This window comes from Boeremia exigua, assembly GCF_020726555.1.
Source record: "Boeremia exigua strain MPI-SDFR-AT-0100 chromosome Unknown C7974scaffold_6, whole genome shotgun sequence".
NCBI lineage: Eukaryota > Fungi > Ascomycota > Dothideomycetes > Pleosporales > Didymellaceae > Boeremia > Boeremia exigua.
This window is the reverse complement of record NW_025763523.1, coordinates 486,767-1,405,136: the sequence shown is the minus strand read 5'-3', so window position 1 is coordinate 1,405,136 and position 918,370 is coordinate 486,767. Positions and strand designations below refer to the sequence as shown.

The following is a 918,370-nucleotide window of genomic DNA, read 5'->3' as shown; positions in this document are numbered from 1 at the left end:
CTGTCTCTGAACTAATTAGCTATCGCGACAGAACCCACACCCCTGCAGCATCAGTGTCTCCTTCACGCCCTCTGATTGTCTTGATGGTGCAGCATACACCATCCTCCTTCTCTTGAGAGCTAGCTCTAATCTCCATCTTCATTTCAAGCGCGTCAGATCGACCACTACAAAGCATGTTCCGTAAATTGCTCGATCAAAATACACGCTGCCATGTATTTGTCGCACGTACCGTGCTAGATCCGTTAATTGGTTGCTCAAATATGGCACTATTGGGATTATGGCTAAGTTGTCGTCTAGTTCTGGAGGCTTACGGTAGTAGTATAGCATTACTTGCGGTTATCTTTCGAGCCAATGTCTATTTGGACATTTGGCTCAACAGTCTTGTGCGCCACGCCCAACTTTGTACTTGGTCCGAACTTACAAAACGGTGGGACCATTATAGCTCTCAAGTAAGGGCACAACTCAGCTGGTTCGACGAAGTTCTGACTCTGTACTGAGTAATGACTATCTATTCTTTGTTTTTCTCTACCGGAGTGTAGCTTTGTCGTCATCTTATTTGAAACCGAGCTGTGTTGCTCCACTCTTAGCGGCATTGTGTATCATGCATGTGTGTTGTATTTCATTAACATTGAATCGATGACAGACAGTCAGAATGCACCACAAATAGATGCCTCTAATAGATCCTGTAGATATGGCTAGTTGACAGTATGGGAGAAAGCTGAGATGATCATGAGGCATCCTGGGTGGGGGATCGAAACATCTTACCACATTGCAAGAGCTCAAAATCTGAGTTCAAGGTCTTGAGTAGATCAAACAGCTCTCTCAGCGATGATTGTGAACTAGGTCTCTTGATCTAGGACAAGGAACCGTTTGATGGCCTAATGTTAAAGAAGGGTGTCATGGGGTCAAATGGCGCGACAGGTAGTGAGAGGAGATGCGGCTTCGGCAACTAAATAGAATAACAAGGAGCTTCTTGGAGTGCAACTAGGCTGATGGAGCTAAGATCACAGAGAAAAACGAGACATGTGACATTTGATATTACCAAAGCATGAGGTATTAGGTCGTCGACGCGAGTCACGGAGTGACAAAAGCCACACTGTTATACATGAGATACTCATCTTGCCAGCAAAACAGACTGCATTTCAAGATAATCTCCAAGACTCTGTTCCACACCAACATTTTGAACGAAAATCCATCTGTCTTGCCCAGTGTAAATGTCTTACGACTAGCGTTGGGAGTCTGACCGCGGAATCATACATTTCTTGTTACACATTGACAAATTTGCATTGATATCACAGCATCGAGACGAAAAGCATCTACTTCTCGAACACGTTTATGTCGAACGGATTTGCATTCTTCGCTCGACCGCAAACCATGTCCTTCTGTGAAGGACTTACCGAAGGCTATGATCTGTGCTCGCCTAGCATCCTTGACGCCGTCAATGGCTTACATAGGAATGCTCTTGGTCGCCAGATACAGGGAATATCACGTGCAGCCGCGAAGAGGATGCGTTGTACTGTGATACCAAAAGCATCACATGCCGACTCCAGCCGAATGCAAGGACGATTCGCGCCAAGTCACAGCCGATGCTCGAGGGAGACGGAGCGTTGTGTGAAACAGAACCGCTGTCGGTGTTGCACTTCGGTCATTAAAAGATCACTGTCTTGTATCGACACGCGTGCAGCATTGAGGGAGGCGACAAACTGGTGGCAGAAGCGCGTAACTTCGGGCTAGGCTCCTCACTGTGTCACAGTGTGCCTCATCGGTCAGCGTAATTCCTCGGGCGTAAAACAGAAGGGTGATTTGCGATGGCTTGCCAATATTCTGGATCTTGATCTTGCACATGCAGGTCACCCGTGTAGCTGCATGATCAAAGAACGACCCTTCTACCCCACAACGGCCTCCCCGGCCCATCGAACAACCTTGTCCCAGGTAACTGGAATTATGCCCTTGCGTGTCACGGAGCTACGTGAGAGGTGGTAGCACAAACTGCACGAAGCACCCAGCAACCGGGTCGTGAGGGACTAGTGGCATGCCGGCATCCGCCGTAATCTTTTCGGCCTCAACCGAGCCTGGAATGTGCGATAACCAAAGCCGATCGCACTCGGCCTGGTCGAGCCTCAAGCTTGGAGACGAACTGTGGAGTGATATGGACTTGCAATCTATCAATCGGAGGAACCATATGCGCGGGAAGCTTTACGAGCCAATGCAGCGACGTGCATCGACCCGATGTCGACCTGGGGGTGATAAATCACCCCTCCGGCGCTTGCGCATGAACGCTGCGCACTGTGTCCTCCGCACTGCAAGATCGTCTGGTGTTGGCCGAGGTCGGGATAGGTGAGCGTGGAGAGAGCGGACTGGTGGGAGAGCTGAGGCAGACAAAACCCGTTTGGGCGTAGCAAATGTAACAATCAAAAGGAACCATACTAGGCTTGTGAAACCATGATCAAGACTCGCGGCGCCCCGAAGTAATGGGGGGTACCAATCTCCTTGGTGAGGGTCGCACAGATGAGTCTGCTGGCATTGCAAGTTAAGTAAAATGATGAAAGGGTCAGGTCTGGTTTCCTTGTGTCGACCACCGGCCTACAGCCTCACGAACCCTTTAGCGGGAGATTTGACGGGTACTTGCAGAGGGCCAGCTGTTTGTGTACAGTCGGTGCCCGGCAGGCACGTTTCAGACGGTGTTGATGATGGCCCGACGGCACGGCGCGGGTGCCGTGTACATATTGGAACCTGGTACTGAACAAGCCCCCGGTAAAGACCAGAAGCGCATGCAGAGGGGAGTAGTTTCGATAGTCTATGAAGGGTGATATGCCAGCAGAACGGGGAGACTGAACAAGAATGCTTCGATGTGACCCACGGGCATGAAAGGCTTCGACTCGTTGTGTATGTTGGACCAAGTCGGGTAGTCACAGCAGCTCGCATCTCGTTTCGAATAAGCGTTGAAGGGGATGGTATGCCACTAAGACAGCGTGCAGTCAGAAGTGGTACCACTCCAGCGGCAACATGGTGCATCGAGATGGTGAGGCAACGGCCGAGGTAGGACCCTTCCTAGTGTTGGCAATTGAACTTGAGAGCGCGCATCTGCTACATGGCTTATGTTGCGGTAGCTCTGCCACTGCATCCAGGCCAGAGAACGAGGGATTGGTGTGGTTGAGCACCAGAGGCAGCGTGAGGCAGCTGGCGGTGAAGGGGCCTCGTCAAGATTAGTGACGGTCTACAAACGATGGAAGAGCCGGCTGTCTATTGGGCGCGGAGATTAATACGCTGCGGGCAGGGCTCCATTCCATTCCCTTGCATGCCACAAGGCAGGGCTGCATGGCGCCCACATCGTCGACATCTTGCTTGCTTTTGCTGCGGGCCACAGAACAGGGATCGAGAACGTGACTGTGCAGCCGAGCGTACCCAGGTGCTCCGCCAGAGAGGGCATTTTGGCGGCATGCGCAAGAGCGTTGAAGTGTTAATAGCTCTGCTTCTGGCGAGTGGGGCGGCTGACCTGTGAGCAACACAGCCGCACTCAACCGCCCACGGACCCGTTCGAGGCAAGAGGGCTCAGCGACGCGGCATCAGCATTCTAAGAATACCGCGGCCGCTCGCTGATGACTGGTGAGGGCTGCGTGCTGAGGTGCTCAGGTGCTGAGGTGCTGCGGTGAAGGTGCCGGTGGCAGGCAGGGACGGCGGGCGTGCGATGCCTGCCGATCCGTGGCCACTGGAGCGTGGAGCTGCGACGGCGGCAGCGTGCATGGCGGGAGCGCCGCCCGCCATACGAGACAGCCTCATCTCCCTCGCGGCTGCCTCTGGAGCTGCCCGTTGACGCCGACGTGGCTGTTACATGCAAACAGGGCAGCGGCGGGGGCAGCGGCGGGGCAGGAGCGACGCGCGAGCGAGGCAGGAGAGCGTGCTGGGCAGGGGAGTGTTGCGGCCATGGCATGGTCGCCTTCGAGGAGACCGAAACACGCCCACGTAGGACACACACGGCTCCCTTTGCTGGCGTGTCGTCATGGCCGTCGCCATCGCAGCGGTCGCAGACGCTGCTGTGCCTGGCCGGAGGCTGGTGGGCGTGGCTTTGGGCGATGCGCAGGCGGCGACAGGGATGGGGATTAAGGTTAGCTCAGTCGCTGCAAGCCACGCCAGGAATAGCAGCGCGATCGCTCGCTTGGCCCGTCCAAGCCCTGTGCTCTCACCACACTCCATCCGATGCCTCCCTTCGCACTGCGCTGCCATCGACGCGGCGCTCTGATGGGGCGCTGCGCCCGGATGCCGTGCATTGGCTGCCATGAGCAGCCCATCTTCCGTCATCTCGGCGCCCACTCAGTGCCCGGCCGGCCGTGCTCCTCCCGCCGCGCTGGAGGCTCGCGGCCGCCCTGACAGACGTCGCTGGCAGAGCCCGTAGACGCTGCCGGGGTGCAGCACTGCTGGCCTACTGTATATCAACACGGCCGGCGCTGCCGCGCTGCGCATCCGCAGTCTTCATGTCCAGCTCTCGCAGCTCCTGCAACCCTGCCCTTCACCGTTCCCCCGTAGCCTCCTCCCCTCGCCTGCTCTGCTCAGCTGCTCGTCATTGCAGTGCCCGTCTGCACCTCCTTCACAATCACGCTGCTCTCCACAATTAACGCCTCACGGATTGTGTTTCGACGCACTGGCCCGCCCTCCGCATCCGCGCTGCTGTCCATTGCAGAGGTCTTAGAATCCCCGTGCACGACTCAGGAACCGTCCGCCTTCAGACGATCCTTGGCCCGTCGCTTCGTTGCGTTGGAGCCTGCATTCTGGAGCTGTCTTGCCTGCCCATCGCTCGCAGCCACGGCTGTCTGACCACCTCATCCACTCACACGTCACCCTCAATCTCAGCCCGCTGCTCAGCTTGCAGCACCGCGCCCGCCCCGGCACCACCGGCGAGCTTCCAGCGCACAAGGGCCACGGTAAAGCCTTGTCCTGAGCGCTAGCTCCATCTGCTTGCTGTGACTAACCTGGTCATTCACGTTTGCCAGAGCTTGCACCACGTAGTGCTTAACGGCCGGAGTTCGAGCAGTTCGTGGGGCGTGCTCCTGCACTTGCTGGTCGACTAGGGTACCACGCTGGCGGGACCGGTAATCACCAAGAGTCAACCCGAGCCCCCATAGATCACTGTGCACGCTCGTCCTTGCATTGCCGCCTCTTTTGCACCGTCTACATTGGCCAATCTCACCCCTTACCGTTGGCTTGGGTTGCGTCGTAGCCCTTCACACCTACGGCACATATCCGCCGGCAACCATAGCCCACTGCACTATCACCCCTTCATAATCCATCTGTCCGTCTGCCCTTCTGCATGGTAAGGCTGTCTGGCCCTTACTACACTGGCCAGCCCACGGCCCTGTCTCGCGCTCTTTGTCTGCTATGTAAGTCACAACGGCTGTCACATCGAAATGCGGGTCACGACATGCGACATTTGATGCTCAGGAACTCACTGTCATTTCAGGACCTGGCATTTGCTCTGAATCAAGTCTTGCATGCTACCGGCAACACGCTTCTCTTTCCCTCTTTCGGCACGTCAGATCTGTTATGATCCTGGTTTCGACTAGGCGAAGAACAGAACTTACCGTGTAGGACATCGACCTTCAAAGTTCCCCTGATTCCCGGATGAATCGAGCTTCTAAACATCTCGGCCTCCTGTCTCTGCGTATCCTTCTTCCGTCAGTATCTCTGGTCACAAGGTCCACTTGTAGTGTTTTCACACCCGCTCCTACTGTTGCGAGTACGAAACGTCCTGGCAACATTTTGTCGCAGGCATACGTTGTTTTTTTCCATTGGGGCCACACCTCGTCTTGCACCCCCAGACTTTGACGAATATCCCGGTGCGGATCACCACGGCACCGAGAGCTACGAGAACTACCCCCACAGCTACTCCTAGAGGCTCTAGGAGACCGTCAAGCTGGCCTGCATCATCCAACCGAGCTATCAGGTACGATCCCTTGTCCTTCTTACACATTATCATTTTTGTTGCCTTCTTGCACTCAGCCTTGCTTCACGCACTGCTGCCTTGAGTTCCACCTTTAATGGAAATGATTGCTAACTCTTGGCTGCATAGCCTGATAGCTTTGGTGCGCCCTTCTCTAGAGGCGTCGCATCGGACACCGAGAGATACTTGGTCCAGTGCAGTGAAGGCTTTAGGAGCAGCCTTCCAGGTATTAATTCTGCTGTAGGCGCGAGTGTATCGTCCATGTCCGACTACGGCAAAAGTCAACACTATGTGTATGGTAAGTGATCTCATGCTCATCTGATGTTTTCGTGTGGCAGCCACCACCTTTTTGGTCCGTGGGGCCCTTTGGGTGGCCACGTGAGTTCCGTGAGCAAGGTTAACTGACCGCGTACCCATTCAGACGCCGAGGCCACAAGACCGAATCAGGTTTCGAGCTATCCTGGTAATGCACAGCCATCATTCGCCTCTCCATACACAGATACATCCACGCGTCCAATTCATGAGCACTCGAGCGCAGAGATGCCTTACATCCCTAGTTCAACATACGAGTCACGCGGCCCAGGTGATCTTCTGCCTGCTACCTCTTTTATCGATGCGAGGTCTCGTCATCCCGCTTCTCACACGTCTAATGAAACGGAAATAACGGGCTTCGTTACGCCTGCGCAAGGCACTGCTGGATCTACCGTCAGTCTACACCTCCGAACGAATTACGATCTCGCTGCAGAGCAGTATACCTTCATCTTCATGTTTGGCAAGAAAGCATGCGTCGCAGACCTGCAAAAGGTGGATTATGACGATGACTGGTACAACTATGTCCTAAACGTTGAAGTCCCTCCCTTCCCACTGACCAACGACTGGAATCCAACCATGATGCTGAAACTGCAGATGGAAAAGGATGGCCACCTTCGCCATCAAGCAGACGCTGGCAAGTTCACGTATACAGATATGTCCCCCAATCTAGCATATCAGTCTACTTCCGACTTTTCGAAGAAACGCAAGTTTTCTTTGGATTACGCGGACGAGGAAGACTTCGACTCGATGGCTGCAAAACGTCAGAACACGCATCGTTTTCAAGCGAAGTCTCGCTCCATGTCTGCTGTCTACTCGGCAACACAGCTATCGCCCTTACCAGCGCACTCCTCACTATCTGGGGGATATGGCCAGACGGGAGCATACGACATGAGTCGAAGCGGTACTTACTCCTCTCAGCTGTCTCATAAAGGCTTGTATGCGGTACCAAGCTTGGGACAGAGTGAATTGAAACCTCCGCAGATGTCGCCTAGTCTGCATTCATACAGTCACTATAGCTCCCTTGCGCAGCCCAATCGCAGCCCAGGTTCCATGGCTGCAACACCGGCAGGCCTATCGGTACTTCCGTCTCCATCCAGTCTTCCAGCCCCCACTCTGGTCCGAGCGACAATCGCGCAGAGCGGAAGCGCTTCGAATGGACAGCCGTTCAATCCATACTCTATGTACCAGACAAAGGCTGTCTTGAAGATCGAAGGCGACCTGGACAAGATGAAGGAAGACTGGTCGCAAGAAGAGATTGACGCGAAACGCCGGCTTGTACAATTCGAGCGATCACAGCAAGGCAGCACTATATCGACCACGTTTGCGCCAGTCACACCTGAAGCTCGACCAGCAAGGAGCATTTGTGTGAGTTGCATCTGGTGGGAAGAGAAGGACGAGTACTACATCACGAGTGTAGACACAATCTTTCTCCTGGAACAGCTGGTCAATGTGCGCTTCACTGTTGAGGAGAAAAACCGTATCCGTCGCAATCTTGAAGGGTTCCGGCCGCTCACGGTGTCTAAAGCCAAGGCGGACAGCGAGGAGTTTTTCAAAGTCATCATGGGGTTTCCTACGCCGAAGCCGCGCAACATCGAAAAGGACGTGAAGGTTTTCGCCTGGAAGATACTCGCTCATGCCTTGAAGAAGATCATCAGCAAATATGTAAGTCGCTCCACAGGATGCATGGAACGCAACTAATAACCTGTACAGTCTGCAAGCTACGCCTCAACGGCTGGCGCTGGATCGCTTCCTGTTGCTTCAACGTCATACGGTTCGAGTGGGCTTGCATACGCATCTAGCAGCATGCATCGAAATACCTCACCGCGATCGGTCTCTGCCTCGATGGCCTCAGGTGCCTACACACCCAGCATGACATCTACGAGCTTATCGCCCAATTTCAAAATGTCAGCAGGCTTTGACGGATCATCAGGACATGGCATGCCGACCCCGCAGAGGACACCTTCAGTACAAAGTATGACTCAGTGGGGACCTGGGGCTCATCAGCTGTCGCACTACCCAACAACCCTGGCGCAACCAGGACGTGCATCCTGGGAGTATGGTTATCTTAGCAATCCCGTGGCAGCTGGTGTGCCATCGGTATCACAAGCACTACGACCAGACGGCGCACCCGACATCAGTCAGATGTCGGCAGAGGACGCCTACCAGCAATACGGACACCGCACAACAAGGGTGTAAGATGACTAGGGCGGAGAACCTGGTACACTGCAACTTATGTTATCATCACAGCGGTGAGAGGTGGGTGGGTATGCGCATCGGCTGATCCACTCATCGATCATGCGGACCGTCTGGCCCTAACCGCATTGGGGTATCTACACACCACTACTTCACATCAAGTCGTCAACACTGCCTTGTACGACGCGCATTCAACCCAAGCCCCAACCACAGTGGCTTCACATCAGTTTTTGGTTTACGAACTTCCGTTTTCATTCCTTTTTTTTCAGGGAGTATAGGGCAGGGTTTCTCTTCGCTTACCATCCACGATCAGATCCTGATCAGCATCATACACGATACCCCGGAAGACGGCGTTTCGAGGCTTCACTTTTTATTCGCATCATCTCTTATCAGGCTCTTATGCAACTACATGGTCACGGCGTACGAACTTCCAAGCTATGTGAGACTCCCGCAGGTATATGCTCGCACACGGGGCCGCGCAGCAGGGTTGAGGCAAGGATTGCATCAGGGAGACGTCAAAGTGGGTTTCCTCAAGGATCCAGTCTTTCTCTGCCTTCACAGCGGGTTGCGTTTGTGTTCTACGGATTGGCGGGATTTTTGCGCATACTCTGTTTTCCACGCATATTTAGATCCCATCTGCATACAAAGGTGGAGGCGCTTTTTACCCACAGCAAGTGGACGCTGGTGTTATTTCGTTTTCTGTCTACCGAGATTCCCCTTTTCTTAGAACATTGGTGGTAGCGTACATTAATGCACGATCAAGCTTCTCAGCTCTCGTCCTCAGTGTGTGTGCATCAAATCAGCTCTTCTTGTCACTCGCCCGCCCCGTTGTGACGTAAGCAGTGCGCCTGCGATCGTCGAAATACATACAGCCACGGTCCGTGCCGCAAGCAACAGGCAGCAGGCAAAATTAAGCCTAGCGTGTCGCCCTTCTCGTAGGATCAGGCAGCCCCCACTCAAGTCCTCTTGCCCATGCACTGATGTTGATCTATTGAAATGCGGCAGGCAGAAACTGTGAGGCTAACAACCCGAGAGCGGTCATGGAGGTACCGAAGGCGTGTGCTACCACGTGATCTCTCTCTACCACCGCAGAGTATCGGACAAGAAACAGATAAGATGTGGCGCAAATGTATATGTCTTGGGATGTTACGTTTACATTGAAATGCTAAAATACTCTTTCTGAACGCCATATGATGCATGCTCCCGACTACTTTCTTCCACCACCAAACTGCCAAAGAGAAGGCAGCTGCACACCAAGCATCCACGTCTACCCTCTCCATTAGCTGCTGCCTAGAATCCGCTCGTACGCATCCTCCACCTCCCTTGCCACCTCCAGTAGCGAGACAATCACGATTTGATGCGTTACGTTTGGCAGCCGATCGCGGTGCAGCCCGATCCACTCCAGTGGCGGCGTAGCCTCGCCCATGTCGCGCAGCTGCGGAGTCTCGATGATTGGCGGCTCTAGGGGAGTGTACTCGTATCTGGACTGCGGGACATTGACCACTGCAGTGATCTTCTCTTGCTCCGAGTCGGGGTTGTCTGGATTCGGGCTCGTGGATACGGAGAGGCCACGGGGCCGGCTGGCGGCGGCGTTGGCGAGAGTATTGGAGGCGGTGGCCTTCATATTTGCACCGTCGGTGGAGGGCGTTTCGAGGGTCTGGCCTGTGCTGATCTTGATGTTGGACTCAGGGAGTGGTTTGCCCAGGCGATTTGCAAGGGTTCGCGAGTGGTTCGTCCACATCTGCCGGATATGGCTGATACGCGAGTAGTTCCAGCCGACATCAACCTTACCCTCCAGGCTGCTCTTAAAAACGTAGTCGATGTGGTTGTTCTTCGGCACCTGCCAAGTGTGCATATTGGCTACAACTTTAGGAACTCGCAAGATAGTCCCACCTCGAGCCGATCTTGCGGTCTCAACGACGTCTTCTACTGTAAGTTCCGAGATAGTTTTGGTCTTCTTTTGGGCTGGAACTGAAGAAAGAGCGACCGACAGTTGTCCAAGGGTCATACCGAGGCTGGAGTGGATCTTAAGTGTCTCGAGGGCGACAGCGAAGCGCGCTTGCATGTCACCAGCTTCAAGCATAAGTACCACGTTGTCGAGGAAGGTACCTGGGTAGACACCCAGATTGATCGAACGCAAGGTGACGACAACGTCTGTGTGAAGGGATATTGGCGCTTTAAAGACGTCGTCTTCTTCTGCTTTGGCGGCGATCATGCTCTGAGAAAGTTGGCCGCCGAAAGATTGCGATACCGAGGACTTCCGCCTAAGATATTTTTCAATGTCTTTCAGTGACTGCATATATGCTTGCTGGTTTTCCTGCACGAGTCGTTCGATAGCCTGGTAGAGAGCAAGGCCTTGTGCTACACTCGTGGCATGGCAAAAGACATGTACCTTGTCGCCGTCAAGAATGGCAACAAGGCGATCCTGACCTGATTCTTCGTCGCCGCGCACGTTGTACATTAGGAACTCGAAGTTGGCAATGTCGGCTACAGCGAAAGCCTGGTAGTCAAAGCCGGACTTGACACGTAGTTGGCGAAAACCAACTGATGCTTGAATGAGTGGTGTCGAACGCGCGTCTGCTGATCGTTCAGGCCATCTGATGGAAGTTCGTACTTTGACGCCACCCAGCTCTACGAAGCCGCTGGTTCGACCTGTACTTTCCAAACTGACCTTCTCAACACCAATACACAAATTTTGTTCCCAATCAGTGCCCTTTGTTGACGACGCCCACATGTTATTTATGTGGAGAGAAGATTTGCCAATGGCTTGGCCGAGATCCAGATCAACCTTGATGTCCGTGATCGCCACGTTGGCATTCCACGGAAAGGCTGTTGCGGCGGTGACTTGTTGATAACGTTGCATCAAATACTCCTGTGGCTCGGGATTTGAGTTGACGTTCGCGTCTGCAGGCTGCGACGATTGTCTAATCTCTGGAGGGATCCAAATTTCCCTGAACAGCAGAAAGTCTTGCAGCTGTCGAGCATTGATCTGCAATGCCGTAGGATTGATTTTCAGAATAGCAGATATGCCACTAGTGCCGCTGAGGTGTTTGCTGTTCATCAGCGATAGGACTATCGACTCGACGTCGAGGCCAAATGTCGACTCGCGCGAGTAGACATGCTGAACAGTAGCATTTAGCTTTGTGAAGGCGGCAGAAGCAGCGAAGAAGTGCCCGTGCTCTTGTGATTTGACACTGTTGACAGTAACATAGATATCTTCGAGCTTCGCAATTGCTGTGACACGTGCGATTGGCTGGCAGCTAAGGCTGAATTCTTGCTTGCAGATCCGAAGACCAAGATTGAGGCTCGTGCGACCCAACAGCGCCGATGGGTCAGCATTGATGATGTTGTTATCATCATCGAGCAATTTTGCGGTGGGCTTCGCTTGCGCGGCTTGCTCTTCTTGTGGCGACTGGGAGTCATCACCGTCCTTGTCTTGAACAACAGCCTTGATACTATCCGAAATGTCGATGATGATGGGAACTACAGTCGGCAGTAGAGTATTGCTGGACCCATCGACACGAAGCTCAGCGTTGAGTGATGGGTCCTGTCCTTCGTCTTGATACTCTACTCGCAGAGCAACACCGGGTGCTCGAAGGGCCAGGCTACTCTTTGATCCATCACCGACAAATTGGCTATATCTTCCCTTCTGTTGCGATCTATGCGATGCACCTTGTGGTGATGGGCCTTCTCGACCGTTGATGTGTACTACAGCACCAGCAAAGTTGGCATCTACTGTCAGTGAAGATAGTCGCTTGTTGCCGAATGGGTTCTTCCGCTGCGCGCCAGAGGTGGTGGGTGTGACGCTCCAGTTCGCGGAAGCCTTGCGAAACTTTCTGCCTGCAAGCGCAATCGATCTCTCAAGGACATTGGCTGGCAGAATAAAATGAGAGTCGAGCTGCAAATCTAGAGCTTTACCAGCAGCGTGAAAAGCAAGCTTTCTTGTGTCTTTGGTGGAGGCATAGGCAACATTGAACTGCATCTTTGGCAGCAATGCTGAGTTCAGCGATCTTGTCTTCTTGCTCGCAGATATTGGTACCATTTGCAGCTGCATATCTTCAATCATGAGGCGTGCTGCATCGTCTTTTTGTGTTGAAAGATTGATCTTTCTAAAAGATAGGACCAGATCTTCAGTCTCAGTGTTAGCAAAAGGCATAATCGAAGAACCGACAACCCAGGTAGCTTGCAGGTCGAGGAGCTCCATGGAGTAAGTCGAGGTAAACAAGGCACCCGAGTCGATGCTGTCGTTTTCGGCATCTGTACGACTTCCCACGCTCTTGGCTTGTTTGCTGGAAAGCTTGCTCTTGCTATGGCGCAGCCGTTTCAAGTACTTTTTCTCCTTGGAAAGGTCCAGATCCTTAATCCTGTCCTGCAAATGATTCATGACATCTACAACAGCCGAGGCAGTATCCGCAAACACATTAAGCTCTAGGCCAGAGCTTCGGACACGGTATAACCTTCGCTGAGGGTCGGACTCTTGTTCGGTCGTAGCCTGAAGAATTGCGCTGAAGGTGAGATTCCCACAACGGCGAACAGACTCTGAGTCAGACAGCGTCATGTCGACAGCTATTTCATGAATGAGAATGATTGCCTCTGGGAAGAGCATTGCGTTGTTGTTTGAATCCATGTTTGTGGCTTTCAGTTGTACGGACGACAAGCGAAAAGCTAGATGCGCGGTAGGGGAGTCCGGGTCTTTTCCTGGGGCGACCGCAACTATTTCCATCCCCGAGAGCGTCATTTGGACTCCGAACAGTATGTCCCTCGAGACGACGGGGGACTTTGCTGCAACATTGTCGTCATTTGGCGGGAATATCTCCTCTAGGTGGGTATTCAAAACTTCTATGTCGTCCTTAACGGCGTCTAGCATCTGTGTGATATCGGGATTGTTCAGCGTCGTGGCGAGTGCCTGGATTTCGGAAGCTTGAATATGAATAGTCTCAATGATACCGGAAGCCATGACACGTGTCTCTTGGTCAGTCTGCGAGACATTCAGTCTACCGTTCACGGCAGGCAACTGCAAGGAGCTAATAACGTGGGATCCCTCCTTGGATGTGCTGTACATCCTGTGGTGGCTGGTGTCAAGATCATAGTCGACACGGAGTGTGACATTTTTTCCAAGTGTCGGGACCACTGCAATACGTCCCGACTTACCTGAGATAGCCCAGCCCAGAGGGTGGAGCAGCGCAAGCTCAACTTGGTAGGCATCCATAAAAAGTGCCAAGGTGATGTTAGGAAGCTGAGTGTCATTGCCCTTGTTCAGCTCTGGTTGGTTGCTGCTCGGCCTTTGTTTCGCAATTGCCTGCATGGCTTTGGACTGACGCGCAAAATACGCGACTTCATCTCTGAGTACGAGGTCAACAACCTCGACAATGCCCATGATATCTTCCTGAGACTTAACAATGATCAATCGGCTGGTTGCTGCTGCCTTGATCTCATCAGGAATGTCACTCCTCTTCTCATGTTCGACTAGAGCAAGATACAGGCTTGGTTGCTCAAATTGGACCTTAACGAGGGAACGAGATCGAGAGTATATCTCGCCCACGGCCAGCTCTAAATGGAGGTGAGCACTTAATACTTCTCCTAGGTCTGAAGCCTTCTTATCAGCATCAACGAACGAGAATCGCATGCGCCGCCCGGTCATAATGCTGCGAGTGTTGATGGTATCGAGAATGATCTGTGATCTGCTTGTGACAAAGACCACTTGCAGGTTTTGGTGATGCTCCATCTTGTTACTTTGTTTCGACTGAGCAGTTTTTGCCAATGTTGGTGTTTGTGATGTGGCTTCGTCTCTAAGGAATAGCGTCGTGAGCGCTTCAGCGAGCTCACACAACTCCCAATGGACATGGAGCAATGTTTCCCGAGCACTGACTTGCACTGTGGAGGACTTTGTGGGTGTATCGACAGTCACCACTCCAAGCGCATCCGGCTCTTTGACAGGAGGCAAGAACGCAACATTAATAGCGAGAATGACCACTTCAACCTCGCTCTGCTTCGGACCAGGATCAACAATCAGCTTTACGCCGCCAGACTTGACGTCAAGGTACACCGGTGCTGAGCTCGGGGTAGGCAAGCTGTCTGCAAGATGACCAAATAGTACCCTCATAGCAAGACTTTTCTCAACGTGCGCCAGATCCCAAGTTCGCCATTGATCCCACATTGCGATGATCTTCTCCTCGGCATCATCCGGACATCCCACCTTTCTCTGAGCACACTTCCTGGCCAAATCACGCTTCTCGTATGAAGGGAGGCATTGCCAAGTGTGGCGGAAACGTGAAATGATTTTCCACGAATCATGGCTGCGCAGATGGTCTCTCGCCGCACGCAAGGCGTATGATGCTTTCGTCAAGAAGGCTGGATCAGGGTATTGGTCTTGCACACTGGTCAGATACCATGCCAGGTAACGCATTCTGTCGTCGTGCTGCTCATCAGCCTCAACAAACCCAATTGCTAAATCATCAGCTAGGACAGCTGTTCGGTGGACCAGTGAGGCAAGATACTCTATCTTCTTACTTGCCGCCGCGGTCTCGAATGATCTGAATGAGATGTTCACGGAGCTCTCCTTATTTTGTAATGACCAGACAAGAACGTCTTGCAATTCTGCTTGCACCGCGACACCTTCACTGGGCCCTTGGAGAGTGCGCTCTGTAATTGAGAGGCCAAGTGAGCCCAGCGTGGTATGCAATGCTAGTGAATCCTCACCTGCTCGCTCTCCAGGAAACTTTTTGATTCGTGCGGCTAGGTCCAAACGATTGGCGATCAGATCGTATTGGTCTTTACCGCTGGCGGGTGAAGAATCAGAGCCGAAGCTATGCTGAAAGCGAACGTGAGCAAAGGGAACACGGACGTTGAATTCTAGCGAGCTTCCAATGCCTTCAAGTCGGGTCCTGTTGTCCAAGATCTTGGTCATAACTTGTACTTGGAAGTCATCTAGCAAGTCCTCGGGACGCATTGGCTGAATGATTTTAAGCAAATTCGAGACACATTTGACGGAGGTAGGAGTGCAGTAGATTCGTATACCTGGCTCTGCACTGATTAGGATGGAGGTATGCGAGAAAGTCTCGTCCAGATGTCCAGTGGATAGGCCGTTAAACATCAAATCGCCCTCTTGGTTGCCTGGAGAAGATGGTGGCAAATGTGGTATGGAAGGAACGTCGGATAAGTCTGGGTCCACCTGTTCCAATGGGAAGTACGGGGGGGCAAGCGAGCTGGACAGAGCCACAGACGAAGGGGGCAAATTTCGTCGGGCTCGTTCTTGCTCTTCTGGGGGCACGCGACCCTTGCTTTCCCCGCGATGCGAGGACCCGCCAAGAAGAGTGCGGCTTCTACTCGAATCAGCGGTACGTGTTGTGTGCTTATTTCTGAAGATGGATCGAATGCTACCTGCGAGGGAGCTGCTTGACAATGATCGTATGGAACCTGTGCCGGATCGTCGACCTCTCCGAAGGGACTCGTTCGTGAATGAGGCTGTTGACTTCATGGACGCCGTCTCGTTAGTGCGTGGGCCATAGAATAGTAACGGTTGTGGTACGTCAGGAAATTGCATGGCTGGTGGGCGCACATTGGCTTGTGCAGTCGGACTCTGATGGAAGACACCATCGAACTCGCGATTGAACATGAAATTAGCGCGATGTGTGCGCTGGTCATGCTCACGCATATGTGCCTGCTGCTTCTCGCGATCTGCTGTAAAATCAAGGTTCCTCTTCAGCATATTGACAGACAAAGTGGTCTGAAAGAAAGCGTGCGTTTCGACGACCTGCTTCTCGCCAGCGCGAGTCCGGTGACGTGACGCTGATCGAGCGTCAACGGCACCAAGTGTGAGATCCGGCACACACGCTGATAGGCGCTGGGAAAAGGTTGTACCTGCGAGATCGTTGAAGTCCAGAGTGATAGCGCTCGTCTTAATTAAGAGGGCTTCTGGAGCAACGTGTAACCATAGATGAACGTCTTGTGTCCTCAATCTCAAGAGGGTGACATCGTGAATAACCGGAATCTCGGTGAGAGGTAATGAGTTCTCTTCGTCATCGAGGGTGAATGCAAAGGAACGCGCTGCTCCGGCCGCAGTCTCGATGAAGCTGGGAGTGCACTCCCCAGAAATTTTGCCGACGTCAAAGTCCCAATTACAGATATAAGTGGGTTCAGTAGGGGGGAGCCCGAACAAACGGTGGCCAAAGATGACTACCGAATCGATAAAAAGCTCTGTTTGTCCGCTCGAAGATGCGGATGGCTGATCTGGGCTGGCATCTGGGCTAGCAGGCAGCTCTGACAAGGATATGCTGATGGGGCTGAAGTTGACCATCAGATCCATGTAGTAGTTGGTAAAGCGAAGGTCCGCAGATACGTAAGGTAGGTCGGCTCGGATACAGCGCTCGGCTGAGTAGAGATTGGACGACACAAGCACAGTAGCATCATCCACCGCTACGCATAGAATAACGTCGAGGTCGTTAGAGACTGTGAAAGGTTGCTTGTCGGTATCGGGCCCATCTTTTAGAAGACTAGTCCCGGGGACGCCCTGGAACTCCTCCATCGTCTTGAAATGCAAGTCATCGCCGAAGTAGTTGTCTTTGATCTTCATAAAATGATGGATGAGCCATCCATACAAATCCAAGGTCAGTCTGTGCCCTTGGATATTCAGGTACAGCCTGTCGGTATTCATTGGGTCAGTGTTGGTGACATAGGTGTGGGATCCGGTGAGCGTCAGACCTCCCAACTTTGCAACTTTAGGGGACTTGAGGAACGTTTTGAGTGTATTTTTCGAGGGCATCAGAATTTCCAGACCCATATCTTCGCCACGAAAATCGAACTGTATCTCGTTCTGTAGTGGACGAAACTTATCCAGTGGTATGATAGCGTTTCCACGGAGATGCTGACCGGACAATATGACAAAGTTATTATCGTCGAGATCGACCGGGTTGTTCACAATATTTGAATCGTTAGTGTTCATGAACAGCTTGAAGTTGCTCAATTCGACGTCAAGAAGATAACGGAAAGGCACGAAAGTGAAGTAGTCGGAAGGTGGACCAGCACCCCAATCAGCCACAAGATCTGTCAGAAGGAAGAGGTGATCTCTGAGTAGAAACAAGTCAAGATCTTGACATTTGATATGAAACATCCATGTTCGCAATGTGTTCCAGGCGACGGGTGCTGATAAGTCGCAGTCGAGTGCGATAGGCCCCGAGCGCCACAGCAAGCCATGGTTGACGCTGGAAGAGATTTCGGTGCTTTTGACGGACACGTCTAGCTTATTCCCAAACCCCTTGCTAGAAGCCACCATGTCCATAGTGTAGTTGACAGTGGAGTCACCAGCAACTTTGACGTCCATCCAGCCGAATGGGCGAACATTCTGGGCGCCTGTCGTGTCTCTTTGTTTGCCACGCCGTTTTCGGGATCTTGTCTTGCCTTTGCTTTTGTCGTTCCCAGGCTTCTCATGCGCTGCCAATGTGTGGGCCTTCCCCTTCCACTTCCAATCTTTTGATGGTTCTCTAACTGGTATGCGGAGCACGGTATCATCTCTGATAGACAGGAACACTTTGAAGACGGACAGGACACGAGAGTCTCCGGCTTCCAGCGGCTTAGCAGGCACAGCATCGACCCGAGCTCCAGGAAAGAAGAAGTTTTGGAAAATGCCTCTGTGGCGATCTGCCCAAGGACCATAGTTGATGATGCCGCCAAAGATGTCAATGTCCATACCATAGTCCGGCGGAATGCCACCGTTGATATCATGTGGACGAGACGGATCAACAAACATGCTGTTGTCAATTTCGGCGGGTACTAGACCAGTCACGTCCCAATAGAAGCTGACGTTCACGCGGGGAATATCGGCAATGAGAGAGGTTTTGGCATATTCAATTCCGTCCCATTCGCCATGGCCATCATTCTGACTATCATCCAGGTAGCGCGCCAGACCCTTCCACTTTTCCTGGCCAGGAAAATGCCACTGAGGCTTGAACTGTTTGCTGTCCCTCATGCCAGTCCTCGAATGTGTGTGTACTGAATCTGACGATCGAGAGAATAATCCAGACAAGAATGGAATTCTTTTCGACCATGGCTTCCGTCGCAGGTGCGTAACGTCATGTTCGACGATGTGCTCCTCTGGGAGATGCTTGCCGGACTCTTGTTTGTATTGTGCAGCCGTGTCGAGTTGAGTGGCTTTGTAGTCAGGATTGGGCTTCATGTGGACCACTGGGTGCGTGACTTGGAAGGAGATGAGCTGCTGGTACATATCGAGAGGGCCGCTGGAGGATGCATCAAGAGTGCCGGTGGCTTTCTCAAATTGGGCCGTTATCACGGCCGGGGTGCTTTCGTTGCCGACAACAACAGCACCTTTGGCGACATCTACGTAGACCGGGAGGATCCTGAGGAAAGCGGGGAGGCTGTCCGTCTTGGGCCTGGAGGCGGTCGAGCGAGATGTATCAGCTCGCAGAGGGTTCCTCTCCTTTTCAGGGGGATCCTTCTTCAGTTTGTTGTGGTGATGCTCTTCGTCAAGCGAGACGTCAGACTGAGATGCAGAGGCACTGCGCGTGTTGTCGGCGTGCTGGGCATCTGCGCTGCTGGAGCCGGACTGGCGCTCGAAAGCCTCGACTATGGCGTCGTAGGCAGGGCTGCGGTTGTAGATAAAGGCCTCGACGCCAGAGACCTTGATGGACAGGCGGCATGGCAGCGGCTTGGGCGTCTGCTTGCCGCCCTTCTCTGCGCGGTCCAGGTTCCGGCTGCGGCTCGTCGGCGGGCTAGGCGACGTGGGCGGGGCATCGCTGGCGGTGCTGCTGCTGTCGTCGGCAGGGTGGTCGGCAGGGTGGTCGGGGTCCGCGTAGACAGCGGCGTCTCGCACGCGGCGCAACCAGTAGTTCCAGGTGACGTAGCCGCCGTGGACCAGGATGGTCTCGTTGTGGGCGTGGTAGCGCAAGCCCTTGAAGAAGATGCGGCCGGCAAGCGGCGATATCTGCAGGCCGGTGATGTCGACGTAGGCGTGGAAGGTGCGCCAGGTGTAGGCGCGGACGGCGTAGGACACGAGGGTGGCGAACAGGCGGTTGAAGTAGAAGAAGAAGAAGACGGACAGGATGCAGCAGATGAGCAGCTCGACGAGGAAGACCCTGCGCAGCGTCAGTACGGCCGTGGGCAGGCGGGCGGCGGGCAGGCGCACCAGTTGAAGCCGTCGCGCGGGTTCAGCGGCTCAGCGACGATTCCGCCGGCCATGTCGCGGCACTCGCTGCGCTGCTGCAGTCACTGCGCGGCGCTGCTACTGGGCGCTGCTGCTGGGCGCTGCTACTGGGCGCGGCACTGCACTCGCTGCGCGGCGCTGCTCTCACTGCGCGACGACTGGGCGACGCCCCTGGGCCGTTGGAGTCGCGTTGTTGCTGGGCCGCGGCCTGCGCCGTGCGGGCGCTCGCTGCGCGTCATGGCCTCGAACGCGGAGGAGCTTGCGCCACGCCGACGTAGTGGAGGCAGCAGCCGTGCACGTCAACACGACCACACGACACCCACCCCAACGCCCGCAGCCTGCTCACGGCCTGCCTGCTTGCCATGGCTGCCCGCCGTCGCTGACCCTCTGTCCGTCCGCCCTCTGCGTCGCCTGCCCCGCTGCTCCACTGCCGCTCCACTGCCGCTCCACCGCCGCTCCACCTCCACCACCGCCCACCATGGCCACGGCTGCCGGCGTTGACAGAGGCACCGGCCAGCGGCTCGGCCATGCCGTCATCATCGTCGCCGGCGTGTGCGCTCTGGTGTCGAGCCTGGTCAGCTTCATGTGAGTCGCGCCGCCATCGTCGTCGCTTTTCCACTGACGTAGTTGCCAGAGCTGTATGGCTGCAGACGTGAGTAGCCTTGTTCTCCTGCGCTCCTGCCCTGCTGCGCTCTTGTTCTCCTGCCATCTCGCCCTCGCTCCTGCCCTCGCGCTTTCGCCCTGTTCGGCTGCCCTCCCGCATTCCTACGCTCCTCCCCCTCGCCCTTCTACGCTCCTGCCCCCCGGCCCTCCACTCCTGCTGAACCCCTCTAGCAAGAACTACCGCAAGCCGCTGCTGCAACGATATGTCGTGCGCATCCTGCTCATGTACGCGTCCCGTCCCCTCCCCCATCTCACCGCTACTCACAACCCCTAGGGTGCCCATCTACGCTGCTGCCTCATGGGGCAGTCTGATGTCTGTCCAGGCAGCCTCCTTCATCGACCCTCTGCGCGACATCTACGAGGCCTTTACCATCTACACCTTCCTGCAGCTCCTGATCAACTTCATTGGCGGCGAGCGCGCTCTCATCATCCTAATGACCGGCAGAGCCCCCGTATCGCATCCCTGGCCCATGAACTTGGTGCTGCCCAAGCTCGACATCTCCGATCCCCACACCTTCCTCGCTGTCAAACGCGGCATTCTCCAGTACACCTGGGTCAAGCCTTTACTCGCCCTGGCCGGCGTCATCATGAAGGCAACCGGCGTCTACAAGGAGGGTTACATTGACGTCTCTTCTGGCTACTTCTGGGAGAGCTTCATCTACAACGTTAGCATCACAGTATGTCTGTATGCGCTTGCTATGTTCTGGGTGTGCATGACAGACGACCTGAAACCTTTTCGACCCATGCCCAAGTTCTTGTGCATCAAGGGCATCATCTTTGCATCCTACTGGCAGGGCCTCTTTCTCTCCATCCTCGTGTACCTGGGCGCCATCCCGAACGACGTACCGGGCTACAGCGTCGACAATCTCGCTACCGCCATCCAAGATGCCCTCATCTGTTTCGAAATGCCACTCTTCGCACTGGCCCATTGGTACGCTTTCTCGTGGCACGACTATGCCGACAACACCATCTCAGCTGCCCGTCTACCCGTCAAGTATGCTTTACGTGATGCTTTCGGGCCTCTGGATCTTATCCAGGATACCAAAGACACCTTTGCCGGCAAAAAGTACGACTACCGCCACTTCGATGCGCGAGATAACGTCCTGGCTCACGAAGAGTCATCATCTCGTGCCGCGCGTATGAAGGAGGGCATGAGGTACGAGAGAAACGGCAAGGGCAAGTATTGGATACCGAAGCCGGGCCAAGCATCCGAGCATGAACCGCTTCTGAACAAGGTTTCCCATGGTCGAGCCCGCGCCATGAGTCCTGGTCCGCGCCGTGCGCTAGAGAGCAGCAATTACGGCACCCGAGAAGAATTTGACGAGCCAACGCTGGAGCCTGAAGATGAAAGACTTTTCGACAATGCACGTGCGTTGGAGTATGGCGACTGGAATGTAAGTCATGACCGTTGTGTCAACGACGTCATACTGATGCATTCGCAGTACCCAGTCATCGAGGCCCATCGTGCTAGGCGCGAGGACCGCTTCACAACAGAACCTCCTATCATCACTGCTTCAACCAACAGAAACTTCCTTCAACCTACCGCCGACAATAAACGAAGACGGAAGAGCCAGATCAAGAAGATTCAAGACGACAAAGGTAAGCACGACAAAGGCAAACAACGGAGTGACTCTTCCAGCAATGGCCACTCGCGAGTTCCTGTAGTCGGCAACTTGCTACGCCAAAAGTCTTCGTCCGCTTCATCTACGAAGTCTGATAAGAGCCAACTTGTCGACCTCGTGGTCGAGGATCACGATGCCGAGGAGGTCGACCGCATCCGTGCACGCAAGGAAGGCGGCCCTGCCTGGAATGAAGTGGAGAACAAGCACTTTGTGCACACGTACCCTCAAGATGGCCAAGCTGAGGAGGTTCGCGAGGGCTTCGAACCTGACGTCCCTGAAGCGCACAATCCTGAGCGCGTTCACAACCTGGATTATCCATTCCGGGTAGGTAGCGATGAAGAGGATGGGGACAAGGACTTTAAGCCCCCTGTTAACGAGCAAGCCGAGCGTTGGGAAACCCGCGACTACAGTAACACTGATGATGCCTCGGACGCCGCGAACAGACCCCACCAAGACCGACCTAGTCCCAATTACGGTAGCTTCAGAGAAGAGCGCAATGTCTGGGGTCAAGACTGAGGTTAGGCGTGCTGTTCATATTACGAATGCTTGTTTCGTCAATTTGCATGTATACTGTGTTTGCAACATGCGTTTGTGGGCAGTTATATACCCTTACTTTGTACATGTTGGAGTTGGTCTGTCTTCTGCTGTCGATATTATGGCGTCGTAGCGATGAAAATTACCGTTCAATGAAATTCGCATGCCAGCTAGCAATTTACAAGTCGAGGAAGATTATTGTATTCGTTCGTCTTGCACTACTAAAACTAAAATAGCGACATCGACGCTCCTAGCGTCGGCATCGGAAAGGGGTATATCCATCGAAGTGAACTGAAATACGCCCGGGCATCCGCGAACGCGGAGGGTATGTGCCCTGGGCTAGTGAATAAATACGCTATATGATATGGGTGACCAAAGTCACAGCTAAAGTGATGTGTCTGCGGCGTGCGGTGCGGCGCAGACAAGGAGGGTGTGCCGGCACGAATCCCAACGCTTAGAATGCGACGCCGACCATGCTGACATGCATGTGCGGACTGGGCGGAAATCTCCGGCCGCTGTGCAGCCCGACTTCTTTCGCGAACAGCTCCTGGCCCGGCAGGATATGCGAGTGCGGAGACACAGGAGGCCACATCTCGCGGAGGCCTCGCGTGCTGCGGGTGCTTGTGGTGGTGGCTAGTGCGGCTTCAATGTCCTTGTCTCCTGTGTTGAAGACGAGGGGCGCGGGGATGCGGCGCTGGCGCCCGTTGCCCTTGAGTACGTCTGCGCGCGCGTGGGCGGCGGCGTCCAGGTCTTCCTCGGGACTCGCCGACCGCGTCATCGAGTAGCTTGATACGAGTGTCACCGTGGTAGCGCTGGTCTCGGTGCTGTCGTTCGAGTCCTGCGAGTCCTGGCGCACGTGGTATGTAGTGCGGCTCTCCACTGTGCTGGCGCGCGACGGAAGAACGGGGAGAGTTGGGACTTCGACTTCGACTTTGTAGAATGGTGTCAGATCCTTTGCCTTGGGCGTGGTGGGGCGCGATGACGAACGGCGCAGCCAGTTGCTCAAACGGTGGAGCGAAGTTGTGGACGTTGAACTGGCAGTCTTGGGGGGAGGCGGGGTGATGGGGTTCGAAGTCAATGGACCGGTGAAGTTGCGCGCTGGCGGGTAGAGGGAGAAATTTGGTGCCCGGCGGAGAGCAGGAGTTGAGTCTGAAGGAGGGCTGGGGAGAGCCTTGTTGACGAGAGGGACAGAAAAAGCGGAGCCAATGTCTGAGAGGGTTTCTGAGCGGACATGCATGCGCATTGAGGGGGCAAAGTGTGGCACGTGATGAGACGGAGAGGGAGGAATACGGTTGTTGAGCGCGGGAGCCTGAATCTGAGAGCGGTAGGTTGAGGCACGACGCTCTTCCACGATCGTGTTGAGCTCGCGAATAGCTTCGTCAACGTCGGTATTGGCTCGACGGAGGCTGGCGGGTCTTGAAGGTGCGGTGTTGGCTCGATTGCGGGAAGGTGAAGGGAGACGAGAGAGGACACGGGCTGGAGTATTTGATGCGGATGTGCGTGAGCGTCGCAACATCCCAGCGCCACGAACAACCGACTCGACGCTGGCCTTCGGCTCTTCGCTCCAGGATGGCAAGGCAGGTGTGGCAACTGTACCAACCGTCGAGCCTGAGAATCTCCTCTCGTGGGTCGTCATACTCTGTACGCTCTGCACGCTGGCACGTCTCGAACCAGAACCAACGGGCTTCCTTGGAATACTGTATGACGATGGGTTGGAGAGGTACGCCAATTCACCTCCGCGAACTCGCGCCGGCGCGGGCATGCTTAGCGGTGATGGCTTCTGCGACCAACTGTCCTCTTCATGGAAATTAGGGAGCGGTGATAGTTGTCCGTGTCCGCCACTACCGTATATTGACAGCTGCAGAGGACGAAAACTGCGGCGTCTGCTATTCGACGGTGCGTCGGTGACCATGAACTCCACGCTATCAAAGCCATCAAAGTGTCGGAAGTTGGTAGGCGCGCTGATACTGGGTCGAGAATGTGATTGTTTTGGCCGGGTGAGAGTGGACAGGCTTGCTCGTGATGATGCTCTCGCAGCGTATTCGCGACTACTTGTGACCCATTGCGAGATATGTTGGCTCATCATTTGACCGGTTGTTGGTCGCGGCGCCAGAGGGTTCGTTGGGGAGACAGGCATGGCTTGAGGCTGATCGTAGATCCGCGCAGCTGACCGGCCTGGTAGGTTGTCAGTGTACTGCTATGGACGCGCAACAAAGATGTCGCAATAGAAAAACGAGAGGGGTGGTTTTAAATCATTCGGTTCTAGATGCACACACGCAAGGCAGTAGTGCCGCTCCACAAGTTGTGGACCTTTGACAGCAAGGCGAACCGGTGTACCTCCACAAAGGTGAAGCTGTAAGGTCGAATAACAAGGGAGACAAGCAGTCCAGTCGTAGCAATGCTAGAGAGTCGCGTTGTTTGTATGACGAAAGGGTTCTGTTAAACATACCATTGTGCCCTTTCTTCTCAGACGCAACATCATCCCTCGATGCACAGCATCCGTTGACTCCAATCGTCAACCACGAATTCTTCCTACTGTGGGACTCCATATTACTGAATACTGCAAACCAGGCAGCTAAAATTCCATCTCAATCCAGGAGGCGCACACTCTTGTTGAAAACGAACGAAGCGGCAATGAAATAGCCCGCGGGTCTTGCCTTGCAGAAAAATGACAAAAGTGAACGAATGAGGAAAAAACACAGTGACGAGAGGCAGCGACAAGCGACACTGTAAGAGGGATTGAAGACTAGAAGCAAGCCGCAGTTGATGTGTTGTCTGTGTTCCAGAAGGTCTTTGTGCGTCTGTCCGCAGGTTCAGTCAGGTTTGTCGTCCCAGCCTTCAGCACTTCTCCCGGGTCACCACGCGACAGGTCGACATTCATCCTAGGTACAGATGAACGACGCCTCTTGCGATAGTTGCCCACTCTGAGACATCCAATGGAAGGAACGCATTGCAATGTCGTTAACGTGCAACGCCAGTCGGCAGCGTTAGGTTGATGGCGGTAGTGGATGTGGGACCACTCATTGGCTGCAGTGCATGCTAAGCGCCGAAGACGTGCGGCGAAGTTCAGCCACTCACGGCGTAATAGCGCTTAGTGCTTGAAACGGACATATGTCAGAGGGCATCCGGCAAGCTGGGATGCGCATCTTGGAAGTGGATTCATGCATTGAGCTGCAGGCGTGGAATGTGCACTGAGGAAATTTGCTGGGGTGCCCAGAGTGATCCTGACGATCGGGCACATGTACCTGTAACAGCGGCAGATCACGATGGCCACTGAAACATGAGACGCGTACCTTGAGCGGAAACGCAAGGCCTTCGTCAATTTGCCAGGCGAAAAGAATGTTTGTAAGATATGAGTGCTGTTGAGAGCTGTGGACCAATGAAAGTACAAGTCATTTTTCATTGGGCTGAATTTACCACAGGAGCAGCGTTCGACAGCCAATCAACTCCGCAAGTCGCCCATTTCTCAATCACGCGAGCTACAAGCCGCACGCTCGTGTACGTTGCTGAGTCGCTAGAGCCAGCGCATGCCTCCGCAATGAACGCTCCTCGAACCATGTCGATCGAGATGCGATTCTGCCTCCGTCTCGATTAGGCGCGTGGCAGCTGGGGCAGTCCCAAACCGGGAGGTAGTTGTAGCTCTGTTAGGCTCCATCGTCGCCATAACAAACAGCAAGCGATGTCGTGCATCGACGACGGCTGTCAGTAGAACTAGCACATGTCAGGGCCAATCAGCCCATGAATTTTGCTTTCTGATCTAGCTCTGACACAATGCTCCGGTAGAGATCTCTAAGAATAACAGGTTCGCTTCATCACAGGCGGGCATACATAGTCACAACTTCAGACACCAGGGTCACGTCCGAACGGGTATATTGAATAATGCTGTATATACAAGAGTAGACCAAACTACCCTGGCGTACACCGACTGAGTAGGGAATCATACGCCTGCTATTACTGCTACCAAAAAGAAGATGTTGTGATCTTACAAACCAATCCCAACCGTAGAGGGAGCATCGGTGCTGTGAGAGACGAAATTAACGTTGTTGTTCAGGATCGCACTCGTAGAAAGTCATTCTCACGTGGGCGTGGACGCTCTCATCATGCCGGTGGCCCTCGCGAGCTCCTCATACCGACGCGCCTAGTTCTTAGGGGGGTAGCGCTTGAAGAAGTATCTGTTCCATGTTAGAAGCCGTTTTCATTCGCCACGAAGTAGTAGAACTCACTGGCTCACGTAGTAATCCCCGAGACCAAACAACCCAACGACACCAGCCCAGGCCGCAACCACCTTGCCGGTCAACTCGCCGCGGCTGTACTTCCTGTATGCGCCAAAGCCGAGAGCAGCAGTGACGACGGCAAGACCAACAGCGTTGCTCAGAACGACGGGGTTATCGGCGTTCTTCCTTGCCTTGTCCTTGGCCTTCTCCTTCTTAGCAGCGGCGCTATCGCGAATTTCTTTAGCGGCATCCTTGACTTCTGCCTCACGCTCCTGGCGAGCGGCTTGAGTGTCGGTTTTGACGGATTGCGACTCGTAGTCCGAGGGTACCGAGGAGATGTGTGGGCTGTCTACATCGACAAGAGAAGAGACGGAGTCCTCCGTATGCGCGACCTCAGGAACAGCAGGGGCGCGACTACATTCTGTCAGCACGCTGGACCGGGTACGAGCAAGAGCTGGAAACTCACGCCTGCGTGTGCGTTAGTGTTTGCTTGGAGACGATTTTCACATGCACTAACCTCCTCAGGGCTCTGCTTGGGACCGCTAGCAGCAACGTCGGCGTAAGACATGATGATGTGTGGGGCACGGAGAGACGTAGAGTCTGCACGAAAGTGAGATGGAAATGGGGACGAGCAGTTGGTGTGTTGATGAGAGAATGCGAGGAGTCGATCGTGCGATACTGAAGTTGGCAGCTCCCTCACATGTCGGCCGGGTTGTTAGCGCGAAACAGTACGTCATCTACGCGTAGGTAGCTTAGCGTTGGCAGCCCACCCAGGAACGGGGAGCTCTCTTCGGCTGATCTACCACGCTTCTAGCATTTAAGCTTCCGCTCTGTGCGTGCATCAGGCTCCTCTGGATCACATGCTTCGGGAAATTAACAGCGAAGGCCATATGTTCTTATGCAACGCTGCAATGGTTCATGCTATCTCGTGATCAAGAGTCAAGACGCAACTAAAGAGCGACCCTCGAGGGTACAGTAGAAATTCGTGTCTGCCTACTCTTGAACAGAGGTCTTCCTTCGACCGTCGTATATTACAAGAATGAGCAAGCGTGGAGAATGCGGGCTCCAGCCAAGGGGTCCGTCCAAAGAAAGTCGCTGAGAGACACCTGCGCTAGCGAGTTGCAAGTATTTGACAGGAAAGACAAGTAGCTAAAGTCGACATGGCGCTCGATGAATTAAAAGGTCCGTGACAGCATCTTCTACGTTCCGGGCGCATCCAACAGAAGCAGTCGAGTCCAGCGGCAGTCTGCAACGCCATGATCTGGTACGCTGGAGAAGCCTGCTTCCTCCCGCACGCCCGATGTTGATATCTGATTCCGTACCTACACAGCTCACAGACTCGAGCGTAGGAATGCACTATGAACAGAAATGTGAGTCAAGAACTGGTAGATAAAGCATTTACTCTTCACCAAACACAGTCTTGTAGTTCTCCAATAAAGCTTGCACGGCAACGCGCTGCTGTTGGACATCACTTAGCTCTCGCTGAATGTCCATTGGCCGCATGATTGTGGGTGCGAACACGACAGCAAGGTTGAGTGGTGTCATCTGGGGCCAAGTCAGTAACGATCAACAGACACGTCAGGGAAGAGAGCATACCAGATTTTCCTCTTGATGCTCAATGACCCGCGATAAGTGGAACACAAGGAACTGCAATGTATCGCGATGCGCTTTTGGAATCTCTTTGATAGCTTCCGTCAAAGCCTTGGACTGTGCCTTGGTATCTTCAAGTTCTGTACGAGCAATCAGTGTGGTCCGGCTCAAACTTTGGGTTTCACTTACGACCAGCTTCCAAGAATTGATCGTACACGTCAAACGTAATCAACGGCACAGGTAGCCTGCGGAAGTAATTCTTCAGAGCTGACGTGATGGAGTGGATATCAAGATCGGGGTCGGAGATGTCGTAATCCTCCTTCGATTCGAAGCCATTGCGCACTTGGTTGACCTGTGTGCTGCCTCCGCTCTTACGGTACACACCTTCGACATCCATACCTCGGAGTTCTACCTCGGAAATGCAGCGGGTGACAACTCCAGGAATCATCTGCTTCTCGAAGTCGCAACGAGCGGACAGATCGGATCCAAACAGAGAAGTACTAGCATCCGCAGCCAAGTTGGTGCTGCTGTTATTCGCTTGCATAGGTTTAAACCGATCGTTGGGCTGCCTGCCCACAGGACCCCTCGGTCCACTCCCGCCGAACCAGTTCTTGGGGGTTTGATCGTCCTTGTTCTTCAGGGAGCTGGACATGGACGCGATGTCTGGCTGCTGGTGAATCGAGCCATAAGGCGTTCCAATAACCTTGATGTCCTTGTACTCTTCTTGTTTTTGTTCTGAGCCGAATGCGCCCTTGAACCCCTTGGTCACGTTGGTTGTGAAGGCTTGACCACCTTTCTTGAACTTGGAGAACTTGGTCGGTTTTCCGGTCTTCCGAATATTGACGACCTGAGGTTGTGCAAGGGTCGCCTCGCTGTCTCCATCGTGGATGTGTGGGAACGATTGCTCATGCGGCAGACTGTGAGAATCAAGGGAGAGCTCCGACTTGCCGCCCTTGTGCTGGGCGTTGTAGATTCCAAGGCCGTTTGAGGCAGCATCAAAAGGTGCTGCGCCCTTCTTAGTATTCATCGTCTTCTGGATGTTCTCAACAAGCTCCCTATTCATTGCAGAAAGCTTGGCGTTTTGGGCGGTGAGAGACTCATATTCCTGGAAGCCCTTGTCCTTCATCTGAATCAGATTTGAGATTTCGTCAGTAAGCTCAGCGCGCTTAGAGATCAGGTCTTCGATTTGACCACCAAGCTGATCCTTGAGCTTGTGCAAGGAGTTAGCAAAGTCTTTGAGGATATCTGACTTGAGCTGGTTAATGTCCATTGAGCCGTTGCTCTCTTTGGCGTGTTTGAGATGCTCAGTCATGATCTCAAGCTCGCGAATCACCATTTCACGCTGCGTATCGAGGACGGCCATTGTGTTGCGTTTCTCGCGGAGGACGGTGTTTGCTTGCTTGATGTCTGCTGCGCTGTGCATGGACTCTTGTAGGCCGTTCTTCTCGGCTTCGAGCTCTGCGATACGCTGCTGGGCGCGGCGTAGCTCGTTGCGTAGATTGACACTCTCCTCTCTAGAATCGGGTGAGGCGATCGTAGGGCTGCTGATATCGATGGATCCATTTGTAGGCCACTTCTTGTGACCGCCTCTCGAAGTGGTCGAGCCGCGCTCACTTAGACTACGTCCGTGTTTATGAACGGCATTCGAGACGCGACGGAAGACACCGCTCTCCTTTTCGTCCTTCTCCTGGGATCCGAGAAGACGAGCAAAGTCCTCGTCCATTGAGAAATCACCCTGCGCGCTGTAGCGAGGCAAGCCGCTGGCGGTCGCATACGCGTCTCGTGAACTCTCACTAGGTAGACTACTGATAGACTCGTTGGTTTTGTGTGCGCTTGGTGGATGGGGCGGGGCACGAGGTGATGTGAACGTGTCAGCAGATGGTGGCGGTCGTCTATCCGCCGAACGGGCCGGGGGTACAGGCACGTCGGAGAAGGCTTTCGCGGACTCCATAGGACTGCTAATACCGAGGCCAGTGCTGACATGAGCTGGAGCACCATGGGTAGAAGAAGTTCGCTTAGGGTGCTCCAAGGTGGGAGTCGTCGGTGAATGGGCGGATCTATCGCCAAGCTGAGTCGAGCCTGAGGGTCTCAGTGAGTCTCCACGTGCCGGACGTTCGACGCGTTGGGTCGAGCTGAAGGACGACCCAGAGGCAGTTTCAGGCGACTCCTCAGTCCCAATCGGTGGCGACGACGTGAACGTGGGCTCAATCATGGGTCGGCTCAGCCTCGACGACATCTCGGCGCCCAGCGACCCGCGTCGTGGTGGAGAGTCGCTGCTGTCCGAATCCTTGCGTCTGGCGTCTGCCTTCTTGTTTTTTGGTACCTCTTGCAGTTTGAAGGGATCTGTCGTCGAGACAGGAGCCGGAGAAGCATGCTGACTTCGAGATCGCTCGTTGAGCGACGTGGAGTCACTTGACGTATCCCACTGCTTCCTGAGGGTGTTGACGATGTGGTCCGATGGCTGTCGCCCCTTCTCCTGGAAGGCAATGTGCGGGCTGGTGGGGGTGGGCCGCTCAGTCGATCCAGACCTGGAGTCGTTCTCCTTCAGCTTGTCGCGGGGATCGATTGTGGGCCTGTTGAAGTAGTCGCGACCTGTCTTGCCGTCGCCTGGTGTTGACCCAGAGCCTACCGTTCGGTCGGGGAACTGCCTGCTTGCGCGGCTCAGGGGAGAGGGCCCGGGCGCCGGGTTGGGATCGAGGGCAAAAGGAAGCAGAATGCCGTCGTCGCCGGCGTCGGACTCGCTGTGTTTGTGCTCCTTGTTGTACGTGGTGGCCGGGAGAAGGATATTGTCTACGGCATTGCACTGGTCAGCGTCTGCGAGATACACGGAGAATGAATGCGTACCTCGTCTCGGGGCGTCGCTCGCGGAAGGAGACGCATCGCGCCGGAAGTTGGCCGACGAGTCACCCCTGCGCGGCTGGGGCGGGCGCGGCGACGCGTCGGCGGTGGCGGGCTCGGAGAAGACATCGGACGGGGTGTCGACGTCGGGGGTGAAGGCGCCGCGGTCCTCGAACTGCGGCGGCAGGGCGGGCAGCGACTTGTCGACCTTGGGGGCGGCCGGGGCGGGGGGCTTTTTGGATTTCTTGCGGCGGCGGGCCATCAGCGACTCGTGGCAGGACATGCAGAAGATGCCCTGCGAGGTGCGTGCATAGCGCAGGTTCTCGATCTTGCGCTTGCAGTTGCGGCAGCGGAAGCAGTTGGCGCAGAAGGCCTGGTCGCCGGTCAGGATGGCGAGGTCTTCGATCTTGTTGCCGCAGTGGTTGCAGCTGTACGTGCAGTTGTTGCAGATCAGCGAGCCGTCGCCGAGCAGCAGCAGGTTGGCGTCCGAGTCCAGCAGCGTGCCGCACGTGTTGCAGCGAAAACAGTCGATGTGCCATCGGTTGCCCGCTGGGCGAGGTCAGTACAGCTCACTCAGTGCAGCTCACGGCGGGCGCGGGGCCGCGCAGGGGAGGGGCAGCGTACCGAGCTCGAAGGCTTTGCCCTCTTCCAGGATCTGGCAGCGTTAGCAGGCGCTGGCTCGCGGAGCAGGCACGCGGGGCAGGCGTGCGCGGGCGGGCCTCACCTCTCCGCACCCCTTGCACGGGTACACGACATCGTCCTGGTCGCCGTCCTGGTCGAGCAGCGACTCGGGGTAGCCGCCGGGCGAGTCCATGGCGGGCGGGCGCGGGCGGGCGCAGCGGGGCGAGCGAACGGGCGGGGTGGTGGTGAGGGCTGGCGATGCGGCCGGGCGGGCTCAGCGGGCGATGGCGACGGCGACGGGCAGCACGGCGCAGAGGTGAAGGGGCAAACAATCAGCGCAGGCCGGCAGCAGCGGGCATGGCGTCAGCGACAGCGACGACAGCAGTGACAGCAGTGACACAGCGACAGCAGCGACAGCAGGCACGCGCGGCGGCGACGAGGCAGAGGCAGCGGCTCGCACTGAGGTTGGCGATGTAGCTTGAGGCGAGACTAGCGGACCCTGGCCTCGCCGTCTGGTGCTGGCCAGCGATTTCAGCTCGCCTGGCCGCGAATCCTGCGACGGCTGTAGCGCCCAGGCCCGATGCGGTGCTAGCGTCGCCATCCTGTGAGCCGCCCGTCTCTGCGACATGGCTGCATGGCCGCCGGCAACAAGGCCCAGGCAACAAGGCACCGCGCGCCCTGCACCAACGCAATTGCTGCGCTCGTCGACAGTGCACAATGCAGGTACGCGGCCGGCTGACACATGTCTGTCACCGTCAGATGCATCGGTGCGCCGGCCAGCGGTGCATCCTGCGCGCAAATAAGCCATGTTTCAGACGCTGCGCAACTCTACACGTGTCTGCCATCCGCCTGACAACGCCTGTCCAGCGTCCACACGGCCACACGGCCACACAGCTGTGTCTCGTCTCACACGCAGCGAGAGCCAGCCTCTTAAATCACAGCAATCGCCCTCGCGCGTGTCAACATGGCTGGTCCTGTAACTTGGAGCAATTGCGTGAGCTCCACAGCCGTCGATCCTGAGGGATGAATTGCGTTTTAGAACGATGCACATCAACCACAGCCCTGGCTCTCACGTTTCAGGCAAAACGGCAGATAAGCGAGCCTTCAAGCTGACCAACCTTGACACAGAACTTGGAGCTATCATAGTCTCTAAAGCTATAGTTAACTTAAGCGTTGCCTATATTGTGTGCAAAATAGACACCTATAGAGTTTTCTTGCACCTACCCAGGTACTGTGCTGTTGCGTGGTGGAATACATGTCTCACATCCTCACTCAGTAGGCCGCCCTTGGTCCTGCAACGAGAGAGCCTGGCTCCTCGCCGATCTGAAGGCAATCTATATGACATAACGGGACCCATGAGTATCCCTCCAGCTCGTGGACCGGAGAAAGCACCGAGGCTGTCCAAGAGATGCGCCCAAGATGGAGTCTGATTGAGCCTATCAGATGCTCAAGCTCTGATCCATGACAGCACATGTATTGGACGGAACGGGCAACCCGAGAAATCCACTAAGCATTACATGTTTGCACATCTCTACATCAGCGTACATCAAGACATCAAATAAGACGTTGGTAAACACGGGTCGCAGCGGGTCCGTTGGGGATCAAAGAGCGCAGCTGCAGTAGTGAGCAGCAACTACCCCACTCTGACGGATGGCCATGGTTAAACATGGACGCAACACGTGGGTCATGAACTTCTATTTAACCACCACCGCTTCTCCCCTCTTTCCTGACCAGTCCTCAGATCTGTTCGAATTACCAACCGTACTTTTCACTCAGCCATTCTGACGATCTAGGTAACTTGCTAACCATCATGCAGGTATTCACTTCAAGTATGGCAGCCGCCATGCAAGATGCTGTCCGCCAGCCGGCGTTATCCTCTTCTCATCAAGGTACTTTCAATGCAAAGTATACTGAACAACGATAAGTATACTGCATGAACCGGTGTTCGTTTCCGCAAGACTTCTGCTGCTCCCGTCATGCCCCACGAGGATGATGGGATGGAAAGGCAGAGGGCTTTGGACTCGTTCTGAGATTATACGGTTTCAACTTGATCTGGATAATACCAGCGAAAGGACTCATGCTTGCCCCTTTGCAAAGAACACCCTTGACATTGTGCAGATATCAATCCGTGATCAATCGCTCTGACACCATGTCTCCCCCCGCTGCCATCTTTGAGTCTCCTGCCTCTGCCGTCCTCGGCAATGGACTAGACGTCAAGAAGACTCTCGCCGTCAAGGCTGTTGCTGCCGGCCCGGATACTCAAGCAAAGACAGTGGCCGACCTTGAGAAGAATTGGGACAACTTTACCTTCGCCCCCATCCGTGAGAGCCAGGTCTCTAGGGCCATGAGTATGTCTATGTTTGTGAGAATCTTGCTTGCGAATGAGACTGACGTGCTATAGCCCGTCGCTACTTCAAGGACCTTGACACGTACGCCGAGTCTGACATAGTCATTGTCGGTGCTGGATCATGTGGTCTTTCTGCCGCGTTCGTGCTCGCTTCAAAGCGCCCCGACCTTAAGATTGCCATCATTGAAGCCGGTGTCGCTCCCGGTGGAGGCGCATGGCTTGGCGGCCAGCTGTTCAGCGCCATGATCATGCGCAAGCCTGCTCACCTGTTCCTCAATGAGCTCGGCGTCCAGTATGACGACGATGGCGACTGGGTCACTGTCAAGCACGCGGCGTTGTTCACCTCGACACTCTTGAGCAAGGTGCTTCAATTCCCCAACGTCAAGCTCTTCAACGCTACGACAGTGGAGGACTTGATCACTCGCCCTGCTCCGACTGCTGCAGACCCCAACGCTGTGCGGATTGCGGGTGTGGTCACTAACTGGACTTTGGTGTCCATGCACCATGACGGCAAGTTTCGATCGACCCAAATGTACGCGACATGCGCTGACCGTCACATAGACCAGTCCTGCATGGACCCCAACACGATCAACTCTCCCCTCGTTATCTCGACGACTGGCCATGACGGACCCTTTGGCGCGTTCAGTGTCAAGCGCTTAGTCAGTATGAAGCAGATTGAAAAGCTCGGCGGCATGCGCGGCCTCGACATGCGCACTGCGGAGGACGCCATCGTCAAGCGCACTCGCGAGATTGTGCCTGGTCTGATTGTGGGCGGCATGGAGCTCAGCGAGGTTGACGGAGCAAACCGCATGGGCCCTACCTTCGGCGCAATGGCGCTCAGCGGCGTGAAGGCTGCCGAGGAAGCCTTGAGCGTGTGGGACGAGAGGAACGCGCAGAACATAGAGTAAGCTGGCCTGCTGGCAGTGGTGCTTGTCTGAATAAAACCCGTCACTCGTTAGGCGATGTCATGATGCACGTGATGAATTGGAGGTGTCGAATTGCACGTGATGCGTCTGTGATATGTGAGGTCTGCATGCGCCACATGCTGAGTCAGCCAACCGCCTGGTATCGAAACAGTTGGGCCCCGCCGCGTGCAACACTGCCGTGTAGCGCATTGGGCTCTTGTGGTTCCAAGAAGGCGTCAGGGGCTGCCTGTCTGCTGTGACGTGTTTCAGGCGCGCACACCGTTGTTGTTATTTTTGATATTGTTGTTGTTGTTGTTTTTTGTTGTTGTTTTTGCTGTAGCTATTATGGTGGCGGTGGTGGAGGTGATGGTGGAGGTGGCGCTGTCTGTTGTGCATGCAGCAGTGGCCAGCAGCAGCACTGTGGATGCGTATGTATGTATGTACAGGCGTGGCGAACCATGGCGGGGCGGGGGCACGGTTGCGTGGGCGATGGGGCGGGCGCTAGCGGCGAAGCGGACGGCTGGGATGCGGTGTTTGTTGACGACGGTGAAAACACCACGCAGAGCCACCGCGCCCGGCCATGCCCCGCTGAACACCTCCCACCACACCACCCGAGCCTCACTATGGAGGAGCAGACGGCCGCGCTGCTCGCGGCGCTGAAGAAGCCGTCGACCAACGTCGACAAACGCCTGGAGCTGTTCGGCAGCCTCAAATCCAGTATCAAGCACCAGCGCGTGCCCGAAAGCTGCCAGCCCGCAGTCCTCGAATGCATCCGCATCGCCGTCAGCGCGCAGACGTCGGCACAGCTCGTCACGGCCGGCTTCTCGACGCTCAGCCATCTGACTAAGCGGCTGGTGCTGCAGAACGAGACGCCCGCGCTGGCCGCCGCCGCCGGGTCGCTGTGCCCGCTGCTGCTGGACCACCTGGGCAATGCGCGCGAAGCCCACCGCAGCGCCGCGTCGGTTCTGCTGGCCGAGCTGCACGAGTGCTGGCATCCCGACATCGACGAGGGCATCCACGCCGCCATCAACGGGTCCAACCCGCGCGCGCGCGAAACGGCCATGACCTGGGTCGTCAAGATGAACAAGGCCCACGGCCTGCCCTTTAAGAGCTACGTCACTCCGCTGGTCGCAAACCTGGAGGACGCCGACCCCGAGGTGCGCAACGTCGCCAAGACGGCCATTGTGGCCCTGTTCCAGTGCGTCCTGCCGTCCGTGATGCCTGCCCCCACCTACTGACCGCCCGCAGGACCGCCCCCGCCGGCGCCCAGGTCAACCTGAAGAAGCAGCTGGCCGCTCACGGCGTGCGCAAGGCGACCGTGACCTTCATCACCGCTCAGCTGGACGACGCCGCCCTGGACGACGACCACGCCGAGCCCGCCCCAGCCCCCGCCGCCGCCCCGGTCCGCGAGCGCGCCCTGCCCACCGCGAGGGCAAAGGCGCAGCCGTCCGACGCCGCCTTTGCCGACAGCCTGGCCGTCGAGCAGCCGCCGCCCGCCGAGACCGTCTCCATGGAGCCCATCCACATCTACACGCTGCGCGAGCTGGAAGACATGTTCCGCGACATGGCCCCGCCGTTCGAGGGCCGTGAGAGCGAACAGAACTGGATCGGCCGCGACAAGAACACACTGAAGCTGCGCCGCATCCTCAAGGGCAATGCCCCGACCGAATTCCACGCCGCCTTCATGGTCGGCGTCAAGTCACTGCTGGACGGCGTCCTCAAGGTCGCCAACAGCCTGCGCACCACCATGTCCACCAACGGCTGCCAGTTCGTGCAGGAGCTGGCCATTACCATTGGCCCGGCCATCGACCCTTGGGTCGAGATCCTGCTGCAGTCCTTCATCAAGATGTGCGCCGCCACCAAGAATATCGCCGCTCAGAACGGAAACGTGACGGTCGACGCCCTTCTCTCCAACGTCTCGTACAACAACCGCATCCTGCAGCATGTCCAGTTCGCCTCGCAGGACAAGAACGTCCAGCCCCGTTGCTTCTCTGCCGGCTGGGTGAAGACGCTCATCCGCAAGCACAAATCGCACATCGAACACTCGGGAGCACTGGACAGCTTCGACAAGATTCTGAAAAAGGGCCTGACAGACGCTAACCCCAAGGTGCGCGAAGCCTATCGAAGCACCTACTGGACCTTTTCTCTGATTTGGGCTCAAAGGGCCAACGCGTAAGTCTCCCCCGGCATGGTCTCGAGAGTATTCGCTAACTGATGCAGTATGTATGAGACCCTCGAGAAGCGAGAGAAGACAGGTCTTGATAGGGATCCGAACAATCCTAATCCCTCCTCGCTCGCGTCTTCGCAGACCAGTATGACATCATCGTTCTCGAAGTCCATCGGCCCAAGTGCTGCACGGACAAGCCTAAAGGAAAAGATCGCAGAGCAACGAAGGGCGAAGTTGGCAGCCTCTAAGGGTGCTATCGATCGACCTAGTTCTGCTGCAGCAAGTTACGAGACTCCAAGGTCGCTATCGACTAAATCGTTGGGCGCAGGTGCGAGGACTACGTCTAACACTCCTGCGGCGTCCAATGCTCCTGCCCGACCACCTTCGGCCATGTCTGGCGAGTCTACAAAGTCGGCTCTCAAAAGTTCAACCGGGACAGGTTCACTAATGAGTGGTACAGTACGGCGGCCGATTCGTCGTCCTGAGTTAAATAGGCCCAAAACAGCAGACCCTTACGCGGCGCGACAGACCAAAATCGCTCCATCAACTATCACAAGTCCAGAGAGAACGCCGGCCGTGAAGTCATTAAAGAAATCTGTCGGTCCCCCAACCTCAAGCGCAGCTCGATCGCGGCCACAAACGCAGCACAGCCCTGCTGCCAGCCCCATGCGTAGCAAGTCGAGGGTCGACACTGGGCGTGCCATAGGTCACAGAAAAAATCCAAGTATGGGCTCACCAAGAGCGAGTCCGGCAGCCAGCCCCCACAAAGACGAGGATTTGACCATGGTCAAGCCATTCATACGGTCTCAAAGTCATCATGACGGCACTGCGCCATTTCGACAAAGAAACGGTATGGATGCACGTGCCTCGATCGATAGCAATGCAATCGATATAGATGAGGACAACTTCACAATGGTAGTGCCTAATCTTGCGCGGCCAACGACACAAAGAGTGCAGAGCACGCCTCCCAAGCATAGCCCTTTTGGAGGTCGATTATCGGTACCAGGTCCACGAGCGGCTGCGGCGCTGAGCCCAAGCGCGTTGCCCGCGCAAAGTCCACAACAGAAGTCACAAGAACGGGCTGCACCAGAGGAAGTCGAGGTATACGAAGACCCGGTCGCGGGTGACGAGCCATTGACTGCAGATCAAGAGGTGGACACGCCCGTGCTCGGGGAGCTTCCCATCAACGAGAGGAGCAATGAGCGGCAACCCAGTATCGACAGCAACAGCGACAATGTTATGATGGAGACCAGCACGGAGGAACATAATCGAGGCCACCACAAGACTACAAGTATGGGCAGTGTGATGCACACTGAGAACAACGATGCAAACAGCCCCGAGACTCTGAAGAACAGGCAACTGCTTGCCAGTGCCATCAAGAAGATTGATGGACGTACTGTTGATGCTGGTATGTTCCGCAAAATCCAGGATGCGATCAAGTCCGGCCAGGAGATCTGGGGTACAAACGATGAGGTGTTCGGCAGACTACTCGTCGCGTGCCTTGACTATTTCCAAACCCCGACCGAAGAGCTCAAACTCACTGCCATGAAGGCTAGCTCTTGCAAGAGCCAGGCTCTCGCAACAATACGTGCGATGCTCTCTCTGTACCGCAAGGAGACGGCCAAGTACTTCTCACGAGTTCTCTGCACTATTTTGCAGGCCAAAGCCCAGCACGAGAACACTTCGCACATTGCAGGCGACATGGAAGCCACAGCGAACGAGATCGTCCGTTATGGCCAAGTCTCGGACTGCCTTAACGCCGTGCTTTCCCTTTTCGAAGATATGCCCGCTTCAACACCCACTTCCTCTCCCAACTCCAAGCCATCATCTCTATCCACCTCTGCAACAAACAACACGCGCACCATGACGATGTCTCTGCGTACCCTAGCTAGCCTTGTCGAGATTTCAGGCAGCAAGAGCGTCATTCTCACCCAAGAGCAGACACACCGCTTAGGCAAGCTGGCGGTCAGGTGCATGGAGGACCAGGATCCGGATATCAGGAAAGCGAACATCGACTTGTGCGTTGCACTACACGAGCGGATCGTCGGGCCCGGTGGCGAGACAAAAGCATTTTGGGAGGCTGTCGCTGGTGCTGGAGAGCAGCAGCTCAATCTTCTCACATACTACCTTGCGAAAAAACAGAAGGCTTAGAAAGCCATCCTACCTCGCAAGATGGAAGACGGTGAGCTTACACCGATTGAGGAACGTGGGTGGGAAGAAGACTTGGTTTGACTTTGGTGTCTTGTATTGGGTTGGGTCGGTGAACACACAGGCTGGACGGATTGGTTGGGTCGATCATTGCACATACAGGCGTTGCGAGAAAAGCGAGAGATCATCATAGCCACTCCTCATTTCATTATCTGTCACGACAGGAGTTATTGTACACCTCCTTCCGATTGTCGACCAGCTTCTACGCAAAGTCATTTAATGTACCTTACGAATCGAATCCACGGTTCATTCGCACCCTGATACCACCTGCATTACCACGGCACCCGTAGTCCCCCCCAGGGCCCTTGCTGCTGACCCTCATATGGCGGCCCAAGCCCTGAGCTCTCATACTTATAGGCAATGCAAGTATGCGGTTGGCTCGTTGGAGTGATGCGTGTCCCCGTGCAATTCGGCTCGCTCCAGCGAACAACGAGGACATTCGACATCATACTACGTGGAAAGAAGGTTTTTCCAGAACCATTGAAACAGTAAGGCGCGTGCGGTGAAGTTCCAGTGGGGCGTGAGCCGCCGCAATTTGCAGCGGAGTATCTGTCTCTGTTGCGTTGTTTCAGCCGAGTTTCCGAAGCACTATTGGGCTAGAATAAAGTGCGGGCTGTGGATGGAGGTAGTCGACGTCTTACAAAGTCCATGAGAAGACGGCATGAAGAGATGTTAGAATGATGAACAGCACATCGCGTTGGAATGCATGTGGAAATGTGTGGTAGCGGATGCCGATAGGGCTGCATATCCAGCATTAGAGGTACAAAGTTCTCCTCTATTCTAAGTACGAGCATGCGCTAGTTGTTGAGCAGGCTTACATAGGTATTGCCCCCTCCCATCGATATTGCGAACTGTTGTGCGTCATCTAATTTCCTAAATCAGTTTGGACATTTGCCTAAACACCTTCTGTCTTCTATCTTCGTACTCGATGTTCGTAGGATTTGCCCTTTCATTTCTGCTCCAATATTTCGCAGAACCCATGCACTGATTGCAGTCAATTACTTGAAGCAAGCCCATCAGATCCTGGTCCCTGTAGCGACATTCCAGCACTGTCGATCCTGGAGTTCATGTCGCACACGTCTCAAGTAACCATCCCTTGTTTGATACACCGTAACTGGTGCTGGGTGAATACCTTAGAATCAGCATGGCAGAGTGACAGGACTCAGATGCGAGGAAGTCAAATGACGAGGAGGATTAAGGAGGTTGGCGCACGCTGACATCAGAAAGATACATTTGGTTGAGTCTGGACCGAGTACGAGCTCCGATGGATCCTTCTGAACATGGCTGTCCATATTGTCGGGTACTTTGTGTGTCACATTGGAGCTTTGAATCCACTGCCTAATACCACCTACGTCAGACTTTCGAGGTAGGTAGGGCGACTTTGCGCATGGTGATCCCCAAACACAGTAATTGTTTTGGACCCTTTGCCTCCTAGAACGATGGCACGTTCAACTTACAGTAGAACACCTGAATACGACTCGAGTGCGGGTCGAACAATCCACTTCGCCAATCTTCACCACTCCTAGCGCAACTTAGGCGCCTCGACAGTACAACACTTATCATCGTACATGGATCGCTGCGAGTTAGCCGTTGCGGTCGCGTGAATCGGGTTGAATCGCCGATTGAGCACCGAGAGAACTGCCCGAATGGGCTGCTAGCTCCGTTGTTCAGGGTCCAGGCCGACGTCAGTCGCCAAGGATGCTGTCATACGGTGAATGCGATAGCAATAAAGACCATGATGGCACATCGCGAATGAGTCTAATCACGAGACTGATCATTAGCTTTCTCATTACAACTCGTAAGTACAGCATCTTTTTTGTTCTGAAGTGGAGTCCATCCATGTCATTTCTTTTCTAGCTGTTGCCTCAGCTTCGTTGTAAAGAACAAGAACTAGCATGCACTTGTTTGTACCGATCACTTGATTCAACCTTGCCTTAATATATCCATACACATTCTGACAACCTCGGGCGCAGTAAACCGACCATGACTTCGTCATTAGGCCTTCCGCAGCCCGATACTGGATTTGGAGACCCAACACCGTCTGGCCTCACACCGAACACACGCTCCGAAGCCGAAGCCATCTTCTTTGAAAATGCGACTAGGCAGACAGAGTCTGCGGCACCGGATCAATCCGTAATCGCCGATGAAGCACGCAAAGCATACCGACGACCTGATATGATACGTGCAAGCTCCGCCAACTACGAACGGGCTCTACGATTGGCACATGTACAGAGTTCTGCCTCTTCAGACCTACCCGCGAACGGGGAACCTTCCGACAATATTACCGGCCTCTCTACTGTCGCTTCCCCACCACAAACATCCCCGTTCCCTGCGCCTGGTCAAGGTGTTGTACCTGACTACAGCGGGGTCGGCTTGAGCCGTGGCGATTCCTTGAAGAAAACGCGATCGAGGGGCCTGAGTCTTGGGGCTCTTGCTCAGCAGCAAAGCTGGAACGAACAAGACTACAAAAGACTATACAATGCCGATCTGATGAGCGAGGTCAAACACAACCCTGGATACGATTCGGGCACCGAGAGCAAGTCTTGATCTTCCAGACACTAGCTACTTCTCGAACTCGGCCTAAGTCCATCATAAGATTTACGACGAATTTCGTTTGCTACCGGTTGTATTTTTGAGCGCATCTTGTGATGCAATATACATATGGCGTTATGAGGCACCTGGGATATGGCTCAAACGCTGCGGGACAGCTCAAGTATTCCTAACAATGGTTTGTTCAGCTCTGAAATTGATAAAGGTGCATCTACATCTGTTACTTGAACGCTTTGCGCTTCAAATCGCACGATGGTGTCAATCACATATTTTCTGTCTCAAGCTTCAATTTGATGCTGTGCTATGCTACTGATTAGCAATGCCTTACACTCTCCTAATCCTGATGTTCATGTGGAGCGCAGAACTTATACCGCTCGTCGCTCACTCATTCCGTTTCTGACCTTTACGTCATCGACGAACGCTGTCGCACAGCGCGTTCACTTACCTCGACCTCTTTGTTGAATAAGCTCACTACACCTCCCGTACACCCTTTCGTACACTTCTCTGTGTTTATTCTCCTCAACACTACTTCTTCAGTAACATAGGAAAGCTACTCCACCAGTCTCAACATGCAGTCTTTCCGAGTTGCCCTTATGCTGTTGACCCTGCCGACAGTCCTTGCCGCTGCTGCAGTTGGTTGCTCGCTTGGTGCTAACAAGTGCGACGACACGAACACTCTGGCCTTACTCTGCGACAGTCACGGCTGGAAGGTCATTGAGACCTGCTACACAGCGGGTGCCTGCCATGTCGGTCCTGCGGGCAACGTATTCTGCGACAAGCCGATCGAATGCACTCCTGCAACATCCCAGTGCGACGCTTCCAACTACGTCTCCATGGTCTGCAACCAACACGGCTTCTGGGACGTTGCCCGCAAGTGCGCCAAGCCTGGCTGCTGCGAGGTTCAGAATGGCAAGGCTGGTTGCAAGGCCGCATGTGGTATTGGCCTGAAGCCACCGAGCGTCCGCTCTGCTTTCACAGATGATGCGAAGCTTGGAGCGTACTGCAGCGTCGTCGGTGAGCGCTACTGCGATGCCAATCACGACTGTATCTTCAAGTGCAGCAGCAATCACGCCTTACTCAAAGAATATTGTTGCACTGGCAGGAAGTGCTATTACAATAACGCCTCGCTCGAACCTTACTGTGCTTGAGTGGCCCAGCATTGTCATGAGAGTGAGTGGCGTCTTTTGTACAGATCCCACGCCTTGCCGTCACTGAGCTGACTTGATCGTAGATCTCGTGCTGTGGCACAGAGTAGCAAAGATGAGAGCTCGGCACCTCAAACAGTTTGTGGCATCGTCGGCAAGACGACATGTTCACACTAGCGGGAGGCTCGAAAGCGGATTGGCATGTCTACGCCACAAAGATAGGTGGTTGGGGTAATGCCATACATGATGCATTGTAATCACAGGGAGACTTTATGTCAAGACTGATGATGTGCGTTGGTGATATCTCTACTACGTAGGTGTATCGAGGATGGTCATGACGCTGCTGTCTATGCGCTCACTCAATTAACAAGTGTTCTAGGGTAACGTAGGTATAGTGTTCCTGGTAGTATTATCTTTTGTGGCTCTCGTAAACGCCACAGTGACAGGTGAGCAGGTTCCTTGTAGCACTCCCGGCTCGCCGTCCACCGCCTGCCATGCTGTAAACGCCAAATTCAATTAGCAACGAATCGTTGCACGATACGGCTCAGATATCCAAACAAAGGGGGTTTCGATGTGTCTGGGTTCAAGTCCTTGCCAAGCCAGAGGGCATATGCACCAACAAGAACGGCGAGCCCAACGGCTCCATAGCGACGGTAGTACCATACGCGCAGGCGTGCGTGCTTGATACTCTTGGTGACTTGGCGGCGAAGGTTCTTTTGGTATTGCTGTCTGCGGACCTCTTTCTCTTGCTGAGCAAAGTAGCGCTCGCCGTCTTCGAGTGTCAGGCGTTGTATGTCTGCGAGGGTGGCTGAAGTCTTGAGCACGCTCGACGACGAGATGCGCCACCACTCCCAGCTGGCTAGTGAATCGGGCGGCAGGGCCGCGTACAGCTCTTTGGCGCGCGCAATGTGGAACTCGATGTCGAAGGGGTCGGGCAGCTTGCTCAGCATGACATGCAGTATGTCGTCGTCCTCGTGGGGGATGTCCAGCAGCTCGTCCCGGCGGGAGAGGGCCACGGCGGCGAAGAAGTACAGAGGCATGACGGTGTGTTGGGTCAGGAAGAAGTCGAACAGGCGCGTAATGTCCCTGTACTCTTGTATGTTGTGGGCGAACATGGTGATGGTGCCGGCCAGGGCAAAGGTCGCGGAGCTCTCGGGCAGGTGGGCGTACAGCTCCGGGTCAGCGGCGCGCAGCAGGGGCCGCAGCAGCTCGAGCTGGGCGATGGCCGGCTCAATGGACGAGAGCATGAAGTCGCGGATGCGCAGCAGGCTCAGGCGGGCGGCGGCGGGCGCGGCGGCGCGGGGGCCAAGGACGAGGTAGACGACCTGCACGATGTCATGGTAGCCCTGGAAGTACGACAGGGCGGGGTGGCGGCGCAGCACGTCGAGGATGACGGCGGACAGCTCCTGCTTGCGGCGGGCGAGCTCTGGTTTTGAGTCGGGCGGGTAGTAGACAAAGGCCCTGTTGACGTCGAGGTCGACCTGGGCTTCTTCGGCGTGGGCGGCCAGGTCCTGCCACGGCGTCTCGGGGGGCTGCGCGTCTGCGCACCCAAGCAGCAGCGGCCAGGCGGTGCGCCGCAGGCTGTCGCTCAGCAGGCCGTGGGTGCTCGCCGCCAGTTCCACCAGCGCCGCGACGTCGCGCGCCGCGCAGGCCGTGGCGACCAGGGCGCGCTTGGCCTCGAGGGCCGGCGAGAGGGCGGAGGGGGAGGGGCTGCGAGAAGCCATGCCCAGGTCTCCTACATGTCGGTGGACGTGGCCGACGTGACGCGCCCCGCCCCACGTCGACGCGAAACCGCGACCTGCCCGCGAGGCGAGCTAGCCTTGAGGCGAGACCCCGCGTCCATGTCACGTGCCCTGCCACCGCCCGCCCACCTGCATGCTGGAGGTACCTGTGTCAGCTCAGTGTGTCCAGGCAGCGCTGCCCCTCTGCCCTTCGAGACGCCGGCCCTGCGCCCACGGCCAGCTCGAGTGCGCCGCTCAGTCTGCACAGGCTGCAGAGTCTGCAGAGTCTGCACCCTCTGCACCTCGAGGCGCCGCACTGCAGCCTGCACGCCTGTACTGATTCTGCAGCGCTGCAGGCGCCCCGCCCGTCCGCGCCCACCCTCCCCACTGTGCATGCAGGGAGCCACGGCACCGAACCAGCAACACCGCCGTCTTCGCCCCCAGCTCCCCTCCCGGACGCGCCCTAGCCAGATCTTGCATGGACTGCACCCACGGCCGGTCGCCCAAACCCGCCAATCTAGGCCGCCAGCTCACCGAGATCGTGCTATCGATCCCCTGCATGATCTCGCTATCGAGATCCGTCGGCCTCTAGCATCGATCTCTCGCCTGACATCTGCGCCGCTGCCGTCTTGTGCCGTTCTGCAGAGGCATGTAGCCGCCCTGTTATATTGGCCTGTGTTGTCAAGGCCTCGTTCATCACTGACCAGCGCCTCTCTTGCCCGTTTGCCCGTTTCTTCACCCCCCGCAAAACTCTCACTGGCCCGCTGTCTCTGCTGCCCTGCTGTCGCCCGCCGTCTAGCGTCACGGTGCGAACCCCCGCAAACGCTATCCTTGACCAGACCCTTTGGGGTCGCTGGGAGCAAGTCCCGCCATGAACCATCAGGTCCAGGGCCTGGTACTTGTCAATAATGAATGGGTGTCGAGACCGCTTGACGTCTATCAGATCATGGCACGCGCGCAGCAGCATGACATCGAGATGCGGGAACCGCTCGTCAAGCCTGCCCCTCACCCGCATGTGCCTGGCTACGGCGTTTTGTCGAGAACATTGTTCCCCAGTCCTCTTTTCAAATTCATCCTCCCCGCAAACATACGTCACAAGGACCTCAACGACATTGTGCTTGTAGGTGAAGACTCAATACAGCTGAACGAGATATGTGATCACGGTCGACTTCGCCGTGTCGCTGCCAGGTCAAACCTCAATGGCCGTGTTCTCACAGCCCGAGTCTTTGGCGACCCTCGCGAGGTTCGCATCAACACAAGCTTAGGCAGCCCCCTTCCAAAGAAGACCACGTTGCAAAGAAGCAGACTGTCGGCCACAGAGCATGGCGATCAGCACTTGCCCCCAGAAGTCATCGTTCTTACCCTTACATCGCGGACATTGATGTTCTTATGGGCTCAGCACAGTGCAACAGTGCAATCTGTCTTCCGACACAAGACCATCAAACTTCCCGCGGGGTCTTCCCGTTTCGATCGCCTCGGACAATACCTCGCCATAGATCCAAAGCGTCGCGCCATAGCTGTGGCTGCCTTTGAAGGGCGGTTCCTGCTGTACAAAACAAAGTCTATGCATCTGTGGCGTGATGAGTTCCGAACTGGCGCCGATACAACTCCAATCGAAGACGAACGCATCATTCCAATCGAGGGCCGCATAATGCACATGGAATTCCTCTCTTCGTCCCTCGGCAAGGATGATCATCATGTGGTTCTTCTGTTCATCGTTGTGCATCAAGGCTGGACGAAACTGACCTGCTTTGACTGGGATTGCAGGTATGATCTCAGCACAGCGACCGCACGCACAGAACGAGTAGCAGTGGATTTGGGTGCGTGGGCGACCGAACTTTGACCAAATTCGCAAATCAGACTAACAGTTTCAGATGATCAGAACCCGTCTTTACTAATTCCTCTTAAGCGAAGCCCTGATTTCTTGTTAGTCTTCGATACACACATCTCCGCTTACAAGGACGTACTGTCCGGTGCTCCACAACGAACGGCAATCCCAATCCCCAGTCATATACTACCGTCACTCCATCCTGGCGACAGCACACACCGGCCGCAATGGGTGCAATGGGACAGGACCACCCGAAACCCTGATTTCCCGAAGGAGTCCTTCTACATTGCGCGAGAAGATGGCCGAGTCATGTACGCGGAACAGGGGCCGGCAGGAGCAGTAGACATGGATGATGCAGGCGAATGGCCCTATCGAATCGACAAGGCATTTGCCTGCGTCAGTGTTGACAATTCTGAGTTTTCACAGTCTTATCCAGACGTGCTCATGGCAGGGGCCGCCGGGAACGATGGGCTGTTGTGCAAGGTTGGCGCCTGGCCAACAGAATACTCATATACGAGCAACTATCCTACCATGAATCAGTTCACGTATGTGGAATCGATGCCGAACTGGACCCCGCTCACAGGACTTTGTATTACGGATCTTCCCGGAATTCGAGCTCCAAATGAGCGCGAGCGCTCTGCGTTGTTTATAGCCAATGGAGTCGCGCCCCACGGGCAAGTGTCAGAACTTCGACATGGGTTACGCGCACTCATTGACGGGTCTTTCAGCGGTATCAATGGCTGTAACGGTCTGTGGGTGCTCTACACTGCGAGCCAGACTGTTGACTTTGGAGGTAAGACTGCCAGGCAACATTTCGCTTTAATGGTTGTTTCCGTACCCTCGGAGACTCTTCTATTCCGCTTTGTTCGCACACAACCAGAAGCCCATGGCGATTTCACCGGTGCGTGGGATGATGGAGTCTGGGATGTGACTCAGCTCCCAACCGAGGACGAGCCTATGGACGATGGCATCACACGAACCGCAGAAAACTATCTCGGCCTGCATTCTGTCAGAATGCTTTTCGATGCAGATCACTCGCATAAATGCGCAAATACTTGTGGCGCCAGGCCTGGCTCTGAAAGACAAAATTGACTTCTCGACACCGATCCTACTTGCGGCATCAAGGCCAGGGTTCCCATTTTTTGCATTTGCCTTCAAAGATACCGGCAAGACTTACTTGGACATCATCACAGTACTGGAAGATGGTACATTCGCGAAGCGCGGAGAAGTACAATCACGCCACGCAATAAGTGCCGACCCTTCATGTATTGAGATCCTTGTTATCGATGGGAATCCCCACATCTTTGTTGGGACGCTTGATTCAAAAGTGACGCTCTTCCAAGTCTCCTCAGAAAACACACTGCTTTTGGTGTTCCAGTCATCCCTCGATACAGTCTCAGCCGGGCAATCACGCACGCTTTGTGAGCGCGCCGTGGTATTGACGCTCGACAAGGACGAAGTCCTAGTATGCACTACCCGTGACGGACTTCTGCTGAGCCAGCACATGCCTTGTTTCAATGCAGAAGCCCAAACACTGCCTTTCGGCGATACGGGACGATCATCTGGGACTGCCGTTCCCACAGTCCTTTCAGAGTGGACTATCTTGAGGATGGGCTCAACTTCAGCAAAAATATACATGAGCTCCACTGATGAAGCAGCCGCATTTGTATCATGCGGGTCTGACTTCTGTCAAGTCCGCTTATCTGCAAAAACGTCTTCAGCCCTAGAAATTGACTCAATCTGGTTTACCAACCGGGCTAACCCAGGATACCATCAACATTCGATTACAGCAGCATATCAGTTACCTTACGTTTCGGGTACACAAGCATCGTTGGAAAGGAACCTTGGTGGGTTTCTTTTCGTCGTATCGGGTGACCAGATGCTCTACACGCAACTCGATGCGGACATTGAACGGCCAAATGACTCTTCCCATCCGCACCATAGAACGGATTCAATGATCTTACCACGCAAACTCATTACAGGCGCAAAGCCTACGTATGTCGCGTATCTACCGGGCCCGCGAAAGATGCTTGTAGCCACGACAGAAGCCAAAGAAGAGGCTGCACCGCCGCAAGGATATCGGGTGATACACTCAAGTCTGAGTCTTCTCAATGCACATGATGACAAACCCCTGGACGAACTCGAAATCAAGCAAGAAGTGGGCGTCGAGCTCATCAATCGGTTGGTCGTTGCTCAATATGATCTCAGTCACGCAGAGCGCGTGTACTCGATTGCCGATTGGCCGTTTGAAGATGACCGAGGCAAAAAATACAACTTGGTCATCGTGGGTACTGGCATCAGAGATGAGTCTGGTAAAGAAGGAGGAAGAAGGTTGATCTTCAATTTGGGACAGCGGGGATCCAAATTGTTGTTGCAAAAGGAGTCGACATATCCTCATCCGGTCTATTGCATAGCTATGTTTGACAGACGCGCTACTGTCAGTGTTGTCGGAAAGTTGCTGCAATTCGACGAGTACGATGTAGGACTGGGCAGGTAAGTTATGACTATGTTAATTATGATTTTGTCTAATCTACAAAGGTGGTCCAACCGCGGAAGTATAGAACTACCATCGCCGGGTATACACATATCCATATCCAGACAAAACGTCTATGTTTCGACATTGCAACACTCTCATCTTTGTTACGAAGTTACTCGGAGGTTTGGCAGCTCGAAAATCGATTTCAAGCAGCTGTTTGCCGATAGTCGTGAACGGTCATGCAGCCATCACCTCGCCCTTCGCAACGACGATCTTCAAAGAGACACCAGAGTGGCAGATGAGTCACTGGTTCTACTCACGGACAAGAAAACAGCTACAGTGGCTGGTCTGTACAGCTCTGGTGAGAAAACATTCAAAAACACCGCGGTGACTTTGTTCGAGGCGTGTCTACCCCGCACAGTCATTCGCTTACAGCGTGGAGACATTCGGCCACCCTGGCGTAAACCACCTCGCTTTACTGACCCGTCCGAAAAGAGCACAGGGGTGCTTATTGACGACATCTTCGGTGCCTGTTCCGACGGCACCGTCTATGCGTTTTCAATCCTGTTGAAACCAGCCTGTCACATTCTGCGCTTGTTGCAGAACATCATTCAAATCAAGCAAAGCCGCGATCCAGCCAATCACTTCACCATCATCAAGCATCGAAGCGGTGACATTTTCAACGTACTGATGAACGGCGCAGACGGAGCGCAAGATTGCGCAATTCGCGCTAGAGATATCGATCCAAGACAGCAAGAGCGTGGAGCGGCCGGCGCCAGGAACAATCACATAGATGGAGATGTACTTCTCATGTTCTTCGAACAAGGCGGTGATTTGGGAGACCTCTTCTCACAAGACGTAGATACTGATGTACCTGCACTGTTTATGGAGCTTGGAAGAGTGCTACTATCGCACAGAAGTTCTCATCTGCGGCACCCACATGGCGAATGGACTGATATTCTATTCGGCGTCAAGGAATGGATAGATGAGGTACTAATGCCTCTACTCTAGGTAGCGTGTCTGTTCTCAAACCACAAAATAGTTAATCGAAGAAAAGCAAGGGATTGATTGAAACAGCGACTAGCGTATGTGATCAGATTGAATATAAGTAACCGACTGTCCGAAAGGTACCTCGACAGATAAAATCGATCACTCAATCTTGCACCTCATCATCAGCTATTCAAGTCTTTTAGCTTTCCACACATTGCAAGCAATGTCGGAACCACACACGCTTCAACACATGCGGCTATCTGGCCGTAACACAGGGCAGCGATGGTTTAGCTGTGGGCGGCTGCAAGTTTACAACCTGCTGCGAGCAGTGCGAAATCTGCGAAGAGTAAAGTCATCAGCTCTACTGGGAGCAAAACCAGGGTCTCTAAGGCGATATAACAGCTCGAGAACGTCATTGTAGAAGCCAGGAAGGAGCTCCACGCTCGCCGCGCAAGAACTACTGATAATGAGGAGGCATCAACCGGCGATCGTACTTTCCTTGAAGGCACGACGATCACAGGAGGTGACGATTCTATCGAGTGAGTCAGCGACGCTCATGTTTAACGGCTGAAACCTCACTTACCAGAAGGATAACTGTCCAGAACATGACCAAGTACCACAAGTACCACTCTCCGCATCTGGTTGATCGGTCACTGCGAGATTTAGGATGACGGATACCTCGCAGTCTATCGAGCAAGGGCATCGTGATAAAGGCGTAGAATGGTGCAAGTGCGAACAGGAAAGCCTCCTTGAACCGTTGGTCTGTGTCTGCCTCGACCGTGAAGAAGCGCATAGAAGATGGTATGTGAAGAATCTCGGCCTCGATGCGGGACACTTCAAAGGCAAGCCATTCCATGGCAGTCTCGAAGAGCGATGGAGCTAGGTGGAGCAAAGACATCTTCAACAGAAGTTGAGTGTGTTAAACCGTGGTGGTGGATGTTAGTCCCGAATTATTTCAAGTCGTGGTAAGAATTGAACATTGGTCCGCGCAAGCAATCCACCGGCCTGATCCAGACTAGCAGGGCAGAGACCCTGATGCTCTCATACTTTTCGTTACTGAGTGAATCACTTACTAGGCTTTTGAGCAACAATCCGTCAGCACATCAGGTAGGTGCGATACGGTTGATGTGGAGGCTTACCCAAAACGTTACTACGAACAGCAAATCCCATTAACCCCCATGATAGCCTGGAGAAATCTACTTGTCTCTAATTTTTTCGCTCGGTGACAGAAAATACGGTAAGAGCATTCGCAATGCAATGAATCTCACAAGCGATGTGCGAACGCCTCAGGCACGCTAGGCACGTCGATCCACTTTTCTTGTTTGTGAGGCTCTCTGCGGAACGGCACGAGATCGCAGAATGTACACTATAGGTTTAGTCGTTTGATTCACTTATCTGTTCTGCAGCCTTGGAACTTCAGAGTGTACTGCCGGCAACGCATTGCGGTCTAGGTATTGTACACGCCGTATCGGCACTCAGCTCGCCACGAGAGCCAATCAGTAATCTTTCCATCACCCTCGGCAATTCAAAAGCTTGTTATCGCCATGCCCGCAAAGCTTGCCAATGCTTCGCACCCATGGGCAACTTCGAGAATAGTGCAGGTTTGACCAAATCTGACCGTACACAACCCGTGTCAGTAGCCCATACGCAGTCACGCACGCATGCGCAGTGCCATCGCTAGCGATCAGGAGGCGCTGGCCCGACCCCCAACCAGCCTTCCCTCTCAAAAGCCGTCGACGTCAAGGCTCTAGTGACCAGAACCCTGCAAGCCGCAAGACGCCGTGCCGCGTCACTTCGATAAGCATTCCATCGGATGCAACAGAGACACAAATGCTCCTCACCCTGGAACTTGACATTATTAGCTTCGCCGCAAGATCTTGCAACCCTCTACTGTGCTGTCGGGAAAGAAAAGTTCAGTATGCGCATTTGAAAAAACCTTGCTGTGTTACAGGGGGTATAGTACCTGGCATAACACCGCAGGCTGCCCCGGAAGAGACCAGCGCAATTGCTTACAGGATAGGTGCGCATAAAATGGTAATAGACCCATCAGCTGGAAATGACGAGGGCTTGGATTGGCTGACAGATCCCTCACAACACTGTCGAGGCAGCCCTAAAGAAAGCCCGGTCTCGCATGACGTAGGTTGTAATTTGTATCGGCCGAGAATGGTATGATCTTGCATATGTATCTGCGCTTTTCAGGGATATGCTTTGCATCCGTTCGTCGCTCAGCCTGCTGTACAGGGGGGCTTATTCCTCCGACCGATAGCTCATGGGTAACCCTTGAGAGTTTGGCCAATCTAGGACAGCTACACCACTCTCCTAGAGCTTTTGACTTGCTGGATGCATGCCGCGCCGGCACATTGTATCATCCCGACGTGCCCACCCCACGTATTCCTTCCGTGGCGCTGTAGCGCGAAATCCCGCGACCCAAACTTTATCAAAGTCTCCTTCTTTCTCTTATCTGCGACCCGCTTTTCAAGAACGAGCCGTAAGCACTTGCGGTACCTGCGAGAGAGGAGTGAGTCTGCGATGCACCGAATATCTACGCACCTTAGAACAGGGCTTCGTGAACAATATCAGCAAATTCAGATCTTTCAAAGTCACCGGAAACACTCCCGCAGGTGGCGGTTTCCCCGCATGGCGCCTCACGAATCCGGGGCTGTTAGTGTGAGACCCACACTGACATGCAATGACCATGCTGGTACAGTATGGTAGCGCGATTTCGGCGTCAATCCACCCTGCGCTCCTGACATATGCGATTCTCAATCGCGCTCCACTAGCGGGCTTCAAGCTTTGGGTAGTCCATAAAGACTCCATGGATTGCCCCTCTTTGGCGAGCAAGCGCGGGCAGCTGCTTCTTTTGTTCTCATACTCCTCTCACTATTGTTGTGGTTGTCTAGCGTCTTAGACACGTTATTCATCCTGCGTCGACCATGACCGACTATAAAGACCCGTATACCGACCCGGAAAAGAGCAACTATGACGACAACGGTATCCTTCCGACTACGTCTGTTCAGCATGGCACACACCGACGTGTCTCTATCACAGATGCTGTATTTGGAGAAATCAGCGAAGACGGCCCTAACTACCGCGCCGTACGTGCACGCCCACTACCTAACTACTCCAACAATGCGCTAATATCAGCAGGTCGGTTGGAAAGGTACAGCTGTGCTCATGCTGAAAACACAAATTGGACTTGGTGTTCTTTCTATTCCAGCGGTCTTCCACAGCCTTGGGTTGATTCCTGGTGTGATCATCATCCTAATCATCGCGGTCATGACCAGCTGGTCGAATTACATCGTCGGTGTGTTTAAATTGGCACATCCTGATGTCTACGGTATCGACGACGTCGGTCGGAAGCTTTTTGGTCGCATTGGTTACGAAATCTTCGGCGTAACCTTTGCGTTGTACTGGATTTTCGTTGCTGGATCTGGAATGTTGGGCATATCCACTGCGCTGAACGCTCTCTCATCTCACGGCGCTTGCACTGCTATCTTCGTCGCTGTCGCCGCCATCGCTGGTTTCGGTTTGGGTAGCATCCAGACACTTGGCAAAATATCATGGCTCGCGTGGATCGGGGTGGTAAGCATCCTTAGCTCAAGTAAGCTCACCATGCTTCTCCAAACTTTCGATGTATCGCAACTAATGTCATGTAGTCTTGATCCTGACGGTGGCTGTTGGATTACAAGATCGTCCCGCAGACGCACCCGTCACTGCCGGTCCTTGGAAATCTGATTACGAGTTGTTTGGCTCTCCCACGGCTGCGGATGCATTCGCCTCGATCTCTTCCATCGTCTTCGCATACGCAGGAACTCCAGCATTTTTCAATATCGTTTCAGAGATGCGCGAGCCGCGCCATTACACCAGAGCCCTGATCATCTGCCAGAGCACAATGACAGCAGTCTACATAGCTATTGGTTGTGTAGTCTACTACTTCTGCGGTTCTTTCGTATCCTCTCCAGCTCTAGGTTCTGCGGGCCATACGATGAAGAAGATCTGCTATGGTATTGCTCTTCCCGGCTTACTCGTCAGCACAACATTGTTCGTGCATTTTGCGGCCAAATACTTCTTCATGCGTATCCTACGGGGATCTCAGCATTTGACACGAAACACTCCAACTCACTGGATGACCTGGATTGGTTGCACTGCTGGTAACGCTATTGTCGCGTATATCATCGCTAGTGCCATCCCCGTTTTCGGCGGACTCGTGTCTCTTGTTGGTGCTCTCCTTGGCACTGTCATGTGCATCCAACCCATGGGTTGCATGTGGCTCTATGATCATTGGCGTGATGCCAGAACAGGCAAGTGGATGTTCATGGTGGGCTGGTGCGCGTTTATGATCATCGGTGGTTGGTTTTTGACCATAGCCGGTACATACGGATCTGTTGTTGGCATTATCAATAGCTACAATGCTTCTGGTGGATCTTCCGCCTGGTCTTGTGCTGACAACTCGAATTCATCATAAGATTGATGGGCGATGAAGAAAATGACGCATCTATCTTTAGCATGTACATGTCATTCGTTATTTCGCTAGGGGAGGTTGAAGAACAACAATACTGATGGATCTGAGCACACGCATTATACCGCTACTGCCACTCGAAGGGAAGAGCAGAAACCGTATACAAGTCAACCTAGATCACAATATCAAAATTCCCCGCCCAAGCTTGATGACGCATCCACGCCCAAGGTTGGATGTGTGGGTTACGATCGTTTTTTAAGTCTATTGTGCTACCTGAGGACCAACATAAGAGACTCAATGTGCATAGATTGAGAACATATTACCTTATTTTGACATGGCCTACAGAAATCGTGATTTGACGACTCGGTACAGCCTGGTGATAATGGAAACACAGGTATCCGCTGCACTGATACGGCCTCAAAAGTGGAGAAACGTCGCTCCAGTATCAGAGTAATCACGTTTTGAAGATCGAAAGGCCGTAGACATCTCAGAATTCTGCGGCCACGCACAACCTGCGCGGCACGCCAATGCAGTCCGTCAGCGTCAGGCTCGCAACAATGCATGTACGCATGCAATGTGGTCTTATGCTTCTCATCATCCGTAGCCTTGCGATTCATTCTTTCAAATCTTACACAGAAACCATGACACTTATTCTTCAAGCTGAGATGTATGCTGATTTTCCAGCAGGGGTCTTGCCACAAGGCATATGTAACGCCCATGCCAGCTACTATCAGCGAACATGTTCTCAGAGTGAATTGGGCACCAGATCTGGTTTCCGCAGTCTCATCGATGCAAGTATATCTAGCTAAGCTTGGTTTGTAATTACAGAGAAGACGTATATTGACACTAAAACACATCACATCGAGTTTTCATGACCCGCCTTCAAACACCTCAGAAAATGCATCGAGATTTTCTTTTCCCGACGGTCCAGAAGCATAGACTGCAAAAACAATCGTGTCGAACCATCCTTTGAACTCATCCTTTTCAATGACGCTCTTCATCTCCCGAGCAACGGCGTACGGCGGGCACCCATAAGCACCACAGCCCATTGCCCCAAGCACCAACTTGGTAAGGCCATTAGTCGCCGCTAACCTTAGTATCAGTAGAATCTTTTCTTGCAAATCGTGTAGATTAGATGCATCCGCAAACTCTTTCCTGTCCTCCGTCAACACGGGCCAACATGGCGCAGCCACTGTTATTACGGTCACCACGTGCTGTTGCTCACGTGGCAGATCAACAAGGTCGCGATCCAGAGTGTCTTTGAAGACCACAACCCCAGGCGAAATGATACCGGCACAAGACCCTGGCCCAGTGTTTGGAAATGGGTACCACTTCGGGTTCAGAGTAGCGTACAGAGTTGAAGAGTAGCAGAGAGCCTCTTCCTGTGTCTTGGACAGTGTGTAGCGCCAGCCACCACCGGGTTCTTGATCGCTGGCTAGGTTCAGAACCCCGATCTTCGCCAGGTCGGGGCTGCCGGCCTGACGATCTAACGTCCGCGCAAGGGCGAATGCGTCGCTGTTATGGACTTCAAAGGGCTTTCTATCGAGACCGGGATACCGAGGATCTGACTTGTCGAGAGGACTAAGCTGTGCTGGGATGAATTTGCTGTCGAAAGAACAGCCTTCTTCGGCCCCTCTTGATGCGACAATTGCCGGGGTCCGTCTGAGCGTGTCTTCGCACGCCTGGCGGCGTTCTGCAATATTCAGCATTTTCACCTAGCGATGAGTTGATAAACGGAAGGATTGATGTGGCAGGAAGTCAAAGTTTGGTGGCATTGTCTTATGTACACATGGTTGCCTACGCAGCGCGAGTGGATGCATAATCACGTGACTACCATATCTGTCCTAGGCACCCTAGTCTAGGTATTCGCCATCCGGCACCCATCACAATGTCATCCTTGCTCCTGAATTAATTGCAAATGGACCACTTATAACTAGAGACAGCGTGAGGCTGGCAGTTATGATGCGACGACTTCCTGGGCACTTACCTAAGGAGGTAGTCCGTCTTTGATGCCCGGGTACCTGGGCTACCTTAAGTAAGCCCCTCAAGTAAGCAGATATGTCCTATTCGGTGCACGTTCTATCTTGCCTGCAGCATGCGAAGCAGGTAGCACGTTAGTGTCAAACACTGGAACGAGTACGGCTGAACTCGATCGGATGCAACTGCACCGCGCGAATGCGGAGATTCGATGCCTGTAGTGTTTCAGCTCGCACCAATCACTCAAGAGGTGTAAAGTAATGCACATGTATGTCGACCCTGACGCATAATCACGGAAACGATCGATTCTTATAGTATTCTATTGCCGTTACTGGGACCATGGTTCCCAAGTTCTCGAGCAACGCTGATTGGAACTGGAGATGGGCAGGACCGTAGCTGATAGACTTGTCCATATTAACCAGGCGCTTCGTAGCCAAAACCCTTTGATCAAAGACACTGGATAGTGCTTGTGGAACACCGAATGCAACTCCACAGAAGAACGGCGTCAGCCGTTGTGTGTACCAGCAGCTGAGACATTCTCTCCGTACCACGAATATATTGACTTAGCAACGTCCTACAAATCAAGCGTCTGCTCCATGAGCAATTTAACCGAACAGAGAATCATGTCGCACGTGCATGCCACTATCTGCACGGTGCTGAGCACTCCTCGTCGATGAGCATGATAGTTCATCGTAAATCTCGGTAAGGAGCTGCACTGTGGAGGCTTGGAGTACATGGGTGGCCGTATCGGTCTTGCGAAGGCTGCGCACCACGATGCCTAGCAGGTTACTTCATACGAGATATGTCCCCATAGGTTTCGTTGTGGTACAAGCCACGGATAGCTGGATGTTGCCTTTCTGTTGAGGAAACAAACAACTTCGGGTATCTGAAACATGTTGCATTTTGATGTCACACCATGTCTTTCTCCTGGTGCGACCATTGTGCAGATGGCGTTTTATGATACCTGGAGACGTCATGTGCCGAGAATGATCCTTCTGGTATGCACCCAATTTGTGGAAGTGCAGTAATCTGATCATTGTCGCCGCTACAACTTCTGCACGAGGAATTCGTATAACGATGTGATCTACTCGACATGTTGCCCATCTCTAATTGCTCAGAAATGCCGTCGTTTTTCCCTTCTTGATACGGAGGCCGAGTGACAGCAACACCAGCTTCGCTATAGTTGCTCATCGCCGATTCGAGTCGTCGACTTCCGCTCCGTAAATTGGAAAATTGGGACGGTTGTGCGGAGCTACGATTCCAGAAAGCGCTCATGAAGCTGCCTCGTACACCTGGGCCCAGGGTCAATGGTTCCAGATCTTTTCCAGTGCTTTCGTTCGAAACATTGGTACTATTGACCGAGATATCAATCCAGGATGACGGTTTTTTCCACTTCCGCTGTTCGGGTGGACGCTCCTGTTGTGGACGAGGAGTAGGATTGCTCTTTCCCCGCGATGGGTGTGTGATATTGGACAAGAATTCTACGACCTGTTTTGGCAGTACCCTGACTAGAAGGATGCGAATTGAGGGCAAGGATACGCATAGAAAGCCAGCTGCTAGCTCCAGTTCGGTCCAGATGGTGATGGGGACGTAGTCCCAGGATGGGTCGATTGAAATCTTGAACGTACTTAACGATGGCAACCGCATGATGGTTGCGATGCAGCCAAAAGTACCAATGACGAACATGAATCCAACAGCGATCTTTCGATAGCGCTTCATTTGGAGGTTGCGGATAAAGGCTAGTGGTAATACCAGAAGTATGAGATCCTGAACAATGGCGGACGCTGAATTGGCATATGCTGCAGCTTGAATGTCGATGCATTTGCCCTTGATGTCGCGGTTCCAAAACGAAGGTATGGGATTGCATGCGCAGATGGCGATGAAGAAGATGACTAGGCTGTTGATAATCAGATATACAAGAAAGACGAACGCTGTTATCCGAAACCTTGGGGTTTTGAAAATTTCAAGATAGAACAAGACTAGGGAGATCTTGATCATGCATAGGATGATAACGTATGTCGACCAGGAAATATACACTGACAGTCATTAGTTTTCATTGTTGGTGTCGCTAACAATGACCTACAATTCCGTAAAATGGGAAGCAGCTTGCCATCCTCAAGGTTCCATAAGTGCTCGCCAAAGCCCTTCTGAGACATATCGAGGACGCATCCTAGTGGTATCGCCGTCAAGAACAGAGCAGCAACGACCATGGCATCGTCCCAAGCCAGTCTTTGAGAAACTGCCTTTCCGGCTATTCTCAGGACAACAGAGATAAAAGCAATTGAGTAAACAATGCTTGTATATAGGATTACTTGTTGCACTTTTGACTCTTCGGAGAGATGACAGAGGTCAGACTGAACGCGCGAAGTGTCTTCATGGTATAGTTAGCTCATGATGGCTCTTCAAATGCATTATGATTTTACCCAATGAATCTTGCATGGTGCAGTTGGACAGCAAACATGCAGCCAGCTGGTGTTCGAGGGAGTCGCTGGCACAGATGCACTCAATGTCGGTTGGTGCGCATCCACTCGCTGGGAGCACGAGAAAGAGACATCTAAGCTGTATGATTTCAGCGCGGTTCGTTTGTTGGATTGGGGAAACATAACATACACCACATGCTGGAATGTCAGCAACGGTAAGCGTCGTTGAGTCTGATTGAGGTTTCCCCAACACTCCGATACTGAAGAACGCCAACAGACACAGGAGCGCTGCGACCAGCGACCGTACACCCATGATGCCGAAGGTTTCTTCTCGAAAGCGAAGAGGGAAGCATCGAAATGTGTCATGTAGCAGGTATAGCCATTAAGAGAGGACAAGCGGATGCATTCAAGCGTCAGAGTCGGGAAACCATTCCTGAACCTTATCGGAGGCCCTGTCAACCTGAGTTTAAAATCTGTAAATCCGTGCTATAACGGCTCCATGGCGAGTCAGAAATCGATGTGATCTCGCCATGAGGTGTTATTCGTCCTGCCGAGAACATTAATCACACCTGGCGAACCATTTTCAAGCGTCGGAAAATAAAACCTACCTAAGGTATCTGGATGAACCTTGCTGGCGGTCTGGAGTATCTCTTGTAGCGAACGTGCCAGTTCTGCTGGGCTTTGGACCAAACTTGCAGTCGCCGCCGATCTGAGTAGGTCTAACGAACAAACCATTGCCACAAGCTCAACGCTACAATGCCTATCTAGTCAGAGCGTCCCCTGTAGGTTTGCAGCTTCCGTTGATCGGATACCATCATTCGCCACTAGCTGTTGCTTCTCGAACTTCAACGCGCGGAGTTTGGTCAGTCCGTCGCGACTAGCTCCGTGGCCGTCCCGCGGAGACGGGGGTGCAGCTGAGCTATGGATATAGCTCCGGATCAACATCGGGTTTCGGCGCCCGTAGGTACAACCAAGCAGGATAGCAAGTTGGGCGTCATAATAATCGGCGAAGGTGCGCTTCCGTCTTGGTGAGCAGGATACTGACTGGCCCATCAAGTGCGCAACACGAAGCTCACAAGGGCGTTACGCAAAGTCTTGTATGTCGAGCAAGCGAGGGACACCAGGATGCTGGGCCAGTACGCAACACATAACATTGGGAACTGTTACGTGCGTCGTGCAGGCTGCAGGTGCGAACCTGTCGATCACGCTCGCAGGATTTGGCGCGGTCGGGAGGAGTGGGCCGCCACCAGGAGCTCGCGCTAGAGTCTCAGAATCTGGCCCCGCAAAACTTTGTCCCTGAACGCTAAGGCACTTGGCCTCTCTCATGCCGAGCTACGATCTTCCTTCTTGAGTGCTACTCTTGCTAAGCCTACTCAAGCACATGCCTATACTCCGTGCAGCGAACCCGAACAATCCTCCAGAAACATGGGTGGCTAGATTGACTTGGAAGAGAGTGTCAAGTTATAGTATGCTTGAGAAATACACATGCTTCAAGTAGTCGTCGGAACTTGCACAAGCGTGGCACATGCACATTCAAAACCTGTTTTGTTCTGACTGCCAGTCTGCCTAGAGATGCAGACTGGACTTTCTAAGATTGGTTAAGCAGCTTCAGAAACAAATGCATAGCATGTAGATGCGGATGAGTATGAGGAGGATGTGACTAAAGGTGTCCTCTTAAGGACACAAAGTGTTGCAGAAACGTCCGCACAACATCATCACATATTCGAGCCTGAGTTCACCGTCCAACGCGAGCATGGGGAGGAAATGACTCTCATGATTGCATATTGTAAATTTTGTTCCGTCACTTTTCCAATGATCCTAGCCGACTTCATCGCGAAAAAAATGGCATCTGTAATAGGGAATTGTTGAAAAGCACGGTTATTCATAACGCCATGCATAATGGACCGCTTCGTGAGTGGGAATAAGCCTATCAGAGCGAGACTTCCAACGTCGGGCACGTCGCACCACCGATCTGCGGAGATCCGACCCAATTGACATGACTGAAGCAGGGAGGAGGTCAATGCACGTTGATGTAAGACGGAGGGGAATGAGCTTTGAAAGAAAATAGAGTCAAGTCAGGGTATCGGGGTAAGTGTGTCTTCACGATGGGACAAGCGCTGGACGCTTCCACACCTAATCGGAATAGCGACTGCGTCGTGGAGAAGTCAATGTCGAGACACGTCACGGTCCGCCAGGGCTCCGAGAACGGTTCAAGTACTGGCAAAGACTTCAATGACAGCGCTGAAGCCAAGATTATGACCGCGGCTCTTCTTGCGTTCGCGGGAATTGTCGACCGTCGTCTCGTGATCGTCGTCGTCGTCGCCGACGTCTCTCTTGCGCTTATGAGCATCAGATCTGTCCAACTCGGACTCCAAACGCCAGGTCTCAAGGTCGAAATCAAATATCCAGTTTTCTTTGGCGGCCGTGCTACGCACCGTGTGGGATGGCTTGACCATATGGAAGACTTTACCGTCGAAGGGGAAGACTTTCGTGACGCGCGACTCAAGAATCCGGCCCAGCGCAAGCCACTCATAGTTGTGTCCGTCTGCTGCGATCGTCCTCCTTCTTGAATGGGTTTTAGGTCCTTGCACCAGGTTGGATTTGCGCAGTTCTTTGATGCAGACAAACAAGTCTGCGTGAGAAGCTATGAGCTGCTCTGACGAAATAGAGGAGGTAGTCGTAGGACGGACGGAGCTATGCACCCAGATTGGTATATCAACCTGACGGGTCGTGACGCTGTATAGCAGGCGTTTTCCATAATGTTTATCTTTAATCACGATCTCCCACACTGATCGACAAGTTGCATGAACAGTGGCCGGAATCAGATCGGCGGTGCTGATTTGTGCAATAGTGACACGCTGGCCGATCCTTTGACTTTCGTCATAATGAAACAAGGCGCGTCGTTTTGCATGCGCTACATCGTTGTCAGACGTGAAAAGGCGATATATTAGGTGACGACACTTACAAAGCTCGTCGAACATGGAGATCCAGGCTGAAGGATCTTTCTTCTTGTTCCACACCAAATGTCGCTCAATGCCCTCCTTCGTGACTTTTTCGCTGAAGGTGGGGTTCCCGACCGTTTGGAATGCATTGCCGTCACGGAGTATGAGGTTTTCATTTTCCCGATGTCGCACATGAGTGTCTTTGCTGACCCGCGAACTGAGAGTTGCGGACAACTCATAGAAGGTTCTATACAAGGCAGGCGGGAGTATGTTACTCTTTCCGTAAGTCATACCACGTAAACTCTCTTGGGTTCCAGCGAATGTGCTGCACACCGTGAGTACTGAGTTCCAGCTCACGTGTAACCCACTTACATCCTGATGGGATCCAAAAGCTCCGAATATATCTCTTCATCTTCAGGCTTGATTCGTTTATTCTTACAGTCTGCCGCAGTGCTGTGCAGAGGGCAACGATGACTGCTATCAGGGCGCACCACTCGACTCACCTTGGGTGCTTGTGGGGCCCTGCTGGAGCTTGTCTGTTGCGTCGGCTCTTGAATCTCCCCGGTCGTAGACGGAGTAGCTGACGTTGCCTCGACTGTACCAATGTGATCGGAGTTTGTAGGACTGTCGGGAGGAGTTTGGTCCGTCATAATACTATTCTGATTGGGGGTTGGTGCTGTAGAGGAAGTGACGTTGATAGGTAGCGGGTGTAAGTCATATACAGGGTATATGTGCTACTGATGGTCCGGCACAGGTGAGATAGTAGTGAGAGACAGCAAGGGCAGTGAGAGGGGCAGACGGGCGCATCTGGCCAGTGACGCGGGCAGGTAATAGAGCCCGAAGCCTTGGATGAGGCTCAGCAACATGGCAGTATAGTCGCTAGATGTCATGATGAGGGCAGTAAGTGCTGAAGTGCCGGATTGCTGGGGTGCCTGTTAGAAGCAGTGCGTGTCCAACATGCCCTGTGTGGAGATGAGCCGATTCGGGTGAGGGAGCGTGCAATTGACATGATGCAGCCGGAGGACTTGCAAGCGCCTGTAGTGGTGTAGAGCGGTGGTGGTGATGATGGTGCTGGATGCTCTTCCAAGGCTGGAAAGAGGGTCGCAGCACGTGACGGAGTCTGGGGTTGTGGCGTTGTGGCTGTGAGGACTGCAGGCGGGCTCGCTGGACGGTGATTGGCAGGCGCACGGGGATTGGCGGCGCACGGGGATGGACGGCGGCGACGTCGCGTTGGCACCCAGGCACGATTCCCACCACCACAGCACGTGCGCCGCGATGAACTCGGCCACGGAGACGGAGATCCTCACCAAGTACAACCTCACGACACTCTATCCCGCGGCATGGCCGGCGGACAAGGACAAGGACGCGGCCGAGGCCGGCGAGCTCTCGGACGATGAGGCCAGCGCAGCGGCGGTGCGGCGGTCGCGGTCGCGGTTCTCGGTGCTTGAGGCCAGGGCGAGGTTCTCGCGGCAGGTGCCCGGGGCCGAGCGGTCCAAGGACGGCGTGGAGACGCTGGTGCAGAAGGACGAGGCGGACCCGCTGGGGCTATACCCCAGCGTGGTGCAGGTGCTGCGGGCGCGCAGCCTGGCCGTCGAGGACGACATCAAGCTGCGTACGCGCGCCGCCCCCTGACGGCCCTGGACGGCCCGCTGACCGGCGCAGGCAACCGCTTCCTCCTTAGCTCGACGTCGTTCTCGCCGTCGCTGTTCCTCGCGCAGGTGCACAGCGACGCGTCCACGGACACGCTGCTGCAGGGGCTCGACTTCCTGTCGCGCTCCATCGAGCAGAAGTCGGCCTCGCTCAAGGTGCTGGTCGAGACCAACTTCGAGCGCTTCGTCGGCGCCAAGGCCACCATCGACCGTGTCTACAACGAGATGCGCGACCAGGGCAAGGACCCCGACCCGCCCAAGCCTGCCCACGCCCGCGGCGCGAGCCGCACCAGTTTCTCTGGCCGCAAGCCCAGCGTGTCCCTGCAGCCCGCGCCCGCCGAGCGCAAGAAGAACGCCCTCGTCAAGGAGAGCGAGTACGGCGTGCACGGCATCAAGGTGCCCCTCACCGAGGTCGCCGTCAAGGCCGAGGAGGTCTGGGGCCCGGCCCTGGGCGGCCGCGACAAGGAGGAGACGCTCAAGGCCATTCTCGAGTCCGTCGACGCCCACCGCGGCCTGTTCGAGGTCGCCGCCACCATCCAGGACGCCATCCGCCGAAGCGACCACGAAACCATCATCGACGAGTACAAGCGCGCCCGCAAGTACACCGAAGACGCCCGCTACATCGTCGAGCAGGCCAACTATGCCAAGACGCCTCTCGCCGACGCCCACATCCACCAGATCATCGTCACCGCCCGCATGTGGGCCGATGTCGAGCGCCAAATCGAGCACTTCAAGCGCGACGCCTGGAAGCGACTGGCCTCAACCCACTTCGCTAAGCATCACTCCGCCACCGACGCCACAAAGTCCGACGAGTATGTCAGCCTCATATCCATCATGCTCGAGCTCGGCGTTGAAGACAACCCCATCTGGATCTGGCTGCTCTCACGCTATGAGCACCTCAAGTCTCGCCTCAACATCTTGTGCGAACGCTCTCGTGTCGAGATCGAGATCCTGCGCCGCCATCTGGCAAACGGCGAGAAGCCAACCCTGCGCTCCGTGCAGAAGCACCTACGTGCCGTGCCCCTGAGCTCCAACGCGACAGCCGAGCCGTCAAAGCTGGACGCCCCCAAGGTCATCGAGTTCTGGGAGCACGTGCATGCGTCCATGACTACGCTGCTCTCCACCAAGGGCGGTCTGCTTGGTGAGCTCATTGAGTATTGGGACATTGCCCAGTCATTCATGAGCGGTCGTGCTCAGCGTAACATGCCCACCGGCTACCAGAACCAGTCTTCGGTCCACCACAAGCTTACAGATCAGAACAAAGTGGAACTCGAGAGAGGCACCACCGAGCTGATCAACGTGATTCGCGAGCACATCTACTCTTTCTTCTCCGATCCACCGATTGAAGACGTCTCGGCCCTATTCTCGCCAATGCCAACTACACCAACGCCGACAACGCCACGAACACCTCTCACTGCTGCACTAAGCCCTACAGCCGGGACGAGGTTCAAATTCGATCCGAATAACGTTCCGCCACCATCACCCAGCCGTGGCGAAACGTGGGAGAAATATGCCTTCTGGCCGCCACATTCAAACGCACTTTCTGGGTCCCATTGTCTGTCCAAATCTCTCGTTCTCATTGGCACTGCAGCGAACGAGCTTGCCTCTTTGCAACTACCCGTAACAGGTTCTGCCTCGCGCCTGGATGAAGCTCTGCGCATACTTGTTGGCAGCGTCCGTGAACGCTGCATCTCTGCCATTTGTGCAGCCTGGAATGCCGACGCAGAGAAGCTCAAAGTGCTGGAAGACTGGACGCGCAATGCGGATCGCAAAGACACCACAAATCTTCCCCAGCGATTCTTCGCAGTGCAGTCTTTCTTGCTTAATCATCTGCAGAAGATCATGTATGTTGAGGCGTCGAGTAAGACGTCTGTAGACGTCGTTGTCCCTCCTAGCAACAAGCTCCTGCAAATGCTAAGAAGCCAGTTTGTGACGAGCTTGTACCGCACGTTGAGTGGTATGGTAGAATGTGCCGAGATGGGTCGTAAGGCGCTGGGCCAGGACTTCGAGACCAAGGGCGACGACCTCACAATTGATGGCGATGAGGATGTCGACGGCGAATGGGGGAAAGTTGACGCCAACAGCAAGGTAAGCTTTGACGATGAAATACGCACGTTTCGCCCACACTGACTGTAACAGCCAACCCGCCTTCTCCTCACCCTATCCAACATGTCGCACTTCCAATCCGAAATCACCCCGCACTTGCTCTCCTTATTCGAGAACTTGTTCAGTGTGCAACTCACTGATGAAACGGCGCGGATTCGCGATGTGCTAGGTCAGCTGGATACGCAGCTTTTCAAGTCCTACACTAAGCCGCACGCACTGCAGATCCACGCGTGGATTGAGAAAGGCATATTCTCGCCCACATGGGCTGCCGCGGCTGCAGAGAGGGGGAGACGAGTTGCGGACCTTGATCCGAGCCCGTACGTAAGCACAGTATTGTTGCACCTGGTCACTATTCACAGCCTCACTTCGACAACCTCACCCAACAGTCCCTTGACACCGCGAATCCTGAAGGCCCTGTTCGAAGCCACCACTACTAGTCTCATTAGCACCTTCTCCTCATCGCGATTGCCCACGATATCGTTATCGCAGCTGATGCAAGCCACGCTGGATGTCGAGTTCATCAGCCAGACTTTGGCATCGTATACGACAGACGCAGCGAGCCAGACACAGACGGATATTTACCAGGTGCTGGACCAGAAGACGGACAATGGTGCGAGGGTTGCTTTGCAAGACGAACTGGGCGGGTTACGAGTGGGTTTGAAGAGACTGAGAGAGGGTACTCGGGGACAATTCAGTTGCTTCCGGCGGGTGAAGAGGGGCACAATTGCATCGCCAAACCCACAGGGTGAGGAAGAACGAGTGAGACGCTGAGTCCAAGCAGTGAGATGATGTGATGGGATATACTGAATTCTCATTGTACAATACTCGTGCCAACGTCATGACTTCGTTCTGTTTGTTTACATCATCAATGGGTATATCAACAAATTTGTGCGTCAAAGTATTAGTGCGCCGCAGAGGTGCTCCTCATCGCGGGCGAGAGAAGGCTAGATGTGAGCGCAATTTTGTATGTCGGAACGCGGCGTTGGCCGGGTGCCGAGTTACCACGTATTTTCGAGGGCTCAGACGAACGTTTTTGTTCAGTGTCAGATGACGGGTTCTGAGGGGTTGTTGGGGTTATTGGGGTGCCTGTGTTCTTTTTTGCAAAATTCGAGTCGAGCCTTGCGATGTTCTCCTTTAGTGACTGCGATACTGTATCACTCGTCGTCTCCTTTGGTGCATCGTTGTGGTTTGCTCTGAGCTTAGGTATGTCCATGATTGAGTCTGACCTGCGATGCGGTGGTGTGGGTGTATCGGGTGTGGTTGGAGACGCAGGCTTTGACCCGGTAGGCGTGGTATCGTCTCCGTTGTTCCACGCTTCAAGCCCTATTACCCGCGGCGATGGTGATCCAGTCGTTTCCGAAGCATTCGCGATGAGATCATCCGAGGACGCCCTCGTCTGTGAGAAGTCACTCGGCGATATCATTGTCCCGAAGCTGGATATGCCCAGGCCTTCGACCTTCGCAGCTGCAGCAATCTCCTGCCGCTCGTAGTCGTCTGGCTCCGTAGCAGTCGCGGATGGGATGTCAAAATCGTCGTGCGACTCAGTCGTCTCCTTGCTCTTGTGTGCACCGTTCAGCACAACACCCTCGACTTTCGATGCTGACGTCGGACTCTTCCATTCCGGATGTGGTAGTCGGCCTATGATGTTCAGTCTCCCTGTGCCTGCCCTGGCCCACTGCCATAACCCCCGTCGCGGAGGTGACTGCGAAGTGAAATCAGTCACGGCCGGCTCCCCCTCCCCCTGCCGCTCATGCTGCGACGGGTGAAACGCGCCTTCTGAGCTTTGGCGGAGCTCTTCGGGGGCTGGACGGAGCGTCGCCGCCGTTGCTTGTTCTGCGGCTGGCTGCTCCGGTGTGGTAGCTCTCTTGAGTTTTGCCCAGTCCTTGGTCACGTCCGGACTGGGGGGGTGACTCGCGACGGCCGTCTCGGGAGAGGTCCCCGCCGTGGAGGTCACCGGGCTGGTGAGGCGGCGGAGTAGATGGCCGGCGCCGGAGCTTCCGGGGCGAGCTGGGCGGGGAGGGGACGGGAGAAGTGGGCTTGGAGGCAGGGGGCGAGAGTGGCTCGGCGGGGCGCAGCTTGTGGAGGCTGCTGATCTGGCGGAGGATGGGGAGGGGTTCCGGGCTTTGGCCTTGCGTGCTGGTTAATGCGGGTTACTAAGCTGCAGCGGACACGGGACGAGGCTAGTCACCTTGCTTGGCCTTGCCCTTGCCCTTGAGGTTGCAGGCGGGGCCGTCCTCGTGGTCATGGTACTCGCACTCGTCGCCCTTCTCGGTGGGGTCTGCAAGCAGCAAGCCGCCGGTGCCGTGGCGGATGGCGTTGATCAGCTCAATGGCAAAGTCGACGTTGTGCTCGAGGCACGGGCGGTAAGTGTCGGTGTCGCGGTCGCTGTCGGGGTCCATGATCTGGCGCGCGGCAATCTGCACCATCAGGCGGCGGAACGGCGAGCCGCGTGGGCTCTTGCGGTAGATGTCGTCCATTTCGTCGGGGTCGGGCACTAGCTCGGCCTCGTGCAGGCCCTTGCGGAATTGGTCCATGGCGACGTTCTTCAGCTGCGGCATGTCGAAGCGGTGGCACAGCAGGTAGAGGGCGTGGCAGCGGACGGCGTACTCGTACTTCTGCGCCGCGTCGGGCAGGTCCGACACATCGTCGAGACGGCCCTGGTACAGCCACTTGACAAGCAGCTCGAAGCCGGCGGGGTCGTGCGCGGGCAGCTCCAGCGCGTCCTGGCGGCCGCCACCGTCGGCGGAGCCCTCGAGCTCGGCCTCGAGCAGCTCCGAGTGGTGGCAGAGCAGGCTGCGGTGCAGCGTCCAGCGGCGGCGCGCCTCGCCCACGTAGATGTCGATCATGGGCCCGGAGAGCAGCCTGTCGCGTTGCAGTTTAGCCTTTGCGCGCACATGCAGGCGGTGCGAGTGCAGCCGATGCGCCAGCGCCGGCCGCACCGCGAGACATGGCCGGCGCGCGGCGGGCGCGAGGTGGGCGAACACATCCGCGTCCGCGCCCGCGTCCGGCGGCCCAAGTCCCGCGCCGTCCGCCTGGTCAGAGAGAGGGTCGTCTACATACTCAGCAAAGGTGGCAGCAGGCACTTGGCCGATGTTGCCGTTCGCCATTCGCAGGCGGCGGGGGCTGTACGCAAAATCACGATAGTAGACGAGCCGGTCGTGCCATCCCATGCGGCGCGGTGACGGCGCTCATGGGCGGAGGGGGCAGGAGTCGAGGAGTGAGACAGGTGTCAGGGAGAGCCTGCAAGGGAGCTGTCGCTTTGGCAGCGGCGCCTGTCATGCAGGTTCGACGGCGGCAGGAACCGTCGTGCGGGTGACGTACGGGGCTGCCGGATGGCCAATGACAGCTCGGCGGCACCACAACGCGACTGCCTCATTTTCTGTAGCATACAATGTGCTGAGCGCGCAGACGTCTATGTAGGAATCTCATCATACTCGTCGACAGTCAATGTCGCCCAGCAGATGCCTGTCCGCTCTTTGCACTGCATGTCTGCTTGCTGCATTGCATGCCTGCTTGCTCTCTACACCACGAGCTTGCTTACTACCCTACGTGCTTGCTTGCTCACTGCACTTGGTGATCAGTTTTGAACGTTTCCTCGCCCATAGTATTGCATGTTGCATGTCTGCTCTTTCTGCACAGGTCTGCTTCCTACACTGCAGTCAGTCCTGCACCTTCCTTCTCCAGACTTTCTTCCCATCGAAGCAACAGCAGAGCACAACACCTCTGGCTACTCTCGTCGCTCTCCTCTCCTCTTACCACCCGCTTCAAAGCCTTTGCGTCTGACCTCGGTGGCTAGACTTGCTACCGCTGCTTGTTTGCTCCTCCCGAGGTCACCTTCACTTGCGTATTCCCGCTCTCCATGTCGTGCATTTTTGCCCGGCAATGTGGCCTATAGAACTACCTTATGGCCTAAGCCACTACCATCGACATGCTCAAATGACAGGCAAAGCGTCTGCCCTCCCGTATGGAGAGCGTCCTCGCTGGCAAGCTTTGACCCTGCAGCAACTGACCTCCGGTACCTTGGCAGCTCCAAGCACTTCTTCAGCGATACGTAATTCCGATCCGCATCGATCATCAGGACGCGAGGCTCAAGGGAAGCTTCGAAGGCGCCGTGAGAGAACCTCTTCCAGCCTGACGATGGGAGTGGTCAGGTCAGAATCTCGGAGACCCAAAGCCGCGAATGCGACCGCGCAGAAAAGACGCAACAAGACCCCCAAGCTGCGGTCGCGATGTATCAATACAGCCGGGGATCTCGTCAAGACCGCTGCAAGCAATAGAGGCAAGATCGCGCGACGAGAGTCATATGAACCCGGAACTCAAACCGGCGCTCACCACGATTCACCTATCACCATCGACAGCGATGACGATGGTGGTCTTGCCATAACATCAGAAGTGAGCGTAAGCGCGAAGATGAGGTACGAGATTAATGCATCCTCTACTTGAGAGCAAGGATTCGCTAACATAAATAGAGCTTACGGGTCACCAGCAGTTCCGGCGGGGTCGTTTGATCTCCCGGTTTATGCTGCTACGAAGACAAATTCTAGACATAGATCCGGCCCCGTATCCTCCCCTTCGGAGCCTCAAAATTCGACTGAGTTCCAAGAAGCACCGCTTCGGCGTTCACTTTACGGTCATCGCAAACAACCACAAACTTTCGAAGAGAGGCTAATATCAATGCAAGTCGTACCAGCTGTGCTCATGGTGTAGGACTGACTTTTTCTAGCGAGCCCCAAACCCTAAGTAATCTCGCAAAGAGCCGCATGGCCCACGAGCGTGCGCGTGCATTTCCTGATCGTTCGGTGGGTGCTCGACCTCGACAAACACATTCCCTGCGTTCTCGACATTCACCCTCTTTGAAAGCCTCCACTACCAGTACCACCTGTGCTGATACTCCAGTATCTCGTAGTCGACGCTCATCCTCGTACTCTTCGTACGCTGATGGTGAGATCGAATTTACACTGGCGAACATAAAGAGCCTCGATCTCCGGCGGAAGACCGCGCAATTGATGGCTGTCGGGCCGCAACTTCCAGTAGCAGACTTATACTATCTTTTGATGGAGAATAAAGGTCACTTCGAGACTGCCAAAGAAGACGTACTTCGCACGAGCTCCGCTCTTGTCGATTCGGCCTCTCCTTTGAGGCGAATACTTCCGCCCGAAGCTGCAACCGCATCGCTCACCACTCCTGTAGATCATCAACAGGACGAAACCCACGGCGAACCCCTAGTTAAGATAGACCTCGATGACCCAGCCTTCATGTTCGATCATGAGGCGCCAGTAACCCCGCCACCACGATCTGGAAAACGAAGGCAGCAGCGACAGCCAAAGCCAAAGAAGTCTACGCGAAAGATGAGTGCAACGAGTACGAGACAGGCCACAAAACCACATTTTGAAGTACGCTCATCACAAGCTGGTGTTCATAATTTTCCCAGCTCTAGCTCATCTCGGTTGTGCGAAGTGCGATCAGCAACCTCTGACAAGCGCCCTCAGACGCCAACTCATTTGGAGAAGCCACTACAAAGCTATGCAGCAACGAACTCTACATGGAAGAAGTCCGGTGTTGTCAATCACTATTTGCGCGAAACCAGCTACGATCGTAGTTTTATTGTATCTGACGATGAGGTGTTCGAGGACTCGGATGGAACATATGCTGACAGTGCGACGAGTGACATAGACATTACGGACGATGAGGCAGACTTACTGCTAGAAGTGGTGTGGGAGTAAGCATACATACAGGTTATTGTATCAAGATCTGACTCAAAGTGAGGGCAGGACCAACACCGTTGGTTTCTGGGATCCTGCGGACTCTGACTGAGAGCTACGTGACTTGTCTCTGAACCGAGTTCTTGGGTTACTGGTCTTCGCGAAGAACCAGAAGATCATTATCTAGAAGTTCTCTTTCCTGCTCTAATAGTCGCTTTAAATCCCCGTCTTCAACCGTGTTCTATAATCGGAACAACGCTTTCAAGCCATAATGTTCTGGTACACGACTGTTTGTGCGCCATATTTCTTTTACAGGACAAGCAAGAGGCAGAGAGATCATGCAGCAAAACTAGATTGGCATGCGACTATAGCAAAGATAATTACCTTTGAGTGACAGGGAATTATGGCGTGAAGATGCACATGGAAATAAACCAGAGCAAAGGGACAGGACCAATCTTGCAGTGCTCGGCAGTGATGGGTTTCTGTTACTCCATGGTTAATGTTAGGCTTAGTGTTTGGAGTGATGGGATATTAATGTCTGCGTTTAGGAAACTGTGCGGGGAAGGCAACGTATAAACGCAGGTGCTTACGAATCATTGGGGCCATCCTAACAGACCAAAGAACATTGTGCAGCTCTAAGTGTGCTGCACAACGAAAGGTTATATGTTGCGTAACGTGCATCCACGCGTCGCGCAACAACCGCCGTGCCGCAAACTTTCAGAGGAACTTCGACCTTGATATTCTATTATTCGACACACGCGTTGTTGTTTCGCTGAATTATACGAGAGTCGTGTTCTACAACCTTTTCTGTAGATATACCGCCCTCTCTACACAAGAATTACGCAGCCGTGATCCTATACGCGCTGATCCGGAAAGAGTCTTCCCTGAAGCCTTAAAAATGCTATCGCTGTCAGATCGTCTAGGCTAAAGCCCCGTCACTTCTCATACACCCATATGACCTTGTACAAGCCTGGCAAGCCTTTGGCAAGGCTGAAAAGCCAATGTTGGCTTTGAGACCAATGCGGCGTTCAGATTCATGCGTGATCGCCACCCCGCTCGGTACTTCTCCGGGAGGCGCCTTCCGGATTTGGCTAGCTCACCAATATCCGACGTAATTTTCCTTGTGTCATCAGCTTAGCCAAGCCTGTAGCTCGAACAGACTGTGGCTGATCGTACCAGCCAAAACGTAGATCACGTGAAATGTCAGCATCAGTTCTATCGCTTTTAGGCTCAAAGGGTCTTCGCCCTACTGAGGTATTTTTAGGTCAGGAAGGCACGCAGGATGGAAGCAGAAAAACGGCCAGGCACAGTAAGTTAGGTTCAGGTTTATGTCTAGAACATGCTGACCGTCATTGACATGTCCATCTATCATCACCACATTTGTGCCACCGGTGCTCTCCACGTTTCTAGCATCGGATCAATGAGCGCTTCGCTTGATCGTGCTGCTTCGGCTGATGGTCCTGACGCGTGTTCTTCTTGCTTATCTGGAACGCCTTCTTCAGCCGCGATACTTTTACGCTTTCGACGACGTTTCTTCCCTTCCACGCCGCCATCTGCCTGCGTCGTTGTCTTTGTCTGACTGCGCTTTGCTTTACCTGCAGCCTTTTTGGCAGCGACTTGTTTAGCTCGTTCTGCACGGTCTGCACGAATTGCTTCGAGATCTTCTTGTCTCATTACCCGTCCTTCGCTATTCTTCCCGGATTTCTTCAGGATATCTGATTTTGTATTCCGGCGAGTCTTAGCCTCGTTATTGGCAGCCTTGAGAAGCCTAATGTAATTCTGGTCAAGGGCTTGTCGGGCAATAGACCTTTCGGCGGCGTTGGCAAGCTTCTGAATCAGTCTGTGATGACGCATTCCGTTCGGCTCATTATGATGAGAATCTTGCTTAATGAGGCCGAGCAATTGTGTTACAGCTTCCGACGACACAGGTGTCACGGGCGTCTGAAACACTCCATTCTGTATACTTTCAACTTCGTGAGGTACGTTAATGGTCAGTAGAGCGTCTGGCTTTACGATGTCGCGAAGAACCCTCGAAGGGTTGAACGGAAATAGGCCGGTCTTGGCCCACCCAGCAAGTATATTCTTCTTCGTCATCGCCTTTTCTCTCGCACGGCTGTATATAGCAGTGAAGTGTTCTTTGTTAACGTTTGTCAGGCCTCCACGGTAGCGGCGCTCGACTTTATCTCGGTACGCCGTTTTTAGTGGCCCGAAAACCGATACGTCACAGGGCTGTGTCTTGTGAGATGTGTGAGAGGGCAGTCTACATAGAATAATGTTGTTCTCTAGGCAAAATTCGATGATCTTAAGGGTTTCGTGTGTCCCAAAGCCATCGCAGATGAGTATCTGTGGTTTGCCATTAGCACGAACTTTAGTCTGAGGGTTAAAGACTCGTTTAATCCACTCCAGGCTGATGAAAGAGTTATTGTAGCCTGTTTCAGAGAGACCGTAGAACCATCCAGGAGTAGGGTATGTCGTCCAGTTACTCCTGTGAGTAGACGCAGGCCAGATGATTATTGGATTGAGATACTTACCGCTTGCTGACACGCATTTAATAGCAGTTACTATCGTCTGCTTTGTGCCAGTTCCTCTATAGTCCCGTCCATCATCCTTACCTATAAGGACTTTGACAGCGCCAAGCATAGAAAGCATGATGCCTGTCTCATCTATATTATAGCAATTCTCGGCATTAACGTCTGGTCTATAGAGTTCCTCCTTGATTACATCGAACCAATGTACCACCTTGTCATATATGTTATTATCATGACGCTCCCACGGCATAGGCCTATTATTCCTCGATTTGAGCTGTGGGTGGCGGCGGCGGAAGGCCTGGGGCCAATTCTTGTTTGGTGGTTCGGAGGGTCGGTTCGTGGCACGTCGGCTGGCGATGCAGAAGGCAAGTGCAGGTATATACTTGACACGTATAGGAGTCCTGACTGCGCCCATCCGTAATATGAAAGCGACAAGAGCTTTCTCCTCGGGTGGGGTGAGGTATTGCTGGCCTTGAGCCTTCTCCTTCATCGAAGGGCGTCCGCGACGCTCCCGGTACCATCGAGTATGGTAGGGAATCTCTTTTTCGGTCTCTGCAAGGGGAGCCCAGCCTGCAGGCACATCTATAGGGTTAGTTTGCGCCAGCACTCGACTGGCTGGCTCTATGTTTGCTATGGTGTTGCGAATGCTGCTATTCGGGCCAGCACGACGCACAGCGCAACTCCGCGCCTCCTGGACCGTACAAAGGAACGCGTTCGTGCTAAAAATAGGATGCACGTGACTAGCGTGGATCCTTGAAGAAGCGGCAGAGGACCGTGCTGCTGGGCTCCGTGCACGCGTGCTGGATTTGCGTCGTTCTCAACGAGCGCACCTTCTTCACACTTAGTACTACCAACCCGCAAAGAACACGCGCTACTTGACAGATGAGCGTTCCGTCAACTGTTGAAACAGAGACAACAATCGCAATTCTTCCAATGTCAGAGCAATATGACGTGAAACTGCTCGCATATAGCGAAAGAGTGGATTTAGCCGTTCAAGCAATGGATCGGAACCCAACCATTACCATGAGATGCGCCGCATCAACCTTCAAAGTCAAACGAAAATCCTTTCGTAACCGATTCGTTCACAAACCTGCTAAGGCACTCATAAAATCCACCATCATCGCCCCGAACGACCCCGAACACCGCAACTTTCATGCCTTACCTGTCGAACTGATCTGCACAATCCTCGACAATCTTAAATCTGCTCGAGACCTCGTTGCTGTAGGACAAACAAGTCAGACCTTGCGCCGCGTTGCGATCGACCATCTCTGCCAGAATGCCTATCGCTGCTACAATGCTATTTGCTGGGCCATAATAGCACGACGGAGAACGCTTCTCCGGTTACTCTTGCAAAAAGGCGCTGCTCTTGTTCACAATGAAGGCCTTTGTATGCACGCTGCTGCAATTATAGCAAGTAAAGGCGACGAAGTCAGCTTTAAATTATTCTTCGATGCCAGAGGCAACAAGTGCGGAGCTATGGGCTGCATAAGTGGAGCAATATCTGAAGCGGTGCTCCGCGGCCGTGTACATGTTGTAAAGCTTGCGCTTGACATATATGCAGGCACGGGACTTGACTACACCAAACTCTATTCGACAGCACTCGTAGATGCGTCCTATAGAGGACGAGACGAAATAGTGAAGATGCTCCTCAACGCGGGCATACCCGCAAACGAAGCGGGTTATCGTATTGAAAGTGCTCTTCATTTGGCTGCAGGCGAAGGCTATGAGCAGATTGTAATGCTACTGCTTGAAGCTGGTGCTAATGCAAATGCAATAGGAGGGCATGGCGACAGCGCGCTCCAAATGGCTTCGTCGGCAGGCCATGACACTGTGGTGAGGCTGTTGCTGGAAGCTGGCGCCAGTACGAGTAGACATCGCAGCTTGTTCTACGGCAGCGCACTTCAGAAGGCTTCAGAAAATGGTCACGAGCGGGTGGTGGGACTATTGATCAGAGCCGGTGCTCGTGTCAATACACCCGGTGGGCGTTCTGGCAACGCACTTGAAAGAGCTCGAAGGAACCGACACATGAATGTAGTCGAGCTGCTCCGAAGCGCTGGTGCGAGGGAAGATATGTTAGTGTAGACTACTAATATATGGCGCAGATTAGTGACGGTCATAAGATCATGTAATGTCAGTCCCTATGTGCCGGGACGCACGGTGTAACGGGACACTTTTCTTTTCGGACGCTTGGTATGTCCACAACACGCCTGCAAATCGACTGTTTAAACACGCATCAATCCTATGGCGCTTGGCCTTCTGCCTTATTAGACGCCGAAAACGTGAATCGCAGCGTTGACCGGGCTGTCGCCCGTTCTGTCAGTGCCGTCTACTAACTCTTCTCTGATACCCCCTGCTCGTTTGCGATGGATCCTATTTGTAGAAAGCTTGGTGGGCTAAAAAGCAAGCCAAGATAGCAAAGTACAAGACTACAGCCCTGTTAGGTCAGGTTAAGGTGAGGAGTATGCGTCCTGGCAGCTTCTCTGCGCTGATGGCAAGATCGTCAAAACCTATCTAACTGGCCGTGCGTCTTAAGCGACATTCGGCGGCAGTAGCGTGCTGAAATGTCTGCCAGAGATAGTGCGCGCTGTGGCTGAGGGCTGTGGTCGAGGGCTGCGGCTCTAATAATCACCTGACCTTGGACAGCTCTTATTCCTGGTCGTGTAGTCATCCGTTTCTTTAGTGGTGCTCATTCCGTCACACCTGCGCAATTTTCTTGCTACAGTGAATGCATCAAAGCTATAATTAGTTATATAGAATTATCAGATTTTAATGTTTACTACTGCATCAACGTTATTACCGCCCTCAAATCAATGATTGATTGAGCTTCAGGCTCTTCATTGTTCACACACTTGAATGCAATTAGCGCTGGGAAGGCCCTTGGCCTAAGTCTGCTCGCCAGCCATCTAGCGTCTCGAGCGACGATTGTGTATCAGGATGTTGTTCGCCGAGGACTTGCTGACGCAACTGGAAGCATGGTTCCATCAAGGCAATAGCCTCCTTGTGACGAGAGAGCGACCACAGTGTATAGGCAAGGTTGTGCATGCTGGTTAGCGTGTCAGGATGCTCGTCGCCAAGCACTCTCTTCCTTGTCTCCATCACTTGCACCTCCAGCTCTTCTGCCTCTTTCCACCGCCCTTGATTCTAGTACGTTGACGCCAGGTTGGCGATGCTAGTCAGCGTGTCAGGATGCTCGTCGCCAAGCACTCTCTTCCTTGTCTCCATCACTTGCACCTCCAGCTCTTCTGCCTCTTTCCACCGCCCTTGATTCCAGTACGTTGACGCCAGGTTGGCGATGCTGCTCAGCGTGTCAGGATGCTCGTCGCCAAGCACTCTCTTCCTTGTCTCTATTACTTGCACCTCTAGCTCTTCCGCCTTGCCCCACCGCCCTTGGTTCCAGTACGTCGAAGCTAGGTTGCCCATGCTAATCAGCGTGTTAGGATGCTCTCTGCCAAGCATCTTCTGAAACGTCTCTGCTACTTGCACTTCCAGCTTCTCAGCATCTTCCTAGCGGCCTTGGTTCCTGTATATCGATGCTAAGTTGCCTATGCTGGTCAGTGTGGCAGGGTGCTTGCCGCCAAGTATCCTCTTCCTCATCTCTACAACCTGCATTTCCAGCTTCTTAGCATCTTCCTAGCGGCCTTGATTCCTGTACGTCGACGCTAGGTTGCCCACGCTGGTCAGTGTAACAGGATGCTTACTACTAAGCACCCTCTTACTTATCTCTACAACCAGCACCTCAAGCTCTTCTGCTTCTGTCTATCGCCCTTGGTTTCTATACGTTGACGCCAGGTTAAGCATACTAGCCAGCGTATCAGGATGCTCGCTGCCAAGTATCCTCTTCCTCATCTCTACAACCGGCACTTCCAGCTTCTCAGCATCTTCCCAGTGGCCTTGATTCCTGTACGTCGACGCTAGGTTGGCCATGCTGGTTAACGTAACAAGATACTCTTCGCCAAGGACATCCGTTCTCGTCTGCGCCATTTGTATGTCATGTTTTTTTGCCCCTTCTCTTTGTTTAGAAAGGGACAGGAGCTCCCGACCTCCTTGGAAGGGTCTGTAGTAATACATTATATAGAACCAGTGCAATGTACTTCCAATGCTCAATATGATTGTCGCGCTTTGACCCTAGTCTTTCCATTTGTCGTTCGCACCTAGATTCAAAGACTTTAATAGTAGCTCTATGCTGAGAATGGAATCCAAGCAGGGCCAAACATATTCAGTCCATATCAGGAATGAAGAGCTCGGAAGTAGATCAAAATCAAGAGGGAAAGAGCCCCTTTCTAGGTCTGTAGGTCTATCGTGTTGCTGTTCTTTAAGCTCTCTTTCTATTCGGCTGTTCTTTTCGGCTTCGTCGAATAGCATGGTATGACTCAGAGCAGTATATGCAGCAAAACTCCAGTTGAGGGACCTGAAAGAGAGGTACCACTATAATGTTGCTGGATTCCACGAATTGGCATAAAACATAGTGCCATAGAATGGAGTTCGGATAGAACAGTCCAGCCTGCGCTCCACTGACGGCAGATGCCCTACCGCAACAGCGACGGTGATTTTTGCACTGAGCTGCGTCAAGACACTTATTGATATAAGCCAGCGAGATGCTAGCGTCCTCTTTTCTGCAAATGCCATCGTTATCGCTGCGTGAACTCCATCGATCGAATAACATGCGACGAGAATTTCTGTGACGTGGAGACTTTTGTAGAACCCTTTCAGGGTATTGAGCATTAGAGAGGCCAATACTAGAGCCAAATGAATCAGTATATTATCAAAATTCCAACTCTATAACATACCGATTAAATTTACAATACAGGTTTCTTTTACACCATTTTCCGTGTTATGCCAGTGTCCCACTCCCATTGAGATCATAGTCGTGATTTGAGGCGCGTATATTCCAACTCGAGCACCAATTCCTCCAATGTCCGGGTTCATCATCTGGTCCAGTTCGTCACAAGGGGGATCGAGGGAAGTTGCTAGCGTGAGCTGGCACGTGACATGGTAAGCTACCCAGCAGAAAGAAAGTGCTAACGGTGAAAACTCGAGGAGTTTCGTCGATAGCAGGTGTTTCGTGGTTTGGTGACTTGGCTTGATGTTGATGAAATATGCTTTCGTGATTAGGATAGCTACAGATAGTACGCCAAGCGCATATCCTGTCACAATACTCGGAGCTAGAGCCATAACAGGGTTTCAGCGCTATGATCCTGTAGTGCAGTTGTTGCTGTAAGCAATGCCAATGGATGCTTTCAAGCAAAGTATTGTCGGGGAATGGGTTGGGACTGTGGCGGGGTGAGCGGGCTGTAGATGGGGCAGTGCTTTCGTGCCACATTAACACGTGACAAGATCAAGGTACAAGGTTATCGCTCGATGCTGCCATTACGTCGTCGGCCCAGCCAGCCACATTTGTAAGCCCTTACTTTTCTATGTGTGTACGCTGACGTGATGATACCAATGACAGCACATGCACATGAACCACGTACGGCCTGAAAGTGACTCAGTCACACTTTGTTGCTAACACGAAGTTAGCTCTGAGACCTACATGGCATATTTACAGCCCTGCAGGATGGATCTAAATGCTATAAATCGAAGTTAGATAACTATGACTCTGAAAGATGTGTAGTGAAATCGGGAACAAGAGCTGCCTGAGGCGCCAAGATCTTTAAGTCGATGTTCTCAGCCACTGCACGGTGCGCGGCGCACTGACATCTCAGCACGCTAGAGTGAGCTACTGCATGCCAACGGCTGCTGGCCGTGCACGTTCGGTCAGACCCGTATCGATGATCTTGCTGTTCGCGCGGAGAAACTGCCGGGAAGCACACTCCTTACCTTGACTTAACCCTCTCAGCCGGCAGTCATGATCTTTCACATATTGGCTTGCTTTCTAGGCCACCGAGCACTGCATAACCACATGCTGGCGCAAACGAACAGGGGGGTATCAGAGGACAGTTGATGGAGGGTGCTGACAAAACGAGCGACAGCGTGGTCAACAACGCGCTTTTTGGCGTCGGACGCTGATGTGCTGCAAGAATAAGAGCTGCAGAATAAACACGCATTGTATTTGTCGTTGTACAAGTGTGCTAGGAATATTCCGAGCCACCGGAAGGAAAAGTGTCCCGGCACACAGTGCGTCCCGGCACGCAAGGATTGACATGTCTGTCCCCACGTGCCGAGACGCACGGTGTAACGAGACGCTTTTTCTTCCAGAAGCTCGGATTATCCCCACCACGCCTGCATCATAACAAATGTAATGCACATCTATCCTGCAGCTCTTGCTCTTCTATTACGCCAGCCACCGACAACAAAAAGCGCGTTGTTAGCTGCGCTGTTGCTTGTTCTGTTAGTGCTGCCCGTCAACTCTCCTCTGATACCCCCCTGCTCGTTCGCGATGCTAGACACTTCCGCCCAGTTCGGTGGGTTGAAAAGGAAGTCAAGATAGCAAAGAGCAAGGCAGTACATTCACAGGGTAGATTTAAGGTGAGGCGTGTGCATCCCGGCAGTTTCTCCGCGCTGGCGGCAAGATCGTCAAAACGCGTCAGACTGGCCGTGCGTCTAAAGCGAAGCTTAGCAGCAGTAGCGTGCTGAAGTATCTGCGAGGGGCAGTGCGCGCTGTGGCTGAGAACTGGGGCCTCTACTAATCACCTGGCCTTAGACAGCTCTTATTTCCGGCGGTGTAGTCATCCTTCCTGTCCTACATTTGTGCTCGTCCCCATCGCATAGCGCCGTGCGAGAAGCAACAATAATCACCTTCGTAGAGTTGCTGTATCTACTGGCACCTCACCTACCTCCGCATTCGTCTACCATGACTTGCACAAGGTACACACTGTCTGAGCACAGATGGCGAGGCAAGGCGGGCGGCGCAGGACGCTGGGCGTTTGGTGCAGTCAGCACCTGCAGCCTGATTGCGCATGATCTGCCTTACCAGGCTGCCTTACCAGGCTGCCTTCTCTGCCTTATCGCATCTATGTCATCATACCTCAACTATCACGACTGCCGTTCGCGTCTCTGCTTTCACAGACCAGACACCGGGCTGCAACCACTATGCGGCTTCTCCACTTTGACGCGCCGGACAGACTGATCTTGACAGACTTCCGCGGCAAGCCGATTCCGCCCTACGCTATCCTTTCGCACCGATGGAGCGACTCTGAGACCCTCATCGAGGACATACGCAACGAAAGCTACAAAGAGAGAGAAGAAGGCTACCGGAAGCTCAAGTTCTGCGCTGAGCAAGCGGCTAAGGACGGGCTGCAGTACTTCTGGATCGACACATGCTGCATCGACAGATGGGACAACAACGAGCGGTCGAAGGCGATCAACTCGATGTTCCAGTGGTACCGGAAGGCGGCTCGATGCTACGTCTTCTTGTCAGACGTATCGCTGACAGCTGTGACGGAGACGGCCACAGCCCCGTGCATTGAGTGGGAGGCCTCTTTCTGCAGAAGCCCATGGTTTACTCGAGGATGGACGCTGCAAGAGCTGATCGCGCCAGTATCGGTCGACTTTTTCTCACGCGAAGGACAACGCATAGGCGACAAAGCGTCACTCGAACCGCTCATACACAGTATCACCAGCATCCCGCTCACGGCGCTGCGAAACGAACCTCTAGACCAATTCAGCACATCTGAACGAGTGACGTGGGCTAAGAATCGCGCAACAACCGAAGAAGAAGATATCGTGTACTGCTTGCTTGGACTGCTTGGCATCTCTATGCCTGCGACGTACGGAGAAGGAAAGCAGAGCGCATTAAGAAGACTGCAGGCCGAAGTTGAGGGAGCTGACTGCACACCGTTGATTATACCATTCTCACGGAACGAGTCTTTCGTTGGTCGCGAAGCGCAGCTTACTGAACTTGAAGCAAAGCTCTTCAGCAACGATCAGACTACCACCATGCTAGCAATACTTGGCCCTGGCGGTACAGGCAAGTCGCAGCTTGCGCTTGAGGTTGCACACAGGACAAGATTAAACAACAAGAACTGCTTAATCTTTTGGATTGATGCGAGCGACACGGACAGTCTGTACCGGTCTTATGCAAGCATCGCGCAGAAGCTGAGTATCCCTGGCTGTGACGATGATCAAGCAGACACAATGCAGATCGTCAAACGCTGTGTGGTAGCAATGAGTGCGCAACAGTGTTTGCTGATCTACGACAACGTAGAGGGCACCACACTCCAGCCAAGCGGCTTACCTGCAATACGGGCCGCGGATTTGGCCGACTTTCTGCCGCAATCTAAGCTGTGTTCTGTTATTTTCACAACAACAGAAAGCAACACGACTAAGACGCTTGCTCCACAAAATGTAGTCGCGCTACGTGAGCTAACGCCAGACACGGCGCTAAGGATGTTGCAATCCCGTTTGACAACGCCACTCTCTGATGCTGAGCAGCCGGGAGCCATACGCTTGCTAAGAGAACTCTCGCACCTGCCTCTAGCAGTGTCGCAAGCAGCGGCGTGTATAAACGCAAGCAATATGACAGTGCAGCAGTACCAAGCACGACTGCACGAGCACAATCAAGCAGCTCTAGAGCGCAGCAATGACTTGCGTGAAGGCGAGCAGGGAGAGTCCAGTCTAAGAAAGGCTGTAGCTGCCACACTATCTCTTTCCATAGGTCAAGTCCAGCAGAGCAACGCTATTGCTGCAGAATATCTTTACTTTGCTGCGTGCGTAGACCGAAAGGACATTCCGCTGGGTCTGCTTAAGGCAGCGTCGCCACAGGCCCGTGAAGATGCGATTATAACACTTGACAGGTATGCGCTCGTCACAAGGCGACCTGCTGAGTCAGCATTTGATGTGCATCGATTGGTGCACCAAGCCTTACGAGAGCAGCTGCAAGTGCAGGGACGGCTTCACGAATGCACTCAACGCACAGTCACGCAGCTGCTCCAGGTGTTCCCGAACAGCGATCACAGTAACAGAAGCAAATGGAGGCGACTGCTGCCACACGCACAATATGCACTGTCGCATAGTAAGAAGGACGATAATCAAGAGAAAACGAATCTTGCAGAAAATTGCGCTGAGGCTTTGGTGAGCGATGGACAATACAACAGAGCCGAAGAGCTCTGTATGCAAGTAATGGAGTCGAGGAGGAGAGTACTGGGTAGCGAGCACCCTGACACGCTTATCAGCGTCAACAACCTTGGGTCGGTGCTAGAGAGCCAGGGCAAGCACAAGGAAGCAGAGGCGATGCATCGACGAGCGCTAGAAGCAAGAGAGAAGACACTTGGGCGCGAGCATCCTAGCACGCTGGCCAGCATGAGCAACCTTGGGTTGGTGCTAGAGAGACAGGGCAAGTACGAGGAAGCAGAAGCGATGCATCGACGAGCGCTGGAAGGATCTGAGAAAGTGCTTGGGCGCAAGCATCCTAACACGCTTACTAGCGTTAACAACCTTGGGTCGGTGCTAGAGAGCCAGGGCAAGTACAAGGAAGCAGAGGCGATGCATCAACGAGCGCTAGAAGGGTGCGAGAAGACACTTGGGCGCGAGCATCCTAGCACGCTGGTCAGCCTTAGCAACCTTGGGGGGCTGCTAGAGAGCCAGGGCAAGCACAAGGAAGCAGAGGCGATGCATCAACGAGCGCTAGAAGCAAGAGAGAAGACACTTGGGCGCGAGCACCCTGACACGCTTATCAGCGTTAACAACCTTGGGTCGGTGCTAGAGAGCCAGGGCAAGCACAAGGAAGCAGAGGTGATGCATCGACGAGCGCTAGAAGCAAGAGAGAAGACACTTGGGCGCGAGCACCCTGACACGCTGGTTAGCCTTAGCAACCTTGGGGGGCTGCTAGAGAGCCAGGGCAAGCACAAGGAAGCAGAGGCGATGCATCGACGAGCGCTAGAAGCAAGAGAGAAGACACTTGGGCGCGAGCACCCTGACACGCTTATCAGCGTCAACAACCTTGGGTCGGTGCTAGAGAGCCAGGGCAAGCACAAGGAAGCAGAGGTGATGCATCGACGAGCGCTAGAAGCAAGAGAGAAGACACTTGGGCGCGAGCACCCTGACACGCTAGCTAGCGTTAGCAACCTTGGGTGGCTGCTAGAGAGCCAGGGCAAGTACAAGGAAGCAGAGGCAATGCATCGACGAGCGCTAGAAGCAAGAGAGAAGACACTTGGGCGCGAGCACCCTGACACGCTGGCCAGCGTCAACAACCTTGGGTCGGTGCTTAAGAGCCAGGGCAAGCACAAGGAGGCAGAGGCGATGCATCGACGAGCGCTAGAAGCAAGAGAGAAGACACTTGGGCGCGAGCACCCTGACACGCTAGCTAGCATGAGCAACCTTGGGTTGGTGCTAGAGAGACAGGGCAAGTACGAGGAAGCAGAAGCAATGCATCAACGAGCGCTAGAAGCAAGAGAGAAGACACTTGGGCGCGAGCATCCTAGCACACTAGCTAGCGTCAACAACCTTGGGTTGGCGCTAGACAGCCAGGGCAAGTACAAGGAAGCAGAGGCGATGCATCAACGAGCGCTAGAAGGGTGCGAGAAGACACTTGGGCGCGAGCACCCTGACACGCTTATCAGCGTTAACAACCTTGGGTCGGTGCTAGAGAGCCAGGGTAAGCACAAGGAGTCTCTTGACTTGTACAACAGGGCATGTGATGGTAACAGCGTTGTTCTTGGAGAGCATCACCCAACCACCCAAGCATGTCGCCAACACCGTAGCAAAGTGCTTGCCTTACAAGAACGGTAGCTAGGTCATTGGAAGAGAAAGAGCTGCAGGATAGATGTGCATTGTGTATGTTGTAATGCAGGTGTGGTGATGATGTTCCGAGCTTCCGGAAGAAAAGGCGTCTCGTCACACCGTGCGTCCCGGCACGTAGGGACAGACCTTAGACTAATAATATATGGCGCAGATTAGTAGCGGTTGTAAGATCATGTAGTTAGAAGGAATGTTGTTTATAGCGATCGATTGGCGCGCCAAGAAGTGCGCCACATCTTAACTCTGTTGGGCTAATTAGTAAAGGGAGGGGTAATTAATAATTATACGATATTGTTTACCAAAACATGATGTAAGCACGCTAAGCTTAGCCCCTAAGGCTCAAGATTGAGTCTTGTGCACGGATGAATCCAGAACACACTTTCCAAGTTCAAGTATCCGTACAACTCTCGGGATATATTCTCCTATCGCCAGTCTATTCAGCTGTTATGCCGATATATGTAATACCGTCAATTACAGTGCTAATACTAGGGTGTGAAGGCAATGCAGCCTCCAGTGCATAGAAAAGCGCGAGTGACAACAAGGCTCAACACCATGTATCTTCTCGCCACAAGCCCTCATCCAAAAGAAAAAAGCCTATGGAATAATTGTGTAGTATTACAGAGCGATAGAAGCGACATTGGAGTATTCAAGATGTCAACTCTATGGAATACTTGCGGCACAGGGGTGTTTGCGTGACGCGTGGATGGACGTTAGTCATAATGTATAGCGGCACACAGTGCAACCATTTAGCTTTGCAAGCACAGGCTTGGCCTCAATAAACAATTGACTAGAATCACTGCGTTCGCGGGCACCTGCAGACTAGAATTATTGTACATTTCACGTGGCGGCTTCATAAGTATGATCCATTGTAATATTGTCTCAAATTGAAAACTCCAAGAAAGCTGAAGGCTTATTACCCTTATCCTAATCCCATTTATCTACATTTCTCAGGTGGCTTTTGAAACAGACATCATCCTTGAATCTGCCTAGGTAGCCATTGTAGGTGTTGGAGGGTGCATAGCTAGACCAGAAGGCCGACGCACTCGGTCAAAATGTGCCTGCACATTTCCAGCATTATCTATCCCTTCGTCATTTGTAACGCGCACCATACGCTCTTTCTCAACGATACAAGCCAGCTTCTTTGCAGCCATCTTCAGTGGCTGTGTACTCAGAGCTTTGCCATGTGTTGATAGCCGATGTATCCTAAGATCCTGCGCGCGCTGCAATTTAGCTTCAAGCACCGCTTCGCTTGTCATGGCCTCTGTATCGCTGCGATACTTAGCACTGTGGTTGCGTCGATAGAGGTAAAGCGAGAGTACAATGAAAGCAGCAGTGATGGTGATGGTGCCGATCGCAATACCTACGATTGCCGCAGGAGCGAGAGCTGGTGATGATGTGATGGACCCATTGTCTATTGTTGAGCCGGTAGGAACAGCTACGGTTGATGGATCGACGGGTGACACGTAGAGTTCAAAAGATGCTACTGTGACTTCTGGGACGGTAGGATGGGTTCTAGTGGTTATCATCGAGAAATCAAGCTCCGATGGCCTGATTAGATGCAAATAGGACGCCTCGGAGAAGTTGGTATCTGGAGTGTGGATGACAGTCAAAGTTACAGTGACGCTGATAGTCGGCATTGAAGGGACAATCGCAAAGGGACTAGCTTGGTGTGTTACTGATTTGGGCGTGACTGCAGTTTCGTGTGCGGAGGGCGTGTTACACATGGACGTTGCGTGGCTCGATGCTTCATTTGGTACAGCTGGCGAGTCGAAATCGGAGAAGCTTGCTTGCGTCATGCCAGGGTTCTGTTAGACGTTCCAAGAGTGGTTGTGTGATAAGTTGGAAAGACGTGCGATTTGTTATGGGAGACATGAATGATATTTAGACCTTGTGTTGACGTTGTTCACACACCTTGCGAAATTATGTACCCACAGTGTGGAGTTCCAACCCAATGTGCACATATGGTCGTACAATGACGGACAGTACCAGGTTACGACATGTCGGACAGTTCTATAGTTCAAGCGGGTTGACTGAAATGTCAAAATTGTCGAGGTCGTCGGAGTCAAGTTTGGGGTGTCTGTACTTGACCTTGAGATCTATCTTCGTTGAAATTCACCTGACTACCTGAAACCCACGCGGCGCTTTAGTCAATCCCTCAGATAGCCGTGATCATGGTATTTAATGGAATCATTATGGCTTGACCGACCATTCATGATGCATTGCATTCAAAATGAATTGTTTCCACACACACAATGACACTCCACAACAGGCAACGTTGCAGAAATCCCATCGCAAAGTCTACCTAGGTAGTGATTAGCTATAAAAACGACATTACTTAATGAAACTGGGTAGTGAGCACCTAGGTATTACCTTAGTGTTCTCTCAAAGACTTCTGACGCATCCTCAACACTGCATATGCAGATCTGCTGTGATGACGTCAGCTGAGTTGTTAAGCAATTTTCCGATGTGCGGGGCCCCGCATCATTGAAGCCGAGGTTGGACTTGCCGCAGAACCAATCTTGCCTCAGACCCTGACACGCTTGACGTTAGGCAGAACATTCTTCCAAGAAAAGCCACCAAAATGCTTCAGAGAAGCTGTACATGGGCGGCTTCTTAAATGTAGGATTTGAACTTGATCGCAGATCAGGAATTTTCCAAACAGTATTTTGCCATGAGAATATGCACAGGCTTTCTGGCAGCATATGCCGTACTCGGATTTGCAAACCCTACGAGACATAAGACACACACACTGCCAGTCGCTCATACATGCAACGGCACGTATACCGGGGTTCATTCACCCACATACAAGCAGGACTTTTTCCTGGGTATTCCCTACGCGCAACCTCCAGTCGGTGACCTACGCTTCCGCAACCCTAAACCGTTGAATAGTTCCTGGGATGGTATCCACAAGGCGGATACTTACTCCCCAGCCTGCATAGGTTATGGTCCTTCACAAACGGGTTATGAAGTCTCAGAAGATTGCCTGTATCTAAATGTTATCCGGCCTGATGGCGTGGATGCAGAATCGAAACTCCCTGTCGCGGTCTGGATACACGGTGGAGGTTGGGTTCAGGGTTCTGGAGTTGATCTTCGCTACAACATGTCTTTTATTGTCGAGCAATCTCAAGCCATGGGCCGACCCATCATGGCTATAACGCTCAACTACCGTTTGGGTGCATGGGGCTTTCTACAAGGCTACGAGGATGCTCATAATGGGTCGCTGTCTGACTCCGGCTCCAACTGGGGACTACGAGATCAGAGGCTCGCGCTGCATTGGATACAAGAGAACATTGGTGCATTCGGAGGTCAGGACTTCCATTGAGCAAGCCATCAGCTGTTTGCTAATTTTCTCGCAGGTGATCCTCGTCAAGTGACCATCTGGGGTCAGTCGGCAGGTGCTGCCTCTGTCGGTGTGCATTTGCTTGCTTTCAATGGACGTGACGATTCGCTGTTTCGATCTGCGATTATGGAGTCTGGCAATCCTATCATTGTAGGATCTATAGACCGGTCATATCAATCTTCGTACTACAATCTCACCATAGCAGCTGGTTGCAACAATACGACTGATGCATTACAATGCATGCGCGATCTTTCCTATACGGCACTCAACACTGTCGTCAACACAACGCAATTCGCTGGTATCTGGACGCCTCAGCTTGATGGAGATTTGATCGCGAGGTATTCGAGCGACCAGCTTACGGACGGAGCATTTGTTCGTGTTCCTATCATTGTCGGCGCCAATTCAGATGAAGGAACAAGTTTTGCGCCTAGAGGGTTAAATACATCGGAACAGTTTGTAGAAGCCTTGACATGTAAGTCTCCCATGGCAAGTCTGTAGTCTCTGTCTAACAGCGGTAGCTGGCGCCTCGCGGATGAACGCCACAATTGCTCAGCAGATCTTGGACGCGTATCCCCTCAGATCGCCTGAGCTTGATCTCGCAAACCTCGGCCCGCCGGACTTCGTACCCCCAGCTTATCCATACGGTGAGCAGTACCGTCGCACTACCACGTACTACACAGACCAAACATTTGTTGCAAACAGGCGCCTTACCTGTCAACTGTGGGCAGCATATTCACTCGACGCGTATTGCTACCGTTTCAATGCTATACCGGCGTGGGCTGGACCCTACGATGGTGCAACGCATTTTGTCGAAGTGGCGTTTGCCATGAAGAATCTGGACGGTGTAGGATACGCACCTGTCCGCAAGCCACCTTTCCAAGGCTTACCACAAAGCTACAGGGATCTGGCCAGTCTTATGGCCGGTGATTGGATCAGCTTCATTGCAGCAGGGGATCCTAATAAGTGGAATAAAAGCGAAGCTACCAATGATTCACAAGCGAGAATTGTTGCATGGACAGCCTACGACAACGGCACTCCAGAAATTTTCGTTTACGAAGGTAATGCAACGCGTGCAATGGAGAACGACACGTGGAGAGCGCAAGGTATTGATCTCATAAATAGCCTCAACAAAGAGATCTATGGCCGTTGATATGTAGGAGAACATCCGGTTTGGTGCTGCAGGAGAGAACAGCAGATACCTTATACTCAAATGGAACACTTTTTGTTCTGATTGTCACCTGTGTGTTGGTCGAGGAGAGGTTTCAAGGTTATGCCAAAACCCGCACTGCTGTCATAGCTGACTCCATGTCCTTTCTGACATAAAGAGTGATAGATGAACATAGCTGTAGAGACATGCTGTGTTGAAGATTGTGGTCGATGCTAAACGTACTCAGGCAGAGATCGCCATTCTCAATAGTTTGGGCTTTGCATGTGCCCTTCCTCCCGGTACGTAGGTACATCCAAGCGCCGATGATCGACGCGGGCAGAGCGGGCGGAGATTGCGCCACCCGCCCGAGTTGGATCGTCGTCCCCCTTTTAAGACTAGCGCTTCCGTCTCCTCTTACCTTTGCGGACCGCCCATCATCCCTCCACACTGCACTGCATGCTGCACATCGTGCAGTAGGCGATACCTTCATCCAATCCTATCCATTGGGTCAGCACTAGCCGTTCTTTCGCACGAATGAGTCGTGCCTGTGCTGCCCAATTGAGCTCCCTTCTCTCTGTCCTTGTAAGTCAGCTCATATGAAGCATATTGGCCGGCAAGGTTTTGTTTGCACATGCTTCTTTACACAGCAGGGGATTTCGCGGTAAGCGAAGTCAAGCGTTTCGGTCCTGCCGATGCGCATCTGTTCTCCACTTTCCTGCAGGATCTCATCGCCGACTTGTCAGCTCCGCTCTCTCTTAGTACGAAACCTACCGCAACCGGATCACGACCACGCAGATCGTGATCACCAATGATAGTTTCAAGGTCTGATTGTTACCCATATCGAGTAGAGCTCCTGGACTGAGCGATTTGCGCGCGTCCCCATCCCGCAAAGAAGACGTCACTTTCTGCATGATAGCTCCAGCCAGCTGTATGGTTGAACGACTCGCTTGAGGATCCTTGCTGTTGTCAGTAGAGCTCCTGCATGTAGCGCAAAAGGTTGCATCAACCATGCATCATTCAGCTGGCAGTTCCAAAGCCACTACTACGAGCAAGTACCTGGGCATCGCAGGACTGCCTGTTGAATCATCTATAAAAGCATGCCGCCGGGAAAGTTGAACTGCTTGATACTCACTTTGAGACTGCAAACTGACAACTGCTGTAACTTGTTCTTTTCTGCTCTTTACGTCCTAGCGCTTCCAACAGAGAGTGGCAGAATATCGACCTATACATATCGCAGTGCAGGAATCTCATCATGTCTGCGGTACACGATATGTTGGCGCCATTACCGGAAATCTCCCCTGAAAAGCTTACAATCTTGAAGCTCAAACATAGCACACTCAATCGAGATGTGTTCTCTGAGCCGTCTTCGCCTCTGAATGAACATCGAGGCATGGACTTTGCCAGTCACTCCAACAACATGAGTTCGGTTATCACGCGACGATCTAGCAATCGCGCTGCCAGTGGAGCTCGTAGACGTAGCTCTTTCTTACATTCTCATCGAAGCGAAATGTCGAGGGAGCTTACGTCTCAGGTATGTCGATTATGTCCTCATGTTGAAAGCTTTGTTGACGTTCTTACATAGGCTGAGGGCAAGTTCTTTGCACTGATGGATCTCATGTCTAATGCTTCAAGAGAGGCATCCTCTCTAAAGGAGTCATGGGCACGCATAGTATCTGAACGCGAGTCACTCTTGCGAGAAAAAGAAGAGCTTCTCATCCGAGTCGACGAAGTGACAGAGACACTCGAACGTACGCAAAGCGAGCACCATCACCACGGACATGAACACGGAGAGCGGAAAAAGCAGATTGAAAAACTGCTATTGGAGCTTTCGGTCGCTGTTACTGCGATTCAGGAACACAAAAAGAAGATTGGCGATCGAGACCGTGAGCTTGAGCGCACGCGCACTGAGCTAAGGGAGCTACAAAGCAGCACTACAACCTCACACAGCGAGCAGGAGAGGCTCAAGTCCGAGCTCCAAGCAATCTACATCAAACTGAAGGGCGTCGAGGATGATCGCGATCATGCTAAGGATGATGCGCACAAGCACCACGGCGAGCTCCGTAACGTCTTACGTGAGCATACGGATTTGAAGAGCAGATACGATGAGTCTCACAACAAGTTTGAACACTCACGTAAGGAAGTTTTGAGCCTTACTGACCGTATCAAAATCTTCGAACTGGAGAGGGATGAGCATCTTCACGAAAAGGACCGGCTGCAAGAAGATCTGAAGCGAGCCAAGCATAGGGCTGAAGAGTCTTCTCGCGAGCTATATGAGCTCACCGAACGACACGAAAGAACACAACGCGATCTCAGCAAGCTCAGAGAGTCTGTCCGCATTGCAGAAGAGGAACGTGACGAGTACTCTATCACCATCGAAAACTTGCGTCGCGAGATCAAAGCAAAGGCCACTGGTTGGGAGGAAGCCGATGCCCGCTGTGCTGATGTTACTCTTAAGTATGAGCACCTCAAGCGCGAGGTCATTTCTGTAAAGGAAAAGTTGCGGGAGGTGGAAGCTCGAGAGATTGATATCAAGGAGTCTCTAGACCGGTCTCGCGAGGAGCATCGCTTGATCGTCATCGAGCGCGATCAGCTTAAGGAAGACTTGCATGACCAGCGCAACAAGGATACCGACCGACATCGCCACATTCAGACGCTTGAGGAGTCTTTGCGTCGTGCAGAACAGACAATTTCTGAACTCAGAGCTGAGATTACCACAGTGACTGAACGTAACAGGATTCTTATCCGCGAGGGTGACGATGGTCGTACCAAACATGGACATCAGCACAATGAGTTGGTCGAGCTTAGGGAGAGGCTCTTAATCTTCCAGGCAGAGATACGTACCTTGACGGAAGCTCGTGACCGTCACCGCAAGGAGCTTGATGACTGGCGACACAAGTATGAGGAAACCGTGGAAACCATTACTGAGTCGCACGATGATAGTGCGGAACTGGAGTTCGAAATTGAAAGCTTGCGCACTCTTTTGCGTGAGGCGCGTGAGCAGAAAGAGCGCGCGATTTCTGCGAGGCACACCGCCGACCGCGAAAGAGACGAGTACATGGCAAAGTACGAAGAGAAGTGTAGGGAGATGGAACGATTTGAGGAGAGTGCGTCAGCCCACTACCACGCGCACAGCAAAATGGAGGGTGGAACCAGGTCGGTGACCCGCACTGTGTCAAGTGGTACAACGCTGCACCACGACAAGCATAGCCATGGTGCTGATGGTCATGGTCACAGCCACGGAAGTGGTATGTTTAGCCCCTGAGCGTTCAACTATAGCTTGTGCTTACAGAGTAACTTAGTATAGTTGTCACCTATCTAAGACCAAGACTAGCGTTCCTTCGCACACTTTCTTGTCGCACGCTCAGTTAGTAGTTGACCATAATGTTTGAACCTATTACATATTGCATTCGACCCAATCAAAATGACGTCTGGATAACGTGCTCCGACTGCGCTCGCATAGTCAGGGAAGAAGGCCTCGCGCTTTTCCGATCGGGTCACAGGGTCGCCTACTGACATGCGAGGCTTCTCGAAGCTGCCACCGCTGATCTCGGGAAAGTCAATCTGCTCGCCAGTAATCAGGCCCACTTGCACCAAGCTCTCTTCTAGACTTTTGTTGCCGCCAACGTCGGCACTGTTGATCTTGATGACAACATAGAACGAAGCTGGCACGACTTTGCGTATGGCGCGAATGACCCTCTTTCCTGGCGTACCTCCGTAGCCATCAGTGCGCAAATTTGTTTCGATGTAAGGGATGTTGATAATAGGTATCCGTCCGTATCTTCAGCTATATCCTTAGCTATTGCAGTCTGATCACTGGTATTAATGCACGTTTCGAGGGTCTCTACTCTTAATATATATGCATCAAACGATTAGGGAAGATCACACCGGAACGGGTCGTGATAGGAGTTTTCAAAAAGGAAGCCATCTCCACAGGTGTGTGATACAACTATCTAGGTATCAAAATGAGCCACGGTCGGCGTTTGTGCTGCTGAATGCCAAATCTCCCTAGAAGACGGCATGCTGTTATAGAGATACCTAATGTGCACGGTACTTCTGATTTGGTGTACTATTGCGCGATTCCCTTTGTGTCTGATCATCCTTGTTTCCAGTTTGTGCTTTCACCTTGCAATAGACGCGGCATACAGGACCGTGACCACACGTGTCGTGTCTCTAATGCTGGTAGGTAAGCCTATACCAAGTATATAGGTAGAGTTACAGTCAGCCGGTGCACTAAGCTAAACACGGTTCGCGAGGGGTAATGGTCTTGTCATTGCTAGGTTACTCCTCTGACAGAAGCGCTTCACACGTGTCTCCTCGTTGGCATGGTGTATGTGCAACATACCTAGGTATGAAACAGGTCGAAGAAGGTGCCCACTGAAGCGCGGCAGCTGCGGCAAAGTAAAGAGGTTAGTTGCGGCACACATGTCATCCCAGAGACAACCAAAGTGTAGGTACGGGGTCTGCTGCGGACTTGCGGCGTAAGGTTGCACTCGATCGTGCCGTTCAATTGCCTATTTCGGCAGGCCATCCTGCCCCACTTTGTGAGGGGACTCGGACAAGAACCCGCAGAATCTTCCGTCCACACACCATCCAAGTAGACGACTGGGACGGCCCGCTGAACCGAGGGCGCCCGTTTCGCTTTGGGCGCATACTGCCCAGAGCATGTTAAAAGAGATGGATTGCGGAGTGACTGGTGTTGTACCTTGAGACGTCATTGAGGCTGTTTCTGATCATAATTACTTGCAGTCAACAACATGAAGTTCCGCGATGGTACGAACGCAATCTTCGACTAGCGGCGATGGTATTAATCTCGTGTAGGTATGTGGTTGGTGAGCGATCAGTTCACAGTCCAGCATGCGGAAGAGGTCTACTCTGTCACGCCATCGGAAGACAAGAAGTCTGTGACACTTTTGGCACCTACGAAGAAGATTTTCTCTCGAGGCGATACTCTCAACCTCGCTACTCTTTCTGTAGAGTTAGAGGCCCAATTCGATGGTGTGATATCCCTCGAGGTCACTCATCACGCTGGCGTTCGGCGACTAGGACCCAACTTCGATCTATTCCCTGACGGTCGACCTGAGTCGATCGGAGAAATTAGCAAAGGTACTGGCGGAAAGGGCACCACGATCACGTCGGGTTCGTTGAGTGCCACCATCAGTGGGAAGGACCATACATTCGACATCAAGTTTCACGCCACGGATAATTCGAAACACCTGACCTCCTTGCTCCACCGCAGTGTTGGTCTTGGATACTCACCTGGCTTGACTACACCCAAGCAGGTCGAAGACCTAAGCGCGCACAAGCATTACGTTTTCACACAGACGGAGCTCAGTGTTGGTGAATCCATTCACGGCCTGGGCGAGAGATTTGGCGCTTGGAACAAGATTGGGCAGAACGTTGAGGTATGGAACGAAGACGGCGGTACATCCAGCGAGCAGGCTTACAAGAACGTGTCTTTCTGGCTAAGCTCAAGGGGCTATGGCGTCTTTATCGACACGCCGGACAAGATCGATTTGGAAATTGGATCTGAGCGTTGTTCGAGACTGCAGACGACAGTTGAAGGCCAGCGACTGAAATGGTGAGTGATTTCGTCGTCAACTCATTTCCTGCGTGCTAACGGTCGAAGGTATCTCATTTACGGGCCAACGCCCAAGGAAGTTTTGACTAAGTATTCGATCCTGACTGGTAAAGCAAATCGAGTTCCCGCATGGTCTTACGGTCTTTGGCTCAGCACGTCTTTCACCACCTCATACGACGAAGACACCGTCAATCACTTTGTTTCACGTATGGCCGAGTCCAAGATTCCAGTCGAAGTTTTCCACTTTGATTGTTTCTGGCTTCGCGCGTTCCACTGGTGTGACTTCGTGTGGGATCCAGAATACTTCCCGGACGCGAAAGGGCAGATTCAACGCGGAAAGGAAGCTGGTCTCTTCAACAAAGTCTCGGTTTGGACCAATCCGTACGTTGGACAAGCTAGCCCAGTTTTCAAGTATGCGGCTGAGAAGGGTTATCTACTCAAGAAGAAAAATGGTGATGTCTGGCAATGGGACTTGTGGCAAACAGGCATGGGTATAGTCGATTTCACGAACCCGGAGGCTTGTGAGTGGTTTAGCGGGTGTATGGAAAAGCTTTTCGACATGGGAGTAGACTCGATCAAGACTGACTTCGGAGAACGTATCCCGACGAAGAACGTCCAATGGCACGACGCAAGCGTCGACCCCAACCGCATGCACAACTACTACGCTTTCATATACAACAAACTGGTATACGAAGCTGTACAAAATCGATTCGGCAAGAACGAGGCTATCTTATTTGCACGCACTGCATGTGCAGGCTCTCAACGCTTTCCACTTCAATGGGGGGGTGACTGCGAGTCTACCCCTGCTGCACTCGCTGAGTCAGTACGTGGAGGGCTAAGTCTTGGCCTGGCGTCGTTTGCATTCTGGACAAGTGACATTGGTGGTTTCGAAGGCAGTCCACCCCCGTGGATTTACAAACGTTGGGTTGCCTTCGGTCTACTAAATTCTCACAGCCGATTGCACGGATCCAATTCCTACCGCGTGCCTTGGCTGGTTGATGACTCTTCAACAGAGCCAGAGAATTGCACGGAGGTTCTTCGATACTGGGTGCAACTCAAGCGACGACTGATGCCGTATCTGTACGCTCAGTCTATCGAGAGCGTTGCAAATGGCTGGCCCACTAGTCTGCGTGCAGTCGCTCTCGAGTTTCCTGACGACCCGACGTCATGGTACTGCGATCGCGAGTTCATGGTCGGTAGTCAGCTTCTGGCCGCCCCTGTCTTTGAGGAAGATGGTAGCGCCGAATACTACCTGCCACCAGGTCGATGGTTCAGCTTCTGGGATGGGAAGGAGACACAAGGCGGGAGATGGGTTCGGGAGAGCTACGGTTTCCTGCAAACACCGCTGTTCGTGCGTGAAGGATCCGTGATAGTCCTTGGGCAAGCAGAAGGTCCCGACGGATTCGGCTACGATTGGCTAAGCTGTGGAGGTGAAGTGCGTCTGTACGGCGTCAAGGAAGGTGACAAAACAGTACTTGTGGATACGAACGGTGATGAGAAAGGCCTTCTAGAGGTTGATGCGAAAGGTGAGCTGAGCGGTCTCGATACCTTGAAGGGTGATTGGAAGGTTTCGAAACTTGGTTAGGGTAGCGGGCCGCCTGCGACGGATGTTTTGCCACAAACAGGACACGGAGACGGGGAATACACAAGTGAATGACTACAATGGGTAAAGCACGTAGAGCCGCAGAATGGGGTGCTGATGGCAATGTCTTGTAGGCATGCAACGTTACTTCAATATAGCCGCCGGTTATTGATGCAGCGAGTGAGCGGGGACGCATGGCGCCTGTCGTCAATTGGCGGGAAATCAAGCAATCCTTCCCACAGCGCTTTGGCCCCGCTCACGCTACCATACCCCAACTACCTACTATACCCTAATTCGACCCCAGATTCTTACGTTCGGGATCAACAAGCCTTGTAAAATGACCCGCCTCCTCATCTTGTTGGCGGTTGACACCCCATACATGGAGTCTAGGGGCGCTGTTCCGGCCCCAGACGCTTGTAGACATTGTGTAACATGCACCCGTGGACGATCAGTACAGGAATAAACGTGATCGTATGGTGCATTGACTTTGCTTAAGATCTCGAGCTCCGCACGTAGCTTGATCGGTACCTTAGACCTTCCTTCCACTTGTCTATGGGACCCCACTAGCAAAAATGGGTCTCTTCTACAATGTCTGCCTGGCGGTGTTCGTCGCCAATGGAAGCTTCCTGTTCGGCTACGATTCAGGTGTGATGACAATTGTCATACAATCACAACACTTTCAGGACTTCTTTAATGCCGACGACGCGTCAAACACCATAGGCGCAATCAATGCTACTTTCTCTGGAGGAGCTGTATTTGGCTCGCTGATGTAGGCTGGCCAGAGACCTGACGACAACACTAGCTAACAACACGCAGGGGGGGTTTCACAATGGACAGTGTGGGTCGCAGGAAGACTATTCTGATCGGAGCCATCATCAACCTTATCGGTGCCGTGCTTCAAACCTCAGCTCAGAACCTCGGCATGATTCTTGCTGGGCGTATAATGGCTGGCTGGGCTGTTGGTTTGCTTTCCATGTCCGTGCCAGTCTACCAGTCTGAATGCGCCCATCCGAAGACTCGAGGTGAATTGACAGCTCTTGAGCTTGCGTGCGCTTGCTGATGTTTGACTAGGCTTCATTGTCGGTATAGCTCAGCAGATGATCGGAATCGGGTTTATTGTCTCGACATGGGTGGGATATGGAGCCTCGAAGGTCCCCGACACTAACTCGTTCTCTTGGCGGTTTCCTCTTGCGTTTCAATGCGTCCCTTGCCTCTTCATCATCTGTGGTATCATGTTCTTTCCGGAAAGTCCACGGCAAGTATCTCACATATCGTATCTGGGAGCTTTCACTGACTCGACGTAGTTATCTCGTCGAAACCGACCGCACCGATGAAGCGCTGAGAGTGCTGCACAAATTGCATTATGATGGTAGCAATGAGGACTGGATCAATCAAGAATTCAACGAAATAAAACTCACCATCGAGGCTGAAAAGGCAATTACCGCGCCCGGCTGGTTAGTCATGTTCAAGGTCGGACCCTGGCGCACACGATTGCTACACGCCACCTCTATTCAGCTTTTCGGACAAATGACTGGGTACGTTACTCGATCGATCCGCAGCTTGAAAACACGTTGCTGATCACAGGTTCCTAGCATCAACGTAATTGGTTACTATTCTACCATCATGTATCACAACCTAGGTATCGAGGGTGACCGAGCTCTACTGGTGACTAGCATCTACAACGTTGTTGGTCCGATTTTCAACCTGATTTTTATCATATTCCTCGTTGATCGAGTTGGAAGAAGGAAGCCTTTACTTTTCGGAACCATCGGAATCAGTATCGCCTTGATCTGCGAAGCTGCAGTGGGTTCGCAGGTTGAAGGAGCCACTGGATCGCGCAAGAACGGCCTCTCTGCGGCAGGAGTGTTCTTCCTCTTCCTGGTCTCCTGCATCTTCAGTGTTTCGTTCGGTCCAATCTCTTGGATATATGCTTCTGAAATCATGCCGCTTAGTATTCGCGGACGCGGCTCGGCTTTTGCAACAGGTATTGGTAATTGGCTCGTCGGTACCGTGTGGTCGCAGGTCTCCCCTGTTGGTCTTGGACGTACCAAGTGGAAGTTTTATTTCATATTCGTGGCCTGGAACTTACTCATAACATTTCCAGTCATCTTCTTCTTCTACAAGGTAAGTCTTGTTAGATCAATTGTCCAAGGCCAAATAATGACTCCTCCAGGAAACAAAGCAGAAGTCTCTCGAGGAGATCGATCTACTGTTCGGCGAGCGCGCGCTTGGAATTTTACCTGATGATCTGGACGATAAGCAGAAAGAAGTTGAACTGGAGCGGATTGAGAACGCGAAGAAAGTTTTGGCCAAGGACCGGGTGACGGCAGTTCACTAGCGCAACAGATGATGGTTGACCTTGGGGTGGTTACATACTGAGGGTCGGGCTGAGGATCTAGCACGCAGTAGCCGTGCATAGCAGGTAGATAGCACTCAGATAGGCTTATGTGACAACAGAGTGTCGGACTAAAGCAGCGCTCACAGCGTCACGATTATTGGCTGCATTAGCGCGCGCTAAGCTTGAAGTAGTGAAGTAGAACATTGATTAGAATTCCTGCCTTTTAAGCGGTCACTTCACCTCAAACTTCCAACTCATCGCTCAACACACTTTGGAATCTCACACGACAGTGCGTTCATCATGTCGGTACATGAGCTGTTCTGTCGAAGCCATAGTTTCATCTATCTTGCTGCAACATCTCTGAAAACGACAGTGTGTTCCCCGGACTAATCTCCGCTGTTAAGTCTCTTACTTGAGCTACGCTGTCAGATCTTTGAGCACATCGTTGAGAGTCGCGTAGTTTATGTACGAATGAACTGAGTCGGCATCTTCTCGCCTACAGGCTGATCTTACAGCTGCTTCAACGACCTCCAGCCACTTCTGGAATCTTCAACTCGCGATCTCCACTCTAAGTCGGTGCCTTTTAGCAAGAATGTAACAGTCTTCAGCTATGTATGCTGTCAAATGCGTCACGATACGGCATTATTGCCACTCAAACTCTGGGTCTGGGCGTTTGAGGATGCTTTCAAATTCGTCACGGCCAGAAGTTTGGCGTACATCCCCATACACTGTAAGAAGGCCATACGCAGAGTTGCTGTTGCTCCACCAGGATATCATCGATCACACGAAGAGGTCTTGCAAGGCTTGCAGGAGGTGTTGCTCATCAGATCTGTTTTCTCAACGGCAGGCGAGGACCAACTAGACGCTGCACATCGCCGGGCCATCATACGCCTAAGACGAGATACTTCAACGGATACGTGGCTACGTAGCGACTAGCTCTATAATTCACTGAAGCCCAAGTTGGTCCTCTTCATCTCTTCAAAGCTACTTAAGTAATCTCACTCAGTAGGCTGTGTTGGGGACCTGACAGGAGCACATGTCATCATGGCTTACTAGTAAAAGGCAACTTTTCCTGCGCAAAATCTGTCGAAGGACAGAAGAGTACGAGTTAGCTTATATGTATGTCTTTCAATGTGGCTGTACGGTGCGACGTGACTTATCTGCCCGAGCCCTAGCGACCTTACGAGTCAAGGAACCTCACACTGATCAGCTCGGCTCAATCTAGGGTAGGGCCGATACAGCAGAGACGAATGTTCCGATGTCGCCAAGAGCTCGGACGTTGTCAAGCACAATTGCAATTCCACATCTGCCTGGAGATCTAGGTACTCTGCCTGCCATACTAAGTGAGCTATCTGCACACAATCACACGACGCCACTAAGGCCTCATCCATTGTAAACAAAGCCAGCAATAAGCGCGTTGTAATTGGACGCGCAAAACTTGCCATTAATGCTACCCAATATTAGGTAGGGAAGGTGAGATGTATCAGGTAAGAAGCATCGGCCGCCCCTATTGACGCATTCCCAGCATATCCGAGAAGCCAGGCTTTTGAAATTGTCGCCAGACAACACACATCTCAAAGACTTCGTCGCTGATTAACGAATCCCATAAACTTACAGGAACCGAAACGGCAATTTTTGGCAGCATACGTCGTTCTTGGTCACCGATGACAATGACACAATCTGGAAAATTGTTCGCATCTTCCGCTTAAGAAACAACAAGATACAGTATCGTCTTATTCTCTGCACACTTTGAATGCTTGAGTGCATATGCAAGTGCAGCGTCGTATCTCAATTGTGAAGCCCCTCATCTATCGCTGCAAGATGGGTCCAGGATCCGGGTAAATGTCGTTAATATCCTTGCATGGCTATTTATTCTGCTGGGGCCCCGCAATTAGCAGCAATCTACTGCGACAAATCAAAACGCTCTGCGGCAATAACCGAGGCGTTTACCATGCGTTTCAACGGGCCGGCCATGCGTACCTGACACTCCACAGCGGGTTCGTCCAATAATATTGATTGCGGACCTAGGATGCACAGATTCTCTGGATTGATCGGCATACTAGAATTTATACTTCCGCAGCATCCTAAATGAAGGGGTCCAGATGTATTTTCCAAAGCGGCAAGCAACAAACCGGAGGAGAGAACCTCACCTCCGTTTTGGAGGCGGGACTTGAGTATAAAAAGACATATCCTGTCCAGCTCTTGTATCATCACGCAATTCCTCGTGACGATCACCCACAATCATCATGGTCCACTACAGCATCCTCGCATCTGCTTTATTAAGTGTTGCTGCAGCACAGTCCCTTGGCCAGGGTAAAGAAGTGCAGCCTAAACTCACTACCTATGAATGCACGAAGAAGGGGGGCTGCAAAGCTCAGGAGAGCTACGTTGTTCTTGATGCGGCCACCCACTCAATTCACCAAAAGAATGACACAACCAAGGGCTGCGGGAACTGGGGTAGCGGAGCGGATCCAGCTGTGTGCCCTGACGAGAAGACATGTGCGAAAAACTGTATCCTGGAACCGATCAGCAACTACAATGACTATGGCATCTTCACCAATGGAGCAAGCCTGCGGATGGACTTTTATGGCAAGGACAAGAAGACCCAATCGCCGAGGGCATACCTACTTGACAAGAACAAGAAGAACTACGAGATGTTAAAGTTGACTGGCAAGGAGTTTACTTTCGACGTCGATGTGTCGAAGCTGCCTTGTGGTACAAACGGCGCTTTATACCTCTCTGAGATGAGAGCAGACGGTGGCCGTTCTAACTTGAATCCCGGAGGTGCTAGCGTGGGCACAGGATACTGCGACGCACAGTGCTTTGTGACGCCCTGGGTCAACGGACTTGTAAGTCATTGACTCGATTATCTTCACCATTTACTTACATGTCGTCTGGCAGGGTAACATCGATGCCTCTGGGGTTTGCTGCAATGAGATGGACATCTGGGAAGCCAACAGCCGCTCCACTCAGATCGCGCCACATACCTGCAGCAAGCCTAGCCTCTTTAAGTGCCAAGGCGCTGAATGCCAGTTCAACGGTCTCTGTGATAAGAATGGATGTGGCAAGAATTCTTACCGCAATGGTGCAAAAGACTTCTATGGTCTTGGCCTCAAGATTGACACAAAGAGACCATTCACGGTTGTCACTCAATTTCCAGCTAAGAACGGCGTGCTCCAATCTGTTGACCGCAAGTATGTCCAGAACGGCATAATCTTCGAAGACCAGCCTAAGAACATAACTTTGAACGATGAGACCTGCGCCTCGAGCGGCGCTGAGATGTTCATGAAGCTGGGTGCTATGAAAGGTATGGGCGACGCACTTAGCCGTGGCATGGTGCTGGCGATGAGTGTCTGGTGGGACGAGGGCGGCTTTATGCAGTGGCTTGATGGCGGAGAGGCCGGCCCTTGCAATGCGACTGAAGGCAGCCCAGAGAATATTGTCAAGGTACAACCGTTTCCTTCCACCACCTTCTCCAACATCAAGTGGGGCGAGATTGGGTCGACTTTCAAGGGGAAGAACCAGTGGGCCGCATAGACAATTCGACGTGCAGATAAGTAGATATGATAGGGCGCGAATACATTGACAAGCGACTGTGTTACCTAAGTACTCTTGCCATGGTTGTAAGTTGATACTCAGGGAACCTCAAGGGCGGTTGACAGCCGATGTTCCATGCGTGCCTACCGATGTTCTGCCGTCGCTACTTTTGCCTCGTACTGTTAGTTTCGGTCCAACATCCGCCTGAACCGAACGGAGTCCAGTAGGTAGTTATGACGTTTCCCTCCGCTTTTCTTGGTTTTCGCAATACATCGCTAGAAAAAGCGTAGCGCTTCCAGCATTTGTCTGCTGCCGGTGTTCACCCAGTACAACCTCATTGTGCAGAATGTGACATACATGCTCCCGAGGTCAAAGCGGGCTCTGGACGTAAAGTGGAGCTGTTGAGCCCATTGTCAGACCGACCCACCTACGCTCTTACTCCACACTTTTGTAGCATTTCTCATACATAAGCAGACACTGTGCGTCGGTCACTGCATCGGTCACTGTGTTGTCAACTGCAGTCATGTCACCGACCAACACCACAACGCTAACATCCACGAGCTCGACACCTGGACCAACTTCTCCACAAAGTTCAGGATTGAGCATTGAGCTCCGACCTATTGCGTCCACGCACCGCGATCCAGGACAGACATCGTCACACGAAGGGTCGAAGAACATTGACCCAGCGGAATTTTTGCCACAGCCCTCTACAACAGTGTCAGTAGTAGAAAGATGGAACCACCCAAAAGCGAACATCTACCGCACAGCGGCTACGCTGTTTGCGTTTGTGATTATGGGTGCAAATGATGCGGCATATGGTGTAAGCATTCCAAGGTTGACGTGCGCTAGTGTTGACGATTTCAGGCCATCATCCCGTACCTCGAGGAGTATTACCAACTCAGTTACGTGATAGTTTCACTGGTTTTCCTATCACCTTTGGGTGGCTATGTGGGCGCGGCGCTTCTTAACAACTGGATTCACGTTCGTTTTGGCCAGCGTGGTGTTGCTTTCTTGGGACCCTTCTGTCACCTGGTCGCATACGTTGGGATTGCTCTCCATCCGCCCTACCCTGTGCTCGTTGTCATTTTCATTGTCGCTGGGTTCGGCAACGGCATTGAAGATGCAGCATGGAATGCCTGGGCCGGCAACATGGCGAACGCAAATGAAGTTTTAGGATTTCTCCATGGCTTCTATGGACTTGGAGCGGTATTGAGTCCTCTGGCAGCGACCACATTGATGACAAAGAGTGGCTGGATGTGGTATGAGTTCTACTATATCATGGTAGGTTCCAGCGCTTGAGTTGGATATCTCCATACTAATGGCTGCACAGATTGGCGGCGCCGCAATCGAAGTCGTTACATCTTTGACAGCCTTCTGGCGCATGACGGGCCAAAAGTACCGCGAAGTCAACGCACGCACGCAGCCAGGCGACGGAAGCCGCCTGAAGGAAGCACTGAAGCGCCGTGTGACCTGGGTTTCATCAATCTTTCTTCTCGGCTACGTTGGTGCTGAAGTTGCTCTTGGAGGCTGGATCGTTACTTTCATGCGCCGTGAGCGGGGCGGCGGTGATTTTGAATCCGGTATGGTCGCCACAGGTTTCTGGACAGGCATCACTGTTGGTCGCTTAGCCCTTGGTTTCGTGACGCCGAGATTGGGCGAGAAACTCGCAGTTCTGGTAAGTATACTTATATCGCGAGGGCGCTGGTTTGCTGACATGGAGTAGATTTACATCGTTCTTGCAATGGCATGCCAGCTCATGTTTTGGCTAGTGCCCTCTTTCCACATATCTGCAATCTTTGTTGCACTACAGGGGGTGTTCCTCGGCCCCCTTTTCCCTGCCATCATAGTGGCTGCAACCAAAGTCTTACCTGCGTACCTTCATGTCTCAGCGATTGGCTTTGCAGCTGCATTTGGTGGAGGTGGCGCAGCGATTCTACCCTTCGCAATCGGTTCGCTTGCCCAAGCGAGGGGCGTTTCTATCTTGCAGCCAATCATTCTTGCTGTCCTTGCCATTCTTTTGATACTCTGGTTCTGTTTTCCTAAGCTGGACAAGAAAGTGGTCGGCCAAATTCCCATGGAACCTGAGAGGACGACGCACAGATGGCTCAATATCGATTTCGATCTGGTCGAGACTGGAAAGCGTACCATCAACAAAGCCCGCAGCGGCTAGGCATGTCCAACAAGAGGGTCCAGTGTACGTAGTGCTCGCATCCTCTGAGCGTTGGGCGGGCGCGAAGTAATGAGGAGACAGAGCGAACGTAGATAGAAGAAGGAGCATCCAAAAAGCCATATAAAGCAACACACCAGTGTTTGCAATCCTTCAAGGCGTCCAAACTACAATGGTGAACCCTTCTAATGTAATACACAATGTTCGTGCAAGTCCAAGTGTAGAGTTCGCATTAGCATCGAAAGGTTTCCTTTGCTTGCTTTTGTCTTGATTCGCACAAGCCCCACATTGCCGGTACGATGTCAAAATTGAATTGACGAGAAATAAGGCTATAAGTAATACCGTAAGCTGGTATGGTAGCGCTGGACACAGTAGCAATGATCTGTCTGTGTCCTAGGTATTTCAGGATGTTCAAGAGAAACAATCAGCTAAGCTGAATTTAGTTAGTGCAATCTGGACGTTCACGAGCGCTGAACTTCGCGATGATGCAATGTGTCAACACAGAAAGGTTGTCCGAGCAGGCAACGACAATACTTGCGAAGAGACACCTGTCAGCTTGCTGCATACTTCAAGTCTGTGAGGGCTGCTCCTTGGCCGGACCCAATCGCATACAAATCTTACAATGGTGTGTATGCGGGCACCTCTATTGTCTGCACATCGGCAACTGACACGTCGCACCAGAACGCTCTCTTCAACGCTGCCTTGCGGCAGTCTACGCAAATCCGCAAAGATCTCGATCAGTTTGCTGACAGCGCCGCGCCCTCACCGCAACTGCAAGCTCAGCTCAATGCATCCTTGGCAACCTTCTCCCGTACAACCGACGATTATGGCAAGCTTGCGAAGCAGGAACCTGTGCAGACAAAACAAGAGAAAGCTTTCGAGCGGCTAAAGAACTTTCGCAACGAGCTAGATGAATATCGAGAGAGTTTCAAACGGATCAAAAACGCAAATGAAGATATTGTAAGTACAGGACTTGAAAGAGTCTGCTGTGTCGAAAGGCTACTGACATGGGCCGCAGAGAACGACAGAAGCACGCACAGAACTTCTTGGGCGCCGTCCGCACCATGCTGCCACACCCGAGAATCCCTACGCCCAAGCGAACATCAACGCAAGTGCACATTCACCCTTTGCACCCTCACAGCCGCAGAACCCCAACGCGCCATACCAGCCGAACCCATACTCTGCTGGCGCGCCACAGGGCGGTGCTTACGACAGGGAAGGCCATGTGCTGCGCGAGAACGCCTTCTTCAGCCAGACCTCGAACCAACTCGACGACTTTCTCGATCGAGGCCGCGCCGTGCTGGGAGATCTGGGTCAGCAAAGGGAGATGTTGAAGGGCACACAGAGAAAGCTATACAGTGTGGCAAACACACTAGGCATCAGCGGCGATACTATCAGGATGGTAGAGAGGAGGGCGATGCAAGACAAATGGATCTTCTACGGTGGTGTAATCATCTTCTTTCTGTTCTGCTGGTTGGTGATCCACTACCTGCGATGAGACAATTGAAACGGATCGGGCAATATTACTTCAGATGCTTTATTTGCTTCTGGGGAGCGTGTATTTGCGCGTTTTTGTAGGGTTAGCAAGGCGTATGGCGTATAACTGCGATAGCATGGACTCATCAGATCACCTTGCTCGGCTCCGCGTTAGATTTTTATGGCAATGTGACTATAGTTGCAGTAAATGTAGTCTCCCGGGTTTCTGCTTTGGGGAGCGAAGTCGAAAATTGGCTTCGGTAGCAAGCTGGTGTTCGCTGTAGTGTTGACTGGCAAGAACATGTGCCTGACTCAAATCTACTATCTTTTGCGACAACAATTACTTGTGCTGATGCTGGACAGGCTGGTGTACAATATTCGCGCTTGAAACTAGGCCAACTCGTTTGAGTACTCTAGCCATGTGCCCCTTACAACGTTTTTGAGTAGGGTTCCCCCATAGACCTAATCATCAACTAAGTCGGTTAAGGTTGACTACAGGAACGAAAGTTCGTGACAAACGTAGTCCATGTGGCGTGGCTTGGCATAGACGTTCCCCGCACGTTGGTGTTCACGAATCACACTCTGATCCGTACACAACACCAGATCGCTATGCTAAAACGTCAGAATTTCCCTCAATGGCGTCTGCCGCGAAATGTTCTTCTCACCCTGCGTCGAGAGCGAAGCAGAAGCATGTCACTACGGCCTGCTTGAACTGTCGCACGCGTAAGATCAAATGTGACGCTGCTACTCCATCATGCAGCAATTGCCACCTCTATGCGCAAGAGTGCGTGTATCAGCATGGCCTGGACAAGCGGAAGGTGTCAATGAAAGACCGACTTGCCGCGGCTGAGACTTATGCACGGCGACTGGAGGAGCTGTTAAACGCAAATGGAATACCCCTGCCGAGCGATAAAATTTTACCAACTCCTTTACGTGCACCCGGAGCACCATCGAGCCACACGATCCCTCTCGTCGAATCTGCCAAAGCCAAGTCTACACCGAGCGCTACTATTGCTCTAGAACTCACCCAAAAATCTCTTCTTTCTCCTTCAGCAGACGGAACTACTCACATTATCGACCAACTTACAGGGAGTCTGGGATCGCTCAGGCTTGCGGAAGATGGTCAGCTGAGATTCTATGGTGCAACATCCAATCTCCACCTGCTCGTTGCAGGCATAGACACCCGGCAAATCGTCAATGCAAGAACCGCGACGGATCGTCATGATATCCAGGCTACTTTGGACGCAGCCAATGTTGGCCAGTTCGTGGCATCCGAACTTGAAGAGCACTTGATTAAACTTTATTTCTGTTGGGAAGATCCAAGTATTCATCTTGTGCAAGAAGACGTCTTCTACCGGGAACGACGCAGGTGCAAATCTGGAAATTGCATGAGTAAGCTCTATTCCGAGGTACTTGTCAACTCCATGTGCGCTGTGGGTGCTTCATTGACTTCCAGGCATTCCGTCGAACTTCCGGAACCATTGGTGGATTTCTTTGCGTCGCGTGCTCGTGCGTTACTAGATGTCGAGCTGAATTCGCCGACTTTATCGACCGTGCAATCGCTGGGTATTCTGAGTGGGGTAGAATCGATCCGCACGCTTGATGCTCGCGGTTGGCTCTACAGCGGCATGGCAGTGCGACTCGCGACTGACCTTGGTCTTCATCTCGACAATCAAGCCTATGTAGACGCCGGCATTCTCGACATCGAAGAGGCGACCTTGCGAAGAATGGTATTCTGGGGGGCATTCATTCATGAACGGATGTGGTCACTCTATCTCGGTCGGCCAGTATCGTTGAACGAGACAGCGATTACTACGCCATCTTACGCGGTTACAGCAACTGAACGGAAATTCTGGCAGCCGTACATTGACGAACACGAAGACCACAGTTTCCCTGCTCTAATTGATCCGATCGAAGAACTGCACAGGAGTAATGCAACGTTGTGTGCTAAGATGGCCCGCATTCGAGACACTTTGTACTCAGACGCTGTAGTATCTGCGCTCGGGTCACAACAACTGCACGATTTTGCATCGAGTATGCGATCAGAGCTCACTCAGTGGCACCTAGGCCTACCAGAGTCTCTGCAAGTAGACCTTGCGTCCACATCATCCCTCTACGTTCCTCATGTGCTTCAATTGCATATGCAGTATCATACTGTTATGATCATTGTAAATCGCCCATTCTTCGCGGCTACTATCGCAACGCTGCCTGATGTCGCGTTTTCAGATCTGATGGTTGGGCGACCAGCCTGCACCGACTCAGCCAGGGCAATAGCCAAGCTGCTTCAAATTTATCGGAGGCTTTACGGTCTCCGACGCATCAACATCCAGGCGGTACATCTGGTCTTCACAGCAAGCTTGATTCATGTACTGAACGCCTGCGAGGCAGCAGACCCCTCGATAAGGAATACCGCTTGGAGAGATCTGGAAGTCTGCCAACAAGCTTTATGTGATCTATCGAAAGGGTACCACAGCGCGAGCAGAGCCTGGGAAGTGGTGAATGGGATACAGAACGAACTCCTTCAAGCAAAGCGCGCACGTGCAAAGAGAAGCGCTACGAATGAGTCTGGGCTTGAGTATGATACAACTGATTCGAAGCGGCATCGCCCGTCGACATGGGAGCGGCCTTTAGTATCTGTCATGAACGATACCGTGGACGATCAACAAGATGACATGATTCTCAATCCAGCGTTGAATGTTGCTGACTCGTTTTTCTGGTCGGAGTGGACGAGTCTTGACTCCCCGAAGTTCTGAAAATGAGAAACCCTGGTGTGTGTCCGCTATCTTTTTCGTCGTGTAGACTATTACACATTGGCCACCAAGGAAGAAAATGGCTCATAGGGATCAGTTCTTGATACGACCTCCAATCAGGCCTCCAGTAATCGGTATATCAGCTCCAGTCGTATCTACAATTTGGCACACAATTTCAGCAATTGTCTCCATAAGAATGGAAATTGAAATGACGTACACGCCGACGCATCGCTCAAAAGATAGTTCACAGCACCTGTGATATCGCTTGTCTCCCCCATCCTTCCTATTGGGGGTGCCGAGTCGAATACCGAATACAACTCTGGTTGTTGCTCTGCGCAAAGCTCAGTCATGTCTGTGCGGATGAACCCAGGAGAAATCGTGTTGACTCGAATATTGAGTGGTGCCAGCTCGACAGCCAGCTGGGTCATCAAGACACGTACGGCCCCCTTGGACGCTCCGTACAATGGAAGACGTTGTAGCGGAAGTGCCATATGAGACGCGATCGATGCTATGAAGACAAGACTGCCGCCTGAGCCCTGGTCTCTTATCGCCTTAGCTGTCAACTGCGCGCAGAAGAATGTTCCTAGGACCTTGAAAATTAGCGAACACCGAGTTCTCGCTGACCAATCTTACATTAACCTTCAAGATCTTTTCACAATCCTCCCAGGTGTGATCGAAGAATGGTTTGTCGGCCACTATCCCCGCGGCGGTGACACTCCCGAATTAGCACTTCACGACAATGTTTGTCGATCAGACTTACCAGTTGTGAATCTTTCCAAAGTCCTTCTTCACTTGGCTGAAGGTGTTCTCCAACGCGTCCATCTTTGCCACGTCCGTCCTATTACAATCAGACCCGCATTGCCAATCATAGGTGTGGCTTTACCGATAGTACTCAACTTTCGTACCGATGTTGGACAGGTCAGTATGTGGCTTTTCCATCACATCAAGAACAGCAACGTTGCCACCGGCTTCTGCTATAGCTTCGACTATAGATAGGCCTATTCCGCGAGCGCCTCCGGTGACGATTGTGGTCTTTCCCTCAAGGCTCATCCGTTCGCGCATCGGTCGTTTGTCCTGTCCGTCCCTTCGAAACTCTGTAGCAGCAGATTTGGACGGGCTGAGTTCGGAAAGTCGTGGAATATAAATGGAAAACGTACGAACACCAAATGCTGCTCTGCTGTAACCACCCAAGCCACCTATCTTGAGCGTTCTGAATTGCCGCATCTTTGCTTGTTATTTGTCTCTCTCTCTCAACCTACAAACCAGTCTTTCATATTAAACATTCGAGAGTTGTGATGCCTTCGAATACTTTCACGTCATCAAGCGGTTCTATGTCTAAGCGTAAAGCGGGGTCACTCTACCAGCGGGGTTACAGATCCAAATCGACTTGCACGGAAAATGAATTCCGACCAACGAGTTTGTTACTTCGGGCGCATTGGACGTCACTATTATATTCAAATACGCGAATGCGAGATGATCCTAGTTGGGAGAACGCTTCCGGCGCCCAAGGCCTCGGTGCATGATCGGTCCAGATTGTGTAGGGTTCAAGAGGCAGGCAAGCACAGTAGACCTCTCATGAAGTCGAGGATGACCTGAGGATTCCCAGGGAGATTTTACTTTCGTGCAGTAACTTTCAACCAGCTAGTGCTATGTCACTATTTTTTCGCTAGCGATTCAAAATGCTCGCGATGCGAGCCCCAATCGCCCGCGACATATCCACCAGAGAGACGTTAAGCTTCATGTGCCTCCTCCAGACTCCTATACCAATGATCAGCAGACCAAGTCCATACGTGGTCCAACCTGTCGTCTTCAGCCATCTCCGCAAAGTTCTCAGAATCCAGAAATATGAACCGCCCTCGGTTGTGAAAACACCTGTACGAGGTATACACGTTTCCTTCCAGTAAGCACTTGCATATCCGGGCCAGCTAGCAGCATTTCGACCGTGCTCGTTGATGTACCAATTCGAACATCCAGCCTGGAACACTGATCCTTGTAACTGTTCGTGAATGCCATTGACCCATTGGCTTTCGGATGTGGCCTTGACCTCAATTATGTCAGCTCTCCGGTCAAGGAGAGGGGCAAGAAGATTGCGTGCGACGAAATCGACCTGCACTTCGCACGTAAAAAGCGCAGAGTTGTGTGCTGGGAAGGTGTTTGGTCCGAAGCTGTGTTCGCATTAGCGGGCCTACTCGACTGAATAAAGCGCTGATGGAGTGCAAGAGAAGAGGAACTGACAGAATCGCGAAATTGGGAAAATTGTGCACGAATGATCCCATGTACGCCTGAGCACCACGATGTTCCTTCCATTGTTGGTTCAGAGACTTTCCTCCTTTGCCAAGCACCTCCATGGGCGTCAGAAACTGTTGAACCTGGAAGCCTGTGGCCAGCACGATGACATCGAATTCGTCCTTCTTTCCAGTTTCACTGACTATGCCAGTTTCATCAAATTCTTGGATACCCTCGGGTACAAGTTCGAGGTTCGGTGCATTTAGGGCATCCAGGTAGTTCGGGTCGAAGATACGGCGCTTGCAACCTAGATTTCCAAAGGTCAGCAAGGACTCTTCCGAACTGCATTTCGCGTACCTAGCGGAAATTCTGGGACCAAGAAGTGGTGATACTTCTTCGGTGCTCTTGAGAAGATGTATCTCTTCGCATGATCTTCAACCTTGGCCCGCTTCGCCGTAGCCTTGGCTCCGGGCATGTAAGTTGCAACAAGATCGTCATTTTCCAGGAACAATTGGAGCCTTTTCCATCGCTCCCAGAAAGGGATATAGCGAAACGCCCAAGTCTCAGCCTTGGTAAAATGCCGATTTGGTCGCTCGTGGTACCACTGTGCCGATCGGGCATACTGCTTTATAGACGCCACCTTGTCGACCACCGCTGGAACGACCTGCACAGCTGAGCAACCGTTTCCAATAACAGCCATTCGCTTGCCCGTGTAGTCGTATGAATGGTCCCACCGTGCTGTATGGAACATGGCGCCCTTGAACTTCTCCATACCCGGGAATTTCACGTCTCTTGGATACGAGATCCCGCCGACGGCTGAGATGAAGACAGCGGCACTGCGGATGAATTCCAAGCCTGTTCTCTGATCCTTGAAGTGCACATCCCACCTCTTGGTCTCTTTGTTCCAATTTGCGCCCAAGCACTCAACCGAGAAGTGCATGTGTTTTCTCAAGTCAAACTTGTCAACTGTTGCCTCCATGTAGTCGAGGATCTCTGGGCCATCGCACAGCTCCTTGGACCAGTTCGGATTGAGGTTGAAGTGGAATGAGTACAAAATGGTCGGAACATCGCAACCGACACCAGGGTAAGTATTCGTGCGCCAGGTTCCGCCGACACCATCCAGCTTGTCGTAGATGGTGAAGTCGCTGAAGCCCAGTTTGTGCTTCATTGTGTACGCCATGGAGATGCCGGACGGTCCGGCACCAATGACGATTGCATCAAGGCAGGACATATTGTCTGAGTGTAAAGCTCAATGACAGCAAGATCGAAGGGAGATTAGACTCATGTCTGTGATCTGTCCGTGGGGTGTATCGAGTTAAGAGCACGCAGTGCCCTGACTCAGCACGTGCGGCGGCCCACTAGCATTCGCATCCCTTCTTCTCTATGCGACGGGGCATGGGAATCAAATGTTTGCATCATCGAATTGCAGGGAGTTGAGCGAAGGGAATCCCCCGGAATTCGAATCCCGTTGCCAAGGATGCGGGGAAAGCTGGTTAAATGTTCATCAATGTCGACGTGCACTAGACCCAGAAGAGATGCCTGTCAGGTTGTCATTGGGAGACACTCGTCAGACGATGCTTTCGTCATGTTGGCAATGTTGTCGAGTCTGAGAAGCGATAATGTCTCCTGGCGGGGTGTCACTTACTGGTACTGATCGGGTTAGCTTTGTTCAGATGCCGAATACGGTCTCACGACAAATCTAGACTACCTAGGTACTTGAGAGCACCAAACTTACGGGGCTGACTGAACTGATGTGTATTGAAGGCTAGATACAGCAGCAACAACGGGATGTCCTAGAACGAGGTTGAACCCATTCCCAAGCTATCAAAACTCGAGTTTCCATCGCTTTGGACCTTGTTAGGACAACGCCGATCATGATTTGACGATTGGTTGGCGCAACATTCATAAGACACAATATCCATCACTTCCAAAAACGTGATGTCGAAGCTCTACACAACGCTCGACGTCGTCAACGATGATACCATTGTAAGTCGTCGACATCTCGCTTCAGTTTTGCTACATCGAGCGCCTGGATCTGCTGCTGCAACTGAAGTGTCTGCATCTCATGCGCTGGATCTAGCAGAGAAGAGTTGTACATCTTGCGATGTCGAAGAGGAGGTGTCGTCGGGTACCTTGGCACAACAGACGAGATGATCTGAGTCTGAGTCCGTCCGTGATCACACTCATGCGTCGTATCCTGGAACAGCCTGATCAATTCCGCGCCCCAGGAACGGTCCGGACCCGATCTCCGCCACTCTTCAAACACGGGTGTATCCCGACTCGCCATTCGACGGAAGGCCTTGTCATCAGCAGCCGCGCTGCGAAGTTGCTCGACACCAAGATACCACAGAGCCTTCAAGTATGGCTGCTCCGAGATCATAATCTCTGCCAGATTCGCCGAGAAGAAGCGGTTCAGGCCGCGGGACAAGTCGGGTGAGTTGTAGCGCCGTGCTGCGTAGCAGAATACCAGAAAGCGGTTTCGACTGCGGTACAAGCCTTGATTTCGAGCCGAGTCCAGGTCTTTGGCCAGATTGCGCCTGAATCTCGCCGCCAGGGCGATTTCGAGAGCCCCGCCCGCATTTAAATCGTCGTGCAGCTCGTCGATAAATTTTCTGATGTCTGAGTCGGACAGAAACGCGTCCTGGCGGTTCACCTCGCGGCTGATGTAGGCAACGAGGTCTTCGGTGTCAACCCGGTCATGGCCGTAGCCGAAATTTCGGTACTGGTGTGGCAGCATCCTATAAAGTGGTGATGCGTGGTAATAGAGTAAGAGTTGTTTTAGAATATCTGGGTTGGTCGCCCGCGTACGGCTTTGCTGGAGATGTCAAGGAAGCTGGTTTAGGTTTGTATTAGAATATCTGGGTTGGGTGCCCTCGAATGGCTTTGCTGGAGATGGTAAGATCGATATTGTTGGAGGTTTACTGATCGAGAATGTTAGTCAGTGTCGTGCTGACTACAGGCTCTTTTACACTGCCTTGATTCACCGGACCTGTGTCGATGGGTTCCTTGCCATTCATATGGGCGCATTAGTTTGGTTGCACAGGCAAGTTTGCTTCCATGCCTTGTGAATTTGCGAGCAGCCACTCAACATCAGTCACCTGCTACCCCAAAACCATAATCACCAAACAGTTTCTGCAATCGTAAGACCGTGTGCGTCGCGACGTTCGGTCAGCCTACAAACTGGCAGCCTCATCCACGACGACCCATTGCAATGGACTCTTTGTGTGTGATATGAGATATCCAAGCCACACAGAGTGCAACGCACTAACTGATACAGTGGCACACTGCCTCACTGAGCCGGCTTGTGAGTTTTGATTGAACCGAGAAATTCATTGCACGCTGCAATCCTTGCGAATAGCAGCTCTACTCACTTCGAGTAGAGGAGTCGGTGTGAAGAACATTATGCTCCTCAAAACAGCATACTCAAAACATCATGAGAGTGTTGGACAGAGCCACGCGGCCATACTGTCAGTCCCCGTAACAAACAACATCCCGACAGCAGACACCGCCTCAGCCACAGCACATGACGACCTCTGCCTCTCAAAACGCATCACCCCATGGTCATCAGATCGACTCCACCTTCACAAGCCATGGTGAGACACGCAAAACGCGCAAGTCCTCACCCGCTAGATTCCTAGTCCACTGCAAACGCGGCATCTTCGCACCACCGCCTCACCCTGGCGATTGGCCGGCTTCGAAAACCCATGCCGGTGTATCAGACAACACCTCACCGACATTTCGCATCACACAGACAGTGACGGCTCGTTTGTGGCGCAGGGGGTGGTGCAGCGGTGCGTGATGGCTGGCATGCAGGAACGACGGGCGTGGTTGGGGACCGCGGCTTTGGCTTCCTGCGCCGACTGCGGTGCGACCGAAACGCCCAGATCAGTTACTGTAGGTCCCGTGCCATCGCTCTCGCGGTTGGCGAGCGGTGTTCTAGTCCGAATACCACGGTACATCGGCTACCTGTCATTACCAAGCTCCCGGCGCCATCATTCTTCCTCCACTCTCACGGAGACAAGTTCGAAACGGGATTTCTGGATTGCACGTGCATTTGCTCTACGGGACTGGCCCTTCTCATAACGAGCCTCTGACGCCCACAGACACATGTCTTTACATTGCTCGCCTACATGACCAACATCTAGCCTGGGAAAGGGTACGTGGCCGGACTCTTCAACCCGTTCTTGCCCACCGCCCTGACGCCAAAGATCGCATTGTCCTTGCTGAGCGGCAACGTCACGCTGCCCACCTTGCCCACATCGAGCATATGCGTCCAAAGCGGATTGATGTTGGGCCGCCACACAACCTCGTAGCTGGCGACATTCGGATCAGCGCTGACCACCCACTTGAGCCTCGTGTCGTTGTCGAGCACGCTCGTGTCGACGGTGACGTTGCGCGGCCAGCCCGGCGCCTCGCTCAGGCTCCACAGCGTGGCGAGGTTGACGCGGCCGACGCGCGCGGTGAAGTCGAAGTCGACGAACTCGAGGAGGTCGCCGTACACGGTGCCATTCTCAGTACGCAAGTCCTGGTGCTGGTGTGCAAAGTTCTCGTTGGGTTCGGTGTAGCGGATTGCCGGGTAGCCTGCGGCGAGGAAGGGCGAGTGGTCGCCGCCGCGCAAGAAGCGGTCCAGGCGATAGATTATGGCGATGTTCATGCCAGTGGCACCGTTGGCGGCGACTTCAGCGGTGAAGCGTGCGAGTTCGCGGGCAGGCGAATCGTTTTCGCCGCCAATTTGCAGACGGCGGGCAGCAACTGTGCTGTTTTCTGAAGGCGGTGGGCCTTGCGCGAAGGCGCGGATGGTATATGGGTCCTTTTGGCCGCGATCGCCTGTCGAGCTGCCGACGATGTCGCAATTCAGCATGCCTTCGACGTTGACGGAGGCGTTGCGCAGCGTGTTGGCGAAGAAGGTACTGCCGTACAGACTCTGTTCTTCACCAGCGACGGCGCCGAGAATGATTGTAGACTTGGGCTGGCGCGAGGCTAGGACACGGGCGAGTTCCATAGCGATAGCAACACCGGAAGCATCGTCGTTGGCGCCTGGAGCGTCCGACTCGTAATTCAGCACGTCGGTCACGCGCGAGTCATAGTGGCCAGTCATAATATAGACTTTATCCGGGGTCTCGCTGCCTTTGATCGTCGCAAGGACATTGCTGATCTTGACAGGAAAAGGGATGCGAGAAGCCACGCCCTGAGTGTAGCTAGGCACAGTGACAGTCATGCGACCGGCGCTTTGGTTGGCATATTTTCTCATTTCCGACTCGATCCAGTCTCTTGCTGCGCCGATACCGCGCGTGGTGCTGTTCTGCGTGCTCAGTGTATGGCGTGTGCCGAAGGATACCAACTTGGTGATAATGCTCTCGATGTTTTTGGGGTCAATCTCGTCTAGCATTGTCTTGAGCTCGTCGGTAGGCTTCTGAGGCACTAATTCGGTGCCAACATTTGACGGCGGCCATGCTGCGTTCGCGCAGTTGGTGTAGCTCATGTCGTTGATAGCCACAGGTGGTGGCAGATCGCGTTCGTGCACATCATGGGCACACGCCGTAGCGACGATGGTACTCAGAACAGCCGTGAGGAAATGCATGATGCGGATTGACCTTCGGAGAGGGATCAGTGAAGTCCGTTATCTTTATATGGTATGTCGAGACGGCAACATTATTTGTCGATGTGCGTCACCGACGGTATGTGTACTGAACTTCCTCTCTTAGTTAGATCGATCAGGGATCATTTGCTCGCCCCTCAGCTCTATCTGAACATTCGTTCGTTAGAAAAACCTCCGCGGCTCGGCATCCATAGTCTACCGGGGTGCATCGTGGGTTCGCAATGTGGACAAGGTAGGTCATTGCCGTATTAGGCAGGTAGATAGCGGGACGACGTAGACACCAGCATTGGCCAACGTCGCGACGAAGACCAGATTATTCGAGAACCTGGTGGTTCTTCAAGTCTCCCAGTCCATCGCGTCGCTATTGTACGCGATTCCTGTGCTCTCAATTGATTGGGCAGGCACGTCTGCATCTGCCTCATCGCCAGATACGGACGAATCAGAGGCCATGTCATACGCAGAACCTTGCATTGCTGCATAATCGCGAGGATTTTGAGGCTGTAGTTCGACTGTACCTCTTACTCTGGGCTGTTGTTGGCCCTGAGATGTCGAGGATGCGTCTGAGTCGACGCTTGCCCGGAAAACAGCTGGGGCTGCCCTCGGCTTCTGCATGGCCACGAACTTGGCATTTGGGACAGGAGTCTGATTTTCTTCCCACGCGGCATGGTAGTTTGTCCATTTGCGCCAGTCATCCACACGGGTATAGAGTGTCTCGTTTTCATGTTCATCATCGTCTTCCAGTTCACCAGCATCCGGTAATTTACGCCTAATAGCAGTGGTTATGCCGAGGAGCTCACAAAGCGACTCCTCTGCATGACGACTAGCTTGCTGGTCGAATTGCTCCAGAGTCTGCTTCTCATGCGCATGGTCTGGAGTCAGTTGTTCGGATTCAACACTGGAAGCACGGTCTGTGGAATCTTCTTTAACGTGATTCGCAAGCTCCTCCTCCATGTCACTGGATGAGGCCGAATCGCCTTCCATTTCAGGATGTGAATCTGAGTTGGACGGCGACAGGTGCTGCATCGGCAGGGGAGTTCCATGGCGAGCAGCTCTGTGTCTAAAGACTCCGTCTGCTACATCGAACGTGGATCCGGCCACGTCCGCACCGGTAGTAGACGACGCAGACACTGTATCGTAGAGCCCTAAGATATCTTCGACTTGATTCCATGACATTTCAAGTTGGCTAGTCTTGAATCTTGTAGTGCGCTGCTCATCAAAGACTTGTAGGTTACAGCGCCTGGCGACCCCAGTCCATCGCGTGCGCCCATTTCTCTCCAATCCGAGAACATCGATGGCTGACAAGACATCCCTCTTCTTGACCAAAGGCATGACGCCCTTCTTCGTGCGGCGGCGTTGGGAGCGCAGGCGCGATGTGGCTTGCATGATGGCTGTCTGCATCAAGCGTTTGGTCACAGATACTGCGAGGGTGTGGAAGTCGTTGAATGCTGTACGCACAATTGACGGCTCTGGGACTTGCTCAGATGCATATGCAGACCAATGAGGCCAGGGTGAGGGTATGGCAGGCGATCGGTTCATGAACAGATCTCTTGAGAGCACAAGCATGTTTTCAGCATGCAGCAGGCTCGCCTGCGGTATGGCTTGTAGTATTTGCGGTTCTACGGGGCTATCGGGCTGGGAGAGCGGGGCTTTGGCATCGTCCAAGTTTGGTGTTGCGGCTGGAGGGTCGATCGGAGGGAGTCGTTGTTTTGACGGCGGGTATTCGCATGTGACGTGGTTTTTCAGCCGTGCGCAATTGGTGCAAGGAAGATTGCGGTCGCACCGGATCTTGTGACGCCTGCAACGCACACAGGAACTATGCTGGGTCAGCAGGAGGTGTCGAGCACGGTGTGTGGGCATACCCTGCTATGCCCGAGCCTGAGCGGGGGGTGGCTGGCTCGGCGGGGGTGATGGGACGACTCGATGCAGGTCGCGAGGGCCCGTTGATGGCGAGCTCGACGCTGGCAGCGACAGACGGGGTGATCAGCCAGTAGTCGCCGTGGCGCTTCTGCTCCTCAGCCAGCTCCCACTGCTCCTGGAACCAGGCCAGCGCCTCGGCCATGACGTCGAGCTCCTCTGTGCACTGCGGGCCGAGCTCTACGGCGGCCGGGATGTCTCGCAGCGTCAGGCCCAGGTCGCCGCTGCGGGCAGCGGCCTCGTCCAGCAGAAGCAGCAGCGCGCGGGTCTCGGCGATGGTCTTGGTGGCGACTGCGCGTGCGAGTGCGGCGACATCGTCTCGTCCCAAGCGCGCAAGGGCGGCAAACAAGGCTGCCTGCTCGGCGCCCGACCAGGTGGACGCGCCGTACTGGGCCGTGAGCTGGCGGCCGTCGGCGGGCGGCGGACAGGCGGCATGGCGCACTTGGTCGTTGAACAGCACGCGGTAGGCGTCGTTGTACTTGCCCTCGAGGTAGTGCTTGCGCACGCGGAGGGGCTCGGCCGACTCAATGCGGCGGCGTTTGCGCGGGGTGCCTGGCGTACTGGGCGTGTCTGGTGTGCGCGACAGCAGGCGGGGCGCGGGCGACGGGCGGGTCTCGACGTCGCTGGACAGCGCCGACGTGGCCTCGTCTCCAGAACTCATCGTGGGCGGGCGGGTGTGAGGGCGGGCGCGCGGACGGGGAGTCGTCAGAGCGAGAGCAGCGCGGCGGGGCCATGGTGAAGGCGGTGGTGCATGCTGCAGGGACGGCCGCGCTCTGGCACTTTTCAGTGGGGCCTGGCTCCGTCATCCTGGCCTGCCCAGTGACTGCGCGTCATCTTCGCGCGCCTGCACGCCCGCACGCCTGCACCAGCTCCATGATCCGCCTTTTGCGCCCTGCGCTGCGGCACTGCAGGCAGCCCAGTGCTGCGTCTACGTCTACGTCTATCCGCGTCCCCGCCTCGGTCTGCGTCCCCGCCAGGTTCGCATCGCGCGCACGCGGCCTTGCAGCTCCTCCGCCGCCACCACCGCCCGCCGCGCCCGCCCCGCCCAAGCTCCAGCTCCGTGAGTACCAGGAAGAGTGCATCCAGGCAGTCCTCGCCTACCTGCAGGCAGGCCACAGGCGGCTCGGCGTGTCCCTGGCCACCGGCTCCGGCAAGACGGTCATCTTCACCCACCTCATCGACCGCATCCCGTCCGTGGGCGACGCCACCCAGACGCTCATCCTCGCCCACCGCCGCGAGCTCGTCGAGCAGGCCGCCCGCCACTGCGCCCTCACCTACCCCGACAAGCATGTCGAAATCGAGATGGGCAACAACGCCGCCTCGGGCGCCGCCGACATCACCATTGCCTCGGTGCAGAGCATCACGTCGGGCGACCGCCTACACAAGTTCGACCCGTCGCGCTACAAGCTCGTGCTGGTCGACGAGGCCCATCACATAGTCAGCCCGACCTACCTCGAGGTCCTGGAACACTTTGGTCTACGTCATGCGTCCGAGTGGAGTAGCCGCCATGTCGCTGCCTTGGTCGGCGTGTCGGCCACCTTCTCGCGCTTCGACGGCAGGAAGCTCGGCTCTGTCATCGACCACATTGTCTACCACCGGTACGTTTCTCTATGTATTGGCCACAGCCGAGGCTGACACGCGCAGTGACTACGTCGACATGATCGAAGAAAACTGGCTGTCCGACGTCGTCTTCACCACTGTCGAGATGAAGGCTGATCTGACCAAGGTCGGCTCTACCGTCAACGGTGACTTCCAGACTGCCGCCCTGTCCAAAGCGATCAACACCAACGAAACCAACGAGCTCGTGCTGAAGTCTTGGTCGACCAAGGCTAAAGGCCGCAAGTCGACCCTCATCTTCTGCGTCGATCTGAGTCACGTCACCAACCTGACCACTAAGTTTCGGGAATATGGCATCGACGCGCAATTCGTCACTGGCGACACGCCCGCCAAGATCCGCAGCGCCAGGATAGACGCGTTTCGAAACGGCGAGTTTTCAGTCCTGTTGAACTGTGGAGTCTTCACCGAGGGTACCGACATTCCAAATATCGACTGTGTGCTGCTGGCTCGCCCGACTAAATCGCGCAACTTGCTCGTGCAGATGATCGGACGAGGTATGCGCCTGCACAAGGGTAAAGACAACTGTCACATCATCGACATGGTTGCAGCACTAAGCACTGGTGTCGTGTCAACACCCACTCTGTTTGGGCTCGATCCTGGCGAGATCGTCGAGAACGTGGACACGAAGAGCATGGCCGAGATGAAGGAGAGGAAGGAGACGGAGAAGCAGCGCCAGCAAGACGCCGCCGTGCTGATGCACCGCACGCTTTCGAGCAAGCTGCCGGGCGCCGTCACCTTCACCGACTACGACTCGGTCCACGATCTCATCGCAGACACCTCCGGCGACCAGTACATCCGCAACCTGAGCCAGTATGCGTGGGTTGGTGCTGGTGACGGCAAATTCATTCTCACCACAAATAGTGGCAACTACATCGTCATTGAGCCATCCGATACAGCCGAAGGTTGCTTCAGAGCCAAGTACTACCGCAGACTGCCTCGAGTTGAGACTATCAAAAGTCCTTATGCTGCCCCGCGGACCATCGCAGAAGGGGAATCCTTCGAGCATGTTGTACACGCTGCAGACACTTTTGCAAAAGACGTCTTCGAGCACATGTGGATTGCAAAGAACATGCCGTGGCGCCGTAGTCCCGCGTCCCAAGCCCAAATCGACTTCTTGAACAAGACACGACCTAAAGAAGACCAGCTGAACTGTTCTGACCTGACCAAAGGCAAAGCAGGCGACATGATCACAAGGTTGAAGCACGGCGTGAAAGGGCGATACGCCCGAGCTTCGTCCAAAATGCGAAACGAGGTGCGAACAAAGCAGCGTGCCCAAACGCTGCATGAAAAGCTCTCCGGCCGCATTCAGGTAGGACCATTGGCGCAAGTGTGAATCGCCTTTCGTGCTATTTTCGACGTCTACATCTGCAGCCAACGACAGCCGCTCGAGCACGCCAGTCTGATAATCCGCTTGGACAACCTTAGGCAGTCGCTGCATCGAGATGAGCGGACATGATGATATGCCTCGACGACTGTGTTCCTAGGACGCGGAATTGATGTGAACAAAGTTGCCTCAGTGGCTGGTGATCACATCCACCATGTCCGAATGTCACCGAGTGTGTCCGAGGATAGTGCTCTGGCGTCTGGTCTTAATCATGGCCGGCACTGCCGAGCAGCAAACGTCCGTTGCGGACCGTGATATTTTGGTGCGCACTACAGCCGGCGCTTGTTGATGGTACCCACAAACACCCGCGGAGAAACATCGAGTACAGCAACTCCATCTCGACGCACACCACATCGTCCCACCTAACTTCAAACGCCGTATCGCATCGACCCACCTCGACTTTCATTGGCGTACTCTGCTGTTATAGGGATGTACGAAACATTTCCGTGGCACAGGGCGATGTCGACGCCCAACATTCATGGCGACGGACGCGCCAGGCTTATGAGCACGAGGATGAGACGACAGTCGCACAACCGCTTCACACTATCTATAAGCGCTAGTAGTATACGTGGTTGCGGGGTCCCAAGGACTGCACAAGAACTAGGTAGATAGACAGATTCCTTCTCGCGATTTCAGAGCAGGGCGATTCTACAGACCAAGTATCTCCGCTGAGTGCTCTGGAGGACTTCAAGCTCCTAGACCCCCACATGGCTCTAAGATCGGGCGTCAGGAACACTGCTGTCGCTTGCACACGAACTAACATTCGCCACACTTGTCGGGCACTAAACCTGAAACGGTCCCAAAGATAAGGAAGCGTATCAATTACAGATCCACACAGAATTGAATCTCTCCAAGTCTTGCTATCTGATACAATGACGGCATGCCGGCTATGACAATTCGATTTATGCCCGCGGAAAGTGATCCCCGCGATCGTCAACCTAATTGTGGCTTCTCCGCGATCTCGGGTGCTCCAGGAGATGTTCGTGAGAATGACAAGAGCTGGTGTGTCTAGTCTTACGGTAAGACGATCTCACTAGGCTGTGCGCCTCTGGCTTCAGTGATCGCGGTCCAGTTCCTTCTTTTACATTTGCCTCAATTCTATTCGACGTGGACTTTCTGTGCCGCTCCTGTTCCTCTTGATATCACTATACGTCTTGCGACCATCTCACCACGGATCCCTACGGTGTATGCGAAATTTTCACTGCATGCTTTGTGCTTGATTTTCTGCCCTATACCCATTTTTCATCTTGACGATTTCCAAACGGCAGCACAACATGAGCGAAGCAGCACAGCAAGCAGGAGTTCCCCTCCCTCCCCCGGCTGAGGTACAGCCAAAGGCACACGCAGCATCCGTACCAGTACGAATGCCGCCGACACCACCAGAGACAGACTTCGATAGCGATGACAGCAAGTCCACAACATCCACAGCACCAACAGAGCTTGACGTTCCTTTGCCCCCACCTTCGCAACAACAGCAGGTACTAGACTTGGATAAGCCCACGCCTGATGCACATGTTCCTAGGGATCCGAGACTCATCCGGTTGACTGGTGTCCATCCCTTCAACGTCGAGGCTCCCCTCAGTGCCTTGTACAGCGAAGGTTTCCTCACAAGCCCCGACCTATTCTACGTTCGGAACCATGGCGCAGTACCTGAAGTCCATGACTCGGAATGTCTGGACTGGGAGTTCTCAGTCGAAGGGTATGTCGGCGTAGCACTCTCCATCACAGTTGTCTAACGACGTTCAGCCTCGTTCAGAACCCATTAAAGATTACATTACGTGAGCTCTTGCAAGAGTATGAGAATGTGACGTATCCAATCACATTGGTCTGTGCAGGAAACAGACGCAAAGAGCAGAACGTAGTTCGCAAGAGCAAGGGATTCTCGTGGGGTCCCGCTGGTGTATCTACGGCACTCTTCACCGGTGTTGTTATGAAAGACGTCATCGAACGTGCAAAACCCCTTCGTAAGGCCAAGTATGTATGCATGGAGGGTGCTGATAAACTCGTAAGTGATATTGCATCCTGGCAACATTAGCTAATGCACCACAGCCAAACGGATACTACGGCACGTCCGTCAAGCTCAACTGGGTTATGGATGCCAACAGGGGCATCATGCTCGCTCACAAGATGAATGGCGAGCCGCTAACACCAGACCACGGAAAGCCGCTACGAGCAGTCATCCCTGGACAGATTGGCGGACGAAGCGTCAAGTGGATCAAGAGATTAATAGTGACAGCCGAGCCTAGCGACAATTGGTATCACATCTACGACAACAGAGTATTGCCCACTATGGTCGACCCGGATGAGTCGGTGAAGAACCCCAAATGGTGGATGGACGAACGTTACGCCATCTATGACTTGTCCCCTAACGCCGCTATCGCTTTCCCCGCACATGAGGAAAAGGTCAGCATAGCTTCCGCAGCGGAAACTTACAACGTTCGAGGCTATGCGTACAGCGGTGGGGGTCGTCGCGTCACACGCTGCGAAGTATCTCTCGACAAAGGCCGGACATGGCGCCTTGCCAACATCGACTACGCAGAAGACCGCTACCGCACATATGAGGACAAGAATTTGTTTGGTGGCCGTCTCGATATGGACTGGCGAGAAACTTCCTTCTGTTGGTGCTTCTGGAACCTCGACATTGCCACTGATGAGTTGAAGAATGCCAGCGACATCCTTGTCCGAGCCATGGACGAAGCCATGTGCATCATGCCCCGTGACATGTACTGGAGCGTCCTCGGTATGATGAACAACCCCTGGTATCGCATTGCCATCCACAACGAGCACGGAACTCTCCGCTTTGAGCACCCAACACAACCGGCACTCATGCCTGGTGGCTGGATGGAGCGTGTCAAGAAATCAGGTGGCAACCTCACCAACGGTCAGTGGGGCGAGACCATTGCGGGCGAAGAGCCGGAGTCTGCTGCTATCGAAGAGGTAAAAGAGATCAAGATGACCAAAGATGGTGTCAACAAGATTATCGAGCTTGAAGAGTTGAAGCAGCACGACAAAGCAGACAACCCATGGTTCGTGGTTAACGGTGAGGTGTACGACGGTACAGCCTTCCTCGAAGGTCACCCAGGCGGCGCCCAAAGCATCATCAGCGCCGCCGCGCTCGATGCTACCGATGAGTTCATGGCAATCCACAGTGAAACTGCAAAGGCTATGATGCCGGACTATCACATTGGCACTCTTTCGCCCGAGTCGCGAGAGACGCTTCAGTCAGGCGAGCCCAACACCGAATCAACAGAACCTCGGCCTGTATTCCTGGACAATCGTGTTTGGCAGAAAGCATTGCTGCATTCGAAGAAAAGCGTGTCCTGGGATACCAGGATTTTCACGTTCAAGCTGGACCACGACACGCAGTCCCTGGGCCTGCCTACAGGACAACACCTGATGATCCGCCTCCGCGATCCCGTGACCCGCGAAGCCATCATCCGCTCGTACACGCCCATCTCCGAGACCACCAAGAAAGGCTACATCGACATCCTGATCAAAGTCTACGGAGACATCCCCGCGACTGCCGACAGCCCCGCGAAGATGGGCGGCAAGATGACACGCGCCCTCGACGCGATCCCCACGGGCCACTGGGTCGACATGAAGGGCCCGATCGGCAAGTTCGAGTATCTCGGCCAAGGCCAATGCTCGATCAACAGCAAGCCCCGACGCGTCAAGAAATTCATCATGGTCTGTGGCGGCTCCGGCATCACGCCCATATTCCAGGTCCTGCGTGCCGTTATGCAGGACAAGGCCGATGCTACAACCTGCACGCTACTCAACGGCAACAGGCTCGTCGAGGATATCTTGTGCAAAGAGGAGCTGGATCGGTTCCAGCGCGAGAACGAGGATAGGTGCGAGATCCTGTATACCCTTACGCAGGGCCCGGAGGATTGGCCGGGGCTGAGAGGCAGAATTGCGGCGCCGTTGATGGAGAAGCATTGCTCTGTTGGGGAGAAGGGGGACACGATGGTCCTCGTGTGCGGGCCTGAGGCACTTGAGAAGAGCGTCAAGAAGTGGCTTTTGGGCGCGGGCTGGGCGGAGGAGGATCTGTTGTTCTTTTAGACGTTACCCTTCGGGCCTGCGTTATGACACGGCGTTTGGGAGATCTTGTTGGGATGGCAAGGGCTGGGATACACAAAACGGCGTTTAGACGGGCTCTGCGAGACAGATGTGATTGTCCTTGTTACTTGCATTGAGTATGCAGAAATCCGAATGGCATACAACAATAACGTTTCTACAAACATCCCAAAACGGCTAGCGCAAGTCGTACCCAGCATCCCCAGCATCCATCTACACATCCAGTGCCCATGTACTGTCAGCTGCTCTCGCACTCTCGTGACGGAGAAACCCAACTACGCCCCCAGTCTCCCAGTCCCAGTCCCGCTGTCCACGCCCCTCCCGAATCCTTATCAGACCGCATCGCGCCCCTTGCGCTTGGCTCCACCAAACCGCGTCCTCTTATCAGGCGCCGCGTCCGTGCGCGCTGGCCCCTGCCCACTCCACTATCCGCGCTCCGTCCCTCAACGATGCTGCGTCTCCGTGGAAAAGAAGCGTGAGCGGCGCTCGCAAATACCGGGGCGCTGATTCGATCGTACGGTCGCTGCGTATCGGCCTGACGTCGCGCCCCAGCTTCGAGACTACATTTCCGGCGCCGCGGGGATTGGCACATGGGAATTGTCGTCGCTGCTGCGCGCGGTGTATCGCGTGGCCGCGCGGGAGTGCTTGTTGGGTGAGCGCGGAGCTACGGGCGAAGTCGTGCGAGTGTCCACGGAGTTGTCTTGTCTTGCGCTGTGAGGCAGCTGGGCGCAGCCTATCATTGGGATGCTTTTACTCAACGGCGGTGCGCTTGGAGTTAGGTTGAGGGTATGTCTTTGCGGCTTTTGACTTGAGTTGCTTTGCACTCTTCATCTCTATTACATTCCTGTGTATTCGTTTGTGCTTGGACGCTTGAGGCAGGTTGTGTGTGCATTGATTTGTCTGCGAGTATATCAGAATACCACTGAGGATCCACGACAACCAGCGATAGCAGCTTGGTGGAACATCTCACATCTATATTAGCCAGGATGGCGGAGACAGAAGCAGTTCCAATTGTGACGCAGGGCCTCGATCCCAAGTCTGGGGCTTCACACTCGGAATCAGACTCGCCGGTTCACGGCACCTGGGGCTCGAAAGATGGCAATATTTCAAACAGCGAGTGGAATGACCCAGAGGCGAACCAGCTGCCTGAAAAGGTAGAGGAGTTGGAGAAAAAAGGCGAACTCGGGGATACACCACAGCAAGCGCGGAAGAAGGTTGTAGTAGTGGGACTTGGTATGGTGGGCATTGCGTTCATGTGAGTACAACGTCTCAATCAGTGTGGGTGTGATGGCTGACGACGACATAGCGAGAAGCTCATGAAATACGATGTCAAGCGGAGAGAATACGACATCGTCGTCATTGGCGAGGAACCATATCTGGCCTACAACCGCGTCGGATTGACAAGTTTCTTCCAGCACCGTCAGGTCGAGAACCTGTTCCTGAATCCGAAGGAGTGGTACTCTTCCATGCCCGAGGGCTCATTGAACTACCACCTCAACACACTCGTTACCGAGATCGACTCCGCAAACAAGAACGTCAAGACATCGTCGGGCGAGACAGTACCTTACGACCTTCTTGTCCTCGCAACAGGATCGGACGCTTTGCTTCCCCGCCACACGCCCGGCCACGACGCGGAAGGCGTCTTTGTGTACCGCACCATCGATGACTTGCAGCGTCTCATCGAGTTCTCTGCGACACGCAAGGGGACGAGCGGTGCTGTAGTTGGTGGTGGACTGCTGGGCCTGGAGGCTGCGCACGCTATGATGGATCTGGAGAACTTCTCACAAGTCAAGCTCATCGAGCGGAATCGGTGGGTTCTCTCGCGACAGCTGGACAACGACGCAGGATCCATGGTCGTGGAGCAGGTGCGCGCCATGGGGCTGGATGTCATGCTGAGCAAAAGAGTCGGCAAGATCTTGACGAATGAGAAGAACGCTGTGCGTGGTGTCGTCTTCGAGGATGGCGAAGAGATGGAGTGCTCGTGCATTTGCTTCGCGATTGGCATCAAAGCGCGCGACGAGCTTGCACGCAAGGCATCGATCAAGTGCGCTGATCGAGGAGGCGGCATCATTGTCAACAACGACCTGTCGACCTCGACACCAGACATCTACGCAATCGGCGAGTGTGCGAGCTGGGAAAACCAAACTTTTGGCCTTATTGCTCCCGGCGTTGAGATGGCAGACGTCCTCGCTTTCAATCTCACACAAGCGAAAGCACACGCGCCACGTACATTCAAGCGCCCCGACCTCAGCACCAAGCTCAAGCTGCTGGGTGTTGAGGTTGCGAGCTTCGGCGACTTCTTTGCGGATCGCGACGGGCCCAAGGATATGCCAGGACGCCAGAAGGAGAAGAAAGAGGTGGACAAGGTCAGGAACCTCACGAGTGGGCCAGCAGCGCCACCGGTCAAGGCTTTGACATACAAGGACCCCTTCCAGCAAGTGTACAAGAAGTATCTATTCACCATGGACGGCAAGTACCTGCTGGGAGGTATGATGATCGGCGACACAAAAGACTACATCAAGCTGGTGCCAATGGTGAAGAACCAAAAACCTTTGGAGATGCGCCCAGCTGAATTGATCATTGGAGCCTCGCAGGGCGAAGATGATGGGTCCGATCTGTCCGGCGACACCCAGATTTGCTCCTGCCACAACGTCACCAAGGACGATGTCGTCAACTCTGTCAAGGACGGGACCTGCAAGTCCATTGGGGACGTCAAGTCTTGCACGAAAGCTGGGACTGGATGTGGTGGCTGCATGCCGCTCGTCCAGACCATCTTCAACAAGACGATGGCATCCATGGGTCAGGAAGTCAGTAACCATCTCTGCCCTCACTTCGCGTACTCGCGCGCCGATCTGTTCAACATCATCTCCGTTAAGAGTCTGAAGGACTTTGACGCTGTGATGCGGGAGTGCGGCAGTGAGCCCGAGTCGACGGGATGCGAGGCGTGCAAGCCCGCTGTCGGATCCATCATCGCTTCGCTGTTCAACAAGCATCTGCTCGATGTGGAGCGACGAGGTCTACAAGAGACCAACGATAGGTTCTTGGCCAATATCCAGCGTAACGGCACATTCTCAGTCGTGCCACGAGTCTCTGGTGGCGAAATTACACCTGAGAAACTCATCGTTATTGGCATGGTTGGCAAGAAGTACAATCTATACACGAAGATTACTGGTGGTCAGCGTATCGACATGTTCGGTGCGAGGAAGCAGGATCTGCCTGATATCTGGCAGGAGCTGATCGATGGCGGCATGGAGTCTGGACACGCTTATGCGAAGTCGCTGCGTACAGTCAAATCGTGTGTCGGAACCACATGGTGCCGTTTCGGTATCGGTGACAGTGTCGGCATGGCGGTGCGTCTGGAGGAGCGCTACAAGTCCATCCGTGGTCCTCACAAGATCAAGGGTGGAGTATCGGGCTGTGTGCGCGAGTGTGCGGAGGCACAGAACAAGGACTTCGGTCTCATCGCAACCGAGAAAGGTTTCAACATCTTCGTTGGCGGTAACGGCGGCGCAAAGCCTCGCCACTCAGAACTCCTTGCCAAGGATGTACCACCAGATGATGTCGTACCCATTCTCGACCGCTACCTTTCATTCTACATTCGCACAGCCGATAAGCTCCAACGTACAGCACGATGGATGGAGAATCTGCCGGGCGGCATCAAGTACCTACAAGAGGTCATTCTGGAAGACAAGCTCGGGATTTGCGCCGATCTGGAGAAGCAGATGGAAGAGCTTGTTGGCTCTTTCTTCTGCGAGTGGACTGAAGTCCTCAAAGACCCCAAGAAACGGGCCTGGTTCAACCAGTTCGCAAACACACCCGAGACCATCGTCGACACCATTGAGCCCACCCAGGAGCGCGGTCAAGAACGCCCATCATATTGGCCAAAAGACAGCGTTACAGAAGATTTCCGCGGTCACAAGTGGGCCGAGCTCAGCTGGCAACCGATGCTGGCAGCCACAGAGCTGCAGGACACGCCGACGGGCGACTCCAAGGCGCTCAAGCGCGGCGACACGCAACTCGCCCTCTTCAAGGTCCGCGGCAAGTACTACTGCACGCAGCAAATGTGTCCCCACAAGCGTGCCTTCGTGCTCTCTGACGGCCTCATCGGCGACGACATCAAGAACAACAAACTCTGGGTGTCGTGCCCGAACCACAAGCGCAACTTCGAGCTCGGCGGCGAGCAGGCGGGCCGCTGTGCCAATGACGAGGCGCTCAGCATTGCCACCTTCCCCGTCGAGGAGCGTGCAGACGGCTGGCTGTATGTCAAGCTGCCCAGCATCGAGGAGCTGGACAGCGTGCTCGGGACGGAGAAGTTCAAGATCAAGAAGAGCGAGAGCGAGGATCCGTTTGTGGCGCTGGACCGCAAGCTCGAGCGCATGAAGCTCAAGGGCAGGAAGGGCATGCAGGTTAGCCATCTCGAGAACGGGCTTGGGGAGAAGGCAAAGGCGAGCATGATTCTTGCGGGTGGGGAGAGAGGCGCGGGAGGGCTTGATTGGTAGACGGTGTAGATTTATGATGGCATGGGTATGGCGTTGGATTGGTCTGGTTCGGTAGATTCCCATGATACGACGATGAATTCAGTATACGCTCATCACGAAAGCAACTCCCTTCTTCTGACTGTCCCTGCGAGCATCACTAAGACTCATCATGACTGTGACTCCTCTGACGTTCCGCGGCCGTGTCAGGGATCGCGAGTAAGAGCCCGGTGAGCTCGTAGGTAGTGTCATGAGGTCCTACATACGCGCTATCGGTCAATCAACCCCGGTGCTCATTTATCAGCAAGTAACAAACATGCGCATCTGCATCAGCGCTAGCGCCCCGGTCTGGAGCGTGGGCAGGGAAGGGCGTTCCCCGCACTTACTCCTTTCAGGATCCGCAAGCGAAACGTCCTCCACATGGCGTTGGATCCAAGAAGTAGACGACGCGCGCCGCTCACGGCGTGAGTCACTGCGGTAAGCGATCGTGAGTCGCCGGATGGGGATGTGCGGGTAGGGCTGAGTGCGCCCTTATTGTGCGCATGCGCAGCTGTGGCTCGGAAGCGAGAATTACGGCGCTTGTTGAACGGTGGTGAGTCCAGAAGATGAGGACGGGACGTATAAGGTTGGATGATGTGGCCTCAGGTTCGTAGTATCACAGTCATCCTTCGTCTTCAGCCCTCTCCATTCTCTTCCAGGGAAGATCCAGCTAGGAATCTCGCCAACGTGCCGGAGAACAAACACACCTGTCCAATCTCCAAGGATCGGAAAATCCAAAAATACCAACTCACACCATTTATCTCGTCGGTGACAGACGCGTGGCGCTCACTATGGACCACAACGCAGAGAAGGGCGCGGCGTCCATCCGGTCTACATCCACAGCAAGGTCGACAACATCACTGCTACGATCGATGCTGCCCTCGAAGCGCAAGTCGCCGAAGGCGACGAGGCGTATAGAGACACCCGCTGAGAAATCAGCGAGGAAGCAAGTAGAGGCCGAGGCTAGGCTGGCATGGGCAACATACAGGTAAAACGGAATTAGTAGTGGGTGGAATAAATCTTTTGGCATACGGAGCTTGGGTTACTTTGAACAAGGACGGATCGGAGTACATGTAAGAATAAATACCAATCTGTTTGTTGCTTTTTCTACACAAGTTTACTGCCCCAAAAGAGCTGGCGTTCACTGACATGCTTGATCTCGAGTTTTAACCACATGGATGCAGCAGTCAGCTACCAACAATCACATAGCAGTATCTACCTGTCCGGATCTCTACCTTCGTTATTACTACAGGCAATGATGTCCAGTAAGCCGAGTCACTGGTACGCCGAAGCGGAGGTTCAGGTAAGTGAAGGTAGGTAGCGCCCAGCGCCACTTCCTCTGCTTATAAGGTACCTTCCGAGAACAGGACCCTCATCCACTAACAGCACACTACAACTATCAGCCTTACAACTATTTCCCAGTAGCCTCCAACTGCTTGCGTCTATCAGCGAACGCATCATGACGAATCCAGATACCTCTGTTGACGTCTTCAAGCGTGCCCGCGAACTCAAGGCGTCTGTCCTGCAGAACAGCTCTATTATGCAGTCCGCACCTGCTTCATCTAACGAACGCGCTCCTACCTCATTCGAGGACACGCTCATCACGACCCTGCGCGCCGAAGGCGGTTCCTGGAGCGAGATCACTGCGCAGCTCAACGAGCGACGCGTCTCCAACGACGAAGCGCCAACCTGGACCGAAGCGGCCGTGTACGCCCGAATCATACTCAACAACTCTGCGACCGCGACTCCAGCCCGAGAAGTCGGTTTCGAGCCGCGCGACTACGCACATCTGCGCAACGCGGGAAATGGGCGCGAGGGCACGAGCAAGGCAGGCAAGAAGCGGGTCAAGGACTTCCAGAACGCAACGGAGTTGAGTGCAAACATTCGCCGTCCTGCCAGTGTTGCTGGTGCAAATGGGGAGCGAGCTGTGTCGGACGCCGCTGTGCAAGTGAAGGGGAAGGGAAAGGGAAAGAGCAAGGGGAAGGGGAAAGATGAAGACAGGAGGAAGGGCGAGATTGATGAGGTCGTCCGGATGGATGAAGGGATGGTCGAGTTGATGATGCGTGCAGTGGCTAAGGTGGAGAGAAACTTCTGGGTGTTTGTGGCGGATGAGGTCGAGAGGGAGGCGGGCAAGTACGTCGAGCCGAAGGACTTGGAGAAGGTGTTTCACGACATTTGAACATGACGGAGAAACTTCTGGTTAAACGCCCAAGTCGCCAGTCATGATGCGACAGTATGCTCCATCAGAGTCACCGAGATTGACAGTTTGCGCAAACAACTACACTTGAACAACGAACATAATGGACAGTGCGCAGAACGTGAGCGATTGCTGGAATGAAAATTTTTATATTCGTTGGCGTCAAACGCGGGTATCATTCAGTCGACTCTCTCAATTGAATGCTCATGAACATATCTTCACCACAGCCGAATAATATCACTCTATCATCATTATCTCTTCTATAATCTCCTATCATTTGTAACACCTGAATATGTCTTGCTCACCCAATGCTGATACATTCCTGCAAATGCAACACAGCCTTTACCCGTCTGCAACGTCGACAACGCGGGATATGTACGACTGGGAATTCATCTGCGACTCTTTGACGCACGAGATACGTATCATGGCACACCATATGAAGACGATGCGAATGGAATGTGTACGGCAGAGGTTGGAGAGACAGCAGATTGCACAGCGCCAGAATCTAAGTACGGCGGGCGAGTCGATGGACGACGAAGGGAACATGGTGTAGTTCAGGATGCACGCTTCCGTGTGACCCGTGTTGCAGTCCATTCGTCGTTGATACGGCTGTGACAGGTTGGTCACACAGATGAAGCGAGATTGTGCGTGGCACCATGGACTACAGATGGGGCATTGTGCTGTGTAATCTTACACGTCGTTTGTCTTTGGGCACCTTGTAGCAACATACTTTTGATCACAGGTACAACGGAATCACTTCGTCCATTTTAAGCTTTGTTGTTGGTGCCAGAACAATCTGACATGAAGGCAACGTTAACGCCCCAGCAGAATGCTCTTGATATCAACCTTTTTCCAGACTTCCAGGCTTTTCTGCGAACTGAAGCATTTGTAGTACACGCTGTTTGTCGTTGATTTTGCCGCCCGCGGTTGGCTGCCTGCACTAGGCCACTCTAGCTGCCGATATCTAGAACAAAGATGGTAAGATTTCCGGTAGATGTAGACGGTAAACTAAGCAGAAATCAACGGACGGGCATACGTGGTGCTCAAGTAGTGTTCGCATGAGGAGACATGTGTCACTGCCAACACTATCGGACATTGGCATTTCTTGGGGAGCTACTCCTTGTGCTACAGCATAGCTCAGATATAAGGCATCATCAATTTCTGACTACGCCTCGAGATTTCAAATTCAAAGTCGTTGTTCCTGCGCCATTGTTCGTTTTGTCGAGGACACTCAGGTCCGACCTGTTTCCGTCGCCTTCATTCATCACAACACAATGCACGACTATTACGGAGAGCGTCTTTCTTCTCCCTGGTACCGTCACCAAAGCCAACTTCAATCGATAGTCATACCTAGTTACGAAGACGCACTGCAACGGCAGCTGTTCAAGGCCTGTCGATCCAAGAAATACGATTCAGACGATGACTCCGACGACGAGAACGTTGTCGAAAAGGCAACGAGAGCACACATGCAGGCAACCTCAGACTGGGAAAAGGCCAAGGAAAAGTCTGAAGACGCGAAGAAAAAGGTCGAAGAGTGTGAAGCAAAGATGCACGCGGCTACGAGGAAGTTGGAGAAAGCAAAGAGAGAGACGCGTAGGTTTATGCATCACTATTGATACTTCGGCATGATGCAAGCGAATACGGTTTGGAAAGGCGGAGTTGGCAAAGTCCGTGCTGTGTCAAAACTGAGGTTGGGGACTACTTGTGGCAGGTCGGCTGAATCGCTTTTTGGTATTGTGTAATCGTGCGCCAGAACATTTCCCAGAGTGTTGGTAGTTAATTATCTCCTGTTGTAGCACTCAAAACTGAGACGTCAACATGCATATCATGTGTCGACCCAGATTACTCGGTGAAGTGTCTTCATCTACGTCAGTGTAATAGCCGTTATACCCTGCTGTCAGACAGCACTCACGCTTAGATCAACTGTTTCCCATAGCATTGCTCTCGTTCGTCAGATGATTGCGGTGGACAACCACAATGCGATCGTCGCTGTAATCAAGGTGTTTGGGCGATCAGGCGTATAAGAGCTCGATCCCCATTATACAGAGCCGCACTGGTCAGATACCCCCGATTAAATACGAGGGTACATCTTCGGTGCAGCCAATATGAGTTCCTATGCTTCTAGCGATGTTGCATCAAGCGATTCAGCGGACTCAAATATATATCATCGCAGATCCTGTTACCTGGAAGACCAGTATCCTCTTGAAAGTCCTAATTTGGGAACAGATGAGCCTACAGGGGACTATTTGGCTGAGAGACGACTTCCGGCCGGCAATCAGTGTCCAATTTGTGACCTCTATGCCAGGTCAGATGACGAATCCAGTTCGTCTGCTATGAATCCCATCGGTCCACGCGAAGCAAGAGTCAGTGAGCATGATGTCTACGCTGAAGTGCCATCAGAAATAAACCGACAGGCAATCTTGCTACTTCTCGGACACTTTGCGACAATGACAGCACGAGCGAGGGAGCTCGATGCAGGACCGACCGAGCCTCGCGAGCTGTATAGGAGCAACGTCGTTTTTGTCATTGACAGTTTTTTCGAGCCAGTGCCGGGGCTCAGGGATGAATAGAAGTCACTACTTGAAAATCTGGTACGAGCGTCAGAAAATATATTTAGAAGCTTTCATGCGCGGCGCTTTGGAAATTCGGGACACTTCAATGCTAGCAAGCTTTGTAGTTGGTTACATACGGGGCATCGATGGATACAACAAAAGATGGAACGTGTTTTTGGATGTTGTTATAACAGAATTCACTAATCAACCTGAAGAGAATGTCTGCGGATCTGCTATTGTTGGGTAGTGTAACTAGACTGCATCTCATCGAGCAGATTGTGGTACCCTCACCTTTCCAACATCCGCGTTACCCTGCCTCTGATGTATCACTCTAGCGCTCTGAGTACCACGATCAGCCGTATGTTGCGCAACGTCAGCGAGTCGAAGCGGTTTCAAGTCCTTCTTACCCCCGAACCGCCGAGGTTCACGGCGACTTTTTGTCTCTGAGCCGCGATCAACTGTACCAGCAGTCGGAGGAAATACATTGAGTCGAGGCCCGGTCGTCGGTTGATGGATGGACGGGATTTCTGGCAATGCACATCCTCGCTCTATATCAGCGGTCTTTCGGCGCGGTGCGAAGCAGAGTTGATCTTCTTGATGCATGTGGACGATAAGCAAAAGGAAGAAGATAAGTAGCACTACGCCAAGGAGGGCCCACAGGACTATGACGGTTTTCTCCATCTTTTCGATGCGTACGAGCGGATATTTTGGATGAGATTTTGCAAGATGGAAGTAGTGCTGGAGTTGTTGCTTGTAATTATAGACAGGCAAACAGGATGAATAGTTTTCAAGTGTTGAAATAGGGGAAAATTGAATTGAATGCATAGTGCAGCTCGAGAGGTTGGCAAGCCACAATGTCTTCACTGAGTGACAAAGACCAAACAAAGTATGATCTTATTTTACAACACGTCCCTTGAAGTGACTGTTCGTCATCTTAACAGTGTTCGTGTCGCTTGAGTCGGTTGAGAAATGAGCTAATATCGATCCAGTTCTCACAATGCTTAAAATGAACGAGTAGTGTAGCCCTAGCTCTGTAGATTTCTTGAGTATACACCATGAAGAGGCCGAAGCTCCAATAAAGAAGACAACAACAAAGGAAAGGCAACAAGAAACAGCTACCGGAATGTGGTTGTTGTAACGGTAAAAACAAGATCCATGTCCAAAATGGCAGCCACGACCTGCGTTGCATACAACAGATACCCAGGCGACCCCAAAAAATCTTTTTGCGCCACGAGTAGCTGAAAGTAGCCAAAAAGATATATGTCTACATACAACAGTGGGGATTCCCCAGTGGTCACCCACCTGAGTACTAATCCACCGGTACGTTGCTTAAATAGGGCTGAGCGAACGGGAAGCCTTGTTTTCAACGTCCTATGGTCGTATGTGACAGATTAGACGTATGTAGCATATCATAATCCCAGACAAATGCAGTCGCTAAGAACGACGACCGAGTTCTGTTTTGTGTTGTTGCGAGGCATCGTGCGGTCGCGGTGCAGTACGGTTAATCGCTAGTTCTGTTCCACAGTCATATCGATGCGCTCAGCTCCGGCTCTCACACTATGACGTGTCGTACGACCTCTCTTTCAAGAATGCCGACCCAATGTAAGAATGCCATTTGTTCCCCAGAAAAGCGAAAGCATCGCCAGAACAACAGTCACAGGAACCGAGGCATTCTGTAAATCGCTTGGATGAGTTGCCTGCCACCAGCCCCAGAAGCCGAAAGGCAGAGCCAGATGAGAAGGTGGTAAAAAGTGACATATGCAACTGAGACTCGATACATTGCCTCCAAGCCCCACACAAAATCTACTGTAGACGCAGTGGCGGTAAGGTCAAATGGTGAGCTCTTTTTGGGCACACGATCCACTGTAATGGTTCCATGCAATTGTGGCATACAGAAATGCCGTGGTAGCGATTTCCAGCGACATGGCTCATCGCAGGCGTTGAAGTGCATGGCAAATTCGTGGCTCGAAATCGGGGGATTGAAAGCATCGGAGGCTGGCGGCCGGGGCTTGTACTTATATTCTAGATCGACAGGTAGATCTGAATGATGCCTTATGATGATATCGGGCGCGTAGTACTTGAACTAGATCACGATGAGCGGGTGCCTCTCTGGATGATGATAAATTTTACCTTAACAACCTCGCAGTAACCTAATCTCCAGAACGAGAGCCAGAGTCTGAAGCGTCCCCAGCTTTTCTGATAGTGTTTCTTGAGATTTCTGTAGAAAGTGCTGTCGTCCATCTTGTCGTTGACAACGATTTCACCAGCTTCCAGCCTGGGACGAGGTCCTTGCACGCCGAAAATCACCCAAGAACTACTAGGAGGAGTGTTAGGCCGGACGATACTAGTGTACGGCTGTGCACCAACCGATGGGCCTGGCTGCGATGGTGTTGATGGAGTAGTCAAGCCCGTGCTGGTACCCTGGGGGCTCTGCGCTGTACCGCTCAGCGAGCTCTTGCCGCTAGGAACATTGGAAACAGGTAGCAGGTGATCGGAACCATTTGAGCCTTTGGCCCAAGATGTCCAGCTCTGATATCTTTTGCACCTGGCCTCAGTAAAGGACATGGTGGGACGGTCTTCAAGCATCGGCTCGATAATCTTCGCTTCATTGCGCAAAATTTCTCTCCACAACTGTTCGCCGCATGACTGCAACCGTTAGTCTTCTCTTCTTTACATATGTTGGGCAAGCCTTACGCAACACCACAAAAGACGGACCTGATTTCTCTGTAAAGGCCGCATTCTCTGCTCTAGAGGCCACCAGTCCCATTCAAGCTTCGTGGTGTCTTCAACAAAGGCCTTGAACCTATTGACCAAGGATTCCCCTTGATCAGATGACAGCCGGATTTGGTCCACAGAAGCTGATAGCAAGACGTCTTTGAGTGACTGTGAAAGCAGCATTTCTCTGAATCCGTTGAGAAGGACTTGAAACGCTTCTGAGTTGCGAAAAAACGATTCCAGGTGAGTGAGATTCGGTAACACATCTTCCTCATCCTCGCTGGACCATCCTATATCTTTCGCAGTCCATTGATGGTGGGTAACGTTGACGTCATGAAGTATCTCATCTCCAGCCTGGTTTCGTGGGATGAGTTCAGCTTCATGGACTCCTTGATCCACCACGGATGCCTCATTCCAGGTTGTTTCACCTTGTGTCTTTGTTAGCAGCGCTTCCTTTGCCTCCTCCTCCTCCTCCTCTGCCGGCTCCAGTTCAGTATGGTCAGCTTTATGCGAATACGCTCGAGTCCAACCTTCAAGCCGCAGTCTCTTCAGGCGATTCTGTTCCACGGCCTTCTTTCTTTCCTCAATGCGCAAAGCTTCGAGTAGATCGTCTTCATGGTGTTCCATTTTTTTGCCAGTCTCTGCATTGACTGGAGAGATCAGGTCTGCCATCTCTTCGACGATTCTTACCCTACCCCTTCGGCTCTTCAACAAGCGAACACTCTGCTTTTCCAGTTCCGTGTCAGCGTCTTCCTGCAATCGCAAGTAGAAGCTCTTCAGAAGCTTACGCCCCACTTCAGCAAACTTAGTTCTGTCTGTTTGCTCCAAGAGACTGGCGCATATATCTCGAATATCCTTATCCGTAGCAAGAAAATTAGCAATATGAGATTTAGCGTCTTTTTCCTGGACTGTCGTTCCGTGTGAGCTGATCGAACTGACATCAAGCAAATCGTCTTGGTCCTGATTATCCATACCCTTAAATCCTGCGAGAGTAGTCTGTTCACCAAAAGCGCTGGTGGTACCAGCGTAACGCGATACATCTTCTCCGACAAGGGTATCAGACTGCCCTGTACCAACGAGAGACGGGTTTAAATTAGTGACGACTTCGTCGTAGATGGGCTGAGTCTTTACGGAGGCTAGTGGAACAGGAGCCTGTTGGACTGTGGATACGGTTTTGCTGATGGACTGGCCTTCTTCGAACTGCAGCTCAGTTTTCGATAGAGAAGGAACCGCTAGAAGTGACGATCAGAAGGTACAACGCCAAGGGCCGACGTAGGGTAGAATCACTTACTGGCAACATTCACACTGGTTCTGTCATAGAGCGGCCGAGGAAATCCACTGATGGGGTAATGTTTCTGATCAATAGGCAGTGAGTATTTTACGATTTTAACCAAGTGTAGGTTGATTGAAACCACGGATGTTTCTGAATTCAAACGTATGACGAAAGGCTCGAGGTTGAATTTCCCCTTGTCAATCGTATCCTGGATGATTTGAGTATCAATTTGGATGTGCTGTGCACTCTCGTCGTGATCGATCTCTTGTACATTGAAGTTTGGCTGGAAGGATGATAGCTCTCGCGTCCTCATGTAACGTCCTAACTCACGAAGATTTGTAGAACCGGCAGCAAATCTGCACTGAATGTTGCCTATGATGGTCAGCCACTGAATTCTACATCTTCACTCAAAGTTACCCTGCACTATGATGTGATCTTCGGCGTGCCTTGACGGGCCAGATTGTTCAAATTAAAACGAACTTGCGACCAGTCTTTGCGCGACATCTCTGATCTACATTCGCCAGCCAGGCATGCGAAGAGTGGCTTGAACATCTTCGAGGAAAGGATCAACCTGCGACTTATCATCCATTCTTGGGATGCGATTTTTCGTCTTTGGGTTGATCCGGATGTATCGCTCTGCTTCCGCGAGAGAATTTCTTTTCACTACATCTTTGCGAAACTCTTTCCAGATGACCTCAGCATCTAGAATACTTTCTACTCGCGTCCTAAATATCGTCAGCGACGGTTCAACGTCAGTAGGAGCTTTTGGCACGGGCATAGAGCGTATCACGTACGGCTTGACTTGGTTCAGCATTTTACGGATCTGAAAGCGCCTACTATCGAAGCGCGAGGCCTCGAGGACGTCATCAGTATCCTCTCTATGCCGACCGGTCCCAATTGAAAGCAGAATATCTGGAGGGTGCAGATCGGCATCGGGCCAAAGCAATTTTCTCTCGTAGTCGGCAATTCGAACTGGGTTGTGTGCTAAACATGGCTGCAGTTAGATACTGCTGTATTATACAATCTCCCTAGCGTAGTTCGATAGTACGATATAAAGAAAACAGCAAGGACGAACAGAAAGAACAAATTCAGATAAGATTCAATTGCACTACGCAAACACGGTTCTGTGTAATCTTGTGTACGTTCTGATTGTGGGGATAGATCAAAGCTTTCGCACTGCTTGGCGAATGTTCCAACGCGCCTTTTTGACCTGGAAGGTAGACATGGCTGGAGCGGTCTTGGAGACGTTTCGTAATGAGCGATGGCCAGAGCCTTGTCCTACTAGATCCGAGGCTAGTAGCACAAGTGATAGTAAGACATCTGCAGCAAAACGTTTCGGCCGCAAGACAAGCACTTCTGCGGTTTTTGGGTACTTAAATTCCTCCCGCAGAGTAATGTATGACTTCCAATCGAACTCAAACAGTCTAGTGTGGTCGCCATATACATCGTACTGCAGCAGATACTTGTCACTGTCTTCGTAGACTTCAAGCGTGAACATGGAGTCGCAGTCGTGATGGGCTAGAAGCGTGTATGCGCCCACAGCAAAGGCTTCAACTGCCGAAGGAACTTCTTTGACCAAACATTGCCACACCCGAAATAGTGACGTCGTCAGACTATCCACGTCGACGTCCTCAAATGCGCGGAGTATGGAATTCTCTTTGTGTTCTGCGGCGAATTTTGCCCCATCGCCAGATATAGTCAACCTGTGGCCCATCTGAGTCGGGTCAGGGGTTGCAAGAGGTTCTACTCCCGCAAAACCTTCTCCGTGCAAGAGTGCTATTACAATCAAAGCTTGCCGCACGTTGTCCTCTTTTACTATCGTTGAATAGTCGCTCAGCGCAGTCAATGGTTTCAGGTACGAGTAGTAACGCCAGAGGACGAGAAGGTTGGACCAATCCAGTGAGTCGAAGTCGAACAGAATGGGGCCCATAAGGGTTACACGCAGCTGTTCAACGCTTTTATGAGGTACCTGGGGCGTATCGAGGTAGCCGTCATAGATGCATTTGAAGACTTGCTCATCACCGCAACGCATAGCATGGAGCGCACCTTCCATGGCGAGCTGATTCCAAAACTCGGGCCCGAAGCTGTGCGAAAATTCTACAACCAGATAATTGTATATTGACTGACGCATATCAAGCGAGATGCGCAAGAGCCGTTTCAATGAACCGCCACTCCACACTGCCTGAGAAGCACCGCCCAGACTGGACTCGGCCAGTATGGGTGTCGCGGCCGCAGTCAGGTTTTGAAGAGCTTCCAAGACAGGTCGCGGCCCTGAATGGTGCGGCAGCGTACCAGGAGGCGTATGTGCTTGCTGAATGAGCGCGAAGTATCCCTCAATATCCTCTTGCTTGAGTAGCGCCAGAACTGAGCCAAGTGCATACTTCAGCGCCCATGAAAACATCGCCCAACGGGCTTTTTCGGTTGCCAGTGGTGAAGAACGATGGCCTTTACTGCTCGCGGCAAGACTCAACTCTCCTAAGAAACTGCGAAATTTGTCTTGGTGTTGTGCACTGTTCCATGGACGAAACTCGAACGGCAGTTGTTGATGCATAGCTGTACGTCGGTATTTGGCCCAGCTAGAGCTGTCTGGTCGCAGGTGCGCCGTGTGGAAGATCCAGAACTCGATGATGTATTCCAACAGTGAGTATTTGGTAACGAGCATGCCTGAGGGCCTCGCAGCTGCGGGGAGAGCTAGAGCCATTGCGTAATCAGACTCACTAGCGACACCTCTTCGCCAGAAAGGCAGCGACCTGACCACCCTGCGGATGCGTGAGCCAAAAGGCACGTTATACCAGACCATGTCATTAGTCATCCTTTGGTTGACGAAAACCTTTGAATCAAGCTTTGTGAGTTGAGTTTCGAAGTCTGAGAATGACAGATAGGCAAGACACATTTCGCCGATATCATCGCGGGCTTTGCTGACCTCGATAAAAATCGATGTTGTACCTATAGCATTGCTTGCGGAGGAGCAGAAGAATTGTTTTACTGTATGATGCGCAAATACCACCGTGTCATCTTCAACGTTGTGCATGGCAAGATTACTGCATGCGGAGACGAGTCGTTCACCTGCGTTTCTTGGTACACGATCAACATGTAGATATGTGTCAGAAGGATCAATAGCAACAGCTTCTTCAAGCTCCCTAACGTGCAACGGTCTTTGAGCGACAGCGAGCCAGCAGAAGACTTTCGTCATCATGTTGGCCTTTTCTTGTCCTCCCGGATCGCGAACAGTCTTGTCGATAATTCTTTGGTAGGTTTCGGTGAGTGTTTTGGGCAAATTAGCAAGCGCTGTGCGGATAGCATCTGGTGTAAGTGCTTCCTCGATATCGTATAACTGGAAGCGTACCCACAAGAACCTATTAATGTTTTAGCCCCATACCGGAAACAGAGTACAAGAGGAGTTGAGCACTGACATTCCCTTAGCACCATTTACTAGTGCTTTGATAACCTCCTGTTTCAACTTGCTATCCAGAAGTATGGGATGTTGATCCTCGAGCTCCCCTAGCTTATCATTGATCAAAAGGGCGATGTCGCTATCAACATGCTTCTCTGACAAACGTATGATGTTTGGCGTCTGAAGAGCCTTCTTGATACGATACTCCTCTGTTCGACTTGTGACGAAGATCTTGACGGTGAACGCTGAACCCTGCAGTTGATTGAGAAAATCCAGCATGTGCGTCTGATTTTCATGACTAAGCTCATCGACGCCATCAATTATCATGTAAGTTGTTGTGAATCTTCGAAGCAGCTGGCAAAGATACTTTGAGCTCTCAGTAAGGGATGTATGTTTACGTCCAGTTTCCACGTATGGACATTCGAAATCCTCCTCAAAGATATCCCATGGAAGCTGTTCTAGTGCTTGCTTGATGAGAGACAGAAGTATATAAGCTGGATCCAAAGAAGAAATCTCGGCGTAATCGCAGAAATAATAACAAATTAGCACATCTGACTTTCCAGTGTTGGCATCTAATAAATCATCTCTCAAGCTCGCGGCTAAGATCGACTTGCCGGCTCCTGGGATGCCATAGCAGCACATGCAACCTGAATCGGTGCTCTGGATCCAGGATTTGTACGCTGAGGTTCTTTGCAGCCATTTACAGGTCCCAGGATGCCTCAATGTAGCGAAGCGCGATTGTTTCGCAACGTAGTCTACCACGGCGAGACTCGACAGAATGAGATTGCGTCGTCGCATTCTGATATGCTGCAGCTGTAGTGCACGATTCTGCCGCTCGACTTCTTGGCTATTTGATCCTTCGATGTAGTGAGCTAGACCAGCCTCCTTTTTGACATGTTTGGATTTCTTGCGGAGTTGAGTTATTGACTCGGTAAACTGTCGACGATGGGATTTCCACATGCCGCTGAGTACTATAGACAACGGGACTAGGCATGCCTTTTAGCACAGAACCAAAAAATGTGTATAAACTTACGTTTTGACCTCCGCGCACGTAGGAAAAATTCCTTGGTAGCCACACAGAACTGCAAGACCTCAAGATAAACAGATGAGATGGCCACTAGAAGAGCTTCGTGGTTGCTATACACTTTTTGGAGAACGCAATATCTTGGAAGTTCTTCACCGATCTCAGATAGCATCTCAATGAGTTGCTCCTGGAACTTGGCAGCCTCGCCAGCTATCTGCACAAAGTCAGTGGGTGCAAATCAATCATGACTACAGAGCCTACATGTATAAGTACTCTAATACTTCCCCATAGAGGACTCAGTACCAGCGGAGCTGTATTGACAAAGACATCCATCGCCTTGCCGTAATCCTCGATCGACTCGATAATCGGGGATAGAAGATCAAGCAGACGTGATGCCCGACTACCACGAGCAAACCGCTTTTGCTCCGCGCTTGCATCATAGAAGATGTTCTCTAGCGATGCATCTTCGTAAAGATGCCTTTCTCCATCGGAAAGCCCATCGAGGAAACGCTTCTGGGCTCTCTCCCAAGGCTGTGTGGGTATGGGCAAGCTTGTTTGAATGCCTGGCATCCTAAGAAGAAGGCCTAAAAGGCAACAGTGAAGCTAACAGGACGGAAGTCCGTGGAAACATCTGTATAACAAGATTCGGCTGAAGCAGCTGAATGCTGAGCTGATGTTGTTGAGGGCTAAGCCTCCACATTGATACGTGCATATGCAAGGCGCCCAGCCCCTCAGCCACAACGAATAAACGCCTACCGTGCACAGACACCCGACGCCTGACGGCACCTAATGCCTATGGTACTATATCTTTAGAAAGATAAGTATGTAACCTTTTAACAATGGTGGGATTGGCCTTCTCGTGCGGTAGACCGTCGGGGCCAGTTTTGCCCGCCCTGTGTGGCCCTTGTTTGTCCCAACAGTCATCACAGTAGTTCGTGTCACAATATGAGCAATTCCAGACAGGTGACTTCTGCCCTTCGCAACTTTCGCACATCCTGGGCTGCGGAGGTTCGATGTTCGTTTCCTGCCGATCGCGTGCAAGCGCATGCGATGGATCGAGCGTGGTTTTGGGTACATCGCGGAACGCGCTGGTAGAGAAGGACACTCGACGTCGTTTTGAAGCTTTGGATGAATCGGATTTCGAGGCTCGGACTACCGGAATATCTGGTGCAGTTGATGGGGGTCGCGTCGCCGGATCGATTGTTCGTCTGTACGGATTTGACATCGTAAGATTGTCTTGAAAAAATCCTAATTCAATCTGAGGGGATCAAGAAGAGTGAAATGCGTTGCTCAGCTTTAAAGAGATGCGCGGGGGGGGGGGGGGGGGGGGGGGGGGGGGCAGCATCGCATGATTACTGCTACGCTCGAGGCTGAATCTCAGCCTTGTCCGTAGGATGTATGGATATGCACATGATTATTGCGTGGCTTTGCGTAAGCAAGCCGCATCTATGGTTCCTGCGAATAAGAGCCAAAGCTGCGTGAAGGCTAATAAGGATCCACATACCATGAGAATTCATTCTTGGCTTATGGTTCACTCAAGCGGAGGTCGTCCAATAGCAAATGCTGGAAAACAGCCAAGGGAACTCAGCTCATGTACGCGGCTCATCTCGGTTAGAGAAACGTGGGGCGAAATGCCTTCTTCCATTCGCGTGGCCAATTCCAAGGTTATAAGGAAGATGTCGACATGACATGATAGGCGGCTCGATCTCTTGGTGCGTGAAGAACTACATCTCAGCCTTAGACAGCTGCATGACTATGGCCGAATATGGTGCTCTGAGGTCTTCTAATGAGCTCGGGCTTCCAAGACTGTCACAACAGGCTGAAGCTGCCTTGGGGAGGGGGAGGGGCGGAAACCGGGGGAGAGGCGGAAACCGGGGGAGAGGCGGAAACCAAGTGAGGAAGAGGATAACACAGCCGACGGGCTCCTAAAGAGTATAGTCTGACATTATGCCATAAGAACAATGTCAAGGTAGGACGAGCGTACCCTTGTGCGCTTGTCAGAAATGGCGCCCGGGAGTCGGGCGATGGCGCTTCGATGTATTCAACTTGAGGCTGCGAGGGTCTAAACTTGACAGACGGCAGTGCAAAATAACATTTTATGTCACTGGTATGAACGTTAGCTGTCTTCCATCTAATGTGACGGGGATTGCCTGCATCATGACACGACTGCGATTCAGACGTCCAACATACATTAGATAAGACGTATCCTGGTGTACGAAGTGCACTCATCCGAGACTCAGACATAGAAGCGATAGTCTCTGCCCACTCGTTTGCTCTTGACATGTGAGTGTCGCATGTCGAGTGCACGCTAGAAGAATGGGTTGAGGAAGTTGGAGGTACATGTGGTCAAGGTCAAGATGGTCCTCGATCGCTCAAAGTTCGGCAATGACGTCTCGCGTGGCCCTCACCGCCGATCCCGCGAGCTTGTTGAAGCTTGAGCTGCCCAACTCATCCTTCGCATTTCCTAGCATCTTTCCAGGGTCAATGAATCTGCCATGGCGCACATACAGCGACCCCTGATTATCCAATCGCATATCATTCGAGCATGTTGTCCACCAACAGCGCGCAGGTCGCTGCTGTCCAGGGGGAAGATTCATCGCTTGCACACAAGGACGGTCACCGATCATGACATTTCGCGCCTCGCTAGTCTGCCCATCTACCCATTGACCCTCAGTGACCTCGTAAAGTGAGTGCATGCGTGACCAGAGCCGTCTTATAATCTCGAGGCTTACGAACGTCGCGTGCACAGACACGGCAGGCCTCCTCTGGCAACCCAACAATTACTCACCTCTGCCAATTTCACGCTCTCGATTCTACCCGCACGACTTGCGCATCGTATACAGTCGCTTCGAAACCTGCCCTTCATCGTCGTCTCGAATCCTCACGTATCGAAGATCCACGCCAATTACATACACAGCCTCTCCACGCTGCTGCCATGGGCAGAGCACGAGATAACGTCGTTGGAAGACGAGATCAAGTTTACCGAAGTCATGGCTGATCTTGTGCAAACACACTCGAATACCATCAGCATACTGGCGAGAGGCTTCTTGGAGGCCCGAAAGTACATCAGCCCGCAGGATGTGACACGGTTCCTGGACGAACACCTGCGTGCGCGCATTGGCACGCGACTGATCGCCGAACAGCATCTATCGCTGCACTTCTCGAGCCAGCCACATGCTGAGATCATGCACGAGTCTGACGAGACCCCTGGCTTCATCGGCGTCATTGACACCAAGCTGAAGCCCGCAAGGATTGTCGATCACTGCGCAAACGTCGTGGGCGAGATCTGCGAGCTCAAGTACGGCGTGCGACCCAGCGTCGTTATCAACGGCGAGCCAGATTACACCTTTGCCCACGTCCCCTCGCATCTTGAGTACATAATGACTGAGCTGCTCAAGAATGCTTTCCGTGCGACCGTCGAGAACGGTAAGGAGCGCGAGCCAATTGAAGTCACGATCGCGCCGAAAGACCTGCAAGGCGATATCAGCAGCGGAGGTCAACACAACACATTCGAATCAACCTTGCGTAATGTAAATCAGGGCAGCACCGATATCGCGTCGGGCAGCTTTACAGGTGCTTCGACGTCCAAGCCCGACGCTCAGATACTGCCACTCAAGCACAGCACCCCCGGCGTGACGATCCGCATCCGCGACCGTGGCGGTGGCATCTCGCCCGAGAATTTGGCACACATCTGGGACTACAGCTTCACGACCTTCAACGAGCAACAGGCGTCCTCCACGCTCTCAGGAGGCGGCTCGGGCAGCGGTATGGACGCGCTGAATGCCATGACGGGCCCTGGAGGGGACGGAGCACACAGTCTGGCGGGACTAGGTTATGGACTACCGCTGGGCAGGGCATATGCGGAGTATTTTGGCGGAGGGATCGAGGTGAAGAGCCTGTGGGGGTGGGGCACTGACGTGTACCTGAAGTTAAGAGGCGTGGGAAAAGTGGATCAAGAGCGAGAATAAGCATCAAAGATGTTGTCCATATCTATATACCCAGCTGCCTATGCAAGCGCTATGCTTTGATGCGTCATGCTATTATGTCCGTATCTCATGCCATCGTAAAGTCGTCTACTGGGTGGTGACCTCGGAGTCCTTCTCGACGGTGATCTTGTCGTTAGACTCGAAAGTGGAGACGAGGTCGTCAGGAAGCTCTGCGCTGTCACGGGCGTTAGCTCAGCCGCACCAAAAGAAGGGTAAGATCTGAACGTACGTGAAGCCCTTGATGAGCTTGAACTCGTGGGTGATCTTGCCGCCCTTGGCCTCGACGTCCTTCTTTGCCTGCTCGAAGTCCTCGGGGGAAGCCTCGGGCTTGAGAGTAACCTGTGCAGACACCGTCAGCAAGCCTCTTCATGTGGCCGTTCTTCACGTCACATACGTTGTATTGTGTAGGCATGTTGAAAGTGGTGTAGTGTCTTGGAGTTGTGTGACGGAGGTGAGTGCAGTGTGGACGTAGTTGTTTATGAGTAGCACGCGTTAGATAAGGGTCAAGGCGTGCTTTATAGGCTAGCATCTCCTGCCCTCGGCCTATCCGGTGAGAGACCCGCGACGGCGCAAGAGCCTTGGTTATGCGCGCTGACGACCGGAGCGCACGTCATCGTTGAGTTGAGCACCTGAGCAGCTGCCCCTCGGTGGGGTTGCCTAGACCGAGGGTCGCGCTTGCCGCCTATCGATAAGAAAGAAGGCACATCCCTGTTGCAGCGTTAGCGCGCCCGCTAGTTTCGAAATTTTGGTGGACGGAAGTTCGAAGCTTGCCGCACGTCGAACACACGCGCTTCGCTTTTCGTGAAGTCTGTGTCTGTTGATCACGACGTTTAGCAGTCGCAATCATGGCGGACCAGACAAATAGACCGCATCGGGCGGGGAAAGAGAAGAAGCCGCATTCTGGTGGACCGAACCCTAAGGCGTTTGCATATGCTGCGCCAGGAAGATTAGCGAAGCAGGGCGCGCGCTCTCAGGATGTATGTGCAGCTCCCAATGTTCTCTGGCTGTCGTACTAACAGACCAGGTGAAAGAAAAGCGCCTCCACGTCCCGCTCGTCGACCGTCTTCCCGAAGAAGCGCCTCCGATCATCGTCGCAGTCGTCGGGCCTTCAGGCGTGGGCAAGACCACGCTCATCAAGAGTCTGATCAGACGATACACCAAGCAGACGCTCTCCTCGCCATCTGGGCCGCTCACCGTCGTCACTTCGAAGCGCCGCCGCCTCACATTCATAGAATGTCCGTCCGACTCGCTCGCCTCCATGATTGACATCGCCAAGGTGGTCGACATCTGTCTACTCATGATTGACGGAAACTATGGCTTCGAGATGGAGACCATGGAGTTCTTGAACGTCCTTTCGTCTTCTGGTATGCCAGGAAACGTGTTCGGTATCCTGACGCATCTGGATCTGTTCAGGAAGCAGGAAACACTGAAGCTGCAGAAGAAGCGTCTCAAGCACCGCTTCTGGAGCGAGCTGTATCAGGGCGCAAAGCTGTTCTACCTCTCGGGTGTAGTCAATGGGCGCTACCCTGATCGAGAGGTCATGAACTTGAGCAGGTTCTTGAGTGTGATGAAGAATCCGAGACCGCTGGTTTGGAGGAACTCGCATCCGTACTGTTTGGCTGACAGATTTCTGGACATTACACCCCCCACCGATATCGAAGAGAACCCAAAGTGCGATCGCACAATCGCGCTGTACGGATATCTCCGAGGTACAAACTTCCCAGCTGGAGGGTCGAGGGTACACATCCCTGGTGTCGGCGATCTGACAGTCACATCGACCGAAGCGCTCCCTGATCCGTGTCCGACACCATACTTTGAGAAGCAGGCGGAGAAGATCAGCGGCAAGAAGAAGCGCACAAGACTAGGCGAAAAGCAAAAAATCCTATATGCCCCCATGTCAGATGTTGGAGGTGTTTTAGTTGACAAAGACGCCGTATACATTGATGTCAAGACGAACACTTTCAACCCAGACGAAGAGCCTGATCAGGAGCGTGGGCTTGGAGAGCAGATGATGATCGGTCTGCAAGGTGGCAGGAAGCTACTTGGCGAGGACGATCGAGGTTTTAGGCTTTTCAGCGGCGGTGAGCTTGTCAACAATCAGAATGTCCATGATGATGAAGACGCTGGGAACACTGGGCGAAGGTCACAAAGAAAGGCACGCGCTGCGGAGGCGGACGACCTCGACGATGCGGAACTCGACGACATCGATAGTGATGACGACGAACTGCAGCAAGACCACAGCGGCGACGAAGACGACGAGGACGACACAGGGTTCCTGGACACTAAGAGCTCATCATCGAGGAAACCGAAGCTCGCGCGGAAAGAGGACAAGGACGATGCGGCAGAAGAAGTGGCATTTGCAGACAGTGATTCCGACCTCGGTTCGATCTCAGGAGAAGAGCCAGACTTCAGCGACTCCGAGAACGGCGATTCTGACTCTGAAGAGGACGATGATGATGGTGCTCTGAATTGGAAAGATAACCTCCGCGAGAACGCGGCTAAGCTGCACGGGCGGAAGCGGCCTTACCGCATCGCAGAACTCGGAAAGTTAATGTACAATCTCGACATCTCGCCAGAAGACGTCATCACAAAGTGGAAGGGAGACGATGAAGAAGAAGACATTGAGGCTGACGAGGAGGAGGATGGGTTCTTCAAGAAATCCAAGGCCCAGGACACGAACAACGAGGACCGGTACATCGCGCGCTTCAACTACGAAGAGCTGGCGAAGAAGTGGGAAGACGAGGAGAACATCGCAGCCTTGAAAAGTCGATTTGCCGGTGGTCACATGGCTGGTAAGGGCAGCGATGGCGAGGACGACGAGTTTGATGGGTTCGATGGTGAGGGTGATGACGACGAAGGCGATGGCGAGTTCGAGGATCTTGAGACTGGTGAGAAGTTTGGTGACGACCAGCCAAACACGGAGGCTGAAGCTGAGGTCGATGACATTGAGCTTGAACGGGAGAAGAACGCAAAACGGAAAGAAGAGCTCAAGCTGCGGTTCGAGGAGGAAGATCGAGAGGGTTTTATGAACGACAAAGCAGACGCTCGTAAAGAAGGTGCGCAAGAGGAAGAGTTTGGCGAAGACGACTGGTACGACGCTCAGAAAGCCTTGCTCAAGAAGCAACTCGACATCAACCGCGCTGAGTTCGATCAGCTGGACGAGGCTTCTCGCCAGCGTGTTGAGGGTCACAAGGCCGGTACTTACGCTCGCATTGTACTTGAAAATGTGCCTTGCGAGTTCTCCATGAACTTCAGCCCACGATTCCCTGTGCTCATTGGAGGCTTGACGCCTACCGAGGAGCGCTTCGGTTTCGTACAGATCCGCATCAAGCGTCACCGCTGGCACAAGAAGATCTTGAAGACCAACGATCCCGTCATCTTCTCACTCGGATGGAGGCGGTTCCAGACCACGCCCATCTACTCTATCTCTGATTCGCGAACGCGAAACCGCATGCTCAAGTACACACCAGAGCACATGCACTGCTTCGGAACCTTCTATGGGCCGCTCGTGGCACCCAACACAGGTTTCTGCTGTGTCCAGTCGCTTTCAAACAAGACACCTGGATTCAGGATATCGGCCACTGGTGTTGTATTGAATGTTGATGAGTCGACAGAAATTGTCAAGAAGCTCAAGCTGACCGGCCATCCTTACAAAATCTTCAAGAACACGGCTTTCATTAAAGACATGTTCAAGACTTCTCTCGAAATCGCCAAGTTCGAGGGTGCTTCAATCCGCACCGTCTCCGGCGTGCGTGGCCAGATCAAGCGCGCCCTCTCCAAGCCAGAAGGCAACTTCCGTGCCACCTTCGAAGACAAGATCCTCATGTCCGACATCGTCTTCTTGCGCGCATGGTACCCCATCAAGCCTCGCCGCTTCTTCGCTGCCGTCACCAACTTACTCGTCCCTCCCACAGCCGAGGACAAGGAGGCCGGCGAAAGCACAAGCTGGCAAGGCATGCGTCTGACCGGTGCCGTCCGCGCAGAACTCAACCTGCCGACCCCCTCAATCAAGAACTCCGCGTACCGCCCCGTCGAGCGCGAGGAGCGCAAGTTCAACCCCCTCCGCGTCCCCAAGAAGCTCGCTGCCGAACTGCCCTTTAAGTCACAAATCGCAGCGATGAAGCCACAGAGAAAAGAAACATATCTGCAAAAGCGCGCCGTCGTGCTGGGCGGCGAGGAAAAGAAGGCTCGCAGGCTGATGAACCAAGTCATGGCAATCCGCAACGAGAAGGTGGAGAAGCGCCGCGCGAAGCAGGAGGAGCGCAAGCAGCCGTACAAGCGCAAGATCGAGGAGAACAAGGAGATGAAGGAGGCGCGCGAGAAGCGCGAGAAGCAGGAGTACTGGCAGCGCGAGGGCAAGAAGAGACAGCATCAAGGCGATGGCGAGGGAGGTCGCGGCGGTGGCGGCGGCAAGAGGAGAAAGTAGAGTCCTACTCGCGATATAGTGGCTGCATTGCATTGTTGTGGCGTTACATATGGTTGCGATAGTCTGAGAATATATAGTTGAGCGTCCAGATCTTCATGAAGCCAAAGTCCTGAGCTATCGACATGCACTTCTGCAGCGTTCAGAGCACGTGTTTTGCAGTACTAGCGCAGAGTTTACTTATTTGTGGCTGAGGTAAGCACGACGTCAGGCCCACATATCAGGCAGCCGCGTTTGCACCACCGCACATCCAGACTCGACGTAAGTAGTGTTGTTTCCATGTAGAAACCTCAAAACCGTGACGCGGCCCAGCTCCACTCCCGCTCCATAACGAAACGGAGTGCGTCGTCACTACAATAGAGTGAATATTGCAGCCTAGTTAAGACTAGAGTATATAACCGCTTCGTATCTACATACAAATTGATATAACAAGACTTTATATTTCCATTCTCCTAAACACTACACCAACAAATTCACAATGACGGTCGCTGAAGTCGGCACGATGCACATCCAGCCGGGCAAAACGCCACTCGCCGCTGGCACGTCTGATGAGAGGATTCTGCGGGGCGCGTTTGAAAGTATCATCGCAGCGCCGGGTGGTCCGAGCAAGATCTTCTGGGGCATTGAAGAGCGGGCCGAAAAGACGGCAGACGGTGACGGACGGCTGTGGGGGTGGTTTGAGTGGGAAAGTCTGGGTGAGCACGAGAAGTTTGCAAGGGAGTGAGTTGCCTTTCAGTTCCGCTGTCATGATTCACACCCAACGATATATTACGCAATTCCTGCTCCCTCTAACGCCCCCAGATTCGGCGGCGACGCAACGTCCCGCTTCGGTGAAGTCTTCGCCCCGGGGTTCACAAAACACGCAATCCACTCCCTCACCCCTCTTCGTAGCCCCGTAACCCAGGTGCTGTGTCTGTATTTCGATAACGACGTGTCGCAGGACACCCGCGACACTGTGGAGCGCGGCTTTGAACAGCTCCGAAGGCACGAGGGGTATAAGGCTCTGAGGGGGGCGAGCGGAGGGTGGGGCGTGGAGACGGATTTCCCTCGTAGGGCAGGGGGCGGTACAGGGGCCGTATTTTTTGCGCTTCTGGAGCGGGAAGGTTTGGAGGGGGAGATCGAGGAGGCTAGGGAGGCAGTGGTGTTGGCGGGGGAGATGGAGGGGTGTGTGGCGTGGGATGAGTTTTGGGTTAGGTGTGAGGTGCTGGAGAGGGGGCAGTGAGTATTTGCTTTGGAAAGAGGCCAACAAGCAGCTTCTCACGTTTCCTATGGCCTCGTGGCGTGGGTTATATTTGATGCAAACCTGTGTCCTCAATAATCGTCCGTATGTCAGAGTGATCTGCAAATTCTGGCAATTGATTGGTACGAGTCTACACATTGAGAACCAGCATAATCATTCATTCGTCATTTACGTTTATGTCGTTCCCACTCGCACTTCCTACTTGATAGGAAACCACTGCCCAAACACACCCTTTGGATCCCACGTCTTCTTCACCTTCCTCAGCCGCGGCAAACTCGTCCCGTAGATTGCTTCTAAGCTCTCGTCCCCATGTGCAAAATTCGCGTACGTCGGGTTCTGCGTGGCATCAGCCGCATCGCTCCACAGGTCCCTGACCCCCCTCCCGAACGCCAGCGCCTCGTCATCTAGCCCTGCGTCGTCGTACCACGGAATCACAATCGCCTGCGCAAACGCAGGCTGTCTGAGCGCGGGGTTCAGCGCTGTCGCACCGTCTAGCTGCGCCTTCGCGGCCGTCAAGTTGTATCTCTCAATCAAGACCGCAGTGTTGGGGCCCTTGGCCTGGAACGCCGTGTATGCGTCCCAGATCTGCGGCCAGACGTCCGGCTTCATTGAGGTGATGGTCGTGCTGAAGGAAGGCTTGCGGCCGCCGCGCACGCAGAAGTTGATGTTGGCGTCGTTCCAGTTTGCGTATGGAGTTACGGCACCCGACTCGCTGGCGGGCTGCAGATCGTAGAGAGGCTTGAAGGCGGCGCGTCCAGTGGCCTCGTTGGCTTTGCGCATGAAGCCAGTCACGAGGACTGAGGGCTCATTGAGGGGTGGGCCGCCGCTGGTAAGCACGAGGTAGACGCGTTGTTCGGGGGCGAGGGGGAGGTCTTCGATTGTCTGAGCAATCTCGGGTAGCTTGGACGCTGGGAAGAAGAGGTTGTTAATCCAAGCCGTTCGGTCGGTGGCCGTGGCGGGTGAGGCCTTAACGGTTGCTGAGATGACAACGCCGAAGTTTGGACCAGCGCCGCGGAAGGCCCAGAAGAGGTCAGCGTCAGACGTTTTCGAGATGGTGCGAATCGAGCCGTCGGCAGTAACGACGCGGAGCGAGATAATGTTGTCGACACCGAAGCCGACATCGCCCATGAGGTTGCCTGAGAAGTCAGTGAGGTGGTCAAGTTGCTGATCGGTGACATACCATAACCTCCACCAAGGTAGGCGCTCACTGAGCCGACGCAATTGCAATTGCCCGTCAATACCAAAGCATCAGCAGCGTCTGCTGCAGCAATAGTCTCTCCAATACTTGCGCCACCCCCAATCGTTGCTGACTTCTTGTCATCGCTCACTGTGACAGTATTGAGGCCCGCAAGGTTGATCAGCACACCGGTCTGTCCCAAGTCGAATATGTTCGCCCACGCGACACCACCGTTTTGTGCCAGGAAGGGAATATTTCCTTTAGTGCAGTACTTGACCTGTACGTATTAGTAGGAGAACGGCTTGAACTCGATCCACTTACCGTCGCAGCCACATCGTCCTCTGATGTGACGTTTACTACGACCGACGGCAAAGGTGCGTTGAAGTCGCTCCATCTTGCATTAAGCTCAATTGATACCGAGGAAGCTGTCGAGACCAGTGTCGCCAGATCCTGGGCAATCGTCGGTGCCCGGATCGCGAGGGCTGAAATGCCAGAACAGGCAGAAAGAAAAGTGAGTAGAACCTTCATTGCGCAATTCACAAATGTCAGTCAGCTTGCCTGGAGCTCCCAGCTTTTAGTATTCGCCATCACTACCGCAAAATCCATCCGAAGTTCATGCGCATGCAAGTGATATTTTACTAACAGGGTTGTCAGACCCATCACGTTCCGATCAGAGCTGTGGTGTAACGACAACCGGATATTTGATGGGTTCTGGACAGGCCTCGGAGTGTATGCCCAGGTAGGCTGTGGTGGCCTGGATATCCTACTCTATAGCGAGCGGAGTCTACTATAGGCATTCAAAGAAAGGTCCGAAGCGTGGAGGTCCTTCCTACTTGAGCTTATAGCCCCTGCTCGGCAGTCTGACCTAAGCGGGCTCCATGCATGGGTTGGGTCTCGGCAGGGGATTCGGACCGCAGATGCACGACGAAAACGGCCAAGACAAGTCCAAATGTCACTTGACTGGAACTAGCAGGGGCATGACTACTCGCCGTCGATACCGTTTGATTTACGGCTGCTCCCGGATGCGATTCTCCCAAACTGCTGTCCTATCTCCGATATGCCCATAAGTCGTACTGAATCGCCAAAGCTCTGTTAGAGTTGGCAATGACAATCACTTAGCGCAAGCAGACCAAGTTGAGCTCTGCACAGCCTCATCAATATCAGTTTTCGCTCAATCCAATGTTTGACGAATTTCTACAGGCTTGGCAATACCCCGTTCGTTGGCCATGGATGGCGGGTCCGAGGAGGTTGACGGAGTTGGCTCACAGTACGTGAGCTCTATCTCGTCCAGCTCTGTGTACGGTTTACGGGTGCCACCGTATTTGGTCGCAAAGCTGCTGCTCTTCGTGCCCGTGAGCCTGGACGACCCATATCCCGAGCCAGTCTGCGTGGAAGGCCGCGGATTGAAGTGGAACCAAATCGGCCGGAGCGTGGGCAGACATGCACATACGATGGCGAGAGAAAGCTCGATGTTGGTCCAGAAGAATACAGGTGCAGTGTAGTATATGACATCGTCCGGGTGCTTGATGTACTCTTCCGCAATAGAGTATGTGGCTACTACACGCGTGACACTGACAGCACATACACTTCCCGGTCAGCAGAGCTCGACATAACTGAATTCTAAACTTACGCTGCGCCCAGCATGAGCATACCAATTACAGCCAGCTTTCTCTTCAAAGTCAGCTTGACGCTCAATACCATGGGTATCGGAAGCACGAGGATGACGAAATCTGCAAGGACATCTGTATACTTTGACAGTCAGATTCGATACATGCCGAGTGTAGGGTAACTTACAAGAAGAGCCAAAAACATCGGAACCGTCTCTACGCAGCTGTTGCCGTAGTATGGCTCAATGAAGACCGTAATGGGGTAACATGTGAAGAGATGCGAGAAACTGAAGCTGACGGTCCAGCCGATGACATATGCCAGAACGACATAGACAACGGTCCGGAACTTGCGAACGTCGAAGATGTTTTTGTACATGACCAAGATGGAAGACTTGACGAGCCCGAGGCCAATGATGGATATCATGTTCAGCGCGAATTTTGTCTTTGGAAGTCAGTCGTCGGCCAGCCGCTCTACGACCTACGTACCTCCTCGAAGAATATCAGCCCCGGATCGTCCATGATTGGGTGTCCATCCGCATTCAGAGGTTGGTGCTGGCCTAGATGGCCGTGTATTGCAGCTGGATGGATGGAGTCAGAAGCCATGCCTCCTTCATGATTACAAACTCACTTGCAAGTTGAAGTATGCAGCATGTCAAGGAGACCAACTACACTGATTAGTATCTTTGGAGCACGATGTCGAGTGACTTACCAGAGCGGCAATCGCGAGGTAGTCGTCCCAGGCAAATCGTTTTGCCAGAGTCTTTGCCCATATGCGGAGGCTGATGAAGCTCAGAGGAAGTATCATGAAGGCTATGGCTAAGCCAATCATGCTACTCTTGGTGTAATTGTGCTGCATGGTGCTCGAGGTGTAAGGGCGTACAATTAGTGATAGGAGTGCCCAGTGGCGAGAACATCCAGTTCTGGCGCAGCTGGTTAAAGTACCTGGGTGTCACGGAGATCAAGAGTGTTGGAAGTCATGATCGCCCGGAGGGCATAGATGTTCGGCTTCACTGCTGTGATATGGTTGGAAATCGACCCAGCTATAGCCAATGCGAAACGGCCTGTATCTCTTGAGACCCTGTCCGCAACGCCAAGTTCAGTAGTGTCAACTGACTGCTAGGATGAAACCTGGAATCGTAACAAGGGTGCTCAATGCGGCCGTGAGAGCAACACTCGTTCACCAACGACATGTAGCAGCCTTGACCAGCATAATGCCCGACTCTCTTGCGGCCTATCATGAGTGCGGTTCCCAGTGGCGGTTAGGGCCAAATAGAGGACGGGCCGTTGCGCAATGTCGCGGGAGACACCCGTGGCCAGGACCCGAAATATCCAGCCCCTTAGCCAGTGTCGAGGCCAGGACATGATCACGGTGGCTCTAGATTTCCATAGGGCTGAAGATGAGGCTCACTGCTCCAGGACTCGCCAGAGGTTCTAGTATGCTTCTAGAGACTTCATAGCCAGGTAGTCTGCAAAACTCCTGTGCTGTGCGAACACAGCAAAGCACTGACCGTGGTGTTGTAACGAGGCTTGCTTTTCTGTTAGATGAGCCTGAATGCGGCCAATCGGACCTTTGCGAGTGAATCCCGCCGGTCCTTGCAGTCACAGTACCTGACACAGACAAGGATCGGCAAACGAGCGTGCCAGCATCCTTTCATGGTTGCCGGCATAAGTCCTGTCGGGCTAGTGCTACAGGGGGTTCGTTGAAGATATTATAATCACTATGTAATAAGTCAGCAGTCGCTGTTTGGCTCAGCGCTTTGGTCCTTGGGGTTGAGTTGGCGTGTACAGTGTGGCTGCATTTCTTCCTTCACTGCAAATATCGTTGTTGGTGTCTCCGCATAAGTACTTCCACAGTTAAGTTCCATTTCCAATGCATCGGCGGCAACCGAGATCCTGACATAGAATTGAAAAATGACCGCACAAGATCGTAGTACGCATCATTAGCTAGACATTAAGTGACCGTCTTCAGAGCATCCACGTAATAGAGACGCTCTATCATCGCTGGGCAGGGACCGCACCTGCCCGATATGAAGACCACTCTGTCGGCAATAGATTTCGTCAGGATCGCATCCGGTCTCACTCCCCTGCCATCGGTGCTTGAGAACGGAAGTTTCCTGCATGCATGGAGGCGCAGGTGATAATAAATGCCAAGCTTCGGCACGCCAGTGTGACGGGATATTTTGAGCCCCACGCATGACGCGCTAGCCACGCGTTGTGACCTGCCCACATTCATATTTGGCAGCTGCTTCTCTGCTAACTGCCCCGACAATGCAGTACTAGTGAACAGAGTTGGCAACCATCAAATCCTTGATGGTGAATAGACCAAGTAAGCTCCATGACATGACAGGCTCCACGGGCCCCGTGCTGGTTTGTTCGCCATCACATGTTTGTCGCCAACTCTGGTGAAGATTGTCGGGATTTTCGCTTGATATCGCAAAGAGAAAAGTGAGGGTCCAAAAAGCAACAACCCTCTCTGTACAGGAACGACATGCGGGAAGAGATGATCACGATCGATCAGCCCATAATGGCCTGAGCTTGGAACATGTGCTTTCTCCTACCGTTGGTTCAGGGATATACGTCAAGCCAGAGTGCGTTGGCTGGCCGTTCGTTGCTTGTCCTCCGTCAGCAAACGCCCGATTCTTGTTACACAAACTGGGCAGCAGTGTCTCCAATGCGTGCTTGATTTTCTGGCCTCGGTTCTGGCTGTACTACCACGTCTGTCTACCTTACTATATTAGAGACGTGTGTGCGATCGCTGCCGCGTTCCGGGAGGTAACTCCTGGGTGGAGAGGAGGTTAAAGTGATCATCGCTGCTCTGCACCCGATGGACAGCTGGGATGCAGTTCCTTTTGATACAGACTGAAGGTATTTGAACCAATTGATGTTAGTGGTCTAAGGGGACAGTCTACTTCACAAGCCATTGTCATCATGCACGTCAGTGGTGAGACTGGTGATGGTATAGGAGATCTGAAGCAAGCAAATCCAAACAGTGCAAAATCAGTAACAGCGCGTGAAGGAAGAGCCTTGTACGTAAGGCTTATTAGCACGCCAGGACGTCAACAGCCCAGGATCTTCAATGTACACATTGGAAAGGAGCTCCTCCATCCCTCATGGCCCCCGTATAGCGGGGACCTAGCAGCTGTATGGCGGTGAGAAAAGGCGTATCGATTCGCCGCTATGCAGATCTACCCGTACCGCGTGAGGTTTCTCTGGAAACATTGTGGATTGAAATGATGTGCGGCGACTTCACGTCTGGGATCCAACATGTTCGTGGATGACAAATGGGCTGCTTGAGGAGGCTCGAGCGAGACAGACAGAGATTAGTCACGTCAATACCTCAAGACAATGGGATCAATCTAGGCACCTTCGTGAGTTGCATGTGATGTGCGTCTCTGCTTGGCTATATAAATGTCTTAAAATGCCAAACTTTCATCGGTCCTGTGGTCTAGTGGTATGATTCTCGCTTAGGGTGACTAAGCAATTTGCGAGAGGCCCCGCGTTCGAGTCGCGGCAGGACCCTTTTTTTTGCTGATGTGGATGTCTTTTGCTGCGGATGTTGGAACGAGGTTCTCCCATCCTACGGCGCCAACACAACGAAAGGCATGCACTTATTACGAAGAACATCGCTAACACCAACGCTAATCTACTGGTCACGAGTATATTAGACGATTACCTGGTGCATGGCAGAACATATCACTAGGTTTCGGGGTAAATTTTGAAGGTTGTGTTGAGTTATGATTTTTCGCATGTTTGTAAGGTTACACTCAATTCGTAGTTGTGAAACACATCTAGCAAGGAGAAAGACAGCTCGCAGCAGTTTTTGTCGACGATCACTGTTGCGACAGAGGTACCTATTCTTCCTCTTATGTGAATAAGTGGAGTCGGATTCTAACTTTGTGGTGTTGGGAAAGAATCGCATTGGCGCGTTGACGGGTACTTGAGGGTTGACTTGACTGTTGATATTTGCCGACTGAAGAATAGGGCACTCCAAGGAACATTTGTTCACGATGACAATGAGCATGTGTTCAGCAAATCTCTACGGCTAACTTATAACTGCATTGAATTTCATGTACAGACGATGCTATAAGAGCAGGTCTTAATCACTGTAAGATACGCTTGCGGACACGAGACACCTGCACTTCACATGTATGTACTTACGCTTGCAGGCCACCTCAGACCCATTCAAAAGCTCTGCGTAGTCATAGGACCTCCAGCATGATTTAGCTTGACTAGCATGATTGAGGCGATTTGCGGGTACTCTAGGCTGCGACGCTTTCAAGGAACAGCGACCAAAATCAAGGCTCAAGACGATGCGAAAGTTTGCAGAAACAGCCCAGCACATGCGATCCTACGCGGTGCGCAATGCACTGGTGTCAGGCGAGTTCAGCTCTGCGCCAATCAGCAGCCACGGATAAGAGGTCGCTCAGCAACGCGGCAGCAGTTTATGCTGCCAAGACGAGGTGGTTGACACCTGCATGCTGATATAGAGCGGCGACACGCGTCGAAAGTGTTGGTAAACATGTGGCTGTAGACAGATATTGGACGCCATGCTGATACACAGCGGCGACACGCGTCAAGTGTGTTGGAGACATTGGACGGGTTGCGGTGCCGGGTTTGCTGGTGGTTCGCGCAGAGGCTGGCAGGATCATCAAACTCGCCCTGGCATCTTGGTGCAGTCGATCGCCGTTACGGGCTATCGTTCGCGACTGCCGCTTGCTAGTTTGAAGATGAGAGTCGGCCTGAAAATTAGTACCAACGTGACGTCGTTGTGTCGAACGCAACCAGGTCCATGACTCTCTCAGTGTGTACGGACGAGGCTGCAGATGTCTCCGATTCAATAGCGTGGCGTGGGCGTCGAGTGTTTCGAATGTTTGGTACGGTGGCAGTCCACAGTGGTGGAGCGCAGCGGTCAGCCGTCCTTGCGGCTATCGGCAGCTTCTCGCTCTTGCCTCTTTGAAAGCCAAGATCAAGTCGCTGCAAGACTGTCAGTGGTACAGACGGTGCACTGGAAAGCTGTGGTCGTGAGCGTGCCGAGCTATGCGGCGCCGGACTTGGAGTGGGATCCCGGCATCGAACCGTCGTCATCGCGTGTTAGCCTCGCGCCTCAAGGCAAAGAGTCTGCATAGTCGCAGCTGGTGCATCTCACGATGGTAAACGCCGTCGCTCGTTCGTTCCCTGCTGCTCGTGCACGCCCGAGCTGCCAGTGCTCGGTGGATCCGCTCACCTCCTGGACGGTCACTGTTCACCCCGTGCCCTGTTGACGATCTGTCGCTCGTTTCTTCGAGGCTCCATTCGCTGCTTGGCAATTGCGTCGCCCATGCCGCGAGTCGCAATTAGCACTCAACATTTCTCGCCGACCTCGATGTGCGGCGATTGCACACTCTCTGCACGCAGGATAGCCATTGCCGCGCCCCGGACACCTCGACGCCTCGCCCGCCGCCGCCGCCAACCGTCCGAGGGGGCGACGAAGGACGTGCCCACCGCATTCTCCAGACCCTGGATCTGGAAGCCACGGCCACGGCCCTGAGGCTGGAACCACGCGGATTCACGCTGTGCGCCTTCCTTAAATGCGCCCGCCCCTGCCAACAGGGCGACACCCTGGACGCGACCACGCCGACTCTCCCGCAGCGACCGCGCATCTCCTGGAACATGACCACGGGCTAGGCGCTGCAGCAGCAACACCGCACTGGAAAGACGCGAAGCGGCGGAGTGACGAGGGGCATGCGCCATTCCAGCAGTCTGCACCCACACGCCGCCAAACCAGCACCGCTGCGACCGCCGCAGCCACGACCATGTCTACCGAGCGGGCGCTCGCGCCGCCGGCCAAGGACATCACCTCGGACAGCATGGTTGAGGGCCAGAACAGCAGGTGGCGGCTGCGCCTGCGCAATCCGTGGGTCTGCTCGCTGTGCACGCTGCTCACCACGCTGCTGGGCTTCGCCGCGCTGTTCCTCATGGCGCAGTCGTTCATGACGCGCCAGCTCGACACTAAAGGCTGCGACATGTCGTACATGCGCCCTATCTTTCACCACTTCGACGCCTTCGACACGGAACACACGCGCTTCGCCAGCAAATACTCGCTGTATCTCTACCGCGAGGGCGGCATTGACGAGGACAGTCGCGTACGTTTGGCGCCACCCATGTATCGTGCAAGCTAATCGAGTGTAGGTCAAAGGTGTGCCGGTGCTCTTCATTCCTGGCAATGCCGGCAGCTACAAGCAGGTGCGGCCGCTGGGCGCCGAAGCTGCATACTACTACCACAACGCTCTGGGACACGACGAGAGTGCTATCAAAGCAGGCAAGCGGCCGCTCGACTTCTTTACCGTCGACTTCAACGAGGATTTCACCGCCTTTCACGGTCAGACGCTGCTTGACCAGGCAGAATATCTCAACGATGCCATTACATTCATCCTATCGTTATATCATACCCCAGGACGCTCGGCCCGCGACTCGAACCTGCCTGACCCCACGTCCGTCGTCATCCTTGGACACTCCATGGGGGGCATGGTAGCTCGCACCATGCTCACGATGCCCAACTACCAGTCAAACTCGATCAACACCATCGTCACCCTTGCCGCGCCACATGCTCGGCCGCCCGTCTCCTTTGATGGAGACATCGTCCGGCTGTACAAGGGCGTCAACGACTACTGGCGAAACGCTTACTCGCAGAAGTGGGCTACCGACAACCCACTTTGGCACGTCACCCTGATTTCGATCGCGGGCGGCGGCCTTGATACTGTGGTGTCTTCAGACTATGCGAGCATAGCGTCCTTGGTGCCCGAGACCCACGGCTTTACCGTCTTCACCTCCTCAATGCCACATGTATGGACGGGGATGGACCACTTGGCCATCACTTGGTGCGATCAGGAGAGAAAGAGCGTAGTGCGCGCACTGTACGATGTCATCGACGCTTCACGAGCGACCCAGACGGTGCCTCGCGCCGAACGGATGCGGGGCTTCAAAAAGCAGTTCCTAACAGGTCTAGAGGACGTCGCCGAGCGATCTCTGCCACACAAAGAAGCGAAAACTCTCTTGACTTTGGAAGACGACAACGCAGTCATCTCACAGGGCGAAAAACTGGTACTGCGAAGCCTGGGGAGGGCACAGCCGAAGCCAAAAGCATATCTGCTTCCGGTACCGCCTCAGGACGAGCTTCACAGCAAGTATTTCACGCTTCTTACAAACGAGAAGTTAGATGCGCCAGGCGAGAACGGCAAGCTCGAGGTTCTGTTCTGCAGCGTGCATTCCCATCATGCTGGACAGTCGGCCGCGCTCTTCTCAATGAACATGGATCTTTCCGGTGACAGCTCTGGCGCTACCCGATTGGCATGCAAGAATGCCGCGTCGGACGTCATTGCTCTCCCGGAGTCTACGCGACAGTCGACCTTCCCATTTAGAACAGATCAACGACCCTTCTCGTACCTCCAGTATGACCTCAAAGACCTGTCGGATCAACAGTTTGTCGCAGTTGTCGACAAACACGGCGAACGCAGTACTGGCTGGGTGGTTGCCGAATTCAGCAACGTGTCTGAGTCTGTATACAAGGTCGACATGGGTTTGCGGCGTCTCTTAACAACCGGCCTGAACCTGAGACTGTCAGCACGCCGCGCTCTGAGTATGGATATCAAGGTTCCCGCTTTGCACTCAGCGATGTTGGCGTACAACGTCCACATCGGCAAGCAGTCTTGTGATCGTGGAGAGCTGTTCGCTCCACTGCTGCGACAGTACATCACCGATGTTCACGAGAGCAAGTTCTTCGTCAACGTTAGGGACGCCAGTCTCAACCTTCACGGTGTCTCACCATACATGCCACCGGCCCTGTCTCCTCACCACCCATCAAGCGGGCTTTCGCTCCAGATATGGTCGGACCCGACCTGCGACAGCACTGTAGAGGTCAACTTGAGGGTCGACGTACTGGGAAGCATTGGAAAGCTGTGGATGCGCTACCGAATCGTGTTCGCGGCGTTTCCACTCCTCATTGTCGCCCTGGTTATCCGTCAGCAGTTCCGAGTCTACGATGAGACGGGCGTATTCATGAGTTTTGCCAACGGTTTCAACGAGTGCCTCCGCACCTCTCTGCCGCTCGCACTGACTGCCTTGACATTTTTGTCGATCGCACTAGCTGGCGCACGCAATGAAGGTTTCGCACATTGGCCTCTTCACGCTGCAATCAGCAACACGACTGCGCTCTTAGACGATGCAAATCATGAGCTGCTTCTTGGAACGGACGACACCTTTTTCTGGTTCCTGGTGCCACTTTTCGGACTCATGTGCATTGCAGTGTGCGTCGCCCTGAATTACGTCGCACTCTTGCTTACTTTTATTCTTGCGACGATCTATGCACTGGTCAGCTCCTCGGCCCTGCGCAATGAGGACGGACTGAGAACACCGGGCGCGTTCGCCATCACCTCCACACGGCAGCGCACCATCACAACGGTTATCTTACTGACACTAGTGTCAACCGTGATACCGTATCACTTTGCGTATATGGTGCTCTGCCTGGTTCAGCTAGCTACCTGCATTCGCGGGTTCAAACTTGCAAAAGAGACGCATCTGGACACCAACTACAACTTCTACAACTATGCGCACTCGATCTTGATCTTGATGATCTGGATCCTGCCAATCAACCTGCCGGTCCTCGTCGTCTGGGTGCGAAACCTGGCCATCCATTGGTGGACACCCTTCTCATCACATCATAACATCCTATCGATAATGCCTTTCATCTTCCTGGTCGAAACCCTCAGCACAGGTCGCATGGTCCCCCGCGTCCAGTCTCGATACTCCTTCTTCACCAACATCTTCCTGTTTTCAATCGCCGCCTACGCTGCTGTGTACGGCGTGACCTACGCATATGTCCTGCACCATCTCGCCAACATACTGTGCGCGTGGCTGGTCGCAATACATTTCGACATGCAGAACATGACTTCAAGGAAGGTGTTCGGCGCCTTCAAGGCCCCCCGGTCCGCACCGCACCCCGACCCCAAGAAACGACCATAACGTCGCAGCCATCTGCTTTTCCTACATCTTTTCCTTCACGCATTACTACTACTGCGATTACCCCGTGCCCACCGCGCACTGTTTGAATATTGGCGTTCCCGGCGTTGCACGCCTCCAGCATTTTCACACCTTTATAGATAGATCTCGACCGCCACCATATGGAAGCCTCCGGGCGTTGTTGGATTCGTTGTTCCAGATTTTGCATACTGGCGCTTTGTAAATTTCAATGGGCGCACCTTGGGAAATAATCGGCTAGAGACGTGGTGGGCTGGGCGTGAGAAGGTAGCGCTTAGCTGTGGATTTAGTGTCTAATGCATGCCCAACTTATTCCTGATATTTTGCTAGGCTGGATATGATGGCTGTGAGTGACGTGTAAGAAGACTGGCAAGTTTTTTCGATTGAACAAGGGATCATATATCATAGATCTATCTGGAAAGGAGCAAATGCTACAAACAAGAACCAGCATGTCTAGCTCCTGCTTTGTAAGAAAGGCTGACCGAGAATAAGGTCATGCAAGAAAACAGCAAGTCTAGTACCTGCCCCACGAGGGAGGTTGACAGAAAACAAGAGTCACAGCAATTACTAACAAGATGACCAGTCCATCCCACCTTGCGAGGAAGGCTGACAGAGAATGAGGGTCCTTACCAGCGGATTACCACATCTCAAATCAAGCAACCAGAATCGACATCTGCACCGCATCTAGAAATCCTCGAACAGCGACCCCTCGACCCCCTCGTCCTCCTCGACCTCCTCCCCCAACGACGCCCGTGCCAACTCATCCACCCCCTCAGCATCAACCCACCGCACCCTACCCGGAACCCCCGCATCATCAAAGCGCACGCGCATACGCCTACCTTCCACCTTAGGGATTGCAGAAAAGCACGACTTGCGATCACCAACCTTCTCCACCGGCGGCTGCGGCGACATGGGCCGACCACGCTGGAACTCTAGCGCCTTCTTCCGGATCCGCGCCTTGTTCTTGCTCTCCTCTTCCTCGTGAGATAGACCCTTCTGCTCCTTCTCCCAGGCCGAGCCCGGCTGCAGCGCGGCTTTGCCTGTGCCCGGCGTGTCATGACGCAGCGCGCGGAAGTGAGCATCGACATCCGGCTCCACGAGGCGCGCCGTGCGCATGCGGTTCATCTTATTGCGGCGCAGCTGCCGTCGCTGCTCGCGGAGAAGTAGTTCGGGGGAGGCGTTGGCGTCGGTTGGGGTGGGATCGGATTTGAGGAGGGAAGCCCAGAAGCTGCGTTTCCCGGGGCTTTGGGGCGACGCGAGAGGGGCCTTTGGGTTAGTGGCGTGGTTGCGTATATAGCCTGGGTGGGTGGGGGGAAGAGAGTTGGGCTTGGGCGCGTTCTTGTGGGCGTTCTCCCACGCCTTTTTCAGAGACGAGTTGAGCACGCGGTCCCTGAAGGTCACCTCCTCCACGAGCTCGGGATAGGTGAATGGCATCCTGCTAAGTGTCAACCTTTTGAGGACGTGAGCAAATACTTACCTGTAGTGTGACGTGTGATCCTGTCCAGCAGGTATCTCAAGGTTAGTCCAGAACGTGTTTGAGAATGACTGTCCAGCAGATATCTCAAGGTCGGCTCAAGCCTGAAGATGCCTGGCCAGGCAGGGATAGATCTGTGAGTGTGGATGCGGTTGTGGGATGCTGGTGAGGAGTACGTCGGACGAGCTGCTTTTTATGAAGAGAAGGCTACACTGTGTATAGGAGAATACGTTGTGGACTACCAGCCAGAGGGACCCTGTGGACAATGTTCAGATCCCAACTCATTAATAATTCCTAACAAGTTACGGGGATTTGCACAGTGAGCAGCAGTCTCGCACAACGCCAAACACATGGTGCTGAGAGGGGTCAACAAGAAGTACCTATCACACGTTCATACAGTATAGCAGGGGCAAGTAATCAATGTAGATCCTAAAATATTCTTCTTCTAGCAGCACCTCTCTGCAAGTAACAGTGAAGCACACTAGACTAAACAATCAAGTGCTAACATTAAAGCTGAAATATTTTGTATACCTCTATAGGTTATGTCTTGCTGACAGCTGGCTGCTGCGAAGTCTTGTAACACATCGACTACTTACCCCTGACATACTGTAATCAGATTGAGCTTGACGTAACGTCACAACGTTTGTTCCTCTGCTGTGTTGATGAAAGGTGATGTATATTGAGTATCCAGAACAGAGTGTTGTACATATAATACCAAGTGCTACAAGAGCCTCTACGAGATGGAGGGTGGCGCGACCTTTTCTACGTGCTCCTTTTACATCGAAGCGCGGTATGGTACATGGACTTCTTCTTTTCATCGTCTCGTGCTCGTGTTCGTGCTCGTGCTCTCGTTCCAGTTCCAGTCCCAGTTCCAGTTCTACCTCATGACGTCTACCGCCCATCGTGCGCAGCCTTCGGCACCACGCTCTCGTCCTCAGCCTCCTTCTCCGCCGGTCGGTAGTTCTCGGGAACCAGGCCAAGCTCGCGCCTGTTTTCCGCGACCTTGTCTGGCGAATGCGGGCCGTCCTTGCTTGGTGTCTTGCTCTCCTTCTTGCTCTCCGTCTTGATCGGCGTCTCGGCCTCGTCAGCGACGGCTGTGCCTTTCTCGCCGGACAGCGCAGGCGCGTTCTGCGCGGCGGGGACCACGTCGTCGGCGGTCACATCAACGTCGTCGTCGTCGCCATCGTCGTCGATCTCCGCGCCATAGATCTCGGGGTACTGGCGGAAGCAGCCCTGCATGTCCCTGAGATAGTCAGCACAGCCCTCCCAAGCTCAACCAACAAAACTTACTTGAACCGCTCAATGCAATCCAACCCCTTCGGCTCCTCCTTGCTGTACACAAAGCAGCTGAACGCGGCCTTGAACTCCTCGCCGCATGGTCCCGTAGCCATGCCCCCCAAACAAGGGCAGTCCCAGTTGATTTCGCCCGTCTCGGGGTTGAATGCGCCCTGCTGGTCCGCCTGCTCCTCGAGGCCCTGGATGTCTCCTGCTTCACCGCTGGACTCGGGTTGTTGTGCCGCAGCAGCCTCCTCCTCCTTCAACCGCTGCGCCTCCAATTGTGCCTGGACGGCCCTCCGCTCAGCGCGCGCGGCGGAAATGGACTCGATGGTGGGCAGCGAGGCATCGCTTTCGGCAGTGGCCAAGTGTGGCGCGGCGGCGCGGGCATCGGCGGCGACAACCTCGGACAGATCGGTTGTGTTGTAGTAGTAGATGATGGCGCCTGCAATTCCCAGCCTGCCTACCAGGCTCTTCCAGCTGCGGCTCTTCTGCGCCGGCGGCGCGGTGCTGATAAAGCGGCGAGCGGGCGGCGCGGCACGCAGGGCGCTGTGGCGGGCAATTATCCGGGGGGCGGTGCGTAGCATTGTGAACGACAGGAGGAGACCGGCCGGTCGTGGTGGTGGTCGTCAAGTGTTGGCGCTGGAAAAGTTGCGGCGGTGCTCGGAGCTGCATTTCTAAGCTCGGGACGGACAGGGATTGGTGTCCGTGCCATCGTCATCAATCGTCCGTGAAAGACAGTGCAAATATAATAACTTCACTGGTTTACATACAACACATGACAAACACACGCATCAATATTGCTCTTGTCGCGTGGAATTTGCAGAAGAAGCTCATAATCACGAAACAGCTACATTCTATTTAAATCACACCACCTCGGTCTCGTGCGAGAACGGCAGTGATGAAGACTATAACATGGATAGTAATTGATTTTAATCCACACACTGTCAACGTCATCGTCCCGTGAATACAGCCAGTCGCAATTTGCATGATACAGCTAACTATTTCATACACCCTCAGAAAGCGATCCAAAGAAACATTCAGTCCCCAACCGTCGAGGACCGTGAACCTCCCAACGCGCCTAAACACCAGCTTCAGCTTCAGATATCCAGCTTCGGCTCCAGATTTCCAGCTTCAGCTCTAGATCTCTAGCTTGCCGTAGCCGTCGCCGCCCTCGGCCACAGGCTGCACGCCCGCATCGATGCTGTCGCGCTTGACGCCGATGCTGTCGTCGCCCTTGCCGACGCCGAACGTGCGGATCGCGTCGGCGAGCGCCGTCATGGCATCTTCGTTGCTCATCGACCCCGGCAAGCCCTGGCCCTGCATGCCCGAGCCGATCTTCTTGGTCGCCTCCTCGAGCGCGCGCACACGGCGCTGGAAGTTCAGCCGGTCCATGAACAGCTGCTGGCGGCGGCGCTGCAGATCGCGGCGCTCGGCCGACAGCAGCTTTTCAAAGTCGGAGAAGTGCGCCAGCTTGAGTTGGAGCTTCTGTAGCTGCAGGTTCACCGAGCCAGAAACCAGCCGCGTGATGTGCCGCTCCTCGTGCGACGCCAGTGCCGATGCACGCGCTGCCGACAGGGCAAAGGGCAGTGTGACAAGCGGGTTGCTGTCCGAGTCTTTGTTTGCGGTGTCGACTTCCATGGCGTCCTCGGGCTTGACGTCTTCCACATCCTTCTCTTTGCCCTTTTCTGAAGGGGCGACAGGGGCCTTATTGATCTTCTCCTGCAGAATGCGCTTCATCTCGCCCACGCTGCGGCCCGAAGCAACGGCAGCTTCGGTGACGTTTGCCGGAGCCAGACCAGCGAGGAAGCTGACCACACTCAGAATCGGGTTATCGGCGTGGTGCAGCGGCGCGCGGCCCTCGCTGAGGTAGTCTAGGTCGCGCAGGAACTTGGCCGAGGGCGTGGCCGCGTCGCCGTGGGGCAGGTCGGCCTCGATGTACTTGTCTTCGATCTCGAGCTGCAGAAACTTCATCACGCACTGCTCACGCGTCTTGGTCGAAACGTGGTCGGCGACACGGTTCCAGTCCTCGTCAAACTCCTCCAGGCCCTCGAGCAGCAGCAGCGTTTCCTCCTCTGTCCATTTCTCCTCGCTCTCCGCGACGGCCGAGGCCTCGGGGTTGGAGATTTTGGTAAAGTCGGCCGACGACGTGCCGGTGGGGAAGTTGCCCTCGACGAAGCAGCGCGGGCACAGGTCACGCTTTAGCCCGCCGACGCTCTTGGTCTGACCGGGCTGCTCCGATGGCTTGGTCTCGTGGAAGTGCACGCGCGTGCACTCAACGCCGCAGCTGAAACAGTTGATGACCTTAAGTGGCTCCTTGGCCGCAGCCTCAAGCTCCTTGACGTCCGCGCCATTGGCCTCGCCATTGGCCTTGTCCTTGGGCTCAGCAGACGCCTCCTTGCCATTGGCCTCGTAGATGTTGCGGCCGGCGAGCGCCTTGGTCTCAGACTTGGCCGTGGGCTGCGCGCTGGCGGCACGGTCGGTGGCGGCGCTCGGTTTGCCGGCGATGACCTTGGAGCCCGGCCCCGGCTGGAAGGGCTGCAGGCCGCGGGGCGTGTCGACGGTGACACGGAAGTGGCCAGTGAAGGGCGGGCCGATGTTGGACGGGCGCTCCTGGGGGTCGACCTGGTAGTTGATGAGGCCCCACTGTTCGAGGAAGGCGTGGACGCGCATGATGGCGCACACGTCGCCGGCCAGGTTACGACGGCAGGCGGTGACGGTGAGGTACTCGGACGGATTCAGGCGGTACGTGTTGATCATGAAGTCACGGTAGTCGCGGTAGACGGCGGGCGTCTTGCTGCGATTGCGGCCGTTGAAGAACTCGGGCAGGGCCTTGGGCTCGCGGTAGTCGATGTAGCGCATGTCGAACCACGTTGCGTAGCTGGGAATGATGGTCGCGTACGTCTGTGCGACGAAGTGCGAGCGTGCAGCAGCCTGCAGATCCGTCTTCGCGGCCTCGTCGGGCTCTTCCTTGTCTTTGGGCGCGTCGTCGAGGCCGCCCATGTCCTCGTCGTCCTGGCCGTCGGCGTCGTCGGCGTCGGGGCGCGGGCCGTCGGGGGCATCAAGCGGATTGTCTGAGACGGGTGCGGCCGACGGCTCGCGCGACGAGTCCTTTGCGGGCTCCTCGAGCATGCTTGTGTCTGGCGGCGTCAGCGCGGGCGGCGGCGTCGGAGCAGGTGGCGGCGACGACAGCCCTGAGTGCTCAGGGCGATTGTAGTCGGAGCCGATCACCGGGCCGTCCTCTGCGTCGTACTCGTCGAAGTCGAAGCCGTCCAGCCAAGAGACGTTGGAAAGCTCGCCCATGGTGGACAGGCGTTGGCGTAGAGGGCGGCGCACAATTACGACGAGCAGCAGATCGACAGGGGTAACACAGCGGGCGGCGCTCAATTACGACGTACCTGTGTCCAGCGCATTGGGTGCACTCTCGAGCGAGGGGTCCTGCGCGGGCGCGCTTGCAGTCGCGTCGTCGGACATGTTTGGAAGGTGCGAACGGTCGTGCGGCAGGCGGGCGTCAGGAGGGCGATAGGCGGCAGGAGTGCCAGGTGGGCGCAGGATGCAATGGGTGCAGCTGCTGCGTTGCGCGTGGTGGCCGGGGCGGCGACGAATGGGCGTGGGGACGGAGCGATGCGACGGGGCGATGCGGACGTCGCGTCAAACTTCCGCTGAGCTGCGATGCCAGCGCGCGGCCGCGTCACGTGCGCGAGCGCGTAGCGCCGGTCCACGGAACTGGTGACGGTCCACACGAAAGTACAGGCCGAGGTCCCAGGCGCACCGCGACTTGTCGTCCTCGCAGCAATTGGGATCCTCCACGCCCGCACGAAACAACAAGGACGCCCTTACAACTAGGACGCCCTCGCCCGCCATGTTCAGTTCAGCGCTCCGATGCGCCCGCGCGCCACTCCTCCGCCCGACACTCCTCCGCCAAACACAGTCACGGCTAGCCTCGACGCTTGCCGTGCTCGAGGCCAAGGAGGGCAAGCTCAATGTCGCCTCGCTCGCCGCCATCACGGCCGGCACCAAGCTCGGCGGCTCCATCACAGCGTTTGTCGCGGGCAGCTCGGGCAAGACTATCGCTGAGGAGGCCGGCAAGGCTCAGGGTATCGAGAAGGTCATCTACGTCGACAACGCCGCGTATGACAAGGGCCTCGCTGAGAACTGGGCGCCGCTGCTAGTCGAGAACATCAAAAAGGGCGGCTACACCCACGTCCTGACCGGCCACTCGGCGTTTGGCAAGAACCTGATGCCCCGCGTCGCCGCTCTGCTCGACGTCCAGCAGATCTCCGACATCACCGCCATTGAGAGCGAGGACAGTGAGTTGCGCCCACGCTCGTGCCTGCTTACCACCCGCTGACCTGCCAGCCTTCGTGCGCCCCATATACGCCGGCAACGCCATCCTGACCGTGCAGTCCACCGACAGCACCAAGGTCATCACCGTCCGCGGCACCGCCTTCCCCGCCCCCGCCATTGAAGGCGGCTCTGCGACCGTCGAGGAGGGCACCGATCCCAAGACTGAGTCGCCGACAGAATGGCTGTCCGAGGACCTTGCCAAGTCTGACCGCCCCGATCTCGGCTCCGCGAGCAAGGTCGTTTCAGGCGGTCGTGGGCTCAAGTCGAAGGACGAGTTCGACAGGCTGATGCCCCCGCTGGCCGACGCCCTGGGCGCTGCCATTGGCGCCTCGCGCGCCGCCGTCGATAGCGGATTCGCCGACAACAGCCTACAGGTCGGCCAGACGGGCAAGAACGTCGCGCCGCAGTTATACCTCTGCGCCGGCATCTCGGGCGCCATCCAGCACTTGGCTGGCATGAAGGACAGCAAGGTCATCGCCGCGATCAACAAAGATGCCGATGCACCCATCTTCCAGGTCGCAGACGTCGGCCTGGTGGGCGATTTGTTTGAAAAGGTACCCGAGCTGACAGAAAAGCTGAAGCAGTAGACCTAGATTGTACATCAAATGTAAAAGTTGCCCGTGACGCACACACATGACGATCACATGTCCGCTCATCTCCACTTCACAGCAGCCATGAACGTTGTTCGAATCGAGGCCTAGATCCGCTCCCGTCCTAGCGCCGATTGTTCAGCATCTCTAACCCTCAACCTCATTAGTTCGCCAATCGTCTTTGGTTATCTCAGCTCAGATCTCAGCTGTGATTAGTGTGTGTTGGGTATATTTGTTACCTTTCCAGCGCAACACCATCAACATGGCCTGATCATGACGGCGACACCTGAGGACGGCGACGCTGAAAAGCCGCAGACACCCGCAAGCAGCAACGCCACCACGCAACACCAAACTCACTTCCAAGACGCCCCGCAACACCAAACTCCCCACTTTGAAGAAGCCGCTGGCTCCACAAGCTGGTGGTTCGCGTCCACTGGTATCCCGCTTCTGGCCGCGACCCTCGGCCCCCTGGCCAATGTCTCCTCCATCGCGGCCCTGGTCACCAGCTGGCGTCAAAACAACTTCATCGACGGCACGATTGTGTTTGACCTATTCGGTGCGCCGTACGCGGACCCCAAGTGGTGCTACTGGCTCAACGTCGTGTCGCTGATCTGCGGCGTGCTGGGCAACGTGTTTCTGCTGTTCAACTTCACCCAGAAGATCCGCTATGTGGTTGCGCTGCCGGCGACGATTGGACTATGGTATGTGAGCGCGGGCCTGTTGACGGCTATTACGGCGTGCATGGAGGTGTATGATCCGCCGCGGCGGCCGTGGGAGGGGTATACGCAGGGCTACTGGTATGCGGTAGCGGCCGCCGTGTTTTACTTCCTGTGTTCGATGCTGTTGATGGTCAATATGCTGGGCTATTATCTGGGACACTATCCCGATCACTTTGCGCTGAGCGATAGTCAGCGGACGCTCATCTTGCAGACCATGTTCTTCTTCATCTGGATTGCGGGTGGTGCGGCGATGTATTCGCGGATACAGACTGATGCTGGGGAAGCACAGTGGACGTTCCCTAACTCGCTGTATTTGTACGTCTTCTGTTGCTGTGCGTCTTTGATTCTGTTGGATTTGCACTAACAACACCAGCTGTTATGTTACCATTTTGACTGTGGGCAAGTAGACTGGCGAGTGTTGTGATGTAGCTGACATGGCCAGGATTTGGTGATCTCGTAGCGACAACAACCCTGGGAAGAGGGCTGCTCTTCCCCTACTCCGTTGGCGGCATCATCACCCTCGCACTCGTCGTGTCTTCGCTGTACCGCGCGGCTCGGGAGCTGAGCGAAGACAACATAGTACAGAAGGACCTCACGCGCCGACGCGTGCAGACCCTGCGACTGACAACGTCCAACTCTGAAGACTATCGACATCGTCAGTCTCAGCTTAGTCATGGTGCGGTCAATATCAGCGCACCTTCACACTTGCGGCCGTACCACACGGCAGTGGGACCTCGCAATTTCGGGGTGCCTACGCGGCTGGATCGCCGACCGCGACTGCTGCTGCTGAAGGAGGAGAAAGACCGTTTCGATGCCATGCGCAGAATCCAGGCCGACAGCAGGAAATACAAGAAGTGGATGGCACTCTTCTGGTCCGTCACCACGTTCACGATCCTGTGGTGCGTCGGCGCTGTCGTCTTCTGGCAGACTGAACAGAATACGCAGGCCATGACGTACTTTGAGGCGCTGTATTTTTGGTGAGTTAGCCATTTGAAACCATCGACACATACCTCACTGACTCTCCAGCTACATCTCGCTCCTGACAATCGGCTATGGCGACCTGTCCCCAAAGTCCAACCCGGGCCGCTGCTTCTTTGTCATCTGGAGCATCATCGCCGTCCCCACTATGACCATCCTCGTGTCGGACCTCAGCGACACCATTGTCGCCAAGTTCAAGAAATGGAGTGATATCGCTGCTGACTTCACCGTCCTGCCCAAGCGCGGCATTTGGCAGCCCTTTGTGGCCAAGAACCCGTGGCTAGCAGACCGCCTCGAGGCCCGCAAAGCCGCGCAACGTATCCGCCGCGGCTTTCCTACAGCCCCCATCGACGATGAGCCCGCATCCCCCGTCGACGAACCCGTCACTATCTCCCGCCTCGCAGAAGAAGCGGAGTCGGACCGCGCGCACGCCCCGTCCCGCGCCTCGCTCTCGCGCCGCCTCGCCTTTGCCATTCGGAAGGTGTCGCGCGATCTGCGCCTCGAGACTCCCAAGCGCTACGCGTACGAAGAGTGGGTCGAATTCACGCGATTGATCCGATTCACGACGCCGGGCCGGCTGGACAGGGTGCTGGGCACATTGGCGAACGTGTCGGACGACACGGAGAACGAGGAGGGCCTGGTTAACTGGGATTGGCTCGGCGAGCACAGTCCCATGGTCGCTGGCGTCTCGGAGAGCGAGTGGCTCCTCGAGCGGCTGGTTGAAAGCCTGGTGCGGCTTGAGAAGAGACGCGAGATTGCGTGTGAGCACGGTGATGTGGGTGGATTGCGGGTCATGGAACGGCCGGAGAATCTGGCGGGGTTGGAGACACAAGTCCCAGATTGAGATTGGTGAGAGGTGGTAGAGCTGGGGACGAACAGCTGTGTGGTAACGAATGAATCAGGAAAGGGCTCGTCGAGGCCGTGACATGAATTAACCACTTATTCGTGTTGTCCACGGCTGCAGTCAGGCAAACACGGGTTGATTGATCACATAGGAGGACATGGAGAGTGAGGAGAGGCAGGTTGGCGACGAACAGCCCTGTGATGGAAAGTGAATTGGGAAAACGCCTGTGGACGCTATCACGGAACTCCGATTCTGCTCAGTGTCATCTAGGGCTGCAACATGATGAAAACAGGGTGATCGAGGAAACAGGAGGTCACGACAAGTGAGATGTAGCAGAGTTGGCGATAAAAGCTTCTGTGGCGGTGAGCGAATCGAGAAAGAGCTTATGGAGGCAGTCACGGGCCTGGCGAAGATCGAACAGCCCACGGGTATCTGAGCACGAGTCTTGCGACGTGCAATCATTCTACCAGCTGCTCGAGCTAAAGGAGTATAAGCAGAGGAGGCAAGAGCGCACAAAGATAGTTGACAACAGTATGGCTAACCGCGAGTATTTCTGTTCCTACCAAAGACGTCACTACTCTAGATTTTCGATCCTAAGAACATAAGTAATTGCTGTATCTTAGCTGTTTTAAATGCGTATGTACTAATAATAACAATCTTCTCCTTGGGAAACCAACGTAGCAAAGCATGAGCGCAAGCTGAATTACAACTGCTGCTCGGCTCAGATTCTATATCATAGTATCTCCAGGGCACTCGTCGCTTTATATGTTCTTTTGTCAAAGAATTGCAGTGCGCCGTGGGTGCTGTAGCGGGTTGCATTTCCTTGCATGGTCTGGAACACATTAAATGGCTCCATTGATGTGGGACAGCCGTGGAAGAATGTGTCCTTGCTTTTGCATTTATTGCAGCAATCATGCATCACCAATCCTGACGCGTGCTCATGAGTCCATGCTACTCACCGTCAATCATAAGAGCGTCCTCTAGTTGCACTTCTTCTCAGTGACGCTTCGTCGGCGAACGATGCATAGTAAATATCAAGAAGAACTGGATTTTGTCTTTGCAACATCACAGTAGAGACGTGTGTCATTTCACTGCGCAGCCATAGGGTAAGGCGAACAGCAAGTCCTGTTGTCTTGTATACATACCATAAGCGCAAGCGTGTTACGGGTGACGGTAGTATTTGTTGTATTGCATAGAAGATGTGATTGCTCACGCGAACATCTTCAGTTGGGCCAGGCAGCGAGCAGACGGTTGCTCTTGTCATGCTGGGCATGCCTCATAACCGAGTACGCACGTCAAGGTCACCGGTGAGAGACGCTCCACAGTTTGGGCGCGGAGCGCGTGCTTCCGCGAGGAAGCGACGTTGGGTGTCAGATCGAAGTTGCGACTGTACGTAGAGCGTAGAGCGTGTTCCCCGAACTCCACTCCAGTCGGTGTAGAAGTTGCTGCCTGCCGCCATGGCCGGCTCCCTTAGGCGCGATTTTCTCCGCCGGATGAATAGCCGATTGTTGCACGTGACCCTGTCGCAGAGAATCGCTCAAAGCGGACAAAACCTCGCAGGCGCGCGCGCTAGCGTCGATCAGCCGGCACGCCTAACTAGGGAGCTCCACTTTGACAAGCCGTTAGCCCTACCACATGTAAGCTACAGGTGTATAGTCCCCGTATACATAGACCGTGTATATCTAATGACTTCCTCGCTGTGACTGCCCCTTGACTATCACCCCGAATCGCTCAGCCCATAGTGCTCGTCTTACGCTTGGCAACAAGCCACACGCCACCTTCGTCTACACACATCCAGGCACCCCTTTTTTGCACCCGGACGCGCGGCATTGATTTGCGTCTGCCTGGGGCACATATCATAAAGCTCTCGACGCGAGGCTGTTATGATGCGCTAACCACCTAAGCATACACGTCGCATGTCGGATAATACACCACGGCCTTTGTCTACGAACATCGAGGGCGAGAGTACGGCGCTGCAGGCGCGGGTAGTAGAGTACGGGACCCTTGACAGCAACCACAGAAACGATACTGGTAAGATCGAAAGTATGGCTGCACCGAAAGGTCCAGATCCCGGGTTGGCGAACTATCTCGTAAGTTAGACGGCTCCTGTGCGGTCATTACTAACGCGTGAAGCGCGTGTTCCGGTATGGGACACTGCTGGATTATGCCCTAATTGCAGCATGTTGTATCACCTCAATTGGATCGGGTATAGTGAGTAGCACGAGTCATGGTCTCCTCAAAGCTGACGGTCGCAGGCGTTTCCACTGATGAACATTGTTTTTGGTATGTGGCACGGGCACAGATTCGCAGTGGCTAACGAGAGCAGGGCAGCTCGTGGGCGTATTCACGGACTATTTTGTGCCGGGTACGGAGGTGACGAGAGCTGAGTTCCAGGCCGAGATCAACACGTTGACGCTGTATATCGTGTACCTCTTTGTCGCGAAATTTGTGCTATCATACGTGTCGATGGTAAGATAGTCAACGCCGGTAGGGTTATGACTGACTTCCTCAGCTATGCATCCGAATCAGCGGGCTCCGCATGTCTGCTGCGCTGCGACTGGCGTATCTGCGTGCCATGTTTGCGCAGTCGGTCGCTACGATTGATACCATCTCCCCCGGCAAGGTGTCGACGCGGATTACCACGTCATCAAACACGGTTCAGCTCGCTATCTCGCAACACTTTGCGATGTTGTTTCAGTCGCTCGCGTTCACAATCGGGCTATACGTTGTGTCCTTTGTCAAAGGGTGGTTGTTGACACTTGTAGCTTCCGCGGCACTCCCTTTCATCTTGGTGGTATATGGTTTCATTGTGCCGCCTTTCATCAAGATCCAGAAAGTTACTGCCAAGCATCTGGAAGATGCTTCGGCCATGGCTTTCGAGATGTTTTCGTCTGTACGCGTTGTGGTTGCATTCGGTGCTGAGGCCAAGCTTGCCAGGCAGTATGAACTTGAGATCATGAAGGTGAGTCGAGATCCGTGAAGACTATCATATACTGATTTGCCAGGCTGGCGAGAACGAGAAGAAAGCTGCTCCCTTGATGGGACTTATGATGGCCCCGCAAATGATGGCGATGTACGGTACTTTCGGCCTCACTTTCTGGTACGGCATCAAACGCGCATCTGAAGGCCATGGTAATGTTGGTGATATCACAGTGTGAGTTCTGGTATCGGATATTGAGTCTATGACTGACGTTTCCAGCGTTCTGTTCTCGGTCATGATGGCAGTGATGAACATCGGCCGGCTGGCGGCGCCGATAATGGCAATCGTACAGGCAGCCACGGCAGCTCATGAGCTCTTCATCACTATCGACTCCCCTATTCTCGACACATCTGGTGTGAAGGAGCCTGAGATTACTGCAGATGTGGATATCACATTTGCAAACGTTGCTTTCTCGTACCCCAGTCGTCCGAATGTGCAAGTGCTTGACCGTCTTGATCTCACACTCAAAGCTGGCAAAGTCACTGCTATAGTTGGCCCATCTGGCTCGGGCAAGAGCACTATCGTGGGCCTTGTCCAGCGGTGGTATGAGCTTGCAGGTACAACTGCATTTGAGAAGCCCGACACGTCACCGACAGTAGATGAGCAGCCAGTGCAGAAGCCTAAGAGATTCTGGCAAAAGAGCAAGGACAATGACAAGAAACCAGAAGCGTCAGACAAGCCAAAGAAAGAGGATGTCGATCTTGGACCGAACACATGCACTGGAACGATCAGAGTTGGCGAGACAGATCTCCGCAATGTTGATCTAAAGTGGTGGCGGTCGCAAGTCGGGCTCGTACAGCAAGAGCCGTTTCTGTTCAACGATACCATTTTCAACAACGTCGCGTTTGGCCTGTGCGGCACTCAGATGCAAGATCTGTCGAAGGACGAAAAAACGAAGATGGTTGAAGAAGCGTGCAGGGAGGCCTATGCCGAAGAATTCGTCTTGAAGCTGCCGCAGGGCTACGAAACGCTGGTGGGCGAGAGCGGTATAAAATTGTCTGGAGGCCAACGGCAGCGTATAGCCATCGCGCGCAGCATCATCAAGCAGCCAACGATCCTGATTCTGGACGAGGCGACCAGTGCCATCGATGTACGCACCGAACGAATCGTACAACAAGCCCTAGACCGCGTGTCGAGAAACCGCACCACAATTGTCATCGCGCACCGTCTCTCTACCATCAAGCGAGCTGATAAAATCGTCGTTTTGCGTAAAGGCCAGCTCGTCGAAGAGGGCACACACGATGAGCTTGTCCGACTGGAAGCAGGCGTCTACCACGGCCTTGTGTACGCTCAGGAGCTAGCAATGGAGCCAGAGGGCACCAACGACATATCCGAAGAAGCGCAGCTCGAGCGAGTGAACACGTCTGATTTCAAGCGCGCGGACGCAAAATCGCACACGTCCGAAGTGGATCCCGAGTACAAAGAGCGAGGCCTGGTGCTGAGCTTCGGCCGTCTGCTGTATGAACAGCGTAGGCAGTGGTTTCTCTACTCGGTCGCAGCCGCCGGTATCCTCATGGCTGGAGCGATCTACCCACTTCAAGCCTTCATCTTTGCCAAGATTATCGAAGTCTTCACCTTTACGGGAGACAAGCTGGTCAGTCGAGGCAACTTCTGGGCCGGCATGTTTGGAGTCGAAGCTGCTGCAGTCGGCATCGCTTACTTCGTCCTTGGCTATGCCTTGCGCTTTGTCGAGTGTATAGTGACTACGCACTATGGGCAGGAGTACCTGAACAACATGATGCGAAAACGCATTGCCTGGTTCGACGAAGAAGGACACAGTCCCGGCTCCCTAGTGTCGCGCCTGAGCTCAGATGTTATGCAGTTGCGCCAGCTGATGACAACCGAGATGTCCATCGCGATGATAGCCGTCGTAAATTTGGTCGGCTCGTTGATCATCTCGTTCGTCTACGGGTGGAAGCTTACGCTCGTAGCCCTCTTCTCCATCATGCCGATCATCCTTGGTGCAGGGTACACGCGCATGCGTTTGGAGATACAATTTGAAAAGAAGAACGCCGAGATATTTGCAGAGAGCAGTCAGTTTGCTACCGAGGCTGTGGGCGCCTTCCGTACGGTTCTCAGTCTCATCATGGAGGACATGATCGGTGACCGATACCAAACCTTACTATCTGGCCATGTGAAGCATGCCTTTGGCAATGCAAAATACTCAACTATTGTGTTCGCTGCGAGCGATAGCCTTGAGCTCGGATGTATGGCCCTGGCATTCTGGTACGGCGGTACACTGCTTGCGAAGAGAGAGTATGACGTTGTTGACTTCTTCGTCGTCTACACTGCGGTAGTACAGGGCGCCATTGCTGCCGGCATGTGGTTCAGCTTTGCCCCGAGTAAGTCTCGCCATCTTTTTCACTGCTCAACTGACACGCGATAGACATGGCCCAGGCAACTGGAGCAGCAAACAGGATCCTAAGTTTGCGCCCACCCAAGGACATTGCACCTCCGACCTACACGGCGCTGCGTAATCCCTCCGGCGGTGTTGGAGTGGAATTCCAAGACGTCGATTTTGTCTACAAGTCCCGCGACACGCAGGTCCTTTCCAAGTTGAACCTGCAAGTCGGCCCCGGGCAGTTTGCTGCTCTCGTCGGTGCATCTGGCTGCGGCAAATCGACCACCATATCTCTGCTCGAGCGGTTCTACGACGTCACAGCCGGCTCCATCTTGTACAACGGGCAGGACGTAACCACTCTCGACCCATTTCTGTACCGCCAGCAGCTCAGCCTCGTCTCGCAAGAGCCAACCCTCTACGAAGGGACGATCAAGGAAAACGTCGCCCTCTCAGTCAACAGTGCCACAGATGCCGCCATCGAAGCAGCTTGCACGGACGCGCAGATCCACGAATTCATCGCCTCGCTCCCCGACGGCTACAACACCCGCCTTGGACCGAAAGGCATGAGTCTCTCCGGCGGTCAGAAGCAGCGTCTCAGTCTCGCGAGAGCACTGCTGCGCAAACCAAAATTGCTGCTCCTGGATGAAGCCACGTCCTCGCTCGACAGCGAGAGCGAAAAGCTGGTGCAAGCAGCGATCGAACGAGCGGCCGGCGATAGCGGGAGGACCGTCATCGCGGTTGCGCATCGGCTGGCGACGATCCAGAAGGCCGATATCATTTTCGTCATGGGCAGTGGGAGAGTGCTGGAGCAGGGCAGTCATCAGGAGCTACTGAAGAGGCGGGGAGTGTATTGGCAGATGGTAAGTTGAATGTCTTGAGTTCGCAGGTCGAGTTCGCTGACGATGGATAGTGTCAAGCGCAGGCTTTGGACCGCTAGGTCGGCTTTGCGGCGTACCGTGAGGGAAGAGGCAGCTGGCGTAATGGTGGATTTTTTCCTTCGAATCTGTAATATCGGTGTAAATTCGCAGACACGGGGTGTAATGGACGGACACTCGCTACTTAGACTTTATAATGTATGAGCCTTTGCGCCTGTCCCGAGTGCACTGTCGTGAACCACGTCGAGAGAGTACGTGACAATAACGTAGGGAGAATACACAAAAACTCTTTGAAATACTTTTTCACCTACAACGAAGTTAGCCGGAATTTCAATTAAGCGGTACCTAGATTGTAGGTAAAATGATATTCTCTAAAATTTCCTCGCGGTTTCCTAACTTTGCTGTGGTGTGGTGCAATACTTCGCTCACATCCTAACATAGCAGACTGCCGTTCATTCTGTAACGTGAGAGCTTGGTAGTGATTTGGGGTGGTCGCTGACATGCCGAGATTCGCCAGCGCCCCCACCGTACCAGCAAATTTGCACCCAGAGTCTGCCAACTCCAGCATCAATTCTGTGTAACGCCTGCAAGCTATTCTGCGTAACGCCTGTAAGCCGACCGTCAAGGCGACCTGAAACGCTGAATTTATAAATGCAACACCAAGTCTTACTTCCATCAAATCAGCGACAGCAAAAGCCCGGCTGGCACAATCGGTAGCGCGTGAGACTCTTAATCTCAAGGTTGAGGGTTCGAGCCCCTCGTCGGGCTGATTCTTTTTGTCTTTTCAGATTGTCTGTAGCTGTCGTGGTTGTTGAGATATTGCTCGGTGAAGGTGGTGGCTTTTTTGCTGGGTGCACGGCCCGAGCGCGCTAGCGCCAGCCGTACCACATGGCACCACGTGGTTTCCTGCGTGCCGGGTGCCTCGTGGGCGCACCTGCCGTAAAGTAACAGCAACGTGGTGATCTCTCGAGGATACAAGTGCCGGGGTTTCTGTCTCTTGAGAACGCTCCTTGGCAGGTTGCTCGAGGTTTGAGGCGCTTGGTGTCGGTCCTGCTGTCTCATCGAGCGCATATCCGTTTACGATCTTAGTAGACAGAAACAAGGGCACGTACCGATACTTCACTTTATCCCCGCAGTCGTCGAGGTCGTGGCGCAGTCCGTGTTCGATAATGACCTCGTGCTACAAGACTGCACGAAAGCTGTGGCTGCGATTGCAGGATCTCAGGAGGCTGGTTCTTAGCGGCTGAAGACTATAAATTATTTTGTTACTTTCTTGCACCTCTAGCACGTGAAGGGACTTGAGGCTGCGGTTATGACGCCGAGCCACGCTGTGTCGCTTCGCTGTGAACTCAGGATACACCTGGGCGCACCGGCACGATCATGTTGCCGCCCCTTCGTGCCTTCTCGCGCGGTGTCCTCTGATCTCCCGCTATCGCATCCGACTCAGTCTCCTCAGGCGACTGTTCCCTGTCTTGTTGAGATTCTTTGGTTTCCACGTTGTTCTCTGTCTTCTTGCTGTCTTCTTCGTCGCACTCTAAACTCCGCCTGTAATCCTCCCACAGCTTCTCGATGCTGTGGCCACAGCACTCGTGCCATATTCTCTTGGCATCATATCTACAGACCCTCAGCGCCTGATTGATCCTCCTGACCACATCATGGCCGTGCTCGTTCTCCAGCCACTCGAGGAAGTACGCCGTACGCTCATATCCTGCATCCCAATCGCAGTCGCCCCTGCGTCTCCAGTGCGGCGGCGCGTACCCTGCTTTCAGACGCACCCAGTCCGCCACGCCCTCGGTCAGCCCGCCGGGTGCGGTGTTGCCGCCATGATACTGCCAGCAATGCACCATCTCGTGCACGAGGACTCCATTGATTTCTTCTTTTCGCCGCGACTCCGAGATATGCTCAATGTATTTGGTGCTGAGGTGGATCTCTTTATGGTCATCATCAATGTCAAGTCCGGTCGTGTATGCCACGCCATCCATATCGCGCAACACCAGTGTTATTGATCGCGTGGGGGGTATGCATGATGACTTTTCGACGTCGGTGTACAATAGCCTTAAGACGGTGTCGACTGCGGATTCGAGAGCTGACGAGGCGTGTACAAGGCGCAAGAATTCGCGCGACCCATCTGATGACAAGTCTCGAAGCTCGAGGCGAAGTAGGGGCTTGCGCAAGGGTTTGACCTTCAGCGTCGACGATTCGCTCAGTGTGGTCGCACTGCTCGGTTGTGTTGTACGGTGTTCGTTGCTGGCAGCAGGGGGCAATGCGGAGGCTTGTGGGGCGGGCGGGGAGCTTGATGTCGGCGCTGGAGACATGGTTTGGAACATTTTCGGCGTCGCTGGAGAGGTCATTATGGTATTGGAAGGTCTAGAAATATCTAAGCACGGAGATACAAGACAATGACGAGGTCAAATTATGCGTTGCTAGGCAGATGTAAGGCTGAGGCAGATGCGTTGGCATCATCCAGTAGCTTAATCGATAAGAGATAAGAGCTCGCCACCGCTTTTACTATGCGTAGGTAGTATGCTTCAATCATAAATCGTAACATCTACGGTCATCGTGTCATTTGTCAGGTTCCCGATCCATCATATGTCGTTCATGAGCTTTTGAACACCTCAGGGAACGTCTTCCTCAGCGCTTGCAGACTCCTTATCTGATGCTTTGCAGCCTGCTTGGGAGGGGAGTCCATGCCGGGGTCCAAGTAGTGAGCAACCTTCCATCCTCGCTCGTCGGCAGCCTTGCAATTGATGTACGAGTCGTCTGGTACTGTTAGCGTGCTGAAGTACCGAGGCAGCTACTGAGATAACGCACCCACGAAGTAGCAATTCTCGTTCTTGGTTACACCTGCCTGCTGCATAGCCTTGTCGAACATCTCTGCCTGCGGCTTGCAGACGAATCTGTCTGAGCTGTAATCGCAATATGTCATGCCTTCGAAGAGGTCATCGATGTTCAAAAGCTTGACCACTCGTTTGCCGTGAGTGACATAAGCATTGGTAAACAGCCATAAGCGGACTTTACTGGTGTCAATATCCTCGATGAGCTTGCGCAGTTCTGCGTTAGGCTTGATCACATCGTCCAAGGGCAGCGCATCGTCGACCTGTTCGTTATAGTCCAGCGCGTCGATCTTGTGGTGTCTAACTAGGCCCTCGATTGCTAGACCGTAGTCGCGGTAGTACTTGTAGTGGAGCTCGTTGGCCTCTTTTTGAGACAGTTCGAGATGAGTCTGAAAGTACTTGTCTGCAGGTGATGAGAGATTATTCAAGATCCAAACTCATCACTTGACTCACCAATGAGCTCGGCCATCATATCGTGAATCTTGAGACCTGACGAGTTAGTTCTAGTTGGAACAGACTCATATACATGTACACACTCTTTGGATAAAGCTACGAAACGTCAGTGGCATCCTGCACAGTTGCTATCGTACTTACACAATTGTCAATGTCGAAGAAGAACACCGGCTTCTCATTTTCAGGAGCCATTTTGACGTTCTGGGTATGATCCCTGGCAGAGGCTTTTGTAGAATGTAGCTGCGCCCTTTTGCAAAGTACGGTCCGGTGCTGTGGCGGACGTGGTGGATCTGTGGGGAATTCTCGACGTGTTCTGCAGCCCGATATGTGACGGCAAACAATCTTGGGTGTGCAATTTACGATTCGCCGTAAGCCGAACTTCAGAATGAGGAGACGTGAAAGTTGCAGCATGCAGGGAAAGGGCCCGCAAGAGTCATGACGCGTGGGGGTGAAGGACACCGCGACGGGCCCTTTCTGGACTAGCGCGCCTGCTGAAATTCCACCGCGGCTGTGTTGACCTCGCGGTCTCGCTCCCAACCCCTTCACCTCCATCAAACGCGACATCGGACGGCAGTACACACTGCTCCCGTTTGCGCGCATCTGCTATTTCTTGATCGCTAGCGTGTTGGTATTGAGCTCTAGCTGTGGACTGTTACCAGGCGAATCGTCTGCCAGTTGCGCAATGTCGACAATTGCGTCCGCACTGCCTTACGTCAACGGCACAGGGGTGCTATCCGCAGAGGCTCGTCGCGAGGCCGACTTCTTAAAGCAGATCCTGCAGATACGCGATGATGTGTTTGCTAGCAAACACCCGCGTATCCATCTGCCACCCAAAGTAATTGAACAGGTTGCACCACGTCCGCCGCAGACCACACCGCCGAGCAGGCCCTCGATCAACGGCCTTACAAATGGCACCAGCGCCGCACAATCGTTCCCGCCGCGCCCAGACGGCTCGTTACAGCAGACCACGCAAGCATCCGAGTTTGTCCCCCCCGCCCAGCATATACAGCGGCCCTACTCTGCAAAGTCTGCGTCTTCAGGCATCGACCCGGTGCTGCTTACCAAGTCTGACCACTTGATCAGGGCAGAGTTGCAACTCAAGCGACAGCAAATAGAACGGCTCTTAAAAGATCAGTTCGATAAAAAGGGTCGCGGCAATGACAACGAGGAGCGCGAGGCCCACTTCAATGTGGAGGAATGCTTGATGCAAGCTCATCTTCGCGTGCCGCCTATTTCTGGCTTGCTGCCCACGACTAACAACAGTGATGGCGCTGAGTCTTTTGACGAGAACTCTTACTACTCTAGCAAGGCAGACAGCTGGTCTTCGGAAGATGTTGATGTCAACCAAACCTCTAATGCTGATGCTACAGGGTCACATGTCTCGCTTGGAAAACAGCCTGTCAAGGCCACTCGTGTTGAGCCTACTGTAATCGATCTTGACGAGGAAACGTACGAGCCTGCCGATGATATTGAAATCTATGAGCCAGAGCAAGTTGATCTTGTGGATGATGCAGACGAAGAGGACTACTCGCCGCCTCCGGCTGATGTTGGCCCTAGTGAGCCCACCAGGGGCCGCGCACGCGACCGTAGGTCTGGCGGGCATGGTGCAAACGGGTACGAGATGTTCTTTCCTTTCTCTGCTTCTTTCTTATTGTCGTTTCCTTCCAGACATTATCGACCGATATTCGCCAGTCAATGGTCCATCTGCAAATTCAGACGTAGGGCCTTGAGTAACAATCGCAATTCCTCAAAAGAGCGGATATCTCGATACGCTCTTCCTCGTATAGAAGACATCTACAGGATTTAACAAGACGTTCTTTCAACTGACTGGCTACAGGTCTCGCCGCAACAGCCCATCAGGCGCAGCACCGCCACTTCAGAACCCACGCAAACGGAGGAGAGAGGAAAAGCGTCAAGAGAAGAGACGCGAGCAACAAGCCAACAAGCGTGTCGTTCGTTCTCCTGAGCCGTACATTAAGGAAGAACCTCAGTCACCTCCTCCCTTCGCAGAAGCACAGCCAAGCAAGCGCCGTGCTCTCCAACCCATTCCCAATGACGCCGAGGCAATGTCTCCACGCGCACCGGTCTATTATCGCGAATACGACGAGCCGGCATCACCGACCGTAATACACACACCGCAGAGAAGACCCCAACATCAAGAGCAGGATCTGAGACGAGTGGCAAGCCTACAGTATGCTCGACGTCCATACTCGCCGGGCGGGAGCGGTGGCGAAGTATATGCAGCACCGCCAGAGTATCGTCCTGTTCGCGCTGCCTCGCACGCATTCACCGACCGGCCAGAAGTGCCCGTTTTTCGAGAACCCTCCTCCCGCGCCTCGATGGCACCCCGATACGTCCGCGAGCGTTCTCGCTCGCCAATCTACGAACCTATGCATCCTCCTCGCCGCATTGTTGTAGACCAATATGGCAACAAGTACTACGCAGCACCCGTCGACGCGAGGGAGTCAGCAGCGCCACCAAGCAGACGTCTAGAAGTTGACCCTTACTACGAGCGCGCTGTGACACGCGAGCCTACGATGCGGGCACCTGCCCGGCCTGAAATCTATGAAGATGAGCTCGGACAGCGAATGCCCCCACCGCCTCCGCGAAGATACATGGAAGCAGCAGAGCCTGAGCTTATTGAAACTCGCCCCTACCGGCAGCGAGAACCATCGCGCCGTCCTGTTGAAGTTGAGTATCGACCTCAAGAGGTAATTGAGCGTCGGCCGGTGCCGCAGTATGAAGACATGGGACCACCACAATTCATGTCGTCCCGTGCATACAGTGTCCGCCCGGAGGTTGTACGAAGAGAAATACCAGAGGGCTATGTCCGCCATGAGAGCATGCAGCCTGGTGCCATGCGCGCATCAGCTCAGCCGCGCTTTCGTGAGGTAAGCCTCGCACAACAGGAGCCCTCGGAACGATTCGCAATGGCTCCCCCTCAAAGCCGGCGGTATGTTGAAGAAGAGATTGCGCCCGAGTCATACTCTGCTGCGCCCCGGCATGTGAGCTATCGCTATTGAGTGTTGGTATAGACAGTGTAATTTTACGACCGTTGTTGTTGTAGTGTGTAACTACAACTATGGAGTGCGCTGCGCCTCTACGAAATGCATGAGTAAACATACATTAATGTCATCTGGTGAATGTCACTCTCCATCCAGGATGCCGATGCCGATGAATGGAGCTGTGTTGCACGGATCAGGTGACTTGCATCTAGACTGCAGCTAGCTCATAGTGTCCCTCATCGGCTTGGCCACGCTGAACATCATTGCGGAGGTGCCGGCAATTGTGGGCTGATCGTCTATCGATATCGTAATCGATAGGTGAGCATCCATCTAAACGTCAAGGCGGAGAGACTGACCGTTTTCGTGTGGGTACAACGGACAACAGTTTGTTGCTGTTGCGCGCATCTTACCCTGGAAAGCGAGTGATGTTCACGTGCATATGACGGACTGACGGACGAGTTGCCCTGGCTAGATACGATGTTTCCACACGTCCCGAGCACAAGCTTCTGCACAGCCTCAATCGTGAATCTTGATTTGGACGTGTCTGTACGAAAACGATAGCAAGAAACAGGAGGCACACGTCAGCACCAATAGGTGGGCGGATAGACAGGACTGAATGATGAAATGACGGACGACCAAATTTGGTCGGTGGAATCCATGGACCGACAGTGAGCTGGGACATGGGAGACGTCGGAAGGGCAATGCTGGCAACAGGGCCCAGCAAGATAGCACCCATGTCATAGATGTACAAACGTGCCACGCCCACTCGGTTGTACCTGCAAAGAAGGCTCCGAGCTGCCTGTCTGAGAGAGTGAGTCGCCGTGGTCTCACGGACTCATTCCACGACAGGCGGGACGTGTCACCACAGGCGTTCGCGCCCTGCGTCGACATACACAGGCGGCGGGCACGGCATGCATGCGGACGAGGTTGCTGTGCGTCTCGAAGTCACGGGATGCGGCAGCGTGGGCAGCTGACGCAGGAGGCCAAACTTTGGCTGAGAGAGTTCGTGGGCGAGTAAGGTGAAACGCAACAGGTGGGGAGTCTGTTTGCAGGCACGGTGGCAGCGAGGGACAAGACGATGTACAACACGGCTCAGCACGGATGCGAAGTGAGTGGTGAGGGCTGAGGCTCGAGTGGGTGGTCTGTGGCCCGCTATCGGACCCCTGGCGAGGAGTGGTAGACGTGCAGGCAACCACGGCGCGCGCAGCCAGCAATGGCACAATGGCCACGCGCGACGGCCAGCGGCACGGCACAGCGGCACTGCTCGTCAGCTCCGCTGCAGAGCCTCGCACTCTGCAGCGTGCAGCGTGCAGCGCGGGCGCGGGCGCTCGCAGCGGCTCCAGGCGCAACGGTTGGCAGCTGGCAGCTGGCAGCCATGACTGGCCAGCACCAATGGGCTGCGTGGCTGCTTTTTGGGCACCGTGGGTGCGTCGGCGGTGGAGCGTGCGCTAGCCGTCGATTGGCCGTCCCGGCTCAGCCTTGCTCAATGGCTCGCTACGTTCGCTTCGACGCTTTCTCTCCTCCTCATCACCACCGCCCGCCCGCAACCCCCAAGGGCGCCTCTTCCCCATTAGCATGCACAAGATCTCCAACTTTACGGGTCAGGCCCGGCACGGCTGGGAGAAGATGACGCCGTCGGCCGGCTTTCCGTTCTCGCGGTCGAACCACGAGATGCCCGTCACAGCTCCGATCAAGCGCCCGAGCACCGCGACCTCCGCGCCCCCCGTCATCCCGCCGGGCACCCAGGTCAACCTCAGCTTCAACGTGCCCTTCAGCAGCAACCTCGCCGGGCCCGACCCCGACGACGTCATGTGGGCCAGCCCGGGAGCAAAGGCGCGCTGGGCCATGCCGGAAGGGACGGCAGAGGGCACGCCGACGCACAAGCTGCCCGTCCACGCCCAGAACGTTGACAACCTGCGCGCCCTGTGCCGCGACGTCGGCGAGCAGACCGAGGGACGCGTCTCGGCCACGGTCGTGTCTGCCGAGTCGAAGCCGCTGCCGGGCCTGCAGCGGGGGCCGCTGCGGGCCCTCGTCACCAACGTGTGTCTGTCAGGCGAGCTTGAGATTGTCAACTCGATGCGGTGCAAGATTCTCAACTCGACCCCCATCTCTCTGGTAGGCTGCGCCCAGAAGCGTCCTCGTGCCGTGGCTGACATTCGCCCCAGCGCTCGTCGTTCGTCGACATCGACTCGGACCTCATCATCGACCGCCCCACCCAGAACATCAAGGGCGCCGTGCTGAACCAGCTGGACCTCATTTCCAAGACCACCAAGGCCGACATCTTCCTGCTGATGCCCAAGACGCCCGACATCGAGTCGGCCAGCTTCAACGGCAACCTCGATTCGACCATGGACCCGCGTCTGCGTTGCGCCATCTACGGCGACCTGGAAACCATGGAGCACGCCAAGACGCGTGTGTTGATCATGATCGACCAGATAGTGAGTCTCCACCCCGCCGCCCGCTCCCGGCTCCGTGCCATCTGCTGACGTCCGCTTTCAGCTGAAGCGATACGTCGATACCATGAAGCTCGAGTTGACGATGCATACCTTGATTTGCGGCCGCGGACGCAAGAACATCAAGATCATCGAATCGGCGACCGGAACCGCCATCTACTTCCCGCCACCTTTCCCGCGACTGTTTGGATACACGCCCCCGGGCGCGCAGCGAAGACCAGACGATTTGGTCTACATCACAGGCGAGAATTCGGAGTGTATTCTGCGTGCCAAGCAACGATTGCATGATCTTGTCATGTCTACCAAGGTCTTCGTGAAGCCCGTGATGGTAACTGACACCAAGCTTGATGCCATTCTCCTCGAGCGCCTCGACAAAGTGCGCAAGATCATCGAGAATAACGGATCCTACATCTTGCTCCCACCACTTGGTGTCCAGCGTGGCGTTGTTCGCGTCCAAGGCACCGATGTCCTGCACGTCGAGCGCACAGTCCGCGAACTGATGGCGCTTGTAAGTTGCAAACCGACGGCGAACCGCCCACTTTACTTACAATGAGCAGGCTGGACAGTTCTACAGTGCTTCGTGGTTCATTACCCACCCTGACCCCACACAGCGTCCACCCACCGCAGCTGACGTGCGCGCCATGCTTTCCGACATTTGCATCAACTCCGGTGCTGAGGTCAGCTTCGAAAAGCTCAACTTCCACATTTATGGATCTGATGATGCTGTGAGAGCTGCTTTGATGGTGATTAGCAACATCCCATTCGTGAAGAAGTCCCAGTACAACATGAGTGTTAAGATTGAGCTTGCCAATGAGCACAAAGAATTCGTCAGCGGTAAGAAGAACGGCAAGATCAACAAAATCATGAGCCACAGCAGCGTGCAAATTGTGTTCGACGGCTTCAATGAGTACAACTTCTACATCGTAGTACGTGGTGCGCAGTACGATGCAACCAAGAACGGCCTCGACCTTGTCGAACAGGAGATGCCTGCCGCCATCTCCTTCCATGTGCCGGACCAGTACCACAAGCGCATTATCGGCATTGGCGGCCAGCACATCCAGCGGATCATGAAGAAATACTCTGTCTTCGTCAAGTTTTCCAACGCCATGGACCGTGGAGGCTTCGGCAAGGAGGAAGACGATATCAAGGTCGACAACGTCATCTGCCGTACGCCTGCTCGCAACGCTCAGAACCTGGACCTCGTGAAGCAGGAGATCATGGACATGGTCGAGAAGGCTGACGCTGAGTTCGTCTCCGAGACGATCAACATCAACCGTCTGTACCATCGCGAGCTCATTGCTCGCTTGGACAAGATTGACGAGCTTGAAAAGAAGTTCAACTGCAAGATCACCTTCCCTAGCACCGAGGAAGCGAGTGATACTGTCACCGTCTCTGGCCCTGAGTATCAGGTGCCGTTGGCAGTTGACGAGTTCTTGGTAAGTCTATCTGCCATATCGACCTGTCCCCCGACGTTAACATTTCATAGGGTATGGTTCCCGAAGCTCACGAGCTCTCCTTCCCGTCCTCTGCCGAGCTTTCTGAGCACATGCGCTCTGCTGATTTCAAGACTGAGGTCTTGGATAAACTTGAGACTCAGCACGTTGTTGACGCCCGTCTCAAGGATCCCACTACCGAGACAGTGGAGGACAAGGAGCAAACGATTGAGACACTCCATCTCAACTTTACCCGCAACAACGCTGGTGGATTGAAAGATGCACTTGACTTCTTGATCAACCACCTCGTCATGCATGGACTGGACGCCAACACCATCAGCGGCAATCTCCCGCGTCCCAAGTCCGACTCCTTCGAAGATTCGCTGCCTTTCTTCGAGTCCAAGCTGCTCCAACGAGCTGAGCCGCCCGTCGAGAGCACCGACTCCCCGACCCGCTCCCATTTCGGTGACGAGGACACTTCGCGTCCTCCTGGCATGCTTGATCGCCTCCGCAAACCAGGCAGCATGTCATCATTCACGTCCATCTTTAATGGACGTAAGAACACCAACTCTCCGGGATCTCTGTTCAAGCATGCCTCGAGCAATGCTTCCAAGGCTTCGCTTGCCAGTCTCGAGTCCACCGGTAGCTACCGCAACCCCTGGAACGACAGCGGCATCAACCTTGCCGACGACGAGCATCACACCAATGGCTGGCCCCAACCCATGCCAACCCCCCGTTACGAATCCAAGTTTCCTTTTGGTTCTTCTTCCGCGGCACCTGGAGACGTCACTCCCCGGTACGACCCGCGGGGCTCCGTGGACAGCGGTCGCCCCAGTACTTCTCATTCTGCATCTGGATACCCGGCCCCTATTGGGCCTCCTCGTTAAATGATACACCATTTCGACCACTCTATCTGATATTCTGCGCCGGCCATACCTTTACGAAGAATACCCCGTCCAGCTCACGCGTTTGTACCGGTGCACACGCGTCTCGCGAAACGACAAAAGAATTATACCCCTCTCTATACTGGCGAATCAAGTGTAAAAGCAACTTACTGCTTTAGGCTGGTGTTGAAGTGCTGCGCATGATATCATTGCTATCGTTTTGTAGTTTGCTTTTGTTGTTTTTGTAATTTGGCGCTTGTGGTACTTGAGATGATTCCCCCTCGGCGCAAAAGAATATATACCAATTTGCTGCTCAATACTCCATGTGTTTGACCGTCTGAACGCGTGATCTCAGCAACGCCACTCCTTGTTGATTGTCGTGAATTGGTGGGCACGTGCAGTCGCGTAGAACTGACGTCGGTGATAATTTGTCTAGCTCCGAGCTCGAGCTCCACAACTCCGTCATTGATCGAGCTAGCAGCGCAACGACGTTCATTGTGTTCTCATTGCTTGGAGACGTTTTCCCCAGACTTTGTGCTTTTCGAAACAGACTCGAGATTACAACAATGGCATCCAAGTCTGCATCCATGGCTCTGCGCCTCGGCGCGCGCGCGGCGCAGCGAACAGCCACACGCGCTGCTGTGCTACCTGCGAAAGAAGCAAGCATGGGTCTGCGCAACTTCACCACTGTGCCTCGGAGCATCCGCAGCCTGCGAGGGAAGTCAGCCATCAGCTTCGCCAGCCCTCTCTCGCAGCGGAGGTTCATCTCCGAGCGCCCAGATGGCCGCGGCAGGGTCTACGATTTCGAAGATGTACGTCGCTCTAATTCCACTTTCCCATTTCCCCCAAGCCACCAGCCAAGCTCTGTCTGACACACAGCAGGTCCTGTCCATCCTGGAAAACCCCTCCGACTCGCGTCTCCTCATCGACGTCCGCGAACCCCACGAGTATGCCGCGAACAGCATCCCCACCGCCATAAACCTCCCCATCACCTCGCACCCTGACGCGCTGCTCCTCTCGCCCACCGAGTTCCAGGACGAGTTCGGGTTTGCGAAGCCCCCCACCGGCAAGGAGATGATTTTCTTCTGCAAGGCGGGCGTGCGAAGCAAGGCTGCAGCGGGCATCGCCAGACAAGCGGGCTACACCAATGTGGGCGAGTATCCGGGGAGCTGGATTGATTGGGAGAGGAACGGTGGGCCGGGCACGACGAGTCCGCCGCCGGCTGGTGGTGTGGGGGAGCGGACGGGGCCGGTGGGAGAGACTAAGTTTACTGGAGGGAAGACAAGCGGGGAGGAACATACTGCGGATGGCGTGGTGCAGCCGCCAAAGGGTGGGCAGTTTGGGACGCAGTAGATGGTGAGGGGTCCCAAGGCTGACCGAACTCTCGAAGATCGACCACTTGAGTTGTCACAATCATGTTAAAATTTGCGGTCTCAGAGATATGTAATCATGGGCTATGAAGACATGTACCGTTTTGCACTGAATAGAGACATATACTAAGTGTAGAAAAAGCCAACAACAAGTTTTTATGGAGCGAATGCGGCGTTTAGAACAGCAATGATGGTCCTGATTACCGTCATAGGTTCTTTATCTGATCCCTTGTTGACTGCGGCGTTTAGGAGAATTTTTGCTGTCTTAAACGCGTTCGGCAACGAGGGGTGAGACCTACAATTTAGGATGGCATACAGGATAGCAACGATTTTAACAAAGTACTGGAAAGCTGCTGACTACATCACAGCATCGCAATGGTCGCATATCTGTGGGACCTAATCAGAATCACTATTACATGTACTTTGGCTCTTTTTGTAACCACAGATTGCCGGACCCTGCCAAGTGCAATCCAAAACACCAATTGCTCCTGTTTGGCGTATTGAATATGGTACCCTTGACACATACTGAGTTTGTCAGCTGTGGTGGGTGATGCGATTTCCAAGCAAATGGCGCAATAAATGGCGCCAATAGCCATCACCAATTCATGGCCTGCCGAGCCACCCAACCCAAATCACCATCAGCGCGAACCACTCTCAGGCAGCGGACGACGGGATCGCGCCGAAAAGGCGTGCTTCCGAACTCCTATCTCGCCTATCATGGACTTTCTTATAGGCAGTCGGCAGCGCATTTTGACGCTTGCTGATTGACCTACACCATCGCCTTGAGGGCATGCTATCGAGTACGAGGACTATCTACAGTCAGACATTTGTGGCTCCCACACATATATTGCTGCAAGGAGATCGATTCAATCAACCTGAACATACGTGGACAAAGGAGGACGATATGCTGCTCGTCCAACCGCGAAAGCGCAGCCGCACTGCTTTCGACCATGACCATGCGACAACTCACCCCGCAAGCTGGCAGTCAGGCGCAAAAGATGCAACAGGTCAGGTCCGGACCTCAACAGAAGCAGTGTTTTCGACCTCGCGTGACGATCATACGGACTTCTCCAAGTCCTCAATTGCAGCGCTGAGTCTGGAGCAACTGCAGGAGCTGAGCACGCAGATTGCAGACCGCATCCAAATCAAAAAGCGCTACAATAATACACCCCTTCGCCGCATCATCGCACGTCAAACGTCAGGCGACCCCTCGCCAACGCCTGCAAGATCAGAGGAAGATGCGTTCAGCCAGACCGATACTCTCGTGAATAGCGAGATCCTCGGAGAGTCACCAGAGACCATTCAGGCGCGGTACAATAACACGCCTCTCCGGCGCATTTTGTTTCGCCAGGTATCAACTGAGCAGAGGAACGGCACGTCCTGTCAGGCTTCAGCATACGAGCCCGAGTCACTGGAGGTCAGGAAAGCGAGATACAACAACACGCCTCTTCGGCGCATACTATCGCGTCAGGAGTCTACAGAGCATGCCAAGGATACGACAGGCAACATTACTGCGCCTACGCTCCCGGATGTCTCGCTCCAGGCCTCCCCTTCAGTCCCAGTACCACGCAGCAACACACCACTCCGTCGCATTCTCTCGCGCCAGACAACAGCTCCAACATCTCCGCCGCGAAGCAAGGAAGAAGACGAGCTATCCGACCGCGCAGACTCTGTCATCTCCCCCGACTCCCCCATCCTCGCATCCCGGCAGCCCATCCAACTGACCTCCGAGTCCCGCATCCGTGCCTACGAAACCGCACTGTGGGGTCTCAGTAAGCCTGCACTTGTTCTCGCAGAACACTTCAACTCCGAGGCCACGATCCGCGCGTACGAGGAAGCGCTGTGGGCAAAGCCGGCCCCGCAGGCGGTCAAGTCTGGTGCTGTGGTGATTGAGGTACGGGAACTGGGTGTCGATGCGAAGAAGCCGAAGCGTATTGTTGTGGACTCGAAGGGGAGTCCGCTGAGAAGGATTTTGCAGCGGCAGACGAGTTTGGACTGGAGGGCGTCGGCGAGGGTTGGTGTTTTGTAAGGTTTGAGAGAATCAATTTGGCAGCGCGTTTCTTTTGTAGCTGTAAGTAAGTTTTCTCACGGTCGCGACGCAGCTTGCTTTTTTTTTTATATCGGCACTGATGTGCCACTCGATGTGTTGGGATTTATACACGGCATAAGATTGTCAGACGAGCCACCTTGTCCACATTGAGACCAGTACCTCCAATCACCACAGCAAAAGAACATATTGAGACGGATTAAGTGTTATATTGTTATCGACCCGTGCAGCCACGAACTTCCATCGCAGACGCCGACAGCAGGTCATTGTCACTCGAACCGGACCCTTGAGGGTCTACATCCCGCGCTTATTACGTGGAACGGACTCGACATGCTCAATACCCATGTTCTTCTCCTTGACGGGATCCAGCCCCTTTCCTCGCGCAACCTCGTCCTCATCGACGAAGAGAGGCTTGCCCCTGACCTGGGCCCACACAGCCTTGTGCATGGGCTTGAGGAACAGCGCGTCCATCTCCTCGAGCGTGATGCCCTTTGTCTCGGGCACGAAGAAGAAGCTCCAGATGCCCATGGCAACCAGGATAGAGGCAAAGAAGAAATACGCACCGTACCCGAGATCGCTGATCATGTAGGGTGTGCTGCGGGCGATGATGAAGGATCCGAGCCAGGTGTCGGCGGTGGTCAGCGACACGCACAGCATGCGGATATCGAGGGGGAAGATCTCCGACGCGTAACTATTAGGAGTTAGTAAAATATAAGTATGAGTGCAGTTCTACAACATACGTCCACGTGATGCCCTGCCATGTCGCGCAGATGATGAAGGCGTTGATGTATACGCACACCATGGCCAGGTATCCCCAGCCATCGCGGTTGATATTCCCTGCGGCGGCTGCGGCGGCAGGATCAGCTCTCATGACATAACCGCCGATGTACCACATAGGGATGCAGCCAAGCGCGGCGCCCCAGATGAGACCCTTGCGGCGGCCGACACGCTCAACGACGACGAAGGTGAAGGTGCACATGCCGAGCGTCTTCGCAATGCCGTAAAACCCAGTGGAAAACAGCTTGAGGGAGGTGCCGGAGATACCGAGGGTCTCGAAGATACGTGGAGCGTAGTATGTGATAATGTTCACCTAGTGGTCGTCAGTGACAAGCAGTTCGATTTGAATGGCGCTGGCTTACTCCTGTGAAGCTCTGCAAGAACATGAGGGCGAGACCGATGGCCATGCGGTTTCGGACACCCTTCTGGAAAAGCTTCTTGAATTGTGCCTTCTTGCTCATACGGTTGGTACTGCGCTCCTCGACCTGCGCGCGAATCTCACTCATCTCATGCTGGATGTATGCGTGAGACGAGTCAAGGTTACGGATTTGGGTCAAGATCTTCTCGGCTCCCTCGAAGTTGTCACCACGGGCCAACCAACCTGAGTCTGATCAGTAAATTTACTTGGGAACGTGAGAGACTCGACTTACGTGGCGATTCCGGGCACCATGCAACACCGAGGAGAAGAAGGAGACCAGGGATGAGTTGGATAGCGAGCGGAATAGTCCACTGGGCTTGGCTGTTGACATTGATAGTTCGGTCGCAGGCATAGTTGATCCAGAAGCCCAACATGCCTCCACCTTGAGAGGCGATCTCGAAGATGCCAATCAGACGACCTCGAACGGACGGGGGAGCAATCTCGGCAATGTAGACGGGCACAGTCATGGATGATGCACCGATTCCCAAGCCTGCAACGGCTCGTCCACCGTAGATCATGTTGAGGCTGCCACGGGCAGCCGTCATCAACGTGCCTCCGAGGAGGAAGATTGATGAAGCAATGATCATTGTTTTCTTTCGACCGAGCTTTTCCGCAAGCGGAAAGGCGAACAGGGCGCCGAAGAAGCAACCGGCCTGAGTGATGGTCAGTAACAGCCTGCACACAATGAGTTTGATCTAGGTACCTGGAAAGTAGAAACAATGTTGCCCTGGATCGTATCACGCTGAGTTTGAGGAATGTTGTTCGTCCCAAAATCGCGTCTGAACGAGTCGAGGGCCATAGTTCCGCCAATAACGGCGGTGTCGTAACCCACTGTTTGTCTCAGTACATGTTATCCTCCTCGATGAGTATAAGGACGGTCACTTACTGGCTAGGGCCGACATAGAGGCAATACAGGCGATGACATGGAGGCGCCAGTTCCTCACCTCCGGAGGATCTAACGTGCCAGATGCATGAGTAGTAAAACAGCCCATTCCAGGGAGTACTTGTTCAAAGGTATTCGAAGGTCTAAACGATGTGGGGTTTGATTATCCAAAAGCGTTTGCTATCAGGCGAAGCTTATGCGCGCTGAAGACGTCGGAGGTGGTCCTCTTATACTTCTCTCTCACGTTCAGTCGCCATGTTATCAGCCGATACCATATCGGCATCAGAACTACCACCATCCATAGGATCGAGTCATACAACGCGGGGTGCAGTGCACGAGGGTTACACATCGTGCCATACCATGCCACACACCTTCTTCGTTTAGATAACGCCATTGATTATCGCACAAAACCTGGGGGCAAAGTAGCTTGGCTACGAACAGGGTGATGGCTTGACTGCATCTTGGCAGAAAAGTGGGAATATTATTGGTAGGGAGAGGTCGAAGCATGCAGCAAGTCTTCTTGGCGGGCGGAAATGTTAGTGTTGTGCGTAGAGATCGGCAACGGCGCTACCCCGCGACGTCGGTGGCTAGCAACTGCGGGGAAGACTGGTTGTTGACGGCGTACCCGATTGGGTAATTAACTTGCAAACCCCATGTGTCGCTTTTGAAGGTAACAGTTCTCCGACGCGGCCCAATACTATGTGTTGTTCATAACTTAAGAACCAGATGTGCTCGAGGTTTGCATGAGCTATCTCCTTTTCCTGTTTTTTAAAAGTTCTGCGCGCACTCTACCAAGATCCTCACGCAAGGCTCAAGTCGGACGTCCGATTCGTAGTGAGACCTAAAACTAGCGTAAGTCGCATGAGCAAGGCCGTGCGGTTCTCGCGCAAAACTCCAAGCCTGGTGGCTGGATTTGCCGTTTCTTGATTTGCTGTGGCAGAGTCTTCCCACCAACAGTACTTGCTCATTTCCCGAACGTTACAACGTTGAAGGCACGTACGAGAATGACACGGAACCAGGGTGATCACATATAGATCGTCAGGTTGGCAGTAATGCCGGCAGCTAGCCCAAAGAGCGGGAGTTGGACCTCATGCAGCGACTGGGCATCGCAGCGTAGTAAGCACGGCCGCGGATACGTTCTCCAGGACTTTCGCCTTAGCGGACTTGGCGACCTGCCTTGCCGCCGTGCGGGAGTGGCTACGGGGCGCCTTCGGTTAAAGAGACCTCGAGACGAAGCTCTCGTTTTCAGCCTCACGATGAGCCGCGTAGCGAGAGCTGAAGAGGTCGAAGACGAAGCCGCCCTCGTAAACACCAGATTCGAAGAAGGTCGGCAGACCTAACACCGCGGTGGCGAGGTCCTGGAACGCACCAAATCGTGGCTTTCACACCCCACTCCAGTCGGACTGTTCGTTGTGGAGTTGTGGGTCTCCAAGATGATTCCAAGTTTGATAGTCGACAGCCATGACTTGGCGATGCATGCGCCCCATCGTCTACCAAGAACGGTAAGGACGCTGTAACCCACGTAACCGGCGTTTGACCGAAGTGTGGCTCGACTCCGCAGTCGGGTATCTAGTTCGAGATCGTTGAGGATGTCGTCCCCAACATTGCTACTAGCAGTACCCCAGGTTCTGAAGCTCAGACTGATCCACCTGGTTCTCCACAAACACCCTGAACCCGCTCTCCGGTTTCCAAAACCGCAAGACATCTGTCCTTGTCAGTGAACACAATTGTTAATCCAATTGGGCGTGTGAGCCGAGATGTTGTAGTTCTTTATCTGTTTCATTCATCCCACGTGTCCAACTCAGTGATATCCAGGGTATCGTTCTTGTGTCCTCCGTAACGCCAGTGCTAATCATAAAGAGAGAGGGACAGACATAGCTTCATTACGAGCCCACGACCATCCATCTTTGTCACGAACGGATACTTTGCTTAGAGTTCTGCCTTTGGCTTCGTCTCCTCCGTATCCTCCTTATCGACCACGATAAAGTCGTCATCTGAAACATCATCGGTCTTCTGCTTCTTCTGCGACGGTTGCTCGGCATGATCGACATCTACGGGCTCGTTGGTGGGAGCGTCTGGAAGCTGTGAAAGAATCTCAGTTGCGGCATTTGCTTCTGATTCCTCCTCTTGCTCTTCTTCTGTGTCATATTCAAGACCTTCTACCGCATCAGATGCAGGAGGGAAAAATGTCCTGTTCGAGAATTAGTTCGATTCGGAAAGCTGGTGTAGTCCCGCTTACGGTATGTTTCTGAAGTATGCGTTTTCGTCTTTCTCGAGGAAGTTACAGAAGATGACGCGGCTAAGTTTATCTGCGTTCTCGCCTTCGTCCAGAAATGTGCGCACAGTCTCCAAAGCGACCAAGCTCGCCTCACCACTAGGGTAGCCGTACACACCAGTACTGATGGCCGAGAACGCAATACTCTTGCAGCCGTTGTCAACAGCTAGTTGTAAGCTTGTCTTGTAGCAGCCTGCTAGCAATCTTGCCGCGTCATCCTTGTTCTTATTCCAATAGATCGGTCCCACAGCGTGTATGATTTTGTCAGCAGGCAGTTCGTAGCCATCCGTAATCTTTGCGCTGCCAGTTTCACAGCCACCAAGTGTCCCACACTCATCCAACAGCTCAGGGCCTGCTGCGCGATGGATAGCGCCATCGACGCCACCTCCACCAAGCAACGACGTGTTTGCAGCGTTTACAATCGCGTCAACGGCGAGCGTGGTGATGTCTTGGCGAATGACACTGATTCTGTCATTGTATGTGGAACTTGGTGAATATTCGGGCGTGTTGTTCGCGGTAGGTTCGATCTTCTTGAGCATATAGAGCAGCTTGAGTGTCGGTATTTCGTCGAGTGGCACAGATGGCGCCATTTCGGATTCACCACTGAAGGGTTTGCTAGGCGGCTTTGCGAGGTAGTAGGCACTGGTCATTATGCGTAGGGTGACAGTGCGAAGAAAGCAAGTGTGTCGTTGGAGGAAGAGAGCTCAATTATTGCTGGAAGCTCATGCGGGGCATGGCCTGTGCTGAAGCTCCCCGCAGCGCTAGGCTGCCGTACCACGTATACTTCGTATGTGTGAGCTTGCAACATTAAGCAACTCCATCTAAACACTTCGAGAAGCTGTGAAAAGAAGGTACTGCTCTCGACGTTGAACAGGTTTATCAGACGTTGCTTCTTACCCAAGCAGGCGCCAAAGAATCCACCATAAGATGTGACCTACGACCAACATGCGTAGGAGACGCCGTGCACGAGGACTCTTTTGTAATCGCAAGGAGCAAAGGCGGGACTGGCTAACACAGTGGTAATGGCGATGAGAGCAGTCGGTGTATGCACAGTCTCAGTATGCACTAGAGTAAGCAGCAAAGAATCTGGTTGATCGACAAGCCTCCAAGTGATGTCATTGTATTTGGGAATCTAATATTAGAGACGAACCAGCGGCATCATACACGACCCCAAGATACAGGGGGGGGGACACGTCGGGCTGATACAGTGTGCCGGCGCGGCATGCATCTAGCAAGTCAAAAGCTCTAGGAGGGTGTTGCAGCTGTTGTGGATTGGCCAAACTTTCGATGGTTACCCGTGAGCTATCAACCGGAGGAATACCCCCCCTGTACACATCTATTATCACCCCCAATCAAGGCTTTACACCATATCCCGACTACCGCGACAGCAAGAGAGTTCATTGCGAATGACCCAGAGTAGCATTGCCAAGACTAGAATGGCAGCAAGACCTATGGCAATTATAACACCGGAAGGAAGAGTCTCCATGGATTGAGCTGATTGTCGAGGTATGAAGGGCTACTCAAATTCTCGTCTGAGGCAAAGTGCTGTCTTGAGAAGCTTATAATGATGATGGATAAGAATAAAGGTAAAAGTTCGACTTTATAGGTTTGCTACTGCAAAGGAACAAAGGTGATGTTCAACGCCAACAACGTCCGCAAGGCTTTATAAGCTAACAACAACGACAGGAAAGTTGTTTATCCATTCGATGATATCAAGCATATGTCACCGTGCGCCGTGAATGTTTCCGACACACCATGCTCAAGATATTTCGGCGCGACAATATGAACAACATAGACTAAGAACTAAACCGGACACTCAAAAGCCAGATTAGGTTGTTCTTGCGGGTGTTCAATTTGGATCGCGCTGTCGGCCTTCTGCGAGAGGTATTTTACAATTCCCTTTAAGTTCTTTGTATTTCATTGATTAGCCATTCAATCTGCCGCTTTATCAACCTTCTAAAATACTGAGAATCGCCTGAACAGTTAGTTCTACCTTGCTCACTAATACGCTGAAGTTGAAGGCTATACTAGCATGCATGTGCGAGGGCGCAGTTTGCATTCCTGTTATGTCACAACCTCAGAGCCTCATCTTACATCGGTCCGTATTCTCAGATCGGCCCGTGAAGCTTGAGGAATTTGACCCACACTATCTCTGATTCCAACTGCTATGTGGCGACGCGTTGGCACAGATCGCTGTCGGTTGTGTCCCTCCCAAAACATTATCGTATCTGCAGACAAGAGCTGCATCGAATGGGTCTTGTACATGCTCAATATGTAGCACTTATGCGCCGCAAGGTTTGATATTCAGGAGCTCAAATGGAGTCTTATTTGGAAGTTTCACTCTGCTGATCGATCATAGGGTTGAATCTGGTCAATTCCTTTTTGTTAAATGTTTTCTTCGTTGGGCAATGGCACACAAGCATTACGCTCCGCACTGCAATGCGCTGACATAGACAGGACCCAGCAGTTAACCCGACTGTCACTGTAACAGAACAGCGTTTGGCTGTGATCACACAGAGCCAAACACAGACAGTTCTATCCACAACAACTGCGACACTAACAGTAACGCCCCCTACAGTCACTTCAACGTCGACTCTACTCGCAACAACAACAAGTATATCCACAGCTACCTCCTTCGTGACTGTGAACCCCCTTGGTAAGATTTGGTCAGGTCTGGGCTCGAGGTTTTGCCGATCAGTGCTGGACAATCAGCTTTGGAAGAGGGACTCGTCTAAAGGACGCGCTAACTTATGTCTATTCTAGGTGGACTTCTTACTCAAGCCACAGTGACAAGCACAGTTTGGGACCATTCCATTGTGCCATGAACTTTGCTAATTTTTTGAGGTAACATCACTTCGGAGCGTCACAATTCCTCTCACGACTACGACGAGCACAGCGACAGCTCTAGCCACAACGACGACGTCAATCTCAATCACGTCCACGTCTTTTGTGACACAGCAGCTTCCTGCTAGTACACTTACTGCTACCATAACTTCTTCTGTATATTCTGTCTTCACGCAATATGTGCTTCCTGGGTACTCTTAGATCTCTTTTGTTGCAGTCAATCCGGCCGTAGATATGCTGAATTATTCCGACTGGGTTATTAGTTCTCTCAGTCATGGACATCTGCTGACGTTGATGTAGTGAGTTATCCATTTCTAGCCAAATACCGTGGCGCAATTCCGCGAAGAACTTCGCAACCCTTCCAACAAAAAAAAATCACGTCTCTTCCCGCTTTTGGGAAATTGAACATGCGAAAAGCAGCATTTACGGTAGGTTCAGGAAGTCTGGCTGATCGCATGCTCACCTAGTAACCCAAACACTTCCTGCACAAACCATAACTGCAACCCTTCCCGTCGTCACTCAGTACATTACCATCACAACAGTGTCTACTCAGCTATCTATAAGTATTCAGCTCTCCACAACAACGTCTCTTTCTACAACAACGGCAATCCCCGCGTAAGTTTTTCTTTTTGTATGCTTGGGCGCTTCAGAATGCAAGCACACGACTTGCTTAACATCCTACTAGGCTGAAAGCCGTACCTTAGCAGTACTAACATGAACTCAGGACTATTACCTCGATCTCGGTGTCCATCAGCACTTCTCTCTCAATCCAAACCCTCCCAGCAGTGACCGTTACGTCAATACCGCTCGCTTCAACCATAACGTCTATACTGCCTGCTGTAACAGTCACATCAGTGCAGCCTGCCTCAACTATAACATCGGTGCAGCCTGCTGTGACAATTACGTCAGTGCAGCCTGCATCTACTATAACATCAGTGCCACCTGCTGTGACAATTACATCAGTGCAGCCTGCTTCAACAGTAACGTCAGTGCAACCTGCTTCAACAGTAACGTCAGTGCAGCCTGCGTCTACCATAACGTCAGTGCCACCTGCTGTGACAGTCACATCAGTGATACCAGCTTCGACCATTGTATCAATATCTTATCCTCCTGCTAGGTAGGTATTCCTGACTCGTTGGAGCAAGGTCCATTTCTTGTAACTTTTCACTAATCCGAGAGCAGTAAGTTCGAGTATATCTAGTTTCGAATTATCCTACAAGACCCTCTACTCGGTATCAACGATTTTGCACAAGTCGCGGGTTTTAAGAAGTCTGAAACAAACTCAACATATGAAAAGTCGATGCTCGAACGGCTCTCGACGTTTGTTCGAATTCCGCAAGCGATTTGCGACTACCTCCTTGCCAATCTTTCCCTATTTGGAAAACTGGACCAGCACTTTTGAATTAGTCGTTTGCTAACGCTTCACGACATTTAGTAACGTCAATAATCACTTCGATTCTTACTGAACCGGCTGTAACTATAGTGTCAACATCAATACTTCCTGCAGGGTACATATCTTTCCCCTCAAGTTGTGCAGTTTTTGCACGTCAAAACATTTCAATCGATTTTAAACTAACATCTCGCTAGTAAGCTCGTTCCCTGACTGGTGACATTTGCAGCTGCATTATGGTTAGCTCCAAGTCCAAAGTCTCTCTATCTCTGTCAACTTGAGGAGCTCATACTAACTACTCAGTAACCATTACAACTGTATCTCTGTCAATACCACCGCCATCCATTTCAATCACAACTGTCACTCAAACCCAGCTACCTAGCTTTATCACAACAACTACGAGCGAGCTACGGACCACCACTGCGACTGAAGTGCAAATATCAATCTTGACACTTCCTCAGACAGTGCTAAGCACACTTTCAGCAACAAGGTACGATGAATTTCATGTACAAGATCTCACTTCAGTTCTGGCTTTCCCCCACCTTTTGACCAGTTGACACAAGGATGCCACAGAACTAGTATGACAGAAACACAACCAGACCAGCAGTGGCCATCGCCACTGCTATCTGTGCAGCCTTGTAGACCCGGAAGTGTCGGCAAGAAACAGTCGAGCAAGCAGGGTCGCTCTCATGTCCGCCCCACATTCCAAGCCTGTCGCGTCAACAGTATCCCTTGCATGACTGTAGGATGCATAATCTTGATCTCCCATATCATTGTCTCTGACATACCTCGATTGTGGGATGTGTTTTGCCATGATACTCACAGTCGAGCTGACCGTACCTGCCTCTGCACTCCATGCCCTGGACTTGGACCCTGGATCCTGGACTTTGAAGACCTTGAAAACCATCTGGCTCCTGGATCTTATTATTGTCTGCGTCGTACTTTGCAATTTGTCGTGTCTGCTTGTTTCGTTTCATCGCGGTTCTCGTGATCTGACAATGCGAATCAGCTGCTGACAAAAGCAACAGAACTTTGACCCAACTGACAACCTTGACCGAAATTTCGACACCAGCTCCAATCACCGTATCTTTAATAAGTACGATACTTACAACTGAAACGTTACCAGTAGAAACTGTGACCTTCAACGGGTTAGTCGAAAGAAGCTTGACTTTGTTCCAACGCGGAAGTTTCTAACAGTGTTAGGACTATTTATGTGACTCCCCCTGCTGTCACAATTACTGAAGATCGAACACTACAGGTTTGGGCTACCCTTCGCATTGCTGAGTGCTGTTCGACTGCTGACGGCTGCGATAGGTCACGCAGACTCTTGATCCACTCACCATAACACGCGAAAGCACAGTCCAGGTTACTGAAACCCTGCCAGCATCAACAGTGACATTTAATGGGTAAGCGAGCACCGTTGCCTTCAGATAAGCTTTCTTCTGCCCTCTATCAAACCCTCGTAACAGACATGGGCGAAACAGCAGAATGATCTAGTGCAACACTAGACTCTGGTATCTCCAAGACGTGTCGGCTTCAGCGCAAGTTTTTGAAGTGTACCGAGCTCCAGACAAACTCGTAATGATGTTAAGGCTGACTTTTGATTCTTCAACAGCACTATTTACGTAACTCCCGATCCAGTTACCGTGAGGATAGACACCACGATCCGAGAGACTCAAACACTAGATGCCTCTACAGTATTTCAGACTGTGGAAAGTATTGTTCGGGTTACGGAGACTCTACCGGTTTCTACAGTCACATTCAATGGGTAAGTTGGCGAAAGCTTCAAGAGCCAGAGCGATAGTCCCCCGCCTCATTTTACGAGCAACTGCAGCTACTCTGGAACAATATTGCTACAGATCATTAGATTCGTCTTCTGTCAATCATTGACTCCGAAAGACTCGACGGCAAGACCCTTGGCTGCCTGAACTTCTCGCGAGAAATGTTCGCGAGCAGTTGGCCCTAAGAGACAAGCACGACAGATACCAAACAAAAAACGATGCTAACTTTTTACCTGTAGAACAGTCTATGTTACACCACCTCCAGTCACGGTTGTCGAAAATAGCATCATTCGCACCACCGAGACTCTGGAGCCCTCTACGATCACATTAGACCCATCGACTGTACTCATAACGCCTGCCCCTGTCATTGTAACGTTGGATGCATCAACTATCATATCAGAGAGCACTCTTTTCACTACATTGTACGCCTTCCGGATTGGAAAAACAGACCCACGGCTAACTTCATCTAGGACTATCACCCAAATCAGCATTGAAACGTCCGTCCAAGACAGGTTAGTTTGCCAGTGTTTTAGATTTTTGTTATGCTGCGTTTTGAACTTTGTTTCTGTTATTTTTTGTTTTTACTTGTATCGCACGACGAAAGGTAAATCATCGAAGACGAATCTGGACCAAAACCGGACTTCCCTGGTAAAACATCCTTGTTGGACGAACAGCCCGTCTCCAGATGTTAGGAATCCAACTGGAAGAATTCCGATTATAACTGGAGGTCCCCTACCAATGAAGACATACAATCTCCGCTGGAGGATAAATCGCCATTTCTGTATGGACCAAGCCACAGCTAGCGACAGAGCTTACTAGTCTTCTGTCAGCCCATATTCAGCATGGAGCATGAGCAACCTGCATACTCGGGTTGCACTGTAGAACCAAGTTCCAATTCACGTCCTTTGTGTTCGATCAGGTACGAAATCTACTCTCTTGAGGTACTAACAGCTTGTCATAGTGTATGCGCAACGACGGTGACGGAAACATCCTACCTCGAAACTTTAGTCTCGACGGTCTATCAAGCCATGACTATTGAAACTATTTATATTGCTGGCCCGACCGTGACGAGAGACTCGCCAGAGACAATCGAGGTTGCGTTGCCGCCCATTACTGAGTGAGTTAATATTCTAGATCTCTTGTCCGCAGGACAATGAGACCTCTATACATTGCCACGAATGGCTCGTCATGTAGCTAACGTATCAGAACCGTTCATGTGACGACCACGATTTCAGATCTTTCCACAATTCTTCAAAGCCTGACGGTGATTGAGAGAATACCGACAACTCTATTCATCACACAAACGCGCGTTGAAAATGCTGTACTTCTCAGCACCACTACCGACCTCATCAGCATCACCTCTACGTCAACCATCTTTGTGGATGCGGGAGACGTAATCACTAGCACGACAACACTAATCCACCCAACAACCTTCACAGTATTTGAGCCAGCGATCTTGACCATGAATCGTAAGTTATAGTTCTTTTAAGTCACGTGGATCTGTGCGAGCTTGGTTGCGAGACAAGATTCCTGTACCGCCAGTCACAGCGGTTGGAAAAGTATGGCGGTTATGAATCGATCGTGGACGTACAGTCTCTTCTGAAGGCTCAAATGATAAACTTGGCTGTAGGCAAAGGCTGACAAAATCTCCAGACTACGTTTACGAAACGATAACTCAGTACAAGACGATATCTGAGACCCGCTCGATCCGTGATATCATAACCCAGACTGAGACCCTCTACTACCCTCTCCCAACAACAATCATCGAATTCAGCACTATCTACGAGCCCGTACAGACGAGCAACATTCTTCCGCCACAACCAGCCACAATGTTTGAGGTCAGCACGATTAGCTGTAAGTACTTGATATTTGCAGCCGTTTGACTCCCTATATTGAACAGTGGCATATCTGCTGTATAGTCGAGATGCTACTCTGCACGGCAGCTGACCTTGAAAACCTAGACCATATTCCATGCCCAGCTACGGCAATCCCGTCTACCATTACCATCAAACCCATCCAGACCTTGGTCGTCACGTCTGCCCTCCCAGCTGTCCAGACAATTACAGCTACAAAGCCGTTTGTTCAGATCTCCCGAGCGACAGTGACGCTGCGGCACACGACCACGATCTTCTCTGCCAAGTTATTCTACACGACCATAACGGAACTGACAACCTGGACTGCCCCTGGCCACCATATATGGACACGTACCATCTTCCGGCCCATTCCAGAGTTCAAGACTGTCCAAGCGTTGAGTACCCGTACCGTTGCACTATCAACATCTGTTCTGTTGCGGCCGACGACGATCTACTCCTACAGGCTGGTCCCGACAATCCTCACTTCGACCCGCACATCTCTCAAATTTATTGAAAGAGCGGTTACAACCACGATATTCACAGGAGGAACTGTTACAACTACTGTAACAACGAAACTCGTGGATTCACCGATCCAGACCCGCCCCACGCGGTTTTTGCCTCCGCAAATTCTGCCAATAACCGTAGAACGCCCGTCGATCTGGCCCACGCCTGCACACTATCCGCGCGTGAGGAATCACTGGACCCCGACTCCTACCCCTTGTGCACGTCAATAGCGTTTGGTCCAAAAGTGAGAGCTATACGGGAATGACGATAGTAATCAGGCGTCGATCCAGACAAGATCAAACAGGCCTGCCAGACACCGCATCATGCTTGAGATCCACATGCAGGCATCCTGACACGCGTGTCTGCAGGCGACAGTCCAAACGATGGGATTACATAATTCATCGCATGAGAAGAACTTGTGGCGCCACCGCCACCAGCCTAGGAAACGGCGTTATTTTACCCCACTTTTCCATACGAAAACGAGCGCACCTGCAGAACCGCAATTACGAGAGGGCCCGTCCAGTTCCTGAAAGCCAGGCTAGAAAGTCACAGCAGGATAAGCTGATGTTTCTGCACGAGGCGCTGACTGGCCTTGAGGCAGATGTGCAATAGCTCAGGCGGACACTCTGCATACTTTTCAATCTCCGAGACAGTTGAGAAGCCGTCAATTCTGGTCCTTTCATAAGATGCATGCAGCCGGCCGCTGGAGCGATCTGCAGAGTTGATGAGAACGGCTCGGTCCGCGGCACGGCTCGCTCTGGGCGTCCTGATGCCTCTTCAAAACGCTCATTGACCAGAAAGGCCTACTTGTCGATAGAGTGCACGTTGGACGGCAAAAGTGCGGCTGCAGGTACGGCACACCACCGGGGATTTTGCTCGAATGACGCCTCTAGCCCCGTCACATAGTTAGCTGGCGCGGGATCATGGAACTGTGGCCTGGGACATCCAAGCATGCGCTATTGAAGGATGGTACGCCTGAACAATATTTGTCCGGTTGCGACGCGTGTAGATGGTTGAGATTCAGCCGGTTCCACTCCCGCCATCCACTACCCACAAAGCACCTTCCCGATGGGCTCGGTCTAAGAACCTTTGATCAGCTGCCAGTCATCGCTAACGGATGGTTCTGCGCAGGAGGTTGAAAAAAGTAAGACGAGTACGGCATTTTTGCTCCACCAAACCTTTTGGACCCCAAAATCCACAAGCCTATAAGAACAAACGCTCATGGCTGCAATTGTTAGATCTCACTAATTTGAAGCACTCTCTTGGCCTGCACCGTCACCTGTCAAAATGGTACAATACGCCAACTTCCTCTTTCCACTCTATGTGTATCCAATCGACAATGCTTGGGAGCCGTTGACCTCTGCGGCTGCGCAGTATCCCGATGGCGAATGGTTGCCCGAACAAAGATTATGTCGAGGGCATTGCTTCCCTCAACAAATTCGCCAATATTGATACGATGGGTTATGTGCACACCGCCAACAGGTGGGACTGCGGCTCGTCGGGGAAAGATATCTGCTTTTGCACGGCACCAGTCGATGACGTGAAAGCAAACATCACTACTTATGCAAGCTGGGGGACCAAAGGGTGTGAAGGCTGGAGCACACCAAACCCTGATATCCACATCGACAGCATCTTCATCGACGAGGCACCTGGCCAGGATGGTGGCAGCTGCCTCAGCTACATGGCTGACCTCACGAGCCACTCAAAGTCCTCTTTGACGACTGCTTCGGGTGGCGAGGTTCTTTTCAACGCTGGTGCAGCGACTGAGCTGTCATACTTCGATGTCGCCGATGTCATTATCCTTCTCGAGGACACCCAAGCTGCATATGAGGCTATACCCGACATTGGCGTGCGCAATGGAAACGGGAAGTACTACAAGAAGTCTTCAATCATCATTCACTCGGCTAGCAACGCCACAGACAAGATTCAGAGGGACACAAGTACTATACTGGGACTTGATCGCGATGCGTTCCACAGCCTGTTTTACACTGATCGATCGACTGATCAGTATGCAAACTTTCCCTACGATTGGGCTGAGATCATCAAGGAGGTCAATGCAGTTGCGCAGGCGAATAAGGCTATCCTAGGAGCTTGATAAAATGCAGGCCTCAGGATGTACCATGTTCATGTGACTGATACGAGCGGGAAGGGTAGACTAGCAACAAACAAGGAAAATCTAGTTATCCTCGATTGTATGATGTTCACCTCGAATGAATTGATGTGATGAGAAAGCTACGTTTTCTTGGTAGTCTTACTGCCGCCATCAGCTGCTTCATCCTTTATCCGGTGCAAAGAACCATCGATAGCTCCCGCTGCAATTGCTAGACGCTCAGTCTTAGCCATGAGCCATTCATTGTGCGCCAAGCCCAGCTTCCAATGCGCAGGTAAGTTCGCGTAGCCAAGATGCGCACCCAGAAGGGCACCAGCAGCAGCACCATTGGTGTCGGCATCCCCGCCTTCCATGATCAGTTCTACCATGAGCTTCTCGAACAGTTGTGCCCTCTCCATCATACAAACAGCTACAGATGCTCCGGATGTGCGCCGTATCGCGAGTCGCAGAAGAAGAATGGCTGATCCCAGGCACTTGTACACATATCCAATCTTGAACTGGTCGTCCAGTTGAAGCTCCTTTAGAGTCTCTGCGTACACGTGCTTCTCGAACTCTTGACGCCCTAAGTGCTGTCGGATTTGAGCCTCAGTCAGGCCGGTACTTTGACCAGGATTCATTAGATCAGGCTGCTGGCGTACCCAGTCGTACGCCCGTTCAATCGCCGCGTTCATATCCTTCTCGGTCTGAATCTGGCCTCGCAGCAATTGACGGATCACACCTACAGAGATACAACACGAGACCACGCATCGCGGATCTACGTGTGTTGTCCTCCCGACTTGAACGCTCAGGCGCCACGTCTGCTCTTCTGTCAGATTTACTCCAATGACGCCGATCGGGTGCGTGCGCATCAGGCTTCCATTAGGTGCGGATTTTCGAGACGAGTCAGTCCAGCAATCGACAGCGCATTTGAAAGGGTCATTCAAGAATCGATGGCTGTTAGCAACCCTTCCAACGAGGATGCCGACATCGTATGCGGGACGGTCAAGTGCGGGTAGACCTCGAGACACCCAAATTTGTAGCCGCGCAGCGAACTCCTGTCCCAAATTTGCATTGGTTTTGTTGCTTTGGATGTACAGGTAAGAAAGTATTATCAGCAGAGCTTGGTCGGTGTCATCTGTCCACCCGCAGGGCTCAAACTCGAGGCGATGGGCATCCGGATACGGCTCTGTTCTTGGCTCAATGAGGGTAAAGCTCTTTTCTGGATACGCGTTGGCAGAATGCGCTTTCGAGAGAAACTCCGTGTACAGACCGATTGTGTCGCCCAGAGCAGAGCCGATGATGCAGCCGTATATTTTGTCGATTGTTGTGGCCATTATAAACGGGTGTTGGGCGACGAGTCCTTGCGTGTGATGGGCCATGCTGATAGATGTGTGAATGGTAGAGAATGAGAGTACAGCTGGTATGTAGTGGCGGATATGTAGTAGATTAGTATGTCAGCTCAAGGCAACACAAAGTACAAGGCAGGCATGTGAAGGGCGCTGGGCGCCTGACGTGGCTGTGCGCCTCAGCCTTGCACGACTGCGCCTGCCACACATTGCCTCGATACTGACGCAGGTTCTGCTCTTTGGTGCAACATCACAAGCAAGAGTGAATGTAGATGAACTTGATGGTAGAGCATTGGTTACTAGGTATGATGGATAAATGGAAGGCAAAAGTTGATCTTCAGGCTACACCGCTTTTGGCGTAGCAACATTGTGCCCTGCAACACAACCTCGCTGTGGCAGCACCTTTGCTGCAGCTAAGATATAGAAAGCTAGAAAGGTATGACCTGCCTGCAGTAAACGGTTAGTACTAGCACTAGCACTGTGGTAGGAACAGGTACCTTTACTTTCTCTAAGCCACCTGGCACTACCTGTCCTTCCCTCTTACTGACTTCACTTGTACAAAGTACAAAATAGAGCCCTGAAAGAGCCAAAAAATTAGGCACGGCGAGAATCGAACCCGCATCTCCCTGAGTGAGGCTCATTCTCCACCTCCACGAGCGGCGATGACATTGCATCACCACCAGAGAGGTTTCGATATGGCTGCCAGATCAGAACGTCATACCGTTGGACCACGCGCCCTTGAGCTTTACAACGATGGAAGAGTGATACTCTACAAAGACTATGTACTTTTGACAAAATGTTTCTGTAGACGTCGACAACTCGATGGTGTGGACGCGGCGTCTTCGCAGTTAAGGCGTGTATCTTGCAAGGCAGTACAAAAACACCTTCCAACCTTGGAACTTGTGCAGTATAGCTCGAAGTTCCCTTGTTACTCCAAGCCGTTTTCTGTTTCGAGTAGAAAAGCTTTTATGTTCTTGTCTGATTAGTGGTAAACGTAAATCTTTCTGATAGCCAGCCACACTGAACACCTCCAATGGAGCGAGGTATCAACTGTCTCCGACAGTAGGAACATCGACTGCCCATATTTCTTCTTATGGACACAAGTATACAGGCACATTTGTTTCTGGACGAAAGCAGGATCCATCCCCTCTGACATGTTGAAAGTATCTTCTTTTCTATGTATTCTCATGATAAGCATGCATGAGAAAGCTCAACGATGGGTCATAATATAAGGCAGAACTTACACATTGCCTCGCAGTACACGGAGACAGGAAAGTGTGAGACGACTGTCAAGCTGAAGAAGATCGTCTTCAAAATTGCATTCGCTTAAGGCTAAGGTATACGCTTCTGTAGGAACACAGGACTTTCAGATAGATGCTCATGGAGTACCAGTAGAGCTCAGCTCAGCAAGGATAATTTCCGCAGCCTTCTCTCCAATCACCAGCGCTGTGTTGTTGGTGTTCGCACCCACATTCTCTGGCGGGATACTCAAATCTGCGATCTTTAAACCTGTAACGCCATACACGTTCAACCGTCCGTCGACAACGCCGTTGTCTTCTCTTGGCGCCATCTTGCACGTGCCTAGCGAGTGCCACGTTGTGTTGACGTTCTCGCGCAGCCATTGCTCGATTGCGGCGTCGTCCTCCGAGGTGTAGACCAGATTCTCGACATTAGAGAGCGGCTCTTCGATCTCGATAGCGGCAGCCTTGGAGCCCTCGGGGAACTTGGGGTGACCGGCGGCCAGCTCACCGCGGTAGAAGTTTGTACGTCGAAGGATTTCGCGCTGCTTTTTGTACGCCCAGAGTTGCTTCTTCATGTCGATGTCGTGGTCGTCGTTGAAGAAACCTACATCGAAATCGAGAGGGTCCTCTACCGATGACCCAGTGATGTGCATGTGCCCGCGGGAGTATGGGTACGCTGTGTAGGTACCAGCAGTCACGTATTGGCCTGCTGGTACAGAAGATGGATCCCCGAGGAAGCTGTAGGGTGTTAGTGGCATGATCCTCAGGGGACCTTGATTAGACCTACCAAGACACGAGACCACACAGTACCAATGGCCGGTTCGGTGTGTTCTTGAAGTCGCGATCCCACGACTCTCTAAACTCAGGTCCCAGTGTGCTTACGTCTTCCTCTGTGGGTCGAAGCTTCGAACAAATATCGATTGCATTCCAACCCAGCATTTTGTCATTGTTCTTAACAAGCTCAGTCGCGTCCACGCGGCCGCTCAAAATACCATCGATAGTCTGGTCGGGTGCAAGACTTGTCCTGTACGGGTAGAGAAGGAGATGGTGATCCTGGTAGTCTTTTCCAACACCAGGCAACTCCTCAACAACCGGAACACCAGCCTTGTCGAGAATTGACTTGTCGCCCAATCCAGATCGCTCGAGAACTGGTGGAGTTCCGCACGCGCCACAAGTCACGACGACGAGCTTGCGTGCCTTCACGGTCTGCACAGGATGTGCAGTAAGGCCGATTACTGCTTGATATTCAGGGTTTGGTGTGTACTCTACACCAACAGCTCGCTTGTTATCGTCAAAGAGCACCCGGACAACCTTGGATTCGACAAGAACGTGAAGGTTCGAGTGTTGGCCATCTTCTAGCTTAGGATGGATATATCTGTGAGCCGTGTCTTGTCGCTTTCCTTCAGGTGAGACGTAGCGTTGCCATCGTTGAACTCCGTTGTTGGTATCAAGAGTCTGGAGGTCCTCGATTTCGGGGTAACCGACCTCTTTGGCCGCCTTGATAAACTCTTCTTCGGCGTCTTTCACGCGGAACCCACCATCTGAGATGTGGATCGGACCATCTTGGCCGTGATGTGCCTTGTCACCCGGACCGTGGTAAGTCTCAAGCTACGTATATATCAGAACCTGTTGTCTTATCAATCTGCTGGTATTACAAACCTTCTTCATCTGCTCCAGCATCTCGTCAGCGGACCAGCCTTCGGTGTTCCAGGAATCAAAGTCCTCGCGCTGTGCCCTTGTGTACATCATAAAATTGATGGACGATCCGCCGCCGAGAGTGCCACCGCATGGCACAATGGGTTCGCGGTCCGCAAGCTGTTTCGATTTGTTCCCCTTATAGAACAGTGCAGTCTTCTGTGTTGGTAGGAGATTTTGCAGGTAGAAGACTGGGTACACGATGCTAGCCACATCTTTGTTATTGGCACCGCCTTCGATCACCAAGATCGAGAGGTTAGGATGAGCTTCTGCTAGACGACCGGCAATGATGCAGCCTGCCGTGCCACCTGCCATACAGAATCAGTTTTTGAGTCATGCAATAAATCTCATCGTACGTACCACCAGCGATGATCACATCTACCTCATCAATGCCGTCAGCTAATTTGTTTTGAATGCCCATCTTGCTAGTGTTATCCAATCGGGGAAGATTGGGATGATATGGCCACGGCATGATATGGCGAGCTGCCTCCTTAAGTACGGGTCGCCATCTCGACCTCCAACAGGTGGTCTCCACATAGCTTGGGGGCCTTCAAACTAGTTGACAGGACACCTGCAGGAGGGTACCCAGCCCAGCGGTACATGCACCGCGTCAACCCAGTCGATTCGGCCAAATATGGCGGACATTTAGGGTATTCCTAAATCGCATCGCCTGTGGTTGCTCGCCGTCGCGCGGTGATGTACCAATTGCAGATACACCGGACTGTGTCAAAGTCGAATCACCCCGCATTGCGGCTATCGTGGTGCTCAATGCCTAACTTCTTGTAGCATGGTATTTACGGCCCCGCGACGGTCATTTTCCGCGCATGGGCGGTTTAGTGGCCTGTAGCGTCTCTCTAATCCTAGATGGTGAAGGCGCCACGTGTGCTCCGTGGTTGCCATGATCTTAATTCGCTCTTATATTTTGACCCAACTATCCCCTGATCCGAAAGACCAGACCAGACGTGCCATCCTCGGCGATGTGTTACTTGAAGGGTCTGAAGATCTTGTCCAAGATTATGCGCCTCGATTGCCCTGCAGGTGGGCTTTCTTCGGGCAATCCTGCAGCCCTGCAGCCTGAGTTCCAGGCCTGTGGAGATTTTGACAGGTTGCCTTTTTGGCGACAACAATAATGGCGACTGCTGGGCGCCTACAACCAGGTTCCTGGCGCTCTGGGTAAGACTTCAAAAGTCTCTGGAGCTGGCATCGACGTTTGATGCGCACTCACGTCCGGTGAGACCTGGTAGGTGCAGTGCAACAAGTGGATCATTTAGCGCTCGGATGTGGGGCAGTAGTATCTCGACATACCTGAGCCGTGCCGGGTTATCATGTTCCTATTACAGACACGTGGGGTCTGATTTCAGCGTGATTCAACGACAGTAATCAAAAGGGCAACAACGAGCTAGCAAGGACGATGCTGATCGAAGTGAAAGACCACTGCGCACCCTGATTCTACTTATATTTATGCAGGAGAGGCGTCCGCACCACGGTTGCATGTGTTGATATTGATGTGGAGTCTAGGCTGTACCTATAGTCCTCTGAAGAGTTCATCAATTGTAATCGGCTTCCTTACCGCATTACTGAAACCCTCGTGGAAACTGACCCAAATGCGATCCTCGTCGCCTTCTAGCTTTGTCTTTTGCCTCACTTCGCCTTCTAGCAGTGGCTTCTCTTTGATGACCCTGCCAAAGAAGTCGCGCTTTACCGCTTGCTTGTTCGCTGCATCAAGTTTCTTCGCAACGTCCTCTTCTTTCTCCTCGGGCTCTATGAGATCTTCGTGATTTTGCCCGCCTCGCCGCTTTCGGTTGTCCATGTCAATACGTGCAGACTCTTTCTTCCACTCCATCTCCAGCACGCTACGAACTGCATAGCGCACCTTGTCATCGGCCTTGCCCGTTAGTGTTTCGAAATTCGCAAGAGTGTCGAGAGAAGGCTCCATCCGGAACACGAAACCACCACTGCGGTTCATCGGGTCTTCAGTTTCGACTCTACTGCGTTCAAAGCGCACACCAGTCGCTGCCATGGCCTCAACGGCTTTCTTGACAAGCGCTTTCTCGGACGACTTGCGCACAGCAGCTGTAGCGTTCGACTTTGACCCAGCAGGGCCGGTGTTTACAATGACAGGCTTGACGTCTGGCGAGAGCATACGAAGTGTGTAAGGGATCAGCTCTTTGGCCATCTCTTCTGGGCTCCTGAACAACCTTGTTAGTGGCAGGCTCAATGAGGACTGAAGACCCATGAGTTGTGCTCGACTGGCTTTGAGTTGTTCGGCTGCAGCAAAGTTCGCGCCCGGCCCAGAGAAAGGCAGCGATTGCGCATCCGCGTCTGCTGTTGGGTTTGAGGCTTCGCGGCGAGGCGATGCAAATAAGTTGTGGAATGCAAGGACAGACTGGGAGAGGTAGGGGAACAGCTCCCATTCCTGCGAGCTGTGAACGGCGGAAGAGAGTGCATCGTGGAAGTGGAGCCACTCATAAGCGGCAGTAGGTTTGCTGAGGAGAGTGTCATCCTGGAAAGGTTTCTCAGGGTAGGCAGTAAAGCAGTCTACAAGGTTAGCGCCAACTTCGATGAGTGAAGCTAGCTACATACCAGTCACAATGCGGTCGCAGTCACCGCTGGTGTCGATCATTTCTCTAAGACGGTCCATTGCTCGCCGCTTTGCTGCCTCAGCAACGCCAACGACCCCCGTCTTTGCTCGAGCAGCAGCCGTTCGCACATCTGTTGTCTCAGCTTGCTTGGGGAAGCCAGCACCTTCTTTGAATACTCGGGTGACAACGTCCTTTGTACCCCCGCGCCCAAGGCTGCGCGCTGCTCCACCACCGTGCTTCAAGTCATTGATGAAGTTGTCCTCGATCCATTTTTTCGTCAAATGTGGCTTCTCTTTAGTCTTCAGGCTGTGCGATGTCTTCAGCCGCCCTGCTACCCATTCCGCCATGACCATGACTCCTCGGATATCACCTTCGCCGGTGCCACTGCCAGTGCCGCCTTCCTTCTTTGTACTGACGCCCCATGTAGCTTCGCAAAGTCGGCGTACACCATCTGAATCGCACTGAAAACCTTCTTTGCTGAAGATGTCTTGCATCCGAGTGACCACCATGTTCAAGGCCGGTTGGCGAATACGCACAATCTCGGCAAACGATGACTGCCGTAGCGGGCGCAAAGAAGGATGATAGAAGTCGTTGCAGATCAAAATGAGCGGCCTTAACAATCTGAACCTGTCACCTTTCTTCTTCTTTGCACCCGTTGCTGACGACTGTTGTCCGGCTGTCTTCGAGTTCTTCTCATCGAGATTGATCAAGTCAATAAGGGCCTTGACGAAGCCGCCATCTCCGCCGCCGCTACTGCTGCCGCCTACTACACCATCAACCTCGTCGACTACTACACAGACTGGCTTGCCAGCCTTGCGCACCTTTCCATTTGCAGTGTTGGAGCTGATGCCACGGACATTTTCTGTCCCAACCATGTCTCGAATGCGGCCTTTGACAACATCTCGACTGCGCTCATCTGATGCATTGATCTCTTGGACTTCATAGCCAGCTTGCCGCGCGCAGACATGGGCCAGTGTGGTCTTGCCTAGTCCTGGCGGACCTGTCAGAAGCAGAATCTTGCGATGCCTCTGCTCCTCTTCCCCAAAGTCTTTCTTCGAGCTCTTGGACTTTGCCTTAGCAGAGCCAGGGAAAACGATCGGGTCCCAGCCTTTCAACCAACGCAAAACCGAGCGGTGCGTGCGCTCGTCTCCAACCAAGTCTGTGAATTTCTTTGCTCTGTACTTCTCAGTCCACATGAGCGTGCGATTGCTCTTGCTAGCCGTGATATCTGGCCCCTCAATTGACTGGTGGGTCATACTTTCGATTTCCCGAACTTGCATAGATGCTTTTGCTGTATCTTCAGCCTTTGCCTCATCTATCAAGGAGTGGATGTCGATGCCGTAGTAGCTTGTCCTCGCCCTCCCTTCTACGGCCTCTGACCGTGCTGCGATCAGCTCCTCGAAAGATACGGCTTCCCTCTTTGCCTTCTTGGCAATATAAATCGTTTTGCCTGCTGCATTCCGCGCTACTGTGCCACGCATAGGCTGTGCAGAGGCAGGAGCACGGTGCAGTGGTAGACGTATTGTCTGCGGTTGCGGCTCGAAGTACGCATCGAGCGCTTCCACTGGCACATCTTCTGCATCGGCGATCTCGTCCTGACTGGCAGGCGGTGTGTAGTCTGTAAGCTCTCTTGGCGCCGAAGGGAGTTCTCTGACACTATCGACCGCTATCCGCTTCAAGGAATGCTCTTTCAGCGCCGCGATGTCATCTTCGTCATCCGAGTCGTCCACAAAAGCCCCAAACTTGCGGGCAATCTGTTTGTTCGGCACATCTCTCAACGGGCTCCGCACCTCAATCGGCCGCTTCCGCTTCTGTGGTGTCGTGGCATGGGGTATCGAGGAGCTCGGTGGGTATGCGATTGGCGATGAGATGAGCGGCATAGCGAGGACAGGAGGCGAAGACAGTGGCGGTAGTCCGTCGGTGGATATATCAGCGGGTATGCGCTGGACCAGGAGGCGTGTATGGTGTTTTAACGGCGTATCTGAGATTATCAGCGCTGGTGACCGCGCTAGGATGAGCGTGCAGTACCAACGCTATCTTGACCTTCACTTCTGAAGACGTCCGTAAGTTTCCAGGCCCGGTGTTGAATGACAACGCCTTTGTTGGTTTTCCTGGCCCTATCCTCTGCGATGCACGCCTGGATTGCCTCAAGATCGTCTGAATGGGAATTCGGTACGGGGTCAAAGTCGGAATAAAGAAGAGCAGGGTCAAAAGAAGATGGAATTTCCGTGGGATTACGACTCATCGAATCATGGGTATAACGCTATGCTCAAGCAAAGAAAGGCGGTGTCAGTGACGAAGTGCTATGCTCGCGCCAGGGTTTCAACGCGTCGACGCGTTAAGGCGCGATGGTACTAACCATTTTCAGATGCGGGAAATTTTGCGATACAACCCGCGCCTATTGTATCTCGATGCAATGTACCAATTGACCCCGCCCGAACATCGGTTGCGAGTTTTCGACCGGCTCAGTTTGTCTATTCATCATTTGTGACCTAAGTGTGTATCGCACGGAGGCTCTTGTCGACCTTGGCTCAAGAATCGTGGCCCCACTTTCGAGACGACATGCAGGTAGACGCAGCGACGAGTAAGCCGCCACACGCCGTGAACCACAATATATATCAGTATGCACTGAAAACTTTCATCTACAGATGAAAAAGCTGAGTGGCGCAGCGGAAGCGCGCCGGGCTCATAACCCGGAGGACACTGGATCGAAACCAGTCTCAGCTACATTTGCTTTTTGTCTTTTTGTCATTTTTGTCTTCGTATTCACGCACGTGACGCCTAGAATCCGCTGTAGCGTCAAAGACAACGTGGGACTTTGGCTGAGGGCCTTTCCAAGTACACATTGTTGAAGCCTTTAAACAAAGCTTTTTTTACCAGACCCTGGTGGCACCACATGCGCAGCGAGCAACACCTGTATATTGCACGACTTTGTGCGCTGAGCTGTGCTTTGTCAGTCAGTGCATCAATCGCAAGGCGTACGGACGTAACATAGTCAGTGGCTGCCGCGGAATCGGTGCAATTGGGGTGGTGATGTCATGCTCCACGAAACCAGCTCGTAGGACTCATGACTACTGATGGATGCGGACTGTAAGGCTACATAAGTTCTCTGGCCTCTCAGGACGGGAGCGCGTTTTACGACGCAGTAATACCTTCACAATGACTACTTTTGCTACAATGTTTTCTTTCTACACTTCACTAGCCAAGTCGCTCTTCAGTTTAGCCTTCGCGCGCCTATACAAGGCGCAAGTTGTACCTCCACGTGATCTTACCGGTCAAACAGCCATTGTGACTGGCGCCAACAGTGGCATTGGACTGTCCATCGCCGTTGCACTCGCTACACAGGGCGCAGATGTCTACTTGGCTTGTCGCAATGCTGTCCGTGGGGCAGCAGCTGTCGACCATGTTATCGCTCAATGCCACAACAAGAGCCAGGCAAGGGTATCTTGCCGAATCCTTGACGTCGGCGATGCAGCCACTGTTCGTGCATTCTGCGAGCAATGGCCAAAAGGAGTGAAGATTGACATGCTGGTGCACAACGCTGGCATTGCTGCACCTCCAACCGGAGCCTCAACAAAGACAATGGAGCGCCTGAACCTTCTCTACACGACCAACTTCTTAGGCAGCTTCCTAATCACGCATCTTCTCGAGCCCCACCTCAGCCCAACTGCAAGGGTTGTGATGACTAGTTCGACAGGCAGCTACTCTGCAGCAAGCCACTTCCTCAGAGGGGATACTTTCGGAAGAATACCAGGGCCTTCCAAGCCAGGCATTGTCGCACGAACAATCACCAAAAGCAAAGCGATGTTGGGCATCGACGCAGAGGGTAGTGCTGGAGCGTACGGCGTGAGCAAGGCGCAACAGGTGCTGTTTGCCAATCTTCTGCAGCGCCACTTCGATACACAATCACAAGCATCCAATGGCGACGGGGCACGCAGAACAGCGCACGCTTTCACCCCAGGTTTCACATCAACGCCAATCTTTGGGAAGCTCAATGTCACCTGGCGGACGTGGATCTCCGATCCCCTGTTTGCCATGCTGAAGTTGACCGAGAAGTGGGTTGCAGTCGACACGGACGAGGGCGCAAAGACGGGGATATGGTTGGCGACATGGGGAGATGTGCTAGGAACGACGAAGCGAGGTGGTGCATTCTGGGACAGAATGCAGATGCGCACAAGTATCGTGGATTTGATGGACGAAAAAAGAACGATAAGAGAGTGGGAGCTCTGGGGAAAGGATGCCGAGATCATGTGGCCAATTTAATCTCCTTCAGTCACATCCGTACCCACCCTCCTGCACTGGGCTCGTCTGATGTTACGCAAAAATCGCGTGTCCTACGACGATAAGTGATCACGAACGTCGGTCAGAATACCCAAAGCAACGCAATACCATCTGCCGAGCCTCATCCGTACCAACCACCTTACCCTCTGGGCTTTCCTACCCCCACGTCCGGAAGAGCGGCTGCGTATGCCTTGTAAAGCTGCGCCTTGCAATGCTGTGCCCCGCAGTAACAATCCTGCTGCTCATACAAGACGTATGCGCCCCGTCATTCCACAAGTGGCCGTTCAAGTGGGATTGAATATTGGGAACAACAACACCAAGAATTGTGGCGCCAAAGGACGGACAACCTCACATCAGCCTAGGTCTTTACTGTTTGTATCCTCGGATACTACGGTGCGGAGCCAAGCAATGCGTACCACGGCTCCTGGTTTCCGTTTTGCTGCTATTGGTCAGCTGACGAGGTGTTGTCCTTCTTGGCGTGCACTTCTTGAAACATATACCGTAGGACATGCTGAAAGCCTCAGTGAGTTGACGATGTTTGGTTTTCGACGGAGATATCGTCGGAATCGTTCATATGCATTGTCGAGTGGTACTGTACCCGCTGTCGCCATGTTTTGTGGGCTTCGAAACCAGGACGTGGCTTGTAACCCATCGTACAGTCGGCAGGTTCCAAATCGTGATCGATCTGTAGAAGCAGAGGCACAGCATCAAACCTACCCGCGGATCGACCAATGTGCGCACAGGGGAGAATCCTTCGCGTCTGTTGTCGAATCGTAACAGAGTATTTGAGCTATGTCCAGTCGCTCGTGGTTGGCTTGAAGCCAAGAAGTGGTGCTGTGGTATAAGCGAGTTCACTTGCATATTCGCGGCTGCGGTCCAAAGATTCCGGCTCTTAACCTCATGGGTGGAGAGCTATTTGTCTTCTGCTCTGGGAATCTGTCCGCAGAAAGCATCTCTTGGAGCGCCGATGAAGCAGTATATATACCAACACGGATGCGTAGAAGGGGCTTTTGTCAGCAAACCAAAGTGCACACAGGCTTGTCGCAGAGTTAACATAAGGGACTTGGCGACGCTGCACGACGCTCCGTCAGCGCTTCTGCAGTGTGCGTAACATCCGCGGATTTACCGCAGGATCTTTTGTCCCGGGTTTAATGTAGCCACGGGCGCAGGCATCACGTTCGTTTGGATCTTCCCAACTACGGTTATCTAAGTATCGCGCCCTGGCAGCGTCTCGGAAGGAGACTTCCAGCTCTCTTCCATCTTGAACCCAAACATCTTTAGAAAGGTGTGGCCTAGACTGCACTGATAGGCGTGGAACAAGTTCTCGAGCACTTTACTCGTGTTCGGCAAGCGAACCGATTGTCAGGCATCAAGCACCGAGCCAATAACACCATGCTTCCAACATCACAAAAAGAAGGGCCGGGCATCAAAGTCGAGACCGAGCAGCAGTCGTATGTGCAGTCCGCCTTCTTACACCGGCCCCTGCTAACCCCGCAACGGCTTAGCAGTATACCGGACTTATCGACTATAGCGGAGTTTCTCAAGGATGGCCAAGACGCGTTTGGGAGGGTTGATCCACAACTACTCGAGAAGTGCGGCCAGACATCGGGGAAAATGAAAGACTGGATGCTCGAGCAACTACGTGAGAGACTTGCAGCTAGATCCGAGCTGTATTACGACGAGTTACTCATACTGCGACCCCTTCTTAATGTGGAATATGGGCCGAATACGAAAGGCTTACATTGTCTGTACCCAGAGCTTTCGAGGCTCATGAGGTCAAACCTGACTTATGCAGTGGTCTGTACAGATTTTTTCCTCGAGGCCCCAGGTGACGAGATACCGCAGGCGATGAAGGACACTTGGCTTCGCGATGTCGCACAAGACATGAGCACGGTCTTGATTGACATGGGGGAGAACGATACATTAGACTGCCGGCGAGCAAATTTTGAACAGAAGGATGCTGGGCATCAACCGTTGGCGAAATTGTCACCTGCTGCGCTCGGACTGTTCACGAAGCGCTTCTATGGGTTGGGGCTTCACCAGCAAACCGAGTCTATGCTTTTGCAATTGCGACTTCAGATGGACCATGCCCTCGCCATGGATTTGCATAGGATTTATGTTCCATATTTGCAGGACCTAATCAGTCTTATGCTCATGTACGGAATTCCGATGACGAACACCACATACGGCTTGTTTTTCGAGCGCGTTCTACACAACTACTTCAAACGATTCCTTGGACAAGACATCAGAGATCAGGGGAGTATAGAGCACAGATCCTGGACCCTGCGGGCCAATGAAGTTCGTATTAGAATGGAGTCTTTCGACCATACTTACTTTCGGGAGATCCTGGGGCACCGGTACGACATTGTTATACTGCCGGTCGTGATGAAACTTCCGCCTGGTCCACAAGCTCATGGTCAACTTGACTCGCTGTAAACGTTCACTTCGGATGTTTCAATCCGTCAGGAACACCAGTCACAGCAATGAATTCGAACGCCCCACAGTATGACCAAACAGGAAACCCAACAAGCACAACAGTCCAGTGACTTGAAATCACAATCAGGACGCTAAAGGTTCCATGGACTTCGAAAGACGAAGGGTGCTGGCTGCATATCGCTGCCAAGACGCGCTATCGCACCCGCAGATTGGATGATCACAGCCCCTGTGGTGATCCTTCAAGTCGAGCAGCATCCAGCAACGAAACAAGCCACTGGGTCTGGCCAATATGCCAATCTATATTGAGTTGATCTGGTCGCTGAGCGAACCGAGCAGCTCGTGCCAGCGGAGTTCCATCAAACGCCAAGTCTCCTTCGATACATTCACGCAGAAGTTGGCCGGGAGCATAACCTGGGCTTTCTGACAGTGATGACAACTGGATAGCGCCGTGATCCAGATGTTCCAGCAGTAGATCCTCCATCTCTATTTCTTCGCTTGAACGACCGACCTGGCTAATATGCATTGGATGGTCGATGGCTTGATGTTCGGTTTTGCTTATCTCGATTCCAAGTGGTAGCTGATGTACTCCGTGTTCAATGGCCGGCTGAATTGGCGTCTGCGCTACCATTTTCTGTCCTACCGTCACGAAATACTCTTCGTTCTGTAATTTGTCTTGTATCAGCACACCGAATGCATTCTGAGTCGACTGGGTCTGCGCGCTTACAGGGGCGCCTACATTGTATGTGGGAGCAACCTTCTTCGCATCATCTTTCAAGTACTTCATCTCAACATAGTGTCGGATAATAGGACGATCAGTATGCGCAATCGTGATGTGAGTGCGACCAATGAAGTCCAAGATGCTTGCCAGATCGTCCGGGAACATGTAGTCCTGTGGGGATCCCAGCGAAAATTGAATTGCACGCGTTAGGTCGCCAGCATGGGTACCTTGCGGAATTTTTTTCACTCCGAGCATCAGGTCGCGGAGGGGAATGGAGGGTAGCCGACGATATCCATTGAGTTGCACGTCGTCTGGCTCGAATCCATCCAACGACAGTGTTGTCGGATCCCAGTCAGGCGACGCCGTGTGCTTTACTTTGGTCCACCCCTCGACCATTGTACGCATCGTCTTGCGATACTCGTCGGTGAGCGTCTTTCGAGCTTTGTTCCGCTCCTGCTCGCTGGTGAGCTGATTTTCACGATGTTCGTCAAGGATCATGAAATGCACGTTGGCATTAAGATCGTTGTTCATTAGGTGTGCGCAGATCGCCCTATTCTTGAACCAGTTTGGTAGGAACACGAGGATCTCGACGATGGTGAAGTTCAGCGTTGTCAAGGGCAGCGTGTAGCAGTGTGCTGGCAGATCGCGAAGGAACACCGTGTGTGCACTACGATGCGGAAGCTCTGGCATCCCGGCGATTGTGTTTCGAAGTGGTAGATGTTGGAAGGCCCCAGCACTGGGGTAAGTGATCCGATGTGGAGTGTGCAAATTCTCGACCGAGTGATACCAGGCGTCATCAGCAAGACCATCGTCATCGGCAGACATTCTGCTCTAGTATCAGCAGTGCAATGACCTGTTGTGTTTTTTGGAGTTCACTTGGTAATGTGAGGTTGCAACTACGGTGGTGTTGATGGTGGCACAGAGAGTACTGGGAAGAGCTCTCTCCTTCTTTAGATGTCTAGGGGTACATCACAGTGAAAGCAATGTTGAACTCAGAGTGAAAGCGTCGCAATCAAAGTGAAAGTCAACTTAAGACTGAACAGTGTGCTAGCGTCTTACGGCATCTTGTACGATGTTTAAGTATCTAGAAGGTAAAGGAGAATGAATTCTGCTGGCACGCTAGAAACAATAACCGGTAATACTGCCATTGTAAAAGGCTCTGTTACGAAAAGTGGAACTGTAGAAACACAATATAGTCACGTGAATCAATTATAGACTACCAATCAGTTAAAGAAGATTGAACAATTCAATCATTAGTAGAAATTTACAATAACTAGGCAGACTATGACAAAACAGCAGATTGTATTGAGACTGAGACTATAGTAGTAAACTACCGACTAAGCATGGTTTCATTCAAATCATAGATAGTTATATTTGTCTCTAAAATGTAGGACTTCACCTAGTCATAGCAGAAGACACTTGAAACTAGTCGGTTCCCAATCGATAATGAGGGCAACACTCTTGATTTTAACAGAATGTGGGTGAAGGAGCGATTCTTTCGTCATGACTACTCAGTATGAAGAGATCATTTGGGACCTGCTTGATTCATTGGTAGAGTTCAGGGTACTTCGAAAGGCGTCGGAAATCCCTACCCATCAGTGTCCATTCCATCATTGTTCTTACCACCACCGAGTTTTACCTGCCTCAGCATCTTAAAGCTGCTGGTATTAGCCCGTTCCAACATCTCGCTCAGTTTCCGACTAGGTGATCGTCGCCAAGGACCAGATCCATATCAACCTCGTCATAGTCGACGGAGCGTGTTGTGCGAGTGGATCGGCGAGGGCCATCTTTGTTCTTCTTCACTCGCTTGGGCGCCTGATATGCCGCGTCATCCGTGTCTCCTTCAGAATCAGTGGCCTCGGAAAGACGCAGAGGCTTACGTGGAGACTTGCGAGCAGTGGAATCAAGCTTCGCTTGAGAAGAGTTACCCCGCTTACGCTTGCGTGATTGAGCATCTCCGTTATCTCGAGGAAGGCCGCTACCATTCTGATTGCGGTTGGCCGTTGTACGACGTCGCCTAGGATGAGTACGACCTGTTCCAGACCTAAGTCGCGTAAGGACTGCGCCATCTGCATGAACAGCATCAGGCGCTACGGATCCACCCGCAAGATTTAAGACCGCAAGATAGTCAGTCGGGTAGTAATAGTCCTCCTCTGGATGGTCGACGCACCACGCGACGCAGCGGGTCAAGTCGAGAGCATCTTCACCCTCGGGGAAGACGGAGACACCAAGAGCAAGGTTCCTAAAGAGAATCGGTTCAGCACTCACGTAAGGGCGATTCTTGGGAACTGCCACTCGACGGAACCCTGTGACACTAATGCTGTCTGGGTTGAAGTCATCTGGCTTCTGAACCTTGTCTTGATCGCCAACAACCCAACTTGACCATTGATGATAGTTGTGTTCAGCCCCGGTGCGCCTACGCATCTGTCCACGCATCATCATGTAGACAGAATTGATATCTATCTCGCCAGAGGGCATAGTGCGGTATTTGTTGATCAGCTTCTGGAGATCGTTGCTCGTAGCGCCGTTCCAGATGATACGGTCGATCATATCCCAGCATTTGATGGACTGAGGTAGGAATGCTGCGATCTCTGCAAGTGTGAAATTTCCATCTGGAAAGTGAAGCCCTGGCATTGGAGCGTCGGAAAGTTTACCAGGGTTGTGCGGTGGGGTGGTCGATGGAGTAGTAACGACTGCGGCTGAACGAGCTCGCTGGGCTGCTTTCTTGACCTCAGTGTGATCATCCACCTGATAGATTGGCTGGAAGAAGTCCACAGGCAGCTTCACGTTCTGACACAGATGGCGAAGAGGGAAGTTGACAGGTTCCTCAGACAGTGCATCAACTTCTTCTCGCTCGAAGAGAGCCTTGGCTTGAAGGCGGTTGTGCTGATCTAAGATGGCTCGCTCATCTTGTAGAGTTTCGAGAAGAACTGTGCGCGGATCTACATCAGCATGCAGCCATTGAAGGGAGTTGGAGAACAACTTGCCAAGCGCCTGGCTCAGATATGCGAATTTATGGCGCTGGTACTGTCTCTTCGATGCTTGACGTGCTGTTTCAAACAGGTTCTCGATGTCTTCACGAGTAGGTAGAGGGCTCTTGTTTCGTGAACGTGACATATCTAGTGCTGTCAGTCCTCGGACGCGTGTAACAATGGATTCTTTCCAAAAACTAATGTAGGAGTCAGGGTTGAGTACCAAGAAGATTCGTGTGTGGTGTGTATCTATGGGAACAACTCTTGGGGTCACATAAATGAGTTGGGGAACACGGTGAAAAGCTCCTAGATTGAACAGTACTAATGAACAATGGAGGTCTACAATGCACAAGTCCTACCCGGTTTTAACAATGAAGCAGGATCTTTGTTCATTGCATGAAATTAGCCCTAAGGGACGTCTCGATGATCAAGGAACATGAGGGAGGGTTCAGCTCCACTGTATAACAGGTTTTATAACCTAGTGAGATTATCAGCGCAGGCCAACTTCTTCACTGTGATGTACTTACGTTGCCAGTATGCAGATCATGTATCGCATCTTCTAGCTTCTCTACTGGATATGTGCGACAAAGCTTCTCGATTGGGAACGCGCCATTCTGATGTAGCTCCATCAACTGCGGGATGAAGTCCGCCGGGTTCGAATCGCCTTCGATGACTCCAATCAGTTTTTTGTTGTCCAACAAAAACATCAGAGGATCAATCGAGATTTTTGCATCAGGTGGTGGAACACCAACCACCGCAGCTGTCCCTTGAGGCGCGAGAGAAGCCACCATATCCTCGATGACGCGGAGGACGCCTGTACAATCGATGGCGAACGTAGCACCGGCGCCTGATTTTGAGACTTTCTTGATCGCTCCAACAATGTCGCTTTGTTCCTTTGAGTTGATTGTGTCCGTTGCCCCGAGTTCCTTTGCCATCTGCAACTTCTCTTGCACAATGTCAACAGCAATGATCTGCCCGACGCCCATATATTTTGCTGCCATCAGAGCTGTCAGTCCTACGCTTCCGAGACCGAAAACAACGAGCGAGTCGTATCGTCCAGGTTTGAGCACATTGAGCACCGTGCCGGCTCCAGTTTGAAAGCCGCAGCCTATCGGCGCATAAATGTTCATTTGGTCAGGATAATCACATGCTACCACGCACTTCTCGTTGACAATGCTCATCTTTGAAAACGATGAATGTCCAAAATATTGGCTGCGTACGCTTTGGCCGTCCTTTGTCCTGGCTGGTGTGCTTCGATCTGTGAGACGTACAGCATTGTGATTGACTGCAGCATGCGTGTGGCAGAAGGCAGGGTGCCCATTTGAACAAGGCTTACATGTGCCGCAAGTATTGAACGATAGAAGTACCGCATCGCCAACTCTGAGTGACTTATTCTTGACTTTCGAACCGATACCCCTCACGAAACCTGCCCCTTCGTGGCCGAAGACTGCGGGGAATTCGACCATCGGCAACAGACCTTGCTGTAGAACAATATCAGTGTGACCTGCAGGCAATCGTAAGCAACGAGGTCAATGTAGGCGTTTCGAAACGTACAAATACCACTGTATTTCATTTCCACAAGAACTTCGTCGTCTCTGATCTCATCGAGAATAATCGGCTGCAGCTTGAAATCTGCTTTTGCTTCTGTGACTACCAAAGCTACTGTTTCAATGTCGCGGAACTTATGACTATCCTCACCGATGTTCTCAACATGCTGGGTGTTCGACTTCGGCTCCCGCACTTCGTACGCCTGTGTAGCAGACACAGTTGCCATGATTCAGCGGTATGATTTCAGTGGTTGTTTGAGTAGTTCTCTAATGAATAATACGAAGTGCTGAATATCCTCAACAGACGGATCATCGTCCCTTATGACTGTCTGTACTATATTGTGGCTGATGGCTCAAAGTATCTTGTGGCGTTTCGGGAGGTCGAGACCACCCACGACTTTGGTGTGGGCATGTTGCTTGTGTGAACCGCAAAGTTTTACTGGACCTTACAGTCTGCGCAAAGCCCCAGATTCCGTTCCGCTGCGGGCGACCATATTGCCGGAATCAAGTCGGCTATCCAAAGATGATGATGGTGTGGGGTAGCTGAGTGCTCCGTCGGAGACGCCTCCGGATCCACATGAAAAGTTGGTTAACGCGGTCCCCTGATATTTGTACAGATCAGTTGTTGCTCCTCGAAGGCATCATGGCACGCTGTCACGGGCCCGACCCTGCGGGTTGTTATTGCATCTAGGTTGTCAATTGGAAGGCTAAGCGTCATGAGGAATCGCGTTTGGTTGTGACGAATCAAATACGCGCAACTCATCTGACACGAACGTAGAAACGCAAATATCACTGTAAAAGCAGACGAGAAGATGCCCAGGCATTTCGTCGTGACGCGTCGCGTAGGAACGCGTGAGCCACACGCCTGTCCCACGCTTGATCGCATTGAGCCTAGCTCTCGGTACCCCAACTCTCACGTTCCGGGGGATCCGCTGTTCACGCGCCCTCGACATTTCACAAGGACTTTAGGTATCTTGAGAACTACTGCACGGTGGATTCTGAGCAATGCATTTACCATTGCTGTCGTCAAATAGCGCAGTGCTACACAGCGACTGTCCGTCCCGACGCCAAGCAGCCCAACCTCCTCGTATTACCACAACATGCAATCGATAAGGCCATCAAACACCCCTCACTGCGACTGTCAAGGGCTTGGGGTTGCTAAGGTTGCTTGGTGATTTCGAACACTGCTTATCAGGCCTCCTGTTACCCCCGCTCAAGTATCAAGATAACATTTGCTCCAAGAATCAAGGCACATCGTCATAAACATTGTCTTTTGCAGATTTCCCGTCCGCTGGTCACAAGAATAACTTCTCCAGGATTTTATCGAGCGAATGATACGAGCCATCACTTAGCGATGATGACGTTCTGAACATCGGCACCCTTGGAGACACAAGAAATGCCATGCCTCACTAGATCCAATACGGCAGGTCAAGACAACGTTGACATGCTGTATCACTTCGTTCCAGTACTATCCCATGTCTATCCGACATCATGGAAGCAAACATCACACTTACTACGCAGTGTACCTGCTACGATAGCCTGTTCTGGCATAGAGCGGGAAAGGGCATGCTAACAATGATGAGCACATCCCGAAGCCTTGGGGTTGGCATGGTATAAAAGCATGCTGTTTGCACTACCTGACACCGTCTCTCCTCGTCCGTGAGCTGCAGTTATGAAGTTTGTTCTCAGCCTTGCTCTGGCCGCTCTTGCTGCGGGTGTTTCCACCCGTAGCCCTTCCGTCAATCAGTACGAGGGTACGAAGGTGTATCATGTCAAGACCGGGCGGCATGTAAAGGATATTCAGAAGAGACTCGCGGGGCTCTCACACAATGTATGGGAGTCAGCTGCCGATCACATCGATATTGCAATCCCACGCCATGAAGTCGCCAAATTCGAAGCACTGGGCCTTGACACACGCGTGTTACATGCTGATCTTGGATCTTCGATTGCTGCTGAAGCAGAGGTCAAGTCTACGTGGAAGAGGCAGGAGTACAACACCAGTGGCGATTGGTTCGACAGCTACCATCCTTACGAGGACCATATCGAATACTTCAAAGAGCTTCAAGAGTCGTTTCCCGAAAACTCGAACTGGACAAGCTCGGGCACTTCCTTCGAAGGCCGAGACATCTACGGGTAAGCCAACTCCATCGCGTATCGAAGACTCGTGGCTCATCCATGATGATGTACTTTCAATGATTGCTTCGGGTTGAACTGACAAAGTGTTGCAGAATTCACATGTGGGGTGCCGATGGTCCGGGTAAGCCTGCTGTTCTTTGGCACGGCACTGTCCACGCCAGAGAGTGGATCGTTGCTCCAGTAAGGTTTGCCCTCTTCTGTGATAGTAGCAACCGCTAAGACTGAGAAGACTATCGAATACATCACCAAGCAGCTCATCGACGGCTACAAGTCTGGTGACAACCTTACCCAGACCTTCCTAAACAACTATGACTTCTATATTTTCCCCATTGTCAACCCAGATGGTAAGAGTCTAACAAGTGCGCTTGTGACATCGCTGATCGAGGCAGGCTTTGTGCACACTCAGACAACAGACAGGTTATGGCGCAAGAACCGCCAGCCACCCCCAGCTACTGCCGCAAATCAGACTTGCTACGGTCGTGATATTAACAGGAACTGGGAACACAACTGGGATGCCAACACGCGTGGCGCATCCGACAATGAGTGTTCGCAGGTTTACCGTGGCGTACGCCCTCGTGATGCGCCGGAGAACGCTGCATTGGACGACTTCCTCCGCGAAGTCCGTGACAAGCAAGGCATTAAGCTGTACATTGACTGGCATAGCTACAGCCAGCTCATTCTCTGTCCCTTCGGCCACGATGAGTACCTCTACGCACCGCAGCTCGGCAGGTGGACTCGTGCTGCGTCGTTGATGAGCCAAGAGATTGCAGCCAACAGCTCAAACGCAACAACGTACACCTTTGGACCTAGCGGCGCTGTACTGTACCCCACTACCGGTGTTGGCGTCGATCATGTGTACGCTATAGGTCGCGCTGAATGGTCCTACACCATTGAGCTGCCTGATACTGGTGACTTCGGCTTTGTGCTTCCGCCTGTGCGCATCCGCCCGGCTGTTGAGGAGTCTTGGGTTGGCCAGAAGGTCTTGTTAAGTCTACTTGATGAGGTCTTCTTCGACGGAGAGGGTCCTGCTGTCTTCTACTAACTTTGCGCGTTTGCGCCGTTGGTAAATCGCGTAGTGACCAAGTCATCAAAACATGAATTATATCGTCTAACCATCTCCGGAACCTCGCCGCTTCTCTTATCTCCAATTCAACCTATTGTGAGCTCTTCTTATTTGTGGTATTACTCATCACATGCATTGCTCGTGTACACGAAACTTCCACTTCCAGTTTCTTTTCAATCCATTTGCCAAATCGATCTAACAACACCTGCTCTTTGGCACGATGCGCGGGCGTACCTGGACCTCACAGGTGAGAGTGAATGGGACTTGCGTTTTACCCCACTTGCCGTGATCCAAGTTCGAAGCTTTCTCCGCGTCTGCTGTTCACCGTCACTCTCTCGCTCACCAAACCAATCCCTTCACCCGGGACGAGGTACTTATACGTATCTAGCATGAGCTGGCCACAGTCATCTCCGGAGCACCAGAGTTCAGCAAACAACGGCTCTCAAGATCGGCAGCCCGCTATGCAGCGCCTGTATCGCACACCGTCACCAACGCAGAAGGCGCGTATTTCAGGTATCAGGGACATCTCGACAGCTGAGTGCACGCCCACCACGCCAGATGGAGCATCTCCGACGTTCTTTGAGCTTGGTAAGCTGTCCTCATTGTTCATTGGTCAGACTCGCTAATTAACGGAAGACCACCTCGATCATGCATCATCGGAAATCCCTGATCCAAAGACACCCGTATCTAAACGTATCAGAACCAGCTGGCATGGCCTTCCGTCTCCTACCACGCCGGCATATTTTACTGAGCGCCCGTCACAGCAATCCACGACTCAACCTTCCGATGATGAAAGAACGGAGCCAGTCGACGACATTTGGGCCGGAGAGAAACATGACACCCGACCCTCATTTTCGCCCATAACATGTCATTCTGACTCGACACTCGTCTCCAGCAAGATTACAGACTCGCTTGATGAGGAAGCGCCGCCTATTAGCCCTCCCTCAGCCCGGCGCAGCACGCGGATCCAAAGCAAGATGAAAAACCAGGGTCAGTATTCTTTTCGCTTCTTGTTTGACTTGACTAATGTATCTAAAAATGTTAGACAAACTTGACCAGACCACGAAGTCCATGAAAACCCCGAAGCCCACCAAGCCGAGCAAGCCCAGCAAATCTGTTAAGCAGAACGGCAGTGTACTGTCGCCGATTGCATCGCCGCCGAATCTCACGCAGGCTGAGATCAGTGATTCACCTTTTGAAGTCCCTCTCTCAACAAGTGGTGAACTTCCTATCCACCTTTCGACGCAATGGCAGTTACAGTACCCTCCTGGTGGTAGTACGCATCCTTGCTACCCTTGGCCAACTGCCGATCCACGGTTGACCTTCCACGCGCATCATGTGCCACTCAACAACGGGCTCCCCGACGTGTCATATGTTCCCACTTTGGTCCTTCCTGTGGGATGGCGCCGAGCATGCTGGTCTGGTCTATATCCTGTTGTGTTTGATCCGTACCAACAAGCATTCAAGTTGACCCCAATCGGCCCTCTCCCTCTTACAAGCGAGGAGGTCAACCAAGGTGGACTGCAAGACTACATTCCCGGAGGCAAGGCACACCCAGAATTCGGGCTGCTTCCGATGCTTTCGATCCTTAGTGATGGGTCTGACAGCGAGGTCTTCAACTTTGAAGGCGTTGACTGGAAACTGCCCTGGGCCCAAGTTGAAGGAGATTTCACGTTTGAGATCGTGACAACGTCTCCTGTCGACGTTCCTTCAACTACACCACCGCCAACGCCGTACTACATCGAACAACGAGACAATCCGGACGATGTCATCGATCTAGAAGACGCATGGAGGTGGCTAGAAGAATGGGATCCCAGCTCCACGTCTGTATTTAAAGCAACACCTGGCAAGTCCTGGCAAGGTTCGGGAATCCCGTTGACGTCACGGAGTATCAAACAGCCCATCGCCAGTCTCATGTCTATGACAATGGCAGACAAAGATCCCGAAGCTGAGCATTACCTGGTGAAGCAAGTTCGAAGGGACTTTTGCCCTCTGAAGAGTGTAGCGACTCCAGTACATGTGGATATCACGTTGCTGAAGGGCGTAGAGTTCACCATCGTTGAGCTCCTAACTTATTTTCCATCACACTATCAGTGGCGAGGAGCTACTAGACGGCTTGTCCGTGCTGGGTTGAGCTCAGCAGATGTTGCCAATTTTGTCAATATGACGAGGAGTCTACCCGCGGGATCACTGTGCGTCGCAGGTACGGTGAACGGGTACCTTTCCTGGGACCGGGATGACGATGGTAACCGAATTCGTTTGGAACTATCAGCTGATACCGCGACCTGCTATACAGCAGAGCATTGGTCGAATATCGTTTGGGAACTAGCAGATTACCCTCTTCTGGGTCTGGCGGTTGGTCTCAAGGATCTACCTTCCGGAGCTGATGCAGGCCCCCTCACCTCTCTCATTCAGTGGTGTCGCGAACAGAAGCGTCACAAATCAATGCTCAGCGACGTTCCCACTTTGCTGAAAGAAGCTAATATCGAGCCCTGCCTCGAATCCGGTAATGGTACAGACCCCGATGAGAGCGTCCTCGCCCGCTATAGCACCGCCCTCAAGAAGGATCGCCTACGAGTTTTGAAGGATATTCGGGTCTTGAAGGAGATCAAAGAGACCGAGGCTCTGAGGGAGAAGAGGCCAAAGAAGAGGACGTTCGAGTAACCATAGTTGGCTTTTGGGATCGAACATGCGTATTTTGAGGTCTCCACGCGATTACCGCGATGATTGGGACATGGTTACAGCCTGGTTTTGCGACATACAGGTTGGAAGCTGAGTTTTGCGAGTCTGAATCAAGCATGGGTGCCGCATTGAGAAGTCCGAGCTGTAGATAGCGGAGCGTATAGTAACTCAACGAATTGCCTCGACCCAAAGTATGTCATCTCAGCAGTCAAATGACTAGCTACGTCTTCGAAGAGGTTGCGCGTATGTCGGGAGTGCATCTAGGTATCATAGCTAGTGCGTGTCAGCTTGTCAGCGATGCAGGCTTCTCGTTCGATGATTGGTCGCAGAAGAGCGCCCATTTGCCAAATACCGGTAGTCGTGTATTATCGCAGCCAAGTCGACGCGATTCACGGGATCGATGGGATTATGGAGGAAAAAGACCGGCCGGCACACGAACTCGGTTATGAGGTTTGGAGTGGCGGCGCGATTCCTTCATGACTCCACGTGAGCAGTAACCGGTTACTGGAGTCTACCTCGGAGCGGGACTGCCACAGAATGACCCTGTCGCTTGCTACTTCTGGACACTGTGTAGAGTGACGGTGCATACCCCGCCGCATGCTGATTGGTTGCCGGCTGCCCCGCGTTTATCTTGCGCCAGTTTGGGGTCCCCGCTATGTACGGAGGCTAACAACATGTACATATGCGTTCGCTCTGGATATTTATCGTAAACGACTCGCTCCTCTTATCTTTAAATTCCCAATATTTCGTAGACAGCTGCATCCGTTTGTCCAACATGTCACACCCAATTTCCGCAAAAGCAATCATAAGTGACACCCCAAACGGCACCCATCCAGTATGGCGTATGGAGAAGGTACAGCTGCGAGAGCCCGGTGAAGATGAACTCCTGGTCAAAATTATTGCATCCGGTGTCTGCCACACTGACATTGCCATCTCCACATTTCCGCCAGACGCGCCAGGCTTCGAACCTTATCCAAAGGTCATGGGCCACGAGGGTGCCGGCATTGTCGAACGAGTAGGAAGCAAGATCAACCATGTCAAGAAAGGTGACAAGGTTTTGCTGAGTTTCGACTTCTGTAACAACGACGACTGTCGAGCTTGTGAGGACGACACGCCCGGCTACTGCGACGAGTTCCATACTAAGAATCTCTTCAATCAACCCGATGTTTATCAACTCGACGGTGGAAAGCCCGCAGGCGGATTGTTTTTTGGTCAATCAAGCTTTTCCAGCATAGCTTTGGTGAAGGGGACCTCAGTTTTGAACGTCGAGCAGCTAGTGAAGGATGAGGAGGAATTGAAGTTATTTGCTCCCATGGGCTGCGGCTATCAGACAGGCGCTGCTGCCGTTACAGAGCTCGCTAATGTTAGCAAGAAAGATGCAGTCGTCGTGAGTCTCAGCCATTCGTCGCAGTTGGAATGAATCGCAAAGACTGACATACGTTAAGGTGTTCGGGCTTGGCGGCGTCGGCATGTCTGCAATCATGGTATGTCAGCGTGTCCTGCAAGCGGCGATTTCGCGCTCAAAGTACTGAAAACATACAGGCTGCGAGTGTACGAAGTGCCCATACTATCATCGGAGTCGATATAGTGCAGTCGCGCCTCAACCTGGCCAAGGAAATGGGCGCAACCCACGTCATTGACAGCTCAAGCTTCAAAGACATTGCAACAGATCTTCCCGCAGCCATTCGAGAGATTGCGCCAAAGGGTGCTAATGCAATTTTCGATACGACAGGAGTAGTACCTTTGATTTCAGCCGCCATTCCCGCGCTGCATACCAAGGGTCAAATTGTCTTGATCGGAATCGTGACCGGCAAGACGATGGAGCTGGATCTTGGTACAATTCTAGGCGTGAGTTGGCCTTTCCGTTGTTTTGCAACTTTTGCTGATTCACTTAGGCTGGCGTCGCTATTCGGGGTTGCATTGAAGGAGACGCCAAACCGTCGAAAGTAAGTTTTTGTAACGGTATTGTGTCACACGATCTGACGACATCGACCAGTTCGTTCCCCAGATGATAGAATGGTACCGACAAGGCAAATTGTGAGTAAAATGCCCTGTTGCACATACAGCGAGACTCACAAATTACTGCAGCCCTATCGAGAAACTATCAAAGTATTACCAGGTGAGTCTCCCCCCATCCGAGATCATATGAAAGCTGTCTAACGTCCTCAAGTCCGAAGACTTTGAGAAGGCACTGGCAGACATGCATTCTGGAAACACGATCAAGCCAGTTTTGCTTTGGTAGCGAGAGGCCGAGTCTTAGGTTCCAGAGGGACGACAAAGGTTGGCAGCGATTTGCGATCTGGCGAAGCATTATTGGAGTATGTGGGAGTTACACAGTCTGTTGTAGGAGACTGAAGACGTAGAGAGGCGGACGCTTTGTTGTGGGTATATGTATGTTCTGTGCAGTCCTAGTCCTGCAATGCGCATTCTCAGCTCTGACTATTGAGGTTGCCGCAATGACGTTACTTCATAATCTGCATCTGGTTCACCGCTACAAAGAAATTGCCAACTCCCATCATCAGGCCGAGCTCGATTGCGATGGAGTACCTCAACCATCTCAAGACTTCTGACCACGATCAGGCATTCAGCATCGCCCTGGTGGAATTTCAGTCTCGTTTCATCAATGCGATTGCTAGACTTACAGTTGGCCATGACCGAGTTCGATTGTGCGATAGCTGGCGAGCGAGGTGCCATCGTACTTGGAGAGGTGGGTGCAGTTCTGGCGCGCTCTTGTTTGATAGTCAGCGATGTTGGCCATGATGCGAAGTGACTCTTCGGATACTCACAGTTGGCTGGCATCATCACTGGTGAATCGGGCGGGGCTTGTCGGCCTGGGTCGCAAACATTGTCCAAGCTGCTGAGCGAGATCTGCTTGGGGTTCTCAGGCTGCCGCTTGTTTAGAAGATTCACAAAACAGCTGTGTAAATAGACATACCTTGCTAAGTTGCGGCTGCGGCTGATCTTCACCAAGAGCATGGACATGCGCGTCATCAAGCTCGAGGCCGTCCATCTCCGCGCGTGCATCCTCAAGCTCAAGGTCATCCATCTCGGCACACGCATCCTCAATATCAGCATCGTGCTCCTCGACAATATCTCCACCAGTGATGGTCAAGCCGCACTCAGATAGCGCGTCCTCCTGAAGTGCAACACGCAAAGAATCGAGACACTCGCGTATCTCTGTGATGGACTCCTCAACATCCTTGTCGGTGCCTTCTGGGTGATAGCCTCGTACAGTGTGCCACATATGATCTGCGGCAACATAGTATCTGTTCGCCTCTTCCCAGTCCCCAACGATGATACCTAGAAGAATGAGTGTCTTCATTCGGTAGTACTTTGGAATAGCTTCTTCGGCGAGGAACGCGAAGGCTTCGGTTTCGCATTCTTCGAGCTTGCCAGCCGTGAACAAGTCGTGAACGTCGGCGAAGCCATTATGGAAATCTTTATCACTGAGATACTTGCTCGCCATGGCTGTTGGTAGTGTCGTAGGCTGGAAAGTCTTTGGGGGACCGGAGAAAGGTGGTGAAGGTGTCGTGGGAGGTTGTGGCAAGAAGCGACCGAAGACCCTGCGCAAGCCAGAACCGATCCAGACGGCAAGCAAACGAACAATTGTGAGATACCAATTTTCTCAACTGTTGCCAAACAAGGAAGTCACTTGTTAAGTGGAAGCAGTTACTTCAAGGGCGAAGTAAGCAAAGCGTGCCAGTATGATTGATTGTTGCACGATCTCTAGTGAGAGACTAGAGATATAGAGGGTTGGACGCTGCACCGTAGATGCCTGTTCTGTGCAGCCTTAATTTTGCAGGGCGCAATCCATCTTCGCTTTCTCTAAAGCATTGCTACTTCTCCCTAGCTCTAGCCATTGAGGCAGCCACAACGGCGACACTCCAATCTGCATCTGCTTTATGTCGTTTTAAGGTGAAGCAAAAATTCAGCATGAATCAAGAGCTCTATTCACTCCTTTGACAACACACTGCAATCTAAGGATACTATCAGTGGGCGAGGTTGCAGCCGTTCATCTCCAGGTCGGCTCGCTGTGTTGCTAAATCGGTAATATATAGCTATGTATCCTACAAGACTAAAAGATCCCCACCATGGCTGTCTTGGGGCGTTCTGCTTAGTCGGAGGTGTAAGCTAATTGGGTCCACGCAAATTTTTTTTCCTATTTTGCAGCTAGTTGGAAGTACATTTACAGATCAGGTCTTAGTCACAGAGCGTCGAGGAAGGGAAGCAAGGTGGTCGAGAAGAGGAACATCTCACCATCTATCGTATGCTGTAGGCTCCGAATTGCTACTAAGGCAGCTGCAAGGCAAGAAACAATGTATCATTAACGATGCTAAGACGCTTCCTTATTAGTGCAGTCGCGCTCAATTGGAGGCATCTAGTCATGACATAAAAGCCTACTGGATGTACCAGAAAAGACTGTAATCCTTCAAACTGCCGAGATGCAATTCGGAAGTGTCTGAGTGCGGTATGACGTCCGTCGAAGCTACAGCGTCTATTGGTACATCATAAGGCTTACGACCAATACCAATCAGTGGAGTGCAATAGAGCTGGCCGTACTATCTGCCATTCTGCGAAACGATCATCCATAAGATGTGGCTCAGAATAGCTAGAAGAGCTAATCGGTACCATCTGCCTGAGCTTAGGCAGTTCATTTCCCACCGCTATAGAGAGTCGATCGATGGGGCTGCGGTCATCATCATCACTACAGGCTGCAAAAGTGAGTGTAAAGATGGGTCTGACTGAAAAGAATATCACCCTTCTGCGTCGATACGGACTTACAGGGGGTCAAGAATCACACGGCCGGAAGACTAAAGTACTCTACATCCTGTAATGATGGCAACTGACAGCATGAGCTTTGCGTAACTCTTACCTGAGCACTTCCAGGCACATCCGTCAGACAAGGAGCCACGCAGTGAGCATCATCGAACACAGTCGTCAGATGCTACGGATTGTCGCATCTCGACGCTTCAGCATTCGTTGCACTACGAAGAAGCTCGTTTTCATGAGGCATCCCTAGTCTGGACACCAAAACACCCTTCCAGCTTCCACTTGCTATTACTTATTATCGCAACGAGATAAAGTCTTTTCATAAGCATAGATGTTTAGTAGGAGTAATTCTCTATCTTATTGTGTAAAATATATAGTTAACATCAACATTATGCTGTTGAAGTAGCGTGTACCACAGGGCGAGTCTACTTGGTGTGATGCCTCATCAAGAACGATCTTCTTCGTACACGGCCGAGCAGTTCCTCTTTATCGACGGGTAGCATCGCAGTGAATCTACACGAGCCTCCGATGCGGCTCTAAGTGGGTCCAACGCTCTCCGACGCACGGGAGAGATCGGAAACAGTGCCTCAGCCACGCAAATTCAGCAAGGCATTGGGCACGCATGTGAAGAAACTCGGGCACAGTCGGGACCTCTGGCCCCTGTGCGCGTGCATTCAGCCTCAAGGAGCCTCAAAGTGGATCTCAGGCAGCGAAAAAGTAAAACTCGTCACCGCTTGCACCCGTGTGTGAAGTTCATAAGGATTCATATTCAGTCGTGGCGCTGGGAGTATCTTCTATCTATCTGCAGTCTCTTTTTCTTAAGCCTGGTACGATTCGACCTCGTCGACGTTCTTCTCGTGGCCCTTCTCAATCGAGTCGCCGTCGCTCAGAAACCCGCCCGTCAGTGGCTGTCGCGACTCGCGCACAATACCAGCGATACTCTTGCCGCTGCTGAACATCATCTCGAGCTCCTCGAGCGAGCGGCCCATGGTCTCCGGGTAGAAGAGGAATACGATCGGTACGATGACCGCAGAGATGATAAGGAAGACCAGATAGTACTTCCAGCCTATGGTTTCGATAGCGACGGGTGTAGCCATGTTGACCACGAAATTCCATAGCCAATGATTGGCTGTAGAGATGCCTGCCATAGGTACACGGAGGCGTGTGGGTGCGACTTCGGTGCAGTACAAAAAGTTGGCGCCAAGGAAGCCGATGGGGATGAAGAAGTTGAACAGGAACACGAACAACGCGGACACGATCTGCGCAGCCTTATCAGATTTAGGCATCGAGGACGCAATAGCGAGAGCCAACATGCAAGAAGCCATGCCGGCGCCGGAAAACATGAATAGCTTGCGGCGGCCGAAGCGGTCGATGGTGAAAAAGGCGACGAAGCAGGACAAAAACTTCCAGGTAAGCGCACCGCCAGACAGGATACGGGATGTCTCAGCATCGAGGCCGAGACCCTGCTGGAAGATAATGGTGGAGTAGGTAGAGATCAGGTTGGAGCCGCACATCTGCTGGAGGAACTGCAGGAAGATGCAGAGCGAGAAGCGGTAGAACAGCTTGTCCTTGCCGTTAGTGAAGATCTGGCTGATCTTAACGGCACTGCCCTTGGTCTCCTCGAGAGCGAGTTCGATGCCGCTGATCTCAGACGCGATGTCGTGGTGGTTGAGGTCAAGACCCTTGAACTCGGACAAGCTCTTCCTGGCATCCTCAACGCGGCCCTTGGCAACCAACCATCTCGGAGACTCAGGGATCGTGAAGACCGCAATCATGGGGACGAGCGAGATGACGGTGGGGATCGCGAGGGGAATGCGCCACTGCAGGGGGAGGTTGTCCTGCTCGAAGAAACCGAGGTTGATCCAGGCTTCCAGGAGGTATCCAAGCGAGATGAAGCAGCCGTCGAGCACAACGTGCTTACCACGGTTGGCGGAAGACGAGCACTCGGACTGCCAGACGGGAACGGTCGCACTGAGCTTGCCGACGCCCCAGCCGAGGATGAAGCGGCCAACAACGAACTGCGCAAGCTCGAACGAGGTGCACTGCAGGATCTCTCCAATAAGTGTAAGGACAGCACCGATGAAGATGGTCTTGCGGCGTCCGAGCTTGTCGCCCACCCAGGAGCAGGCAAGGGCACCGAACAGAGCACCGATGGTGAACGAAGCAACGACAGCACCCTGCTTGGTCGAGCGCTCACTCTTCAACGCACCCTTGGCGTGAACAGTATCAATCTCGGGGAAGTGCTTGTTCCAGTCCTCGAGCGACAGGAGGCCGCCGACACCGGACTGGTTGTATCCAAAGAGGACGAAAGCGGGTAAGACGACCAGCAGAAGCTGGCTCATCTGGAGGGACTTTCCAGTGAGACCCATTGTGATGGTGTGGTGAGTAGTAGTACGAGAGACTTCGTCAATCGGCAGACACAAGATATGCCTGGGAGAACGAGACGGAGAGACTGAAGTTTGAAGCAGCGAGGTGAGCGAGAGCTACTTGTACTCTATTCTCCGTCCCCACATTATTGGAGTGTGTGGACATTAGTTATCATCGGGGTCCACCTGGGGAGACCGGAGATGCATCTCGAAGCGCGGCCCGATGGCTTCAACGAGCTGGAAACAGAGCTCGTCCGAGGCGGAAACCGAGCGTGCCCCCATGGACTCCACACGAGGCCTCACCGGTGTGTGGAGAAAAACGAAGGCCTTTCGCGCGCGGAGCCTGTGCGGCAAGGCGAGACCCCGGGCGTGCGTGAATTTGTTGAGCGTGCAGGTGATGGCAAAGGCCGGCAGGGTTGCAACGCTATCGACACTGGCTACGAGGGTTTAAGTGGGCCGTCTAGTAGTTTTGCGGCTCTGCAGCCTCGGCAAGGACAAGCCTTTGCTTGTTTCTGTCCGATGATGCGTTGCCTTCTGGGCGTCACTCGGGAGTCGGAGGTACACGTCCAATAGCATTGCGAGGAGATAATCCTTCGAGAGGCGCTTCCGACATCGATACGAGAGCCGACGCCGGGTTCGTCCTATGTCTGTGATGACATCTAAGCCTGACAAGCTTTAGCTTGGCGGCCCTACCGCAAAACGGTCTGTTCGCTGATCGTTTGTGTCCTTTCCTGGCACCGATGATCTTTGGCCGGATTTTGGGGTAAAATCATCCCTGCACTCTCCACGCAGAGGCGTGCAATTCGCCTCCCAATGACGGCCGTTCATTAAAAATGCAGTGCCTTAACATTGAGGGGCCCCGAGACGAGGCGACTCATCAACACCAGTATTCACCGGAGCCACGACTCGCTGGAGTTGTTGTGTGGATACAAGAACCTCTCTCGCTCACGCTGCGACGCTTCTCAGGCACCAAGACCTTGGCAGAAACAATCCCATCTCACCAGTGTGCCCACGCTGTTCGACCGAATGTCGGTGTTTGGCGTTGAAGAACGTCTCCACTCATCCCAGCGACGAGCCGCGAGGCTTGACTAAGACTAGCCCCTGATAGGTTTCTGTGAGGTATTTGTGGATCGAGCGACTGCCGAAGGCCGTCTTACAGCTTTGATTTTGGAAACCCAATCTCTCAGAGATACAGAAATTTCGTACAGCAGACATGGAATGCTGTGGCACTCACACGCATCGAATTCCAGTGACTACAAGTTACATAACTCAGGTGCTGCTCGCGAACAAGCACGTTTGACGCACCGGGTCAGAGCGGCACCGCACATGCACAAGAGTTCTTGGCCTCAGCCTCCAGGCTTGTTCACACGTCCTCCGATTGCGCCTCTGCCGCCGCCAAGCTCCGACTGTGCATACCTTACGTCGCCCCCTGCGCGCTTTGCTCTCGAAGAGCGCCAGCACAATTCTCACGCACCATGACTCTGACAGAGTGGACGAAGTGCTGACCAAGTCTGGGCAGGCGTTCTGACCATCTGGGCAGTGAATTCTGACCATCTGGGCAGGTGAATCCTCCAGCTCGCGACACTTGCCAGCCGCCGCGTGTGCGGCCTTGCACCCCATAATGCCGCACGACTGGTGTGCGCCGAGCTAACGCTGCACTCTTCGGCCCCAACAGTTACACTCGTATATAGCAACACCACGCCGGAACCCGCGATCTTCTCGTGCGCGGGCAGCGGCCGCGTTCCCACCGGCCGCACTTCTAGCCGCACTTCTAGCCTCGAGAGTAGTCTGGAAAATAGTTTCGAAAACAGTCTTAAAACTAGCCTCCAAGACAGCCTTGCACAGTCGTGCATGGAGAAAGCTTCGCTCGACGATCAACGCCCGTCTAGTGTGGAACAAGGCTTTGTTTAGGAACCTTAGGGTTCGTCGAAGATCAACGCTGCTCCGGTGAACAGAGGCAGGGACTTCGCAAAGCGGAGACTGACCACGCTGACGGGTCAACGGCGAAGACTGTTCCACGTGAAAAAGTAGCGACACACCGGTCAATCGGCGCGCAGCTCACTTGGATGCGACGTTGACAGAGACTTGTTCGAGAGCCCGTGATAGCAGCCTCGCCGCCCATGGTCTGCCTCTGCACCCACCTCTTGTGACGCGTACGCTCACAAGGACGCGCACTGCAAGGCTGCCGCGTAATACCTACATACCATACACTCCCGACCGCCGCGTACCCCCTCGCCATTTTCGTACTTTAGATCCCACCCCAGCACCGTTATTATCCCCCCCCCCCCCCCCCCCCCCCTCAAATATCAAAAACGCCGCAGCGCTTCCCTGCCATCCCAACCTCGCAACCCCAGACACCACTCAGCCCACTCCCCGTCCTCCCCACGGCCCAATCGCCCAAACTCCCCACAGCAACGCTCGAGCGCCCGCTGATCGCAAGACCGCTCGCAAACGGCCCCAGAGTACAAAGTTTAGGCTCCGGGGTGGGTTGGGTATGTGTCCGGGAGCTATCAGCAGGCCCACGAACACAGAGTCAAGTGACGCAGCACCAGGGCCTTCGTGTCTGGGTTGAAGAAACGGATCGTCAGGCTTCTGGCGTGGGTACAGCAGCTTCACGAGAGCGTGGATAGGCTCCCACGGTGGTTGCATGGCGGAGCAAGGAAGTAGCGTGGCGCGCCGATGGGGGTTTCGAGGGTATTGTGGTGTTGTATTTGATGGTGGCGCTGTGTTTGAACGAACAGGTTTGTTTAAAATCTACTACATTTCTATAACCATTGGCGATTTGTGCAGACACTTACAACCGTGGAATAGATTGCATGGTGTGGGTACGTGCCATGATAGCAACTGACGAATCATCCTACCATTGGCGGTTTCCCACGTTGTTGCCCTGCATGACTTCCAATCAGACTCCTATAGCCAATTAGAGGCCTGTACTGCCTATAGATACATCTCTGTTCCATGGTTGGGGGGGGGGGGGGGGTCTGCACAATCTTACAAGTACCAATACTATAGATAGATGTTAGGATAGACACAAGGCTAGAAGCTAGCCTATCTATAATACATCTACGTCTCTGTTGATGCTATACTTTCTCTTAGCGCCTCGTTAGTTAGGACCTAGCTACCTCTACGATAATACTAGATGTCTGCACGCATCACTAGGTTATGCAGTCGGCAAAGCCACCCCTATATAGTTTTTGCATCTCACAACAACACCTGCGTGGACTCTATCTCTGTCTCTGCCACTATTTCTACCTTATGCGCCCTGCGTCTGCTTCATAGGCTGCTCCTTCCTCCTTCTCTCAAAGCATGTTCAACGTTCAAAACAGTCTTGACATCTGTCGACTGTAGTATTGTTATTTTACACTACCTTTTCGGAAAATACTCTGCATCTCTAGAACTGTAACCATGTTCCACCATCACCGTTTCCCAAAGACCTAACCGCGCGCTATAGTATGCAAGCGGCAAACCACATATCCCACCACTACACAGCAGCAGCAAAAGCAGCAAACCGCAAGCCAACACCGCCAACCCCCTTCTCGCCATGCGTACAAGTGCCGCGAACAAATCCCCCAGCTTCCGGAATTATATGCAACAGCCGCAAGTCCAGCGCCGCACTCAGCCAGCCGAGAAGCTCGCCCACCCACCGTTTCTCCGCAGACGCGGGACGCCGTCGGATGCAAGACAGCAACGCGCGGGGGCTGAGTGCACCGCACGCGATGGCGCTGGGTGTGCGAGGCCGGGTGATTCAACAGTGGCTCTGAGGGAGACACCACGGAAGCGGCGCGGCGTGCGAGCGGCTGGGGTTGAGAGCCTGGCGGTCGACGCGAGGCACGACGGGCCCGGGTGTGCTATACGCGCTGTCTGCGTACACGGGTCATCGGGCTGCTTGCCGGGACGCCAGACGACCCCAACGCGTCACTGACATGGACATGAGCGCATCGAGTCTCCGTCTGCGTGTGTTGGCCGCGGCCGTGTGCGGCACCCTGCGTGTCTGTAGAACACGAGTCCGTGGACCAGGCGTCTGTATCACAAGGCTCTATGAGACAACCACATCAATCTCAACCCCCCCCCCCCCCCCCCCCCCCCCAACTGGAAACTGGAAACTGGAAACTGGAAACTCAAAGTCTCCAAACACCCAGCATTCGCTCGACTTGCCTCATCTGCCTCATCTCCCCCTCCCTCACTACCCTACTGCCCCACTTCCCTACAACGCCGCTGCGAGAAGGCGGGGTATTCGCAGGCGCTAGACGGGGCAAGGTAAGGCAATTCGAGGCGTGTGCGTTGGGGGCGAGTGTATGGGTTTGTCTGGCGCTGGTTTCTGGGGTGCTTGTGGACGTGCTTGTAGACGTGCTTGTAGGCGTGCTTGTAGGGCATTCGTGGCTGCCCGTCGTCTGCGGTGCGGTGCGGTGGTGCGTGCGCGAGTGGTTGGCGGTGGGAGCTGCGGTGGGGGCGATGTGGTGTCTGGAGTACAGCGGGGTGGAGTGGAGGTTGCATGACGCACGAGAACTTGCGTGTCTGTGTGTCGGGTGGACATCTATTGCTCCCGTAACCTTCTGTTTGGGCATCCACACCACCGTCCCCAACTCCTCTACACTCTGCACCCGCTCATGCAGCCACTTCAACTCTCAACTCGTCTTCCCCCCCCTCTCCCCGCCAGTCCGCCTCAAACCTCTCCCTAACCCTCCTCTCCACGCCACTCACCGTCTCCCCGCTCTCCTTATAATCCCTCAGCACAGCCACACACCGCGCGTCCCCAGCCTCACACAGCGCCTTGACCAGCGCCTCATACGTGCCGCGCCTCGGCCGCATCCCCTGCCCGCGCATCTCCTCCCAGTACGCCAGCGCATCGTCAAGCTCGGCGCTGCTCTCGCACACCAGGATCAGGCGGTCGTACGTGATGCGGTCGGGCCGCAGGCCGAGCGACAGCATCTCCGCGGCCAGGTAGAGCGCCAGGTCGTGGCGGCCCGTGGCGGCGCAGCCGCGCAGCAGCTGGTTGAAGGTCGCGGTGTTGGGGCCCGAGGGGCACACGGTGTGCAGCGCTTTGTAGATTTCGAGCGCGGTTGGGAGCTGGGCGAGCGCGACGGCGGCTTGGATGCAGCAGTTTACGGCGGCGACGGGGATGGTGCGGCCCTGGGCTTCGAGGGACTGGAGGAGCGTGAAGGCGTGGAGGGGCATGGAGGGGGGGTCGGTGGGGGTATCGGTGGGGGCGTCAGTAGAGGTGTCAGTAGAGGTGTCGGCCGGAGGGCTGGGCGCGGGCGCATTCCGCAGGTACCAGTACAGCGGGGAGCAGGTGCCGGCGTCGACCTTGAGGTTGGCGTCGACCATGATGAGGATGACGGCGAGGGCGTCGTCGAGGGCGTCGGCGGCGAGGTGGGTGGCGATCAGCAGCTCGTAGTGGTGCGTGGTGAAGATGGTCCCGCGCTCGGTCAGCACGCGGAAGACGTCGGTGGCCAGCTGCACGTCGCCGTGGCGCGAGGCGAGCGCGAGCACGTTCACGCAGGTGCCGGTCGCGGGCTTGAGGTAGCCGGGCTGCACCTGGGCGGTCCACACGAGGCGCGCGGCGTCGTACTGGGCAGTGTTAGCATCGCAACACGCAGGTCGCGCACGGCGGATGTCAAGAGGAAACGCACCATCTGCTGCTGCGCGGCCGCGTCCATCAACGCGCCCCACAGCGCATCGCTCAGCCTGACCCTATACGCCCGCCCCATGCGCCCACCCGCCAGCACACTCTCCCTCAGCCCCAGCACCCAAAACGCCTCCTCGACCTCCCCATACTCCAACAGCGTCCACAGCGCCACACTCCACACCCACTCCTCGACCCTGACCTGCCTCGCACACAGCGCCTCCAGCAGCTCGAGCGCCTGCTCGAACCCCCTCTCGCGCAAGTACCCGACGACGACGAACCCCTGCGCGCGATCGCTCACGTTCATCCACCGGGCGCGCATGTACTGCAGCACCTCAGCGCGCAGCAGGTAGTCCGGGTGCACGGCGAGCGCCTCGAGCGCGTTCTCGCACCCGCGCGCGTCGAGCTCGACGCCCGCCCCGCCGCCCCAGAAGCCCATGTCGGCCAGCACCGCGCGCAGCTTGCCGCCCGTGCCGTCGCTGCTGGACGCCAGCGCGTGCAGCAGTGCCGCGTACATGTCTTTGTCCGGCGCGTGGCCGCGGTCCTGCAGCAAGCCGCAGAGGCGCACGGCGTCGTCGAAGTGCCCGCGGATCCCGGCGGCGCGCAGGTCGTTGTAGAGCTGGGGGATGGAGAGCTGCGCGGGCTTGGCGCGCGGGGCGAGCGGCGGGGCGTAGTGGGTGGTTCGTGTAGAGGTGGTGTAGGCGCAATGGCTGCGCGGGCTGCGGACTGGGCGGAGCGGCGTGGAGGAGGTGCGGGCGAGGCGGGGCGCGGTGCGGGCGAGGCGGGGTGTGGTGCTGGGCGGGAAGCCGGGGCACAGACAGCGCCAGAGCGCGTCATTGACGAAGGGGCGTGGCGGCATGGCGGTGGGTGTGAGGTTTGGGTGCAGTGTTGATTGTTGCTGAGGTTCGATAATTCGACATGGCCCGTGCGAGCCTCGGTCCACTGCGACGTGCATTGGCGATTGACAGCCAATTGTTTTGTGAGCTTCATGCATTGTTGCCAGTATGAGAAGATTCAAGCTTCGTTGAATTACTGCCAGTACGGAGAAGATTCAACTTCATATCGATACATCTAGATCTGCTTACATACGCCATTCCAGCCAGCGTCCACTTCCTGGTGATACTCTGCGAGCCCTCTATTGTTGGTCTCCGTTCACACCCCCCAGTCGTTGGTAGTCCGCAGTCGGCGCACATACAACACCGCCTACAACTTCGCCTTCGGCGCCTCCAGCGTCGGGAGCATGATATCACGCATATCGCCAGCGGCCTCATTGAGGTAAAAGCTCATCTTGTCCTGCAACACAATTAGCTCAAGCATGCACTCGCACTGAAATAATCTTGACTCACCGAACCCAGCCCCTTGGAGCACACGTTGAACTGGATGCTGTTCTCGTTGATCATGTACGCCAGCCCCCACCCGTCGTCGACGACCTGGCTCCACCCGTAGCCGTTGAAGTACTCGGACGACAGCTGCGACGACGAGATGAACCACGTGCTGCTGTACGCGAACGCCGGGTCCGCGTACAGGCTCGGCAGCGGCTCGCCCTCTTTAATACACTTCTTCAGCCCGAACAGGTGGCGGTCGACGCCGCGCCCGTCGCTCGCGTCTGAGATGTACGCCACGTGCGCGTTGAGCGCGGCGCGCAGCTTGGCCGCGCATTCCTCGGGCGTCGCCGCGGGGTCCGCCATGGCGGTGCAAAAGGCCACGGACTCGTCGGACACGCTGCGGCACGTCTCGGTGCGGCCCTCCTGGAAGCGGCGGGTCGCGGCGGACTCGTAGGTGGGGCGGTTCTTGCCGTAGAACTTGTGGTACGCGAGCTGGATGATCATCTGCACGTAGGCGTCGGGCGAGCACTTGAACTTCTTGATCAGGCCCTTGCCGTAGCCCTGGTAGGCCTGGACGCGCAGCTCGTGCGCGCCAATCTGCGACGCGAAGTGGGCGGTGGCGGCGGCGATGTCGCTCTTCAGCTCGGCGTTGAGCTCGAAGCGGAGCGGCTTGGGGTTGGGCAGGTCGGAGCGGATCGACGGGTCGTCGAAGGGCAGCGCGTTGGTGAAGATGAGCTTGCTGGCGTGGTCGTTCAGGCGGTGCGTCGGCGTGCCGTCCATGATCGAGTGCTCGCCCATGAAGCCCGAGGTGCCGTTGTCGTTGACGATGAACTGCAGCGGCTTGTCGAACCACCGGTTCGCGCCGTCGCCGTGCCAGTACTGGTGCGCACGCTCCTCGAGCGTCACGGGGGCCGCGTCGTCGAGGCAGACGACAAACGACGCCGACTCAATCGCCTCAATGGTCGCGGTGTTGACCGCAGACGCGGCCTTGAGCTTGGGGTAGACCTCGGCCCAGACGTCGCGGTTCTGCGAGGTGAGGGTGCCGACGGGGTCCGTCTTGACCGCGCTCTCGTAGACGCGGTTGAACTGCAGCTCGAGCTCGCTGGTGTTGAGCTGCTTGCCGCCGACCTCGTGGGGGATCTTCCAGAACTGGTTCTTGCGCACGGCGATGATGTGCTGGTTCTCCTTGAACGGGAACTTGACGCTGGTGTCAGCGGGCTTCTTGGGCACGCGGCTGCAGTTGAACATCCACTCGTACGAGCTCATGGCCATGGGCAGCTTCTTCATGTACTCGGGCTCCAGCTCGCCGCTGTCGACCAGGCGCTTGAACTCCAGCACCGCCGTCGAGATGGCCGCGGCGCGCTTGGCCGGGTTGCGGCGCTTCTTGTCGTCGCGGTGCGAGTAGAAGTAGCTGACGTACGGCACGACGGGGTCGCGGTAGCCCATGTACGCGGCCTCGTTCCACCACTCGGCGAGCCAGTTCTTGATCTCGGGCTGTGCGCGCCGCGCCTCGAGCCGCTTCTGCAGCGTCTCGCCAGGGCCGCCGGGCGCGACGAACTCGCCGACAGCCTTAGACGTCGCCTCGAACTCGGTCTTGGAGAGCAGCGGGTGCACCGACTTGAGGTAGCGCTTGGCCGTCTCCTCGAGCGTGGGCACTGGCAGCCGCGGCAGCGAGTCCTCGAAGCGCAGCATGGCGCCCTTGGTGTGGTCCTCCTTGTAGCCTGAGCTGTTAGTGGAGCGCAACGACAGCAGCAACATTGGCCAACATACCCTCCGGCAGACTCGCCATCTTCCTCACAGGCGCCATACTCAGTCTCGGCGTCTGAATCCTGGCAACAGGTCTGCTTAGAATCGCGGCAGGTACTCGCGCGCGCGCAACTCTGCTGAACATCACAAGCGAGAGAAGAAATGAGGCAGAGCAGGGCAGTAGAGCGAGAAAAGTAGCAGCGGCACACTTTCTAGTAGGCGACGATGACCCTCGGCGAAAGCGCGCGTGTCAGTTGGCCCAGTCGCTGCACGGCCGGTCGTGTGCTGGGCCGAGGGTAGTTACAGCGCGCCGCGTGACGTCGCACCTCGCACCTGGAGGGCTGCGCAGCGCCCGCTAGCCCGGCTTTCACATGTCCAGCAAGAACGTCGGATGGGTGAGGCTCTGCGGCCTGGGCCACGGGCCTTGCACCTCACCTCGTCTCATCTCGCGCTTCATATCTCACGTAGAGAGCTGCTGCGGGCGGTGTTGAGGCCAGTGTGGCGCTCCACGTGCTCCCCGCTCCCCACACGCGAAACGCGCACAGACATGTTAATAGCCGAGGCCGATCGGAGGTGCCTGGGGATTCGTACGAGGGGCGTTGGACTGGGTCTGGGTTGTTGGTGTGGCTGTGTTTATTACTGGGGATGTTGTTGACGGACATGCAGAGATTGTTCATGCGGAAAGTGACCGCGCTGAGTCCTGCGGAGCTCTGGCTTGTCCCTGGATGTATCAACGGTGGTATACGTCTCCACGTGAGGCCTTGATGTGTCGCATACAAATGGCCATCAGGGTCACCAGCTCGCGGCAAAAGCACTTTGCAGCACGCGACAAAAGCACTCTGATGGTCTCTTAGGTGCCGGGAACACCAAAGACAAAACGACTGCTCACTGCTCACTGCAAGACACGCTGCGGTAGATGTGCACATAAACTCATGACTTCGTATCCACAATCCCCACACTCCGATACACAAGTACCCCATCTCTCCCTCTCTTACACCCTCCTCCTCCTCCTCCTCCTCGACCCCCCCTCCCTCCCCTCAAACTCCTCCCGAATCCTCCCCAACAACCCCTCGACAGTCAAAACATCCACCGCCACCCCCGCCAACCCCTTCGCAACCACCAGACTCTTCTCAAACGCCTTCCGCGACCCGGCCGCGACCTCGAACGCCGCCGTGTGCGGCCCGCCCGCGGGCGTGCTGCCGTCTTCATTCGTGATGGCGAACATGGGGCTGATGCTGGGCCACTCGTGGCTCAGGTTGCCCTGGTCGGTGGAGCCGGAGGGGTCTTTTGCGGTGTCGAGTTCGGTGGGCGGGAGCGAGCCGCCGAGGCGGGTGAAGGCTGCGGCGTACGAGGCCGCGAGCAGCGGGGCGGTGACGTGGTTTGCGTAGCCGTAGGGGCGGGTGGTGAGGTTCATCTCTGCGCCGGAGGCGAGCGCGCCCGCTTTGAAGCAGTTGTGCACGCGTTCGGTCAGGTTGGTGAGGGCGGCTTCGTCGTTGGCCCGGATCTGGTAGCTGCCTGAGGCCTGCGCGGGGATCACGTTGATGCGCGAGCCGCCCGAGGAGATGAAGCCGTGCACGCGGTCCGACGGGCGCAGTTGCTGCCGCATGTAGCTCAGGGCCGAGTTGGCGATGAGCAGGGCGTCCTGCGCGTTGATGCCCTCCCAGGGGCCGGCGGCGGCGTGGGCTTCGCGGCCGGTGTAGGTCACGTCGAAGCGGTCGGTCGAGGTGGTGATCATGTAGGGGGTGTCGCCGGAGGAGGTCGGGTGGGAGATGAGGGAGACGTCGATTTTGGCGTCGTGGAAGATGCCGGCTTCGAGCATTTTGACTTTGCCGCCGAGCGACTCCTCCGCGGGCGTGCCGAAGAGGATGATCTTGCCGCCGAGGTTTTCCTTGCGCATGATTTCGGCGGCTGCGAGGGCGCCGCCTACGGAGGCGGTGGCGATGAGGTTGTGCCCACACGCGTGCCCGAGCTCGGGGAGAGCGTCGTACTCTGCGTTGAATCCGATGACCGGGCCCTCGCCGCTCCCTGTGAACTCGGCCATGAAGGCAGTTGAGATGTTGCCGACAGAGCGAGTCACGTTCCACCCCTCCTGTCCCTCCATGAAGGACGTCAGAAGCTCGTGTGCCTTGACTTCCTCATAGCCCAGCTCTGGGTTGGAGTGGATCTCGGTGTTGATAGTGGAGAGCTCATCGGTGATGGAGTCGACATAGTCCGATATGGCTGTGAAGTACGGACTTGATGCTGTCTCGTTGCTTTGGCGGGCGACAAGCTGGGCAGTTCCAGCAGCTGCCACCGCATACTGTCCGTGGCTCAGGATCAGAGCGAGCAGGCCCAGGGTGAGCAGCGAGGGCGCCATCGTAGGGATCCGGGCAATGTAGTAGCGGTCCATGTTGGCAAACTTGATGTTTCCCTACTCCGACCATCGTCTTTTATATACCCACCGCGACCTCGCACAGACACCACCCAATCGAGTGGTGATAACCGCTGCAGTGGTGATAGCCGTTGTGACGACCGCCATGCATCTCGCAGTCCCTAGCACCGGAAATCCTTATCCCCTGCGCCAGGAAAAAAAACTCCGACCGCATCACCATGCCTTGGAATACACACAGCAACCTTCCTAAACCGTCACAACGCGTGGTGAGGGTGCCCCATCTTCGCGGTCTTGGCTGCATGCAAATCTGCTTGGTATTGCGGTCTTATCTCGAGAACTGCCGACGTCGGCTCTGGAATAAGCGACGGGCGTGTATAATAACCGCGCAGTGGGGTGGGAACACGCGATGTGCGGCTTGGTGATGGAAGAGAGGGTGGAGGTTGGAGGTGATGGCTTGGCGGGCGATACCGTCTGATCACGAACTACCTACGGTACGGTCCACGGGTACTGCACCAAAGCACAACAATCAGCTGCTTAGCAAGATGCAGATTAGGCAAAGACGACAGATAGTCTTAAATGAAGTTTTTCTGCATAAAAGAGAGGGTGGAGGTTGGAAGTAACAGCTTGGCGCAGCCGGGCGATATCGTCTGATCACGTAACTACAGCACGGATACTGCACCGACGCACCACGATCAGCCGCTTGGCAAAACGCAGATCGGGCAAACACGATGGATGGTCTCATACGAAGCCTTTCTCTTGGGCTGTAACGCCTGAATGGAGCTGTTTAGTAGCGTTTCTGCGCATTACTGGCTACCTATAGTGATGGTCTGGAGCTTACGGGAGTGCCAATTGGCTAATAGGACGTGCTTGGGTGCAGTGCAGATGCTTCGCAGTGTAGATCTCCTTTAATCTGTATTCATCCCCACTCCTGCTACTCCAAACTACATGCAATCGCTGTCCCAAAGGCGCACGACCGAGGTTTTATCCAACAGCGCCCATCGACCTAAAACCATTACAGTCAAGACCGTCACCAAGGTATCCAACTCAACCCAGATAAAAACCCTCACGCGGCACTACTCCCCACCCCAAACACCCCGCCAAACGCCTCTCCCTCCTCCAAACTCAACCCCCCATCCAGCACCCAATGCGCCATATCCACGACCCCCTCCTCAACGCCCTTCTCCAGCACCAGCCCCTCACTAAACGCCAACCGCGTCAAACCGACCAGAAACGCGTGCTGCCCGCCCAGCGTATTCGCCAGCTTCGCCTTGAGGTCAAAGGCCGGGGAGGAGTTTACGATCAGGAAGACGAGTTTCATGGTGGCGTTGATGGAGGCGATGGTCACGGCGTGGGCGGGCGAGAGCGGGGCTGAGTATAGCGAGGCGAGCAGACGGTCGAGGGTTTTGAGGAGGCGGCCGGTGGCGATGGGGTTTTGGGCCAGGCGGGCGGTGCCCGAGGGGTGGGTGGCGAGGGTGGTCAGGAGGGAGGTGACTTGCAGGCGCAGGGTGAGGGTGTCGGTGTGGGAGAGGGTGTCGGTGTGGGAGAGGGTGTCGGCGGGGGACGGTGGGTGCGGGTCCGGATCGACGGTGGGGGTTTCGGTGAAGAGGTTTGTGAGGCGGCCGATGAGGGCGTCTTCGCGGGTGGCCTGGGAGTCGGACTGCGAGGCGGAGGCAGCGATGGGCCCGATGGAGGAGGGGAGGGCAGAGGTGGCGAGGATGCGCAGCATGAGGGAGATTTGGGCGATGGGCTGTTCTTTGTTGAGCAGCATGAGGGCGAAGTCGGAGGGGATGGACTGCCAGAGCTCGGCGCACTCGTTGCCCTCGATGCCCACGCAGCTGGTGGCGATGAGGTGCAGCACCTCCAGACAGTCCAGGACGTCGATCTGCGCTGTGACTTGTCGGTGGCCTGAGGCGTACAAGGCGGCAATGGCGTCGGAGCCCACCTTGGCGGCCTTGGAGAGGGGATTCGCAACGAGGTCAATCGAGTCGATCATGAGCGGGACGAAGCGGCCCTTGATCTTGCAGGCCGTCTCGCAGCGCTCGCACGACAGCACGAAATGGAGAGCGTCGAGTAATAAGTTCACCGGCGCGTAGTGCCTCTCAGCAAGACATCGCGCCCACAGATCGCAGAGGGTGTAGCAGATGTCCAATGCCAGCGCGTGGACGTCCGCGAACGGCTTCGCGGCCAAGACGTCGTAGAAGATGGACGACAGCCGCTTCGAGGGCTCGGACGGGAAGGCGTGCTGGGCGAGGGCCTCCAGCACGCGGTCTGTGCCGTCGGGCGCGGTGTGGGCCAGCAGGCGGTGCAGCAGACGGAAGCGGCCGTCGTCGTTGCGGAAGTAGTCGAGGAGTGCTGCGTCAATGTGGGCGTCTCCAACGACCTCGACCTCCTTCTCGGCGCGCTGCGAGGGTGGCGCGCTGAGCTGCAGCGGGATGGGACTCGCGTCGGCGACGTTCCTCTTGCGCTTCCCGGCCAGGCTCGGGGTGGCAGTGCGCGGCCTGTCGCGGGTCCGCGAGGGCGAGGCCATGACCACATCGGCGTCGTCGAAGCCGTCGGCCAGCGGGCCTCGGGCGCGGCGCCCCGGTGTGTCTGCTGGACTCACGACGCGGGCGTCCCTAGGCCGGGCGGCCATGGGCTTGCGGGTGCGCGGGGCCATGGCAGCGTCGCGCACATCGTGCTGGTGGAAGGCGTGGTTCGTCGAGGCCTGGTCCTTCTCGCGGCGCAGGCGGTCGATCTCGGCGCGCAGCTTCGCGAGCTCATCGCCGTGGTGCTGCTGCTGGTCGGCCAGCACGCGTGCGTGCCTGCGCAGCTCGGCGTCGTGGCGGCGGCGGAGCGTGTCGGCCTCGCCGGCCTTGGTCTGCAGGCGGTCGTGCAGGTCGGCAGCGTCGCGCCTCTCGCGGGCCTTGTCCTGCTCGAGCTGGCGGGGTCAGCAGGCCTGCTTAGGCGGCCCAGTCGTGTCAAGTACCTTCTTGATGCGCAGGAGCAGCGCGTCGGGGTCGGCCTGCGACGGCGCGAACGAGGGCGGCGGGGCATAGCGGTGGCTGCCGCCAGGCACAGTGCCCTCGTCTATGGTGGTGCCCTCGTCGAAGGTGGCGTGGGTGGTGCCCTCGTCGAAGGTGTCATGGGCGGTGCCCGCATAGGTGCCGTACAAGGCAGCATCCAGCGCATCGAGGTTGATGACCTCCTCGCCGTCGTCTAACCCGTAGTCCGAGTCCGAGTCCGGCGCGGGCGGGCGCTGCGTGGCCTGCACGGCGGCGGCCTCGTACTGCGCAATGGCATTCGCAGGCAGCGCATCCAGGTCGTCGTCGGAAAAGTCGCCGTCGTCGGACATGGTGGTGCTGACTACGGCGGAGGCGCGTCGGCGGGCCTTCACGTGCGGTGCCGGTGCCGCCGGGCGTCCTGCGCAATTTGCGCCATGACGTCTCCCGCGCATTTGGTCCGGTTCGCGACCAACGTCGACAAAACCCGCCCGTTACCCGCTCGCTGCCCCGCCGTCACCTCCCTCGACGCCCGCCGCTCGCCGCTCGACTCCCTCCTCTCCAGCCGGCCTTCCCGCCCGCACCCCCAGCCTGCGCCCGCCATGACGCGCCCCCGCAAGGACGTCAAGTTCGCCCACAGGAGTGCCAGCAACGGCCGCGCGCGCCGCGCCTCGATGAGCATGTCCGACATCAGCGAGACGGGCTCGCAGCCCAGCAGCCCCACGCGCAACGGCGCCTTCGAGAAGCCCGTACGCCGTCCATGGTCGCCCTCTGCGCCTTCGCGCCCGCTGACGCCGCCACAGGTCCTCCCGCCGCCGCAGTCCGAGTACGAGAAGAAAAAGGCAAACTTCATCGTGCGCACCACCTGGACGCTGGTCATGATCGGCGGCTTCTTCTTCGCCCTCGGCGCGGGGCATCTCTACATCATCGCCATCATCACCGCCGTGCAGGTCATCTGCTTCAAGGAGGTCATTGCCATTGCCAACGTGCCCAGCAAGGCCCGCAGCCTGCGCTTCACCAAGTCGCTGAACTGGTACTTCCTGGGCACCGCCATGTACTTTCTGTACGGCGAGAGCGTCATCTACTACTTCAAGCACATTCTGCTGGTCGACCGCATCCTGCTGCCGCTGGCCACACACCACCGCTTTATTTCCTTCATGCTGTACATCATCGGCTTCGTCTTCTTCGTCTTCAGCCTGCAAAAGGGCCACTACAAGTTCCAGTTCACCCAGTTCGCCTGGACGCACATGGCCCTCTTCCTGATCGTCGGCCAGGCCCACTTTGTCATCAACAACATCTTCGAGGGCTTCATCTGGTTCATCCTGCCCATCAGCATGGTCATCACCAACGACATCTTCGCCTACCTGTGCGGCATCACCTTCGGGCGGCACCAGCTGATCCAGATCTCGCCCAAGAAGACGTGGGAGGGCTTCCTCGGCGCCTGGTTCTTCACCGTCGTCTGGGGCGTCGTCGCCACCCACTTCCTCGCGCAGTACAAGTTCTTCATCTGCCCCGTCAACGACCTGGGTGCCACCATCTTCTCCGGCCTCGAGTGCAAGCCCAACCCCGTCTTCACCCCGCAAACCTATGCGCTGCCCTTCATCCCCGCCGGCCTCCCCGCCTACCTCCCCTTGCCCCAGACCTTCTCCATCGCCCCCGTCCAGTTCCACATGGTCATCCTGGCCACCTTCGCGTCGCTGATCGCGCCCTTTGGCGGCTTCTTCGCCTCCGGCCTGAAGCGCACATTCAAGATCAAAGACTTTGGCGACTCGATCCCGGGGCACGGGGGTATGACGGACCGCTTCGACTGCCAGTTCATCATGGGCTCGATTGCGTTCTTCTACTACAGCAGCTTCGTGGCGACGCACTACTCGACCGTGGGCGGGGTCATCGAGAGCGCGATCACGGGGCTGACGCACGAGGAGCAGTACGAGGTCGTGCAGATCCTGGTCAAGAACTTGGTGAACCAGGGCGTTGTTGCGCCGCAGGTAGGCCGTCCCCCCCTCTTACACCAGACCCCGTAGTTCCCCTCGCTAACAGCACAGATCCTCGAGTACCTCGCCGCCCAGGCCGCGAGGCGCTAGCCGCCCCCCCCGACGCAACCATCGCGTACACGCAGCCTCGCCGCTGCACCCGCTGCACTCGCTCGCTCGCACCTCGCACCCCGTGCGCTGCGTTTCCGCGCCCCTCCCCACGCCCGAAGACACTCAGCACCCCGCGCGATGCACGTAGATACAGATACCCCGCCCGCTCCATTGTATGTATGCGGAGCTAGTACGACAGTAGTATACAGGACAGGATAGGACAGGATAGGATAGGATAGGATGGGAGTGAGAGGAGACGAGGGGAGGGGAGGGGAGGGCAGGGGAGACGACGGTCGTGTAATAACTAGGGTGTGCGCCGTTCGCGGTATTATATAATATTTGAATCTATGTGGCTATACCTATTCGATACTCGATGCTGTGTCCACGGCTTGGCGTGGTTCTTCAGTTTTATGGTTCTTCACTCTCGTGGTTCCTCACTTTCGTGGTTCCTCACTTTCGTGGTTCTTCACTTATTCAAGGTCTGTAAATTGAAGAGTCATGAAATTGGGCAGTACAGAAATCTACATAGCCCGCTCGGTGCACGCTGAAACGGCATCCACGCAAAACCAACCGTCCAGTTTCCGTGACGCATGACATTCATTACTAGTGTACACAACTTTTCGCCCCGGCCGCCCGTCGGTGCTGCGCTTACGGGTTCTCGGCGGCAAACTTGACACCCTTGTTGATGTTGCCCTTGAGGTCCGCAAGGCAGGCATCGAGGAGCTTCTGCTCGTACTCGGTGATCTTGCCGACGGGGTGGATCTTCTCGACACCGTTGGGGCCGAGCTCGACGTTGGACGCAAAGTACTCAACGCCCTGGTCCTTGTACAGGGGCGAGTCGACAAAGGTGGGCTCGATGACGTTCTTCTGGCCCTGGGCAGCCTTGAGGAGCGACTCGGTGAAGCGGGCACCGGCCATGGCCATGGAGAGGGTGGCGGAACCAGCACCGTCCTTGGCCTGGACAACCTCGTCGCCGCCGAACTGGACGCGCTTGACGTAGGCGTCGAGCTGCTCGCCGGTCAGGTTGTAGCCGGACTGGGACAGCAGCGGGACAATGGTCGCGCCGGAGTGGCCACCGACGACGGTGATGTTCTCGCTGGCGGGGTCGTTGTTCTTCAGCTGGGAGATGAAGCGGGAGGCGCGGACGACGTCGAGGGTGGTGACACCGAACAGGCGCTTGGGGTTGTAGACGCCCTTGGCCTTGAAGACCTCAGCGGTGATGGGGACGGTGGAGTTGACCTGCGGCAGTCAGTATGAGCGTCTCAGCTGCGGGGGCCGTGCGCACCGGGTTGGAGATGATGAGGATGTTGGCCTCGGGGGCGTGCTCAGCGGCGGCCTTGGCGAGGTCGCGGACGATGGACGCGTTGGTGTTGAAGAGGTCGTCACGGGTCATGCCGGGCTTGCGGGGGACACCGGCGGGGATGACAACGATCTCAGCGCCCTTGAGCGCCTCGGCAAGGCCGGAGGGCGTGGCATCGTGGCCGCGGACCTCGCTCTTGGTGTTGATGTGGCCAATGTCGGCAGCGACGCCTGGAGCTGTTAGAGATGCGGGAGTGTGCGGACAGGCGGCGTACCGGGCGCGAGGCGGATGTCGTAGAGCGAGAGCTGGGTGACGCGGGGGTTGAGCTTCAGGAGCAGCGAGAGCGGCTGGCCAATGCCACCGGCGGCACCGAGGACGGTGACCTTGGAGGACTGCGTGCAGCGCGTCAGCAATTGCGGGCTCAATGGCACCGCCGTCGCCAGCAGCAGCCGGTCGACGGCGGAGCGGTGGCGCGGAAGCGTACCTGGCGGGCCGACGCAGAGAAAGCGCGGCGCTGGGCCTGGGCGAAAGCGTTCCTGGCAGCAAACATGATGGATGTGATGGGTGAGGAAGATGGACTGGCGGGAAATGCAGATGGTGACGGTCAGGTGCGAGAGATTTGCGAAAAGGTCAATGCTCCTTCCTGTTGTCGGCGCGACGGCGTTCAGCCCCACAGGTCACGTCACATCACGAATTCACCCTTCGCCCGGCGCTGCATTTATTTGATGCATATCTGTAGTCACGGCCGATTGGTAGAGCTGGATGCTTGTGCCATTCAACTCGCTTCATGCGCGACGCGAGTGAGCATCAGGCACTGACATGACTGACAGCACCTCGGCACTTTCGCCGGTCCACCCGAGCTAACGAGCTAAGACAGCTATGTCGACACACAATTACATGTGCAAGCTTCCCTCAGAGCAGTGTTAGAATGTCAGTGTAGGCTAAGCTTGACCAATCACACTCAGTCAGGGTAGAGGTAGGTAGTGAGGTGTAAAGTTTTGTAAATTTGCAGCCTGGTTGGCGACACTCCAACTGTTGGCGTCACTCCAACGGTGTACCAACATCTGACTTCAAGATGTAAAGCCAGGTCCTCCAACGCCAGCGCTCGAATGAATACAAAGGAAATTGTCGGCCGTAGCCGGAAGCAAGAGTGCAGTGCCCTCAAAATAGTTACAAGAAAGTGAAACAAGCCGGAGTCCGCAGCCACCGCTGGATGGTATCATAATGTAGGAAGACAACCTCTTTCGGGATTGAGACTTGGTGTTCAGTCCAATACCCTCTCTGGTATTGAGACTAGTACTCGGTCCAGTGCGCCTTCTCCCCAACCTTCTCGTACTGCGTGGCCATCATCACGCGCCTCCGTGCACGCTCCTCGCGCCCAAAGCAGCAGAAGAAACGCGCAAAGCCGTTGCGCCGGCGTGGTCGCAGGCCCTCGAGCAGAGTGTCGCTGTTGGATTCGTTGGAGATGGACGACGCCGGGCTCAGAGGGATGGTGGCATTGGCGAAGATGAGCGACTCAGCACTGCGGTGCCGTGTGATGGGTGTTTGTGATTGGCTTGCGAGTGTCTCCGAGGATGAGTATGGTGTGGTTGAGTCTGGGGAGCAGGATGTGTCGATGGGGAGCAGCATTGGGCGGGTTGCGCGTGGTGATTGGGGCAAGCCGGCTGGGGATGATCGTGTGAAGGACGACATTTTGTGGATTTGATTTTGGGGATGTTTGAGATGGTCAAGATGAGTGGTTTCGAATTGAGAGTGCTCTGATGAAAATATTTCAAGTAGCTGTTCCGATGGCAAGGCTTATATTAGGGAAACAATGTTTGTATAGGTAAGTAAGGTCTCCGCTCCAGGCGTAGAAGAGGAAGATTGTTTATGCCGTCGTGCGACCTGCAGCGACCGGTGTATATGAGGTTCAGGGGGGCAACCCCACGCTAGGGCCAGGCGTGCAAGGGCCCACCGGGCTGCGCACATCCGTAGCTACGAAACTGTTCCGCTGTAGCTGTACGTCTGATGCAATGCAACCTGTTACCAGTCTGCAGTCTCTGGAGTCTCCGGTGTCTATCTTTGTCTTCTGCCCACGGATGCCATCATGCCGAACACAACGGAATGGTTCTCGTCGTCTGCTGAGGGCGTGCATACAAGTGCCTGCGACTCTGCGGTGACTTGCTGAAACGCACACTCTTGATGCGGTAAGGCTGAGGGCTGATCTGGAGAATCGCCTGGACCGAGCGTGATGAACAGGCACCAACGCGTTCCCAAGAAACGAGGCAGCAAGGCCGCTCGTTGGGTCGCTGGTGTTCGTTTTCCGGCCTGCGCCCCTTGAAACACCACCGACGTCGCATGTTGTGGGAAACGATCGCCCAATTGCTCGTCACGGTGCATTAACACCGAACGCCACGCCTTAGGCCGCCGTTTGCTGTTAATGGTAGGCAATCACGTTGCTTCATGCGCGCATTTGTGAAGAAAGGACCGCGAACAAAACAATCAACGACGGTCGAAACGTAAGGGTTGAGCCGACGTGCCTTGCAAAGGGTGGAGTGAGGGCAGCACGATCCTACATTTCATGAAGGGAGTGTCTTTGACAGCGGAGTTCTGTCAACTCCTTGCTATGATTGAGTTCTAGGGAGCAAGTCCGAGAGTCAAATCGCCCCGATCACGGCATGTCGCTGCAACCTCAGCGCGGCGCAGCTCAGCTGAGCTCGACCCCCCTGCGCCAGCCCGCTTTAACCATCACGTCGAGGAGAAGATCCGGACAAAGACTTCACATGAGATGCGATGCTCAGCCATGTCACTGGTGGTGGCTCGGCAACAGACCAACAGAGTCACACAGCATCTGCAAGCCCTGCATGGAGGTCCGTATCTGCAAGTCAGGTGTATTTGAACAACTCTGCCTGCGATCCATCGCTGCGGCAACTGCTTGTGCGCTCAGTGATCACCTTACACCACCGCAGCCCATGGCGCAGGCGGGAGATCACTCCAGCAACTCCGCCAGATGGCGCAGCTTCGTTTTCGCGAGTACGGCCGCCGAAAAGATGTTGATGAGCCAACGCATTTGCTGGAGCGACCAGCTGTGTAGCGATCTGACGTACGTCCAGGAGCTGGAAAAGTCTCGCTGCTTGAAGTCTCGCTCCTAGCAGAACGCTGCCTAATGCGCCCTGAGTGCGGTTCGACAAGCTATGACACGTCCTATCTTTTCGCCCAGATGACCCCGACACCCGTGCTGAACCAAATGGACTAGAAGCTGTAGTAGGCAGGCCCGTCGCCAAAGACTTTCTCAGTAGGCGGTGCTTGATCGAAGGATTGAAGTCTCTGAAGAGCCGGCGGTGCGCTGTCTGTTGGCCGTTGTCTTCTGGGAGTATATGTACGAAGCTCCAAGAAAAGAGACTGACACAGCCTATACATGTTTCGAATCGCGCTACGCAGTATAGCCTCAGTGGTTTTTCTCGGTTGTGACATTCATGTTCGCGTTGTTTAGCATATCCTTGGGTGCAATGCAGGTCATCCTTAACGTGGGACTGCTGTAGGTCACGAACAGAAAAGGGCTAAAGAGGATACTAGTAGTATTCGTGTGGCTCGTAGCTGTGAGTGAAGAATGGAGCATGACATTCGAAATCTTGTTCATGGTCTGGTGGCTCCGTTTCAGCACCGTTGGAGCCTGCAAGAGATGGAAAAGAGAAACCGCGTGCAAAGACAGTGCCAGAGAGACCAAAGTGACACCATAGCCCATGTTCAGGCTATGGGAATTGATAGGGCAGGTATGACGTACTGACGACGCAGGGCATGTCGACCCACAATTCTCAACGTTCACCTTGACCTCACCCTGCATAGGATTTCAACGAACGGCTCTTACAGTTCTGTACACTACTGATGGTATGTGTTATCATGGTACCCTTACCTAGAACTGAACAATACCAGAACCGGCACGGCTAGATGATAAGAGCTCAAGTTTGCTGTTCTCTACGTTGGAATTTCGGCTTTTGTGGGGATCCCTGTGTGATGCATCCGGGGCCCACGCAGAACATGCTGCAAAGTCTCAAATAGACCTGCATGACGCTTGCCACCTTAGATGTATATCTCTCTCAACGGTTTCTAAAAACGACGACTCTCCGACCCAACTCTACCTAGCAAAGCTACGCAATCGGCATATCCATCCACCGACAGCCGATGATCAACGTTCTGCGCCTCAGGCTGTGACAGTCATCCTGTCGTCTTAGCACGGATGTATTGGCTCGAGAGCTGAGAGATGACCGCGTCCCATCGAACTGCATATCTCAGAGCGCGGAGCACGCCGACAATAGGTTCGTACCGTTCAAGCACTGCCCTCGGCTGACAAGAGCTCAAGTGCGCAGGGTTGTATCTGATATTAGTCTCACAACAAAGGCTCGGAGCAGCCGAGAGTCGACAAAGTCCTCCTGCTCACCGACGTTTGAGCTTCGAAGCATGATGTGAGGACGAAGCTTGAGATAGGGTCACCCTGGCTCACTCTGAGTGTGACAAGGATCTTTTTCATTTCTCCAACAGTAGTGTAAGATACTGGCCAGTCGAAAGGCCGTTCGGTAGCCGTGCGTTGTCTGTTGCATACCGCCTGCCAATCCGTGTCTTTTACGAGTCTCATAAGAATGTAACAAAATCGCTGATGACAAGTCAAGTACCCAGTCGACATACGTCGCTGCCAAAGGACCTCGCACTGGAAACTCAGGAACACGTGCCGGACGCAAGTGCCCACCAATACAATTGCGGCTCTCTGAACCCTGCTTTGAGGTGTAACATACCGGTCGATAGCACTAATGAATGACCTGCGTCCACAGCGACACACAGCAGCTGCTTGTACCACCTTCACTACCATATATCGCCGATTCCGACCATGTCATGCATGGCGCAGACCGCCTTGACATGCTTAGACCAAGCTGAATTGCCATATGTGCAATATCAAAGTCAAGGGTAGGCAATAAATACTGACAGTGCATGGGCTGGCCGTTGTAGTCGGCTGAGGTGAGATGGTACAAGCAAGCCACAAGTTCGAACCATTGACGCCGCCTCCAAGCTAGAGAGTTTCCCCTCTGAAATTCGATCACTGATATATAGATCTTCGATCTACCAACCAACTCTGAGTACAACACGTTTATACACTACTCTTCCACGTGGGGCTGACACTCAGTCAACTTATCGATCATCAAGTATCATTATAATACAGCACTTCCCGATCACCTAAATTGCTTCTACGCCTTATGTCACGAGCGTTTGGCTCACTCTCTCGCGACCACAAGTAAAACTTGGATGTCCGACAAGTGGCGTGTAAATTGTGAGTATGGTCCTTCGCGGTCACCGGAAGCCTCTAAATCTCAACTAGCGTCGACTCGTACATGAGTGCCAGATCCAAGTTCACATCCGATCTGCCATGATACCTCGGAACGCCCCAGACGTGCTGTCTGTCACCACCGAGCCGGACATCGATAACGTCCATGCAGACGCTTCTTCTTCAAACACAGACCCGTTCAAGTTCAGTCACGGACTCACGGGAGTGGACCAGCCTGCAAACTACCTTTACGTTAACATCTTGATAGTAACGGTACTAGTCCCAGCTGCCCTCACGTTCTTGTACCGGTTGGTTGTATACATAAGAAATGACAGGCGGCGAGTCTCAGTGATCAGTTCCTGCCGTGGCCAGAATTTCTGGAGAAGAGACCGGTATTCGATACTGGGAACAGCGAAAAAGAACTTCTTGTATGCTCCTCTCTTTGGCGATCGACACAGTCGTCCGCTGAGGATAACCTCTACCGTCAACGCTGGAACTATACCGACAAGACCACAGTTCGTGGTGATTATGGTATACATCGCCAGCAACCTAGCGTACTGCCTAGCAGTACCAGAGCAACTACCTGCTCAGCGTTTTGCAGAGCTCCGAGGCCGATGTGGGGCTCTTGCGGCCTTCAACTTGATCTTTACGATCCTTTTTGCTCTTCGCAACAATCCTTTCATCTGGATGCTCGGAGTCAGCTACGATACCTTTAATCTATTCCACCGGTGGACTGCACGATTGGTGATCCTCGAGTCGATAGCGCACGTTGCAGCGTTTATGTACAACACGTATCAGGTTGAGTACCAAGGGAACGGCGGCTGGAGTAGTGTTGGGTGGGTTCTTGGACATTCAGTCTCATATCGGTGGGGTCTCGCCGCCTTCATCGCCTTCACTTTCATCCTGCTGCAGTCGCTTGGACCACTCAGACGCGCGTTCTACGACACCTTCCTGAATTTGCATCGATTAGGCGTCATCGTAGCGATGTCCGGCGTCTACTTCCATATGGCAAAGCATGCTCTTCCGCAGCTTCCGTGGGCATCTCTCTTCATCTCTCTGCTTGCACTTGAGCCAGTGATGAGAATTGGACGAACTATCTACTACAACTTCTCGTGGAAACAACGCACCTGGACCCGAGTCACCGTCGAAGCCTTGCCTGGAGAAGCAACTCGAATCGAATTCTCGATACCGCGATCATGGAACTGCAAACCTGGATCGCACACATACATCTACTTGCCAAGACTAGCACCCCTGAATTCGCACCCATTCTCAGTCGCCTGGCACTCCGGCTCAGGGTACGCGAGCCTAGACACCGAAAAGCCTCCTTCGAGTGTCGAGGACTTGGAGCTCAAGTACGGACCCAGTACAATCTCGTGTGTCATTCGTGTCCGCACAGGAATGACGCGCTCGCTGTACGACAGAGCCTCACGAGCCAAAACCAACCATATCGAATTATGGGGCGCAATCGAAGGACCCTACGGAGGGCACCAATCCCTGAGCTCGTATGGGACTGTTGCGCTCTTCGCCGCCGGCGCTGGCATTACGCACCAGCTATCGTTCGTGCGACATCTGCTGGCGGGCTACAATGGAAATACGTCAGCCACGAGAAAGGTCCTGCTTGTCTGGTGTATACCGAATATCGAGTGTGTCGAGTGGATTCGCCCTTGGTTGGAAGAACTCGTTGCTATGCAGAACTTCAGCGATATCATCCGAGTGCAACTGTACATCTCGCGATCTACCCAACAGGCTGCTGCGTCATTGCCGTCGCACCTTGGGGTTGAGGTTCTTTCGCAGAAGTGTAACCCTCAAGAGATCGTCGACGAGCAGATACTAGCGCAGGTCGGTGCCATGGCTGTCACAGTCTGCGGCCCAGGGGGCTTTAATGATAGTGTACGTGCTGCTGTAAGGCACCGCGTTGGACTGCGCAGTGTTGACTTCTTCGAGGAGGCGTTTTCTTCATGATGCGAGGCTTTCACACAGCCTCGGTGCGTGGATCCGACACCCGGGATCTGAGCAGTCCCTACTCCGATCTGCATCGGTGTGTAACTTATAGAATCGTTTGATCTCGCACACGTGTTTCACATTGAGTTAATATAGTGCATCAATGAAAGAAGGTCCAAAATGATTGGTCTCTGAGCCCTTATCTCTTCAACTCTTCGGATGTTTCCAACAAATACAAGGATCAGGCACAACCACTTGCTAATACTTAGTCCTCAATGCAAAACACACTCTCGTCCATCTCCCACCGTAGTCTCCATCAAAATGCTGAGATGACGCGAGCAGTTCCGTTCCTAGTTTTCTCTTCGACAAAGGAGCTACAAAGACGATGTGAGCTCCTGTCGAGTCAAGAGGGGTGGAGATGGATGAGCAAAACAACACAGCGTTAGATTCACACATAGTTCGACACTCTTGAAGTCAACCGTTAGCCGACCGACAACATTAATCCTCGAATCGACTTACTCGATCAGGTTGCCGTCAGGATCACGGCAATACACGCTCCTCAGCTTGCCTTGAGCTCCAGTTCGATCTACCACTTTGCCACCTTCTAAGATCTGCATACAGTGATCAGCGTTAACGCTTTGATCCTTGTCACAGCAAACAAACCTCAATCCCATTTGCCTGCCAGCTTTTCAACACATCATCTACAGGATAATCTGTGATAAAGCACAGGTCTTCTGACCCTGGTTGAACATTTTCTGCTTTCGGTTCAAACTCCTTCCCAGACTGGTGTAGGTTCAACTTCTGGCTCCCGAACGACAGTGCATGGCGCTCGCCTCCGTTCGCAGAAAAGACCTCATGCTTCATGCCCAATCGTTGCGTGTAAAACTCGATGGTCTTCGGGATGTCCCTGGCTGTGAGCACGACATGATCGATTGACTTTACCGAGAATGAAGCCATGTGTACACGATGCAGAATGCTTGTCCTTTGCGGCAGGGCGTCCAAGCTGCATCGACTTAGTGTTCGCAGCATGTTGAGGTGTGTTGTTATGACGTCCAGCCGTCTGCGCATCTCGCACGCGTCACAACGCGTTCGAGGCGGCCAGGCCCGCCGGTGCCTGCGTCATCCCGCACACGATCTTGTAGCCAACGCCCGTCTCTTGACGGCCTTCGTCGTCATCTTTTGTTTATTTCGTCACAACCTCTTTCTCTTTTCAGCAATTTTTGAATCTCTGTCGACTGCTGCACAAAACTTGATTTCGGCCTTTTCGAGTCGTACCTGCCAACTTTCAACCCTGTTCGAGCGGCCGAAGCCGAATTGAGCCCGTGATTTCCCAATCTGGACATGTACGTCCAGAATGGGAATATGCGCGACCGTTTCGATACCTTGGGATGCACACTGCCGCCTCATCAGTACCTACCGAAAAGAGTACGTGGGTGATGACGACAAACAAAATTCAGAGCAATGCAGATGGTGCCTTGCCTCGATTTTGAAGTTGGAAAAACCGCCAGCATGAACACTACGTATAACTGATCCCAGGAAATCAAAGCAAATGCGCAGGCTTGCGAATCTTTCCTCCATACCTAGGTTTCAATGAGCTCACCGCGTCAGGGCAATTACAATTCACAAGAGCCGAGGTCAACAAAGTGAACACCATGGATACGTGGTAACAACAGGCAGATGGTGACATTTGGAAGCCTGACAGAAGACACTGCAATCAATGAAGTCTGCAACTACGATCCTATCGATACTCCTGCTAATGGTAATATGAGACTAAAAGTGAGCCCTGTGATCATCCCTAGGACACTGACGAAAATTTGCAGCTTGCTCTTCCTCTGTCCTCTTGCTCTGCCCTGACTATCAACCTCCTCGATCCTTTCACCAGTCTCTTCGAAAATCTTTGGCCGCAAAGCGTCTATCGACTTCATCTGTTTGAGCTGCTTTTCCCTCTCTTTATCCTGCTCCCTGCGAAGATGACGCGCTTTCAACGTGTCTCGTGCAGCCTCAGCTTCCTCAATCCTCACGGTCAATGTCTGTATCTCTTGCTGAGTTGCTTGTAGCTTCCTCTCTATTTGCGATGCGATACCAGCACCTGCAGTGGTGCTGTTGAGCTCAGCACTCGGATTCTTCAACAGTTCCTTCTGAATCTTCAGCTCCACGTCTGGTTTCATCATCAACCGGCCGACAATCGCTTGCGCCATGTCGGCAGTCCCGTTGTACTGGAACACATCCGCACCTTTGGCTTTGAGATCAGACCACGGCCCGGTCTGCAGCTCAGCCTCACGTCTCAGGCCGATAGCTTGCTTCTCGTTGTGCCACATCGTAGTGACGAGTGCTACGTTCTTGAACGCATCGTCCCCGCAGATCTGACGAAAAGTATCGAGATAGCGCTTGTGGGAGCCTGAGAAGCGGATCGTGGTGATGCTATGTAGGAAGATAATGCCTTTGAGAGGAATGCCCAGGCGGTATTGTGTGATCAAAAAGTGTGTGATTTTGGCTGATGGACGTCAGCTGGTGGCGGCGCAATGGAATAGAGGTCAGATACCTAGCACCACGGCATCGCTGTCATCGTCGTCGTCAAAACCTGGCGTATCGACCGCAGCTACGGTGCATGCTCCGATCTGCATCTGAACGAGTTTGCAAGCCCTGGTCTCTATGAAAATGAGTCGGCTTGGGATCAGGCTGAGGCTTGTATGTTGGCCTACCGGATCGAATGCCATGACCCTCTGCAACTGAATTGGGCTTCAGTTGATTGATGAAATAACTTTTGCCAGCGCCTGTTACACCCATGACAAGTATCAGGCTATCTGATTGCATGTTTGCCCATTGATCTGCTTCTTCGTCATCCGCTCCTTGGGCGTGGTGGTGTACCCCAGCCTTGCCGGGCTGGTGTGTCTTTTTCTTTCGCGACCAGAATCGCATTGCGAAGGCGTGAATGAGGAGTATAGTAAGACGAGTGCAATTTTTTTGGAGACCTTATCACTTTCTCGCGGTTTTATCGTTCGGTCGCAAGGCTATGGAGGACTCCATGGAGTATGTGTCAGTATCGGTGGCGCTTTTAGCTCTGCAAGGTCGCCTCGCAGCGTCGCCCATTGGCCATGCTGCAAAGCCTACAGCTGCCTCATTGCTGCCAGGCCTGCACAGCCAGCTGCACAGCCTGAAATCTCCTCTTTATCATCACCGCAGGTGTTGCTGCTCTATCGAGGTGTTGCCTTCTGGATGGCTCAGTATAAGCCACTCATCTAATGGACTTAGTGCGCACAGATCGATGGACCACCATCCGGACCCAGCTCTGGAAGAAGGAAATTTCGTCACCATGGCCCAAGAACCTTTCATAATCATCTCCATCGACTTCGGCACCACGTAAGCAATTTCCGAAACAGGACTTGGAGCTTACTAACACGCCGCAGATTTTCTGGCGTTAGCTGGACTTGGTCCGGCGACCCTCGAAACATCCATACCGTCTTATCATGGGACGGCAATGAAGGGTCGGCCAAAGTGCCTACAAAGATTCAGTACAAAGGCAGCACACCAGTCACCTGGGGTTTCGGGACTGAGGAAAGTCCAACCACGTTTACCTGGTTCAAGCTCATCCTTGATTATGACAACCTACCCCAGAACGTGAGAGACTGCGAGCGCGTCAAGAGCATTCATGGCAAGCTGAGAGACTGGAATCCTTCCAAAGGTAGCGTGGGAAAGGCTGTCATGAAGGTCACAACAGACTATCTGACGATGTTGTGGCGTCATGCTGTTGACGCAATAATAAAGAAGCATGGCCAAAGTTGGGCTCAAGGAATGCCCTGCAAAGTCATAATTACGCGGCCGGCAATCTGGAGTCAAAAGGCTACCTCGGACACTCATACAGCCGCAAGAAAGGCCATCCGACCTAACTATAGCCCGTTCGGATCAGTGGATATCTCACTTGTGTCTGAACCAGAGGCAGCAGCACATGCTGTCCTCCAAGCGCCAGAAGTAAGGCAACGGCCAGATGTGACGAAAGTGAGGATTTGCAGAGCTTGTGATGATAGGTCCCGATTCTGATTTATGAGCAGGTGAACGACTTCTTTGTAGTGTGCGATGCAGGTGGGGGCACGGTGGTAAGTTAGCTTCGCATTGCCAACACCGCAAATGTTGACGACGTAGGATGTCATAAGTTATCAAATACAAAGTTTGAACCCACTGAGGTTGAAAGAGTGTGTCGAGGGAGAAGGTACCGCAATTATCTGGCACACGCATAACGTACTGACTCGAAGAAGGTGACCTCTGTGGGGCCGTTTTCATAGATGACGACTTCGAACAATTCCTCCGGCTACACATTGGACGAACAATCTGGCAAACACTGGCTTCGGACGTGATAGACCGATTGATGGAATTCCACTGGGAACATCATATCAAGCGGTCATTCGACACTAAAAATCGCTTGAAGAAGTGGCCCGTCGACATTGCGGGGGTCCGAAGCTGCCACTTCACATGGTGAGATGGTTGCCTTCGTAGCGAGAAGCCTGCTAATGGATAGTGATCAAATCGAGGTCCTGTTTCAACCAGTCTGCTCTAGAATCAGGGCACTGATTCGAGAGCAAGTAAAACGGATATCAAATCTTTTCGATAAGAAGCCTAAGGTGGGCGAATTATTTGTGGCGAGCTCGATTTGACACGGCCCTAACGTGACCAGGCCATCATTCTCGTCGGCGGTCTGGGCTCCTCGAGATATCTAGGCCAACTTCTTACTACGGAGTATGCATCAGAGATCGAGATCCGGTACTCTTCTGGAAATGAGACGTCAGTGCTCCCTCCTGTCACGACTAGTTGCCAGACTGACTCGCTCACAGGTGGAGCGCCGTGAGCCGCGGGGCTGTTACTGCAGCATTAGAGGACGCCATCGTGTCGCGTATATGTCGATTGAATTATGGCATTGCCTACGACATCCCGTGGGATGGCAGCGATGAACACAATGCGCTGAGTAGAAATCACGGGCAGTGGGACGAGATCCGAGAAATGTACGTGCTGAAAGGGAAAATGCACTGGATTGTACAACGGGTAAGTAAGAGAGAAGTGAAGCGTTTTACACTTACCGACCCACTACTCAAGGGAGTACAAATATCTCACATTGCTCCCGGACCACTTTACCGAGCTGCAATGTACATCCGGCGGCCGGAGGAATTGACAAACGGAAGGATTTCAGTCTGGGTATGCAGCGAGAGTGAAGCACCTAAATGGAGACTCTCAAGTAAGCCAGATTCTTCTATTAGTGATAAGGAAGCTCTGGGTTAACAGGAGTGTGTACAGATGTCAGACGGCTGTGTGACATCGTAGTCAAACTTGACATGACATTTGCACAGCTGCCGGAGTACGTCAACAACAGCGAAGAGTGTTACCGAATGGTCGAAATCGACGTGATCATGTCCCCAAATGGAAATGCTCTCGAGTTTGATGTTTACTATGGCAATCGGCAGCTTCGCAAGGTACGTCACCCACCGCATTCAGCACTCCCGACTGATGAGATAGGAGCTGCAATATCCGGGCAACACAGAGAATGGCCAGAGAATCATTCTCGAGGTGGATGGTGGGGTGTGAGTCGGTTGAGTTGGACTTGATGATTGCTTGTAGTATTATGTGTTTATACATCTCAACAATGTTAGCGCCTTGGCGCTCGGGCCGGCGTCTGGCAGTTGTGTCCCTTGTCTCGCTAGTTGCCCAGTCCATCACCAAGTGGGTCGTTGTGAGATGCAGCGTGGACGTGACAATGCCACCAACGAGCAGGTGCGGCGATGTATGCATGTGGTGCGGGCTTGGTTTTACACTCTACAACCACTGACCACTTGCTGCTGCAGTGCACTCGGTCGAAACGCGTCATTTGACGAGCAAGCGCCTGAAAGAACAAGGCCTACACATACCTTCGTCGAGTCGCAGCTCTTCTCGCCGAAAGAGCTCGGTCACAGGCGAACACGGCGATCTCAGCTGGAGTGAACACGATGGAGTAGAACGTGCAGATACTCATGGTGGCATAAACGAGGCTGAGAGCCATTCTGACTCTGACGAGTCTTACTCAAGCGCGTCTTCAATAAACGAAGCCAGTGCCGACCCTTTCGTGGATGGTGTAGAGCTCAGAAGCGAAATTACGCAATTGAGGCAGCAGTTGGCAAATGTCAAGGGGCTGCTAAATCAAGCCAAGACTGAATTGGCTTTGGAGCAATCGCGACGGCCTACTGTGTATGATGATGCTTATTTTGTAGCGCAGCTCGACAATCTGCGACAAGAAATCCAATCATGGACTATAACCTACTTCTCAACTGGCAAGGGCCACTATACGCAGCGTACAAGGAGGAGGTTTGAGGTCGTGAGCGACGACTGGGCATCGTACATGGAAGATGCGAATTTTCGACCCTGGCTAATACAAGCTCGCATCTGGCATACCTTGCTGCAACGCCTGTTCGATTCAGACTCATCAAGGCGTCATCGCTGGTTGTACACAGGAGCGAAAGATGGAGTTTCTGTCGATGAGACACTGGAGCGAGGTTAGATTCTTGATTTATGAGATGACTCTAGAACTAACATGCTCAGCCGCCAGTTCCAGCACAATCGCAAATCGCATGGCCTTCTCGGAATGGCGTGCTTCCACATTTGCATTGCTATTCCCTGGCAAAGGCTCAGCGATCGACCCCGCACCGTACCTGCAGCAAGATCTTGACGAACATGTGACGGACGTGATGAAAGACTTATGGCGCCCGCTTTGGAACTATGCAGAGAGAGGATTTTCTAAAGAACACAGAAGCGAAGCGAAGCGGTGGCTCCGTGAAATCATTTCCGCTGCCTTTTACTTGGATCTCGACGTCAAGAAACATTCAACAGACTTATGGTTTACTAGCAAAAACTTACGAATAAGGTCGGCATTTGACTCAAGAGACATGGAAGATAAGCTTGAGCAGACCGGGAAGGGATACGTGCGGCTTGTCGTTTCACCTCCATTGTACAAGGAGACTATAGTGAATCAGACGGTCAAAAAGATCTTGTTGCGCAAGGCTCAAGTTTGCACAAGCACGCTCGAGAGATTACCTCGGAGCAATATAGCAATAGCCATGGAGACGTTCTATACCCCTGAGAGTAACCACTCAAGACTTGAGCAGGGGACGTCAGGTTATGCGCACCCTTCTCGCAGCCATACGTCTAGCAGGCGACTCGGCGACACCACAGCTAGGGATGGCAGCGGCCGGAGGTCTGAGTAGTGTCCCGTAGTAGTGCTGTAGGCTCTGCGTTTGATTATCGCTGGGCGGGCTCGAGCTGTTAGTGCAAGCTCACGGATGTCCCAGGATGTAGATCGTTCCCACGTAAGCGTGAGAGACGACTTTCAAAGTATGAGAAAGAGTGCAAATTCACACTGGCAACTCAAGGCTAGTACAAATCAATGTTGATCGAACAAGATAGTATGGAATGTGGTCTACTTTGTGAACAGAAGTCTGATACATCTGGCTTGGGAGACACACATCCGTCACTTGACTGCATTTGCATCTGAGATCAAGCTTGGTTCGTCTACCCTTACGTATTCAATGATGCTTTTTCTGTAGCTTGTACAGCAGGACAAGGATAGTTGGTATTCTCATTTGTGGCTAGCTATAAGAAACCATCTTCTTCGTGAGGACTCTTGACACTGGTGTAGATTGCTTCGGGCTAATGCGCTGGATTAGACAGGGTTGACGACGCTGCTGTACAACGCAGGATGACTCGAGTATGTGTGCAGGCGGCTTCTAAAGTCCCAAAAATTGCAGCAAGACCTTTTGCCGACAGCCAAATCGCCTGAGGTGGTCGATATCAAGCAAATGACACTGCCAACACATCTGTTTGTAAGGAGTGTCGTACACCACGCGCCCTTAGTGGCCGAGAAACGGTCAGGCAGTCACCAGTGACTTAGCCCCATGACGTAGCTAGCCATGAACCGCAGTTCATGTGCGCTGGAATGCGTCTGCGAACTCCAGCAATCCATGCTGCAGCTGTAAGTATTGTCGCAACGGAGGTACGAGCCAGACCATTTAGCCAATTACAACGCTCCCTCGGTTGCACCGCCACTCCTTCAGCCCCTCTCAGTCGCAGTTGCCATGATCACTCGTCTCCACTCCACCAGATTGCGCTCAGCTCAGCCGCGATGGCATCCGTGTCATCGCTTTCCGGCGAAGCCGCGCCTTCGCTGACCGAAGCAGGCGTGTCGCATTTAAGAGCGCGTGTGATCCCCCAAACGCCCAACCAACAAATCGCGCTTCCTGCCGCCCCTCCCCCGCCATAAACATAAGCATAGCTCACAGCAGCTGAGCTCCCTCTCTGCCCTACAACACCTACCCAACCTATCCACATCACTACATACAACACCCATGTCGAGCAACGACTACTACGGCGGCCAAGGTCACGGCTACGACGGCGCACAGCAGCAAGGTCAGGGCGGCTACAACCAGCAGCAGTACCCTTCAGCGCCGGCGTACGGTCAGCCGCAACACGACCAGTACGGCCAGGGACACAGCCCTTACCCTCAGCAGCAGGTGAGTGCAAGCGCAGTTCGCGTTTCACGCGCATCCTAACAACTGCACAGGGCCAGTATCCTCCACCAGCGCATGACCAGTACGCTCCCCAGCAGCAGGGCTACGGCGCTCCTCAGGGCCAGTACAACCAAGGCTACGATGCCGACCGGAGCCACTCCCCATATCCACCTGCAGGGCAGCACCAGCAGTACCAGGACCCCAGCCAGCAATATGGCCAGCAACAGTATGGTCAACAGCAGGGCTACGGCGACCAGCAACACCAGCAAGGCTACGGTCAGCAACCCGGCCAGTATGGTCAACCCGGTGCACCAGGCGGCCCAGCAGATGGCGAGCGTGGTCTTGGTTCTACGCTTATAGGAGGCGCTGGTGGCGCGTTCCTCGGCAACAAGATGGGTGGTGGAGCGCTCGGTACCATTGGTGGGCTGATCGCAGGCGCTGTCGGCGCGAACATGTTGAGTGACAAGTAGGTTTCCCTGAAATCCACGTTTCTGAGTAGCACCGCTAACACTAAGCCAGGCATGACGATAAGAAGGACAAGAAGGACAAAAAGCATAAAAAGCACAGTAGCCACGGCTCTCACCATGGATCTTCGCACCACGGCTCGTCGTACGCCGGGTCGTCCGCTGGAATGACTGGCCTGTATGCAGGCAGCTCTCACGGCCATGGGCACAAGAAGCACAAGAAGCATAGGAGCCGCAGCCGTGGAGGTAGCAGCTCTTCTAGCAGCGACTCGGATTGAGCTGGCGATGCATCTTGAGTGGCGTCGTTCTGGGACGTCGGTCTATTGTGAGACCTTTCGTAATGAGCATAGATGCCGATGCATGCCTCATACCCGAGATGCTTGGCCTTTTGCGTAATGATATCGTTTCTGTACTGTATGTGGTCCTTGATCTTTGCGTTGTGATTACAGTATTCTTTTGCTATAGGAATGCACCCGCGGCGTGTGGTAGTCGGTGAACACCATCCTCCGAGCGACCTCCAAAAAGGGCGGCTGGGCGGTCATGAGTGTAGCGTGGCCGCGTAGGGCTGTGATCAGGGTCCATTTGCTAGCACCTTCGACGAGTTAAATAGCGCTAGCGCTAGCATTACTCATTTTGGGCATCTGAACAAATTTCGAGCACACCCCGCAACAACACCACACAATCGATAGAAGGCCAAGATGGGAGATATTCTGCTGCGATTCCTTCGCACGACTTTGCCCGATGAGCTCGCTGCAGTACTCCAAGATGTTCTGAAAGCGACAGAAAGCGCCGACCTTGTTACACTGAGTCAACTACCAGACGTTCAGATCCTATTGGGTCACCAAGACAACGATGCAACCAGGAATGTCAAGAAAGAAAACTTCGCATTATGGAGCGATTACATTTTCCACCGACTAGGCTTGTTATTCCCATTTCGGACTGAAGAGGAGGGGACACCAATCAAAGAAACATTGCAGTACCGCGTTCATCTGCTATGGGCAGTAGCTGTCGCATCACTGAATGCCTTTGTGCAGTCGACCGTGACTGGACCGCCGCTGTCGTATAAGCCTTCTGATGTTCTGTTTACCAAAGATGTGTCTGGAGACGCCATCGCAGTCCGTAAGCTTCAGCAAGAATTGATCGCGTCACTCAGCTTGGATGGAATCGCTGCATACAAGCTTACCCCGAACATTGAGTTATTGTGTTTGGCAGACACCATCCTAATCAACCCGATCTTCCAGAAGTTCATCCCGCTATCAACATGGGCGCGCTTGAGGGTAAGCTTCACGTATCAAAGGTTGCTCAGTGAGCCTGCCCCAAGCTTGCAAACCACAATTTACGACGATTTGCAAGACGTTGAAAAGTTGGTCAAAAACTCTGGCGAAGACCAAACAATTCCGGATCTGCTTCCAAGCTTCCTGTTAGAGAGAGCAGCTGTACACACGCATCACGGCCTGGACAAGCAAGCAAGAGCCGATTTGGACCAGGCGACCGCGGAGCGCAAGTTTGAGTTTGCGTTGACTGGTTTGATGGGAAAGAGGACAAAGTTCCAGCAGAAAGACACCAGCCAATTGCTTGTGCTGGCCAGAAGCGCAGGAACAGAAGTAAAAGCTTCAAGTACAGAAGCGTCAGGACCGAAAGCGCTGGATCTGAACGATGACACGCTACACGAGACGATCCAGTTCACAGAAAAGGTTGCGTCTATGGATATCCAGGATGAATCCAAGCTGCCACCCGGCCTTGCAAACTTGGAGCCTGCCAATCAGCCGCTTCTAGAGCCGTTGGATTCCGTGATCTTACTTTCGCTGGCTGAGAGCATTAAGAACACCAACCCGGTCGACGGCATTACAAGAGAGCAGACAGTTCCCTACGCCGAACGTGTTCTTGAAGGCGGTTCCTCAAACTGGCAGGTCTATACACATGCCTTGCTTGTGCGCAGTAGGATCGAGGGTTACAAAACTAGGACGATGGAACGTGGACTTCTTCAACTTCAGGCGCTTGTAGACCAAGTCATTGCTGAGACTTCTGGAGAGGCGACTTCGGATGCAGAGACAGGCGAGAAAGTGACCGCCTTCTTGCCAGGCGCAAAAGAAGGGGAATCGGCACCAGTAGAAGACCGTCTGAAGTACGTCTTTGCTCTCTGCTCGCCGTCAAGATGGGAGCTTGAGGCTGAACTTGCTGCTCGCTGGGTTCATATCGGTGGTTTACGCTCTGCTCTCGATATCTATGAGCGATTGGAGATGTGGGCCGAGGCATCACTCTGCTACGCTGCTACAGACAAGGAGGAAAAAGCACGCCGTATGATTCGGAGACAGCTCTTCCATGCTACCTCCGGCGACGACACAACTGCAGATCTTGACTCAGATACATGGGAGGGCGCGGCACGAAGCCCACCGCCTACCGAAGCCCCCCGTTATTACTGCATTCTCGGCGATCTCGATAGCGACCTCGCTATGTACGAGAAGGCATGGGAAGTGTCTGGCAAGCGTTATGCCCGTGCCCAACGCTCCCTTGGTCAACGTTATATCACGCAACGAGATTATGAGAAGGCCGCAGAAGCATATCAGTTGGCGATCAAGTGTAACGCCCTCAATCACCCGGCGTGGTTTGCCTTGGGATGCGCATATCTTGAGTTGAAGCAGTTCAAGAACGCTGTGGAAGCATTCAGCCGCTGTGTCCAACTGGACGAGACAGATGCTGAAGCATGGTCCAACTTGGCTGCGTCACTTCTTCACTTGCGTCCCAAGACGCGAACACCAGAAGAGGAGGCGGCAGAAGGTAAGGTCACATCTCAGCCTCGTACCGACGCCCTGAAAGCCTTCAAACGTGCTGCAACACTCAAGCACGACAACTACCGGATCTGGTCCAACGTTCTTGCTGTCGCCGCATCTACAGACCCACCCAGCTTCGCCGACATCGTCACCGCGCAGCGCCGCATCTGTGAGCTCCGCGGTTCCACCGACGGCGAGAAATGCGTCGACGATGAGATCCTGGACCTGCTCATCAAACACCTTGTGCAAACTAAGCCAGACACTGGTCTGGACCTGAGCACCCCCGGCGTGCCCCGCCTCACCAGCGAGCTTATCGAGAAACACATCAAGCCACTCATCACATTCAGCCCCAAACTTTGGGCCGTGCTGGCGACACTGTATATGCACAGCGGTCGCCCGACAAGCGCACTCGAGTGCCACGAGAAAGCGTGGCGCGCAGTAACAAGCCAGCCGAAGTGGGAGGACCAGGATGAGAAAGTGTGGACCGCAGTTGCGCAGCAGACGATCGACCTTGTTGATGCGTACGAGACGCTTGGGCCGCGAGACAGGACTGAGGGGCTCGCGGCGGGAAGTGGCGAGTTGGTCGCAAAGGACTGGAAGTTTAAGGCGCGCAGCGCGATTCGTAGCGTAATGGGCAAGGGCAAGGAGATGTGGGAGGATAGCAAGGGGTGGGAGCTGCTGACTGAGCGTATGGAAGAGTTGAAGAGTGCATAGAGAGAAAAGTGCTGAAAGCCAATTATACCACATTTTACTGCATTGCTGGGGTCGCTTTCTTTAGTCATGGTTTAGGGCATTTGACAAAATAGAGGAGTATGTAAACCCTCCGAATTAGTAAATTTCGGAAAATGATGACGAGAAATCAACGAAGATGAGTAACAGCCCGAAAAATACAGTCTGAATCTAGTGTTGATTTGGGTGGAAGCTGTTTGAACAAACATCACCACAAGTGGAAATGGTCTCCGAAGTCCAATGCTGTGCACCGTTATCTGTATGACACCTCGATACCACGAGATGTGTTTTCCAGTGCGCTATTCTTTAAACAAAGGATGCTCGCAACCATCCGAATCATTGTGGTTACACCAGTGCTCGCATAGTGGTGCAAACTCCCAGCATTCTTTACCATCGCCCCATCTTTAGTACAAAGGAACCGTGGGAACAGTTCCAGGCCCGACAATAAGACTCTATGCGCAGGGCGCCTTGATGGCAAATGCTTTTAAGAGATTTAGTGGCGATTGCCCAAGTCACACGAGGCTTTAAGGCGCTGGAACTTGTGGACGCCTAGATCGACTTCCGGATCATGCGAGTCTCAGAGAGACCCTCCGACCATCATATATCAGAAAGCTTTACAGCACTCTCTTTGAATAAACAACCTCAGTCTGAAGTGCCCCGTCATCCCACTCCCCTTCAGTTCGAGAAAGCCGACTACTTCGAAGGCCCGCAACCATGAAGCTTACTCTCATCATCCCCTACCTGTGCGTAAACGCTCTTGTCAGCGCATCCGACTGCGACCCAGGCAAACCTGAGAGGTGGGACGCAAAATGCTTCACCAGCACGACCAAGTCCACGTCGAAGACAAGCACCATTTCGACGACTAGCACAACACTGGCGACTAGCTCCATGTCAACCAGCACCGCGTCGGCCGCATCTCTCACCGTTGCAACTGAAACCGTGTGCTACCTAGGCGAGCCCACCCCAACAACCTACACGGTGTCCACGGCGCAGCAGATCTGCACTATGTCGACTTACCTGACGGTCACGACGAGCACGATCTATGGTACCCCGAGCTGTCTTCCTACGGTTGTTACGAGGAGGATCATTCCATCTGTGTCCACTTAGTAGGAGTGTCGGATGGGTACGAGGTTGATTTCAACTGAGATTTGTCGTGGGGCTCGGGTCTGTCGCCGGTTTGGCATTGAGGAGCGCGGCCGATGCAATCCGAGTTCGCAATTCTAGAGATCCTTGGGTTCTTATCCTGTATTTTGAAATCAACCTATTCAAGATTTGTTCAGACTGAATACGCCGTTCGTGCCTTTCACTTGAGAAGACGGTGTCTGGAAGTTCACACTGCAGCAGTACGCTCGTGATTTACTTTATGCCCTTGCAGTGTTCTCACATGGTGTTCGAGATAGAAACCAAGGACGGCAAGTGAAGGCAAAGCGCACCGGGCGGTGCCTTGAGAATGGACCCTTCCTCACTTTTACTGCTGGTAGCCTCACCTATTTCATTAACGTGCAACTCTCATTATCTTTCTCCTCCTGACCAGACCACCATACAATGAATCAACAAAGCACGCTACCTGATCGCCCTCTAGGCGTGCGCAGTGTCCGTTTAATCGCACCGAGGATGTCGCCCGTGATCACAGGTATGGTGCGCAAGTGGTGTAGTGAGAACTTACTGACGCAAATATAGACGGCATCGTTAGCATCGTGCTGACCGACGACTATCGGCTCAATCCATACCTTATTGGCGAGGACACAAATGCGACTATCGCCAGCATTGCCGCAGCGGAGATGGCGCATTTTAACGTTCGATATATCATGGGCATCGGATTGGATCCTGGCCGGATGTGGATAGGTGCGACACGACAGAACAGACTCCGGATCATGGACGAAAACTGGGTTCTCTACTTTGACTGCAATCCGGATAAGATGCTGGAGAAGTCCGTTCGGGAGCAGAACGAGTACTTGGCAACCAGGGATCTGATGAGATTGCCCCAGTTGCGATGGGCTGCAGATCTCAAGTTTCTAGCTGAGCGTTACACCCGAGCAAACGGGAGTATGGGCTAGAAGATGCCATCTGGATTGGAGGCAGAAAAGGGGTTTCCATCAAAATGTTGGCATCACTCAGTGAGGAAATGAATACCTGTGAGAGGAAGAGCATGGAAGCCGTCTCGATCTCCCAGCGGCCCAAAGATCACATAAAACAAACAAAGAAGTGAATTTATCATGGGAATCGTCTTCGATGGGCAGATAAATGCGTCACGTTGTCACCTTTTTCCCCGTTGGGGTTGCTTCCGGTCGGGAACAGAATTCTTGAGAAAACACGAACATGCTAAGTCTGCGATTTATTACTGCATGAGCTTTACCCATCTCTCTAAAAACGCTGTAAATTGATCGGTCCATATATAGACACATTCTCGCTGGAATAAATCGTCTGCAGCATAGGAACATGTTTTCTTGGGGAGTGGTACATAAATGATACAACTGCTGTAACACATAAGGCTAATTTCATCGACTATGCATACAACAAAGAAGATTCCAATGGCGTCCGCAACATTGAGGTCAAGGCATGTGCCATCCCTGAAGATTCGTGACCTTCAGCTGCTCATAAAGGTGGTGTGAGAACGCATGGCAACTACCGTGACAAATTGAAATGGACTCGTGCGCCTACAGAGTAGCGATTGATTGAACCATATAGGTCCTGTTGTCTCGTTCGTCGAAGACCCTGCTTTCACTGCAGTAGGCTGCTAGGCCTACCTACTTAGCCTGGAAACCAATCTGGCCCCCTCCTCATGACAGTGTCCAATTATCTCCATCAGCGGTAAATCTTAAATCTCTTCTCACAGTATATCCAGCATCCTAGTCTCGGGCCAGACATCATTATGTCAGAAGCTCCATCACAGCCTGGCACCGAAAGTGGAACAGTGAAGGGCAGGCGCGATGCCTCCCAGCAAGACTTCATTCAACACTCCTCACAAACATCAGCAGACAAATTGGTCATTGTACAACACAAAGTTGCAGAGGCTTCTAACAAGCAATATACACTCGAAGGCATGTAACTGCGGTGCGTACAGGCGCATCGATTGCTGACAGACTATACAGCCACGACTACGCGAAGTACCAGCGAGAAAGATTACTTTTGCTGCAACACTACAGCACATCATAATGAGCATGCCGATTTAGGGAAGCCTGACCAAGAATTTCGTCTCTTCCCAGCAGATCTTGAGTATCGTCATTACTTCCCTGCTGTCGCAAGTTTTGAAAAGTGCGTGAACAACAATAGTAAGTCCACATAGAAGATACGAGTGAGAGTAAGCCAAGTGCTGACGCTAGAATAGACCTCAATACTGCACGCATTCATAATGCCGATGCAATCTCTGTCGACTGGCTCAGTTACATCCAGCGCTTCGAGCTGCTACCTGCCGGTTTCAATCTACGGGCTTTCATGAGCGAGTGTGCAGCTTGCTACGAGTGGCTAATAGAGCTTGGAGTTGACATGAGCATGTCAGACCGACATCGTGACGTTGCAATCTCGAAGCACGAGGTTGCGCAGACAAACGCACCCGCATATCCTGTGGCTTCACTGCCTTCAGAGAAAGCTCCGTTCTACCACACTACATCCGAGAGCAGCAACATAACTTCCAGAGTGGGCTCCAGAATGTCGAACTCCTACCCTCACTTGGTCTACATAACTGGTTTCCATCTTGGCGCACCACAAGTGGGTCATCGCGGCTACGGCGATTCCGGCTCCGTGAAAGATCTCCACGGCGATGCTCAGTCTAAGAAGCTTGACATTCGATTGTTAGGCTCTTTACAGCTGTCGGTCGACGAGCTATGTGCGGTTAGTCTGCGCCTCTCGAACTGACGTTCATGACTTGCTAACCCACCTTAGTTCTTCCCTCTCCACTACACGTGGCATCCCTACCTTGAACGTCTGCAGAACGGCGAATGGACACCTATCTTCATTGCACGGCTCATGGTAAGTGCACACTGGAGCGCCTATCGAAGGGTCTGCTGACACCGCGCAGGCATACTATCGAGACTACACAGATAAAGTGCAGCTCGGAGCTCTACGAAATAGAGTGCAGAAGCAACTGGAGAACATTTCAGAGAAGGGAAGCCCCACCAAAGACTTCACCGTGAGTTCCTGGGAGATCAAACTGGGTGGCGGCAGTGCGAGAACCACCGAAGGCATGAAGAACTCACTCATCGATGACTGCCAGCTGTCCGCTCTAGTCAAAGGTGTCAAACATCTTCCCCAGGGTCCTGGAAGGCGTCATCTTACAATGGCCATCGAACGCGCGCGAGAGCAGGGGGATGACCTTCTCTTGAGTCAGGTTCCATTCTATGTCAAAGTGTACCGCACCGGTGAAGATCTGCCGGACATGAGCACGTATACAAAGCATCCGGATGTCGCTTCTCATGAAGCTTTCAAGCTGGCAGTTGATTCAGCCAGAAAAGGCGAAGGGGATGTCAATGTTTCATGAACCGGCGGTGGGCACAAGAAAGACTCGGTGCGAATGCAGACCAGTCGCTACATAGGTGCAGTTTCAAGCAGCTAGCTAAGAGCAACACACCTATTCGATGGGATGGGTAGCTGATGCGAGCAAACGGATTGTACCTGACAAAGCCATTGGGGTTTGACAAACTTCGGCCTGCTCGCTACAATGAGCAACTTTGCGTGCGATAAAGCACATATATTAATAAAGAGACATATGATCTTAATTGTAGAATGATTGCGAGTAGTATTCGACAGTAAGCAAGAAGTGACTCAGAATGATGGTCTGGCGAGTGAACGCCTGGTGCCATGTCCGACTCGCGATATTATCGTCGAAGCAGCTTCCCCTTGTGAACCGTGTGGTTCACAACGACTACCGTTCAAACTTCTACCAAACGCACCTAAGCTTCAAGGCTATGATAAAGTTTATCTAAGCAAACTCGAAACGTAGATCGAATCGCTTTAAAAGACACTAACCTAGATCAGAGCTTTTCGGCGCTTACCTAGCTCAGTATGCTAGGCCCCGTGTCGACTTGCGGTCTTGCAGACCCATTCCCTAGTTGAAGGGAATGGTTCTCGACTTGCGCGGGGTGATAGGTGACGCTGTAGGCTGTTTTGGAGGCTGCACCGTTGTGGCACTGACATCATCATCAACCATCATTCGTCAGCGTTTTGGCGTCTGTACCTGGTTCGATGAGAAAGAATGGTCAGGTCGACCTTTGTTCAAGCGCTTTAGTAAATGTTGCGGTGCATCTTCGCGCTTCGTCTTCTCACAATCAGCGCGGGCTGTGCTTCGGCGTATGGCATTATTGATGCCCAGTTGGAATGCGTCTGCAACGACGCTATGAAGCGCAATGAAAGGGAAGGTCAAAACGTGACGAATAGGAATTTGGATCTCCATCTTCAGGTCCACAAGACCGGCGTCGATGTTGAAGACAGCCCGTGTTCGTGGCTGCAGACGCTGTTCCTTGCCATACTCCTTCTGTGTTTTGTCTTCAAAGCCTTCTGAAGCAGCCGTGAAGCTGACCTTTGGGAATTTTCCGTCCTTTCGCCATTGGTCGAGTGCCAGCCGATTTAGGTTCTGCGAAGTAGGATGCTCCAGTGGCTGTCTCAAAGCACGGATCAGAGCTTGTGCGTGCAGCACATTGAGCTCCAATCTTGGTTCGAAAGTGCTACGGATGCCGGAATACCACAAGAGACACTGGGTGAGCTCTCGCGTATCCTCTCCGTAAGGCAGGGACGACAAGCCGCGGAGCAGGTCATCAAACTTTGGCACGACATAGCCTTTAGACTTCTTCTCGAGATACGTGCCTGGCTTCAGGTGATCGGTGTACGTATCTGTGTCTCCCTCGCCTTCATAGCCAGCCGTTCTGAAAGCTGGTAAGAGGCGCTGCACGGCGTCGCGCTGAATCTGATTCAAGGCTGCAGGTAACATGTGATTCTGGGGATTGCCACGGAAAAACGCCTATCAGCAAGGATCAGAAGCTGGTATCGAGGATCAGCGGAGAGACTATGATACTTACTTGAATACCAAGTATATCAGGTCCGCGGTAATCGTTCTGTGAAAGGCGTATCATAACGTCCTGCCAACGAATATGATGCGGATAGTAGACACAGATTTCCTTGGCTGTGAGTGGTATACCAGGTGGGAATAGAGAGTCAATGGTAACTGAATCTGGATACCAGTTGTAGCTTTTCACAAGTCCGTCTGGCTTCTCATGTATGTCTCGAAGTGTGGCACGAACTACCATCATGCTGAAATCGTGGGTGTTATCGGCCCATGGGGCTGGTACGGTTGGCTTCAAGCCATTTCCAAGTGAATCCTTTTGTTTCCGTGACATTTTCAATGACGGCTTCCCGTCAGGTGATGACGGTGGAGAAGGGAGCGTGTCGTCTGCCGTAACCAAGTCCATGATGATGATGTTATTAGTAGTGAGGCGAAGTAGTACGGAAGCTGTGCAATGCTGAGCGCGTAATTGCCGGTGGTCGTGTCTGGCGCGATCGTGTCTTCGGGGATATATTTAACTCAATGCCTAGAAACGATGCTGCCACTGGCCGTGTTTTGGTCAGCGGGTTGTAAGTGACAGATGACGAATGCAGCATACTGAGCAATCCAGCTTTATTTTCCGCAATCCTCCGGATAGAAAGACAATACGCCGATTGTGACTGAGCGTGAGAAGGACGTGCTGTCATGTCATTGGAGGCCGGCACGTGTCGCTATTGCAGTTTCCCTCGGTGACGCACGATATAAGAACAACGATATTGGGAGGCGAGGCAACACAAGGTGACAGCTTGAGTCGACTGTTCAAAAGAAAGACTAAACCATAGCGTGATTGGTGATTACGATGGCAACGAGAACGCGATAGGCAGCTCGAGGTGAAGGCGCAGTGCCAGATTGCAAACAGGCACAAACGAAAGGAGCAGTCAAATCCCACAAACTGCGCATTGCAATGGCAAGTACACGAAAAGATATGGAAAGTGCATGAAAATGGCGACAATTACGCGAGGATTCGACTAGTCATCTTTTCGAGTGTTTCTTGCAAGTGGGAGGAATCTGCATGGGTTGCACAGGGTTTCAGGACCCAGTATGCAGCATGGCTGCGCTCCTCCTAGGTTCAATGACTGGTAGATCGTTGGTCGTCGTCAATAACTCTGTATCATTTTGACTCTTGCCTTCACATTACCTGACATGCAGATGCACATGTCTTCGAACCTCCGTTTTGATCCAGAATGGTGGAATGGCGCAACGTAGACGCGCTGAAGAGCAGTTCCTGTTGCGTCGCTGGTCGCACGTCGCCGGCGCAAGGATTCTAGATAAAGGTACCACATCTTGTCCGTCAACAGAAACAATCACTGGCATAGTACTCGACATATGTTAAGACGGGAAGATGCCCGTAGCGCGTACACGCGATATCGACGCGGCCGTGCTGCCGAAGAACCGTCACGTCATCCCTGTCGACCGATGTTGCCGAGGCCGATCTCCGCATCCTGCAGTATCCGGTGAGACCAACTACCTATGAACCATGTAGTGCTGTGTTCACAGCACATCCACCAGAAATCGCACTCACTGAATCCACGATGACGACGAAGACCGTACCCACGCTCACCCTCGAAGGTGCGCGCATCGCCCTGGCCGCCGCTGAACAACGCGCTAAAGAGATTGGTGTACCGATGAACATCGCAATCGTCGACCACGCAACACACCTACTCAGCTTCACTCGCATGGAAGGCGCAAAAATCACATCCATCAATATTGCTATTGATAAGGCGTTTACTGCTGCGGGCCACAAGGTCCCCACATCGGTCTACAAGGAGAACGTATGGCCTGGCGGACCAGCGTATGGCATCAACCACACGAATGGAGGTAGATTTAATACAATTGGTGGTGGCCTACCAATTAAACTTGACGGTGTTGTCGTCGGCGCGATCGGGTGCAGTACAGGGACACCGGCACAGGACGAGGATGTAAGCACGGCTGGCAAGAACGCCATTGAGAAGAGCTTTGCACCAAAGGCGAAGCTCTAGTGATATGCGCGTAGGGCCCATGGTACCTGGCATAGAAGAGTTAAGATAATTGATGCTAAGATGGGTGACGAACTAAGGGTCCAGTACCTGAAAGCTACAACGAGTGTACGGCCAGTAAGAGTTAGGCGGCGTCCCAAGTACCAATACGAGAATCGACCGTGGAGTTTCAAGGTTACAGTGCGGACAACCCTGAAGTACAGAGAGTTCAACCGTCCCTGAACCATGAACGAGCGATTGGTACTCGGTACCAGAGTCAATCCATAGTATTCCATACTTCATGTTCCTGCAACGCTCCCGTCTCCTTCATAGCCACCCAAACACATTGAACTACTACCACCATATAAAGACAACATGTCTCGCATTACCAAACACGTTTCGTCGGATGGCTTTGAGCCTGTCGAATTGTTTGAAAGTCACGCACTTGCCTATCAGAGCAGCCATTACACAATCATCCCCTCTGTCCAACCCAGTAGTGTCCGAAGCGTCCTGTCCCTCCCTCTCAGCACCACAGCAGAGCTGTACATTTACCTGAAGGAACACCCGCTCCAAATGCACCACATTTATCATCAATGGTTATCGACCCATAAGCTTGCAACATGCCGCGTGGTAGGCGCACCGCACTTTCGCGCTGACGAAGCGGAATGGCTGCTCGACCTATACGCACGCAGCTACTCCAATCCTGCCAGCAATGACAACCGATTCAGAAATACCTGCGTTGATGCTATGATAGAGGTTCTACATGAGTACGGCATCAAAGATAGCCTTGTCGGTTACATGACTGTATTGCTCAAAGGACGGGCGGAGTGTGGGATGTGGCGACTGGTGACGCTGTATAGGTTTTGCATGCAAGCGGAACGCGGGAGATCAATGTTTCGCAAGTGCGTGTCGGGATTTGAAGAGGGTCTGGAAAGGGATTTGCAGAAAACGCCGAAGGGGGAGGTCCATGAGAAGGTCTGGGGTGAAGTTGTACGAGGTGCGAGAGAGAAGTTTTATGAGAGTGATGTGAGTGAACAGCTGATGCTTGTGTCTGCTCAGCCCTAGTGGGATTATTGTTGAGCGCCCGTCGCTTTTCGGTAAAGTATCTTAGCGCCATTGTTCATAGTAATCATTAGTTTATGTAGAAGGGGAATTGACTGTCGAATGGACTCGAGCCAGCTCCAAACAACGGCACTCCAAATTCCAAAATCATTTGCTTCGGCAGGTTTCATGAGACCAGTCGTTGTGCGTCCCCATGCATCGTGCTTCCAGATTGATCACATGTACGTCTTTAGCGCTTGCTCCACTCCGTTTTGAGCTCTTTCCCAATAGAAACTTGCATCTCTGTCGTAGCGAACTCAGCTATAATTTCTTATTCGGGCCCTTCTTTAAGCCTCTCTGCCTCTCTGCCTCCAATATCATCTTCTGACACGTCAAGTTGGCTACGAATGTTCGTGGGAAGCCGCAGGTCAGCTGTATGGCTCACATCATGATGGCAATTGAGCAACCCGTCGTAGTTCAGTAAGTGTGATGGGGCAAAGCGCCCGGAAGGAAGAGTTGGGCGGAAATAGGTGTCTTACGAGAGATATAGGATTACGTGCCCAGCTAGTTTCCTGGGCCAGGGCCAGGTAAGGTCGTAACAACAGATGATAATAGACAACAGAAAACAGTCTTTAGCTTCGTAAGCCAGGTATCGTGAAATAAGCCGAATGTAGGATACGTAGAACCCGCTTAGTTCAAGCGCAGATTCGTTCATGCTACTGCTTGTCACTTCCCTCGTCTGAGTCAGGATAACTTCTCTTGACCAGATAATGACTACTCTGCCACTTCTTTTGTTATTAGTAATCGAAAACGAGTTCGTAAAACAGATGTACTTACCACGACATTTTGCTTGTCAAAATACTCTCTCCACTTTGGCTTCTCGCCCAGTGCAACGACTGCATCCCACGGCCATTCCTCGGTCTCAAGCTCTACCAATGTGAGATATGTGTGCAGTTTTTCCTGTTCGAGTGTATCGTATGAGCCCGCCTTCAGCACAGTCGCATTCTGGACCTGGAACATGCGGAATCTAAGGACGTCGGGTGACGATGCGATTGTAGGCGCAGCTTCAGACTTGTAGAAATCCAGAACCTCCTGTTCACTGCCCGCACGGATTTGCCACTCCATCACAGCTACACTAACTATGTCTGCGTGGTCTGTTTCTTGATTAGCTTCCTTGTGTTGATGGCGGTGCAGTATCGTTCGCGTACCGCCCTGCCAGTCACCCTGCTGCCATCTTTTGTGTTCTTTGTATGTCCGCACGTCGAATCTTGCTTGTGCCATGTCTCCGGCCATCTCAATGTGGTTGCTCTTATCGTACACTGCCGCCGTCGCTTTGTCTGCGTCTTCCATCTCGTAGACTGTGAGCCATTTCCAGGGCGCCTCTCGCTCCCCAACACCGTCCACTTCTGCGTCCAGCCCAACCTCAACCAACTCACAGTGAAGCGAGTGTAGAGCAAGTTTTGAGGTCATCAAAGGAATGTATTCATCTTCATAATACTTCTCCGCGGTCTCGGAGATGTTGGCCGCCCACGTGCATAAGACGCCGGCCATCTTAGTAGTAGTGGTCAGAGGTTATTCCGTGTGAGTTCGATACATCAAGTCTACCGGTGATACGGTCGGAACTTTGTTGTGGAAGGTGGATATTCGTCGAAGTCGGTATGTCGCGATAGTGATCGGAAATAGAGCTTTGCGCGCTCATCTTTCCTACAAGTACTGTGTACCCATGTTTTCACGTTTGATTTGCATCGGGCCTGCTCTTGCATCACTTGCATATGCAGGGCATCAGCTGACGAGGCTCGCGGCCATCATACCGTAACTGGTTTGATGGATGCACTGGTTGGCATTTGATTCGCCTCAAGCAACCTTTGGGCTGGAGAAAAGGTTACAAGTCGATGATCTAGGCCTTGTTGAGTATAGAGTTGATCGACATGTGGGGATGTGGAGGAGCACACGAGTCGTGTACCTGCAGAGCAGTGGTGTGAACAGTCGCTGTGTAACGGGACCTAAACTTACTCGTGGGCCATGCGTTCGTTACCTCCCGGTTTGGAGAGAATTGACAGCCCTTCTTGTAAGTGTTGGCTTTGGTTTCTCGATTATGTTGTCGTACATGTGATGTTTGCAAGACCTGTGAACGGTGTAAGATAGCGGTGTGCGATTTCGGCCCTTCTAAAGCGGGCCGAATGTACCCAATCTGGTTGTGCGTTCGTTCTGCACCGGCAGGGCAAAACGTGATAGGGCAAGACATTGTTGGTGAAAAGATTGAAAATGATCTGCCGGCGTTGAGCCTTACACGAGTTCTTGAGGCGATCATGACTGATGATCTCGGCGATGTTCTAACTTCTCAGTGACCAGTTCCGCGCTACATGCGCTTGCCACGAGATGGCGTTATCGACCAAGTCGGATCTGTTAGCCGTCGCTTCATTTTAGTTGGGAAGCTACCCAGTAGAAGCTTGCCACCAATTCTCCGACAACGCACACGTTCAGATAAGCACAGACAGCAACATGCCTGCGGTTAAGGCCTTCCCGGACGATGAGCAAGGTTATGGACATGCGCCCAAGACTTTTCAGAATGCGTCCGGAAAACGCCTTGTTCTTGGAAGTGTCAACGGATCAAGTGGAAGTATTTGATCTTTAGCTGCCTCAGTAAAATTGGGATGGTAGAGCACAGGAAGAAGAAAGTCAACGACTGATGCGACCTGGGAAAAGTAGTGTCCGCATCGAGCTCATTGCAAATCGCATGGATTTTCAGAAGAGAACGATGGACCTGATGCAGCCCAGGATCTCACTCACGTCGTGCTAGCTGATGTAGCACTGTTCGATGGCAATGTCGACCGTTGCGAGATCTCAAATTTCTTGTCCATCTTCACGAACAATGTTGCTTACTGTATTGCACAGCATCCACATTGTATGAGAACGATGAGATGACCCTGCTGGACATAAAAGACCTTCTTGACAGGAGAGCAGTGCTTCAGATCAACCAGCATTTCAACAATCATCAAGCACTTCAGCAACGCTCACGCAACCTTGCGCTCAGCATCCATTTCCACAACTCGAACGAAAGCCACCATGACTTGTCGCGATGAACTATATACATGCGTCTCTGGCGGACCTGCAATGCGTTTCCAATATATCGGTGCGCGATGGGAGTATCTCTGCGAATTGAAATTTAACCAGTGGGCAGACGCTTACAACCGCCGCGTTGACGAAATGATCGCGCAACGAGCGTTCCATCTAAAGATTAATAAGTGGAAAGCAGAAATGCGGGCTCTTGCTGCCGAGCTGCGAGCACTGATGCAAGAGTTCAATGTCTCAGACGACATGGGCCCAGCTGACTGGGATGCAGTTGCAGCAGGCCGAGAGCACAAAGTCCAGGCGCTGCTCTCAAATGCCTTTCCTAGAGAAACCTGGCCGCGGGGCGTGCCATATCCTAACTTGATTGCTAAATATCTGCACGAACAGGATGAGCAACAGCTTCGTGTCGCTTATATGAAGCGGTATGCTGGCCTTGTCCAGGAGATTGCCAAGCGAGGTGCAGAAACTATGGCACTGAAGCGTATCGCGGGCGATACGACGGATGGAGTCAGCTGGGAGAAGCCCATGACTGCGGAGCAGATCCAGCATTGGCGCGAGCTACTTCGCGCAGAGAGAGAATCCGAAGCCAAATGGGCAAAGCTCGAGGCAGACATTCACCAAAGGATTATCGTCCTGCTCCAGGGGCCTGCACAGGGTGAGCAATGGGATGTGCCCACTTGGGCTATCAACCTTCTCCAAACCTCAGGTTTGACCGTATCGTGCGAAGCGAAGGTTCGAGTCTTTGAGATAATCGGACACATAATCGAGCGCTGCCGTCTCGACAACGGTTATGATGCCCGGTGTGCTTACGGTATAGATGTCGGCTCCGACCAGGTCAGCGTCGGTGATGAACACGAACTTGAGTCTGATGACGAGGATACGTTCGACTATGATGCGTTCGACCAAAACATCAACGGCGAGGACGATTTCTTCTTGCCCTACGATGTTTAGTACAGCCGGCCTATACTAGAATTAATGATAAGTATCGAGTTTTCCATAACGCGGTACATTAGTTCCCACAGTCAGCCCGTCTGGAATAATTGGCTGGAACTCTTGGTAAGTATTGAATATTAGGCATCGGTGAACATCAGGTTCCACACTTCACATTTGCAAGGTAAGTGACTCACTGTAGCCAATGAAATTAACTAGGGACACCCTCATATTCCCAACCGTCTAACATCTTTCTTCCCCTTCCTCTTCTATCCTCTCGTCTATTTGATGCACATTTGATAAAGAATGTCAATGCCGCGCAGACAAATATGATAACAGCAGCAACGGTAGGAACAACAACGACCCGCGTTCGGTTTGTGTCAGTCGATTGTAAGTATGGACACGTGCCGTTGATGCCAATGACCCAGCAGTCTGCTGTCCCGAGCTGGTTGAGATCAACGTAAAGAGGCTGGTTGGGCTCGCGCGATCTTTGCAGAGCAGCAAAGAGGTGTGCGTTCTCAAGAGCAGTGTGCGGAACGGCAAATTGCAGCGGCGAGCGGCATAGGTCTCTGGCAGAGTTGAAGTCGGAGGTGCCTTCTGACACCTCCCAAAGATATGGTTGTCGTGGGTCCTGACAGGCTGCGCGGTAACGTTGGCCACAGTCTGCTACCTCCCATCGACCAGGATAAGGCGAGCTCGTCATGACTGTACAGCGTTGGGCGGTCGAGCTCCCCTTTGTGATGTTGAGAGGTTGACCTGGCGCCCAGGACCACAATGTCGATTGAACGTAAGAAGCATAGGGCAGGGGGTTCTTGTCTGCTGTTGTACCCGCAAGGCTCTGGTTGAGGAAAGGTATGATGCCACACCCAGTCAAATTGGATACGGACGGAAGCGAGCTTGTGGAGTCAGGGCTTGCGTCTATGCTTATGGTTGGTGGAGACGCTTGAGCAAACGAAGAATTTGACTGTGTTGTCACTGAACTTTCCAAGGATGGAAAGTAGCACCCAGAGCTGATCTGTCCGGTAGAGGCAAAGGAAAGTTGTCGCTGCTGGGTGATGGCACCTGGAGGAAATATGTCGTCGAAGTCAACGTTGATATCATACGCCGCCATCTGGCTGTCCACTTCGCCAAAGCCGATAATAACTCTCTTGAACTCCTGGAACTCCATCAGAGCTTCAGTTGGCCACCCACTCTCGGTGAAGATGCGACCCTCAGAGTTGTTTGACGTTTGATAGTACCCTTGTGCCGGGAGGTTATCCCATTCAACATCGTACCAGCTGCTATTCAGATCTGCGCGCTGATTGCCCAAGGTCTCCGGAGAATACAACAAACTTGATAGGTTTCCATTTATGACCCCACTCAAGGAAGCGCTAGATGCTGGCGCCAGTTCCTGAGTAAGCTGGGGCGCTGGTGCATTGGGATCCGATAGTGATGCTGCATTATGGACGTTGAGATTGAGAAATGTGATGGTTGCGCCCGTGGTAGTCGCTGTCTCATCGAGGAAATCCTCTAGCAAGCCGGTCAACAGACCAAGTGTCATCTGTGACGTGCAATTGTATCGTCCAATCTGCAAGAGTGGTGGACCATCTACAGTGGGAAATCTAACAACAGTCGGTTGTGCAGAGGCACTTGTCGAGCTCTGATCAGTTGCCGTAGATGATGTCGATGTGGCTTGACTAGACAGAGAGGAATCCTGACGAACCTTCAACGCTGACGGCCGTATCGCTGTGCTCTCCGGCACCCTGGCGTTCGCAGTGCCTGTAGATACCGATATTGTTGGCCCAGAGCTCACAGGTGCGTGATCTTCCACGTTATCATCATCTCCAGGAAGCTGGACTGGACACAAACTCCATACTGCGCGGAGTGCATCCCAGTACACATCGACTTCGAATCGAGGGAAACCAACGCCAAGAAGGTTTGAAAAGCATTTCATAAACGCATTGTGCTCAAACTGATTGTCAACAAAGCAAGCTTGTGTTAGCGAGACTGCTGCCAAGGTGTGGAAGTTGATAGGGACGCGTAGGCCGACATCACGTTGCGCCTATAGTCATCAATTGTACGTTCCAAGGTACGAATATGTTCGGGAATCAACTCACTCTAAACGCCTCGCTCCAGGGCTGAATCCAACGTGTGTTCAAAGCAGCTTGATCTGGGTCGTAAAGGTTGTTGTTGGACGACATTGCACAATGCAATCAAATTGTTGCACAGCGCGTCCCACAGTCGCTGGCGGTACTCTACACAACACGATGACAGTATAATATTACTCAAAACATTAGGAAAACAATAAGGGCGCAACGCGAACAGAGATGATATCGATGATGGAGGATGGGGATGTAGATGCTGCGCTCCGGAAGTTCTGGAAGGAAGGAGGCGCTAGCGCTGTTTCGGCGATGATCTAGCACCGAGCAAGTATCACGTCTGCCTGATGCGGTATAGTGTCAGTCTTTGCAGTGGGTATATTAACTCCTATACCTCATCTTGAGACGATTGTCATTGTGTTCTTGTCACATTATTATGTAGATTGCGTACACTAACAAACATTACAACAGAGGTATCGATAATCAATAAATGCTCGCTCACCAAGCTTACCCTGTGCTCACCATAGGATATCCGCAAACGCAGTCCTCAGCACCTCGGTCCTCGTTTTCTGCATCTCGGGCGCAATTCCCACAACATCCAGAATCTCAAGACACTTGCGCGCATCCTCCTTCGCTGCCATCAGCAGGGGATCTGTAGACGGCGGCCCATTATGGCCCGGGCTGATAGGCTGTTCTTGTTGCCCCAAGATACGTGCCATGAGCAGCTATGATCGCGTTAGCAAACTCTGAATGCAGACGTGAGGGTAGCAGAAACTTACGGCCTCCTCGAAAGCCCGGTGCTGGAACACCCACCAGACGCTTGCGTCGATCCTCAGATGCTCCCAGAAATGGAAGAAACTCTGCACCGCCATACGCGCAGCCTCCAGACACCCCCTGACCTCGCATGCATAGCCCTCGCTCAGGTTCTCATCTGACTGGATCACCATGACGCAGTGCCAAAAGTTGCTGCGAAAGAAGAGGTTCTGCCGTAAGGAGCGTGGATTTGTCTCGGCAAGCCGTGCGATCGCGGCTGGGTCAGAGACGGTAAGTTCTTGGGGAAACGATCTGTGCAGAGCGAAGTACTCTTCGACGAGCGCGGTTTTGTGGGATAGAGAGGTGGTCAGAGGTGTGGAGAGGGAGCGCGGCGTGCAGACGGTGCGTGAGACGAGATTGGCCATGTGCCACATTGAACGGATGTATCGGCGGTCGGAGAGTTCGTAGGATGGGTAGACGTCTTTGAGTTGGGCGATGTGAGTGATGCTCATTGGGTTCAGTACGGGGTCAGTGCTACCATTTGAAGAGCCATTAGGCATGGCGTAGTCGTCGAGGGAGTCATCGAGGGATTCTGGGCGGACGTCAGAGAATGTTGTTGTTGGTGGCAGCTTCAAAAGGACGGTGAGGAAGGTGTCTTGGAAGAAGATGGCTTGCCACAGCTTGCGCCGCTGTTGCTTGTCGCTTCGTGAACAGCGTGATGCTATGACATCTGGGTCACGATGCAGACCCATCGCATAGGCTTGCCGTACTAGAACACCACCAAATGCCCAGGCATCAGAAGCATGGTTATCGTTCATCAGGAAATAGCCAATCAGCACCATAGCCTGCAGGGTCCTGACCGAAGCTCTACTTAGGTACGATGACAACCTGAGTGCCTGTTGTGCCGCCGAGACGTAAAACTCGGCTATCTGTGCCCTTTCCGAGTTCGATGGTATGTGTATGAATTGTGTTCCCATGGCGTAAACCACAAAATGCAGAGCGACCATCACTGGGTCAGCCACCTGCCTCTCCGCGGGGGTCATGGCCCAGAAACGCTCATAATCGGCATAGAAGTTGCGCCGGTGTATCATGGGATACACAGGGTCGACAGCATCGAAGTACTTATCGACAAGAATGTCGGCCTGCTCTTTCGCCGGCAGTACACCTACGACTTCAGCAAGCCCTCCCCGACTAGTCCAATAGTTGGCAAAGGGATGTTCAGAGCCCAAGCCGAAGAACGGCTGGGGTGCTCTGCTCGAGAACGGCACATTGGACAGCAAGAATGGCGAAGATCCAGATGAAGACAGAGAGGCACTACGATAATGCGTCCTGACCGGCGTTGGTACTTGAGTATGTACCTGTCATGTGGGTCAGTGTACAGGTCCGTGCACACAGCGCGTGGACACCCATCCGCGCGGAGCCGAAATAGACGAACACCCGTTCATGCAGGTTTGACAGGTGCGACGGGAATAACGGGAGCGGGCAATTACCTGAACAGGAAGTGGATTTGACTCCGTATTGCTGCCGAGCTGAAGTTGGGTGGGTTTCTGCTGCTGCTTCCTTGATCGACCCGAGCCTCGCGCGGCGCCAACGCTGTGGGCAGTGCTTAGCAACGGTGGGCGCACACTGTTGTACGAAGGGCAGGACTGCGACTTACCCATCTGTTCCTGATGCGATTAAATTCGCAATTTCGGAGTACTTGCACACTGATTGTCGCTTGATGCACGCCAGACAATCAGGCCGAGTGCGATCACACTGCGCGTCGCGTTAGATTTGTATTTGTGCGAAGTCATGACACAGGTGTGTCCACGACAGCAAGACGGCCAACGCTCAACGGGAACACGCACGTACCTTGGTCTTGCGCTCGACACATTCTTCGCAGCTCAGGGTCGGCTTGTTCCTCCTCTGCTTCTTCTTTGGTGGCAGGTCACCTGTTGTGAGCGAGTTGGATGAAGCCTCGGGACTTGTTGAGGCATAGCCAACCTCCTCCTTCATGATGCGCTGGGCGCATTCGCTCTTCTTTTACGACTGGTGCAGCGGAAATACTGTCAGATGGGATGACAATGACGATCTGGCTGATGCTGCATGGATGTGACGCGAGGGCGTTGTGCGATGTGACGGGAATAAGTGAGGTTTCCACGCCCCAGAAGGTTTCCGAGGGCGGCCGCGAGCGGGGAATTTCGCGGGGAGATCCAGCCATTGCCAAGGCGACCTACAGGCACAGTGTTGATAACAGCAGTTCGCACTAATGCAATCTCAAACAAGGGGCTCAAAAACCGAAAGTCAAATCCATGGTCCAGGGGACTGTGCTGCGGAGGGACCAAGTTTGCTGTTGGTAAGTGGACACATCCACAGGGGCATTATTCGATGACCAGTGCATGCCTTTCCAAGGCTTCTTCTGACGTATTTAATCAAATATTGAGTTGAGTTTATCGAAGTGAATAGTGAAATGCCCGTGTGTCTTGCACTTGAACGTAGGCGCTAACCAGCACATTCTTTCAATCTAGCTCCTCATCCCTTACTGTTGTTCCGAAATCCACTCTCTGTATGCTCTTCTTCCCCAAGAAAAGGTCAAAAAAGGTCAATCTTGTAAGCATGGTTCGAGACATGGCCACTCTAGGTGTAGTGCTGCATAGCATCACGGTACCCCTTGCCGCCCCGCATGTCGTCCTCGAAAGCCTGAGCAACCTCAAGCACACGCTTGAGATGCTCCATACTGAACGGCGCCTTCTCCGACAGTGCAATTGACTGGCCTGTCTTGACCGTATTCTTGATCTACCATATTGTCAGCAAATCAAAGTCTTAGTCAAAATGTATCAAGAGTACTCACCTGTCGACCGTTCATGTTTTTCTTACTCAGTTCGTTAAAGTCGGCTTCGGAAAACAGTTTGATCTTCTGTTTCCCCTTACCATTGGCTCCCTCCTCGACCGCCATCTTCTCGACCTTGTTCACGTGGTGCTGCCAGATCTTCTTGCGAGCAGCAGGCATCAGATTCTCGTAGCGAATACCCATGTGGATTCTGCTCTGGAACGCCTCGTCAAATGTCTCGACACGATTTGTGGTTAAGAATAGGATTCCCTGGTAGTACTCCGTCAGGCGCAGGAAGACGGAGACGAGACTGTTGCGGTGGATATCATGCGGCTGGCGGGCCTCGAGGAATACGTCGGCTTCGTCGAGCAGCAAGATTGCGCCCCACGAGTGCGTGATGTCCATTATACGGTTCAGATCGCGCTCGAGACTCCCGGAGTTGGTGCCGAGTTCGCCAGCGGATACTGCGTACAGTGGACACTTCAGATATTCGGCGATTGACTCGCCGGTAAGTGTCTTCCCGACACCTGGAGGGCCGTGAAGCACGACGTTGAGGCCTTTGCCCTTGCCCTGGATGACGTCGTCAATGGTGCGGGCAGCATTGAAGCGATGCGAGGATACCAGGCCCTTCAGATTGGACTTGATCTTATCCGGCAGAACGAGCGAGTCAAAAGCCTCGGCATTCCATTGGATCTCCTCAATACCGGAAAGTGAGAACTCAAGCCAGAGTTTCTCGGAGAAGGCAAAGCCGAGAACCACAGGGGAGGCGATGATGAGCTCCTCTTCGGTGAAGACATGGTTGGCCATGTTGGTGTCAGTGTCTGTATCGAGCTGAGTTGTCTCGTTACCCCCAACTCCATTCTCAGCATCGATCGCGCTCTGAAACACGTGGATGGGGTGTTTCTTGCCTGTGCTGTCTTTCCACAACACGACCCGCACTGGATCCTTTTCAGGCTTCTCACTCTCTGATGCGTCCTCATCATCGCTTGAGCAGCCACAGTCGTCGCTCAGCTCCTGTTCAATCTCCTCATCTTCTCGGTTAAGCTCATCTGGCCTGATGTATGACAGTGGGTAGTTCGGCTGTACCCGACGGAAAATCGCAGGATCGACCATTACACGGCCATTTATATTATACTTGGCAATCGTGTTCTTGATCTTCTGATAAGCTATACCTTTCTGAAGGCGATAGTTCATGCCCTGCAGTGCGATAAACTTCTTGCCTCGCTCGATGAGCAGTTTCTGGATACCCTATAGCACGTCAGTAACGCATTGATGTAGCAACATTAGATTTGTACTGACCTTTGGATCTTTGTGATATTTCAACGGATACGCCACTAGACTCGTAATCTTCTTGTGACCCTTGAACGATTTGATCTCGGCTTCATGGTCGCCGAGTCCAAAGACTTGGCCGTCGTACTCGAGATACTTCCCGTCAATGCAACAGGATTTGGCGCCGCTAAGCCAACTCTCATACTCGAAACATTGCTCAACTTTGAAACATCGAGGATCCTCCTTGTTACCATAAGTCGGGGTATAGACAATTGTGTTTGGCTTGAACAGCGCCCAGCAAAGCTCGTATGTAATCGTGCCTGCCTTCAGTAGTGGCTTCAATGCCTTTCGAGTTGCAGCAAAGTCTTCGTCAATGTAGCCGAGCAGCAGTTTGCACTGGGCAATCTCCTGGGTGAGTTGCTTCCGGTCCTTGGATTTCTTCGCACGCTTAAGCTTGGACTTCAGAGTCTTCCTCACGTACTTTTTGATCTCGTCATAGTAGTGGTACAAAACATGAGGGTCAATCTCCGGGATATCCTCCACAAGGCTGATGCACTTGCACTCCTTCAAGACTACTTGGAGCACGCCTCGCAGTGCTTTGGACTTGATGTCAACGAGTGTCTCACGAAGCTTGCCTTCCCAGTTGAATCGTCGTCGCACAGTGAACACACATTCGAATTCGTCTTTCTGGTCCGCAGTACTTTCAACGAGTTTGTAGTCACGAAGCTTTGTGTCCCATACTTGGTCGACGCGCTTGAACTCGTGTGCGTTCTTCTTCACTGGTGCTGGTGGTATCGGAGGAGGGATGCCAGCTGATGTGGCGGTGGCGATAGCAAGCTGTTGCATCTTGAGGTTCTGAAGAACGGCCGTCACCTTTGTCACTTGCGTGTCGAGGCTATCGCCAGAGACCGGTATCGTACTTCCGTCTGTGGTAGCAACCGCAGGACCATCAGATGTAGAGCTATCGTCGTCCACTGCCTTCTTGGCCTTACGCTTGGCCTTCCTGCGTTTGCGCTTTGACTTTGCGTCGTCGGAGTCAGAGTTGGAATCACTGCTGGAGGAGCTGGAAGAGCTAGAAGACGAATCAGAGTCACTGTCGTCACTGGAACTCTCGACCTTCTTGCTATTCTTGCTCTTTGACTTGGCTTTAGCCTTGGCTTTTGCAGTCTTACGTCGAGTCTTCTTCTTCGCGTCTTCTGAGTCGGAGTCGGAGGACGATTGTGAGCTCGAGTCTCCAGAATCGATCGCAGAAGCCTCACTGGAGTCATCACTCGAGACCACCTCTTTGCTTTTCTTCTTGCTTCTCCTCTTCTTAGCCTTCTCTTTCGCTGCTTTCCTCTTAGCTGCTACTTTCTTGGCTGCTTTCTTCCGTCTTGGTTTGCGCTTCTCTTTCGCATCGTCAGTGCTGTCTTCGGACTCACTGTCTGCATCGCTGCTCTCAGAATCGGACACGACCTTGGTCTTGGCTTTAGTTTTGCTCTTCTTGGCCTGCTTCTTGCCTTTCTTGTCCTTCTCAGACTTCACTTTCTCCGCGGTCGTGCTGTTTGATTCTTCCTCGACTGCTTCTGAAGGTGGTGTTGTCATGGCCTTTGTCTCAGGCTCGACCTCTGGCGCCGCTTCGACTTTCTGGACGTCGATCTGGTCCTGGCTTGAGCCCATCCTCGATTCGCTCTCCAGAGAAATATGCTCAGGTTCTGAAGACACTGATGGAGTCGGAAGCATCACTGGTGACGAAGTCGAAGTATCTGATAACTTGTTGATCGCAGGCGGAGGATGAGGAGGAATCTTAGGAGTTGACTCCGTGCTTCCCGAGTTACTCATCGACAAACAATGTGATAGTTAAGTCGACAATCAATTGTTGTGTATGTTGCGGTCTTTAAGTAAACTGCGCAAGGTTGTAGTGGAATCGGCGAGCGCTCACCGCGTGTAGTGAGAGAGATACAAACGCGCCAAATCCTTCTGATGGCAAACGCTGTAGGCTCCTACCTCACTTGCTTCATGCAAGAGGGCGCCGGATTGATCTTATTGGACGATCTCCGTTCGATCAAGGCGCCAGCGGATTCCAAGGTAATGGTAGGCAGAAGCACAGCCCTTTTCACAGACTACCAGTACATAGACCGTTTGCCTTTACAAGAGATCAGGCACTCGAACGACACGAAACAACGAAGCTGAACGGTAATGATGAGCTCGGGCGGCCTCCCTACCCGCCTCTGGGAGGCCATTATATCCAGACAATTGAGGCTCCGGGCAAGAGCTACACGTCACCACCACCTAGGCAACAAAGCGCAGCTAGGCGTGTCTCCAGATTAGATTGGTTCTTGGTTACAGGTCGCTGCATGAAACTTGACATACAGGGCGACCGGTCAGATCAAACTGGCGAATCTGGTGAAGTCGCGTGGTCGTCAGCGTGCAGCCTTGCCGGATGCGCGCTTGCAAAACAGACGCTCGGGGGATCCGACCGACCGGTGAAAACAGTGAGCACCTGGGCCGTCGAACATCAGAATTCCTGGGGTCCATTCTGGTGAAATTCGTTGACTCTATGAATGCTGATTTGTTCGTCTGGAAGGCGAGGCGAAGGCTTGCGATGCGCTGGTGAGGCAGCGGAGTTGTCACATGCGTGGCCTCGAGGTCTTGCACATGTATACGTGTGTGGAATTATCGTGGATGACGGTGTGCCGATTCGAGATGGGAGCCGATGCAGTTGGGGTCGCACCGCACAACCGCGGCCAACCCCGGAAGCGCATGGAGCTGGAGTACCGTTCAGGCGGGGCGACACGAGCTCGCCTCACTTTGGGGTAGGTGTTAACAACATCGGTACAAGTTTCAATCTGAGGCCGTAGAAGACAAGTACACAGGACGTAGAGATCGAAATTATAAAAGTTCATTGCTGGTCTGGTATATCTAAGTCAATGGGAACGGACCGACCCGAAGCAAAGCAACTGAACCTGGCCAAATGCACCCCGATACTCGACGCCGCCTGCATGCACTCTACGAGCTGCAAGATGTCCATGCAGATACGCAGATGCTTCGTGCGTCAACGTGATACGCTGCATCACGAATCCATACATTGTTGCCTCATTCTTGACGACCATAGCCTTGTCCTACGGCCTGCTACACAGTGTCACGGATCCATTTGGTCCGCCTGCGCACTTCAATTTGACGCTTTGCTCTTTCCCAAATGTCCGAGTTGATGTTCCTTAGCGTTCTTCATTTCGCTCTCTGGTTTCCCATCGGGCAGCTCGCTTGTGGAGACTGCGCCAGAGACGTGGTATTTGACATTGTCAATTAGCTTTTCAACATGGTGTGTGCCTCTGTGTGATTCTCTGGACGGCGGTCTCGATGTTTCAGTTGCGGCACCATCAACCTGGCTTAATGGCGTAGACTGTGAAACGGTCGCTAGCGGTTCGCTCTTGTTCTCACCAGCTTGCGCGGAGCTTCCTGCTGGCATTGGATACTGAAGGATCTTCTCGCCGTTTGGACCGTGTGACCGAACATCCCTGGTGTCGCTGTCATCGCTTTGTTCACTATCCCTGCGACCAGGCATCGGGATTTTGGTCTTGTTCTGTTCATTCGCGCTCTTGATGGCGTCCGTCTGAGTCACATCGAGCTCTGAGTCGTCTGGACTTGAGGACCGCAGCCCAAGGTCCTTCCCCTCGCTCGGTTCAACACCTTTGGTGCCTTTCCAGTCCGATGGACCTGATTGCAAAACCTCTTCGCCTTCTTTCGGCTCTGTGATGACAACGCCAGGCCGCCCCTCCTCGGCGCTGAGCGCACGCCATACTACAGCGATACGCTCGAACGCTTGTGTGCCTTTCCGCGAAGAGCCCTTGATGCCGTCCATGGCATCCCAGGCAATCTCAAAAACACCTGAATCGTCTGCCGTGCCGTCCTTTTCCGCACCATTGCCCTCGAAGAATGTGTTGAACCAAACGTGTGCGACTGCCGTGACCATGGTCAGGTCAAAGGCGGCTTTGTTACGGCGCTCGACGTCGATGTTGATATCGTTCGTGGGTAGCACGACGCGTTTCGCGGGCCGGAAAACGACGTCGCCGGTGCCCGGAAGGAGACTTTCTTTAGAACTGGCCTGGGGGGTGGCAGTGCCGTCTGCGTTTCGGGGCACTTCCAGTGAAGACCTGCTAGCATTCTTGGAATTGCTCTTACTGCCCTCCTTCGAGTTAGCTTTACTACCATCTTGCTGTGCATTAGCCTTGCCGGACGATCCGCTGAGACCATTCTTGTACATGACCTCATGCACTGCCTGAGCCATGCCCGTTGTCTTGACCTCTCCTCTAACTACCTCTCGTTCGTCCTTTGTGAATGTGTGGAAGTTTTTGATGAGTTTGCCGTCCTCGACAAAGCCCTCGATCTGGATCTTGACGCCGTCTCTCAGGCCCCAGCAGTGTACTTCGAGTATTTCGACCTGCCTCTCTACGTACAGTTTGCCGTGCTTTGCCCACCGATCGACATACGTCAGCCAGCGCAGCTGACTGGGGATGCTAACCCCTTTGTATCCCATGCCGGGGCGCATGCGCCGCTCCGTGAAGCGTTGGAGAGCCTTTTCCATGGGCCAGCCTTCTTCACTCATTAGGTAGCTGCAGCTGGCCGTGCCTGATCGTCCTTTCCCGGCTTTGCAGTGCACGACAACCACACGCCCCTCTTTCGCCTTCAGCCAGTTGCGCATGCTGGCCATGATGTTTGGTATAAGCGCGAAAGGCGGCGGGTGGTGGTCGGGGAAGGGGTAGTGGTAAACGCGGTTGTAGACTTCGCTGTCGGGGTAGCCGGTGCCCTCCGCGCGAAACTCCCATATCGCCCAGTCTTCGCCATGCTTCGAGTCGAGGAACTTTACGAGCGAGTCGAGAGGGTTCCGATATGCGCGCTGTGGGTAGGTGCCACTGGGGCCGGACGTAGCGATGACTAAGGGCGGTTAGGGCAGTCTTGAGTGCATTCGGCGGGTCTCTGTACTGTTGTCTGTGACATAGCACAGGTCGAGCCCGGCTTCAGCGTGCCGCGCACGTGGGCCAGCTACAATCTGCCGCAATATCGAAGCCTACCACTGTCAGCCTTGCGGGGCGGGCGCATGCCGCGATCGCTGCTTACCATTGTGGAGTGTGGTGTGTGGGTGTTAGCTCTTCAGGATGGCGTCGCGCAACATATCGAGTCGAGTCCTGACGTGCATGTGTGTGGTATGCGCCCTCCTGTTCCTGGTTCGAAGCTCGGGCTTGCCACGACGTCATCTCTGTATAGCGTGGCAACAAGCTTTCAGAAGCGCGAACCCTGCATTCCCCCCCACCAAAACCCCACCTGCCTCTCATCGGCCACACGCAAGTCTTCAGAGCCACTGCAATCGGTCGCTCTCTACGCTTCAATTCTGGAATTCTCTGTCTCTGCTCTGATCTCGAGGACTATCTCATGTTCGCAGAAACCAGGCTAAAAGTGCCGTAATCCCGAGAGCCAGCAGTTTACTGTGTCGAAGCTTGCCGTCTTACCCGGCCCATATAGATAACTCGCATTCATAGCCAGCCTTTATTGAGGCTCTCCGGACTGTTGTGGTTCGACGCCGAGATCCATGTCGATAGTCGGTTTTTTCAAAAGAAGGCTAGTGTATATCTTCGGTGAATCGCACCAGATGAGACGTCTGTCTGATGGACCGAACACCTTCCATTGAGCCATGGCTATCTACCTGCAGTATGTTGTGTACTAGATTTGAGATGTTACTCTAAACCCGCAGCCGTCCGGATAGCGACTTACTGTACCGGTCATTGTAGTTGACTGAGTACATCATTACAGCTCGCACTCGGAAACAGTCGCATAATGTGCGTACTGTAAACTTGACGCTGTCAGAATGAATCTGTGATGCTGAAGGCATGTTCGCAACCTTGTCACCCAGCTAAAAATGCAGCCTATTGGCGGTAAACTTCGAGATCTGTACTGCTTGAACCCTGGTGTTGCAGATCCGATGCGGCTCTACCTGCCAAAAAGCCGAAACTATATCGACATCTTCACTTTGAATCTACACCGACTTACGACGGATCAAACAACCACCTCGGCGTTTCCCAAAGTCGTTGCCATGCGGTCCGAGATAAGACGTGTTTTGGTCGCTTTGTGGGAGCGGTACAGCAATCGAAGGGTACAAATGAAGCAACTGGTTGGCTGCAAATCAACTGTTTATTATATGATTAGAAAATGAGCTTACCAACCTAAACCTAAAGCGCAACATTCTCCCAGTATGATTACTCATGAAAATCTTCTTTGTGACTTCTGCTTTCTGCTCAAGCGCCTGAGATGCGTGCGCTCGCAGAGTGAGCTTGACGTTGGCAGTTATCGTCTCTCAGCAAATGATTGACGAATTTTGCCTATTCGGGAAAGTCGCTCTTGCCAGGGCAACTCGAGCAGAACTGGGCCATGGCCAAACCGCTACACCGCCCCCCACATCCACACCAGCCTTGCATTCGGCACGATAGAGGTGAGCTGATGCAAGTTCCGAGGGCTGGGCTGGGCGGTCAGAGAACTGCCGAGAACCCCGTGACATCAGTCCGATGGGCCGAGGCATCTGGCTCCATACAGAGCAACCCCATCCGCGTTAAAGCTCTCCGCTTTCCGCCTCCGCAACGCTCAACGTCTTCTTTGCTGATCAGTTCTTGGGCCTTTTCTTCCTGCACCACTTCAATCCACATCACATTCACATAGCCAAAATGACAGAACGCCTCAAGTCCATCGTTGCGCAGATCTCGCCCGCAACCAGCGGCCTGTCCGCCATGTATGTCTCAATGTCTTCCCGACATAACACCGCTAATAGCACGCAGCACCACAAAGAACCCCGACGATGTAGTCATCACCCTCGCCATCCGCACACCGCTCACAAAGGCCCACAAGGGCGGCTTCAAGGATACCACGCTCGACGGCATCCTCGTCAAGACGCTCAAGCAAGTCGTAGCGCAGTCGAAGCTTGACCCTGCCGTGGTCGAAGACATCTGCTGCGGCAATGTCTCCGACTCCAAGGCGGCATACTACGTCCGCGCCGCTATGCTCGCTGCCGGCTTCCCCAACACCACCGCCGGTTCCTCGCTCAACCGCTTCTGCTCGTCTGGCCTGAAGGCCGTGCAGGACATTGCCAACCAGATTGCCGTTGGCGCTATCGAGTGCGGTGTCGCCATGGGCGCCGAGAGCATGACAGCCGGCGGCGACCGCCTCGAGCGCCCCTTTGTCGATGAGATCCTGAAGAACCCCGAGGCCTGCGACTGCATGCAGCCTATGGGCCAGACCTCCGAGAATGTCGGCAAAGACTTCAACATCTCCCGCGAGCGCCAGGACAGGTACGCTGCTGAGTCGTACCGCCGCGCCGAAGTTGCACAGAAGGCTGGCTGGTTCGACGACGAGATTGCCCCCATCAAGACCACCGTCAAGGACCCCAAGACCGGCGAGGAGAAGGAGGTCACACTCACAAAGGATGAGGGCATCCGCTACGGCACCACATTCGAGTCGTTGTCAAAAGTCAAGCCCGCCTTCCTGCCCCACGGCGACCGGTCGCACGCTGGTAACTCGTCACAGCTGACCGACGGCGCCGCCGCCGTGCTGCTGATGAAGCGCTCCAAGGCCGAGGCCCTGGGCCAGCCCATTCTTGCCAAGTATGTCGGCGCCACCGTCGCTGGTCTGCCTCCCAGGATCATGGGTATCGGCCCCACGGTCGCCATTCCCAAGCTGCTCTCGCAGTTCAAGCTTACCATCGACGACATCGACCTGATCGAGCTCAACGAGGCCTTCGCCTCCATGGCCGTATACTGCCTCGAGACACTGAAGATTGATCACAACAAGCTCAACGTCAGGGGTGGAGCGATTGCGCTGGGTCACCCGCTGGGTTGCACAGGCGCGCGCCAGATTGTCACCGGCCTGAGCGAGTGCCGGAGGCAGAAGAAGAAGATCCTGCTCACAAGTATGTGCATTGGTACTGGTATGGGCATGGCTGGTCTGTTCGTCAACGAGCAGTTGTAGATTGTAGTTTAGCGAAAAGCAATATGTACACTGTTATCATGATCACGCTCTCTCAGTCCTCCATTGGTAGAATCGTGGGTCACGTGTGAACGGTACGGTCACCTATAAGTCTCCACTTAACTAGCCAGTATCGTTCCATCACCACCTTCGTTACATACCTGATCTCCAAAGAAGCTGCGGAGAAACGGCACATGCTTGTGCGAGCTCCTAGAATTCGCGGCATTCGGAGTAATGTCTTTTCGCCGCCACACATGTGTACATGCTTGAAAAGGCAGCAAGGCCCTCTCGAAGCGTCTGCCTGCGCGAGTGCTCGAAATGCATTTCACAACAAGTCGCTGTCTTTCCCTCTCCTTCTCTTATCTGATCCTCAAAAAAACGCACACGATAATAACATGTGTGTGTGCGGCTCTTCGAATGCACGGTTCTACATCTGCATGTCTTGCCTTCTCCGCCTCTCCCCCGCCTCAAGAGATTGAGAGAGTATGTCATATCCTTCTCCAGAGATGATTTGAAAGACGAGTTCCGAAACGCCATGCTGCGTCTTGCTGTCCGCTCCCTGACCCTGAGTCTCTGGGCCTCAAAGTAAGAAGCAGGAAACTTCATGCGTCTGTCTGTCTGTCGGCGACTCCTCGAAATGCATCTCACCAAGGCCTATATCTTCCTCCCTTAGTCGCCTCTTCTCTGTTCCCCAAAGCCCTCAGATTCCAGTACATGGATCTGCCTGCGACTCCTCTAAAGAAGAGTCGTCGGCACTTATGTCTTCTCTTCCTCGCCTCACCTTCTCTGTTCGCTAAAAATGCAAGCACGGTTCTTGTGCGTCTGCCTGCGACTCTTCGAAGTCTGCGAGCCAAACTCAGATGTGTGTTCTCTCTGCCCGCACTACACCGCTTATTAGAATGATGCGAGCCCTAGGATATGTTCTGCGTCCCCAAACGAGAAGATAGTCTGGCGATGTCGCGTTCTGTTTCCTCCTTCTATCAACCGCAACCGCCCTAACGTTCTTTTCCCTCTCTCCCTGCTACCACTGCCTCCTTAGAAAATGTGGAATGGGATGATATGTTCTCCCTCATCTTCAAAATTCGAACTATATGCTCACATGCTGCCATGTCTCGCTACGCAGCGAGTGGAAGTTAGCGTCATCAAAGAGCGGCAGATAGAAACCACAATCGAGCAAACCACGTGTTCATGAGGACATGGAATCATGGGAATTATGGAAACTGGAGAAGATGAAAGCCCACAATAAAAGATCGATGTGCGTGTGCGCAGGCGCTCACATCTTTTACCAGGTTCCCCTCTCTTCTCAACCCTACTTCCCGGTACATATTTCTGTCTAAATGATCTGGCCGCGTATATGTGACCCGAAATATATGAAATGTTGCACCGAAAAACCTAGCACTGTATTTTCATGTGCTGCACTCGAGCGGCTGGAACATGTAAAGCGGGCGCGCTCTCGAAACATGAGTGTGGACCATATGGCTTTCTGTATGTCAAATGAGTTCAATGTAGTTGGTTGAGGTTGCTGTATATATCAGCTTCCACGTCCCTTGTTTCTCTTCTACATCCACTCAGAATGTACATCAGAGAAAGCCACTTGAAGCTGATCTCATGTCAGGTCCAAAACCTTCACGGAAAGTAAAGTAACTGCTTTATCGATTATGATATGGCCGTTCTGTACTATCTTACATGGCCTGTAACTCTATGAAGAAGAAAAAAACGCCGCATGGATGTGTCGGACGCCTTGTCTGTAAATCGAAAATCCTCAGATGTTTTCTTGCTACTTTCTTCGGCGCTAAGCGTACCCAGCTTAACGAAGTACTCATTTCAAAATCTTGTTTGCGATGAACCAAGTTGTACGTTTTATGTGTGATGAAATAGAAGTCAAAGCTCAGGTTGATATCTCGACCCCCACACGTACGTCCGCCTAAACGACGAACGAGCAGTAGACCTCATGTTCTCAACCCACGCAATCTGCACGTGCGTCTGTCTCTTTCTCAAAATGCAATGTTTCTGAGCTTCTACTGGTCCTCTTGAAGGCTAAGACGTGTACAAAAATGATCCCTATTCAGCAGTCACGCCTGTGTGGCGCACCTGCATGGAGTAGGTTTAGAGTGCCTCCAGCCAGCACCGAGACAATGAGACTACCTTACAGCAGGTCGGGGACAGCAGCAAAAAGAAACTCTACATACAACAGTGGGGATTCCCCAGTGGTCACCCACCTGAGTACTAATCCACCGGTACGTTGCTTAAATAGGGCTGAGCGAACGGGAAGCCTTGTTTTCAACGTCCTATGGTCGTATGTGTCAGTTAAGAACAACTATATGGTATATATTTCAGCTACTCCTCCTTTCTTGCCACATCTGGCGTCTTTCTACTCTCTGAAGTCCCGAATCTGGCCCTCCACTATCTTTCATTGCGGTACCCACGCATGGCCACACGGTCTCAGCCCCTGTCAATGAGTCCCTCAGCCTGGAAATGTAATCATCATTATCTTCTCAAATCCTCTACCTTGAAACGACGAGAATGACCTGGATGTGTTCTTGAGCAGCACTCTGAGAAACAGACTGCAATCCCCTCCATATGCTGTGTCCATTCTGAGTCTTTGAACAACGACTGAAATAAAACAACAACACATACAGCTAAGTGCCCCTCCTCTTTGCACACGATATCGTCATGGTTTGGTATAAGTAACCAAAGTCAAGATCCATGTGTCTAGACGTCATGTCTAATTCAACCTTGGAAGACCATAGAGCGGGTGTTTTTGATGTAAACCAAACGTCACAGGGACCATACCCTGCCCCGGCCAATGGATTGTGCGAATGACTTGACCTTTGGGGTATACAGACTTCCAGGGTCTCTGATCCTGACGCTGGATCAGACCTTCGTTCTGACTCTCTCGAAAGTACTCAACGACGCCTATATCTGAGTTCGAAAACTACGCTACAAGAGTTTGATGTGTGTTCGTAATGCCCTACATAATTCATCGATGTATCTTCGTGTTTTCAAACTGAAGTCTTGGAAATGCCATGGCCCTTGTCGCTGGCCATGCTAGGTCAACGACGGCCTTTTTCATGTCTCTCCATATCTAGTATGGCCATCTCTTTTATACACGGTCTCAGCTCTTATTCTTATGTTGGCTGTGTTCAATCTACAAGGCTGACCGCTTTGGGCCCAGTGTTTCGACCGCTGAAACGTTGCATGATCTCGTATCTCTGCTTGTTTTCCATGTACTCAATGAAGGCGGTGCAGGTCGGGCAGCAGCGCTTGGTGACAGGCAGAAATTTGATGGTGTCGTTGAACTGATCTGTGATAGCACGGTCTGGCGGGCGGATATAATCCTGCTTGGGCTTGGTGCCTTCTTCGGAAGGAATGGCGACGTGATCACGGTTCTTTTTCAGGTCTGCATAGCTCATCATCAGGGCTTCGCTATGTGATTTGCCGGAGAAGATGTCTTCAGCATCCCAGTAGTCTTTGCAAGTGTTGAAACAAGCCGGGTTGTGATTCTCGATGACTGGCTTTATGGTGTCTTCAATGTCGTTTGGGTCGAACGACGTCTTTGTGCCATTGTGGTTTGTCTGCTTCAAAGACTTCAGAACTGCAGATAGTGGAGTGAGTTTGGTGTCAGTGTGCTCCTGTTGGTGCCGGACCCATTTAAACTTAGCTGTATTGACAAAGGCTCGCACGCTGGGATCGAAGTTATTGCCAAACCCGCGAGCCAACTCGGAGATGCCGCATATGTGTAGACAGGAAAGATCGAGGAACTCGATGGCTGCAGCCCCCCAATTAAGTTGAGCTAAATCTGTGCCAATCCCATTATTGTACTTATCTTCTGCACGTAAGCTGTCGTTGGAAAAGTTCATTTCTGCTGCTCGTTGGGGCGTGTTATGAAGGTCTGAAGTTGTTTCTCTTTCGGAGAATAGCTGAGAGAGCCAGTTGAGATGTTTCTCCAGAACATTTCCGAGTCGATTGCGGTCTTTCATGAAAGTCATCATTCGCATGCTCATAGCAGCTTTTCGAGCAGCCTTGTCAATTTCTCTACCCATTTCCTTAACTAGTAATGGCTTGTGGCGTACTTCGACGTCCTCGACGTATCTTGTCTGGTGCTTAGTCTTGCACTCATGTAGTGCATGCATGCTATCGAAGACAGCCTTCATAACAAGTGCCAGTAAATGTTGGTACAGAAATATACCATCAGCGTCGTACATGATAGGTTGATTTGTATCGAAGGCGCTTTCCCACTCTTTCAATGGACCAATGTCGGTGTTAAGGAGACTGAATAACTCCAGCTGCATTTGAATGGCCCGACACTCTTTTGCATTGAGTGGGATGTTGCTGGAGTGATTGCTGAGCTGAGCTGAAGTATTCCGAGATCTTGCGAGTGTGTCGAGAATTGTCTCCTTCGAGAGCGTCATGTACTCAGCGAACTTGCGCCGGTCGGCGGTGCTATTGTGCAGGCGCCCTAGGATCGCGGCACTGGAGTTCACAAAAACATAAATCTCTAGAGCCAAGTTGTACCGATTTCTCTTGGAGTCATCGAGTGAGTATGTCTGCTTCAGCAACTTGAGAAACATGTCTCCGTGTTCGCCGAAGCTGAAATCGGTCTTCGAAATCATATCCCTCTTCTTCCCAGACTCCGATCCCACTGTCTTCTGCAAAAAGAAGAGGCCTGGCGACTCGATGATGGCATTGTCAGGGGTCCAATTGGACGGGTACAAGGGTTGAAGGCTACTCTGGGTAGGAGGAGCCTTACTCAATCTATCTCTTTCGCTGATGTCTGAATTGTGCATGTCGAGAACTACTTGGTCGTCATCATCGAAGTCTTCGTCAACACTACCTAGAACGACGTTGTCTTGACCGAGAGTCATTGTAACGATCTCAGAATCGCGGCAAACGACATCAGCACTTGCAGCGAGCTTCTGATACATATGCTTCTTCCAACTCAAGGCTGAGCTGTCGTTGATGTTGTGGGCATAGTCCCGTCGCATGCCGCCTGGAATGACCTCGCCAGGAAATCGCTGGTCGACAAAATTCGTCATGGCTAGTAAGACTGTGATAGAGCGGTAGCGGAGAATATCTGATAATGTAGTAAACTTTTCAGGCTTGCCATACTCAGGCTTGCCGGATGTCTCGGGCTCGTGAGGAACGTTGGTCGCCATTTCGATGGTCTACTTTTGCAAGAATGCCCGGACTCGCAGATGGATACTAAAATCGAAGTCGCTTTGGTGAGGGTGCATGAGAAAGCAAGGAAACGTGCTGTAATTTCTGAGGAAGAGTCTACAGAAAGAAAGGAATATTGGGATGAGTTGAAAACGGATGGGGCTCAGGGTACAAGGAGCTAGTCTTGACTAGAATGAACCGGGTAATTTATCGCACGGTGTGGTAACGAAGATGTACCTGTGTAAGATCAAAAGACGTCATAAGTACTACCCGGAATCTGTGACTTGATTCGTCAGCTAATCGAGAACGTATAGGGATAATGTTTGCACATACCACCCAAAGGGTCCAGTAAGTTTGTGGGAGTCACCCTGCTTCAGATCCCATGGTTCCTGGGCTCAGCAATAGGGTCACTGAAGGACCAAAATCAAGCGCTAGTAGAAGCTTTGCGTGTGATTGCGTTTCATTTGCTACGATTAGCTCGCAGAATTTTGATGACTCGAACAATTTTGCTCCATCATAGGACCTACGCGTAAATATAGCAGAAAGGGCCTCCAACCGTGCTCAAAGCGTCACCGATCGTCAGATTCGGGTACCCAACATAGGGTCCCATAACTAGCACATCATCCAGTGTAATGTTTCTGGGGTTCACGTCCAGGAGCGAGCCAGCAGAACCTGCAAACGCCCTTCCGCGGGTTTTGAGATCCAGGTTCTGCCACGTCCACCAGACGCGATCGATCATTCCCTGGGAATAGTTAGTGTATAAGCCGAAGCGTGCAGTAGATATGTGCTCACGTGATGAGGGTAGAAGGCTGGGTCGGCGGGTGAGTTGAAAAAATCAGATCCGGCATCGCCGCCTATGGTGTAGTGGCCGCCTGTGTGTACACCCATGACGCCCTTGGCGAATTCGCCCTGATACACTGTTTGGAACGATGCGATGTCGTTGTGATTTTTTATCAAGCTCACGACTTCGTAGTCAGAGGTAGCATTGGCGGCTTGCAGGGAGATGTCGCGGGACAGACACCGTGGGTTGTAGCCGAGACCGTCGGCTTGGGGGTTCTTTGGGAGACCGCCTGGGATTTGAAGCATACTTTGGAGTGGTCCCATGTTGACCTTGAAGCTGTGGATAGTCAGATTATCGATCACATTTTATCTGAGAAGCAGTACTTGCTCTCTGAAAGGACCAGAGGTGACACATCCACCACCTGTGCCGGGCTGGAGGTGCATGTAGCACGGGCCAGTAATGCCATCCCATGGAAAGCAAGAAGAGTTTCGGCCTGGAATATACACGCCATCACCAGACATGCTGGAGGCACTGCCATCAAAGTATGGACCGCTTTTCGGGTCTTCGGCGTAGTGAGCCCAGTTGTAGTAAGGAAATGTCCCCTTATAGCCGCACTCCTCTCTTAGCATTTGTTCAAATGTCCAGGTAAAGTATCGGTGCCATGTCAGGAACCTGCCAGTACCATGGATCATGTATGACTGCTGGATGTGTGTTACTACAAGGTCGTCGAAACGGCTCTTTGCGCCAGGTGCAACGGAAGCGGGGGTCTTTGCTGGCAGCTCATGGAGGCAATTGACGGCATCAGTGAACGCTATTCTTTCTTTGGGGGACAGTGTCGCCCTATCACAGTGTTAGTCGTTTCGAGCAGTAAGTTGCAAAAGTAGCTTACCATTCTCTGCGGATGGATAGTCTTTCTAGTGTGCAAGCGCCCGGGCTCGGAAATCCATTTCCTGCGAGATGCAGTCCAAGTTTGATAGCACCTTCAGCAGCCAGCGCGTCGTTTCCCATGAACTTCAAAGCATTGGCGCTGCAGACCAAGGCAGTATTAATAAAGTGGAAGATCCTCATCACGCGGCTGGTTTCAATCGACTGTTGCTGCTACTGTGAACACCAGGATTGCTTTACAGTCAGAGAGGAGTATAAGCCAATTGATGTGTAGTCAGCTCTGGTTTAAATAGTGTAGATGAACACGGCAGCGAGCCCGGGACTATACAATTGCCGAGCCCAGGAACTGGAAGGTAGAAAAGCAGAGAACAGCCATCTAGTAGCAGATAGAGTCAGATTACCCGGGTAACTCAGCCAGTCTATCGGAGCGAAAATTAGAGCTTACATCGTGCAGCAAGTGGGGCGGGGAATGTGGCAACATGCAACGGCACGGTAGGGTCTTTGCTGACAGGGATCAAGTACACAACCCCCGTGGAGGCCCAGCTTCGATGCCTCGCGAAGCCAGCTGTGGACTTACTGCACTGGAAAGAATTGGATGCGGCGCAAAATTGTGATCCAGTTCTATGCTTCGAGTCGAGGGGAGACTTGTTCTGGTCCATGGAAAATGCTAGCCTCATCAGGCGGCCACAACGGTACAAGGGAAAGGCTTTATGGCTCCGACGGCCAATCGCTGATGCGCGAAGAGACAGCCGGTAGAGCATTAGATCCTCCAGGATACTCGTACGATGTTTGTCTGATAGGCGGGAATGTCGCGTTGGAGTAATCGGAGTATTGGGCGAGACTTTAACCTGGTAGTCATGCACGCTTTAGCTCCGTCGAGCTGGCCTGCATCCTGCTTTGCCACACCGCCCCACATACCTATTTTATATTGTGATCGACAGAAACCACTTCACCGCGACCATCGCGCTACTTGAAGAAAGGTATTATAGATCGTGACGGGCGGCGGAGTTGGGGCTCGTAAAGGTCGATGTGCTTGCTATTCCTGCACCTGGTAGCGAAGAACGTGTATTCTAACACGCTTTGGGGCATCACTGTTTGATGCTCGAGTGGGAAAGACATGTACTAGTATCAAGAGGTCAATGTGAACGTGTACTGGGCATACTTTTTATAGTAAAAGGTACATTATGTACTGCCTTCGCTGCGCTATCGAAGATATTGGAGCTTCGCGCTTGCAGAGTATGCGAGTGATACCAGAGTTATCTTAGGCAGGTAGCAGCAAGATCATGATGGTACGCGCGTGCGGATGATGCATTCTACGGGGGTCAGTGAGAGTAGTAGAAACAATTCGGTGGTGTTACCATGAGCTTTTAAGTTCAGCTGCTGTCAAATGCGGGTGTTCACACGAGACGTCTCAATATGCCTAGCAGATCGGCGTGTCCCAGAACATATCCTTGTCCAGCTCCTCCGCAAACCCCTTCGCCAGCGGCGGCGCATTGCCCTCAGGCTTTCTGCCCGCGCAAAGCGCATCCAACTGCCCACTATCCCCGCCCCGGCCGGAAGTTCCACCACCGCGCCCACCGCGTCCACCACGACCGCCGCGTGCCCCACCCCTACCGTAGGAAGCAGGCCTGTTGTCGTGCGCCATAGGCAGCTCTCCCCTCGCGGCGCGGTTCTCGCGGTGCAACTGACCCTCGTGCAAGTCGTCCTTCTTCTCTTCCTTCTCGTTGCGGTCGGTTGTGGTAAACTGAAACGTGTTCCAGGCAAACACCTGACCTTCGAGACCCTTCGGGGCACGGCCGGCTTGCACGGTCACGGGTGCACGGTAAGGGTCGAGAGATGAGTCTCTGTCGCCTGCAGCCGCGGTTTCGTGGTCAAAACGCGTGGCGCCTAGGTCAGCGAGCTCAGTGGACGACGCGAAGTAGACGGGCTGGTTTTCAGAAGACATGGTGGTGAGAGGTGAGGCTGTGTTGATTGAATGAGCACGATTTTCCGGTGTAATGTGAACAAGTAGAGTTGTGTAAGAGAGAGAAACAACGTTGAGGTGGGCAGAAGCTCTTAGAAGCGGTGAGGTTGATAAACGGAAGTGAGGTGAAAGACGGCTCGAATAATGGGTGCCTTCTCTCTCTGTTTGCTCTGTGACATCATCCAGAGTCAAGCCTTGAACCATCGGTGCACACACCCACACAAACTCTCCCACAGAACTTGGTCGTTCCCTCTCAGCCACTCTAGAGTGATCTCGCCAGCTAAGGGCACGACTGTGATGCGGAAGGCGAGTTTTGTCTGTTTGCTCAGAGTGTCATTCCCCACTTCGGCCAGACCCTCTCGCTTCCGTCGTTCGTAAGCCCTTCTATACGCCCTGCCCCAGACATTCTCTGACGCGACGCCGACGCCACTCGATGTTGTTGTATCCCACTTCCAGCTTAGGTCTAGGGCAGATATCTGATCATCCACCTTGTCACATGCAGCAGAGCCCGTGATTGAGGAAGGCAGCGGAATGCTGTACGTCGTCGGAAAGGGTAAGAGCTCGTGTGGAAAGCTGCCGCCAGGCGGACGAGCAATGCTGTTACGCGGTCGCAGGTTGCCAAAGCTCCATGCCACGATCCACCTCTTCGTCCCCGTCTTCGTGCCGGGCTCAAGTACACCCACAGCCCAATTTGTGATATTGTGCGATTTGAGGAGCTCGATAATCGCCTTGGCACTTGAGAGTTTGCCGAGCATGCTGCTGTACCAGGTCACCTTGTCTCGAAGAATGAGCGACTCCTCGACTATGCGTGTGACGAAGCCAAGATCGCCGCCGGGGCAGACCATCTCATTGTTAGAGCCGGTACAGATGGCGTTCGGTCCTGTAGCCTTTCCCTCGCCGCTCAGAGATATCTCCATCTCGGCAGAGTCAACGAAGAAGGGAGGATTACAGAGTGTGAAGTCAAGCTGCTTTGTGCCTAGTCCCTCGAGGGGGATAAGCGGCATTGACGGAGTGGTTTGCAGCATCTTCGTCCTGCTAAGAAGGTTGTTTTTAGCAAAGTTCGCAGCTGCCGACTCGAAGGAGGTCTTGTCGATGTCGGTTGCGCACATAATCCAGTTTGGCCTGCTCCTCATGCACAACATTGCGTAAATACCCGAGGCGCCCGTGCCGATATCCAAGCCAGTGACTTCTCTCTCGGACTCATACTTGTTGGAGTAGGAGGGTGATGTAGAGTCAAGCAGTCCTTGCATCCAGGAAACATAGTTCCAACGGTTTGGTATTGGCGGGCAGAGCCGGTTATGTGGCAAAGAAAGCTCGAGATTGAAGTGGACCCTCAGAATAGCAGTGGAAAGAGTCTGAAGAGTAGTCGGGTCCTGGAAGTCAAGCTTGCCAGTGCACGCTTGCCATATTCGCTTGAAGTCCGGATCGGCCTTGGTAAGTGCTTTGAAATCAATTGTGCTGTAGGGTGGGCGCTGCGCCAGATCCATGATGTGCTCGGACACGTAATCAAGTACGAGCGACAGATTTCCCAGGACTGTTGCTGGCAGTGATTGAGTAGAGTATGAATACAAGAAGCCTAGAAGTTGCATTCAAGTGCACGGGCCACTGCACGTTGATTGGACGTGACTTGAAGATGGGTCCAGGACGAAATACAACATGAATGTCTGTTGAATGAATAGGAAAATACTAGCCCATCTATTGCTTGTGTAGAACGCCGCCCATGTGAGCTTTTATATAAGGAATGGCCCATCAAAAGCACCGTCTGGCTCTTGCAGCCGGAGCAGGTCTAGACTAGGTACAGTGTTGGGCTTGTAGTAGCCCAAGAGCTGCTCCATATCGGTCTCAGACATGGAGCAGAGGTCCTCGAGCGAGTACGAGTCACTGACTTTGATCATCCTGCATATTCTTAGTACAGCACCGCGACAGAGGATATCATACGTACCAGGCCATTCGCTTTGGACCCTCTGAGATGTCGGGCGCCACCTGCCGCAGCTTCTTGCGCAGCATACCGACTCTCGTGATAGCCTGGCCGATGTTCGGAGGCAGGTTTGCAGCAATCTGCCGCCTAACAATGTTCGCCAGCCGGGGCCCTCTTCCGTTTGTGCTGACCATGATCTGGAGCGGCCCGTCGCGATGCACGCTGCCAAAGTAGAAGTCGCACTCGGGCGGCACGTCGGCAATGTTGGCTGCTATCCTCCGCTCCTTGCACAGCTTCCAGATCTGAGTTGAGGCCTCGGGATCGTCCACGGCGGTCATGACCATGTCGGCACCGTCCAAGTCCGAGGGCTCGAACTTGCGGTCGACATAGTCCACCTGCTTCTGCTCAATTCGGTAGGCAACTTCTGGGTTCAGACCATCGCGCGGGGAGACGACGGTGACTTTGGCGTCGGCGTTGAGGACGTTCACGATGCGCCCGGCAGCGACCTAAATTATGGTCAATCGTCTACTACGGCATTGCGCTGCAGCGGACTCACTTCGCCACCGCCCACGACCAACACGCGCTTGTTGCGAATCTGCCAGGCCAGGATCAGCGACCCGCCGCCCTGGATCTCGGGGAATTCGTGCTCGTGCGCCATGGTGGGAGTGCGTGGGGAGCGACGGCGCAGCGCGCGCGGAGATGCCTCAAGTCGATGGCGTCGGCCAAGGCTGGCGATTGCGCCGACAACGAGACGGCAGTGCCATCGAACAGCCGCGGTAGACGCTGTCGCAGGCTCGCAGCATCCTCCAGACGCCCTCTACGAAGCGCAGTTGCACGACATCAGGCGTACTGCGTGCCCAGCATGCACGATGCTGCACAGGAATCCTGGCGCTCCGCCCACTGCTAGCGCTCTCCCGTAACTCCGAGCGCGCCCGCCGCTGCACCCCCGATCTATCTCATACTTCCACCATGGCCTCCCGCAGGTCCCTGGGCGGCGGTCGCGTGCTGGGGAGCGGGAGGAATCTGTCGCCCGCCGTGACGCCCGCCGCGTCGCCCGCCCCGCACGCTCTGCAGGCGCCCCAGGCGCAGCATGGCCGCAATACCAGTCTGCTGTCGCCGTCGGAGAGCTCGCTGTCGCTGAGCAGCCAGACGTCCAACAGCCCCGCCAGCACCGCCGAGACGAGGGAGGATATTGGCAGCAAGGTCCTGCTGGGGCCGAGCGAGAATGCCGCCGCCCGTGCCAGCAGCCGTCTGGCGTGTCCGATATGCAGCGAGGAGATGGTACGCCGCCGCTCCTGCCTCCCAGCATGCGTGCAGTGCACTAACTGCGCCAGATGACGCTCCTCCAACTGAACCGGTACTGCCCTTCCACGTGAGCCTCTGCGCCAGCCTAACCCCTCCAGACATCTCGACGACAACCACCAGAACCTCGTCGAGGAAGAGCAGGATGAGGTCAAGAACTGGTTCGAGGAGCAGATGGTCAAGGCCAAGAAGTTCCAGCCGCTCGCCGTGCTGAACCAGAAGCTCAAGGGACTCGACGTCTTCGAATCGAACAGCGCGCCGACCCCCCCGCCCGCTGCCCACGCCCGCAGCGCCTCGAGCTCGCGCCTTGGTCACGAGACACCGCCTGCCGTTGTCCGCAGAGATCCTGAGGAGGAGGTCACAAGGGCGCACTGGCAGAGGCCGAGCTACCGCGACGTGTGCTCGGACCCGGTTTGCGGCCGGCCGATCACAGCATCTGGGATGGCCCTGGGCAATAGCCAGACCGCTGTCAACTGCCGACAGTGCGGGCAGCTGTTCTGTGAAGACCACACATTGTACCAGATGCGGCTGTCGAGGGCCGCAAAACACGATCCCGTCAGAGGCATCTGGTGTCGAGTCTGCGAGACGTGCTACAAATCAAGAGAAGGCTACAACGACCATCATGGATTTGAGCGAAATCACTTCGACGAGTTTGCCAAAATTCGGCGACGGAGGGTGGACAGAGAGTACATGGAGGTCAGCAGGCTGGAAAAGCGCCTCACAAAACTGACTCAACTGCTTACCAACCCGCCGCCTATTGAGGAGGCGCCGAGCGCTGGAGGCTGGTTTGGGCTGTCCACAGTCGGTATCAATACAGCCAAAAGCCAGCGTAAAGCTCTTGAGCAGTCCATCATCACCTGGGAGGAAGATACAACAGTCTCGCACTGCCCGTTCTGCCAGCAAGAGTTCTCGACGTACACATTCCGGAGACATCACTGTCGCATGTGCGGGCGAGTGGTCTGCGGCGATCCAACCACCGCATGTTCGACGGAGATTGGACTGAATGTGAACCCGAAGAAATCAGAAAAGGCGACGGACCAAATGAGCGTCGACATACGTATGTGCAAGGACTGTAATCACACTCTGTTCAGTAGAAACGACTTTAAGCGAGAGATGGCCGAAAGACCAAAAGACCAACGATCGTATGAAAACCTGGTGCAGTTCGAAAGAGGCATCCGGCTGCTGTTGCCGCGATTCCAAAAGCTTTTAGTAGCCCTACAGGATCCCGAGAAACCACCAACGCCACAGCAGCTCACAGACGCGACAAAGGTCCGAAAACGACTGATGGATGCGTTCGCCCAGTTCGACGCAGCCGCAAAACGAATACGCGACCTGCCCACAGACTCGCCTACACAAAAGAAGCTCCAAAAGGCCGTACACCAACAAGCCTACAGCTTCCTGAGCCTGCACATGCTGCCCCTGCGCTCCCTCCCCAAGATCCTCAAGCACGCTGCGCCCCAAGGCCAGCCCGCAAAACGCGGCGCTCTCGCCGCCATCAAAGCGGGCCATACCGCCGGCGGCAGTGGCGTCAGCAGCAGCGAAGTGTCGGCCATGGAGAGCGAGGAGAAGGAACTGCGCGAGCGGCTCATCGTGCTCGAAGAGCAGAAGTTCATGGTCAGCGAGATGGTAGCCGACGCGGCCAAGCACCGCCGCTTCGATGAGCAGACCAGTCTCGCGCAGAATCTCGCGGATCTCAATCAGGAGATCGACCAGGTGAATGGGCAGCTTGGACAGCTCGACTTTGCGGGCGCCTATCAACGCGACATTGGCAGTCCGGCGCTGTAGTCGCGTGAAGTAGGGCTGTGTCATTCCCCCGAGGCCTTGAGGGCAGGGGCTCATCATTAATCCAACATTTATCATCGCCTACATTCTGAAGACAACAAGTTCATCTCACGTGTTTGGTTTTCAATCAGTAGGAGTTTAAGACAATATTACAGACTTGCAACTGGCGTTCGTGTAGAATCACGAACTTCATGCCACGCCTTTCAGTTTCCGCAATAGTTCGTCCATACTCCCTGCATATATATCAAACTCGCCAAAGATCTCCGTCACGGGGTCATGCTCCTCGAAGTCAAGATATGCCGTTTTGAAGCCCGCAGCTCTCGCAGAAATAAGGTCCCACGCGTGCGCTGCCACAAACCACCTCTTACCATCCTCCTTCTCGCCCAAGCCTTGCTTCGTCAAATGGTCCTGCGCACGCTCATATACTCTGACATCCGGCTTCGCAACTTTCAGGTCGTCGCAAGACAGCAAATGCTTCTCGTCCAGCTCGATACTCGCACTGCGATAGTACGCAAGCGACGTCTCCACACCGCCATTCGTCACACCGTAGACATCCCACCCCGCTTCTCTCAAGCCATCAAAGCACTTCTTCAACCCCTCGCGCGGCTTCATGCTCTTGAACGCTTTCATGACATACGCCACATCTTCCTCGCTCACAGCATCCGCCGGCAGATCGACAACCAGACACGCGCGCTTGAACGTCAGCCGCAGCACTTCGGCAATTGGCTTGTAGGATCCAGCCATCGAGACGTAGGTGAAGTCGCGCTGCGCTGCGTAGAACCACGCGAAGAACAGCGTTTTCGGGTCACACTGCGCGGTGGATAGCTTGGGGCCCAGACGCTCGTGGATGGCGGCGATGGGCACGCCGAAGTCGAAACATGTCCCAATTACGTCGAAGGAAGCTGATAGTGGCATTTTGGTATGTTTTGATAAGGTAGAATTGATTGCGAGGGGGTTGTATGATGGTGTATGATACGAAGTGCTCAGCTGCATACATGGTGGACCAATGGTAGTGCGGGGGGTGACACCGACAAGGGTTGACGTCAGACATTCTGGACCCTGCAAACCTCGGTCGCTTCGTTCATTGCGATAGTCTCTCAACTACGAATGCGGAAAACACCTTGTGCGACCTGGTCTCCGACATCCCGGAGTAGGGAATGCGGGAAGATGACCCCCTGCGCCCACGTGCTCGCGTAAAGAGCTGATGCTGGCTGGCCTTCTCCATACCAAGCCTCTAGTGTACCTCACTCCGGTCTAGTCCTATCCACGACCATACACATTTTCTGGACTCCAAGCTTCTTCTTCTACATTACTGCCATGATGCCGTCGATAGGGAGTCTTGTGTACTACAGCGCGGTCGTGGCCTGGTCCGCTGCCGTTTACCAATTCCTCGTCAAAGACATTCTCACAGTCACTCTCGGCTTGGGTCGCGTGATTCAGTCCATTGATGAGTTTCCTTACTCATGTCAGCGCATCGAGCATCCCCACCTGGAGGCCTGTGAGGATCTTTGGCTCGATGATATAGAGCGGGTTTTGTATGCAGCATGTGCAGGCACCAAAAGCCGGATGGCCTGGAGCCCCGTCATCTCCCGTCTGGACGCATCAGGCCGCAGACCCACTGGCAGTGAACTCATAGCAATCGACATCGACTCCTTCGGCACCAACCGATTCTTCTCCCACCGCTCCATCGTCCCCCAAGGCTCCTTCGGCGCGCGCGGAGACGCAGTTCTTGACACTGTCGGCTTCACCGGCGAATCCATCGACGCCTCCACCATCCACTTCTACTTCCCCAACGTGCCCCCTTATCACGGCACACTGTTCGCCGCCTCCGAAATGGGCGCCAACGCTTCCGTCGAGGTCTTCGAATTCAAGCGAGGCAACGACGGCAGTGGTTCGTTCATCTAGCTTATCATCATAATGAATGCATATCGCATGCACACGACACAAAGTTAGAGTTTCATCACATGATGCACGGCACTGCTGATCGTCCATCTCGGATTGACTTCTGACTATTTCAACCGCGAGGCTCAAAAGTTCGTGTATATCAAGCCACATCCCGTCATCACACTGCCGAGAGGCGAAAGCTCGTTCCAGTATGCACTTTCGGCGCTGCTGAAAGGCCAGGCCTATGCAGCGTGCTCGATGACCATATCCAGCCACGCAGATGTGTAGGAGGGCGAAGTTACTGTCGGTAACGGCTTGGAAGAGTAGGACAAGGACCTTGAGATGGCAGAAGCCGAGCGTGGTAGCCAAAGGGCGTCTCTGTGGGCGAAGATGCAGTACTTGTGAAGTGAAGTCAGTGGAGGAAGATTGACGTGGGTACGACTTACTGGGAAGGCATGTGTTTGTATGCTTGCTCGGTTTAGCATCATGGTCAACAGACTCATGAAGTTCCCACCCTGACCAACGTGGAGGACGAGCAATCCAGGGCTCGTTTTTTAGGGAGGTTGTCTCCTCCGTGAAGCGCTAAAGCGCTGATGTTCATGGGTATTTTTTGTATTTTTTTGTTTCGAGGACGATGGTGTCAAGCAAAGCGAAGAAGGCTCAGAGAAGAGCGCTACTGCTCCTTTGGCTTCTTGTTCGACTTGTCCTTGTCCTCGTCGTCGGACAGTTCCCGCTTCTTACCCTTACCCTTACCATTGGGTTTAGATGTACGTGAAGAGCCCGGGGACGCCATCTCAGCGAGTTGTCTGGCAGCCTCAGCATGGATCGCGGCAGGATCCATGAATCCCTGGAAACCACCAGAGCCGAGCATGCCCCTCACGTAGGCGGTGGTTCCAACAGCTGCCGCCGAAGGAGCTGCTGCGGGGCGGTGACCCAGGTTTGTCTTAGACACGCCTGCCTGCAGTAAACGATTCTGCGCAGCGTCGCAGCCCTCTGCCTGGTAGTGATGCAGGCCGCAACCCTTCCACCTGCATTTGGGAGCTTTGCAGTTGGGCTTCCCATTGTCAACAATTGGGACGTGGTTGCGGCCGCAGAAGCGGCAAGGAGTGATCTTGGTAGTAGGACCACGGGGACGATTGGCACCAGCCGAAGAGCTCTCGGCCTGGCCGGTCTTGTTGGAGTTGGAGGCACCCAACTTCGCCTCAGCGGCCTTGGCCTTGGCTTTCCAGCGCGTGGTAGCTGCCTGCTGCTGATCTTGCTGCTTCTTCGCAGCAGCGTTCTTGTTCTCGCCGCGAAGCTCTCTAACGAGAGCTTTGCCGGAGTCGAAGGCGCGCTTGAGCACGTCGGGGCGGATGCAGACACCGCCGTGCTCCTTGCCGCAGGTCTGGCAGTTGACCTTGTTTGTCTTGAAGTTGTTCAAGTACCAGCTTCGCCAGCGCTCGAACCCCTCCACTCGCTCCTCGAGCGAGGCGTCACACTGTACATCCCAGGGAACGTACACGGCGACATCGACCTCGACCTCCATTGCATCGGAGTCGGTCGAGTCTGACTGGGAGCCCTCATCGGCCCCCTCCTTGTCAGAGTCCTCGCCATCGGGGGTGCCGTGGGAGGTCTCGGTTTGATCCGCACCATTCTCAGGTGCGGTCAGGCTATCACCGTTTCCAGGTGACGCCGAAGCTCCGGTAGGAGCGGTCGCCGGAGCGACTGGACCGGTGTCTCCATCGAGGGGGACACCGCCCATGGCGACGTCCTGCTCAGGAACGCCGCCAGAGAGGTCAATGGCTCCCGGAGGAGCGTAACCGGAGGTGTTGTTGTTGTCATTGTTGTTGGGGGGGAGGAAAGACATTGTGTGAGAATGCGCGGCGTTGGGGTTTGTTTTAAAAAGCGTTTAGAAGTGGAGTGGTGCTGTGCTGGGGAATGTGGTGCGTTGTGAGTATGTATGAGGAAGACGAGGTAGAAGCAGGAAAAGTTTTTCGCCCCATTGACTGTGGTGAGGTGAGAGGTGAAGGCGCACGCGACGCATCTGGTTCACCACAAACTGTCTCTGTGCAAGGACCAAAGATGTAGAAGGTCAATTCTCAGCTCAGGAGCGAATCTTCGTTGACATTTTTGCGTGTTTGTCACGTTACATAGAGCGCTGTCTCGCATTGATGCGAAATGATCCAACCCCCATCTGTTCAAATACATATTGTCTGAGCTGCATCAACAATTGAGGATCAGGAACATACTTCAACAGCTCTAACTGTCGTCCCTGCTCATATCACACGACTCACATTGTTTGCCTCTCGAGTGCGCATCTATTGCCAAAAAAAAAAACGAGAACGGCAGCGGAAACACAGCCGACATGGCGTTGTGAAAGCCATCTTACAGTGATTATGGAACAACCCTCAGCATCAATTCACTCACGGCGACCATCGCCTGCGTGCGTGAACCCCTCCTTCGACCAATACACAAAGGTAATTAAGCCAACGGAAGGTTTTTCCCCTCAAAAACTAACGAAAGGGAAGGGCAAGAACCCCAAAAGGTATTTCTACCGTTGTAGATATGCCTATAAGCATCTGCAGATATCTGCAAAGAACGAAGCGTTCAGATTCGTGGACATTGTCTACTCATCATCACCATTGTCGTCCTCGCCAATGTCACTGTCTGACACCGCTTCCACTTCACCAAACTCATCAAGGGTTTTCTTGGATTGTTCGATAGTTACCAATTGGATGGTGAGCGCCGGAGGGTTGTCAAGGCGCTTGTAGAGCTCACAGTTCCAAGGAATTGTCGCCAGCTCCGTGACCATGCGAGCGTAATGCTTCTGTGAAAAATTGTGGACAGCAAAGTTGACAACTTGCGGCTGGAATGCAATGTTGCAAAAGCCCTGATCATACTCCTCAGCAAAGCTTTGGATGTTGCTAGGATTCAAAAATCCGCTCCTCATCTGCTCGCCGTGACGATCATGTGCAACAGCAAAACACAGAGGGTGGTGCTCCCAGATAGTCATCTCTAGGCCAAAGATATGATCTCGACCCTCGTACTGGAGGTACTGACGGATGCACTCTAGTAGTAAAGAGAGTGGCGTATCAATGGTAGCATGCTTGCTGTTGCAATCAAATCGCATGCGGTAAGAACGATACTTGAAAAGTGCAATAACGTTGCCCCATGACCATATCTTAGGCATATGATGGCTCATGAAAGGCCACGGTGCCCCAGAAGATGAGCGAGGAACACTACGTGCGTAGTGGTTCTCCATCTCGCGGATGATCTTTTCTGCGGTCCGGACGAAGGGACCATCGTAAGATCCCTGGTTTGCACCATAAAAGGTTTGGCCTGAACGAGATAGCACGGAACGATCTGGACATCGACCACTCTTCCAGTTCTCTTTAGTCAGCCTATGGTGTACGGAAGACACGGCTTTGTCCAGTCTAAGGCTCTTGTTCTTGGGCACAGCCGCGATCAGACCAAATTGATGATCAAACCGAAGCATTAAGTTGCGCCACTCAGGGTCTTCTCGGGAGCGATCTCGCAAGGACTGAGCTTCACTCAGAACTCCAAGAATACCAGGCAAGAACCGATTCTTGCAGAAGTTAATCCACAGTGCCGTAACAGCCACGTTATCAAACGTGTGGAGAGCTGTCTTCCCGTTCAGGCGAACGTACGGGAACTTTGCATCAGCGGATGCTCCGAACGGACCTGGTTCTAACCCGCGGGTTGTGTTTGGGACGTATGCGTCGTCTGCCTTCATGTCCTCCCTATTGAAGGAAGCAGAGATAAAAGCTCGGATTTCATCCCTGGTCATACTCGATGCTGAAGCCTTCGACTTCATCTTGTCACCCGCGACCAACCCACCCAGGTTAAGGTCAATTTGCTCTTCTAAGAACATGCCGTGAGTCCGGACGCACAAACCACACAGCCGACGTCCTGTCGGGGTTTGCTTGAGCTCGCAGCATCGCACAGGCCAGTTGCAAGATTGACAGAAGTGGACAAGGAAACGACCAGAGACAACAGTGCAGGTACAAAGAGCTGCAGAGTCCGGAACAAAGCCCATATCGCTGCTCAATAGCTCACAAATAACGAGACCATGCTGTATGGCATTCAAAATGCCTCTACCCGCATTGAAAGCCTGAGTCACCGACTCGCGGACATATGCCGCACGGTTCTTAGAGACGCCTGAGAGGTAAAATGTAGGGATATATTTTCCAACAATATCCCTCTTAACTGTAGTTGTCAGAGCGAGGCTAGTGAAATTCAAATGCCTCCCCAATGTGAGAACGTAGTCGCCGTTATAAGTACGGCCAATACTGCTCTTAGACTTGTCACGAAAACTCTTTCGCCAAGGGCGAATGCTGTCAGCCCAGAATTCTGAGACAGAATAGCTTCGGAGCTTGCAAGCGGAAGCGCAGAAAGCGCGCGTCATGGCGAATTTAAAGACCGCGGCAGTGTGTTCCCACGCCGGGCGATCCGCATCCGAATCTTTACCCGGATACTTGACCTCAAAGTCGATATCCTCGGGGGCATCTGGCGCAGGAACAGACATGTTCAGGAGATTCGGCCGAATCGTAAGCTTTACAACGCATTCAATAGCCTGTATCCGGCCTTGGAAATACAGTTGGTTGTTTATCGTTCTCGTAACGATTTGAACGGATGGCTTCTTATCAGGCAGGAACGTCTTGAAAGCACGTCTGCAGATATGGCGGGCAAGAATAATGTGCGAGTTCCTAGTCATGGCTAGACCCCAGTTGTCAGCCAGAAGAGGCAGCAGCGATGGTGGGTAGCTGTTGGGAACTCGATCGAAGAGTTTGCATGCAGCCTGGCCAAATCGCAATGCGTTCTCCCGGGTATTCTTTGGGAGCCACTTCGGATCAATAACGGCAACAATAGGATCTGCACCAGGATGACTGGTGAAACTGAGCAGCTGCAAGCTACTGCCACGGCGGGGCGTGTGTTCACCGGCAGAGGCGACTTCATAGTTGCGACCATGAAGAACGGGCTGCTCATCCCATTCTTCATCAAGGCGGAAAAGGCTACAGTCGATGAAGGTAGGTGTGACGACCCTCTTTAGACTCGTGAATGCCTTGTTGCGCACTTCCATCCACTTTCCAAGTCTGGAAGTTGGTTCATAGGATAATGTGACATCCTCCAACGGAGGATGCACACCGGAAGGTCCATTGCCAACAATGTCTTCGACTGTGGCCTTCTTTCCCTCGGCCTTGCGACCACCCCTCCAGTTATGGTTGTCTTGACCACTTGGAGCGCCAACACCTTTTCGAGCGCGAGAACGCTCAGGCCCAGGTATACGCGCTCGCGCTGGCTCGGACACAAGTGCAGGCGCTGGCACCGGCGCAGCAACAGCCGAAGGCCCAGCATCCTCATCGAACAATGACATGAAAGCATCATCGTCATCGGCTGTATAGCCGAAGTCGTCGGACTGGTCGTGACCGACGTCTTCATACTGGTCGCGCTGGGGCAACTTTTCTTTCCCCGTGCGCTCTTCCATTACGGAAATTGCGCGCAGGTCGTCTTCAAGATCTGAACCACCGTAGTCGTCAGAACCCAAATGCAAGCGCGACTGTGACGCAGCACCAGCAGCCGACGACTCGGCGACAGGCTTTGCCGTGGCAAAGAACTTCGACTCTGTACGCGCGAGCGAAGCAGACATCATCAATTTCCGGCCCGGGCGCTGGGCCTTGATTGGAGAAGAGGCCTCCCTTTTCAGGTTGGCCTTTGGAGAACTGGGATGCTCGGCCGTAGCCTGCCCCCCGAGTTCTGAGGAAGGTTCGGTGGTGTTATCCAAAACCGAGTTCATCCTCGATGTGGAGCTAGGACGTTCGACCGTAGCCTGTCCTTTAAGCCCAGAGGAGATGCGGGTGGTTTCACCCAGAGCCGCAAACTGTCTCGATATTGAACTGGAGCGGTCGGCCGTGGCCTGCTCCTCAAGTCCAGAGGAAGAGCGGACGGTTTCACCCGGAGCCGCGAACAACCTCGAAGGCCCTTGACCTGAGCCCGCAGCGGGAGGCGCTGCGATGGAGTAAAAATAGCCCATTGTATCGAGCTTTTTGTCTTCGACCACCTTCTTGTGCCTGAGCTGGCGTGGAGGCATGCTGTTGGATTAGTCTACACGGTATTAGCTTGAACTTTTTGACACATTGATATGAAGATTGTATGACATTACAAAAAGGAGAGAGAGAAATGTTCGACTTGAGAGCGTTCGTTGGCTATGAGCCTACTTCGAGTGAGCTGTAGTGTTGGTATGAAGAAAGACAGAAAATTATGGCGCGTCGCGTCAGGCGTCCTGCCTCAAGCCCGCTAACGCTGTCTCACGGTGAAGTTCATCGACAAGCAGGCAGTCAGATCACCAGAATTGACACTACGTTGACGAAGTATGCACTGATAGGGGCCTTCTGAGGGCACTGTATGCAGCCAGACACACAGTCAGATCTTCACGCAGCCAGACCTGTACGTAACCAAGTGTATTGGCTGCTACAGTGGACTCGCAAGCCAAGTAATGTCAGCTATAAGCGTCCAATGACTGAGTAAATCAAGTAGCTCAATCAAACCGCAAGCCATCTTGCTCGTGATTCATTGCCGGAACGTTCCTCTTGCATGCGATCATGCTTACCCTTCCCGCACTACACGCAGTACTAACGCAGACCACTTCGAGAACGATCACAACGCCCGCAATGCTCCTGATCGCTCTTCAGACCACCGCCCATTGATCGCCCCAGCTCGGCAGACGGCACTGTGAAGGTGTTTGAGTTGCAGCAGAATAAGACACTAACATTACTGCACACGATACGCGTCGGCATGCCGCTCGACAACATCACCCCGGATGCGCGCGGTGATCTGTGGGTCCCTGGATTTCCGGATGCGCGGAAGACGATGAAGGGCATGGTGGATCCCGACGCGGAGGGGGCGCCGGTGAGCGTGTTTCAGATTCGGAGGGTGGGCGGCGGGGATGTAGAGGAGAAGCTAGAGTACGAGGTCACGAAAGTGCTCGAGGATAAGGAGGCGCGGGTTCTTGACGGCTCGACGACGGTGTTGCACGATGTCAAGAGCGGAAAGCTTTTCCTTGGGAGTGTGGTCGCGCCATTTTTGGTTGTTTGCGAGCCGAGGTGATGGACTCTGTGAAACAGGGGTTTCGTTTATGCAAGAAATGCTGTACGATAATGAAGACTACTTACTGACGTCGTGCTCGACAACTCAAAAACTATGGCTTACAGCAGTATACCTGCGCTAGGTGCTGTTCCTGCAAGGTCCGACATCTGAACACTTCACATTAGGAACGTGGTGCATGTTCAAAATCGATGATTGAATGTGCACGCTAGACCTTCGTTATACCTTGATTGATACTCGCTTTCAACTACCGTCTCCCGTCCAGCCCACGAAATGGGTGCATGAAACGCTCGAAGTGCACATTCGACACCAGCCGCAATACAGAAACGCAATGAGTTCAGTTGTACACGCTATCCTATACGCCACCAAACGCCCGTCAGTACACCGCACCCCCGTCGAGAGCCCCAGCCCGTCACAATCCATTAGCTAAGAACCCACACGCACTCAAATCCCACTTCTCCACCAACCAGCAGGTCGAACCAGCGTTTGGCAACGTCGAGGCACAGCGGCTTCATCTAGCAGCCGGAGGCAGTGGAGGAGCACGTAGTGCGGCGCCTTGAACTTGCGCCCGCCTCAGCTTGCGCCCGCCTCAGCTGGATCTTGAGGTAGTAGCCTACTGCCCCGATGACGATGCTGAGGGAGATGAGAACGGCTGCGAAGATAGCTACGGGTTTCCAGTCGGTGTTGTGTCGCGATGGGGCGCTGAGGGGGTTCATGGCTGTGTGCGACGGTTTGGTGTGTTTGTGCGCGTGTATGGGGTACTTGCGGGGTCTAGAGATATCTTCGCTGTGTAGTTGTTGGCGAGGTGTTGACATGCGCTGTGAAGTGGGGCTGCGTTGGGTGTGCGCTGTGACGTAGTATCGATGTACGAATACCCGATTCAAGAACTCCTTCACTGCCTGTTCACTCTCCGGCTTCTTTGACGGGGGTCATCATGCTCGAAGTCACGCTGGCGATACTACTGCCACTGCCACTGAGCCTCCGACTGTGTCGCTTCGATGGGTCCGGTGCAATGCCAATCGGACGATCTCCTATTACAGGTTGCCTAGGAAAGTATTCGCTGAGATCGTACCCCTCGTTTGCGGCAACTCGGATCGGTGTTCTGGCGCGGCTCTGCACAGGGCTCATGCGGAAGACTTCTGGGCTCCAGCTCCAGCGCTGCGTGGGACTCTGTCCGCCGGTGTGGCGTCGCTGGTGGCGTCGACCAGATGTTGCAGCAGGGAGCTGTAGTCTCGAGTTCATGCCCATCCACAACGCTTCCTCGTCCTCATTACCAGTATCTCTCCAGCCGCCGACACCCTCGTAGTCGCGAGTCGGGCTTCCTTCACCGAGCAGCGCAGTAAACGAGCCGGACTTCGGGCCGAGGCGTGAAGCTGACACCATGGAGTCTTGAAGAGACGTTCCACTGCCATTGCTACTGTTGCGGCGGTTGCGGTTGCGAGGCGGAGACGATCGTTCGGACAGGTACGGACGCTGAACAGGGACAGGCTTCGACGGTGTTGGTGAAAGCCAGGCACCTAATAGTGCAGTACCCAGCTGCGTATAAACTATGAAGCCACGAAAGGCCAACAAGGAAAGCGCGATGGAGGTCGTGGCCACGGCGAAGATGGCTAACGGAACAGACACCGTCACGATGATGAAAGGAGCCACTGCATAGAGTGGATTCCACGGATTGAGCTCGACGCTCACTTTGCCCAAGCGAAACAACATGGTGTGTCGTGCTCTTGTCGCTCGGCGATGAAAGACGTTGAAGGAAGATGGGGCTGGCATGTGAAGTTGCGGAGACGCCAAGCCTGTCACCCAGCGTTCGTGCCAACAACCAGCATTAACTCACCACTGCCTCGGAAATCGAGACTCCACCTCGTCGGTGACTTTGGTGCAGTGGGGAGGGTAGCTGGGAGGTGCTAAGGGTCTTTTCGATGTTTTGGCGCTTGTGGGCTACGCAACACGCCTCATTCCACGCTTCGGGGTCATGCCAATTCCAAGCACGATGGCACCTAGAGACGTTCCTTTGAAAATGCTTTCGTACTGCTCGACCTTGAGACGCATGGAGTAGGGCTGGCGTTTGATGCGCATGAAGGTTGCGCCGGTCACGACAAGCCAGACGCCGAAGAGGGCTTCGTATCGGTACTTTTCGTAAGCCTGCTCGAGCTGTTGGCTGGCCATTGTTGGAGAAGGAGATTCTGTGGCAAACAAGATAGAATGTGGGGGTGCTGCGATTATGCCACGACGATATACAAACGCAGATTGGTATACAAACGCAGATGGGGTGACGGTCGAAAGACGCGTCGTGACTCGTGACGTAGATTTTCCGCTTCTCCTCACCTATCGTCATGCCGCCTGCCGTCACTTCTGAACCAGCTTTGCCACAACACCACACCACACCGTGTCGTTCTACATCGCGACATGCCAACCCCAGTATTTTCTCACCGTGACTCACTAAATGCGTGTGCTCACAATGTTGTCCTCCTTTGTGCTCGTCCTTGTTTGGATCTGTTTGCGCAATGTGCAGCGACTTCACTTTCGGCCACAACGCATCTTCCATTGTTCGATATAGGTGTCCACCTTAATTGTAGCTAAGGAGAATCTCTCCGATCCTCTTATACCATCTCATTCCATACACCGAGCTGCTCTCAACCAGTTGCTCACTCTCACAACATGCCGCCGTCACCGATGTCGCGATACACCACACGCAGCCTTGATGCAGAAAACTTTACAGATGCAGCCGCTCCAGGGCAGGTTACAACGCTACAAACATCTCCGCACATCCGCTCCAGTGATTTGGCCTTACCGATCGTTGTACCCATCGTTGTTGCGATCGTGCTCATCGTGGCCGTACTCCTGATGCCAAAGGGTTTCTTCTTAAACCTGGTTTCTAAGAAGAAGCGCAAAGACACTGCCAGTACGCGATCCTGGTTTGGCAGCACAAAATCAAACGAGAAGCCATCACAAGTCGAGCCCCAGCCAGCATTTATCGAGTCCCACATCGGGATGCTGCGTGCCTGGCAGAAGCCGACCGAACCGCAACCCCCGTTACCGCTTTACTCGGCAAAGTCAGAATATCCTATTCGAACACCTCGTATGACATTCCAGGTCTGGCAAGAACGCCAGCGTAGCGCCGTGGTGAGACCCAATCCTATGCACGACTTCAGACCGACGGGCACTGGCATCAGGGGTCCAGAATACTGGAAGAGGGTCACAGACGAGATGGAAGCACGCAAGTCATGGTGGGAGAAGGCCAAGGATAAGTTGCGAATCTGATAAAACTTTACCACATGTCGTCCCACAGCTTGTTGACACTTTCTTGATCTTTATCGTTTGGCGAGTGCGAGTGCGAATGCGAACGAGGACCGACCCTACTAACAAACATGTTAATGGCCCCAGACAAGCTTGCCTGGTACTCTATGGACTGAACGAAACACGGGTGCGTAAGTCACACCTACATCTTTGCGGAGTACTGCTGTTCCGAGTCTTGTACCAAGTAGTGTGTGATGGCGTCCCACGACTACACATTAATACTTCACGACAATGTGCGACCACGCCGAATTCAGTTAATCGTGGCCGTTCGATTCTACCGCCTGCGACTTGCCTCTCGTTGCCAAGCTGTTTTGTGGTTTTGCGGTTGTCGCTCGGCGCTCAAACACGTCGTGGTGGTTTAGTCAACGTGCGCGTTTCAACGTCGTCGCATCACCCAACGGTACGCCGCGCAACTCGTCAAAACACCAGGTATACCCCAAACATCCAGTCAATTCGTTTCAGTCCGTCAGTCCCACTCCTTAAAGGTTTGGGGTTTCCTAATTCCTACCTATTGCACACATGTCGTTTCTTGAGCCCCTCCACTCACAACACCCCTTGGCGGTATGCAGCACTGTGATTCGTGACAAACTTGACACTTTCCGCCTCTTAACCACATAATGATCTGCTGACAGGCCCCAAGGGTGAACGTCGGCCTAGTTCGCGTCTTCCGGTCTTAGCACTTCCACTCTTCTGCGCAACACAGCTAAGCATGAGGCTTGGTATGTTTCGGCCGATCGTATCTTTGCCACCTGGTCGACCGTCGCTTGGGATATAGTATCAGATGAGTCCCTGTGCACAGGGTCACGCACCCAAGCACGTTCTGTAATGCTGTCGCCGTGGCAGGCCACAGGCAAACGCCTCTAATTCCTTCACTTCATGTATTAACGACTCTTGAGATACCCATTACCATTTTTAATAATGTTTGCTGCTGGTAAGCCGGTCTGGTACCTTCCGCTTGCGGTCACGTTCTCAGCGGCACTTCTGTTCGCCCTTGTACTTGGCTACGATCGATACATCTTCGCCCACAGTCGGGACCACTACCTCGAGAGCTTCACCAGTTTTCTATCGGCAGATACCATTGCTGCATTAAGAGAGGACGCAAGACTTCACCATGCCATTCTTGGTCTCACCGAAACGATTGCGCAGACCTCGAGCGATATCGGACAGAGATACGGCATCGGAAGCATGAGGAACTTCGGAACGACATTGACAGAGAGCATTTCAGAGCTCCGTAAGAGAGATGATGGCATACACCAGAAGCGCGGGATGCTGGAAGATATGAACCAAGCCATGGGGAGGGTCTTAGGATTAAATACCACCGGAGGCCTGAGTTGCTTCATAGGGAACCTCAGCGCCGCCTTTACAGAAGGCCTGGCGACTCCTGCGCTATTCCTGGGCATCGGCGTCGGGTATGTAATACCAGTCAACTCCTTACTCGACTAACGTGATCAGTGTTGGTGCATCGACCGGGCTCAATATCACAGACATGAAAGCAGCCGCAGCACAAGCCTCAAGGGTGGCAAGTACTTTCAATGCTAGTGCGACAGGCATCAATCTAGCCGCCCAGAACGTAGGAACTGGAATAGCCGGACAAATTGCACCAGCGCTTGGTGCAATGGACACGTCTCTTGGACCTGCTGCGTTTGCCTTTGCTGCTGGCATTGGAAACTCGACAGCGAAAGCTCTAAACCTGACATCCCAGGTATTTCTCCCGTCTACTGATTCAGGATTCCAAGCGGTTGCAGGCAATCTTGGCCTAGGTTTGAGCACACCAATCGTCTCGAATATCGACTTCCAAGCGGTGATGAGAAGTGCGGTAGACAGCGGACTCGGGGCCTCTCTTCTACAACAGCTGCCTCAAATTGCAGCTGCCGCCGGCAACGGTCTAGGGGAAGGTGCGAAGAATGGACTGCGACTCGGATCGAGCCAAGCTCAGCCTATGAGCCTAGTGCAAAAACGCCAGTCCACAAACCCGCTCCAAGGAATCGACGTTCCTGGAACTGTCACCCAATTTACCAAAGGTCTGGGCCAGTCGCTTCTTACTGGTGTCGATATCACAAACCTAGCGAGCAAACTCAATCTCACCGGCAGCCTTGGAAGCATGGTCGACCCCAGCATGTTTCCAGCAGTAGCATCAGGCGCTGGATCTGGAATTGGAATGGGCCTTGCAATTGGACTTCAATTCAAGCCGCCAAACGCCCCGTCTCTCATTGCGCAAAGCGGCAACGCGAGCCGCGATGACATGCAGGCGGCCACCATAGCCGAAACCTTTACGCAGAACCTCGTCTCTAACTTCCTGTTCAACAGCACCATTTTGAAATCCTTCGGCTCCATGATCTCGAACAGCACACCACAGATTCTCAAGGATGCTGATGCAGCCAAAACTGCTGAGGGATTCGCTCGAGGAGCCATCGAGGGAATCTCTACTGCTTTGTCCTCCGTTGGGGGTCTACAGAATCTTTTGAGTGGTGATTTCTCAGATAATGCGTTGATGAATGTCCCTGTGTTGAGCGCAACAAAGTTCAACGATTCGATAAATGGCTCTGCTGTATCTTTTGCTAGAGGCTTCATGGGCGAAGGCACAATCCTCATTGGTGATATTTTGAGAAAGATGAACAGAAACGCGAACACCACAGGGTCGGCACTGGCAAGTCGAGACGTGGCTGTGTCCCCCGAGGAAGCGGCAATCGGTGGGTGCTTTACTGATATTTACATACATGAGCACTGACGATGTACAGTACCATACAATGCCCTCAGCGTGCGCCAAGCTCCAGATAATAACAGTCCGATGTCGTCTCTCCCACGAGCGATCAATGAGGCAACACTCATGATGGGTGGTCAGTTGGCTATAGACAAACTTACGTGCCAGGGTATAGGCGGGCTTGCTTCTGCAGTCCTAGGAGCGATGAATGCTAGCAAGAACAACAAAAACGCGGTGAATGCAACCAGTATTCCTCTCGATCCGCAAGTTCTAGGCTCCTTGCCGCAGGGCCCAGTTGAATTTACATCGGAAGGGAACACATTCAGAATCGTGCTTAAGGACGCAACAATCTCGGTGAATGGACTGGCACTCATCCCCTTCGGTATCCTCACGGCATTACATGGTAAGCACCCTTTCACAAATTCGCAATTCCAGCTAATTCTCCTATAGTACTGTTCATCATGCTGGCATTTCTACTTACACTACCTTTGTACCTCATTCTTGGCGTTGTCTGGCGCCTCTCGATTCTGGCTGGCCACCCTGTCAACGAAGTCAAGAACAAGAAATGGCGACTGGGTTTACTGATCACGTTCGGAATTTCAGCTGTCACTGGCATTACACTTGGGATCGTTGGCATGGGGAACTCTCGTCATTTCAGAGATCCACACGGCGTAATGTCAACTTCTCCGACGACGGTATTCAAGCTGACCTTCTTCAGATCTTCGGTCTGGTGGCTCTGATATTAGTCTTCCCCACGGTCGGCCTGACTATCGCTCGCCTCCGTTCTGAGGCTCTCTACCCCTTATCTGCCGCTTTCGTTGGCCTCAAAGCACCGTTCGCGCTGCTGAAGTCGCCTGACCAGAAAATATACATCATCAGTGGCATATTCGTCCAACTCTCTTTCGCGGTCGGCCAGCTCACATTCATCAATGGCTTCTCCACACTAAGGTCAATATCGCTCTGCGTAGTTGATGCGGTTCTGACGTCAAACACTGTTGCGGGTCTTATGGGGCTCTTATTGATGGTGCAGGTCACTGCTGCAGGCATGGTCGGCATTCGCACATGGCTCGAGCAACACATTGCCAAGCGCGAAAGAGCCGGCGTGCAACGCACTACCATCATCGAGGCTGGCGGAATGACGCAAAAGGAGTCGACTGCAACATTTGGTTTCGGTGGCACTCGTTCCAAAGCGCCGCCTCCTCTCAACCTTGAGCGTCCCGCATTTACCCAGCGTAACACCGAGGACCTGCAAGGCTTCGCGGATGGGACGATCAGTACGCCATTCAACGTTCGTAACGAAGGCGTCACCGAATCTAAGGACTTCGAAAACCCGCGTCAACTAACTCGGCAGCCCTCGGGGAGAAATAATCCCTTCCTGTCGCCAGCCGAGCAGCGTGACCTCGAAGAAAGAGTCTATCCCAAGACGGCTGAATATCAATACACCTACGCGTCCGCGATAGACGACGCCACAGACTACTACAATGTCCCCGCTGGGTACCAACCGCGACCCGAGGTCAGCTCAGGCCGTCCATCGTCAGAGCTCATCGACCCACTACGCTCGCCTCTACCTCCTGGGTTACGGGCAGCGCAAAATGGTTACCCAGACCCTCCCCGAGTCTACGGGTCGCCACCTAAGACGGAGGGTGTCACGCTAGCGGATCTGTTTCCACCACCACCTCCGCCGCCGATGGATGCGCAGATGCAACTGACCGCTAAGAGTGTGACGAGTAGCTATTCAAGGCCTTTTAACGAGGGACGGAGGCCTAGTAGTGATGCATTCCGGGGGTATGGTAGTGGGCCGGGAGATACAGTAAGGACGAGACGCTATAGCTAGATCCCTAATACAACGTTTCCACGATGCGTGTTTTGATTGGCATAGACAAATTATCAGGTGATGGATGCATAGTTAGGACGATATCCATTGCTGTTTCTTCGGTTGGTGGCACTGTGTATCTTTTGACAGCCATGGCATTATTCATCGACTGCGCCAACTACTCAGCTTAAGATTACACAACGCCGACGCAACAGTGTCGGCCCTTGGTCTACCTACAAGAGAGACAACTATTCTCACAATTTCTCCCAAACATTCAGACCTGTCACTTCAAAGTTCAACAACCTGACCCTCAACAAGATACCCCACAAATCCTTCGGAGCCCCCGACATCAACGACCAACAATGGAAGCATTAGTATCCCACTCCGCCTCCCAATCTCCTTACTCCCCCGAAGTCATCGGCGCTCTAGCCGGAGTCGGTGTGTTCATCACCCTTCTTCTCATCGCCTGGGTATATATTTACATCCACGGCGGCCTTTCTGAAATTCTACGTGGGCATCGCGAGCGCCGTAAAGCAAAGAGACAAGTCCAAGATGTAGAGATCGCGGAATCGGCTACACACGCTGAGCGTGTTGCTGAACAGGCTGTGCAGATGAAGCAGGCGGAGGTACAGTTGGAGGGCTTGTTTGCTGCGAACACACTGGTCGGTAGTTCGCCGCCTAGGCGTCCTGAACCAGTTGATTTGGAATCAGAGAGACAGGCGCAAGAAGGGCCGCAAAAGCCATCCAATGCTTCTGGGGCAAAGGATTCGTTGAATCTGGCGATCGATCCGATGTCGTTTACTTGGGGAAGTGGGAAGACGATGGCGGATTTGTATCGTAAGTAGAGAGACTGTGTCATTTTGTGGCTGATAACGCTCATCTGTCGGGGTAGAGCACATAAAGCTTCTCACACTTCGATAGGGACCTCGTGGAGGTTTCTCGTTCTCCGAGTCACGTGACTATTATCCAACAGGCTTCAGGGGAGCTGGTCTCCGGAAGCTCCGTGTATAGTAAGGCTCCATCTGATCTTATCGAAGGCCAGTAGTCCAAAAAAAAGAAGTTGATCACCCGAGCATACTCTCAACTCCTTCATTCCTGTGTTTGATATGGTGAACTAATGTGAAGAAGCGCGAATCCTCATGTGCGAATTGCTGTGAATCGGGAAAGTAGCGATCGAATCCTGCCAGGCAGAGCAATATGCTGTCGTACGTGTGTGTTAGATGGTGGTTCCGGAACGGGGAAAGCTTGGGACACTGGCTGTTGGTCGTTCAGATTCAGATCCCCATGAATCTCAGACAGGAAGAAATGTTGCCACACGCCCGTTCCCTCGACAGACTCCGGCCCTTGAATAACCCATCCTTGAGGCGACTGTAATTTCACGCGTACCCCATATGGTGCCAGGACCTTCAGCGCACCATGGCCATTCGGCTGGTCAAGGTCGATCTCCACACCGATGCGACCAGCAACAGTAGCTAGAGTGCACTTGATCTCTGTTAAGCCGGCAAGAACTGGTGCGACGCTAAAGGATTTCCAGCCTGGCTCGAGAGGCTGTAGACCAGCCAGATATCGAGGCAGGAGCGATACTGGCCATGTCGACCAACCGTGAATGAGCGACGTATCATGTCCGTGAGGTGTACCGTCCGGCTTCATTGCTTCCCAGTGGCCACCAGAGTAGTTGGGACCTGCGCTATCGGCCATAGGGCCCCAGACACGCTCGATGAGTTTGATAGCCTCCGCACCTTTGTCTCGCGTGAAGAGAGCCTCAACTGCGTAGCCACTTGCATATGGACTGACGACATTCGCAGTATCCCAGTGACCCAGACCCCGGAAGGCACGAGGTAGGGGCGAACCTGAGTCGATCAGGTGTTCGAGGTCGTTGGCGTGATATGGAAGCAGATCCAACGTCATAGCGTGTGCCTTAACGTCTTGACAGATACCGTCCACTGGCAGGCTTTTATCCAGGCGGTAGGTGCTCGTAGAAGGTTCGTAGAAGTGGCGGAGCATGCTGGTCTTGAGTTTTTGAACTTGTAGCAGATACCTGTCTCTTGTAAGTGTGTCGATGGCGAGGACGGACATGGCCTGCAGTGCTTCGTAATATGCATTGTTCAGCGCGCTTGAAGCTCCAAAAACGGGTCCACCAAGCGGAAACCAGTGCACTGCAGATCGTTAGCCTGGAGGTATACAACTCGTTTTTCGAGACCAACTTGATAGAGGCGGAGGCGCAACTACGACTCCTTGATCCACATATCCCTCGATATACGTCATCAGCTTCCCTATCGGCCGAAGACATTGTGACCTCACTCTTTCATCGCCTGTGTGAAGCCAGTAGTCTTTGATCGCTACAACAAGTAGCAATGCGTATGATAAGGAGTAGAAAGCGTAAGTAGGAGGCTCCTCGTTGCTGTCGTGAACGGGCGCCTGGATAGGACAGAGATTGCCAAGGTAGCCGTCCTTAGTTTGATGGCTGGTCAACAGCTTGATACTACCCGCGATTGCATCAAATGCCATGGTGGAGTAAGCAATTGAGCGTCCCATCACGTATAGGTCCCCGCCGAAGCATGCCCGATCTCTCTTCGCACCATCGATGGTACAAGCTAGCGCATTGGTTCCAACTTGGAAGTCGGCTAGGGTTCGCTCTTCGTCTTCCAGCAATAGTGCGTTCTCGTACAATGCTCGTCCATCTGAGTCGTGTACGCTGAGGTTCCGATATAGAGCGATCCATTGACAAGGACCGCCAAATGCGACAGAGCCGGTGTTATTGGCACTCCCGCCAAGGATGGGCCTGATGTCTAAGTCTTCGATGACAGCAAGTTGGCGTCCTTGTACGGAGACAGTCACTGTTTTGCCTTTTGTAACTACCTCCACGTCGAGCCATATGCTCAAGTCTAGGTCAACGATCGACCATCGTCCTTTTTCAGCGACAGGAAAGATTGTCGATTCAGTAGAGAGACCCTCACAGGCGTAAAGTACCTTCTTTGAGATGTCGAGACAAAATATCAGACCGTTAGCGACCATGTGGACAGCCCAGCTCGCGCCACCTTCTTCGATACTGACTTGAAATCGAATGATCTTATCCGCCCACCGTGTGCCAAGTCGACAAGGAGCCCAGTGTTGACCGCGGACCCTAGTCCCCTCTGCTGTGGCCTGCCATGCGGAGGACGTCTCTCCCTTCATAACCGTACATCTGTCCACAGTTCTCACACCGTCTTGCCATATTTGGTTCAGGAGTGGGCTTGAACATGTAAACGAAGACTTGATCGGGTAACTAGGTCGAATTCGCTCGAATGCAATCCTTGAGAACGTGATCGAGGAGTGTGGGGAGGCTAGTGTGATTTTCTGGTATCTTTGCGATCGTTGAGAATACACAGCCCTGATGGTTTGGCTTGTTGCGGACGCTGGAACTTTGAAGGTGGTACTTCGGTAGGTGTCCATTGCATTTGAGAACAGGAAGAAGGGCCCATCGCCTGCTTAGTATCAGTGATTCCGAGACTACCCCGTCATGTTATGCAGGCGGAGACCTACCTGAAGCATGATCGATTCCCTCAATGCCCTCGCTGTATATGACGGCTATATCGATGGAATCTTGCCCGGAAGCTGACGCAATCTCGAACACTGGTAGGCCCCCTTCACATTGCTTGTAGTCCAACACGATTGTGGATTCGGCTTCATCGGTCGTCAAGGTGAATTCAGACGCATGAGGGCCGAGATTCACGCAACCAGAGTAACGCGAGACGCATACGGGTTCAATGAGAGGGTTGTCAGCCATTATGGGGAGAGACGCGTCAAGAAGGGGAGGATTTTCATAGATAGGCTCAGCGAACGACGCGCAAGTGATCTTTGAACTATTGTCTCCATCTTCGTAGCGCCGGCATAAGCTACTTCCCAGACGGTAGTTCAGTGCAGCATGTGGAGAAGCAAGGCCTCGGGCAACACGTTGTACGAGGTGGACATTGACGGTGGACGGAGGTCCGAAATGACTAGCGTGGAATCTGCCCCGCTTTTGGATCACCTTGGTGGACATTCGTCCGTCCACCCTTCAACACCAGCCTCACAATCTCGTCCTCGACAGAGTGTGACTCATGTCTGATGAAGGTAGCATTGCAGCCAGTTCGAGACTACTGGCTTGCCAGCAATGCAGCAAGAGCTTCACACGTCCCGAAAACTTGGCGCGGCACATGAAGACACGTGAGTTTCGCACCTGTGCGCCCACAACTCAGCCATCGCTGATTCTAATCGCGGACCATAAGATGACACAGTTCGAAAGCATTGCTGCCAGGTGTGTGGGAGGCAATTCACTAGGAGCGATCTGCGGAGGAAGCACGAACTGCTTCATGGACGAGCCACACCTTCTAGGGTTGCGTCGAAGTCACGGCGAGCTTCCATAACTGCATCGAACCGTAATGACACGTCACCGCTGCACATGCAGAGCGGGACGTCGGTTCCCCCTTACTATGGTGACCCAAGCGTCGTCATTTCCGTGGATGGGGGTGAAGTAAATGCAACTATGGAAGCGCAATCACTGGCGGCATCACTTGACGCGGACCCCGTCAACATCCCATGGGCCGAGCAAGTGGATTTTGATCCCTACTTTGATTATACAACCTTCGCAAGACCTTGGAACTATCAATCAAGCCAGACTGTCGAAAGTTCCGACTGGTTCTCGTCGCAGTTCTTCGCGGCACTCCGGGAGACCGATCTTGCATATAGTCCACCCATCGAGACGTGGAGCAACAACAACTACGCCCCAACCAACACGAATAACCTAGGTACATTGGGATATCACGATGGTATTTCATCAGCTTACTTGCTGAAAGAAGGCATAGACTTGCCAAGCGGTGGTGAGCTGTCACGTAGTACAGCACCCGATTCACACATAGATGCAGACCTTGAGGGTCCTTCAGGACAAACATCTCGAGGTTCTTCTCCCCCAAACGAAAGTTCACGTGAGGATCGTCACCCCTTTGCATGGAATCCGCGATCAAAACCGATTACGAAGGCGAAGCCTATTGTACTTGCGGCCAATGACCCAATCTTCGCGAGCATCGATGAGAATGTTCGGATCACACAAGTAACCCTGTCTCAAGTTCAACACTTTCTACGCCCAAGACAGCAATCTGGCAGCGAAGATTCCTTCACGTTGCCTGCATTATCTCTCGTCAATGTTTTCATTAGTCTCTTCTTCAATAAATTCTTGCCTCAAGCACCAGTCCTGCACCGGTCGACTTTACGAATAGAGACTCTTCCACCATCCCTTCTATCAATAATAATGGTCGTCGGCTCATGCTATAGCCGTCTACGTCACACTAGAAGATTTGGTATCATCGTTCTAGATCGTACGCGGCAAAATCTTCTGGCCATGATAGAGCAAGACAACAGTCTCATGCGAGAACCATCAATCATCTATGCTGTTGCACTGGCATGCTACATGGGTCTTTGGTGCGGTAACAAACGCGCGTTTGAACTTTCCGAGGCTCTCCGCGCTGTAGCAGTGACATACATCAGACGTTTGCCGGATATTCACGATCGCCAAGAACATGACCTTTACCACGCTCAATCGAACAACGCAGATGGGGAGACATACTCGGCGACAAGTTCGAGATCGCCATCTACCCTGGAGTCGCAATGGCTGGATTGGGTATCCAAGGAGAGACGGAAGAGATTACGTTGGTTCGTGTACATGATGGATTCACAATTTCCTGCCATTCTTGGTATGAGCAGTATGTTGACTACAGCGGATATCAGGAGGTGGGAATGCCCTTGTGACGAAGACTTCTGGAACGTGGCAACTGCAAGATCCTGGAAACATCGACTTGGATCTGCTTCTGAGCCTGCCTGCTCTGTGTTTGGCCCACTTGTCGCCTCAGTATATTCGACATCAGGACCAGCAATCCAGCAAGCAGTTGTAGCAATACTCCCCAGTCTCAACTCGTGGAGCGCAAGTCTTCTCTTGACTGCCATCATGGCGGAAGTCTATCACTATCAAGACATGCTCGTGGTTTTACGTACATACGACGAAGAATATGCCTTGTCAGAAGGATCTTCTCGCGAAGATTTTCGCGCAGTGCGCTTGATCGCTATGTTAGAAGCCTGGAGCTGTTCGTACCAACAGCTGCAGCCTCCTCGTCGGGATGCAACATCGGCTCATCTATGTCGCTGTTCCACTATCATGTATCACTTGGCTCGAGTTTACTTATATTTTCCTGTCTCTGACATACAGGATTGTCTTGGGAGATCTGGGCTCACGAGTGCCAAGGCGGCGATGAGCAGACTGAAGTCCTGGATCGCTCAGTATCCGGAAAAGGCAAGCCACGTAATGGAAGACGCTTCTCATTGCATTAGCATTGTCATGTCGAACCAAGGCGAAAGTGACCCTTACGACATAATTGGACTCTTTCTGTGTCACGTTATCATCTGGTCGTTTGCGCACGTAGCATCTGCACCACAGAAGGAGTCCACCCTTCGACTTTTACGTGCGAACTCTGCCATTTCAGGTTCCGTGCTGGATGTCATCGAAGCTGGATTTGCGTCTAACAATTCCGAAGCCACAAATGGAGTCGATGCACCACAGTTGATCTTCAGACACGCAATTCAGGCATTGGTACAGCTAGGAGATTGGGGTGCATCATCGAACCTGGCGTTGCTACTGCATCTGCATCCGGGTATATCCATGTCATAGGTAAATCAATCACGGTACACGTGTTCGAGGCCTGTGTCGAAGTGTGGCGAAAACTCATGTCCGTCCACCCAATAGTCCACTACGTCCACCCGAGTGACTAGCTCCGCCGCTCGGCTGTGTCACTCGGTGTTAGAACTTACTCCAGATGCCACCTCCGCCTCCACCTCACAATACCCCAGATCTACGTCCCCGCAAAAGTAGTCTCGCGTAAAGATGTCGTCGTGCTTATATTGAAGCCCCCCGGGGCTTCTTTGGGATGGCTGCAGTGCGGCTTCACAAACATATTCTGCCCTTCGATCAAGGCTTTATTCGATAACCCCTCATCTGCAGGTCACAAGTCCGACAACCTGTCCTCCAGTCATTATATCTTCGCCATGACAGACAGATTGGAAAAGCAAGAGGCCTCAAGCGCGACAATGATCGAGCACGTGGCCACCGACAATGACCTTCAGCTCGGTGAAAGTCTAATCGAGAAAGACCGTAACAGTTCTTTGTGGGCCTCAGCCAGGTCACACAAGCTGATCCTGCTCCATTCAATTGCTGCGTTCCTGGCTGGAGGAGTCTTCGGCTACGACAGCGTCATCAACGGAGCCTCGATTTCCATGCCTGCTTTCCTTCTTTACTTTGGCGAGCACACCGCAGATGGGTCGTTGTTTGTCCCTTCCATCTGGGCGTCGATGTGGACTGCGATGTCGTATTTGCTTCAAGCCATCGGCGGATTCAGCATCGGATTTGTTTCTGACCGTATTGGTCGCAAGTGGGCTTGTGTGGCTGCCGCTTGCGTCTCCATCCTAGGTGTCGGTGTTCAATTCGCAGCCACAAACCGAGGCATGCTACTCGGTGGAAAGATGATTAACGGCCTCGCCATTGGTTGCATTTTTGCCTCCGCCACGTCATGGGCATCCGAAATATCTCCTCTACGCCTTCGTGGTCCCATTCAATCCGGCATCGTTTTGTTTATGGTCTTGATGCAGGCAATTGGGCTGGTTACAATCCGCGTGTACATCACGAACATATCGCCGTCAGCTTTCCGCACCGTCTTCGCACTGCAATGGATCTGGCCTGCGGCTGCTGGTCTGGCTTTTATCGCCATGCCCGAGTCGCCAACCTTCCTTGTGCAGAGAGGCAATATCGATGGGGCCAAAAAGGCCTTATCTCGTCTCTACGGATCAAGTAATCACATTGATGCTCGTATTGCAGTGCTACGCCGGCAAATCGAGCAGGAGCTCACACAGGCTGAATCACATGGTAGCCCCAGCTACCTGGAGTTGTTCCGCAGCACAAACATCAAGCGAACTCTCACCGTCATGTGGCTCTTCCTTGCTGCCGGGCTCAATGGCGCATCTCTACTGTCCCAGAACACATACTTCCTCATCATTGCTGGGCTTCCTGCTGTGCATGCATTTGATGTCGGCATTGGTGGCTTTGGTCTGGCCATCGTCGCAATCATTTTCAGCTGGTTCTATATGGAGAAATTTGGCCGCCGCTCCATCTGGCTCGCTGGAGTGGCTGTCAACATCACCATTATGGCAGTGATTGGAGGCCTCTATTACTCCACCTCTAAAACCAGTCTATGGGCTGTTGCGGTTCTCATGTAAGTCGTCAACTCTCTCTTAGCTCATAGTGACTAACTAGGTTCAGGAACGTATTGATCGCGTGGCAACTCCTTACCATGACCTCCATTGGATGGGTAATCACTTCAGAAATTTCATCATACCGCTTACGCGCCAAGACACAATCGATTGGAGTTATATCAAACGCCGCGACAACGTGGCTGTTCTCATTTACGGTCCCTTATATGTACAACACCGACTCTGGCAACCTTGGTGCTCGCACTGGGTTCGTATTTATGGGCAGTTCGGTACTTCTCATGATAGGCTCCTGGTTCTTGGTTCCGGACCTACACGGATTCACCACCGATGAGGTCGACTGGCTGTACTCGCAGAAGATTCCGGTCAGACACTTCCAGCAATATGCTGATGGAAGAGCGAGAGATGGTGCAGCAATGAGAGGCGAGTCCACCGAAAAATGAGAACCATCACGGCAACGGAGATGTAGCATGGACAGTATGTACTTGTAGACGGGTGTTGGGTTACTTCGTATCGATGCGAGAAAGCTGTAACATGACAATGCTCATGTTTATCAACTACGATTGGCTACTGAGTTGAATTTTGACCTCATGTATCTTCGAGAACAATCACAACGGCCGCAATGCTCCTGATCGCTCTTCAGACCACCGCCCATTGATCGCTTGGCGCGCACCCTTGCCCCAGAAAGCAACAGGTACGGCGACAAGACCGGCAGCTAATTGCAAGAAAGCCAACTCGATGCCCACCAATTTGAAGCCGTGCGCAGAAATCCAAGGTAACAGCCCGAAACCGATAGCAAAACTAATGATATAACACGCTCCGCCTGATACAGCAACAGCAGGTGCAGCCCAGCGGGGAAAGGCTTCTGTAAGCCACATGATGTTTGTTATACAAAGAGTGATCCATGCGAATGCGGTGAGTCCAGTCGAGACAAAGAACAGCGAATAGTGCCATTGGCGGTGCACAGCAAAGCCATACAGTACGGAACCGCAAGCACCAATGAGAGCTGGTGGGATGTAGCCGATAAGAAAGTGTTCTGCTTCACGAACTCCACCATTGCGCTGAGCCATACGCTTTAGCACTCTGTCTATGAGCCACCCTCCAACTGGGTACGCGAGAAAAGCGCCAACGGCTGATGAGATATTTATGTTGATGATGATCGAGGGGCGCAAGGTGTATGGTGGGGAGCGAAGGATGTTCGTATATGTCGATCCAACAAACAAGATGCTGGCCCAGTGGATTGCGGAGGCGAGCAGAACCCAAAAAATCAGAGGGTTGATGGCACAATGGGCCATCTGAATGTAGCAGTAGCCCATGGATTTCCATGAAGTGACTGGAGAACAACGAAACTGGAAATAAGAGCAAAACCTGCGGAACAGTGTCCTCTCCTGACTATAGTCTGACGGCAGGTCCGGTAAGTCTCGATAGATGTCGGATCCGATATCAAGATCCTTGTATATCGTGAGCTTTTCAGTTGCTGACTGTAAAAGTATCAGGCCATCAAAAGCAACCGTAGGTCGTTTGAAGTACGTCTCTGGGTATAGTAGCAGTGCCAGCGGGAAGGACAGCGCCATTGGAATCGACCAGTAGTAGTAAAATGGCCGCCAGGTGCCCGGTGGTGAGAGATACGGCACGATGGCAAGAAAGCCAGTTCCAGCGCCTGCGAGCACCGACCAGATAGATGCAACTGCGCGCGTTCTCTGGTGAATGAAGGTCAGGTCTACGACCATCAAGAAAGCCTACCCGTGTCAGTAAAGTGAACCTCCGATCTCGAGACGACTTACAGCAGTGACCGAGAATCCCTGTCCCAAGCCGATGATACAGGCACAAGCAAATAGAGTGTGGAAATTTGGCGAAAGTCCAGCCCCAAGTGTAGCTAGAGGTTGCATAAGTGCTACGATCAGGAACACAGGTCGCCGGCCCATTGCTAATGAAAGCGGTACCCACAGCAGCGCGCCGATGCCGATGAACAAGGTAGGAGCTGTAATGATGGACTCCATGGCCCATGGTCTGACGTCCTAAGAGCGCGTAAGAATGATGCACCATGACATGAAAATGTAGAAGCTCGTACTTGCTGTCCAAACTCTACGGCGATTCCAGGCAGAAATACGCTTGGTGCTTGCACTGCCGTTGAAGACATGACGAAAAACCAAGCGAGTGCAAACATTGCACCTGCTCTCTTCCATGGAGTCCAGTTGAGAGGGTCTGATTTACTGTCCGAAGGGATTGGTAGCCTCAAAGTCGTGCCAGACGACGTTACCAAGAATGTACTTCCAGACATATTGAACGACTCGCGTTTACTTCCACTACGACTGTGGCTCGTCCTGTAACTCGAGCTTTCGGAAACATCATCAGCATCTTGTGTGTCGGATCGCCGCGAAAGTAGTGGACTGGGTTCGTGAAGAGGCCGTGCCAGCGGCGGTGCAGCCAATTCAACTTCGGGATAGGGATCCTGCAGAGAAGCCATAACTTGACATGCGCACTCGAGAGGCGAACGATATGAGCCGTGCGATATAAACAGGGGGAACAGCCAGTCCTATTGTAGTACCTATGTTGCTGACACTCAGTTGTGAGTCTGTGACCCATCATGCAATTGTGTCCCATGCTTGCTGAGAATTCAGTGCATTTGATACGATTTTTGGATGGAATTTCCTGCGCAACGGTTAGGTTTGAAACACCCCGCGGGATAGGGTCGCTAGGGTGTAGGAGCCGAAGTTTATGAGAGAGAGCTATACGGCGGAGATCATAACGCGGAGTTCGTATTGGACGCGACACCAAACACGCGAGACGCTCACTCTATAGTCGAAACACGACCGCTTGGACCTGAACTACACAGTTATGCAGATTCGCGGACGCCTCCGTGCGAGATGGTTTGCGAGAATGTCATCGCAACGGCCCGTCTGGAGTTCTCCGACTGCGCACTGTTGGCCCACTTGCCGCGATCGACGGAAGCGGGCAGTGAGGCAAGGCGATGCGCTATGGACAATCGATAAAAGAATCAGTGCTCAGCAAATAGTGCCTCAAGAGTAGAAGGTGTGACTAGCAGACGGTTCAGTAATGAAATGGCACATGAAATGCCACGAGCCCCTGTTGACCTCTTGGATCTCAGTCCCGCGACCGAGGGCTTGCCTGACGATCTCTGTAGTCTCTCTTCGAGCGTGAAGGTTCGACCCCCAATGCGCAGTATGTACTGTATGCCTCCGGCCACAGCTCAACGCCGAGGACATGAAGTTGGCTGCCCATAGCACCCAACTCCAGTCGGCAAACAATAAGACTGCATAGGTGAGAGCTGAAAAGCTATGCGCACTCTTTGGTCTAAGGTAAGAAATTAAATGCAAGAGAGGGAAAGTCTGAACACGAAGATCACAAAGCTCGTTGCACATGAAACAGAGCCAAGTGCTTGATAGCAGACAAAGTTTATGAGATGAAGGAGAAGGGCGCGGATGTAGTTAAAACCGAGGAGAGATAGAGGAGAGACGGAGAAGCTGCGAGCAAGGACAAGATTACGAAGCTGAGAGACGACACGGCTGGGGTGCAGGTGAAGACTGCAGCGTAATCAGACAAGAATCTCCGATGCCTCGGATGATGCACGCTTGAGGTAGTAAAACACCGTGTTCAGTAATGAGAAGGTCCGTGTGGTTGCTTGTAATCATATCATTGTTTCCATACGATGACCGTACCTTGGCAATATATGCCGTGAGTTGAGTCATCCATGACTGGAGGCCGTTGCGATATCAAGCCAGCGCATGATGCAGTATGAGTGCGAGATGGAGGAGAGTTCATGATGAATCACAGCAAGTGTTATTAATGCCGACCGCGCCACATTCCAGCCACAATGACTCTTAGCGCGTTTTCGAGTCAAATGTTCCCCTCCAAAACCCCTCCAGCTGCTGCACGCGAGTTGCGTAACAAAGCAAACTCTCCTTTGAACTTCCTTGCTGGCAAAATCCGAGGTAAGACTTTCCGAGGGCGGACTTGCACACGTCATTTCTTAATCAATTGTTCAATATGTGCAACAGTAGCTGCACAATAATTCCAGCTATCTAATTTGGAGCTCTGCTAACAATAGCAAGCAGGCCATGGCAGAACCAACAGCACAACCGCCCCCAGCGGCACCTGCAGCAGAAGAGGAGAAGGGCCCGTCCAAGCGCGCGCTCGAGAAGGCCGCAAAGAAAGCTGCCGCCAAAGCAAAGAAGGCAGAGCATGCTCTCCGGCCGAAGGAGCAGGCAAAGCCCGCCACCAAAGCTGAGCCCGCGAGCGTCTTTGCTGAGGGCTGGCTGAAGCGCGTGTATGAAGAGAAACCTGCCAAGGACGTGTACACGCGATTTCCACCCGAACCCAACGGTTACCTGCACATCGGTCACTGCAAGGCCATCGCCGTGAACTTCGGATTCGCGAAGCATCACCGGGGACAGTGCTACCTGCGCTACGACGATACGAACCCCGAGAAAGAAGAAGAAAAATACTTCACGAGCATCTTGGATATCATCAAGTGGCTGGGCTTCGAGCCATGGAAAGTCACGTACAGCAGCGACAACTTCGACAAGTTGTATGAGCTGGCCGAGGAGCTGATCAAGAAGGATGGCGCATACGTGTGCCACTGCTCGAGTTAGTCGCCAAAGCTGCCATCACAGATATAAGCTAACGCAAGCAGGGGAGGAGGTCAACATGCAGCGCGGTGGCCCTGACAACCGCGGCAAGCGCTACGCCTGCGAGCACCGCACAAGGCCCATCGAAGAGTCCATCGCCGAGTTCCGTGCCATGCGCGACGGCAAGTACAAGGCGGGTGAGGCATATCTGCGTATGAAGCAGAGCCTGACGGACCCTAACGAGGGTAACCCTCAGATGTGGGACCTGCCCGCATACCGCGTCGTCGAGAAGAATCACCACCACAGGACGGGCGACCGATGGAAGATCTACCCCACCTACGACTTTACACACTGCATCTGTGATGCGCTTGAGGGTATCACCCATTCTATGTGCACGGTCGAGTTCCGCCAGAGCCGAATCTCGTACGACTGGCTGCTGGAACAGCTCGGTATGAAGGTGCCCAAGTCGGAGGAGCAGGGGCCGATGCAGAGGGAGTACGGACGTTTGAGCGTCAACGGTACTATCTTGTCGAAGCGCCGTATTCTCATGCTCGTCGAGGGGGCCAAGGTTGGTGACAGAGAGATCCCGCCGTCAGTCCGCGGCTGGGACGACCCTCGTCTGTACACCATGGTTGCTCTGCGCCGTCGCGGTATCCCTGCAAAGGCTATGCTCAGCTTTGTCGACGAGCTCGGCGTCACAGACTCGTATACCGACATCGAAGCGCCTCGCTTTGAGGCCTCAATCCGAAAGCACCTCGAGCGCACTGTGCCGCGCCAGATGATGGTGCTCAACCCTGTCAAGGTTGTGATCGAAGACTTCGCGGCCGAGGACGAGCAGGAAATCACTGTTCCATACGATCCCAAGGGTGGCATTCCCGGCGAACGCAAAGTCAAGGTTGGTAGCTCGCTCTACATCGACCGCAGCGATTTCCGCGAGGAGGATGATCCAGACTACTTCCGTCTCGCGCCCAACAAGGCCGTAGGCCTGTACAACGTCCCCTTCGCCATCCGCGCGACGTCTTTCTCCAAGGATGCTAGCGGTACAGTCACAGAAATCAAGGCCGTCAAGGTGCCTTCAAGCGAGAAGCCCAAAGCGTACATCCAGTGGGTCGACGCGACAACGGGCATCAAGGTTACCGCGCGCCAGTACAATTCCCTTTTCAAGACCGAGTCGCCCAATACGCTGAACTGGAAGGATGGCAGCTGGGCTGACGACCTGCGCCCGGACTCAGAAGTTATTTTCAACGATGCGGTTATCGAACGCGGCCTCAACGACCTTATCAAGCAGAACAGCCTCAACCCCAGCGATTCCAGTGACGCACTCGTCCGGTTCCAGGCGCTTCGCACAGCGTATTTCTGCGTTGATGTGGAGAGTACTGAGGATAAAATTGTGCTTAACCAGATTGTAAGCTTGAGGGAGGACAAGGGGAAATAGAGTGGATAATTGGCGTTTAAGGGTGGTTTTATGATAGATTATGACGAACTGGTATACTGACTACCCTGCAATGTTGCGACTTGAGACTCTGGAGCATCCAAGGCACGTCTGCTCTGCAAAATGATGTTCCATGTCGAACGCGCTAGCCCCACTCGGTAGTCTTCGTGAAGGTTCCCGAGCTCGGGCCACGCGGGATCGGAGCAACAAGAGCCGACCCTGCAGCGGCGATTGATGGCGCAACCAAAAGTTTAGACCAGATCTGTCCCCTCCACCACCTCCACTGAGCCTCGACGAGCTTTCAACATGGCAGGCGGACTCGTGGACTCGCCGCAGATCCGGCAAAGTTCACTGCACAATCCGCTCCCATTTCAACTCCACCTCTATGTCTGGCCATTTCTCATCATCTGGCCGGCGTTCACGTCCATCTACCTCCCCGCGGCGCGCTACGAGCAGTACATTCAGTCGCAGGAATGGACGTTCGTGTGGGTGGCGAGTATCGTCACGCTGCAGTCCCTTGTGTGGCTGCTGACGCAATGGAATATCAATCTCAAGACGGCCTTCACGACGACTAAGGCGAGCGACGTGCGCACGGCACAGCTCATCAAGGTGCAGCCTATCGAGAACGCGGGGGCCGCTGAGATCTGTACGCTGCAACGCGACACCGTGGGCGGCAAACCGAACATGTCGTTCCTCTTTCAAAAGCGCCGCTTTCTCTACGATGCGACCAAGGGCACCTTCGCCCCGCTCGCCTACGCCCTCGACAGCGAACCGAAGCCGCAGCTGAAAACGCTGCAGCAGACGCAGGGCCTTGTGTCGCCCGCCGAGATCGAGCGCATCCAGCAGCATTACGGCGACAACGCTTTCGATATTCCCGTCCCGACCTTCACCGAGCTCTTCAAGGAGCACGCCGTCGCGCCCTTCTTCGTCTTCCAGATTTTCTGTGTTGGGCTGTGGATGCTGGACGACTACTGGTACTACTCGCTGTTCACGCTGTTCATGCTCGTCATGTTCGAGAGCACCGTCGTGTGGCAGCGCCAGCGCACTCTGACCGAGTTCCGTGGCATGAGCATCAAGCCCTACGACATGCTGGTGTACCGACAGAAGAAGTGGCAGTCGCTGATGAGTGACAAATTGCTGCCCGGCGACGTCGTCAGCGTGGGCCGCACCAAAGAGGACTCTGGCGTGGCCTGCGACATGGTGCTGCTGGAGGGCTCTGCAATTGTCAACGAGGCCATGTTGTCCGGCGAGAGCACTCCTGTGCTCAAGGAGTCGGTGCAGCTGCGCCCCGGCGACGCGCACATCGAGCCTGAGGGGCTGGACAAGAACGCGTTCCTGTGGGGTGGCACCAAGGTGCTGCAGGTCTCGCACGGCAACAGCGCTGAAGATGATGCAAACACGGTCTCGCGCCTGTCTTCAGGCGTGCCTCCACCGCCGGACAAGGGCGCCGTGGCCGTCGTCATCAAAACGGGCTTCGAAACCAACCAGGGCAGCCTCGTGCGCACCATGATCTACGCCACTGAGCGCGTCTCTGCCAACAATGTCGAGGCACTGCTCTTCATCCTGTTCCTTACCGTCTTCGCCATCGCCGCCTCGTGGTACGTCTGGCAGGAGGGTGTCCGCCTCGACCGCCAGCGCAACAAGCTCCTTCTCGACTGCGTCTTGATCGTCACCAGCGTTGTGCCGCCTGAGCTGCCCATGGAGCTGAGCTTGGCCGTCAACACATCCCTCGCCGCACTGAGCAAGTACGCCATCTTCTGTACTGAGCCCTTCCGCATTCCGTTCGCTGGACGCGTCGACGTCACTTGCTTCGACAAGACTGGTACCCTGACTGGCGAGGATCTGATTGTCGAGGGCATCGCAGGTCTTTCCCTAGGCCAGCCTGGCGTCAAGACCAGCCCCGATGGCGCCCACACCGAGCTCTCCAAGGTCAACCAAGTCGGCACGCACACTACTCTCGTCCTCGCTACTGCACACGCCCTTGTCAAACTCGACGAAGGAGACATCGTAGGTGAGCCCATGGAGAAGGCTACCATTGAGGCTCTTGGCTGGAAGGTAGGCGTCAAGGACATGTTGAGCGCTTCGACTACCACAGCCAAATCGCACGCCGAACTCGTTCAGATCCGCCGCCGCTTCCAGTTCTCGTCTGCCCTCAAGCGCCAGAGCTCCGTTGCCACTGTCCTTGTTAACAACAACAACGGAAAGAAGGTTCGCAGCACGTTTGTTGGTGTCAAGGGCGCACCTGAGACGATCCGCAAGATGCTGGTCAACGCCCCGCCGAATTACGAAGAGACGTTCAAGCACTTCACCCGTAATGGTGGCCGTGTGCTCGCCCTAGCCTACAAGTTCCTCGCTGAGGAGGGCGAGTGGGGCCAGAATCGCATCAACGACCTCAAGCGCGAACACGTCGAGTCGGACCTTCATTTCGCTGGTTTCCTCGTCCTACAGTGCCCGCTCAAGCCTGACGCCATCGAGGCATGCCGCTCGCTCAATGAGTCCAGTCACCGCGTTGTTATGATCACTGGCGACAACCCGCTGACTGCTGTCCACGTCGCCAAGCAGTGCGAGATCGTCGATCGCGAAACCTACATCCTCGATGCGCCTGAGCATGATGAGTCTGGTGAGGCGCTTGTCTGGAAGAGTGTAGATGACAAGATCAACATCCCTGTCGACCCTACACAGCCTCTGCCTGTCGACATCCTGAACTCGAAAGACATTTGTATCACTGGTTACGCGCTTGCCAAGTTTGTTGGTCAGCCTGGATGGAAGCAGATTCTCCGCTACACCTGGGTCTACGCTCGTGTGTCGCCGAAGCAGAAGGAGGAGATTCTGCTTGGCCTGAAGGACTGCGGTTACACTACTCTGATGGCTGGCGATGGTACCAATGACGTCGGTGCGCTCAAGCAGGCTCACATTGGTGTTGCATTGCTCAACGGTACCCGTGACGATCTCGACAAGATTGGCGAGCACTATCGCAACACCAAGATGAAGGAGATCTACGAGAAGCAGTGCCAGATGATGACCCGCTTCAACCAGCCCCAACCCCCGGTTCCTATTCACATTGCTCACTTATACCCTCCCGGTCCGACCAACCCGCACCACGAGAAGGCAATGCTTCAGCAGGCCCAGAAGAAGGGTCTTACCAACGGCGCTGCAAACGGCTCAACCGACGTCGCTGTTGCCGAGAAGAAGCCGATGGGCATCCAGGAGCAGCTCTCGCAGAAGATGATGGAGTCTGAGCTTGATGAGTTGAACAATGAGCCGCCGACCATCAAACTCGGTGACGCCTCTGTCGCGGCCCCCTTCACTTCGAAACTCGCCAATGTCGTTGCCATTCCCAACATTATCCGCCAGGGTCGCTGCACACTTGTTGCGACAATCCAGATGTACAAGATTCTTGCCCTGAACTGTTTGATCTCTGCCTACTCGCTGTCGGTGTTGTACCTCGATGGCATCAAGTTTGGTGATGGTCAGGTCACGATTTCAGGAATGATGATGAGCGTATGCTTCTTGTCCATTTCGCGCGCGAAGGTTAGTATCTCCTCACGATTGAATGCATCTGTGCTAACGATATAGACCGTCGAAGCCCTTTCTAAAGAGCGACCCCAACACAACATCTTCAACATCTACATCATCGGCTCCGTGCTCGGCCAATTCGCCGTGCACATCATCACCCTGATCTACGTTTCCCAGTACGTTCAGCGCGTCGAGCCCAAGGACCCCAACCCAGACCTCGAGAAGGATTTCGAACCCTCCCTCCTCAACTCCGCAATCTACCTCCTTCAGCTCATCCAGCAAATCTCTACCTTCGCAATCAACTACCAAGGTCGACCGTTCCGCGAGTCTATCCGCGAGAACAAGGCGATGTACTGGGGTCTTGTCTCCGTGTCCGCGGTCGCCTTCTCCTGCGCGACCGAGTTCGTTCCCGAGATCAACGAGAAACTGAAGCTTGTGCCGTTCACATCGGACTTCAAGTTCATGATTACGACAGTCATGGCGGGCGATTTCATTGCGTGCTATGTCATCGAGAAGGGTCTGAAGTTCTTCTTCAGCGATAACAAACCGAAGGATATTGCGCTGCGCAGACCAGATCAGCTCAAGCGTGAGGAGGAACGGAAGAAGGTAGAGGAGATCGAGGCACAGGAGAAGAAGAATAAGGAGGCCGAGGAGAAGGCGCTTGCGGCGGGCATCGCGAAGAGGTAGACGAAGTGAATGTAAGTTGAGTTGGGTGATTGAGAGGAGTGTGTATATGTAGATAACAGTGTGAATGAACGCTCTATACTCATCGCCCTTTGCCCTCCTGCAAATAACTGCTTTACCGTTGCCACACGCTCTGTGCCGTAGATGGCCTTAGGGGCACCACGCCCACGCCAAAGTTTTTCGGAGCTGGACCCTCGGAAGCGGTTACCCAATCCTGGTGTTTGCCAAGTCGTTTCTGGGATGTGAAAGTCGAACCGTGTGGACTGATGACACAATTGAAGACCGATTTCATCTTGGTGGCTTGGTAAATGCGTCGTCTTGAATGTCGCCTGCTAAGCTACACTGATTTCACTACGGATTGGCATAGAGACAACCATACTAGAAGATAGGAAGTTGTTACTTTGTCCCCACGTATACGATGTCCACAGCTTGTCTTCAAGGCCGGCTTATGTCGCGATGCATCCAGGTGCTAATTGTATAGGTATCTCAACCCGATTTATTGTGACAAAGAACACAACGGCAGGTATTCTAAATTTGCGACCGTACTCGGGAAGCCTGGTTGCATACAACGGATTCCGCGTTGAGGCTTCGGTGGACCCGTGCTTTGCGTCGTAATGACAAGGTACGCCGTGCTGCTGTGCGAGGAGGGGTCCCACTTCGGCAACCATATAGAAAGAACATCGTATGAGTGGGAGATTCGTTGAATACAGCAACTACTGAGCAAGCTCATACCTAGATGTTGTTTAGATCTAGGTATTAGAGCTTCTTGCCAAGATCTATAATTTCTGGAACATATCCAATCACCCATAACAAACAAGCCTTAGTTTTGAAATTGAATCGAGCGATCAACAGTGCGTTACGTTCCCCACGTCCCGGGGTACACTAGCGAATGATTACTCATCATTCGATTGAAGACGAACAGGCGGACGAAAATTGGTCCTTAGCGGTTCCGTAAATGGACGCTAAGATTGCTTGGTGATTGTCTCGAAATGACGAAATAGTCCTTCGTCCGATGTCTCTCACATGTACTTCTCCACGAACAATGGTGCGTATAATCTGTTCTTGCAGGGAGTTCTCGTTGAGTTACAAAGCTGCTAATCGTTGGACGACGGTTTTTAGGTATCGCAATCTTACTACCCAGGTACTTTATAGCAGGAGGTCTTGAATCACACACCATACCTTCTACGCATGATCCGTCGTTGTTGCGATTGGAATCCACTCATTGAGCAGCTCTTCTGTCGCCTGCAGCTTCCCCTACTCTTAACCACATTACCGAGTTGTTTGTTATCCATTGACTTCAAACTAGCACGCAGTCGCCCTACCTGCGCATTATCGTACTTTTTCATTCGGACAATAGAGAAAACTAGGGCCTCATCATTTAAGGCGCCGATTCGAAAGTATCCAGGCTCCACCACAATGACATTGATATTGAATGGCTCAAGCTCTGCGCGCATTGCTTCAGATAATCCCGAGCAAGCCCACTTAGTACCGGTGTAGAGGGCGTAGCCTAAACCGCAAAACCAGGCAAGTACAGGATAAATGCCTTGCTCACGTTGAGCATGCCAAACACGTTCGTGTTAAAGTGACCAAAGTCTTCTTTCGGACTTTTCGCAGTCAGTCCCAAATCTTCACATTGCTCCAGAGAGCTCTTTCACAGCGCCGACGAGGAGGCACCCGCAACGTTCGCGAGGTGAAATATGTACCCATACTTATCGTTTGCCTAAGTCGCGACCTTTTCCATCTCTGGTGAAGGGGCGGTCACGTCAAGAGTGACAATGGCCGGCTAGGTTAGTAATTTTTGATGCACTTTGAGCGGTAGCGATAACTCTGTGTCCACGGGATAAGTGCTCGAGTACCATGTACTTCCTCAAGCCAGATGAAGCTGTTGTAACAAACCAGACGGGCGAACGAGTAGCCATTCTTGACTTGTCAACAGATGGTAGTAGAGAAGTGAGTAGGGAAAGATGAAAGCTTTGAGAAATTTAGAAATGAATTGCAGTGGTAGAGAATTGCACTAGAGAACTCCACTGTTACCGGTATTTCGCAACGCCCAAATTCAGACCCCATGTCTAGAGTACCTAGTGCAAATTGCCGCAGCTTGCATTCTCCGGTGTTAATTGAATAAACTCCGTAGCGGTGTACTACCTATCTCCATGGCTAGCGACGTGGCAGAATCGAAAATACACGGACGAAGCAAAGTGTCAAGAGCCAAGGCAAATTACATAGCCGAAACACAAGTCTCGCAATGCCGATCTCAGATAAGTGCCCTAAGCTGCTAGTGCCAAAACCTGCGTCGATGCTTCTCGGGCCGTATATTCAAGGAACCCTGTCCCCTATTAAGCTTGCGCTAAGGTTAATTCGATCTGCATCTTCTCGCTGATTAATGGTGAACGGGGTGTGCTTCTAAGCTCCATGGCTTCACAACCTTGCTCGGCTGATATGGACTTAATCCAACGCGGACGAACGCGGTGATCGATGTCGCCAAGCTTTATGTGCCTCTTGTGCACTATCAATGGATCACACAATCCAAACATCACTGACCAGATGTTTGGAGAATGAGGATATAAGGCAGACGTAGCAGCACAGGATCTATTTCTATCTACCACTCAACATTAGCTTACCATCACTCAACATCAGTTCACCATCACTCAACATCAGCTTACCATCACTGTCAAAATGTCAACCAACAAGTACGCAGCATCCCATTTGTCCACCAAGGGACCAGGTGATGCTCGTCCTACCGCATACGATATTCTCAAAGATGAAGGCCTCGAAGGCAAGCTCTCCGACAAAGTCTTCCTCGTCACTGGCGCCTCAGCCGGCATTGGCGTGGAGACAGTAAAGATCCTCGCTAAGACCGGTGCAACTGTATATGCAGCTGCCCGAGATCTGAAGAAGGCAGAAAAGGCCTTGTCTGGAATCGAAGGCAAGATTGAGTTGGTTACTTTGGATCTCGCATCGTTGGCCAGCGTGCGAAAGGCCGCGGATGATGTCTTGAAGCGCACTGGCGGCAAGCTCAACATCCTTGTAAACAATGCTGGAGTCATGGCGATTGCATCGCGCACTCTCACTACCGATGGATTCGAAGCTCAGTTCGGCACAAACCACCTAGGTAAGACCAGTAGCTTCTGCATCCCCCCATGATTCTCAAGACTTTCTCGCTGACACCTGAATAGGCCATTTCCTCCTCTTCCAGCTCCTCAAGTCGGCCCTCCTTCGCTCGTCTACACCAGACTTCCAATCTCGCGTCGTTGTGCTCAGTTCTTCCGCTCACCGCCTCTCCAGCATTCTGCCCGACGACTACAACTTTGAAAACACACCCTACAACGACTTCATCGCGTATGGCCAGGCCAAAACTGCCAATCTCTATATGTCCAACGAAATCGAACGGCGCTACGGAGCAAAGGGCCTCCACAGCCTTGCCGTCCATCCTGGTGGGATCATGACGGAGTTGACCCGACACCTGTCGTCTGATTTTCTGGAAAACTTTTCCCAAAACAAGGAGCTTGCGGCGAATCTGAAGTCCATCCCCCAGGGCGCGGCGACGACCGTACTGGCTGCAATCGGCAAAGAGTACGAGGGTGTCGGGGGCAAGTATCTAGAAGATGCTGGAGAGTGGGGCCCGGTGGAGGGCGACGACTCGAATGGGCTTGACACGAAGCCTGGACACGCTAAGTGGGCGTTTGACCAGGAGAAAGCAGAACAGCTATGGAAGGACTCGTGCAAATTCGTTGGCGTTCAGGATGACTGAGCTTCAATCCGAGCTCACCAGGAAGATTTGGTCTTGTATTCGTGCACTTTTCATATGTGACTGTCTTTGGCAGGTTGGTCATAGAGAGGAGCAATTACAATGCCTACGAGCGGTATGTAATCAGCGTATTCAAAGACAGTAAAGAACTTGCATGTTGAAAGAATTGATTGACAACCTCGTCAGCTCTACAAAGATGTGAATGTGAACTAAGAGTGCGCTCACTTGGGGAGAGTATAGTACACTTGCTTTTTAAACCAAGCTTAAGTAAGATATATCAACTCCGATCCATGTTTCAGCATTTCGCTTCCAAAGAACACAAAGTATGTGTCTTCGGCTCCTGTTTTACCTACTTTAAGGACTAACAATACTACTTCATGAGTCTGTGAACAATTTTTTTTCTTGCGGAATTTCTTTTCTGAAAATGTGAGGCGATGGTAGCGTGTGATATTGGCTTTTCTTCTCTTTTACTGCTGAGAATTCCCCGAAGCCCAAATAACGGCTCTCCTTCCAATTGCGCTAGGCTTCAAGATTAAGTCAGTGTTTTCCTTGGATCCAAGACCAATGAAAAAAAAACCGGTGTCTCTATGGTCCAGTGTTAGGATACCGCCTGAGAGAATTTATGTATTCCCTTCTCTCAGAAGCGGATCATTTTTCTGATCTTTCCGCAGAAAGTACCAGACAGTTCTCTCATAATCTACTTGATACTGCGCTCTCTCGGTGCTTTAGGCCAGTAGCGCGGGGATCGATTGTCGGGCTGTGATGGGTCGCGATCAGAATGCGGCGCTGAGGATCGTTGTCTTTTGTGCTCCTGCCGATGTCTCTCGAGTGACCAGTTGCGGATCTTTCGGCGTTCAAGTCGGTCGAGCGATTCTCCACCTCTACCTCTTGCTCCGGGTGGACAACTGACCATAGTGTGCATCCCAGTATAGTGACATTCTCGTCCACATTGTATCGGTCGCGGCAAAGACGTTTGAAGCGTCCACCAGACCATCTGGTCGCTTCGTGTTCAGAGCTACGTAGCTTTGCGACTGCTTTGTTGTAGGTGCTACGGTAGGGCTGATGGTTGCTCGGCACAAAGAGAATGCGGCACCCTCTGTTCTCCTCCAGCGTCCTGCGCAGCCGATCAAAGAGGTCTTGTCGGTAATAAGGCCAATGTCGCCAAGTAGCAGTAGGTTATCAGCTCTTATCCCAAGTTTGAAATAGGCGTTCTCTGGTTTTGGCACGGGTGTTGCAAGGTGGAGATCAGAAACGATCTGGAATTGAGGCGCGAAAAAAGCCATGTCGAGAGAAACAGCTGATAGTATGAGCCTAGAGCGAGGGAAAATGCTGAACTCAGAGTCAAAGTCGTGCGCGGGGTCACGTAGGAGTTCCATCGTTCACTGAAACTAAAGTGAGCTTCACATCAGAACACCTAACAACACGTACCAGAGTTCACCGTGACGATGCTCACTACCGCCGCCAGCCGATTCTTGAAATCATCAGCTCCTCTTTCGGCACAATAAATAACAACTGTATGAGGTTAAACCTAGGGGGTAAACCTAGAGGGTAAACCTAGAGGGTCGTTCGATGTGACGCCTGGCTGTACTCATCAAAATCGGTGAAACCTGCAATCAGCGTTTCTCTACTCATATGTGTACATACTTTACTATCCTCTTATCACTCCAAAACACTCTTTCAAACCTCCTGGTAAATCTGTAGGTCTCAACTCCTGCGAATCTGATGACGATTTTGCATTGCAAAAGCGTGATCTTGCCTTGAGTGCTTCCCAAACGCCTTTACTGGATCCGACGACACGATATGACTATACTAACATGAAACTTACGGGTGACTTAATCTGTGCGCCAAATTAGAGCACGATTTCATCTATTGCTCTGCTGTTTTAGTCTAGTAGGGGAATTACTGTACCACCGGTAGCGATTTAGACATTCGATTATGCTAAATCTCTAGTTTAGCGAAACGTGCAGATGACCGAGTCGATGGAATAGACGGGCTCTTTATGTTAAGTTCGTTCCCGGTTTTTGAGAAACGCTTAATACTCGCGCACGTACTTGTCGAGCTGGGACATTAGAATCCGTCGCAGCGAAGGCATGATCAGGATCTCGTGGGTACTCAGGCGACCTCCTTATTTCAGCGTCATGTATCCACGAAAAAAGGATCTCACCCCATGTTTTGATGTTTCAAGAGTACCTGCATTGTCATTCGTGCATGACAATCGATAGGCTCACTTACAGACTGCCTTTTGAGACCTAGCGTCAGCGGCTCCATACCCTGTCAATTGCCAGAGACCTACTAGTTTCCCGGAAACCCGCTTATGATAAGCGAAAGGCAATTTAATTTTCCCGCAATCGATATGCCAAGGTTCGTAACCAGCCATCGAGCTGCCTGCGTTGTGAGCTTGGCAGGAGCATCGAGCATAAGACTGGTGACCAAGTGGTAGGTACCCAAACAGACCAGAGCTTGATAGCGTTACCACGAAGTACATTGCAGGGGTTTTCAGCAAAGTGTTATCTGACCAATGATGGGCGCAGATTTGTTTGCTAGGCTCGTATTCTAAACCATCCACCCAATCGCAATTCGCAGACATGCATCGGAGAATACCTACTGCGCACTCGTTAGGCAAGATTCAACGTCGACTTGGATCACAAAATGATCATGCTCCTACAATCACCTTGTATGGTGGAGCTGCTGATCACAATGCTGTTGTAACGTTTTTTTGCCAACGTAGCAGCCGTCCCTGGTGCGGATTAGACGCTAGTAGCCAGTAAAGCAGAACAGGGTACTACTGTATCTCCAGAACCAGCTAAGTTACGGAGCTTTTACGGGCCTTGGGAGCGATCTTTGCCGCAATCCGCAATTAGAGAACGACGACAACATGTCACCAAGCCTTGGGTAGCTCTAACTGGAAAGATGAATCGTGAGTTCAATGGATCGCATCGTATCTTTAATATCCACGAAAGGAAGGTCACCATCGCTATCTTCAAGATGCTATAAGTACCAAATAACTCTGGGGTTTTAGACAACCAGTTCTCGCAGCTCCTTACTCTCACTCACTACCAAGCTTCCGCAGGCCCGACCGGACCACCCATCATGACCACCAAGTCCCTCATCTTCGGCCTTGCCGCTTTGTCCGCGGTCTCCGCCTCACCTGTACCTCAATGGGAGGAGACCAACACCCCCCAGATCGTTGGAGGCACTGTTGCCAAAGCTGGAGATTACCCATTTATGGTCAGCATGCAAATCGACGGTTTCCACTTCTGCGGCGGTAGTTTACTGGACTCGACCACTGTCTTGACCGCAGCTCACTGCGTCGAATACCAGTCTCCCGAAGAGACAACAGTCCGCGCTGGTTCTCTTGTGAGTTGTTACCGTCACTTCATTTGTACTCGACTGATGCCCGCTAGAACCGTACCTCGGGCGGTGTCGTAGTCCCAGCTCTTTCGCTCCACATGCATCCCGAGTACAACCCTAGCATCACGGACAACGATTATGCTATCATCAAGCTTGCAGCACCCATCGAAACAAGCTCGACTATCGGCTATGCCACGATTGCAGCTGCAGGAACCGACCCTGAAGCTGGTATCGTTGCCACCACCGCTGGATGGTGCGTTTATCCTTACTTACCCAACGTCCACGACTGACCAGTATACAGGGGTAACACTCGCAATGCAACGGAGTCAAATGTTCTTCTGCGCAAGGTCGAGGTTCCGATTGTGAGCCGCGAGGAGTGCATCGCCAACTACCTGGCAGACACACCGCCCAAGACCGTGACCGATAACATGGTCTGCGCCGCGGTCATTGGCGGCGGTAAGGACTCGTGCCAGGGTGACAGTGGCGGCCCGCTCACTGACGCCAGCACGGGTGCAGTGATTGGTATTGTTAGCTGGGGTACTGGGTGTGCGTTGCCGAACTTCCCAGGCGTGTATGCTCGCGTGTCTACTGGGAGGGACTTCATCGACCAGTACCTTTAGATTGGTGAGGACCATGGGCCTGCGCTGAGGGAGCGAGTAATAGATACTGTATGATGGACGAGATCCATAAGAAATGACGACGTTACGTGGTACTATTATCTTTCGAGTTTAATACAACTAAATCTTTGCGGAGGATGTTGTTTCCATAATAATTTGTGATCATCGTGAAGGCGGCATACTGTGCGGTACTTGAGTCGAAATTACTGGAGCTGCAAGTGGTTGCCGGTTGCCGGACGCCGGGAACTGAACATAACCGGATCGAAGAGTGCTTGTGACTGTCAGTATTGAGAGCATTAGCCGCGTGGCTGTGGACTGTACAATGTCGATGGAAAATGGGGTTTCTCCAATTGATACAGCTAGTAGTTGCAGTATACCCGGATCTGCCAGATATCTCGACTGGCACCTCGCCACAAGACTTTCACGCGCAGGATACAGTACCCGCAAAGGCAATCTTCTGTCATCTGAGCAATCAACAGAACTCTGGATAGTAACCCCATTCGGAAACCTTGAAATATGCACGACATTGCTTGCGTGTCAAAAATAGGAACTGAAAGGCTGTGCATAGCTAGAAGCCAAGCATCCATGTAGACATCCTGGAAGATGTCAGTGGAAGAGGTACGGTACTCTAAAAGCGAACAAGCATCGCTTCACCCAACCAGCAGCCGAGCTAACCCCGCGTCTTCTGCGCCACAATATCAACCCACTCAGCATCATACTGCAACAGCGCCGCCACCCCCTCCCTCTTCAAAACCTCCGACTCGACCACGAAATTCACAAAAAACGACGCTGGCTCCGTCGCACTCGCATTCGTACTGATCCGATGATGGCAGCCGGGTGCCTCATACCACGAGCCGCCCTGGGGCACGACGCGCGCCGGCTCGTCATTCATCTTGATCAGGACGGAGCCTTGCAGCACGAACGCGGAGACGCAGGCACCACCGTGGCGGTGTGGTGGTGTGGCGCCGTTGGGTGGGTACTCGACGAGCATACCGACAGCGGTGTGGGTGGGACTGCTGGTAAGGGGATGTTGGTAAGCCATTGTGTAGGTGCCCATGGGGCTTCTGTGAGGGCGTGAGTTGGCTATTGTAGTGGAGAAGGGAGGGCATACTCGGGATTGTAGGATGGCTCTTGCATTGTGGTTGATGAAGGCGATAGTTGCGAGGTGTGGAAGCATGGAAACGGCGGGTGTGGAGGGTTTTAGACTGAATGTTGCTTACTTTCGTGGAACATCTCGGGCACTCGGTTACCTATTTGACGTCTGTCTTCGCCGATGATCGCATGGCGGTAAAAAGCAATCCCGATAGGCCGCAGGCACCCCAAAAAGTTGGAGTCTGCTTGTGACTTGTATTCTGCTTCGAAACTACTTTTGTACAAGTGAAAGCAAACAATCCCGTCGACCGGAGGACGACGATGCAATGGCGTAGAGAGCGTAAATAGCATTGAATACATACAAGAACTAAATCCGTTTTAGTTCTGTCCCGTCGCAGTGGAGTATATGTTGCTGTGAATATGAAATTGCGCGACCCATGGTTAGCTGCCTCTATACGAATGACCGTACGCTCCCCTGTGTGTAGGCAAGCGAGATGACCCAGCAGCTGGTGCGTACAACTCAGATGAGCTTGTGGATGGGGCCACATACTGAGTCCCTCGTGAGTCAGCAGGATGGTGTGTTGGATATGAATACGCATGCATCTGTGGGTTTGAAGTACTGAGGTACTGTACTGAAGGTGGTGTGCCCGTATTTGTGTGTATGCCATTCCACTGACCTGCGTTACTCGACAGCGTCTGACTTGGAATTACATTGGGACACGCGGGCCACAAGTTGGCGTCGAAAGAGTCGAAGTGGCTTGCGGGCAGTGATACACTCGGGTCGCTGCTTCCTGACCACAACCAAGACATTTCCACGCTGCGGGTCCGTGATATTTGGTCTTGCTGGTACAGGCCATGTGTTGTGTTGTGCATGAGTGAAGTTGTCATGAAGTCTAGTGGCAGATCGCCTTCCAGCTGAAGTGGTGTACCTGGATCCGAGGACGAGCTCCCGAGACTATCGTCATAAGGCGCCAAATGAATGGCGTTTCGGCGTGAGAGAACTGAGAAGCGGTTCTTGACGCAGTTCTTTGATCGATGGGGAAGGTACTGCTCTTGTATGTCTTTCCAGTGTCGCCCTAGACTCTCTACTGCTGCGAGAAGAGCCTTGTCTTCGCTCTCGCGCCACTCGCTACGATCAAGACGAGGGTCGAGCGACTGCTGCCATCGTTTCGCACATTGATCTGCACTGCGTGAGGACACGCACGTAGCGACTTTTGTCCACTGGAAGCTATAGCTTTGCACGCCGTGGATGAGAAGCTGATCCTCGGATTTTGACCACTGACCCTTCTTCAAGCCCTCGGTGACTGAATTGTGCCACCTCTTTCGACAGTCCTTATTAGATCGCCCGGGCAGAGCCAGAGCAATCTGACACCAGTCTCTGCTACCGCCTTGTACCTGTTGGGCATCGACTTGCTCGCGCAGCGTCTCATCCTCTGCCGGTGTCCATCGACGGGGTTTCCGCTCGCTGCTGGACATGGTGGATCGTCGAAGACGTTCTGTAGAGTCTCGGGGTGATGGGTGATTCAGGGAAAGCAAGGACACCGTTGGAAAGAAGTGCTATGTGAGTTTCGTGTGAGTACAACTATGTTTCTGATGTGGAGGAAACTTTGCTTTGTAGTGACTAGCTAAGGCGCCCAGTAAAGCGTAAGCTCGATGAAGCGATTTTCCGGAGGTAGAAGTACCCAGACAGTGGGTCATATTTCCAAATCATGGCCGCTGCAAGTCGACCTTTCAAGATCGTGCAGCCCGCCGGTGAACTGTCCTGTATGCTGTGGTATACTCGACCGCTAATGCAGTAGGTGTATAGTCTTTGTTCGAGCATTGATTGTGGAATTTGCTGTATCACCATTGGACACCGCACTGGTGCGTTGCGACGGGCATACACAATCTTGGCTAGAGAGGTGCGAGGGACAGACTTACGGCCACAGATCTTGACCCGAGAAGCCTGCAAGTGGCCCCTCACAATGAGAGAAGACCTGCGTAGACCATTGACCGGTACAGAACACCGCAAGGCTGGAGGCGGTCTGTCCCAGAGGATCGTCAGCTTATCGTGACACAGAAAGATCGACGAAACAGGGCTGATGAGTCATCGCAGACAACTGTAGCGCTCCACGCCTGAATCAAACAGCCATCCTTTGTTTGCCCGTAGGGCTAAGGTTCAAGGCGTACGAAAAAGGTCGGTGTAGACGGAAACTGTGCGACCCAGCAGAGCCGCACACGTAAGCTGTGACATAAGTGCGTCGAGTAAGCGAACAGGTGGGACGCCTGTGGGATGAAACCAGACTGCGTTCGTGCATGTGCGCGAGAGAGAGAAAGAGCGAGCCCCTAAGCTGGACAGTGAGCTGTTTAGCGCGCCAAGGAAAGTCAAGTTTGGAACGGTCGACGGGCTGCAGGTACGAATGGCTCACAGCTGGAAGCCGAGGTCAATCCTAGAGTATATTCGAAACTCGTGTTGCTACCACAAGAGTCGCATTGCTGGTGGCGGCTTAGTGTCTCTCTATTCTCTGGTGTATGCAGTTCACTGCAAGACGCGCAGGTGATGTTGAACGGAGGCAGGAGCTGCCGAGGCGCAGGACAGAGCGGTGACGGTCGTGCTACCATGCTCGCACACCAAATTTGGCTCCGTCCATGCGTTCGTTCTAGGCCCCGCACGATAGTGCTGGAGACGTGAAGACGCATACTATCGTCTTCAGTTCATGAAAGCGGGGCACAGCCTTGGTGCAACTGCACACGCGTGTGGCTTCCTACTGGGGCAACTTGCGTCGTATGTTGCTAGATCCCAGATTGGCGCGTCCGATATTGCTCATCACGATTTGCCCATGAGCCTCTGTGCCTTCTCCAGCAGAACCTGGCTCTCTCGTCCCAGCTTTCTCTGCCCGTTCGGGCCTCCCCTCGCCTTGGCCATGGCCTTCCTGAAGCGCTCACGCTCCGCTATCTTCTTCGTACGTTCTTTGTCTGCCTCTGCCCGTGCTTTCTCCCGTGCCTCCGTCTGTTCTTGCTTTTTGCGTGCCATCTCAGCCTCCTTCTCATAGGGCTGCGGGCGCGCCCGCCTTTGCCGCCGCTCGAAATTCGGAGTCTCCTTCTCAGGCTCTTCGAGCATCTTCACCCGCTCGGGGTGCGGTTCGAGCGTGGGTTCTGGAATAATCTCGACGGGCTCATCGTTGTCGGGGTTGGCTTCAGCTTCACGCTCGTAAACAGACTTGCGCGGCGCATCCGCTTCGTCTGCCTCCCGTGCTTTGAGCTTGGCATACTGCTTCTTGAGCTTGGATTTGTAGATGATGTCCTCCTTGATCTTTTTCACTGCAAATAGTCAACACCAGACCCTACCAAAAGCGATGAGAACACACCTTTGCGCCTGTGCGTGCCATCAGGCAGGTTGGCCGGTCCGATCTGGAACCCCTTCTTCTGCTTCTTCACCGATCTGCTTGCCTCGCCGTCGTGTGCTCGTTTTTCTGCCATTCTTGCGAGTGGTGTTCAATAATTTTCTTGCACGCGTCAGTGCACGAGGAGGGCACAAGCGTAATTCTTTGGGTCTTGGCGCCACAATCGATAAGACATCGCGCACGACCAGCGGAGACGCGCCGGCTAGGCGGGCGCTTCTGCAGCGCGGGAGCTCCAGTCTTTGCAGAGGAGACGGAAAGGCCGTTCGTCGTCGTGTGACCTTCCCGAGCAGCCAGCCGCCGGCCAAAACCGGTCTGGCCGCAGCTACGCTCTCTATCTGCGCCCGATAAGACTCATCGTCGCGGCCGAGCTCGCCTTTGTCAAGCATCACAGCGCGTCATCTGTCAAGACCCTGTCGCCATCACCTCCGCACCTTGCCTGCCAGCTCCACAGCGTTTCGTCTCCAAGTCGGCGGCTTGTGCACGGTGAGGCGGCCACTGGAGCCAGCGCATCCTTTAAATCGAATTGAGTTTTCCTTCCTGTCATTTGCCGGGCCAGCAGGTGCTCCAACCGTTTGAGCCTGCCCTGCCATCTCAGTGCTCGTCACGCTGTCGCACCTCACTACCTCCCACCACTCACCACTTTGAAGTCTGTCCAATATTGTGCCCATGTTTTCTCCAGCCATAAGTCGATTCAAACATGCCGATATTTCATGATCCGCAAGGCAGTCCGCCCGGGCGGACTGCATCACGCCAGATGTCGTCAGCTGAACCTCCAAAGGAAATCATGCCAAACCTCGACGACGTGACACCCATGAGCGGCCTGTCTTTGGAGAGCATTCTGAGACTCGGTAGTGCAGACGAACCAGTCGGCCACGACATACGACCAACTTCGCGGGATCGTAATGGCCTGATCGAGCGCATCAAGCGAGTGAAGAGTCCTTTGTGGCAATTTCGCCAGGACGTGAGTAAATGTCGCACCTAATAGGCCCGTGAATGGTCGCGGGAGGTTGAGCTTGGAGCTTTGAAGCTGACTATGACTTCAGAACAGCAGCCGCCACGAACGTACCCTGGAATCTTCACGACCCTCTTCTCGCGACCGTGCGAAGACGCCCACCCTTTCTAGCGATTCCAAAGTGTTGCGCACAGCGACACCTGATCAGCTGTCCGATCATGCGTCAGCTGGGTTGGAGATTGCGCGCCCCCGCTCAGCTCTACATTCTGGAGATTTCCGTGAGCGAGAGAGGGGCCCCGGTGCAGGTGGCGCACCTTTGTCTGCCCTGTTAGCAACGTCTCCCGTCGTGCCGTGGGACCGTTCCTTTCCTGCAGCTGCGATCCCTGCATCCCAACTTGCTCCACACTACTCACCCAGCGACACTGTCAATTATGACTCTCCCCCAGTCTCGTGCGCGCGAGCGATATCGCAGTCGCCTTCGACCTCATTCGCATTCATGCCGCCCACAAGTCCGTTGGTGCAACAGCTGAATAATACTGACTTGGACTTCACATCCCGGCCGAGCTCCAGAAACGGCTCAAGAAGCCCGGATCGCAGCAATCGGCGTCACACCTTTTCGCCCGACTCTTCCCAGCACTACCAAACGACACAAATGGCAAGATCCGCGTCTGGTACGCCTGCAGCACGGCACTTACGACGCAACGGGGCCATGCCCTACCAGGCCCATCAGCCCAGGCGATCGGTGACCTCTTTCAGTCAGCTCGAGCCACACTCCATCCCGCGGACGCCATCTGCTGTTCGAAGGCCTTCCATCTCAGATGCTTCTCCTTTGCAACATGCTCCTATGGTTGGTTCGTATGAAGAGTCGATATTGCGCGGTCGAATGTCTACAACTCCTTCTCGGCCTCTTGACTTCGTCGCTAAAATTGGCGTGCTTGGAAGGGGGCAGTGCAAATCAAGCCTCAAGTGCCCACCACACGTGACAGTTCCCTTTCCAGCTGTATTTTACAGCTACAACACAGGGAACGGTCGAATATCTGACAACGAGCCAAGTCCTTACGTTGGCCTTATCGATCTGGAGCACTCGCTGGTCCCACCAGCAGATAGCGAGCCTAGTAAGCGCAAACGGCGCCCGACTGCGCCAGAGCTGGATCACAATAGTCTCGACTCTCGACTTCAGTTCGATGACGAGCATGTTGGCGAGACTGCGACGGCTGAGCTGCGACGCAAGGAAAAGAGGAAGCGTAGACCAACGTCTCCTAAAGCGCCGCCAGGGGGCTGTTATCGCATACCAGCCGAAGGCCAGCTACAGATCGTTCTCAAGAACCCGAACAGGACTGCAGTCAAGCTTTTTCTTGTACCATACGATGTCTCAGATATGGAACCTGGCCAAAAGACATTCGTCCGCCAGCGTAGCTACTCCGCTGGGCCCATCATCGACATGCCTTTGGCTTCGCGGAAGAATTACGGAACAGATCGACCCGAAGCCGCCTTAAGTCACTCTGATGATCCAAGAGACCGACCCATTTTGCGATATCTCATTCACCTACATATTTGTTGCACTGGAAAGGGGCGTTATTATTTGTACAAGAGCATCCGAGTCGTCTTCGCTAATAGAGTGCCGGACGGAAAGGAGAAGCTTCGCAACGAGATTCAACAGCCCGAGCCGAAGTACAGCACCTATAAACCTTCACGGGATTCAACTATACAACCTCCCTCTTCACCGAGCGCGTCATTTGTTACCGAAAGAGCTCGTAGGCGTCAAAGCACAGCATGGCCACTCTCTCGGTCTCAGCAAATGTACGACCAGATGGACGGTCTCTCGCAGAACCCGCAGTTGCCACCGCCTGCCGTGCGTTTTACTGGCGGCCCCTTGAGCTCTTCGGCAAATGGAGACTATGGCTCGAGCATCCCACTCATGCAGCCCATACCTTTCCATCTTACACGTCTAGCTGCAATCGAGTCACGTCCCGTCTCTCGCGAACAGATGGATGTTGACCCCAAGAGCCCCTTTCGGTCGCCGCTCGCGTCGCCGCCGCCAGGTCTGATTGTTTCCATCTACCAGGAAGCGACCTTTGGAAAACTCAACAAGGGCGATCTAGGTTATGGTGGCAACGCCTTCTCTCCCCTCGGGAGCCCAGCTTCGCCGCCCGCTGCTGGCCTCTTAGCGCAACGGCTGCGTGGGCTGGAGGTGCAGCCGGACGAAGAGCTTGGGTAACAGCTGCACGCGTTTATCTGCCTGTCCATTTGTTAACATTCTATCCTTACACACAGCAATTGCGCATTGAGTACATAATACCCCTGGCTCTCGCCACCCCTTGTTTATATGTTTTTAGATGGAATTGCCTGTCATGGGCTGCGAAGGCGTGTTGATATGGTTTCACTGCACCTAGGTTGGATACTTCTCAATATGACCTATTGTTGCAGCCTTGTGCGACCGAATGACCTGCCTCATAGTCATCTGCGAGAGGCAACAGACGGGGTGCCTCCCTTGCTTTTCAGAACACTCACACTATGAAGGCCATCATGCGTCGACTGAACGATACATGGGTGACCGCACGTTATCAACGCCACTGCATAAATTGTGCAAACCGCTCGAACTAGACCGCGGAGCTTTCATCCACCAACACGAATCTGGACACTAGTGTTCACGCTACGCCGCTTGTAGCTTCCTCATCTCAGGTCAACTTCAAGCTCGAATCGCGCAACCGCTGGATTGCCGTGCAAATTTTGACTTCCCTGACTTGAACTACTCAGTTCGACATTGTCGCAGTGTAACAAGCCTACCATGTCGCCCAACGAGCGGTCGCCTTTGCTCGGCGGGAACCCCCTCCCTTTCTTGAGTTCGGACTTCATCGGCAATGGTAGCAGCCACAAGCAGGACATCCATGAGCAATTCTGCCTACTTGTCGGCGTGCCGCCATCCAACAAACCGATAGACGCACCCAGGCCGGCGAGTTTCAAGAGAAGCTTGTATGGCCGCGCGATCCACACACGCGATGCGCAGAACAGGACGTACATGTTCACGGCGGCGTTGTCCAACACGCTGTTGCTTACACAGGTCGTTCTGGGCGCTGCTCTAACTGGGCTGGGTGCGAGCGAGTCTTCGCATATTCTGATCACGGTTTTTGGCGCGCTGAATACTGTCATTGCAGGTCTGGTCGCTTATCTGAAGAGCAGAGGCCAGCCGATGCGCGCAAGGATGTACAGGGATGATCTTGATCGCGTAGTCGATGAGATGGAGAATAGCGAGGTGATGTGGTTGGGGATCCAGCATGGCGTTCATGGGTATGATGAGATTGCCATTGATGACAGCGTCAGTGTGAGGAGCGAAGTGGCACGGTTAACAAGATTGCTGGACAAGGCTGTGAGGAGTAATACCATGAACGACCGTAAGTTGAGCTCGTGACACAGATTGCTTGAAGCTTTTCAGCCCATGTCGATAGCTTACTGACGACACCAGCGGACATGTATATGAATGCCGTGGGCGAAGGCGCAAACGCCGCGCTGCGCGCCCGCCCACCCCAGACGCAAATCATCTCCGCGCCGGAAGTATCGCCCGGTGCCAACGGCAATACGTCTGCGCCCGCGAACAGTGCGGCACCGCCCCCAGCAGCAGATCCGGATGCCAGCCCTGCGACGGCACCACCGAAGCAGAAGAGCCAGCCCTCCAGCCCTCCACCAGAGTCAACAGACGAACCTGCCAAGCCGGAACCTGCGAAAGAATGTGCGTCTGCGCCAGTGCCTGTGCCTGCGTTATCGCCTGTTATTACTGTGGAGGAGCCTCCAAAGGAGCCTGCTCAGCCAAACGAGAGTGTCGCAGATGGGGGTGTCGAAGCTGCGAAGCCCGCATCTGAAGCGCCCGTTGCAGTTCTAGATGGCGATAGTAGTTCGAGTGAAGATGGCCTCGTAAAGAAGGGAGAGGAAGGTCTGGACAGAGTGTGAGTCTTGCAGCGTTCAAGCGACGCGCTGGTTTTCATGTTGACGCGTAATAAGAGTAATGTTTCATGTGTGTGGGTTCTGTGTAGAGATCGTAGATTCAGTTCTGACGAGAGGTACAAGTAGATTGGCAATAGAGTCGGCATGTTACGCCTAATATAATCGCTCGAATCAAGCAGACACAGACACATCCCTTGAACATCCGTCCTCGAGCTGCGATACCTGTCACAAGTAGCACAAAGAAGCAAGGAAAGGCGCCCCATGTTCAACTTCACCTTCACTCACTCCCTTGGTATAAAAGCCACCTTGCCCCGCTACCCAATACCGTCGATTTGCGCTTTAACAAAACGCTATCCGGACCACAAAAATAACCATGAAGTCTTCTATTCTTATCGCCCTCGTCGCCGGCCTCGCTACCGCGTTTCCCACTCCACTCACGCTGGAGTCCACCGACATCTCCCTCGCTCCCCGCGCTGACGCCGGCGTAGCCACGCTCTTCAAGCTCGCCAACCTCTCTGGCGCCTCGACCTTCGTCCCCGCGAACAGCTACTGCACGGACATGCGCAACATCTTCGGTGGCTTCGACGGCCAGGTGCGGAGTCTGAGCGTGGAGACTGGCGTCGTGTGTTCATTCTATCAGTGAGTCTTTCCTTTCACTTCGCCTCTCAGGTATACGAGTGTGGCCTAAGCAGATGCATTGCTAAGATGAACGTGCGCAAGGGCAAGGGACGATCTTTGCTAACAACAATAGGGAGCCTGGCTGCGGTATGAACAATGTGATGGGAGGCGGACAGGTACTGGAGGTTGGCTTTCGGGGAAAGAAGGATGATAGGAGGTGGTTGGGTAGTTGGGCGGGACGGGTCGAGAGTGCGTACTGTCAGCGCCTCTAGGAGTCCGTCGAGGTGATGGAGTACTCTACTCAGTGAGCAAGGAACGGTGAGAGCATGCGCAGGGTGGATCACTCCGTTCTGCGGCATATTGTGGCTGGTCGATCAAGTGGAGTACGTTGGTTTGAGTTGCTCGAGGCAGGAGGCTTTAGTCACTGATGATCGTGGAGAGACAAAAGCTAAAACTGTCTACACCGATGCGATCATGCTCTTCATGAGTGTGTAGATTCTCACACACTGTGGCACTCTTCATACGGCAAATTATAGAACAATCAGATGCTCTGTCCTTGAAAGTTGCACCGCTTGCAATTCACACTGCCAGGTACTAAAATCTCCATCTGAGCCAACAGATATCTCAATTCCTACAAGAATTCCAGGACCTTTCTCGAAAGCAGAGCAGATGATGACTCTCGCTTTCCGCCCACCGAACCAAAAAGTCTACTACCTCCCCTAAGACACATCATGATGACATGTTCTCATACACAATTTTAGGCATGCAGTTATCCCTCCATCAACACACGACCTCCTCGAAAAACGCTAAAACGGATCACCCGGCCGCCTCATCACGTACCCGCCACAATGTCCCACAAAACCCCAGTATCGGGAAAAACTTAGTGGCACAATGACGTCACCTGCAGTGCCCGTTGGAGGCCTTATCCCAACCAGTGAGCAGATCTCGACGAACGAGGAAGAAAGCATGAGATAATATATGGGGACACGAGTGGTGTACAAAGGGCGCGAGGAACAGTCTATTTCCAGCCCCATAACACATGGAACGCACACCAACCTCCACATCACCAACCAACTCGAACACCCACATCAAACAAGCAATCGCAACAATCAACTTCAAGATCTGATTCCAACGACCGAGTCTAGGAAGAAGTCCTACCACCCAATTCCTCCACCTTCCATCCCAGTCCCTCCAACAACAACCAGCTCCAACCTATCGCCAGATCCAACAACAACCAACCCCAGAGCTCGCAACACCTCGAACCCGCCATTCTAGTGCTACCACACCCACCCACTCGCCACGAAACCATGGGAAACACCCCCACCAAACCCTCCTCCCCCTCCCCTTCCCCCTCCAGTCCCACCTCCGAAGACCGCAAAGCCACCCGCCGCGCCCTCCGCGAGAAACGGAAAACCCACAACGGCGGCGTCTCGCTGTACAACAACGACATCGCAGGCATCGGCGGCGGGCCGGGGGGGCCGTGGGCGGGCGGCGGGGGAGGGGTGTTGGGTGGGGATTTCGGGGGTGGGGGGGAGGGTGTGGGCGTTAAGGGGGGGCGGTAGGGGGTGGGAGGGGTTGAGTGCTTGGGTGGTTGGGTATGATGGACGGCGGGGGGGGGGGGGGGGGATGTGTGGACACGCGAGTTGTGAGGGACGGTGTTTGGGGTGTAACTGTGGTTGATCGGGGATTATGGAACACTGCCTAGGGAGATTGTTATAGACGGGATAGACAACGTGCAGCTCAAGAACGTGCTGGACAGGGATTCAACGTCTAGCCTGTAGTTACGTATACAGGCGCACGCAGCAGATGCATAGCAGTCGTCAAACTGCTTCTCCTCAGTCTCCGCTCCGTAGGACGATGGGAAGACCCAAACTCAAACAGGCCAAAAATTACAGACTTACATTAGGTAGAAGTTCCAACCCGGCAAAAAGAAATGACTGACATACAACAGTGGGGATTCCCCAGTGGTCACCCACCTGAGTACTAATCCACCGGTACGTTGCTTAAATAGGGCTGAGCGAACGGGAAGCCTTGTTTTCAACGTCCTATGGTCGTATGTGGAATATTAGAGCTGGAATATGTTACATATCCCTGATAGTAATCCCAGACATGGCGTCCGGGGCTTTCGCGTGGAAACTCATTTGTGGGGGCAGTATCGCCCTGCTCCGTGCTCTATAGACATGATAGCATGGACTTCGCGAATGCTTTCAACCACCGCCTCGCCGACTCAGGATACTACTACCTACCCGCCCCACCCCTCACCACCTCCCTTCATCCCCCCCTTCCCCTCCCACGTCCCCTCCCTCCCCTCCCGCCCCTCCCCGCCTCCTCCCCCCTCTCGAACTGAGCCCTACACTCCTCATCCCACCCCCCCTCCCCCGTCAGATACTTCTCCAAACTCGACGACACCCCATCCATCTCCCAAGGCGGCTCATTCCCCGTATGCAGCGTCAAACACAGCCCCCCGGAGTTCCCGCAGCACAAGTGATTGAAGTCCAGCACCATGCGATTGCGGTGGTGCCGGATAGCGTCCCAGACCGGGCGCCACTCGGCGTGGGAGCTCGGGGCGCAGGTGTCGAGCGCGAGGTGGACGAGCGGGCTGGCGGCGACGAGGCGCGCGAAGGCCGGGACGTCGAGGGGCAGGCTGGTGGCGAGGCGCGCGAGCGCGGGGAGCGGCGGGGTGCCGGCGCAGGTGCGCGTGGACGGGAGCGGGAAGTAGAGATCGCTGTCCGGGTGGAGTTTGGGGAACAGCGAGAGGGACCTCAGGGTGGCGCTGCTTTTGTGCAGGAGCGTGCTGAGGGCGGCGGCGCAGCGGGAGGAGGGGGCGGGGGTACGCGGCTCACAGTAGCCGTAGAGTTCTTCGTGTGTGCTGACGGCGAGGAGCGTGAGGGAGTGCAGACGGGAGAGGTTGAGCGCGGCGAGGGAGGGGTTCGTGGCCCAGGCGTAGCCGCCGTCGACGATGGCTTCGATGGTGAGGTCCTCGACGAGCGAGCCTGCGGCGGCGAGGCTCGCGAATGCGGCGCCGAAGAGCGCGTTCGCGACGGGTTCTTGGAGTTGGCGGCACACGTCTCTGCAGTGCTCTGTGCCGTCGTACTGATCGTGCGCGTGCGTGTCGATGTCGTCGCCGCGGTCGCTCCACATGTCTGTGTAGTTACTACACGACGCGGGGTCCCACTTGCCTATGCTGAACACGCGGACATCGGGGAGTTGGGACAGCACCTTGGCCCATGCCTGTTCGACGCGGCGTTCCTCATACATCGCCTTCATGCAGTTTGCCTGTTGCATGTACTGCTCAAACCCGACCTGGATCTGGGCCTCAGAGAACGGCATTTTACCCTCCAAATACTTGTCCACGAACCCTCTGACACCCAACTCTTCGAACTGCGGCCTTCCTAGCACATTCCATGCCTCAAAGTCAGGGGCCGTATAATCCAGCGGACTATCCCATACGTGGCACGAATCATTCCAGTGACGAAGCGTTTTCAGCGGCTGATTGAATACATTCTGCTCATACACAAGTCGTGTCATGTCCCAGACGTACTTTGCCGGCTGCATTACAATGCTCTTGACCCAGGGCCTGATCAGTCCCACATCGAGGGTCTCAGCAGAACGCACGTGGTCCGGCGACGCCAAGAAGCGGATCCTGGTGAACAGTCTCTCCAGGACACAGGGGGCGTAGGCATACGCTCTGCAGGAGAAGCGGAAGGATTTGAGGGTTGAGAAGTCGATGCTGGCTCAGTTAGATTTAGAGGAAATGAGTGGAGGTGTGACGAACATGGGGCCGCGCCACGCTTGCTCTTGGGGCAGGTCGAGGATCTGGACGAGAATCTCGGCAGGGAGCCTAGTGAAAGCGGGAGTGGTTGTCGTCATGTTTGTGAAGCGTTTTCGGCTTCGACATCTGCGTGAAGGGATGGATGGGATCATATGATTATGTGACTAGTGTAGCCAAGACACGGTTTGTGTATACGTGCGCCTCTTTGAGCCTAGTCGAGCCGCCCTTTTGCACAGCCCATGGGCGATACTTCCAAAGTCGGTCAATGTAGAGAATGTAGGATGCTTGCAAAAGGCGGCAAACACACCGACACGCTTTTTGAGCGGGAAGAAGCAACAATCCCTGTTTGGCCAGAAGGAAGTTCATAACAGGTACTGGTATTGATATCGATATGCCAGAAAGCATCAAACAGCCTGCCTGCTGATTTACACGCGCCGAACACCGTTTGCCGAGGCACCGCTTGCCAGTCCACGGAAATAAGTAAGGAATATAATTGAGGCATCTCATGAACTTCCTCACGCCTCCACGCCCTCCACCTTCCGCAGGAATTCACGCACCCGCCCCACCTCCACGCCGTCCAGAGGGTCGCTGTCAAGCGCCGCGACAAGACTAGGAAGTACTTCGTCGATCCGATCCTCCTGCACGTTCGTACACAGACATACGACCTGTCTGAACATAGCCTCAAGCTGACCGTCTTTATCCTTCAGTTGTCTGCTCCTCTGCAGCAGCGCGGCATTGGACTGGCAGTACACTTCAATTCTCTGCCGAAGGACATTGGTGGGTATGGACGAAAGATTGGGTGACAGCGTAGCGGTTGGGGGGATGGACAGCGGGGTGCTGAGGTAGGACGCGCCGCCTGAGGCTTGCCGGATGAGATGCTCGCCTTCGTTGCGGACATCTTCGGGCAGATCAGACTCTTGAACGAGCAAGCCGGCGCCTTCTGCATCAGCGTAGCCGACTTCGCGCTTTTGATCGAGGTCTGTGGCGGCGTTGGTCGCAGCGAGCATATGCCGTTGAGGTTCCAGCCAGCGCTGCAGATTTGCGATTCTCTTAGCGCGGTCCTGGCGCTGACGAAGACGGGTGCGGAGGGTTTCCAGTCGGTGTTGTTCGGATTTCTGTAAAGACGAGAGGGTGCTGATTGTGGAATTTGTCTGATCGATCAAGTCCTGCTTCAAACGCGCTTCTTGCGTGAACTGCATCGATGCTGACTGCAGGATGCCGTTCATCACTTGGTTCGTTAGTTAAAACGACGTAGGAGGATATCAGAACGTACACGGTTGGATCTCGCGCGCTGTTTCCTCCACCTTGCTCAACGGCGCTTTCCCTTTCGACGGGCTGGCAGCAGATGCTACAGTGTCTGCGTCGCCCTGCAAGTCACTGCCTACACCGAAATCGACCGGCCGCGTCCCTTTGTGATTGGGGATTGTGGGGTCGGCCTGCACTTCAAGGAGCTGTGAAATGATGTTTCGGTTCCCTATCCTGGCTGCAAGATTGAGAGCTGTATTGCCAGCCTTATCCCGGGCGTTGACCATCTCCTGCATAAACCTCATCAGTCCTATTGGTTTGGGGTAGTTGCTGTTCTCGAGGAAGGATGGGATTTGGGTGGCGCCGATATTGCTGCGGACAAGATACTCCAGCAGCGCTTCAAGGTAGTACTTGCTGGATGCCGCGCGCCCTTTGATGGCGCATGTGACGGCAATGTGGTGCAGAATGGTGCGTCCTTGAGAGTCGCGGAGTTCGATCAGCGGCGCAAGAATCTCGAGCGTCTCCGGAAAGCAACTATGGTCGAGGCTGTTATTGACAGAGACTGCGCTCATCAGCGGCGTTTGGCCCGTCGCGCTACCTCTGAACATATTTGCGCCTTTCGACACCAGCAGGCGCATCAGAGACACCCGCGCAAGGGTTGCAGCCCAATGGAGCGCCGTGTTAGAGCTGTTGTCGATAGGCATGTCGAGGTCTGCACCAGAGAGATGCAGTATTGCTGGGTGGTTTGTGAAGTCTGTGCGAGTCTGATCTGCGAAGAGATCTGTCAACATGGCCTGCTTCTCCTCGTTGATCTTATTGTCTGGGTACGGCAAAGGCGGTAAAGCCGTAGGGACCTCGCCATCTGGGAGGCTGATGGTGTGGCCAGTCTGGTGCTGGTTCTGGTAGAACGACTCGCTGGGTTCTGTAGGCGAGCCGTGGTCGCGCAGGATTTCTTCGCGCTGTGAGAAGGACTCCTCCTGCGACGGGCGCATCCGTTTCCTGGGCGGCTCATGCGAGTCGTCCATGCCGGTGCCGTAGGCCGAGTCGGTGTGCCCGTTCTGGCCGCTGAAGCTGCGCTCGGAGGCCAGACTGTGGACACTCTGCTGGCTACTGGTGCGGAACGAGTCCTGGCTCGCCATCGGGCCTGGTCCTTGCGGCGGGCGCGCTATGGAGCGGCGGCCCTGCGACGAGCTGGCAGGGCGCGGCGGCGCAGGCGAGTTGAGACGAGCGACCTTGTTCATGGCGGCGAGGGCGCTGGTGGCAGTTGAGGAGATGTTGCTGAAGAAGGTGCCGCCTACGCTCTGGCTCTGCGGGCGGCCGTCGATGCTCTGGGTGTAGAAGCGCTTGCGGTTCGCGGCCATGGCCTGCTCCTTGGTGGGGGTCTCGATGCCGTGGCCCTGGCCGCCCTCGGCGCTGATGTCGTAGTCGAGCAGCGGGCGCAGGATGTCCTCGACGCCGTACTGGCGGCAGAACTCGCGGCCACGGCGGTAGTTGATCCACGTGCCCTGGTACTTGCCGTAGCCGCCCTGCACCTTCTCATGCTCGCCCGTCAGGATCTCTTTCTCGAGCACCTTGGTGCGCTTGCCCTTGTCGACGCCGGCAACCTTGAGGATCTGGGTCGCATTGAGCCAGCCGTCGGAGCGGCGGCGCATGACGGCGACGCGGTTGACCTCCATCTCGTAGACGGACACGCCCGAGTAGACGGCCGTGTAGATCTGGGGCTTCTCCATGGGCGGCTGGGCGTAGGCGCTGACGTCGCTGAACGAGCGGCTGAAGCCCGGCGCGGCCATCAGGCCGCTGTGCGAGTGCGACGGCGACTGCTGGTACATGGGCGGCGCGTGCGAGGGCGAGCCGGCGGACGGGAACGAGCGGGCGACCTGCTGCATCGCAAGCGGAGGCGCAATGGGGGTGCGCTACTCGCGGCGCATGGGCGGAGAGGCGGTGAGGCGGTCGGGTCGGGGTGCGCGTGGGCGTGGTGGCAGGGTGTGGTCGCGGGACGTGGTCGCGGGCGGTGTCGCGGCTGCGTGCTGGGGTGGCTGCAGGCGTTCGTCGTCGGCGTCGGCGGCGTCGGCCCTCGCTGCTGGATGCGGGGGGTGAATTGCGAGCCGTGGCTGTGGAGCGCAGCGGTTCGCGTCCAGCGCCAGAGCACGCGTCGAGCTCAGGGCCAATCACGCGGCGGCGCACCAACACCACTTCTCACGGCGCTGCCAGCTGCCATGGATGCGCGAGGGGGCCCGCCTGCGATCCGGTCACTGCACCTGCTGCGCTCGCTGCTGCGCGAGGCCTCGTACCTGCCCGACGCCGCCGCCCGCGACTACTTCCGCCGTTACATCGTCGCCCGTTTCAAGGCCTATCAGCCCTCCGCCAACGGGACCGCCGCCTTCGACGTGCACGCCGTTGCGAAGTACCGCCACCGCGCCTTCAAGCGCCGCCATACGGGCATCATCAATGCGCGAGTGGCCCAGCAGCAGCGCGTCGCGCACAAGGGGCTGAATTTCTTGAGGCGCGCCAACCAGGGCGAGGGCCCTTGCATTCAGAGGGTGCTGTGGGCTGCCTATGGCCGTCTCGGCCGGCGCAAGCATGCTCTGCTGGGCGACCTGCTGAAGCCCGACCCGCTGTGGCCCGAGGGCACGCCGCCGCTGCAGCAGCTCTACCGCAGCAGCCTGCAATGTCTGCAGTACTTCGAAGCCCCCGTCGCCCGCGACGGCATCAACACCATCAACATCTCGCGCCAGTACCCTCGTCTGCGCGCTATCGTCACCTCCCAAGTGCAGAATGAGCGGGCCCTGGGCCGAGAGATCAAGCGCCCGCACCTTAGGACGCCCGTGTTGAACATCTGGGAGCGGCCAATGCCCCTCAAGCGCGCAGCGAACAACGTGCGCCGCTGGTACGCCGAGACCATGACGCGCCTGCTCCCAGCACTGCCCGCCGACGAGTGGGACAGCATCGACGCCATGAGCACCGGCCGGCAGCGGATTGCATTCGTACCGCGACGTAGGACGGTCGGTTCCGTATCCGAGGAGCGCAGTCTCGAGCAGATGGTGCGGCACAGTCTTGCAATGGGCAAGCCCAGCAAAGCAGATAGGCGGCAGGGCATGGATCGGCCGCGCGCCTTTTCCGCCCGCTACATGCAGCGGCTGTACTCACGGCTCCTGGCACTTTCGTGCAAGCTCGAGTATGACGAGGTACGCAAGCAATGGACCGCTGTTTGGGGACAGCCCAAGGCGAGCAGACCTGCAAGCCACGCTGCTCCGGTCGACGACGCGCTTTTCAGCGGTGTTGATGTAAGAGGTCGCGTCACCAAGGCCGAGCAGCATGTCACGCCAGGTCGCTCATCCAAATAACGCCTTGCAGTCAGCCACCCCACGCGAACCGAGTCTGGCACGAAGAGTGGGCGTGAGCTTGTTCTCAAAATTAGACGCGGGCGGTGACGTATCCATATGACGACCGGAGTGCCCCACATGGCCGTGATTCTGCCACTTCGCGACATCCAAAGGGCGCGCCTGAACGTCAAAACTGCTGTCGCATACCAATTGTCAAAGTGCAACACACACGTATCCGTACACTCACAATGGCTTCCACAGACGCTACCATCCGCCACGCCACGCGCGAAGGTCCGTCTTCCACCCCCAGATTCCACTCAGACTAACAACCCCAGACGTCCCCACAATTCTGTCACTCATCCAAGAGCTCGCCGACTACGAGAAAGCCTCGTCCTCGGTGCACGCCACCACCGAGTCCCTCACCCGCACCCTCTCGCACGCCGACCCTTCGGACCCCGAGAACCCCGACAAATTCTCCAAAGGCTACGCAAAGACCCTGCTCGTCACCGACCCCGATGGCACCGTCGCCGGCATGGCCCTGTACTTCTACAACTACAGCACCTGGACCGGCGTGCCTGGCATCTACCTCGAAGACCTGTTCGTCAAAGACGCGTACCGCAAGAAGGGCTACGGCGTGTTGCTGCTCAAGAGCCTGGCCAGGGAGGTGTTGAAGGTCGGCGGCAAGAGACTCGAGTGGAGCTGTCTAGACTGGAATGAGCCGAGCTTGCTGTTCTATCAGAGCGAGAAGATTGGCGCGAGTAAGAAGGCGGAGTGGGTTGGCTTGAGGGTCGAGGGGGAGAAGTTGAGTAAGCTTGCTGAGTAGATTGGCTACGGGTAGGGATATGAATTGCACGAATATCACGCCCCCTCCATCGCTTTTCTCTCGAAAAGTAGTGTTCTCTCATGAGTATATGCTTGTGGTCGAGTAACGGAGTCGCCGTGAAGTATGCGCGCCCTGCGAAGGTGCGGGAGGCTGGAATAGCGCACAAGATTCTATGAACAGAACAGGATCTACGGCTATGCTAACGGGGTTCTGCGTTTGGCGCACTAAAACGGAAGGTACGGAGAGGGTAAGTGTCAGGCGACGACGGTTAAAACAGCCATGTCGTACTCAGATGAGTATTCAAAGTAGCGATTCTGGATTGAGTATCGTGGCCGAGGAGGATTTACTACTTGTAGTGTCTCGGATTACATTACGAAGCTTCGCGTTTGTCCTTGTGGTGTCGAGCCTGTGATTGGTGGTGCTCCAGTGCAGATCCACTATGGAGCTCTTTACCTTCACTCTACCACGCTACCAAGATACAGACGTCTGATTTCAATTGACTTGTTCATGCAACTCTAGCCGCTTCTCATGGAACGCGTCGTATCGATAACTGTTTCAGCCTTGCTGATGCGTACAAGGCATTCCTTTTACGCGCCGCGACCCCGCAGCTGACGGCCGTCAAGCGAGGGCGCAGTCAATCAGGCAGACACCAGGTCTCCAACTCTGTATCTCTACATTTCTGCACTCGAGTAGAGGTAAAACCGGAGCATCATGAAGTTATTCGGCACGTGGTCCGTGCTACTAATGATCGGTGCGGCACAAGGTATGTATGCTGTCACAAACAGTCTTCGGGACATCAGCGCTAAGACAAGTACGTTAGCGGGAGCGCTTCGTCCCGCTCAGATCGGTGTTACGGATGAGAAGTACACAATAGCTCCCTTAGAAAACCGCGGAGGCTGGGTAAACCCGGAGGATCTGGCTTCAATGCCACAGTGCATCGCTCAGCAAGACCACGCTACATGGCTGAACGCCATGACCAGTTGCACCGAGCGGCGGTGCACCCGACACTTCGGTGTGATCTGTACCCATCATCAGTGGCTCACTCAGCTCAGTTGTCTCGGCATCGAGTTTTCCCCTGATCTTGTCAGTCAATACCTCCCGTTTTGCAGTCGAACGGTGTTCGCCAAATCCCAGCTATATCACTGGATACGCGCTGTCACCGAACGAACATGGCTGGTCGAAATTGGCGATGCCAACGGATTGCAGACACCGTCTCCGAATTCTATGACGAGAGGCTATACGGCTGTTGGAGTCACCGCCAAAGCGCCAACGTGCCTGGTAGAATCGGACGTTGCATTGACCAAAGAGTCGTTCAACCACGTTATGGCATCGTGTAGCTTCACGTCTGATACTCGACACACCGGAAATGCCGCTCGTCCGTGGGAGTACATGGAATCGCAAGGGAGCATGATCGCTCTGGACTACGAAACGGCAGGCTATGACCTCACTCTGCGCAGACTAGCGTACGGCGACTATTTCGACAAGCGGTGCTTTTGCGAGGTGTTCAGCACATACATGAAGACGGAACCTTGTCCAGGGCCCGGGTTGGCCTCCACGAGGGAGCGACTATGGCTGAACGCTACGTGTGGAGCGGAATCCCTGCCGGCTGGCTGGACAAACGGACTCCAGACAACAACGTTCGCTTATATACCGACGGAAAACTGGCGCTGGCCTAAATGCGTCGCTGATGTGCCCAGGAAAGTGATCGGACTCGTTGATCAGTGTACAACTGATGCTTGCGAGCTTGACCACGACGGTTACTGCGACATCACACGCGCCGTTGATAGAGCCTGCTTCTGCCGCAACATAAACTACGACAGCTGCAAAGGGCCATGTCATGTTTTCGAGGCTCGAGAGGACTATGTGAAATGGCTCCATGGTCTTTGTGGTGAAGTGGCTGGATGGCATGGCCTGCCGAAGCATTGGCGTCATCTGGCAGCTCCCACGTCAACTGACATGATCCCATGGCAATGGAATATCACACCCTCTAAGAAGTCTGCTTCGAGCCATCACCATTCGAAAAGCCCGAGCTCGTGTGCTACTATCGACAGCAAGCTTGGATCCGTCTTTCTGATCAATGTAGCCACTCTGGTCGCAGGTCTGTACACTCGGAGCCTCACACATCAGTACACGTTCCCGAAGTCATGGGTCGTACCTGGACTGACCATTGCCGCTCTACACACCTCTGCGAATCTGATCAATGCAGTCCTGGTCCAAGCAACCATTGGTTACGAAAGCATTCCCATCACGCAGCTCACGTTCCTGTGGAGTTCGATGCCGCGGCTCACCTGGCCAATAATCCTGTCCGCAATTTCTCGTCCCTTCAAAGCGACCACGCTGAACACGATTGCGTCTTGTATGTTTGCAGAAGCGATCTTGCAAGCTCTATCAGCCTTTCCAATGATGCAGACTATCAACTACGGTCTAGCCCACAACTTCTACAGCCGCGGAATGGCAAGACTTGAAGCATCGCCAGCAGCACAATACATGTACGCCGGAGCGATGATGTGGCTCGTTGTTGTTATCGTGGCCTCAGTCCTGCTACTGCAAGCTGCACGTCGACTCCTCGCCCGCCCAGAAATACAGACGAGCTTACCACCAACGCCGACCCTCGCGAGGGATCTTATGACTTCATTCAACCATCAGTGGTTCGGCTTCGAAGAAAACCTGGCGCGGTATTGGTTCGACGCGACCTGCGATCCGGAGCAAAAACCACTGACACGCGACGACCAGCAGCCCGTCGGCTACGGCACGCTACCCATCAAGCACCGCGCCACCCACACCACCGACACCGAAATAGCGACTGTGCGACTGACACTCGTCGGGCTTGCTAGCATGCTCCCGCTTTGGATCGCGCAGTGGCTGTTCTGGGTCGGCTTTATCAATCTCAGCTCGGAAGAGTAAGTGCCGCAGCGCGGACGTGTTGTACGTATCGAACTAACCCTGTCAGATACTGCCCTCCTAGTCTCGGGCTTCTTACGGCTGTCTGGATCGCTAGCTCTGTGGGCGTCAGTTTTGTCGCGACAATGCCGGATTTTCCAGTGTTTGGCAGGTAGGTGGACTGAGAGTCGAGGTTGCAGTTGAGTGATATGCAGCGGCTTCGTCATCATTTATACAAGGACCAAGCGTGGAACATAAAATTGTGGCAACATTACGATTGAGCGAAATAATGGCAGCGATGAGATTGTGCGAAACTGCTTACTTGCTTCGAGCTGTGCCGTGCGTCCAAGACCCAAATGCGAGCCTACTTTTGCAACACTAGCTCCAACCACATTCGACAGACTGAGAGATCTCAGCAACCAACGCATCTCAGACATTCTCTCAGCTTCGACTCAGCCGCCACTGACCAGAGCAACCCACCCCACCCGCCTCTTCTAGCCCCTCATGCCCACACCCCTTCCCTATCTGCTACCACTCCCTGCCCCGCAAGAGGCCTTCGTTGCAACTCATGCTGAACAGCACGATCGTACAGAGCAGCGATGCTCTCCGTCTTGTTCGCCAAACTCTCAAACCGCGCTCTCGTCTCTGCCATGAAGGCCTTCCTCTCGGCCCCCATTAGAACATGAATCTCGGACATGTGGAGCAGGATTGCAACGCGGTCCCCCTCGGTCTCGCGGGCCTTGAGAATCTCAGCTTGCAGCGTCTGAATAGCGGCGTGGTGCTCGCGCAGTGTCGAGTATGCAGCGTGTATCCGAAAGGCTAGGAGTGCGAGAGTAATGGCCATACAAACCAGGGCGAATGTGGTCTTGTGGGTGGCGGCGGAGTGGTCGGGCCCAGCCATCTGAGCTGGTTCGAGAGACATGGCGTGAGAAGAGTGGAGTAGGAAACGTCAACTGCCCGGAATTTCGATTTAGAGCACAGTGAAAGTCAATGGAAGATGTCCGTGGAGAGTCAAAGAGACAAAATTGCGAGCCTCTTTATGCAGCCGTTTGTTTGCTTCCCAACCCCGGGGCGGTGAAAGCACCAAACACGCTCACCGGAGAACAGCGCTGGCAGGTGTTTGTGCCGGATAGCTGCAGACCGCCACTTCTGTGCAGCGGGGATGTTTCTTTCTGTGTCTGCTTGATTGGGCTTTTGGCCGTTTGCACGCACTCTGCAATGGTGCTCTTGATTCACTGTCTGCTGACTCACTTCCGGGTTGGTGTTTCAGTCGGTTGTGTGTTGGTTGATGGACATGCAGCAGACTTACGGCAATATATCGTTGCTGGATATGGTGGTTGGAGAGCTCTCCCACTTGTAGGGAGTGCTGAATCGACACGTTCACTTGCCAGTGCACTACAATATCGATTTTACCACTTTTTGAATGTTTGACAGACAACAGCTTGCAAGTCATTTCAGACGGGACAGAGAGCCTGGAGAAACATAGTTTTCATGCATTGTAGCGGTATGGCGCTTTATCCAGTTATATTCGATAATTGTGGGGTCCTGAGATGCAGTGTCACCAAGTTGCTGTGTGACAATTTGATTTCAAGAGGGACTTGCATGGTCGGTGTTACACAGGGCAGCCGAAAATGGCTGAAGGAAGAAGCGACAAAGTTCTTCAAGCGTCTGTAATGGAAGATGTACGTACTTACCTGGCGAAGGCCAGAGGGAGAGCGCAGACCTGAGCGAAGAGTTTCTTGATCACGGAGTGAGACCATTCATCGGAAGGTCTGAAGTTGCTGCCGGGCAGACAAACTGTGTCCTTGGTCGAACTCCATTTAGGGTTCGAAATTCACAGTCATTTGCACTTGAGAACTGGTTTGTAGTAAATATGATAATTAAATTTGTTAAACACTTCCCAATAACAATGGCTCAGCGCTTCTCAACCTGCTCCGACACATCCTCATCCTTGCGATCCAGCTTCGCAAACTCAGCACTGTTCTGCGCCAGCTCCTCCATGAGCTTGGGCTGCGCGCCGCGCACCGGCCGAATCTCAAACAGCCGATCCATCTGATCAAGCGGCACGCTCTTCGTCTCCGGCACCAGAAACCACACAAACACGACTGCGCAGGCGCTCACCGCGCCGAAGAAGAAGTACATGCCTGATCCATTCTTGCCCATGCCAGCAACCATGTTCGGCGTGATCCGCGCGATGACGAACGTCCAAAGCCAGTTTGCCATTGACGCGCCTACCTGGCCGACATTTCGCGTCGCCTGGTTGAACATCTCGGCGTTGACGACCCAGGGCGTGCCGTTCCACGAGGTGATGTATACGCAGGTCCAGAGGTAGATCATGAATATGGTGGCGATGCCCTGGCCGGAGAGACCAGCGTCCGCGGCAGCGATGGGCTCGGTGATGATGAGTGCGCCGATGGTGATCATGCACGCTGCACCAAAGGCGCCACCGAACAAGAAGAGAGTACGCCGGCCGAGCTTGTCGATCATGACAGTGAGCCAGAGAATGGTCATGATGCATTTCACGACGCCGAAGAGTCCGGTCATGAGTTCGATGGTTTGGGTGTTGTGCACGCCCATGGTACGGAAGATGGTTGGCGAGTAGTAGTTCTGAATAATATTAGTATCAACAGTTTGCTTATTCATTGTCAACTTACGATTGCGTTGATGCCCGAGAAGTTCTGGAGCAGGAAGAGCATGTGGCCCAAGAACAAGCGCCACAGCACAGTGTTGTTCGACAATGCCAGACGAATGGGCTTTATGAATCCAGTGGGAAGGTCATTGATCTGAAGATCCATCATCTCGATCTCCTCAATGATGTAGGTGTCCTGAGGCTCGAGCTGCCTGTACCAGCAAAGGTTGGCAATGCCCTGCTCGCGTCGGCCCTTGGTCCACAGCCAGCGCGGAGTCTCTCTCAGGAAGATCAGACTACCGATGAGGACCATGCCAGCCGGGACGAGCTGAACAGCAAAAGGAATAAGCCACTGGTTGCGACCATAGGCGACGCTCTGAGTCATGCCGTAGTTGATCCAGAAGCCAACGAGGCCACCAATTTGCCAACCAAGTTCGTAAGTGCCGACAAGACGGCCACGAATGGCTGGAGGTGCGATTTCTGAGATAAAGATCGGGACCTGGCTGGTGAGCTTGAGTTTTGGCGGGTTGTTTCATGGACTTACGATCATTGTGCAGCCACCAACACCAAATCCAGAGATGAACCGTCCGGCATACATGGGACCCAGATGTCCACCAATGGCGGCGAAAGTGACGCAGGCACCAACAATGAAGAGAGTAACAAAAGTCCAGAGCGTAATTCTTCGTCCGAAGTAATAGGCAGTGCCGTAGGAGAAGATAGACCCGAAGAAAGCGCCTGCTTGGAACAATGAAACGACGTTTGCCTGGATCAAGCTGCGCTGTGAGGCACCCATTGAAGACAAGCCGAACTCATCCTGGAATGATTCCAGCGACACTGTTGTTCCGATGAAGGACGTCGTGTAGCCAATCATGCAGGACGCGAACGACGCTGTCATCGCCGAGACGTATACACGCCAATTGTACACGCTCTTTGGCGTAGGCCGATCTTCGATCATAGTGAGGATACCCATCTTGACGAGACCTGTTCAGTGACAACGGAAAGGATGAGCAGAAGATGCAGCGAGAAGATGGGATGAAAAGGCTTCTTGTTATGAGTCCGACCGCCGCGCACCGATTTTTACGGGGCTCCACATTGCCCCATCCAAATTGTTGAATCTCTTGGAGACTCCATACTTCCCCCACGGTGCCCTGTTACCCCGAGTGCAGCATCTGGGTGAACATTCTGTGCATGTGGAGGTCTCCATGCGGAGGCTGCGGAAGCATCTGCAATCCTTGCGGCGCCCAAATTCCCGCATGCGTGGAGCATCCAACCACGCTCGCAAATTTGTCAACGGGGGTGACGACGTTGTGGATCTCAAAAGGGAAAGGATTTAAGCTTCGTGGCGCTCCCGGGTAAACTCTTGGGCGGGCGCTAGTGGTCACAGCAGAGCCTCACTTGTCTGGATTGGCCTTCGTACGAGCGGGAGAACTTCGGGGAGCGATAACGGCAATGACGATGACGCATTTAAACATCTCAACGACTCAAACGCTCCTGGATCAATGCTTACAATGAACCTTGAATGTCTTGGGATATCCTTGGCTGAATCTTGTGCTGTGGATGGCCGTGGTCGGTGCATGTCAGTGCACCAGACTTGCGCAGAACTATCAACGAGGCGGTGACGAGAATTGCGAGTTGCAATACTGACCCGGAGGTATTGGTCGGCAGGTCTTGCGACACATGTCGTCAAAACATTGGGTATTTAGCTGGCACTTGAAGAACATCGACCCGACGAGAGACCTACGACTCTGCGAACGACTGCTGTGGACGCTCAGCATCCTTGAGAACGTTGGGTGAGCGTTCATCCGAGAGTGACAGTGGAGATCCACTAGTTGCACAGACAGGTCTACTGAACATTTACCCTCGTGGTGGGCCTTAGAGCGAACCTTGGAACTTTTCAGTTTCCAGCTTTCCGCGCTCGGCCTCTTCAACGCGGCGGACGCTGGGTAAGGATAGCATTCAAGTCCATGCGAAAGTCTTCATACAGCCCCAGACGTGTAAAACCGCCGAATTGGTCATCAATAGCAGGCGCGAAACAACAACTTCACGCAACATTTTCCCCAGAACCGTATAAACGTCGTAGGACACCACGTGTTCGTCACTCACCGTGGTTGACATGTTTCCATTCATCTCCAATCGTCACATCATTGTCTCAAACCATAAGCATCCGAGTGAAGCTCTAGCTATACAGCATACATGCGGTAGGCTCCCAATGACAACATGCGTTTTGCCAAGCTGTTAATTAGTGTATAAGGTTGAGATGCTGTCCATCCTCTTGATCACTGTTTGCGATAGTTGTATGGCCTCTGACATCGGCGAAAATTGTGATGACAGCTGTAACGCTAGTAGACATGCTGATAGCTGGAGACCGATAACGATATCTATAACAATTCAAGCACTGGAACCTGCCTTCACGAAGAACAGACGTCAGGGCAGCAAAGAATAGATGCCTCTCCTTGCGGACCGTCACAGTCCTACTAGTACCATGTCTGGGCATAATGAGCAAGTCGACGTTGCTCGCTGAGTCTAGGTAGGGCCCATCATATCGAGCATCAAGACTTCAAATATCATATTGACTTCCCGGTACGTTGAAAGCGGCGCCAGCGGACCCAGAGACGTACATGATCCCGTACTGAACCGCATGATTGATGAAGGAACGGAATTCTTGTTCGCGACAGGATCGTCTTTTCTCGATTAGTACATTGTTGTTGTACCAGTCCCACACTTCTGAAGCATGCAAACATGAAGGCAACAGCTGGTCCTGTTAAGACGGCAAAGACAAAGCCCCGGACATCAGGAAAACATATTCGTGCTCTATGTCAATGGTATTTATAGTCTTGAAATGAAATATGAGGTCAAGCAGGACGCATGGTCTGTGTGCACGAAGGCGTTTATTTGTACTGTAATTCTTGGTGAAGTTACGGTGAAAGTAACTTCTAGGTAAATTGCTTGAGAGATAGAGCAGACTCTTGACACGCGTGTAGTCTAACGTAGAACCTCATTACTGGTTGCATAAGCCACATATCTATAGCAACGCTGATTTATGTTCTTCTGCTACCACACGTGTCCCTTAGTTTGTTTGATATTTGTGACATTGATGTTACGCCACATAAGAACAGCGACAAACGCAACAGCCCAGACTGCAACAGCAACCGTCAACAATCTCAATTGCGTATCCTCATAGGCATTTTGAATTGCAATGCGAGTTGGAGAGCCGACTGGATACGACAATTGGGTTGTAATGTCTGCGTAAATCATGACGAAGTTTTCGAGATCCTCAACAGGCAGATACTGCATCAGTTTCGCAGGCATCATGTCTTGCCAGATCGCAGCGGCGATTGTAGATCCGATCGCAGAGCCGATACTGCTGAAAACGCCGAGAACCGCGATGGAGACTGCGACATGTACATGCGACGCGGCAGCCAAGATTGCAATTTCTGCACAGATGACGACTACTCCTTGGCCCATCGCAATGAAAATCAGGCACATAACGATGTAACCTACATTTCCATCCGCATGACGGAAATGAATCATAAGACCCAAGCCGAAGACACTGATTGGAATACCGAAGTAAAGACAGACTGGCTTGAACAGTCCAGTCTTGTGGATGACGAATCCGACGGAGATTGCGCACAACACTCCCACGACAGTATAGCTCTGAACCACGTAGCTTGCCTGCTCCACGGACAAGTTCTTTACGACCTGCAGGAAAGAACTGAGGTAGCTGAACCATAGCACGTAGCTCAGAAACAGCGTTGCGGAGAGAAGGCACGCGCCAAAAGCGGTCCGATCCAGAAGCAGTGTATACGGCATGAAGGTAATGCGGGCGAAATACTTCTCCCAAAAGACGAAGGCGATGATCAATACGATGCCCACAACAAGCATGCTGATGACAAGAGGCGAGTTCCACCCTCGTGCTTGCAACGTATAAAGGTTGAAGGGCAAGAGAAAGAGGGCAACGCCAGCAGATATGAGGAGGAGACCGACCGCATCGAACTCGCGGCAGTAGTGCGACAAGGATTGGAGGGCAGTGCGATTGCTTTCGCGTTTAGGAATCAGGCCAAGTCTCCGGGCCTTCAAGTAGTTGTTCAGTAGCAAGCCGAAAAGCGGAAGGGTTACGGCAGGCACAAGTATGGTGAACATGCCGAAGCACCATCGCCAGCCAGGACCGCTGAGGAAACCCTGAGCTACAGGTCCTGCTAGCCAGCAGGTGATGAGGCTGGATGAGGTAACAATTGCCTGCATCAGACCTCGACTCCGGAGTGAGGATGTATCAGCCACGAAGACGGATATGGTGTACTGGACACCGTTGTTGCCGACAGTGTAGAAGACCATGGCAGCTGCGTACGCTTCGACTCCATTACAGGCAGCCATCATGATGAGACCGATGACAGCAATACAGATACAGAACAAGTAGCCCTGGGGACGACCAAAGACATCCAGAATCTTAGCGAGAGTAAGATTCGTAACGCCTCCAATGACACTACTCATGATGCTGACGGTCGGCGTGAGAGAGTGAAGGGCAAAAGCAGATGTGATGTATGGCAACAAGGCGCCCACTACACCACCAAGCAGTGTCTCGACGAAATAAATGACCCATAGTAGCACGTAGGCCACAATGAGGGCGTTCTTGGTCCATGCGACGGTAGTGGCTTCGATATTCTGGATTCCTGCTTGAGCATTGGCGTTTGGGAGGTTCTCGTCTGATAGCGGCTGTATGGAACTCTCGGAGACCGCAATGCTGGTCTCATTGCCGCTTTTTGGCTCCGACCGGGCGTTCGCAAGCATGGCGAGGTGAAAGTGTAAAGATTGAGGAGTCGGGGATTGTGAATCTGAGAGCTGCAAAGAGATGCTCACTGCGTGCTATTAGAAGTACAAAGTTTCTGGGTTGCCACTGGCCTACATTGGTGACCTTGGCGATCGCGGCTACTGGTGGAAGGGTCGGGAATGAAAAGAGCGAGGTGGAGACAGTAGCGCAGATTTGAGCTGAGAGACTTAAAAGATGCTGCGCTATCATAACATGAGACTGTGCCTCGTTTGATCTGGCGGCACAATAAGGGAAGGTGCGACGCGAATGCGATGTTGTAGCGCCATAACTTGCTCATCGGCAGCACCCACGGGTTAGAGTATCGGGGTTGATTCCTGCCAACAATTGTGTACCGGTATGACTACCGGTTTAGGCAACGTGATTAGGATTTCGTACTCACGTTTGTCTAGTTGTGAATAAGGCGTTCCTTCATGCCAGCCAAGCCGACTAGCTTCAGTGGCACATCCAAATCGGGTCAAGTGATGCTGTAGGGATGAGGCCTTTTGCGGGAGTTGTTTAAGCGACCCAGACCCCCATGAGCGGGAGGCTTGTACTCGTAGGACGTCGTGTAGATAGGGACAGTAAGGTCAAGAGTCACGCTCAGACTGGTCAAGATGTAACGGCTCAGAACACGGCCTCGTCTTGGAATACGTCGCTGCGCAAGCCCCTAACAAACGGAAACGTCGAATACCTAATCACCGCCGCTTGCGGAGGAACTACTTGTATAGGTGAGACTTACAGCCGCGCTCACATCCCGTGCCACTTCTTGACATGAGTCTCTCTTTGACGATACCTAGCTGATAACCATCTCCCAAAACACTCAGGTTCGACTTTGGGCTGCGGATGCGACACATAGATGTTTTGTATCATTCAATCGCAGAGTACCTACAAACGTTTGTGCTAGAATATAGAATGAAATATAGCTCTACCTGGCATATCTGGGTTCAGTATTGAGAGCCTGCCGCCAATTGCAAGTGGACAGCTAGTGTACCCTAGTTTCCTTATGACTATGTGCATATATCAACGTCAATGAGCTCTGCATAGCTCATAAACTCTGAGTCCTCCATGAGCATCTCCCGCTCTTCGGGGAAGGTACCCAAGACCAACTCGACTCCCCCATCTTCCTTCATCGGAAAGATGACTAAGAAACGGAATCGACCACTTGCTCGCTCAAGCTGCGGCCTCATCGTGACTGGAGACCCTCCATTGCCAAAAATACCGTTACCGAAGTTGATCTCGGTTGTCTGAAACATGATCATGTTCGATATCATGGTATGCATGTGCGCAATGCCCATGTTGGCTGTCGAAAATCTGCTATAGTCCGGCAAGGATTTGAGTACTGTAAAGGCATCATGTACGACGGACGGCGTGATTCGTGAAGCGGCCTCTCGCAACATGAGAGCGACGCGCCCAATACTAGTTTCAGAAGAGCTCAGCTCTTTCACCGGCATACTCGCACGGTTTAGGATGAGCATGCTGCCCATGTACGTCGATGGCAATGACGAAGAGAAGAAAGGCCGGCCATCTGTCGGCAGCTCGAGGATAGACATTTCGTTCGACTCGAATGTTTCCTCGTTCAACTTCGTGGCAACATCATAGCGTGCTTTCACTGCTGCTCGCCAAAAGAATGCTTGCACGATGTCGCTCACTGATGTTATCGTGCCGTTTGTTTCCGGATCAGTCATGACGTCCCGTTTCAGCCGCTGCACCTTCTCTGGTGGGATCAAGAATAAGGTAGTGTCTAGTCTCCTCTGAGTTGGGGGCAATGGCCAGACAGGGTGTAGTTGGTACACTGGCGGCTTCCCAAGGCTTCGATGATCCGATCGCTTCTCGTGTGATCCTGCCTCTTTCTGGTCGTCGGTAGGGACGAACGGTAAGAAGCCCCAGATATCCGGGTCAACCTCTTGCACCGGCTTTGCATAGCCCTCGAGATCATGCAATATCTCAGGCAAGCTATGATTGAAACTCTCAGTGTCGTACCAGTCACAGTTCGCGGAAGTGTCCCCTTGCAAGAACCTGCACTTCTCACCCCAAACCTTGAGGGCAAGGATGGCTCCAACACCGTCCAAGCAGCAATGGTTGAGGTCTACTGCAAGGATGCAGCCTCCTTTGACAAAATTTGCTTGTGCGACAAGGATGTCTGCTGGGAGTTGAGGGAAGGTATCTTGTCGTAGGACCATCTCGTCTTTGAAGGCAGAGGGAACAAACCCACCCTCTCGCAACGTGTCAAACGAAGGAAGATCTTTCGAGAGATCCTTAAAACCCAGTATGTCGCGCTTTGGTGCTGATATGGGGGGAATAGCTACGCATAGCTCGCCTTCGAAATTTTCTACCTCATCCTTGGAACAAGCCATCATCTTGCCTCCAAGGGCTGGTATGAGGTCCATCGTTAGTCTGAGGCCCCCTTGCAGGTTTTCAAATGCCGCTTCAAACGTTACTCCCTCTTGGAGTGGGATGTAGAACACTAGCCCCATGTAATGGTTTGGATTGACATAGTCGAAGGCATTGAGTCTGAATGATTGATGTGCTCTATGTCGTGCAATCAGTTGTTGCATCTTCGAATCACTACTCGTTTGGGAAACTTGGTCGTTTTCCTTCGTCTTTGATATAAAGGTCGTAAGAAGGGCAGAAAATTTGTGAAGCGTAGGATTCGCATAGAGATGACGCGGAGCGAGTTGATCTAATCCCTTGATCGCTGCACGCAGTGCCTTGACGACTGCGAAGACACCAAGTGAGTCTAGTCCAAACGAGAAAAGATCGTCATCGAACGAAGCACGCTGAATGCCTGGTGTTGAGAACTCCAAGATGTTACGAATTGACTCCACAATGGAAGCTCTCGAACTAACATCCACGGTGAATTCTGTCTCATCGTTTCGCGAACTGTAGAAACGGTCGATGAACTCAGCGTACAGCTTCATGGTGGCATGTCGTTTCACAGTTCCCTTATCAGTTCGCACGAAAGGCCTTTCCACTTCTGCGAAAGTTATAAAGTCTCTCAGAAGCTGATTTGTGTGGCGGGACATTGAATTCGCCTTCTCCACGACAGCCCAGATACTTTCGAACAACTCGTCAGATTTCTGAGAAGGCTCTTTCAGTTCAATTAGTAGGCCTGCTTGGGGTCGGTTGCTGCCGTACACCAGGCAGCCTTTAATTGCTGGGTGCTGGGAGATGAACGCCTCGGTTTCCAGAGGCAGAATTTTGTATCCATTGGATAGAACAATGAGATCATCGTTTCTCCCTTTGAACGCCCAGAGGTTTGGCTTGGTAGGGTGTCGCGTGTAGAGATCTTTGAAGTTGATCGAGTCCTCGTTGGGAAAAGTGTGGAATATGCCCTGGAACAACGATGCGTGCTCGTTGCGGTGAACCCAGTGTTCGTAGGTATCACTGTCCAGCTCTTTGAATTCGAATCCAGAGTATGGATGGAATGCAAACCAGAACCAGTCTTCTCGTGGAACGAGAAGGTTGCCGATGAACAAGCCTTCGGTTGTGCCTGTGAGATTCAGAACTCGTATTACATCGTTCACTCTTCCGGAGCTAATTGGGGACACAGGGCCTGAGTACTGTTAACATGTATTACAAACGAAGGGATTGAGTTCTTACCTCCAGAAGCACATATGAATTTCGAAGGTCTGAGAGTCTCCAAGACTTCAGGAGTGTCGCCCAGCTCGTCAACAAGAGACGGTATCATGCTCCAGATATCTATCTTCGCGTTCAATGCAAGAGTCTCTATGAGATTTACGTTTGGAACAACATCGGGTGGGCCTAGTATGCAGTGGAGATCAAATAATGCAGGGAGGAGGATATTCATGATGATCCCGGCCCCCTATTTGGAAATGTTAGCTTTTTTCCCTGTGAATAGTAGGAGTAGGGCCAACGGTTGGACGTTTAAGAAGATAAACGTTACTTACATGACACATTGGGAAGGATGAATAAATCCTGTCCCCAGAGTTCCAATTTGTCGTCCAAGGCAAAAGACCCCCGTCACCTTCTGTTGGTGGCAGAGAGCGTATTGCATCCATGGTACCAATCAAGCCATGTGACCACGGAATAGGTTTTGGCACACCAGTAGATCCAGACGTATGTAGAAAACAAAATGGGTCGTTGACGGCTTCTTCGAAAGGTTTAGTGTACGGATAAGGATCGGCGTCTTCAGCATCAAGAAGCTCGTCCAACAGCGGAAGTTCCAACAGCTTCATCGACCGCGCTTGCAACAGATCCTTGACAAGAGGTACGGTTGGTGTCTCTCCAGCTTTCACCCATGTGTCACACTCAGTCGCCTCCAAGACAGCCAAAGCGCCAGCTGTACTATTCTTCGGAGACAGATATAGTGCAGCGTAGCCAACTTTGACACAAGCGTGAGTCAACAGAATGTGCCGGAGATCATGTGGGCCAATGTACCCGACTGGTCGAATGACAGCCGATTGTCCGACCTGACGATGGAGCCACCATGCTGTTTTGTCGATTGCCTTTACAAACTGCCTTGCGGAGACCGTTCGAAATTTGAGTGACTGACCCGAGGTCTGCGCGAGTGAGAACAGAATCCGGTCTGGCTGGGCCTTTGCTAAGCTATCCAGGATGCAGGGAATGAGTCTTTTGCCAAAGCTCTCACCGGTGTCCGGGTCATGACTCGTACCCGGGAAGTCTTTTGGGCTTTCATCATCCATAGACGAAGGAGAGGGTGGGGTCATAGAACTTGACCTCGGGGACCGCTCGTATGGTGTCGAAGACCCGCTTTGTAGTAGAGGTGTTCTTGGCGAAGAATATCCGCTTCCAGTGCCATTGAAGCGTTTCTTCGGCTGAAGATAGATTGCTGAAGATTCGATGATCCCTTTTGTTCCGGGCTCAGGTGCTCTCTCCACAAAATGACTGGGGCGATCATCTTGATACGCCAGCGTCAATCGCTCGTCTTTCTGGAATTCTCCTTTTGGGGCACTAACCCACTCTCCATTAGCCAGTAGGGCAACACTACAATGCCATGGAGTGGTGTAGCCAGTCTTTGTATTGAGCAGGCTGATGGATACCTTGTGCTCACCCAAGGACTCGTGGATAGATAGCCTCAAGTAGTCGGGGTAGGCGTTCTTTACAGCTGCAGCAAATGCCTATCCAAAATCAGCTAGTCTCTTATATTTGACACAACCATTAAGACTTACGTATCCACGAAGAAGCATTTGCTTGGCAAGATACTTCACGTCTCTTTTGTAACCATTGCTGCTCAAATTTTGTGAAAGTGGGAAGATGTGCTTCAGGTCGGATTCAAGAAACTTGCGATATCCCAAATACGTCAACTTCGTGTCTTGATCATTAGCGATCAGTTTATCGACATCCAGGGTATCGTCGCCGTATTTGTTGAGGAGTAGTCTTCGAAATTGTGTACAGTTTGCGACGTAAGTGATCTCTCGGAGCTTATCTGGCAGCGGGAAGTCCAACAGGTCTTTCATTCGGGAAAAGATAAGGTGCTTGAACCCTCTATCGGTTGCCATCTTGCGAAGGGCCTCACCGTAAGCCCAAGTGTCGCGGTCCGAGATCGACAACAGGTCTTAATCCGTAAAATTAGTTCAAATGCGTGGCGTTGAGGGTATATTCAGCATACCATTGTATGTTATTCCATCTGAAATGATCGTGATTCTTGCGCCTGGACTGTATATTGCTTTGATTCGCAGACATATGTTGTTTAGTCCATCGAGGGCCAACTCTTCTGCTTTGTCGGGCAGATTACCGAGTACCTTGTACACGTGATTGGCGGATTTGAACGGAAATGCTGGTAGACAAGCTTCGATCTGTCGGCCTGCTGAGACGTATCGGTTGATAGTGGACAAAAAGTTCTCGATACCTGCTGCGACTCTTTCCTCGGAGTCATTGAATTTGTTGAGAGCACGCTCGAGGAAAATGTCCAGGATTTGACAGGAGAGACTCGGTGCTGGTGATTGTGAAGACAAGAGTGAAGACGAGGTCTTGTCACCAAAAGATAGGCCAAGGCCCTTGTTGGAATTGGTCGAGAATATGTGTTCAGCCATGGCTTGTGCTTTCGAAGAATGTAGACTCTCAATCTTTCGACATTCCCTAAACTTTCGTATAGCGACTGTGATCGTGGCTCATCTTGGGATAAAAACAGTTCCACACAGGGGAACGGGTTGTCATAATAGGTGCAACTTCAACTGAGATACACATGACAACGAACGTTCAATTCTGTTACATACCTAAGTAGGACACTAGCGCGGTGCCCGGCGCCTACACACTAGGCACAGGCCAGCTCGGCCTTTATCCACTAATGGCAGGTGAGGACTTCTTGGAAGGCTGGGCGGTGGCTAAGAGCAAGTTTTCACGAGTCGTCTAGTGAGAATACCAGCGTGACTCCCTGATTGTTGCAAAAGATGTAAGACCTAGCCTCACACGAAGATAGTGTCACGCGATTACGGCTCGGGCGTCAAACACGCGAACTTGGCCAAAGAATAAGATACCTAGTTTAGCTCCCGCTCACTAGGCGTGCCATTACAGTCGTTACCATGAAGTGGGCTGTATAGGCGCTAATAATCACGGTCACTAGCCTGCGTATATCTCATTACCCTTGGCTGTGTGGCCATATGGCCAAGTCATTCCGAGCTTGCAGAGGCTATAGCTTCTCCTTCGTATCTCTACCTCGTTAAAAATTTCCGGAAAGAGCAGTTGTGCCTTCTTCGTGAGCACATCTATGAGGATAGCTTCAGTGTTTCTTTGAATCGTCTGTGAGTGCTAATCTGCAACAGCCAATCGGACTTACAAATCATCGAATCCTGCGTATTTGATCCTCGTATAATTTTTTGCTTACTACAAGCAAAAAAATCCATGGTCTTGCCCGAGTTTTCAACCGCTCAGGTGTTCTGCAAGTTCCTTGACACGGACAACGAGATTTCGCACCAGACCGTCCTCAACGACATTGTCTTGCCAACTGAATCCCACAGTCAAAGCGTTGTCCCCTCCAGAAACAGCACTCATGGTGACTGCACTTCCTGAAACAACTGAGCTGCGACTGAATGTCATCCTTCCCACGCGCCAGCTCGTCTTGACCGGCTCCTTATCAAAGCCTGAAAATTGTCCTAGATTGGACACCTCAAAACCAGCATCACGTTCTTTGCCTATAGCAGAGCTGAAGACTTGCGCCACATCCGGAACTGTCTTGAAAATCGCGACATTTGTGTAAGGTTCTCCTGACGGAGATAAGTTGTCCCTCAGGCGTCTCGTAATCTCCTTAGAGACTTTCTGAGCTACTGACAGCATGGAGAACTCCGCTGAACCGTCCGTGTACAACTCAGATTGATTGATTTGTACTCGAAAAGCATCAATAAATGTTCCCATTGCATCGTGTGCTAATTCCCGAGGCAAGTCAAGCCAGGGGCGCAGATTTACTGGTATAATGCCTGTCAGCACATCGATCGGTGGAGGAAGAACATCGAAAAGAGCTGCAGCAATGATAGCAGAGAGAAGAGAGGTCAGTGAAAGACCGTTCTGTTTGCCCTTTTGTATCAATGCATTTGTAGAGATGGGTGATAGGTACAATGTCCGGTAGCGAGTCACGCAGGGAGTCTGGATGCGACCTCCTGTCCATTCCTTGGCCTTTTCTGCAGACGGTGCTGGAGTCGCCTCGTTTTGGATTGGCAGAGGGTGTAGTTCCTCCAGAGGAGGTAGGAGCTCAATGTTGTCTTTCACATTGACCGTTGTGATGCTTGCACTGATTGGTTCAGAGGCTGCTCTAGCAGCCCTGAGGGCGCGCTCAAAATACTTGTGGAAGATTAAACCCGCCATACCATCACCAATAGAGTGGTGGAAAATGAACGAGGCTGAGAAGCGGTCTTCTCGGCCAGCTTCTTGTAGGATCAGAAGTCGCCAGAAAGGAAGGCTGCCGTAGTTGTCTTTGAAGTTGAGGTTGTGCTGTTCCTCCAGTATCGCATCAAGCTCAGAGTCTTGCCCGTCAACAGTCTCCGGCTTTGAACGAGTGATGAAAGTAACACTTCGAGTGAGATCGATTGAAGGTAGACGTGCAAAATATGCCTCGGGAGAGTGCTCCTTGACTGGTATAGCGGAGAGGATGCCATGTTGACGAATGACGTCTTGCAGTGCGACAAAAATCAAGTTACGTAGATTTTGAATCTGAGTTGTCGTCGGTGCGGAATATCGAGCTGACAACCCAACATTATGATAGAAGCCTAAGTGGTGGCAGGCGCCCGAAAGTTGTTCAAGTTTCCCTGCAATGCCTCAATTAGCAACAACAGAATGAAGCTTCAATTGCAGTGTTGCATACCCAACGGTCGGAGCTTTTCGAGACTTTCTGCTTCCTTCATGATGACCGACTGGTGTATGAGGCTTCAAGCAGAACAATGTCTGAACTCTCGGCTCTACTATCTGCGACGCAACTCTGGCCGCACATGCCAGTGGACGCGGCAAACCGCAGGTCCACCAACACTGGGCTAACAGGCAGCTTCCCCATTGCGGGCTGACCCCGGTCTGCGCAATCGCGGGTCACGATACTAGCGCTTGCGGCAGGGGTTCGGGCGGGGCCGCTCCTTCATTAGCGCCATGCTTTAACCCTCTGTTAGCTAAAATGTGCTCACCACATAACTACCGCATTTCTGCTCATGATTTAAACGTGGCGGTTCATCGCACATGAGATTGCTGCTAACTCTCAATTAGCAAGACTTTCCGTCCTCCACTCTCACCATGTCAGACACGTCAAAGCCGTACGCGTATCCCTATTCGCAAGCCGTGAGGTTGGACCCCCGTATCACAAGCCCTCGCCCCATCATAGATTCTGCGTTGGCACCCCTGATCGATTCGTTCCTGCTGCCGGAGAAAATTGAACCAGAGTTCCTCCGGGACTTGGCAGCAGGCGACGGTGACGACGCTTTCCTCGACTCCATTTCCAAGGCTAGGCCCGGACTACAGCACACGGAACACGTTATCAGCGGCCTGTATGGGATCCCGATCACTCTGTCAATCTTTTCACCCGAATCGCCGTCTACGGTGCCCTTGCCTGCTGTGTATTATGTTCATGGCGGTGGTATGGTATCTGGCAATCGTTTTGCGGAAGTTCCGTCGCTTCTAGACCTACTAGAAGGTATTGCCTGTATCATTGTGTCGGTAGAGTACCGTCTTGCACCCGAGACTCGTGCCCCCGGGGCAGCCGAGGATTGTCACGCTGGCCTCGTGTGGGTATCTGATAATGCTGTCAGCCTTGGAATCGACCCTGGCGCAATTACCATATGTGCGGTGTCTGGTGGTGCAGCATTGGCTGCAGCCACATGCCTCATGGCCCGCGACAAGAAGCTTCCAGCCATTCCGGTCAAAGCTCAAATGCTTTTGTCGCCAATGTTGGATGACCGCTGTGAGAGCGTTTCGGATAAGCAATACGAGTACGGCGTTCCATGGAGTGGAGTCACAAATCGGTGTGCTTGGAACCATGTACTTGGTGATTCCGCTGGGACGGGAAACGTGAGTTCCTATCAGTCGCCATCAAGAGCTGTTGATTTGTCAGACCTCCCACCGACATACATTGACGTTGCAGAATGTGAAGTTTTTCGCGATCCTGCAGTAGCATATGCAACGAAGATGTGGCGTTGCGGGTCAACCTGTGAGTTGCACGTGTGGCCGGGAGGTGTACATTTGTTTGATGCTGTCAAGAACCCTGACATACCCCTGGTAGCAGTAGCGTTTACTACAAAACAAGCTTGGCTGAGAAGAGTTATTCCAAATGTAGAACGTAGAGAAACGTCGTCCGTAAGACCCTCTACCGAGTAATTTTATTTCATTTGGAGAGATCGAATTTGTATCGCTGCATTGTCGGAATGCGATTCGTGAACAGCTCTCAACGAGGCTTCCGCTTCCAGATATCCAATGACATGGTTCGCAGGCTTACAAAAGAGACCTCCGTCAATTAACGGCGACTGCGAATTTTTCTGTTGACTCTTGTAGATGATTGGAGACCTCGGGGTTTTGATAAGCTGAAAGCTCGATGTGCCAGATCAACAGGAGGAGGATCCTGTAGCAAAGCCACTCCGCTACTCGATCACTTCGTTTTCATGATGAGGTTGAGTCCTGTTTTGAACAAATTCGAACCCGTCGAACAACCCCTCTCCAGCAATGTCCAGGGCATCGCCTTCATCCGGGAGTCAATTGCTATAGTAGGTTCCATTCGGCCATGTGCACTGCCAGTAGATTCCGCAATACGGTAGACCCAAGGCAGTGGGCTCCGGCTCTGGACCTGCATCGTTCAACAGTAGTGCTGCAACACCATGTGGCGGCAGGGTAACAGTGAGATTTCGCAACGCAGTCCCGTTCTGCGTATGCGTCCACATGTCGTACACATCGTAGAGGCGACCTGCACGAATAGCCCAGCTTTCGGTGAGGTTGAAGGAAAGGTCCTGCGTTATGTCGAGGGTATTCAGGAGCATGAAAACGACGCCGTAGCTGCTGTTGCCTGACCAGTACTGTGCGGGGTAAGAAGCATTGGAAACATAGTCAGGCTGATTATTACCCCATCTGAAAGGTGCAATAGACTCCCCGACGTTAGGATCTTGATTTATCTTGATGATGTCTTTGTTCTTCAAGATATTCCGAGCCTCTTCGGTGGCATTGGGCAGATTGGTGGAAATGAACAATGGACTCTTTAGAAGGGCCCATGCTGTGAAGTGGCTTTTTGCCTCATCGTAAGTCAAATTACCGATGGGGTCTCCCTGGCCTGTGTTTCCGACTTCAAGCATATCCATGTCGTTATGGCCGTAAAAGTCAGTTGCCCAGTACTGGAAACTCGCATTGTCGATGATCGCGGCAAGCGAGTTCCACCATGGTTTGATGTCACCATTGATGCGCCAGCTGTGACCAAGTCGTTTTCCCCAGATCCAGGGTTGTTGCCATCCCCACTCACAAATCGAGAACCAGAATGGCGGTTCATCTTTCTCCTCCGCCCTGGCAGCGATAGCATCCGCCATTCGTTGATAGCGACCGAGAACATTCTCATTCGTAATGTTGTCGAATGGTATGTAGCAATTGTCGTACTTGAGATAGTCGAAGCCCCAGTCACTGAACGTTTGGAGGTCTTGCTCTTCGTGTCCGTAGGATCCAGGATAACCAGCGCATGTTTTGTAGCCAGCGTCCGAGTACGCTGAGGCAGATATACCGATGCTTTTGAGTTTGTCTGTCAAGCTCTTCATACCTGATGGGAATCTCTCGGGATCTATAAATCAGTCAGCGGAAGACTAGAGATAATAGCTTAGACTGCATACCTTCAAGCAACAGACCGTCATCGCCTCGCTCCTTCTTAGTAAAGCAGTCATCGAAGATGATGGAGTTGTAACCGGCTTCAACTAGACCTTCATCTACCATTGCTTGGGCCATAGCAAAGAGCTTTTCTTCGTTATAGTCGCATCCAAAGGCATTGAAGGCTAAATCAAATTTAGCACCTGATTCCAACCACAATAGAATCTTGCTCCGTACTGTTGTAGCCCATCTTGGGTAACTTTCCCACGCCATTCTTCAATGCCACTGTACCAACGACCAACAAATTAAACGTTACGAATCGGATTTTAAACATGGCGCGTTTCCCGAGTCTACAAATCGCAGGCGCTGCGTTTGAACCGATGGGAACCTCAGCGCACGAGGCGACGTGCAAGATTTAAATTGTCGTCAAAACAGAATGACGTTCCAACGTTTTGATGTACCCTGCAGCGTTCAGCGGTCTGCTGTCTTCGAAGATGAAATATCAGGAGACGAGTCTCTTCTTGGACCGGTGATGGATCGCCGTGTCGTATCTGTGAACTTTCATGTTCGAACGCCCCAGTCTAATTCGTGGAACTTGGAACGACCCCGCAGATCTGCGTTGTCTGCCTTACTAGCAGTGTAAACAAGTACGCAAGTCGATCCTACTGCCTGAAGATGCTGCAGTTGAATCGGTTCGTCGGATAGAAAGCCGCCTAGGCTACGCCCGTTTGAGCTCAAAAGATTAATAGATACCCCACTCTACGTGCTTGTAGAAAGCCAACTGCAAACGTCTGGAAATCAGTCGTATATGCTAAGTCGGTAAGCACTTTGACAAGGCTAAATAACGTCGCTTTAGCTTCAGCATACTACGCTTGAAGAGTTGAAGAACTCATTCATGTTATAGGCTGCGCGCGCATAGCACACGCCTGCCACTAGAGTGACAATGGCTATTAGCCATCGCAGCGAAGGATTATGTGCGGGCGGCTGCGTCAATATCGTTGGACTTGTGATCCGAAAGGATTTTGGTTGAAATCCCGGCAAGCTGGTACTGGGTTTTGGAGCACTCAACTTGAGCGCCATCTCCATAGGTAAGAGATCATGCCGTGCTATTGTGACGTTAAAAAACGCGTCATGGTATGCATGGGATTTAGTTGCACGAAGCAACGAGCCTGTATCATACCGAGGTATATGCGGATGTGAATGAAATCTTCCCTAGACTTCATTTCGACTTGCAAGGCGTATGAGTCGTTCACTCACCGACTCTTTGTCAGCGAAAGAAAAGGACCATTTTTGAGGGAGATAACTAGCCAGTCACTGCTCAGTGCCACTTCTTGTGTAGCAACAAAAAGACGCGTGACATCTTCAAAAATTGAAATCACCTTCAACATGAAGTTTAGTCCTTCACACCAACGCTACTTAGCGCTTTCGCGATGCTGGGTACGTATCCAAAAGTCTTCCATTATCCAAAGTCCCTATTTTGGTAAGTTTCCGCGTGTAAAGGTCAGGTTGGATCTTTTAGCGACTACTCACAGCGACTGATAACTTCGTCGGCCTGTCTGCCTGGCAGATGCTAAAATCAAACCTCCGAAAGAGCTACCCCTGAGTAAGCTAGAGTAGGCAAATGGAGAGTCGCTTCTCACCTCTACAAACAGCTTGTTGAATTCCATATATGCAACTGCTCTGCCGAGACATTGATATTTCCCGTAATGAAAGCACAAATCGACCGTGTGACTCATCTCAGCAGCTTTCTCGGTGCTCGCCTCGATCCAACGCTCTGGTCGAAAGATATCTGCATCTGGGCCGTAAATTCGCTTGGAGTGCTGGATAGCGAGGATTGACCCTGCAATTTGTGTGCCTTCGGGAAGATACTTGCCATCAATAACGTCTCCACCTGGCGGCACTTGCTTGAACATAGCCCCTGTTGCGGGTGGCATCATTCGAAGCGCCTCTTTGATCGCTGCTTGCAGATAGGGCATACTGCGCGCCTCAGCGTCAGTAACCGGAGACGATATCCCTCCTGTACGAATTCCTTCGTCGATCTCAGACTGGAGCTTCATGTATGAGGTAGGGTTAGTAAGTACGTGCAGCATGAATGCTCGAACGGTATTGGCTGAAGTGTCACTTCCGGCGATTATCTGGAGGAGTGCCTCTCCTGCGGCTTCATCTTGGGTCAAACCATGACGAATGAATGATCCAAGCATGTCAAAGCGAGTTTCTGCGTCTGGTTGAAAGCGCTCCGCCACGATGTCCTTGGCAACCCTGATCTTATCAGTGATGTGAATTTCAAGAACAGAATTCGTGGCACACACCCAATGAAAGCGCCGAAGCCGAGTTTGTCAGTTTCGGAAGGGAAAAGTTTTCTCAGAACCCGTGACTGCAGTACATCCGCCAGAGCGGGTATATCGGCTACTGTCATCATGAATGGGATCGATGCCTTCGTTATCTCTAAGTAGTCGTACTTGTCTTCGTCCGTGTCGAGATATCCAAAAGCCTGGCCAAAAGCTAGGTCGCTAATCACATCCAGGGTGAAAAATGACGCCTTTTCACCAAAGTCCACAGGCCTGTAGATTTGAGTCGTTGATAGATACTTTGTTTCGATCAGATGAATGAAATTCGCTATATGTATAGCAATGGTGCTCTCCATCGATTCGTTCTCTTTTCCGGAGTACTGCCAAAATGTCAGCAAAACGCATCTACGAAAAACTAATCAAGTCGTACACCTGCGGCCATCTTTGCGCGTAATTGTGAGTGAGCGAGTTCGTCGCGCATAGATAGCAGATTATCGCGCGCAGGGTCGAATTTCGCGGCCTTGTAGACTATCTGGGCATCAATAAAAGCTCAACTGAGATCTTCTCTGAACTCACAGTTACCACGTGTATAGTTTGACCGCACGCCCATCATCCTACGCATAACTTCTGGGTCATTGGTGACAACCTCGTTGGGTCCGACGCGGACGAGTGAGCCTGCTAAAGTTGATCACATTTTCAAAAGGAAGTCTGAGTCTCATTACCATATATCTCATTCACCTTCTTAAACGCATAGGGCTGTCGCTGCTTTAAAGTTTGGCGAACCATCCACAACCTTGTGAAAGCTGCCCAAGCAGGTCCAGGAACATGTGAGAGGCGGCGCCATTCATGCCACATATGAACGAAGTAGGCGATCAGCAAGCTCAAGACAAAGCCATAGAAAAACGACATGATTTGGCTGATGGATGGAAGATGCCCGTCTAGCAATCGCGAATTAATCGAGATTGTCATCGCGCGTATAACGTTGGAGGTGGAGCTCAAGAGTGGGCCTGTGGGGTTTGTAATGTTTCCCAGGAGTTTACTCAGCTGACAAGCGAGTATATGTCGATCTCAGATGGGATGACCCCTCACTTGGGCAGGTTACTCTTCCTGAAAGAACTTGAAGAATTCCCGCTCCCCGCCATGGAGCAGTAAGGAGAAACCGTCGCTGGTCTTCGTTGATGCATTGCATAACGCATATAGACGTGGGCAAATCGCCTTCATATGGAAGTCGGCATTCACCAAAATCTTGCCTTATCAAGCCAACTAAGCCAGGACCTGCCCCCGTTACGAATCTGCCGTTCCAATGCAGCGTCCTTTGCTTTTGCGAATGTAGAATTAGCATAGTATTGTAGCATGAAAGCGGACAGACAAGCTTACCATCGAGCTCAGCTGCCACCTTCTTCATAGCAAGTAATGCATCCTCGTAAAACGGATACAGCTCAACAAACTCTTTCTCCCATGTGGAATGACCAGATTTCTTGTATACTCCTATCCAAACTTCAAGTTCCTCGATTGGAGACCTGCGAGGTAGCGTTATGCAAGGTAGCCTTGGATCCGCACCTGCTTGCAGTAGCAATTGCACGACGGGCAGATTCTGTTTGAGCTGTCTAAGATCATGCTGTACCGAATCATCTATAGCATAATGTAGAGGACGAGCGATGCCGGGATCTTTCCAGCCGCCAAGTTCATTCGGATCCTCCCCTGCTGCTATCGCTTCGTGTAAGGCCACCAGCCTCGTCTCTAGAGGTTCGTTTGAGATGCAGTGCTTGTGCAAGGGTGGGCATCTCCGAAATCTCGGCTCCAAAAATTTGACCATGATGGAGGCTGTACGTCCAACCTTTCAATGACAGTTGAATCATTCGAGGATAAGAGTCCTCGGAATCTCAAGCCAAGCGCTGTGCGCCTGCGATCGTGAGAGATGAAGATGACCCGCGCTGGGTTGACAAGTAGCTTGTTTGAGTCCCACCTGTTCTTCCTTTCGATCGAATAGCAAGGAAAATGATGAAGATAGTGAAATGCAGTTGCCGACGCGTGGAGGGGATGAGTGGGTAGCCAACGACGCAGTGATACCTAAAGCGAAAGTAGTTAGCGCCAATCACAAGTGGGGCATCGCCATCAGGCTGCAGCGCTTGAACTCACCAGCATGGACCTTGGCCACAAATCCCCCCCGGCTTTACCAGACTACCTACGTCTTACGTCCGAAACCATCTGTACTTGTTGTACGGATTGTCACTGTGATGGACTGCCTCATCCCCACGATGAAAGTGATCAGCAGACGTGTTGGATATCGCCGCTTCACATGCTGGGCGGCTAACACATTAAACACTGCTCAACCATGTTTACCGCCTGAGTATTACTGACAAAATGTACTCGAAATTATGTGGCCATGTCTGTAGCAATAGCAAAGCCATGGTAGGACCTAACGCCGCGCACACAGCTTAGGAATCAGCGAGCTTAGAAATCCAAACTCGAGCACGACATGCCTAACCAACGACAAGTTACAAGACCAGATCCAATGATAGGGCGCCTGAACTGAGCTTCATAGTTCAAAAGTCGCACCGTGCGGCTCGATAACACAGGCCGATGTAAATGATCCAAACCGCCTTGTAGACCAACCTCAACAGTCATGACGGACTCTACTACCAATCTGGCGTGGACCATTCCCAGCTCCGCATCCTCACCTACCCATCTCACACAGCGCTCCCTCTCCGTGCCAACTGCAGGACCGCACCAAGTCCTCGTCCGGCTAACCGCCGTCTCGCTCAACTACCGCGACCTTCTCGTAGCAACACGTTCGCCTGATTACCCAGGTATTGACGGGCTTCCTGGAAACCACAAGCCTGACCTCGTCCCATGCTCTGATGGGGCAGGTGTGATCCACACTGCAGGATCTGACTCTAAGTGGGCTGGCCATGAGGGAAAGAGTGTGCTTTTGCATCCCAATGAGTGGCTGTCTGGAGATGTGCGGAATCTGGAAGTTTCGAAAGTGTTTGGTGCTTCGGGCGCGAACGGTGTGTGCTTTGATAATGTCTTGCTGATGCTGAAACATCGCTGATTCGACTAGGAGTACTGCAACAATGGGCCGTTGTGTCCGATGAGCTCGTCGTCGAGGCACCGAAGCACTTCACCGGCACGGAAAACGCAAGTTTACCTACCGCTGGAGTCACGGCTTGGAGCGCGATTAGAGAGGGTCTCGATGCCTCCCTGAGTGGAGAGCTGCGAGATTGGCACGGCGGAAAGAGACTGGATGGGAAGACCGTCCTGACGCAAGGAACCGGAGGCGTGAGCTGTTTCGCGATCCAAGTTCGTCTACACGAGTTGATATCGTAACATGGCTGACCTGAACACTCAGATCGCAGCAGCGCTCGGCGCGACTGTCATTGTGACGTCTTCCTCCGACGCCAAACTTACATTTGCGAAAGGCCTCGGCGCGACGCACGGCATCAACTATGCTACCACCCCGGACTGGCACGAAGAGGTGCTACGGCTGACAGAGGGCAAGGGCGTCGACCACGTCATCGAACTAGGAGGTGCTCAAACACTACTAAAGTCCATCAACAGCGTGCGCGCAGGCGGTTTGGTCAGCCTGATTGGCATTCTGAGCGCGCCTCAAGACCTCCCAGCTGAGGTTGTCCCAAGTCTGCTGTTTGGCGGCAAGACGGGTGAGTGCAATCCCATCTCCAGCTTGTCAGTGCTAACACTCAGCTAGTGAAGGGCTGTTGTGCGTTCAGTCGGGATGCAACGGCCGAGTTTGCCAGGTTCGCTGAGCAGCACGGCATCAAGCCGGTCATTGCGAAGACGTTCGAGTTTGGCGATGCGATTGCGGCATTTGAGGCGCTGCAGAACCAGAGCGAGGTCGGGAAGATTGTGATCAAGATCAGCAAAGAGTGATTTATCTGTAGAACCGCATGGCGTAGCTTAGCCTCAAATCGAGGCTTCTAAGTGGTCGTGTTCTTGTGTTGGGTCCAGCCTGGCATCGCGATCGTGTTCACTCGCGCTGCGCAACATCACTACGATATTCGCCTTGTCCGCGATCGCTACACACCAACACGCCGTGCAATGTTGTTATTGCCGCTCGTTTCGACTTGTGGGCCGCTTTTCTCGGTCGCTGCGCAAGTGGTCTGATGTTCCTCGGTAGAACCGCCAAATCGGCCCAATGCGGCAATAGAATCATGCCACTTTAGTCTTGGGTTCTTAGAGTGTTGTCAGAACTAGTCGGAAGGACAGCAGCAGAGGCTGTGTAGAGGCATGTGACTCCGTAGTACATAGGCTGGGGCGTCGCGCTGGTCGCGTGCCGGCTACTTAGGTACTTCCACTCCCTTCGACTGAGCGATTTTGCTGTTCGCCCTTCCCTGTACATCCGGCCGAAACTGCGTTTAAAGGGTCTTATAGTGGTCTATTCGCGTGCAAATTCCCTCCTTTTATCACTCGCAGCAAGACACATATACATAGTCCTGAACGCAAGCAAAAGCGACTACTATACGTCTCAAGTACATCAACCACGCACCTTCTTAGTCGCCAAGCCGGATTCATCCAAGCACTACCGCGCCTCGCAACGCCACCAACACCTTACCCCCCGCCAGAATGTGGTTCAGCCGTGGCTTCTCGCTGACGAACTTCGTGATTGGATCATCAGCGCTATCGTTCCAGGTCTTCGTGCTCTACCCATGGCACGAGCAGCTCGACGAGGAATTCAAGGAGCTGCGAAAAGAGCATGCAAGACTGCTGGATGAGACGCACAAGCAGCATGGACTCGAGTTGAGGAGAATCCGGGAGCAGCTGGAGGGATTGAGGCAGGAGAGGAAGGGGTGGTGGCGATGAGGGATGCAGGATTGAAATGTACGTGGAATTACCTAGCAGGAGACTGTACGGTCTGTGAGGGTGAGTTGACTGTGCGCGATTATCCATGGTGTGGATAGAACTGACGTGGACATTAGAGTTGTATTGATATCAATGATTGAATTTTTACGAAACACTAGTAAACTTTCGGACATTGGATAGCACAGCGTACTGGGTGGCTAACACGTAAAGATGCGCGCAGTGTAGGCGGGGTAATGAAAGCTAACACAGAAACCGAAAACATGCGCCCAGAGTCTCCTCAGATGAGACAGTACAGACTTCCTGCGATAGCTGCCGCCATCACCAGAAACACCGCAAGCGAAGTGAACCACGGAACGTTATGGCCGCTGATATGCACGCCCGCAACACCAACTAACCTGGAAGAAATAGCGAGGGTGAAGATGGCGCGTGGAGTCCTGTAAGCAGCAGCAGCCTTTACTGCCTTTCGGCGCTGTGCTCCGGAGAGTTTGAACTTCTTCTCACGCATGGGGGTGGTGAGGCTGTAATCCGAACCGGTCGCGCGCTGCCTCGCCACCTGGCGCTCTGCCTTGTTATGGGTCTTTCTACGAACCATAATAGGCTCAAGAGAGTCGGAGTGCACCTCGTCTTCATCTGAAGAGGCTGTAGTGGAGACGTCAATGACATTGGCGGTGACCGTGATCTCACGAATGGTGGGAGGAGATTGCTGCAACTCCAAGGCGGCAGTCGTGTTGGCAGACTGAGTGTAAGCCGGGAGATCGTCAACAACAGATGGAGATGCTACAACCTCCTCGTCTGTTGCAGCGATATGAATATCCTCAACGGACACAAATGTGCTCTGGGAGTCGTACTGCGCCGTGGATGTTGGCAGGCTCTCGGCAGTCTTGTTCGAGTAAGCGTTATCGGACGTTACTTGAGTCTTCGTCCCGATGGCAAAGTTGGCAGGGGTATTGAAGAGATCGGCCTCAGTAGTAATGGATGCTACAACAAACCCAGGAGTAGACGGCTGTGTTGGTTCAAAACTCTTTGTTACGCCATCGGCCTCCAAGAGCTTCTCAGTCTGCATCTCGGTTGCGTCATCCGATTTGACATCAGGCTCAGAGACCATCGCTGTTGACTGTAAGATCGTGTCGAAAACAGGCGGAGCTTGACTGAAGTCCACAGTATCAGCAGATGATGGCTCAGTTGTGGTGTCCACCGAACGCTCAGCAGCGGTCTTCTGCGCGTTAATCTCCTTCCGTTGCTGCGCTCCCGCGTTTTTCTTCAACTTCACTGACGTTTCAGGTGAAGCTTGTGAATCATCAGAGCTCTGGACTTGTGGGGGAGTAGTGAGTGTCATCGCTTCCTTCACACCAACAATCTCCGGTGATGTTGGATGTTCAGACTTAGCGACATCGTTGGTCTTGGGCTGAACATGAACTGACGAGACCACCTTGGCATAGGATAGCGTGTTGCTCGGGTCCAGCGTCGTAGCGGCTGAGCGAAGAGACTCGAAGCCACCTGAAATGCTATCGATGTAGTCGTCCCAAGAGTCCGAGGAAGAGGGGACTGCATACTTAATGTCGTCGACTGCTGTGTTTTTGTTGTCATCAAAACCAAACACTTCGGTAGCTTTTTCTGCCTGATCATCGGAATGACAAACAGCAGGGTCAAGCACAACATCATCAGCTGTGTCTGTGCCACCACTGACATTAGATTTATCGTCGATCTCGTCCGTATCGACAATCGAACAACAACTTGTGTCGAAAACTTCTTCTTCCTCGCCATCATCATCAGCTGTGTCTGCATCGCCATCAACAATAAATTCTTCGATAACCTCCTCTGTGTACGCAACAGAACAACAACTGGCAGTGTCGACTTCTGCTCCTTCTGGGATATGATCAACATCCTCAACGTTCAAACGAGATGGATGCTCAGGCTTAGCAACGGTCTGCTGCTCAATCTCATTCCCATCATTGACACTCGCACGTGCCGCTTCTTCGGCATCAATCTCCTCCTGCTTTTCGTCTGCCCACGATAGCGTACGAGGCGAAAATGGTGAGAGCAGCGACAGCGGCGTACCATACGTCTGCGAAGCAATAGGTGTAGAGACCGACGAGCTGGCATCTGGCACGTCGCAGCAGTCACTGAGTGCCGCGAAGCGATTCGAGGAAGTCATCGCGAGAGATTGGTATATAGTAAAACAAGTAAGTGTTTGTTATATAGTTGAAAGCAAATGAATGTAGTGAGGTAGTTGAGTGTGTTGGGAAGGGCGCGTAAACGTTCGTAGATATACCGCACGGAAACCGGCTCGCAGCGCTCTTAGTGAAAGTCTCGCATCGCCTATCCGAAGTGAAAGCACCTGGAGTGAAAGCATCTGACGCGGAACCACCGCGCAAACTGCCCGAAATAAACCATTGTAGTGAAAAGTGTCATAACACGATCGCGATTGTAAACCTATGGGCATTGAGGAGAACACTGCATCGAATGGTTCGTGTGTGAGAAACTGCGCTATGTAGGTAGAATGCCTAACAACCCGAAGCGCTCCTACATCTAAGTTCGGCCCACCAGCATGAATACTAAGATCATATATCCCAAAACTTCTCAAACCAGAAAGTACAAGCCCATCGCAAACACCAAGAACATGACAGGCGGAATGACCCAAAGAGCATTGACAACGCCGATATAAACAGGCGTAACGGCTTGAATTCAGACAGGGATGTCACCTGAAGCCTTGGAAGCATGAGAAGCCTTCGCCGCCTTACGGCGCTGGGCTCCAGAAAGCTTGTGCTTCTTGATACACACCGTGACAGGCTCGGCGATAATCTTCTCTTCACCAATCTCTGCTTGCTCGCGGACGACTTCTTTGGCAAACTTGTCGACGACTTCTTCGAAGATCTTGTCGACGACATTGGCAATGTCGATGGCTACCTCAGAGTTAGTCTCGGAAACGCTATCAGCGCACTGTTTCGAGTCCTGATACTCTGTGGTCTGTACGACCTCCTCTTCCTCGTTAATGGATACCACCAGGTCGTTCGCCGTCTTGTTGGAGATTTCGGTGACAGAGGACTGATCATTACCACACTTCGCTGAAGTGGTTATCTTCAAGAACTCGACTCTACCAGTGGTAGTAGGTTCGACATCAGACTTCAAAGGAGGTAACAGCGGTGTTGACTCAACATCTTCTAGCACGGTGATGGTCTCCAGAATCTCCTTGTTTTGCGTCTCAGCTCTGTCGTCCGGCGCAATGGCAGGCTCAAAGGATGTCGCATCCTCCATCTTCTTCTCTTTCCGACGCTGGGCGCCAGACTTCTTCTTCGGCTTCGTCAGTCGTTCAAAAGAGGTATCGGAAGAAGGCGAGTCTTCGAATTGCGGAGCTGCCACACCATTGGTCTCTTGCAAAACAAGGAATCCGTTGGTGTTGGTGTTGAGTCCAGCCGAAGCTGCTTTGGCATACGACAGCCCATCCGTCAATGTGTTCTTAGGAGCCTGCGTCTCAGCCACCAGGTGAAGAGGCTTGAATCCCCCTGAAATACTGTCCATATACTCGTTCCAGGAGTCAGGCACGGGAACCACATGCTTGGAGTTGGTGGCTGACGCGTGTGTTGTCTCGGCGGGGATATCGTCGCCATCGAGAATGCCAACACCAACATGCACATTGCCCTCAACGATACTGCCATCAACAACGTCGTCGTCGAAAATGCCGCCGAAAATGCCGCCGAAGATATGGCCACCGAAGACATCTTCATCGAAGATATCGCCATCGACAACAAAGCCGTCGTCAATAGACTCGTCGGCAGTCTCCTCTCCCCTGACAACAGAGCCGGAGTCTGCTCCATCACACAGTTCGTTTTTGAAAGTAACAACGTCAGGAGCCGCGGCTCGCTCGCGAACCGGCTCAGTCAGGACAGACCGCCATCCACGCTGAACATCGTCGACCACACCAAGAATACCACGCGCAGCCTCCTCGGCATCAACTTCGTTCTGCCTTTCGTCGGCCCACGAGATCATGCGAGGCGATAGACAAAATACATCCAGCGTCGGAGAGCTAAGTGAAGGACTAGCCGGTGGTGAGTCGGGGTAATCGGTGAGGACTTCGAAGCGGTTACTGGAGGACATTGTGAACAGTGATTTGGAGTATAGTTGGAAGAAGCAAGTATATAGTTGTAGGCAAATGAGTGTATGGGGGTAGTTGATGGTGCTCGGTACGGGGCGTGTGTAATGGTATATACCGCACGGAGACCCACCGAGTGAAGGTAACACGCAGCTCATCCGAAGTGAATGCATCTGACGTAAATGCACCGCGCATCTTGCCTGAAGTGAATAGCTACAGTGAAATGTTTCCATGATACGATCACAACCCTTCGGTCGTTGGAGAATACACTGCAATGGAGAGCTCATCTGTGGAAAAATGAATTTTGTAGATACGACCGATGCTCAACAACCGCTCCGCGCACGGCTCTCTGGCTCAATACTGTCAACAACTTCCAAATCCTCGCTTGACAGTATGACTGACTAGCATAACGCCGTTTCCTCCTAGCTCGGACTACCACCACGCACACTACCTAGGTAAGGTGACGCATTCATAGCCTCTTAAACCAGAATGTATAGATCCACCAAGAACACCGTGAACTCAGTAAACAGGAAGAGCCAAACAGCATCGTACCTGTCAATTCGAAAGCGCCTTAAACTGCCCACCCATGTAGACATACGCGGAGTCTTTGAAGCAGCTGCAGCAGCAGCCTTCGCCGCCTTGCGGCGCTGCGCACCAGATAGCTTGTGTTTCTTCTCGCGCACAGGAACAGGCTCAAGAAGAGGCTCTGGCACCAAAGACTCCCCACGGTCGCTCTGGGAAGTTGTAATAGACGCATCATCGGCGATGAGGTCGGCGATGATCTCACGAGTGGCAGACGGAGATGGCTTCGGCCCCTGGGCGCCAGTCTCCAGGTCGTTGGATTGGCGTGCAGCTATGGTATTACCAGCTACTGCCGTGGGTCTCGTAGCCTCTCCGTCCAGTGCAGGACTTGGGGCGTTCTTGGTAGACGCATATAGATCTGTGTGAAGTGTAGAACCGTCTGCGAGCTGGACTCCCGCATGTTCCTCTTTCGCGGACGCCACCAGCTTCTCCATGACCTTTACGGTCTCCTTCGCAAGGTCGCTGACGGCAGACTGGGTCTCGGTATGAGGATCGGCGAGGACACCAGGTGAGTCGGTGCCGGCTGCAGTCGACTCTACATCAGACTCTAGAGGTGATGACAGTGTTGTCTGAACACCCTTAACTGCGGCTACAGCCTGCGAAAGCTCCTCAGACTGCGTGTCGATTCTGGTCTTCGTTGTTGCAGCAGACTCGAGGGCTTCGTCTGTTGGTGATATCACTGCAGCAGGCGTGGGAGGCTCTTGCTCATGACCTGCATGGTCCGCGGCACCAGATGATGACTGAGTCGAAACTTCCGATGAGCGATGAGCAGCAGCGGGTTCTGCCTCTTTCAACGCCTTCTTTTCCGTTCTGAACTGTGAATCAGAACTCTTGTTTGACTTCTCCGGTGTCTTGGGCGAGGTTTGTGAAACGGCAGGAATGACTGGCATCTCGTCGACCGCCGAGGCCACCTGAGAGTACGACAGCCGACCTGCAGAAGCACCGCTAAGAAATCGTGTCTCGGGCGTCACTCGGACACGGTCGAAGCCACCTGAGATACTGTCGATGTAGTCATCCCAGGAGTCTGTCGAGGTGGCTGGATACTCGTCAGTGGATACCGTCTCCGCCGTGTCATCATGGACCACATGGCCCTCGTCAACGCCATCATGAATCCCCTTCTCTGCCTCGTCGCCAGCATCAGAGCCATCGATTCTGAGCTCTACCTCCTCCTCTGAACCATCGCTATCGTCAACCTCCACGCGGAACGGCAGCCCCGACTCAGCCAAGATGGCCTGCCACGCAGCTTCTTCCGCATCGACCTCGTCCTGTTTCTCGTCCGCCCATGACTGCTCACGGGTACGAGGTAGCCAGAACACAAACTCAGGTTCTGGAGCAGGAGGCGTGGGGAAAACCGGCGGCGTCGAGTCGTCAAGGCTGCTGAGCATTTCAAAGCGGTTGGAGCAGGACATCGCGAAAGACAGTTGTATATAGAAAACAGATGAGTGTGAGGACGAAGGTGTTCGTGTCAACGAGAGCGCAAGTCTGTCGATACACACCACCCGCCGCGCTCGCAGCCCGCATAGTGAAAGCGAGCGCCGCTGGCCCGGAGCCGAAAACCTTGAAGTGAAAACGCCGATATGGTATGAAGATAAATGGCTACAACGACGGCGATTCAGTCAAGCACTTGGAAGAGCATATAGACTCTCGATGTCGGACGCCCCAACACGGCTGGCGCTTTCGTGCTCGAGGGCGCAGAATGAGGTGTGGAAAGTAATGTATATGGGTCAGTAATGAGATCGAAGGAGTATCGAGACGGGGTATATGAGTCCTGCCGTATAACCGGTGGCTGGCCATGGAAACACGCAAACCAGATTGATGCTAGATAGACATAGACCTGCAATTGATCAGCCTCTACGTTCTGCCCTGCAGCACGTCAACTCAGATATATAGCGCACGGCACACTCGAAAGTCCCGACTACAACTGTACTCCACGAGCAGTCGTAGTCACACCCACCCCCCCCCTAGCACCAAGTCCTCCCAAACCCATCCCACCCGCCGAAATATATAAAAAAATGCGACCACATACCACAAACACCGCCCAAACACCCCCCGCAGATATATGCGACATCCCACCAAACAACAAACCCTACCCATCCATCCAACAACAACACCTCACGGCAGCACAGGAATAGCCCGAACCCACTCCGGCACCTCCCACCCATGCCTCTGCGCCAACATCCCCCAGCCCGCCCTGACCCACGCCAGTTTCTCCGCGAAATCAGTGACCGAGAAGGCGCGCAGCGCGCCGCGGGCGCCGCAGTGGGTTTTGAAGATGTCTTCGAGCGCTGGGGACGGATTAGCACAGTACGGAAAGCAGTTTGGCAAACAACCAGGGGTGGACGTACAAACACCACCCAGCAGCGCATCCAACAACACCGTCTCCTGCACCTCGGTCCACACACGCGCTTCCCGCCCCCCCACCAACCCCGGGGGTGCAGGAGGCGGCCCGCACCGCTCGCGCAGCAGCGCAACGCGCTCGAACACCGCGCCGTTCGCATCCGTCTCCGCCGCCGCCGCATCGGGGGGCTCGACGAAGCGCAGCGCGGGCCGGCGCGCGGGATCGGGCTCGGCGAGCATGCGGGCGACGTGGAGGGCGAGCCAGCGGCGGCGGCGGAGTGCGCGGTCCTGCGCCGCTTTGCGCTGCTCGTCGCGCTGCTGGTCGCGGCGCTGCTGGTCCTGCATCCGCGCGGCGCGGGCGCGGCGCTGGGACTCGTCGTGCTGCAGGGCGGCGAGGCGGGCGCGGAGCGTCTTCTCGAGGAGCCGCAGGGGCGCGATTTCGACGCCGCGGATGAGGCGGTCGCCCGGGGCGGCGGGGACGGAGACTTTCCACTCGTCGAGTGTGTCTTTGAGGCGCAGCAGCGCGGCGGTATAGTCGCATATTATCTGCATGGCGGGCAGCGAGCGGGCGATGTCGCCGGTGAGCGCGCGCAGCGCAGTCGCCATGGCTTTGAGGACGAGGGTGAGGGAGCGGAAGAGGTGTGCGTAGACGTCGCGTTTGAAGACGACGCGGCGCTCGGGGCGGATCTGGGTGTCGATGCTGCGGAGGGCGGCGAGGAGGTCGGTGCTGCACTGCGTGATGGTGGCGAGGGGGCATGTTGTGGTGGGTTGGTGGAGGATGGTCTGGGAGCTGTCGCAGAGGCGTTGGATGGCTCTGCCTAGTCTGGTTGAGCACCTCCCGGGGCGGGCGTCGGGCAGAGGCAGGCGGTCGATGAGGCTGTTTGTTGTTTGCACGGCGAGATCAGTCCCGGGGTCGCCGTTCGATCCCTCGTCGCTTTGTTCTCCAGATTGCTCTGCTGAATCTGCCTCTTGGTCTCCGTCTGGGTCGTCGCCCCTCTCAGCGCCATCTCGCTCTCTACCTTCTTCAATACGCTCTAGCCTACGCCGATCCTCGGCGCCCGCGTCTGCATGATCGCCGTCGGTGGCCTCAGACTCAGGATCAGCCTCCTCAACAATATCATCAACATCGTCTCTCGCAGCCAGCTGCCGCCTCGGCCTCTCGCGCTTCGACGCAGTCCCCACACCCCCAGACTGCGGCTCAGGCAGCCCCACAGGCCTCACAACCTCCTCGATAATATCATCCACATCCTCTCTCGCCGCCATCTTCCTCCTCCTCAACTCGCTCTTAGACACAGCCCCCGTGTCCTCAGGCCCAGGCTCACGCAGCCCCCTAGGCAGCACAACCCTCACAACCTCCTCCCCGTCCTCCCCCGCAGCCACCCTGCGCCGCGACCCTTCCCCCGCATCCCCACCCCGCCTCGCCGCGCGCAGCCGCGCCGCCCGCTTCGCGCGCCGGCCCCCCTCGGCAGCGATGAGCGCGGTGGCCGAGTGCTCCTGCTCCTGCGCCTGCGCATCGGCGTGGGCGCGGCTGGTGCGCGAGCGCGAGGCGCGGATGGGGATGCGGACTTCGGGCGGGGGCGTGCCGGGGCGCGCAACAATCTGGGCTGGCGGTCGCGGGGCGCGGAGGTCTTCTTCGAACCAGCCTTCCTCGGGGCTGACCATTGTGGGGCCGTTGAGGCGGCGTTGCTTTTTTGCGGGCGGGGCGGGGTGGAGTTCGAGCTGGTCTGGTCCGGGGCGGGGACGGCGTTTTGGGTTGCTGCCGGCGGTGGTGTCGTGCGTGGTGGGTTTTTCGGCGTCGGAGACGGGGGAGGGCGCGTATTCGCCGCTCTTGCGTGGTCGGCCTCGCGGCTTCTTGGTTGTTGAAGGTTCGTGCGAGGATACTACCGGTGGAGAAGAGGGGATGTCGCCGTTGCGGAAGGGCTCGTCCAGAGGAACTGTCATAGCCGTGTTGACCTCGCTCGATACAGCTGACACCACACTCTCACCACTCTTTCGCGGCCGCCCCCGCGATTTCTTTGAGAGGGAGACTGGCTGTTTCTGTAGAGGCGCAGCTGGCGATAGTGCAGCATTCTCAATCTCCATATCCTCCGTCTCGACCTGCTGAACAGCCGCTGCGTCTCCAATCGCCAGCAGCTCGTCCCCCTCATTCGCCTGGCTCGTCTCTGGCACAGTATCCTCTTCGAGACTTGCACCTGCAGGCAGCGACTGCGGCCGCTTCTTCTCCGGACTCGGCTCAATCTCGTACAGCTTTTCGCCGCGGACCTTCCTGCGACCCTCGGGGACAAAGCTCGACAGACTGGCGCGCGCGAGCTTCCCCGGCTTTTCCAGCCTCGCCTGCGCGGGCTTCAATTGTCCGGGCCGGGCCATGGCTGGCGGCCGCTCGAGCGTGCGCGCATGGTTGAGCAGGCTTGCGCCGAGCACGGCACTGGCAGTTATGGCGGCGGCCGGCGAGCGCCGAGGACTGCTGGCTTCGGCGAGGAGCTGCTGCGACGCGGCTTGGGTGTCGTGGTACGAGGGCGACGAGTTCACATCGGCTGGGTCAAGCATTAAACAAACGAATCAGTCAATGTGTGTGAGTGTACCTCTAGGGCTGTGCGCCATGCTGGATACTGGCACAGTGAGGCTGTCGGGGCTGTTGCATCGCCGTGGACTCGGCCGGCACGTCCCGTGTCTGCATGTGGTGAAGGTGCGTCCGCACGCGACTTGGACGCGGGACCAGCCGAGCGCGAGCCGCGAAGCGCGCCGTCAGCTGCACCACCACACCACCGCAATGACACAACCCTCAACAACGCCCGCCCTCGCGGTCCTGGACCCAGCCGTCGGCCATGACTTCCAGGCCCCGAAGAAGTGCATCCACGACGGCGACGATGTCACGTTTTTCTTGGCGTCACGCGCCTACGCCGACATCATGACCTTCATCTTCCAGCTCAACACGGCCATGATCCCGCGGAGAGTGAAGCAAGAGCAAGGAACAGCCGTGGTCGAGCAAGAGCAAGGGACGTCAGTCAAGGAGTGGACGCTGCAGGACCCGGACGTGGTGCTGCCGCCCGTGGTGCAGGGTCTGGTGAAGCTGCTCGAGGCACTGACAGCCATCATCGACGAGGCGCCCCCCGACCCCGGCCCCCGCCGCTTCGGCAACGTGAGCTTCAGGACCTGGCACGAGATCGTGCGCGCACGCACCCCCGCGCTGCTCGCCGCTCATCTCCCCCCCGCCGTCTTGGCGTGGAAATCCTCCTCCGGCACCCCCGCCCAGAGCGAGCTCGAAGCCTACTTCACCGGCAGCTTCGGCAGCGCGCAGCGCCTGGACTACGGCACGGGCCACGAACTCAGCTTCCTGGCCTTCCTGGGCTGCCTGTGGAAGCTCGCGGCCTTCCCTGCATCGTCCGACGGCGCCACCGAGCGCGCCCTCGTCCTCGGCGTCGTCGAGCCCTACCTCGCGCTCATCCGCCGCCTGATCCTAACCTACACTCTGGAACCCGCGGGCTCGCACGGCGTCTGGGGCCTCGACGACCACTCCTTCGCACCCTACATCTTCGGCTCCGCGCAACTCTGCCCACCCATCACATCGCCCGCCGACATCGCCGCCGAGGGATCCCTCGCCTCCGCCCCGCCCCCCGCAGACGTCAGCCGCGCAGCCACCCAGCGCGAGCGCGCGCGCAACATGTACTTCAGCGCGCTGGGCTTCATCTACGACGTCAAAACGGGCCCGTTCTGGGAGCACAGCCCGATCCTGTACGACGTGTCGGGCGTCAAGGCCGGGTGGGCCAAGATCAACAAGGGCATGATCAAGATGTATAATGCGGAGGTGCTGGCCAAGTTCCCCGTCGTGCAGCACTTCCCGTTTGGCTCGCTGTTCGAGTGGGCGCGCGATCCGGCCGCGGTGGGGATCAGGGAGAGCGTGCATACCGCGGCGCAGCCGAAGGCGGTGGCGGAGGCGATGGCGCCGTTGACGGTGAGGCAGACGGGGCCGAGGGAGGGCAAGGCGGGGGCGGGGGTGGGTGGGGTGGGAGCGAGTGCGGCACCGATGACAGCAGCCCCGTGGGCGGCGGGAGCAGGGAGCGCGATGCCAACAACAGCAGCCCCGTGGGCAACAGCCTCTCGAGCCCCGCCACCGCCATCAACACGCATGCCGCCCCCCGGCGCAGGCACGGTGGCGCCGTGGGCACGGGGGGGTGCGAGTACAGGTGCAGCGGGTGCGGGGAGTACCCAGCTCGAGCCTGAGCCCGAGCCGGGGGCGGGGGCGGGGGCGGGCACGCGGGCGCCGTGGGCGGAGCGGAAGGGGTAGGGGTGGGGCTTAGGGGATGAGGGGGTGATGTAAAAAAGAGAGGGGGGAGGGGAGGGGGAGGGGGATGGGGAGGTATATAGACGGACTGCGTCTCTACGCAGACCTTGGAGTCACGGGGTCATGGAACTATAGAATCACGAGCTCACGAAATCACGGAATCACGAGATCATAGAATTGGGCGGTCGCGCATACTGTGTTCTGTGGAGTGGTTGCGTTGCGTTACGTTGCGTGGCGTCGGTATATGGGGTCCCAGCACCACAGACTCACAGCATCACAGAAGCACAGACTCATAGACACAGAACCCACGTCTCTGCAGACGACGTCGCCTTCTCCACCGCGCACGCGCGAACACAGAGCACACACCTTCGCACCCCGCCCCGTTTGCGGCCGTCGTCTCTCGTCTCGTCTACTATACCTTACCCTACCTTGACTACTCTCACCACTCTGACCACTCTCACCACCCTAACCACTATGACATCCTCCTCCAATGCCGTCCCGTCATCTATCACCCGCTTCTGCGTCTGCACCCGGTGGCCACGCCACGCTACGCCACGCCACGCCATATACTAGGAGAGAGGAGATGCGAGGGACCGTACACCACCACCAGCACCGGTGCGAAGCGCAAGAAAGCAAACCGCGAGAAGGAAGAGTAGAGGAAGCAGAGTAGAGAAAGTAGAGTAGAGAAAGTAGAGTAAAGAAAGTAGAGTAAAGAAGGTAGAGTAAAGAAAGTAGAGTCAAGAAGAGTAGAGAAAGCAGACCGCAAGAAACCGCACCAAACGAACCTAGATTGATGGTTAAAAAAAAACACCAGCCCAGACCGAGAATAAAGATGATGGAAAAAGCAGATATCCAATCCAATCCATTCCAATCCATTCCAATCCATCCCGCCGTCATCCACTCCCTCGCCAATCCATCCCCAATCTATTCCACCGCCAAGCAACAAGCAGCAAGCAACAACGAACAACCAACAACCAACAAGCAGCCTGCGCGCTTCGCTTCGTCTCCCTGTCTGCCTGAGTATCGTCTCCCCATCTAGTCTAGCTCTCCCCGCCTGGTCTGACTCTCCCCGCCTGGTCTTGCTCTCCCCGTCTAGTCTGCCGCCTTTGTAGTTCAGCCATTCCGACGGATTCTGACGGACTCCGACGCCGTGGGACCCGCTCTAGCGGTTTGGGGGTTTGGGGTTACGAGTACTGTGCGCTGCATGGGCATGGGCATGTGCATGTGTATGTGCATGAGCATGTGCATGGGTATGTGCATGAGCATGTGCATGGGTATGTGCATGGGCATAGGCACTGGGTTGACGGCGGTGGCTGGGTCGAAGCGCGGTGGGCAGATTGAAGTATGCGTGTCGTGGCATCGAAGTATCGAAGCATCGAAGCGCTCGTAGCATCGTGGAATCGCGGCGGGCGAGTGCGGGTGCGGATGCGCGGACCAAGGACGAGGACGAGGACGAGAACGAGGACGAGGACGAGATACTAGTATGTATACCGACGACGGCGCTTGTATCTTCTCCTTGTAATTCTACTATTTCAGCCGCTGTCGCTGCCGATGTCGATGCTGATGTCAATGACGATGGTTCCTCTTTCTCTTAACATTGATATTCGAATATCTCTTCACATCGCTGCCCGTGTCTGATTCCGACTGCAGCGCTAACTCTCTCTCTCTCTATACACATCGCTGCGCTGATACCACGCCTTTCCTCGTTCGTCTTCACAACACCACCGTGACATCCCAATCCGTAACCCCATCCATAACCCCATCCGTAACCCCACCCGCCCCTTTGGCGCCTTAAAGCCTTCCCGCGCGGTACTGCAGCGCAAGCATCTCTTATCTCTTCTCTCCCCCGCCCCCACCCCCGTCAAACCCCCGATCAAGCTTCATAAGCGCCTCCCCATCCGCCCGCTCCTCGCTCGCGCGCCCCTCGCCCGCGCGTCCCGCCGCCGACGAGGGCAGCTCGCGCATGACCTGCTGGACGAGCTGGTCGAGCGCTTTGGGGGTGTGCGGGGCTGCGGTTGGGAGGCTCGCGGCCGGTTGGCCTGGGGTCGGTTGGTCTGGGGTGACGGGTGCGGTTGGGATGGCCGGGATAGCTGTGCTCGCTGTGGTTGCTCCGCTCGCTGCACTCGCACCGCCCGCCCCGCCCGCCGAAAACGCCGGCAGCGGCTGCTGCAGCCCCAGCCCCGCGCCCTGCGCCCCCCCCTGCCTCTTCCTGAGCATAACCTGCCCCTTACCATCCATATACGTTTCATACCCCTGCTGATCGAGCACCTCATCCGGAACCCTAACATTAACCGCTGCAGCACCCTCTTCCATCTTACGCCTCAAACTCACCTCGACGGGCGTCGCGCCCCGCGGCCCATCGCGCGCCTGACTATACTGCTCGAGCGCGCGAATCCGCTCCTGGTTCTCGCGGTTCCCCTCCATCAAGAACCGTAAGCACATGATGGCGTGCTCGCGGATGTACGGGTTGTGCTCGTCGTAGGAGCAGCAGTTGAGGACGGCTTCGATGCCGCCGAGCGGCCGGATCTGGTTCTGCACGAGTGTGTTTTTCCACACTAGTGAGGAGAGCACGAGGACGGCCAGCTTTTTCAGGTTGCGCCACTCGAAGTCCGACGGCTCGTCGGCCGCTTCGTCCATGTAAGGGCGCGGCGAGGGCGAGGAGGGCGGCGGGATGTAGGATTCGGGGTGGGCGGGGACGGGGTCGTAGGGGCGCTCGACGGCGACGGGGGGCGGGGTTTGCGGGTGGGGCGCGGGGATGTCGACGTCGACGGGGGCGGGGGGCGGTGCGGCGGAGTGTCGCAGCGGGGGCACGCTGAGTACGCCTTTGGGGATGGCGGCGTCGAGCTCTTTCAGCAGCGTGACGAGCTCGTTGGCGATCTCCCAGTTCGACAGCATCCGCTTCCACGTCTCGTGCTCGGTCAGGATCGCGAAGAACTCCAGGTACTGGTACACGCCCTCGTACATGCGCTCCATGTCCCAGAGGTTGAGCGGGAAGTCTTCCGGCTGCGCGTGGCCGGCGCGGATCTGGCCTTGCAGGAAGATCAGCGCGCACGTCTGCGGGATGATGTGTCGGCGGAACTCGGTGAGCAGGAAGTTGACCATGTGCACATCGCCCTGGGCGACCTGCGGTGGCGCCGTCTTGGTCATGCCCTTGGCCGGCTGTGACCGCGCCTGTCTTGCTCGGAAGATGTTCGTGAGCAGCTTCATGATAACCGCCTGCGCTGGGGATATGATATCCTTGGATCTGCGGATGTTAGTGGGTCCGAGAATGATGTAGAGAGACCTACTCTGACTCCCTAAAAGCGTGGTACGCGAACGGCAGCAGCTGGTTCGCGAGAATCGCCTCCATAATCTTGACCATGAACTTGAAGTAGAGCTCCTCCTCCCGCAAGTCCCAGGCCGCCACAAAGATCAACAGCTCTCTGAGCAGATTCCTCCCGTTGTCCTGCGCGAGCAGCAGATGGCACCTCACGCCGTGCATGCTCCGCACGCTGCTGAAGACGGTGGGATCAGAGTGATGCCCTGGCTGCCCCTCGGCCGGCTCAACAATGCCGCCCATGATGATCATCGGCAGGACCTCGATCTCCGTCGGCCCCAGGATCAGCGGCACGTCAGTCAGCAGGCCCCGCCCCTCGTCTCCCGGGATGTCGTCGTAGTCGTCGTCGGCATCATCGTCGTCTTCCGGCGGCGGCGAGGTGGGAGAGGCTACATCGCTGATTAGCCCAGGACGGTCGGGGTCAGGCTCCAGACGCTTGAGGAGATCGTCCTTGCCGTTCTGCAGGATCTCGGCGCCGAAAGACGGTGGGTAGGTAACGCGGAAATCGATCTCACCTGCCGGGGGCGACCGCTTGATGGTGGGGTCTAGCTCCATTTCATATACTGGTCGGGGCGCGTCGTCGAGGGCGGATCCGTCGGGGTTCATGGCGATGGAGTTGCGCATCCGGTCCACTTCGACCTGGAGCAGGTTGATGCTTTTGGCGAGGGCCTGCACGCTCTCCTCGTTCTTGGCGTGCTGGTCGACGACCTTTTTGTAGGTGCTGGACTGGGCGATCTGGTCGCGGTACTTTGCGACGACGTCGGCGTAGAGCATGTTCCATTTCTGGGGGTGTTAGTCGTGGTCTGCAGATGTTGCGATATACTGACATTCTTCTCCTCTTCGCCCATGGTCTGCCACCGGCGTCTGCACTCGGCCGCGATCTCATTCGCGCCAGCCTTGTCGCCGTGCTGCATCAAAGCCTTCTTGACCTCATTCCCGGTCTCCCCGATGTACAGCAGGAACGGCGACGACGCAGGCTGCTGCGGGATCTTGAAGGTGTCCAGGCTCCTCGCCGGCTGGAGGTCGGGCGGGGCCTCCTCCTCCGCGCCCTGATCCTGCGGCGGGAACTCGTCCATCTTGTACTTCATGTCGGCGAAGTTGGGCAGCTCGTTGTCGAGGTGGCTGTCGAACAGCTCGATCCACAGCATCAGCTTCCGCTGCTCGTTGCGCGCGATCAGGTTGTTGAGGAACTGGAGGCACGTGATGAGCAGTTTCTTGTAGGCGTTAATCACGCCCTGCCACTTGTCCTCGTCTTGTGTCCCTGCCTCGCCATCATACCCTCGCGCAGTGACCCTAACACACACGTTCACCAGGTTGAAAATGTCCTTGTCGAACAGGCGCTCGGCGCTGAGGTTCTGCACGCGCTCGCCATGCACCAGCACGTTGCGCGATATGCACACGAGCTGGTTGAGCCTCTCCAGATCGCGCAGCAGCGACGGCGAGTGACTCGCAATCAGCGGGCCGCTCAGGCCCTCGTATTCAGGCGCAGCAGGGTCCGGCTGCGCGAAACACCGCTTCTCAAGGGATGGTATCGCGGCTTTGAGCACGGCAGCCAGGTCGTCCCAGAACTCCCAGGCCAGGCCGAGCTCCTCGCGCAGCTCCAGGCGCTTGCGCGACTCCTCGAGCGTCTTCTTGACGACATCGCGCTCCAGCATGCGCAGGGTCTCGTCGCGGATATAGCCCGGATTGCGGAAGTGAACGGTGTAGGGGGCGAGGGCGAGGCGCAGCCGCGTGAGGTAGGGGCGGGCCTGGGGCGGGTCGTAGTCGGAGTCGGCGACGCTGTCCTCGTAGACGTCGTTGTAGGCGTCGCTGTCGCCGTCGCCACGAGCCGGCTGCGCGCCATCAGTCTGTGCAGCAGCCATCCTCCTTCGCTCCCGCGCAGGCACTCGCTCACTGCGGTCCCAGCGCTCCCACTGCCTCGTCTCGGCAAATAGACTGCAGTATGCCCAGACGCGGAGCGGCGCGGGGCTCTTCAGCAGGCGGAAGACTTTGTTCTCGACCAGTCGCTGTCCGACGAGGTGGAACTGGGCTACGGCCACGGACGCAAAGGCGAGGGGGTCGCGGGTGAGTGCGAAGGCCGGGTCGTCTGCGTGGGGGTCGTAGGCGTCGAGGTCGTCGAGGTCGTCCGCGTCGTAGGCGTCAGGGTGGTCAATGTTGTCAGGGTCGTCAACGTCGTCGGGGTGCGTGGGCTCCACACTGGACTCTTGTGGTGAGGAAACGTGCTCCGGCAACGATTCTTGCAGTGACAAATCGTGCTCCGGCAGCGACTCTTGCGATACCGCGCTCTTCTGTGCGCGTAGCATGTACTCTGCCGAGCCTTGAACCGACGATTCTATAATGTTTCCCGCTTCAGCACGTGGTCCACGGTCCCTCGGGTCGCGCGCAGCGGCGTCGATGCTGTGAGGCGCGCGCGTCGAATCGGAGGGGAAGGACATTGACGCCAGAATTTGCGTCGCGGCGGCGTCATAAGCCCCACCCCCGCCACGCGCGCTAGCTTATCGATTGCAGGGGCGTACATGTGCGGGCTTGACGACATGCATACCTCGACTACCTGGTGTCGGGCTCACTATGTGTTGAGTTACGACGTGTACGGTGGGGTTTTAGACCCTTCAACCGCACCAATGGCGGACACACGTAGACTGTCTTCCCAACACGCCCGTCTTGAACACCACCGCACGCCAACGAGCCCAGAAACACGTAGTCACGCACACCAGCGAGCATCAGACCAATTCGACAAAGATGCAGTTTTCAAATCCTTTTGTACCTCATAGCAGGACGGTAAAACGACTATTCACCAACCCCCACCCCCACCCCCCTACTCCCCCAACAGCCCCTGAACAAGCACAAACATGCCCTGCGCCATCTCCTTGATGCCCTCCCGCCCCGCCACCGGACACCTCTCGAAACGATCCGGATGCCATCTGCGCTTCTCAGCTTTCAGCAGCTCCTCGAAGCTCCCGCCCGCCGCCCGGTACAGGCGCTCAAGCGAGTGCGGACACGCGCCCAGCGCACCGAGCGGCCGACATGCGCGTGCGCACGGCCAGAACGGCGGCGCGGGGAAGCGCGTCATTGTCTCGCGGGCGCTGAGCAGCGCTTCGGTACGCGCCCGCCACTGCATGTACGCGAGGTGGTCGGCGGCGGCGCGGTGGCGGGCCTGCTGCGCTGCGTGCTGGCGTTGGCGCTGGAGTTCTTGAGCGGCGGCGCGGTGGCGGGCTTGCTGAGCGGCCTGCTGGCGCTGGATTTCACGCTCGCGCTCGAGGACCGCTTGGTAGGTCTGCTCGCGGCGTGCGGCGGCGACGCAGCGCGCTCTGTTTTCGGCTGCGAGCCCCTGGCGCTGTGCGCGCAGTGCGCGTTGCTGCCGGACGGGCTGGTGGAGACGGTGCAGCTTGAGGAGTGTGCGTGCGGTGGCGGAGAGCAGCAGCGCTGCTAGTACAATCGTGGCGGCCACGAGTGCGCCGTGGAGGATGGCTTGGATGGTGCTAGTGAGCCAGTGGAAGATGGCTGCGACTATCGCCCATGGCGCTGATTCTTTTAGCGCCGTGGAGCAGCGTGCGAAGACGTCGGCAGCTGGATTTCGCAGCAGGTGTTGTGGGTGCGAGAGCATCTGTATCACGGGACTCATATCCACCCCCGGGAACAATCGCGCCAAAGAAGCGGTTCGCGTAGCCGACCAGGCTAAGGATATGGATGCCCGGGTGGTGTGATTGCGCCAGCAAATTCGTGCCGTCTTGCACGTTTTATCAATTCGACGTGTCCGTATATCACCTAATCACCTGATCGAAGCGCCTTCACCGGCGTCTAAACTGCTTGGCGCCAGTGGACATGCTCGTTAGTGGTGTACCATCAAGCGGTTACTCCCGCCTCAAAGCTGCAGCTTCGGTACGACTTCGGGCGGCAGCCAGCCCTACAGAGACGTTCACATCCAACCGGGTGTATAACGGCACAACAAAAGAACAAGGGAGAACCATCTATCATTGAGAATGCAGAATAATTCTAAATGTACGCTGCGATGAAGTAGCAACCACGCAAGGCCACGACCGGCACAACCGTGTTATAGTGCTTCGTTGGGTGTTTGCTCTCGGACCCATGTAATGTGGGATTCGACACATGGGAAAGTGTCCCCCACAGGCATGAATGGTTCCTGAAACTCGTCTCCTCGACATGGAGATGAGTAGATCGGTGGATCGGTGGATCGGTAGATCGGTAGAGAGGGGGGTAGGTAGAGAGATGAGAGATGGATAGAGAGATAGAGAAATATGCACATCACGACATCACTCCATCACTACAGCACGGAGACACAAAATTGTCGCTCGCCGTGCATAGCTATTACATACCCTCGGCCCTTAGCTTGGCCGCCATGAAGCGGCTCACCTTCTTGGTCGTGCCGTTGCGCTCCTCGACAATCGGGCTGGCGACGTCTTCGGGCGTGGGCTGGAAGCCGCCCTGTTGCTGGATGAACTTGTTGCGCGCTTTGTGGTACTCGGCTTGGATCTCGCGGTTGAGCACTGCGGGGTCGAATTCGTCGGGGGCCGTGGGCTCCGAGGGTGACGGGACGTGCTCGATGACGGTGTTGGCGAGCGTGCGGCCGGCTGGGCCGCTAGGGACGGGCTGGGGGAGGTAGGGTTGGGGGTTTGGGAGGGGGTCGGCGGGCTGGTTGGAGCGCGCGCTCTTGAAGCGCGATACCTTGCCCGGCTTGGAGGGAGCTGTGGGCGCGACGAATGGCTGGGCGGGTCGCTCGACGACGTCTGACATGGTCGGTACCGGCTTTGATGGTAGAACGGGCTCTGGTGCTTGGACTGGCTTCGGGGCTTCAGAGACGTCGAGTTCGTCAGCAAAGCGAACGCCCTTCTTCCCGGACGGCTGTGGATTTGTCTTTGGTGTCGCTGCGCTGATTGTCTCGTCGAATTTGTCGTCCCTCTGCACTTTCATCAAGCGAACACTCTCCACCTGCTCGGCCGTGTCGTCTTCAAGCTGAGGCCCCACGTTTTCGAGCATACGGGCGTTGAGCTTCTTCTCCAGATCCAGCATCTGCTGCCGGTAGTCGTCAGAAACAACAGGCTTGGTGCTGCGTCCGTACTGGTCTTCGTCTTCGTCCTCGTCGTAGTCATCGTCGTTGTAGTCGTCGTCAAAGTCTGAGTAATCTGCAGTGGGGTTGTCGAGATCAAGTTCCGCGACAACCTGCCCGACCTCCGACAGGCCGTACTGCAGCATCTGCCGCCGTAGCTCGGCGTCTTCTGGTGACTCGCCCTGAGGAATGATCGGATAGGATGCGACGATGTTTTCGTCGTCGTCCAGCTCGTACACCTTGGAACCGTGCGTGAAGTTCAGGGCGTCCAGGTCCTCGTTATAGCCGTGCTTCTCCAGTGCAGCTCGTGCATGTGACGGCGCGATATCAACTTCGTCCGCAAATGATACAGACTTTGCCGTGCTCTCCGGTACCTCGGGCGGGGCAACAGGTTCAGCTGGAGCAGGCTGTGCTGCAGCCACAGGTGTCGAGACTGCTTGAACTGAAGCGGGCGATGTTGCAGGTGTCGAGACTGCTTGAGCTGGAGCAGGCTGTACTGCAGGCGCCGAGGCTGCTTGAGCTGGAGCGGGCGATGCTGCGACCACAGGCGTCGAGACTACTGCAGCTGGTGTCTGCTTCTCTCCACCCCCCTGCATCATCTTCTCAAGATCCGCCTTCTGCAGGCCGGCTTTTCGCAGCACCTCGACAATCTCAGCCGTGTTCTTGCCCGTCTGGTTGACGGAGCTCGAGATTGCATTCCCCTCGTCATCCAGCTCTTCCTCAATATCCATCATCGGCAGGCCGTCTTCATTGTCGACGCCAGGGTCCAGCAGGACGTTGACGCCGGCCAGCTGCTTCTCGGCCGTGTCGAGCTGCTTCTCGACGGTGGCGCTGTTCTGCTGCACGTAGTCAATGCGCCGTTGCACAAGGTCAGCGACTTGGTTAGCAGTGCGGTCTTTGCCGAGGAGCTCGCCCACCTCCTTCTCGGTCAGCAGCGACGCGCCGAGGTCCTGCGCGAGGGCGCGCATCTGCGCCGGCGAGGGGTCGGCGGCCGTGGCGAGCTCCTCTTTGAACAGCGTGTACTCGGCCTCCCATGACGTCCAGTGGCTGAGGGCGCGCTGCAGCTTCTCCACGCTCTCCTCGAGCTGGGCGCGGCGGCGCTCGATGCCCTCTAGGGTGTCCTGCACAGACGCGGCCATTGCAGTGGTGGTGGAGAAGGGCAGGATTTTGCGAGGTGGGATTTTAAAGCGCGCTATCCGCTAGCTGACAAGGGATCCATGACATGCGCGCAACGTCGCGCTCACCTCTGACAGCTCTGGAGATGTAGGCTTGGGTGTCGACTGACTCTTGTTGCACTGACTCTTCTTGCATTTTACTAGATCAACGACTGGCTTACTAATACCAGCCACTACTTCTCTTCGTCCGCGCCGTGCACTCGCCCCCCATCGCCAGCCATGTCCGCCAGCGCGCGCGCGGTGCGCCAGGGCGAAGCCGGCGGTGCGTCTCCTCTCTCCAAGTCGCTCTACAGCCTGTCGCTGCAGCGGCCGGCGGCCCGTACTGACGCCGCCTCAGACGTGTGCCCGGTATGCAAGTCCAGCCGGTACCTGAACCCGAACATGAAGTTCCTGGTCAACCCGGAGTGCTACCACAAGATGTGCGAGTCGTGCGTCGACCGCATCTTCAGCCACGGGCCCGCGCCGTGTCCGATCGCCGGCTGCGCGCGCACGCTGCGCAAGGGCCGCTTCCGCGAGGCGACGTTCGAGGACCTCAAGGTCGAGCGCGAGGTGGATATCCGGCGGCGCGTGGCGTCCATGTGCGTGGGCTGTTGCAGTGAAGGCGTGCGCTGACGCGAGCAGCATGAACAAGGAGGAGCCCGACTTCGAGACGCTCAAGGACTACAACGACTACCTCGAGCAGGTCGAGGAGATCACGTGGAACCTGATCCTCAAGGTCGACGTCGACGAGACGAACCACCGCCTGCAGCGCTGGGCCGCCGCGCAGGCCGCCGAGACGGGCGCCACGCGCCGCACCTACGAGCCCGACCCGTCGATACCGACCGCGGCCGGCGTCGTGTTGAAGAAAGGCGGCACCCAGCGCCGGGCCCTCGAGTCGGCAGCCGGCACCGCGTCCGACGCGAACGTCAAGGACAAGGGCTTCCGCTTCCACGGGCTGAAAAAGCGCGTGATCCCGCCGCCGGAAGCGCCGTTCGACCCGTTCGACGGCTGGAGCATCGCGCCGCAGTACTACACGCTGCAGGCCGACTACGACGCGGACTGGCTGACGCAGCACAAGCACGAGGTGGCGCAGCGCGTCGGCGGCTTCCAGTGGCCCGACTTCTACGACCGCGCGCTGCAGGACGCGTTTGGCGGGCTGGCCGTCTTCATCGACGAGGAGATCCGCGCGCGGGACGTCTCGTTCGAGGCCGCGGCCGCCGCCGAGGGGGAAGACGTGCACATGACTGTTTGAGTAGAGATACCCGGCGCAAGCCAGCAGCATTGGGCGGCGTACAATCCATAGCATTGCAATCCATCACAAGCGCTCCACACTCCCCCGCCCGCCATACCCCGTGTCCACATGCCCAAACTGCTCCGCAGGCAACTCATACCCCTCGCCTCTCCTCGCCCCCGGCCTGACGCCCCCAAACTCCCCCTCCCCCTCCCCCTCCACCCCCGCCAACCGCCCAAACCGCCCCCGCCCCGCCCCCCGCCGCAGCGCCCTGACATCCAACCACACGCCCCCCAGCGCCCCAACCACCGCCACAACCGCAAACGCGCACAACACCTTGTACGCCCAGCACACCCGCGCGCCCGTCGCGCCGCCCCACGCGCCCTCCCCACACCGCGCCCCCAGCGCTGGCGCGCCCCACCACCCCAACAGCGCCGTGGCCACGCACCACAGCGCGCTGAGCGCGGCGTTGGCGGCCAGATTCAGCGCGGGCGCGAGGGTGTGGCGGGTGTGCAGCGCCAGCGTGGCGGCGAGCGCGAGGAGCGTTAATAGTGAGACGGAGAGGAGCTGGAGGTGTTAGTAGGGGAGCGACAACGAAGAGGGGGGAGGGGGGGTTACGAGGATGAAGGTCCATGGGAGTGTGTAGTTGGAGGCGGCGAGTTCGTGCAGGAAGTAGGCGGCGATGATGGCGACGACGAGGGAGGCGAGGAGCTGGGTGCTGCGTAGGGCGTAGAAGGGGAGCGGGGGGTAGGGGGAGGGGTTTGCGCGGGGGTTCTTGAACGGCATCGTGGGTGTGGGTTTATGGGCGTGGAATCATGGGCGTGGAGGGTTCTTCGTCGTCGAGAGGTCAAGGGCGTCGGCGAGGAAGGGCGTCGGCGAGGGATGGCGTGTCTCAGACGTGGTGCGCTGACGGCGCACAGTTCAGCCGCAATGGACGCCAAGCATCGAGTAGTTCGGTGGTTGTTGTGCGAACACAATTAGGCCTGTGTGATACTGCTGAACCCCACAGCTAACAATCATCCCTGTCTTGGGAGCTGTAAACGCCGAATCGCCGCTCTGCCAGACCCGTGCATGAACGCATAAATTCCGCGCTAGTCGGGCTCTCCCGCACCGTGCCCCGCTGCACTCCCCGCTGCACTGGACTGCTGACAGATCCCGACTAATCTCCCCGCATGTTGCCTACGCACTCGACCGGTGCGCGGACAAAGGGCGCTCAATTAGTCATGCCGATGGCAACTCGTCGGCATCGCAGCGTCGTCAGTCGCCGTGGGAATTGCGTTGCCAACATGTGATGGCTGCATAAATACTACCGCTTAGGAGTGCATCGACAGCGCTGTCTGCAGAGCACTTGACAACGCCGTCTGCAGAGCCCTCAACAACGCAAGAGCTGGGGACTGTATAAGGAGGACGGAAGCTGCACCTTCACCACACATCGACACCGTCAGCATGGCGTTCTCCATAGCAATGGGCTTCCACAAGGGCGAGGAGCAGATGCACAAGCTCATGCAGGTGCCCGTCGAAGACAACCCGTCGTCCGCCATGCTCACCCCTCAGGCTTCATATATGCTTCAGCGCGCTCCGCTGCTGGCAATCGGGACCCTCGACGCGAAGGACTGGCCGTGGACGACGCTGTGGGGAGGAACGCCGGGCTTTTCCGAACCCCTTGGAGCGGGGTTCGTAGGCACCAAGACGCTGGTCGACAGCAAGTTCGATCCCGTCGTGCAGGCGCTGGTCGGCAATGCGGAGAAGGGACAGTTGCTGCAGCCGACAGACGGCGGGAAGATGCTCTCGGCGCTGGCAATCGACCTAGTCACCAGGAAGCGTGTGAAGATCGCGGGCAAGATGGCCGCTGGGACTGTGCGAGAAGTCGATGTCAACGTCGAGGGCGACACCTCACTGCTCGATGACGTGCCCAAAACACAAAACGAAATCCAGCTCGTCACCAAGATCGACGAGAGCCTTGGAAACTGCCCCAAGTACCTCAACCAGTACTCGCTCACGCCCGCGCTCGTCACGCCCGAACTCGTCCACGAGGGCCCCAGCCTCTCCCCCGAAGGCCGCGCGCTCATCGACAGAGCAGACATGTTCTTCCTCTCCACCGCCACCGACACCGACATGGACACCAACCACCGCGGCGGCCCGCCGGGCTTCATCCGCACCGTCTCGCCCTCGTGCATCGTCTACCCGGAGTACTCGGGCAACCGCCTGTACCAGTCGCTGGGCAACCTGCTGCTCAACCCGCGCATCGGCATCACCATCCCCGACTACGCCGCCGGCACCGTGCTCTACACAACCGGCACCGCCACCGTGCTCGCCGGCCCCGCCGCCCAGGCCCTGCTCCCCGGGTCCCCGCTCGTCGTCAAGATTCAGCTCGAGCACACCCGCCTCGTCGCCCGCGGCCTGCCGTTCCGCGGCGCTCTCGCCCTGGACGGCTACTCGCCGTACAACCCGCGCCCGCGCCCGCTGGCGTCGGAGCGCACCAACGCGTCGGTAGTCGAGCAGCCCGACCACGCTGCGCCCGCCGCCCGGCTGCTATCCAAAACCCGCCTCGCGCCGACAATCACCCGCTACGAGTTCGCGGTCCAGGCCGCCCCGCCCGCGCCCGGCCAGTGGGCCGCGCTGAGCTTCGCCGCAGAGCTGGACGAGGGGTACTCGCACATGCGGCCTGGGGATCCGCGGGCGCTGAACGATGACTTTGTGCGCACGTTTACTGTGTCGGCGGCGCCGTCGTTCTCCGCCTCCTCTTCCACCTCCGTCTGCGCCTCTGACGTCTCCGACGCCCGGCTACACAAAGACGAAACACCATTCACCATCACCCTCCGCACCTCCGGCCGCATAACCCGCTACCTAACCACCGTCTCCCCCTCCTCGCCCCCCGCCATCGCCCTCCGCGGCTTCGGCGGCTCGTTCCACATCGCCCCAGAAGCAGGCCTCACGCCCTTCATCGCAGGCGGCGTCGGCATCACCCCGCTCCTCGCCTTCCTACCCGCTCTCACACTGACACCGCAGACCTTCCATCTCTTCTGGGCGCTGCGCGCGGACGACGCGGGCTTCGCACTCGACACATTCGCACGGCACCCGCGTCTCGCGCACGTCACAGACATATTCGTCTCCGGGACTCCTGGGCCAGGGGACGAGGACGCGTGGACCGAGGTCGCGGGCTTGGGGGCTAGGGTGTGGTTCCGCCGCATGCGGGGGGCGGATGTGGAAGGTGTGCAGGCGGGGAGGTGGTATTTGTGCGCTGGGGGGGGGTTGAGGAGGGAGGCGGGGGGGTGGTTGGAGGGGCGGGAGGTGGTGGTTGAGGATTTTGGGTTTTAGGTTGCGTTGTCTCAACGCTTTTCTGGCGCTGGGGGTTGCGTGGTCTGGGTCTGCGCGGGGGTGTCGGTTCGCGGGTTTTGTGGCGCGCGGGATGGTGATGTCAGTTAAATTGTAGTCGTTGTTTAAACGCTTGCTGTACTATCTATCCTTGCTTTGATTTAGTTCGATGGTGACGTGCTCAGGATCTTGCTCTCTTCTCCCTGACGTCGTTCGCGTGGGACGGCGGGAGTAGCAGCAGGATCTTCAGTACCGAATCAAAGTCAGATAGCTCGATATAGATGAGACAAGTAACTGCGATAGACAATTCAAACCCTACAGGCCGAGAGAAAGCATCACAGACCCATGCACACTGAAGTGAAATTTCGAGCTCTATTCAAGAGAACTATGTAAGTTCGATACAAACGGTGCCTCAGCGGAACAACGTCGGCGTGCCCAGCGTTGAGCAGCAGATGCGAGTGCGAACTTGCTATCCTGATACTGTAAAACACTACCATTCCTTCGTTCTGGATGCGGTATGCAAAACAAACAAGCAGTGCAACAAGAACACGTGCCAAGAGTACTGCGTACCCAAGTGTTTACACAAGTAGTCCACGTCAAAAGCGATGTAAGGCCAGTTGAGCATACTCGGGAACACCTTCAAATGTACAGCTCCAGAGAGCCGACATTCATCTCACACTGCAGGACGGCTCGCGCCACGAATCGCAAGGCCCGGCGCGCGCACGTCTTCCATCTCATCATCATGCACGGCAGGGCGCTGGCCATTTGATAGGCCGTGAGCTGAGCCATTCGCGTTATTAGCCTGGAACCGCTGGAAGTGCTCGCTGAAGCACTGCAGGCCCTCGAGCAACGCCTTGCGCTTCGCGACGAGGATGTTGCGTCGAGCCAGGCGCTCGGGCGACTCTGCCAGCAGACGCTGGGCGTTGTACGGTCCTACAGGGTTGTTAGAATGCGAGTGAAACGACATAACGTTCTAGAACTTACCCGCAGACCCGTCGTGGATGCCGAGCTCGTCCTGCAGCTGGTCACGCAGCTTTTCGCGCAGCTGCTTGAAGAACTTTGATTCGATGCGCATCGTGACGGAGTCGTGGAAGCGGCGGGCGGCGATCAGATAGTATGTCGTGATGTCGGCGACGAGCTCGACCTCGTCTGGGTAGGGCTCCTGCTGGATTCGCGACATCCGCTTCTCGTCTTTGCGGATCTTGTCCTTCTCATTTTGGGTCATGTCTCGGCCAAGACGTGCAGCAGCGTCCTTGACATACATCTTGAAGCGAGCGTTTGCACGTGCCTGAGCATAGCGCTCCATCATGGCCGCCTTGTCGGTCTTGAAGATGTCCTTGTGGAAGATATGGGGGCCTTCCAGCTCATCCTCCAAGCTCTCGCTAACCATCGTCGTCCGCTGCTGGGATATGTGGTTGTGTAGCAGGCCTGCAATAATTGTAAACGACGCCGTGTATAATTCTGAGCCCTTCCATGAGCTGAAGTGCTAATCGAAGAGAACCTTCATACGTTGCTTCAAGTGCTGCTCGAGGTCATCGAAGAACTTTGTAATAACGCGAGGCCAATGTTCTAGCGCAGCCAGCATCATCTCCTCGCGGACCTTTGGATTGATCTGGCCCGGAACCCTGCTCTTAGAGTTCTGGCTGATGTACAAGGCCACTTCGTCCAGGTTGTACGTTCTCTTCAGCGCCGCGATATTGTCTGGCTGGGTCAAAGATGGCGTACCGGGAGGCTGATGGGACATTCCCTTTCTGATTGGCTTCTTTGGTGTTCGAAATGGAGATGGTGCCGGTGCTGGAGTCTGTCCTTCTCGCTTAGGCTGAGGAATATGCTTCCTCTTTTTGCTTGGTGTCTCCGGGCCACCAGACGACTCCTCGTCGTCGTCCGAGTCGATCACAATTGAGTCTTCAGATGAACGCCCTGACAGTGTGGACAAGTACAAGCCCTCGTCAAGTGCTCCAGTTGTTGCCATGGTTGGCTTCAGTTGCAACAACATGTCCCACATGGTCCGCTGGATTTCTTCCCAGGTATTGCTCCATGTCATGAAGCCGTGGTCACCGGCAATTTCACTCCGCACAGTGCTAGCGAATGCGTACAGCACATCATCGACCGTACGGGTGGCAGTATGCAGGGGTATTTCAGGGATGCGGCTCAGCTCCGCCTCAACCACGGCCAGGTGGTCTTCGATCTGGCGACGAATGACTGGAAGTTCGGATAGGACCTGGTTGCCAAGCTGCAAAGACAGATACTGCTGCAAGTTGATCGTACCAAAGCGTGACCGGTAGTCTTGTAGGTCAGTCGACCAAGGCGCCACTGACTCGAAGAACTCTTGCTCCAGTCTGCGCGCATCGAGGTGAGTGAGTCCTTGTTGTATCTGATCGGAGTTCAGGTTCTTGACCACGAAGTACCCATGTCCCATCGCGAAATGTTGACCTTTGAGGATGTTCGCCAGACGTGTGGGAGACTCGCCTACGGGAAGACGATCCGGTTTGGTAAGGACTCCTAAACGATATTAGCTGTGGCTTCACCATTTAGCCATTCGACCTACCCAAACAGCGGTTTTTCACATTTTCCCTTGATGCAATGCCCGCAGCAACCGAGTTCTCGACGTCTGTCTCCAGAGGAGAAGTGAGAAGGATCAGCGCCTCCGGATCTCTGATATACTTGGTCACAAGCCTCTTTACCAAGGTTACAGTGAATGCCTCATCATCATCTGCGAAGGAGATGATTCCGGGCAAGTCATAGAAACTCAGTGGCGGCAGACCGGGTTTCGAGATGGAAATGCAGACCACGTTTGGACTGAAAAGGGTTTTGTGGATATCGCGGTGATCGAAGGTTGGGTCGAGGAATGACGCCGGATTCTCAAGGGGGCTCAATGTTGCACGCTGCGCACAGCGAATCAGATATTCGAGCTGGTCTGGGTCGTTGGTCTGGGCAAATGGTGTGGTAGTCTGGACAGCAGCTGGAACCCAACCCTGGAATTCAATCTCTGCATAGGGCCTGCGGGGGTCAAGATCGACCTCATACTGGCGCATCAGATGGATTTCTGCGTGCCAAGTGCCTCGCGGATCGGCGGACGGCTGAAGCTCGATAAATAACGGGCAGCGGGTGCATGTGCCGGTGTCTCGAGGAGTCTTAATGCCTGAAATCGCCTCGATCACAGAAGACTTGCCCGTGGATTGCTGTCCTACAGCTTGTTAGTTTGTTTCTAGACTGCATGGTCAGTCACATACCTAACACAATGCACTTGGGCAGCGAGATCTCTTGTTTGTCCAGACCAAGCTGCTCCAGCTTACCAACAATCTGGAGAGCCTCGGCGACGTTTTTACCTAAGGGAGCAATCTCATCGTGAGCAGTGCCGCCTTCTTGCGCGGAGGCTATAAGTTCGTGTCAGTAGCTGCTCAGTGAATGATGTAAGACAGCTTACCAGGTTGGACACTGTTATCCCGCTCTTCAAGGTCGACAACACCAACAGGTGTGACGTCAAGTGGGGCATCGGCCAGTGTACCGTCGTCACTAGCCGTCGACAGTGTCTTGACAAGAGTGCCGTGGCTGCGACGCTGAGACGCGCCCGCCATGTTGCAATCTGCGTGGTGAAGTTATCAAAATCGAGTTGATGTGGTAGGGTAGTTTTTGTGGGGGTATGGGAAGCAGGTCGGCGGGTGAAGGGTCCAAATAGGAACCAGGCAACCGCGCTATGACCAAATCAGAGCAAACGGTGAGTTCTTCACTAACGTGCCGGCGGAAGTCAAAGTGAAAGAGTATTGGGAGCGCAGTGAGCTGCCCCGCTTTCCTTGTAGCGAATTCTTGCGATTCTCCCGTGGCTGAGAGAGCGGGCCAGGTCGCGGATAATAAACATATGTGACAAACGATGAGAGACAGCCAGATGAACACTTGAAGACTTGTGAAGCGGACAGAGTATAGCGGAGACGTGAGACGAAAAGCCTCAGACGCGTGATTTACATTCAGACGAGCAGCCGTATATCCGAGCAGCATAAAGTCAAGCCGTGCAAATGCACATGCTGATGATGGGGTGGTGAGGGTGAAGTGAAGGATTTCAGCAACCCTACCTGACTTGTCATCTTGTGGATGCGACAATCCATTCCTAGAGAGCTATCACACTCCAGATGAATCACCAGCTCCAAATCGTATCGCGTTAATAGAATCCTGTCTACATGACATGGATTTGGGCATACATATACACGTGATGTTGTGAGTCGGACACCCTGCTTACCAAAGCTGCCGCAAGAACCGTCATTTTCATTATGCGACGCTTCTGAACAACACAAGTAACCAGTCTTAAAGAATCAAAGGTGATGATACGAAATCGCTGTTGATGGCAGTGGATGGTCGTCGAAGACGAAGGAAGTCGCGCCGAGCCGAGGTTTAGCCGAATAGCGCAACATTGAGAAAAGATTGGAGCGCATCATCGTCACTCCGTCTCACAGCCGCCCAGCGCCACGCTCTCGCCCATCTCGTCCACCCTCTGTCGTCGCCCAAACCGTCTCTTCCGTCCCACCATAATCTACGATGGATCACTCCCGCGATCCCTGTCCCTGGGTCATTCTCAATGACTTCGGTGGTGCCTTTGCTATGGGTGTACGTGCACCCACGCATCAGCAATTCGCATTAGCTAACACAACCCAGGCTGTCGGTGGTGCAGTATGGCACGGCGTGAAGGGTGTACGTATGGCCGGATCCGCGGCACCCCCACCATTCTGACGGTAGCAACAGTTCCGCAACTCGCCCTACGGCGAGCGACGCATCGGCGCCATCACAGCCATCAAGGCGCGCGCGCCCGTACTCGGCGGTAACTTCGGTGTCTGGGGAGGCCTGTTCAACACATACGACTGTGCCGTAAAAGGCCTGCGGAAGAAGGAGGACCCGTGGAACGCCATCATTGCTGGGTTCTTCACCGGCGGCTCGCTCGCGGTACGAGGAGGCTACAAGTCGATGCGCAACGGCGCGATATCGTGCGCCATCCTGCTGGCCGTCATCGAGGGTGTGTCAATTGGCTTCAATCGCATGATGGCCGACAACACCAAGCTCGAGGCGCCCCCGCCACCACCCACAGACGCCGGCGCATCGCCTAGCGGCGGTCTCGCCATGGCCGCGTAAACTTCCCTTCTCAATATAATGTCCCAAAAGTGGGTTTTATAATTTCAAGACGTTCAGCATGGGTTCCGGATGAGAGGATGTTATTTGGATGGTTTGCATTTACCGTGGGCCAGATTTGGTAGCGGTCGGCGTTCGCACTCTCCTCAGCTTCTGTGCTATACCTTGTATCATACACCGACATGATCTGTACAACTAGCGGCGGAGTCTCGAGATGGAGACATGAGCTTATGGAAAGATGTCCAACCTATGCAAGCGTGCACTCGATTTTGTTCTGAACTGCTCCAACCAAAGTTGCAGTACGAGGCCGTTTTTTCCATCCACTCGACCGAGCTTGACTGCGCACGGCAGCACGGACATTGCAACCATTGAAGACGTCAAATGCTAACAACGCGCCGATATACTTCGATCGACACAAACAACTGCCTCAGGTCATAAGATATGGATTGGAAAAGCAAAAAGATTGGATATTAAACGTCGAGCTAAGAAATCTATGCGAGATCTATGCTGGCGACTCCGTAGCTGATAGCGATGAACCAAGTACAAGAAAGAACCAGCAAGTGACCTGAGCTGCCAGTCCGATTACATTAGACCGACAGTCATCCCTTCCACCCGATGCGAATGCAAGAAATGCAACCTTAACCCAGAACGATCTAATCGCAGCACCCAGCTGATGAAGCCAGTTATCCAGTCATGTAGAGCAGCGAAACTGACAGTACTCCAGAGTATCCCACCGCTCCTGCGAACAACCATGTTTCAGACGCGCTTCTCAAATATCAAAAGACAACAACGTACCTGTTTGCGATTCACCACCGCCGTCCTGTGCCGGCCCGACAAAATAAGCAGTCCCTGCAGTGTCGCTCCTGGACATACTGACTCGTATGCGACATTACTCCAGTATCCCACCACTCCTGCGAACAACCGCGTTTCAGACGCGCTTCTCAAATCTCAAAAGACAACAACATACCTGTTCATGACCTATGACCGCCGTCCCATGCGGCCCCGACAAAGCGAGCAGTCCCTGCAGTGTCGCTCTTGGATATAGCGATCCGTATCCGACAGCATGCCTAGACCTCCATGGTGGTGTTGGTGCGCATTCGGAACCTGCGTCTGCTGACTAGAATCCTCCTCGACTTGTGAGCCCTCGCTGCTTTGTGTTTGCTGCGGCGCAGCAGGTGCTAGTATCGGTGCTGCTGGAGCAGGGCGGGGTGGTGAGGGGGGTGGTGTGTGGGGAGACGTTGGGCGCGGTAGAGACACGCGAGGAACTACTGAGGTGACTGCCGGTGAGCGTCTTGTTAGTGGGGTGGTACGTATTGTTAATGGGAAACGCTCGGGATTAAATGGGACGGGTTTTATGATTGCGCTGGTGAACGTGCCTTTCAGCGGTGGGGGAAGGCGAGTGTCTTGGGCGGTGCCATTGGAACGGAGCAGAGTATTTGACTCTTCGCGCGTTATGTGCTGGAGGGGTGGAAACGGCTCAACCGTGGGCGGAGCTGGCTGTCTGGCCTTGCTGCTTGGTGGCACTGGTGAAGGTGCAGCCGAGTGCCGGAAGCGCAGGAAAGACTCGGGTGCGGGCGGAGGTGGCTGTTTGGTGTCACTGCTAGATGGCGCTGGTGAGGATGAAGTCGACACGCCGGAAGCGATGTTTGCCCAACTGAAAGTACTATCCTTGTCTACCTTTCGCGCCGGTGTAGAAGGCAAGCCGATTCTTCGTGATGCCTCGCTGTGCGCCTTCACTGGCGTCGCGTTCTCAGCTGGCGCCTCTGGTACATCGTCGCAATAGTCGTATTCGTCAAGGTCCTCGTCGTACTCATCGCCGTTACTGTTATAGCTATTCACACGTTGTCCAGATTCACTCGTTACGTGAGGTGGCTTCTTACGCGCGTCGCGTCTAGCGACTGTTGACTGGTTTGCATTATAGCGCTCGACGCTTATGATTATATTCCCGATCTTCAAGCCATCCGTGCTACGTACAGCTGCCTCTGTCGCGCCCAGACTCGGGAGAGCGATCATGAATGTGGTTATGCGCGAATTTGGGTAAAGGTTCTTGGTCTCAACCGGCTCGTACTGTGCGTAGAGGCTGACGATACGCGGCGCGGCTTCTTGCGGGACATTCTTGACGAATATTATCTGTCGCGGATTGTACTTGGGCTGCGGCATCTGAAAGAATGTATCGTGTGTGAAGAATGGATCCAAATCGTATGTGGAACGAAAGTTTGGTTGTTGGCGTGTGGAAGAGCTGTTGGAAGCCTGTTGTTGTGGGGTGTGATCGCCCATTGCAAAAATGTTTGAGTGAATGTGAGTTGTGAGACACGTTGAAGCGATACTACGTCATGCACTGACGCTGGGATAGAAATGAGATAAGATGTAGATGGTCTCGTGTTTGGTTTCTCTTATTGCAAGATGTTCCATCGTGTTACAGGAGGTGCAGTTGACTGTTTGTTCTTTCCGAATGTAATTGAGAAACAAGAAAGAAGCTTTGGCCAGCATGGGATACACAGCAAGTTCATCTCCACTTTGTTTGGAAGTAACACGAGCTGAGACCTCACGCACTATAAACAGCAATGGCGTCGTCGAAAGATTGGTCCAAAATCCCTTTTCCTAGACCCAAGAGTCCTGCATTCTCTGCAGTGACTTTCAGTGTTAAGGCAGCAATCAAGTCGTCAGTATGTTTCTTCAGAATCTTGAGATCCAGTAAGACGATTGGAGCGGTAAACGTCTTCTTGAACGCTGGGTACTGCATGGTGTCAACTTGGATGTCTCAAACGCACCACAGTTCTGCATACCTTTCCCTTCAGTGCATCAAGAGACGTTTGAATGGGTCCAATTCCACCAGCTAACGTATTCACGATGTTTGTGCTTTCCTCTGCTGTAAAATTGGCACTCTTCCCTGTGATGTAGGTTGCCTTCAAGATGGTGACATCAAGCTTTGCCTCGGCTTTGACAACAGCAAGAGCCTGTGGCAGCAGCCCAAACAGTGATCCATCGAATTTGTTAACGGCTGTGGTTAGACCGGTGACGGCAGTGTTGAGATCGTTGATGGTAGTGAGGAGTTGAGGTGCAAGGCTCTGTTCTTGACGAGGCTCAACCGGAAGCGCTGAGCTGATCGCCAGTAGCGAGGCAAAGAGAATACTGAATTGCATTTCGAGATTCACTCAATTTTGTTGAGGTTCAATGGTACCACAAGAACCAGGCTGCAGCTGATATTTAATCAAATGAGAAGACATACGCAGTATTTATTACTACACCAAATTTCACATGACACGCCTTCGACACAGAGAACGCCGAGGCCTCTTCAGTTGAAGATCTGTCAGGGACTGTTGTCTATATTAGCAAGATACATGGAGGTGTTGCGCGGTTCTACCAATCACTCTCGGTCTACAATCATTCCTGCAGAGACTCATGCTGATCTTCAATATAACATACGGAAGCTAGCTGGTACTTTTGAAAAATCTATCCAATCCAGCGTAATGTATAGTAGCCTTGCAAACCTTAAGTCGAAGGCCGCTATAGTTCGACAAGGGATATTGCGGGGCCCCGCCTTTCACAGGCATCGGCCTCGGCAGTACGTACTACATCGAAGCACGTGCGTTTTATACATCTCGATTTCAAAAATCTAGGCCTGGAAATTATTAGCAAGACGGTGAAGACTTTTATTTGGCGACTGATTTTGGGGAGAAGTCCTTCAATTGAATCGTGACTCGGTTCCGTGGAGAACGGGGCGTTCTACAAGGCTGCTGCTCTTACACAGCCGGACACTTTCGGCTTTATCTCTGGAGTTTGAGACTGTGATATCAGAATAACTCACAAGTCGCTTCTGATGCTGTGCAATAATTTACGCGCCCAGATTCGCAACCTTGGAAGTGCTGTGAGTTTGTGCTCATTTCTGAATCGTCAACACGTTAACATCAAATTTTCGTGCTCCTGTGGGAGTAGTATTGTTTCGAAAGATGCTTGCTGGGTAGCAAAGGACAATGATGGACGAATGCTGGAGATGGTGCAATGAAGGAGGTTACTCCATTCGGCTAGCGCCGGGACCTATCTTCGCTCCCCGACACTGCGCCTCCTTCCTTCGCTCACCGACAGCACCTCAACCCGTCTTAACCTGCGAGCATCTGGGGCACGATTTACTTATGCTCAATCGTGACACTGTGGTATCGCCCGGATGAGTCGGCTTGGTGTGCCTCTTGTGGGGCTGAGGACCGGAAATAGCAGGCTATCATATCTGCCTTTGTGCGCATCGGGGCTGCCCTTGGCCATGCGACAAATTTAGACATAGGCATGATTACAATTATCGGAATCGAACAAAGCCGACATGTGTACATCTTCAGCCGGAGGCACCAGCTGCAGCGCGTCAGTTCTCCGTCCGGCTTGCAGCCTCACACTTCTCGTGTTTCTCGTCCACGATGGAACTCACATTTCCATCCCCAACAACGGCCACTGGGTTTCTTCGGCGGCAAGCTGCAGGTTCTACTGTTAGCCGGGAGACCACGATTAACATTGTCTCCTGGGTTTCTCTCGCATTGGTCATCATCACACTCATTGCTCGTTTTGCAGTAAAGCTCTCGAGAAGAACGACACGGAGGATACTGAAGCTAGATGATGGATTTTTGATACTAGCAGCTGTGAGACTACAAGCTGAAGTGACCAAGAAAGTTGCTGACAAAAATTAGCTGTTCAGTTTCGGGCAGACAGTAGCTGTATCACTGCAGTGGAAGAAGGTAGCTAGCCAGCAAATAACGGACTTGTCAAGAAGTGATGAGGTCGTGTACCAGAAGGTATGCTGCAACGTATTCAGATTGAGACTCAATATTGACGAAATAGGCTGCCTACGTGTCAAGCATCCTCTTTGTCGCGAACATGGGCTGTGCCAAGATATCCATGGGCCTTGTTCTACGGAGACTGTTTAGCGGACGTCTTTTTGAGTACACATCCTATGTACTTGTGCTCTTTACTGCAGGCTGGACCGTGAGCGGTATCTTCGTTACTGTGTTCCAGTGTAAGATACCGACACCGTGGGACCTCTTGCAGACAAATGAGTGCATCGACATTGTTGCGTTTGGCAACTACCTTGCTTCCACGAACATTGTAACTGAAATGTTACTTGTATTGGTACCCCTTGCAGTCTGGACACAGAATACGCCAGTCGGAAACCGTCTATATGTCTCTGCTGTATTCTGGTTTCGATTGAGGTTTGTCATTCTCTCACCCCGGCACTCAGTACATTTCTGACATACTTAGTGTTATCGCAGCAGTTGGCGCGCAGCTCTACTTCTTCAATCCTTCCACATCTACTTCCTCGACCAAGGATACCTGGGCCACGACTCTCTGCATGCAGACCGCCCAAACCCTTTCCGTCATCAGCGCATGCCTGCCCGGCCTGCACCCACTCGTCGCTAAAGAGATGAACGACTCCGCTTCGATCGAAACTACACAGAATAGAGCCTCATCTCACTGGGACTCGCAGAAATTTGGCTCCTTGTCGTCCCACAGGTCGCATCCCAGCGTCGATTCCAAGGCGACGCTCGAGCCTGTGATATCGTCCTACTGCCGTCCCCTCGCAACCCACGGCCTCGTACGCTCGTCGCCCAGTAGCGATTCCTACACCTTCCCCCGCATGCCCTCAAATATTGCGCCGCCGCTCTCGACACTCCAGCCGCCAGTCAACGTCTTCAACCGCCTGATCCGCAGCTCATCGTCGCTGGATCTGGATCCGCTCGGCACTCCCAAGAATCTCGACGAGCTCGGGTGCCTCCCCGCTCCCGACTGGGATGACGAGGACGACGTGGAGTCGGGGCGAGAAAGCCCTGATCGCAGGCCGACTTCGGACTACGTGTTCCAGAGGTCGAAGGTGATTTCGGTGCCGGAGGATAGCAATATGTTCGAGATAGGGAGGGAGTGGAATGGGTTTGTGCCGCCGTTGCCGACGCCGCGGATATTGAAGAATCCGCCGAGAGCTTTTTGAGTGTTGTAAATTCAATGATACCCGGTTTGGTTTTGAGGTTTCGTTCATTAGCTGCGATTCAAGAGAATTGAATCTCATATGTGTGTTTATACATTGCTCTACTGGAGTTGCAGTGTGATACTTGAGTGGTACATAGCGAGCCTAGGGTGGGCGGAAACAGGTTCTGGTGAAATGTTTGGTGCGAGGAGATTCTGCTACCTAAGAGCCTGTTTGAGTCTCGTTCTTAATCTAATTGGAGCTGGAACTGTGGACGGCAACGATGACACATAGATAATCAAGTATGATGGAAACCAGACGCGTAGTATAGCCTATGTATAGTACCAACATAAACCTGTAGGAGGAAACAAATATTTGTCCTCCTCATATTTTTTCGTTTTGATGCAGAGCACACAACACGACCTAAGAAACCCATCTTTTTCACACTTTCCGCCGGCGCAACCGAGCAGCAATCTTACCCTTTGGCACCATAGTCCCAAAGGCGATCTCGTTCCACACCGGGTCAAACCGTCTTGCACCCTCGGGATCAACAAGTTCAACTTCATACTTCTGGAGGAAGAGGACTAGCGTCACAAACGCCATGTCCCTCGCAAAGAAGCGTCCAGGGCACCTATGCTCGCCACCCCCAAAGGACGTCCAGTTCCCGCTCAGCCCGGTCTCGCTGTACCGCACACCTGTTCCCTCGGGGATGAGGAATCGCTCGGCCCAGAAGCTGGTCAGTGGTTCTTTGACTGCCTGAGGCCGTGCCTGAGCCCACTCTGAAGTGAAGCGAGCGATTGGCGCGTTGACAATGATGACTTGGGTGCCTTTTTCAACGACGAAGCGGTCGTCGAGATGGAACAGGGGGGCTACGACTTCGCGGACGGATGCGTTGCGGGCGTAGAATCGGGTGGCTTCGGAGTGCAGCGATTGCATGAAAGGCGAGGTGGCGAGCTGCGTAATATCGGCTGCGGATGACGTGCCGCTAGTGTACTGGTGGAGTTCATCCATGACTTTCTTGTGTAGAGTCTGGTCACGGAGGACTTCGTATAGAGACCAGAACATCACGGGGATGGCGAGACTTGTGCCACCGTAGAGTAGAGCCAGAGACTGGGAAGCTCTTGCATCTTCGCCATGGCCAGGTAGAGGAGCATACATCTGCTCGCGTTCTTGCATCAGCGCGGAGCCGGCCGTTGGGTGCCAGCTGGTACCGTCAACCTCATTCTTCTCTCGGAGAGCGTCTGATTTACGACCCCAGGTCTTTAAGTGCTCGAGTAGACGTTCGCGTGCGCCATGCGACGCTGGGACGAGCCAACGAGGAAGCCCCAAAAGAAGAAGGTCTGTACCTTCGATGAACGTCCACAGGTCCTGAGCTAACCGAGGGTGGCTTTCGAATATGGCAGAGCCGAGAAGCGATTCGCCAATAGCAGTCGTGGCTTCGTCTCTGAAGAAGGTGTAAAAATCTTCTATTTCTACCCAATCTCCCCCAGAAGCGATATTTGAAATGTCGCGGTCGAGTATCTCCAGCAATTTTTCGTTCATGATTACCAAACCCGGTCCTGTTGTCCGTGTCCTGATTTGCAGAAATGTGAGGTCGTCTATGTTTTGATCCGGTGATGTGTAATAATCGACTGCTGCTTGTGGACTGCCCATCAGGTGAGGCATGATTCTCTTGTGAATTACAGTATTAGAATCAAGCTCAGGTGATCCAAGGGCTCTCTTCACATGCTTAGGACTCAGAACGACGAGTACCTTCTCCCCTGCTGCATCGATCAAGAAAGGTGTGCCATCTCCGTATTTTTCCCTATCAACTTACATCAGTATGGTAGCTATTTGTGGTGTCGATACTGAGACGGTCAACCTGCTCGCACGACCTCTAGTTCCTGAACACGGGGAATCCATCCCTCTTGGCTGGGAACAACATATCGTTCGGTTTCCCATAAGGGAGCTGAAGTCTTCCCGCTCATACCAATACAAGTGACTTCAAGCATCGGGCATGGAACGAATGGAATTGATCTTACAGTTCTCTTGCCAAGAAGCTGCTAACGCTGTAGGCCATGTTCAGGGCATGACGAAGCCCAGGAAGCCAATGTGGCAGCGTTGGGGGCGCAATCCCAGAACTTCGGCCGTTCTTGATCTTGCTGAAACGATGTCCCGAAATGAGCCTGGTGCAGACGCAAATTACGGCCACCGCGATGCAAACATGAACGAACGCATTGTGCTGGGCAAGCAGAGTGTAGAGAGAGCTACGAGCAGCGGGAGCTGCCGAGTGCTCCATTGTTCCTACACAATGTGTTGAACTTCACAGGCCAAATGTTAGATCCAAGGTGGGTTGTTCGGTCCACTCTTTGAGTCGGTGAACGACAAGCGGCAGCTAATGTCCGCAGCGGGACACCTTTCCTGGTCGGGCGTGGGTGGAGCGCGTCAAATTCGTCGGCCGTGCGAGTAATACTTTAGTGGGTCCGCCTTAGCGTTTAATTGTGATTGGCTCTTGGTCGAAGCACGAGGTCGAGAACACAGCTGCAACATCCCTCGTCTTTACGACTTCACTCCCTCCTTGACACGACTTGCTTACTTCGGTCACTGAGCGTTTCTGCTTTCTCCGCACGTATTTGCACGCCTCAAAAGTTCGATCCGCCAACATGCCTGGAGTCCGTAAGTACCAGCCTGTTTGCTCGTCATCTTGAAAGCGTTGTTATGGTACAACGCGCTTTCACCGCGATAGCCTTTGTTCGTCAACAGACAGCTTAATACTTTGTTTTAAGCTGTTCTTCCCAACGAGCTAAGTTCTTGACCAAAACTAAACCCACCATTTATCGCAAACAGTACGTACTTCTCTAACATGCCACCAACAGCTCCCGATGCGATAGACCAGCTGAAGAAGACCTTCAAGGGTCTCTTTGGCAAGAAGAAGGCCAAGAAGGAGGAGTCTACCCCGACTGCCACCACCGAAGAGCCCACCGCCAGCACCACTAAGCCCACCGAGACGACGCCCGCAGCACCAGCTCCCGCTACTGCTCCTGAGCCCGTCGAGAGCGATAACGCTCCGGCCTCAACTGGCAGCGCTCCAGCTCCTGTGCCAGCTGCTGCTCCTGTTGATGCACCAGCTGCTCCGGCCGCTGCCCCAGCCGCTGCCCCGGTTCCTGAGCCCGCTGTTGCTTCTGCGCAGAGCGAGCCTAAGAAGGACGAGGCAGCTGCTTTGGCTCAGATCAAGCAAGCTACGCAGAGTAGGTCAAATTCTCTTCACCCTTCTCAGATCCGTTACTACGGCGACGACGACTGCTGGGACGGTTCTAGGCGACGACAAAAGGTCGCCCGGGATAGCAACTGGGACGGCCCTGTCTAGGCTGCCTCTGCCCCCGCCTGTCCCACGTTCCGCTCGCCATTCCCGCCATACTGACATGCGCTCTCGCATCGACGCATTTTCGTTGAACTTGCTGTCGAACAGACAGCCATTTCTTTTCTCCTTTCGACGATACCCAAAGATTTCCAAGATACCCATGACTAACGACATTTTGCTTTTCAGCCCCTGAGCCTGCTGGTGCCGTTGCACCGGCCCCACCGACTGCTGTTTCCGCGCAGACACCCGCGACCGATGCTCCTGCAGCCACCGAGGCGAAGGCTACCGAAGCACCGGTTCCAGCTGCTCAAGAACCAGCCCCTGCGCCCTCGGCAGAACTTCCTGCAATTCCTGCTTCACAGCCTGCTCCTGGTATGTCGGCCACCAGTGGCCCTTTGGATGAGCCCGACTTCAGCACTGAGAAGCCAGCGCCCACCGCCGCTTCAGCGACTGATGCTGCTCCTGCAGCCAGTGCTCCTGCGCCTACAGCCACTGCGCCTGCAGAGAAATAGGTTTGCTCTGCCGACATTTCCAATCCAAGAGGAGACGGAGTTGTAGGAGGGTGCTGACCCGAGGATTGTTTCTTGTTTTTTTCATTCCCTAATACTATACCCCAATTCCATGTCAGCGAAATACTCGTGGAGATGATTTGCGCGGAAGTAAGCCGGCGTTAAAGTAGCGAATTTAAGTTATTGGTGTCATTGTCTTCGTCTTGCATTTCTGATCTCGCTGATGGCAATGCATTACGGTCGACGCGCTTCCAGGTACACATCGCGTGTTGATGTCATTGCGCGGCAGTGGGGCAGGCACCCTGAACCACGTCAACGATCCCCCACCAACATTTGTTTGTGAGCAACCTATTCAATCCTTTTACCCTCCACACCGACTTCCCAACACTGCACAAGTTATACCTAGGTTCACGTTTGTGCTTATTCATCCACTACTTGTGCTACAGTGATATCTTCGAGCCCCACACAACTGCACCATGCAGCGCACGCGGAACGTTGACTACGACGATGACGAACTGTACGATGACTACTACGAAGAAGAGGAGGCAGATGTCATGTCAGCAGACGATAAGGAGCAGATGCGAACAAGCACACTCAGCGCGCGAGAGGCGTTAGGAGCCGCAGGATCCAGTATCAGCGACGCGCAGATACAGGAGGCGCTGTGGCACTACTACTTCGATGTTGGCAAGAGTGTGAGCTATTTGAAGAACAAGTTCTCCACGCCGGAACCGAAGAAGGAAGCACTGCCTAAGAAGGAGAAGGCTACGTCGCGCTTCGATCAGGCCGCAAGCGCCGCCATTGAAAAAGCGCCCGTTCCTGTCGGTAAGCACTTTTATGAACCGTATAGCTACGCGCAGTCGGTCTACCCTGTTGCATCGAGTTTCCCGCTGCCGCCCGCTACGATGCCGTCGAATGCCCAAGACTTCTTTGCCGACGTTCCCTGGGGCAACGTCCCAGCTCACAGGCTGGGTAAAATTACCATCGATGAGCCTCACTTCAAGGGCAGACTCCTTGGTGGCTCCTCGAAGCTGGCAGCGCTTGCGGCTAAGCGTAGGAAGGAGAGGGAAGAGGCTCAAGCTGCGTCAAATGCCAATGGCGAGACCGATGCTGCAGTCGCCATGCTCGACAAGCTCACAGTAAAGAGCAAGGAGAACGCTACATCAGCTGATGGCGTCGACCGTCCCTCGCGCATTGCCAAATACACATCCCGAAAGCGCTCTCCATCTCCAAAGCCAGAGGTTCCGGTCGAGGTCGTTGAGGCCGAGCCTGAAGCTCCAAAGCCAGCGATCGAAGTCGAGCACCCAGCACAACGAGCCACAGCTTCCATGTTCGCCTCCACACTTTGCGGTACCTCTCGCACTTCGCAGCCATCCACCATCATCCAAGAATTTCCTGTGCCATACAGTCGCTACAAAGACTACCAGGACGCAAAGCCATTTGACGGGCCCAGTCCAGACGACATCGTACGAGCGGCTCAGGCGAACAAAGGCACAGGCACGGGGCGGCGTTGAAGCTGTGGCAGCACTTGAAGCGCGCTTTTCTAAGGCATACAGGGACTACACCGAAGAAGAAGAAACCAGCCGCCGCAGCAAACGGAGACAAACTTGCAGACTCTGTGGAGAAGCTGGCGGTCGACGAGCCAAAGGTTAATAGCAGAAATCTGAATGTCCTGGACGAGCTGCAAAAGAGCGGCATGAAGCGGATGGCTAACTTCGTAGTCGTGGGTGGGTAACCTTAATGCGCAATTGTGCACAGTTGTGTGCTGACTTCTACAGGTCACGTTGATCACGGCAAGAGCACACTTATGGGGCGTTTGCTGTACGACCTCAAAGTCATTGATCAAAGATCAATTGATAAGCTCAGGAAAGAAGCTGAAACGATAGGGAAGTCGTCATTCGCTCTAGCGTGGGTGATGGATGAAACGAGCGAAGAGCGCAGTCGCGGTGTCACTGTCGATATCGCAACAAATTACTTCGAGACTGAGAAGTCGCGCTTCACTATCTTAGATGCTCCCGGACACAAAGACTTCATCCCCAACATGATCTCAGGAGCGTCACAAGCAGACTTCCCCGTGTTGGTAATCGACTCAAGTACGAACAGCTTCGAAGCAGGCTTGAAAGGTCAAACAAAAGAGCACATCCTAATCGCCCGAAGTATGGGAATGCAGCACATTATCGTCGCCATAAACAAGATGGATACTGTGGCTTGGTCGAAAACACGATTCGACGAGATCACGAAGAAGATGACGACTTTCCTCACGGAAGCCAGCTTCGTTGAGAAGCGCATCACATTCATTCCACTGGCGGGTCTTACAGGCGAGAACGTTGTCAACAAAATCTCAAACCCAGCAGCAGATTGGTACACAGGCGAAACCTTACTGGAAGCCCTCGAGCGCATCGAGCTTCCCCAACGCCACCTCGAGAAGCCTCTCCGCCTCTCCGTCGCAGACGTCTTCCGCGGCGACCTGCGCTCTCCCCTCAGCATATCTGGCCGCATCGACGTCGGCACGCTGCAAGTCGGCGACGTCATCCTCGCCCTGCCCGCCAACGAAACTGCAACCATCAAATCCATCGAAGTCCAAGACACACCCGTCGACTGGGCTGTCGCAGGCCAGATCCCCACGCTGCACCTCGCTGACATCGACCCCGTCCACCTGCGCCAGGGCGACATCGTCTGCTCGCCCAAGGCCCCCGTCAAGCTCGTCAAGGCTTTTACCTCCAAGCTTCTCGCTTTCGAACACGTGCTGCCTATGCCCGTTGAGGTGTTCCGCAGCACGCTGAACAGCCCTGGCAGTATCAGGGTGTTGAGCGCGAAGCTGAACAAGTTCACCGGCGAGGTCACGAAGAAGAAGCCGAGAATCGTCAAGCCGGGCGAGGTTGCGAGAGTCGTGGTGCAGTTGGAGCGGGAGCTGCCGATCGAAGAGGGCATGCGGGTTGTTGTGCGTGAGCGCGGGAGGACAGTGGGCGCTGGGTTGATGGAGAACGTAGCATAGTTTTGGGGTGTGTCGGTCGGGTCAAATCAAAAGCATTATAGTCACTCTGTTGCAAGTTGCGTATGTGTCTGTGCAATTGCATAACGTGTTCTGCAGACGTCGTTGACAAGCCCTCAATCTCTCCGTGAATACTCCAGCCGTTAGACATGGTCAGGCGACGGTGACAAGGGCCTCTAACCCCGCATACATTGATCCCACTATGCCATGTGCGCCCTTCGCTTTCACATTTGCTATTTGCTCTAGGCAGCAAACGAAATGCTTGCTCCCAGCCCCCCGATTCTTATACAAACGCTCACCACCCCACGCATCACCACCAACCCGCGCATTCACCACTTACTAACCACACATCTGCCACCACCCTCTCATCCCGCCACCACCACCACCGCCACCGGCAACAATAGTAACAATGCCTCACCCCCCACCCCCAAAGAAGCCGCAAACCCCCTCCCGCCTCGCCTCAATCCACGCCATAAAAACCCACTGGTCCCTCACCACCCTCGCGTCCCTCTTCAGCGCCTGCAGCCCTCTCGTCCAGAAAAAACTGTACCAGCTGCCTCTCCCCCCGACGTTAAAACCCGGTTCGCGCGGCGCGGCCTCGCACACGGACGACTTCTTCGAGGACGCGACGCTAGCGCTGCTGGAGCAGCTGGCAGCGGTGGCGCCGCACGCGCGGGAGGAAGTCAAGCAGCGGCTGCGCAAGCGGTGGCGGGCGCGGAGTAAAGGGGGGAAGGACGGGGTGTGGGGGCTTGCGCAGCTGCGGTGTGGGGAGGGGTGGGCGGGGAAGAACGAGAGTCTGAGGGTGGATTTGGGGGAGTTTATTGGGGAGTTTAAAGGTGTGTGTTGCGAGTGGAGAGGGTGCGAGGAGTGTGCTGACGCGGGGAGTAGCGAGAGCGGCGGCGGTGGAAGAGCAGCAGGAGAGCGCTTCGGATGCTGAGACTGAGAGCTTGCGTAGCGACGAAGAGGATGTTGCGCACGGTGGTGAAGATGACGGGGGTGACGATGGTGACGAACCTGCAGCATCGCGGACGCCTTCTCCCCGTATGAATTTTGGTCCCTCCGAAAGAGCACTATCTTCAATTCGCACCGCCTGGAATATCAATCCACCCCACGCTCACCCCTTCTCCGTTCTCCCCCAACACTCCTTCGATCCTGCAACGCGCAATCTGAACCAACCCTTCAAGTACACGCCCGAGCTGCTCGGCGCGATCTACAATCTGGCACAGGCAACGCGGGGCCGAGAGAGCGAGGTGAAGAAAAGGCTACGAAGCGCGTTTCGCAAGGAGAAGGAGTTCAAGGAATGGGCTGCGATAGGGCTATTGGAAGAGGTGCAGCGGGGTTTTGAGGAGGAAGAGGATAAGGAATGATGGAGCGAGCAAGGCGGTCGACGCCGAGGTGTATTGCTCGATACGCAAGCATAGCTTTGGACGCATTGCCTCTTTCATCTGGCGATTTGCTGTCCCTTGATGGTGTTGGCTTTCAAACCCCGTGCTGATAGTAAAGCGCGAACGACAAGCGATTTGTTTAACAGAGTTGAATCATGATGACAATGACGTCGTCTCTATGTGTCTTGCGTGCTTTGTCGTTGATCGTACTGGAGTCGCTCTTTTTGACGACACCGTTTTGTGGTTGAGAGAACCTGGTCGTGTATTGCAGCACATCGCCTCCAGGCTTGCATTTGAGAAGGGTGTGAATGGTAGTCTGCATGCAAATACCTATGCGTTTTCTGGAGACATGTTGTGTTTCATCCAGCTTCCGATACTTTCGATGTGCTTTGAGCCTTCTGCACTAAGTTGTTGCTCTGACCAAAGCCCCGCGTCTGCGAACGAGTCGAATTGGACTCTTTCTTCCGCGTACTCCTCATAGTACTGCTTCTCAGTAGGATCGTGCGCTTTTGTGCGGCCAGTCTGAGACTTCACAGCATGGCGGGCAATGCTTCGCCTGAGAAGCTTCGACAATTCTGCGGCTTGGTCGTGAAGTGGACTCTGCGCTCCAGTAGTGATGTTCCAGGCCGGTAGGCTGACCTTGCCGGCACCTGCTTGGGGGTAGACACGGGCATATGATCGACACCTTGTCAATTCAGGGTGTCCCAACGGCTCCGGGGATTCTCGGTTGAACGAGTTGAAATGGTTCAGGCTCATCTGAGTTTCAATGTCGAGTGCGTAATCGGGCTGGTCAAGGGCTGAGTCTACGGCTTGTGGTAGAACGAGCTGTGCATGTGGCGAGCGGAAGAAGTGGGCTGGGGAGGTGAATCGATCAAACATATCCTCCTGTCGACGAAAAAGCACGTTGCGCATCTCAGAGAGAGGGAGAGTAGGAATGAGGGAGCTGTCTGCCCAAGCTTGCCACGAGGTCAGAGGCACTGCTTTTGGCTTGCGTTTACGCTTGGCTTTCGTTTTGGGCAGCTCTCCCACTTTGAGCGCTTTAAATGAAGCCATCAAGTCTTCGTCTGCTGGGAATGCAGTTTCTTCGGCGCCGGACGGCTCTGGTAACTCTGATGCACTGACATTGGGCAGGTCGTCAGGGAAGACCCAATCCACAATCGGGTTGTTCACGGCAGCAGCAGTGATACGGCTCTCGCCGACTCGACACTCTGTCAAAGCAAGCATAGTGGCGATGGAGCCCCCCATCAGCTCTCCACAGATGCCCAAACGTGCCGCATAGGGCTGTTGGGCGCCATCGATGAGCATGTTCTCTTGAATCCAGTCGTAACCGTAGAGCACGTCATGATATGGTGTTGGGAACTGATGCTGTGAAGATGCACGGTAGTTGATGCGCACGATGGTCGCTGCGCTCGACGCACGCAGCGCGGCAATGATACCTTCTTCTGCCTCAGCATTTGCGGGGACTACAGGCCCGGGGGGCAGATAGATGAGCACAGGTGATGATGCGTCGAGAGCATGATAGACGTCAAGTCTGATGGAGCCATTTGACCGACATGGAACGTCGAAGTGCTCCTCTCGCGGTGGAGCTGTGACAGCCGAGTAGGCACGGCTCAGACGCGTGTTGAGCGAACTAGATTGTGGCAGCCGTGATGATGGTGCACTCGTCTTGAGAGATGTGCAGGCTCTGCAGAGAGAACGAGAAAACATTGAAGGGTTGACAAAAATGATGAGACGGAACGTTGACGTAGTGGCTCCTGCGCTGTTGGACCTGTCGTACCCAAAAACGACGAAGGCAAGCGCGATCTGACGAAAGCACACCAGACGCGACCGACAGAACAGTCTGGTCCTTTTCGGGAGCGTCCGAGCAGGGAGTGACAGGATGCGACACGAGATACGGTCACTAAACGAGCGAAAAGTCTCGAACTGGGCTAGAAAGCGTGTTTTTGTGGTACAGGTCGTCAGGGGCGGGTGGTCCCAGGAAATTACATGGGACACCACCGTTAGCTGCGCAGCTCCCGCCGGCTAGAACTACAATTCTCCGCCGCGGCGCTGCCTGTGTTCTTGTTTTTCTCTTATCTCTCCTTACTGCGTGCGTGCTGCGTTTCTCTTGTTGCTGCAACTGTTCTTGCTTTGGACGCCTGGAAAGTTGGCGGTGGACCCCTGACGCCGAGGTTCGACGATCGTCACTCCGCTCTGCGAACGGTGCACCGCCTCGCGACGCTGCACACCAAGTCTTTCGGCTTACTCGTCTGGAGCGCCTGAGCACTCAGCCCTCAACCGTTTATAATCGCCGACTCCCCTCGCTCTGCGACCCCCGAACCCCGCGCCGCACCCGCCAGACTGCCCAACGCCACAGCACTGCGACCCCCTCAACAGCTCCAAGCCCTCTGCCCCGTACGGCGCCCAGCCTCTGCAGAATCCCACGACCCACCACGAACTTTCGCGAAAAAATACACCCAGCGGCGAGTCTGGCGCGTCTTCGGTAGCACTCGAACTGGTAGCGACGGGCGCACCCCGGAGCAGCTCTCACCATGGCCGAGCAATCGAAAGTGCGGGCGACCCTTGCCCTGCTGAAGAATCTTGTACTAGCAGCGCTGCTGTACGCGACTATCTATGGAATCATAAACATAGTAAGCGACCCCAGCGTCGCGACTAAGGGGAAACTGGGCATTCCCGCCTTTCTGGACAAAGCCGGTCCAACGGAGCTGATCAAGACCACCAAGGCCGGCGTCCAGGTCAAGTTCGCCGGCACCACCAAGACTGTCACCATCAACCCGCACGCCAATGTCTTCAACCGGCCCGTCACTGCTGTCGAGATCAAGGACGACTACATGGGCCCCCGCCCCCACGTCGACACCGAGGCCGATCTGCATATGTTGGTTGAGGAGTGTAGGGGCACATACGCTGGTATCGAGAAGATGAGGAACGTCTTTGACTGCCTGAAGTTCTTCGCCGACGATGAGTCGCGTTACTACAAGCTGCCCGAGGAGCCTGCCCGCGCGAGTGCCCAGGATCCCCGCAAGGCCGAGTACGTCGACGCAGACGGCCACGGCAACACACTCAAGAGCTACCTGCCCGTCAAAGAGGCAATCGCCGCGAACGGCTCGAGCATCGGCACCTGCCCAGGCCCCATCATCCCATACCACGTTTATTGGACTGGCCCTGCAACCTGGCGAGTCGAGGTCTTCATCAAGAGCTATCTGTACACCCAGAACCTGGCATGCTCCCGCCTGTGGCTGTGGCTGGACAGCGACAAGAACCCCAACGCCGTCCAGAACATGATGACTAGGGATGCCCTCTTCGCTCGCTTTCTGCCTCTGGTCGAGCGCGGCGACATCGTTCTCAAGGCCTGGAACTTCCCCAAGCGCATTCCGCTGCCCAAGGACGAGGAGGACAAGAATGGCTTCGGATACTACAGCACTCCTGGCCGGCCCAATGCAGAAGGCGAGAAGGTCTTGGCCGAGAACATCATTGAAGACAAGACAGGCCAGCAGTGGCTGGTCCTCACACCAAAACAGATGACATTCCTGCCCGTCGCTGTCTCAGATGCGGTCAGATTCATTGTCTTGCACATCCACGGCGGCGCATACTTCGACATGGATGTTTTGATGCTCAGGGACATGCGGCCGCTGCTCTTGCCCAAGGAGCATGCCTTTGCCGAGCGATGGGCTGCGCACCCGCACCCCGGCGACTACAACACGGCCATCATGTCTCTCACAGCCAACTCGTCGCTGTCATCCTACCTCCTCTACGGCGGCATCCGTATGGGCGTCAACTTCCACCCCCGAGTTCTCGGCCGCATGGCCTGGAAGGACGGCCGTGACCAGGAGTTTCTAATGCTCGAGACCGGCGCCTTCGACCCCATCTGGACAGAATTCAACTGGGATCGCGAAGGCCGCTGCACTGTCCCCTGTCTCCGCGACTACGGCGCAGCGTTCAAGGGTAAGAAGGGCTCGCTCAGAGACGAGTGGGAGAGCTACGACGGCCCCCAGCTCAAGCACATCGACCTCACCAAAGCGGCACGCAAGGACCTCAAGGCACGTGCCCGCGAAGACGAAGAGCACGTCCCTGCATCCGCCGCCGCAACACCAGCGAAGGGCGAGCACGCAGACTCCTTCCAAGCCACGCTCGACGAAGAAGCCGCCCTGCGCAACGCTGGCGTCGTTGCAGCATACAACTTCGACGAAGACAAATTTCCCCCCAACAACCGCACGCTCGAGAACTTCTTCCGTGGCGCCTGGACCTACCACATCCACAACCAGGTAAGCCCCCTCCATCTCATCTCACCTCACCCCGACTCAATATCCCTTTCTTCTGTCCGGTCAGAATTCTCGAACACATGATGCTAACACCAAACAGTGGCTAAAGCACCCTGAGCCCTCCTCCTGGATCTCCATCCTCGAGCACGCCCAAGACGGCTTCTTCGCCCGCACCCGCTCAAACCCTTACGCCGAGCACTGGACCGGTCCCAATCTCGCGCCCTACAACTACTGGCCCGAGTTCGTCTGAGGAAGCAGTCGGTCTGCTTGCTGCCTCGCGCGCACCGGGTCGCAAGGCTACAGGAGCACGCTGCGCCGTGCCGCGCCGCGTCGCGCACGGGAGGGACGTCGAGTCTGACGCGGTGACGGACCGCGGCGCGTGGCGCGTGCTGCTCCTTCTCCGCGTGCCCGCACACCCCCTCGATCACCCGATCTGGTCTGATCCGGTCTGCACAAACCCCGCGTCGCGGCGCACTCACCCGTGCGAAGCGTTCAGCGCCGCGGGGGCGTGGCGGTGCCGCGCGGTTGCCGAGAAGCCGTTTCAGCGTACATACACACACGTACATACCACACCACGCGATCGCTGCGGCGACGCTTGTTTATATATTCCGGCGGGTCCCTCGGTTTTCCAGGGCTTTGAGTTTCCAAGGGCAGCGATTTGGTGTTCGGATGTGAATTCGGGGGTCGGGGTCGGGGTCGTTCGTTGTATATACCACACCCTCGCTTGTTGAGCTTGAGGACGTTTTATGTTGTTTATGCTAGGCTATTCTTGTATATTGTTCGGTTGCCTGTGGTGAGTTGTGTTGTGTCGTGCTGTGGTGCTGTGGAGTGTGGTTCTTGTGGCGACGCGGTTCGGGTTGTAGATGATGTGTCTGTGTGACAGACCGCATATCTCTTGCGTCAAGCACTGAGCACTTGCATGATAGAGCGCACACCACCAATATTACCAGTGTATCAGAGTAGATCGAGACATGACGGTGCAGGGTATATATTCAAGCATTTATGGCTCCCTCCTCTCCCCTCCTTTTCCCCGTTCGCTCCTTCCCCGCGTCATCATCTCATCAACACCACTATTACCCACACTTCCCTGCACTCATCCACGCCGTCTGATCTACTCACAAATCAATCAACGGCTCATCCACCTTCTGCGCCGGCGCAGCCTGGGGCGCAGACGGGAAACTCTCGGGGCCGTAGCCGCCCATTGCGTAGGGCGTCGCGGGATTCCAGTAACTCTGCTGCTGTTGCTGAGGAGGCTGCTGCTGTGGGGGTTGCTGCTGGGGTGGTGGCTGCTGTTGCTGGGGCGGCTGCCACTGTTGTTGAGGCGGCGCCTGCTGTTGCTGCTGGGGCGCAGGTGCTTGGTGTTGCGGCGGCGCGTTCTCCCTTGGATACGGTGGGTTCTGCCACGCTGTCGCCGGCTGGGCAGGAGGTGAGATCGGCGCTTGCTGTTGTTGAGGCGGGCCGCGGTTGTACATCTGCGGCGAGGAGGGTTGGGGTGGTTGTGAGGCGTGGCTGTATGTGCGCTGGATGGGAGCTGGCGCGCTGTCGTTGTAGTAGTAATTTGCGCTCTCAGCATCAGAGACGTTGGAGGGTGGTGCCTGAGGCGGGTAGCCGGAGGATTGCGGTGGGTATTGGTTTGACATCTGGCGTTGAAGTTGTGGCGAGGGAGGTTGCTGGTAAGACGCGCTGGGCGGTCGTTGCTGGGACGCTGGGCCGCTGCTGTATGAGGCGAGGTTGGGATATGGCTGTGATGGTTGTTGAGGCTGCTGGTAAGGGTCAGGCGATGCGTATGACTGGGGTGGCGCTGCTCGCTGGTCGAATTGAGGGTATGGCTGCTGTGGTTGTGACTGATAGCTGGGCTGCGGTCGGCCGTATGGATCTGAGGGGGCAGCATTGCTCGAGTAGTAGTTTTCGCTGCCTGAATATGCTGGTGCGCCTGACGGGATCTGTGGGTAGACGTTTGAGGTGGGACGAGGCATGCCGTACATGGCACCGGCCTGGTTGTATGTGCTAGACAGACGTTCCTCGAGCATGCGGTCGTAGTAACGCACGACCGTGGAGAGCTTGGCATGAAGATCCAGCAGTGTTTCTACACATGTTAGTTGGCGACGCCTAAGGCGGAGAGACGGATGACCTACCGTGCTTGCTCATCGTCTCGCCATATGTCCGAGCGAGCTTGGGTCGCAGTTTGCCAATGCTTTCATACAGCTCCTGTATCTGAGGTTCGCGCAAGATGGCGCCTGGGGGTTGATGCTGTAGTCTGTCCACTAATGTTGAGAAAAGGTTTATGTTCTCCGCCTCCACTGGTGTAAGCTCGAAGTCGTTCTTCGGCGCAACAAAGGGCGTTCCATTCGAGACATTTGTCGTTTGCTGGCGAAAGTCTGTTGCATATTTTTTCTTCTGCTCCTCCATATCAGCAAGGGATGCTGCAATAGCGGCTTTCAGGTCATCATCCTCCTCATCTTCCGGCTCTGGTTTCTTTGTTGTACCATTCGGCTTCGATTGTGACTGCAGCTGCGCTTGCGACACGAACCCAGACGAGCTGTTGCCCTTGGTCTCTTCCAGGCTCATCTCTAGTGCTCTCTTCAGGTCTGCATCGAAGCTGTCTTCTACACGCGGGTTGCGTGGCTCCATTGAGCCCTGGTATAGCGTCTTAGTCGGCTTGGGTGCATCGAATCTGGGAGGTGCAGGGGCTGCCCGTGATCGATCGGTGAGCTTCGCATGGCAGCCGTCGTCAACTCGTACTGGATCCAGGATACCGAGATGTGGCAGAGGGATGTTGTTACTCGAGCAGGCGCCACAGAAGACGTTGCCACAGTTTCGGCAGTGATGCTTGCGGTTCGTGAAGGTAAAGGCTGTGCGACAGCGCATGCACACGTCCGAGTCGGACCACTCTGGAGGCTGCACTTTGTAAGCAAGCGTCGGTCAATCACAGGGGGTTGGCCTACTGCACTACTGTCGAGCATGCTGCTAGATATGTTCTCTTTTGGTGGAAAGTGATACCCTTCTCGCTGCAGGCTGCGGTAGACCTCGTTGATGTAGCTCAGATTGCTGCGCCCCTCCGCTGCTGTCGCCCAGGACTGTATGAGCTCCAGCATCTTACTTCTTACATCGTGGTTTGCTGCGGCACCACCGGGCGCTTTCATCAGGGAGGTCATGTTGTCTAGGAACTCGCGCGAAGCTATCTCTTGGATGAAGTGGGCGCCGCCGTTCTTAACGCAGGTATCCGTGAGCTGCGATGAGCATTAGTCGGCTGCATACCAGCTGTAGGTGTGGACTATCATACATTCAGAGCTGCCAGCTGGACGTTGGGGTTCTTGTGCCCTATGCGCTTCTTCAACGAGCGCATGGCGTCTTTAGGCTGCACTGTCTTGGAGCGAATTACGTCGGATATCTCGAGGTTGAGCGGCATATCCTCCCTGCGCTGCGTTAGCACAGGCTCCTCCAGCTACTCCTGCATTGCTCCTCCACGTACAGGCTCGAGGTGGTGGCGCGCTCAATCTGCTCATCGAGCGCGCCGTTGGTCGACGACCCGAACCAGCCCGCCATGGTGTCTGAATGTGTGCGTCGATTGTGGCGTCTCTAGCCGCTGCGTCAATCTGTGGGCGTGTACAATATAACGTGCAGCTTCTCCTGCTCGGAGAGTGGTCCAGTGTGCAGTATGGCGAATTGTGGTATGGTGAGGTGTGATGGATGCTTACTGAGGTAGCTACGCTGCGGCCTTGGCCCACGCGATGACGCTTGTCGGAGCCGCGACGTGCACCACCGAGGCCATCAACTCGACCTGCGCCACACTTCACCCACGCCCACCGTGCTCGCCTTCGCCGGACCTCCTCGCCCCTTCTGCGTGCTTCTCCAGCACGTCTCCCGCTCGTACGAACCAAACGTTGCCTCGGTCAGGTCGAAGCCCCACTAGTTGGGCCTCTACCGCCTGTACAACACGGTACATACGCACACTCCACGAACACGCGGACGTCTTACATATCGCGGCCCTCTGCGTCCGACATGCGCGGGCTGCCCAGAATATAGAGTGCGGTAAAGAGTGCAGCTGCTCCCTTGCCGCCCCCGGATTCCCCGCCACCCCACCAAATGAACGGCCACACCAATGGCGCCCACGGCAGCGATGCGTCCGGCCAGTCGAGAGGCTCTGGCGGCTCCAAACCGACCATCGCTGAGATCGTGGGCTCGGCTACGGAGACAGTGGACGGACTGAGACACCACTCGGTATGCTGCACTGTCAACTAGCGCATGTGGCAGGAGCTGACTTGGCACAGATCAAGAACTTGCTCGAGCATGCAAAGCAGCACTTTACCTCGGCCAGGACCATGCTTGGCAATCGCTCTCCCGTAGCTGGTTCGTACTGGGAGTATCTGGTCGCCTACCAGATCGTTGCTGTCCTGATCCCTCAGCATGCAGACTATCACGACAAGATCGCCGGCAGCCGCAACCAGACGCACCGCGACTACAACACTTTACTGAAAGAGATTTCTTCCGCGGAAGAACAATTTGTGTACATCAAGAACATCATCAAGAACGACAACCTCCGAAATGGCACCCATAGCAGGACTGGGTCTGCTTCGTTCGCTATGAGGCCAGAGTCGCGCAACGGGAAAATTGCGATCAAGAGGGATGACGAGCTGATGTTGCCAAGCGTGCCTTCGTCAGCACCAAGTAGCGAGGCTTCAAGCTCCGTCAGTTCTGGGCGGAGGAAGCCAGTGCCGCAGCCAAAGCCACAGTCATTACATGGCCGAGCTGTGCACCAAAACTCAACGTCCGTCAACGGGGATCTTGCCGATCGTTTTGCCAAACTACGAGGGCCTGGTCCATCCATAGATACGACCTCAGCCCGCTCGAGTCAGGATCTTTCTGTCAAAATGCCATCTCCTGCAGACTTTCAGTCTTCGAATCGACCTGTTGGCCCTAGAGACATGCCACCACCTTCACGACTACCACCAAAACTTCCACTGGATACAGCCATGGCAGCGTCATTTCCAAAAGAGCCGAGTCCAACCTACAGTCCAGCACGCAACATTGCCCTGCCGCCACACATTGCGCCCCCACGAAGCACACCACGAAGCATGAACGGTACCGGTGGGCGCAGTAACTCATTGGCGGCAGCATCGAGCGCATCGAATCAAGCGCCGAACACCAACGGCACACCAGATTCGTACTTTCCGACGCAACAGCTGACTCGCGCACCCGCCAGCCGCACTCGATCTGTTAGTGCCGCTATAGAACTGGAGATAGACGCCGCAAAACTCTACGACTATCTTCGCATGTTCAATGTGCTGGTGATTGATGTTCGAGAGCGATCGACTTTCGATAGGGGGCACCTCTACCATCGCACAGTCATGTGTCTGGAGCCATCAACTCTACAAGACGGCGACTCTGCCGAGCAACTCTCAGATCGCCTAGTCATTTCTCCGGATGAGGAGCAAGCCATGTTCGAACGACGGCACGAATACGATATAGTCGTCTACTACAACGACTCTACTATGAACATTGACTTCATGACGAATCACAACCGAGCTGAAGACGAAGCAGCGTTGAAGCATCTTTACGACACATTGACCGAGTTCAATGCTGATAAACCTTTGAAGCGACCGCCAATACTATTGAAGGGTGGCCTCGATGCGTGGGTCGATCTGGTCGGGCCCCAAGCCTTGAAAACGTCAACGACCGCTGCGCTCCTCGCTACTGGCCAGACGAGATCTCGAGGAGTTCGTCGAGCACCTGCTGCAACAAATGCTGCAAAGCTGAATCTACAACGCCGAAGACGAGAGTACGTTCCTATGGATCCTGAAGAGGAGCAGCAATGGCTGGAGGAGGCTCGTAAGGGAAGAGCTGTTGTCGAGCAACCGGCCATAGATGAGGAGAGTGAGGAGCCCGAGTCATCGTTCTACCGTACAACCGAGGATTTTCTACGGAGATTTCCAGATGTTGAAGGAGGACAGTCCATGGTCCAAGCAGCTCCGCGACCGCCACCGATACCTCAGTATGTGCAGCCGGCTATTCCCATCGCGCCATCTCGACCACCACCTTCAGTTCCTCGAGTTAGCTACAGCGGTGTTCATGAGCGGTCAGTTGCTCCTCAAGGCCGTAACAACCAGCCACCGGTGTACATTTCGCAACCCCACTTCACCAATGTTCGCTTACACAAAACTGGTCTGATCAACTTTGGTGTGACTTGCTATATGAATTCGGTAGTGCAGTGCCTTAGCGGGCACTTGGCGCTTTCTGATTTGTATTTGACCGGGCGGTACAACCGAGACTTGCAAAGAGAGAACTGGAAAGGAACAAAAGGCATCCTGCCTGAAGCCTATGCGACCCTGATATCGAACTTGTTCAAGGGTGACATCTCATCCGTACGACCAAGTACATTCCGCGTACGCACACTCTCATTTCACTAGATTCATTGCTAACACGGAACAGAGGGTGTGTGGCCACTTCAACTCGCAATGGGGTGTCGACCAACAGCAAGACGCCAAAGAATTCCTTGAATTCGTCCTCGACTTCATGCATGAGGATCTCAACGTGACATGGAACAAGGCCCCTCTTCAGCCTCTGACAGAGAAACAAGAGTTGCAAAGAGAGCAGTTCCCTCGACAATACGCTGCGAAGATCGAATGGGCAAGATACCAGCATCGTGACATGTCAGTCATTGGTGGCATGTTCGCTGGCCAGCACGCTTCACAGCTCACATGTCAAGCTTGTGGCATCACAAGCACGACCTACGAAGCCTTCTGGAGTCTGAGTTTGGAGATTCCACACGATCAAGCCTGCGATGTGCGTGACTGCTTACGGTCGTATTGCTCTGCCGAGCGCCTGGCAGGAGACGAGCTCTGGCGTTGTCCCAGATGCAAGAAAGACCGTGAGGCCGTCAAGAAGATCACAATCACGCGAGCACCCGACACACTAGTCGTTCATTTCAAGCGCTTCAGTGCCTCGCATAATGAGAGTGCTCGCAAAGTACGGACACCTATCAATTTCCCACTCCAAGGTCTCGACATGAGCCCGTTCATGGAGAAGCCCATGTTACCTGAGCAGGAACAGTACATTGCGAAAAATGCCCCTGATGGCCTGACGCAGTTAGCCGGCTTGAAAGCAGATCCTACCATGAACGGACCTTACGTTTACAACGCATACGCTGTCATTCACCACATCGGCGCGACGCTTGGGAGTGGTCATTACACTGCGTTCGTCAAAGACAAAGCTAGGGGCGTCTGGCGATCGTTCAATGATGACCGTCTGGTGGACTTCGAGCCTGGAAACCTGCAGCCGAAAGATCGCTTGCAGAACGAGCGCGCCTATATCGTCTTCTACGAGCGTGAGAGGGTTGCGGGCGGCGCCTTCTAGGCTTCGGCGCTACAGCCCATCACGACCAAGTTCAATTCTCTGTCACATATTGCACACACGTGCACGCCCTGGATATGGGAGTATCATTCCGCATTGCGGCGGCGTTTGCCTTTGAGATTAGCGTTACGATCATTTGTTTTGCGTCTTGATACCTTTGAGTCACGAGGGGGTGGGGATTTTGTACCCTTCGAGGGCCTTTAACAAGCGTTGCGTGTGTTTGGATAGAGACATTGGTGATACCATGATTATAACAGCATTCTATTGATACGAGGATTATGTCATCCCGATACTAGCCATTCAGAACCCGCACGTCTCCAAGATTTTCCTCGCATCGTCAGAGGGTCACAGCGCTAATGCGACATCGGCCCGCAAGCTGAACAGGCGCTAATTTTATTCGCGTTGCCTATCTTATCGGTGAGTGCCCGCATTTGAGCCCCAGACGAACCATTCTTTAAGCCATTGACTCTTCAAACCTTCTTCCTCACACTTCACACTTCACATCTCACATCATGTCTAAGGGACGCGTCTGTTTGGCTTACTCTGGTATGGTTACATTCTCTGGATGCTTCAATCAAGCTTATTGAGGGATGCCCACTATGACGAGCATTTGTCGACTAACTTGACTCACAGGTGGTCTCGACACCTCCACCATTCTGCAATGGCTGATCGGTATGTGGTGTCTCATTTCCGATTGTATGAGCATGTATTGACAACACATCAGAGGAGGGTTATGAGGTCGTGTGCTTCCTCGCCAACGTCGGCCAGGAGGAGCCATGGGACGAGGTCGAGAAGAAGGCGCTCAAGATCGGCGCAAAGAAGATGATCATCACCGACCTCCAGAAGGAGTTCGTTGAGGAGCTCTGCTTCCGCGCTGTTCAGTGCAACGCTACCTACGAGGGCCGCTACCTCCTCGGCACATCGCTGGCCCGCCCAGTCATCGCCCGCGCACAAATCCGGGTTGCTCAGCAAGAAGGCTGCGACTTCGTCTCCCACGGCTGCACCGGCAAGGGCAACGATCAGGTCCGCTTCGAGCTCGCATTCTACACACTTCAGCCCACCATCAAGGTCATCGCACCCTGGAGGCTGCCTGAGTTCTGCGACCGCTTCAAGGGCAGGCAGGATCTGCTCGACTACGCCGAGAAGCACGGCATCCCTGTCACATCTACCAAGGCTAAGCCATGGAGTATGGATGCCAACTTGGCTCACTGCTCTTATGAAGCTGGTACGTTCGTCCTTTAAGCAGTCTGATCGTCCCATTACTGACAACCCCAGGTATCCTTGAGGACCCCAATGTCTCTCCCCCCGATGACATGTGGACCATGACCCAGTCGCCCCTCGTCGCCCCCGACAAGCCCACCGACATTACCATCCACTTCGAGAAGGGTATTCCTGTCAAGCTCGTCACCCCCGACAAGACCTACACCGAGTCTGTCGAGCTCTTTGTTGCGCTCAACAAGCTCGGTCACATGCACGGAATCGGCCGCATTGACATCGTCGAGAACCGCTTCATCGGTCTCAAGTCCCGTGGCTGCTACGATTCGCCTGCCATGACCGTTCTCCGCCTCGCCCATTTGGATCTCGAGGGTCTGGTCATGGACACACAGGTCCGCAACCTGCGCGACCAGTTCGTCTCGCACAACTGGAGCTACCAGCTGTACAACGGCATGTACTTCTCGCCTGAGCGCGAGTTCGTCGAGAACAGCTTGCTGTTCTCCCAGCGCCGTGTCAACGGCGAGGTCCGCCTCACTCTGTACAAGGGTAACGCGTATGTCCTCGGCCGCAGCTCGCAGACCGAGAAGCTGTACTCCGAGGAGGAGGCTTCCATGGACACACTCGACAACTTCAGCCCCATGGATACCACCGGCTTCATCGCCATCCAGAGCATCAGGCTGAAGAAGTACGGTCTGCAGAAGCAGGAGGAGGGTGCCAACCTCAGCCGGGCATAGATACTTAGACTTCTGATGAGACGTGATACGACATGATGCGAGATACAAAAAGGAATAAAAACTATACCCCTCCGTGTGCAACGCGTCCTGCGATGGGTGCAATTGTTGCTGCCTCATTCGTCAGCCTCGTCATCCCACGTGCGCGGCTGTAAACAGATCACCTTGCTGCGCCTTCCCTGCGCCTTCTCCCCTCGCCCCTCATTTCCTGCAGCGTCTTCCCGTCCTCAATCTCTCACCTCACATCCGGCATTCCTTCATTTCTAAACTCGCTCGCTCGCTAATTCATATCTCACGAACAAGATCCTTCGTATACGCTGTCGACTCCGCTCAGCCTTGCCGCCTAAGACGATCAGGTCACGACTTCCAAGCCTCGCAAGTTTTGGAGAGGATCTTCGATCCATCACGTTCACGACCTTGAGCTGCGCGTTGAGACGTTGCTGAGACAACTGGTTTTTGCAGCGATGTCGTCGAGCTTCACATCGGTGGTCGAGAGCGGTGATTGGGCGGGCGAGCCATGTTGTGCTTTCTGCAAGATCCCTAAGGTCCTGGCTGAGTCGAGGCTTCATGTGGGTTGGTCGAAAAAGCGTTCATCCTGGGGGTCTTTGAGCGAAAGACTCGACGATATTCAGAACGGAGCTGCATCTGGTTGCAACTTTTGCACCCTGGTTCTAGATGCGTTTACAGCGCAGAACTTAGTGGATGTAGTGAATGCAGCGCAGAAATTCGTTCTCTTTATAGATATAGACACTTGGGAAGGGAAATGCAAACTTGCACTTTCGTACTTTGATAACAAAGATCTTCTTCGTGAAGATGATGCGGTCTTTCCAACAGAAGGTCAGTATTAATTTCTTACATTTTATCGAATTTATGGGGGCTATTGAATCGAATTCAAGTATAGGTAGCGAGTCGGGCTGGAATTTGATTCCAATGAGACACCCTTCTGGAGATACTTCATCCACTCAAGCAGCGACGACAATCAAACGCTGGATCAAGGCTTGTCAGCATGGCCACGAAGCATGTAGAGGACAACCGCGAACTTTCAAGATGCCTCAGCGGATCCTTAGATTGACAGAAGAGCATGTTCAATTGTGCGAGAATGTGGCTTCGACGTATCCATACGCTTGCTTAAGCCACTGCTGGGGAGATGCAGGACCATCACTGAAACTAACATCTGCGAACATCCAATCGATGGAGGCGGGTGTCTTAGTCCAGCGTTTGCCAAAAACATTCCGGGATGCAGTAGAAGTCTGTCTGAACATAGGCATTCACTTCCTTTGGGTAGATGCGTTGTGTAAGTTTAGTGCTGCCTTCAATATCACTATTCGTTTACCTTCAACTGACCATCAATCTATAGGTATTATCCAAGGTGATGAAGAAGATTGGCATACAGCCGCGGCCTCAATGGCAGATATCTATGCAGGAGCAACTGTCACTTTAGCTGCAACCTGGTCTGATAGCAGCGATCGTGGATGTTTCTCACAAATGCAGGATAAATACAAACCTAAACCATTGCAAGAGCCGGGGCTCTATGTGCGGCCCGTAGCCCCTGTATTTCCGCACATTTCACAGGGTTATTCAGCGAGGAATTACTCCAACCTCTGGCCATGGCCTCTATTAACACGAGCCTGGGTCTTTCAAGAACGAAGACTGTCGGCTAGAATGGTTCATTTTGGGAAAGAGCAACTCTATTGGGAATGTGATTCTGCTCTAATGTCGGAAGATGGCCGTGAGGACACCCGAGAATACCTCGTACCCACCCTGAGATCAATTGTACCGGATCCAGTCGAAGCTTGGAGATCAGTAGTGACTCAGTACTCGGCTCTCAAGCTGACTTACGAGAGCGATCGTTTACCAGCCATAAGCGCCCTCGTGAAACGTATGCAGCCTCTGCGCAAGGGCGATACATACGCCGCAGGCATGTGGCTAGACAGTCTTCTGGAAGATTTGTCTTGGTTTCCGAACGACAATCATGCACGACGTCCTGATGAGAATCGCCCAACTTGGTCTTGGATCTCTGTTCTTGGTGGCTGTTTCTGGAGCGTGGTCGCCGTACTGGAATCCACCACACTGGTCAGAACCGACTTTCAAATGACGGGACCTTCTCATTTTGGCTCTACTACCAACGCCAGCATTACGCTCCAAGGTGCTAGCTGTCAGGCTAAGATCCTAGACAGCATTGATAGTAACGAGCCCGAATTCAAACCAGAACTTTTGGAACTTCCTGAAAGATATCATGATATTCAAATATTTGTTTCTGGGTATCGAGACTTCGACTGGGCTTCTGAAGAGCCCCTCATACAACCTGGGGAAGTTCTAATCTTTCTTCTCTTGTATGAGAACATCAATTTTGGGAGTATTATCGGTCTTGTGTTAAGGGACATCGGCCATGAGCAGTACCGCAGAGTAGGACTAGTGCACTTTAATACCAGTTTCTACAAGCATATGACTGATCTCCGGAATCGCTACATAGCATCCCTCCCTATCAAGGAGTTCACTATAGTATAGCTCAATCTCAGTCCCACTTCTCAGCTTATCAACGCACATTACTCTTCTCAATGCTCCAATTACGTCCACTTACTAGAGTATCCTACTAGTCTCTACAGCAATGGTCTGCGCACGCCATCGCCCATTCATTTTCTTCTCCCAAACCCAAGTTCTCTCCAAAATAGCACAGATCACACACCTACCTTCTCCCTAGGTGCCCATATACTACCACACAAGGTCTACTGTTTCATAATCCAACACCAGTCTTTTTACACGTCTCCACGCATTAATTTTCCTAACACATGCGAGCACCCACACCAATTTCTATACTCAAGGGCGTGATCTAGTGTACTAACAACGGCACCACTTCGTAGAGGCGGCATGCTGAGGGAGTGGGCCTCTCGAGTCAACATCATGATACGCTTGCCTGAGTTACTGCTGGGATCCCGTTGAGCCGGCTTTCAGGCTATATTCCACTTCCATCAACACACTTCAGTACGGGTTAGCTTACGATCGGCTACCAGATACTTGAGTGCTTTTTGCGACGCGACAGCGTTGTGTCTTCGCATCGATAGGGAATATTACTGGATCGAAGCATCATGTATTTTTACGTCTCTGTACCTTCTAGCTATCTCCCTCTTCACTTTGCACAGGTTCTCGACAGAACTGCACACAACATTGGACAGAAAGCTGGACAAGCTTGGGCGTACAACGGGGACAATTGTGCGGACAGGTCATTGCTTTTTGAAGAATCATTGATTTCCTCCCGATCAGTCAGTCTAGTATCATGCAAGATCATGGACATGAAAGGAGAGGAACGAGGAAAGACGAAGATAGTGGTGGATGAAACCCGATTTCTCGTTATTTCTGGCATCGTATCTTACTTCAAGGGAGTAACGAGAGACCAGAAAGGAATATCCGCCGCGCCGCCAAATATATTGCTTCTGTTGTACGACAGTCCTGACGGACTTCTTGTTTCATTCGCTTTGCCTCTCTCCATTGTTGCCAAGCAGACTGCTTTCCTCGTCCACGACTTTCTGTTTTCCCTCGTCATGCTTTACTGTTCTGTTTTTCTGCAGTGTGACCCAAATCGCCGCCCCGATGATGAGCACTGCACCGCCGAAACTCTCGATGGGAGGCGTAGTGCCCCAAATAACACGCTCAATGACCAATGTAAGGACAAGCTGCAAGTACATCAAGTTTGTCGCCCGCCCCGCTTTCTCCCTCTGCAAACCTTCGGTAAGCAGAAACTGCAGAAGGAAGCCTGTCAGTCCGATAACAGTGATCAAGCCCCACTGTCCGCCACTTGTGGGCATCACGAAATGTAGATCCGGGTGGATGAGCAGAACGAGCGCGGAACCCAGCGTTGCGATTCCGGCGAAGTAGTTCACGGAAATTAGCGAGTGTGCACGCTTTCCGATAACGCGAATCGTCGCGTATGCCGTCGAGGCGGAAAACGCGCCTAGAATAGCTGCGAGGACGGCGAGCGTTCGTTGGTTAGGAGAGATAGCAGTGGGCGTCGTGGCCGGCGCAGAACTAACATCAAACACGAAAGACAGTACATTTGGCGCAGGCTCGCCAGTGATCGGGTCTACTGGCGGGCTGGGGAAGAGCCATGACGGCCGCGCAACGAGCAGAACGCCGCTGAATGCGATGAGGGCCGCAAGCGCTTCGCGGACGGTGAAGGGCTCGCGCAACCAAACGAAGCAGACCAGTGCCGTGACAGTTGGGATGATAAAGGTTATGACCGTGGCGTCCGAGATATTCAGCCACGTGAGTGAATCTGGGTTAATAAGCATGTGTGCCTCTTTCGCAATGCATCAAGCAATACACGCAGACTTACAGTATAGACCGAATAGCCCAACAAACCCACAGAACCCTCGGAGGAGCAACAACCCCCTGATCCCTTTCTGTCCCAGCGGAAAATCAGGCGTTCTGTTCCACGCCATGTACGCCATCCCCAGCACAGTCGTGCACAGCATCCGAATAAAGATGACCTGCATGGCGTGAAACTTCGTCTCGTACCCCGTCGCCAGCAGCTTCGCCGCCGTATTCATAATGGACCCGCATGTCTGCGCCAGAAACACAAGAACGAGGCCAAAATTCCTGTCGTAGAAAGACTTCAGTGCGTGTTTGACTCCGCGGTGGTGGTGCGTGCACGCCGGGCTGTCTTTCTGGAGTTGCTCCTGCTCGGCTTCCGGGATCGGCTCCGGGGCGATTTCCTGCAGATCGTCGTCCTGCACCGACGGGGTGGGCGTGGTGCTTGTTGTACCGTAGGCCATCTTTGTGCTCTGGGGATCGGGCGTGTGCAGTCGCCACTGCCGCCTGGATGGAGGGAATTTAAGGTGAGTTTCGTATTCGCAGGTTCGAAGAAATCTGCTGTCAGCACTGCAGTGCGGAGGATCCACAATTGCCGACCGCCGCGCCTAGCCACCGTTAGGCGACCGAGTTTGTGATGGTTGGTATACAGCTGTACATATCTACGTGTTTGTAGGCGCGTGTTGCGATTATGTGGAGACTATAATTCCGAGTTCGCTGCATACACGTAACAACGCATGTTCAATTTGATTTGGCTTCACAATTAGGTATTGAGGTTCAAAGGCTTTCATGGTGTGTTTTCAAAATTTGATTTGATTTATTTATCTGGTTAATTTTTTCATCTCGATGAATACGACTACCAACGCCTCTGGTACCTAGGAATTGGAGTCCTCTTCGCCTTCTTGTAGCTTCCAGTGGAGTTGCCAATAACCTCGGTATCGAGGACGGCAACACTCAACTGGGGCAAGCTGAACTCAAAAGCTCCATTGGCACCAGCGGTCAGCTCCTTAGTGGTAGTATCAACGATCTGAATGCCAGTGCGAGGGTCGTTGTAGGCGTATGGGTCGCCAACAGAGTTGGTGAGGTAGGTCAGCTGCGCCTTAGTGCCAGCCTCAACACCTTCAAATTGGACGGTGATGGGGACTGAGGCGTTGTCGGTAGTGTTGTAAACAGCGCCCTTCCAGACGAGCGCACCGTTGCGGGCCTCGTCAATACCGGCACCCCAGTAGACCGGTCCGTAGCTGGAGTTGGACGTGGTCGGGAGAGTGTGAGAGATGGGGTGGTTAGAGAACAGACTCCAGCAGTACCAGGTGACGGCACGGGTGGTCTGCTTGGCATCGGCAGTGAATTGAATCAGGGTGATGGGCCACTGGAAGCGGTTCTCGTTCTTCAGAACAGGAGCGTAAAAGGTACCAGGAATGCGGTCAGAGTTGCGCTCATAGCCGATAAGAGACACTGCCTCTCCAACAGCGCCAATCCACCAAGGGTACTTGTAGAGAGGGCCGTTCCAGCGAGGAGGAGTGGCACCGTTGACGTGGGTGGCAGCGACCTCTCCAATAATGTGACCGATGTCGTTATCGAAGCGGTCGAATTCCTCAACAAGCTCATCAGGCTCGCGGTAAGGGTGGTAGTCACCGATAGCATCAGCAGGGTATTTGATACCATTTACGAGGTTGGGACCAGTAGTGGCACCTTCGGGGGCGGGATCGCTGGTGGCAGACGAGCCAATGATCTGAATATCGGGGTACGCGGCCTTGATGGCATCGTGGAACATGATGAAGCGGTACTCCTTGTAAGAGTCCCAGCCTCCGGGGTAGCCGGCAAGCCAATCCTCGTTGCCAATCTCGACGTAGTTCAGTTCAAAAGGCTCGGGATGTCCGAGAGCAGCACGCTTGGCACCCCACTCAGTGTCTACCGAGCCGCGGACAAATTCGATTTCCTTCAGAGCATCGTCGATGAAGGGCTGGAGATCCTCCTTAGGAGTGACGTCGCCGTTGAGAGCGAGACCAGCCCAGACACCGATCACGATCTGGAGATCCATATCCTCAGCCCATTCAAGATACTCCATCATGCCAAGGCCGTGAGTCTGCTGGTAACCCCAAACACCTTGGAAACCAGGACGCTCATTAAGAGGGCCAAGGGTATCCTTCCAGTCCCAGTAGGTATCGTTCTCGAGTCCTTCGAGCATGTTACCACCGGGAAAGCGAAGGAAATGAGGGTTCATTTCAGCCAGGGCCTCGGCGATATCAACGCGGAGACCATTCTTGCGGTTCTTGTAGGTGGGAGGGAACAAGCTGATAAGGTTGAAATCGAGAGATCCCTGAGTACCCTTGGGGTCGAACGTGACGGCGAAAGTATTGTTCGAGTTGGGAGCATCCTTCTCGGGGATAAGCTCGAAAGTGTGCTCGGTCCATTCCGAATCAACAGATTTGGACTCAATATCAACAGATCCAAAGACATCATCTGTCAGGTTCGACTGCAGCGAAGCTGTGAAGGAGCCGGTGTAGGCACCCTTGACCCAGAAAGATCCGGTGTACTTATGGGTTCTGACATCCATGCCCCAGTAGCCCTCGTTCTCAAAGCCAATTCTGCCAACAGTGCCGTTGCCAGCGGAGACTTTCATGGAGGCAGGGAGGGCCGCAGACAGTGGCTCGGTGGCATTGTTGATGGTAAGGCTAGCACCATTGATGGGAAAGTAGTGAGCTGTAGAGACCGGGAAAGCCTTGCTGTACTGGAAAGCACGGTTCTGGATCAACTCAGCGTAGATACCGCCGTCACCAGAGTTGTTGATATCCTGGCTACGTCAGTAGAATTCGGTGAAATCTAGATAGGTGTAATTACCTCATGAAGGAAGCCATAGCCGTATGAGTGGCCAAACTTGCCTGTCTGGTTGCCTCCAGAAGATTGGACGGCAACGTTCATAGCACTAACAGATGCTGCAGCAGTAGCTGCAAGGAACGCCTTTGCGAAGAGTCCCATGTTGACGACTGTGGAGATCGTTGCTCACAAAGTGAAGATCAAACAGACGTCCAGGTCCCTGGCTTTTGTAGCTTTACAGATCTGCCATGTCCATTCACCCGGAACTTGGCAGCGCTCTCAACTTGCTGTGGTGATCCTTCGAAATCTGCCATCACCACCATGCCTGAACAGGATGCTCGGGATAGTGGTTCCCGCAGGTACACAAGTATGTCAGCCTCTCGCGCTATGTTAAGCTTCAGCCATTGGAGGAAGTAGAGCGCCTCTCCCGGGCGGGGAAATGTAACTGTTTCAATCCTTGCGCGCCGTTCCTGAGGATTCGTGCCGATCGGAGCAAACCCCTCTTATAGTGACGTGATGCTTGTAAGACCGACTAGACACGACGGGGGTTTATACCGGGCATTCGTCAATTCAGGACCGCGGACCTCGCAGCACAGTCGCGCCATCCCGCACTGGGGTTCGGCTCGATGCTTTCGCGGAGATTGTGGAGAACTTTGGGGAAGCATCGCGGAGTTTGTGCCGAACGCCAAGAGTCCTACTCGCAGACTGTCCGATCGCCTTGCCTCCGAACCCAAGCCCAGCGGGCATATACCGAGGACTCCTTGAATGCCAATTGTCGTATGATAATCACTTCGGTGAATTACAAAGTGTTCGATGACAAAGCCACCCGTTCTGCCGGGGTAGGACTTGCCACTCGACAATTGAAGAGCGACTCCAAAAGGGATCCACCAACGGCATCGACAATGACATGGAAGTCCAATTATTATCAAGTGTTTTTGTCCGGAATAATCACTTTTGACACGCAATGCTCAGAAATACGGCTTTTAGTCTCGGTTCTTGAAGCAACTTTCAAGTAACCGCAAACCTACTGACCAAGTAATACCGTGCCAAGAGAACAAAATGTAGTTGATCCTGTACTTGAGGTGTGTTAGCTTGTACGGGGTTGGTTTTGTAACACTTCGTCGAAGCAGTTCGAAAGTTGAAATGTCGCCCGGCGATGCACGGTTAGCATCAAAAGTTTCTGCTGACGTCACGCGGCAGCACCTCACACATCGCCAGGTGGCTAGACTGGTCGGCACACCGCATCTCGACATCTCCTTGTGGTGTGAGACGGGTCCAATGATGCCGCTTCGATGGAATCACTACTCAACTTGATGAATATTGTTCTCGATCAACGCCTGTATCCGTACCAGATATCATCACAAAGTTGACACAGCTCGACGATCAAAATCTGCAACTAAGAGGACGTCAAGTTGCAGTTCACAGAATGACGAGATATTCTTCGAGACGAGACACCCAGCCCCCGCCGGATCCAGTTCCTAGTTCAAAGGTAGGGGGCATGCAATTGAGAGGGAAGCCACCTAAAATGGCCGAGACCGCGAATTCGATCCCGGCCGATATCAGAGCAGACATCATCGCCAATTGGTCTCTGCCCTCGGGCAAGATCAACGCTTGCGTTGCACCTGAGCGTTGGCCTCTTAACGAGTCTGATGCAGAGAAGTGGCATGTCGATATCGTCCATCTGCTCCATGAAGCATCAAAACTTTCGAAAGGGAATAACAATCTCTTCCAAATAGAATTGAACACAGAGGTTGTTTCTCGGCAGAGAAGAAATCGGAGCGTTAAAGGTAAGGCGGACTGCTTAACCGCAGCTGATTTGAGAAAAGTTTGCAAGCGTTTGGAGAACTTAAAAAACATAGAAGAGACGGAAGAGAAAGGAGAACAGGAAGAAGCCGAGAACAGACCAGTACGGCGAGGCAGGTCGAATGCAAAACCTCAGGAGAAAGCTCAACTCAAAAACGGCCAAAACGCAACAGACACTCAGAATGCTCTAGAAAAGAAACCCACCACCCACCAACGTAGACGCAACCCACCAGTCTCGGAGTCAAACACCCAAAACACAGCTCGACCAGCACCGAAGCGCCAACCGTCCGACCTCCCCATCCGCACAGCGCGCAGATCCCGCACCGCCAAGCTCAAATCTCCAAAATCAAAAGTCCCCCTACCCCCCACGACCCCCGCCAACCCGCCCTCAGACTCCGCCGCCTCGGAAGATGAAGATCAAGAGAATACACCCCCAGCACCCATCAGCGGCCGCCACATCTACGGCGCCCTCCTCCCGCGCACAACTCTTGCGTTCCCCTCGCCCACCCAGCTCACAGCCGAGTCTACCGTGCCACTGCAATCGCCCCAGCGCGCCCGTACAACGCGCAAGCGTGCCCGCGCTCGCGCCCCGGAGGAACGGCCAACTGAAGTGCAGGTCGATCCGGATCCGCGTGATATTGATGCGACGGGGTTCCTGTCTGAGATTGATGTTGGGGAGGTGGGGAAGCAGGAGCCATCTGTGTTGAGTGTGTTGAAGCGCGGTGTTGTGGGGGAGGGAGAGGAGGAGGCGGAAGTGGCGTGGAGTCAGGATATGCTTGCGCCGGAGACGCCTCTTACTTCCAAGTGGGTGGACACGATGGATGGTGTGGATGGAGTGGGGATCGAGGCTTTGATGCAGATACTTCCTCGGATACCGGGTGGTGCGACGGCGGAGGAGAGAAAAATGCTGGAGGATCGAATTTTACTGTTGCGGAGGGATATTGGGGCGTATGAAAGATGTGTCACAGAGATTGAGGAGCGCATGAAAATAGAGGGGGGTTTGTGAGCACTGTTTAGTATGGGAGAACCGGACATTGGTCTGCATGGCCCTCGTAAGACCACGTCGAATGCCATCCGTTCTTCACAAGCTAGCAACATAGTATCCTGTTTCACACCTTGTAAAGATCTTGTAGTTTCCATGCCCTGCTATGAATCTCGCGGCCTCTATGATCTACTTATCATTCTGTTTGCTTCACAGCCTGGTACAAATTAACTTCAAGTGGGAAAGTACAATTGGCTGATTGACACACTGCCAATCATACAACCCGTAGTAGTGGTTGTTCAAGAGAGATCTTAATCGATACGCCAATAACCTCGCCCAACAAGAGCGGACAGTGGTAACTCAAGGTATGAAAATAGAGGCAGAGATTGGGTGATCAGATTCAACCTAAATCAAGAACAGAAGCACTAAACTTGGACGAGTTGCTCCATAATGGTGCTGACACGCGTCGTGGGAGACAAACGGCGCTAGCAGAGTTGCCTCGGCTCAGATCGTCATCGATCCAAAGAGCTCCCAAACTCGAGTCTCAGCTGCTGACCAGCCAGTATAATGCTAAAAGCCACCATAGATTCCGTCTTGGAGGCCCCCTCACCTTCAAATCGCCCTCAGCAATGGCCCTCTTGACCTACCAACCCATCAAAGGCGCCTACGTGCTCGCCGCACTGGGTTTCGAGCTTCTCCGCCTTCCCCTCTTTATCGTCAAGTACCTCACGAGCTACGGCCGACAGCACCCAGAATGGACCTTCCGCCAGGCGCTGACTACGCGTATTCTCTTCAACTTCATCTATCATATTGCGAACATCGAAGTCAAGACGCCAACGCTGCTCACGCCGGGCAGTGAGAAGGAGCGTTTTGTGCGTATCCAGCCGGCGGGTGGTGACCAATACAAGGGCCCGCTTCGCATCAGCAATGATGTCCAGCCTGTCGAGATCGGTGCCACTTGGTACCCGACGCCGCTGTCTGCGTCAGCAGACAAGACCAATCTCAAGGTCATCTTGCACATCCACGGCGGCGCGTTCGTCTCCGGTGACGGCCGAACGCAAGCAAGCGGCTACTTCGCGAAGCTCCTCGAGAAGCACACCGGCGCAACCCACGTACTGATGCCCCAATACCGTATATCCACGCTGCCCGCATCCAAGACCTCAAACCCGTTCCCCGCCGCGCTGCAGGACAGCCTGACCGCGTACCTCTACCTGCTGAACGACCTTCACATCGCGCCCGCCGACATCATCCTCTCAGGCGATAGCGCGGGCGGCAACGCTGCCATCTCGCTGCTGCGCTACATCACCGAGTTCGGCGCAGACCTACGTCTGCCAAACCCCTCCGCTGCGCTGCTGTGGAGCCCGTGGCTCGATCCGTCAGACACGTCCGGCTCGTTCGTGCACGACAACCCCAACTACACCACCGATTACCTGTCATTGCCCTTCACGTTGTGGGGCTCGGGCGCGTATGGAGGCCTCGGTGGCAAGGAAACGCTGTCGAACCCATACGCGACGCACAAGAATCGCACATTCACAACCCCGGTCCCAATGTTCGTGAACACGGGCGGTGGCGAGATCCTCTACTTCGACGACTGCGAGTGGGCTACGAAGATGAAGGAGGCGGGCAATGATGTCACGCTGGATATAGAGAAGAACGTGCCACACGACGTGCTGCTAATCGGTAACATCGTCGGTTTTGATAAAGAGGCGCGTGCGTGTGCGACGAGAGCTGGGGAGTGGTTGAGCCGTAAGAAGCTGTAGGGAGGCCTGGGCATCAGTCTGTACATGAACGTCTTCAAGATGGGAACAGCAACTCTTGCATCACCCACACCACTTGCACAACTCACCGGCTGCGGTAGAATTGAGACTAAGTATAGCTGACTGTAGTCACAATGTTGGGGACCTACGACCAGTTCCTTGGATAGTGACAGCAGAGAACGCTTGACCAGCCAGAACAAGAGCGTGGTCGGAATGATCACGAACGTACACGACAATATTCCCCTGCATAATGAGAACGTATTATTTGTCCCTGTGGGCCAGCAGTTTCGCCGAAAAGGAAAGCCTGCAACTGGATTGCGCGTCGATTACTACATATGTAGGTCTTAAATTCGTGGTGTGCGACCAAATCAATAGCATCGTGGATAGGCAATCATGCAGCTTCCCCATCGTGCCGCGTCCACCAGCAAAAGTGTGTTGCTGGCCAACGGATTTTGTCGGGGTAATCTCCTTGAGTGCGGCTGGAAGCCACGGCGTGCCCACGGCCTGATGCAAGATCTCAAGACGGAAAGGTGCGGCTCGCCGGCAAACTTAGGAAAGGGTGCCACATACAGTTGTAACCAAATTAGACCACTTTCCACCGTTGTTGAACCTTCCGCAACAACTTCTACAATGAACATCTTCGAGCGCTTTTCTGCTTCATTTGCAATTGTGCGGCCAATGTCAGCGCATGCTTTAAGTTCATGTAGTGATCTGGTGGCGTTCGGTATTACTATTCGGTTCTTGGAACTCCGCAGGATGCAGCGTAGCCTTGCAGCTGGCACTATTTGGGGTAATCTCCTCTGCACGGGAAGAGTCTTGAATGTACTAGACTCCGATTTCTCTTTGCTGTACCATGCTGGCCTTAAGGCTTATTACTGACACCCTCGAGTCTAAACGAAGCGGTGGTACTAATCTACATACACCCACACGAATCGACGTGCCAGGATGCTGCTCCCACCTGAGCCGCGCTTCCAGACATGTAGTCCACAATTCGGATGCAGCACGCTTGTGCCCCGAACCCGGTAGTTCACGATGACTGGTCAAGCGCACAAGCAAGCGGGCCATTGCACTCCTTAGCAAAGGTCAGCCCCAAGTACTCCAGGCCACAAGATTACCCCTGCCTATTTGGCAAGCATGGCAAATTGAACGCCTATAGAAGAAGCAGGAACTGCCGCACAACTCCGGAATCAGTGACCTCCATCTCACACGGCAGTTCCTGTCTCATTTGACCTTGCGGTTATAATACCAGCAATTACCCGCCAAGATGAAGACGACTGTACCTTTGACGATCTTGGTTGCCGGCGCAACAGCTCAAAGCACGTTCGAACCAGCGGACTTCAACATCACGAAAGCACTCCTGGATAATGGCATCAATGTCTCAGAACTCCCCGACTTGGCACCACTTGTGGACAGGTCATTTACCGGTGGCTGCTCTGCTGCTGTAAGCCGACACGATGTGTACTATAAAGTGATGAGCTACGCTAACTGAGTCTCAGTGCAACTCTCTCCGTCTCATCTTTGGCGACAGCAAGGTCGAACTTCAGGAAGAGACAGCGTACACAGCGTTCGTCAGCTCTTACTGGTCCGCCCAACAACGCGAGATCACCCCTCAGTGTGTCTTCAAACCCGCTGAGCCACGTGATGTATCCTCCGCTGTTCTAATCTCGCGATTGACACAATGTCCTTTTGCTGTCAAGAGTGGTGGTCACTCCGCTGTGCCTGGAGGTTCTAACATCGACGGCGGGATTACCATCAGCTTTGAGAACCTCAACAAAATATCTTTGGCGGCTGACAAAAAGACTGCTTCTTTCCGACCCGGCAATACTTGGTTTGACATTTACACTGCGTTGGAGAAAGATCAGGTCGCTGTCATTGGAGGCCGCGTCGCCAGCGTCGGTGTCGGAGGTCTGACCCTTGGTGGGGGTATCTCGTATTTCTCCAGCACATATGGTCTTGCATGCGACAATGTCTTAAGTTACGAAGTTGTCACAGCATCTGGCCTCATTATCAACGTCAGCCAGACATCATTCCCTGATCTCTACTGGGCTTTGCGTGGCGGTGGCAACAACTTTGGTATCGTCACTCAATTCAACGTCCAAGCCATTTCACAGGGGCAGATGTGGGGAGGCTCACGAGTCTACCTCGAGCCATCTTTCCCAGCTCTGATCGAGGCCTATTACAATCTCGGCATGAGCGCAACCAAGGATGGCAAAGCACACCAAATTCTATCGTTTGCTTGGCAGGGCATTGCTATTGCTTCGCTCGAGCTTGAATACTCTGACCCCACACCCAACGCCACCGTCCTGGCCGAATACAACTCGATCCCCGGCGCCATTCAAGACGGAACCCGAGTCCAAAGCCTTGCCGAGCTCACTAAAGCTCTTGAGGGTCCCGCTAGTGGTGCAGGCCTCCGACAAGCATTCTGGACGTTCACCTTCAAGCTGGACAAAGACCTAGCTACCACTACCTCAGCCATATTCCTTGAGGAGGTCGTCGCCATCACCGATGCCGCCGATGTCATCCCTTCACTCTCTCTGCAAGTCCTCACTGAGCCCATCCTCGAGAAGACGAAGACACGTGGTGGCAACGCGCTTGGCCTCGATGCCGCCGATGGGCCCCTCATGAACGTCCTGGTCGCACTGAAGTGGTCCAATCCCGCTGACGACGCGCGTCTCAACGCCTTTGCCGCAAAGGTCAAGGACCGCGCTGTCGCTGCTGCGAAGGCCAAGGGCAAAGATGTCCCATATTTGTACATGAACTACGCCAGCCCATGGCAAGATCCTGTCGCTAGCTACGGTGCGGCGAATAAGGCGCGGTTGCAGAAGATCAGCAAGAAGTACGATCCTACGGGCGTTTTCGAGAAGCTGCAGCCAGGGTATTTCAAGTTGAACGGTGCGCCAAAGAGTGGGTCGCCGTAGGTCGGTCATATAGTAGGTGTTGTGGATTACGTAGAGATGCTTGATGAATCGTTAATCATAATGATGTCCTTTCTCTTCCAGCTCCTTTAAACTGACTTCGTATTGCTGCGAAGCGTGGTCTGAACTCCAAATTACAACGTAGGGACCTCTCTAGAGCTAATCTAGCGACCAACATGCTCGGTTTGAGATCCCTAACGGGGTAAAATGTAGGGATTGTGCTGATTCATGCAGACACATGACAGTACCACAGAATGTTGAGGCTGTCTGCTGACTTGTTGGTGACGACATGCTGGCGAAAGAAACGGCTTCAATCGCAGCTCCCAGTTGAATGATGGCTGCGATCGCTCCTTTAAGATGCATCCCTAAGCTACAGATTTTGGCACATCGCTCAGCCTCGCCGCATCAAAGAGCTTACCAAGATTTAAAGTCTCCTTGTCATCTGCAATACTACCCGAGTCAAATGTCCAGGTCGTGAACGGCTCCCAGCCCTCCGGTGGCTCGGTCTCCTTGATACTCCCCTGTTCTGTATATTTGTCGATCAGTGAGGCCAATTCTGGTCCCATCGCACCCCGTACGGCATGAAAAACCATCCGAGCGACGTAGGTCGAATGGCATTGGTTGCGCAAGCCTGTTGCTGCCAAAACAACACTCGACTGGAAAGATTGTAGTTGCGAGTCTGAAGTCCGAGACTGGATGGCAGCATGTACCACGAATGCGAATAGGCTGAGAAAGTGGCAGTTGTTCATGTTCATCGCCTCGAAGCCATGTCTTAGGTAGAATATGCGAATGATTGTCTCAAAGTGTCTCTTTGTTTCAGCCAAGATCGCTCGGGGATGACTCCCCAGGTAGTTTAGTACGTCAGTCAAGTGATCAGGGCCCTCCAGGCGTGTTGTCATGGGTTCTTCCAGCAGCTTGATGACGGTGTTCTTGAACCACATACTACCATGGGTTAATAGTGAACTCAATCTGAGATGGGGACTCACTGAAGCTGCAGTTGGTATGGCGTAACAATTCGATGCGGTTTTAGAAACTCGGGAAGAGCGCTCTCCCACTGCATCAGCTTGGTGTAGTAATGACAGACGTCCGGAATCGAGAGTTCTGACATACTAGAACTCTCGGTACAGTAACGGGCTGCAATATCTAATGAAATGGTCCAGATTTCTACCAACGCTTTAAACAAAGGTCCAAAATGAGCGACATGTAGGGTGGGAGAAGCTGGAAACTTGTACGCAATCTCGCCGTACCATCCTCGGTCGTCTACTGGATGTGGCAATGGTTTCACGGGAGGAGCGGTGATCAATGGCGGAAGGTGGTGCTGGTATGCCAGGAGCCTACACACTAGTCAGATAAGCTCATGTAGTTCGGCCTTCTTCTTACCCTTGCCACGCATACAGAACCCAAGCTGTGAAATTTCGGGCATTCTGCTCCTTCCGACCTGCGTTGGTGAGATCCTCGAGTAGTCGCAGCTTTATGGCCATTTTTACAGCTTGCGTCATATAAACGTGGTACCCGACTCCGTCTGCCCCATTGAAGCAAGCCACGATCTGAAGCAGAAGTAAGGCTTGGACAGTCGTGAGCGTAGGTTTCAGCAACTCCAATTCTAGGAAGCGACGACTCTCAGCAAGGAAGCGGTAGCAAAGAGTATCGCAGTTCCAAAACTCAACGCGGTCCTTGTGACTGGTATAAGAGTGCTGCAAATGTGGTCAGGAAGAGTATCGTCTTTGCGGAAGAAAGCCGGCCTACACACGCCACTGCCAGTATTGCATTGACAAGCAAGGGCGAGCAGTATTGACGGCGCCCTGCAGCCATGTCCTCGAGGAAATAGTCTTTCTGGAAGAAGGGGGCGCCTTGATACTCATTGCCAAAGTACAATCCGAGCATTTCTCGCATCAGGGAATCATCGGAGCTGACTGAGGTCCACATGGATGGCTTGACCCGTTCCAAGTTCGCGTCTACATATCGTGCCGCGTGGTGAGGAGTCCAATACGCACTTCCATATCTGCTGACATTGATTGGGGTCATAGACGTCTGATCATCGGAGTCGCTCCGCCTGGGTGTGTATTCGTGTATGACAGTGTTTGAATACGGATTGTCTGGGGTCAGCAAGAACGCGGGGATCTCACGCAGATACGGAAACTCGTATCGATACCTGGTTTCTGGAGCGAGAGCGAGCTGTAACAAGAGGTCGCCGGTCCGGATGCGTTTAAGTATAGTATCGGCGTCTGCGCCACTCCTGACTTGCTGCACTATTGCGCCTACATCGCAGCGGTCCCTCGTTCGAAGCGCGTCAAAGAGTTCCTCGTAGACCGCATTTGCACATTGCATCTCACTGTACTTCCTTTTAATAGCTTGAACTTGGCTCTCTCCTACGTCCCCTACGTAGGTGCATCGGGTCTGTCGTCGAGAACAGGCGGTGCACGCAGGGCGCTCTTGGGTACACTAGCGAAGAGGAGTTGGTGTCGAACCAGTAGCTTAAGCGTCGGACGTACCTTAGTCCTACGTTTGCGGCAGGGTTCGCACGCTGCACGAGCGTGCGCGCGGACAGCCGTCTCCCGATCACTGTCCCTTGGCTTTGTTTGCCCCGCAGGTCGGCCAGGGGAAGTGGCTGGTAGGAGTGGACGTAATGGACGTGATGAGCTTTGGGGCAGGTCCGACATGAGGATTTCACATGAAGATGGCAAGAGGTCCAGGGCAGTGGCGAACCTGTTCTACTTTGATGACAAAGGATGCTGTACTGTACAGCGGCAAGCGCATGCCGGTCCAATCACGAGCCGAATAACCGATTCGCTACGAACTTTACGCCAGCGATGACGACGCATCCTTCGCACCCTGCTTGCAGCATCACGTTGTGTACAATGATCTTCGCGAAATTTAAAATCTATTTGATAGCAGCATCAGTGCTGATCAGTTACCTGATGCGCTTCAAGCTGCTCAAGCTGTTCCATCGTGTGTTCCCACACTTTCTTTCCGGTGTTTTCCTTTCGTAGCGCTGCCCAACTGACAACCTTGCTCTCATCACATCTCTGGCCAACTGCATAAGCGCCCCCTCCCAATTCGTGCTGCGAGCTAAGAGCGGCTTCGACCCCCTCAGATACAGCGCCCTTGGCAGGATACCTCTTCGTGGCAAGGAACACCATCACTTGCCCACAAACCTCCGGGCTCGTCATGTACCAACTCATCAATCGCTTGATGACCTGCCAGGCAACGCGGAACCACAACGGATTCGCATCGATGTAGAAGACAGGTCCATCGACTAGTCCGGGGTAGATGTGGATGAAACTAATCTTGCCAGCATGCACCTTGGCTAGCTCTTCAAAAAGGAAAGTTTTCATAAAAGTTACGTTTCGCCGCACAGTCGTAATGCCGTACGTGTCTGGCAGTGGCGTTCCGATTGGAAGTTCGCCTGGCCTGACGCTGTCCTCTGTGTTCCCTGCGAAGATAGAGACTACATGCGCGCTAACCGGAGAGGCGATCAGAAGTGGCGTCAGATTCTGGATAAATCGGACGCGAGAGTAGTAGAGAAGGGACATCTGGGTGTCTAGACCTTCTGGGGTGACTACAAGCGATGTATTAGCACCTGCATAGGGCCTGCGGACGGTTCGTCTACCTCTCGACTCCTGTAGTGGAGATTGAGCTTGGCTCAGATACAAGACGTCCAGCCTTGCCGGGCCGCCAGCGAATGGCGACGTCTCCTCCAGCTGAATGATGGCTCTAGAAATCTCATCTACTTCGCGCATAACAGAAAGATCCTTTGCCTGTACGAAACGCCAGTCTGACCCGGGGCTGGTCTCGCGACCAAACTTGAGGAGAGCCTCTGCGCGGGCGGCATTCCGGCCAACAATGTACACACGGAGCTTCGACCCATGCTCCGCGAAGGTTACCGCCCATGCCTTTGCGACGTAAGATCCAATGCCTGTGGTTGCTCCAACCAGCGCAATCACGAGTGGAAGCCCTCGGGGCAGTTCTGCGATGCCAGCGCGAATGGTGTGCAAGTCCGGCATTTTGAGCAGCGTGCGACTCTTGGCCCATGGCTTGCTCGCAGCTTTATATCACCCCGCGTTGCAATTACCATGCGGACTTAAGGTCGCTGGACTTAAGCTCAGCACTAGGATGGTTTCTATGTTAGCGCGGACCCCGATTGGTGGTCGCTTCCGATCGATGATCATCGGTGAATGGTGTTGGACCGTCGACCGTCCTTCAACCAATACCATCGTCATCATCACTCTAGCAGCTGGCTTTTCATTCAGAATCAAAAGACCCGCATAGCCTTTTTACGCTCAAGGCTAATGATGGCGCCAGGGGGTGCGTGTATCCGTCTACACGCGCGGCGCACAATGTTTGAATGGCTTCTGCAAGTCTAAGACAAAGAGAATAAGTACAAACGTAACCAACATCATTGTGCAAGACGAAGCTTTGTGCCATCTACGCCAAACGTCTTTGTCTCATGATCCTTAGATTCGTTCAGCAACTTCATGGGTATATGTCCATCCACGCTGTTCACACTCAGATTGACTTCGAAACAGTAACATAGTAATCGCAGTCATGTATATTCGTAAGTCAGATATTCACTTACCATATCCGTTGGGCCGTGGCCCGCCTGTCAATTACGATCCTCTGTCACCAACGAGCTCCGACGATGAGAACACAGATGAGATTCTGCCGCGTCGCTTCGATGTAATTAGTTCATCTAAGCGCCCCCGATATGTTATCGAAGACCAGATAAGAAAAGGAAGACTACGTACAGTTAGGAAAGCTGCAAATCAGAACGGACATCAGCAAGCGGCTGAGAACACTTCCAAACGCGCAGCACAAGACGTGACTCATGAAGTGCCTCGGAATGCAGTACCAGCTCCAAGCGCTGTACAAAGCAATTTGCGATCCAAAATGGAGATGGCACCGCCCGCGAAAAGGGTCAAGACAACCCATGTGCCAGGCGCCTTCCCAGACTCCGACTCAGACGAAGGCTCAGGCGACATCTCAGTGACTCTCGCAGCTTCAGTAGCCCGACCTCAAAAGTCTAGGCAGCCTACTGTAGAAAATTGTAGCGAAGACGAGGATGCCAACGCACCACACCGCACAAAGCCTTTGCAGGACCACGAACCACTTCTGCAGCCTGCTTCAGAACACGCTACCAGCGCACCAACGCCCACACTGCCCAAAAACGTCTCTCACCCACCTCTACAAAACCCTCAATCCCCTATCAAACCCCTCACCCCAACCTTTCTCATGCCCTCCCGTCCCCCGTCCCCCCTTCTCCCCACAGGTCCCTCCCGCAACCCCTCTGTCGCTGAGACCCGCTCCCAATGGTGCGACTACCACCTCGCCCTCGACACCGCCGGCGAAAAGCGCGCCACAGCCGCAACCCAGCGGGCGGGCTACAAGATAATCCCATCCGGACAAACGGGAGAGCATGTGGTACACGGCGCTGCGGCAAAGTATCCCCAGCATGTTGATGGGCAGTGGGAAACGTCTCTCACGGGGACTGACGACGACGATTTGTGGCAGCATATGTCTCGGCGGAAAGAAGCAGCTGGTGTCGAAGCCGCGCCTGCCCGTAGGGCAGGTATGCGGCATCTGCCTACGTTGCCTGGGCCAGGGTGGCGCGCAAGACCGTCGTGGGCGCCGCTGGTTGACAGACCGCTGTTTGACTCAGACAGCGATCGCGAGGCGGAACTGCAGGTACTCCTTGCTTCCCCGGATAGTCCTGTGGCGACCGTGGAGCAGTGGCGAGCTCCCAGCTTGGAGGCGATGTGCTTCAGCGCCGCGCAGCTGCCCAAACTCCAAGGCGAAGCGCCGCGTCCTCGTGCGAAGGTTAAGTTCACGACCCCGGACTACACGAAACCCGCCGTCTTGAAACCCGCCCTTAAAAAGCCCGCGTTCAGAAACCCCTTCACGGAGACACCCACCGTCACAAAACCTGCCGTCTTCAAATCCGCCCTTAAAAAGCCCGTGTTCAAAATTCCCTTTACGGAGACCCCCGCCGTCACGAACCCCGCCGTCCTAAAATCCGCCCTCAAAAAGCCCTTATTCAGAAACCCCTTCACGGCGACCCCCGCCTCCACTCGCCCCACATACCCCTACCTCCCGCCCTCTCCCCACCGTCCCGCCCCCAAACCCCCTTCCCTAGTCCTCACACCCCCGACCCCAAATCCGACATCCTACCCCTCCAAAGCCGGCGCTGCGCTGTCCTGCTCGCACCGCCCGCTGAGCCCGTCGATAGAGTCGCCGCGCGCGGCGCGCGCGCGGTTGGAGCTCGGGCATACGCCGCTGAGTCGGGAGGTGTTGGGGGCGTTGAGGGCGTGGTTTGCGGTGGGGGACGCTGGGGGGGAGGGGTTTGAGTATCGGGATGTGTGTATGGGGGGAACGTAGGTATGGGGTGGGTGTGCGAGATGCGTGTTCAAAGCTAGAGTATGAGTCTCGAGTAACTTGGTGAGTAGAGATAGAGATGGTGTGGGAGATGGAGATTTTCACAGAGAGTTGAGATGCAAATTGAGCCAGCCAGACACGTGGGTCATAGCTTAGAGTTGTTGTAGAGTAGGCTAATGTAAAAGAGCGTGATTTAAAGTATCGAGAGTGATCAGCGGGGAGAAAAATGCAGTGAATATCAATAGTGCCGGTGTTTGAATATCTTGTACATGGAAGAAGCGAGGCAGCAGGAAGCACCTGACACCAACACTGACACCGAAAGGAAGAAGGAGGCAACACAAGCACTCCGGCGTCTGCACCCACACCCCAACCCCAACCACCCATCCAACCCTCCCCACCCCTCCCAGCACCTCCAACGTCCCAACAATCGCAGTCGCAGTCCCACCCGCGCCACACCCCGCGCCACACCCCGCGCCACACCCACCCTGCGTCATCCCGCCCCCACCTCCCAGCCAATCACACGCGCCGCTCTCGACTCATCCTGAGCGCGTCTTGGCGGCGCCACAGCACGCTAACTTTTTGCGATCGGCGCGGTGTGTAGGCGAGGAAGGGTGTATGGGGAGTGGGTATATAAAGCGCGCGAGAAGGGGGTTGCGGGTGCGGACAACGATATTTGACGCACGCGGGATACGGTGCTGCGATTGAAGGTACGGTGGTCGGGTTGCTTCTGAGGTTGAGGCTGAGTCTGACGAGTGAGTTCAAGATCGAGATTAAGATTAAGATTAAGATTAGGCGAAAGCGAAAGCGAAAGCAAGAGCGTAAGACAAAGAGCAAAGGCAAGAGAAAGGTCAGTAGCAGCTATGGTGCGCAGAGGCAAGGAGAAAGGAACCGAGACGCCGGAGGAACATCCAGGCGGCGGCCACATTGTGGTCACGGCGCAGCAGTCTCGGTATGCGTTGGATGCGTTGGATGCACCTGCTTCGAAGGAGGTATGTTGGCCTACACTTACACTTGAGATTCTACACTGCATCACCACTCACGTCCAAAATCTCCCGCTCTCTTACCTCCATATCCGCCGCCTACTTACCACTGTTAACTCCGCTGACCCCCCAGATCCTTATCAAAGACCTAACAATCTCCGTCGCCAACCGCGAACTCCTGTCACGCACGACCCTCCACCTCGTCGAAGCACGCCACTACGTCCTCGTCGGCCGCAACGGCACCGGGAAATCTACCCTGTGCAAAGCTATCGCCGACGGGCTGGTGCCCGGGATCCCGTGGAGCACACGGATCCTGCTGCTGGGCCAGACGCGAGACGAGGAACAAGAGATCGGGGACGAGGGCGTGATCGAGAAGCGCGAGGCGGAGACGGTGCTCCAGCATGTCGTAAGGAGTGACCGCGTGCGCGAGCGGTATACGCGCGAGGCCCGGATGCTGGCCGAGGCGTTGGAGGCGGGGGATGGGATGGCGGCGGTGCGGGGGGTGCGAAGGATCAGAGCGGAGCGCATGAAGGAGCGATTGAAGGAGGGACATCGGATTGCGGAGAGGCGCAGTGGGGCCAGGGGCAAACTGGCGCGGAAGGAGCTGATTCGGCTGGAGGAGCTCTGGGAGGAGGCAAAGCTGGCGGTGGAGGAAGGCGAGGCTGAAGTCGATGCCACGCGTATGGCCGAGGATACGCAGGCGGCAGCGGATCTGCTGGCGGGGGTGCAGGGTGCGCTCGAGCTGATGGACGCGGCGGCAGCGGAGGCGAAGGCGAGGCGGGTACTGCTTGGGCTGGGGTTCAAGGAGGACCGCATCGACCAGCCCATGTCGCAGTTGTCAGGCGGGTGGCAGACGCGGTGCGATCTTGCATGTGCGCTGACGCAGTATGCGGACGTGCTGTTGCTGGATGAGCCGACCAACTTTCTGGACCTACCTTCGATCATCTGGCTGCAGGACTACATCAACGACATGACGAATACGACAATCCTCATCACCACGCACGACCGCGACTTCGGCGACGCTGTGGCAGAAGAGTTGCTTCTACTGCGCAACCAGGTGCTTGAGACGTTTCGCGGCAACCTTAGCCTCTATGAAAGGGAGAAGCACAAGAAGATCAGACACATGACGAGGATGAAGGACGCCAAGGACAAGCAGAAGAAGCACATTGAGAAGTCAATCGCGGGCAACATCAAGGCGGCCAAAGACAAGGGCGACGACAAGAAGCTGAAGCAGGCGGCGTCGAGGCAGAAGAAGCTCGACGAGCGCTGGGGCGTGGAGGTGGGTCTCAAGGGCGGGCGGTTCAAGATCAACCGCGACCTCGGGGGCTACCACCTCACGTCCAGAGCGGAGGTCGAGATACCAGACTTTGAGCCACCTGTGAAGCTGACGTTCCCGCGGCAGCCCCCAGATCTGAGGTTCCCGGGAGCGCTGGTGAGCATGGACAAGGTGACGTTTGCGTATCCAGGCGCGAAGCGGGCCCCGACGCTGATCGACGTGTCACTGACAATACATCCTGGGACGCGAACGGGCCTCGCGGGGCTCAACGGTTCCGGAAAGACAACGCTCGTGTCGTTGATCGCGGGCAGCCTCGTGCCAACGTCGGGATCGATAACGAAGCACCCACGGGCTAGGCTCGGCCGCTTCTCGCAGCAGTCGGTCGAAGAGGTGACAGCGATAGCGGCGGCGGACCCCAGACTCACGGCGCTGCAGCATATCATGGAGCACGCGGGGGCTGAGATGGAGGAGAAAGAAGCGCGGCAGATTCTCGGCGGGCTGGGGCTGCACGGCCAGACCGTGTCTGACGTGCCGCTTGCTCTGCTGTCAGGCGGTCAGAAGGTCCGGGTCGCGCTGGCGAAGCTGCTGTGGCCGCCGCCGCAGCTGCTAATCCTGGACGAGGTGACTACGCACTTGGACGCGGACACGATCCTGGGGTTGATTCTGGCGCTGCGGGAATACGACGGGGCGCTGCTGGTTATTACACACGACCGGTTCTTCATGAGGTACGTTGTCACGAGTCGGGGTGGTCTAATGAGGCATGAGCGCGGTCAGAAGAGGCATGCGCGGGTGGTCAGAAGCGGCATGAGCAGCAGCGGTCAGATCGGCGTGGGCAGGCGCGGCCGAACAGGCATGATTGGCGTTCGCGGGCTAACAGTGGCAGGACCGTAGTGGAGGGCGCGTCGCCGCACAAGCTAGCGCCAGGGGTTCGTGGCGACGAGTCGTCCAGCGACTCGGAGGCTGAGGGTTTGGCGGGGACGGTGTACCGGCTCGCCAGGGGCCAGCTGCAGCTGGTGGCGGGCGGCATGTCTGCGTATGCTGCGCTGGCAGGGCGGGCGGCGGCGCGGCTGCAGCAGACGGCGGGCACGGGCAAACGATAGGCTGGCAACACGGCAGGCGGTCGGTCGAGGTGCGGCGCGTGGCCGTCTGGCCGGGCTCAGGCGTTGGGGGGCTAGCGCTCCCGCGGGCAGCACGGATGAGGTCGCGGTACGAGCGCGCACATCTCGCAAGCTCTGGACGCGGGCGCGCAGCTTTAGGGGGGTGCAATTTGGTGCCAAGCTGGACAATCTCAGCACGGCGCTCCTTTCGAGGAGGCTGGCGCTTTAATCCCACTCTCTCCTCTTCTGAACCTGCTTGATTTGCAGCATGCGGTAGCAGCACCGCATATGCAGGGCTGAAACCACACGACCCCGGAACCTGGCTGGCATGGGCGACGCCGACACGGACACGCCGCGCTCGACGGGCGACGCGCCGCTGCTGAAGGCGGCCAAGGACAAGAGCTGCCCGTTCTGCGGGCAGGCCTTTACCTCGAGCTCGCTGGGGCGGCATCTCGACCTGTACATCCGGCCCAAGAACCCCAAGGCCCCCGACGGCGTGCACGTCGTCGACGACATCCGCAAGCTGCGCGGCGGCATCACACGGCGCCAGGCCAAGGGCAGCATCTCGAAGCGCAAGGACAGCAGCGGCGAGAGCACGCCGGCGGGCAAGCACGCGGCCAGCGAGGGGTCGACGCTGGTGCAGAGCCCGGAGCCCGACGACGACGAGGGCCTGGGTATTGATTTGGGCCAGCTGGGCCCGCCGGGCCGCGAGCGCGCGCAGTTTGCAGACGTCGCTTGGGGTGCTCGCCAGCGCCAGCTGTCGCGGGGCTCGCGGGTGCCGGACCTGCGCGACGCGACGCGGCGGGTGCGCAAGCACGAGCTGGGCGCCCGCCAGCGCCACGGCGACGACCTGGAGACGGCGCGGGCGGCCGAGCTGGCCCTGCGCGAGCTGCTGAAGAGCGTGCGCGATGCGAGGTAGTCCTGTCCCTACTGCGCGTGACGGCCCCCGTGGCCTGCGGCAGTCCCACACCCGTACCATGCCCTGCTAACGCATACCAGCGCCAAAGCAACCGCCTACGGCCTCTTCGACTTCGACCCCTACGCCCTCAGCTTCCCCGCCCTGTGCCTGCACATCCTGCCCGCCCCCGCCACCCTCTTCGCCTCGCAGCCCTTCCCCGCCGCCGAGTCGTGGTCCATCGCCCCGCCCGCCCAGAAGCAGCTCGACGCCCTCAACCGCTGCGTGCGCGAGCGCCTGCTGGCCCACCAGCGCCAGCGCCAGATCAACCAGGTCTACCCCGCCGGCTCCGACGCCCACCCGCCGCTGCCCACCCCGCCGCTGTTCGACCCCGACCCGCAGAAGCTGTTCAACCACATTGCCGACGCCTACAACCACTGGCAGCACCAGTCCGACCAGACCCGCCAGGAGCACTGGCAGCTGGAGATCCTGCGCTGCTATGCCCGCGCCCACGAGGCCCGCCGCGACGCCGAACTGCAGCTGGAGCACGCCCGCCGCGAGATCGAGTACCTCAAGGCCAACCGCTGGGCCGCCGGCGCCCCCGACCTGTCGCCCGTCACCATCACCCTGGGCCCGGACACGGCCAAGGAGCTGAGCAAGCAGGGCATGGACTACCGCAACTGGGACTTTGACCGCCTGGTCGACAAGTGGCGCGCCGTCGTGCGCGAGAACCGCCACTCCACCGCCGGTCTGGCCGCCCAGAAGCAGCTGCCCGAGTCGCGCAGCTGCTCCATGGCCAGTCTGCCGGCCCAGCCCTTTGTCGGCCGCCCGGCCCAGAGCAGCCCCATCAAGCTGGACTCTGGCCTGCCCTTCTCCGCGCCCGCCACCGTCAACGGCGAGAGCGACCAGGTAGACGCCGAGGGCGACGACGACGACGACGACCTCGACCTCGATTCCAGCGCCCTCCAAGACGACGACGCAAAGTACTCGCAGGCCCCCGCCCTCTCCATGCCGCAGCACCACAGCCTGCCCCTCCAACCCACCCCCATCCACCCCTCACAACAGCTCCACACACACATGCAAGCGCCGATGCACGTCACGCAGGCGCAAGCCCAGGTCTCAATACAGGCCCACGCACACGCCCAGGCCCAAGCTCAAGCCCACGCTCAAGCCCAGGCCTGGGCCGCCGCACGCCAGCACATGAACCAGTCGCGCAACCAAAACTACAGCCCGCACCACCAGCCGCAGATCTCGCCGCACCTGCAGCACACACAGCACATGGGCTCCGCCACCAACAGCCGCCGCCCCTCCGTCGTCATGCTGGATCCGCACGTCATGAACGCCAACGGCATGGCTGGCCCCATGGGCATGCCGTCTGGCATGGAGGGCATGGAAGCCCACCCCGACCAGTACCTGCGCATGGACATGGGCCCGCTGACGGGCTTCGTCGGGTCCAACGACGGCGTGTCCATGGGCACCTAGAAACGTATCAAAACAAGGCACAAAAAAAAGAAGAATTATCGAAACCAACTTACACACAAAACATATTCCAACGGCCGCCGTGGTTCCCGGTCTGGCGCAGTTTTTTAAACTTCCTCTTCGCTCTCGCTCTCGTTCCCTTTTTTTTTTTTTTTTTTCGTTCTTTGTCTGCGCGCACACCCCAAATGGATACCCCATATACCCCAGCCGAAGCAGATGCTGACGCGACCTTTCTGCCGGCGCTGCGACCCGGCTTCTTTCCTATGCGTTTTACTTATCTACATGTCATTACAACCCTTATTATCTAATTTTTATTACTCTTTTTACTTTGTTATATCCCGTCGGCCGTCTGCCATGCATGTAACAGTCGCCAGACTCGTAAAGTCACTGGACTCGTGTAAAGTCGACGTCGACGCTCTCCTCTAAAAAACTCTCCTATTCCTCCTTTGTATGTTTTCACCTTTTTTACAGATACACTTTATTATACCCAGGCCCCGCGGCTGCGTTTCCGTAGATTCTGAGGCTCGGAGCCGTTTTTCTTTTTCTTCTTGTTTCTTGGTTGTACCGCAAGAAGGGGGGATCGGGAGGACCTTGTCTTTTGGAGGAAGATTATACTTATACTTATACTTATACTTATACTTATACTTATACTTATACTTATACGTATATGTATACGTATACGTATACGTATACTTATGAGCGGGTTTCTTTTGTCTGGGCTGTTCGGCTGGAGCGTACGGGCACCGCTGGAGGAATTGCTGGAGTCGGCTTTCCCCGCTTGTACTGCTGGCTTGTGTTTGGCTCGTGTTGGACTGGCCTGTACTGCACCGCATTCAGGCGCAGCGGGAGAGATCGAACGGTGGAATGCATACCTATCTCACCACATCACATACACTCACCCGAAATACCGAAATACATCCATCTTAATTCCACTCTTTCCCACATCTCCCTCCCCCGCTTCAAACCGCCGCGCCCGCGCAATCGTCGGACGTGTGCGGTGTGCACGCATGCCTGCATGCGTGTCGTCCACATAACCTCGCGCAACCGGACCTTCTCCCCAGAGCCTGTAGCCTGTAGCCTGTAGCCCGCCCCGGTCGGCAGGTGACGTCACCCACAGGGCACCCGCAGGGCATCCACAGGGCCTCGCAAGGAAGCGCCCTGTACAATATCTCCGCGTGTGGGGTTGCCGCGGGGGCCCGGGTGCAATATATGTACGACACGGGTGTGGATGGCGGTGTGCGTGGGATCCTGGTCGAGGCGGGTGGTGTGTCGTTTACCTACCTAACATAGGTAGTACTATGTATAACAGTAGTGTTTGCGTGCGAGGGGGGGCTGGGGAGCGGTGTGTGGCCTTGCTGGTGGCTGGCGGAGAGGTGGGGGTGGCGTCGGTGAAGGTGTGGCGGGTGTGGGGGGCGGCGGTTTCGAATTGATGGCGTGGTATGTATTTCCCGATGAGCGCGAGACACCCACGTGCGTGTTTCTAGCTGCGGGTTGGGTGTTCTGGACCTACGCTGGGAGGGCGGGGAGGATTGTTTGGCTTGTGGCGTCAGGGGGGGGGGGGGGGGGGTAATCGGTGGTTATACCGGTGGTTATACCGGTGGCCATGAAATGTTGTGCGCGTGCAAAAGAAGAGTGTGTGCCCAAGAGTGTCTGTCGCTAGTGTCCGTCAATACTCAGGCAAGTGTCCGGCGTTCGAATGGTGGTGGCTGGTGGTTAGCTTCTGGCCGTGTATTCGTATCGCGAAATCGACCGGAACACTTGAATGCTGGCACACTATCTCGACATGACATGGTACTGTAGTACTCGTGTAGACGGTACTTTGGTCTGGGGGCTTGGGTAGATGGACGGAGTAAGGTCGTAGATGCTGCAGAGATGGCTCTTGCGACCTCAGAGTTTAAGGAAGAGTTGGAGTGGAGTTGGATGCAAGAATAACTTGCTTGGTCGTGCGCAATACTGTATATCTAGGCATGCGTGCGATGGAGCTGTAGTCGTGTATCGTTGTTCAGACGTGACCATAGTGTTGTCCTGTAGCTTATATACTTGCTGAGCTGCTTTGTATGTCATCTGGAAAAGAAGCTGCTGTATCGTGCATCCTGATCAAGCTCTTGGCAGATGTCTTGAGAGAGTTTCGAGGCGCTCTATCAGAGAATTGAGAGTATTTCATCGGCAGTTCATTCACGATTCGTTGATAAATTATTGGGCGCGGGGACTGCTGTGCACTGCGACTTGCACGTATGATGGGACAGTGTGCCAGATATTATGCGATTCTTCAACTTGCTCTGATTCGGTCTGATCTTTTTTTATGAGGACTACAATCGTTGGCGATTTATGCTGACCTGTACAACCGTGGAACAGATCACACGATGTAGGTACGTACCATAGTAGCAATTGTCAAATTATTGTACTGTTGGTCAATTCCTACGTTTTTGTCCTGCAGGACGTCTAACCAGACTTATATAGCCAGTCAGAGGCCCCTACTTCCTGTAGTTACATCTCTGTTCCATGTCATGGGGGGTCGCATATTCTTACAAGCACCGATACATGCCAAGCTTGTCCATGTCGTTACAGTATCGGTGATGGCCAAAATGTGTGGACCACCCTGAGACCGGTACAAGGGATTTACAGTGGTATGGTCGTTGGCAATTTGTACAGACCCCTACAGCCATGGGTCAGATTGCACGATGCACGTACGTACCATGGTAGCAATGATAAATCGCTCTAGATCTACTAGTGGTTGACTCCCAAGTCGTTAACCTGCAGGACGTCAAACCAGATTCCTATAGCCAGTTAGAGTCCTTTACTTCCTGTAGCACGTCTCTGTTCCATGGTTGGGAGGGTCTGCACATTCTTACAAGCACCGGTAGTCTACCAGTGTATACATAGCGGGCAGCGTTGTAAGTGGTTTCTGCCTTAGGTTCGCATACAGCCTGTTAAACCAGTATCTGATATCAACCTAGAGTTAAGTATGCAGGCGTTCCACGGATGGCTTGCAGTAGAGTCCCAGAAGTAGGCAGTCCACACATTCTGGCAATCGTTATGTCTACTGAGACAGTCACTACAAGACACGAACAGCAATAGCATCGGCATTATCAATTTCTTCTACAGCTCGTCTTTCTTAACAATTGGATGGGACTCGAATTGTTGGCGATTTTTATAAACCCCTACAACCATGAAATAGATTGCACGGTGTAGTTACGTACCATGGTAGCAATTCATAAACTATCCTATCGTTGGTCAAATCTCACGTTGTTGCCCTGCAGGACATCCAACCAGACTCCTATAGCCAGTCAGAGGCCTTTACTACCTATAGGTACACCTCTGCTCTATGGTTGGGGGATCTGCATATTCTTACAAGCACCGATAGACACGAGCGTAAAGTGCAAGACTTTATGCGAGATGCAACACAAGAACAAGGAGGGGTGGGAGATGGGCGATCTGTTCATGATCGAAGGGCATCCCAAACATGCCGTCTGCATTTGCTGTATGATCTTACCGCTGCACTATTCGAATGCAAGTCGTGAACCTCGAGTGAGAAGCCTGGTTCGGCTTCACGTGTGTAAGTAGTGCCGACGGTAAGCTTCTAGACAGTGTTCTGGTCTGACAGCATGTTCAGTCTAACAGTGCTTGTGTATCAAACAAAACAGAGGCAAAATACACGTGCATTGGTACTACCAGCCAGGTCTCACAAACAAGCCTAATTCCACTGCCACAAGTCCCATCCCAACAGTGCGTCCAATCCCAAGCACCCTCACCACCCCATCCAATTCCCACTCTCATCGCCGTCAATACTCCATCCCCCACGCATACAAATCAGGTAGACTTTCAATACTCAACATCGATATTGATATCGATCTCAGTTGCATTCCATACAGACCCCCAACAACACCGCAACAACAATGCACGCGTAAACACCGGGTCCCCAGGCCCTGGTCGCACGAGCCCGAGACCGGGGATGAGGGAGGGGCTGTGTCACGCGTGTATTCTGGGGAATTTAGGGCGATGGGGGGAGACAAAGGGTTCTTTCATGCCGCGCTGCGCCCCCTTTCTAAGGGATGTCGCAGTTCAACAAGGGGACTTCAACACAATCCCATTCATGATTGTCTCACTTTCCTCCAACTAGTGCGGCTACTTGTTAGTTTTAGCTGGGCTTGAAGGGACCATTGGTTTCAGTCAGGTTGAGGTGATTCGGTGTTTTGAAATGTGAATGGGACCTCAACCTCAACCTCACCCTTGACATCCCTCGATACAGCGATCTTACCGCACGTGCTGACTATACCATGACTGACCTACCAGTGGATGTAGTGCAATAGCGAAAACATCGATATGTAATTGCCTGTCATTGACAAGAACATTCCATAATCCCCCCCCCCCCCCCCCCCCCCCTCCGGGTCATCCGCTCGATTCAGAGCTTAAGACGTGCTCACACGCGCTGAATCGATGAGCCGGAACCCTGCTTCCGACACGATGCCGACATCGCCATCGTCGATGTCGTTCATGCCATGGACATTGTGAGTCGTCGTCCATCTCAGAGCGGAATTCTACGCGCTCCTAATTTCAGCCGTAATTCGCATTCGCAAATCCACCGAATTGGCAATTCCAGACCCCATTGCGCATTGCACTTCCCCAATCCGCCACCCTCGTCCGACTCGCAATCTCAACCTCGCCGCATGACAGCAGATTTGAATTCTCCGTGGCGTCAAAAATAAGTGCAATCCAAAGTAGGTAACCCAAACCCTCACTCAACATCGCCCGTGACCTTGTCGTGAGCACACGCAGGCGCGTGCACGTGCGAACTCCCGTCGTACTCGGCCGATGCCGGCCCACAGTGGAGTCCGCACAGACGGCCATGCACGGCACCGGCACGCAGGTTGTGTTGTAGCAACCTCTGGGCGTTGTTTGTGTGGGCTCGGAAACGCGCAGGGACGGTCGGGTGGCTTCCTACACCGCGACAGCGTGCAAGAGTGGGGTCGGGGATGCGGTGCGGCGGTGCGCTGCGATGCGGTGAGTGGAAGGCTGGATTGGGGTGTCGGGTGCGGACTTGCGGTGTTTGTTGTCGTGCCGAGCGGCGCGACTGTGGGTGTACACCAATACTTCACTGCATGTCGACTGACAGCACAGCGTGTCACGTGCAACTGGGTGCTTTTTGGGACTGTGTCCAAACGAAATAAGGCACCCGCGTCAAACATACCAAGACCGGCGAAACCACACGCGATTCTGCGCCGCAGCACGCGAGGTGTTTGAATCGCCGTGCGCAGGCCAGCCTGAGCCCACGACAGTCGCGGAAGAAAGCGAGTAAGGGCGTTCCAGGGGTCACAAAGAAAGTGTGGTCAGCGCGCTGCTGACAAGGGAAAAGATTTGCGTGTAAGAGAGCTCGGGGCAGGGCGAGGCAGTGCGGGCTTCTGGCTTTGTCTCCAGCCTTGCTTGGGAAATGAGATGGGCTGCTTGGGGAAGGTGGGTGGTGGTGTGCGGCGCTTAGAGCCGCGGGCATGAGTTGCTGAGCGGGGATCGTGAGAATTTCATGGTGGGGGAAACGGGCTGCAAAAGGGGCAATGTTTGTAGTGAACGTCTGTATTTCTCGGCCTATGACCAGGGGGTTGATAGCTGGTTGTCTCGGGCTGCTTGATGAGATCAAGCGTTTACACTAATCCTACTAATTCCTCCAAGCAAAACAAATGCAATCCAATAGATACTGGAGAACAAGGGGGTATTCCGTCCAAAAGGGTATCTCCAAACTCCAGCTCCACCAGAGAAAGGCGCGTCAGTGACAGACTGCGGGAAGTGAAGGAGGTGTCTGGCTGGCAGACCGTGTTTCATCGCCTCCAATCTTAGAAAGAATGCTTCTTCGCAGATGCGAGCAGCGTCTTTGTTGCGCGCGTAATGTAAAAGGGTGGTCTACACTAGACCGGGGGTATGAAAGGAAAGTATGTATAGACCTCAACGAAAACCAAGGATATCGCGTTCGTCAATCGTTTCAAACAATGAGAATGTGATTACAATGGCGGTAGTGATTTGGGCCCAAGTTGGGAATGTGTGTGCAACAGAAGTGAAGGTAATAGTGGGTAAGTTGCAAGAAGAAGAGAAGGTCGTAACTCGTGAAAGCACTCGGCGTTGCCTGACCAGCACTTGGAGTGTTGACAATGCCAAGTGGTGGATTAAGCAGCAGAGTCAACTTTACAGGACGAGGAAGCCAAGACCAGCGGCGAGCGCAGCGACGAGCGCGGGCGCATTCAGGCTGGATGCGGCGCCGGTGAACTCGGGAGTGGCGGGCGTGGTCGCGTTACCAGTGGGCTTGATGATGGCGCCAGTGCCAGTGCTGTTGCCGGTGCCGTAGGCGCTGGTGACAGAGGGGGCGGCGTAGCTGGGCGCAGTGATGGTGGTGGTCGAGTTGGCGGCACTGCTGGGAGCGGAGCCAGACATGGTGACGGTGTTGACGCGGTAGACAGTTGAGGTGATGTAGACGGTGGCGTCGTAGGACTCAGTCTCGGCAGCGAAGACGCCGGCGACGAGCGCAAAGAGGAAGACGATGACGGCCTGGAAGGAACGCATGGTGCTTGATGTGTTGGATTGGTTGGAAGTTGGTGGATATCAAGTCGTTGACTGGAATGCTTTCAAGTGAAAGTGATAGAGACAGGTCTCGTATGTGTTGTATAGTGTCTTGGTAAGTTGGCTGGTGATGTTGCGCAAAAGGAGGATGCGGCAGCAGTGATATGTGGAGTCGTAGAGACAGTGGTGCTAGCAATGAGCGTGGGTGCAAGGCACAGCTTGACGGTAAAGTTAAGTGTTTTGAGAGAGTGGAGGCGTTTGGAGTAAAACGCAGGTGCGAGGAATCGTGCTCAAGTTTAAAGGAAATTGCGACCCGCCCGCGCCAGAATCTCATTTCACACAGCGGCGTACGCTAACGCTTACCAGGATGGCTCGAGGGGCCAAGCAAACACCGGCTGTGCCTGACAAGAACCAGTCTAGCCACCCGATCTGCTGCGGGCGACGGCGCACGGCAAATCTTCTGCACGCTGCACGCTGGAATCTTCCCGGCCCAACCTTGCGCTGCTCTTGCGTCGCTGACCTCATCTCGCGCATTCTGCGAGCTGTTCCCAGGCAACGCTGGAATGCGCCGCATCTCCTCACCAACGGCAATCACTGCGACCCTGTTGCATCCTTGTCGCTCATCAACGCTCTCGTCCAGACTCAGCTATCACCCCCCGTTGCACCATGACCGTTGTGTTCAGGCAATGAAACATGGGTGCGCGAATCGTGACCAGGCGGCCTCAGACACGGCGGCGGCCACGACCTCGCCAACATCGTGGGACTGCGACCCAAGCCCAGTGCTTCTCGCTCGACGTGGCATCGTGGAACGCTGTCCGTCGCGGTGTCTGGCCCTGTTCGCACTGGCTCAGTATAGCCGCGGGCACAACATGGATATTGGCCAATCAGAGCGCGGTGCCTGAGTTGAAGCGGCAACCAACGTGGTTTTGTCGCACTCCCTGTCTCAGCCACTCAGGTACGCCGGCTACACTTCCAACATTGGATCATCGTCACGGCGAGTGCACTGAAGGTTTTGCGTCGTTTGACCAAAAGCCTGTTCCTACTGGTCTTGCAGCAGCCACTCCGCAATCGATACGTAGGCGGATGAGTAAAGGCTCGGGAGAGTTGACCTTGGACTGGCGTTGAGTGCCGGATCTCCACACCAGACTACGTGGTAGGCTCGCGGTAGAGTTGCCGACCCGCTGCTTTTCAGACCCCATTGCGTGGAGTGCGCTGCTTTTCGAGAAGCCGATGGCCAGACCGACAAACCTCGGCGGCATCACGTCAATTTTCATCGACTGCGCCCTTGAAGATTGACGTGATGCCGCCATGCCAGCGCTGCTTTGTCGGCAGATTTACAATGCTATTGCGGCGCTGCGACCAAGAGTATAGAGTACGTACTCCAGCAGTTCATCAGGTACACCAGGGTCTTACAACGCGCTGGCTAGGCTACTACGTCTCAACAATACGCAGCAGCCCCAACGTCGCCGAGGAAAGGACAACCCTCCAGTCGACGCTAGAACATGCGCTCAGTGTGCGATTGGTGAGTTGGAATTGTGGATTTGCCGGTGACTAGAAGGCCCTTACCGTGATGTCTCTGCAGTAGTAGGCCCGCCGGCAACGTGGACCCAGTGACAACCAGCGTATCCGGTCAGCAACAGCTCGCGTGCGCATACACGAGTGCAAGGAAGGGCTTTGACTGACGTGGTCATCTCCAGGCTGACCGCCATGCGAAGGTTTCCAGCCCTTGCAGCGACTCTCGCAGAGCGTTGAGGGCCAGCAAGGACGTATCCGGCACGCGCAGCAGAATCTGTAAAAGCTTTGCGATCGCGCGCTGATTGGCCGCCCACTCCCCGAGTGAAGGCCCTTACCGGTCGTCGAAGTGTTCTCCCGTTCCCGCCCCCGCCCACGAGAACCACCTCGCTGTGGCAAGCAAGGCGCAAAGAACCGCGTGTGCCATCAAATCCTGCAAAGACTTTGTTCGCAAACTCTGCGTGTGGGTTCGGTGTGAGATCCTCAACGTCTGCAGTAGGTCTCGCTTCGAGGTGATCGACTGCAGTAGCGCGCTGCAGCATCATCAGGCACCTGCGAATGACTCTGGTGTCTGGGCAGCGACATCGTTGTGATGCGGTGGTTTGCGAGCTTAACCTCGGCGCGAAAAGTGCTGGCGACTTGAATGGCACGACGCTCATTGGGTGCCAGACTTACAATCCGTTTGTGTCAGCGCAGAGCATCGAATCTCGTAAAGTAAGGCGGACCGGCGAATGAGCGCGTCCGGCATGATCTTGAAGAAATGAAGCAAATTCCAGCGCTGCGATTGGCCCTTGCCTCGTACCTGCTCATTGTTTTACTCTTGTGTCATCTCTGGACGCGCGCGGAGAATCTACGTACTAGGGAGGTGCTGGTAAATCCTTTGCTCGTGCGAATTTCCATTTGTACAATGAGGCCGAGACGCTTTGTGCACTGCTACCGTTCACTCCTTCATTCATTCCTTGGTGCCCTTGCCAAGCAGACCAGTTGTAATTATCACTGCAGCAGCATCTCGAATTTCCTACCCGAGGCTCTAAATCCTCATGCCGAGAGACTACGGATATGAGACAATCCTATCTGAGAAAGGCGCAAGATGTTCTTGCCACTATGTGTATTGCAACGACTTTCCCTATGTTGGGTGGGTGGGTAAATGAGTCCAGAAGTGGCAAGTAGCCAACAAACGGCATCGTAGACTGCCTTTCCTGTCACATCTCCTGGAGTAGATCCGCGATACCGAAGTGCCTCGAAATAAAGACATGTAACCAATGGCTCGTATCCACGTCAAAAGCAAGCCTAGAGCAAAAGCAAAGGCACGTTTAACAGCGAATGTAGGTAACACTAGATGTTGGCACGAGAGCCAGGACAAAAGCAAATCGAGAAGCAAAAGCAAGTCCTGGTCACGAGCGCAGTCCCCACCCGATACGTGAAGATCACGAGATCATGGACATGGAGACTTGGAGGCACAAGGACACAGCGTAGCCCCACGCTCTGGGTGTTTGGTGCAGTGTCGAAGGAGCGTGAGTAGCGGATTCTTTGTGATGTTATCTGAGCCTGACTGGGCGGTACTGCATCCTACCATCACCGACGGGCAATCGAGTGATGGAAAAGATTTAGGATGGTTGGAGGGTTGTCCCAGTCTGCTCGCCCATCTTTCTACAAGGAATATCAACAATCTACGCTGATCAATGGCCACTGCTGCAATAAGTTTAGTCATTCTCATTCCTAATCAGTCACTCGTTGACAACAATCGACGGCAGTATATTAGAATGGTGATGCGTGCGATGTGCAGCCGACCTGGATCGCGAGAGGGAGGAGTGTAGAGATATTCTGACACACGTTGCACTGCTCTCCTTCGATCTGCCGTACTTGTTCCCCTCTTTCCTTGCTCCCCCTTCACCGAGGAAGATACAGGGACAGATCGGGGGACAAGCTCCAGAATAGAAGACAGTTCGGAGGATCGCACACTGAACATGCACCAGAACACATGTGTACGACAGAACACAATAAACACCTAAGATATAATAGGACACCATCCAGATAGGATATGCGAGACATCCATGTATTGAGAAATGAACGCTGAACACTAAACCAGCAAACACCCAAACACCCAAGTACTCGACCTACACAACGCAGCAACAGCACAGAGAGGCACAATCGCCAACAGTGCATACAAGATAACCAGCGCTGCACAACAGCAAGACCCAAAGCGTGAGAACGCCGTGGCATCATCACGAGCTGCGCAAAGGCGTGGTATCACAACACCGCACTGCCAACTCAAACCCACAGCAGCACCACACCCCCACAGCGACACCACAAGGCCGTCGAAGCAGTACGGTACGGACACAAAGCTCGCCCGCCCGTCCCCAGCAAACCCCGTCGTCTGCGGTACACACGAGATTCTGATACTAGTACTGATACTGATCTGATACTAGGCAGAGCTGCAGACTCGCGCGTACGTAAGCACAGATCTCCGGACTAGTGTGCTGTGGGTATGCGGATATGGCGTGTGTGTGCGTAGGCTGGGGGCGGCGGGTTGGACGGTGTTTGTTGGCGGTAGTGGTGTCAGTGTCGGTGTCGGTGTCGGTGTTGGAAGCAGAAGCGGAAGCAAACCCAGAAGCAAACCCAGAATCCGGCTGGCAAGCAGACTGAGAACCGTAGTCGCAGTGCAAAGATGTAGTTCGAATCAGAATCAGAAGCAGAACCAGAGCCAGACTCAGCGCCGCAGTCGAAGTCGGGTCCTTACACGCACACACGCCGCCCCCCCACAACCCCCTCAACGAAGAAACCAGCAGCACAAGCGAGCAAACTAGAAATTGCAATGAATTCTCACGAACCACACTCGTCGTCATTACGCCCCCAGTCACCAACCTGCGCAGCCCTTTCCTACCTCCCCCAAAAAACCCCACCTGTGAAAAACCGCCCATAAACCGCCCATAAACCGCCGTAACCTCGCCCCAAAGCCGACCGTGAAAACGACTGCGAAACCCACCAAGGAGCCGTGTCAACGCCGCTCCAATCCCAACGCCAGGTGCGCCTGCTAGACCACCCGGGCTCCAAGCACTCGCGGCTGTGAGGTTCCCGTCCCGCCCGCTCAGATGCCGTGGTATCGCGCGATAAGTAGTGTACAAGATGATGAAAGTGTGGAGGGACGCTCGCTCGCTCGCTCGCTGTGCTGGGAAGAAGCAGGGCGGGCGCGGTGGAGGGTGGTGAAGAAGAGTGAGCGATGGATAACGGACGGCGTCGCGTTGCGTCGAGTATCGAGTGTAGAGGCGGCAGTGCGGGTGCGTCGTCGCGGCGGTGCAGCGAGGGTGCGGGAACAGCGCGGGTGCGACGGTGTCGAGGCCTTCTCCGTGAGGGCAAGCTCCTGCCAATCTGGCGCCGGGCCAGCGCGAGTCTCCAACGCCAAGCTCCAATGTCCAGTGAGAGTACGGGCCAATGCATCTCAATCGCCGCCGACTATCTCCGCGCTGTCCCACATGCGCCTGCACAGCTCCTCGGCCTCGTTCCGCGGCCTCTCCTCTGCACTCGCCGCGCCCTCGTCGTGCTCGAAACTCGATCTACTGCGGCGGCTCCCCGCGCCGTCCGTGTCGGGCGCCTCGTTGATACTCGAGCTCAGCGTGCTGAAGCCGAGCCCGCTGGCGCCGTTTGTGCTGGTGGGCCGGGTGGCGCGCAGCTTGCGCAGCATACCGGGCATCTGCTGGACGCGCAGGATGCTGTCGGCGAGCGGATTGCGGTAGCGCTGGATAACTTTGTACTCGATGGCGACGTGGTTGAACTGCTGCTGCAGGCGAGGGTCGAGGCGGCCTTCGCCGGGGTAGGACAGGCCAATGTTGTGGAAGGAGGGGCCGCCGGTGCGGAGGATGGCGGGGACGGGGGCGTGGGGCTCGATGGCGGAGGCGGCGCGCTGCAGGAGCAGTTTGTTCTGGGTGCGGTTGTTGATGGGGGGAAAGAGGTTGGGGGTGGTGGCGCCGGACTTGACAGACTGCGGGCGCGTGGGTGTGTCTGCGCCGTCGGCGTCGTCGGTGTCGCCGAAGTTGGGCATGGAGCGGTTGCGCTTGCTCTTGTCGAGAGCGCCCTCGTTCTCCTTGGACACGCGGCGGCCGGGCATGTAGCTGCCGTCGTGCGGGGTGCCGGCCGAGCCGTCGCCGTCCATGAAGCGCGACACGAGGTCGCGGCCGGGCGTGTCGACGAGGGTGCTGCCCACGCTGGTGCTGAGCTGGTGCCCGCGGCCGGCGGTCGAGGCGACGGTGGCCGAGACAGACGACGACTGCGGGGCGACGACCGTGTGCGAGGCGCTGCGCTGGAGCAGGCGCGAGGTGATCAGGTCGGCGTCCGGCGGCCGCGAGTGTGTGGACGAGGCAGCTCTGCTCGCGGGCGGGGGCGCGCGCGTGCGGTCGGGCAGTGCCTGTGCCTGCGGGGGCAGCGCGGGCGACGTGTCTCCGGCGTTCGCGCGCGTATTGCTCTCGGTCGCATCGTCCACCACGCGCTGGGCCTCGGCGGCCACCGAGTTGGAGCGCGTGTTGGAGCGGGTCGTGTTGGGCGACTGCGACGCGCTCTCCTCGGTCCACCCGCCCTCCTCCTCCTCCTCCTCGCCCGCCTCGTCCCCGACGTCAAAGTGCACAATGGGCCGCTCCTCGGGCGAGGCCTGGCGCGAGCGGGCGGGATTGCCCAGCTTGGCCTTCATCAGGGCGAGGTCCTTGGACGACTTGCCGCCCTTGGCCTTGCCGACCAGGTGGCCGCTCGAGTGGTTCTTGCGCAGGCCGCCGGCGTGGGCCTGCGGGTTATGGCGCATGATGGCGCCCGACGAGGCATTGCGCTTGAAGCCGGGCCGCGGGCTGCTGGGCGCGGACAGCGAGGCGCCCGACTGCGAGCGGCGGTGGTGACGGCCCTCCTCGGCTTGTGGTGTCTGCGGCTGCGACTGCGGCGGCGGCTGCTGCTGCGCGGCTTTGTTGAACTTGCCCAGGTTCTTGCCCGCCGACATGGTGCGCTGCATGCGCCCGCCCGCGACATGGCGGTGCGTCACCTTGTGCTGCTGCGGCCGGTGGTGCCCCTTCTCCGACGGGCTCTGCGAAATGTGCGACTGGCTGCTCGACTGCCTCGTCATCGGTGCCGGTCGCTTGGGCCGTGAAGCCGTAGCCTGCTCGGGCGAGGCCATGCTGGATTCGGCCATGTCGCGCGGGAGGCCGTCGTGGGGATATGAAGGGCGGCGGCTCGAGGGTGCGCGTCGCGCTGCGTGTCTGAGGCCGGCGCTGACGGAGCGGGCACTTCAGCGGGCACTTGAGTGACACTTCAGCGGGCTCTTCAGCGGACGCCCATGGGGCTCAATTGCTGCGTTGGTGCGATGCCGGTGGTACAGCGTCTGCCACGTTGAGGGCCAATGGTGCGAGGCTGCTGCAACATGGGCGTCGCCAAATCAGCAACCGCACCGCCGTCGTCGGCCGCTCGGCTATGCTGAATCCGGCTCTCGGTGAGCGGGCCGTGCAACGTCACGCCCGCCTGGGCAACGTCGCTGCGTCTCTCACTTCACCGACTTCATCCATGCACAAACATCTGGTCTGATTGCTATGCATTTGCGAATCTACGTGACTTTACTGCGCTGATTGCTACCCTCCGTGTGCCGCATAGCCGCCCAGCTAGTGCCATCGCCTAACGTAACCGACGAGGAAGCATGCAGTGTAAATCTTACATGTGAAATCGCGCGTCATCGTGGCTTCTCTGCGCGTGTCACATCCCTCTGCCTTTGTTCTCGCTTGAGAGACAATGTCTATTCGCCCTGGAAAATCTTACGCAGTTCCCTCACCCGACCTCTGACGCCGCGGTTCCTCATGGCGGCGCGCTGCTGGCTGATTTGCCTCTGCGAAGCGCTGATCCCGTCCACACAGCCAAACGAGGAGGTCGTCCTGACTGAAACAGTGCGTGAGCAGTATGATGGCGGGGCAGGGCCCGAGGAGTAGGTCGGTACTTCAGACAAAGACAAGTCGTTCATGGAACCGTCTTGACTGAGGTACGCACCCGCAGTCGACGGACGTGTGCTCTCTCCGCTACGGGTCATCTGTCTGAGCGTAGCATTCCTGCGTCGATCTGTCCGTCTCTCACCACCGCTGAAAGCTACGCCCATCCTCGTGCTGCCCAGCACCGGGAGCTCACCTGAGGGCTGGCCGGTTGACAGCAGCGCTTGTTCCTCTGTAGGCGATTTAGAACCCGACGTCCGCGCCGACGCAAGCAGGGACGATCTGGATCTCGTCAGGTTCTTGGGTGGAGCAGCTTGTCGTGTCTGTTCGTACGCGATCGCCAGCAGGGGCATCGAGGCCGAGCGGCGGTTGACGTGCTTACAAGCGGCAGCCCGTTGGGATGTTGTGCGTAGGAGGGACGGCATCTTGGCTTGCACTTTCTTCGCGCCACGACGACACATCGACTTCATTTGCTGACCTGAAGGTGTCAAGGGTCGACTGGGTTCTGGCTCCCGCACGATAGGGATAGCGAACTGCATTCCCGGCGCTGTGGTAGGAGCGAGTGTAGAAGTGGATCGCCAGTATGGCAGCCCGCTCATAAGTTGTGGTGGTGGTGCGTTGCTGCTTGCATCTAGCCATGCGTTGACATCCCTGATCATACCAGAGTCTGGCCGTGGTGGGCGAGCTGGTGGGTAGACGGCGAGACGCGGCGAGGGCAGCTCCATGATGGGTATCTGCGGTACTGGAGGTACGGTATTCGGAGCTTCCCTTCCGCTTGATGGCGCTGTCTGTGGCCGCTCCACCGAGAACTTTCCCCTCACTCCGCCATCACCATCACTCCTCAGGAACTGCCGCGATGCTGGCTTCCATAGCCGGTTGTGCAACCACTTCTTCGCTGTGTCATGCTTGCTTGGCGCGGAAATTGTGGTGCTACTATTGCCTGCTAGCATTGCGGCTGTTGCTCTCTTGAGATGGTGTTGACGTATGTTTGTTTGTAAAGGTGTTGTGAGGAAATTGTACAGAAGGAGACGCGTTGAGCAATGTTGGAGAACGACAGCCTTGCAGTCGTCACCTGAAAGAGCGAAGGTGAGTTGAGAGTGAACTTGGGAGTTGCTGGGCAAGGTGAACTTGCGCAGCTGCTGAAAGGCAGGCACGCTATGCCCCACTTATCTCTTCACTTCACTTCAGCCATGGCAAACACGCAACGGCGTGTGAAAGTCTGAACTCGATCATTGTCATTCGTCGTCAATCATACTACCTAGTATACAGGAACAGGAGCAGGCGCAACACTCTCCAGTGTCGGCACAACAGGCTTGATCAGCCCCGCCTCATCGAAGTACACCCTGTCGATCGTCGTCTCCCTCATCGTCCCGTTTCCACCGGGAATGCCGAAGCGGTGGTACGCAATGTACCAATCATCAGTGCCAGGCACTTGGATGATCGAGCTGTGGCCGGTAGCCAGAATGCCCTGCGCCACATCCTTCTGCAGGATGACTCCCTGGTAGGTCCACGGCCCCTTAACACTGGCGCTCGTGGCGTATCCCACGCGGTAGTTCTCAGACCTCGTGTCGTCGATCGAGTAGGTGAGGTGGAAGATGCCGTCGCGGTAGTTGACGAAGATGCCTTCACGGAAGTCCACAAGCCCAGGGATCTCGCGCAGTGTATCAATCTTGAGCGACAGCATGTCATCCGAAAGCTCGGCGTAAAGTGCGGGTGTTCCGTTACCCCAGAAGATGTAGTACTTTCCGGTCGTGGGGTCCTGGAAAGCCGCGGGATCAATGGCCTGGCCGGTCTTGAGTGCCTCGTTGTTCAAGATGAAAGCCTGGGGCTGTGCTGTGAAGGGACCAAGCGGCGAGTCTGCGACGGCAACGCCGATGGTCTTTCTGTTGTACTCCGCGTTGTGTCCGCTGAAGTAGAAGTAGTACTTGCCATCGCGCTCGATGACGGTGGGTGCCCATGCGTTGCCGACAGCCCAGGGTACGTTGCCCGCTGCACCGTCGAGTGTGAGGAAAGGCGTCTCAGCACGTGTCCAGGTAACAAGATCGGGGGAGGACCAGACGTAGAATGTGTTTCCGCCCCAGCCGGGAGTTCCATCGGTGGTGGCGTAGATGTAGTAGGTGTCGCCAAAGACGGCAATGTTGGGGTCTGCGTAGTAGCCAGGCAGGACAGGACTGTCCCTTGCGACAATGTTGTTGCTGTTGCGTGTCTTCTTTGCCGAAGTTGCGCTCGTCGAGGTCAGCGAATTAAGCTCAGCTGCAGTCACAGGGATAACAGTTCCGTGGCGAGGGCTCTTGGGGAGACTGTACGAGCTCGATACTTTCCAGGCCGGCTTGGAGATGTCGGCTGTCTCAAGGGGGATGTAGCCACGGCCAGTGTACTCATCAACAAAGAGGTAGAACTTCTCGCCATTGACATCACCAGGGTTGGATTTGAAGACAGTCGGGCCCTCCACGGCGCTGGTTCCGGCGCCCTTGCCGATGCAGGCAGCGTCCTGCGTCCACGACTCGAGCGTTGCGCGCAGCGAGGAAGAGTGCTCTTGGATGATGTCAGAGCACCCTGTTCCAGAGGCGCCCTCGTCCTTGGTGAAGCGATAGAAGTTGCTTCCCTCCTGGATAACGGTCGAGTCGATGCGCGACATACTGGCGTCCTGCCAAACCGTGGTCTCGCTGAAAGTGACAAAGTCCGTTGTTGTCGCGTACAACATGCGGTGGTAGGTGGGTCCTGTGTGGGCTGTATCGCTCTCTGCGTACAGCGAGGAAGCCCAGAAGACAACGTACGCATTGATCGTAGGGTCATAGTATGCCTCAGGTGCCCATGTGTTACCGGCGGTGTTGGGTGAGACCTTGACGTGTCGCTGTGCGGACCATGTCTTGAGGTCGGTTGACTCCCAGATCTCCAAGTACAAGCTACCTTGGGAGACGGCAGCTCCCCAAGATGTACCCGACCCAATGCTCAAGTCTGTGGCAATGAGGAAGAACTTGCCACCATCGGGTGACCGGATAAGGAAGGGATCACGTAGTCCCTTTGTGCCCTGTGTTGATCTGAGGATGGGCTGGCCGTTGTTCAGCTCTCTCCAGCTCAGCGCGTTGTTGCCATTACTGGCTGCCAAGTAGATGTTTTCGCCGGCCCTGGTGTTGTTGGTGAAGTAGGCGAATACATAGCCTTCAAAAGGATCAAGCTGTGCTGCCTGACTCCGAGGAATCTCGATGGGGCTGGCGTTGGCCACAAGAGCCGCTGCACAGGCAGAAAAGAGAGTAGCGACTACACGCATGGCTGCAGTAAGATCCGATAGCAGTTCCTGGCAAAAAAGAAGCCTGCACGTACAACCCGCTCATCATATACCAGATGCCGAGTCTGTTCCTGGGCACAAGTGATCCTTCGTGCCGACAGACACCAGGAACGACTACCTGAACAGGAAACTGACCAGACATTCAATCTAAGTTTACAGCATTTCACGAGACTTACGAACACACGTTCACAAATGCAGAAACGTTTTTGTTGATCTGGTCTGCTGATGACGCAGATCCTCGGCGCACGCACTGAAAACATTGCGGGGGATATGCTATCGGCGACAACGCCGAAGTGGGTGTTGAAGTCGTGCGCCGGGCGGAGGCTCTTTTCTGCGGAGAACCGGGGAATATGGGGTAAACCTTGATCGATCTAGCCGAGAATGTGGCGGTTGCCGAATATCGGCTTAATGCTGGCCGAAAACAAGGCTGCTGGGTGTCACGAGTCTTCGCTGATGGATCTAGTGCCAGCAACTAACAAGGTCGATACATCCATTCACGGGCTTGCAGCCAGATTCTATTTACCGATTAACTTGCCTAAGTATTCGGCGATTGCTAGGATTTTCTCTTCCTGTAAACGCCTGCCCACAACCTGTAGACTAACATGTGCACCATCATAGATCTCAGGGTCATCTGTAGTATTGTGAGTATATGAACAGTTAAATCCTTCAGCGAGGTACATACAGTCGTCTTGGATCTCCTGGTCTTGATTATCCAGTGGCTTGAAATCACTGCTCTTGACATCGACAGACTTATCAACATTGGTGACGGGGAACGCGACAGTCGTATAGTCGAGCGCATTGATCCAGGTTGAGTAGCCGTAGTACTTGTACTTCTCCCGCCTGGCAGCAGGCCACGGTGCTAGTGGCGAGATGACAGCATCGACAGGCCTGCCAGTGCTCGTCTCCTTTGCGGTGCTGTTCCAGTACTCCATGTACTCCTTCTTCAGCTCTCGCATTCGAACGTTCGTTTCGGCGATCTCGGTTGCAGTAAACTCCTTCATCTCATTCTGGTACAGAGATACTTGTGGTGCCATCGGCTCACCTGACAGCGCGAAAGCCTCACGCACATCACGGCCGCCATCAAAGACCCAGGACCTGAAGCCTGCATCGTTCAAGACCTTATGGGAGGGTGGTGCCCAGGCAACGACTTCGTGGCCTGCAGATTTGAGAGCCTTGGAGACAATTTCGATGGCACGATGGATTGGCGCTGTTGGGCTGACAACGCCATCGGTGTGAAGGATACCAAACGACAGTTTCTTCTCCTTTGGTACGGCTTCGCCAACAAATTGTAGTAATTGCTGGACACTCTCTTCCTCTTCACTCCGCCATGGAATCTCGTGTACCATCGGATCGTGCAACCATGGCTGCTGTGAGAGCAGAGCTTTTGTGACCAAACGCAATGATGCTGCAGTGGTACCGAGCGGACCGACGACAGACAGCACGGTGTTCTGACCATCCATCGAGTTCGACATACCGTGGTATGGTAGGCGCCCAGTGGATGGACGTAGGCCATAAAGGCCGTTGAACGCGGCTGGGATCCTAATGCTGCCCCCTATGTCAGTCCCGAACCCGACTGGTGAGCCGCGAATGCCAACGAGTGCTCCTTCACCCCCTGAGCTGCCTCCGCTACTCAGATTGCGGTTCTTCGGATTGAGTGTATAGCCGATGATGTTGTTGACAGTCTCACCAGACATGAGTGTATGTGGCACACTAGTCTTGCAGTACAGCACCGCACCGCTCGCTCTCAACTCTCGGACCATCTCACTTTCATAGACCTTCTCCTTGCCGGTACCCTTCTTACCCTCGAAGGTACCAATCCACCCCACGTATCCCATAGTTGTCTCGACATCTTTGACATGGAATTGATCCTTGAGCGAGATGGGAAGACCATGAAGTGGACCAGCTGGTCGCTTGTATTCGGCAAAGTATGCATCAAGCTTCTTTGCATCATCTATGGCTGCATCGAAGAAGATTTCATGAAGACAGTTCAGCTGCGATGGTCAGCAGGTGTGATCAATTGTCGAATGTACCATGTTGTGGGTACCAATTGGTGTGCCAGCGCTGCTCTGTGACAGAAAGCACGTGTGACCTTTTCGGCAGTCCATGCTCCCGATGTGGTCTTTTCAACAATCTGATCTGCATCGCTTTCGGTGATTTCCAACTCTTCCTCAGATAGATACTGCTTGATGTAGTCTGTCACATCAACTTGTTCTTTTACAGATGGCAAGTTCTCCACTCGCCACTCGACCGGAATTAACGCGGAGGTAGCTTCGCGCTTCCTAGCCGCGGCATCACGCCAAGATGTCGTCATGGTGGCGCGCTTGATTTTTTGAGTGACAACAACAGGTGCTTGACAATTCAGAATAGTAGGAAGGGTAAGTAGAAATGTCGCATGGGCAACGAGAAAGCCAGAGGTAAGTAGTACGAGTTGGAGACAGATAACCGGCGCTTGATGTGGCTATCAGTTGGAGAGGTGGGGTAGTTGGAGGCGCCCTAGCAGCGCAGCTTCCACAACTGTGGGGTACACAGCTGCCGCCAACTGCGGAAGGCGCCTTCGTCATCAACACGCTCTTACAACCCACGGAAAAGAAAGACTCGCAAGTAAAAGGGAAACATTATACATTGATACCTCCGTAGCCACAACCCAAAAGAATCGGAGCATGACCACGTATGTAGACGCAAAAATACCAATGCTTATCAATCCTGCCCCGCCCCTTCGACATCAGGCAAACCACATCACTGGTGTACTCCACCTGTTCAAGCATCGACAGAACTTTGGCTACAATTGATACGATGATCTTCTTATTCGGTCCGGTGGGCTTACATGCGCAGCAGGGCTGTGCAGCACTGCTGCGCAACACCAACTAACACCGTCTCAGACCAGCCATCTACACCACTTGCCCTTACAGAATACCATTCCGACACTTTGAGCACGATCAAACCAGAAAGCACCTTCAAGAGTCTATCGCCTGATCTCATGGAATCTGTCTACGGCCCACTCGATCAAGATACGGAAGAGATAAGACTGCTCACCTTACACCCCGCACTCACGACAGCAGACGGATCAACTCTCCAATGTGCCCTCCGTTCCGTCGCGCTTCTCTCAAATACGGGAGATTCTGTTCCAGCATACGAGGCACTATCTTATGTGTGGGGAAAACCCGACTTTTCCCGCCCCATTCTCATTGATGGGCGAGAAGTGCACGTCACACCCAGCTTAGCAAACATATTGTACAGTCTCAGGGATAGCGTCAACCCACGCACGATCTGGGTCGATGCAGTCTGTATCAACCAAGCAGACCTAGAAGAGCGCGCCAAGCAGGTTCGATTGATGCACAAGATATATTCCTCATGTCAACGCGTCCTTGCTTGGATGGGTCCATCGCTAGGTACGACCGATTTTAGTTCCAAGCAACACAGCATCATCAGCGGCATGAAGTTGTTGCAGGAGATCGTGGAAAGGCGATTGCATGATCTCAGAACCTATGAGGCGAGTTTAGTGCAGCAGAAAGACAAGCCAAGTCAATTCCTGCAAATATCGTCCGAAAACGAGGTACCACTACTTAGCGAACTATTGAAGCATTCACCTTATTGGCGACGTGTCTGGATCGTCCAAGAACTTGTCTGCGCACCGCGAATAACCATGATTTGTGGAGAGCAAGAGTTGGAGTGGACATGCGTCTCGAGTTTTCTGAAGGATGAGCCCTATTTTGATGCCTTCCACACGATGAAGACCGCAGAAAACGTCAGCCCCCACAGTCTCACCGACTTTGGTGCGACCTTGACAGAAGTCAAACAAATAGAAGATCAACGCAGGGCCTTCCGAGATGGCCAATTGGGGAGCTCCTCCGATGAGCTGTTCGATGTTCTAGCTCGCTTTCGAGACAAGCAAGCCACCGATCCTCGAGACAAGATCTACGCATTGATGGGACTATTGCGCAACAAGCCATACATCGAGATTGACTACGCCAGCCCATTGGTGCCCCTGTACAGAGAAACGACAGAAGCTCTGATGAGAAGGTCAAGAAACTTAGACATAATATGTCAAAATCCATTCGAGACAAGGGAGTCATCCTTCGGAACAGTATCTAGTGAGGCCAAAGGCTCCTGGACTGCAGATTTTGGCTTGCCAAGCCGTGAGAGCCCTTCTATTCTATTCGCTCAGCGCGACATATTCAATGCTGGTATACGCGAATTTAGAGAAATCGGTAGAACTGTCAGGGATGGAAAGGAAGTTCTGATACTTTCGGGTATTGTCATCGACAGCATTAACCTTCCCAACCGAAGGGGGCACGAGACACTGGAAGCAGCTCCAAATCTCGTTATGCCCACGGACGCCCCAGAAAATTACTCCGCCTGGAGTGTCCTGCAAAGAATACACCGCGCGAAAATCCATTGTTCTCAGGAGAATGCAGTTGATCTATCAGAAGAACCAGACGCCAAAGGAGATACTCTGCAGCCCGAAAGCGCGATTCGTGCTTTCTGGCGCACAATGATCAGAGACTGCACAGCTCCTCCTATGATGCGGCGTTTGAAAGCCAGAGAGATCGAGAGGCTGGACATTCGAAATACACTCCGCGTTGAATCTCAAACTCAGGTCCAGACCCTACGTCTACACAATAAGTTCGACAAACATAAATACTCTTCAACAATGTCATCTCACGGACATGCACACAGGGGATACACTGAGTTGCCTGAAGTGGAGAAAGAGTACACATTTGCGACTACCCTGGAGGGCCTCTTTGTTCTCACACGTCGCTATGTTCACCACAACGACGTAGTCGCGGTATTGGACGGTGGTAAGGTTCCTGTTATTCTCCGACGAACGCGACCAAGCAAAGAACACGGCTCCAGAGAATTTGGCGGATCTGAAGAGCTGTATAAGTTCATCTGTGTTGCGTACGTGCATGGTATCATGGATGGTGAGATCGAACAAGCTGTTAGCAGGGGCTGGATGAAGAAAAGAGATATCATGCTGGTTTAATCCCAGGTGATGTGCAAAACACAGGTAGATGACGAGGGCTTCAATCCGACATACTGCACCCAGGCACGCCCGACCAGCCGCTTGGCCTTTCTGCAAATTCAATCCACCTTACCTTTGTTGCAGCTAATGAGCTACAACTGAATGAATTCATTCATCCCAATAAGAAAGTGCCCTCTTGCCTGACGCAAATACACACTACTCTCAATCAGGCAAGCGCGGGTACGCAACATTCCCCTTTCCGAGAATAGCAAAACAAGCAACGAAGAGAAGAGAGCACATACAACAATACTAGCTCAGCCTGGCCCGCTGCACTGCTAGCTACGGCTAGGAGACTCTGCGAAGCATTTGACAACGAGATAACAAGGCTGAGACTTGTTTCAGCCTTTCCACAGCCGCTGGTGGAATGCGTTTAGTGGTACGTAGCAGGCACGACACTCGGTGCCCGCATCACCTTGACACTCACAATCCCATTTGTGTCGATCAAATATCGATTGAGTTCAATTCCATTGCCCCACATACTCACGAGTAGTATGATAGTACGATGGTAGATTTCAGCGGACCTCCGCTGAACTTTATCTGTATGGCCCCCAACTTCCAACACGGCGGAGTTGCTTGGCGAACAAGGTGTAGCCTGGTTGAGGCTTCTCAATGTAGAAGAGTTGAACATAGAGCACAAGGCTGAGGCATAAAGCTCAGCCTGATTGCTATACCTCCTGACTGTCCGATACCATATAAGCTGGCAAGTCTGCGCCACTGCAGACCTTGAAGGGAAAACTCGTCTCGTTGAACGGGGAGACTCTATTTTGTGTAGCTTTCATCTCAGCCTCGACAATCTCTTTCACGATTGATCTTGAACGTCCATCAGTGAAAACCCCCGCGATTGACCATCGCAAGACACCATGGACCCGAAGCCGGTCTACCCTGTGCTGCCTGATTGGCCGATCGACAAAGATATCTACACGGGCTTCTGGGTCAATCGATCGCTAGGGGGATTTCGCGCCGCCACAATCACACTCGATCAGAGCGCCTGGAATTTGTTCATCGCGTTCGTTGCTTTGTTCGTCGGAGCGACTGCGCGGAGCCTCTGGAAACTTGTGCGCTTTACATTTCACCACGCACACTCAACTGGTATCGCTAGTGATGGTATTCACAATCAGCGACAGGCGGTGCTGCGCAACACGTCTCTGGCGACAGACGCGGCTGTGCAAGCACTGGAGATCAGCCATGTCTGGCGCCATCGAGCGAAAGGTCGCTTTGGAGGCAGACTAAGAGCTCTCACTCTTCTCGGAATAGCTGTTGCTATTTCATTACTGACAACGGCCGCAAGTAAGGAGAGTCCTTCTCCACCTTGAGTTGAAATTGACCATGATCAGGTTTCTTCTCATCCAAGCTATTTGAAAGGACCACAAGCGAGGTACTGATCTCAGGGCGACACTGCGGCACATTGCCATTCGGGTATCCGATCAACATGACCTCGCAGGTCGGGCGAACCATGGAGTACAACTCGCAGAAGTCCTGGGAAGACTACTCGTATGCGACCAGATGCTACACGAACGCAAGTGCTGCTGGATGCGATATATTCGCCACACCTGCGTTACCTTACACTTCTGACAGCAATGCGCCATGCCCGTTCGCCCCCGAGTTGTGTAAACTCGGTTATGGCAATCTCCTGCTCGACACCGGTGAGATCGATTCACTTGAACACTTAGGTATAAACAAAGGCCCGCGGTTCACGTTGCGATATCGCACTCACTGCGCACCTGTGGTCACTCGGAACTTCACAACGGTGTCGCGAATCCAGAATACGACCAGAACCTTTGTGATGTACAATTATGGTGAGAATAGGGATTATGGCGGCGCAACGCACTGGGTCGAACGTAATGATAGAAGCGTCATGACTTATACTGGAGCGTACAAACTACGGTAAGCGTGCCCATATCTAAGCTCATGTCATAACAACTCGTGAGTATACGAATTTTTAACTTGTGTGCAGACACGTCGACGAGTATGACTACAACTTCATCCCCCAGCTTGCCGAAGCGAACGGACTGGTATCCCTGATTTTTCTTGAGGCTGCTGAGATCAAGTACTACTACAAAACTCACGATCCATGGTTTTCCGCCACGACTCCTATATCTAGTCACAATACAGCACTTAACGCTACCGAAGCCGAAGAGGCCGCAAAAAACGGCATGTATTTCGCGGATGACGTGCAGGTACTTGGATGCGCCACGGAGCGCTTCTTTTGCAATCCAGCTCGACCAGACCTTGACTGCATCAACACATTTGGGCGCAACAAGTCGGTCTATGCCATTGAAAAAGCATGGCCAAACCCTCGGGACCAGTATCAAGTATATCCGTTCCTTGTGGCAACATACCAGCATGCCGTCGCAAAAGGACAACCTGACGCATTCTATGATCTTGTCAGCGCGCCCATTCTGCTGGCTCGGAATACAATGGTGGGAAATGAACAAACAGCTCTACTGCCCTCCAACCAATGGCAGTTAGAGCGAGAGCACATCTTCAAAGTCACTCTGGCTGCGTGGCAATCTAGTATGGTAGCCTATGCAAGAGGTGGTTGGTGGGGACACCTGAGTTGCAATTCAGAGTTTCAATGTGAGAGAATGTGTCACAGCCAAGTAAGCCCGATTACCCAGCCCTGGCCCAGTGACAAGTATACTGATCGCCCCCAGCGGATTCGGTCAGCCAGCTTTCACTCTATCAGTACGTGGGTACTGGTCATATTCCTGTTATCTGGGGTCATTTTTATGATTGCTGTGCTATATCTAGAAGAACTTTTCGACCTGTTGCTGGATCGCACTCCTCTGGGTAAAAACGAGCAACTAAAGCGCGGCCATGCCGAGTGGAAAGCGGGATCGACGCTGCAGCTTCAACGCATAGCTCATGAAAATCTCGGACTGGACTTCTGGAAGAGAACCGACGGGTCGGTCCCCGTAACGACCACAAAAGATGCGGTCTTGGGTGTATTCAACATTACGGATAAGAAACATGCTCGTCTGGAGCTTCCACAAACAGGGACTAAGAGCTTGACTTCACATAGCAGTGTTCTGGCTGATGAGACGCTGAATGAAGAAGTCGTGGACGGCGCAGACCTGGGGGAAGGGAGACTCAACGTACACGGCCGATTGCAGTATCAAAGAATCCCCAGCGTTGAGCATGGCTCTACCTGGTGATCACTATTAGCTTGAGTTGTAGAAGTGGGCCCTCTCGCCGAATACGCTTGTACTGTATAGCCAGAAGTTGAACGAACAGGCAGTCCGAGTCAGATAACAAAAACAGATTGAATAAACACTAGTCTGAGCCTAGCAACCATTACCCAGCTCTCGGGGCACCTACGGCAGGTGCATAGCACCCGTCTATTCGATCACTAGTCCTCTCCCCAGCTGTCACAATGCAGTGAATCGATGCAAAAAGGAATCGTGACATACAACAGTGGGGATTCCCCAGTGGTCACCCACCTGAGTACTAATCCACCGGTACGTTGCTTAAATAGGGCTGAGCGAACGGGAAGCCTTGTTTTCAACGTCCTATGGTCGTATGTGGAATAAATGCCTGCAACCACGGTATATACCTTTACTAGAACAGGAACAGTTGAGCGTGGAACGTTTCTCCAGAGCTTATTATGGAGCCCGCCTCAGCGGGTTCAGCCCTGAACACTCTAACGGGGCGCGATTCAAAACGTTCGCTTCAAAGGACGTTCTGAGTCACTGATAGTAAGTGTGCACCTTGCTTGTGGTAGAATGTAAGCTGGGTGGTTCCAGCGTCTTGAGGCTCTGCGAACGAGCCGCATCACCAAGCCGCCATGGCGCTGCGGGTGTGTGCTGCATCGTTGGCTGGCCAAAAGTAATCGTTTGGTTGCGATACATTGGATGGATTCCCAAGACCGAGTCCTCGATGTTTGTGGTGTTTACCTTGTGGCGTCCCAGGCATGTCAGTCGGAACGTCGCGCCAAGAGGGCATTGCTACCTAGACCGCTTGCGTCCTAGTTCCGTATTTCGACAGCAAACTCTCAAATTGTCCTGATTCAGCCACGAAATACCACACTTCAATCGTTTACAACATGATGTCGTCAAAGGAGGCGCAGGCCCTGGCACACTCAGAGTTCTGGGATGAACGGTATGCGAAGGCAGATGGGGATAAGCCCACGCATGAGTGGTTTCGCGCTTTTGACGCGCTAGAGCCGTTTTTCGAGAAGCATCTTTTCAACGCAAGGGGAGCTGAGGGGAAAGGCCAGAGAGTGCTGCATTTGGGGAGTGGGGATAGTGTAGGTTTCCTTTATGCGTTCTCTGAGGTTCTAGGACTCTAGCAGGATTAACCCATCACCAGACCGTTCCATACGACCTCCTAGAGCGGGGCTACACAAACCAAGTCTGCATCGACTTCTCTACAGTAGTAGTAGATTGCATGAAGTCACGACACCCTGACAAGCCGCAAGTAGAATGGACAGTTGGTGACGTGCGGGACATGAATGGTATCAATACCAAATCTGTGGATGTTGCTTTCGACAAAGGCACGCTGGATGCTATGATACACGGCAGTCCGTGGAGTCCGCCTGAGGAAGTCTTAGAAAACACTGGGAGATATATTAACGAGGTAAGTCTTGGAGAAGAGGAACGGGTAGAGAGCAAATGCTGATTTCGACGAGGTTTTGAGGGTCCTAAAAGACGACGGCGTGTTTCTTTATATCACATACCGGCAACCGCATTTCATCAAACCGATCTTGAATCGGGCAAATGAGTGGGACCTGAGTATGGAGGTGATGGGTGATGGGGATAGTTTCGAGTACTTTGGCTTTGTTCTCAAGAAATATACCCTAGTCGTAAACTAGGGTAGTCCTGTAAACTATATAGCAATAGAATGGTAAAAAGCCCGTTGAGGCTGTCACGGAGTTCACCGTGGTACATTGGCCATCAAATGTCTGTTTGTTGCCAGCTCTTGGCGCGGGGTAAGAACGACAGGGCCTTTGTGCGTCGTTCCTGTGCGTGGGCCAGCCCCACAATACACTCGACGTCACGATTCTCGCCTGAATATGTTCGCTCTTTCTGATGTCCAACTCTATAACAGGATCATAGCCACACGTGTGAAATGCCCTAGCATGCTGGGAAGGTCCAATCTAAGGAATGCCTAGACAGGGCTGGCGCTAAGTAGCGTGTGTGTGCATGGCGCGTCTTCAGCCGCACGACCAGAGTTTGAGTGCCCTCACTCCTGCCACCTCCTATATTCGATATGACATTACCTCTACGGTAATGCGTAAGTCAAAACTATGTGTGTTGAAGAACGGCTCGATGCATATTTCAATCGATCCTCGGATTCCCAATCGACGACAAAGTACCTAGATGCCGAGATCGACAAGATAGCCGGACTTCTGCAACAATGCAACCCCCTTGCAGCTAAATGTCCTCGCACTTACATCGTGCTTCGAACGATCGGTCGTTTGGATTGTTTGGAAGGGTTGTTGAGAGAGGATTTTGGCGATCATTGGTTTCCCTTGGCCAAAGCGTCTTCACTACCCAGTTTCCTGGAGCAGAAAGTCGCGAACGACATACTAGATGCGCAATCCATTATTGAGACGGAAGTGCTCAAATTCTCACACGGATCGCATTTGACCGTGAACGTGGCAGAGAATCGACTATTCACCCTTGGGCCTGTTATTGGCAGCGGCAAGTATGGTCAGGTCAATATAATTACCAGTAAGGTCGACTTTGACAAGTATGCGCTGAAAAGAATTCGACGCAAAGAGCTATTCGGGAACTCTAGAGGGCTAATCAAAAGCTTCATCGCCGAAAAGAGCCGGCTACAAAAGCTAAAACACCTGCACATTGTCCAGTACATCGGCAGCTACACTGATGCGAGGCACTTGGGTCTAGTTATGGCTCCGGTTGCTGACTGCAATCTTGCTGAGTACATGGATATCATCTGTTCGGATGCTGGACCCAGAGACCGCGCGACACTTCAAACATTCTTCGGCTGCCTTGCCACCGCATTGGGCTATCTCCATACCCAGTCAATCAAACACAGAGACATTAAGCCAGCTAATATACTGGTTCATCGCAGTCATGTGCTTATCACAGATTTCGGAATCTCACACGACTCCCTGGATACCACATCAGGTGTCACTGTCCACACCCCACGCTACAGTGCCCCAGAGGTCACTTGGGGAGAGAAACGAAACGAATCTGCCGACATATGGTCTCTGGGCTGCGTCTTCCTTGAAATGGCAGCAGCGCTTCACGGCCAGACCATTGAGTCGATTCGCAACTACTATTCAGTGCACGCTTCTCAAATCGAGAGTTTCCACTCAAATCCGAAAGCAACGGAAACGCTGATTGAAACTTGGCACCAGTCCTGGAGTCCATCTCGAAGGCCTTTGTTACAATCTATTTCGGATATGTTGATACAGGAGCGGCGAGATCGACCCTCGGCTACTCGAGTCTTGGAAATCCTTACAACTGCAACAAAGCCGGACGAGGTTCCCTCACTATTTTGTGGAACTTGCTGTTTTCCTGATGTTGTTTCGGATGCTGAGACAGCATCCCTCAATGGCGCAGAAGTAGAATCAGATCTGCTCAACAATACTGAACAAAGAACGACCTCGTTGAATGACGACGAAGTAGCAACACCCCTTCTGGACAAGGAAGACTCAGAATCAACCCCCATTAAAACAATCATACGTGTACGGAGAAGTCGGCGCCTGATACCCATGAGCAGAAATTCAATCAGCTCGTTTGCAGTTCTAGCCTTCCTCGTAGTGGGTGTCGCAGTGTACTCTGTTCGCAGCGACGCTTTCATTGGGACGAGACGACCGCAAGCTACGCAAGAAAGATTTGGCCCTTCGACAACGGCTGGATTACCGAAAGCTCAGATGCGGAGCACATCATCTTTGAATGACGCATCACACCCGGATGCTGGTTTGCAGCTGTCTTCTGAAAGCATCGATGATATATCGATGGACCCTGGGCCAGTAGTGTCTGGAACTGTAGCAAAACAGCACACAGACTTGTCTGATGGACACAATCACATTACATCAAGCGTAGATGCGGCCAGTCAAGTGATTAGCGAGTCAACAATCAACCCAGAGGTGCCACAGTATACAACTACTCCAGCATCATATCCCCACAAAGAAGGCCAGATCGAGACCCAACAACAGCTTGTTATCAACATGGGACAGCACGATAGTGCGCATACGAAGACAAAGACTTTCGAGAGAATGGCGAAGTTTTTTCATTGGTGTACAGGTATGTGACGAGCATCAATCAGGTAAAAATGCTGACAGATGAAGATCCGTCTTCCCTTGGTAGCTATGTATCGAGGGGCTTGGCTATATATGTCACTTTTCAATCTGGCGAGATCTTGATCGATAGAATCCCTGACCAAGTGTTCTGGGATCCCTATGCTGTGGCTGATGCACTTCCCGGCGCGAAGATCTTAAAGTTGGTAAATTCTGGATTTGAGATATATATCTTGACCATCGGGGTGCTGGTACTTTGTGGGTTTGGTGGGTTACACAGTGTTTTACGACTGCCTCCAGGGCATCATCTTGTGGAGTCGTCAAATCCGGTTCCTTGGATGGCCTTAGTGATAGTCCTGCACATCCGTCTCATACGGTGGATAGTGGGCATACCTGCTTACTTCTTTTACGCAAGTTTCGGCATCATTTTCATCTATACAATTTTCAATTTGGGGAGGGGGTGCAGTTCGCAAGACACGAAAAGCCAGCTGAAGGTATATTTACACCTTGGACGATGGATCTTGTACTGGAATTGCATCCACTCAGCCATCGCAATCATCCTGTAGTAGTCCAAGTCAAATCCAAACGATCTTTCCAATCTTTCCTCAGGGTGAATCGACCTGGGCTCATGCGACTAGCTGGCGGGAACTAATGCAGACAGAACCTCAGCCCCACTTACTGATGACACCTGTCGTCTTCTGGAGGACATAGGTCATGAGGTGGATCTTGCCAGCTGCAAATCTGGGGAGACTACTGACTTACGGCTACGGCAGATCAGATTAGAGGGGACGCATAGTGGCACCGCCACCAAGACCACTTAGGCAATTCGATCCAGCAAGTCGCCCTGATCTAGGAACATTGCACACCATGATGAGCATCAGCAATAAGCTTTCGTACTTCAGATGCCTTGATCAAGTGCCGTACGGACATCTCGACGTACAGAGCAGTGATCGGAAAGACCCCCGGCCGGTGCATCAACGGAGGAAACAACTGCCGCACTACTGGATACAAGCAGAAGACCCGGGGAACTGATTAGCAATGTTGAGCAGCGCCCAAAGCCGTTGACCCGGACGCAAATCAGTTCAGTTCGCCCCGACTACCGGGCTATGAGCCACGCCTCGGTATTGGACAAGAGGCCTAGGACCCAGGGCTCGAGTCGGGCTGCCGTCAAAACCGTCGACGCTACACACCTTTCAAGACAGCCCGCAACCTCACTGTAACCCATGATCGCTGCATACCGGCCCGATGGGAAACGACCGGGAACCCTCCACGCGGCACAGCCCGTCTCTCACGAAATGAGGCTCTGGCTGTGTAATACTCGTCCCGTCCCGCACCAAGTCGTAACATAAGGTTCATACACTTTATTTGCTATGTTACTTGACCTGTACAGGTACATACACTTCCACATAACAACCCAGTAATCTCATTCACAGGTGCCAAAAATGCTGTAAGCTATTTCCGCTACACTGTCGTACTCACGGACGCGGACGACCGGCTGCGGACGATCATTGTGCAAGGCGTTGCTCGTGCGGCCAAACGGCCAGCGATCACCACGCCAGTTGTGCGAACGGCGCATTTTTAGTCCTCTTAGTGCATGATGATTAGTAGATTAGACCGAGTACGTTGTGCACGGACGCCACTGAGTCGTGGTGATAGTTGATGCTCAAAACGGGCCGTTGTAGGTATAAGAGATGCGACTACACTTGAAGACTCCCGTAGCATAGCTTCTGGCTGCTTCATTTATTCGTTTGTTGTTTCAGTCAATATGTTAGAATATTTCTTTGGCGCCGGTGCAGTGCAGCTGGACCGCCATGAGATTTATTGGAGGGTCATCGCGGCCTTCTTTGTGCTTTGGGTGGTTGTACGTGCCATCACCATGGTATACCGCGCACACATACACCCCTTAAGATCGATCCCCGGACCTTGGATTAGCTCAGTGACCTCTCTCTGGATCCGGTGGCAGCGGTGGAACGGTAGACTGTCATTTGAAGCCGATCGGCTCATGGCAAAATACGGTCCTATCGTTCGGATCAGTCCCAATCTGGTGATCTTGAACGATGCGGAGGCTGTGGAGAAGATTTTCATCAGAAAAGACCTCGACACCTCGCCAAAATCCATCCGTGCTCTACGCGTTGGTGGCCATGACTGGACAGTCACATACCCACAGCACCCCATCGCTCGGTCACGACGACACCCGGTTATGATCGCCACGACGACCAAGAACCTCAAGCTCCGCCACCAGGTCTTTGTGGATAACATAGAAGCCATGGTCCGAGACATGGCCAAGTCCGATGGAAAGAAGTCAGAAGACATCGTTCACCACCTGCGCATCTGCACTCTGAAGAACTCCCAGGTCATCATGGGCGGCTCAGCGGTCGATATCGACACCACTGACTTCCCCAAGGTCGTCGGCGAATACAATTTCCTCGTCGTATGGCGCCTATGCCTTCCTGAGTGGCTATTCGAATGGCTCCAACACGGCCCCTTCGCACACGCCCGGTTTCGCGTACGCTCAAGCGACAAGCTCTTCGATCTAGGCGAGGAACTGTGTCGCCAAGCTGCGCAAAACGAGACGAGCTTCGATGAAGACCCGAGCATCTACAAACTCTTCACAGACCGCGAGGCAAAATATCCAACGCAATCATGGACTGACGCAGAACTCGGAGCGGAAATGGCTGGACAAGGTTGGTTATAGAAAGTACGAGATATACATGCATGCTAACCACGTTTCAGTTCTTGCAGCGACAGAAACAACATCATCGGCGCTCGCATTCATCTACTACGAGCTGGCACGCAACCAGAGTCTGCAGCAAGATCTGTACGAGGAGGTGTCTGCCCACGAGGGATACGAGGAACTCGACTCACTGAAGCTGCTCGACGCCTGTATCAAAGAAGGCCTTCGCTTCCGTCCACCCGTTGCCCTGACCGGGAGCCGTCTGGTGCCTGAAGGTGGCCTGAATGTTCTCGGCCACTACCTCCCCGCCGGCACAGTGGTAACAACGCAGTCCCTCTCAATGAGCCGCCAGCGCCCAGACCTATTTCCAGATTTCGACAGCTACAACCCGCGGCGATGGTTGGAGGAAGAATTCAGCGCCGAGAAGCGGCGTCTGTTGGTGCCGTTTGGGATCGGGGCGAGGCGTTGTCCGGGAGGAAACATGGCGACGTACCAGATGCGGTTGATTCTGGCAGCGACATTCCGCGCATTTAGGACCACGTTGGCGCCGGAGACGACGCCGGAGAAGATGGCGCCGTTTGAGGCGAATGGGTATCGGTCACAGCATGATAGGTGTGATCTGATTTTCACGCCGAGGTCTGCGTGATGTGCGTGCTGCGAATGAGCCGGTTGGTATATTAGATAGAACTGCGAGGGGAACTCACGTTGGTCATTACACAAGTTAACAATGGAGTAGTCTGGACGTTGAACAAAAGACTGAAAGCCTTTGGCAACGGCGTATCGTGGAAATAGAGAAACCTCCATACTATGATCTCTAGTTTTAACGATAGAAAGGTTGAGATGAGTGGAGAGGACATGTCGTACCGTGAATATATCAACATGTTCATCGTGCCTTCCGGTCAGGCGCAGCCAGCTGTTTAGTCGAGAGCAGCGGCACGTGCGATGTTGCAAGCATGCGCCTGCCAGGCTTGTCAGACCCTCGTGGTGATAAACAGTGCACTGGTAGGCTGTGTTGACTTGTTTGGAAAACCTATCGCTTCTACTGGACTTTTCGTCTGCCTATGTGCCCTGCAGCCCCACATCCTACTTCAGTCCCTGGCTCTTTCCAATACACAAAGAGAGACTTCCATTTGTAGCTTTGTAGGAACTTCTCTATGTACTCGTATTCATCCAGCTCGATCAGCAGCGGTAGGTCGAGATAGAGAAAGCGTGTAAGGCGAGCCCTGGCCTCAATTGCTAGGTGTGCGGTAATGCTTGGCACATAGATTAGGTACTCGTTTGATGGGCTTTTACCTCTTGATAGGGTTTTGGGACAGATGGTAGCTGCTTGGGTATGGTCGGGGTCTGACTAGATCAAGCACGGTCGATCATGATGAGCGAAGTCTTGCGTCGCAAAGAGATGGCTCAAGAGGAGAGATTAGGAGGCGAATTCTGAGCGTCACTGAAAAAACATTTCAAAGCAGCGTTCTTCGTTCGTATGCCAAGACTCGTCATGATGGCCAAGTAGTCTACGCTTGCGCTGGTCTTTACGAACCACGGTTCGGGCTGGGGCAGTCTTTGAGTTCGCTGGGTGAGCAGTCCCTCCTTCTGTGGTGCAACTTACAATGGTGCGCCACAGTCGTCGTATGCTGAGCGTTAGGTATAGTCGGACCGCGATGCAGTAGCCAAGCGAGGGCTTAGCTCGGCACGCGTTCAGGTGTTCAGGTGATGGGTGAATTAGCGTGGTGGGGCTGCGCGTTCACTCAGCCACAGCTGCTGTCGTCACACTTGCTCTCTACTGCTTTAACAGAACTGCAACTGCCGCCAGCCTTCCGGTCCCCGCAAACAGACACGACCGACGCTCGAGGATCACGATGGGCTTCACTCTCAACAATCCGCTGCCCTCGTCCATGAGGAGTAAGTGCTGGCCCCGGACCACGATTGGCTTGCCTCACGTGAAGCTGGTGGTGCTGTGACGTCGCTGACATTCTGCCCGCAGGCGAGTGCCGGAAAACGGGCAAGATTCTGGCGTCGTTTGTTGATCCGCGACAATCGTTTGGGCCTGACAAGATCATTCCGCCGTCGGTCCTCGCAAATGCGAAGGTATTTGCTTTCTCCCACGCTTCCGGGCTCCCCGCAATGCGCCCAGTCCGCCCAGCGCGCCTGCGCTCCAATATCGAGAGTCACCACATGCTGACGCGCGCGCAATAGGGCCTCGCCATTCTCACCGTATTCAAAGCCGGCTTCCTCGGAACCGCGCGTTTTGGCTCCGGCGTCGTGGTTGCGCGCCTCGCCGACGGATCGTGGTCGGCGCCCTCAGCCATCGGAACCATCGGCGGCGGCTTCGGCGGGCAAATTGGCTTCGAGCTGACCGATTTCGTGTTCATCCTGAATGACGCATCGGCTGTGCGCACCTTTGCGCAGGCTGGCTCGCTGACGCTGGGCGGCAATGTGTCTATCGCAGCCGGGCCCGTTGGTCGCAATGCGGAAGCTGCCGGAGTCGCAAGTTTGAAGGGTGTCGCCGGAGTCTTCAGCTACAGCAAGACAAAGGGACTGTTCGCTGGTGTCAGTCTGGAGGGCAGCGGGCTGATTGAGCGACGCGACGCGAACGAGAAGCTCTATGGGCGGAGGTGGACGGCGCGCGAGTTGCTGAGTGGCCAGGTTCCGCCCCCACCCGCTGCTGAGCCGCTGCTGCGCGTCCTCAACTCGAGAGTCTTCGCCGGCGCCGGCGGTGCCATGGCAGCGGCAGCGGATGAACGCATGTACAACGACATTCCGGTCTACGACGACTCGCACGATAACGTCGTCTGGCAAGGACGCCGCGGCTCTGCCATGGGCGAGGGTGTGCGTAGGGATCGCACAGGCTCGATCGGCCAGGGCAGTCAGCACACCAACGACGACTACGAATACCGCGACCGTCCACAGCGCTCATCCACATGGGCAGACGACGTATACGATCGCCAGCCCAACTCCGGCGGTGGCATCAACCGCTCCTTCTCCACACGCGCCAATCCCAACGAGACATTCGACACTATGAATGGCCGCAGCCGTTCGTCCACCGTTGGCGACGACTACTCTTACAGCGACCGCGCGCCCGGCCGACCATCCGCACCGAAGCCTGTGTTTGGCCAGAAGAAGGCGAGTCTAGCCGCCGATCAGGCCATTGCAAAGTTCACTTTCGACCCCGATCAGCCTGGCGATCTTGGCTTCAAGAAGGGCGAGGTCATCACAATTTTGAAGAGGACCGACAACGAGACAGATTGGTGGACAGGACGGGTAGGCGACAGAGAGGGCATTTTCCCCAGGTAAGTCACCTTCTTCATTGAATCATGGTCATGAACTAACTAGACACAGCAACTATGTCGAGACCATTTAACGCCGGCCCGCGACCGCATCACTTCTTCTTCTCATGTTTTACTTCAAATCTTCCGCTTTTGCATCAAAAGATACCTTCTTCGTATACCTAGACTGCTACATACCTCTCCTCAGTAACTTCACCGACATTCGTATCGATTCCTTTGGGCACAGTAAGGCGTCAAGGGTCACCTGGTTGCGGGTCAGGTTTGCATGTCCATGTACCTACAGTTCGCTATGTGCTATACGGATGATATTCGAGCACTTATGTTTTCCCAACTTCTCTTTTTCCATCATCAGTGACACGCTAGTCGCAGGTTGTGTGGTCGAGTGTCCCTTTGTTGCTTGAATATGCATCTCAGCCACTTGCCGTCATTATCGTCACGACCGTCACGTCAACTACACTGTTCACAGACTCAACGCTCCAACAGTGTTAGCCATACCAACAGTGCAGGCTACGCCAACAGTGTAACTTACGCCAACAGTGCAGCTTTATCCTCGAAACTGCTGTGCGTCGGTTGTAGTCGAATTCACACGTGGCGTCAAAGACGTTGTCCGCCATACAAGCACATTGTCTCAAAAGCCCACAAAGACTAGTCGCCACTCCAAGTCCTGCGGTGGTCCTTTGTTCAGGACGCCATCCATATACCTCCGCGTGCCTGTGTTCAGCCCATTTAATTCAAATTTCACAGCAAAATTTCTTAGCACCAGCCTTATAAAACCATTGCGCCTTTCTGACGCATACACACACTCACTACCGATACAGTTTCCTCACGTAATCGCTACTTACCAAATTAGACACAATCGTCCAACTACTCTCATGTTAACGCAAGCTGTGTCTCGCATCAAGACCGCCATCATGGGGGATAGCTTGTCACCCAAGAATGTCTCCGGGACGGCCTCACACAGAAAAGCAAACGCTCTACCAACTGCTAGCGCAGGAAACAAAAAACGGTCCCACGACGCCATTACAACAGACTCGGTATGTATGATCAACTGTTCCCTAGCAAAGCTGATTCTTTTGTAGCCTATTACCCCACTGAAGTCTTCTATTAGAAATGCTCCAGGTGAGCCACTCAGCAAAAAGACACGAGTCGATCATGGAAATGAAGTCAAACTTGTAAGCTGGCGTCTGAAATACAACCAAACGCTTACTGACCTTCACAGGTTTTCATGCGCACGTGCTCGAACAGACTCGAGCGACATCAGGCACAGATCGGGCACTTCGGAGGCCCCGAGTACTCGAAAGATCTGGACCTCTTTGTACTCAAGAATTACCTATCTGTCTTGAAAAGTGTCAGTCTCTTTACCTACAATAAACGTTTTGACCAAGTGGAAGCTGCTCGTATCTATTGGGCCACTCAGAAGGAAAGGTTTGGGGACAAATTCCGCGGTGACGTTTACAAGCAGGTCTCAGAGGTCATCCTCGATGCCGTGCTTGCATTCTTCAATTGCGAAATCCTGATCATGCTTCACCCGCACCTCGTAGGCAACACTCACATGCAATCCGTCCTTCATAGGCTCGACCTACCCCTTGATGGTCTCAGGAGGTGTAAGGCCAACAGCAGGGATGCAAATCAGGTGATTGCTATCAACGATCTCCTACGTTGGCTTGGTCAGCCCCAAAAGACGTATCCCGCTTCTCAAATTGGATACAACGGCACGTCGATTCGAAGCGAGCACGATCCAGCAATGGGGGCTGGGGTTTATCCCAGAGACCTATGGCGCACCGAGCTACCTACATACCGTGATGAGTTGCCGCGACATGGACAGCAATCCATCAACAGCGTGGACATCCTTAACGCACTGAAGATTGATCAGCTAAGAGACACATTGGACTCCATAAAATCACAGTTGTCAAAGAAATCTTCTGGCCAGATCCCGGCGGCTCAGACGCGGAAAGCTTCCAAGACCGGCAACACTACCGCACCGCATGTCGACAAAACACCGGAAGGCAGCGCAGGGACCCCAGAAGAACAGGCGGACATGATGCGGGATGCCGTAGCACAAGCCCGAGCAGAACCGCAACGGGTAGCAGATGAAAGCGCCAAGAACCAGACACAAAAGAGAATAGACGATTTCGCCCGCATGGAAAGGCATGGGCGTGCCTATGAGATCATCATCGACGAGTTAATCGACACCGCAAACGGTGGCGCGCCGCCCATGCACTTGAAGGAACTCAAGATGCCCGACGTGAACGCCTGCTACTACCGCCTCCGTGAGCTATGGGCCCGGCTCGAGAACCTCATGTGCAATACATCCTGCGTAACAGAGCTGTGCAACAATTTCGACAAGCAGTCCAAGTTCGCGATATGCATGCGCGAAGCCCACTGTCTGTTTCGCGTCGTATACTACTATGGAGGTGAATGTGATGATGTGCTCGCGACGGGCTGGGACCTACGGGGTGTACGCTGGATACAGAATGCTATCGTGGACTTTGTCCACGAGGATCCGTTGAAACAGTCAAAGAACGACGTGGACGCAATCTGTTCCCTGTTGCAGCACGTCTATGATGTCAAGGCTCAGACTGTGAACGCAGGGAACGTATCGTTTGCGAGGCTGATGGGTGCTAGCCAACCTGCTGCACCCACCGATGACAAAAAGCCTGCGAATGATATCCAGATGACTGATGAAGCCGAGGCTACCAATGACAAGCCACTCGTTGCCACCGAGGCCAACAAAGATGAGCTCAAGTTCGAGGATGACAGACAGCCGGGAGAGATGGTGGTAAAACGAGTCTTCATCAAGCAGAAAACACCCCAACCAGCAAACGCGCCCAAACAAGACCAACAAGGCCAAGCAAGCGTCGATGCAATGGACACAAGCACCGGCGTAGGACAGGCGCAACTAGACCCCCACGACCGCAAAAACTACTGCAACAACTGGGCTAAAGGCAGATGCAACAGTTCGGCCTGTCACCGCTTCCACAGCCACTTCCAACCCACCCCGACCCCAAACCCTCCCGCCCAGCAACCTGCCCAGCAGCCCGCTCAACTCCCAGCCCCCGCGCCCGTTGCTCGCTGCCGCTTCTTCGCCGCAGGCAACTGCCGCCTCGGCAACAACTGCCCATACAGCCACACGCAGGCACCTAACAACTTCACCGCGACTGCGCAGCAGGCGGCGCGGCCCAACCTGCAGCAGAATCCTCGTCGGAATAATCAGGGCAGGCGGCGCCGATGAGGGCAGAAGCGATGCTTGGAGGGGCGTCTTGACAGGGAAGAAGGTAAGTGCGTCAGTGAGTAGGTAAGTTGGAGGACACGTGTTTTTTAGTGCTTTTCGAGGCATGCTTTTGAATTGTAGTCTTGGAGCGTGTTCTTAAAGCGAGCGTGCATTTGGGAACTTTCTTGGTTAGTATTTCTTGAGCGTTATTGGAGTATTTTCGGAGCATTTTTGTATTGCGAACGAGGAGTCCTGTTCTGGTTGCAGAGCGTTGCGGGCATGGGTTTCTTTTTCAGTCAAGGCTTGGAATTGGTAGTGTCACGATAATAACAGGGAGCTAATGAGTTGGGGTTGGAATCTAAAATGTTCATATCGAGAGAGTGACTGAAATTATGAGTGTGACATATGCTTGTGCGGAGAGCTAGATGTCAGCTGGTACTGTGTACGTTTTCCGTCAATAACGAAGCAGATGGCGAATTACATGCAGGTCTCAGTGTGACTTGGAGGGCTATGAACAGCTTAAGATTTAAGTAAATAATTGCTTGTGGAGGAGAAGTGACCAGTCCGTACTCGAAAGTCAAGTCCCAGATCTTCGTTCTCCGAACTGCATGTGTAGCCATAAGTCGAAAAGTTCCATTTTAATTGAGATACATTCACATATTACCAATCTTCGCTGAAACCAGACTACCTTCTACCCTGCCGGCCCCCACTGTTATCCCCTCTCGTCTAGTCCCTCGTCCCATCTTCATCTTTTTGTGACGACGACTCCGCTCATGTGCCGAATCTACCACTCCGTCTACATCCATTTCATCATGCTCATCTACATAATCCTGAGCAAACTGGTTCTTAGATTCGTGCTGGATCTCCATGGGCGCGTCGCGAGTCATACGTGACGCCAGCGAACGCGGAGGGGCGGAAGCTGGCCGTTGGTTATTAACGCGCTTGCGTTTGTTGTCGTAATGGTCGTTGTTGCTAGTGTAAGAGGGAGGACGCTTGGTGATGGATTGCGCATGCTTGGCTCTTGGCCCTGTTGGGATGTTCAGTGGCAAGCCGCGGGTCTTGAGAGGCTGGTGTTGGGAGCATGTTGAGATGAGTGGTGTTGAGGCTGTGTGTGCAGGTCTGCCTGTTGCTACTTGAGATCGCTGACTAGTGGCCATGGGATAGTTCCCATGGGAGGTCTGCTGGAAGGCTGAGGTCGAAGAACGCGGTGACACGTAAACCTCAGAATGGTCAAAACCCATGCGGTCACCGATATGTACTGGCAGGGTAGGCGTAGAGGCAGTATTGTCGAAATGCCGCAACGGGCATTCAAGGTATCCCAGCGGACAGTTCCCGCTTCGATACTCTCTGCACACTAGGCCTTTCAATGTATGATTGAAAGCGCATAATCCACCATCATTTTCAGTCTTGCATCCCCGAGCCTTGTTGACGTAGGTGCAGACTTTGTATTTCTTCGGATCCGCCAAAACCTGATCTAGCATCACGCTCAAGTCTCGTGTTCTAGCGTCTGAATAAGACTTTACACTACTGACGGGTGATATAGGAGACCGGCCTCGAGTCGTATTCGAATACGAGTCATGGACAAAGGCACACCTCTCCCCAAAGGTACACCTGTCTCCCTGACGGCAGAGCTTTCTCTCATGATCGTGGGACTCAGCGCCGCATCTGCTCCGATCTGGACATCCACCGGCTTTGTTGACTTTGAGACATAAACGACTCTTGATGACCGGCGTTTCATTGATCTGATTTCCAAGTACTATCTGAACACTTGAATCGCTTGAATCTGTGCAATCGCTCAAATTACGTGTTCTATCGGCCGCATGCTCTTCTTGCTCGGCTGAGAGTCTCTCGTCGATCTCCTCGTCAAGAATCCGTGTGGCGGCATCAGCGTAGTTAGCCATACCACGCCCATATATCGCACCGTAAAATGCGTTGAAGTCCCTATTCATGCAGGTCGGGTTTCTCTTGAGCTTTGCTTGTCCAACCTCATCTTCTTTCTGTGCTGTGACGACCTGATTCATCTCTTCGTGCATATTGCGCCAGTGTTCAGTGCTCAAAGGACTTTGTTTCTCGCTGAGTTGTATACCAGTGTAGCCTTGAGTACTTGTGCTTACCGCGGTTATTGAGTTGTGGTCAAAAAGTTCTGGGCGACCGGGTAACTCGTATGGGTCAAATGGACCGAATGAGTACTGTATACTCCCGGGTGGTTGTGGTTGATGAATTCGGTCGACTTCTGGCATGGCTACTGGAATGGTGCAAACAACCGTGCTGTAGATTCGTCGCAAGCCATCGACCAGGTCATCTTTTTTGCCATACTCCCTGCCAAGATCGCGCCGATATTTGATGATTTCAGCAGACTGAAGTAGATCTTCAAATCTAGCTACATTGATGTTTGTATGTTCCAGAAGAAATTTGCGTGTGAGGTTTGAGCCCTGGATATTTGCTATGCGATTGAAGAGCCGTTCTGTGACAACTGCCTTACCGTTTGATTCTAGCTCGCCAACGGCATCTTGCAGGCGTGATTTCAGTACATATAAGTCCTCGAAAAGAATGTCGGCTCGAAATGGCGATAATAGTGCATCGATCCACAGAACAGCACGTGTGAGAAAGTCAAGCTCGCGCTGACTATCCCAGGCATAGCTGAAGATGGTCTCAATGATTTTCAGGTCATCACTAGACGTATCCCTAGTCCTGTATGGTTGCAGTCGTGCGCGAAATACGTCGAGCCTGTCAGCGTTCTGCTGCAAAAATTCATTCAACAAGCGCATGCACTCAGTCGGAGCAAGTTGTGAAGCAGCCGCTAGATGCAACTCTGTTGGTAACTTAAGTGGTTTATCTGATGGTTCTTCCGGGTCTGTTGTTGAGATTATCAGGTCTGGTATCGAACCGTCCACGTGTGATGTTGAGTTTTTTAAGTCTGATACCGAATCTTCCAAGTCTGCCTTTGAATCAGGAAGATGTTCTCGGCCAAGCAGCTTGAATTCAAATGGATCGATCTCGTATTTTGTACCTTGAGCCCAAGTAGAACATGGGCTATCCAAAATATCCCCTTGGTTCTTAGTTGAAGGGAAGCTCTCTGATTTACTCGTTCCTCCATTTAGGGTTACAGGTGACCTCAAATCTTCGAAAGAGGAGACAGAAGTAGCATCGCCGACGCCTACATCATTGTGCTCGTAGGGAGTCATTGTATGCGGACGAACCGGTGCATCTGCACCTAGATATTGATTACGGATACCGCTAAGCAGTTGATTGACAGCTTCTGCTTCATCTTCTTGGGACAGTATGGTCGCAGACTCAAAGATTCCATCATCACCAAACTCTCTTTCTTCATAGTCTGGTACTAGATCATCCGATGATGCAAGATCCAGACGTTTCGAAGAGCCGAAGTTGCCATCACCATACGGCTCGGTGAGGATACAGTTCTGTTCATGCTGCTGTTCATGCTGATTTCTAATTGTCGGTGGATCATTGCATGTCTGAGGGTGAGAATGAATGGTGCGACTCCGGATAGAGCTGGTGAGATCATCTGCCCCTTGATTTAAAGAGTCAAAGCTCTCCTGCTCTGACGAACGGAGTATACTCGAAATGAGATAATCTGTTCCCTGAGGTCTTGAAACTCCGTCATTGGTTTGACTTACCGTTTCGAAAGCAGTAATCTCAGGTGTTTCACCAAGTGGCACTGCATCATGTGATGCCTGGTCTCGATGTGATGGCATGGTGCTCGAGTTTGCTGAAGGTAATGTCGTGGTATAGCCCTCGTGCAATATTTCATCGATCGTAGAGCGCTGCTTGCGTGCCTCTTCCATGTGAACCCTGTAATTCTTGAGCCGATGCAATAGCTGCGTCATTTCTCTAGAGTTAGACCCGGGGTGATGGTTAGGCCTCAACGACGAGGATATAGTGTCTTGCGTTTGATAGAGGCCGGCCATTAGTTGCGTTGGCACAGATCGGGCTGCATCAACACTAATGTCTGCGTGATCGCGATTCGATCGAAATGTGAGGTCCATTGCACTCAATAGTGATAAATGATCTTGGCGAGCCTTGTCTCTGGTATTTGCTGCGGAGAAGTGCCGTGTCGTTGTACCTTGCACGTCGTTGTGTGGTGAAAAGAGAAATAAAACATTGGAGCAGAATTCATGTCGTGCTCGTCGTAAAGCTGTAAGACCCGAAGCCAATGTCATGAACACGTTCTTTGTTGCAATCAGTAGCTCGCTTCGATCTAAGACAGAGCAGAGCCCAACGTTCTTTGTCCCATCTACGTACAACGCACAATGTCCCTGACAGTGTCTTTGTTGTTTGAGTAAGCAAGGCGCACGTACTTTAGTGCAAAACAGAGAAGAGCAAAGACTTTGATTTTCGTCTTGTAGTGTAGTCGACACGATTTCTCGTCCGGGACTTCTCAGCATCGGAATTCTATTTGCGGTTCGCCCGCATTGCAGGAGGCACGTATGGCTCAAATGAGCACCTAGGCGTTCTCAAAGATCTGGTTTTAGGCTTATTCTTGATACGATTAACTGCCGTGAAATTATCAGGAGTGATCTGAGATGGTAGCTGCTGAGTGTCTTCGTCTGGTGTCGTAGTCTGTCGTTGTGAGGCAGCACCATTTCCGGTTCCGCATTCGCTTTTCGTGACGCCTTTTCGCTTTGATTGGGCATCGGGGCTTATTTTGACCTTCTTTGCCTCTGGTACGCTGTCTCTGTCGTGGACGCGTGTTTGACTACGTGACCGCTTCCTCTTGGCTGGAATTTCATAAATGCTCGCAGAGCTTCTTTGCATCAGGTTTCGAGGCAGCAACATACCTTCTTTATCGTCAACTGTCTGTGTTGCCGAGGGTATCATCCGTCTACGCGCCACGACGGGCGCCTTTGATTGCGCGGTCTTGATGTCATGTTCGCATGCTCGGTGACTCGCTGATTGTAGATCATCTTCTTCAGGCGGTGTTTCATTCTTGTAGCTGATATCATGAGCAACAGATGCATCATGACAGGAGGTATCTGCAGAAGATCTATAGCCATAGGCGGGCTGTACCATGCCAAGTTCCCAATAGTCTGTGCTCGTGGACTGGCTAGCAGGTAAAGTGTGCTCACTACCCGCTTTGCAAGGCTGCGAAGGGAAATCTTGCGTCGACAGCAACACATCTTTTGGTCTTGGACTGGAAACTGTATGCAGTGTGTTTTCATGCTGACTAGACGATTCAGGCAAAGATGGGTCGAAGGCGAACGACCTCTTTGGGGTGGTTGCTTTGCTGCGTCTGGCTTTCTTTGTCGGGGTATCAGTGTGTTTCAACTTACCGGAGCTGGGTTTTTGTAAAGGCAATGAGGTCGTCGCTCCAGCATCGTAAACAACATATTCATGTGCGCAAGACCCTACGTTCCCGTATTCGTCATCAATGACTGGTGTCAACCCAGAAGTCTGGTTTGTTGAAGATGGAGCATGCGCTGATATCCTTGCGGTGACTTCAACCCTCGGAACTTTGGCAATAGAAGAGTGTGATGTCGATCCGGTCATCGCAACCTGGCTGTCTCCTTCTGCAACAAGTGAGACCTTCCTACCGATCAATGATAGCCTATCATTTGGTGCAAGTCGATGCGTCTGTAAGGGTGTCCCATGTATGTTGGGGAGATAAAACTCCTCGATGGTTCCTTCCAGTAGGTTGCCATTGGCGTCGATTCGCACAGCTGTTGGGTGTTGTTCAGAGTGGATGATCATCTCATCCTGAGACTCTGCACATATGATGTACCCTGCTTGGATAGCAGCTTCGCGATGCCTATTGACCATCACAGATGCTCTGGCTTTTGCTCTGGACAACGCCATTGTGGTCACGCCGCGGCTCGCCGTCTGGAATCCCGTGTCCGTATAGATACTTCTTTGCGCCGCCAGTGGAGCGTTGTATGTTGTGCCATATACCAACTCGTACGGGTTTGAACAAAGGTCCTCCGTGAAACGTCCAATAGCGGCCGTACCTACGTTGCGCACGTAGTCGGATTCCGAGGGGGCGCGGCCGTGAACAAGCTTGAAAATGTCGCCATTCGGGGGCGGCAGAGTTTGAACACCGGTGTTTTGGTATTTGCGTGAAGCTGTTTGCGGCTCTTCAGTTAACTCTGGGCTCAAAGATGGAATGTGCTGGCTCAGACACCGTTCGGGGCATAACGCGTGAAAGATGCGCACTTCGCGGTCACCGTCACCGACTTTTCGCGACATCATTTCTGTTTAGGAAATCAAATTATCGATGTAGTTAAGAAAAAAGTTGCGATAGTAGTGCAGAGGTCGTGGTACGAAGTGGCAACCGGTGTGGTGTCGCATTAGCGGGAAGGCGCAGGTGGGGTGCAGCAAACAACCGATTGCAGCGACCTGGTAAGGTGAAAGCTGAACAATAGGAGCGTTATTGCGCAGCGTTTATTGAACAAACTAGGAGCGCATTGTCACCAGTCTGCCTATAGAGGCCTTCAAAGTCAACACCACCTGGGTAAGCTTTGAAGTATCGCAGCTGCCAAAATTCTGTGGCTCTCAAGTTTCGAAGGAATTGTTTTCAAAAGCCCTAAAAAGCTGCCTTGCACAGATACTGGCCATTCTCAGTCAATAAATGATCATGACCAAATTTGCAGGGACTCCTCACTCAATGGGGCGACGAGGTCGACAACTGGACCCTAGATAATTTTATGGAACAGCTCTAATCATGCATCCTACCTGCCACTGGGGTGATAGATATCCACCCCACTGCAATAGTTCGTGCGCTCAGATTTGAGTTGTGCAAGTCATATTGGCCGGATGTCAAGACTTCATTCTCCAACAAGATAAACAGCACGAGAGCCTAGATGTTCGGTTAGTTTACGGGGAAATGGTGAACAACCCTCAAAATGTTTCGAGGTAAGAGAAATCAACTTCACGATTCAACGAGAGAATCTCACGCAGATGTACCGTCATACAGGCCTGCAAAAAGAGCCTATCGGTAGGGCTTACTGTGTAAAATATTGTGATGAACAGACAATGAATGGCAGAGATTAGGAAAACGGTATCCATCAACTCCTGTAATGAAAGGAAGGGTAGTGCTGTGACGTTACCCATCTTACTTTCCGTCCATTTTTTGAGATTGTGCTCATCACTGAGGTGACTTCAAGCCTTGCAGTGCAATACGTACATGCATCTTTCAGCTCCACTGTAGGTGTTGCTCAGAAGATGTTTGTACGCAGGTGACGCCACACGCTGTATGGGACCTGACGTAACTGGCTTTCGCGCTAGGCTAAAATTATGCCGTTCCCTGCCACACGCAGTCTCCACACAGCCTTGCACAACAGCCTCGCGCATTCACTCGGAAGCACAAACGTGCCGAGAGGTTAGCTGGCCTCTTCCGCACCGCTGTTTCCCTGCCGTGTCTGTGCATTCCAGCGGTTCTTACCGTATCTCCCCTGTACGCCGTCAGTACACAGTAAGCCTCGGCGTACACGTATTGCAACCTCAAATTGCACAACGAACCGCCCTTTTATCGATTCCCAATCATGTCTCGATTCCTCGACTATTCGAAGATCCTTCTCGAAGCCTGTAAAACGGCGAGACCCAATTGGTCCAACGCTGTAGAAGTGCGGTGAGATTTCAGCCAAGGGATCATGCACAAAGCAACTCATAGGGCTGAGCATCCCACGGCGAACAGGTCCGGATAGCACGGGCACGATCCTATTCAGAATCCTGTACGATGACAGCAGCGGACTACATGAAGTCGTTACCGCTACTTGGCTCAACGGGGGGTCCTCAACGGTGGACGAACCGCAAGCCAATCCAGATACAGCCTTAAGCCGACTTCGTCGGATGCAGCCCTGGATCCAGCACTCTGGATGGACTGAGACATTTCCAATCTTCGGGGAGATGGCGGCTGATGCGAGAAACGTTCGCGCTTGTGGTTGGCGAGCAAAACATACCCTGCCTATCGATAAGACCTGTGGATGGGGGCTCTCCGGACAACCTGCATGCGTTCGCATCGTCCTCTTGTCTTGGGAGATCTTGGTAAGGCTGGTTCGAAAGGAGCAGATCAGGGCGCACAAAGATGCAGACACTCAACTCAAGGCTGCTCTCAATCAACGATCTGAGCTCCTCAATTCAGGTCAATCTCAATCTGATGATGCATCGCCCAGCGTTCTGTTTTACAGGCCTAAATGACTAGCCAGTGTCAGCCTCAGCACCGATCAAGCGGCTTTGTCACCACGATCCGCAGTGTCTGATGGTGTCAGTAGTATCGACTCGGAGGGCTGTCATCTTTGTCACTGCCCCAAAACGTCGGTGAGTGCAGCAGCGTCACATCACAAGATGCACAGCAACGTCGACGCAATAAAGACTCTCACCTCCACGTCGTTATGAGTCTGGCTGGCTGCTGCACGAGAAGTCGGTCAGCATGGCAGCAGTAGTCTACCTAAATGAGCTAGCGCAACGCCAATCAACCAATCTAGCAGGGTGCTGGGATCACTCATGCCGCTCAAGACGAACGACAAGAGCATCGCAACGTGGGCACGCCATTTGATTCGTTCGCAGAGTGACGCGACAGATGGTGCTGCAGATGCTGGAGGTCACGGCAGCTGGACCCGACTGGGATCACGTCTGCCTGGCCGCCTTTTCCCACCTTGCGAGTCCATGCTCCGAAGCGTTCGGGCGCTCCGCAGTGGTTTGATTCGTGACTCGCGCAGAGCGGGGGCCCAGCGGCTGTGCCGAGAGTCTGTCTGACGGCCCCACTTGTTTTCTTACAGCGCGCTCAAAATACCACTCCATGTGAGGTCACGGCTGGGGGCTGAAAGTCCCATCATCCTTCGAGGAATATTTATTAATGAATCTCAAGCCCACAATGGACCCCAAACGCAATCCAAGGCAACTGAGGCCCCTAAGCCCCTCGGCTTCGGCTTGGTAATGACCATGGCATCTCAGACATCCCCCAACGATTTCATCAACATTACCAGACCTCAATCACAAGCCCTAAGCATGAACGGCGAAGCTTTCGCTGCGGCGCCGCGGCAGAGGCTGCCTGTCAAAAAGCAAGCACCCCAGAAGAGCATCGACGAGTTCTGGGATAAGTTCACAACAAAGCATCCCGGGAAGATCTTCACGATACTACCCGATAACCTATACGCGAAACGCGCCGCTGCGCATGCGCCAAGGGGATCTATCCCCGGCAAGAGTGCTCTTGCATCTTACGAAGAAGCTGTCCAGGCGTGCAAGGCAAAGGTAGCTAAGATTGTCAAGGAATGTAGGAGGCTGAACCAGAAGTATCGCGATCCACATTTCGACATCGAAGCCGACTTCAAGCGGTCGCAGGCCTCTCCAGAGATACCACCCGACTGCTTGACGACTCTTGACAAGGAGATATCTGAGTTTCAACCCATGTCAGTCAAGAGAGTAGAGGTACAAAGAGATCACACCCATAGACAGCGTAGACACAGCTGACGCCATTGATAGGACATTTTCGAAAAGCCTCAATTCTTCATAGAGGGCGCGACCGCGAACGACGTGCGACAAGGCAATGATGGCGATTGCTGGTTTATGTCAGCTTTGGCGACCATCAGCAATAAAGAGGGACTGATACAGCGAGTATGTATTGCTCGTGACGAGCAGGTTGGAGTTTATGGATTTGTTTTCCACCGAGGTAGGTTTGGCACCCAACTCCCGGTAGATCATGCACTTATGTGGCGCAGATGGCGAATGGATCTCGGAGGTCATCGATGACAAGCTATACCTCATCAAGGAGGACTTTGATGAGGCCAAGATCGAGCGCTATCATTGGTTGGAGCTACAGAACCGCAAGATGCCTGAAGAAGAATACCGTACAGTCATGCAAACTGGCTCGAGGGCTCTATACTTCGCGCAATGTAGCGACTCCAATGAGACTTGGCTGCCGCTACTCGAAAAAGCCTTCGCGAAAGCGCACGGTGACTACTCGGCAATCGAAGGTGGATTTGTGGGCGAAGGGATCGAAGATCTGACTGGCGGAGTAACCTCGGAGGTATTTGCAACTGACATTCTGGACAAGGACAAATTTTGGCGAGAAGAACTCATGAAAGTCAACAAGACATTTCTCTTCGGCTGTGGCCAGATGGGCGGCATATATGGAGAGCGAAAAGGCATTCAGGAGAAACATGCATACTCGATTATGGAAGCCCGGGAGATTGACGGTCAACGCCTACTCAAGCTGCGCAACCCGTGGGGCCGGTCCGAGTGGACGGGCCGCTGGAGCGATGGGTCCGAAGAGTGGACACCCGAATGGATGCAGAAGCTTGACCACAAGTTCGGTGACGACGGGGTGTTCTGGATTTCTTACCGGGACCTGCTTCGGAATTACCAACATTTTGATCGTACCAGACTCTTTGGACCGGAATGGACGGTGTCTCAACAGTGGACCAGCGTCAACGTCCCGTGGAGCGTGGACTATCTCGACACCAAATTCAAAATCCAGCTGGACAAACCCGGTCCAGTTGTCATTGTGCTCAGTCAGTTGGATGACCGCTATTACCAAGGGCTGGAAGGACAGTACGAGTTTCATTTGCAGTTCCGCCTTCACAAGGACGACGAAGACGAGTACATTGTGCGTAGCAATGGTACCTATTACATGAAACGATCGGTGTCTACCGAGCTGGATCTGGAGGCTGGAAGCTACACAGTACTTCTCAAGATCAAAGCTACAAGATCTGAAGGCCAGACTCCCGACGAGGTCATCAGGGCGACTTGCACCAAGCGACGTGAGAAGCTATTAGCGACCGGCTTGTCTTATGATTTAGCTCATGCCAAGGGTCAATTTCGAGAACATGAAAAGGAAAAGGCCCACCGACGGCGCGAACAGAAGAGCGAAAGGAACAAAGCCGAGGCAAAGCGAGTGTACGAGCGCGAAAAGAAATTGCGCAAGAAGCAGAAGCTTCGCGAACAGAAGAAAGCGGCTAAGGAGACGCGAAGAATGAACCCCTCTGGCGAGATGAGAGAGGTCGAGAAAAGGCTGCAGGACCTAAGTGGTTTGGGCATTGCCGTCGAAGAAGAAAACCATACAGCCAGTGAGGAAGAGCCGAAGCCCAATCATCCTGCCGTCACGCGGCACCAACGTGCTGCAAGCGCCAGTGTCGTCGGTGAACGTTCTTCGAGCCCAAGTGGCTTCCATGGCCGCGGTGGATACAATCGCGGTCGTGATGGCTATAATGCAGCCCTCCCGGGAGCACTTCAGGGTCGTGGGGGCTACAATCGTAACGAACAGCACAGTTCAGCTGCTGTAGAAGGTCTTGCTCTCCAAGGTCGTGGTGGTTATAACGCTGCAAACTCAGGATTCCAAGGCCGCGGAGGCTACAATCAAAACATGCCTGGAGAATTCCAGGGCCGGGGTGGCTATAACTCTGAGCTTCCCGGCTCCTATCAGGGCCGTGACGGATATAACGGTCGTGATGGGTACAACGGCCGCGACGGGTACAATGGTCGTGACGGGTACAATGGTAGAGGCGGATACAACGAGGGCCAAACTACAGACTCACCGATACCAACGCCTCTGCCTACCCCCCACACAGAAGAATTCCGCCCTGGCACACCGGCTGAACTTCCTAACAGTCCCCAACCTGACAGGAGAACCAGGATCTCTCCAGCACCTTCGCGCCGTGCTACTATTTCGCCTATTCCTGTTGTCAGACCCGCCATTCACATCACTCGCGGTCGTGGAACAAGTGTAAGCTCGCTGCGAGCCCGACACGGCACATACTCTCCTAATGAGATCTCTGACGACTCGTCTTGGGACTCTGATCTTGCGGACTCGATCGATTCTGATGCTTCAGATAACGAATTGAGCTCGCCGCGTCACATTTCGCATGACCAGATTCGCCGAGTTGACCAATATGGGCGAACATATTACATCGTTGAGGACGAGGATGAGTTTGAACGCGACCCTTGGAACGCAGTCTGTGTCATTGGTCTTCGTGTCTTCTCTAGAAACGCAGGCGTTTCCATTGAGGCGCAACACAGTGAGCCAGACAGAAAGCGTGAAGGAGATGCTGAAAGCGTCGCGAGCGTCAGCACTATCCGCAGGCGCCACACAGAACTTGACGTGGATGATAGCGCGGCTGACGCGACCTCGCCAATGCGTACCAAGATTAACGTCGACGAGGCCCTCAGCAGTGCAGAGAGGAGGACTGCTGAGGCTAATTTGGTCAGCCAGGTCGGAACTGCGCCTGCCGGTAATGAGTTGAATCGCCAGGGCACACTTTCCTAAGATATTTCGCAAAGTTTCTCGGAATATTTCTTTCATAGGGCGGGCACTCGTTTTGTTTCACTGGTTCTATAGGTTTTGGGCGCGTATGGCGTTGTAGACGATGTATCTGTCTTTACATTCGTAGCATTCCTCTAAATAACGATCGATTTTTCACTACAAAGGAAGTTTGCCAAACCTTTGAGCGCCCGTGTTGTTCCTGCGCTGAGAACCGGGCGTGTCCACCTCGCTTGAATCACAACTCATCCGGGTACGGGAACGAGACGTCTCGATTCTGCGCTCTTTTGTTGTCTTCTCTCGCACGATGTATTTGATTTTCCTCGTACTTTACTACTTACTTAGACGCATCTGCCAACTCCGGCATATAAACGAGTCGTTCTACCGCATGGAGTGTCGGCTCCGTGTAAAAATCTGATGTCTGGGACACCCCAAAAATTCGCCAGAAATTATGAACCACAACTTGCGAACCAGTAATGGGCAATCTGATATACGCGGAAAGCAATGCATTCATTATAAAGCTATCACCTTCACTTTGAATATCTACCTCACGTACAACCTCGCGCAAAGAGTTGAGTAACCACTTTTTCGCTCCTGCCCCTCTACAAACCAGTATACCTATTCGACGCTTCCACCTCAGCTGAATAAACAACTGCAAAACTCTCACCATGCCTACTTCAAGGTCTCAAAGTATCCCTCGTCGAATGCGCGACATGTTCAAACCATGTCGCAGTCCAAGCAGGTATCCGGTTTCTCGTAGAACGCTCAGAAAGTCTCGCCTGACCGCTGTTGAGCCGATACCCATTGCAATGGATGACGAGATTGCTATCGTCTCTAGCTATAGTATCAAGTCAGCTGCAGGCAGTATGCCTAGCAAAGTCGACATGGGAATCGGGGCTGGCCTCCAAGCTGATGGGAAAGCTTACAGTCCTATCAATGGTATTTCGCCCCCCATCTGTGATTCTGCATCCGAGACTGAACTTTGCTTTGCAGAGACTGCATCGGCTAAGAGCGATTCTCGTACTCGCCATGATTCGCTCGACGTCAGCGTACGCGAGTATGTCGACAGCAAGACCACCAAAGCTTTGCATGAACCCCCATGCAACTGCCCTTCTCGCACCCCACTTAACTTAGTAGTCAAGTTCGGGCTTGAAAGCGTCGGCGAAATGCCAACTTCATCTTTGAAGCGCTTCCCTATCGATACCAATATTTTCTTTGGTCCGAAGCGTGTTGGACCATTCGTCTTGCCACCGTCCTCCAACACATACCACGTTCAACTGGGCATCATCGGCGTATACACGCTCATTATCTTATTTTCAGCAATAATAGGCCCCAAGACTATGTTCCTCACGGTTTGGAGGCTGTCGGTTTCGCTGATTTGCTACGCTATGCTCGGACGGTTCCTCGGGTACAACGTCGAGACGCGACAGGACTTCCTTCTAGCACCAGGACTCTACGTTGCGGGTCATGTACAGAAGTTCCTGTTCAGTGTTCGCTTCAGCGCGAAGGTCATGCCCAAGCCCTTCGCCATCTTGGACCCTAAACAGTAATGCTGCATGATCCCAGGAGGTGCAAATCGGACAAATTGGACTGGAGTGCAGGTACACAAATACTGGGGTTTGGACGTGACGAGGTTTTCGAGCCACAGGCACGTTTACAAAGGGCTTTCAGCGCGGGTACTACTCTTGGAAAAGTAGCACAGACATAGCTGCTTTGAACAATGGAGGTGACCGGTTAACACAAGCAAGACAAAGGAAATGTTGTGATCTGATAGCAAGAGTTGAATGAAGAATGAATCTATCTAAAGATGACGCTTGAAGACAAATATCGGCATAGCTCCTATGCTCATAAAATAAACCCTGACAAACCCACGTCTATGCATCTATGACCCTCTCCACCCAGTTTCCAGCTTTTAGACCGTGCAAGGTCCTTTCCATCTCTCCTTCCTCCAGGCACAGTGGTATCTCGAATGGTGCTTGGTCTCCCCTTTGTCTTGGTAGAATCTGCATGCCACCTTCCCACATGTTGTGCGGCTTGCGGATTGCGGTAGGCTTACACCGCCATCTCTCTCCGTCCCCAGTCTTTGAAGTCCCGGGAATAGCCCAGATAGTATCAGCGCCGATGTGCTGCCAGCTCGTAATGAAGATATCAGGCCCATTTCGCGTTTCGAGGTTAAGCATCCATTCGGAAGATATATCCCTTTTAGACAGCTCCAACAGACGTGTTTTGAACCATTCGAGGTCGACATCGCCCAAACCGCTTGATAGTGCTAGAGCAACTGGCGCGATATTCTCAGCGTTCATGTTTTCGGCTGTTGGCATCGATGCGAGTGCTATGGGAACGATCATTCCGTTGGCGCAGTTGCCAAGGTAGTCGTCCGGTAGAAGTGAGCCAACGTGCTTGCGATGGTCGACCGCGATGCCAAGTGTGGTATCCTTGACGCCCTTCTCAAGCATAGCTTCGCGGCGAGCATTTGTGACCTGACACCAAACCAGCGAACAGAGCGCTGTGAAGTTTGAGATGCGCACATTAGTGCTATGTGAGAGCGAATTAGCCAACTGACATATAGTTGCCGCCGAAAAGACGAGCAGTTTAGCGCTGAGATTGTAGGGAGAGTTGCGTAATGGTGGATCGACTCTATCGCCTGGATAACGAAACTCAGGGAGCTTCATCGATATTGCGCCTTCAGCTAGAGAATCGAGCGCATTTCGTGCCTTGTTGAGATCGGCGGCTTTGATCTGAGCTGGGATTCTTTCCGAATCACTATAATCACGAGTACACTTACTCCACGTTTCGTATATCTTCGCGATACCGGTACCATCGACAACACTGTGGTGAGTGTACGCGCTCAAGACCAGACCTCCGGAGACGAAGTTGATTTGCACAGCAAAGACAGGAATTGGCTTTCGCTTCGCGAAGGTGGTCAGAATCTCGGCGTAAGGATCGTCAATCCCAGGATGCGATCTCAGAGCAAACGGACAAAGGACGTCAGCAGGTAAGGCGGAAGGCGGTACGCCAGCTTCAATTAAGGATTGGTATTCCAGGCTGTCCAGGTCGGAATCGTTAACGGTAAGCATCCGCGAGACTAGGTCCACATCTATGCTCTTCGGGTATCGCACGGTCAAGGCTCCAGTCTCGGAATCAAGTATCTCGACGGTGCCAGCAAGGAAAGGAAACTGTCTCAGCGTCGCAAGCAGACCGGCAGTCAACACTGTTTGTGCTTCTCTTCTCATTGTAGATGTAGCTTCGGCGAATGGGAATATCAGCAGCTGTCGAACATAAACTCGAAGCACTGTTTGATCGAGTCTTGAGAGCTCAAGCACCTCCATTTTTGAAGCCATATGTATGGAAAGGAGAACGACCTCAATTCGATTGTCAAGTGAGGATCGGTTAGGTATTTCGCTGGCCGGAACAGTCCTTTCTAGATGTGGTTCTGCTAGCTGCAGTGCTGTATCTGTGAGAGTGTTGTTCAAGGAGAAGACAGGTAAATCTAAATGAGTCAGGCCGAAGCGCGGCCCGCTAATTAATTCAATTCAGCACGTTTGCTCCCGAACTCATCCGGTTTGTACGCTTCACATCTTTTTTGAATGAACAGGGATTGAGTGAGCTGTGTCTCTCGGGTGCATAATGTAGAGTTCTATAACCGTTTGTGACCAGGAACGTAACAATGTTCACGCCGAAGCCTGCCGCAACGGCTCCTCCGCATCTTGGCAGCGTCATATGACGTCACTGATCCTTCGCTATGTTCACCGTGCTACTACAATGTAACATCGCACCTTCTTCGATTGTAGATGTGCTGCAGATGCGGGGTCGGGCGTTCAGCTCCGTGTCCATCGTTTCATGTATGATAAGGGTCTGGTGTAACTAGCATTGTCGTACGCAAAAACAGCCAGATTTCGAAGTTCCAGACTGTGACCACACCATGCGTTTGCTAACCTGCGCTTCGATACTGACGAGCCTGATTCGTGCCGCTGCTCAAGACATAGATTACACCGAATTTGTGAACCCATTTATTGGATCTGAGGGTGCCATCACAGGTTATGCATGTATGTCGTCTAATCTACTCAACCGATACATACTGACGTTCATAGATGGCGGGGGTAATGCCTTCGTCGGTGGAGCAGTACCCTTTGGCATGATCAAGATCGGCTTGGACACTTACGAGGAGCCTGTAAACCAGAGTGCCTTGAATGGTGGATGGACTCCACAAGGATATGTCACTGCCATCAGTTTGATGCATGAGTCCGGAACCGGAGGCGGACCCAAGTATGGCTTTCCCGCGCAAATGCCCTTGACATCGATTGATGGCGACGTCAACCTGCTAGATAACAGAACGTATTGGCAGAAGAGGGTAAATAAAGTAATCTCCAAACAGCAGTCGATACTGATTCTTGGACAGGAAGGTGAAGATGTGGCGACTGTGGGCTTTTTCCAAACAAAGCTCGAATCCGACATAACAGTTACACTGTCGGCGTCGCGTCATGCTGGGATACACCAATACACGTACCCAACAACATCGGAGAGTCATGTGTTGGTCGACTTCTCGCACTACCTGCCGCACCCCACCAGATCCTGGGACACCCAATTCTACACAGGCGGTGAGATCGAGATACAGTCCAATTCAAGTATCTATACTGGATATACCTCAATCGCAGGAGGTTGGTGCATCGGCGCTCCAGTCACTGTGTACGTTTGTGGGGAGTTTGAGACACCTCCCAACGAAGCTCGGGCTTTCAAGGGCAAGAATACCTTCCCAGTCAGCCGCCACTTCCGAGGCTTCAACAACGCCACGACACCATCGCCGACGTTCACCGGAAACAGTGCCCGCTCTGGACCTCTGAACGATCGCGTGGGTGCCATATTTACATGGAACAACGTCACAGAGGTAAAGTCAAGAGTCGGCATCTCGTTCATGTCTGTCGACAAAGCATGCCATTACAAAAATGCCGAGATACCCAGCTGGACCATTGAAAACACTGTGCAGGCAGCACGGGATGAATGGAACCGAGACGTCTTCTCGAAGGTCCGCGTCGACACTACAAAATCAGCGAACCAGACAAGGCTGGCGCTCTTATATTCAAGCTTGTACTTTATGCATCTTATACCAAGTGAGCGCATTGGCGAGAATCCTTTGTGGGAAAGCGACGAGCCGTATTGGGACGATTTCTATACGATGTGGGATCTTTTCCGCAATCAAGTCTCGCTGTGGCACCTCATACAGCCGTCTTACTATGAGTCTATGCTTAGGTCACTCATTGATATGTTCAGAAACGAAGGTTGGATCCCGGACGGTCGCTCGGGTAACTACAACGGTCTAGTGCAAGGTGGTTCGAACGCAGACAACGTACTCGCCGATGCGTATGTCAAAGGATTGAGAAGCAACATTAACTGGACCGAAGGTTATGCCGCTGTCAAAAAGAACGCAGAAGTCCTGCCTTACTTCGATGAGAACCCAGTCGACCCTCAAGGCTCGCTTAAAGAAGGCCGGTCAGCCCTTGATGACTGGATTCTGCTGGGTTACGTGTCGACGGACCGCAACTCCCGCGCTGTCTCGAAGACAGTCGAATATGCCCTCAATGACTTTGCCGTGAGCCAAATTGCCGCTGGCGAGGCTCCTGAAGACCGTGACCTATACTTGCGGAGATCAGCTGGTTGGCAACTTAGCTGGGACGCCGAAGCATCCTCCCGTAACTTTACTGGCTTCGTAATGCCGCGTTTCGCAAACGGCAGCTTCGATAAGAACTACAACATCACGAACTGTGGAGATTGCAACTGGTCCGACGAGAGCTACGAAGGCACTGCATTTGAATACTCTTTCGTCGTCCCGCACGACATCGAGCGAGTCATCGATCTTATGGGCGGTCCAACGCTCTTTGAATCACGACTTGATTATGTGTTCCAACCTAACACCTCGGGTGTCGATCTAGGCGTGAATGGTCTCGGTATCACCACGATCAACAATGTTGCAAACGAGCCTGATTTCCAAACGCCATATCTTTACAACTACCTCAATAAGCAATGGAAGAGCGTTGAGCGTTCGCGACAGTTGGCGAACGATTTCTACTTCAACACGAGTAATGGTATACCTGGGAATTCCGATGCCGGAGCGTTGAACTGTTGGCTGGTGTGGCAGATGCTGGGCCTGTACCCAATCGTCACGACACCCGTCTATCTTCTTGAAAGTCCATGGTTCTCGGACATCAATATCACGATCAATCACGACAAAACGCTGAGGATCAGGGCAGAGGGTCTAAATGATGGAGATGGCAAACAGGGCTTTTACGTCCAGGGTGTCACGATCAACGGAGAAGAGTGGAACAAAAACTGGTTCGAGCACGAAGACGCGGGAGGCATTATGACTGAAGGTGGTGAGATTGTTTTTACGCTTGGTAGCGAACAAACGATCTGGGAGTCGGGCGACGTACCTCCTAGTCCAGGTCACGCCGACTTGAACTTTGAAAGCGGAGTACAGTGAAGCGAACATCACTTTTCATCTAGGAACGCTAGTCTTCCCTCCCTCATCGCCTTTGCGGTCAAAAGTACAGCGCATCTTATCTCATCAGACTTTTGCAGTGATCTAGTATCTGAAGGCTTTTACTAGACAAAAGCAAACTTCTTGTTGTCGTTTCGTCAGAGGCATCGTCAGTGGCGCAGCGGGTTTGTCAGCAGAGGTGATGGTACAGCTCTAGGTCAAGTATGTTCAGGAAAGGGATTTGCCGTGTTCTGTTACAGTCCTCGACATAGTTTCACGAGAAAAAAGTTTGAGACGGAAGAGATGATGTTGACGTAAAGAAAAAGGTATGGTAGTGTAAGGGAAGTGCGTCAGTAGTGGTAGCCAGTGTGGCTTAGCGCTTCTCGTTGACAATGCCCCCACCTCCGTGTCCTTAACATAGCATTTCGTTCGCCTCACTCTGTTGTACAGCTGTTTGTCTAAATGGTGATTACACGTGGACTGAGAGGGCAGCACACCCCAGGCACTCGCTTATGCTGTGTCCAATGAGCGATGAGTCTCGAAGGGCGCGTGCATGGAGGGGCGCTGGCCTGTTGGGCCTGGACGTATACTCATGGGTCCCTAGGCTGCCTACCATGGTATTTGAACCTGGTGCTCCCACGTCTTGTCGTTCATCCGTGAGCAAAAATTTCCCAGGTTTCCTACATTATGAACGATTCCTCTCTTGTCACAGAAGCGAACGAGTCTCTCCTCTTTAAAAATGTGACTTGGAATCTGGAACACTTCGTTACTTGTCCGTATGGGAACGGTGATCTCTTTGCCGACGACCTTACCTTCACATCTGAGCAGCTCATCTCCGAAGACTTGTTCCAGCCATCTGGATTCGAGCAGCATGACATCTTTGGGATCAGGGGAGAAAGCAGCTGCCCTGTACTTCCGTACGTATATACTAGATGTGAACGACGGTCGATTGTCGAAGCGATGCTAACATTGAGGGGTGGGGGCAAAATCTGTCGACGTTTCGCTCAGCCCGTTATAATCCATACCACCTCCCCCAGTCTCCTTATACTTTGTTCCATGTACTGCAGCAGACACAGACCCGTCCACGGTCTGTTGAGTTGCCATATTAGGTTCTCCAGTGAGCTAGCTTGGAGCCACACATGCCCTGAACCTGGCACCCCTTTATTATATCCAGCCCTGCATCTCCAAATCTATTGCCACCGCAGTCACGATTGAGCCCCTATCTAGGTATTCAGGTTAAACACATTCTCAGACCAATCAGACGCGCGCTTCAACTCATTTCCTTTGTCATGTATACCAAGCCCAAAGGATAGCCGGAAGGACAATTGCCGGCCGTACCCGCCGGACGGACTCCCGCACATGACTGCAGGAACAATTTTACACCAACACCCCCAATCACACCTAAGCAGCTTTCTGGATGGAACCTGGCCTCACACCATCGAGCCCGTCACAGCCTGTGCACCCCCGACCAGCCGGACCCACCCCCATACCTCCACCAACAACCCGGAGCCGGACGGAGACATCCCCTCGACCATCCCATTCCGCATCGAGACGACCTACGCCTGCATCGAAGCGAACTGCAACAAGAAGTACTCACGCAAACCGGATCTCGTGCGCCACTACCGAGGCGCACATCTCCATGATCAGCGGTACAAATGTCGAATTGCTGCATGCGAGCGCTCACAGCGAGGGTTCCCACGAAGAGACAAGCGAGACGACCACGAGAGAAAGGTGCACAAGCGGAAGGTGTGAGGCGAGAGCGGAGAAGGGTACGGGATAAAGGGAGTGTCTGGATGAGATCAACGTGTTCCGGTAAACAGTAGACAGAGGAAGAGGGTATACAATGCAATTATGTACAACCAACACGCTGTGCTGTGAGATCCCTGTAAGATGCTTTATAACGCCAAACAAAACCCCTAGATCTATTGATAGAATTTCCAGCTCACTTCTTTGCAGACCCACTTCTTGGTTGTCTCCTTGATTCTGTCCGTCATCCACCCACTGGTCCATTGCTGCGCGCCTTCTTTCTTCTCAACGGGCTTGCCTGCTCTGATTACCTTGCTCATATGGCACTCGCCATCACCGTGCGTAGTGTATCGCCACTGCAGACAATCTTCAACTTCGATGCAGACCTTCTTGCATGACTCGGCGTTGTCGGCGCCGTCTTTGACCATGGTGCCGATGACGTTCCAGTCGACCATCTCTTTGGTTTCTTCTTCCTTCTTCTCGTCTTTCTTGTCACCTTTCTTTTCGTCTTTCTTCTCACCTCGTCGATGCGGCGGCGAAGCAGCGGCTTTCTCCAGCTTTTCTTTTGCGGTGCGCGCATCATCACCTTTCTCGCCGTTGAGTTTCTCGCCGTTGAGTTTGAGCTGCTTCTGCCGGCCCTCTGGTGCGACGATCTTCGTGTCCGATCCCAGATTGTCCCAGTCCTCTACTTGCGTTTTCAGGTGTGGCTGCACGTACTCTTCGAATGCATCTCTGTGAAGGTACGGCTTCTCCCAGCCATTCTTGTCTGTCCACTGTTTTTGCAGGTCCCAGCTCTTGTTCAGCGCCTCGTGATCCATATTGTGCCATGTCACGGCTGGTGCGCACCAATGCTTCCGTGTGTAGTCGAGGGTGTTCGGTTGCTCGCCCTGCATGAGAGGCCACGACGTATACAGCTCGACATGCGCGTCATTAAGGGCAGTTGCAAGGATGTAGTCGCCACAGCATTCCTTGCTGATTCGCTTCTCCCATTGGTTTGCCCATCGTTCCTTGTATGACCTAGCATATTGTCGCAGCGCACCTTGCGAGAGCAAGATACCAGGACCGCGTTGTGCAAATTGGACGTGGTTGATGAACGACTGCGCGCCGCTGTAGTATGCAATCCTGTAGTCCAGCCTGTCCACCCACTGCAAGAGATTTGTCCAGCTCAGTCCTGTATCTGCCTCTATGAAAGCATAAAACTTGGCGTGCGGGTTCATCTGGTATGCTTCGTATACCATAGTCAGCATCTTCCACTTGTCTAGTTCCTTTGTCTTTTTTGGATCTGGCTTGTACTCGGGGTCTGCCTTAATGATCCTGTACTCGCGGAATTCGTCGTGAAGATCAAGCGTCTCTGAGCTGATGTCACGCAATGCGTCGTATACTGGTATGCCGTCGATCGTGCCTGCGTGGTCGCTGAAGATGGCGAAGTTGGGAACGCAGGAGAGGAGGCCAGAGAGGTGCCCCGAAAGCTTGTCGAAGATCTCGGCTTTCGAGGTCTTGACGACTACCATGACGTCTTGGGCATGACGAACATCCTTGCAGAATCCCTTGACTGGAGCAGCTGTATGCTCGTACGGTGTGAACGAGGTGGGCGAAGCAGTCGCAGTGGTTGTATTGAGGCTTGATTTCGTCTCTGTGACAAGTTCTGGAGTTGCACTAACTGTCATCTGAGTCGCAGACTTTCCACTCTTCTCTGCCTTCTCCTTGTCACTCCACCTGCCTCCGTCATGCCCAGCAGGACCTGTCTCCTTTGGCCCATGCAGTGGCGTCTGCTCTTCCACACGATCTGGTCTCTTCGTCTTGTCGTCCCATCTGTGATCGCCATCTTCCTTCGGCCGCTCTCCTCGCAACGTCGGTGTGGCAGTAGAAATGGCGGGGGTCGCGTGAGAGGTGCGAATGACGGGCGCGGGCGCAATCGGGTCGTGAAGCTTTGCTTCGTCGGCAGGGTGCTCTATTATGGGTAACGAAGGCTCAGCAAGCTGACGTGGGAGGCCATAAGTCCAGAGGAAGCTGATTAAAGAGAAGGTGAAGAGCATCACAACGAGGCGGGACGGGGTGAAAACCGAGCGCATTGCGGCGATTGCAGGCAGCAGTCGCCTGGTACTCCGAGTCAGAAAGTCGATTATGATCGAAGTATTAAGTGACTACATCAGCGCATCCGTTTTGTTGTCATGATCGCGCTTGAGGCTGCGGCGAACGTCGTGGAGCATGAGAGGAAGGTACAGAGGAGGCGGTGCGTGGCGGCCCGGCGGCCCCTTGATTGTGGCGTGGCCGACAACTTAGGTCCCACCACCAGAGCCGAGCATCAAAACCGCAATTGCAACCACAGTCTGAGAATATTGGCGTATGTACGACCCCAAAGCCTGAAAATCGTGACCGACATGTGAGTGATATCCATGATCAAAGTTCGGCTGCTAAGTCCGGCACGGCCGTCTCCCCGCGCGACGCGACGCGCATCGTGGCCTGCTGTCTTACACCGAGTCGAAAGCTTGGCCGAAACGCCGTGAGGACGAGGCGAATTATGGTGAGCAGTTCGACGTGCTTGAATGCCACTATTTTGTAGAGATCACAGTCAATTATTATGGCGCTGCTTGACGCCTCCTCTCGATGAAGGCTATGTACTGTCCGACCAGACAGCCCACATGTTCCTCCCTGGTTCAAACGCGTTGGTCGATCGTCCAGGAAGGAACTTTGATTGGGAGACCTAAGAAACCCTGTTGTTCCATGCGACCTGTCGACATACTTGCCTAGTAATATAGTCGTGACCTTCTACGGATGTAATCGCAATCTGGACATTGAACAAAACGCCGCAAACTTGAGCGACGCAATGGGTGGTTTTTCCGCTTGTGCCCTTACATTTTTCCTCACCAATCATCTTTCGTCAAAGTGCGGTCTGCACGTGGCCGAGCAATTGCCGTCTTTAATGCGCGCCATTCTCGATCACTACCACCACACACCGAGCTCATCCCTGCCCCTACCATTCTTTTTTGCGGCAATCGACCAGTGAACACAACGTAAACAACTGGCTATCACGACAATTCGGTCCGCCAGGAGAGGCGCATGTACCCCGCATGTCCTCAGCATGTGTAAGCATTACATGGCACAGGGGCTGGCGACTCTCAACATTGGTTGTACCATTGCCCGCTGCGTATCAGTCTTTGATGCAGCGCTCGCGCCAGTCTCGAAGTTCATCCGGTGGATTCCATAATCCCTCGGGAGTCCCGGGATTAACAAAATACAATCTTAAAGTGGACACCCCTGTAGGACAACGGTGCGACAATGACGCATCTATTGACCAAATGCCCTGCACCCTTCGTGAAACTATATCTATCCAACGCATCCTATTCGCCAGTCAAAGTATACAAAGCTGTAATAGGTCATGGATCACCCGCAGCAAGCTTTAGCAAGCTTCGTCGCTTGCGAGCACGACCCCGTTTTACTATCAGTAAGTCCGAGCCGCTGAGGTCATGACGGGCTCGATCTGGACGACTACGAGAATGTAAGTAGAAAAGCAGCGGAGTGTCCACAGTGCAGGCATTGTTCGCGTTCAGCAGTAGACCCCCATCACAAAAGTGAAGTCCAGATCCTAAAATGGCACCCGCAGAGCCCAACCACAAGCCTTTCGAGGTACAAGGCGAGTTGCCAGTATTTGAAGAGGAGCTTGAAGGATGGAAGGGCTACATCGAGTGGGAAAGATATCCAGAGAAAAAGAAGAGAGCAGCAGAGATCATGGCGAAATATGATTTCCCTGTGGTCAGTACTCTTGCGCTACCCGGGGAAAAATTGAGTGACATTCTGATGTTTGGCAGCCTCCGGAGTTTCAGATGGAACCGTTGCCCAAGACTAACCCTATCTTGGAAGGAGTACGTTGGAAGTGAGTTTCCATATATTCGCTCCATGTCTGAACAGACGCTTACACAAATAGACACTATCATTATGCCATGGGGCCAACCCTAAGCAACGTGCCGGATATTTCATGGGAGTATGTCAAGAAGGAAAAAAGCGAGGACATGATCCATGTCTTACAGTTCCCCTATAACGGTGAACCACCAAGGGCAAGTAATCGGATCATGACGGCTCAGACAATCACTGACCCATCTATAGAAACGGCTAGTTGAGGTACGCATTCTGCGATGCCACCTTCAAGCTTCCAGCTAATTTGTATAGACTGAGATCACCAATAACCCCGATTTCTTCGTCCGTAACCATGGCGGTATCCCAGAGATCGACCCCAGCAAATACTTCTTCGAGGTCGAAGGTCTGGTCAACAACCCCAAGAAGATCACTCTCGATATGCTCAAAGACGAATCCATCTTCCCCCGTCAATCTACAGTTGCTACACTGCAATGTTCTGGCACCCGCCGTATTGAGCAAATTCACGAATACCCTGGTGACGGCGACGAGCTCATCAATGCACCCTGGGGTGAAGGCGCCATCGGTACCGCCCGCTGGACCGGTGTGTCCCTCAAGAAGGTCATCAAGTACTGCGGTGGACTGAAGGAGGGTGGTTCGCATCTTGAGTTCTTCGGTGCAGATACGTACTTCAAGAAGGGCGAGGTGTACAACTACGCGGTCTCTGCGCCTGTCCGAAAGATGAAGATCAACGAGATATTACTGGCGTGGGAGATGAACGGCGAGCCCCTCCCTGCGATTCACGGCGCACCGCTTCGTGTTGTGGTTATGGGCTACATTGGCGCTCGTTCCTGCAAGTGGCTCACGCGCATCAATGTCATCGATGCGCCTTCGATGGCCCCTGTGCAGATGAAAGAGTACCTCTACTACAACCCCCAGATGGGCAAGCAGAACGTGACATACAGCAACGGTTTCAGTATCCAGACCATGCCTGTCTCGTCTGCAATCATGACGCCAGTGAACAACGACGTCATCATTCATGACGGCAAAATCACATTCACCGGCTGGGCTTACAGTGGCAGTGGATGGCCGGAGCGTGTCGAAGTCAGTAATGACGGCGGAGGCGTATGGTACGAAGTACCCAATGAGAAGTTGAGTAAGAAGTACTTCCACGCCTGGAGAACATGGTCCTTCGAATGTCCAGTCGATGCAGAAGGATGGTTAGAGTTCTGCGTCAGATGTTGGGACGATGCATTGAATGTAGGTTCTGCCAGAATCTCTTACCGAACCGCGATACTAATATGCCCAGACCCAACCCACATATGTCCGCAGCGCATGGAACTGGGATCTTCACGTTACGTCTTCGTGCCATCGCGTCAAGTTGTACAGCGTCAATAAGTCGAAGCCGATGACTGCTAAGCGACTGAAGCAGTTCGAGGATCGAGGCTTGCCTTTCTTGCCGCTTACGCGCCCTGTGCCTTTCGACCTTGAGTCGGACGAGGAGTACCTCAGGGAGATGTCCAGACGTGACGGTCGCGATCCTGAAGAATAGTCACTGCTAGGATCGAAGGTCGACGAAATCCACTTTAATCTTGGTAGCATTTAGTATCATATGACATAACGTTTTCATCTGAGTCATCTACTCTTGCTCAGTTCCTCACTTGACATTTCTCGTAACGCTACCTGCCGTTGCCGTTATAAGCCAATAAGTTCGCCGAGCCCATAGTATCAGTCACCCTACCCGGGGTCGCTAGTTCCAGTACTCTCGCCTTGATATCAGCCGCGCTTAACAAGCCCTCAAGACCCCGCAGGTAGCTTACGAGGCCAGCGACGTGAGGCGAGGCCATCGAAGTACCACTCATGGAAGCAGTCGCAGTATCAGAGGTGAAATAAGCTGACGTGATACCTGTGCCTGCAGCAAAAATATCGACTGCGGGACCATAGTTAGATCCAGTAGTGCCGCCGCGACGCGCATCGTTGCTCTGAACATTTCCGACGCAGAGAACCTCGGGCGAGCGGGCGGGTGAGCGGTTGGAGGCAAGCTGGTTCTCATTGCCTGATGCGACGACGGCGAGGACGCCGCGGTTCCACGCGGCCGTGACGGCCTGGTCCCAGATCGGCGAGCCAGGGCCACCAAGAGACATGTTGATGACAGACGCGTTCTGTCGACCCTTAGACACGATGTCGTTGACTGCCCAGTCGAAACCAGCAATGACAGAGGACGCAGAGCCCTGGGAACTTTCAAAGACCTTAACAGCGATGAGAGTAGTCTGCTTAGCGACGCCATATGTTGTGCCGCCGACAGTACCGGCGACATGAGTTCCGTGGCCCTGGTTGTCGTTGTTATCACCACCGACTGCGTTGTAGCCGAATTGAGCTCGGCCGCCAAAATCCTGGTGAGTAAGCCTGATACCGGTGTCAACGACATAAGAGAATGTCCCTTTCCCACCAGTGTTGTCGTAGATGTAGCTGGAGGCACCATTGGTGCGTGATGAAATACTTCCAAGTCCCCAGGGCGCTCTGCTCTGAGTGACGAGCGCATTGGTGGACATGATGTAATCTTCAACAACATCCATAACCTTGCAGACATGTCAGTGCTCTATATCGGCTACAAATGGGTGCTGTTTACCTCCGGTAGAGCCTTTAATTCCTCAACAGTCGCCGCATCGAAAGCTCCAGCGTAGCCTTTGAATTTCCCGAAGCCATACTCACGTTCGACCCCCGCCTCTTTCTCAGTAGCGGTTGGACGGCGATGGCGCTTAGCAATATTGCGTGCCTGTATATTGCGAACAGTATTGTGGTGAGCAGTTATGGACGCAATGTCGGCATCTGGTTTCAATCGGACGATGTATTTGCCAGGGATAATCCCATCAGTAGAAGTGACTGGAGCAGCACTGGCAAATAGTGGTGTTGTTACTGCCACAAGAGCAATGACATGAGTGAAGAACTGCATCTTGGAGATATTGAGGGACGACAGAGGAGCTGGACAGGCTGCTCCTTGAGGCTACGCACAGCAGGAGTGTACTTATAATCAGTGCGCCACTACCGCCATCCAGAATCGCGATATTGCAAGAGCGAGAGCACGGTCTGGATTGCTCAGGAGCTTTATCTTGACAAAATGTCTTGTCATGCTTAGCATGCCCTCTTTGGCAAGTTTCCACTCCCATAGTCAAGGCCAAGATTTTCAGCCACGAGATCGACGCTGGAGGAGGAAATGAAGTCGTAGCTATTCACACTCTGGACTATGCTAGACCAGGCCAGATGTAGTGTAGGCTGCGATGCTAGGCTGGTACTGGACGGTGCAATAATGCACTAGGGTCAAAGCGCCTGGTGCATACCCCTTATGGTAATGCCTCTTCTCCTTTCAGCCGTTGAGTTGTGAAGGACTTTAGGTCGTCACTATGGCTTTTATTCCACAGATATGCGAAACAAGCAATTGCAGCCCGATTCTCTGTGAAGGATACATGAGGACTGGTGCTTCAACAAGACAGAGGAGGTACCCCTTGAGAGTGTCGCCTCCGCGGGCCTGTGATGGCCTTACAGGGCGTTCATTGCAGCCACAGCGGCGAAGACCATCTCGCTGTAATTGTGTACCATGGAACGCACGAGGATCCGTCCTGCAGGTAAACCCAGATGCTGCAGATCTCCCATAGCGCAGATGCGTGTGCCGTCGGACGCAGGCTGCAAACCTTGATAAGCGAAAAAGAACGCTTCAGGCCGGGTTGTGTAGAATTCAGCAAAAGATCAACGTCAAGCTAAGCTTCGCAGGGTACAAAGTTCAGAGGGCCAGCTCGGTACACACGAAATGGCGTTCAGCCAAGAGCTGTGGTAATGTTGTTTGGCTGGAGAAGATCTCGGCAGACAGATCCCATCTCAACGGCACACTTAGCGCTTGCCGATCGGCGGTCTCGGCTGCCAGCACGTGACTAGGGAGCCGCTGCCATCAACAACTACACATGGCAAGTAAAGAAAGCCATCTCGTTTGCCGCATCAGCCTCAATCCAGTTTTGAGGTATCAGTTTTGGCTGCAGAGCGCCTGCCTAGGTGGTGTCTCGGAACCACTGCAACCATTGCTGGAGAAAGAGCGACAACATCGGGAGCTGCTTCCTCTAATGTATCCACGACTGCTGCGCCGCTCTGGATATCTTCCTAGAAATTTCCGTCTCAAAGCTACGTCTGAGTTTGGGCAGGACCCCACCTTCCTGATGCTGGTCGCGGCCACGTCGCGGCGTTTCTGCGATCTTGCTGCTCCAACCTTGGAATTCTCGATTTCACCCACGATCATATCATTCATTTAACACATTCGTTCAAACATGTGCTTCAGCTCTGGTGATAGCATTACGCGGCGTCAGTATGTGCATGTGCGTCAACATCGACCGAGCGGCTAGGTGCGCAGATCGATGCGTGTGGTGGTCTCGGACGTGCGAGAGGATGGAGATGTAGCACACACCTATCGTCCCTTGCCCAATGAACCTGCAACAGAGGAAAGCAAAGAGCTTGTTTGCGTGGTCAAGAGGAAGAGGTTGAAATATGATGGCTCTTCAAGCAAGAAGAGTGGTACAGAGTCATCCAGAAGCCAGAGAACGGGTCCATTATCAATCAAATCATTGGCAACATTCCTCGGAATCCTCAACAGGTCAAGTCGAGATCATCCGAATGACACTGAAAGAAGCGATTTACATGTGCGTCGGAACCCCACTTCTGCTGCTGAAGAAGATTCAAATGCGTTATCCGCAACGCAGGTTGCAACAAGTGGCACGAATACTACCGGAGGTCAGTCGAGACCAAAACGACATCACCGGTTGCCGCACTCAAAAGACACGGGAGAGTCAGTTATAGCAGCGACAGACGACGGTTCGCGCCAAGGCTCTACGCGGACGCCTATCATTTCACGATCAACGGTGCTAGCAGCCTCAAGGCTAGGGCAAGCAGCGGGAGCTAGTTCTCTTTCCCCAGAAGCAAGCCAGCCAATGAAGCCATTTGCCGAAAAGCCCATCTATTCGGACGATCCAGAACTCCATGTACGATCGAGCAGTGTATTTCAGCAGCCTGGGATGAGCCGTCGACAGTCGAACAGTTTCGTTTTCGATTCGCCTCTTCGTGGTATACGCCCAGTCGGATCGTTCCACGCAACAGGCGCTTCCGAAACTACGAAAGCTGCGCTCGACAATGCCGATCTAGATTCTGAAGGATCTCAGTCCAGTTCATGACGATCGACCCAACTGACACCATCGCAAGCTTTCAAAGGCTAGCACAGCTGTAGTCGTGAGGTCAGGACCTAGTTCAGCCTGGACTTTCCCCAGTGGACGCGGCTTCTTGAAGGAGAGATGAGCTTGAAGTTGTCAGGGCGTCTACATGTCACATTCACCGAAACAGTTCTTGTATAGGTTTGCAATTCCATCGATTTGGTAATCCTAGCAGGCATCATGCTGCAGTCCTAATGCTCGTCCCGTCTGTCGATCCAATCAAGCAACACTCGTCGACCCATCAGTCCCGACGTGATTCTTCTTCTCCTTCTCCTGCTGCACCTGCAATGCCGGTCCCTCGTACCCAATAGCCTTCAGCCATTTGGGATCTATATTCTCCACCTGAATGTACGGCGACACGTCTGAATTCGGGTATTTTATGTTGCAAACCGCGTGGCCCATGCCCAGGTGCGCCCATGGATTCTTGTGCTGGTACTCGATATCGAAGTCCTCATAGCGAGGCGTCGCGATAACTTCGATGTACATGTTCGACGATCCGGGCCAAACGGCTACATATCTGTCAGTTGAGAAAGCAGGAAGTAGGGGGGAGTGTACCATTGACGCGGCCGGTGTCGTTGTTGCGGTACCACGATCTGCACTCGCCTTTCCAGACGGTGTGCTTGATCCATTCCTGAGCGTGCTCGTTGAACTGGTCTGTGATCTCTTGGCGCGGGACCCAGGACTTGATGTGGTCGCGCTGCATCTTCTTGATGATCTGGATGGCGTATTCGCTGACGCTGAGCAGCGGTCCGGTTACAGATCCGTTTTCAACGGGCCTGGTCGTTGTCAGCATAACTTTCATTTCATTCACGAATGGCCTACCATGTGGGTCCAATGAACATGAGCCAGTTCGGCATGTCAGGGCAGGCGAGACCAAGGTACGATTCCGGCGCTTTCTCCCACTTCTTGTACAGGTCTACTCCGTTTTTGCCAATCACGGGGAATCGTGGTCTGTATGTTACGTCGAAACCGGTGGCACAGACGATGGTGTCGACCTTGCGCTCAACACCATCGCTGCCGATGATGCCGTCCTCGGTGATCTCTTCGACCGCTGTGAAGTGCACGTCCACATTCTCTTTCTGAATGGCTTGCATGTATGGATCTCCAGGGGTAATACGACGGCCTTTGTTGTATTAGTACCGCTTTTCATACGATTACTAACGGGGAACCTACAGCCAACTTCAAATTTGGGTGTGAAACCTTGCAGGAGTCTCTCGTCCTTAATGAACTCCTTCATCCGCTCTCTAAACAACTGCTGAGCCGCCTTCTGCGCCTCGCTGTTGGAGTAAAACGCGCCCCAGAGGCCGTTGACTTGTCCTTCGATGTCTTTCGCATGGGCAACCAGCTTTCTTGGGTCGTGGCGGAACTCGTCTCGTTCCTCCTGCGAGTACTCCTTGTTCTGCCCGTAGTTGTTCGCAATCTGCACGAACCACACGCCAGTGCGTACGAATACGTCGAGGTGTTTCGTGTGCGGCTGCATTTTGGGCACTGTCTGGATTGAGGATGCACCCGAGCCGATCACTCCAACGCGGTCGTTCTCCCACTCTTTCTCCTGGTACTCATTCGGCCAGTCTGCGGTGTGCACGATACGGCCCTTGAACTTCTCGATGCCCTTGATCTTCGGCCACTTGTAGTTGTTCAAGATGCCTGTTGCGTAGAGTAGCAGGTCGCACTCCTCGTCCCATTCTTTAGTCTCGCCAGACGGCGACTTCTGCCGCAGTGAGACTTTCCACTTGCCTTTGTCATCTTGCCACTCGGAACGCACGACTTCGGTTTCGAAGGTCATGTACTTGCGCAGGTCGAAGACTTCGACTACCTTTGAGAGATACTTGTGGATATCTGGTGCATACGAGAAGAAGCGGGGCCAGTCTGGATTCAGGGCGAAGTTGAGCGTGTAGGCGTGGGATGGAATGTCGCATGCGCAACCTCCGATAAGTCAGTCTCTGAGCGTAATACTAATGCATAGCACGTTATCGAAGTCGTCTCACCTGGGTATCGATTCTCCAGCCATGTCCCACCAATATCGGAGTTCTTTTCGTAGATGACATGCTCCACGTTCTCGCAATGCTTCTGGATATGATACGCCAGCTGTATACCAGATACACCCGCTCCAATTGTCAGAATCTTCAGTTTTCTCGTCGACGGGTCCTGACGCTGTGTCAACTGCTGCTCTCACATCGAACACACACTCACATTGTAGACTGTGTTTGGGATATCATAGCCCGTTGATCCAGGAGTAGAGTAGTCCCAGCGCTCGTCCTTTCCAAGCGAATTGAGATCCGGAGCCATTGTGTGGTGGTGACGTCTTCTCTGCCAACCCTTGCGAACTTATACAAGTCTTCTCGGAAATTCCGAAAATACGCACAGGAAATCTCACTGCGTCTGCAGGTGTCACCGCCTGATGAGACCTAGGCTAATGGAACCCTAGATATTAAGTCGGAGTACTGTACATCAGTTGATGTTTATAAGGAAGGATACAACAGTGCGTCAGCTCGGCTGTATCCATCCTGAAAAGACTGACTCGAATTCCGCGAGAGCATTGATGTCATCGCTCCAAACCCCGATACATTACGACTATGTTTTTTCTGGATCTCACTGTTCACGTTTCACGGCCAGGTTTGTCGAAGGACTAACCCTAGCGTTGCGCGGGGACTTTGCGGGGTAGCGCTTCCCGAGGTTCGTGGCCACTGGCACGTCAAATGACAGCTCAACGGGATCTTCTCAGAGGTCTCGTGCGGAATACAATCTCGATGGCTCATTGGCTGAAACAGACGGGTAAGGTTATTAGCCGTTCCGCGGCTTGGTAGCGCTGAGTGAGATGTTCCGCACAACGGTGAAGTACCGGGACCCACCCTCTATGATAGATGCGTTATTCCTTCTTGAACACTGCTTCTATGGGGACCTCCGGCTTCCTCCTTTTGTGTTTGTGGTGAATATCGGGCGCGATGCGTCTGAAGTGTGCATGTCGGTAACAAGGCCATGCGTCTGTTCAGTTGAACAATCTCATGTATACCGAATTCCCGAACAAGGATCAGAAATTCAACGTAATCGATGTGCATCTCTCGCGTGACGACTTTACTTCAGGGGTTCTCTTCGGTAATGTGTTATCTCTTTCCGGACCTATAGTTCAGACGTGACCATTTGGAGCATACGACTATATCTGACCCAGGACGATAGTTCCATGGAAAAGAAGCCGAAACTTAGCACGAACAAACCCTTACTATCGACACCAACCATGACATTCTCAAGACCCCCCTCCCGAAAAGCAGAGACACCACACTTCGCCAGGGGGGGGGGGGAGGTGGATCCGCATTTTTATATAGAACTGCGGATATCTGCTATATCCGTTGACGAGTGGTGTTATCCAGTAAATGCAGATTGAGGCAGGCATCGGATGCCTCCTTTCAGAACTCCGAGAGAGATACACACTAACTCAATCCATCACCACAACTTTTCCTTCCTCTGCAGCATCCCCAACCTTTCCGGCGTAACAACACTCAAACTCAACACCCCCCCAATTACAATCCCAAGCAACAGCACCAAAAACACCAACGCCCTATCACTGCCTCGCTGCCCCTCCCTCGCCCCCCATGCCTTTGCACCCCCCGGCGCATACTCCCCCTTCCACTTCTTCAGTGGCGCCACCCCATGCTTCTCCGCATACTCCACGCCCCTCTTCATCCCCGGCATCCCATCCACACTCCTCGCACTCTTCCAGGCCCAATACCTATCCATTGACTCCTTCTCATCGCCGTTCTTGAACTTCTGCTCCTTCTTCTCAAAGTGATCATTCAGCACCGTGCGATACTGAACGAAATCATACTTTGGCACCGAGAACCCACACGACGTGCCGCACTGGTGCACATCGACCAGCACGATCGCGCGACTCCCCACAATCGTCTTGACCTTGTGCTCGGCCACGAACGCCTCGTACTCGGCGGTCCCGGCCTCGACTGCCCGCCCAGTGCCCCAGATGCGCACGATCTGCGGCGCGCCGTCGAACGCCATGAACATGACGCAGATGCGCCCGTTACCGGGCTCATGCAGGTGTGCATGTGTCTCGATGCCAGAGCCGGTGAGGTCGAGGTACCAGAAGGTGGTGGGCGAGAGGACGCCGAAGAAGTCGGGGCCGCCTTTGGGGGAGATGTTGATGTGGCCGCTGGAGGAGAGGGGTGCGGTGCCGACGAGCAGCATTTGCTGTTTTTGGATCCAGGGAATGAGGCTGGTGGGGATGGTTTCATAGTAGACGCCCATGGTGGCGGTGGGGGGTTGGAGGTTGTAGGGGCGTGTGGTGGTGCGACACAGAGGCAGACGCGAGGGTAGATGTAGGATCTTAGGTTTTGATACCAGTATGTACGCAGGGCGTGGGGCTAAGCGCTAGGGCGTAGCGATGATCTTTGGAGGTATGATTCACAGTGCTGTCAGTAGTCGTCCGCGGCCGATACCGGTGTTCGCTGGCTATCTCCGCACGTTGCAATGGATTGTGCCACTGTGCAGTGATAAAAAATCGAGTTCGGAGGGCTGCTGTGACCAGGTTCAGATGCAAAGTTATTCAATGTTCGTAGTGCAGTGGGGTGAACGCTGGGGTTCGCGGGGGAGGTAGCCGAGGATGGGGGTCCCGCGGATGCTGATTCGTCACTTTTCAAATATCAAGAACGCTGGCTGCCGATAGTCCAAGTCCACATTCTGTACTGCAACGCCTTTTAGGAATACTAAATATACACTTTGGAATCGGGGAGCTCAGAAATAGCTTCCTAACTGCCCGCGTATTCATTTCCATACCCAACGCCCACCTCGCCAGGAAAGCTGGCCCAGAAGTCCTGCGTAGCGTTCATCATGATTTCTTCCAAATCCGCATTGCTTAGATCGAACCCTTCGAAACTGAAAGCCTCGTCAAGCTCCAGCGGCGGTATGGGGTTCGGTGTATTCCACGAGTACGTGTTGTTGAAGTTTGTTGGCGTCGGCGCTGCCGTCGGCGGTGTGGCGAGCGGCTGGCTTGGTCCCAGCGTGACACTGAGAAACTTATTCTGGCACGAGTTAGATTTTGAATTTGAAAGTGTGGTGGGCAAACGTACCTCTTGTGGTGGCGGAGATATGACTGTCTGAACGATAGTGGTGTCTGGCCCCTTATTCGCCTCCGAAGGCTTCTGCACCGGTGAGGGCTGCAGAGCTCCGTAGTCGATCATAGCTCGTCGCAGCGCTTTGCGCTCTTCTGGAGAAGCCGGTCCGTCCTGGCCGGAGAAGGAGCGATAATAGACCTGCATGCGCTTGATGGTCTCGAACTAGCGATTGTTAGTGGGAATGCTGGTCCACATGATCAAGACACTCACCCATGTCGCTGCCATGGGCCACTGCGTTTTCATCTCTTTTAAGAACGTGCAGCCCTGTATGACCCTCTCACGCGCCTTCTCGACTATCCTTGGGTCATCTTCGTCGCTGGGAAAATTGAAGGAGTACAGCATGACACCGACTGCTGTGTAGATGGTGAAGCCAATCCATGGCACCAGACCGCGGAGGAAGAAGACGCCGAACGTGCGCATCTCCTCCAGCATCTCCAACACCATGGTTGCCTCTTTGAACAGCTCCTTGCGCGAGGTCTTTTGCCAATTCTTCCACAAGTCGGTGTGCTCGTTGTACGAATTTGGTGTCTCTTCGCCTACTGCACCGTTCTGCTGGGGCCCGAGCACGGGGAGATAGGCGCGATGCAGGAACATGTAGCTCATGAAGTAGATGCTGTGCATGTAGCAATAGGCCTGGCCCTGCTCGACGGCGTTGTGGCTGTGCAGCGCGAAGAGGTCGTAGCGCGTGCGCTGGGGCAGGTTGTTCTTCCAGCGTTCGAGCTCGTAGATCAGCTGCTGGAACTGCGACGAGGGCGACCACGGCAACTCCGTCTTGAAGTCCTCGGTACACGCCCAGCGCGCAACCTTGCCCCAAATGTTGGCGACGCGCATGCTGTGGCCGATGATGCCAATGTCGCCGACGGGCAGGGCAATGGGCGGCATGTGCATGTTGCCATCGAGGCGCGGGGTACACGTGGGCTCGCCGAAGACAAAAGCCTCCTTCTCACAGGGCAGCTGGATGGCCATGTCGGCGGCATTCAGCGAGCGCTTGCGGCCCTTGCCGCCGCTTAGCAGCGAGTCCATCAGGAAGCAAGTCCAAGCAGTGCGGCGGCGCACCTCGGCCTCGATGAACTCCTCACGCGTCGGCATGCGGTTGCGCGGCGTCTTCAGCTCCTGCGTCAGGTCCATGACCTCAACCAGGCGGATAGCCATGCCTAGGTAGATCCACGCGCGGCGACCATTGCCGGCGCCCCAGTCGTGGCCGGTAAGCATGAGCAGCGCCTGCACGCGGCTGATGCTCGGCGTCTCCAGGTCGGCCTGCAGCAGCTGACGCGCGCGCGCGGCGTAGGCATTGCTGGCCTCGGTCTGTGAGGTAAAGCCCGCGGGCGGGTCTTTGACGAAGCTGCGGCGTGTCAGTGCCAGCGGGCATCGCGTCGCGGGGCGCCTACCGCACGGCCAGGGCCAGCAGGGCCCACACCAGGTACAGCTCAAGAGTGTGGTCGCGGATGCGCAGCAGCAGCGTTGGCGTGTGGTGGAAGCTCCATTTGTACGAGCAGCGCAGGTAGCTGTTCTTGACCTCGTCTGTCAAGAGGTCGAAGGGGTCTAGCCCGTCGAGCAGCGAACATGCCGCTCTCGGGCTCAGCGGCGCGGCTTCTGTGGGACTCGGCAAGTGTGCGTCACCACGGCGAGAGAGGGGCGTAGCAGCTGCTGGGGCGCCCGGGGGAGTTGCGCCTTGAGTCTCCTCTGAGGGCCGCGGGCGTTTTGGTCTGCGGTGAATTGCTGACGTGCCTGGTGCAGGAAATTCGCAGAGCGCGGCGCGTCCGCTCTGCCGGCAGCGGTCACACGGCGGTGCGTCGTTGTGGATGCACTTCTGCTTCGCGCTGCGGCACGAAACACACGCCACAGGATTCCGCATCGAGAGCAGCGATGCACGCGATCAGACGCGACAGGTCGAGGGGGTGGATGCCGTCGCACTGCTGCCGCTGCTGCCGCTACCCTCCCGTGCGACGCCGGGCATTGCGGCCAAGCACTTGCTTCGGCGCCTGTCCATCACGTGCTGCGTCAGCCTGAATGCCGAGGTTACGTATAAACTTTGAAGCTCACAACTCTCCAAACGTGAGTGGATCATCGCTGACACTAAGTTTTCCTTCTGACCTTCTCCGTACTAGCGGCGTATACCATTCTCGTACTAGCTTCGTCCTATCAGCATGGAGTGTCTAGCAACGAGCTACGGCGTTGTGACAGCAGCGGCAATCAAATCTGTGTGGACGGAACTTGACAGGTATGTTACAGCAACCTTCTTCTTCTAACCTCTACCGACATCTTCTTAGTGCGGACAAAGAACTCACCGTATTGCGTGCAGTCACCCTTCCAGACTGGGACGCCTATCGCGCTCACCGTGGACGGCAACCAGATTCTGATGAACAAGCTATACTCACCTTGGCAGTAAGCGAGAACAACAGCTTTGCCGACTGTCGTAGGCTTGAGGAGCGCCGAAACGAGCTGACCCAGAACATCGACCTCTTACAATCATGCTTCGAGCGGCTTTGGGTACCAGCCATCTGCGGAAAAGTATACAACACCTTTCCTCGGGAGATACGGGATATGATCTATAATGAGCTCCACCATGATACTCGCGCCCAGACGGGCACCGTTTTCCATCCTGACGAGGATGCTGGCGACTTCCAAAGAGCATATTTCAATCAAAACCTTGTTGGCGCGGCTGTAGCACGAGAGATAGCAGAGTCTCGGTACACATACGTTACCTTCAAGCCTGATAGATTCCCTGCTATCAACTTGGACGACTATCTAAGTCGGGATAGATGGGGCTTGGATTTCGAGCCTTCCAAGGTCATCCGCCATGTTCACATCACGCTCACCGATACACTCATCTCCAACCTGTCAATCCGGGCCAAACTAGGGGCTTTTCGGCGTCTCAACACACGGCAGATTCTGCACATTCATATCATCACACCGCCTTGTCCGTGGTCGCTCTGGCATGGCGCCGCTCCAGCGCCTTCCGGAGGCCCGCACGGCTGTCGACCCCCATGGACCGTAATACAAGTGAATCAATTCATGAGAAGCCTTGAAGACTTCGGTGCTGCGCTCCAGACCCTCGAGCTTTCAGGCCCGCGCGTACTCATTACGCACCATGACGGATCCATCACTACCACGCTGCACAAACACGACCTGCAGCTTCCTTGGGGTATGTGGATATCTGGGCTGCGAGATTGGAAGGATAAGAGGAGGTACTTCTGCCCGATTCTAACATGAGAGATGTTGCGCTAATACGGTATGCAGCGCCGGATGGCTGGGCACGTCGTGCGACTCCTGTGGCGCTTGCAGTTGAGCGACAGAGCATTAGCGACGACGACGGAGATGACGAGGGCAGCTTCTGATGCTCGGTATAGACAGACACGGTATCGTGGACACCCATCATGATTGACCCGGTGGTATGCTTGCTTTACTGATGGGACAAACACGTATAGTCGTTGTCAAAACATGCGGACCACCCCCACTGTCATGGCGCTACGTCTAAAGACACCATATTCTTCTAGCGGTCGGGGATGGAATGGAGTAGGCTTCTCTTCACGATTTCTGAGCTTGCCACTGTGTGTCAGACACATAGCGCAGAAAGTCAGACCGCGCATATTCCTTGGCTATGTAGCGATTCGCATGACGCTGCTTAAACACAACGGCGGCCAAGAGCTGTCACTAAAGTTCTGGGCCTCGATGATCCGCGCGAAGCGAGAGGTAGGCGTCACCATGTACCTCGCGCGAGCCCAGGCCAACAGATCTTAGGAGATGGGGCAGAAGGCCAAGACTACCTTCTGTGACTTCCAGGCCACTGCGTAGGTAAGATAGCAACGTCTGGATATTTTGCAACCCGCTATCCCCGCTGCGAACCAAGACGACAATTCTTCGAGTGCCTACCATTGTGCCAGAGACTGTCGCAGCAGGCCCCCGAGTGCTTCAGATGGGAGTGCCAGCGAGCAGGCAAGAAGCGAATTAGTAACCAAGACGAAAACGGTGCATACAGAAGGAAACGGGAGTTGACCAAAGAAATGAAATGAAGTACCCATTATGTGCCGGTGCCTCATGTTGGACTTCCCCCCTCGCCGAGCTCTATCGCGGAATGTAGTGTTGACGTCGAACAATGTTGCGGTGTCCTGATGACGTATCTCCGCCAGCCGAGTCAGTTCGTCAGCCTCGCGAAGCCACCGCATACATAGAGGCTTGACTCTCAATACCAAGGTCTGCAACGAAATCACGAAGTCACGGGATCACGAGTCACGAAGCGCCACTCCAGCTACGCGAAGGCGTCGATACGGTGGATGCGAAGATGACTCGCCTTGCTGACGTGCGGGGCAACATCGAGTCCACGATGCCTACCGCACGAATACTCCACGACTTCTAAACCCCCACCGAAACCCACTAATGTCGTCTGTCGAAGAAGCCGGCGTTGCGACGCGAACCCTCCATGCGGCATGCCACTGCCGCGCATCAACGCTGTCGTTCACCATTCCCGTCTCCAGTCTGCCGCTGCCAGTCCACTTCTGCCACTGCGGCGTCTGCCGTCGCTCGACCGGCGCGCTATGTACTGCAGGCTCCATCATTCTAGAGCCAGTCATCGACTTTTCCACCTTCACGGGACACAAAACCTCTGAGCACCTCACGCGCTGGTTCTGCTCGACATGTGGGGCGCACATGCTCGGCACCATCCAGCTGGGCGATGTAAGGAAGTGGTTCGTCTCCGCGCCCTCGGTTGATGCAGAACAGGCGATCTGGGACTTTGCTGGTCACGTGTTCGTCGGAAGTACGGGGGATGGGGGGCTCGCGACGCTGCTGCCAAACATAGGTGGGAAGGAGGTGCCGCTATGGGAGACTTGGTCGGGCAAGAGCGCTCCATGGCACTCAGCAGAACATGAAGAGACTGTCGCTACCAAGGGTTCTGTTCAGGACCGCTTGCACGTGCATTGCGACTGCAAAGGTCTCGAGTTCTACGTCTCCCGGCCGACGGGTGACGAGACGTTCACCGAGGTCGACGAAGACAACGTCCGCAAACACAAGGAGAAGTGGCTTGCCATTCACGATGTGTGCAACTCTTGTCGCCTGACGGTCTCGACTTGGGTTATATCCTGGTTCTTCCCGTCGCGCAATCACATCACCCTTGCTGATGGCTCACCGTATCCGGCAGACGGCATCTTCGGTACTGCGAAAGCATACAGTAGCTCCGCCGGAGTGGACAGAACGTTCTGTGGCAAGTGCGGGGCTGCAGCGACCTATGTCTGTGATGACAGGCCGCATATAGTCGATGTAGCTGCGGCATTGATTGATACTAATGATACCAGGGTAGAGGACTGGTTGGAGTGGAGGACTCATAAGCTTGCGTGGGAAGATGACGCTGTGTGGACGGATGTGAGGGATGCTCTGAAGCGGGGATTAGAGGCGAACAAGTCGAGGACATGACTGCAATGGCCGACCACCACTCAAGCACGCGCGGAGGGAAATGCCGCTAAAAAACGGCTGATGCGGCTCTGTATCGGAGATGACATTGTTCTGGATCTCCATGGGCGAGTTTTGGTCTGATTGCAGCGCGTTTCACATACCCGCAACCCACATTCGGGGAAATGATTCACATCTCGCTTACCGGCCACCCCCCGGTCACTACCCGTGCGATCCACCCGTTCCGAGCCCTATCAAAGGCTTGCTCCTCGATCAAGTTCTTCTTGTTCAATACTATCACATTCGTTTCACACATTCGTTTACATTGCTTCTCGCCATGATGCTTACCAAGACTCTTCTTTCGCTGGCGCTGGTCGCCCCCATCCTGGCACTGCCAGCGCCAGAGCCAGGAATGGTCATCTCGGACACCACCAAGCAGAAGGCGACATCGCTCTGCGGCGTCTCCGACAGTGTTGTGCTGACCGACACACCCTGGATTGTCTTCAACATGATGTACAACCAGGCCCTTACCGTCGGCAAGCAGTGCACCAACTACGACCGCGTGACCACAGGCTCCGATGGAAACAAGAAGATCAGCTGGAGCGCCGTATCCACCATTGACTATGTCAAGGCAACGTAAGTTCACGCACAAGCTTCAAGTCTTGAATGACCCAGAAACTAACTTGCCCCAGCGACAACATCCCCAAGGGCTACTCTTTCGTTGGCCTGACCCAGAACCTCGAGACCAAGCTCTCAGCCATCAAATCCATCCCCACCACCTACGACTGGACCCGCACCAACACCACCGCCTACAAGGGCAACATCTGCTTCGACTTCATGACCTCGGACACCAAGGGCGACTCGACCTCCTCCAACGCCCAGGAACTCATGCTGTGGCTCGAGTACACCGGCGGCCAGCTGCCGATCGGGTGGGTCGCGGGCCCGAAGGCGACAATCCCCAGCCTGTTCGGCACAAGCTGGAAGCTGTACCAGGGCAAGAACGAGGACACAGGCATCACTGTGAGCAGTCTGTTGCCCGATAAGCAGTTCACGGGCACGTTCAAGGGCGACATCAAGGAGTGGTTGAATGCGCTTGTGAAGGTCGGCGTGTTCAAGGATAGCACGTATGTCAACGTTGGAAATGCGGGTACAGAGCCTTTCTACGGCAAGGCCACTGTCAAGGCTACTCTGGGACTGCAGATTAACTTGTAGAGTGCTAGAGGAGGAGGGCGGAATGGCGATGTTTCATCCCTCAGCTGAAAGGCTGCGGTACCGATTGTGTCGCAGGTGGTACCTAATGAAAATAAGCTGGCCTCGCCCATTTGTGTGTCAAACATGACGTTCCACATGTCGTATGCAAATCGGGTGTCTATTTGTGCGTTACTTGTATGCGTGAGATTGTCCGAAGGGCAGTCATCCCAAGTGCTGAGAGCTTTGCTTGGTGACGCGTCGCTCTATGTCGAGAGGCACTCCGGCAACTTCTGCTGCCACAGCATTTCTCCCTCTTTGAACGGCCCATTGGAATTATTTGACCAAAATACTACTGCTCCATCTTGAAAAGCAAAAATGCGAAGAGAGCAGCACTGCCGCATGAGCAGGGAAGGGATACATACACAGACGAGCAACTGGCCGAAATGGGTGATGAAAGCTCACTGTTCCACTATTCAACAAAGAAGCCATACTGACATCATGGCGACAAGAGAAAGAGAAGATGCCCAGGTATGAGTTGACGTGGGCATCCTAACAGATCCCACGATTGATTAAGTATGAAAGCTAAAATGTGTGAAGCGTGCATCATCCACAATACATACACACTACGCACTGAGACCGAGATCGCCTCCAAGGTTTCAACCAGCATTTAGAGTTTGCCCGTGGTGACTGACGGTCGCCTTCCATCAACAATGGGCGCCGGCTGATCATCAGTGGGCAAGAACGTCGGTACCTCGCCATCAGAAGACGAAGCGTCATCGACCTGCCGGGCCTTCCTGCGCCGCTGCACTTTCTCACTGATGTATCGTCCGATGGCGATGCTCAGACCCACGGCCAAAACAGCGCACGCAACCGCGAAGCCGCGGCGGTATCTCGGACGGTCGTCGCGGCGGAAAATCTGCGCGCCGTAGATACCGGCGATGTTGGCGCCCATGATGACCCTGTCAAGCGTTAGTGACCTGTCCAGAGACAGAGTGGGAATGAAAGGTGACTTACAGGGCCATGGCGAGAGCGCGCTCCTCAGAGTCAGTGCAGGTCAGCGACATCCAGGTGATATTGAGGGGATGTGAGAAGGTGCCGAAGGTCTGGGTCCACACGACGCCGAAGTATTTCACGCCCGAATTGTTGGTCTCGGTGAAGATGCGGTTGAAAATGTAGCCCAGCAGATGGCAGCTGAAACCCGCCATCACCGTCTCGCCGCGGCGGTCGAAGTGGTCTGAGAACCAACTGAAGGAGAACGAGACGGGGATCTGGATGAAGAGACCGACCGCGGCCATAGCGTTGGATCGCAGCTGGCCGAATCCAAAGGATGTCACGATAGAGGGGGCATAGGTATCGAAGGCACGCTGGGGGCCGTTGTTACACATTGTGATGGCGAAATGGGCCCACATGCGCCAGTTGGAGAACGCCTTCTTAAACGCCGGGAGACCGATCTTCTTCTTCTTCTGGCTCTTTGCCGGCTCATCGAGATGAACACGCGTACGCAGAATATGGATCTCGCGATCGGTGAAGATCTGCCACTTAGGGGCGAAAGTCGAGTGTGGCTTCTTGAAAGAGTCGGGCAGGAAGAAGCCCAGCACGAAACCGCTGAGGATCGTGAAGCCGCCCATCAGCACGAACAGCCAGAACCAGCCCGACTTGCCGCCAACATCGCGCATGTGCAGGATGCCGAAAGCGAGAAGTTTGGCGGATGCTTGCCCGAATTGATTTCCGAAGTAGAAGATCATAACACGCTTGGCCGTCTCGGAACGTGTGTACCATGTTGATAGTGTCCACAAACCGCCGGGTATGAAACCAGATTCCGTAATTCCGAGCAGAAACCGGGTTGCGATGAAGGAGGCGTAGTTGGACTGCCAGGCCTGGAAGGTGCTGACGGTGCCGAAGAGAAAGAGCTGGAGCGTGAGCCACTTGCCAGGACCAACACGGTAGAGAGCCATGTTGGCGGGGATCTCGAAGAGCACGATACCGAGGGAGAGCATCTGCTGACCGATGTTGAACTGATCCTGGTTGATGCCAATGTCTTCCATGAAATTATCCGTAAGGGCGTTGGCAATATTGCCGCGGTCAAGCTGTCTAGATTAGCATCGCACAAAGAGAGCGCCTCTGTTGATCTTACTTGCAAACAGAAAAAGCCCAAAGTGAGCAGCGGCATAATCGTCAGGTCCAGCCTGGAAGTTCATGGTCAGTCCGAGTCGGCTCCGCATGTTGCCTCAACTTACTTGCGCTTGGCCTTCTTCTCTTCTGCCACCGTCCAGTCACGGACGAGCACTGGCTCGGCAACATCTCCATAGTCCGCCTTCGTGTAGTCGACGTCTTTGGTATCAGTGCCCATCTTGTCAAATGGTTGTCAACCGCAACACAAGTCACTGCCTGTCGGAGGCACAAAGTACAAGCTGGGCACGCAATACTTATACAGAAGAATCATCCCACGCGTCTGGAGTATCATAGCTCCGACACTGCCGCTTAACACCTGAGATCACCCACAATGCGCCGCCAAGTACGGTCGAAGCATGGCAGCCTTTGGCTGAGCATCGCTCGGCGTGCTGGGCTCACATGTTCGTGATATCTTGACGGCTCGGCGCGCTGTAATTTGGCGATATTCCGAAATTTTGTCAAGCCGCTGACAGTTAGCGGAGGATTCCTCACTTTGTCCAAGGATTCGACAACTCCGGGCGCTGGTCTGGAAGTCTTGACGTCGGAGTGAAGAAGTCTGTCTTTCCAAGTCGCGCGGCGCTGCGGACCGTCAGTAACAAGCTCTTGCCAACGCTTTGTTCATGTTGACTCTCTTACATCGACACCAAGCTTGAAACTGTTCCCATGGAGTAAAATGCAACCTTTCCTGCGCTTTTTAGCGTGCAATAATTTGTTTTCTTCCTTCCTGTCAACATGTCTTTTGTTGTCGTAGTGCAGCATTACTGTTCTTGGCCTGGGCAGTACCCAGGCTTCGGTAGTCCTGGGCATGATGTTGCTATCCGCCGGCTTGAGCACGTCACCCACCACCCCTACGAATGGTCGGTTTATACTTGCGACGCGACAACAAGACAAAGGTAAGTCCACTGCGTCTATAATTTATGATGAATTCAGTCAATACAGCTGAGAAACTTCAGAGCTGAAGGCGACACTTGTTTTGGACTCGCCCTGATCGATTGGCATACAATGACCAGACAGTGCCACCGAGGTTGAGGTCAGCCTAGCCCTTTGGTCCTGAATATCCCCACATCGCGGTGCAAAGCAACTTGATTTCTGCATGTCCAGGAGATTCGCTGCAGGACTGAACCGTCTTCATGATGGTGCTTTCGAAGAGACCCACTCGATCATAATGGAAGCAATTTCGCGTGCCGATACTATTGCAAAAAGCGAGCATATCCAGGGAGACAACGGAGGAGAAAGACTCGCCAACACGTGCCGGCGCGGCGCGCACTACCGTACGGCAAATCAGGGGCATTCGCCAGACTCCGAGCATCCACCCGCAAACCAGAACATTCAATCGTGATTGGATCTTACTGCGTGGACGAGCTTTTTCGCGGACTCGGCGCGGCGAAGAGGTATCTACAATTTGCTCGCGGCACCTGTTTGCAAGGAACATTGATAAGCGAGACCAATGAGCAGCCGAGGTTGGACGACCCGGTCGATATTGGTGTGTTTGCTCGGCCTCCCGTCGGCGCTGGTAGCACGCAGCATCAGCCATCTTCGCTAGGAGATGCCACAGGAGATACTACCTATACACGTCGATCATCAGAAACAGCGAACACAAACAAACACCTCGGAGCGGATAGTGTGCTTGTGCAATGCGTGATAGCAATGTCGGAATGTGCCTGACGCGATGACTTCCATGATTGTACACGCTGTACGCCGGACTTGACCTCCGTGCCAAACCCCGTAGTACACTGTAGTATGGCGTGCTTTGCAGTCGAAGGCCTTGGCATATCTTACGATGCGCCCAGCAGAGCGTTCCGAGATAGCTTTCACAATGCGTCACAACGACACAGTATGAGATCGATGCACCCGTCGCAAGGAAAGGGAGGGTGGAGGTGGTGGGTACGGGCCAGCGAGCGAGCTTCTTTTCATGTGTTGTTACTAGGCTACAAGTAGTAGCCGTATACTCCCGTTGCTTCCTTGCGTTCCGCGCGTGTACTGAGTCCATCAACCAACCGTGGTTGCCATAACCTCCTCCAGCCATGGAAATACCGTCGCATTCGCCTCAGGATACCCCATGTGCAGTCTATCCTTTATGAACCGCATCTCCTTCGGACTCCCGTACTCCGCTAGCAACATGCTGTCCTCGACCGGCATACACCCATCAAGCGTGCCATTGACCAGCAATAGCCTGCAACTTGGGAGCCCCTGACCCACCACCGCAACGCCCTCGCCCTTGCCACTGACAAGGCTGAACTCGTCTTGACACCGCTCTTTCATGGTCTCGAAGTCGTCATACCCGTACTTCTGGCAGTAGGCGCGCTCCAACCCGAACGGGTACTCGTGCTTCGCAATCTGGCCCAGCCACTCGCGGCCAATGTAATGATGTGTCCCTGCGCCGTGGCCAACACTGCCTATTAGCTTACTTCTGTGCGTGTGCGCGAGTCGGATGGCGTAGTAGCCGCCCGCACTCAAGCCCCATGCAATGACATGCGTCTCGTCGAGCTGTGGGGCCTGCTTAATGTACTCCAGGATCGAAGTGAAGAGCCGATCGGGGGACAGCGGATCAAGCTTGTTTGCAGGGCAGTCAACGGTGGTGCCAGGGATGTCGCAGATCACAGTGGCCCAGCCCCGGCGTAGATGCTCTTCGGTACGCTCCGTGTTATCAGGGCGATGCCCGTCAAGCCCGGTGATCAGCAGGACGGTGGGGAACGGCCCGTCGCCCTTTGGGTGCCGGACGTACAGTGGAATACGCTCGCCGTCGCCGTTCGCGGCGTGAACGTGTGGGATGATGACTTCCTCGATTGGCACGTCCCACAGCTGGGCGCCCTGCAGGTACGCCGACTTTTGTTCCTCGAAGACACGGCACTTCAGCTCGGTACCGATGTACGGGAACCGCGCAAGTCTGAAAAGGGCGTTGGCGCGGAAGAACAGCAACTTCGCCTCCTCCTTGTGCTCGATCTTCGAGCTTGCGCCTAGGTGCGACAATTCTTGTGCTTTCTGCACTAGTGCACGCGCTGTGGGGAGGAAGGCGTTGGTGTAGGCGTCTGTGTACGGGTCGTTGATGTCGGCGGCGATCAGGTGTGCGAAGATGGGCTCGAAGTCTGCGAAGCTGCCGTCGTGAAAAGGATACACGGACCGCTGGCACGGCATTTTCCACCTGTTTTCCCACAACTTGGCAATGCTGCCATTGTGGCCATAGTCTTTGGTGAAGAGGTCGCCGAGGATCCAGTTTCCGTTAGGCATGTTGGCAGCGATGGATCGTATTAGATTAATCCGCTAAAGCTGAAGGTTTTTTTGTGATATTGTTCACCACTTGTGCAATTCTTTGGTTATTGATCTGTCGCTTTCCAAGTCGCGGTATATAGGTCGTCCTTTTAGCGGGGCCGGCTCGGGGATCCGCGTCGAAACATGAGATCCGACGGGACCCCACATGCACAAGGCGAAGTGGGCACAGCATCTTGGCCAAAACAGTCGTGGTGAGGTAATGCGACGTGAGTTCGACATGACAATTATAGATCCGCACTGCCCGAGCCTCATTGCCACTCCTCGTCCTCAGCTGGCTCCTTATGCTTGGCGTACTCCCTCAAAACATGCGCGAGCTTTGTCCTCCCTTCCTTGCGCTCGAAAACCTGCGCATGGTCTGCCGTGGGCCACCAAATCGTTTCGATACCCGTGCCACTCCACTCGGCGTCTTTCCATGTACGGTCCTCGCTCTTCAAACTGACGCCTGAGAGATACTTTCCGACCACGGTCGTGTCGACAATCAAATCGCGACCCCCCAGGCTGACTGTCACGTCGTGGCCTCGTAAGTCATCCTTCCACAAGATGTTGTGAGCCCAGAAGAAGTTGCGAGCCAGCGTGTGCGCGACCATCATGTCGGTCGACGCGAAGTACCAGAGTTGGTGCTCATTAGCGTGGCGCGGGCGGCGCGCAGTGAAGTTGTATGCTACATCAGGCAAGTGCAGGAGGAACGTGACTGGGTCGATAAACAGTGTAGGGCCAATCTTGGAGGCTGTCGACGTGTTTTTGAGCAGGTGCGTGCTCACGACCGAGCCGTACGAGTGACTGGCGAGCACAACCTTGTCGAAGCCGTGACGCTCGAGAATCATGTCGATTTGGCGGCAAATTTCGTCAGAGCTGATGATGGGGCCAGTAATGCGGAAGCTGATAGGCAGCAGCTCAATCGCGAGTATGCCAATTTCGCCATCCGTAGCTGCGAGCGGGTCGTGTTTGTTGATCTCGTTGAACCACTGGCAGTATGGCAGGAGACCAATGCCGATACCGTGGATGAACAGAATCGGCAGGCGGGTCTTGGACGTGTGCGGGCGATACCAATAGTTCAAGTCAGGGGCGCTTGAGATTTGTCTTGTAAAGAGCGATGCAGGCCGAGGGGGGAATATGGCGAGCGCGGAGCGGAGGTGGGTGCGGTAGAGGGCAAAGCCGCTGTACCGGAGATATGTTGCTGTGAGGGTGTCCACGAGCATGACAATCTGGACGCGTTAGTCTACTACCCAACAGTCTCGCATACTGAACTTACCAGGTACCACACGACCGGTCGGTGGCGCATGTTGACTTCGTCGATAGTCAACCGCAAGCCCTTCGCAGGCCCACGACCAGGCGGTATCGGCCGGCCCAACAGAGTCTCTGTGCCATCCACGTACTCCTTCAACTCCTCTTCTTCCTCGATCTTCGCCTCAGGATCTTCTTGCGCTCTACGCACCAGTTCATCCTCGTTCTCGGTCCCCCGATTCAGAAGCGCCCACTCATAGAACTCCTTCACATTCTCCCTCCTAACCTCACCAGCTCGTGCGCCCAAGAACCATCGGCTGACATAGTACTCTGGATGCGGGATCTTATCCCAGCATTTCCAAAACAATGCCTTCCTATCATCCTTCCCGAGCAGCGGAGGGTGCTGCGCAGAAGCCTGCAGGGATCGTTTGCGGGGTATATAAACAAATAGCCAAAATGCAGCCTCAATGATGCTCCACGTGAGCAGAAACCTCCCTCCGGCAGATGTTGGGTGTTCAGCCAAGCTAAAAGATACGTAGAATATGCTTAGAGGCGTGATCAGGCGCAACGCGAAGATGCAGAGCCGAATGAAGATAAGATGCGGTATCGACGTGCCTATCATGGCGCCGGTCACGCAACGGCGGAGATGTACGACTGAATGCAGGAATCCGTGGCTTCAGCCAAAGTCGTTGGCAAACGGCGGGTTCATGAGTGTGGGAGCGTTGTGTGGAAGCTACGGCATCGCTGTGTTGCGAGCCTGGCGTGATTGCGCGTGCCGTCATGCAGGTGCCCACAGTGCCAATGACGCTGGCCCCGTGCCTGCCGCCGCACTGCCGAATGTGGGTGACTAAGCTAGCGCCCTCAGACCACACGCGTCGCCCTTCAAGCGTCATCACTGCTCCTTGGAACGAAAGGCCAAATCACTGCATATGCGCTGAGAGACGTGTAGATACACGCGAACTGATACTCGTATTGCTTGCATCTTCGTCATTCAATCTTGCAGCTCTCCTATCGTAGCTCACTACTCAAAGAACTGGTTCTTCGGCCTAGGCAGCCCCAGATGTTCCCTCAATGTCGTCCCTTCATAGTCCTTCCTGAACAAACCTCGCTTCTGAAGCTCCGGAATCAGCTTCTGCGTTATGTTGTTCAGCCCCTCCGGTAAGAATGGGAAGCAAACGGTAAATCCATCCGCTGCCTCCTCCTTGAGCCACACCTCAAAGTCGTCCGCGATGCTCTCCACCGTGCCCACAAACGCAAGACCAGCAAATCCTCCATAGCGACTTGCTAGTTGTCTGATAGTCAGTCCCTCCTTCTCCGCAAGCGCCAGCACCGAAGCCCTCGATGTATGACTCGCATTCGTCTCCGGCAGGTCTTTGGGTAAGAATCCATCAGGATCGTACTGCGATACATCAGCGCCCAATGCTACACTCAGGCTTGCTACCGCGGAGTCCGAGTGTGCCAGGCTGTCAAGCCTGAGCCTCTTCTCCTGCGCGTCTTCCTTCGTGTCGCCAACGATGATCAACGCCGCAGGTAGAATCTTAAGATGCTCTGGATTTCTCCCTGCACTCTTCGTCCGCCCCTTGATATCCGCGTACAACACCTTTGCAGCATCAAGGTCCTTCGGCGAACAGAACACGACCTCTGCCGTTTCAGCTGCGAGCTGGCGCCCGGGCTCGCTCTGCCCAGCCTGCACAATAACGGGCCAGCCCTGCACAGGACGTGCAATGTTCAGCGGCCCCCTGACCTTGAGATCGTCGCCGACATGGTTCAGAACGTGCATCTTACTGGGCTCAAAGAACAGCCCACTCTCCTGATCGCGCACGAAAGCATCGTCGGCGAACGAGTCCCACAGCCCGGTCACCACGTCGTAGAACTCGCGCGCCCGCTTGTACCGATCTGCGTGCTGGACGTGCTCGTCGAGCCCGAAGTTCTTGCTCGTTTCCGGATTCCCCGTCGTGACGATGTTCCACGCGGCACGTCCCTCACTCAGGTGGTCCAGCGACGCGAAGCGGCGCGCAACATGGTACGGCTCGTCATATGTCGTTGTCGCTGTGGCTGCAAGACCAATCCTGTCTGTGACCTGCGACAGTGCGGAGAGCAGCGTGAAGGGTTCGAAGGAAGTCACTGTGTGGCTGCGGCGCAGTGCGTCGTCGGGGAGATTAAGCACGGCGAGGTGATCGGCCATGAAGAACGCATCGAACTTCGCCCGTTCTAACTCCTGAATGAACGTCTTCAGATGCTTTAAGTTGAAGTTCGCATCCGGGTACGCTCCGGGATACCGCCACGCACCGGTGTGCAAGGAGACCGGGCGCATGAACGCTGTCAAGTGGAGTTGCTTTTGCGATGCCATTTTTTCTGCAGTTTTGGTGCGTTAATCGAGCCTCTCACTTCTTTATGGTCTTTATACTAATCGCGGATCAAGGGTTCGACGTCTACACCGAGGCTTACAAATGTGGTGAGGTGCCCGATCACGACATCGTCCTAGGTGGGGTTTTGGCGACAGCCATTGGTCTCAGCATCCGCGACCTCCATCTTATGCGTATAAACGTCAATTGCACTCCACAATGTGCACATTGAGGCCACGTAGCGGGGTGATCTTGTGGTCTCAACAACACGGGAGTGAGCTTATGGTCTGATCGGATAGGCCTTGCATCTCGCCGAAGCTGATCGATGCTTAGGGGTTTGTGCCACTCCATGTAAACTGGTGCGGGAGCTTGATACATTTGCTAATCACTGCCGGCTGTCCACATCCTGCCTCCCGAGCAATAAGCTGGCAGTGTTAGGTAAGCTGCCATTCCAGCTCAAGTACGACATATTCCTCAACAGCCTTTGTTTCCTAGCGATGAGGTAGGTCTATAATGTTCCGGCACGCTCACTCTGAGTAAGACGAGCGCCCTCTCTGGTATGACATGCAGTATTATCAGTACTTCGCTCCACAGAGAAGAAAACTTAAATCGTGTCCTAGGCGGCGGCAGCATCAACACCTGATCTCGGAGTCCGTCGCATGACGTCAAAGCGCTGAGAAACTCACGATAGGGATTTGCAAGAAAGTCACCTTTGATTGCTATGAAAGATGTAAGAAAGATGACGCTTTTTGGGGCCTACACAGCCAGTGCAAGCACACCGAAACAGCTTTTAAGGTATCCACACACACTCGAACACTGCAGTGGCATCCAATGAAGAATCAACATCAGGGCCGGCACTTCTCATCGTCCCCCCACCATTGAACACAAGCTGCCGTGGGACTACCGTGAGCGGCAGCGCCTCGCAAACACTCGTTGCGGCCACCTACGCCGTACCTCCCACAGTGCTTCTTCCCATTAGCCTTGTGACGAGCACGCTCCTCAGACATGGTTATCTCCCTCCTGGCTGGTGCCGCAGCTTGGGGGGATTGGGCTGGAGTGACAGGGGCGTGATACCGGGAAGCAGCGCCGGCATACGAGCGAGACGATGGTGGAGGGTGAGCTACATTTGTAGTAGTGTGGGCGCGAGATCGAGGAGTATTGTTGGCGCGAGGCTTCGAAGTGCCAGCAGCTGTCGAGCGAGAAGACTTAGGAGGATGTACTACATTCGAAGTAGAGTGAGCGCGAGATCGAGACGTAGTAGGGGGGTAAGCCTTCGAAGCAGCAGCAGCTTTCGAGCGAGGAGGATTTGGAGGGCGTGCTACACTTGAAGCACCCTTCGTTGACGGATGGGCAGGGGTTGCCTTCACCGTTGACTTGCTGTTTCCCAGTGGATCTTTGGGAACCGCGAGTCCACCAAGCGCTGCCTTCAAGATACCCTCAACCGCCGTCAACTGCTCGAACTCCTTGTGCTTTTCGACCAGGTCCAGGCCTTCAAGGACATTATCCAGTTCATCCAGCGGCCATTCGATCTTTCTAGGCCACGTCGACCACGGGTGCGCGTCGGCGCCAGGGCCCGCTGCGACCTCTGGCGTCAACAGTCTGTTTTTTGTGCGCGCATCGCGATACCGGCGTGCCCATGCCTTGAAGAGCGCCACATGCGGGCAGTACATCTCAATGTGGCTTCTCATGTTGCACGCACAACCAGAGTCCCTAGCAAAGCGGCGACATGCTTCACACACCACGGAGGTCTTGCAGGCGGCGAGAGAGTGGTCGCGAGCGCCGCAGCGGGTGCAGCACTCGATAGTACCGTAGGGCGCCGGCGACGTGGTCTTGCTCGACGCCTCAATGCGGTCGGCAATTTCCTGCATTGAGGGGATGCCGAACGGCTGGCGAAGGCTGTCAGGCAGCACCATATGGATGGCACACATCATGGTGCGGGCGGCGTCGTTGCAAGCCGTGTGATCATCCAGATGCTGGAATCCCAGCTTCTCAATCATCACACGCAGACCAATCTCGTTAGTGTACATGCCAGGTTGTGGTATCCAGACGCCAACCTCTCGTGCCAAAGCTTGGGTGTCAACTTTGGCGACGACGGTGAGATTATCGTCGATCTTGTACTCGAGACCCTTCTTGGTTGTGTTCTCAGTGTCGTGTCTAAGAGCATGGCCAACAAGAATGATTGGGCTCTTGCAGCCTTTGAGATCAGGCCTATCTGACTTGATGTTCTGGTTGAAAAGGTGGTGCAAGATGATACGCAGCTCTGCAAAGGTCGCGAAGCGCGTGTGACCAAAACGATTGCCAAGAGGTCCCTTCGAATCCTCACGATTGGACTTCAGGTGCGCGTGCTCGACCACACGGAAGTGCAGGAACTTCAGCCCTTCCTGAAGTCTACAACCGTGAGGACCCGGTGTACCAAGGTCACTCGCCGTCTTGCGGGAAATGAAGTTCAATCCAATCTCCGTCATCTGATCGGTATTGAGAGTATGCGACTCGGTGTCCATACAGATCACGATCGTGTGCTCCACAAGTGGACGGGCGATTCTAGGCGTACGTGGAAGGTATGGCTGCTGCTTCCCTAGAGCTTCTTCAAGGATAGTCTTGGGTGACAGCGTCCGGTAGTAGGCTGCTAGTGCCTTGAGCCTCTCATCTGGCGTCGGCATCTTATGAGCATCTCTGACTACGGAGGCCCAGGTTTTAGGCATGGCGAAAGGGCAAGAAGAAGTAATGAAGTAGGGGCGTTGAGTTGCTACACTGAAGTGGTGTTAGCCACGGTCAGCTTATCGAGGTATCGCACTCACCTGGATGTATATGTCAACCCAGATCTGACTAGCAAATAAGTTTGCTGTCGCAGGAAACTGACGAAGTCAGTAAATCAGGTCACTCGGTGCGTATCACAGTGCTTACTGAAGACGACTACAGGGAGCTAGAGTGAGAATCAGGTGAGATCTCGGTGGAGGCGATACTTGAGGCAGTCAATAGAGCTGCTAGACTAACGACGCGTAAGCCCACTTCTTCACCACACGGCATTGAGTACTTACGTGGGTCGTCTACGAGGTTGCGAAGCCGCGTGGTTGTAAAGCTACACAGCTAGGACATTCACGGAAGGTAGAGCAAGGAGTCTGGAGGGGAAGCTACGACGTTGTGAAGCTGTCTAGCCGCGACGTTGACGAGAGGAAGTCCTGAACTGTACTTGGGGCCAGTGGTGGTAGTAAGTGGTGCAGAGTAAACAGGCGCAGGCAAAAAGTGATTATATACGCCGGCGTCCGCGCCCGCGCCCGCGCTGCGTCACCGCCACACCGTGGCTCGAAGTGAAGGGAATCTTCCTCCTACCAAAACAGGAAACTAGCAAACGAGTCCAGCACCCGCATGCCGTGCCGCCGCTTACGCTTGCTGCTGCCTTGCGGCTCTTGTGGGACTCGCGTATTCACTTGAGAAGGGGAGGATCTTCGTGTTGGGCTGATACTGGAGGATGGTGACCATTGACGGGGACGGATTCAAAGACACTCAGGAGTAGAGGACATAGGAGCAGAGACACATATCAAGCACACTCAGAGACCTATCAGTCTCCCACGCACATACAGGAGGAGAAGACGTCGGAGAAGAGACGCACACAAAGCGTACTAGTAGCAGCCTATCCACGACGGCGAAACGAGGGCAAGAAGTAGAGTGGCTGCGTCTGCGACATTTCGAACAGTACATCTAGAGAATGCAGACTGCAAAGACACCATGCGATCTACGGTATACAAGACACACCCATCCAGCTCACCCACTCTCTACCGTGGCACCACGAGAACGATGAATAAGAGCCTTGCCGACATCATCGTTTCCCCAGCCGTAAGAGACGTTACATCAAAATACCATCGATGCAATATCCAAGAACCAGGAACCGAGAAACCGCACAAGCCCACGTACCTGCATCCGATCAACAGCTGTCAAACCCAAGCCCAACTCCTTCGCGCATAGACCAATCTGCATGACGCAGATGCAGATGCAGATGCAGATGCAGCTGCAGCTGCACACCATCGGCCTGTCGTTCTGCAGTAGGTTCGCGATCCACAATCGTCCGTGCCAGATGCCAAATCCAATATGTGCAACGAGTCAGAGGATTTCGCCGCGTCTCTGTGGGTCTGCATATTCTACAGTAGCAAGGACAGGGGTTGTATGAGGGTTTAGGGCTGACGGTTGCTTCACTGCACTGCGAACTACCACACCATGGATCTTCGCAGTACAGCGCACTGCTCGCGATTGTTTTTGTCTTGCATGGAGACGGTGTGCTCTCCTCTGGGCAGTGTTGTGGCGTTTTAATATCTCGTTGATTTGTTGTGATGCGTGAGGGTAGAGCAGGACAGAAGAGCAAAGAAGAGTAGAGTATAGCAGAGTAGAGCATGACACACGCGCACTACACGATAGATGCCATCATTATATCAACGTATTGACGATTTGACGTATTGACTATGTGGAGATACGTATACAAAGCGCCATTCCAAGCGTCAAGCATCAAGGTCTGAATCAAACCTGAGCAAACCCAAGCAAACCCAAGCAGATCTGTAAAGAATCCCAAATTACGCCCCCCAATGCCCAAGCCTAAGTACATGAAGCAAGAAATGACGGATGAGAAGGAAAATGAAGATACGCAGTAGACAGACAACAGCCGGTGTGCATTGGAGCGCAGCGTCTATGGTATATAAGGACAAACAAGACGAGATACTGACTGGATGCAGGCGATGCTCGCGGAACGCTGCAGGAAAGGAAACAGATGTGGTTTTGTGGGTTCGTGTGTTCTTTAGAGTGTTTGTCGTTTAGGATGTTCGTGGTTTGAGATTTCGTATATGTCTTAGAGTTCGTGTGTTCTTGGAGTGTTCGTATGTTCAGGGTTCGTGACGTCGGTGTTCGTAGTGTCACTGGTCGTATCTAGTACGCCGTGGTCTTGGAGCGGAAGAGCTGCTTCATGAGTGAGGGCTCCTTTTCCTTGCGCTTGCTGCCCTCTTTGGTGGTCTTGCTTCGATGTGTGCCGGAGGTCTTGCTCGTGTGAGCAGAGCGCTCAGAGCGGGCCTCGGAACGGGCTTCGGAGCGGACCGAGTGGACAGACTGGACGTCGGAGCGGGCACGGTGCGACTTGGGGCGCTCGGAGCGGGCCTTGACGCTGCGACGGGACTTGATGTCGTCTTCGTCAAGAACGCCGGCATCGACGAGCTGGCGCGTGGCACCGGGAGTGATGAACTCACCATCGACACTGCAGCCGGAGCTCTCAGCCTCGACGTCGGCAATGCCGCGCCGCCACATGTCGATACGGCCAAGCTCTTTAGTCTCGAGCTCGTCGAGTTGGTAGGGTTCGTCTGCACGTGCTTGCATGGGGATGGGCATCTGTACGGGACCGCCCATAGGCATCTCCAACATGGGCATCTCATCTTCCTTCTGCTGCTGAATCTTCTTGATGATCTTGTAGCCGCCGAGCGCGACGATGGTGACGCCGACTGCGACACCACCAGCAATCATGAATTGCGGGCTCATGAGCAGCGCAGCCACGGCGGGGAAGGAACCCTTGAGGGTGGTGAGGACGCCAGGGCCCATCTTGCTGACAATGGCACTGATCTCGGCAAGGGTGAGGGACACAGCGGCGAGGGCATCTGGATTCTTCTGCAGGTTCTCGATCATGGCTGTGGCGGAGTGCTGCAGGCAGTTGGCCTCGTCCAGCAGCATGGTGATCTTGGAAGCCTTGTCTTTGAGCTCGACATCATCGTACTTCTTGTCAGGCAGTGGGGGAGGGATGTCGCCGTATGCTAGATCCATGTCGACAGAGTTACGCCTAGCCTGGCGCTGGACCGGAACCTGGTCCGAGTTTCGCCGGGCAAGCTCCCTCATGTGCCCCTCGCGGGCACCGCCAGCAAGGTCGTCCTCGAAGCGGTGGCGGTTGCCGCGCGGGCTGTCGTTGGCATAGAAGCTGTCAGTGTAGCCGCGCTCCAGTGTTGGGCGGCCATCTGCGCGTGGCGACCTGTGCGACTTGGACCGGTGGGATGCCTTTGAGTGCGACGAGCGATGCGAGGATGCGCGCGACTGCACGTCGTCCTCAATGCGCAGAGCCTCAACGCCGCGGCTCAGGGCCTGCTTCTCGCGCACGGCTGCATCGCGCTCGGCCTTGATCTCAGCCTTGCGCTCGCGGTAGGCGGCCTTGGCCTCCTTGAAAACGCTGACAATGTGCTTGCTCTGTCAACTGTCAGTGAGGCGGCCTCTCATCGGCCGTGGTACCTACACTGCTCACGACCTTGCCCGACTTGTTGATGACGGTGATAGTTTCGCCGACGCCCATTGCGACTGGATGTGGAGGCTGCAGCTGCAAAGAGTGGTGTGGTACAGCGTCTAACGTGCAACGGCGGCGCACAGTACTTGATCTACCCAAGGACGAGGCGGTCAGAAATCATCAATGCTTCGGAAGCGGTAACCTTGCTTGCGCACTCCACAGCTCCACATGGAATGCCAGTCCGGCGGAAGAGGGTCTTTATTCAAGTTCACACTGGGGCAGCGCAGGCAGAGGGGCAGAAGAGGGTACACGCGGAGTGAGGCGTCGGTCAAAGTAGCCAGTGGGAGAGGGGCACAGCAAGAGCACGGAGGCAGAGAGCACGGCCGAGACGGCTCCAGTCACGGCTGCGGCAGGTGCTCTATCGTGACTATGCGACGTCGCGCGCAGGTATTCGTTCGTCTGCGACAGATGAGGCCGGGGAAGGCGGGTGCAGCGTCGGTGCTGGCGTGTCGCCAGCTCACGGCACATGGAGCTCGGCCCCATTTAGCCTGGCCGACCATGCGGCCAGCGAGACGCTGCGAATCGCAGGCGGCAACGAAGCGTGCGCCTGCAGCCCTAGAAAACTCCTGCAGACGTGTCGCCCATGGGAGTGGTTGGCGGGGAGGCCTCTCACGCACGCTGATGAAAGCATGCAGGCGCGTCGGATATTGCGCGTGCGGCGACTGTCATTGCTGCCCAAAATGCTATCATGAGGTACTTTCGGTGAGCGCTGGCACAGATCGGCCGCAGGGTTGCAAAAGGTGGCTGGGCCGCTGGGGCTCGCCAACGCCTTGGGTCCATGCCAGCTGAGCCCGTACCAGCTGGTCCACAGTGGTCAGCCACTGTGGCGGTGCGAAAGAGCTGACTCTAGAACCTGAATGCTTGATGATGTAGAGCATGCAGGCACACGTCCAGTTTGGGGGCGAGAGGTTTGCTGCTGCGGGAGACATTCATTGTCGCAATGGTGCCTGACCTGACTCACGGCATTCATGGGCAATCCACGCACTACCGAGAAGTGTCCGTTGAGGGGCCTTCATTTTGACGATCAGTCCTCAAACAACAAGCTGCATGCACAGCGGGCCGCTGGTCAACGGCAGCCTCGCGAGCAACACCAGGAACATGTTCACGAGAAGGCGAGCTACTTATAGAGGCCAACATACCCCGAACATGTCCTCTGGCGCCGAACATGTCTGCAGCCTCGACACGTGTCGGCATGACCTGTGTCTCGTTCTCTCACTGCCAGCCAATGCAGATGCAGAAGCAGCTGTAGCAGCGACTACACACCCGTGATAGGCACCGCATTCGCGAACGCATGCGCTGTCCCGGCACAAGCAGCGAAAGGCAAGCACGATAAAGCAACATGCAGCAACCAAGGGATATCCATCTGCTTGTACTATGCACTACTTATCTGGACGTGATCACACCATTCAAGGGACCTCGCTCGCCATACGCACGGTGAAATGTTACCATGTCCGAGCATCATGGCTCAAGCTCCCCTGAGGAGACGTCGAGTGAACATGAGTCTGCGTCTGTCACCTCCATTGACGACGATGGCGAGCTCTCCACACCATATCTCCACCTGAAGGCCCCTTGGACACCGCCACGACCACGATCAGCTGCCGACGTCGGACCCATCTTCCCGTTCTCGCTGCTGTCGGCCTGCAGTGCCCAAGGGCGAGCTGTCACCATGTGTCAGTACGCGCGCTCCATGGCCGCACAGGACACGGCGAGCAGCGTTAAGAGCAGGACCAGACTGAGAGGTGAGTAAAGAAGCGGGCACTGGAAAGCCAGCTGTTGGCGGCTCTCTAGCGCGGTGGGGTGCCCACGCGACTGGACCCTGAACTCCGTCATCGCAGCACTCGTCTGCAGGAGGTCCGCCGTGCTTGCAAAATGCACCACCACCACATTCGGGTGAGGCCTGGCTGACCATGCCCGTGACAGGACCGTCGAGCCATGCGAGAAGCGCGTCGAGTAGCAATGGCATTGGCGAGGGCGCGCCTGGAGACACACGCACACCGGCCCTGTCGCACCGCATGAAGCACGACAAGTCGATTCTCGCGCTTGCCGTGTCCTCGCAGTATATTTTTGCCGGCACACAGGGAGGCGAGCTACTCGTAGGTGATGGAGGCACGTGAGCGGCCAGCATTGACAGACCGCAGGTCTACAGCCTCGACACGTACGAGCGCCGGCGCGTCATTCAGGCACACAAGGGCAGCGTACTCGGTCTGTGTCTGTCGCAAGACCAGCAATTTCTCTTCTCCAGTGCTACAGACCCCATCATCAATGTACGCAGCTACTTGCCTCGCAACACATTCACGTGCTAACCTGCCAGGTCTGGTGCACCTCCACCTTCCGCCATCTCTACGCCCTCTGGTCGCCCTACGATGTCGGCGACATCTTCTGCGTCGCGTACTCGTCTATTCACCGTACCGTCTATCTCGGTGCACAAAACACCAGTATACAATGGTATGATCTGAAGGAGAAGGACACCCGCCCGCGACCTGAACTCGCGTCACACCCCTCACAACGCAAGAACCGCTTTTTCGATTCGCTAGGCCCCGGCGGCGCGCAGACACCAAAACCGTTGGGTGCAGATACGAAGCCACGAGATGCCGTGGGCGGGCAGGAGCTCCAGATCGACAGCCAGGACATCTGCCAGTTTGCACATTTTGGCTACGTCCACTGCATGCTCTTGGGCACCGGCATTTTGCCGGAAGCTCCTTCAGAAGAGGTGTTGGTCTCTGGAGGAGGCGACGGGCGCATTCTGCTTTGGCGTATAGATTCAGCGAGAGGAGGCTCCATCTCCAACATTTGTGCACTCGAGGACGGCAGAGAAGAGGGCGAGTCAATCTTGTCCTTGGCCCGTGAAGGCTCTTTCCTCTACAGCGGACGATTCGATGGCGAGGTCAATGTCTGGGACCTGGAAACGCGCCAGCTGGTCAGAAGTCTGAAAGCCAATACCGGCGACGTCCACACTCTCACACTGGGGGCAGGCGTTCTTTTCGCCGGCGGCAAGTCTGGCGTCGTACATGTAAGTCAAGCTATCTATGTTGTTCCAGAACACCTACTGACAGGTTCAGAAATTCAACGAGCATTACGAAACCATGTCAACGTTCAAAGCGCACAACGGAGTGATCCTAGCATCTGCATACACAACGTACAACGACAAACCCACGTTGGTGACTGGTGGCAATGACAACACAATCGTCATATGGGAAGTGCGGGATTGCGCAGAGCCTACGGCCGCCACACGAAGAAGCAATAACGGTACGTACACGCATCTGACGATGACTGGCTGCGCTAATGCTTGGCAGATCTCATGGTAGAATCACTCAGCCAATTTGTCAACTTCCGGACAGTCTCATCGCTGCCCAAGTATCGAGCCGACTGCCGGCGAGGCGCATCTTACTTGCGCTCGGTGTTCCAGAACTTTGGTGCCGTCACTGAGATGATCAACACGAGCGAGCCATACAATCCGATCGTATTTGCCAAGTTTAGAGGCAACCCTGCAACAGCTGCGTCGCGGAAGAAGATTCTCTTCTACGGTCACTACGATGTCATACCTGCCGAGAACGAGCACGGAAAATGGAAGCATGATCCTTTCACGCTCACTGGCGAGGGTGGCTACTTGTATGGCAGAGGCGTGTCTGACAACAAAGGCCCAATTATGGCCGCCATATATGCCGCACACGAGCTAGCGAACGAGCAAAGTCTTGATGCTGACATCATCTTCCTGATTGAGGGTGAGGAAGAAAGCGGCTCTCGTGGGTTTGAGAAAGCCGTGCAGGCGAGGAAAGACCTGATTGGCGATGTAGACTGGATTCTGTTGGCCAACAGCTACTGGCTCGACGATCACGTACCGTGTATCACATATGGCCTGCGTGGTGTCATTCACGCCACGGTCCAGGTCGAGAGTGAACATCCAGATCTGCATAGCGGTGTCGACGGTAGTGCGCTGCTCGACGAGCCGCTGAAAGATCTTGTCATGCTCCTGGCCAAACTTACTGGCCGCCATGGTAAGGTCCAGATCCCTGGCTTCTACGACCCCATCCTTCCCCTTGCAGCAGGTGAGAAGGAGCTTTACACCGAGATCACCCAGACCCTACTACGCAACAACCCCGACCTTGGCGACCCAGAAGAGCTCGCTCAGTCTCTGATGCGCAGATGGCGCGAAGCCTCCCTAACCATCCACCGCTTCCAAACCTCCGGCCCGGAGAATTCCACCATCATCCCACGTCTTGCCAAAGCCGCCCTCTCAATCCGTCTGGTTCCCAACCAAGAAGCCGCTGACGTGGCCTCCTCGCTGCAAAACTTCCTCGCCACCGAATTTGCCGCCCTCGACTCCAAGAACCACCTCTCCACCACCATCGACCACGTCGCCGAACCATGGCTTGGCGACCACTCAAACCAGATCTTCCAGACCCTCGAGCGCGCTATCACCGCCGTCTGGGCGCCGACCCTGCAGCGCCCCGCTACAAGTTCCGCCTCTCATGCTTCCCCCCCAAAGCCGTTCCTGCCCACGTCTAACACGCTCGCTAACAGCCCCGACCCGTCGCCGACAACGGAGGCGCCATCTGTTGTAAAGCCCCTGTATATCCGCGAGGGCGGCAGCATTCCCAGTATCCGCTTCCTGGAGAAGCAGTTCGGGGCGCCGGCAGCGCATTTGCCGTGCGGGCAGGCGAGTGATAGTGCGCATTTGGATAATGAGAGACTGAGGTTGGTGAATCTGTTCAATAGTAAGAAGATCTTTAAGAGGGTGTTTTGGGAGTTGCCAAGGAAATAGAGGTATGGAAGGGGTGGGGCGTTGGTAGATATGGGAGAGCATGGAGTGTTTGGAGTGTTAGTGAAGGGTCCAGATACTGCGGTGTCTAGACATACATGGTCAGATGAATCTAAGCTCGGACTCAGCGCTACGGCGTTACTGCTGTGTCTTTCTCCATATCCTCGTCATGATCAGCATGTCCTGTACTCGAAGTCCCACGTCCCCGCCGCCGGCCCGTTCGAAATTGGTTTTTCTGTCTGAGCAATGATGTGGTAACATCCGTGCATTCTTCTTCCCCCTTGTCTGGAGGGCAGACGGTTTGCACATTATACGCTGCATGTGGATGTGAGAGTACGTGAGTACGTGAGTACGTGACTGTGGGAGTGTGGGGGTATGTGTGATAGAACCATAGTCTGTGCGCAGTGTTGTGATGTGTTCTTACGTTGGCGTCGGTTAGTGGTGGGAGAGCTTGAGCTAGTAGTGATGAAGTCGAGAGTCGTAGATACGTGGAGGTAGGGTTGCGGCGTATGTTCATCTCGTGAGAGTGAATGTGTGGTCTAGCTGGGGCGGTGCTAAAACAATACAACTCCGTACTACTGCTACAAAAAGTACATCTGGTATTCCTGACGCTCTATAAGTAGCTTGAAAATCCTCAACTACCACGCTGGTGCTGTCACTAATCAAAATGTGTGCTTCAACGCGTTTGAGGTTGGACCACTAATCTACAGGGCCCCCATCCACACGTCCACCCCATAGCTATGCCCCTCGCAACCGCGTCCGCTAGCTTCGCCGCCGGGATCCTCGTTGGAATTCCCAGCTTGTATTGTCTCAGCTCGTTCAGAAACCGGTAGTAGGCACTGTCCTGGCGCCACATCATCATCTCTGCGGGCATGTCTCCGCTCTGCAGCAGGATCCTACATGCGTCGTTGCAAACCTGCATTGGCATGTCTCGCGGCAATTTGAAGCTCGAGCCTACAATACACAGCTTCGCGTGCCATTGGTTCCACGCGTTTGTGAAATTGTGCGTTCCAAAGTAGCTATATGGCTTCGTGTCGGGCGACGCATAGATCCATGTTGTGCAGCGCTCGGCAACGGGGCACACGGGTCTCGACTGCAGGGGCATACGTGCTACGGAGCTTATAGGTAACCGGAAGGCATATGCTCTTGGGTCGTGGTTTGACATTATCACGGCCAGGTCCTCGGCGCGTGTTAGGGCTAACATGCCTGCGTACTTCTCCGACAGCTTCTGATATGGGAAAAGTGGTGTTTTGTGATGAGCTCCTTCGGTTGTGTTCTGTGCATGCTGTAAACCGCTGCGTGGCTGAACAGCGTTCCTTGCAGCGTGCGCGATAACCTCTTCTACGACGGGGCAGATGATCCCTCCATAGGGGTAGAGACAGTCGTACAGAGAATCGTTCGCCCACCAGTGCTGTGGTATGTGCTTTATTTGGATACCAAGCATGTTTATCTCAATATACATCAAGTCTAGTTCCTGTCTTGACTCATTTTCCGAATTCTAGCTCAGGTGGGGGATCCCTCCGAAATCGAGACTGCGTAAGATCAACTTGATGTCACACAAACACAAGGAATCTTTGTGACGCGCAAGAATACTCTTTAGCAGGTCAATTGATCTCTGCTCGTAGTTGACCTTGATCCTAGAGGAGGGCGAGCATAGCGATAGCAACGAAAAAATGCGATCTCGTGGGACAGAGCAATTCTTATCACGAAATCGACTTAGAAGTGAAATAAGAGGTTGTCCCGTAGTAACTTTGGCATTCATGTATTTGGATGAGATGTGTCGATTGAAGACACTCGACTTTGCATCTTTATCGGCAAGCAAATAGAATGACCGCAAGGCGGAGGAGAGCGTCATCATGTCCAGAGCTTCATCGTCCAGGAAAATGATGATATCATGTGCTAGTAGGAACTCTTGAGTTATCCACGCTCGGTTCCAGTACTCGTTGTCGTACAAATACTGCTTGAACACAGCGGACTGGACCGAACCGAGGTCCTCGTAGGTGGGGTTTTGCCAGTTTTTGACGCTGCGAACGACGTGAGCGATAGACGGCTGTCTTCCGAGCCATACGTAGACGACCTGAGCAGTGGCATATATCTGTCCCATCTCTGTGACTTGGTGATTGCGTTCTGAGACATTTCCTTGTGCTATGCATATCGCATCTATCCACAACTCCAATGTGTCCGGTCTCTTGCGAAAGACGTCAAGGAATTCGAAGAGATTCTGCCCTACACTGTATCTTCTGCCATCAATGATTATGTCGTGAGATGGCAACGGCAGTCCCCACATATACGACAGGCAGGCGTACGAGGCTTGTTCGATGGTTGTGTGGGAGACGGCGCATTGTATCAATCCATCCGGCGAAAGGTCTGATGCGATCTTAAGAAGGCGTATGCTAGCCTTGTTTTGGTCCAGTGGTGTGTGTTTGAAAATGGTGCAACATTTGAAAGCTCGCGTGGTCGACGTGGACAAGGCTGAGAGTGTTGGCGAAGGAGGATTCATTGTTCAAAGCGCGTAGATCGCGCCGTAATGCACGAACGGTGCACAGGAACGATGTGTGTGCGAAGTTACAGAGTCATTGCTCCAAAACGTGGAGATGGGAGATGGTATGCAGCTTGTAAAGTCATGAGTCCAGGTCTTGGTACCAGCAGAGCGGAGTAAGCAGAAGAGGCACGTGATCTGTAAGGTAGCGGCGACCTCAGAGGCGGAGACAGCTGTCGTAAATTGCAAATTCAATGCACACAACCAGCGCTTGCTAGAACGGTCGGCTCGACAGTGTTGTGTTCGAATACTTGCATTGAGTCATGTGGAAGGTCGCAGGTTGGAGCGAGGGCAGACACTGGACTCAGATCGTTACCTTGCACCTTGCCTCCCATGTGGCAGGTCAGTTCACAGACACTATCCATGACCACTAACTACCCAGCTGTCATCAAAGCTTATCATCCCTGCCAGACCCAGTCCTACGGGAACCTGGGCCCACGCGGCGGCAGGAAGCACGACGAGCACCAACGAGGACCCATGTTTGACAGTAGATCCTCAGGCGCGCCTCCAAGGCTCAGATCAGAAGCTTAGAAGTGTAGCCAAGGTCGTGTTGTAAGTTGGGAAGGTTGTGGAGGGCGAAGACGGAAGTCGGCAGAGCTGGGTCTTGGGTCAAGAACCGTCAAGACAACATGATCCGGGGTTGAGAGCTTGTGTCGACGACGTGCGGTAGATCATGGTAGGCATCGAAGTTTTTGACGGTGTTGCAAATTTGCATGAGGAATCAGCTTGACTGTACTGTTGAGTGAAAGCTGTGATTGTTGTGTTGTTGGTTTTCGCGCAGTCGGTCCTTCGAGCTCGAATTCAACCTAAGACGTTTTGAGAATTAGCGCCAACAGATGACTTCGACAGGTGGAAGCTCGCTATCATCATCAAGCTCATCACCGTTTGCGTGCATCCGGTCACCACCATCCGATCGCAGCGAAACCGATCCTTGGGCGGCCTGTAGGAAGTGGTCAGCTTATCGTTGCGCGATGTAAACCACCAGTCAGCCTGGTGCAGCTTGTTCATGCTGTGTGACGGTAAGTCGACGCTGTCTGGTGACTCTCGCAGACAAGGCGCCCTCCAATACAGTGGCACTTTGAGCAAAACGATCCTTCGAGATATGACCTGTCCAGTACAGAAAACGGGATGACAGAGACACAATGCTCTGCAACTCGATGCGTGAAGACTGCTGCCGTTCCATCAGAGACTTCGGGTGCGCAGTCAGGGGTATTGCGCTCCCAGCATTCCACTATTGTCGCCGCACGTGTGGCTTTTTGCTCGTTGCAGGTTGAGATGCGCAGCATCTGGCCCTGAGCGATGCCCTCTATTACGTCCGAGCCCACTGTTCCAATCGAGTCCGGAAATTGACACCAGCTTCGGCAACCTTGCATGGCCCATCACGCGCTTCGTTTGCGTAGATGAGGGCTTTTCGTCTGGACTATGATGCGCCAAGTCAGGCCATCGCCCAAATTGGGCCCCATGGCGTGAATATTGCGAGTATGCTCACGCCTTCTTCGAGAGAGTTTGCAGTCTGTGGCGAACATGTTCGTCACGACATGGCAGAGACAGATCAAAAGTCTTTGTGCTAGCTGCGATGCTTTGGTAGTAATGTACAGCTGCTAGTGTTGGGTCTGCCTGGCCGCGGCTGGACGGGACTGGATGAAAACATTGCTTCAGGCTTCTATCAAGTCGCTCCCGTCGCTTGGTCTCCCCGCATGTACGGCGGCCATGCCCAGCATAGCAATCAATTGCGCATGGTACTGAGACGGGTGCTTTGTACGTGCTGCACGCAACCTCGAAAAGGAAAGCGTCGATACTCCTCCCTGACAAACCCAGCTCCTTGGGACACTCGGTCGACGCATCCTCGACCGATACCTACAGGGCGTTCCATGACGCCAGGGTCCATGGCCAGGAAAGTCTAGTTCAGAATTGTTTGTACCAGATCCGTATGCTGAATTTGCGACAGAGACCAGGTGGTCGGATACGCGACTGCTGTTGGTTGATCTGACACCTCGGCTGCAGTTTCTAGTCGGCGCGTGGAATTGGAGGGTGGAATGCAAATTCGGCGTCGGCGAGTCCCGTTGCATTCAAACACCCGCTTCGCATTGAATTTCGTACTGATGGCACCCTTCCCATTCGCCTCTTCCAATAGTGCGGGTGCTGTCCGCAGCGGCGCAGCCATTGCCTGTCGATCCGAGGGCCATCGAGGGCCATGCTGTGTCGCTTCCGGAAGGTAAAACCCAGCAAGCGGACTGCCAATACGCGTCGAGCAGCAGGTCGCAAAACCGGGGCGCGGTCAGCCATGGAAGCTGCGCAGCATTGGGGAACTGATGGGTTGAAGTATGAACGTGGCCCACGTGGGGTCGCTGATTGGTTCTCCGCATCAACAATTGCCAAGTTCACTAGCGCATCCCAAACGCCTCCAGGCTGGGCGCCGAGGCTCAGCGTCGGTCCATCTTCCTGATTGTGAGCTCGAGACACTCCACAGAACTTCAAGATTCCACTCCGAAGCTTGAGTGTTGGACACTAGTGCAGGTAGAGTAGTATACATCTATGCCAAGTCTCAGCCATCCCGAGCGGACGCCCCGGCCAATGAAAGTCAACCATGTAACAACGTGTGCGCTTTCCACCCTCGAAATCAACGCTGTGACTGGCTGAACGCCTGCAAACAGATAGACACGGCGGATTTCATGCTGATGGCCGCCCCATGTGCGCCTCTAGCCCGTGTTACCAGGGCCGGATCACTAGGATTTTACAGCAGGCGGTACCACGAGCAGTGCCGACACGAGCAGCCTAAGCCGCAGCAGACACTTTGCATACATATATAGGGTCTCACAGAATCCCCTGGTTCCCTTCTCCAGCCAGCAGTTTTCACTACAGCTCAGTACAACCATACACACCTGCGTGCCTGCAGACGAGCCAACACAATGCCGCGCCTCACACAGTACAACTATGTCTTCGCCATTGGCACATTCTTTGCCATGCTCGATGCCTACAACAACGGTGCTAGTATGTTGCCTCACTGTCACCTTACCATCATGCGAATAGTCACTAACTGTTGCCTTAGACGATGTTGCCAACGCTTGGGCTACCTCCGTCTCCTCCCGCTCCGTCACCTATCGCCAGGCTATGGTCTTAGGTACCATCTTCGAGATGGTCGGTGCCATCACTGTCGGTGCTCGTACCGCCGATACCATCAAGAACGGAATCATTCCCGGTAGCGCTTTCCGTGGCGACGCTGGTGTTCAGATGCTTGCCTTCACTTGCGCTCTGGCCGGTGCCTCCATCTGGGTCATGTGGTGCACCAGGCACTCTGCTCACGTCTCCTCGTCATACTCGCTCATTTCCTCGGTCGCTGGTGTTGGTGTCGCCGTCGCTGGTGCTAGCAAGGTCCAGTGGGGATGGAACAAGGGCAAGGGTCTTGGTGCCATCTTCGCTGGTCTGGGTATGGCTCCTGCTGCCTCTGCCTGCTTCGGTGCCATTATCTTCATGCTCATCAAGTTGACCGTCCACCTCCGCAAGAACCCCGTTCCCGTTGCCATCTGGACCGCCCCCTTCTTCTTCCTGATCGCTGGTACCATCTGCACTCTTTCCATCGTCTACAAGGGATCTCCCAACCTCGGTCTTAACAAGAAGCCTGCGTGGTATGTCGCTACCGTCACCGTCTCCTGCGGTGTTGGCCTTGCGCTGTTGTCCTTCCTCTTCTTCGTCCCTTACCTTCACGCCAAGGTCGTCAAGCGCGATCACACTGTTCGCTGGTACCACATGTTCCAAGGCCCTCTCCTCTTCCGCCGCCCATCTCCCGAGGGTGCTGAGGCTGCTATCGTGCCCGACTACGCTGTTGTCCAGCACGAGGATGAGGAGGTCAAGCCTGAGCTCAAGAAGTCCGACAGCTCTGACGATGATATCACTCCTGCCGACCACGAGAAGGGTGTCGTTGTTTCCGAGGAGCGCCAGCTCAGCTATAAGGAGCTTATGCAGCAGGGTGAGGATCGCTTCCACGGCAAGCTCAGGGCAAAGAAGGGTCCTCTCGGCTGGGCCATGCGTTACCTTCACGAGAACAAGATCCAGACCGGTGAAATCTACGAGAAGAAGAACATGGTCATCACTCTCAAGCGTATCCCCGCCATGATCGTTGTCGGTGCTCTCTACGGTGTCAACTACGACATCCACGCTGCCCAGACTGGTATTCACGGCACTCCTGAGGGCCGCCGCATGGAGCGCGTCTACTCCCACGCCCCTAAGTACTCCAACGAGGTCGAGCACACCTACTCATTCGTCCAAGTTCTCACCGCCTGCACTGCTTCTTTCGCTCACGGTGCCAACGATATTGGTAACGCTGTCGGTCCCTGGGCTGTCATCTACTCCGCCTGGAACACCGGTAACGCCGCTCAGTCGAAGGCTCCCGTCCCCATTTGGCAGCTTGCTGTTCTCTCCGCCACTCTTTCTCTCGGTCTGGTCACCTACGGATACAACATCATGAAGGTCATGGGTAACAAGATCACCTACCACTCGCCTTCGCGTGGTTGCTCGATGGAGATGGGTGCTGCTCTCACTGTCCTCATCTTCTCCCAGTACTCCCTTCCCGTCTCGACATCTATGTGCATCACTGGTGCTACCGTTGGTGTCGGTCTCTGCAACGGTACCATCAAGGCTGTCAACTGGCAGCGTGTTGGTCTCCTTGTCTTCTCGTGGATCATGACCATCCCCATTGCCGGTACCATTGGTGGTCTTGCCATGGGTATCGTCCTTAACGCTCCCCACTTTGGTTAAGCGTTGAATTGTTGTGCGAACCAAAATTGTCTCCTGGTTTACGAATACCCTCTTTCTTTAGCGACTGTCGATCGTTTTGCGGCATGGAATAGACTTCTTCACTGTAATGATACAGTATGGCTCGTAGTAAATAATGGTTCAATACGCCAAAATACATGCCATTCTCTGAACTTCGTTCTTCTCCGCCAATGTCCCTTCTCCCTTACGTGCTCAACCCCATTCCATGATGTAATTAGAAGAACAGCGCCATTCTGAAGCTACGTGGGCTTGTTCGAAACTCTGCCTACAGTACACTGCCAGGCAAGTGGCACGGACTCGGCGGTCCATGGCATGTGTTGATTGGCGGCAAAATACTGACACTGCGATCGTGTGATATACTCACGTGATACCTATTGATTCGTTTTTCATGCCCGACATGATCAACAAGCCCAACATGTTCTAGATCTGGTTAAGCACAAACCTATCGTAGGCTCTGAAGTTCCGTAGAAGCGGAAGATCGCATGACCACGTTTCGGAATATGTGCCAAATCCAATTCCCCACAACATATCGCTGATCGGATGTTTGCAAACCATCAGTCAGTGACTATTCTTCAGTCTTCGCTACAACCGTGGCACTTACGATACGAGTCACACGCACCGAACAACGCCGATCAGATCTCCGATCTCGTTAGAATACAGTTTCCGATACACTACATATACAACAGCATCATAAATCCCTCACTCAAACGTTATGAGAACGTCTCTCAGTCCACCACCGTCACATTCTCTTGGCATTCGTAGATCTCTCACTCATTAGCATATGTATGATCTTCAGCCCTACTCCCGTCCCGCCTCAGTTCCCGTGCAGGATGTACGTAAATCAGATCCTCAACCCGGCACCCAGGTGCGAAGCGTTGGTAAATTATCCTTGGGTGCAGAAGAACGATGCTTGTTGATCCACTACACAATATAGGTAGCAAGAAACGGGATGTGCTACATGGTGTGATTCTGGGGTGGTGGTAAATGAGAAGAACGAGTGAGAGGGCGGATGATAGGGCACGTGGGCTTGGCGGGTCGGGGTGGAAAGGGACGAATTTAGCGTGTAAAGAGGTGTAGCGACAGAGAGGCTTAGCGTGAAAGGATTGATATTGTGGCGGATCATTTTCATTTCCGAGATGCATGCCGAAGTGCTGCTTCTTCTGCTGAAAGCTAGGTAATAGGAACGAAGTCGTATGCGAATATATACGTTACTTATTACCTTTCCGCCTATTTTCCTCGTCTAAAATTTCCCAAAAAACTTCAAGGGAGTGACCGTTTGATAGATTGATTTTGACAGGGCTGTCCAGTTGCATTCAAGTGGCCACTCGTTTAGAGAGCCGAAAAGCTCTTCGTTGTCAACTTTTGGAAGACTGACAGTATCCGCTTCATGTGTGACTAGAGATTCTTCTTCACAAAGGCAATTAGAAGCGTTCAGTGGTGCAATTCAGAGGAATCATCGGAGCTCGTGGCCAGTAGAATCTATTGGGGATGAAGATTATTGGTTTCGAGATTGCTGAAGACAGCTCGACTCGTCAATGAGACATTTTGGTGCCAACCACCTAGGTAACACCGATTTCGGGAGGTGCATGGTGAATTGAAGAAACACTCTATGTGCTCAAAACGACGTCGTGTACTCAAAAAACTGAGATAAAGACGACACAAACGCCAGGAAACAGACACCAGACACCGATGAGCGCACAGGCTTGTTCGGTGCAAGTTCTGAACTTTCGCCGGAACTATCAAGACTTCCACTTCCTATCACACAGTAATAAACAGTGAGAAAGGATGTCTCCTGCTTTTCATTCTTGGTTTACCGGGAGGCTGGAAATCCACCGTACCAAGACTCTTCAGAGATAACATGGCACTCCGAATCTTGATTACCGCTCAGGCCCCAGCTATACTCGCGCGGATGAACTGTGGTAGTTAGCTACTTTCGCGACCATATATTCAAGTCACTTACAGCTGGTATCGACATCAGGTGGTGGCTCCTGACGCGCTAAGCCAAAGGGACAAGCGAAGGGAGAGAACCTGCCGACTGGAGGAGCCATGGGAGGGCCATTGATGATTTGACCAGGACCCTCAATACCAGAAGGCATAGGCAGCAAAGTGCGTTGCTGACGCATATAGCGGTTGAACAGTTCATCCCGCGACAGACCCCACTTGAATTCAGCGCTATTCAGATAGCCCACGTCTCCGGTTTCGCAGACATCTCCAAACTCCTGCTGAATTCGGACATGTGTCTTAGATGACATTTGTTGTGGTATACCGCACCCCGTTGCATGTTGACCAAGCAGTGACTGAAATTCGGTATCGTTATCAGTGCAGCTTGGCTGGTTCAAACCTATGGGCATATATGTCGCTGTTTGCTGGGAGCTGTCAGGCAAGCTCGCATTTATCGTAGAGGTGGAGCGTGGAACCGTGGCAGCTACAGTGGCAACGCGAGGAGGAGAAAACGTGACCATGCTCTCGTGAGCTGAAGGCAGAAAACCAAGCTCATCGACTTGAAATTTGTTAGCGTCATCCAAAGAAAGCCATTGTTTTGACTCCAGTTGGCTTACCGTTCTGGATAATCTTGGGTACCTCTAAAGTGACCTTTCGACCCTGCATCAGCGTGTTTCGTAGGTGATGAAGGGAATCATCACGCTCGCGGACTGATGCGAACATCACAAACGCTGTAGGATTGGGTATCTTGGTCTTCGGGTCAATGAGACGCTTCACATCTACAATCCTACACGCGCCGAAGAACAGGCGAAACGATGCCTGGTTGACTTCCGGACCCTGACCGACGTTGTTCATGAACAAAATACGGTTCTGCAAACCTCGGTGCTGCGAACGCTTCCGAGTGAAGACAGTGGTACGGCTCGCAAGGAGAGAAGTCGTAGCCACGCGCAGATGGGGGAAGGCTTCAATATCACTGATAGCTGGAACATGTTCAGTTTTATCAGAAGCCCCATCATCTTCGCTTTCGACAGCACACAGAAGCTTGTTGCCCGCTGGCGAGACTGTCAAATTATTAGTTAATATTCTAGAACTGCACGTGGCATATAGCTACTGACCACGAAAGCCGCTCTGAGCAGGAAGAATCTTGACCGTACGGTTGAGAATTTGGCGACCGGATAGTGCCTGTGCATCGATACGCTCCTGCTCGGTCCCAAGAAGTACATAGCCAACAGTGTTCTTGTTGGTTTTTAAGTTCACTCCGCGAACGAGGTCGATGACGCTGAAGCTGTCGCCGAAGAAATTTCGAACGTGTTCGCTGTTTGCATCATAATGGAGGTTGACTATGCGGATCACGCGGTCTTCAGGGCGTCCGGTGTCGCCGATCGCGAGCTGAGTACCGCGAATCATGATGTGTAGTTGAGTGGGAGAGAGTAATTGTGGGTTGGCCTGAGTTGATGTTGATATATGGAGCGAGGTCTGCGGGTGTGGCCAACTAAGGCAAGAGCAAACGGATCGGGAATACTTCACTCGTAAAATGGTATGGAACAGTGAAGTGAATGGATCGTAGGGAGAACATCAAGAGGACCCACGCATTATCAAAGAGTTTCTGGTGAAAGCGATGTCTCTTTCGCATTAAAATAAATTGTTCCCCATGTAGTGCGCAGGCATGTTGTCGCTTCTACGCTCGTAGCATACCTACTGACCATTTTGCCAACTTAGTAATGGAGAGATCAAGATTTGCGATCATGTCATTTTTCTGATATACTTCATGTGGTTTCTTTCATTCCAATCCTTTATTTGCAGAGTTGGTCAATCATCGAACACGAAAATTTTTGAGAAAGAGCGATCGTTATCGCGACCTGAGCATTGTACACCAATCAGCTTGACCCAGTATACAAACAATATCTCCTCTGTTACAACACAGGAGGGATGCATAGGTGTTGAAGGTACGATAGCATCATGCTGGAGGAGAGGCTGCATAGCCTTTCTTTAGTGTAAATTTGAGTAGAACCCTCACAACATACCCTATCTGTAGATTTAGAGGAAGAAACAGTCTCTAGTGAGTTGAACACTTGAACCGGGTCAAGCTGCCAGGTCACACGGGGTGGCCGCTATTGTGAAAAGCTCATGTCTGGCAGAAGACGCCAGTGGTCTGGTAGAAGCGCCTAGGGTTTGAGGAGGTGTGTCGTGAACACTCAGGAGTAACTCATACTCCTAGAATGTATTAGGGGCGATAGATTCCCAGAGGCAAGGACAGATTCCGAGGTGGATGTTGGCAATTGGGGCAGCTCCTGCCGACCGACACGCATGGTGACTAGCGCATGCGCTTGGGCCAGCTACGCCGCCGATCACTGCCAGATCTGACAGAGGGGAACCGCGACGCGTTTTGCATAACTCCATCACTCCGTTGACGTCTGTATCTAGAAGTCGCTGACAATGGATGTCTGTTGCAACCAAAATAGCTGCTCTGGCAGTATCAACATCCAATGCACGCATCGCATTCGCGTGCAGCGCTCGCCAATATTTGTTGGTCTTGCATCTTCACCTTTTCATCATGGCTTCGAAACTGACAACACCACAGGCGACATCTCATTCGAAAGATCTCATATGCATGTCTCAGTTCGATCGTCCACAGGCATGAATTATACCCAAATATCTCAGACGCCGCAGATGCCTTCTGTGTTCATTTCTCAGCCTTATCCATCTCTCCTGACCTTGTCGAGAAGTCCCTCGATATATCAGTTCGACGATACAAGCACCAGTACCTTCGGACAGTCGATTCTTCGCACGCTCTCGATTCGGCCAACTTCCAAACCCAGACACTAGAGGTTGCTGGACTTCCTAGTAATATTTGAAGCTCTACCGACCACCGTCTTGCCCACGTCAATGGCTCGCGATACACGAAGAATCGCCACCACAGAGGACCCACCCTGCTTGCACCAGCGAGATGCTCGGGCGGGTACGGTCCGCTGTATTGTCCGGGGGAAGTCTCTGCAAGGGTGGAAGATCTCATCTCCACTGTCCGTGTGTTGCCACCTGTTCTGGACCCGTCTGCTTCACTTCCCTATGCTGGACATCATGGCATTTGAACATTAGCATGATAAGATCAACCCTTGTTGAATCTGCGAGACTATCGGCTAGTCAGACAACAGATCTTCTGGCTTGCTGATGTAAGACTTGTAGGAAGTAAGATGTGCAGAGCCGGAGAACGAATGCGACTGATGGGAATCCCGCGAGTTTGCACTTCTAACTGCAAAACTTAACGGCCCGTTCAAACGATGAGTCTGTCATGCAAGGCGCATACACATATCTAACGCTTGTGGCGACTCAGATTCTGGAGTATGAGACGAATCTCGAGAGCAAGGGCTGAACGTGGATAAGCTAGACTTCCAAGCAAGGCTCGGCCAAACGAACATACTCGCCTCACACGATGCCTAGTGTCAGAGTGCAACGGCACGGCTCGTTGTTAGACGACCCGCGACGGAGAAGGCATTCACGGCCAAAGCCCGAGGCTGGCAAAAGCGACAATCCCAGGGATCTGGGTCTACGGCAAGTGGGACTTGACTTGCGGCAAAATCTGCAACGGCGGAGAAGCTGGTCAGCCGACGATGGGCCCCACAGTGGCAGACCTCGTTCCGCTTGTGGTGCAGCAACGTTCGCCACTAGGTAAGGCATCCCGGTGCCCAGGTCGATCAATGCGTTCTAGATGTGCGAGCAACACCACGAGCTCGGTGGACATGTCTGCGTGGGTAAATGATACGGAGACGTGTCAACTATGCTCACCGCGTGGGATTCAATATGAGGCGGCCAATACCCCCACAAGCGATGGACACACATGGTCCAATGCAGTCTCCGGCTCGGCGCACGTTGAGTCGTGTTGTTGTGTTTGTGCACCCGCCTGACCTCGATGTACCACTTCCCTTGGTCAAGTCCGAGCGTGAGTTAAGTCCGAGCGTGGGTTCGACAGCAAGGGATCCAGGAGACACCATGGCCTATCTGTTCAAAGAATGGCGCCACAAGTGACTCAATAAATCGAGTTGATACTATTCGAAAACTTTGTTACGATTCTGCCAAACCTACAGACACCGCTTCTTAGTGTGATGTCCTTCAAGGTACTCCGTCTGCGACATACATCCGTGCTCTTTCGCCATACCCCCGAAAACTCTTATCATGGATCCAGCCCCCACGGCTCCGCTCCCGGCTGCAGGCAAGTGGGCAAGATTAACCATGCATGGAAGCGATGTTCCTGAGTGGAGCTAACCGCCACGCGCCAGGAGCCTCAACCTAGCTCGGCGAGTCTGGCCGGTCGCGCCTCCGAGCTGCCAGAAGCTTGCCACCCAATTGAAGCCCCACGATAAGCCGCTAGTGGATTCTTTCAAGGCTGAAAAGTTTTTCGAACCTTCCTTGCAGAGGGATGGATCTGAGGCGGCGGATGCGCCTTCCAGTTCCCCATCGAAACTGCATGCACGGTACCGGCTTCCCTGATGTGGCGGCGCTGTGATGCCTGCGCTATCGATGTTTTACGACTCTGACCGCGCAAAGACCCTCGGCCCCTTTCCTGAGCGGGCAGTGCTCGGAGGTGGGCGTCGTCAGCCCTGAGAAAAAGAAGTAGCTGAAAAGTAGATTGGTAATGGATTCTCCATCCACGTGGGCGGAGTTGTGTCGGAATGGCAACGTTGTGCGTTCACAACTGGCACTTTGTCCAAATTTAGCAGATCTGAACCAAGGAAGATGGTCACCTGGACTCCCCCTATAGCTAAATTTCCGAATTTGTTGACCGCCAGTCTGGTCGCCATTACCGTGCACCTTCTGTGTCGGGGAAGAGTGTCAACACGAAAGTAAAGCCACCCGCGTTCCAGGTCTTCTCCACACGTTCCATCAAAAATACATCACGCCTGAGGATTCATCCACGACCGTGCGTCAGACCCACTACGGCCCCTCTGAAAAAGACAAAAAGCTGTTCAGTCCCATCCACTTTGAAGCGGTCAACGTACAATCTTTTCACAATGGCTTCTCTCAACCTTGCAAAGCAGGCGAAGTTCGCCGTGTCGCTGGCACAGAAGCAGTCTACTTCAACCCTCCGATCCTCCCTCCGTCCTTTCCCTCGAGCAATCGCAACAAGGTCGCACTCCACAACCACAACTTCCTCCAAAGTTTCTGCCGCACAGAACACACAGCAAAAGCAACAGATTGTTGCCACACCACTCCCCCAATCTCGCCAATATTCACAGGCAGCCGCTGCTATGCCTCACGCTACCGAGCCCCAGTCGCTGAAGCTCAACAGCGCCAACTTGTCTGAGTTGGAGCACTGCACAGTCCCCACCTATGACCGAGCCAACATCAAGCACGGCATCGTCCACGTCGGTGTTGGTGGATTCCACCGCGCCCATTTGGCCGTCTACGTCGACAGCCTCCTTGAGCAGCTTAAGCTCAAGGACTGGGCTATCTGTGGTGTTGGTCTGCAGCCTTTCGACGCCGAGATGAGAAACGCTCTCGTCCCCCAGGACAACCTTTACACAGTCATCGAGCGTTCGGCACCTGGATCCAAGGCCCGCGTCATCGGCAGTATCACAGATTACCTGTTTGCTCCCGATAATGCTGAGGCTGTCATCGCCAAGATGGCCCACCCCGACACCCACATCGTCTCCATGACTATCACAGAAAGTGGTTACTTCTACAACGAGAACACCCACCAGCTTGTAACAGACCACCCTGACATCGCCGCCGATCTTGCTGGCGCCTCTCCTCCCCGCACATTCTTCGGTTTCGTCTATGCTGCGCTGGCGCGGCGCTACGAAGCCGGCTTGAAGCCCTTCACCGTGCTGTCTTGCGACAACATGCAGAAGAACGGTCACATCACCCGCGACATGCTGCTTGCATTCGCTAAGCACCGTGACCCTGATGTCGCCGCATGGCTTGCTCAGAACGGTGCATTCCCCAACTCCATGGTCGACCGCATCACTCCAAGGACTGCTGAGGAGGATGTTGTCAACCTCCGCGAGGAGTTTGGCGTCGAGGATGCATGGCCCGTTGTTACCGAACCTTTCAGCCAATGGGTTGTTGAGGACAAGTTCTGCGACGGCCGCCCCGCCTTCGAGAAGGTTGGCGTCCAAGTCGTCAAGGATGTGAAGAACGTTGAGGAGTTCGAGCTGATGAAGCTTCGTCTGCTCAATGCCTCCCACTCTGCCATGGGTTACGCAGGATACCTCGGTGGCTTCCAGTACATTCACGAGACCATCGGCCACCCCATCTTCGGCAAGTACATCAGGAACATGATGAACGAGGAAGTCAAGCCCCTGCTTCCTAAGATCCCCGGCGTTGACGTCGATGAGTACATCCAGACTCTCATCGGCCGTTTCTCCAACCCTACACTCAAGGATGAGATTACTCGTATCTGCCTTGGTGGTTCCGGCAAGCTGCCCCAGTTCATCATGCCTTCCATCGCCGAGCAGATTGTCGCTGGCGGACCCCTCCGCCGCCTTACCCTCGCCACTGCTGCCTGGTTCCGCTATCTCCGCGGTATCGATGAGCAAGGACGCGACTTCCAGCTGTCCTTCGACCCCAGGAACGATGAGCTGCAGCGCATTGCCCGCGATGAGGGCAACCCAATGAAGCTTCTCAGCATCGGAGACCTCTTCGGTGATGACCTCCGTGGTGATGAGCGCTTCGTCAAGGAGCTGACCGAGGCCTACAACAGCCTCGAGCGAGATGGTGCCATGAAGACTCTTGAGAAGACCGCATAGACATGTGTTATTAGCGATTGAGCGATTGATGAGGTTTGGGAACCTAGATTTTCGAGATGATACCACCTAATATTCGGATACAAAGCATTAGACGGCGACAGGCGTATGGAAAAGTCATGAACAATTAGCGATAGAAAGCGCTGCACCACGCTAGATTTACAATTTCACACATTTGAACTCTTCAATCAACTCTCAATTCTCATTCATTGTGAAGTCCATATTTGAAAGCAACTAAGTCGACCAAATTTTCTCGCGGATTCGCCAGTATCATTCTCTAGACGTGTTGCAACATGTGAAGCTGGTGACGTCATTGTTATCGCTATCACCTGCTATCTCGCAAAGTCGGTGTACGCCCCACTCTGCGTCATGGCGTACCCCAACAACATGAAGATCCACATCAGTGTTCCATCAGGCTCCATCGTGCTCCAGCGGGCTGTCAAACAGAAGCCAACCCGAAACCGCTTGGCTGCGGCGTCGTGAAGCGCATCGCAAACATCGCCGCGTTGGTGCGCGGTGGAACCGGGACCGCGCCCGGTGCTGCAATTACAGGCATGGAGGCCCTTGCATAGGTCCGCCTACCTCCGTTTACGAAACCACACGACTGAGATTGCAGCATTTAGATGCGTCGCCAACAACCAGCATATCCGACCGAGATACCATTTGGTAATGCCCCCGATGATATTTAGCCGCTGTGTGCACTGTGTCAGATGCTCACCGGTCTGCCTGGGCTTGGAACCTCATGTACGGCTGCGTGCACTGCACGCCCGACTCAGCAGCTGCAGTCGCCCGGAGGCCCCGGGTTCTGATTATCAAAGGCTCGAAAATTGGGACATACTTTTGCGAGGTCTCTTTACACGCTGGGGTGCGAGCTTTCCGACCACCTAACTCGCAACTTCGGTGTTGTTGATCAAACCATACCAAGCTGTTGCCAAACACTAAGGTGGGCTGCGATGTATCGCTTCGCAACACAAACACAGTATTGCTCAAGACAGAGTACATGTTCGACTTCCTGGATAATGCACTCCTGTATGGGGTACGTGGGGATAAGAATCGGGGTAATAGTGAAACCGACTGTTGTTGACGTTGGAGTTGTGGCTGATCAATGACCGTAAACTCCGTTAGATACCTGGTAACTCCTTGGTTTGACTGAACTGTCTTCCTGTATGTATACGACGTAAGGCTAGCACCTGTTCCTTTTGGGATACCAACACTAGAATCTCGCGATGTAATGATTCCGCGTATGCAATCATCGATACGTATAAAAAGGAACCCAGCGTTCAAGTTTTGATGGGGTATAAACACAGGTTGGAGCAGTGGCAATTCTGCGAACTCGAGAAGTCTCAAAATCTCCAGCATCCATGTCTTCCCATCAAGCAAACCGTATCCACAAAGTTGCACTGGTTGGCGTACGATACATCTCCATGTTCCGAAGATATAGACACTGACGAATCAGGGCTCTGGACAAATCGGCTCGGTGATTCTACAATCGCTCCTGAACACCACCAAACATGAAGTGACTGTCCTCACCAGACCAGACAGCAATTCCAGTTTCTCTCCCTCCCCCAACTTGACTGTTGTCCAAGTCGACTATGCCTCTGCAACCGCCATAACAAAAGCTCTTCGCAGCCACGACTTCCTTATTATCACCCTCTCTGCCAGGGCGCCTCCCAACCTACATGCTCAAATCGTTCAAGCAGCTGCAGAAGCTGGCATCCAATGGATTATGCCGAACTACTGGGCCTTCGCGCTAGGCCCGCGCGGAGGGGCTCTTGCCGCAGACCCGTTGTTCAGCAGCTTCGGCAAGAGCATCGACGACGTGCGTAATGTATCTGCGCCGGAGGGCGGCGTGAAGCCGAATTTCGTCGCGCTTTGCAACGGATTCTGGTACGAGTTCAGCCTGTCAATGGGCGAGCCGTGGTTTGGTTTCGACATTAAGAATCGCAAGGTCACGCTGTACGACGAAGGGACTGTCAAGATTAATACGAGTACGTGGGACTTGTGTGGGCGTGCTGTTGCGTCGCTGCTTTCGCTGCCTGTTGCTGGGAATGAAGATGGGAAGTTGGCGCTGGATCGATTCAGGAATGATGGCGTGACTATTTCCAGCTTTTTGGTCAGCCAAAGGGATATGTTGGATAGTTTGAACCGCGTACTTGGGACTTCAGATGCTGATTGGTCTATTACGAAGCAGGCGGCTAGGGAGAGACACCTGCAAGGACTGCAGCAGCTGCAAGGAGGAGATAGATTGGGCTTTGCGAAAGCTATGTATGCACGGCTATTCTTTCCAGGTGAAGGTGGGGATTACGAGACAGGATATACATTGGATAATGAAACGTTAGGGTTGTCAAAGGAAGACTTAGATGAGGCAACGAAGAGGGCGGTGGAGATGGTCGCGAATGGGGCAGGCATTCACTGAGTGGTATCTGTCAAATGGGAAGAAAATGCGAACAGTAATATTTGATTGTGTCGACTCTGAACACATCTAAGGACATACGGTTACTGTATACATTACGAATTAGAGCTGAACTCATGCGTAACATATGAGATGGTATAATATGGGTAAAGAAATTATCAAAGAGTGACTTTGACTGTCCTCGCAACACTGGGAACGCCGGCAGGGTTGAGGACAAAGAGGTAGTAGTGTCCAGGGATCAAGATACCGCTATCGTTCGGAAGTGTAGCAGTGTACTGTGTGCCCCTACGAGTGACTGTGGTCAATGGTACACGCCTTTGGTCAGTGTTGACTGAGTGTGTTACAGTGCCGATGCGAACAAGGACAAACTTGGGGTTAGCAGTCGAGGTGGTGATCCTCAATTGAGCACCAACCTTGACACTCGTACCGCTCAAGTTTGTGATAGTAGGACGAGCCGCGGCTGAGCCATCTGTGTTGAAAAGATAAGGTGGTGAGAAAGTCTGTCCGTCGGCGTGATCCACAAGCTTGTTGCAGTTGACCGAGCTTGTGCCAATCTGGCCAATGTAGCAGAGACCGCCACCGCCACTGAAAACACGGCCGTCCGGGAGGAGAATGCTGACCGCGTGATAGTTGCGGGGAACTGCTTCGGCAGCAAGAGTCTTCCAAGACTTGGTAGCAGGGTTGAAGAGCTCGGCTTGTAGAATACCGTCGTCGTCTGTGAAGACCATGGATCGACGCTGGCCACCGGTGACCAGAACAGTGCCATCAGGAAGGACCACCGCGTTGGAAAAACCGCGAGGGTATGCCATGTCAGGAGCACGCTCGACAGTAGCAGGCTGACCGTAATCACCGATGCTGATCATGTGGGCATGGTTGTTGGCCTCCGAGTTGGTGTAATCAGGCGATCCACCGGCAGTGAGAATTTTTCCAGGCTCGTACATGACAAAGATACCGCACATGGCATTGACGGTATCACGTGTGCCAGCTGCGATCTGAGCGCCGTTTCCATTCGCGCTGTACCAGTTCATAGCCATACTTGGACCAGCCTGGAAGATGGATCCGTTCTTCCAAGAGAAGAGCCAGGCATGGTTGTCTTCTCTCCAGATACCCTCGCGATCGACGGTGAGCATGGGTCCGACTTTGGCACCAGGGAGCGCCTTCCAAGAATTGCTTTTTGGGGAGTATACCTCGCCGTCTTTTCCTTGTCGTGGGCCAGAGTATGCACCTCCAATGGTAAAGACACGATTATCACTCAAAGTCGCGGAAGTCTGATAACCACGAGCGACTAATAGGTCTGGAGCCGCGGAAAAGGTGTTGGAAGCAGGGTTGTAGAAGCTGTTCTTCTTTGCATCAGAGCCACCTTGGATAAGAATGCGGCCGTCTTCCAGAGCACTAATACCTGGACAGAACATGTCGTGCCTGGTATTGGCCACAGTACGAGCAGATACAGCGCCACTATAGAGCATGATCAGTAAGTAAATCTCCAGAGTGCTCCTTTTGACTTACGAGTTGAAGTTGTAGTCCCCGAATTGTGTTCGTCCACCTTCACCACCGAAAGCATCCGCACCCCAACTGGAAAAGAACATCAACCGACTCGATGATGGGAACTCAGGCACAACATAGGCGGCCACGGGGATGACTGGGAGTCTGACTAGATCGGACCAGGCACCAATGGTGGCAGGAGAGGCAGCAATATCTTGACGGATCACGTCAAAGCGCTTGTCGGTCGACCAGATGAGAGTGTTGGTGTTTGCATCCACCTTGATGTGGCACACAGAATCCGTAGAATCAAATACTGCTTGTACGCATGTATCGATCGTTGAGCAACGTTGAGCACAGTCGTTAGTTGATGTAACTCCTTTGATCATCTGGGCACTGCCGCCACGTAGATCGGTATCGCGGCAGATTTTGTAAGTTTTCTGTACAGCGTCAGTCAACATTGGATCTCATTAGGTGGCGCAATACATACGCCGTTGCGAGTGAATGTCGTCTCGCTGTATGGACACCTTGCAATGTTAACCTGTTCAGCCTGGATGACATCGAAACGCCCATTGGGTTGCCAGTTGAGACCAGCATTGGCCTTGAAATGGCAGTCTCTGTTTTGAGTGTCGTAGACAGCCTTGAAACAGTTCATGGCTCTATCGCAGAGCTGTGCACATGCTGTGGTAGAAGCAACATTACGTGTGATTGATTGTGAATCCCCAATGAGATCAGTGTCCGGACAAACACGGTACCTGATGCCCTGAGTTCCGGTAAACACTGTATCAGTGGCAGGGCATGCATTGAGAGCAGCCGATGTATTGAAAAGAATGAAAGTGGAAATAAGAACGAAAGTATGAGAAGATAACATCTTGAGAGAAAGAGAGGAGCGCGATGACTGCAAACCGAAGCCTCATGGCAGGCAGCCTGAGCTTATATGAAGTTTAACTCCCCATGAGATTGACGACACAGCATTCTCTGGATCGACGACTAGGTTTAGCAGCTGTTCACACGACCCATAATTCGTATCTGCGCTGCAGATGCAGTTCGCAGTGTGGCTCCGAATGCCATCGACAAGAAGCTTTCACCTGCCTGAGTGGAGAACTGGATGGGCAACCAGACGTTATCAGGCTAAAGCCTTGCTGCGATCTGCTCTATCAGGTCAAGGCCTACGGTGTACGACTTTACTAGCCTCGTGTGCACGATGGGCCTAAACCATGCTACCGTTAAGTTTCCCCGGCTTGGCCTATTGGCTACGTTTCGACTAACCGAGCTCTCTTCATTTTTACTACCGAAAAGGGGGTCCTTGGGCAAGGCTAGTGTGCCATCGTCCGCTTCACGACCCGAACAAACACGAGATGGTGAATTGTAAGGACATCCCTCCCTATAGTCCAGCGTTATTACAAGAAGTCGGAAGTTATTTCGGAAGATGCGCCAAGAGGCTTTACTGCATTCGAGAGGCGGATGTCCGACTCGAAACAATCGTCGGATCCTTCGTGTGGATAGGGACATTCACATGCAAGTATTGGAAAGAAGCAGGCGCACATATTGAGGGCGCAAAACAAGCAGTTGCAAGTACTGATCCTAGAATCGATCGGAGTTCTGACCAGGAACAAACAGTTGGACATGGTCCAGGTAGACCGAGACCAGGGTGGCGGCACTAGACGGTGCGGAAGACCCCTGTTCCGCACGTTTCGACACGAGTGCAATAACCCGGTAGCTGGATGGCGCGTTCGCAACGACTGTGCTGAGGTCCGTTTGCTCAGGTCCGATGCCAAGGTTCAGTCATATGCCTGTCGATGTATCTAGTAATGTGTCTTCTCGGTGATTTTGAGTAAGAGACTTTTCAGCGATAATCCTTCAACTGCCTGCCTAGGTCTAAGTCAGAACAGGTGTTCACACAGGGCTGAAAACTGAATGCGCTGCCAAGACATTTACATTCTTATACAGGCTTAGACAGAGGACAGCCTTCTGCGGAGCTGTATCGAATGTGTTGGCGATGCTTTGGTGGTCGCGTGGCATCCTGTCGCTGGTACTCGAGCCGCCAATGCGCATGCAATCATTGGTCTGCCGACGACTTTGGCACTCGGAGCCAAGCCACGCAAAGTTCGATATGACGCACGAGAAGCGAAGGAAACACGAGATTAGAAGGTAGATCCCCAAGGTTGACATGCAGCAAACACGAAGCGCGGAACGGTTGCTGATCGTTTTGAAGACCGACACAAGGGATCTAGGCACTCAAATCGGAGGACGTCCGCCGCCGTTGAGTGCAGGTAAGCTTGTAAGCGAGCTTCCAGTGGCAGCTTTAGGTGTTGTGATCATCTGTTGACCAAACATTCTGATGCACCTGACCCGCGTTACGAAAACCGCCGACTCTGCCTCATCATACCTAGGGCCCAGAGATAGCTGCCCGTACCTAGACGTCAGTAACATGGCTGATATTGAAACAAAGGCATCCCACGTGATATTGCGAGAACAGATACAGAGATGATGGCAAAACGAACGATGAAACCCAACGTGGGTATAGGCGTTGATAAAAGGAGAAGGAAAGACCGCGTTGGGCGGCACTAGCGGCTGTGTTTAGCTGACTAATCGTTGCTACGTCGGACAGTCACCGTCGTCTGTCTTTAACAACACTTTGTTTATTTAGGTACATACCAGCACTCATCTTCTTTAACATTTGTTGGAACACAGCACAATCAGAGTCATATTCATCACAGTGCTTCGCAGCTACTCTGGCAAGACACAAGTGAGTTGCTGAGATACGCCCCCAAGTCCAGCCACCTGCTAGCTAAGAGAAGAACCCCACATCTTGCCCAGAAAATCAGAAACGACAAGAGAGCGTTGGTAGCACAGTCTGTGTGCGCCGTTGTCTTCACCAGATGCGCTACCAACACTGGTCATGTGCCTTCCCTCAAGCACCTGCACTCTATAAACCCCGGAAAATCTTTGCGGGGTACCGTCTTGGAAGTCTAACAATCATAAATTGCCCCGACCATCCTTGAAGAGCGGGCCTGACCCTCTGCTACATCAAAATATCTTGGCATGTACTTTGCCGGCCAACCAGAGCTTCGAACATGATTGAATCATTTCCCAATCGAGCTGAGCGCATTCGAATGGCTTCTGCGGGTCATGCGATTCATCCTTCGCCACGATGTGTGGCGATCCTGCAAACGCTTGATTTGCTCCGAAAGCTTCAGCCTCACCAACAATAAACCGATCTGGGCGTAACCAAATCCAGCTTGACTTTACGGGTCGTCGCACTAAAAGCCGTGAGACTGCCATTGGAGGAACAACACAAAAGACATAAATCACTGACAGAGAGCCACTGTGATATATACGAACGTTGCGATGGTAGAACAACGCGTAGGGAGCCAGGTAACAACCGCAAAGAGACCCACGATTGGAGGAAATTAGGCTTGACGAACGATGCCCTTCGTTCCACGAATGGGGAAATGGTAATCATCATCTTCACAAAACACCAGCCAAGAGAAGAGGTAACAAGATGGTATGAACGACAGTGGGGATGAACAGTATAAGAATGACCATTGCGCCATTCCAAAGTGCGTTCTCATCATCAGCTCCAGCAACTTCCACAGCCTCTCCAGCACCAGAACAACCTCAATATGAAGGCCACGCTCGCAGCTCTTGCCATCTTCCTGGGTACCACCCTCGCGGCGCCCACCGCGACTGCTTTCCCCACACCGGCTTCCTCAACCGGCCTCCCCTCAGCAAAGATCATTCCTGCCGGCACTACCTTCGATGGCAAGATGGTTCGCTATAGTCGCTCCCCTGATACCTGCCAGGACCAGACCGAAACAGACGAAGCCGCTGCCATGTTCATTGCTGAAGATGGCGCAACAATCAAGAACGTAATCCTCTCCAAGGCACAGGCTGAGGGTATTCATTGCCGTGGGGCATGCACGCTCGAGAACGTATGGTGGGAGGATGTCTGCGAGGACGCAGCTACATTCAAGCAGCCCGCAGGCAAGACTAGCTATGTCATCGGCGGTGGAGCAAAGGGTAAGCCTACACGTTATCGTTCCCACTACGCACACTAACTCTACCCAGGCGCCGCCGACAAGATCTTCCAGTTCAACGGCCGCGGCACAGTCAGCATCAAGAACTTCTACGCTGAGGACTACGGCAAGGTCATCCGCAGCTGCGGCGACTGCACCGCCAACGGCGGACCTCGCAACATCATCATCGAGGGTGTGACTGCGCGGGATGGCGGCGTGCTCTGCGGCATCAACACCAACTACGGCGACACATGCAAGATCATCAACTCATGCCAAAGCAACAACAAGAGCTGTGATCGTTACAAGGGTGTGATCAAGGGCAACGGTAGCAGCAGCAAGATCGGTTCCGGACCCGATGGCACTTACTGCACGACCACTGGCTTCACCAAGGCCTGCTAGACGACTTTTGAATGAGGGGTCGCAACTTTGACTTGGAAGGTAAGGGGAGTCTGTGTATTTAGTCACTCTCTTGGCGGTCCGGGGGTTCTTGTATATATTCGGCGCATGACCCGCAATATTCTGGAGGAACTATTGGCTCTCTGCAGATCAACCGTTCATAAAATGCAAGAGAGGTCATTTACAATACCTATGATTGTATGTGATGCTCTGATGTATAATGCGGAAGACGTTAATGAGCCTGATTAAGCAATTCTCAATGCTTAAGTGGCCGATAGTTGTAATGCATGCATGCTGCCAATTAGTGCTGAGAGTGTAGAGCGTGGTGGCATCGCGCTCAAGCACGCGCTTGATTGGACGACTGACGCCATCGTCATCAGGGTTCAGCATCTCGGCGGGGAGCCCCTCCTCGGCAGAGAAAATGTTTATCGCGCGTCTCTTTGCGCGATAGTAGATGTTGCAGCGCGTCAGGCCTCTATTCAGTGTTCCTTCTCTCCGTAGCCTTCCTCGTACCTTCTTTCGCAGCATCTCCATACCATACCGCAAAATGGCCGGCGTTCCCAGCACCTACGATGGTGCGCTGCTTCCCCACTGCGCCCCGCGTCCACCAAGCTGACACAACCTCAGCGCCCGTTCACATCGCCGTGATTGGCGGCACTGGCATTCAGTCACTGCCCGGCTTCACGCTCGCTGCCACTCTCGACGTTGAGACACCATGGGGCAAGCCGTCGTCGCCCATCAGCATCCTGCACCACCCCTCCCCGTCGACCGGCAAGAACGTCCCCGTCGCCTTCCTCTCACGCCACGGTCTCTCTCACGAGCTTGCGCCCCATGAGGTCAAGAACCAGGCCAATATCGCTGCGCTGCGCCATCTCGGTGTGCGCACCATCATTGCCTTCTCCGCCGTCGGCTCGCTGCAGGAGGAAGTCCACCCGCGTGACTTCGTAGTCCCTGACCAAGTCATCGACCGCACCAAGGGTATTCGCCCGTTCACATACTTCGAGAAGGGCATGGTTGGCCACGTTGGCTTTGGCGACCCCTTCGATACCAAGTTGGCCGAGATCGTTCGCAAATGTGGCCACAGCTTGGAGGGCGAGGGCGTCACGCTGCACGACAAGGGCACCGTCATCTGCATGGAGGGCCCACAGTTCAGCACCCGCGCAGAGTCCCACATGTACCGCAGCTGGGGCGGCACCGTCATTAATATGTCTGCGCTGCCCGAGGCTAAGCTGGCGCGAGAGGCTGAAATTGCCTACCAGATGATCTGCATGGCGACTGACTACGACTGCTGGAGGGGCACTGAGGGCGAGGACGTCAACGTTGAGATGGTTATGGGCCACATGAAGGCTAACGCCGACAATGCGAAGCGCTTTGTTGGTGCAGTCCTGGATGAACTCAGCAAGGAAGAGCACACCCAATTGGTCCAGGGCAAGCACCTCGTGAACCAGACCAAATTTGCTGGGTCCATGACCAAGAAGGAAGCCCGTGGGCAGGAAACTCAGAAGAAGCTGCAATGGCTGTTCCCCGGCTACTTCGACTGAGCAAGTGACACGATCTTTGGCAACAAGTGTCACAACATAGACTGATAGACTTGAAGCATCAGAACTTCAAAGCATTACAAATATACTAACAAGAACTTTCTGGTACACACCGCAGCCTTACTCTCAGTTCTACTACCTTGTCAATATTACGACCCCATGCGGCAGGTCACTATCGCATCAAACAGCGGGTATCGACATCATCGAAATGCGCGCCAAGATGTCGATATGTGCCCGCAGCTATCGACCAATGTCCGACGTGCTGCGGACTGATCTCAGATGTGCGCTCATCGCACCTTCCTATTCTTTCTTAGCGCGACATGCATCTCGACCTCGATGAACGACCGGGTGCTTGAATGTTGACTAACACCACGGCAACTGAGACTCGTTTGGTCGACTAATAGTGTCATGATGCTGTCGTGTATCCTGTCAAGATGCGCATGTTACGCAGATGTTTCGGTGCATCTCACAACAAGAACTTGATGTTGTACGAGTGACAAGCCGACCGGCATAAACTCTTATAGTATTGCATGCATATGTACCAAGGTTGAACGCCAAAGACGAAAGGTGAACAGCAGCTCTAGCCTTCCTTATCGCGCAGATCTACGCATCTCCGCCATCGCGGGAAGACAAACCTACATCATCCTTGTATGACGCATACAGGCCGGCAACCTCCCGCGGATGGTACTCGCAGTGACAACGAGCGCAGCTATAAGAGTCTTTGCACAGACCGCAACAAAAGGGTTTTGGCTATTCAACCACTAAACGCCTTTCCCCTGAAGCAAACGGCGTATTTCACGGTCGGCATCATGGTCTCAGCTTGGTTTATCGTGAAGCTCTTAGTGGCCTTCACACCTCTGACTAGTATCGTTGCACAGTATACCACAGATCCAGTCTTCCCCAAGCTTTTGGACGCGACTGCAGACGAGTTGATCTCTGGACTCGAGACAGGTGGTTTCACAAGCCTGGATCTGGTCGATGTAAGCCAATGTCCCTGCAATTCTTCCTGGTGCAGTGTACTGACTTCGCAAGGCGTATGTCGGGCGCATTCTCGAAGTCAATGCAACCCTACACATGGTCACTGAGATCAATCCGGATGCTTGGACAATTGCGAAGGAACTTGACGAAGAGCGCTCGTGTGGCAAGATCCGGGGGTAAGTGGAACTTTCTGTGTATTTGAACGCAGTACTAACCCGTATCTAGTCCTCTTCACGGCCTCCCAATCCTTATCAAGAACAACATCGCGACTGCAGACGAGATGAACAACACCGCTGGATCGTTCTCTTTGCTCGGAGCCAAGGTCCCTCGTGATGCTACCGTTGCTTCCAAACTTCGCGCTGCTGGCGCAATCATTCTCGGCAAAACCAACCTGTCCCAGTGGGCTAACTATCGATCTGCAAACTCTTCCAATGGCTGGTCTGCCTACGGTGGTCAGACGTATGCTGCTTACTATCCTGGCCAAGATCCTAGTGGCAGCAGCAGCGGTAGTGGTGTAGCGGCCAGTCTGGGGTTGGCTTTCGGCACTCTGGGCACTGAGACTGATGGCAGTATTGTATCGCCAAGTCAGCTGAACAACATTGTTGGCATTAAGCCTACTGTAAGACGATCTTCACAAAGTAGCAGATCAAGACTAATGCTACTTTAGGTCGGTCTTACGAGCAGAGCTCTGGTCATCCCCATTTCAGAACACCAAGATTCCGTTGGACCCATGGCACGCACCGTCAAAGACGCCGCGTACATCCTACAAGCAATTGCTGGACCTGATCCGTACGATAACTACACATCCGCTATTCCATGGGCCTTGAACGCTACCAATACCACCAAGCCGGACTATGTTGCAGCCTGTAAGCTAGATGCACTCGTTGGCAAGCGCATTGGCATTCCTCGTAACGCACTCGGTAGACGTACTGTTGTTTCCGCACCAGTATTTGATGCGTTCGAATCTGCCGTTGCTATATTGCAGGAAGCTGGCGCAATCATTGTAGACAACACGAACTACACCGCCTACGCCCAATACTTGAACTCCACTGCAGAGGATACGGTCCTCTCTGGCGACTTCGGACCCAATCTTGCTGCATACCTTGCACAGCTGACATACAACCCCAATAATGTCAGTGATCTCAAAGAAGTACGGAACTTTACGCAGACATTCCCGGCGGAAGAGTACCCCAGTCGCGACACCGCTGTCTTTGATTCCTCCCTGGCTCTGAACTTCACCAACACAGATGCTCAGTTCTGGGCCGCGTATCAGGAAGACCTGTTCCTCGGCGGCCCTGGTGGTATCCTCGGTGCCCTTGAAACATACAATTTGGATGCTGTCGTACTTCCTACCCGAACATCATCCAGTATCAGCGCTATCATTGGCGCTCCACTAATCACCGTTCCCTTGGGTGCATACCCGTCAAATACCACAGTGATCCAGAACGCGCGTGGGAATCTTAATGCCACTGCGCCCAACGTTCCTTTCGGTATTGCTTTCGCTGGCAAGTATTGGAGCGAAGAGAGCCTGATCGGGTTTGCGTACGCATACGAGCAGCGTAGCAACGTGAGGACTAAGGTGAAGCCATACATGCAGCCAACTATTGAGCTCGTCGATGTCGTCAGGAGCAAGACCAACAAGCTGTGAAAATGGGGAACTTGATAGTTCAGATATCAAATGGATAATGTGATCTGATTGGTCATGAGTCATGCAAGTGTGACGCGCGCAGGGCAACGCACGAGGCCGCCTATTGTGGAGGATGAGTCACACTATCCCGTGGGAATCATCTATCTGCCTCTGAAACAGTACGAAGCGTACTTCCATCTCTTAGAGGTGTGAAGGACTACCTACGAATATGGCTAGCGCCGGTTGTGCCACTGACCCACCATACACATCCACAGCACCTTTCATGCGCAACAGTGTTCTCAAAACGCTGAATCTCTTGCAGCACAGCGTGTAAGGAATCAACTAGGTCAATTTATCACGAATGTCATGCGCAGCGTTGCGCATTGGCGGCCAATGGCACTTTTAAAGACTGCGGTACCATGCAAATGACTCTCAATCGTTTTTACTTCAGACCCTCTACTCCTAATCATCGTCACCTATTGGCGACTAGTCAAGAGACACGCGCTCAACGTCTGCCTGAGACACCAGGCAACCACTTAGCCTTGCCAACACGTAGGCATCTGATGTGCGGCCCGCGAACACGACGCGACATCACGGGCGTGCGTGACTGCTTTGGGAGCTGGGGTGGAAGCTGCGCCAATCAGGTGAGTCATAGCTGTGCGGCGTAGGTTAGTCCTTCAATCGTGGTTCGCTTGTAGGAACCGGAGTGTGTTAACGATGTCGAAGGATCTGAGGTGTGGTTTTTAGCGACTGCCTGGCAGGAAGGTACATATGCCTCGCGCCTCCTACTGTAGATCACAACAACTTCTGTTCAAACCTACCTGCAACCCTTGTAAGCGACTACACCTATTTGCCGACTACGATATTACACCGACTGAAATATTCCGACAACTGAAATATTCCGATGACTGCAATAGTCTCACAGCTGCAAAACTTGGACAGCTGCAATACTCCAACAACTGCAGTATTTCAGCGACTGTAGTCATAACACAATGGCCGTATTCACTGACCTTCCTTCTGAGATGCGCAACAGCATCTACGACATGCTGCTCATCGGGCCAGCGCCAAGTCTCGGTGTCCTGGGTACCTCCAGGCTAATACATGGCGAAGCAGCATCATACTACTACCAGAACAACGCCTTCGAAGTCTCGCTCATGTCACAGAGCGAGACTCTTCTACCACCCATTCCTGACAGGTACCTGAAGTACCTCAGGCGGCTCACGATCAACGTGTGCCTGACCTCCTCCAGGGTGCATGATTCTGCACGGCGGATCGAGGCCCTCGCCAATACGGGCGCCACACTCGCCAGCCTCACTATCAACCTCATATCGAGGACCTCCAGGGTGCTGTCGAACAGGGTCGACGACAATGTGCTGAGCGAGGACCATCCAATCGCGCTCGCCCTACATCACCTGCTCTCCTCCAGCGTCGCCCAATCAATGCGCGTCAACCTAGAGGGAGTCTGGTTCGCGCCCGGTCTTGCCACAAAGCTCCTCAACGAATTCGAGGGCACGCTGGAGGTCCTCACAACCCTATCCTCACTCGAGCGCGCGCTGGTAGGTCAGAAGACACAGACGCATCTACGCGCGCTCGACATCGATACCGAAGCGGCTACAGACCGCCTGCCTTCCCCGCCTGCCTCGCCATCGCCATCTGACCTGAGCACGGCGTTATCGGAGCTAGATCAGTTCTCGCCTATGGAGTTTTTCGACGAGTATACCGAGGAGGTCGAAGTTGATGCCGAAGCGGACTTGCTGATCGACGAGCCTATGTTCGACGCGCATGATAATGAAGAAGGGCACGAAGAGGAATTGACGGAGGAAGATGATGTTGCGGACGAGGAAATGGAGGACATTGATAACTTTGAAGCGATTCTTGGTGGGTTAGGAGAGATTGCGCAGCAAAGAGCGAACGAGGCAGACATCAGCTACATGACGAACTTCGCGCCGGAGATGTTGGGGAGATGGATTGAGGGGACAGGTTGAAGAGTGATGGGGTTGCGACGGCAGGGAGACGATGAGATACCCAATTTGGCTTGCATGTCTTGTATGCGTGTTTTTACAGCGCGGTGCGTGTCTCGATAGAGATGAAGCTTTCGCTTGTATTGTATATCTAGCTGTAGAACTGGTCTGTTCATGGTGTATTGGATGAGATGGTACCACCGTGTTTATTGCTGATGCACGCCATCAAGACACATGCTTACCATGCACCTGCCACCTCGCTAACACAACGCAAGGGATCTGCGACCAGCACGCAAGGGACGCGCCGCCTATGGCTCTGGTGTCAATGATCTCGAAGACATGTGTCGGCGAACAGTGACGTTCTTCAGCTGTTGTTGTTAGATAGCAGGTAGTTCGCGGCGTGACTCGTTCCACGGGTGCGGACATGATTCTAGAACGCCACATTCTGGCTTCAAACCAAACAGACTGCGCTCTACATGCGGCAAGTCGGGACGGGGCAGGTATTGCCGTTAGCTGCCGATCAGGCATGCAGTTACGGAGGCAATCTATCATTACCATGTTGCAGCAAACACAGGGTGTAAGTAGCCGACTGTGGCAGTGTGGCAGTGTGGCAGCCGTTCAGCGATCGAGTTGCAAATTTGTTGACACAAAGCTGGTGGGGACGATCAAAGGGACTCAGGAGGCGCGAAATGGCCGGGGAAATTAGATCCGACCCCTCTCCAGGCGAGGTCATGCACAAGTTCTGGAAAGCCCCGGACCTTTGCCATGCAGCCCAAAAAGGCACAGCCCCAGCATCAGCGCCGTCGGCGAGCGTACATTTGGTGCTGCAGGGTCGCCTCTTCGGCTACGGGCACTGGTGGCAGAACTTGTGGATTGCACGCAGCGTTTCCGAGCCCGTTTCTTCGATTGCGCATGAAATGGGTCTGCCCGCGCTGATTCCGTGCGATCCAGGACCCACGTCGCTCATTACAAGTCGCGCCATGGCGGCGCCTCTCATTCGCTGCAGGCGCTAGACGGCGCCCTGGGAAGCCAACGGAGCTTAACGACGGGTCTTCGGTCGTGCAAGACGAGCTGTACGTCTTGGCCGCTAGGGCTGACTGGTATGGTAGCAGGGTTAAAATGTCCCAATCCCGACGGGTCGCCTACTAGACTTTAGTCCGCCCCTTGCGCACCCAGCCTTTCGTCGCTGCTTCCTCCTGTCACTCCTCTGCTCTCAGCTCTCCGAAGAGGAACCTGGACACACGACTCCAAGATGATGCTATCATCGACGGGGGCCCGCAGCCCGATGTTTGTGCTGGCATGTGGCGCCGGCATGGTTGTGATTTTTATTTTCGGCTTCATGTCGTGGTCCGCGCCGGAGCGGATGCCCTTCCATGGGATGTACGTGCCCTTGCCAGACTCCTGCCGATTCCTGTCTCTTGGGGCGATTGCCTCGTTTCTGCCTTCTCCAGACAAACCTCGCGCGTGAGAGGTAGCTGCTGACCAGCGCTGACAGGACCTCCAGCGACGCGAAAACACCAGACATCAACGAGATCCTGCGCATTCTGTACGAGCCGCTCAAAGTAGCGCCATCTGACCCCTTCATCCGCGAGCCCAATGGCACTAAGATTCTGCTTCCGGAGCACCCGCGCTATACGAAGAAAATGGGTCGCGACATTTTGATTCTCGATCTCGACACAAGACCGCTACAGTCTACTGAGATGTTTGAGAAGGGCGAATACGACTGGCGCAATATCAACCACGTGTCTGGGGGCGTTTTCGCGCACTACGCATACGCTCAGATCCACGGTTATGACTACAAATTCGTTCACGCAAGCGAATTCGAAGATCGACACGCAACCTGGATCAAGCCGTCTGCTTTGGCCAACTTGATCAAGGACTATAAGTTCATTGTTTTCCTCGACGCCGACGCCACTTTCCGCTTCATGCAGCTACCCATGGAGTGGATGATGAACTACTGGAATGTGGAACCTCACCACTCCTTTGTCATGGCGAAAGATCCGTGGAGTCCTGAAGAGCCGCAGTACAACTCCGATCGATTCAATCGCACCTACACAAACACCGGTTTCATGATCATTCAGAACAACGACCAGGTTTTGCCAATACTGAAGGCATGGCACGAATGCCCAGATGACGTGCGCTATCCCAACTGCTCGCAGTGGAAGGAACCCAAGTTCCACGAGCAGTCAGCCTTTGGCGAGTACATCCGCTATGACTACGAGGAGTACATCAAGGAGCTCGAATGCGGCCAGGCCAACGGCTTCCCCGGCGTCGAGGTCAGCAACTGCCAGGGCAAATTCATTCGCCACTACTGGTTCGAGAAATCTCTTGTCAAGCTCGATTATCGCGAGAACATCATGAACGCCATCACCTACCCGATTCAGAAGCTGTTTGCGGAGAAGAATGGCGTTGTCTTCAACCAAGAAGAAAACGTTATCCACTGAGCACGATCCCCTACACGCATAATGAATTTCCGAAGTGCAATTTGTATACGGTCGTAATTTGGTGCTAGACCGACATTTTGGAGCATAGCATAGCGTTGCATAGGCACGGCGTTCCGCGATACGATACTGTATTTTTTTGGCATGGTTTGACCCTTCTGGGTCTGGGTTCTCCGTCGCGTTGATACCCCCAATACGAGTCTTCGATTGATGCTTCAGGCGCCATCCGCCGCGCCATCGTGCTACCTCGCTCACTCCTGTGCGACGCTTGTCAGCGTCTCCGGGCAACGTGCTGCATCGCCGTTGTGCGCGCACCCGTCCGGCACAACCGCGCCCCTCTAGGGCCCCAGCACTACTGTACCTGCATGCATTGCATTCCGTATACCGGCGATCTTCGAACATGCTAGGCTGTATAAAGCATCATCACCGTGCAGTGCTAGGAAAGCACATTGATTAGCCCAAGGAACACGAAACTAAGTATCGCCAAGGCGCAGTGGTAGCTGGATATCTTCTCGTCTCCCTTCTATTCCACACAAATATTCACATTATTACATAGAGCGTACAAAGCTCTAATTCTTCGTACATTACAGTCTTCGTCTTACTTGTGTGCCAAACGTCTACCTGATCAAGCCTAGCAAAGCCAAAGTTCAACCAAAGTATACCACAAGGCCACCAACGTTACGTTTCGTCTCAGCAAGCCCGCGTGACGCCAAGAGCCACTAGCCATTCCCAGTGCGCTGATGTCAGCGTGCTGGCCTTATTCCGCCACTGGCGCTGCATCTGATTAGAGTTCATGTGATTGTACCACGGAACGCAGAACGCAGATTCGACGATTGCGGTCCATAATTGTGGCATGAGCACCGCTGGCGCTGTACCGAGTGTATGCAGGGCGCCCTGCATGGAACGGTGTTTTGATGGTGCGCGACGGTGTGGAATGGCTCGCGGGAAGTGAAGATCGGGTTTGCAGCTGCCGGGTAGGCCGGGAGAGCGGTGGCGATACTGTGGCGGTGCAGTGGCGGTGCAAGTAATCGTGAATAGCAATGGACTGACAGCGCTGGACAGATTGAAGTGTGATAGAACCTATTTCTTGTGCAAATTGTAACGAGAAATATGATCTTGTAGCGCGGCGTGTTTTTCCATGTGCAGTCGTGTTTGTGAACAGATGATAGACAAGTGACATTCACCATGAGTTCGTCACATCAATTGTAGTCAATAATTCGTTACACTATCCACATTTGTGCTATCACTTTGTAGTTTAGGGCATGATATCCACTGGTATTTGCAATACGGCACTAATGGTCGTTTACTGGCTGTTGATTGGGTTGAAGATGTGTTGCAAAGACATACCGTGTTGTACCACAGTTGATTTACAAGTCGGCACAGAGGAGCACGGATGGCGTACGGGAGACGTAAACCTGCCTACTCCTCAGTGATAAAGGTTTTGTAAGACCTTACAGGATCTTGCAAAAGTTAGGTTGCGGAAGGGTGCATGTAGAACGAGTGTTTGGAATATCGTAAAAACCACGTCCATTACACGCACACAAGAATCTGCAAATAGACTACACCCACCATCCCCGAATCAGTGCTCGTGCACATGCCCATGGCTATTCAGATCCCTCTTCCCGACCCACGCACTCCCCGCTTTCCTCAACTTCTCCGTGACCTTACTCATCTTGACTTTCAGCACGCCCTCAATGTAGCCCGGCAATTGCGTGTTGTCCCAGTTACCCGCCATGTCCGCTTTGAGATTCCCGCCGCGCCAGCCAGCGCCGTACCCGAACAGCGTGACATCACTTGCAGTGTGGCCGCCCGTGCTCCAATTCACGCCTGCCTTGCTGCTTAGGCGGGCGGCGAGATCAGACGCAAAGTTGCGCGACGTCAGGAGAGCGTCGATGGCGGTTGTGGGCAGATCGGCGAGACCATAGCCGGGAAGGATGGTCGAGGTCAGATATGCACGTTTATCTGTGGCGTTGTTTGCTTTCCAGAGGGCGGCGGCGCGCTCGGTGGTCATGGTGGCGGATTTGAGGGGGAGCGGGTTGAAGCCATTGAGAGTCAGACCGCCACATTCGTGATCTGCAGCCGAGAGCATCAGGGTATCGGGATGCTTGTCGATCCACTCGCGCACATATTTCATGACGTCGTTGTACATGATGGTTTCGTGGAGGTGGCCCACGGGGTCGTTGGCATGACCAGCATGATCTATTCGGCTGGCTTCGATAACAAGTAGGTAGCCCCTAAGACTCCATTTGGTGGCGCGGTCGAGCGAGGTCAGTGCCGTCTCAACCATCTCCAGTAGACTTGGTTCCTGCGTAGGGTCCTGCTTGCGATCGATTTCGTACATCATCTGGTCTGGAGTCTGTCAGCTTCGCGCGGAGTCATGTAATCAAGTGCACTTACCATCGTTGAAGAGACCGATGTAAGGTAGATCAGCCGACTTGGCCGTCCCCTTCTTCAGCTCATCGAACGCCTTTCGGTCCTGCATAATGTGGTAACCTTTTCCTTTGGCGTAGCCGAAGAGATCGATGTCGTCTTTTCGGCACGAGGTAGGGTCGGACTTGGGCTTGAAGTAACAGCGTCCGCCGCCCAAAAGAATATCGACCTGTGGACCAAGCGGGTGTGAGTACCCAATCTCATGCTCTGCAATCTTCTCGTATGAGTTGCGGTCAGCGACATGGGCAGCATAGCAAGCTGGAGTGGCGTGGTTGATGGTCGAAGTCACCACAAGACCGGTCTTGAAGCCCTCCATCTTGGCAGCTTCGAGAATAGAGCCTACGGGCTGACCGTCGTCATCTACAGCAATTGCTACAAGCGTATGTTAGGCGCAACATGCTGGAACTGGCCATGGGCATATAAACATACCATTGTTGTAAGTCTTGACACCACAGCCAAATGCTGTCGCACTGGCCGCAGAATCTGTGATCAGGTTGTTGCTTGCCTGTGTCCTGACGTTCCCAATAACCATGCCGTCTGCAGCGAGCTGGATGGAGACTGGTGCCTTGGGGTTTTCACCGTTCTGCAGCAGCGAGACGTAGTCTCGTGCCATGGTCTGAGAGGCTGGACCATAGCCATCAGGAACGATGTAGATGAAGTTACGTGCTGTGGGCAAGAGCCAGAGCGCCGAGCAACCCTGCGTGAGGAGCGTCCCGGCAAGGCTGATCGAGAGAGCGTACTTCATCTTGCTGTAATGCTTCCAAAAGTGAGCATGTGAATACTCCTGCTCCCAATTGATGCGTAAGACACCTTTATAAGGTCCTTGTATACACTACAAATGGATATCTGCCTTTTACACCAACTTCTCCATGCATGCCAATGCGCATGAACATGTTCGTTTCTAGTGATAACCTTGCGCGACCCGCATTGCAAGATTGGTTTGTGCCAACGTGTTCGCTACGTTGGTTTTTTGTGGACGACTTGTTCGCGAGGTCCCGACTTTCCGTCTATGAGATTCACGAGCTTCCGCTTTGGTCCATATGGTGGTGAGGTCAAGCGTGACGAGCAGCTCTTGGCTGGCTTGGCTGCATCCTCCACGGCTCGTCTGAACGAATGGTTCGCAGCCTGAGCGCACACGTGGGTGCGACAGGCAGATATAGTCATTTGCGCCCCTTAGCCATGCAAGACTCGAGCGTACACTTTGAGGGTGTGAGAACGATCAATCAATCCTGCTAACCTCCCCATCTTTCCCCTTAACCTCTCCTTCAAGGAGAATCTCGTGCCCATCGCCTTCTCTCACCCACTGCGCAGCAATGAAACCAACCGAGGCAACAGCTGCCATGAGCCACCAGCCAAGGCCCACGATCCCTACGTTCAGACCCTTGCCAAAAGCCCAAGAGAACATGATTGGTCCAACAGTCCTTGTCAGGCTTGAAACCGACTGCCCAATTCCATGCACAGTACCCAGCACCGAGGGGTGTGGGCTGACGTTGTTGACCAAAATTGTGGTGCATGGCAGTGCAAATGTGCGAGCAAGAACCTGAATGAAAAGAACTCCAATGATGGCTATCCAGACAAATGGTCCGTTAACTCCAGCTGGCGGCGCGCTCCAGCTCGGTACACGACTCAGGAACGGGGCCAGTGTGTGAGCCACTGGGAAGAGTGCTAGGAAAATACGATAGCTCTTCGCAGTACCGAGTCGGTGCGAGAGTTTCGGATACAAGAAAAGCTGCAGAGAGATACCGATAACTCCAAGAATAGCCAACGCAATACCTATGTGCCTTGGAGGTAACGCTAGACCGCCAGTGAAATGTACAAAGCCGTGTGGTTTGTAAGCCGGAGGATGCGGGTGCGCAGGGTCGAAGCGTGGTGCAGAGAGGTAGATGAACCAGAGTGTGTTGAAACCGCCCACATGCATGGCCATTATACCGTGAGCGAGGAGGGTAAGAATGAGATTCCGCGTCCAGATACGACGGAAGGGTAGTTTCTGACGGAGAACCTTGCTAGTCTTGTCGCTTGATGGAGGACGGGTCGACGTCGGCGTTGGCTGAAGCTCGAGGCTGTTGGAAGCATCAAAGTCGTCATTTGGAATGGCCGTGTAGCCGGATTCGGTCGCGGTGTTCTGACAACAAATGTAGCGGCGTATCACCCTACCAATGCGCAAGCCAAGATCCGGTTTGTCCGTGCAAAGTTCGTTTGTCTCTTCTAGAAAGAATATCACAGCCAAGGCCGAGAACAACAGAAAACATGCACTCATGATGTTTGGCAGCGCATATGGCCATCGCTTCATCCATGAGACACCATCATTGCCGCCGATAAAAGAGTCAGGTCCGAACAAGGAAGGATACGTATTAACCGGGTCTGCGAGAATGCCACCTTCTAGAGTGTTAATCAATGTCAAGTTTGTATACAATCGGTACATACCAAGTATCGGCCCAATTATGACACCAATATTGAACGTTATCGGCAGAATAAGGAACGCTCTGCTCTGGTACTTTTTCTCCTTGATGATCTCGCTGATCATAGTTCTCATAACGCCGATATTGCCGTTCAATACGCCGCCGATACATCGACAAGCTACCGCCATCGGGAAGCTCTGCGAGAATCCGAAGCCAATGATACTGCACATGGTTCCCAACAGCCCAAAGTAAATCACTCTCTTTCGACCGCCATATTCGGAATCGGCGACGCGACCCCATATCATGGCAGTAAGGAATTGCGCAAATGGAAATGCGGCGTTGATTATGCCAGCTTGGTAAGCGATAGTAGCATCAGGCAATGTCTTGTCGAATGACTGGAGTTGGTAGAAAAGATAAGATCCGAGCGAAGTCTGGGTCAACGGCTCTGACAGCCGTGCCAAAGTAATAACGAAGAGCTGGTCCTTGCGAGGGAGGGAGCGCCACGTTATTGGCTGCTCTTTGGCAGGTTCCGTTTGTTCCATATCATCGATTTGCGATAGAGATGTACCGGCTCGAACGTTGGTCTCTATGGGGAGTTGCCGCGGTTTTTGAGATAGTTCCGAAGGCAGAAGGCTGTGACTGGGGCCCTCATCGCTCTCATTGTCATTCGAGGTTTGACTGTTCTCAGTGTTGACAACCCGATTTCGCGGAAGGTAGCCGGAGTTGTTTCCGGAGGCAATGACCCTGGGTTCGAGGTCCAAGCTTGGGCTCATCACCTGCAGCGTTCTGCGCTCCCGATACGAAGCTGAATTGGTCTCGCCGAGAGCTTTGCGAGTGAAGAATGAGTGGAACAACGATAGAGTGGTTGGCGAAAAGTATGACTCCGGTATTCGCGGAAAAGCACTACCGTTATCGACTAATGCACCTTCCCAGGGTCGCCGTCTGAGGGAAGCCTAACAAATCATCAAATTCCGTCCACCCAACAAGTCGTCAGTCAACACCTGGCTCTAACGTAGGCTCTTCCAGCAGTTTCCATGCGCATGTTGTCATAGTTGAATAATGTATACTTAAAGGACCCACTCAGAGGTGAAATGCACGTGTATCTTGCCTCCCTCTCAATCGTCACGCATATAGGTATACATAAGTATTTCCGTGGGTTGTTGCACCTTACAGCATACCATCAAATCGGAAGTAAGTTATAAAGTGATTGATAAGAAAGAACTGGTGTACAACGCTTTGTAATGCGCATTTAATCGGTCGAGAGTAGCTCGTAGAATGATGCATGATTCTACGTAAGAATGGTCGACTCCAAATTATTTTACTACAAAAGTACAGCAGCCTGCCAAACACTTCCTGGCTGAACTTCCCAGCTGAGTTTGTGAACACTCAGGTTACAGGTGCCCGTATTTCTGCATCGGTGGCGAATGTGCATGAGGATTGCAACGATGGTTGCACGATAGAGCTGTGTTGATGAGTCGGGGAGACATCGCAGGGTATCGGCATAGAACAGATAGCAGCAGCATGAAGAGGCAGCCGTGAGTGTGCAGGTAGCAATGAGATATACTGGTCTGCATCGATTTCGCAAGCTCTTCAAATCATCTCGTTCATTCATTCATTTCGTCATCAGGTATACAAACTATTGCCACATCCCGTCTTCTCATTTACTTCGACTCCTCGGGCGAGAAGTTGATGCTCACGCCATTTACGCAGTGCCGTTCATCCTTCGGGTTGCCAAAGCGCTCACCCTTAAAAATATGGCCGAGATGCCCTCCGCAATTATTGCACACGATCTCGGTCCTCATCATACCCAGGCCCGGGTCCGGCTTTTGTCCCACAGCATTAGGGAACGCATCCCAGAACGCGGGCCACCCGCAACCCGAGTCGAACTTGTGGTTGGCCTTGTACAGAGGAGCGTCGCACCCCGCACACGAGTAGACGCCGGCATCGGGATAGTGCTTGTCTAGCTTGCTGGAGCCGGGAGCTTCGGTGCCCTTCTTGCGTAGAACGCGAAATTGCTCTGTCGCGAGTTAGTACAAGGTCACTCTGTGTGCAACTGGCAACTGCGTACCGGGTGACAGTTGCGCCTGCCACTCGCCCTCTGGCTTCGAGACGGCGTAGTTTGTGGTGTCTGCCATGCTGCCGGAGGAGCCGAAGAGTGCGCCTAAAAAGGGGATGTTGGGCATGGACCGCTGGATCGAAGCGCGCTGCGGGCTGTTGTAGAAAGTGCGACCGAGAGTGCCGGCGGGGTTAGTACGGAGGAAGGCGCTGGTGGTGTTGCTGATTGTGTGAAAGGCGCGGACGAACTGTGGAAAGGAGGGGAAGCGCATAAGGTCAGGCTTTTTGTTGTAGAGTCAATGATCGAGCATCAGCGCAGTCGCGTTGTAGAACTAGATGATGCTGACGCTCTGGTGGCGCATATTACCAGTGGCGGGAGCGAGCTTTGACATTCGGCCGGCATTGCGTCACCACTCGATACGCGCATCCACGGCTTCTCACATCCGAGCAAGTCGTCGATTATTAAACTCGAACTGAATTATTGCACAATCGAGCGCAGCGCATCCAAAGACTTTCGTCTCGCTCAGATACTCGCACATGGACGAGAATCTAGGAAAGGCTTGTCGCACTGCGAAGAGAATAGAAAACCCAGCGCAACGAACACCCCAGCAATACAAGCAGGTATTACATACATGAAGGTGGAACACCAAGCCTGAAGCCAGCTGCTGTGTGGTGGAATAAAGAGAACGAAGGCAGTACGCGCCGTTACACTGATAACGGGAGCTATACATAGATCAGCTGAATTTGTTCATACATGTAGCATGTTGATTGCCATCATCTGTGCAGTGAAAGGTACGTTCTGCATTTCATCACCCGCCTGCGCTTGCAGGCAGAGTCGACGGATTCGAGACTGCGCCTAGCTAGCCAGATGTGGAACTGAGATTGCCATATCAGTTCTCAAACAGGCTGTGTACTTTCGATACTACCAGGATGCTCTTTGCGTGGAGATGAGATGATGGGGTACTCAGCTGACCGAGCCTCGCTTTTCAATGCCAGGGCTGTTGACCATGTAAAAATGCATTCGCCCAAGCCTGAGCCAGCTGCCTGTGGCCTCTACTTTGTGTGGAGTACATCTTCACCGCCGTTCGAGATGATACCAACCTATCCTTTGCTGACCTCGGGAGAGACGCGATACCCGCGGAGCGATCAGGAGAGCTATGCACGCTCTTCTCATGACGTCCAAGAAGAGAGCCGAATCTCCAGAATCGCGCCGAAGCGTTCATTCAAAATCGCAGTACCTACCGGTACAGCAATAAGATGAAGGGGGCAGCTCATGAAGCGGGCTTGATGACTCGCGTACCTGCCAAGATGTAAAGCTCCTTGGCAGATACGTCTGGACTTTTCACCGACAGAGTAATCTCCACCCCCATCAAGCTTGTCATAGCTTATCATCCCACGATTCCATGCAACTCTGTAGCGGCCAAGTCAACTCATGCATTTTCAGATGCACTATGGCCTCGCATCGTCTCAAAAGTAGACATCTCGACAGTGTGATGTGTAAACAACTTCTTGCGCGGTACTGCGACGACAAGACGCTTCTGTCCCAAAAAGCTTAAAATACACCCTGGCAGCGTTCACCGAATCTCCTTGATCCAGCTCCCCCTTTGCCGATCGTGCTTCGCCTCGAGTCCTCGACTCAGGTGATCCATTTTAAACACTGCTGCGGTACTCAGGCTTGTGGGCCGGGTCAATAATCGCCGCAAGAGCTAGGAGAATATGGACGTTTTCGACTCCACTGTTTCAATCTACGCATCGAGTATCGTAACATGAGCCGTGTCTATCTAGGGCTTAGCTCTCAAGCACGCTCAATGCGGACACTGCAGCCTGACAGCTGTCAAGGAAGCCGTTTAATACGATCTTGGCCAAGCCTTCGTCCGAAACATGCCAAGATGTCTTGACATGGCCTGCGGATTAGTGCGGTATGCTGGAGATTTTCCGCGATTCGGTTCGATTGGAGGAGAATCTCGAAACGCCTGTTTGAAACGACCGTATGCCCTGGTACCATGGAGATGCTGTATTGGATCGATACACGAAGACAGCATAACATCGGGAGCGTCCACCAACATTACGCTCTTGGCAACCGGTGAGGAAATGACCCAGGAGAGATGTCCCGGCCAGGCCTTGGGTAGCGAGAGGAGCGGGTGATCCACATTGCTCTCGGCTGCACGTTTCCACCAGATACGAGCGTTTCCTGGTTTCAGCCCTGGCCAGCTGTCCCATGCCGGAGCATAGCGCCGGGCTGTAATCCTGCATGAGGCCCTAGTCCACCACCGATACAATCCTACACAGATCGTGGTACTGTGGCAGCAAGGCTGCGTATAAAGGTCGCGACGCCCGCAACATTGGAAGAGCAGTTCATTCTCTTACCACAGTCTTTCGTTTGCTTGAAGCAACCCACTCTCTTTACACACTCACTACTTCCATTCTCGCTAAATACTTATCAACAAGTCCCACTTTCAACTTTCAAAGTACCACCAACCAACCGTCAACATGAAGTTCACCATCATTGCCGCTATCGCTGCCTTCGCGGCCCCCATCGCCGCCGGCCCTGCCGTTGCCGCCCCTGCTGAGGCTTTCGCCATGCAGAAGCGTGCTTCCATCCCTATCCCCTCTTCCAAGGGCTCTGTCACCCTCAAGAAGGCCCAGACTGTCTCTGGCACCTTCGACGGTGGTCTGAAGACCTACGGCCGTGGCAAGTCCTGCACTGGCCAGGCTGAGGGTGGCGATGCTGACGCCGTCTTCATCATTGAGAACGGCGGTACCCTCAAGAACGCCATCATCGGAAAGGACCAGGTCGAGGGTGTCCACTGCAAGGGATCCTGCACTATCGAGAACGTCTGGTGGGTCGACGTCTGCGAGGACGCTCTTTCCCTCAAGGGTGACGGCAACGCCATGATCAAGGGTGGCGGTGCTCAGTCTGCCTCCGACAAGGTCATCCAGCACAACGGTAAGGGAACTGTCACCATCGACGGTTTCCAGGTCAACGACTTCGGCAAGCTCTACCGTGCTTGCGGTAACTGCAAGAACTCTGTTGCTCGCAGCGTCGTCATCAAGAACGTCAAGGTAAGCCACCTCCAATCTCTCTTCAAGTTGAGGACCACATCTAACACTCGTACAGGCCCAGAACGGAAAGCTTCTCGCCGGTATCAACCGCAACTTCGGCGGAACTGCCACCATCTCCGGCACCTGCGCCACCTCTGTCAAGGCCATCTGCGAGGAGTTCCAGGGCACCAAGCCCGGCAGCGAGCCCAAGTCCATCAGCAAGGGTCCCTCCGCTCAGTGCAAATACACTGCCTCCGCCATCAAGTCCTGCTAGATGGCTCTTGAAATCTCTCGACACATTCGTCAAGAGTAACGCGCAATGGGATCACAGACGCTAGATGCAACTTGGCACGATTTGATGCATTCGATACATTGGAAGCTTTGAAAGCGGATTCTTGTTATATATTTACCACCGAACTAAATGCAAAGCACATGCCGTGCATGTAATTCACTTCTTGCAGCCATCTTCTCACACTTTGTACGTGAGCTTTCGTGTGAAATGTGCAAGTGTTTTCGTTTGCACAACGCTTCAGCAAAACTCGATCCTTCTGCAGGGATTGTTACACTACTATTGCACGTCGCACCTTTTATCCCGGCGTGACAGAACTTGGCTTTTCCAGATATCCGCTCAAACCCTTCATGTGTCGCCACTACATACGCTCAATAGCAAATTTCTGCTGACCCGAGCCGTTCACGCCACTCGATCCGCGCCTGAGCCACAGTGGCTGATGAAGCACAAATGTGGACAGTGCATCCCTTCACCTCACCTCTTGGCACCTCCCCTCTGCTATATTAATTGAGACATACTTACTGTATTAATATTTCGAAATCGTTACAACGTGGCGAGATGCGTGTGCCTGGACCTCTCCTAATTGCACGGCGCACCGCAAGCCTGATTTGACAAGAGCAGTGCACTAAGAGCTACATACCCAGGTACTGGTGAGGAATTGGGGTTAAGGTATCGTCAGTGTAAGCACGCGCTATTTGTGTAGTGCAGATCAACATCTCGCGAGGTGTCGTTGAGATAACCTTCCCGCTCCACCCGTATGTGGAACCTGGGGGCCAATTCAGAGCCGGGTTCCGACTGAACGACTCGCAAGCTCCGCTCGTACGGGCAGCGGAAAACGACGGTGGGGTTGAGGCGGCCGGGACAGGGTTTTTGATCGGTGCTGGGGTGTTTGTGGTATCTAGGCGTACGGTTGGGACGGGTGGGGCAGGTGAGGGGAGGATGAGGGCGGAGCGGAGAGGGTGGCGTTGCGGTGTGCTTGTGGCGGGATATGCATGGATGTTTTCTTTTGCAGGGTTATCGCAATACTTCGTCGACGGGCGGTTGTTGCAATGGCTGGCGTATTGTTCAGCTCCAGAACAACTGCGTCGACAGCCATATTTACTCAGGCCTTGGAGTGCATCATGCTCTTCAAACAGTGTTCAGCGTGTGAACAGTCAGATATAACACATATCTGATCCTACATTGTTCGGACCAACCTCACGTGTCGGGCATCAGGACACAGCATTCGGATCACTGAATGGCCAGCCTCGCGGCGGCGATCTTTATTTCTCTCATTCCAGGACAGGCATGCTTCCTGACGGCGGAGAACAGATTCGCGATGCGAAACGCCGCCCACCTGCCGTCTCTGCCGCATGCATGCTCATGCATCGTGCCGTTTTGCCGAGTGAGGCTCTGTGCTTGCGCCCCATGTCGCAATACCGCAGCGCAGCGGAGCGGAGCGGAACTCCAAACCATAAGAACTCTCGACCATAGAATTTTGAGCCCACAGAGACTCTTGATCCATGCTCCTTGCCTCCACGCCTGTCGCACGCTCACGTGTCAAACTGTCTTCGTCAGCACCCGCATCACCCACAAATGCACAGTCACCGCAACATACCTCCCATTTCTTGAACCCGGTGTTTCTGTCGTTAGATTTCGACGCCGCTCTGCTCGCCATTTTGGGCTCGTTGTTCTTGACGTACTCCTGTGCCAGCGCGGCGCACACTTTCTTGTGCGTCTTGAAGTGCGCCTTTTGGCAGTCTTTGCTGCAGTAGGCTGTGGTGTGACATTTGTTGCATGGCTTGAGCGAGGCGTCGGTTTTGCTGCATTGTGCGCAGGGCTCAGGCGCTTTGCTCGAAGACGAAGCTTCGGGTTGGAGTTCTGGTGGATTTAGTTAGGGGGGTCGGTGTTTGGGATCTTGCGGTGCTGTACCGGTCGGGACGCTAGTCGGAGAGGCCATGGTTGGGAGTGGTTTGGATGAACTTCGGCGGGAGAGGTGGAGGCTGTTGATCACTTCGATGCTCGAATTCGTACTTTAATTCACGTGAGTGCGCGTCCTAGGTGCTCATGTTGTTTCAGCTGGTGACCCTCACGATTTTGCGCAGACAGGGATGACGTGCGAAGCGAGACAGCCATGCCCCTTTGAGCCTAGCTTTCCATTCGACCCTTGATGCAACAACCGGTGAACAGTCCTACTCACAGCAGCATTAGACTTGCTCGATGGCGCAAAACTCTGGCGCGTACGGCTACGATTGATCTCGGATCTCCGATAGTCTTGCAGCGTAATTGCCACGTGGGCGTCGTTGCCACTTCCTGCACTACGACAGGGGAGCAAAGATTTTGACGACTCAACACCACAGAAGCGGCTGCTACGTTTGTTCACGATGCTGTAAAGGAGATATAACTCGTGATAGCCATCGCAATCAAGTCGATACTTCAGAGCTCGCCCCAGCATGCACTTTCGCTACCTTACCAGTGTGCACGCAAACACGTTCCCGCCGACCTATCGATATCAGGGTAGAACATGCCCAGCATCTAAGCACCTGGCACCGGCTGAGTGAAACTGGAATGAAGTTTTCATTATCGACCTAATAGAGTTGTTTGTCGTAATGCTGGCAGTGTTCACATACGTTGAGAAAAAGCAAGGAACTAAGGCACTGGACCTTAGTGACTGACCCCATACTTGCCGGTGTATCCTGTCTCCCATATTTTTTTTCGTTAGTATAAGCATCTGCTACATTCTCATCGCGAACATCAAATCATTTGGACACACACACAAGCCTCTGTACGGTAGGCTCGCCTCCAGATCGAATATGGAGTTAGTCTGATGCTCGCTGTGAGGGGGTGAAGGAGAGATCATGAGGATGATCAGGTCTTTCAAGGTATATTTATCCATGTCAGTATCAACTTCAGCAAAGAGAATCAAGATTGGGCGTCGATATGATGCTTCGTCGATTTGCGAACACACGACTTGACACCTCCTCTGCGACATGAATCAGAGCACTCTCTTTCCCTCTTTTCCTCCAATGTGTATTATTCCTGGCCATGTGCTATCTTCTCTTTCAGGTATCTCAGCTCAAGGGTACTCTATCAAGAGGTGAGATAGGTGCTTTGACATCGGGCCGGTCACTCTATCATGAGATCAGGTCAGCGCAGACAGATAGATCACGAGCGATGTTCGTGAAGCCAAGGAAGCATTCAGATTATCAATAACAAAAGTATCAGGATATTCGTCATAATGGGATCTAGGTAGAGTCATCACATCTCTCTCTACCTTGGCCGTCGGTCTGACACCAGGCGAGTGTAAGCGTGGACGAGCGCCTACCTGATTTGTTGGAAACTTGTCGGCTAAGTCTGAGCTTAGTTACTTTCCAGGAACATGGAATGAAATTGTACTAATGGGCAATGCGAGCTGTTGAGTGTCGCAACGAGCAGACTATTGCGTATATCTCATCCCGGTCAGTATCTTCTGGCACATCATCCGAGGAGTGAATCACGTGGTCATACGGCTCATATGTATATAACACGCTGCACCCCCAACAGTACTTTACTATCGCTCACAACACAATAAACTCAGTCCCGTGACTCTGCGACACCGCTCAGCCTATTGGCTTATTTTGTCCAAATCCGGTCTCAGAAGTTCTTAGTTCCATGCGTAGTTGCCAGCACGATTGCTACCTACCAAAGCAAACATGCGCTTCCCACTCGAGATCGTTGCCCAAATGGTCGAGCAAGTCGACCTTCTTGGTGACCTCAAAGATACTTTAGCGTTGCGTTTCGTTTCCCGTAAGCCAGCCTTCCAGTCTATTGCGTTTCACAGATGGATTGCTTACGTGTCTTAGGCATGATGAATGAGGAAGTGCTGAGAGTTCTCATGAGCTCCAAAGAAATCTATCCAGCCAATACTCGAAAGCTTCTGGAGTTGAACAGAGTAGAATTGCGTCTACAGCTGGCGACTCATCAAGTGGTTCATTGGCGTAAACGTCACGCTCCGAGTGATGATGATACAGGTCTGCCGTATCCAAAGAGGGGACGAACCTGTATTATTGGTGGGTATGTGGGATTCACATTTAGGACAGTCAACGTGGAGGTACGGCCCTTACCAGTGGATCTTCTACAACCTTACCTGATAGCTCGAATGGAAAGCGCCGAGCAGAGTCCATGTCTTCTCTCAGCACTGATAGACAATTCTGTTAGTCTATTGATGGGAGAATGTACTGGAACTGATGTTCTGTCACGTCGAGAGTTGTTCAAGGACATGGTCGCCGCCTTTGATACGAAGCTCATCGAACCACTGTTCGCGACCGAGGTTTTCTCAACTCTGTTCGACTCCCATGGACTCGACTACTGGATGCCTTTCTACAAAGACGCTCATTTGACTATTTATCCAAACCCCGAGCACTCTCTTCGACTGTTCTATCTGTTGCGACTCGCCCAAATGGGCGAAGACCGGTGGAAGAACTGTGAGTTGGGTGACGAGCCAGAACAGGGGGACGAGGAGCACAGGTCGCACTGGTTAGTCATCAGTATCCTAGAGGAACCTCCGAAAGGTCTAGAGTACGCGCGTCTCTTTGCAATAGATGCGTTGAATATCGTAACGAGATCCAAGGATCCCGAGCTGATGTTTGCATACCTCGCATCGAATGCGAGCCGATATTTGGGAGGACTATCAGCAGCGGAACAAATCTGGTGTGCTGTAAAGCAAGGAAAGAGTAACCTCGCCGACGTTCTGATACGGAAGGCACTCGCTAAGAAGGATATTCCCGTTGAGCTTGCTGAGGACATAGCATTCAAAGCTGATCCGATCATTGAAGGCATGGTCAAAGGCGGCGAGAACACGCACTTTGGGCGATCAGTCATCGAGGAGTTACTTAGATGTAAGGACATCGAGAGTGTAAAAGAGTTACATCAGGACATGTGTTTGGAGGATTGAGCTCAGCTCTAGCGGCCTGTTGCGACAATTGAGCTTTGACGCGTTTTTGTGTGGGTGTTCCAAGAAAGTGTATGATAATTTTGAACTAAATAACATACACCATGCTGTAAGGTCTTCATCAAGCAGTCACAGAAAGTTACCTAGGCAACTCTCGAACGGGGCAGGATGGCATTGTGGTCGCTTTGGACCTTACAGAGACATTTGCTTACATATTAACATTACCGCTCCCTGCACCATGCGAACATCAATCTTGTGAGTGACAAGCAGTCATGCGTATACTGCACCAGTGCCTAAAAAATCTCCATCACTACATACCACCTGATCATGCTCCCAAACAAGAAAGCCCAGCTCCCCAACAACGCTGAAATAGCTGCGGCGAGCTTGTCCTCCTGGAACAGAAACAATCCCGCCATCATAAAACCAAAGCCCCCAATCGTGTTTAAGAAAGCACCTTGCCAGTCCGCATCCTGCCACATGGGCTTGTACCATCTTTCCTGTTCCGAGTATGCCAGCATTGCGTTTGCAACCATGAACAGCGCGCCATGGATTACTTGAGGGCCGAACACAATTGTTGCGAAAAGAGGCGCTTCTTCCGAAATCAGTTCCGGGAAATCAACGATACCCGCGAACATGAAGATGACACCACCAAAGAGCACGATAAGGCCGGCTTGAAAGGCCAGATTTGTCATAGTCAGATCCCAAAGCTTGATCCATGAGGGAATCCATTTGAATTCCGGCGACCCCAAGAGTGCGGGTCTGTATGTGACTTTCTGGGTCTCCTTATTGGTGTCGAGAGTGCCGCGGTCAGCGTTCAAAGCTCCGAAGGTGTCGAATATGCCTGCTACGAAGAAGAATACAGATCCAATTAGGACAGTGGTTGGTATGGCAATAGTCTCGTTGGTTTCGAATTGCAACTTGGGATCAAGTTGCGGGAGTAAATCGAAAAACGCGTTGATGACGAGATCGACACTTCCGACTGCAAAGACGACTGCGACCAGCCAAATGGGATCCCGGTACGGGAAAACTGTGTACATCTTCTTGACGCGTGTGGCAAAAGATTCATCTTCATCGCCCCAGTCTAGGTATGACGGCTCGTCGTAGACGTAAACTTTGGCACGTTCGATATCGCATTTCTCACGGTGCTCAAGATGGTCGACAGGCACGAAGTTGGCAAGTTTCTCGCTAATTGCTGGACGCGATTCGAGGTCCGCGACAGGGTTGAGAACGGGAATATTACGAGCTGGGGGCATCATGCTCATCCTCGTGGCTCGTACGTAGGAGGCACGGATCGTTGCTGAGGCGTTCATGTCGTAAATCGTGAATTAAGACTTCGTATCGCAGAAAGGAACCAAGAGCTTGGAAACAACAGCTGGGCCAAGGTAAAGACTGGTCTTGGTTCGGACCTTGAGCCAGCAAGGTGACAGGAGCAGCGGAGTTCAAACTGCCTGCCTTCTAACAGCATGCATGTCCATGGCTATTCATATACCCGTGATGTGAGTACACATGTACCAAGACGTACCAAGTGTTGTCAAATCGAGAAACATGTGGATACTGTGACTGGAGAAGTCTGACCCACAAGCCTCGTCACCATTTTGCCCAATGCGGCGCAAGATCTGAATAGCTAAGCTCACACAAGCTTTTCACAGGTCGTGCGCTAGCGATGATAAAGTTTTGGGTGGAGACAGGAAGGCGATGATCTAGGAGTCGATCTGGCTGAATCTGCACCGCCTCTGGCGATGTTTCACGGATGCAACCGTTCCAGAGAAGCTGTGGCTGCTGAATGAGTTTGAACCTCTGATCTGCATGAAGGCCGGTTTGCGCTGCGCAATGCGTCGTAAGCAGTGTGCATACCGCTGTCGGCGTGCGGACAGGTTGCTGACCATTGCTGACGACGATCTGGCGGTCTGGCGGTCAACGTATCCTCATCAGCGCTGTTGAGGTTCGCGTGTCTAAAAAGAGGAGCGACCTGGAAAGAGGCTCATCCGTTCCACATGGCGCAATTGGTTGTGAGGCTCTCGGAGTTCGGGAGCCACCGTGCGGGCCGAAAGCTGAAACACTACCAAATCCTACCTAGGTAGCCCAATGTTTCACGACTCCTGGCTCGACAGCACAGCTGAGCTTGTGTCAATCAGTCAATCAGCGAAGTTGTTAGATATTGTGAGTATGCTTAAGGACCGATATGCTCGCGATGGTAGGTATCAAGAAGATCGGCCGTGGAGACGCGATAATGCGATAGAAGCCAAGTAGAGGCGTAAAAGTCAAGATTGAAGTGGAAACCAATATGGAATTGGTTTGAGAGTTAGAAATTCGAGGTTGTGTTGAACGAGGTTGTTGTTGGAGGATGTAGGATCGTCAGCCAAAATTCAATCCCAATCCCAAGCCTTGAAAGCGATCTACAAGCCCACCTAATATGCGGTCAACACGCTCACTAGCTTGGTCTTCTTGTTGCAACAACTCGGGTCTTTCGGTTCCACCTACACAACTCCAGCTCGAAGCTCTCTCGGGGTCGCCAATACCCATATACTTTGCCTTGCCAGGGAATATACAGAGATCCCTAGTGATTGGCTCTCCTCTAGCATTTGATGTCTCGGCTGCAAGTGTCTCAGGCACATCGCCTTTCTCGACCCAATCGACAAGAGTCGTAAGAGCAGAAGTAGGAATAGGACCTATTCCGTTACCACAGTGTCCGACGCCTGATGCAAGAAATAGGCGATAAAACTGATCAACTGCATGCGCACCTCCCATGGTGCCTTCTACCCTTCTTCGGTAGTCCACGGTGTTCTGAAAAGGAATAACAGGATCATCGATGCCATGCCATGTAAGCATCTTGGTACCTGACGCTTTGAGCAAAGACAAGTCCGGATCAGCAGAGTTGAGGAGGCCGCCGAGCTCATAGTTTGCCTGAGCCCAATGTCCAAAGTACGAAGTGATGTCGAGGTGTTCAAGTTGGGCAGAAGGGTTCCTTAGTACAATGTTTTTCATCCAGCTTTCACAAATGCCATGTGGATTTTGCAACCTGGTACCATCTTTTGATGTGGTGATGTTCGCCAGGTGCTGGAGCTGAATGCCAGGGCTGACGCCGTGAAAAATTGGGCCCCATGGCACTTGTTTCGGCCCTTTGATAATGTGCTCGACTACCGTTGCCATCTCCAGGGTGATGTCAGCGTGTTTGCCGTCGCACTGAATCTCGTCGCCCACTACGGCAAACGGATCAAATTCACACTCTTCAGGATCTTCGATTATGCCGTTCCACACACCATCCAGCTCATCGCACTGTTCCATCGCCCTGTTTCTGAAGTGTTCAAATTCGCAGTTCGATAGGTATGTTTGTTGCTGCTTCATCACAAGCTGAGGCCAGAACTCGCCGGTGACAAGATTGACAAAGTTGAGCGCAGGCGCATTGGCAAGGATCCCGTCGACGAGGTGTGGATACTTTTGTGCGAGCATGTGTCCTTGTCTTCCGCCTGTAGAACACCCGTTCCAGTAAGAGTGATGAGGTGCTTTGCCGTAGTAGAGTTTGGTGATGACTTTGCCAATGTCGATTTGATCAACAAGGCTGCGTGAAGCGAAATTGTGTAGCAAGTTCCAATCAAGGGAACCGGTGACACTGTCTTTCAATGCCCATCTTCCATCTTTTACTCTGGAAAGGTCATCGCTGCCAGAACCGCCGTCTGTTGATGCAGCTGCCCAGCCATCTTGGACAGCTTGTCCAAGGTGTCCGCCAAACATGCCTGTTTCGAAGCCTGCGCCTCCCGTGGCCTGAAACCGCTCGTTCCATTCATCGTGGGTCAATGGAAGCCATACCTCGATCAAGACTGTGTCGTTGGTACCTTGATGCGTGATGTGTACTTTGACTTGGCAGAAGTTCAACCCTGTCAAAGCTGGCTGGAGGGGACCGCCTTTGATGCTTGTAAAATCGTGCTGCGGCGCCGCTGTCGCTGAGAGGATTTCAATCCCAGACGCAGCCACATGTTCTTGAAGTCCCTTCAATAAGGCAGATGCTTCACATGCAGGCAATGATTGACCATCACTGGGCGAGTCCGCCGTGGAGACCGTCCAGGCGAGAAACGGCCACAACGTAAACCAATTGCGCGTGCAACGCATAGTCAGAAAGATGAACAAATAGAGTTTAAGCCGCGAAGATATTGCTACCCGGATGCCAAGGCGCACAAAGTTCCGAGGTGGAGCTCGGTAACTTACCATGAGGGGCACACAACCGAAGCCCTTGGCACCCCCACCGCGACACATAGGTACACGAGCAATGCAAGCACTGCTCCAACATCCACACATAACTGCGGTTCACCATCAAGATACGACACGATCGGAGTGTACTTTGTTCGTGTGTCACGTCTGCTTAGTATGAGGAGCATTTGTAGACGTCGAGCCTCGGCAGCTGCTCAGCCTCTTTATTCGGTCTCCGAACATGCGTCTGACCAGCTTTGAACGCCGCGCTTCACGGACTGGCTATGATAGAGCATCCTCTTCACGAAATAACTCTAGAGACGTGATTCTGATGGAATCCTGAATACTATGATAGATTCAGGTAAATGTTTGGTGTGCGCGGGTTTCTGCGACTGTAGTGTGATGCTGCGAAAACATTTGGAACCGTCATTTCCAACGCCGGCTCAGTACTAAGCTTTGCCCCGGATGCTCACTGCCCCGAATTTAGATCCCGAGGCGTCTTCTATATGGGGTTTTTCGGCGTCAGGCACCACCATAAAACTACTTTCGGGAAGGAAAGCGCAGCTTTTTGCTTAGACGGCGATCGGGATTGCATGGCCAAAGTTGACCATAGTCAGGCTGCCGAATGTTTCTAACGATAGATCTACTTGTATTAGCACAGTAGATCTGCTTACTCTGTTGCTGCTGACAAGTTACCCGCAGATCCCCACGTTGCTCGCCCTTTCTCTCTACTATGCACTTCACGATAGTACTCGAGAAAGCGATCGCTTTCCTCAGACCCCACCAAGCTCTTGAAAGACTGTTCTTTCCTTGACTCAGCATAACACCTCTGTAAGATGGGTCCTCGTACCGCGGGCTCACGAGAGGATCGATCGGGCAAGATTGAGATGGTGACATACGTTCTCACTGGAGCATTTGTTGTTTTCTTCATTGCTCGTCAGATCATGAAAGCTATTGTCTTTCGCAAGGTGGCGCTTGACGATTTATTCATTCTTTTAGCGACTGTAAGTAACTTCTCTAAGATACTGAGGTTTATCTAATTTTGACAGATATTCGCGATCGGTCTGTCAGTCACCACACTAATCCTCACATCTAAAGGCCTTGGTGTACTTGACTTCCTGTCCGTCGATCGAGCCAACAATATCATGAAAGGGCACTATGCTTCCGAGCTTCTCTACATCCTTTCACTATGCTTTTCAAAGCTTTCTATCATCGTACTGTTTTATAATGTGGTTGTAGTGCGCACCCATCGCTTCTTTGTCTGCGGCTTCGGTGTTTGCATCATCGCTTGGAGCGTGGCATCAGTCACAGCCGTCGCACTTCAGTGTAAACTCCCAAGACCTTGGGAGATGATGACACTAAATTGCTTCAACACAGTACGCAATATATCTCCTTCGTCATATGTAGCCTGCTAATAGCTCTAGCGAATCTTTTGGGTTGCCTATTGCGCGATTGACATGTCTACAGAGCTATTCATCGTCATGCTCTCCGTAGACTTGGTGGCACACCTCCGAGTCCGCATGTCCAGGAAGCTCGCAGTTGTAGCTTGTTTTGCGCCGCGACTGCTAGTGGTATCAGCTGCTTTGGTCCGCGCAATCTACCTATATCGAGTCACACCTCACGGGACCCCCGAGTACGACCTCTGGATTTCTACCATATGCACCCAAGTGCACGTGAGTGTCAGTATCTGCACTGCCTGCATCCCGTATATGGTACCCTTCTTCAAGAGCATGCAGGGAAATATCTGGCGGTCGTACTCGACGCGGAGCTGGACTGCGAGATCCAGACGTAGTCCTCCACCTCGCCGGTCGCCAAATCGGCTGCGCAAAAGAGAAGCGAACATCCGATTTGAGTCACCGAAATCTTTCAATAGTCTTATCAGGGAGCCTGAGCGGGTTTCGATAGTGTCGCCACGTATTCCGAGCCCTACACCGATCAGCCCATTTCTGCCGCCACCTGTCGCGACCCTTCAACTCCTTCAAAATACACCCAGCGTGATAGAGTCGAGCCACACCAGAGCTATGAGTGTATCAGGAACACTCTATGACAGCGACTCGGACGGGGTTTTTGACATAGTCAGTTTGCAGAGCGCTATGTGCTTCGTCCCATCTCCAGTCGAGCCACCAACACAGGCGCGCCTGTCGAACACTGCTATGGCAGACGTATCCGGGCCCTTCGAACATATGGCTTTGCTAGGTAGCCCCAATCCATCGAACTCAAGCTCGTGCTATTCTAGCCGTGTCTCAACGCCGACCAGATCAGAACCCACCCCGAGGTTCTCATTGTTTCCTCAGCATACTCGGCACTACACTGCATCGCAGCTAACGTCGGCGTCGGCGTCAGCACCGGCACAGAGCCTCAACAGGATGCAGCCTATGGCAGCTGATGATGACGCGGCGCGCCTTTTAGCACGGCGAACTCTGCCCAATCCTGCGTTTTCGTACGATTTCGACGATTCTGCGCATCCCGCGAGATCAGCGAGTTCACGGTCGCATCCAAAGTTCAGCACAACTCCACGCCTACACGCAGCGCCTCCAAAACCTTTACCCCTGGATTGCGAATGAGTGAGGGATGTTTCTCAGTTTATTATCTTCATAGCATATTATGGCGTTATGGGTTAGCATGTTTGATCGTAAAACAAACTCTATCGGCGGTTAGGGGCTGGACCGCATCGCATTCTGGCACTTGGCCACTATCGGCGTTTTAAGGCTGGACCGCATCGCATTCCCACAAGCATTGACATCCTGTGCCAATACTTCGGCCGTAATTGAATTTCGAAACACACCAACACAAGATCACGATTTTCTGTGAGACTGAGTTTTTGCGCCAATCTCTTGCGAGCACTGTAGCTCTTGTATGCACAAGGGCCGATGATTGCGCAACGTCTGTCTGAGCCATTGCACAATAGGGGTTTATCGGATCACACTGGAGCTATCAGCGATTCCCCAGGTTTTCCCCACACTCGTATTCCCGGCATTTCAGGAGAATTCATGATTGGTGGGATCATAAAAGCTATGAAGCCAGCTTCAGTAGCGCTGGCACTTGTTCCCTTTCCTCTCACCTCTTCATTTGGAGAGTCATGTGTGGGTTGGGTGCCTGGGATAGTTCGACCGAACATGCGTCCAAGGGGGACTGCGAATATCGCAGACATCGATAATTGGAGGACGTCTTTGGTCCGCCCATTTTGCGTTCTGACCAGGAAAGCCCGCAGATAGATTGCAAAGACGCGTCCGGAACAGCGAATAAGATTGCTCCTCAATCGTCGTACTTAAGGACGACAAAAGACCAAGCATTTTGGCCAAGCAGCCAAGCAGCCTTACACAAGCACCAAGCATCCAGCACTCTATTATCGCTTATCTTTACCAATATGCATCTCTCCTCTGTTGTTGCGTTGACCGCATCGTTCGCAGCGTCTGCTGTGGCGGCCCCAGCTGACGCTATCGCTAAGCGAGCCAGCTGCACCTTCACAGGCGCTACCGGTGCTGCAGACGCCCACAAGGCGCAGACTACTTGCCCTACTATCACCCTGAATAATGTCGCTGTTCCTGCTGGCACAACTCTGGATCTCTCCGGGCTTGCAGACGGCACGACTGTTATCTTCCAAGGCACTACCACTTGGGGCTACAAGGAGTGGGCTGGCCCACTTGTATCCATTGGTGGCAAGAAAATCACTGTCAAGGGTGACACTGGCGCGATTCTGAATGCCGATGGCGCACGTTGGTGGGACGGCCAGGGTGGTAATGGTGGAAAGACGAAGCCCAAGGTGAGATCGTCACAAACCTGTCTCCTTCACCACTAACGATTTGCAGTTTCTCGCACTGCACAGTCTGACAGGTGGCTCCACCGTCACCAACCTTTACATCAAGAACACCCCGGTTCAGGCTGTAAGCATTGCGAGCTGCGATGGACTGACTATCACCGGCATGACTATCGATGATGCCGCCGGTGATACCGGTAGTCTTGGCCACAACACTGATGGCTTTGACATCGGCACGAGCTCCAACGTGAACATAGACGGTGCGAAGGTGTATAATCAAGACGATTGTGTTGCTGTAAATTCCGGAACGGTGAGTTTTTCTTCACGCGGGCAGCCTTGTGGCCATTACTGACTTTTCATGCAGGGAATCACGTTCCAGAACGGCCTTTGCTCTGGCGGTCACGGTCTTTCCATTGGATCTGTTGGTGGACGGACATCTAATGTCGTCGATACTGTCACCTTCTACAACAACGTGGTCCAGAACTCGGTCAACGGCATCCGAGTCAAGGCCTCCGTTGGCGACACTGGCAGCATCAACAAGGTGACCTACAACAAGATCACTCTTAAGAACATCTCTAAGTAAGTTCAATCCGGCCACGATCCTGTCAAGCATGTTTCTGATACTTCCACTTAGGTATGGTGCTCTGATCGAGCAGAACTACGACGGTGGTGACCTAAAGGGTACTGCTGGCACTGGCATCCCCATCACTGGTCTTGTCGTTGAGAACATCACCGGTACTGGTGCTGTCTCTAGCTCAGGCTATAACGTTGTTGTCACTTGCGGCAGCAGCAAGTCTTGCACTGGCTGGACCTGGTCGAACGTGTCCATCACCGGTGGAAAGTCTTACGGCAGCTGCACCAACGTTCCCAGCGTTACCAAATGCTAGACGAGGCATACGACGGAAGCCAAACGATACTTCTTTGGCGTTCCGCCAGATTTCACTCCTTTTCACTCCTTACTATGTACATATTTGAAAGATAAATTTACTGTTGATATTCAAAGCCTTCTTCCATTCATTAAGATCGATGGTCCTTGAGCTTGTATACGCCGATCAGAGCTATAAAATGTGAGGTTGCAATCTGCAGTCAACTGTCAGCGCCAAGGTTGGGATATGCATATCGCAAACTGGAGCGACGAACAATGAAGTACAACAGTTGGAGGGCACATGCATCATCAGTTGATTCTACGAGACACTAATCGAGATGCATGTCGTGCGATTCAGCGTAATCATAATGCAGTATCACAGCACGAAAACGGTCAGCTAGAGCATGCCCAGGTGATGTGAAGGCACAATGCACGTGACCATGTCTTTGGCGGCGCAAGCGCAGGCAGCAATTGCCCCACTTTAGCGACGCTTGTTGCACACCTTCGAAACGCAACCTCAATCCACCAATAACCTTAGTAGCTACAGCATGGGTACGCCTGCACCTTCGACCGAGCGCGACCGAGCTTGCGTTAAGCTCGTTCAGTAAGCTACCACCAACCCGATGGTCGAAGAAGCCTTTGCTGACAGCATGTAGCACCTTCAAGAGCCAGGCTATTGCGAAGGCAAAGGTCGATGCCACCGAAACAAAGCTAAAGGCTCTGCGCCGGGAGCGTAAAAAGCTTCAACAAGTTGCGGCCGACGCTGACACCAGTGCCGAACAAGCCTTCCAAGACTACGCAAACACCGTCTGCCGGGAGCTCTGCGATGCAGTCTACAATTCATTACCTCGTGAGGTGCGCGATATGATCTATGGCTATCTTTATGAGGAACAATCTTGGGATGTGACAGATGCATACTTCGATCTCGACGCCGTACCTACAAAGTACTGCGCCCCCGCACACATGTGGAAACCAAGTGCGGCCGGTGAAGCCTTGCACCGGGAATTATGTGAGCATTTCTTTCGCTCCAACAAATATTGCTTCTACAAGGCCTCCTTCATGCCCGAATTCAGGGCCATAGATCGATGGGGTATAGGATACACGCCTGCAGTGCTTCCTACAGATATCCGAATCGATTTCCGTTATGGGGACTACGATCTTAATAAGAAAGACAACAAACGTGTTGAATCTAAAGATCGTGAAGGGAACCACGGATGGGGCAGCAACGGATGGGGCAGTAACGCATGGGACACCACAGATTCGACCAGAAAGACTCGTTCGGAGCTATTGTCGGAGCTAGAAATGCTCTTCGGCTTTTGTGCTGGTACCAGGCTGACCATTCGAGTTGTACCATTATCATCGGGCTGGGACTATGCTTCCATTGAAGTGCGAGAGCGGGCGTTCAACGATTTCTTTCCTCTTGTTCTACCAGTCCTAGATCGACTTCGAGCTTCTGGTTGTCGCTCTCGCATTGTCATTGTGTATAGTCTTGACTGCTCATGGATCGAGGCGCTACCCGACTTTGTCTACGAAGGTGAACTCTCTTTAGAACTGTGCAGGACTGAGTACGAGAAGGTAAGTTCGAAGCTCACAAGCGTACAGTAGTTACAGGTACTAAACTCTTCAGTACGAGGCGGGAGTCCGCAAAAAGAGAGAAGATACAGAGCTCGATGCCGCTACCGACTCCGACGCAGACTCCGACTATACCGATACAGAATCGATCTGAACTAGGACAAGTTTAGAGTTAGGGATGGAGAGAAGGAGAACAAAGGACTTCGTATTCCACGGATGCTGTTTGCAGGCAAGCTAATCGTGCTGATTGGCTGATCGGATGGCTTCAGTCGGGTTGATTCGCCACTGTGAGTACCTGAGTGAGCTACGTGACAGTACTCAGATGGATCGCAGGTCTCGTATGAAGACGACCTGCATTTCTTTTTTATCTACATTTACCGAATAATGCCACAAATGATCACCCCAGACTCGCAACGTTTGCTGCGTAGCCGTGCGTTTGAGTAAGTTCAATGTTTCTGGATACTTTGCACCCCAGCATGTTTGATCAGCCACTCGGCACTTCTATAGTATTCAACCTACCTTCATCGCAGCCAATAAGGTACAGAACTACCACCAAATGACTCTATTCATCCTACCAAAAGGGCACCCTCTTCCCTGATGCTGCATCTTGCCAGGTGACTGGTTGGACGTGCCCAGGTGCAGCAGATGTAAGGCATAGGTACTGATCAGGGTTTACAGAGCACTTACCGTTGAGGCTGAACGCAGAGCTCAAATAAACGCACTTCAACAGCGTCTCAACGCTCTGGAACACAATCTCGCTATAGAAGCAGCAGAAACTCAACTCAACCTCGATGCCTTCGCGAGATCAGAATGCCGCTCTCTGATAGACCTTTTCATGCTAAAGCTCCCAAGGGAATTGCGCGACATGGTTTACTGTCATCTCAGCACTAAAGAGGAGCGTATTGACAGCGACTACTTCCGCTCAACGAAAGATCCGGTTACACAGTGCTTCTCATACGACCAGGCGCGCTGGAAAAGCGCACATTTTCCCGAGCACTTTTGGGGCATCGAGTACGTAGAGTCGCAATTTCTGCGAGAGTTGAGTGAGAACTACTACCGCACCTCGACGTTCATTTTTGGCGATGGGCAAGGTCTAATCGCGAAATTTCTCAACACTGATCAACTGGGTCTCGGGTTTCCACCTAAGGATTTGGCATCGAATATTGAGGTTCGACTAAGCGCGATAACACACGACCGTGGCTCTTTTAGAGCGTACATCTTTGGTGTGCCGAAACCACCAGAGAGACTGCAGGCTGCGCTTGAAGGATTGATGGAGCTCAAGTCCGGTTCCAATGTGTGCATTCGATTCTCGACTGAAGCGAAGGCGGCAGAGGAGAGGAGAGAGTTGTTCGTTGGTGCGCTACCAGTACTGTTTCCAAAGATGCAAATAGCCGCACTGGCAGGACATCGCGTAAGATTTGTGCTGGATCAGAAGTACGAGTTTCGACTGGAAGAAAGTATGCTAGGAGATCTTGAGCAGAGCGCCTGGGACGTAAGTGTGGCCCTCAGCAGGGAAGAACACATGTTGACTCGCTCAGATGCCGGATTATTACAACACCGATGGGTCGTCCTTCCGTGCGGCATCAAACGCGAGTCCGTTCAGCCCATACACGGATTGAATGCAGTCTCCGATAGAGACGTCACTGTGGCTGTACATCGTAGACGGGCCCAAAAAGCCGTTAAACTGGGTTGAAAGGATTGGGGTACGAGAGCGGTTAATGCGCACAGATGTGATATGTCAACGCACGTCATACTGTTTCGAAGTCTATAGCTGCTATCTTGTATCGGATATGGAGTATTCGCTGCAAAGTTTGCTTCACTGTGATCGCTAGATGTACAAACGGAAGGCATTTCAAGTGTAGGAAACTAAGCTAGAAGTACCCAACTTTTTGAATGAATGTAAATCTAGACAGAGTTCAGAGTTCACTTGGAGCGTGGGAAGATATGAACAGCTCCGACATTCACATGTCAACCACGAATAGTCTGACGATAGATCGAATATGAACGGAGTAAGAATCGAGGGGTGGCCGCTAATCTCTACAATCAGCGAGACTCGAACTGGGACAGAGAGATACTGTGTAATCACCCAGAAGGAGCTGCCGATAATCTGCTCGTGCGACGCTGATGTGTAAGGTGTTACCTCAATATTTCTGGAACAACTATAAGCCGCTCAATGGCAAGTTCAGACATCCTTTTCGAACAAGCGGGATATGGGAGGACCTCAACTCCCACTAATCACCACTCGAGTTCTTGAGAGTACCACTGTTGACGACGATCATATCTGTAACACAGATCGTTATGAATTTCGACGAGGTTACTATGATGAGGTAGCGTCGCTGTGCTTGTGCTCTGACCGCATCCAGTTATCTTTCGTACAACGGCCCTTCTTGTTGTAGTGGAACCTCTTATAGCAGTGGAAGTGCTTCAGCACGACCAGAAAGAACAGAACCTGCGCGACATCGGACCTTTCCTATCACACAGTCAGGTGAACCGATCCATCACCTCAAGTCGCTCGGAGGATGTCTTCTTATGGACTCGTGCCGCTCCTCCGCAATGACCTTGTAGGAATCATTTCCACAAGGCGGTCGCGTCCGGAATTCTGCGGTTTCTGGCCACAAATGTGCGCTCCGAGGAACGGCCATTGGTCTGTAGCGCGTCCAAGACCACGTGGCTGGGTAACGGCAAGGTCGCGTCCAAGGTCCGATTTCCAGGTTCGTCCTTGATCCATGCGTGTCGAATGTGAGTATCGCACGTGTACAATATGATTGGCCTTTTGTTATCAGGTACAAAACGCATCTTCCCTGAAAAGGAATGTGGGCAGTCATACCAAGGCGCCAACGTTGTGCGCCCAGACATTCACTTGGCACTCGCAGCGGAGGTCTCCACCGCAACCTCGACGACATAAGAAGAAGGGTCGTGAACACCGGTCTTTCCCCAGTGTCTCCACATCTCGCAAATCATCGTTCCTTGTTCAGATCTCTACAGTGCAGAAATGAGGTTCTCCGCAGCATCGGGCGCAATCGCGCTGTCGGCGGCCGCCCTCGTGAGGGCACAGGATGTGCTCCACAGCAGGCATCTTGGAAAGCGTGATGTCAGTGCTGATGGAAACTACAACATCAGTCAGTAGCTTGATGAATTCTTCTTGGTCAGTCCTGTTGACAGACGCCCAGCTTTCTTCCACGTCAACGATGTCCACGCCCATTTGGACGAGTTCTCGTCCTCTGGAACAGACTGCACCCGTCCTGAGAGAGGCTGCTTCGGAGGTTATGCTCGCATCAAGACCGTTGTTGAACAGCAGCGACCCAACTACAACAACAGTCTCTGGCTAAACGTTGGTGATGAGTTCCAGGGTACCCTCTTCTACTCATTCTACGGAGGCGAGAAGATCGCCGAAACCTTGAACCAGATGAACTTCTCGGCCATGACTCTGGGCAACCACGAGGTATGTTGACAAATGCGGTGCAAACTAGTGAGAACTATACTAATGGGTGAACAGTTTGATGGTGGCGATGAGGCCCTCGGACAGTTTTTGGTCAACCTGACATTCCCGGTCATCTCTGCCAACATTAACTCGCAGAATGAGAAGGTCAACAAGACGGTCAAGCCTTACCACATCTTCCAGGAGCATGATCTTGCCCTGATCGGTGTCACTACCGACGAGACCCCCAGCATCGCGAACCCAGATGAAACGACTGTCTTTTCAGACGTCGTTGAGGCTGTACAGGGTGCTATCGATGAGATCAAGGCCACAACCAACATCACCAGGATTGCTGCCATCACTCACATTGGCTACGAAAAGGATCAGGAACTTGCAAAAGCCACTAAGGGTCTACAGCTAATCATGGGAGGTCACAGCCACACTCTTCTCGGCGATATGGAGAAGGCTGAGGGCAAGTACCCCACCATTGTCGACAACGCCGATGGCGATGAGGTTTTCATTGTCACCGCATACCGCTGGGGCGAGTACATTGGTGATATCGAGGTTACATATGATGCTCAGGGCAAGATTATCTCTTACCAAGGCGCACCCATTCATATCACCAACACGACCGCGCAGGATACCGAACTCCAGGCTCAGATTGAATCTTGGCGTGGACCCTTTGAGGAGTTTGCTGCAGAAGTCCTCGGCACAAGCGAAGTTGAGCTGGATCAGACTGCCTGCAGACGCCAGGAGTGCTTACTCGGTGACTTTATGGCAGATGCCATGCTCGCCTACCGCAAGAACAACACCGACGATGTCGATTTTGCTATCATTAACGCTGGCGGTATTCGCGCAACCATCGACCAGGGCGACATCACTCGTGGTGAGGTCTTGACTTCATTTCCCTTCGGAAATTCAATTGTCCAGATCGAGGTTGACGGGAAGTACCTCTGGGAAGTTCTCGAGGGAATTGTGACAGGTGTCAACGTTGCCAACGGAAAGGCGGTCACCTCGTTCCTCCAGGTCTCATCCGGCATCAAGGTTGAGTACAACCCCGAGAACAATAACGGCACAAAGCTTATTGCTGTCACTATTGGCGACCAGCCTCTCGACAACAGCACAACCTACCAAGTCGTCACCCTCGATTTCATTGCTGGCGGTGGCGATAACTTCTTCACACCTACAACTGATTTCGTCAGTCTTGACACTCAAGATCAGGTTCTCACACAGTACATCCTTGCTCAAAGCCCTGTCAAGATCGAGCTGGGCAATCGTATCGAGGCTGTTGACCGTCAACGCAACTCCACTGCTGGAGGCAACGGAACAGCGAATGGGACAAGCCCCTCTGGTACCGGAAGTCCCGCCCCTGCGGCTACAGGTGCGGCTGTCCAGCAACTTGGATCTGGCCTTGTTGGTGCTACCATCCTCGCTACCATCGCTGGTCTCTTAATGCTGTAGACGTGCTGAAACGAATAATGTAATATAAAAAAATCCGAGTTAGCGTTTGAGCAGAACACTACAATAAATCTAATATTGTTCACTTTATCAATGTTCCCTTCACTTGCCTCACCAGTGCGACCTTTTGCTTGGGGTTATGTACCTTGGTACCGTGCACGCCTCATTGATAATTGATAGTATATCGTTGCTCCAATATTCTCCTGCCGGGTAACATGAAACTATAGCTCGTATCTGCAGTTACTCCTCCCAGCAGAGTGCATAAGCTTGGTTCAATGCCAAGACCATTGAGGAAATGCCAGGCGTCTCGGGTTATCATTCGCGAGAAAACAGGTTCTACAGCATGATCGCTCACATATCCAGGACGTACAGACAAATGTTGAGCATGATTGGATCTTCCCCTTTCAGTACAAACTTTCAAGGAGATAAAGCAAATTTGAGAGATTCAAGAATGTATATCTGAACTTTTATCTTCTGTCGTTGTGTGACGACACTCCAACGAAGATGCTTACAATATGAATTTCTTCAGCAGATTTGCGAGCCGCTCAGGCTGTTCGAGGGCCAGACTGTGCCCGCAGTTCTCAAAAACCTCCGAAATGATGACCTTGTTAGCCGTGCCCTTCATTTGCTCCTCTACAAGTGGCCCAAAGAATCTTCTGAGTGTTAGCAGTCAACTTTGTCATGGATACTGAGACTTACTCTGGAGCCCCAACAGTCATTACTTTACAATCCAACTTCCCTTTCTTGATAATCTCTTCCTCCACGTCCACGTTCGCCCAATGCGCGCGATACGTTTCTAAGATACCTCTCAGTCCACCTGGGCTCTGCGAGCAGCGTATCCACTCGTCAACTGCTTCCTGATCTAGCGCACTTGGATTGTAGCATTCCGCTTTCATAAAATGTGTCCAGAACTCCCTTTCCTTGCCTGTAATCAGCATCTCAGCCATGTGTGGCATCCACAGAAATGGGATGTGCCAATTCCATACACCGGTTTGGTTGTACTGCGCTTTGATGTTTTCGCGTGTGAAGAATGATTGCTCGGTCAACTGCTGTGATAGCATCATCTCACAGAAGCTCAGATGTGTGACACGATCCCTGTACAGCCCAGCAGTGCAGAACCCAAATGTAGCACCACGATCTTCGCAATGGATTGCAAATTTATCTTCGCCGAGCTGACTCATGAGATCAGCCATGTCCTGGGCGTTGACGCGGCCATCATAGCCATCGCTTGCGGGAGGTTTGTCGGTCGCGCCAAAGCCTCGCAGATCTGGCGCGACGATACTGAAATGCGGCGTCAAGTACGGTAGGATTCGATACCAGTAGTAGTGGTTCTTTGGTGTTCCGTGAAGAAGAAGGAGTGGTGGCCCTGAGCCTGCGGTGATATAGTGCATTCGGATCCCGTTTACCCGTGCCATATGATGAGCAGCTGGCTTGCCATTGTGGTCGAATAGCTCTGGCATATTGTAGTATAGAGAATCGATCCAAGGTAGAATGATGCAGTATTACCTCGCAATTAAAATGCTGTGAGATTAATGAGGAAGTCAGTTACATATGTGAGTTCTAAATGTACAGTACGTACTGCAGAATGTGGGTCGGCTACACGTTTGCGAAGCTACCCCACATACGAATAACGTCATCGCTACTTCTGGAATTTTTTTAGATCGGAATTGGCTCCGTCCATACGTGAGTTTGTAGAGACTTTCAAGCTGCCACGGTGGAAGGCACATTCAAGAAACACAGCAAGCAGAATCTAGCATGCATCTCAGAGTGCCCTTGTTTTCTGTCGCATCGGTAGGCTGTTGGGACGACGGTCCGCTCCAGGCTGTAAATGATTATCCGGTTCTGGTCAAACTTCAAATATACGTCGATACCCTTTGCCCAATCTGCCTGGTTTTGGTACGTGGGAAAGGGCCGGTGCTTTAGTCGGCTATACGAAAGTGTCAGGCTTTGGTAAAACGACAGCCTGCACAACGTTCCGGCCAAGACTTCTACGTTTAGCTTGGTCAATAAAAAACTGAAGATGGAATGGGGTATAGATGTGATAGATAGCGAGGCACGATAGGAAGAACACTCCGTGTGCTGGAGCGCCCACGCGTGACCTCCATTGGGCTAGCGCACGTATCGCGTCATTGCATGGCAGTCGCACTTCATCACCCAGCCATCAGAGTCTTTTTGGATCGTGTTCTCATTAATGAATCATAATCTACTGCGTAACTGTCATGTTTCTACCTTTACGCGCCTTTCCAGACGAACGCCGCCTTAAACATGGATCCATCTACCCATCCACGTGTCAACAATCTGTTTTGCCTCGTCTACCAGACCCATATCCAACAGCAATTGAGTCGTACCGCGAACAGCTGAGTCAAGAGCGCTGAAGATCCAGGCGTGTGTGTACGATGTATGCTCCCCAACAAAGATTGTAGACATCTCAGTCTTGTAATACGCTGGAATGTACAGCTCCTGCTGACCGACTGTTGGCGCCGCCCAAGCACCTGCCTGATGCTCATCGACCTCCCAGCATTGGCGGTCATAAGCGCCTGTGAACTGTTCTGTAGCAACCTCTCCGTGGACCTGAACCATGGCACGCTGTACGTAAGCTACGTGGTCAGCGGTGCTAAGCGCACCAACAGAACGAGCAAGGGTGCCGGAAGTGTAGGATCCGAGGATGACACCGGGTCCGGTCGAATTGATTTTGTATGCAGGATAGCAGACCGAACCGATACCGGGAATATCAACCGCACCACAGCCACCAATGATGGGTGGGGAGAGCTTCTCCCAGAATCGAGTCTTGTAGTGCAGAGAGACTTTGCAGGACTGCTGGTAGTTCAGGGAAGAGATAGCGCGCGATAAGAGCGAAGAGTACTTGGGAAGCTCCCAGAGCCTGACCTTGGAGAATGGTACACTGACGACCGCATAATCATACTCCTCGCTCTCAGGCTCCATAGCGAATGGATCATTGCGCCATTGGACAGCCACCCTGCCGGTGTCGTTGTTGTACTTCAACCCGGTAATCTTACGACCAAGAGTCAAGCGGTCTTGGACATGCGGAAGAAAAGCGCGCGGGAGAGACTCGAGACCTTTGTCAATGGTTCTCCACGTGGTGGCCGAAAAGTACACTGTATCGTACTCCCACATAGGGCTGTTGGCGGCACCTGCGACAAAATCGACGACATCGGCACTCATGTTCAGAGCGTACTTGAGGTACGCAGCCTCAGAGAATTGGAAAAGACCCTTCTCCACAGCCGCTTTGTGAGCGCTGAAGATATTGGTCGAAATATTGCGCATGACGTCTGGAGTGATACCCTTAAACTCTTCGAGTGCCTCCTCAGCATGTTCCTGAGCTTCGGGATCTGGGCCTGCTGCAGCCGGTAGAACAAGAGAGCTGTTCGCTCTGATCTGAGCGGCACTCGGAATACGACCATTAGGCAGACGGTAGCCGTTTGAATTGGCAGGAACGTTGGGGCTGCTTTGGATCCAAGGAATGAAGTTCACTCCGAGTGCGCTATCGTTACCGTTCATCTGGTTCAAGACATCGGCAAGCTGGAATACCATCTTATGATCCTCAATATCAACAGTTTCGTTGGTGTCGGCGTATTTGGCCGAAACAGGGAAGCGCATGGGACCCATCTCTTGGTACTGGTACTGATCGGGTGTACTGCCAGCAAGGTACTTGGTGCGAATGCGACCACCAATACGCTGCGAGGACTCGGTGATATGCCAGTCGTGAATGCCGACGGAGTCGAGTAGGAGACTGGTCATCAATCCTGACATTCCACCACCGAGGATGGCGATCTTCTTGCTCTTCGAAACAGCGACAAACGAAGCATTGTTCGATTTTGCCTGCATATAAGCAACGCCGTCGAACCAAGGGCCTGTCACGTCGGCGACATCCGAGATGTCCTCTCGCTTCCGAGTTCGCTGCTTGACAGTGATCGGCGCCGAACGACCAATCAATGCAGATCCCGAGTAGGCGTGTAAGCAACCTCCATGAGCAGTATTGTCAGGTACGATCCATACAATACGCTCAGGTCGGGCTGAACGCGTCACTCGTGTTGATCCAAGCTCATGATGCCTGCTGTCAAGGCTCGCCATGTCGCAATGACCGTAAACAACGCGTACGTCTCCTTCGAAGGCTTCATCGCTGTAGTCGATGTGTACATTGTGTACCGAATCAGATGTAACGACCAAAGGCTTAAAGATGAGGTGGTTGGAGTGAGATACGACTGGACCAGCAAGGACACCACTGGCCACAGTCAACGCTGCTGAAGAAGCTGTAAAAAGGCCCCTCATGTTGAGCTGAACAATGTTTATGACTTGAGTAGCCTGTACCAAAGGCAGACTCTTCCCTTCATATACAGCTTGATGCTGAACGGCGTTCGGACGTCGATATCTTTGTTCTTGTTTCTGTTGGTCACTGACTTGAGCTATCATCGATACAATGATACTCATAACACATCAGACGCATTTAGGCATCGTAATGCCGCCGCCTACGGACCAACATGTTCGACACGCGGCTGCGATAAGGACGCCATTGTCCTTCATGCGCGACTTTCCAAAAGACCTGACACACGATACCTACTGGCTTAGCCATGTGTAGCCGACCCGTTCCTAGGTGACTGAGGTTCCTACGTCCGCTGTTAGTTGTAGTGGCGGTAAGCGATGTCACGTAGGGCGTGGAGGCGGCTCCTACAGAGAGCTAGCAGTGGTAGTTCAACGCTGACAAGAAGAGCTCAAGATAACGACGATAGGATAAGCCAGCCTTCTCTCCACCAGAAAGACCACTCGGAGAATTTACGATCGACGGCCCATGTTAGCGCTCCAACCCGCCTACCGTTGAGTATGAACTGCGGGGACACAGCAAAAATTTCATCTGCATGTTCGCCTTCGCTCTTTGCTGCCGCGCCCTCTACATTTGATCTTATCCTATTCATTGAGGGAGCCCGCCAGCTAGAGTTGTCATAATCTTGAAGCATCCAAGAACCCCACAATATCCGGTACTGTGGGCCTCTACATGTGGGTGCGGGCTATTGCCGTACTTCAGCCCGATTTGCCGACGTAACTGCGGCATCCGACAAGCACCAAGAGGGAAGGACGAAATCGATATTCCAATATTGTCTCGATGCATGCGTGACTGTTCTCATGATTGGACGAATCACGATATCCAAAGGTGGGGCTATCCGTATCGATAACGTTGTGCCCCACAAAAAGAGTCTCTTATCTCGACTTACGTCAAGACCATCAAGTCTTGTAGACATCTTACCGCGTCAACGGCGCCCTACAAGTACAAGCAGTCTCGGCGCCAAGTTTCAACAACCTCTAACACTGTTGTCCGGTCTGTTCTTGACTCGCTTTGTTCCACTTCTGCCGGTTTCGGCTTCTCCAGAACATTTGACGCAGCTCCGTCCGGCACGATAGGATATCCAGGTGCAGCATAGCCCTTCCACCTTAGGCTTAGTATTCGTGGGGACGAGGAATCATCGAGTATCCACGGGCTTTGAAAGCGTTACCGGTGCCTTGGGCCGACGGCCATGAACTTACAGACAGTATCAAGAGTGGGATCATCGGCTTAGGGTTGCATTATACGAACGCCTCTGGTCTTGTCGTGCAGCTGCACAGAAGGCCTTGCCTCAAGTCCAACATTCGAAGCTCTTGGAAGTCGTCCTGGCGGGCCGAACGTAATGATCAGGTCAAAGATAGCCAAACCATTAGCAATTTGGTAAGATCAAGGGAGTGACTTCTATAAAGTAGCAGGTGCGTCTTAGAACGATATGCATCAGCAATAAGAGCAGCATCTTGACGACTTGCAATATTCTTCAGTTCTCACACCTCGTCAAAATGGTTTCTATCACATCTTTCCTCGCCACCGTTTTGGTAGTTGCTGGCATTGCCAGTGCAAAGCCAGTACCAAAGAGCGCTGCCCAACCCGTTGTCACATATTTGGGCACTCAAGGCCCTATCCTGTCAAGCGGCGCATGGACATCAAAGGGTGTTGTTTACACATCAGGGACTGTGCCCTCCTTCAACGGAAGCATCATCACTGGTGGCATTGAAGAGCAGACGGTAAGTATTGCCATTCCCCGGCGAACGCAAGACTGAACACTGTGGATCGCAAAGCATGGCTAACACTATTCAGGCACAAGTCATCAAGAACATTGGCGCAGTCCTCGAGGAAGCCGGTACATCTTGGGACTATGTCATGAAGACAACTGTATTCCTGGCCAACATGAGCGACTACACAGCAATGAACGCTGTGTATGGCGCAATGCTTCCGTCCCCCAAGCCCGCCCGCACTGCCGTTGAGGTCGGAAAGCTTCCTGGCAACTTCCTCATTGAGATTGAAGCGATTGCTGCCATTCCGGACTCGTAGGACTAGCATGAGACGACATCGAATTATGCGCAGCTCGCCAAGCATGCGTCGAGCTGGGTTACACCGCATTGAGTCATATATAAAAATTCTACGAACATCTCTCGCACACCTGCAGTACGTCGTTGAGCATGCATAGCATAGTGAGACAACTTGGCTAAACCCCTTCCCTTCGATGTTGCCTTCGATGTGTTGCATACACTTAAGCCTGTGGGACATCTTTAAGAGGTTCAATAATGCTGGTGTTTTATTGGATATACTAATCGATAGCAAGGAACTTCTGATTCCTGTTGAGCTCTCACGTTGCAAAATAAACGGCGGGCTGAGGATACGAGCCAAGTACACCACACGACAGCAAAGTAGGGAATATCCAAAAGAACACTACAAAATACTTTTCTGCTTACAGTACAAGTAATCCTAAACTAAATATTTGCCTTAGGTATTATAACGGCTACAAGCTCTGCGTTACAGTTGATCAGCTTAAAAGGTCGCTTATCCGCCGCTTTTCCCGAGACTCGAGAGTTGAGCTACATCATAGCGGTGAAGGATAGGTAGCAGCCCTTGATCATTCGTCCATCGCCCTTAATCTATCTCTCGGACTGTCTGCATTATCGTCACTTGATTCTTCTCATATTCCTCAGACGTACTTATCATTCGTATCATCGAGAAGATGTCCCTTGCTTCAATTGCCACAGATACATCAACAGAGAGAGAGAGACCGGGGGAGGGGCACTACAGTCACACAGCCAAGCCTTCTATGGGGCATTTTGAATGAGTAAAGTCATGTCGGGCCGGGTTTGCGACTCCAGACTCTCATCACATCGCATTTCCAGGGAGTATCGCACGCGACTGTGCGTGTCTTTGGAGAACTCCCCGCTGGTCTACCATCCGTTGTTCTGGATAGGGGATCTTGACGCACGCAACAACAGTCCAGACCAGAAAGTCCCACGGTATCTTTCTCAACTACCCACTCCATTAAGCCGCCGCTCCCGCTAGAAAGGCATGTTCAAGCTTTCCGAGTATTACGCGTTCTCCCTGCACCGATCAGGATGAGGCGCTCGATGGACAACAATACTTTCCACGGTGTCAGCTAATGACCGACAAACGCGGCAGGCTGTTTCAATATACGAATGAACACAATCATCGCCGAAGCTGAAACAAACGACAGCCAGGTCAAAAGCAAACAGTGGAGATCCGCTACTGGTCCCCGGAGACGAAAGGCATACCTCATCCTACTCATATGCCTCGGGCGATCATCATTTCGAGACCAACAATCTAGATACAAGAGCGGCTTTTATGCCATGAACAGGGTATGATCTTCAGACACCTATAGCTACTTGCGACATGTCACTTGTGAGAGGTGTTCCAGGGCCTAGATCTTGCCTGCCAAGAAGAAACAAGAGCTTGGTAATACTTGTTTCAATGCTGCGCCAAGCGCGGTAAAGTAATCATTGACCTGTCGAGGCAAATCATTTGTTTATCAGATTTACCATGTGGCAAGGCATGCACTTCGGCGTAGCGGTACATGGTTGTTTGGAGCCTCATTGTGATATTATATGATTCGGGAGACAGCTGGATCAGGAATACAACAACGATGCAAGCGCAGCCGCGCGGTCCGTGGATAATATAGATGAATCTTGCTGTGTAGGATCCGAGATTAGATGTTGAGCACGTCCAGAAAGTTGCCGATTGAGCTAAGCAGATAAGTACCGACATTGACGTCTGTGTTGTGCTAAGCGAAAGAGACCGCGTACGCAACAATGCCCTACTGGTTCATTGATGGCCAGTGCTGAACACTGTAACGAAAGATAAGGTTTCATCATAGAACATAGGTTGTGCCGTACCCTGTCTTTGATGCGAGTCAGTAGGTGGGATCAAGATCCATGTATTTAGTTTGTGAGGAAGCGCTCTGTGTACGAGGTAAACGACAAAAGCACCCACACGAGAAGGGCACAAGTTCTGGAAACGAGGTCCATCTGATTGAGATAGATCTAACTGTGAAAATCATCCTGCGCCTCGCCTGTACTCCGGTATAATTATTCAAAAGTCGTTACATGTCGTTGTTGTGGGGAACAAGGATGCGTGTCAAGCACTGCACTTGCTCGAACCTGGGGTATCTCTTGTCCAGAAGCTGGAATCGACTCAGCTGTGCAACTGAGTAGCTGAAAGCACACGAGTGCGAAATATCGCTGTGAGAATATCTGTGTTAGCACACGTGTACAGTGTCTCTTTAGTGTGGCATGCTCCATGAGCTGGTCCACGAGACAGTACATTTCCAAATGTAAGAGATGTCAAAACTGCTTCAGACCGCTGGCGGTGTGATCAAGCCATCGTGCGTGCTCACAGTGATGTCGATTGTGTCGCTGTTCAGACGCCTCGCCTTCGCGCCGATGGCTCCTCCTGGGTGGTTCTTCTTGAAGACGCTCTTTGTCTCTTCCTGGTACAATGCCTCCGCTACAGTTAGCGCCAGCATGTCGCCGACAGCGATTGTAACGGTTGTAGAGGTTGTAGGTGCACAAACGCCAAAGGAAACTTCCTCCAGTTCGTGGATCGGTGCAGGAAGCAGGATAGCGTCGGGACGCTCGCTGAGCAATGGGCATTTCGAAGGGTGCGTGTGCGATGTGACGGCGATAATGGGCGTATGCGAGGGGATGTGGTCGAGTAGAGCCATGAGCTCGCCTGTCTTGCCAGAGTAGGAAATAAACATGATGGCATCATCCTATGTCGTGTCAGTATACATGTCGGCCCGACTTGTGACAACCTAGCAAAGCGAAAAGTACCTTTCTGATGTCACCGAGGTCGCCGTGAATTGCCTCGGCTGCGTGCATGAAAGAGCAGCCTATCCCCAGGCTCTTCATGGTCGCTACCATCTTCTGCCCCACTAGCCCGCTCTTGCCCACACCACAGATGATCAGCTTGCCACCGGCCTCATTGATGCTGGTAATCAGTTCGACGGCTTGGAGTAAACCTTCCCTGGCAACAGGGTCCGTTTCATACAGGATGCTGACTTGCGAAAGCGCGGTTGCGGCGGTTGACAAGACGTTGACAGCGCGTGAAAGAAGACGCGTTCCTTCGGGCGCGCGAGAGCAGTCGGAAAGTGGGGGAGTTAATGGCTGAGTGTCCGAGTCGGCACGTTTTCGCTTTTGAGATGTAGGCGACGCTGGCGCAAGCTGTGTGTTATCGATGATAGCTGCCATTGTTCCTGAGAGTCTCGATATCTAGTGGATCTGGAGGAGGGGGACTGTGACAACAATGAACAACTGCACGACACAGGAGCTCCAAATAACAGGCTGCCCTCCAAATGCTGAGGCGCTACCGGGACGCGTCGGAGGCGGATGTCAAATTATCAAGCAGATAATCTGGGATAGTCGATGACGCTGACAATTGTTGTGACAGGCTGCTGGATAGGCGATGAGACACTGAGAAGCAAGACTGTAGAACGACTGGACACGAGCAGAGGGGAACCGTATCCATTATTAAAGCGTCTCGAGCCCACATGTCGGCTTCAAGTAGATGTTCTGGCCTAGTCTACCTGATTCGGTGGTTGTCAGAGAACCTCCGGCGAACCCTTGATGCGATAGATGGCGGCATCGACGCTAGCGCACGGACTTGCGCCTTCCTTGAATGCTTAGTGGCTTGCGCAAGAGCCCCGCACTAACCAGAAACAACAAAACGCAATGTCATGCATCGAACCCAACCATCAGTGCACGTTGTTGCTCCAGCGGATACTGCGATCTGTGTGCAAAGTCGATCCTGCGCGTAATTTTACGCGGCGTTGTCGGTGCTTAAGTGTTTCGACGCAGTAGCAGCTTCGGCCAGTTTCGTCCTCCGAGCGCCCATGGCGGCCAGTGCGTGCTCGTCTCCGAATCTTTCCATCCCACACTCACGTCGGTACAATTGTTGCGCCTGCTCTGAGCCGGTCAACAGCAGCATAAATCGAAGCTCGGGAACGTCAAGCGCAATCCCTCTGGAACAGTGAATGATCCACTTTCCCAAACCAAGGCCGCGTGTTTCGTCCCTCAGGTAGACATCGGTCAGATACGCAAGCGTCACAAAGTCCGTGACAAGGCGCGCCATCCCGACAGGTGTCAATCCCCCTCCACTTTCTACCCTGTAAAGGCCAAGGGTGCAGGAGTTGTCGAGCATGGTCTTAAGGTTTTCCGCTGACATCGGCGTGGCCCAAAACATGGCATTGTCAGCGAAGGCTTCCTGGACGAACGAATGCGGCAGGAGCTCTTTGGCTGTAGAGATAAGGTACTCCTGAGAGCCGACGTTGCGCTTCCATCCCCAGACCTTCTTATCCATTGTGGTGTTGTAAGTTGTGAGTGGATAGTTGCAGTCGTTGTGTGGCTACCTTCAGAATGCCTTTGATCTGGTTCCAATGACGTGTCATTGGTAGGGCGCGTTCCACAATATATCTGCTCCACGTCTATCACGTGCGTGGAGCAGATCGTGGGGAAAACATTGCTCTACGACCCTCAGCTGATTGACTCAACGAGCTGGTTGACTCAACGAGCTGATGGACTTCAAACGCCAGACACGCCCGTATTGCCGTTTGTGTTTGTGACGAATCAAGAGCGATTGTACTAAGCAAGTATGGTTAGCACTACCCTGCTGATCTGCCACTCGCCTTCGACTTACACAGCAGTATCATCTCGATAACACATAGTTTCAATCATCTATCGTTATTTGGAGCATTCATCTAGTACCCTTGCCATTCAGCCTTTGAGGCTCACCCTTAGTAAGACAGTAGCTGACGACTTAGTCCGCCCTTCATCAATCATGTATGGGATTCCCATCTCGGTCTGTTGAGGTATATAAGAAGCGTAGACTCGGCAGCATGAACGCAAGTGCACTTCGTAGTGAAGTTCTCGAATCCGCGCTGTTGAGCCAGCTTTGTCGTGTCGGTCTTGCGCAGAGACGGGTCAAGTGGTCCTCTCATAATGGTTTCTGATCAGGGGTGGAAGGACTGATAAGGTAGATTGGTTTGCTGAAGGAGCAAGTATGTACAACACAAAGCGGTCAAAATGTAACCGAAAAGAAGACAAGCGTATACAAATCGATCCAAAAGTATCTCATTTTCGACGTCAGGCTACTGCCATAGAGCTTCCTCTTCAAGATCGAAATCTTGGTCGAAGCCACTACCGTCGATGTCAGATCCCAGGTCGAGGATGGGAGGAATAAAGATGTGTGCTAGGTCATTCTGACCATGATCCATTGACTGAGCTTCGTTACTACCAGCGAGGTGGTCCGGAGGAGAACCACCGGGTCCACAAAATGCCGGAGGACTACCTGGCAGGATGTTGGAAAGAGTTGTCTGATCGGTCTGTGGTGATAACGGGACATCACTGAAGACATTGTTGGGGTTCTCGCCACTGACATGAGTATCCACGGTCGAGGCTGCGGGTACTGTCGAGACTGTGTAGAAAGCATTGACAACGTCAACGATTTGCTGAAGATAATGAGCTGCTGCTGCAATCTGTTCCTGCGTCATGTGTAGAGGGGCGGTGAGGAGCACATTAAGAAGATGCGACTGGGCATTATATAGTTGCTCTTCGAATGCTGCGTGTCCGGACCCCACAGGTATGTTCAGGTCCATGGCACCGAAGTGCACACCGGCGATGGCTTGCGACTCACTGGATGGGAGGTGGCTACCGGCTTCTCGCAACATCGTTTGCATTACTGCATTGTATATTGGCCGTTCAGTCGACAACGCGTTCATATTCGTTGGGCGAGGAGATTCCCGAGAATTCCCAGGGGTCCGTTCGCCTAAAAAAGGGCGCGACGACTGACATTGTGTAATAACACCACGCGGCAAAAACCCAGCTTCACCGGTAACTATGCAATTGATTAGTTTGCAACCTAATGATGGACGAGATCGGTGACTTACAAGGTCGTGGGACTTGCGTAGCGCTTGGGTAGATCGAAAGATACAGTTGCGCCCAGGGTGTTGTGATGTTGTTTCTTAGCTGCGGTGTATGTGCGCAATCTCGAGCGGCTATGTGGAAGCTTCCGGAAGTCAAATCGACGAAGTTACCTTTGCAGCGGGTGCAATGATGGTAGTAAGGAAGCATGCCAACACGCTCTCCCACGTGACTTTGCTTGATGTGATTTCGAACCTGGTTCATGCTGGTCGCACTACATCCACGGCAAGGTGGTGGAGCACCTGCAGTGCGGTAAAGTAGCCAATGCTTGTACATGGGACAGTCCACCCGTGGCGCAGGGTTCTTCTTTCCTTTGCCTTTCCGCCCAGTTGTAATCTTACCACTGTTCACATTCGCCGGGTACCATGTATGGTTCTGAGGAACGATATTGTAATCGGCTGTTGGAGCACTCCCAGAAGAAGGAGCGGCTCCTTGCCCATGACGGCCTGTCTCCTGGTATGGTTTTTGTTGACGTAGATGCTCGCTTTGGTTTGGAATTTGCTCTGAATGGTCCACAACAGCTGTGCAATCGATTGCGGCAATCACTGAGTGAATATCGTCCAAGGCTTGTGCATAGACATCGTATGCGTTAGATCTATATAAAGTTAGCAGATGGCACAGGGCGAATACCATCATGCATACATACCCTTTATCTTTCAATTCTTGAGCAATAGCTTCCCATCGTAAGAAGAGCTTATCGCATGCTTGCGAGTAATCCTCCTCATCAAGTGCAGCGTGGAGCTGAGCGAAAGTGTGCCATGCCGCACGCATATTGGGAGAGATGTATTCGTCCGTCGATGTGTCGTGTTCTACAGCTGAGACGACACTTTGATGCCCGCCCTCTCTATAGCCCAGCGGCTCCGATCTGGAAGTCGTACTGAGCGCATATTTTGAGTCCACTTGAGACGAAGGTGGTTCGGAAAAGGTCTCGCTAGGCCCTGACCGCGATTCAATCGGCGCGATTTGAAGTTCAGGGTGCAGTTTTCGTTCGTGCTTCAGCCTCGCATCCGGCCGGCGGAAATCATGGAGACAGTTCGCGGCACGACAGGAGAACAGCTTCCCGCTTCCCTGGTCATGCTTGTGACGTACATGGCGAGCAAGATTGCCTCGGCGATAAATTCCACTGAAATCAGTTCCACACTGCGCACATGAGATGACACCTGGGGTAGCTATTCTCGAGGCTGGCAGCGACGCGAGTGGGGAAGAAGAACGCGGGATCGACACTAGCACCTTCGGTGATGTTTGCCACGGTATTGGAGCGGGATCGCATTCGTATAGTGATGAAGCACGCGTTTCGTTCGTGGATTCCGTCTCTGTCAAGGAGTCTTGCTAAGCGTTGATTAGCTTACTGTCGATATCGGGCTTGTCTATCTTACCCGAACATTATACGACGACCATGGCTGCAAAGAAGTCGAACCATGCGATTCTGTACGGGTCGCCAGCGACAGTTGTTGATCCATAGCCAGACTCAGCGCGCTATCGAATCGATCGCGTTGTGACATTTTCGTCACGTAGGTAGGTACACAAAGAGTTAGGATGGATAAGGTAAGGTTTGGTGCATCTAGCTGTGTTGCTTAGAAAGCGCTTTGCAAGATCCGATGCTTGATATATGATCGCTGTTACATGCAGTCAGTGAGGCAGACGCATTAGTTATGAGCACAGAGAAAGCGTACAATTGAATGGCCCAGCACAACGGTAGCTAGCTTGATATCTTCCGCAAGTGTGCAATTGCAAGGCGAATGCGATGAGGTAGCTACATGGCAAGGTATGCGTCCAGACCGGCTGATCAGATGCATCCGTGTCGGGGAAGCAACGGAACGCTCAAATACAGGGCAAGAGCTGCTAATCCTGGGGTGTGGTTGGGTCACATCGAAAGGGAACGACGTCAGCGACAACGTTAAGCGCACCATGGTATCTCACAAACGTGCAAGTGTTCCGCACAGACCGCGATCGTGGGTGCTGTGTATGTGTTGAGCAGAAGATGTGCAGGGATGCGGGTCCTCCGAGGCTTGGGACCGAGTGGCTGTGCAGGCCTCAGCCTTCAGGCAGCTATTGGGGCTCTCAATCCAGATACACGCCTCAGCAAGCCACCGTCACAAATCGTTCTGCCTAATTGATGTATGTGCGTCGTCACTTTCGCGACCGAGCCTGGACATCAAAATTCGCGCGAGGTTGTCGGAGAGGCTCATACAAGGCGTACCAGGACAGGGCGCAGTACCGAACGACCCCCAGAGGTGGCAAATTTGACGTGTAGGGCGCTGCTTCCTCCTTGGCACCAACCCGAACAAACGTCGCGCATCATTGTATAACGTGTGTTTGCGACCGATGAGAAGGTTCAAGACCGCGGAACTAACGATGATGCGCCTGATCGAAACATGGACCTCGGGGACAGATCGAGTTTGAGACAACCAGCTGTGAAAGACCGTTCAGTTGTGAACGAGGTGTTCTTGTTGGCATGTAAGCGTTGTATTTTGTGGCATCTGAGACGTTTACTGCGCCACACGCCACATTCGGATCCTAGGATACAGATCTCGTTCACTTAAAGCTTGGGCTCTTCATGCCCTGTTAGAACAAACAACCATTGCAGACCGCACATCTGCACACGACCGTCTTTGCAAACATCTGCTCCCTTTGCTCTTTTCAGTATGGCGTCTAGTTGATCCTGGCCTCTCACACCCACGGTGATCGAGGCCAGACCCTCTGTATATCCCTCCCTCCCAGGAATGAAGCCCATCCTGGCATTTGTGAATGCCAATAGATCCCGGCTCCTCGTAACCCCAAATATCTCTTCCCACTGTCTTGCAGCGGCCTCGTGCCCATAGTCGCCAGGCTGCAATCGTAGTATACAACCTTCGAGCGAAAGGTGCGCGGATCGTCTCATACCAGGATAGTATGTCTTGTGATCTGTGCCACAAGCGTGCCACGGTGAGAATCGCGATTTGAGAGGGGTAGGATTATTCGGACTTGGGGTGTGGCTGTCGAGCTCAGGCATCATGCCGCCTGTGGTAGTCAGTAACCGCTAAGTCTATCAGGAGGACTTCGTACCCTTGATGCCCTTAGGATGATACTGCACAAATACAGTATCACCATGCTCGTGGTTGGCTATGACCTTGGTCAACCCTTGCGACTCAATGTACTGGCGTCGCGTCTTCGCATCCTCGGTCTGCATGATGATCATATACCCACCATCGCCGCGTTTATCAAGCAAGCGACCTGCCGTGGTACCATCTTTGAAGGGAGAAACAACCTCAATGATATCACCGCCAAGTGGAACTGTTGGTGTTAGCGTAGGGCAAGAAGCCGAGGAAACAAGATGTACTCAAAAAGTTCTTCAATCCCCATTGACTGACAGCAGGATCCTCATAAATAACGTCCGTACCGATGACGTGTGTCTGAAGCTGGTTATCAGCAAGAGTGTAGGACAGACTTGAAGAGCTCCATACCAGCAACTGTCTTGCTCGATCAATGTCCCTTGCTACCAGGGCAATCTGGCGTAGCCGCGTAGGCGCTGGACCTACATTTGGAGCTGATACTCCACTTGTCGAAGCTTTCATGGTGTCTCAAGAAGCCTGCTGATGAGAGGCATCTCCTGCATGATCGAGAGACATGTTGCGAGGCTGACTCGGGCTGTTGTGTCCTCAACCTCGGTCTCGTACTTCCCCGCATCTGCTGCCCGTCAACCTACCTACAGCCATTAACTGCGGCGCATATCTTAACGTTAGATACAAGCAGGTGACAGTCATTTGATGCCCAGAAATGCATATGTATTGATTCGTTCAAACGTGACGCACGGTGTCGATGTGTCGATGTGTCGATACCAACAGAGCTAGTCCGGTTCTAGTTAGTGCCGCACTGGCCATTTCGTGCGGTACGGCAACTTCACCTTTGCCCGCAGCCGTCATCGTTTAACGCACTTGCGAGCCTCATGTAGCACACATTCCTGGATATGTCCCATCTGAGCGCATATGTCTTGCTATGACTATGCTGTTATAGATTGGGGGATCTCGCAAGCCTACTGGCCGGCAGAATCTAAGGTCATCGTCTCTTCTTGGAGGACTCGATACATCTCTTTGCAGACTTGATGCTTGTCTACAGCGTCAACATCTCCAGACTATATGACGTTGTCACTGCGGTACTTTTCAAAGAGCCTGTTGTTTGGAGTAGATGTCTATCTAGCTCGCGTAGCATGGATGTCTCGTCCAAGCCACTGTAAGAGATGGGCACAACCTGCCGACAGCAAAATCGTAACATGCCAAATCGATCGGAGGGCCTCATGAGTATTGCCGCGTATCCACAGCAGTTACCGCTTCCTGCAGCCTACTATTAGCGTATATGGCCCATTGCCCAACTCCACAACTCGGCGGTGGTTTTTACAACAGACCTAGTCCGTCCATTACTTCGTCCCGGTTAGAACTTCGAGCTCCAAGGAGACGAAAAGGCCAAACTCATTTTCTACCGCAATTGAACCATATGTGAGCTATGTTTTTGATACATGCGCAGAGCACCTCTGCAGGTACGCTGTATGCTGTCTGACTGCGTGCCGATCTGATGACCTACTTCATTGTCGGACTCCGGGGCGGCTTCCCTTCACTATAGAGTATTCAACTTCACATGCTCGCAACCGGGCTTTCCGACTCTACCCGCTTCTAGAAGCGCGACTGTAGCAGTACCAGAGACTTTGCAGGGTCCAGCTCTGCAGTGCAGGGTCCCAGTCTTGGCTGCGATTGGACACCTACAAAACCTGCCGTCACCTAGACACCTAACCTTCAATTGCACACGCTCTTTTGGTTAAATTCTGAAGACCTTTGTTGTCGCTCCTCGCCAAGTTTGACTCTTTTGATCATCGCTCTCCATTCATTTTGTCTTTCGCCGATCGCTCGGTTATTCGCCATCTTGTCTGCCTATGACTGCGGAATTTTCACTGTACCTGTCACGATTACTCTTGAGACGTACGGAGAGTGAAACTTACAACAACAATGTCTGACTTCGTTGATGGACTTTTCTTCAGGCTAGCATGCGAGCAACCGCTCCCTCGTAGCACCATCCAGGGTCGGAGGGCAGACAAGGCTTCCACCGCAAAGCCGTACACCCGCGCACAAGCAAGATCTGAACAGCAGACAGAAAGTCTACAATGTCCGCTTTTCCGTACTCCGACAGCCAACAAGAAGCGTACCCGCAAGCCCGAGTTCGAGATTCTTATCGACACTAACATTGTTCAATCTACGCCCGTTCAATCGCCAAAGAAACCTAAAACAAACGAACGCGTTCCACTTGCCATCAGGACGGATTCTGCAAACGTCACGCCAGTCCCCTCTCCGCGTTGCTCCAGTACACCTTTCCCACTCTTACCATCAGATCCATTGTGGGAAAATGTCGAAAACTACGATCCTCGTCCCTACCTCATGACACCGCCTCCTACACCTGTTCGCCGATCTCCTGCTCCTGAGAACTCCGCGACCGCTCCACCACCTCCGCCGAGTCTTCCACGTCGCTCACCTCGCACAGTCCAGTCTCGCCGACCTCTCTACACCAGACCGCTGTTGCCGCCCGTCGACATGACCTTGTACAACGTCCTTGAGCTGGAGAACTGGAGGGCGACTGAGGAAGAGATCAAGGCAGCCTACAAGAAGCTCGCCAGGAACAACCACCCAGACAAGGTCCCTGAGGAGCAAAGGGAAGATGCTACACAGCTTATGCAAACTGTGAACGCTGCAAAGGAGGTCCTTCTGGATAGCAAGCGTCGCAGGGCCTATCACAGGAACGCGAAACTTCCTTGGACCACGTAGAGCCGATCTGGACGAAGGGTCAATATGGTAAGCCATTCGATGCCGGCTTCATACCCTTGCTGACATATGATTGTAGTACTTTAACCACCTGAAAAGTCTTGCTTCACTGTTAATAACCCTTGATACAGGTACTGTTGAACGAAACAAACGAGACAATACTTGGCTTCGCACCGCACCAATATCAGCATGGCGATCTACCACAGAGTAGCGTTGGCACGATTAATTGGGGATCACGAGGATCAGATTGTCGGCTTACGTACGAATCCGTGGCTTTTGCTCGTACCCTGTTAACGGCGTCGTTGGTTTGCGTGGTCTTTGTTCTACAGTGTTTGCGAACTTTTCACTCGCTTCAAATTTGTTTCTGCACATCAACTGACCCATTTTGCTTTCCATTCGGAGGACAGTGTCAAATATCAGTTGATAATATATGGCAGCCGCATCCTCAAAAGATATCAGTCCTTGCGAACATTGTTTGTGTTCAGTAAGTCCGACCCCAGAACTTTCGACGAGATGCTGTAGCTTACCATACTGCACCCAAGAGGACCTCTAGCCCTGGGACGGGCAACCTTGACTCAGGCATAATTTCTAAAAAGTGGTCAGATTTGCGGAACAGCTATCCTAGTGGTAAACTGATTTCAATCGTTGAGTGCCACAATTTCACACCCTTGCTCTCCAGTCCCACCCTGCTATGGCGAAGCGAGCCGCAATAAGCAGAGAACCGCCGATGAAGAAAGAAGTCCCGGCCCAGACACTAGCATAAGTATAGCTACCGCCATGCTGTTGAATGAGCGCTCCCGCCAGTGGCGGCCCAGTGAAACTCGAAAATGAGACGATCGTAAATGCCATCCCCATCCTGATGCCTGTCTTCTTCAAATCCGGCGTACGGCTCAGCGATCCGATGACTGCGGGCCACAGAGCCTGAATGACAGCACTGGCGGACCCATAAATGACGGCAAATGCGTACAAGCTTCCAACTGAGTGAACACCAATCCAGCCGTACATCATGATGCCGCAGATGAAGGCAAATGGGATTAGGGTGTTCAGGCTACCGATCTTGTCCGCATAATAGGTTGGTAGAAGACGAAAGACGAACCCCATACAGATCTGTACGAGCAGCAGATTGATAGACTGCTCATAGGTCATACCGAGGACGTTGCGGCCGTACGAACCAACGTAGAAGAAGGCAAAATACAAGCCCCAGAAGCAAAAGAACATGCCTGCGCAATACAACGTATATGGAGCTTCTTTGAAAGATGCCCAATCGACGATAGGTCCAGTTCTCCGTGGGGGTAGCCGCGTCCGAAATAACGATATTGTGACGATGTTGAGTACTAACATTATGAAACCGATAATTCGTATAGTCCAAGGAAACCCAAATTTTGGCAAGCACTGTTGTACAACAATGGGGAAGACGACACCTCCAGTGCAGGATCCTAAAGCCGTAAATCCCAGTGCAAAAGCACGCCTTTTTACGAAATAGGTCGAGACCAACGCCATTGAAGGACAGAACTGCAGGCCATTTGCAATACCGAGACAGACTCCTTGCGACAAGAATAGCTGCCAGAGCTTTGTAGATTCGGCCATAGTGAAGACTCCAACAAGCTGGAAGACCGTGCCTGCAATGTAAACGGGTCGGAAGAGGCCTGCGTCGGTTGCTCGCCCTGAGAATGCGCCAATACCAAAGAGGAAGAAAACTTGAATCGAACCAATCCATGAGATGGTGGAAGGTTTGATGCCGAGAGTGTTCTCATAGTAAGTCTGGTATACTCCAAATGATGTAAAAAAGCCGAAAGTCGTGAATATCGTCAAATGAGTGCACAAGACTTGGATCCAGGCTTGTAATCCTCCATCTGGTGCAGGCCCAGGATCGAACGAGGCTGCGGATCTCCGCGATAATACTCTCGCCAGGACTGGGCCTGGCGATGCCTTCTCTTGCTGTTGCAGCTCAGGGTCTTTGATTCCCCGTTCTATCTCATCATCTCGCATGCTTGGCCATGCACTCGAGGTCTTTTGACGATTTTCCGCATCGTTGTTCTCCACTTCCTCGAGACTGCGTTCCGCAGTGGCTGTGGGTGCCATCGTCCGTATGTGTCGTTAATATGTGTATCGAAGCGACAGGTCGCAGTGCATGGCAAAAACCGCAGGACAGAGGACTGTATTTTGGGAAAGATGAGGTGTTGAAAGCGTATGACACACACTTGAAGACTTACCGCTTCCTAGCTCGTCATGGAGCTGACAAACATTTCTTCCGCACTGGAAGGAGCGCACATCCTTTCCTGCATGCGGAAGAGTGGACCCTTAGGTGGCGGCAGCATTGTGGGGGAAGCGTCGGCAACTCGGATGAGCTCCCGCCGCCTAATCAAACGCCGAATGCTCTCATCTGACAGCAAGACATCTTGTATGTATAACAATTATGAAAATGCGAATCTGTCCACTCCTAGAGATGGTCTATCCGACCGACTGCTCTTCCATCTGGAGTCCCATATGCCGCGCCTTTCCAAGGTTCGCAGGGTAATCGCAGGTGCAATAGCCGACACCCGGTTTGCGCATCTGGTCAGATCGCTTGCTCAGCTCCATTCTTTCATGGGAAGCCTACCGCAGCGGATTTCTGCAATCCCTCTGATACAGGCTGCTTCTCTGAGCTGCGAAAGCGGCGAAAGGACCTGCGAGTGCGAATTTGCCAACAACCAGCTGGAGATGGACAAGAAAACCAAGTGGAATTTACTTTTACAACCAGACCTTCGATGCGTCTCTTCCCTGAACAGATTTCCTAGGTCCAAGATCGCGCTGTCGATTGGCTTCACGACTTCTTTGTAGATGGTCTCCATCTACTCGTTACCTCCAATCGCGGCTTGCTCGAGAAGCTGCCGGAGCCGACCATTTGGTTCCCGGCGCTCATGGATATATCTTGGTGTTTGCTAGTGAACTGAGTTGGTTCGTGCTTGTCGAAATGTTTTGTGCAGTCTCTTAGCAGACAAGTTGGAAGGCTGATACGGAGAGGCGCGTTTCAAGCCCGTTCGGCGCAATGGAGGGCTCAAATGAATGAAGTGAATCTAAGACCTAATGTTTCCTTTCACTCGCCTTTCGATAGCGGTCGAGGGCTATCGTTCGAGAAAACGCAATACTGTCGGGCGCTGCGGGAGCGCGTGAGCAGGGCTGCAAGAGATGAGATGCACTGGATTGTATGCACATGACATCAAAATAGTCCAGGCGTGTATGTGTAAGATTCAAGCATCATCTCTGCTGGATTGGGTGTGCACTTTGATCAGTTTCCAATGTCGCGTGCGATTCTCTCACCTTGTGGTCAGACAGGAAGTCTTCGGAGCGGCGGCTTGCACCTCCTATACAAAAAGAGTGACACGTAGTCTACATCGCAGCATTGTACGTGGTCTATTGATTCTGACTCTCGGCGGAGAAAGGATGTTTGCGTTGATGTGCTATGTGCATTCCGACAAACTCCCGGCGACTAGATCGCGCAGGTGTCAGGTTTGCCACAACGCCAAGTAGCCAAAATTGAAACGCTTTGAAACCTACATGTTCGAGATCGTGCCGTGCGAGCAGGCCGAGCCTTCAAGGAACGCCACCAGTACTTCTAAGTGGGGGTTTATCTGCTCAAACACACGCACACCAGAGCCATCATGGTGCTCTTCGATTGAGCAACTTGTCAAGGACGTTCTGCGTTTCGGCTTTTGATGCATGTGTGGCTGACCTGCATAAGTAGACTATGTCATGATCTGCTTAGGTGGCGTAGGCTTTCGCTCAACGTCAATGGCGTGCGAATAACGTAATGCTAAATCCATTTCATTTGCGACACTGCTGTGAAAGCACATGCCGCAGGTATGCAACCAATCATCTAATCAACGTTCCATAGTGCTGCTGGAATAATCGGATGCGGCAAGGCGAAGCCCAGTCTTGATTGATGGGATCGCATATTGATGGTGATTTTGCCCAGAAACCCGCAATCAATCATAGAGCTTGGGTGCAGTCGTCAAGATAAAAGCTGTGGTTCATTCGTAAATTGGGTATCATATCTGCTAAGTGTCCTTCCAAACCGAGCCTCCGTTTCAGGAACAGCATCCTGTCGGTCCAGTAGCGTCAACCGAAGATCTTCGTACATCCTTCTCCTGACGGAATACAGCCTCGAACGGGATCCTGACAACCATCCAGTCGCACAAGAATTTGCCAAGGATAGCACCAAAAACAACAGAGATGAACACCCAGCCATTGAAGGACATGATGATCAGCATAAGGAGATATGCGACGCCCAAAGTGATTCCGTGAATGATGGCCCGCGCGAGCTGCTGCAACGAGGTGGCGCGAAACGTAGCATACTGGGTGCCTAGCGTTGACGAGGGGCCATCGCAACAGTTGGACAGTGGTGTTGCAGCAAGTGCCGCTTGTTGGATGCGCAATTGACGTTGAAATGATCGCAGGAGGTATGCGTCCCATTCAGTGCTGGCGCGACGGAGAAACTCGAGGGTTACGACCAGCATGGCAGCACCAATGCAGGTAGCAGCGAACATCGCGTTGTTCTTTACGTGCCAGGAACCAGAGAGAAAGCAGGAGTCGACGATGCGCCAGTTCCAGAGCATCTGCAATTGTCAGTGATTGCGATTAAATACTATCAAGACAAACATACCTCCATCTGGCACTCGCCAGCACCCAGAACTGTGGCATTTGAACTGTGGCCGTGGGACATGATGAGATGTGCGCTGTGGTGTAGTCGCTGGTACGCCGCGGTGTTGGGACTTTGACAGACGAGATGCGCACGAAGAGACTGTGAACGCAAGATTTCAATTGAGGCTCGACAGCTGTAGAGAATCGACGACCCATGGGCCTTGCCGCTATATCAACCCTCCGAAACGTGCTCAACCGAAGAATACCTGACGACCCAACTGCCTCACGCCAATATGGCGGGACGCTCGCGGCCTCGTCTGTTCCCGGCAAAACTCCGTGAATTGTGGGGGAACTTGCTCAAACACACTCGCGCTTGCCCGTTTGCGCGCTGGGGAAGGCCCACCCTCACCACTGAGCGGACCGGCCAGGCACTTGGCATTTCGCACTTTGTCAATCCATATTCTGAAACGCGGCAGACCTGATTCGACTGCCGAATTATACATGTGTATATGTAGAACCCTGGGGACCTGCAGTCTCAGTAGCCGCAACCAATCTTCGCTCACGAGTTTGTTATCTGGGTAGCCATGGCCACCACATTGAAGATGTTGACTGCACGTCAGCACATTCAGAACATCAGCGCTGCCTCAGAAGTGCAACCGCACTGGGGATACGCAGACCGCGTGGTACCGTGTGTCAACGATGCCGGATCCTGCAAGTATCTCGATGTCGTGTACGCCGCTCACGACATTGGTATGTACTATACCGGTATCATCTGGGCGACCATCGGTGGCATTCTCATCATCTGGGGAATCGGCCGGCATTTCATGCGCACTCATCCATCAGGCGTTGTACTGCCAGCAGAGCTCGCAGGAGAAGGCGTGAACAAGAGAAAGAATGCAGTTCAGAGGTTCGCAACCGCAGTTCCGTCCTACGCCCGGTCCTACCTACTTCCGGATGCCAACCGCTTCATCTTCGGCCGTGTCACTCGTACTCAGGTTTTGACGCTCGTGGTATTGACTGGCTACCTCACCATCTGGTCCTTCGTTGGTATCGTCTATGGGACATGGATCACGCCTGTCAAGAGCAAGCCCGGTCTTTACAACACTCGAACAAGTCTAGGACCGTGGTCTGATCGCGTGGGTGTTATTGCTTATGCTTTGACTCCGCTTTCCGTCATGCTATCGAGTCGCGAGTCGATTCTGTCTCTGGTCACTGGGTTGCCATACCAAAGCTTCAACTTCCTCCACCGCTGGTTGGGATACCTCATCTTCGCACAGTCCTCACTTCACACTATTGGTTGGTGCATCATTGAAATCAGGCTGTACAACCCGCAGCCCTCCACTGGACTGAATTGGATCCGCCAGCTGTACATGATTTGGGGCTTAGTGGCTATGATCCTTCTCACTTTACTTGTCATTCTGTCCACGCCCTGGGGTATCCGCATGACCGGGTATGAGGCTTTCCGCAAGATGCACTACATTTTGGCCATGGTCTACATTGGTGCATGCTGGGGCCACTGGGAGCAACTGAAGGTTTTCCTCATTCCTGGTTTAGTCGTTTGGCTCATCGACCGCGCTATCCGCCTCGGCAGGTCCGCGTTGCTCCATTACAACTTTCTTCCCTCAGGCCACATGGGTTTCCGTGCTGCGCCTGCAGACATCACCTTCTTCAAGGATGAGACCAGCGGCGACGTCGTTCGTCTGGACTTTGACCACCCTCAAGATGCCTGGGCCGTCGGCCAGCATTTCTACCTCATGTTCCCTGAGTCTAGCATCTGGCAAGCGCACCCCTTCACCCCGCTCAGCCGTCCGGTCTTTGGTGCCGACACCCAGCGCCATTCATACATATTCCGTGCAAAGAAGGGTGAAACCCGTAAGATTGCCGAGCTCTCAGCGAAACGCATTGCTCGCTCTTCGGATCCGCAAGAAGCCAACGAAGGTCTTATGGGCAACGCTCGCCTCTCTGTCGTCTTGCAGGGACCGTATGGCGAGCAAACCATGCGCGACCTCGCTTCCGATTCCAACATCCTCTGTGTCGCCGGTGGTACAGGCATCACATACGTCCTTCCCGTCCTCCTTGACATCGCCTCCCGTCCCCAAAATCGCGACCGCAAACTCTCCCTCGTATGGGTCATCCGCCATCGTTCAGACATCGATTGGGTAGCGCCCGAGCTTGCCATCCTCAAGCGCAAATGCCGCAACCTGCGCACCGGGCTTCACATTTACGTCACTCGCGCAGCTGAAGACCACTACCACGAACCTAATGTGCCTACTGCGGCTGAGAAAGTGACGACATCCGACTGCTCGCCCGAAAAGGGCAGTTGTTGCGCGTCTGGCCAGGGCGGTAGCTGTTGCGCGCCCAACAACATCACAATTCAGCCCAAGAGCTGCTGCCAGGACAAAGAAATCCAGACCATCTCAAACTCGACCGATTCTTCCGCCGTATCTGTCTCCTCGGCGCTGTCTGTTCACGGCGTGTCGAAGTCTGAGCTTAACCTTGACCACATCCAGGCACGTCCTGATCTGAGGCTTACGGTAGAGGACTTCGTTGCTTCTACAGTAAGAGGCCGCACAGACATTTTTGCGTCTGGACCCGGCGGAATGATCAGCGATCTGCGCACAATCATTGCTGGTGTGAACAAGGGTGGAGAGGTTTGGAAGGGCGAAGAGAGATGGGACGTCAGGTTGACATGTGATGACCGACTGGAGTGGTAGAGGATCGATTAGAGTAGATATTGCGCTCATGATACCCCAATGCAGTTTTTTCAGTCTTCAAGTACTCCAACATCTGATTGAGTGACTAGCATTCGAAAATCCAGTCCCTAGGTGCGTCCGAACCGCCGCGTGGCCAAATGTGTAGCAGGTAAGAAGGATCAATCGTTTTGTTCGGATGCTTCCTTATTGTAGCCCATGCATTCACACAGTACAATTCGGTTAAATTCATGTAGTTTATTGGCTACGAAGGGAATGAGTTGGATCTCAAGCATGTGCCTAGACGTGCCACTTGGCCTAGACCTTATTTTCCTTGCCCTCCGCTACATAATGTTCAGTGCCGATCTCTTCTCCATCCAGAACCCCGGTAATGGCGCTGAGGTCTTCGTGTTCGAAGAAACCTTCGTTCGCCGCCATTTGCTCGAAAGCCAATGACTGCTCCGCACCTGTAGGCAAAATTGGCACAGGCCAGATCAAACACAAAACATAGTATACTACTCCGCCCATGAAGAATGACAGCAAGAACCCAAGCTTGTACATGTTCTTGCTGGCGACAGCAACTGCATCCGGGTCCAGCGAGCCAGCCACACCGTGGACAGTGAAAGCAACACCAGCCAGCCATGCGGCGAGCATCCTCAAGTTCCAGCCTTTGTAGTATGTGTAAGGGCTCTCAGGTGTGAGTACGTACAGAGACGGGACGTGGAAGTTGCCCTTGCGAACGAGCCAGTAGTCTACAACCATGCATGCGCAGATTGGCATCAGGAAAACGGTGTAGGATCCGAGGAAGGTGAGGAAGGAGCTTGCGGATGCGATGATCTTCCATGGAACAAGCAGAGGCGCTAGCACGGCGCAGATGACTTGTCCTCGAACAATCGTGAGCCAACGTGGGAAAATGCCAGTGAGATCGGCACCCACGGGCAGGGAGTTGCTGCCAGCGTTTGTGATGAGAACGGCCAGCATCATGCCGAAAGACGCAAAGACCATGCCAGCGCGTGCTCCTGGTGACCAGTAATGGTCAAGGATGGCGTCATATAGGTCCCACACGTTCCAGTAACTCTTTCCTAGTACGTTGGTGGCTGCGGCAGTTGTGGCAGTGCCTAAGAACATGACCACGACCTTGCCTACTAAGATGCCGGTCCCCTGGCTCCATGTAACATCGTTATAAGACTTGCCGTATCGCGCGATGTCAGGCTGATTGATGAGTACTGGGGCAAGTGCACCCATGACAGAGTTAATCGCTTGAATCATAGGCCAAACCAGGTCTGATCCTGACAGCTGAGCTTGCTTCGTGGTGTAGCTAAAACTGCCAATCTTTCCACCATTAGCACTGATTGCCCATCCAAGGACGCCGAACAAAGCAGTTGTAGTATACACTGCTTTGACTACGAGCAGGTGGCGCAGAACCCTTGGATGGATGAACATTACGGGCATTTGTACCTGTTATGGTCAGTTGAGCAGCAGTAAGGTGAGTGAATTACGTACAATCCAGAAGAGGAAGAAGCTGAGCAAGTCCCTTGAAGTGATACCGGCGCTTGCTGGAAGATGGTTTGGTATGTTCTTGTAACCATTGCCGAAGATACCTCGCATGAACACTGATGTGATGCGGCCTCCATAGTATGTCTGGACCGCAAAATATATGATAGCAACCACGGCACGGACCAGGATGTACAAACTGGCTCCTCTTACACCTGCTGCAGCACGAACGTAGACTGGAAAGCCGACGAAGTATTTGACTGCGCCTCTACTGTTGAGCAGGACCATCGCAGTGCAGATAGCAGATCCGATGACCGCGGCAATCATGCCATGCCACCACAGAAGCCCAATGGAGATAAGAGAGGCACCAAGGTTATAGCTACTTGGACTGAACGTTACAGTCAAGTAGTAAGCGAAGTAGTGCTCCCATCCCCATTTTCGATCCGCTAGACCGTATTAGTTACAATGTTCGTAACACAGAAACGTAAAGACTGACCTGGCGGACTTGGGAGTAAATCCGCATTGTGTCGCACTTTCGAACCATCATCTTTGGATCTCTGCATAGACTGCTTGGGTGCGCTAGGAGAACCGAATACCTTCCCAGCCTGCTTCAAGTAACGCGACATCTTGATCAACGTGCTGATCCTCGCTTACGGTCAATGCGAGTGTGGAGTGCATTCAGTAACGAAGACGAAGGCAGACATATATGCATGTCCAACGCCGAATTCGATAAGACAGTCTTGTCGTAACGCAGCCAAGTCTACACGATTGCAAATGGAAGATAGTGAAGCGTGTTCAGTAGAGTCTAGAGGGGCTTTCCATGGCTTGCCGATTGGCCTGTCGGAGCTCCGGACCCCACTTTGATTGATTTCGGAAGGTGCGACGATAAACGCCTCAATCTTTGCTTCCAGAATTGTGCAATCGGCAATTGCGACCGCTAAGTGTGAAAGTGCACGTTCTTGGTATCGGCAATGCCCATTGCGCTGCCGATGACCCACGCTGGATTGAGTGGGACTGCATCTGTGCTTGACGACTGCACACATACGTAGAGCTTTGGCTTCGCTCTTGTGTCATGCCGCCATCTATGAGACCACGGCAGTGTTCGATCTTCTTTTCCATCCTATCCACTCCATGAAAGAACGCCAGGATGCCGCAGAGGCGGCTGTCTTTGACCAAACCAACATCTTACCTAAAAAGCAGATGCTGACAGTCTTCGGTGCTCTGGCAGTCTCGCTATTCATATCTTTCGTTGACCAAAATGGCATTGGAGTGGCTCTGCCGACGATAGGAGAGGAGCTCCATGCTCAGGCCACGATCAGCTGGGCAGGTACGAGCGCCTTGATTGCAAACACCATCTTCCAAGTGCTTTATGGACGCCTCTCGGACTTATTTGGTGAGTGTTGTCAGGTTCAGATTTCAAAAGCTTGTTCTGACACTTTTCTCAAAGGTAGAAAAGCTGTTTTTTTGTCAGCGTTGGCGCTACTCGCAGTTAGTGAATTGCTCTGTGGGTTCGCCCAGAATGCCACCATGCTTTACATCTTTCGAGGTTTTGCCGGTGTCGCAAACGGCGGAGTGACTTCCTTGTCGATGATGATCGTCTCTGATATAATCACACTGAAAGAACGAGGCAAATACCAAGGCATTCTTGGCTCCTGCGTTGGAGGAGGCAATATGGCTGGGCCGTTTATCGCCGCAGCTTTCATTGAAAAGTCTACGTGGAGAGGGCTCTTCTGGCTTGTGAGCCCACTTGCCGCTTCTTGTGGCATTCTCTGTTTCTTCATTCTGCCGACTCCGAAAGACGCTCCTCGATTGAAGCTCAAAGCTGTTTCACGACAAATCGATTACCTAGGAATAATGACAGGAGCTGCCGCGATCATACTGCTGCTGATTCCGATATCTGGAGGTGGCACGTATTTCAGATGGGAATCACCTATGGTTATATCCATGCTTGCTGTAGGCGGCGGCTGTTTATTGGCATTTCTGTTTGTAGAATACAGTGTTGCGCTTTTGCCAATGATGCCTCGTAAGTTCTTCTAGCTATAACTCTTGATACAAGGCTCATACAAACAGTATCACTATTCAGGAATGTACCAGTATGCGTCATGTTGGTCCAAAACTTCCTTTTTGGCGTCGTATACTACTCCCAACTGTATTATCTGCCTCTGTTCTTCCAAAATGCCCGCCGACTATCGGCCTTAACATCGGCCACACTTTTACTGCCGTTAACTGGCGCCCAAATGGTGGCCTCAATTCTTGGAGGCCAATATATTTCTCGGACAGAACGGTATGGAGAGGTGATTTGGTCAGGCTTCACCCTCTGGACGTTGGGTGTTGGTCTGACCTGCTCATTCAACCTCGAAACTCCAATTCACACCATGGCCTTAATCCTGCTCGTCCAAGGCGTTGGTGTTGGGTTCATTTTCCAACCCACATTAGTGGCTTTACAGGCACATTGCACAAAGGCGCAAAGAGCCGTGGTCATCTCAAATCGAAACTTCTTGCGCAGTCTCGGCGGAGCTGTCGGTCTTGCGATCTCTGGTGCCGCCTTGCAGAATGCGCTCACCAAAGCTATACCTCCGAAGTTCGCAGCACTCGCCACATCGTCCTATAGTACTCCCAACTTGGATGTGCTGGGCGCTACTCCTGCTGAGGTACGGAGTATTCTCGAAGCATACGCACGGGCTAGTAGAACCGTATTCATCATGAATGTACCGTTCATGGGAGCATGCCTTCTGGGATGCTTGCTCATCCGGGACCGAGGCTTGCGTCGCGCAGATGAAGTAGAACAGGCAAACACACCCGTCCAAACAACTGAGGTTGGACTTAGACGTTACGTCGACGACAGTCTCAAAAGCTCACGAGATACTATCGCTCGAGACGACCGCGCTGTCGCTTCGGTTGAGAACATAGTCAAAACTAGATAGCTCATGAATTCATCACGATAGGGCTGTACAATGAAAGTCACAGGTTCTTTTGTTTAATGAAAAGATCTTTGAGGACTACAAATCCTGTTATGGGCACTGAACTATACACGCTACAAATCTTGGATGCATTATGAGTCCTGTTTGACACCAGGGGTTTAATCAAGAATCCTCAGTATCCGTTACATCTGATCAAGAGTACACTGCAGGACTAGTAGAATGCTATGTCAACCTCCAGCATTTCACATTGCTTTCCAATCATTTGCCCTCTCCCAAGCGTATGCAGTTTCGAAAACTGTCATCTCGTCCCACCACTTACCAATGATTTGCATACTGACTGGCAGCTTCACCCCGTCCACAACACCAGGACCCTCGAGAACCTCCAGCATTCCTATCGGTAAAGCAAGCACTGGGTGCCCACTCTGGTTGAAAGGCGCAGTGTTGGAGGTCAGCCCTATCTGCTTTGTGATCTGTTGGAGTGGTGTAGCATCCGGTGACGCATGACTAGTCGCAACATATGGAAGTGTTGGAGTCAACAGAATGTCGTACTTCTCCAGCGCCGCATCGTAAGCATCTCGTAGTTGTCGCGATAGATTTGTTGCCTTGGATTGGAGAAGAGGGAATTTGTCGACCGCGTACAGACCATTCAGGTATATGTTCTTGGTTGATGCATACGCTTCATCCCAGTTCTCCTGGCCTATGTTGTTGAAAAGGGCATTCAATCCCAGCATTTCATGGCCTCTTCGCCCAAAGGAGCCAGATGTCTTTGCGAGAAAGCCACCCACTTTCGAGATGCCGGTCCAGATCGCCGCACCTTTCGAGTGGATTGGTATCGACACTTCCTCTACTGTTGCACCAAGTTCGATAAACTGACGCACCGCTGCACCAAAGGTTTTCAGAACCCGAGGGTCGGTTGCGGGTGTGACGAGAGATTGTGCAATGACTGCGAACTTTTTCCCAGCAAGCGGCTTGACAGTGGACATAGACTCAATCGAGCTGTAGATAGGAACCTCGGATGGGCGTGGAGCTGCCATTGATCGATCGTCGATGTTATCGTATCCTGCGACGACCTCCAGCATAAGGGCATTTTCGAGTACTGTACGAGTCATGGGCCCGAGATGGTCGTTCGTCGGCTCATTGCTACCACTGCCGGTATAGGGAATGAGACCAAAAGTAGGCTTCAGTCCAACGATACCACAGTTGGCCGCTGGCACTCTGATACTTCCACCCTGGTCCGCACCGATGGCGCCGTCAACCTCTCCGAGCGCGACAAGAACTCCCGATCCACTGGAACTTCCCCCTGAGCTGTAACCTTTGGCGAAGGGATTCTCGACCACACCTGTACCAGACGAATGGCTGGTAGCAGAGTGACACAAGTTTTCGCAGACAGCTTTGCCGAGAATCCGGCCTCCAGCTTCCAGGATGCGTTTAGTGACAGTTGCATCGCAGTCTGGTACATATCCTTTTACGAAATTGGTCCCGAGAAGCATTGGCACGTTCTTGACAGCAACATTGTCCTTGAGCGCGAATGTCATGTTTTTCAACTTGCCGTCGTTCTCTTGCTGGTCTACGATATCGCACTTCCAGGCCCATGCCCCATGCGAATTCTCTTCCCTACTGGGAAAATGGACTGACCTTCTAGGGAAACGCTCTTCATCCACGGTGGGGATATAGTCTTTGTGTGGTTAACAGCTTGGTAACCAAACACTGCTGGGGAACAAGTACCATCCATCGCCATCAACTGCTCGCTAGCATCGTGGAATATAGCCAATAAGCGTCGATAATCCTCCTTCTCTTGTTCCTTGATGGTCACGCCGAGCTGGGAGCATAGTTGATCCACAGTCTCGGTCGTGACAGGATTTGTGTTGCTGACGTCGAGAGAGAATACTGACATGGTTCGATCAATGATGTGAAAAAACGGCGTAGAGTGAGATCAATAACTTTGATTTGGAAGCAAGTGCAACGTGTGAGCTGCAGTCGGACTTTCACCAAAGGCATGAGATCCGCTAGTGAGCTACCGGCTTCCGAACTACCTGACAGTATCGTTGTCTATCTGCCGGTCTGCCATGTATCCATGACCTTGATACGCGAACTTTTACGGATACCTAGTGGACTTTCGATGTAGAAGCATGCAAGCGGACGTCCGAAGGAATGATAAGACTGTGTCGGACTAAGCGCGGCATGATCGGCTTTCCGATAAGCATATTCGGATAATACCACCCGGAAATGTTACAAACGGGAGTGACGATACATGTTCCAATCAAGCTTCGTAGAGGGTGCGGGGAACTGTATCGCAGCGATAACGAGTCATGTAGACTACATTTGGCGCTAGGTCGAGTCGAGATGTTACCTACCCAAGAGTGGACCGGATAACCTGATACTCAACAACATTGGGTATTGATATATCACTGTATATCTGCTCCATTCCCGCACATCTTGCATTCCATAAAACTTCCCGTCGCCATTGCCTCGTTCCAGAGTTGAGTTGCACTGGACATTCGCCATGGTTCATGTAGAAGAATCGTTGCAGTTGCCTCGTGATTTTGAAGGTAAGCAACCTCATCTTTTAGCCACCCGTATGCTGACACGCTCGAGGGTTTGGTGAGGAGAGCCATGACCCACAGTGGCCCAATGGCGCCCGCATTGCTGTCTCGTTTGTGCTGAATTACGAAGAAGGCGGAGAACGAAATCCGCTTGACGGTGACGGCACAAGCGAGCCATACCTATGGGAAAAAGGGCCTTCAGGAGGCGGAAGAGATCAGCGCCACTTGAACGGTGAGCAGGACTACGAGTATGGTAGTCGCTGTGGAGCTTGGCGTATCTTGAGGCTCATGAAAGAATTCGGTTGGAACATGACTCTCTGGGCAATCGCAGTAGCCATGGAACGTAACCCCACTTTCGCCAAAGCCTGTGTACGTGATGGCCATGAGATTGGTGCGCACGGCTACAGATGGCTGGACATTTGGGACTACTCCCTGGAGGATGACAAGGCCTACATCAAGAAGACCTGTAAAGCTTTGGAGGCTGCGACTGGTATGAGAGAACGTTATCGCTGAACGTTCTACGAAGTAACAGTCTACAGGTGAATTTCCCGTTGGTGCATACTTCGGGCGAGGAACGCCGAATACAGCCAGTCTGCTCCCTATCATGTGGAAGGAGATGGGGCACACGATGCTATACTCGTCAGAAGCGTACAATGAAGACAGTCCTTACTGGATCGATCTACCATGGGAAGCCAAGCTACCTGATGAAGAGAAGGAAGGGCTTCTGCTGCTACCATACAATTATGACTGTAAATTGTCCTTGCAACGAGATTCCGTGCTGAAACTCACATTTCGATAGGTAACGATGGGAAATTCCACATGCTTCCTGGGTTTGTCAGCTCTAACGGGGCGACATACGAGCAATATCTGAAGGACACTTTCGACTGTCTCTATCGGGAAGGAGGGAAAATGATGACCATTCCACTTCACTCTCGAATCGCCGGTAAGCCAGGACGGTCGGAAAGTCTGAGGAGATTCATGCTGTATATAGCAGAAAAAGAAGGTGTGTGGGTAGCAAGTCGCAGGGACATCGCAAACCACTACCGAACGACCTTCCCCTACAAACCGGGCTCGAAAACCGGGGCTAAGTAGAAAGTTATAGCATTTATAAGCATACGAATGAACGATGATGAATGCGTGCAAGTATCGAAGTTGCGAGGTCGTAGCTCGTGTTGTTGATATCCATCGACTGTGATGAAGTTGATTGAACCCTCACTCCTGAATTCAAGCCACAAACGCTAATTATTTTAGTGCTCTCGCGCCCCGCAGTTCGTTATCGTTGGCGCCTTGCTTTCCTCTTGCGATAACACACTCGATTGATTGGAAGACTCATGCAGATACGACTTCAGTATGGCTGTCCCACTCAAAATGTCGACTGTCTCCAGCTCATGTCTCGTTGGGCGCCATGAATTTCACTTCCCCACACTCGCCCAGTTCACCCCTGGATACAGCTACGAATCCAAGGAAGCGCCAACGAACAGCTTGCGACAGGTGTAAATCGAGAAAGCAGCGGGTATGGCGCCATCATGTCAGTGCGAAGTCTAGATATTGCGACTAACATAAGGTTCTTATGGCAGTGTGATGGTGCCTACCCACAGTGTAGCAACTGCGCACGAGCGACAGCAATGTGTAGGAGGCCACCCGAGTGGGAAGGTCACAATCAATCATACACGCGTGCACTTGAAGACCAGGTCGCCTATCTGGAAACGCGGCTCTTAGCAGTAGAGCAACAGCAACAGGTTCGACCGCAGTCACGGTCGTGTGAGGAGCAATTGCCATCTCCCAGTGACAGGCCAACTACAGCGCACGATCACGCGTCCGTCGCCATGGGGAGTTCATTGAACCCAACAGCTCAATTTCAACATAGTGTTGCCGACGTTGTCGGTATGCTTTCACTGGGCACCGGAAATGCAGGAGCTCAGTCATACATCGGCTCCTCATCAGGTTATGCATTAGCCACCGACCTTGGTCAGATGGTACAAGCGACTGTCTGGAATAAGGCCCTGTGGCTTCCAGCAACTCCAACGGGTTGTGGCGAGCAGCCATCTCCGACCGAGAATCAGACCAGAAGAATTACTCTGCAAGAGCTACGGTCAAACCCTGGGGAGCCTCCAGCAGATGGCTTGGGTGAAAAGTTGATCAATACATACTTGACCCGTATACACCCGCGCTTCCCATTTCTTTTACGAGCAGACATCTGGGAAGCCCACCGTTGTCGTCACATACTCAGCAAAGAACCTGACAGCCAGCAAAGTCGGCCCGCGCCGCAGTTCACATCGCCAGCATATGACAATCGTGGCTTCGCTCTTTTCGTCTTGTATATGGTTTATGCGATTGGCGCTTTGAACCTCCGACTTACAGAGGATTACAAAGAGACTTCGCCTGAGCAGTTCTACGTCTCTGCTATGCAGCATGTTGCAGGCGTGAGAGAAGCAGATCCAGTGCACAACCTGGAAGCGACAGTTCTCTTAGTGTTGTACCACCTACGCTCGGAATCGCGGAATGGTCTTTGGCATTTAACAGGACTTGCTATGCGAACAGTCACCGACATCGGCCTCCATCGTAAGGCATCGACTTGCCTTCTTCATCCTTTCGAGGCGCAGCTTCGACGCCGATTGTTTTGGTCTGTGTACGCTCTTGAGAGTATTCTCGCGGGTACCCTAGGAAGACCGGTTAGTCTATCAGATTGTGACATAGATCAACCATTACCACTTGCTATCGATGAGGACGAATGCATGAGCCCAGATTCTCACGACACTGAGCACGTCTCTCAGGCACACAGAGAAGACCATCGTTCAACAAACAACCTCAGCCAGTTCGTGCTTCTGTCCCAGTTGCACATATTCGAAGCTCGAATCCAACGTACCGTCTATCGTGTAGACCGGGCCATCGATACCTTACAGCCCAAAATGCACCGTCTTATTGCTGATCTTGAGCTGTGGCATCACAGTCTACCAGCGTCTTTGAAGAAAAGCGAGCACGACCGAGTCATGCTGCATTACTATCGCAACATAAGGATACTGCTACAGCCATTCCTCTCACTTCTGGACCCCATGTCAGATCTCTTTCGCAAATGTACGCATGCCGCTGGACAAGTTTGCCAGATACACAAGCAAATGCATAGAACACCTGAATATGGACACAGTTTCGTCGCAGTCCATACAGTGTTCCTGTCTGGTATCACGTTACTGTATGCGCTTTGGCGCGGGAAGGAGAAGACATGGTCGTTCGCTATCAGCAACGACATTCGCGCTGCTAGCTGCGTGCTTTCGATCATGGGTGAACGTGCCCCTTGGATCCGGCGATTCCGAGATACATTTGACGTTATGGTAGAAGCTACTATGGCTGTGATGCAGGAACCGAGAGCGCAGGATCGCAACGGCGAGGAGCTGAACGACGCAGCGACAGCAGCGCAAGAGGCAGATTTCTCGATCTTTGAAGACCTGCACGTTGACCACGGTGCACTTGACATGGCACGAGAACTCGTGGGATGGATACAGCGTTGAGCAGCTGGCATGAGATGTCCGGTATGCGACTGATCTGCCTTGTTGGAAAGAGATGCAAATTCGTAATCAACTTGAGGTACCAAGGCCGTCAGCTGACCTGCTCTGGTCCTGTAAATCAATGGATGATGGCACAAGACTACAACAATGCCAGGAAGATGGCCTGAACTCAATATGTAGATCGTTTGTTTGCACTCTGTAAGAGACAACTTGAGTCGCACGGAGCGAGCGCATACATGCACAGGGGTAACGCAGGACTGTTCAGCGTCTTACTGATCCCTGCCACCTGGCAAGCCCGAACAAGTCTCCGAGCACTTCGCATACCGACAGAAGACGTGCATGCGACACCTTGAGTCGAAGTTAGAATGCCGTTGCGCAGGCAGATCCCCGTGTTCGTATTCGATTTGGTACCCGCCCGCCCGCTGTCAATCGACCCGGGGAACTGTAAACTTCCGAGTCGCCATGTGGCGCCGCGTCCCAGAGACTGTTTTCTCTAACACGACGACCCCAACGACAACAGTGTAATCACTCCTGAAGGACCAGCCCCTTTCTTGACCTGAGAACCGCGTCACTTCCAGCACTGCGTGCCGTTTGTTCCTGCATCCCCAGGATCTGAGTGTGCCTGGACTTCCCTTGTGGCTCCACAGCCGCGAGGCGCTCTTCTTGGCTGCGGCTGTCGGCATCCCTAGCGCATGTATCCTTACCGAACTGCGTTAGCAGGACTAGGATGTGCACCGGGAGGCGCAATGCTTTGTGAATCGCGATAAATGAGAAAACAAGGTAGCGGCATGTGCATCATAGGCATTTTCTCCTTCTGCAAGCGCACTTCTGCTTCTATTGCATCTCTTTCTGACAAGCCATTCACTAGGCGTATTTTGTAATTCGAGGTACCTATTATCGGTCCGCGTGCTTTCTTTCACTACCTTCTTTACACTCGTTATCTGGAGAAATGCTCAATCTCGCGTTATCTTCCGTGGCAGTACTCGCTGCGGTGGCCTTTGCCCAGGAACGCTGCGATGCTCCATACCCGACCGTATTCTGCAACACGACCGAAATTCTAGCCCTCAAATCAGACGACTGCAGCCCCTACCACGTCTTCATTGTCCGTGGCTCGGACGAACCATATCCCGGACGTGTCGGAAACCTCACCAGCGAGATCTGTAAGCAGATCGGAAAAGACGATTGCACCTATGAGGACGTGGAATACCCTGCGAAGAGCACAGCGTGGGGTCAGGACGAGTGGTGCAAATCGGCGTCAAAGGGCGCAGTGAATGGACAGGCGCAGGTCAAGGCGTACGCGGAGAAGTGCTCCGACAGCAAGTTGATCCTTTTGGGTCTCTCCCAAGGCGCTTCAGTCGCACAAGATATCCTGGGAGGTGGAGGCGGAGACGTTTTCGAGTGCACTCAAGACATCAACGAGGCCATCGATCCCTCCACATCGCCTGGCTCGCAGAGTACGCATATCAATCTAGCCCGTCGCGCATCGTGACGCTAACAACCCGTAGTCGTGGCTGCAGTAACCTTCGGAGCCGTCGCCCGCAACAAAGACCAGAACTTCACCGTCGGCGAGGGCGTAAAATTCGACGGCACACGCGCTCGCACTCCCGAGCAACTCAAGGCCCTGCAGAAGTACTCCAGCGTGCTGCTCGACTACTGCCACTACGGCGACCCCATCTGCGCGGTCGGCAGCGAGCCCGTGAACGTCACTTCTCATCTGGACTACTTCTTCGAGCACAACCCGGAAGTGGCGCAGTGGGTTGTCGGCAAGGCTAAGGGGAAGGCTGTCAGTGTTCCCGGCAGCGCACAGTCGAGTTCGACGAGCGTGTCGCCGGCGAAGGCTACGACGGGAACTCCGACTCCGACGAGCATCGGCAATGTTGAGGCATCGCAAACGGCCAGTGCTAGTGGTACCAGCGGTAGCACTGACAGTACTGGTGCGGGAAGCGTTGTCTCTGCCGGGACGTTCGTTGCGTCTTTTGCAGTGGTGCTAGGTGCCACGTTGTTCTCGATTGTGCTTTTGTAGATCCAGCGGTTTTTGCTGTTGACATTGTTTTGGTGATTGATCCATTTGTCGCTTTTCGAGACTCCAGATGTGCTACACGTATGTGCGTGCACAAATATCGATCGGTCACCGTGGAATTCCGCCTGGCCATCAGCTAGATAACACAGATGTACAGACACAACTATCTTGAGACGGATTGGAAAGCGCGATCTGAGGCCAGACCAGACCAGGAAGAAGCATCGATATAAACATCACAATTACAAGCGAAGCATATATCATTTAGAACAATACAATTAATTCGTAATTACGAGATCATCATCTCATATAACTTTTATATCCCACAGCATACAACATTCACCTGGCTCCAGAGCCCGAATGTAAATATTGCGAAACGCTTACAACAGACCAACGGTCCTCTGCTTCATCTTCTTGACGTCGACATTCTGCCACATAGCAATGCTGAAAAGCATGGTGGTGTAGACACAAGTACCGCCAATGAGCATGTAGCGCTGAGTCTGGCCATAGGACAGGTTGATGCCGTCGCGCTCAGGCGTGCCCACAGCGTAACCAGACTGGACAGTGATGTCACCGTAGATAGAAGCGATGTTGTCGGCAGCGGCAGTACCAGCCAGGTTGACGGCGAGACGCTGGGGGAAGACACCGGTCCAGATGGCGCCGGCGATGGTGGAGCCAATGGCGCCGCCGATGGAGATCAGCATGGACTCGACGGCGAGCAGGGCGGGGAAGTCCTGCTGCTTGGAAACGGCCATCAGGGTTGTCTGCTCGGCAACGACGAGGACGCCGCCGCCAAAGGCGATGAAGACCTGGCACATGACGATGTAGCCGATGTTGACGTCGGGCTGGCGGAACTTGATCATAAGACCGCAGCCGAGGATGGTGATGGGCGCGCCGAAGAAGAGGGCGTACATCTTGAGCTTTCCGTACTTGCGGAGCATAAGACCGAAGATGATGGCCATGGTGCAAGAGCCCATGGTGTAGGTGTTGGTGATGTAGGTAGCGTATAGGATGGGCTGGTTGAAGACGACGATCAACAGAGAGTAGAAGTAAGAGTCCCAGATGTACCAGGCAATGTAGATCGATGCGGCCATGGTGTAGGTGAAGATGACAGTGCGGTTCTTCAGTAGGTACCATGGGATGAAAGAGACGGGAGCGAGGTACTTTTCATACAGACCAAAGAAGACGCAGAGAAGGAAGCCGATGATGATGAAGCAGATGATCAAAGGAGACCTCCACTGGTCCTTCTGGTAAGCATAGAGGTTGAAGCTGAGCAGGAAGAGCGCAAGACCAAGAGCGAGGATAAGGATACCGACAACATCGAACTCCTTGACGTAGTACAGGACTGTCTGGCCGAAGCTGCCACGGCTCGGGTTGGGCGTGATGAGACCCTGCTTCCTCGCTTTGTTCTGGGCGATGAAGAACATGGTGATCAAGGGGGCGCATACGAATGGAGCAATGATGGCAAACATGCCAAAGGCCCACTTCATACCGATACCGCCTGGGGCACGGATGCTCGTGACAGCGTATCCGTACACCCAGGTGGTGATCAGCCAGGGCGAGGAAGCATAACCGATGAACAGGCCTCGGTTCTTCAGCTTGGATGTGTCCGCGATGAAGACAGTCATCGAGAAATCGATACTGTTGTAACCCATGTAGTAGAAGGTGTAGGCCGCACAGTAGGTCTGAACGTTTTCGCAAGCAGCCATCAGGATGAGGCCCATAACGTAGCAAATAACACCAATGACCAACGCCCAGGGCCTTCCCCAGATGTTCATGATCTTTGCGTAAGGGAGCTTCCACAGACCAGAGACGAGACCCGAGATGACACCGGTCAATGCGGTGAGCGAGTGTTCTCCCCAGAGACTGGTCATATAAGGTGTCATGGTACCGACGCAGCCAGAGAAGAAGGTCATCATGAACTGGATAAGCCACATGCTGTTGCTGTTAGCATTGATCGTGATGCATTCTTGTCTTAATCACTTACAAGATGTAAGCCATGATGAGATCCCTTTTGGACCACACAAGAGTAGCGGCCTGAATGGCCTGAACACCCTGCTCAGCGTGGGTGTCGACCTTGTTCAGCTCCTCATCGGAGGATCCGTCCGACATGGAAGACGGGGAACGAGGCGCGCCGATCTTCTCGTCGTTACGACGGGAAACGTCCATGCTGCCATGGGCATCGACGGCAGCAGGAATGTCTGCGATGTCCTTCTCGTTGGCCTGGTGGTTTGGCACGGCGCCGTTTACCAATGCACTGGTGGTCAAACCCTTGAAAGAGAAACCCATTTCGAGGCTGGATGTGCTTGTTGGCACAAGGATGTCAAGCTCGAAGTGATGGAAAGGAGATTGATAAGATCAAGAGGGCGATGGCGTGCGCTCTTAAAGCATGCTGGGAGATGATCCGCACACGCCGGCAGCTCCACCGACAGCGGTCGGCGGGCTCACATTGCAGGAGTGGATAGTACTTCTGGCACCGCTTGCTCTAGTGGACAAGGCCGCGCGTGAGGATGCGGCAACGCCTTTCGAGGTTGCATGGAGTTGGGCCCTCAAACCTAGCAAGCGGCGGCTAAGCGAAGCTTCTTTCCTGCTTGCGGCAAAACCCCCGGTAATAAGCTCACCGAAGCTCGGCTCAGGTGCTGAGAAAAATCTTATCTCGATAATCACCCGGCATCAGCGGCGTTTACCGGCCAATCACAGCTGAGGCTGGCGTGATCAAAGTTATCAGATTTTTGTCTCGATCTAATCTATTATCTGATGGAAACCAAGGGTGTGTTGCATCGGCCAACCTGGTCCATTGATGTGGATTTGTCAAGCCGGGCAGGCCTGCAGTTCGTGTTGCGATGACCGAGGGCTTTACAATTGCGTTCCGCTACGGTGTTCCCGAACACATCGAATCCTTCGACACCCCAAGAGGTCTTGGTGGTCTTGGTATTGCATGGAAAAAATTGCTTGATCCCCACGTACCGCCGCCACCTTTCTGGGCGTGCTGAGGATGGCGGATCGGAAATGGCAGATTCGGCTCGCTGCTTCGGGTAGCCAATCCGAGCCCTGGCGGCCCCAAATGTTCAGGGTCTTCCTGTACTATAGACAGATGTGGTTTGACTTCGGCCGGGTCCCTGGCATCAATGTTGAAGCTGGGTTCCTGGAACTCATCGCAAGGCCCCACGTCTCCACACGTACCGCCCGCCTAACGCATTGAGACGCTGCATACACTTTCACAAAGACTCGTCCACGTAGCCTAGAAGCGCCTCAAGGTACCAATAGCTGTCGGAGTGGGCGAGCGACGAAGCCTCTTGCGTATGCCGTGGGCATGACTATCCCGTCAGCGTGGTCGAGGACTGGCTGCTGATGCTTAAAGCTCTACATGACACGGCTCCTATGCCCAGCGACTTCGGATGTTGCTCTCTCTGTTGCAAAGGCTCTACAAGCATCTCGCCACTTACCCGACCCTAGCTTCCGCGCAGTGGTAGGCCATGCATCTGAGCCCAGTTATCCACATAGACAATCCAGCCTTGACGTAGGTTAGTCTCTCGTATTCAAGTAAGCTTTAGGACATCACGCGCCAAGAAAGCAAGACTTTTCTCACTTCCAGAATGACGGGAGCGTGTACAATCGCCAAGAAAGTCCACATCGTTAGAGACCTGGTGAGCAGTGTCTGCGAACAGGTGGCGACGGCGATCGTGCGGTGGAGGTGTGGGGTCTGCAGAAGCGATCTTTGGGTTTTCACTGTTCCGTCCGTATGGTATGCTCGTGGATGCATCCGCGGCAACCGACGACGAAAAGACGCCGAGTTGCTCGATTTTCGGTAAATCGCTCTCGCACGTCTTTGACACGCGGGTACGAAGATCTAGTCATGTCTTTGCAAGCACTTTGTCAGCATGATTCGCATTCCGCGTTGCTGACATGATCTAAGGATACACAGAATTTAGCCATTGTCAAGTACCTGCGTTCAACCTTGTTTGGTATTCTTGTGTGCTTGTATATCGGTCTTGACCTATAAATGTCGCTTTACTGATCCTGGTCAGGTGCTGTGCCTATGGGCGATGCGTCTTGCCATCTCGATATGACGGCAGAAATCAAGATCGTTTCTTTATGTAGTCGAATCGGTTTGCTTCATTTCTGTGAGGTTATGTGGTAGCATTGGTCATGCCTTTTGTGTGAAGACAAATTGAGTGTTCGGCGTGCCGCACGGCACAACTGACCAGCCACTTGCTAAACGGCAGCAGGTAAGAAGGATTAGTCAGGACTCTTTCTTGACAGGGTGCACGCATCTGAACGAGTTATTCAGTAGTAGTTCTGCGGCTTATTGGCTGCGACAAGAATGGGATGGATCCCGCAAACGTGCCGAGTGGCTGGTCGGACGTGATTGGGTGCCGTACAGATCTTGCCGTGCATTATACGTCCGTTAATGCCGGGGCTCGTTCTTGGAGATGGTTATGGTCGTCAAACGGAGTGTAAAAACCGAGGGCGACCTCTGACCAACACTTGCGCAGTCACGTCTGAGGCTTGGTAAGCAGCTATCTCCGCGCCCCACTCTGATTGCCGAACTGGGACGTCAAGACGTCGTCGAGCTGAGACATCGACTCCAGCTTGTACTATCTCTTGTACATCCGACTATACACTATTTCAATATGACGGAGCTTCTTGATCTTTGCTATGATGTTCTAATCCGTATACTTGAGGAGATTGACCCACCTGACCTTGCCACCTGTGCTCAAGCTTCTGTGGGGTTCAATGAGTTTATAAAGAAGAACACCAGGCTATACAAGGCGCATTATCTGAAAACCTTTGTACGAGTTTAGAAGGGTGTTCAAGTTGAGTCTTGGGTCTGACATTCGTCTAGGACGATCCTCGTCGAAGACCGGCTGACCCGGAGCCGGATTGGGTGCTGGAGCTCCAGAGAGCTATTCGATGCCAAAAGATCCTTGAGTCAGCCGACAATGACCTCAAGGTAGGCTATACAGCCAAGATCCATGCATAGTGCTGATGCACAGTAGCGAGATGAGTTTGAATTCGTGACAAAAACTACCCTGTCGCTGGTAGCCACTGCCTCTATTGACAAGCTTGGCGTATCCTTCAACCAGCAGCTGCTTTCGGAGCTCTTTGACTCAATCACACAAAATCGAGATGCATTCATGTGTCGGTCATCACTGTATGCGCGTGCTGGAACCAATAATCAGAAGCCCGCAGAAGACGAAGAAAGTCGCCAGTTGAGTGCGAAGCTGCAATGCTTGTTCGGCATCACATCGACCACCGGAGGACGGAGATCCCTATCGACACATCCTTTTGCAAGATCTAACGTATACGATCTGCGCAACTACACTGACAAAACACAGTGGGGTCCCTTCCGAGACGACGGAAGCTTAAGAGTCAACTGGGAGATGATCGAAAGCCTCATGATCGTCCTAGGATACAGCTCTGGGCTTTGTTGCCGTCGCTTTCTCACCAGATTCAGACCACCATGGACTAACCCCTTTGAAGGCGTCGTTCCAGAGCGAGCGCAGATTCTGCCACAGTACCCAGCGTCACTGCCTAAGGAGATCGATATCCCGTTGAAACTCAGGGATCCTTACAATGTCTCTGGTGTCTGGTCACGCATCGTCTGCTTTCTCGACTACAACGACCTCTACCATTTCAACTTCGACGAGGATGCTGTACGCTGGCCGTCCGACGAGCCACGAGACCCAATAGTTACCGAGGAAGCGATTCGACACATTATGATGGACATCAAAGTCACCGACGTCAAGCCCGCTGGCCAGTTTGACAACGACGCGCTACCAGTGGTGCATTTCGCCGGTGTGTCGCGGTCAGTCGAAGCGTCCTGGGATCCTAATGCGAACTCTGGTCTCCGAGGAACTGTGCGTCTTACACACGAAGGGGAAGTGCGGTGGCAGACCATCTCGGTATTTCACGGGTAGGTTTACAACCTGACATACTCCCGATGGGACCGTATATTACTGACGTGTGACAGCGGAGAAGAGAGATGGCGCAGTGATGGTATTCAAGTTGGTGGACTGCGATCTGAGCGCGGTGTGATTGGGACCTGGTTTGACAAAGACTTTGATCCGCATGGTCCAGCAGGGCCGACAGCCTTCTGGAAGATATCAGATCAGAACCTGGCCGACGAAGACGAGGAGGGCGACGGTCTTCTGGGTGCATAGCAGGGCTAGGGATTGAAGGCGTTGGAGTCTACAATGTGGTCGAGTGTATTAAGGATGTACTGTACACGAACATGACGCCCACTTTTCAAGACGCACATGCGATGTCGTCAATGCTCTCCGAACAGTAGATGCCCAGAAAGTGCCCAGAGCACCGCAAGGCTGCACGCGTCCCAACCGCGCCGCGCTAGCCCCCCAGCAACGCCCGCCTCGCAAACAACCAAATAACCACGCACGTCGTCAGCCCTCACAGCCCAGAACCGGGCACCGCCCCCAACAAACCTGCTCGTTCCACTAGACAACACTGCACCCTGCATGCACAGATTCATGCACACAACGGGTGTGCCTGACGTGTCTCACGTCCAGCCTCTCGCGCGCCGCCAATCAGCGCGCGCCATGCCAGCCATCTCCCAACCACCCCCGCACGCACCCCGCCAGCCATGTCGAGTGTACAAAAGTTGTCGCTCCCTGTGGAGCGGTGGACGCACACGCACCGCACTGAACACCAAGACTCTGCACATACCCACATAGTCCACGATTGACCTCTTGCCCTAATCACCACATCAACACCTGAACACCTGAACACACCCGTCCAACTACAACACCAAGCGCCTAGCAGGACTACGTACGTCCTTCTACCCCAACCTCACGCGCGCTTTTTCTAACGCCGACTAGATCCGCAGACCTACACTACCAACTCCCGTCTATCTCGATACCTCCGGAGTAATCATGAAGCGCAACATCGTCATCTTCCTGATCATCCTGATCCTGTTCATCCTGATCGCGCTGATCGGGTACCTGATCTACTACCTGCAGACGCGGATGGCAGTCGGCGGGACAGCGACGAGCAGCGGGAGCGACATGACGAGCGTTGCGTAGTCGGATGCGACTGCAATGCGTTTGGCAAGACACGCGACGGCAGGGTGTGCTCGACTGCACGGTGCTCTGGGCTACGCCCACATTCGCCGGCAAGGTGTTTCGACTACGAAGATGATTTTTACGATGTGACGGTATATATGGGATGATGGTTTGGCACTTTGGCGTTGCATGGGACGGCGTTTGGGACTGGGATTGCGAGATGCGAGGCCTGGGGGTTTGTTGTGCTGATTTGATTTGATCGAGGACCGGCTTTTGGATACCCGCTGCGCCGCCGCCAAGGGCTGGCTTATCACTATTACGACGAGAATGAAGAGTTGAATCGACTTGCACTATGGTCTGTTGACGTGACTGCTGTGAACAGACTTTGCTTGTCGTTCTCTTCAGATGGGTTGTTGCAGAGATGACGGTCTTCCTGTGACAGCTATTTGGGGGGAGAATCTGTTGTATTTTGCGTGAAAGTATTGATATACTACATAGTCGTCATCTGCAAAACCGCTGATCCAAACGCCGTGCCAAAGATGTCGAGCTCCGTGCCGTTCAGCGCCGTTATGGGCCAACATGAACCTGGGAGGAGGAGCGCGAGAAAAGGTTCGCCAAAGGGAGTCGGAAAACACAAGGCTCTGTTCGACCTGCTAGATGCAGCACAAATGCAACTGCGGTGAATCAGAGAGCCAGACGCTCATGCGAGGTCTCGTGTTCTTGTGTCTGTGCTAGTATTTCTCGTCCGTGGGTTCGCCGTTTGTTTCGCTCGGGGTGAAGACCAAGTGGCTTTCGTAGTATAGTAGCATCTGTGGATGTGGTCAGCTCTGCGCGTGCTGTCTTGTGAGGCGACGGACCTTCTGTGGACATTTGGTGTAGATGTGCTTCAGCGGGTGCTGCGTCTTCTTCTGGTTGTTCCAAACAATGTACGCGAACTTGGCGTCCTTGCCAGTCTTCGGGTCTGTGTTCTGCTCAACTGTGTCAATGTGCGAGACGTCGTGCTCCCACGAGCCTGGCGGCGGACTCCACGCCTTCTCGACGGGCTCTTCCTGTGTCTTCTTTGCGCGTTTGGAGGCCGTGGCGGGCGTGGACGTCTCGCTCTTGGCCATCGAGGCGCGGCCCTTGCGCTTGGCGCCCTTCTCAGGCTTCTCAGGACGCCCGCCGAGGTCCTCGAAGTACTCGCTCAGCACGTCGGCGGCTGTCTCCCTGCTCTGGTCAGCGCGGTCGCAGGCTGGCGGGCGGGCAGCGCGCCGTACATGTTCGCCTCGGGCTCCCAGGTGCGGTCCTTGGGGTCTTCATAGCCCTGCCACTTGACATCGAATTCTAGCACACCCTTGTTGAAGCGGTGCCCGAGAATCTTCTCGACAATGTATCTGCGGCACTGTCAGCGCGCGCGACGGGTGTGGTGGCGCGGTGGGTGCGCGTACTCGTCCTCGCCAGCGTCCTCCTCCTCCTCCTCCTCCTCCTCCTCCTCCTCCTCCTCGACGGCGGGTTCTACGGGCGCAGGCTTCTTGGGCTGCTTCTTGGGCTGCTTCTTGGAGGAATTGGGGGCAACAGCGGCCGGGATCTCGCTGTCCGAAGACTCCAAATCACTCAGAGCGGCTGCGGCGCGCGTCAGGACAGGCACTATGGGCGCAATGGGGACGTGAGTGCTCACGTGGCATGGTGTAGGCGGGTGCAGACGGGCGCAGCCGGGCGCAGACGGCAGGCGCGAGACGCGGTGCAGAGGCGGGCGGCGGTTGTGGTGCGCGTGGGAGCTCAATCGGTTGCGCGCGCCGGTGGTGGTTGGACGCGCTGAGCTCGCAACGCGCAGCTTGCCCGCCGCCGCTAGTTAAACACAACCCCGGCCTTGGCAGGGAAAGTTTTGGATGAGCTGTTGCTGTTGGTACGCGGACCCCACCACCCCTCGCCATCATCCACGCGCAGTCCAGCAGAGCCTGCCCGAGCACAGCATAGCGGCACGCGTCTTCTGTTTCTGCTCTTGTTTGCTGCAATCCACAGTCTGCCAAAATGGCGATGAGTAAGTCACTGCGTCTGCCTGCGGGGCCTGCAAAGGTCACAGAGCTCGCAGTCGCCGGCACACGGCTGCACTGATTACATGTATGCTGACCTACTGTGTGCAGATATCGACATGTCGCAAGGTACGCTGCTGCGCCGCCCCGAAGTCGCATCGGCCGACCCCGCCAATGCACGCGAGACCGCAGCTGACGAGACCACACAGCCCAGGTGATGAAGGACGAGTCCGGCCGGCCGTTCATCATCGTGCGAGAGTAGGTGCCTCTGGATCCGCACATCATAGACGGCAGGAGCGCTGACACGGCGCAGCCAGGGCAGGAAGAAGCGCCAACACGGCAACGAGGCGGTCAAGTCGCACATTCTGGCCGCCCAGACAGTCGCCAACCTCGTCAAGACCTCTCTCGTACGCAGCGGCCCAGGAGGACAGCGCCAGACGCTCGGCTGACCGCAACAGGGCCCCCGAGGACTCGACAAGATCCTCATCTCCCCCGATGGCGACATCACCGTGACAAACGATGGCGCCACCATCCTCTCGCAGATGGAAATCTCAAACCACGTCGCCAAGCTGCTTGTTGAGCTCTCCAAGTCGCAGGACGACGAGATTGGTGACGGCACAACCGGCGTCGTGGTCCTGGCCGGCGCGCTGCTCGGACAGGCCGCAGATCTGATTGACAAGGGCATCCACCCCATCAGGATAGCAGACGGCTACGACCAGGCCTGCGAGGCTGCCGTTGCCCGCCTCGACGAGATCAGCGACGAGATCCACTTCACCAAGGACAACACCGAGGAGCTGTTCAAGGTTGCCAAGACGAGTCTGGGCTCCAAGATTGTCTCCAAGGCTCACGACCAATTCGCCAAAATTGCCGTCGACGCCGTTCTCTCCGTCGCCGACTTGGAGCGCAAGGATGTTGACTTTGAGCTGATCAAGGTCGACGGCAAGGTCGGTGGATCGCTGGAGGACACACTGCTGGTCAAGGGTGTCATAATAGACAAGGACTTCTCGCATCCTCAGATGCCCTCCGAGGTCAAGGACGCCAAACTCGCCATCCTCACATGTGCCTTCGAGCCCCCGAAGCCCAAGACCAAGCACAAGCTCGACATCACCTCGGTCGAGGAGTTCAAGAAGCTACAGAGCTACGAGTCCAACAAGTTCACCGAGATGATCGACCAGATTAAGAACACAGGCGCCAACGTTGTCATCTGCCAGTGGGGTTTCGACGACGAGGCCAACCACCTTCTGCTTACAAACAAGCTACCCGCCGTACGATGGGTTGGAGGGCCTGAAATCGAGCTGATTGCCATTGCAACCAACGGACGCATTGTACCACGATTCGAGGACCTCAGCGCTGAGAAGCTCGGAAAGGCTGGCATTGTCAGGGAACTCACATTCGGCACAACAAGAGACAAGATGCTGGTCATCGAGGAGTGTGCCAACACCAGGGCCGTCACAGTCTTCGTCCGTGGTTCCAACAAGATGATCATCGACGAGGCCAAGCGATCGCTGCACGACGCTCTTTGCGTTGTCCGTAACCTGGTGCGCGACAGCCGCATCGTGTACGGTGGCGGTGCGGCTGAGATTGCCTGCTCGCTGGCAGTCGAGGACGCAGCCGTCAAGAGCCCTGGTCTCGAGCAATACGCCATGCGCGCCTTTGCCGATGCCCTCGACCAGGTTCCCATGGCCCTTGCCGAGAACTCTGGTCTTAGCCCCATCGAAACTCTCGCCAACATCAAGTCGCGACAGGCCAAGGAGAAGAACACAAGGTTAGGTGTCGACTGCATGCAGACAGGAAGCAACGGTAAGCACATCTCCTCGGAATTGAATCTAGCCGTACCCTCACCCACCCTCAACACGGTGTTATCGCGATTGTTGAACAGCACTTTCCTTTTTCTGCACCGCCGTCGTAAAGAATAGCCCGAGCATGTTGGCGACTGCATGGTGCTGCGGTGCACATACGCAGTCTGGGATGACCTCCGCGGGGTGTAGCGCGAGCCCCCACGTCGTGTCAGCATTTGGACCACATGATCCCAAGACGATACTCTGACGGAGTACACGGCGTGCAGTCATTTTATTTGATTGAAACATGTGAACATTGTGCTAACTCGAACGTTACAGACATGAAGGAGCACTTCGTTATCGACCCCTTGATCTCAAAGAGGCAACAACTGTTGCTCGCTACCCAGTTGTGCAGAATGGTTCTCAAGGTAAGCACATCCCAATGTTTCAATTGTTACACATTTCAATTCAATACGCCGTCACATCTCGTCGCCCTTTTCTGTTGGTCCTACTCGACCAGCTGCATCCCTTGCTCGTCTGGACCCTCATCTCGGGGAAGAGGGGAAGCGACGTCCTGCCGAATCGGATGTCACGTCACACAACCAGCGCGACGAACGCGCTCTACGTGGCCAACATGAGCCGCGCGGATGGTCACATGCTCGACACTGTGCCTTACCGCGACGATCTTGCGTCGCTGTCAATCATTCTCTTGCGCGTTCCTCCGGACTCTCGCTGACCAGACTCTAGATCAACAACGTGATCATTGCCGGTGGCGACGACCAGGAGTACTAGACTTGTCGATAATGGATGATTACCGATGACCACGCGGTGTCACATGTGAAATGCATCGCTCCAAACCTGACTGCGACGTTACAAAGGCCATGGGCGACCTGAGCGCCTCTCGTCGAGGCCAGTAAGGGTGATCTGAAGCGAGTCGACTGCGGATGGAATGATGTGACGATCAAAAGCTAGGCCAGCGATACCACATAGACGAAGGAATGAAAGAAACTCACAATACATTGGATCGCCGCGTTGCTGGCTATACCTCACAATGCGGCATGCTGATTGTTACGTCTTTAGGCCGATCTCAATCTCATAGTTCAATTGTTGATTCAATGGTAGATTCAATAGTCAGGCAAGGAGCGCCCACTGCGTCCCTCCGGTGTCGCAGGTCCGCCTTTATCGGTGTTGAAACACGGTGTACACACGCGCCGTACCTGGCCGTCACGCAACGCTCTGAAGTGCGCAAGTGTCGTCCCCAAGCGCACACAGACGACCTGAACACACTGCGACTACGACACACCGCAGCGGTGCCTGCAGGACGCCAGCGGTATGCGAGCGTCCACCGAATACCCCATCTTGCCCTTGTAGCTCGTTGCTCGTTGCTCGTTGCTCGTTGCTCGTTGCTCGTTGCTCGTTGCTCGCTGCTCGTTGCTCATTGCCACAACATCCAGGCAGTATGCATCCATCTCCCCCCTCCCCCTCCCCCTCCCTCTCCCCATCTCTCTATACTAAGTAATCGTCTCCTCTGCATCTCCTTACCGCCCTCTCCTCCGCGACCCCACCCCTCACAGCCCACGTACAAAGACCCGTAATTCCTCGCCCGCCATGAGCGTGACAGCGTGACGTTGTGACAGCGTGAGCGCGCACAGGGCGGGTGACGGCTTCGTTGCCGGCGATACTGCGTGTTTCCGCGGCGCTGTGTGTATCCACCGCCGCTAGACTGCTGGGTCTGGAGTTCTGGATGGCGGCGGTCTTTGGGTTTGTTGGTTGTGTGGGGTGGTTGCGGGGCGAAGGGTTGGAGGGTTTGGAGGGTTTAGAGGGTGTGATAGGGTTGTGAGTTTTTTGGGCGGGGGATGTGGTGCATAATGGGCTTGTATGTGGTGCTGGGGCTGGTGGGGTGTGTTGGGGTGTAGCTGTGGATGTACAGATCTTTTTCGGTCCGTGTCGTTTTTCACAACATGGTGTTCGTGTGCTCGTGAGGATGTCTTGCGGTTCTGCGGGTGTGCTGGTGGGTAGAGTGAGAAGGGGGCTGCGTGCTGGCGGGTAGGCGTGTCACAGACCGGGGTGGAAGGTGTTTGCCCACTTGGAGCGAGCTGTCTGTGTAAGTTTCTCTTCTTTTACTGGCCGCAATAGCTCGGCTTGGGTATGGGTATGGGTATGGGTATAGGTATGGGTGACGGAGCAGAACGGAAGTCACCTAGAGTACTCTTGCCTGTAAAGTCTTTACACATCTCACCGCTTCCCAGGAGTCTTCTAAAATAGTCTTGTGAGTAGAGCATGTCTTAACGCCATTCGTTGTTTGCAGATTGGGTTCTGGAGTTGCATTTAGCAGGTGAACCGAGATATACGCAGTCGGGTGATAGAGTGATGCAATTGGAGCTGCCAAGCGCTGGATGAAAGTACTCTCACCTATGTCGCAGTCTGCGATTACATGTGACCTGATAGAACCAAACTATCACAGAGAGATGAGAGTATTGTCCTGGTCTCTCCCGGGCTGCCCAGCATGTCTGTCACTGCCAATCTGAAGTAAAAGCCATGGCAACTGATTCCCTACACGCTTTCAGGTTGCTCAAGAAACACTCCCCGTTTCCACTGAAAGCACCCCCACGGTATATCATCCGTGAGAATGGGCGTTATCGATGCGTTCCATTCACCGCTTTCAAGATAGTTCGTGTCCAGCGTTTGGAGTAGAGACGCCATGTCCATTGACAAATGGCGTGAATCGTAATAACTGCGGATCTCGGACTATTACGCGCTGTGACCAAGGCGTATCACGGCCAATGGGTTTTCATCCAGGAATGTGATGTGTCGTATCATTGCTATCCGACGAATCCGTTGTGATGTGCATACTTTAGCAGCCACACCGCATCGTCGGCATAAAGCTTGAGCTTAAACCCAGCTCCGGACGTTACCAAGCTTTACACATTTTACCTCTCCGGCAGTCTCGGCGCTGTCGTCTAGTGTCCATACTCGCTGTGCGAACGGCGAAGAAGACTAGGCGTGAGCGAGCGTCCCGTTTGAGTGCTGGCTCATGTCTCTTCGAGGTGATGTTCATAGAAGAGTCTGACGCTACGTGTATGAACACGGCTATTGTTTTGCTGTGCTGCAGTGATGTGTCTTGTCAAGGGAGATGTCTGACTGCTTGTAGTGTTTCAAGTAAACACCCGGCGAGTTCGTCATCGGTGCTTATGACGAGCATGACATCGCTTTGCTGCCATGCGCTGACTGTTTTTCGGTATTGTCAGGTATGTTACGGAGTGATCATGACGCAGCAATTGCTCAAACAAGCACGCAATCATGTGTCTGCACAACACACCTCGGTCTCAAGCGCATGCGAGGCTACCTATTCGGTTATTGCAGCGGAGCCGCAGTAGTCCTTTCACCGGCCAGAACCCCACAGCTCCGGGGCATGTGAAGACAGCCTCGGAGCGCGCGCGCCCAGAATCTCACTGTTCGTACGAGTATCGCACACGCGTTCGCCACAGTGGCACAACGAAGAGGCTGACACGCGCTGACACATGCCCGTCTCACAGAAACCCTTTCTTGCGCATCACGAGCAGCACGGCCTCCGAGACCGCACCGCGCCGCCCACGGGCGCATCTGACGTGTGCACGCCGTTCTCGCTCCGTGCCTCCTCGCTCCGGCCCTCACCGTTCGCGCTGCTGACATCTGCTAATCGCTCTCCCGCTCCATGCTGGTGATCCCCAACAACAGCTCCCCTCGTCGCATGCGCGCGTGAAAGTCCGGGGTAAAAGACAGCCTCCGCGTCCCGGCTCCCGAGCTCGCCTCCAGTATTACCCGGCGTGCTTGCGCCTCGGCGCGTGAGACAGCGCGGGCGGCGACTGCAAGCCAGCCGCGGGAAGTCTCGCGCGGGCTGTCTCAGCAACGGTTATTGACGCGGTGGGTATTGACTGAGCCGTTTCACCGGGGCGGTCGCCTTGTGACACAGGCGGTGTGGATGATCAGCTCCGCGGGCACCCAAAGCGCACGCGCTGGATCACGCTCGTGCTTGCGCCGCCTGGGGTCTGAGCCGCTGCAGATGAACCGTTGGTCGGTAATTACCAGCCGCGTGGGTGGTGGGAGCGCCGGAGGAAGGTGCGAGGAACTTGGCGGTCGGGGCTGCATTTCATCAGAGATCGCTAACGACATGGGCCTGCGAGGCGCGAGGTAGCCAATCTCGGCCCGTAAGCGCACAGGATGACTTGGAGCTGCGGTCCGAGATGATAGATGGTTCGGGTTGCGGTGGTGTGAGGCGGAAGTATAATTCGTGACGATCTCGAGACGAGGCTATAGAGCTTCAGGTATAGTTGAGCTGGTATAGGCAGTCCTGGTAGTCGGAGGAAGGAGGCGTGTAGCGGTGAGGGTAGACCAATCTGAGGCTCCGTGTTGTATCGGGATGTAGCGTGTCTTGACTACGAACGTACTGTTAACTATTGCTGGCGCGATAAGAGTTGATCACCAAGACATGCAAGGACTATTCAGAGCTGATTTGCTCCTGATCCGCAAGACTCGAGGCTTGCAAATGACCAAAGCTGCCTGCGTGGCTCAGCCGTCTATATTGGGATAGCTACAAGCATGCTGAGCAACACCTAAGCGCTCGATATTAGTATCACAGAAACCACAGACACGCTAGAAGCTTACTTAGCCTTTCCACAATCAAAAGCAGATGTCTGAAATTATCGTGCAATGTCACCACACCTTGTCACCTGTAAAGTTGGGAGCGCGAGCCTACTGCAGACCTCGCTCTGCCCGGATGTCTCAAAACATCCATTAGAGCATCCTACCGCTACAAGACTTACATAAGAATCCTTCAAAGCAGAGTCCATCTGACACCACTCATGGGCCTAAAGCATCGACTACCAGCACGGAGGCGGATAACCAAAACAGGAAGCCATCCGCCAGCACCCAAGCTTCTAGAACTGGCCCCGAAATGCCGGGATATCTCGACAGCTTTCCGCAGGATCTGATGCTGGCGCACCACGCTCCGAAGCAGGAAGGTGAAAATACCCCATCGTTGGCGGAAGAACTCACAAGCCCGTGGGGCAAAGCACCACTGTGGTCCCCAATGTCTTGTCAGCTGGCAACTACATACTTCCGGCGGGGTACCGTGGGTAAATGGCAACGCGAGTAGACACTTGCATGCCAGGAGTCTAGTAGACAATGTCAAATACAGTGACAAAGGGCTCGAATCAAGGATGGCAGATACCGCGCGGAGTGCGGTTCCGGATGCAGCGCGTCTAGCCACCCATGTGCACTCGATAAGCACGTGGGGAGAGCACACCACTTGCCAAGTCGGGGAGTGTTCATGTGAACCTCAGATCTGCCGGGGTGCCAGTCACTTCCTCGCTCTTGTTGGTGGCTCCGAGTCTGCGAGTTCTGTGCGCGGGTCAGGGCAGTTTCGAGGCCTGCGTGTGACCTGATCTGTCTTTTTTTTGCGAGACGAGATTGCGAGTTGCTGCCCAATCTGATGGCGTGCGTTTGTCGCTGCCTCGAGTCATCGTGGGCAGAGCAGTGTGATGGGTGGGGTGCTCCGCTGCATTATCGTCACGCTGATCCAGGAACACTCGCTTGCAGACTGCGATACATGGCGGCTACGCATGTAGCCCATCTGATACAGTGCACTTCCAGCGCGTTGGGCAAAACGTGCTTTTCCCGGCATCTGTCCCATAACCGACGAGATTGTACTGTCGCAGGGCTTTGCCGACATGATACGATGGTAATGTAAATCGCGCAAATTGAGTCGTGAAGCGGAGGCTAGCAAACACTTCCCCCCGTGCGCTAGGGGTGTGGGGATCGTGAACAACTTGTTCAGGAGATGATGTTCCAGCGCTCCCTTGCGGCGCGCAGTCAATTACGGGGAGGACCGCGAATGGCAGCCGAGACCTCGGTCTGATGTGTCGCGAAACGCTGATCTATTTGCTACAATTCGCCAAAGGATCGTCTCTAACCAAGGTGTGAGCACGTTGTGGATTGGTATTGGCTAGTCGCAGCATAAGATTCGCGGTACATTGTGCCCTGCATCGTGCCATGCATACTGATTCCTTGGAGCCCAAGGACGAAGAAGAAACGACAGGGCCTGGATTGTTCCGACTCGCCCAAAGAGCTGCAGATTTAGGTTCTTGAAACCTTGCTGTATACAAACCTAAAGGTACTGCAACTGGCCTGCAAGAACAGCCACCGGCCTCATCACTGCGGGATTGGTGGATGTCAGCCACGCGAATTGTGCAAGCCCCGGTCCAGATTCGGCTTAGACAGCCGCTTGAACCAGGCTGTCGGGCCTTTCAGCCCCAGTCAACTGTCCGGGAATGTGGCACTGTCACGCCGCCATCGTGGATGTAATCGTGCACCATGCTTGTGGCCCCCCGTTTGCGGGGTGCCTTTTCATACAGCAATATATTACCTGCACCAACCTGGAACGCAAGAATGATGCTGTGGCTTGAGAGCTCCGGAACTTGTAACATGCGAAGCGTATTGATAGTCACGGAGCTGATGCGAGAGCCGTATTGATTACACTCTCTTGAGATGGTGTAATGATATACTGAACGCACAAAGCAGATGAGAAGGTGTTGCTTACCTGGCCTGGTGTAAAGGATGTGAAGGGTCGCAGAGGCACAAGGGACACACATCTAGTCTGGCCAATGGTATGTGTAGATGTCGTGAACATTCCGACTGCCTTCGTACAACAAGCGCTGGCCAAGACTACAACAACCAGGTCCGAAGATCCAAATTGGCTACGATCGATCTCGCGACGATCTAGTTTGCAATCTTCGTGAGACAAAAGTAAGGGGTCGCTGCGATGGGCCTGGTGTAAACAAATCCAGTACACTTTATTGGTACATGTACTTACTCCGGGGAAGCTGGGATGGCACCCGCTATTGCGCTGTGTCATTGCTGTCGCTGTTGCGTCTGACTGCACTCCATTCGGCAGTCGTACGACAGGCTTATGTCGTTTGCATGCTGTAAGTAACCGCAATAGGGCCTTGTTCGATAGCTGGCGCTGGCCTGAATTTGACCTTCGGATTGCCAGATCCCTTGGTGGAAGTGCCGCGAAAGACGGCCCCAGGATGTCTGATCCCGTCCAAGGGGGACTATAACTAACGGGAGGTCGGGACAGAGGACCGCAAGTGGCGTTTGGTGTTCCTGACTAGACAAAGGGCCAGCTCATGTGGTTCACGTGCAAGGTGGTAGGAAATGGGCTCGTGACGGAGCCAGGGCGGCTATTGAGCATACCTTGGGGCGTGGGATTCAGGAACGGACCTCAGCGGTGGTAGCGACATACCAGAAGCCATATTTGGAGTGTTGCTCTTTCGTTGTGAGGTGCCACGCAATTACCCAGACGGATCATTTTGCTGTACAACTCATGAAACCAGAATCACGCTGCATGGAACGGAGCGAGAGTGTCGCACATGATGGTTTGTGCGGCCGTATGATTCGACAGGATACTCCAGATGACCACGAGAATTTGCCAGGTAGTCGGTCGACGTCGCATCTTTGCCGCTCTTGTAGTCACTCGACGGTTGCGCTGAGGCCTATGCACACTTTAGGCGGGGTACCTTTACCCCGACTTTCAGTGCGCGAACAGCTAAGGATTCCTCGTTGCAAGGACTCGTAACGGCCTCGCCACTAAGCTTTGTGCGCTTTAGGCTGAGGTCTCGTGCTGGATGCCTCTGGGATCAACCTGCACGCAGCGAAACCCAGCGAACAATGGCACACCGAGGCTACATGCATCGTGTCAGCGCCCCGTGAGCGACTCGAGTGAGCTGGCTTCTGTTCGCGGTAGATGGAGAATCTCCACTTGAGATGGTGGCGGAGAGGGTCGTCCTAGAACGGCATCTCAGAGGATATTGACCGGCAGCGGAAAAAGTCAACTGCCTCGTGATGCATGCTCGAGTGGATACTTGTTGTCACTGCCACTGTCACTGCCACAGCGCGACTGCGACACGAAAGTGAGGCTGCCTGGCTCGCTTCGAACATGCTACCTGTCCATGGGGTGAGACGTCAAGCAAGGCGAGCAATAAGCAAGCTGTCAGTGTGAAGGCCAGGCACATCAGGACTGCGTCCGCATCGTCGGCAGGGTGCCGGCAGAGCTTTGCCAGTGGGGTTGGGGCTAGACGCAAGCAGGGATGACGATCAGGCGAGATGGTTACGAATTTTCAATACGGCTGAGTCGTGCGTTCTGTAATATTGGGCGTGGGCCGATGCTCAGGTGGTGCGGTTGCTAGTGGCGGCGACCCATTTGTTTTGCCAGTGCAGACGGCTGTGAGTCAAGGCAGCGTGCAGCAACGCCAGCGGCGACAGTGCTGAGGACAGGAGCGGCTCGACTCGTCGCGCGCTGGAGGTTGCCAGCGGACGGTGAGGGCTTGGACAAGTCGTGGAGCGCAGCGCCTCGCCGGGCAGCGAGTCAGCCTCTTGGACCGGGGGCGCTGGAAGAGGAACCTTGCGGCAGGCACGGTCCAGGTAGCAATCATGTGCCATGCGCGCAAGAGCGCGCCCCTGCACGGCGCCATCGTGGGGGAGCAAGCCCAGCGGCCACGCGTGGGCGCCGATGCTTTCGGCCAGAGCGCATTGGCCGCAGTGGCCGCAGTGACCGCAGTGGCACGGCGGCTGGGGCTCATGGGGTCGCGGCAAGAATGAGATGCGCTGGCGAGGCAGCAGAGAGGCAGCAGGGCAGCAGACGACGGCGACGCACCGCACGCGCACCGGCAGCTCTCACGGTCAATAGCGGGCGTCTCGTGAAAGAGCGGTAGGCCATGTCTGGCACGCCAGGACTGCAATGCCGGGGACTCTCCGGAAGGGCTTGAAGGCGTGAGGCCTATGCAGAGCAGGGGGCGTGGCCAGGGCCGGCGGGCGTGGGCGTCCAGGTCGCTCCTTCCGTGTCGGCGGTCGCTCCTGGCCATCCCTGTCCGCGCAGCTTTGCACTGGCCCGGCCTTTATACATAGCGATCCACTCCCCTCGGCGCAGCGGTGGTTCCCTCGCATGCACGCCTGCCTCGCACCCACTGCTATACAACACCTGCACACCTAGCACTCCCTACATCACCACACTCTCCGCCGCCTGCCGCCCTGCACTGTCGACTGCCGCCCTGCACTGCACCGCTTGCTCTGCACCGTCCGCACTGCGCCAGCACTGCACCACCACCGCCGCCGACCCCCGCATCCAGCCGCCACATGCCTTCGCGACGTCAGTAACGACGCGCATTCCCTCTGTTCGGCCACTGTCCACTGTCCACTGTCCACCGTCGTGCCCGCGCCCCGCCCGCTCCCCGCTCGCCCCGCCCCGGCCTCGACAGCGCCCGCCATGCCGCTGAGAGCCGACCTCCCCATTGTGCGCGTCGAGCACGGCTCGATGCACACCATTGAGACCCGCAATCCCGAGAACCTGTTTGGCCTGTGGAGTGGTGAGTGCCGACCACCGCCGCCGCCCGCGCGCCCGCTAACCCTGCCCAGTCTTTTCCAAATGCTCGCCCGCCATGGAGGACGGCAAGCGCTACGAGAACATGGCCTGGCGCCTGTGGGCGCGCGAGACGTTCTGCTGCCAGCCCGACCCTGTCGTGCCGCCGCAGTGGTCGTTCGACCAGGCCCTCGCCGCCAGCGCGCCCGACGTGCCCGAGCTGTCCACCAGCGTGGCCTCGGACGACTCGCTCGACCCCCTCACCACCAGCCAGCACCGCTCCGACTCGTCAGCGTCGCGCCCAGATCTGCGCCGCCACGACTCGGCCACCAGCAACGCCCGCGGCAAGCACATGACGCCCATCGACCTGGAGAAGGTCGTCAACTCGATCCAGGAGAAGCGCGCCATTGAGCCGCTCTCGCCGCTGCCCCCGCAGCTCTCTGCCCAGGCCACCGACGCCCGCCGCATTGCTGCAGCCGAAGCAGCCGCAGCTGCCCTGTCTGCATCGCCACCCATGACGGCACGCCGCTGTGCACCCGACCTGTCGACGTCGACCTTTGCCACAACCCGTGGCAGCGACGACATGAGCGCCGCCGGCTCTGATGTCAGCACCTCTACCGATATGAGCCAGCACAGCGTCGTACGCGGCTTTGAGCCTGGCCTGATCTCCACCTCGATGCGGTCCAGCACCAACCTGGCCACCACTCCCTCCATCCTCAAGAAGACGTCCAGCTTCATTGTCAAGCCCCTGCCGTGCAAGGCAGAGCCGATGACAAAGAAGAAGCAGCCCGTCTTCACTCTCGGCGGCTCGTCCGACGAGGACGCCAGCTCTTTCGAGGCCTACTCAATGGTCCAGCGCAGCTCACTCTCTGAGAACCTCCGCAAGGCCGGCTCCATGAAGAAGACAACGTCCTTCGCGAACCAGATCAGCCTGCGCCAGTACCAGGAGGCCATCTCCGAGAGCGAAGGCGCCATCGAGAGCGACAGCGACGAGCCAGACGAGAGTGCCATCGAGGAGGAGGACTCTGGTGATGACTGGGAAGACGACGACGAAGAGGCGGCCGACGAGAGCCACCAGTCGAGCATGCAGACCACCGCCATGTTTCCCCGAGTCGACTCCAAGCCCAACCTCACATCGCACCGTTCGCTGCTCACAACCATGATGCACGAAGGCGACCGTGCGCAAGCCATGCAAAACGCGGCCCAGCGCCAGCGCCAGCAGCCTCCCCAAATCCGTCGATCTCGAACAACGACACCGAACGGCCCCTCCATCGGCAACTCGCCGCAGGAAGACAGTGGCTTGATGATGCGTCAGCAGGCTTCCAGAGCCAAGCCAATCATCATGACGACTTCCAACGTGCACCCTCCCGCCCTATCCCCGCGGACCACCCGCCGACTCATGCTCCAGAACGAACTGAGCGGCTCTCTCCGTCAAAACCTGCTGTGGGAACGACAGCAGAAGAATGCGACGACAAACGCAGCTATGCGACGAGCTGCCACCACAACCGACCTTCAGGGCATGGCCACCAAGATCCAGCCCCAGCCAATGCATACGAGCGCAAAGAACCCCAACAGCTACTTTGACCAAGGTCTGGGTAGCTACCACACCAAGGGGTGGTAGTTGATCTTTAATGTTTTCCACTTGCACTTCTAGCGGCATTCACAAGCGAGCAATGGGCTCATGGCGTTTGATTCTTTGTACCCGTTCAGCATTTCGAGCGGTGATGATGGGTAATGACCTTCCAAAATCTTCGATGCTTTGAAGGCATCGTATATGCCCTACGAGGCTACGAGTCTCCTTCAGCGGACTGAGGCGTGCCGGCTGGCTTTTATAACAGGTTCACGGCTCACGCCTGGTCGAGTTGGCTTGCACATGGCAGCATCTCGTCCATTGGTCTGTACTTCTACCTGCACTGTACTTCTATCTAGGCTTGACAAAGCCATTATACCCCAGTACGGGTCGACTCCCAAAGTCGTTCTGCAACAGCATTACCTCACACGAGGTGGCAGGCAATTAGTCAGGTACTTAATCGAAAAAGCGATTGTTCACTATTACAAACACTCTGCATTGATTGTGCGCCATGATGACTGTCTGAGCATTGGACACGACAGGCTGATGCCATCTCCGCAGCTGTCATGGTCGTCTGAACTCAACAAGATGCAAGTCTGATACGGAAGACTGACCTGTTCGGTAGGTTTCTTACCGCTCTTCTGATTCATCTGCAAAGCTGTGCGCCCAGCAAGCGCTTATGCAGACTCTGCAATGCAGCACAGATGCCACCCAATGGCGGAACTCGCTTACTCTTCCCCACTGAGCGCTATGTCTGCCTCTTGTGGCAGATTGCTTGAACGGCATGCGTGTCACCATGATCAGTGTTTGTTGACAACAACCTCTGAGACATGGAGTTCTCTCCTCGTGACGACTACTATTGCCTTTTGGCTCTTCCTCGGGCCGCCCTCCTGTCACCGTGACTGAGGTGCGTGCCTGCCTTCAGAGCCAACAACAACAGTCCCATCACAGGTCGCTGCATGCTGTACTCGAAGACCTCGTGAGACCCTCCTTGCGCAATTAGAATCCAAAATAGGTGAGTATGGCTTGTGAGCCGTGCGCCTCAATCTCGACGGCGGTCCCGCCGTGCTTCAGCCTTACGGATCAGGTGTCGACCGCAGTGCACCTTTGCAAACCTTCTCCCACCCACAATTTCTTCGCTGCCACCTGACTGTCTGCGGGCCGCGACTGTTGTAGCGAGGGGGCGTTCGGAGGTTTAACACGTCATGACTTGACTGTTGACACCACAACACCATCTTTTCTCGCGTCCCCGCCGTACATCAACACCACGTATGGTCAAGTCTTATCCTCCCACACTGGCGAAGACTGTTTACCTAACGTGTTCCCACAAAATCGTTCGCAGGTTTGCGAGCAACCTGCATTCGCGTGCGCGTCATCCGCAGCCGCGCCCCCGCTCACATTGCTCTTCACGCTGCTATTCGCGATACCATCGATCAGCCGGCATCTAAAAACAACAGTCATCATGAGAAACAAGATGAGCGGTACTGCCTTAACAGGCACCCGCTGCACTACCCCGCGACACAGCCGGTCAGGGTGTCGATGCGCTGGCAACTTAGCGCCTGCAGAGAGGTCATCTGAACTGCTCGAGACATGCTCATCCTCTTACTTGTCGCCCCTTCAGCCTCATGTACAGGGAGTCTCCGCCACCACGGGAGGCTTCAGATAGCACTTTCCCGTCTCTTCGGTAGTACGCTCTCAGCCCACGTCCTGCGACTGTGATAGACCTACGGTCACCTTATTTCGCATATCACGACTTCCATTCGTCGCACTCGTGGGGGCTCATCACATGCTCTGCACTGTCACACTACAGGTCCCGCTTAATGGTGATGTGCGCCTCTCGCCGGAACTGCTGTATGCAGACTCGGCGTCCAATTTATCTGCAATCCTTCGACAAACTCAACTGCTCAAAGGTCGGATATCGGTCAAATGCAGCGTACGGCGGCTGCAATGTACTGCGGATCCCTTATATCGAGAGCTTGGATACTCAATTCGGAAATGCTCGTGGGAGATTTACGGTACCGCACGGCGCTGTGAGACGCCAGCATTTCATCAATACTTCCCTGCGTCCGCTGGCGACCATCTTCAGCCACACTCTGCGTATCAGCGAAACGGTTCCGAGAGTTGTACCCTATCAGCTTGACGCGCGTCGACGTCAGCTCCATCCTTCCTACTCCTCGTAATGCCTCCAGTCTGTTGCTTGTCTAGAGCTTGGTGGATTTGCGCTCCTGCAGGCCCCATGTCCCTTCGTGAAAGGGTTAAACGGTAAGAAGCACGTCTCCGTCTTAATATGGATATGCTGTGAGGTTTCTTGTTACTCCAGGCCCCACATCCCGAACTCCTGGATGTACTACAGTAGCCAACCAAATCTGCCACAAGCAAGCATCTCATGGTCGAGACGAAATGATCTACAATACCAAGATCTGAATCGAAGCGGTGAATACAAAGCGGACATATTCTCCAAAGCCTACAGCAGCCGAGAATTTGCTGCAGTACCCTGTTGAGAAGCGGACTCGAGCATCTGACCGTTGCAGCCACTGTGTGGTGCCTGATCTTTGATGGCTTGATGTCAATCGCGATCTTTGTAGATCAGTGGGATTGTAAGATTCGAGAGACAAATATGAAACCTCCCCACCCTCCACCGCGACAAGGCTGAGCAAACGTGCGTTGTCACCCCAGATCTCGCTGGCATGTCTCAGCGCCCCGCGTTCATGGCGGTCAAAACCAATTTCAGACCCTCAGCGATTAGGCGTGATGTAACAACGAGGACGTTCAAGCATCTGACATGTAAGAGTGCGAAGCCGACAAACATTACGACCTACCGAGGCACATGAGAGATACCAGCAATAACACGAGGACCAACCTTCTACATGGATGTCTCTGCTAATGCGTTCGCCCATCATGCAGCCCTACACTCCGCATTTCGATCCTGCTCCTCACTCCAACCCTGCTGATGCAATCTCCGCAAGTCCCACGTGCCGTCGACTTTCACAACTTCACAAGTCGATAGCTCGGTTGCATTGAGGAAGAAGGCGCTACAAAGTTGCCGTATGCAGCTGCCGAGGCACGGTGTGGCTGGCTACATTCCGCCTAGCACCATCGCCATCAGCTCATAAGCATTGGTCCCGATTTCAACGATTCGCCGAACGGAGAGAATTCCGGTAACATTTGATACCCCATGAACTGATCTCTGTAGAATCAATGTACGAGTGACGGTTCCAGGCAGCCTCGGTCGTCACATTGATCTGATCACACTGCCGTCGCACGTTCCTTGTGCGAACGTCATTCCAGCGAGGTAAAGTCGTCGATACGAAGGCACTAACATCATTCACGGTCCGACATCAGCGCTTTGACGATGAACTCTAACGTCAATATGGAGTCGTTCATCCTCAGGCATCCCAATTGGGTCTGGGCGAGATGACCACCTGATAGCCAAATTGACAACACATCAGACTGTTCTGACGAGATCGAAGGTATGATGCGAACTGTTCATGTGCACAAACTGTCCTGCTCGGCAGCTTAACTAGTGAGTACACTACTCAGCGCTGGCTCTTGAGACTGACGTAGCAAATCGGGTGCCGCTACCAAGCTGGGCAAATGAGGCAGGCGCGTGTTCGGTACGTTTCTTTTCATGTTTTGTTACGTGTCTTGATCTCTGCAACCGCAGACAAACCCTGGTGCTGGGATTCGCTGTTCCTGGTAGGGCAAAACGGTTATCCAACGGTCACCTGCGCTGGTTGAATTTGCACCTCAAGGCTCATCTGCTTCCCCGCAAAAGCGGAGCGCCGTGGGGTTCAACTGCCGCTTTGGGATACACTCCACGCGACACATCCTGGTGCATCGCCAACCTGCGCAATAACAACGTATGGCGATATTCACCTTGCACATGTCTGTTCTTCAGACATTGCCTCATCTTGATTTGCGATAGCGTTGCGCAGCTCGGCCCTCGCGTTTCGCCATTGCAGCCAGGGCGACAATGAGCCCCCAGCCACTGATCAGCAACCAATTGATAAACTTCCTAAATTCAGGTCACAGGGGGATGTTTCCGCTGCTGTACCGATCAATTACAGCCACCGGAAGACTAATTCGCTTCCCCGTCTGCTGGCGCAACACCAAGGCTTTCCCTAACCGGCAACCCCAGACCAAACGAAGATGTTACACATCGAAACACCGTCCAAGAGCGCCTGACAGGCTAGAGACAGCGCATTCCTGACTCGTATGTTGCGACTGTGTTGCATGCGGCAGGAGGCAATTCTTCTTTTCGCATCAACTTCCCAGATTTCCGACGATCCTGATCCCCGCAAACAGCGTGTCTGAACCTCGACTCGAGGTCTCAGGACGATCCAGGGCCTGAGACCCTTGAGATGTGGGTATAATGCTGGCGCGCTTTGCGTCGGTGGTGCTGAGGGTCTCGCCGTCCCAAGGCTAAGAAGGGCCGTCCATGGTGTCGTGGGCTTCTGGAAGACCGGGGCTCCGCATTACCGTGGGGACGCAGCCGCGGGGCGCTGCCATGACGTACCTTTCGTCCAATACGCAGGTACGCGCTGTCGATCATTAACTGCATCCAACGTATCCAAACCCATCGTGATGTGACCGGATCTACGGATGCATCTTGCAGCCTCGTGTGTTTGAAACAGGATCATTTGGACATCAAGACCCATGTTCTCGCGAAAAGCATCGCGGAGGGTGCATACGTCATTGTGAGCTGAAGCACAGCAGGCCCCAGCCTCAGCTCGACAAGGTGCGAGTCGATCTGCGCATCGACTCGGCAGACTGCATCTTTTGCAGACGATGCGCTCGCGTGCAGGGGCAATGGTTGAAAACACTCGCTCTGCTTAGACTTTGGTCCTAGATTGTGGCGGCTGTGAGGCCTTCCGGTCAGGGCTCACAACAACAAATCGCTCAACTGCTCGACACCGCTCTTTGGACGATCAACACCACGCAAGCTCGTGTTACACAGTTGGTTGACGCTGTCGACCTCAAGGCACGCATGCTGCAGTATGTACAGGGGCCCGCATGCCCGCGGAAGGCTAAAGGCGGATCGCACCCTTTCGACAGATCTCTATGATACCTATCTACGAGGTCGTAGCGTCCGTCAATAGTGCGTCTTCTTTTGTTGAGTCGTGGAAAATGCTGATGTTCTGCAGAGCTTCGATGCAGCGTGCAACAAGGCAACAGCCGCAGAGCCTCAAACGTCTTTTGCCGGGTCTTCGCCGACGTACTCACTCTTTTCGTCAGTCGCCGCGCCTTCCCATCCAATCCTTCTCCCACTCGTCAGCACCATCGAGAATTTCTGCTGTTTTCACTGCCCTGAATCCTTCCGACAAAGCAACCGCACAGCGTTCCATCTGCCAAACCCGAACCAGAGAAGTCTGCCCTCGGCAAAGGGATAAGCTCATGCCAGCTATCCCTTGTGTGGGTCACGTCACGACAAAGGGCCACTCTCAACACGCACGAACCCATAGTTTTTCACGTTCCCAGACGGTTTCACGTGCAACTCATCGCCTCTCCGCGCCCGACAACGCTTTGTTCCGAAATGACCCGGGCGCGTGCTGCAAATTGCAACGCACAGCGAGCACACCCGCGTTCCAGCCACGCATCCAGACTCTCTTAAGACCGCAAGGCACGACTCTATTTTGCACGCCGGCTCCACACAATTTTCGCGCTTTGCGTGTCGCTGAGCCACGCTCGCAGCCGGTCAGCGCAACCATGATGCCCTGTTTGAGCCTGGGCTTCCCGCAGAGCCTCATCTGCAGCGCTTGCTAGTGCCCTTCCTATTGCGTCTCTTGAGCCTCTACCTGAGCGCGCTGCACGAGTGACACTGCTCGGAACTGTCGTTGCGTGGCTGCAGCGCCCAGACGCGCCCATCCGCGACCCATCCGAAGCGCGATGCGCTGGATGAGCGCGCGCGTCACGCCTGAGCAACGGGCTTCCAAATGCGTTCCATGCGCATTGCAACACGGCACTAACGCCCACGTTTGCCCATCTTGCAGACTGCAGATTCTGCTGGCTGCCTTCGTGTCGTGCAGCGCATGCAGCTACAGCGCAAAGCGCGTTTCTAGCTCGTCGCCCGCGCCTTCTACGCCACGCCTTTGCCCAGGATCAGTGCAAGTGTGCCGGTGAACCAGGGCGCCGCGTTGGTTGAGGATAATGCTTCTGGTGAACGTGCGGGTTAGTCGCACCTGACTTGCGGGTAGTGGGTCGTCTCACATCGTCCACGACGCTCTTGGGCTGGGATGCCCAGCGTAGGGCAGAGACGTCGCCCCAAGGTACCACCTTCCCTCTGTAACGGACAAAAGTGGGGTGCGGTATTGATACAGCGTAACGATACAAGTGGAGTTGTGTGGGCACGGTGTCGGCGGCGGTTAGAACACCGCTATCAAGCGAGGGGGGGGACTGGTGCCTGATAATGGGGGCCGATGGCCAGAGGCACAGTAGGTGTGGGTGGGTAGTCTGAGCGTGCCGTGCGGAGCTCGAGGGCGAGTCGCGCGATGCATGTCTCTGCTGTGCTCGGAGATGAGGTGTCGTTCGAGGAGCGACAGCTGCCTCGAGCTCGCCGTCGCGATGGTTGCCATGAGGACTCTGTCAGCGCGAAGCGGTCAACGCTGCCCGACGCGAGATATCGCATGCGCTCGGAAGCACTGCACGGTTAGGGGACACCGCGACTCTGCACCTGAACACGCGCGTTCATTTCGTATACATGCCATCCGATCTCGATGCCAATGTCCTCCCAAACCGCCCACCACCGCAGCAACCCCCCCAGTAAGCCCAACAGCAACTGTGCGTCCAAACCGACACCCCTGAATCGCCCATGCCCTGCCCCGGCTGTATCAAGAACGCTCCTTCGCACCCAACCCAACCACCACCGCATGTCCTGTATACTCGCCACAGTGCCATCCCGCAGTCCCAGAGCCCACGCGCTGTGACCACCGTCCACACCGCCGCACGGGTCTCGTCGATGCGCTGTACCTGCGTCACTCCAGCAACGCTGCGGCTGTAGCATCCGAACACCTCTCCGTATCATCGGCGGGCATGCGCACGGGCGCTGTCTGGACGGCGAGATGCTGCGTGCGTGTGTCGCGGTGAGCGAGGTGTGCGTCTGGGTGCGTGGATCGGGGGTGAGAATCGAGCGTGGGAATCGAGCGTGGGGAGTAGCGGTAAGCGGTGGGTGTGTTGGACGCGGCGTCTCGGCTGTGAGTGTGGTGACTCGGGGGTGCGTGATGCGTGGCTTCTTGGATGCAGTTGGTGTCTGATAGTGTGGATGGCGTTGTTGCTTTGCGTCCTGGAGGCGCGGGATCGCAGTGCCCTGCTCCACGTGTCCCTTGAACCCTCGCCCACGGGCACATGCGCAGTGATCGTGATCAGCCGGATGGGGACGGGATGGTGCTGGGAACCAGCGGGTGCCGTGTCGTTCATTCAGTGCATGTGATGTGTATACCACGAAGATTACCATGGGGCCGTTGTAGATGTGTCTGGGCCGGATCTGGAATACGGCGTCAGTGTGCTACTACAACCCACCCTTCGATTGATGGTTTCAAATGGTTGAGGCGATGTATCACTACCTCTGCGGCATCGGGTATTGCTGCTATTTGACTCTCTTAAGGATGCCCAGGCTAAGAGAGAAGGTATGGGGTGGTCAGACGGGCCATAGTCTCTCAAACACAGTGCACTTGAGCACATCAGTATCAATGCGAAACTGTCTCATATATACAAGAGGGTGTAGAGAAAGAAACGAAAGATAGTATTGCGGAACAAGAGACGCCTCTTACTCATAGAGAAGGTAGGTAGGTATATCACGACAAATAGCAATGCACGGAGTGTGAAAGCTGATGCCGCAAGTGAACAGTGAACAACGGTGATGCAGCCACAACTGTCTGACATTGACTGTAATGTAACTAACGCCCGCTACATCTACGGCAAGAAAATGGGTATCTATATGAGCCAAGCACAGCGATACGGGTACATAAACAATCAAACTATGACAAACGCCCGCTACATTCTGCTTCATGTGTTTCATATCCAGAGTACACCACTTCGTGCGCCGCGTACTCCGTAGCTCTCATCCCAGCTGCGGTCTGTCTCCAGGTGCCCTCCGTTGCCGGCCCACATCCCCTGGAGCGCCTTTGAGCGGATGTCGGGGACCTGTTCGGTGTAGGGAAGAAGCTCTGTGACGTTTGGCGGGATGATATCTCTCACTATGCCCCACTCCAATGGGCCTTGGAGGAGCTGGGTCTGGGCAGACCATCTTGCAAGCACCGCTTGTACCACTGGAAGAATCTTTTCGAAATCCCTGAGCACACGGCGAGCAGATGAGAGCTCGTCTGCTAGATCGAGAAGAAGAGCAACGGTGCTGTCAAAGGTCGCGTGAACCAACGGGAGCCACTCGTCTAGGGGAAGACCGAAAGCGTCTAGGTCGCTGACAAGGATGCTGCAGAGCAGAAGGAGACTGCTTGCCAAAGAGGGTACGATATGGTGTCGCAGAATGCACGTCAACGGGTATCTGATATCAGCATCGTACGCTTGAACATGTGCGAGCGTGTCAACAGCGAGTCTGCTGCAGTCGAGCACGGTAGCACGTTCAAAATCCAGAGAAGTCACCACCGTACGCCGAGCAATGACTCGGAGATTGTCGAAGCTCATACAGACATAGGGGTGGCGCTGCGATGGGTGAAAGTCAGTTTTCAGCGCCTGCAACGTGTTGTCGAGGAAATCAGCCACAGCGGCATCAAACGTGGCGACGTTATCAGCAAGAGTGTCCGCAGATACATGGGCGGCGAGGACGCCGTCCCACAGCGAGCCAGCGAAACGGGACCAGTCAACCATGCAGCCCAAGAACTTGCTTTCGCTGTCAACTTTGTGGATCTGGGCGTGCTCTTGCGAGAGCTGCAAGTTTGGAGCTATGCCCTATGATGCATGTCAGATGCAGGTGCTCTTTACATGTCTCAGAAACCTACCCGCTGGTAAAAATTGCTCGGCCTTTCCACATCAATATCTGTATCTCGTATGGTGTAGGGACGACCGCAGGACAAAGATATGCGACGATCTGCGATGAGGATGTTCCAGAATACGCGTAAGCGCTCGAAAGACTCCCAGACCCCGGCTTCGTGAAGAGAGGCTTGACGGTTGAGACCTTGTTGAAGCACGTAACTGCTGGCAGATCCTATCGAGCTATAAGCAAGACCGGGCTGGTCGACCAGGGTGCAGTAGATTGCCTGCTGGTGTCAATCAATAGCCGCCAGAGCGGGAACATTGCGAACCTTCAAGAATAAGAATTGCGCTAGGCTGATATCTCCTTGTCCGTAAAACTGTCTCTTGCCAATCACGTCATCAGCGAGCTGAAGCCAATGCCACCCTGCAAGTTTATCATCAGAGCCAGGCCTTGTACCCTCTGTCGAAGCGGCATGTAGGGCGAATATGATGTAATTCAAAGCCAGGAAGCATGCATTGTCTGGGTGCACTTTTGCTTCTGCTAGCATCTTAACGCTTCGGGTTCGAAAAAGATGTTCGTCGATACAAGGATGACAAACCTGTAGTTCACGGAAAAAGGTGTCAATGTGATTCTGATACACGGTCGGAACAGGAAAGACGAAGCTCTGACCGCCGAACCGTATAGTAGTAGTATCGGTGCCCAGCAGTGGGTCTATGGCATCTTGAGGCTGACTGTCGTGTGGTGGCTGGCTCAGGAAGGATAGAGCTGGGTTAATGGGGTCTACTAAGGGTAACGACATTGGAATGTCACTGCCAGTGTCGTCACGCTCAGGATTCCCATTGGACGCTGCGTACATAGCTCGTTCTTGTAGTAGAGCCTCCATCATGACCTCGATACGAGACATGCGTGCCTCCATTGACAGGCCAAGATCGCTCGCATCACTGGCTGTTCGCTCATTGTCCCGATGTCGGGGCATAAGGTTACGTCGTGTAAGGCTGCTACCGTTGCTCTCTGACACGGGGTTGGCCGCTTGCTGTGGAAGCGAAGGCCGACTAAGATTTTGCAAGGCTTCAGCTGCCGTCTGGTCCTCTGAAAAGAAGCAGCGCTTGCCGTGATCCCGACAGCGCTGGCAGGGGTTGTGGCCGGAGCACTGTGACACATTAGCACACATGTGCACGGGAGAGGCAGACTGTAGCCTACTTTCAACTTTGATCTCCTACAGGACACGCCTAGGGTGCCATGTCAGCTACAATGCAGCTTCGGAAGCATCTTGAAACGCTGCAATGCTCACAACAGCAACCGCGGAATGATCGGAACGGATTCGAGAAACAAACATGGGTCTTGTGGATGAACTATAGACGCGACATACATGCTTTCGGCGCGTACTTTTGCCGTACCTTCTTCCGCTTAGGCGAAGACGACTGTTCATTGTCATTGCGGTCCGAGGTCGACGGCTGGCTGTTCATAACGTGATGCAATGGATGATCAGTGAGACTGTCGAGTGACGAGCGCTCGGAACTGATGCACTGAGATGGTCAGAGCGCTGCCAAGCCAATCACGCGTCATGCTTTTGGCGCGTACTTTTATCCACCTGCATCTTCACGCCTGGGAACCGCTCTCATACCATTTTCCCATCTCCGTCAATGAGATGTTCCTATCGAGATTTAATTCCGTTAATAGGCTGTTCCTGTCTGAGCGATTGTAGACTCGTTACTCTCTCATACAAAGTCCGTCATCGCCTGCGTACGCACAATTGAATGTGTGTGCATTCATGAAGCTACTGCATCTCTAATCCTGATGTTGGTTGCAATCTGAGATCAGACTGGACGACGCTCCTAATCTGCTTGGTAGCTTGGGCAAAGAAATCGACAACATTCCATACCTCTACCGTCCAGGTGTTGACAGTTTATAGACTTGCTGCGTTCACAGTCTTTGCACTTGCCTAGACTCAACCAGTCCTCTGCACCATGGCATTTCTCAAGCAGAGGCCGTTGCCGGGCATCAATTATATTTCTTCGTGTCTGTAGCGAGCGACATTTGGTTCTCGCCCTATCGAACGGCTCCTCCCGCACTGCATTCCTTCCGTTTGTATATGACCGTACATGCGTGGGTCCGCTTGACAGCACCCGAGGAATGCCCAGGACGCTACCGATATCTGAACAGCTTTCTGTGAGTGCTCAAGTGGATCTCTTTGTTCATGGTCGCCGTCCACCCCAAGCAGGAGGACAGCAAGTGCAGTTGAGTAGGAAACAACTATACTTGAGACCCGAGGAGATTTAAGTCGATGCGGAGTCGTCGGTGTGTCACAGCCTCGACGCGGGGTTCCGCATGAGCAAGTGCTCGAGTTTTCGCATTGCTGCATGGCCATTACCACCGAACTTGCATTCTTTCTATACTAAATAGCGAAGGTAACTACACCATGAGAAGCTACCACCATTCCAGGAAATACTTTTCACGCCCTTCGCCGTAGACCGCTCAAGAAGGTAGCAAAGATTTTGTCTTGGCGTTTGGCCACATGCTCTGCACATTGCTCCACGGATGGATGTGTTGATCTCTGGACTCTGTGAATCGCCGAAGAACGACCTTGGGAACGACCGAAGAACGGCCTTCGCCGCATGCCTATGGCTGAGGGATATCAATGCTGAGTACGTCAGCTTGCCCCCGTTTGGACCTGCAGCAAGAATGAACATGACCGGACGCGATGTGGGTTACAGCATGGAGGCTATTGCGCACTAACTTGCCCAACGATCGGCACGGAGTATTTTGTAATATTGTAAACAGTCGTACTGGGCTTTCAGAGGTATATTGGCTTGGTAGCACCCTCTGCTAACTGAGCTCCTCGCCAATGCAGCCACCTCCTTCTTTACGCCCACTGTCATTCGTTTGACCACGCTCACTACACTGCACGAAGGACTGACCGTCCGGAGACTAGGTCTCTCTCCCTATTTGGACTAGGTACAGTCTCTACTTGTCACTACCTATTGGCCACAGCTCTCAGCTGCACCGTCCCTCAACATGGGGCGTGTCTATCGACATGTGCTCACTATGAGCTTCGTCCTTTCGATCTTGAATGTTGCAGATGCGCTGCCCGCTCCGGTGCCTCAACTCAAGTTACCAGTCGTTCCAGCCGTTCTTCCCGCCGCTCTTCCAACCGTGCTGCCATCTGTCCGGCCGTCAGTAGCGCCAGCTGTTCTGCCAGCCGTGCTACCGACCACTCTACCTTCTGTGGCGCCAGCAGTTCTTCCAGCTATTCTTCCAGCTGTGCTACCAACTGTTCTGCCTTCCGTAGCGCCGGCTGTTCTACCAGCTGTTTTACCAGCCGTGCTACCGACCATTCTACCTTCTGTAGCGCCGGCTGCTCTACCAGCTGCTCTGCCAGCGGTGCTCCCGTCTCTACCAGCTGCTCTGCCAGCGGTGCTCCCGTCTCTACCAGCTGCTCTACCAGCGGTGCTCCCGTCTCTACCAGCTGCTCTGCCAGCGGTGCTCCCGTCTCTACCAGCTGCTCTGCCAGCGGTGCTCCCGTCTCTACCAGCTGCTCTACCAGCGGTGCTCCCGTCTCTACCAGCTGCTCTACCAGCCGCGCTCCCGTCTCTACCAGCTGCTCTACCAGCGGTGCTCCCGTCTCTACCAGCTGCTCTACCAGCCGTGCTCCCGTCTCTACCAGCTGCTCTGCCAGCGGTGCTCCCGTCTCTACCAGCTGCTCTACCAGCGGTGCTCCCGTCTCTACCAGCTGCTCTGCCAGCCGTGCTCCCGTCTGCTCTGCCAGCGGCCCTCCCAGCTGTTCTGCCGTCCGTCGGTCTGCCGTCCATCGGTCTGCCAACCCTCGCACTTCCGTCCATCGGTCTGCCACCCGCCGTTCTGCCGACTCTCGCACTTCCGACCGGAATTCCAGTTCCCACCGTTGGCGGTAACGTTCCCGCCCTCTCCCTCGGCATCGGGATTCCGCTTCCATCAATAGGCCTCGGGCTTGAGCTTCCTGGAGCACCGATTCCATCACTCGGATTTCAGCTTCCACTTCCGTCAACCTTGATTGAGGTTGTCATAAGTGGTGTCCCAAATCCTGGACTACCTCTTCCAACAAATGGACTACCTTCTCTTCCAGGGCTACCTTCGCTTCCAGGGCTACCTTCTCTTCCAACAGGGCTTGAGTTGCCGACAGGCCTCATCCCAACAGGCCTCCCAACTGGCCTGCCGACAGGCCTCCCAACAGGCCTCGGGTTGCCAACAGGGCTTGAGTTGCCGACAGGTCTCATCCCAACTGGCCTAGGTTTGCCAACTGGTCTCCCGAGCCTCCCAGGACTCGAGTTGCCAACTGGTCTCCCGAGCCTCCCAGGACTCGAGTTGCCAACTGGTCTCCCGAGCCTCCCAGGACTCGAGTTGCCAACCGGTTTCCCGAGCCTCCCCGGCCTTGAGTTGCCAACAGGGCTCCCAACAGGGCTCCCAACGGGTCTCCCCGGCCTCGAGTTGCCAACAGGTCTCCCGAGCCTCCCAGGACTCGAGTTGCCAACCGGTTTCCCGAGCCTCCCCGGCCTTGAGTTGCCAACAGGGCTCCCAACAGGGCTCCCAACGGGTCTCCCCGGCCTCGAGTTGCCAACAGGTCTCCCGAGCCTCCCAGGACTCGAGTTGCCAACCGGTTTCCCGAGCCTCCCCGGCCTTGAGTTGCCAACAGGGCTCCCAACAGGGCTCCCAACGGGTCTCCCCGGCCTCGAGTTGCCAACAGGTCTCCCGAGCCTCCCAGGACTCGAGTTGCCAACCGGTTTCCCGAGCCTCCCCGGCCTTGAGTTGCCAACAGGGCTCCCAACAGGGCTCCCAACGGGTCTCCCCGGCCTCGAGTTGCCAACAGGTCTCCCGAGCCTCCCAGGACTCGAGTTGCCAACCGGTTTCCCGAGCCTCCCCGGCCTTGAGTTGCCAACAGGGCTCCCAACAGGGCTCCCAACGGGTCTCCCAGGACTCGAGTTGCCAACAGGTCTCCCCGGACTCGAGTTGCCAACAGGCCTCCCAACAGGGCTTCCAGGTCTTGAGTTGCCAACTGGCTTCCCAAGCCTCGAACTGCCAACAGGTCTTGGCTTGCCCACAGGACTTGAGCTGCCTACTGGTCTTTTGCCCACTGGTCTTGAGTTACCATCAGGCCTCCTTCCAACAGGCTTGCCCACAGGACTTGAGCTACCTACAGGGCTCTTTCCAACAGGCTTGCCTACAGGGCTTGAGCTGCCATCAGGTCTCCTTCCAACAGGTCTTGAGCTGCCTACAGGGTTGCCAACAGGTTTGCCCACAGGACTTGAGCTGCCTACAGGGCTCTTTCCAACAGGTCTCGAGTTGCCATCAGGCCTCCTTCCAACAGGCTTGCCCACAGGACTTGAGCTGCCATCGGGCCTCCTTCCAACAGGTCTTGAGCTCCCTACAGGGCTTGAGCTGCCATCAGGCCTACTTCCAACAGGCCTTGAGTTGCCTACTGGTCTTTTGCCCACGGGTCTTGAATTACCATCAGGCCTCTTTCCAACAGGCTTGCCTACAGGGCTTGAGCTGCCTACAGGACTTCTTCCAAGTGGTCTTGAGTTGCCAACAGGTCTTGAGTTGCCCACAGGCTTGCCTACAGGGCTCTTTCCAACAGGACTTGGCCTGCCTACTGGTCTTGAGCTGCCGTCAGGCCTCCTTCCATCAGGCCTTGAGTTGCCCACAGGTCTTGAGCTGCCTACTGGTCTTTTGCCCACAGGTCTTGAATTACCATCAGGCCTCTTTCCAACAGGCTTGCCTACAGGGCTTGAGCTGCCGTCAGGCCTCCTTCCATCAGGCCTTGAGTTGCCCACAGGTCTTGAGCTGCCTACAGGGCTCTTTCCTACAGGGCTTGAGCTGCCTACTGGTCTTGAGCTGCCCACAGGCTTGCCAACAGGACTTGAGTTGCCTACAGGGCTCTTTCCAACAGGTCTTGAGTTACCTACTGGCCTCCCATTTCCGCTCCCAACCGGGTTGCCTGGATTGTCACTTCCCACAGATCTCGGGCTTCCAACTGGCTTTCCCGATCTGTCTCTTCCAACAGATCTTGGGCTTCCAACTGGGTTCCCGTCTCTCCCGATCCAGCTCCCAACTGGATTCCCTGATCTGTCTCTTCCAACAGATTTTGGACTCCCAACTGGGCTCCCTGATCTATCCCTCCCAATAGATCTAGGACTTCCGACTGGTCTCCCTGGTCTGTCTCTGCCAACAGATCTTGGGTTGCCAGGGCCTCCAACTGGCGCCCCTACGCCGAGTGACCCCTCCGGGGCTCCAACTGGCCTTCCAGAGCTGTCCCTTCCGTTTGAGATCCCGACTGGCCTTCCTACACTAGGTCTACCAACGGGTCTTGAGCTCCCAACCGGGTTCCCTGAGCTTCCGACCGGGCTCCCTGGGCTGTCTCTTCCGACTGGTCTTGACCTCCCGACCGGGCTTCCAACTGGACTCCCTGGGCTATCTCTTCCAACGGGTCTTGATCTACCTACTGGCCTCGAGCTTCCTACCGGGCTTCCCACCGGCCTTGAGCTCCCAACTGGGCTACCAACAGGTCTCGGGCTTCCTACTGGCCTTGAGCTCCCAAGCGGACTCATCCCCACCGGCCTTGACTTGCCAACTGGCCTTGACCTCCCAACTGGGTTGCCTACCGGCCCTGAGCTGCCTACCGACTCCGAGCTACCTACCGGTCCTGGTCTCCCGACTGGTCTTGATCTCCCTACTGGCCTTGAGCTACCTTCTGGTCTTGAGCTCCCCACTGGATTCCCTGGGCTTCCAACCGGGCTCCCTACTGGTCTTGATCTTCCTACTGGCCTCGAGCTTCCTACTGGACTGCCAACAGGTCTTGGGCTTCCAACTGGTCTTGAGCTGCCGACTGGTCTTGAACTACCTACCGGTCTCGAGCTCCCTACTGGTCTCGAGCTTCCTACCGGGCTTCCTACTGGGCTTCCTACCGGTCTTGAGCTCCCGAGTGGGCTCATTCCTACCGGTCTTGAGCTACCTACAGGTCTTGGGCTCCCCACTGGCCTTGACCTTCCTACTGGTCTCGAACTACCCACTGGGCTTCCCACTGGCCTCGACCTACCTACTGGTCTTGAGCTCCCTACCGGTCTTGAGCTACCTACAGGTCTCGAGCTACCCACTGGGCTTCCTACTGGGCTTCCTACCGGTCTTGATCTCCCGACTGGTCTCGAGCTCCCTACTGGTCTTGACCTCCCTACCGGCCTTGACCTTCCGACCGGCCTACCAACAGGTCTCGAGCTTCCGACCGGCCTACCAACAGGTCTCGGGTTCCCGAGTGGTCTTGAGCTGCCGACAGGGCTGCCAACCGGCCTTGGGCTCCCTGACTTTCCAACTCGGTTTCCTGACCTATCTCTCCCAACTGACCTGTCGCTCCCGACCGGCCTGCCTGAGCTGTCTCTCCCAACTGGGCTGCCTCTTCCAACTGGCTTACCTGGACTGGACCTCCCAACTGGTCTGCCTCAGATCCCTGGACTGTCTCTTCCGACCGACTTACTGAATCCGTCGGGGCTGGAGCTTCCAACTGGGTTCCCGGGGTTGTCGCTTCCAACGGGTCTTGATCTACCTACTGGTCTTGAGCTTCCCACTGGTCTTGAGCTTCCTACTGGGCTTCCAACTGGCCTTGGCCTGCCTGGTTTCCCAACCGGACTTCCTGAGTTTCCTACTGGGCTTCCAACTGGTCTTGGCCTGCCTGGTTTCCCAACTGGACTTCCTGAGCTTCCAGGTCTTCCAACTGGACTCCCTCAGCTACCGTCCCCGTCCGGCGGAGGATCTTCAGTGCCTGGAGGAACGGTCTCAACACCTGTGCAGCCATCGTCAACTCCTGTGGTGTCACCCTCCACGCCTGTACAGACGCCTGTTTCGACGCCTTCCGTGTCTTCCACCCCCACAAGATCAGTTTCGCCGCCGAGTATCACGCTAATCAACCCAAGCGCGATCCCAATAGGCATCGGCGCAGGCATCAGTGGAGGTATTACAATCGACACGCCCATCCTCAGCATTAATCTGGGTGGGGGTGCTACATTGAACCTCCCTCCATTGCAGGTGCTCAAGACGGACGATGTTGCTATTCTTGCCAGCGATCCTGGCAGCTTCGCGCAGGCAATCAACGACGCGTCGCAGCATCTCTCACTCAACGAGCCGTCGGTGCGCGGATGGCAGGAATTCGGCTGCTTCACAAGCGACAACCTCTTCGACGGCGGCTTCACTCCAGCGCAAGTAGTGAGCGCAGCATGGTCAATGACGCCTGAAGTCTGCATCAACAACTGTGCCAGCCAGAGCGCCGATTACGCGGCTGTCAGCGGCGGGCTCTGCTTCTGCAGCTCAGCTCCTCCCACGGCTGGCACGGGCTCGACGAAGTGCAAAACCACCTGCCCTGGAGCCCCGGCCCGCTTCTGCGGTAACCCCACAGACCAAGGCTACAGCATCTTCAAGCGCATCTTCACGTCTGGCATCCAACTCCCCCAGCCCGAGCGCGATCTCCCCGACAACTTCCAGTACGCCGGCTGCTTCTTCGCCAACGACTTCATCGCCAACGCGCGCGAGTTCAAGGTGTCCCAAGGCATCGCCGACTGTGTGTCCAACGCGGCTCTGATCGGCGCCAAACACGCCGCCGTCGAGGGCAACACCTGCTACATGTCCGACACCCCGCCCGACCCCTCGCTCGAAGCCGGCCTGGGCCTGTGCTCGACGCCGTGCCCCGACAACCCGGCGTCCGCGTGCGGCGGCACCGTCGCCGACGCCAACAACGCGATCCTGCCGCGCATGCGCTTCCTGCGCCGCGCGCCCCCCGCAAACTCGCTCATCACGCTGTACTCGGTCGGCCCGCCGCCGCCGTCCACGCCGCCCCCCGCCGTCAACTCCGTGTCCGCGCCCGGCTCCGACGTCGTCAGCAACGGCTGCTACAGCGCAGACCTGTTCGTGATCAACGCGATCGCGGTCGGCGCGTCGTTCTCGTTCAGCCGCGAGGGCCCCATTGCGGATGTCGGCGCGCGCTGCTACGCCGAGTGCAAGGCGGTGAATCTGCCGTATGCGCTGACGAACGCGGCGATGTGTTACTGTGGCGCGGAGGCGCCGACGCTGCGCACGCCGAGCGAGTCGGATTGTAATATCGCGTGTCCCGGTAACTTCGCGGAGAGGTGTGGTGGGCAGGGCTCCCGGCTCAGGCCCGATAGGGGGTTGTTTGGGAACTTGTATAGTGCGGCTTCGACTGGCGTGTCGGGGCTGGCGGTTGTGAGTGTCCCCTTTTCCTTGTTGTTTGACGTGTGCTCTGTGATGTGCTCTGTGCTCGCGGGAAGCGAGGAAGGTAGGTGTGTTGCTCTGCTCGGCGGTAAGTATCGTGATGCATGTGCTCGCCCCTGCTACTCTCTTGCTCGAGAGCGCCGGCGCACTGGGGCTGGAGCTCGTGCTCTCCAGCGTCAGTGTCGGCTTCAGCGTCGGTGTGGGTGTCCACCACAGCCATCAACAGTCAGCCAGAGCCCGTGTTCTCTCGCGACCCCGATGCCACTCGACCACTCTCTGGCGCCAGAGCTCGTGTTCTCTGGCCCCAGCCTGTCGAGGCGCGGTCACGGGGTGGTGGATGAAGGGCGTTGTTTCACGCATGAGATGTGGTCAGGTAAGTCACTGTGCTACGCTTGTTTGAGGGCTGACACTGCCATGGGACGAGCTCGCTCTCCGCGGGAGATGGCGCTGGATCTGAGTGCATTGATGATGGGGGCATGGTTGGGGTCAGGGCATGTATGTAGATGTGTAAATCACGTGTTTTTGGAGACTGCCAATCACCTACCTGTCTTTGAAGACTGCCATGGAACGTGCCGGTGATTGACCAGATGAACCGGACAACTCTCATGAAGACTTGAATCTGAGAGTATGTGAACTCGTACTAGAGGTGCACGCCAGGCTGTCAGAGACTGCAGACATGGCGACGTGCGGCGTGCTCAATGGCCGGTGTGGGGGATCAGTCGTGCCGGACGTGCAGTGACGCAGCGTGTCGTGGCGGGCGCGACGCGGTGCGACGTCAGCCTAGCCTTCCGCAGACGCGCGACGGAGGCGGCCATTGCCATTGAACCACGTCGGCGCCCGCGTGCAATCATTGCTGCGCCATCTGCTGTCGACTGTGCATGCGCTGGCTCCCGCAGAGGGTCTATAACAGAGACGGCGAGCGATCGCTACGGGCCGCGGCAGACCCCTGACTGGTGCCGAAATGGCGGAGGGTTCGAGCACCTCCGCTAGCGACGCTGGCAGCACCCACGCTGCGACGGCCTCAGAGCCCGCCAGTCCCCAGCAGCCCCAGCCCCAGCCTGCGCTGCCCGCCCCGTCGTCGCCCTCGTCGGTCGTCCGCCGCAAGATGGCCTCGCACGCGCCCGCTGCCGCGAAGAAGGATCCCGTGCCGCCGCGTCGCCCCGCTGCCAGCTCCACCGCGACGGGCGCCCGCCGCGCTCCCGCGCCCGCCAGCACGACGTCCCGCCCGTCCAGCACCGCTGCGCGCCCGCTCGCGAGCTCGACCGCGCGCCTCGCCGGCGCCGCCTCGACCCTGAACAAGCCGCCGACGCGCGCACCCGCCGGCACGACCGCGCGCCGCACCGCCCTGAACGCGGCGGCCACGACGCCCACGGCCGCCACGCCGCCTGCAAAGCGCCCGGCGGCGACGTCGCGTCCCAGCAGCGAGCACACGCCGGTGCGGGCGCCCCGCGTGTCGCTGCCCGCGGCCGCGAAGCCTGCTGCGTCGCGCACCCCGCACCACACGATCCCCAAGGCGCCTGTGTCGACTATCACGCCCCGCACGCCCGTCGCCCACGCGAAGAAGCTGTCGCTCAGCGCTGCGTCGTCGCCCACCAAGGCCACGGCTGAAATCCCCGCGTGCGTGATATCCAAACTATTCCCATTTCAAAGTCTCTCCCCGCGCGTTGCTGACCGGCTGCAGATACAGCCCGATTGACGTTCCCCCGAGGAGCTATGGCCCTCTCAAGGACAAAGCGGCGTCGGACGCCGAAGTCGAAGTCAAGAAGACGGTGCCGTTTGGGCCGCTCAAGGAGAGCCTGCCGCGCGTCGGCGAGGACGACAGACGGCCCGGCACTGCCCCCGGCGGCCCTGCGCCGCTCGACGAGAACAGCCGCCGCAGCCTGGCGGTCATGCAGGATTTCTTCAAGGAGACGAGTCTGCGCGAGAAGCTGCAGCAGCAGCGCGACGACCTGAACCGCGAAGTCGACCGCCTGCAGGCGACCAACGCGAAGCTGAAGAAGCAGCTCGGCGACGCCCAGAGCGCCATTGCCGACCAGGACAAGCCCGGCGCTGCGGCCGACGCGTCGGGCTGGGACGAGCACAAGCACAATACGATTGTTGATGGCATGGAGAAGCAGTTCGCGCGGGAGACGCAGCTGCTGGAGGAGCAGAAGCAGAGGCTGCGCGAGGAGAAGCGCGTGGCCCAGGAGAAGGAGGCCGCCGAGGCTGCGAAAGCGGCGGAGCTGCAGCAGGTCCTCGACGACCTCAATGTCGAGCTGGAGCGCCAGGGCCGCGAGTGGGACGCCGAGAAGCTGCAGCTGGTCGAGCAGGGCGCCAAGATCGAGGCCCTTGCCAAAGAGATGACGGCACTGCGGGAGGAGCGCGATACCCTCACGGCCGACCTGGCTGCCGCCAACGACACGCTCGACGGTCTGCAGACCAAGTTGGCGGATCTGGAACAGGGCCATTCGGATGACGTGCGCGACCGCGATGAGAAGATCGACTCGCTGTCCAAGACGGTGGAGAGTCTGCGGTCCGAAGTCACAGCTACCGAACAGCGCCTCAACGACGCATCGGGGGAGGCCAAGTCCAAGACGTCAGAGTCGACAAAGCTCGTCGAGGAGCTGCAGGCCAAGGTGACGTCGATGCAGCAACAGCACACAGACGAGCTGCGCGGCAAGGACGAGGCGATCGCGGCGCACATCCAGACCGAGAAGGAGCTGCAGGACGACCTCGAAAAGCTGCAGCAGCGGGCCGACCACGTCACCGCCGATCTCGAGAGCGAACGCACCGCGCGCGCCGACGACCTCAAGTCGAAGATTGCGGAGCTGCAAGAGAGCAGCCGGAGCGAGCTGAGCGCCAAGGAGGCCGCCGTCTCCAGCCACCTCAAGTCCATCGAGGACCTGCAGAACCAGATCGCCGCGCTGGAACAGGGTGAAACCGACGGCGCCCGCGTCTCGCAGGAGCTGTCCAAGCAGATTGACGACCTCAAGACCGCACACGAGGACGCGATCCGGCTCAAGACGGAGCAGAACGACGAGCTCGTCCAGCGCCTGGAAGCCGTCAACGACCAACTCACCTCCGACAGCACCGAGATCACCCATCTGCGGGCGGAGGCTGATAGCCTACGCGCCACCGTCGACGCGCTCGAACAGACTTCCAAGCAGGACACCGCCGCCCTCGCCACCATACAGGAGCAATTGAGTGAAGCAAAGAAGAAAGCCGACGCCGCCAAATCCGACCTCGACGCCGCCCTGACCCGCCACCGCCAGGACCTGCGCGTCCTCGGCGAAGACCACGACGCCGAGATCGACTCGCTGCGCGCCGATCTCGAGGGCGACGCGAAGAAGCGCCTGCACGAGCTGCAGGCGAAATACGACGCGCTGGTCGCCGAGAAGAACGCCGCGCTCGAGGGGCACGAACAGAGTCTCAAGGACCGCGCGCAGGAGCTGCAGGATAAGGAGAAGCGGATCCAGGGCTTTCAGGAGGAGATTGGCGGGTTGAAGGAGGAGAGTCAGGGGTTGAAGGACGAGATTAGCACTTTGAAAGAAAGCTCCGGGTCGACGCAGCTCGGCCGCGACGAGGCGCTCGCCAAGCACAAGCTGGTGCTGGACGAGAAGGAGAGGTTGGCCGAGGCGCATTATACCGCGCAGAAACAGATTGCCGAGCTCGAAGGGAGGGTTGAGGCGCTGACTGCAGAGAATAAAGAGATTGCCGAGTTGAAGACGCGGGAGGTGGAGGCCGCGGAGGAGAAGTGGGGAGAGGCGGAGGAGAAGCTGGGGGAGGCGGAGGGGAGGCGCGAGCACCTGCGAGCTCAGCTTAAGGAGTCTGAGGAGATAAGGGAAGAGGTGGAGAAGGCAAGAGATGCTCTCAAAGATGAGCTTGATGCCGCGACACAAGAGACTCGGATCGCGCAGTCAGCGCTCGCGGACTCTGAAAAGTCGCTCGCGAATCTCAAAACCGAGCTCGATGCCGCGACACAACAAAAACAGTCCCTGGCAGACAAATGTACCACGCACGAACACGCCCTCGAGAAGGCAGGTGACGAGCTGCAGATCTCACAACAGGGCAAGCAGGATCTCGAGGCCAAGCTTGAGGCGCTGGAAAAGACGGTCTCGGACCTCGAAACTCAACATGCTGCGCTCAAGGAAGACAAGTCGAAGATGGAGGAGGAGCATGCTCGTGCTGTGGAGGCGCTGAAGCAGGATTCGGAGGGTGCGTCGAAGGAGGTGGTTGCTGAGCTGCAGGCCAAGTATGATGACCTCCAGGCTCAGCATGCTAAGCTTGAGGCGGATAAGGAGAGAATGCAGGAGGAGCATGCTCGCACGCTCGAGACGTTGAAACAGGACTCTGAGAGCGCTTCGACGCTGGCGCTCACCGACCTGCAGTCCAAGTACGACAGCCTGCTGGAAGAGAAGAGGCACGTTGAAACTTCACACACCAGCGAGCTTGGAGATATCCAAGCAAAACACGACACTCTTGTCAAGCAGCTCGCAGACGCTGAGGCCAAGCTCGAAGAAAGCACCAAAACCCAGGAGACTGCGGCCAAAGCCCAGGCCGAAGCGCTCGAGAAGGCACTGGACTCGCAGCGGCAGGATATCGAACAAAAGTACGTGGCGCTAATCGAAGAACTCCAAGGCGATCGCGCCAAGCTGGAGCAACAGGACACAACGCTCGCCGAGAAACAGTCCGCACTTGACGAGCTGGAGGCCCTTAACAAGGACTTGCACGTCAAACTTGACGACCTCGAACACGAGCTGGCTGAGAAGGAGGAGCTGGACTCGGCAGGCCTGGCGGAGGTCAGTAAGAAGTACGAAACTCTCCTCACCGAGCAGGCTGCGATGGACAGGGAGGAACGCGACGCGGCGCTGGACAGTCTTCGCAATCATCTGGAAGACGAATACCATGTCGAGCTCGAAACCCTCAGGGAAGCGCTGGCTTCGAAAGAAAACGCTGACGCGGCGGGCTTAGCTGAAGTCACAGACAAGTATGAAGCGCTCTTGGCCGAGCAGTCTGCTGCTGATAAGCGGGACCACGAGGCCACGCTGGCGCTGTACAAGGACGCGGCTGACACTGATCTCAACGAGACGAGAGAGCGGTACGAGGCGCTCCTGGCGGAGAAGGAGTCACTAAAGCACGAGTTCGAGCGCGCAAAGGACGAGGCTCACACTGAGATCGACAGCCTCCGGCGCGAGCTGGCGAGCAGGGAAGACTCGGCCGCCAAAGCCACCGAGAAGTACGACGCTCTTCTCGCAGACAAGACTGCTGCAGAGGAGGCACACGAGAGCACACTGTCCAGCGTCAAGCAGTCGCTCGAGGGCGAGCTCGAGCGCGCTGTTGCGGGACTCCAGGCGCAGAACCGTGCGCTGCAAGACAAGCTCTCCGAGATGGACGAGGAGCATCATCAGACGCTAGTGCAGCTGGAGAAGGAGCTCGATTCTAAATACTCGTCTAGTGCGGATACGCTGCGGCAGCAGCTGGAGCGGGCAAGGAAGGAGCATGCAGATGCTACAGAGCAGATGGCTAAGGAGCACGAGGACGCCACGGAGCAGATGGTCAAGGAGCACGAGGACGCCATCTCCGAACTCATGATCGGCATGCAGAACAGCACTGCCGACGCCGTGCAGCAACTACAGCGCAAGCACGACGCCCTGCAAGCGCAGCTGGAGGACGCCCACGCCCGCCACGACCGCGAAATGTCGACCGTCGAACGCGACAGCGCCGAGCAACACACCCTGCACACCGCCCTCCAATCCCGCCTCGACAAAGCCACCGCCGACCTCGACACCGCCGCCTCCGACCTGCACCGCCTCCAAGACACCATCCACACCCTCGAGCGCGACCGCGACGCCGCCTACACCGCCGCCGTCGAGGCCGAGGACCGCGTCGAGTCCTTCAAGGGCGAGGTGGTTCGGAAACACCTCGCCCGCGTCGAGCCCTTGCAGAAGCAAAACGCCGCGCTGCTTGCGAAAATCGACCGTCTGCAGGATATGCTCGCGGCTGGGGATCGGATCGCGCGCGCCGCTGCTAGTTTGGGCGAGAAGCGCGAGATGCCCCCGCTGGCGGAGGAGGACGAGTCGGGCGCGGATAGCTCGGCGTCTGCGGGCGAGGGCGAGCGCGAGGGTGCGCCGCCGCCGCCGTACCGCGTCGGTGCGGAGAAGGATGTGCTTGGTACTGTGAGTCGTTCCCCCCGTCGACACTGTCCAGCTATCGCAAAAGATCACAAGCTAATCAAGACCCAGCAGTTGGCCGCCATGCAGCAGACGCTCGCGCAGCTCGATGCGCTCAACGCCGAGGCGCTGGGCGAGAGCGAGCGCACCGCTGACCGCCTTACGCAGCGCGACTAGCAGTTTTTGCTGTGGTGGGAGATGATGGTCTGGGGGAAGGAGGTTGGGGGGGAGGAAGGGGGAGGGGGGGGAGCGTGGTGAGCAAGGGGGAGGGGAGCGTGGTGAGCAAAAGGGAGGGGGGAAGGGTGAGGGGGAAGAGGGGGGAGAGGGGACAGTCGTGCGTCGTCGTGCTGGTGCATATCGCCGTGGAGCAGAGTAGGCTGGCGCGTTGCGTTGTTAGGAGAAGGGCGCATTTCTAGTACACGACGACACGACACGACACGGACACGCATTGTTTAGGCGTAGGGCTGCGTATACCCTGGGTACTTACTCAAATGCATTTTGGTTCTTCAAGCCCCTCCCCCCCTCCCCTTCCGCCTCGCTGGTGCCGGATTCATCTAGGCTATCACACGCAGCAGGCTCGCTGACACTTTGACAGCAGGGCCTCCCATCCAATCTCCCAAACCAGTGGTGCTACAGTGGTGGTCTGCATATTGCAGTAAGCATCACAGGACAAGAATATGCCAGCTGAGACGTGTGTATATTATAAGTACTCGCGTGCCCGTTTAGAGCGTGCCCGTTTCGACCCAGCTGTGCACGCTATTGCTATCGCTACAACTACAACCACAACCACAATCCTTCCGTTTCTCACCCGCCCACCGTGGTGTCTGGCCGCGGTGCAGTCTCCTATAGGTATAAGTAGACGCTGGTCGGTCGCTTTACCACAACCACAACCACAAGCCGCTCCTTGAACTATCTAGGCGATGGGTTCCTAACGGACGGACGGAGGTGATGCCGTGCGTCTGCAGCGCGCTCTCAGAGAACCCCAGTGCTTCTTTCCGAAGCTGTCTGGTATCTTTCCTTCCTGTGTCGTCTTCCTAACACCGCTGCTGTGACACGATGACCAGGAGCATTTACCGCGGCGCATGCGTTGAGTGTCTGCTCAGTCACCGTACCGTGCACCAAGAATCCGAGGGCCGGCGCGTCCTGACGCATGGGGATTGTAAGACGGAGGCTACGACTTGCGGCCACGCAATTATCTAAGCGCTTCGAACCAGAAGCAAGCGGTAGCGATGGACAGCCTGCGAATCGGGGGTTCGACGCGCAAACGGTATCCCATCGTACTGTACACGACAAGAGGAGAAAAGGAGCCCTGTCTTACTGTAGGCAGATAGAGCTGCGCACAGCAGCATGAGCCCTTTCTCGACGATTATCAACTCCACACCCGACTCCACGTCGCCAGACAGCGAATCCAAGATCCTAAGATCCCGAGGTATCCGCAGATCTACATCCTGCCACCAACTCGGGCGCCCACCCTCAACCACCCTCGACCACCCTTGACCACCAGTTCTGGAGCCACAAAGGCAGAGACCGCGGATCGGATAATAGCATAATAGCATAATAGCATCAAACAGTTATCCTAACATCCTAACAGCATAATACTCCCCCAATTACCCTTTTCTCCATCTACAATCTATATTATCATCCGGGCAACTAGCTGTATGTATACCTAGGTACCTGTTCGATCCGGGGTATTGTATTTACCCACGGCCCCACACCTCATCTACAACCCCTGCACACCATCCCGAAGCGGCAAGTGAGAGGCGATGGAGAGCGATGGCCATGCGATGGAGCGGCGGCGATACAGGGATGCCCCGCAACCCCCCCCCCCCCCAGTCGCCACCGCGCTCCCGCCGCAGGAACCCCGCGCCGCCCTGGTATTGGTACTGCACAAGCGGATACCTAGCCTAAGCAGATGCGAACACGACCACGCGTGTCCACCACCGAACACCCAATACACCAATAGAGTCCCTCAGATGTAGCCACCGGCCACTCAGAACCCCCCCCCCCCAGATCCTTCCGCGGGACCCCTAGATTCTAATCCCAACCCACTCCGCACAGACTACCCCCTTGTACAGCGAACCCCCCTGTACCGATGCCATGTATACCTTCGCCATGCCGTGCCGTGCCGTGCCCCGCCATGCCATACCATGGTCTGTGGAGTGTGGGAAATGACCCGGAGGAGCCGGAGCGGCTACAATACGGCGAAGCGGGTGTGCGTTTGCGGGGGACGTTGGGCTTGGGGGGTGGCGGCGGGAGATTGAAGGCAGGGGGTTGATGGGGAAATTGATCCGGAGGTGCCGGAGTAAATACACGTTTGCGTTTTCGGGGGAGGGGGAGTGCAGTTAGGAACTGATTAAAAGGCCGTGGGGTCCCGCTTGAAACAAGAGACGTGTATCGAATCAGTCTGTACGCTCTTCTGAGCTTGGCTGGAGTGTTTGCGAAGGCTTTGTTTATCTGTGTGGTTGCACTGCACTGCGCTGGATTGATCGACGGCGTACAACATGGCGCCGCACACTATGCTGTCCCTCGCCCTCACCACCCTCCTCGCCCTCCCCTCCCCCCTCCACGCGAAATCCCTCTGGTCCCCCTCCCCCGCCCCCAGCAGCGATGTCATCCGCACCGCCTACCCCCTCGGCAACGCCCGCCTCGCCGCCCTCATCCACGGCCGCCCCGGCGCCGAGGTGCTGACGCTGAACCTCGACACGCTGTGGTCAGGCGGGCCGTTCGAGTCCGCGACCTACAGCGGGGGGAACCCGAATTCCTCTGTCGCGGACGTGTTGCCGGGGATCCGGGACTGGATTTTCCAGAACGCGACGGGGAATGTGACGGGCTTGTTGGGCGGGGATGGGGAGTTTGGGAGTTACCGGGTGCTGGGAAATTTGAGTGTTGCGGTGCCGGAGGTGGCGGGGAATGCGTCGGTCGAGGGGTATAAGAGAGCGCTGGACCTGGCGACGGGGGTCCACAGCACCGCTTTCTCCACCCAGGCCCACGACATCCAGACGCGCGCGTTCTGCTCGCACCCAGACCAGGTGTGCGTGTACACCCTCTCCTCGCCCCGCGGCGTGCCGCCGCTGGAGATACGGCTCGACAACACGCTCGCGGGCCCGGAGCTGCAGAGCGCGACGTGCGTCGACGGCAGCAGCGGGAACGGCACCGCGCACGTCCGTCTGCGCGGCGTGACGCAGCTCGGCCCGCCGACAGGCATGCGGTACGATGCGATCGCGCGGGTCGCGGCGGGCGGGCGCGTCACGGCGTCGTGCGAGGCGGGCGCGCTGCGGGTGGTGCCTGCGAACGGGACGACGAGCGTGACGGTGGTGGTGGGCGCGGGGAGCGACTACGACGCCAAGAAGGGGACGGCGGAGTACGAGTTCTCGTACCGCGGGGCGGATCCGGGGCCGGGGGTTGAGGCGGGGACGCGGGCGGCGGCTGCGAAGACGGGGGAGCAGCTGGAGGACGCGCATGTGGCGGACTTTGCGGCGCTGACGGGGCGGTTCGCACTCTCGCTCCCGGATCCGCTGGGCTCTGCGGACACGCCGACGGAGGAGGTGATTGCGCGGTACAGCGAGGACGACGCCGCGGGCGACCCGTGGCTCGAGGGCCTGTTGTTCGACTACGCGACGTACCTCTTCGTCTCGTCGTCGCGGCCGGGCAGCCTGCCGCCCAACCTACAGGGCCGGTGGAGCGAGGGCCTCTGGGCGGCGTGGTCGGGCGACTACCACGCGAACATCAACTTGCAGATGAACCACTGGACGCCGGACCAGACGGGGCTGACGGACCTGCAGACGCCGCTGTGGGACTACATGGCGGACAACTGGGTACCGCGGGGGCGCGAGACGGCGAGACTGCTGTACGGCGCGCCCGGGTGGGTGGTCCACAACGAGATGAACATCTTCGGGCACACGGGCATGAAGAGCGGGGCCTCGTGGGCGAACTACGCGGCCGCGGCGGCGTGGATGATGCAGCACGTGTTCGACCACTGGGAGTACTCGCAGGACGCCGCGTGGCTGCGGGACCAGGGCTACCCGCTGCTCAAGGGGGTCGCCGAGTTCTGGCTGCACCAGCTGCAGGTGGATGATTACACCAACGACGGCAGTCTGGTCGTCAACCCGTGTAACAGCCCTGAGCACGGGCCGACCAGCTTCGGGTGTGCGCACTTCCAGCAGCTGATCCACCAGGTCTTCGACAACACGCTGGCGCTCGCATCGCCCGCCGCGGAAGCCGACGACGCGTTTACGGCGAACGTCACAGCCGCGCTGGCGCGCCTCGACAAGGGCGTGCACATCGGCGCCTGGGGCCAGCTCAAGGAGTGGAAGATGCCCGACACGCTCGGCTACGAGCCCATGAACGACACGCACCGCCACCTGTCGGAGCTAGTGGGCTGGCACCCGGGTTACAGCGTGTCGGGGCTCGCGGGCGGATACAGCAACGCCACGATCCAAGACGCCGTGGCCCAGAAGCTCTACAGCCGCGGCGAAGGGAACGCGCCCGACGCGAATGCCGGCTGGGCCAAAGTGTGGCGGTCCGCGTGCTGGGCGCGCCTGAACAACACGGAGCGCGCGCACTTCGAGCTGCGGTACGCGATTGCGGAGAACTTTGTCGGTAATGGCTTTAGTATGTACTCCGGGCTCAACACGCCGTTCCAGATCGACGCCAACTACGGCTTCGGAGGCGTGGTGCTGAGCATGCTGGTTGTGGATCTGCCGAATGCATTTGGGGATACCGGGACACGGACGGTGGTCCTCGGGCCTGCGATCCCAGCGGCCTGGGCGGGGGGGAGTGTGCGCGGGCTGGTGCTGAGAGGGGGTGGAACAGTCAATTTCGGATGGGATGACGCGGGACTGGTGACGGAGGCGACGGTGGAGGGGCGCAGTGCTCCAGTACGTATTGTGAACAAGGCGGGGCGCGTGCTGGCGGAGGTGTGATGAAAGTACGTAGTCTTCTCGGATGAATCAGAACCGGTCTCTTCAATTCCAAGGTCGTGTCGTGCGAATCGTCCATGATGTTCTCAAGCAAAGGGTCGACACCACGACCCCCGGTGTTCAAACCGTCCAAAGTCTCCCCGCGTGAATGCTCGACATCACACCCCCCGCTCCAGATCCACATCCACCAACCCCAACGCACCCCCCACATACGGCGGCGGATCCGACCCGGCGCGCCGATACGCATGCCTCGGCTGCAGCGACGGATTGAGCCCCAGCCAGCCACCAAACGTCTCGTCGCCGGCCGGCACAGACCTCATTTCGAGCTCGCGACTGTGGCGCTCGTGGCTGGGGCGCTCATCGCTGGACACAGACACTGAGCGCGCGCGATGCGCCTCCGCAGGCGCCATGAGCGGCACGCCCGCATCGTCGCTGCCGCGGGCATACGCGTCTTGCGTGTGGCGCTCGCGGGCCGGGGCGCTGACGGAGATGGTGGGCGGGAAGGGCGAGTGCGCGAGCGCGGGCGTGTCGTGCGGCGGGGGACTGTACGGCGGGTCTGCTGCTTCGCCTGCTGGGCCGCGCGGCACGGGGTCCCACGTGTGTTTGTGTGTCCACACAATCGTGTGCTGCTTGGCCTTGATCAGCCCTACCTTTAACGCCACGCCCTCGAGCGGCGTGAGCGTGTACCGCGCGACACCGCGTGCGAGCACGCGCGCGGCGAACGTGAACTTGCGGTACGCCCGCGTACGCCGTAGCCCGCGCATCGCGGCGTCGTAGTCTTCCGTCGACAGGAAGGACTGCTGGCACCACTCGACGGAGATGTAGAACATGCTGAGGAACATGACGGTCGCGGTGAGGGTGGTTCCGGCGCTCCAGTAGTACAGCACCCAGATGCTGTTCGATGTGTCTTGCACGCTGAAGTCGAGGTAGCCGCCGGCGCCGCCCCAGGTGCTGGTTACGCAGGCGCAGGTTTTGTACCTGGGGGGTTAGAAGGGGGGGTGTGGTAGTGGACGGGGGATCTGTTGTACATACCAGCCAAAGGTCTGCGCGAACACAATGTACACCAGCCACACCGTATTCCCGATCTCAACAGGACGGAAGAAAAACACCTCCCACCGCCGCTGAGACCCCATATTGCGGCGGCGCCGCGCGAGCGCCTCGAGCCACTCCTCCACGTCGGCCTTGACGCGCTGCCGCTCTGTCCACCTCACCAGCATCACGGCGCGCACCAGCGTCTTGATCGCCCAGTCCTCGGCGCCCAACACCATGCTAGACGCGCGCCGTCTGACCCTCGTCCAGCGCGCCTGCGCCCCGGTCCCCCAATCGCTAATCGTTGCGCTGCTGTTCAACCGCCCCTCGGCGCGCGCCAGCCACACCCACTTATCGATCTTGTAGGGCGACAGGACCAGCCACACGACCATCTCCATGATCAGCAGCCCCAGCGCGATGCTGAAGAAGATCGTGTACCCGCCGGACCGGCACCCGAGCCCGACGGTCGGCGTGAAGTAGCTGAGCACAAACGCGCCGCCGCAGCTGCCCCCCACAATCACCACGGCGCTCGCAATCTGCCAGAACTCGCGCACGTCGAACCACACCAGGCCTTCGTCGTTGCTGCGGCCCGTGACGAGGCTGGCGCGCGCCTCGGCCTCGTCGGCGAGCCAGTTGCGGCCCTTGGCGGCGATGTAGCAGGTCTCGATGTCGGAGAGGATGGGGTGCGCGGCGCCGTAGTGCCAGCGGACGCGCGCCTGGCCCGCGAACTCCTGGAAGAAATCCTTCATGTCTTCGCCGACGGACAGGCTGGCGAGGCGCTCGACTTCTTTGCTCAGCTCGGCGAAGTTGGGGGCGTCTTCAAAGGAGGCGAGGAAGGCGGCGCGGTGGGCGCGGTCGCGCAGGGCGTGGCGCACGTGGTCGACGAGGGTGTTGAGTTTCTTGCGGATCGCGTCGGCGGCGATGGGGTTGCGGTCGACGATGGAGCCCATGATGAGGACGGGGAACCAGGCGAGCAGACAGCCGAGCGCGAGGTCGTGGGCGGTGGTGTTTTGGCCCAGGTCGCCGAACGCGGCTTGGATGGAGAGCGCGAAGGCGAACAGGAACCACATGGTCGACACAAATACTGTTTACTCAGCTGCTGAGCTTCCCCGTGGAAATGGAGTCGACGTACCAGGAACCGCGCCGCGGCGCCGCATCTCTCTCAGCTCCCGCGCCAGAATGCGGCGCATCTGCCGCAGCGTCTTCTTCGTATCCGTCAACCTGAGGTCCTTGCTGAACAGCACAATTCTGAGCAGCCCCTCGGCCTCCTTCGAGCTCGACACCACCTCATCCTTCAGCGTATACTGGTTCATCGCGAGCAGCAGATACATGGAATCCCTCATACTCCCAAAATCCGACTCCAGCCCGGGCGCCTCGTCGTACCTCACCGCCATATCGACCATCAGCGCCGCCTTTGCGCTCACTTTGATATTCCACAGCACATAGCTCAGCGACGCGATCGGCGACCCGACCCACCGCGAGATAGCCAAGGCGGTGCGCGCGGCGCTGTTGCTCTCAAACGGCGCCTGCAGCAGCGTGCCGACGACGGGCAGAATCCAGGTGGTGATGGTGCCGGAGACTTCGGCCCAGGGGTAGTAGTCGGTGCCGGGCCCGCAGACGGCAATGCAGCCCGCGCGCGAGATCTGGGTCGTGGGGTTGCGGTCCAGGCCGACGAGCGGCTTGTCCCAGCCCCAGGTCGCCTGCAGCGTGGCGTTGTCTCTGTACTTCTGCGCGCATGCGGCGAAACTGATCTTGCCCATGGCCACTGCAGATAACCATACAAGTCGCGGCGGGGAGTATTCCAGAGTAGAGCATTGCGCGGGCACGCCTCGGCTTTAGATGCAGCGGCCGCCTGCAGGGGTGCGACTACACAGCGGCAGCCTGCGCGAGTAGGCGGCCAATAGGCCGGCGGCCACGAAGTTGAGGCTGCGCGGGCGTGTCTGGAAGCGGGAGCGTGGTGCATTGGTGGCGGCTGTCAGCATCCCGTGCGACATCATTGCCCGTTGTGGACACCGGAAGAGCGCGCGAAGTACAACGGCGCGCGTGAGCAGCGAGATTCCTGTAGCATTTGCCTTTTGGATCGCATTCTTGTAGTGGCCGGTGGCACCGACTTCTGGTCGCCCCGTCGGAGCCTGCGCTTATCGTGGCCGGTGGTGGAGATACAGGGTGCAAGGCCGTAGCTTTCGTGGTTGCAGGCGAGGCGAGGCGGTGAAATGCCAACGGACCGACAGCCTCACCAGTTCCCGCCCCCACACGGGACGCAGCGCTTCCGCATACCGGGGCGGGGGATCGATGGTCGTCAGGAGGGGCGCGTGCACGCACCAACCCGGACCCTGTGAAGCTCAAGGCTGCGAGGCTGCAAGCAGGGACCGAAACAACAAGATCCGGGACCAAGGACAGTAACTACGGAAATTCGAGAAGTTTGTCGTGGCCGCGGAAATGCACCTCGATGTCGCCCGAGAGCGTCTCATCAAAGACGTCCATAAGCACCACGGGTGAACACTTCAGCCAGCCCGTCCACGCATTGCTCCAACGCGGATTACAACCCTTTGCTGCAAGAACCAACGGTTTTTCCATAGTGACGTAGGATGCGCTTAGCAACTTCACGAACGCGTCTTCGGCTTGGAGCGCTAGGTGAGAGGCGTGCACTCCAGCTTGTGGTGAGCGACCGATTGGGCGCGGCGCGGCTTCGATGCTCTGCAGCGCCTCGTCGTCGATGACAAGGCACCAGCTGTACTTTGGACTGGACATTTCAGCATCAAGGAGGGCACCGTTCTGTTGTTGTTCGAAGTCGACCATCACAGCGTGGTGTTGGCGGAAATGCGTGCAGACTTCGGCAAGCGATGCACCGGGAAGGTAAGCAGCAGGCTGGAGGCGTAGTGTGTCGATGAGTTGCTGGTTGTACGGCGCTGGATGGCGGTAGCGCAGGGTGTCTTCAGCGTGAGCGCGCAGTCTTGCTAGGACTTCTTGGAAGCGGGCAGTGTCTGTTGCTGTGTAAGCAATACTTTCCTAGACTTGAGTTCGACTACTCACCTGCTGCGTCCTGTGTGTTTTGACTGTCTGCTCGTGCCTGCACGTGTGAGTAGGTGCCATAAACGCGGAAACCCCAGGTTGAGTCGGTCCAGTCTTTGAGCTTGTTGAGGAATTGCACACACACGCGCTCGTCGTAGCTTAGTCGTCCCATGTCGAACCGTTTGTCTTGCGTTGGAGGAGGATGGTTGTCAAATGACTTGTTTAGTTGTGACAGCAGAGAAGCAGCTGCGCCCGACTAGTCCTGATACCTCTCGCCCCATGAACAGTGCGTCTCTAGGGAAGATATCTCGATAGTCTGGGGGCGACAGGCCTCGCCTCGTGCTGTCGGTATGTGCTGGGCGGTAGTACTGCCTTGATTCCTTGTTTGGAATTGCAAGACATCTTTTCGTGACAGCGGTGTTGGACTTGGAAGAATGAATAGACTATTGGATGCAATGTGATCCAAGCCCAATTAATTACCTACGATGATGGACCTGAAGCGACGTCACGCAAACATCGTGGGTGCGAAGATTCGACGTGGAAAAGTTCGCCGGTTCCGTCCTGCGGCGTGCCACACCCACTTACCCCACCAGGCGCAAGATTTTTCCAGCGAACGCGAGATTAGCGTGACGCCATCAAATTGTCAATGAACGTACCAAATGGAGAAAATCGGTGAGCCCCGGATTGACTCTGATTATTTTTATTATTATTTGCAAAATCTCCATCAGCACATCAGTTGCGCAACGAACAAAACACGGTTTTGTAGTGTACGTCTCACCCGATCAACTTTACTCCGAAGCAATCGCTAATTCCCTCTCAGGTAGCGGTTATCACTCCGGATTCTGATCACCTCAGTATCTTCCGGCAACCCCGGTTCGATTCCGGGCAAGACCTTCTTTTTGCGCTTTTGGGGTGCTTGTTCACTCACTCGTCTTTGAAGCAGATGGTGTGGGGTGGGTGCATGAGCTGTTTCTTTTTGACTACCTAACACAGTGAGAAGGAATGGAGACAGCAGAGATGTATGTAGATGACACGGACGATAATGCAGTAGTGCGGACAGGCTCGTAGGATGTAGGATATGTATATACCTCATCACAAACGCACCCCAACTCCGCACCTCCGCCAACGCCCCCCCCCCCCCCCCCCCCCACCCCAGCGGCCCCTTTCACAGCCTCGCCCCCCCCTCGGCCTCCACCACCGCCGCAAGCCACCCAACATCCACCTCCGCCCCCTCCTCCACCCCAAACACCCACCCCACCCTCCCGCCCCTCCCCGCCCGCACCTCAAGCTCCATCTTCATCTGCTGCACCACACACACCACATCGCCCTCCCTGACCAAATCCCCCTCGTCAACACACACCTCCACCAGCCGGCCTGGGAACGGAATCGCCACGTGGCCCGCGTTGCCCGGGTCGGCGCGGCGCTGGGCGCTGGTTGCGGCGGAGGCAGAGGCGGATGTGGAGGTTAGGCTGAGCGTGTAGGGGGTTGTGGCGGTGGGGGTTGTGTATGCGATGCGGGCGCGTAGGGCGGCGGGGAAGTTGTTTTGGAGGAGGGTGGTGAGGGTGAGGTGGTGGGTTTGCGGGGCGGCGTTGGGGGTGGTCGGGGTGAGGGTCAGGGTCCAGGAGTCGCCGGGGCGGAAGGGGGGGATCGTAGTTGCGGCTGCGGCCAGGGACGGGAGTGCGGTTGGGGGTTCTGGGAAGTGGGATATCGGGGCTGCGAGGCGGTGCGAGGTGTGCAGCAGGGCCGCGTGGTTGCGCTCCAGCCATTGCGTGTCGCACTCGCCGGCGAGGAAGGCGGGGTGCGATACGATGGCACGCAGCACCGAGATATTAGTTTTTACGCCGCGGATGTCGGTGTCCTGCAGCGCGCGCTGGGCTTTCCGGACCGCGGCGGGCCAGGACGATGCAGTGACGATTACCTTGGCGATGAGGCTGTCGTAGTCGGCGGACACGACGGCGGGGCGGCCGCCGGTGAGGTGCGTGTCGATGCGTATCCCGTTGCCGGTGGGGAAGCGGAAGCTGGTGATTTTGCCGATGGAGAGAGTCCAGTTGTTTTCGACGTCTTCGGCGGTGATGCGCAGCTGGATCGAGTGTGCCAGGGGAGGGGTTTCGGGGGGGCGAGGGGTGGTGGGCAGGCCGCAGGTCTCCAACGATGCTCCTTGTGCGAGGAGGAGTTGGGCTGTGACGATGTCGGTCATGGAGATGGACTCGGTGATTGTGTGCTCGACCTGGAGACGGGGGTTGACCTCCAGGAAGTAGTACTCTTTCGTCCTCGGGTTGACCAGGAACTCGAAGGTGCCCAGGGAGAAGTAGTGAATCTGCAGATCGTCAGCATATGCATCTCCTCTTCCCATCTTGACGCCTACATGACGAGCCATCTTCAGCGCATCCCCAATCACCCGCGCAACCAACGCCCGGTCCTCAATCACACTCGGCGCAAACTCCACCACCTTCTGGTACCTGCGCTGGATACTGCACTCCCTCTCCCACAGATGCGTTACGTTGGTCCCATCACCGATAATCTGCACCTCGACATGCCGAAAGCCATCAACCGCCGCTTTCTCCGCAAACACCTGCTTCGACGGACTCTCCTCGACCGCGCGCCTGAAGTTCGCCGCAAGCAGCCCCTCGCTCTGAACCAGCCTGATACCGCGCCCACCGCCGCCATCCACGGCTTTAATCATAACCGGGTACCCGATCTCCGCCGCGAACCGGCGCACGTCGTCCACATTACTAGTCGGCGTTTGCAGCGCCGGCGACACGGGGACGTGGCCTGCGCATGTCAGCAGGCGGACTCGAGAGAACAGACGCGCCTACATTGCTCGGCCAGCTGTCTCGCCTTGAGCTTGTCGCCGGTGCTGGCCAGCACGGCCCACCCGGGCCCGACGACGGCGACGCCGGCTTCCTCCCACATGCGCTGCGCGAACACATCGGACTCGGAGAGGAAGCCGTAGCCGGGGTGGACGGCGTCGATGTTGTGCTTTTGGGCGATTGCTATCAGTTCGTCGATGTTCATGAATGCTGCTGGTGAGGATAGCTCAATGGCGTGGGTGGCTGTGGCGGCGTGGGAATGGTCGTTTGAGTTGTATACACTGAAGGTCTCGATGTTGAGTTCCCGGGCTGAGGATATGATTCTGGTTGCAATTTCGCCTCTGTACATGTTACATTAGAATTGAGCTGTGAGTGGACGTGGTGGTCAAACCTGTTTGCGACGAGCAGACGCTTGATAGGCCGTTGTGGTGGTCTCGACATGGCGAAGTATGTACAGGTCGTCAATTGTAGGCGCGTATCAGTTAAGACTCAAGTTTGCCTGTCGTCGAGTTGATAATCGGTTCACTTTAAACGACTGTCTCGAGACCGCAGAGCGTTACATCTAGAAAGCATCTTGAAAGCCGTGACTTACTCGCGAAGTAGTGGTGTCGATAAATCCGGCTAGCCGCGCGGGGAGCACCACTGAGCCTCGGTACCCCAGCCGTACCCCAGACTCCACCATCTCGGCATCGCAACTGACCTTCAACCATGCGCTGCCTACCAGCTGCACGACAAGAGCCCACCCATCCACGCCTCCATCGCCGCGACAATGGCGGCTGACAAACCCCCTCCCCCCTCCGCCTCCACCACAGCGACCACAGCAACCTCCCGCCTCAGCCAACTCTCCGCGCACCTCCCCCCCGGCGCGCCCACCCGCCGCCGACGCAAACCACCAGCCTCCGACCTCCCCGCCGACTACTCCGACATCCTGGGCCACATCAGCACCCTGCGCACGCTCGCGGCCACGCCGGACCCGCACAACCGGGGGTACGCGCGGCAGAAGCAAGCGGGCAAGCTGTGGGTGCGCGAGCGCGTGCAGCAACTGCTCGACGCCGGCAGTTTCCAGGAAGTCGGGAGCGTGAGCGGGACCGTGGCGTGGAAGACGACGGGGCCGCGCAGTGAGGCGCCCGAGGCGTATGTGCCGTCGAATAACGTGCAGGGCTTTGGGCGGCTGCGGGGCAGGAAGATAGTGTTCACTGCGGATGACTTTTCGATTCGCGCGGGGCATGCGGATGGGGCGCTTATGGAGAAGACAGTAAGTCTAAGTTAGTGGACAGGGGGGAGGGGAGGCAGGGCTGACGGAGCTAGATTTATATGGAGAAACTGGCGATTGCGCTCAAGCTGCCGATTGTCAAGCTCGTTGATGGGTCGAGCGGCGGCGGCAGCGTGACCACGATCCGCACCACGGGCTTCTCGTACGTGCCGCCGCTGCCGTCGTTTGCGCAGGTCGTGCAGCAGCTCAACCTGGGGATTCCGAATCTGGGCGCCGTCGTGGGGCCGGCGATTGGGCTCGGCGCTGCGCGGGTGGTGGCGTGCCACTTCTCTGTCATGGCGGCGGACATTGGGTCGTTGTTCAACGCGGGGCCGAGCGTGGTTGCGAACGCGACGTTCGAGGAAGGGCTGTCGTTCACGGAGCTCGGCGGGCCCGCGGTCCACTGCACGAATGGCACGATCGACAACCTGGCGCCCGACGAGGCGGGCTGTTTCGAGCAGCTGCGCACTGTGCTCAGCTACCTGCCCGACTGCGGCACGAAACTGCCGCCCGTCATCGACGCCGACGACCCCATAGACCGCGTCTCAGAAGCCCTCCGCTCCGTCATCCCGCGCGCGAAGAACAGAATGTACAACCCCCGCACCATCATCACCTCCGTCGTCGACCACTCCTCCTTCTTCGAAATCGGCGCGCTGTGGGGCACCACCGCGATCGTCGGGCTCGCGCGCCTGGGCGGCAAACCCGTGGGCATCGTGTCGCTGAACTGCGAAGTCAACGCGGGCGCGCTCGACGCGCTGGGCTCGCAGAAGATAACGCGCATGCTGAAGTTCCTGGACGTCTTCAACCTCCCGCTCGTGCAGTTCGTCGACATCCCGGGCTACGCGATCGGCACCGTGGCGGAGCGCACGGCGACGATGCGGCACGGGATCGCGCTCGCGACCGCGTACTACGCGACGTCGATGCCCATCTTCAGCGTGGTGGTGCGGCGCGTGTACGGGGTTGCGGGCGGGGTGATGCTGGACTGCCGCGAGCCGCGGATGCGCGTGGCGTGGCCGTCGGGCGAGTGGGGGTCGCTGCCGCTGGAGGGCGGGATCGAGGTCGGGCATTCGTTTGAGCTGAAGGAGATTGAGCGCAAGGAGGGGCGGGAGAAGCGCGAGGCGCGGTACAAGGAGCTCGAGGACGAGTATAAGCGGCTGATGAATCCGGTGCGGACGGCGAATGCGTTTGGCATTGAGGAGATTATCGATCCGGCGGTTACGCGGAGGGTGTGCTGTGAGTGGGTGGCGCATGTGTATGAGAGTCTGCTGCCGCAGCGGGTGATGGAAAGGGTTGCTGGGAAGCTGAATCCGGTGTTCACGTAGATACAGGTATATTAACTTTGTTGCGTGACTGGGTATCGTGTCTAGTCGAAGGTGATCTTCTTCGCGCTCTTTGCGCCGCCCAGATCGATCTTCAGCTTCTTGCTCTCCTTTGCTGCCTTTGCCGCCGCCCACGAGGGATGCAAAGGCCCTGTATCGTCTTTCTTAGGCTTGGGCGCTGGCTTGGGCGCCGGCTTCGCTGCAGCACCTTCAATCCTTTTATTGCCCAGCGGCGCGGCGTTCTCTCCGCTGATCACTGGTCCTCGTCCCCCTGACGCCTTCATCGCAGCCCTGCGGTCCTTCCTGTTCCCTGGCTTTGCGTCACTGCCGACAGCACCCCGCTTAGCGTCCCACCCGTTCTTCTGCTCGTTCTTTTCAATGTGCTTTGCCTTTGCGCCGAACTTCAACTCGGCAAGCTTCTGGCGCGCGCGCTGGCCGCGGCGGTTCTTGCGCGGTTTCTCGTCGAGATCGGAAGCAGATTCGTCGCCGGAAACGTAGTTTGCATGACTGAGGCCGGGGAGGAAGGTCGACGTGGTGGGCTTGGCTGCTTCCTTGGTAGGTCTGGATTTCGCTGACGCGAGAGCTGGCGACGAGCTGGAGTCCGAGTCATCCGAGTCGGAGGGCGGTGCTACAGAGCGGCTGATTGCCGCGTCTGAATCCGAATCGGCGTCGCTGAAACCACCGAATGACCCGCTATCGCTCTCACTGTCCTCGACACTCGGCGGCCGCTCTTGGTCGGACAATTCGCCGCTGCTTTCCTCACCCGACGACGGCGCTGCTATCCGCGCATTGAACAGCCGCGCCGCAACGCCGTCTTCGTCGCTGACATCCATCATATCCACGTCCACCACCTCATCCACATCCGCCACCTCCACCGCACGTCTCTTCTTCTCCCCCTGCCGCACGTCCGGCACCACCACCTCTGCCTTCCCCGCCCCAACAATCTCCTTCAAATCCTCAATCAGCGCATCCATCTCCTTCTTCACAGCCTGCACCTTATACAACCGCGCCAGCACATTCAACCGCGCCGCATCCACCCCGCCCTTCTCCTTCTCCTTCTCCTTCTCCCCCCCAATCCCCTCCACAACCCCCGCCAGCGCCGCACACTCCCTCAAACACCGCACCCGCCCCACCGTCCGCCCCACATACTCCTTCGCAACAGCCTCGAAATCCAGCCCCTTGAGCACGCGGTACTCGTCGTCGAGCCGCGTCAGCGCCGCGTTGTCGCGCTTCTGCACCGCCGTCTTCTTGCGGCGGCTGTGCTTCTGGCGCTCGAAGGTGGCGGCGAGGCGGAGGGCGGCGACGAGCGGTTTCTGCGCAGCGGCGAGGCGCGCAGTCAGGGCGCGGGTTTGGTGCTTGAGCAGTTTCTGCGCGGCGGGGGTGGTGGTGGAGAGCTCTGGGGAGGTGGAGGTGCGTTTTCGTTTTGCCATTTTGGGGGTCTGGTGGTGGTTGTGGGGACTTGGTGGGTTTGCTTTACGTTGGAGTGTTTGGGGTGGACTTGGAGGAAAGTTTTTGGAGGTGTTATCGATAAGCTTTTGCTCTGGGTAGTCGACATGGGTACCTTGCTTTGGTAAGGCTCGGTCGCTGAGTAGTCCCTGTTCTCCTATTGGCTGGTTTTTGTCACCTTTTCTACACATCGATCAGCAGCGGCATGCACCAGACGTACTCTGTTCTGTATGTGCTTCTCCAACTCCGGACATGTACGACCAGCCTGCAGCACTTCCGTAGCATTAAACTCATTCTCCTCACAGCTAATAGCCCCTAACCCCAGGTCTGCAAGTCCAAGTAGCTGCTCAGTTCGTCTTGCGACCTAAAGCACTGCATACACATTTCCCATCCTGCTTGGAATTGCTTTATGTCAAGCACCGTTTTCACTGGGTCAAATATGTGGCTAGCTAGTTGGGATGAGATCTTGCTACTAACGGGCATTCTCTGACTCTGTTTAGAACTGTATGACCAACGCTAAACATCATTGCAGCCGTCTTTGAAAATGCTGATTGGACTCTTGTATTGGTAGATGAGCACCTATTTTACTGTAGTAGCGTGAGTGTTGTACGGAAAGGGCACTTATCTTTCACATCGGCTTGTCGACTAGTTAGGTTGCCTACATGTTGTTAAACAATAGAAAGCGAATTCAAAGAAAAAGACCAACACGACAAACGCTTCCGACGTTTATAGAATGGCGTTACTGCGAGCCAGTAGTATGCGGAATAATCGCCCTTCCCCACACTTTCCCGCCACTATGTGAATCCAGATCTTGGAATCAGGTCATCATTAGCGACATGTATATGTCATCAGCAACAAGCATGCTTGTGCATCAAGTCTTTGGAAGCCGTAGTCTGGGCAGGGAAGAGCCCAATGAGGCGGTACTGAAGAAACGAGATCTACGTATGGCCTCTGTTTGAGTCTCTGAGTATAGCACGGAGCACGTCGAGCATGAAGATGTTGGGTTGGAGGAGTGGCACTGATTGGACCCGTGAGAGCAGATCAACTTGAGGAGAGACTAGCACGCGGACATTTGATAGTATAAGTAGTAGATTAAGGAGCAGGATGCTCCGACAGGTGAATTTGATCTCTGGTTCTCACGATTTGTACAATCATTCAAACCTCCTGGCTTCCCACAGGTGCGTTACCGCCTTTCTTTTCGCATCCGAAGACTGCGTATTGCTCACCAAGCTTTTTCGTGTTTGGTTGAGGCTAAAATACGCATATCCTAACGAGCACTCACTCCCTCCCGTGTAGTGTCAGCTTTGGAAGACAGGAAAATTCAGGGGACGTCGCTAATCTCGTCTGTGGGCATCATCCATTCGAGTACAAATGAAGTACCATCGAGTATCTAGGCATTAGATATCTCGAGCTCCACTGCCGCAGTAAACGAATCTGCAGGCCCACTGATGATCTTCTTGTCCGAAACATGTCATCTCATGCTTTCCCGCTACTCCCACAGATATCCATCCACCGCTCGGTCTCCGCCTGTATGGCATCCATCTGCTGATCAATCAACTTCACCAGCGGCGTGCTTGCCGCGTTCTGTCTAAGCACCTCATTGCCAACTTCCAACAACAATTTGTTGACGTTCAGCTTGATTGCACCAGCGCGTATACATCTCTGCATGACCTCTGCCGGGAAATCGTTGGTGCCGTGCAGCGCTACTAGCACTCGCTGGTTGATCTGTCTGTCAATGGCCTCGAGACGGTCGAAGTGAATTTGTCCCTCTGCGGGGCCAGAGGGCCCGTAGTCGCCATGCACATTGCCGATGGAGGGCGCGAGGATGTCGACGCCCGCGGCGATGAAATTGTCGACGTCTTCGGGAGATGTGAATAGTGCTAATTAACGATGTCAGTGCTGTGTATGATATCTCGGGCTGAAGAGCTGCCTTCTCACCTTCCAAATCTCCGGTGTCTGCGATACCGTCTTCACCCCCGTTGATTCTCCCACTCTCAGCCTCCACAGCAATTCCCTTTGCATGGCATTCTATTGTTAGACGCTGCGTCTTCTCAAGATTCTCGGCCTCGTCGTAATGTGACATATCGACCATGACTGAATCCACCGGTAAAGTTGCAATGATTTCGCGGATATGCGCTTCGTTCTGTGCATGATCGATATGCAGCGACAGCGGGACAGTAGCAGTTTTGACTGCATGTGCAGCGGCGTGCGCTAGCAGCGGAAGCTGTATAAGTGTTGATGGGAAAAGTTGAATAATGAGGGGCGACCGCTTTGCCTCAGCAGCGCGAACAAGAGCCGTGAGTTGCTCGACATTGTAACTGGAACAGGTGAGTACTCTTGCCGGGCAATTGGTACATGGAACCCTACGCAATGGCTGACAGAATACCATATTTGCCTGTAGCTGCAGCATTGAGGATGCGCAAAGTACGGTTATCTTTAAGATCCATCATGTTGCACGAGTAATTTTTGAGATAGATTGTGTGTACAGAAGCTGTTGAAGTTTGAGCATGGTCCTGCGCTCACTCGTTCATAGCTTCAGATTGTCGAAACCGAAGCCAACCGCCCAGATACAGGCTGCGGAGGTCCTGCGGAATTGATGCAGTACTATTGGTGCTCGAGTCGAGCATCAGAAGCAGGGAGCGTGACAGAAGCGGCCTAGTTAGCTCCAGCTCCACGGCTGCACCCGAAGACGCTGTTGGGCCGGGTGCCCCGTCTCGAGGCACGAACTGCTCGAAGTGTGGAGGCTGATCATCGCCTTGCAGCTGGTCGCTTACCCCGCGCTGTCACCCCACATGTGGAGCTGTGCAACGAGTGCGCTCGTATCATGTGTGCCTCGCATCGCGGTAAAGCGCCGACAAAGGGAGGGGTCGGATCGCAGAATGTCGGAGATAGCAAGCTCATAATACAGAGCCTACTGTTATCATTGCTCTGCTTGCCAATGGGTTGTGAGATCTTGCAAAAGGCTCTTCGGAGGAAATCTGGTGACCTCGAGTGTTTTCTCCAGCAGGTGAAGAACACCAGCCTGCTTGACAGGATCCCGTACAGCAAGACCGGCTGCGTCAAAATCAGTCAAGTGAGAATAATCGATGAGTTTCTGAACACTTACCGGCATACAGAGCTCTCACGTTGATCATGGCACTGGGTATTTCCCTGCCTTGATGTGTACTCGCAATGCCACAGATAGTCTCAACGCAATCGTCGAGGACTCGTCGCCGGTTGCGCATGTCTTCCATGCCGCCCATCGAAGGTTCGTTGATAGCAACAATAATACGAGAGAATTGGTATGTCTGTATTGCAGCCGCGTGTGACGGAGGGTGAATCCATATTGGCGAGAAGAAAGTGTCTTGCGTCGGCAGTGCAGGTTTGTAGATCGGCTGGAACGAAGACCCCAATATGTTGTACCAATCCGTGAGAGCTTGAGTAAGCTTCTTACCCTGGTCTATACGAGTATCCACATCGTATTTCTTAAGGGACTCGCCGGACGCAAAGTCTACGCATCGCCCGCAGATGTAGATGATCCTGAGGCACAGCTCATCGGGTGTTAGATCGTCGAGCCGTCGCAGCGGTCTCCAGATCGTCAACACCCTACGGCCCTCTCGAAAAGCGACCCAGGTATCTTGACGTATCCAAGCCCACCATGCCGCTCTTCTGAGCGGATCCTTGCATTCACTGCAGGTTGTCAGCTGTTGTCGCAGTTCTGTTTGCTGCATGATCAAGACGCATCATTGGTGACATTCAGTACTTGTATCGCGGCTCTGTAACAAACACTTACCCGTTGTTGTTCTGTGACCGCTGGATCCAGAAAATACCACGCAAATGGCGTTCCCACGCACCGTTGTTGTACTGGCCCTCGGCATCGAACATCTCATAAGTGCTGATCAGAAGTGACGTTGAGATTATCTCCCTGGACTTCGAGTAACTGCCTTGGTTTAGGTTCTGGGATAGGTATGATAACGTCTCGTAGTAGTATTGCGTAGCAACATTGATAAGCGGGTTTACTATGTTGGAGTCGTTGGTAGGTTGCGGGAGTGGTGGCTGGTTGAGCGCCGCGAGATGACGCGCTGCTACTGCCAGTAGTGACTTCAGCAAACCCAGATTATGTACAGCAAGACGGGGCACGGCTGTTGAGAATTGTTGGGTGGGGTCACAGAGATCCAGGATAGGGCCGACCACGGCGACATAGTGTTGAAATAGTACCAACTCGTCTTGCGTTAAAGGTATGTTCTCGACAGAGTTCCACTGATCTTCCATGATGGATGGTAGCCTGTGAACTTGGTCTGGCGATGACATCTGGTCGAGTGGTGACCCCAGCTGGTGATCATGATCTTGATCTGGTGATCGTAGCTGGGGGTCAAGCGAGGGCGATTCCTCTTCGGGGCTCTCTCTTCGTGGCTTCTCAACATCCAAGTTGAGATTGTATTTTGCAACATTTTGGATCGCATCTTCAGCAAGCAAGTCGTACCACTCATAGGGGGCTGAGTTTGGTGAAGGCATTGACGCTATACTTCCAGTAGTCAACGGCGAGTCAAAATGTAGCTCCGGCGAGTTATTGAATGGAGATTCGCTGGTGATCGACCTCCTGGCCAGTGCCGGCGATGCAATTGCATGAGCCGGTGGCGTCGATCCATTTGTTGCCGTGCTCGTAGGAACGTCGTTGAGCGATGCATATCGACATTCTCTGTCTGATTTGATGCAGGTCGCGCAGCGTGGTCTCTGCTCATCACATTTGATGCGGCGCCCTCTGCAGGTCAAACTGAAGTTCTGATCAGTACAGAACGAGAAGACTAAGGCAAATCCAGCTATATTGTGTCACAAGGAACTTCTGGACTGAATGGGAGATATGCAGCGGTCCAGCCAAGGTTCGTGCAAGGTTTACTCACCAACCTGTTGTTGTCCTTAAGCCCCTTGCTCTGGAAGGACGCGGCTTTCGCGATTTCGGAGCGCCTGATGATGTAATCGGCATCTCAAATAAGTTTGCGCATGCTGAGGTGACTTCGCTTCGAGGTCGAGATCGAGCTCTCAGTTCACTGGATTGGACTGACAAGCGGGTTTCCGTGTTCTGTGGGGACGCAGGAACGATTTTGATCCCGGCAGTTCAGCTCTGCGGAAGCAGGCAGTCGGCGGACACGTGATGCGCTCAAACTTAATACGTAAGGCCTGGAGCCGCAGCTTTGGGAATGAGTCTGCCAACTTTGTCTTAAACTCGCATTTGGTACAAACCAGGTCTCTAAGGGGACGGCTTGGCTGGAATCAATACCTACCGGTAAGCGCACCCGGTATCTTACGAGCGGCTCTTGGCCAGCCAGTCTTGAAACTCTTGACCTTTCCGCCGCGGAGATTTTACTGCTGACATATACTTCTTGCACTACTCGTACGCGCTTAGAACATGCCCTCACCTGCTTTGTATATGCATTTTGCGATGCTATGTCACTAGGCCTGCATGATGTTCGATGAACTACCTGCCTAGGTAGGTTCGATTCACAACGCACATTCCTGTAAGCCGAGTGTCACATCACGACGATCAGTATCCATATGTTTTCAGATCATTCGTAACATTCATTATAGACGTTTATAATATGGGAATCGAAAAGTCGAGACCGCCAGCCTTTTACCCAAACTCCTCCCAATGCAGCAGCAACTTGGAACAGCTGTCGGCCCTACCAAGCGCCAACGATACCCGCAATAGGAATGTCGATTCCGGTTGTGTATGACGCAGAGTCGCTCAGCAGATAAACATAACCCCCACCGAGCTCCCTGGGGTCAGCCAACCTGGGCATGCCGCCATAGTAGTGCATTTTCTCTGCGAAATCCGGTGCGCGCTCGATCTTGTAAGTCATCTGTGTCCTGACAAATCCTGGAGAGATGCTGTTCACACGGATGCCGTGCTTTGACCATTCCATCGAGAGGGTGTGTGCCATGTTGCGAACGGCCGCCTTGGTACCGCCGTAGGGTGCCGAAGGTCCAGCTCGGTTGGGGCGATAGGAGGTCATTGAGGCAGTGAACACAACGCTGCCTTTGATGCCCAACTCAATGAATTTCTTCGCGGCAGCAGTGGCACAATAGTACGCGCCAAAGACATTGAGGTTGAACATTTGTTCAAGCTGGGCTTGGTCGAAGTCCAAGGCTGGCTGGTGCTTCGTCATACCGGCGTTCGCAACCATGCCGTGAATGGCGCCAGACTGTGCTACAATTTGATCAACAGCCTTGGTGACACTCTCTTCCGAGGTGACATCGCAGCTCAAGTAATGAACGCGCTTCGGATGGGCTTTCTGAAGCGCTTCAAACTCCTCGCCAGGTTCGAACAGATCCAGAGAGTAAATGTGGGCGGCATCATTCGCCAGGAATACGGTGGCAAGACCAAGACCAATACCGCGATTGGCTCCAGTGATGGCTATGACTTTGTTTTTCAGCGAAACTTTCCAATCGAAATCCTCTCCGGGCATCGTCGATAAGTACGGCGGGATGCCTGTCTGCTCGATAACTTCGGGCTTCCCAGCCGTCGAACCATTGGCGAGCACGGACGCGGCCTCGGAAACAATAGCTGAAGGAGACATATTGTGGGTGTGAAGTCAAGGAACTCTGACGAGAGAGTGGAAGGTCAAGCGAAAAGAGGGGAAAGCTGGAACTATTTTATGGACGGAGACGGCACCCTTCAGGCAGTGCAACGTTTTAAGTACAATCGCTCGACTCCCAAATCCATCTGCAGTGTGGCGATCAAGACCGGTCGGATATTACCGCCTTTCCAACGAAAAGATAATCCAGCCCACGCTTCAAGGCCCCCGCCGCACAGTGCCGATTTGCGCGTCGAAGTAGCTCGCAACGAGCTCGTTGACTAGGCCCTGGCCTAGCGCATCTTCTCCAGTGCCTTCTCCGCATCTTGGCGCCACACTTCCGACTAGTCCCCGTCTCGAGACAAACAAGTGGCTCAGACATGCTGGTTTCGACATCATTTTGTTACGATCGTCTCAGGAACCAATGAATGGGTGTCGCTAACCCGCAGTCCTGGTCTCCTCACAGCAACTCCCCTGACATCTGTCCGCGTCTGGGGTACAGCGTCACCGTGAATCTGGGGTTGAACTAAGCTCGTTCAGAACACTGTTAAGAAGTTGGAATTGCAGTTGCTTCTCTATAAAGCTCAGGCAGGACTTCGCCATCGGAAGGGCCACTCCCGGCCATCTTCATCTGTCGATAAGACATCACATACAGAGACTTCTCATACATTATTACGCCTTCTTCCTCTGCATATTGCACAGGCCATTATGGAGACGCCGCGCTCCTACGAAGCTGCTGATCTGAAAGTGATGGCTTCCTCTAAGGATCATGTCGAGGTATCCGAAGAGCTGACCTGGACGCCCGAGGAAGAGAGGAAGCTGGTCCGGAAAATTGACCTGTATCTCTTGCCAACGATCTGGCTCATGTACCTTCTCAGCTACATGGATCGTACGAAGTAAGTGTTGCATACTCTAGAGGCAGTCGTTGACATGCGCTGATCACATGCACCACCAGCATCGGAAACGCTAGGATTGCCGGCATGGCAGACGATCTTAAGCTCACTTCGAATCAATACTCGATTGCCCTGGTGGTGTTCTTCGTTACATATGTGGCCTTCGAACCCCCGTCCAATATGATTCTTGTGAGGTGGAAGCCCTCCAAGTATCTCCCAACCATCATGGTTATTTGGGGCGGACTCACATGCATCATGGCCGCAATCAACCACTTCCACCACCTTGTCATTCTCCGCATCTTCGTTGGTGTGTTTGAAGCCGGCTTTGGTATGATTCTTCCAACTACCACTGGGATATCACAGGCTGACTAGTCCGTAGCTCCAGGTGTCTTGCTCATCATCTCGTCCTGGTACAAGCGCGACGAGCAGTCTAAGCGCTTTGGTGTCTACATGTCCGCTGCCATCTTATCAGGGTGCTTCGGCGGTCTTCTGGCTGGCGCTATTACCGGCGGCATGGAAGGTACAGGAGGACTACGCGGCTGGCGATGGTACGTCTTATTAACATTGAAGGATCAACGACCACAGCTGACAAATATCAGGCTGTTCATCATCGAAGGAATCGCAACAATCGTTTGGGCCGTCATTGCATCCTTCATCTTGCTTGACTTCCCAGCTACCAGCTCGCGGCTCACTGAACGCGAGCGTGCGATTGCCGTTGCTCGTCTCCGCGAAGGCGGAGTCAAGTCTTACAACGCTGGTGATGAGCGCATGGGCAAGGCTAAGTCCTTCAAGCTCGCCGTTCTTGACTGGCGCACCATTGGCTTTGTCTTGGGCTATATGGTGAGTTTCCTAGCTTCTCAACTGAATCATCACTGATCATTCAAACAGGTCATCGTCGGCTCCAGCACCCTCAGCTACTTCTACCCCACCCTGGTTACCGGCTTAGGCTACACCGACCGCGTCCAGGCGCAATACATGACCGCACCGATCTACGCTGTTGCATTCTTCTGCACGGCCGTCACAACCTACTTCGCGGATCGCGTACCCAACCACCGCGGCGTACTAATCGCCTCCTGGCTTGCTTTCGCGCTCATAACCGCGATTTGCGTCTGCACTATCTACGACTTTACTGCACGCTATGCGCTGCTAGTACTCATGGCTGCTGGCCTGTGGTCCGGAAACGCGCTCGCCTTGAGTTTCGCCAGTTCCACGTTCGGAGACATGGAGCCGGAAGTTCGGGCAATCGCTCTCGCCCTCGTCAATGCCATGGGAAATCTTGCTCAGATTTACGGAGCTTATCTGTTCCCTGCGGCTGATAAACCCAAGTATCTTATGGGTTTTGGTGTTATATCGGGTATGCTTGGGTTTGGTATGTGTGTGTACATCTTTATGCATGTTGCGGTACGCAGGAAGGAGGGCATGGGCTGGTTCTAGTAATCTCCTCACAAACTCCCAGTGTGAGTAGTGGAAGGAGTGTTTATAAATATTCGCAGACCGTTGAGCTATGTATTAAAGAGTTCTGGCAAACATTATCCACTGGCCTTCAATGAGTGATCTATGACTAAGTCGGGAAACTGAGGATATCCATCCAACGCGACAATGCAGAAGGCGTGATTGACGACTCAGGAAATCTCGATATTACAAATCGGTATCATGATATAATGTTAAGTTAACAGACTGATGCATGAAGCCCCTTCAAATCAATTGGTCGAACGTCTTCAGACTTACAGAAGGGCAGATGGACCAAGTAATAGCTCACGGGTATTTAGGTAATGAGAGTTTGGTAATCCAAAACAGCTAAAATGCTCTCCTGGAATCTCTGACTTGCTGAATATATGCCGCGCCGGTGGCATTCATTAGCCCGATGTCGACCCCTGTAAATCGAGCCAGGCCCGAATGAGAAGAGTCCTGCTTTTCGATTGGGCAACGTACGTTCTCTATGCTGTCTTTATATCAATCACTTCATGCGAGATCAAACCCACTTCTCCAAGCTTCGGTGATAATCCTTTGCTGTAGAGCCGAAGCTCGGTTCTTGGTGTTTTGGTAGTAAAATGACCTACAACACCATCGACCAATAACCAGAAACTCAAGCTACCTAACCCACGCTGACAGCAAACACGCCACGCTCTAATATACAAATTTCGTATTCGTCTCCTTCTTACATAGTCTCACAAGTCACCGTAGTATACACATTATCCTTCGTCGCCCTCGAGTACGGGCAAACCTGCCTAGCCTTGTACACCACCTTCTCCAGCTCCTCCTTCGACAGTCCCTTAACCTTGACGTGCATCTCCACCCGCAGCCCCATATCGAGATCCTTCATGCTGCCGACCAAATGCACCTTGGTCTCGACCACCGAATCCTCGGGCGTTGTTGGCATCTTCACATTAACGCTGGGCGCCACGGCGTTCATCGCGGACTGAAAACACGCACCTGGGGCTGTTAGAACGCTACACACAGGTAGGTAGATGGGTAAGGGGAAGACGTACCGTAGCCAGCAGCGAAGAGCTCCTCCGGGTTGGTCTTGCCGGCGTCGCCTTTGCCGCCTAGAGCTTTCGCCATGGTGAGGTCAACTTTGAGGTTCTCGCCATCGACGTGGCTAAGGGAGTGGTTAGTTGTGTTCCGGGTAAGGTCAAGCTGGCTTACCCGACGCGTGCGCCGACGACTTTTGCGCGTGCGGTGTATAGGCTGGGTGCGGTTTCGGTGTTTAGGAAGCGGCGGGGGGTGGCGCGGGTTGAGACACGGAGGACGCTGCGTAGCGCGGGTGTGAATGCTCGGGATGTCATTGTGAGTGATGGAGGTGTTCGAGGATTTGGTAGTTGTCGGATGTCAATTGGAGGTTGTACGACGGTGGAATTGGGAGGAGCTCTGAGCTCTTTTCCTAACTGGTAGGGAGCTATGCGTACCTTTGGTGACAGCTTCGTGACGTTTCGAGTCAATGACGTGTGTATCTTCCCTTACTTAGACTCGATGTGGTTGGTGTGGAACGCGGATCGCTCGCGACATCTCCACCGGATCGAACCGAGATCTGGGGTAGAGCAGCCCAAGCTTTTACCTAATACATCTACTGAGCCAACTGTTAGAACAGTTGCTGAAGCTTAGGTTGATTCCACATTAGCTGAAACCACCTCCAACAACCAATGAGATATACCCGAGATTTTCAAAGATCATTCAGCGAATACCACGGCAGCACAATTTCTCACATTGCAGAGCAAACGGCGGACTGAGGATGTAAGCCAATTGCAAGTACACCACACGACAGCAAAGTAGGGAAACTACTAAAAACGCTGCAGAATGCTGTTTTGCCTACAATGTGGGTAATTCTCAACTAAACTCTAGCTTTGGGTATTACAATAGCTACAAAATATGTTTATCGTAAAGTTGGTAAGCTTCAAGGTCTTCTCCGCCGTTTTCTCTGAAGCTTGAGAGACAATGGCCAGGTCCAAGACCTTATCTTGTTGTCTCGGTAATGTGTGTTCCATATATCGACTTCATGCGAGAAAACCTGGGGGTTTCGTTTATCAGCAGAAACACCCAAATTGGGCTGTCTGAAAGAGAACCAAGTAGGCCACATGGCACTTCACCAAGAAGCACGAATGTTAGTACACAAGCGGAAGGGAAGTTCGCTAGTGTCTGACATCTGTTAGAGCGCGAGTGCCTCCGGTATCTCAAGCGGTGTTTACTATAAGCCTATCTCCGGGCTTCCCTCAATAGTTCAGTCAACCGATTCCTTCCAACAGTATCTGTGGGCCAGTTGTTTCCACCGTATCGATGCACATAGACAGCAGCGCGCAGCCAAGCACAAAGCAGCTCAGCGCTTTAATACACCATAAGCACTAGTTGCACCATCACCAAACTCAGTACGTCAATCAGATGCTGCAACACTACTGGTGGGTGAGCACACCACCCACACCGTGACCGACGACTTCGATCACTACCGAGATGACCGCCAGATACAAACACTTCCGTCCAGACTGGTACCTATCTTGCCAAGGATTGCAGCAAACACTTCCAACCCAGTTGGTATTCTGCCCCATCCCATTATCGAGCCGATTTCTGCGGAGCTGTCCGTTCTGGACCTGCTCGAGACTCCTGCCATCACTCCACTTCAAACCTGACTAGCAAACCTCTTCCCAACCGGAGTTACCTCTTCCGAGACATGTCTAAAACTACCTACAAAGGTTATATCCTCGAACGGCGATACAGACTGCAAAAAGGGGGCTCGTTAGCAAGAGTTCTCAAACCAGCTCCACGTGTTGTTCGACAACAATTGCATCCGGGTAATGTTAACTCTAATTTCACGTACATCATACAGCCTGATCCAGCTACACCGCAGCAACACGTCCCTGCTCCTTCCCAATTACAACAACCCGACAATTCAGGCAGGCCGCCAATTGAGCCGGCCATATTGGGACCTGAATCCTCTGCTCCCCAGATGCGGCTAACAAGTCTCGTCCAAGTCCCCTAGATACCTACAACTACGGCGCTCGGCCTACTTGGAGGCGGAGGCTCTTAGTCTTCCTACATCGGAACCTGCAGCTGTCTGTCTCTACTGTTCACGGGAAACGAGTAGAACGCGAATATCAGAGAATTTGCGTGTAAGTAAAATATTTGCGAATGCGTGGGAGGCCTACTTTGATATTAGTAACACGGTAGTCATAGCTCTAGGCCGCCCGCCTCTAGCCAACATCTTCGCTTTGCACCTTGACGAGTACAATGCCACAACCCCTTGGCCAACACAGACACCAAAGTTCCAAACTGATTACGACATGATCCAGAGTCTCTCGGTAGGATTACGTGTGTAAATTGTGGCCAGAGGCATGAATTATCTTCCACTGGAACGGTATGGACTTGACGACTTCTTTTTCGAAGGCCAACACATCTCCTTTCACATCAGAGTATACCGGGGAACTGCTACTGTGATATGCTACACTGCACCAATACTTGACAGTATTTCCGCCACGCTAGATCTAACACAGGACCTACATCTTCACAGCCTTAGGTGTATATCCTGATAGTACTGTGTCTCAGCCAGTAATCTAATAGTCATAGAATGTCACAGCCCAACATACGATGTTCACAACTTCCCCATCATCTTGCTATACGCAACTTTTGCACATGCTCACGAGCCAAAGTAACCTCCCCAGAAAACTCTACTTTCTTAATCCAATCCCATCCAGCCTTCACAGCACACCCATCGCTTACACACCACCACCCCAACTCAGAACCCCCCACACAACCACCCCCATCACAGCATCCCACCCCAACGCCTTCACCGCCCCTCCCCCTCCCACCAGCGCCCTGCACACACCCCAAACACTCACGCCCTTCCTCAACCCCGCCCAGTGCGCCACCACAAAGCCCCCCGAAACCGCCGCGCTTTTCTTCGCCTCTGCGCCGCCCAGCCGCAATAGTCCGGTGTGCGGCAGCGTGAGGAGAACGCGTTCGGCGAGCACGAGGAAGGAGAAGTTGGGATGCGAGCGCAGGGGTGGCTGGGCGAGGAGGAGCGCATTGAGGAGGATCGACGGGATGAGGGGGGAGGCTATGGGGCGGTTGGGCTGTTCGGGGTGTTGCTGCTTCTGGCCGACGAGATCGGGTGCGGAGAGGTGCAGGTGGATTATAAACAGCGCGGCGGTGAAGCTTATAGGCAGTGTTTGACCTAGCACTATGAACGGGAGTATCTGTGTGGGGGTGAAGTTGTACTGGCGAGCTTTTGCGGGTTAGTCATGCGAGAGAGTGAGCGCGGAGACGCACCTTTGTGCGCGAGCCAGAGGTTCCAGGCCCAGGTTGCGAGCAGCGCGAGTTGGGTCCATATAGCGCTTTCGCCGTCGGCGACGAGCTGGACGGCGAAGGAGTTGAAGAGGCTTGTTTCGAGCATCCAGGTCTTCAGCTTTTGGGGGGCGTGGTCGCTGAGTGCGGTGAAGATGTTGCGGGGCAGGTAGTTGTTCCAGTCGAGGAACGAGGTGATCAGGAAGCTGAGCATGTGCCATGAGATGCTGGTGAAGCTGATGAGTGCCAGGGCTGTGTATATCTTGATGTGGCGGGCACGCGCATTTTTTACTGCCTCAGTGGCTTTCTGCTTGGAGTTGCTCGGTGACGAGGAGGAACCGGAGTGGAATACATTTGTGTATTTTGTATAGAGCGAGTAGCTGATTGTTGCTGTAAGATATAATGCGGCCACAATATAGGAGATGAATAAAGTTGAGCCAATGTAGTTGTTTGGTGGTGTGGTGTATCGTGTGATGGAATTGTCTTCGAGAAACGCCATCTTATCATTCAGGTTGGAGAGAAGAGGAAATCTCAGTTATATTCAGTCTACATCTCATGGCTGTAGTCCGGTAATGAGGAATTGTGCTGCACAAGACCTCCAATGCTTATAGTTGACGATCTGTGACGTCAGGCGTCTCAAACTCCGCACATCACTGTAAGGAACGTCAGATTTACTTTTGGGTTTCAGATGCATACAGTGAAGGTATCAGAGTGTTTTTGTTCTCATTTGTGATCTTGGCCAGACGGAGCTGAGCCTCTGCATCTACGTGCAAGATGGTGATATCTAGTAGTCTATTGTCTTTTTGATTGCATCGTATACTCCTACGCAAATGTCAGTACATGCTCGATATTCGAATAGAAGGATCTTGACTTACTTGTAACATCAGGGATGATTATTTTTTCGAACACCAGCCCTGTATGTGTCGCCCAGCCAGCTACACGCTTGACCGGTGCCTCCAACCGCAGGAATGCTTGTTCTTGGATAGTTGCTGCCACTTCTGCGCCAACTCCAGCATTCATCATACTTTCATGGACAACGATTGCTCTGCCAGTCTTCTTCACGCTGTTCAAGACTGTCTCTCGGTCCCAAGGGTAGATGGTCCGCAAATCGATCAACTCCACGCTGCAGCCAAAGTCTTTCTCTGCGGCGGCTATGGCAGCTGAGCATGTATAAAGTGGTGTACCGTAGGAAATGATGGTGACATCTTTGCCGGACTTCAACACCTCAGCCTTGTCAAGAGGCAACTCGTACGCATCGACAGGGACCTGCTCGACGGCGGCGCGGTACAGGATTTTAGGCTCCATAAAGATGACAGGATCGGCAGTCTTGATGGAGGCGAGGAGAAGACCCTTTGCTTGAACGGGGGACCGAGGTACGACGACGCGAAGTCCTGGGGTGTGAGTGAAAAGAGCCTCGGGAGACTGTGTGTGGTATCTGCTCGAGATAAGTATGAGGTTGTAAACTTCTCAGACATTGACGTACAAGGCACCGTGGCCCACGCTGCCGCTGGGCATGCGTATCGTGAGCCCACCACAGTTCACTCCTGTGCTTCCTGACCGGTATCTGTACTTTGCTGCTTCGTTGTGAATCTGATCAAACGCTGGAAAGACATAGTCGGCAAACTGGACTTCAGCGACGGGCCTCAGTCCTTCAGCTGCTGCTCCTATCGCGAATCCGACAAGTCCCTGCTCGCTCAATGGTGTGTTGAACACTCGGTCTGTGCCAAAGTCGGCGGCAAGATTCATTGTGCAGCGAAAGACACCTCCGAACTGGATGTCCTCTCCAAAAACAAGGACCCTTTCGTCTGTCTGCAGCGCATGGCGGAGTGCCTCGTTCACGGCGGTGTAGAGGTTTATGCGCTTTGTCTGTCCTTTCCGTATGTGCTCTGGCAGCTCAGGATTCGCAAGGGCGGCTTTGGAAGTGTGATGGAGGAGAGGGGTCGAGTCGTACTCAAGGGGCACATTCAGTCTTGCACCGGCAGCCGCAGCAGAGTACTGTCGGCTGTGAGGCCTGGAACGACGCGCAGGGTGAAGCGGTGCTTGCGGCTTGAGCAGGTAGCGCGACAAGACGCGCATTGAGGGTGTTTTGGCAGCCATGGTCCTGGGTGTGATCAGAGAGGTGCGAGCTGGAAGTATGTTCTACATGAGAGCAGAACAATTCGTTACCCCATGGAAGGAGTGGGTGCGGACGTTCGGCTCACGCTGCTCGCTTCATGTCGGCTTATGGTGGTTTCCGAATGGCTGCCAATCAGCGCCCGCTACCCCGGATTCCACCCGCGTTGGAGCAAGAGCGACCGAGCGTCGCTGACATAAGGGCTGATTCAGCAGCTTCACGTCGAGAACGTGAGCGCTCGATGACGTTCTGGGCGCTAGTGAGGTGTTCGAACGGCGGGGCCACCAAAATGTTTCTGATGCAGCGGCAGAGGACTGGCTGACGAGACGCATTTGGCTGTCTGGGCTGTAGAAAGTGTGCAGGTGTACTTGCGCACTGCAGCGAGGCAATACCATGGCGTGCTCTGCGCAACGCGGCACAGGCTGCGTTGAGAGATTGCCCAGGTGTTTGCGTTTGCAGACGGGCCGCACGGGACAGAAGACGCCGTTGCAGCCGCTTTTTGCGCGCTGCCAACACCAGAGCCATTGCGCCCGCCGCGACTCCTCTGCATCTCGCACACTTGCGCGAGACGCTCCCTGCCCCCGACCCCCTCTGCACCGGGTGCTGCACCTGTCATGGCCTCCGCCATCCGCGCTCCCCGCGCCAGCGCCATGGGCGGCGCTGCTGGCCCTCGCGCCGGGCGCGTCCACATGCTTGTCGTCTGCATCTTCCACGCCTTTGCACCATTGGTCAAGGCTCTTCCGCTCGGCGGCGTTGTGAGCGTACTGGCCGACGAGGAGCTGCCCAAGTCGCCTGACGACGCGAGCCTCTGGCTGTACCTGGGCATCGCTGTCGGGCTGGTGCTCGCTGGCGGCGTCTTCGCCGGCCTCACTATTGCGTACGTCTACGCGACCCTCCCGCCGTTGTCCGACCGCTGACGATCGCAGGTTGATGGGCCAGGATGAGATCTACCTTCAGGTACTTGCCACCTCGGGCGAGCCGCACGAGCGCAGGACGTCGACCAAGGTGCTGCGCCTGCTCAAGTACGGCAAGCACTGGGTCCTTGTCACGCTGCTGCTTAGCAATGTCATCACCAACGAGACCCTGCCCATCGTACTCGACCGCTCGCTGGGAGGAGGCTGGCCCGCCGTGCTCAGCTCCACCGTCCTCATTGGTACCGCATCTCCATCCGCCTGCACCGCGTGTCGCTGACCATCTAGTTATCTTTGGCGAAGTCGTGCCCCAGTCTATCTGCGTCCGCTATGGACTGCCCATTGGCGCCTGGTGTGCGCCCATCGTTCTCGGTCTCATGTGGATCATGTCGCCCATTGCCTGGCCCACGGCGAAGCTGCTCGACTACCTCCTCGGTGAGGACCACGGCACCACCTACAAGAAGGCCGGCCTGAAGAGCCTGGTCACGCTGCACAAGTCGCTCGGCCACGCCGAAGAGCGCCTCAACGAGGACGAAGTCACCATCATCTCGGCCGTCCTCGACCTCAAGGCCAAGGCTGTCGGCGGCATCATGACGCCCATGAAGGATGTCTTCACCATGCCGTCCGACACCGTACTCGACGAGAAGATGATGGAGAACATTCTCTCCGCTGGCTACTCTCGCATTCCTATCCACACTCCGGAGAACAAGAACGACTTTGTTGGCATGCTGCTCGTCAAGATGCTGATCACTTATGACCCTGAAGACGCCCTCCGCGTCCGCGACTTTGCCCTGGCTACGCTGCCCGAGACCCGACCCGAGACTAGCTGTCTAGACATCATCAATTTCTTCCAGGAGGGCAAGTCCCACATGGTGCTTGTTTCGGACTTCCCCGGCGACTCCCACGGCGCTGTCGGTGTTGTTACGCTGGAAGACGTCATCGAGGAGCTCATTGGAGAGTAAGTCACCTCGCTGCATGCAATGCAGTTTCTTGCTAACAATCACAGGGAAATCATTGACGAGTCTGACGTATTCATTGATGTTCACAAAGCTATCCGCCGCATGGCGCCTGCCCCGCGAAGCCGCGTACCGAAGGGCGCTGTGGTCGTGGACGTCTCACGCCGAACATCTGAGGCGCCAGTTGTGGACGACGAGACTGATACCGAGCAGAATGGTGGTCCACGCAAGATGTCCATGCCTGAGCAAAGCGAAGTCCTCCGCCCGGCTATGTTTACCCTTCGTCGCCGTAGCACGGGCAACAAGACTGCGGATCCTCTCCGTGCTGACGACCCCGAAGTCATGAAGCACCTGAAGCATCTCGGACCATCGAACGCCGCCAACCGACCCAAGTCTACACGCATCAACACCGTGAAGATCAAGCCTGGCAACATAGCCCTCCCGCAACCCGAAATTCCCACTACGATCCCCGAGCATTCTCGGCCAGGATCGCAAGGTGTCCTTGCTCAAGCATCGCATGCTCCCGAGGGAGGCATTGGCGAAGGTCTCCTCTCATCTGCCGCTGGCGAGGCCAGCGACGGCGTGCACAGTCTGGCCGTTGGATATGGTACAATGGCCGCTCCTAGTGGCGACCGCATGTCTTGGAAGTCTGGCCGAACCAGTGCTAAGAACGTTGGTGACGATGGCATCTCTCCCGGTGCTCAACCGACATACGCCGACATTGTATCGGAGAACACTGACGGCCAGAACGGTGGGCAATCAAAGGGGCGTCGCAACTCCCACAGCACGATCGGATCTCTGCGCTCTGAGAAGTCTCGCTCCCGCAGCCCCCCCAAGAAACGCCACACCGCCCGCAGTGGCAGCATATCGGAGAACATCATCGACGTCAACGGCGTGAAGAAGATTGTCCTGGAAACCACAAGTTCTAGTGACTCCGAAGACAAGCTCGCAAGCAGCCAAGCTGACGGTGCCCAAGACTCGAGACAACAATCGGAAGACGAGTCGGCGCACGCCAGCAAGGCCGACGGGAAAAAGAAGCGCAAGAAGCGAGGTAAGAAGAAGAACAAGGGTGGAAACACAGCCGAGTCGCAGCCCCTGCTCGGCAACCGGTAAACCGCGTTCTTCTTCTGACGTTGTATTGATTTGCATTCTATAGCGTCCAGCGAGGCGGTCCCCGCGAGCGCGCGCAGCAGCGAGAATACCAAACCCGACGGCCCGTCCATTCTCGGCAAGCTCAAGAACGGCATCGTGCGTCGCATGGCTGAGGAGCGCCCCGCCGGCGAATACAAGGGTACTGTCAAGTTGAGCGCCGCATAAGGGGCGTTTCGTATACATAATCGCGGCGGTAGTGTTCGCGTCTCTTCTTCGATTTTGGGTTTCTGTACTATACAAAAGCGCCTCAAGGGCGCATTTGGGCATTTTGTCAGGGGGGTTTCGTATCGGTTCTTAGTCCTGTCCGCGCTATGTTCACCCGCACGACGGGTTCAATTTCAACGTTGTTTCCTGTACCAACTCGTAATGCGTGTTTGGGCGGCGTGACTGATGTGGCCGCTGATATACTGACAGCATCCTACAAATGCTACTCCGACGCGTCATCTTCTCCTACCTGTTCATCTGTTCACCCATGCAGTCTCGCGCTCTCCTCTGGCGTCACTCGTGCTCGTAGGCGCGGGGGAAAGTCGTCCGCTGTCGGGACTACGTGTTGTATCCGCCCGCACCTACCACCGCCTACTTCCTCGCTCCGCACACCCAGCTCTGGCGCCCAAGACATCACGCTCCGACTTCAAGAGAGCGCTGGACAGGCCCGCTCGCTCCTAGTTTCTTGCTGCATCGGCGGGGGAGGAGATGGATGGTGGGTGCACAGTGGACATAAACAGTGGGCATGGACAGTGAGATGGACAGTGAGACGGACAGTGAACATGGACAGTGAAAGTGAGCAATGAACGTGAACAGCGGACATGCACAGTAGCCATAGATAGACAGTGGACAGGACACCTTCCATCCAGCACGACGAGAATCTGTTTTGGCGTGGGGAGCGGTGAGTCGCGCTGGGCTGGGCTAGGGCACAGTGTACACAGTGTACACAGCAGTGGGCGGTCAGTCGGGGCCTACGTATCGCGCACGGTGCGGTGAAGGAACGGAGCAGCAGCAGCGGCGGTGGCGCGGGAGGCCTTGCGGGAACGGGACTCGCGGTGCTGGTACAAACGGGGACACTGAGGTCATGGGCAAAGGTTTATCAGATTGGGGTGTCTGTATGTGTACATATTCGCCTACTACATACTTACACTTTACGGGGGAGCTAGAGGTAATTACCTACTGTTTGCACCGTGCGCGGTGGTTCGAAAACCTAGGTTTACCTAACCATAACGGTTTTTTGCGGCGCGGGTTTTTTCCTGTGCAAAATGCCGGGCCTGTCGTGCTTACCTACAATACACGGAGGACCTAGTCGGGATGCTCGCCTCGCTTAGCGACTAGCGGCCGGCGTCTGACGACCACCACACGACGCAGTCAGCACGCTCAACAGCTTCTGCGGTCGCACTGTTGGGAGCGCGCGGGCGCGCACCAGTGTGCAGGCCGCGCGGGTTGCAGCCTCGCAGGCGTGGTGCGTACCTGCGTCGGCGTTCGCGCAGGCGGGCCGATCGTAGTGGTGTGCGCCCGAGGCCTGAATCGGCTCGCGCCGAAATGAAATGGTAGGTTAGTCGTCTCAGAGTCGCTCGAGCGGGCTGTCCAGAACGAGAGAGGCCCTGCGATCGGCGCGGTGCGGGGCCACTCGCGCGGCGTGCGGTGCTGATCAGCGGCTCCGGTGCAGCGGCCATGACGCTCGCTGGGCGTTTGCGTTTGGTGTGCAGGTTGCGGCGGCTCGGGGGCCGTGGCCGCGGCGGAAGGTTGGCGCTGGGGGGTTAGAGTTCAGGTGAGCGGGCGCCAGTGCAGTTTGGGAGGCGTATGTATGTACGACGGTGCTGTCGCCGATAGGGTTGTTGGTGCAGTGTCTTGCAGGCTGGGGGCTGCGGGCGCGGAGTTTGGGCGCGGTGCCTGGCAGGTGACCTGATGTCTTGAGCGGACGGTTTGACAGTCTGCAGAGCAGGAGCGTGTGCGACGTGCTGCTGCGCTGGCGAGTGTGAGTGTCTGCATGGCGCGTTTCATGGGCTCAGAATGCTGAGGACGCGTTTCTTTTGACGCTGTGCCTTGCGGCAGGAGACGTAGGGCGAGGTGAGGTGGCCATGTGCGACTGTGGTTGGCGAGGTGAGACAAGGGCTGTGGGTGCGGCGGCGGGCGTGTTTGACTGCAAGCGGCGGGGCACGTGTTTAGGGGTGGTGGTGGAGGCAGTCGATGGCATGTCTCGATGCCTGGACGCGTGGGATCTGACAGATGGCCGGCAGTGCTAGTGCGACGCAAGGCGAGACGGGAGCGACGTTGAGTGTCTGCAGAGTCGGTGTGGCGCCGGCCGTGGCACTGCGAGTCGCAGGTGGGGAAGCGCCAGCAGCCGGGCCAGGGCCAGCGCAGACCGCTCTGGTGGAAGCGTGTTTCGAGGGGCTATGACGACGGTGGAAGGCATTGATAGCATGATAGCGTGGATAGCAGGGCAGTGGTGGGCAGGCAGGTGGATATGCAGACGGCAGACAGACAGGCAGGTCGTAAACCCTCGTAGACACCCGTCGGGAGGACGCAGTGCAGCACTGGCAGCGCATGGCCGGGCGGCCTGGCAGCGCAGTGCCGTGGGTGTGCTGTGCACGCAGTGACGCACGCAGCGGCGCCCTCGCATGCTGGCAGGCCGTTGAGCCGGCAGGGCTGTGGGCGTGAAATGAGCGCGGCAGCCCAGCGCGTGTGGAGATGAGCGCGGCCACACTCGAGCGCTGCCCCGTTCGGCGCGAGGGCTAGCAGCCAGGATGGCAGGACGGCGGCGCTGTCTGTGCAGCACATGTTTTCTGCGGCTCCTCGCCCTCGAGCGCTTCCCTTTGCGAGCCATAGAGCCATCGCATATCGCCCGCCCGCCCTGCCCTCGCTCTGCCCCCCATTCGCCATTCGCTCGCTCCGCGACGCTGACTGCCGCTCCCTGTGCAACGCTGGCACCCGGCCCAGCCCGCCATGGACGAGCGCGACAGCAAGGCGGCCCAGCGGCGGCTGTCCAAGAAGACGCGCGCGCCGCCGCCTGTCAGCTACAATAACAAGTACAGCACTGCCGGCCAGCTCAAGCGCGCCCCGTCGGCCGCCAGCTACTTCGAGCGCTCTGGCAGCTCCGCGTTCTCTTCGGGTGGCCTTGGCGCCTCGCCCGCCGACCAGTCGCTCAGGCGCTCGCCGTCGCTGCTCACGCCCGTGACCGAGACGCGCACCGTCGACGCGAACGGCGCCTACGGCTTCCACGACCACCCCGCGAACCGCCTGCCGTCCAGCCACGAGCTTGTCGGCGACTCGTTCACCAGCATCGTCGCGGGGGCTCCCTCGCACGCGCCCCGCCAGCTGCGCCCGCCGGGCCCCGCCCACTCGCAGACGAGCGACGGCAACCCGCCGCGCTTCAAGAAGAGCCCGCGCCTGCGCCAGTCGACGTCGTTCCAGCAGCTGGCCCGCAAGATGGACGCCCCGCCCGGCACCCGCAGCCCGCGCAACCGCTACAGCGCCGACGGCGACGCCAAGGCCCGCAAACCCGACAGCAAGAAGAAGAGCACCTTCAGCACCTTCGTCAGCAACATGCTGGGCTCGCCCCGCCGCCCGACCATCTCCACCCCGACCAACCCCATGCACGTGACCCACGTCAGCATCGACAATGAGACGGGCGAGTTCACGGTATGTGAGAGACCCGCCGCACCACGGCCGCCAGCTAACGCGCCCAGGGGCTGCCCAAGGAATGGCAGCGCATGCTGCAGCAGAACGGCATCACCGAGCAGGAGCAGAAGCAGCACCCGCAGGCCGCCATGGACGTCGTCAACTTCTACAAGAACAACGCCGAGCGCAACGGCGACGACGAGGTGTGGGAGAAGATGGGCGCCGCCCACCCCCACCACCAGTCCGCCTCGTATGCCTACGGCGCCCCGCCGCAGAGCCCGCCGCAGAGCCCGCGCTTCCCGCGCAACGAGCACGACAGCTTCGAGAACCCGCGCGCCCCGCCCCCGGTGCCGCTGCCCCGCAGCCAGACCTCGCCCATGCCGCACACGCCCCAGCCCAACGGCGGCTCCATCGTCCCCCACCGCCCTGCCCCGCGCCCGCCGGGCTCCTCGCAGGGCGCGAACCTGGTGCCCTCGCGCGCTGCCCCGCCCGTGCCCGTCTCTCAGCGCCGCCAGGATGGTGACATGCCGCCTGTCGTCTACGCCTCGCCACAGGTCACCGACAGCGGCTACGGCACCGCATCCGCACCGCGTAGCCGCGCAAACACCACAGGCGGCTCACCTCCGCGATTCGAGTCACCCAACAACAGCCAGACGGCCATCTCGCCTGCTCAGCAATACCAACACCAGCAGGCACAAGCCATGGCGGCCGTCCAGCACTCCATGAGCAGCCACAAGCAGCAGCCGCAGCAGCAACCGCCCCACCTCGGCCGCAGTGTCAGTCAGAAGGTGCCGCAGTCGCAGCCCTTCAACCACGGCCCTCCCGCACAGGTCCAGCCCTCGCCCCAGCAGCAGCTCGCCCAGCAGATGGACCCGCAGAACATCCCTCTCCCCTCGCAGCAGACGCAGCAGCCGCAGCAGCCACAGCAGCCACGCGTGGGCCCAGCGCCTCGACCACGGCAACGACCCAGGCAAAGTCAGGGCCCTGACATCATCACCAAGCTCAACGCCATCTGCACCAAGGCCGATCCTACCACAATGTACCGCCAGCTGAACAAGATTGGCCAAGGCGCCTCCGGTGGCGTGTACTCGGCGTACGAGAATGCCACCAACAAGTGCGTGGCGATCAAGCAGATGAACCTGGAACAGCAGCCCAAGAAGGACCTGATCATCAACGAGATCCTGGTCATGAAAGACAGCAAGCACAAGAACATTGTCAACTTCATGGACAGCTTCCTGGTGCGAGGTGATCTGTGGGTCGTCATGGAGTATATGGAGGGCGGCAGCTTGACGGACGTAGTGACCTTCAACATCATGTCGGAAGGCCAGATTGCGGCTGTGTGCAGAGAAGTTCTTCACGGTCTGCAGCACCTGCACTCCAAGGGCGTCATCCACCGAGACATCAAGTCTGACAACATCCTTTTGTCTCTAGAGGGTAACATCAAGCTGAGTAAGTGATGCAGTACATGTCTGATGACAACGCTAACATATCGTAGCCGATTTTGGTTTCTGCGCGCAGATCAACGAGCACCACAACAAGCGCACGACCATGGTCGGAACACCCTACTGGATGGCACCGGAGGTCGTCACTCGCAAAGAATACGGCCGAAAGGTCGATATCTGGTCGTTGGGTATCATGGCAATTGAGATGATTGAGGGAGAGCCACCGTACCTCAACGAAAGCCCCCTGCGAGCGCTGTGGCTCATCGCCACCAATGGCACGCCTCAGATCAAGGAAGAGCATGCACTTTCTCCAGTCTTCCGCGACTTCCTCGGGTTTTCGCTGAAGGTTGATCCCGACAAGCGCGCGAGTGCCCACGATCTTCTTGTGGTACGTACACCCTGCTTTGTCATGTAAAATCCAACTGACACGCCCAGCACCCCTTCATTCAGACTTCCGAACCGCTCAACACCCTCTCACCTCTTGTTTTGGCCGCACGGAAAGCACGAGCCGACGAGAGGAAGAAGAAGGGCGGCATGTGATCTGTTTCTTTCTAGGCCTGGGTGTCTTATCCAGGAACCTAGGAAATGTTACGATGCACACAACGACCGTCGATTTCGTGAACACCACGGAACCGTATGCCAAATGGCATGGCAAACGGAGGCGTTTTGACACGACGGTTGCGCTGTTCTGGCCGGTCGTCGAGACTTTGCGTTGGTTTTGCAGGACCAATGTGCGTTGACAGGCAAGCTTTTCGATTTAGGTTCACGCGTTCAAGCGACAAAACATTTAGCGTACCGCACAGCACGTATCGACGAGTCCGAGGCGCTCGTAGACTTTGATGTTTTTCTCTAGACAGCATTGGCCAGCGATCGAAGGAGCACATTGCGAGTGCATTGCTTGTACGCGCGCAGTTGAAGGTCCAAACGGCTCAGCGCGCGCCGACCACCTTTTTGGCTTTTTGGCTTGGGTAGGGTTTCGGCGTCGCGGAGACCGAGCGTGCTGTGATGCAGCACGTTTTTCACGATTCATCCTATTCCGAAATGTTTGTGCTTTATACACCACTCTTCAATCTATAGTGTCTATACTACCTAGGCGGGCGTCATGGTCACCAGGATTGGCTACAGGTCGGCAGAGAAGTCGAATCTAAGATACACAAAAAAATGCCATGTGTCTTGTCTTGAAGTGTCTTGTGCTTATGCAAGGTGCAGCCAACAGGAACCCAACAATTTGTGGATACATTCGAGTACGGGCCTCGAATGACAAGGCAGTGCTCGGTCACAGCCCAACGCTGGAGCAGCCTCGCGGTTGTGGCGCAGCAAAGGTTCGCATGCTGCCGCCACGCCGTCGTCATCTCGTCCCCGCTAGACCGGGACAGGAGCTCCCCAAGCCTCCCACATACGACACCTCTGCGATCTCGCCCTCACTCAAGAGACCTCGACCGCCACTCGAACGCCGTACCGTACACAGATAGCACCTCTCTTGCTGTCACCTCGCACTACCACGGCTGCATCGAGTACCTAACTAAGCTGTGGTGACTGTGTTCCGACCACACAGCAGGCAGCACAGGCATCATGTTTCGCGCGCAGTCGAACATCTTCGACGATGTGGTCGTCAAGGCCACGGACGAGAATCTGACGAGCGAGAACTGGGAATACATACTGGTATGGCTGCCTCCGCTGGAATGTCGCGTGGCGCTGCTGGCAGCTGGCCTCGTGCAGCGTCACGATCGCTGAAGCGCACCACATACCACATGACGACACACATACTGACACGATCTCCTAGGATGTATGTGACAAAGTCGGCTCGGCAGACACCGGCGCACAGCAGGCCGTCGCGGCCATGATCAAGCGGCTGGCGCATCGCAATGCGAACGTACAGCTATACACCCTCGAGCTCGCCAACGCCGTCAGCCAGAACTGCGGCATAAAGATGCACAAGGAGCTGGCGTCACGAAGCTTCACCGACGCGCTGCTGCGGCTGGCCAACGACAGGAACACGCACCAGCAAGTAAAGGCCAAGATCCTTGAGCGCATGGGTGAATGGTCTGAGATGTTCTCCCGTGACCCAGATCTTGGCATCATGGAGGGCGCCTACAACAAGCTGAAGTCGCAGAGTACGTCTCCTGCGCGTCGTGCGTGACCCAACTGACAAGTGACAGACCCCGGCCTTCGCGCCCCATCGAAACCGCAGAAGACACAAATCTCCGATACCGAACGCCAGAAGGAGGAGGAAGAGCTACAGATGGCGCTCGCCATGTCGATACGGGAGTCCAAGGGCGCTGCCCCCGCGGCCGCAAAGTCAAATGCTCCTCAGGACACGAGTGCAGGCGCCAGCTCGAGCTCGCAGCCTGCACCAACCCCAGCACCGGCGCCACAAGGAACCACTGCTGCAACGGTTTCGCGAGTACGCGCATTGTATGATTTCCAGCCATCTGAGCCCGGTGAGCTGCAGTTCAAGAAGGGCGACATTATTGCTGTGCTCGAGTCGGTGTTCAAGGACTGGTGGAAAGGCTCGTTACGAGGCCAGACTGGCATTTTCCCGCTCAACTACGTTGAGAAGCTGCAGGATCCCACACGCGAAGAGCTTGAGAAGGAAGCACAGATGGAGGCCGAGGTCTTTGCCCAGATTCGGAACGTGGAGAAGTTGCTTGCACTGCTCAGCACAAGCTCACAAGGCGGAGGCGATGTTCGCGACAACGATGAGATCACCGAGCTCTACCACTCCACACTGGCCATAAGGCCGAAGCTGATTGAGCTCATCGGCAAGTACTCGCAAAAGAAAGGTATGTATGCTGACACAAATGCATGGACAATCGCTGACAGGTTCCAGACGACTTCACACAGCTGAACGAGAAGTTCATCAAAGGACGCCGCGACTACGAGTCTCTACTCGAGGCCTCTATGACCCAAGCAGCACAGCCAGCATACGGCAGCCGCCCCGCATACGGCGCATACAACGCGCCCCCTCCATCGCAATACGGTGGCTACCCCCCCGCCTCCGCCACACCGCAGCAGGACCCAACCCGCTTCTACGGCGCCGGCGCCCCCCCGTCCCAAGCACACCCACAATACCCCCCAACCGGCTCCAACGCCCCGCCATACCCCCCCTCCTCAACCCCCGCCTTCTTCATGGTCCCACCCGACCAGCGCCAACAACAAACCCCCGCCCCCCAAGCCGCGCCCCCATCAAACGCATACACCGACCCTGCCCTGGCCCGCGTCCCCGTCGGTCGCCCGCAGAGCTACGCGCCCCAGGAACTCGCCACAGGCCACTACGACTCGCCCGTCGACGCGCGCCACTCGTTCCACGGCGCGCCGCCCGGCGCTCTCCCGGCAGCCCAGGAGTACGCGTACCCCCCTCAGCAGCAGCAGCAGCAGCAGCAGCAGCAACAACAACCCCAACCCCAACAACCGCCCCAGCAACAGCAGCAGACACAGCCACCAGGCTACCCGCCCCAGCCCCAGCCCTCGGCGCCCCCGCAGTCCTTCGACCAGCACGACGCGCACCAGGACGCCTACGCGCCGCCGCAGGCCTTTGGGTACCCTCCCCAGCAGCAGCAACAGCAACAGCAGCAACAGCAGCAGCAGCAGCAGCCGCCGAGCCAGCCGGGCTATGCGCCGCCCGCGCCGCCGGGTGCAGTGGGTAGTCCGGCGCCGCAGGGGCAGGGCCAGGCGCCGCAGCAGGGGCAGGGGTATTTGCCGTATCGGCCGGGTGGGCAGGGTGGAGGGGCGGGGGCTCCGGGGGCAGGGGGGGAGGAGGGGTTTTATCGGTAGAGAAGTGTAGTGTAGTGAAGTGAAGTGATGGGAGGGCAGCGAAGGGAAGGGGAGGGGAGTGTATATAGCATGGTTGATAATCCGAGATTCTGACTGGAGAGACTGCAGATGTGATACAATACATGAGGTTAGGAGCTGGGATGTCGCGAATGCGAATATGCAGACGTGATCATGAGAGCAGCGCGACACGAGGCACACCACGAGATGCAATATATACGCAGACAGATATCGTACGAGACAGGCAAACTTTTGAATTCGTCATAAACACACGTTTTATGTCCGCCCACGGCCCCGCCCCCAGTCTCGAATCGAAGGCAGAAGCACACCACTCCGCCCAAGCTAAGAAAATAGACACCTCGTGGCAAGTCATGATATATATCCCCCTTCTCTCTCCCTCTCACTTTGCGCCTCGGCGTTGCCCTGAACCTGAACCTGAAGCTGAACCTCAACCACGGCTTCAGTCACGATCACGATCGACTTACTCCTCGCGCCTGCGCCCATTCGCGCCCTTTGAAATAATCTCCAAGATCAGCTGCCGGGCCTTCTCGCACCCCTCGCGCGACCCGACAATCTCAATCGCCTCGTCCTTGGCCTGATCTCTCGGGACCTGGATCTTGGTGCCGGTCTCCTTGCGCAGGCTGTTGATGGTGCTGCCGCCGCTACCCACGACGAGGCGGTAGCTGCGCGGGTCCGGCAGGATGAGGTAGCCCGTGGCCGAGGGCTTGGCGGCGGCTTTGATGGCGTCTTCGAGCTGGGCGCGCGCCTTGGGGAGCGCGTCGGCGGGGCCGCGCAGGATCCAGGGGATGGTGGCGGAGGTGTCGGTGCCGTCGGGGACGGCGTTGTTGTCGACGAGTTCCCACGAGTGCTCGTCGGCGCCAGAGGTGGCGTCGTCGGTGATGAGGGGGAGGGCGCCGTTGGCGCCCTTGCGGCTCTTGCCGGCTTCGGACTGCTGGGGCTTGGGCGGCGGCTGCTGGTTGCCGTGGTCGACGGTGATCTTCTGGTTGTTGCGGAGGCGGCGGAAGTACTGGCCGTTGTCGGAGATGATGTGGTGCAGGTGGCGGGGCACCTCGACGGTCTCGCCTTCCTGGCCCTTGACGAGCTCCAGGATGTGCTCCTTGGCCTTCTCGACGGCCGAGGGCTCGCCGGTGATCTTGACCTGGCTGCGGGCAGCGCCTTGTGTGGTCTGCTTGGGGATGTCCAGCTGGACGCTGAACTGCGACTCGAGAGAGCGGCGAGTCTCGCCACCACGGCCGATCAACAGACGGTGCTTGTCAGGGGAGACCTCAAGGACCTCGGTAGTCTGGTTCTCGAGCGACGAAACCTGAGCCTTGATGGCAGCGACAATCTTCTCGACAACGCTCTTAGGACCCTCGATGCGGATGGTGTTGGAGTCACCGTCAGTATCCTGCTTGGGGAAGCGGACCATGCGAGCAAGGTCACGAGAGTTGTCGGGGCCACCAGCCGAGGTGACGATCTGGCGGATGTTGGCACCCTGACCACCGATGAGGTTGCGGTGGAGCTTGCGATCAACCTCGAGAGTGTCAGTGACGGTGTCGTCAAAGACCTTGACACGCTCCTGGAGGATCTTCTTGGCCTCCTGGACCTGCTGCTTGGTGCCCTTGATCTTGATATCAGCGCGACCAGAGGCATCAGTACCCTCGCGAGCACCAGGAACGTCAATGTGAGCGCCAGTAGCGAGGCGCAGGTTCTCCATCTCGCGGCCGCCAGACCCGATCAGCTGAGGGATCTGGCTGACGGCGACCGAGATTGTGGCAGTGTTGGAGTTGTCCACAATGTACTGGAGAAGGCTGAGAATCTCATCACGAGCCTCATCAGCACCCTTCTTGGGTCCTCGGACAATGACCTCGTCAGGCTTCTGGCCACCCTTGGAGTTCTGCTGAGATGTGGCATCGTCGTCGTTCTTCGCCCTCCGGGGGAAGTTGACACGAACTCCGTAGCGTGTCTGCAGACGCTCGACCTGCTTGCCCTGAGCACCAATGAGCTCACGGTGGTAGTCGGGCTTGATCTTCAGGATGTGAGTTGCCTCGTCCTCAAGCTTCTTGGCCTGGCTCAGGATATCCTTCTTGGCAGCCTCAGCCTTGTGCGGGGGCCCCTTGAGTGTGACCTTGCCATCGTCGATCTGCACGTCGACATCGAACTTCTGGCGAAGCTTCTGGATATTCTCACCACCCTTTCCGACGAGGTGGCTGGCGTACTTCTGGGGGAAGTCGAAGGTGGTAATGTGGCCACGCTCGAGCTCATCCTTCTCGGCCTGCTCGATGAAGGCCAGAATCTTAGAGTTCAGGTCGTCAACAGCGTTTGAAGGACCGCGAATGGAGAAGCTGTCGCCAGAGCGGTTGGCAGCATCGGGTCGTCGTCCACCGAACAGGAGCTGAACAGGCACCTGGTCATGTGCAAGGCTCTCCTGCTCCTCCTTGACGTACTGCTGGATCTTCCTGTGGAACTTCTGGCTGGCCTCGAGGTCACGAGAAGCAATTGAAGGCTGGTTCTTGGTGAGACGCTGGATCAGCTCAGAGGCCTCCTGAAGAGCTTTCTTGTAGGCGTTGATCTCATCGTTCTGGGGCTTGCCGCGGGGAACAGAGTACTGCTCGTAGGGGTCGCGGCTCTCGTAAACGAATACGAGCTCGGGAGACTCCTCCTCCTCGTCGGGGAAGACAATGTGTACACCAGTGTCCTGGCGGATCTGAGGTGCAGCCTTCTCGCGCAAGTACTCGTGGTAGAAGGGGTCAACGTTGACAGTTGAGAATCTGCTGGGAGGATGAGCACCGAAGATGCTCATGATGTCACCACGAGCCTTCATGCTGTTCTTGCCATCACGAGCATAGATCTCGTAGGCGGTCGGGCCGTCGCTGCCCTTGGGAGCGACAATGCTCGCCTCGTGAAGGCGTTCGAGCTCGGCGAGAGCCTTGCGCTGGCGCAAGTAGCGTGTCAAGTTGTGGGCATGTGCCTGCGAGCCAGGGCCACGGTGCTCACGGGTAGCATCAGCAGTTGCCATGGTCATGGCAGCAGCAAGATCCTCAAGCTTGTTGATACCCTGCTCAATCTTGCCAGGAGGTCCGACAATGTAGACTTCCTCGCTGTCGTCGGAGCTGGGAGGCAGAACAAGACTGCAGCCAGTCTCCTCCAAGAAGTCGTGGAGGGAGCCGCCGCGGTCTCCAACAAGGAACTGGTGGCGACCGCGCTCGATGGAGCGCTGATCAACAGCCAGCTGCTGTCGAAGCTGCTGGACGCGGCGCTCAAGCTCAGCCTGCAGCTGCTGGGCAGCGACGCGCTCTCCAGAGATCTGAATGGGGAAGTTGGCCTGGGGCACAAAGTTTCCGGGCTGATTGCGGGCGTTCTGAGGAGGTGCCTGAGTCTGCCACATATAGTACTCGGGAATCTTCATGTCGATGTCCTTGCCCCGTGTCAGGTTGTCCACGTACTTGTTCTGGGGACCCGCAAGGAAGGGGTAGAATTCGGCGGGAATGTCCTTCAGGCGCAAGTTGACAGTTGAGGTGCGCTCGTTGACGATGGCGTCAATCTCGCGGCGGGCCATCTCGGCGGTCAGGGCATTGCCCTCGATGTGGACGTTGACAACGGTATCCTCATCCTCACCGGCCTCGGCCTTGGGGACTTGGATGCGGGCACCGGTGCGCTTGCTGATTTCCTGGATCTTGGATCCTTGACGGCCGATGATGTGGGCGCGGACGGATGCAGGGACGGGGACGTCGACGGATTGCTGCAGCTTGTTAGTGATGATCGAATGTTGGGCATCTCGACTACATACCTTGCTTCCAACCTCGTTGGCAATCTCCTTGAGAGACTCCCTTACGGCGTCAACAGGACCGGTGGACTCGAAGATGATCTGTCCGTGGAGGCCGGTCTTCTGCTCGAGCCTGGCCTTGGAGCGCCTGTTGATATCGCGGATGATCTCGCCGACGGGCTTCTTGAGCTGCTGGCGCGGCGTCAACTGCGCAGTCGAGAAGGAGATGCGCTCGGTGTGCTTGCCGGGGAGGTTCATGCTGGCGACGGCAGGGCCGCGGATGGCAGGGCCGGAGGGGGTGGAGGTGCCAGAGTTGGCGTTGCTGCCATTGGCGGAAGACACAGCAGCGGGCTTCTTGCCCCAGGTTGGGACCGGGGCCGCGGCGCGCGGCTTGACGGGTCCGAGAGCTGGGAAGGCCTCCTCGGACTGCGTGTTCAGTGCAGGCTTCTTGGGAGCAGCAGCGGGCTCCTCGGCCTTCTGCTTGCCGGCAGCCTTCTCGCTCAGTGGAGCGTCAGCCTTGCTGGCCGAGGGGGCAGGGTGTGCAACGTCCTCTTCGTCGACGACGTCCTCGACGGTGACGTGGTGGTCGTTGGTGGCATGCTGCTCCATCAGCTGCTGCGCGGGGGTAAGTCCCTCGGGGGCAGAGCTGGCAGCTGCTTCGGAAGCCATGTTGTAGAAGAAACCGTTTCGAGTTGACCAAAGGTTATGCGTAGACGGTGGGTGGAGTAGCTTAGCTGTGCGAAGCCACTGTGACGGTCGGTGCGGATTTGTCGGGAGGTTTGGGTCTGTGGTGGTTGTTAGGAGCAAGTAGGGAGGCTGAAATATTCAATCGAGGGGAGAAGTATTGGCGTGGATCCGCAAGGTAGTGAAGGGTGCAGCGACCCAAGGATCCAGCAGACAGCTACCGTGGACAGCCAATGCTGAACCATTATACGCTTTCACCGGTAGATCGGGCGGCACAGGGTCGGGGGTACAGCAGGATGGGTGCTTACATTGAAATGGGAGCAATTGCACACAGAAACTCTCCTTCAACCACGGATGTTGGTTAACAGGTGAGAATATGGGGAGACGGTAAAGGTGGCCGTCCCTCGGAGTGGAGACCCTGTCGGCCTAGAGCGCGAAGAGTAAGGCCCTGACTCGCGTACCCGCGCCGTGGAACCTTCTCCAGCTGTGGGCGGCCTTCCCTCGCCCTCGAGATTATTCGGACGACTTCGATCACGCTTCCACAATGGACACATCAAATGGCAGTGCACCTTCCCTTGTGGCTCCAGAATCTTCATGCTCTATAGTCGTGTCAAGTCCAAAGCGGACCTCGTACAGGACAGCCGAATCTGCATGAGTTTGTTTGACTCCTATCATCTAGCCGTACGCAGCCGCATGTGGTAAAGAAGATCAAGCGGCCATCAGGCTGCTGCGTCCCGCTCTTGCTCACCGCCTGCCACCACCACCAATGTCCTGACCCAGCCTGTATCCGCTGATCTTCTCCCATTCGATCTTCTGCCTTGTAATTGGCAGTTGTCTCCTCAGGCTCTTGAAAGCGCCTTCGCTCAAGCTGCCAAACGCCTTGTTGAGGTCCTCCTGGTACTTGCGCTCGACCGTTGCAATCTGCCTTATAATCTCACTCGCACTGGCGCCAGAGCTGACGTTCAGGCTGACATCCTTGTTCGTAAGCAGGCGGACGTTGCCGTCCTCGTAGTAGTGGACGTCGACCTTGACCGTGCCGGTCAAGCTGCCGGACGAGGGGTTGTACGAGTAGGACGAGCGCCAGCGGCCGTTCCAGTAGTTCGTGGGCGAGTACTTGTTTGCGACGGTCACGAGAGCGAGCTGGGAGTCGTCCTCGACGGGAAACACGCCGTACGAAGACTTGGGGTAGTGCTCGGCCGTGTGGGATCCGAGGCTCTTGACGAGGCTCTTGCTATGTGGTGTCAGCGCCTCTGTCGCAGTTGCTGGCTTGCAGTGTTCCTTACACCAGGTCTTCGTGCTGCGACTCAACCACGTAGCTTTGGACTGCGCTAGCCTTCTGTGTTGCATGGTCGAAATCAAACGAGCTTTGTGTCTCGACATCGTAGTAGCGCCCGTCGCCCAGCGAGTTGTAGGGGCTGATCAGGACCTCGGTGCTGCCGCCGGGGAGCTTCGTCGTCGTGAACTGCTCTTCGTTGTACGTCTGATATGCGGGCGCAAGCTCAGATTCGACATTGTTGTCTCCGAGAATCGACTTGATTGCTTTGGTGACGTCCGCAAGCTGCGCCGCGTTAGCATCACCGCACGGGGGTGGCGCGCGCAGGAGAGCCTACCTCGCCAGGAGGTGCAGACTCCACGAAGGAGCCGAGGGCCGATGACCTAGACATTGTGCTGCTGTCTTGGGAGGATTCGCCGGTGCGAGTCTGGTGGCGCAATGGGATTGTTTGCGCGATGTTTGGCGTGGTTGCTGAGTAGGAACTAACGAAGCCGGGGACCAAGTTGGCGATGGAGGGGTCCAAACGACCGAGACACGAGCACGTACCGCAAAGGCAATCTCACATGGCACTCATCACTCAGACTTACAGTGCTTATATTCGTGGTTGATGATTGAATGTCATTCGATACAGTAAAAGGGTATATTTGGAACAATGAGTTGCTGCCTTGAAGCACTGCACGATGCATGAGCAATGTCCCACCCTGAACGCCGCGCTGAACCCCGATGCTCAAAAAGGGTATCTACAAAGATTGTGGAAAGTCGTGCAACGACAACCTACTCGATGCTCATCTTCATGAGGCCATCGCTGGTGTCCGTCATGCCCTGCAACCCGACGCGCTTAGGGCCCAACGTAGGTGTCATGCTCATACTTCCTCCACTGTTCGATCGCTCGCCGTTTGATTGTCCACTGATCGATGTCTCTCGGCTTGCTTTTGTCGATGTGCCCCAAAGGCTACCGTCGCGCTGACTTGGTGATTGCGAGATCACAGGACTGTTGTGCACACTCAAGCCAGGTGAGACGGCACGTCGCTTTAGAGATTGCTCGTCGAAATCGTCATCGCGTCGACGCTTATTAGACTTCTTTAATCCGTCTGCGGCGGTGGGAGGATTCATGGACTGTGGTGTTGATGCTCGAGAGGTCCAGCCAAGGTTGACGCTTTGATCGGGTGCCGGCATGCCATTGCCGTTATTTGCTGAAATAATAGGAGAGTCCATGTTCATATCCTCGCTCATCGCTGAGGACTCCGCGCGGCGGACCGATGGTGGTGGTGGGGTTTGAGCCAGGCGATGATTCCAAAAGTCGGTGCTAATTGAACTTCGGCCAGTATTGAGCGAGCCAAATATGCCAAATAAGCCCTTCGTCGTAGATCCATCCAGGCTCATGCTCTCTTCGCTCTCTTCTTCAGGTACGCCCTCCAGCGGACCATCTAAGCCCGGCACCGCAGGTAGTAGACTGGGTGACGACTGAGCCGTCATAGACGACCGCTCGATGTCTGTGTCGCTTTCTCGTACTTGTCGAATGATCTCAGCTTCGCGTCGGGTCTCACTGTCGACTGGTGCTGACTCATCGAACAGCTCCGCCTTGATGCGACCGAATTGCCTCGACTTCGGCTGCAGCTTGTCAGCATGTGATCAAGATGGTTGCACTTCTCTCACTCACCAGGAGGTTTCCCCTGCGCGTTACGGCCCTGCGAATGACGCCAGGTGTCTGTGGCATTGTGCTAGCTTCGTCTCCACTGTCGTTGCCAGAAGAGATGTGTAGATCGTTAGTGAAGAGTGAAAGACTCTCCCGTCGAGTCCCTTCGCGGCGTAGGACGGACTCTCTTGAGAAGTAGCCTTCACTTTTGCCGTTCGGCGGCGACGCTGGTCCGCCAGGGCTTGCGAGGGAGCTGTGACCACTTGCTGAGCTCGAACTCTTCCGACTTCTTCCTTTGCGCAGCCTGGCTCTCTGTATGCTCATGAAGTTGGGTATGCCATTCGTGGAAAACATGTTTGCGAAAGGGCTGTTATTGACATTGTTAAAGATGTTGTGTGTCTTCGCAGCCTGCGGGGTCATGATCATGGGATCGTCGGTGTCATCAGGGTCCAAAGGATCGAGCTCATCGGAAGAACTGCTTGAGTCCTCGGACCCCAACATATTGATGCTGCCCACTGAGCTCGATGGAGCAGTTCTACCGCTGTTGCTCCAGCCGCCGTGCGCGCCAATGTTGGGAGACTCCATGATCATGGAATTGGCGCGAGGCTTTCTCGAGGGGATTTTAATCCCCTTCTGTGTGATTGTGGGCGAGGAGTCAGGCGATGACTGGTCAGGTAGCGTCGAGTGGTGGAGGTGGGTGCAGGCTCTCGAGAATTCAGCACCCCGTGAACGCCGCGGCAGCAGCGACGCCGGCGAAGCGTACGTGTTATGAGCGTCGAGTTGCGGTGACAGAGGGACCCGTGCCGCGAAGTGTGCAGGACTGGACATGGGCAGCTCCCGCTGTGGCATCTGCAGTGAAAGCCCTCTCGCGAGGAAGTCAGGCCGACGCGGGGTACTAGGGCTGGCGACAACGTTGTGGTCATCCTTGGATGACCTGGTTGGCTCCAAGAATTTGGGTGACGGTTCCAATTTTGGGGTACTGTCGGAGAAGGAACGCGCCCTGGATTTCTGTGGTGTATGCATTGGCTGCGGTTCACGAACCGCGCCTTCTTCGCGCCGCATGCTATCAGTCAACATGATGTCGGTTGTTAATGTGGAAGAGGTAGTCGTTGGGTGTCAACATATCAGCCAGAGGCTTCAAGAAGACTGTGTGTTTCGCAAAATCGGCATTCATGATAAACCATGGGCCTTGAGAGATGGACGGGGTGGATGAAGCGGGGCGGGTACTCAATCTCACGTGGCAAGCGCGATTATGTCACAATCACCGCCCTTACATTAACTGCGTGAACAACGACACTGCACCGTCTCATATAAATTGGTTGCCGCCAATCGCAGAGACAGGTGTCTCGTGTATCAAGCAGGTTTCGCTAAATGAGCTTGACACATACTCTGCTGTCACCTTACGGATCCTCCAGAACCGCTTCATGTTTGGCTATCTCGACGTTACGCTGATGACCTCTCACCATCAGGATTCAATGATTCCTTTCACCCATTCAACATCATCCCAGGTCGCCTCCCAGATGTTGAGCACAGTCATGGTCCACTCCTTACCATTGCGTTTCATAGTGCCCATGCAGCGGCAAATCCTGCCTTGCTGCAACAGACGTGCGCTGTCATACTCGAACAGGCAGACTGTTTTCCAAATTGCGGCAGCATAAGTCGCTTGGATATATGGTGGTTTAGCATGGAATAGATCGCAAAAAGTGAAACGCTGCTGTAAGTCGTCCCGGTCGGAGTTGAGCACCCTGGCGTACAACTCGAGAAAGATGTTATTACCAGTCTTCGCCGCTTGACAGCTCTGATTGATCGCTTCGCCGACGCGGAAACACGTTCTCAATAAGGTATTCGACGACATGCCGATTATAGGCGAGCGGTCGCGAATGGCTGTAGGGAATGCTGGTCTGACAATCGGCTTCCGAGCCTCGTCGCCAGTTGCTGCAAGTAGTCGGGTCGTCAATGTGACTGGTGAAGTAAACCCTCTCTGGGAAGATATTGAGCTGCCTGCTCTTCCACTGAGTATCGGAGTGCTGTTCAAAGACGTGACTGGTGTCTGCGTCTGTTGGACGGATACATTCTTGATGGGTAGACCTGACTCGAAGCTGGGGCAACTGGATACGTCCAGCACATCTGGAGTTAAATCGATGAGATCGTCATCCATAAGGTCATCACCAAAGTCATCCTCCTCGAGATCCGCAACACCATGCTGCGTAAGCTCTGGCGATTGTAGTGGGCATGCTAGTTTATTAGCAATCTCGACGTTCGGCTCGAAGTCAAAGCAAAGTTGACCAAAGTCGTCATCATCGTCGTCTTCAGGTGAGATAACGGCATGAATGTGAGGTGGCTGTAGCCGTGGCGCAGTGCTGGTTTGCATGGTGATGTTGCGTGGAAGCTGTTCCTGACGACTAAAGGGACTTTCGGTCGTTAAGGAGGTTGGAGTAGGCGGGAGCAACGATGCTTCAGCAGACTCGTCTAACTTGCTAATGAACGGTTCGGGAAGGGTCTTGATCATAGATGTACTTTCGAGTACTCGCGTTTGGGCTGGCACATTCGTGTGTGTTTTGGCCTCCTTTGTTGACGACGTTTTATCGCCATTCCGCGCCACTCGACGCTTCCGTGTCGGCCGTGGTGGCGGGGATTCACTTGCCGGTATTGAGAACTGCTTCACCAGATGAGCCGAGCCTGTCACATCTCCTAGGCCAAGGTATGCTGCTACAGCCGGGTTTCTGCGTTTATTTGGTTTAGCTGCCGTGCGCGCTTTCTGACATGTCACTGATGGGCGATGAAGTGAGCTCAATTGTGGTGGAAGTTTGTTAATGGCAGTGAAGCCTGGGGATGGCAGTGTATGCGCACTGGTAAATGTTAGTGCACACAATGGCAGGGGCGATCGATGCTGGATGCTGGTGAGTAGGCGCGTAGGATCCTCACGCGACATCTCCAGCTTCCCTCATTGCCCTCAAATGGCAGCTTGAGTGCGAAATGTTTGCTGCATTCATGAGCCGGAGAAAGGATCGTCAGTCACGTTTGGGCGAAAGGGACGTGACCCGATGTGTGAGGCTGAGCGTGCCGTCAGCCCAATGCCCCCACCACTAGCGCGGGGCATTACGGAGCACCACCAGATCAAGGCAACTACATCTACGGTGTCTTTCAGGCCATGTGAGTCCGACCTGTCTAAGCTTCTTCCTCAACCACTGACATCGCGTTGGAGCAGTTGGTGATTATTATTGACACAGTCGACAACCTGGGACTCGTGCGGGCGCTACCTTGTCTTCTGTAACGCCGGCCTCCACCAGTTATCCTCAGCACCGGCCCTGATTTAGATCTTTGAGCGCAAGGCGTGTACTGCTCGACCACACATCCCCACTTGGCCAAACGAAAAAGTATTGTTGGTACCGGACAGCTCACATATAGCCCCGATACCCAAATATAGCCGACGTAGGTGGGCAGCGTTTCGTTCAACCACTAGGTCAATATGCCGGTAAGTCGATGCTTTGCTTTGTCAATGTATAAGATCCTTTTCAGACCCTAATTACAATCAAAAACCAAACCTACCTCGTTTCTACTGCATCATCTAGCGTCAATTCCCTTATCATGGACTCTGGCTTTCTCATCCTTGATTGCGAGCCACTCTTGGAGGGCAAGGCGCTATGCCGCGTGACTTCGGTCGACTCATCGAGTTCCTGCGACCTCCAAGGGTTGTCTGGATATCATCAGAGTACCCTTGCTTGGGATGTTCACAGGTTTAAACCTACCCGCAAACCTCTTCATCATCATAAGACACCCAATACCTACGCAGATCTTCCTATCTTCGAAAATCCATGCCCGCTTTGTTTCTTCAAACACTGCCACAAAGTGCTAAAGACGTGGATCAACAATAGACAAAGCCTTTCTCAGCTGTCACGGTCCAAGTAGATCGCTTGACTAGCGAGCAATATGAAGAAAACGTGAGCAAGACCTTCGTTCATCTTCCAGGCTCAATACTGACATATACAGGATATTGGGGGTGTCGTGGATCTCATTGAGGTCATCCGAATCCAGTCGACTGGCCCTACTGAAGCAGCACGTGCACTACGCAAGAAGCTGTATGTTCTCCAAAGTGCGTGCACAATGGAAACTAACGTGAGCCCAGGAAATATGGAAATGCCCACCGCCAGATCCGCGCGTTGGTGATACTCGACGCCTTGATCCAGAACGCAGGCTCGAGATTTCAGAAAGCATTCGCGGACGAGCCTCTTTTGGAGCGCTTGCGCATATTGGCTCGCGATGAGACAGCTGATGTTGATGTTCGCAAACGAGTAAACCTCTTATTTCGCCAGTGGGCCGTTGCGTACAAGGGCACGCCTGGACTCGAGCGCATCGCTGCTCTACACAAGGAGCTTCCTCGTAAGAGTAGACCTCAGCCACAGCAATCCCGAATTATCCGTGAGCAAGATGCCGAAGCAGCTCGTGAGCGCGAAGAGAACTCACCGCCGCCCACGCCTCAACCTCGGCGACCCGATCCTCCGCAAACGTCTTCATCATCAAGTAGGCCAGTGCAATTGGGTTCTACCTTATCCTCCGGTGGGTCTTCTCTTTTCAGTAGAAGTAAGAAAGACAAGAAGACTCCCAAGGGACAGCGATTCAACCTTGAGAAGGAGAAGGGTCAGATGTTGGAAACGATGGCCTCAGCAAATGTTGCAAGCACAAACCTCCTGAATGGGCTACAACTCATCAATCGTGAACAACAGCGTGTCAGCGATAACTCGGAAGTTATGAACCGCTTCGAAACCTGCAAGCAGCTTCGCCGCCAGATCCTACGCTACATTCACTTGGTCGAGTCTGAGCAGTACATTGGTGGTCTGCTGAGCGCCAACGATGAACTTGTGAAGGCTCTCATGGCCTTCGAGATTATGGACAAGAGCATAGACGATGATGACAGCGACAGCGAAGATGATTCAGACATGGCTCGGGCTAAGATGGCTAGCTTGAGAATGCAGGAAGAAACACCGCCTGCGAAGCCACCCCGACCAACGAGCATTCCTATGCCCCCTGCTCCCGTACCCGTTCATGCGGCAGCAAATCAGCGACCCGATCCGGACAGCGAGCCTGAAGAAGACGACGATCCGTTCGGAGACAGTAATGGTAAATATATTCAATTATCTACTGAATTTCAAACTGACGATGTACGCAGCTGTTGCAACACCCTGGGCTGAGAAGAAGGAACCCAACTGGAGGGATGTATGATACCGAGGAAATCTAAGGAATTATTTTTGCAGCCTTAGCATCGTGAAATACCATGTACTCCGATCAATTAGACTTGAGTCATGACGCTCAAACAAATGCATACTCTAAGCTTGACATCAGTACGAGTGTTTCTTCGATGTTCGTAGGCCCATGCGCATAAGTTGTCGGTAATTGCGACGTTGCGCCACGATGCGATGCACCGCCTTCATGTGAGACGTCATCCGCAATTCACACCAAACCGACACAGGGTTAGCGTTGTCAGGCATAAGCAGGGCTCGAAGTTGGTGCTCAAGCATAAATCGCCCACTCTCCTGAAGTTCACTCCAACTCTACTTGATAGCTCGACCTCTTTCGCTTCTCTTCGCCTACATCTAGTACGAGATCTCTCGAAGTCCGATCTCAACAAAGACAGCTAACCGCGTCATAGTACTACGTCAGCAGCTACCAACTCGAAACCGTTCGATCTCACGCATACTTCTATATTACCTGTACAATTAGTGTCACCAAGCTTTATCTTCGATACACCAAAATGCCCGCCGCCTCCACTATCTCCTCATCTGCCGGCTCTATCGTCAAGCCTCAGCCCGGCAAGTGCAGCTGCCTCTCGACCGACGACTGCTCGTGCTGCTGCATCCCATGCACTGTCATGTAAACCAGCTAATTCAACAACATGCACCGCATAATTACGACGATACGAAACAATCACACGCGAATCGCGAGCAAGCACACCACACTGTTTTGAGTTTTCTGGAGTTTGGCTTGGGCGCACAATTGCGAGTAGTTCATGCTGGGCTGGGTTGTAGCATAGTTGCGGCTCGCAAGCAGTAATCTGAGCAGAATTTTCGAACGAGCTTTGGCCCGTTGCTTAGTCTTATCGCGCCCATACTGTAATTCAAAGCATTGCCGCCACTTGTGCTGTCGTAACATCACCATGGAGCCCTACCCTTTCGCCAAGCCAATCCATGGCCCCATCGCAACTTAAGTGTTTGGTTATGCGCCTCCGTTTTGGCATCTGTAGGATTTGATACGCGCGCGACTGGGCGCTTATAATCGACAATCTCGAGCCAGTAATTCCATGCAGAATTGCGGCGCAGCCTCATTATCCACTATCAATACCTCCAATATGTGCGAGCAGATATACGTCGTCCCAACTCCAGATGTTCTGTCTTTATCCTCATCATTCTTTTAATCGCTTCTCGCGTTGGTTTCGTTACGTCCGTATTTCGGCATGTACCTCGTGTGGCCTTTTCCCCCTGCATCCCATGCGCTCGCCTCCCCAGCAACCATCGCCCCTCGCTCCATCGACGGAACACAGTGTGGATTCCAAGGCAACAACGACATATACGGCGTTGGGATCAGAGTTGGCCTCTACGCTCAGATTCTTGCCGTGTGGTTCGCCAACTACTTCCTCTTCTCCAAGGCGCAAGTCCTGCGTGACTCTGTCAGCATCTTCAGCGTTGCGCTGCTCATTATCGCGTTGATATCTGCAGCCAACCCACAAGATGTTTACGCCATCGAAGGTTTTATACTTCTGCAGATGTTAGCTTGGAGCTGCTTGATGGGCGTGCGCGCAAATTCAAGTCACGCCAAGGGCATTCTCAGCAATGGAAGCTTGTTCAGAAAGGGCGTTTGTGAAATCGTTAATCTAGTGAACATCATACTACATGTGTGGTTCTGGTGGGTGGGTATTGATCACATGAAGACGATGCCTTGTGGAACACATGTCTTGTTATATGTACTCAAGACTGACATGTTTGGGTGGGCAAGGAAGGCCATGATGACAATGAGCTTGCTGTTCCTTCTCTGCACAGTCTACTGGACTAGCGTCGGATTACCACGGTCATGGGCCATGTGGAGAATAAGCACGGCACGACAAGAGTTTGCTGAGGCTGTCAGGATCTGGGAAACTCTGGACTCCAAGACACTGGATCATGTCATCACCCTGGAACCGAAAGCTGAGGACACGGGATGTGGCTGTGGATGCGACAATATGGATGATGCCTGCTCCAGGCGTTCCTGTGTGCTTTGCTCACCGATTGAATCTCATTTCGGCTTCGATCGTGGAACTGAGCCGACAAGCCATTTCAATGCGCCACTGCCCATCTCGACCGACGAGATAGATTCCGCGAAGTCCATAAAATTGTCTTTCGAACAGGAAGCGGACGGGAGCACAGCTGAGCCTACGATTCTCCTAGAGGTTTACGAAAGCGAGGTCTACATCCAACACTGTATATCAGCAAGTCCATACCAGGTGAATGCAGATGGTAGACCGACCGGCTTCGCAGTCATCATCAAGTCAATCCTATTTCCTGCGAGATATCGAATCGGAGCCTGCACCAACGGGTTACCATCGTGGTTCCAGTGCTACTTCAAGATATGTATGCTTCTTCTCACATGTCGCTTCCCGCCGCAAGCTCTCGCTGTTTATTCGCATCTTCGACAAAGTCGGCTACTAGATCCGCTCAACGGGCCATTCCAACTATACGCGGCAGTAACATACAAGCCAGCGGGTGGTAGAGACTTGCCGAACTGGTCGTCGGTGTCACTTGCCTCATCATTGCTGCTTGCTGAGGCGAATGTACCGAAGAGAGTCGGGAGTAGGTGGTACTACATGTCTCTAGATCTTGTAATACACATCATTGTCATACTTCAAGTGGAGTTGACGTTGGATTGGAATAACGTTAGAGGATCCAGCGGCTCGTTCATGAGCGTAGGACAGTTGATACCGTTCATAGTTGGAGTCGGAGGACTTCTTTTTGTCGGCAGCGGATGGAGCATGAGAGCGTGGAAAAAGTGGAAAAAAGGTGCAGACGCAAGTAGTGGCTGGGAAAGGAACGATGTACTTGCCGGTGAGAATAATACAGATGAGAAGTGCGGTGAGAGTTTTGGTCTGGGAGAAGACATCAGCAGGTACTATGCGAGCTGGCGAGAATCGAGGAAGGGACTGTTATCATCGAGAGCTCAAGCATAGCATCTATAGACACAAAGGCGTTGAGGCTCGCAGGAATGTATTGGAAACGTTTTGAACAGAGTGCGAGGTATCAACCAGCCCCGAACATTTCGCCGGATAAGTACACTGCCAGAATTAAAACACAACGGCCCTCATCTCGGCAGCAGATGTGGCTCTGTCTCAATTCTCGGCCTTATATTTTTTGATTTATGGTGAGCAAAGTTCCTAGGTGTCGATGTCGATCGGTGAGCACATCTCGGCCGCGGGTGGTTGCGGGTACTGTTATCGCCCACCAGACTCCCGCGCACCAACACTGACACCGCCTCATCACGTTTCGAGGCCCTCTGCATTGAGCATTTATACAAAGGCGTTCCTGTCTCCGCGAATCAGTGGTGGTGTCTGCATGCACGTCTCTCAGGCTGTATTCTCACGGATCGACGGAGAAATTAAAACCGTGGCCGGAGCGTGGATGAATGCGCGATGATATCAGTGTTCCTTGAGCCGAGTTGCGTTGTCGTCGAAAGAATGATTCTCAGCCGGTAGAGGCTCGACGATGAGATTCGGTGAACTTGGTGCGCGGCTGGCTATGCTCACCAAGGGAGGTCATCGCAAGCTTGGACATGATGCACAGACAGACCTGATGCCAGACCCGAGCTGTGAAGGCTCGGACGAGGAGGCCCAGCAAGCTACTGTTATGTAGGTCTTACTGCCATATGGATGTAGAGAGGCAGCCTTGCCTGAGGCTCGTTGGTTGGTGTTGAGCATCAGTCACTCCTGATTGGGCAGGGCCTACGTCACTTTTACCTGTTCCAACTCACCAGCTCCAAACCTAAACCACCCACACTTGCAGCACAGTGGACGGGCCATCAGCCAGGATAGCCGTGTGCCTGCAGATCGACTGAACGCCAGCTCCGTATCACCGAACAGTCGTGGTCTCAGAAACAGGGCTTTGTTCAAGTCGAGTTGCCCAGTGACACGCGACAGCATGGCCTGTCACAAGCCAGGGCTTCATGTTCCAACAACAAGAGTGACAACACAATGCGTGACGAATCGAATACGTGCCATCCGATTGGTCGAATCCACGAATCCGCGGTCAATCTCACATCTTTACTGGTCACAGTGCGCTGAAGCTCCTGTAGCTCATGGTACCATCCAGCCTTCCCCGCATTTCAACAGCAACAAGACCCCTCATCCAGGCACCGCTTGGTCGGATGGCATAACGCGTACCGCGACAGAGCTTCCATTTCTCCTGACATCTCTTCCCTGACAGCCTCGTCCGTTGTTTTTCTCGCAATCGCTCTGTTGCTTGATTGCTCTTTCGTCCAAGTTGTTAAAGTGCATACCTACCACCACTCAATCTAACCGCATCTCACTCTGCGCCCCACACCTCCGTTGTTAGCGCGGATCGAGCTCTCCACATACCGAACATAGGTACGCAGCAATTCTCAACACTTGTTCTCCTTGCGCACTGCGACGGACTGCGGGTAGTATCGGAAAAGAGAAGGGACGCGCGCACGTGGAAGCGCGTCACGCACTTTTAAGCCCGAGCCTCTGAGGTTCGCGCTCCGCCGTACAATGTAGCCGGCTAGCTTCCACGGCCGCGGCCGTTACACGACCGCGACGACCGCAGCACCGCACTGCCAGATGCCGTGAGGCTCTGCCTGGCGCTGAAGCTTGCCGGTATGACGATCCGGAATATCTTGTGCGCAGCTCAGCGTTCCCGCGGGTAGTCGATATATACTGGTGTTATCCGTTGTTGAATGTCCTGCATCTCTCCATTGGTCTTCGGCGATTCACATCTGCCCAACACATACTCGAGCATTTTGCTTATCAGTTCCTCTTCTGTCAATTGCCTGTCATTTGTCACTCGCATATTCACGACTGGGTGTTAGTGATCGACACTAACAACATGTCAACAACAGCCTCCACCCAAACGTTGAAAATGCCTGCCTCCCGCGCCCTCGAGAACGCAAAGCAAAGCTCTGAGACCATCCTCAAGGACGCATCTGAGACAATGTCGAAAGCAGCAGAGAACCCGAAGAAGGCAACAGCTGACTTCCTCCACACACCATTTATGCGCGCAGCGCTACCCTTCATAAATGGTGGACTGGCAGGCATGACTGCAACAAGCGTCATCCAGCCCGTTGATATGGTGAAAGTCCGTCTTCAACTCGCCGGAGAGGGCGTCAAGACTGGACCCAAGCCCACTCCCATCGGAGTCCTCAAAGACATCGTTGCTGCCGGAAAGGTCATGGACTTGTATACCGGCCTCAGCGCCGGCCTGCTCAGACAAGCAGTCTACACTACTGCACGTCTCGGCTTCTTCGACACGTTCATGAAGAACCTTTCCGCCCGTGCGAAGGAGAATGGCACAACCATCGGCTTTAAGGAGCGCGCTGGCGCCGGTCTCGCAGCTGGTGGACTCGCCGCTGTTGTTGGCAACCCGGCAGATCTGGCGCTTATTCGCATGCAATCCGATGGCATGAAGCCCTTGGCACAGCGCGCAAACTACACATCTGTCATTGACGCCCTGACGCGCATCAGCAAGAACGAGGGCGTGTTGCGCCTCTGGGCGGGATGCTATCCCACTGTCGTCCGTGCTATGGCGCTCAACTTCGGTCAGCTCGCTTTCTTCAGTGAAGCAAAGTCGCAACTCAAGAACACAAGCCTCTCCTCTCGTTCGCAGACATTGACAGCGTCCGCCGTCGCCGGGTTCTTCGCCTCATTCCTGTCGTTGCCATTCGACTTCATGAAGACAAGGCTGCAGAAACAGACACGCGCTCCTGACGGTAGCCTCCCATACAAGGGCATGTTTGACTGCTTCAAGAAGGTTGCGAAGGAGGAGGGCCTGCTGAGATTCTACCGCGGGTTCGGCACATACTACATCCGCATCGCGCCGCATGCGTAAGTCAATATTGGTGCAAATAAGAGATTTGAACAGTGACTAACAAAACGACAGAATGGTTACACTAATCGTTGCCGACTACCTCGGCTTCATTACTAAGTAAATGAAGCTTCGAACCTTGTGCAAAGAAGTAAACAACAGCGATGAGTCGAGAAGAAACGAGGAAGAGAAGGGAGCCATAGAAGCAATCCACGGGAGAGCTGCTCATACCCATACCTGGCCCACCTGCACCGTCGAGTGCAGAAGGATCTACGAAGGCGTTCGGTGTTGTCTGAGAACTGTAGCTTAGTTCAGGAGTTCTGCGCAGAAAGCGCGTGTGTACGGAGACGTAATGCCATGAAATGATGATCACGTTCTACTGGTAGCTGACTTTGTTGATCCTGGTCCGTTGTTGAGGTACAGAGCGTACTTGAGATTTGCGCTGTGCGGACCCGCGGCAGTTCCGTTAGGCCGCGGGTTCTCCCTCCGACCGTCAGCACGTGTCAGATGGCTTCACTGCAGCCTTATGTAATCATCAGGCTATGTGCAGCTTGTGGCACTGACAAATTTCGCTGCAGATGCAGCTGGAACATGCAGTAGCTCAGGTATTGCCTGTTTGTTGGTCTAGCTCGATTGCAGAAAATGATGCGTGAGCTTCATAACGATGTAATCGTGGGTATCAAATGCTTCCTTCGTCGCTCAAGCCGCACAAGCCCTCTCCTCCATCTCTGCTGATCATGTTCGTCATTACGGGAAGCCCCGGAGTCTTGAGGTGGAAGCGCTGCGGTGGCTGCTATCTCAACGAACCCTACCTCGTTCGACCACCCCTACCGTTAGGCTAAGGACCTCGGGGTGCTTGTATTTCGTCATCGTCCTCTTCGTCGTCCTCGCCGTCAGAATCGATTTGGGATTCTTCCAGTTCGGCGCGCTGCACACGTTGAATCTTCCTCACGAGAATCGGATCAACGCGAAGGTCTTCGGCGGAGAGTTGCTACAAAGGAACGTTAGGACTATGCAACCGCGAACAACAGACTTTGTATTCCAAACTTACCTGATCACATCCTACGATAGGACACGCGACTGATCGTGCCCCACCGGGACCGAAACGGCTACTACTCGTTCTGATCATGCCTAGAATGGCGGTCTTCTCAAATGTGTGTGGGCACTTGGTGCTTGAGTATGGTTCCTTCAATTGCTGGAATGTGATCGGACATTTGGTGCTGATTGTCGCTCTGTCCATGACGAGATCATCTTCGTCGTCATCGTAGGCACCGCCTCGAGTCTGCGTGACTCCTAGCTGTGGCTCGCCAGCCTCTGTGAACCAAGTATCTTCGTGGCCAAGAACGGGCCCATCGTCGCCATATCGCGCATCGTGGACCACCCGCTTGAAGTCTCGGTATTCGTTGTGTCTTGCATAGCGCGCAGTGAGCGAGTGAGATGTATATGCATCCGTATCACGCTTCATGCGGTCGATGAACATGTCAACGCAGCCGGTAAGGGCTACGCGTGAGCCATCGAGTGGGGTCGGCCCAGGCGTTGGGCCCTCGTCCATTTGCATGTCAACATCTGACTCTGCGTCGCTACCTTCTAGGCGTTGTATCTCTCGTCTCTGGGTTTGACGTTGCGTCATTTGTGTTTCGTACTCTTCCTCGAGTTGCCTGGGAGCGGCCTGGCGCAACCACTCAAGAATTTCCTCGATACGCTCTGCGCCAACGCTGGAGTCGATGACCGCTCTCATGCTCTCTTCTAACTTCGCAGTCGCCTCATAGACTTTCTTTTCAAGGTCTGCCATTATCGCCTCCTCGTCTTCCCTTTCATCTAGCTTCTTGCCGGCGTCCCATTTCTTGCTGCGTGCGTTGAAGAATCGCTGGTGCTCGCTCAACATGTCATTGACACCTTCAGCCGATGTCCGGATCTTGGCTATCGCGTCCTTGTTGTACTTCTTGACATTCGACAATGTAGTGCCGTTCAATTCTCGTAGTGCTCGCTGTGCCTCGCCATCGAGCGGGTGCGCAGGCTTCTTGTACGGCGGTAGTACATCTTGGGTAGCTCGAGCTGGCGTTCCTGCGACAGAACGGCGGCTGCTGCTTGGCGTTGCTCCGGCGCGTGATTGTCGACTGCGTGAGTGCATCTCGATGAAATCGAAAATGTAGAGATATGGTGACCGAAAGGTGGGGATACCGAGGCGGCGCGAAACGCGTCGAATCCTTAGCGCGTCGCCAGATCACATGCTTGGGGGTTATGGATGACTATGTATTACAACCATGATTGCGACTACGTGTAAGCTGTGTTTAGGTATTCACACGACGATTCGAAGATTTTCATATCGAGAAATAAATGGTTGTAATTTGTGAAAAGTACTTGATTCTATTGCGAATACGCCGCCAGAGGTCTGAAATGGGCGTGGATATCATAGTTGCTAAAAGATACAATCGACAAGAAACGAAAACGCCCTCCCTAAGATGTAAGAACACACGAAGCCACTTCTTACATCTATCCATCCCATCCATAGTCGTACACTCATATGCCATGCGGCGAACGCCACTTCGGCTTGAGGGCCGATGGTCGACAGCATCTCCTTGGCGACAGGTAAACGGAGCTTAGCTCAACATTTATGTTGACTGGCCTTATGCTGTTGGTTTCAGATGGGCACTGTGGGCAACTAACAAGCGCTTGGCAGCCGACCAATGTTGCGTCTATCTGATCGTGCTTGATATAGTCGTAGTTGTGCGACCCTCTTTGCTTGACATCGGAAGTCCTTTCTCAAGGTCGTGTTCCTGCTTAGGCTTTGCGTTCTTGCCTGGCGGAGGCGAGTTTAGACGGATACCCGTGCGACGGTTCTGGCGGTTCTGTTTGCCGACATCTACAGTCGAGCGACCGGTGATACGACGCGAGGCGCGACGAATGGACTGTCGGACGTCCCACTGACGTTTCTTTGCGAGCCACCACAGAGTGGCCGAGCCGACTGAGAAGAAGTCAGTACGATGTTGTCAACTCGAACCTGCGAAGAACGTACTGCCTCCGATAACCACAATCACGGCTACCACGATGATGGCGATGAGCCCACCAGATGACAGCTCGAAGGCACCCTTTGATGACCCAGCTGCACCCGCATCGTCCGAATCCTGAGGGTTGTCTGAACCGCCGTTGTATCCTGGAGGAGGTAGCTCACTACCCGAGCTCGAGTCCTGGGCAAATGCGAGCAAAGGAAGCAACAACGAGAAGAATAGAGCACGGCTCATGTTGACAACAGGTGTGCGGTAGGGAGGCAGTGGTACGTCGGGAGGATTCGAGCAGGTAGTGCGAGGGTCGCGTGAAAGTTGCGAGATCAACTCGATCGGACGGCACAATCCTTAGCAAGTTAGGTAGGATGCCCATCTCTATATTCGCGCCCTCGTTGGCAGAGGCTATTTCAGTCCAGTACCCCGCTGGGATGAGCGTTGCGGGCGGCTAACATGGTGCGATTTTACAAGGTACTGGGGTCGTGGCCGGCGATTTTCTCATGCTTGCCACTTATTATAGAGGTATCGGCGTCGAAATGCCATGTCTTGGACGGACAAGCGAAGCGGATTGGTGAGGCGTTGTGCATGTCGGCGCGTAAGGTGTTGACGGGAGATCACCTTGCAGCTGGACAGGGGCGCTGTGAGCGGTGATTGGTCGGTGGCTTATGCAAGCGCTCGAACTTGTGCATGCCCTGCACCGATCGTGTTTCAGAGTCGATATCACCACAACTTGAGCTACGATAATGTCTAGTAAAATATAAGGAGGTGTAGGCCACATAGTAGGCCGTCATCGGTAGCAAGGCCTAGCAAACGAGTGTTCTAGCACTAAGCTGATAGTACACAGCACAAACAATTTCGGAACACCTCAGTTGTGGAAGAGCTGCTCGTCGACTTGTCAAACGTCATCTGGACCGGTGGAGATATTGAGCGAAGGGGCTGCACAGCTCCGTGTTTAACCATGACCAGATGTGACAATACCGTGAAGAGATGGGTATCGTTAGGCTCTTCGTCTTTCAGATTAGGGGTGCATGCCCCTGGACTGTAGTGCGCTCGAAGACTAGATCTTTGTGCTGATATGTACGATCGTGGGTTTTAGGATGATAGGATGATGCGATCGTCGCAAGCTTTAGGTGCGTGAACGTTCTGCGCAGGTAGTGTCTGACAGACTCGAATCATCATCAGAATCGTTTGTGATTTATCTTTATATCAGTTCTGGACGACACGGTTAATACACATCTCAAGTCAAGATGTGGAGGGTCTGCGATTGCCTCACCACCAGGTGGGAAAGAGCGTAGCTGCAGACCTTCTTCTCTCGCCTCTCTCGTACCTCTCACCCCTCAGATCTCGTCACCAGGAACCCATCTTGTCCCACTCGTTTCGATTCCCACACAGTTCCGCGTTGCAACCACCTTGTTGCCATTGATCTTGTTACTGACCACTCTCATTGCGTCCATCTCTCCTATTATGGGGGAGCATTCGAAAGGGAAGCAGCGTGCACAGCTGTCCAAACCGTCGCCACTTAGAAATGTGCAACAGGTGCCCGATAGCGATACCGTGGTCCCTGAGACGCAACTGGAGGCCATCGATCATTCGTCAGATGTAGATATGCTGCCTGATGATATCGCCCTTCTAAAGCGTAGTGCAGCCAGACGATTGGAAAGCATTACAACGCCGCCACTGCCAGCATTTGGTATAACCAAGCCCACATCAGCAGTAGACGTGGTGCCTCCGTCTGTTTTTAGCTGTGCCAGATGGGCTACGAACAAGCTCCCACGAAAGACAGTGGAATCAAAGCCAGACCATGTTGTTCACGAGGACACTGCCATACTCTCCATCGAGACTACTGGCAATGGTGAGTTCAAGCAAGACGTCAGCGCAAAGCCAACTGGCGCCCAAGATCATCCAGTCGGGCTCTTTCACGCCGCATCCGTGACGCCGCCTACCCTACCCTCGCCTGAGATTCCTGGACCAGATGCCGACCTGGTCAGCGAAGTAGGAGTTGGTTCTACCAGGGGAGAATCCCAGGAATCATCACCTGCAGAAATTGCAACAGCCGGTGATCAAGGCTCTGCACCTACCGAGTGAGTGATTCTTTCAGCAAGTGGAGGCAATGCTGACAACCTGACTAGCCATATCTTTTCGAAGCATGTCCTCTCGAATGGAATCGCCGGACAGTCTACCTTGAAATGTGCTCCCATTACAAAAAGGGAGCGTAACGCGAACAAAGCGAAGAGAGGTAGAAGAATACTCCTTTCTGGAAGTCTCAGACCATGGCCACCTCGACAAGATCCAGCACACGGCGGTTCCAACGCAACGTCTATGACTGAAACAGCCGACCACAAAAGGAAGATTGGCCGGGCAAGTCCCCTTTGTGGGGATTTGGCCGTGAAGTCTCAATTCGAAGCCATTCCCAGACTACCAGATGGGCCGTGTAATGACGAAGTACCTGCGTTCAATAGGGAGGCAGTCGTGGCAGATAACACAGTCGCCGAGGCCGAGGCGTCTACCAAACACTGTGTCACCGATTCTGCTTGTCCTAGCCAAGATTCAGCACCTCGATACCACACCCAGATGGATGAGCCTACAGTAGAATCCATTGATGTCGCGGACTCGGCAGGTACTTCAGAAGAAGGTTCTTCCCAGAGTTTCCATGTAGGTCACGACTCGATGCGGCGAGGTTCTGATTGCTCTCTCCTGGTATCTCAACCTACTGCAACATCTCTTGACCAGGTTAAAACGCGACGTGAAAAGTTGAACCTCAGCTCACGGGACCGAGAAGAGCCATGTGGTCAAGCGATATCATTAGGCGAGGTGGCAGATCATCTTGTTCCGACACACAATCCGCTATCTCAATCGGTCGATACACAAGATGTGCTGCATAGAGTCTCTGATCGCTCTGGAACCATACGAGTCGCTAAAAGTCCAAAGGAAGCACGAAAAGCACATGATCACCAACCATTGACACTGGGATGGGCTGCAGAAAGTTCAGCGGCTTCCAGAGTTACTGCTCTAGACACCTCGCTGAAGACTCTTCGGAACATCTTCCTCGCCGATCAACATAGGATGGAAGACCGTATGGCATCTGTCACCAAAGAGTTGAAGGAAGAGAAGGCACAGCTCCAGCGTACAATATCGGAACAATTAATCACCAATACCGAGCTACACTTCAAGCTTCAAGCAGCAGAGCATCGCCTTATGCGAATAAGGGAGAAAGCAATCTCGGATCAAAGATACGTTGCTGGCCTGCAGAAAGATCACGAGAGAATGAAGAAGTCCGTGGTGGAATTTCAAGAGCGAAACGCGCAAGATCTGCAAGACAAGGTTGCAGGAGCCGCCACAGAATGGGAAGTGTTGCAAAGCGAACTCGAAAAAACACTTGCTTTATCTGCCCAAGCACAAAAGGCAATGCGGGCAACAATGCAAGAGAGTCAGCTGCAGTACTGCAAGGCTCTATTAAGAGAGGAGCAATTGAAAACCCAGCTCGATGAGCGAACAAGCATGTACAACGAAGAAAGGGCCAGGCGCGTTGAACTCGAAAAACAGCTTCTACCATCTATCCAGAATGTGCAGCGTCAGTTAAACGAAAGCTCGGCTTCACATTTGGACAAACTGGAAGGTCTGCGTGCTGATCTAGAAGGCCGTGCGGCTGAGACTAACACCGACCAATGCGTTGAGGAATGTTTACTGATTCTCAAGAGGCTGGATTCATTGCCCCTGTTGACGTCCAATGATGTACGAAAAGCGGAAGGCATGTTGCGCTTTCTTCACGAGCGGTAAGAATCGAACTCTGGCTATAGCTTCTTGCTCATAGGCTGACATTTGTATAGAAGTGATGCAGGTCATGAACTGCTTGCGAAGATATCTGAGGCCAAACTATTTCCGATCGATATAATCCAACGGATCCTGCAGGATCAACTCAAGGATCTGTATGCGCGAAATTTGCGACATGAACAGACGATAGCGGACGATCAGCAAGCTCAGGAGACTATCCAGTCGCTCAGGCTGGAATTAGACACCCAGACGAAAGATTTGCAAAAGCTGGAGGAGGATATTGATACGCTTAGACGTTCAGAGACAAAGCTTACTCAATCGACGAAAGCAAACGAGGATCGTCTCTTGTGTTGCCAGAGTGATCTGCATTCAGTACAAGAAGCCACCAAACAGCAGGCACGCGGGCGTCTCGAAAAAGAGCAAGAGTTTTGCAAGTACAGGGCAAACGCCATTGCCTACTTCAACGATCTGAATGGGCACATTGACCAGATGACGCTTCAGGTTCGGGCCAAGGGGGTCGAGTGCGATGAGTTACGGCGGAACGCAGCAAACCTTGAGGTTGAATTGGAACTCGCCAGGACAAAGAACAGCCAGCTGGATATCGAAATCTCTGAGTACAAAGCCACTGTGGAGACACTCCGTCAAGATAATCATAGTGCAATTGAGAAAGAGGGGCATGCTCGGGCCTTGTTAAAATCGAAAGAAGAGGCAGAGCTCCGGTGCGAGGAGAAAAACCAACTTTTACAAGTCGAGATCGATGGATTCTGTACAAAGATACTTGAGTCGAAGGGCATTGAGACGACTCTCCTTGCAGAACGTGCCGACTTGCAGCGACAGCTTGATAAGCTTCGTAACAACATGAACGCCCAATTGCAGCAAGCACAACAGGACGCAGCAGTCCGATCACAGCAGATGAGAACCGATCACACCACTGAACTCTCGGGTTTGGAGGCCCGCCTTAACCTTTCGGAGCATGCCCGGAAAGAGTTACAATCCAAACTACGAGATACTGAAGCAGCGCATAAACTTCAGCTCCAATATCATATGGAGAAGACCGACGCGAAGTTCAAATATCTCGTGTCTGAGACTGAGCGGGAAAAAGAAAAGCTTATAGGTAAGCATTCACGAGAAATGGACGAGTGTCGACGGAATGCCACTATCAGCGACAAGACGGTAGAGAGATACCGTTCAAAGCCAGCCAATGCTACAGAGTCTAGCATCCTTGTCCCCAATACACAACAACCAAACGAGCTCGACAGACCCGCTAGTTCATCGCAAGGAAGAAACCGCAAGAAGGTTGACAGACAAACCACAACACCGATCGGGGTTCCTTCGGGTACCTCTCGGCTCGATTGTGGTGATAAAACGTCTGATACTGATAAAGCAAGGTCTGCCCCCAGTCACCACAAGCGCATCTTGGAATCAGCCAACTACTTCGCGGAGGAGTATGAGAACACCTTTGGGTCTCAAGCGCTGCCTCATAGCCAGGCGACACATATTCCGGTCATCGGATCTGAAGCCGAGGTGATACCTGAAACACAGAGCCTGGAGCGTACTAATGAAGCTGTCACGCAATTTGAGAATGTGGAATCACAGCTATGTGTTGATGGCGATGTTGAGCACGAGGAGACTGACTCCGAACTATCTAATATACCATCAGAGGACCTGTCGGAGATGCTGCTCGATACTCGACCAACCTCCGAACGAGGACGAGCCAAAGCTACATGCCCAGCTCCCTCTAAGCTCATGGTGCGGACCCCCGATCGATCGGTTCAGCAGGATAATTGGGAGACATCGTCGACGAGTTCACAAGGTCGTCCAAAGTCCCGAGCAAACACAGCATCGCGAATGATGCCGCTGCCTGCTCGCGGCGCGCAGCGGCAGCGCATCCAGAATAACGAAAATTCCCAACGTGTGATGATGGTGCTCTCTGAGCGAAATCCCGAGAGAAACTTCGACCAGGACAACAACGATTCTCGGGACCTCATGCATGTGCAAAACGAAATGTCAAAGCGGACATATGCAGATCATTTGTCTGTACTAAATGCTACACTAGAGTCTGATGTTGGGGAGTTTGCCAGCAGTGCTAACGAAGAAGTCTCTTCGAAGAAACGGCGCCTCACAGCACAGCACCCGCAATCCACACCCATAAATTATGGGCCATTCACGCCAGCACCGACAGGCAAAACTGATCGTAGCGCTGTATATCCTGCTTCTGCCAGTGCCGCAGGACGCCGTTCGAGCAATGCAACATCAGCAACTTCGGGTGCCCAGAGCGGTGACCGTCGTCTGTCTACTGCACGCAACACACGGAGTAAGAGTGCGTTTGTCGACCTGTCTACATTTGTATATTTACTGAAATTGCAGCAGCAAATCGATATGCGGATCGTTTTGGACAGGAGCTCGACAGTCGCTGAGCGCCTGGGATAGGCATAGTCGAGGGGCCGAGACAACATCATGGGAGGTGAAGCTGTTGACAAGATTATCATGAGAGCATGCGAGATATTCAACCAACAAGTGAGACCCGAGTGGACGGGTGAATATTGGCAAGTCTTTCCATTGTCGTGACTAGATGCTTACTGATTATATTGAACCAGCATTACGTGCTGAAAGTACTGGTACAGGGTACCTGCAGCTCACGCCGGACCTGCAGCCCCATTCAGCCATGTCATCGAGCAATCGACTATGGGCACCAGGTGGTGGATCGAGTGCTCCATGCTGCTACTTGTAGATCTGAGGATCGTTTCAGGTGAGGGTCCGCTGGGGATTTACAGAAAGTATGTGTATGATCAGCGTATGTATGTCTAGCAGCGAAACATCAGCCATATGAGAAACCAAATGTTAGACTTAACTTGAGCACTCTGCCACTCCGTTAGGACGGGACGAGTGTCCGAATCTGAGCGGTCGGGTGGGACTGTGCGTCAGAATTGCCGCAGGGGCTGTTTGTTGTGGTTCGCCCCGCTTGGGCGTGATGTTATGCTCGAGTACCTTGCGCTCACTTTCTCTTCGCCTGCAACCACTCACCACCCAACATCATCCACCTCGCATCAAGCAACAGCGCAAAGACTTGCTCAGGCTTCGCCAGCTCTTACATCAGGTATGCTGACACCAATTTTTCCTCGCTCTCGATACGCGTTGCAGCATAGTACAGAACGCGCCCTTCACGTCCTATGACCACCAGTCGCACCAGCCCACGCTGACCAAAACCTCAGCATCACCATGAGCTGGTTACAAGGAATTGGAAACTGCTTGTCATGCCTTCCCTGTTGCCACCGCCGTGTGGTGAGCGACGGTGAGAGCTCGCAGCCACCAACCGTTCCTCCGAAGGACGTACCCGTAAAGCAACCAGAAACGCGCCTCGAGACGAGTGAGTTTGTATCCTTCTTATTCCAGTTGTCTCAAATTCCTATTCATGTCCGGGGGCAGCCTTTTCGCATCGAGCGTCGAGCTTGCTGGTCGTGGCGCCTTTCTACAAGGCGGCGGCGGCGGTGATGAGCTCAGTGAAGCAAACACCCCCAGCTCGAGTCGAGAGAGTACCGATTTAAGACCAACGAATTCTAACAGCTTGAAAAGCAGTTACCCGGCTTCCTGTCGTTCATGAGCATCGCATTATCGACGATTTTCGAATGGAACAAAGGGTCGGCACCGCTACCGCGGACGTGTGCCTCCCATAGTGAACAAGACAAATGACACTGTTCACATAGAAGAAAAGCCTAAGTATAGCAACAGGCCCTCCGTAGTGAGCCGAGGTTGGTTTCTGCCTTGCTGTCAGCTTACTTACCATCTCTCAGGCAATACTTCTCGTAGTCAGATATCGAATCCAAGACTTTGTCGCCGACGACAGCCCTTCCAAGAAACTCGAATATTCTCGGCTTGCATCCTAAGCCCCTCGTCACCTCGGTGGTATCATTTAGTTTCTGACGTGTCGGGTACACGGGCTTCCATCTCTGTACCCATGTCCCACATCCGTTCCTGAATGAGGCCTACAGCAACTTTCTCAACGCCGAGTATGAGATCTCGCTCCCTTTTTCATCCTTCTTTTCGTCAAAATTCCAACTTTTGGTCTCATACTTGGCGGCGACGCAAAAGTAGTCCACGGTGTAGAGTCACGACTCTGACGAAGTTGTTACGGGCCACACACTGTTTGCTTCGGTCGTACATGTTCTTTGCTCTTGACACTCCAGGGTGATGATGATACCCACCAAGAACAGTTTATGGTGTTGATGTGAACCCTTCCTAGTAAGTCCTACCCCATTCTTCCATTTTGGCTCAGGATACGGAGCGAGATCCTTCATATCTCTGCTCCCATACCAACGAGCCTATAACAATCGCACGCTGTAGAGCTTTGTGGGATCTGGGGGTTGGAAAAAGCAACATCCCGAATGGGATGTTAGCACAAATGTAGTATATTTCCTTCGCCCGGGCGGTAAAGGGGCCAATAACGATTATATCTAAGCTCGCAGTCGACGCAGGTCAGATTCCCTGGTGGCTGCGCCCGTCCGCAAATGCCATTTCAGTAGGATGGCTCGCTCGTACATATGCTCTTTTGCTGACAAACCAATGGGCCAATATCAAGGCTTCGCTGACTCCATATAGGATATCTCTAGGTCACCTACTTGAAGGTTAGCTGACGATCAAAGAAGCTAAGCATCGGATGAAACCGATGTCTTGATGCCTTAGCATGGCAAGGTATTTACGCCTCGCCGAGTTCTGGCTCAAGACGAAGAGCGCAACCTTCCCTATCACACCTCTCAAGTCCCAAGGCCTATACCAAGGAATAACCGTATGGTTGAGTGGAATTAGGGCGACCCAGCCTCAGGCGTCCGAAGGCGAACAACGTGACGGCTTGACATCTTCGACAAAGGATAGAGCAACACAGCGACTACACCCGTCTGCAGATGTAGCTGGAAGATCCGCTGGATCGAAAGTGTTCAACCTCATTTCGGCATCAGCTATAGACTGGAAGTCAATGCGCTGAACCTTCACAGGTCAAGGAACTGATCGTGGGGATGTTACATAAGGTACGTCAGCACTCAGCAGTACTGCTTCTGGCAGAGCTCATGTAGGATGATGATAAGCTCTTCTTTATCTTCTCTTTCCGGGTCTGAGGTCCATGACGATTGAAGTTTCTGATTGAATTGTTCCGGTGACAGTTAACCCAACCTGATTTATCATCAGCTGACGATCTGAGTCCAGGATATACGTTCATGAGAGTCGAATGAATGTCGTCCGTAAGTCAGCCTTGTTTTCTGATCAAGAACTGGCGATGTTACGGAAACACCGGCTTATTGGAAGACCAGAGTGGGGTTGGAATTTGGCAGGCAAGTCTGTTCCACTACTCCATTTGCAAGATTGGGTCCTCCGTTGTTTTGGTGCCCGGCATCCATACCTATCGCACAGGATCAGAAATGTAGTAATACTCATCCAGATACAACCTTGCAACATCCCAAGTAATGAGATAGATGGTCATACTCGTACGAGTAGATCTACGTGGCGCTTGTGTGAAACAGAGATTCCGCAGCATCTCATGTCTCTCCGTAGTCAAACGTCGGTCGACGGTGTGCATGAACAACCTGACACAATATGTCTAAGAGGCTTGTTCTTTTCTGATGAGAGGCTTTAACTGAGCTTCATTAGGTCATCTCTTCCTCTCGTCGCTGTATTGTCGATGTACACCTGCACTGCCGACTAGATGTCGAATGGAGCTCATCAATCTGCATCAGTGTATCACTGCCACTCCACCAACAGTTGCAATTCGTCCACGCTCATCAATTACACGGCGTAGATGAGTGCTGGATCGGCGCGTGTTTGTCCTTTTGACAAGGGATGACGATCAAGCTCGTGGCTGCGATCCACTACTCAGCATCGTCCATAAGGATAGGATCCCTCACCAGTAAGTTAATGTTGACTCTTCTGGTTATGTGCACCGTCCTGGGCATGCTGTCCTTTCGGGAAGGGGTATATATGTCTCTTGAAGGCGCGTGGCCAAGAGACTGTCGGTACGTCATGATGCTCCCACGGGTAGGTACGCACATCAATCACTAAAATTATCATAAGTATCTTATCAAATCCGAGAGATGCCGACACCGAGAGGTTCTGTGAGAGCGTTTTGTCAAACGAGAGACTCAGCCCGCGCACCAGATTGCTTGCCCTTGATGCTATAACTCTTCAACAGCCATCGCTGTACGTCATGTTATCAGATGCTGACTATACAACTCAGGGTGCTATGCGTATGTTTGGGAAGACTCGATCGTGCGCGTGGTAGGTGGGAAAGGAAAGAACCTTGGTCAAGCACGGTTAGCCTCAACTCTGATCAAACATCCCCAAAGCATCATACTCACTTTCGAGATTGTGTTCCAAGCTTTCTCCACAGCCATAAGTCTGGATGTACACCGTCCCTGCTTATCTGGAGAAGATGCACATCTGCTATCAGTGCTCACGCTGTGCTGCAAGGTCGTACAGCTCACGGGTCAGCCCTGACACACGGAGGTGCCGCACCTGCATGCCGGACAGTCTTGTTGGTTGTTAAGAGGTATGTGTTTCCGTTGATGTCTGGCCATTCTCGTTGTGTCATCGTTCTGTCGGTCGTTCTTGCGCCTGGGCATGTCCGCGCAGCCAGCCCTAAGAGATGGAGTTCAAAGACTGTGGTACCATTGCCGACCGATGGAAGATAAGTCTGGCGAGCCGTTGTTCAAGCTGGTGATATCGTTCGACGGCGCGTCGTCAACCTCGGTGGGCGAGGGCGGGGATGGTGTTGTGGCGCCTCCAGGGCAATGTCGCTTCGCAACTGCTGTGTGCCTCATCCAGTACGGCGCTCGGTGTTCGTCGACGGCTGTAAAGACTGGCCTTGCGTATGAGCTACCACAGAAATGCCTGCCTATCTGTCAAACTGGTTCGGGGCGCGGGGAGTACTAGGAGGTGTTTGCTAGGGTCGCAGGTTTGTACGTCGCCGAGGGGGTGATGCGCTTGAGTAGAACTGACCACAACAGAAAGCCAAACCCTGCTGGTAGCTCTATGCTACCTGACGCACCTGCCGTACGGTGCACTTGCAGTGCGTGCCTGTGCCGTGCCATCGAAGCCCGTCGTCCTTGAGCTGCTGGCACGAGGCACGAGGAAACCCGCAAGATGATCAGTAGCTGATGATCAGTAGCTGTACGCAGGCTCGTGTGGTCAATCTCCAAGAGCCTATCAAACGCCATCGCCTAGCTCTTGGGGTCAGTTATCTGTGTTGCAGCAGCAGCTCTGTGCTGCGGAGTCTTGGCGGAGGCACGATATCAAACCGCTCAAAGAGGCTCCCGAAATGTCAACAACGAAACGAACTCCTGTCTCTCAGGCCAGCATCAGGTTATCCAGCCCCTAGCTCTTAGGAAATCAATCTTCATGCTATCAACTATCCTCCTGCAGCGCCTTGTAGTCTCGCAGCAAGGATGCGTCCCTGCACAGTGATTGCGTCTCTATGCTCTGCATTCTCGTCTCTTACGGTGACTGAACCTACAACAGGCTCTACACAAGTCCTAAATAAAAGCCTCCCCTCTGCTCGCCCAGCTTCCTCTCCCCAACACCACTCTCCCCTCACCAACCAGCAACTCTTCCGCTCTTCCTTTGCCTCCCCTTCTTCTATATTGGTCATCGCTGGACCATCAGTAGCTCCACTCCACCCAGAGCCTTTCTTTGCTCCCTCCCACTCCGCTACGCAGCGCCTTCTTCCCTCTTCCTGCCTCCCGTTACCCCACCTTCGCGCAGCGTCGCTCTTCGCTCACCGAGCCAAGGTCGAGCTTCATCCAGTGGTGAGCTCACTACCCTCTCCTAGCTCATACTCTTCTTCTGACTTCATAACAGCCGTCGGAGAGTCGCTCTGCTGGGCTGGCTGGCTGCTGGCTTCACCACACAAGCTACCATCAAAGGCTAAGCAAACACTGCCCCACCTTCGACATGTATCATGAAGACAACAACCTCTGACATTCACTGGGTGATGTGTCACTCGACACCAACCGCAGCATGACACAGCTTGCTCGAGTGTATTGTACCTCAGCTGGCTCATTGCCACCACAGGTTCTGGGCTTCTAAGGTCAGTAAGTGGAACTCATTTGGAGAGATTCAGACACTAACACGTCGTGCACACCTTCAACGCGAGAGCCTTCGGCTTCGTGAGTAAGACTACCCTTGTGTCTTCCTCACGCTGTACAGCTCCTACTTTGGTAGGAGTCATGAAGGTAGAATGACCCCTCCCTGTATGACCTTGGTTCCTCGGACGCACTCGAGTTCACTGTCTTTGGATGTACTTCGGTTTCCCTTTTTCAGATGCAACCTTGTTCCCGTGTTCACTTGGGGGTTCCGAAGTCTTCACAGGCTTTGCGTGGAAGACGCCAGGGTACCTGAACGCAGGCGATGACAGTTTCACATTCGAGGTGCCTGGCCTTTCCATGCTGGCGTCTCGTGTTGAACAGCTCAGACATATTGCCTCTAATGCAACTACATCTTGGTAAGTCCAACAGTCACAGACATTTTCGCTTGCTAACATATCCTCAGTGATGATGATCATGAACTGGCTCTGCTCCGTTATGACCCAGGCGGATAAAGCCAAGCGTCGGTTCTCGTACAATCACTCGAGAGAGCCCTGCCGAGATTGACAAACTCAGTGTCAGCAACGCCCTCACATCTCCATGCCACAGACCTGTCGCTGGTTCACTGAACTGCAGCAGGCCCAGTCTTCCTTCTGTCTGTGTCTGACTGTCTCAAATGGCGCTTGGTAAGTCTTAAGTTGCTGACACGCGATGGCACCCGATTCCTTGTTCGAGCTGCGGCCATGAGACAAGGAATGGTAGATTGGTACATGGCGGATCAGATTACGAGCTCAGTGCCTCTGGGCAATACTGTGGGTCGTACTACGTTCGCCGAGATCGAAGTCGCTTCTTTCAAGTATCTCAGGCCACCTATCCTGTCTTACTGCTGCACCGCTCTACAGCCACCGTCACTTGACGAGTCGGTCGTCAAGCGGTGCGAAGAAGCGTACATGCATACCACATGACCGCTCCTTCGTTGTTTCCAAGATAAGTCCTTTAACCGGCCCCGAGAATTTCATCATACACATACTGACGACTGCAGCTTCGCATCTGCCTCAACATCTCCCAGCTCCAACTCTTTCCAGCCACAACTCCTTCCAGCTCCAACTCTTCCCAACTTCAGATCTTCCAGACTTCAGATCTTCCCGACTTCAGGTCTTCCCGACTTCAGGTCTTCCCAACTTCAGGTCTTCCCAACTTCAGATCTTCCCAGGCCCGTGAGTGACACGCTCATCTTATAGATGCTGCAGTGATCACATTGTGCCAAGAGCAAACACAGCACAACCTTGGTCGTTGCTGTGCAGGACGCCGCCGCGATCCATACTACGGGCCTGATGTAGAGGAGGACAACCCTACATCAATGGGTCACGGCGCAGGTCGAGCTCCAACATCACAGATAGACGAATGGATTTTATCGACATCAACATGATGCGCGAGGTCGTGAGGTGTTGCGGAAGTGAAGCCTTCGCCGCACGTAATTGGCTGACGTGCCAAGCTTGGCGTCACCAGGCGCGACGTGATTTCTGTACGCTGCCTACGAGCTCTCTCACCTCAGCAGCGCGCCGGCCATTTCAACACCAGCAGCGCGCACCCACCTCAACACCATGGCTGCCGCAGAGACGCGCAGGCTGCTTGGTGCGTCGCGCTCCCTCCTCTGCTGAGTCACGCTAACCCTCTGCAGAACAGCTCATGGGCGAGCAGCTCATGAGCGGCTCCGACCAGCGCGCGCCGCAGCTCAGCATCACCGACCCAAAGGTCTGCCGCTCCTACCTCGTCGGCAACTGCCCTCACGACCTCTTCACCAATACCAAGAACGAGCTGGGCCCCTGCCCCAAGGTTCATAACGAGGCCCTCAAGACCGAGTACCAGGAGGCCGACGCCGAGCAGAAGCGCAGGTGGGGGTTCGATTTCGACTATCTTAGAGACATGCAGCATCACATCGATGGCTGCAACCGCAAAATCGACCAGGCTCAGCGCCGTTTGGAGAAGACACCCGAGGAGATTCGACAGACCAACGCTCATGTAAGTTTGTGTTGCTTGTCTACTGTGCTGCTACTCACTGTTGTTAGTTGAAAGCCATCAACGAGTATTCGAAATCCATCGAAGCTGGTATCCTCGAGGTTCAAATCATGGGCGAAGAGGGTCTGGTTAACATGGCGGTGTGGGAGTACAAAAATGTTCGCGAGAAGAAGGTGGCAAAGGAGGAGAAGGAGAGGGAGCTTCGTGCTCTGTCAGACACTGGAGGTCCCTCGGGACATCAAAAGCTGCAGGTCTGCGATGTGTGCGGTGCGTATCTCAGTCGCCTGGACAATGATCGCCGTCTAGCAGACCATTTCTACGGAAAGATGCATCTTGGTTACGCACAAATGCGCAAGTCATACGAATCCCTGCAGAAAGAGCTCAAAGGCCGCGCTCCTCCCCGCGACGCGTATCCATCGCAAGGCGACGACCGAGGCTGGGGCGGAGGTGGCTATGGTGGGGGTGGAGGATTCGGTGGCCGCGGCGGCCGACGCGGTCGGGGTGGCAGAAGGGGTGGATGGTAATAGTTTTCTCCGGCGTTCAAGGTGTGTCATGATGATTCCCAAACGGTCCAGCTTACTCCAGCACTTGCTAGCGACCTCGCTGCGACTTCTTTCCAGCAGTTCTTGTACAACAGGCCATCACAGATCCATTTGGAGCATGGAGCTGCGACCTAGTCCCAATCAAACTACGTACGCCTACACCATGGCCCCGTTGACTTGTCTGACCTTGATCAAGGGATTGCGTGCCGCTCGGCAGGAGTCCTGAATTAGTTAAACCATCGAGTCCAGGGATACTGGTGAGTTGGCATTTCTTTAGTTGTAGACCGTCTCCGAGGCCACTCACTGGTCCTTCACAGACGCTTTCATTTCTAGCCGTCTGTCGGTCATGCGGCCTGTCGCGACCTCCTGGCTCCAATGCCAAGGTCTTGCCATCTCGATTGCGTGGCAACCCTCTAGTCCTCAGCATTCATAAGCCTAGGCCCACTCGTACATGCATGTTCGTCTCAAGTAAGTGTGAATGATCTTGTAGGAATGAACAAGCCCGAGCAGAAGTCAGCCGTTGATGCAAGTCTGTAACACAATCTCGCTTCCGAGTCCCCGCGCTCAGGAATGTAGCGTGGGTGCGTTTTCGTTGCGTCAAAAGGAGCTGCTGCTCCCTACCCGGGCGAGAAATGCGCGGCAGTCCAAGCTCAGCACCCCGAGACAATGGTATATAGCCGTCGATATGTATAGACCCTTTGTTACTCCCACGCATCCCTTCGGCCCGCAAGCACCATGTACTCAATCTCTCTTCTCCTCGGTCTAGTTGTGTTTGCTCAGCACGCATCCACTTTGGACCGCAGGCTCACCGCGGGTGTAGCAGGTAAGGTGCATGGAAGGCTAGAGCGACGCAGCTGAACCCAAAAGTGACCAACAATGTACTCAACCTTGAGATCGACGACGCTTACACGGGTTCAACCCCATCGTCCGAATACCTCGCCAGTCTACGCCAAAATGCGGTCAGAAGAGTCAAACGCCAGAAAGACGCCGACGCCGACGTTTACGAGGATCTCATCACCCTTGGCGGCAGAGTATACATGACGAGAATCACCCTTGGTAGTCGTGTCTACTCTCTTGTGCTTGACACTGGAAGCTCAGACACCTGGGTTGCACAAGCGAGCTTCACATGCAAGGACCCAAATGGCAACCCTATCCCAATTGCCGTATGCAGGTTTGGTCCGCTGTACAGCCCAGCAGCGTCACAGAGCTACAAAGCCTACGCTCCACGCCAGTCGTTCGGTGTCAATTACACTAGCGGCGAGTATCTGCAAGGCTATCTTGCCACCGAACTGTTTGGTATCGGCGATGTAGGCGCTGGTTATGCTCCACATCAGATCGTCAACCAGACTATCGGCATTGTGGAGCAGGGGTATTGGAATGGCGACGCTTCTAGCAGTGGGCTCATGGGTCTGGCCTATTCAAGGCTTGCAAGTGGAAGTAGCAGCATCGGCTACGAGGCTGTCATGTTCTCTCTGTAAGTCGCCCTGTCATATCGCGACATTCGAGCTTTCATCACAACACATCTAACCACCCCAGCTTCGACCAAGCCTACTACCCACCCGTATTCTCTCTCGCCTTAAACCGCACCTCCTCGGCCCGAGGTGCTCCCTCTAAAGCCCCCGGCGGCCTCCTCGCCATTGGCGGCATCCCGGATGTCGACCATGACCCCAGCTCTTGGTCCGAAACAAGCATCCTCCCCGTCTCCGCCAGCGTCTACACCTACTACAGCATCCGTATCGACGGCTACAGCATCACTGCGCCTGCCGGATCCCCCATCGTGCCCAAGAACTTCTCCGCGAGCCCCCAGAGCATCATCGTCGACTCCGGCACCACTCTTATTTATCTCCCCGATCGCGTCGCGGACTACATCGCGTCGCTGTTCGTGCCGCGCGCGGTTTTCAATGCGCAGTCGGGGCTGTACATTGTGAGTTGTTCGGCAGTGGCGCCGCGTGTGGGTGTTACGATCGCGGGCGTGACATACTTCGTGAGTGATGATGATCTGATGAACCGTGGATCTGGGGCGGTGAGCGGGCCGGGGACAGGCGCGGGTACCGGGCAGTGTGTGCTGGCCATTCAGCCGACGATGGGGGGCGCGGCGGTGCTGGGGGATAGTTGGCTAAAGAACGTGCTGGTGGTGTTTGATTTGGGGGGGAATAAGGTTAGGGTCGCGGCGCGGGAGGTGTATTGAGTAGTGATGAAGGGGGTGGGTTGTGCGGTGAGGCACGGACTGGGTCGGCGGGCAGCTGGCCCTGGAGACCGTGTCGGGGTACTTGTATGAAGGAGTCGTAGGTACTCAGTTTCTTATCGCTACTTAGAAGTATCCTTAATCTCATTTCAGTTGCGGAAGCCTCTGTGGCATATTTTCCTACACATTTGTTGTCGCAATTTATCACAACTCCCCTGCCGCCATCTCACTGCCTAACTCTACGACATCTTGCTTGATTTTTCCCAACTAATTAAACACTAAAGAAGCAGTTACAGCACAAAACTTTGCACAACAAAACAAGCATGCAAACGAGCGCAATCTATCACGACATCATGTGCGTCCACCGTACCCAAACAACACTCAGCACGTTGAGCTCGCACAATGCCCCCCTCCCCATCTGGTCCCATCCTCGGTCTATAAACATACCCCGTACATCCTCTTCTCATATCTCAAACTCACAACCAGCAGCCCATAACCCCACTCTTCAGACACCTATTACTGTCTTGCTAATCACTCCACAGTCATCACTCACCACCCAACCACAGCCATGCTACACCCCATTCTCCTCGGCATCCTCCTCGCCTACTCCATGGGCCGGATCTACGAGTTCATCGTGCTCCTCTGTCTTCCACATGACATCGATATGGATGGAGAGGGAGACATGGATGTAGATGAGGACGGCCATAGGGTGTACGCTGGGCGTAAGGTGCCGGCGATTACTGTTACTGCACCGCGTGAGTGATTATCTGAGCTGTTTATGGTTATGGGGGTGTGATTTTGGTGTCAGAGCTTCACTGTTGCAGGGTAGGCTTTCACTAGACGTGCGCACAGTGCATATAAGATGAGTGCTGTTTGTTTATTGCACTGCTCACGCAATTCATTACTTCTCTGATTCGCAATAAATCACTTCAATCTTGGCACAGTTCATCGGTTCAATCGTTTGTGCAATTCATCGCGCGTCTATCTCACGAGACTCAACAATCATCTACTTTCCGCCGGAACATTCAGCCACCATGTCCTCCCTCCACGCCTCCCTCATCGTCGGCGCGTACATCTTCGTTTCGACTGTGGTCTACATCGCCATGCTACTCCTTCTCGGCGCCGATACGGGAGTCTTCAACGTCGCTGCAGCAGCCCTCGCCATTCTGTGTGTCTCGAACTTCTTGGCTCTTTCCGTGTTTGCTGCGGGCTTGCTTGCGGGGAGTGATCGGAAGGGTCATGGGGAAATTTGGAAGGTCTAGATTGGGTATGCTTTTTGAGGATTGCGGGTTTGCGCTGGGTTTGTTGCTACTGTGGCTTTAGGAGGGTGTCTGTCGCATCGGCTTTGGGGCGTATGGTTGCTCGTTTGGTGGGATATATTCAATAAAACCTCTATATGAATCAGACCGTTCGACGCTACCTGGCATGTCATTCTTGGGATTTGATACCGATGCTACCCTAAAAAGGTGCTCCGTTCACAGTGTAGCAAAGCAAAGCTCAGAACTGGCTTCTCTGACTCTTTCAAACAGTAACAGAAGAGACCTCGGACATCTCTGCTAGAATTGGCCCGAGTGTGCAATGTTGCACCGCGTGACATGCCGCAGTACTTTAGCGACCCAGCGTGAATACGGCCCGGAAGCGCTGCGCTTCATGGTATTGACTATGACATAATTTGCTGTCGCTGCACATTCTGTGATTGACAGGGTGTTATGAGGCATTTTTTCATTGCAAAGGAGTGCGAGCAGACAAAGGTAGGCAGCTCCAACCCAACCACCTCTAGCGACGTCGGCGGGATTGTGGGGGGTCATGGCTCCACTTCCCGATGAGCATATCAAAATGTGCGTAATGGCTTCCGTGTGGAATTATTCTCTAACGCCTTCAACGATGGCTTCTCTGGCTCATGGCGTCAGCTCCTTGTTCTTTGGTGTCGCGACTCCCAGGCTGACAGATGTTTCTTTCACTGGTATGGGTATTCTGTTGCGGACTATGGCCCCAACTCATACTACTGCAACACACTGACAGACCAAGACTATAACGCATGCTCCCAGATATCCTTTGAGTGGGCCTGTAGCTATGACACAAAGGTTCGTGATCTCTTGTCAGTCACTCAAAGCGACCGCTAACGAACGTGATCCATGCTAGAACTGGACACAACTGGAGTCAATTCTGCTTCCCAATCTCAATGTCGACTATAGAGCTGTCATGGGCCCTGAAGCAGCATGGCCGAACATGACTGCAGCAGAGTTCGTCGCAATGATGAGCGCGCCAGGACAGCTTGGAAATCCTCTCATCGCTACTCAACACCTGTTAGGCGGTTCGTCGTGGCAACGAGTGAATAACACGACAATCATTGGGTCATACCAGATGAGAGCTGCACATGTTCGTTACGCAGCCGACAACGAGGGACTTCGGTCAAGCAGTGTTGTTGTCTCAGCAAACAGCCATGCTATTGTTAAGCATACATATGGCCTTGATTTGGATGGGGCTTGGAAGCTTGCAGGCATTCAACCATCTGTTCTGTTCGACGAGGGAAACTTGTCTGCAATTTTTGATGCCGACCTTTGATAATTAAGTACTAGATCCCGATAGATTTCCGATTTGCGGAGAGGTGGTTCAGACGAACTCATGCTTACGGCTGAATGGAAAAGAGACTGTCGATAGAAAAGAAGCTTTGTTGTGATAAAACACACTGAAGACACTCGTTAAGTTATTATACACACGTCGAAATTATGATGTTTCCGTCATTGACAGACTTATAAGCGCTCAACAGAAAGACGCTGAGATTCAGAACGAGATCGAAAGGGTTGTTCTCCTCACTTGTTCGGACGCTTGCGGTGAGCCTAGTTGGTTGTCGGGCAGACCAGTGTGTTGATCGAGGCTTGCTACCCCCGCTGACCGTTGCCCATGCCCACCCATTAATCGAGGCGCGCTTAAAGGGCTAATCAGTGTCTAGGCTCTTAGCACAGCGTGACTATGGCTGTGCTACTTTGAAACCACCTTTTTAGTTGTGCCCCTAAGATCCTACTTTGCTTTTAGTTAGATAATCTAGAGAAAGTCTAGTATACGTAAATCTTTAGCATATGGCCTCTACTTCTAGGTTATGTCTAGACTTTAGATTATACCTCTTGCTGTTTTGAGGTTTACATCTCTAGCTAGCAGCGCTATTCAAGTTGATTTAAGGTTAGCCTCGTTTCTACTTTCACTGCTAACTCCAAGGTCTCTTTGAGTACCGCCTTTCTCTTGTCGTTGAAGACCTGCATCCCACCATACATGTTTCAATATACTGTCGACTCTAAGCCACGCAGCAGTCCGCCTTTCTAGGGACTGCTCATGGACACGCCTAAAACCATCTTCAGTTTCCTTGATAAAACTTATCTCGATGTCGTTGCGGGCTTGCGCTCTGAACAAATGCTCGAGCTCTCTCGTTTGCTCTGTAGTTGATTTTCCGTTCTTCTCGATCTCTAGTTCCTTCATGGCGATCCCAAATACAACAGACTTTGATTTAGCGGTCGTCTTTGTTCTTCTCGTCTCAAGCTTCGCCTTCCAGTTCCGCTCGTGTGCCTCGTGCGCTGTGTGCTCTCGACCCAGATAGAGAGCCCTGGTGATAGCCGATGCCAGTGGATATGTTAATGTCAGGCAAGGAACTTGCTGGTCGCTATTAGACGTTCCTATAATTTGGGGTGCTCCTTTGCTCCATTCAATCTCTCTCTCGCGATCTGTGGTCCAAGCCCAAAATTCGAGTTGGGTCAGCGTGGGTGAACATGGGTATGCCTGTGCCATAGTTGCAGGAACTCTGTTTTTGCGCTAGATCAATGCATTGGATGGAAGTGCGAAGATCCAGGAGCGGAGAGTGCCGTTTAAGATTGACTGGGCTTTGTCAAAGATGCGGGCAAGCGAACAAAGATAGAGCGACATGCTTTGTTTCATTTCCCTCGGCGTCTTCGATCAATTCTTTAGGAAGCGAGCGCATTACCATGAACGTATACGGAACTGAGATTTGAAGTATTTAACACATTTCGAGCCCATGAAGCGGAAGGTCGGAGAATTTGTGAAACCATAAGGCGTTGAACCCTAAAAACTAACTTTGGGTTGAACTCTAACGAGTTTCCAGAACAGCTGACTAAATCCATGGAATCGCAACGCAATATTACATCATCGCCCGCTTCACTGTAGTCGGCGGACGGAAGCTGAAGGCGTATAGAGCAATTCGAGCAGCTAGGAGTGTGAACATAGACGACCAATAGCGTTTACTAGATGGCGAGATGGTGAAATGGCGTTTCAAATCGATGTGGTGACATTGGCAGAACCATAAGTAGACCGGTTCGAGTGTGACCGCAGTCGAAGACTCTAGCATCCACAAGGACTCACATTGATTGTAGGCTCAAGAACACTCCATCTACACATGGCCCGAATTTGTAAACACCATGCGCGAGAGGGGAAACCAACGAGGTATTTATGGAGAAAGCCAAGCAAAGATGGGTCTCCAAGACCTCAACTCTCATATTATCCACCAATCAGCGCTACCGATGTATGAACACGCAACAACACAGTCCGAACGTCTGAGTACTTGAATACCTCAAGCCCGGGAGCTCAATCCTCCCTAAGATACCTACCCAGCATCAACGACAACCATCGAATCCAAAATGGCGTCCACATCACTCATCGATACTCTCAAAACCGCCTCTCTCCTCCCTTCCCCCATCATCCCGGCCACTTTCACACCCAGCTACAACCTCAATGTCTCATTCCCTGCAAAGTCGCCATCAAACGGATCGCTAGTCCGCGTCAGCGAAGCTAAGGAGAAGCCCAGCATCACCTTCTCAGCAGCCTCGGACTCAGCAAGCGCGCAGTCCTTCACATTCTTCCTCATCGACCCCGATGCGCCCACGCCTGACGACCCCAAGTTCGCTTACTGGCGCCACTGGGTCATCACCAACGTCCCCTCTTCCGCGAAGGAGATCAGCGAGGGCAACACACTGACCCAGTACCTTGCGCCGGGGCCGAAGGACGAGAGCGGACCGCATCGGTATCTATTCTTGCTTTTCAAGGAGCCGCAGGGTTTCAGTCTCGAGAAGAGCGATGTTGGCGGTGAGGAGTTTGTAGACAGGAGGAGCTTTGGGGCGAAGGAGTTCGTGGAGAAGCATGGGCTGGAGCTCGTGGGTGTACAGTGGATGAGGGGCGTTGGAGATGGGTGGAATGGCGGCAAGGACGAGTTGTAGAACAAGACTCGGTAGTTGTGAGAGTCATGAACCGAACGAGTCATGTCCACGGACCGGATGATTGCCTGATCGCCAACCGCATTAAATCACGTGACTGTGGCGTTCACCGATGCTTCCAACGTTCATCCGCCTCTGACGCGATTGGTGCCACGAGCATGCAGTGTTCACGTCGAGCCCATTGGTCGAAAGCCTGTCACAACGCCGCAGTGGCAAAGAACGAGTGTTTGTGGTATGGTCGTAAGGTTCATTCGTCTTAGCAATTGAATGCTTGATCGGTCTAGTATAACTCCAGAACACCGTGTATAAACGCTTGGATGCAAAAGTGCCACATCATGCTATGCGAGTTGTCGTGAAAGCCCGTGCTCATCTTCACCGCTCATCCATCGTCATTCTTTTCGGTCCGCATGCTTCTTCGGACCGTTTTCTTTGTACAACAGCATGCGAATTTTGGGCTGGGATATATAACATAATCAGGCGTTGGTAGGACTGGCAGGATTCGAGCAATCAGGAGTTGCAGGTGCGGAGTAGCCCTGCATCTGCGAGGCCGGCTCGCAGGTTTGTCGGTGTGCCTTCCAGGAAGATTTTTGGCAGGCCTTGTCGCAATAGTACGCGTTCTTGCAGCGCGAGCAACGGAGCCTGGCACTCTGGCCCGAGCAGGTCGAGCAGGCTGGAGACATGTTAGCACAACTCTCTTTTGACGTTGATAAGGCTGAAATATGCCCGGTGTTATAGGTATCCAGCGGTTGGGTGGGTTGCCTTGCAACTCTAACACGCTAGTGCCGAAAGGGGTAACAGATCGGGTTCCTGCAGAAGGTTGCATAACGTACCTTTGGAACCGAAAGCAAAAGCGGAGCTTAGGCTCTCAGTCGAAGCTGCTGGGCGCAGAGAGTTGAACAGGTCTGCGCGATTGAATGCTGGGGGTGGTGATGTTGCTGCTGAGGAAGGGGACGCTGAGGACGAGCGGCGAGCGCTATCTGCGTTTCATGTCAGTACTGCGACAGCATAACGACCTCTAGGACAAAGTTCCAGAGAAAGAGAGGTGCGTACGATCGTCTGGTAGGCTCTGAGCAGAGTCTCTCCTTCCAAAGGTGAGTTCGTGTGGGTTGACCTCTCGTCCTTCCCTCACCGCTGTACCAGCTTCACCAAGACTTGTGGTGAAAACATTCAAGCAGACACTTCGGGGCGGCATTTCCAATCTCTTTCTGGTTCAATATTCCTTGCTCTTGCTGGTTCGAGGTAATGAGTTTGAGTGCGATTTGAGGGGAGACTGGGGGTTTAAAGGAAGTTCGCGCTCCGCAGGTCGCAAAATAAGATTCCTGAAGTTGCGGTGAAGCCAGCACACGGATCCGCGCTAAGGGGGAAAGGGGTTAATGGCTGACCAAAGCGCAGAACGCGCGGTCATGTGTCTCAGGTAATTGTGCGGTAAAGACAAGACGACTACACGTATCTTGTGAATTGTAGGATTCGACAAAGATATTAATTGCAAAGTGGAGTCTGTAGAGGATCGTTGCGTGCAGCTATTCGTTAGTCTACACCGCAAGCGCAACCCAAGCGCCAGATCGGAGAAAAGCAATGCGGGTTTCCGATCACCTAGTTCGGACTAGAGCCGCTTGTGTTGCAGAAGCAAAACGGGGGTGCAACTTCTTGACCGACATTGACAGATCAAGCGTCTGAACAGAGAGGAGATCGTGGGGTGCAGCTGACAGCATCGTGAGCACCACGCGTCTGTCAGCATAAGAGCTGAGGGCAGGCGGTTGTTTGGCCAGTGAGTAAGCCCATGCTACGAGAAAGGCAGTGACCTGCCTGACAGGCAAGGCTTCGATGCATGACATCCGCAGATCACACAGCACGATGCAAAAGGCGCTGTACGCATGTGAGTTTTGGGTAAGCCGGTCGATGTCGAAGCATCGGGGCTTACATTCTTCGACCCTGACATTCGTTGTCATGTGCGAGCCCCGCCGGCACTTAAAGCCCGTATCCGGTCGCTCTTCAGCTGTCATGCAGACAGACTTACATCTGCTGAGAGAGACATAAGACTCCGGTGAACCTATTGTCAGCAAGGCCATAGAAAACTCGGTCAGTCGATGCGGAAGCTTCGGTAAGATTCTCATCATCGATCTTTGAAAGGTAATCGTAAACAAGAAGCCACATGGAAAGGGAGTCTTGAACTTTATTATTTGTTCAGCGAACCATCCTCATTTACACTAAGAAAGTAGTCAGCTCGCTCTTGAACGACATGATAGTTTGCATGAGCGGGTGCAGCCTGCTGGACATTATTTGGATTAGGTCATGTGCTGTTCTCTTGGCGTTTGTTAGGATTGTTTATGTATACACTGTAAGTTTCCATACCATGTACAGTCCGTGCTGTTGTAACGAACAATCAGACACAGAATTACTGCGAAGCAGCCCATGTCCAATCGCGGTTGTTCGATACCTACACAGAGTCACATAAGGCTCTGATTGATCTACACCGACTACAAGTTTGCATATCGCTACATCGAATACTTACCCTCATCATAGTGTAGCAAGATCTGTCGACATCCACACACGACGAAGACTGGAGGAAACCTGCGCAACGAATGCGTCTTTTGGTAACGTTGCAACGCTCTCCAGAAGTCTGGTTCGTTTCATTGCCGCAACGTGGCAACGAACATGGTACTCGGCACAATGCAAGGCAACTGAGACAGACACTGACAGGAGTATCCACACTCCATTGTATCTTGGTAGGGCATGGTACGACTGGTCCGTCCAGTGATATTTGTCTGTTCTGCCGGAGCTCGGCAAGTGGAAGCGACATAGATGGAGTGGAATTCGTCAGCTCGAAAGCCTCCAAGCCTGCTCGGCATCCTTGAGCCAGGGTTTGGCGGGGTCAACAGTGGGCGGAGAGTTGAATCGTCCAACTAGCCGCATGAAGGCAAAAGTGTTAGATCTTCCGGCCATCCGCTGGTTCGCAACATCACAGCCCTAGTGACGTCTGCAGAGCCGCGCTAGAAGGTGCGAAGTGTTCGGCCAAGCAGTCGTGACGATTGGTGTCAGCTGTTTGAGGATAGGGTCGATAGCAACGCTACTCGTCAATCTTTCGTGCAACGTGCGGGGCGGGCCGATCAACCAAAGGTTAGAGTCATACAGTACTTCGAAAGTGTAGTCAGCTGGGAACACGGGGCTTTGACTCACCCGTCTGTGGCGCACAGGGTTCACGGCCACAATCCAACACTATCGATAGGAGGTAGATCGACTCCCGTCTGACATCCGTCATATTGCTTGCAAGGTTCGATCGGGTGATTGTGCTTTGTCACCAGAGCCGACGTAGCGACCAGCAATTCTTCAGCTAGGCAAGGGTTCGCGAACTGCTGTTGCAGCCATTGTGTCTGAAGGCTTTACCGGAACAAAGCTCAATTGACGAATCAGATGGTAGCATTTTCCGGTCAGACGAGAGAAGAACGCTACGTCTGGTGTGTCAAGCGATAGCCTGCAGGGCGTATGCAGCAGGGCAGATAGCTGCCGTCGGCAGGCCCAGGCTCAAGAAACGATTGATGAGTCTTGAGGTGACCCACGATCGTCCAGTCATGCCCGCGCCCTCCCAGTTAGTAGCCAAGACTTGGATGGCCATGAAGGGCGCAGGAGACGTGGTGGTGGGGCAGACTGGCAGGTGTTGGGTGACACGGCACGAAGTGCACTCCGCAACGCGAAGAATTGATGCGTTCGAGCTTGATACTGCGTCACACATGCAATAGAGTATAGAGGCAATGCACAATGCCTGCCCTGCTGTGGCAGTGCGTTGCGGTGAGACAAGAGAGGCTGCGCAAAGTGAGTGATGAGAAAGGTGGGGTTGAGAGTGGCACTATGCCCAAATATCGATAGCACCTGTGGCTGATGCCTCAAGGCGCCAGGCGGGCAAAGGCCGTAACCACGCCAACAACCCTCGACATGCGTGAACGGATGCCAACTTGGGCCAGATTGTCGAATCACGATGCTGCGGACATGGCAACTGACCTCTCTGCTTGCGCAGCGGACACGCTGATACATGCACCTTGAACATGTTTGCGCATCTCGCTCAGGAGTCGAACCGGGCGGCTGCTGGCGCACTCCTCGAACTGACATCCGTTCCTTTGTTTCATGAAGCAAGCACTCAGCATTTCCGCTGCCAACAATAGCGCACTCTGGCGGCAACCGTTGGCCGGCCTTCTGACCTTCGGGCACGCCAAATGTCTCTAGCACCCCAAAGAATCGTCGTCATGGGTAGAGGAAGTTGACCGCCCTCGCTAGCCGACCCACAAGCTTAGCCCTGCTGATGGGCGCGCCAGACAAGGGTGGTGCACCCCTGCCGCCTAAGGATGCGCCTCTAGCTTCAGGCTGCCATCCACACATGCCCAGCTGCGGTTACCAAGACTCGACAGGACATATATTGAAAGATCCCGCGCCCACCATGAACTATCACAAACCAACATCACCAACAGCTCGACACACCATATCGAGCATCGGATCTAACCATCCAAAAATCAAACGAGGTACTCTCGTCCGGGAGTGACTTCATCAACGCCTCTCTGGCTCCACTTGACATCAACGTCACCACGGCTTCCCGGCTACACTCCATCTTGAAGAAGTCAAAGACCACAACCATGCCCTCCATTTCCCGCCACGCCATGCCTACCGTCGTCCACTCCAAGCCCGTCCCCTCCAAGAAGGGGCGGGCAGTTGAATTCAACAAAGATCCCGTCCAGTCTGTGATGCGCCCAGTGACCGTCACCGAAAGCTGGGCACTGTACGACTTCGAGATGCACGCTCACAAGTGCGCATACTGCCATGACCCCTATGAGGTTCACCGCAACCATGAGAAGCTTTGCGAACTCGGCCACCGTCTCGCTCAAGACGTCGCCTCCTACATCTACAACAAGGAGGGGAGAATCTACTCTACCAAGGAGGAGGAGAACAAGATCGTCCAAGTCGAGATCCCATCCGGCTATGTCGAAGTCAGCAGCCTCTTGAAGGCTATCGAGCGCAGCTTGCGTCACAGGTCACGCCGACCATTCGTCTCCATGGACCGCACCTACCACGTCGCTCCTCGCACATCCGCTCTGCCCGTACGACAGAAGTCAGTCAAGGTCGAGCACGATAAGACAAAGACCAAGTCTTCACGACCACGATCTGGCGAGGTTGTCGACTGGCCCGACAAGGTCGAGATCAACACTGCCAGCGTGAGGCGTGGTTCTCTGTACGAGGAGGACCAAGCAAAGAAGCGACGCAGCGCAAAGTACAATGTCGAAGTCCGCGAGCCATCTGCTCGTGACCTGCGCGAGCACCGTCTCTCTGGCTACTACCGCTGAACGATCACCTGAACGGAATGAATACGCTATAATTTAAACCATGACGCAAGTCTGGTACACAAACACACGCAACTGTTTGCCATCGCAACGGCGATCCGCATAGCAACGGCTCTGCGAAGGTTCCGCGCCAGTCCGCGATGGTCGCTGCACATGCACACTGTTTCACGATTTTGCTTTGCATTTCGGAATAGGCTTTGCTGCTATTTGGAACATAATTTGGCGCAGGCATGGCGTTTACCCTGAAAAGGATGACAAAGCTTCGCGACCACATGGTACACTCCACCTTCGAGGTGTTGAGGGGAGGACGGATGACGCACGATATGATGCAAGGAGGCAAGAAGCAACTTAGTCTGGAGGAGACTACTAGTTATACGTTTGACAAATTTCAACACTTGAAATCTCATCACTGTGCCATCACGCATTTCCTGTTCTGTGCTTTGTGATCAAGAGCCGTGACCTCCATTGTCTTGCTTGAGATAGCACGGTAGCAAACAGTGCCAAAACGACAAACAGCTTGGTACGATGAAACGATTTATTCTCATCGACACATATTGGAAACAATGGTCTTGAGCAAGGCAGAATCCAGAACCCGGCATGTCCACGTTGATGTGGTGTTGCACTGAGACAGTCACACACCCTCTGACCCCAACCTGGTTCTTGTTCCTGCGGTGCAACACGAAGCGAGGGCGCAGCCGCGCCCGCAACGCTCATGTGCCAGATAAGTGCCAATACTTACCCTGATAAGCCATCTGCGACTGCTATCAGCCGGTTCAAGCCTCTCTCAACAGGCGCGTCAGCTCCATGGAGATGCACACCCTCATGGCATCTCGAGGGCCGTCCCGCGACCCTCCACCTTCATGATCAATCTTGTGGCTGCAGGAAGCGAGCAAACCTGCTGCGCTCTTCGCACGACGTCTGCGCCCAGGATGACGAAGAACTTGCAAGGCACGCGCTGACTGCATGCACACTCTCCCACCACTATCGTGGGAGATGATGTCGAAGGCTTGTCTGCAAGCAGGGTCGCGAGGGTGGAACGCGGGGCAATCAGGGTCCAGCGCCCACCACCCCATGCCTCTCAATACCACATCCCGTGCACCTGAACACCCACGACGCGGCAGGGCAGCAGAGCCACTCAAAGCTTCCACGGCGTGCTCTCCGTTCGCCGGCCATCCTCACATCGTTGCCCAAAGGGTGTGATTCGAGGAGGGACACGTCGCTTACCAGTCCAGGATACCGTTGCGGGCAGAATTCTGAGCACCGGAATCCACTTTGAAGCCTCACGATGCCCAACATCTCTGCAGAGCAGATCTGAAACAGCAGAACTTGTTGGCCGTGTTTGCGCATCGTTGCTCGATATGGAGGGCGTGGTGAAGTGGCATTCGGAATAAGACCGAGTACGCGTGGGAACGCGTGGTGCACGGCACGGGATCTGCACCTGGAGTGAGGCGAGACATGTACTTCGTACGAGATACTTGGATGCTCAGACTCGAGTTGAAGCGATGATGTACATGGAATCGCACAATTGCATCTTCCTCTATCTTGCACGCGCTTCATCGTGATGTTGACAATATGCACGCCATAATGCAACCGTACCTGAAGAGCCCAGAACACGTCTGCGATGCCCAAAACAAAAACCCACCGCACTTGACAGCGGCACCGGTGGATACCCATCCTCCATCGTGCATGGCAAACGCAACAAGTACCCGCCATCCAGTCGTGTCAACCGCTCGATTCAGGAACATCCTCGCACGCACCCATTCCACCCCGCTCCCTCTGCTAGCCGCGATAGCGACAAGGATCTCGCCGCAGCAGTGGATCTCTTCCTCCCACCCTCACCGACTTCTGCCCACCGGTCCCTCTGCACGCTCCCGCGCGCATGCACTCATGTGGGCCACCGGTGAGGCTGGCGCCCGGCTCTGCGCGTCTGTGAACGACGTGTGTTGAGACTCGAGTGAGGAAGTGGACCACGGGCGCGCCCGCAGCCACGCTCGCACCCAACGCGCTTGCGCTGAAACGCGCCTTGAGCGTCCGGGACTGCCAGTTGTCGTGGGGTAGGTTGGTGCCGCACCGGATTTCAACGGCGCGCTTTGGCACAGCGCGTCGACGTGTGCAATTGCTTCCGGCTCTACCCTGGCACGCTGCTAACGACGCTCTGCTCTTCATCAACGTCCACGGGACAACGCTGTTCCATCATTACCGGACGCAGGGCTATGCTCGCATTGGGACGGGCAGAAAATGTGTTCGCGATTGGACGGCCGGTGATTGCATTGTTTGGCGTCGCGATCGGTGGTGCTGAGGCGTGCCGGGGCGCAGCAGGGCTGAGTGAACGCCCGTTCAGGTTCGCAAACGCACGTGAGTGTGGAAATTGGTGGTGGCTCAGGATCGCCGCGCCCGTCGCAGGTGACGTTGCTTGGGGTCCGGTTTGAGGTCTGGCCATGGGCATCCGAAGGCCGGACTGGTGCTGCTTGGTGTGCGCGCTCGATCGAGTGGTGAGAGTTGGGGGCCGGGATCACGTGGCTGCTGGAAATAGAGACGGACGCTATGGGAGATCGGCTGTTTGAAGGGTCATGGCAGGAGCTCGTTCTCATCTGGGTCGAGCGACGAATGGAAGACGGGTTTTCTGCCAGATGTGGCTTGAGGTTTGCATTGAGGATTCGCGTTTGGGACTACCGCTGACGACACAGTGCGAGTGGTCCGTAGCCGATGATCAAAGTCAGGATCATTTCAGGTTATTTGTAGCTTCAGACCTTGAAACACTCCTCCGAGAAGTCGAGAGCGTTGGATCTGCCGCAGTTCGAGGAGGTCTCTGCACTGTGGTGAGCCGTGAAACGTCCAGCAAATGAAGTCGTACCAAACGACGCTTCAGCACGTACCTGTTGCACTTTCTGCAGAGGTACATTCGAATAGCTTGGAAGTTCTGTTTGTGTGCCAAAATAAGTTCAATGCAGCGTGATCTAATTAAGTCGTAGATATCAAGTTTCCATTAACGCCAGGCCCAAACTCCTCGACCCAATACACCCACCACCACGCTTACACCATACTCGCCGCTCCATCCGCTCCCTCATCAGTGCTGACTCTCGGCTCTCCATCCCCATCCAAAAGTGGCGCATACCCATTCTTCATCCCACCGTTCAGTCCACCACCAAAACTGTAGTCTCGCCCGATCCGGTACCCTCCGACCGTGAACGAGAAACTCCCACCCTGACACTGCGGACAACTCGCCGGATACGTCTGACCCCCTTGCACCGCATCGCGCAGAAACGTCCAGACGAAGTACCCATGAATGAGCCTGATTCCATTAGTGTCCACATGCACGCAGGTCAGTCCACGCGCAACTCACAGATTGCAGATCAAGAAGTTCGTCCCATACACCGCCAGCACAATCCCGTGCCGCCTCCGCGACCCTACAAACACCCACGCCAGCACCAGACACACCGCCAGCCCCACCCCAAGCACGAAATCCGCGATGAAGTGCAGCGGCGTGCCTGCGAGTCCGCTGGCCTGGCAGCCGCAGCGCCGCTCGTTGGCGAGCAGTAGCGCGGCGAAGGCGGCGGAGAAGAACAGCGGGAGGATTCCGATGGCGGGGTTGACTTGCTCGAGCATGATGCCTGAGATCAGGAGGATGGTGAAGGCGGGGGCGAAGGTGGCGAGGGAGAGGGCGCGGAGGGCGTGGGGGGTGGACTTGGTGAAGATGGTGAGGTTCATCATTGTGGATGGACGGTTGATGCTGGTCTGTTTGAAGTCACGAAGTATGAATAGAGAGGAGGTGCTTTGCTGTTGCCCATATATGCATTATGCTGTCGGGGACCTAAAATCTCAGGCCCCCCGTGCCTCACGGCGCGGAAGGTGTCGCTGAGGCTGATGCTGAAGAGACCCACATGTGAGGTTAAACAAAGTACGCGGTCCTACTTGACTGGTATTTTAGTGGACGGCGGGGTGTTGATCTTTACACATTTCGGTTGTTTCGGAGACTTGCAGAAGGCGCAGCAAGGATGTGCGGGAGGCCCCAGAAGGCGGAGCATTAGGTACCTAACCCCGCAAGGCTGACTGGTGGCGCTGATCCGTATGTTGTCACACCAGACAACGTATTCAAAAGAAGTAGGCAAGCCAAAGCTCAGGTGAAGTTGATTGAGTAAAAATCTGTGTGCCAACAGTGAGATGGAATGAGATATTTTAGAGTCACGTGATCTACAGTATGACCAGGAGACAGGTTCCGGCATCGAACACAACCTTGAAACCATATCCTGAACATCACGAAGGCTCGAAAGCTGTGAGATAATAATCAATGCATATATACTAGGTATCAATCCGCTACTGAATCGCAAACGAACCTACGATCTCATTACTTCACTCAGGCACGTCCGAGTTGCCACCGACGTAGCTGCAATGCAAGAAACGAAGTAATAATAGCATCGATAGGCAGCTTTCTAGTTGATATAATCGCGCTTAAGTGGAGGCATTCAGTTGTGATTTGGAAGCCTATTGGTTGTGCTAAAGGATACTTCGATCCTACAAAACTGCCAAGAAGCAACTCGGACATGTCTGGGTGCAGTACTCTTGTACACAACCTCTCCTATTTCCTGTCACTCTTGCACCTTATGCCCTCTCAATCGACCTCCCACGCCCATCCTCCTGCAAACCCGTGACACTCCACCGACCCGCCCCTTCCACATCCCCACCCCAATACCTCGCAATCTCCCCCGCCAGCACCCTCCCCTCCAGCTTTGGCATCCCTCTCGCCACCCCCACCGGACTGATACCCTTAGCATGCGCCTTCGCGAAAATAACATCTAATTCCTCAAGGCTCCTTCCCTTGGGCTCCGGAAAGAGAAAGTACACCGCCGGCAGCAGCGCCGCATTGAACACCGCAAACATGGTGTACGTATTGTACTGCAAATTCGCAAACGCTGGAGGAGTTATCATCACAATGAGAAAATTGCTAAGCCAATTGGAACAAGTTGACAGCGCGTTGGCCTGGATGCGGATGCGCAGACTGGTGATCTCGGCGGGGTACAACCAGGACATGCCCAGCCAGCCGATAGCGAAGAAGGTGTTGAAGCCGAACAGGAAGACTGTGGCTACCACGCCGTAGCGCGTGGATAGGCGCGGGGCACCTAGTTCGTCGATGACAGCGGTGGACGATGAGCCCGCGAGGATCGCCATTGATGCCATTTGCCCGAAGGCGCCGAACAGCATCAGGCGGCGCCGGCCGGCGCGTTCGATCAGCGGAATGGCGAGGAGGGACGCGAGGAAGTATTCAGTGCCGTTGGCGGCGGCGAGGAGGCGGGACATGGAGGGCCCGAAGCCGAGGGAGTTTTCGAATACGAAGGTGGCGTAGTAGGTCTGGGGTGGGTTAGGGGTGACTTCTTCGTCGGCTTAGAAAGACTTACGATGAGGTTGATGCCGCAGATCTGTTGGAAGAATTGTGATGCGATACCGAGGAGCGTGCGGCGCAGGTTCTGTGAAGGGCCGTTGGTCAGGAGCTCGCGCATCTTAAATTCGCCCAGCAAGCTCTGGGCCGCAAGGGCTTCATTAATATTGGACAGTTCCAGGGCGACGACGTCCGAGTTGATGTCTTCGTCGGCGAGACGCGAGAGGAGCTCTTTTGCTTCTTGTTCGCGACCACGCATGATCAGCCAACGGGGGCTGTCCGGGAGATACAGCAGCATGTACCTGTCGAAGGTCAGTATTCGAGAAAGTCTTTGGGGTCTGGGGGCCAGTACATGACAATGATTGTGAAGAAGGACTGGAAGGCGACAGGGAATCTCCATCGAACGGAGCTGTAGCTTGCGCCTGCAGGGAGGAAGTAGAAACCATAGCCGACCCAATACGAAATCATGATACCAGCTGTAATGATGGCGCCTGATGTGATGATAAGTCGTCCTCGTTTCTCTGGTTTGGCACATTCGGATTGCCACGTCGGAATTGCTGCAAAAGTCAGTCTAGCCTATCTACACAAGGCGAAATAGCTTACTCGAAGTCACCATGCCATTGCCGACTCCACCGACAATTCTGCCCACGATCAAAACTGCGTAGGCGCCGACGTCTCCGCCATTGGTGCCGCCTGCAGCTACCTGGAAGATTGTGCCAACGATCATGATGAAACTCCCCCAGAAAGTGGAACTTTTGCGACCCCAAACCTCACCATAGAAGAGGATGAGTACTGCACCGAGAAAGCATCCGACTTGGTACAAAGCAACAGCCGCGGCCTGGGTGTTCGCGTCGCCAGTACACATACGCTCATCTCTGATGGAATTGTCTGGCGAATCGAGCCAGCAAATGTCATTCGCGCGCGACAGCGGCGTCATGAGTGGGAAGTGTCGCTGGAAGTCGTTCAGGGTCAGAAGACCGGACATGACACCTTGGTCATACCCTGTTGCACATTAACAACAGATTGGCCGTGGGAACTTGTAGAAACGGACCGAACATAAGGAAGGCCAGCCAGGACGCCCACGCAATGCCGTTGTTGAGGGCTTTGCCGCGAAGTCGACCGAGCCCAGGAACATCCCACTCCGGTAGGTCGCCTAGTCCTTGGAACATGCCCGTGATGCCGCCTTTGCGGCCGGAGGCTTTCTCTCTAGCAACCCTTTCTTCATGGTGTGTTGTTGACGTGTCGTAAGGTGCCTCATTGTGTGAGAAAAGAGTGTTCTCAAAACGGTCATCTTGGGTCTTCTCAGACTTCTCTGAGTTCCTCCTGGAGTCCATGGTCGCGTTGAAAGAGGCGACTGTAAGGCCCTTGGCTAAGCGTAAAACACTGTGGACAGACTCAGGCGTCGGCGCCATCTTATATACGTCACCGTAGCTTCGGCTCAGTGAATTGAGAGTGACGATAGTGATCGGGTGTGATCCGCTCTGAGCCAAGCAATCTCACACTACTGTCTTGTCCTTCTCCAGACGGGATTCTTAGCCCCACCTTACGGTTTCCACCCCCAGAGAAACAGAGATTGGGCCTGGCCGGCTTGCCGCTTTGAGTACTCCGGTATGTTTGTGGAGAAAGAGGAAGAGAGACGCAAGTCCTGATGCGGCTCAAGCAACCCTGTTCTTGGAGTGGATCCACTCAGCCTCGATGCGAACAAGATTCGATGGAGGGTGCAGACTTTTGTAATGAACGTAATGAATTCTATAGCATTGGCAGCATGAGGATTACCAATCTACGTAGTGCGTGAGAATGTTATGAATACCTTTGGACCTTAGCATCGACGAGGTTGAGTGTAGACGAGGCCCCTGTTGTCATCATGCAGCTTAGGGTGGTGAGGGCGAAGTGCCGCTGACGCCCACCGGTCAGGACGCGCCACATATCAATGGCAACATGACTCTGGGCATTGAAGCTGCGTTATCTTGGAGATGGCCTGTGTTGATAGGAAATCGACATTGTAAGGGCACAGCCAAGAGCGATGACGAGCGCCTCAGCAGTCCGCTAACTTGGCAACTAGCGTACTCGTAAAGCTGAGTGCCGGTGCCGAACTCCGGGTCGTGGTCGAACACCTCGTACACGAGGGTAAAATCATTGAAGAAGCAGTCATTGCTGCGTACAGCGTGGACGGACATTCAAGGTGACAATGAGTCTCTGAATGGTTGTATAATCGTGCATTTCAAGGGCTCTTGCCCGATATCTGCCGAATCCATCTATAACGCCAGGCCATGCTGTGTATGGTACAGTGTACGTACAATAGGCGTACATATCTTCGACGTTGTGGTATCATTTGCGTACGGTGTGCGATGGCGTTCCAACATGGCGCCCCGCCCGCTGTGTGCGTGTAGCACCCTCCCGTCTACACCCTTCCACTCAACCAGAGCCCTCCATATCCATCGTGTCGTGAAGGTAGGTAGTGTGGTACCGTGTAGCCACTCTACTTCTTTCCACGCTTGGCTTCAAGGAAGAGGACTTGCTTCCGCACTGCGATAATGTCAGCCATACACCGCACTGTCTGCGTCTACACCGTCGTGGCCAGTCCAACATCTTCTCGTCTCCTCTCAATGACACGCAAAATCTCGAATCACATGGAAGCGCGTGTATTCCAACTCATGGCTCGGGCGTAGAACAGGAGGGCGTACCAATGGGATCGTATTTGAGCATGCTCAGCGGTTGATGCGCACGCGGCCGTTGCATTGTCCGGTAGTAACCAGTCATGGCCATCGATATGAGGCGTACCATGATGGTACGAGACTTTGCTATAGCCAGCTCGTCAGCGCAGTTCTCATAGTCCGGATGAAAGCGCATTGGCTGAGGCGCGTGTGCGCAGGGAGCCCTGCACGTTTCCGGCATCTCCACAACACCTGCAGATCCCTGCGACAGAAATTGGACGTAGCTGCGTACCTTTCTTGGCCATCGCGGCGGTGACTGGCTGTGATGCTGGCGACGGCGGTCGTGATGTCGAATCGTGAGGTTTCCGCCGTCTCAAGGCTTGGCTTCAGAGCGCTTTGACCAATCAGCTGCCATTGAAGCCCGCAGGTCGCTCCACCCCGAACCTCACAGTGCACTGCGTGTCTCTACATCAGTGTACAGGTCGCTGCAATGCTGCAATGCTCTCTTCCGTGCTGCTGTTATTGCTGAGCGCGTCCACGGCCGTCGTCTCGGCGGCGTCGGACTACCACGAGCAGCTGCTTCTGCGCCCGCTCCCCCAGGACACGCTCCTCGCGTCCTTCAACTTCCGCGGCAACGAGAGCCAGGCGGCTTTCGAGCAGCAGAACTTCCGATATGTGCCAAGGTCGCTGGGTCAGATCCTGCAGCACGCCCATGCACGCGAGCTGCATCTGAGATTCAGCGTGGGGAGATGGGACGCCGAGAGCTGGGGCCAGCGTCCGTGGCAGGGCTCGCGGGAGGGAGGGACCGGCGTGGAGCTATGGGCGTGGATTGAGGCCGAGAGCGAGGAGCAGTAAGACTGCCCGCCTGCTGTGAAGCGCCGTCTAACCTGCGACAGGGCCTTCGCACGCTGGCTGACCCTCACTAACGCCTTGTCTGGCCTCTTCTGCGCCTCCCTGAACTTCATCGATGCCACCAAGACGACGCGCCCGGTCATGGCCTTCTCGCCAGAGGGCGACCACCGTAATGCCCCCAACCTGCATCTACTGCATGGCACGCTGCCGCACGAAGTCGTCTGCACCGAGAACTTGACACCCTTCCTCAAGCTGCTCCCCTGCAAAGGTAAGGCCGGCATCTCGAGCTTGCTGGACGGACACAAGCTCTTCGACGCGTCTTTCCAGACCATGGCCATTGACGTGCGCCCCGTGTGCGCCCTCGAAGACGGCACTTGCTCGCTGGAGATGGAGCAGTCCGTGGATATGGTCTTGGACATTGCTCGATCGAAGCGCCCGCACGACAATCCAATTCCCCGCCCTCTGCCTATCGACCAGATTGAGTGCGACACCTCCAAGAGCTACAATGCGCCCGACACCTGCTTTCCCCTCAACAAGGGCACCGAGCCAGCCTGGACGCTGGAAGACGTCTTTGGCAAACCTCTGAAAGGATCGTGCCCGTTGGTTGAGGAGAGTGAAGACTCCAGCACTGTCTGCATCAACACACCGCCAGAGCGTACCATTGATGTCAAGTCTGAAGGCCAGTTCAGCGAGTCGCGGCTTGCTTCGGGTTCCCTCCGCTGCTACAAGCCCGCAGCCGGAATAAACTTCGATCTAGTCCTGCCAGAACAGAAGATGACAACTGGGTTAGTCCGTGCCGACCCCCAACTCTTCGCTGCCCGATCAATCAACGGCCACGGCCAGGAACGCGGCAGCATCCAAGCAATCATCAAGAACCCATCACCCACCGAGCCCGTCGAATTCGTCTACCTGGAGTCGCTCCCGTGGTTCATGAAGCCCTACCTGCACACCCTGCGCGCCCATGTCGACACCTCTCCCACCAGCCCCATCAAAGAGACTTACTACCGCCCCGCCCTTGACCGCCAGCGCGGCACGCACCTCGAACTGCGCCTGGTGATACCCCCGAGCTCAACACTCACCCTCACCTACGACTTCGAGAAGGCCATTCTGCGCTACACCGAATACCCTCCCGACGCCAACCGCGGCTTCGACGTTGCTCCGGCGGTCATTCGCGTCCTCTCGCCCCCCGCACAGGATGCAAAGGGCGTGTACATCCGCACCACATCGCTGCTGCTGCCGCTGCCCACGCCCGACTTCAGTATGCCGTACAACGTGATTATTCTCACGAGCACGGTGATGGCGCTCGGATTTGGTAATATATTTAATTTGCTGGTGAGAAGGTTTGTCGGCGCGGAGGAGGTGCCGGCGCCTAGGGGTCTCAAGGAGGTTCTGGCGGCGAGGATTGCAGGGCTCAGAGCGAAGCTGGGGAGATGACGTACTTTGTAGTAAGAATTGGAGCGTGTGATTTTCGGTTTTTGCTCTTCACCGTAAGTAGAGAGTGTGAGTGTGGTCTGGCGATCGTTGCACTTGAAGCGCGCTTTCCTGTAACACTTGTGTGAACACTAGCGTCTATTTTTCACGCCATCCTTCCAGCCTGCCTCTTACCACTAGATGGTTGCTGTTACCTACGACGCCAGGGGCAACATTGCACCCAAAAGCAGTCTCACCTCCCAATGTCGTAGTCTTCTACACACACCGCGCCGTCACCACCCAAGGCAGCACTTAGCCCGTCGGCAGCCACAAGAACCTATCTGCGTCGCGCACGTCCTACCTCTGTGCACGTAGGTGCCTAATCTCCTCGTTGACTGCAGCAAGAGCAGCAGCTAGGGAGCTGCTCCTTCGACGCTACTTCACCTCTCTTACACCTCGCTCACTGATAGCAAGTGCGAGCCGACAACGAAATGGACGAAGCAGCAGCTTACCGCAAGGGCATCGAGGTCAACTATCTCCTGAGTAGGCTCGATAGTCATGAGGGCCACATCATCGCAATCGAGCAAAGGATACAAGACTTGTCAAAACACAACAAAGGCCGAACGGAGGGCATAGATTACGTCTCTATCCATGTACCAAAGACTACGGACTGGATCAGGGAGGCAGTGCTCTAAACGAGTACTTAGGTGCGATATATCCAGATACTGCTACAATGTGTTCTACATGCTGATGTAGACAGAGAACCAACACTCTATGGCCTACAAAGATGAACGGCTCATAAGGCTGCAAAAAGAGCTGGACGAAATCACATCTACGAATTCCCAATTCCGAACCGAGAACACTACACAGAAGGACATGATAGCTAACTTGGAGCTATCAAACACGCGCATAAAGCAAGAGAAGAGCTCGCTCGAGGAAGACATCCAACAGGCCTCAAATGTCATTAAAAACATGCAGGGGTACCGAGAGCAAAGCGATCGGCAGCAAAAGTCACCGCGAAAACGCATTAACGCTACTGTGGATACTCTAGAGGATACCGAGAAACAGCTTGCTACGAAGACCAGTGACCTTCAAGCAGCCCTGAACACCATAGAGAAATGCAACAAAGATCTTGTTGACACCGAGAACAAGTATTCATCACTAAAACAGTCCTCTAACACCAAGATCCGAGAGATGGAGGCCGAATTGGAACAACACCAGAAGACTGTTATTCAAAAAGACATAGCAGCTTCGAATCTTGGATTTTCATCCGACAGCGAGATTGCCAGGCTAAAAAACACTGTCCAATCGCACCAGGAAACCGTTGCTAAGAAAGAGGCAACACTATTATCGTTGAACAAAGAAATTTCGGAGATGAAGGCCATGATCGCCAAGCATGAGGGCATGCTCACCCAGCAGGAGGGCACAATCGCTGAGAAGGAGGAACTACTCGCCGAGAAGGAGGGCATCATCGCCAAGCAGGAGGGCATGATCACCGAGCAGGAGGATATGATCGCCGAGAAGGAGAAATCAATCGCTAAGAAGGAGAAATCAATCGCCAAGAAGGAGAAATCAATCGCCAAGAAGGATAACACCATTGCTAGAATGGAGAACACCCTTACTGAGAAGGGGGAAATAATTGCTGAAATGGAGAACACGATCACTCAGAAAGACGGTATCATCACTGAAAAGGACGCAACTATTGCCAAGAAAGAGGATACTATCCTCGAGAAGGATGCAGCAATGGCTGAGAAAGAGAACACCATCGCTGAGAAAGACGCAACCATTGCCGAGAAGGTGGAAGCTCTTTAGCTCAGGAACTGACGTCTAAGAACAAGATCTCAGAACTGGAGGAAATAATCGCCAAGAACGAAGAAACACTCTTAACACTTCGAACAGCGTCTGACAGTACAGTTAAAGAGGTTCAGGATGAGCTTCAAGCGTGTAAAGGTCTCGTTACATTTCACAGAGACGCTTCCAACAAGACTAACTGCGAACTGACAAATCTGTACGAAAGAGTTAGAAAGGAAGCCGACGAACACCATACGGAAACCAAGGACCTTCAAGAGAAGGTTAACACTCAGAAGTCTGCACTCGAGGAGCTCCAAAAGCAATTAGCATCGCTAGAGTTGCAGAGCCAGAATGCTAGGACATCCGTGGACGCCAAAAAAACACAGCTAAATGAAGATCTGGCCGTCGTTAGAAACGAGCAAGAGGAGGCAGAGTTCGAAGTTGAACTTCATATGGACATGATAGATTGGGCGATGGCCAGGCTCGCAAGAACTGCCAACATGTTGGCTCCACGCCCGTGTGCTGAACACAACTCTGCAGAAAACATCAGCGAGGCTATGAATGCCTACTCTTCTGCAGCTCATGCTCTTATCAACAAGAGAATCCAACACCTACAGAATTGCTCCACGAATTGGAAAGAGAGGGCTCTTGCAATACGCAAGTGTCGCAGCAAGTCACTGATCGGTGACCCTCTGGGATCACAGAGAAGGCTCAGATCACATGATCTTGCTCACCTTGAGTGCACGACGAGTCCAAGCTACAGTAACCTCCGATCGGCTCGGTATTTCGGCCTGATCAAGCTCTGAAACAAGGTATATATTTGAGTAGTTGCAACGCCTTAGAGAAGGTAGAGAACCTGATCAATTCACTCAATTACTTGTTCCGTTTCTATCGGTCAATTCGGTTGTTCGTGATCCCCAATCAACAACAGCAAGGAACTCTTAGAAGCTAGAGAAGCCGAACACAACGCGAGTCTAACCGCAGAGTTACTATCAGCTGGGCTAAAAGAAAGCAACGGATTGAAATAAGAAAAGCGCAAAGAGACAGTGCCGAGTCCTTACTGGTTCTATCCCGTGCCAACAACTCTGCACAGTGACAATGCTGGTCATCATCCATCTCGGCGCAGCCGCCCATTTAATGCCACCCGACATATGTATCGCTGCCCCACGGTCAACTCGTTCAGCCCGAGGCTCTTTATTAACAAGGCCCGGCCAATGGGAGGCCTAGGAGGTCTGGCAATTTCATCACCAAATCTGATGTCCAAGTTAGGGATATACGCAATGAATTACTTAGTTCAACGAACAGTATAACTCAATCTCATTCATGATGTCCTCTCTTAATACTCGCTCGTTATACTAGATGTCCTGCCAATCTTGAACTATACCTGATCTGTCGGCTCGAAGAACCGACTCAGGCTTATAACGAGGTCTGGGATCGGACCGGAGTTTCGGCAGAGTCTCCACAAGTACGCTACTTCGTATGCAACCCTGGCGAACTTTGGTACCGAATGACCTGCGCTGATCCTCGTCCCAAGCCTGCACGTCTGGATTCGAGACACATAAGCCATATAGTATAGTCGTTGGCGATATGTGCAGACCCCCCCTATACATGGAATACCATGTGGGAAGGCCTAGGCCCTCCCACGTGTAGGCATGCAGGTGTCAATGAAGGTAGATTAGGGGTAGGGAGCAGGCAAGCCCCTGATATACAGTTACTATGTATGACGATACTTCTGAAGTTATGATAAGTAACGTTGTGTTCTCTCAGTGGCTGTTGTAGTCTAGGTCTATAGTACCACGGTATAGATAAGGGATAAGGGAAGGCCTAGCCCTTTCCCTTACCTGCATAGACTGAGCCTTCCCCTATATCTAGGCATACAGATTTTCTAGCCAACGAGAGAGCTTATGTGCCTAGCATGCAACTAGCACGTCACTGGCAATGTGTACAGTACCATATGAAGGGGGAGTCCGCACATACTTACAAGCACCGATAGTCTCAATGCTATAAAGATAGCAAAGGGCCCACAGTTGACATCGGATTGGTCTTGTTGGGGGCAGTCCCCGATTTTTAATGAAGCCGAGAGCAGACGTTGTTAGACTTTGTGAGGCGATTGAAAGCACGTAGATATCGGTGCTTGTCGATATGTGCTGACCACCTCCTACCTTGGTACAGTATACTGTCACGGTCATGAGCCAGGTACCTATGCACCCTAATTGGCTAGATAGCTATAGGATGCGTGTGTAGGATATAGGTGAGGGCTAGACTCTATATACAATAGTAGTGCAGGGTACCTATAACGGGTACAACGACCAAACTCCTTTATACCTACAGTACTACTCTATCAGGTACCTACCTAGGCAGCCACTCACAGAGGCCACGGAATAGTTACACCGTCACTAAACTTAGGCTAGGTAGAGATAAGAAGAGGCTTGCCTATCTATAGATACCTAGAAGATGCCTGGCACCTTTACGTAGGATGTTACAGGCACCTAGGTATATAGGACGCTCTCTGACAGCGGGGCTTCCCGTATGATGTACCAAACTAGGGGTGGTCTGCACATTTCAGCAAGCATTATACCCTCAAGATTGAAAGCAATATCAAGGCCCAGAAACAGACAATCGGACTGACGGCAAAGGCGTATATTCGATCAGACCTGGGACGCTGTCGCCAGCGACTAATTTCAATATTCTATTGGGTATCGTAAAGACAACGTATTCCTACCCCAGTCTATCCCATTTCCCATCCCCTACGGCTCCCCGTAACCCGCAAGCCCCTCGCACGGCAAATAGTTATTCTCAATGAACGCCGAATCCAGCCTGATCCCTTCAACTCCCTCCCACACTTCCTCCCCCCCAAACGGCGGCATCTTGGCACTTACGCTCCCCCTTACAACCTCAATCTCCTGCGTCACGCTCGTATTGAACAACCGCACCATGTTGTCGCAACTCCGCCCGTCCGCAAACGACGGCTGATTCGTCACATTCCTGAAAAACTCCAGCCCGACCCCGCCCTCAGCTTTCTCGAACCGCGTGCGTACATACGCTGCCCCGGCCTCGGCCACGGCCTCGAAGGTGGTGGCCCCCGGAGCCCCCGCGACGGAGGCATATGCGTCGCACGCTGGCGCAAATTCGGACTCCAGCACTTCAGTCCCGTACTCGCGCGCGCCGCCCACCGCGATGCTGTGCCCCGCGCTCAGCAGTAGCGCAGGCGCCCACCGGAAACTCGTGTGTCCGTCGCCCAGGATATCGAGGAAGGGGAACTCAATGCCGGCGCGCGAGAAGTCCGGGATGATGTAGCCGAACGCCTGGACATCGTGGTCGTGGACGGCTTGCAGGATCGCGGGGTACATGTCAGCCGGGAAGCTGGGCAGGAGGGCCCGGTAGGCGTGCGTGAGGATTGTGTAGCTGGGGGGAATGAGGGAACGGGCCACGGTCAATGGGATAGGGAGGAGGGTTATGGTGCCGTTAAGAGTACCGGTTGCGTTTGAGGGGTGCAAGTGGGCGATTGGGTTGGGGAGGTCGTGGGTTTTGCAAAGGGGTTCCGTGGTGGTGGTGAAGGGCGGTAGTGGGCTTGGTGTGGCGTAGTAGCGGTACGCCAGCAGCGCCAGGAACGAAAGCGCAAGCCAGCTTCGTCTGGCGGCGGGCTGTGACTTCGAGTACACACGTGGTGGTAGTAGGGCCAGAACGGGGTGGCACAGCAGCGCGAGGTCGAGCCAGGAGAGGTCTTGCATGGGGAACAGCATCGCGGCGCTCCAACAAAAGAACGAGCCAGAAATTACAGTGAATGCCCAGCAAAACCGGCTCCACGGTTCCCTACATATGAAGAAGCCTGTCGGCTCCTCCTTCCATCTCAGAATCCGGAACACGTCCTGCCGCGCCTCAGATGCGCGTCTGATCGCCCTCACCCCAACACGTCGCCCAACCCGTACACCGCACGCGCGGGACCAAACGACCCGAGCACATAGCGGTCGACTAACACCGTTCAACCCTGCGAATGCGCGCGCTGCGTCCGTCCCAGCGCCGCGAAGTCTGCACAAAGCTCCTTAGCGCCTGGAAGCCTCAGGATCCGAGGAGATCACCGGTCTGTGAGCATTACACGTGCGCTATTGTGGAGCGGACGCGGGCGAGCGTTTAATGGCGGCGACGGTACGTACGAATAGCGGGCTGGCGTTTTGAACACACGTCTATTGTTGCCGTTGGCGGTGCGAGGAGGCACGAGGCGTTCGAGAAGGGTTTCGAGGTGTGGCGCGTGCAGACGGGCTGCGGGGCAGGGCTACGTCGTCTCGCGACTGGCTGCGAGCTTCAAACACCATCGACGGAACGGTTGTTCATGGCTGCCGTTATCACTGCAGATACGCAGTGTGAGGTGGGAGCATATGGCGGTGCTGACGCTGTGAGTTGAGCTGAGTTGGCGTGAGCGATCTGCTTCGCGCGGCGGCGTGATGATGGCCTGATTACCTGGCGAGCCCTGCGATATTGCATCGACTGACCGCAGCCATGACGGAACGACAGGAAGTCTGTTTGCCGGTGCCATGTATACTCCCCGGAAGCTCGTAGTTATCCTGACCTCGTTTGTCGTGATACTTACAGCAGTCGTCTATCACAGCAAGCCCCACATGTTTTCCACCATCCTGGACGACGACATGTCCACGAAATGCGCCATTGTAGTGGGCTCTGGCCTCGCCGGCCTGAGCGCTGCATCGCAGTTGGTGAAGCGCAACGTTCCAGTACGCGTTTTGGAACAAGCCGCAAAGCCAGGAGGCAACAGTATCAAAGCATCGTCCGGCATCAACGGCGCACCAACACGATTTCAGCCAGCGTTAGAGCCTGAAGATGCTTTCTACGCTGACACCGTATCTTCAGCTGGCAAGCGGATGTTTTCTCATACTACTGAGAGGGAGAATCTCATCAAAACTCTGACCGAAGGATCTGCGGGTGCGGTGCATTGGCTAGTTGAAGAGAAGGGAGTCGATCTGAGCAAAGTCGCGCGACTCGGTGGTCATTCCTACGCCAGAACACACAGAGGACCCGGACCGCCACCAGGATTTGCAATCATCAGCGCGCTGCTGAAGAGCTTGAAAGAGTCTCCCCTCTTTCACCTGCAGACCTCATGCACTGTGACGAAAGTGCTGCAGGAGCGGAAACGCGTCATAGGCGTAGAGTACATCGACTCCAACGGAAACTACGAGGAACTACACGGCCCTGTCATCTTCGCCTCAGGCGGCTTCGGCGGCGATGCGAAAGGCCTCCTCGCCCAATACCGTCCCGACCTCGCAGGCTTCCCGTCCACAAACGACCCGCGTCCAGGCACCCAGCCGCTCCTCGCGGCAGCTGGAGCCCAGCTAGTCGACATGGACTCCGTGCAAGTCCATCCCACCGGCTTCGTCGATCCCGCGGACCCAGAATCACCGCTCAAGTTCCTTGCTGCTGAACTCCTCAGAGGTGAGGGCGGCATCTTGCTGCTGAACGGTGCGCGGTTCGTGAACGAACTGGACACGCGCGAGCACGTTGCGAACGCAATCACCTCCACGCCTGCACCATCTGAGACCGCACGCCAGTGGGCCGTTCAGCTCGTGCTCGACGAAGCGACGTACAGCGCCGCGAAGTCCCACGTCGACTTCTACATCTTCAAGAACCTCATGCGGAAAACCACCGTCGCGGACCTCGGCGCTGACGCACTCAAAACCATCGAAACATACGCCGCCACCGTGTCCCACGCCACCGCTGACCCGTTCGGCCGCACCGCGTTCGGCGCTTGGGCGCTGAAGGATCCCACGCCCGAGTCGGTTGTGTATGTGGGCCAGGTGACGCCGATCGTGCACTACACGATGGGCGGGGTGCTGATCAACGCGCAGAGCGAAGTGGTGACGGAGCACGGCGCGCCAATCGCAGGGCTGTGGGGCGCGGGCGAGATCACGGGCGGGATACACGGCGGAAACAGGCTGGGGGGCTCGTCGCTGCTGGAGTGTGTTGTGTTTGGGCGGATTGCGGGGGATGGGTGTGCGGACTATCTGGCCGCAGCGAGTGGGCGTCCGTAGCGCAGTAGATTTCTAGTTGCATATGTGAGTACTGTGGTTGTTTTGTGAATTATACTGTCAAAAAGCAGCCAATTTGTGTTGGAATATTGCGGAGAGCATGATACTATGGTATGCAGTTTACAGCTCGAAGGCCTCCCTAGCTATATCTCTCGCAGCCTTTCCCCCACGCTCTTTATTTACCTGTATTGATAGCGCTAGTCTTACGCACGTTGCCATCTTTAGCACGTCTGAAATTCTTTCTAGCGCTAGGCTCATACGATGTATGCCTGCAGGGATTGCCCACCTGGAAAGGAAAGCGCGCCTGCTGCAGGTGAGGTACGTTTAGCGCTACCCTACCGCAATAACTCACCTGCACCTCACCTACACCTTACCTACACCTCGCCTACAGCCAATGGAAACCAAACACATCATGGACGACAAAACAACACAGAACACTGTCCTTACACCGGAGCAACAACACCAGAAAGAGCTCGATGACTTCGACTACATGCCCCCACTAGTCCCACGACCTATTGAACCTCCTCCGATAATCCAGGAGGCCATGGACCAGTGCAAGTTGTTACTTATCGCTGAAAAGGACACACGCAACACTATAGAAAGGCTTTCGTCAGAATTAGAGCAGGCAGTGAGCGTGGTAGATACACTGAGGACAGAGAAGTCAACCATGACTTCTCAGCACGAGGGCGCCTTAAAAGAGCAAGCTGGACTTATACGCTCTCTTCGAGAGATGTTAGTGAAGGCAAATCAAGATAAGATCAACAGCTGACATTCTATTAGGATCGATAGCCTAACCGAGGCCAACGACGAGCTCTATCAAGTTAACACCACCCAATCTGCAGAGATTGTCAAGCTCCGAGGACAAATCACCGCGCTAGAGGCCAGCAATTGTCGTGGCGAACACCAGCGTCATGCTGTCACCGAGTCAGACCTTTCTGGACTCGGAGGACAAGTTGGGCCACTTCAGATCGACCATTTAGCAGAACAACGTGGAGAGAATGCAGATTTCGGCGCCCGGCCGAATATCAACATCCCTGGCAGTCAACGCGTCCATGCGAGAAACGAGCTCGAGGACATTGGCCAGCCACCGGAAAGTAGTCAGGAAGGACAACTTTAACCTCTTACTCTGAGCATTAGTCGGCAGACGGAGCAATTTAGATAACACCACCGCCGCAACAATGTCAAGGACAATGGCCAAGCTTGGAAGGACACCAGATCAATAGAAGAGGTGGACAACCTCTCGTCGAGCAGCTCAACGGGGAGCTGGGTCGCTAGATTCGCGGAAACACTTAGTCTGTAGGCTGGTTATGTACAACACAATGCATATGTTTGTGTCTCAAACTCACCTGCCTTACAAGTAATTCAGCGGATATGGGAAGACGTAGGAAGCAGTATTCTAACCTCTCTGTACAGCCCCAAAGATGAGGCGCCCTTGGAGGATGAGTTCGAGGCGGTGGCTGAGCTATCTCCTCATCTAGACGGACAGGACCTCGAGCAGGAAGTCGGGTTCGATGAGCATCGCATCGTCGGAGACAACAACAGCCTGCGCGACCATCCTTTTCAAAACTGGGTGAAGAACCACAAAGATTTCGCCGCAAAAATCTTGAACACCGCACACCAACTTCATAGAGTTGATGTTGAACATCCCGACCACCCAAGAGGTGATGCGCCCGATGAAAGTGGCGAAGGTCCGAGCCAGCGGTCGCTCCGCTCTGTTGAAGACCGTCAGAGAGGCACTGGAAGCCGAAAATTCAACCAGTGCCACACTTCTAGAAGATACATATGGCTGGGGACCTGTCAGATCCTGGGTGAAGTTCTTACACGTCATCCGCGCATGTATTATGAGCCAGAGGGCTCTCTATTGAAATCCGCCGGCATTCGTTCGCCAGGAGCTATCACGGGGACCTTATGGGTCATGTCAAAGACCATTTGGGCATGGTCCCTTCTGGAGCAGCGTACAAGGTATCAAAGACAACTGTCCGACACCAACCGCAAGGCGACACGAGCCAAGCAGCAACTGGGGACCCAGAACAGCACGTATGGTATTACGAGTCACCTGGACGCCAAGAAGGCCGCCGCGCAGGCTGTCAAGATGATGAGCAGTTCGACATCATTCAAGCCCAAGCCTCACAAACGCATGAAGCGCCAAGTCGAGGAGGACGCCGACTAAGCAGCAGTGAAAATCTCTGGTACCCTCTCAGACGAGGAGGGCGAGGGTTATGCTTAGGGCTCCTCCCGCTAAGCAGCACAACGGGAAGCTGGGTCGCTGGACTCGTTATAACATTCAGTCTGTGGGGTTCACTGGGTATGGGAAGACGTAGGGGGCAACATCCGTGTACCCATCAGTACATCGCTGTACAGTACTTCGTAGTCACCAAAAGACCCATCACACAGCATACAACACTCAAACTGACATCGAATGCTTCCCATTTCTTTGCGTGAACGCATCTACTTTTTCGGCAACCAAAGATTCCTTTAGGCCCTCTACCAAGTCTCCACTCACCACTTCAACGTCGCCTTAATAGCCGCAGCCAGCACCTTCCCCTCCGCCGCATGCGTCGCCGCATTGGGATGATAATCACACCCGACATCGCTCCCCTGCTGCGGCCAATCCACATACTGCGCCTTGGCACCAATCTGCTTAACCGCATCCTGCACCGCCTTGATCTGGTTGGTGCGCTGCGCGTCTGCGGCGGTCGGGAACGAATCGCCCAGCATGGGGCTGCTGAGCAGGAAGAACTGCGCCGCGGGGTAGCGGGTCTGGATGGACTTGACAAACTTGACGAGCGCGGCGGTGAAGTCGGCGGCCTTCAGGGTCTCGCGCGCGGCGTAGGACTGCCCCGTCGCGGTGTAGGCGAGGTAGGACCAGTCGTTCGTGCCGAGGTTGATGACGACGGCGCTGGGTTTCCAGGACGCGGGGAAGGTGTACGAGTTTGAGGCGTCGTTGGCGCCGTAGCGGGTCCACAGCTCGGGCATGATGGGGCTGGTGTCGGTGGAGCCGGTGGCGATGTTGCGGACGAGGCCCTTGCCGCTCCAGGCGATGACGCTGTAGTCTGCTTTGAGGGCATTGGCGGCTAGTACGCCGTAGGTTTTGGGGTTGTTGGTTAGGGCGGCGTTGTTGGTGCACGGGTTGGTACCATCGAGGCCGTAACCGACGCTGATGGAGTCGCCGATGATTTCGATCTGGCGGGTGAGGGGCTTCTCGGCGACAAAGGATCCGTCAGTGGTCACGGTGCTGATGGCGACGGTACCGAGCGCGGTTTCGGAGCGGCGGCGCAGCACGACGGTGTGTGTGCCCTGTGCTAGCTTGGGGGTAGAGATGGTGGTGGCGGTGACCTTGCTGATCACCGTGGGAGCCTTGCCATCGATAATGAGGTCGAAACTGTTGTCGCCGACGATGTTGGCAAGGTTGACGCTGGCGGTGGTGCCTTTGAATGTGAACGAAACGCCTGTTCCGGGCCAGGTGAGTTCCTTGTTCGCCGGGTTGACGCGACCGAGGAATCGGAATCCAGCACCAGCAGCTGAAGCAGTAGCAGCGGGTGCGGGGATTGCAGACACCAGGCTGGCGAGGAAGAGAATCGAGACAAGCATTTTGAAAGCTGGACGAAGATCAAGTGGCTTGTGTCAACAAGCGGTTCCTGGGCGAAGTCGAGGATGTCTTGGTTTCCAAGATCTCGAGGAGTCGCTCCATTTTGAAGTCGGCATTGAGATGAGCACTATGGGCACATTGAAGATCATGTTGAAGTTCACGCCAGCGCCCAGCCGCGCAATGCCGATTAATATATAAGAAAGGCGCTAGTGCGGCAGGGCAGTCCGCTCATTGGCTGCGGTAGATTGGCCCCGGTATGAAGGAGGAAGCGATCCGGCTAGTTTGAACTACGATATACACACTATTGTCATGTACGGACCGGAGAGCCTTGACTTGGCCAGAAGGGGTTTCTTCGAGGACTACGCAACGACGTGGCGCCGGACATATGGAAGTAACGTCGTGGGTTGCGGGGTTGTTGGAAAGTCAGGTGGCAAACTATCGTCGTGTTTGACTCTTGCAAACGACCGCAAATTTCGCGAATGCGAGTTCCACCATTGAGAGGAGATGGTGTTACAGTACATATTAGCATGCTGTCTGATCCGCGCTAAGCCGGATTCACCTTTGCATTACTGCTTCAGCATCTTCCTCGTCGCTCCCTCCATCCAGAACTTCGTGTACATCCTATGCGCCAGCTGGAGGGCCGCCGGCTGTGGCTCGGAACCCGTGCCTTCGGGCGTGGTGTTGACGAAAACGCTCTTGAGGTGGAACGTCGCCGTATCCGCCTTCTCGTCGGTGGTGACCTCCATCGAGAACAGCCCATCGCTCGCGCGGTGCTCCTTGACCAGCGGAGAGTCCCCACAGCGCACAATGACCTGTGCGGCGTTAGCAATCAATTATCCCCGCAATGCATTGAGCGCCACGCACCTTGTTCGCATCGTGTTCCACCACCTCGAAGTGATCCGTAATAACCGTGTTCACAGGGTACTCGCTCTTCTCCAGCGCCTTCACGTCCCACAGCTGATCCTCGCGGCCTGGCAGCGCGCGGTACTTGCGCTCGAGAACGCGGCGCTGTATGCGATAGCCAATGCCGCTCCAGATGCCTCTGCAGAAGTCTGTCGTCAGGCGTTCTACGGGCACCTTTGCGCCCGGCTGCAGTCCATAGCGCTCGCGGAACTTCTGCAGCGGCAGCGTCTTGACCGCGTGGTCAATGCACGCGGGCGCATTCTTAAGCGGGTTGTGAGCGGTGAAGGTCGGTGTGAGCAGGTCCGGCGATGAGGTATCGTAGGGGACAAAGGTTGTGTTGCGTGTGTAGAAGCTGAACACGGAGTAGCCGAGCAGGGCATTTGCGCCTGCAGCGCCGGCGAGGCCCAGGACAACGCCAAACAGGCGTTTTGTGCCGCTGATGCGCTTGAACTGTGGTGGGGGCGAGATGGTGTTCATTTTGGCAGGATGTCAAGCAATGGGGAGGGAGCGGCGCGAGCGGTGTTTATCGCTGGCTCGCATCGAGCTCTGGTGGTGAAGTTTGGTGGACCCTGGTGGAGCTTGGGCCGTTCGGTCGGAGGTTGGAGCGAGATCGGTTCAGACACCCGTGCGAAATGGTAAGCATTAGTAGAAATGACTTTTTCGTATCGAATGCCCCACTGCACGCCCCTAGATAGGTGGAATTCCGCTGTTCTCAAACGCTGTCGTGAGCTCAGCCGGCTTGCAACGTTGAAGCCGTTCGGGATATAAATTTCGAACCAGCCGAAGCGAGTCGGCGACTGAGCAAACACCGACATCACCAGCAGAACCATCCATTCAGTCTCAGAACCACGTGTAATATGTAATTGGCAGCTTCTAGCTTCTGAACAACATGAGGCCTGCTTCTGCGGCATCGCCTTCACTTTCAGCCTCGCTCTCCACGTCGTCTTCACCCAGCCGCAATCGCTTGCCAAACAAGCTTCCAAATAGCTCGTCTCGCTGCCTCTCCTCCCACTCTCCCCGGTCTTCAGGCGCCATAAAGTTCTGTAACTTCTCCTGCACGGTGTACCGTAACCTTCTGCCCTTGCTCGCTTTGGTGTCGACTACCTTCTTCGTCTTGGCCTCCCTCGCTACCTGCCATGGCGCCTGAACAACGAACTCAGATGTGCCGTTGGCATTGACGTCGGCGGAGCGCTGCTCGAGCAGTTCCTTGAGGAGTAGTCCGTAGAAGTCGGCATCGTCGTAAATGGCAGCGTCAGGCTGCGCACCCTTGTGGGCGGACTGCAGTGGCGCGCAGGACCGCGGTGTCTGTGTGCGAGTGACCAGGTGCGATGATGTGAGCTGAGAGTCGAGGACCTCAGTAAGCGTCTGCTGTGCAGATGCATTGAGGCGTGCCTTGTTGTTGGCAACGGTCGTGGCCTTGGTCTTGTTGGACCAGCGCTCGAGGACAGCCTTTCTGTGCGGCAGTGCTACCTTGTCCGTGCTGCGAATCGACGACCAGATGTCGGCAGAAGACGTGTTGGCGTCGAACGTCGTGCGCTTACGCTTCTCGCCCGTCCGCGACTCCTCGAGCGAGATGCGGAGGTCGGCGAGGTTGTTCAGCAACGTGAGTGCTGCAGCCTCAGCGGCCGAAACAGACGCATCTGGCGCAGTCGCCTCCTTGTGCTGCTCAGTAGCCATCGAGTTTGTCGAGATAAGTGCTTTCTGCAGACGAATGCGCGTGTTGAGGAGAGTGTCGAAGGTCTTGCGTTGGGTCTTGACAGCCTGGCCCTTTGCGACATCCGACTCTGCGCCGGCGGCAAGTGTGGAGGTCATGGACTTAGCATCCTTCATGAGGTCGCGGACAGCCGCTGCGCCTGACTTGGAGTCGTCGCCAGATTCGCTGTCATCGTCTGAGCCGTCGTCTGAGCCGTCCTCCTCGCTCTCGTCTTCCTCTTCGCCCTCCATGTCCACGTCCTCGCTGTCGTCCTCGTCCGAGTCAACTTCTCCGTCAATCAGCGCGTTAAGACCTTCTGAAAATTCTTCCTCTTCGTCACCGTCGTCGCTTTCAACCTCACTGTCGGCCTCACTGTCGATCTCGTCAAAGCCTTTGGCGAATGGGTCGTCGCTGTCGCTGTTCTCCAAATCGTCACGGCTGACGCTTTTCCCTGCGTACTGCTTGCCGAGTGCCTTCGTCTCTGGCTTCCTCAGCTTGCTCTTGCCAACAGTCTCGTAGTGTTCGCGCCCCGCATTTTGGTCCTCTTCGACTTCGGAGGATTCAGCATCTGAGCGCTCGTCCTCGCTTGAGCTCGGCGCAGGATCGAGAAGGGACTCAGGGTCGAAATCTGACGTTTGTTAATTTGTCGTTCCTAGAAATGTATCGGCGACCAACCTCTGATCTTTGACTTGGCCATCTTGCGCGAAGTTGTGGCAGTTGTTGCGTTGCGTGTCAGAGCAGAGTTCGTTGCTACAAAAAAGTTCGCGCACAGCGCACGGGCGCGCTTTCCCCACCGCGGCGAGGCGCGTCACCTCCGCGAAGGCCGCACTGGTGGCCGCAAACATGTCGACAACTCGCAATGCTGAAGTCACGGCTGTTCTCTACGCTGCGCTGTCTGCAGCATGAGAATCCCCTCGTGCGTCAGTTCCGTTCCAATTGCAGCAACACGTAGCTAAATATTCCAACAGGGCCTCCCGCGCTCCGGCGCGCCTCCACAGCTACCGCGCATGCAGCGAGGTCTGCCGCAAAGGCGAAGCATAAAAGACGTCAAGAAAGTGATTGCAGTGTCGTCAGCAAAAGGCGGCGTTGGCAAAAGCACGATTGCTGGTATGTCACAACCTGCGTTCGACCACAGCATCGTCACTCACGTCATCGTCATAGTCAACCTCGCCCTCAGCTTCGCCCGCCGTGGCTACCGCGCTGGTATACTCGATACCGACATCTTCGGCCCTTCGATACCCACTCTTCTCAATCTCTCTGGCGAACCGCGCTTGTCGAGCAGTCAGTCACACTACGCCACTCCACGGCCACGCTTCTGATGACGAGGCAGACAATCAGCTCATCCCCCTCTCGAATTATGGCCTCAAGTCCATGTCAATGGGCTATCTCATCCCAGAGTCCTCGCCGGTAGCATGGCGCGGGCTCATGGTCATGAAGGCACTGCAGCAGCTGCTCCACGAAGTTGAATGGGGTGGTCTGGACGTGCTGGTGCTCGACATGCCGCCTGGAACTGGCGACGTGCAGCTCACAATTACCCAACAGCTCAACTTGGACGGTGCGTTGATCGTGTCGACACCACAGGATCTGTCACTTAAGGACGCCGTAAAAGGCGTGGAGCTGTTCAAGAAGGTCAACGTCAACCTGCTTGGCCTCGTCTGCAACATGGCTGGGTTCAAGTGTCCGGGCTGTGGCTCGGTCCATGAGGTATTTGGTAACATGAACAAGATCCGTGACATGTGCGGAAAGTACGACTTGAAGATGCTGGGCGAGATCCCGCTCCATGCCAGCATTAGCGATGATGCAGATCGGGGCAAGCCGACTGTCGTTGCAGAGCCGGATGGCGACAGAGCGGCAGCCTTTCTAGATATCGCTCGCCAGGTCGAAGCTGCTGTAGGGCTGACAAAGTGACATGATTCACCACGCATAAAAGAAACGATCAGCATTGAGCCATATCAAAGTGTGAATAATTCTCGTCTGAAGTTGAGATTCTATCGGGTGTTGGTATGCCATACCTCATCAGCGATACGATTATTTTAGAAACCCCAACTACAGCTGGGCCGCACCCGCCAGAGTTCACGGCTAGGGCTGACACAAGCGAGCAGGGGTCGGAAGCGGCCTCTTCCCAATCACCATTCGCTGCTACCCCTCGCTACTCCCGCGGGCCGTTTCAGCCACCACAGCCAGCACGCATTGGTTGAGCCTCAGCTGAAGACCCGCATGGGTGGCCTGAAGGTAATCACTAAAGATATGGGGCGTAAACATATGCTTAGTATAATAGCCGCTTTCCCTCACCATCGCTCTCATCATCTCAACTACAAATGAAGAATCAACATGGTGGTGCATCGATCGCTCACAGGTTATCGGAAGATTTCCGATGAGGGGGATATAGGAGACAATGTCGAGCTGCTGCAGTCTGGAAGGTAGGTGGAAACAAAACTCAACCCCTCTGAACGAGTTCTGAAACCATAACAGGAACTCAAGCGATTACCAGCTTCTCAACAATGAATCTGACAAGCATGTTTCTACTGGAGATCCCCGACAGTCGTCAACATTCGAATCTTTCATGACAGACAACGAGGACTCCCATGCTCCGCCGAGACACATGGGTACTACAACACAGACCTTTCGACAGCGTCCATTTCTTTCCGGTTGGCGCGTCGGAGCGCTTGTCTCACTCGTCGGTGCCTCTGTCGTTTGTATCTTCAACCTCGTCGTTACGATATACGTTTGGACAGGTCCGTACGAACAAGCTGAAGACTTTATCGGGACCTTGTTCGAAGGTAGTTGCGCTAGAGCCAGAGGGCTGAACGTCTGGATCCACCTGATCGTAAATGTTCTCAGTACCCTGCTTCTCGGCGCAAGCAACTACTGCATGCAGGTTCTAAGCGCCCCCAACCGGGAAGAGCTTGTACGCGCGCACGGAAAAAGAGTCTGGCTTCACATCGGAGTGCCGAGTCTACGAAACCTCAAACACATTGGACGACCCCGAGCCGCTCTGTGGGTGATCTTGTTCCTGTCATCTATGCCGCTTCATCTGTTATTCAATTCGGTCGTTTTCACCAATCTGCAAGCCAACGAGTACTTCGTCAATCCGGTCACGGAGGATTGGCTCGCAGGGGGCTCTTTTGATACTTCCCGCTTCGTGGAGGTATCTGATGCGAAGACGGACGAGATCGTTGCCAATATCAACGCCAAAGAATTGAATGTGACTTTTGTTGGAGAAACTTTCATCAACACCAACAACGCTAAGGCTACTTACCAGAAGCTTGATACTGCGGCCTGCTTCGATAAATTTAACAATCAGTATATGTCCGACGCAGGAAACGTCTATCTCGTTCACAGCGACCCCATAGTTTGGCGAAACCATACAGTCTGGTGGCCCTTGTTTCATCTCAACAACAGCTTTACATGGACCAGAGACTCAAAGCCTGAGTCTCCGATCACGGAGATAGACCGTAACACCACCTTGGATGCCACGATACCGTTTCTCAGTACACCGGATTTTTACCTATCTAATGGGTGGCGCTGTCCTTCGCATACGTTGAAAATGTGTGACGTTGACAACGAGCATGAGGTGCCTGGTGATCGCTCGAAATGGCAGCCGTTCGAGGCACCAATCGCTTACTGTATGGTCGAAGAAGTGCAAGAAAGCTGCAGACTGCAGTTCAGTTTGATCATTGCTGCTCTTGTTGTAGTATCGAACTTCGTCAAAGCTGTATGTATGGCTCTGACGCTTCTGATGTACCGGAGACATCTGCCGCTCGTCACTGTAGGAGATACTATAGCTCATTTCCTCGACTGCCCCGATCCAGAGACAAAGGGTCGATGTCTGTTCTCGAGACATCTCATGGAGGCCCAGTGGACATGGGAGTTCACTCACGGCGCAAAGAAGGACGAGCTTGGTGTGCCTCCTGAGCGATTTGATCCCAAACGCCGAGCGTGGCAGACCGCTCCAAGTGGCTATCGATGGCTGGCTACCTACATATTGTGAGTGTATTGCGGAGACACAACATCAACTCTACTAATTTGTACTAGATTTGTTGCGGCGATCATATTTGCCATCGTATGTATGGCGCGTACGGTGTCGGCGATGCCTAAAGATGTTGCCAAATTGTGGAAAATCGGGTTTGGGACGATTACGGGCAACAATCTACTGAATATCAGCACTACTCTTGTGGGTGGCATTTTACTTGCCAATCTGCCACAGGCCGTGCTGTCATACTTGTATCTTGCCTTCAACGCTCTGTATACGAATATGTTCGTTGCACAAGTACGTGTCAATAACGGTTGAAGGATCATACGCTTATGAACGTCTAGGAATGGAGTACCTACATGGAGAACCGAAAGCCACTCCGTGTCACCTCGCCTATCGGCCAGCAACGCGATACATACTGGCTCAATGTCCCATTTCGCTACGCGATTCCCATGACAGTGATGTCAGGTCTGTTTCATTGGCTCGCATCTCAGAGTATCTTCCTGGTCCAGATCACGGTTCTGAATGCGTACACCCGCGAAGCATACAAGAAGATCTCAACTTGTGGATTTTCTCCCGTAGCGATCATCTTGTGCACCGTGCTCGGTACTATTATAGCGATCGGGGGCTTCGCCCTTGGACGGTTCCGATACGCGCCGGGCATGCCTGTGGCAGGCAGTTGCTCAGCTGCGATCAGCGCTGCGTGCCATCCGCTGCCGGAGGACACTGATGCTGCTGTGCTACCCGTACAATGGGGCGCCGTCACACACGGGGAGAAGGGTGTTGATGGCAAGCCACCTGTCGGTCATTGTACATTCTCAAGCTTTCCAGTTCACACCCCAAAACGAGGTCAATTATACGCTTGAAAGAAAGCCTCCAGACCCAACCTTCTAGGTCGACCAACAAACATTCGAAGCTAAATCACCCTTCTGAGGTCTGACAGCATACTTTGTCACCGTCCACGATTGCTTTATGCAACACGCTCTTATTCACCTCCTGGGTGCTAGGGGCAACGTCCAGTCCTGGGTTTCCGCTAAAGAAGTTCACTGGTTTCAGTCCCACCGACATCTTTTCGCACGGCATGACTGGCCAATCCTCAATTCTCGGGTTGTGCGTCGACCCAAACGTGTGCCACACCACGACGTCCTCGTTTCGCACGCTCGCTTCCATCTCATCCCCAGCTCTCTTCTTAATCGCAGTCGCAATGCCTTCACCGCCCATGGACTGCATGGTGTACCGCCCCGACGGGAACATCTCGTCCTCACGATACTTGGTAACCCAAACAGCGTGCTGCCCGTACTCGGAGCGCCTGGCGTGGAACGACGACGGGTGGGCGAGTAGCATCTGGCTATAGGAGGGGAGTAGTTTGAAGCTGACGGGAGTCTGCGTCGTGGGGTTGATAACCGTTTCGTTGACGATCTTGAAGACGCGGTTCTTAGTGAAGTCGAGATCGAAACCGCCTTCGCGCTCGACGTAGCGCGTCCGTGTCTCGTACCCGATTCCAAATGGATTGTGCACTTCTGCGTCGTCAAGGGGCATTGCATGCGATTCTTCGATCACAACGGAGTTCTTGTGTCCGTCAATGGCAGCGTCGATGCGCAGGCAGAACAGATGCTGGTGGTACGGTGCGAGCACGCCTGGAGCAACAATAGTGCCGTAGGGTGGCTTTGGCTCACCCACTGCAATGGGGACGGTCGAGAGAATGCCCGTCGCCCGGACTTCGTAGTTGATGGACGCATCCTGTCCGAAGTGGAATGCGAATATATACTCATAATTACTTACCGTAATGATGGTCTGCAGGACGAGCACGCGCGACCGCGTCACTACCGCATGCCCTGTACGGAAATTCGTATGCTTCCAGAGAATCCCGTCGTCCTGCTCGTGCACACAAACCACGTTGGGCAATCGAAGCGGCAGTCCAGACGCCGTATTGTGCCAGCCGTCGAAGTACGCAATTGTACCGAGACAATCGCAACCCAACCGTAGATTATTTGCGTTCACGCCTGCTCCGTCGTTCCCCAGGTCAAACGCGCCCTTGCGTGGATACGGCGACCGTGGGTCTGCGTACGGCACGAACATCTCTGCCAGCGATACCCGGTGCAGAACCTGTCGCCCGTCGTACCGGATATCGTGCAGCGTCAGGCCCTCGCGGTAATTGAAGCCGACGCGAAACTGCCACTTCTCCCACGAGACGTGCTGCCCGGTGATGCTGAACGACGCACCATCTGGCTGCACGACCTGCAGCGGTTTCGTGGTTGTGCGCGGAGAGGGCCGCAGATCGGGATGATACTCACTCATCTCCAGTGGCTGCTTCGCGCGGGCGTCGAAGGGCTGGGCGTCGTTATGCACTGTCTCGCCAGCGCGGCAGGGGAGGTGATACACCCCGATAACCTTCAGTGTCTCCTCAACCTCAGCGCAAAGCGACAGCGGATACGCGTAATAATTTGCATCCGGGTGATCTACCAGACGAGCGTAGAACCAGCACTGCATGCATCAGCACCCATCATACACAAGCATCAAGAACACTACCATCGTAATCCGGCGCGCCATGTCGCTCGCGCCGTCCGTGGCATACGCCCATGCCTCGACAATCACGCTTGCACCCTCCGGAAGCGCCAGCTTTGCGATTTCGCTCTGCACGCGTGCGTCTGCGATGCATGCGCGCTCCACGTCCTGCATGTACGCGGCGTCGATGTACGAGTGCTTTCCCTCGAGCCGCTGCTGCTTCACCACGGATTTGCTCTGCACATCGATAACGAGTTCAAACAGATCATTGCTGTCTGGTCCGCTCTTGACTAGGACCTCGACGCGGGCACAGCGGGCGAGCACTGGAGGAGCGGAGCCGAGGTGCTCGGCGTCGAGGTATGTGGTGAGTTTGTCTTTGGGCGGTTCAAGCAGTGTGATGACGCGGAAATTGAGGTGCTGGGCGGGGAATAGAGGGCGTACTATGTCTGCAGCCTTGTGTTGTTAGTCGGGTTACTTTTGCTTAGATGGATGTGGCACCTGTGTTATCTCGTCTGGAGTCAGGGGATCGAGGGGGTGCGGTGCGGACGGCATGGCTGTATAATATCAACTTAGCTAATTGAAAACGTCGAAAGCATGAAGTTGCCCTTTCAACGAACGCGAGGAATTGTGTCGTCTTTATACTTCTGATACACGGGTCTTGGTGGTCGTCCACAGGCCGCATTCTGATTGGCTGGCGTCTGCCTCGGAGCGACCCGTCGTCTACGCTTTCCTTTGGAGGTTTCGCGGCGGCCATCTTCGCCTCCAAAGGCTTGATGCAAGTCCACAACACCACACCTCCAAAGGTATCCCGGCGAAGAGATTTCAACGCCATCAGCAACTGTGATAAGCGCTTGCTGCAGGCCGTGATTTACGTAAAGCCCCGTCGACATGCTTGAGGTCACGATGCAGACGTGCGGGGTCGAGTGGTGCTTCGTGAAGGAGCCTACTTTTGAGTTTACAATCCGCAATCTAGCTATACATTTTTCCCCACGCCCAAGAACAGCCTGACAAACACACGCCCGCCCGCTCACAGACTCACGTCCACAACAGGTCCATGATACGTCTTCCGTGCCCACACCAGGTAATACACCGCGCTCAACAGCGCCACAGTCCCTGTAACCAACACCGACCAATTCATCGTAGCGGGCGTGACATCTTTGAACGATGGCCAAAAGCTAAAGAAGAAAACGAACGCCAGATACGCGCACGCAAACGCGTTGTTTGCGACGCCCAGCGCGCCGGGGATCCGCCACGGGCCCCACACGGCGCGCACCATACCGTCGGGTGTGACGGAGGGCGAGGCGTCGAGCGTGGCGTTGGGTAGAATCGCGCCAGTGCAGCGGCGGTAGAGTAGTAGACAAGCAGTGAGTAGGTAGGAGGCGAAGAGGCCGGCGATAGAGACGGAGATGATGCCGTTGAAGGCGGTGGTGGAGCCGATGTTGACAAGGGCGAGGATGCTGGCGATGAGGCTGGTGAAGGCGACGGCATTGACGGGGATGGAGGTTCTGTCACTGATCTGCTGGGGTTAGTGGGGCGCTTGAGTCGGGGGAGGGGGCTTACTTTGCTGAGCTGGCGCCATCCGGGGAGGCCCTTGTCTCGTGCAAAGGCCCAGCAGATGCGCGAGGTTGAAGCCGAGAAGCCGACGTTGGCGCTGATGGTAAGTACCATGACGATAGATGCCATCACTGCAGCACCGGCGCGCGACTGCACGGCCTGGTGGAAGATGGCCATGAATGGGAATGCTGGGTTTTCTGCTAGGACGGTATCCATGTCGCCCAAACGGAGGAGGACAGTGACCACCATAACGAACCCCAGAGATCCGTTGATCGCAATACCTGTCATGATTGATCGGGGAACGACCACTTGAGCGTTGTGAATCTCTTCTGACAGCTAATATGGTAAGCAGTGTAGTCAGAAGACGATGTAGCGGACTTACATGGATCGGCCCGTCTCCTCCAACGAAGGCAAATACGCTCCCCATAATCCCGATGCAGAACGACAGCCCCTGAGAGTCCCAACCGCCCATATTCACGAACGTAGTGAAGATCGATCTAGCGTCGCCCTGCGGACCCAGTATCAAAAGAGGAATGAGAATGGCGAAGAACCCGAGGATATGCAAGACCAGTAAGGCACCTTCAAACTTCGGCAGAAGCCATCCTGCAGCTACATTGATGAAGACGCAGAACAAGATAACCGCCCAATACAGCATCGTCACGTGCCAGTTCTGTGGAACGTAGGTGTCAGGTTGACATAGGATCAGCAGTCCCTGGATCAAGCCGCCTGTCAGGAAGCAGCCGGAGCCGAGCGAAGCCAGCCAGCCGCACAGTGTGAGCCACCCGGATATGTAGCTGAGAAGCCGGGACAGGCGTGGCGGTGACAGCATCGCAACCCAGTGATACTGACCACCTGAAGTGGGTGCGATTGAGACCAGCTCCGAGAGGACCGTGAATACGGATACTGTACCGAACCAGACGACGAGATAGCCGTAGATGACTCCAGCTGGGCCGCCATTCTGGAAACCAACGAGGAATAGTCTGTTCGAGTCAACACACATTGCAAGATGGTGTTGATGATGCTCACACTAAAGAAGCTTCCCATGTGATCAATACGGTGCAGCTGAAGCCCAGGATAGAGAGAAACCCAAATCGTCTCTGCCAAAAACGGATCAGCAAAGCAATGCTTGCATTTGAGTCGATTTACCTTCAACACTGCTTTCTTTCCCAGTCTAGCAAGCGCGAGCTCATCTTTCTGTTCTGTAGACGAGGTGCTAGGAAAAGCTGTCATCTCAACATCGGCACCCTTGACAGAGGGTGTGGACGCCATTGTGCACCCGTTAGCGCAGGGCTGCTAAAACGCGAGGGCCAGTGAAGCTGTGCGAAGGGGAACAGGAGAACGTGGGGAGGTAGTGAGCGTGGGTAGCACGAAGGGTGTGAGTGCAGCTGGCGGGTCAGCAAGTGATCATCTAAACCTTGTGTGTTGTGCCTCGCTTGCACAGCGCGACGTTATTATGGAGGAGGGCAGCCCGTCCCGTCCCGGCCGGCTGGATCACCTGCCGGATCGTCTTAGGTGCATGTTACACGATGCGCTATACGCAGGGGTGGGCGGCACAGGGAATGCATGACTGTACCGTTCCAGAATCGCGTACTTTGGATTCGTTGCAAAATTGTTCTCGACTAAGCATCTCCTCCGACCATTGCGCGTCTGGTGCTGACTGTATCATTGAATACTCTGCACATACGAGTGGTCTGATAAGAGATCGTGATCGCGACCTAATTTGCTGCGTACACTTCATCTCGAAGATAATAGGCCGGTGTGACTCAAAGCTATGGTTTTTGCGTACGCTCAGCTGAATCCGATGAAACCGCCCAACCTTTTGACACATTGATCGACCTGCTCTGCGCAGATCGTTGCGCTTGTGACGACCGCGAGACATCCATTAGTTGGTACTCTCGTCCGCTATACCCTTTCGAAGCATACTCTCTGCGTCTACGGCTGTCGTCAATCCGGATAAGGCCAGACTCAAATCCCTCCATGAATATCTTGGTGTAGGGCAAGCACGTTGTGACAATCGCAAAGCATTGCACGATCTGATTGCAGAGAGCTGATCGCCAAAAGCCTAGCATCAGGTCTTTGCTCGTTACTAGACTGTTGCTTTCCTGGTGAAAGAAGGCCAGCTGAACAGCAGCTGCTATCAGAACCCTGCTACTGTTAGATGTCACGCTGTACCATAGAATCAGACATACAAGAATCGGCAAGCAAACAAGCTCATGATCGAGGCTTTCTTTTGCCGTGTAACGCGGAGCTGCGCGACAATCCCCAGCTCCAGTGCAATTATGGCGACTTCTGTGAGGATATTGAGGATTGACATCACAGTCCACCAAGTAGTCTGTTGACCGTCAGGATCTTGATATAAAGCAGTCGCACTGTACTTACCCTATCCAGACATCGACCAAGTGCCCTGTCCCATGTACGGGGCACTTGACATTCGAAGCCCGCGACGAGGATCGCGCTCACCAGCCAAACGCATACAAGCGCTCCGATACCGTAATTGATTTTGCGGTGCAGCTTTGAGGGGGTTAGGTTATGCACAAATGCCACGATAGCCAGCTTTGAGAAGCCGAGCGACACGAACAACAAGATCGTTGCCGCATATCCAGCCTGCGGCACATGTCAGTACTCTCGATGACCGTGAGAGCGAGCAGGATACCTTGAAGCTCGACTGGATGTCGTCGCTGCTCAAGGTCGCAGCTGGTTTGCCGAACCCATACGCACACTGCACTAATGCAGCGATGGATTGCACGATGCAAAAAATCTAAGTGATGGTCAACCGCATGATTCATGGTACGACGTTGGCTTAGGCTGACCAAAGATGCAAGGAGGAATGCAGACTCCGCCCTCAGGGCCCGGAAGACGTAAAGCTTGATACCAGCATGAGTGACAAAGGCTAAGAAACTCGTCACAAGAGTGAACCAAATGATGATCTGTACGATAGGCGTTCGATTCGAGTCCGATACGATGACCTGGTCCAAGTGCGGTGACATGTTTGCGGTAGGAACATGTAGGCAGGAGGTTGGCGAGTGACTATTGCGAGGCGGACACGTCGATTTCCCTGGGTACGACGACACTTTGGCTGCGTATGCAAGGCGCGTCTGTTCAGACATTAAAGTGTTTGAGCCACGTCCCGTAAAGACAGCCAAAAGAAGCGCTGCCGAGCTGACTGTGCAACCACGGACAAGCAGATCTGCAGCTACCACCGGCTCCGACAGTCGTATTGGACAATTCTCGCGACATTCTTGGCCTGAGGTCTTCGACATGCTTCTTCCAATGAATCCCTACAATACGTTCTCAGTGAACCTGATGTTGAACGGATTGAGATGATGTTGCTGCGCGTTACCGCGCGTCACCGCGCGTTACTGCCGTTCAATGCCTACCTGCGTGATTTGCAGGGAAGTTCTGTAGTACCAGCATGCTGTGCGGCGATAATCCCAAGCAGAAACGATAATTTGTCTGCGATTCTTTCCCGTTGGGTGTCAGCAGGCCCAATCTAATCCCAGGAACTATGGTCTCATCAATCGATACTGTTGATCGGGGTAAAATTTGAAGATGCGCGAGCAAAAAGCAATTTGTGTTTGAGAGTGCTGATGATGCTACAGTTAGTAGGCAATCCATTGGCACGAGCAACCTAACAAGCCACCAACGGCAGGTTAATAGCTAAGCTTTCAAGTGTCTGAGCCCATCCCGTCCGGGCCGGCTCGCGTTGTTCAGTCGTTGATCGCTGTACATGGCAATTGGTCAAGACTCTTGATCGTCATAGCCATTGGCACTCGCTTGTACCTGTTCTATGATCGCTGCTGTGTCTGCAGCTCACACAATGGCTCCGATCCTATCGGCGTCTTGAACATGCCTTCTGCATGAGTTGCCGACGCTGTTCCGACGAAATTATGGTCTGATGGTGGCTTGTTCATGTGAGCGTGATTCGGCCATGGATGAAGATCCTCTCGATTGGCGCCCAGGATTCATGGTACTCTATTTGCACGTAGGCATTGACAGCGTTCGACTTGTCGCTCACAGCCAGAGAAACACGACTGGTACGCGTAAGCGTGTGATGACCTCGCTACTGGAAACCAGACAACAAGCCACGCAATTAGAGTTCGTGGTGCTTCATGCAGTCGTTGGCTGCGGATTTGCAGGGCAATCCATGTAAGTTGACGCGTTGACTTGCATGGCCGTAGCTGGCAATCACAAATTGTGATAGTGGGATGTGATGGAGGATGGATGGCGTGTCCTGGAGGCAGCTGCAGGTAGGAACGACGCTGACGCGTCACGTGAGGACCATGAGCTTCCGGCTGAACCCTTCGTGCAGGGACAAACCTTACGTGCAGTTCATGAACTTCCTGTGCAATGCGGGGTAGCTTCCGTGCAGTTCATGAACCTTCCATACAGTACACCTCCGGCCGAACTCCGCAGGATTCAAACCTGAACCCTGACTCGCTCGCGTGGCGCACTGGCGCATAGCGCCCTCCACATCTTGTATCGCACGAGTTCCGCCTCCAACTAGAATCTTGCGATTTTACACCTCGCACGTACGATACTTCCAAACCCCCCACTCGAAGACCGCGCACCGCGCACCCACCGCCGCGATGCAAGGCTTCAACATGGGGCGGTACTACCCGCCCGACGCCTCGAACGCCCCGACCTTCAACAAATCGCACCCGCTCGGCGCCCGCGCCAACAAGATATCGCAAGGCATCTTGACCGTGCGCTTCGAGCTACCCTTCGCGGTGTGGTGTCAGCACTGCAAACCCGAAGCGATCGTGGGCCAGGGTGTGCGCTTCAACGCCGCCAAGAAGAAGGTCGGCAACTTCTACAGCACGCCAATATGGAGTTTCCGCGTCAAGCACACGGCGTGTGGCGGCGAGTGGGAGATCAGGACCGATCCTAAGACGACGCAGTATTTGTGTGTCGAGGGGTGTAGGAAGAGGGATTATGGGCCGGAGGACGTGGAGCGTGAGGGCGAGTTGGGGATGATGGGTGAGGCGGAGAGGGCGAAGAGGAGAGACGATGCGTTTGCGGGACTGGAGGGCAAGTTGGAAGATAAGGCGCGGGACAAGGGGAATAAAGAGAGAGTCGAGGAGTTGTATGAGCAGGCGGAGACCTGGAGGGACCCTTATGATGTTAATGCGCGCTTGAGGAGGGATATGAGGGAGAAGAGGAAGGTGTGGAAGAAAGAGGAGAGGCATAAGGAAGGAATGCAAGAGAAGTTCAGCTTGGGGCTGGATATTGAGGACGAGACGGATGCAGACAGACAGAAGGCTGGACTGATTGAGTTTGGTGGTGCTGAAGACGTAGTGGAGAGCTGGAAACCCCTTTTTGCCTCGGCGCATGCGGAGCGTACGGGCGACGTGAGCAGCAAACCTAGAACGAAGAAGCTCAAGGCGGAGCTGGCGGCAGAGAAGAGTCGAAACGATCTACAGCAGAAGCTTGTTGGCAACACTCGCGCTGTTGTTGATCCATTTGTTTCTAGAGAAGCCACCTCGAAGAGTAGGCCCAATCTTGGCTTGTTGAAGAGAAAGCGAAGCGTGGAGGCTGCACCAACTGCTCAAACTACGCTTTTGAAACCCAGCCCAGGGGATGACATTGCCGCGCCCGCTCACAGCCTCGCAGCATTGGTCGGTTATGACTCGGATTGAAGAAGCCTACATCCCGAAATGGGCGGTCGCACATACGGCGTTTTACTTTTATGATACCCTATAGATATTCTATCCAAGATACCCACGAATGTCATTTGTTTCAACCGCACTTCAAACCTTCTGCTTTTCCATCCACTCCGCAGCCTCCTCTTTGAACTCCGGCCTCCACCTCGTCAATGGTGGCCTTTCGTTTACGATATCACCCACACTCCACAGCATCCTCTTCTTGTCCGTCTCCTCGCTGACATCATTGTCCGGACATATGATATAAAACTTATTCGCCTTCATCTTCTCCACCATGTACTGCGCGACCTGCTCGGAACTCCACGCTCCATCGGGCTTCTGAGCTGCCTGACCAGGGTGATTACCGGACTGTGGGTGTCAGCATCAGTCGCCAGTCGTTTGATGAACTAGAAAAAAACTTACCAAGCCAGTGAACGTCCATCCCGGGACGAGGAGATGCACGTTGGTACTCGTGTCCTTGAGATCAAAGCTCAGATGCTCCGTCAACGCCTTGACAGCCGCCTTCGACGCATTATACGCCGCGTTGCCCGGCGGGTTGGTGATACCCTGCTTACTCCCCGTCACGACGATCGCGCTCGGGGAGTCAGAAGTGCGTGCCTGGAAGGATGGCACATATGTGTTCAGGCCGTTGATCACGCCGTAGAGGTTAGTATCGAGAATCTAGCTATGCATTAGCCATGCAGTCTCACAACGGCTTCGACGCTGGATTCGTGGGAAAGCCGCACCTTCTCGAAGTACTCGCTGTCGCCCCAGCTGCCCCTAACCATGCGCCCCGCGTTCAGCATCAGGAAGTCGACGTCCCCGATCTTCTCCTTCAGACTGGCCCAGGCTCGCAGATCGCTGACGTCGGTCTGAATGCATTGCACGTCGCCCTTGAGATTCTTCTGCGCGAGGTCGAGGGTCGCTTGGTTGGAGTCGGCGATGGTGACTTTCATGCTCGCTTTGAGGCAGAGCTCGGCGACGGCGTAGCCGATGCCTGACGCACCGCCGGTGATCAGAGCGCGGGCATTTGCGCGGAAGACAGACATGGTGTGGTCAATTGAGGTGGGAAAAAGGAGAATTGTGTTGTGGGCTTGGTTGAAGTTCTGGTACGATTACTGCTTATAAGTTTCGAGACTGGAGAGCTGTTTATGATGGGTATCTTGGTGTGGGGCTGGTGACGTTTTGTAAGGTATTCCAGGTGGTATCTCCATTATCTCCGACTCTAACCATTCTATCTCTAGTTTACATTGTATAAAGGCTATATTACTCTATGGAAGTGTCCAAACGGAAAGGGTATCAATTATACTATGTTGATCTCATCAAGCTTTCTTGTCACCAGCAGCGAGAGTGCTCAGATCCTCCTGTGCTGTCTCGAATCTCTCGTATCCAGGTCTTTCGAGAGTGGGTGTGTTTGCTTGCTCAGCACCTGGCGTGACCGGGACCCACTGGCCGCTGAATAGTCCTGCACCAGGTGCATCGGTGGTGAAGTATTGTCTGTTATTTGGGAGGATCGGGTCTGCTGCCACATGTGGTGTGGGTAGTGCATCGCCAAGCTGCTTCGATTCGTGTACTGCTGCTGGTGTCAAGACGGTCGACTCCTCAAGCTGCATGGAATCATCCACTATCGGCGGTGTCAGAAGCTCCACACTCTGCAGTGTGACTGTGCTCGCATTTGCACGGTGGCCTTGGCCGTCAACTTTGAGCGAAAACGGATAGGCGATGCCACCCTTGCTCGGGCGAGTGCTCGTTCCGTCAGTCTCTGGCACAATAGTTGGCGGAGAAGTTGGCTCTGCTGAGACAATGACGCCTGGCGTTTCGCTTATCTGCGGAGGAAGTCCAGAGTGTGAGCGTTCGGGCGCAATGACTGTGGCCTCAGCCAAGCCCGAGGCAGGAGGCGCGACTCTCGAGAACTCTCTCGACAGCTTCTGGAGGTCATCCTCCGACTTGTTGATTTGACCACGATCGGTCACCGTTGAGTGTCTGGACCGCGAACGCAGACGTGAGGATTTAGTTGGGGCCAGACCTGCATCTCGACTGCGCTCAGTGCCATTTGCGGTGTCGGCTTGACTGGCCGCTTCAAGCTGATCATTTGTGACCACTGATTTTGAAGGCGGGGCCGTTGTCTGGTCTGCTACGTTTTCTCGATCGATCTGTTATGGTTAGAATCTAACTGCAGCTCTATAGCGTGCGAGAGAACATACGGTAGCTTCGTCGTGCTTACTGCCCCAGGAGCTCCACATCATCATTCCCCAACTCTTCTTCGCTGCCTTCTCCTTCTTCATATTCTTGACTCTCCTACCAGCCAAAGCGGTTGGTGGTGGATTCTCACCCTCGAACCTCTCAAAACCAGCCTGCATCTCTTTCATGCGCTGCTGCTGGATCTTGATCTTCTGTTTTGAGAACTTGCCGTTCCATTGCTGGGATGCTTTCATCCACTTATTGACTGGGCCTGACTTCGGCACTCCAACTTCTGTGCGAACAAGATTGAGAGCCACAAGTTGCTCCTTTGGCGCAAGAGCATAAATGTATCCGTGTCGATCGATGCGTTGTCGAATCATGTGTTGCTCGAATGGAGGTAGAGAATCACCGGCCTTGCCCACTCTAGCCTCATGCTGGCCTGGGTTGATGACTCCATCTGTCCCTATATGAGACTCGGCCTCTGTCCCAGACTTCTTGTTCTTCTTTGATTGCTTCGCGCTATCGGCGGCGCTCTCAGAGTCGGTACTGACGAAGGAGATATCGTCATCATCGAGGATATCAATGGATGTCTTTTGAGCTCTGGCCAATGCCCACGCGCCGAACTGAGCAATGCTGCGGTACATGTGCTTCGCCGGTCGCGTGAAGCTGAGTGTTGGCGCAACATGACAGAGATCGTCCCAGACTTGAAGCTGTACATTTGTCGGCTTGTACTTAGATGCCTGCGCCTCAATTTCCTCGGCAGTTTGGTTGTTTGATGGGGGTGGCAGGTATGCTTCAGGATGTGCAGCTTTGTGAGCAACATATATCTGCTCATCGCGGAGCAACTCTCCACCACCAGTGAGAATCAAGAGAGGCGGTAGACCGCCGAGCGAAGGCTGCAAAGCAGGTGAAACCAAGGGATGCGTCAGGAGATGATTTGCTGCGTACAGCTGGATCTGGTCCTTGATCTCAATCCTCGTTTTGTCGTCCAATTGCAAAGATAGAATGCCCTTTGGGCCAAAACCGTACATGCCGTCCGGCGACAGCCATGTATCCGGTGCTTGGCCTGCATCCATGATTGCAGCCATGTCTGGTTTCTCCGTGACCGAATAGCCGCGCACGCGCTCAGCCTTTGCTTCTTTCTCTGCCGCACGACCTTCTTTACCATCGCCTGAGAGCGACACTGGAGGAGACGATTCCCCTTTTTGGTTTGCACTTGGAGTAGGGGTTTCGAGTTTCATGAGGTCGTCGGCATTAGGAGGTGCTGTGATAGTCAGCACGCCACGTTTAATCAATGAGAGCTTACTTACGCCAATTGATGCTGGGCTTGTGCAGGAAGCCATGTGCCGGAATGTAGTCCATCTTATCATCTCCGTTCAGACTTGGGAAGCTGTGCGTAAGGTCCACCCAAGGACTAATTAGAATGGCACCGGCAGGCAAAGGTACACCCTGGTCCCGCATGGTCACAAGCATGGTTAGCACCATACCACCGCCTGCGGAATCGCCAGCCAGGACAATGGTGTTTGGGTCATGCCCTTCTGCCAGCAGGTATAGGTAGGCTGCCAGACAATCTTGGAGACCACAGGGGAATGGAAACTGCGGCGCGAGCCTATAACGCGGAGCAAATACACGAGCCTGGAGTTTGCGTGCATGTCTCTGCATCTGGTAGCGATGCTCATCCACGCTGCCGAAGAAGTAGGCACCGCCGTGGACATACAGCATGATACGCTGCCCCTTTGGCATGCTCGATGCTTCACGGGCGTCGCGATCCTTCTTCATCTCAATCCACTCAGCTTCCAATTTTGTCCCTTCGCGCCTCCACTTCCACCAAGTTTCTCCACCCACAGCCTCGATGCCCTTGGGGCCCAGCTGCGAATTGATGTACTGAGCGGAGCGCTGTAGCTGCCCTTCCGGTATTTCGACCCTTTCATTGTGCACCCAGTGAGGCACGGGAACCCACTGTGCCGTGAAGGCCTGCAACTCTTCAACTGGATGGAGCGAGGCATAGTGCAAGAAACGTCGGATGAGTTCGATTCCTTCGTGGTACGAGATGTGGGCGGTAGGCTTCTGGCGCAAGGGACTGCGATTCAAATAGTGGAGGATGTATGTCTCTATCACAGTCGGTGTGACAGCAGCGCTGACAGAGAGCGTGTTCATCGGCATCGCGAGGTTGCGTGACCCAATTAGGGGCTCGGTTACGGAAGTAACGGGATTAAACTGCGCGACGGTTGGGCTGCGACAGATGGTGAAATAAGAAGGAGTGGAAGTGCTGCTATGCGCACGCGTTCAAGGAAAACAAAAGGAGAATCGATGTCACAACGCAATGAGGTGCAGTATCGCGACGAAGAAACGTGTGTATTTCCCCAGATCGCGGATCTCATCGGCGCAGGGGACTGCCCGCGAACGAGGATCGTCAAGACCCACACCAGGCGACGTCATTGATGCCCCTTTGATTTCCAGGGTCCAATCCGCCTTGTACACGACCACGAGCACTCGTATCGACCGTACGCATTCGCGTGAGAAGTATGTTCGCTCAAAAGCCGAGTATGCCCGTTCCACAACGCTAGCGGTACAGCAATGGGCCAGTCACGATACTTATGCACAGTAAACATGTAGTACAGTCACGCGAGCAATTGGTCTAACATCACCACGCGAGGGTACACAGCATGATCACCTCCAGTGTACAAGAGCTCTAGCCCACAAACATGCAATATATCAGTAAACGTAGTCGAAGTGGGGGCTCAACCGACTCCATCACACACCCAACATGAAGTTTCCTACATTTCTCACAGCGCTTACTACGGCACTCGCCGCTACTGAACAACCCCAAGTGGATCTTGGCTATGATGTATACAAAGGCGTTAAGAACGAATTAACGGGTCTTAACACATTCAAAGGGTTTGTGGCTGTGGAGTAATCCGCATCGCTTGCTGAACTTCACAGCATCCGTTTCGCCGCTCCACCCACAGGCTCACTGCGCTGGCAGCCACCCCGAACACCCGACGTGAACCGCACGTCCACCGTCCCAGCAACATCTTTTGGTGCTGCATGCCCTCAGAGTCTGAGGTCTGGACTGCGATTTCGCGTAACACCCTCACCTATCGACGAAGACTGCCTTTTTCTCAACGTGTATGCACCGACGAATGCGAGTGATCTTCCGGTGCTCGTTTGGATACATGGCGGTGGCTACGGGGTCGGAGATGGTCGAGAGGATATGAGCAAGCTCATCAATGCTAACAACAACAGCTTCGTTGGTGTGAGCATACAATACCGTGTGAGTGCCTCACATATGGCTGCTGTGCACTACTGATGATCGTTGTTTAGCTTGGTGCTTTTGGCTTCCTTGCTGGAGATGAAGTTTTTCGCCATGGAGTCGTTAATGCTGGCCTCCTGGACCAGCAGTTCGCCCTTCAATGGATACAGCAGCACATTCATGGCTTCGGTGGAGATGCGAGGAATGTCACAATATGGGGTACATCGGCAGGAGGTAAGTGGGCATACACGTTCAAGAAGGAAGGCTGTAGTTTTACTGATTTGGCGTAGGTGGCTCTGTCATGTTGCATAACATCGCCTATGGAGGCACTCAGGGCACCTCACTCTTCACCAACGTTAGTCGCTCATGCCAAAATAGCCTCTCAACATAATCTGACAGCCGACAGTCAATATCTGTGTCCCCGTTTCTGCCCCAGCAGTATGGCTACGCAGATTGGATACCATCACAGTCGTACTACGCCTTCGCTGCACAAGCTGGCTGCTTCACTCCGTCAGCATACGGTAACAATTCGCAATCCATATTCCAATGCCTCGTATCGAAAGACACAAAGACCTTGCAGGACGCTTCAGGAACCATCTCCAAGTCAGGAAGACATGGCACCTGGGCCTTCCTCCCAGTCACAGATGGCATCTACATCCAATCCACACCCAGCTCCGCACTGCACGCCGGAAAGCTTAATGGCCTCACTCACCTAACCAGCAACGCTGCCGAAGAGGGTCCCGCATACGTCCCCCAAAGTATCACCACTCAGACCTCCCTCGACGCCTGGAAATCCCTCGTCTTTCCGCTCTTCACCCCCACCGACCTCGCCCTGCTAGCCCAGCACTACCCCACCTCCCCGCCGATCTCAAGATACCCCACCCCAGGCACCTCTCATCCCACGGCCCTCGACACAAGCGCCACCGCCTCCGGGCATCAGCAAACCGCGAATCTAATCTACGCCGAGTCAACGTTCATCTGCTCCAGCCACTGGCTCGCGCACGCCTACACCACTTACCGCGCCGGCGGCTACAAGTTCCAGGTCTCGACGCCGGTAGCGCTGCACGGCGTCGACGATACCGCGGTGTTCGACAATAAGCCCTCGCCGATCTATGGGCGCGCGTATGTGCGCGCCGTGCAGCGGCTGTGGGGCGCGTTCGTTACGTCGGGATCTCCAGCGCTGAGTGCGAATGGGGAGCTGGAGGGGTGGGGCGCGTTCACTTATGGAGATCCGGTGATGGCGAATTGGAATCAGTCGGGGGGCGTGCTGGGGCCGGCCGACACGGTGCTGATTCCGGCGCTGGAGGGACTGAATGCGACGTGGTCTGTGGAGCCCGGGCTGGAGACGGATTTCAGTGTTGTAGATGGGAATGCGTGGGAGGGTGGGCGAGGCGCGCGATGTGAGTTCTGGCGTAGTGTGGCGGCGCGCGTGCCGATGTAGTGATGCGGAGAGCGGTGGTTCGTGTTTTGTAAGGCCGGCGATATAAGGACTGTCTTTAAAGTAGTGAGCAATGGAGTATGTAGACGTTAGCAGGGCCGGGCTTGAAATGTACTGATGGCTTGTATTACGTGCTATCTCGTGGTATCTTCAATATTAGGGTATGAAACTGTTCAACCTGCCAATAAGTATTGCTCTCCTTCAATTTCGTCGCGTCACCAAACGTCAATGTTTAATACTTAGCATCACCAGGAACACCGCTCGCCGGAGCGACACCAGCGCTAGCAGGCGCCGCACTTCCGGGAACGCTACCAGTAGGTGACTGTGTAAGGCCCTGAGTCTGGATGGGCGAGGGAGACTTCTGGTCTGCGAGCGCGCCCTCCAGGCTGTTGTGGCCCGTGGGGCTGGTGGGGCTGACAGGAACCTCGTTGGTGACCTTGCCTGCAGCCTGGCTGATGACCTCCCACCACTGCTGTGCAGCTTGAGCGGTGTGGGCCTTGAACGCAACTTCATGGTTCATGGAGAAAGTGTTGCCTAGCTTGCCCTTGGAGACGTCCTTGCCCTTAACGTTGAACTTCTGGCCGTTGACAGCGCCGACGATGCAGTCGGGGAGGTAGAGGGAGAGCTCAGGCACTGGGTCCTTTGCGAAGTCGTCGTCGGACTTGAACTCGTGCAGGAACTTAGAAGGGGTGACGACGTAGTAGTTTGTGTCATAGGAGCGCATGATCTTGCCCTTCTTCTCGAGAGAGCCGGAGATCAATGGCTGGGTCGAGCGGTGCCCCTGGTTCGGGAACTTGATGTCTTGCACCGTACGAGCAGGGGCGGAGGGATCGATCAGGATGTGGTTGTTACGCTCAATGAAGCCGTTCCACTCAAAGTCCAGCGGAATGCGCTGTGAGGTTCCGACGATGTCACCATAGGCGTTCTTGGTCTGCTCGGCCTGATTGTTCACAATCTGCATGAATTGGCCCATGCCCTGCTGAATTGTCTGGATGATGTGAGCCTCGAACTGGGCGAACGAGTTCTGCACACTGATAAGATCCTGTCGGTTGTTGTTTTCCTCCTGGACCTGCTTGTTTAGGCGATGTAGAACACCGCGCTGTAGAATGTACGGGTCATCCGTCGCGGTCATCTTGCCGCCATGCGACTCGAAGGTAGCCGTGTGCTGCCCAAGCAGTTCGATGTGCTTCTGTGTGCTGGCGCGTGCCTTATCGACCTGTTTGCTTCCCTTACCAGCACCTTTTGTGAGCTCCTTGCTCTTGTTCTTGATTTCGACGTGCAGGCGCTCGAAGACAGGAAGAATAACGGTCTTCAGCTGCTTCTCGGTCTCGTAGTGCTGGTTAGACATGCCCTATCGCGACTGTTAGATTCCCTCGCGCTGCGTTCATTGCGCATGCTGTTGCCCACCTGTGTGTTTGACCTGATGTTCTCGAACATGCCTGCGATACCGCCGAGGGACTGATCGAAGTGGTGGCCCTCCTTCAGGGGGTCTTTGACGGTCTGTCGCGGTCAGTATAGTGGTCTGACAGCTTCGCCAATGTTTTGTACCTTCAACACCCGCTCATACTCCTTTCCATGGGCATGGTGTGTCTTCTCCGTTGCTGTGATGTAGTCTTCAAGGTAGGATGTGGCGTGCTTCCATGCCTGGAGGCGCTCAGCGAAGAGCTTTGTGACCTGCAGTTGCATTAGCAATAGCGCTCCCCTAGACGACCGCTTCTCTGACCTCTGATGTGTCCTCTCCAGGGATGGCCTCGGCGTCCGACGAGTTTGTGAACGAGCGCGTAGGCACCTCGCTGGTGGCAGACTGTGGGACGCTCATTTTGCTGGGTATCTGTAGCTGTCACGAAGAGTCGGAAGTTATGTCGTGATCTGGCGTATGAGGGGAGGTTGGCGGTAAATTAGGGCAAGAGGTTGCTAGCTATCTTAAGGCAGTTGCGGGGCTCGTGGCAGGGGCGCGTAGGAACAGTCCCGCAAGATAAAAGTCGAAGACGATGAGTCCAAAATGGGAGATGTACAAATATGGCTGCCTGAGGGCAAATATATACAATTCTAAGGCTGTGACGCCAGTCTAGACCACCGCGATCGTGATAGATCCCCAGCAAGGTTGTTAGCCATCGTGAGCTTGAGACCGACGTGCATGGCGTCGATCATTCAGGGTTCAATCCGCGCTAGCGTTGTGTGATGTCATGATCCAAATTACTTTGTATTGCCCGTCGGTCGACCACCACACCAACTCATGCAGATCGACATACAGAAATGCTACCGTTCCCTGCTGCGCCACCATCAAGTTTTCTGAACTCTGCTCGATTGGGTCTTTGTTACGAGCATGGATTGGGGACCGCAGAGAGGGATGCAGCCACTATGAACAGCGACAAGCAATAGCAGGTCATCAATTTGTCACAAGATGCGTGGAACCTTGCCATCCGAGGACCGGGTTCGCGGGACAAGAGCAAAGCGACTTAGGTAGCAATGTACATGATGCCTGAAGAGCCCAGACCTGATTCTTCTGGCTTTGAAGGTGCTGGACCCTGAGTCTATCATTTTCAATGCGCACCACCACCACACCTCAAGTCTCGCAATCCAAAGTCACAGAATTGGGCGTGGCTGTGCTTCTCCAACAACCTCTCTTCATGGCCAGGTACCTGCATGCTCCGCCTGTCAATTCGCCGATGAAACATGGCTAGGGAAACCCTCCGAAACCTTGTGTGGCATCTGGTGGCGTCGATCTAAAGACCTGACCATCGGATCGCATCCGAGACTTACTGATCTTAGAGGCCCCTTACTACCATCAACACTTAGCACATCACTGATCTATCAAGACAAAACCGGAGGAACTCTCTCATCTAAGATTATACATTATGTATCTAGTCTTGGCCTCATGACCATTCTACATGCACCGACCGGTGGGTCTTTAGCAAGCTGCCACAGGTGTGAAGGACCAGTCGTCGAAGAACACAGTCTGCTTGGCCTTTTGCACACCGCCATCGCAGTGGAGACCAAACGATAGCCCCTTGTAAGAGTCCGGGTATGGAGCCCTGAAGTAGGTGCTGTATCTGCGCCATTCATTTGGGGGCTGCGGCTGCTGGAGTGTCGGCATCCAGGCGAGACTGGTGCCACACTGCGACATGGTGACGAGGTAATGCCTCTGTCGGTCTTTCAGGTACGGGGAGGTTGTTGAAGGCATGAGCTGTAGCAGGCCATTAGCAAGGTCACATAATGTATGGAATACGTCCGACGTACATTTGCAAGTCCGATGCCCCAGAAGTTGACGAAAGTGCGGCATTGATCGTCCGCGTCAACGTCAACCGTGTACTTCCAGCTGAACTCGATGCGGTAGGTCTGTCCCGCCTTGAGATCTGGGGTTGCTTGTGCAATTCCGGTCCAACCGTATCCGCCGAGCGAACCAGCTTCCTTGGACATAGAAGCCGCAAATTTGGAGGTCACGCCATTTCGCGAATGCCCAGGCGAAGATATGGCATTAGAAAAGCCCTCTCGATAGTTGATCGGCGACCAAGCGTACATATCGCCAGTCTCGAAGTCGAGATTTACCGCTGCGGTAGGATTAGGGCTATAGAGGAGTCAGTATCGAACAGAGTACTATCGAGAGTAAGACTCACAGTCGTGTTGAGCTGGTGACGAACGTGGTGAGTCTGGTCACCCTCGTGACCGGAACAACGCTTGTAAAGGTGGAGACTAGTGTGGTGGGCGCAACAGATGCTGTAGCAGTCGAAGTAACCGTCGAAGTTCCTGTAGCAACCAGAGAACAGATGCTAGAGATTCGAGACGCTGGCAATCCAGATACAATGGAGGGCGTTGGGATGGCTTGTCGAGGTTCAAGCCAAGGAAGGGTTTGAATTGCGGTAGCAGTTGCGTACGAGGTGAGGAGGTTAGTGGATGTCGAAATCTCTGTCTTGACAGAGGCGACGGTCGAGGCAGCTGGTGTTGTGGTTGTGATCGTGGTAGTGACAGGTGCTTTGTAGCTGATGTAGGATGTGCAGAAGCTGCCTCCGTCTTCCTGCAGAGAAGTGAGAATCTCGGGGTCAGAGGCAGCGCTAGTCTTGCGACCTGTCCAAACATGACCAGCCGGCGAGCTGGACGTTACCGAAGCCTTCAAATAGCAACGCCCCCAAACGTAAGATACGTCAACGCACCCGTCGGTCGCGTCGCAAGCATCCATACAGGCAGCAAAGCTTGACGAGTCCACCGCAGTCAAATCATTGCCGAAGTAGTCTACGCCACACTCAACGATGTATTTGCCACCGTTGACTGCAGTGTAGGGCTTCTTGTCGTCTTTGCCTTCCTGACATGTGAGATCTTTGCCCGGATTAGCTGAGCTAGTGGGGACTGTGGAGGAGGTCGAAGCAGTCGGGGTCAGGTCGATGAGCTCTGCAGTCCAGACGTGACCGGCATCCGCAAGGGTCAACTTGGAGCGCTTGAGGTAGCAAGCACCATCAACGTATCTGTAGAGTTTTGTCAGTGCGCGTATCAATGTGAGATGATACCAACTTACGATACATCAACACACTCAGAAGTTGTTGCGCATGTCTCGATGCATTCTTTGAAGGAGGTTGTGCTGGTAGCGGTGAGATCACCGCCCCAGTACTCCTTGCCACACACAATCTTAAACTTGCTGCCTGTGGAGGACTCGTATGTTGCGGTATCGCTTGCCTTGCCTACACATGTAGGACCAACGTCAGGCGCCTTAGCACCATGCTTCTTCGCTGCCCAAACGCTACCATCGGTGACTGCGCTGGTCAAATCGCTCTTCAGGTAACAGGCGCCAGACCGGAAGGCTACCGTCAGGCATGCACTCTCCGTATCGCAGGCGGCCACACACGAGTCGAAAGAATCGGCCCAGAGGAACTTCAGGTCACCACCGGGATAATCTGCTCCGCAAGTGATGTCGTACGTCCCCTCCGAGGTGGTATGGGAGAAAGTGTAGCCAAGGTCCTTCTCAGCACAGGAGAGGGGCTGTAAGACGGTTGAAGGACTTGGTGAGATCGACGAGCTCAACGAGGCAGACGGACTCGATGAGACAGACGGGGTGGCAGTGCTGACAATCTGTTCAACTGATGAACTAGGATCCAGTACCGGCGTTACGCTTTGGGCGATAGTGGTGGAGGACAAAAGCAGGGCAGAAGCGCCAACCAGCAGCTTCATGGAAGGCATGGTGAACGAGTGTGAAGGTCGTGATTGACCGGGAAGAGACTGGACGGAACGCGAGAGCGAGTCCTCAAAATCGACCACAATCGAAGTTGACAAGAGAGCGTTGACTTGCTTCCAGACTGATGCCCCATTCTATACCTTTTGTACTCACGGTTTCTCTTGCAAGCATAAGGCTGCTTCGTTCAGTCACGCGAACTTCTCGGTGGGCGCGATCCAGCTGAGGCTTCGAACGCCTCGATACATTAATGTTGACTCGCGAGTCTTGGTCTTCGACCATATCGCTTGAATAGGCGACATCAGACCGGGAGCGCGTATGGTCTGCTAGATGGAGGCGTCTACGCATGTGGAGCCGCATGAGCAGGGGTCAGGTTGCTCATTTCGAATCTCGGGTATCTACGAAATGGTTTAAACCGTGAACCTGGCAATGGCCTGTGATGCAATGTCAACAACGTCGGTGTAATACCCTTTCAATTGATTTCAAAGCCTCACAGATTAGAGCAATACAGCATAGCATCTCTGCAATGTCTAGACTATGACAAAGTGAAGAGTGCTCTGAGTCGTGATGTTCGTGAATCGGCGTCCAGATCAGTCGACAGCCTTGAAAAGGGGTCTCCAAGATCGGCGGCCTTGCAGCTAACCACCATAGGAAAGGTAGCCGCAATGTTCAGCCTCTATAATTTGACAGCGGTTACCTTAAACGACGTACACGGACTGCATTGCGGTCCTAAAGATCTGCCGGCCGCGAGAGGGTTTCCGCTCGTACCTAGAGAGCAATCACAATGTTCAGCCGCACTTCGGTACGTGCAAGGGGTAGCAATGCAAGCACACTGTGCACGAATCGCTGCGATCCCCCGTCAAAATTGCCCAGATTTGTACATGGTGCTCGCTTGAGACAGTAAGAAAAGGATTAGCAGGGAGACAAACAGACAAACCCGGGTCGAAGTGCTGGTCTTGATATGGACGCAGCAACATACAAAACTGAACAGTTCGCATTTGAGCGAGACGGTGATATATTGACATATGCTCTAAAAGATTCGGATGATGTGCATGGGATTCGCCGCCCGATGCTTGACACATAAAAGTACAGGATATGATAGGAGATCGTTAGACGAGTATTGTTACAAGTTTTTCTGGGCAGACTTCGCGGCTTCAACGCGAGCGTTGATGTGTGGTACAGGGTGCGTTCTCGGGACGCCCTGCTTCATGACCTGGTTGAGGATGGCACGGCGTGGCATTGAGATCCTGCTGTAAAGCACAACAGCGCCAGTGAGCAGAGCCAAAGCACCGGCCTGATGAGCAGATGCCAACCAAGTGGGAACCATGTAGATCAGGGTGCTAATACCGAGGGTGACTTGCAGGGTGACGAGGTGAACCATACCGAGAACGCCTTTCTTGGCGTCTTTGGGAATGGTGGCGCGAACGCCCTTGGAGAAACGAGTATATGCCACGAGTGCCATGATGGCCGTGAAAGTACTAGTCGCGAGAATGCGGTGGTCGAGCTGAACCAGCGAAGGGTTTTCAAGCGCATTGCGCCAGTAGAGGTCGGACTGGTCCGGAACGTGGCTGTACCAGGGGTCAAAGAGCTCCTTCTTGGGTGGTGTGAGGCCAAGGCCCATCCAAGGAAACTCGTTGTAGATCAGACCGGCATCGAGACCAGCAACAAGGGCACCTGACATGGCGGTGGTGAAGACAAGTAAGGTGAGGCCGACAACAGAGCGACGGAACACTTTCAGCACAGGCGACTGCAAAGCCTTGATGGACTCTGCAGCTGCAGCGGGGTTGGCAAGCATGCGGTGATCCCTCAGAATGTTGAGACCAGTCAAGACCATGGAGCAGTAGACGAGGAACGCAGCACCGAGATGGGTAGTCAGACGGTACTGGCTCACACGAGGGTGGCTACCAGGCTCGAAGAGATCGTCCTTGAGTCCGCTCTTGACCATCCACCAGCCGATGAAGCCTTGGAAGCCGATCATACCGCAGATACCAACGAGCTTGAAGGCTGTGGGAACGTTGACCCGTTTGCGGGCGATGAAGTAGATGGTAGGAACGAGGAAGGTAACACCGATGACACGGCCCCACAGACGGTGGGCCCATTCCATGAAATAGATCTGCTTGAATTCGGAGAGAGTCATGCTGGAGTTGAGCATGGCGAACTCGGGCGACGACTTGTACTTCGTGTACTCCTCTTCCCAAGCTTCCGGGCTCCCAGGCCACAGTGAACCAGTGACAGGCTTCCATTCGGTGATACTCAGTCCAGATTCGGTGAGTCGTGTAAGGCCTCCAAAGATGACAATGCCAAAAACGCTTGCAGCGCTCCCCAGTAACCAGTATGCCACGCTCTTCGATGTTGTCTTGGGATAACTACTCGATTGGGCGTTGCTGTGGGTGTCGGCTTTAGCGGCTGCCTCCACGATCGCTGCTCGGCCTGCAGCCTCGATGGTCGCAGTGTTCTGCAGCGGCTGCGTGGACTTCCAGCGCACCGCCTGCAGAATGGCCGGCCGGGGTGTAGTGCATCGCGAGACGAACACGGCGGGGCGAATGGGCGAATTGATGCACGGTTTGGCAACGAACAGCCGTCTCGAGAGGCGTGGTGCAGCCGTCCGCAGCTGCGGTAATGCCTGGAATATGGATGCCATGGCGGCAGGTGTGGGTGAAGAGCAATCGCTCGCGGCCGTCCGACGTCGAACTCTGAGTCTATGACATTTCCATTGCCGGTGGTTCGACGGCGCTATGGTCGCAAGAGGAAGGGGCGCTCCGCGGACCCTGCATTTAGGTGCCCCCACATGGCGTGGCTGCGCGACGTTGCGACAGGCGGCGGAAAGAAGCGACGACGAAGCACGAGGACGCGGAAGGAGATCGCCATCGAACAGGGCTTTGCGCCAGCTGGACTGGCTGCGTGACGCGCTTGTGTCGCAGCCAGAATCCGGCTCCCACACATCCCTCGCCTGCACATTGTGGATGGAACCGTATACCCCCATAAGCGTGCGCGTGAGTTGATGCAGGCCGCCGTCATTGCCGCCACGGAAGCACTCGCTATAGATAACCCCACCTGGGCCTCCCCCAGCTCGTGCACCGAGTAACATGGCCGGTATGCACTTCACCGACGACACCTCTGTGGGTCACGAGGTTGATGGCAACGATCACGAGCGTCACCCGGCTCAGGTCAGCGAGCAGCACGCACACAACGGCGACGAGACATGGCCGCTTTCTGCGGCGCAGGCAGCCGGCAGCGCTGCGATAGCGCGCTTACCACGTGTGAGTCTCTTCTCACCAGGTGTACCTGCTATGTCACCCATGGCCTCTCCAGACGCTGGTATCGGATATGCCCGGGCAACACCTGAGGGCAGCCCGACACCCACAGGTTCTTCTCGTCCACTGTCTTCACTCGCAGCCATGACCAGCATGACAAAGCGCACATCGCGGCTTAAACTAGGTGACGACTACAAGCCGATTGTGCAACTCCAAACGCAGATCCCGAGTGCCCAAAAGAGCGGCGATGATCCGTCTACTCCCCTCGACACGCCTGGCAGGAAGCGGACTACTATTGATCTTGTCGGCAGCGAATACGCTACCATCAACTCTTTGAGCGGTCTCTTCGCCGGAGGCTCCAGCATGAACAGCCGAGCACCCTCATACAACCAAGCCACCGGTCCGTTATACCTACGAGGTACACCAGCCTACCTGTGCTACTGTTACAATGAACGTAAGCTGACCCTCTGCAGCGTCGAATGATGTGGTCCCTCTACCCGATCACCTCTATACTCGCGGTTTGCTTGAAGGACGATACTCGGATATATCCGTCATCGCGTTCGGCAAACGATACGACCTGCATCGTCTGATCCTCGACCAAGCCCCGTTCTTCACCACCGCGCTTTCCGAACCCTGGATCGAGAGCCAAGCAAAGGAAGTGACCTTATACCCTGAAAAGATCGACCATGGTATTACACAAGCTGCATTCGAACTGGCCATACGGAAGATCTATGGCGTTGATATTTCAAAGGAGATTGATGCAGAAGCCATCGGTCTCTTCGCAACAGGCTGCTGGCTGGAGATGCAGCATCTAGTCGACTTGGCCATTGAGTCCATCCTACGTCAAATGGTTCCGGAGACTCTTGCGCCTCTGATTCGGTTAGTCACCGCGAACTACTATGGTCGATCAGGAGAGCGCATCCTTGAGTCAGCCAAAGCTATGCTCAGCAGGAATGGATGGGAAATGCCACTCAAAAACTGGGACGACATGCCAGGAGACATCATCCGTGAACTCGTCGGGTCAGACGGCTTCTTCGTTGACAGTGAGTGGGACAGATGGGTGCTCGCCAAACGTCTCCTCGATCGCCGTCTCAGACAAGTAGCCGTGGAAGCAGGCCTCATGCAGCGTGGACAAAGACCTATACCCAAAGCCCCCCAGTCGATGCGCTTCATGGCGGTGCGTTTCGATGGTGTCTACCGACAGAATGCCCTGACCGCACCGCAAGCATTTTCCTCGGACTCACAGGCGCAGTGGCTCACCGTATACACAAACCCTGATGTTGAGCGTCTTCTGGTCTTGCTTGACGAAGGTATTCATTATATCCATATGGAATACGAGCAGCTCGAGTATATTCGCACTGCTCGCGATGCGTTTGGTCTTCCAGTCCTGCCTGAACGAGTCATTTCGAATGCTTTGTGGCAACAACTTGCTCTGCGTCAGAAAGTACTCAACGCAGACGAGTCATCTCTGGAACTTGGCCTATGTCAGGCACCACAAGAACCGGAGACTACTGATATCCCTCCCAATGATGTGGCGACGCCCTCTGCTAAGGGCAAGCAAAAGGCAGGCGAGCCAGAAACCGAACCTGAGATCGAGTCTGAAAGTTGGGACGGTAACGGCAAGCCCCGCAAGTTCTGGATACCCAGCACAGACTGCAACATTGTCCTCGGCAATGGCGCTGACCCTGTTGTGACTACGTCAAACACCTTCCAGCGCCATGCTACTCGCTTGTCTGCCACAATCCAGCCAGAAGATGCGCAGTGGGCGACGGACTTCGCCTCTACGCCATCCACCTTAGCCAATCCAAACACTCGTGATTATCCACCAAGACCTGTTTCGGCAGGTGGAAGTAATGCTGGCCAGCCAAAATCACTCGCCTACAGCGAATTCCCTCCATTTCGCTTCGCAGCCGAGTTCCCCAACCCACGTTTTCTCAAAGAGAAGAAGCGCGTTTATTCAAGAACCGTATCCTATGCTGGTTCGCTGTGGAATATCTATATTCAAAAAGTACGCTCCGCTAAGAACGTCCAACTCGGTGTTTACCTCCACCGTGCAAAAGACCGCGAGGTGGACGAGACTACTCAAGACAGTGGCTTGAGTCAGCAAACGAACGCTACAGTCGACTCTCGTATCGGACAACTCGAGCGTGAGATGCTCTTGCGTAGCGAGCGAAGGGAGCGTCGCCGCAGCACTCGGGTAACTCTACAGGATAATACAGGAGACGACGACACGAGTGGAAGCGGCGGCGATCCAGAGTCTACACTTGTCTCTACAGGCATTCGAAACCCTCTGTTTTCCAGCAGTCTAGGTCGCCATCGGAATATGCCTATCCCTCGACTTTCCAGTCACGGTGTCCATACATTGGCATCACCTTCTCATGCAGGCGGGCCTGACTCAACACCCCTTTCATCAGCTTTCAGTCACGTATACCACGAAGACGACGACACAGATGAGGAAGATGAACTGGACTCGGCATACCTGAATGCTCCCCTTAATCCTCTTTTACGCCAAACACGTTTGAGCATGCCGACTCTGCCGTCATTCGTGGACGCCAGGCCTACTATCAGAACCTACTTCAAGATCTACAGTCCGTCTAAAGGTGGTCGCATGCTCAGCATTTACGAAAGCGCCCCCGACAAATTCAACTTCAGTCAGAGTTGGGGGTGGAAGAGTAGCACTCTCATGCTCGACGAAGTCATGATTAATGGGACTGCAGACGACTCACCACCAGCGCCAGGATCAGTACCTCCCAAGAGAGGGGACGGCAAGTTACGGTTCATGGTGGTCATCGGCAACCTGTAATTGCAACGCGGTGTGCAACGAGTTTTACGTCAGGCTTAAGCATTCGCCATCGTCAGCTCTACTTCCTGTCTTCCTACGGCGGCTCTTCGATACACATCCCTTTAGCAGTCTGCAGTATTCAGCATATGTGGCGTTGGAAGCAAGCCTTGTGTTTTTTAGTATACCCTTATAGCATGTGTCGTTCAAAGCGACGACTGGCGTGGCGTTGCAATCCGAATAATTAAAATTTTATGCCCCTAGAGTCACATTTTCGTAGGCCGCCTCTTTGTTGAAGTTTGGATGTGGTGAATGATCGACATGCTGACTTCCGTTGCAAGGCAAGATGCCTATAGTTACCACACGCGGACATCACTCCAATCGGCGCCAGTCCGACCCTGAAATTATTCGTCGGGACGTTGCCGACCTACTGGCGCGTCGTGCCTTATGCTTCGCCAACCACCGGGCTGGCTCATTCGGGTAAGCCGATGCGCTCTAGCTACGTCATTGCTCTCCCCGCAATCCACTCCACGTTCCCCAGACGCCTATTCCCGACGACCAAGCCGCTCGACGACTTGGTTTCACAGCTAGGCATGCACTAATGAGGCTTCGTTGCACCAATGGAATTTGGTCCCGTGTGGGATGAACGGTCAACATGCAGTTTCGCTGCGGCTTTGAACCTAATGATGCACGCGACGATATTGGCGACACGGGAGAGTACATAGTCTCGGAACTCACACCGGCTAACAGTGGTGCAGTTCAGGAATCCCTTCATATAACCGCGAGGGCACTCGCCATTTGACACCAAGCGCCTCGACTCTTGGTCGGATCATTCATCGACTTCTTCGCACGCTTGGTGCTGCTTGTCGCGCTGATACCGCCATCATGATCAGAACACCGTATCTCAACTGGTATGGAAGGGGTTTCAAGCTCAGAGCCATGATCACCGTCGCATGTCAGATGGCGTTCGTCCTGTTCGGTTACGATCAGGGTGTGTTCAGTGGAATTGTGGGAAATCCAAACTTCCTCGATACCTTCAATCACCCGAGTCCAGCCCTCGAGGGCATCATCGTCTCCATCTACAATCTGGGATGCTTCAGCGGTTGTATCCTTACATTCATGTATGCAGAGACCACTGGCAGGAAGTTGGCAATGTGGATCGCCATGGTCTGGATCATTGTAGGTTGTCCAAGAACCTCGTCAAGAAGCGCGACTGACAAGTATAGGTTGGCGCTGTCCTCCAAACTTCGGCCTACTCTGTGCCGCACATCATGATCGCACGTTTCCTGACTGGCATCGGGACAGGTATCGAGACTTCGACCGTTCCCATGTACCAGTCCGAGCTCTGCGAGGCGAACAAGCGCGGTCGCCTCGTCGCGTCAGAGCCACTCTTTGTTGGCGTCGGTATTGTAATTGCATACTGGTTCGATTACGGCATGTCGTTCGTGCCTGGGTCTATTGCATGGCGCTTGCCGATCGGTTGCCAGATCATCTTTGCAGTTGTACGTATTCCTCCAGCCACTACGATTCGATACCTAGCTGACAGATCACAGATCGTTATCGTTCTTGTCTTTGGTCTTCCCGAATCGCCTCGCTACTTGTATAAGCACGGTAGACACGAAGAGGCTCTACAGATTCTCTGCGATGTGTACGACGGCACGCCCGAGGATGCAAAGATTGCAAAGGAGAACCGCGAGGTACTTGAGGCGCTTAAAGTCGAGGAAGAGACGGGCGAATACAGATGGTCACAGCTTCTCAAGCGCGATAAGGTCCAAACTGGTCGTCGCGTGCTCCTCGCTTATGGGGCCCAATTCATGAACCAGATGGGAGGTATCAACCTGTAAGTGCGACGACGTTACGACTACGTCCTTTTCTAACACATGTCAGCGTCGTTTATTACATCACTTCCGTCCTACAAATCAACGTCGGTCTTGACCGCAATCTTTCTCTTCTACTCGGTGGAGTCATCAACATGATGTTCTTCTTCGGCTCCTTATACCCAACATTCACACTCGACAAGACTGGGCGCCGCAAACCCATGATGTGGGGGTCTTTCGGCTGCGGCTTCAGCATGCTGATGATTGCCGTCCTGCTGTCGTTCCAGGCCCGCGGCCAAGAAGACCCAATCGCAAAAGCCACAGCCAGCGCGAGTGTAGCTTTCTTCTTCACCGTAAGCCCCCTCCTACCCACACTACCCTCGGTATACACTAACGCATCGCAGTATATGCTTTCATTCGGCGCGACCATGAACTGTATCCCATGGGTCATAGTGCCTGAGATTTTGCCCCTGCATGTCCGCGCCAAAGGCACCGCAATCGGCATCTCAGCCAACTGGCTTTGGAATTTTGTTGTAGTTATGATCACGCCAACGCTCCTCAATTCGCTGGCCTGGAAGGGCTATCTGATCTTCATGTGCTTGAACTTCAGTTTCATCCCACTGGTGTACTTCTGCTACCCCGAGACGGCTAACCTCACGCTCGAGGAAGTTGACTGGTTGTTCTACGAAGGCGATGTTGTAAAGAGGTCGAGGAGGGTTGCGAAGTTAGGGTGGGAGTCTGCTGAGGGCGTGCAACCGGATGGCGGTGTGCTTGAATCGGGGAGTGTGGGGAGTAGGCATAGTGAGACTAAGGAAGTTGGGACTGAGAAGAGGGAGCATGGTAGTTTGTAGGGCACGATCGTGTGCTATGTAATCAAACACCCGTGGATGGTTCACATTAAGCCAGCTCTCACGTTGCAGAGTGAACGGCGGACTGAGGATGTGAGCCAAGTACACCACCACACGATAGCAAAGTAGGGAACATTCAAATGAACACTATCAAACACTGTTTTGCCTAAAATGCAGGTAATTTTTAAGTAGATTTCTGCTTTAGGTATTATAATAGCTACAAGTTCTGTATGAAAGTTAGTTCGCTTAAATGGTCGCTTATCCGCCGTTTTCCCTGAAACTCGAGAGGCCAGCAACAATGACTTCAACACGACTTTTGTTGGATCTGGAGGGAGGTTCTCTACTACGCCTCTCACGTTGCAGAATAACCAGCGATCTGAGAATACAAGCCAAGTACACCACACGACAGTAAAGTGGGGGAAATGCTTAAAAATTCTATATAATACTTTTTTGCCTGCAATATAGGTAACTCTTGATAAAATTCTAGCTTTAGGTATTATAATAGCTACAAATTAAGTATTCTGTGAAGTTGGTACGCTTAGGGTCGTATCCGCCGTTTTTTCTGAAACTGGAGAGGACGCCTGGATACCCACGAATGCTGCTTAGCGTCCATCACGGTGCTCAACAAACTCGAGCACCCTGTCGCATGCACAGAAGTCGCATACAACTCAAATCTAATATCAAGTGTTTCAGCATCCGCGGAAATGAGGCTACCAGTTGTCTCAACACTACTTCTCGCGGCCGGGTTTACCTCTCTTGCAGGTTCTACAGATTCCACGCCATCATCACCAGATGGCAGCGTTGATTCGGTTTATATTGGAAACAAAGATGATGCGGCACAAGATCCATTGAAAATAGGCTCCATGGGTGCTAGCGAGTCGCCCAGGCATAGGCATGAGAAAGTACATCTTATGAAGAGAATGAATCGCAAGACTGGGAAATGGAATACGGTGCATCCACGGTATCGACTCCTTGAAGCGCTTTATGGATTTACGAAGTACCGGGAACGTAACATGGCGGAGTTGGATAGGTGGCGGTCGATGTATGGGAATGTTGGGAAGTCGCAGAAGAAAGTACGTTCTTCCAACCCAGCTTCGATCGACGAGTCTTCATGAGCAAGATGCTTCAAATCACACGGCTGACCCAAGTTAGGTATTGGAGAAAGCTGCGAACTACACGAAGAAGCTTAAAGACATTGAAGAGCTGATCTATGCCAATGAGGTTCTCTGCAAAGCCATTATTGCAAACGCAATGACATTCTACGGAATCGAACAGAAGGAACTTGATGCACACATTAAAGAAGCCGAGACTGCAGGCCGTGTAGCCGATCGCGTCTCGCCCTCCCAGACGCTCAAGCACTTCGTCCGTGACTGGGCAGACGAAGGCTCTAAAGAGCGCGCCGACGCGTTCCCCTGCATCCTCAGCACCCTTAACCACCTGCAAGCCTCCACCTCTGCTCCCGCACCCCTCAAGATCCTGCTCCCCGGCTCCGGCGTCGGCCGTCTCGGTACCGAAATCGCGAACCTGGGTGCCTTTGAGGTCACGCTGAACGAGTGGAGCATGTACATGAACATCGGCTACCGATTCCTGTTCGCTCCCGGCGTCTCTACCTCGACGCCGGCCAGCATGCATCCGTTCATCGACGGGTTGAGTCACCACGCAACAACGGCGGATCTGCTGCGCGCCGTGCAGTTTCCGAATGTCAAGCCCAGCGAGGATGTGCTGCTGGTTGAAGGCGATTTCAACACAGCGTTCAATGGTCAGAACGGACACTACGACATCATTGTTACGCACTTCTTCATTGACACTGCGAGGAATCTTATGAGCTACTTTGATACAATCCACAGACTGCTCAAGCCAGGCGGCAAGTGGATGAACCTCGGGCCGCTGCTGTATGGAACGGGGCCGTTCGTGCAGCTCAGCTTGGACGAGATTGTTGCTGTGGTCGAGGAGATGGGGTTTGAGTTTGAGGATGTGGGGGATGAGTGTGGTGCGTTGACATTTGAAGACAAGAAGGTTAGATGGACGGAGGCGGAATATGGGTTCAATGGGAAGGCGTTGACGAGAAATGCGTACAAGGCGCAGGTGTGGGTCGCACGGAAGATTTAAGAGGACTGCGCCTGTTGTTCCAAAACTATTTAGGGGTACGGCATGCATCGCCTAAAAGGTGTAGACCTAAAATTGAGCCATCGTTTAATGCGCCTTCTTCTTCGACCCAATCATAAAATCAACAGCGAGCGGGTCGGGCTGCCGGCCTTACCCAGCTAAGCCACCGCATCCTGCACGACAAAGCATCAGCCTTGCTCGACCCAATCTCGCAGAATGTTGTCTCAAGATCTTCAACTTCGCACCTGCTTTGTTCCTTGTAACTGTCAATCAACAACATGCATGGTTACGAGCTCCATCAAAGATCTACTTCCACTCTCGGTGATTATACCCGGCCGTCACTCGAATCGATCGACAGAGAGCACTCTTCATCCCGGCTGATACTGCACGAGAATGACCAGCAGTATGCATCGAATATCTCTGCAGACTCTACGGGCGACATTTCAACATCAACCCGCTTCACGACCAATCCAAAAAAAGATATTGATGCCGAAGTGACAGTGCTCGAGGACTCGATGAGAAAACCCAACACAAACCGGTCCATATTTCGCGACTGGTGGCGAGAGATCTTTTCAATCAGTCTGGCGATCATCTGTACAATCCTTTCGGTAGCGGTATTGTTATACGTGGACAACCGCTCCGCGCATGAGTGGAACTTGCCTGTTCAGCCTAACACATTGATTGCATCTCTCGCCACCTTGGCACGAGCCGCGCTGATTTTTCCGCTTGCCGAATGCATTGGACATCTCAAGTGGACTTATTTCGAGAAGCCAAGAGCGCTTATCTCCCTCCATCTATTTGACTCAGCCAGTAGAGGCCCTATGGGTGCTCTGACATTCTTGTGGAGGGAGCGAATGCACTTGCCTCTCGCTTCTGGAGCGGCTCTTGTCACCATCCTTCTTCTGCTTTTCCAGCCTTTTGCACAGCAAACAATTCAGTTTGCTTCGAGATCCGCACCAATGGCAAATGAAACAGCCCATACGCTTCTGACTCGCGACTTCTCCACGGACAAGTACACGGAACATTCTCCAGGATCTGACCCATGTAAGCCAATCCATATGATTGCAGATGAGAACGTAAAGGTCTCATTCAATCGTATAATATGTGCCTAACACGGTATGCAGTCTATCCAGCGGTAACCTTGGGCCTGTACAAAGCAGCTTTCAAAGAGGCTGCGGATGATTCCAAGAATGCAAAGTGCTCCACCGCATTGTGCGATTACCCCGACCATTATACTCTTGCATTTTGCTCGGCCTGCGAAGAGCAATCGCTAAGTGGCTCAATTTTCGATCTCTTTGAGAACTGTACCTTGGCAGGAACGCCAGACAGAGTTGGAAAGTCTGCCATTCTGGAGTATGTTGACTCACGGATTGGGGAAAAATCATCTAAAGGATCATTCAACTCCACGATCACATGCAAGATTCCTCAGATCTCTCCTATCACGCTATCAATCGATTACAACAGGAGAATGTCCCCAGACCTCAATCTCACACTCCATGTGTTCGACCCAGTAGGCTATTTACCTCGCCAACGCACTTCCTGGGACAAGGGATCCTTTGTCAATTCAACGCTGGAGATTCACAACAAGTTCGTGGGCTCCACCGCACTCACGAACTTTAGCATGAAGTCCTGCAAGTACGAGCCAGGGCATGCCGTTGTGGAGAACAGGAATGTTAGCGTCTTACTCAATGCTACCTGTGTAGACTCCACCACAGACCTGAGCAGCTACTTTGCTGGAAACAAGACGACCCCGCAATTCGGAATGTTCAATGGAACAGTGACGAAATGCTCCTTAAAGCCGTGTGTTAAGCACTTTACTGAGGCGAAAATGTTGGGCAACCGTTTCTCTGCTAATATCACAACAAAACCGACTGTCTTGGGGCCAGAAACTCGAAGCTTTTCCCACAAAACCGACGATGGAGAAGAACTCACCTACAGCTGGCAGTACAGAGCTTTCATATTCCTGGAAGCTTATATTCGGGAAGAATTAGATAACATAGTGTTCTTGTTCGCCCACATGAAGACGATCTCGGGTGGCGGGGACGATACCCCTTCACTCTATGAACGCATTGCCGAGCAGCTGTCAACGCTCATCAAGAGTCCGTCAAACAACCAAATTCAAACCTTGGAAGGAACTGCTTATGGGAGTGAGATATACATACAGGTCCGCTGGCCATGGTTCTTCTTTCCTTTGTTTCTCACCGCAGCGTCAACACTGATCCTGGCACTTAGTATCTGGGACAGCAGTAACAGAGTGTATCTGTTCAAAAATAAGATTCTCGCGGCAATTGCATTTGAGCTGCATGGCTGGAAGCGGGAGGAGTATGACGCAGATGACGATTGGGGGGCGCATAGTATGGGAGAATTCGAGAAGAAGTCAGAACGAATGGTGGCTAAGATGCAGCTGCCCCAGCATGGGGAGAGTGGTTTGAAGTTGCGAAAAGAATAAGGCGTACAGAAAGACTGTATATACATAGAGAAGACAGTGCACAGGCTGCACGGCTGATGAACACGGCTGTTTTGATCATATATCATCATTAAAACGTACACAGAAAGGGAGTTTGAGTGTGTGTAAAGCTTGATACAACAGAGGTGCGGTTTTTGAATACCTTAGCGCGTCGTTTTTCCTTCGAGAAATCAGATTTGACTACATATGAATGCAGAGATGCTGCTCCCAATGAAGCTCGTGTATTACTGAAGGCTTGTCGTCCTTGCAACGTAAATCACGCTGCCTCTTTTATGGCCTTGCCCTTTGTCTTCCCATAAGCGCCACCGGCGATCTTTCGCATCTCCAACGCCCGCTTGTAGGGTGGTGCTGTAGGCGGCTGTACCGGATCCAGACTGACCCTATCTTTGGGAAGCTTGTAAGTGGCATCGGAGTCATACGCTGATAGATCGCCGCACGCCAGGAATGGCGCTATCCACCGCTGTCCGCCTTCCTCCAAATCGTCCTCATCCTCGTCATCTGTGCCAAAGTCCAGTTCGACCGCACCATCTGCCCTCACTGTGCGAGAGACAGTCTTCTCTTCCTTTGGTGCTGAGGTGTCGGTGGGTAGTTGTGTACCCGCGCCCAGTGGTTTGTCCAAACTTGCTTTGAACCCCTCAGGCGGGCAGAATCCTTCGCATACGACGAAGGCCTCGATACTGCTTGCGCGACTACTCCTCGGCTTTGCGACACGGACTCTCTTGAAGACGATCTTGAGCTGCGCGAAGAGCAGGTCGACGTCTTTTCCGCGGAAGATCTTTGCGACGAATTTGCCGCCGGGCTTGAGTACGCACAGCGCCAGGTTGAGCGCTGCCCAGAGCAGCTGGCTCTGTACGTAGATGTCGAGATCGTGAAGACCGGTAACGTCTGGCGCGCCGTCTGAGATTACCAGATCCACGGGGGAAGATGAAGATGCGGAGTTGGGGTCATATGTGTCCGGGTCGAGGGCCTTCAACATGAGTGGAATGGTGGACGGATGTGTGATGTCGGCGCGCATTGTCGTGACGCCGTCGAGCGGACTCATGGGCTGCAGATCGATAGCAACGATCCGTACATTTTCCCTAGGCGTTGGTTGTTGCACAGCCGGGGCAGCGCCGTCTTCCTTCTCTTCCTTATTCAGTCCAAGGACATGTCGCCGTGTTGCTTCCTGCTTCTGCTCCCACCCCGCTCGTCCAAACGTCTCGCCCTTGATCAAAACTCGTGAGAGCACTTGACTCCAGCTCCCGGGTGCAGCGCAGAGATCGACAACTCTTGTGACCCCTTCGAACAGGTTGAATTCCTCATCGATCTGCAGCAGTTTGTACGCTGACCGTGCGCGCCAGCCTTCTTCTTTGGCAAGGCGGTAGTATGCATCCCGCTTATCCTTCGATGACTTGCCCATGCTTCAAACCCTCTTCTCGGTTCTCTGTCTGCTTAGATTTGTCCAGTTTTTGTGATTGAGGATTGACAAAGACCAATTTTTTTCTGTGAGCTTCTCGCCTGCAATGAAGCAGCAAAGTCTGACCAAAGGCCAAAAATGTCACGTATACTTTGTCATACAAGGCGTAGGCCACTTTTCTGTCGCGAAGACCTGGTCGTCATGCGGTAATATCGAGATATTAAGATTCGAGGTGTGAATGTTGGCCCACGTGAGGGGCACCTCCGCGGTGAGGAAAGTGGCCGAGCAAGCGCCGACCCTTCCCAAAAATTTCTGGGAGCAGCAATCAACGCCTGAACATCAGCGTTCACGCCAAATCCAACATGAAGCGCGCGCACAACCCCCCGAAAGCCGCGCACAAGGTGCACAAGCGCCAGAAGCTCGAGAAGGCCACGAAATTTGCCGAGAGCAAGCAGAGACGCCGAGTTCAGTTGAACGACCTAGGATGGAAGACCGTCGGCATGCCAGATCGTTTGGAGGACACCGAAGGCTTCTATGGCCTAGAAGAAATCGACGACGTCGAAGTTCTCAAAGATGCGACGACTGGCAACATAACCTTCCAGACAACCAAGACCGAAGAACAAGTTGCAGAGGATGTTGAAGCTGCCTGGAAGCGCGAGGAAGAGGAAGCTGCGCGCCTCGAGAAGATGATTGGCCAGGAAGGGGTAGAGCTTCCAGTCGAAGACGAAGAAGCAGCAGACGAAGAGCCCGAAGCCAAGAAAACTGCACCTGAGCAGAGTGAGGCGCAAAGCGACAACGAGTCTTTTGCAGGTTTCAGCGACGACGAGCAGCCAGCCACGAACGGCGGCATCGAAATCGAAGACCTCGACCCGAACAGCGCGGTGGAAGATGGGCGGTTGCTGAAAAAGGACCGCCCCGAAAAGCAGGTAGAGAAGCCAAAGACGAAAAAGGAAAAGAAGGCAGAGGCGAAGGCAAAGAGGGAAGCGGAGCGAAAGCTCAAGGACAATACTGCGGCTAACGCTGGGGAGTCCGCTGAAACAAATCCAGACTACGTCGAGGAAGAGGGCGTCGAGGCGACTGAGGACTTCGAGATTTCTGGCGAAGGAGCCTTCGACATTCTGCTGAATCAGCCAATCGACGACGACGAGGTTGATACGTCTGCGTGGGAGGAGCTCGGCTTGTCTGACAAGGTCATCGGCGCACTGGCAGGGCTCAAGTTTTCCAAGCCTAGCAACATTCAAGCTTCGACCATCCCCGAGATCATGGCAGGCAGGGATTTGATCGGTAAAGCTTCGACTGGTTCTGGAAAGACCCTTGCTTTTGGAATCCCTATTATTGAGCGCTACCTGGCCACTCATTCTTCGCCGAAAGACAAGGACTCGAAGACACCGAATGTGCCTACTGCGTTGATTGTGGCGCCAACCCGAGAGCTTGCCCACCAGATCACCGCCCATCTGAACGAACTGTGCGTCAAGGGTGACTTTGTTGCGCCGCATATTGCGACAATCACGGGTGGGCTGTCCGTGCAGAAGCAGCGCCGCCAGCTTGAGAAAGCCGACGTTGTTGTTGGCACACCCGGCCGATTGTGGGAAGTTATCAGCAGCGGCCAAGGTCTTCTGCGCTCTCTTAAGCAGGTCAAGTTTTTGGTCTTGGACGAAGCTGATCGTCTGCTGAGTCAGGGTCATTATCAAGAGCTTGGTGAGATTCTCAAGGTTTTGGACCGAGAAGACGACGAAGCAGATGACGAGACGGAACCGATAGTCGAAGTCGAACGCCAAACACTCGTGTTCTCCGCTACTTTCTCCAAGGGCCTGCAGCAAAAGCTTGCTGGCAAAGTCAAGCATGGAAACGGTACCGGCGACATCCTGAACAAGGCCGATTCCATGGAATACCTTCTCAAGAAGCTCAACTTCCGTGAGGAGCAGCCACGCTACGTCGACGTCAATCCCGAATCGCAGATGGCCAGCAAGCTGCGCGAGGGTCTGATTGAGTGCGCCGGTCCTGAGAAGGATCTCTATCTCTACTCTCTCTTACTCTTCCATCCGAACAAGCGCGCCCTTATCTTCACAAACTCCATTGCGGCCGTCCGCCGGCTAACGCCCTTCCTCACGAACCTCAATCTCCCTGCACTTCCCTTACACTCCAGTATGATTCAAAAAGCGCGTCTCCGCTCTATCGAGCGCTTCAAAGAACGCCCAGGCTCCATTCTTGTAGCTACTGACGTCGCTGCTCGTGGTCTTGATATCCCCAAGGTCGACCTTGTCATTCACTACCACCTGCCGCGCGCCGCAGACACCTACGTGCATCGCTCTGGCCGTACGGCACGTGCTGATGCTTCCGGCTCTAGTATCATCATCTGCGGGCCTGAAGAAGTCGCTGGTGTGCGCCGACTTGTCGCGAAGGTGCACGCGCGTGCTGAGTCAGCCAAGGAGCAGACCAACAAGAAACGCGCATTCTTCATTCGCACATTGGACATCGATCGCCGCATTGTGGGCCGACTCAAGCCGCGTGCAACGCTGTCAAAGAAACTTGCTGACACAGTTATCGCGAAAGAGAAAAAGAACAGCACTGATGATTTGTTCATGCAGGCTGCCGAGGATCTGGGCATCGACTACGACTCAGATGAGTTCGAGAAGGAGGCCAAGGGCAAAAAGGGGCGAGGCGCTGGAAGAAAGAAGAAGGAGAAGAGTGCGAGTGAGATGACAAGAGCAGAGTTTGCTTCAATCAGGCACGAGCTCAAGGGTCTGCTGGCAGAGCGCATCAACACTGGTGTCAGTGCTAGATATCTCACAAGCGGCGGCATCGATGTCGAAGCATTGATGAAGGGCGAGGGGAACACTGGGTTCTTGGGTGCGGTTGACGGGCTGGGTTTCGACGATGATGAGGACGTCAAGCCTGCGCCGGCGCCGGTGGAAGAGGAGTCAGACGAAGAAGACGAAAAGAATGAGGTCAATGATGCGTCTGAAACACCGAAGGCGACGCAGAAACCTAAAGACAAGAAGGCGAGGAAGGAAAAGAAGCGCAAGAGGAATGCGGATGGCACGAAGAAGAAGTGGATTCACCACTGATTGACTTGTTGAGATATCCACACATAGATCATATTCCAAGGCACTGTGTAACACCTACAGTCCTGAAAATCGCCAATGCATACCTGTGAATTGCAAATACCTGACCGAAACAAACTTCATCATGCATTGGATCCCAGGAGCAAACCCCTCCAACACCACACTGTTCCAAAAAGACAATTGTCTTATTCACCAAACATTCCAAGAGCAAGCCAGTACAAAACACAAATCTCCACAAGCACTGACAGTAATTCGAGGATCCACGTAGGAAACCGATAGTCACTTCAGACTGAACGCAACCAAGCCTTCCGCTGGACACAATTCTCATGCACCAGAACCCGACTCACACCACTAGTACGCGTACATCAGCACCGGCAGCACTACCCCCACGCCAAAGAAGTATTTCACCCCCAATAGTAGGAGCGCCGTGAGCACTGCGTGCTCGTTGATGGGGTCGGCATGAACAGCGTCGTTCACAGCATCCACAGCGTTGTTCAGTGGCACATAGAGCCGGCGCTGTAACTTTGCCTCGAGTACAGAGTTTGTGATCTGGAGGTAGAGAATGTGGAGGACGATAGCCACTAGCAGGCTAAATGGTAGAGCACTGCTGTGACGATTGCGAAGATAGAGATAGTATTCTTCGATGTGCGAGATATGAGCGATGAGTGGAGGGTCGTGGTGCAGAACTGTTTGTGGAAGGTGACGAGGAGGTTGTGAAAGTCGTGATAGTCGTGGTAGCTGAGGTAGCTGAGGTAGTTGAGAATAGGCATTGTGGAGGGAAAGTGGTTGATGAGTGGCTAGTTGAATAGCGATAGCTGAGGAGCAGTTGTTGAAAAGTAGTAGTTGAGTAGTAGTGGTTAAGCAGTGGTATTCAAATAGTGTTGAGTGTGCTGTCACTGACAAAGCTTGGGTTGGGCGACCTTTGTACAAACCACAACTGCAAACAAAACTCCATGAAAGGCCAAAGACTGCGGGTGAAAGACAGAAGCGCGGAAGCCAGCAATGAGTGAAACCGGAAACACGATCAGATTTTCCTGGAAGAGCACTGTATTCTGAGCTGTGCATCGCAAGATGATAGCGACGCCCAGGAAAAATCCTTGGGCAACACGAAGCCTGCATAGAGCCTGATGAGGCGACAAAGACGGGCTTTATCAAGCTGGTAAACCCATTCGCCAACCATGTCCATGACAATGACTTGTTTGCATTACAATCGTCCTGGTCTGATCTCTGTACAGATATTCCAAGCGAAGGAAGGTTGAATTATCTTATGAATCTTGTACACCTATATGAGGTGCAACAGACGGATCCACGGATAATAAACAGTCTGAGTATATGAGTGACTGAACCAGTCTGCCCGATCCCAATAGCAGGGCTCCGTACTAATTAACGTGTTCTTATGAAGATTAGACGCTGCGTTTTGGTCGACCGTGAAGGAGAAAGGAAAAGAGACTGTTGTACCCAGTGACCATGCCACGGTCCACCAGCCATTTGGGAACTTTGTGGAATTCAATACAATCCATGTTCAACGCAACCAATAAGATGCAGAGCTACATATCATATATAACTCCGTTCAAGTGCATGAATCTTAAAAGAGAGAGTTTCAATGACTTTGAGGTCATTCACCCTGCTTGCTTTCCCAGGTGATGCTGCGTTCTGCCAAGTAGCAGGTTGCACGTGTCTGGGTGTAGTGCATTACTCCTCGTGTGTTATTGGTGATACGGGTTTCTGGAAAGTAACACTGCTGCATCAGAATACACATGTTACCCACTGATAGCTATAAGTAGGTATGTCCGTGATGATCTCATTGAGACTTTGATGGTCAACGCTAGTCCGAACACTACCTAGCGCACCCTGCACCCTCAAGGATTCGATACTTCGACTACCCGCAGCAATGCTGTGTTTCCCGACATGGAGGACCTACCTGAGGAACTGCTTGCACAGATTGTGTCACACGTTAGTCAACAGCACGGCTTGGCAGGGCTTTGCCGCACGAATCGATGCCTGAACCGTATCGCCACTCCCGTTCTATACGCCCAGTATCAGACTGGCTACGGAAGTCTACCTAGCCGGTATCTATCAACACTCCTCCAACGTCCAGATTTAGCACGTCATGTTAAGTCACTGCGATGGGACTATGGTACGCTTGCAAAACACCGGATGTCCAACTCCGACCTCAACGACATCAAACACTCTCTTCGTGCGTTCGAATACCCCGTCTCGACTATTGCAGGTGGATGCGCAGACGCAATAGAAGAGGCTCGTGGCAATGGCGAATTCACAGATGCTTTCCTCACGACAGCACTTCTATACACACCGAATCTGCAAGAGATTGAAATCATCGACAAATGGTACGGCAACGATATTAGGAGTACACGGCGATGTCTCGATCCCATTCGGATGAGAGTACCTCATGGCTTCCACCACCTCAAGTCAGCGAATGTCACGATGACATGTATGCAGTTCGACGATGTCGTCATCTTGATGCGTTTGCCTTCCCTCAGGCGCCTCCAACTATGCAACTTAGTTGAGCCCGAAGTGCGGTCCCTAGGCCTTGGGATACCTCCACAACCGTTCTCCAACGTTAATGACTTGAGTTTCCGATCCTGTCGCTTGAATTGGAAGTCCGTGGCCTGGATAATGGCGCCATGCAAGACGCTGCGGTGCTTCAGCTTCGTGAGCTTCAACCTTGCGTTGCTGCGACTCTCGACTCCGGAGGACTTACAAGAATTAAAAGGGACACTCGATAAGCAGAAAGAATACCTCGAATATCTAGACATTGAGGTCGATATCCTGGTTTTAAGCGGCGAGGACCATGGTGAACTTGGTACCTTTGCTGAGTATCCGCAGCTCAAGCATCAACGCGTATGGCTAAACCCGTTCAAGCCATTTCGAGAGCTAGGTCTGCTCACACCGTAGTACATTGGAGCTGCAACAGTGTGCTACTTCTTCAATAGCTGAAAATGACGTCATCTGACAAACCACGAATCGAGCACGACATCCCCATAACTCATGTTATCAACGTTCTGCTCTGTTTGCCAGGAAATCAAGAGAGCTTTGCCAAGATGGGATCCTTCACTGTCCGACTACCCCGGCCATTCGTCGACATACCGCGAGTCTCCTTGATGTACCCGCATGCAACGCCCATCCAGCCACTCAAGAACCTTACCACTCATCTTCAAGCCGAATCTAATGCTCCGCGCTCTCTCCCAACCATATGGGTCAAGCACGAAGATACCAATAGTGCGCTGGCTTATGGCGGTAACAAGGTGCGCAAACTCGAATATGTGCTTGCCGATGCTGTCGCCAGGAACGCAACCCACCTCGTGACCGTGGGCGGCGTGCAGAGTAATAGCCAGCGCCAGGTGACCGCAGCAGGGAACAAACTTGGCATGAAGACAGTACTCACGCCAGATCCGAAGATCGGAAACCCGTCGGCGAAGGACCGAGGGGCATACGATAGTGCGGGAAACGTGCAGATCAACAACGTGCTGGGCGCCCAGTGGAAGCCTTCAACACCCGAGGACAAGGAAGAGGCGAACGCACAGGGCGGAGATGGGTTGGCGTACGAAGTTGCGGCTCGGAGGGAGATGGAAAAGATTAAGAGCGAAGGCGGGACACCATACTTCATCCCCTCGGGCGCAAGCTTGCATGCACTGGGCGGCTTGGGGTTCGCACGGTGGGTGTATGAACTGTACGAGCAGGAGAAGGAGCTGGATGTCATGTTCGATGCCATCGTTGTCTCTACGGCAAGCGGCAGCACGCTGGGCGGCATGGTGGCTGGCTTCAAGCTGCTCAGCCCCAGCACAAAACGGCGGCAGCTAGTCGGAATCCAGGCAACAAGCTGCGATGTCACAGAAACTTCAAGACTCGTTATGACATCCGCTAAGAACACGGCGAAGCTTGTGGGCTTGCAGGACGAGGATATCACAGAACAGGATTTTGTACTCGACGCACGTTTCAACGGCGGGGCATACGGTCGTCTTAATGAAGGTACAGCAAACGCCATCAGAATGCTGGCAAGTACAGAAGGGATTCTGACCGACCCTGTCTACACCGGCAAAGCGGTTGCTGGGCTCCTCGGACTTGCAAGAGAAGGCGCGTTCGGCGAGGCGAAGAATGTCTTGTTCGTGCATACTGGCGGAACGCCCGCGTTATCGGCGTATCCATCGCTTCGTTGAGAAAATTGGAAATGTATCAGTATTCACACGTAGGCATTCTGTTCAGCTTCATCGATTGCCGAACTCGACAGATGTCATCTCTACTCTATCCCTTGAGTCTATCGTGGACGAAAGAGAAAGATGTTCTTTTCCTTCTGCATGCGTGCAGTAACATGAGCATTTTCGCTACGTCTATGAGCAGCATATCGATTGGCAGTTTCCAATTCAGCGCTGTTGCGAAGACAAGCATACTGCCCCACCCTCAATCTCAATACTGTGATGATCTTGGATGACTTTCTATGTGACAAAAAGTGGGATGATGAGCTGCAATGAGCCTCATGAGAAAGGCAAAGATGGGAGGCCCTCATTTCGATCTGGGCGTCACGAACTGATCTTGTAGCCGAGATTCCCAGAGTCGGAATACGCATACTCAGAACGAGAGCATCACGGTAGTCGTGGCGAGGCTGGCTGAGTGCGTCGTGAAATGACGATGTTCATGTTGCATGGAGATCGCTACAAGGAAGGGGCGTTCCCGCAAGCGGCTAGCTGATGTCGCTGCTCCCGTAAATCCAGGGCCCCTGCGATTGTGCACCCCTTCGCTTCTACCTTGCGCATTCGGTGATCGATGTAACTTTTGCTTTTGGTTTCGACCATGCCTCCCGCCAATATCAACGTACACATACAGCATGTGGAATGTGGCTTGCGCGCTAGACCTGCCGCCACCGGAGTAAAGATGGTAAAAGTGGAGCCGAGGAGTCCGGACACGGCGGACAGATAAGCGGCTGTTAGAGAGACCGGACCAGCCAGCCCGTCGACTTAGCGGCTGAGCGGTGAAAAGAGAACGGCAAGGACAGCGAACGGACGCTGGTCGTGTGACAAGCAATGGGTCACAGATTGTGAACGGATCGTCGTGACACTATGCACTGTCGTCGCGAAGCAATAAGAACGCGCATCCGCGCTTGCTTTCAAATATCGCTCTCCTCCTCGACTCCCACCTCACATCCGACATCACATGCTCGCGTCATTAGCCCATACGGTTCTTGCTTTATTGGCAATTACACCCCCGGTCTTGGGCTCAAGCAGCAGCGAGCAGGATCAATTTAAGGATGTACAGTGGGACGATGACAACTGGACGATTCGCACACACACCCTAGATCCAGGCCACTACCAGTCGCGCTTGACTCTTGCGAACGGATATTTCGGCATCAATGTTGCTTCCGCAGGGCCGTTCTTCGAAGTCGATGAGCCTGTAGACGGCAATGTTATCTCTGGGTGGCCGCTTTTCAGCCGACGACAAACTTTCTCAACAATTGCAGGCTTCTGGAATAGTCAACCTCGAACAAATGGCACCAACTACCCCTGGCTGTACCAATATGGCTGGGAGAGCTTTGTTGCAGGCATCCCACATTGGAGCGGGCTCCAGGTTGAAGCGAATGGACAGTTGTTGAACGCCTCAGTCGATCCAGAGCACATCTCAGATTATGTTTCTAGTCTTGATGTTAAGGCCGGTATCGCAAGCTGGCGGTACAATTGGAGACCTGGTGGCTCCGGAGAAGCTGTCATCGACGTGGACTATCAGCTTTTTGTCCATAAACTCCACGTCAATAAGGCGGCTGTGAGGCTGCGGCTTGCAGCAACTCACGATGTCAACGTGACGGTGTACGATGTACTAGACGGTGACTGTGCCGTCCGATCGCAATTCGTTGACAAGAAATACGAGGAAGATTCACTGACGATCTGGTCCGCTGTTCAACCCGGGAACATTACCAATGTAACGGCCTACGTCTACTCGACACTGGGCGGTAGCGATTGGGTGGACTTCAGCACCCGCGAGCAGGTCGAGGTAGGTTTCTTCAGTAGCAGCAATGATTCGAGTATCGCACAATCTATACAGGTCGAGCTGATAGCATGGAGGCCAACTGAGGTGAACAAGTTCGTCGGTATTGCATCGACGGATGCCTTCCCTGATCCCCAAGATGTTGCGGAAAGTGCCTCCAAGACCGGTGCTGATGAGGGCTACTACTCGCTGTTACACACTCACATCGAAGAGTGGGAGTCTATACTGAGCCCCGAGACAGTCGACAGTTACTATCTGCAGAACGGTTCACTTCCAGATGACCCAAATATCCAGGAACTCCACATCTTGGCCCGTACGAACCCGTTCTATCTGCTATCGAACATGGTCGGGCCCAATGCTGTCGCTGCAGCTGGTAACAACACCAAGCTGAATGTATACAGCATCCCTGTCTGTGGGTTCGGCTCCGATTGTTATGGAGGCATGATCTTTTGGGACGCAGATGTCTGGATGGCACCAGGCGTTCAAGTTTCTCACCCGCTCCATGCGCAGAACATCATCAATTACAGAGTCGAGCATTTCGAACAAGCGCAAAGGAACGTTGAGACTGCATTCACATCCAGCAAAAACCAGACGGGAAGATTTACTCTTGGCGGTGCAGTGTACCCGTGGACGAGTGGCCGGTTCGGCAACTGTACAGGCACCGGGGCGTGTTTCGACTATGAGTACCATCTCAACGGTGATATCAGCTTGGCTTTTAACAACCACATGATCATCACTGGTGACCAGGAGTACTTCAACGACACCCTGCTGCCAATTTCGAACGCCATTGCGCATTTCTTTGGGCAGGTATTAGATTTCAACGAGACCTCCGCTGCTTTTGAACTCTGGAATGCTACCGATCCTGACGAGTACGCCAACCAAGTCAACAATGCTGGTTATACGACTGCACTAATTCAACGGCATCTTCTTGAGACGAACGAGTTCAATGCCTGGTTCGGGAGGGATACCAATGCCAGCTGGGCGGATATGGCTGCCATGATGCGACTTCCTGTCAACGAGAACGCTGGCATCATCGTGGAGTACTCAGGTATGAATGGTTCAGTACAGGTCAAACAAGCGGATGTTGTTCTGGTCGACGATTTGCTCCATTACCCGAATCCCTACAGTTTGTCCAATCTCGACTACTACGCCGCGAAGCAATCACTTGACGGACCTGCTATGACCTACTCCTCCTTCGCAGTTGTTGCAAACGAAGTTTCTCCCTCTGGGTGTTCGAGTTTCACTTACAACCTCTACTCTGCTGCACCGTATGTGCGGGCCCCTTGGTATCAATACTCGGAGCAGCTGATAGACAATGTGGAAGAGAATGGTGGCACTCATCCTGCGTTCCCTTTCCTCACCGGTATGGGTGGCACCAATCGTGTCGCAATCTTCGGCTATCTAGGCCTGGGCCTTTACTATGACAGATTGGATGTGGACCCATCGCTGCCTCCGCAGATTGAGTATCTAGACTACCGCACATTCTACTGGATGGGACACGGTATCAATGCGACCTCGAACGCGACCCACACAACTCTGGCTCGCCTACCTCAAGGGTTCGCACTCCCCACTGCAAACGCGACCTACTTTGACAAACCTATTCCGGTAACAGTCGGTACTCGCAGCGGCCGTAATGGTTCCTTTCTTGAACTTGGCGACAAACCTCTCGTTATTCCCAATCGTCTGATGGGCGAAACCCTCACCGTAGCTGGTAATCTCTTGCAGTGCGGAGCCATCCTCCCACCGCCGCAAGAAAACAAACCTGGCCAGTTCCCTATCGCCGCAATTGATGGCGCAGCAAGTACAAAGTGGCAGCCTGAGCTCTCCAACATCACCAGTTATCTCACCGTAGACCTGGGTAACTCACACTTCTATCCGGTCAATAAGATCGCAATGGACTGGGGCGAACAGCCACCGGCGCATTTCGAGGTCTTCTTCACCAACTCTTCTTTGCCTCCGTTCTCTGCGCGAGCGATCGGCGATGACATCAGGAACGTTACGGCTGGCCAGGTAGAAATTAGCGCGCCGTGGGACCCTGTGACAGCCTACGAGATAAGGACGTACGTCGGTAATCAGACGAATATCACGTTGAGCAGTAGTGTGTGGAGCGGTCGCTTTGCGCATTTGGGAGTTAGAGGCAACCAATACAGCGAGGAAGCGACTGATGGTGGGACGGTGGCGGAGTGGAACTTGATTCGCGAGATGTAGAGCATATGATGTCGAGTCAATATCCATACGAGAATCTTATTTTCGAAGGTGTACCGAGATCGATCAAGTTGTTGTCGGATGGGAGCAGCCCGCGTAGTGCAGCTGGTTGTTAATTCTACAAACGAATCCAAGCATATTGCAGCAAGGAGGTAGCCAGCAATATCATAGACATTCGAGACCTTTTCTGTCTCGGTGCCAAACATCATCTTTCCCCAGTCAGCGCAATTCAAAGCGAGACCCTAGTGCCCTACATGTATACAAGTTCATAACCAGATGCTATCGTGAGCTCCCAAGGTTTGGTATGGCTTACGCTCCCGTTGGTGTTGGAAGTAACCCTGGCAACCCACCATTCCGGTTGTATCGATGCAGGCTTAGACAAACGAAAGAAGACAACAGAGCATAGATCTTGAAAGGTAGTATAGCTGGCTTCTACACTGTGAAGTTGCATTAACTCGTACGCTCTGTACTTCCCGCCTTACCCACGAAAGCGTGTTCTACCTCTTCTTTGAATCCTACATGTCCTTGTTGTCTGTATAATTCGCAATGATGGAAATGTCCTCCCCCTTCGCTATAGTGTTATGCTCTGATCCAGCGAAAGCATGCTGTAGATGTCACTGCCAATCCATAGCCACGGCAGCCGGTCCAACGTCCTCGAAATTGTCAGACTCGATGCAGCCGTGCCCAATTGGATCGAAACCCTTTCCGGGCTCAGTACGACGGAGATAGAGCCATGTGCAGAACACTGGCTCACTCCCCATCAATTCCAAGCGGTTTCCGACCTTCACCAATCCTCATTTCATTCATTCGCCTCCGATGTGAGGTCAGTAGTGCTTCCAGCCTCAATATCGCTTCATGTGCCGCGTCTTCGTCCTCACGTGCCGTAGTTTCGGGGAGAGGGTTCTGGATGACGGCATTGGTGGTCGAGCTGACGTTTTTTCTGCGCTTTGCCAGCAGGGTGTTTTCGTCATCACTGTCAGCAGATGCTTGTCGAGCCCGCTTGCCTGGGGTGTTTGCAATATCCACCTGCATTGTTGTGTCCTGTCACCATCAGCGAATGTTATGTCAAACTAGCTAAGTTCATACCTGAGCGACAGCGTCACAAGCCTTAAAGATTGCATCTTTAATGTCCTTCTTCTCAGCAACCTCTAGATTCAGCGCTGCGCAAAGAGCATCGTCTTTGCTGATTAGCTGTTTGAGTAGTCGAGATATCTCTGGTGTCTTAGCTATGTCTCCCAGCTTGTCGCGCAAAGTCTCAATCAGAATTCTGTTGTCGCTGTAATTGTGTGACAAGTGTTCGGCATTAGGCTTTGCTCCAGTGATTGTTTGGTTCAGGTTCTGAATGTGTCCTCGGCGCTCCTTGTAGCAGAATACAACTTCCTTGTATCTAGCCTTAAGGATTTGTCCTATAACAGAGGACATGTTTAGAAGAGTAAAATTGAAAAAGGTTAGAGTTTGTTAAAGGGCAAACGCTCAGGGCGGTGTAAAGCTTTTCTAGAGAGATTTTCGCTAAGCAGAGGTGAAGGCGCCTTTTGCTTAGCGCAAAGATCTATCTCTACTCTTCTTTCTCTTTTGTAGCAACCTGCTTCCTTATTTTCTATAGTAAGCGAACTAATACTGCGTGTTCCTCAGCTCTAGACCTGCTACAACATCTATTAGAATGGCGACAAAGGTCTTTGCAAACGTCGGTGTGTGTTCGTGTTAAGCGAATTAGAGACTACATTATACTGACTTAACTATAAAGGCAAGATATCAAAGGACACAGTACTACCTGTACAAGTTGGAGAAGATTACATCATTCAGCTCTCGGTGATTGACGACAGACTGCCCGACGTGAAAGTCATGGACAACAGGTACCAGCTCTTTGACAATGGCCGTCCCACGTGCGCGGTGACATCCGGAGGACACGCCTGGCTATGCAAGTGCAGAATTGCCGGCCATATCTACAATCGGTCAAGTTCAAACTGGTGTGGCTATTGCGGAGAGAAGAAGAGCGCCACCGCCAAAGCCATGGCGTGGGACCTGCCGCCTGGTCGCAAGTTGGCGTGGATTCTCTCGGTTTTGGAGCCGCACGAGCAGACACCCTTCGCGTATGGCTCCAGGCTACCTCTACCCCTCGGCCACAGTCAGAAAGCGGTCAAGCCCAGAGTGGGACACACCAGTGTCCAGAAATCTGGTGTCCTCTTTCTTTTCTTGAGGGCGCTTGGGTTCGATCACGCTTTCTCTTATAGGACATCTGCTATTGCCATGAGATGGCACTCAAAGGATGGCTCAAGCAAGGCCCCGAATGTGCTGGGTCTTCTGGTTGCATCGGGCGAGCTGGTCGAGATCAAAGCTAACGTCAAGGCCAGCGGGGAACAGTGGGCAAAGTTCGATCCGTTTCACGAGGTCGAACTTCAAGAGGCCGAAGCCTACACACATAGCTTTTCTACCGCGAACAACTCCTAGCACATTCTCTTGGAGCAAAGTCACTAGACCTGAGGACAACAAGTACAACGACCACGATATCGACGACACAAGTTTTGTCTAACCCCTATGGCGGGAAATATTACCGCCTCGAGATGCGTCGTAAAAGAATAGAGGACTCGTCGAGAGTTTTTACAAAACATAGGTAGCATTGAAGTTGCTGTGAAATATTGCTACTTTGTGCCTGAGATTAAAGTGACTTACTTCATGCCATTCAATCTTTGATACTTCGGCAAAGTTAGCGCTTGATGTATTGATTGGCAATCTGGATGTCTCGTAATGTTTCGTTGGGTGTTGTCGGCGGCTTCGTGCTGAGTCGAGAATGGACTTCTGCACCCTCATTGGCTGGCGACCCTTGTCGACGCTGTAACCTAATTGACGTCTTACAACATCAATTGATGTTCGACAACAGTTGACTGAGACGTCAACGCGGCTATTTCGAAGCCGATCATGAGTTGAATGTTGAAATGGAGCGTTGGCGTCTCGCCACGAACGTTTGTGTTCGTACATAGACATCCTGTGCGGACTCGACGCTTACTCGAAATGTCACAAACAGTAGGAGCCAAGCAGAAGGATCATTGCAGACATCGGCTCCGATAGTCCATTGGCAGAGCGGATGCGTCACGCCCGTTCCGACATGCAAACAATTTACGGGAGCGCTATGAGAAGTATGATGTTCCTAAACGGGCAAAGCTTATTATGCAAGAGGGCCATGAACAAGAACGACAATCGGCACGATTGGTAACAACGCAAAGTCTGTATCAACAGGTCTGCGGCTGGAGAAATCATAGCACGCTCTACCTATCTCGATTTGCCTTCGTTGATCCGGAACTGACGTGAGGTTTACGCACACGCCCAAGAAACCAAGACTCCGTAACTTGGTCGTTGATTGGTTCGCGGCCTACGGAGCTGTGTACCAGGTCATGTACAGGACTGCTAGCTGTTGTCCAGTACATACTATTGACAGTATTGGTAAGGAACATCGTGGCGTATTCTACGCAAGATGTTGTCCTGTTGATGGATGCCCATCCTCTTCATTGGATCGTGACCTCCAACTGTTCACAAGCCCCAAGGTTGTCGTCTCGCTCAGAGAGAAGGTGGTACAAATGTCTAAGAGCTTTGGAAGATAAGCGCCAGATCTACTCGCCACAAGACCATGACGGTAGCTCGAAAGCCTCAAAATCTGCAGGTCGCCTTCACCCTCGAATTTCCATCTCTTCCAAGCTCTAGCGTCCTGCCCCCAGCAACACACAGAAATGGCGGTGCACAGCAAATGCTTCGACACTAAACTTCTCAGACAATCCAGTGTATAACTGGGATGGTACCGGAGCAGAGCGCAGGAGGAATTATCGTCGGTGATCGGCCGCATTTCAGGCCACTCAGAGACCGCCACGTGGGGTAAGAGCTGTTCGACCTTGGAGCTGGATCGAAACACTGACATGACATTCACTCAGTCCCAGGCACTCTGCTAGGTCCATCCGCCTCTTGTTCATCATAGAAAGATCTGCGACTGCCACGAGAATCATGGTACGATACGAGGAGCACGACACCTGCGACAATAACGAGCGCTGCGATAATCGATGAAGCGAAGGGAAACCTACCACGAGGCGGACTATCTATAAAAGCGAGGGGCATCGTCAACAAAGAACTCGAATTCCTTTATACAGATCAGATGCAGACCGGGGAAGGCAGCGCGGGCTCGCAAGGCGCTTGCGTCTCTCGTTGAGGCACGCGGAATGATGGAATGCAACTCATGTTGCTGAGCAGCGATAGAAAACAGGTGAACTGATAGAGTTGTAGTGCAGTGCAGCTGCAGGCTCAGACGTGTGGTCAAGCGCGGTGCTGTTACCTGGAGCAGAAGGCTGGGTGAGCGTGAGCACGGGCCAATGGTGTTTTCTCGGCCTCCGATGCAAGAGCTGACCAAAGCTGACTAGTGTTATCACGTGCATCTGCGAGCCAGAAAATTACCCCTCGCGTCACGACAACACCTCATCGACCCTCCAAGTCCGCCAACACATATCAGCCGCTACTGTTCCGGATGTTAGCGATCGCTTCTTCACATATTGCTGGCAACCGAGCTTCGAGGAACCGAAAGCGGGACGCCGTCCCTTACCCGCTGGGCCGTGCACGACCACTCTTTTCCTCCATTCGCGGCTACGCGACGTTCACGGATTGGACGGTTTTGGCCCCCCATCAATGGCACAGCGGCTATCGTTGCTAATTGCAGGAATGCAACCAATCACGTAGTTTCGAAACTTTTCGTTCATCAATCATTGAAGTATGAAGTGGAGATACTGAGAATAGCGATCGTAAGCGGTACCGCCCGGCAAGCCCCTTCGTACTTTCCACCAGCCAGTATCAATTTTCACTGTGTCGAACCAACCCAGACGCCGAAAATGAACGGACTCAATCCGAAAAAGAAACAACTCCAGGCCAAACATGAAACTTAGACGCCACGCTTCGACCCGCCACATCAATGTCCGACTTGCTGCAATCTGCGGTTGCGCTCACAGCCAAGCTCGTAGATTTCGTAATCCAGCCCTCGAATCATCTCCAGCGATTTGTCGATCGAAGCACGGAACTTGTTGCCGTCGCGCTGCCAGCGATTGACGCGTTCGACCTCGGCGGCCCGGCGGCGCATCTTGGTGTCGATTTTCTCGCAGAGCTTGCACTTGGTTCCTGTAGGAATCGTTTGCATGATGAGCTTCATGCCACACGTTTCACCGATTCGGTACTCCTTGGCGCAGTGCTGGCGGAAGTGACCCCACTTCCAGTCGCCGCACCCGAACCGATGTTGGTCGTAGAAGCACATGTTTCAAATGGAAGAGCTGGATTGTTTCGAGCTTGCCTATCGTTAGCCTTGTCCCATGGATGTTTGGTTGACAATGCCTGTTGACTTACCTAGCGTCTCGTCGTTTAGACACTTGGTCTCGACAGATGGTCTGTTGGGTTGCTGATAGGGTCAGCTCAGGGGCTTTTGCCAACTCGAATGTCGAATACACACACAAGATGGTTGGACGAGGGAAGATCTCTTTTACAAGTCCTCGGTAGGATGTGGCAGAAAGAGTAGGCACAAGGATGATGGAGTATCAAGAGATGGAAGATGCTCAGAGTTCTCTGTCTTTGACTGGAGGTTCTGTTGACTGCGAGCTGGATGATTCAATTCTCAGGGAGACTACGCCGCTATTTATGCTCTCAGGTGGAGGTTCTCGCCCAATCGTCGACGCACTTCGTTACGGGCCTTTGCCGCTGTCAAACCAGAGAATGATAGCATGGCCTATCCTTCCACCGAACATGGTGGTACCCCACCTGGCTGCGACCAACGATATCGCCACGATCAACGGATACCGCTCATTCTGCCGCTAAAGCACTGCGGAGACGGGCTGCAATGATACCCTAGGCCGTGCCGGCGTTTCCAGCTGCAGAAAGATATCACATTTGCTAAGAGATCACCGCATTGTGGCTCCAAGAACCGCGCGTTCTGGTCCAGTAAACGCGAAAATCCCTCAACTTCCCTGTCCCTGTGTATCAGACGGCGCCCGCGTCCGACCTCGAATGGACTGTATACTTGCAGTTGAAACCATCGAATGTGTAGGAAGGCGGGTATTCGTGAAGCGAGAACGGTCACGTGCCGCGAAAACCATGCTGAGCGATGGACCGACCCACGGACTCTGGCGAGCAAAACAATCATTGGCCAATTGGGATCCTTTGGCTTGCAAATTCAACGTTCCGGAAGCGAACGGGTTTTACGGGCAAGTTCAAGCTACGATCTTTTCCACGTATTCCAAACATGGAGTCCTAGTAGGCTGTTTCCCGGCCATTGGTCAGGCTTCGCGTGCGGAATACTTTCTCTCTTTTCCTGCATCTGCTCGTTTTCAGACTCCCCTGTTGTTTTGTGTTCCGGCAATTCCCCATCTGCGGTCTCTTGAGGTTGGCCCTAGTCTTGCACACTCAATTCCGCTAACCCACGTGTGTAGTCTCATATCCATTCACCAATAGCCCTCGATCGACCCTCGCGTCCACGGAGTAGTCAAGCGGTTTTCCTTGGCTGACACGAAATTCGCCAATCCTCCAAGCACGAGCTCAAGGCAAGCCGGCCAGTCACCTTATCAGACTGTGCTGCAGCGACCGGTCCTGGATATCACATCCGGTCCTTCCACGCCTCCACTCGTACGGCACGCTAGCAATGACCGCATGCATGTTGCATTGCACCGTCGGCAGCCTTTCATTCAGCTGATCAGTCTCCCCACTCAACGGCTCGGTCGTCCCGCGTCCGGCCTATTGTTGACGTGCTAGGCCATGCACGCTGACAGGCATGCTTCTTTTAGATAACAAGATGGCGTGAAGTTTATGCGGCACCTAGCCCGTCATTGCATGTCGAATCAATCATCTGGACCCCGGACAGACACTAGAACCGGCCAAATCATGCCCCATCGGAGATCCTCTGACGTGGCGAGCGCGGTTTGGTTGATCGATGAGGAGAGCATATCCCGAACCTTCACCTCGCCATCAGTCATGGGTGTCACAAATCAATCCGTATTGGCCCCTGCATCTGTTATAGTACTTTCTGTGAGCACCGCGTATCCACAGCCCGCAGAGAACGCGTCACATTTAGTCAGGCTCAGTCTACTGTTGGGCCACTCTCACCGGTAATCAGGCCAGAACTCAAGTCTGCACGCAGGATGTGCCAATGGCTGCCGACATTGCCAATATGGTGGCAATTTGATGCAGCTTTCCCAGCCCGGGAGGCTGCCACATTGTCTGAAAGAGAAACATCTCCATGCGAATACACCAATCACTACTCTTCTGTAGATTGAGATTACATCTCAAGTCGTCGCTCTGACACCACGCATTCAAATCACTGTGATTGTGGTCTTGACGGTCTGCAGCTTGAGATGCTCGGAGTGAGTGTTGTCGTGTCG

General features: G+C 54.0%; 340 protein-coding genes and 4 non-coding genes across 344 annotated transcripts; 165 read left to right on the top strand and 179 right to left on the bottom strand.

Moving 5' to 3' along the window:
- Window positions 1-2,462: 2,462 nt before the first annotated feature.
- On the bottom strand, window positions 2,463-3,120 carry C7974DRAFT_186599 (uncharacterized protein). The gene has a single exon (XM_046136496.1). It carries the CDS (start codon window positions 3,013-3,015, stop codon window positions 2,584-2,586), a length of 432 nt encoding a protein of 143 aa, XP_045997223.1. The 5' UTR covers window positions 3,016-3,120; the 3' UTR covers window positions 2,463-2,583.
- Window positions 3,121-6,071: 2,951 nt separating this feature from the next.
- Window positions 6,072-8,641, top strand: C7974DRAFT_186577 (uncharacterized protein). The gene is made up of 3 exons (XM_046136495.1): window positions 6,072-6,233; window positions 6,357-7,909; window positions 7,958-8,641. Exons 1-3 carry the CDS (start codon window positions 6,197-6,199, stop codon window positions 8,441-8,443), a joined length of 2,076 nt encoding a protein of 691 aa, XP_045997222.1. The 5' UTR covers window positions 6,072-6,196; the 3' UTR covers window positions 8,444-8,641.
- A 1,078-nt stretch (window positions 8,642-9,719) lies between these two features.
- C7974DRAFT_394507 (uncharacterized protein) lies at window positions 9,720-19,630 on the bottom strand (the record flags this gene model as incomplete). Its single annotated transcript, XM_046141890.1, has 2 exons — window positions 9,720-19,527; window positions 19,578-19,630. 2 exons carry the CDS (start codon window positions 19,628-19,630, stop codon window positions 9,720-9,722), a joined length of 9,861 nt encoding a protein of 3,286 aa, XP_045997221.1.
- A 268-nt stretch (window positions 19,631-19,898) lies between these two features.
- Window positions 19,899-22,604, top strand: C7974DRAFT_394504 (organic solute transporter Ostalpha-domain-containing protein). The gene is made up of 5 exons (XM_046141889.1): window positions 19,899-20,180; window positions 20,230-20,247; window positions 20,430-20,483; window positions 20,533-21,652; window positions 21,701-22,604. Exons 1-5 carry the CDS (start codon window positions 20,074-20,076, stop codon window positions 22,394-22,396), a joined length of 1,995 nt encoding a protein of 664 aa, XP_045997220.1. The 5' UTR covers window positions 19,899-20,073; the 3' UTR covers window positions 22,397-22,604.
- Window positions 22,601-25,385, bottom strand: C7974DRAFT_394500 (uncharacterized protein). The gene is made up of 2 exons (XM_046141888.1): window positions 24,864-25,385; window positions 22,601-24,589 (listed from the first exon to the last, which is right to left on the bottom strand). Exons 1-2 carry the CDS (start codon window positions 24,961-24,963, stop codon window positions 22,869-22,871), a joined length of 1,821 nt encoding a protein of 606 aa, XP_045997219.1. The 5' UTR covers window positions 24,964-25,385; the 3' UTR covers window positions 22,601-22,868.
- Window positions 25,386-26,552: 1,167 nt separating this feature from the next.
- Window positions 26,553-27,196, bottom strand: C7974DRAFT_413245 (uncharacterized protein; the record flags this gene model as incomplete). The annotated part of the gene is made up of 3 exons (XM_046143718.1): window positions 26,553-26,586; window positions 26,638-27,089; window positions 27,146-27,196. 3 exons carry the CDS (start codon window positions 27,194-27,196, stop codon window positions 26,553-26,555), a joined length of 537 nt encoding a protein of 178 aa, XP_045997218.1.
- Window positions 27,197-28,026: 830 nt separating this feature from the next.
- Window positions 28,027-31,870, bottom strand: C7974DRAFT_413244 (uncharacterized protein; the record flags this gene model as incomplete). Its single annotated transcript, XM_046143717.1, has 6 exons — window positions 28,027-28,173; window positions 28,225-28,358; window positions 28,408-31,008; window positions 31,063-31,605; window positions 31,681-31,711; window positions 31,781-31,870. 6 exons carry the CDS (start codon window positions 31,868-31,870, stop codon window positions 28,027-28,029), a joined length of 3,546 nt encoding a protein of 1,181 aa, XP_045997217.1.
- Window positions 31,871-33,408: 1,538 nt separating this feature from the next.
- On the top strand, window positions 33,409-34,982 carry C7974DRAFT_394495 (Thi4 family-domain-containing protein; the record flags this gene model as incomplete). Its single annotated transcript, XM_046141887.1, has 5 exons — window positions 33,409-33,438; window positions 33,494-33,566; window positions 33,796-34,025; window positions 34,079-34,534; window positions 34,586-34,982. Coding segments are annotated over exons 3-5 (997 nt in total), but the record flags the coding sequence as incomplete, so codon positions are not given.
- A 570-nt stretch (window positions 34,983-35,552) lies between these two features.
- On the top strand, window positions 35,553-39,247 carry C7974DRAFT_434012 (protein STU1; the record flags this gene model as incomplete). The annotated part of the gene is made up of 3 exons (XM_046144962.1): window positions 35,553-36,127; window positions 36,178-37,101; window positions 37,150-39,247. The coding sequence occupies 3 exons, from the start codon at window positions 35,553-35,555 to the stop codon at window positions 39,245-39,247; spliced, it is 3,597 nt and encodes a 1,198-aa protein (XP_045997215.1).
- Window positions 39,248-41,072: 1,825 nt separating this feature from the next.
- On the top strand, window positions 41,073-42,137 carry C7974DRAFT_186417 (uncharacterized protein). Its single transcript, XM_046136493.1, has one exon. It carries the CDS (start codon window positions 41,288-41,290, stop codon window positions 41,849-41,851), a length of 564 nt encoding a protein of 187 aa, XP_045997214.1. The 5' UTR covers window positions 41,073-41,287; the 3' UTR covers window positions 41,852-42,137.
- C7974DRAFT_186418 (uncharacterized protein) lies at window positions 42,138-43,287 on the top strand. Its single transcript, XM_046136494.1, has 2 exons — window positions 42,138-43,024; window positions 43,086-43,287. Exon 1 carries the CDS (start codon window positions 42,424-42,426, stop codon window positions 43,000-43,002), a length of 579 nt encoding a protein of 192 aa, XP_045997213.1. The 5' UTR covers window positions 42,138-42,423; the 3' UTR covers window positions 43,003-43,024; window positions 43,086-43,287.
- C7974DRAFT_454181 (rab-GTPase-TBC domain-containing protein) lies at window positions 43,257-44,762 on the bottom strand. Its single transcript, XM_046145904.1, has one exon. It carries the CDS (start codon window positions 44,721-44,723, stop codon window positions 43,512-43,514), a length of 1,212 nt encoding a protein of 403 aa, XP_045997212.1. The 5' UTR covers window positions 44,724-44,762; the 3' UTR covers window positions 43,257-43,511.
- Window positions 44,763-45,591: 829 nt separating this feature from the next.
- Window positions 45,592-50,035, top strand: C7974DRAFT_434010 (mono-functional DNA-alkylating methyl methanesulfonate N-term-domain-containing protein; the record flags this gene model as incomplete). Its single annotated transcript, XM_046144961.1, has 5 exons — window positions 45,592-46,540; window positions 46,589-46,859; window positions 46,950-47,475; window positions 47,534-49,041; window positions 49,087-50,035. 5 exons carry the CDS (start codon window positions 45,592-45,594, stop codon window positions 50,033-50,035), a joined length of 4,203 nt encoding a protein of 1,400 aa, XP_045997211.1.
- A 446-nt stretch (window positions 50,036-50,481) lies between these two features.
- Window positions 50,482-51,401, bottom strand: C7974DRAFT_186385 (uncharacterized protein). Its single transcript, XM_046136491.1, has 3 exons — window positions 51,154-51,401; window positions 50,598-51,091; window positions 50,482-50,546 (listed from the first exon to the last, which is right to left on the bottom strand). The coding sequence occupies exons 2-3, from the start codon at window positions 50,910-50,912 to the stop codon at window positions 50,529-50,531; spliced, it is 333 nt and encodes a 110-aa protein (XP_045997210.1). The 5' UTR covers window positions 50,913-51,091; window positions 51,154-51,401; the 3' UTR covers window positions 50,482-50,528.
- A 1,437-nt stretch (window positions 51,402-52,838) lies between these two features.
- Window positions 52,839-54,836, top strand: C7974DRAFT_186349 (transmembrane amino acid transporter protein-domain-containing protein). The gene is made up of 3 exons (XM_046136490.1): window positions 52,839-53,109; window positions 53,162-53,615; window positions 53,671-54,836. Exons 1-3 carry the CDS (start codon window positions 52,948-52,950, stop codon window positions 54,477-54,479), a joined length of 1,425 nt encoding a protein of 474 aa, XP_045997209.1. The 5' UTR covers window positions 52,839-52,947; the 3' UTR covers window positions 54,480-54,836.
- Window positions 54,837-55,312: 476 nt separating this feature from the next.
- C7974DRAFT_186346 (uncharacterized protein) lies at window positions 55,313-56,244 on the bottom strand. The gene has a single exon (XM_046136489.1). It carries the CDS (start codon window positions 56,180-56,182, stop codon window positions 55,343-55,345), a length of 840 nt encoding a protein of 279 aa, XP_045997208.1. The 5' UTR covers window positions 56,183-56,244; the 3' UTR covers window positions 55,313-55,342.
- A 1,028-nt stretch (window positions 56,245-57,272) lies between these two features.
- C7974DRAFT_186331 (uncharacterized protein) lies at window positions 57,273-59,410 on the bottom strand. Its single transcript, XM_046136488.1, has 4 exons — window positions 59,061-59,410; window positions 58,874-59,009; window positions 58,534-58,821; window positions 57,273-58,486 (listed from the first exon to the last, which is right to left on the bottom strand). The coding sequence occupies exons 1-4, from the start codon at window positions 59,181-59,183 to the stop codon at window positions 57,360-57,362; spliced, it is 1,674 nt and encodes a 557-aa protein (XP_045997207.1). The 5' UTR covers window positions 59,184-59,410; the 3' UTR covers window positions 57,273-57,359.
- A 1,514-nt stretch (window positions 59,411-60,924) lies between these two features.
- On the bottom strand, window positions 60,925-62,397 carry C7974DRAFT_186315 (uncharacterized protein). Its single transcript, XM_046136487.1, has 2 exons — window positions 61,836-62,397; window positions 60,925-61,784 (listed from the first exon to the last, which is right to left on the bottom strand). Exons 1-2 carry the CDS (start codon window positions 62,101-62,103, stop codon window positions 61,081-61,083), a joined length of 972 nt encoding a protein of 323 aa, XP_045997206.1. The 5' UTR covers window positions 62,104-62,397; the 3' UTR covers window positions 60,925-61,080.
- A 690-nt stretch (window positions 62,398-63,087) lies between these two features.
- Window positions 63,088-66,338, top strand: C7974DRAFT_312014 (exocyst complex component Sec5-domain-containing protein; the record flags this gene model as incomplete). Its single annotated transcript, XM_046138334.1, has 3 exons — window positions 63,088-63,424; window positions 63,475-65,549; window positions 65,601-66,338. 3 exons carry the CDS (start codon window positions 63,088-63,090, stop codon window positions 66,336-66,338), a joined length of 3,150 nt encoding a protein of 1,049 aa, XP_045997205.1.
- Window positions 66,279-68,949, bottom strand: C7974DRAFT_186295 (uncharacterized protein). Its single transcript, XM_046136486.1, has 3 exons — window positions 68,628-68,949; window positions 67,756-68,429; window positions 66,279-67,703 (listed from the first exon to the last, which is right to left on the bottom strand). Exons 1-3 carry the CDS (start codon window positions 68,735-68,737, stop codon window positions 66,469-66,471), a joined length of 2,019 nt encoding a protein of 672 aa, XP_045997204.1. The 5' UTR covers window positions 68,738-68,949; the 3' UTR covers window positions 66,279-66,468.
- Window positions 68,950-69,000: 51 nt separating this feature from the next.
- Window positions 69,001-71,694, top strand: C7974DRAFT_424475 (uncharacterized protein). Its single transcript, XM_046144431.1, has 3 exons — window positions 69,001-69,982; window positions 70,037-70,243; window positions 70,291-71,694. Exons 1-3 carry the CDS (start codon window positions 69,450-69,452, stop codon window positions 71,288-71,290), a joined length of 1,740 nt encoding a protein of 579 aa, XP_045997203.1. The 5' UTR covers window positions 69,001-69,449; the 3' UTR covers window positions 71,291-71,694.
- Window positions 71,695-74,609: 2,915 nt separating this feature from the next.
- Window positions 74,610-76,023, top strand: C7974DRAFT_394466 (ankyrin repeat-containing domain protein; the record flags this gene model as incomplete). Its single annotated transcript, XM_046141886.1, has 1 exon — window positions 74,610-76,023. A coding segment is annotated over exon 1 (1,195 nt), but the record flags the coding sequence as incomplete, so codon positions are not given.
- Window positions 76,024-76,525: 502 nt separating this feature from the next.
- Window positions 76,526-77,008, bottom strand: C7974DRAFT_394464 (uncharacterized protein). Its single transcript, XM_046141885.1, has one exon. The coding sequence runs from the start codon at window positions 76,891-76,893 to the stop codon at window positions 76,657-76,659; it is 237 nt and encodes a 78-aa protein (XP_045997201.1). The 5' UTR covers window positions 76,894-77,008; the 3' UTR covers window positions 76,526-76,656.
- C7974DRAFT_413230 (uncharacterized protein) lies at window positions 76,939-77,721 on the bottom strand (the record flags this gene model as incomplete). The annotated part of the gene is made up of 2 exons (XM_046143716.1): window positions 76,939-77,218; window positions 77,576-77,721. The coding sequence occupies 2 exons, from the start codon at window positions 77,719-77,721 to the stop codon at window positions 76,939-76,941; spliced, it is 426 nt and encodes a 141-aa protein (XP_045997200.1).
- Window positions 77,722-78,043: 322 nt separating this feature from the next.
- Window positions 78,044-79,465, bottom strand: C7974DRAFT_186227 (uncharacterized protein). Its single transcript, XM_046136485.1, has 2 exons — window positions 78,585-79,465; window positions 78,044-78,533 (listed from the first exon to the last, which is right to left on the bottom strand). Exons 1-2 carry the CDS (start codon window positions 78,967-78,969, stop codon window positions 78,223-78,225), a joined length of 696 nt encoding a protein of 231 aa, XP_045997199.1. The 5' UTR covers window positions 78,970-79,465; the 3' UTR covers window positions 78,044-78,222.
- A 995-nt stretch (window positions 79,466-80,460) lies between these two features.
- C7974DRAFT_359198 (kinesin light chain 3) lies at window positions 80,461-84,762 on the top strand. Its single transcript, XM_046139659.1, has 3 exons — window positions 80,461-82,135; window positions 82,259-83,466; window positions 83,719-84,762. Exons 1-3 carry the CDS (start codon window positions 80,827-80,829, stop codon window positions 84,460-84,462), a joined length of 3,261 nt encoding a protein of 1,086 aa, XP_045997198.1. The 5' UTR covers window positions 80,461-80,826; the 3' UTR covers window positions 84,463-84,762.
- A 695-nt stretch (window positions 84,763-85,457) lies between these two features.
- Window positions 85,458-86,267, bottom strand: C7974DRAFT_413228 (uncharacterized protein; the record flags this gene model as incomplete). Its single annotated transcript, XM_046143715.1, has 1 exon — window positions 85,458-86,267. One exon carries the CDS (start codon window positions 86,265-86,267, stop codon window positions 85,458-85,460), a length of 810 nt encoding a protein of 269 aa, XP_045997197.1.
- A 760-nt stretch (window positions 86,268-87,027) lies between these two features.
- C7974DRAFT_454140 (Alpha/Beta hydrolase protein) lies at window positions 87,028-89,118 on the top strand. Its single transcript, XM_046145903.1, has 3 exons — window positions 87,028-87,776; window positions 87,828-88,283; window positions 88,330-89,118. The coding sequence occupies exons 1-3, from the start codon at window positions 87,143-87,145 to the stop codon at window positions 88,959-88,961; spliced, it is 1,722 nt and encodes a 573-aa protein (XP_045997196.1). The 5' UTR covers window positions 87,028-87,142; the 3' UTR covers window positions 88,962-89,118.
- A 4,434-nt stretch (window positions 89,119-93,552) lies between these two features.
- C7974DRAFT_424470 (glycosyl hydrolases family 31-domain-containing protein) lies at window positions 93,553-96,346 on the top strand. The gene is made up of 3 exons (XM_046144430.1): window positions 93,553-93,728; window positions 93,777-94,536; window positions 94,585-96,346. Exons 1-3 carry the CDS (start codon window positions 93,713-93,715, stop codon window positions 96,119-96,121), a joined length of 2,313 nt encoding a protein of 770 aa, XP_045997195.1. The 5' UTR covers window positions 93,553-93,712; the 3' UTR covers window positions 96,122-96,346.
- A 41-nt stretch (window positions 96,347-96,387) lies between these two features.
- Window positions 96,388-98,555, top strand: C7974DRAFT_463439 (sugar carrier protein A). Its single transcript, XM_046146233.1, has 6 exons — window positions 96,388-96,887; window positions 96,935-97,140; window positions 97,190-97,373; window positions 97,423-97,653; window positions 97,711-98,242; window positions 98,292-98,555. The coding sequence occupies exons 1-6, from the start codon at window positions 96,691-96,693 to the stop codon at window positions 98,454-98,456; spliced, it is 1,515 nt and encodes a 504-aa protein (XP_045997194.1). The 5' UTR covers window positions 96,388-96,690; the 3' UTR covers window positions 98,457-98,555.
- Window positions 98,556-100,435: 1,880 nt separating this feature from the next.
- On the top strand, window positions 100,436-102,073 carry C7974DRAFT_394447 (concanavalin A-like lectin/glucanase domain-containing protein). Its single transcript, XM_046141884.1, has 2 exons — window positions 100,436-101,305; window positions 101,358-102,073. Exons 1-2 carry the CDS (start codon window positions 100,703-100,705, stop codon window positions 101,991-101,993), a joined length of 1,239 nt encoding a protein of 412 aa, XP_045997193.1. The 5' UTR covers window positions 100,436-100,702; the 3' UTR covers window positions 101,994-102,073.
- On the top strand, window positions 102,063-104,526 carry C7974DRAFT_394443 (major facilitator superfamily domain-containing protein). Its single transcript, XM_046141883.1, has 4 exons — window positions 102,063-102,813; window positions 102,858-103,274; window positions 103,324-103,668; window positions 103,717-104,526. The coding sequence occupies exons 1-4, from the start codon at window positions 102,517-102,519 to the stop codon at window positions 104,161-104,163; spliced, it is 1,506 nt and encodes a 501-aa protein (XP_045997192.1). The 5' UTR covers window positions 102,063-102,516; the 3' UTR covers window positions 104,164-104,526.
- A 135-nt stretch (window positions 104,527-104,661) lies between these two features.
- Window positions 104,662-106,103, top strand: C7974DRAFT_394441 (v-SNARE protein-like protein Bos1). The gene is made up of 3 exons (XM_046141882.1): window positions 104,662-104,785; window positions 104,842-105,120; window positions 105,179-106,103. Exons 1-3 carry the CDS (start codon window positions 104,783-104,785, stop codon window positions 105,656-105,658), a joined length of 762 nt encoding a protein of 253 aa, XP_045997191.1. The 5' UTR covers window positions 104,662-104,782; the 3' UTR covers window positions 105,659-106,103.
- Window positions 106,104-106,226: 123 nt separating this feature from the next.
- On the top strand, window positions 106,227-108,626 carry C7974DRAFT_394440 (fungal-specific transcription factor). Its single transcript, XM_046141881.1, has 2 exons — window positions 106,227-108,404; window positions 108,484-108,626. Exon 1 carries the CDS (start codon window positions 106,272-106,274, stop codon window positions 108,387-108,389), a length of 2,118 nt encoding a protein of 705 aa, XP_045997190.1. The 5' UTR covers window positions 106,227-106,271; the 3' UTR covers window positions 108,390-108,404; window positions 108,484-108,626.
- C7974DRAFT_433992 (uncharacterized protein) lies at window positions 108,480-109,448 on the bottom strand (the record flags this gene model as incomplete). The annotated part of the gene is made up of 5 exons (XM_046144959.1): window positions 108,480-108,541; window positions 108,604-108,976; window positions 109,020-109,101; window positions 109,147-109,224; window positions 109,270-109,448. 5 exons carry the CDS (start codon window positions 109,446-109,448, stop codon window positions 108,480-108,482), a joined length of 774 nt encoding a protein of 257 aa, XP_045997189.1.
- Window positions 109,449-109,691: 243 nt separating this feature from the next.
- C7974DRAFT_186069 (flavin-binding monooxygenase-like family protein) lies at window positions 109,692-111,966 on the bottom strand. Its single transcript, XM_046136484.1, has 3 exons — window positions 110,970-111,966; window positions 110,622-110,919; window positions 109,692-110,551 (listed from the first exon to the last, which is right to left on the bottom strand). The coding sequence occupies exons 1-3, from the start codon at window positions 111,841-111,843 to the stop codon at window positions 110,053-110,055; spliced, it is 1,671 nt and encodes a 556-aa protein (XP_045997188.1). The 5' UTR covers window positions 111,844-111,966; the 3' UTR covers window positions 109,692-110,052.
- A 615-nt stretch (window positions 111,967-112,581) lies between these two features.
- On the bottom strand, window positions 112,582-113,349 carry C7974DRAFT_413219 (uncharacterized protein; the record flags this gene model as incomplete). Its single annotated transcript, XM_046143714.1, has 1 exon — window positions 112,582-113,349. One exon carries the CDS (start codon window positions 113,347-113,349, stop codon window positions 112,582-112,584), a length of 768 nt encoding a protein of 255 aa, XP_045997187.1.
- Window positions 113,350-114,724: 1,375 nt separating this feature from the next.
- On the bottom strand, window positions 114,725-116,370 carry C7974DRAFT_186059 (putative zinc metalloprotease). Its single transcript, XM_046136483.1, has one exon. The coding sequence runs from the start codon at window positions 116,191-116,193 to the stop codon at window positions 114,754-114,756; it is 1,440 nt and encodes a 479-aa protein (XP_045997186.1). The 5' UTR covers window positions 116,194-116,370; the 3' UTR covers window positions 114,725-114,753.
- Window positions 116,371-118,558: 2,188 nt separating this feature from the next.
- On the top strand, window positions 118,559-121,075 carry C7974DRAFT_433989 (P-loop containing nucleoside triphosphate hydrolase protein; the record flags this gene model as incomplete). The annotated part of the gene is made up of 3 exons (XM_046144958.1): window positions 118,559-118,829; window positions 119,132-119,723; window positions 119,770-121,075. 3 exons carry the CDS (start codon window positions 118,559-118,561, stop codon window positions 121,073-121,075), a joined length of 2,169 nt encoding a protein of 722 aa, XP_045997185.1.
- An 891-nt stretch (window positions 121,076-121,966) lies between these two features.
- C7974DRAFT_186038 (uncharacterized protein) lies at window positions 121,967-125,315 on the top strand. The gene is made up of 3 exons (XM_046136482.1): window positions 121,967-122,825; window positions 122,873-123,131; window positions 123,176-125,315. Exons 1-3 carry the CDS (start codon window positions 122,401-122,403, stop codon window positions 125,186-125,188), a joined length of 2,697 nt encoding a protein of 898 aa, XP_045997184.1. The 5' UTR covers window positions 121,967-122,400; the 3' UTR covers window positions 125,189-125,315.
- A 677-nt stretch (window positions 125,316-125,992) lies between these two features.
- On the top strand, window positions 125,993-129,770 carry C7974DRAFT_186033 (uncharacterized protein). The gene is made up of 2 exons (XM_046136481.1): window positions 125,993-126,458; window positions 126,510-129,770. The coding sequence occupies exons 1-2, from the start codon at window positions 126,190-126,192 to the stop codon at window positions 129,700-129,702; spliced, it is 3,462 nt and encodes a 1,153-aa protein (XP_045997183.1). The 5' UTR covers window positions 125,993-126,189; the 3' UTR covers window positions 129,703-129,770.
- Window positions 129,771-130,907: 1,137 nt separating this feature from the next.
- On the top strand, window positions 130,908-132,154 carry C7974DRAFT_394428 (uncharacterized protein). The gene has a single exon (XM_046141880.1). The coding sequence runs from the start codon at window positions 131,177-131,179 to the stop codon at window positions 131,894-131,896; it is 720 nt and encodes a 239-aa protein (XP_045997182.1). The 5' UTR covers window positions 130,908-131,176; the 3' UTR covers window positions 131,897-132,154.
- Window positions 132,155-133,188: 1,034 nt separating this feature from the next.
- C7974DRAFT_413212 (uncharacterized protein) lies at window positions 133,189-133,530 on the top strand (the record flags this gene model as incomplete). Its single annotated transcript, XM_046143713.1, has 1 exon — window positions 133,189-133,530. One exon carries the CDS (start codon window positions 133,189-133,191, stop codon window positions 133,528-133,530), a length of 342 nt encoding a protein of 113 aa, XP_045997181.1.
- A 1,200-nt stretch (window positions 133,531-134,730) lies between these two features.
- Window positions 134,731-135,147, bottom strand: C7974DRAFT_376255 (uncharacterized protein; the record flags this gene model as incomplete). Its single annotated transcript, XM_046140264.1, has 1 exon — window positions 134,731-135,147. One exon carries the CDS (start codon window positions 135,145-135,147, stop codon window positions 134,731-134,733), a length of 417 nt encoding a protein of 138 aa, XP_045997180.1.
- Window positions 135,148-136,292: 1,145 nt separating this feature from the next.
- C7974DRAFT_472211 (uncharacterized protein) lies at window positions 136,293-139,006 on the bottom strand (the record flags this gene model as incomplete). The annotated part of the gene is made up of 5 exons (XM_046146532.1): window positions 136,293-136,549; window positions 136,597-137,112; window positions 137,182-138,413; window positions 138,473-138,826; window positions 138,970-139,006. Coding segments are annotated over 5 exons (2,394 nt in total), but the record flags the coding sequence as incomplete, so codon positions are not given.
- A 201-nt stretch (window positions 139,007-139,207) lies between these two features.
- Window positions 139,208-143,557, bottom strand: C7974DRAFT_185964 (uncharacterized protein). The gene is made up of 4 exons (XM_046136479.1): window positions 143,134-143,557; window positions 142,882-143,086; window positions 141,868-142,834; window positions 139,208-141,810 (listed from the first exon to the last, which is right to left on the bottom strand). The coding sequence occupies exons 1-4, from the start codon at window positions 143,440-143,442 to the stop codon at window positions 139,617-139,619; spliced, it is 3,675 nt and encodes a 1,224-aa protein (XP_045997178.1). The 5' UTR covers window positions 143,443-143,557; the 3' UTR covers window positions 139,208-139,616.
- On the bottom strand, window positions 143,554-144,184 carry C7974DRAFT_185977 (uncharacterized protein). Its single transcript, XM_046136480.1, has one exon. The coding sequence runs from the start codon at window positions 144,095-144,097 to the stop codon at window positions 143,666-143,668; it is 432 nt and encodes a 143-aa protein (XP_045997177.1). The 5' UTR covers window positions 144,098-144,184; the 3' UTR covers window positions 143,554-143,665.
- Window positions 144,185-145,325: 1,141 nt separating this feature from the next.
- Window positions 145,326-146,840, top strand: C7974DRAFT_359158 (branched-chain alpha-ketoacid dehydrogenase; the record flags this gene model as incomplete). The annotated part of the gene is made up of 2 exons (XM_046139658.1): window positions 145,326-145,558; window positions 145,622-146,840. The coding sequence occupies exons 1-2, from the start codon at window positions 145,368-145,370 to the stop codon at window positions 146,838-146,840; spliced, it is 1,410 nt and encodes a 469-aa protein (XP_045997176.1). The 5' UTR covers window positions 145,326-145,367.
- Window positions 146,841-146,945: 105 nt separating this feature from the next.
- On the bottom strand, window positions 146,946-147,270 carry C7974DRAFT_413209 (uncharacterized protein; the record flags this gene model as incomplete). The annotated part of the gene is made up of 3 exons (XM_046143712.1): window positions 146,946-147,033; window positions 147,088-147,197; window positions 147,253-147,270. The coding sequence occupies 3 exons, from the start codon at window positions 147,268-147,270 to the stop codon at window positions 146,946-146,948; spliced, it is 216 nt and encodes a 71-aa protein (XP_045997175.1).
- Window positions 147,271-147,633: 363 nt separating this feature from the next.
- C7974DRAFT_335905 (uncharacterized protein) lies at window positions 147,634-151,476 on the top strand. Its single transcript, XM_046139183.1, has 2 exons — window positions 147,634-147,835; window positions 147,883-151,476. The coding sequence occupies exons 1-2, from the start codon at window positions 147,704-147,706 to the stop codon at window positions 151,282-151,284; spliced, it is 3,534 nt and encodes a 1,177-aa protein (XP_045997174.1). The 5' UTR covers window positions 147,634-147,703; the 3' UTR covers window positions 151,285-151,476.
- Window positions 151,477-151,505: 29 nt separating this feature from the next.
- On the top strand, window positions 151,506-152,580 carry C7974DRAFT_424455 (uncharacterized protein). Its single transcript, XM_046144429.1, has 2 exons — window positions 151,506-152,001; window positions 152,083-152,580. Exons 1-2 carry the CDS (start codon window positions 151,760-151,762, stop codon window positions 152,501-152,503), a joined length of 663 nt encoding a protein of 220 aa, XP_045997173.1. The 5' UTR covers window positions 151,506-151,759; the 3' UTR covers window positions 152,504-152,580.
- Window positions 152,326-154,575, bottom strand: C7974DRAFT_185899 (FAD binding domain-containing protein). The gene is made up of 3 exons (XM_046136478.1): window positions 154,020-154,575; window positions 153,702-153,975; window positions 152,326-153,657 (listed from the first exon to the last, which is right to left on the bottom strand). The coding sequence occupies exons 1-3, from the start codon at window positions 154,224-154,226 to the stop codon at window positions 152,720-152,722; spliced, it is 1,419 nt and encodes a 472-aa protein (XP_045997172.1). The 5' UTR covers window positions 154,227-154,575; the 3' UTR covers window positions 152,326-152,719.
- A 242-nt stretch (window positions 154,576-154,817) lies between these two features.
- On the bottom strand, window positions 154,818-156,293 carry C7974DRAFT_185841 (uncharacterized protein). Its single transcript, XM_046136477.1, has 6 exons — window positions 156,015-156,293; window positions 155,934-155,970; window positions 155,792-155,883; window positions 155,493-155,747; window positions 155,329-155,447; window positions 154,818-155,284 (listed from the first exon to the last, which is right to left on the bottom strand). Exons 1-6 carry the CDS (start codon window positions 156,159-156,161, stop codon window positions 154,870-154,872), a joined length of 1,065 nt encoding a protein of 354 aa, XP_045997171.1. The 5' UTR covers window positions 156,162-156,293; the 3' UTR covers window positions 154,818-154,869.
- Window positions 156,294-158,739: 2,446 nt separating this feature from the next.
- C7974DRAFT_t77 lies at window positions 158,740-158,824 on the top strand. The gene has a single exon. It is a non-coding gene; the product is annotated as a tRNA-Pro (tRNA).
- Window positions 158,825-161,097: 2,273 nt separating this feature from the next.
- C7974DRAFT_433993 (GPI inositol-deacylase-like protein) lies at window positions 161,098-164,302 on the top strand (the record flags this gene model as incomplete). The annotated part of the gene is made up of 2 exons (XM_046144960.1): window positions 161,098-161,427; window positions 161,474-164,302. The coding sequence occupies 2 exons, from the start codon at window positions 161,098-161,100 to the stop codon at window positions 164,300-164,302; spliced, it is 3,159 nt and encodes a 1,052-aa protein (XP_045997170.1).
- A 582-nt stretch (window positions 164,303-164,884) lies between these two features.
- On the bottom strand, window positions 164,885-165,844 carry C7974DRAFT_454110 (uncharacterized protein). The gene has a single exon (XM_046145902.1). The coding sequence runs from the start codon at window positions 165,749-165,751 to the stop codon at window positions 165,002-165,004; it is 750 nt and encodes a 249-aa protein (XP_045997169.1). The 5' UTR covers window positions 165,752-165,844; the 3' UTR covers window positions 164,885-165,001.
- Window positions 165,845-166,208: 364 nt separating this feature from the next.
- Window positions 166,209-167,717, bottom strand: C7974DRAFT_394405 (uncharacterized protein). The gene is made up of 2 exons (XM_046141879.1): window positions 167,082-167,717; window positions 166,209-167,034 (listed from the first exon to the last, which is right to left on the bottom strand). Exons 1-2 carry the CDS (start codon window positions 167,651-167,653, stop codon window positions 166,683-166,685), a joined length of 924 nt encoding a protein of 307 aa, XP_045997168.1. The 5' UTR covers window positions 167,654-167,717; the 3' UTR covers window positions 166,209-166,682.
- A 115-nt stretch (window positions 167,718-167,832) lies between these two features.
- Window positions 167,833-170,698, bottom strand: C7974DRAFT_394403 (uncharacterized protein). The gene is made up of 2 exons (XM_046141878.1): window positions 170,465-170,698; window positions 167,833-170,206 (listed from the first exon to the last, which is right to left on the bottom strand). The coding sequence occupies exons 1-2, from the start codon at window positions 170,538-170,540 to the stop codon at window positions 168,207-168,209; spliced, it is 2,076 nt and encodes a 691-aa protein (XP_045997167.1). The 5' UTR covers window positions 170,541-170,698; the 3' UTR covers window positions 167,833-168,206.
- Window positions 170,699-170,759: 61 nt separating this feature from the next.
- On the top strand, window positions 170,760-172,090 carry C7974DRAFT_185729 (electron transfer flavoprotein-like protein subunit alpha). The gene is made up of 2 exons (XM_046136475.1): window positions 170,760-171,376; window positions 171,426-172,090. The coding sequence occupies exons 1-2, from the start codon at window positions 170,929-170,931 to the stop codon at window positions 171,998-172,000; spliced, it is 1,023 nt and encodes a 340-aa protein (XP_045997166.1). The 5' UTR covers window positions 170,760-170,928; the 3' UTR covers window positions 172,001-172,090.
- Window position 172,091: 1 nt separating this feature from the next.
- On the top strand, window positions 172,092-174,631 carry C7974DRAFT_185735 (potassium channel-like protein). Its single transcript, XM_046136476.1, has 5 exons — window positions 172,092-173,037; window positions 173,096-173,121; window positions 173,165-173,699; window positions 173,749-174,549; window positions 174,603-174,631. The coding sequence occupies exons 1-4, from the start codon at window positions 172,277-172,279 to the stop codon at window positions 174,542-174,544; spliced, it is 2,118 nt and encodes a 705-aa protein (XP_045997165.1). The 5' UTR covers window positions 172,092-172,276; the 3' UTR covers window positions 174,545-174,549; window positions 174,603-174,631.
- Window positions 174,632-176,460: 1,829 nt separating this feature from the next.
- Window positions 176,461-180,802, top strand: C7974DRAFT_413198 (lipid A export ATP-binding/permease protein-like protein msbA; the record flags this gene model as incomplete). The annotated part of the gene is made up of 9 exons (XM_046143711.1): window positions 176,461-176,634; window positions 176,678-176,755; window positions 176,800-176,827; window positions 176,871-177,013; window positions 177,057-177,506; window positions 177,550-177,698; window positions 177,744-179,866; window positions 179,911-180,725; window positions 180,776-180,802. 9 exons carry the CDS (start codon window positions 176,461-176,463, stop codon window positions 180,800-180,802), a joined length of 3,987 nt encoding a protein of 1,328 aa, XP_045997164.1.
- Window positions 180,803-181,435: 633 nt separating this feature from the next.
- On the top strand, window positions 181,436-181,508 carry C7974DRAFT_t78. The gene has a single exon. It is a non-coding gene; the product is annotated as a tRNA-Lys (tRNA).
- Window positions 181,509-182,089: 581 nt separating this feature from the next.
- C7974DRAFT_413197 (peptidase of plants and bacteria-domain-containing protein) lies at window positions 182,090-183,055 on the bottom strand (the record flags this gene model as incomplete). Its single annotated transcript, XM_046143710.1, has 1 exon — window positions 182,090-183,055. One exon carries the CDS (start codon window positions 183,053-183,055, stop codon window positions 182,090-182,092), a length of 966 nt encoding a protein of 321 aa, XP_045997163.1.
- Window positions 183,056-183,336: 281 nt separating this feature from the next.
- Window positions 183,337-184,219, bottom strand: C7974DRAFT_413196 (HAD-like domain-containing protein; the record flags this gene model as incomplete). The annotated part of the gene is made up of 5 exons (XM_046143709.1): window positions 183,337-183,500; window positions 183,552-183,977; window positions 184,028-184,063; window positions 184,111-184,123; window positions 184,169-184,219. The coding sequence occupies 5 exons, from the start codon at window positions 184,217-184,219 to the stop codon at window positions 183,337-183,339; spliced, it is 690 nt and encodes a 229-aa protein (XP_045997162.1).
- A 341-nt stretch (window positions 184,220-184,560) lies between these two features.
- On the top strand, window positions 184,561-187,299 carry C7974DRAFT_185568 (uncharacterized protein). The gene is made up of 2 exons (XM_046136473.1): window positions 184,561-185,641; window positions 185,865-187,299. Exons 1-2 carry the CDS (start codon window positions 184,710-184,712, stop codon window positions 187,048-187,050), a joined length of 2,118 nt encoding a protein of 705 aa, XP_045997161.1. The 5' UTR covers window positions 184,561-184,709; the 3' UTR covers window positions 187,051-187,299.
- A 1,236-nt stretch (window positions 187,300-188,535) lies between these two features.
- Window positions 188,536-192,119, top strand: C7974DRAFT_394367 (uncharacterized protein). Its single transcript, XM_046141877.1, has 5 exons — window positions 188,536-189,147; window positions 189,198-189,470; window positions 189,532-189,993; window positions 190,043-190,921; window positions 190,972-192,119. Exons 1-5 carry the CDS (start codon window positions 188,608-188,610, stop codon window positions 191,803-191,805), a joined length of 2,988 nt encoding a protein of 995 aa, XP_045997160.1. The 5' UTR covers window positions 188,536-188,607; the 3' UTR covers window positions 191,806-192,119.
- Window positions 192,088-193,576, top strand: C7974DRAFT_335874 (Rhodanese-like domain-containing protein). The gene is made up of 2 exons (XM_046139182.1): window positions 192,088-192,614; window positions 192,685-193,576. Exons 1-2 carry the CDS (start codon window positions 192,369-192,371, stop codon window positions 193,153-193,155), a joined length of 717 nt encoding a protein of 238 aa, XP_045997159.1. The 5' UTR covers window positions 192,088-192,368; the 3' UTR covers window positions 193,156-193,576.
- Window positions 193,577-193,865: 289 nt separating this feature from the next.
- On the top strand, window positions 193,866-195,375 carry C7974DRAFT_185531 (uncharacterized protein). Its single transcript, XM_046136472.1, has one exon. The coding sequence runs from the start codon at window positions 193,963-193,965 to the stop codon at window positions 195,199-195,201; it is 1,239 nt and encodes a 412-aa protein (XP_045997158.1). The 5' UTR covers window positions 193,866-193,962; the 3' UTR covers window positions 195,202-195,375.
- A 138-nt stretch (window positions 195,376-195,513) lies between these two features.
- On the bottom strand, window positions 195,514-197,495 carry C7974DRAFT_454102 (quinate permease; the record flags this gene model as incomplete). Its single annotated transcript, XM_046145901.1, has 6 exons — window positions 197,301-197,495; window positions 197,118-197,245; window positions 196,647-197,067; window positions 196,359-196,597; window positions 195,960-196,309; window positions 195,514-195,910 (listed from the first exon to the last, which is right to left on the bottom strand). The coding sequence occupies exons 1-6, from the start codon at window positions 197,404-197,406 to the stop codon at window positions 195,514-195,516; spliced, it is 1,641 nt and encodes a 546-aa protein (XP_045997157.1). The 5' UTR covers window positions 197,407-197,495.
- A 1,731-nt stretch (window positions 197,496-199,226) lies between these two features.
- Window positions 199,227-200,162, bottom strand: C7974DRAFT_311206 (uncharacterized protein; the record flags this gene model as incomplete). Its single annotated transcript, XM_046138300.1, has 2 exons — window positions 199,227-199,488; window positions 199,537-200,162. The coding sequence occupies 2 exons, from the start codon at window positions 200,160-200,162 to the stop codon at window positions 199,227-199,229; spliced, it is 888 nt and encodes a 295-aa protein (XP_045997156.1).
- Window positions 200,163-206,544: 6,382 nt separating this feature from the next.
- C7974DRAFT_185472 (uncharacterized protein) lies at window positions 206,545-208,404 on the top strand. Its single transcript, XM_046136470.1, has 4 exons — window positions 206,545-206,704; window positions 206,794-207,056; window positions 207,241-207,441; window positions 207,549-208,404. Exons 1-4 carry the CDS (start codon window positions 206,616-206,618, stop codon window positions 208,172-208,174), a joined length of 1,179 nt encoding a protein of 392 aa, XP_045997155.1. The 5' UTR covers window positions 206,545-206,615; the 3' UTR covers window positions 208,175-208,404.
- Window positions 208,405-208,934: 530 nt separating this feature from the next.
- Window positions 208,935-210,108, top strand: C7974DRAFT_185493 (Spherulation-specific family 4). The gene is made up of 2 exons (XM_046136471.1): window positions 208,935-209,088; window positions 209,183-210,108. Exon 2 carries the CDS (start codon window positions 209,326-209,328, stop codon window positions 210,037-210,039), a length of 714 nt encoding a protein of 237 aa, XP_045997154.1. The 5' UTR covers window positions 208,935-209,088; window positions 209,183-209,325; the 3' UTR covers window positions 210,040-210,108.
- A 10-nt stretch (window positions 210,109-210,118) lies between these two features.
- Window positions 210,119-211,667, bottom strand: C7974DRAFT_394358 (ADP-ribosylation/Crystallin J1). The gene has a single exon (XM_046141876.1). It carries the CDS (start codon window positions 211,410-211,412, stop codon window positions 210,177-210,179), a length of 1,236 nt encoding a protein of 411 aa, XP_045997153.1. The 5' UTR covers window positions 211,413-211,667; the 3' UTR covers window positions 210,119-210,176.
- Window positions 211,668-211,974: 307 nt separating this feature from the next.
- C7974DRAFT_t72 lies at window positions 211,975-212,117 on the bottom strand. The gene has a single exon. It is a non-coding gene; the product is annotated as a tRNA-Gln (tRNA).
- A 640-nt stretch (window positions 212,118-212,757) lies between these two features.
- On the bottom strand, window positions 212,758-214,736 carry C7974DRAFT_312123 (alcohol oxidase-like protein; the record flags this gene model as incomplete). The annotated part of the gene is made up of 4 exons (XM_046138344.1): window positions 212,758-213,358; window positions 213,408-214,228; window positions 214,280-214,623; window positions 214,676-214,736. 4 exons carry the CDS (start codon window positions 214,734-214,736, stop codon window positions 212,758-212,760), a joined length of 1,827 nt encoding a protein of 608 aa, XP_045997152.1.
- Window positions 214,737-215,840: 1,104 nt separating this feature from the next.
- On the bottom strand, window positions 215,841-219,191 carry C7974DRAFT_359114 (uncharacterized protein; the record flags this gene model as incomplete). Its single annotated transcript, XM_046139657.1, has 3 exons — window positions 218,926-219,191; window positions 216,899-218,878; window positions 215,841-216,853 (listed from the first exon to the last, which is right to left on the bottom strand). Exons 1-3 carry the CDS (start codon window positions 219,140-219,142, stop codon window positions 215,841-215,843), a joined length of 3,210 nt encoding a protein of 1,069 aa, XP_045997151.1. The 5' UTR covers window positions 219,143-219,191.
- Window positions 219,192-219,552: 361 nt separating this feature from the next.
- C7974DRAFT_t79 lies at window positions 219,553-219,624 on the top strand. Its single transcript has one exon. It is a non-coding gene; the product is annotated as a tRNA-Met (tRNA).
- Window positions 219,625-220,056: 432 nt separating this feature from the next.
- On the top strand, window positions 220,057-221,160 carry C7974DRAFT_433970 (uncharacterized protein; the record flags this gene model as incomplete). The annotated part of the gene is made up of 1 exon (XM_046144957.1): window positions 220,057-221,160. One exon carries the CDS (start codon window positions 220,057-220,059, stop codon window positions 221,158-221,160), a length of 1,104 nt encoding a protein of 367 aa, XP_045997150.1.
- A 1,102-nt stretch (window positions 221,161-222,262) lies between these two features.
- C7974DRAFT_185455 (uncharacterized protein) lies at window positions 222,263-223,722 on the top strand. The gene has a single exon (XM_046136469.1). The coding sequence runs from the start codon at window positions 222,571-222,573 to the stop codon at window positions 223,612-223,614; it is 1,044 nt and encodes a 347-aa protein (XP_045997149.1). The 5' UTR covers window positions 222,263-222,570; the 3' UTR covers window positions 223,615-223,722.
- Window positions 223,723-225,472, bottom strand: C7974DRAFT_454100 (uncharacterized protein). The gene has a single exon (XM_046145900.1). It carries the CDS (start codon window positions 225,155-225,157, stop codon window positions 223,832-223,834), a length of 1,326 nt encoding a protein of 441 aa, XP_045997148.1. The 5' UTR covers window positions 225,158-225,472; the 3' UTR covers window positions 223,723-223,831.
- A 549-nt stretch (window positions 225,473-226,021) lies between these two features.
- On the bottom strand, window positions 226,022-227,449 carry C7974DRAFT_454097 (uncharacterized protein; the record flags this gene model as incomplete). The annotated part of the gene is made up of 1 exon (XM_046145899.1): window positions 226,022-227,449. One exon carries the CDS (start codon window positions 227,447-227,449, stop codon window positions 226,022-226,024), a length of 1,428 nt encoding a protein of 475 aa, XP_045997147.1.
- Window positions 227,450-227,711: 262 nt separating this feature from the next.
- C7974DRAFT_359110 (chaperonin 10-like protein) lies at window positions 227,712-229,365 on the bottom strand. The gene is made up of 3 exons (XM_046139656.1): window positions 228,859-229,365; window positions 227,832-228,808; window positions 227,712-227,782 (listed from the first exon to the last, which is right to left on the bottom strand). Exons 1-3 carry the CDS (start codon window positions 229,076-229,078, stop codon window positions 227,753-227,755), a joined length of 1,227 nt encoding a protein of 408 aa, XP_045997146.1. The 5' UTR covers window positions 229,079-229,365; the 3' UTR covers window positions 227,712-227,752.
- An 839-nt stretch (window positions 229,366-230,204) lies between these two features.
- On the top strand, window positions 230,205-232,130 carry C7974DRAFT_185418 (uncharacterized protein). The gene is made up of 4 exons (XM_046136468.1): window positions 230,205-230,984; window positions 231,080-231,167; window positions 231,217-231,331; window positions 231,377-232,130. Exons 1-4 carry the CDS (start codon window positions 230,524-230,526, stop codon window positions 232,027-232,029), a joined length of 1,317 nt encoding a protein of 438 aa, XP_045997145.1. The 5' UTR covers window positions 230,205-230,523; the 3' UTR covers window positions 232,030-232,130.
- Window positions 232,131-232,382: 252 nt separating this feature from the next.
- C7974DRAFT_394345 (uncharacterized protein) lies at window positions 232,383-235,190 on the top strand. The gene is made up of 3 exons (XM_046141875.1): window positions 232,383-232,638; window positions 232,687-233,040; window positions 233,096-235,190. Exons 1-3 carry the CDS (start codon window positions 232,440-232,442, stop codon window positions 234,712-234,714), a joined length of 2,172 nt encoding a protein of 723 aa, XP_045997144.1. The 5' UTR covers window positions 232,383-232,439; the 3' UTR covers window positions 234,715-235,190.
- Window positions 235,191-235,507: 317 nt separating this feature from the next.
- Window positions 235,508-236,974, top strand: C7974DRAFT_413179 (uncharacterized protein; the record flags this gene model as incomplete). The annotated part of the gene is made up of 7 exons (XM_046143708.1): window positions 235,508-236,119; window positions 236,178-236,216; window positions 236,275-236,580; window positions 236,628-236,678; window positions 236,729-236,769; window positions 236,821-236,851; window positions 236,903-236,974. The coding sequence occupies 7 exons, from the start codon at window positions 235,508-235,510 to the stop codon at window positions 236,972-236,974; spliced, it is 1,152 nt and encodes a 383-aa protein (XP_045997143.1).
- A 334-nt stretch (window positions 236,975-237,308) lies between these two features.
- Window positions 237,309-238,198, bottom strand: C7974DRAFT_454094 (uncharacterized protein; the record flags this gene model as incomplete). Its single annotated transcript, XM_046145898.1, has 4 exons — window positions 237,309-237,327; window positions 237,375-237,461; window positions 237,515-237,618; window positions 237,668-238,198. The coding sequence occupies 4 exons, from the start codon at window positions 238,196-238,198 to the stop codon at window positions 237,309-237,311; spliced, it is 741 nt and encodes a 246-aa protein (XP_045997142.1).
- Window positions 238,199-239,846: 1,648 nt separating this feature from the next.
- C7974DRAFT_185388 (general substrate transporter) lies at window positions 239,847-241,970 on the bottom strand. Its single transcript, XM_046136467.1, has one exon. It carries the CDS (start codon window positions 241,869-241,871, stop codon window positions 240,321-240,323), a length of 1,551 nt encoding a protein of 516 aa, XP_045997141.1. The 5' UTR covers window positions 241,872-241,970; the 3' UTR covers window positions 239,847-240,320.
- Window positions 241,971-246,473: 4,503 nt separating this feature from the next.
- On the bottom strand, window positions 246,474-248,350 carry C7974DRAFT_311790 (uncharacterized protein; the record flags this gene model as incomplete). Its single annotated transcript, XM_046138321.1, has 2 exons — window positions 246,474-247,436; window positions 247,499-248,350. 2 exons carry the CDS (start codon window positions 248,348-248,350, stop codon window positions 246,474-246,476), a joined length of 1,815 nt encoding a protein of 604 aa, XP_045997140.1.
- Window positions 248,351-248,630: 280 nt separating this feature from the next.
- Window positions 248,631-250,707, bottom strand: C7974DRAFT_454086 (acyltransferase ChoActase/COT/CPT; the record flags this gene model as incomplete). Its single annotated transcript, XM_046145897.1, has 3 exons — window positions 248,631-248,784; window positions 248,838-250,537; window positions 250,587-250,707. 3 exons carry the CDS (start codon window positions 250,705-250,707, stop codon window positions 248,695-248,697), a joined length of 1,911 nt encoding a protein of 636 aa, XP_045997139.1. The 3' UTR covers window positions 248,631-248,694.
- Window positions 250,708-250,881: 174 nt separating this feature from the next.
- On the bottom strand, window positions 250,882-251,532 carry C7974DRAFT_185342 (uncharacterized protein). Its single transcript, XM_046136466.1, has one exon. The coding sequence runs from the start codon at window positions 251,486-251,488 to the stop codon at window positions 250,994-250,996; it is 495 nt and encodes a 164-aa protein (XP_045997138.1). The 5' UTR covers window positions 251,489-251,532; the 3' UTR covers window positions 250,882-250,993.
- A 21-nt stretch (window positions 251,533-251,553) lies between these two features.
- On the bottom strand, window positions 251,554-252,918 carry C7974DRAFT_311402 (aminobenzoyl-glutamate utilization protein B; the record flags this gene model as incomplete). Its single annotated transcript, XM_046138308.1, has 1 exon — window positions 251,554-252,918. The coding sequence occupies one exon, from the start codon at window positions 252,916-252,918 to the stop codon at window positions 251,554-251,556; it is 1,365 nt and encodes a 454-aa protein (XP_045997137.1).
- A 645-nt stretch (window positions 252,919-253,563) lies between these two features.
- Window positions 253,564-256,268, bottom strand: C7974DRAFT_185327 (uncharacterized protein). Its single transcript, XM_046136464.1, has 2 exons — window positions 255,899-256,268; window positions 253,564-255,850 (listed from the first exon to the last, which is right to left on the bottom strand). Exons 1-2 carry the CDS (start codon window positions 256,262-256,264, stop codon window positions 253,997-253,999), a joined length of 2,220 nt encoding a protein of 739 aa, XP_045997136.1. The 5' UTR covers window positions 256,265-256,268; the 3' UTR covers window positions 253,564-253,996.
- A 37-nt stretch (window positions 256,269-256,305) lies between these two features.
- C7974DRAFT_394323 (cytidylyltransferase family-domain-containing protein) lies at window positions 256,306-258,384 on the top strand. The gene is made up of 3 exons (XM_046141874.1): window positions 256,306-256,660; window positions 256,715-257,899; window positions 257,957-258,384. Exons 1-3 carry the CDS (start codon window positions 256,349-256,351, stop codon window positions 257,993-257,995), a joined length of 1,536 nt encoding a protein of 511 aa, XP_045997135.1. The 5' UTR covers window positions 256,306-256,348; the 3' UTR covers window positions 257,996-258,384.
- C7974DRAFT_394318 (lactate/malate dehydrogenase) lies at window positions 258,368-259,896 on the bottom strand. The gene is given in 5 exon segments (XM_046141873.1): window positions 258,368-258,402; window positions 258,419-259,234; window positions 259,281-259,525; window positions 259,570-259,687; window positions 259,780-259,896. 4 exon segments carry the CDS (start codon window positions 259,843-259,845, stop codon window positions 258,644-258,646), a joined length of 1,020 nt encoding a protein of 339 aa, XP_045997134.1. The 5' UTR covers window positions 259,846-259,896; the 3' UTR covers window positions 258,368-258,402; window positions 258,419-258,643.
- A 215-nt stretch (window positions 259,897-260,111) lies between these two features.
- On the bottom strand, window positions 260,112-261,164 carry C7974DRAFT_394317 (uncharacterized protein). Its single transcript, XM_046141872.1, has one exon. It carries the CDS (start codon window positions 260,985-260,987, stop codon window positions 260,589-260,591), a length of 399 nt encoding a protein of 132 aa, XP_045997133.1. The 5' UTR covers window positions 260,988-261,164; the 3' UTR covers window positions 260,112-260,588.
- A 3,226-nt stretch (window positions 261,165-264,390) lies between these two features.
- Window positions 264,391-266,864, top strand: C7974DRAFT_185251 (ferric reductase). Its single transcript, XM_046136463.1, has 2 exons — window positions 264,391-264,594; window positions 264,643-266,864. The coding sequence occupies exon 2, from the start codon at window positions 264,691-264,693 to the stop codon at window positions 266,548-266,550; it is 1,860 nt and encodes a 619-aa protein (XP_045997132.1). The 5' UTR covers window positions 264,391-264,594; window positions 264,643-264,690; the 3' UTR covers window positions 266,551-266,864.
- A 180-nt stretch (window positions 266,865-267,044) lies between these two features.
- On the bottom strand, window positions 267,045-267,486 carry C7974DRAFT_413168 (Glyoxalase/Bleomycin resistance protein/Dihydroxybiphenyl dioxygenase; the record flags this gene model as incomplete). The annotated part of the gene is made up of 2 exons (XM_046143707.1): window positions 267,045-267,140; window positions 267,193-267,486. 2 exons carry the CDS (start codon window positions 267,484-267,486, stop codon window positions 267,045-267,047), a joined length of 390 nt encoding a protein of 129 aa, XP_045997131.1.
- A 664-nt stretch (window positions 267,487-268,150) lies between these two features.
- C7974DRAFT_185147 (uncharacterized protein) lies at window positions 268,151-269,578 on the bottom strand. The gene is made up of 3 exons (XM_046136462.1): window positions 269,232-269,578; window positions 269,072-269,179; window positions 268,151-269,023 (listed from the first exon to the last, which is right to left on the bottom strand). Exons 1-3 carry the CDS (start codon window positions 269,446-269,448, stop codon window positions 268,260-268,262), a joined length of 1,089 nt encoding a protein of 362 aa, XP_045997130.1. The 5' UTR covers window positions 269,449-269,578; the 3' UTR covers window positions 268,151-268,259.
- Window positions 269,579-269,641: 63 nt separating this feature from the next.
- On the top strand, window positions 269,642-272,204 carry C7974DRAFT_394309 (uncharacterized protein). Its single transcript, XM_046141871.1, has 11 exons — window positions 269,642-269,889; window positions 269,937-270,525; window positions 270,579-270,623; window positions 270,670-270,736; window positions 270,783-270,999; window positions 271,043-271,145; window positions 271,199-271,305; window positions 271,356-271,563; window positions 271,615-271,753; window positions 271,813-271,988; window positions 272,032-272,204. The coding sequence occupies exons 1-11, from the start codon at window positions 269,795-269,797 to the stop codon at window positions 272,098-272,100; spliced, it is 1,815 nt and encodes a 604-aa protein (XP_045997129.1). The 5' UTR covers window positions 269,642-269,794; the 3' UTR covers window positions 272,101-272,204.
- A 25-nt stretch (window positions 272,205-272,229) lies between these two features.
- On the top strand, window positions 272,230-273,971 carry C7974DRAFT_394305 (uncharacterized protein; the record flags this gene model as incomplete). The annotated part of the gene is made up of 3 exons (XM_046141870.1): window positions 272,230-272,296; window positions 272,358-273,041; window positions 273,088-273,971. Coding segments are annotated over exons 1-3 (1,388 nt in total), but the record flags the coding sequence as incomplete, so codon positions are not given.
- A 463-nt stretch (window positions 273,972-274,434) lies between these two features.
- Window positions 274,435-275,987, top strand: C7974DRAFT_185105 (uncharacterized protein). The gene is made up of 3 exons (XM_046136461.1): window positions 274,435-275,051; window positions 275,102-275,514; window positions 275,568-275,987. Exons 1-3 carry the CDS (start codon window positions 274,887-274,889, stop codon window positions 275,788-275,790), a joined length of 801 nt encoding a protein of 266 aa, XP_045997127.1. The 5' UTR covers window positions 274,435-274,886; the 3' UTR covers window positions 275,791-275,987.
- Window positions 275,988-276,158: 171 nt separating this feature from the next.
- Window positions 276,159-279,158, top strand: C7974DRAFT_394301 (uncharacterized protein). Its single transcript, XM_046141869.1, has one exon. The coding sequence runs from the start codon at window positions 276,211-276,213 to the stop codon at window positions 278,995-278,997; it is 2,787 nt and encodes a 928-aa protein (XP_045997126.1). The 5' UTR covers window positions 276,159-276,210; the 3' UTR covers window positions 278,998-279,158.
- A 519-nt stretch (window positions 279,159-279,677) lies between these two features.
- C7974DRAFT_424413 (uncharacterized protein) lies at window positions 279,678-283,489 on the top strand (the record flags this gene model as incomplete). Its single annotated transcript, XM_046144428.1, has 6 exons — window positions 279,678-280,057; window positions 280,693-281,058; window positions 282,105-282,284; window positions 282,341-282,843; window positions 282,895-282,981; window positions 283,031-283,489. The coding sequence occupies exons 1-6, from the start codon at window positions 279,727-279,729 to the stop codon at window positions 283,487-283,489; spliced, it is 1,926 nt and encodes a 641-aa protein (XP_045997125.1). The 5' UTR covers window positions 279,678-279,726.
- Window positions 283,490-284,057: 568 nt separating this feature from the next.
- C7974DRAFT_185083 (uncharacterized protein) lies at window positions 284,058-285,796 on the bottom strand. Its single transcript, XM_046136460.1, has 2 exons — window positions 285,024-285,796; window positions 284,058-284,965 (listed from the first exon to the last, which is right to left on the bottom strand). Exons 1-2 carry the CDS (start codon window positions 285,411-285,413, stop codon window positions 284,165-284,167), a joined length of 1,191 nt encoding a protein of 396 aa, XP_045997124.1. The 5' UTR covers window positions 285,414-285,796; the 3' UTR covers window positions 284,058-284,164.
- A 665-nt stretch (window positions 285,797-286,461) lies between these two features.
- On the top strand, window positions 286,462-287,201 carry C7974DRAFT_185057 (ethanolamine utilization protein eutT). The gene is made up of 2 exons (XM_046136458.1): window positions 286,462-286,500; window positions 286,556-287,201. The coding sequence occupies exon 2, from the start codon at window positions 286,579-286,581 to the stop codon at window positions 287,023-287,025; it is 447 nt and encodes a 148-aa protein (XP_045997123.1). The 5' UTR covers window positions 286,462-286,500; window positions 286,556-286,578; the 3' UTR covers window positions 287,026-287,201.
- On the top strand, window positions 287,201-288,161 carry C7974DRAFT_185026 (uncharacterized protein). Its single transcript, XM_046136456.1, has one exon. It carries the CDS (start codon window positions 287,377-287,379, stop codon window positions 288,064-288,066), a length of 690 nt encoding a protein of 229 aa, XP_045997122.1. The 5' UTR covers window positions 287,201-287,376; the 3' UTR covers window positions 288,067-288,161.
- A 433-nt stretch (window positions 288,162-288,594) lies between these two features.
- On the bottom strand, window positions 288,595-289,720 carry C7974DRAFT_185038 (uncharacterized protein). Its single transcript, XM_046136457.1, has 2 exons — window positions 288,880-289,720; window positions 288,595-288,830 (listed from the first exon to the last, which is right to left on the bottom strand). The coding sequence occupies exons 1-2, from the start codon at window positions 289,591-289,593 to the stop codon at window positions 288,759-288,761; spliced, it is 786 nt and encodes a 261-aa protein (XP_045997121.1). The 5' UTR covers window positions 289,594-289,720; the 3' UTR covers window positions 288,595-288,758.
- A 1,388-nt stretch (window positions 289,721-291,108) lies between these two features.
- C7974DRAFT_472165 (uncharacterized protein) lies at window positions 291,109-292,065 on the top strand (the record flags this gene model as incomplete). Its single annotated transcript, XM_046146531.1, has 1 exon — window positions 291,109-292,065. One exon carries the CDS (start codon window positions 291,109-291,111, stop codon window positions 292,063-292,065), a length of 957 nt encoding a protein of 318 aa, XP_045997120.1.
- Window positions 292,024-294,371, bottom strand: C7974DRAFT_463398 (uncharacterized protein). The gene is made up of 3 exons (XM_046146232.1): window positions 294,141-294,371; window positions 292,242-294,085; window positions 292,024-292,158 (listed from the first exon to the last, which is right to left on the bottom strand). Exons 1-2 carry the CDS (start codon window positions 294,222-294,224, stop codon window positions 292,256-292,258), a joined length of 1,914 nt encoding a protein of 637 aa, XP_045997119.1. The 5' UTR covers window positions 294,225-294,371; the 3' UTR covers window positions 292,024-292,158; window positions 292,242-292,255.
- Window positions 294,372-294,543: 172 nt separating this feature from the next.
- Window positions 294,544-297,155, bottom strand: C7974DRAFT_394288 (fungal-specific transcription factor domain-containing protein). The gene is made up of 5 exons (XM_046141867.1): window positions 296,727-297,155; window positions 296,533-296,630; window positions 296,366-296,468; window positions 294,902-296,233; window positions 294,544-294,847 (listed from the first exon to the last, which is right to left on the bottom strand). Exons 1-5 carry the CDS (start codon window positions 296,868-296,870, stop codon window positions 294,641-294,643), a joined length of 1,884 nt encoding a protein of 627 aa, XP_045997118.1. The 5' UTR covers window positions 296,871-297,155; the 3' UTR covers window positions 294,544-294,640.
- Window positions 297,156-297,491: 336 nt separating this feature from the next.
- On the bottom strand, window positions 297,492-300,612 carry C7974DRAFT_413156 (uncharacterized protein; the record flags this gene model as incomplete). Its single annotated transcript, XM_046143706.1, has 3 exons — window positions 297,492-297,650; window positions 297,706-298,932; window positions 298,984-300,612. 3 exons carry the CDS (start codon window positions 300,610-300,612, stop codon window positions 297,492-297,494), a joined length of 3,015 nt encoding a protein of 1,004 aa, XP_045997117.1.
- Window positions 300,613-301,818: 1,206 nt separating this feature from the next.
- On the bottom strand, window positions 301,819-304,203 carry C7974DRAFT_394283 (uncharacterized protein). The gene is made up of 3 exons (XM_046141866.1): window positions 304,051-304,203; window positions 303,916-304,000; window positions 301,819-303,867 (listed from the first exon to the last, which is right to left on the bottom strand). The coding sequence occupies exons 1-3, from the start codon at window positions 304,051-304,053 to the stop codon at window positions 302,105-302,107; spliced, it is 1,851 nt and encodes a 616-aa protein (XP_045997116.1). The 5' UTR covers window positions 304,054-304,203; the 3' UTR covers window positions 301,819-302,104.
- A 1,188-nt stretch (window positions 304,204-305,391) lies between these two features.
- On the top strand, window positions 305,392-307,058 carry C7974DRAFT_394279 (3-ketoacyl-CoA thiolase 1). Its single transcript, XM_046141865.1, has 2 exons — window positions 305,392-305,710; window positions 305,757-307,058. The coding sequence occupies exons 1-2, from the start codon at window positions 305,646-305,648 to the stop codon at window positions 306,940-306,942; spliced, it is 1,251 nt and encodes a 416-aa protein (XP_045997115.1). The 5' UTR covers window positions 305,392-305,645; the 3' UTR covers window positions 306,943-307,058.
- Window positions 307,059-310,031: 2,973 nt separating this feature from the next.
- On the bottom strand, window positions 310,032-312,095 carry C7974DRAFT_424404 (uncharacterized protein; the record flags this gene model as incomplete). Its single annotated transcript, XM_046144427.1, has 1 exon — window positions 310,032-312,095. One exon carries the CDS (start codon window positions 312,093-312,095, stop codon window positions 310,083-310,085), a length of 2,013 nt encoding a protein of 670 aa, XP_045997114.1. The 3' UTR covers window positions 310,032-310,082.
- An 84-nt stretch (window positions 312,096-312,179) lies between these two features.
- C7974DRAFT_335813 (uncharacterized protein) lies at window positions 312,180-314,115 on the bottom strand. The gene is made up of 5 exons (XM_046139181.1): window positions 313,767-314,115; window positions 313,265-313,717; window positions 312,889-313,213; window positions 312,430-312,838; window positions 312,180-312,379 (listed from the first exon to the last, which is right to left on the bottom strand). The coding sequence occupies exons 1-4, from the start codon at window positions 313,943-313,945 to the stop codon at window positions 312,620-312,622; spliced, it is 1,176 nt and encodes a 391-aa protein (XP_045997113.1). The 5' UTR covers window positions 313,946-314,115; the 3' UTR covers window positions 312,180-312,379; window positions 312,430-312,619.
- Window positions 314,116-315,182: 1,067 nt separating this feature from the next.
- Window positions 315,183-315,707, bottom strand: C7974DRAFT_413151 (uncharacterized protein; the record flags this gene model as incomplete). Its single annotated transcript, XM_046143705.1, has 1 exon — window positions 315,183-315,707. The coding sequence occupies one exon, from the start codon at window positions 315,705-315,707 to the stop codon at window positions 315,183-315,185; it is 525 nt and encodes a 174-aa protein (XP_045997112.1).
- A 206-nt stretch (window positions 315,708-315,913) lies between these two features.
- C7974DRAFT_311319 (uncharacterized protein) lies at window positions 315,914-317,212 on the bottom strand (the record flags this gene model as incomplete). Its single annotated transcript, XM_046138304.1, has 1 exon — window positions 315,914-317,212. The coding sequence occupies one exon, from the start codon at window positions 317,210-317,212 to the stop codon at window positions 315,914-315,916; it is 1,299 nt and encodes a 432-aa protein (XP_045997111.1).
- A 231-nt stretch (window positions 317,213-317,443) lies between these two features.
- C7974DRAFT_454049 (siroheme synthase-like protein Met8) lies at window positions 317,444-318,301 on the bottom strand (the record flags this gene model as incomplete). Its single annotated transcript, XM_046145896.1, has 3 exons — window positions 317,444-317,621; window positions 317,668-318,149; window positions 318,200-318,301. 3 exons carry the CDS (start codon window positions 318,299-318,301, stop codon window positions 317,456-317,458), a joined length of 750 nt encoding a protein of 249 aa, XP_045997110.1. The 3' UTR covers window positions 317,444-317,455.
- A 311-nt stretch (window positions 318,302-318,612) lies between these two features.
- Window positions 318,613-320,730, top strand: C7974DRAFT_433947 (FYVE zinc finger-domain-containing protein; the record flags this gene model as incomplete). Its single annotated transcript, XM_046144956.1, has 3 exons — window positions 318,613-318,924; window positions 318,978-319,000; window positions 319,047-320,730. 3 exons carry the CDS (start codon window positions 318,613-318,615, stop codon window positions 320,728-320,730), a joined length of 2,019 nt encoding a protein of 672 aa, XP_045997109.1.
- A 186-nt stretch (window positions 320,731-320,916) lies between these two features.
- C7974DRAFT_311806 (HAD-like domain-containing protein) lies at window positions 320,917-321,642 on the bottom strand (the record flags this gene model as incomplete). Its single annotated transcript, XM_046138323.1, has 1 exon — window positions 320,917-321,642. The coding sequence occupies one exon, from the start codon at window positions 321,640-321,642 to the stop codon at window positions 320,917-320,919; it is 726 nt and encodes a 241-aa protein (XP_045997108.1).
- A 240-nt stretch (window positions 321,643-321,882) lies between these two features.
- Window positions 321,883-322,743, top strand: C7974DRAFT_184833 (uncharacterized protein). The gene has a single exon (XM_046136454.1). It carries the CDS (start codon window positions 322,045-322,047, stop codon window positions 322,630-322,632), a length of 588 nt encoding a protein of 195 aa, XP_045997107.1. The 5' UTR covers window positions 321,883-322,044; the 3' UTR covers window positions 322,633-322,743.
- A 541-nt stretch (window positions 322,744-323,284) lies between these two features.
- Window positions 323,285-324,457, bottom strand: C7974DRAFT_413145 (uncharacterized protein; the record flags this gene model as incomplete). The annotated part of the gene is made up of 1 exon (XM_046143704.1): window positions 323,285-324,457. One exon carries the CDS (start codon window positions 324,455-324,457, stop codon window positions 323,285-323,287), a length of 1,173 nt encoding a protein of 390 aa, XP_045997106.1.
- Window positions 324,458-325,216: 759 nt separating this feature from the next.
- C7974DRAFT_413144 (uncharacterized protein) lies at window positions 325,217-328,699 on the bottom strand (the record flags this gene model as incomplete). Its single annotated transcript, XM_046143703.1, has 1 exon — window positions 325,217-328,699. The coding sequence occupies one exon, from the start codon at window positions 328,697-328,699 to the stop codon at window positions 325,217-325,219; it is 3,483 nt and encodes a 1,160-aa protein (XP_045997105.1).
- Window positions 328,700-329,403: 704 nt separating this feature from the next.
- On the top strand, window positions 329,404-329,715 carry C7974DRAFT_376190 (uncharacterized protein; the record flags this gene model as incomplete). The annotated part of the gene is made up of 1 exon (XM_046140263.1): window positions 329,404-329,715. The coding sequence occupies one exon, from the start codon at window positions 329,404-329,406 to the stop codon at window positions 329,713-329,715; it is 312 nt and encodes a 103-aa protein (XP_045997104.1).
- Window positions 329,716-330,227: 512 nt separating this feature from the next.
- Window positions 330,228-331,998, bottom strand: C7974DRAFT_472153 (uncharacterized protein; the record flags this gene model as incomplete). The annotated part of the gene is made up of 4 exons (XM_046146530.1): window positions 331,742-331,998; window positions 331,547-331,709; window positions 330,620-331,389; window positions 330,228-330,483 (listed from the first exon to the last, which is right to left on the bottom strand). The coding sequence occupies exons 1-4, from the start codon at window positions 331,876-331,878 to the stop codon at window positions 330,228-330,230; spliced, it is 1,326 nt and encodes a 441-aa protein (XP_045997103.1). The 5' UTR covers window positions 331,879-331,998.
- A 64-nt stretch (window positions 331,999-332,062) lies between these two features.
- Window positions 332,063-333,060, top strand: C7974DRAFT_394271 (uncharacterized protein). Its single transcript, XM_046141864.1, has one exon. The coding sequence runs from the start codon at window positions 332,371-332,373 to the stop codon at window positions 332,971-332,973; it is 603 nt and encodes a 200-aa protein (XP_045997102.1). The 5' UTR covers window positions 332,063-332,370; the 3' UTR covers window positions 332,974-333,060.
- An 867-nt stretch (window positions 333,061-333,927) lies between these two features.
- On the top strand, window positions 333,928-337,544 carry C7974DRAFT_359048 (uncharacterized protein; the record flags this gene model as incomplete). Its single annotated transcript, XM_046139655.1, has 5 exons — window positions 333,928-334,413; window positions 334,577-335,699; window positions 335,748-336,113; window positions 336,161-336,381; window positions 336,429-337,544. The coding sequence occupies 5 exons, from the start codon at window positions 333,928-333,930 to the stop codon at window positions 337,542-337,544; spliced, it is 3,312 nt and encodes a 1,103-aa protein (XP_045997101.1).
- Window positions 337,545-337,687: 143 nt separating this feature from the next.
- Window positions 337,688-338,514, top strand: C7974DRAFT_184805 (uncharacterized protein). The gene has a single exon (XM_046136453.1). The coding sequence runs from the start codon at window positions 337,886-337,888 to the stop codon at window positions 338,366-338,368; it is 483 nt and encodes a 160-aa protein (XP_045997100.1). The 5' UTR covers window positions 337,688-337,885; the 3' UTR covers window positions 338,369-338,514.
- C7974DRAFT_184804 (Six-hairpin glycosidase-like protein) lies at window positions 338,515-341,430 on the bottom strand. Its single transcript, XM_046136452.1, has 3 exons — window positions 341,046-341,430; window positions 339,728-340,987; window positions 338,515-339,679 (listed from the first exon to the last, which is right to left on the bottom strand). The coding sequence occupies exons 1-3, from the start codon at window positions 341,287-341,289 to the stop codon at window positions 338,661-338,663; spliced, it is 2,523 nt and encodes an 840-aa protein (XP_045997099.1). The 5' UTR covers window positions 341,290-341,430; the 3' UTR covers window positions 338,515-338,660.
- Window positions 341,431-341,575: 145 nt separating this feature from the next.
- On the top strand, window positions 341,576-344,386 carry C7974DRAFT_184793 (fungal-specific transcription factor domain-containing protein). The gene is made up of 2 exons (XM_046136451.1): window positions 341,576-341,708; window positions 341,771-344,386. Exons 1-2 carry the CDS (start codon window positions 341,603-341,605, stop codon window positions 344,197-344,199), a joined length of 2,535 nt encoding a protein of 844 aa, XP_045997098.1. The 5' UTR covers window positions 341,576-341,602; the 3' UTR covers window positions 344,200-344,386.
- Window positions 344,387-346,314, top strand: C7974DRAFT_184790 (general substrate transporter). The gene is made up of 2 exons (XM_046136450.1): window positions 344,387-345,793; window positions 345,841-346,314. Exons 1-2 carry the CDS (start codon window positions 344,574-344,576, stop codon window positions 346,229-346,231), a joined length of 1,611 nt encoding a protein of 536 aa, XP_045997097.1. The 5' UTR covers window positions 344,387-344,573; the 3' UTR covers window positions 346,232-346,314.
- Window positions 346,315-346,395: 81 nt separating this feature from the next.
- Window positions 346,396-348,685, bottom strand: C7974DRAFT_394267 (major facilitator superfamily domain-containing protein; the record flags this gene model as incomplete). The annotated part of the gene is made up of 3 exons (XM_046141863.1): window positions 347,860-348,685; window positions 347,573-347,806; window positions 346,396-347,527 (listed from the first exon to the last, which is right to left on the bottom strand). The coding sequence occupies exons 1-3, from the start codon at window positions 348,253-348,255 to the stop codon at window positions 346,397-346,399; spliced, it is 1,761 nt and encodes a 586-aa protein (XP_045997096.1). The 5' UTR covers window positions 348,256-348,685.
- Window positions 348,686-349,691: 1,006 nt separating this feature from the next.
- On the top strand, window positions 349,692-351,826 carry C7974DRAFT_184775 (tRNA synthetases class I, catalytic domain-containing protein). Its single transcript, XM_046136449.1, has 3 exons — window positions 349,692-349,741; window positions 349,862-350,396; window positions 350,443-351,826. The coding sequence occupies exons 2-3, from the start codon at window positions 349,868-349,870 to the stop codon at window positions 351,810-351,812; spliced, it is 1,899 nt and encodes a 632-aa protein (XP_045997095.1). The 5' UTR covers window positions 349,692-349,741; window positions 349,862-349,867; the 3' UTR covers window positions 351,813-351,826.
- Window positions 351,827-352,115: 289 nt separating this feature from the next.
- On the top strand, window positions 352,116-356,012 carry C7974DRAFT_413134 (cation-transporting ATPase 4; the record flags this gene model as incomplete). Its single annotated transcript, XM_046143702.1, has 2 exons — window positions 352,116-355,340; window positions 355,386-356,012. 2 exons carry the CDS (start codon window positions 352,116-352,118, stop codon window positions 356,010-356,012), a joined length of 3,852 nt encoding a protein of 1,283 aa, XP_045997094.1.
- A 1,730-nt stretch (window positions 356,013-357,742) lies between these two features.
- Window positions 357,743-358,273, bottom strand: C7974DRAFT_394261 (uncharacterized protein). The gene has a single exon (XM_046141862.1). It carries the CDS (start codon window positions 357,926-357,928, stop codon window positions 357,773-357,775), a length of 156 nt encoding a protein of 51 aa, XP_045997093.1. The 5' UTR covers window positions 357,929-358,273; the 3' UTR covers window positions 357,743-357,772.
- Window positions 358,274-358,414: 141 nt separating this feature from the next.
- C7974DRAFT_184740 (WW domain-containing oxidoreductase) lies at window positions 358,415-360,199 on the top strand. Its single transcript, XM_046136448.1, has 2 exons — window positions 358,415-359,121; window positions 359,186-360,199. The coding sequence occupies exons 1-2, from the start codon at window positions 358,686-358,688 to the stop codon at window positions 359,758-359,760; spliced, it is 1,011 nt and encodes a 336-aa protein (XP_045997092.1). The 5' UTR covers window positions 358,415-358,685; the 3' UTR covers window positions 359,761-360,199.
- Window positions 360,200-360,447: 248 nt separating this feature from the next.
- C7974DRAFT_376180 (uncharacterized protein) lies at window positions 360,448-361,040 on the bottom strand (the record flags this gene model as incomplete). Its single annotated transcript, XM_046140262.1, has 2 exons — window positions 360,448-360,601; window positions 360,643-361,040. 2 exons carry the CDS (start codon window positions 361,038-361,040, stop codon window positions 360,448-360,450), a joined length of 552 nt encoding a protein of 183 aa, XP_045997091.1.
- A 1,673-nt stretch (window positions 361,041-362,713) lies between these two features.
- C7974DRAFT_184583 (trypsin) lies at window positions 362,714-363,888 on the top strand. The gene is made up of 3 exons (XM_046136442.1): window positions 362,714-363,114; window positions 363,162-363,361; window positions 363,410-363,888. The coding sequence occupies exons 1-3, from the start codon at window positions 362,848-362,850 to the stop codon at window positions 363,726-363,728; spliced, it is 786 nt and encodes a 261-aa protein (XP_045997090.1). The 5' UTR covers window positions 362,714-362,847; the 3' UTR covers window positions 363,729-363,888.
- A 445-nt stretch (window positions 363,889-364,333) lies between these two features.
- On the bottom strand, window positions 364,334-365,060 carry C7974DRAFT_184610 (uncharacterized protein). Its single transcript, XM_046136447.1, has 2 exons — window positions 364,837-365,060; window positions 364,334-364,789 (listed from the first exon to the last, which is right to left on the bottom strand). Exons 1-2 carry the CDS (start codon window positions 364,860-364,862, stop codon window positions 364,396-364,398), a joined length of 420 nt encoding a protein of 139 aa, XP_045997089.1. The 5' UTR covers window positions 364,863-365,060; the 3' UTR covers window positions 364,334-364,395.
- On the bottom strand, window positions 365,061-366,615 carry C7974DRAFT_184609 (Homeodomain-like protein). The gene has a single exon (XM_046136446.1). The coding sequence runs from the start codon at window positions 366,291-366,293 to the stop codon at window positions 365,259-365,261; it is 1,035 nt and encodes a 344-aa protein (XP_045997088.1). The 5' UTR covers window positions 366,294-366,615; the 3' UTR covers window positions 365,061-365,258.
- A 753-nt stretch (window positions 366,616-367,368) lies between these two features.
- C7974DRAFT_184607 (uncharacterized protein) lies at window positions 367,369-368,457 on the bottom strand. Its single transcript, XM_046136445.1, has 2 exons — window positions 368,165-368,457; window positions 367,369-368,117 (listed from the first exon to the last, which is right to left on the bottom strand). The coding sequence occupies exons 1-2, from the start codon at window positions 368,274-368,276 to the stop codon at window positions 367,624-367,626; spliced, it is 606 nt and encodes a 201-aa protein (XP_045997087.1). The 5' UTR covers window positions 368,277-368,457; the 3' UTR covers window positions 367,369-367,623.
- Window positions 368,458-368,723: 266 nt separating this feature from the next.
- On the top strand, window positions 368,724-371,655 carry C7974DRAFT_184602 (uncharacterized protein). The gene is made up of 2 exons (XM_046136444.1): window positions 368,724-369,161; window positions 369,244-371,655. The coding sequence occupies exons 1-2, from the start codon at window positions 368,898-368,900 to the stop codon at window positions 371,368-371,370; spliced, it is 2,391 nt and encodes a 796-aa protein (XP_045997086.1). The 5' UTR covers window positions 368,724-368,897; the 3' UTR covers window positions 371,371-371,655.
- On the top strand, window positions 371,656-373,295 carry C7974DRAFT_184591 (uncharacterized protein). Its single transcript, XM_046136443.1, has 2 exons — window positions 371,656-372,544; window positions 372,616-373,295. The coding sequence occupies exons 1-2, from the start codon at window positions 371,941-371,943 to the stop codon at window positions 373,095-373,097; spliced, it is 1,086 nt and encodes a 361-aa protein (XP_045997085.1). The 5' UTR covers window positions 371,656-371,940; the 3' UTR covers window positions 373,098-373,295.
- On the top strand, window positions 373,265-374,248 carry C7974DRAFT_472142 (uncharacterized protein). Its single transcript, XM_046146529.1, has 2 exons — window positions 373,265-373,730; window positions 373,843-374,248. The coding sequence occupies exons 1-2, from the start codon at window positions 373,465-373,467 to the stop codon at window positions 373,979-373,981; spliced, it is 405 nt and encodes a 134-aa protein (XP_045997084.1). The 5' UTR covers window positions 373,265-373,464; the 3' UTR covers window positions 373,982-374,248.
- A 1,732-nt stretch (window positions 374,249-375,980) lies between these two features.
- On the bottom strand, window positions 375,981-377,814 carry C7974DRAFT_453997 (uncharacterized protein; the record flags this gene model as incomplete). Its single annotated transcript, XM_046145895.1, has 2 exons — window positions 377,485-377,814; window positions 375,981-377,439 (listed from the first exon to the last, which is right to left on the bottom strand). The coding sequence occupies exons 1-2, from the start codon at window positions 377,631-377,633 to the stop codon at window positions 375,981-375,983; spliced, it is 1,608 nt and encodes a 535-aa protein (XP_045997083.1). The 5' UTR covers window positions 377,634-377,814.
- Window positions 377,815-380,727, bottom strand: C7974DRAFT_184561 (apses transcription factor-like protein). The gene is made up of 2 exons (XM_046136441.1): window positions 378,755-380,727; window positions 377,815-378,709 (listed from the first exon to the last, which is right to left on the bottom strand). Exons 1-2 carry the CDS (start codon window positions 380,610-380,612, stop codon window positions 377,997-377,999), a joined length of 2,571 nt encoding a protein of 856 aa, XP_045997082.1. The 5' UTR covers window positions 380,613-380,727; the 3' UTR covers window positions 377,815-377,996.
- A 215-nt stretch (window positions 380,728-380,942) lies between these two features.
- Window positions 380,943-382,070, top strand: C7974DRAFT_311627 (uncharacterized protein; the record flags this gene model as incomplete). The annotated part of the gene is made up of 1 exon (XM_046138315.1): window positions 380,943-382,070. One exon carries the CDS (start codon window positions 380,943-380,945, stop codon window positions 382,068-382,070), a length of 1,128 nt encoding a protein of 375 aa, XP_045997081.1.
- Window positions 382,071-382,184: 114 nt separating this feature from the next.
- On the top strand, window positions 382,185-382,926 carry C7974DRAFT_184543 (GCN5-related N-acetyltransferase-like protein). The gene is made up of 2 exons (XM_046136440.1): window positions 382,185-382,340; window positions 382,385-382,926. Exons 1-2 carry the CDS (start codon window positions 382,298-382,300, stop codon window positions 382,870-382,872), a joined length of 531 nt encoding a protein of 176 aa, XP_045997080.1. The 5' UTR covers window positions 382,185-382,297; the 3' UTR covers window positions 382,873-382,926.
- Window positions 382,927-383,536: 610 nt separating this feature from the next.
- C7974DRAFT_184540 (uncharacterized protein) lies at window positions 383,537-386,063 on the top strand. The gene is made up of 3 exons (XM_046136439.1): window positions 383,537-383,635; window positions 383,693-385,772; window positions 385,823-386,063. Exons 1-3 carry the CDS (start codon window positions 383,584-383,586, stop codon window positions 385,926-385,928), a joined length of 2,238 nt encoding a protein of 745 aa, XP_045997079.1. The 5' UTR covers window positions 383,537-383,583; the 3' UTR covers window positions 385,929-386,063.
- A 191-nt stretch (window positions 386,064-386,254) lies between these two features.
- C7974DRAFT_424374 (uncharacterized protein) lies at window positions 386,255-386,849 on the bottom strand (the record flags this gene model as incomplete). Its single annotated transcript, XM_046144426.1, has 1 exon — window positions 386,255-386,849. The coding sequence occupies exon 1, from the start codon at window positions 386,672-386,674 to the stop codon at window positions 386,255-386,257; it is 420 nt and encodes a 139-aa protein (XP_045997078.1). The 5' UTR covers window positions 386,675-386,849.
- A 769-nt stretch (window positions 386,850-387,618) lies between these two features.
- C7974DRAFT_394249 (MFS quinate transporter-like protein QutD) lies at window positions 387,619-389,677 on the bottom strand. Its single transcript, XM_046141861.1, has 3 exons — window positions 388,926-389,677; window positions 388,407-388,880; window positions 387,619-388,359 (listed from the first exon to the last, which is right to left on the bottom strand). Exons 1-3 carry the CDS (start codon window positions 389,349-389,351, stop codon window positions 387,667-387,669), a joined length of 1,593 nt encoding a protein of 530 aa, XP_045997077.1. The 5' UTR covers window positions 389,352-389,677; the 3' UTR covers window positions 387,619-387,666.
- Window positions 389,678-391,432: 1,755 nt separating this feature from the next.
- C7974DRAFT_433933 (transferase family protein) lies at window positions 391,433-399,199 on the bottom strand (the record flags this gene model as incomplete). Its single annotated transcript, XM_046144955.1, has 6 exons — window positions 391,433-393,091; window positions 394,211-396,738; window positions 396,786-397,008; window positions 397,094-398,284; window positions 398,336-398,721; window positions 398,776-399,199. The coding sequence occupies 6 exons, from the start codon at window positions 399,197-399,199 to the stop codon at window positions 391,433-391,435; spliced, it is 6,411 nt and encodes a 2,136-aa protein (XP_045997076.1).
- Window positions 399,200-400,025: 826 nt separating this feature from the next.
- Window positions 400,026-401,500, bottom strand: C7974DRAFT_433932 (alcohol acetyltransferase; the record flags this gene model as incomplete). Its single annotated transcript, XM_046144954.1, has 2 exons — window positions 400,026-401,404; window positions 401,461-401,500. The coding sequence occupies 2 exons, from the start codon at window positions 401,498-401,500 to the stop codon at window positions 400,026-400,028; spliced, it is 1,419 nt and encodes a 472-aa protein (XP_045997075.1).
- Window positions 401,501-401,688: 188 nt separating this feature from the next.
- On the top strand, window positions 401,689-403,138 carry C7974DRAFT_184468 (lipase). The gene has a single exon (XM_046136436.1). It carries the CDS (start codon window positions 401,877-401,879, stop codon window positions 402,951-402,953), a length of 1,077 nt encoding a protein of 358 aa, XP_045997074.1. The 5' UTR covers window positions 401,689-401,876; the 3' UTR covers window positions 402,954-403,138.
- C7974DRAFT_184496 (alpha-galactosidase) lies at window positions 403,038-405,110 on the bottom strand. The gene is made up of 2 exons (XM_046136437.1): window positions 404,438-405,110; window positions 403,038-404,388 (listed from the first exon to the last, which is right to left on the bottom strand). The coding sequence occupies exons 1-2, from the start codon at window positions 404,682-404,684 to the stop codon at window positions 403,325-403,327; spliced, it is 1,311 nt and encodes a 436-aa protein (XP_045997073.1). The 5' UTR covers window positions 404,685-405,110; the 3' UTR covers window positions 403,038-403,324.
- A 550-nt stretch (window positions 405,111-405,660) lies between these two features.
- C7974DRAFT_184506 (cytochrome P450) lies at window positions 405,661-407,801 on the bottom strand. The gene is made up of 7 exons (XM_046136438.1): window positions 407,422-407,801; window positions 407,276-407,374; window positions 407,130-407,227; window positions 406,721-407,079; window positions 406,052-406,670; window positions 405,942-406,004; window positions 405,661-405,883 (listed from the first exon to the last, which is right to left on the bottom strand). The coding sequence occupies exons 1-7, from the start codon at window positions 407,666-407,668 to the stop codon at window positions 405,824-405,826; spliced, it is 1,545 nt and encodes a 514-aa protein (XP_045997072.1). The 5' UTR covers window positions 407,669-407,801; the 3' UTR covers window positions 405,661-405,823.
- Window positions 407,802-408,614, bottom strand: C7974DRAFT_184435 (uncharacterized protein). Its single transcript, XM_046136435.1, has 2 exons — window positions 408,077-408,614; window positions 407,802-408,017 (listed from the first exon to the last, which is right to left on the bottom strand). The coding sequence occupies exons 1-2, from the start codon at window positions 408,513-408,515 to the stop codon at window positions 407,935-407,937; spliced, it is 522 nt and encodes a 173-aa protein (XP_045997071.1). The 5' UTR covers window positions 408,516-408,614; the 3' UTR covers window positions 407,802-407,934.
- A 578-nt stretch (window positions 408,615-409,192) lies between these two features.
- Window positions 409,193-410,639, top strand: C7974DRAFT_184426 (uncharacterized protein). The gene is made up of 4 exons (XM_046136434.1): window positions 409,193-409,710; window positions 409,764-410,002; window positions 410,052-410,361; window positions 410,409-410,639. The coding sequence occupies exons 1-4, from the start codon at window positions 409,326-409,328 to the stop codon at window positions 410,588-410,590; spliced, it is 1,116 nt and encodes a 371-aa protein (XP_045997070.1). The 5' UTR covers window positions 409,193-409,325; the 3' UTR covers window positions 410,591-410,639.
- Window positions 410,640-414,205: 3,566 nt separating this feature from the next.
- On the bottom strand, window positions 414,206-421,191 carry C7974DRAFT_453965 (uncharacterized protein; the record flags this gene model as incomplete). Its single annotated transcript, XM_046145893.1, has 5 exons — window positions 418,538-421,191; window positions 418,309-418,477; window positions 416,209-417,566; window positions 415,744-415,810; window positions 414,206-415,604 (listed from the first exon to the last, which is right to left on the bottom strand). The coding sequence occupies exons 1-5, from the start codon at window positions 421,074-421,076 to the stop codon at window positions 414,206-414,208; spliced, it is 5,532 nt and encodes a 1,843-aa protein (XP_045997069.1). The 5' UTR covers window positions 421,077-421,191.
- Window positions 421,192-421,285: 94 nt separating this feature from the next.
- On the top strand, window positions 421,286-422,814 carry C7974DRAFT_463374 (Phosphotyrosyl phosphate activator protein-domain-containing protein; the record flags this gene model as incomplete). Its single annotated transcript, XM_046146231.1, has 1 exon — window positions 421,286-422,814. Exon 1 carries the CDS (start codon window positions 421,300-421,302, stop codon window positions 422,812-422,814), a length of 1,515 nt encoding a protein of 504 aa, XP_045997068.1. The 5' UTR covers window positions 421,286-421,299.
- A 1,774-nt stretch (window positions 422,815-424,588) lies between these two features.
- Window positions 424,589-428,681, bottom strand: C7974DRAFT_424365 (uncharacterized protein). The gene is made up of 3 exons (XM_046144425.1): window positions 426,955-428,681; window positions 426,099-426,910; window positions 424,589-426,055 (listed from the first exon to the last, which is right to left on the bottom strand). The coding sequence occupies exons 1-3, from the start codon at window positions 428,560-428,562 to the stop codon at window positions 424,642-424,644; spliced, it is 3,834 nt and encodes a 1,277-aa protein (XP_045997067.1). The 5' UTR covers window positions 428,563-428,681; the 3' UTR covers window positions 424,589-424,641.
- A 27-nt stretch (window positions 428,682-428,708) lies between these two features.
- On the bottom strand, window positions 428,709-429,924 carry C7974DRAFT_184359 (uncharacterized protein). Its single transcript, XM_046136433.1, has one exon. The coding sequence runs from the start codon at window positions 429,747-429,749 to the stop codon at window positions 428,943-428,945; it is 807 nt and encodes a 268-aa protein (XP_045997066.1). The 5' UTR covers window positions 429,750-429,924; the 3' UTR covers window positions 428,709-428,942.
- A 529-nt stretch (window positions 429,925-430,453) lies between these two features.
- C7974DRAFT_359007 (Prefoldin subunit-domain-containing protein) lies at window positions 430,454-432,444 on the bottom strand (the record flags this gene model as incomplete). The annotated part of the gene is made up of 2 exons (XM_046139654.1): window positions 431,753-432,444; window positions 430,454-431,482 (listed from the first exon to the last, which is right to left on the bottom strand). Exons 1-2 carry the CDS (start codon window positions 432,329-432,331, stop codon window positions 430,454-430,456), a joined length of 1,608 nt encoding a protein of 535 aa, XP_045997065.1. The 5' UTR covers window positions 432,332-432,444.
- On the top strand, window positions 432,445-433,801 carry C7974DRAFT_394227 (CDK-activating kinase assembly factor MAT1-domain-containing protein). Its single transcript, XM_046141860.1, has 2 exons — window positions 432,445-432,945; window positions 432,989-433,801. The coding sequence occupies exons 1-2, from the start codon at window positions 432,587-432,589 to the stop codon at window positions 433,596-433,598; spliced, it is 969 nt and encodes a 322-aa protein (XP_045997064.1). The 5' UTR covers window positions 432,445-432,586; the 3' UTR covers window positions 433,599-433,801.
- On the bottom strand, window positions 433,662-434,604 carry C7974DRAFT_424362 (uncharacterized protein; the record flags this gene model as incomplete). Its single annotated transcript, XM_046144424.1, has 2 exons — window positions 434,196-434,604; window positions 433,662-434,144 (listed from the first exon to the last, which is right to left on the bottom strand). Exons 1-2 carry the CDS (start codon window positions 434,361-434,363, stop codon window positions 433,662-433,664), a joined length of 651 nt encoding a protein of 216 aa, XP_045997063.1. The 5' UTR covers window positions 434,364-434,604.
- Window positions 434,600-437,215, top strand: C7974DRAFT_424361 (uncharacterized protein). Its single transcript, XM_046144423.1, has one exon. The coding sequence runs from the start codon at window positions 435,024-435,026 to the stop codon at window positions 436,893-436,895; it is 1,872 nt and encodes a 623-aa protein (XP_045997062.1). The 5' UTR covers window positions 434,600-435,023; the 3' UTR covers window positions 436,896-437,215.
- Window positions 437,216-437,260: 45 nt separating this feature from the next.
- C7974DRAFT_463369 (P-loop containing nucleoside triphosphate hydrolase protein) lies at window positions 437,261-440,470 on the bottom strand (the record flags this gene model as incomplete). Its single annotated transcript, XM_046146230.1, has 6 exons — window positions 437,261-437,825; window positions 437,877-438,360; window positions 438,394-439,394; window positions 439,441-440,079; window positions 440,126-440,269; window positions 440,320-440,470. 6 exons carry the CDS (start codon window positions 440,468-440,470, stop codon window positions 437,566-437,568), a joined length of 2,679 nt encoding a protein of 892 aa, XP_045997061.1. The 3' UTR covers window positions 437,261-437,565.
- A 952-nt stretch (window positions 440,471-441,422) lies between these two features.
- Window positions 441,423-442,010, top strand: C7974DRAFT_376155 (Tim17/Tim22/Tim23/Pmp24 family-domain-containing protein; the record flags this gene model as incomplete). The annotated part of the gene is made up of 2 exons (XM_046140261.1): window positions 441,423-441,575; window positions 441,627-442,010. 2 exons carry the CDS (start codon window positions 441,423-441,425, stop codon window positions 442,008-442,010), a joined length of 537 nt encoding a protein of 178 aa, XP_045997060.1.
- Window positions 442,011-442,560: 550 nt separating this feature from the next.
- C7974DRAFT_184333 (uncharacterized protein) lies at window positions 442,561-444,418 on the bottom strand. Its single transcript, XM_046136432.1, has 2 exons — window positions 442,803-444,418; window positions 442,561-442,746 (listed from the first exon to the last, which is right to left on the bottom strand). Exon 1 carries the CDS (start codon window positions 444,282-444,284, stop codon window positions 442,986-442,988), a length of 1,299 nt encoding a protein of 432 aa, XP_045997059.1. The 5' UTR covers window positions 444,285-444,418; the 3' UTR covers window positions 442,561-442,746; window positions 442,803-442,985.
- On the bottom strand, window positions 444,419-445,202 carry C7974DRAFT_184327 (hydrophobic surface binding protein A-domain-containing protein). The gene is made up of 2 exons (XM_046136431.1): window positions 444,794-445,202; window positions 444,419-444,744 (listed from the first exon to the last, which is right to left on the bottom strand). Exons 1-2 carry the CDS (start codon window positions 445,148-445,150, stop codon window positions 444,553-444,555), a joined length of 549 nt encoding a protein of 182 aa, XP_045997058.1. The 5' UTR covers window positions 445,151-445,202; the 3' UTR covers window positions 444,419-444,552.
- Window positions 445,203-446,092: 890 nt separating this feature from the next.
- C7974DRAFT_394220 (uncharacterized protein) lies at window positions 446,093-448,235 on the top strand. The gene is made up of 4 exons (XM_046141859.1): window positions 446,093-446,632; window positions 446,681-446,785; window positions 446,832-447,199; window positions 447,249-448,235. The coding sequence occupies exons 1-4, from the start codon at window positions 446,414-446,416 to the stop codon at window positions 447,970-447,972; spliced, it is 1,416 nt and encodes a 471-aa protein (XP_045997057.1). The 5' UTR covers window positions 446,093-446,413; the 3' UTR covers window positions 447,973-448,235.
- On the bottom strand, window positions 448,236-450,356 carry C7974DRAFT_394217 (cytochrome P450). Its single transcript, XM_046141858.1, has 2 exons — window positions 449,970-450,356; window positions 448,236-449,752 (listed from the first exon to the last, which is right to left on the bottom strand). Exons 1-2 carry the CDS (start codon window positions 450,224-450,226, stop codon window positions 448,390-448,392), a joined length of 1,620 nt encoding a protein of 539 aa, XP_045997056.1. The 5' UTR covers window positions 450,227-450,356; the 3' UTR covers window positions 448,236-448,389.
- Window positions 450,357-450,485: 129 nt separating this feature from the next.
- Window positions 450,486-451,989, top strand: C7974DRAFT_394214 (uncharacterized protein). The gene is made up of 3 exons (XM_046141857.1): window positions 450,486-450,603; window positions 450,804-451,175; window positions 451,475-451,989. The coding sequence occupies exons 1-3, from the start codon at window positions 450,591-450,593 to the stop codon at window positions 451,798-451,800; spliced, it is 711 nt and encodes a 236-aa protein (XP_045997055.1). The 5' UTR covers window positions 450,486-450,590; the 3' UTR covers window positions 451,801-451,989.
- Window positions 451,990-452,273: 284 nt separating this feature from the next.
- On the top strand, window positions 452,274-454,902 carry C7974DRAFT_358996 (elongation factor 1-alpha; the record flags this gene model as incomplete). The annotated part of the gene is made up of 3 exons (XM_046139653.1): window positions 452,274-453,260; window positions 453,365-453,521; window positions 453,573-454,902. 3 exons carry the CDS (start codon window positions 452,274-452,276, stop codon window positions 454,787-454,789), a joined length of 2,361 nt encoding a protein of 786 aa, XP_045997054.1. The 3' UTR covers window positions 454,790-454,902.
- Window positions 454,903-456,155: 1,253 nt separating this feature from the next.
- C7974DRAFT_184167 (Alpha/Beta hydrolase protein) lies at window positions 456,156-458,120 on the bottom strand. The gene has a single exon (XM_046136430.1). The coding sequence runs from the start codon at window positions 457,876-457,878 to the stop codon at window positions 456,502-456,504; it is 1,377 nt and encodes a 458-aa protein (XP_045997053.1). The 5' UTR covers window positions 457,879-458,120; the 3' UTR covers window positions 456,156-456,501.
- Window positions 458,121-458,702: 582 nt separating this feature from the next.
- On the top strand, window positions 458,703-460,680 carry C7974DRAFT_376146 (uncharacterized protein; the record flags this gene model as incomplete). Its single annotated transcript, XM_046140260.1, has 2 exons — window positions 458,703-460,433; window positions 460,531-460,680. The coding sequence occupies 2 exons, from the start codon at window positions 458,703-458,705 to the stop codon at window positions 460,678-460,680; spliced, it is 1,881 nt and encodes a 626-aa protein (XP_045997052.1).
- A 777-nt stretch (window positions 460,681-461,457) lies between these two features.
- C7974DRAFT_394210 (vacuolar protein sorting-associated protein 27) lies at window positions 461,458-464,133 on the bottom strand. Its single transcript, XM_046141856.1, has 5 exons — window positions 463,903-464,133; window positions 463,714-463,846; window positions 463,376-463,660; window positions 462,566-463,328; window positions 461,458-462,516 (listed from the first exon to the last, which is right to left on the bottom strand). The coding sequence occupies exons 1-5, from the start codon at window positions 463,974-463,976 to the stop codon at window positions 461,546-461,548; spliced, it is 2,226 nt and encodes a 741-aa protein (XP_045997051.1). The 5' UTR covers window positions 463,977-464,133; the 3' UTR covers window positions 461,458-461,545.
- A 57-nt stretch (window positions 464,134-464,190) lies between these two features.
- Window positions 464,191-468,197, top strand: C7974DRAFT_394208 (uncharacterized protein). Its single transcript, XM_046141855.1, has 3 exons — window positions 464,191-464,651; window positions 464,702-466,813; window positions 466,860-468,197. The coding sequence occupies exons 1-3, from the start codon at window positions 464,517-464,519 to the stop codon at window positions 467,781-467,783; spliced, it is 3,171 nt and encodes a 1,056-aa protein (XP_045997050.1). The 5' UTR covers window positions 464,191-464,516; the 3' UTR covers window positions 467,784-468,197.
- A 95-nt stretch (window positions 468,198-468,292) lies between these two features.
- C7974DRAFT_376143 (argininosuccinate synthase) lies at window positions 468,293-469,729 on the top strand (the record flags this gene model as incomplete). The annotated part of the gene is made up of 4 exons (XM_046140259.1): window positions 468,293-468,326; window positions 468,414-468,452; window positions 468,505-469,005; window positions 469,056-469,729. 4 exons carry the CDS (start codon window positions 468,293-468,295, stop codon window positions 469,727-469,729), a joined length of 1,248 nt encoding a protein of 415 aa, XP_045997049.1.
- A 289-nt stretch (window positions 469,730-470,018) lies between these two features.
- Window positions 470,019-472,266, top strand: C7974DRAFT_184077 (heterokaryon incompatibility protein-domain-containing protein). The gene is made up of 3 exons (XM_046136429.1): window positions 470,019-470,563; window positions 470,628-471,020; window positions 471,084-472,266. Exons 1-3 carry the CDS (start codon window positions 470,191-470,193, stop codon window positions 472,232-472,234), a joined length of 1,917 nt encoding a protein of 638 aa, XP_045997048.1. The 5' UTR covers window positions 470,019-470,190; the 3' UTR covers window positions 472,235-472,266.
- Window positions 472,267-472,807: 541 nt separating this feature from the next.
- On the bottom strand, window positions 472,808-474,674 carry C7974DRAFT_424347 (uncharacterized protein). The gene is made up of 2 exons (XM_046144422.1): window positions 474,057-474,674; window positions 472,808-473,996 (listed from the first exon to the last, which is right to left on the bottom strand). The coding sequence occupies exons 1-2, from the start codon at window positions 474,493-474,495 to the stop codon at window positions 473,191-473,193; spliced, it is 1,245 nt and encodes a 414-aa protein (XP_045997047.1). The 5' UTR covers window positions 474,496-474,674; the 3' UTR covers window positions 472,808-473,190.
- A 150-nt stretch (window positions 474,675-474,824) lies between these two features.
- C7974DRAFT_184061 (glycoside hydrolase superfamily) lies at window positions 474,825-477,242 on the bottom strand. The gene is made up of 2 exons (XM_046136428.1): window positions 476,873-477,242; window positions 474,825-476,825 (listed from the first exon to the last, which is right to left on the bottom strand). The coding sequence occupies exons 1-2, from the start codon at window positions 477,008-477,010 to the stop codon at window positions 474,888-474,890; spliced, it is 2,076 nt and encodes a 691-aa protein (XP_045997046.1). The 5' UTR covers window positions 477,011-477,242; the 3' UTR covers window positions 474,825-474,887.
- An 817-nt stretch (window positions 477,243-478,059) lies between these two features.
- C7974DRAFT_394200 (uncharacterized protein) lies at window positions 478,060-480,030 on the top strand. Its single transcript, XM_046141854.1, has one exon. It carries the CDS (start codon window positions 478,275-478,277, stop codon window positions 479,655-479,657), a length of 1,383 nt encoding a protein of 460 aa, XP_045997045.1. The 5' UTR covers window positions 478,060-478,274; the 3' UTR covers window positions 479,658-480,030.
- A 74-nt stretch (window positions 480,031-480,104) lies between these two features.
- Window positions 480,105-481,588, top strand: C7974DRAFT_184020 (Alpha/Beta hydrolase protein). Its single transcript, XM_046136425.1, has one exon. It carries the CDS (start codon window positions 480,263-480,265, stop codon window positions 481,391-481,393), a length of 1,131 nt encoding a protein of 376 aa, XP_045997044.1. The 5' UTR covers window positions 480,105-480,262; the 3' UTR covers window positions 481,394-481,588.
- An 874-nt stretch (window positions 481,589-482,462) lies between these two features.
- Window positions 482,463-484,489, top strand: C7974DRAFT_184022 (uncharacterized protein). Its single transcript, XM_046136426.1, has 2 exons — window positions 482,463-482,831; window positions 482,887-484,489. Exons 1-2 carry the CDS (start codon window positions 482,655-482,657, stop codon window positions 484,306-484,308), a joined length of 1,599 nt encoding a protein of 532 aa, XP_045997043.1. The 5' UTR covers window positions 482,463-482,654; the 3' UTR covers window positions 484,309-484,489.
- Window positions 484,490-486,976, bottom strand: C7974DRAFT_184026 (uncharacterized protein). Its single transcript, XM_046136427.1, has 5 exons — window positions 486,798-486,976; window positions 486,052-486,637; window positions 485,686-485,999; window positions 485,292-485,639; window positions 484,490-485,247 (listed from the first exon to the last, which is right to left on the bottom strand). Exons 2-5 carry the CDS (start codon window positions 486,631-486,633, stop codon window positions 484,671-484,673), a joined length of 1,821 nt encoding a protein of 606 aa, XP_045997042.1. The 5' UTR covers window positions 486,634-486,637; window positions 486,798-486,976; the 3' UTR covers window positions 484,490-484,670.
- A 160-nt stretch (window positions 486,977-487,136) lies between these two features.
- Window positions 487,137-488,384, bottom strand: C7974DRAFT_394189 (uncharacterized protein). The gene is made up of 2 exons (XM_046141853.1): window positions 487,916-488,384; window positions 487,137-487,864 (listed from the first exon to the last, which is right to left on the bottom strand). Exons 1-2 carry the CDS (start codon window positions 488,307-488,309, stop codon window positions 487,203-487,205), a joined length of 1,056 nt encoding a protein of 351 aa, XP_045997041.1. The 5' UTR covers window positions 488,310-488,384; the 3' UTR covers window positions 487,137-487,202.
- A 37-nt stretch (window positions 488,385-488,421) lies between these two features.
- C7974DRAFT_453930 (uncharacterized protein) lies at window positions 488,422-491,039 on the top strand. Its single transcript, XM_046145892.1, has one exon. It carries the CDS (start codon window positions 488,851-488,853, stop codon window positions 490,675-490,677), a length of 1,827 nt encoding a protein of 608 aa, XP_045997040.1. The 5' UTR covers window positions 488,422-488,850; the 3' UTR covers window positions 490,678-491,039.
- A 146-nt stretch (window positions 491,040-491,185) lies between these two features.
- On the top strand, window positions 491,186-493,834 carry C7974DRAFT_394184 (ABC transporter ATP-binding protein uup-1). The gene is made up of 2 exons (XM_046141852.1): window positions 491,186-491,663; window positions 491,788-493,834. The coding sequence occupies exons 1-2, from the start codon at window positions 491,535-491,537 to the stop codon at window positions 493,819-493,821; spliced, it is 2,163 nt and encodes a 720-aa protein (XP_045997039.1). The 5' UTR covers window positions 491,186-491,534; the 3' UTR covers window positions 493,822-493,834.
- A 254-nt stretch (window positions 493,835-494,088) lies between these two features.
- Window positions 494,089-496,511, top strand: C7974DRAFT_453918 (uncharacterized protein). Its single transcript, XM_046145891.1, has 2 exons — window positions 494,089-494,942; window positions 495,027-496,511. The coding sequence occupies exons 1-2, from the start codon at window positions 494,356-494,358 to the stop codon at window positions 496,402-496,404; spliced, it is 1,965 nt and encodes a 654-aa protein (XP_045997038.1). The 5' UTR covers window positions 494,089-494,355; the 3' UTR covers window positions 496,405-496,511.
- A 6,061-nt stretch (window positions 496,512-502,572) lies between these two features.
- C7974DRAFT_413078 (uncharacterized protein) lies at window positions 502,573-502,947 on the bottom strand (the record flags this gene model as incomplete). The annotated part of the gene is made up of 1 exon (XM_046143700.1): window positions 502,573-502,947. One exon carries the CDS (start codon window positions 502,945-502,947, stop codon window positions 502,573-502,575), a length of 375 nt encoding a protein of 124 aa, XP_045997037.1.
- A 1,191-nt stretch (window positions 502,948-504,138) lies between these two features.
- On the bottom strand, window positions 504,139-505,115 carry C7974DRAFT_453906 (uncharacterized protein; the record flags this gene model as incomplete). The annotated part of the gene is made up of 1 exon (XM_046145890.1): window positions 504,139-505,115. The coding sequence occupies one exon, from the start codon at window positions 505,113-505,115 to the stop codon at window positions 504,507-504,509; it is 609 nt and encodes a 202-aa protein (XP_045997036.1). The 3' UTR covers window positions 504,139-504,506.
- A 1,655-nt stretch (window positions 505,116-506,770) lies between these two features.
- Window positions 506,771-507,527, bottom strand: C7974DRAFT_183921 (uncharacterized protein). Its single transcript, XM_046136424.1, has one exon. It carries the CDS (start codon window positions 507,375-507,377, stop codon window positions 506,859-506,861), a length of 519 nt encoding a protein of 172 aa, XP_045997035.1. The 5' UTR covers window positions 507,378-507,527; the 3' UTR covers window positions 506,771-506,858.
- Window positions 507,528-507,895: 368 nt separating this feature from the next.
- C7974DRAFT_413077 (uncharacterized protein) lies at window positions 507,896-509,608 on the bottom strand (the record flags this gene model as incomplete). Its single annotated transcript, XM_046143699.1, has 1 exon — window positions 507,896-509,608. The coding sequence occupies one exon, from the start codon at window positions 509,606-509,608 to the stop codon at window positions 507,896-507,898; it is 1,713 nt and encodes a 570-aa protein (XP_045997034.1).
- A 481-nt stretch (window positions 509,609-510,089) lies between these two features.
- C7974DRAFT_453902 (uncharacterized protein) lies at window positions 510,090-511,507 on the bottom strand (the record flags this gene model as incomplete). Its single annotated transcript, XM_046145889.1, has 1 exon — window positions 510,090-511,507. A coding segment is annotated over one exon (1,290 nt), but the record flags the coding sequence as incomplete, so codon positions are not given.
- A 155-nt stretch (window positions 511,508-511,662) lies between these two features.
- On the bottom strand, window positions 511,663-513,953 carry C7974DRAFT_433905 (glycosyl hydrolase; the record flags this gene model as incomplete). The annotated part of the gene is made up of 2 exons (XM_046144952.1): window positions 511,663-513,591; window positions 513,870-513,953. The coding sequence occupies 2 exons, from the start codon at window positions 513,951-513,953 to the stop codon at window positions 511,663-511,665; spliced, it is 2,013 nt and encodes a 670-aa protein (XP_045997032.1).
- A 213-nt stretch (window positions 513,954-514,166) lies between these two features.
- Window positions 514,167-516,329, bottom strand: C7974DRAFT_394163 (amidase signature domain-containing protein). Its single transcript, XM_046141851.1, has 3 exons — window positions 515,738-516,329; window positions 514,376-515,684; window positions 514,167-514,324 (listed from the first exon to the last, which is right to left on the bottom strand). The coding sequence occupies exons 1-3, from the start codon at window positions 516,002-516,004 to the stop codon at window positions 514,209-514,211; spliced, it is 1,692 nt and encodes a 563-aa protein (XP_045997031.1). The 5' UTR covers window positions 516,005-516,329; the 3' UTR covers window positions 514,167-514,208.
- A 28-nt stretch (window positions 516,330-516,357) lies between these two features.
- On the top strand, window positions 516,358-518,882 carry C7974DRAFT_183909 (heterokaryon incompatibility protein-domain-containing protein). Its single transcript, XM_046136422.1, has 2 exons — window positions 516,358-516,361; window positions 516,573-518,882. Exon 2 carries the CDS (start codon window positions 516,671-516,673, stop codon window positions 518,675-518,677), a length of 2,007 nt encoding a protein of 668 aa, XP_045997030.1. The 5' UTR covers window positions 516,358-516,361; window positions 516,573-516,670; the 3' UTR covers window positions 518,678-518,882.
- Window positions 518,883-519,460: 578 nt separating this feature from the next.
- Window positions 519,461-521,987, top strand: C7974DRAFT_183911 (uncharacterized protein). Its single transcript, XM_046136423.1, has 4 exons — window positions 519,461-520,003; window positions 520,051-520,600; window positions 520,671-521,316; window positions 521,371-521,987. The coding sequence occupies exons 1-4, from the start codon at window positions 519,577-519,579 to the stop codon at window positions 521,869-521,871; spliced, it is 2,124 nt and encodes a 707-aa protein (XP_045997029.1). The 5' UTR covers window positions 519,461-519,576; the 3' UTR covers window positions 521,872-521,987.
- A 739-nt stretch (window positions 521,988-522,726) lies between these two features.
- C7974DRAFT_394160 (S-adenosyl-L-methionine-dependent methyltransferase) lies at window positions 522,727-523,659 on the top strand (the record flags this gene model as incomplete). The annotated part of the gene is made up of 3 exons (XM_046141850.1): window positions 522,727-522,962; window positions 523,025-523,291; window positions 523,344-523,659. Coding segments are annotated over exons 1-3 (649 nt in total), but the record flags the coding sequence as incomplete, so codon positions are not given.
- Window positions 523,660-523,695: 36 nt separating this feature from the next.
- C7974DRAFT_394159 (kinase-like domain-containing protein) lies at window positions 523,696-525,998 on the top strand. Its single transcript, XM_046141849.1, has one exon. The coding sequence runs from the start codon at window positions 523,962-523,964 to the stop codon at window positions 525,939-525,941; it is 1,980 nt and encodes a 659-aa protein (XP_045997027.1). The 5' UTR covers window positions 523,696-523,961; the 3' UTR covers window positions 525,942-525,998.
- Window positions 525,999-527,802: 1,804 nt separating this feature from the next.
- On the top strand, window positions 527,803-529,246 carry C7974DRAFT_312015 (cytochrome P450 monooxygenase-like protein; the record flags this gene model as incomplete). Its single annotated transcript, XM_046138335.1, has 2 exons — window positions 527,803-528,610; window positions 528,660-529,246. The coding sequence occupies 2 exons, from the start codon at window positions 527,803-527,805 to the stop codon at window positions 529,244-529,246; spliced, it is 1,395 nt and encodes a 464-aa protein (XP_045997026.1).
- Window positions 529,247-530,453: 1,207 nt separating this feature from the next.
- C7974DRAFT_453895 (uncharacterized protein) lies at window positions 530,454-532,120 on the top strand (the record flags this gene model as incomplete). Its single annotated transcript, XM_046145888.1, has 4 exons — window positions 530,454-530,496; window positions 530,579-530,682; window positions 530,791-531,884; window positions 531,934-532,120. 4 exons carry the CDS (start codon window positions 530,454-530,456, stop codon window positions 531,953-531,955), a joined length of 1,263 nt encoding a protein of 420 aa, XP_045997025.1. The 3' UTR covers window positions 531,956-532,120.
- Window positions 532,121-532,792: 672 nt separating this feature from the next.
- C7974DRAFT_413068 (uncharacterized protein) lies at window positions 532,793-535,113 on the top strand (the record flags this gene model as incomplete). Its single annotated transcript, XM_046143698.1, has 3 exons — window positions 532,793-532,915; window positions 532,961-533,053; window positions 533,101-535,113. 3 exons carry the CDS (start codon window positions 532,793-532,795, stop codon window positions 535,111-535,113), a joined length of 2,229 nt encoding a protein of 742 aa, XP_045997024.1.
- Window positions 535,114-535,745: 632 nt separating this feature from the next.
- Window positions 535,746-539,036, bottom strand: C7974DRAFT_453885 (uncharacterized protein; the record flags this gene model as incomplete). Its single annotated transcript, XM_046145887.1, has 1 exon — window positions 535,746-539,036. Exon 1 carries the CDS (start codon window positions 539,019-539,021, stop codon window positions 535,746-535,748), a length of 3,276 nt encoding a protein of 1,091 aa, XP_045997023.1. The 5' UTR covers window positions 539,022-539,036.
- Window positions 539,037-539,505: 469 nt separating this feature from the next.
- C7974DRAFT_453882 (uncharacterized protein) lies at window positions 539,506-542,397 on the bottom strand (the record flags this gene model as incomplete). The annotated part of the gene is made up of 5 exons (XM_046145886.1): window positions 539,506-539,831; window positions 539,892-541,298; window positions 541,780-541,903; window positions 542,053-542,194; window positions 542,231-542,397. 5 exons carry the CDS (start codon window positions 542,395-542,397, stop codon window positions 539,506-539,508), a joined length of 2,166 nt encoding a protein of 721 aa, XP_045997022.1.
- Window positions 542,071-543,388, bottom strand: C7974DRAFT_394142 (uncharacterized protein). The gene has a single exon (XM_046141848.1). It carries the CDS (start codon window positions 543,063-543,065, stop codon window positions 542,427-542,429), a length of 639 nt encoding a protein of 212 aa, XP_045997021.1. The 5' UTR covers window positions 543,066-543,388; the 3' UTR covers window positions 542,071-542,426.
- Window positions 543,389-543,722: 334 nt separating this feature from the next.
- C7974DRAFT_394140 (uncharacterized protein) lies at window positions 543,723-547,552 on the top strand. The gene is made up of 3 exons (XM_046141847.1): window positions 543,723-544,473; window positions 544,528-544,714; window positions 544,764-547,552. Exons 1-3 carry the CDS (start codon window positions 543,982-543,984, stop codon window positions 547,304-547,306), a joined length of 3,222 nt encoding a protein of 1,073 aa, XP_045997020.1. The 5' UTR covers window positions 543,723-543,981; the 3' UTR covers window positions 547,307-547,552.
- Window positions 547,553-548,109: 557 nt separating this feature from the next.
- Window positions 548,110-548,850, top strand: C7974DRAFT_413065 (uncharacterized protein; the record flags this gene model as incomplete). Its single annotated transcript, XM_046143697.1, has 1 exon — window positions 548,110-548,850. The coding sequence occupies one exon, from the start codon at window positions 548,110-548,112 to the stop codon at window positions 548,848-548,850; it is 741 nt and encodes a 246-aa protein (XP_045997019.1).
- A 215-nt stretch (window positions 548,851-549,065) lies between these two features.
- C7974DRAFT_394139 (transferase family-domain-containing protein) lies at window positions 549,066-550,939 on the bottom strand. The gene has a single exon (XM_046141846.1). The coding sequence runs from the start codon at window positions 550,639-550,641 to the stop codon at window positions 549,175-549,177; it is 1,467 nt and encodes a 488-aa protein (XP_045997018.1). The 5' UTR covers window positions 550,642-550,939; the 3' UTR covers window positions 549,066-549,174.
- Window positions 550,940-551,084: 145 nt separating this feature from the next.
- C7974DRAFT_183735 (glycosyl hydrolase family 92-domain-containing protein) lies at window positions 551,085-554,117 on the top strand. Its single transcript, XM_046136418.1, has 3 exons — window positions 551,085-551,346; window positions 551,392-551,651; window positions 551,700-554,117. The coding sequence occupies exons 1-3, from the start codon at window positions 551,223-551,225 to the stop codon at window positions 553,773-553,775; spliced, it is 2,460 nt and encodes an 819-aa protein (XP_045997017.1). The 5' UTR covers window positions 551,085-551,222; the 3' UTR covers window positions 553,776-554,117.
- A 773-nt stretch (window positions 554,118-554,890) lies between these two features.
- C7974DRAFT_183767 (uncharacterized protein) lies at window positions 554,891-555,609 on the top strand. Its single transcript, XM_046136421.1, has one exon. It carries the CDS (start codon window positions 555,132-555,134, stop codon window positions 555,522-555,524), a length of 393 nt encoding a protein of 130 aa, XP_045997016.1. The 5' UTR covers window positions 554,891-555,131; the 3' UTR covers window positions 555,525-555,609.
- On the bottom strand, window positions 555,610-557,906 carry C7974DRAFT_183748 (uncharacterized protein). Its single transcript, XM_046136420.1, has one exon. It carries the CDS (start codon window positions 557,588-557,590, stop codon window positions 555,695-555,697), a length of 1,896 nt encoding a protein of 631 aa, XP_045997015.1. The 5' UTR covers window positions 557,591-557,906; the 3' UTR covers window positions 555,610-555,694.
- Window positions 557,907-559,109: 1,203 nt separating this feature from the next.
- Window positions 559,110-560,986, top strand: C7974DRAFT_453874 (Oxidoreductase, molybdopterin-binding domain-containing protein; the record flags this gene model as incomplete). The annotated part of the gene is made up of 6 exons (XM_046145885.1): window positions 559,110-559,271; window positions 559,328-559,392; window positions 559,444-559,573; window positions 559,623-559,637; window positions 559,686-560,630; window positions 560,680-560,986. The coding sequence occupies 6 exons, from the start codon at window positions 559,110-559,112 to the stop codon at window positions 560,920-560,922; spliced, it is 1,560 nt and encodes a 519-aa protein (XP_045997014.1). The 3' UTR covers window positions 560,923-560,986.
- A 63-nt stretch (window positions 560,987-561,049) lies between these two features.
- On the bottom strand, window positions 561,050-562,323 carry C7974DRAFT_310937 (subtilisin-like protease-like protein; the record flags this gene model as incomplete). Its single annotated transcript, XM_046138290.1, has 2 exons — window positions 561,050-561,949; window positions 562,000-562,323. The coding sequence occupies 2 exons, from the start codon at window positions 562,321-562,323 to the stop codon at window positions 561,050-561,052; spliced, it is 1,224 nt and encodes a 407-aa protein (XP_045997013.1).
- Window positions 562,324-564,754: 2,431 nt separating this feature from the next.
- On the bottom strand, window positions 564,755-567,297 carry C7974DRAFT_394121 (uncharacterized protein). The gene is made up of 6 exons (XM_046141845.1): window positions 566,810-567,297; window positions 566,605-566,764; window positions 565,790-566,542; window positions 565,439-565,739; window positions 565,172-565,392; window positions 564,755-565,125 (listed from the first exon to the last, which is right to left on the bottom strand). Exons 1-6 carry the CDS (start codon window positions 566,903-566,905, stop codon window positions 564,836-564,838), a joined length of 1,821 nt encoding a protein of 606 aa, XP_045997012.1. The 5' UTR covers window positions 566,906-567,297; the 3' UTR covers window positions 564,755-564,835.
- Window positions 567,298-568,057: 760 nt separating this feature from the next.
- Window positions 568,058-569,239, bottom strand: C7974DRAFT_453866 (uncharacterized protein; the record flags this gene model as incomplete). Its single annotated transcript, XM_046145884.1, has 1 exon — window positions 568,058-569,239. The coding sequence occupies exon 1, from the start codon at window positions 568,868-568,870 to the stop codon at window positions 568,058-568,060; it is 813 nt and encodes a 270-aa protein (XP_045997011.1). The 5' UTR covers window positions 568,871-569,239.
- A 36-nt stretch (window positions 569,240-569,275) lies between these two features.
- On the bottom strand, window positions 569,276-571,658 carry C7974DRAFT_394114 (fungal-specific transcription factor domain-containing protein). The gene is made up of 4 exons (XM_046141844.1): window positions 571,125-571,658; window positions 569,947-571,078; window positions 569,692-569,898; window positions 569,276-569,643 (listed from the first exon to the last, which is right to left on the bottom strand). The coding sequence occupies exons 1-4, from the start codon at window positions 571,589-571,591 to the stop codon at window positions 569,371-569,373; spliced, it is 2,079 nt and encodes a 692-aa protein (XP_045997010.1). The 5' UTR covers window positions 571,592-571,658; the 3' UTR covers window positions 569,276-569,370.
- Window positions 571,659-571,804: 146 nt separating this feature from the next.
- On the top strand, window positions 571,805-573,291 carry C7974DRAFT_183558 (uncharacterized protein). The gene is made up of 3 exons (XM_046136416.1): window positions 571,805-571,957; window positions 572,007-572,924; window positions 572,977-573,291. The coding sequence occupies exons 1-3, from the start codon at window positions 571,884-571,886 to the stop codon at window positions 573,023-573,025; spliced, it is 1,041 nt and encodes a 346-aa protein (XP_045997009.1). The 5' UTR covers window positions 571,805-571,883; the 3' UTR covers window positions 573,026-573,291.
- Window positions 573,292-573,767: 476 nt separating this feature from the next.
- On the top strand, window positions 573,768-575,415 carry C7974DRAFT_394107 (uncharacterized protein). The gene has a single exon (XM_046141843.1). The coding sequence runs from the start codon at window positions 574,114-574,116 to the stop codon at window positions 575,143-575,145; it is 1,032 nt and encodes a 343-aa protein (XP_045997008.1). The 5' UTR covers window positions 573,768-574,113; the 3' UTR covers window positions 575,146-575,415.
- A 46-nt stretch (window positions 575,416-575,461) lies between these two features.
- C7974DRAFT_433893 (concanavalin A-like lectin/glucanase domain-containing protein) lies at window positions 575,462-576,333 on the top strand (the record flags this gene model as incomplete). The annotated part of the gene is made up of 2 exons (XM_046144951.1): window positions 575,462-575,757; window positions 575,814-576,333. The coding sequence occupies 2 exons, from the start codon at window positions 575,462-575,464 to the stop codon at window positions 576,331-576,333; spliced, it is 816 nt and encodes a 271-aa protein (XP_045997007.1).
- A 579-nt stretch (window positions 576,334-576,912) lies between these two features.
- Window positions 576,913-579,062, bottom strand: C7974DRAFT_183511 (major facilitator superfamily domain-containing protein). The gene is made up of 4 exons (XM_046136414.1): window positions 578,550-579,062; window positions 578,447-578,498; window positions 577,327-578,399; window positions 576,913-577,271 (listed from the first exon to the last, which is right to left on the bottom strand). The coding sequence occupies exons 1-4, from the start codon at window positions 578,660-578,662 to the stop codon at window positions 576,980-576,982; spliced, it is 1,530 nt and encodes a 509-aa protein (XP_045997006.1). The 5' UTR covers window positions 578,663-579,062; the 3' UTR covers window positions 576,913-576,979.
- A 1,385-nt stretch (window positions 579,063-580,447) lies between these two features.
- C7974DRAFT_183497 (pigment biosynthesis protein Ayg1) lies at window positions 580,448-581,857 on the bottom strand. The gene has a single exon (XM_046136413.1). The coding sequence runs from the start codon at window positions 581,710-581,712 to the stop codon at window positions 580,474-580,476; it is 1,239 nt and encodes a 412-aa protein (XP_045997005.1). The 5' UTR covers window positions 581,713-581,857; the 3' UTR covers window positions 580,448-580,473.
- Window positions 581,858-582,002: 145 nt separating this feature from the next.
- Window positions 582,003-583,600, bottom strand: C7974DRAFT_311984 (uncharacterized protein; the record flags this gene model as incomplete). Its single annotated transcript, XM_046138331.1, has 2 exons — window positions 582,003-582,959; window positions 583,007-583,600. 2 exons carry the CDS (start codon window positions 583,598-583,600, stop codon window positions 582,003-582,005), a joined length of 1,551 nt encoding a protein of 516 aa, XP_045997004.1.
- A 291-nt stretch (window positions 583,601-583,891) lies between these two features.
- C7974DRAFT_183478 (alkanesulfonate monooxygenase) lies at window positions 583,892-585,389 on the bottom strand. Its single transcript, XM_046136412.1, has one exon. It carries the CDS (start codon window positions 585,326-585,328, stop codon window positions 584,000-584,002), a length of 1,329 nt encoding a protein of 442 aa, XP_045997003.1. The 5' UTR covers window positions 585,329-585,389; the 3' UTR covers window positions 583,892-583,999.
- A 779-nt stretch (window positions 585,390-586,168) lies between these two features.
- Window positions 586,169-588,025, bottom strand: C7974DRAFT_413049 (uncharacterized protein; the record flags this gene model as incomplete). Its single annotated transcript, XM_046143696.1, has 1 exon — window positions 586,169-588,025. The coding sequence occupies one exon, from the start codon at window positions 588,023-588,025 to the stop codon at window positions 586,169-586,171; it is 1,857 nt and encodes a 618-aa protein (XP_045997002.1).
- A 1,947-nt stretch (window positions 588,026-589,972) lies between these two features.
- Window positions 589,973-591,821, bottom strand: C7974DRAFT_183462 (uncharacterized protein). The gene is made up of 3 exons (XM_046136411.1): window positions 591,703-591,821; window positions 591,574-591,648; window positions 589,973-591,527 (listed from the first exon to the last, which is right to left on the bottom strand). The coding sequence occupies exons 2-3, from the start codon at window positions 591,628-591,630 to the stop codon at window positions 590,235-590,237; spliced, it is 1,350 nt and encodes a 449-aa protein (XP_045997001.1). The 5' UTR covers window positions 591,631-591,648; window positions 591,703-591,821; the 3' UTR covers window positions 589,973-590,234.
- Window positions 591,822-593,068: 1,247 nt separating this feature from the next.
- Window positions 593,069-596,383, top strand: C7974DRAFT_433888 (uncharacterized protein; the record flags this gene model as incomplete). Its single annotated transcript, XM_046144950.1, has 7 exons — window positions 593,069-593,364; window positions 593,410-593,511; window positions 593,552-593,714; window positions 593,760-593,885; window positions 593,933-594,631; window positions 594,681-594,867; window positions 594,915-596,383. The coding sequence occupies 7 exons, from the start codon at window positions 593,069-593,071 to the stop codon at window positions 596,381-596,383; spliced, it is 3,042 nt and encodes a 1,013-aa protein (XP_045997000.1).
- A 5,445-nt stretch (window positions 596,384-601,828) lies between these two features.
- On the top strand, window positions 601,829-603,674 carry C7974DRAFT_413046 (phosphate permease; the record flags this gene model as incomplete). The annotated part of the gene is made up of 2 exons (XM_046143695.1): window positions 601,829-601,910; window positions 601,969-603,674. 2 exons carry the CDS (start codon window positions 601,829-601,831, stop codon window positions 603,672-603,674), a joined length of 1,788 nt encoding a protein of 595 aa, XP_045996999.1.
- A 1,828-nt stretch (window positions 603,675-605,502) lies between these two features.
- On the bottom strand, window positions 605,503-607,040 carry C7974DRAFT_413045 (uncharacterized protein; the record flags this gene model as incomplete). The annotated part of the gene is made up of 4 exons (XM_046143694.1): window positions 605,503-605,606; window positions 605,653-606,192; window positions 606,251-606,694; window positions 606,749-607,040. The coding sequence occupies 4 exons, from the start codon at window positions 607,038-607,040 to the stop codon at window positions 605,503-605,505; spliced, it is 1,380 nt and encodes a 459-aa protein (XP_045996998.1).
- A 3,599-nt stretch (window positions 607,041-610,639) lies between these two features.
- C7974DRAFT_433886 (Polyol:NADP oxidoreductase) lies at window positions 610,640-612,376 on the top strand (the record flags this gene model as incomplete). Its single annotated transcript, XM_046144949.1, has 2 exons — window positions 610,640-610,825; window positions 610,865-612,376. 2 exons carry the CDS (start codon window positions 610,640-610,642, stop codon window positions 612,374-612,376), a joined length of 1,698 nt encoding a protein of 565 aa, XP_045996997.1.
- A 549-nt stretch (window positions 612,377-612,925) lies between these two features.
- On the bottom strand, window positions 612,926-613,915 carry C7974DRAFT_183332 (uncharacterized protein). The gene has a single exon (XM_046136409.1). It carries the CDS (start codon window positions 613,730-613,732, stop codon window positions 613,088-613,090), a length of 645 nt encoding a protein of 214 aa, XP_045996996.1. The 5' UTR covers window positions 613,733-613,915; the 3' UTR covers window positions 612,926-613,087.
- C7974DRAFT_183342 (uncharacterized protein) lies at window positions 613,499-614,867 on the top strand. Its single transcript, XM_046136410.1, has 2 exons — window positions 613,499-613,782; window positions 613,830-614,867. The coding sequence occupies exons 1-2, from the start codon at window positions 613,735-613,737 to the stop codon at window positions 614,787-614,789; spliced, it is 1,008 nt and encodes a 335-aa protein (XP_045996995.1). The 5' UTR covers window positions 613,499-613,734; the 3' UTR covers window positions 614,790-614,867.
- C7974DRAFT_183330 (galactose oxidase-like protein precursor) lies at window positions 614,867-617,369 on the bottom strand. The gene is made up of 3 exons (XM_046136408.1): window positions 616,756-617,369; window positions 616,293-616,705; window positions 614,867-616,241 (listed from the first exon to the last, which is right to left on the bottom strand). The coding sequence occupies exons 1-3, from the start codon at window positions 617,134-617,136 to the stop codon at window positions 614,945-614,947; spliced, it is 2,091 nt and encodes a 696-aa protein (XP_045996994.1). The 5' UTR covers window positions 617,137-617,369; the 3' UTR covers window positions 614,867-614,944.
- Window positions 617,370-619,891: 2,522 nt separating this feature from the next.
- Window positions 619,892-620,683, top strand: C7974DRAFT_311772 (family 3 polysaccharide lyase; the record flags this gene model as incomplete). The annotated part of the gene is made up of 2 exons (XM_046138320.1): window positions 619,892-620,288; window positions 620,337-620,683. 2 exons carry the CDS (start codon window positions 619,892-619,894, stop codon window positions 620,681-620,683), a joined length of 744 nt encoding a protein of 247 aa, XP_045996993.1.
- Window positions 620,684-621,097: 414 nt separating this feature from the next.
- Window positions 621,098-622,597, top strand: C7974DRAFT_183310 (S-methyl-5'-thioadenosine phosphorylase). Its single transcript, XM_046136407.1, has 2 exons — window positions 621,098-621,255; window positions 621,308-622,597. The coding sequence occupies exons 1-2, from the start codon at window positions 621,135-621,137 to the stop codon at window positions 622,219-622,221; spliced, it is 1,035 nt and encodes a 344-aa protein (XP_045996992.1). The 5' UTR covers window positions 621,098-621,134; the 3' UTR covers window positions 622,222-622,597.
- Window positions 622,546-624,888, top strand: C7974DRAFT_183305 (amidase signature domain-containing protein). Its single transcript, XM_046136406.1, has 4 exons — window positions 622,546-623,198; window positions 623,251-623,372; window positions 623,422-623,815; window positions 623,864-624,888. Exons 1-4 carry the CDS (start codon window positions 622,869-622,871, stop codon window positions 624,842-624,844), a joined length of 1,827 nt encoding a protein of 608 aa, XP_045996991.1. The 5' UTR covers window positions 622,546-622,868; the 3' UTR covers window positions 624,845-624,888.
- Window positions 624,889-625,815: 927 nt separating this feature from the next.
- On the top strand, window positions 625,816-626,949 carry C7974DRAFT_472073 (uncharacterized protein; the record flags this gene model as incomplete). Its single annotated transcript, XM_046146528.1, has 1 exon — window positions 625,816-626,949. The coding sequence occupies one exon, from the start codon at window positions 625,816-625,818 to the stop codon at window positions 626,806-626,808; it is 993 nt and encodes a 330-aa protein (XP_045996990.1). The 3' UTR covers window positions 626,809-626,949.
- A 1,087-nt stretch (window positions 626,950-628,036) lies between these two features.
- Window positions 628,037-629,260, top strand: C7974DRAFT_453842 (uncharacterized protein; the record flags this gene model as incomplete). Its single annotated transcript, XM_046145883.1, has 2 exons — window positions 628,037-628,168; window positions 628,260-629,260. The coding sequence occupies 2 exons, from the start codon at window positions 628,037-628,039 to the stop codon at window positions 629,226-629,228; spliced, it is 1,101 nt and encodes a 366-aa protein (XP_045996989.1). The 3' UTR covers window positions 629,229-629,260.
- A 1,544-nt stretch (window positions 629,261-630,804) lies between these two features.
- On the bottom strand, window positions 630,805-632,400 carry C7974DRAFT_376092 (alkaline phosphatase; the record flags this gene model as incomplete). The annotated part of the gene is made up of 3 exons (XM_046140258.1): window positions 630,805-631,574; window positions 631,623-632,027; window positions 632,085-632,400. 3 exons carry the CDS (start codon window positions 632,398-632,400, stop codon window positions 630,805-630,807), a joined length of 1,491 nt encoding a protein of 496 aa, XP_045996988.1.
- Window positions 632,401-632,637: 237 nt separating this feature from the next.
- C7974DRAFT_183217 (major facilitator superfamily domain-containing protein) lies at window positions 632,638-635,271 on the bottom strand. The gene is made up of 2 exons (XM_046136405.1): window positions 634,080-635,271; window positions 632,638-634,031 (listed from the first exon to the last, which is right to left on the bottom strand). Exons 1-2 carry the CDS (start codon window positions 634,825-634,827, stop codon window positions 632,875-632,877), a joined length of 1,905 nt encoding a protein of 634 aa, XP_045996987.1. The 5' UTR covers window positions 634,828-635,271; the 3' UTR covers window positions 632,638-632,874.
- On the bottom strand, window positions 635,272-636,463 carry C7974DRAFT_183216 (Mss4-like protein). Its single transcript, XM_046136404.1, has 2 exons — window positions 636,123-636,463; window positions 635,272-636,071 (listed from the first exon to the last, which is right to left on the bottom strand). Exons 1-2 carry the CDS (start codon window positions 636,379-636,381, stop codon window positions 635,716-635,718), a joined length of 615 nt encoding a protein of 204 aa, XP_045996986.1. The 5' UTR covers window positions 636,382-636,463; the 3' UTR covers window positions 635,272-635,715.
- Window positions 636,464-638,599: 2,136 nt separating this feature from the next.
- On the top strand, window positions 638,600-639,425 carry C7974DRAFT_310991 (pectate lyase precursor; the record flags this gene model as incomplete). Its single annotated transcript, XM_046138294.1, has 2 exons — window positions 638,600-639,172; window positions 639,228-639,425. 2 exons carry the CDS (start codon window positions 638,600-638,602, stop codon window positions 639,423-639,425), a joined length of 771 nt encoding a protein of 256 aa, XP_045996985.1.
- Window positions 639,426-640,662: 1,237 nt separating this feature from the next.
- C7974DRAFT_394069 (uncharacterized protein) lies at window positions 640,663-641,481 on the bottom strand. Its single transcript, XM_046141842.1, has 3 exons — window positions 641,352-641,481; window positions 641,038-641,300; window positions 640,663-640,984 (listed from the first exon to the last, which is right to left on the bottom strand). Exons 1-3 carry the CDS (start codon window positions 641,377-641,379, stop codon window positions 640,973-640,975), a joined length of 303 nt encoding a protein of 100 aa, XP_045996984.1. The 5' UTR covers window positions 641,380-641,481; the 3' UTR covers window positions 640,663-640,972.
- Window positions 641,482-643,798: 2,317 nt separating this feature from the next.
- On the bottom strand, window positions 643,799-645,659 carry C7974DRAFT_376088 (uncharacterized protein; the record flags this gene model as incomplete). Its single annotated transcript, XM_046140257.1, has 3 exons — window positions 643,799-643,931; window positions 644,451-644,456; window positions 644,668-645,659. 3 exons carry the CDS (start codon window positions 645,657-645,659, stop codon window positions 643,799-643,801), a joined length of 1,131 nt encoding a protein of 376 aa, XP_045996983.1.
- A 1,121-nt stretch (window positions 645,660-646,780) lies between these two features.
- On the bottom strand, window positions 646,781-648,642 carry C7974DRAFT_433876 (Tannase/feruloyl esterase; the record flags this gene model as incomplete). Its single annotated transcript, XM_046144948.1, has 3 exons — window positions 646,781-646,826; window positions 646,877-648,224; window positions 648,567-648,642. The coding sequence occupies 3 exons, from the start codon at window positions 648,640-648,642 to the stop codon at window positions 646,781-646,783; spliced, it is 1,470 nt and encodes a 489-aa protein (XP_045996982.1).
- Window positions 648,643-649,223: 581 nt separating this feature from the next.
- Window positions 649,224-651,276, top strand: C7974DRAFT_183164 (uncharacterized protein). Its single transcript, XM_046136402.1, has 3 exons — window positions 649,224-649,538; window positions 649,584-649,910; window positions 649,959-651,276. The coding sequence occupies exons 1-3, from the start codon at window positions 649,371-649,373 to the stop codon at window positions 651,096-651,098; spliced, it is 1,635 nt and encodes a 544-aa protein (XP_045996981.1). The 5' UTR covers window positions 649,224-649,370; the 3' UTR covers window positions 651,099-651,276.
- Window positions 651,277-651,793: 517 nt separating this feature from the next.
- Window positions 651,794-653,258, top strand: C7974DRAFT_183166 (endopolygalacturonase PG1). The gene is made up of 4 exons (XM_046136403.1): window positions 651,794-652,297; window positions 652,344-652,601; window positions 652,656-652,870; window positions 652,926-653,258. The coding sequence occupies exons 1-4, from the start codon at window positions 651,902-651,904 to the stop codon at window positions 653,176-653,178; spliced, it is 1,122 nt and encodes a 373-aa protein (XP_045996980.1). The 5' UTR covers window positions 651,794-651,901; the 3' UTR covers window positions 653,179-653,258.
- Window positions 653,259-653,704: 446 nt separating this feature from the next.
- On the top strand, window positions 653,705-655,014 carry C7974DRAFT_472063 (uncharacterized protein; the record flags this gene model as incomplete). Its single annotated transcript, XM_046146527.1, has 3 exons — window positions 653,705-653,760; window positions 653,813-654,731; window positions 654,784-655,014. 3 exons carry the CDS (start codon window positions 653,705-653,707, stop codon window positions 654,880-654,882), a joined length of 1,074 nt encoding a protein of 357 aa, XP_045996979.1. The 3' UTR covers window positions 654,883-655,014.
- C7974DRAFT_394062 (uncharacterized protein) lies at window positions 654,992-656,643 on the top strand. The gene is made up of 3 exons (XM_046141841.1): window positions 654,992-655,168; window positions 655,407-656,220; window positions 656,267-656,643. The coding sequence occupies exons 1-3, from the start codon at window positions 655,113-655,115 to the stop codon at window positions 656,345-656,347; spliced, it is 951 nt and encodes a 316-aa protein (XP_045996978.1). The 5' UTR covers window positions 654,992-655,112; the 3' UTR covers window positions 656,348-656,643.
- A 982-nt stretch (window positions 656,644-657,625) lies between these two features.
- C7974DRAFT_463327 (uncharacterized protein) lies at window positions 657,626-659,664 on the top strand. The gene is made up of 3 exons (XM_046146229.1): window positions 657,626-657,847; window positions 657,899-658,170; window positions 658,225-659,664. The coding sequence occupies exons 1-3, from the start codon at window positions 657,721-657,723 to the stop codon at window positions 659,605-659,607; spliced, it is 1,782 nt and encodes a 593-aa protein (XP_045996977.1). The 5' UTR covers window positions 657,626-657,720; the 3' UTR covers window positions 659,608-659,664.
- Window positions 659,665-660,112: 448 nt separating this feature from the next.
- Window positions 660,113-661,064, bottom strand: C7974DRAFT_376081 (soluble epoxide hydrolase; the record flags this gene model as incomplete). The annotated part of the gene is made up of 2 exons (XM_046140256.1): window positions 660,113-660,257; window positions 660,304-661,064. The coding sequence occupies 2 exons, from the start codon at window positions 661,062-661,064 to the stop codon at window positions 660,113-660,115; spliced, it is 906 nt and encodes a 301-aa protein (XP_045996976.1).
- Window positions 661,065-661,863: 799 nt separating this feature from the next.
- On the bottom strand, window positions 661,864-663,894 carry C7974DRAFT_310971 (flavin-containing amine oxidoreductase-domain containing protein; the record flags this gene model as incomplete). Its single annotated transcript, XM_046138291.1, has 1 exon — window positions 661,864-663,894. The coding sequence occupies one exon, from the start codon at window positions 663,892-663,894 to the stop codon at window positions 661,864-661,866; it is 2,031 nt and encodes a 676-aa protein (XP_045996975.1).
- Window positions 663,895-665,312: 1,418 nt separating this feature from the next.
- Window positions 665,313-666,333, top strand: C7974DRAFT_183116 (Endoribonuclease L-PSP/chorismate mutase-like protein). The gene is made up of 2 exons (XM_046136401.1): window positions 665,313-665,664; window positions 665,738-666,333. The coding sequence occupies exons 1-2, from the start codon at window positions 665,440-665,442 to the stop codon at window positions 665,969-665,971; spliced, it is 459 nt and encodes a 152-aa protein (XP_045996974.1). The 5' UTR covers window positions 665,313-665,439; the 3' UTR covers window positions 665,972-666,333.
- Window positions 666,334-667,977: 1,644 nt separating this feature from the next.
- Window positions 667,978-669,449, bottom strand: C7974DRAFT_183031 (uncharacterized protein). The gene is made up of 2 exons (XM_046136399.1): window positions 668,749-669,449; window positions 667,978-668,687 (listed from the first exon to the last, which is right to left on the bottom strand). The coding sequence occupies exons 1-2, from the start codon at window positions 669,163-669,165 to the stop codon at window positions 668,271-668,273; spliced, it is 834 nt and encodes a 277-aa protein (XP_045996973.1). The 5' UTR covers window positions 669,166-669,449; the 3' UTR covers window positions 667,978-668,270.
- On the bottom strand, window positions 669,450-670,694 carry C7974DRAFT_183030 (uncharacterized protein). Its single transcript, XM_046136398.1, has 2 exons — window positions 670,610-670,694; window positions 669,450-670,554 (listed from the first exon to the last, which is right to left on the bottom strand). Exon 2 carries the CDS (start codon window positions 670,271-670,273, stop codon window positions 669,734-669,736), a length of 540 nt encoding a protein of 179 aa, XP_045996972.1. The 5' UTR covers window positions 670,274-670,554; window positions 670,610-670,694; the 3' UTR covers window positions 669,450-669,733.
- On the bottom strand, window positions 670,695-673,498 carry C7974DRAFT_183029 (uncharacterized protein). The gene is made up of 4 exons (XM_046136397.1): window positions 673,269-673,498; window positions 672,539-673,221; window positions 671,859-672,487; window positions 670,695-671,806 (listed from the first exon to the last, which is right to left on the bottom strand). The coding sequence occupies exons 1-4, from the start codon at window positions 673,392-673,394 to the stop codon at window positions 671,061-671,063; spliced, it is 2,184 nt and encodes a 727-aa protein (XP_045996971.1). The 5' UTR covers window positions 673,395-673,498; the 3' UTR covers window positions 670,695-671,060.
- A 933-nt stretch (window positions 673,499-674,431) lies between these two features.
- On the bottom strand, window positions 674,432-675,446 carry C7974DRAFT_311428 (uncharacterized protein; the record flags this gene model as incomplete). The annotated part of the gene is made up of 4 exons (XM_046138310.1): window positions 674,432-674,892; window positions 674,938-675,165; window positions 675,212-675,284; window positions 675,336-675,446. The coding sequence occupies 4 exons, from the start codon at window positions 675,444-675,446 to the stop codon at window positions 674,432-674,434; spliced, it is 873 nt and encodes a 290-aa protein (XP_045996970.1).
- Window positions 675,447-676,672: 1,226 nt separating this feature from the next.
- On the top strand, window positions 676,673-677,678 carry C7974DRAFT_453830 (DnaJ domain-containing protein; the record flags this gene model as incomplete). The annotated part of the gene is made up of 1 exon (XM_046145882.1): window positions 676,673-677,678. The coding sequence occupies exon 1, from the start codon at window positions 676,869-676,871 to the stop codon at window positions 677,676-677,678; it is 810 nt and encodes a 269-aa protein (XP_045996969.1). The 5' UTR covers window positions 676,673-676,868.
- A 380-nt stretch (window positions 677,679-678,058) lies between these two features.
- On the bottom strand, window positions 678,059-680,001 carry C7974DRAFT_183011 (MFS monocarboxylate transporter-like protein). The gene has a single exon (XM_046136396.1). It carries the CDS (start codon window positions 679,755-679,757, stop codon window positions 678,336-678,338), a length of 1,422 nt encoding a protein of 473 aa, XP_045996968.1. The 5' UTR covers window positions 679,758-680,001; the 3' UTR covers window positions 678,059-678,335.
- Window positions 680,002-681,582: 1,581 nt separating this feature from the next.
- Window positions 681,583-682,628, bottom strand: C7974DRAFT_424285 (ctr copper transporter family protein-like protein). The gene is made up of 2 exons (XM_046144421.1): window positions 682,318-682,628; window positions 681,583-682,270 (listed from the first exon to the last, which is right to left on the bottom strand). Exons 1-2 carry the CDS (start codon window positions 682,375-682,377, stop codon window positions 681,743-681,745), a joined length of 588 nt encoding a protein of 195 aa, XP_045996967.1. The 5' UTR covers window positions 682,378-682,628; the 3' UTR covers window positions 681,583-681,742.
- Window positions 682,629-682,714: 86 nt separating this feature from the next.
- C7974DRAFT_394047 (ferric reductase) lies at window positions 682,715-685,064 on the top strand. The gene has a single exon (XM_046141840.1). The coding sequence runs from the start codon at window positions 682,880-682,882 to the stop codon at window positions 685,007-685,009; it is 2,130 nt and encodes a 709-aa protein (XP_045996966.1). The 5' UTR covers window positions 682,715-682,879; the 3' UTR covers window positions 685,010-685,064.
- Window positions 685,065-685,227: 163 nt separating this feature from the next.
- On the bottom strand, window positions 685,228-687,331 carry C7974DRAFT_335613 (permease for cytosine/purines, uracil, thiamine, allantoin-domain-containing protein). The gene is made up of 3 exons (XM_046139179.1): window positions 686,976-687,331; window positions 686,489-686,925; window positions 685,228-686,443 (listed from the first exon to the last, which is right to left on the bottom strand). Exons 1-3 carry the CDS (start codon window positions 687,103-687,105, stop codon window positions 685,304-685,306), a joined length of 1,707 nt encoding a protein of 568 aa, XP_045996965.1. The 5' UTR covers window positions 687,106-687,331; the 3' UTR covers window positions 685,228-685,303.
- Window positions 687,332-687,420: 89 nt separating this feature from the next.
- Window positions 687,421-689,465, top strand: C7974DRAFT_358862 (major facilitator superfamily domain-containing protein). Its single transcript, XM_046139652.1, has 3 exons — window positions 687,421-687,872; window positions 687,927-688,502; window positions 688,550-689,465. The coding sequence occupies exons 1-3, from the start codon at window positions 687,611-687,613 to the stop codon at window positions 689,401-689,403; spliced, it is 1,692 nt and encodes a 563-aa protein (XP_045996964.1). The 5' UTR covers window positions 687,421-687,610; the 3' UTR covers window positions 689,404-689,465.
- A 29-nt stretch (window positions 689,466-689,494) lies between these two features.
- On the bottom strand, window positions 689,495-691,522 carry C7974DRAFT_182981 (amidase signature domain-containing protein). Its single transcript, XM_046136395.1, has 2 exons — window positions 691,126-691,522; window positions 689,495-691,075 (listed from the first exon to the last, which is right to left on the bottom strand). Exons 1-2 carry the CDS (start codon window positions 691,292-691,294, stop codon window positions 689,643-689,645), a joined length of 1,602 nt encoding a protein of 533 aa, XP_045996963.1. The 5' UTR covers window positions 691,295-691,522; the 3' UTR covers window positions 689,495-689,642.
- A 381-nt stretch (window positions 691,523-691,903) lies between these two features.
- On the top strand, window positions 691,904-693,042 carry C7974DRAFT_453819 (chitin deacetylase 1; the record flags this gene model as incomplete). The annotated part of the gene is made up of 4 exons (XM_046145881.1): window positions 691,904-691,949; window positions 691,996-692,433; window positions 692,483-692,692; window positions 692,743-693,042. The coding sequence occupies 4 exons, from the start codon at window positions 691,904-691,906 to the stop codon at window positions 693,033-693,035; spliced, it is 987 nt and encodes a 328-aa protein (XP_045996962.1). The 3' UTR covers window positions 693,036-693,042.
- A 306-nt stretch (window positions 693,043-693,348) lies between these two features.
- C7974DRAFT_424280 (fungal-specific transcription factor domain-containing protein) lies at window positions 693,349-695,688 on the top strand (the record flags this gene model as incomplete). Its single annotated transcript, XM_046144420.1, has 2 exons — window positions 693,349-693,456; window positions 693,521-695,688. 2 exons carry the CDS (start codon window positions 693,349-693,351, stop codon window positions 695,447-695,449), a joined length of 2,037 nt encoding a protein of 678 aa, XP_045996961.1. The 3' UTR covers window positions 695,450-695,688.
- A 707-nt stretch (window positions 695,689-696,395) lies between these two features.
- Window positions 696,396-697,469, top strand: C7974DRAFT_433861 (Alpha/Beta hydrolase protein; the record flags this gene model as incomplete). Its single annotated transcript, XM_046144947.1, has 3 exons — window positions 696,396-696,900; window positions 696,952-697,252; window positions 697,313-697,469. The coding sequence occupies 3 exons, from the start codon at window positions 696,396-696,398 to the stop codon at window positions 697,467-697,469; spliced, it is 963 nt and encodes a 320-aa protein (XP_045996960.1).
- A 252-nt stretch (window positions 697,470-697,721) lies between these two features.
- C7974DRAFT_182930 (siderophore iron transporter mirB) lies at window positions 697,722-700,111 on the bottom strand. The gene is made up of 2 exons (XM_046136393.1): window positions 699,451-700,111; window positions 697,722-699,401 (listed from the first exon to the last, which is right to left on the bottom strand). Exons 1-2 carry the CDS (start codon window positions 699,750-699,752, stop codon window positions 697,844-697,846), a joined length of 1,860 nt encoding a protein of 619 aa, XP_045996959.1. The 5' UTR covers window positions 699,753-700,111; the 3' UTR covers window positions 697,722-697,843.
- A 1,862-nt stretch (window positions 700,112-701,973) lies between these two features.
- Window positions 701,974-703,748, top strand: C7974DRAFT_394030 (uncharacterized protein). The gene is made up of 4 exons (XM_046141839.1): window positions 701,974-702,256; window positions 702,310-702,417; window positions 702,464-703,377; window positions 703,438-703,748. Exons 1-4 carry the CDS (start codon window positions 702,098-702,100, stop codon window positions 703,625-703,627), a joined length of 1,371 nt encoding a protein of 456 aa, XP_045996958.1. The 5' UTR covers window positions 701,974-702,097; the 3' UTR covers window positions 703,628-703,748.
- A 1,465-nt stretch (window positions 703,749-705,213) lies between these two features.
- Window positions 705,214-706,146, bottom strand: C7974DRAFT_413006 (uncharacterized protein; the record flags this gene model as incomplete). The annotated part of the gene is made up of 5 exons (XM_046143693.1): window positions 705,214-705,291; window positions 705,340-705,688; window positions 705,739-705,855; window positions 705,910-706,084; window positions 706,140-706,146. 5 exons carry the CDS (start codon window positions 706,144-706,146, stop codon window positions 705,214-705,216), a joined length of 726 nt encoding a protein of 241 aa, XP_045996957.1.
- A 298-nt stretch (window positions 706,147-706,444) lies between these two features.
- C7974DRAFT_182765 (T-complex protein 1 subunit epsilon) lies at window positions 706,445-708,681 on the top strand. The gene is made up of 4 exons (XM_046136391.1): window positions 706,445-706,502; window positions 706,606-706,752; window positions 706,808-706,901; window positions 706,953-708,681. The coding sequence occupies exons 2-4, from the start codon at window positions 706,712-706,714 to the stop codon at window positions 708,408-708,410; spliced, it is 1,593 nt and encodes a 530-aa protein (XP_045996956.1). The 5' UTR covers window positions 706,445-706,502; window positions 706,606-706,711; the 3' UTR covers window positions 708,411-708,681.
- Window positions 708,682-717,234: 8,553 nt separating this feature from the next.
- C7974DRAFT_424274 (uncharacterized protein) lies at window positions 717,235-719,718 on the top strand. The gene is made up of 2 exons (XM_046144419.1): window positions 717,235-717,673; window positions 717,723-719,718. The coding sequence occupies exons 1-2, from the start codon at window positions 717,574-717,576 to the stop codon at window positions 719,285-719,287; spliced, it is 1,665 nt and encodes a 554-aa protein (XP_045996955.1). The 5' UTR covers window positions 717,235-717,573; the 3' UTR covers window positions 719,288-719,718.
- A 4,329-nt stretch (window positions 719,719-724,047) lies between these two features.
- On the top strand, window positions 724,048-725,234 carry C7974DRAFT_182617 (uncharacterized protein). The gene has a single exon (XM_046136389.1). The coding sequence runs from the start codon at window positions 724,298-724,300 to the stop codon at window positions 724,997-724,999; it is 702 nt and encodes a 233-aa protein (XP_045996954.1). The 5' UTR covers window positions 724,048-724,297; the 3' UTR covers window positions 725,000-725,234.
- A 527-nt stretch (window positions 725,235-725,761) lies between these two features.
- C7974DRAFT_182615 (uncharacterized protein) lies at window positions 725,762-727,076 on the bottom strand. The gene has a single exon (XM_046136388.1). It carries the CDS (start codon window positions 726,684-726,686, stop codon window positions 725,883-725,885), a length of 804 nt encoding a protein of 267 aa, XP_045996953.1. The 5' UTR covers window positions 726,687-727,076; the 3' UTR covers window positions 725,762-725,882.
- A 1-nt stretch (window position 727,077) lies between these two features.
- C7974DRAFT_182614 (uncharacterized protein) lies at window positions 727,078-729,772 on the bottom strand. Its single transcript, XM_046136387.1, has 6 exons — window positions 729,744-729,772; window positions 729,532-729,688; window positions 729,363-729,391; window positions 728,491-729,312; window positions 728,188-728,445; window positions 727,078-728,137 (listed from the first exon to the last, which is right to left on the bottom strand). Exons 2-6 carry the CDS (start codon window positions 729,626-729,628, stop codon window positions 727,247-727,249), a joined length of 2,097 nt encoding a protein of 698 aa, XP_045996952.1. The 5' UTR covers window positions 729,629-729,688; window positions 729,744-729,772; the 3' UTR covers window positions 727,078-727,246.
- An 8,465-nt stretch (window positions 729,773-738,237) lies between these two features.
- On the top strand, window positions 738,238-743,783 carry C7974DRAFT_358841 (uncharacterized protein). Its single transcript, XM_046139651.1, has 5 exons — window positions 738,238-739,025; window positions 739,090-740,886; window positions 740,941-742,190; window positions 742,614-743,563; window positions 743,630-743,783. The coding sequence occupies exons 1-5, from the start codon at window positions 738,370-738,372 to the stop codon at window positions 743,732-743,734; spliced, it is 4,758 nt and encodes a 1,585-aa protein (XP_045996951.1). The 5' UTR covers window positions 738,238-738,369; the 3' UTR covers window positions 743,735-743,783.
- Window positions 743,784-746,073: 2,290 nt separating this feature from the next.
- C7974DRAFT_358837 (glycoside hydrolase family 95 protein-like protein) lies at window positions 746,074-748,886 on the top strand (the record flags this gene model as incomplete). Its single annotated transcript, XM_046139650.1, has 1 exon — window positions 746,074-748,886. The coding sequence occupies one exon, from the start codon at window positions 746,074-746,076 to the stop codon at window positions 748,477-748,479; it is 2,406 nt and encodes an 801-aa protein (XP_045996950.1). The 3' UTR covers window positions 748,480-748,886.
- C7974DRAFT_453768 (uncharacterized protein) lies at window positions 748,558-751,688 on the bottom strand. Its single transcript, XM_046145880.1, has 3 exons — window positions 750,638-751,688; window positions 749,509-750,589; window positions 748,558-749,454 (listed from the first exon to the last, which is right to left on the bottom strand). The coding sequence occupies exons 1-3, from the start codon at window positions 751,263-751,265 to the stop codon at window positions 748,635-748,637; spliced, it is 2,529 nt and encodes an 842-aa protein (XP_045996949.1). The 5' UTR covers window positions 751,266-751,688; the 3' UTR covers window positions 748,558-748,634.
- On the bottom strand, window positions 751,587-752,841 carry C7974DRAFT_182547 (uncharacterized protein). The gene is made up of 2 exons (XM_046136386.1): window positions 752,539-752,841; window positions 751,587-752,489 (listed from the first exon to the last, which is right to left on the bottom strand). Exons 1-2 carry the CDS (start codon window positions 752,687-752,689, stop codon window positions 751,909-751,911), a joined length of 732 nt encoding a protein of 243 aa, XP_045996948.1. The 5' UTR covers window positions 752,690-752,841; the 3' UTR covers window positions 751,587-751,908.
- Window positions 752,842-753,682: 841 nt separating this feature from the next.
- Window positions 753,683-756,204, bottom strand: C7974DRAFT_453760 (carbamoyl-phosphate synthase L chain, ATP binding domain-containing protein; the record flags this gene model as incomplete). Its single annotated transcript, XM_046145879.1, has 4 exons — window positions 755,719-756,204; window positions 755,334-755,668; window positions 754,883-755,289; window positions 753,683-754,834 (listed from the first exon to the last, which is right to left on the bottom strand). Exons 1-4 carry the CDS (start codon window positions 755,766-755,768, stop codon window positions 753,683-753,685), a joined length of 1,944 nt encoding a protein of 647 aa, XP_045996947.1. The 5' UTR covers window positions 755,769-756,204.
- On the top strand, window positions 755,933-757,947 carry C7974DRAFT_182536 (propionyl-CoA carboxylase beta chain mitochondrial precursor). Its single transcript, XM_046136385.1, has 2 exons — window positions 755,933-756,582; window positions 756,636-757,947. Exons 1-2 carry the CDS (start codon window positions 756,097-756,099, stop codon window positions 757,899-757,901), a joined length of 1,752 nt encoding a protein of 583 aa, XP_045996946.1. The 5' UTR covers window positions 755,933-756,096; the 3' UTR covers window positions 757,902-757,947.
- Window positions 757,922-759,388, bottom strand: C7974DRAFT_182530 (Bud-site selection protein). The gene has a single exon (XM_046136384.1). The coding sequence runs from the start codon at window positions 759,326-759,328 to the stop codon at window positions 757,943-757,945; it is 1,386 nt and encodes a 461-aa protein (XP_045996945.1). The 5' UTR covers window positions 759,329-759,388; the 3' UTR covers window positions 757,922-757,942.
- Window positions 759,389-760,730: 1,342 nt separating this feature from the next.
- C7974DRAFT_182481 (ketose-bisphosphate aldolase) lies at window positions 760,731-762,009 on the bottom strand. Its single transcript, XM_046136382.1, has 2 exons — window positions 761,283-762,009; window positions 760,731-761,224 (listed from the first exon to the last, which is right to left on the bottom strand). The coding sequence occupies exons 1-2, from the start codon at window positions 761,752-761,754 to the stop codon at window positions 760,821-760,823; spliced, it is 876 nt and encodes a 291-aa protein (XP_045996944.1). The 5' UTR covers window positions 761,755-762,009; the 3' UTR covers window positions 760,731-760,820.
- A 255-nt stretch (window positions 762,010-762,264) lies between these two features.
- Window positions 762,265-764,307, bottom strand: C7974DRAFT_311179 (uncharacterized protein; the record flags this gene model as incomplete). Its single annotated transcript, XM_046138299.1, has 4 exons — window positions 762,265-762,398; window positions 762,451-763,013; window positions 763,117-764,097; window positions 764,225-764,307. 4 exons carry the CDS (start codon window positions 764,305-764,307, stop codon window positions 762,265-762,267), a joined length of 1,761 nt encoding a protein of 586 aa, XP_045996943.1.
- Window positions 764,308-764,879: 572 nt separating this feature from the next.
- Window positions 764,880-766,001, bottom strand: C7974DRAFT_393980 (uncharacterized protein). The gene has a single exon (XM_046141837.1). The coding sequence runs from the start codon at window positions 765,896-765,898 to the stop codon at window positions 765,002-765,004; it is 897 nt and encodes a 298-aa protein (XP_045996942.1). The 5' UTR covers window positions 765,899-766,001; the 3' UTR covers window positions 764,880-765,001.
- Window positions 766,002-766,440: 439 nt separating this feature from the next.
- On the top strand, window positions 766,441-768,320 carry C7974DRAFT_182525 (major facilitator superfamily domain-containing protein). The gene is made up of 5 exons (XM_046136383.1): window positions 766,441-766,791; window positions 766,851-767,116; window positions 767,168-767,336; window positions 767,388-767,628; window positions 767,677-768,320. Exons 1-5 carry the CDS (start codon window positions 766,604-766,606, stop codon window positions 768,220-768,222), a joined length of 1,410 nt encoding a protein of 469 aa, XP_045996941.1. The 5' UTR covers window positions 766,441-766,603; the 3' UTR covers window positions 768,223-768,320.
- Window positions 768,321-768,775: 455 nt separating this feature from the next.
- On the bottom strand, window positions 768,776-769,814 carry C7974DRAFT_393977 (OsmC/Ohr family). The gene is made up of 3 exons (XM_046141836.1): window positions 769,435-769,814; window positions 769,278-769,387; window positions 768,776-769,221 (listed from the first exon to the last, which is right to left on the bottom strand). The coding sequence occupies exons 1-3, from the start codon at window positions 769,572-769,574 to the stop codon at window positions 768,947-768,949; spliced, it is 525 nt and encodes a 174-aa protein (XP_045996940.1). The 5' UTR covers window positions 769,575-769,814; the 3' UTR covers window positions 768,776-768,946.
- Window positions 769,815-771,989: 2,175 nt separating this feature from the next.
- C7974DRAFT_412990 (uncharacterized protein) lies at window positions 771,990-773,056 on the bottom strand (the record flags this gene model as incomplete). Its single annotated transcript, XM_046143692.1, has 2 exons — window positions 771,990-772,498; window positions 772,543-773,056. 2 exons carry the CDS (start codon window positions 773,054-773,056, stop codon window positions 771,990-771,992), a joined length of 1,023 nt encoding a protein of 340 aa, XP_045996939.1.
- C7974DRAFT_424259 (thiamine diphosphate-binding protein) lies at window positions 772,871-775,106 on the bottom strand. Its single transcript, XM_046144418.1, has 3 exons — window positions 774,041-775,106; window positions 773,433-773,992; window positions 772,871-773,379 (listed from the first exon to the last, which is right to left on the bottom strand). The coding sequence occupies exons 1-3, from the start codon at window positions 774,652-774,654 to the stop codon at window positions 773,342-773,344; spliced, it is 1,212 nt and encodes a 403-aa protein (XP_045996938.1). The 5' UTR covers window positions 774,655-775,106; the 3' UTR covers window positions 772,871-773,341.
- Window positions 775,107-775,202: 96 nt separating this feature from the next.
- On the top strand, window positions 775,203-777,825 carry C7974DRAFT_182426 (uncharacterized protein). Its single transcript, XM_046136381.1, has 4 exons — window positions 775,203-775,547; window positions 775,597-775,823; window positions 775,870-776,539; window positions 776,588-777,825. Exons 1-4 carry the CDS (start codon window positions 775,285-775,287, stop codon window positions 777,648-777,650), a joined length of 2,223 nt encoding a protein of 740 aa, XP_045996937.1. The 5' UTR covers window positions 775,203-775,284; the 3' UTR covers window positions 777,651-777,825.
- A 2,558-nt stretch (window positions 777,826-780,383) lies between these two features.
- C7974DRAFT_182419 (kinase-like domain-containing protein) lies at window positions 780,384-783,430 on the top strand. Its single transcript, XM_046136380.1, has 4 exons — window positions 780,384-781,319; window positions 781,367-782,747; window positions 782,794-783,128; window positions 783,176-783,430. The coding sequence occupies exons 1-4, from the start codon at window positions 780,624-780,626 to the stop codon at window positions 783,278-783,280; spliced, it is 2,517 nt and encodes an 838-aa protein (XP_045996936.1). The 5' UTR covers window positions 780,384-780,623; the 3' UTR covers window positions 783,281-783,430.
- A 571-nt stretch (window positions 783,431-784,001) lies between these two features.
- On the top strand, window positions 784,002-786,514 carry C7974DRAFT_424256 (class E vacuolar protein-sorting machinery protein HSE1; the record flags this gene model as incomplete). The annotated part of the gene is made up of 4 exons (XM_046144417.1): window positions 784,002-784,402; window positions 784,524-784,854; window positions 784,900-785,523; window positions 785,571-786,514. The coding sequence occupies exons 1-4, from the start codon at window positions 784,313-784,315 to the stop codon at window positions 786,512-786,514; spliced, it is 1,989 nt and encodes a 662-aa protein (XP_045996935.1). The 5' UTR covers window positions 784,002-784,312.
- A 234-nt stretch (window positions 786,515-786,748) lies between these two features.
- C7974DRAFT_463297 (uncharacterized protein) lies at window positions 786,749-791,292 on the bottom strand. The gene is made up of 2 exons (XM_046146228.1): window positions 790,302-791,292; window positions 786,749-790,253 (listed from the first exon to the last, which is right to left on the bottom strand). The coding sequence occupies exons 1-2, from the start codon at window positions 790,944-790,946 to the stop codon at window positions 786,993-786,995; spliced, it is 3,906 nt and encodes a 1,301-aa protein (XP_045996934.1). The 5' UTR covers window positions 790,947-791,292; the 3' UTR covers window positions 786,749-786,992.
- Window positions 791,293-791,426: 134 nt separating this feature from the next.
- Window positions 791,427-792,826, bottom strand: C7974DRAFT_393966 (F-actin-capping protein-like protein subunit alpha-1). Its single transcript, XM_046141835.1, has 3 exons — window positions 792,572-792,826; window positions 792,245-792,519; window positions 791,427-792,192 (listed from the first exon to the last, which is right to left on the bottom strand). Exons 1-3 carry the CDS (start codon window positions 792,623-792,625, stop codon window positions 791,706-791,708), a joined length of 816 nt encoding a protein of 271 aa, XP_045996933.1. The 5' UTR covers window positions 792,626-792,826; the 3' UTR covers window positions 791,427-791,705.
- Window positions 792,827-792,834: 8 nt separating this feature from the next.
- C7974DRAFT_424253 (uncharacterized protein) lies at window positions 792,835-795,054 on the bottom strand. The gene is made up of 2 exons (XM_046144416.1): window positions 793,895-795,054; window positions 792,835-793,845 (listed from the first exon to the last, which is right to left on the bottom strand). Exons 1-2 carry the CDS (start codon window positions 794,945-794,947, stop codon window positions 793,009-793,011), a joined length of 1,890 nt encoding a protein of 629 aa, XP_045996932.1. The 5' UTR covers window positions 794,948-795,054; the 3' UTR covers window positions 792,835-793,008.
- A 134-nt stretch (window positions 795,055-795,188) lies between these two features.
- Window positions 795,189-796,890, bottom strand: C7974DRAFT_393963 (uncharacterized protein). The gene has a single exon (XM_046141834.1). It carries the CDS (start codon window positions 796,800-796,802, stop codon window positions 795,336-795,338), a length of 1,467 nt encoding a protein of 488 aa, XP_045996931.1. The 5' UTR covers window positions 796,803-796,890; the 3' UTR covers window positions 795,189-795,335.
- Window positions 796,891-797,012: 122 nt separating this feature from the next.
- On the top strand, window positions 797,013-799,210 carry C7974DRAFT_393962 (uncharacterized protein). Its single transcript, XM_046141833.1, has 5 exons — window positions 797,013-797,345; window positions 797,746-797,811; window positions 797,861-797,949; window positions 797,997-798,988; window positions 799,038-799,210. Exons 1-5 carry the CDS (start codon window positions 797,340-797,342, stop codon window positions 799,088-799,090), a joined length of 1,206 nt encoding a protein of 401 aa, XP_045996930.1. The 5' UTR covers window positions 797,013-797,339; the 3' UTR covers window positions 799,091-799,210.
- An 864-nt stretch (window positions 799,211-800,074) lies between these two features.
- On the top strand, window positions 800,075-802,168 carry C7974DRAFT_182332 (uncharacterized protein). The gene has a single exon (XM_046136379.1). The coding sequence runs from the start codon at window positions 800,319-800,321 to the stop codon at window positions 802,059-802,061; it is 1,743 nt and encodes a 580-aa protein (XP_045996929.1). The 5' UTR covers window positions 800,075-800,318; the 3' UTR covers window positions 802,062-802,168.
- A 1,460-nt stretch (window positions 802,169-803,628) lies between these two features.
- C7974DRAFT_182291 (mitochondrial dicarboxylate transporter) lies at window positions 803,629-805,328 on the top strand. The gene is made up of 2 exons (XM_046136378.1): window positions 803,629-804,944; window positions 805,000-805,328. The coding sequence occupies exons 1-2, from the start codon at window positions 803,950-803,952 to the stop codon at window positions 805,046-805,048; spliced, it is 1,044 nt and encodes a 347-aa protein (XP_045996928.1). The 5' UTR covers window positions 803,629-803,949; the 3' UTR covers window positions 805,049-805,328.
- Window positions 805,329-805,498: 170 nt separating this feature from the next.
- On the bottom strand, window positions 805,499-807,087 carry C7974DRAFT_182287 (zinc-finger of the MIZ type in Nse subunit-domain-containing protein). The gene is made up of 2 exons (XM_046136377.1): window positions 805,976-807,087; window positions 805,499-805,915 (listed from the first exon to the last, which is right to left on the bottom strand). Exons 1-2 carry the CDS (start codon window positions 807,053-807,055, stop codon window positions 805,763-805,765), a joined length of 1,233 nt encoding a protein of 410 aa, XP_045996927.1. The 5' UTR covers window positions 807,056-807,087; the 3' UTR covers window positions 805,499-805,762.
- A 163-nt stretch (window positions 807,088-807,250) lies between these two features.
- Window positions 807,251-808,643, bottom strand: C7974DRAFT_393954 (uncharacterized protein). Its single transcript, XM_046141832.1, has 2 exons — window positions 807,941-808,643; window positions 807,251-807,889 (listed from the first exon to the last, which is right to left on the bottom strand). Exons 1-2 carry the CDS (start codon window positions 808,164-808,166, stop codon window positions 807,621-807,623), a joined length of 495 nt encoding a protein of 164 aa, XP_045996926.1. The 5' UTR covers window positions 808,167-808,643; the 3' UTR covers window positions 807,251-807,620.
- A 681-nt stretch (window positions 808,644-809,324) lies between these two features.
- Window positions 809,325-814,570, top strand: C7974DRAFT_182211 (uncharacterized protein). Its single transcript, XM_046136376.1, has 5 exons — window positions 809,325-810,007; window positions 810,056-811,699; window positions 811,754-814,017; window positions 814,068-814,243; window positions 814,295-814,570. Exons 1-4 carry the CDS (start codon window positions 809,391-809,393, stop codon window positions 814,112-814,114), a joined length of 4,572 nt encoding a protein of 1,523 aa, XP_045996925.1. The 5' UTR covers window positions 809,325-809,390; the 3' UTR covers window positions 814,115-814,243; window positions 814,295-814,570.
- A 3,136-nt stretch (window positions 814,571-817,706) lies between these two features.
- C7974DRAFT_376035 (uncharacterized protein) lies at window positions 817,707-818,789 on the top strand (the record flags this gene model as incomplete). The annotated part of the gene is made up of 5 exons (XM_046140255.1): window positions 817,707-817,718; window positions 817,873-817,880; window positions 817,918-818,229; window positions 818,565-818,634; window positions 818,691-818,789. The coding sequence occupies 5 exons, from the start codon at window positions 817,707-817,709 to the stop codon at window positions 818,787-818,789; spliced, it is 501 nt and encodes a 166-aa protein (XP_045996924.1).
- Window positions 818,790-821,364: 2,575 nt separating this feature from the next.
- Window positions 821,365-824,509, top strand: C7974DRAFT_311766 (uncharacterized protein; the record flags this gene model as incomplete). The annotated part of the gene is made up of 5 exons (XM_046138319.1): window positions 821,365-821,395; window positions 821,442-821,782; window positions 821,830-822,280; window positions 823,189-823,497; window positions 823,869-824,509. The coding sequence occupies 5 exons, from the start codon at window positions 821,365-821,367 to the stop codon at window positions 824,507-824,509; spliced, it is 1,773 nt and encodes a 590-aa protein (XP_045996923.1).
- A 1,881-nt stretch (window positions 824,510-826,390) lies between these two features.
- On the top strand, window positions 826,391-827,071 carry C7974DRAFT_376032 (Scytalone dehydratase; the record flags this gene model as incomplete). Its single annotated transcript, XM_046140254.1, has 3 exons — window positions 826,391-826,469; window positions 826,529-826,590; window positions 826,649-827,071. 3 exons carry the CDS (start codon window positions 826,391-826,393, stop codon window positions 827,069-827,071), a joined length of 564 nt encoding a protein of 187 aa, XP_045996922.1.
- A 445-nt stretch (window positions 827,072-827,516) lies between these two features.
- On the bottom strand, window positions 827,517-828,666 carry C7974DRAFT_182122 (uncharacterized protein). The gene is made up of 2 exons (XM_046136375.1): window positions 828,424-828,666; window positions 827,517-828,373 (listed from the first exon to the last, which is right to left on the bottom strand). Exon 2 carries the CDS (start codon window positions 828,284-828,286, stop codon window positions 827,672-827,674), a length of 615 nt encoding a protein of 204 aa, XP_045996921.1. The 5' UTR covers window positions 828,287-828,373; window positions 828,424-828,666; the 3' UTR covers window positions 827,517-827,671.
- Window positions 828,667-829,149: 483 nt separating this feature from the next.
- Window positions 829,150-829,725, top strand: C7974DRAFT_376031 (phosphatidylethanolamine-binding protein; the record flags this gene model as incomplete). Its single annotated transcript, XM_046140253.1, has 1 exon — window positions 829,150-829,725. The coding sequence occupies one exon, from the start codon at window positions 829,150-829,152 to the stop codon at window positions 829,723-829,725; it is 576 nt and encodes a 191-aa protein (XP_045996920.1).
- A 470-nt stretch (window positions 829,726-830,195) lies between these two features.
- Window positions 830,196-830,914, bottom strand: C7974DRAFT_376030 (uncharacterized protein; the record flags this gene model as incomplete). Its single annotated transcript, XM_046140252.1, has 3 exons — window positions 830,196-830,392; window positions 830,553-830,699; window positions 830,773-830,914. 3 exons carry the CDS (start codon window positions 830,912-830,914, stop codon window positions 830,196-830,198), a joined length of 486 nt encoding a protein of 161 aa, XP_045996919.1.
- A 3,171-nt stretch (window positions 830,915-834,085) lies between these two features.
- C7974DRAFT_182040 (uncharacterized protein) lies at window positions 834,086-835,256 on the top strand. The gene has a single exon (XM_046136372.1). It carries the CDS (start codon window positions 834,345-834,347, stop codon window positions 835,047-835,049), a length of 705 nt encoding a protein of 234 aa, XP_045996918.1. The 5' UTR covers window positions 834,086-834,344; the 3' UTR covers window positions 835,050-835,256.
- A 671-nt stretch (window positions 835,257-835,927) lies between these two features.
- C7974DRAFT_182061 (uncharacterized protein) lies at window positions 835,928-837,188 on the bottom strand. The gene has a single exon (XM_046136374.1). It carries the CDS (start codon window positions 836,757-836,759, stop codon window positions 836,094-836,096), a length of 666 nt encoding a protein of 221 aa, XP_045996917.1. The 5' UTR covers window positions 836,760-837,188; the 3' UTR covers window positions 835,928-836,093.
- Window positions 837,189-837,858: 670 nt separating this feature from the next.
- Window positions 837,859-838,855, bottom strand: C7974DRAFT_182051 (uncharacterized protein). Its single transcript, XM_046136373.1, has 2 exons — window positions 838,390-838,855; window positions 837,859-838,338 (listed from the first exon to the last, which is right to left on the bottom strand). Exons 1-2 carry the CDS (start codon window positions 838,755-838,757, stop codon window positions 838,080-838,082), a joined length of 627 nt encoding a protein of 208 aa, XP_045996916.1. The 5' UTR covers window positions 838,758-838,855; the 3' UTR covers window positions 837,859-838,079.
- Window positions 838,856-839,655: 800 nt separating this feature from the next.
- Window positions 839,656-841,754, bottom strand: C7974DRAFT_310842 (uncharacterized protein; the record flags this gene model as incomplete). Its single annotated transcript, XM_046138287.1, is given in 6 exon segments — window positions 839,656-839,784; window positions 839,799-840,392; window positions 840,440-840,722; window positions 840,773-840,977; window positions 841,024-841,422; window positions 841,472-841,754. The coding sequence occupies 6 exon segments, from the start codon at window positions 841,752-841,754 to the stop codon at window positions 839,656-839,658; spliced, it is 1,893 nt and encodes a 630-aa protein (XP_045996915.1).
- An 858-nt stretch (window positions 841,755-842,612) lies between these two features.
- On the bottom strand, window positions 842,613-843,413 carry C7974DRAFT_393927 (50S ribosomal protein L33). The gene is made up of 3 exons (XM_046141831.1): window positions 843,367-843,413; window positions 843,105-843,221; window positions 842,613-842,946 (listed from the first exon to the last, which is right to left on the bottom strand). The coding sequence occupies exons 1-3, from the start codon at window positions 843,377-843,379 to the stop codon at window positions 842,900-842,902; spliced, it is 177 nt and encodes a 58-aa protein (XP_045996914.1). The 5' UTR covers window positions 843,380-843,413; the 3' UTR covers window positions 842,613-842,899.
- Window positions 843,414-843,518: 105 nt separating this feature from the next.
- C7974DRAFT_182016 (GPI transamidase component GPI16 precursor) lies at window positions 843,519-845,449 on the top strand. The gene is made up of 2 exons (XM_046136370.1): window positions 843,519-843,925; window positions 843,971-845,449. The coding sequence occupies exons 1-2, from the start codon at window positions 843,573-843,575 to the stop codon at window positions 845,358-845,360; spliced, it is 1,743 nt and encodes a 580-aa protein (XP_045996913.1). The 5' UTR covers window positions 843,519-843,572; the 3' UTR covers window positions 845,361-845,449.
- Window positions 845,450-845,884: 435 nt separating this feature from the next.
- C7974DRAFT_182018 (uncharacterized protein) lies at window positions 845,885-847,184 on the top strand. The gene is made up of 2 exons (XM_046136371.1): window positions 845,885-846,043; window positions 846,097-847,184. Exon 2 carries the CDS (start codon window positions 846,111-846,113, stop codon window positions 847,146-847,148), a length of 1,038 nt encoding a protein of 345 aa, XP_045996912.1. The 5' UTR covers window positions 845,885-846,043; window positions 846,097-846,110; the 3' UTR covers window positions 847,149-847,184.
- A 2,201-nt stretch (window positions 847,185-849,385) lies between these two features.
- On the bottom strand, window positions 849,386-850,870 carry C7974DRAFT_376024 (uncharacterized protein; the record flags this gene model as incomplete). Its single annotated transcript, XM_046140251.1, has 3 exons — window positions 849,386-849,392; window positions 849,497-849,534; window positions 850,007-850,870. 3 exons carry the CDS (start codon window positions 850,868-850,870, stop codon window positions 849,386-849,388), a joined length of 909 nt encoding a protein of 302 aa, XP_045996911.1.
- Window positions 850,871-851,457: 587 nt separating this feature from the next.
- C7974DRAFT_376023 (FAD binding domain-containing protein) lies at window positions 851,458-854,279 on the top strand (the record flags this gene model as incomplete). The annotated part of the gene is made up of 5 exons (XM_046140250.1): window positions 851,458-851,520; window positions 851,594-853,125; window positions 853,438-853,480; window positions 853,554-853,894; window positions 853,943-854,279. 5 exons carry the CDS (start codon window positions 851,458-851,460, stop codon window positions 854,277-854,279), a joined length of 2,316 nt encoding a protein of 771 aa, XP_045996910.1.
- A 1,278-nt stretch (window positions 854,280-855,557) lies between these two features.
- Window positions 855,558-857,004, bottom strand: C7974DRAFT_181975 (SGNH hydrolase-type esterase domain-containing protein). The gene has a single exon (XM_046136368.1). It carries the CDS (start codon window positions 856,751-856,753, stop codon window positions 855,662-855,664), a length of 1,092 nt encoding a protein of 363 aa, XP_045996909.1. The 5' UTR covers window positions 856,754-857,004; the 3' UTR covers window positions 855,558-855,661.
- Window positions 857,005-857,283: 279 nt separating this feature from the next.
- C7974DRAFT_181984 (uncharacterized protein) lies at window positions 857,284-858,456 on the bottom strand. Its single transcript, XM_046136369.1, has 2 exons — window positions 857,616-858,456; window positions 857,284-857,563 (listed from the first exon to the last, which is right to left on the bottom strand). The coding sequence occupies exons 1-2, from the start codon at window positions 858,129-858,131 to the stop codon at window positions 857,318-857,320; spliced, it is 762 nt and encodes a 253-aa protein (XP_045996908.1). The 5' UTR covers window positions 858,132-858,456; the 3' UTR covers window positions 857,284-857,317.
- Window positions 858,457-858,527: 71 nt separating this feature from the next.
- Window positions 858,528-860,044, bottom strand: C7974DRAFT_412963 (traub transciption factor family protein; the record flags this gene model as incomplete). The annotated part of the gene is made up of 2 exons (XM_046143691.1): window positions 858,528-859,975; window positions 860,023-860,044. The coding sequence occupies 2 exons, from the start codon at window positions 860,042-860,044 to the stop codon at window positions 858,528-858,530; spliced, it is 1,470 nt and encodes a 489-aa protein (XP_045996907.1).
- A 150-nt stretch (window positions 860,045-860,194) lies between these two features.
- C7974DRAFT_393920 (cytosolic Fe-S cluster assembling factor NBP35) lies at window positions 860,195-861,351 on the top strand. The gene is made up of 4 exons (XM_046141830.1): window positions 860,195-860,263; window positions 860,316-860,454; window positions 860,509-860,628; window positions 860,678-861,351. Exons 1-4 carry the CDS (start codon window positions 860,207-860,209, stop codon window positions 861,253-861,255), a joined length of 894 nt encoding a protein of 297 aa, XP_045996906.1. The 5' UTR covers window positions 860,195-860,206; the 3' UTR covers window positions 861,256-861,351.
- A 1,018-nt stretch (window positions 861,352-862,369) lies between these two features.
- C7974DRAFT_433828 (uncharacterized protein) lies at window positions 862,370-864,186 on the top strand (the record flags this gene model as incomplete). The annotated part of the gene is made up of 3 exons (XM_046144946.1): window positions 862,370-863,334; window positions 863,383-863,617; window positions 863,665-864,186. The coding sequence occupies 3 exons, from the start codon at window positions 862,370-862,372 to the stop codon at window positions 864,184-864,186; spliced, it is 1,722 nt and encodes a 573-aa protein (XP_045996905.1).
- A 55-nt stretch (window positions 864,187-864,241) lies between these two features.
- Window positions 864,242-866,377, bottom strand: C7974DRAFT_311231 (copper amine oxidase; the record flags this gene model as incomplete). The annotated part of the gene is made up of 3 exons (XM_046138301.1): window positions 864,242-865,804; window positions 865,850-866,278; window positions 866,324-866,377. 3 exons carry the CDS (start codon window positions 866,375-866,377, stop codon window positions 864,242-864,244), a joined length of 2,046 nt encoding a protein of 681 aa, XP_045996904.1.
- A 258-nt stretch (window positions 866,378-866,635) lies between these two features.
- C7974DRAFT_393913 (amino acid/polyamine transporter I) lies at window positions 866,636-868,790 on the bottom strand. Its single transcript, XM_046141829.1, has 5 exons — window positions 868,526-868,790; window positions 868,406-868,476; window positions 867,762-868,359; window positions 867,386-867,715; window positions 866,636-867,341 (listed from the first exon to the last, which is right to left on the bottom strand). The coding sequence occupies exons 1-5, from the start codon at window positions 868,646-868,648 to the stop codon at window positions 866,853-866,855; spliced, it is 1,611 nt and encodes a 536-aa protein (XP_045996903.1). The 5' UTR covers window positions 868,649-868,790; the 3' UTR covers window positions 866,636-866,852.
- Window positions 868,791-869,148: 358 nt separating this feature from the next.
- On the bottom strand, window positions 869,149-870,366 carry C7974DRAFT_433825 (uncharacterized protein; the record flags this gene model as incomplete). The annotated part of the gene is made up of 5 exons (XM_046144945.1): window positions 869,149-869,524; window positions 869,569-869,711; window positions 869,759-869,983; window positions 870,033-870,137; window positions 870,190-870,366. The coding sequence occupies 5 exons, from the start codon at window positions 870,364-870,366 to the stop codon at window positions 869,149-869,151; spliced, it is 1,026 nt and encodes a 341-aa protein (XP_045996902.1).
- A 1,343-nt stretch (window positions 870,367-871,709) lies between these two features.
- C7974DRAFT_393909 (CWC16 protein) lies at window positions 871,710-873,033 on the top strand. Its single transcript, XM_046141828.1, has one exon. The coding sequence runs from the start codon at window positions 871,966-871,968 to the stop codon at window positions 873,013-873,015; it is 1,050 nt and encodes a 349-aa protein (XP_045996901.1). The 5' UTR covers window positions 871,710-871,965; the 3' UTR covers window positions 873,016-873,033.
- C7974DRAFT_463278 (uncharacterized protein) lies at window positions 873,034-877,573 on the bottom strand. Its single transcript, XM_046146227.1, has 6 exons — window positions 876,510-877,573; window positions 875,223-876,463; window positions 874,358-875,171; window positions 873,765-874,111; window positions 873,442-873,699; window positions 873,034-873,387 (listed from the first exon to the last, which is right to left on the bottom strand). Exons 1-6 carry the CDS (start codon window positions 877,360-877,362, stop codon window positions 873,127-873,129), a joined length of 3,774 nt encoding a protein of 1,257 aa, XP_045996900.1. The 5' UTR covers window positions 877,363-877,573; the 3' UTR covers window positions 873,034-873,126.
- A 111-nt stretch (window positions 877,574-877,684) lies between these two features.
- On the top strand, window positions 877,685-880,017 carry C7974DRAFT_393901 (carboxylesterase type B). The gene is made up of 5 exons (XM_046141827.1): window positions 877,685-878,097; window positions 878,143-878,473; window positions 878,524-878,686; window positions 878,743-878,807; window positions 878,859-880,017. The coding sequence occupies exons 1-5, from the start codon at window positions 877,967-877,969 to the stop codon at window positions 879,891-879,893; spliced, it is 1,725 nt and encodes a 574-aa protein (XP_045996899.1). The 5' UTR covers window positions 877,685-877,966; the 3' UTR covers window positions 879,894-880,017.
- C7974DRAFT_358747 (uncharacterized protein) lies at window positions 880,002-881,999 on the bottom strand. Its single transcript, XM_046139649.1, has 4 exons — window positions 881,614-881,999; window positions 881,439-881,564; window positions 881,298-881,390; window positions 880,002-881,241 (listed from the first exon to the last, which is right to left on the bottom strand). Exons 1-4 carry the CDS (start codon window positions 881,707-881,709, stop codon window positions 880,123-880,125), a joined length of 1,434 nt encoding a protein of 477 aa, XP_045996898.1. The 5' UTR covers window positions 881,710-881,999; the 3' UTR covers window positions 880,002-880,122.
- Window positions 882,000-882,588: 589 nt separating this feature from the next.
- On the bottom strand, window positions 882,589-885,357 carry C7974DRAFT_181793 (uncharacterized protein). Its single transcript, XM_046136367.1, has 4 exons — window positions 884,401-885,357; window positions 883,508-884,350; window positions 883,131-883,458; window positions 882,589-883,077 (listed from the first exon to the last, which is right to left on the bottom strand). The coding sequence occupies exons 1-4, from the start codon at window positions 885,057-885,059 to the stop codon at window positions 882,802-882,804; spliced, it is 2,106 nt and encodes a 701-aa protein (XP_045996897.1). The 5' UTR covers window positions 885,060-885,357; the 3' UTR covers window positions 882,589-882,801.
- Window positions 885,358-886,174: 817 nt separating this feature from the next.
- On the bottom strand, window positions 886,175-887,692 carry C7974DRAFT_310990 (cytochrome c oxidase assembly protein-like protein cox15; the record flags this gene model as incomplete). Its single annotated transcript, XM_046138293.1, has 1 exon — window positions 886,175-887,692. The coding sequence occupies one exon, from the start codon at window positions 887,690-887,692 to the stop codon at window positions 886,175-886,177; it is 1,518 nt and encodes a 505-aa protein (XP_045996896.1).
- Window positions 887,693-887,902: 210 nt separating this feature from the next.
- Window positions 887,903-891,349, top strand: C7974DRAFT_335490 (uncharacterized protein). Its single transcript, XM_046139177.1, has 2 exons — window positions 887,903-888,723; window positions 888,779-891,349. Exons 1-2 carry the CDS (start codon window positions 888,138-888,140, stop codon window positions 891,106-891,108), a joined length of 2,916 nt encoding a protein of 971 aa, XP_045996895.1. The 5' UTR covers window positions 887,903-888,137; the 3' UTR covers window positions 891,109-891,349.
- Window positions 891,350-891,634: 285 nt separating this feature from the next.
- C7974DRAFT_358738 (general substrate transporter) lies at window positions 891,635-893,905 on the top strand. The gene is made up of 5 exons (XM_046139648.1): window positions 891,635-892,263; window positions 892,311-892,586; window positions 892,638-892,924; window positions 892,972-893,254; window positions 893,306-893,905. The coding sequence occupies exons 1-5, from the start codon at window positions 891,970-891,972 to the stop codon at window positions 893,750-893,752; spliced, it is 1,587 nt and encodes a 528-aa protein (XP_045996894.1). The 5' UTR covers window positions 891,635-891,969; the 3' UTR covers window positions 893,753-893,905.
- Window positions 893,906-894,428: 523 nt separating this feature from the next.
- Window positions 894,429-895,952, top strand: C7974DRAFT_335485 (N2227-like protein-domain-containing protein). The gene is made up of 2 exons (XM_046139176.1): window positions 894,429-894,822; window positions 894,902-895,952. The coding sequence occupies exons 1-2, from the start codon at window positions 894,454-894,456 to the stop codon at window positions 895,856-895,858; spliced, it is 1,326 nt and encodes a 441-aa protein (XP_045996893.1). The 5' UTR covers window positions 894,429-894,453; the 3' UTR covers window positions 895,859-895,952.
- Window positions 895,953-896,177: 225 nt separating this feature from the next.
- Window positions 896,178-898,441, top strand: C7974DRAFT_181757 (uncharacterized protein). The gene is made up of 2 exons (XM_046136366.1): window positions 896,178-896,899; window positions 896,980-898,441. Exons 1-2 carry the CDS (start codon window positions 896,371-896,373, stop codon window positions 898,302-898,304), a joined length of 1,854 nt encoding a protein of 617 aa, XP_045996892.1. The 5' UTR covers window positions 896,178-896,370; the 3' UTR covers window positions 898,305-898,441.
- Window positions 898,442-900,008, bottom strand: C7974DRAFT_181755 (FtsJ-like methyltransferase-domain-containing protein). Its single transcript, XM_046136365.1, has one exon. It carries the CDS (start codon window positions 899,719-899,721, stop codon window positions 898,579-898,581), a length of 1,143 nt encoding a protein of 380 aa, XP_045996891.1. The 5' UTR covers window positions 899,722-900,008; the 3' UTR covers window positions 898,442-898,578.
- A 37-nt stretch (window positions 900,009-900,045) lies between these two features.
- C7974DRAFT_393887 (P-loop containing nucleoside triphosphate hydrolase protein) lies at window positions 900,046-902,983 on the top strand. Its single transcript, XM_046141826.1, has one exon. It carries the CDS (start codon window positions 900,081-900,083, stop codon window positions 902,784-902,786), a length of 2,706 nt encoding a protein of 901 aa, XP_045996890.1. The 5' UTR covers window positions 900,046-900,080; the 3' UTR covers window positions 902,787-902,983.
- A 151-nt stretch (window positions 902,984-903,134) lies between these two features.
- Window positions 903,135-903,553, bottom strand: C7974DRAFT_412944 (uncharacterized protein; the record flags this gene model as incomplete). Its single annotated transcript, XM_046143690.1, has 2 exons — window positions 903,135-903,372; window positions 903,471-903,553. 2 exons carry the CDS (start codon window positions 903,551-903,553, stop codon window positions 903,135-903,137), a joined length of 321 nt encoding a protein of 106 aa, XP_045996889.1.
- Window positions 903,554-905,905: 2,352 nt separating this feature from the next.
- Window positions 905,906-906,961, top strand: C7974DRAFT_433814 (1-aminocyclopropane-1-carboxylate deaminase; the record flags this gene model as incomplete). The annotated part of the gene is made up of 1 exon (XM_046144944.1): window positions 905,906-906,961. The coding sequence occupies one exon, from the start codon at window positions 905,906-905,908 to the stop codon at window positions 906,959-906,961; it is 1,056 nt and encodes a 351-aa protein (XP_045996888.1).
- A 521-nt stretch (window positions 906,962-907,482) lies between these two features.
- On the top strand, window positions 907,483-911,180 carry C7974DRAFT_181703 (acid trehalase). The gene has a single exon (XM_046136364.1). The coding sequence runs from the start codon at window positions 907,953-907,955 to the stop codon at window positions 910,983-910,985; it is 3,033 nt and encodes a 1,010-aa protein (XP_045996887.1). The 5' UTR covers window positions 907,483-907,952; the 3' UTR covers window positions 910,986-911,180.
- Window positions 911,181-911,596: 416 nt separating this feature from the next.
- Window positions 911,597-912,404, bottom strand: C7974DRAFT_376000 (uncharacterized protein; the record flags this gene model as incomplete). Its single annotated transcript, XM_046140249.1, has 3 exons — window positions 911,597-911,775; window positions 911,861-912,023; window positions 912,069-912,404. The coding sequence occupies 3 exons, from the start codon at window positions 912,402-912,404 to the stop codon at window positions 911,597-911,599; spliced, it is 678 nt and encodes a 225-aa protein (XP_045996886.1).
- Window positions 912,405-912,642: 238 nt separating this feature from the next.
- On the top strand, window positions 912,643-913,589 carry C7974DRAFT_424215 (uncharacterized protein; the record flags this gene model as incomplete). The annotated part of the gene is made up of 2 exons (XM_046144415.1): window positions 912,643-912,670; window positions 912,727-913,589. 2 exons carry the CDS (start codon window positions 912,643-912,645, stop codon window positions 913,428-913,430), a joined length of 732 nt encoding a protein of 243 aa, XP_045996885.1. The 3' UTR covers window positions 913,431-913,589.
- A 2,071-nt stretch (window positions 913,590-915,660) lies between these two features.
- On the bottom strand, window positions 915,661-916,726 carry C7974DRAFT_181602 (uncharacterized protein). Its single transcript, XM_046136363.1, has 3 exons — window positions 916,449-916,726; window positions 916,350-916,401; window positions 915,661-916,291 (listed from the first exon to the last, which is right to left on the bottom strand). Exon 3 carries the CDS (start codon window positions 916,258-916,260, stop codon window positions 915,922-915,924), a length of 339 nt encoding a protein of 112 aa, XP_045996884.1. The 5' UTR covers window positions 916,261-916,291; window positions 916,350-916,401; window positions 916,449-916,726; the 3' UTR covers window positions 915,661-915,921.
- Between the last annotated feature and the right edge of the window lie 1,644 nt (window positions 916,727-918,370).

What these genes read in the sequence shown, in the direction of transcription:
- C7974DRAFT_394107 (XM_046141843.1), top strand. Translation starts at nt 574,114, where the DNA reads ATGTCGTCTGTCGAAGAAGCCGGCGTTGCGACGCGAACCCTCCATGCG.
- C7974DRAFT_394121 (XM_046141845.1), bottom strand. Translation starts at nt 566,905, where the DNA reads ATGGCTCCGGATCTCAATTCGCTTGGAAAGGACGAGCGCTGGGACTAC. An exon ending in TCCCAAACACAGTCTACAAT is followed by an intron (nt 566,765 to 566,809) that starts GTGAGTGTGTGT and finishes ACACAGCGTCAG; the next exon opens with GACCCGTCGACGAGAAAACT. An exon ending in GCTGGAGAATCGATACCCAG is followed by an intron (nt 566,543 to 566,604) that starts GTGAGACGACTT and finishes GACTTATCGGAG; the next exon opens with GTTGCGCATGCGACATTCCA.
- C7974DRAFT_394069 (XM_046141842.1), bottom strand. Translation starts at nt 641,379, where the DNA reads ATGGCCTCTCCGACTAGCGTCCCGACCG. An exon ending in TCCGACTAGCGTCCCGACCG is followed by an intron (nt 641,301 to 641,351) that starts GTACAGCACCGC and finishes TAAATCCACCAG; the next exon opens with AACTCCAACCCGAAGCTTCG.
- C7974DRAFT_182930 (XM_046136393.1), bottom strand. Translation starts at nt 699,752, where the DNA reads ATGGGTTTCTCTTTCAAGGGTTTGACCACCAGTGCATTGGTAAACGGC. An exon ending in CTCATCATGGCTTACATCTT is followed by an intron (nt 699,402 to 699,450) that starts GTAAGTGATTAA and finishes TAACAGCAACAG; the next exon opens with CATGTGGCTTATCCAGTTCA.
- C7974DRAFT_185493 (XM_046136471.1), top strand. Translation starts at nt 209,326, where the DNA reads ATGGCGAATGGTTGCCCGAACAAAGATTATGTCGAGGGCATTGCTTCC.
- C7974DRAFT_424361 (XM_046144423.1), top strand. Translation starts at nt 435,024, where the DNA reads ATGGCGTTCTCCATAGCAATGGGCTTCCACAAGGGCGAGGAGCAGATG.
- C7974DRAFT_182530 (XM_046136384.1), bottom strand. Translation starts at nt 759,328, where the DNA reads ATGGCAAAACGAAAACGCACCTCCACCTCCCCAGAGCTCTCCACCACC.
- C7974DRAFT_185327 (XM_046136464.1), bottom strand. Translation starts at nt 256,264, where the DNA reads ATGTCCGACGACGGCGACTTTTCCGACGACGACCTGGATGCGCTGCCT. An exon ending in TGCTCCTGCGCATCAAGAAG is followed by an intron (nt 255,851 to 255,898) that starts GTACTTGACACG and finishes TGACCCCGCCAG; the next exon opens with CTCGAGCAGGACAAGGCCCG.
- C7974DRAFT_182051 (XM_046136373.1), bottom strand. Translation starts at nt 838,757, where the DNA reads ATGATGAACCTCACCATCTTCACCAAGTCCACCCCCCACGCCCTCCGC. An exon ending in AACTTCTTGATCTGCAATCT is followed by an intron (nt 838,339 to 838,389) that starts GTGAGTTGCGCG and finishes TAATGGAATCAG; the next exon opens with GCTCATTCATGGGTACTTCG.
- C7974DRAFT_182040 (XM_046136372.1), top strand. Translation starts at nt 834,345, where the DNA reads ATGCCCTCCATTTCCCGCCACGCCATGCCTACCGTCGTCCACTCCAAG.
- C7974DRAFT_394464 (XM_046141885.1), bottom strand. Translation starts at nt 76,893, where the DNA reads ATGGAGACAAGGAAGAGAGTGCTTGGCGACGAGCATCCTGACACGCTA.
- C7974DRAFT_185418 (XM_046136468.1), top strand. Translation starts at nt 230,524, where the DNA reads ATGAAGTTTGTTCTCAGCCTTGCTCTGGCCGCTCTTGCTGCGGGTGTT. An exon ending in GAGAGTGGATCGTTGCTCCA is followed by an intron (nt 231,168 to 231,216) that starts GTAAGGTTTGCC and finishes AAGACTGAGAAG; the next exon opens with ACTATCGAATACATCACCAA. An exon ending in CCCCATTGTCAACCCAGATG is followed by an intron (nt 231,332 to 231,376) that starts GTAAGAGTCTAA and finishes TGATCGAGGCAG; the next exon opens with GCTTTGTGCACACTCAGACA.
- C7974DRAFT_463327 (XM_046146229.1), top strand. Translation starts at nt 657,721, where the DNA reads ATGAGGTTCTCCGCAGCATCGGGCGCAATCGCGCTGTCGGCGGCCGCC. An exon ending in TGATGGAAACTACAACATCA is followed by an intron (nt 657,848 to 657,898) that starts GTCAGTAGCTTG and finishes ACAGACGCCCAG; the next exon opens with CTTTCTTCCACGTCAACGAT. An exon ending in TGACTCTGGGCAACCACGAG is followed by an intron (nt 658,171 to 658,224) that starts GTATGTTGACAA and finishes ATGGGTGAACAG; the next exon opens with TTTGATGGTGGCGATGAGGC.
- C7974DRAFT_424455 (XM_046144429.1), top strand. Translation starts at nt 151,760, where the DNA reads ATGACGGTCGCTGAAGTCGGCACGATGCACATCCAGCCGGGCAAAACG. An exon ending in CACGAGAAGTTTGCAAGGGA is followed by an intron (nt 152,002 to 152,082) that starts GTGAGTTGCCTT and finishes TAACGCCCCCAG; the next exon opens with ATTCGGCGGCGACGCAACGT.
- C7974DRAFT_182061 (XM_046136374.1), bottom strand. Translation starts at nt 836,759, where the DNA reads ATGGCGGGTACTTGTTGCGTTTGCCATGCACGATGGAGGATGGGTATC.
- C7974DRAFT_463439 (XM_046146233.1), top strand. Translation starts at nt 96,691, where the DNA reads ATGGGTCTCTTCTACAATGTCTGCCTGGCGGTGTTCGTCGCCAATGGA. An exon ending in GCTGTATTTGGCTCGCTGAT is followed by an intron (nt 96,888 to 96,934) that starts GTAGGCTGGCCA and finishes AACAACACGCAG; the next exon opens with GGGGGGTTTCACAATGGACA. An exon ending in TTCTTTCCGGAAAGTCCACG is followed by an intron (nt 97,374 to 97,422) that starts GCAAGTATCTCA and finishes GACTCGACGTAG; the next exon opens with TTATCTCGTCGAAACCGACC.
- C7974DRAFT_359110 (XM_046139656.1), bottom strand. Translation starts at nt 229,078, where the DNA reads ATGGCAACTGTGTCTGCTACACAGGCGTACGAAGTGCGGGAGCCGAAG. An exon ending in AATGAAATACAGTGGTATTT is followed by an intron (nt 228,809 to 228,858) that starts GTACGTTTCGAA and finishes GATTGCCTGCAG; the next exon opens with GTCACACTGATATTGTTCTA. An exon ending in ATGATCTGCATACTGGCAAC is followed by an intron (nt 227,783 to 227,831) that starts GTAAGTACATCA and finishes TAATCTCACTAG; the next exon opens with GTTATAAAACCTGTTATACA.
- C7974DRAFT_184435 (XM_046136435.1), bottom strand. Translation starts at nt 408,515, where the DNA reads ATGGTCAAATTTTTGGAGCCGAGATTTCGGAGATGCCCACCCTTGCAC. An exon ending in GGTGGCAGCTGAGCTCGATG is followed by an intron (nt 408,018 to 408,076) that starts GTAAGCTTGTCT and finishes CATTCGCAAAAG; the next exon opens with CAAAGGACGCTGCATTGGAA.
- C7974DRAFT_394323 (XM_046141874.1), top strand. Translation starts at nt 256,349, where the DNA reads ATGACGTCTCCCGCGCATTTGGTCCGGTTCGCGACCAACGTCGACAAA. An exon ending in ACGGCGCCTTCGAGAAGCCC is followed by an intron (nt 256,661 to 256,714) that starts GTACGCCGTCCA and finishes ACGCCGCCACAG; the next exon opens with GTCCTCCCGCCGCCGCAGTC. An exon ending in AGGGCGTTGTTGCGCCGCAG is followed by an intron (nt 257,900 to 257,956) that starts GTAGGCCGTCCC and finishes CTAACAGCACAG; the next exon opens with ATCCTCGAGTACCTCGCCGC.
- C7974DRAFT_183031 (XM_046136399.1), bottom strand. Translation starts at nt 669,165, where the DNA reads ATGGCAGCTATCATCGATAACACACAGCTTGCGCCAGCGTCGCCTACA. An exon ending in ACCTCGGTGACATCAGAAAG is followed by an intron (nt 668,688 to 668,748) that starts GTACTTTTCGCT and finishes GACACGACATAG; the next exon opens with GATGATGCCATCATGTTTAT.
- C7974DRAFT_394271 (XM_046141864.1), top strand. Translation starts at nt 332,371, where the DNA reads ATGCCGCCGTCACCGATGTCGCGATACACCACACGCAGCCTTGATGCA.
- C7974DRAFT_185841 (XM_046136477.1), bottom strand. Translation starts at nt 156,161, where the DNA reads ATGCAGCACAATTACACCAAGAGTAGCATGATTGGCTTAGCCATAGCC. An exon ending in GGCTGATATTCTTCGAGGAG is followed by an intron (nt 155,748 to 155,791) that starts GTACGTAGGTCG and finishes TGACTTCCAAAG; the next exon opens with ACAAAATTCGCGCTGAACAT. An exon ending in ATGCTCATGCTGGGCGCAGC is followed by an intron (nt 155,285 to 155,328) that starts GTAAGTTTAGAA and finishes CTGACCGGGAAG; the next exon opens with TGTATGTGCTGTCAGTGTCA.
- C7974DRAFT_394210 (XM_046141856.1), bottom strand. Translation starts at nt 463,976, where the DNA reads ATGGCGGGCTGGTTCGGGTCGTCGACCAACGGCGCGCTCGATGAGCAG. An exon ending in GCATGCTCGACAGTAGTGCA is followed by an intron (nt 463,329 to 463,375) that starts GTAGGCCAACCC and finishes TACAAAGTGCAG; the next exon opens with CCTCCAGAGTGGTCCGACTC. An exon ending in CGAGACGATGAGCAAGCACG is followed by an intron (nt 462,517 to 462,565) that starts GTAGGTCATCCG and finishes TAACATGTGTAG; the next exon opens with AAACACTGCTGGATCTTCAT.
- C7974DRAFT_182122 (XM_046136375.1), bottom strand. Translation starts at nt 828,286, where the DNA reads ATGGCACAGGCATACCCATGTTCACCCACGCTGACCCAACTCGAATTT.
- C7974DRAFT_185472 (XM_046136470.1), top strand. Translation starts at nt 206,616, where the DNA reads ATGACTATTGAAACTATTTATATTGCTGGCCCGACCGTGACGAGAGAC. An exon ending in AGCGATCTTGACCATGAATC is followed by an intron (nt 207,057 to 207,240) that starts GTAAGTTATAGT and finishes CAAAATCTCCAG; the next exon opens with ACTACGTTTACGAAACGATA. An exon ending in TGAGGTCAGCACGATTAGCT is followed by an intron (nt 207,442 to 207,548) that starts GTAAGTACTTGA and finishes TTGAAAACCTAG; the next exon opens with ACCATATTCCATGCCCAGCT.
- C7974DRAFT_393927 (XM_046141831.1), bottom strand. An exon ending in GCTCAAATACGATCCCATTG is followed by an intron (nt 842,947 to 843,104) that starts GTACGCCCTCCT and finishes ACATTATCGCAG; the next exon opens with TGCGGAAGCAAGTCCTCTTC.
- C7974DRAFT_394440 (XM_046141881.1), top strand. Translation starts at nt 106,272, where the DNA reads ATGGCGTCTGCCGCGAAATGTTCTTCTCACCCTGCGTCGAGAGCGAAG.
- C7974DRAFT_424253 (XM_046144416.1), bottom strand. Translation starts at nt 794,947, where the DNA reads ATGTTGACTGATAGCATGCGGCGCGAAGAAGGCGCGGTTCGTGAACCG. An exon ending in CGCGCAGGGGAAACCTCCTG is followed by an intron (nt 793,846 to 793,894) that starts GTGAGTGAGAGA and finishes GACAAGCTGCAG; the next exon opens with CCGAAGTCGAGGCAATTCGG.
- C7974DRAFT_184077 (XM_046136429.1), top strand. Translation starts at nt 470,191, where the DNA reads ATGTCGTCGAGCTTCACATCGGTGGTCGAGAGCGGTGATTGGGCGGGC. An exon ending in TGCGGTCTTTCCAACAGAAG is followed by an intron (nt 470,564 to 470,627) that starts GTCAGTATTAAT and finishes ATTCAAGTATAG; the next exon opens with GTAGCGAGTCGGGCTGGAAT. An exon ending in CCTTTGGGTAGATGCGTTGT is followed by an intron (nt 471,021 to 471,083) that starts GTAAGTTTAGTG and finishes ATCAATCTATAG; the next exon opens with GTATTATCCAAGGTGATGAA.
- C7974DRAFT_184426 (XM_046136434.1), top strand. Translation starts at nt 409,326, where the DNA reads ATGACGGACTCTACTACCAATCTGGCGTGGACCATTCCCAGCTCCGCA. An exon ending in TGGTGCTTCGGGCGCGAACG is followed by an intron (nt 409,711 to 409,763) that starts GTGTGTGCTTTG and finishes TGATTCGACTAG; the next exon opens with GAGTACTGCAACAATGGGCC. An exon ending in GCTGTTTGGCGGCAAGACGG is followed by an intron (nt 410,362 to 410,408) that starts GTGAGTGCAATC and finishes ACACTCAGCTAG; the next exon opens with TGAAGGGCTGTTGTGCGTTC.
- C7974DRAFT_184468 (XM_046136436.1), top strand. Translation starts at nt 401,877, where the DNA reads ATGTCAGACACGTCAAAGCCGTACGCGTATCCCTATTCGCAAGCCGTG.
- C7974DRAFT_182536 (XM_046136385.1), top strand. Translation starts at nt 756,097, where the DNA reads ATGGCGGCTGACAAACCCCCTCCCCCCTCCGCCTCCACCACAGCGACC. An exon ending in GGGCGCTTATGGAGAAGACA is followed by an intron (nt 756,583 to 756,635) that starts GTAAGTCTAAGT and finishes TGACGGAGCTAG; the next exon opens with ATTTATATGGAGAAACTGGC.
- C7974DRAFT_393920 (XM_046141830.1), top strand. Translation starts at nt 860,207, where the DNA reads ATGCTGAAGTCACGGCTGTTCTCTACGCTGCGCTGTCTGCAGCATGAG. An exon ending in TGCAGCATGAGAATCCCCTC is followed by an intron (nt 860,264 to 860,315) that starts GTGCGTCAGTTC and finishes ATATTCCAACAG; the next exon opens with GGCCTCCCGCGCTCCGGCGC. An exon ending in CGAACCGCGCTTGTCGAGCA is followed by an intron (nt 860,629 to 860,677) that starts GTCAGTCACACT and finishes ATGACGAGGCAG; the next exon opens with ACAATCAGCTCATCCCCCTC.
- C7974DRAFT_183909 (XM_046136422.1), top strand. Translation starts at nt 516,671, where the DNA reads ATGGAATCTGTCTACGGCCCACTCGATCAAGATACGGAAGAGATAAGA.
- C7974DRAFT_184561 (XM_046136441.1), bottom strand. Translation starts at nt 380,612, where the DNA reads ATGCAGCAGGTCGCCCGCTCGTTCCCGTCCGCCGGCTCGCCCTCGCAC. An exon ending in AGCGCGCGAGATCCAACCGT is followed by an intron (nt 378,710 to 378,754) that starts GTACGTTCTGAT and finishes TAACGAACCAAG; the next exon opens with TGATGAACGGCATCCTGCAG.
- C7974DRAFT_394358 (XM_046141876.1), bottom strand. Translation starts at nt 211,412, where the DNA reads ATGGCCCATCACACGCAAGGACTCGTCGCCCAACACCCGTTTATAATG.
- C7974DRAFT_183748 (XM_046136420.1), bottom strand. Translation starts at nt 557,590, where the DNA reads ATGCGCTCGGTTTTCACCCCGTCCCGCCTCGTTGTGATGCTCTTCACC.
- C7974DRAFT_184359 (XM_046136433.1), bottom strand. Translation starts at nt 429,749, where the DNA reads ATGAGTCCCGTGATACAGATGCTCTCGCACCCACAACACCTGCTGCGA.
- C7974DRAFT_183116 (XM_046136401.1), top strand. Translation starts at nt 665,440, where the DNA reads ATGGTTTCTATCACATCTTTCCTCGCCACCGTTTTGGTAGTTGCTGGC. An exon ending in GTGGCATTGAAGAGCAGACG is followed by an intron (nt 665,665 to 665,737) that starts GTAAGTATTGCC and finishes AACACTATTCAG; the next exon opens with GCACAAGTCATCAAGAACAT.
- C7974DRAFT_394261 (XM_046141862.1), bottom strand. Translation starts at nt 357,928, where the DNA reads ATGGCTACTCGTTCGCCCGTCTGGTTTGTTACAACAGCTTCATCTGGC.
- C7974DRAFT_186069 (XM_046136484.1), bottom strand. Translation starts at nt 111,843, where the DNA reads ATGTCCTGCCTTGATGCAATCGTCATTGGTGCCGGACCGTCCGGCATC. An exon ending in GGTCCCAGAATTTCCGCTAG is followed by an intron (nt 110,920 to 110,969) that starts GTACGCGAAATG and finishes TTGGAAATCTAG; the next exon opens with GTTGCAAGCGCCGTATCTTC. An exon ending in TTTCCCAATTTCGCGATTCT is followed by an intron (nt 110,552 to 110,621) that starts GTCAGTTCCTCT and finishes ATGCGAACACAG; the next exon opens with CTTCGGACCAAACACCTTCC.
- C7974DRAFT_454140 (XM_046145903.1), top strand. Translation starts at nt 87,143, where the DNA reads ATGAGAATATGCACAGGCTTTCTGGCAGCATATGCCGTACTCGGATTT. An exon ending in GAACATTGGTGCATTCGGAG is followed by an intron (nt 87,777 to 87,827) that starts GTCAGGACTTCC and finishes ATTTTCTCGCAG; the next exon opens with GTGATCCTCGTCAAGTGACC. An exon ending in GTTTGTAGAAGCCTTGACAT is followed by an intron (nt 88,284 to 88,329) that starts GTAAGTCTCCCA and finishes TAACAGCGGTAG; the next exon opens with CTGGCGCCTCGCGGATGAAC.
- C7974DRAFT_335613 (XM_046139179.1), bottom strand. Translation starts at nt 687,105, where the DNA reads ATGTCGCGTTACTTGAAGCAGGCTGGGAAGGTATTCGGTTCTCCTAGC. An exon ending in TTTACTCCCAAGTCCGCCAG is followed by an intron (nt 686,926 to 686,975) that starts GTCAGTCTTTAC and finishes AATACGGTCTAG; the next exon opens with CGGATCGAAAATGGGGATGG. An exon ending in GCTTCTTCCTCTTCTGGATT is followed by an intron (nt 686,444 to 686,488) that starts GTACGTAATTCA and finishes TGACCATAACAG; the next exon opens with GTACAAATGCCCGTAATGTT.
- C7974DRAFT_183216 (XM_046136404.1), bottom strand. Translation starts at nt 636,381, where the DNA reads ATGCGCTTCCCCTCCTTTCCACAGTTCGTCCGCGCCTTTCACACAATC. An exon ending in GCAGGCGCAACTGTCACCCG is followed by an intron (nt 636,072 to 636,122) that starts GTACGCAGTTGC and finishes AACTCGCGACAG; the next exon opens with AGCAATTTCGCGTTCTACGC.
- C7974DRAFT_185568 (XM_046136473.1), top strand. Translation starts at nt 184,710, where the DNA reads ATGTCGACAATTGCGTCCGCACTGCCTTACGTCAACGGCACAGGGGTG. An exon ending in GGCGGGCATGGTGCAAACGG is followed by an intron (nt 185,642 to 185,864) that starts GTACGAGATGTT and finishes GACTGGCTACAG; the next exon opens with GTCTCGCCGCAACAGCCCAT.
- C7974DRAFT_181984 (XM_046136369.1), bottom strand. Translation starts at nt 858,131, where the DNA reads ATGAACACCATCTCGCCCCCACCACAGTTCAAGCGCATCAGCGGCACA. An exon ending in TGGAACACGATGCGAACAAG is followed by an intron (nt 857,564 to 857,615) that starts GTGCGTGGCGCT and finishes AACGCCGCACAG; the next exon opens with GTCATTGTGCGCTGTGGGGA.
- C7974DRAFT_182419 (XM_046136380.1), top strand. Translation starts at nt 780,624, where the DNA reads ATGGACGAGCGCGACAGCAAGGCGGCCCAGCGGCGGCTGTCCAAGAAG. An exon ending in ATGAGACGGGCGAGTTCACG is followed by an intron (nt 781,320 to 781,366) that starts GTATGTGAGAGA and finishes TAACGCGCCCAG; the next exon opens with GGGCTGCCCAAGGAATGGCA. An exon ending in AGAGGGTAACATCAAGCTGA is followed by an intron (nt 782,748 to 782,793) that starts GTAAGTGATGCA and finishes AACATATCGTAG; the next exon opens with CCGATTTTGGTTTCTGCGCG.
- C7974DRAFT_186417 (XM_046136493.1), top strand. Translation starts at nt 41,288, where the DNA reads ATGACTTCGTCATTAGGCCTTCCGCAGCCCGATACTGGATTTGGAGAC.
- C7974DRAFT_394443 (XM_046141883.1), top strand. Translation starts at nt 102,517, where the DNA reads ATGTCACCGACCAACACCACAACGCTAACATCCACGAGCTCGACACCT. An exon ending in CAAATGATGCGGCATATGGT is followed by an intron (nt 102,814 to 102,857) that starts GTAAGCATTCCA and finishes TGACGATTTCAG; the next exon opens with GCCATCATCCCGTACCTCGA. An exon ending in GCGAGAAACTCGCAGTTCTG is followed by an intron (nt 103,669 to 103,716) that starts GTAAGTATACTT and finishes GACATGGAGTAG; the next exon opens with ATTTACATCGTTCTTGCAAT.
- C7974DRAFT_182614 (XM_046136387.1), bottom strand. Translation starts at nt 729,628, where the DNA reads ATGAACAGCCAGCCGTCGACCTCGGACCGCAATGACAATGAACAGTCG. An exon ending in AAAGTACGCGCCGAAAGCAT is followed by an intron (nt 729,392 to 729,531) that starts GTATGTCGCGTC and finishes ATGGCACCCTAG; the next exon opens with GCGTGTCCTGTAGGAGATCA. An exon ending in CGCAATTCTTATTCTTGAAG is followed by an intron (nt 728,446 to 728,490) that starts GTTCGCAATGTT and finishes TGACACCAGCAG; the next exon opens with GCAATCTACTGCACCCTGGT.
- C7974DRAFT_184167 (XM_046136430.1), bottom strand. Translation starts at nt 457,878, where the DNA reads ATGTTTTCTCGTTCTCTCTGCAGAGCCTGCACATCTCTCAAGACGAGT.
- C7974DRAFT_394288 (XM_046141867.1), bottom strand. Translation starts at nt 296,870, where the DNA reads ATGAAGGAGGAGGTTGGCTATGCCTCAACAAGTCCCGAGGCTTCATCC. An exon ending in GTGTCGAGCGCAAGACCAAG is followed by an intron (nt 296,631 to 296,726) that starts GTACGTGCGTGT and finishes CGCGACGCGCAG; the next exon opens with TGTGATCGCACTCGGCCTGA. An exon ending in ATCGCATCAGGAACAGATGG is followed by an intron (nt 296,469 to 296,532) that starts GTAAGTCGCAGT and finishes CACTGCCCACAG; the next exon opens with CGTTGGCGCCGCGCGAGGCT.
- C7974DRAFT_453930 (XM_046145892.1), top strand. Translation starts at nt 488,851, where the DNA reads ATGTATATTCGTAAGTCAGATATTCACTTACCATATCCGTTGGGCCGT.
- C7974DRAFT_181755 (XM_046136365.1), bottom strand. Translation starts at nt 899,721, where the DNA reads ATGGGCAAGTCATCGAAGGATAAGCGGGATGCATACTACCGCCTTGCC.
- C7974DRAFT_394405 (XM_046141879.1), bottom strand. Translation starts at nt 167,653, where the DNA reads ATGCTACGCACCGCCCCCCGGATAATTGCCCGCCACAGCGCCCTGCGT. An exon ending in GATTGCATTGAGCGGTTCAA is followed by an intron (nt 167,035 to 167,081) that starts GTAAGTTTTGTT and finishes TGACTATCTCAG; the next exon opens with GGACATGCAGGGCTGCTTCC.
- C7974DRAFT_183011 (XM_046136396.1), bottom strand. Translation starts at nt 679,757, where the DNA reads ATGGCACCCACAGCCACTGCGGAACGCAGTCTCGAGGAAGTGGAGAAC.
- C7974DRAFT_358738 (XM_046139648.1), top strand. Translation starts at nt 891,970, where the DNA reads ATGATCAGAACACCGTATCTCAACTGGTATGGAAGGGGTTTCAAGCTC. An exon ending in GCCAGATCATCTTTGCAGTT is followed by an intron (nt 892,587 to 892,637) that starts GTACGTATTCCT and finishes GACAGATCACAG; the next exon opens with ATCGTTATCGTTCTTGTCTT. An exon ending in CAGATGGGAGGTATCAACCT is followed by an intron (nt 892,925 to 892,971) that starts GTAAGTGCGACG and finishes AACACATGTCAG; the next exon opens with CGTCGTTTATTACATCACTT.
- C7974DRAFT_184583 (XM_046136442.1), top strand. Translation starts at nt 362,848, where the DNA reads ATGACCACCAAGTCCCTCATCTTCGGCCTTGCCGCTTTGTCCGCGGTC. An exon ending in CAGTCCGCGCTGGTTCTCTT is followed by an intron (nt 363,115 to 363,161) that starts GTGAGTTGTTAC and finishes GATGCCCGCTAG; the next exon opens with AACCGTACCTCGGGCGGTGT. An exon ending in GTTGCCACCACCGCTGGATG is followed by an intron (nt 363,362 to 363,409) that starts GTGCGTTTATCC and finishes ACCAGTATACAG; the next exon opens with GGGTAACACTCGCAATGCAA.
- C7974DRAFT_472142 (XM_046146529.1), top strand. Translation starts at nt 373,465, where the DNA reads ATGAAGTCTTCTATTCTTATCGCCCTCGTCGCCGGCCTCGCTACCGCG. An exon ending in GTCGTGTGTTCATTCTATCA is followed by an intron (nt 373,731 to 373,842) that starts GTGAGTCTTTCC and finishes TAACAACAATAG; the next exon opens with GGAGCCTGGCTGCGGTATGA.
- C7974DRAFT_394062 (XM_046141841.1), top strand. Translation starts at nt 655,113, where the DNA reads ATGCCACAAATGATCACCCCAGACTCGCAACGTTTGCTGCGTAGCCGT. An exon ending in CTGCGTAGCCGTGCGTTTGA is followed by an intron (nt 655,169 to 655,406) that starts GTAAGTTCAATG and finishes CAGGGTTTACAG; the next exon opens with AGCACTTACCGTTGAGGCTG. An exon ending in TTGAGCAGAGCGCCTGGGAC is followed by an intron (nt 656,221 to 656,266) that starts GTAAGTGTGGCC and finishes TGACTCGCTCAG; the next exon opens with ATGCCGGATTATTACAACAC.
- C7974DRAFT_393901 (XM_046141827.1), top strand. Translation starts at nt 877,967, where the DNA reads ATGAAGTTTCCTACATTTCTCACAGCGCTTACTACGGCACTCGCCGCT. An exon ending in ATGGGGTACATCGGCAGGAG is followed by an intron (nt 878,687 to 878,742) that starts GTAAGTGGGCAT and finishes GATTTGGCGTAG; the next exon opens with GTGGCTCTGTCATGTTGCAT. An exon ending in GCACCTCACTCTTCACCAAC is followed by an intron (nt 878,808 to 878,858) that starts GTTAGTCGCTCA and finishes GACAGCCGACAG; the next exon opens with TCAATATCTGTGTCCCCGTT.
- C7974DRAFT_182332 (XM_046136379.1), top strand. Translation starts at nt 800,319, where the DNA reads ATGTACCTCGTGTGGCCTTTTCCCCCTGCATCCCATGCGCTCGCCTCC.
- C7974DRAFT_393977 (XM_046141836.1), bottom strand. Translation starts at nt 769,574, where the DNA reads ATGACATCCCGAGCATTCACACCCGCGCTACGCAGCGTCCTCCGTGTC. An exon ending in GTCGTCGGCGCACGCGTCGG is followed by an intron (nt 769,388 to 769,434) that starts GTAAGCCAGCTT and finishes CCACTCCCTTAG; the next exon opens with CCACGTCGATGGCGAGAACC. An exon ending in GCTCTTCGCTGCTGGCTACG is followed by an intron (nt 769,222 to 769,277) that starts GTACGTCTTCCC and finishes TAACAGCCCCAG; the next exon opens with GTGCGTGTTTTCAGTCCGCG.
- C7974DRAFT_186033 (XM_046136481.1), top strand. Translation starts at nt 126,190, where the DNA reads ATGGCGGAGACAGAAGCAGTTCCAATTGTGACGCAGGGCCTCGATCCC. An exon ending in ATGGTGGGCATTGCGTTCAT is followed by an intron (nt 126,459 to 126,509) that starts GTGAGTACAACG and finishes ACGACGACATAG; the next exon opens with CGAGAAGCTCATGAAATACG.
- C7974DRAFT_358747 (XM_046139649.1), bottom strand. Translation starts at nt 881,709, where the DNA reads ATGAGCGTCCCACAGTCTGCCACCAGCGAGGTGCCTACGCGCTCGTTC. An exon ending in AGTATGAGCGGGTGTTGAAG is followed by an intron (nt 881,391 to 881,438) that starts GTACAAAACATT and finishes TGACCGCGACAG; the next exon opens with ACCGTCAAAGACCCCCTGAA. An exon ending in ACATCAGGTCAAACACACAG is followed by an intron (nt 881,242 to 881,297) that starts GTGGGCAACAGC and finishes CAGTCGCGATAG; the next exon opens with GGCATGTCTAACCAGCACTA.
- C7974DRAFT_186315 (XM_046136487.1), bottom strand. Translation starts at nt 62,103, where the DNA reads ATGACTTACGGAAAGAGTAACATACTCCCGCCTGCCTTGTATAGAACC. An exon ending in CTCCATGTTCGACGAGCTTT is followed by an intron (nt 61,785 to 61,835) that starts GTAAGTGTCGTC and finishes ACAACGATGTAG; the next exon opens with CGCATGCAAAACGACGCGCC.
- C7974DRAFT_183462 (XM_046136411.1), bottom strand. Translation starts at nt 591,630, where the DNA reads ATGGGCGTCGGCGAAACTATCACCGTCATCAACAAGTCGGGCAAGGTC. An exon ending in CGGGCAAGGTCGTGAGCAGT is followed by an intron (nt 591,528 to 591,573) that starts GTAGGTACCACG and finishes GACAGTTGACAG; the next exon opens with AGCAAGCACATTGTCAGCGT.
- C7974DRAFT_183735 (XM_046136418.1), top strand. Translation starts at nt 551,223, where the DNA reads ATGCGTTTGCTAACCTGCGCTTCGATACTGACGAGCCTGATTCGTGCC. An exon ending in TGCCATCACAGGTTATGCAT is followed by an intron (nt 551,347 to 551,391) that starts GTATGTCGTCTA and finishes TGACGTTCATAG; the next exon opens with ATGGCGGGGGTAATGCCTTC. An exon ending in GAACGTATTGGCAGAAGAGG is followed by an intron (nt 551,652 to 551,699) that starts GTAAATAAAGTA and finishes ATTCTTGGACAG; the next exon opens with GAAGGTGAAGATGTGGCGAC.
- C7974DRAFT_185342 (XM_046136466.1), bottom strand. Translation starts at nt 251,488, where the DNA reads ATGTGCACATCTACCGCAGCGTGTCTTGCAGTGAGCAGTGAGCAGTCG.
- C7974DRAFT_184022 (XM_046136426.1), top strand. Translation starts at nt 482,655, where the DNA reads ATGAAGACGACTGTACCTTTGACGATCTTGGTTGCCGGCGCAACAGCT. An exon ending in CCGGTGGCTGCTCTGCTGCT is followed by an intron (nt 482,832 to 482,886) that starts GTAAGCCGACAC and finishes ACTGAGTCTCAG; the next exon opens with TGCAACTCTCTCCGTCTCAT.
- C7974DRAFT_335813 (XM_046139181.1), bottom strand. Translation starts at nt 313,945, where the DNA reads ATGAGGATCTTCCACTTTATTAATACTGCCTTGGTCTGCAGCGCCAAT. An exon ending in CTATCCATCCGCAGAGAATG is followed by an intron (nt 313,718 to 313,766) that starts GTAAGCTACTTT and finishes ACACTGTGATAG; the next exon opens with GGCGACACTGTCCCCCAAAG. An exon ending in CAGCCTTCTACCCTCATCAC is followed by an intron (nt 312,839 to 312,888) that starts GTGAGCACATAT and finishes AACTATTCCCAG; the next exon opens with GGAATGATCGATCGCGTCTG.
- C7974DRAFT_184833 (XM_046136454.1), top strand. Translation starts at nt 322,045, where the DNA reads ATGATGCCGTCGATAGGGAGTCTTGTGTACTACAGCGCGGTCGTGGCC.
- C7974DRAFT_183217 (XM_046136405.1), bottom strand. Translation starts at nt 634,827, where the DNA reads ATGAGCCCAAGCTTGGACCTCGAACCCAGGGTCATTGCCTCCGGAAAC. An exon ending in CATAATTGGGCCGATACTTG is followed by an intron (nt 634,032 to 634,079) that starts GTATGTACCGAT and finishes ACACTCTAGAAG; the next exon opens with GTGGCATTCTCGCAGACCCG.
- C7974DRAFT_394208 (XM_046141855.1), top strand. Translation starts at nt 464,517, where the DNA reads ATGAACGGCCACACCAATGGCGCCCACGGCAGCGATGCGTCCGGCCAG. An exon ending in ACGGACTGAGACACCACTCG is followed by an intron (nt 464,652 to 464,701) that starts GTATGCTGCACT and finishes GACTTGGCACAG; the next exon opens with ATCAAGAACTTGCTCGAGCA. An exon ending in TACGACCAAGTACATTCCGC is followed by an intron (nt 466,814 to 466,859) that starts GTACGCACACTC and finishes AACACGGAACAG; the next exon opens with AGGGTGTGTGGCCACTTCAA.
- C7974DRAFT_424470 (XM_046144430.1), top strand. An exon ending in GAAGGCCAGCGACTGAAATG is followed by an intron (nt 94,537 to 94,584) that starts GTGAGTGATTTC and finishes TAACGGTCGAAG; the next exon opens with GTATCTCATTTACGGGCCAA.
- C7974DRAFT_424285 (XM_046144421.1), bottom strand. Translation starts at nt 682,377, where the DNA reads ATGTCCCACGGCCACAGTTCAAATGCCACAGTTCTGGGTGCTGGCGAG. An exon ending in CTGGCGAGTGCCAGATGGAG is followed by an intron (nt 682,271 to 682,317) that starts GTATGTTTGTCT and finishes TGACAATTGCAG; the next exon opens with ATGCTCTGGAACTGGCGCAT.
- C7974DRAFT_185735 (XM_046136476.1), top strand. Translation starts at nt 172,277, where the DNA reads ATGACGGCGACACCTGAGGACGGCGACGCTGAAAAGCCGCAGACACCC. An exon ending in TTCCCTAACTCGCTGTATTT is followed by an intron (nt 173,038 to 173,095) that starts GTACGTCTTCTG and finishes TAACAACACCAG; the next exon opens with CTGTTATGTTACCATTTTGA. An exon ending in TTTGAGGCGCTGTATTTTTG is followed by an intron (nt 173,700 to 173,748) that starts GTGAGTTAGCCA and finishes CTGACTCTCCAG; the next exon opens with CTACATCTCGCTCCTGACAA.
- C7974DRAFT_185977 (XM_046136480.1), bottom strand. Translation starts at nt 144,097, where the DNA reads ATGTCAAATCCGTACAGACGAACAATCGATCCGGCGACGCGACCCCCA.
- C7974DRAFT_181703 (XM_046136364.1), top strand. Translation starts at nt 907,953, where the DNA reads ATGCTCGCGTCATTAGCCCATACGGTTCTTGCTTTATTGGCAATTACA.
- C7974DRAFT_184610 (XM_046136447.1), bottom strand. Translation starts at nt 364,862, where the DNA reads ATGCAAGAGCCATCCTACAATCCCGA. An exon ending in GAGCCATCCTACAATCCCGA is followed by an intron (nt 364,790 to 364,836) that starts GTATGCCCTCCC and finishes ACGCCCTCACAG; the next exon opens with AAGCCCCATGGGCACCTACA.
- C7974DRAFT_186331 (XM_046136488.1), bottom strand. Translation starts at nt 59,183, where the DNA reads ATGGGTGTACGGTCGCTGGTCGCAGCGCTCCTGTGTCTGTTGGCGTTC. An exon ending in CACCATGCAAGATTCATTGG is followed by an intron (nt 58,822 to 58,873) that starts GTAAAATCATAA and finishes TATACCATGAAG; the next exon opens with ACACTTCGCGCGTTCAGTCT. An exon ending in GCTTCCCATTTTACGGAATT is followed by an intron (nt 58,487 to 58,533) that starts GTAGGTCATTGT and finishes AATGACTGTCAG; the next exon opens with TGTATATTTCCTGGTCGACA.
- C7974DRAFT_359198 (XM_046139659.1), top strand. Translation starts at nt 80,827, where the DNA reads ATGCGGCTTCTCCACTTTGACGCGCCGGACAGACTGATCTTGACAGAC. An exon ending in GCTAAGGATGTTGCAATCCC is followed by an intron (nt 82,136 to 82,258) that starts GTTTGACAACGC and finishes GCAATATGACAG; the next exon opens with TGCAGCAGTACCAAGCACGA. An exon ending in GCAAGCACAAGGAAGCAGAG is followed by an intron (nt 83,467 to 83,718) that starts GTGATGCATCGA and finishes AAGGAAGCAGAG; the next exon opens with GTGATGCATCGACGAGCGCT.
- C7974DRAFT_394047 (XM_046141840.1), top strand. Translation starts at nt 682,880, where the DNA reads ATGGCCACCACATTGAAGATGTTGACTGCACGTCAGCACATTCAGAAC.
- C7974DRAFT_184591 (XM_046136443.1), top strand. Translation starts at nt 371,941, where the DNA reads ATGTCGCCCAACGAGCGGTCGCCTTTGCTCGGCGGGAACCCCCTCCCT. An exon ending in GAGTAATACCATGAACGACC is followed by an intron (nt 372,545 to 372,615) that starts GTAAGTTGAGCT and finishes TGACGACACCAG; the next exon opens with CGGACATGTATATGAATGCC.
- C7974DRAFT_394447 (XM_046141884.1), top strand. Translation starts at nt 100,703, where the DNA reads ATGGTCCACTACAGCATCCTCGCATCTGCTTTATTAAGTGTTGCTGCA. An exon ending in CGCCCTGGGTCAACGGACTT is followed by an intron (nt 101,306 to 101,357) that starts GTAAGTCATTGA and finishes GTCGTCTGGCAG; the next exon opens with GGTAACATCGATGCCTCTGG.
- C7974DRAFT_183330 (XM_046136408.1), bottom strand. Translation starts at nt 617,136, where the DNA reads ATGTTATCTTCTCATACTTTCGTTCTTATTTCCACTTTCATTCTTTTC. An exon ending in CGACATTCACTCGCAACGGC is followed by an intron (nt 616,706 to 616,755) that starts GTATGTATTGCG and finishes GACGCTGTACAG; the next exon opens with AAAACTTACAAAATCTGCCG. An exon ending in GGGGACTACAACTTCAACTC is followed by an intron (nt 616,242 to 616,292) that starts GTAAGTCAAAAG and finishes CATGCTCTATAG; the next exon opens with TGGCGCTGTATCTGCTCGTA.
- C7974DRAFT_184805 (XM_046136453.1), top strand. Translation starts at nt 337,886, where the DNA reads ATGGAAGCATTAGTATCCCACTCCGCCTCCCAATCTCCTTACTCCCCC.
- C7974DRAFT_394317 (XM_046141872.1), bottom strand. Translation starts at nt 260,987, where the DNA reads ATGTCGTCCTTCACACGATCATCCCCAGCCGGCTTGCCCCAATCACCA.
- C7974DRAFT_453918 (XM_046145891.1), top strand. Translation starts at nt 494,356, where the DNA reads ATGGGCGACGCCGACACGGACACGCCGCGCTCGACGGGCGACGCGCCG. An exon ending in AAGAGCGTGCGCGATGCGAG is followed by an intron (nt 494,943 to 495,026) that starts GTAGTCCTGTCC and finishes AACGCATACCAG; the next exon opens with CGCCAAAGCAACCGCCTACG.
- C7974DRAFT_184804 (XM_046136452.1), bottom strand. Translation starts at nt 341,289, where the DNA reads ATGGCTGACAACCCTCTCATTGAACCCGTATGCGTCTCGCGTTACTCT. An exon ending in GGGAATCGATCATGCTTCAG is followed by an intron (nt 340,988 to 341,045) that starts GTAGGTCTCCGC and finishes GATACTAAGCAG; the next exon opens with GCGATGGGCCCTTCTTCCTG. An exon ending in TGCGCCTCCGCCTCTATCAA is followed by an intron (nt 339,680 to 339,727) that starts GTTGGTCTCGAA and finishes AACGATCTGCAG; the next exon opens with TGCACTGGTTTCCGCTTGGT.
- C7974DRAFT_185105 (XM_046136461.1), top strand. Translation starts at nt 274,887, where the DNA reads ATGTCGAGCAACGACTACTACGGCGGCCAAGGTCACGGCTACGACGGC. An exon ending in GCCCTTACCCTCAGCAGCAG is followed by an intron (nt 275,052 to 275,101) that starts GTGAGTGCAAGC and finishes ACAACTGCACAG; the next exon opens with GGCCAGTATCCTCCACCAGC. An exon ending in GCGAACATGTTGAGTGACAA is followed by an intron (nt 275,515 to 275,567) that starts GTAGGTTTCCCT and finishes ACACTAAGCCAG; the next exon opens with GCATGACGATAAGAAGGACA.
- C7974DRAFT_183911 (XM_046136423.1), top strand. Translation starts at nt 519,577, where the DNA reads ATGGACCCGAAGCCGGTCTACCCTGTGCTGCCTGATTGGCCGATCGAC. An exon ending in ATTACTGACAACGGCCGCAA is followed by an intron (nt 520,004 to 520,050) that starts GTAAGGAGAGTC and finishes GACCATGATCAG; the next exon opens with GTTTCTTCTCATCCAAGCTA. An exon ending in ACTGGAGCGTACAAACTACG is followed by an intron (nt 520,601 to 520,670) that starts GTAAGCGTGCCC and finishes ACTTGTGTGCAG; the next exon opens with ACACGTCGACGAGTATGACT.
- C7974DRAFT_394301 (XM_046141869.1), top strand. Translation starts at nt 276,211, where the DNA reads ATGGGAGATATTCTGCTGCGATTCCTTCGCACGACTTTGCCCGATGAG.
- C7974DRAFT_182016 (XM_046136370.1), top strand. Translation starts at nt 843,573, where the DNA reads ATGCTCTCTTCCGTGCTGCTGTTATTGCTGAGCGCGTCCACGGCCGTC. An exon ending in GAGGCCGAGAGCGAGGAGCA is followed by an intron (nt 843,926 to 843,970) that starts GTAAGACTGCCC and finishes AACCTGCGACAG; the next exon opens with GGCCTTCGCACGCTGGCTGA.
- C7974DRAFT_183310 (XM_046136407.1), top strand. Translation starts at nt 621,135, where the DNA reads ATGTTGCAGCGCGTCAGGCCTCTATTCAGTGTTCCTTCTCTCCGTAGC. An exon ending in CGTTCCCAGCACCTACGATG is followed by an intron (nt 621,256 to 621,307) that starts GTGCGCTGCTTC and finishes ACACAACCTCAG; the next exon opens with CGCCCGTTCACATCGCCGTG.
- C7974DRAFT_184327 (XM_046136431.1), bottom strand. Translation starts at nt 445,150, where the DNA reads ATGCAATTCAGTATTCTCTTTGCCTCGCTACTGGCGATCAGCTCAGCG. An exon ending in TTGATGCACTGAAGGGAAAG is followed by an intron (nt 444,745 to 444,793) that starts GTATGCAGAACT and finishes GACACCATGCAG; the next exon opens with TACCCAGCGTTCAAGAAGAC.
- C7974DRAFT_184740 (XM_046136448.1), top strand. Translation starts at nt 358,686, where the DNA reads ATGTCAACCAACAAGTACGCAGCATCCCATTTGTCCACCAAGGGACCA. An exon ending in GTTCGGCACAAACCACCTAG is followed by an intron (nt 359,122 to 359,185) that starts GTAAGACCAGTA and finishes ACACCTGAATAG; the next exon opens with GCCATTTCCTCCTCTTCCAG.
- C7974DRAFT_394114 (XM_046141844.1), bottom strand. Translation starts at nt 571,591, where the DNA reads ATGCGGAATCCTGTGGCGTGTGTTTCGTGCCGCAGCGCGAAGCAGAAG. An exon ending in CTGCTGGCCCTGGCCGTGCG is followed by an intron (nt 571,079 to 571,124) that starts GTAGGCGCCCCG and finishes GACACGCCGCAG; the next exon opens with CTTCGTCAAAGACCCGCCCG. An exon ending in GGCCCATGGCAGCGACATGG is followed by an intron (nt 569,899 to 569,946) that starts GTGAGTGTCTTG and finishes AACAATCGCTAG; the next exon opens with TTCGAGACCATCAAGCGCAT.
- C7974DRAFT_393954 (XM_046141832.1), bottom strand. Translation starts at nt 808,166, where the DNA reads ATGAGCCGTGCTCTATTCTTCTCGTTGTTGCTTCCTTTGCTCGCATTT. An exon ending in GATTGTGGTTATCGGAGGCA is followed by an intron (nt 807,890 to 807,940) that starts GTACGTTCTTCG and finishes ACTTCTTCTCAG; the next exon opens with TCGGCTCGGCCACTCTGTGG.
- C7974DRAFT_394163 (XM_046141851.1), bottom strand. Translation starts at nt 516,004, where the DNA reads ATGACGACATCTTGGCGTGATGCCGCGGCTAGGAAGCGCGAAGCTACC. An exon ending in CAGCGCTGGCACACCAATTG is followed by an intron (nt 515,685 to 515,737) that starts GTACCCACAACA and finishes TGACCATCGCAG; the next exon opens with CTGAACTGTCTTCATGAAAT. An exon ending in CCAGGAGATCCAAGACGACT is followed by an intron (nt 514,325 to 514,375) that starts GTATGTACCTCG and finishes ACAATACTACAG; the next exon opens with ATGACCCTGAGATCTATGAT.
- C7974DRAFT_181793 (XM_046136367.1), bottom strand. Translation starts at nt 885,059, where the DNA reads ATGCCTTCCATGAAGCTGCTGGTTGGCGCTTCTGCCCTGCTTTTGTCC. An exon ending in TCTGAGTGTGTTGATGTATC is followed by an intron (nt 884,351 to 884,400) that starts GTAAGTTGGTAT and finishes AAAACTCTACAG; the next exon opens with ATACGTTGATGGTGCTTGCT. An exon ending in GGGGCATCGGACTTGCAAAT is followed by an intron (nt 883,078 to 883,130) that starts GTACGTCGGACG and finishes GGCCTGCTACAG; the next exon opens with CTCATGCCTTCAACAACCTC.
- C7974DRAFT_183497 (XM_046136413.1), bottom strand. Translation starts at nt 581,712, where the DNA reads ATGCCTAACGGAAACTGGATCCTCGGCGACCTCTTCACCAAAGACTAT.
- C7974DRAFT_393980 (XM_046141837.1), bottom strand. Translation starts at nt 765,898, where the DNA reads ATGTCTCCTTCAGCTATTGTTTCCGAGGCCGCGTCCGTGCTCGCCAAT.
- C7974DRAFT_335905 (XM_046139183.1), top strand. Translation starts at nt 147,704, where the DNA reads ATGGCGGACCAGACAAATAGACCGCATCGGGCGGGGAAAGAGAAGAAG. An exon ending in AGGGCGCGCGCTCTCAGGAT is followed by an intron (nt 147,836 to 147,882) that starts GTATGTGCAGCT and finishes CTAACAGACCAG; the next exon opens with GTGAAAGAAAAGCGCCTCCA.
- C7974DRAFT_183342 (XM_046136410.1), top strand. Translation starts at nt 613,735, where the DNA reads ATGTCTTCCCATCAAGCAAACCGTATCCACAAAGTTGCACTGGTTGGC. An exon ending in ACAAAGTTGCACTGGTTGGC is followed by an intron (nt 613,783 to 613,829) that starts GTACGATACATC and finishes CTGACGAATCAG; the next exon opens with GGCTCTGGACAAATCGGCTC.
- C7974DRAFT_184543 (XM_046136440.1), top strand. Translation starts at nt 382,298, where the DNA reads ATGGCTTCCACAGACGCTACCATCCGCCACGCCACGCGCGAAG. An exon ending in CCGCCACGCCACGCGCGAAG is followed by an intron (nt 382,341 to 382,384) that starts GTCCGTCTTCCA and finishes TAACAACCCCAG; the next exon opens with ACGTCCCCACAATTCTGTCA.
- C7974DRAFT_186295 (XM_046136486.1), bottom strand. Translation starts at nt 68,737, where the DNA reads ATGGGATGGCACGACCGGCTCGTCTACTATCGTGATTTTGCGTACAGC. An exon ending in CCTGCTGCCACCTTTGCTGA is followed by an intron (nt 68,430 to 68,627) that starts GTATGTAGACGA and finishes GCAACGCGACAG; the next exon opens with GCTGCTCTCCGGGCCCATGA. An exon ending in CAAGGGCAAGGCCAAGCAAG is followed by an intron (nt 67,704 to 67,755) that starts GTGACTAGCCTC and finishes CGCATTAACCAG; the next exon opens with CACGCAAGGCCAAAGCCCGG.
- C7974DRAFT_394500 (XM_046141888.1), bottom strand. Translation starts at nt 24,963, where the DNA reads ATGGAGTCCCACAGTAGGAAGAATTCGTGGTTGACGATTGGAGTCAAC. An exon ending in TGAGAAGAAAGGGCACAATG is followed by an intron (nt 24,590 to 24,863) that starts GTATGTTTAACA and finishes ACAACCTACCAG; the next exon opens with GCCGGTCAGCTGCGCGGATC.
- C7974DRAFT_182287 (XM_046136377.1), bottom strand. Translation starts at nt 807,055, where the DNA reads ATGCACTCACGCAGTCGACAATCACGCGCCGGAGCAACGCCAAGCAGC. An exon ending in CTATCGTAGGATGTGATCAG is followed by an intron (nt 805,916 to 805,975) that starts GTAAGTTTGGAA and finishes GTTCCTTTGTAG; the next exon opens with CAACTCTCCGCCGAAGACCT.
- C7974DRAFT_424475 (XM_046144431.1), top strand. Translation starts at nt 69,450, where the DNA reads ATGTGGCCTATAGAACTACCTTATGGCCTAAGCCACTACCATCGACAT. An exon ending in AGCGTAAGCGCGAAGATGAG is followed by an intron (nt 69,983 to 70,036) that starts GTACGAGATTAA and finishes TAACATAAATAG; the next exon opens with AGCTTACGGGTCACCAGCAG. An exon ending in GAAGAGAGGCTAATATCAAT is followed by an intron (nt 70,244 to 70,290) that starts GCAAGTCGTACC and finishes GACTTTTTCTAG; the next exon opens with CGAGCCCCAAACCCTAAGTA.
- C7974DRAFT_184061 (XM_046136428.1), bottom strand. Translation starts at nt 477,010, where the DNA reads ATGGGACTCTTCGCAAAGGCGTTCCTTGCAGCTACTGCTGCAGCATCT. An exon ending in GCTATGGCTTCCTTCATGAG is followed by an intron (nt 476,826 to 476,872) that starts GTAATTACACCT and finishes TGACGTAGCCAG; the next exon opens with GATATCAACAACTCTGGTGA.
- C7974DRAFT_185455 (XM_046136469.1), top strand. Translation starts at nt 222,571, where the DNA reads ATGCTTCCAACATCACAAAAAGAAGGGCCGGGCATCAAAGTCGAGACC.
- C7974DRAFT_182765 (XM_046136391.1), top strand. Translation starts at nt 706,712, where the DNA reads ATGAAGGACGAGTCCGGCCGGCCGTTCATCATCGTGCGAGA. An exon ending in CCGTTCATCATCGTGCGAGA is followed by an intron (nt 706,753 to 706,807) that starts GTAGGTGCCTCT and finishes GACACGGCGCAG; the next exon opens with CCAGGGCAGGAAGAAGCGCC. An exon ending in ACCTCGTCAAGACCTCTCTC is followed by an intron (nt 706,902 to 706,952) that starts GTACGCAGCGGC and finishes TGACCGCAACAG; the next exon opens with GGCCCCCGAGGACTCGACAA.
- C7974DRAFT_184609 (XM_046136446.1), bottom strand. Translation starts at nt 366,293, where the DNA reads ATGTCCAGCAGCGAGCGGAAACCCCGTCGATGGACACCGGCAGAGGAT.
- C7974DRAFT_394318 (XM_046141873.1), bottom strand. Translation starts at nt 259,845, where the DNA reads ATGTTTGCTGCCAGGAACGCTTTCGCCCAGGCCCAGCGCCGCGCTTTC. An exon ending in TCTCTGCGTCGGCCCGCCAG is followed by an intron (nt 259,688 to 259,779) that starts GTACGCTTCCGC and finishes CGCTGCACGCAG; the next exon opens with TCCTCCAAGGTCACCGTCCT. An exon ending in TCCTCATCATCTCCAACCCG is followed by an intron (nt 259,235 to 259,280) that starts GTGCGCACGGCC and finishes TGACTGCCGCAG; the next exon opens with GTCAACTCCACCGTCCCCAT.
- C7974DRAFT_184602 (XM_046136444.1), top strand. Translation starts at nt 368,898, where the DNA reads ATGCCGATATTTCATGATCCGCAAGGCAGTCCGCCCGGGCGGACTGCA. An exon ending in TGTGGCAATTTCGCCAGGAC is followed by an intron (nt 369,162 to 369,243) that starts GTGAGTAAATGT and finishes CTATGACTTCAG; the next exon opens with AACAGCAGCCGCCACGAACG.
- C7974DRAFT_424365 (XM_046144425.1), bottom strand. Translation starts at nt 428,562, where the DNA reads ATGTCCTTCCCCTCCGATTCGACGCGCGCGCCTCACAGCATCGACGCC. An exon ending in TGGGCGAAGAGGAGAAGAAT is followed by an intron (nt 426,911 to 426,954) that starts GTCAGTATATCG and finishes TAACACCCCCAG; the next exon opens with AAATGGAACATGCTCTACGC. An exon ending in CACGCTTTTAGGGAGTCAGA is followed by an intron (nt 426,056 to 426,098) that starts GTAGGTCTCTCT and finishes TAACATCCGCAG; the next exon opens with ATCCAAGGATATCATATCCC.
- C7974DRAFT_393887 (XM_046141826.1), top strand. Translation starts at nt 900,081, where the DNA reads ATGAAGCGCGCGCACAACCCCCCGAAAGCCGCGCACAAGGTGCACAAG.
- C7974DRAFT_335490 (XM_046139177.1), top strand. Translation starts at nt 888,138, where the DNA reads ATGGCCGGTATGCACTTCACCGACGACACCTCTGTGGGTCACGAGGTT. An exon ending in CGGTCCGTTATACCTACGAG is followed by an intron (nt 888,724 to 888,778) that starts GTACACCAGCCT and finishes GACCCTCTGCAG; the next exon opens with CGTCGAATGATGTGGTCCCT.
- C7974DRAFT_186346 (XM_046136489.1), bottom strand. Translation starts at nt 56,182, where the DNA reads ATGCTGAATATTGCAGAACGCCGCCAGGCGTGCGAAGACACGCTCAGA.
- C7974DRAFT_184793 (XM_046136451.1), top strand. Translation starts at nt 341,603, where the DNA reads ATGTCTGATGAAGGTAGCATTGCAGCCAGTTCGAGACTACTGGCTTGC. An exon ending in GGCGCGGCACATGAAGACAC is followed by an intron (nt 341,709 to 341,770) that starts GTGAGTTTCGCA and finishes GCGGACCATAAG; the next exon opens with ATGACACAGTTCGAAAGCAT.
- C7974DRAFT_184506 (XM_046136438.1), bottom strand. Translation starts at nt 407,668, where the DNA reads ATGACAATCTCGATTAATTCGCGATTGCTAGACGGGCATCTTCCATCC. An exon ending in GAAGGTGAATGAGATATATG is followed by an intron (nt 407,375 to 407,421) that starts GTAATGAGACTC and finishes CAACTTTAGCAG; the next exon opens with GCTCACTCGTCCGCGTCGGA. An exon ending in GGCTTCGGCGCTTTCATTGG is followed by an intron (nt 406,671 to 406,720) that starts GTGTGTGCCACG and finishes TGATAAGATCAG; the next exon opens with GGTTGCCAAGGACATCGTGG.
- C7974DRAFT_424347 (XM_046144422.1), bottom strand. Translation starts at nt 474,495, where the DNA reads ATGGCCTACGGTACAACAAGCACCACGCCCACCCCGTCGGTGCAGGAC. An exon ending in TGGGCTATTCGGTCTATACT is followed by an intron (nt 473,997 to 474,056) that starts GTAAGTCTGCGT and finishes TTATTAACCCAG; the next exon opens with ATTCACTCACGTGGCTGAAT.
- C7974DRAFT_185083 (XM_046136460.1), bottom strand. Translation starts at nt 285,413, where the DNA reads ATGGACTTGGTTACGGCAGACGACACGCTCCCTTCTCCACCGTCATCA. An exon ending in CTGATATACTTGGTATTCAA is followed by an intron (nt 284,966 to 285,023) that starts GTAAGTATCATA and finishes CCTTGCTGATAG; the next exon opens with GCGTTTTTCCGTGGCAATCC.
- C7974DRAFT_394504 (XM_046141889.1), top strand. Translation starts at nt 20,074, where the DNA reads ATGGCCACGGCTGCCGGCGTTGACAGAGGCACCGGCCAGCGGCTCGGC. An exon ending in GTCGTGCGCATCCTGCTCAT is followed by an intron (nt 20,484 to 20,532) that starts GTACGCGTCCCG and finishes CACAACCCCTAG; the next exon opens with GGTGCCCATCTACGCTGCTG. An exon ending in TGGAGTATGGCGACTGGAAT is followed by an intron (nt 21,653 to 21,700) that starts GTAAGTCATGAC and finishes ATGCATTCGCAG; the next exon opens with TACCCAGTCATCGAGGCCCA.
- C7974DRAFT_454181 (XM_046145904.1), bottom strand. Translation starts at nt 44,723, where the DNA reads ATGGCTTCTCGCAGCCCCTCCCCCTCCGCCCTCTCGCCGGCCCTCGAG.
- C7974DRAFT_185729 (XM_046136475.1), top strand. Translation starts at nt 170,929, where the DNA reads ATGTTCAGTTCAGCGCTCCGATGCGCCCGCGCGCCACTCCTCCGCCCG. An exon ending in CGCCATTGAGAGCGAGGACA is followed by an intron (nt 171,377 to 171,425) that starts GTGAGTTGCGCC and finishes CTGACCTGCCAG; the next exon opens with CCTTCGTGCGCCCCATATAC.
- C7974DRAFT_394249 (XM_046141861.1), bottom strand. Translation starts at nt 389,351, where the DNA reads ATGGGTATCCTCACTATGATCGAAGATCGGCCTACGCCAAAGAGCGTG. An exon ending in TTGGTGGCTGCACAATGATC is followed by an intron (nt 388,881 to 388,925) that starts GTAAGTCCATGA and finishes CTCACCAGCCAG; the next exon opens with GTCCCGATCTTTATCTCAGA. An exon ending in TCTCGGGCATCAACGCAATC is followed by an intron (nt 388,360 to 388,406) that starts GTAAGTTGACAA and finishes AATATTATTCAG; the next exon opens with AACTACTACTCGCCAACCAT.
- C7974DRAFT_186418 (XM_046136494.1), top strand. Translation starts at nt 42,424, where the DNA reads ATGCAGTCTTTCCGAGTTGCCCTTATGCTGTTGACCCTGCCGACAGTC.
- C7974DRAFT_182525 (XM_046136383.1), top strand. Translation starts at nt 766,604, where the DNA reads ATGGAGACGCCGCGCTCCTACGAAGCTGCTGATCTGAAAGTGATGGCT. An exon ending in GGACTACGCGGCTGGCGATG is followed by an intron (nt 767,337 to 767,387) that starts GTACGTCTTATT and finishes GACAAATATCAG; the next exon opens with GCTGTTCATCATCGAAGGAA. An exon ending in GCTTTGTCTTGGGCTATATG is followed by an intron (nt 767,629 to 767,676) that starts GTGAGTTTCCTA and finishes TCATTCAAACAG; the next exon opens with GTCATCGTCGGCTCCAGCAC.
- C7974DRAFT_183921 (XM_046136424.1), bottom strand. Translation starts at nt 507,377, where the DNA reads ATGGGCGGTTTTTCACAGGTGGGGTTTTTTGGGGGAGGTAGGAAAGGG.
- C7974DRAFT_182426 (XM_046136381.1), top strand. Translation starts at nt 775,285, where the DNA reads ATGGCCTCCGCCATCCGCGCTCCCCGCGCCAGCGCCATGGGCGGCGCT. An exon ending in CAGCTCCACCGTCCTCATTG is followed by an intron (nt 775,824 to 775,869) that starts GTACCGCATCTC and finishes CTGACCATCTAG; the next exon opens with TTATCTTTGGCGAAGTCGTG. An exon ending in ATCGAGGAGCTCATTGGAGA is followed by an intron (nt 776,540 to 776,587) that starts GTAAGTCACCTC and finishes TAACAATCACAG; the next exon opens with GGAAATCATTGACGAGTCTG.
- C7974DRAFT_394159 (XM_046141849.1), top strand. Translation starts at nt 523,962, where the DNA reads ATGTGTGTTGAAGAACGGCTCGATGCATATTTCAATCGATCCTCGGAT.
- C7974DRAFT_393963 (XM_046141834.1), bottom strand. Translation starts at nt 796,802, where the DNA reads ATGTCGCGTGAGGATCCTACGCGCCTACTCACCAGCATCCAGCATCGA.
- C7974DRAFT_394217 (XM_046141858.1), bottom strand. Translation starts at nt 450,226, where the DNA reads ATGGAGCACTCGGCAGCTCCCGCTGCTCGTAGCTCTCTCTACACTCTG. An exon ending in AGCTTCTTGGCAAGAGAACT is followed by an intron (nt 449,753 to 449,969) that starts GTAAGATCAATT and finishes GTAAGTTGATAG; the next exon opens with GGAAAAATACGGAGATGGCA.
- C7974DRAFT_185388 (XM_046136467.1), bottom strand. Translation starts at nt 241,871, where the DNA reads ATGGGTCTCACTGGAAAGTCCCTCCAGATGAGCCAGCTTCTGCTGGTC.
- C7974DRAFT_184333 (XM_046136432.1), bottom strand. Translation starts at nt 444,284, where the DNA reads ATGGGCGATCACACCCCACAACAACAGGCTTCCAACAGCTCTTCCACA.
- C7974DRAFT_394184 (XM_046141852.1), top strand. Translation starts at nt 491,535, where the DNA reads ATGGTGCGCAGAGGCAAGGAGAAAGGAACCGAGACGCCGGAGGAACAT. An exon ending in ATGCACCTGCTTCGAAGGAG is followed by an intron (nt 491,664 to 491,787) that starts GTATGTTGGCCT and finishes CTGACCCCCCAG; the next exon opens with ATCCTTATCAAAGACCTAAC.
- C7974DRAFT_394142 (XM_046141848.1), bottom strand. Translation starts at nt 543,065, where the DNA reads ATGCGAACGCATGCAGGTTGTCCGGAGAGCCCCCATCCACAGGTCTTA.
- C7974DRAFT_424259 (XM_046144418.1), bottom strand. Translation starts at nt 774,654, where the DNA reads ATGGCTGCCAAAACACCCTCAATGCGCGTCTTGTCGCGCTACCTGCTC. An exon ending in AGCGTGGGCCACGGTGCCTT is followed by an intron (nt 773,993 to 774,040) that starts GTACGTCAATGT and finishes TATCTCGAGCAG; the next exon opens with ATACCACACACAGTCTCCCG. An exon ending in AATCATCCCTGATGTTACAA is followed by an intron (nt 773,380 to 773,432) that starts GTAAGTCAAGAT and finishes ACATTTGCGTAG; the next exon opens with GAGTATACGATGCAATCAAA.
- C7974DRAFT_335485 (XM_046139176.1), top strand. Translation starts at nt 894,454, where the DNA reads ATGAGGCTACCAGTTGTCTCAACACTACTTCTCGCGGCCGGGTTTACC. An exon ending in TTGGGAAGTCGCAGAAGAAA is followed by an intron (nt 894,823 to 894,901) that starts GTACGTTCTTCC and finishes GACCCAAGTTAG; the next exon opens with GTATTGGAGAAAGCTGCGAA.
- C7974DRAFT_185147 (XM_046136462.1), bottom strand. Translation starts at nt 269,448, where the DNA reads ATGCGATTCTGGTCGCGAAAGAAAAAGACACACCAGCCCGGCAAGGCT. An exon ending in GGGTCATGGCATTCGATCCG is followed by an intron (nt 269,180 to 269,231) that starts GTAGGCCAACAT and finishes TCATTTTCATAG; the next exon opens with AGACCAGGGCTTGCAAACTC. An exon ending in CAGCGATGCCGTGGTGCTAG is followed by an intron (nt 269,024 to 269,071) that starts GTATCTGACCTC and finishes GACGTCCATCAG; the next exon opens with CCAAAATCACACACTTTTTG.
- C7974DRAFT_182615 (XM_046136388.1), bottom strand. Translation starts at nt 726,686, where the DNA reads ATGGTAATCTTCGTGGTATACACATCACATGCACTGAATGAACGACAC.
- C7974DRAFT_182291 (XM_046136378.1), top strand. Translation starts at nt 803,950, where the DNA reads ATGTCAACAACAGCCTCCACCCAAACGTTGAAAATGCCTGCCTCCCGC. An exon ending in ATCCGCATCGCGCCGCATGC is followed by an intron (nt 804,945 to 804,999) that starts GTAAGTCAATAT and finishes ACAAAACGACAG; the next exon opens with AATGGTTACACTAATCGTTG.
- C7974DRAFT_394189 (XM_046141853.1), bottom strand. Translation starts at nt 488,309, where the DNA reads ATGCCGGACTTGCACACCATTCGCGCTGGCATCGCAGAACTGCCCCGA. An exon ending in TCCACTACAGGAGTCGAGAG is followed by an intron (nt 487,865 to 487,915) that starts GTAGACGAACCG and finishes CATCGCTTGTAG; the next exon opens with TCACCCCAGAAGGTCTAGAC.
- C7974DRAFT_394279 (XM_046141865.1), top strand. Translation starts at nt 305,646, where the DNA reads ATGACAGAACGCCTCAAGTCCATCGTTGCGCAGATCTCGCCCGCAACC. An exon ending in ACCAGCGGCCTGTCCGCCAT is followed by an intron (nt 305,711 to 305,756) that starts GTATGTCTCAAT and finishes AATAGCACGCAG; the next exon opens with CACCACAAAGAACCCCGACG.
- C7974DRAFT_184496 (XM_046136437.1), bottom strand. Translation starts at nt 404,684, where the DNA reads ATGGCGTGGGAAAGTTACCCAAGATGGGCTACAACAGTACGGAGCAAG. An exon ending in TGACGGTCTGTTGCTTGAAG is followed by an intron (nt 404,389 to 404,437) that starts GTATGCAGTCTA and finishes ACTGATTTATAG; the next exon opens with ATCCCGAGAGATTCCCATCA.
- C7974DRAFT_185038 (XM_046136457.1), bottom strand. Translation starts at nt 289,593, where the DNA reads ATGGCCGGCGTCTTATGCACGTGGGCGGCCAACATCTCCGAGACCGCG. An exon ending in TTGACAAGCAAAATGTCGTG is followed by an intron (nt 288,831 to 288,879) that starts GTAAGTACATCT and finishes TAATAACAAAAG; the next exon opens with AAGTGGCAGAGTAGTCATTA.
- C7974DRAFT_185531 (XM_046136472.1), top strand. Translation starts at nt 193,963, where the DNA reads ATGCTATCGAGTACGAGGACTATCTACAGTCAGACATTTGTGGCTCCC.
- C7974DRAFT_358841 (XM_046139651.1), top strand. Translation starts at nt 738,370, where the DNA reads ATGGCGGAGGGTTCGAGCACCTCCGCTAGCGACGCTGGCAGCACCCAC. An exon ending in TTTCAGGAGGAGATTGGCGG is followed by an intron (nt 740,887 to 740,940) that starts GTTGAAGGAGGA and finishes TTTGAAAGAAAG; the next exon opens with CTCCGGGTCGACGCAGCTCG. An exon ending in GGCAGGCCTGGCGGAGGTCA is followed by an intron (nt 742,191 to 742,613) that starts GTAAGAAGTACG and finishes CGGCCGCCAAAG; the next exon opens with CCACCGAGAAGTACGACGCT.
- C7974DRAFT_186599 (XM_046136496.1), bottom strand. Translation starts at nt 3,015, where the DNA reads ATGCACCATGTTGCCGCTGGAGTGGTACCACTTCTGACTGCACGCTGT.
- C7974DRAFT_394283 (XM_046141866.1), bottom strand. An exon ending in GTGCTATGTCACAGACAACA is followed by an intron (nt 303,868 to 303,915) that starts GTACAGAGACCC and finishes AACCGCCCTTAG; the next exon opens with TCATCGCTACGTCCGGCCCC.
- C7974DRAFT_185899 (XM_046136478.1), bottom strand. Translation starts at nt 154,226, where the DNA reads ATGAAGGTTCTACTCACTTTTCTTTCTGCCTGTTCTGGCATTTCAGCC. An exon ending in AGGACGATGTGGCTGCGACG is followed by an intron (nt 153,976 to 154,019) that starts GTAAGTGGATCG and finishes TAATACGTACAG; the next exon opens with GTCAAGTACTGCACTAAAGG. An exon ending in CTACCTTGGTGGAGGTTATG is followed by an intron (nt 153,658 to 153,701) that starts GTATGTCACCGA and finishes CTGACTTCTCAG; the next exon opens with GCAACCTCATGGGCGATGTC.
- C7974DRAFT_182547 (XM_046136386.1), bottom strand. Translation starts at nt 752,689, where the DNA reads ATGGGACGACTAAGCTACGACGAGCGCGTGTGTGTGCAATTCCTCAAC. An exon ending in AAACACACAGGACGCAGCAG is followed by an intron (nt 752,490 to 752,538) that starts GTGAGTAGTCGA and finishes ACACAGCAACAG; the next exon opens with ACACTGCCCGCTTCCAAGAA.
- C7974DRAFT_183767 (XM_046136421.1), top strand. Translation starts at nt 555,132, where the DNA reads ATGACTGCAGGAACAATTTTACACCAACACCCCCAATCACACCTAAGC.
- C7974DRAFT_394309 (XM_046141871.1), top strand. Translation starts at nt 269,795, where the DNA reads ATGGACCACCATCCGGACCCAGCTCTGGAAGAAGGAAATTTCGTCACC. An exon ending in ATGCAGGTGGGGGCACGGTG is followed by an intron (nt 270,624 to 270,669) that starts GTAAGTTAGCTT and finishes TTGACGACGTAG; the next exon opens with GATGTCATAAGTTATCAAAT. An exon ending in GCAATCGGCAGCTTCGCAAG is followed by an intron (nt 271,989 to 272,031) that starts GTACGTCACCCA and finishes CTGATGAGATAG; the next exon opens with GAGCTGCAATATCCGGGCAA.
- C7974DRAFT_182481 (XM_046136382.1), bottom strand. Translation starts at nt 761,754, where the DNA reads ATGCTGCAGCTACAGGCAAATATGGTATTCTGTCAGCCATTGCGTAGG. An exon ending in AGACACCGGAGATTTGGAAG is followed by an intron (nt 761,225 to 761,282) that starts GTGAGAAGGCAG and finishes ATCGTTAATTAG; the next exon opens with CACTATTCACATCTCCCGAA.
- C7974DRAFT_183305 (XM_046136406.1), top strand. Translation starts at nt 622,869, where the DNA reads ATGACGCATACAGGCCGGCAACCTCCCGCGGATGGTACTCGCAGTGAC. An exon ending in CAAGCCTGGATCTGGTCGAT is followed by an intron (nt 623,199 to 623,250) that starts GTAAGCCAATGT and finishes TGACTTCGCAAG; the next exon opens with GCGTATGTCGGGCGCATTCT. An exon ending in TTGTTGGCATTAAGCCTACT is followed by an intron (nt 623,816 to 623,863) that starts GTAAGACGATCT and finishes ATGCTACTTTAG; the next exon opens with GTCGGTCTTACGAGCAGAGC.
- C7974DRAFT_394140 (XM_046141847.1), top strand. Translation starts at nt 543,982, where the DNA reads ATGACCATGGCATCTCAGACATCCCCCAACGATTTCATCAACATTACC. An exon ending in TGTCAGTCAAGAGAGTAGAG is followed by an intron (nt 544,474 to 544,527) that starts GTACAAAGAGAT and finishes CGCCATTGATAG; the next exon opens with GACATTTTCGAAAAGCCTCA. An exon ending in TGGATTTGTTTTCCACCGAG is followed by an intron (nt 544,715 to 544,763) that starts GTAGGTTTGGCA and finishes TATGTGGCGCAG; the next exon opens with ATGGCGAATGGATCTCGGAG.
- C7974DRAFT_463398 (XM_046146232.1), bottom strand. Translation starts at nt 294,224, where the DNA reads ATGTCGTCCAACAACAACCTTTACGACCCAGATCAAGCTGCTTTGAAC. An exon ending in CCTGGAGCGAGGCGTTTAGA is followed by an intron (nt 294,086 to 294,140) that starts GTGAGTTGATTC and finishes TGATGACTATAG; the next exon opens with GCGCAACGTGATGTCGGCCT.
- C7974DRAFT_183030 (XM_046136398.1), bottom strand. Translation starts at nt 670,273, where the DNA reads ATGGATAAGAAGGTCTGGGGATGGAAGCGCAACGTCGGCTCTCAGGAG.
- C7974DRAFT_185026 (XM_046136456.1), top strand. Translation starts at nt 287,377, where the DNA reads ATGTCTCGCATTACCAAACACGTTTCGTCGGATGGCTTTGAGCCTGTC.
- C7974DRAFT_182981 (XM_046136395.1), bottom strand. Translation starts at nt 691,294, where the DNA reads ATGTCAGTATTCTCTCTCGACGTCAGCAACACAAATCCTGTCACGACC. An exon ending in GCAGTTGATGGCGATGGATG is followed by an intron (nt 691,076 to 691,125) that starts GTACTTGTTCCC and finishes AACCACACAAAG; the next exon opens with ACTATATCCCCACCGTGGAT.
- C7974DRAFT_185964 (XM_046136479.1), bottom strand. Translation starts at nt 143,442, where the DNA reads ATGCCAGGCATTCAAACAAGCTTGCCCATACCCACACAGCCTTGGGAG. An exon ending in GTATTAGAGTACTTATACAT is followed by an intron (nt 143,087 to 143,133) that starts GTAGGCTCTGTA and finishes GACTTTGTGCAG; the next exon opens with ATAGCTGGCGAGGCTGCCAA. An exon ending in ACGTGCGCGGAGGTCAAAAC is followed by an intron (nt 142,835 to 142,881) that starts GTAAGTTTATAC and finishes AGGCATGCCTAG; the next exon opens with TCCCGTTGTCTATAGTACTC.
- C7974DRAFT_181602 (XM_046136363.1), bottom strand. Translation starts at nt 916,260, where the DNA reads ATGTGCTTCTACGACCAACATCGGTTCGGGTGCGGCGACTGGAAGTGG.
- C7974DRAFT_183478 (XM_046136412.1), bottom strand. Translation starts at nt 585,328, where the DNA reads ATGGCATCGCAAAAGCAACTCCACTTGACAGCGTTCATGCGCCCGGTC.
- C7974DRAFT_463297 (XM_046146228.1), bottom strand. Translation starts at nt 790,946, where the DNA reads ATGGCTTCCGAAGCAGCTGCCAGCTCTGCCCCCGAGGGACTTACCCCC. An exon ending in CCAACGAGGTTGGAAGCAAG is followed by an intron (nt 790,254 to 790,301) that starts GTATGTAGTCGA and finishes AACAAGCTGCAG; the next exon opens with CAATCCGTCGACGTCCCCGT.
- C7974DRAFT_393966 (XM_046141835.1), bottom strand. Translation starts at nt 792,625, where the DNA reads ATGTCTAGGTCATCGGCCCTCGGCTCCTTCGTGGAGTCTGCACCTCCT. An exon ending in AGTCTGCACCTCCTGGCGAG is followed by an intron (nt 792,520 to 792,571) that starts GTAGGCTCTCCT and finishes AACGCGGCGCAG; the next exon opens with CTTGCGGACGTCACCAAAGC. An exon ending in TCGCAGCACGAAGACCTGGT is followed by an intron (nt 792,193 to 792,244) that starts GTAAGGAACACT and finishes GACACCACATAG; the next exon opens with CAAGAGCCTCGTCAAGAGCC.
- C7974DRAFT_186577 (XM_046136495.1), top strand. Translation starts at nt 6,197, where the DNA reads ATGTCCGACTACGGCAAAAGTCAACACTATGTGTATG. An exon ending in AAGTCAACACTATGTGTATG is followed by an intron (nt 6,234 to 6,356) that starts GTAAGTGATCTC and finishes GTACCCATTCAG; the next exon opens with ACGCCGAGGCCACAAGACCG. An exon ending in AGAAGATCATCAGCAAATAT is followed by an intron (nt 7,910 to 7,957) that starts GTAAGTCGCTCC and finishes TAACCTGTACAG; the next exon opens with TCTGCAAGCTACGCCTCAAC.
- C7974DRAFT_185251 (XM_046136463.1), top strand. Translation starts at nt 264,691, where the DNA reads ATGATACCTCGGAACGCCCCAGACGTGCTGTCTGTCACCACCGAGCCG.
- C7974DRAFT_184607 (XM_046136445.1), bottom strand. Translation starts at nt 368,276, where the DNA reads ATGGCAGAAAAACGAGCACACGACGGCGAGGCAAGCAGATCGGTGAAG. An exon ending in TGGCACGCACAGGCGCAAAG is followed by an intron (nt 368,118 to 368,164) that starts GTGTGTTCTCAT and finishes GACTATTTGCAG; the next exon opens with TGAAAAAGATCAAGGAGGAC.
- C7974DRAFT_394428 (XM_046141880.1), top strand. Translation starts at nt 131,177, where the DNA reads ATGACGAATCCAGATACCTCTGTTGACGTCTTCAAGCGTGCCCGCGAA.
- C7974DRAFT_394345 (XM_046141875.1), top strand. Translation starts at nt 232,440, where the DNA reads ATGAGCTGGCCACAGTCATCTCCGGAGCACCAGAGTTCAGCAAACAAC. An exon ending in TCCGACGTTCTTTGAGCTTG is followed by an intron (nt 232,639 to 232,686) that starts GTAAGCTGTCCT and finishes AATTAACGGAAG; the next exon opens with ACCACCTCGATCATGCATCA. An exon ending in AAGCAAGATGAAAAACCAGG is followed by an intron (nt 233,041 to 233,095) that starts GTCAGTATTCTT and finishes TAAAAATGTTAG; the next exon opens with ACAAACTTGACCAGACCACG.
- C7974DRAFT_184026 (XM_046136427.1), bottom strand. Translation starts at nt 486,633, where the DNA reads ATGCAATGTGCAAATGCGGTCTACGAGGAACTCTTTGACGCGCTTCGA. An exon ending in CAATACTGGCAGTGGCGTGT is followed by an intron (nt 486,000 to 486,051) that starts GTAGGCCGGCTT and finishes CCACATTTGCAG; the next exon opens with CACTCTTATACCAGTCACAA. An exon ending in GTTCTGTATGCGTGGCAAGG is followed by an intron (nt 485,640 to 485,685) that starts GTAAGAAGAAGG and finishes ACTAGTGTGTAG; the next exon opens with GCTCCTGGCATACCAGCACC.
- C7974DRAFT_183332 (XM_046136409.1), bottom strand. Translation starts at nt 613,732, where the DNA reads ATGCTGGAGATTTTGAGACTTCTCGAGTTCGCAGAATTGCCACTGCTC.
- C7974DRAFT_394227 (XM_046141860.1), top strand. Translation starts at nt 432,587, where the DNA reads ATGTCCGCCAGCGCGCGCGCGGTGCGCCAGGGCGAAGCCGGCGGTGCG. An exon ending in CGGCGGCGCGTGGCGTCCAT is followed by an intron (nt 432,946 to 432,988) that starts GTGCGTGGGCTG and finishes TGACGCGAGCAG; the next exon opens with CATGAACAAGGAGGAGCCCG.
- C7974DRAFT_394367 (XM_046141877.1), top strand. Translation starts at nt 188,608, where the DNA reads ATGCACAAGATCTCCAACTTTACGGGTCAGGCCCGGCACGGCTGGGAG. An exon ending in ACTCGACCCCCATCTCTCTG is followed by an intron (nt 189,148 to 189,197) that starts GTAGGCTGCGCC and finishes CATTCGCCCCAG; the next exon opens with CGCTCGTCGTTCGTCGACAT. An exon ending in TGGCAGTTGACGAGTTCTTG is followed by an intron (nt 190,922 to 190,971) that starts GTAAGTCTATCT and finishes AACATTTCATAG; the next exon opens with GGTATGGTTCCCGAAGCTCA.
- C7974DRAFT_183511 (XM_046136414.1), bottom strand. Translation starts at nt 578,662, where the DNA reads ATGGGCACTGATACCAAAGACGTCGACTACACGAAGGCGGACTATGGA. An exon ending in TGGGCTTTTTCTGTTTGCAA is followed by an intron (nt 578,400 to 578,446) that starts GTAAGATCAACA and finishes TAATCTAGACAG; the next exon opens with CTTGACCGCGGCAATATTGC. An exon ending in CGCGCTCTCGCCATGGCCCT is followed by an intron (nt 577,272 to 577,326) that starts GTAAGTCACCTT and finishes AACGCTTGACAG; the next exon opens with GGTCATCATGGGCGCCAACA.
- C7974DRAFT_181757 (XM_046136366.1), top strand. Translation starts at nt 896,371, where the DNA reads ATGAGAAAACCCAACACAAACCGGTCCATATTTCGCGACTGGTGGCGA. An exon ending in TTCTCCAGGATCTGACCCAT is followed by an intron (nt 896,900 to 896,979) that starts GTAAGCCAATCC and finishes CACGGTATGCAG; the next exon opens with TCTATCCAGCGGTAACCTTG.
- C7974DRAFT_182617 (XM_046136389.1), top strand. Translation starts at nt 724,298, where the DNA reads ATGATACCTATCTACGAGGTCGTAGCGTCCGTCAATAGTGCGTCTTCT.
- C7974DRAFT_335874 (XM_046139182.1), top strand. Translation starts at nt 192,369, where the DNA reads ATGGCATCCAAGTCTGCATCCATGGCTCTGCGCCTCGGCGCGCGCGCG. An exon ending in GGGTCTACGATTTCGAAGAT is followed by an intron (nt 192,615 to 192,684) that starts GTACGTCGCTCT and finishes GACACACAGCAG; the next exon opens with GTCCTGTCCATCCTGGAAAA.
- C7974DRAFT_394200 (XM_046141854.1), top strand. Translation starts at nt 478,275, where the DNA reads ATGACGAGATATTCTTCGAGACGAGACACCCAGCCCCCGCCGGATCCA.
- C7974DRAFT_394220 (XM_046141859.1), top strand. Translation starts at nt 446,414, where the DNA reads ATGGAACTCACATTTCCATCCCCAACAACGGCCACTGGGTTTCTTCGG. An exon ending in GATTTTTGATACTAGCAGCT is followed by an intron (nt 446,633 to 446,680) that starts GTGAGACTACAA and finishes GACAAAAATTAG; the next exon opens with CTGTTCAGTTTCGGGCAGAC. An exon ending in GTATTCTGGTTTCGATTGAG is followed by an intron (nt 447,200 to 447,248) that starts GTTTGTCATTCT and finishes TGACATACTTAG; the next exon opens with TGTTATCGCAGCAGTTGGCG.
- C7974DRAFT_393913 (XM_046141829.1), bottom strand. Translation starts at nt 868,648, where the DNA reads ATGGCGTCCACACCCTCTGTCAAGGGTGCCGATGTTGAGATGACAGCT. An exon ending in GAAAGAAAGCAGTGTTGAAG is followed by an intron (nt 868,477 to 868,525) that starts GTAAATCGACTC and finishes CGTTTTTGGCAG; the next exon opens with AGACGATTTGGGTTTCTCTC. An exon ending in GAGGAGACGGGCCGATCCAT is followed by an intron (nt 867,716 to 867,761) that starts GTAAGTCCGCTA and finishes TTACCATATTAG; the next exon opens with CTGTCAGAAGAGATTCACAA.
- C7974DRAFT_185057 (XM_046136458.1), top strand. Translation starts at nt 286,579, where the DNA reads ATGACGACGAAGACCGTACCCACGCTCACCCTCGAAGGTGCGCGCATC.
- C7974DRAFT_454100 (XM_046145900.1), bottom strand. Translation starts at nt 225,157, where the DNA reads ATGTCTGCCGATGACGATGGTCTTGCTGATGACGCCTGGTATCACTCG.
- C7974DRAFT_186038 (XM_046136482.1), top strand. Translation starts at nt 122,401, where the DNA reads ATGAGCGAAGCAGCACAGCAAGCAGGAGTTCCCCTCCCTCCCCCGGCT. An exon ending in TGGGAGTTCTCAGTCGAAGG is followed by an intron (nt 122,826 to 122,872) that starts GTATGTCGGCGT and finishes AACGACGTTCAG; the next exon opens with CCTCGTTCAGAACCCATTAA. An exon ending in TGGAGGGTGCTGATAAACTC is followed by an intron (nt 123,132 to 123,175) that starts GTAAGTGATATT and finishes AATGCACCACAG; the next exon opens with CCAAACGGATACTACGGCAC.
- C7974DRAFT_394139 (XM_046141846.1), bottom strand. Translation starts at nt 550,641, where the DNA reads ATGGCTTCAAAAATGGAGGTGCTTGAGCTCTCAAGACTCGATCAAACA.
- C7974DRAFT_183164 (XM_046136402.1), top strand. Translation starts at nt 649,371, where the DNA reads ATGGGTCCTCGTACCGCGGGCTCACGAGAGGATCGATCGGGCAAGATT. An exon ending in TATTCATTCTTTTAGCGACT is followed by an intron (nt 649,539 to 649,583) that starts GTAAGTAACTTC and finishes TAATTTTGACAG; the next exon opens with ATATTCGCGATCGGTCTGTC. An exon ending in CACTAAATTGCTTCAACACA is followed by an intron (nt 649,911 to 649,958) that starts GTACGCAATATA and finishes TAATAGCTCTAG; the next exon opens with CGAATCTTTTGGGTTGCCTA.
- C7974DRAFT_186227 (XM_046136485.1), bottom strand. Translation starts at nt 78,969, where the DNA reads ATGGCTCTAGCTCCGAGTATTGTGACAGGATATGCGCTTGGCGTACTA. An exon ending in CTGTATTGTAAATTTAATCG is followed by an intron (nt 78,534 to 78,584) that starts GTATGTTATAGA and finishes ATTTGGCTCTAG; the next exon opens with TATTGGCCTCTCTAATGCTC.
- C7974DRAFT_453768 (XM_046145880.1), bottom strand. Translation starts at nt 751,265, where the DNA reads ATGGGCAAGATCAGTTTCGCCGCATGCGCGCAGAAGTACAGAGACAAC. An exon ending in GCGCCGCGGCGCGGTTCCTG is followed by an intron (nt 750,590 to 750,637) that starts GTACGTCGACTC and finishes CTGAGTAAACAG; the next exon opens with TATTTGTGTCGACCATGTGG. An exon ending in TTCGCGCAGACCTTTGGCTG is followed by an intron (nt 749,455 to 749,508) that starts GTATGTACAACA and finishes CTAACCCCCCAG; the next exon opens with GTACAAAACCTGCGCCTGCG.
- C7974DRAFT_186349 (XM_046136490.1), top strand. Translation starts at nt 52,948, where the DNA reads ATGACCGACTATAAAGACCCGTATACCGACCCGGAAAAGAGCAACTAT. An exon ending in ACGGCCCTAACTACCGCGCC is followed by an intron (nt 53,110 to 53,161) that starts GTACGTGCACGC and finishes TAATATCAGCAG; the next exon opens with GTCGGTTGGAAAGGTACAGC. An exon ending in GGTAAGCATCCTTAGCTCAA is followed by an intron (nt 53,616 to 53,670) that starts GTAAGCTCACCA and finishes AATGTCATGTAG; the next exon opens with TCTTGATCCTGACGGTGGCT.
- C7974DRAFT_184790 (XM_046136450.1), top strand. Translation starts at nt 344,574, where the DNA reads ATGACAGACAGATTGGAAAAGCAAGAGGCCTCAAGCGCGACAATGATC. An exon ending in TGGGCTGTTGCGGTTCTCAT is followed by an intron (nt 345,794 to 345,840) that starts GTAAGTCGTCAA and finishes AACTAGGTTCAG; the next exon opens with GAACGTATTGATCGCGTGGC.
- C7974DRAFT_186059 (XM_046136483.1), bottom strand. Translation starts at nt 116,193, where the DNA reads ATGCATTTCCTCACGGCTGTTCTGAGTACCATCGTCGCTACGGCGTGT.
- C7974DRAFT_182018 (XM_046136371.1), top strand. Translation starts at nt 846,111, where the DNA reads ATGGCCTACAAAGATGAACGGCTCATAAGGCTGCAAAAAGAGCTGGAC.
- C7974DRAFT_394403 (XM_046141878.1), bottom strand. Translation starts at nt 170,540, where the DNA reads ATGTCCGACGACGCGACTGCAAGCGCGCCCGCGCAGGACCCCTCGCTC. An exon ending in ACCCAATGCGCTGGACACAG is followed by an intron (nt 170,207 to 170,464) that starts GTACGTCGTAAT and finishes TGACGCCGCCAG; the next exon opens with ACACAAGCATGCTCGAGGAG.
- C7974DRAFT_186385 (XM_046136491.1), bottom strand. Translation starts at nt 50,912, where the DNA reads ATGTCTTTGCTCCACCTAGCTCCATCGCTCTTCGAGACTGCCATGGAA.
- C7974DRAFT_182211 (XM_046136376.1), top strand. Translation starts at nt 809,391, where the DNA reads ATGGGGGAGCATTCGAAAGGGAAGCAGCGTGCACAGCTGTCCAAACCG. An exon ending in CAAGGCTCTGCACCTACCGA is followed by an intron (nt 810,008 to 810,055) that starts GTGAGTGATTCT and finishes CAACCTGACTAG; the next exon opens with CCATATCTTTTCGAAGCATG. An exon ending in ACGCAACACACGGAGTAAGA is followed by an intron (nt 814,018 to 814,067) that starts GTGCGTTTGTCG and finishes AAATTGCAGCAG; the next exon opens with CAAATCGATATGCGGATCGT.
- C7974DRAFT_394441 (XM_046141882.1), top strand. An exon ending in AAAACGCAAATGAAGATATT is followed by an intron (nt 105,121 to 105,178) that starts GTAAGTACAGGA and finishes CATGGGCCGCAG; the next exon opens with AGAACGACAGAAGCACGCAC.
- C7974DRAFT_394214 (XM_046141857.1), top strand. An exon ending in GATCAAGCAAGCTACGCAGA is followed by an intron (nt 451,176 to 451,474) that starts GTAGGTCAAATT and finishes TTTGCTTTTCAG; the next exon opens with CCCCTGAGCCTGCTGGTGCC.
- C7974DRAFT_454110 (XM_046145902.1), bottom strand. Translation starts at nt 165,751, where the DNA reads ATGCCATTCACCTATCCCGAGCTCGTGGAGGAGGTGACCTTCAGGGAC.
- C7974DRAFT_184020 (XM_046136425.1), top strand. Translation starts at nt 480,263, where the DNA reads ATGGCCCTCTTGACCTACCAACCCATCAAAGGCGCCTACGTGCTCGCC.
- C7974DRAFT_183166 (XM_046136403.1), top strand. Translation starts at nt 651,902, where the DNA reads ATGCATCTCTCCTCTGTTGTTGCGTTGACCGCATCGTTCGCAGCGTCT. An exon ending in GTGGAAAGACGAAGCCCAAG is followed by an intron (nt 652,298 to 652,343) that starts GTGAGATCGTCA and finishes AACGATTTGCAG; the next exon opens with TTTCTCGCACTGCACAGTCT. An exon ending in TTGCTGTAAATTCCGGAACG is followed by an intron (nt 652,602 to 652,655) that starts GTGAGTTTTTCT and finishes CTTTTCATGCAG; the next exon opens with GGAATCACGTTCCAGAACGG.
- C7974DRAFT_181975 (XM_046136368.1), bottom strand. Translation starts at nt 856,753, where the DNA reads ATGCTTGTCTCGATTCTCTTCCTCGCCAGCCTGGTGTCTGCAATCCCC.
- C7974DRAFT_183029 (XM_046136397.1), bottom strand. Translation starts at nt 673,394, where the DNA reads ATGTCACAACGCGATCGATTCGATAGCGCGCTGAGTCTGGCTATGGAT. An exon ending in GGTCGTCGTATAATGTTCGG is followed by an intron (nt 673,222 to 673,268) that starts GTAAGATAGACA and finishes ATCAACGCTTAG; the next exon opens with CAAGACTCCTTGACAGAGAC. An exon ending in CAAGAATTGAAAGATAAAGG is followed by an intron (nt 672,488 to 672,538) that starts GTATGTATGCAT and finishes AACTTTATATAG; the next exon opens with ATCTAACGCATACGATGTCT.
- C7974DRAFT_184775 (XM_046136449.1), top strand. Translation starts at nt 349,868, where the DNA reads ATGGCAGAACCAACAGCACAACCGCCCCCAGCGGCACCTGCAGCAGAA. An exon ending in ATACGTGTGCCACTGCTCGA is followed by an intron (nt 350,397 to 350,442) that starts GTTAGTCGCCAA and finishes TAACGCAAGCAG; the next exon opens with GGGAGGAGGTCAACATGCAG.
- C7974DRAFT_183558 (XM_046136416.1), top strand. Translation starts at nt 571,884, where the DNA reads ATGGAGTGTCTAGCAACGAGCTACGGCGTTGTGACAGCAGCGGCAATC. An exon ending in GTGTGGACGGAACTTGACAG is followed by an intron (nt 571,958 to 572,006) that starts GTATGTTACAGC and finishes ACATCTTCTTAG; the next exon opens with TGCGGACAAAGAACTCACCG. An exon ending in GATTGGAAGGATAAGAGGAG is followed by an intron (nt 572,925 to 572,976) that starts GTACTTCTGCCC and finishes TACGGTATGCAG; the next exon opens with CGCCGGATGGCTGGGCACGT.
- C7974DRAFT_393962 (XM_046141833.1), top strand. An exon ending in CGTGCACTACGCAAGAAGCT is followed by an intron (nt 797,950 to 797,996) that starts GTATGTTCTCCA and finishes ACGTGAGCCCAG; the next exon opens with GAAATATGGAAATGCCCACC. An exon ending in TCCGTTCGGAGACAGTAATG is followed by an intron (nt 798,989 to 799,037) that starts GTAAATATATTC and finishes CGATGTACGCAG; the next exon opens with CTGTTGCAACACCCTGGGCT.
- C7974DRAFT_184540 (XM_046136439.1), top strand. Translation starts at nt 383,584, where the DNA reads ATGAAGTTATTCGGCACGTGGTCCGTGCTACTAATGATCGGTGCGGCA. An exon ending in AATGATCGGTGCGGCACAAG is followed by an intron (nt 383,636 to 383,692) that starts GTATGTATGCTG and finishes CAAGTACGTTAG; the next exon opens with CGGGAGCGCTTCGTCCCGCT. An exon ending in ATCAATCTCAGCTCGGAAGA is followed by an intron (nt 385,773 to 385,822) that starts GTAAGTGCCGCA and finishes TAACCCTGTCAG; the next exon opens with ATACTGCCCTCCTAGTCTCG.
- C7974DRAFT_424274 (XM_046144419.1), top strand. Translation starts at nt 717,574, where the DNA reads ATGCCGCTGAGAGCCGACCTCCCCATTGTGCGCGTCGAGCACGGCTCG. An exon ending in CCTGTTTGGCCTGTGGAGTG is followed by an intron (nt 717,674 to 717,722) that starts GTGAGTGCCGAC and finishes AACCCTGCCCAG; the next exon opens with TCTTTTCCAAATGCTCGCCC.
- C7974DRAFT_393909 (XM_046141828.1), top strand. Translation starts at nt 871,966, where the DNA reads ATGCAAGGCTTCAACATGGGGCGGTACTACCCGCCCGACGCCTCGAAC.
- C7974DRAFT_463278 (XM_046146227.1), bottom strand. Translation starts at nt 877,362, where the DNA reads ATGCCGATGAACACGCTCTCTGTCAGCGCTGCTGTCACACCGACTGTG. An exon ending in CAAGCCCAGCATCAATTGGC is followed by an intron (nt 876,464 to 876,509) that starts GTAAGTAAGCTC and finishes TGACTATCACAG; the next exon opens with CACCTCCTAATGCCGACGAC. An exon ending in ACAGCGAGTACTTCGAGAAG is followed by an intron (nt 873,700 to 873,764) that starts GTGCGGCTTTCC and finishes ATGCATAGCTAG; the next exon opens with ATTCTCGATACTAACCTCTA.
- C7974DRAFT_358862 (XM_046139652.1), top strand. Translation starts at nt 687,611, where the DNA reads ATGAAAGAACGCCAGGATGCCGCAGAGGCGGCTGTCTTTGACCAAACC. An exon ending in ACGCCTCTCGGACTTATTTG is followed by an intron (nt 687,873 to 687,926) that starts GTGAGTGTTGTC and finishes CTTTTCTCAAAG; the next exon opens with GTAGAAAAGCTGTTTTTTTG. An exon ending in GCTTTTGCCAATGATGCCTC is followed by an intron (nt 688,503 to 688,549) that starts GTAAGTTCTTCT and finishes TCATACAAACAG; the next exon opens with TATCACTATTCAGGAATGTA.
- C7974DRAFT_394030 (XM_046141839.1), top strand. Translation starts at nt 702,098, where the DNA reads ATGACGGAGCTTCTTGATCTTTGCTATGATGTTCTAATCCGTATACTT. An exon ending in CGCATTATCTGAAAACCTTT is followed by an intron (nt 702,257 to 702,309) that starts GTACGAGTTTAG and finishes ACATTCGTCTAG; the next exon opens with GACGATCCTCGTCGAAGACC. An exon ending in CAGCCGACAATGACCTCAAG is followed by an intron (nt 702,418 to 702,463) that starts GTAGGCTATACA and finishes GATGCACAGTAG; the next exon opens with CGAGATGAGTTTGAATTCGT.